The following is a 1,153,433-nucleotide window of genomic DNA, read 5'->3' as shown; positions in this document are numbered from 1 at the left end:
GACTACACACAAACAGCCATGACTTTGAGGAGAAATTCTGTATTCTTCTTCTGGTGGCCATAAATACTATCTGGTCATGAAATAAGATTAAATCTTCCTATTGAGGAGGTTGGGAGCAGGGAAGAGTATAGATTTTGTCTGAGTTATGAAAAATGTACTCAGGTAGGCTGTGGGCTCTCAAGTGTTTCTTGGAAGGCATTGTCATTTCCTTTACTTGGGTTGACTTCTTCAAGTTTAAGAAGAGCTTCACTTCATAAAATAACTGGTATTAGAGTGCAAGCCAGCCAGTCTTCCAGGAGTCTGACAATCTGTCTTGAATTTTGAGAGTTCAGCAACTGAGAGACAGACATCACACTATCTAAAATAAAATAACAGACTGACAGACTGTCGAAATTGTGTAATTTGGACACTTAGCTTCTGGTCTCTGTGCTTACTTGGATGAAACAAGGACCGAGCATGTATAGTGAGATAGGGAAAAAGTGTCCGGTAACCCTAGCAACATATCATTTTCAATATTAACATAATTCTATTGTGTTTTCTAGGATCGGAATTGATCCTAGGAAGCATTGAGCTCATTGCTAATATTTATTGAATTTTTATGATGTTCCAAGTAATATTCTGTGGGAGATAGGTATACACACTTATGTATATACATATATACACATATATATTATGTATGTGTGTACATTATAGGTACTTATCACTAACTACCCTTTAGCTCCTGGGTGCCAGCCCCACCAATAAACAGGCATATAGGTATGGTAAAATCATATATGATCACAAAATAGAAAAAATGATTAAATAAAATGGTGCCTTTTGAAAATATAAAAATGTTCATTTTCCCTATAGGCTGAAATGGTTAAAACTAGACTTATGCATCTGACCTATCCATCCACTTAATGCCCCATAAAGCTTTATGAGGCTTTTTAAGAAAGGGAGCTTGGAATTCTCAATGGTGAAACTGTCTGTGGATTATCGCTTTGAGTGGTGCCCTTCCTTTATCACCCTCACGAGCTACCAGATGAAGAAAATTCTAAGCCGCAGACTCCTTTCTGGGAGAGCATTGCAGTAGAAATTATGAATGAACTTCCCAGAAGAGAAGCTGAGAGACTCAGGAAACCAGAGAGTGTTGTAACTTACTTGTGTGAAACAAAGGGATCTGTTCTTGGCTTTACTTCCAGGACAGAGGAAGAGCAAAAAAGGCAGAGCAAGGGGTTGGGGCCAGAGGCTGGGGGAAGTTGGTGGACTCAAATCTAGTCTAAACCAACTTAAGTGATTAAGAGTATGAGATGAGTGAGGGGTGTTGTCTGAAATAATCTAAAAACTAAGGTGGTACACGCAGATGCTCTTGTAAAACAGATGAGAGATGATTAAGGAAATCAGCCCTGGGGCTTCCAGACCAAACTATCTGAGATATCAAATGAATCTGGATGTATATCATGGAGTCCCTTTGTGCTCATCATGTTAGTAGAGCACCACCAACTATTGTTCTGCTTGTCCTACCGCAAACATGCTTCCCTTGTGGTACGCCATCTCTCCTAAGTACAAAATCATCCGCTCATTTGCCAACATTAGAAACCTTGGAGCTCTCTCCATCCCTGTTGGATGCAGTCATTCCACACGTGCAGCCTCCCGCCATCATGTCCCCTTCATGAGACCTTCCCTTCATCCCCATCACTCCAGCCCATGCTCTTATCAGCTCTTCCTGGAGCTTGCAGCTAGCTTGCCTTCCCATCCCAGTTCCTTCCTTTTCTTCATTCCTTCAAAAGCTGCTGAGGTGATCTATATAAAACATACCTGGGCATATCTCTCTACTTCTTACAAACTTTCTATGGCTCCCTTTGACCCTTGAGAACTCCATCAAAAGACATTGAGGGCTTCCCTGGTGGCGCAGTGGTTGAGAGTCCACCTGCCAATGCACGGGACACGGGTTCATGCCCCGGTCCGGGAGGATCCCACATGCCGTGGAGCGGCTGGGCCCGTGGGCCATGGCCGCTGGGCCTGCGCATCCGGAGCCTGTGCTCTGCAACGGGAGAGGCCACAGCGGTGAGAGGCCCGCGTACCGCAAAAAAAAAAAAAATGACATTGAATGTTCTTCACAGACTGGCCCCAGTGCACCCTTTGTGCACCCTGAACTTCTGCTGCCACACTTGACAAACTCTCGGTCCCAGCCAAACGGAAAGTTTTGCTACGTCTTATACAGGTTCTGTCCTTTCCTGACTCTCTTTTGAATTCCTTGCCTGAAATTCCTCTTATCCTATCTCTACAGACCTATATTCCTGTCCTCCTTTAAAGGCTGGCTCCAATGCCATCTTACCCAGGTAAGCGGGCTGTGGCTTACCCTTTTTCTGAACTTCTATTATGATTCACACTGAGCGTTTTTCAAGACTTCAGGGCCTGAGATAAATTGTGGCCTGAAGTCTTTCTCAGCACTTCTCACTCTGCGCCACCCCCCCATCTTCTGTCAAACTGATCACTCTGTCTTTGGTGCTGCCATGATAGTTTGGTATACTCCTCTGGGAGCCTGTAACACTTGGCAGTATAATTAGTTGTCTCTCTGGTGGTTGTACCAGTCAGACTATCGCTCTTGAACACAAGTCCCTGGCCTTACTCTTCCTTACATCTCCAGAGCCTATCACAGTTCCCGGCACACTGCAAATGCTTAGTTGCTTCATAAGTGCATTGGATACCCAAAGAAATGAATAGAATGATGTCAGAAAAGAAGAGAGAAAGGGAAAACCAAAACAAAACAAAACAGAAGTGTCATTCTATATTCTTCAACTAGCCAGACTATATTGGAGCATTTTAAATGCCAAAATGTAGAAATTTTCCATTATTCCTTCCCAGGCTTGAGAAAGACAGTTTCTCTGTTGTTTAGTATGCTCATCAGCTACTAGCTTCGAGACACAGCATTAACAAACTGCAATTAACCAGGTAATTCTGCTGGCGAATCATCTTTAAAATCCTGCTCATCCGGTAACTTCTAACTTTTTTGAAGACTGGGACAACGTGTTATGCAGTTTTTATAGCCTCCTATCTTGCCACATCCCCCAGCATAAAACTCGGAAAACAAATGACTGATCTGTTGTCATTAGAATGGAATCTATTCCACTGATACAGGGTAGGGTGATATTTGACATCCTTTTCTGGCTATTTCTTGGCCTTTTACTATGTAATGTCAGCATGTAGAAATAGAGCTGTCTCCAAAACATTGAATATATAGTCTGTGTTTTGCAGACTTGTAGCAAAGTTATAAGCAGCCTATCACCAGAAGAAGCTATTTGACTTAATTTGGATTCAAATGCAAAGAACAATCGAAAGATCTATTTCAGCAAGGATAACCTATTGACATGTAAGAAAGGATGATAAATCAGTTCCGAAAAAGCTTAGGGTTGTTTTTCCTGTGAAGAATGTTAAGTGAGAAAAGCTGAGAAAGAACTGATGTGCCCATATGGGTTCAAGTGTCATTGTCATTATCATGCAGAATGTAGAAAATATCATGTAAATTTGGCAACTGAACTGTGCAGTCAAAAAGGAGCACACCAGAGGAAACACATATCCACGATTCTTATATTGTATGGTATTTTGGGGTTTGTGGTTTCAAGAATTTCTGTTATGATTTATAGTGTTTCAGAAGCCTATTACTTGATTTATTTAATTTTCATTCTTTTTTTTTTTTTTTTGCGGTACGTGAGCCTCTCACTGTTGTGGCCTCTCCCGTTGCGGAGCGCAGGCTCAGCAGCCATGGCTCACGGGCCCAGCCGCTCCACAGCATGTGGGATCTTCCCGGACCGGGACACGAACCCATGTCCCCTGCATCGGCAGGCGGACTCTCAACCACTGCGCCACCAGGGAAGCCCTAATTTTCATTCTTTTATCCACAAGGTGCATTTGTTCTTTCAGTCAAGATTTACTGAGTGTCAGATATTATTCACTCTAATTTTTTTTATTTAGAGTCTCATCAAAATTATGACACTATATTATGTTGAAAAGTGACCTATTTAAGTGAATGTTTAGCATAATGAGAATATTTATTAATTGTAACTCTTTGTATTGCAAACTACAGAAACCAAACTCAAACCAAAATGAGAATTGTTTGTTTCATATAACTAGACAGATCAAGGAATAACTCCCATTCAGGCAATACCAAATCCATGATCTGTATCATCGTGTATCATCAAGAGGCTTTTTTTTTTTTTTTTTTTTTTGCGTACGCGGGCCTCTCACTGTTGTGGCCTCTCCCATTGCGGAGCACAGGCTCAGCGGCCATGGCTCATGGGCCCCGCCGCTCTGCAGCATGTGGGATCTTCCTGGACCGGGGCACGAACCCATGTCCCCTACATCGGCAGGCGGACTCTCAACCACTGCGCCACCAGGGAAGCCCCATCAAGAGGCTTTTTTCTCTGGTTCTTGCCTGTGCTTTCCACTCTGTTGGCTTTTTATTTTCAGAAAAATTCTTTAGACATATTCCAACTCTAAGGAAAAGAGACCAGTGTCCCCCCCAGACTTCTAGCAAATTTCATGGGCTCAACTCCAATTAGATCTCTCTTGAGGCTTAAATGTTCTTATAAGCTCGAATACCAAGTTCAGGAGGGTGAAATAGTCCAATGGGCCAGGTTGAGATTATATGTCTAACAGTCGAACCCAAGAGTAAAATTAGCTCCATCTAAACCACATGGGTTTAGAGGGGGGTAGAGGTGGTTCCATAAAAAGATGCTAGGTAAAAGGAAAAAAAAATCTGTCTCTTCTAGAAATATGACCTATAGCTACTTCATTTTGTAAATTGTCCTCCAGTATCAGAAAAATAGAACACATTTAAATCACGTGAACTATTTCAAGTTAGCCTATTTCATGTTTTGAAATAGCCTTTAGTTCATTGTTTTAGATTAGAAACGGTAAAAGATTCAAAGGCACTTACCCTGCAATTTGTGTAACGTGAAAGGCCTTAAACCAAACAACAAAAAGGGATCATGATCATTTTGCAAATGTGTGAAATACAGTTCTGTAAAAGCTCTCTGAAATTGTAGTTTTCATTTTCTGTTTGCCCTAACTAGATGTCAGTTTTTCTACCTTTGAACTCTCTTGGCACTTTGATTAAAGATTGCGTGTGGCACTTAACCACATTCTACCTTGAATTACAAATACTTGTATATTTAGTCTAGTGCCCTAGGAGATGATACACTACCTGAAGATGGGAAGAGGATTTTCTTCACTTATTCTATGTATCCTTGTTTTATATTTGATACTGGGCTTTATATAACGTTAGGTATCAAAATAGTATGTTAAGTATAATTCATTCTTTTTCTTTCCCGTGAATCACTAGCGTTATAAACGCTAGGTGTATTTCTTTACTAACAGAAAACCTAAAAGCTTTAGCAAATTCTTATTGACTCTGTACTATATGCCAGATATGGGTGGGATAGGTATGTTTTAATTATCAACTTTGATTCCCTGGGCTGTAAGTCCCATCATGGTGGAGGTCTGTCTGTGTATGCTCACCAGTGCTGTCTCAGAGCCAAATACATAATAGACTCTCATTGGTAAGGAGACACATTGTACAAGCACTCCTAACAACCCTTTAGAATAGTGATTCTCAACTATGGGCAATTTTGCCTCCCTGAAGTCATTTGGCAATGTCTGGAGACATTTTTCATTGTCATAACTATGGGAAATGCTACTGGCATTAACTGACATTTAGCTAGGGATGCTGCTAATCATGTTACAATACACAAGTCAGCTCCCCACAATCAAGAATTATCTGGCCTAAAGTGCCAATAGTGCCAAGGATGAGAAGCCCTGTTTTAGGATAGTCATATTTTCACAGTATACACAAAAGAAAGCTAACACTCAGATGGGATATAAATTCGCCTCAACTCATACTGGTAATAAATTACAAAACATAAAGTTTAGCCAATTTTTCTGATTTCCTGTTGCAGAATTATATGTCAGCTTGCATAATTATATAAAAATCTGAGCTAGCATTGCCAGGCATAATTTAGAAAACTAAGTAGAATGTCACCCAGCTGATTACCACCAGTTTAATAAGGTGATGTGCTATTTTGGTTTGCTCTATGACAAACCAATTAGTATTTTTTAAAATCAAGCTAGTGCGCAGAATTATGGAAACGGTTTTACACTAAAAGTCTGTTTGAGTTTTATCTTTGATCTAAAAGCCAAATAGGCCTGGAAAAGGCAGTATCTCTTTTTAGAGTTTTATCCTTCTCTTTCCTTTGAGGACTGAGTTTACTGGAGTCAGGCTGTACTGTTATATCAAAGTTCCTATCAGATTTCCTGAAGGGTTTATGAAGCCAGGGATAAAGTCCTAAAATTCAGCTTTATCAGTCAAATTAAAGGAACCATTTCTCACCTCTTCAAAAGAGGTAACATTATAGGGCATATTGGGCATATTCACAGTTCTAGGGCAAGAAATATCGTGGAGGTAAGAGTTATTCATTAAAGAAATTGAGTGTTTAGGACAGTTCATATCTTAGTCACTACTAAATAGGAAGGAAAGATTTCTACATCTCTTTTTGATATGTCTTTTTTCCACTGTCAAAAATCCAGAAATAGCAAAATCAAAATCACCAAATCAATAAATAGCATTTGGTAGGAGTTTATTGTGCATATAAAAACAGTTTGTGAACTAGGACCTTCCAAATGCAAAGACTGGTATGCAGCTCAGGGCATGAAGTTACAGGATGGCTTAAAAAGTGAACCTGAGGAATCAAAGCACCTAACTCCTTCCCCTCATTGGGGAGTGTGGTGGACCTTTCAACACTCCAGTAATCCTTTCGGATAAAAACTTCAGTTTTCTTCTATGATTACTGATGCTGAGATTAGGTTGACAAAAACCAGACTCTGGACAGGTCCCACGTGAATGGTCTTGCATCTTCTCACTTCAAGATGTGGATATACTTGGCCTCTGGTGTTGTGGCCAAAAGTGAGGCAGCAAGAGTCCCATGTGTAACAAGCTTACTACTTTAGCAAGGGGGAGAGTGGCAAGCGAGCAGGGACCAGATCATGCTAGGTCTTGTAACCATGAAGTAAATAAATAATTTATTAAAATGAGGATATATTGAAGTCTTTAAAATGTTAATACTTATTAGCTTCTACACTGAAATTGTTTTCCCAATTGTTTTTGGCAATTCTAGTGCCACTTAATTAACTATGCTACACACATTTTCATGATTAGTATTGCCATGTTACTAAAAAATGTTAAATCTAGAAAATATCTTGAAACATCAATGTGGGTATAATTCACCCAGACTTATTATCTTTTATTTACAACACGAACCAAAATAAAATGACTCTACCTAAAACTTTGAAAGTTTGGTAATTAATATGAGAATAAATATAAACTAAGCCAGTTTGCTAAATGATGCTTATAGATTTAAACCAGTTCCTTCAGTGAGCCAACATTATCTTATGTCTATTAATCTAGCATCTAAGCTTCTTGATGGAAGAGTCTCTACTAGCTATAATTTCAGACGTATACTATATATTAAAATTTAGATTTTAGCAGCAAAAATGGCTGTAGTGTATAAGACTTGTTTTCAAGAAATTTAGGGCTATTTCCAATTCAGCTATTGTCCATGCCATCATAGATTCTTTAATCTCAATAACCTCCGTTATAGGTAATGGATAATGGAGCATTTTTTATGCCTACTTTAAAAAGTTTTTGCTGTGAATAAATGATATGTTTTCATGAACACATTTCAAATCATGAACACATGTAAATGAACATCAAGTAAGTGGAAAACACTTCTATCATAACCTTTCCAACATTAGTCCTATATTTATGCCATGTTCTGCTTTCTTTTAATTATTTGGTGTTTAATTTTACATGCATAGAAGGCAAGTTCCTACACTGGATTGTCAAGGACCTAATATGACACCCACAGCTAAAGCACTGAATGAGCCACTATTTTCTGAATGAAAATGAATATTTCCTTCTTCAGTGACAGAAATTAGATTTTAGTTGTGATTACCATGACCTTTTTACTTAAATATATTCTAAACTAATTTGTTAGATATAGAGCTAGAAATTCTGTCTTCATTATGTGAATTAAAGTTGGGATCAGTGAAGTATAATTAAAGAGTAATCATAGAACAAAGAAGTTAGTATCATTAGATCTGTGTGTGTTACAAGAGGTTGAGGGAAAATCTAGAGATATTAATTGTCAAAGTGTATGTCAATTAAAAGCAATAATTTCTTGAGCACTTGCCAACTAGAAGGGGTATGAGAGGTCTTTGAATTCAGCTCTTTTATTGTTTAAGAGGAAACTGAGATTGAGAGAAGACAAGTCTTTTCTTCATATCAGAAAAGTATGTTGAGGGCAGACCTGGTGCCAAAAAGTGACTCTCGATTCTATTGACGGCTGATCAGTGTTTACTGAAAAATTTTAAAAGGAGAAGACTGAAACTCCACCTTGGAAAATAACGCCTATTAATTGTCATTGTTTTGTGCTTCTAACAATGGCCGGCCTCAATGCTTGAAGCCAAGTTTTACAAGGTTCACAATAGTTTAGGTCAGCAGTTCTCGAACTTTTTGTCCACAGGATCTCTTTGAGCAATGAAAAAATTTGAAATGTAAAATTCAGTGTTTTTAAATTTATTCACAAATATGGAAATCCGCCACTGCAGTCAATTTTAGAACATTTTCATCATCTCAAAGAGAAATCCTGTAATCTCTCACTACTGCGCTCCTGTCCCCTCACCATCACCAACAGCAGCCCCAGCCCTAAGCGACCACTAATCTATTTGGTGTCTGTATGGATAGATTTCCATATCCTGGACTTCAGCATGAATTGAATCATATAGTATATGGTCTTTTGTGACTAGCTTCTTTCACTTAGCATATTATTATTGAAGTTCATTCATGTTGTAGTATGTATTATTACATCAATTCTTTTTATGGTCAATTAATATATCCATTTGTCTGTCTGTTGATAGGCATTTGGGGTGTTTCTACCTTTTGGCTTTTATGAATAATGCTGCTATAAACATGCATCAACAAGCTTTTGTGTGGGTATTATGTTTTCATTTCATACCTAGGAGTAGAATTTTTGGGTTAAATGGAAACTCTATCATTTGAGGAACTGCCAGATTGTTTTGCAAAGCCTGCTGCACCACTGTACACTCCCACCATCAGTGTATGAAGTTTTTGATTTCTCCGTGTCCTCAGCAACCCTTTTTTTCTTTTTAAACATCTTTATTGGAGTATAATTGCTTTACATTGTTGTGTTAGTTTCTGCTCTATAGCAGAGTGAATCAGCTCTACATATACATATATCCCCATATCCCCTCCCTCTTGCGTCTCCATCCCTCCCTCCCTATCCCACCCCTTTAGGTGGTCACAAAGCACCCAGCTGATCTCCCACAACACTTGTTTTTATCTCACTTTTTGAATCCAGACATCCTATTATGCATGAAGCCATATCTTATGTGGGTTTTTTTTGTTTTGTTTTATATTTCACTGATGACTAATAATGTAGAGAATCTTTTCATATATTTCACTATATTTTTGAGTATATAGTTTTAGTCATTGTTCTAGGGTTTACAAAATATGTCTTAACTTATAAGAATCAGTTTCAGATTTATACTAGTTTAATTTCAGTTATTTATAGAAATGTTATTTGTATATAGCTCTAGTGCCCTTTTCCCCTTTTGTGGTATTATTTTTGTAAATATTACATCTACTGCTGTTAAAAACCCAATAGCACATTATTATAACTATTACTTTGCCATTTGTCATTATTTCCTTAGCCCATCACAGCTTTGCTCCTACCCATCTACTTTGTGCCATTATTGACAAATGTATTACACATATGTTACATTTCTATATGTTTAGACCCAACAGTACAACACATTATATACATATAATTTTATACAATTATTTTTAAGTAAGTTAAGAGAAGAAAGGAGAAAATATGTATTTATAGTGTCTTTTATAATTACATAATTACCTTTACCAGTGTTCTTTGTTGTTTGTTCATGTACATTGAAATTCTCTTCTGCGGTCACTTGCTTTTATACTGAAGAAACCTCTTTAGTTTTTCTTGTAAGGTAAGTCTGCTGGGAGCAAATTCTCTCATTATTTTTAATTTTTACATCTGAGGAAATCTTTATTTGGCCTTCATCTTTGAAAGATAATATTGATGAATATAGAATTCTTGTTTGACACGTTGTTGTTTTGTTTTGTTTTTGTTTCTGTTTTCCCCATTTGAACACTTTCAATATGTTATCCCACTGCCTTCTGGTTTCCATCATATCTGCTGAGAAGTCAGCTGTAAATCATATTGGAGTTCCCTTGTTAGTGAAGAATCAATTTTCTCTTGTTACTTTAAATATTTTCTCCTTATCATTGAGTTTCATCAATCTTACTATGATGTGTATGTTTTGAGGTCTCTTTGTGTTATCCTCCTTGAAGTTCATTGAGCCTACTGGACTTGTATGTTATTGTTTTTCAATAAATCTGGGAAGCTTTCAGCCATCAGTTTTTGAATACCTTTTTTTTCTCCTTTCTTTCTCTCTTCTTCCTCTGGAACTCCAATTATGCAAATATTAGTGCACTTAGTGGTGTCTTACATTTCGCCAAGGCTTTTCCTGTTCTTCCATATCCCTAAAGTTGTTTGCTATAAACTGGGCATTTTCAATAACATATAATAATAACTCTGGATACTGGTCTCACCCCATCACTAGGTTTATTATTATTTTTGTTTGTTTGTTTTTTGTTTTTAACATCTTTATTGGAGTATAATTGCTTTACAATGGTGTGTTAGTTGCTGCTGTATCACAAAGTGAATCAGCTATACATATACATATATCTCCATATGCCGTCCCTCTTGTGTCTCCCTCCCACCCTCCCTATCCCACCCCTCTAGGTGGTCACAAAGCACTGAGCTGATCTCCCTGTGCTATGCGGCTGCTTCCCACTAGCTATCTATTTTACATTTGGTAGTGTATATATGTGCTAGGTTTATTATTATTATTTACTTGTTTATTTGTTTAGTGACTGGCTGGATGCTTTTAGTAAAGTTGATTGCCCACCTCACCCCCACAGTCTTAATTAAGTCTGTGATACTGCTCCTCAGGGAGGTGCAGCTTATGGCCTGCACATTGTCACCCTGGGAAAATAGTGGTAATGATAAATCTCTCTAGCTTCCCTGAATACACCCAGTTGTTGAAATTCACTAATTGCCTGAGATTGCTATTATTTTCAACATTAATAAATTGTTGGAGCATAAATTCCTCTCTACATAAATCCAATCAAATTATGACCCTTCAAAGGAATAGCTTCAAACTTCAGTGTTATTTGTTCTGATGCCAGGAACACTCCTCCAATCTGTCTTCTTTCTTGATTCTCCTGCAAACTAGTCAACCGACAGTTTAGGCTATAAATTCATTAGATCCACATTTGCTTTTCAACACAACCTCCACTATTGTTGAATGGAGTTTAAACTTCTCCACAATCTGCTGCAAATGAAGTCAGTTCCTTTGGGAAGAGATTGAGAACTATCTATTTTGAGGCTTATTTCTCCCTGATGTAAAACCTGTGAGCCAGGTTCTGAAGCTGGGAGTGGGAATAATTGCAAGCTTCTCTCTTAGTGACACTCTTACTCAGGACCTGAGTGATAGGATGGGGATGCAGAAGACTGAGATCCTCTCAACTTGCCTCTCCTGGTAAGGAACTACTTCCTCAGTAGCCAGGGGAAGAGCTAGCAGGGTTCTAGTATTCTCAGTGGTACTGTGTCCAAGGTGGAGCCTCCATTCCATGAGTGGGGTTTGGGTAGAAGAAGGGACTCTTCACCTTTTCTTTGCAATCATGTGGAACTTATGATGATGATTCCAGCATCAGGCACCTGTGGGCAGGATGAGGCATGCTAAAGTCCTGCTCATGCCAGAAAGGAAGCCCTCTGGCTGGAAACTGGGGGGAGAGGGTGCCCTGTGCTTTTGGCTACAGCAGTCTGAAGTGGAGTTTCAACCTCCCTGAGCTGGAGAGGTGGCAGAGATGAGACAGGGAGCAGTCTTGGTTCACATACCACAAACTCTAACTTTATTACTAATTTTTCATAGTTTTTCATGAATAGATACTTCTTCATTTGCTGTTTGCTCTTAGGACTATTTCCAAAGGCTTCCAGTGGTTGTGTTGTTACTGTTGTTGTTGCTTTGTAGTTTTCAGTTTCAGTGTAGAGCAGGGAAGAGGAAGGAGCTCCTCATAGTGTCACCCCAGGCATGGATCTCTTCCTCCTTCGTTAGAAATTAAAATTTTCAAAACTCAAATATGTATACCTTCAGGTATCAAAGCGATAATATTATCATACATTATGCGGCCTCTGTATGTTGTCTTCCTATACTCACAGCCTCCTCTGTACACTCCTGAGACAATGAGAGTGAAGAAAGTAAATAGCATCTTAGTACTGTCATAAAAAATAACCCTGACCTTCCAGCCTCCCTGCAAGTGTCTTGGGGACTCTTGCCAGAAGGTGCATCACACTTTGAAAAACACTAGATTTTTCATCTTTGAAATATGTACTTTTTTTTTTTTTTTTGCGGTATGCGGGCCTCTCACTGTTGTGGCCTCTCCCGTTCCGGAGCACAGGCTCCGGACGTGCAGGCTCAGCGGCCATGGCTCACGGGCCAGCCGCTCCGCGGCATGTGGGATCTTCCCAGACCGGGACACGAACCCGTGTCCCCTGCATCGGCAGGCGGATTCTCAACCACTGCGCCACCAGGGAAGCCCTGAAATATGTACATTTTATTTTATTTTTATTGAAGTGTAGTTGATGTACAATATTATATAAGCTATGGCTGTACAATATAGTGATTCACAATATTTAACAGTTATTCTCCATTTATAGTTATTATAAAATGTTGGCAGTATTCCAATATATTTATTATTATGAAATATTGGCTGTATTATGTGCTTATCTTATATATAATAGTTTGTACCTCTTAATCCCCTACCCCTATCTTGCCCCTCCCTCCTTTCCTCACACCACTGGTAACCACTTACTTGTTCTTTATATCTGTGAGTCTGTTTTTTTGTCATATTCACTAGTTCGTTGTATTTTTTAGATTCCACGCATAGGTCATGTCATACAGTATTTGTATGTCTCCGTCTGACTTATTTCACTAAGCATAATACCCTCCAAGTTCATCCATGTTGTTGCAAATGGCAAAATTTCATTCTTTTTTTTATGGCTGAGTAGTATTCTATTGTGTGTGTGTGCGTGCGTGTGTGCGTATGCCGCATTTTCTTTATCCATTCGTCTGTTGATGGACACCTCCATTGCTTCCATACCTTTACAATTGTAAATAATGCTGCTATGCACATTGGGGTGCAGATACACATACATTTTAATAAGAAACAAACCCAGGTTATTATTGACTAAGGCTGATATCCAAGTTTCTTGATTCCATTTCTGGGACCATTCCACCAACATGTTGTGTAGCATACTTTGGACGCTGAGTCATTTCATTAGTACAGTTTTGAGTTGAGCACAGAAGATCAACCAAAGCCATTTTACCAAGGGCTCACTGAAATCAATTATATGTAAAATAAAATATAAGAATAAAAAATAAAATTCTTAGCAAGATGATCATAATGTATTTCACTTTCAAAATCTAGCTTAAAATTCCCAAAATATTATTTAAATATAAACAGTAGTTTGTTAATTGAATCACTAACTCAGTCTTTCATTGGCAAACTAATAAGGAAAAAAATGGATTTGAACTTAATAGCATGTTTAATAACATTGACATACAGAAATGAGACCAAATCATGGAAACCTACTTTAATTTTCAATGAAGATATAAGCAGAATTATTTATGTAGAGAAACTAGGGCAAAAGGACATTTGGATGCTGAATTTATATTTGATGAGATGAATCAAGCAGCTGCCCTTAGCATCAATTTGTAAGCAGAGCATGAGTTTAACCAAGGAGAAAAGCTCTTGAAGCCAGTATATATTACTTAATGGCCAAACGCTTTGGATCTACAAAAACTTCAGAGGTGAGAACGAAACAACTCATGGGACCATGGAGCTAAGAGAAGAGTGCTAATTTATGGCTCTGGAAAAAGAACCAACAAGGGAGAAGAAAGCATGCACTGAGACCATTAGCTTAGATTCCATCTCATCAGAAAACTGGCAGAAAGAAGTGTTGCCAGTTATTTCCTTTACTTCCCAGAATGCAGTCAGAATGAACTTTATTACTAGAGTTCGGAAGCATTACCACAGTTAATAGGCTGAAAAGAAAGATAATGTTTGCCAATGAGAAGACAGGTAGCTAAATTGTTCACTGAAGTAGAAATGGCTGCTTAGTCAGACCCAGAATCCAATGTTGCTCTAAAAGCAAAGCTGGGATGATATGTTTTGAGTGCAAGAAAGAGTTCAAATGTAAAGAGCTACAAATATACAGAAATATTAGATAACTATAGGGTTTGGGAGACTCTAAAAATCATAGATCTCTAGTGTCTTTTTAAATATTTGTTAATTAAATTTTGTTAATCAAACAGAGGGAATTTAGATCAATCACCCTCAGTGATCTAGAGAAAGCAACTGAGAAGCAAAAGTTAAGAATCATATTCTTATTATTACTCCAGAGTTTTTATGTTTCATATCAAGTAATTTGTTTATTACTTTGATGTCAGGTGTGAGGACAGTGATGATTTAGTTCATTTCGTTTTCTACATGCGAATTTCTTGAGGAACACAATAAATGTGTGGAACAAATTTTCGGGCTGATAAATACTTCATGCTAGTCATCAAGGCTGTGTTACCGAACACTTTGTGAAAATATGACAACATAATTTTTACAATTTAAATCAAATTATTTCAAGTTTTTCTTTAAGTACCATAAGTGGCTATTTATTTATAAGTGCTACGTTCTTGCTCTTTCTTAAAAATCTTCATGAATCTTAACAAAATGAAGTGTTTAGTAGGGGCCAAGTTTCATTTTATTGGGAGATTTTCTTTTTGTAGACGACATAAGGCTAGTGCAGTAGCTTTTTTTAAGAATATAAAGGAAATGTTAAGGAGATTCCTGGAAAAGCATTAGGAATCTCGTCACTCTCCTAATCCGATCTACAGGAAAGGGAGCCATAGGAGTAGGTGTCCTGGGACCTACAGTGGAAGAGAGAATCTAGGATTTGATTGTGGGCACAGTTGGTATTCTATGTCCTCTGACATCTCATTCATTTCTTCATTCATTCATTCTATGATTCTTTTATTCAGTAAACTATCAAGCATGAGGGAACTAAGCTTTGGGGGAAGATAGCTCCTGTCCTGTTCTCACTCCTGGAGATGATCAACAAGTATTGGTATAGGATTCTCTGGGACACAGATGAAAGAGTAACTTACTCCAGCGAGAATATATGCTCTTAGAATGTAATATAGGAAAGAGGACATCTTCACTTTCATTTGAGAAATGAAGAAGAATTTACATACAGTGGAAGGAGAACATCCCTCAAAGCAAAGAAAACAGAATGAGGAAAAGGCCATCAATATAAATTCACATGACTTTCTCAGGGAATGCAAACCTGGGTGTAGATTCTCTTCAAGTGATGCAAACAGTTGTAAGCATTAATCAGTCAGCAGTCAAAGCTTTGTCCAGCTCCCTGAAATATTCTGTCTTCCTGTTTCAACAGTTCAGCCAGATGGTAGACAGCTCAAGCAACATCTCTCCTTATTACCTTATTACTCAAGTGTCACTTGAGCTCTCTTGACAGTTGCTTCGATGTCATATCTTCCTCACAACTTTTCCATTACAGAGGATCCTGGGTTTGGATGATGAAAAAATCAAAGGCTTCGTGAAGAGAGATTTTCCTTTAGATGCTGGGATTTTTTTTTTTGAATATCTGCCAATTTTTGGGTTCATATTTCTTTGTGACTTATAAAGTTCCTTTTTGTTCTTTGTTCTTGTCAGATTTTGTCTAAATATAAAACAAAATTTCAGGTGTAAGCTTTTTCAAAAATGTTCCTTTCCTTTGATATCTGTGTCTTTTCACACAAGAATATATTGTTTGAGTCATTCTAATCATGACCATAATGATCATAAGATATCAAAGTTAATGTAATATTATCCTGGGGTATCTCTGAGTGAGCTTCTTAATCCAGAGAGCAGTATAAACTGAAATGCTCTGAGGGCTTCTTCCCATGTGCCAGGTGGGATGCTAAGTAGGTTGTAAGCATGGGCTCATCCAATTTTCACAACAATCCAGTAGGAAAGCAAGGCTTAGAGAGTTTGAGGAGTTGTCCAAGGCCTCACTACTGGTCAATGTTGGACTGATTTTAATCCAAGACTATCTGACTCCAGGGATTATGTTTGTCATGTTCTCTTTCGTTATACTGCCTCTTTCACATCCGTTATCAAGAAAGAGTGGGAGGAAGGGAGGAAAAAACAGGAAGGAAGGAAGGAAGGAAGGGAGGGAGGGAGGGAGGGAGGAAAAGAAAACCTGGGCTGGGTTAGTGCTAGGTCTAATATGTCATATTTTAGTAATGTTTTATTTTAATTCTCCTTTCAAAATACATACCTGTGACATATAAAAATACTTGTTTTTCAATGTAAGGATGTGAACGCTTTAGTAAGAAAGTTATATCCCTACCTGACTTTCCCTGTTTGTGATACAGGGAAGCTTGCTGACAGACTGATAAATCAGTCGTTCACAGCTCACTGATTACACTGCATGAGAAAATGGAAACTTGAAAAAATTATTTGGCACTTTGATTTTTTAAAAATATATTGAATTCCTTTATTATTCTCTAAACCTCAATGGCTTGACCGAGATTCTCACTGATTCTCACTATTACAAAACATTCCCTTGAGAAGGTGTTTTATTTTTGTTCCCCTGGGTATCCTGCAACTCTAATGTATAGCCCTGGTGGGGGTGGGTAGGAGACTGGTTGTGAAGAAGGAAATGGAAATTGAGGAGTGTTTACCTTAAATGCAATGATCATGATAATTTACATAAAATTTGCCAACCTACTACTGGTTTCTTGGAATAAAAAAGTCATCTGGTTTGCAGGTCAGTGAGTGTCAAGGTATCAGAATAGAACATCAACAAACTGATTTCTTTGTCTCATATTATGGAAATAGTTTATTGCTGAAGCAGCTCCAGGTCCACATGTCTCTGTTCACATGTGAGTACATGAATGTATGTGGCCGTGGCCATGCACAGATGCACGAGAATGTGTGTTTATGTGTGCATGACTGTCACCATGGAAGGCAGTGATGACTCTGACTTAACCAACTCCAGAGTCGAGAGTGGAAACCTAAAGAGAGACCCATAGCCACTATGTGGTTCTCAAACCCAAGGCCCCACAACTTTTTCTTTTTTCTGGTTTGCCACCCTTTGCTAAAACATCAGTAGCAACACACTCTTTTCCAGACCCTCAGAACATAAAGATAACTGTATTACAGGAAGTTCTGAGAGTGCAAACTGTTTCCCAAGGAGGGGACATAGGGATCAAAGGCTCAGCTGCAGGTTCTCCCTTGAAGTTCTCCATCGTATGCATATGTCTTCTCTCCTTTTCTTTTGTTTCCCACCCAAGACTGGACACAGAACCAAGAACTAATCATAACTTCTTCCTGCAGTATCTATATTATCGGAGATTATCTCTGCAGTATTTGATGCCTGAGTTAATTACTACTCAATCATGATGCTTCCCAATTAGACATTCCTTCAGCCAGAACAGAAAAATAATAAATGAATTGGAAGTTTAGTTAAACCAGAATCAAACAAAACATATTACCCATAACAAAAGGAACAGTGAATCAGATAATTCATATTAGCACTCTAGTGCCACTCTTCCTAAATGTCCTCAATTCTAAGCTAAATTATTATGTTGGCTTTTCTATAGAGGTCCCATTTGAAAGCTAATTGTCAAACATCTTCATGTTTATTGTGGAGAAATTTGTATTTGTGCAGAGACTTAAAAAATGTAATCAGCTTCATTTTTGCTTTTAACAGCCTATAGCAAAATGAATAATAGTAACTAATATTTCTTGAATACTTATTATACCAGATATTATTCTAAATGCTTTACATGACATCTCATTTAATCATTATTTGAACTGATTACAATCTATGTAAAGATGACAGATGAGAAAATTTAAGGCACTGACTAACTAACTTCATCACTAGCTAGCTTCCTCACTTTTGTATGGTGAAGGCAGGGGATGAAGGAGACAGAATGGCCCTAGAAGTCACATTCTTGACTGCTACTCCATATTCATATACTGTACCCTACATTTATCATATGTCCTAGAGTTTATGTGTCTTACTTACATATTATTTTATTTGAACCTAAATTCCATGAGATGGACAAATGAAGCAATTGTGAATGGTCTCACAATTTCTAAGTGCTGGATTTAGCATCCAGCCCAAAATTTACCCAAGGTCCAGGACCTTCTCTACTACACTATGATTCCTTTTTAACAAGCTTCTTGGTTGGACCCCAATTTAGAGAGTCTTATAAGTTCTCTAAAACTTTCTTGTTTAATTGCTGTGGGTCATCATTTTTATCACTTTTCCTTCTACTTATATCCTATGACTTTGTTCACAGTTCCTGCTCAGTCCCAAAATATCTTTTAAAAGTATTACAACAAATATTCTCATGCATTACAAATGTTCTCTTCTACAGATATACATTTATATGTGGTATTCATAAGCCAAAATTATCACTTTGTTACATACACAAATAAGCGTGCTATCTCTGCTTTATATATCTGAAGTCAATATCACTGTTTAAAATGAAAAACAAAAATATTAGCTAACATTCCTTTGTTCTTTTTGCTGTAGGCTGCTAATAACAAAAATGAAGGTGATTACATTTCTTATGTTTCTGCACAAATCCAATCATCTCTCTGATAAACAATGAAGTTTGACAATTAACTCTCAAATAGGTGCTCTATAGAAAAGCCAACCTGATAATTTAGCTAAGATTAGACTTAAGGACATTTAGAAAGAGGGACGCTGGATTTTTAATGTGAATCATTTGATTCATCGTGCTTATTTTTATGTTCTTTGATTTTGCTTTACTACTTCCAAACCACTTGCAGTTTCCCTGTGGTCATCTAGTCGGCCCTGTTTCTTATACTGGCTGTCTTTCTTTCTTCATCAACTCCTTTGTTGCTTATATTATCCCTCTGATCACATGCATGTTTATGTGTGCATTTTGAATTATAGATTAGCATTTTAGGTAAAAAATACTGACATATCAAGCAGTGATTCATCACATCCTACATTCAAGGCAATGAGGCTGCTTCAAAAATCAGTGCTTGGGCTGCTTTAATGCTGTGGGTCATTTCAAAGCCCAACAGGTAAATCCTACAGTCATCCATCTTGCTATGACAAGGAAATGCAGCATCTTATATTTTAATAATATCCCAAGAAAATCCAACTCTACAGCTCAGTGGAAGAGGAGGTACAAAATCACCTCCCATTAACCCAGATCATTCATTCTCTTTGCACGTTGTGTTCCCAATGAATAACAGATTCTTTCATAATTAATTTTTGATCATTATTTTAGCAATATTTTAAAATATTGGGTTCTTTCTCTAGGTTAAGCACTCTGCTTTTCCTGATGAAGGAGAAAACAAATATAACAGAAGTGACTGCCTACTTAGAACTTGTCCTTAAATCTGTTCTTTTATCTTTCATGTAACTTTTTTTTTTTAATTTGAGTGCATGTCATAACTAGCCAAAGTGCTCAAACTTCAAAAGGAAACATCATATTCTCTTTTCCTTTTTGGTGCTTACTGTCTTGTACAGAAGATATGTTAACCAATGAATTAAGGAGGTTTTCTAGACTATGTGTAGGGTGCTGTGAGAACAGAGTGCAGAGCAAATAACTCAAACCAAAGAACTTTAATTCACAAATACATTTTATTAAACAAATTAATGGACCATATTATTTATCTTTATGGATGGTTCTCACTAGGGCTTAAAAGCACTTATTAGCATTAACCTTTTCTTTGACTTTTTTTTCACAAGGGTACAATAAAAATATAGTTTTTGACTAGATTATTCCCAGCATCATCACTAATGCCATTCAAGGAAAAAGAATGTGTATAGTCTGATTCTCATTAGCGATAAGGTTACGAGTGATCTAGCATTAAATTTGCATTTGGAGGATCTGATCCCTATGATGAAAATGTTAGAGAGTGACTAAATTCATCTGTCCACCTTCGGCTATTCTTTCTTTATTTCTGCTGTGGCAAAAAAATAAACAATTTCATGATCCGTGTTTGTGAAATCCCCTCAATTTGGTGTGATAAGAAGCAGCTAGGGCTCCCCTGGTGGCACAGTGGTTGAGAGTCTGCCTGCCGATGCAGGGGACACGGGTTCATGCCCCGGTCCGGGAAGATCCCACGTGCAGTGGAGCAGCTGGGCCCGTGAGCCATGGCCGCTGGGCCTGCGCGTCCGGAGCCTGTGCTCCGCAACAGGAGAGGCCACAACAGTGAGAGGCACGCGTACTGCAAAAAAAAAAAGAAGCAGCTATATCTTGTTGACCTAAGCTTTGTTGCTTAGTGTGTTATGGGAGCCATATAGTATTATGAATGCTATATGCAAATATAAAAATAGGGTAGCAAGACACACAGGTGCATAAGTGAATCTTATTTATTCACATCCATGCTCCATTGTCCAACTGGATTTGAAATAAAAAACATTCAAAGAAAAAATTCCTATTATTCTTTTTGTTTCAGTCAATTATTCAAGTTATTGTCCATTATAATATCAGCATTCACAAAACCCATATTTATATCAACTTCTATAAGATAAATTTTCTTTTCTCCAGAGTATGGGTGAATTATACAAAACAGGGACAATCAATCACATTGTGTGAACTTGCAAACTTGCATTTAGTTAAGGAATGACCTAATAGCTTTATCTCACGTAGAAATTCTCATCCACTGATGACGGTGGCCTCTGTTGCACAGAACCATGAAGGTCTGAGCTCTGTAAGAAGAAGTGCCTGTGGTAATTAGGAATGGCTGCCACGAATGAAGGCATGCCTGTTCTGAGTCTTTCAGGACCATTTCATTATGAAGAGTAACTGATTTACCAAGAAGTAGGCTTTAGGTTTTCATTTCCTTGGACTAACACTAACAAAAATCGTTCTCCATTTTCCTTGAGATAGATATGTTTACTATGATGTCTTATCCTGGCCTATTTTTAGTTTTCTAAAAATCTATTGTCCCTAAAAATAGGTTTTCCCCCAACATTTGTGTAGTTCTTTTAATTTTCCTTTCTATTGCAATAGTTTTAAGGAAAAGAACAAAAGGTTCATAAAATAATTTTTTTTACCATTTTGATTTTTAAGTTTTTTTAAATTGAGATATGTTGATTTACAATATTGTGTTAGTTTTCAGGTGTACAACAAAGTGATTCAGTCATATATATATACATTTTTGCCGATTATTTTCCATTATAGGTTATTACAAGATACTGAATACTGTTCCCTGTATATACAGTAAATCCTTGTTGTTTATCTATTTTAGGTATAGTAATTTGTATCTGTTAATCACATACTCCTAATTTATCTGTTCCTCCCCTTTCCCCTTTGGTAACCATAAGTTTGTTTTTTATGTCTATGAGTCTGTTTCTGTTTTTCATATAGACTCATTCGTGAAGTTTTAGATTGCACATATAAGTGATACCATATAATACTTGTCTTTCTCTGTCTCTCTTACTTCACTTAATATGATAGTCTCTAGGTCCATCCATTTTGCTGCAAATGGCAATGTTTCATTCTTTTTATGGCTGAGTAATATTACACACACACACACACACTCACACACACACACACACTGAATCTTCTTAAGCCAGTTGTCTGTTGACAGGCACCTGGGTTGTTTCCATGTCTTGGCTATTATAAATAGTGCTGCTCTGAACATTGGGGTGCATGTATCTTTTCAAATTAGAGTTTTCATCTTTTTCAGGCATATGCTCAGAGGTGGGATTTCTGGATTGTATGGTAGCGCTATTTTTACTTTTTTAAGGACCCTCCATACCGTTTTCCATAGTCCCTGCACCAATTCACATTCCCACCAACAGGTGGATCTCCTACTCTAAATAATAATGTTTCTGGGTAGAGTATCCTAGGTTGCAGGTTTTTCCCTTTCAGCACTTTCAGTGTATCATGCCACTCCCTTCTGGCCTGCAAAGTTTCTGCAGAGAAATCAGCTGATAAACTTACGGGGGTTCCCTTGTAAATGAATCTTTGTTTTTCTTTTGCTGCCTCTAGAATCCTTTCTTTATCTTCAAATTTTGCCATTTTATGTTATGTTTTGGTGTGTGTCTGTTTGGGTTTATCTTGTTGGGGACCCCCTGTGCTTCCTGTATCTGGATATCTGTTTGCTTCTTTAAATTTGGGACATTTTCAGCCATAATGTCTTCAAATACATTTTTGATCCCCTTTTCTCTTTCTTCTCCTCCTGGAACCCCTATTATGCATAGGTTGGCACGGTTTATATTATCCCTTAGGTCTCATATGTTGCTTTCATTTTTTTTTTCATTTGTTTTTCTGTCTGCTGTTCTTTTTGGGTGATTTCCATTATTCTACCTTCCAGATCACTTATTTGTTCTTCTGTGCATTTAGTCTGCTATTCATTGCTTCTAGATTGGTTTTTATTTCAGCAGCTGAGTTGTGTAATTTTGCTTGGTTCCTCCTTTCTACTTTCTAGTTCCTTGTTAAGGTGATCTGCAGTCTATCAATAATATTTTTTAATTCCTTCAGCATTTTTATTACCTCCTTTTTGAAAACAGGGTCTAGTAGACTGATGAGGTCTGTTTCACTGTTCTTTCAGGGGATTTATCCTGTTCTTTTCATTGAGAGTAGCTCCTTGGCTTTTTCATTTTACGTAACTTCATGAATTTAGGAGAAACAGTTATCTACTTTGGTCTTGAAGGTGTGTTTTTATGTGGGGGCTTCCCTGTGCAGACTGTGTGGGTTCAGTATTTTTGGCACAAGGGCTGGTTTCAGCATGGACACCAGCCACATGTTTCTGCTCAGAAGCAACCCAAAATTGCCTCCCCTTCTCTGTTGTGTTGGTCCCAGATCTAGTGCCAGGCTGTGGTGTGGAGTAGGCTGGGTCCGGGGGTCCGGGTGTTGTGGCTGCAGGAATTGAGGTGGCTGTGCTGCCCCCTGAGATCTGGGCTGCTCCCTTCCAGGACCCGTCTGCCCCAGATCGAGTGCTAAGCTGTGGTGTGGAGTGAGCTGAGACAGGGACCTCTTGCTGGGAGACCAACCACTGCTACTGAGGTGCTGGCAATGGCCGTTGTGGCCGCATCTGGACCCCACCCCAGGCCCTCCGGGCTGTTCCTGCATAGCTAGATGAGTCCTCTACCAGGGCCCTTCTGGACAAGATTCAGTGCTTAGCCACTGTGCCTTCTGTGGTGTTGCACTATGCACACACTGACAGTGGCCTCCACAGCTCCACCTGGATCATACCTCAGGCACCCCAGTCTGTCTCTGCATGGTTAGACTGAGCCTTTACCCAGATATCACCCCAAGTTGTGGTGTGGAGTGACCTGGGCCTCAGTTGGGAAAAGCAGCAAGGAGGCAACCCCAGGGCTTAGCTGTCTCCGCCCTGATTGTTGGCAAGCCAATATGTGCATACTCCTTGCGGGTAAAGTCGAGGTTTCTCCAACACTCTGTCTCAGTGGATTCCCAGTAGCAAGGGGTTTGTCTCCTCTGTGTAGGGTCCCAGAACTAGGGTGCCCAGATTGTGACTCAGTCTGCTAACTCCCCAGGGCAAAGGTCCACCCATGTAGACCTCTCTTTCTCACAGATCCCTCCCAGGGGCACAGGTCTCAGCCCAATGCCTTTTTCCCCATCCTACCTGATTACATGGAGATCTTTCTTCCAGCTTTGGCTGTATAGGAGTTCTTCTGCCAGTTTCCAGTTAGTTTTCCAAGAGAATTGTTCCACATGTTGGTGTGTTTTTGATGTGTTGGTCGGGGGAGGTGAGCGCCACATCCTCCTACTCTGCCATCTTGATCCCCCTTCCAAAATCATTTTATGATAATTTTATTTATAATATGACTTATGTCATAGGAAATGAATCATTAGAGCACTTCTGTACAAAGTACAGTATTCCTTCCTAATCTCTTTTTTTTTTTTTTTTGCGGTATGCGGGCCTCTCACTGTTGTGGCCTCTCCCGTTGCGGAGCACAGGCTCCGGATGCGCAGGCTCAGCGGCCACGGCTCACGGGCCCAGCCGCTCCACGGCATATGGGATCCTCCCAGACCAGGGCACGAACCCGTGTCCCCTGCATCGGCAGGCGGACTCTCAACCACTGCGCCACCAGGGAGGCCCCCTAATCTCTTTATCCAAAGGAAAATGTAACCTATATTGATAATCCTATAGGATTGGTGTAAAGATCAAATGGAACCATAGAAATATTTAAAAGCACTTTGGAAAAATACATGAATGCAGGTTATTTTATTATTTATTTAATTATCATTGACTGAGGTGAGATGAAGAAATGCTCTGAAAACAATTTGTGAAGGCACTGTTAGTTGGATGGATGGTAAACCAATAGGTATCAAAGTCACCTTGCCAGATTTTTATAGAGATGCATGCTTTGATTTTCATATAAATTTTCACAGTACAATAATAAAAAATTTTATTGCATGTGGGTTTCTTTGGACCTATCCTAATTATCTAATTATAAGTGGAGTGGAAAGTTTGACAAGGTCCAAGGGATGTCTTGACATACTCTTAAAACAAAGAGGAAAGTTACATTCCCAGCTGCCACCCATTAAGGGATATTTAGCCCATCCTCCCTTTCCCATCAGTCAGGCTCACAGCGTCTCAAGTCAAAAATCATAGCAATCTACCTACAAATTAGAATTTCCCCAAATGTTGTGAACACAATTAATTATGCCTTTCCTGACTCTTCTAAAACCAGCAATGAAAAACAATAACAACAACAAAAGAAAAAAAAAGACACTGGCAAGGCAACTTTATTTTTCCCTGATCTCTAAGGTAGGGAGTAAAGTTCAGTGTCACTTCTGAATCTCATTGGCATTTATCTAAAATTTTGTGTAAATTATTTGATGGTAACTGACAGGCCACTATGTGGGGACTTAAGGATGTTTTTATAAGTCTGTTGAGATAAGTGAGAGATCACTGGGATCTCTCAATATGGGAGAGCGTTGGGAGAGCATGATTGTATTATAACCTAAATATTAGGCATGCACCACTGTCTTTTTTTTTACTGAGCTCTACAAGACCATTCATATCAGCCAATGTATTTCTAATGTGCTTTTCCCTTAGATGGAGCCAGCTTGAGGTTTCTGTCCATTAACCAGATATTATAAAGCTCTTTGTGCAATTTAAGCGAAATGAGGTATTTTAATACAAAGTAATAACCTACACTAGATGTTTTTATCTAAAAGATGCTGAAGGGTATGCAGACAAACATTTGCTGTGAGAAGAGCTGCAAGTCGTGTTTTTTTAATCTGAAGTCCATAGGTGGGCTAAAAGGATTCCATAAACTCCCTCAAATTGTATGTAAAGTTGTATATAAATATGTTTGGGCTTTCTTTGTGGGAAGGGAGTCTGCAGTAGTCATCAATTTCTCAAAAGGGTGAGGCAAAACAAAACAAAAAAAATCAGAACCACAAATTTATATTCAGATTGTAAAATTGCATTTCTTCTATCATCTTTGCTACAAAACAAATAAAACTCGCCGTTTTGTTTCACTTTTAAGATTTGACTTAATATCCCAGACTGTGTGGTGTGGTACAGAGAAAGAGGAATAGGTGATGTCATGGGAATGACAGCTGCTGAGGAGGCCTCAACCTTCTTATCCATAAAGTACAGAGTTAACTAGAGAATGAAAAAGAGTTGATGGTTCTTTGAGGAAGGGGAGTTTCCTAGACCTGCTACTGAAACTGTTCAAAATAAAGCCAGCCCAGGAACAGAGAGCAATTCCTTCCTCCTTGCTACTAAACCTGGGAAACAGAAGAAGGGACACAGAAAAAGACAGAGGAAATTAGATCAACCAAATATTTCTGGTTTTATTTCTTTGGGACATGTTCACTGAGCATCTTGTATGATTAGTCAATATTTTATGTACTTTATGGCATGGTTTTTGATGTCAGATGCTGCACCGATTTCCTCTAGCTTAGAAATGATAATAAAAAATACCTATTGGAGGGCTTCCCTGGTGGCGCAGTGGTTGAGAGTCCGCCTGCCGATTCAGAGGACACGGGTTCGTGCCCCGGTCCAGGAAGATCCCACATGCCGCGGAGGCGCTGGACCCGTGAGCCATGGCCGCTGAGCCTGTGCGTCCGGAGCCTGTGCTCCGCAACGGGAGAAGCCACGGCAGTGAGAGGCCCGCGTACCGCAAAAAAAAAAAAGTGGATATATTATCACTGTACTTATAACATCAACAGAGTGCCACAAAAAGAAAGAAATGAAATGATTAACTGTGCAATTTTGGGCACATAGCTTATTTATTAAGTATTTACAACATTGCAACAGAGCCATTAGATAGGTCTCATACAAAATTACTAGCAGTGATTGGCTGATGAAAAACTGAGGTTCAGTGAGGTAAACAGACTTGGAATTTGAGCAAGGTCAGTCTAACTTGAGAGTCAAACGTTTTAACCAAAAAAACCTGAATTTTTGGTGTTTTGATTAGCTATTGATTTTATTTCCTCAGCTGAAAATGGAAAAGAATATATTAAGGAAAGATGACCACACTTGGGTACAAAATATGAATATTACAAGAGGACAGGATTAAGGAGATGACTCTTAATAGAAAACATGTGAAAGAAATTAGTAACATTGGACTACCCTGGTGTCGCAGTGGTTAAGAATCCGCCTGCCAAGGCAGGGGACACGGGTTCGAGCCCTGGTCCAGGAGGATCCCACATGCTGCAGAGCAACTAAGCCCGTGTGCCACAACTACTGAACCTGTGCTCTAGAGCCCGTGAGCCACAACTACTGAAGCCCGCACGCCTAGAGCCCGTGCTCTGCAACAAGAGAAGCCACCGCAATGAGAAGCCCACCCACTGCAAGGAAGAGTAGCCCCTGCTCGCCGCAACTAGAGAAAGCCCACACAGCAACGAAGACCCAACACAGCCAAAAATAAACAAACAAACAAACAAATAAATAAATAAATAAAAAGAAAAAGAAATTAGCAACATGGAGTTCACTCAAGTAAAACTATGTAAAAAAAAAAAGTCCATCAGAGATGAGAAGTGGTCAAAGTGAGGACAATAGTGTCTAATTTTAATCTTTCTGAATTAGACTATCCCTGGAATAGCATCCATTCTATTTTGGGCATCAGTTTTACTAACACTGGCAAACTGATGGGAGTTGGAATGGTAATTAGGCAATAACAATATTTAGATTTGACATTTAGATTTTGTTCTGTAATAAGAAAAGCTGTACAGTTTTTGGGAGCATGGGATCTGGAACTTGTCTGCTTGGGTTCAAATCCTGGCCTTCCTACTTTGAGGTGTTATTAAATAAGTCATTTAAGTAAGCTCTGTGCCTCACTGCGTCTTCTCTAAAGTGGGGCTAATAGAGTACCTTCCTTAAAGATTCCTGGGAGGATTGAGTTGATGTATCCAAAGAGTTTACAGCATTGCACCTGCTCTAAGAATAAGGTAACACAAAAGATACATGAATAATGAGACAATGGTTAGCACAAAGAAGAAGAGTCTTAGTAGGTATTTACCTCCAAATGTCTAGAGAACAAAAGTAGTATCAATAAAGTTACTTGAGCGATATAAGGGGAAAATATAGTTTTGTATCTGTCTCGGGATATAGTTACTTACCTGTTACTCACTAGAGGTATTCAAGCACATAGTATATTTTAAAGAGAATTTGTTTTTATTAATTTTATTTGGAGAATAAAATTAAAAAGTGTAAACAATACTGAAGGTTTCAAAAGTAAAAGTAATGTATTCCCTCCAAGTGCATTCTACCTCATTCCCCAGAAATAATGTATTATTTTCTCTGGTAGTCACCAATGACAATAAGAAATACACGGAAACTTCTGGTCACATGGTTTATCCATCTTTTTCAATATATATCATTTCTTTACCGAGAAAGATGAGTTAGTAAATTTACCTTATTCCCGACCTCTTTTCCCTTATCCACACCATAAATATTTTTAGTTTTATAATGATTTTTATTTATATTAGTAGTATTTTATTCTATTTTTAACTTTAAGCAAAGTACTTCAACAGAATTAGAGTTATTTCTTGAGCTATCAATTTTAAACACTTTCTATCAACTTCCCAATACCTGAGATAAGAAAATTAGAAATTTCTCTCCATCGTTTCTCTGTAATTATGATGCCTTCATGCTCTCTTCTAAGCTGATTCTAAAAACAGAAGTAAATTAGCAATACTGAAAGTATTATTATTTGTGACAATTATTCAAAACAAAAAATATGATAGTACTTGCAAAAAAATGAAAATCAATCCTAAATCACAAAACCTGTATGAAATGTGTGTTTATCTTTGCATTATGTGATGGATCTCCCTCCCTAGTTTCCTATTTTCATTTGGACTAGTTATTTCTTAGGTTGGCTATAAAGCTGACAACCTGGAAATATAAATACATACTTTGTAATTCATGTCTTTTTATTCTTTTACTCTTTCCAGGGTTCCTCCCACGAGAGACTCAACTATTATTTTTAAAAAGTTAAACTTTCTGAATCATTGAATTCGTGAAAATATATTTATCTTGTTTCCACATTTGATTGCTAATGTTCCTAAGAACTGAATTCTAGGTTAATAGTAATATTTCCTGATATCCTTACAGGCACTCAATCCTGAAGATATTTATCTTCCTGTGAAGGAAACTTGATTTTATTCTTCCCAGTATTCCAATTCTTTAGTGGGGTCATTTTTTAATTATTTCATCTTATATTCTGTCAGTCTTTTTTTCAGTGTAAAGATTTTGGATTTTAAATAAAGCACAGGTAAATTTTAAAATTTTACATGAATCTTCATAGGTGAGTTTGCTCTATATTTTCTTTTCTTGACATTCTTTGTCCAATCTTGCTTTCAAAGTATGGCTAGACTTACAAAATGAATGTGGGAGGAGTTGGCTTTCTTTCCCTTCCTCTTTTTTGAAGCAGTTACCAAATTGGGGTATTTGGTAAAATTAAGTTGTAAAACGGCCTGATGACTTTTGCGTTTGTGGGTAAGGCGAATATACAGGAAATATATTTTGATTACAGTTTCAGTTTTCTGCAAGGTTTTCTATCTCTTGTAGGGGGCAATTTGGTATTTTTCTAGGAATTTCCTTTTCATTTAATTTTTCATGTTTCAAAGAGTATAATAGTTTATAGCAATCAGTGAAGACTATTAAGAATAATTGAATTATATAGATATGTTACCTTTTTGAGTGATATATTGTATTATTTATCATTTTTATTATTTTATGTCATTTTACATAAGAATTTTATTGAAGCATAGCATGCATCTTTTGTCTGTATTAATGTTCTTCATTGTATTATTGTTTTCCATCTTATACATTTCAACTTTTACCATTATTATGTCTTTCCTTATACAAATTACATGGATTTATTTGCTGTTTTTAAATATAATTTCTTGAGATGGGAATTGACATAATTGATTTTCATCCTTTCCTCCATAATGTATACATTTAAGGTGAAGAATAGTCCTCTAAGGAGAATTATCTCTGTCTCCGTGGCTTTGATATTGTGTTTTAAGTATGATTCATGTGCGAAATGTTTTTTTCACTTCCATTTTATTTCTTCTGTGATCCATTTGTCATTTAGAAACGTGTTATTTCTTTCTAAACATTTGGGGATCTTTTTATTCTCCTCCTTCTTTCTCCCCCTTCCTCTTTGTCCAAATTCCTCTCTTCTCTCCCTCATCTCCTTCTTCATATGATGATGATGATGATAATGTTATTGATTTATAACTTAATTCATCTCCACACAAAGACAATACTCTGAACATTTACAGTGTCTTCATATTTGTTAAAAATTATTTTACAAGCCAACGGAAGTCTAATTTTAAAATTCATATCCATTTTTAAAAACACATATTCTGTTATTATTTAGTATTGCATGGTCTCTGAGTGTTTTATTATTTTTTCAAATACATATAGTCTCTATTACACTGAATTTTTGGCCTCTTCCATAAAAGAGAGGTTCTTTCTTCTCCCAGAAGAAGCAAATAGTAATTGCTGTGAACTGCTTGTGTAGAGGGCCACATAGCAGGGAACTGCCAGCAACTACTAGCCAACGGCCATTAAGAAGTTGTAGCCCTCAGTCCTATATTCATTCCAGAAGGAAATAAATTCTGCCAACAACATGAGCAAGTTGCTTCCTGGCCAGAAGATAATGAAATGGCATGGTAATGGTTAATTTTATGTGTTAACTGAACTGAGCTAAGGGATGCCAAGGTAGCTGGCAAAACATTATTTCTGGGTGTGTCTATGAGAGTACCCTGAGAAGAGATCGGCATTTGAATCAGTAGACTGAGTAAAGGATATCGCCCTCACTAATGCTGGTGGGTATCGTCCAATTCATTGAGGTCTCAAAGAGAAAAAAAACATGTAAGTAAGGCAAATTTTTTCTTTGCCTGAGCTGGGTCATCCATATTTTGTTGTCCTTGGATGTTGATGCTCCTGGTTCTCTGGCATTCAGACTCAGATCAGGACTTACACCAATGGCCCTTTGATACTCAAGCCTACAGACTTGGACTGAATTACGCCACTGGCTTTCCTAGTTCTCTAGCCTGTGGGACTTGTCAGCCCCCATAACCAAATGAATTCTTATAATAAATCTCCTCTTACATTTCTATCTATCTATCTATCTATCTAACTATCCATCCATCCATTTATCCTGTTGTTTCTGTTTCTCTGGAGAATTCTGACTAATACAGACACCTTTATATGAAAGAAAATTCCTATCAACCCAGAAACCCATATTCAGTGAAATAACATTTCCAGACAAACAAAAGCTAAGGCAATTTTTCTTCATCAGTCTTACTGATGAGTGAGGATGAAGTCTGGCGAACATATTGACAGCATTTTGATAGTGGTTAGGTGTTGGGACCCTAAAACAGAGAACTCACATAAGGCATTCCTGACCTCCTGATTCGTGGAAACTGTGAAATAAATAAATGTGCATTATTTTAAGCTGCTATATTTGTGGTAAATTTTTACACAGTAATAAAAAAGTAATACATACTCTATTACATGAAATGTGCTTCTTTATCTCTAGTAATGATTTTGACCTTAATGTCAACTGGATTTATGTTAGTGTAGCTAAATCAGCTTCTTGTTGATGTTCTTAGTGTTTATTTGCATAGTATATCATTTTACATTCTTTTACTTTCAACCTCCAGTGCATCATATTTAAACTGTATCTTTTCTAAGAAACATGTAATTTGTTTCTGTGATTGTTTTGTTGTTACTGTTTTACCCAGTAAGAAAATTTCATATTTTATTTGGAGTGTTTATTTACAGACACTATTCACTTTCAATCTCCCTAACTTCTTTTATGTTCAGTTTTCACTTTTTTGCCTTCTTTTTGTATGAATTGTTTTTATTTCCTCCATTCTCCTCTATTCTCTCATTACTTATATAATCTTTTACTCTTCTTTCCTTGACTGCCTACATATTAAAACAATCATTCTTGAATTAACATAGTTTAATATAATTAGTACTCATTTCCAAGACAATTCCATTTAGCGTCCTCCTGCTGCTTCTGTCATTGCTGTCATGCATTTTAATTTTATATATTTTATACTCCAGTAGACATAAGCATTTGTACAGTCAATTTTCATTTAGATTTACACATAAAATATTGTCTTTCAATCACTATTTATTTCCTCCTCCATTTCTGGTTTTCCATATGGAATAATTTTCTTTTGCTTGAAATACTTTACAATAAGATTGATGAAGAAAAGTAGTCTTTGTTTTTGTTTGCCTGGAAATGTTGTTATATCACAAGTATAGGTTATGAGGTTGACAAGTACTTTCTTTCAATTAAAGGTGATGTTTTACTGTCTTTTGGCTTCCATTTTTATGTTGAAAAGTCAACTCTCAGTTTTTGTTTTGCTTCTTAAAAGGTAATAGATATTGTTTAGCTTGTTTCTGTTAAAGAGTGCTTCTTTATCTTTAATTTTAAGCAACGTTAAAATATTAATGTGACATGGCTTGTTGTCATTTACTTTCTATTTATTCTGTCTACATGGGCTCCTAGCATTTTTTGAATCTGTGGATTGATGTATTTGATCAGCCTTAGAAAATCACAGCCATCATCTTTTTTTAAATTTATTTATTTGGCCACCCCAGGTCTTAGTTACAGCACACTAAGGATCTTCTTTGCCACATGTGGGATCTTCGTTGAGGTGTGTGGGCTCTTTTAGTTACGGCATGCCGGCTCTTAGTTGTGGCATGCGGATCTAGTTCCCTGACCAGGGATCAACCAAGGCCCCCTGAAATGGGAGCACACAGTCTTACACAATGGACCACCAGGGAAGTGCAACAGCATCATCTTAAGTTTTTTTTCCTTTCTTTCTTTGTTTTTAATAGATCTTATTACAGTATAATTGCTTCACAATGCTGTGTTAGTTTCTGTTGTACAATAAAGTGAATCAGCTATATGCATACATATATCCCCATATCCCCTCCCTCTTGCGTCTCCCTCCCACCCTCCCTATCCCACCCCTCTAGGTGGTCGCAAAGCACCGAGCTGATCTCCCTGTGCTATGCGGCTGCTTCCCACCAGTCAACGATTTTACATTCGGTCGTGTGTATATGTCGATGCTACTCTCACTTCGCCCCAGCTTCCCCCTCCCCACCCGCATGTCCTAAGTCCATTCTCTATGTCTATGTCTTTATCCCTACCCAGCCACTAGGTTCATCAATACCATTTTTTTTTTAGATTCCATATATATGCGTTAGCATACAGTATTTGTTTTTCTCTTTCTGACTTACTTCACTCTGTATGACAGACTCTAGGTCCATCCACCTCACTACAAATAACTCAGTTTCGTTTCTTTTTATGGCTGAGTAATATTCCATTGTATATATGTGCCACATCCTCTTTATCCATTCATCTGTTGATGGACACTTAGGTTGCTTCCATGTGCTGGCTACTGTAAATAGAGCTGCAATGAATATTTTGGTACATGACTCTTTTTGAATTATGGCTTTCTCAGGGTATATGCCCAGCAGTGGGATTGCTGGGTCATATGGTAGTTCTATTTTTAGTTTTTTAAGGAACCTCCATACTGTTCTCCATAATGGCTGTATCAATTTACATTCCCACCAACAGTGCAAGAGGGTCTAATCTATTTATTTTAACATCTTTATTGGAGTATAATTGCTTTACAATGGTGTGTTAGTTTCTGCTTTATAAGAAAGTGAATCAGCTATACATATACATATATCCCCATATCTCTTCCCTCTTACGTCTCCCTCCCTCCCACCCTCCCTATCCCACCCCTCTAGGTGGTCAGAAAGCACTGAGCTGATCTCCCTGTGTGAGGCAGACCCAGCCTGGTAGCACAGCAGGTGTCCTGAGCTCGAGTGGATGGGGCCAGCGCCCTCCGCTCCTCTCCTGCTCCTCTGGTCTCCCGAGCTCGAGTGGATGGGGCCAACGCCCTCTGCTCCTCTCCCGCTCCTCTGGTCGTGGAGGGCCCCTCCTGCCTTCTTCTCCTGATCTCCCCCCAACCTCCCTCCTATGCCCCCAGGACCAACACGGCCTGGAGGGGACTTCTGAGGGCGTAGGACCCGGCTTGAGAGCCGGGCAGACTTCCCTGGCCAATTGGGCAGGGAAAGACTGGGCCCACTCCCCCTGATCCCAGCCCCCGAGGGTCCCTCCAGGTGTGGGAACCCCTCCCCACTCTCAGTCACCCCTCAGGGGCGCCGGTCCTGTCCAGCCTTCACTTCTCCTCCCCCCTCAGTCCCCCCACATCCTACAGGTTCGCTTGGGGGTTCCTCCCCTCTCCTCGGGCATTGAGGTCCCTGACTAGCGTCCGGCAGGCACCCTAGTTGTGGGGAGACGGGAACTCCGCGTCTTCCCACGCTGCCATCTTAACTCCGCCTTAAGTGTTTCTTTTACCATTCTTTCTCTGCTGCCTCCTCTGAGACTCAAATCACATGTATGTTAAATGTATTCACCATATCTCATAAGCCTCTTAACACTCTTTAATGCATCTTCCATCTTTTTTTGCTTTCCATGTCAAGTCTGGACATTTTTTGACAACTAATTTTTCAGTTCACTTACTCCTTCTGCTATCTGTAAGTAAATTGATTTATTAAGTTCTTAATTTCAGTTATTTTAGTTTTTATTTCTACAATTCCACTTGGATCCTTTTATATAGAATCTGATTCACAGTGAATTCCTTTTTTGTATCATCTATTTTCTTGAAGTGATGACAGTTTAATTAAGCCTGATAACTACAGTGTGTATATCACTTGCATTTCCATTTGTGCTCACTCTTTTCCCCACTTTATTCATTTATTCATTCATTCATTGATCTGTGTATGCATATATGTGCATTCATTCATTCATCCACGTATACATATATATGCATTTATTCATTTAGTTAGTATGCCTGCTAATTTTTGATTAAATGCCAGTATTTCATAGAGAAATTATAGATAGTATGGATGATTTTTTTATTCATCTAGTGAGGATTTACTCTATTATCTGGCAAATAGTATATGAATAGATTACCTGAATCCAATTAAGAACTGGGGAGTGTTTTCAAGTCTTATTAGTAAACTAATGGCATAATCCTCTAGGTGTTTCAAATGTGAGCATGTAGTATTTACTAGAATTCTCCTTAATGATAAATATTGAGTTTCAGTTTTCCTGTGTCCAGTACTGTGGGTCTGCCAGAAATTCCACTATTGTGGGTAGCTACTTTCTGCATGATTTCTTAACGTTTTGCCCTGTGTATCTTAAATATAAGCAAATGCGTCAATATGAAATTGTGTGACAAGGATTGGGCTAACTTCTTTGTACCCCCTTCTCTGTGAAAAGGCCTTAGTTACCTTCACATCTCTGAACTCCATTTTTTGTCTCCTTGCTCTAGAGTATTTTACAAATTTTTTAATGGTCTCCTGCCTCTTAGAAGCTGTCCATTTTCCTACTTCTCAGCCATGTACCAAAAATAGGTAAATGCCCCAAAGGGAAAAGCAGTGTACAGAAAGTTGGGCTCAACTCAATGAGCTTCCCTTACTTCCAGATTATAGCCCCTCATGTCCTGGTTGCTTTAGCAGCTTTTCTATACTTTCAGAAAGATTCATTTCTGTACCTCTTTCATGATAGTTTCCATTGGGAGAGTTCATATGCTACAAGCTATACTCTTACAGCTAGAAGTAGAAATCACTGCAAGAACATATTTTTAATTTCTAAAACTATATCTAGTTGTCTGAATTCTTCAATTTCATGATAATATGCTTTTTTAGTTAGGCAGCATCATCTTGATCAACAACTAATTAGAATCTTAAGTTCCTTTCTGTTTCATTGTGTGTTTCTTCTTATATTAATTGTCTTCTATATTTATTATTATCTTTCAGTTGTATGCCTCAAATACTTACTAATTTTTGGTTCATCATTTATATCTATTTTTATGGGCAACTAATAGAAGTTTGTTTTAGGCAGTTGTGTGTGTCTATTTTCCTAAAATACTACTTCACTGAATGGAAAAGTTGTTGTGGTTTCTATGTAAGGGGAAAATCTGACCCATTGTCAGGATTTTTTCTTTTTTTTTTTATGGTGTTTAAGTTTGTCGTACGAGGATTTGCTTGGGACTCATATAATCACCCAAGTAAGAAGTATTTTCTCTATGAGTGGAGTGCTTTAACGTGTTTTTCCCTGCAAGTTGGAGCTCCCTTCATTTCTCTAAATCTCTTTTGTAGGTTTGAAGTTATCATGGCTTACTTTCTTCTCAACAGCTCCATCACCCACACAGTGGATCCCTCCCAGGAAAATAATTTACTCTGCTTAAAGAGCATTCTGTTTAGATCACTGACTAGGAACAAATTCTATAGGCAGAGGAAAGAAGTGTCTCCCCAGTTATGCAGGACCATCCATAAGACAACCTGCAGATAATTCTACAGGGAACCATCCTGAGAAGTTTCCGTAAGTCCTCTGTTCCTAGATGCTCATTTTTGTTTGGCTGCTTTTTGTGACTCCACCTGACAGGGTCATCTTTCAGGAATATATTCTCCCTTGTGTTTTTTTCATCCACATAAACCTGTCTGCTTTTCTTCTTCCAAGTTACATCAGTCGGTTAACTTCAATTTTGTCTGACAAGTTGCACCTTTTGCTTTATGGTTACTTCTACTATTAAGAATCTATCATTTGTGGCATTGGGAGTTAAACTAGGGAGAAGGAGATACTGTGAGTAATCAATTTGGGGCATTTAAATAACATATTCTGTATTTAACAATATGTATTTTATAAATTTATGTAGACATATATACAGATAACATTAAAGTCCCACCTAGGCTATTTGTTTTTGCTTAACTCTACTAAAACATCATATAAAGATGGCCATGAATTCATACATTAAGCTAGAATTATAATACTTTCACATTTTGGACTTCTGTGATTATATGTCCTAGTATAATCTGTTTGCTGTAATGATTTCCTAATTTTACTTAAGGGGTTAATGACATTTGCAGATGCCTTGCTTTTCATGTATCCTCTCTTATCTACACAAAGTCTATTATATTTACTTTGTATAAAATATATACTTAAGTCCTCCCTTTATAGTATATTTATTTTTTTCTGGTGACTATTCATTTTCATTGCCATGAGTTACACATAATTGACTTTGTATTTCAGTGAGAATTAGGAAACATTTGAGAAGAAAGTTTGTAAAACAATGAAGTACTTTTAAAGAGTGTACTGTGGTCAGAGTATCTTGTGGAAAGTAATAACATATGAAGCAAAGATAGCTATGAAATATTGAACAAGATCCCATTGTTACTATAATTTCTGGATAGATCTAATTTAGTACAAAAATGTATTGAGTACCTATTAGGTGTATAATATTCTACAAGGTGATATGGAAGGACCGGGAAATGAAAAAAAAAAAGTTCCCTTCCTTTATTTTTTTTTCCAGTTTTACTGAGATATAATTGACATAGCACCCTTCCTCCCTCCTTTTAGAGATTCTAGGGCGGGTGCTAGAGAAGAACAAGGTGTAAGCTGCAGACAAGTAAATGTGCAATTTGAGTTGAATGTATTAGGATTTCAGGAGAGATGAGCAGAGGGTCCTAAGCTGGCACAAAGCAGAGATATCTAAGTCTGGAAAGTCAAGGTGTGATGTGTAACAAGGGAGCTCACACCACACAGGGCTATGAAGAAATGTATACAGAATTCTTTAACTCACTTTGCCCTTCAGCTATTCTTTTTTTTTAAATAAATTTATTTATTTTATTTATTTTTGGCTGTGTTGGGTCTTCCTTGCTGTGTGCGTGCTTTCTCTAGTTCTGGCGAGCGGGGGCTACTCTTCATTGTGGTGCGCGGGCTTCTCACTGCAGTGGCTTCTCTTGTTGCAGAGCACGGGCTCTAGGTGTGTGGGCTTCAGTAGTTGTGGCACACGAGCTCAGTAGTTGTGGCTCACGGGCTCTAGAGCGCAGGCTCAGTAGTTGTGGCACACGGGCTTTGTTGTTCCGTGGCATGTGGGAACTTCCTGGGGCAGGGCTTGAACCCTTGTCCCGTGCATTGGCAGGCGGATTCTTAACCACTGTGCCACCAGGGAAGCCCCCTTCAGCTATTCTTGTATGTCTAATCCCCTCACAGGGCTTCTGTCATTTATTTAATTATTTATTTCTTTATTTATTAGTTGTTTTTTTTGTTTTGTTTTTTTGCGGTATGCGGGCCTCTCACTGTTGTGGCCTCTCCCGTTGCAGAGGACAGGATCCCGTTACAGAGGACAGATAGCAGCACAAAGTGCCAACTGGCTCCATGCTTTTTTCTATCAACTAGGCCCTTTTGGTCCCAGAGGATATGGTCTAAGAAACAAAAACGCTAAGAATGTTATAGAATACAGGGTTTCTTACGGGGCTGTGACATCGGCCATTGTGGAGCTGGCTAAACAGTTCAGGTATGCCGGTCACTTTGTGTCTCCTGCTGGGGCTGAAGTTAGCAGAGCAATTGGTCAGGAAGGAATGGTGGAGGGAAAGCGGGGTGGAGAGCAAGAAGAAAGTGGCACCAATCAGGGAGGAAAGCTGGAACCCACATCCCTCTCTTGCCACCGTCAGAGCCTCCACCTTTCGTGCTTCAGGTGACCTGCAAGAGAGGCTGCTTTTCTGTGTCGTGAAGATCAACACGCACTGGCCCAGGAGCTGGAAAAGCAGGAGGAGGAGACGTGATGGCAGGAGGAGCTGCAGGTTTGGTTGATGCTTCAGGGGCTGTACTTGGCGACTCAGCACTTGGAGGGGCAAGTGCAGCGCTGGGCTGCTGGTGTGCTGCGGCGGTGCTGGGCTGTGGCCAGACAGCAGCCACAGAGCCCCAGGTCAGGGGCAGCGAGGGTGGAGCTGGTTGTGGCTGGTGCGCTGCTCTGATCCCTGGAGTGAGAAAGGATACAGCTGATGCTTCTTTCCCGCCTTCCACATCTCATACACATTGTCTGTTTGTGGCCAGCGCTTTGTAAGGAAGGGAGTTCTGAGAAACACAGCCCCAGTTTACTAACTTGGTGGCCCTGGTCTAGGAGAACCACTCAAAATCTTTCATTTATCTTAACCCAGTACCGACTCTGGATACACACTCCTGTGCAGTTATGTCTAAGGTTTTCTGCTGCCTTATGTCTCAAAGTCCAACCTGATTCCCCTCACATCTGGCAGTATATCATCATGGATAAGAGGGGGAGGTTTAGGATAAACCTGAATTTCAGTCCTGTGTCTTTCTTACTGTATGACTGTGGGTGCCTCTCTTCTTCTTTGAGTCTTAGTTTCCTTACCAGTAAGATGTGGAGAACAGTGGGCCATCCACTGGGCTGCTGTGAGGATTAAGTGGGATATTGCTAAAAAGTACTGAACATAGTATCTGGCAAATCATAAAAGCTCCGTGAGTGTAAGTTCAGTGGTGGTATTAGGATATTATTTTAGCAGATGACCTTGCTTTCTACCTTATCAAATTGAGTTACTTCAAAATTGTTCCTCTCCACCACAAAATTTCTCTTATAATTATCAACTTTATCATGGAAAGAAAATATTCCTGTTTATTTCTAAAGAGAACTCCTTCTTTAGTTTTCTAAATCCTATTTCTCTACCTTTATTTGTTGATTTATTCTACAAATGTTGATTTATTGCTTATTATAATGCCCAGCAGAGAAATTACACTGCTGTTTGGAACAGATTCCCCCTCATAAAGCTTAGAGATAACCACCAAGAAAGCAGGGTGGTTTCTTATTTTGATAAGTCCTATTATGGAAATAAATGGTATGCTGTGATGGGGTATGACTCCTGGGCAGACTACTTCAGAGAGTGTTGCTGGAAAAATGTTTTTAGAGAAGGAAACATTTGAAACAGGACCTGGCATGAAGATTATCCAAGCTGAGACCAGCATGCAAATACGTGCTGAGTCTCATTCTAACTTGGGGGAATTTAGGGGCATCAGTGAGTCATCAAATGTGGGGGAAAGGGTATGAGAAGAGTTTGCAGGTAAGACGGGCCCAAAGCATGTTTTGTCGGAAGGGAAGGAAAGCTCACTCTATCCATTATCTTCATTCTTACTAGTGTTTTCAATTTCTGTCTTTCTACCTGACGTTTCAGTTCATCCTATCATTATGTTAATGTCTTTCACTCCCATTAATACATTAAATTCCTTGATTCTGCCACCTCTTCAAACTACTAGTCTAGCTCTCCCATTCTTGCCAAGGCTAAAGTTTTCTAAAGAAGTTGATAGCTGTTACTTTCTTTCAATTTTTTGCTTTATTTGTGGAATCTGGGCATATTACCCTTATTGACCTACTGAAAGAGCTTTCTTGAAATTACCCCCCACACACACCTGCTAAATCCAGTGAGATTTCCTAACTGGTCTTTCCTTCTACGGTTTTTTAGCCTTTGGAATTCACTGTGTGGTGTCTGTGTCACATCACAATTCTAGTCCTCTTTGCTTTCTAGGCACCACTGTTGTATCTCCTTTGAATCAACTTCTTGCTCTGTTCCTGCTCGTCTTTGCTACTCCTTCCCTACTTTCTTTTTTGTGTGTATCATCCAGTCCTTTGGCTTCAACTATTATCTCTGCCTTGATAGTCACAAATCTGAATCTTTAGTCCTGGTAGTTCTCTTGCATTGTCCTATTTCATTTCTGAGAACTTGGCTAACTGTACCTGGATGTCACTCATGCACTGCCAACTAAATACACTGAAAGATTATTCTCCCTTCTTCAAGAATGAAATCTTGGTTCTCTATTTTCACTTATGGTGATTTTACCATTTAAAAATGTAAGGTTGGGGCTTCCCTAGTGGCGCAGTGGTTGAGAGTCCGCCTGCTGATGCAGGGGACACGGGTTCATGCCCTGGTCCGGGAAGATCCCACGTGCCGCAGAGTGGCTGGGTCCACGAGCCATGGCCGCTGAGCCTGCGCGTCCGGAGCCTGTGCCCCGCAACGGGAGAGGCCACAGCAGTGAGAGGCCCGCGTACCACAAAAAAAAAAAAAAAAAGTAAGGTTGTCTTTAACTCCTTCTCCCTCTTCCTCATTCCTCACCCTCAGCTTATCAGCCTTTCTTATATGTTTTCAGTAAGAAAAGAAATCTTCTGTTGCCTTCCCTATCTCTCCACCATCAAGTCCCCAAACTTTCCTTTATTGTGTTCACTTTTTCTTCTATCACCAGTTACAACCTCCCTGAAGACTTTCCTAGTTAGCTCATATATTCTGTCTTCTGAATCTTCCCTCTCTCTGCTAGATCATTCCCATCAGAAAAAAAAGACTCTTACCTCCCCCATCTAAACAAAGGCAACAGTAAATGACAATACATCAACCGAAGCAGATCTTATCCTTCCCTTGATCTTATATCCCTCTTCTGCATCTGCACAATTTTTCAGCCTTCATTTAAAGCTGAACTTCCAAAAATAATTCTCTATAAAATATATCAAGTTCTTCACTTTCATTTACTCCTAATCTTGTTAATATCTGGCTTTTCCCTTAAACTCCATTAAACTACTTTTGTCAAATCCCAACAACCTTCATGTGGTCGTTTACAAGGATCACAATACTGTTGTCTTGTTGACTCTCTCAGAGCCACTCAACATGTTTGTGCTTTTTCCTCGTAGCATTCTCCTCCTTTTACTCCTGAGACACTTTGATTTCTTGGTTTTCCTACTATCACTTTAGCTGATGCTCTTTAGGCTTAAACAGTTATGATGATTATCATTTTTAATCACTTAGAAGTTTAGCATTCATACATGAAACAACAAAAAACCCCAATATTTTCATCAAAGACTAACATAAGATTTCTGAGTCTATGATCTGTTTTCCCCCATATAACAGAGGTTTGAATAAAAAATATTTTCTGCATTGATATTCAGCCAAGGGAGAAGACTAAATAAGTCATCTTGAATCATGAGGGCAGTCAGAAACCTTGTGGTAGAGTGAAAGAGTTTTTTAAGGCAGATATAGTACATGGGAAAGCCCTCGATGCCTTCAGAATATAAGTGAAGGTATGAATAAGAAGAAATTCTTAACATTCTCTAGACAATATGCTGGAATTCAACAGTCAACAGTATTGTGCTTCCTTTTTTCCTTAAGGTAACTTCTCATCCTCTTTTATTAACTCTTTTATTAATAAATGCAGTTATTAATGCGTTTTTGATACACTAAAAATAATTCTGAGCTCCTTCCATGATAAGCACCTCAAAGAAAAATAGGCAGTCTCTGTCAGACACAAAGTTGGCAGATATTCATTTTCCATTCCCCTCTGAGCTTTTCCAGTTTAGAAGTTGAGTCAATACAGAACTAGTTTTCTCTTTGATGTACTACAATTATTCTATCTCTCCATTAATTCCTGGCATTATAATGCCCAATTTTAATGAAACAAATTTGCTTTGTTGTGTTGATTTGTTTTTCAGCTTGACAGAATGTAGTGGAAGCAGCCAATTCAGATAGAATTTGGAATATTATTGCTTAAGATTACATTTTGACAAATAACTGATTCCTCTGAATCTCCCAGTTTTCTCCTCTTTTATCCCATTAGAATTATTTGATTTATTACTTCTGGACAGAAGATAAATCACTTTGCCTGGTGTACCTTTAAATCAAAACCAAGTAAGGAAACTTGGTTTAATATTTTATTCCAGACTTACTTATCTTCACAACCTTTGGCTTAGCCCTGTCAGGAGTGATATGTCAAAGATATCCTTTTATGCAGTGTTTATTCTCCACAATTTCTCATCTTTTTAAAATTTATGAATGTGACCAAAATTGCTAGAAAGAACATCCAGTGAATTTGTCTGTGATTCAATCTTCCAGTTTCTATTTGATTCATTCTCTTTAATTCACCTTTTATTATTGTGCCCATCTTCTCCTTGTTTACTATTAAATGTAGAACAAAAACCACGACTTCTTTGTCATAACATTCAGGGCTTTCTAAAATTTAATGCCAGTGGTGAATATTTATTTGAATTCCTGCTAAGCATCCTTCTTTTCTTTTTCTAGTAACAGTAAAAAGAATGCCATTTGGGGAACTAATTGTATTCAACTTTCAGCTGATACAATTTTTATTTTCATGGTTGACTCTGCCACCAGTTCCTGGGTACATATGTAATTCAGGCTTAGGCCATCAGAGCATCGCATCCCCAGATCTCCATGTTTGTTATGCCAGGGAAGGGTAAAATCATAGCTCATCAAAAGCCAATTATGGAACTTTTGAGAGAGAGATTACTCTCTTTATCCCTGAACTTGGAATTTTGAAAATATAAACCTGGAACTCTTTAATTCACCTTACCATCTTGCCTTCAGGAGGGGAAAAGCTGTATCTGAGGATGAAACCAATAAAGAGACAAGCAGATCAGAGAGATGGATAGAAATAGGGTTTGGCTTTGATAACATTGATTTAGCTTCTTGATCAAGCCATTCCTGAAGGTTGAGTCTTTCAATTTTTAATTTACATGATGTAATAATTTCTCTCTCTCATCTCTATCCTTATTTCTTGCTCTCTTTTTCATTATGCCAATTTATATATGTCTAAACATTCATATATCAGTACTCTTCATGAAATACCTGTGTCTGAAATGTATTTTAACATTTTCTTACACGCATCATTGACCTCCCAACTCTAACATTTCACCAGTATGAGTCTTTTCTTTCACTTTGAATTATTTATTTTGCATTTGTATTATTTATTTTGCTTTCTGAACTTAACATTCACTTAGATTTGGATAATGAGTTACTTATATTGTATATTCTGTGATATCCTTCTAACACTCTTTTTTTTAAACTATCATTTATATATTGTGCTACTGGCCAGCATTTCCAATTTGTCATGGTTACAGTGCCATAGTAGTTGCTGTTTATTGACTGTACCTTGTATTTTGTCCTATTCCCCACTGTGCCTAGAAGTATGCCTTGCCTAGAAGTACTGTGAACATTTTTCAGCTTGTTAAAAGATATGCATGTAGTGAGTTCATTTGTGGGGGATTTTAAAACAGAAACTTTACATTTAAATACTCACAGAGGTAGGTAACATAAAAGAGTAAAGCTAATGTAAGACCATGGATCCTAAGCTGTTGTATTATCTCCAACTTTAACAGTGGCTTAGCCATTGCCCTCAAATCCATTGCCCTTTAAAATACTAAGCTGTGAGCCAGTCAACCACACTGGCCAAACTGCCTAATCTAGCCCCATGCTGATGCCCATCATCTTTGATGAAGGCACCCCTCACTTCTCTAGATTTCAGCTGTTAAGGCTGTACTTCTAATATTAAGTTCTGTAGATCGCAAACTCCCACCTCCTGATACTGGTACCAGAGGGTGAGTAAACATCCCCCTGTGGAAATATATTATGTCTTCTAGAAGCCTTGAAGGGCCAATCATAATTTAAATTTTTTGTATTAAGGGGTTGTTAAATCATTTAATTTGTGTATAATTTTAAATGGAATTGTTATATTAAAACAAGCATAGGTATATTATGAAATAGACTATAAATTTTACATGGAATTACAGTTGTAAGTTTAAGCAGTCTTTTTAACCTAATTTCTCATTTTTTAAAACTCTACCTCCTTCCTCTCAATAAAAGAAAACATTCAATCAAATAGAAAGCTTCCTAGGCATACATGTTCTACTATCTCTAGCTGTTGGTCTTATGTTGGTGAAATTATTGGGACATCCTAAAATGATACATTTTGTATTTTCCTTGGACAATTCAGGAGTATCCCAACATTTATTGAATTATAACCTCTGTCTAATTGATCTCTATCTTTAGTCCATTCAACGGAGCATTGTTTATCTTCTCTGTGCCAGGATCTGTGTTAAATATTGCAGAGATTCTAGTAGAAACAGCCCCAGACTCACAACCTAACAACTCATTACGTGTTGGGGGGGAAGGAGTGAACAGCTGTAGACCGGTAGGTGTCCTGGGTTTAACATTCCCATTTTCACGTACACATGAGGCACTGGAAAGCCCGAATCTTCCACCCTTTACAGTCTTGCTAAGGGTGAGTTTAGATATTATATGTGGCTAGTCATTGATTCTAGCTGACCTCTGACCATTTATAGCTCACTCCTGCCATAATTTATTGTATTTCGTGTTTAAAATGAGGTGCTTTGGAGCATTACTGAATGTGATGATTTGCAAAGGTCTCAAGCTGTACCCATAACATGTGTCAGGGATTTTTTTTCTCTACAGAGATTTGATGAGTACTCTGAGTACTTTAAAGTATTCTACTTTTAGGGATTTATATAGTGATATAAAGTGTGAATATGTCTCTTCTCATGAAAAGTGAGAAAACTGCAAGTCCCGTCTATCCATCTCTTGCATTTTATTTATTTTCATCTAAATATCAAGAAGATTTCCACAAGGTTTTAGAGGTTTTTTTAAAAACAAATAACTTGGGGGAAGGGGCTCTAGAATCTTCCTGTTGCATGTGGCTTGAGAAGTTACATAGCCTGGTCTTCTCTTTGTATTTGCAGAAGGGGCTGGGTCTGGTCTAGGTTTACACAGGTATGCATATGTGCGTGATTAATTTATTTAATGTACAAATAAAATGCATCTCCTTTATATAGGAAAAGTCTTCACTGTGACCATTCCGGTGGTAGCAGTGGTAAACAGTTTCCAAGGAATTATAAGACTTGACCGGGAAGTTAGAGTTTAAATTAAGCTCCATCCATATCAACTGGCATGTGTCATGGGCAATGAGAGAGGTAGTGAGATTTATACATAAGACAGTTGCATTCCCCAAATAACAAATATTCATGGCTATCCACGATGCCATGCACCCTATTATTTCTTTTACTGGGGAATTATTTTTGCTATCTATCTTACCCAAGGGTTTGAGAAAATTTCTTAGAAGGTGTAGCCTGAGGGACAGGGGTATTGGAATTAAAACCTAACTTTAAATCTCAACTCTGTTGTTCTTTTGCCATTTCTTAACCTCTGAGATCCTTTTTCCTTATTTGTAAAATGGTAGTCATGATTATAACACCAAATCATAATAATGCAATTGGTAATAATTAGATAAAATGAAGAAATTAAAAGGACTAATAAAGTACATGGCACTTAGGAGGGAAAACTCATTGATCTCATTCTTTCTTCCTCTTTGATAGTCATGATAAAAGAAACAATTAATGAAGTGTCAAAATGATGAAATGGATCACAGATGCTTTTTTGATAGAGTTGAATAATATTTTCCACTATTACCCAACTCATACACCACAGCGTAAATACAGACCATGTAAACTCAATATATTATATATATTTAAAGTATTTTCTATATTTAACTATTTGATCGTTGTACCTGCTACTACTTTATCCTTGTGCCTTAGTCAGTTCCTCACCCTTTCTTTGTTGCACCTGGGTGGATGTTGTCTGCTTTAGGTTTAATGCTTCCTCTACTTGGACTGACAGTAAATTACCATGCTTGGTACCATTTGCAGATGGGAACCTAATAACCACAAAAACTGTACATTTATTTTAGTTACTTCCTTGAGAGGTCCTATGACACATTCTTTATAGCTCTAGTACACTCTGCAATTTTATTTCTTAAAAAGAATGATAATTGGTATTTTTGGGTAAGTAAATAATATAAAGCCACTATAAAGTAAGATGTGGAGAATACAAGAATATAATATGTATGTAAAAGGATGTTTAATGCAGTGCTGTGTGTAGGGGCAAAACAAAAGGGGAAATTTGGGGAAGAAGTTAAATATTCATGAATAAGGGAATCACTGAGTAAATTGTGGTTCATTCATGCAGTGGAGCATAGGAAGCACCATCCTGGCATACTGTAGCCCCAGGGCCACAAGAGTTTCCAGTATACAGTAGAAGCTCAATAAATATTTTTGTGATTATTAAATTTAATTAGTTAAATCTATATCTTTTGATCAAAAATAATGTCCAAAAAAGTGAAAAAGGGAACTGCATTAAAATGTAAAAATTGGCAAGTTATCCTATGTACTTCATAAACATGTGTAGATGTCTATATTAGGAGAGTGAGTGGTTTGGAAGGAAGAACCCATACCAGACTGCTAAATTGCTTGGTAGTGATGGCATGGAAATGAAGGTGGTAGGAAGGAGGTACGCAAAAGCAAACAACAACAACAACAAAATCCTTCGGAAAAAACAAAGCTCAAGGCCTATGTTAAATAAAAATGAAGAATGTAAATCTCTAATTTAAATTTTTTTCACATATGTACGAAGTTAATTTTTCATATGGAAAAGGACAAAAGATGAGAAAGGAAACTACTGATTTTTATTCGGTAAAGGGATTGTAAGCAATCCTTGTCTAGAATTTAGTTTTTAATTTACTTTTGTAATGTGCATTATTTATAAAGACAGTGAAGTATAAAGAATAAATAAAAATCCACATAATTACAATTTAGTTATAAACACTGCTAACATTGCCTCCTTCCTTCCAGTTGTTTATTTTCTTTTTTCTTTCTTCTCTTTTCTCTCCTTTTTTTCCCCTTCCCTTCTCTTCTCTTGCCTCTTTATTTTCTTCAGCTATTTACCTATCTATCTAATAGAACTGGTATCACTTTGTGAATGTGGTTTTGTATGTTGTGTTAATTAGTGGAAACATTTTAATGTAACAGTGTCCTTTAAAACATGATTCTGTATTGACTAGTATGCTGTCTGTCATATGGAGATATAATTTCCTAACTTATCTTCTAAGGTTTGGACATTTGGCTTGTACCACATTGTGCTGCATTTCTATTGTTTTGCATGTAACCATGATCCTCCTCAAGATAGGGTGAGAGTCTGATTTATTGTTATGTTTTGTACTTCCAGAATAATAACTGTACACAGTAAATGCTCAGTATTTGTTTTTCTGACTACAGAAATAAGTAGGCATGTTTTCCTGCCCTGACTGTTAGTAATGTCAAACATGAAGATCAACTATGAAATTCACAAATTAGGACTGTATTTTCATGTCCACCAACAGAATTTCTTTTTTGGAAGAATGTAATATTTCTTAGCTTTGGTTGAGGCCATGCATGTTTTTAGTACTTTCCATTTCTTCAAGTATGCCTTAAATTTTTATGTCCTATATTTCACCAGGAAGACCTGGCTTAAAGCAGCAGTCGAATGTTCTAATATTCTGTCATCAGTATTCAACACACATAGTCTGTCCAAATAGCCACATATCCTTTTCTTCTTCTTCTCTCTCTCTCTCTCTCTCTCTCTCTCTTTCTCTCTCTCTCTCTCTCTATATATATATATGATTTATGATTTATATATTATTTATGAATCTGTATGTTTATGCTATCAACATGAGCTCATATCTGGTCTTTGGTCTGTGTATATGTGTGCGTGTATAATATGAGGTTTTCAGCATTTTTATTGAGTGGCAAGGGGCAGCTATTGTTTGTCAAGAACAGATGACAAAGACTAAGGAAATGATTTCACATTGTAACTAACAGGAAAACTTACATTGGCAGAAAATCACTAAATGAGGAAAGAAATCTGTTTCTTTTTACTATTAAAATAAAGAGTTAAAAATAATTATTTAAAAACGTCCAAAAGGAATACAACATTTATGTATATAGTCGGGCCTAAATTCGAGGCCTGACTTACTCTAAATATTTATCTACACTGTGCTTATTCTCTGGATATTGGCTCAGCTTTCCACTCAGTCTGATAAAGATTTCGTTCTCAGCTTGACTATGTTGGACTGGGTGCCAAGCATTCGAAAGTTTGTTAAATGTCTATTTTTGTTGAAAGAGAATGAAAAAAATGGAAAACTTATTCAAATAAATAAGAGGTTCATACCAGAGTATGTATAAGCATTATTATGTAAAAATTCATTGTCCTGAGGGAAATAAGAACTGGGTACAAATCCTCAGGGCAATGAACTGGTAAATAAATATAGACCCAGCTCTGTGACATTTAGCTGCACATGGACAAAAAAAACTTTAAGTTATATTTTCAGTTTTAGTTAAAGTTGCTAGATGAAATGAGTTAGTCTGTTGTTCAAGTTTCCCAGTTACTCAGAACTTTTGAACTATTTGTTCATTTCTATTCTTTATTATTTTGTATTTTTTTCTGTAGATTGGTCAATGGTAATATATAAATTTCGGTACCTGTCTAATTGAAATGGAATAATGCATATGTCTCTACTAAATGCAAAGTATTATAATATTTAGGCATTGGTACTTATCATTGTGTGTACATTATAAGCAAGTGTATAATTCAGACATTGTAGACAATCCCTAGCCCATATCTGTAGTCATCTTAAATTTGTATAGAGACTATTAACCCTTCCAAATATAATATCTTATCTATGAGATACAGATCAGTGGTAAAGAACCAGTGGCTAGTTAATGCCCACAGCAAGAAAGACAATAAGAAAATCTGTCTTGTGTGCATCTGTTTACCATTCTGTTCCTAAGGTTAATAGAAAGATCCTCAAATGCATAATTTTACATACTGGCTTGTTTCATTTCACTATAAATCCAACACAACATATATGTTTAAGCACTGTCTTACCTAATGCAAGCATACTAAATTATTTAAATTGAGACTGATTCAAAAAATAGACAGAGAAGCAGAAAACTTGTTCAAGAACTTAGATAATTTACATTTCTGTGAACATTAGCCAAGTTCAGATTTAGCTGTCAAGCTTACCTATGTTTTTGCTTCTCTTATTAAGTTTCTGGACATTAAGAATCAAGTAGTCTCCTACATTTGTTGACTAACATGATTCGACTATAAAATTTAATTTTTACTAAATTCTGTAATGTAAACTTGATGTAAAGGACAGAAATAATGCTTTATATATTTACATTCTTGTAAATATAAAGCTTGTTTGCAGTTTGGAAAAATATGAAGAACGATTTAGAAACAAGTGATCAGCTATTTGTGTGAATACCAAACCTCTCAAAATAAAATCTACTTATGAAAAAGAGCAAACATCTAAGAAAATAAATCAAATAAATATGCAGAATTTATTTTCATGTATTTAACTACGTAATGATTCCTCTCCATATCATATCTTTTTCAGTGTATTTTCCTTGGAAAACTGACTTAAAGTACACAAAATTAAGATGAATTGTTGGCGCTGTCTTCAGTGAAGACTAGAGTATTTTGTCTCAGACTCAGTCTGATGAGGAAAGCTGATAATACTGTGTTGATTTACAGAGCAACACTATCTTTGCAACCAGAGGGCTAGAAGTAAAAACTTTATCTTACCTTAAATAATAAAAATTCCTACCTATTTTCAGGATAAATCAAAACAAAATATCTGCAGAGAGGACCTAAATTCCCAACCACAATATCCATAATTTTGACCAGTATTCCTGCTGTTGGAGTCCTTCCACACTTGCCCAGCAGGTCATCAATTTTCTTCACAGGTTTGAAATCTGCTTCAGATACAGGCAGGTACCAATGGAGGCAAGATGACTGTGTGTGAAGGGCTGTCTTATGAATGTTGGAAAGAGGCATCCAACGATAGCAGCAGGGGCAGAAACAAACAAATATGTCCTTTATAATCATGAATCAGGTGGATAGTGCCCAATTAGCAATGGGCATGACCGGTTTGTTAGCATAATACCAGATTTCTGGGTGTATGTGGTATTTCTTTTTAGGGCTGGAGAGAAAAGAAGAGGAACTGAGGTCATTTTCTGCTTCTTTTTCCGAGGCTAATTCTAAATCCAATTTGACTGCTTTTTTGCCATTCCTTCACTTAGGAAAAGGAAGAACTCAAGATGGATCAAAAGAGAAAAAGTAGGGGAGAATATTCAAGTCAAATGCCCTGAGGTGGGTATCCCTTGTTCAGCACCCCAAGGGGTTTTGAGGGATTTCTGTGTCCATTGCTTACTTCCAGGTCGCTGGCAAACCCAACCAGTGGAATGAATTTAAAATGCTCACAAGCCTGAAAGTCAAGCTGTTGGGCAGTGTGGGTAGGTATGGCTATACAGAGCAGAGTGCCATAGGGTATAAATATAAGACAGAATTTATTGTGAGGAAAAACTTTGAAGCAGGAAAACACTACACATGTTCCCCTGAGGTCTCATTATTTCACACAAAGTTGTGCTTAGGCAGGGTGTGGTGGAGCTGGATGCAACGGGGAAAGAGCTCCAGCAGATGGATCCCACCTCATCAAGCTCCTCATATTGAAAGGGAAATAAGGCAACAGGGCACCTCTAGTCAACTCTGTCAACAACAAAATTTTTTTAGCTAAGGGAGTGACCTCATTAGTAAAGAGAAAGCTTTGAACTCTCACTGTACCAGTTTCATCTTCTGTTGATCTAGCTCAGCCGTGGTGAGTCCACTCTCCTTGCCCACCAAAATGGGGAGGAATTGCTCTCCCAATGCCAACTGGATGGGTCTCTCCTCACTGGCCCAACTCCTTGGCAGATTGTAGTGCAATGAAGAAAGCTTTAATTTAGAACACATCTCAGTCAACATGGCAGCTGTGAAAACAGCTCCCTGCTCAAAAGGATCCTGTCCATATTCTATCTGCAAGCTCTCGGCAGCCCCAGCCAGCAATGGAAAGCTACCCTGTACAGTTTGGAAGACAGCTCTTGAAAACCCATTCTATATGTCACAGTGATGCATCACCTTATTTCAGGGATGGAGCTCTGCCAGGACAACCAGTTGCTGAGAGGCAAAGCTCATCATTTTGAAGGACTAGGTGAAGGCAAATTTAATTTCCTCCAGGAGAAAATGTCACCACCACCCTTGGTAAGCACATGGGATTCAGAGTGAAATTTGGCTACATCTTCACATAAAGTTGCTTCTGGAAGAGAAGGACATGATTTATGACCAAAGAGCCAACGTTTCCCCATAGGGGGTTTATTTCATTTATGAAGAAAAAGGGAAAGACATTTAAACAAGAGACTTGCTAGTTTTTCTTGATGATCAGAAAACCTTCCCTGCCATTTTGTCTGTAATAAAAAAGGTAAAGTGAATTAAAAAACAACTTGTGATTTCTATGCCAGTGACTGAGAGGCAGGTGATTAACATCTCCCCAGACAAGATCCACTAACGATGCTTCTCTCCCCAAACAAGACAATAGTACTTGGTTTCTAGATACCAAATTTTATTTCACATTTCTCAACGAACATTGAGTTTCAGGTCAACACACACACGCACACATACACAATTTTGCATAAAATTAGAATTATTAAATAAATGCCCTTAAGGCAAGGGACACTCTTTTTTTTTTACATTTTATTGGGGAACATCAAAAACGTTATTTTATGAAGGGCATGTTTTATTATATCAGATGCTTTTGAACTAAACAAGTTCAATAAAGCAAATGGAAAGTAAATAGGAATGTCTTTTTTTTTCTTTAGTAATGATTTGATCAGGGAGTTACAATGCTTTAAAAGACACTTTGCTAAGTATGTTCTTAATTTCATAAATCACCATGTAAGCTCTGCTTTTTGATCAAGGGAATATTTTTCTTCACATCAGTTCCTAGATATGCTGTCAGCATGCATACATAAAATGTAGGAATCTAAACCCTATACTCACCTCACTGTGTTGTTACAAGAATTAATCCATTTGTTTTTCCTTAGTTGATAGTAGCTGCTAATATCACTGCTATTCTCTTCTAGAAGCTTAATGTGCTGTTCCTTTTATTCTCCCTCAGTTAAATGTTATTTTACTATATTTGTCTCATTCATCCCAGTTTGCAAGGTCTGTTTTTAACTCTTGTATCTAACTTGTTTGTATCTCTCCCAAATGTATGCTATTCTCCCATTTGATAAGCCTTGCAAAAAGGTCATGTTGAAGAAGACAGGCATAGTGGTAGAACTCTGTCAGGTTACAGTCAGTTTACAGTTAGAAACCTCCTTCCTCCTTACCTGAGTAATCAACAGTACTTGGATATGTTCATTCAACACATCATTAATTCACCTTCCTATCTGCATCCTCCTCCATGCCATAGTATCTCACATATGCATAAGAAAACACTATCATATTCACATACACCAGGTCTATGTCACCCTTCTAATCTACCATTTTAATAACTCTACCCCCACACACAAAAAACAAAACTAAACTAAATACAAGGAAACAAAAGTTTGCAAGGAATTTGCTTGAAGCAAGAGGTACAAAAAATCAGTTAAACATAATTAAGTGCAAGGATATTATATGTGTTAATTCAGTTCAACACATATCCATTGCTTTCTAGAAGATGGTGAGCCTCCAACAAAGATGAGAAGCCCACCAGAAAGTCTTAATTTTTCTGAGGCTCTCTTTCTGGGCCCAGCTCCATCTGTTACATGTACTATGCAGCATCTGGCAACACTTTGGTTTTGGTCATGCTACTTTCTGTTTGTATTCTGTTTTTATCGCTTCTTCTTGTTATCCAGTAGCACTTGATGACAGAGGTCTTGGCAGCCCCCACTGTATTTTCTCGGCACCCCTTCCTCTGTCCTGTGTAATCATGGCCTAACAGACATGAGAAGTAACCCATCTCAGAAGTGATTGTAGTAAGCAGTGGGTGAGTGGGCTATCTCTGAATCTTTGCTTTGAAATCTTGCTGAGCCATTTTTCAACAGGAAGATAATATTTTGTATTGTTCAGTCTGGTATAATCACGCCATGACAAAAATGGAAGTCCTTAGAAAATAGGGTAGGTAAATTTAGTAATAGGCTCAGTTACATTTTGTACGCAGGTACTAAGTGGCCCTTTTGAAATAGGACAAAGGTGGTCACTGCATTATTTGATTAGATTGTTCTCATTGTAGCCAGGTGATCGGTTAATTCTCTGATAATTCTCAAAACACATTCAGAAAATCAAACTAGGATGCAGAAAATAGAACCCAAACAACACTTGCCTGTCTTGTACATAGAGTGCTAATTGACCTTTCTCCTGTTACATTCAAGGGGATTAAGAAAGATAATTTTATGTTAAGAAATTTAGGACAAACTAGAGGGAGGAGTACAGAAAAGATGATAGAGGTATTTTGCCTTAAGAAAGTCAAGTTTTATCATTTGTGAATAGGTCTCTGTGATGCTGGAAGTAGGAGGTAATTTTTACAAATACGACTGTGCACAAGGCATATTATATAGGTCATAGGAAGTTCAGATTTCTTAATTCCTGGAGAATCCTTCATCATAAAAGTTAGGTGAGCATCCATGATCACCATTCATTTATTTCAAAGAGAAGCATGGTGGTTTCAGTAGTGGAATAATTTCTGAGGGTCAAACTATACATTCCTCTGAATGGAGGCCAGGGCTGGCAAATCCTTCCATTTGTAAGGGAAAATGATAGATGTTTTCTTTAGGAGCTACTGTACTTACCTCACACCCCTCAGCCGGGCTGATTCTTGAACATTTAGAACCAGCACAACACTTGGTTTCAGAATGCAGGGGACAGTCACACTGACAAGAAGCTGTTCACATATTCCTTCCTGTCTCATCTTGAAACAGGCAGAATGATTCCAGTTGTTTTTGTGCTGTTGGATAAAGGACTTTTTCCCCCTTCAGGCCTGGTATGATGCAGTAAATCTTTTTCCCTGGGTGTAGAGAAGCGCAATGCTTTGTCTTGCTTCTGTTCTTTCCAAAGGATACTCATTTGGGGAGCTCAGCAAATTTGGGGTCTATATTTGTTAAGTGAATGGAGATGATGAGTGTGAGAGTTTTATGAGTGTAAGGAAAGGGAGATTGGGAGGCACATTTAAAGGAAGGGAGGTCAAGAAAAACTGATGTTGGGGGATGAGGGATCTGGGGAGAGACAGGCCAGAAGAAGTTTGTAGTTTGACATTTCGGTAGCAACACACCAGCACTGGCAGCTTGCTTGGGTCTCCTTTTCCTTTATCCATCACCAGAGGAGTCTTCAGCCTGAGAAATATGGCCCCTGGATGCCAGAGATAAAAGAGAAAGAGCCTTAAAAAAAAACCCCAAAAAACTCTTAAAATTATTTGGACATCAAATTTACAAAGTAAGAGCACAGTTTTGAAAAGAGGTACCCCTTGTTTTGCCAGGGATTAGGTGTGGGACTTTGCTAAGATACTGAATCTCTCTGTTCCTCAGTTTCTTCATCTGAAAAAGAGGGTAATAACAGCCCTTTCACAGAGTTATTGATGGCTGCCTAATACTGAACCCATCGTATCACATGTGTTTTATATATTTGTTATTATAGTAGTTTTTCTTATTTATGTGATAATATTAAAATGTTATAGAGCTTCAGAAAATATATAAGACATAGTATTTTTAAAAATATTTCAACTAATATTTACTGAGCATTTGCTAAGCACAGTTACCTGTTTGAAATGCAAAGAAAAACAAGTCATGACCACTTCCTTAAGAAGGGAAAACCTAGTAACATATACTGTCAGCATTAGTAGTTTCTTCTTTTCCCCCTTGCCATAGATTTTTCAGTATGGTAGTGAACATTCTGCATGTTTCCCCCCCCACCCCGGCCTCGTATCATCTCATTCCTCCTTTACTCCTACCTGTTCTTCCTGGATAAGGTCGGCTCCTTCCTCCCAGCAAACCATTCATACTCAATTTCTAAATGTTCTGGGTATAAATAAGAATAACAACAAAATCCCCCATCAAATTAAAATGTTAATAGATGCCAAAATATTAATAGGGGGCCAAATTAAATGATTATGTTTTGGGGGATAAAAGAATTCCATTTCTCCAGGAATAAATTGTATCAAGATTAGTTGCAAAACAGGAAAAATGATTAAAAATGTTTTTCTTTTTTATATTATCTGTCCTCTCACTTACTAAGATAGTACTAATGGACCTAACCATGAGAATTTTTTTATTTGGGAATAATTCCAGATTTACAAGAAAGCATATATGGGAATTTAAAAAAAAAAAAAATTTGTCTTGGCATACCAGATTTCAGAGGTTGAGTAATTTGATCAGTGGTTTAAGACCTAAAGTTATTTCACAAGTTAGCACATAATAAACTTTCTAAAATAGCCTGGTTTCTTTACATGGTAAACTTGTGAATGAGCTTTAGTCTATCATTATGAACAAATCATTTCCAATGTTGTTTCATTAAAAATCAATTGCCCTGGGCTTCCCTGGTGGCGCAGTGGTTGAGAGTCCGCCTGCCGATGCAGGGGACACGGGTTTGTGCCCTGGTCCGGGAAGATCCCACATGCTGCGGAGCGGCTGGGCCCGTGAGCCATGGCCACTGAGCCTGCGCGTCTGGAGCCTGTGCTCCGCAACGGGAGAGGCCACAACAGTGAGAGGTCCGCGTACCGCAAAAAAAAAAAAAAAAAAAAAAAATCAATTGCCCTTCGAATTGACATATGACTACTCTTAATTGTCATCAGATTTTTTTTCTTCAAGATTCAAGCACAAACAGAATCAGAAACGCTATTAAAATATTCAATTGTCATCATTAGTTCTGCTGTAATCAAAATATTTATGGTGTATCATTCCTGACAATTCTATTTGGAAAATACTGCAGTGATTACATCACTATTTATTCAATTACAATAAGAATTATTCATCCTGAAAAATTTCTGGAGCTCATTTTCTCGTCTCCAGGCGCCATACACACATGGGCTCTAATAAACTGAGTGAGTTTAATGCTGTATTTTACTTCCACGGTGTGGCATGTTTTGCTCCCAAATGTGGACTGATTCAACCTTATGAAACTGTGGTGGCTTTTTAACATTTTGCCTTCAGAATTAGGTCAGGTGCCCTAGACTCCTGTTCATTACCATCGCTGCTGGCCAGCAGTGTCCTTAGTTTCTACTGAGTATAGCATTTTGGTTGAGAAAGATAGCTGAGAGTTCAGGCAAATCTCAGCTGTGCCATTGGAGGTAATGCACAAGCTCTCTGAGTTGAATTTTATCATCTGTAAAAATAGTATTTAGCTCATAATATTGTTGGAAGGATGACATGAGGTAGCATAATTCTTAGCTCATAATAATATTTGTGGTATACACTTACAAAAATTGTAGTAATATGCACAGAAAAATGGAATTCAGAAAAAGGGATCAATTTCAAGAAGGGAAAATTCAGAATCAAATTTATGTTTGTGTTTAATGGAAAGGAAAAAAACTGAGCAGTCCAGTCATCTGGCTCCTTTAATATTGTATAATGTAGGGTGTGTCCTGGAACGTCTTTGAGTTAGAGTTTTCTGATCTGAAAAATGCAACTAATAACCACTACCTTGGGGGGTTGTTACAATGATTAAATGAGATGATGTGTGTAAAGTGGGTAGCACAGTACCTGGTGTATGATACACACCCAATATATTCTTTTGAAGGGTTAGGAGTGTAGTCCCATGAATGAGTCCAGTACACTTCTGAAAATGAAGGCTGGAACTTAGATTAGGGATGAGGCTTGAAGACCTGAATTTGGGAATCTAAACTAAAGAAGCCATTTGTAAAAACAAACAAAAAGCCTGTGATAACACCTAAGACTGCAAAAAAAACCCCCACAAAAACAAAAAAAGCAGAGGTTCCCACTCTTGGCCATGTATCTTTATCTTACATAGAACCTGTATAAATACGATTCCTAGGTTCTTACTCAAGCCCCCTGACTTTGAGTTTCCGGGGTGAGGGTCACAGATGATGCTTATACACTCAGTTTGAATGTGAGCACTAAGGGAGAATTAGGGAATGATCTCTAAATTCAGCAGGAGTCCTAAGAAGAGTGCCCAGGAGGCCTAAAGAGTCCAGATGTTTGTGAGGCAGAGGGCAAGGGAGAGGAAAGTTTCAATGAAGAGATGGCCAACAAAATAACATTTTAGAAGAAAAGGATCAAAAATGACTAAAATGAATCAAAAGCCTCAACTAAATATTACATGGCACACCATTTAAAAAAACTCATAAATAAATCAAATGTTTGGATGAGTTTCCCTCACCAACACAAGGGGAAAAAATCAATAGATAAAAATGTATTTTCCAAAAAGGTACCTTTTAAATACCCCCCGCCCCTTTTTAGCTTTGGGTCATGTGAAACAGTTGATAAAAAAGATGGTTGGGACATGCAGTGACCCTTAAATGCATCTGAATTGTGAATTCATATAATAAAAGAAGCTATCAGAAAGTCCATATAACTATATCCCATAACTGATAAGCAGTGGGTGTTGATATAAAGTGTGGAAGAAATAGAAGTATATTTTTTTGTACTCCTTGTAATGTCATGCAAGACGTTTATTCTCCTGACCGTTTGCAGCATACAGGGTTAGAATATCAGTAACTCTTTATTTTGTTATTTGTTCATGTCTAGAGAAGTAATGAATTAAATGGCACGCTCGAAATGCAAGAATCAGAAGTCTACTTTATGGTCTCACTTTCAGAAAATAATTTAATGGGATAAGAATTGAATGTAAAATCTCCTGTAAGAGGGAGATTAAAAATGATTAGCTTCCTCCACTATTGCTCTGCTTTTCTAGGCGGATGCATATGCACACTCACTTTGTATCATTGATTTATCCCTCTGGTGGAAATACTGTGCTGACTATAGTACCAGCCTCTCTGTGACTGGAATCCTCAAAGAGCAGCTTGACAGTTTCCATGTTTCAGGATGTATCATTCATAGACCTTGGGAAGAGTGTTTAACATTTCCTTAAAATTGGCATGAGTTTTCACTAGGGTTACTGTCGTTAGCAACCAAGGGACATATCACAGTAGCAGTTTGCATAAAAAGTTAACCCCTTTTAACTTGCTATTGTTGTCAATGCTTATTCAGTGCAGAGCTGTGAGAAAATAATGTATATATTAGTTTTGGAAAGTGTTGGCAGTGATTCCTGGAATTTGAGTTCTAAATAATCTCTGGATTATTTTTAAAGCTAAACTAGTTCTTTTTAAAGCTAAATAAGTTCTGGATGGAGCTCACAACCATTGTTTTATTGGCCAAGTTGTGGATTGTCTGATATATGGAATATGTACACATCAGGTGTTATGAATTGTTCTGAAGTACCACCATGGGGCATTGCTGAGACTCTGGATTTCCTGGAGGTTTGACCAACTAGCTATACTTTCCCTTCTTTACGAGGGGAAGATGACATAGTATCTGCCCCAGATAGAATCTCTTCTTTCTGGACAGCCTTCACAGAAATCTCACCAGTAATTGTGTAATCAAAGACAAGCCTTGTTGCTCCTTAAGAGATTGAGGGCTTATGCTGCCATATTCATTGGCAAAAATTGGGATTGAGTGTCAAAGCAATGTCTATAAGAAACATAATAAGAATTAAGATAGGTTCATTAGGATTATGTATTCCATGAACTCCTTATTTATCTCTCTCCTAGAACAAACCAAGTCATGTTTTAACTTTTGCCTGGGGTTGTAATCACTGACCTAAACACATCTTTGTAATCCAAAAGTCCTTTGTACAAAGTAGACACTTAATAATGCTTGATAAACGTAACAACTTCTTATGCAATTTTTTCTCTCATTTAAAAATATTTGATGCACACCTGCTATATTCCTATTGATAATCTAGCAACAGGACAGATAGTCATAAACTAATCTGACAATGCCCCAGTTTTCTGGATACTTCCATTCAATGGTAGTGAAGTGAGGTGGGAGTAGAAGAAAAATAAATAATTTCAGACAGTATAAGAGTTAGAAAGAAAATTTAGGGTTAATGTGAAAAAATAAATAAATATGTGCATAAATGAGTGGCCTGGGAATCTAAGTGCATTGTGAGTAATTGGATCATGGGGTGGTGAAGGCCAAGTGGCAGCACTCAACCAACTAAGGGAGGGTGGGCGAGGTTACTGTAATGGACAGAGTCAAAGCAGCACTAATCCCAGGAGACGCCCTCCCCCCCCCGCCCCCGCCAAAAAAAAGAGTAGCTTAAAATGGACTGATGGGCACTTTTAATATAAGCTGTCTCCTGGAGTGAGGGGAAAAAAACAAACAAAAAAAAACCTGAGCTTAAGTTAGAGCACATTTTCTTTTGGTTTATTTATTTTACCATTCTCCTTCTCCTTCTTACTATTTTAGATTATGTGAAGGCTGGATATAGCGACAGCTTGGTAAACATTAAACTGTGTTACCAAAGTGAAGTTACATAATGCTGATTCTTGAGCTGTTTAAAAACAGACTGTACTTTTGTGAATTGCTTGGTTTAGGTCCTAATCTGCCTGGAGGCAGGGAGGGAGGCAGGGTGACCTCAGAAGGAATCCTCCAGCCGAAGCTTTATGTTTTTATACTCAGCACTTGGACCAATTGCAAACTTGGGTGAGCTAGAAGCACCAGCTAGCCAAGGATGTAAAAGTTTTATAACAAGGTTAGAGGGAGTGAAATCCTCTGACATCAGTGTGTATGGAAAAGGGGGCTTTCTCTCTGAATATTCTGCAATATCAATTCATATGGGACCATTTCCCTTGTCTACCCAACATACATTTCATTTAGAAGAAGATTCTGCTACATAGAGCAACCGCCCTGTGAAATTAGTAGGAGGGGCTCTTTCAGGGGTCAGGCTCCAAACTGCAGCTTTCTTGATAAACCATCACTGACAATAAAGTTCAGTGATAATGAAAACATGAAGGGATGTTCTCTGAGCAAGAGGTACTGACCTTGTTCATGACAAAAGGCCACAGGATCCCCCATTGTTTCAAGACCTCTCTTGTGATCATCTGTAAGCAGAAAGATGTGCCCAATTCAAATCATAGTCCATAAACTCAGATGTTCAAGAAAGCCCAAGTTATCCATTTTTTTTAAATTAAAAATCATTCTGATTCCAATGATGGGAAACATAATAGTAAGTATTGTTGAGGTTGACTTGCTCTGAATTCTGCAAAAGTCCCAGAGACTCTTTCTTTAGCATCATGACATTGGACATATCCATAGGACCACTGGTCATTGGTCATCCATCCATGGTATCAGCGAGATGCCCATTGTACCAGTCTCCTTGGTATCTCTAGTCATAACTTTTCTGCTTTGGTGCTCTGCTTGGGGAAAAGGCAATTATGGGAAAACCAAAAGTTCCTGTGCCTGAGCTCCAACCTTCTTATAAACTCCAGAAAACCATCTCCTTTCAGATCTTGTCAACGAACTCCCTGAGATATTGATACTGAGACTTAAGGAACCCATTTTCTTTGGCTTGTTTTCTTATTTCTACAATCTCCATTTTTATTTTAGCCTTAAGAAAATCTCTTTATATTTCCTCTTCCTGCCCTTGGAGTCACTCACTAGCATAATTGCTTTAAAGTTTTTATGAAAGACAGGAAAAGAGTTTTAACTTGAAGTGGCTTCTGTTTTCCACTCTGTAAACATCTGTGACTAAGGGCCTGCCTTCTAGCTTGCACTGAAGGAACGGAAAAAGAAAGGAAGAACTAGCACAAGTACATCTCTCAGTAAATTTTTCTTGCACAAAAACATAAATGTCAGGAAAGGAGAAGAGAAAGAAAGAACATTTGGTTCGGTCAAGTTTCAAGTTTCACAGGACTAGACTATAATAAGAGCATCATGCTTAATGGTTCATATTTCCTTTCTGGACTATTTACAACTATGTTATTTATCCATATCTGAACTTCACTTACGCCCCCCCGGCCCCGCTCCACTTTTTTGTTTTTCCCATCCATGCCTTATGACATACTAGAACAGGAAAAAACAAATGCAGGTTTTCATTGAAGTAAATCATCCAAAAATATCTCTTTGCTGTGAAGTGAAAATCTCTTCATTGGTGAAAACAGGCATGTTTCCAGCCAGCCTTCTTCCGCTGCAATGCAGTTGGTCAGTTCTCCAATATTCTACACCAACATGTTGAGGCAGGCCAAGATGGTTTGGCTGCTGACATAGAACAACCCATGGCTGGGTACCCATCTGTTAGAGACAGAAGCAGCCAGGGAAGGTTTGGTGATGGCCAGGATTCTGAACTTGATGAGCTCTGTCTGTTCCTGGGAAAGTACCTGCCATTATGCAGGTGAGTGCAGAAAGGAAGTGCCTCTGCCAGCACGGAGGTCTGCAGGTAGTCACAGGGGCTGGCTCAGAATCTGGGGTGCTGGCCATAGAATTCCACTGATGGCATTTCTCATAAGGCTTTCAATACGATATGGACCCACAGCCAGTAGGAAGAGGCCTACAAAAGAGGTAAATGATGAGAAAATGTACTTATTTTTGGTTGTCATGAGCAGACTGTTCTTTCGGAGCAGAAGAAAGGGAAAAGGGAGAGGACAGGATGAAAGTTAAGAGATTACAAGCAGGCTACGGCTTACTGCTGAGTCTGACTGAGTGAGATCCAACCAGAGGCAGCCAAGTTTCAGTCAAGATCAGAAAGGAATGAGGTCTGAATCACGTCTTGCTCTGAGGTGAGGTTAATGTAATTCAGACTCTCCAAGATCAAAACAATCACCTTGACAGAGTTCTTAGGCCCTACTATGCCTTGTGAATACTGAGTCTAACTGTGAAAAATTTAAGATACCCTAATAGTTGTCCTTGCTCAGGAAAAGACTGAAGAGTATAACATGTTTCTTTGAAAATTGTTGACTCTATCTAGACCAGGGATTCGTATGCTTTTTCTGTAAAAGTCTAGGTAGTGAATATTTTAGACTTTGTAGGCCACATATATTAATGATACTCCCTCTGTTGCATATTCTCTGTTGTTTGTTTTGTTTTGTTTACGACACTTTAAAAATGTGAAAACCATTCTTACTTTGAGAGTTTTACAAAAACAGACCCTCGACTAGATTTGGCCCTCAGAGCATAGTTTGCCAGCCCTTAATCTGAAGCATTTCAAACCCAAAGTCTATGTGGCCTCAAAAAACAAATGGTTAGGAGGATGCAGTGAGGAATAAGAGTGGAAGGAGACACTGGAATACTCTGGAAGGTCACAGTTCAGGGGCACATGGAGCAAAACTAGCATTGTATAAAGTCCTTTCAAATGCACAGAGCGTCTGGGTTTTCACAGTGTCAGAAGCAGCATCTTGGTTTTCACAGTGTCAGAAGCAGCACAGTCAATGGCCTCCAACCAAGAAGACAGCCTAGGCCCATTGATCAAAGGGAGGTTGGTTATACATATACATGTATCTATTCTTTTGCAAATTCTTTTCCCATTTAGGTTATGAGAGAGTATAGAGCAGAGTTCCCTGTGCTATACAGTAGGTCCTTGTTGGTTATCTATTTTACACATAGCAGTGTGTACATGTCAATCCCAAACTCCCAGTCTGTCCCTTCCCACTACCCTTCCCCCCAGGTTGGCCATAGGTCTCTTATTCATGGTGCAATCTAGTTAATTCCAATTCTCAGCTTTTCTTTTAAAATTCTCACAAGATATATATATATATATATATATATATATATATTTTTTTTTTTTTTTTTTGCGGTACGCGGGCCTCTCACTGCTGTGGCCCCTCCGGTTGCGGAGCACAGGCTCCAGACACGCAGGCCCAGTGGCCATGGCTCACGGGCCCAGCCGCTCTGTGGCATGTGGGATCCTTCCGGACCAGGTCACGAACCCGTGTCCCCTGCATCGGCAGGCGGACTCTCAACCACTGCGCCACCAGGGAAGCCCCTCACAAGAGATTTTTGTCAGGCACAGATAAACCTGAGTCTGGGTGGACGCTAGTTTCCTACTACAATATGAGCATCCTAACAGAGGCCATGTAATATATATTTATCTACCTGGAAATCATCCATTTCCGTCCCCTTTGTCCCCCAAATCACATCTATTCCCATTGTCCTATTAAAGACTCAATGAAATACCATTTTTTTCTTCTTTAGACAATTCCATTAATTGTTTCCATTCTTTTGACGATGACTCCTCTCCTCGGGGTGTCTTTTCTTGTTTGTCAAATGCAAGCTGGATCAGCTACCTAATTTGTTGGACCAAATGCACAATGAAGATGTGGAGCCCTTTGTTCAAATATTATTCTGAATTTCAAGACAGCAACATCAGAGCATTAAACCAAGCTCAGGACTGTTCTGAGCCTAGGGTCATGTGCACTGCATGGTCCCCATGTCCAAGCAGCCAAGCTGAATGGAAGTAATGATCCATACCTGCTGTTATGAGTTTCAAATGGAAAGATGTGAATACATTTAATAAAGAGCAATACTGAAAACTAATTTACCAGGCTTTGTTAAAACTCTCAAAAAGGATTTGTTATAAGCTCTGTAAATGTTTTCATTAGTGTAGTTTTTTTCTATTTTTATCTTCTGTTTTGTAGATAAACTAAAATTCAGGAAACTGACATTTCACTTCCTCTACAATCCATCCTGCTCTGGGCTTATGGTTAGTATGGTGTTGGTCATCTAACAGGTACTCAATAAATGGGCTAGCTAATATCTAAATGGTCAGAGAAAAAAATTTTCCTCCTATGATGTGTTTAGATTCAGGCAACATAGAATGGACTCAACTTTGTACGTTTGCTTTGAACATAAAAATTTACAGCCTTCTCTAGAATTACATTAATTTGCACATCTCTATTTATATTTGATTTATTTAATTTTTAAAAGTTGTGCTAATACTAAACTCAAAATTATTTTCCACAGTCAGAGGGACTTATTGTAGTTCAATTACTGTGTCACTGAAATGAAATAAAACTCAAAAACTAACCGAGTTACTGGCCACCTCAAAGCAGGTATTCAGTGTGAGTTCCTGTGAAAGTGACTCATACCTCTGTTTAAGTTAAGGGACTAAATAGAGTAAGGGCATTTTCAGTTAATTTAAGCCATGTATGTGCAAGTAAGAAAGTAGTTAGTGTCAAAGATCTATGTTTATCTGAAGAAAATTGCTTTTTCCCTCTTAATGTTTATCAGCAGAATTGCTGAAACACACAATAACCACTCAAAGTCTAATCTGCTATTAAATTCAAATAAGCTACAAATGTAGAGTTGGAATTCCTTTTCAATAGTCCTGTCGGCTTTCCTGTTATCTATACTGCTTTTTTGTAATATTGTTGTTGTTATTATTGTTATTATTATTACTATTTTGGTAGCCTGCCTTGGGGATAATTTCAAATGAGTATCCTACAAACACAGGATTTTTAGTGCAGTTCATGTTACTTGGAGGTGATGTTAAAAATCAAATATAGATAATATTATTCATATTGGTAACATTTTGAGGAAATAAGGTAATGATAACTCTGTGTGCTTTATATTCATTTAGAATGTTCAGATTTTCACAATATCACAGAATACCACAGAAGGAAAAGAGATGGTGTTTATCCTCACGGAGTTTAAAATCTCATTGGGGAGACAAAACAGGCCAAGTAAAAATTAAATAACATATTAAAGAGTGAAGAAATTTAAATATCAAATAAGTGGGCAGTGCTATTTCTTAGAATTTTGAAGAACTGGACACTTTACAATTTACCTTAAGCATGTATGAAAGTGGCTGTGTGCATTAGGTTATTGGATATAAATTCCTCTGTTTTCAACTAAAGTTTTTGGTACTCCTTTCTTAGATATTCACATATTACTCCCTGGACATATGGGTAATTTACTTAATTTCTTTATTATTATGTCTCCATTATTCTTCCTTTGCATATTGTCTCTGTATATCATTATCATTCATATCAGATATGAAGTTTGTAGGAGGTAAGAAGAATATTTGAGTTTCCTTTTTGTAAAATCTAGCCTACAGACTTTTGAGTTCCTGATACATGTTATTTTTCTTTCCATGTTTAAGGACCATCACGATATTAATCATGCAGAACTGTTAAAGTAGTTCAAACTAAGGCTCAAAATGGTCTCTGGCTCATCACTCAGTTTTTAAACTTGTGCTGATTTTGTAATTATACATAGTATTCCCACAGGCTAGAATCAGAGAACGTCTGGAATGAACTTATCAGTTTAGTACTGCCAAATGAGGACACCAGAACAATTCAGTAATGAGTCTGAAGTCCTTTATTCAAGGGAAGACCACGCATGTACTGGGGAAGGACGGCATTTCACCAGCAGCGCAGCGCTCTTCTCGCGGGATTTTGAGTCAGCGCGAGTTTTCTAGCGTCTCAGAAGTGGCGGGGCCAGAGCGGAGTGAGAGGCTGGTGTAGCTCTCAGGTGTGTTTTAGAAAGCTCCAGAAATAAGGAAGTAAGAATAAAGCCCACAGCTGGCTTGGCTTTGGGGGTTGGCAGACTGAGTACGCTGCATTTCTGGTCAAGCGGGGCATTTAAAGGAACTCGGCAGCTCCATTTGCTGACGTGGCCCCGAGCAGACGCGGCTCCATCTTGGGCCGCGGAATTGATTTCAACCTGACCCTCAAAGTTTTGTATTCAGAGCACATTTGTGGCAGTCGTGCTGGTCGGTCAGAGTGGATGATCTGGAGCTGTACGAGGTCACGAAGCCGAGTGTAACCAGTGCGCTCACCGTCCCGCCTAGGAGACGGGCACTTGCACAACTGAGTGTAACACGGAGCGAGCGATCCACACGGGGAGGAAGGATGCGCTGGGAAACTCAGGAGGAGGACTGGGAGTTGGTCCTGGAGAAGCTGGGAAAATCATTTCAGAGGAAGTGGCGTCTGAACTAGGTTCGGACGCAGGAGTGGAGTTCACCGAGGCAGCACTGAGGGCTTTCCAGTCGGAGTGAACCGTGTGAGGAAAGGCAAGGAGACCTGACACTACGTGCTTTTTTTCTTGAGCTTAAGTCTGAAAGTTTCTTTTATCGGTAATCTGAGCCGCGTGTGCCTGTGAGGAAAGGTTCTGAGGAAATGGTGGAGGGGGGGGGGGCTTGGGTCAGAGAGGAAGTAAACGCAGGTCTTCTCCCTCCGCTCCCCTCCGCAACCACCTTGGAAGCTCTCGTCCCCGTTAAAAGTGGGAGAGACGTCTAACTGTCAGTCAAGCAGCCTTGACTTTGCTGAGGGCATTGGGCGAGAGACACCAGCTAGGATAACCAGGTCCTCTCTCCCAGAAATCCACAAGGATGGAACAGGGATGGAGGCATTCAGCAAGCGGGTTGTATCCTCAAAAAGACCATCTATTTGTTTCTGCTTCCTGGAAGGCCAGTGCAGTCAGGGTTCTACTCTTTCAGAGCCTGGTTCCACCTTTAACTAACAATAAACTGCTTTGCTGACTGGAGTTAATTAGTATTGCTTTCTGTTGTAAGGAATGGAATAACTTCCTCATTCAAGTGAAAAGGGAAGTTGAAGAACAGGGTTATGACTAACCTTAGAAGCTTAGAAGGAGTGAGGTAATGGCCAAGCATATGGCCAGGTGAAAGCTTGAAGTAAAATCATAGCCAACCAAGGTAGTGGGAGTTGTTGGCTGGAGTTTTGTCTTTTTAATTCTCCATTTGACTATTATGAAGCCCGTTCAGTCACTCATGATTAAAGCTATGAAACTGCATGAGGGTCAGGTATGCATCAGATACCTCTGTTCAGCAACTCAACATGGAGACTTGATGAATGCTAACTCTGTCTTTATATTAAACAAAAGAATCATCTATACGTTTTGGTGCATTTTAACATAACTCACTGAAACAATTTCAAAAAAATGTAGAGATTATGAATTAAATGTGTAATTTCTCAAAATTGCAGCACTTAACTGGCTTTCATTCTCCTTCGACTCTTCTAGACAGACTAAATGACTCTAAGTTTGACTTTCATCCTTGTTAATTTTCTCAAATCAATTTTTGACTGATAGTCACACATGTCATTTTCACATGAATTAGTCTGTCTGCAGGTGAAAATTATTTTTAAACTGTAAGTTTTGCAGACCCCTCTAGCTAATGGTTTTCTGCCAAGTGACTCATTTTTATGCTGCATTTTAGAAGACAATAAATACATGGCTGATAGAAATATTTTAGCTCAGAATTACTGTTTTTCCTTTCCTCTGTATGAAACCAATAAGTTCTTGTGTTCAGCTTGTACAATAAGAGTAAGAGTGGTCATCATATAATTACTTTGGTCCTTCTAGCCTCTTTCTACAAAGAATTGAAGGTGTGTTACTTCACACTCCTCAAATGACAATATTTAAAGGAATCATCTAGAGATATTGTTAAAATGTAGGTTCTGCATCAGTAGATCTGGTATGAGAACTGAGAGTCCATATTTCTAAAGAGCTACAAATGTGGGCCAATACTGAGTCCCCAAAGTGCATGGAGCAGAAAGGATTTAAGGATGAACAGAGGGAGGAAATGATAGGAGGGTTTAGTGGGACCTTCGATGGACCAGAAACAAAAAGAGCTAGGTTTTAGATTGAACTTTCCTAATTTGAAATGTAGCCTCTCCCATTAGCCACTGAAGTCTCAGTTTACCCATCTGTTAAAGTGGTATAAAATTTCTAGCTTGCCCTCCATACATCAGAGAGCTGAACTGAGACTTAACTGAGAATACATGCACGTTTAATTTGTGACATGTTAGAGAGTTAAACAAATGTGCAGAGGCAATCATTGATTTTGGAAGGAGATTTTGTGAGCGCTAAGAAATTCTAAACTGGTTTAATTAATAGAGAAAAATGTAACGGCATACAAAAGTGTGCACATAAGGTGAGGTCAGTTACGTGGACATGATTGCATAGAAAAAATCTAGAAGGAAATAACTACTATTAGCAGTTCTCTGTGGGAGAAAGAGTTATGGTTGCAGGTTTTCCTCTTTATGATAGTTCTTCATAGTTTTATGAATTCTATAAATGAGTGTGTGTCACTTTTGTGGTAAGGCAAAGCAGTTTAAAGTTAAATAGACTCGGAAAATGCAGTCACTCGCCTCTGTATTGATTTGGGATACATTGTGGTCTTGCATCATTGTGATGGAAAGAAATAGCAATGAGTTAATATTTATTGGATTCCTGCTCTATACCAAACATTGGGTACCGTCCTTTTCACACACAGATCTTCAGCATAGATAGCCCTGTAAGTTAGTCCCAGTATAGCATCCCTATGCCACAGGGAGAGTTTTTTTCCAATAAACATATAAGTTCTCATTTCTCCTGTGTGTGAGACACTCTAGTAATCACCCACCTCTTCATAGCCTGCAGGGTCTGGTGGATGCCAGCCCTGCCTGTTTTCTACCATATTGTTTCTTGCTAGCTATGGTCCAGCTGCAATGACCTTGTTCTGTTCCTAAAATTCCATCAGCTGCATTATCACCTTGGAGCCTTTCAACTAGCTACTACATCTGCCAGAATAATCTACTTTCCCAGCATGCACAATTTAAATACCCACTCAATTGTGGCCCTCTCAAAAATAGACTTTGATAGGATTCAGAACACACTACCCCAAAATAGTGCCAGTACGCACTTTGGCATGTTGAATCTTTTAAAATGAAGGAATTTGAGAAACGGGTTGTGTGAAGACTGTCTGACCTCATCCTTCTCCCCTGAAGCAGGTCAGTAGACCCTCAGGTGAGAACTTCCCTATTCCCAGAGGAAAGGAGCGTTCTTACCTCCAAAGATGGAGTGATTCCCACGAGGAATCTGAGCAAGCAGGCTGTGCTACGTTTCCCTGAGTTTACTACCCTTAGGTCATACCTATTTTTCCTATCATGTTTTCCATGACTTTCCGTGGAAAGTCAAACCTAGTATTAAACTTCCATCAAACCTGAGTATAAAAATGCTCAGGTTTAAACATTTCTTCAAGTCTTCATTTCCTTTTGAAGGCTCCCATGTTTTATAAAACTTATATTAAATACATTTGTATGCTCTTCTCTTGTTAATCTGTCTTGTCAGTCCAATTCACAGGGCCCCAGCCAGAGAACCTAGAAGGATAGTAAAAGTAATTTTTCCTTCCTCTAGACCTTACTTTTTGACATAACATTCTACCCTCTTTAGTGTTCTTAACTTTTCTTATAGGAGTTAGAACTGTTTAAACTTAAGTCATTTATTTGTTTACTTTGACATCTTTACTCTCCACTAGAATGTGAGCTTCTGGAGGGCAGGGACTTAATTTGTTTAGTTAACAAGCTGATACAGAGAGGTGGTGTATTTGCTGGACTCAGAGTCCATGCTGGTCCTTGATTATCATGGTTTTCAGTCAGGACCCAGGCTTACATGCATGTCTGGGTGTGCATTTGGGACAGTCCTTGGGAGAGCTCAAATGTGTCAAGTTTCCAATGTGAGCAAGCATATTCCTCAGGATCAAAAGGGTGGATTATGGAGAAGGGGAGTTTATTTGATCATTCCAAATGTTGTATCTCAGTGTCACTGTGGTGTAAAGAAAGAAAGATGATGGAGAGGAGGGTAGGCAGCTTGAGCGCTTGCATCTACCTTGCTGTGCTGGTGTCAGGAATACATGTGTTCTGCATACTTCCGTGGGTGAAAACACATTTTCAGAATTGCTCCTGCTTAACATTTGAAATACCTCCAGGTGGAATTAACCAGTAAGTCCAGTTGCCTTTAAATTTGGGATGTTCTTCTCTTCTTTTGTATGTATTCTGAATACCATATAACATGAAAGTGTGTAGCTGAATATAAAAATTCTATTTTGGTTGTTTGTGGAAAGTTGACAAAACACCTTCTTACGATGAAAAAGCTATCTTAATTGTGACTCTTGTGTTCAGGAAAGCAAATAGCTCAGTGGCTTTTCTGAGGTTTCTGGGATGCTTTAGAATTGAAATAATTCCTTCTAAACTTTATGGTGTATAGACTTAGGACACTGCTGAAAAGTTAACATCAAAAGAACTTTGCAAATATACTTAGATGGTGATTCCGTTGTTCATAGGTCTTGAAGTGAATTGACCCAGGGAAGGATTTCTGTACCTATATTTAAATCTATGGTTTAGAGTAAAATATTGAGGACAGAAACTTTAAGGAAAAGTAGTAGAGGAAGATTTTCAGCTATAAGGCTATTTCCTTGAAACTCAGTAAGCTCCCCCCAAAAGGCTTCAAGCAACAGAAGGTGCCTTGCATTCCTTTTGGCATCTTCTGTAGTGGGAATCGCTTTGAATTTTATTCAAAAATGAGTTTCAACTAACCTGTTTTATTATATTTACTTGGCAGCATAAGGAAAATGAAGAGGGCTAACATATTAATTTAACAGGAAGAGAGAGACCTGCTACCCAAAGCATACCAGAGAGTGGACTCCATATTCCAGGACCCGATGACAGATACTTTTATTATCTGTCACACTGTTGAAGTTTCCTTTTGTTAAATTGCCTTAACGAATTACTTTTATCAGGGTGGGAAATTATCTTCTAGACAGTTCTTAAAGTCTTCACAATCCATCAGCCACATTAAAATTCTTATCTTCTCACAAATACTCCATTAATTCAATAGACCTTTCTTGTAAGAAGATCAGTCATTTGTATTAGCCCATCTCAGTTTGCTCCTGCTATAGTTTCTGTTGAGTACAAATTAGAATGCAAGATAATAATCTCCTAACCTCTGCAAAATAAAGTTTTAAGCCTGTATGAAAGTTTCAGAGAAACTCAATCTTTACAGCTCTTTTCAAAACAAGGCTTCTAAAGAACGTATTTACTACACATGTCTAACAGATAGTAATAATCTTGCCTCCCTCTTATTGGTTTTACAGCATGAATAGAATAAGTATATCAGTTGGGATTGTCCTTGGGAACAAGCAATGCAAAATCAGATAAATTGCAGTTTAAACACACAAGGACTTACTTTCCTCATATAACAAGAAGTCTAGCAGGCTGACTGCCGTAGGTGTTCAGTGGTACCACTGGGGACCCAGCTCTTATATCTTTCTCCTTTGCCATCCTAAAGACTGTAGCTTTTGACTTCACATTCTCAACATGGCTGCTTCCAGATACTGTGTCTGTTTCAGACAGAAAGAATGGTAAATTGTAAGGGACAAAAGCAGTAATGCCAGCCAAGTCTCTCCTGTTCAGAAGCTTTGTTAGGTACTCTACCAGTTGATTTCCACTAACTTCTTATACCAAGAATGTCACTTAGCCATCTCTTGCTACAGACTCTATAATAGACGAATAAAAGGGAGAAAGGGGTCGTAAATGGCTTTCAGATTTCAAATCAGCCTAGAGCCTGGCACATTATTTTCACTAATGTGTCAAGTGCCTATTAAGACAAACACATTGACCACAACAAAATTTGTAACTTTACAATGTAATTGCCACCAGCATGGTCTTAATTTAGACCTCATTTCAAGTAAAATGTGGTAATGATTCCAAATAAAGTTAGATAAACAATAATAATGTAATAATATATATTTGATGCTTACAGTACAGTAGTCATTTTTATAAGCATTTTAAATGCATTAACCAAATAAATCCTCACAACATCCCTATGAAGTAGGTAGTGTAACTGCAGTATCTCCATTTTATGGATCAGTGGCTGCAGCTTAGAAAGGATGTGGCAGTGGTGGAGCTGGGATTTCACAGCCCAGAGGGAGTGATCTCAAGTCCCTTCTCTTAATCACTGGGCTAAACTGCATGTGCAAGGCTATTTCCTGTGACTTAAAAATTCATAGAACTTTGGAGCATAACGTGAGAAGTATGTTACTCAAACTTATTTTGTCATTGGAAAAACAGGCCCTGAGAAGAAGCTGTGGTAGCCAAGGTCACTGAGGTTTTGGAGTTAAAAAACTGAGTCTGAGCATGGAAGTGAGGCTCCTTACACACAGTCCACTGTCCTTTCCTCTGCAGTGTGCAGGTTAATTCCCAGGTCAGCTGCGATATTCACACCCACTAGCAGAATGATTAATCCTTGTTTCAAGTATACTTACAACCTAAAAAACCTATTTTTATCAAGTTGTTATTATGAGATTATTTCATTAAGCACCTAATTAGAAGAATTGGTAGTTAAGTCTAAAGACTCAACTGCATTCAGATAAAAAGAAAAATTTTGGGCAAGAACCTTTCATAGGTGATCCGGTATATTTTACATCGTGTCATATCAAAAGGACATAAAATCAGGTTGCCTCATTTTAGTGGTGATAGGTTTGATCTTATAATTTAAAGTGGTGCCAACAGATTTTTCTATCTAAAGCTGTAGTTTTCCCTTTGTTATGAATAAGTACCCTAGAAGTGGGTGGGAGATTTTTTTTGGTATTAGGCTAATGACTGGTTCTGCAACAGTCTTTCATCTAATAGTTTTAGCTTCTCTTGATTGTCCTTTCCTCAATTAATGATTCCCCAGGTATTGTAGAATGGTGAGTTTCTAATTCTCTCTCTCTTTCTGTATTTATTGACTGGAATTTCCTCCGAAGAAGCACTTTTTCTCATCTGCTTGGGATAAAATACAGCTTCTAAAAGCAGGTTGAATGGTTATTTCCCTTTGATTAGAAATTTTCAGAGTAAAAAATGGTTGTAATAATCACTCCAGTGAGACTGAAGAGTGTTAGTTTGTCTTCCTTTTGTGTTTCTCCCTCTTTTTTTTTTCCCCTAGAAGTATTACTGTGGTCTCATGAGATTTTATTTATTCAATGTGTTTTGTTTTTTTTTTTTTTTTTTTTTTTTTTTTCTTTTTGCGGTACGCGGGCCTCTCACTGTCGTGGCCTCTCCCGTTGCGGAGCACAGGCTCCGGACGCGCAGGCCCAGCGGCCATGGCTCACGGGCCCAGCCGCTCCGCGGCATATGGGATCCTCCCAGACCGGGGCACGAACCCGTATCCCCTGCATCCGCAGGCGGACTCTCAACCACTGCGCCACCAGGGAGGCCCCAATGTGTTTTAATCAGTTAAACTTCCAGGAAATGCAAAAAAAGAATGAACACATTAAAAGGCACACATAATGAGACAATTCCAGATGTAGAATATTCTTCAAAATAACTGTCTTGGTCTGTACAGAAAATCAATGTAATGAAATAAAACAAAAACCAAAAAAAAAAAATGGCAAATGGGTACCTGTCATGGAATAATAAAGACCAAAGGGACATAAAGAAATTGAATGCATGAGTTTGAGAGTTGTTGTAAATCAAATGAGAGAAAATTGAATGTGGACATGTATATTAGATATTAGGGAAAATTGTTGCTAATTATTTTTGTGATGTGGTAATGTTGTTTTCGTTATGTAAAAGAATGTCTTAAGAGAGCAATCCTAAAGAACTTAGGGATGAAGGGTCACGATGCCTACAGTTTATGTAGAATTAATTCTGTAAAGGAAAAGTTTGTAAACACACACACACACATTACCTAGGTAAAGCAAATATGGCAAAATATTGCATTGAATTTATTTGTAGAGCATATAGGTGATCATATTACTAATTCAACTTTTCTGCATGGGAAAATTTTTTTAAAGTTTTCCAGGAAAGTAAATGACTATGGCTCCTTTGGAAATATAGGATACCCTCTTCAGTCTAGAGAAGTATTTTCTGAAGCATTTGTTTTGCCCAAGATGACTGGTCCAATATTTAGGCAGAGAGATCTGAGACCCCTTGCTTTACTTTAAATAAGACAATTAGATTTCAATCTGACTTATATTTTGGAACTCTGCTTACAGTTTTGTTTGAACAAAGGCTTCCGGTAACTTTCAAGAAAATTGTAATACTGTAGAAAGCAAGTCTTAAAATTAGTCACAAATTCCTTGATGAAATTTGTCCCAAAGCAGGCAAGGTTTTGCAAAATTTGGCAATCACATAAAATCAGTGTTTTGTACTGCATATCCGATTAGGAGTCTATAACAGGGTTTGGCAAAGGCAACATGGTAATTATTGGGTTGGTCAAAAAGTTTGTTTGGTTTTAAGTAAAAATAAAAGCCACATTTTTCATTTTCACGAAGAACTTTATTGAACAACGTATTCATTAACCAAGCAAACTTTTTGGCCAACCCAATAGTTTAGACTTTGTGGGATATACAGTCTCTGTCACAACTACCCAGCTGCCTTTTTAGTAGGTGAAGCAGCCACAGAAAATATGTAAATAGATGGGTGTGGCTGTGTTCCAAGCAAACTTTATTTACAAAAACAGTGGAAGGGCCCCATGTAACCTGAAGAAATAGTGTGCAGATTCCTGTCAATCACATTAAACATATTTGTGTTATTACAAAAATATAGGGACGGTTTTTCAGTGTGATGCGATGACCCCTCCCTTCTCAGGACCTATGTACATTGTTAAAGAAAAAACAGAGTCTGACGGTAATTAAGGCAGTAAAAACAGCTTTTATTAGGAACTACTGCAATAGGGGAAAAGAGACTCAGTATAGAACTCGGCTCAATACTGAATACAGAATGGACAAGTGGGGATTTATAAGCCAGAAGCACAGTGGGGATCAGACGATGGAACGTTATTAAAGGGAAGCATTTGGAGTAAGGATGAATTCTGGCTAAACCAATGTAACAGAATTCTTGCTGAAAGCAGGTTAGGATAATCAGACACGGCCTAGAGGATGGTGAAGGATGAGGAGTTTGACCACATGTCAAGGTGGGGGATTTTGGCTAAACTAACTTAGCAGGATTCTTTCTAAAACTGGGGTCTTAAGAATATACTCAAGGTCAGGTCCTAGAGTCTACCCTAGAGTTTGGTCAAAGAGAAGACTTTGCTCTTCTCCTTCACTTAATTATTTCTTGTTCTTAATTTCTCTCCTTAAGCATCACATTCTCAGGAAAGATTCCCTGATTAGGTCAATTCCTGAAATGTGTGATTTATTTCTTATTCACAGCATTCATAATAATCATGTATTTATATGTTTAGTTATTTAATTCTTAAGATTATTACTTATCTTTTAGGATATAAGTCATTGAAGACAGGAATGATTTGTTTTATTGTTTTGTTTGTTAGTTAACTGCTTTTGTCTGCCTTTTTGCTCATTATTTTATCCCCATTCTAGCAAAATATATGGCACTTACTAAACATGCAAAGGATTAATTAATTTTTTTAACATTTTTATTGGAATATAATTGCTTTACATTGTTGTGTCAGTTGCTGCTGTATAAAAAAGTTAATCAGCTATACGTATACATATATCCCCATATCCCCTCCCTCTTGTGTCTCCCTCTCACCCTCCCTATCCCACCCGTCTAGGTGGTCACAAAGCACTGAGCTGATCTTCCTGTGCTATGCGGCTGCTTCCCACTAGCCATCTATTTTACATTTGGTCGTGTATATATGTCAGTGCCATTCTCTCACTTCGTCCCAGCTTACCCTTCCCTCTCCCCACGTGCTCAAGTCCATTCTCTACATCTGCATCTTTATTTCTGTCCTGCCCCTAGGTTCTTCAGAACCATGTTTTTTTGTTTTGTTTTGTTTTTAGATTCTACATATATGTGTTAGCACAATGTATTTGTTTTTCTATTTTTTACTTACTTCACTCTGTATGACAGACTGTAGGTCCATCTACCTCACTACAAATAACTCAATTTCATTTCTTTTTTATGACTGAGTAATATTCCATTGTATATATGTGCCATATCTTCTTTATCCACTCATCTGTTGATGGACACTTACGTTGCTTCCATGTCCTGGCTATTGTAAATAGTGCTGCAGTGAACACTGTGGTACATGATGCTTTTTGAATTATAGTTTTCTCAGGGTATATGCCCAGTAGTGGGATTGCTGGGTCATATGGTAGTTCTATTTTTAGGTTTTTAAGGAACTTCCATACTGTTCTCCATAGAGGCTGTATCGTTTATATTCCCACCAAGGGTGCAAGAGGGTTCCCTTTTCTGCACACCCTCTCCAGCATTTATTGTCTGTAGATTTTTTTGATGATGGCCATTCTGACCAGTGTGATGTGATACCTCCTTGTGGTTTTGATTTGCATTTCTCTAATGATTAGTGATGTTGAGCATTCTTTCATGTGTGTGTTGTCAATCTGTATATCTTCTTTGGAGAAATGTCTATTTAGGTCTTCCACCCATTTTTGTATAGGTTTGTTTGTTTTTTTGATATTCAGCTACATGAGCTGCTTGTATATTTTGGAGATTAATCCTTTGTCAGCTGCTTCACTTGCAAGTATTTTCTCCCATTCTGAGGGTTGTCTTTTCAACATGTTTATGGTTTCCTTGGCTATGCAAAAGCTTTTAAGTTTCATTAGGTCCCATTTGTTTTTGTTTTTATTTCTATTTCCATTTCTCTAGGAGGTGGGCCAAAGAGGATCTTGCAGTGATTTATGTCGTGGAGTGTTCTGCCTATGTTTTCCTCTAAGAGTTTTATAGTGTCTGGCCTTACATTTAGGTCTTTAATCCATTTTGAGATTATTTTTGTGTGTGGTGTCAGGGAGTGTTCTAATTTCATTCTTTTACATGTAGCTGTCCAGTTTTCCCAGCACCACTTATTGAAGAGGCAGTCTTGTCTCCATTGTATATTCTTGCCTCCTTTATCAAAGATAAGGTGACCATTTGTGCGTGGGTTTATCTCTGGGCTTTCTATCCTGTTCCATTTATATAAATTTCTGTTTCTGTGCCAGTACCATACTGTCTTGATTACTATAGATTTGTAGTATAGTCTAAAGTCTGGGAGCCTGATTCCTCCAGCTCCATTTTTCTTTCTCGAGATTTCTTTGGCTATTTAGGGTCTTTTGTGTTTCCATACAAATTGTGAAATTTTTTGTTCTAGTTCTGTGAAAAATGCCAGTGGTAGTTTGATAGGGATTGCATTGAATCTGTAGATTGCTTTGAGTAGTAGAGTCATTTTCACAGTGTTGATTCTTCCAATCCAAGAACATGGTATGTCTCTCCATCTGTTTGTATCATCTTTAATTTCTTTCATCAGTGTCTTATAGTTTTCTGTATACAGGTCTTTTATCTCCTTAGGTAGTTTATTCCTAGGTAGTTTATTCTTTTTGTTGCAGTGGTAAATGGGAGTGTTTCCTTAATTTCTCTTTCAGATTTTTCATCATTAGTGTATAGGAATGCAAGAGATTTCTGTGCATTGATTTTGTATCCTGCTACTTTACCAAATTCATTGATTACCTCTAGTAGTTTTCTGGTAACATCTTTAGGATTCTTTATGTATAGTATCATGTCATCTGCAAACAGTGACAGAAGTTTTACTTCTTCTCTTCCGTTTTGTATTCCTTTTATTTCTTTTTCTTCTCTGATTGCTGTGGCTAAAACTTCCAAAACTATCTTGAATAATAGTGGTGAGAGTGGGCAACCTTGTCTTGTTCCTGATCTTAGTGGAAATGGTTTCAGTTTTTCACCATTGAGAACAATGTTGGCTGTGGGTTTGTCATATACGGTCTTTATTATGTTGAGGTAAGTTCCCTCTATGCCTACTTTCTGGAAATTTTTTATCATGAATGGGTGTTGAGTTTTGTCAGAAGCCTTTCCTGCATCTATTGAGATGATCATATGGTTTTTCTCATTCAATTTGTTAATATGGTGTATAACATTGATTGATTTGCGTTTATTGAGGAATCCTTGCATTCCTGGGATAAACCCCACTTGATCATGGTGTATGATCCTTTAAATGTGCTGCTGGACTCTGCTAGTATTTTGTTGAGGATTTTTGCATCTATGTTCATCAGTGATATAGGCCTGTAGTTTTCTTTCTTTGTAACATCTCTGTCTGGTTTTGGTATCAGGTTGATTGTGGTCGTGTAGAATGAGATTGGGAGTGTTCCTCCTTCTGCTATACTTTGGATGAGTTTGAGAAAGATAGGTGTTAGCTCTTCTCTAAATGTTTGGTAGAATTCGCCTGTGAAGCCATCTGGTCCAAGGCTTTTGTTTGTTGGAAGATTTTTTTTTTTTTTTTTTTTTTTTGTGGTACGTGGGCCTCTCACTGTTGTGAGAACCTGATATTTTGCTCAATGCTGGGAATATAATGATAAATTAATATTTTCCCATCCTCTAAAAGCTTATGGTTTAGTAAGAAGTGCTTGTTATATTCGGAAAGTGAAGATTTTGTCACTGGTGTGTCCTAGGGATTATATACCTGTGCATAGTGACATCTTCCTTTGACAATAGAATCAAGACCCATCCCAGTCTTTCTAAATTCCTTTCTCCCTGGGTTATTTGGGGTTAATATGATTGTCCTGAGTTTTATGTGCCATGGTAAAATATATGCAAGTCTCATGCTCATGTACTTTCATTTTTAGCATAAATTTTATTTCAAGCTTGTTCTCAAAGCCTAGTTTGTCAACAAGTGTTGAAATGGAGTTAGCAAAGAAGAAATGATACAACTGATCTGTCAGTCCTCCACTTTTAATTCCTAGACTTAAAATTTTGTATAATTTTCTCCAAGATTTTGCTTGGGGTCTTCTGTTACTCCATGTATCTCAAAATAAATTTTGTATTAAAAACTGGAAACTTGGCAGCTCTTCAGAAAGAAAACTTAGTAAAAGTTTGAAAATTATTTTTCAGAAAGAAAAAGTTACAAGCAGGCAAAATATAGTTCAACCAACTAGGCTTGAAATGTAAAACACCTTTAGAAATATTTACATGAATGTGCGTAGATAAATAAAACCATAGAATTATTTGAGAGAACAGTAAATATAAACTTAACAGTTTAAGAGAAAGTGTTCCATTCATGAGATTAGTGCATTTGATTCTTCTACATGTCTTAGCTCCAATTTGGTGCATTATGGTGGTTTGAAAAAAATTCAAGTTCTTAATGTTGTTTCAACATTTGCTTTTGAGGAAATGTATACTTTCCTTTCCAGATACAATATATACAAAATATCCCATCTGGGCTGAATGCCAGAGAGGCACCATGCTTAAGTAATAAGCCCAATTATCTTGCTAATAAACAGCAACTAGAAGTTGAACTCCTGTTGGCCGATATATAGGATACTTAAACACTAAGTGGGATTAATTAAACTCTAAAAGGAGTTACATTATAAGCAAATATAATAATAAATCATTATATAAGTATTAAGTGGAGCAATTATCTAATTTTCTTCTTTTTCTCATTAATGAAGTTTATGTTTTTGAAATATCATGAGAAAAGGATTTCAAAAATAGTGGAGAGCTTACCTTTAAGGATCTTCTGAGATAGAAATGTCAGATTTCAAACTAATAAAAGATGAATGTGACAGTAAATATTTTACTCCTAATGCCAAGGGATAAGAATGTGATACTCTGAAAGTTGGTATAGGCTTTAGGTAAATATTTGTACTATAATGTGTCGAGCAAGGCTTTTGGGGAGACATACAGGCATACCTCATTTTATTGCACTTCATTTTATTGTGCTTGCAGATATTGTTGATTTTACAAACTGAAGGTTTGTGGCAGCCCTACGTCGTTAGATGATGGTTAGCATTTTTCTTTTAGCAACAAAATATTTTTAATTAACACATGTGCATTTTTAAGACGTAATGCAATTGCATGTTTAATAGACTACAGTATAGTGTAAACATAACTTTTATATGCACTGGCAAGCAAAAATAAAATTGTGTGACTCACTTTATTATGATATTCACTTTACTGTGATGGTCTGAAACCAAACTTGCAATATTCCAAGCTATGCCTGTAGTGGAGGGCAGTTCAAATGGTTCAGGTCAAGCACGTGTAAGAATGAATTTATGATCAATGTCATATATTTCCTCAGGAAAGTATTGTTGACCTTCCTACAATTTATTTTCTATTTATTTCAAAACAAATAATTACTAGAGAAGTGCAAACTTGCCTATATGAAAAAAGTAATAACTACAGCCCATTTCATTTGAGATCATTCTACAATTTTGTCTGAGATTGTGGATTCAAAAGGGAGTCTTAATTTCTAAGAACTAATGCTATATAGAATTCGGGTCTCCACTCTTCTTTTCTCAAAAATATGTAATTAAATGGGGAGGATGAGATAGCTCTTCCCCTACCATTACAAACAAAGGTGTACACAGACAAATAAATATAAAGAATAACAACTGTCAAGCAAGAAGTAGGGTATGACCTATTATGATAAATTTTTGAAAAAAATATTTATTTATTTATTTATTTATTTATTTGGCTGCACTAGGTCTTAGTTGCAGCATGCGGGATCTTCATTGCGACATGCGGGATGTTTAGCTGTGGCATGTGGGCTCTTAGTTGTGGCACGTGGGATCTAGTTCCCCAACCAGGGCTCGAACCTGTGCCCCCTGTATTGGGAGTGTGGAGTCTTAACCACTGGACCACCAGGGAGGTACCGTGATAAATATTTTTTTTAAGTGATTATCTTAGTCCATTTGGGCTGCTGTAACAAAGTACCACAGTCTGGGTAGCTTATGAATAAACAAATGTATTTCTCATAGTTCTGGAGGCTGGAAGTCATTGATCAGGTGCTACTATTGTTGGGTGAGGGCCCTCCTGTGAGTTACAGGCTTATCCTCCTTGTATCCTATATAGCAGGAGGGGCTAGGAAGCTTGATGGGGTCTCTTTTATAAGAACACTAATCCCATTCATGAGAGCTTCACCCTTATGACCTAAACATTTCCCAAAGACCCTTCTTTCTAATAGCATCACATTTAGCTTTGGGATTTCAACATACGAATTTAGGTGTAGGTACAAACATTCAGATCATAGCAGTGACCAAGGATATAAAGGAAATTTCAGGGGAGTATTGTGCTGTATTAAGTCAAAGATATCATATTTTGCATCTGCATTGATGAGTTGACAAAATCCGGAAAATTCTAATAACCTTCGATCTCAAAAGAAGGAAGCATTATTTCCCCCGTTTTTACTATATTGAGTGTGAGAGGTTAGTATGAACTGCTGATGGGAAAAGTATAAAAATAGATGTAAATAAGAGCATCTGAATATTTCTGATCATGGCTTAAGCTCTTCAGTTAGTCACAGCTTTGGTGGTAATGATGATAGGCAGGGGTGGGGGCAATGGGTTTCCTCTCCCAAGAGCAGAGCTACATTTGATTGGAACATATGTGGTCAGAAGGTATCTAAGTCATTGGAAAAGGTATCAGATTTAGTCTTCCCAGAAAGAATATTCAAGGTGCCCAAAAGAGCTCTTAACTCTCCCCTTTCTCCTATCCACCCCGCATACAACAGTAGAGCAAACTGGGTGCAAAACCCATCTATCCAATTATAACTCAGAAAAGGTAAGTAAGTGCCAGGAAAGTTGTAAATGTAGTAAAGAAAGTTAATCTCAGTTATATCAGAAGAGAGAAAAAAATCTGGACAAAGTTATACACATTAGGCAAGAAGAAATGAAATATCACAGAAACTAAGCAGACATGATGTGGCAGAGGGGTAGGGGAGTGAAAACAGAATATACATAGTATGCCATTAATGCATAAATATTTCAGTCTGGAATAAAACATAACACAGGGAACTAAAAAAATATTCTTGTGAGTGCAGGTTCCTCAACAAGTTGAAAAAAGTTACCATATGACCTAGCAATCTTACCTACAGGTACATATCCAAAAGAATCCAAATCATGATCTGGAAGAGATATCAGCATATCAGTATTTATGGCAGCATTATTCAGAATAGCCAAGAAGTAGAAAAAACTCAGATGCCCATTAACTGATGAATCGATTAAGCAAATATGGTATATACATACAGTGGAATCTCATACAGCCTTTTAAAAGAAGGAAATTCTGTTACATACTACAGCATGGTGAACCTGAAGCACATTATGCTAATCACAATAATCCAGTCACCAAAGGACAAATACTGTGTAATTCCACTCATATGCAGTATCTCAAGTAGTCAAAATCATAGAAACAGAGAGTATAAAGATGACTGCCAAGGGCTGGGAGCAGTGATCGGGGGGATCACTATTTGGTTGGTATGGAATTACAGGGCTGTAGAATGAAAAAGTTCTAGAATTCTGTTGCACAATTTTGTGAATATGCTTAACACTACTGAACTGTACACTTAAAATAGTTAACATGATAACTTTAATGTTATGTATTTTATACCACACATACAAAAATTACAACAAGCTCAGTTATTTTCTGACGTTAGTGACAAACAGAGATTATCAAATATCAGGGAACACTGGGAATGCAACAGTCATGAGTTTTTCTAGGGGAAACTAGAGAAAACATTTTCTCCCCCTAGAGGGAGAAACCATCCATAAAGATAACAAATCAAAATGGACCTTAGGGAATGCAGAACTTGAAGTTTCTGTGTTCAAATGAAACACTAATGGTGAACATAAGGTCCATAGAACTCTTAACAATAATTCTTTGCAGGAATTTATGGTGGCAAATATTAGGTAGAAAGTGTTAACTCTGTTAAGTAATTTTATTGTGGTATTATATATATATATATAATAAAATATATATGTTATATATACTATATATAATATATATTTAATGAAAACAATTTGGGTGTGAAAAATAAGAAGTGAGTGAGAACTGGTAATGTGAGGAAGTCTTTGTTTTGGGGGCATAGGGATCTCTTTAAGCCAGTATGCCAACACAGGTTTTGTTTGTTTGTTTTTCAGCTGCTGTGGCAAAGATTACCTTATTTTGGGAAAATTACCTCCTGGACACATCATAGAAATACAGAAGTGACTTGTGAAAAAGAAGTAACAGGTATTTTTTACTGTTTTTGAAATTCTATATTAAGCTTTACTTACAGTAGTTCATCTAATTTTCACAGTAGTCTTACAAGGCAAATATTAATAGTTTTTCCAGTAATTTATGTCATTTTTAATGGAAAATTATCCTTTTTTTCCTCAATTCAAGTATTTTTTTAAAGAGACAGCTTATAATGTCTCCCTAAATTTTCCTGTAACTTAAAATTTGTATGGTTTTACTTTTTACTTTTCAAACTTCATTTTTTCTGAATTTCAGAAATTTTATGGCATGGAGAAAGCACTGTGGTGTGTGTATGTGTGTGTGTGTACATGCATTTTTTTTCAAAATGAATAACCAACTGTTCATTTACTATGTATCAAAAAGTTATTCTTCCTTGGTGGTTGGAAAGTTAGCTTATGTTTCATAAGATTAAATTATTCTGATAGAAAAATACTTATTCTATTCTATTTTTTTTGTCTTACTGACATTTATGTCTGTGTATCTACACAAATCTAATGCTTATTGTAGCTTTATAGATTTTTTTGTTACTTTATTGGACATAACCACTTTTAAATATTGTTTGCTCTTCTTGCATATGCATTGTTTAGAAGTGAACATTAAATTTGCCAAAAATTCCTCATTGAGAGTTTGATTAAAAGATTATTAAATTCATAAATAAATTTGAGGAGAAATTACATTCCAATGCTATTAAGATCCCTGTTTAGGATTATGGTGTATCTATCAAAAATCACATATCATTTGCTTCATATTGGTTTGAGTATTTTGTGGTTAATTTTAATTCTGTGTATTTTGAAGTTCTACTTACTATTTCAATCCTATTTTCTTAGTACATAAATTTTCGTTTTTTATTGCTGCTGTATAGAAAAGTTATTGCTTTTGTGAATGTTTTTTCAAGATAGCTAACTTTCTTTATTCTTATCAATACTAATACATTTTTCATTTATTTCCATGGACTTAATGGACCCGATCTGAAAATACTTACACGTTCTTACCTTATTTATCTATATCTTACTCTTTGGTATTGCATTTGCTAGACATGTCGGAATAATGTTGAATAAAAATAATAATAGGATCTGAGTCTTTCCCAGTACTTTCATTTAATGTTTTTCTTTTGAAATTGATATAGTCTACTGCTTTTGCATGAATACTTTTAATTACAGTTTTAGTCTGTATTTAGTCAAATCAGTAATAAATGCTGAATTTTATAAATTATTTTACTCTTAAATAAGGTGCCAGATATTTTTACTCCTCTAGTTTATTAGCATGTTGGGCTGTATTACTTGATTTCCTAATGTGGGTTCATCCCTGCATTCCTGGAACAAACTCTTCTTTTTCATGGCATATTATTCTTTCGTTAGATGTTCCTGTTATTCACTGTATTTACATATAATTTTTATTCATACTCCTAGGTTAAAAATGAATATATTGCTACCTTATATCCTTTTAGTGTCACATTTGTCAGGTTGTGATATTATACTTTTCTAAGCCTTAGAGTATAATTTGAGATACTTTTTATCTTTTAATCTTAACCACAATGCACATCATTCATATGTCTCAGATTCTTATGTCACAGAGTAGCAGCATGAATTGAAATAAAGCAAAAAACAAAATACAACTATATGCTGTCTACAAGAGACTCACTTTAGATCTCAGGACATACATAGGTTACAAGTGAAAAAATGGAAAAGGATATTCCATGCACATAGTAACCAAACAAGTAACAAGGATGGCTAAACTCATATCTGACAAAATAGACTTTAAGTCAAAAACTCTTGCAGGTGACAAAGAAGAGCATTATATATTGATAAAAAGGATCAATTTACCAAGAATATATAACACTTATAAATTTGTATGTACCAAACATCAGAGGTCCTAAAATACATGAAGCAAATATAGACAGAAGTGAAGGTACAAAAAGTTAGGTCTACAGTTATAGTAGGAAACATCAGTATTTCACTAATGGATAGAAAAATGAGAAATAAGATCAATAAGGAAATGGAGTATTTGGATACTTTAGACCAATTGGACCTAATAGATATGTAAGGAATATTCTATCCAACAAAATCAGAATACACATTTTTTTCACATGTACACAAAACATCCTCCAGGATAGACCATTTGTTAGACCACAAAACAAGTCATAAATTTTAAAAGATGGAAACCAAAGTATCTTTTCTATAACAATGTAATGAAATTATTATCAAAAACTGAAAAATACACAAATATATGGAAATTAAATAGCACACTCATAAACAACTATTGGGTCACACAAGAAGGCACGAGGGGGGGAAGGGGAAGCTGGGATGAAGTGAGAGAGTAGCATTGACGTATATACAATACCAAATGTTAAATGGATGGCTAGTGGGAAGCTGCTGCAAAGCACAGGGAGATCAACTTGGTGCTTTGTGGTGACCTAGAGGGATGGGATAGGGAGCGTGAGAGGGAGGCTCAGGAGGGAGGGGGTATGGGGTTATATGTATACATATAGCTGATTCACTTTGTTGTACAGCAGAAACACAACATTGTAAAGCATTTACACTCCAACAAAGGTGTGAAAAAAAAGTCTTTAGTCAAACGAAGGTAAGAATGCAACATGGGATGCAACAAAATCAGTGTTTAAAGGGAAATTTATAGCTGTATATGCCTACGTTTAAAAAGAAGTAAGAACTCAAATCAATTAGCTAACTTTCAACCTAAAGAAACTATAAAAAAGAACAAACTAAGCCCAAAGCTGGGAGAAAGAAGGAAATAAAATAATAAGCTTAGAGCAGTGATGAATGAAATAGAGAATAGAAGAACAATTGAGAAAATAATTGAAAACAAGAATTCGTTTTTTGAAAAAAAAATGAAAAAGTTGATAAGCTCTTAACTAGACTGACTAGGAAAGAAAAATACAATACTCCTGTTACTAAAATCAGAAATGAAATTATAATGTCACTCAATTTTACAGAGATAAAAAGAATTACAAGACATTACTATGGATAACTATACACAAAAACCTGGACAATCTAGATGAAATGGAGACATTTCTAGAAATATATAGCCTACAAAGATGGACCCATGAAGCAACAGAAAATCTGAATAGATCCCTAACTACTTGTGAGATTTAATCAGTAATCAAAAACCGCCTAACAAGAACCCATGACCAGATGGCTTAACCATTATGTTCTGGCAAACATTTAAAGAATAACTAAGATCTATACTTTTCCAACTCTTGGAAAAATTGAAGGTGGAATACTTTCTAACTCACTCTATGAGACCAGCAGTACTCTGATACCAAAGTCAGACAAAGCACTACAAAAATTCTACAGATCTGGGCTTCCCTGGTGGCGCAGTGGTTGAGAGTCCGCCTGCCGATGCAGGGGACACGGGTTCGTGCCCCGGTCCGGGAGGATCCCGCGTGCCGCGGAGCGGCTGGGTCCGTGAGCCATGGCCGCTGAGCCTACGCTCCGCAACGGGAGAGGCCACAGCAGTGAGAGGCCCGCGTACCGCAAAAAAAAAAAAAAAAAAAAAAAAAAAAAAAAAAAAAAAATTCTACAGATCAATATCCCTTATCTTTATTAATACAAATATCCTCAGTAAAATAGCAGACAGAATTCAACAGCTCATTAAAAGGACTATACACCATGACCAAGTGGGGTTTATTCTTGCAATGAAAGTATGTGCAATATATGAAAGTCAACCAATGTAACATGTCACATTAACAGAATGAAGGAAAAGAATATTCATCTCAATTAAGGCAGAAAAAGCATTTGTCAACATTCAGCACCATTTCATTATGAAATACTCAGCAAACTAGGAATAGAAAGAAACCACATCAATATAACAAAAGCCATATGTGAAAATCCCACAGCTTAAATCAGTTATAGTGGTGAACGACTGAAGGCTTTTCCTCTAAATTCAGGAATCAAACAAAGATACCTACTTCTATTCAAAATTGTACTGGAGAGACTTCTCTGGTGGCGCAGTGGTTAAGAATACGCCTGCCAATGCAGAGGATGCAGGTTCGATCCCTGGTCTGGGAAGACCCCATGTGCTGCAGAGCAACTAAGCCCAGGCACCACAACTACTGAGCCTGTGCTCTAGAGCCCATGAGCCACAACTGCTGAGCCCACGTGCCGCAACTACTGAAGCCTGCATGCCTAGAACCTATGTTCTGCAACAAGAGAAGCCACTGGAATAAGAAGCACATGCAATGCAATGAAGACTAGCCCCCACTTGCTGCAACTAGACAAAGCCAGTGTGCAGGAACGAAGACCCAGCACAGCTAAAAAAAAAAAAAAAATTTTTTTACTGGAAGTCGTAGCCAGAGCAATTAAACATGAAAGAAAAGGCATCCAAATTAAAAAGAAAGGAGTAAAATTATCTCAGCAGGTGAAATAATCTTATTTATAGAAAACTCTAAAAATTACACACACACACAACTGTTAGAGCTAATAAATGAATTCAGCAAAACTTCAGGATACAAAATCAACACCCAAAATTTAGTTGTGTTTCTATACACTAACAATGAATAATCTGAAAACAACATTTAAAATAAATCTCATTTACAGTAGTATCAAAGATAACAAAATACTTAGGAATAAACTGAACCATGGACATGAAAGATTTGTATGCTGAAAATTAGAAAATATTTCTGGAAGAAATTAAAGAAGACACAAATAAATGGAAAGACATCTTATGTTTATGGCTGGAATAATAATTATTATTAAAATGTCAATATGACCCAAAAGCAATCCCTACAAAACCTCAGCATTTTTTTTTTTTTTGCAGAAATAGATAGAAGAGTTCATCCTATAATTCACATGGAATCTTAAGGGATCTTGAATAGGCAAAAGAAACTTGAAAAAGAACAAAATTGGGGTCTTTCTGATTTCAAAACTTATTACAGAACTACAGTAATCAAAACAATGTGAGCCTGGCATATAGATAGAAATATAGACCAATGGAATGTAATATAGATCCTAGGAATAAATCCTTGCATATGTGGTTGAACGATTTTTAACAAGAGTGTCAAGACCTTTCACTGGGGAAAAGACAGTTTTTTTCAAGAAATGATGTTGGGAAAGCTGGATATCTACATGCAAAAGAATGAAGTTGCCGTGTTACCAGATACCATGTACACAAATATAATGCAAAATGGATCAAAGACCTCAATGTAAGAGTTAAAACTATACAATGCTGAGAAGAAAACATAGGGGAAAAGCTTCTTGATGTTGAATTTTGCAATGATTTCTTACATATGACACTGAAAGTGCAGGTAACACAAGGAAAAAAAATAGATGAATTGAACTACATCAAAATTAAAATCTTCTGTGTACCAAAGGATACAGCCAATGGAGTGAAAAGGTGACCTATCAAAAGGGAGAAAATATTTGAAAAACATATATTTGATAAAGGGTTAATATTTAGAATATATTTATAGAAACTTCTGTAACTCAACAACAGAAAATTAAATAGTCCAATTTATAAATGGACAAAGGATTTAGCTATTTAAATCCTTTAGGAAGGAGACCTACAAGATGGCGGAGGAGTAAGACGTGGAGATTACCTTCCTCGGCACAAATATATTTGCATGTGGAACAACTCCTACCGAACACCTACTGAACGCTGGCAGAAGACCTCAGACTTCCTAAAAGGCAAGAATATCCCCACCTACCTGGGTAGGGGAAAAGGAAAAAGAAAAAACAGAGATGAAAGAATAGGGATGGGACCTGCACCTCTGGGAGGGAGCTGTGAAGGAGGAAAAGTTTCCATACACTAGGAAGCCCCTACACTGGCAGGGACGGGGTGTGGCAGGGGGGAAGCTTCAGAGTCACGGAGGAGAGCACAGCAACAGGGGTGCAGAGGGCAAAGCAGAGAGATTCCTGCACAGAGGATCAGTGCTGACCAGTACTTACCACCCAGAGATGCTTGTCTGCTCACCCACCGGGGTGTGTGGGGTTGGGAGCTGAGGCTCGGGCTTTGGAGGTCAGACGCCAGGGAGAGGACTGGGGTTGGCTGCGTGAAGACAGCCTGCAGGGCTAGTGCGCCACAGCTAGCCAGGAGGGAGTCGGGAAAAGTCTGGACCTGCCAAAGAGTCAAGAGACTATTGTTTTGGGGTGTGTGAGGAGAGGGTTTTCCTGCTCCGTGTGCCCACAGAAGGCAGACACAGCCTAAGGAAGCTCCAGAGACAGGTGCGAGCCATGGCTATCAGCTCAGACCCCAGAGACAGGCATAAAACGCTAACACTGCTTCTGCTGCCACCAAGAATCCTGTGTGCAAGTGCAGGTCATTACCCACACCCCCCTGGGAACCTGTGCAGCACACCACTGCAAGGGTTCTGAGATTCAGAGACAACTTTTCTGGGAGAACAGACAGTGTACCTGAGATTGTTGCAATATCACACTGGCGTCTGCCACCACAGGCTTGCCCCACATTCCAATTATGACTACCGTACCCCTCCCTCCCCCCAGCCTGGGTGAGCAAGAGAGCACTAATCAGCCGCTGCTTTAACCCCTCCTGTCTGGGTGGGGAACAGATGCCTGAGGGCAGGCTACACGCAAAGGTGGGTCCAAAACCAAAGCCAAACACCAGGAGCTGTGTGAACAAAGAAGAGAAAGGGAGGTTTCTCTGTGCAGCCTCAGGAGCAGCATATTAAATCCTCACCATCAACTTGATGAACTCTGCATTTGTGGAATACCTGAATAGACAACGAATGTTCCCAAAATTGAGGTGGTGGACTTTGGGAGTAGCTGTAGACTTGGGAATTGCTTTTGCATCTGATTTGTTTCCAGTTTTTATGTTTATCTTAGTTTAGTTTTTAGTGCTTGTTATCATTGGTGGATTTGTTTTTTGGTTTGGTTGCTGTCTTCTTTTTCATTCTTTTTTTATTTTTTAATTATATTATTAAAAATTTTTTTAATATGTTTCCTTTTTTTCTCTTTTTGTGAGTGTGTATGTGTATGTTTCTTTGTGTGATTTTGTCTGTTTAGGTTTGCTTTTACCATTTGCTTTGTGGTTCTATCCGTTCGGTTTTTTTCCTTTTTTTTCTTCCATTTATTCCGAGCTGTGTGGTTGGTAGGGTCTTAGTGCTCTGGCCAGGTGTCAAGCCTGAGCCTCTGAGGTGGGAAAGCCGAGTCCAAAGACATTGGACCACCAGAGATCTCCCGGCTGCACATAATATCAATTGGTGAGAACTCTCCCAGAGATCTCCATCTCAACACTTAAGACCCAGCTCCACCCAACGGCCATCAAGCTACAGTGCTGGACGCCCCATGCCAAACAAGTAGCAAGACAGGAACACAATCCCACCCATTAACAGAGAGGCTGCCTAAAGTCATACTGAGTTCACAGACACCCCAAAACACACCATCAGACGTGGCCCTGCCCACCAGAAGGACAATATCCAGCCCCACGCACAAGAACACAAGCCCAGTGCCCTCTAATAGAAAGCCTACACAAGCCACTTAACCAGTTTCACCCACTGGGGGCAGACACCAAAAACAATGGGAGCTGTGAACCTGCAGCCTGTGAAAAGGAGACCACAAAGACAGTAAGTTAAACAAATTGAGTAGACAGAGAAATATGCAACAGATGAAGGCGCAAGTTAAAAAATTCATTAGACCAAACAAATAAAGAGGAAATAGGCAGTCTACCTGAAAATGAATTCAGAGTACTGATAGTAAAGATGATCCAAAATCTTGGAAATAGAATGGAGAAAGTACAAGAAATGTTTAACATTGACCTAGAAGAACTACAGGGCAAACAAACAATGATGAACAATGAAATAAATGAAATTAAAAATTCTCTAGAAGGAATCAATATCAGAGTAACTGAGGCAGAAGAACAGATAAGTGACCTGAAAGATAAAATAGTGGAAGTAACTGCCACAGAGCAGAATAAAGAGAAAAGAATGAAAAGAAGTGAGGACAGTCTCAGAGACCCCTGGAACAACACTAAACGCACAACATTTTTTTTTTTTTTTTTTTTTTGTGGTATGCGGGCCTCTCACTGTTGTGGCCTCTCCTGTTGCGGAGTACAGGCTCCAGACGCACAGCCTCAGCAGCCATGGCTCACGGGCCCAGCCGCTCCGCGTCATGTGGGATCTTCCTAGACTGGGGCACGAACCTGCATCCCCTGCATTGGCAGGCGGCCTCTCAACCACTGCGCCACCAGGAAGCCCTAAACGCACAACATTTGAATTATAATGGTCCCAGAAGAGGAAGAGAAAAAGAAAGGGTCTGAGAAAATATTTGAAGAGATTACAGTTGAAAACTTCCCTAACATGGCAAAGGAAGTAGTCAATCAAGTCCATGAAGTGCAGAGTCCCATACACCATAAACCCAAAGACAAACATGCTAAGACACATATTAATCAAACTATCAAAAATAACATACAAAGAAAAAATATTAAAAGCAGCAACAGGAAAGCAACAAATAATATTCAAGGGAATACCCATAAGGTTAACAGCTGATCTTTGAGCAGAAACTCTGCAAGCCAGAAGGGAGTGGCAAGATATATTTAAAGTGATGAAAGGGAAAAACCTACAATCAAGATTACTCTACCCAGCAAGGATTTCATTCATATTTAATGGAGAAGTTAAAATTGTTAAAGATATGCAAAAGCTGAGAGAATTCCGCACAACCTAATGCAGCTTTACAACAAATGCTAAAGGAACATCTCTAGGCAGGAAACACAAGAAAATGAAAAGACCTATAAAAACAAACCCATGTCAATTGCGAAAATGGCAATAGGTACATACACATCGATAATTACTTTAAGTGTAAATGGATTGAATGCTCCAACCAAAAGACACAGACTGGCTGAATGGATACAAAAACAAGACCCTTATATATGCTGGTTACAAGAGACCCACTTCAGACTTAGGGACACATACAGACTGAAAGTGAGGGGATAGAAAAAGATATTCAATGCAAATGAAAATCAAATGAAAGCTAGAGTAGCAGTAGTCATATCAGACATAATAGAATTTAAAATAAAGACTATTACAAGAGACAAAGAAGGACACTACATAATGATCAAGGGATCAATCCAAGAAGAAGATATAACAACTGTAAATATTTAGGCACCCAACATAGGAGCACCTCAATACATAAAGCAAATGCTAACAGCCATAAAAAGGGATATCTACAGTAACACAATAAGAGTAGGAGACTTTAACACCACACTTTCACCAATGGACAGATCATCCAAAATGAAAACAAGGAAACACAACCTTTAAATAACACATTAGATGAGATGGAGTTAATTGATATTTATAGGACCTTCCATCCGAAAACAGCAGATTACACTTTCTTCTCAAGTGCGCACTGAACATTCTCCAGGATAGATCACATCTTGGGTCACAAATCAAGCCTCAGTAAATTTAAGAAAATTGAAATCATATCAAGCATCTTTTCTGACCACAACATTATGAGATTAGAAATGAATTACAGGGAAAAAAACGTAAAAAACACAAACACATGGAGGCTAAACAATATGCTACTAAATAGCCAAGAGATCACTGAAGAAATCAAAGAGGAAATCAAAAAATACCTAGAAACAAATGACAATGAAAACACGATGACCCAAAACCTATGGGATGCAGCAAGAGCAGTGCTAAGAGGGAAGTTTATAGCAGCAATACAATCCTACCTCAAGAGACAAGAAAAGTCTCACATAAACAACCTAATCTTACACCTAAAGCAATTAGAGAATGAAGAACAACAAAACCCCCAAAGTTAGCAGAATGAAAGAAATCATAAATATCAGATCAGAAATAAATAAAGAAGAAATGAAGAAAACAATAGCAAAGATCAACAAAACTAAAAGCTGGTTATTTGAGAAGACAGAGTAAATTGATAAACCATTACCTAGATTCATCAAGAAAAAAAGGGAAAAGACTCAATAGAATTAGAATGAAAAGGAGAAGTAACGACTGACACTGCAGAAATACAAAGAATCATGAGAGATTACTACAAACAACTAAATGGCAATAAAATGTACAACCTGGAAGAAATGGACAAATTCTTAGAAAAATGCAACCTTCTGAGACGCAACCAGGAAGAAATACAAAATATAAACAGACCAATCACGAGCACTGAAATTGAAACTGTGAATAAAAATCTTCCAGCAAACAAAAGCCCAGGCCTAGATGGCTTCACAGGTGAATTCTATCAAACATTTAGAGACGAGCTAACACCCATCCTTTTCAAACTCTTCCAAAATATAGCAGAGGGAGGAACACTCCCAAACTCATTCTACAAGGCCACCATCACCCTGATACCAAAAGCAGACAAAGATGTCACAAACAAAGAAAACTACAGACCAATATCACTGATGAACATAGATGCAAAAATCCTCAACTAAGTACTAGCAAACAGAATCCAGCAGCACATTAAAAGGATCATACACCATGATCAAGTGGGGTTTATCCCAGGAATGCAAGAATTCTTCAATGTATGGAAATCTATCAATGTGATAAACCATATTAACAAATTGAAGGATAAAAACCATGTTATAATCTCAATAGATGCAGAAAAAGCTTTTGAGAAAACTCAACACCCATTTATAATAAAAACTCTCCAGAAAGTATGCATAGAAGGAACCTACCTCAACATAATAAAGGCCATATATGACAAAGCCACAGCCAACATTGTTCTTAATGGTTAAAAACTGAAACCGTTTCCTCTAAGATTAGGAACAAGAGAAGGTTGCCCACTCTCATCACTAATGTTCAACATAGTTTGGGAAGTTTTAGCCACAGCAATCAGAGAAGAAAAAGAAATACAACAATCCAAATCAGAAAAGAAGTAAAACTGTCACTGTTTGCTGATGACGTGATACTATACATAGAGAACCCTAAAGATGCTACCAGAAAACTAGTAGAGCTAATCAATGAATCTGGTAAAGTAGCAGGGTACAAAATTAATACACAGAAATGTCTTGCATTCCTATACACTAACGACAGAAATTCTGAAAGAGAGATTAAGGAAACACTTTCATTTACCATTGCAACAAAAAGAGTAAAATACCTAGGAATAAACCTACCTAAGGAGATAAAAGACCTGTATGCAGAAGATTGTAAGACACTGATGAAAGAAATTAAAGACGATACAAACAGATGGAGAGATATATCATGTTCTTGGATTGGAAGAATCAACATTGTGAATATGACTGTACTCTCCAAAGCAATCTACAGATTCAGTGCAATCCCTATGAAACTATGAATGGCATTTTTCACAGAACTAGAACAAAAACTTTTACCATTTGTGTAGAAACACAAAAGATCCTGAATATCCAAAGCAATCATGAGAAAGAAAAATGGAGCAGGAGTAATCAGACTCCTGGACTTCAGACTATACTACAAAGCTACAGTAATCAAGTCAGTATGGTACTGGCACAGAAAACAGCAATATAGATCAATGGAACAGGATAGAAAGCCCAGAGATAAACCCACGCACCTATGGTCACCTTATCATTGATAAAGGAGGCAAGAATATGCAATGGAGAAAAGACAGCCTCTTCAATAAGTGGTGCTGGGAAAACTGGACAGCTAAATGTAAAAGAATGAAATTAGAGCACTCCCTAACACTATACAGAAGAATAAACTCAAAATGGCTTAAAGGCCTAAATGTAAAGGCCAGACACTATAAAACTCTTAGGCAGAACACTCTATAACATAAATCACAGCAAGATCCTTTTTGACCCACCTCCTAGAACAAGGGAAATAAAAGCAAAAACAACCAAATGGGACCTAATGAAACTTACAAGCTTTTGCACAGCCAAGGAAAACATAAACAAGATGAAAAGAGAACCCTCAGAATGGGAGAATGTATTTGCAAACAAAGGAACTGACAGAGGATTAATCTCCAAAATATACAAGCAGCTCATGTAGCTGAATACCAAAAAAACAAACAACCCAGTCCAAAAATGGGTGGAAGACCTAAATAGACATTTCGCCAGAGAAGACATACAGATTGCCAACAAACACATGAAAGGATGCTCAACATCACTAACCAAGAGAAATGCAAATCAAAACCACAGTGAGTTATCACCTCTCACTGGTCAGAATGGCCATCATCAAAAAATCTACAAACAATAAATGCTGGAGAGAGTGTGGAGGAAAGGGAACCCTCTTGTACTGTTGGTGGGGATGTAAATTGATACAGCCACTATGCAGAACACTAAGGAGGTTCCTTAAAAAACTAAAAATAGGGCTTTCCTGGTGGTGCATTGGTTGTGAGTCCACCTGCCGATGCCGGGGACGCGGGTTCGTGCCCCGGTCCAGGAGGATCCCACGTGCTGCGGAGCGGCTGGTCCCGTGAGCCATGGCCACTGGGCTTGCACGTCCAGAGCCTGTGCTCCGCAGTGGGAGAGGCCACAACAGTGAGAGGCCCATGTACCGCAAAAAAAAAAAAAAAAACAAAGCTGAAAATAAAACTACCGTATGACCCGGCAATCCCACTGTTGGGCATATACCCCGAGAAAACCATAATTCAAAAGGAGACATTTACCACAGTGTTCACTGCAGCACTATTTACAATAGCCAGGACATGGAAGCAACCTAAATGTTCATCGACAGATGACTGGATAAAGAGTATGTGGCACATATATACAATGGAATATTACTCAGCCATAAAAAGAAACGAAATTTTGTTATTTGTAGTGAGGTGGTTGGACCTAGAGTCTGTCATACAGAGTGAAGTAGTCAGAAAGAGAAAAACAAATACCGTATGCTGACACATTTATCTGGAATCTAAAAAAAATAATGGTTCTGATTAACCTGGGGCAGGACAGGAAGAAAGATGAAGACGTGGAGAATGGACTTGAGGACATGGGGAGGGGGAAAGTAAGCTGGGACAAAGTGAGATAGTAACATTGATATGTATATACTACCAAATGTAAAATAGCTATTGGGAAGCAGCCACATTGCACAGGGAGATCAACTCGGTGCTTTGCGACCACCTAGAGGGGTGGGAGGGAGACACAAGAGGGAGGAGATATGGGGATATATGTATACGTATAGCTGATTCACTTTGTTGTATATCAGAAACTAACAGAATATTGTAAAGCAATTATACTCCAACAAAGATGTTAAAATAAATAAACAAATTAAATCTTTTTAATTTAATCCCATTTCTCCAAAGAAGATATAGAAATGGCCCCTGAGCTCATGAAAATGTTCAACATAACTATTAAGTAGAGAAATGCAAAGTGAAACATCACCTTCAGTCACATGGCTATTATTAAAAACAAACAAACAAAACAGAAAATTACAAGTTTGACAAGAATGTGGAGAAATTGGAAACTTTTCATATTGTTAGTCAGATTATAAAATGGTTCTGCTACTTTGAAAAACTGTATGGTGATTCCTTAAGAAATTAAACAGACTTACCATATGATCCAGCAGTTCCACATCAGGGTACATATCTGGATATATTTCAAATAATTAAAAGCAGGGAGTTGAACAGATTTTTGTACACCCATGTTCATAGCAGCATTATTCACAGTAGCCAAAAGGTGGAACAATCTGAAGTGTCCATCAGGTGGGTAGATGGATAAACATAGTGTTTATATGCATACAATGGAATATTATTTAGCCTTAAAAATAATAAAATTCTAACACATGATACAACTTGGATAAACTTTGAAAACATTATGGTAAATGGAATAAGGAAAACACGAAAGGACATAAACTGTATAGTTCCACTTATATGAGTAGTATATATAGAGTAGTGAAATTCATAGACAAAGTAGAATGGTGATCTCCAGGAGCTGGGGGCAAAGGAAATGGGTAGTTATTGTTTAATGGGTATAGAGTTTCATTTGGGGGAGATGAAACATTTTTGGTGATGGATGGCAGTGATGGTTGCACAACAATGTGAATATTCTTTTTTTTTAAATTAATTAATTAATTAGTTTATTGCCTGAGTTGGGTCTTTGTTTCTGCACATGGGCTTTCTCTAGTTCTGCCGAGTGGGGGCTACTCATCATTGTGGTGCACAGGCTTCTCATTGCAGTGGCTTCTCTTGTTGCAGAGCAAGGGCTCTAAGCATGCTGGCTTCAGCAGTTGTGGCTCCCAGGCTGTAGAGCGCAGGCTCAGTAGTTGTGGTGCATGGGCTTAGTTGCTCTCCGGCATGTGTGGTCTTTCCAGACCAGGGCTCGAACCCATGTGCCCTGCATTGGCAGGCAGATTCTTAACCACTGCGCCATCCAGGAAGCCCAATGTGAATATTCTTAAAGTCACTGAACTGTATATTTAACAGTGGCTAAAATGGTACATTTTATGTTATGCATATTTTACCACTATTATCTTTTTTCTAAAAAAACAAAACTTCTGAAGATTGAAGCTCAGGGTTAATCCCACTAACAAACTGAGATTTACTCATAGTTTATACAGTGCTTTCCTTCCCCAACATTTTACTAACATCACTGGAGCTCTAGTATAATAACAGTAAATTACGACTAAGAGAGCTGCAAGACACAAACTCTATTTAAGAAGGATTTCTTAGGGAAACCCAAACACAGAAGGGAGAATAAGTGAAATCTCCTGTAGCTACAGCTAATGCAAAACACAGGCAACTTCTATTTATATTAACATAGAACAGAACACTTAAAAACCAATTACCTGAATCCCTCTCTCCCAATACATCATATATGGCTTGCAATAAAAAATTACAAGGCACCCTAAAAAGCAAAAATGAAACAAAAGAAAACAAAAACCAAACAAAACAACAAAAACAAAACAAAACCTAAAAACCCACAGTCTGAAGAGGAAAGAGAATAACAGAATCAGATTCATGTATGACACAGTTTGTAGAATTATCAGATAGTGAATTAAATGTAGCTGTGATTAATATGTTAGGGTCTATAATGGAAAAAGCAAGTAGCATGTAAAACATGTGGACAATATAAGCAGAGAGATGGAAACTCCAAGAAAGAAACCAAAGGAAACATTAGTAATCATAAACATTGTAATATAATGAAGAATTATTTTAATGGGCTCTTCAGTAGACTTGACATGGATGAGCAAAGAATCCGTGAACTTGACGATGTGTCAATAGAAACTTCCTAATTGTATGACAATAGAAAAAAAATGAAAAATGAAACAGAATATCTAAGAACTGTTAGGCAGTTGCAAAGGATGTAACATACATCATTAAAATAAGAAGAAAAAGAGAAAGAAGCAGAACAGATACCTGAACTAATAATGACCAAGAAATTTCCAAAATTAATGACAGGCAGCAAATCACAATCTAGGAAGCTGGAGAGTCACAAGGAATCTAAATACTAAAGAATAAAATTCTATATATAGCATATTCATACGGGAAAAGCCAAAGACAATCTTGAAAGAATTAAAAAGGAAGAAAAAAGCAAAAGACAAAAAAAAAGCCACAAAACAACATCTTATTGATAAAAAAGGGGGGGATAAGAATTATATGAAACTTTTTGTCAGAAACCATGGAAACAAGAGGAGAGTGGAATGAAATATTTAAAGTATTGAAAGGAAAAAACAAAAACCAAAAAGAACTTAAGTAGAATTCTATTTCCAGTGAAATTATCCCTCAAAAGTTAAGAAATAAAGATATTCTCAGACAAATAAAAATGAGAGGTTTTGTTGCCAGTAGATCTGTCTTGCAAGAAATGTTTAAAGAAGTCCTTTAGAGAGAAGGAAAATGGTATAAGTGAGAAACTCAGATTTATGAAAGAAAGCTAGAAAGTGTCACAAAAGGAGTAAATATATATAAAATAAAATGTTTTATTTTTCTTATTCTTGATTTATGTAATAGATAATTGTTCAAAGTAATAATAGCAACAGCATATTAGATGATTATAACTTATGGATAAGGAAATAAATGGTAGTAATGTTATAAGGAATGGGAGGGAGGAGTGGAAATACCCTATTGTAAGGAACCTGTAGTACCCATGAAGTGATGTAATATTATTTTAGGTGGACTCAGATTCATTGCAAATGTATATTGTGTATGTTACCAAGTCCAAGCTTGTACCACTCACTGCATAAGAGGCCAATAAATCAAGAGAGATGAGTTGCTGGGGCAAGGAATAACAACTTTATTTGGAAAGCCAGCAGAATGAGAAGATGGTGGACTAGTTTCCCAAAGAACCATCTTCCCCAAATTAGAATTCAGGGTTCCTTTATACTGAAAGGCAGAGGGGGTATGGTTGGTTGCTGCAAACCTCTTGGTGCCAGAATCCTTTGTTCTTGCAGCTGTCATGTAGGTCTGGTCACAATGTTCCTATAAACCTCCAACAAGATTAATGTTATTCTCTTTTCTGCAACTTTTTATCTCTATATGAATGGAAAAGTGTTATAACTTTAAAGGTCAAAGCCTTGCGAATGGGCTATCCTGTATATTTCAGGCTGTAGGCAACATTCTTAACTTGTAGCAACAGCAAAAGAATACAAAGGTTGAAGTAAAAGGAACAGATCCAATATGGAGTCAGATTTGTTCTTCCCTATTACACATACTCGAAGGAAGCAACTAAAAGCGTAAATAAAAATATAACTGATATGCTAGGAGAGGAGAGAAAATGAACTTATATAAAGTGTTTAGTTAAAACTAGACAATGCAGAAAAGAGGGGAAGATTATAAAAGGGGGTGAGTGCAATTAATAGAGAACAGTTATGAATATGGTAGATGTTAATCTTACTATATCAATAATTACTTTAACTGTGAATAGTCTCCCACCAATTAAAAACAAAGACTGTCATAGTGGATAAAAGAAGATCCAACTATATATTATATATAATAAATCCATTTTAATATAAAGATACAGATTAAAAGTAATGTAATGGAGAAAAATACACAATTGTAACATGAATCAAAAGAAAGCTAGAGTAGCTATATTGGTCTCAGGCAAAGCATACTTTAGAAAATCATCATGGAAAATGAGGAGAGTTAAACAATGAGAAAGGGGTCAATTCTCCAAGAAGACATAATAATTATTAATGTGTATGCACCTAAAAACAGTATCAAGATACATGAAGCAAAACTGATTGAATTCAAGGGTATATAGCTAAATCCATCTTTATATTTGAAGACCTCAGTACCTGTCTATGAGTAATTTACAGGTACAGCAGACACAAAAGCAGTAAGAGCATAGTTGAACCCAGTGGCACCAGACTTAGATGGTTTCATAGATGAGTTCTACCAAACATATAAGGAAGAAATGGTACCAATTCAGAACATAGAAGTAGAGTGAATACATCCTAACTAATTCTATGAGGCTAGCATTGCCCTAATATAACTGGGTAAAGATACTCTAATAAATGAAAACTGCAGACCAGTATCACTCAGGAAAATATATGTAAAATTTTCAAACAAATATTAACAAATTAATCCAACAATGTATGAAAACAAACACACGTCACATCTAAATGAGATTTTTTCCAGATATGCAAGCTTGCTTCAGCATTCAAAAATCAGTGAATGTAATTCACCACATCGGCAGGCTGAAGAAAAAACTCTAAATCATATCGAGTGATCCGTTAAAAATATTGACAAAATCCAACACCCATTTGTGATGAAAACAACAAACTAGAAATAGTGGAGAACTTCCTCAACTTGATAAAGAACACCGACAGAAACCTACCACTGATACATCTTATTGTGAGAAGCTATATTGCTTTATCCTAAAATCCAGAACAAGGCAAGGATGTCTCCCTCTCACCACTTTTATTCATCATTTTTCTGGAAGTTCTAATGAAAAAAAAGAAAACAAAAACTTCTTGAACTAATACATGATTTTATTTTAGCAAAGCAAGGTGGCAGAATTCAAAGTTAATATACAAAAGTCACTTTTCTATGTGCCAACAACAAACAATTGGACTATTAGAAGCACAATACCATTTATGTTAGCATGACAAATAAAGTATGAGGTATCAGTGCAACAAAATATGCACAAGATCTATATGAGGAAAACTATAAAACTGATGAAAGCTATCAAAAATCTAAATATTTCATTTTCATGGATAGAAAGATTCAGTATTATCAAGGTGTCAGTTCTTCCCAACTTGACCTATAAATTCAGTTCAATCCCAGTCAAAATCCCATGCAGTTATTATAGATATGGACAAACTGATTTTAAAGTTTATATGGAAATAAAAACCCTTAGAGTAGCTAACACCATATTAAAGACAAGACACAGTTGGAGGACTGACACTATCTAACTTCAAAACTTACTCTACAGCTACAGTGAACAGGACAATGTGGTACTAGCAAAAAATAGACAAATAGATTAGTAGCATAGCGAGCCCCAAAATAGACCAATACAAACATGGTTAACTGATCTTTGACAAAGGAGAAAAGGCAATTTAATGGAGAAGGAATAGTCTTTTTGACAAACAGTGTTGGAACAACTGGACATCCATATGAGAAAGAAATATAGACACAGATACCGTAGATTTCCCCAAAATTAACTGAAAATTGATCATAGACATAAACATAAAACACAGAGCTATAAAACTTCTATAAGATACCATAGGAGAAAACATAGATGGCCTTGCGTTGGTTATGTTTTTTTCTATGCAACACCAAATATGCAACCCATAAAAGAAAAAATTGGTAAGTTGGACTTAAAATTGATAAGTTGGATTAAAACTAAAAACTTCTTTTCTGTAAAATGCAGTATTAGAGTATGAAAAGACAAGTCACAGACTGGAAAAAATATTTCCCAAACACTTATCTGATAAAGAACTTGTTAAAAAATGCAAAGAACATTTAAAGCTCAACAATAAGAAAATAACACAATTGAAAAATGGACTAAAAGTCTGAACAGACACTCCCCCAAAGAAGATACATACATGACAAATATGCATATGAAAAGATGTTCAACGTCACGTGACATTAGAGAACTGAAACCTTAAGCAACAATGGGATATCACTACAAACATATTAGAATGACTAAAATCTAAAAAATTGTCAGGACCAAATGCTAATGAGAACGTCATCCAACAAAACTCCCATTTATTGCTGTTGCGAATGTATAGCAGTACAGCCACTTTGGAAGACACTTTAGCATCTTCTTACAAAACTAAACATAGTTTTAACTGTATGTTCCAGCAATTGTTATTCCAGATATTTATCTAATTAAGTTGAAAACATGACCACACCAAATCTTGCACATGAATGCTTACAGCAGCTTTATTCATAATCATCAAAACCTGGAAACAACCAAGATTTCATTCAGTAAGTTAATGAATAAACAAACTCTGATGTATCTGTGCAATGGAATATTATTCAGTGCTAAAAGAAATAAGTTATTAAACAGCAAGAAGACAAGGAGGGTCCTCGAATGCATATTGCTACGTGAAATAAGTTAGCCTGAAAATGTTACATGATGTATCTCGTAAGAGACAACTATGGAGACAGTAAAAATATCTTAGAGTAGTAAAATTATTCTGTATGATACAGTAGTGGTGGATAAATAACATTATATTATTTGTTGAAACCCATAGAACTAAACACAAAAAGTGAAACTGAATCTATTGACCTTAGATAATAATTATATGTCAGTACTGGTTCATTGATTGTAACAAATATGTCTCACTAATGCAACATGTTAATAACGGAAAATTGAGAGGGGAGAGGAGTATATGGAAATCTCTATACTACCTGCACAATTTTTCCTTACATATAAAATGGTTTTAAAAATACAGAAGGCCTACAGGCACATGAAAAGATGCTCAGCATCGCTAATTATTAGAGAAATGCAAATCAAAACCATAATGAGGTATCACCTCATACCAGTCAGAATGACTTTTGTCAAAATATCTACAAGTAATAAACAAACTTATGGTTACCAAAGGGGAAAGGGACAGGGGGAGGGGTAAATTAGGAGTGTGGGATTAACAGATACAAACTACTATATATAAAATAGATAAGCAGCAAGGACCTACTATATATATAGCACAGGGAACTATAGTCAATATCCTGTAATAACCTATCATGGAAAAAAATCTGAAAAAAATATATACAACTGAAAAAAAATAAAGTCTGTTATTTTAAATAAAAGGCACCAGTGACAGTAGAATATAAATGAATAAAAGATTTTGTGGTTAACTTAGCCACATTTTCTGAAGAAACATTTTTAGACTTTGTCGTAATTAATAGACATAGCACCTCACTAATGTGATTTTGTGCTGGGAAGACAGACCGAACAGTACATTTTCCCACAAACTTGGAGGGATAGCAAATTACCTGGCCAGTAAGAAGCAGAATGATCTTCACTGGAGTGATGAATGATCTGTATTTAATAGGATAAGTGACAGTGTTTGCACATATGAGGTACTATTTTGACATCCACTTTGAGTTAACTTTTGTGTATGGTTGGAGGTTATTTTCAGAATTCATTTTTTGACGTGCAGACGTTGGTTGTTGTACCATTTGATGAATAGTACTATCATGTCTCCATTAATTACCCTGACACTCTGTCAAGTACCTTCGTAATATATGTGTGGATATACCTGGTCTCTTTTCTGTTCCATTGAGGTTTATGTGTATCCTTATGCAGATATCACCCTGTCTTGATTACTGTAGTTTTCTGGGTTTGTTTGTTTATTTGTTTATTTATGGCTGTCTTGGGTCTTCGTTGCTGCACACGGGCTTTCGCTAGTTGTGTTGAGCGGGGGTTACTCTTCGTTGTGGTGTGCGGGCTTCTCGTTGTGGTGGCTTCTCTTGTTGTGGAGCACGGGCTCTAGGCATGCGGGCTTCAGTAGTTGTGGCTCACAGGCTCTAGAGCGCAGGCTCAGTAGTTGTGGCACACGGGCTTAGTTGCTCCACGGCATGTGGGATCTTCCTGGGCCACGGATTGAACCCATGTCCTCTTCATTGGCAGGCGGATTCTTAACCACTGCGCCACCAGGGAAGCCCTGCTGTAGTTTTATAGTATGTCTTAGGTCAGGTCGTTTAAGTGATCCAATTGTGTACTTTTGTTTTAAATTTTTTTGACTATATTTGGTTCTTTGAATTTCCATATAAATTTGAAAATGTGCTTTCAGATTTATCTGTTGCTTGTTTTAATTTTGTTGGGTTTTGCATAATATGTTTCAAAATCCTATTAGTATGTCTATACACATTTAGAGTTGTTATGTCTTGTTGATAATTGGACACTTCTGTCATTATGGAATATTCTTTTTTATCTCTAGTAATGTCCTTTTTCCTGAAATCTATTTTGTTTGGTATTTACACAGCCCCTTAGTCATGTGGTATATCTTCTGTCCATCTATTTACTTTTAATATATCTCTCTATCTTTATAATTAAGTTTCCTTTCTTATAGACAATATATAATTCTTTCTTATTCTTTCATTCAGTCTGATGCTCTCTGTCTTTTATCTAGAGCTTTTAGACTACTTAAATGAATATAATTATTGATGTGGGTCGTTTTACAGTTTCACACCATAAACAACAGTGCACTCAAATGGATTGTAGATATATTTAAGAGCTAAAAGTAGAAAATTTTTGGAAGAAAACATAGGAGCAAATCTTAGTGACCTTGAGTTTGGCAAAAATTTCTTAAAATTAGATGTAAATAGTGAGTATGACAATAGAAAAAATCAACAGTTTGAGCTTCAACAGAATTTAAAACTTTATTCAAAAGTCATTCCTACAAAGATGAAAAGGTAAGCCACAGATTAGGAGAAACAAATAATTTTGTATATTTTAAAAGCAAATACCGACAAAATAGTTGTATTTAGATTATATTAAGACTCTTAAATTTCAGTACTGTAAGACAAACAAGAAAATTAAAAATGGTGAGAGATATGAATAGATACTTCACCAGAGATAATATGTGAATGGCATATAAGCAAATAAGAAGATTCTCAACATCATTAGGAAAATGCAAATTAAAACCCATTGAAGAGCCACTGTGAACCTATTAGAATGTCTATAATTTTGAAAATATCAACGAAACTAAGTGTTTGGGAAGATATGGAGCAAACAGAATTCTCTTACATTGCTTGTGGGAATATAAAATCATATAACCGTATTGGAAACAGTTAGCCAATTTCTTAAAAAGTTAAAATTATATCCACTATATGATTCAGCCATTACACTCCTAGATATTTACCCAGGAGAAAAGAAAGCATACATTCATGCAGGTGCTTTCACAAATTGGAAACAACTCAAATGTAAATCAGTAGACGGATAAACCTATCCATATATGGAATACTCCGCAACTATAAAGCAAAATGAACTACTGATGTATGCAAAAGCAAAGAAGAGTACACATCACATGACTGCATTTTTTTACGATGCCTCCTGACCTATATATGGGTGACTGCAGACGTATGAGTAATCGCAGCCAAGCTCCAAAGAGTCACCTAGTTGAGCCCAGACTAAATTACCGACCCTAAGAATTAGGAGCAAAACATATTTTATTTCAGGTACTAAGTTTTAGGGTGTTTTGTCAAACAATAATAGCTAACTCACAGTTGCATGCTGAAGTATAGGGCAAATCATCTATTCTCTCTGAGCAAAATTTTCCTAATTTTTAAGATGGACACAGGAAAAAAAGTTCCACCTGTATATGCCACCTAACTCAAGCTTTTGGTAAGGATCATATGAAGTAACATGTGAGTGTACTCTAAAAATTATAGGACTTTAAAACATTATTTTGTAAATCTATCTTACTTTTTTTAATATGGAACCTTTTAGGAATACCACAGTATGGTTGAAACATATTGGAGTTTAGGTTCTGAAATTTAGGATTCACATTTTATTGGACTTACCATGAGCCTTTCTTATAATTGATGCCAATAATGAAATAAAGGAAACTACCATAATCATGCAAAGTAATTTTAAGTTGTTAATAGAAACAAAATTATTGTGTTATTCTATGTCAGAAATGCTGATTATAATATAACCAATTAAACAGTGTTGTATTAATAGAGGATAATTGTATCCAGTAAATAGAACCCTTCTCATATTAAAAGGTAGAGTATGATTGTTTGGGGGGCACTGAACCGTGAGAATTTCTATCAAATTTATTTTAAATGGAGCAAAAACTTGCCTGAAAAAGTCCTTATATATGAGTGCATAAAAATAATATAGTTTCAATTTCAAAACACAATTTTTTTATTGGGGTTATTTTATTTCTAAGAAACCCTTATGCAAGCTTCAATCACTATATTTCTGTATAAAAATCACAAGTGACATGTGTTGCTTCTGCCTAGATAACTTAACAGAGGGAGTGCCTTTAACTCTCTCTCTCTCTCTCTGTCCCCCCTCACATCTGCCAGCTGGATGTCATTTCCTAAAAAACAAAAAAATCAGCAGCTGTATGTTGAGGATGATGGGGTATCTACCATCCCCACTGACTTGCTTTGGACTCTTATGTGACCCAGGAGTAAATCTATTTTGGTGTTAAGCCACTGAGATGCGGGAGTGACTTATTAAAGCTATTGGTGTACCCTAATTCTTAAACACCTTATCTTCATTTAATCAACAAATATTTACTGAGCACCCACTGGGTGACAGGCACCCAGGGGAAAGGAGAGGACAAAACAGACAAGATTCTGCATTTACAGGGCATAGCTTCTGTGGAAGATACAAACATATATTTATGTAATCGAAATAATTTTTGATTATGACTCAAACCATGAAATAAGTAAACCAGGTTATAGAGTAGCTTGGTATCCTTTGCCTGAACAAATGCATTGTTTAGCTACAAGGGGACTTTGAACGTAGCATATAAATGATAGGTCTAGTAAAATAAGTATTTATTGAATTGAAATTATTTAATCTCTTCTGGATGAGCCACCATTCCATTTGTACCAAATCACAGCTGTCAGACGTTTTCTATCCTTCTCTTTTCACCCTGTATCTCCATTCTAGAAGTGATCATGAGCATCTTTCTGAAGTCTTGCAGAGATGTAGAACGGAGCAGCAGGTGAAATATTAATTTCAGGATATGGGATATGGGAACTGGCTAGAAAAATATCAAAGATTGATCATTTTTTCCATACTTCCCCAGTTCCACAAATATTCCTGTTTACTGCCCCAGAGCTTAGCTAAAATGGAGAAAAGGAAAGCAGGAATATATAATTTAATTTTGTAGTTACAGACAGAGGAAAAATAAACATGGCTCCAATTGTGACGTGGGAAAATTTGCCTTTACTTTTTTTTTAACCACAAATTTTTTGTTTATTTTTATTTATTTATCTTTTTACCACTTACACCCTGTTGTTTTGTGGACTTTCATATGAAATGTTTGAGACAAAAAAAATATTTTAGTTGGAGATAGGAATAAATTTGTTTCCCTGGTTCTGGATGAATAGTGACCTAAAAAATTATCTTGTATTTGGGCAATTACTTTTATAAAGCCAGTGACTGCTATCATATGACTGGCATTTAGGTAGAGATTTCATTTTCAGTGCTCTCTTGTGGAAAGAAGAAGCACATTATTGCACTGCAGGTTAGAGTTGGTGCTTCTTCATTTAGAAAGCTATTTTACTAGTTTCTCCTATGGAAAATTATTTTACTAGTTAGCTGAGAACCAAGTCTTTGGCTTTGCTGCCAGCAAATGATAGACTCTACAAGAATTGTTTTTAAATCATTTTTTATCTGACAAAAGTGTCATGTTAACATTGTCAACTGAAAAAAAAATGTGCAGCCTAAAAGTTGAGAGTTATGTTTTATTTGGTGGACAAAACTGAGGACTTAAGCTGGGGACACAGCATCTCAGATAGCTCTGAGAGACCGCTCAGAAGACGTAAGGGAGAAGCCAGGATATATAGGACTTTGCAAGAAAGACCAGGCAGTTGGAATATGAAAAGATTACAGTTAATTAAAGAAAACCAGGTATCTCAAGTTAAGGAATTTAGTGCTTTTCTGTGTATGGAACACGCAAAAGTCAGGGCTCATTGCGATTATTCCTTTGATATGCATCTCAGCTATCTGGGGCCAGTCCTGTGCTTTCTCATCCTGAGTGTCCTCAGGACGCACCTTCAGGGGGTGGCTGTAGCAGTTGACTGGTAGATGGCAGGCATCCTGTTTCTATCCTGAGTTCCCTCAGGGCTCACCCTCAGGCTACTGTAATGTAATGGCTTGAGGCTGCCACATCCTTTGTTTACTGATACGGGAGGCAACATTTTTTTTCATTGATAGCATTAAGTTCAAAAAGTTGTTTTTGTTTAAATCAGTTCATATCCTTATAGTATTGAGATGAATGTTGCAGTCCCCCAAATAAAGGATATCAACTCTCTTGGCAAATGTATTCTGTTTTTCTGGTAGTATATGGATATTTATTCATGAATATTTGATAGTTTAAATATATTTTGAATGCTCATTAAATCTTCATATATTATGCATTCATTGTGTGATAAAGTTAGTACATGTTAAAATGAATACAACTTTCAGTTGAAATAAACTACCTGCAGGTCTCATCCAGAAGCTTTGGTTTTATAGATTGCCCATGTAAGAGGAAATATCTCAGAGTGCTTGTGGATTCGTGAATGTCATAAATTTCACTGGGAAGAACTGTTCAAGTGCTTCTGCCTGTGGAGTTAATGGCTGGCCTACTCCTCAGCTCCTACAGTGCCAACCCCTATAGCCCCGAGCCTACTGTGTTCACAGAGTGTGTCTTTAATGAATGTGTAAGTAGACCCTGAGCGCTCGCTGTGGGCAGCCTTGTAATACAAAGCCTCTTTCTCAGATTCAACAGAAGACACCGCTGTGAGGAAAGGTGTTAAGAGGTAGGGGAACATGAAGTGTGATAGTATAGTAAAGTTCATTGAATGGTGGTCATGGGGATTTTCTTTTTTTATTGTTTGCCTATTCTTGTATAGTAACAGAACTCCTTATTTTCTTTTGGGAACCACTCTTCCATCTCTCAATCAGGTGGTTTCTGCATGCTTGACACCCACAGTCCCCACCCCCCATGGCTCATAGGTGGTCATGTGACTCAGACCTGGCCAGAGTACCACACACTGTCCATGGTGCTTAATCCTCGGTGTTTAATACTTGCAAAACTATTGAAAACCTAGAGAATTCGTTTTAATTTTTATTTTTTCTGGAATTATTAGTAAATATGTTGAATCTTTTTGCTGCAATCACTAGCTGTAAGAATCACTTGAATCTAAGAGTCATTGGGGAACACCTTTATTACCACAAGGATTTCGAGTATCTGAAAGGGTGAAGATAACAAAGAGGAAAATGGATTTAAGAAAGACAGAGATGGAGTTGTGTGACATAGTTGGAATCCATAGATTCAAAGTGCCTGACATTGCTCCTGTTCTCTGTTATTTCCATTTAGTGTGTGAGCTCCTTTGAGTTTTCAGCATTACCTGCAACTGAAAGCCTCACTCATACAAGAATGTTTTGTTGCCTCATCTTGAAACAGGATTGGAAGTGGAGCAGTGTTTTCTGTTCAGTTTTAGATGGGTTTTTTTCACTATTTTTTACTATTTCAAAATAGTTTCAAATTTACAAAATTTGCAATAATAAAAATAGTGTGAAGAAAAATCATTGTTTACATAGACTACCCAGCTTTACCTGTCTTAACACTCTAGCCAATTTGCTTTGCCATATGTTCTTTATCTCCCTCTCTCTCTCCTCCTGTTTTTCTCCATCTTTCTCTCTCTAACATATATATTATAACATGTTATAACATATATATGTCTTTGTGTATATATATATATACACACACACATATACACCACATTTATACACACACCACATATATACACACATATATGTATATATGTGTATCTATATAAACACACACAATATATATGTAAGTAATTATATATATACATATATACATATGCACATAATATTTTGAGCTATTTTAGGGTAAGTTACACATGTATAATAGTTTGACCCTTTATCCCTAAATATGTCAGTGTGTGTTTCCTAAGAATAGGGATATCCTCTTACATTTTCACATCATAGTACAGTTATCAACTTTATAAATTTACATGAATATAATCCTTTAATCTACAGTGCATCTTTCAATTTTGTCAGTTTCTTAATAATATCTTTTATAGAATAACCCCGACCAACTCCTCCAGGAGACAGTCAACTGGGTCTGTGACTAAGCCCCAGTTAAAACTCTAGAAACCAAAGCTTAGGTGAGCTTTCCTGAATGCAAATTCTTCATGTCTATTAGCACACATGATTGATGAGAGGAGTTAACACTGTCCATGACTTCACCAGGAAAGGACAGCTGTATGATCCATGTTTAGGAGACCTTGTAAACTCTACCAATTGCATTTTTTCCCTTGTCTGATTTTAATTGGTATTCTTTCATTGTAATAGGCTATAGCCATGAGTATAATAGCTTTCAGTGATATTTGTCAGTTTTTCTAGAAAATTATCAAACTTGCGGTGGTCTTGGGGATCTCTGAACTTGTAATTTGTGTCAAAAGTGAGGGTGATTAGGGAAATGCCCAGACTCTTTAGATGGCGTCAGAAGAAAGGGTGGTATTGTGGACAGTTCCCTAGCATCACAGTATTACATTGACCTGCCCCCGCCCCCTGCCCCAGCTATCAAAAATGCCCTGTGGTACCTCAGACACCTGGAAAAGGTCACCAAACTTAAGTTTGCTTACACTGAAATTGCCTTTACTGGGTGGGTTCTGTAATTTAATCTCAAACGAAAGATTGCTCTCAAAACACAAGCCTATTTCTTTTGTTCTGAGGGTATTTTAATAGTTGTCTCCAAAAGATAGGACATGTACCATGTGACCTGCTCTACTAGGTAGCCTAATGGCAGTTTTGGGAGAAAGCTTTCTGGGTGCAGCTCTTATTACCTCATTGCTGACTTTATGAGTTAGTGGGAGGTAAGGAAGAGCAATTGGATAGGATGAGACATGCTGGGTTTAAACCAATTTCTTCCCCCCAAAACACCTTTGGAGACTTTTCATACTATAATATAGCAAGTACTTGAGAAATAGTTAATATTTTTCCATAGTGAATCTTGCTAGTGAGGGAGGGAAATACTACTAAAAGGAATAGCAGTCTAAAAATTGATTCAAACAAATGTGCTATTAGAAGCATGCAATTAAAGTAGTGAGTAAAGATGTGATGCTTTATTTCTTACAATTCTATCTATGAACATCCATACTTTAGGACCCATAAAAAGGATAAATGGACCTTCTTTCTTTTTTATTAAATTTGTAAGTCATTGGAAAATATACAAACCCACACTTCTTTGCTCATATCCCATTCATCTGTGAGAGAGGGTAAAAATAATGGCTCAAAATGTTTCCCATCTTTGTCAGTCATATATCCTATTGATTGCTTGTTTCCAACAAATGGTGATGAGCCATAAACTCTAAAGCCCTCCATGCCCCATCTCCTTAACATTCTCCTCATAACAACCAGAATCAGGTCCATTCTATCTGCTTTTGAGATTTTAATCATTAGTTTGTAACTTTAATACCATCCATTTTGCTCTCAACACGGTATGTAAGGGTTTTTTTGGATGAAGAAAAATGAACATTTTGCATTTTAAAATTGCATTTAATAATTTAGAACCACCGTGGGTTTCTGTTCTTAGAAACTGCAACCAGATCTCATATCAGTAGATTTGATTATTGAAAGCACATAGTAAAAGTTGCATTATAATGTATAAAAATGCTGATGAAGAGCAATGGAGTGCTGTGTGGTACAGCTTTGATTTACAGATCAACTAGGGTGGCCAGTTATTGATCATTACCTGTGAATTATTGATAACCCTGAGATCAATGAAATGGTTTCTTTTCAGCTTGTCTCAATTTACACTTCCTTCAAAGAATGCAGGTTTTGTTTGTAGGACTGTCTTTGTTTGACTTCCCTGAAACCTAATGGTTCACAGTACTTGTTAGAAGAGGATTCTATTGCATCTTGATATTTTAGGTAAATAAAAGTGTCTCCTTGGAAGGAAAGTCTTTCCATTCAGTGTAGTAGTATTTCCCCTTTGTATCAGATTCTTGTAGGGCCCTGGTTCTTTTAATATGAATTTGCCTTAATCATGTAACTACCTTTCCCACTTTTCTTGACCAAGTGACATTAGAGGTATTCTTTTCTTTTCTTTTCTTTCTTTCTTCCTTCCTTCCTTCCTTTCCTTTCTCTTTCTTTCTTTCTTTCTTTCTTTCTTTCTTTCTTTCTTTCTTTCTTTCTTTCTTTCTTTCTTTCTTTCTTTCTTTCTTTCTTTCTTTCTTTCTTTCCCTTTCTTCCTTCCTCCTTCCTTTCTCCTTCCCTCCCTCCCTTCCTTCCTTTTCCTGTCTTTCTGTCTTTCTTTCTATCTTCTTTCTGATGTGAAAAAGTTGTCAAGTGACAATTAAAACTATCATTATTTCACCCCAACTCAGAACCTTAAAGCCACTTTTGAGTATACACTCCCCTTTACTCTTCTTGTGCAATTAGTTATCAAGCTGTATTGATAGTTTTCCTTGATATCTCATCAGTCTTCTCCCCCTTATTCTAATTGTTGCTACCATAATTAAGCACTTGCAATAATCAGCTATTTTCACTATCTGCAGTCCTGGCTCTCTATAATACATGATGTTCTCCACTTATAAATTTCAAAGGTTCAGCCCCTGAAGGTGAATGCAAAATACTACGATCAGATTTTGATCTGATTTTTAGAGGAAATCTATGATTAGAAAAAAGTTAAAGATTCCTTCTGTAAATCATCTGCTGGCACATTGCTTTAAATTTTTAACGTTATTCTATACAAGTCTGTATGGATGTTCAGAGTGGACAGCTCATCTGTGCAATAAGATGTTTTATTCTAGATCAAAGAACAATTACCACTCTTAGTATGTGAGATATTTTAATGATTATATTTAAACAGTTTCTTTTCTTTAAAATTTTTGTTGTCTATTCAGAATCATCAGTGAACTCAAATGCCAATCAACAGGGGCTTGGTTGAATCAATAATGCTATATCTGCAAAGTAGAATACTATGTAACTATTAAAACAGATAAATCTACCTGGTTTAACATAGAAAAATCCCCAAGATGGATTGTCAAATAAGAATGCAAGCTATGAGGGATTTTAGAGTAGATACACAACTTAGTTGAGAAAATAAGTATGTGTTTACATATGTACATGTGTATGTACAGACAAAGTTTGGAAGGCTATGCCCTATTTTATTAAAACAGTTACCTCAGAAATAAATGTAAATAGATTTTTTAAATTTATACATTTAATTACTGATTGAAATTTTCATTAGGAGCTTGTATCACTTTTATATGCAAAGTTGAAAGAGAAAAATGACTTATACCATGAGCCTTTGTAACTGTATAAGCAAGTCTAAAGTTAATATTCAAGGCTCCTCATAATTTAGCCTCTGCTGGTATTTCCACCATTACTACTCACTTTGTTAGGATCAGTTGCAATTTGCTTCTGGTTTACTAACTCTGTTATGGCCAAAGCGATCTCCCTTTTCCTGAATATGCTTCATGTGAATGTATAGTAATGTCTCTGAACACCTCCATTCACAGGGATGAATCCTGGCCTCCTTTACATGCTGGCATGTGTTCTTCCATCATGTTTTCACATACCTAACACTCCTGCCTACCGATACCAAGAGCAGAATTGTCTGAATGACAGGGATTGTGTACCACTGCCATTGTTTTCTCCAAATCCCTGTGCAACCTGTAATTTACATAATTTATTTAGATTGCCCCATATTTTCTTTTTTTTCACGTTGGAGTATAAATGCTTTACAATATTGTGTTAGATTCTGCTGTACAACAAAGTGAATCAGCTATATGTATACATATATCCCCATATCCCCTCCCTCTTGTGCCTCCCTCTCACCCTCCATAACCCATCCCTCTAGGTGGTCACAAAGCACCCAGCTGATCTCCTTGTGCTATGCAGCAGCTTCCTACTAGCCATCCATTTTATGTTTGGTTGTGTATATATGTCAGTGCTACTCTTTCACTTCATCCCAGCATTGCCTGCCCCCTCCCCTGTGACCTCAAATCCGTTCTCTATGTCTACATCTTTATTCCTGCCCTGCCACTAGGTTCATCAGTGCGGCTTTTTAAAATTCCATATATATGTGTTAGTGTACGGTATTTGTTTTTCTTTTTCTGACTTGCTTCACTCTGCATGACGGATTCTAGGTCCATCCACCTCACTACAAATAACTCAGTTTCATTCCTTTTTATGGTGGAGTAATATTCCATGTATATATATATGCGCCACATCTTCATTATCCATTCGTCTGTTGATGGACACCTAGGTTGCTTCCATATCCTGACTATTGTAAATAGAGCTGATCTGAACATTTTGGTTCATGACTCTTTTTGAATTATGGTTTTCTCAGGGTATATGCCCAGTAGTGGGATTGCTGGGTCATATGGTAGTTCTATTTTTAGTTTTTTAAGGAACCTCCTTACTGTTCTGCATAGTGGCTGTATCAATTTACATCCCCACCAACAGTACAAGAGGGTTCCCTTTTCTCCACACCCTCTCCAGCATTTATTGTTTGTAGATTTTTTGATGATGGCCATTCTGACCAGTGTGATGTGATACCTCCTTGTGGTTTTGATTTGCATTTCTCTAATGATTAGTGATGTTGAGCATTCTTTCATGTGTTTGTTGGCAATCTGTATATCTTCTTTGGAGAAATGTCTATTTAGGTCTTATGCCTATTTTTGGATTGGTTGCTTGTTTTTTTGATATTGAGCTGCATGAGTTGTGTGTATGTTTTGGAGATTAATCCTTTGTCAGTTGCTTCATTTGCAAATATTTTCTCCCATTCTGAGGGTTGTCTTTTCGTCTTGTTTATGGTTTCCTTTGCTGTGCAAAAGCTTTTAAGTTTCATTAGGTCCCATTTGTTTATTTTTGTTTTTACTTCCATTTCTCTAGGAGGTGGGTCAAAAGGGATCTTGCTGTGATTTATGTCATAGAGTGTTCTGCCTGTGTTTTCCTCTAAGAGTTTGATGGTGTCTGGCCTTACATTTAGGTCTTTAATCCATTTTGAGTTTATTTTTGTGTATGGTGTTAGGGAGTGTTCTAGTTTCATTCATTTACATGTAGGTTGTTTATTTGAGATCTTTCTTATTTCTTAAGGTAGGATTGTATTGATAGAAACTTCCCTCTTAGAACTGCTTTTGCTGCATCCCATAGGTTTTGGGTCATCATGTTTTCATTGTCATTTGTTTCTAGGTATTTTTTTAATTTCCCTTTGATTTCTTCAGTGATCTCTTGGTTATTTAGTAGTGTATTGTTTAGCATCCATGTGTTTGTATTTTTTGCACATTTTTTCCTGCAATTGATATCTAGTCTCATAGCGTTGTGGTTGGAAAAGATACTTGATACAATTTGAATGTTATTAAATTTACCAAGGCTTGATTTGTGACCCAAGCTATGATCTATCCTGGAGAATGTTCCATGAGCACCTGAGAAGAATGTTTATTCTATTGTTTTTGAATGGAATGTCCTATAAATATCAATTAAGTCCATCTTGTTTAATGTATCATTTAAAACTTGTGTTTCTTTATTTATTTTCATTTTCGATGATCTGTCCATTGGTGAAAGTGGGGTGTTAAAGTCCCCTAATATGATTGTGTTACTGTCGATTTCCCCTTTTATGGCTGTTATGTATTGAGGTGCTCCTTTGTTGGGTTCATAAATATTTACAATTGTTATATCTTCTACTTGGATTGATCCCTTGATCATTATGTAGTGTCCTTCTTTGTCTCTTGTCTTTGTTTTAAAGTCTCTTTTGTCTGATATGAGAATTGCTACTCCAGCTTTCTTTTGATTTCCATTTGCATGATATATCTTTTTCCATTCCCTCACTTTCAGTCTGTATGTGTTCCTAGGTCTGAAGTGGGTCTCTTGCAGACAGCAAATATATGGGTCTTGTTTTTGTATCCATTCAGCCAGTCTGTGTTTTTTGGTTGGAGCATTTAATCCATTTACATTTATGGTAATTATCGATATGTATGTTCCTATTACCATTTTCTTAATTGTTTTGGGTTTATTATTGTAGGTCTTTTCCTTCTCTTGTGTTTCCTGCCTGGAGAATTCCCTTTAGCATTTGTTGTAAAGCTGGTTTCGTGGTGCTGAATTCTCTTAGCTTTTGCTTGTCTGTAAAGGTTTTAATTTCTCTGTCAAATCTGAATGAGATCCTTGCTTGGTAATCTTGTTTGTAGGTTTTTCTCCTTCATCACTTTAAATATGTCCTGCCACTCCCTTCTGGCTTGGAGAGTTTCTGCTGAAAGATCAGCTGTTGACCTTATGGGGATTCCCTTATGTGTTATTTGTTGTTTTTCCCTTGCTGCTTTTAATATTTGTTCTTTGTATTTAATTTTTGATTGTTTGATTAATATGTGTCTTGGCGTGTTTCTCCTTGTATTTATCCTGTGTGGGACTCTCTGTGCTTCCTGGACTTGATTAACTATTTCCTTTCCCGTATTAGGTACGTTTTCAACTATAATCCCTTCAAATATTTTCTCAGTCCCTTTCTTTTTCTCTTCTTCTGGGACCACTATAATTCGAATGTTGGTGCATTTAATGTTGTCCCAGAGGTCTCTGAGACTGTTCTCAATTCTTTTCATTTTTTTTTCTTTATTCTGTTCCCTGGCAGTTATTTTCACCATTTTATCTTCCAGCTCATTTATCTGTTCTTCTGCCTCAGTTGTTCTGCGATTGATTCCTTCTATAGTATTTTTAATATCAGTTATTACATTGTTCATCACTGTTTGTTTGCTCTTTAGTTCCTTTTTCCTTGTTAAGTGTTTCTTGTTTTTTTCTCCATTCTGTTTCCGAGATTTTGGATCATCTTTACTGTCATTACTCTGAATTCCTTTTCAGGTAGGTTGCATATTTTGTCTTCATTTATTTGGTATTGTAGGTTTTTACCTTGCTACTTTGTCTGTAACATATTTTTTTGTCATTTCATTTTTTTTTTGATGGGTGGGGCTGTATTCCTGTCTTACTGGTTGTTTGGCCTGAGGCTTCCTGCAATGGAGTTTGCAGGAAGTTAGGTAGAGCTGGACCAAGATGAGGACCTCCAGGAGGCCTCACCTCAATTAATATTTCCTGGCATCTGAGGTTCTTTGTTAGTCCAGCGGTTTGGACTTGGTGCTCCCACCACAGGAGCCTGGGCCTTACCTCTGGCCTGGGAACCAAGAACCCACAAGCCACATGACATCATTAAAAAAAAAAGAATAAAAAAGAATAAAAGGAGCAGTACAATAACAAAGAATAAGAATAAAATTAGAACAATAAAAAATGTATTAGGAAAAATAAAAATATAATTGAAATAACTGCAACTGCAACAAGGGAAAACAAAACCACACCAGAAAAAGGGAAAAAAAGTGTGTGTGGGGGGATCAACCCTAAAGGAGAACAATAACAAAGTATAGAGAATAAAATAAAATTAGAAAAATTAAAGATTTATTAGAAAAAATAATTATATTAATGAATTAACACGAAGAAGGTAAAACAGCACCCCAACCTAAAAGAAGAGAAAAAGAAAAAAAAAAAAAAGGCCTTGGCTATTGGGGTGGAGCTTAGGTGGGGGGTGGAACTTAGGCAGGGGCAGGGTTTAGGGTTGGGTGGGGCCTAGGCAGGGTGGTGACGTTTGAGTGTGGGGCGGGGCCTAGGCTCAGGACCCACACAGCTGGGAAAGGCCTTGGCTGTGGGGCCTAGGCTGGGCAACGTTCAGGTGTGGGGTGGGGTCTCTGCCTAGGACCTACACGGAATGGGAGAGGCAGAACATCCAAAGGGGTTCTCTGGAGTGTGGAGTTCGGGAGTTTGGAGGTAGGGCCATGGGTGAGGGTGTGTGTGTGGGGTTTAGTCCCAAGGTGTTTGGAGGGGGTCTCAGAAGGGGTCTCCGAGTGTAGAGGTGGGGCCCTGGGTGGGGGTGTAGGGGCAGGGCTTGGGCTCCACCTGGTAGGAGGGAGGCTCCCAGGGTAGAGGATTAGGCCTGGGAGCCCAACAGGCTCCCCAGTGCCTAAGTGGGCAGGGAAAGCACTGGCCGTGTTCCTTTCTGTTCCTCCACGCCCTGCCCCAGGGTCTCCCCAGTCCCTGCTGTACTAACCATGGGTTGGTCCCACTGAGTGTAGGAACTCCTCCCCCACAGCTGCCCCTCAGGGGTGCAGGTCCTGGAGGTCTGGCCTTTACTTTTGCTCCCCCTTTCCTCCCTCCCACTCCCTCAGGACCCACGCAGCTAGAGGGGGCTTAGGTGGGCAGAGGATCAGGTCTGGGATCTCATCAGGCTCCCGGGGCCCAAGAGGGGGTGGAATCCTAGCCACCCTCCCTTTTGATCCTCTGTCCTCCCAGTGGTCCCCCAATTTCCCCCTCTAGGTGTGGGATCCCTTCCTCTCCCCCAGCTGCCCCTGAGGGGCGCCAGTCCAGTCCCACCTCCACTTCTCCTCGCCACTCACTCTCCCCACGCTGCATGTCCTACTCGGTTGCTGGGGGTTCCTCCCATCCCCTTAGGCGTCCGTGGTCCCCCACCGGTGCCTGGTAGGTGCCCTAGTTGTGCCAAGATACGAATTCCACACCCTCCTAGTCTTCCATCTTGACTCCCCCATATTTTCTTTAGTATTTTATAAGGATAATAGTGTAATTAAGTATGAAAAGTGAAACCACTGATATGATAAATCAGTTCTGTATTCACTTTAATAATTGTTAGAACAAAATAGCTGTTAAAATATCTTACACACTGAAAGTGGTCATTGTTTTTTGATCTATGATTATGTATCTTTTGGCACAGAGAAGCTGTCCACTCTGGCCATTCATGTAGCCCTGTTTGGAATAACTTTAAAATGCTTATCTTAGAAAAAAAAATAAAATGCCTTTATCTTTTTCTATTTTCTAAGCGCTTAAGGCCAGTGTTCCATTTAAAAAACATTCTTCCATACAGGTCCACTCACCCCTTTTCAACACCTTACTTATCTTTCTACGCCTTAGTTCTTCCTTTGGTCATAACAGTAGTTCCTACCTGATAGAGTTGTTATGTGATTATATGAGGTAATGCTATTTAGAATGTGCTTAAAATAGTTGTTTGGCACGTATTAGTGATGTTTCATTTAATCCTCACTGGGGACTTATCTTGAGAGCTTAGTAAAAAACCATTCAAATACAGCACTTAAAACAGTGCCTGGCACACAGTAAGTATTCAGAATAATTTATGGAAATAATTCCTCTTAATTTTTTTCTCCTCGTCTGAATCCTCCCCAGCCACATTTCACAGAAGTATTTAGCACCTTTTATGCTCTTTTGTCTCAGGGCAGGCTTGTATTTCAGTGCTAACTTGCAGAAATTTCCTGGAAGATATATTCCTCTCCTGGGTTTTGATCTTTAAAGGCTGAGCATCCTGAAAAGATGATACTAAGTGCCTATGTTTAGGATTGGAATTTTGGAGGATGCACATTGATGGTGACAGGATTTTGGAAGGAATGGGAAGCATTTTGAAGGTGAGCTTCTAGAGGCTCCTGATCTCAGCGTACATCCCCAGGTACATACATGGCGTAAAATCAAATAGCTTTTAGATTATAGACTTGCATAATGAGGATTTCCGCTGTGGCCACAGAAGACTCCAAGATGAAGCTCTTTCTCTAGAATGTCCTAAATTATGGGTGAATCCTGAAGGTGATACACCCAGCAATGGCAGAGATCAGAATTTCCTACCAGCCCAATAGGGTTTTGAGGCTGAATATAATTTGATTAAATGAAAATAAAATCATTGGGCCTCCCTGGTGGCGCAGTGGTTGAGAGTCCGCCTGCCGATGCAGGGGATACGGGTTCGTGCCCCGGTCTGGGAGGATCCCATATGCCGCGGAGCGGCTGGGCCCGTGAGCCGTGGCCGCTGGGCCTGCGCGTCCGGAGCCTGTGCTCCGCAACGGGAGAGGCCACAACAGTGAGAGGCCCGCATACCGCAAAAAAAAAAAAATAAAATCATTGATCATTCTTGCATACCCTATAAAATGAGATTCACAGGCCTTAACCAGAGAAATTGGGTCCTTTTATAGGCTAACTTTGTCCCTGTCAAACTGGGGTATGCACCTCCTGATGATCCAGAAGGAGAGTTGAATATTTAATATTCTGAGCTCCAGGATCCATTACTGATAGCTGTTCTTTGGAGGAAATGCAAATGACTTTTTCCTAATCTTCATTCAAGGATGAGTCTTAAAAAGCTCTGGAGGGCTTCCCTGGTGGTGCAGTGGTTGAGAGTCCGCCTGCCGATGCAGGGGACGCGGGTTCGTGCCCTGGTCCGGGAAGATCCCACATGCCGTGGAGCGGCTGGGCCCGTGAGCCATGGCCACTGAGCCTGCGCGTCTGGAGCCTGTGCTCCACAACAGGAGAGGCCACGACAGTGAGAGGCCCGCGTACCGCAAAAAAAAAAAAAAAAAAAAAAAAAAGCTCTGGAAACATAAACAGTATGAGCTCCATCGAGAATAGTGCAGAAGAAACACACATCAAATAGTAAACTGGAAGTAATCTGAAAGAGTGAATGGTGGTGGATAGTAGGACAGATAATGACACATCATCTAGTCACCACAGACTCCCTAATAAAGCATAAACCTTAGCTTTGTTGCAAGGATGAAAGTAAGAATAATCTCCCTTAATGGGAGCAGCAGACCAGAGGTGTTTAATCACCTAAAATCACTGATGGTAAAATCACCTCATCGTGCTTATGGAGGCAAGGATCATTTACACACACTTCAAGTCACCCTTGACAAACAGGCTCTTCGTTGATTTCATTAAGTGCCGAACTTTTCTCACCCAGCTTGCCTCAGGATGCACACATTTCATTTCCATGCGTGTTCTGGGAGGACAGTCCATGTCATTTGCCAGCATTCCGGCCAACGTATACATAATCAAATGCAGCCACCATGGAACATGGGCTGAGAAAAAATCCATCCAGTGTTTAATGAGTAACATTAGCATGCTCTTAAAAGCACTAATAGCAAGTTTCATTACTGTTCATTTTAGTGTGGATGGCAGCTATCCAAAACCTAACTATGTACTAAATTCATTTTAGTAAAAGCAGAAAATAATAAATAAAATAAATGATTGTAATTAAAAATTACTTCCAGAAGTTAGACTTATATTAACATGACATTAACTCAGAAAAGAAACACTTTCTTCTTCTTTTTTTTCCAGATTACAATTTTCTTTTAGGGAACCCTTTGTCTCTTACAGTGACTTTCAATCTAATACTGTCTTCAAATTAATTTTCATTATTTTATTATAAAAGTGATGTTATTATACTTTTTGGGATTTTGATCCTGAGGATCAGAAATTGTTCAGAAGGCATTTGGAGTTTTCTGTAAATTTGTTTATATTGACTTTTGCAGTATCCACTCCAACTGCTTTCTTGTGTGCCTTCCTGTACTCCTCCCCTTTCCAGTCTCTTCAGGATGTTCCCCAGAACCTTTACAGCTGTGATTCTGGATGTGATTTTAGTTCTGCAAGTCACACATTCTCACTGGGATGTGGATTTGAAATTTTCTGGTGCAGATGGTGGCAGAGGTGCTCAGTTGCTGGAGTCACCAGCTACAGCAGCATTTCCTGATTTGAGAATCTACTTTCTCACCGTTGCAGAGGCAGTAGCTGTTGTGGCAGCCTGGTGTGGCCAGAACCTCAGTCTAGGGTCTGTTGCTTCCCTTCTCTCTAATTATAAGCTTTTTCTACCTCAGGTATCTAGGAAAGATTCTACACTCTACAGCTGAACCCTGAGTAAGACGGCCTTGGTGCCTACTTCCTAGATTGCAAACATTTTGGTGATTAAATGGGATACTTGCATATAGTTTCCTTAGCCAAATGCCTGGCACAGAGTGGATAATAAATATTAGCTTCTATTTTTCCCCTCATGATGCCTAGGGTGGTTCAATGTGAACCTGCCTGATAGAAAAATTAAATCCTCAGTATACTTTTTAGTTACATGGTGACTACATATGACACACTAGAGAAAGACATAGAGACAGTGTGTTATAATGGTAGGGCCAGAGAGTGGTGAACAATATTTAGAGTAAAATGATCTAGGTTCAACTCTCAGGCCTACTTATTGTTTGGCCTTGAGCAAAGTTTTCTGGGATTTATTTGTTCCAGCTACAGTGGGAGATGAACTGGGTTATCTTTAATATTTCTCAAGTTTTTAAAATTCTGAGACTTACATTCTAGCTTCATTTGCTTCTAATTTTCAGTAATGATTTGAAATAACAAGAATGTTCACTTCTTTAGATGACGCATTGTTAAAGGCGTATGATAGCAAACAATGAAGTTGTTTGTTGCCTTTTTTATAAGACTTGCCTGATGCTTGCCATCATAAAAGGTGAATTAAGCAGTGCAAGGAAGAAAGAAAATAGAGGTGAGGATAGTACATTTAACGCATTTGGGAGGGTAAAGAAAAAAGTCCTCTTAGTTTAGTTTGTCTTATCAGTGACAAACTGAAACTGGTTTTTCATAGTAACACCTGGTCGTTGTTCTAAAAATATGAAACTTGAGGCCTGTTTGTTGTTGTGTTTTTGTTTTTTGCAGTTAGAAACCTTGATTACAGTGCTACAATTTAGAAAATTTAGAAAAGGCACTCTAGGGAACTGAAAAATGTAGAAGAAAATAGAATCTCTTAAGGGTGTAGGAAGTAGATACAATCTCTGGCAGAGAAAAGCAGTTTTCACAAAAATATAATAGAGAAAGATAACTGAAGTTATTATAAATGCACCTAACTAAAAGGGAAAAATCAGTAGAGGAAAGGAAGTTATCTCCTAGTCTTAAGCTGTTTAAGGTCTTGGTGAATGCCAGGAAAGATGCAAAATGCCATGTATTCGTTTTCTTTCTCTCTCAAAGCTGTTTTAAAAATCCACGAAAAAACCAAGCCTGCCTTTTAACTATTAAAATTGAATTTTAAAAAATGACATGGGTTCAGATTTGGATTGACATTATTGACTAGTTACTCTTCTTTTCATACAAATGATAGCAGTATCAGTGTTTGAATCTGGCCCATTTGGTTATGAGGAAGAATTCAGTCAGATTATTTCAGTGGACAAATGGTTGTTATAATTATATATGGACTTTGACTGGAACTGGAAGCTTAGGCATAGAGAGAAATATTTTGCTCCCTCTCTGACTCTTTGATGCTCTGTGTCCATCTACTGTATTCCCCATTCCAACCTCTGGAACTTATCTGCTGACTCTGATTTTCTGTATCTTCATTGTCCAGCTTGCCTATTTGCATAGTTTACTTCTTTTAGATTATCTTGTCCCCTTTCTACAGCACACATTTTTTTCTCTAACTTGTATTTTAACCTCATGTATAACATAGGAAGCCTTGCCTCTGTTGGGGAAAGGAAAGCATTTTCCTCTTTTCTCCTCAGAGCAACTCCTTCATTTGGGAATATGTAACTAATATGATTGAGGGAATTGGGACCTGGGCTGCCAAGAATTTACCACTCGTTCTTATTCTCATTCTCTTGTTCTTTCTGTTTCTCACTAGTTTCAGTTCAGACAGAAAGAAATAAATCCTTTTTTTGTTTGTTTGTTTTTGGCCGCACCGCGTGGCATGGGGGATCTTAGTTCCCCAACCAGGGATTGAACCCACAGTGGAAGTGCACAGTCTTAACTGCTGGACCACCAGGAAAGTCCTGAAAGAAATCTTGATTTTAAATTCCAAGCTGTATTCTGGTTTTACCAGAATGACAGCTATTAAACTTTCCCTTCTGATTTCTATGTATATTGATCTACTGGTTCAAGATCCATAGGGCAGTGATTCTCAACTGGAAGTGATTTTGATAGGAAACATTTGACAATGTCAGGAAACATTTGTGATTGTCAGGACTGAAGAAGGAGATTCTACTGGCTTCTAGTCATTAGAGTTCAAGGATGCTGCCAGGCATCATTCAATGCACCAGGTAACAACCCACATTAAAAATAACAATAATAATACTGCTTTATTTAAAATAGATAACCAACAAGGAGCTACTGTATAGCACCAGGAACTCTGCTCAGTACTCTATAATAACTTAAATGGGAAAAAAATTTTTGATAAAGAGTAGATACATGTATATGTATAACTGAGTCACTTTGCTGTACACCTGAAGCTAACACAGCATTGTTAATCAACTATACTCCAATATAAAGTAAAAATTAAACAAATTTTTTCTAGCCCCAATTATCAGTAGTGCCAAAGTTGAAAAATTCTGCCATATGAGAAGTAAAGGGTTTGAGATTAATTATTACCTTTATATTCAAGAACTATTTTATTACCTTTTCTAACTATCTAATCTCTCAGTTACACCCTTCCAGATTCCCAGGGAAAGATATGAATGGTGAAGCCTATTTTTGAACTAGGCTCCACAAAGCACAGACTTCTGCCAGTCCAAGGGTTCAAGTTCCTTAGTCCAACCTAAACAACTATGACTCACAAGGTATCAGCTATGATTATAAAATAAAACATGGACATGTTAGCTCTTGTCTCTAAAAAAGGTAGATAATTTTTTTAGAAGGAGATGTGATTAGGTAAGAATCATAAAACATGTGCAGAATAAAAAAATAAAATATAATTTCCCTAATACTTAATAACTTTTAATTGATGACAAAAATCAAGTGAGTCTTCTATCATGTATATTTTAAGCCAATATGATTCAGTAATATTGTTTTGGATATTCAGTTACTATATTTGTGAGAACACTTAATTTTTATTATCTCTGAGAAAAAGGAGAAAACTAATTACATATTGGATTAATTTGTGAGTTTCCTATTCCTTAGGTACCCTGGGGGTCCATAATTCTTACTTCCAGGAACTCTTTGTAAGCCTTTTTTCCGGAAAAGAGTTTCAGACCAGGAATGCAGAAGCAAAGCAGAACACACTGTAGATGCTAATATTCACTAGAAGAGGAGCAAGGGAGCTGTTTTCAAGGGAGTGAGAAGGAGTGTCGTACACAGATTCTGTTATGACTTCAATGGACACAGTGTGTGTCATTCCCACACAGCTTGCTAAGTACTTGCCCCTGAGAATATAGTGATTAGAATGAATGATGTGCTGGGATTAAAACACTTTACTGTTTAGTACTATTTGTTGGGAAGCATTTACTGATTCTAGCCCTGGTTTCCCTTATGATATGATTAGGCAGAGAGGAGTCACTTTCCTGAGGAAACGGAGGTCACACTGTTCTCTCACGATATAAAGCTCATGAGGTATGTGGAAGAGCTGAGATCATGGATTTGGAAAGGATCGCCGTAGAGTTGTTAAAATAAAATTTTCCACAGATAACTTACTGATCTAGTTGACTTTTATTCAGTGATTCATGACTTGGGTACTGTTTAATCTAGCAGGTAGAAAGGAGCTCTGAAGAGCAGTACAAGGTGAGAATTTTTTATAGACCAAAGTGAGCAGGGTTAAGGAAGATGTACTGGGCATTTGCTAATGGGTTAAAGGAGAGTTCCTTTCCTTATATGGAGCAGGGGGAAGTCTTGGAGCTGGATAAGGGTTTGGTAAGCAGGCAAGCATGATTGGTTGGTTGACCTGGGCCTTCCTTTGCTTGGAGAGCCCAGGTAGGGAAACTTAGATAAATTTTGGTTTGCTGATGTGGGGCTTAGCATGAGTGATTCCATCTTGGACCTAATCTGGTTACTTTGACAGAGTCCTTGGTCTATCACATAGTCTTTACTATGCAAATAGGGCCAGTCACTTCAGAATTTTGAGAATTAATCTCAGTATCTTTCTACTGAAGACAATAACTGCTTTCCAGCATTGTGGCAAGACATTTAAGAGCTTCCATCACAGCTTCACCGCAACTTAACCAGTTCTGTGAATGCTGTCATGTTCTGGAATATTATCGTGCCTCAATTTTCTCTTTTGTAAATTTGGGAAGATTGTATCTGCTTCACAGGGTTTTCTGAGAAAGAAATGAGTTACTAATAATGATTGCAAAGCACTTGTAACAGTGTCTGTCTCAAATGTTATTATCATTGTTAATGCACGTTGAGCTTTTAGCTCAGTGCTTGAAAACCTGGCAATCATTCAGTCAATGGTAGCTAGTTTTTATACAATGCCCGGTATTATTATTGCTAGAAACAAAGAAAAATAACAATTTACGGCAAGGGAGAATCCAGTAAATGATCTATGAAGGTCTGTTATTGCCTAAACCAACATATGCTTTGTGATAGTGATTAGTCTGGGTGGGAGCCATCAGTCAAGCCGGAAGGATGAGGCAAATGAGGAAACCTTTTCAGAAGACATGTGGATGATTCTAGGGAACTGGATGACATTTTGGTTGGGGGCATAACTTCACAGTAATTGAACACTCCCCAAATATCATTTTTAAAGTAAACTTACCTTATTACTGTTAGTTGGAGGCATAAATTTCCACTCTATGAATGCCCTGTGTATTTGTGGATCCCATTGCAGGGTTAAACAAAATCAACAGAGTCCTTCCATCCCATTCATTTCTAATGCAACCTGTACTGCTACTATAAGCAACAAAATAAAATTTTTTCCATTTACCTCTGACTCAAAAAGCAGAGGGAGAGGTATTTTGAGATAGTTTAAATAGGGAAATGGAGATTTAGAGGTTAAGTGATGGGTTTAATGACAGTGGTGCTTCATGTTAGTACAGTATTTCATTTTTCAAAGTATATCCTCATAAATAATCTCCTTGGATCTATACAACTAACTAGAATATAAGCAAGAATATAAGACTGTTATCTCCATATAACAAATTAGAAAGCTGATGTTTCTCTATCAGATGTATACTCAGGCTAAACGGGAGACATTGATTCCAGCTTTCACTGTTATGTAGGGGAGTTTCTCTTGCTATCATTGTAAAGCCTACAGCATTTCCTCAGCACTGACTTTATTCTGATTTCTTTAAAAATAAACTCCTGGGCTTCCCTGGTGGTGCAGTGGTTGAGAGTCCGCCTGCCGATGCAGGGGACACGGGTTCGTGCCCTGGTCCAGGAAGATCCCACATGCCGCGGAGCAGCTGGGCCCGTGAGCTGTGGCCGCTGAGCCTGCGCATCTGGAGCCTGTGCTCCGCAACGGGAGAGGCCACAACAGTGAGAGGCCCGCGTACCGCAAAAAAAAAACAACCTCCTGCTAGTCTTTCTTGAATTAAATGCTGATAGACCTAAGAAAATGAGTCTAATTCCTGTTCCCCATTAGCCCTAAAGCTAACATACCTGCAGATCTTCTAAGTTACTCTTTTCTCTAAATCAGACTTCCCTCGGTAGTCTGAACTTATCTATCACAAATTCTGGAACTTTCATCATACTTCAGAAAAATGTACTTTATCCACTTCCCTAAAGAAAGAAAAAAAGTATAATTCACTCAGCTAATATTGACTGATAGCCAACAGTATTAGCATCTTATTGTGTGTTTATGTACGGTCATGAACAAAAAAGATACAGTCCTTGAAACTAGGTAATTTGCTTATTAGGGCAGGGAGATAGGTGATATTCATGAAATAATTTAAAATTTTATTCAGCAGTAAGTTGCCATGAAAAAAATAAAATAAAAAACAGTGTTCTTGAGCATTATATTATATTGAATGGAGCAAGAAGTTATCCCTGAGGAAATTGCCTTTGAAAGACAGAAAAGGAGCCAGGCATTCAGAAATCTGGTACAAGAGAGAGCCAAATAAAGGAAAGTGTTAGTGTAAAGATGGGAGCCAGACTGGCGTGGTCAGAGGATAAAGAGGATTCCAATAAATAAGGACTCAGTTGAATAAGGGGGCAAATTAGAAGAATTGAAGTTAGGGATATAGGCAGGGACAGATATTCTGGGGCCTTAGGATGCCCCATAAAAGGGATTTGGATTTTATTCTAAATCCTAATGCTATCTATTGGTTTTGAGTGTGGAGGGACTTGATCTGATATCATTTTTAAAAGAATACGCTGGCTGTTTTAAGAAAAATGAATTTTGGGGAGGCAAGAGTAGAGTCTGGGGACTAGTGAGAGGCTTCCAGTAAACCAAAAGAGATTATCATGTTCAAACAAGGACTTGATGATGCATTGTCTTGTCTTAGAGCTGGGGCGGGTGGTGATTGAAAGGGAAGAATTGGACACTTCCTAGTTGGGGATTTGAGTAGCTGGGTGGACAATGCTGTCCTCACTTGAAGTAGGAAAGACTTAGGGTGAGAGAAAAGGTCTTGGGGCTGGGGGAAAATGAGTAGTTCTGGTTTTAAAAAAATTATGTCTAGAATTTATATTTTGTTTTAGATGTGTTCTCACTTATATGCAGTACAGGGTAACAGTAGTGTCCCTTGAATTTGAGCCTTTATTTCTATTATATCAGCCTCAGGTTGTTGTCGTTTATTAAGCAGTCATGTGTAGAAAAAAATGTATTCAGTGAAAAACTATGCATCCTTTCTCTCTCTTTCTCTCTCTCTCTCTCTCTCTCTCTCTCTCTCTCTCTCTATATATATATATATATATATATATATATATATACACACATATATATACACACACACACATACACACAGACACACATACTTTTTTTTAATGCAGCCTTCTTAGATTTCCCTTCTTGGTTATCAGATTCTAGCTCTGTTTATTGTCTCTGAGCTATTTTGCAACTCTTTGTAAGTTTCAGGTAACTAATAGATATATAAATTCTTCTCTGTGCAGTAGTGATTTTAATTGAGTACCTTTTTTCTGTGGAAAACTGGTTTTGTCCACATTTGCAATTAATTTCAACATTCCTTTACTCCATATGAATTTTTGTTCCTTTTCCCTTCATTCAGTTACAACATCTGCCTGATTCCCTCATCTAAGTAAAGTAAAATCTTTAATGTGCATTCCTTTTTATATTTGCATGAGAATCATAGCTTTACTTTTTCCTAAAAATTATCTTTTAACACACTTCTCACCAATGGCTCATATTGGTCTCCTGGGCAGATGAACGCCCATGCCTTTTCACACAAACTACTGTAAAGTTGTGCTCCCCAATTCTGTATTTAATAATGTGACATTAACACATTTCATTTCATATGATGCCGATTTCCCAGAAAAATTCTGGACTCTCATGTGAAATACCCAGAATCAATTTTGCCAGTACAATTATGAATTCAAATGTCAAATGATTCATTTTATACCTCAGCACCAAAATATTACATCTGCCTAGTGGAAGGGAGAATTTCTAATGATCAGTCTTTGAGCTTCCACAAGCCATTTAGTAAAATTTTAGACACTTCGTGTACAACAGAATTAGTTTGTCAATAATGAAAGATATCACTGAGTGTTTCTAAGCAAATTCATACATTGCCTCTATTCTGAGAAGTGTATACTTTAGTGACTAAGGTTCTGAGAGATTGTAATTCATTATTTTTTAGAGGAAACTTACTTGAAGTTATATTCTAAAACTGTCTTTTAAAAATGATTAGCTCATGACTCATAAATTGGGGTGGTTCATTTTTTGTCTTGTCAAGGAAGAAGAAAACATACTTCACTGACAAGGAAAAATAAACATTGCATCTTTGGCAAAGGTGCAGTTTAAATATTTAGAAAATTTTGATTCATAAGTCAAAAAAGGTAATGATATCATTTCCAGAGCTGTATCTGTGCAAGCACTTTTTCTACTCATATAACATTAATTGATTTTAGGGTATCATTTCTGTAAGTTATTATTAACATTGAAAATATAAATCATGAAGATTAAATGACACAATTAATTTACAAAAAATAAATTCATCTAACATTTATTTTATAATACCTTTTAAAAAATATTATGCCAAGCCCGGCAAACTTTAACAAATGTTTTAATTTCTTATAAATCATTTTTTGAATGTGACTATTTTAGAGGAATTGTAGATGAAAACAGAGTTTTGGTTGACAAATTGAAAACTTCACAAAGAAAGAAGCATAAATGTATTTATTGATATAGCTAATATGTTTATGGCATCTGTGAGAGCCACGTGTGTACAGGTAGACTGTGAGATGGGTTGGTGATTACCAATTTTGTTCTGATGTTATGATAATAAAAACTCAAATGTTACACAAAACTTATTCTTTGAGTTGGGGTAGATGGTTATTGAAAAAGAATAATTAGATGCTTTCTAGTTTGGGGATTTCAGTAGCTGGGTGGACACTGTTGTCCTGACCTGAAATAGGAAAGACTTATGGTGAGGGCGAAGGTCTTGGGGCTGGGGTAAGAATGGATAGTTCTGTTTGTAACAAACTTACTTCTAGAATTCACATTTTATTGTAGATGTGTTTTTACTTGCATGCAGTAGAGGGTGACTGTAGTCTTCCTGGGACTTGAGCCTTTATTTCTGTTATATCAGTCTCAGGTTCGGTTGTTTGTTTAGCAGTCATGTGTGGAAAAGAAAGATGTATTGCATGGAAAACGATGCATCTTCCTTAGGTTGTTACCATCTGTAAAATGCTTACTTTAAAAATCCAAAGTTGAACTTACTTTTTTCCATACTGGGTTGACATTTTTGGTATATTTTTAACAGTTCTAAGCAAAATATGTCATTTGTCATTGAGAGATTATACACTAGACTTGGGGAAACGTGGGGGCTAACCTGATGAGGCCTCTCATTTACGTTTCCTCATTTGTGAAAGAGAAAGCATTTAGTTTCTGGAAACTTGGGGCTGCCTCCCCCCTCCTTATGTTAGACTACATTTTGAATTGGCCTTATAATTCCTTCAAGTAAAGCAACAAGCAATAAATGGATATTTTCATACTTCTATAAGCTCTCTTCTTGAAGGAGATCCTTTGTAGTATTCACCATTTTAGCTCCAGAACCTACATTGTTGATGGTTGAGGGTAGATCTCATAGAGGTGTCTTTGCCTTACTGGGGAGTCTTTGTATGGCCTATAGGGTACAATTCCAAGGTCAAAAGGAAAGTGATTGCCCCTGTCCCTAACATTTCTCAAGGACCCATGGTGATAGAGAATCACAACTCTCTTACCACATTTGGTACCCTAAGAGGTAGATTTCTCTTTATTCTGTATAAGAAATATTTTTAAAAGAAGCAAACATCATTTCTAATCAAAGAGATGTTTTTCAAAGGAATTCTTCAAAATGTACATGTTCTTTTCCTTTGGGACAGTACATAAGATCTACCTTCTGGAAAGGTGCACACATATCAAATCATGTGCTTCTTCCTTAAAAGGAAAAATTCATGTTTGGTCAATCCTCTTTACTTCCCATAGGAAAAATTAACTCATTTCTTAGAGTGTCCAGAGAGTCTCAAGCTCATAATGAGTATTTTATGGAAATTTTCTCATAATTGAAGATTAAAGATTGATGTTAGTTTATGATTTTATTTCAATAATCTCTACCATATTTATTTTTAACCCATTCCACAAGTAGGGGTAACATAAGTTGACTAAAGCAGTATAACAAAGATTTTATGTTTGATGGATTTGGGAAGAGGGAGGAATAAGAAGTTTTTTCACCCTTTTCTCACTTGTTCCCAGCAGTGATCTCAAGTTTCAGGACAGTCTGGATGGCAAATAGGCGAGTAGAGAAAAGTATGCATTGTTTCTGTGGCGGTCTCAGAGCCAATGACTTCTCTGAGAGAGAGGTAGCTTATCCAGCCTAAAATTTTGAGACTGAAAACTTGGAGGGAAGCTGGTCCAAGATTTCTGCAGAATAAAACCCTTGGTGCTACTGCCAGAATAGAATAGATGTCTGGTTTGTGATATTAGTTATCTATTACATTCTTGGAAAGGCTAAATATCAGCTTCCCTGGTACCCAGCAAATGGCGATAGGTCAATTACTGCTGCTCTAAATGAATATTTTTAAGCAATCTTTTTTCCTTGGCATTATTTAAAGCATAAGTGGTTAGATTTATTTTTTTATTTTATTATTTCTTTTATCAGTGTATACATGTCAATTCCAATCACCCAATTCATCACACCACCACCCCCAGCCCTCCGCCACTTTCCCCCCTGATGTCCATACGTTTCTTCTCTACATCTTTGTCTTAATTTCTGCCCTGCAAACCAGTTCATCTGTACCATTTTTCTAGGTTCCACATATATGCATTAATATACGATATTTGTTTTTCTCTTTGTGATTTACTTCACTCTGTATGACAGTCTCTAGATCATCCATGTCTCAACAAATGACCCAATTGCGTTCCTTTTTATGGCTGAGTAATATTCCATTGTATATATGTACCACATCTTTATCGATTCGTCTGTCGATGGGCATTTAGGTTGCTTCCATGACCTGCCTATTGTAAATACTGCTGCAGTGAACACTGGGATGCATGTGTCTTTTTGAATAATGGTTTTCTCTGGGTATATGCCCAGTAGTGGGATTGCTGCATCATATGGTAATTCTATTTTTAGTTTTTTAAGGAACCTCCATACTGTTGTCCATAGTGGCGGTATCAATTTACATTCCCACGAACAGTGCAAGAGGGTTCCCTTTTCTCCACACCCTCTCCAGCATTTGTTGTTTGTAGATTTTCTGATGATGCCCATTCTAACTGGTTTGAGGTGATACCTCATTGTAGTTTTAATTTGAATTTCTCTAATAATTAGTGATGTTGAGCAGCTTTTCATGTGCTTCTTGGCCATCTATATGTCTTCTTCATAGAAATGTCTATTTAGGTCTTCTGCCCATTTTTGGATCGGGTTGTTTGTTTTTTTAATATTGAGCTACGTGAGCTGTTTATATATTTTGGAGATTAATCCTTTGTCCATTGATTTGTTTGCAAATATTTTCTCCCATTCTGAGGGTTGTCTTTTCGTCTTGTTTATGATTTCCTTTGCTGGGCAAAAGCTTTGAAGTTTCATTAGGTCCCATTTGTTTATTTATTTTTTTATTTCCATTACTGTAGGAGGTGGATCAAAAAGGATCTTGCTGTGATTTATGTCAAAGAGTGTTCTTCCTATGTTTTCCACTAAGAGTTTTACAGTGTGCAGTCTTACATTTAGGTCTCTAATCCATTTTGAGTTATTTTTGTGTATGGTGTTAGGGAGTGTTCTAATTTCATTCTTTTACATGTACCTGTCCAGTTTTCCCAGCACCACTTATTGCAGAGACTCTCTTTTCTCCATTGGATATCCTTGCCTCCTTTGTCATAGATTAGTTTACTGTAGGAATGTGTGTTTATCTCTGGGCTTTCTATCCTGTTCCATTGATCTATATTTCTGTTTTTGTACCAGTACCATATTGTCTTGATTACTGTAGGTTTGTAGTATTGTCTGAAGTCTGCGAGTCTGATTCCTCCAGCTCTGTTTTTTTCCCTCAAGACTGCTTTGGCTATTCGGGGTCCTTTGTGTTTCCATACAAATTTTAAGATTTTTTGTTCTAGTTCCGTAAAAAATGCCATTGGTAATTTGATAGGGAATGCATTGAATCTGTCAATTGCTTTGGATAGTATAGTCATTTTCACAATATTGATTCTTCCAATCCAAGAACATGGTATATCTCTCCATCTGTTTGTATCATCTTTAATTTCTTTCACCAGTGTCTTATAGTTTTCTGCATACAGGTCTTTCCTCTCCCTAGGTAGGTTTATTCCTAGGTATTTTATTCTTTTTGTTGCAATGGTAAATGGGAGTGTTTCCTTAATTTCTCTTTCAGATTTTTCATCATTAGCATATAGGAATGCAAGAGATTTCTGTGAATTAATTTTGTATCCTGCAACTTTACCAAATTCATTGATTACCTCTAGTAGTTTTCTGGTGGCATCTTTAGGATTCTCTATGTATAGTATCATGTCATCTGTAAACAGTGACAGTTTTACTTCTTCTTTTCCAATTTGTATTCCTTTTATTTCTTTTCTTCTCTGATTGCCATAGCTAGGACTTCCAAAACTATGTTGAATAATAGTGGTGAGAGTGGACGCCCTTGTCTTGTTCCTGATCTTATTGGAAATGCTTTCAGTTTTTCACCATTGAGAATGATGTTTGCTATGGGTTTGTCATATATGGCCTTTATTATGTTGAGGTAGTGTTCCCTCTATGCCCACTTTCTGGAGAGTTTTCATCATAAATGGGTGTTGAATTTTGTCAAACGCTTTTTCTGCATCTATTGAGATGATCATATGGTTTTTCTTCTCAGTGTGTTAATATGGTGTATCACATTGATTGATTTGCATATATTGAAGTATCCTTGCATCCCTGGGATAAATCCCACTTGGTCATGGTGTATGATTCTTTTAATGTGTTGTTGGATTCTGTTTGCTAGTATTTTGTTGAGGATTTTTGCATCTATATTCATCAGTGATATTGGTCTGTAATTTTCTTTTTTTGTATTATCTTTGTCTGGTTTTGGTATCAGGGTGATGGTGGCCTCATAGAATGAGTTTGGCAGTGTTCCTTCCTCCGCAATTTTTTGGAAGAATTTGAGAAGGACGGGTGTTAGCTCTCTCTAAATGTTTGATAGAATTCACCTGTGAAGCCATTTGGTCCTGGACTTTTGTTTCTTGGAAGATTTTTAATCACAGTTTCAATTTCATTACTTGTGATTTGTCTGTTCATATTTTCTATATGGTTCAGTCTTGGAAAGTTATACCTTTCTAAGAATTTGTCCATTTCTTCCAGGTTGTCCATATTGTTGGCATAGAGTTGCTTGTAGTAGTCTCTTAGGATGCTTTGTATTTCTGCAGTGTCTGTTGTGACTTCTCCTTTTTCATTTCTAATTTTATTGATTTGAGTCATCTCCCTCTTTTTCTTGCTGAGTCTGGCTAATGGTTTATCAATTTTGTTTATCTTCTCAAAGAACCAGCTTTTAGTTTTATTGATCTTTGCTATTGTTTTCTTTGTTTCTATTTCATTTACTTCTGCTCTGATCTTTATGATTTCTTTCCTTCTGCTAACTTTGGGTTTTGTTTCTTCTTCTTTCTCTAGTTCCTTTAGGTGTAAGTTTCGATTGTTTATTTGAGATTTTTCTTGTTTCTTGAGGTAGGCTTGTATAGCTATAAACTTCACTTTTAGAACTGCTTTTGCTGCATCTGATAGGTTTGGATCATCTTGTTTTTGTTGTCATTTGTCTCTAGGTATTTTTTGATTTCCTCTTTGATTTCTTCAGTGATCTCTTGGTTATTCAGTAATGTATTGTTTAACCTCCATGTGTTTGTTCGTCCCTGTAATTCATTTCTAATCTCATAGCATTGTGGTTAGAAAAGATGCTTGATATGATTTCAATTTTCTTAACTTTACTGAGCCTTGACTTGTGACCCAAGATGTGATCTATCCTGGAGAATGTTCTATGCGCAGTTGAGAAGAAAGTATGATGTGCTGTTTTTGGATGGAACGTCCTATAAATATCAATTAAATCTATCTTGTCTATTGTGTCATTTAAAGCTTCTGTTTCCTTATTTATTTTCATTTTGGATGATCTGTCCGTTAGTGTAAGTGAGGTGTTGAAGTGCCCCACTAGTGTGTTACTGTTGATTTCCTCTTTTATGGCTGTTAGCAGTTGCCTTACGTATTGCGGTGATCCTGTGTTGGGTGCATATATATTTATAATTGTTATATCTTCTTCTTGGATTGATCCCTTGATCATTATGTAGTGTCCTTCCTTGTCTCTTATAACATTCTTTATTTTAAAGTCTATTTTATCTGATATATGTATTGCTACTCCAGCTTTCTTTTGATTTCCATTTGCATGGAATATCTTTTCCATCCCCTCACTTTCAGTCTGTATGTGTCCCTATGTCTGAAGTGGGTCTCTTGTAGACAACATATATATGTGTCTTGTTTTTGTATCCATTCAGCAAGCCTGTGTCTTTTGGTTTGAGCATTTAATCCATTCACGTTTAAGGTAATTATCGATATGTATGTTCCTATGACCATTTTCTTAATTGTTTTGTGTTTGTTTTTGTAGGTCCTTTTCTTCTCTTGTGTTTCCCACTTAGAAAAGTTCCTGTAGCATTTGTTGTAGAGCTGTTTGGTGGTGCTGATTTCTCTTAGCTTTTGCTTGTCTGTAAAACTTTTGATTTCTCCATCGAATCTGAATGAGATCCTTGCCGGGTAGAGTAATCTTGGTTGTAGTTTCTTCCCTTTCATCACTTTAACTATATCATGTCACTCCCTTGTGGCTTGTAGAGTTCTGATGAGAAATAAACTGTTAACCTTATGGGAATTCCCTTGTATGTTATTTGTCGTTTTTCCCTTGTTGCTTTCAGTAATTTTTCTATGTCTTGAATTTTTGCCAATTTGATTACTATGTGTCTCAGCGTGTTTCTCCTTGGGTTTATCCTGTATGGGACTCTCTGCTCTTCCTGGACTTGGGTGGCTATTTCCTCTCCCATGTTAGGGAAGTGTTCGACTATAATCTCTTCAAATATTTTCTCGGTTCCTTTCTCTCTCTCTTCTCCTTCTGGGACCCCTATAATGCCAATGTTGTTGCGTTTAATGTTGTCCCAGAGGTATCTTAGGCTGTCTTCATTTCTTTTCATTTTTTTTTGTTTGTTCTGTTCTGCAGCAGTGAATTCCACCATTCTGTTTTCCAGGTCACTTATCCATTCTTCTGCCTCAGTTATTCTGCTGTTGATTCCTTCTAGTGTAGTTTGCATTTCAGTTATTGTATTGTTCATCTCTGTTTGTTTGTTCTTTAATTCTTTTAGGTTTTTGTTAAGCATTTCTTGCATCTTCTCAATCTTTGCCTCCATTTTTTTTCCAAGGTCCTGGATCATCTTCACTATCATTACTCTGAATTCTTTTTCTGGAAGGGTGCCTATCTCTACTTTTAGTTTTTTTTCTGGAGTTTTATCTTGTTCCTTCATCTAGTACATAGCCCTCTGTCTTTTCATCTTGTCTATCTTTCTGTGAATGTGGTTTTTGTTCCACAGGCTGCAGGATTGTAGTTCTTCTTGCTTCTGCTGTGTGCCCTCTGGTGGATGAGGCTATCTAAGAGGCTTGTGCAAGTTTCCTGATGGGAGGGACTGGTGGTGGGTAGAGCTAGCTGTTGCTCTGGTGGGCAGAGCTCAGTAAAACTTTAATCTGCTTGTCTGCTGATGGGTGGGGCTGGGTTCCCTCCATGTTGGTTGTTTGGCCTGAGGCAACCCAACACTGGAGCCCACCTGGACTCTTTGGTGGGTCTAATGGCGGGCTCTGGGAGGGCTCACGCCAATGAGTACTTCCCAGAACTTCTGCTGCCAGTGTCCTTGTCCTCACGGTGAGCCACAGCCACCCCTGCCTCTGCAGGAGACCCCCAACTAGCAGGTAGGTCTGGTTCAGTCTCCTCTGGGATCACTGCTCCTTCCCCTGGGTCCCGATGCACACACTACTTTGTGTGTGCCCTCCAAGAGTGGAGTCTCTGTTTCCCCCAGTCCTGTCGAAGTCCTCTAATCAAATCCCGCTAGCCTTCAAAGTCTGATTCTCTAGGAATTTCTCCTCCCATTGCCGGACGCCCAGGTTGGGAAGCCTGACGTGGGGCTCAGAACCTTCACTCCATTGGGCGGACTTTTGTGGTATAAGTGTTCTCCAGTTTGTGAGTCACCCACCCAGCAGTTATGGGATTTGATTTTATTCTGATTGCACCCCTCCTGCCATCTCATTGTGGTTTCTCCTTTGTCTGTGGTTGTGGCGTATCCTTCTTGGTTAGTTCCAGTGTCTTCCTGTCGATGATTGTTCAGCAGTTAGTTGTGATTCTGGTGTTCTGGCAAGAGGGAGTCCTGATCCCTTACTTGAAACACCTATCTTTCCAAAGATTATGAGAAGAAGAAGGTTCAAATAAATAACATTTCTTCACTTTAATGATAACTTAGAAACTCCACTTCCTTTTGCACCACCCTGGTCTCGCAGCTCCCGCCCCTGCTCCTCGGACCGGGTCCCCTATTTATTTTTTTAATGCATCTTATTTGGATTATAATTGCTTTACAATGCTATGTTAGTTTCTGTTGTACAACAGAGTGACTCAGCCATATGCATACATATATCCCCACATCCCCTCCCTCTTGAGTCTCCCTCCCACCCTCCCTATCCCACCCCTCTAGGTCTTTGAAAAGCACCAAGCTGATCTCCCTGTGCTATGTGGCTGCTTCCCACTAGCTATCTATTTTACATTTGGTAGTATATATATGTCCATGCCACTCTCTCACTTCATCCCAGCTTACCCTTCCCCCTCCCCGTTTCCTCAAGTCCATTCTCTATGTCTACATTTTTATTCCTACCCAGCCACTAGGTTCATCAGTACCTTTTTTTTTTTTTTTTTAGATTCTGTATATATGTGTTAGCATGCGATATTTGTTTTTCTCTTTCTGACTTACTTCACTCTGTATGACAGACTCTAGTTCTATCCACCTCACTACAAATAACTCAATTTCGTTTCTTTCTATGGCTGAGTAATATTCCATTGTATATATGTGCCACATCTTCTTTATCCATTCATCTGTCAGTGGACGTTGAGGTTGCTTCCATGTCCTGGCTATTGTAAATAGAGCTGCAATGAACATTGTTGTACATGTCTCTTTTTGAATTATGGTTTTCTCAGTGTATATGCCCAATAGTGGGATTGCTGGGTCATATGGTAGTACTAATTTTAATTTTTTAAGGAAACTCCATACTCTTGTCCGTAGTGGTTGTATCAGTTTACATTCCCACCAACAGTGTAGGAGGGTTCCCTTTGCACCACACCCTTTCCAGCATTTATTGTTTATAGATACTTTGATGGTGGCCATTCTGACTGGTGTGAGGTGGTACCTCATTGTAGTTTTGATTTGCATTTCTCTAATAATTAGTGATATTGAGCATCTTTTCATGTGCCTCTTGGCTATCTGTATGTCTTCTTTGATGAAATGTCTATTTAGGTCTTCCACCCATTTTTTAATTTGGTTGTTTGTTTTTGGCTGTTGATCTCCATGAGCTGTTGGTATATTTTGGAGATTAATCATTTAGATTTATAACTAAAACCAATATATACTTAAGGACGACTTGTAAATATGAAAAATAATGATTTTGACTATGTATCCTAAATATAGAAAATACCTAATGAATATATTTAAAAGTAATTTTAATCTTCATAGCAATGAAGTGGCCCAGGGTTAATTTTAGCAAGGAGAAAATTAGACAATGAGTTGTATACAAAGAGAATTGAAGAAATTGTTGAATATCAGTTTTTCTTTTAAGATTGGTATACTTTTAATCAGCTTGTGTTAGCATGGGAGACAGAGACCAAAAAAAAGCAAAGAAGAATTATCAAAAGTATATATACCTAGTCTTTAAATTTCAACTGGATTGAGAAAAATTATATTCCTCTAATAATTTCCCAAATGGCAACTCCAGAAGTTTTTGGAAAATCCCAGTGTATTATAGGCACAATTATTTTTCAGAGTAAATTAAATCTAGAAACCTCATCTTATTAAACCCAGACTTTTCAGATTTTGTAATCTGTTATTTTACTAATTTTTTGGAGCAGGGGAAATAGAAAGACTCTCATACCAAAATTCACCGAAATTTCTTGACCAACTAAACTGGTATTGAAAGTAAAATCATGCATTTTTAGAAGTATTTTTTTTTAATCTTTAAAAAACAGTTTCAATGGAACTTCACTATTATTTAAAGAAGAAAAAAATCACTATGATTTTTGGCATTATTTTCAAATTTGGATTTATGAAACTGTTTAGCAGTGCTGTGAAACAAATTCTTTTTTCTGTATTTTTTTTAAAAAATATCTTTTAGGGCTTCCCTGGTGGCGCAGTGGTTGAGAGTCCGCCTGCCGATGCAGGGGACACGGGTTCGTGCCCCTATCCCGGAAGATCCCACATGCCGCGGAGCGGCGGGGCCCGCGAGCCATGGCCGCGGAGCCTGTGTGTCCGGAGCCTGTGCTCCGCAACGGGAGAGGCCACAGCAGTGAGAGGCCCGCGTACAGCAAAAAAAAAAAAAAATATCTTTTAAATAACGAATTGAAATTTTTTTGGCTGGAATTTGTTGCTATAGTTCCATAAAAGGACATCAGTTGATCATGCTTTTTTTCTGAGGTTGGGGAAAATTTACCTCTTCTACTTTATACTCCTGTGATAGGAGCATTTAACATTTAAATGCTCTTTTAACTGATCTGGCATATTACAGGTTACAGGGTATGAGAGGAAAATTAAGTTTACATATATACCATATATAAAGCAGATTTTCATTAATAATACATATTTATTTCAAAAGTAATAGTAATGGTAATAGTAATAATAAGGAATCGATGATCAAACAAGAGTATGATAACCATGAAGCAATCTCAAAATGATATTTTGGTAAATAATATGGTTTGAAGTATGAGAAGTGGTATGTGTTGAAACATGAAATTCTTCAAGCATTCTTTGATGATGATAGCATTCCTTAGGAATTAAAAAAATATTTTAAAATATTTTATGTACACCGAACATACCAGTTTCATATTTTATCACTGGTAGAAAAAAGGCTTTCCAGTAGTTTACCTTTGGGTTGTCATTTTTTCCAGGGGCAGAAACTGTGACAGATTATCCATTTCCACAAAAGTGAAGCTAGTCCACCATTCTGTGTTCAATCAAAGGTACAGTTCATCTGTAAAGTGTTGTCATTGTGTGTTTCATGTAGAGAAAGAAACTAATATGTCATAAATGCGCTGAAGTTATTTTCCATTTCTTGTTTCAGCAGCAATAAAAGGAGAGAGAGAGTTACACATTTATTTACTTGTCAGACTGGACAAAATTCTTCAGAAAGAAAAATCGTATGCTACCTTAACCACTTTAGCAATTTTTGCAATCTAAAAGGAAAAAAAAAAGATTGATTTCTGTTTAGCCAGTTTTTTTTTTATTCTGTGGGTAACACTATTTTTGTTTTCTAGACATTTCTCTCCCTCAAAATTAAGGGGTTATTTTAGAACCATTTTACAGTCTTTCTTGAAAAACTAAAGTTCTCTAGGAGACTGTCTGTTCTGTACTTGAATATGTAAGTACTAACCATGTCTGAAGGTATTGAGATAATAGATACATTCTGTTTACGTGCTTTGTAGTGAGTTATTGTTCTTAAGCTTGTAAGATGCAGCTACTAAGAAGATGTAAATGGAAAATTCACTCAATAAGCCAGAAAGAGTGTTACCATACTAGACCTTTGGGTCCACTTGCCCACACACAGTAAAGCCAAGCTCTTGTGAAGGAAAGTGCAACCTTTATTGAAAGGCCAAGTAAGGACCTGAACTCTCCCATGGATTTCAGGGAAGGGTTTTTAAAGGCAAGATGAGGGAGATAGTTTCAGGGTGCCTGGTAAGCTCCTGCATAATTCTCTGATTGGTTGATGGTGAGTTAACAGGATGGTGTCAAGGGATTAACATCATCAGTCCTCAGGCCCCAGCTGGTCTGGGACCTGCGTGCTTATAGTCATTATGCAGTTAGCTTCTTCTGTCTAGTAGGGGTTTTAGTATATGCAAAACAACTCAGGAGTGTGTGTCAGATGGTGTTATCTATGTCCTTCAGGGAGGAACTAAATATTCTGTGACTGTAAATTGTTACCATTTCTCCTGGTCCAACTACTATTTTTTGTTACTACATGTTCACATTCTTTGAATCATTAATTCTTGAGCCAGCCTTTTGTGACTCAGTGGAGGCCTGGGGGAATAAAGATTTTCTGACTGGGGTGGGGGTGGTGGGGACGTTTGTCCTGGGAAGGCCCCATAAGGTCCTGCTCAGTTATAAGAAGAGAGAGAATTCTCTTTTTAGGCATTTATTAAGTATAACTCTGTGTTCACTTTTTAAAATCTAATAATGGGCATCATTTGGAGAATAATACACTAATTCTAGAGGCAGAACAAAGAAAAGGTACATTGCCTCCATTTTAAAATATTTACTTCTCTGATTAAGTAAAATCCAAAGAAAAACAAAATGTACATATGGGATACAATATCTTTCATAACCAGCAATGGTGATAAGACTTTCCAAAGGAGGATTCATCTAGTTCAGTGAAGCTCCATGAGCCTATGGGGAAGAGCCCTTTTCTGCAACTTGCATTTTTAGATATTTCAACATCCTATGGAATGTGGGTTCCTGGTGTTATCATATGTCAGGACTTATTAATCAGACCATTTTATACAGATTGCCATCTGCAAACACATCTGTAACTGGGTCAACATTGTTCTGATTAAATTACCATGACTCTTTTTCTTTCTTTGTCTTTCTTTTTAAACATGGGATGTGAAGACTCAGATTCATACTAACGTAACATTTATCATCCATATGTGCCAATTTTCTTCTTTGAGGCAAAGCATAACAAATCATTTAAGTGTTCACATTTGTAGTGCTAATCCTCTATGTCAGGAGTAGTCAAACTATAATTTGTCAGCCAATGAAGGCTGCAGTTTATTTTTCTATAACCTGTAGGCTAAGAATTGTTTTTACATTTTTACAAGGTTGTTACCCTCCCATAAAAGAATCTGTGATGGCGACCTTATGCCACGCAAAGCATAAAATATTTGCTATTTACTGTCTGGCCATTTAAGAAAAAATAATTGGCAGATCCCTGTTATATCTGAAGGCATTTATATATGCAAACATACAAAATGTTCCTCTTTTGTTAAATCTCTCATTTTCAGCTCTTACATTTTTTCCTTAGGCTTGCAGCCTATTACCCTTCTCTTGTTTCATATGCCATGGGCACTAGAGAAGAGTGTGTTGTTGCTCATGTTTGTAATCAAATGAATTTAAATACAATTAACAGGGCTTCCCTGGTGGTGCAGTGGTTGAGAGTCCGCCTGCCGATGCAGGGGACACGGGTTCGTGCCCCGGTCCAGGAAGATCCCACATGCAGTGGAGCGGCTGGGCCCGTGAGCCGTGGCCGCTGAGCCTGCGTGTCTGGAGCCTGTGCTCCGCAATGGGAGAGGCCACAACAGTGAGAGGCCCACGTACCGCAAAAAATATATATATATAATTAGCATATGTCCTTTGTTTTTCACCCCTCTAGTGATGTAGTTAATTTAGTAATATTTGATTTATTTCATTCATTTTACCCAGCAAATATTAACAAACTATATATGTGTACAGCAAATAAGGTACAATCCCTGACCTCACATGCTTATAGTTTGTGGAGACAGAAAATTAAATAGGCATCACAATCCCTTATCATAATATTCAGTACTACTACATAACGTAGAGCAGGTCATAGTAGAGAGACAAAATCAAATGGTGAAAACTATGGAAGGCATTTGGAGAACTTGAACTCTGCATTCTGAAGGCCTACTTGAAATTGTCCAAATGTAGGAGAAATATAGGGAGAGGAAGCAGCTTATGTAAGGTTCCAGGGTTGTAGAGAAATGGTCCATTCTAGAGTAAAAATGATACAGTGCATGATTGGAAAGCTGGACATTTATAACCAAATTTCTGGCTTCATAGAACCATAAGCAGGTACACTGTGATTGTCCCAATATTTTTAAGAAAAAGTAAATAATTTTCTAGTAGTTGTAGCCTATTATTGACTTAAAACAAAAAGAAAAGAGAAAAATGGTGACAAAACATATTTTCATGACAGCAAATCATTAGACCTTTTGAGAAACCCGTTTAACTAGAAAGCAGTTGTTCCATTAGAAAATAAAGCTCACTGGCAGTGTCATTTTGAAATTATAAGCAGTGTCAGTTTCCTTCTCGTAGGGAGTAAATGGTCAGCCATGCAGGCGTTATCAGCAGTAACGAGACACTTCAGACTAGGGGACATAGAGACCGAAGAGTGGGGTTTCATTTTATTTTTTCCAGTACATACAATGTTATTAACTTGAAAATTAAAGCTAAATAGTTGGTTTCACATTGCTTACTCTTAGCCATGCTGTAGCCACTAGCCAAATATGACTATTAAAATTCAATTAACTTAAATTGGTTTGAAAACTCAGTTTCTTAGTCACACCCGCCATACTTCAGATGCTCAACAGCTACATGTGGCTAGTGGCTACTGCATTGGGCAATGGAGATTTGGACATTTCCATCATCATAGAGTGTTACCTTGGAAAGGACTGGCAGTTGTATTAATTACAGTAAAGTCATTTCTGTTAAGTTCTCTAAATAGATATTATTTGTCATATACCCATTCAGACAAGTTTTTCTTTTGTTATTGTACTTAAAGGGTTCAATCTTTGAATTTCAGTTCTTTTTGTCTTAGCTAAATATGAATTCCTTCAAAGTTTTCTTCTTCACATGGGATCCACACCATACAAAGCATTTGCAACCATATTTACTTCTCAATACTTAGATTTTAAATGTTTTCGTTGAAGTTAACATAAAGAAAACATATGAAGTTAACATAAAGAAAAGCGCCTATAGCTCAGTAAATCATCTCAAAGTGAACCCATACATGGACCCTAACTAAAGTCAAGAAACAGAATATCCTTTGCTATAATTGTATTTATTGAGTAATTAATGTTTTTGAAAGAGTAGATTTTTAGGTTCTTTCTTTTTTTTATGTGATTAAATTTAAAGTTTCATTGAGTAAATTTTGGTTTATTCAAGAAATATTTACACAATTTTTTAATTATCAGTTTTTCTCTCTTATTTTCTTCCTTCATGATGCTCATAATGTTGGCCTCCTTTGTTAATTATATTAATTCTCACTTCCTTAGCCATAGTTTAGAGATGTGAATGGAGCTGAGGGGAGTGTAGACAAAGGCCAAATAATAAAATATTGAAGTTATCATATTCTACAGTTTAATTCTTTGACTGTTGATTTTTACTAGCATTCCATATTCTGAAAATCTGAACCACACATCTAAATGATAAAACCATACACTAAGTGAGAATGGCCAGCTATATTATTAATTTTTTTAGAGTAACCTTTTCTTTGAAGTATAGTAGTCATGCAGAAATGTAATCCAGCATCAGAGACATTGCATGTCATTAAAAATATTCTTCCACAGTTTAAAAAGCTGCAAGGTATTCCATCCCACAGATGTACCGTGATTTAGCTTTCTGACTCCTGTTGCAGATTTCTGGCTTTTTACCTAGTCCTCTTACCCCTCTTTCCATAATTCTGAAAAAATGAATTTATCTGTGTTTAATATCTTTGTGCCAATTTCCAATTTTTCCTTAGAATAAAATTCCTAGAGGCAGAATTTCTGAGTCAAAAGGCATGTGCATTTTTAAAAATAAAATTTTTTAAATTTTAGAATAGTTTTAGGCTTACAGAAATGTTACAAAGGTACTATGAGTAGTTCCTATATACCCCATACCCAGTTTGCCTTATTATTAACATCTCATTAGTATAACACATTTGTCACAATAAATGAACCAAAACTGAGACATTAATATTATCTAAAGTGCATACTTAATTCAAATTTCTTTAATTTTTACCTCATGTCCTTTTTCTGTCCCAGGATTCCATGCAGGACACCACATTACATTTAGTTTTCATGACCCCTTAGGCTCCTCTTGGCTGTGACAGGGTTCTCAGACTTTCCTTGTCTTTGATGACCTTGACAATTTGAGGAATATTGGTCAGGCATTCTATAGGATATCCCTCAATTGTGGTTTGTCTGGTTTTTTTTAATGGCGATTTAAATGACATATAACTTATTATTTTTAGGTGTATAACATAATGATTTGATATATGTATATATTGCAAAATGATCACCACTAAGTTTAGTTAATGTCCGTCACCACACATAGTTACAAATTTTTTTTCTTCTGATGAGAGCTTTTAAGATCTACTCTCTTAGCAACTGTGTAATATACAGTATAGTATTGTTAGCAGTAGTTACCATGCTGTCCTTTACATACCCGAACTCAATCTTAATAATTGGAATTTTGTACCTTTAGACCCCCTTCACCCGTTGCCCCCTCCCCATTCTGATATCTGGCAGCTATCAATCTGTTCTCTGTGTGTATGAGTTCAACTTTTAAAAAAAATTACACATGTAAGTGAAATCATACAGTATTTGTCTCTGTCTGACTTGTTTCACTTAGATAATGCCTTCACGTTACATCCATGTTGCAGCAAATGGCAGTTTTGCTAATTTTTTATGACTGGATAATATTCTGTTGTATATGCATATCAAATTTTCTTTATCCATTCATTCATCGATGGACACTTGGGTTGTTCCCATGTCTTGGCTATTGTAAATAATGCTACAGTGAACATGGGAGTGCATTTTCAAGGTAGTGATTTCATTTCTTCATATAAATACCCAGAAATATGGTCGTTCTATTTTAAATTTTTGGGAAACCTGCATACTGTTTTCCATAGTGGCTACACCAATTCACATTCCCACCAGTAGTTTGCGAGAGTTCTCTTTTCTGCAAATCTCCACCCATATCATTATTTTTTCTTTCTTTGAATTATATGGCCTCGTTATTCATGAATACAAGGTTTGGTCAATTTGACTTTGAAGCCACTTTCAAAATTTGTTGTAATAAAATGTATAGATATATTTTATGTGATATGAAAAACAAATGTATTTCATAGAGTTGAAATATACACATGATTCAGAATTTAAAATGTCTCTACTGAATCAGATACACAAGTGTTATATAGCAAGTCCTCAATTAACTAGGTATTAAAGATATACCACTGAATAGATGGCCTAGTTCAAATTCATTTAGGTTTTTCATGTATCAGTTACGTGTTTTGTTTTGTATGTTAGGAATGACAAACCACTATATATTGTATCTTGTGAGGATGACATAACCAATGATATCTTTTTTTAATTAATTTTTATTTTATGTTGGAGTATAGTTAATTTACAATGTTGTGTTAGTTTCAGGTGTACAGGCAAGTGATTCAGTTATACATATACATATATCCATTCCTTTTCAGATTCTTTTCCCATATAGGTTATTACAGAATATTGACTAGAGTTCCCTGTGCTATAAACTAGGTTCTTGTTGATCATCTGTTTTATACATGTTAGTATGTATATGTTAATCCCCGACTCTCAACTTACCTGTCCCTACCACCCCACATTTCCACTTTGGTAACCATAAGTTTGTTTTCAAAGTCTGTGAGTCTGTCTCTGTTTTTTAAATAAGTTCATTTGTATCTTTTTTTTTTAGATTCCACATATAAGTGATATGGTATGATATTTGTCTTTCTCTGTCTGACTTATTTCACTTAGTATGATAAACTCTAAGTCCGTCCATGTTGCAGCACATAGCATTATTTAGTTCTTTTTTATGGCTGAGTAATACTCCATTGTATATGTGTACCACATCTTCTTTACCCATTCCTCTGTTGATGGACTTTTAGGTTGCTTCAGCATCTTGGCTATTGTAAATAGTGCTGCAATGGACATTGGGGGTGCATGTATCTTTTTGAATTATGGTTCTCTCTTGATATATGCCCAGGAATGGGATTGCTGGATCATATGGTAGTTCTATTTTTAGTTTTTTTGGAAACCTCCATATTGTTCTCCATATTGGCTGTACCAATTTACATTCCCACCAATAGTGTAGGAGGGTTCCCTTTTCTCCATAGCCTCTCCACCATTTATTGTTTGTAGACTTTTTGATGATGGCCATTCTGACTGCTGTGGGGTGATACTGGAACACAAACAGAAATATAGATCAATGGAACAGGATGGAAAGTCCAGACCTAAACCCATGCACTTATGGTCACCTAATCTGTGACAAAGGAGGCAAGAATATGCAAGGAAGAAAAGACAGCCTCTTCAATAAGTGGTGCTGAGAAAACTGGACAGCTACATGTAAAAGAATAAAATTAGAACACACCCTAACACCATACACAAAAATAAACTCAAAATGGATTAAAGACCTAAATGTAAGGCCTGATACTGTAAAACTCTTAGAGGAAAACATAAGCAGAACACTGTGACATAAATCACAGCAATATCTTTCTAAATCCACCTCCTAGAGTAGTGAAAATAAAAATAAAAATAAGCAAATGGGACCTAATTAAACTTAAATGCTTTTGTAGAGCAAAGGAAACCACAAACAAAAGGAAAAAACAACCCACAGAATGGGAGAAAATATTTGCAAACAAAGCAACAGACAAGGGATTTATCTCCAAAATGATACCTTTTTAAATAAAAAAGCAGTATACTTTTATTTCCTAATAAACCATATCTAAAATAAAATTTCACAGAATCAGTTTGAGAAGTAGGCCAGTCTTCATTGTAGGTGTTTAACAGCAATGGTAGTTTGATAATTTGAAGTGAAAATTAATTTCCACAGGTATTCATCACAGTTTTACTTATTATAGATGAAGGATTCTTAATTGAGTATTCGTAGACACTTAGGATGAGCTTTAAATTATTTGACTCCCTGAAATAGTATGCACATCCTGCGGTTGTGTATATATTGGGATGGTCCATACCTTGATCATATAGATTAATCTAATTAATTTCTGAATTTGTTCTTCCTTCTCTATCCCTGCCACCACTTCCCTAATTCAAGGCTTCAGCACGTCTTACACAAATTGGTTTGTTGTACTTGGCGGGGTGGGGCATGGCTTGTCCCACTAAAGCCATCTTTTATATAACCATTGGAGAGCTCTAGCAGCTATGGAAAATACATGGCAAAGATGAATATAAGCATTAATTTGATTATCTTGTCAATTCCCAGTAGTAGTTCGCATCTGAACTATAACTGGTGAACAAGTTTTGCTGTCATCTGCTCCAGGTGGAAAAATTCATCCTTTGTCTCTCTTTACTTTGAATTCAGTGTTTTCCAGCTCTTTGGCATGTTCTTTCTTATCCCTGTCCCCCTATATATCTCTGTTAATACTATATAATTTGACTAAGGCATTCCCTTCCTTTCTTCAGGAATCCTTCACAGGCTGTTCCTTTTCTTCATGCCTCTCTAACTCATACCTGGGAATATCCCTATCATTATAATTACCATAGCATGTGTGTGCAACTTTAGTGTGTGTGTATGTCATGTTTCACTTGACATTGATCTTCTTGAAAGTAGGGCCTATGTTATTAATTTTTATAGCCCTGGAGTCAGGCACAAGACCTGGGACACCAAACGTGCTCAATAAATATATGGCAAATGAGTGAATGAATGACTGAATGAAGATGGATTTTCAGGTCTGCTCATTAATTTAAAATAATTCATTTCAATTAGAACTTGTTCTTATGATATACACATATTAAAGACCTGATAATTTTAATTCTAATAATATGACTTCTGAAATTATAATACGTTTAACTTGGTGAACTTTTTATGGTAAGAACATGCAAGTCTCACAGTCATATGTGTCTGGACCCCTTTACACCAGCATTTGAAGAGATCAGAAAGGTCATCATTTCACAACTGAGGAATGGGTGGGGGGTGTTAAATTCAGTGGGTAGGTGTGAAGCAGCGTGGTATTATATCACTCCAATTTACCAGTACTGTATACCGGGGTCAAAGACATTGGACTGCTTTGATCCTTACATTTCCCCTCTTTAAAGTGAAATAATGATGACCAGTTCACAGAGAACTCCTTTCACCATTTTGGTATATTCCCTACCAGACTTTCTCCAATGTAGTTTTTTGTTTGAATTAATGGGGAAGAAAAGGAAGGGAAAGTAAGAGAGAGAAAAAAGGAGAGAATGAGTTAAAACTACAAAACTTACAAAAGTAGTAGAATCTAATATTTATTGTTATCTTTTACTGTTTGTGCTTTTTAAGTGTGGTATTTGGTGACTACATAGTATTTCTTAATGAGAATGCACCATATGTGTTTAACAGCATCCCCATTTTGGGACAGTAGGAAAGTTTCCATTTTTAGCCACATACGTGTAATACGGCCTTGAGGGTGGAGCTTTGCCTGTATGTTTGGAGTCACTGCCATACTGTTGGCTCTGAGGGATGGAAGGCTCTCCTGTAGATACTCCAAAACTGCACCTGTGTGCCTCGCCGCAGCAGTGTGTCGGTCCCTCTTCACCAGCAGCTCTCTGACAGTCCGTTACAGTTGAGAGTGGCCATCTTTCCAGAGAATGGAAACTGTCTCATCCCCCTTCATACACTACTTGGACCTTCTTCTTGTGCTCATGAGGCACTTTTGAGAACTTGACGCTCTCTTGATCCCTTCAAGGGGATCCAGTGTGTGTGGTGGCATTTCTGACATCTGAGAGGGAAATAGCTGTATTTGAAAATATGAAGTTAGTAGATGAGCAAGATGCTCTTTGGGAAAGAAGAAGAACGAATGTTTTCTTTGAGAAGTTGAGCAGTCACTGTAACATACAGTAGACGATTCATATCTCTGTGTAAATTGATGTGTGATTATCTTTCCCATACACTCAAAGCCTTATTTATTTTGAGTACATTATATAGATGCTGCTATCCACAGGATGCTATGTAATGTGTCAGCCTCGACACTGCAATAGAAAGAACTCATTTGCTTACCATGTTATACATATTGGTCTGCATTTCCCCAGGCTGTGAATTACTCCCTTCCAGGGAATTTCTACCTTGGAAGGATCATTAAGTCTTTGAGGGTACCAGTAAACCAGGTAGCAGATTCACCTTTTGTGAACTAAAATTCTAAATCCAGAAAAGACGATGAGAGTTCTGAAGTCCGTCTCCCTATCTTTGTAAGAGGATCATCTCAGTAAGGAATGGTTAAGGTTGTGATTTTTAAGGAGGTGTTCCTAGATTCAGTTCCTTCCTCCATAAGGTTTAACATTCCGCTATGCCTGTTTTCTCATAGGTAAATAATATCTATCATATGGTTTGTTGTGAGGATTAAATGATAGATAGAACTTAGATACTAATAAGAACTCAATAGGGACTTCCCTTTCAGTCCAGTGGTTAGACTCTGTGCTTCTACTGCAAGGGCCACAGGTTCAATCCCTGGTGTGGGAACTCAGATCCCGCATGCTGTATGGTGTGGCCAAAAAAACAACAACAAAAAAAACCCACAAACTCAATAAAAGCTAGCTATCATATTATTAGTCTTATTATCATTGTCATTATTATTTGATGAGCTTCAGAAAAAAATGTGCACCTGTCTTCCATGCCGTTGAGACCTGACTGTCCCTCTAAAACCTGATACTCTCTGAAATAATAACCAACCCCAGGTAAACCCAGTCAGTGGAGAAGAATTACGGCCGTTTTCTTTCTTTTTTTTTTTAACTTTAAAAAAAGAGCATTACAGATAACCCCAGTTATACAGATTTTTTCTTGTGTCATTCCGTATAAGCTCTTAGGAGCACAAAGTTTTAGGTCTCTAGTCTCTTAAAGTAGTAAATTGTTTAAGCAAGAAAATAGCTGCATTGATAGGATCCTGATTAGCTTATTGGCATTTGGCTTTGTGGATGCAAATGCTGAGCAAAGATTTAGGACAGCGGTGTTTATAAGACCAGCTCTGCCTCTTAGCACTGTGACTGTGGACTACTCAGTGCCTCTACTTTTCAGATTCTTATCCAGATTATGGGACTTGGTAATCTCTGAGATACCTAGAAGAGCTAATATCCTGTGATTGATTCAGAAAGGAATCATGCTTTAAAGAATGGGGAATGAATTCTGCTCCCAGTTCCTCAGGTAAACTATTATTATGGTTTAATAAACTGTTGGGAAAATGATTCTAATTTTACTTGCCATTGGATAGATAAAGCCAGTGAAGCATTTCAGGTGAGAATAGGTTGTCTGGACAGCACCACAAAACCACTGCTGGGCTGGATTAAGTTCCTGACATAACAAGCTGATACAAAAGGTTATCAGGGTGAGTTAGCCACACAGAGAATTGGCAGGTGCAGCCACTATCAGCAAAGCTTTGCTTGTCAACAGTGTTCCTAAATGAATCACCTTCTCAGCAACGCCACTGACCCTGCAAAGTCATTCTCTCTGTAGCTTTGAGAAACTCACTTCTTGGTACAGCCAAACCCTTTTATATTCAGTGTGTCTGCCATCTTTTGAGAAGAGCTTACACCATAACGTGTCATGTTCATTTCTGTGACTTCATAGTATTTGGCACTTTCTGGGTCTTGAAACAAAGACAGTGTCAGCAAACTCATTTCTTCATCCAGGAGGAGAGGGCCAAGTTGTTGTTGCCCAGTTGCTGCTGGTGGGCAGAGGCTCTGTTTCCAGGTTTTCAGGGTCCTGGTATACCTGTGTTTACCTTGGAAACTAAGGCATGCTGGGGTTTTTTGTTTTTATTTTTGTTTTTTAATCAGGGGTAGAGTTGCTTTACAATGTTGTGCTAGCTCCTGCGGCACAGTGAAGTGAACCCGCCACATGTATACACATATTCCCCTCCCTTTTGGATTTCCCTCCCATCCAGGTCACCACAGAGCACCAAGTAGAGTTCCCCTTGCTATACAGCAGATCCTCACTAGTTTTCTATTTCATGCTGGCTTTATCTCAGAAATCAGTCTTATCCCTGCACCTCTTAGTTCACCTGTGAGTGAAGACTAAAACCTTCTTTTTATCTGACCTCTTGTTTAAAGAAGAAGAGTATTTTGATGTTCCATTGACACAGTGATTACGGTGGAGTAGTGTCTGACTCAGCAATTAGGGTTTAGTCAACACTTAGGGCAAAAACCATGTTTAGTAAAAAAAAATGCCTTTAGAAATCCTTTAAGTTTGACATAAAGTGCAGCGTAAATAGATTTGTGTACAGTTCTGTGAAGTAAAATACGTATATGAAAAATGCATATCTTTAAACTAGAACCACACTGCACACACTGCAAGCTGATTACTCTGAGAGAGGTTCCCAGGGACCGACACCCCTTGGAGGCACAGTTAATTTGTGTCTCCCTGTTCACTACCCTCCTGGTTATATTTAGTGCATGGAAGGGCAGGCAGACTCACTCAGGCTACTTAGATTCTTGTTCCTCTCCTTCTCTCTTTATCTCCCCAGATGTGTACAATTAGAATATTATAAGCTAAATACCCAAATGATGTAGCTCCTCTATAGCTAGGGTTAGCTCTATATCCATTGAGGGGAAAGAGGATTTAAAAGATGTTTCAGTAATAGGCTGCTGCAGAGAATCAGTTTAAATTAGTTTTTGATGCATCAAAGAACATTTATTGATCACCTATGTTATGGACTCAGTGTTTTGTGTGCCCCCTCCAAATGCATATATTGAAACCCTAACCCCCAGTGTGATGGTTGGAGGGCCTTTGGGATGTAGTTAGGTTTAGGTTGATGCCCTCATGATGAGATTAGTGTCCTCATCAGAAGAAGAGACAGGAGAGTCAACTCCCTCCCCACAAGCACACGTGGAGGAAAGGCTATGTATGCACAAGCTGGAAGGAGGCCCTCTGCAGCCAGGAATCAGCTCTCAACAGACACTGAATCTGCTGGCACTTTGATTTTGGACTTCCCAGCTTTCAGAACTGTGAGAAATAAATGTCTGTTGTTTAACACACCTGGCCTGTGGCATTTTGTTATGGCAGCCTGAGCTGACTAAAACAACTTACTGTCCTCTTGATCTAGATTTTTTAAACCAGGGAAAGAATGCTGTTGCCTGCATGTGAATGTAAACGTGATACATAATAGAGATGGCATTACAGATCACTGAAGAAAAAAATGGACTGGTAAATAAATAACCTGGAAGTACTATGTTATCCATATAGAAAAAAGAACCTATACCATTCAAATATTAAAAAATCTATTGCATTTAGGTTAAATACCTAATTATGTAAATAAAATATTAAAATCAAAAAATAAAATGTATGATGATTTCTTAAACTTAAAATAAGAATGAGTTTCTTTAATGAAATGTAAAATTCAAACCTTGAATAAAAGAGTTGACATATTGGTCCACATAAAAATATCCTGTTCAGTAAAAATCACTATAAATAGCCAAGTCACAAACTAGGAGTAGATGTTTGCAACACATGTAAACAATGTAGGATCAGTATTTCATATTTATAAAGAATTTCTGTAAATTAGCAGGACAGTAACTAATAGGAAAATGGACAAGCTAGGATCGAAGCAGGCAATTTCTAGAAGGGACCATACTGGACCGATGGATAAAGAATTGATAAGATGTTCAACTTCTCTAGAAATTGGTGAAATATATGAGAAATAACGAGATCTAGGAAATGGGTAAAATATTTTGAATTCTTTTTTTTTTTTATTTTTTTTTTATTTTTTTTAAATTAGTTTCTGCTTTATAACAAAGTGAATCAGTCATACATATACATCTGTTCCCACATCCCTTCCCTCATGCATCTCCCTCCCTCCCACCCTCCCCATCCCACCCCTCCAGGCGGTCACAAAGCACCGAGCTGATCTCCCTGTGCTCTGCGGCTGCTTCCCACTATCTATCTACCTTACGTTTGGTAGTGTATATATGTCCATGCCTCTCTTTCGCTTTGTCACAGCTTACCCTTCCCCCTCCCCATATCCTCAAGTCCATTCTCAAGTAGGTCTGTGTCTTTATTCTCGTTTTGCCCCTAGGTTCTTCATGACATTTTTTTTTAAATTCCGTATATATGTGTTAGCATACGGTATTTGTCTTTCTCTTTCTGACTAACTTCACTCTGTATGACAGACTCTAGGTCTATCCACCTCATTACAAATAGCTCAGTTTCGTTTCTTTTTATGGCTGAGTAATATTCCATTGTATATATGTGCCACATCTTCTTTATCCATTCATCCGATGATGGACACTTAGGTTGTTTCCAGCTCCGGGCTATTGTGAATAGAGCTGCAATGAACATTTTGGTACATGTCTCTTTTTGAATTATGGTTTTCTCAGGGTATATGCCCAGTAGTGGGATTGCTGGGTCATATGGTAGTTCTATTTGTAGTTTTTTAAGGAACCTCCATACCGTTCTCCATAGTGGCTGTACCAATTCACATTCCCACCAGCAGTGCAAGAGTGTTCCCTTTTCTCCACACCCTCTCCAGCATTTATTGTTTCTAGATTCCTTGATGATGGCCATTCTGACTGGTGTGAGATGATATCTCATTGTAGTTTTGATTTGCATTTCTCTAATGATTAATGATGTTGAGCATTCTTTCATGTGTTTGTTGGCAGTCTGTATATCTTCTTTGGAGAAATGCCTATTTAAGTCTTCTGCCCATTTTTGGATTGGGTTGTCTGTTTTTTTGCTATTGAGCTGCATGAGCTGTTTATAAATTTTGGAGATTAATCCTTTGTCAGTTGCTTCATTTGCAAATATTTTCTCCCATTCTGAGGGTTGTCTTTTGGTCTTCTTTATGGTTTCCTTTGCTGTGCAAAAGCTTTGAAGTTTCCTTAGGTCCCATTTGTTTATCTTTGTTTTTATTTCCATTTCTCTAGGAGGTGGGTCCAAAAGGATCTTGCTGTGATTTATGTCATAGAGTGTTCTACCTATGTTTTCCTCTAAGAGTTTGATAGTTTCTGGCCTTACATTTAAGTCTTTAATCCATTTTGAGCTTATTTTTGTGTATGGTGCTAGGGAATGATCTAATCTCAAACTTTTACATGTCCCTGTCCAGTTTTCCCAGCACCACTTATTGAAGAGGCTGTCCTTTCTCCACTGTACATTCCTGCCTCCTTTATCAAAGATAAGTTGGCCATATGTGCGTGGGTTTATCTCTGGGCTTTCTATCCTGATCCACTGATCTATCTTTCTGTTTTTATGCCAGTACCAGACTGTCTTAATTACTGTAGCTTTGTAGTATAGTCTGAAGTCAGGGAGCCTGATTCCTCCAGCTCCGTTTTTCGTTCTCAAGATTGCTTTAGCTATTCGGGGCCTTTTGTTTTTCCAAACAAATTTTGAAATTTTTTGTTCTAGTTCTGTGAAAAATGCCATTGGTAGTTTGATAGGGATTGCATTGAATCTGTAGATTGCTTTCGGTAGTAGAGTCATTTTCACAATATTGATTCTTCCAATCCAGGAGCATGGTATATCTCTCCATCTATTTGTATCATCTTTAATTTCTTTCATCAGTGTCTTATAGTTTTCTGCATACAGGTCTTTTGTCTCCTTAGGTAGGTTTATTCCTAGATATTTTATTCTTTTTGTTGCGATGGTAAATGGGAGTGTTTTCTTGATTTCATTTTCAGATTTTTCATCATTAGTGTATAGGAATGCCAGAGATTTCTGTACATTAATTTTATATCCTGCTACTTTACCAAATTCATTGATTAGCTCTAGTAGTTTTTCGGTAGCATCTTTAGGATTCTCTATGTATAGTATCATGTCATCTGCAAACAGTGACAGCTTTACTTCTTCTTTTCCAATTTGGATTCCTTTTATTTCCTTTTCTTCTCTGATTGCTGTGGCTAAAACTTCCAAAACTATGTTGAATAAGAGTGGTGAGAGTGGGCAGCCTTGTCTTGTTCCTGATCTTAGTGGAAATGGTTTCAGTTTTTCACCATTGAGGACAATGTTGGCTGTGGGTTTGTCATATATGGCCTTTATTATGTTGAGGAAAGATCCCTCTATACCTACTTTCTGCAGGGTTTTTATCATAAATGGGTGTTGAATTTTGTCGAAAGCTTTCTCTGCATCTATTGAGATGATCATATGGTTTTTCTCCTTCAACTTGTTAATATGGTGTATTACATTGATTGATTTGCGTATATTGAAGAATCCTTGCATTCCTGGGATAAACCCCACTTGATCATGGTGTATGATCCTTTTAATGTGCTGTTGGATTCTGTTTGCTAGTATTTTGTTGAGGATTTTTGCATCTATGTTCATCAGTGATATTGGCCTGTAGTTTTCTTTCTTTGTGACATCCTTGCCTGGTTTTGGTATCAAGGTGATGTCGGCCTCGTAGAATGAGTTTGGGAGTGTTCCTCCCTCTGCTATATTTTGGAAGAGTTTGAGAAGGATAGGTGTTAGCTCTTCTCTAAATGTTTGATAGAATTCACCTGTGAAGCCATCTGGTCCTGGGCTTTTGTTTGATGGAAGATTTTTAATCACAGTTTCAATTTCAGTGCTTGTGATTGGTCTATTCATATTTTCTATTTCTTCCTGAGTCAGTCTTGGCAGGTTGTGCATTTCTAAGAATGTGTCCATTTCTTCCAGGTTGTCCATTTTATTGGAATAGAGTTGCTTATAGTAATCTCTCATAATCTTTTGTATTTCTGCAGTGTCAGTTGTTACTTCTCCTTTTTCATTTCTAATTCTATTGATTTGAGTCTTCTCCCTTTTTTTCTTGATGAGTCTGGCTAATGGTTTGTCAATTTTGTTTATCTTCTCAAAGAACCAGCTTTTAGTTTGGTTGATCTTTGCTATCGTTTCCTTCATTTCTTTTTCATTTATTTCTGATCTGATCTTTATGATTTCTTTCCTTCTGCTAGCTTTGGGGTATTTTTGTTCTTCTTTCTCTAATTGCTTTAGGTGCAGGGTCAGGTTGTTTACTCGAAATGCTTCCTGTTTCTTAAGGTGGGATTGTATTGCTATAAACTTCCCCCTTAGAACTGCTTTTGCTGCGTCCCATAGGTTTTGGGTCGTCGTGTCTCCATTGTCATTTGTTTCTAGGTATTTTTTAATTTCCTCTTTGATTTCTTCAGTGATCACTTCGTTATTGAGTAGTGTATTGTTTAGCCTCCATGTGTTTGTATTTTTTACACATCTTTTCCTGTAATTGATGTCTAGTCTCATAGCATTGTGGTCGGAGAAGATACTTGATACAATTTCAATTTTCTTAAAATTACCGAGGCTTGATTTGTGACCCAAGATATGATCTATCCTGGAGAATGTTCCATGAGCACTTGAGAAAAATGTGTATTCTGTTGTTTTTGGATGGAATGTCCTATAAATATCAACTAAGTCCATCTCGTTTAATGTATCATTTAAAGCTTGTGTTTCCTTATTTATTTTCATTTTGGATGATCTGTCCATTGGTGAAAGTGGGGTGTTAAAGTCCCCTACTATGAGTGTGTTACTGTCGATTTCCCCTTTTATGGCTGTTAGTATTTGCCTTATGTATTGAGGTGCTCCTATGTTGGGTGCATAAATATTTACAATTGTTATATCTTCTTCTTGGATCGATCCCTTTATCGTTATGTAGTGTCCTTCCTTGTCTCTTCTAATAGTCTTTATTTTAAAGTCTATTTTGTCTGATATAAGAATTGCTACTCCAGCTTTCTTTTGATTTCCATTTGCATGGAATATCTTTTTCCATCCCTTTACTTTCAATCTGTATGTGTCTCTAGGTCTGAAGTGGGTCTCTTGTAGACAGCATATATATGGGTCTTGTTTTTGTATCCATTCAGCCACTCTGTGTCTTTTGGTGGGAGCATTTAGTCCATTTACATTTAAGGTAATTATTGATATGTATGTTCCTATTCCCATTTCCTTAATTGCTTTGGATTCGTTATTGTAGGTATATTCCTTCTGTTGTGTTTCTTGCCTAGAGAAGTTCCTTTAGCATTTGTTGTAAAGCTGGTTTGGTGGTGCTGAACTCTCTCAGCTTTTGCTTGTCTGTAAAGGTTTTAATTTCTCCATCAAATCTGAATGAGATCCTTGCTGGGTAGAGTAATCTAGGTTGCAGGTTTCTCTCCTTCATCACTTTAATTATGTCCTGCCACTCCCTTCTGGCTTGTAGGGTTTCTGCTGAGAGATCAGCTGTTAACCTTATGGGGATTCCCTTGTGTGTTATTTGTTGTTTTTGCCTTGCTGCTTTTAATATGATTTCTTTGTGTTTAATTTTTGACAGTTTGATTAATATGTGTCTTGGTGTATTTCTCCTTGGATTTATTCTGTATGGGACTCTCTGTGCCTCCTGGACTTGATTAACTATTTCCTTTCCCAAATTAGGGAAGTTTTCAACTATAATCTCTTCAAATATTTTCTCAGTCCCTTTCTTTTTCTCTTCTTCTTCTGGAACCCCTATAATTCGAATGTTGGTGCGTTTAATGTTGTCCCAGAGATCTCTGAGACTCTCCTCTGTTCTTTTCATTCTTTTTTCTTTATTTTGCTCTGCATCAGTTATTTCCACTATTTTATCTTCCACCTCACTTATCCGTTCTTCTGCCTCAGTTATTCTGCTATTGATCCCATCTAGAGTATTTTTCATTTCATTTATTGTGTTTTTAATCGATGCTTGATTCATCTTTAGTTCTTCTAGGTCCTTGTTAACTGTTTCTTGCATGTTGTCTATTCTATTTCCAAGATTATGGATCATGGAAATAGAATCTTGGATCAGCTTTACTATCATTATTCTGAATTCTTTTTCAGGTAGACTGCCTATTACCTCTTCATTTGTTAGGTCTGGTAGGTGTTTATCTTGCTCCTTCACCTGCTGTGTGTTTTTCTGCCTTCTCATTTTGCTTATGTTACTGTGTTTGGGGTCTCCTTTTTGCCGGCTGCAGATTCGTAGTTCCCGTTGTTTTTGGTGTCTGACCCCAGTGGCTAAGGTTGTTTCAGTAGGTTGTGTAGGCTTCCTGGTGGGGGGGACTAATTCCTGTGCTCTGGTGGTTGAGGCTCGATCTTGTCTTTCTGGTGGACAGGTCCACGTCTGGTGGTGTGTTTTGGGGTGCCTATGGCCTTATTATGTTTTTAGGTAGCCTCTCTGCTAATGGGTGGGGTTGTGTTCCTGCCTTGCTAGTTGCTTGGCATAGGGTGACCTGCACTGTAGCTTGCTGGTCGTTGACTGAAGCTGGGTGCTGGTGTTGGGATGGAGATCTCTGGGAGATTTTCGCTGCTTGATATTATGTGGAGCTGGGAGGTCTGTTGTGGACCCGTGTCCTGAAGTTGGCTCTCCCACTTCAGAGGCACAGCACTGGCTCCTGGCTGCAGCACCAAGAGCCTTTCATCCACCCGGCTCAGAGTAACAGGGAGAAAAAGTAGAAAGAAAGAATTAGTAGAAGAAAGAAAGAGAGAGGGAAAGAAAGGAAGAAGGGAAGAAAGGAAGGAAGGAAGGAAGGAAGAAAGAAAGGAGGGAGGGAGGGAGGGAGGAAGGATGGAAAGAAAGAAGGAAAGAAAGGAGGGAGGGAGGGAGAAAGGAAAGGAAGAAAGACAGGAGGGAGGGAGGAAGGAAAGAAAAAGAAAGTGGAAAGAAGAAGGGTGGGAGGGAGGAAAGAAAAAGAAAGAAGGAAAGGAGGAGCGGAGGGAGGGAGGGAGGAAGGGAGAGTAGGAAAAAAAGAAAGAGCAGGTAAAGTAAAATAGAATAAAGTATGAAATATAGTAGCGTTATTAAAATTAGAAAGTAATTATTGAAAAAAAAAAAAAAAAAAGGACCGATAGAACCCTGAGACATATGGTGGAAGCAAAGCTATACAGAGAGAATCTTACACAGAAGATTACACATACACATTCACAAAAAGAGAGCAGGGGGAAAAATCAAAAATCTTGCTCTCCAAGTCCACCTCCTCAATTTGGGATAATTCGTTGTAAAAAGAGGAAAAGGGCGAGAAGTCTGAAATCTTGCTCTCTAAGTCCACCTCCTTAATTTGGAATAATTCGTTGTAAAAAGAGGAAAAGGGGGGAAAGTCTTAAATCTTGTCCTCAAAGTCCACTTCCTCAATTTGGGATGATTCGCTGTCCATTCATGCACTCCACAGACGCAGGGCACATCAAATGGACCGTGGAGCTTTAATCCGCTGCCTCCGAGGCTGCACAGAGAGATTTCCCTGCCTCTGCTCTCACAGCTCCCGGGTCTCAGCCTTGGACCTGGCCCCGCCTCTGCGCGTAGGTCGCCGGAGGGCGTCCGTTCTTCGCTCAGACAGGACGGGTTTAAAGGAGCCGCTGATTCGGGGGCTCTGGCTCACTCAGGCAGAGGGGAGGGAGGGGCGCGCAGTGTGGGGCGGGCCTGCGGCGGCAGAGGCCGGCGTGACGTTGCAGCAGCCCGTGGCGCTCCGTGCGCTTTCCCGGGAAAGCCGTCCCCGGGTCTCGGGGACCCCAGCAGTGGCGGGGTGCACAGGCCCCCCGGAAGGCGGGGCGGACAGTGACCCGCGCTCGCACACAGGCCCCGCGGCGGCGGCGGCAGCGGCGGCGGCGGCGGCGGGCCGCGGCGGGCGGGCGGCGGCGGCGGCGGCGGCCCACTCCCGTCTCCGAGGTCCGTGCCTTACCCGCGGCTCGTGCCTGTCACCGGCGCTTCCCCAAGCAGCCCTCTTAATGCCCTCTCCTCGCGCACCAGGAAACAAAAGGGAAAAAAGTCTCTTGCCTCTTCAGCAGCTCCAGACCCTTCCCCCGGACTCCCTCCGGGCTAGCCGTGGTGCACTAACCCCTTCAGGCTCTCTTCCTGCCGCCAGCCCCAGTCCTCTCCCTGCGCTCCGACTGAAAGCCGATACCCGAGCCTCAGCTCCCAGCCCCGCCCGCCACGGCGGCCGAGCAGACAAGCCTCTCGGGCTGGTGTGTGCCTGAGGGCACCGGTCCTCTGTGCCAGAATCTCTCCGCTTTGCCCTCCGCACCCCTGTTGCTGTGCTCTCCTCCGCTACTCCGAAGCTTTCCCCCTCCGCCACCTGCAGTCTCCGCCCGCGAAGGGGCTTGTAGTGTGTAGAAACCTTCCCCCCTTCACGGCTCCCTCCCACTGGTGCAGGTCCCGTCCCTATCCTATTGTCTCTGTTTATTCTTTTTTTCTTTTGCCCTACCCAGGTATGTGGGGAGCTTCTTGCCTTTTGGGGGGTCTGAGGTCTTCTGTCAGCGTTCAGTAGGTGTTCTGTAGGAGTTGTTCCACGTGTAGATGAATTTCTGATGTATCTGTGGGGAGGAAGGTGATCTCCGAGTCTTACTCTTCCGCCATCTTCCTCCGGGGTCCTCTTGAATTCTTACAATACCAAAAACATCTGGTAAGGGTGTTTAGAAAGGGAAAATTTTAGACCCTATTGTCTTTTGCATAGCTTGATAAGCCTAATTTGCAGAACAATTGTGTAGTGTCTAGTAAGTAAAATTGTACCCATTTTTAACCTAGCAGTTCTCTTACTAGCTGTGATTTTAGAAAAACTCCCTAGTATATGAGCAGGGAAATATATACAGACTTAATTATGGAATCATTTGCACTAAAAAATTAAATACAGTACGTAATGTTTATTACAAGGTCTTTCTTTTACTTGTTCTTTCATGTATTTATTCAGTTGACATGGTCTATACGTAAAATCACTTTAAAACCTCTAAATTATCTCATGTCCATTAAATGGAAACAATAATGCTAGGCCTATTTAAACTACAAGAAAAAAATCACTCTATACCAACACAGTGTTTTAAAAAACCAATAAGCCAGTCAAAGGGAGTAAGTAGTCTTGGGGGAGTGTCATTCCTGAGCTGGTGGCTGGATCCCAGGAGCTGCTGGGCGAAAGAAAGAAAAAGATGCTTTCAGACAGGAATGGTTTGATTAGAGCCCGGTGACACAGCTAAAGGGAATTAATCATAATTACATGTCTCAACATAGTAAATCTCAAATGCAGTGTCAAGAGAAAAAAAAAAGCATGTGCCATGGCAAAAAGACAAAAAGACTAACAGCATTTATTGGGTGTTATTTTATGCTGAGCATATTGTAAATACAGTTTATATAAAGTTTAAAGTAACAGGGTAAATATTGCAAATATTGTTTAGGGAGAAATATTTTGTAAAAGAATAATATGGTCAGTAATGATAATCACCAAGGTCATTAGAGGGAGTGCCTGGGAAAGGGATGGTGGGGGAGGATGTGGGAGAGTGAGCAGCGGTTCACAGAAAGCTTTAGCTTTATCTGTGAAGATCTCATCCATTAAAAAAAAAAGTTTTGAGGCAAATTTGGCAAAGTGAATCTGTGGTGTGGTGAATATATGAATATACATTACTTTTTTCCCTAGGTAACTTTTACTCTATTTGAAATATTCTAAATGTTTAGAAATTTTAAAATTGCCATTGCAGTTATTTTTGCAATGTGTTTAACTTAGCAGCTTTGTGAAATGTATGGCAACACAGGGTAAATTGCCCTATACTTAATATCTTCAGTGGTAACAAGGCATAATTTAGAAATTTCACCCAGAATTCACCTCTGTAAACTCTGCAGTAACCAACTGGTTAAGTTCAGGGCTTCTATATTGATCAACATTGCTTTGAATGTAATTCAAAGATTAGTGCTAGAGGAATACACATCTGTGGGAAGGCTGAGTGAGCTAAGAGGACTCAGATCATTTATGGATTCACTGCATATTTACATTTTTATATGTTTACAGTGGAAAAAAGTTAAGTTGCACAATGAAAGCATTAAGAAATATGCTTAAAACTTTCTGCTCAACAAAAAATGCTGTAAACAAATTTAGTCAACTCACACACTGATTTTAAAATCGGTAAATCTGAAGACATTGCCTCCATTTTCTTGAGTTAGGACACTTCTGGCTGCTTAATATGAATTTTCAGATTTAAATTGGAGTAAAGAGAATGAATGAAGAATATGTATAAAAAATTAAGGGCCTCCCTGGTGGCGCAGTGGTTGAGAGTCCGCCTGCCAATGCAGGGGATGCGGGTTCGTGCCCTGGTCTGGGAGGCTCCCACATGCCGTGGAGCGGCTGGGCCTGTGAGCCATGGCCACTGAGCCTGCGCGTCCGGAGCCTGTGCTCCGCAACGGGAGAGGCCACAACAGTGAGAGGCCCGCATAACGCAAAAAAAAAAAAATTAATAGGTATCTTTAAAATTTTTTCTATTAGCTTTCTTTGGTTACATTTAGATATCATGCCAAAAAAAAAGCAGATACTAAGAATGGAAAAGATTTTTCAGCTGAGAGGATTTATGACTTTATTATCAAAGATGTAGTCAGTCATTCAAGCAGCAGTTATTGAGTATCTGCTCTGTGCCAGGTACAGTTCGAAGTGCTGAGGAAGGAGCAGAGAACAAAGTAAATGAGAAACCCCTGCCCTCATTTTATTTATGCTCGAAGGAGGAAGGAGAAGAACTTACTTTCTCATCACCTAGTGCCCATATACAAGGAAACCTACTAAATAGTAATTGAGCATCTTTGTGGTTTGGGGAAGGAAAGGGCGGGGGAGTGCACTGAATGGGATTTCTTGGATAACCATAATTACAGAAGGAAAACACACACTGGCTTCTCCTATTATATAAATGAGAATGTTTATAGTAATTTTCTGAGAATGGCATTCTCAAATGTTTTAAGTGCAGAAGAAGAATAAATGGTCGAGTCTGCTTTTCAGCTGTGCTATGACTGCCTGTTTTACTCTTTTTCCTTCCCAACTCTGCTGAGCTTATTACTTAATTGATGGATTTTTCATTTTCTTTTTTTCCCTGAAGAGTAAATTATTGTCTTTATTCAGTAAGGAGTTCAAGTGAAATGTAAAGTACTCTTTTATTCAACTAGCTCTTTACTTTCTTGTTAAGACCGTCTGTGTGTGTCAGGCACGGTCCCAGGCTCTGTTTGTTCAGAAGTGCACAGCTCCTCCTCCAGGGGGTCTGTGGTCCAACAGGCCAAATGCCAGTGCCAGTTGCTGTGCAGCATGGCAGGTGATCTTAAGGAGGGATAGACATAGTTCTGAGTGAGCAGTCCTGCCTGAGGTTCAGAAGCTGTGTAGCTGCAAGTTTTTTTTCATCGTTGGGCTTCAAAAATGCGTGATGGTTTGCCAGATGTGAAGTGTGAGGCAGGCTTCCCAGCAGCTTCACAACCCCGTGACTCCCGTCAGTCACTCAGTGTATTCATTGCCTCGACGTGCCGTAGCGTCTGTATGTCATTCATTTGGTCACTCATTTACCCATTGATTTATGCCATCAAATTTAGTATACGTATTATACTCCTTTTCTTGGCCATTTGCTAAGCAGTAGTGAAATGTGTAAGAAAGATGCTGCATTTACCTTCATTTTATATGTCAACACCAGTGGCTAGAGTTATTGGCACATGAGCATTCTAATCCAGATTTTTGAATTCAAAATATTGGGTTGGACAGAAAGTTCCTTTGGGTTTTTCGTAACATCCACGGAAAAACCCGAAGGAACTTTTGGCCAACCCAGTGTGTGAGTTATTATAGTCAGATGGGTAACATGATTTGGTTTTGAATAAAAGTACTTAGTTATATTCTACAGTGAACAAGAGCATTTGGAGGTTATACAATGCATCTGATCATAGTATCGAACTTGATCAGAAAAACAAATAAAACAGAATTCTTCTGGAGCTTGCTTTATATACTTGTTTCCACACAATCCAAATAATTCCTATTCACTACAATTCTGGGAGAACACAACAGCACACAAAGCAATTTTAGGTAGGTTATCTTGTTGGTTCTGACAGCATCCCTATGGATCATGAATACAGACTCCATGACTTTTCCGGAAACATAGGAATAGTATGTGGTAGAACTCTAACTTGATTCTAGTGTTCACTTCACCATGCCCATGAGAAAACTCTGAAACTCCTAGATGCCTCTCATACTTTTTTTTTCTTCTGATATATCTTTTTATAGTTTTAAAGTAACTTTTTTCCCCTTACTTAGCTTTCCTTTAACAAGAAGGCAAATATTTTCTTTTTTTTTAAGTAAAATAAGTAAAACAGTGGGGTAATGTAGCTACCAATATAAAAATGTTTACATTTCTAAAATGTGGTAGATTTAGGGAACTGTGAACATAGCCATTTGTGTGTGTGTGTGTGTGTGTGTGTGTATAGAAATATAGCTTCAATAAATTAGATTTAGTCACAAATACAAAATTATATTTTTAAACATACTGATATTTCACTTCATCATATGATATAACCACGTGCTGAAAATGAAAATGAATTTGGAATTTCAAAGACACACGCAAAAGTGTAATCCATCAATGATCCTCATTCTTCTTGGTGAATCCTTCCCTTTTAGGATATTTCCTTTGACTGAAATGACCGGACATAAGGCATGTCAATGCAAAACATAAGTGAAGAATTTAGAGAAGCTAAATTTTACCAGGGGAATAGATGGGAAGTAGAGATTAAGTAAGCAGGGAGCCATTGAAAAATGTTGGGTGGAATTGAGAGGGGCTTAATGTAGCTTAAGGGAGGTGGGCTTTCAAGAGAGCTCCGAAGTTGGACGAGTGGAAACAAGAAAGTGATAGAGAGCTATAAGGAAGGGTCAGCAACTGTATAGTAACTGTGCGCCTCTGCAAGACCCCAGTGCCTGGCGTTGTGGACTCAGTGGAGTTCTCAAGATTCTTGAGGTCTGGAAAAACATGTTCTCGTCGGATGAGAAGAAAAGAAGATCTAAAAAAGATAAAGCAAGCCTGAGAGGTGGAGTAGAAATTGAAATTTAGGACCGTTGTTGTCAGTGGCACACTATGAGCAACTTTTAAAAGGCTTGTTAGGGTAGAAATGCACTTTTTGGCTTTTTAAGAAAGCATACTATGAAGAAAGAAATAATTGATCATATACTCAGACCTAAGCATAACTATTGGCCTGCTATCCCTACCATAACAACCAAAAATTGAGGGGAAGGGAAAGCAAAGATGCTGATCTTGTGAGCTTCAGATTGCCACAGCAGCCAGCAAACAATGATACGACCATGGATCAGTATTTCAAGCAAACAGTCTTGACTGTTTTACCAGCATAATCCCAGGATCTTCACTTTAAGCCAATGTTCTTTGCCCTAAGAGAGCGTCACGCAAAGCATTTGTTTCTTTGTGACTGAAGAACAGTTAATTTAGTTCAACTCACTTTGTTGAGCATGTACTATGTGAAAAAACGGTACCTAGTCCATAAATCCTAGTTCTCCACGACCATAACCACTGGAGGCTGCTGTTTCAACACACCAACAGAGGCAGTGAATCTCTAGAAGCAAAACAATCTAGGCCAGAACAAATTAGTAAAGGATGTCTGAGGGTAAGTGGGTTTTTTTTAAATTGATATAAAATTTATATCCAGTGAAATGCACAGTTGAGTACTCTCTTCTACATGATTTTTTTTCCACCTTGAATTCTGTGAAACCAGTTTGCCCTGGTCTTTCTCCTACATCTTTGGCTATTCCACCCCTCTCTCCATCTTGGTTACCTGTCACTTCACTAAATGTTGATATTCCAGTGTCTGACTTCTTCTCTTCTCAGGTTACATATTCTCTTTGTACTGTGTTGCTTTCAATAACCTCATCAGCACGACATCTACAAATCTAGACCCTATTTCCCATCTGCTCCATTTGTACGTAGCCAACAAGCAATGGGACCTTTTTGCTTAGCGGTCCCATAAGAACTTTAAATTTGTCATGTGCAAAAATGAACTTATTGCCTCTCCCTACAAACATGCTTTTAATTATGTTTTCATTATTGGCACTAATGAAAACATACTATTCGAAACAATTCAAGCAATCGAGCACTTTTGTGTGATAGGGATGTGTCACCCATTATAAATCAGGTAAAACCCTCTTTTGAGAGAACTGTTTAGCCATTTATTCACGCCAAACCTGGCCATCATTCTGGAGCTTTCCTCCTTCCTCATTGCACCCACCCAAAATCCCCCCCAAATTTCACCTCCCCCTCGTCATCGTGGTCCTTGCTCCTTCTCTGGAATCTCTCAAATCGGTTTCTTTCTTCAGTCACTGTCCTTGTCAAAAATCTTTCTAGTTTCTTTCTGGACTTCCACACAGGGAGTATTGTTACAACAGATTCAGACTCTGTTCCTTAGGCATAGAGGTAAAGGAGGGATGAATTCTGTTTGGAGATGTACTCATCAACCATGTATTGAGTTTCTGTTAGGCATAAAATAAGTCTATTAAAGTAGCAGAACATAAATATAATTGAATAGTAAAGTACATAGCTCATTATGGGAATATCTTCTAAATAATACCTATTTAATCCATAATTTTTTTCTCTTGTCAACTAATTCTATGCTCATCTTCTAAATAGATTGTTATTTGAATACTCACTTCTGATTCACCTTGAATCCTATCTTAGGTTTAGACTCCCCTGAGACTGTTGTTTCCAAGGTTTTATGCTATTTTGGGAGACATTTTCTAGGCTGCCTTTTCCAGCTGCTGTTGTTTCATCTCTGTCATTCTCTGGTGGTACCTGCCTGCCCACAGGCCCGAATTGCTGCACTTGAAAATCTATTCACCCTACTTAGTGTAAATTAAAGGGCTTGCTCTATTTGTCTTTCAAGCCTACTGCATCACAGAAATCTTAGTTAACAGCAGGGTTTGAGGACACCTAGTTAAATTGCCCAACCAGTGGTGCTGGGATTGCTCTGAGCTCTGACATGCTGTCTTGCTGTTAGCTCACATGACAAAAGAGGCAAAAAATAGCTGAACGATACAGCTGGGAAACATATGTAGATCACCCAGCTTTAAAAGGCACTCAAGGGGCTTCCCTGGTGGCGCAGTGGTTGAGGGTCCGCCTGCTGATGCAGGGGACAAGGGTTCGTGCCCTGGTCCGGGAGGATCCCACGTGCCGCGGAGCGGCTGGGTCCATGAGCCATGGCCGCTGGGCCTGCGCGTCCGGAGCCTGTGCTCCGCAGCGGGAGAGGCCACAACAGTGAGAGGCCCGCATACAGCAAAAAAAAAAAAAAAGAAAAAAAAGAAAAAAAAAAAGGCACTCAAAATAAGTCACATGCTTTCTCTGCTATTTTCTTTCCCCATTCGTTCATTTCCAGTGTTTCTCATCTCATGTCATTATGGACAGTGGTTAGCTTAGTACCTCCCTCTGCACATGCTCATGGAAGGGACAGGATTTTTACTCTTTCCCATTGGAGAGAAGGCCTCTGATCCCCTTGTGTCTTCTGCTCCTCACATGCTTTTTACTATTGGAAGAGGAATGAGTAATACCAGTGAGAATAATGCAGTGGTCTCTCTAAAGCTAAAGTTGAGGTCCTCACTCTCTTCCTCCTCCCGCCCCCTCTCCATGGTACCCAAGTACCTAAGGGTAGACTTGATTCAGCCTCATGTCCTCTGCTGCTAACGGAGGCAGCTCAGAGTCTTCCAGGCCTTCAGATCTACTTCCAGAAAAGAATCCCAGGATTCTGGATTTGAGGGTAAAGAAAAAGTAGCAAGCCCAATTTTGTTGATACTCCAAGGTACATTCTTAAATCCAGCTCTACAAGTAATGAAAGTCCTATTTTGAAAATGGGGTACCCTCTCCCTGTTATTTGTTGTTTCACTTAGGTTGGGATTTCAGGGGAGCCTAAGCATCACTCCTTCCCTCTAGATTATGAACCAGTTTGGGCCTGTGGTCAGGTAAGCAGTGGGAGAGAAAGAAAGAGAGAGAGAGAGAGAGAGAGAGACAGGTCCATCAACTGAGGTAAAAATCACTTCATGCAACATTACATCAACCACATTAAACCGTTTCCAGTTGGGACCCAATGACGCCATGTCCTCAGTGATTTATATTTATTTAATATGCATTTGCCTGAAAAATAATAATTCCATGACAAGCATAGTGCCAGGCACGAGAGTTTCAACAATGAACACAGGAATATATTCCTTAGTTTAATGGGGCTTATATATTTACAATCTAAAAGGAAGAATACATAAGTAATGTAGAATGAGCTTTATAATCAGCCAGGCCAGAAATCAGATTGTGATTCCATAAATTATTAACTGGGATAAAATACATTTAGTTGGTTATTTTCTTGATTTTTTATTATGATAGGTAGCCATGGACATTTTATGAGTATTGTTTCCTATCGTAGAGTCAGAGCAGAATAGTAAGAAGTGAACTGGATTAGGAATCAAAAGACTTGAGTGCTCATTCAAGTCCATGAACAACTTGCCTTTTGCCTCTCTGAAGGTCATTAATTTTTCTATAGCTCTCTTTCCTGTCTGCATTTTGGAGAAATCCACAGTACTGTGGTGAAGATTGTGGGAGACTGTGAAGGTACAGAATCAAACCTTGGTACATCCTAGCTCTGCAGTGAATGCCAGTTCCTCTTCCTTCTCTTCCCAGCCCCAGTGTACTCTTTAGTCCTCTCCAATCTTATCACAACTAGCGTTGGACTGTGGACGTTTCAGGAGGCGGGGGAGGGGGGAAGTTGGGGGGCGCGTAGAGGATAGAGCTTATTTTGTAAGTGTCTTTATACGAGTTGCCAGTGGGGGCAAAATAGAACCATTCTTCCAGAGGGAAATCTCATGACATCTTCTACGTACATTCATATACCTGGCGGTGTTTTCACATCTTTACCTTCTAAGATCAGAAACTATAAACTTTGCCTGGACTTTTAAGATACTTTTCAAACTCTAACTCATATTTAAACTAAATATACCAAGTTGTCACAGAATGGGGGGAATGTAAGTTCCTAACCAAACTATTTGCTATACTAAAAAAAAAGAAGACATTTCTAACATACAAGTTGCTGGTATTTGCCAATTTATTTGCAAAATACCAGTGTAGCAAGAGGGAATTTGTCTGTGAATGTTCCACATAATGTTCACATACTGAATTCCTTGTGTTAAGCAACTCTGAAACATACTTTCTAGTTTTAGGATCCCAAAGTTCCGCCTGTTTTAACACACATTTCTTGATCCCCAGTGTGGAGAAAGAAATGAACCTATTTTGTTTGGAATTATTCATGATGCTCACTCAATTCATAATTCAAAGAGCCTGTTGAGAAGCCTACACTTTCAGATATAATAGAACTTTATTGCAAGGTATTTCATCAATTACGTTATAAAGATAGATGCTTGTTCAGATTATCCATAGCACTCTTTTAAAATAATAGTTACTGAGAGTAGTTTATATTCCAGAACTTGTTCTAGGGTCTGTAGTATAATTCAGTCTTCCCAGTAGTCCTCAGTTCTGAAGTTGAGGGAATTACCACTTAATGAGTTAAGTTGATTGACCCAAGGTCACATGTATAAAATAGCAGAAAGAAGATAAAAAATCCTAAATTTCAAATTTTTTTCTTCCTACCATATCCTGTTGGTAAGTACTTAGAACAGTGGACCCCCTACAGTAAGTTACTCCTAGAGGTCAAATTAAGTGTAAAAAATAATTCAACAGAACTACATACAGCTTACAGTAGTCGCATCTCTTCTCTTTCCAGATGCTCACTGATTCATTCTAAGAATTCTCTCAGCCCCTACTGTGTGCCAGGAGACAAAGCATACACTTGAGACACAGGTAAGCAATACCATGTTTGATCTTCAGCGCTCACCATTCTTGCCCAATTGCTGGATGAACAGATATCTTCCAACAATAAATCACATAGCATTAGTAAAAATAAGGAGATGATTTCTTGCTGTTTTAAATCACATTTTTGTTAATTTAGAGGGATACTTTAAGAAAGTTTGTTTCTTACGGTGAAGAGTACTTATGAGTCAGTAACTACTTGATCCTCTCTTCAGTATCTTCGTCAAAATCAAGCAAAACAAAATTTACTCAGAAACTTTCAAAGTCATTGTGTAATGACCCCATTTTTATCAGTCTGACTCTTTATCTCTCTCTCCTTATCTGTCCACCACCCATGCATTCATTCACCACCCATCTATCCGTAAATACGTGCAATATGTAAATAGATTTATTTCCTTATTTGCATAAGGAAGATCTGAAATGATGTAAACAATATTAGTAATTTTTTTAAGTAGAGGGATTTTGTTTTTTCTACTTTTTTGTATTTTTATTGTTATGATTTTTTAATTTAAGTAATTTTTACCAAAAAAGTGCTTTAAAAAAAAATACAGACAGTAGCATTCTGTATGGCCTAAGCATTCTCAAGTAGAAAGGTTAGGCGTGCTTTGAGACACTCTCTAAAATGGACCACTCTACTTTCTGTAGGGCAGACGGCTCTTTGAATTGGGGATGAGATCTCTTCTCTTGGTTTCAGTTAGTCACCTTTCATATGTCATGATACCCATCTTGTTAAATTTTTATATACATGCACTAAAGCCCTGGCTTGGAAGTGAAATACAAACCCTGATCATAATCATCGTCTTATTATTTGTCTGTGTTGCAGACATACAGAGAAACAGTTTTATTATTAACAAGGCCGATTTCCACCAAGGATACAGATTTTGAAATCTGATCTATGTTAAAGGATTTTTCTAAAGGATTTCTTGTTCTTAGGATTCACTGAAAAAATCTTAGTAGGGCTTCAAAATGGAGAGGTCAGCAGAGGATTTAGAGGGTTTTGATCTCTTGGCTCACTTAGCTTAAGGCAGGTATTTCAAGGTGGGAAACTAATTAGGATAGGGCAAAGTTCATAATATAATAGTTTACCAGTGGTGATCATAGCATGATGAGAGTCTTGAAGTGAGTTTGACAAATGAGCTGTTTGCCCACATGAGGAATCTAAAGTCCCAGTAGGAGACATTTTTGCCAAGGTGAGCAAACTGTTTGTTCAGATATATAGGTCTGTAGGAATTTACTAATGCAAACAGGGAAGATATCTGTTGTTTTACAATCTTAACATTTCTGGTCAATGTGCCCGGAACAAATGGTTAACTCTGTTGACAGAGGTGTCCTCAGTTCACAGTCATGTGAGTTAAGCTGTGTGGATGCAGGTGGCCCCAATTCTCATACCTCTGTAATTTTCCTGCTTCCCAATCCAACAAAAGATTTCTTTTTTCTCTTGGGAGGTGACTCTTTCCTTTGTAACAAATTTGTTATATTCTAGTATAACTAGAGTATAACTACACTTAGCTGTGTCTTCTTAGAGGATAGGGGTAATGCTTAATTTTTAATTTTATCTCCACCCTTTATACCAAAGCTTAACCTTATGCATAGATGGTTCTTCAAAAATTTTCTATTGCATTTAAATTTGGTTACTTGCTTTGCTTCCTTGTGAGCCCCTTGTCTCTGGTTATCTCATATTCCTAATCTAGTCTTCCTTTAGTAGAACAAGTGTTTCTTGAGCATCTATTTTATGCCAAACATTGTGTGAATTCACATGTTCTTAAACTTGAATTCCATTTGAATCACTCTGAGAGTTTTAAAAATAAAACATTAAGGAGCTTTAAAAAAAATGCTAGCCAGGCCAGCCCCCAGGGTTTCTGATTTAATTGATTTTGAGCCATTGCGTAGGCATCAGCGTTTTTTTAATCTCTATTTTAATTTTCAGCCAAACTTGAATACCACATGATAGTTAGAAGAATCAGTGATGAAAAATGCACATGTGGTTTCAGAGAGCCTAGTGGAAGAAGAAACATTTTACACAAATACTCAGGATAATAATTGTTTGGAGAAAATTACAGCAAGTACTTTAAAGGAAGAGTTCAGGAGAGAACTTATAGCATGGTTACCTAAATTTCCTAAGGGGTCAGAAGAGTATACCCTGGGAAAGAGACATTTAGGGTGAGACTTGAGGGATGAGTAGAAAGTAACCAAGTGGTAAAGGAAAGGAAGAAAGAAGGCAGGCCTTGGGACTGAAAAGATCGTGATGAGTGAAAGGATCAGAGAGAAGGCCAGTGTGGGTGAAGTCCGGTGAATGAGGAGCTCGTTGTAGTGTAATGATCGTGGTGAACTAAGCAGGGGCTAACTAACTCTGTCGGGGCTTGTAGGGCAGTGAGTGATTTTTGACTTTATTCTAAGGGTAATGGGAAGCCATTTAAGGTAGAGACTTGATCCAAAATGTATTTTAGAAAGCTCCCACTAGCAGCAGATATTGAAGGAATGAGTCTGCGGGAGGGGAGATGGACCAGGACTCTGTAAACTAGGAGGAATGGAGACTCTCGAAGGCAGATGGGGAATGATAGGTTTGGACAGGAGAAGTTGAAGTGGTGATGGGGAAAAATGTAAAGACTTGAGATATTCTTTGGTGGTACAATCAATAGGACTTTTCAACGGCTTGAGTGTAGCTATTTGTTAATAATTGGACTGATAGTGAATACTGCTGATTCTACCAGCACTCGCGTTCTATAATTATATCACTTTAGTTTATTCAAAGAATCTTGAGTCACACACATTAAAGCATGACGTAGGTTCATTTAAAGTTCTTGAGCACTCCAGATATTTCAGGCACTGGGTCATTAAGTCAATACAATTTTTTGTTGTTGTTGATGTTTTAGGGGAAGAAAGGAGCTTGAAAAACTATAACTCCTTATGAATATCTGAGAAAATTCAAAACTGTTTTTTTAAATCCAGTACCAAGAAAGTTGTCGCTTTTGCTATGTTCACATATTGAAAGTGAGCTGACCAATGTGAGCATGCTAGAAGGCTCTGCTTGAGTGATCTAGCCTTAAGAGATTTTAGATTAATGAAGATCATTTTGCTACAAATTAACCTCCTTAGTTGAAGTGTTTTATTTTTCAGAAGGAAGCATAATGAAAAGGTCATCCTTCCATTTGTAGTAAATATAAAATTCAGTCTTTTCCCTGATATATTAATGTTCACACGTCTGTAGTGAACAAGATATTATTTAGTAAAACAAGTTAATATTTAACATAGAAACAATTTAGATTCACTCTGGACTCTCAAGAAAATTCATTATTTATATGTTTAAGTATCTTTACTTATTACTGTAACATCGTATACATTTCCTGAAGCAAATTTTGAAATAGTATTCGGAAATCTTGCAGAGGTTGTCAAAGCTATATAGCTGCTGGCTAATATTGATTGCTTTACAAACTTTTATGAATTCCTACTCAAACGTTTCATTAACTCTGTTGTGGCCCAAGATTTCTGATACTCTATAAAGATACTCTATTTTCTAAAACAAATTTTAGTCAGATTTGTAATTGCTAACTCAGAAATGGAATTGAAATTCAGACAATAGCTATAATGATGAATGTGTCATTATACACTTGTCAAAACCTATAGAATGTACAACACTAAGAGTGAACCCTAAAATAAACTGTGGACTTTGTGGTGAAAATGATGTATCAATGTAGGTTCCTCAATGTAACAAATGTATCACTCTGGTAAGGGATATTGAACAAAGCTGTGGGAGTGGCAGAGTGGTATATGGGAAATTTCTGTCCTCTCTGCTTACTTTTGGTATGAACCTAAAACTGCTCTAAAAAATAAAAGTCTATTAAAAATATAGGTGAGCTTCCCTGGTGGCGCAGTGGTTAGGAATCCTCCTGCCAATGCAGGGGACACGGGTTTGAGCCCTGGTCTGGGAAGATCCCACATGCCACAGAGCAACTAAGCTTGTGCACCACGGCTACTGAGCCTACACTCTAGAGCCCACCAGCCACAACTACTGAGCCCGCGTGCCACAACTACTGAAGCCTGCACACCTAGAGCCCGTGCTCTGCAACAAGAGAAGCCACCGCAATGAGAAGGCCATGAACCACAACGAAGAGTAGCCCCCGCTCGCTGCAACTAGAGAAAGCCCACGCGCAGCAACAAAGACCCAATGCAGCCAAAAATAAATAAGTAAAAATAATAAAGTTCCCTTAAAAAAATAAATTAAAATGCAGGCAATATTACAATTCACATACTGTATGGAAAACTATGCTAATGAGATAGAAGTCTGGATGAGGAAAAATGTTACAGAATACAGGTGTCCCAGTGGAAAAGTCACAAGGTAATCTTATCATTATGCTTTGGTATTGAAGTCTGATATAACTGTGTGGGTATGATACTCCTAGTCCAGCTCACGTTGTTTATTTTTGTCTTGGCACTGAATTTGTGTCAAGAAATGCACAATACTTTTAACCCCTTTGGAGGTACACTATGCAGTAGAACTATGTTATGACCAGAAGGTAGCGTGGTGAATGTGTTTTCTGTGTGTGTGTGTGTACTGTGTGTGTGTATGTGTGTATAAGGGGGTGGGGGTTGGAGAGGAGAGGAAGAGGGGGAGGGAGGGAGAGGCAGAGAGATTGATTTTGTAAAGATTAAGAGACAATAGACTCATGATTCAGTTTTCATTTCAGATCTCAGCTCTGCTGTTTTCTGCCCTGCTTCCTCAAGCAAAATGAGTTAAATTCACTTTAACTTTAAAATTGTGATAATATCACTACCTCTCGTATTGTGGTGAGGATTAAATGGTAAAGTGCTTATATTTGAGTTAGCACAGTGGGTGTCGCAGATCAGTGCTGCTCACTGTGTGACCTTTGATAAGTCCCCTAACTGCTTGGGGTCTCCAGTTCTTCATCAGAAAAGAAGGTCATTGCGCAAAACTATGGGTTGATCCCTTCCAGCTGTTAAAATGCCATATGCTTTTCATTGCTCACTGCACCTCAAGGGAAGCAATCCTGTGACCTATTTTCTCATTAATGCCATTTAGTGAACCACAGGACTAAATATTTTATTAAACTGGAGAAATCAAAACATCATTATTTTTACAGGTAGGTTTTCATTTTCCCTCTGAAAACCTGGCAGATGTTGGAATATTGAGAACATAGAGAAGACAGTTTCTATTACATTTCCTGCATGGTAGTAGAGGCAGAACTTATTCTGCTCTTACGCAGATATTTGTGCAGGTGTTGCTGCCCAAATCCTAAAACCACATATGGCCCAGGACTAAGACTGCCAGATAAAGTTCAGTAGTACACTCCGGTATATTTGAATTTCAGATAAACAAGTGATTTTTTTAGTATAAATATTTTCCAAATATTGCATGGAACAGTCACTAAAAATTATTCTTCGCTTATCGGAAATTCAGATATGACTGGGAATTTTGTATCTTTATTTGCTAAATCTGATGACCTTATAACAACAAAATTCACATGGCTATTATTTTAAACTTCTACCAGAAGGAAAAAAACCCACAAGTATCCTCAAATCTTTCCTCTCCTCCGTATTCCCACAGCCACTTGGTTCAGGGTCTGCTGTGGACTAAATGTTCTTGTCCCCCCCACAGTTCACATGTTGAAGCCATACCGCCCAGTGCAATAATATTTGGAGGTGGGGCCTTGGGAGGTAATTAGGTTTAGTTGAGGTCATGATTTGGGTTGGTCATGAGAGATTAGTGTCCTTTTAAGAAGAGAGTCTCTCTCTCTCTCCTCCATGTGAATGTACATTGAAAAGGCAGCCCTCTTCAACACAGGAAGAAGGTTCTCAGCAGGAACCACATCTTCCAGCCTATTGATCTTGAATTTCCTGCCTTCACTACTATGAAGAATAAATGTCTGTTGTTTAAGCCACCCAGTTATGGTATTTTGTGTTCACTGAATTATCTCTAAGGCTAAAATGCTCAGTAGTTTCCTAATCTCCTTAGTTTCATTTATTCTTCCATTTGGTTTGATGGAACTTTCTAATAAAACATGCTACGAGGATGAATTTGATCAAACTTGTATAAAATCATACCACTGTGCTGCTTAATATCCTTCAGTCCTTCCTCCTCATCTTCCAAATTCATTACTGGGGCATTAAGGTTGTAAATGGTTATGGGAGGCCATCACTTTTCAGAGGTTTACGAGGTAGTCTTTGAAATAACAGGGTTTTTATCCAGGGTCTGCCAGTTCCTACCTGCTATCTGTGTTAACCTCTCTGTGCCTTAGATAGTGTATATCAGTACTGTGAGTTATCAGTGCGATACTAACACATGCATAAACAGAGAAAGACCAGAGCACAGGTGAATAATCATGTCATCAGCTGGGGCATCTGCACAGATTTTGTTCTAAGGCTTAAGGTTCATTTCAGGGTCAAGAACTGGGCCATCTGGATTCTATGCCCTTGAAAGTAGCACCCATGTACCTGGGAACCCCTATCACCAGGAAATTGAAGACTGCAAACTCTCTGTGCCTTTCCTCACTTGTGAAAGGAAACATAACACTACCCAGTGTATATGTCTGTTGTGGTGTCTGAATGGATGAAATATATTGGTAGGTTGAAAATACTGAGCAAGAACTTGGCACAGAGTAAAGTCTTAAGAAATATTAGCTGTAATGTAATTTTCATATTTTAATAATGTAATATAATGTCATTTCCATAATGACTTGGCCCCTTCCTCCCCTCCTACCACAAGGCTGTACTTTAAAAGTTCATCTATCATCTACGCCTGCATTCCTGGAGCAAGTATGCATCTGCGATACCTCTCATCCTTTGCCAATGCTGTTCTCTCTGCTTGGGATGCCTTTTCTGCTAGAATTCACTTTTCTAGGCAGCTCAAATATCTTTTCTTTAGGAAATCTATCCTTGACTTACCATGAATAGTAGTTTCTGCCTAAGCTGACACTGCCTGAAATGTATTACTAACCTCTAAACTTATATATGAGGTAACTAATTTATTAAGTGCTTCCTTGAAAATGTTCATTTCAGCAAGTCATCAGCAGAGTAGAAAATCCTTTGTCATTTGAGTTCCTTAGAGGGAGCGCCTGAGTCAGGGATTTGGGTGCACTATGATTATGGAGAATGTGCTTTTTCGGAACCACTTAAGAGTGAGGAAAGCAGGATAGGGAAGAAATAGATGAGAACTGATGTGGTCTTACAGATAGTCTTGCTTTAGTCTAGGGGCAAGGGGATATTCTGGAACATAGCTTGTACTGGAGTTGTCCCACCTGGAGGTGGGAGTCTTGTTTAACCTGACAAGAGGCATCTCCCCTACTTGGCCAAGGACAGTTTTCCAGAGAAGGTTACAGATTTGAACATAACTTGCAGGTCTTCTGGAGGATGAGTGCACTTGTCTGAAAAGAGTATCTGCACAGGCACCAGATGTCTGCTGGTGTCTTTTAACTGGAGAGGACTTACAACCCTTCAGTTTAATACCTTTGTTTTTCTGCTGAAAAACAAATGATTAAGTGATCTGTCCATATCCAATTGTAAATTAATATCTGTAATTAGAACCTAGGTCTTCTATTTTCTAAGCAGGAGCTCTTTGCATTACAGAAAAGATCATTTACTTCTTTGTATTTTCTGTTATTGAATGGGACTGCATACCCATTTATTCATTGCGGTGGCTGGTGACTTTACTGAGATTCTGGGTCCCCAAGCCATGCTCGCTGACCCGTTTGGAAGGGACAGCCTATGACCATGACAAAGAAACTCAGCTACCTGATTTAAATGAGAGTCAAGCTCACAGTGCACATGAAAGGTAGTTTTAACTTGTTATTCTAAGGTTAACACCAACCACGTTAATGAGATCAAAATTGCATTTGTTGAGTCAGAGAATAAAGTGGTGTTTAGGTGAAAAGAAAATTGTTAAAACTAACGAAGAGAGCTAATGATAATGGGGTGCTTAATGGTGTGATGGAGGAGAGAGACAGCTGGAACACTGTCTTAATGGAAGTTCAAATAATTTCTGCTGAACTTTCTCCTAACTCTTTTGCTCTTGCATTATGTATGTTTTATCACACTAAAACTCTGAGCATAGTGTCTAAGCCTGTATTTTGAGATATGCCTTCAGACACTCTTTAATTAGTTTTGAGGTTTTGTTATGCATAAGATCATTTTCCTCTTTAAAATAAACACGGTTAGTACTTATCAGAATGTACAGATGGGAATGATATGAGTGGAAGATAATAGTAGAAATGACAAATCCTAATTGTTCAGCAAATTGTTAGATTCATTGAAATAAAAAGAAAAATGACTTTCATAACTCGTTGCATTGGTGGGAGAAAATATCCAAAACCAAGCAATATAATATTCTGTAGAACGTAATTTGTCTTATTGTATCTCTCTTTTTTCGTAAAATAGCACGACCTATTGTTTTTCTCAGGCATCACTACCTAACCCCCATAGATTTATTCTTCTGACTGTGTGTCTTTCAGTAAACCAACCTTCCAGTGGTATTTAAATATTCCAGAATCAGGGGTGGGCTGAACTCCTGGCTGTGTCACACTGCAGCTTATTAGCTGTATGACCTTGCAACTTCTCTGACCCTCAGTTCCCCCTTTTATACATACATAGATAAAATCCCCATCTCAGTATTATAGTAAGGACTAAGTGGGTTAGTTCATGTACTGGTCTTAGTACATGGTAATTTTTTATTATTTTGAAAGAAATAATTATTAATATTGATTTAATTGTAAAATATAAAATAATACTAGTATTAGGAAAAATGATTAAATTCTGCTTTAATCTTGGAGAAGGAAAAACTGTCTAATTTTGACTCAAAATGAAAAACAATAAGAAAAAAGATGACGTTACACTTGAAAAAAAGAACCTTTAGTTGACAAAAATCAGCATAAACAAAGTTAAAACAAACAAGCAAATAAAAAATGGCGGACTAGAAAAAATAATTGTGGTCAGGGAATGCCTGTAGCCACATGCATCACTTCCTTTTACTCCATGCTTCTTCCTACCACCCACGTGCTTCTCTCTTCCCTCTTCTGTCTGCCTGGAACAGTCGTGTACATTATATTCTTCTCTTTGTAAAGTGACTTGTGTCCACCTCTTTTCTCACCTGGATATCCTCCTTCCCCCCAAAATAAACTAAATTGGTAGGTGTTTTATAACTAGCATGCCCTTTGCCCTTGACTCAAAAAGTGTCCAGAAATTTGGACAGTCTGTGTTAGAACTCCTAATTATCAGGGATCGTGTGTCTTTCCTCTGGTCTGGATCCATCCTTGCATAGAAATAAGACAATGGTTGAAGGAAAAGGGAGACAAACCTTCAGTACTTCTCCTAGAAGCCATGAGAATCCATACGCCTCCAGAAATGGAATTTCCTCAAGTAAAAACCTAGACCCAAGTAGCTCCCATGTTGGGTTCTAACAACTGTTTCCTTGATCTTGGTTGCTCATCTGTCATCTTCCTGCTTCATGGGGTAACATGAATTAGGGGTTCAGCTTAAACACTGCTCAAATAGCACTTGTATCCATTTCATTTTAATTTTTTATTTTTCACTTGGTCCCCTCATTTTAGATCTGCATTTATATTCATATTCCAGCATGACTGTTCCTTGAAATAATCATATGCTGACTTTGTCTCCAAGATCTAACACATGCTGTTCACCTGATCACGTGGGATTTTGGTTGCCCAAATACCAAAGATGGCAGAGAATAAAGAACCTAGCCTCTAAAACAATTAGTATCAGCCTGTCAAATTTCCAGTAAGATGCTCAGGGAGAATAGAGAGGAAAATAACATTTACTGACCAACTATTTGGTAAACATTGTTAGGCAAATAAAATTATATTTTAGTGCATAGAAAACTTTATGAGAATACATTTTTCTTTACAATTTCCAGATCTAAAAGAATCACAGAGATTAATTTGTTTGATTATTTAAATCAAATATTTATTGAGTTCCTATTATGTGCCAGTTGCTCTTCTAGTTGATAGGGATACACCAGAGAACTAAACAGATGAAGCTCTCTTAATTCTGTAGAGTTTATAATATAGTGGGGAGAGGCACAGTAAACATAATATTTACATATATATTAATATCATGTGGTGTGTAAAGGTGATATATGCTAAGAAAAGAAAAAGAAAACTTAGAGCAGCCCAGGTAAGGGAGTGGGATGGGACCACATTGCAGTATTAAGTACGGTGGTCGGGGGAGACCTCAGTGGCAGGTATATGAGCAGTAAGCAAACACTTGAAGAAGGTGTGGGGTTAGCCCTGCGTTGGTCTGGGGATGACTGTTACAGGCAGAGTCCATTAGGGAAGAACTCGCGCGTTTGGGCGTGGCCGGGGAGGCATGGATGAGGGGGAGGGTTCTGAGAGTAGACTGTGGAGTGAGGGCGAGAATAACAGCACGGGCAATGATTAGAAATCAGTTAGGTAAATTCTCCATGTCACACGGCAAGAAGATAGCAAAATTGGAATTCAGATCAAGATTTTCCTGACTCCCAAACTCCAGCTCTTTGCACAAGGTTGGATCATAAATTCATTGTTCTTCTTTTGTGCCGAGAATTTTTGTGTCTCAAGGTTTATAGTGTTTGAGGTGGGGAAGGATGTGGATACTCCTCTCCAGACTGAACCTGCCCCTGGATTCCTTTTCTCTTACCTTCCAACTGCCCTCTCCTTTCTCTGGTTTGATTCTAAGAAAGGGCAGTAGACATCTCTCGAGTTGCTTTTATCTTCACGTATTGAACTGTATAACAATCGAATTGATTTTGTGGAGCCAAACGCAAAGGTTTTTCCTGGTGAGAGAAAAATGATCTGACTGGTATCTGGGTCACTTCCTTTATTGATATCCTTAACGTTACAAAATAGTTTAAAGATGGATGTAGATGGAATTCAGAAGGAAAGCATGAAACAGTTGACTTCAGCAGAACATCTCTAATTATGGCTTTAATTATTATGTGATGGAGTTCTGACTGAATTCTAATATAGCATAGATGTGGGAGTTTCCTAATAAGATATATTCAATACAGGAATTCTTAATATTCATTGGCATTTAAGATAATATGTAGTTCTCAATCTCTTTGGTAACTCACAGGCCCACGGTCCACAAATTAAGAACCATTCCCAAGAGATAGTTCTGGAGAGATCATAAATGTCCTGTGTAGTTTGTGTCTGAGCTCCATGAGATTTGCATGTATGTGTATACTCAGTATTTTGGGGGGTAAGGTTCACAGATTTCCTTGGCTTCTTGACCCCAAATAAGATAAAAATCACAGATCAAATAGTTTACTTATGACTCACTGCTTTGTGAAATATAGTATTTTATTTTATTTTATTTTATTTTATTTTTTATTTTTCGCGGTACGCGGGCCTCTCACTGCTGTGGCCTCTCCCGTTGCGGAGCACAGGCTCCGGACGCGCAGGCTCAGCGGCCATGGCTCACGGGTCTAGCCGCTCCGTGGCACGTGGGATCTTCCCGGACCGGGGCACGAACCCGCGTCCCCTGTACCGGCAGGCGGACTCCCAACCACTGCGCCAGCAGGGAAGCCCTGAAATATAGTATTTTAGATTTTTGTAGTACCTCGCAATTTACAAAACATTGATATATATTTTACCTCATTGTTCAAAGAATGCTGTTCAGATATCACTTGCTTAAGTCTTTTGGAGTGGGGCAAATTATAAGTAACATAAGAAAAACTTGACTACTTGGAAGTTTTGTTGAGACCAAAATGTTTATGTCAGTATGGTTGAATTTCCTGAAATAGAAAACCAGACTCAAACTAGTTTAAACATTGAAGAGAATTAGGTCAGATAATTGAAATGTACAAAGATAAGGCTGCTTTTTAGGTGTGGCTTGATCCAGAAGTTTATTGTGTCATTAGGGCTCCAGCTCAGCAGTTCTTTTGTCTTTGCTGCCTCAGTGGGTCAGCGTTGTGCTCAAGCTGGCTCCTGTGATGTCCATAGCAATTCCACACATCATGTTGTCTCTGCACAGTCAAGAGGAGAACTTCTTGACTGCAGTGTTTCCGGGACAGCCCTGAGATTCACTCTGTCGGGCTAGCACATTCGTTCACATGCCAGCTACCAAACTCAGTCATTATGGCCAGAGAGCAATGCATGTGCTCATGAACTTGACTAAGTCACGTGCTCTCTTGGAGGAGCTGAGAGTAGTCATTTCCCTGGGGCCTTGTGGGCACCAGGATAGAGAATTAGTGGTCTTAGGAGGGGGGAAAAGGTATGGAAACTGGGAAAGTAGGAAGGTGGTTACTACACTGAGGCCAAAGGCACATGGAAAACACAATGTCAACAGCAAGGATGTAGGAAAAAAATCCAGTGACATAAATAGTAGTAAGGCCATGTAAAATGGGAAAACAGAAGCCTGGAGAGGTGGAGTAGCAGCCTAAGTGCACACAACTAGTAAGAGGAGGAACTGGGGCTGAAACCCAGAAATTCTAACCCCATACCTGCTGCTCTCTCTGCTATGTACTGTTACTTCCACAGAGAACCACGTGCTTCGAGTGGATAGTGTGCAGAGCAGCCTTGGCTGTGTCCCTGGGAATAAGCCAAGGGGGTTATGTATGGCATAGAAATGGCAGCTGCTAATTTTAGTTTCAGTTCCAGGTATAGGGAGAGTTCAGAGAATGGTGTAGTTTTCACTTGCAGGGCACAGTAATGCTTTGCACTTCTCAGAGGTTTTCCAGCTGAGACTGTCAAAGTTCTCTGTAGAGGGCTTCCCTGGTGGCACAGTGGTTGAGAGTCTGCCTGCCGATGCAGGGGACACGGGTTCATGCCCCGGTCCGGGAAGATCCCACATGCCGCGGAGCGGCTAGGCCCGTGAGCCATGGCCGCTGAGCCTGCACGTCCGGAGCCTGTGCTCCACAATGGGAGAGGCCACAACAGTGAGAGGCCCGCGTACCGCAAAAAAAAAAAAAAAAAAGGTCTCTGTAGAGATGAATCATCTCCTAGTCTATAATTGAGGAGCCAGAGGCAAAGCGTTCAGAATTAGCCAATCCGCCCCTAGGGCTACCCAGATGGCCTTGGTCTCCAATGAGTGGTTTATGTTTGTTTTCTACTGTAAATAAGTACATGCACACAGGAGCCTGAGACTCCAAAGACCAGGGGTGTCCCTGGGAATCACTGATTAACTTTTCTGTGGCTGGAGGAAGAAAAGGGAAAAGCTCAATTGCAAAGTAAATTTTTACTAACATGATATTGTTGAAAAGCACCCGTGACTCATGCCTGATGAGTTCTGCACTGGCTCTGGAAGACGATGACCTTAGGCTTTTTCCTTCCCTGTGAGATGAGGTGTCTGGATTAAATCACCAGAGAGGGCCTTGTCAGCTTCAGTATCTTACGTTCTTTGTTTGGGATCTCTACCCCCATCTAGGCAACCGAGGTATGGAGCAAATGATGATCGAAACCCATTAGATGGCATTAGGTCAGCGCTCCTCATATGTAATGTGCAAAGGGATCACTCAATAATATTGTCAAAATAAAAGATTCATTGTCTGATTCATTGGAGTTGGAGGGGAGCCCAGGAGTCTGCATACCTAACAAACTCCCCTTTGATACCAGTGCTGCCCATTCCCAGTTCATACTTTGCACACTAAGAGTAGAAAGGTTTAGAGTTCAGTATGTTTCCAACGAAGTCCATCCAGGGAAGAGAGCAGATGAGGAAGGGGATGGAAGGAGTGGTGACTCTATCAACACAAAATCATAGCAGTCACAAGTCCAGTGAGAATCAGGACCTAAAGCTTAAAAAGTAAAACAGTACTCTGGTAAAAGCATAAATCCAAGCAAAAACATCTGTAGGATGTAGTTAAATGAATTATGGATGCCTTCATGGCTGCTTGTAGTTACAGCTTACGAGGAGAACCACATCTGGTTCTCCTTTAATCCACACAACTCCATCTGAGAAATACGAGGTAGGTTTTAAAGGTTTCCTGCACTGGATACGCGAGGGCATTGGGTGTCAGAGGTTTTCTTTTGTAAGTGGCCTAGGGTTGCATTGCCAGTTAGAAATGTATTGGAACTTCTACCAGGATCCCTAATTCCTGGTATAGGACTGTTTGTATTACAGGGCATGTTCCTCAAACTAAGTCATTTCCTCTATGACCTACATATTTTTCCCTTTTCTTTTTCTTTTTGCTTTGATGGAATCATTATATTCCTACAATGAAATATAAATCACTTTCTTTTAAGTAATAACTCTGGTGATCCTGAAGCTCTTTGTGTGGGCACCCTTCATTTATCTTTCATTGTAATTTCAGTAATGAGCATAAAAGTATCTGAACAAAAAATTGTGTTTAAATACCAACATAAGATCTAGAAGTGACTCCTTTCACAAGCCGTCTTTATTTCCCCCTATTCTTGTTCCCTGGGTCATTGACACCCTCACAGTTATTAACCAAGTTACAATCCCTGCTTCATATGTTCCCTCTTGCATAAGTCTCAATAATAATAATTAGAGCTTAAAATAAATTCATATCCTAGAATGAGTGACCTGTCCTTTATTCACCAGAATGAAGTATGATTCAAGATTCTCAGTTTCTTCATCACCATTTTTATTCTGCACATCCATATTGTTCTCTGCAATGGTTTATCGACTCCTGTCAGGTTGAAAAGAAGCAGATAAGACAGGCAGCCAACCAGGACCTGTGCAGCATGTGCTGTGTGAATGCCACCTGGCTCTGGGGGAGCAGTGGGCTGCCAGCCTGGGCATTGCTTTCTCCCTTGTCTCAGCAGATTGCACACGTACATGAGGTTACATATTGGCTTATAAGAACATCACTCTATACCCTTAATTTGGAAGAGCACTGGGAGGAAAATCATTCTATTGGCCATTTTCAGGTATCCGGATTACCTATTCCAAGTCAGTTTGATTCCAGGGGAATAATTTTTGGTCATTAAAAACCATTAATTATCACAAGTCACAGGAAGACGGTTGGTAGTTCTCAAATAGCTGAACTCCTTAAGCACATGTATATTATGTAGCCCAACCCTTAACGACAACAGTAAGAGTAATGGTAATGATAACAACTAACATTTGTTGAGTTCTTACAATATCTAGTTGTATGGTTAAAAGTATTATCTCAATTAGTCTTCTCAGTGAAACTATAAATCAGCCATTGTCATTCTTCTTCATCACATTATTACTGTTTCTTGTCTGTTGTTGAAAAATATGTAGCCTCAGGGAGATTAAGTAACTTATCAAGAGTTAGTGATTAACTGGGTGTGAAGCCAAGATGAAAACTCAGCTCTGGAAATCATGCTCTTAACTCCTGTATTTGGGGTTTGTTGGCTTAAGCTTAGCGTTGCTCATTCTATTAAACATCCTTCCTCATTACAGGTCTTCCCTGAGTGCAGAGGGCCTGACTGTCCTGTCCCATGTAGTGGCACCAGGACTTAGAATAGTGCCTACCACGTGGGAAGGACTTAAATGTATAACTGGAGACGGAGACAGAGACAGAGAGAGACAGAGATAAAGGGAAGGAACAGAGCAAGAAAGGAAATAAGAAAACATGTGAAGCCTTGAAGGGCAGGTTAAATTGTTTGTTTGTCATTTTTGTTTTATCTGAACATCCCAGGAAGCCACTGAAGGGAGGGAAGAAAGAGGATGTGATAATTACAATGTTTGAGAAAAATCCAAATTAATCTGACAGTACTGTAGGCAGAACTTCTTGCAACATTAGGTTTAATGCAAAATAACATTCAATAAAATATTTATTTAAAATCTGTCATCTTAATTGGGAAGGTATTTCAGAACACTTTATGTGTGTATTAAATTATATATAAATCAAGACATTTTGATTAACTGATTTTTAAGAGTATATAAATGAATTTATATCTTCAGTAGTTGCAATCCTTCTTTTAAATATATAATTAGGATGAGAACTAAATAAAGCTGCCATAAAAGTACTTTATACAAATGACCATAAAGTACTTATATCATTTGACTTAATAGCCTCTACAAATTATTTCTCTTTTATTTTTTCTTTACTCCTTTCTCTCACTCTCTTTCTCTGTTTCTCTTTTTTGTAAATGTTTCTAGTGTCAATGTAAAAGATGCTGAAGGAAAAAAACGTTAAATATATTATTTATTGTATAGTATAATATTGTTAAATATAGTATTTAACAATACATGTTGTGTTTCAGTAAGTTATAATTGCTTCTCACCTCCCTGTTCCTCTTTCCTCTCACCTCTGAAATTCCAAGAACCTATCTGGGAAAGGAGTAGTAGGTTTACCATCACCCAAAGCAAAGAGCAGTGGGCCTGTCTAAAATGATTCAGGAGCTTGGAGAAGGGAAGGGAGATAAAGAATGCATGCTTATGTATAAAACCCTTCTCTTCCTTATACTGTAAAATGAATCTTGTATGTTGGTAAATTCACCAGAGAGGGTGATAATATCTTAGCTTCTCTCCATCTGGGAACGTGATATCCAGCTGTGTTTTCACGACAGACTTTGATCACAGCAAACATTCCAATTGCCCTAAAGGTTTAGATGTAATGGGATTTGATCTATGTCAATTTTTCATAATGTAGTCAATATTGAATTTTTAATCCCTCCCTCCTAAAAACATTGGGATGTACTCCACTCTATCTTGCTTCCTCGTGGGCCACTGCTTTGACACAGTTATAGAGGAAATACTCATCATGTTTTTATCGATGTGGATCTATCCTCTGTTTTGATTCCCAACCAAGTGAAAGTTGTCAACAATAAGCATATAGCTAAATTAAATTTTTAAAAGCCTCCCCAAATCATATGTATTAGATTGTAATTCTGAGTTACAAGTCACAAAGTCAGCCTGAGATAATTCATTTAAAAAATGAAGAACTAGATTTAGCTGGTGAGCTTGAGCTCAGAAGACGCCTAGGCCTGCTAGTGAGTCAGGGCCCCGTTATTCAACCTAACAACCTAATCGGATGCATTCTATAAAATGTTCAGCTTCTGACCTGAACATTTGCTTGTTTGTGTGGTGCAAGTTTGTAAGGGTCATGGCTGCCACTTCTGAAGCCTGAGACTCCCTGAGGGCTCTAAAAACCTCCTTTGAATCACCCTTTGCTTGCACTGCTGCAGATAACACTGCAATCAGGGAAGAAATTCTTTGTTTCATCTTGAGCAGGAAGGTCAAAACATCCATCAGTTAAAATCAACAGATGCAGTAACTTCTTTACATTTGCCATTAGGTGTCATACCTCTATTTGTAAATATACACACACACACATACATTTTTCTTAAAAACCTTTTCTATGCAGCTCTTTCAGTAGTGCTTTCAAATGAAATTTTCTGGGTTGCTTACATGTGGCCATCTTTTAGGGTCAGAATTGCCAGCGATATACTAATTAATTGTAGCGTATTTTATGTAGCACATTAACTTGTTCCATAAATTCATGCGATCTCTTCTTTTGTCAGAATTTTTGCCTCAGTCATGTAGGAGAATAAAATATGTACAGGATCACATGGTAACAGAGTTACCATGTGATATGTACAGGATCACATGGTAACAAAGTTACCAACAAGATTCTTCATTGTGAATTTAATTATATGAATTCTGTTTGTCTTGACAACACTAAAATTTGATGGAGGTGAGGGAGAAAAGCTGATTCTATGTGGTTTTTCCTACCCAGCTTACATGTCATGTTTACTGACACTCAATTTTAAATACTCAGAACAATTTTCAGACTGGAAAATGTTTTTGAAAAATGTTATTATGAATTTATTAAGGTCAGGAGAAGACGGCATATACCTATTTCTTCCTGCTTCTCCCCTAAATTAAAAATTTTAAGTACAACTAAATACAGTTATAAATGGTGGGAAGTGTAAGAGGCAACCAAAGGAGATTTCTAAACGCGGTAAGAAAGGAAGCTGATTAGGAACCTCAGGAATAAAGGATAAACACAGCCACGGAGTGTCTTATAACCCCCATCCAACAGAAGAAGGGAACCTGGGTTCAGCAATTTCTGACCCCCAGCCTAGCAACAGATGGCAGCACAAGTAGGCACATTCCTCACACAGACTGAACCAGAGCCCCATGGAAAACAGAACTGGCAGAACTGGCAAGAGGATCTATTTGGAGATCCACTAACAATGAGCAACCCATAGAACACTCTCCTTCCCACCAAACCTGAGGCTCCCTCCTCCACAGAGAGATGCTGAAGCTGTTGATGGCACTTGCAAGATAGACCACAATAAGCAGGCTGATTGGAGAAGCCTCCTTGTCACTTTCTCCCAGTGACACCAGAGAAAGTGTGGGGCACATCCCATCACCTGGTCTAGGAAGTTCTCTCCAGATCCCCCAAGGCGTGGTGATCCTAACACAGGGAACTCCCAACAGGGATGCCCCCTGCTGGCCCAAGTCTTCCTACCTGCACTGGGAGATGCCAGTGCAGTCATACAGAAGTGGCAGGAGGGACTCAGCCATGCAAGGTGTCAAACTCACAAGGTCTCCTTTTCACTTTGGGATTGAAACTCACCTCTTCCACCCATAGCAGAGATACTGGGGCAGCTGTAGATGGGGGAGCACTGATTGAAGGATCCAACCACAAATGGGCATCTGGCTAGGGAATTCTTCTCTTTGCTAACATTTCCTTCACCAGGGGACACCTAGTTGTCCCACCTGAGTAAATCTCTTAGATTCCTCCTTAGGAAATACCAGCAAGAGCCAGTGGGAGCCCCAGGGGCATCAGACTAAAATAATACCACAAAAGATCTGAAAATTAGAATATTAAGGAACCCAGCCCACAAAGCACACTAGGAGCAGCATGTTGTATCTAAACAGGGGGGTCACCTGCTCAAATGAAAGACTTAAATAGGGTCCAGACTCTGCTGCACAATAGGAAATATGTCCAGGATACAAGTGAAAATCACCCATCATACCAAGAACTAGGAAAATGACAATTTGAATGAGAAAAGACAATCAACTGACAGACATCAAACTGAAATGAATCAGATGTTGAAATTATCTGATGAGGATTTAAAGCAGAGTCATGAAAATCCTCAACAATCAATTGCAAACTCTCTGGAAACAAATGAAAAAAACAGAAAATCTCACCAAAAACATAAAAGTTATTTTTAAAAGAAACAAAGTAGATTATACCAAGGAAAAATACAATATCAGAAATAAAAAACTCACTGGGTAGACTCAGTAGTGGAATGGAGAAAACAGAGGAATCAGTAAACATGAGGACAAATCAATATTATTCACCCAAATAAAACAAACAAACAAATAACCCAGTTTAAAAAAATGGGCAGAAGAACTGAACAGACATTTTTCCAAAGAGGGAATGCAGACCACTAACAGGCACAGGAAAAGATGCTCGACCTCGCTAATCATCAGGGGAATGCAAATCAAAACCACGATGAGATATCACCTCATACCTGTCAGAATGGCTGTCATCAAAAAGACCACAAATAACAAATGTTGCCAAGGATGTGGAGAAAAGGGAACCCTCGTACACGGTTGGTGGGAATGTAAATTGATGCAGCCACTGTGGAAAAGAGTATGGAGATTTCTCAAAAAAACTAAAAATAGAACCACCATATGACCCAGCAATTCCACTGCTGGTATATATCCAAAAAATACTGAAACACGAATTTAAAAAGTTATATACACCCCAGTGTTCACAGCATCATTATTTACAATTGCCAAGATATGGAATCATCATAAGTGTCGATCAACAGATGAATGGTTAAAAAAGATGTGGTGTATATATCTACAATGGAATACTACTCAACCATAGAAAAGAATGAAATTTTGCCATTTGCAGCAACATGGGTGGACTTGGAGGGTATTAGGCTAAGTGAAATAAGTCAGACAGTGAAAGACAAATATTATATGATGTCACTTATATATGGGATCTAAAAAATATAATAAACTAGTGAATATAACAAAAAAGAAGCAGACTTAACAGATAGAACAAACTAGTGGTTACCAGTGGGGAGAAGATAGGGGGGAGGGGCAATATAGGGGTAGGGAATTAAGAAGTACAAACTATTATGTAACATAAGCTACAAGGATATATTGTACAACCTGGGGAATATAGCCAGTATTTTACAATAGCTATACATGGAATATAACCTTTAAACATTGTGAATCACTATATTGTACACCTGTAACTTATATAATATTGTACATCAACTGTACTTGAATAAAAAATTTTTGAAAAATGTAAAACAGACATAAGCAGAAGCAGAGGAAGAGGAAGAATAAAAATGGAAAAGAAGAAGCACAATCAATATAATCCACCATGTCAACACACTGAAGAAGAAAAATCATACAATCCTATTAGTTGACACAGTAAAAGCATTTGACAAAATTCAACATCCATTCATGTTAAAGACTCCCAGAAAGTTAGGAATTATCTCAACTTGATTAAGAGCAGCTGTAAAACACCTACACTAACATTATACTTCGTGGTGAAAGACTGAATGTGCTTCCCTTAAGACTGGGAACAAGGTAAAGATTGCCTTTCTCACCACTCTTATTCAGCATAGTGCTGGAGGTTCTAGCCACTGCAGTAAGGCATGCAGATCAAAAAAGGAGATAAAAATTGCCCGTGTTTCCAGATGATGTTATTGTCTACATAGAATATAACCAGGAAAAAAAAACCTCCTAGAATTAATAAGTAAGTTCAGAAAGGTTTTAGGATACAAGATGAACACATAAAAATCAATCATATTTCTATATATAAACAATGAACATGAGGAAATTGAAATTAAAAATACAATACTATCTACATTCACCCCAAGAATAAGGAAATGCTTAGGTGTATCTCAAAACATGTGCAAGTTCTGTATGCTGGTTATTACAAAATGTTGTTAAAAGGAATCAAAGAAGACCTAAACAAATGGAGAGACATTCTCTGTTCAAGAATGGGAAGACTCAACATAGTAAAAATGTCACTTATCCCAAAGTTTATCTATAGGCTTAATGAAATTCCAACATTTTTTAAAAATAGGAATGGACAAGCTTGTTCTAAAATGTATATGGAAAGGTGCAGGTCCTAGAATGGCTAAGACATTCTTAAAAAAGAAGAAAGTGGGAAGAATCACTTTACTTGGTATTTAGTGCTATTATATAACTACAGTATTCAAGACAGTGTAATATTGGCAGAGGGATTGATGGATGTATCAATAGAACAGAATAGAGAATCCAAAAATAGTCCCACACAAATATGCCCAAGTGATTTCTGACAGATCATTGAAGGATGGATAGCCTTTGAAGTGGTGTTAGCATAATTGCACATTTATAGACAAAATAATAAAATTCAACCTGAGTGTTACCCCTTAAACAAAAGTTAACCAAAAAAAAATTGATGGTGTACTTAAAGGTAAAACAAAGTATAAAAGAAAACCTGAATAGGAGAAAATATTTAGGATTTAGATCTATGCAAAGAATTCATAGACTTGGCAACAAAATCACAACCAATCAAAGAAAAAATTTATAAATTAGACCTTATTAAAATTGAAAGCATTTGCTCTTTGAAAGTTCATATGAAGAGGATGAAACGACATGCTACATGAAAAGACAGGAAAAAATATTTGCAAAACAGATATCTAACAGCAGACTAATATCTAGAATAGGTAAAGAACTCTAAAAAACTCAACATTAAAATACAGCAAGACAACAACAACAAAACAGTTCAAATAAAAAAAAAGTGATGAGGCATTTCACTAGAGAGGGCATACAGATGGCAAGTCAGAGCATGAGAAGATGCTCACCATCAGTAGCCATCAGGGAAATGCAAATTAAAACCACAATGAAATATCACTAGACACCTAGCAGAATGGCTGATATAAAAAATAGACAACAACAAATGCTGACAAGAACTCAGAGAAACTGGATCATTCATATATTGCTGGTGAGAATGAGAAGTGGTACAGCCATTCAGAGAAAGTTTGTCAGTTTCTTATAAAACTAAACATATAACTATAAAATCCATTAATTGTATGCCTGGCATTTATCCCAGAGAAATAAAAATTTATGTTCACACAAAAACCTGTACACAAATATTCATAGTGGCTTAATTTATAATAACCCTCAAACTGAAAACAGTCCAGATGTCCTTCAGCAAGTGAGTGGTTACAAAAATCTGTGGCACAGGGCTTCCCTGGTGGTGCAGTGGTTGAGAGTCTGCCTGCCGATGCAGGGGACACGGGTTCGTGCCCCGGTCCGGGAAGATCCCACATGCCGCAGAGCGGCTGGGCCCGTGAGCCATGGCCGCTGAGCCTGCGAGTCCGGAGCCTGTGCTCCGCAACGGGAGAGGCCACAACAGTGAGCGGCCTGCGTACCAAAAAAAAAAAAAAAAATCGGTGGCACATACATTCCATAAACAACTACTTTGCAGTAAAAAGGAAAGGGGTGTTGATACGAATAACTTACATGATTCTCTACGGAATTATGATGAATAGAAGGAGGCTAATCCCACAAGGTTATAAGATCATATACTGTATGATTATATTTATATAACATTTTTGAAATGACAACATTTTTTAAATGGGTAAAAATTTTAGTGGTTCCCAGGAGTTAAAAATGAGAGGGAGAGGGGGTCAGGAGAGACCCCCTCCTGTTTATAAATGAGCAACACTAGGGATCCCCATGGTGAAGGAACTATTCCATGTCTTGACTGTGGTGGTGGATACACAGACCTACATAAATGATAAAATTGTATAGACTTAAATACACACATTAGTATGAGTAGGACTGGGGAAATCTGAGTAAGTTTGGTGAATTGTACCTATGTCAACAACCTAGTAGTCATAATGTACTATAGTTTTGTGAAATGTTATCATTGAGGGAAACCAGATGCGGTAGGCTGAAAAATGGCTCCCTAAAATATGCATGTCCTAATCCCTGGGACCTCTGAATATATTTCCTTGCATGATAAAAGGGACTTTGCATGTGTGATCAAGTTAAGGATCTTGAGATGGGGAGATTATGCTGGATTGTTTGGGTGGATCCAGTATAATCACAAGGATCCTTATAAGGGAAAGAGGGAGATAGAAAGTCAGAGAAGGGGTGTGATGATGGAAGCCGAAGTTGGAGTGATGAAATTGCTGACTGGTGACCACAAGCCAAGGAATGCAGGCAGCCTCTAGAAGCTAGAAAAAACAAGGAAACAGAGCTCCCTAGCGCCTCCAGAAAGCAGTCATGCTCTCACTTTGATTTTCGCTCAGTGAAACCCATTTTGGACTTCTGACCTTCAGAATGAATAAGTAATAAATTTGTGTTGCTTTAAGCCATTAGTTATGTGGGCATTTGTTACAGCAGCAATAGAAAATTAATATACTGGCTGAAGTGCATATATTCCTATTAGTCTTCTATATTGTTTCTCACAATTTCATGTAAATCTACAATTATCAGAGTAAAATTTTCAGTTAAAACTATTATGAATGTGATCCCTCATATGAGCAATGCCAATTTGAGTTGTTTTGAAGCATGAAACCAAAACAGAAAGATGAAGGAGAGGAAAAAAGAAATTCTCCTCTGGTCTGATAAGACTTATGATAATATCTAAACTTTTTTTAAAAACAATTATTTATTATTGGCAATTGTACAGCTTCCTTTTATGACACTTCCAACCTTCTTCCTTCTAGTATAATACAGTGATAAAATGTATATTCTGGGGTTCAGATGTCTCAGTTAATATTCTAGCATCACTCAAGGGCTGTGAAATCCTGGGCAGTTCCAGGTTTTTCCATTGGAAAATGGAAATAATAAGAGTATCCCCTTCAAAAAGCAGTTGTAACAAATTATTTCTGGGAATGTGGTTATGGTATGTTCATGCCTAGTTCCATGCATTTTCTTAAATTCTCCACCAAGACTCCTCAACCACTCATTTTTGTCTATCCCCTCATCCTCCAAAATATATCTTTCTCTGTAGTAAAAGGCCTTTTAAATGGCTGCCAATGATCCTGCCCCCTGGTATTTTTGTAAATAATATCAAATTATTTGCCTTTTTATAATCCCCTGCCCTAGAATGTATGCCAGAGTTAGTGACTTGCTTTTATTGAACAGAATATGGAAAAATAATGGGATGTCACTTCAAATATTAGGTTATAAAAAAACTATTGACTTAAATCTTGGGTGTCCTCTCTCTGAATCTTCTCACCTGCTTGCTCTGATAAATCAAGCTGCTGTGATATGAGCTGCTCTGTGGAGAAGCCAGAAGGCATGGAACTGAGAGCAGCTCCGGCCAGAAGCCAGTGAGCACCCTAAGCTGTCAGTCCAAAAATCCACAGGGAGCTGAATCCTGCCAAAAATCATGTAAGGGAGCTTGAAAGGAGATCCTTTCCCAGTTGAGCCTTAGGATGAACCAGTAGCCATAGCCAGCTCCTTGATTGCAGCCTTGCAAGAGATCATGAGCCAAAATACTCAGCTAAACCACATTGAGATCTCTGACCTACCCAAACTATAAGATAATACATGTTGTTGCTCTAAGTTACTATGTTTTGGGGGCAATTTGTTATGCAGCCATAGATAAGTAATACAGTCTCTGTTTTTATATTATCCATGGGAATTAAAGAAGCAAACAATGACAAAACCAAACATTTATTTCTTCATGCAGTGGAGGGAAGAAAAATAATCTGAATGAGTTACCTCTCATCCTATCTAGCAGATGGAAGTGTCAAAATTCTAAATGCACATTTATGGTAGGTGTCATGAATATGTGAATAAATGCCTGACAAACTGCCAGAAGTGTATTTTTAAAGAAACTATTAACCCAGATTAATCTATTTTTGGTGGAATTTCATTCAGAGTAACAAAAAAAAAAGAATTATTTTAGGGAAGGTTGATGATTGGGAGGGATTTGGGGAATAAATAGAAATATTGCTGTATATTCACAGATCTGTCTTGGTCAAGCCCCTTGAAACCAGCTTTCTCCACATTTTCTCCTCTTTTTTTTTTTTTTTTTTACTTCTGAAACTCGAGGTTTTTCAAGAGGATAAATTATTTTTCATTGTGTGCAGCAGTGGTATCTGTTTCAGGTGTGGGATGTGGAATGTTCCTGAAGCAAGAAAAATGGCTGCCATGTTGGTGAAATACATGCTGAAATCACATATTTTCTTAGTGAGATGAAACTGCATTATTTCACCTCCTTTGCTATACAAGATTTGCCGCTGAAATACCTGCTGGCATTTGCTATAGTTATGTTCTCCTTCACCATCTTTGGTTATAAAATAAGGTGACATTATTTAGACGTCTAAATTACTGCGATTCTGAGTCCTAATAGACCATTCTTTCCTCCCTGGGGATGCCAAATACTTAAGTCTGAGAGCTGCGCAGGGGCTCACTCCATTCAGTGAAATACATATTGGTATCTACTTCCTTCTGAAAAATTTTACAGAAAGAAAAATAAGATTATTCCATCAAAGATTCTTCTTTCTTCTGGGCTATTGTTGCTTTAGCACTGAGTCTTCTTTGAAAATGATAATTGTTAGCAGTGCAGCACAGCCTCTGACTGCAAATACAGAGGTGGAGATTTTGAGGAAGGTTCAAATGCTAATTGTAATTTGAGTTGCCATATAGCTGTGCCAATGGCAAGAAATATGAAAGCAATCAAAGAGAGCCATTGAGTTGGGTCCTTTCCTTTCACCTTTTCTCAGTGTTCTCTATGACCCAGGAAAGTCCCCAGCCTCTGGCCTCTCCCATGCTTGGTGTAATGCATATGTGTGGCCTTATGTCACTGAATGTCATCATGAAATTTTGCGGCAGAAGGAAAGGTGTGTCTAAGGAGAGACACAGTGTTCCTTAGCGTATGTATAACTATCCAAAGAAGATGTATACAAATAGCATGAAAATGAAAAATAGGCAATTACTAAGTAAATTTAGTAATAAAAGACCTCTGTAAAATACTTCTCATAGCCGAGGTTTGAAACTGACACACTACCTTTTCTGCCCATGTAACATTGTGCAAAGCAGTTCACAGGGAGAGGGCAATCTGAACAGTGAATCTGGAGAAGAAAAGCTAAAATGCACTTTTCCTCTGTATTTGATGGTTGGGTTGATGGGAATCTAAAATATTTATACTACAGTTGTATCAAGTATTTATTGACTACTGGGGGAGCCATAGAGAAAGAAGAAGAAAATTGACAGTAGTGGCCAAAAACACATTTGAAATTATCTGCCCATTTTTTTACACCTGGTCACAAATAAACAAAACTGCTTCCTCAAAATTCCAAATTCGAGAGCAACCTAAGACGGTAGAAAACACTTTCTAAACTGCCTAATTTACTTTCAGTGTGTAGTTTATGCACAGGAGTATCTGAGGCCTGTTTGAACAGCATTCTCATTAAAGGTGCTACATCACACATAAAAAATGGCATGTTAATGATATTGTGACATTCATAGAACTTAAAGCCAGTTAACTTCATGCAGGCATTTTGTCAATAAAATTAAACTAATGAAAATGAAAACAAATCCAATGTAAGTTAACTGAAAATTATTTATAAAAACAGTCAGTGTTAGTTTCCCCAAATTTAATGTTACCATTATCATCATTTTTACCTTAATGGCATAATTATATATAAATTCTTTGGAGAATCTTGTGAGTGCTTAGCAACATGTATTATGAAACAGTAAAAGATATTCATCCTTTCAAACCGATGGGCTGCTGAATCATATCTAACTTCATAGTCTCTACAAAATATTTTATAAATTGAATTTTGTCACCATCTTAGTACCATCTTAATATGATATAATTACCATTAATACCATATCTCCACATTAAATGTCTGATTTTTTTCACTATTACAAATCTACAACTTAATCTTGGAACTACTCATTTCTCCTTTTCCAGCCAGCTAGGGTACAAGACAGATACCATGAAATGACTGAATGGAAAGTCACCATTCTAGATCATCATGACAGGAGGAAAGGGGGTGTGGGGATTGTCCCAGATCCTTCTCAGTTCTCTCCTCTTCCAGCTTCATTTCATGAACTTGAACAAGGAAACCCCTACAGCATCTTCAGGCCAGAGAATTATGCTGAGGCATGTTATTCCCAGATTGCACTCTGTGTCTGCAAAGGCATAGATAATCTATTTCCCATGTGTTTTCTTACACACTTCTCTTCAAACATGAAACACCCAGCTTCACCTATTTCAAATGGCTAAGTTCTTATTTGCCCATCCTTAAAAGCAAAGGCACTTATAACCCTCTCCTTAGGTTGACATAACTGGTTTTTAAATTTTTATGTAATTTTTTTGGTGCATTGTATTGGTTAGATTTTGTGAAAATAACACTATGTAACAGATTTCCCCAACACTCAGTTAATTAGGATAATAATCATTTATCATTGCTCACATGTCTGTGGGTTGGTTGGGATTCCGCCAGTCTAGACAGCATTTTTCTTACTGCATGTCTGCAGGTCAGCACATCAGGCCCTGGTCTTCCTGCTCCCAGCACTATATAATTATTGCATGTATTTCTCATGATGGTGACTGGGTTGCCATCTAAGTGTGGTTCTAAATGAGGCACAAGAAGACACATAGAACCATAAAAGACCTCCTAAAGCCTCTGCTCAGAATTGTCATATTATCATTACTGCTCACATATCTTTGGCCTATTGGTCACAGGCCAAGTACAAAATCAAGAGCCCAAAGTCATATGGCCCCAAGATGAGGCCATGGCAAGGCTGTGAATTCAGAAACACGTGAAGTTTGGGGACCAATAATGTAATGTACCGCCTGCCTCTCTTAGGCAATATTATTGTTTACCTTATGAACATTATTTGGATGCCTATTTTTCTCTGCTTTGTTAGTGCCTTTCGCATGGGTATTTTATTTGCATAGTGCCTTTCACATGGTAGGCTCTCAGCAATGAAGGAATATACAAGCCCACTGATCTTATTCCCTCTGCACATTGCTAATTACACATAAGCTCATATGACTAGTTCTTTCTACAGAGGTAATAATGGAGGAGCCTGAATTGCTTACATAGTGTTGCCCTTCAGCCTCACTTCACTACTGGGAATCATTGTATAGAATTCAGCGGTATTAAAATGAATGTAAGCAAGTCCCATAATAAATATTTATTTCCTGAATTAATGAATTCCCAGCACAGGGCTTCGGAATTTCTTTTTTTTAAAATTTAGTTATAAATAATGTCCACCTATCATATACATTTTAGCCCAGTTATTATATATTCATGAATTTTGGTGATGGATAGTGGCAGGACAGCTGCCAACATATCCCATTTAAAGTAACTAGCTCATGACCATACTTAAGACTTTATTCTCATTAACACTAACCAATCTGACTTACAAAGGTAAAAGTGACTTTTTCCATTTCCATATACCTGACTCTTTCCCCTTTGATATGTTGGTTGTGGTTCCATGTCCACAGTGATCTAGAATTTCCTTATTGGACTCGTAGAGAGGTATCTGGGTGAAATCTCCACTCACAGAGACTTCATCTAGTCTTCTGTGTACTCATCCAACAAAACAAGGAAAAACAGTTATAGATATTGAGGTCAGGATTTTCTTATCTGAATTTTTTCCCAAAAAATACCACGTTGTCTCTCACTTGCCTGATAGTTTATCTTTAGCACATTTATAAATGTTGACAAATTTGAGTGACTGTGCTAACATATTGGGAATTGTTAAAATGTAGCAAAGAAGTAAAAAGAACATTAAACTTTAAGGAGAAAACAGAGAATTTACTCTCACACCATCTCTGGATAGTTTAAGGTAATAGGGATAATTTTTTTTAATTAATAGGAGGAGATTAAAAATTAATTGTCAGTAAAGTGTTTGTTAGTCTAATGGCCAAAACAATGAAGATCCTGTGAGTCTACACAAAACATCAACAACAGAATATCCCAAGTTGTGAATTTTGATTCTTTTTTTCAATTTTAGTATCATAATGGTCTATACTTACCAACTCAGATAAGTTGAGAAACTTTGCATAACACGTGGCTGTTAACATTCTTTCCTTTTCCTCTTCTATAAACCTGCTTCCAGAAAATATATTACTTACCCTGCTTTACTGTAAGATTAGACTCAGTATCATTAAGACGAGCTACTTTTTTTAACTAAAATAAACTTTGCAGAAATTACAGGTATAGATTCTCAAATTTAATTCCACTGTCTGAAATACTATACCTAGCGAGTAATTTAATCAAAGAGAAATTTCCATCTGATTTTACCTTCATCCAAATCAAATGTGTATAATCCAAACCCTAAATATTTTTGGACCAGAAAGATAGTTACATAAAAGTTTGGCTTTCTGGGTAAGATAATATACTCAACTAGAGTTTTATACTGTCTTTGAGCAAATTCATCTCTGTGGAAATTTGTTGTGATGTGATACTCTTGATAAAATAAGTAGGTTGTATTTCTACCATATGACCTTCAGTCCCAGCTCTTTTCTGCACGCTTCTCTGTCAGAACCATAGACACCTGAATGGCTGGGGCTGCGCCGTTCTCATCTTTGTATCCCATACAAAGGTGCCTGGAATATATTTTATTTATTTATTTTTTTTGTGATACGCGGGCCTCTCACTGTTGTGGCCTCTCCCGTTGCGGAGCACAGGCTCCAGACGCACAGGCCCAGCGGCCATGGCTCACGGGCCCAGCCGCTCCGCGGCACGCGGGATCCCCCCAGACCAGGGCACGAACCCGCGTCCCCTGCATCGGCAGGCGGACTCTCAACCACTGCGCCACCAGGGAAGCCCGGTGCCTGGAATATAAAAGGAATCTAAATAACATCTGTCTAAAGAATTAGTCAAATGACCTCTTGTTATTTCCAACTTATTTACTGCTGTGTATTATTTAATACTACTGACCATTTTAGGGGACCCTCTTGGTTCCTACCTAAAACGTCTCCTTGCTCCCAACTTTACTTTTTGGCAGAATCTCAGTTTGGTTCAGTCCTGCAAGACCATGTGACCAGGAAAGATGATGGATCTTTACCAGTTTAAGTTAACCATAGGTGATACCTGTTCTCCTTACCAGTGACTGGTTTGGGAAAAATCATTTCACTATGCTGTGACCAGTGAGCAGTGAAACAGACTGAAGGTGGACAGCTGGGAGGATTGTGTCTAGGGAAGATTTTCTGTGAAGCAAAAAAGACATAAATGAAACATGCCTCTTTTTCCAGTGGGAATCATTGTGAATACACGTTACATCTGGAACTGGGGCATCTGAAAGGCACTCTCACATGCTACAGATGGCAGAGAAGAAATTTCGCAAAACTTGCATCTTTGCCATTTTTAAGCTATTTAAATAATGAGTTACAGAACTGAGCTATCTGCAAATTCGATAAAGTTTCTTATGATTAAATTAATTTAAAGTTGAATTTCCTCTTTCTTATAGTCTAACTGATATATAACCATACACTTTTCTGAACTCCTCATTCTTCAGATTATATGACATTGGGTTTGCCTGGTTTTCTAATTCTTCAGTTGCAGCTTTCTCTGTGTGTCCCATGATTTGTTTGTAGGCTTTTCCCAAGGTTTTTTTCTTGGTACCCTTCATTTCCACTGGCTGTTCTTGGTGACTTTATTCATCTCACAGCTTTACTTTACCAACTCTATTTTCATAACTACGAAGTCTTGTCTAGAGTTTTGACTTCTCAACTTAGCTTCAGGCTCGACTTTCTACTTCTCATAAGACACTGTAGCTTGGGGTTTTCATAGATTTCCTTCAACTCCTGAGTTCATGTGAGAACTCATGATCCTTCTGACCACACACTGTCTTTCATCTTGTCTGGAAGAACAGCCTCCTGAGTTTGCTGGATCAAAACACTCTGCAGTCATCTTTGGTTCTTTCTTCTTTCTTCACTCTCCCCAGGTAATGAACCACCAAATCCTGATATTTTACCTCTAAACTGTTTTCTGAATCGGTATCTTTGTTTTCATTGCTACTGGTACCATCCAATGGGTGTTGCAGATTTACAGAGTGTCTGGGGTAGAGATATGATGCAGTCTGAGGTGAGTTTACTTTTCTTGTCTTTGAAGTTCAACTCCACTTTTTCTGATTCTTTTTTAAGATCCATGAAATATTCTGAAGTTTCTCTGTAATGAAACTAGATTTGAATTACTTCTTGTTTTTCATGCTTGGAATGTGTTTTACATTCTGAATCATAAAATATATATTTTCCATCAGTTTCATGTCATTCTTTAATATTTGCTCTCCAGATTCTGCTTCCCCTGTATTCTTTCTGTTATTTTCTTTTTGAACAAGGTAGCACTTGACATTTTTTCATTTCTACATACCACCGTATGATTGTCCACTTCACACTTTTCCAACAGTAATTGTATTTTATTTAACTGAAATATTTATAAAAATCTACCAGACATGGAAATGTGGTATCAGAAGCCAAAAGAGCAATAGCTCTACAAGGCAGTGCTCTAAGTGTTTATCTATGTTAACACATTTTATCCTCTTTGTAACATTATTATTATCATCTCTGTTTTATAAATAAAGGAAATATGGTACAGGGGGTGAAATAACTTGTCATTGGTCATACAGCTCATAAGCAGTAGAATCAGTATATGAAAACGGGCTTCAGAATTTGTTATTAAAAAATTTTTTATACAGCAGATTCTTATTAGTTATCTGTTTTACACATATTAATGTATATATGTCAATCCCAATCTCCCATTTCATCCCAGAATTTGCTGTTTTTAAGCACTACCTTTGGTGGTCAAGCACTACACTATCCCAATGTGTTCCTCCTTCAGGGTTCTCAGATGTTTCTTTTTAACATAAAGTAAATAATTTAGTAAGCAGAGTCCAATTTTATTTGAAAAAAATACAAATTGAATGCAGCAGTGAGCTAGTGATGAGGTTTGAAGAGAAATTGGCTCAGTAAAAAAAAACTCTGAAAATCTGCATATAAAATGAGGAAAAGAGATACCTCCAGTTATTATACAGTTTCGCCTGTAATAGTGTAGGAAATTTTGTGCTATGGTGTCATTAGCACCCAAGCACACAAAAAGACAAGTGCCTCCTACCCCCCAGTTGCATGCCTAAAATGTGAACATCATCGTATTGTACAATTGAAATGTACTTTTAAGCTAATTAAAAATCCTGGGCATCACTGAATCTAAGTGATGTTAACATGATGCTATATCCTATTTTGAAAATGCAAAATTACTTTCCTCCTAAGAGAAGGCAGAATGGGAGCCCCAGTTGACCTGTATATAATTTTTAGAAGATCAGGCAGTTCCATTTCTTCCATTCATGATAAGAGAGGTAATAAGTTGACAGAATCAGTTTATTTTTATTTATTGGCCATTACAGTTGTAAAATACTGCAGACATCAGCCTAACATAAATCAGTTCCCCTCAGATGAATGTGCCTTCGGAGAGGCTTTCTGCCAAGGTTTCCTCACCTCAGTCGTATCTCTCTGGAGTGCTCTTGCTGTGTCTTTGGCAGCACTTTTGAATTTATTTTGTTTTTAATTCTGAGTAATCCTCAATCAGAAAAGAAATAAACAGAGGCTCAGAACTTTAGAGTTGAAAAGGACGTTGGAAGTTTTATCATTTAGATTATCTGTGTCAGGATTCTTTCTGCTACAAGCAACAAAAAGCATGATTCAAACTCACTTAAGCAAAAAGGGAATTAATGGTCTCTGTAAATTAATAATCCAAATATAATACAAGCTTCAGGTAAGGCTTGGTCTAGTGGTTCAAAAACCTCTTTAAGGACTGCATCACTTTCTATTACTCCACTCTTTCTTTACAATATTTGCTTCATTCTCAGGTTCTTTATGGTTTTTATCACAAGAAAATGGAATGCATTGATACACTTTAGTCAATCAGAGTCCACTCCTTCATTTGGCAGTACATCCAATACCAGCCAACCTAGATGGCCTCTCTACAAATAGAAATTCACAGTGCTGGAGGAAGTAGGAAATATGAATGCTGGGGAAGAAGCCAAAGGATATCTCTTTTTATCAACCCAGTTATTTTACAGGGACATCTCTGAGCTACAAGATGGAAGGAGACCATCTATTACACAACTAAATATGTGTGACAAAAAATAAATGTTAATTTTATTAAGCTAGTGAGATGTCAAGGTTTATCCCTAACAGTGGGGAAATGCAGAGTTTGCCCATCCAGTTATGTTTTCAATGTTTATTTTGAGTTTTAGTCACTGAAACTTGTGGTGAACATACCTTCCAGCTCTTGCTCTTAGAGAACTCATGCTTTGACTCTTAATATTGTAGGTATTTAGATTCCTGAGTGACTGACTGAGGCTTCTGCTCAGTAAAATGGGGACAGTGAGAAATGTATGCCATGATGAAAGAAAGCATTCACTGATTAGTTAGTTAGCACATGTAGACATAGAGCTGTAGTTGCATTTCCTCTTGACTTGGGCATATTACTTCTCACCTATACCTTGAGGTAGTACAAAGGAGCCTTATTTTTTAAAACAGATCATCAATAGAATGCCATGCCTTTTGAGACAGTGAGCTCACTCTCACAAGAGATGTTCCACTAGTATCTGAAGCTGCCAGCTCTTTTGTGTGGAACTCACTTACTCAGTACTATTTATTGAGAGTCTGTTATGTATCAGGGAATCTTCTGGGTAACCGGAGGTATGTGTGAACAAAATGGACAAACTGCTGCCCTTGTTGTATTTACAGAAGGAAAATAAGTAAGTAAAATAGATGGTATATCAAATGATATGAGTGCTTTGGAGAAAAATGAAGCAGGAGAGGGGTATAAAGAGAGTGGTATGCGATAGAGTTTGGCTTGGTTAAGAAGCTAGGTGAGACAAATTTTCAGATTATGTTTGGTTCAGTTGTATGATTCTGTAATTCTAGAACATAGTCTCCCTTGTTATGGGCATTTAACCTTGCACACTGTTGATGGGACTTTAAATTGGTGAAGCTACTATGAAAAAAAGTGTGGAGGTTCTCAAAACACTAAAAATAGGACTACCATATGACTGAGCAGTTCCACTGCTGGTTATGTATACAAAGAAAATGAAAACACTAATTTGAAAAGATTGATGTACCCTACGTTCATAGCAGCATTATTTACGTTAGCCAAGATATGGAATCAACCCAACTGTCCATCAACAGATGAATGCATAAAGAAGATGTGGTATATGTATATACACAAAAGGATATTACTCAGCCATAAAAAAAGAATGAAATTCTGCCATTTGCAACAGGTGGATGGACCTAGAGAGTATTAATGCTTAGTGAAATAGGTCAAACAGAGAAAGACAGAATCTATATGTCATTGCTTATATGTGGAATCTAAGAATAAAACAAACAAATGTACATAATGAAACAGAAGCAGACTCATAGATATAGAAAACAAACTAGTGGATAATACTGGGGAGAGGGAAGGGAGAGGGGTAAAATAGGGGTATGGGACTGAGAGATACAAACTACTATGTATAAAATAGATAAGCAACAAGGATATGTTTACAGCACAGAGAATATAGCCATTATTTTGTAATAACATTAAAGGGAGTATAATCTCTGAAAATATTGAATAACTGTGTTGTACACCTGAACCTAATATTGTAAATCAACTATATTTCAGTAAAATAAAATACAGTTGGAAAAATATGGTCCCCAAAAGGTGTATTTTCATTCTGGCCATGAACTTCTGAGATCTCAATGCTTAGTAGAAGCAAGGACTCAATCTTTAAGAAGATAAGTAGTGGCAATAGAGAGAGGTTTTTAAAGAAGTTATGGAGTAGGGAGAAGTGAGGAACAGCCCACTTTCTAACTCCCTCAAATAATATTTGATAAAGGCTAGCCTTCTTCTGTCTAGCTGGGATTACTATTGATGCCTTTTCCAATTTTGAGGATTTTGGGGTTTTTTTTTTCTTGATTAAATTAGACTCAACAGGATATTTCTACTCAGTTAAGACTTTTATTTAGGAAAACTGCCTGGAAAAAAATTTTTAAATGATTATCTTAAGAAGGAATTCTCTATGCATCTATCTATCTATCTATCTATCTATCTATCTATCTATCTATCTATCTACTATGTATCTAATTACAGATGTGTTATTACTTGATTAGTAGGTGGTAGTTGGGTATTCAGCTTCCTCAGGGGCAGAAAAGAGGTAATTTATTGATGAGACAAGTGCCTATGAATAGGAAAAAAATGGATATGGCAATTCTCTTTCAACAACAACAACAAAAGGGGAACTTTAAAAAGACAGATGAAGATGATGTAGGTGATGAGGAAATTAGGGAAATTGACTTGTAGTGAGATTTCAGAACCAAGAGAAATCCCATAATTGAGAGAAAGAAGAATCTATGAAACAGAAATCTAGCTAACATTTAGAAGACAAAAACAAAATGCCAGACAGATAAAATCTAATCATCATCGTTGTGTTTGAAAGATTTAATAATGGTAAAGAAACTTGATGCCAGTTTGGAAAATGGCACATACACTCAGAGATTATTACACTTTGGAGCTCTAATAATAATGTTGTGCTGTATATCCAGAGGTGAAATTACAGACCTACCATCTGTTTTACTTGTTTTAGGGATTCGTTTGGATATTCCAGTTTATATCAGTGTCACACATTTACAAGGCAAGAGCCAGTGGCTCTTGGGTGTTCCCATGGCCCAAGCCAAGGTATACATTAGTGCAGAACTCATTGGTACTAGCTGGTTTCACCAATAAAAGATGATGCATCGTGAAACAAAGATGATGGCTTTTTAGAAAGGGCTTAGCAATTAAAGACACATCATAGGTCTTGAACCATAAAGGCCTTATCTTTGAGAAGCAGCTAAGTGTCTAGACAGAAAACTAGAGATGCTCACTTTGGCATTTTATTTGCTGTGTGGCGTTAGACCATTGGTTCTTAACTAATGGGGCATTTTTCCCCCCACAGGGGACATCTTGCAATGTATGGAGATATTTTGGTTTCCACAGCTTAGGGAATGGAGGTGCTACCAGCATGTAGTGTGTTGAGGCCCAGGGTGCTGCTGAACATGCTACAACATACAAGTCAGCTGCCATAGCACAGACTTACCTGACCCCAAATATCAATAGTGTCATGGCTGAGAACCCTGGTTCAGACTCATATTTTAATTTTTCTGAGCCTATTTTCCCCTCTCCTTATATGAGGATAATTTCTTACAGGGTTAATGTAAAGAAATTGATGAGATGGCATATATACAAATGCCTAAACATGGTAGATGTTTACTAAATTTTGAGTATGAACATTTAAAATTGTCTAATTACAAAGTGATTCTAAAACCTATGAAGTAGATTGGAATAGGGTTTCGAGTGTAAAAAATAAGGGACACTGAACTGCACCATTTGGGGGAGGAGAAATGTATACAATATTTATTGTATGTTTTTTATGTTATTTCCTACTTTGTATCATGGACAAGAGCTTTTTATAAGAAGTGTACATCCTCTCCCATTCCTGCCCAAAATGTTCCTTAGCAAATGTTTATGGACAATTTAATATAAATAGATTTATATCATTGGAGAACATTACATTGCTTTTAATAAGCTAACATGTTCTGCAGGTGTTGGAGAGAGGACATGGTATTTTCTAGAAGCTATTTGACCAAGGCAGTGTTGATTTTCAAAATCTCTCAACATCTTATTAACTTATTGACTTAACTTATTAACTTATTAAAATAAGCTATTTCAAAGTAGTTTGGGAAGTGCTGAGGTGAATGAAGAAAGAAGGAAAGAAGGAAGGAGGGAGGAGGGAAGGGAGAGGGAAAGAAGGAAGGGGGGAGAGAGAAAAAGGAGAGAAGAGAAGGGGAGCGGAGGGAAGAGGAGAGGAGAGGAGAGGGAAAGAGAAAATATATATTTGTTTGTCCCCCAGGCAGGTGAAATGATCAGAATCAAATGGAACGCTATAACAGTAATTATTGAGGCATAAATACATAAATAGTTACCATCCAGAATAGGAAACGATGAAAAGATAGAGAACAGGACATTTGATCCAGAAGACCTGATGGAGACAGGTGCTTAAGTGGCCCTCACATGAACTGTGTTCACCAAATCGAATGAAACGCAGTACTGAGAACTGGATTTGGAAACCAGCTTGAAGTCAGGGAAAGTTACTCGTCACAGCTATAATATTCCTTTTTCTGTGTCTCATGTGCACATTCAGCCATGCTCCTTTTTCCGGTCATATTCTGAAGTTTTGTGGTTTTCTGGTCATATTCTGAAGTTTTGTGGGGTTTTTCCCTCAAACCTGAGTCAGAGAAATCTGGAGTTGGAGTAAGAGGAACACTCCCACTCTGCTGAATGGTTCTCCAACTTGATTACATGTTGAAATCACCTGGGGATCATTAAACAGCACTGAAACCAGGTTTTCTGTCCTATAGCATCAGAGATTCTAATTTAATAACTCTGGCGCAGACTGGGCCTCAGAAGTTTTACATAACCCCAAGTGATTCTGTGGGACAGCAACCTAGTTAATGCATAACCTAGAATGCTTAAGAATTAAAAAGCTAAGAGAGAAGACTCTCTCCCTCTCTCCCTCTCTCCTTCTCCCCCTCTCTCCCTCTCTCCCTCTCCCCCTCTCCCCCTCTCCCCCTCTCTCCCTCCCTCCCTCTCTCCCTCTCTCTCCCTCCCTCCCTCCCTGTCTTCTTCTTTGAGAGGCATGTTAATAAGCTATGGGGACAACACTGACAAGCTAGATTGGAGTAACTCCTGAATAAAGTAGTGGTAATGAAAACAATATAATAATGGCTAACATTTATTAAATACCTACTCCTTTCCAATTTTGTAAATGCGCTTTACTGCCAATAATCCATTTAAGTCCTTTGACAACTCTGAGGCAGGTGTTAAAATGCTCAGTGTAGGATCCATTGCTTGAACAGAGATTAACTCGGCAAGGGCACTCAGTAAGAAGCACACCAGTCTTCTAGATTCTAAATGCGAAAACACTGAAACTAAGACCTTGGATACACCAGAACCTGACCTTGACAGAAAAAGTCTAGGGGTTCTTAGTTTTGGATGCACACTGATGAGCTTAAAACACACACACACACACACACACACGTTATTTTTTTAGGTTTGCGAAAATATTCTGTATGATATTTTAGTGGTGGATACTTGACACTATGCATTTGTCAAAACCCACATAAGTTTACAGCTCAAACACTGAAACTTAATGTATACAAACTTAAAAAATCAATTAAATCAGAGTCTCTCAAGATGGAATGCAGACTGTAAACAAAGAATCTAACTGTATTACGAATGTATAACCACACTGAAGGAGGTGGAGGAAAAAGGTGCCGCGCTAGTAACTTTGGATTTAAACAGAGATTAAAGACTGAATTTAAACAGAGATTAAAGACTAAAGGCAATGGGAGCTTGACATAAGCACTGCACTCCAGTAGGTAAAGTTGTTTTCTACAGAGGCACAGGTTAACAATTCCGAAAGCACTATCCATGTATACTGGAAGTGAACAATTAAGTAGGTAGGTGGTGAATGGTTGCAGCCAAGTTTCTCACTGCTGGTGGGAGAGGGAGGCTTGTATAATAGTTAAGGAAGAGGAGAGAAGGCTAGAATGATCCATGGAGAAATAAATTAGAGTTGGAGACATCAGTATGAACTCACATTTAGTTCAGTATAGATACATGGATACTTATGGGTTGGTAATACACACGTTTATTTTCTAGCTCTGTTCTCTGAAAGGGCCTGGAAGCAATAGCGTCTTGGAAGCCACGGGCACACCAAGTTCATGGATGTTGGTTTCTAATACCATTCCCCAATAAAAGGAAACAGGGCTTCTTGGAGAAATGGTTGATTCTAAGGCTTGGGCAGGGAATATGCAAGATAAACCTGGAGCTCAAAAAGACAAAATGATAAGGTATGTACAGGGGACACAGGGGCCAAATAAAAGAGCTCTCAGTAGCCAATCTTGTAATAATTTGAGCAGCAAAATAAGTAACACAGTACTCGAGTATAACCCAAAGTATAAAGTAAATACCCACGATTCCATACTAACAGGAATAAATAATTGAATACATAAATAAATATATGGGAAAGAATAGGCAAATCTCCTGTGTAGAATAAGTGTCAATAATTTATGAAGCTATTCCTCCCTCAAGGCGGTGGAACATAACTCCCTTTCACATAAGCGTGGGCTGCACATGGTGACTTCTTTCCAAGTAGTATGGTATCAACGGACAAAGGAATTGTAACTTTACAGTGGAGAAGCCTGATACACCTCAGTGAATGATTAAGATCAATATCAACATCAGGGATGTGTTATGTCATGTCCTCTTGATGTGATGTGATGAGAATGGCACTTTACCTCTGTGGTGTTCCTCCCCAAAGTCCATAACCTCCATTCAAACATGGAAAAAAAAAATCAGACAAATCTGAATTGAGGGACATTCTCCAAAATACCTGACCAGTACTCTTCAACACTGTCAAAGTCATCACTAAAAAGGAGAGTGTGAGAAACTGTCACAACCAAGAGGAGCCTAAGGAGACAAGATGACTAAATGTAGTGCGGTGTCCTGGATGGGATCCTGGACCAGAAAAAGGACATTAGGTAAAAACTAAGGAAATCTAAATCAGGCATGGGCTTTAGTTAATAATCATATATCATTTTTATATACTAATTGTAACAAATGTATCATATTACTAATGGGTGATAATGGGGAAAATTGGGTGTAGAATATATGGAGAGTCTCAAAATTATCTTTAAAACCTTTTGTAAATGTGCAGCTATTCACAAGTTAAAAGTTGTGTAAAAAACAACAAAGTAAAATACCTCTATCTTGGGACACCTCTAGAGACTCAGATTTAATTTGTCTGGGGTGGAGCTTGAGCACAAGTATGTTTTAAAAGAGCCTCATGTGGGCTTCCCTGGTGGTGCAGTGGTTGAGAGTCCACCTGCTGATGCAGGGGACACGGGTTCGTGTCCCGGTCCGGGAAGATCCCACATGCCGCAGAGCGGCTAGGCCCGTGAGCCATGGCCACTGAGCCTGCGCATCCGAAGCCTGTGTTCCACAACGTGAGAGGCCACAACAGTGAGAGGCCCGCGTACCACACACAAAAAAAGGAGCCTCACATGATTCTAAGGAGCCTTAGATGAGGATTAAAGTCCATTGAATTAGTCCCATGGCACAACTTTTCCTTTCCAACATGTCCTAAAATTTGCCTTTTCAGTCCAGAGTTCTGAAATCTTCCCTAAAGGTTCTTCCCACAAGTGATCCAAGTGTAATCCAAGTTTTTGAGATCGAAGTTTTTTTGAGTCCAAGTTTCTGAGAATCTAAGCCTGAGTTTTTTGAGAAAACTCAGATAATGTTTCTAAATTTAGTAGTATGTTCCGATGTCAATTAACAAAACAAAGGTCATGCGTTCTCTTAAAAGAAGACATAAATATTATTAATTGAGATTGTAGTCTAGAAGGATAATTCAATCCCAGAATTATGGTGCCTCAAAAGTGGCAATTGAAATGACTGCTGTTTTAGTATCCAAATTGCATGTGGCAAACTTTGTTTTTGCTTTGCACAAGTTTGGTTTTGAAATCAGAGCAGATCAGTATAACAGACAGCAGTTAAAAGTACAGAATCATAAACCTTTGAGATTATTCAGTCTTGTGGTTTTCCTCTGTGCCACATATTTCTTGGGAGGCTTCCTTGGTGTTTAGGTGGCATGAGTTCCATAACTCCACTTTTCTTCAGAGTCATTCCTGTGTAACCAATTGTTTTCTTCCTGATGTTTCCATATAGTACTCCTTAAAAAAACCCAAAACAACAACAAAACAAAACACGCAAACAGACAAAAACAAAAAAAAACACACAGAAAATCTTCTGGTGCTAAGAAAAAAAATTTAAGCCACCAAACTAGTCCAGTTCCCCCAATTTGCAGATGAAGTATTTGAGGCCCAAAAGGGTCAAGGGCACACACGTAATTCTGATGCCCAGTTCCATCTAGAGTATGCATGTAATGATGTTTAACCTTGATCTCAACATGAGTGTCAGTGATGGCAGCGAATCCAAACTTTGTAAGGATTTGTCTCTTGATAACCAGATGAGCTAGATGCGCTCAGTATGAGCTTAAAAATGTTCAGTTGCTTACATTAAACTCTGTTATTTATGTCCATCTCTCTTCCTTCTCATGTATTAGATCATGTAAGTTTACATTCCTTTTCAGGGCAGGTTCTATTATGTTTCTTTGGCTGTGGATACCTGTTTCAATTAGATGTTGGAGCCAATTGAAATCAGACACACCTGTGTGTGTGGCTCCTGTGTCTGACCACGCTGATTCCACCAGTAAAACATGGCCTAAAGTCTTCCAAGCAGTGCCTACGAATTAGTAAAGAGTGCTGAGCTAAGGTTATGTTCTTATCTATAAAGGAAAGTTTTGGGTTTTTGTTTTTTGGTTTTGGTTCATTTGTTTGTTTGTTTGTTTTTTAACCACCAGTCTTCTAAAGATACTCAGACCAGATGTAAGGCAATTGGTTGCAAAGTTGTCAGAATATATCGCAGAAAACTCTGGGCAAATGGCACCTTAGAAATATTACCTATTCAACACAGTGAAGTTTGAAGCTAATCAACTCCAATGATATAATTCACCTCCTTACATTCAATAGTCCCTTTGGTTTAACTTTTAACAAACATAGCAATGCCAAAGAACTTTGGCCTGTCTGGTGGGTACACTTCAAAAAGCTTTAATACTTGAGACACTTTCAACTGTGCAAACACAGCCAACCATGCTTTTATTATTACCAGTTTCTGAATATGGCTGAGGAGGGAAAATGCCACTGTATTTCCTTTAAAAGTTATAATAAGATAGAACTAGCAGATAGGATTGGCCCTGAGGTGACTTAACTGTATAACTCTTTTAAAAGTTCTCAAGACTAAATTACCCTTAGTCTTTGACTCAGCATTTTACAAGCTAATACCAGAACATCTACTTAGACTTTATTAAAAACCCTTGAGAGAACTGTAATCGTGTTTCTGGAAATTTTTTTAAAGAATTTAAAATGTCTGGAAAGAAAAATACTGGGTACTGTTAAGTACATTTTGTTGAACATCTCATTTAATTTAATTCAACATGAGTTGAGTTTTAACTTAGAAGTAAAAATTAGTGAGCAAGTGGAGAGAAACAGCACTGCTTCACTGATTAGAATAAGTGTACCCATATGTATGGGTTTTCTAGCTAAATGAACCTTATGCCCTTACACATTAATTTTTTTTAAATCCAAATAATTTTGTAAAGACATCTGCACACTTTCTTGCAGAGAAGGTATTAATCACAATCATACCATTAATATGTTGAGGGCAGGCTCTCAGGTCAGAATGTCTGGATTCATATTCTAGCTCTGTATCTTGCTAACCCTGAGACCTTGAGCATGTTATTTACCTACTCTGAGCCTAACAGTCCTCTTATATAAAGTGGAAATAATTATAATACATATCACACAGGTTTGTTGTGAGGACTAGAATAAAATAATCCATTCAGATCACTCTGTGCCTAGTTTATAGTATAAAAGTATACAGAATAAAAGAAACATGAGAAACATATAGTAACTGCAAAACATGTATTGCAGTTGCTATTTTTATGGTGATGATTTAATGCACAGCCCATTCTATCTTTACCTGTCTGTCAAACTGTCAGCTATGGCTTTTCTTGCATTTTTCACCATTCTTCCCACCTCACATTCTTTCCCCAAATCTTTTTATTCTCTGCTCCTAATCTGCCATGGGTGGGACAACTAGATAAGAAGGTTTACTGAGCATAATAAGCCACTGAGGAGTCCATAGACTCTGAGAGAATTTGGCTTTAACATAGGAATTCAGAGCAAGGCTTTTGGCTCTCAGTCAATTTTTATTTCAGTGTTTGGGAATTTGGTGCATGGAAATTGCTGGAAATCTGATTTGTTGTTAAATGTGCTTAAACTGTACATAAACAACTTAATTCTGCATACTTTCTCATTACACATAGCCTACACATTTAATTTTAGCAATATAAAACCGAGCTCCTCACTTTCTTTAAATATATGTTAGTTGCAATTTTAAGACAACTGTCTTATATAGAATGAACATTTTTAGATTTGGGGGTAATATTGCAAATAAAATTTATTTTTCATATGAAATCAGTGTCCCAACAACTTTTAAAATGATTTGATAAAAGAGAGGAAAGGCTTCTCATTCATTTCACTATTCTAACATATGGATTATTTCTAGTTTCGTACATTCCCTTCTAGTTCTTATGCATAAACACACAAACTCTTAAGTTATTTTGATAAAAGTAAATAAATTTATAAAAGCTAGGAATATCATGCTTTTCTTACTGTGTCTGAAAAGCTTTAACCTGAACATTATAGTTCTGAAAATAAATTCTTCTCAATCATGAACTCAATACTTAGCCAACAAAAAAATCAAGATATTCCCTTTCCAGTGGATGTGTTACTCAGTTTCAGAGAACAGAGCAAGAATGGTATATATTAATTTACAGATGATGATGAGAAATACTTCAAATGAAAGCATATTCAGAACCTTTTCCCCTCCAACCATTCTCCTCTCTGCTTAGGCGTATTTTAATCACATACTGACACCAATTATTCCATAAAAGATCAGAAAACCATTTTTTGAAGGTTATCAGCATCACACAGTGTTTTAATCAAAAAGTAAAATAAATTAAGATTCTGGAAAGTGATTATAGTCATTTAGTACACATACACAAATGGATTGGACCACTAGAAATTTAAGTTGTGTTAAGAATTTTTTTTTTAATGTCATTGAATTCTTCCATGGCCTGCTGAAAACTTTTATTTTTTTTCCCAAGAGTCATAGTTTATTGTCACTGAGTTGGGAATGGGTTCGGCTTGAGTAATTTTGTTCATTAACGTTCTTTCTGAAATAACGGATGTTCTAGACAGAAAAAATCCTGAGCTAGAAATTCTCATATGTATATACAATGGAAAGAGAATGGGGCATGTTGCTGTCATACTGGTACATGTGTATGTTTGTAAGAACAGGAGATGGAGGAAGTCTCATTTCTCTTCAGATCTTGGGGCTTTCTTAAATAATTTTTTTTTATTAAATGAAAAACAAATTAAATAATTTGTATGAAAAACTATGAATGGTTTAGAAAAGCTGTTAACCAAAAGTTGCATCATATTATAATCAATGGTGTTTAAAATAAATAGATGAATAAGCTGTAAACATTTTTATACATCATATCTTTATTTGGAATCTCATTTGTTCTTGATTTAAATATATTTTTGCCTTTAATAGTCGGTATTTAGGTGGCTAATACAAATCATGAGCATGATCTGTAATTCCACAAATTAACCAGTGTCCCTACTGTTAGTGTTCAAGAGTTAAGGGCAGGCAAAGTGTTGGCCCTGACTCTTAGTGACCGTGAAGCGTTTGAGACTGAGCAGTGCTTGTGTCTCTGCTAGGGGGTCTACGGAGCATGTGTTTCCTCTGGCCTCTCCTCCCGGTTTCTGTCTTCCCCATTTTACCACTTGACCTCTATCTTTCTGACTGTAGCCTACCTACATCGTCTTGACTATCTTGATCCTGACTGGGTCTTCATTTAGTAGTTTCGCTTTTCTGTTTTTGACCCTGAATTGTTACCAAGTCACCCAGTCATCACTGTCCAAAAAGAAACACTGCAGCTCCTCCCTTTAGCAAATTCCCTCTTTAAATTGTTGGCCATAAATCTATTTTCTTCTTTGGATAATAAATGACATAAAATCCACTTGCATCCCTGAAGCTCACATCAATGATTCTCTAGTCCAGCTGAAAACCACTCCTTGGTTCACTGTGATAAAACCATTAAGCAGGCATATTTCACGTCAAAAGTTTCTGATAAAGTGAGTGCATGATGAAAACATAATTAGACCTGAATTGTTTAGACTCCTGAGCTGTCCGTAAATATAAAGTAGCTGCTTTTCACAGCTCCCAGTCCTCTACCTTTCCATATTGGAATTGACAGCTGCTATACAATTTAAAAATGAAATATCCTATTTTTGATAACAGCTATTCTTTGGGGCTTTGACCAGAGAAAGACTCCATTAAGCATCGTCGTTGGCTTGGCACTTACAAAGGCTAATTTGACTCTTTCTTCCAGGTCACTCTGCATGATGTCATCTCAGTCTTGACTTGGGGGTTTCTAAAGGAATCAAACTACAAGGTTCTTTCCCCCCTCACATTTTATTGTAGAAATAGTGGTTGGCAGTAGTGACGTCAGCATACCTATCTCATGATTTCTTTCCATCTAGGGGACTTAATAGTGCAGATTCTACTGGAATTTATTCTGTCAACATTCTCTGTTGCTTTTATCTTCCACTTAACTCCTCTGCCTACCACTTCCCTGCATTCTTCATGTCAGTGCCATTTTACAGTTATTTACTGTGCCAATGTTTTGCTAGTGCCAGAATAGAGGCTCATCCATGATAAAAAGGGCAATACAAGACATGACTGAAACCGAGAAAATAACTGAAACTACTGTGTTAGAGAACATCATTGAACCTAGTTCTTAGAGACCAGGTAGGTATGTGGAGCACATTTAGAGGAGAATGCAGCAATGGGAAATAATCAGGTGAAAAGCTGACATCAGAAAGTTCCTGGCGTAAATGGTAAGAAGCAAACTGTGGAGACTGAGCTTGGAGGTTGGACTTTTGTGTTTAGATTGAGCCATGACAACTTTGCAGGAGAGCTAGTCTCTCAGAACATAGTGTCAAGATAGGATTTTAGGCATGAAATAAATTGAGAAAAATTGCCATGTAGGAGATTGATTATAAAAATGGCCACAGTTGTTTCTGCTTCCCTCTATCTATGCTGTCTGCATTGTGAATCTTCATTTCTCCCATCAAGGAATCCATTTCCCGATCTCTTACACCTGGGCTGGCTTTGTGGCTTAAGACCTGCTTTGGCCAATAGAATATGGCTGAAGTGGCAGTGGGCCTGTTCTAAGCCAAAGTATCAGAAGACCTTGCCTTGTTCCTCTTGCTCTCTTGGATCCCTGCAAGCTGCCAAGTGAACAAGTCCAGTGCAGCTTGCTGGAGGGCAAGAGACCACGTGGAGAAAGGGAAGCTCTGCCTGCTGAAGCTGTCCTGGACCAGGCAGGCCTCAGGCCTCAGCTGACCTGTAAGCAATCTCATATGCATCAGTAAATCCAACCAAGACTAGAAAAAACACCTGTTCCTAAGTGCCAACTTGCAGAATCATACGCTTAATTCTTTTTTTTTAATAAATTTATTTTATTTATTTTTACTTTTGGCTGTGTTGGGTCTTCGTTGCTGCGTGCGGGCTTTCTCTAGTTACGGCGAGCGGGGGCTGCTCTTCCTTGCCGTGCATGGGCTCCTCACTGCAGTGGCTTCTGTTGTTGTGGAGCATGGGCTCTAGGCACGTGGGCTTCAATAGATGTGGCACATGGGCTCAGTAGTTGTGGCGCACGGGCATAGTTGCTCCATGGCATGGGGGATCTTCCCAGACCAGGGCTCGAGCCCCTGTCCCCTGCATTGGCAGGCAGATTCTTAACCACTATGCCACCAGGGAAGCCCCGTATGCTTAATTCTTAATCATATGCTTAATGGTGCTCTTTCATATGTTAAATAAATGGCCACTAACTCACTAAATATGAAGATGGTTTATTATGCATAAATTCTCTTTAATGAAAAAGTGTTTGGATTCCATGTTAGAAGGCAAGATCCATTCAACATCATTGTAAGACCATATTAATATTGAACATCCAAGATATTAATTCACTGTTTTTTCCCCAGAGTATGGAACTTGTTCTGGATTTAGAATGGGCTTAAGAGCCACAGCTCTAGGCTCTAGACTGTGGGCAAAATTATAGAGATTGTTGCTGGAAGAAGTATTTTGAAAAAAAAACAAGTCAACTAAACTCTCTTCATTCATTACACATATGTATTAAAAGGGAAAGTGGCCCAAAAGAAGTTAAATGGTAGAAATTTTTCCTTTAAGATTTTAAATGCTGGTTAAGGATTTTGCTAATCAAAAGTGTATAAAACAAATGACAGTATCGGCAAGGTTGTGGAGAAACTGGAATGCTTGTACACTGTTCTTGGGAATGTAAATTGGTGCAGCCACTATGGAAAAGAATATGGTGATTCCTCAAAGAATTTTAAACATAGAATTACCATATGATTAGGTAATCACACTTCTGGTTATAGATCCAAAAGAACTGATTTCAGTATCTTAAAGTGATATATTGGCATTCCCATGTTTGTTGTAGCACTATTCACAATAGTCAAGATATATAAATAACTTACCTTGTTCATTGACAGATGAACAGATAAAGAAAATTAAATATATACATGCAGTGGAATATTATTCAGCCTTAAAAAAGTAAATTCTACTGTATGCAACAACATGGATGAACTAGGAGGACATTATGCTAAGTACAATAAGCCAGTCACAGAAGGAAAAATAGAGCATGATTCCACTTATATTAGGTATCTAAAATAGGCAAATTCAAAGAAACAGAGAGTGGATTGGTGGTTATCAGGGGTTGGGGAGAGAGAGGTATGGGGAGTTGCTGTTCAGAGGGTGTATGTTTTCAGTTATGCAAAATGAATTCTAGAGATCTACTGTAGCACATTATGCCTGTAGTGAACACTGCTTGTGCACTTAAAAAACTGTCAGGAGGGTAGATTACATGTTAAGCATTCTTATCACAGTAGAAAACAATTGCAAAAGGAGATCAATATGAACTAATATGATTTTTCAGTTGTTTTTTTCCACATAAACAGATATATGAGATTTAATGGTTGCAACTACTTTGTCATTAACTTTCAGAAGAGAAGAGAATCATAGAGATTGTGTACTACAGTTCTGATATTTTGTAATTGTTAAAAAGGGTCCTGATTAGATCCTGTAAATGGTAAATGGAAGAACTTACTGTAACATTCATTCATTTCTCCTCATCTGGTGCTTTGCCTATATAATCTAATGAGTTCTTTCAGAAGTTAAATTAGTAGAGAATATTTATCTCCAGGCCAAAGTAAAAACAGATGTGAGTTTAATTTTGCAAAAATTGTCTACCTCGAAAGTTCTTCCCATTCTTCCTCAGGCGCTGTTATAATTGCTATTCCAATGGCATATTCCATTGCTAAGACATTTTTCCCCTAAAATATTTTTAAGAGCCTCAGGATCTACTGCCTACTAATTGGTAAGAGAGCTATAACTTAGATTATTCTTGGAAAGAAAGAACTAGGTAGAAATGTCATTACAATTTGTATTTTCAACCTAAAGAAGAGAAGGCTGATAGAGTAATTTAATAATGTTCCTCCAGATCATGAAGAGTTTATACAGTAGCATTGGTGACCAAATTTTGTCCATTATTTTTGTGTGTGTACATGAGCACAAAGAGTGTAAGAAAAGAAGTCTGAGCTTTAGTGCTTTCTGGTAACCTGTAAGTCAGTTAAGTGTGGCATGAAGACATACACATTAAAAAAAAATATGCTACTGTAGGGCTTTCCTGGTGGTGCAGTGGTTGAGAGTCCGCCTGCTGATGCAGGGGTCACGGGTTCGTGCCCTGGTCTGGCAAGATCCCACATGCCGCGGAGCGGCTGGGCCCATGAGCCATGGCCGCTGAGTCTGCGTGTCCGGAGCCTGTGCTCCGCAACGGGAGAGGCCACAACAGTGAGAGGCCCGTGTACCGCAAAACAAAACAAAACAAAACAAAAAAATATGCTACTGTCTTAATCCAGGCTTCTGTAACAAAAATACCATAGACTGGGTGACTTAAACCAAAAACATTTATTTCTCACTGTTCTGTAGTCTTGGATGTCCAAGCTCAAAATGTCAGCAGATCCGGTGTCTGATGAAGGCCTATTTCCTGGGTTGCATGTGACGGTCTTCTCCTCGTATCCTCACATGGTGTAGAGCAGAGAGAGGAAGCAAGCTCTCAGATCTCTCCTTTCTAGATCACTAATCCCATTCATGGGGGCTCTACTCTTACGACCTAATGAACTCCTGAAAGCTCCACCTCCTAATTGTGAGGGCCAATTCCGGTTAGGATTTCAACATACGAGTTTTGAAGGAGACACAAACACTCAGTTCAAAACAGCTACTATGTATAGCTTTATATGGGCAATTTAAACATGCTTTATACAAACAAATGACCCAATAAGACAACATGAGATTGATATAACCTAGAGTGGCTTGGAAAACCCTTTTTTAAGAAAGTGGGATTTCAGCTTGAAGGAAGGATGGAGAGGAACTGTAATTAGGGAACAAGAATGAGAAAGCAGTTCCAGGAGAATGCAAGAGTTTAGTCTATCACTGCTGAAAATTCAATGGGGTAATAGGGAGATCTACTTGATTAGAACAGTATAAGGTGAAATAAAGTAAAATTAAACAGAAGGAACAAAACTAATGGGACTATTTCTATACCATTGTGACGAACTAGAATATTATTTTATAAGCAAACATAATCTGACCAAATGGATACTGTAAACCAAATTAATGCAGTCACTGGCAGACTAGTAGTTTCTCACCACTTTTAATGTATGCCAAGCTTCAGTGATATTTTGGTCATTAACTGTGGAAGACTGTGGCAGTTGTTTTCTCTATCTTCATGGAACCTAATCAGTCTAAATATATTCACCCAGTAGGAGGGTCATGGCTCCAAAGATAACTGGCGTAGAGACTGGCCATACCATCCCCCACAGTAGACCGTGATACTTACGTGAAACAGAGAGTCCCCTTATTTCTAAAGGGCCCCTGATGGAATTCCCTTAAATCTGGGCAAACTCTCATTTTTGTCAGCCTAGGAAAATGGGGATCTCATTTTAGACTTTCTAGATATTTCATTGGCACTTCCATATATTTCACTGACCCATCAGTTCTTTTTTCTTTAACTCTAGTTTTGCTTTAAACTCTAGCATTGCTTGTGGTACAAAGGAGGCACTCACAGACTGTTGCAAGAGTGAATAAATGCATGGACCCTGTTGGCGATGCTTTCCTAAGAGCAGCTGTGAGTAGTAGCAGTGGGTCGATATAAGCTTCTTGAGGCAGGCATGCTGTTTGTTACTACCTCTGCATTTTCCTGGGCACTTAGCTTATTGCTGCATAGATAGTAGGAGCTTATCTGATTCTTGTCGAACAGAATAGGTTCAGTGCCCATGGGATGTTAAAATGGAAGGAAAATAAAATTCTGACCTCTTCCTTATTGAGCTTTAAGAATAATATTATACACAGGAGTGTCGTTCTGTATTTATCTGAGTAAGTTCCTATTATGGGTAAGCACTGAAGAAAGTATCTGGTATATCATGGGTATTTATCTCCTAACCATCTTTGTCTTAACTCTGTGAAACTCTGTGCATTAATTCATAAACCTGCAGAAACAACTTACTGAAAAAATGCAATTTTTGTTGTGGAAAAACCCACGAAGCCCAGCATTTTGTTGATTGCTGGCTCTCCTTGAACAGCCTCTTTCCTCTGTGCTCTGTGCTTGCTGCCTTCTCTAGACTCATGATTCAGATGTTCTAGGTGATTTTTGGTTGCTAATGACTCTCAGTTTCTGAGACTGTGCAGGGGCAGCTGAGCCATCTTGTCACATTATGTCTTAACATTATGTCCTTCAAACCATAGGCCTCAGCCCACAAGTAGACCTCCAGGTTAGCTCCACAATGCACTTGGCGTTTACTATTCATTCTTGATCCCAGAAGAGCAGTCAAAGAACGTGAACAGGGGCCTTCCCTGAGAGTGCTGTGTGGCTACTGCAGTGATGTGTAATTGTCACAACTCCCTGCTTTGTGTCAGACTTTTTGGAGGTGACATTATGAGTGTTGTCTCATAGTGGTGGGCAGTGTAGTGTCAGGGTTAAAAATGGTAGCTGAAGAGTTAAGACTGTCACTAAGACTTGACTCCACAATGACCATGAGCCAGTTGTTCAAACTCTCAGTTTCTTCAACTCTACGGTGGTACCCATAATAGATCATTATTATAATAATAATTGTTGTAAAGACTAAATGAAGTGTGTGATGTCTATTAAGCACTCAATACATGTCAGCGAGTCTTATTTTTATAATCTAATCTCCAGTTAAAATTAATATCGCTTTAAAATCAAAGAGGCCTAGGTTGGAATCCTGTTGGTACTTTTGAACTTTATGATCGTTTTTACACTGATTGAAAAGGCAAAGGTGAGCACAGGTTGGTTTGTATAATGTTATCAACTCTGAATTAGAGATGCACATACTATGTGGTATTATCAGGGCGACTATTTCAGCCAGGCCACCAGATGTTCGAGCAGTGGATTTTACATTCAGCAGCCATTCAGGTTGATCATTGTCCCTGTTGTACTGATTATGCTGCAGTTTAATGTCACACCATGACCTTGGTATTGAAGTAATTTTTGTGGTTGTTATATAAAACAGAGTCATTCAAGAAATTTCAAAGGAGGAAAAATAATTATTGTGAGGGTACCCATAGATGGGAAGCTTCAGAAACTGGCAAATCTATGAACTGGCTATTCTCTTCCTTTTTTTCTCGGAACACACATGGGTCCTTTCTGTGTTGTTTCTCTATTTTCTTGACATACTACCTATGTATCACGGCTTCCTCAGAGTTTTTCTTTTATCTTTTCAGGGGTATTTTCTGTGTTCTCCTCTTCCTTTATGCCTTTCTCTTACTCTTCATTGTTCCCATTTCTTTGTGTTTCTTAGTTCAAATTCCTGAGGAGGTGATCAGGTCAGCCTACCTCATGCCTTTTAGATGCCAGCTGCTCTATAGACAGTTCATCTTTTGTTGACTGCTCACCTCAGCTCTGTAGCTGAGGCCAGGGAGCAGGCTGCATCACAAGGTACACAACATGACTCCAAAATGTGAGGAGGATGGGCAGAGCAGTTTCCCGGAAAATCTGTGTGGCTGGAGCAACCATGGTGACATCTGTGCGTTGGTAATAGCACCCATGGATGCCATGACTTCTGTTCGTTTGGCGTTTTAGTAGTTTATTTATTGCAGCAGTTCTGTTGAAGAGAATGATTGCTGATTCTTGTTGAGGCTTGGATATTAGAACCTAGAAGATAAATTGAATCAGGCACTGAGTAAATGGTCCAGTCAGAGGAGACATCTAAAGAGAATTTCGGGCACTTCCTTCAAAACACTGGTAGTTAACTAAAGCAAACATTGGTCTAAAAATGGGCCTTTTAAGTCACAAAACTATAGTGTCAATATCACTCATGATACAGTAAAGAAAACAAAATAGAATGAACACATAAAGAGGTATTAGGATATGTCATTAGATAACACAGTTTTGACCTGCACATAGATATTTCCTGATTATTAAGGAACATTTTCAACTGTCCAGAATGATTTAGCTGCTGTTTTGTAGCATGTCTGATAGATGATTTTTTTTTTAACCATGGGAAAGAAATGCTGCTACAGTCATATGCTAAAACACTCTGCAATCATCAGTAGTTGGAAGTACTCAATAATGAATGCTTATAAAGGAAATATTGTTTAAACCATGGAAGAGTGAGAATCAATTATTCTATTCCTGTGTTGCTCCTTGGGCAAGGCATACTAATTTGTTAACAAATTTACCTCTTTATCTTTTTTAGCTTTAAATAAAATTTAGTCACCAAAGTGGATGTTTGGGGATCATCAGAATATTAAATTTCCCTGCTTGACTTCCCAAAATTCAGCAAGGCACCAAGATAGCCCAATGTTGTTAAGTAAATAGAGGAATAAATAGCTCCATGTTTTTCAAATCTGTGAAGTTAGAAACATGTAGATTTCTTGCATGTTTAAAAACTACAGCTTAAGCCTCATGCCCATGACACAGACGGAAGAAAACAGCAGGCTCTGTTCACTGTGTCCAGTTGTATAGGTCTTGGCCATCACTGGTTCTGTTGTGATTTTCTTTCCCTTTTTGAATTTAATTTTCAGTCATTCTAAGCACAGTACTTTGTAACATCAGTATTTAGGGTGAGCTTCCTTAACATCAAGGACTGACTTGAGTTGTGTCACACTCAAGAGACAGCCTTGGAAGCCAGCACACTGAGTAGAACCATTTATCCATTTAGATCACAGCTGATTATAACACCCAGCTGTTTAGCAGTTTTCCTGCTCCACACACTGATCTACAAAAATAGGGGTGTTCTTACGCATATTAATTTTGAGAAAAATTAAAAACAAAGCAACTTCAAACTAATCTTGTATTTATGTCCTAAAAACAAAGTTTTAGGTACTTATTTTATCATAAAACTTGTCTTATTTAATATAAACGTGGCATTTTGTCTGTTTTGTTTGACATTTTGCCAATGTTATTTTAATTTATTTGTTACCTAAACAAAACATATAAATTATTTTTGGTCTTTATACATCTGCTGGTCAAAATATGACATGTTTAAGTACTTTCACATGTTTTATGTAAAGGAAAAACCTGGCCTGTGCCATGAGGATCACGTGAGATCACTGTATGGTAATGCTGCCAGGGAGTAATGTGGGTAGGGTTTCACGTACTTAGCAGAGACTGAAAGCGTGAAGCACAACCAAGAAGCCTTTCTCAGACATGATGTGTTTGAGGTTTGAAATAGAGTGAAGACTCATGAATGGGGAAGAAGTGAGGATTGTAAGTGTGCAAAAAATTTAGCATCATTTGCTGATGTTTGGATAGTATGACCAAAGGACATATAAAGATTGCAGATATCTCCAAGATTCCAGGTTAGGGGAATCTCAAGCAATACCCATTAAGCATTTAGCCCTAAACATGTGATGTGATATGGTGCCTGTGTGTTTGTGTGTGTGTGTGTGTGTGTGTGAAAGAGAGAGAGAGAGAGAGGGAGAGAGATAGGACATGAGAAATGAAAAATATCACCATAAATAAATGCTTAGTTCTGTCTTATTTAGCCTCTGGTGCTTGGGGATCAAAGGAGAAGGTTGTGACTTGAGTTTGACTTTGAAGTCAATGGGATGAATATAGTTTGGCAAATGCTCCATAAGGTGACCCCCAGTGAATGAAGGTGACCTCCTCTTGTGTGATCTTTTCCCTTGAGTGTGGACAGAACCTGTGGCTTACTTCCTTCTAACCCATCGAATATAGGAAAAGCAATAGGATGTCTTTCCAATCATATATACATATATATGTGTATGTCATGTATGTATAATATATGACATATACATATATGCCACAGATCTCTGGTTCTATGGTTATATATATGTATATTATACACACACACAGTTTTGAGCAGAGCAGACTGGAGTGAGATATGAGATTGTGGGATGAGTGCCGTGTCTTGCTGGCTCTGAAGAAGTGAGCTGCCATGTTGAGAGAGGACCTGTAAGGGGGCCACATGGCAGGGGACTGTGAGTGGCCTCTAGGAGCTGAGAGCAGCACCCAGGCAACAGACAGCAAGCAAACAGAGACCTCAGTGCCACTGTTGGCTGGAACTGAATTCTGCCAACAAACACGTGAACTTGGAAAAGGAGCCTGGGCACCAGAGAGGAGTGCAGCCCAGCTGGGACCTTGACTGTAGCCTTGTGAGATCCTGAGCAGAGGATTTAGCTAAACCTTGCCTAGACCTCTGACCCGTGGAAACTGTGAAATAATATATGTGTGTTGCTTTAAGCCACTACATTTGTGAAAATGTTAAGTAGCAATAGAAAACTAATACAGGTGGATAGGAAAAATAGATGAATATATTTTAGATATATAGAGCCACCTGAACTAAGGTACAGAGGTCAAGATAAGGTTGACATATTCTCCTTCTACTCATGTATCAAACATGTATTTCCTGAATGCCTACTGTGTGCTAGTGCCCTACCAGGAAACCAGTAAGGGAACTGAAGTTAAGAGAGCTTAAGAGACTTGCCCAAGGCTCCAAAGGAGAAATGTGTAAGAGTACCAGGATTCTAAGGGGAAAGAGAAGCCATGTTTATGTGACACCACAACTAATTCATAGGGGCTTTGAGTACTTAATCTCCATCTTTGGGTGTATCTTGTTTTGTGTTGTTTCCTTTGCCTTACAGCTTAAATTTTGTATAAGATCAACGGGAAAGGACTCCTTTTCCCTGGTGTCCAGGGATGCAGTAGAATAAGTAAAGAATAAATAACTGGGATTATCTCTGTGAAATATTCAGAGTTTTCTAAAACAAAAGTATACTCTTTCTCTGCTAAATTTCCCAGAGTGTAGAAAAGAATGCTGAAATTTGGGGGAAAAAAAGAAATAGATCCTGAAGAAAAGTAGAAATAGGAGCTGAATTGCTGTTTTGATCTTAGAACTGGAAGGTCTAGGTCCATAAAATATTAAGAACTTTAAACTTTGGTCTGACTAAATTGGAGCTGTTAAATTGGAATTCTTAGAAACCTCTCTGAACTAGAATTGCTGCTTCTGCAGCTTTGTTCAATTGAAATTTTTGATTTTTTCTCCCCTATACCGTGAGAACAGGAAAAGACCTTTGTTCAACTCAATATTTTGAATGAATCAGTGTTTGTAAATAAAATAAAATCCCTTTTGGAATGAGTACTATGGGCACTCTGTCCAGATCTCCTTGGATCCCTATTTCTCTTTGGCTGCATTCCTCTCCTGACTTGGGTTTGCTTTGCTTGTAGGTTGTACCTGCACTTCTCTTAGGACGGCTGCCCTCAGGTGCCTGAAATGCCTTTACCCACATGCTGCAGAGTTCCTGGGAGCTAACTTCCCACCTTTCCAGCCCTTTCTCCAGCAGTGGCCCTTAGTCCATAATAACTAAAAGCCCAAGCACTTTGCCTGGAGTTGGATAACTGAGTTTAATTTATGTTCCTGCGACCCCTGCAAGAATAGACATGGGAGCGAGACATCACCTAAAATTCCATCCTTCCCTCTCTTTCCTGCTTTGCAGTCCCTTACTAATCTCCCTTGGGATCACTTCTCTAATAAATAAATCACGTTCACCCAAATCAAATCCCAACCTCAGAGTCTGCTTATAGGGAACCCAACCTAAGACAGATACCTTCTTTTCTGCTTGCTGAAACATAGTCTTGGTTATCAACTCAGAATTGCCGAAGTAATAGGTAAAAAGAGAGAGATTTAAAAATAGGTAGATGACTTTTAATAAATTTTAATACATTTTTTAATTTTAATAAATCTATTTTGGATATTAAAATAGTCACAATAATTGTTGAGTTACAAATAAAATGAAGTAAATATTTCATTTTAGCTGCTATTCATATCTTGACAAATTTTCCCCCATTTCCACCTCCAACTGAGAATAAATCTTTGTGTTTACTAATTTTTCTTACATTAAATTTTGATTCTAATTAACATACAGAATTATACCCTGCTTTGTTGTACAAAGATGGTTTAGTTATTTAATATATTTTAAAATAAATAGCAACCCCTTTCATGTTTTAAATTTCAAAAAGAAAAAATGAAATAAAGGAAGGGAGGGAGGAAGGAAGGACGAAAAAAAAGAAAGATGAAAGAAAACAATGAAAGGAAAGTCAGGATTAAAACGGAAATTTCTCCTTTCTATTTTTACTTCTATTTTTACTTCCCTGTTAAAAGGTGAAGATTATTCCAAATTTTACGTCCATATACAACACACACATGTGTGTGTGTATATAGGTATGTGTATATAATGGGTTTTTGTATTCTTTTTATGAAACTTGTTTATACCACATATACAATTCTACAACTTGCTTCCTTTGATACAGGAACATGTTACTGAACTCTGTCAACATTTGAGGATGGAGATCTACCTCAGTTTTTGTCAATAATAGGTGAAAGCTATTTTTCCTATTAAACAGTCCTTCACTTCTTGTCCTTGTGCATCTCTATATGCGTATGTAGGAATGTTTTGTCCAGATGATAAACAGCTAATAATGAACTTACTTATTAGTAAGAAGTATTTAAATGAGTATGTAATCCAGTGCATTTAGAAAAAATTGGCATCTCTTGAAATGCAGAGCCCTAGTTTCTCACAAATACCTCCCTCACTAAAACCCCTGCTTCTTTCTCAAAATATTGTCTTGGTGTAAGTGGATGGGGGAAACTTATGTATCAACAATTAAGATGTTGACTGTTATCAGCAAATTGCCCTGCAACAGGTTGCACTAGTATATATTCCAACTAATAGTTTCTATCACTGAGTACATCAGTTTTTAATATTTGTAAACAACTTGCCAATCTATATTTTATTTTAAAGTCGTTTATGGTGTTATTTGCCATATAGTGTTTTTTTTTACTTTAAAATTCTAGTTTTTAATTAAATTAAATGTTAATATTATTTAATTTTATTTATCACTTCTGGGTTTTGTTTCTTTTTTTTTTTTTTTTTTTGCGGTACGCGGGCCTCTCACTGTTGTGGCCTCTCCTGTTGCCGGAGCACAGGCTCTGGACGCGCAGGCTCAGTGGTCATGGCTCATGGGCCCAGCCGCTCCGCGGCATGCGGTATCTTCCCAGACCAGGGCACGAACCCGTGTCCCCTGCATCAGCAGGCGGACTCTCAACCACTGCGCCACCAGGGAAGCCCTGTTTCATTCTTGAATAAGTACACTTTCTTCATTCAAATTTTATATATATATTTTTTTCTTCTAGCATTTTAGGTTTTATTTTCTACTTTCTTATCCTGAATTTCATTTGTAATGTATGCATGTGGGGAAGGGGCATGCAAGGTAGGCATCTAATGTTTTTTCCACACCAAATGGTTAACTGTTGTAGATATTCATTCTACTGAATAGGTCCATCCTCTCCCTTTTGATTTTGAATTATATATTTTCTACTCAAGTATATATATATATATATATCTGTGGAAAATTGTATATATAATTGTAGTTATATATATACATATATATGTATGTATGTATGTATATGTGTGTGTGTGTATATATACATACATATATATGTATAGATGTGTGTGTGTGTGTGTGTGTATATATATATATATATATATATATATATATGTCTATATGTCTATATGTGTCTGTATTATTCCAGGGTCCTACTCTGGTTCCCTGATGATGCATTCCCACTTCGGTGCTATACTGATGTAATTGCCTCAGCTTCCTGATGTGCTTCCATACGTAGGAAGGCAAGATCTCCGCCATTATGCTGCCATTTCAAGATTATAACTAACCTTGAACCTTTACCTTTCCTTCCTGCTTCTCTTGCCTTCCGAAGTCCCAGCCCTCTTGGCAAAATCCACATGTTTTCTATCTTTATAATCTGATTCTAAAATCAAAACTTATTTGGAGATGTTTTGTAAACTCTAGGAGATGTGAAAATGTAAACTGTGCACACCTTATAGGTAGTAGCATTTCTCATATAATTCTTACTCAACTTAGGTATAGGAAGGAAAACTGCAGCATTCCTATATTGTCTGTAACTATTTGTATTTGCCTCCTACAACTTGATCTTCAGATTATTAATAAAAGTATATCCAATATATAATGTAAGACATTTTCAAATTGCTTAGAGTATTTGAATATAATTCCCTACTCTCCCTCAAAGACTGCTCTACCCGAAACATCCTTGATTCTTTCTTAAAGATGGTGTTTGGATATGAGGGGAAGGCATGCTTCTGCTTCCTCTTGCCATTCTTCCCTTACTCTGGCCTGCAGAGCAGTGCCCCTTGTCCTCGTGGAGCTGTCAGCCCTACTGGCATTCAGGGCTATAGTCAGCATCTTTTCTCTGGGTGCAGAAAGGGCCATGTGATGCTTTCTTGCTACCTCAGCATCACTTGAGCTCTTGCTGGTGCTGTCCACCCTCTGATTGTCTGACTTTGAATCCCACTTAGCCTGTAGCTCTAGGAGCAGGGCCCCTGAGTTGATCTCCTTTGTCCAGTGTCCCAGCCAAATGTTCAGCTGCTTTGGCTATGCCTTCTCCACAGTAGACCCAAGGGCAGGGAACCCAGGAAACTAACCGTCTGCAGCCCTCAGCTTTCACATGCCTGATTTCCACATGGATGTGTGAGCAGCCTATTAATCCTCCCGATTTAATAAGTAGGTGAAGGCAAGAATCCCTGGCCTCCATGGTTTCCTGAACAACGGAATGCACTTCCCCAGCTGGGACATCCACAGCATCTGTTCCCTTCACACCTTCCTCTCCCCTGACCTCTCCATTGCACTACCTCAGTGGGCAGTGAAATTTGTTTTCCTTTTACTTCCTTTTCATCTTCTTGATTCCAACTGACTTTAATGGGGGACAGAAATACGTCCTTGCACATTATTCAGATTGTATTTCATGTAATGGCATCCTCCAGAAAAAAACATTGAATGATACGAGGATGGTCCCTCTTGGAATTGTACAACTTGGAGGCTTCATCTCTACACAATGGGGGATTCTTGCAATGAGTCCAACTAGGTCAGTCACAGGAAGTGACTGAAAAAGAAAAAGTAATTTAGCAAATCTTTCATGAGGACAATAGCCTGGTTTTCAAGGCATTGTCCTACTGAATTGTGAAGGTCAGAGTATCTCCTTTTGGCATTTCTTCTATAGTAAATTCTATCAGGCAGACAAATACCTTGAAAAAACTGGAAATAAGGTGAAAGCCAGGTGCTAAAAAAAGTGTAGGAAAAATTAAAGAATTTTTAAACATCACTCTCATTATTCATATAGAACATGTAAGATGCAGTATTAGCATGAGAAGGAGAACACTGATCTCAAAGTTATTGTCACCCAGAGCCTCAGGTTTTGTTATAGAAGAGGGTATAATATTACCTCTTGTACCTCTTCGTTGGATTTCAAAAGGAGCCGGAAAAGCAACATTTAAAAGCCTGTACCATTAATCATATCTCTAGCCATCTCCTTCTCCCTTTTGTATTTCATCTCAGAGACTAATTTTAACCACACATTAGAGGCAGGAACAGTTCAATTAAGATCAGTTCATATTTCTGCAGCCACTAGAAGTTAAAGAGTGGCAGGAAAAAAAGAAATGAACAAGTTTTGAAAATGACCCAGTAACGGATATTGTGCTTGCAACATTCCATGTTTTCACTTAGTTAACATTCATAAGACTCATCTCCATTTGACAGATGTGGAAACTGAGGCTCACGGGAGTCTGGGAATTGTTTCAGCTTATAAGCGACCAAGCAGCAAAGATAGAGTTGAATTCCAGCCATGACAAGCTTTGAGGCTGTTCCTCTTTCCAAGTCACTTTGTACTACAAAGAGAATGTGTTTCAAAAATTTTTTAAATGTACCTTCTTACTCGTTAAAGAATAACGTAAGTAAGAGGTACGTGTGGGATGAATGTCACGCTGCTCTGTGGTTCAATGTCAGTAGGTTTTTGGCAATTCCAGTTCCTGCAGGTTTTGCCATAATAATTTCACGGTTAGGTATTAAGAGTAAGTCAGTAAGTCAGATTGTGTTTTACAAGAATAAATATCTGTGGTTCTCTTAACTGTGGTTTATGGCTACCAGACACCATATTTTCTCGTCTCCTTCCCCTCACATATACACAATACCAGTGTTTAAATGGCATGATGACCATGTTCACACTTTATTTTTTATTTAACCTTGGCTTAGATCTTAGTTATTTCCAGGGAAAAAGTGACACACATTTTAGGAATACCTAGGTAGATTTAGGAACTCATTCAACCTCTTAATATTTAGCTTTACTTGCAATTTAATTCCTCTGTCACTTCCAAACACTTTGGGTGACTAGGACTATGCAATTTGTACATTCATTTCACATTTACATTGATCCTTCTGACATTATGTATCATGCTTCATGTTTTTATTATATCTTATCAGACCTGATCTTATCATAGGATGTTTCATTTTCTCTTATAACTAAGATTTACTGTACCCAAGGGTTCTCAAATTTTAGAGGCTATTTCATTTTAATTTTGTGTCATTTTTTGAAATGAGCTCCATAATATATATGTAGCTTTGACTTGCTTCAAACTGAAGTTTATCATTAATTTCCTTTTGAAAGTGGGCCCAGCTTAACTGACACCAGGTAAACGGTTACTTGAACAATGAATTGCAGTCTCTTATTTACGACCTAAAAGCAAGAGCTTTTTTGTAAAAAAGAAAAAAAAATAATTGCAGACACAAAAGGAAACAATGTTTTTATGTAAGCTGTGTCATGTTCCTTAAATGCAGTAAAGATTCCATTTTTATTTGAATTAATTCCTAGCAGGGTTTTTTTTTTTTTTTTTTTTTTTTGTAGGACAAGCGTCCTCATTCGCCTCTGAACTCTTTGGAGACAGAGCATGGCTTTTCCAAAGTTTAGGAGCTGCTGAAATGAGACTATTTATAAATTTAATAGATATATTTGTAGCTCTATTTTTAAGGCCATTGTGGAAATAATTTCCAATGAAGACACTGCTCTTTAGCTAGCATGTGGAGCCATAAGAGTCACCCGCTTTAAAACAATGACAGAATTTAAAAATAGGTACATTAGGAGGTGAAATAGTCATGTTTACAACAAACTTATTCTCCTATGACTTCAGAATTCCATTTCTAGGAATTTGAAACCTAAAGGAATAATCAGAGACACTTAACGAAGTATTAAGAAGTTCCTTGTGATCTTTTTTATTTATTTATTTATTTTTGCGGTACGTGGGCCTCTCACTTTTGTGGCCTCTCCCGTTGCGGAGCACAGGCTCCTCCGGACGCGCAGGCCCCGCGGCCATGGCTCACGGGCGCAGCCGCTCCGTGGCATGTGGGATCCTCCCGGACCGGGGCACGAACCCGTGTCCCCTGCATTGGCAGGTGGACTCTCAACCACTGCGCCACCAGGGAAGCCCCCTTGTGGTCTTTTTATAGTACCAAAAACATGGGAAACAATCAAAATATCCAATAACAGAAAACTGATAAGATACGGATTTTCCATAATAAGCTCCACAGTCCTTAAAAATTAACGACGAGTTTGATGATAAGAAATTATGTGGGGAAAGGTGTACAAAGTCAGGTTAAAAAATACAACATAAGGGCTTCCCTGGTGGCGCAGTGGTTGAGAGTCCGCCTGCCGATGCAGGGGACACGGGCTCATGCCCCGGTCCGGGAGGATCCCACATGCCGCGGAGCAGCTGGGCCCGTGGGCCATGGCCGCTGAGCCTGCGCATCCGGAGCCTGTGCTCCGCAACGGGAGAGGCCACAACAGTGAGAGGCCCACGTACTGCAAAAAAAAAAAAAAAAAAGGAAAAAAAATACATCATAAAACAACAAAATACGAAAAATAAAACTGTCTACAGTTATGATGCCAATTTAACAAACACATTATCTTTATGCAGAGAAAAAAGATAAAAAGTCATCCCAAAATGATAGTAGTGATGTGAAGGGTTGGTGGATTTAGGGGTGAATTTTACTTACTGTTTATAAAATTTGGGAAGAAAGAATTTCTAATTTTTTTAAAAATAAGAACTATACTAGGCACTTTCCAAAAATCGAGTGACCCTTTTCTCCAGAATAGGCTTAATTCTTGGTTTAAAAAAAAACTCAAGAGAACAAAAGGCTAGGAAGACACCAGAGGGTCAGTATGTTATCTTTGTTCTTTAAAAATAATATTTCCTTTACCTCCTGTGGAACTCCCACCACACACATTCTATCAGATCTGAATCTCTCTTTCACTAAGGATAATCATGTTATGCCCAGTGTTTATTTGTGTAAAAGAGGGGAGGAACTTGGGACTTTTTAAATAAACATTCTGTGTTTTAAACATTCATTAGTTCACTTAAGGCAGCTCCAACAGACAGATCCTTCTCTGTACGTTAGCAGCATTAATTAAACAGTAAAGTGGCATTGTTTGTGATCCCAGAGTTCTCATAGAAACTTGAAAGGATTATTCATAATTGCATGTGTTGCTTAAAGTGAAATTTAAGTATTTAAGGAAAGTGTGCACAACTCTTTTTGCAGTTTCCCTGAAAAATTTTGTAAGTTGTAAGCTGTTAATATCACTTTTCAGATCCAGACTTTGACGCCTCTGGAAACCCCCAGTCTCTCCCACTCCCCACCCTGGGAGTCACTGTCCATTATCAGCAAGCTTGCCTGTGTGGTCCCCCACACTCACCCCTCCTGGACCCTGCTTTCTCCTAGGTCTCTGCCTCCTCTGTAGACCTCTGCAGTGGTGGCTGTTTTTCCTCCCTCATCTTTCAATGCACAGGATCTAGAAGTGAGATGGAGATCCTGCTTGCCTTTCATTGCAGTTAGACTGTGTTTCCTTTCCCTCTTAGAACTCCAACTCCTCTTTGTTTCTTTTTCTTTCCTTTTTTTTTTTTTTTTTTTGGTTAAGGGAATGTAATCTGTTAATAGCACCTTCTGCATCTCCACAGCATTTCAGTGAAGGCTTCAGCAGTTGGTCCTCATGTTTTTCTTCCCTTCTTTTCCGGTATAGATTTCCTGGCCCATCAGAGTAAGCGTGTTTGGCATACACCTGCTGTTCCCTTGTACCTCTCTTTCTCTAGTGTGTTCTCCTAGCAAGACCCCAACTCGCCTTATGTCTAAATTTCTACTTATTTCATGTCTACATCTGATCAGTGAACATGGCTGAACAACTTGACTGACTGATGCCATTTAAATTTCTAACGATGGATCTTAACCGGGTCCTTATCACATTTTTCTGATGAATAACTGCTCTTTGAGAGGGTACATTTAAATCTTCTCTCTCCTCCTTCTGTGACTCACTTTGATAGAGAAATAGTCATTTTATCCCATCTTCTCTGTCACTTCCTCCACTTCTCCTTCACCACCCCTTTACCAAATCTGCCCATGCACCTGATGCCCTTTCTGTTAAGTAAAGCCAGTATTAATACGTTGATTCTGTTTCATTGTGCTTATTCAAGGAATGCTGTGGCCTCTCCTTCTTGACTCCTTTTTCTACCCCTATTAACATTAAAAACATAAACTAGCTCTCCTGTTTAAAAATAAATCCCATCCTAGGGCCCACAGTCTCTTTCTACTACTCTCTCATTTCCCTGTTTTGCTTTATGATAAAAATCCTTGAAAATGTCTCTACTCCCCCCTTCTTTGTTTCTCAGTCCTTTCCATACAAGTTTTGGCCTTCCCCGGTCTACTGGAACCAATTATGACAAGGCTAGCAAGTGAGTTTTTTTTTTAAAGAGACTAGAAAAATGTGTGACGTGGAAACTTATGTTTTTTAGAAGGAAGTCTTCCAAAGTTCTCCTGGAGCAATTCTTTCCTTTTTCCCATTATTGGGAAGATAGAGTCAAGCAGTTATAAAGTTAATATTTTACTTCACCTATTAAAGGCAAACAAAATGTGGGGAGCTGGTAGTCATTCATTTTGCACTTTGAATTTGGTGATAACAGTCCAGAGAGGACAATAGTGTACACTATAAAAATTACTAGAATTTAAAGTTTTCTATCACATTGACAACTTGTAGGCAGGAATTTCTGTTTCAATTGTATTAGTAATGTATGAAATTTATTTCCTTATTGTTTGAATTGTTCAAATTTTAATTTTAGTGATATTCTATTTTAAAGTTATATATTGCCAAATAAAAGATTTTATTTTAATTTTATCCAGATTATGGGATTATGTAATTGATCAGGAAATGATTAGCATATGCAGTCTTTAGATTTACTATTATATTTTTTAGTTTTTAAAATGTTTCTCTGTATACCCTGAATATAATGTTAATATTTTGATGAGTATTAGTCTATAGTTTACTACTTAAGATGTTTTTGGCTTGGGCTTTTTATTTTTTGTTTTTTTTTTGGCACCCAGACTCAGTGCACCAACTAGATTTGGAGAGCTTGACTATTTTAGCTGGGTGATGTGGTCCAGTAGAGTCATCATCCAAACTTTAACGCTCTATTTTTAAAAGGCTTTGGGAAATAGCGGTTCTGGAGCAATGCGTGTGCTTCACGCGTGTGCATGTATGTGTGTGTATTTGTATCGATAACTTATTTCCCTATTGATTTTGACGTTTTGTTCTTTATCTTTTGTACTGATGGTTGTCCAGCAATTTTTAATCTTAGTTTGAAGATTGCTCCATTTGTGAATGTATAACAGACATAAATAAGATTATTTAAAATATCAAAGGCTATGACAGTTCAGTGACAACTTTATATCATCATTCATAGTTTCTTTTTATTTTTTAATTGTTTAATTTTTAATGTAAACCATCTGTGATTGCCAGTTTAAGTTTTGACAAAAAAACCTGGGTGTAGAACTCATTTAATTTTGTTGCAATTTAAGTGTGTGTGAATATTATTGGTAACTTGTGCATGATTTACATTTAATAGTATTTTCTACTTTTGTGTATTATCATAGGAAGTTTTTTACAAATTTGACTAATTTCAGTTGATTGTAATTGTTATTTACTTTTTTTTATTGCTAATATTTGGAGAATGAAAGCCTTTTTGAAGTTGATTCCTTCCTTTGTTTTTTTAGCCACTATTTCCATATATATTTTAAGTGACTTTTGTTTAATGACCATAACTTGTACGAGGTCCTTCTTGAATTTTTCTAAATCCTCCAGATTTCTCAGAGTCCTCCTTTTTTTTAATACTTGTTATTACTATACAGATTGTGATCTCTATTATATATGTGCATTATATCATTTCCTATAAGCACTGGGCGTTGAGGAAAATAACACAGAGACCTCTAACAAATTTATGACAAAAGAAAAATTATTTTTTTTGTTGTTTGTATTTCACAGCCTGAGTACCTGTTGATAGCTTTAATTTATCTGAACTTTACCAGGCCTTTTATCTTTTTTATCTCTTTCCAATCAGATTCTCTCTTTTTTCTGCTATGTATAATCTACTTGTATATATTATACATTGTCACATATATCACAGGAAGTCATACTGTTACATAATACATCCTATTAAGTAATGCAATGTTACTTATAATTTTAGAAACAATAATTTTCTGCAACACAATTGAATTTTACTTATGCCAGATGTAATGTCACTAATGAATAATCAGTAAATCATAACATTTTAGAGTTCAGGAAAAAAATTATGTAGGTAAAAATTCACAAGTAGAATACACATGGGAATTATCTAATAACTAAACTACATAGTCCTTTAAACATTTTGATTGCATAATGACTGGGTATTCTTTTTTAGAGTTTATATATACCCAGATGATGTACTTTAAAGCAGCAGTCCCCAGCCTTTTTGGCACCAAGGACCGGTTTCAGTTTCGTGGAAGACAATTTTCCAGTGGACCAGGGGGTGGGGGTGGGGGGATAGTTCCTGCGGTAATGGTAATGTGATGGTCCCGGCGGTACACGAGTGATGGGGAGCGGCAGGTGAAGCTTCGCTCCTTTGCCCGCCGCTCACTTCCTGCTGTGCAGCCCGGTTCCTAACAGTCCACGGACTGGTACCAGTCTGCGGCCCAGGGGTTGCGGACCCCTGCTTTAAGGTATTAAAAGAAAATAGTGAAAAATGGCAGGGGTATGGTAAAAACAGTGCCTTCAAAGAGTGCTTGTCACAGTGTAAATAGGTAAAATATTTTTCCTGAACAATTAAGAGATATATCAAATCCCTAAAATTTGTTAACTCTTTGGTTTAGCTATTTTCCTTCTGTCAAATACATATATTTTCATTTTATTTACATGTGGAAAAGGTTAAGCTGTGAATTGTCCTCAAGTTTTGTGGTTGTGCAGTATTGCAATTATAGAATATTATCCCCTGGCCTCAAGAGTAAGTGTGGGTTCAGGTTGTATGAATCATAAAACTTTACCTTTGCTGGCTATGCCAGTTGGTCCAGGGGATGGGCACACCACACAAGACAAAGACCAAAAAGGTTTTTTATACCGGAATAAGCATGAGAAATCTACTTCTGCTCCATGCAGTGCATTCTTAAGACAGGAGCCTATGGTTCTTGCCACATGGAAATCATAAGAAGAGTTAACCTGAGAGCCTGAGAAAATCCAAAAGACAGCAGGAAGCAGTGATAAAGGAGGCCAGTCAGGAGAGGGGAGATGGTGGGGCAGAGAGAAAACAAGACAGAGAGAAAGACCTGCTGGTGTTTTGTCTCTGAATCCAGTTTCGCTCTGTCCTTTCCACAGTGTAATAAATTAACCGGTAAACCCTCATTTTTGTGAGAGCCAGTATAACTTGAATTTGTGTTTTCTGGCAACTAGAGTATTCTGACTGATGCAAGCTTTAGAAGGACCTGTGTGATAAATTAAAACTGCTTATCACAGAACAGTAAATATTAAAATCATAGCATCTTATATGGAGCATTGTTGTAGATGGCCTAAAAGAGACAACAACCGAAAGAGTATACTTGTAGTAAAAAAAAGGAAACACATCAAAATATGAAAAAATAGGTATCTTTGGTTGGTGAGATGAAAGAGAATTCATTTTTTGAAATTTTTCTAATTTTTCTGTGTTTTTTAAATTACTTTCTGCTTTATAACAAAGTGAATCAGTTATACATATACCTCTGTTCCCATATCCCTTCCCTCTTGCGTCTCCCTCCCTCCCACCCTCCCTATCCCACCCCTCCAGGCGGTCACAAAGCACCGAGCTGATCTCCCTGTGCTATGCGGCTGCTTCCCACTACCTATCTACCTTACGTTTGGTAGTGTATATATGTCCATGCCTCTCTTTCGCTTTGTCACAGCTTACCCTTCCCCCTCCCCATATCCTCAAGTCCATTCTCAAGTAGGTCAGTGTCTTTATTCCTGTTTTACCCCTAGGTTCTTCATGACATTTTTTTCCCTTAAATTCCATATATATGTGTTAGCATACAGTATTTGTCTTTCTCTTTCTGACTTACTTCACTCTGTATGACAGACTCTAGGTCTATCCACCTCATTACAAATAGCTCAATTTTGTTTCTTTTTATGGCTGAGTAATACTCCATTGTATATATGTGCCACATCATCTTTATCCATTCAACCGATGATGGACACTTAGGTTGTTTCCATCTCCGGGCTATTGTGAATAGAGCTGCAATGAACAATTTGGTACATGTCTCTTTTTAAATTATGGTTTTCTCAGGGTATATGCCTAGCAGTGGGATTGCTGGGTCATATGGTAGTTCTATTTGTGGTTTTTTAAGGAACCTCCATACTGTTCTCCATAGTGGCTGTACCAATTCACATTCCCACCAGCAGTGCAAGAGTGTTCCCTTTTCTCCACACCCTCTCCAGCATTTATTGTTTCTAGATTTTTTGATGATGGCCATTCTGACTGGTGTGAGATGATATCTCATTGTAGTTTTGATTTGCATTTCTCTAATGATTAATGATGTTGAGCATTCTTTCATGTGTTTGTTAGCAATCTGTATATCTTCTTTGGAGAAATGTCTATTTAGGTCTTCTGCCCATTTTTGGATTGGGTTGTTGGCTTTTTGATATTGAGCTGCATGAGCTGCTTATAAATTTTGGAGATTAATCCTTTGTCAGTTGCTTCATCTGCAAATATTTTCTCCCATTCTAAGGGTTGTCTTTTGGTCTTGTTTATGGTTTCCTTTGCTGTGCAAAAGGTTTGAAGTTTCATTAGGTCCCATTTGTTTATTTTTGTTTTTATTTCCATTTCTCTAGGAGGTGGGTCCAAAAGGATCTTGCTGTGATTTATGTCATAGAGTGTTCTGCCTATGTTTTCCTCTAAGAGTTTGATAGTTTCTGGCCTTACATTTAGGTCTTTAATCCATTTTGAGCTTATTTTTGTGTATGGTGTTAGGGAGTGATCTAATCTCATACGTTTACATGTCCCTGTCCAGTTTTCCCAGCACCACTTATTGAAGAGACAGTCCTTTCTCCACTGTACATTTCTGCCTCCTTTATCAAAGATAAGGTGACCATATGTGCGTGGGTTTATTTCTGGGCTTTCTATCCTGTTCCATTGATCCATCTTTCTGTTTTTGTGCCAGTACCATACTGTCTTGATTACTGTAGCTTTGTAGTATAGTCTGAAGTCAGGGAGCCTGATTCCTCCAGCACCGTTTTTCCTTCACAAGATTGCTTTGGCTATTCGGGGTCTTTTGTTTTTCTACACAAATTTTGAAATTTTTTGTTCTAGTTCTGTGAAAAATGCCAGTGGTAGTTTGATAGGGATTGCATTGAATCTGTAGATTGCTTTGGGTAGTAGAGTCATTTTCACAATATTGATTCTTCCAATCCAGGAACATGGTATGTCTCTCCATCTATTTGTATCATCTTTAATTTCTTTCATCAGTGTCTTATAATTTTCTACATACAGGTCTTTTGTCTCCTTAGGTAGGTTTATTCCTAGATATTTTATTCCTTTTGTTGCAGTGGTAAATGGGAGTGTTTTCTTGATTTCATTTTCAGATTTTTCATCATCAGTGTACAGGAATGCCAGAGATATCTGTGCATTAATTTTGTATCTTGCTACTTGACCAAATCCATTGATTAGCTCTAGTAGTTTTCTGGTAGCATCTTTAGGATTCTCTATATATAGTATCATGTCATTTGCAAACAGTGACAGCTTTACTTCTTCTTTTCCAATTTGGATTCCTTTTATTCTCTGATGGCTGTGGCTAAAACTTCCAAAACTATGTTGAATAAGAGTGGTGAGAGTGGGCAGCTTTGTCTTGTTCCTGATCTTAGTGGAAATCATTTCAGTTTTTCACCATTGAGGATGATGTTGGCTGTGGGTTTGTCATATATGGCCTTTATTATGTTGAGGAAAGTTCCCAGTATGCCTACTTTCTGCAAGGTTTTTATCATAAATGGGTGTTGAATTTTGTCAAAAGCTTTCTCTGCATCTATTGAGATGATCGTATTTTTTTCCTCCTTCAATTTGTTAATATGGTGTATCACGTTGATTGATTTGCGTATATTGAAGAATCCTTGAATTCCTGGAATAAACCCCACTTGATCATGGTGTATGACCCTTTTAATGTGCTGTTGGATTCTGTTTGCTAGTATTTTGTTGAGGATTTTTGCATCTATGTTCATCAGTGATATTGGCCTGTAGTTTTCTTTCTTTGTGACATCCTTGTCTGGTTTTGGTATCAAGGTGATGGTGGCCTTGTAGAATGAGTTTGGGAGTGTTCCTCCCTCTGCTATATTTTGGAAGAGTTTGAGAAGGATAGGTGTTAGCTTTTCTCTAAATGTTTGAGAGAATTCGCCTGTGAAGCCATCTGGTCCTGGGCTTTTGTTTGTTGGAAGATTTTTAATCACAGTTTCAATTTCAGTGCTTGTGATTGGTCTATTCATATTTTCTATTTCTTCCTGATTCAGTCTTGGCAGGTTGTGCATTTCTAAGAATGTGTCCATTTCTTCCAGGTTGTCCATTTTATTGGAATAGAGTTGCTTGTAGTAATCTCTCATGATCTTTTGTATTTCTGCAGTGTCAGTTGTTACTTCCCCTTTTTCATTTCTAATTCTATTGATTTGAGTCTTCTCCCTTTTATTCTTGATGAGTCTGGCTAATGGTTTATCAATTTTGTTTATCTTCTCAAAGAACCAGCTTTTGGTTTTATTGATCTTTGCTATCATTTCCTTCATTTCTTTTTCATTTATTTCTGATCTGATTTTTATGATTTCTTTCCTTCTGCTAACTTTGGGGGATTTTGTTCTTCTTTCTCTACTTGCTTTAGGTGCAGGGTCAGGTTGTTTACTCGAGATGTTTTCTGTTTATTAAGGTGGGATTGTATTGCTATAAACTTCCCCCTTAGAACTGCTTTTGCTGCGTCCCATAGGTTTTGGGTCGTCGTGTCTCCATTGTCATTTGTTTCTAGGTATTTTTTGATTTCCTCTTTGATTTCTTCAGTGATCACTTCGTTATTAAGTAGTGTATTGTTTAGCCTCCATGTGTTTGTATTTTTTACAGATCTTTTCCTGTAATTGATATCTAGTCTCATAGCATTGTGGTGAGAAAAGATACTTGATAGAATTTCAATTTTCTTAAATTTACCAAGGCTTGATTTCTGACCCAAGATATGATGTATCCTGGAGAATGTTCCATGAGCACTTGAGAAAAATGTATATTCTGTTGTTTTTGGTTGGAATGTCCTATAAATATCAACTAAGTCCATCTTGTTTAATGTATCATTTAAAGCTTGTGTTTCCTTGTTTATTTTCATTTTGGATGATCTGTCCATTGGTGAAAGTGGGGTGTTAAAGTCCCCTACTATGAGTGTGTTACTGTCGATTTCTCCTTTTATGGCTGTTAGTATTTGCCTTATGTATTGAGGTGCTCCTATGTTGGGTGCATAAATATTTACAGTTGTTATATCTTCTTCTTGGATCGATCCCTTGATCATTATGTAGTATCCTTCTTTGTCTCTTCCAAAAGTCTTTATTTTAAAGTGTATTTTGTCTGATATGAGAATTGCTACTCCAGCTTTCTTTTCATTTCCATTTGCATGGAATATCTTTTTCCATCCCCTTACTTTCAATCTGTATGTGTCTCTAGGTCTGAAGTGGGTCTCTTGTAGACAGCATATATATGGGTCTTGTTTTTGTATCCGTTCAGCCAATCTGTGTCTTTTGGTGGGAGCATTTAGTCCATTTACATTTAAGGTAATTATCAATATGTATGTTCCTATTCCCATTTTCTTAATTGTTTTGGGTTCGTTATTGTAGGTATTTTCCTTCTGTTGCGTTTCTTGCCTAGAGAAGTTCCTTTAGTATTTGTTGTAAAGCTGGTTTGGTGGTGCTGAACTCTCTCAGCTTTTGCTTGTCTGTAAACGTTTTAATTTCTCCATCAAATCTGAATGAGATCCTTGCTGGGTAGAGTAATCTTGGTTGCAGGTTTTTCTCCTTCATCACTTTAAATATGTCCTGCCACTCCCTTCTGGCTTGTAGAGTTTCTGCTGAAAGATCAGCTGTTAACCTGATGGGGATTCCCTTGTGTTTTATTTGTTGTTTTTCCCTTGCTGCTTTTAATATGTTTTCTTTGTGTTTAATTTTTGACAGTTTGATTAATATGTGTCTTGGCGTATTTGTCCTTGGATTTATTCGTATGGGACTCTCTGTGCGTCCTGGACTTGATTAACTATTTCCTTTCCCATATTAGGGAAGTTTTCAACAATAATCTCTTCAAACATTTTCTCAGTCCCTTTCTTTTTCTCTTCTTCTTCTGGAACCCCTATAATTCGAATGTTGGTGCGTTTAATGTTGTCCCAGAGGTCTCTGAGACTGTCCTCAGTTCTTTTCATTCTTTTTTCTTTATTCTGCTCTGCAGCAGTTATTTCCACTATTTTATCTTCTGGGTCACTTATCCGTTCTTCTGCCTCAGTTATTCTGCTATTGATCCCATCTAGAGTATTTTTAATTTCATTTATTGTGTTTCTAATCGTTGCTTGATTCATCTTTAGTTCTTCTAGGTCCTTGTTAACTGTTGCTTGCATTTATCTATTTCCAAGATTTTGGATCATCTTTACTATCATTATTCTGAATTCTTTTTCACGTAGACTGCCTATTTCCTCTTCATTTGTTAGGTCTGGTGGGCTTTTATCTTGCTCCTTCACCTGCTGTGTGTTTTTCTGTCTTCTCATTTTGCTTATCTTACTGTGTTTGGGGTCTCCATTTTGCAGGCTGCAGGTTTGTAGTTCCCGTTGTTTTTGGTGTCTGTCCCCAGTGGCTACGGTTGTTTCAGTGAATTGTGTAGGCTTCCTGTTGGAGGGGACTGGTGCCTGTGTTCTGATGGATGAGGCTTGATCTTGTCTTTCTGGTGGACAGGTCCACGTCTGGGGTTGTGTTTTGGGGTGTCGGTGGCCTTATTATGTTTTTAGGCAGCCTCTCTGCTAATGGGTGGGGTTGTGTCTTGCTAGTTGCTTGGCATAGGTTGTCCAGCACTGTAGCTTGCTGGTCGTTGAGTGAAGCTGGCTGCTGGTGTTGAGATGGAGATCTCTGGGAGATTTTTGGTGTTTGATATTATGTGGAGCTGGGAGGTCTCTTGTGGATCAGTGTCCTGAAGTTGGCTCTCCCACCTCAGAGGCACAGCACTGACTCCTGGCTGCAACACCAAGAGCCTTTCCATCTGGCCAGGTACAGTGTTCAGTAGGTGTTCTGTAGGAGTTGTTCCACGTGTAGATGAATTTCTGGTGTATCTGTGGGGAGGAAGGTGATCTCCGTGTCTTACTCTTCCGCCATCTTCCCCCAGCAAAAAGTCATGATATATAAAAAATAATGACAAAGAAAACACTATATAAGGGAACGTATGAGATACAACTGAAAGAGTGCTCAGAAAAAATATATGTAACCTCAAATGTTTATATTGTAAACAGGAGGAATGAAAGTCAATGCTTTGGACACTTAAATAAAAAAATAGAAAATTAATATACGCCTATCCAAGTATGTATTCCCCCAACACCTATATTTGGCCTAATGGAAAAATATTATAACTCTCCACTGAAGCTAGGAAGAAGACAAGAATGTCCTCTGTCAAAAATATAAATGTGGCATTAAAAATCGGGAAGAACCAGATACTGTTATCATTATTTGCAAAAGATCTGACATAATGGAACAGTGCAAGAAAATCAGCTGGGACTCAGAATGATGCCTGGGAGCAAAATTAATGTACAAAAATCAATAGCCTTGTTATATACAAACAACTATATTTTAAAGTGGCAGAAAATACTTCATTTGTAATAGAATTTTTTTCTAAACTGCAGTTATTAAATCACAGTTTCCTGCAGGCTTACTTCTTTATATTTGAAACAGAACTTTTGAATTTGCCCATTTACATAGGTCAGGTAATAAATCCTCCAAATATTTAATTTGTACACCAGATATATCTAACCCAGAGGCTCCTATCTATCTTGATTTAATTTGTTACTGTATTTCTTTATTTTAGAATAGCCTCACTATTTACTGCAAAGACTAGTTTTCATTCAAATCCCATCATGGACCTTGTTATTCCCTCAGTAGATATTTGCTTAAGCTCTGGATGTATGCAATACGGGGCATATTTGTATAGAAAATAGTGGAAGAGAGAACTACATGTAAATGTCATGTTCTGAAGCGCCTTATAATCCTCTGATATTTCTCTGTAATGTAAAATATTTATTTACATTTATCTTCAACTTACATTTATTGAGGGACAGACATTGGGATATAAAAATAAATCAGCCATGGTCAGTGATAATCTCAGAGGGTAGAGAGACACATGAATGATTAATGATAATACAATGTGGCAAATGAATTTATAGAAAGGCTTAACATGAGCAAAGAGGAAGAACATACACTCCCATCTGGAGAGTAGAAAAGGGGGAACCTTGCTGGAGATGGTGACTGAGTCTGAAGAGCTGGATTGGACTTAACTAGGGTAAAGACAGAATATTGCAGAGTGGTGGAGCACTAGTATTGAAGCCCAGAATCTAAAACTTACTAGCTGCATGACCACAGTCAAGTTACTTAACCTCAGTGTTTAAAATAGTGATTTTTTTTTCAGTTTGGACAGACTTCTTTTTTTTTTTTTTAATTTTTACTGGAGTATAGTTGCTTTACAATATTGTGTTAGTTTCTACTGTACAGCAAAGTGAATCAGCTATACGTATACAATAAATGTGTGATTTTAATGGTGTGTTTAAAATAGTTCATGCCTATCAGTGTTGATTGAGTATTAAATGAAATGTTTAGAACAGTACCTGGAGTGTAGTAAGTGCATTATCGATATAAACTATTCTTATTTTTATTACTAATTGGTGTTGAAGGGGAGGGAAAGAGCCTCACAGACAAGGGAGTAATATGAACAAGGACACAGAGGCAGGGAAACCAGCCCTGTTGCAGGATAAAGTTCAAGGGAGGAATGGCAAGAGATGATGCTGGAGAGGTAGGCAGGGACCAGTTCACCGTGGCCTTGAATGTCATCGTTAGGCAGTTGGAAATCATGCTGATGTGGAGGTCCTCTCTGCAGGAGAATAACACAGTCAGACTTGGCATTCAGAGCTATCACTGTGGGAGTTTGTAGTGGCTAAAACTGGAGTGAAGTAGTTTAGGCAAGAAATGATGAAGGTCTGACTAAAGGAATGATACTAGAAAATAGAGAGGATACAAGAAATGGAAGACATATTTAATGGGTAATATTATCAAGTCTCAGCAGATAGCTTATTATCTATTGTGGAGAGATGGGGGAAGCATGGGCCCCATGGATTTCAGCCTGAGAGGAGGTTTTTATGGTTATCAGCAGCAGACAACATCTGCGGTCAGGGAAGATGAGGATGAGGGAGAAGACCTAAATGGCATTATTCACAACCTCCTTCCTCATTTTTTTGAAATGCAGAACCTTTCTTTAAACAGCTAAGCCTTTGAACTTGCTAAAATGTCAGCTCAGTTGAGCGTTACGTAGAATAAGAAAGTATAAGAGTCTCCCCTGACAAATTATGTCTTCTCTCTGTCGACGTAAATGCTCCCTTAAATAACCCTTAAATTTCTCCTCTATTTCTGAGGAACTGGTTGGGAGCTGAAGCAGGCTATAATAATTTAATCTCTACATAAATTCATAAAATGGAAGTGACAGGACAAAGTTATACCCTCCTGTGTTCTGAATGTTCACATCTCATTTCTGGATAGCACTGAATCTTTATCCTTTAAAAGAACATCACATTCTTTTAAATTTGGTAATTTTCATCTTATTTGATTTGATGTGGCATTCTGAAGAAATTCAGGACTTTTTCCATCTCTGCTTTTACTCATTTGAATTCTATATAGATGCTTTCAGGGTCTTAGTTGCTGAATCTGCATTGTTGAGATGAAATCACAAGCCTTTTGATTTAATGTAAGAGCTTCATTATTCTCAGCTGTGTCGTTTGGTGCCTGTATCTCTGCTGCCTGAAAATGCCATCAGGATTCATCAAAATGAAGCTCTCTTAAAATTTACTTTCTGTCTAAAAACAATAGGAAAAGTAGCTGGAAGGGTACAAAGAAGTCTAAAGAGGATGCACAATATAAGTGGGGAAACTGAACAAGAATAAAATATGTACATATTTTTTGTCTCCCAACTTTGTCTCATGCCGACATTTTGAAAATTTCTGATAAATTCAGAGAACAAAGCCCCATTTCCTTTCCATAGAAGAAGAGTTCAGATTAAAGACATTAGCATAGTTTTTCCTTTTAGCTTGTGTTTATGTTGTATTCACAAAGTTAAAATAGATGCTTATTCCTACAACATTTTTATCTTTATTTGTTATGTACTGTTTACAGGTAGATAAAATTTAATATAACAGAGAGAGTAGACCAAGCGTCATATACAACTGTACCTGAGAAATCAGGCCGTGAAATAGAAGGAGGTTACCTAAGACTTATATTTTCCAAAATGGCATACATACCATTGGTGATAGAGTAATAGGATTAGGGGTATGATACTAGAATGGAATTAAATTATATGGAAACATTTAATAAGGAAAATGTTCCTGTTTCAGTTTTCTTTTGGCGCTTCTGATTACTTCAAGGCCCTGGTGTGTTGAAGCTGCCTTGTAGACGTCACAAAAGCTGATTGCTTGCATCTCCTCCCATTTATGTTCAGTAACGTCCGCCACCTTGGGAACTTGAAATTGGCTATGGTAGGAGTATTTGCACCACAGAAATCATAAAATGCTATGGTGACCACCCTCCTCTCTCAGGCAGTTGCTCAGCATTGACCAGCAGGTCACTGGTGAAAGGGGATAGAGGGCGAACCTCTCTTTAATGACCAGGGCCTGAGCCTTCTGTGGGCAGGTAGACTCCGAACACCATTTTCCTTTCATTGCCTTTAGTTTTAGAATTGTCTTTCATTTATGCCAGGTGATATAGGTTTTCCTTTATAGAAATCAAGTGTATGAAAATATAAAGTGTTTTTCTTTAAATATATCAATATTTAAGTCAATTCAATAAGGAATGAGCCTGGTTTAAAAAAGAATTGGTAATAAAGATGATATGTAAATAGACCAAAATCAGGAAAGTCTTACTGGTCAATCAAAATTTATGAGTACCCTGCCCTGTACAGTTTCCCAGTATTTGTCACTGTATAGTCAACGGGCCTTAGTTCTCAGCCACAATTTTACCCTGTTAAACTTGCTGAAGGAGTGAGGCCAGCATATCAAAGAAATGTGTTTGCTTCCCGTCTCTCTGTATCTTTCCTTTACGCCCCCATGTAAGTTTCTGTGACACCTGAAGGGGGGGTTTCTCTTTTGCCAAGACTGCCCTCCCTTGGGTGGTTCTGTCTCAGTGTTTGCAGGGGTTCTGTGGTTGCCTACCTTAAACGTATATCTCCTTTCCTCCTGGCTCCCCTTGTTACACCCTGGGCATCTTCCCAGGGCTGCTTTTGTGAGAGCTGGAGTAGGATTGCTGGCTGGGGAACCGAGCCTTATAAGAAACTTTGTAGCTTCAGAGGCTTTGCTTGTGATTTTCTCTATTTGTTTGTGTGAAAAGGCAAGCAGATAGCATGCCGGTTGGAGACTAGACTCTGGCAAATATATTATCACTGTAATATTTACTTTGATCATCTCCTTTTGACCGTTTTATTGATATCTAAGATATATAAACAGGACCAACTCCTTCCCATAACTCAAACCAACAGCTGATTTATATTGCACCCTGTAGGCTTCTACTGACGTGGGTATCAGTAGACTGAAAAAAATGTGCTATTTAATCCCTTTTCTGACTGTCATTCTCTTCAAAGAGAGTATTTTGGGGAAGATACAAAGGTGAAAATGTAAGAGGATGTGGAAAATAGTTTTAAAATGTGTCGGTGTTCAATATTTAGAAGTCAGGAATTAGTTCTCTCTCCCTTCCAAAGACTTCTTTCCTTTGGTCTTCAGTCTCGTAAATAAGCCCAGAATGAAGACAAAATAATTTTAGAAGAGTTGAAATAGAGGATAAGATTAAACCATTGTTCCTATAGCTGCCTCTTTCCCAAGCTCAGTTTTCACTCCCTTGGGACAACTTTTCTGACCAGCCTAACATTTTCAGGCAGCTTAGATGACCATTCCCTGGGCTCCCATAGCATTTTATGTCTAAATCTGATGTATTGCATTGAATTAGACTATAAATTTTTTGAGTATGCCGCAGTATCCACTACAGCTCCTGATACAAGGTGAAGCTCAGGTAGTGTTGGTAAAAGGACTTTGTGTAAACAATTTTCCCCAATGTAAGACACCGCCTATCTTTTTGTCATAGAGAAAGTGATGTCTACTTTCCAGCTTGATTGCCCAACATCCATTCTTTAATTAAATGAACTAAATGATATAATTTTAAGCTGCCTATGATCCACAAAGTGTGGGGATCACACTTGGAGAATTACTGTCAATCCCTGCTCAGCACCTCTGCCTCAGCTTTTTCTGGTTAGATGCATGTTAGGTGGGACCATACTGTCTTCCTTGTTTCCCCCACCCACAGATCTGTGCCCTGCACGTGGTAAGCCTTCATGGAGTTGAACAAATAAATCGAAGAATCTGCAAATGCTTTGCAAAAGTTAAGAGGATTAAAGTGTCATTTGTAAAGTAGTGGCATATAAAAGATTTTGGGGTCAGGTGGAGACAGTTCTGTTTCCAGAAGTGTTTTGACAAGAGCACTAAATGAAATGCCTCCAGTGAATTTGAATTCATTGTGAGTCAGACAAAGGGTTGCTGTAAATTATTCTGTTGTCGTGGAATATCAAGGAAGTTGATGGATAAAGGGACATACTAATGAGACTCTAAGTGACAATATGAAATGAAATCAATGGTCTCTAAGAGACTTCTTTTGAACGACCTTGGGAAAGCATCTATTCTCATCATTGCCAATTATCAGGATTACTAAGCTTTGTAGGAGGTGCATTAACTCAAAAGGATCTTGTTCTTCCAGACCATATCTTCCCAGATAGTGGGAAGAAAAGTGGTGAGAGATCATTTTGGGAGTATAAAAAGTGAGAAGAGTTATTATTCATGATAGTTTTACTGCTATGCCCTCTATAGCCACATTTATGTTTTCTAAGTACCTTCATACCTAATAATTTTTGCAATGCCCATATATCCCCTGCAAGGTAAGAAAAACTATGATTTTTAGGTGAAAAAGAGAACCTGAGATGTGGACTCTTTAACTAAGGGTAAAAGCAAACTTTTAAATGAAGCACAGCTATTTAGAAATAGGGGTAAGGTGAGGAAATAAGTATCTTGATTCATAAAAAGGGGTCCTTCTAGAAAGACCACACCATGAACATTGATTGCATCTTCATTTGTCAATTAAATCATTGCTTCCTTCTTTCCTTTCCTCAGGAATGCCCCTCTTTAAAGCCTGGAATCCTCTTGCCTACCTTCTATAAGACTGCTATAAGTCTATAAGACTTTACTATTCAGCTCTTTGCTCAAATGTCATCTCTTCCAAGAAGCCATTTCAGAGTACACCCAACCCTCTCAGATATGTCACCCTGTATATTTCATTTATAGAGATAATCACAATTTGATATTGGCTTGTGAGGTTTTTTTCTATATTTATTGTTGGTCTTCTTTGACTGGAATATAAACTCCTCAAGGGTAGAGACATCCTTTGGCTTATCTTGACAATGTCTTAGCACAATGCTTAAACATAACAGGCACTTACTGCATGTTTGTTAACTGAATGGATTCATTCTCCTTTAACTGAGTTTCTGCCATGGGCCAGGCACCAATAATATTAAACACAGTTGTTGCCTCAAGGAAACAAATCCTTGATGCCTTGAGGTCATCTTACAAGCGGGGCCAATTTCTATTTTCCCTTGCTACACATGAATCTTTTATTGGCCCTGGGTTAATAATCTTGCAGCAGCTAAGAGATGCCGATAGCCAATAAGATCAGTTAATTTAATAAGAAGCAATAGAACATAATGATTAAGAAAAGGGACAGTGAAGCCAGATTGCCTTGTTCATTTTTTGGTTCTGCCGTTTGCTGCCTTTATGGCTTTGAGCAAGTTACTTAACTTCTCTAAACCTCAGCTTCCTCATCTGAGATGGGGATAATAATATCTATTTTTGTTCTAAGGACTTAGTAAATTAATATGTGTAAAGTGCTTGAAGTAGTGTCTCATGTATACTCAGTACGGTATAAGTGTAAGTAATAATTATTGTATATAGCCACAAGTGAGAGTTCCACACAAAATCAGATTCCGTATAACTCATGTTACTGAAATTCAGGGGATAATCCAAAAAAGCAGTCATTGCCACTGAGAAATATAAGGGATGCAGGGTGAGAATGTCTTACATGTATGAATGCTAAGCTAGTATATTTTGCCTTTACTTTACTGTCAAACTCATTTGGATTGTACATGGAGAAGACATTTCAATTTCAAGGTAGCCAGAATGAACTTAGGGAAATGAATAGCTTTTATAAGATGTCATGTAATAAAGCATAAAACCACCTTTGATAAGTGTGTGCTGAAGAGTTTGATGTATGGTTCCACACATGGTAATCGTGCCTTCATTTAAAGGGACTCAGAATGTTTCCGCACAACTCCAGCAGCCAAAGGAGGAATAAATAAAGAGAAGCAGCCGCATCTGAAATGGGGGTTATGGGTATATCATAAGTATTGCCTTAGCAGCAGTAGCTTTTGGCTCAAAGGATTACACTAGAATCACTCAGAATCACAACTGAACAGAGATGAAATCTAGTTTAAAACTCAACATCTTGGGCTTCCCTGGTGGCGCAGTGGTTGAGAGTCCGCCTGCCGATGCAGGGGACACGGGTTCGTGCCCCGGTCTGGGGGGATCCCACATGCCGCGGAGCAGCTGGGCCCGTGGGCCCTGGCCGCTGGGCCTGCGCATCTGGAGCCTGTGCTCTGCAACGGGAGAGGCCACAACAGTGAGAGGCCCGCGTACCGCAAAAACAAAACAAAACAAAACAAAAAACTCAACATCTGAGCAGAAAGTAGCTGAAGTTTTTTTAAAAATGCACAGCAAGAAGATTGGTCAGTATAAACCCTAATAACCCCGTACAAGCAAGAAATGTTTCCATTTGAACAACCCCATTTAAAAAAATAGTGAAAATCTTTTTATATTACTTTATTTTGTTGGTGCACCACTTCTGTCTTGTGAAAATGTTTGACATCTCTAACTAAATTAAGGATACTAGAAAAGATGATAATAACAATAATAATTTAGGTTATACAATGAAATAACATGGCATTTGAAATGTGTATCTTCACGTTAACTAGAAAACAAGTTTTCTAACCTTAATTTTGCACATAAAGTATCTGTATTTGGTTAAATGTTCCTCAAAACCCTTTCCAGATTGTTAAAGAAGTCATCATGCTCTAACTTGAGCTGTTTAATCTTGTTTATTTTCTCTTTATATAGCAGCCACTAGCTCTTCTCACTTTCTCATTTCCAGACCTTTCACAATTATTGCCAAAAAGCATACCCATTTGATTGTTCTGTTGTAATTTTGCTACTTCTTTTATTATACTGCTTGATCTCATTTCTACTCATGTGGAATTCAGACTGTTAAATCTGCATCTTTTAGGTGGTCTGTTAACCTACAGATGACATTTTTCTCTCAGCTTCACCTAGACTTCACCATTCAGCCATGCAGGCTCCCAAATGCCGTCTGCTCTTGTTCACTAAAAATTCCATACTTGTCAATCTGCACTGATTTACTCTAAAAGTATCCTAATTAATGGCTCTTTTATATTTCCTTGTTTATTTTTCAAGGCAAAATCTCAGGTTCTAAGTTCTTGGCATGGAAAAATATCAAAGACCTAGTACTAACTAAAAAGAAAGTCCATAAAGTATTAAGGCATTATGGAGAGTATTATCCCATTCTTATTCAAATAAAAATGATATAATTTGTGCATAGAAAAACACAAAAGGACTAGATCAACCAATTCACTGATTATATCTTTGGATGGGATTTTAGGGCATTTTTAATTCTTCTGTATTTAATTTTTATACATTTTCTTTGTCAGTATGTACTAGTATTATTATCAGAAGAAAACAAAGACTTGTTTTTCTATTGACAAAAAAAAGAAATAATATCTATTTTACTGAAAGAAAGAAAATAACTGTGAGGCATATTCTGTGAGCTTAATGTTGATAAACATTTAGTACCAATTACGTACAAGACAGAAGAGTTCTGAGAGAAATGGAAGATGGGACTCTAACCCTGAAGGTGCTTGACGTTAACCTAGACAATGCAGTGAATTGTTAAAAAGTCATAAAACCCTAGTTATTTGTTTATTCAAAAAATACTGGAGCACTTTCTAGTCAGTGCCAGGCACTCTTCTTGGCTTGGAGATGTCCTCTGAACTGTCAAATCCTTGTCTTTTTGCAGCTACAATTCTAGTGGAGGAGGCAGAGTACCAGCAAATGAACATACTGCCTGGAAATAATCAGTGTTATGAAGAAATACAGTGCAGAGTAAGAGGGGAGAAGGTGACAGGACAGTGACATTGTGGCTAGCGCCTTAAGGAGAGGCTTCTCTTTTAGAAGACACAATGTGAGCTGGCTCTATCAGAGAAGAGCAGAGGAAGGCACCAGAGCAAAGGCCCTGAGGCAGAACATGTGAGCAGCATTGAGGAACCCCAAGACCCAGTGTACCTGCTGGATGAAAACCAGGAGGCAGTGGAAGGGGGAATGAAATCAGACAGACGGAGTAAGGGGGGCAGACAGACCTACAGAGCCCTGCAGGCCAAGGCAGGGATTTCATAGTTCTATGGAAAAGTTGAGGGAAACAGGGTGAAATAATTTTATTTACGTTGTGAAACAATCGTCCGGCCCTTCCCTGGAGAATCGTGTTGGAGGTTGAGGAGGAAGGTAGATGACCTGTTTGTTGAGAGATGACGGTTTAGGCCAGTGGTTGGCCAACGATGACCCACAACCAAATCTAGCCCACTGACTTCTTCTTGTTTAGTCTGAGAGCTGAAAATGATTTTCACATTTTTAAATGGTTACATTTTAAATGGTTATATAGGTACCTACGTAGCTTCTTTGATTTTGCCTGTTGACCTGCAAAATTGAACATATTTATTACTATCTAGACCTTTAAGAAAAAGTTTGCCAGCTTCTGGCTTAGGCAACAATATCAGGCCTTAGACCCAAGCAGTTTAGTTATTTATTATTTCTCCATGCAAATTTTCACTCTGGAAAGGAGAGGAGAGAAATGATGATTGGCAGATGGAATGAGGGACCGAACATGGAGAAGAGAGAAGTAGTTGGATTTAGGCTCTATTTTAAAGGCCAAGCGACAAGATTCACTTATGAATAGGGTGTGACCTGTGAGAGGAGCCAAAGATGAGTCTGTGAGTTAAGCTTTGGCTTGAGCAACTGGCTGGATGATGGGGCCCATTTCCGAACTGGTAATGAGTGGGAAGGAAGTGTTTGGGCCAGGGTGGGGGAACTGGGAGTGTGCTGTTTTGGATATGTTAATTTGGAGATTCCTGCTAGATGTCCTTATAGAGATGTCTAATGAATGCCAAGAAGGTGACTCGAGCAATATGTGCTATGGAATTTCAGAAGAGGGCTGGGACATTGGGGCTGCCGCATAGTGTCGTTGGCAGATGAGTAGGACAAGTAATTGTAATGAAAATAGTAATAATAATTAAAAATAATAGTAATAAGGCCTTAATCTAGCTGAAAAATTGTGTAAAGTACATGGTATCCTGGCAGACCTCCAGTTACAAGGAGCATAACTTACCAAGGACCCTGGCTCCTGAGCTTTTATATCCATTGTAGTGGTTGCACCGACTACTACAATGGGTGACTCTCAGTGAAGGACTGAGCATGGCAGGGATTTGAAGGCAGGCGGAACTCCTATAAGGGCTGAGTATGGTTCCAGGAAACCCCCTCGGTCTTGCTGAGGCTTCTTAGAGTATATGGCAGTTAAGGGCGTTTCCACCCAGCCATGCTTCCAGAGTCAGACTTGCATGATGGTTCAGTGACTCCACTTTCCCAGGTCTTGGCCCTTTATCTCTCACCCAGGCATTTCCTCCAATTCAGTCCTTGCAAGTTCAATCCCATCTGATTTCCGCTTCAGATACCCAAACTAAACTCAGTAGCTAACACATATTATCTGTTTAAATCCTGTTAAAGACCATCCAAACAACTCTCTAAAATAGCTTCTTCATTATTCTCATATTAGAGACCAGGAAAATAAGGACTGAAGAGGTGAAATGATTTTTATAGGTTTCAGCCTTAAGTTTCACAAGTTATTATTGAATGTCCGCTGTTGTCAAAAACAGGGGGTAGAACTGACTTTCTAACTCTAAAGTATATGGTTAACCAGTATGTTACTGTAGTAGCATTTTTCCCATGGGATATTTAACACTATCTGGAGACATTGCTGATTGTCACAAGGGGGTGGGGATATTTTGGGTAGAGACCAAGGATACTGCTAACCATCCTACAATGCACAAGATAGCCCATCAACAAAGAATTATAGAGCATCAAATAGCAATAGTATAGAGGTTGAGAAATCCTGCGTGACACCAGTAGAATCTTACAGAGATAGCAAAGGAGGCAGATCCCCAAGGTTTATGTGAGTAATAGGAGAAGCAGGACAGCGTGGGAAGAAAAGTAAAAATAAATACATAAATGCATACATATAAATAAATTCACTCTCAGTTTCTACATAAGGAAGAAGTAGCAAAAATAATTAATTGTAATGAATTAAACCTTAAATGTCTAATGTGTGCAAAGTCTCACATTCTGAATAGCCAAGCAGAATAGGAGACAGAAAAAATAATTGGTTTGGGTTAATTTTAAAACCAGTTGACTTGCTGAGCAAATACCATTTGAACATTGCCTGGAAAAACAAAATCAGTTTATATGTGTATTTGCATGCTTAATTATGTGCCAGACATTTATGCTAATCATTTTACAAGATATATACTAATATTGACCTCACTTTAAAGATGAGAAACTGAGACTTTGTTGCAGAAAGTAGTTGAACTAGCATGGAACCTAAAGTCTGAACCTGGAGCCTTGTGCCCCAGAACTTTATTCTAGAATGGCTGTGAGAGGTGGAAGTAAGTGCCTTGGTTATTAAGAACATTTTGCAAATGTTAAGACAGTTGATGTTAATAATTCACAATTGTTTAACACAATTGTTTAACTTATCCAAAGCAACTATCCATTGCTCTGATTTCTCTTTATGCCACCATTTTCTTCCACTTTATTGTGCACAGTTATAGGTAGCTCTTGTACTTGAACGCAGGGTTTTATTAAAAACAAACAAGGAAACAGAAAGGCAACAAGAAACAAACAACCCTACCAATTTTCTTTATTTTGGCACGCATATGTGTTGTGTTGTATATATTACATATGAATAATTACATACTTTGTAGAAGTATGCACGTTATTGATTGAATTCATGCTTAAGATTTTCATGAAGCCATCATTTTCCACAGGAAATAGTTGCCTTAGAGGATTCTAAAACTCTATTTTTAGAACAATAAACAATAGCTTTATCATTTGTTGTTAGGCCATTTATATAGTATTTGCACTGTAGAGGGAACTTAATAGTTATCAATAGAGATATTTGCCAGGACTTTCCTAGAGAACTCAGGAGCCATTTGATAAAAATCAATATGAAACAGTGAAGGAAATATTTTGGTCATCTCTTTCTGGGTGCATTTTCCCCCCATTACATTGTTGCTTTGTTCTCTTGCATAGGTTTTATTGGATGTCATACAATTAAATCGCCATGCACAGTTCTTGGAAAATTTTACACTGTTTAGACCCATGCAATTTAGACAAATAATATGTTTTCAGACTACATTTTTTTATTATGCAGAAGAAAGGGAAAGAAATGAAGACTAGCAAGTTAGTTACAGAAAGGGCACAAAGTGTTCTCAAGAAAGTTCTACTATAGACTGTTTATTTATTTATTTATAAATAGACTGGACTAATAATGATAAAACAAATCACAATGGCTAAAAATTATTGTGCATTTTCTATGCTAAGCATTTCATGTTCGCTCTTACTGAGCCCTCACACCACACATGCTAAGAAGTTGGTTCTAAATTCTCCATTTTACAGGTGAGAAAAAGAGATACATGATTAGGCTAAGTAACTTGTTCAGCTAGTAAGTGGCAGAGCTAGATTACAAACTGGGGTGATCTGACTACACCTGGGAAGATCTTGACCAAAAGAACTGAAAAGGAGTTTGTCCTTTGTCTACTGCATCTTGTATTTAGCCTCATGTAGTGACCGCCAGTTAATAAATAACTGGGCAGAATGGCACACACCACATTAACTACTTGGAGCTAAGAAATCAGTTAAGGGTTCAGTATACTGGGCTCTAGCCTACAGGATTAGAAATTTTGGAGGATAATTAAGTCTGCCTCTTTGGGCTTAAGGAACTTCAGTTGTAAAACTGAATGGACTACATTCAGTATGTAATCTCTGTTGTCCTTCCAGACAACCCAAAAATACTCCAAAGGAAATGTCGTAGGGTTCAATCATTCTTCATGCCTCTTTTAGGTGCATTCCGAATGTGTAGAACTAGAGACATTCTTTGAAACTAAAGTGTGAAATAAGAAGTCTGAAGAGCTGCTCTCATAGATGGGTGTTCTCCCATGCCGTCTGTTTAGAAGCACAGGAATAAAAGTAGATATCTGCTCTGTGTGGATCTCATGTAGTTGACCTGATATTGAAAGGATAAATTAAATATGAGTTAATAGGGGCAAGGCCAAAAAATAATCTATTCTAGTATAAAATATTTCTACTTCTCTGTGGTGATGTGTGCAAGGAGATTAGTGTCCCAGAACATGAATGGGGATGGCTACAGAAAGGTCATTTATTAAATGAGAGAATCTTCCATGTGCTAGACACCTCGATCTGTCTCATGGTGGAGCCACACTTTTAGAAATTGAACCATGCAAATTTAAAATAGTGAGCTGCTTAAGAATATCAAAATAGCCTTACTTTATGTATAACATTTGAACAAGGAAAATTCCCCCAAATGAAAAATAGAATCTTTTCATTCAGAAACTGGTGATTGAACTCCACTGGGAACTGGCTGTACCCTCCAGATGGTGGAGCTAGTTTAGCTAGTAAAAAGAAATACCCATCTCTGCCTCACAATTAGCCTTAGTTTCTTTGACATCATCTGGACCACCATTCCTCTCTCTTAAGGTGAGAGTGTTGTATCTCAGTCAGTCATGACATGAGCCCCTGACTCTATGTCTAGGCATCTCTTATAAATATAACGTGTTAATGTTTCCATCTAACAGTTAAGGTACTAGTGTCCATCTGTAAAAGAAAGTGTATTGAATCATGTAGGTGAGTATGAAGTTTATGCATGTAGAATTTAAATCTGACACGTGACACAGCCCAAAGTGACTGCTTGCATTTTCTTTTGAGGTTTGTACAAGACCTTGCTTAAACTTGCAAATGATTATCTTAAAAGCTGAAGTCTTACACATGAAAATGGAGCTACAGTGTGAATTAGTTTTTAGACATAATGGTGAATAAGCATGTTCAAAATTACATAAAATTGTTTAGTGAAAAAGGAATCCTGTAGCAGGATTATGCAGATAATTATTATGCAGTTCAATCTATCAGAAACTACTCTTTGAAGAATGTGCAGTTATCAAAGTATACATGCTTCTATAGGAGGTACATTGGTCTTTAAATGTAGCTAATTACAAAGAAAGTAGAGATTTAACTTGCTATTTTTTCCATCTTCAATATTATCGACATCAAAAAAATCATTCAGAATGCTCATAAAAATTGCTTTCCATGTTTCTTATGACTAAAATCTGTTTCTTAGCAATTGGATTAATTCTCATTTTCTGAAGCATTTGCCAGAACTCTGAGATGAAAGGAAAAACATTCTTATTATGTGCCCTTCTTGAGAGAGCAGTAGAGGCAAGATATAAGTCCAAAATTATTCATTTCTGCTTCCATTCTTTCTTGAAACCTTTTCCATGGCTGTGATGTGCAAGAAATAGCTGGAGAATTTTTATATCCACCCCTGCAAGTAACATGAATCATCTGTTCCCTTTTTTTTATATAAATATGAAAGAGAGAAACTGTCCATGATGATTTGTGGAGAGTAGGTGTGTGTGAGATCTGCTATTTCCATGGTTAGTTCAGAAGTTGGTGTCACGATTGCTTCCTACACAACAATATGGGAAACCACTTAGCAGCAGGAATCCCAGTTGGCAGAATTGCCAGTTGTACCTGCTAAATAGACAGTTATTTGGGGGAGAAATCCTCAGGACACCTTAGAGAAATCAGTCAGTGTTTTATTTAGAAATTAGAGGCTCCCCTGAAGAGGGATTACATATATAGGAAGTACACTGGAGCACAACAGTAAGTGATGCCGATGATGATGATTACATTCTTATAGCTACGTGCAGGTCTTTGAACAGACAAAAAACAGTTTTTCAGAAAGCAAGAGTTTTGTTGAACAGGAGTGAACCTCAAAATTAAAAAAATATATATATATATATATTAAACATTTCAGAAGTTGTCTGGAGAAAATTTGGGGTAGGAAATGATGACTTGAAGGTAGATTGGAAAATGATGTTCTGGGATTCTAAGGGAATCCAAGATGACCATGAGCATTGCTTTGTTAGGAGGTCATTTTACCAGCAAGGCATGGAGACTGCAATACCCTCCTGTGATGGCTGGTAAAGTGTAGACTGAACTGTGGTGTTAGTGTGACAGCGGCAAGGTCACTGGTTTGAACGACTCCAGGGCTACACACTTCCATTCATGTACTCCATGAAGTACCATGGAGTAAAATATTCTAGAAAGAAACAGTTTGGAAAGACCATTTTAAGCTAGCCTTCATAAAATCAGAGTCCTGGTCTACAAGGGGTGCACTGAGATCAGTATCGTTTGGTCCTTGCTCTCATAACACTTCTGTGGAGTTGTCCTTTCCCCCTTTTTCTACTATTTTATGACATCAGAATGGATCTTCTAAGGTGCCGCATTCCCCTCTCCCTGTAGAAACTGAGTGTCTCTTCTGAGAAAGTTGTCAGGTTTCCTGATCCACCCAGTAACAATAAATTATCAGTAAATTCAGTTTTAAGTTTATTATTCAGGTGTTTCAGTGCTGCTCAGTGGTTCCCTTGCAGGCCTTTCCTGGAACTGAGCATGGCCTGAATTTGGGAGCTACTCATCTTCCAAAAATAATGGTTTTCAAACTTTGTCCTGACTGTACAATCCTTTGTTCAAAGAAGTACTTGCAAAGATGCCTAGTAAATAAAGAAGAAGAGGTGTTGTTGCTGAGTTTGGAGCCTTGTCTGCTCATTGCCTCCACCCACCCGCTGCCTTCTCTTGTCCACAGCAGCCACTGAGGGAACTCCATCAACCCTCTTGGGCTCTGCCATATCCAGTGTTAGAAACACTGCTTACACAAAAATCTATTTCGTCTTCTTTAAGTCAATTTCTGGAGGTCTGTTATCATGATATTTGAAATTGTTCCCTTTCCCACTCTAAAAGTAATCTCTGATTCTAACTCATTATGTAAAACTAGCACTGCAGTATTGACCTGAGCCTGTAGAACTGTATTATTCAAGAGTCTTTTGGCTGCAAGTGGCAGAAAACTCAACTCAGTCTGACCTAAAGGGATTCTATTGGCTGACATAGTTGAAAAACTTAGGGGTAGCACTGGGTTCAAGCACAGCTGGCCTCCACAAGTCTTTTTCTTTCTCTCCTCTTTTTCTTTTTCTTTCTCTTTCTCTTTTCCTATCACTCATAGCACTCTGCCCATATTGGCTTTATTTATGGGCAGGTCCTTCTTCATGTGGCAGCTCCCAAGTAGTCTTTAATGTGCTTTTTCCAGTAATTGTAACAGAAATTTTAGAATTGTGACTCATTAGACCAGTTGATTCTTTTAGTTAATAGACTTTATTTTTGAGCAGTTTTAGATTTACAAATCAGTTGAGTAGAAAATACAGAGTTCTCATATATTCTTTTTCCCTACACAGTTTTTCATATTAACATTTTGTGTTAATATGGTACATTTATTACAGTTGATCATGTATTGATATATTATTATTAACTACAGTCCACAGTTTACATAAGGGTCTTCTCTTTGTGTTGTACAGTTGTATGGATTATGACAAATGCACAGTGTCATGTATTCACCATTACAGTATCATGAGCAATAGTTTCACTGCCATAAAAGTTCCCCCTGTTCCAACTATTCGTTCTTCCCTCCCTTCTGCCGAACCTCTGGCAACCAGTGATAGCTTTGCTTTTTACAGAATGTCATGTAATTGGAATTGAAAAGTATTTAGTCTTTTCAGACTGATTTCTTTCATTTAGCAATATGTTTTTAAGTATCTTCCATGTCTTTTTGTCCATTTATTTTTATTGCTAAATAATATTCCACTGTATGGAAATAGCACAATTTGTTTATCCATTCACCTTTTGAAGGACATCGTGAATGCTTCCAAGTTTTGGCAGTTTTCAGTAAGGTTACCATAAATATCTGTGTGAGATTCTTTCAAATCGAATGGATAAATACTAAGGAGCATACATATTGGATGGTATTATAAGACGATGGCTAACTTTGTAAGGAGCTGCTAGACTGTCTTTGGGGTGGCTGTATCATTTTCTATTCCTACTAGCAATGAATGAGGGTTCCTGTTTTCCATGTCCTGGTCAGTGGTTGTTGTTTCAGTGTTTGAGATTTTAGCTATTCTAAAAAATGTGTAGAGGCTTCCCTGGTGGCGCAGTGGTTGAGAGTCCGCCTGCCAATGCAGGGGACATGGGTTCGTGCCCTGGTCCGGGAAGATCCCACATGCCGCAGAGCGGCTGGGCCTGTGAGCCATGGCCGCTGAGCTTGCACGTCCGGAGCCTGTGCTCCACAATGGGAGAGGCCACAGCAGTGAGAGGCCCACGTACTGCAAAAAAAAAAAAAACCAAAAAAAACAAAAAATGTGTAGGGGTGTCCTGTTGTTTTAATTTGCAATGTCCTAATGAGATTGGACTAGTTTTAATTGGTGTGCCTCCTTGAACCAGTCTCTGTAGTCAAAGGGATGGAATATGTTGATTGGTCAGGTCTATGTCCCAGGCCTAACCACTCAAGCAGAGACCACAGGTTATGCAGTGATTTGCAGTTACCAAATTCACAAAGGAGAAATGATTTGCAGTTATCAAAAAAGAAAATAGGTGCCACACTGGTAAATACATCATATAGCCTCAATTGATCAATCAGTGAAATATCCTGACAAAATATAATGGTATTAGAAGGAATATTCATATTTCAGTAATTCTCAGATGAAAAACTCATGGTGGATTTCAAAGGTCAAGGAAAGAGGAAAGTATATGGAAATGTAATTGATTTTGGTTTACTGTTCTTGTATCCTGAGATAAACAAAATATGATAGATCCATACAATGGAATATTATTCAGCCATAAGAAAGAGTGAAGTATTACTTATTCGTACTATAACATGGATGACCTTGAAATTGTTATGCTATGTGACAGAAGGCAGACACAAAAAACCACCTACTGTATGATCCCATCTATATGAAATGTCCAGAATAGGCAAATACACAGAAACAAAAAGTATCTTAAGGGCTGCAAGCGGCTGGGGAGAGGGGAGAAAAGGAGTGACTGCTAATAGATACATGATTTCTTCTTGGCATCATGAAAACCTCAGGGAATTAGATAGTTGTGATATTTCTACAACTTTGTGAACATACTATAAATCATTAAATTGTATATTTAAAAGGGTGAATTTTATGGCATGTGAATTTTATCTTAAAAAGAATTGAAAGCAAAAAAAAAAGGAAAGAGGAAAGAGGTGGTGTCCATATGGAGTGGAGGTTGGGATAAGTGGCAATGGAAGTATTGGGAGTATTGGACTCAATTTCTATGATTTATTTTCAGTATTTATTTTCAGTACATTTATTTTCAGTATTAATTATTTGCTGTGCGTATTGATTCATGAGTATGTATAGCTCCTTTCTGTGTGAAACATATCACATAGTGGAGAAGAAATAATCCACTAGAGGTCTTTTATGATTTAAATTAAGCTATTATTCAATGTAATTACTAGTCTGAATGTTTTAAAGTTTCTCTAAATAAGAACTATGGAAGCTGTTTACAAGATGGTTCATTGCACGATTATGCATAATCAGCAATGACTGTGAGTTAATGATCACAGTGTGTGTTTTAGTTGAGAACGTAATTTTGTCAATGAATATACAATGCTTATTAATTCAAAGAGTTTTTTATATATGTTGGTTCAATAAGTGTTCTTTGAAACTAATATATTGGCCAAGTAATAGGTTGCCAGTCTAAATTGATGAATTTGAATCTTGCAGTAAGTAGTGAGCATGGTTTAAATGTACATAAATATTGGCACAAGTTAGTGATATGAGTCTGGGAGAAAATAAGGGAGCTAGTAAACATTTCATGGTTTTATTATGATAGCTGTCCAATGATCGATTTATCTTGGGATTGATCATTAGCAAAAATGTAAGCCATATGGCAACTGACATTTACAAATGTGCTTTTATCAGTCAGTTTTATTCACTGAGGACAACAATTTAAAGATTTAACATTCTAGTAGTTTTTAATGCAATGTTCTGAAGACTTCATTCAGTAATAGACATATTAGTGGCAAGAAGAATCTTTGCAGTATCGTGGAAGAATAGTGTTAGAAAAGAATTTGAGTTGATGATAGACCGCATTTATTCCATTCAAGGATCTGTGTTTATTTCAGCCAAAGTTCTGAAAGCATCTGCAGTTGGTTATTTCTGAAATGCATTGGAAAAAAATAAAAATAAGAATACATTTACATAGAGGACATAGATTTTCACATACTATGTGAAAAACTAGATTCAACCTATGTCAAATAGCCAAGAAATGAAAAATTTGCTAAAGAGAGAAAATCTTATATATTTATGTAAATTTCATCATTCTACTAAATCCTGTCACAGTAGCTATAGGCTTAATCAGCCCGCCTTTGTATTTAAAAGGAGACAAGCTATTTTTGCTGCTATACCAGTAGAAATAAGACAAAGGACCGTATTTCCTGCCTATGAATTAGAGAACTTATTCTGAGTTCATTCATTCATTCAAGTGATTTAAGATATAATTTAACTATGATTTAAGATATCATTTAACTCTCAACTTCTGATAATGTTAGGACTTTATCATACATTTCATTTTATTATCTTGTTATCATAACTGTTGCTGTTGTCATTGTCATTGTCATCATTAACACTTTATTTCCATAGCATTTTATAATAGTCTAGTGGCACACAACCCAATATAAACAAATCAAACACGATGCCATATTTTTGTCTGAAATTGTCGTTGGCTCTGCATCTACTAGAAGAGAGATAAAAAGGAGAATCTAGATTGAAATGAATGGATTTAAAGATGGAATCCTTCACATATGTATAACTACCAGAATAGTTAATTTGTGTCACTATGTTTTACCATAGTTAGAACATTGGATTGAGGGTAGGAAAGTATAGCTTGTTTGTTAAGTGATTTTCCAGAAACCACTTAATCATTCTGAGTCTTTATTTTCTCAGCTGAAAAACTGAGAGAACAGAGTGGAACTTGAAGTCAACATGAATACTTAGCTTATGTCGCTGCTGTCTTTCAAACCATAATGGAATTGTCACAGTGGAATGTCACTTCACTTCTGCTGACATCTCTCTCACTATTCCAGTTTCTGAAAGAGATGCCAACACTATACCCAGCTCTTTTAACTCCGCTCTGAGTTATTTAGCAACCTGGCTTTTCATCCTCTGTCCAGAACAAGAGCATAACTTCTTTTGGGGTGCTTTATTTTAGAAGATTCCAGCTGTGGAAAAGGACAAGCAAATATAAAAAGACAAAGCAGATTATCATGGGAATATTTTTGAGAATGCGTCCAATCATAAATATTTCTAAAAAAGCGTGCTCTTAAAACTTGCTGCTGGTATTTGCCCAGATTCTTTTATTCAGTTTGGTCCAGAAAGGAGGGTGGTTGTTATTTTAAGAGCAAATATAGGACTCAATATTTCATTTATTCAGAAGGGGGCACACTTGTGCTTTTAATAGCAGATGTATTCAGATTTGCTAGTATATGAAATTTACACAGAAACTTTTAGGAAATGATAGAACCATGCCTCATTATCAGAGCCTCTTAAGATATGTATGTATATACACCACTTTAATACTTCTTAAATATGGAGAATAACAGAATTCAATATGCAGATTTCTTTTGAGGGAAGAGCTTCTTCATTTTAAGTCCAGAGTATTATTAAGTTGAAAACTTTGTATTTGGTCTGGTAATTATTCAACACAATTAGCTTTGCTGTTCATAAAGAGTTTTATAATCATGGAAATAACATGCCTTTGACAACCTGTCATAAATTTTAGTTTAGGCTCTGAAGGTGGCAACCTTATAGCCTTACGAATGTTTTCCTCACTGGTCGTCATTAAAATAATGACATCATTAAAAAAAGTCATCTTCTGTATACAAATATGACACAGGCCCACGTGGAGGAAGAAGAGTTATGTAATGAGTTATTTTTCTACCAGTGGGTTTAACTGTCTGAAGCCATAATTATCTTTTTCAGGAAAGCAGGGTGAACCTCAGTGTGGTGTCTGCCCAAGGTTAGGAATTTGGTCTGAAGCTTCTAAAAATCATGTCTAGCACCCACAACTTTGGCCTCAGTGTTGTTCTACCAAATTTAAGTATTTGATCCAGAATGATAAAATCTAGAACCGTGTGGAAAAACTAATTGTTCAGTAAATTCTTATTGAATGAATAAATAAATGAAAGGTTGAAAGTATAAATTAGTGAATGATACATTGGATGGATGATCAGATGGATAGACAGATGGGTAGGAGGACATACAGATGGCCAACGGGCACATGAAAAGATGCTCAACATCACTAATTATTAGAGAAATTCAAGTCAAAACTACAATGAGGTATCACCTCACACAGGTCAGAATGGCCATCATCAAAAACTTTACAAATAATAAATGCTGGAGAGGGTGTGGAGAAAAGGTGACCCTTATACACTGTTGGTGGGAATATAAATTGGTGCAGCCACTATGGAAAACAGTATGGAGGTTCCTTAAAAAACTGAATATAGAGTTGCCATATGATACAGCAATCCCACTCCTGGTCATATATCCAGAAAAGATGAAAACTCTAATTCAAAAAGATACATGCACCCCAGTGTTCATAGCAGCACTTTTTACAATAGCTAAGACATGGAAACAACCTAAGTGTCCATCAACAGCTGCATGGATAAAGAAGATGTGGTATGTATATACAATGGAATATTATTCAACCGTATAAAAAAGAATGAAATATTGCCATTTGCAACAACATGGGTGGACCTAGAGATTATTGTAGTAAGTGAAGTAAGTCAGATAGAGAAATATAAATATTATATGATATCACTTATATATGGAATCTAAAAATTAATGCAAATTAACTTATTTATAACACATAAGCAGACTCACAGACACAGAAAACAAACTTCTGGTTACCAAAGGGGGAAGGTGGGGATAAATTTTGAGTATGGGATTAATAGATACATACCACTACATATAAAATAGACAAACAACAAGATTTACTGTATAGGACAGGGAACGATATTCAATGTCTTGTAATAACCTATAATGGAAAAGAATCTGAAAACTAACATATATATAATCATTTTACTGTACACCTGAAATTGACATAATATTGTTTTTTTTACTTTTTTTTTTTTTTTTTTTTTTTTTTGTGGTACGCGGGCCTCTCACTGTTGTGGTCTCTCCCCTTGCGGAGCACAGGCTCTGGACGCGCAGGCTCAGCGGCCATGGCTCACGGGCCCAGCCGCTCCGCGGCATGTGGGATCTTCCCAGACCGGGGCACGAACCCGTGTCCCCTGCATCGGCAGGCGGACTCTCAACCACTGCGCCACCAGGGAAGCCCCTGACATAATATTGTTAATCAACTACAGTTTAATTAAAAAAAAGAGGATGCCTGAGATTGGTGTGTAATACATATGTCTAGTCACCAGTTATGTCATTATCTACTTGCATGTTGCAAAGCAAGTCACTTTTGGCTTCTGAATTTCAGCTTCTTCATGTAGTGTAAAGAGGTACGACTACCCAAATTCTAAGCTCTCTTTCAATCCTAAGATGACAAGATTCCATAAACATACGTATACGAGGCACTTTCTGATATGTTTTCTTTTCTCCATCCTCCACAGCCAGTCCATCAGCCATTTATTATTTGAATATTGGATCTGAATACTTCCCTCCATGGCAGCCATCCCAGTCTGTACCACCATAGTTTTCACCTGAACTCCAGCAGTTCACCTAAGTGGTTTCTCTTCATTGTTACATTTGCCCCCAGGGCATCCATCTTGACATACATAGCCCACAAAGTGACATGTATTAGAAAACAGCTTACATCATGTTACTCCTATGTTTGAACACTTCCAGTTAATGATCATAACAGTCTGAATAAAATCTGAATTTTAACCTGGTTCATAAGGTCCTATGTGAATTGGCTCCTATCTAATTTCCTCTTCGCATGTCATTGTCTTCATTGTTTATAGTAGATCTTTCTGATCACTGTACATAGCAAACTAACTCCCACCTTAGGGTTCTGTAGTCGATCGTTTTGCAAGTCACCTTTCTTAGAACTGCACATACCTCTGACCTCTAATCCTTCAGGATAGAGAACAAATGTTGCCTAAGAAAGGCTTTCCCCGATCATCCTAGTGTAGTACCTCCAAGGCACCCCCATGCATTTGTATCCCATTACCCTGCTTTATTATCTTCATGGTGCTATGTCCCTCTCTAAATCATCTAGTTTATTATTTGGTTTTCTACTTTATAGCTAAGGACAGGAGTGTGTTCTAACTTGTTCATTACTCCATCCTTATTGTGTAGATACAGTGGTAAACACATAGTAGGTGCTCAGGAAATATTTGTTGCATGTTAACAAGTAATCTTCCCTCCAGCCTTAAATGAGAGTTTTTGACTGGCACAGTGATTCATATTCACCTCTGCGGATCTGTATGATACCATTATGAAATGTTGCTGGGTGTGTTATCTGCCTCATAGGGACATAAGGATTAAATGAGATAATGTATATGAAAGTTACTTTGTTAGAGAAAAAAAAAAACAACCTTATAATAGTATTTATGATCACTCTCCTGATTTCACAGATGAGCAGATGAGGCACCTGGAGCCCCAGTGGGTACATAATCACCCAAGGGCACAGATATCAGCTCTTATAACTTCTGCCAACCATCACAAAGGTGCTTTTACATATTTTTTCCCCTTTGTGCTGAATGTCCCTCACTGAAAGGTCATAAGGATCACAAAGATGTTTCTGAAAATTAGAAAGGGAAGAATAAAGCCACTTTTTGTTGAGAAAGGGCGTGCAGATCAGTAAAAACAGCCACAGGGAATATAGGAATGAAAACTTCAGGGTAGAATTTGGCCTACTGGCCCAGATGGTAAGGGAATAAACTAGTTGTGATGTTTAATGTGAAGCTATAGAAAAGTTAATAGGTTTGTGCACAAATGTTCCAAACTCTCAGCTCAGGGTATGATTTCCCAATTCAAGAAACTTTTCTACCCTGAGGGTAACAATTTTTACTCAGCTTTTGTGCAAAGAAACTGCCACTATTTCATATTTTCTTTTCTTTTTCTGTTTCCTTAATAAAAGTATTCAGTATTACTTGGTGGAGTTCTGCCCTATTGTTTGATATCATGACACTTTCTTCCAGGCAGTGCAGTGTCCTGTCGTTGGGAGCCATTGGTGCTAACAAGAATGTACAGTGTACAGTACCAGGGAGTATGCTAGTATATTGAGTTACATCTCATATTCTTATGTAATTCACAAACCGGCCCTTTAAAAGAACTCAATTTTGGACCTGAGTGATGTCATTTGTAGTATACTTAAGCCACACTTTATTTTTAATTTGATATATGCTCATTAAAAATATACATTATCTTACTTGCTTTAGGATCACACAACTAGTAAGTGAAGGAACTAGTCTTCCAAACTCCATTATTTGCATTTTTAAAAATTGTTCAGCTTTTATATGAAGGCAAAAATTAACCTTCCAGCTCTGTTATCAATTTCTATATCCCAGTGGATATACCAGTGTCCTCTGAAGTTGCGTAGCTCTGATTTGTCATGAGGTGGCAATGTAACAGCACCTTGAATTGGATCTATGATGAATTACCCCGCCTTGGTCAATTTCTGAGGGAGCTATCCAGAGCTGAGTTTGCCACGGAATGGCCACTGAGTGAGGAGGCATGAGAACAGACTTCCAGGGCTTGAATATTTGATTTTATGCATATCCAGTCTTAGCTTCTAGCTGGAGAATCCTAATGTGGAACCCTAGGAGTATTTGCTTTCTGGATTTCAAATACAGAAGTTCAAAGAGGTCAGGTTCTATTTAAAAAGCCCACATGCAAAAGTAAGTGAAGTACCTTGAAATTGCCAGTGAAGAGGTCATCCTGAAATCTACAGAGTGAAAAAATGAGTTTTAGAGGAGGAAAATATGTTTTCAAATAAGGGAATGTATATTATAGCTTTTTAAATTCCATTCATTCAGAGAAAGTGAATAAACAGGGATAAAAGACCTTGAACAAGACTCTTTTTCATGTCTATTTAAATAAGAACTTTATTCTATTTGTGGGACTATTAAATAGGAATACAACATTAAATAGCTTAAAATTTATAGTGGTATTTCTTATATCCAAATATGTGAAAAGAATTTTATATAATTTATTATGGCTCATACTGAGGTGGCTCTGAAATTATGAATTGTGAACACTGTCTAATACTTTTCCCTAAAATATTAATAAATTTATACTTATATATTCTTAAAAATTCAAATATTATATTAAAATAATGTTCATATTATCATTTAAAGATCTACAATGTAATTTCCCAGCCTTGATTTTAATTCCATTATATGAAAGCTGAAAATATAAGATTGTAACACTTTTTTAGATTGTGGTTATTTTTTAAAAAGTCATTCACCTGTTGAATCATTCAGTAGATATATAGTGGCCCATTCCAAGTTGTGGTCACGTGGTTCCAGCCTCCATTAGACTTACAGTCTAGTGCAGGAAAGGTTAAGTAAACTGAAGCTTAAAATGCACGATAATAAGTGCTATGATGGGGTTGGTACAGCCTATTATAATCACACACTGCAGGATCCTCTTATTTGAATCTGGTGGGGGGGTGGTCAGAGAGAGTTCCCAGGGAAAGTGATATGGAAGGTGATACCTGAAGTATTAGTAGAATTCAGCCAAGCAAAGAGATGGAGAAGAATCTTTCAGTCACAGTGAGCATAATATGTGAAAGTATGGAGACAAAAGAGGATGCGGTGTTCTTCGAAGAAAATTTAAATTTGACTAAAAGTTAGAATTCTTAAAAAGATAAAACAGGGACTGGGGATAATCAATAAGACTGAGGCGGTAAGCTAAGGTTGTACCATGGAAACATGACCATCCTTCTAAGAGCATTGGGATTCTGTAGTAAGGTTTTACAAAAGGAAGCTGCCTGGTCAGGTTCACATTTTAGAAAAGTCATTTCAGTGTGAAGAAAAGATCACGGTTAGGTGAGAGCCTAAGTCTAGAGGCTGAGGGACTCTTTTGGAATCTGCTATAGTGGTTCCAGACGATACATGATGTTGGCCTCAACTAGAATAGCACTAAGTGTTGATGGAGAGAAGTAGCTGGAATCATCATTTTTTAGAAGATTAAATTGAGAGAGCTTCACAGCTGTTTGGAAGTAGAGGAGGGTGAGGATATGAGGTCAGGGAAGCTAATTAGATTTCTGGAATCTGCAGCAGTGGTGACTGGTTCCACTTCCAAAGATAGAAAACACAGAAGTTTGCAAGTGAAGGTAGTGAGATCATTTGGGGGCATAGAAAGTTTTATGTTTCGGTAGGACTCTAAATGAAATGGCTAGAAGAAATTTGGGCCTGTGGATTTTGAAGCTCAGGAATGAGAGTGACCTAGAGATATAAAGTTTAGAACTTTTATCAGGTAGATGGTAATTGAGCATTTGGGAATGGATGATATTACCCAAGGAAGATGCTGAAGAGATTCTCAAACTTTGGGGTCAGATGAATTACCCAGGAGGTGTGGTAAAATTCAGAATCCTGGGTACCAACTCCAGAGTCTTACTGAGTAGGTACAGGATGTAGCTCACAAATCTACATGCTTGACAAATAGAGTCCCTTACCATGATTTTGATGCAGATGATCCTCTGACCCGACTTTCAAGTAAAAGGAAAAGTGGATCTTGCATAGAAGCCTAAGTAGTATCAGCACCTAAAAGATGGACAGGGGAGGAGGAACCCAGAAAGAAGGCTGGTGAAGAAGTAACCATAGGTGTAGAAGGAAAATTAAAAGTATAAAATACCACAAATGACATGGAAAGAGAATCAGTATAAGAGAAGGAATCATCAACAGGGTCACAAGTGTTGAGGCAGAAAGTAAAGTTGAAGGCTGGAATACACCTACTACATGCAACAAAAAGGAGGTCATAACAAAGCTGGCAAGAATAGCTTCAGTAGAATAATGTGGGCTGAAGCCAGATTGCAGTGGGTTGAGGGTTGAATATGATATGAGGATGAAGAGACATGAAGCAGAGACAAAATCTTTTAAAAGAAATCAGAAGGGATGGAGGTTGCTACAGCAGGATATGGGTAGGGGTGAATGTTTTAGGAAGGAAACAGCATGAGTCAAAGTCTTATCTCACCCTTGGCCTGCTATTATCTCTAACTTTCTTGAAGCTTTTCGTCTTATCAACTTATGAATGGATATATTATACAATTCAGCAATAAAAGGAATGGGTTGTGTGTTAAGTTTATGATGAAATTTCTAAGAAACTACCAAATACTTTTCCAAAGAGCTATTCTGCTTTACATTTGGATATTGGGGAGCAAATTAAGATGCTGCTTTGTGTTTTGTGCATTATGTTTAGGCCCCAAAATACTGAAATATGCCTGAATATTAGCCTGACCCCTAGTGGTGGTCCACACCCATGGGGCTAAACGCGGAAATGAGTTTTTTCTACCCTTTCCATCACATGAGCTGCCAGTCCACCTCCGTCCTTTCTTGCAAACACATAACAGTAGAGAGATGGTGTAAATACGCCCAAACAAATTTAGATGGTGCACTGTGGGGTCCAGTGGGGCAGAAAGATGGACGTCCTTACATCCTGCTACCTGCTTGAGATCACCATCTGCTGTCATAGCTTAAGCATCACCACCGTCCGGGGGTCTTCGAGAACAATACTGAACGTCACTTAAGCTCAATTTCCTCATATTTACAACGAGGATTATAGTAATACCTACCTTAGAGGGATGTTAGGATGATTAAATGAGATTGTGTGTGTAAAGCGCCTAACACAGTTCAACCCAGAGTCGACGTTCACAAAAGGGAAGGTGTTCATATTTCATAACGATAAAAACAATCAATAATGTAGTCAAATACTACAATGAAATTTTATTCATGATATTTTTTTTTCTGGTTCTCATTTGCTTGCATTCCATGTTAATGTTCTCTCTTTCAATTGGAACCTCTTTAAATTTAGGGCTAGGTTGTTTTATTGGATAAAGATAAAAGCCACAACCATACCAACAATAACATCCTCTATTATTTTAGAGTAACTATATATCAAGACATTGCTAAAATATTTCTTATGTAAAATTTAATGCTGAAACAGTTTTATGAGGTAGGCAAAGATCTCAGATGGTCTATGTTAGAGAAAAGATTTTCATCTGTATCTTTTTCACCCAGAACCCACATCTTGACTCCTTGATGTGCTGGCCCTGCCAGTGGCAATGATAATATCAGTTACAGCTGGTTGATACCAAGAAATACAAAGATTATGTACAAAGTATTGATATTGATAAAGCTAGCTTTCTTCTCTTTGAGCTTTTCCATTCTAGAGAGCTAGCTCTCACCGAGAAAAAAAGCTACCTCTTATTTAACCCTTGAGAAACAAAAACAGAATGAACAAAAATCTATTCGCTTCTTTTATTACCCCAACAATACTAGGGCTGACTGTTGTTATTTTTAATTATTATGTTTCCAGGTATTTTTCCCCCGCACTCAACCTACTGATTAATAACCACATAATTTCTCTTTAACAATGACTTCTTCAGCTTATGTTAGAACAAATAATGAACATCCAGAACTATAAAGGACAAACCAGAACATTAATCCTTATGTCCCTTATTCATTGGCCAACAAACTTACTAGGCCTCTTACTGAACTCATTTGCACCCCTACGCAACTTTCAATAACCTTAGGCATAGTGGTCCCTTTATGAGCAGGCACTGTGATCACTGGCTTCTGCCATAAACCAAAAGCATCTGTAGGCCGCTTTCTATCACCTGGGGCACCAGTCCCTCTTATCCCTATGCTAGTAATTATTGAAACTGTTGGCTTATTTATCCAACCAATAGCCCTAGCCCTATGACTAACAGACAGTATCACAGCCAGTCACCTGTTAATTCACCTAATCAGAGGAGCATCCCTTTCCCTATTAAGCGTGAATCCTTGCACAGCCCTCGTTATATTTATTAGTCTTGTTCTCACTTTTCTCGAACATGCATTAGCCCTTATTCAAGCTTACATGCTCACCTTGTGAGTGAGCCTCTACCTACACAATAATGACTCACCAAATCCATGCGTATCATATAGTAAATCCTCTTCCCTGACCTCTTACAGGAGCCCTCTTAGCCCTTCTCTTAACAGCCCATCTAGTCATATGATTCCATTTTAACTCAACTTTTTTATTATCCTTGGGCTGATTAACTAGTATGTTAACAATATGTCAATGATGATGAGACATCACCAGGGAAAGCACTTTTCAAGGCCATCACACACCAGTTTCATTCAAAAAGGATGTTGATATGGCATAATTCTGTTTATTACTTCAGAGGTTCTCTTTTTTACAGGCTGCTTCTGAGGTTTTCATCACTCAAGTCTTGCCCTTACACTTGAACTAGGTGGTTGCTAACCACCAACAGGCATTCACCCCCTAAATCCATTAGTACCACTTTTCAACACCTGTCTTACTGGCCTCTGTAGTACCTATTACCCAAGGTCAGGACAGCTTGATAGAAGGAAATTGTAAGCATATTCCTCAAGCTCTTTTTATTACAATCTCCCTAGTTTACTTTACACTACTGCAAGCCTCAGAATATTATGAAACAGCTTTTACAATCTCAGATGGAGTACACAGGTCAACAGTCTTCATAACCAAAGGCTTCCATGGCCTACACGTGATCATTGGCTCTACTTTTCCTCATTGTCTGCTGCCTGTGCCAACTACAGTTTCATATCATTTCAGATTTGAAGCCACTACCTGATACACTTTGTAGACATAGTATGGCTGTTTCTATACATCCGCATTTATTGATGAGGGTCTATTCTGTTTTTTCTTTTATTGGGGGTATGGTTGTTTACAATGCTGTGTTAGGTTCTACTGTACAGTGAAATGGAGTTGAGGGTGTGTTCTTTTAGTATCAATTAGTACAGTTGTCTTCCAATCAGTTAGTTTTGGTACAATCTGAAAAGAATAATAAACCTTATAGCATTAACCGCAAACATAGTACTAGCTTCACTACTTGTATTTAGCGAATTCTGACTTCCCCTAATAAAGACAGATACAGAAACATCAAGTCCTTACAAATGCGGATTTGACCCCATAGGATTTTCCATAAAGATTTTCCTGGTAGCCGTTACATTTCTCCCCTTGATGGAGAGAAATTGCCCCCCTCTGCCCCTGCCCTGAGCAGTCCAGACTAGCAACCTAAAAACAATACTCATCATGGCACTCATCCTGATCTCACTACTAGCAATAAGTATAGCCTGTGAGTGAACTCAGAAGTGATCAGAATGACACAAATATGATAATTAGTTTAAATTAAAACAAATGATTTTGTCTCGTTAAACTATGATTAAATTCATAATTACCGAGTATCTTTTGTCTACATAAATATTATTCCAGCATTCACAGTTTCCCTTATAGAGCTATTAATATATCGATCTCACTTAATATCTTCTCTACTATGTCAAGAAGAAATAATATCATTATTCCTTATAGCAACCCTAATGATTCTAAATGTCCACTTCACTCTTGCTAGCATAATACTTGTCATCTGACTAATATTCACAGCCTGAAAAGCTGCACTAGGTTTTCCGTGCGAGGAATATTATCAAAAACCTATGGCATCGATTGCATACAAAATACAAACCTTCTCCAGTGTTAAACATTACTGTTCTAACTATTATATTCATGCCACTAACATGTTTATCAAAAAGCAATATAAGTTGAATGCACACCACAACCTACAGCATACTAATTAGTTTTGTTAGTCCAAACCTTTCAAACAACAGCCTTAAATTCAATCTTCTCTGACCCTCTGTCAGCACCTTTACCAACTCGAACTACATGACTCTTACCACTAACACTCAGAGCTAGGCAATTCCAGCTACCTAAAGAATCACTGGCTTGGGAAAAAAGCAAACAAACTGTCTATTACTATATTAATCATACTACATATATTCTTAATCTTAACATTCAAGGCCACGGAACTGATTCCAATCTACATCTTATTTGAAGCAACACTAGTCCCAACATTAGTTATTATTACTTGCTGAGGAAACCAAACAGAATGGCTTAATGCAGGACTCTGCTTCTTTATTTTACTCACTGGTGGCATCCCTTCCACTTCTAGTTGCACTAGTGTCTATCCAAAATGCTACAGGCTCACTAAACTTTTTAACAATGCAGTACTGAGCCCAAACAATATCTAACTCTTGATCCCATATTTTCACATGATTAGTGTGTAAAATGGCTTTTATAGCAAAAATACCCCTTTATGGATTACACCTATGATGTCAAAAATGCATGTAGAAGCCCTTATCGCCTGATCTATGATTCTTGCAGCCCTACTATGCAAACTTGGTGGCTACGAATCACAGTAATCCTGAAACCCATAGCAAAGTATGTAGGGTACCCACTCCTTATACTGTCCTTCTAAGAAGTAATTATAATGAGCTCAATCTGCTTGCACCAAACAGACTTAAAATAGCTCATCACATGCTCCTCCGTTAAGTACGTGTCACTTGTCATAATAGCTCTTCTTACCCAAACACCTTCAAGTTCTATAGGAACTACGGCCCTGATAATCACCCACAGCCTCACATCATCTATATTATTTTGCCTGGCAAATTCAAATTATCAGCGTATTCATAGCTGAAACATAATTTTAGTCCATGTTCTACAAACATTTCTTCCACTAATGGCAACATGATGACTACTAGTAAATCTTACAGACCTAGCCCTGCCCCCAACAGTCAACTTAATCAGAGAACTATTTGTAGCAATATCATCGTTCTTCTAGTCCAGTATCACCATTATCCTCATAGGGTTTAAGATAGTCATTACTGCCGTATACACTCTCTATATATTAATCATAACACAATGAGGTAAATATATGATATCAACAATATCAAACCACCATTTACATGAGAAAACACCCTCATAACTCTTGACCTGTTACCCCTTCTGCTCCTATAACTCAATCCAAAATTATTTTGGGACCTAGGTACTGTAATAGAGTTTAACAAAAACGTTAGGCTGTGAAGTAAAAGAAGCTTAAATCTCCTTTTTACTGAAAAGCTTAGCCTTCTCTCCGGTGAGCCTCCTCACTCTGGAAAGCTAGCTCTTACCCAAAGCCAGCTACCACTTATTTACCCCTGAGAAACAAAAACCGAATGAGTGAAAATTTGTTTGCCTCTTTCATGTCCTCAAAGATAATAGGGCGCCTGTTGTTATTTTATTTTTTAAAATTAATTAATTTAGTTATTTATCTTTGGCTGCATTGGGTCTGCGTTTCTGCACACAGGCTTTCTCTAGTTGTGGCGAGCCAGGGCTACTCTTCGTTGCGGTGTGTGGGTTTCTCATTGCGGTGGTTTCTCTTGTTGCGGGGCATGGGCTTCAGGCTTGTGGGCTTCAGTAGTTGTGGCTCGCGGGCTCTAGAGCACAGCCTCAGTAGTTGTGGTGCACGGGCTTAGTTACTCCGCGGCATGTGGGATCTTCCCGGACCAGGGCTCGAACCCCTGTCCCCTGCATTGGCAGGCGGATCCTTAACCACTGCACCACCAGGGAAGTCTTGTTGTTATTGTTTTAATTATTCTGTTTCTGAGCATTTTATTCACATCCAACCAACTCAGCTACCTCCTCAATGAGGAGAAATGCGGGCATCTGTGACCTCCTCAGACTCAGTATCTCACGAGCGTTTGTTACTCTGGAGAAGAGAAGACACAACACCAGGAATGGCCAGTACCTGATGATTATTCCAATCAGCTATTTGGCAATTTAAGATAACTGCATTCTTTTCCCCACCCCACCCTAAGCACATTTATTTTGTAAGCACATTTATTTCCTTTTTTTTTCACTGTAATAGCTGAATTTCACCCTAAAATAGTCAAAGGATTCTATTCACATTTTGTCCTTGTAGATTAATGATAGTGTTAAGACACACAGTTCCTTCATGGAAAATAAGGAAGCGTCTTCTTGGCCAAATGTGATCAGCACCATCCAGACTTACGCCTCATATGCCTGGTGAGGCTTGGATTCTCTTCAGTATTCAGTTATTTTTCAAGAGAGATGTGTAAATTAAAGTAGTGACAATGATGTTAACATATGTGTTAGGCAACAAAATAGATGGCGCTGATGCAGATGGTGTTACAAGTTGTATTTTCAACTTGGGTCTGCGTTTGGAAAATATTTCTACTGTTTCCTTCAATGTCATCAATTTTAATGGCTTCTATTCCATCTAATTTTTAAGCTGTAAATATATTCTAGTATTTGAAAAGGAAATCAAAACGATCCTTTGTAACAGAGGCTGAACCTAGTTTGTTTTCTCAGCAAAATTAGTCTTCAGTTTATATGTATCCAAATGGTGGATTATGAGTTCCCAAATCCATAATTTATCCTAGAATTCTTTAGTTAATAAAAAGCGATGTGAGAATAAGTTTGTCTCATATGATTATTAAAAACCTCTGAGCAAGCATTTAAATATTAGGAGATTACATGTAAAAATCTTCATTTGGGCTTCTCTGACAAATCAATGGTTTTGAAATGCTTTCAGAGACCTGAGTAGGACCCTAGACAAGTAATACGCACTAACACTCTCCTATCAGCCTGAGAGCCCCTGGACACTTTTGACTTTTGCTTAATATCAGTGGATATTTAGTCTACTGAAATATTTTAATCCATCTTTCCCTGTAGAAATTTGAACCTAAATTTAAAGGGGCTTTTCTATTGCAGTTCAAGCCAACAGGTATAATTCATTTTAAAGGTAATTTTAGGACTAGCTTAAAAGTGTCTAGGCAAACATTTATTTAATTTCCAATGTTTCTGTAGAAATGATAATACCTAACAAATATTACTTACTCTTGGTCACATGCTGTGGTTTACATATCTCATATTTTAATTCTTACAACAAGCCGTAAGGTAGCTGCTAAATGCTATTATTAGTTTAACAAGGAAAACCTGAACCTTCAAGAGGTATGTACGTTGCCCAAGGTCTCAAAGCTTGCAAGGGGTTTAGCTGGGAAAATCTTTTCTCTAAAATTGATGTTCTTAACCACTCACTGTCTTACTCTGACATATATATTCTAAACTATTTTTAAATGTATCTTTAAAAATAATTCAAATATGGATACTTTAAAACACATAAATATATAAATAGGGATATTTATATAAAGAAACATTTATCCTCGTTCTGAATTAAAGGCTCCAGATACTCTCAGCTCCCTATGCCCCCTTTTAGGTCACAAAGGGACCTCTTTTTATGAATTGTCCACCAAAGGGGTCAGGGTTTGAACTCTCCCCTAGCCTTTTCCTTTTTTCCCTGTTGTAAATGAATTATGTATATGTCCTGAAGTAATTAGCAAAGACGCTGTTGCTCAGGTGAATTTTAATTAATCTGACCTAGTTCCTGTCAAGAATAATTAGGAGAAAATATGTCCTCCCCGCGCAGCTCTGTCAAGCTAAGATGCTAAAGCACGGTGTCTCCTGTGTGTGCACTGCATGTGCACTGCGTGTGTACTGTGCTAAAAGTGAGAGGGCTATTTACTTAATGGTTTTAGAGGAAATGCTAACATGATACCTCTTCAATTGCCACCTGGGCATCAGCTATTCAGTTTCTATATCTGAATAAAACCAAGAAGCCAAACTAACAACAGGGATTCTGACATGAGTGATATCAGTGCCTCCTTAAGATATTGTGGTTTGCAATTAAAACTTAAAAACTAGTCCCTCCTCTTCCAAAAGGCTTTTGAATGAAGTCGCATGCCCCATTTCACAGCCTGTTAATTTTCTTAACATAAAAGCTATTCAACTGTCTTCTAACTCTCTCTCCCATCCCCTACCTGTCCTTTTTTAAATGTTTAGCATCCTTAGTAATCTAATTAACTGGTGAAATTTCTCATGTAATAACCAAGTCCTAAGCGGTATGTTTCGAGAAAGATATTTTAGGAAAAGTCAATAAGCAAGCTTTACCCACAGATGCAGTTTGTCAAGAAGGGGAGATAATCTCTGGCTGCAATGACGGCAGGTTTGAATATGATGACGTTTGCTGTCCATGATTGCCTGGAGCCCTAACCACTGCTCTGTCATTGTATAGCAGCCTCTCTGCACGCCCTCTAACCTTGCCTTCTAATATATTAAGGGGCTTGTGGAAGAGGAGACCACTGGAGAACTTATATCTCACATCGCCGCACAGTTCCGAGTTAATAATTTCCTTATTAAACCTATGAACCCTTCATGTTTTGTAGTCCTGCCTGCCCAACCCCCTTCTAAGTTAGTTTCTAGGCAACCAATAAACATTGAATTACATTAAGCTCCTTATTTCAAGGCTGCAGTTCAGGATTTTGCTGCATATTTGTTGGCTCATTTATGGAGACTGCAGCATAATATTCATTAATTCTGTTTAATCTTCAGTACTTCAGTGATTTGATTCTCAACCACATTACCTATACCAGTTTGTCCATGTTTAAACCACCCCAGTGCTGTGATGCTGTTCTATATGTTGATTACCCAAAGGTTCCGTGAGCTCTAGTCAGGAATCACAGAGGCAGATTATCCACCATTTCTAGTTCTTGGTGATCATTCAGCACTTTAAGGTAACCTATTAGAAAATTAAAAATTTCAGCATCTGTCTTGAATGGCCAACATATCTATAGCTGACTTTTAATAAGAAAGAACGTGCCGGGCTTCCCTGGTGGCGCAGTGGTTGAGAGTCCGCCTGCCGATGCAGGGGACACGGGTTCGTGCCCCTATCCCGGAGGATCCCACATGCTGCGGAGCGGCTGGGCCCGTGAGCCATGGCCGCTGAGCCTGCGCATCCGGAGCCTGTGCTCTAACGGGAGAGGCCACAACAGTGAGAGGCCCACGTACCGCAAAAAAAAAAAAAAAAAAAAAAAAAAAAAAGTGCAGTTTAGGAATAGTCTGAAAAGGTAATAAGCATTTGCAAAAAGAAAGACATTGTTTGCTTTGACAAATTAAGGTTTTGATGTGATAGAGAGGTTCTTGGAAATATCCCTTTATTGATATGAATCAAGGAATTGAGGTTTTAATTTCAAATTTACCCAGCGCTATGGGAGAATGAATATTAATCTTCCAGCAGAACTGTTCTGTTTTGAATGTTGAATGTTTTGAGACATTCTCTAAAACACTCTTGCAAGTACTCTCTCTCTCTGTCTTTCTCTTTCTCTTTGTGTGTGTGTGTGTGTGTGTGTGTACATCTACGTCTTCACAACCAAACAAAAACGTAAATTAAATGTTTGTTTACTCTCTAGTTTCATAACATAAAGTAATCACTGATACTGGTCACACTGAAGGGCGGCTTGGAAAGGAGAGCAGTGAAGTCCTTTCACCTGCCAATTCAATCTCTCTCCTTCACCTGCTTTCTGGTGGGGAAGGGTGTATAAGGCTGGGTGAAAAAAGTCAATTGAATCGTTTTTGCAGGCTCAACCAAACTGTAATAGTTAATAATAGTTTTACTGGCAGGGTCTGGAACGGAGGTGCTGCTGTGTGTCGCTGGTGATGGAGGCTCTGCCAGGATATCTTATTGTGCCCCCATCACCAGTGACACAGGAGCACCACCGTTCCAGACCCTGCCAGTAAAGCTGCTATCAATCACTGAGAATTTGCATGCATCTGTTCTAACAGCTAGTATTACTTTTCACTTATAAAAGTACTGTGAGCCCTGCGATAGGATAACTTCAATCAGTAGAACCACGAACACTCTTCACTGCCCACTGTGTGCCACATAGTACTGCAGTTTCCAAGGATTCTACAGTCATTAAAACACAAAAGGGCCCTACCTCCATTCAGTTGTTAAAGTAGCAGGGAAAACAGACATAAACTATTGCAGTGAGTCTATTAGTTATGCACATGTAAAGAAAGGCAAAATAGAAATTCAACGGCTATGGAACACATGGTAAGATCTAAACTACTCTAGCAATGATGAATATATTTTTTAATTTATTAATGCTTATTTCCAAATGTTAGTTTGTACAAACATAAATCTGGATTTCATGTTACACCGAGGGAACTGTGTACAGAGTAGGCTAGTAGACTCAGTAGGTTAAACTGTTTCTTTCTTTTTTATATATAAATATATATATATATATATGTATGTATGTATGTATGTATGTATGTATGTATGGCTGTGTTGGGTCTTCCTTGCTATGCGCAGGCTTTCTCTAGTTGCGGCGAGCAGGGGCTACTCTTTGTTGCTGTGTGCGTGCTTCTCATTGCGGTGGCTTCTCTTGTTACACAGCACGGGCTCTAGGTGCACGGGCTTCAGTAGTTGTGGCTCGCAGGCTCTAGGGCGCAGGCTCGGTAGTTGTGGCGCATGGGCTTAGTTGCTCCGCAGCATGTGGGATCTTCCTGGACCAGGGATGGAGCCCATGTCCCCTGCATTAACAGGCGGATTCTTAACCACTGTGCCACCAGGGAAGTCCCTAAACTATTTCTTAAAATCGGTGTTTGTTTTTTTTTTTCCTTTGATCTATCAGGGTACTTAGAAAACATTTCACCTAATCCTTCTCCAGGTAAAGAGAAATGTCTTATCCAAACTAATAATACCATCTTTTTTAATGAATGGAATATTTAGTGTATGCTAGGAACTATGTTATTCTCTACTTTTAACCAATTTTTATTGTGAAATTTAGTATCCTTAAGGATGAGTCTGTAATAAAAGATACGTAGGTCACTGATTTATCAAAAAAAGAAAAAAGACACGTATGTAATGCCACTCAGGTCAAGAAATGGATAATTGCTTGCTTCCCAGATTTGCTGAGCAGCCCAGCCCACTTCTGACTCCATTCCTTCCCTGCTCCCTACTGCCCTACTTCTGAAGGTCATGATTATTATTTAGATTTTCTTTATAGTTTTACCACATTCACATGCATTCAAAAATGATGTTTTTAAATGTACTTTTAACTTCAAATAAACTGAATTGTAGTAGTGCATATGCTTTTATGTCTGTCTTCTTTCACACAACTCAACATTTGTGATAGTAATTCATGTTCTTTTTTGTAGCATTACCTTGGTCATTTTCATTCTATTGTATGAATGTATCACAATTTATTCTACTGTGTAAGTATTCTAAAATTAATCCATTTTAGAATAAATGGCATTTTTCTGACTGGTATGAATAGTATAACTCTAAATAGTCTTGTGCTTGTTTCTTGGAACACATGTGCATATATTTCTATCTCCTAATTCTCAAAATTTGGTGTTATGCTATATCCCACACTCATGTTTCTGTAGAATTCAAAGATATATTCTTATGAAAGAAAGTTGGAAAGGAAGGACAGGCTGAGGTAACATAATAGAACCAGATTTACTGAATTGGTTGCCTGATTGCAGTCTCACAGATTTTTGGTTCAATATATAATGGGTTAAGCTGAGTTCCTTCACGTATCATTGAAACAAATGAATAGAAGAAATAAATGATCAGTGTCCTCTTTATCATTACTAATTCTCTGTTTAACCTTTGGTAACATGGGTGAGATGCAATGCCTTCCTGCTCTTACGTTTGGTTCAACCATTTTCATTGCATTATTTCTGTTCTTTTGTCTAGCTAAGTTTTTCCCATCACAGAATATGCTGTTCCCTTTGTGTGAAATATGTTCTTATTGTAAAACTTTGGTCGCATGACTAGCTCCTTTGTTTATTGAGGTAAAGCTGACATATAATGTTTGTTGCAAGTGTATGACCTCATAGTTCAATATTTGTATACACTGCTGAGTGATCACTGCAATAAGTCTAGTTACCATCTGTCACCATACAAAGTTACAAACAATTTTTTTTCTTGTGATAAGAACTTCTAAGATTTACTATCTCAGCTTCTTTCAAATATGGAACTCCTCCCTACCTTCTCAGGATCATTTCAGCTGAACTCGGAAATCTTCTTTGATAGTCCTACTGCCCCCAGTCACTCTCTATTACATTTACCCCTTATAATTGCTGTTAGATTGATAATTCATCTCTTCAGTGGTTATCTTGTTTATAGTTTATTCTTTTTTTCTGGTCCCCCCTTTCCCTGCCTTCCAGAAATATAAGCATCAGGAATCTCATTTCTTTTGTAGAACAAGTTAGTTACAGTATGTGGAACAATACGAGTTCATAATAGGTGCTCAATAAATGTCTAATGAATAAATGGAAGAAAGGAAGGTAGAGGTTTGGAAGGAGGCCAAGCAGTAAAGAGACTATTTGCATGTTTCAAAAATGCTGTAATGGGCTTCCCTGGTGGCGCAGTGGTTGGGAGTCCACCTGCCGATGCAGGGGACACGGGTTCGTGCCCTGGTCCGGGAAGATCCCACATGCCGCGGAGCGGCTGGGCCCATGGGCCGTGGCCGCTGAGCCTGTGAGTCCGGAGCCTGTGCCCCGCAATGGGAGAGGCCACAACAGTGAGAGGCCCGCATACCGAAAAAAAAAAAAGGGTATATTGGAAACGAGAGCAATGCCAAATGGGATCTAATACAGTGCCTCGTTCCAATATTAAGAAAAAAAAATGCTGTAATTCTTCATGACAGGTGTAAATGAGGAGATTTGTGGATTCAGATCTTATAAGGAGACTAAGCAATCAAAGATACCAAACCATTGAAGGTTAGAAAGAAGCATGGAGCTCAGTGTTTCCACACAGTGAGGCAGACTGAAAGCAATAAGGGAAACCAAAAGCCCAGGATGGTGTGTGACTGTCATTCTGATTTTCTATATATCTCTTTGCCAAGCTATACATACATGAATTCCTAACAGCCTGACTAATGTTCATCTCAAGGAAAGAATCTGAGTCAAAATGACCTCAGGGTTACTAGCCATGGAAACAGAGGAGGGAGAGTGTGGTCATTAGATGCTGTTGTCAAAGAACAAAGGAGGGACAAAAAATAGAAGTTTGGTGCTTTCCCACATTGATTTGGAGGAAATTGGCCGACATCCAATGTGAGCAAGGCGATTGGGTAACCCTGGGAGAATGAGTCATCTTAGCAGGCTCTGCAAAAGTGCTTGCTTGTGTCAATCATCACTGTAATGACAGATACCAAGGGTCACTATTTACAAGGGTCCACTAGGATGAGTAGTAAGATGAGCCTAGGAGTGGTCCCCAGGAAATCACAGAGCAGTGAGGCTCATAGAAGAGATAAAAATTCCAGGAGTTGACCAAACTGTTAACTATAAAGTAAATGTATATTTAACACTTAAAGAAGAGAGAGCCTAGTACTACTGTAGGCAGATCCAATAGGAATGTAATATAATACTTGTGGTTACAGACACGGAAAATGTTTAAATATCTATGGGATGCAGCAAAAGCAGTTCTAAGAGGGAAGTTTATAGCAAGACAATCCTACCTCAAGAAGCAAGAAATATCTCAAATAAACACCCTAAACTTACACTTAAAGAAAATAGGGAAAGAAGAACAAAAAACCCCAATGTTAGGATAAGGAAAGAAATCATAAAGATGAGATCAGAAATAAATGAAAAAGAAATGAAGGAAACAGTAGCAAAGATCAATAAAACTAAAAGCTGGTTCTTTGAGAAGATAAACAAAATTGATAAACCATTAGCCAGACTCATCAAGAGAAAAAGGGAGAAGACTCAAATCAATAGAAATGAAAAAGGAGAAGTAACAATTGACACTGCAGAAATACAAAGGATCATGAGAGATTACTACAAGCAACTATATGCCAATAAAATGGACAACCTGGAAGAAATGGACAAATTCTTAGAAAGTACAACCTTCCGAGGCTGAACCCGGAAGAAACAGAAAATATAAACAGACCAATCACAAGCACTGAAATTGAAACTGTGATTAAAAGTCTTCCAACAAACAAAAGCCCAGGACCAGATGGTTTCACAGGCGAATTCTATCAAATATTTAGAGAAGAGCTAACACCTATCCTTCTCAAATGTTTCCAAAATATAGCAGAGGGGGGAACACTCCCAAACTCATTCTACGAGGCCACCATCACCCTGATACCAAAACCAAAGTAGTCACAAAAAAAGAGAACTACAGGCCAATATCACTGATGAACATAGATGCAAAAATCCTCAACAAAATACTAGCAAACAGAATCCAACAGCACATTAAAAGGATCATACACCATGATCAAGTGGGGTTTATCCCAGGAATGCAAGGATTCTTCAATATACACAAATCAAGAGAGTGGCATGGACATATATACACTACCAAACGTAAAATAGATAGCTAGTGGGAAGCAGCCACATAGCACAGGAAGATCAGCTTGGTGCTTTGTGACCACCTAGAGGGGTGGGATAGGGAGGGTGGGAGACGCAAGAGGGAAGAGATATGGGAACATATGTATATGTATAACTGATTCACTTTGTTATAAAGCAGAAACTAACACACCATTGTAAAGCAATTATACTCCAATAAAGATGTAAAAAAAAAGAATAAATTATCCACAAAGGGAAAAAAAAATGTTAAGGGTGAAGGTTTTTTTTTTTTTTTAAAAAAGTTAGTACAGGTCAGAGAATAATTGAATTTCAGAGCTGAAACGGGTATTTCTGACTACCTACTGTAATCACCTCACCTTCCTGTTAAGGATATTACCAGGAAGGAGAAGTGACTTGTACAATTCATCCCATCATGAGTTTATGTAATGTCTGTTTACATTGCACCAAACATATCGGTACCAGGCACTTCATTATTGGTTATACAGATAAAATGTGACTAAGACTTGATTCTTGCCCTCAGGAACTTGCTATCAATTGGGCAGTTAAGATGAGTAAACTGAGAAAGGCATTGCCATAGTACAAAAGAGGACAGTGTACACATTGGTTAAGAGTACAGGCTGTGGGTTGAAGCTATCTGAGTTCAAACACAATACCACTGCTCACACATTGGGTGGCCTTGGGCAACTGAGTTCACTTTACTATGCTTCAATTTCCTTTTCTATGAAATGTTGATAACATTAGCATTTATCTTATAGGGTTACTTGATGATTAAGTGAGAAAATATATACTCAATGTTTAGTAAAATATTTAGTAGTAGTAATCGATCAAAAAATGTATTATTATCAGTAGTAGGTGCAATAGAGTAGTAGCATCATCATGATTCTTAGATTCCAGGTGTGGTAGTTAAAAAGAAAGCTACCCAGCAGTGGGATTAATAGTCCATGATTATATTAAGGTTTAGGAAGAGTGTTCTGGCAAAAGGGGTTAAAGTATTCTCTGGTTTCCTGGACTTTATCTTTGACTTTGTGGAGCTTTCTGAATGCCGAGGTTTTCGCTAGAGCCGTAACTGAATTGCAAACATAACTCTCATGCTCATGATGATCCTAGGTTTATATGCCATGTGTTCCGGTAAATGGCAGTGAAGTTTATGAGGAAGAAACAGCTCTTTCTCTTTCATACAAAGGTGACGTTTCAGTTGGAAGTGTGGCTTCCTAGGGTGTTTGTTCTTACCCCACTGACCCAAACACAGTGAACTATATGACAACAGGGTGTATATCACAGTATGTCATAGAGATGTAAGTTGGTAACATTTTGTATCTTCCACTGTAGGCTGTAAGTATTCTGAGGTCTGGGATGTAGCAGTTATCTACTGCTGAGTAACAAACCACTCCAGAACTTAGTGACTGTTTTAGTGACTAAAACAACAGTAGTTATGGAATTTGCATTTCGGGCAGGGCTCTGTGGGGATGACTCGTTCTGCTCCATGCTTGACTTGAGGCTGGGATCCACTTTCTAGATGGCTCACTCATGTGGCTGGCAAGGTGGTGATGGCTTTTGGAAGTGAACTCAACCAAAACTGGAGTGCTCATTTCTTGCTGGCTGCTTATTTGGGTTTCCTTACAGCATGGATACCACCTCAGAGCAGTAGGACTACTTACATAGTAACTTATTGCCACTCGTGAGTGTCACAGAAGTACCAGACAGAGACTGTGTGGCTTTGTAAATCTAGCTTCAGGAGTCAGATAACGTTACTTCTGCCATAGTTGCAAGTGAATCCACATTCAGGGGGAAAGAACATAGGCTCTCATCCCTCTATAGTGGAAATGTCAAAGTTACATGATGAGAGGTATGACTCTGTTGAGAAACACAATCTGCCAAAAATGCCATTTCCGTTTTGCCCACCAGAGTGTCCAGAATAATGCTGACACAACACTGGTACTTAATAAATATAGCTCTGAATGAATTATAGCACTGAATACATTGAGTGAATGAAAATAAATGAATAAATTAGTATTGTTACCCTAGTTCCTGACCCTTTCTGAATGACATGGATATTAGTATCAAACTTGGTTCCTGGCTTGAAAGTTTGCTCTTTAATCTGGCACTTACTTTTGTATGTCTGCAGTTGATTTTGGAGTCTTAAACTCCTTTGGGGAATAAGGAAATGATTACAAAGACAGAGCGGTAGTGCCTTTGAAGAAAAGTAATTTGAATAAATGAGATGGAATTTGGTTGTAAAGATTTATCAAGTCGTCAAAGAATATTACAAGAGAGGAAAATAGTTCTGAAGGAGGAAAATAATCGATGATGAACCAGCGTGGTTGTGATGAAGGAAACAATATGATGACAAGAGATCGGGCAGCTTCTAGGGGAACAGCAGCCAAAAGAATCATCAGCAAAACTATGTTTAATTAATGAACGGCAGCAGAAGAGGGTGCTCTAAAAAGATTAGAGATAGCACTTGAGGCTGTGCCTCCTGGGAAATACTGGATGACTGAAGTACTTCTGTGTGTGATGTGATTAAAATAATCAACTAGAATGTTGAACATTGAATCATGAATTTAAAAGATTTTGTCTGCCAGTGTAAAGCAAACATAAGACAGTAATTTTTGATTAATCTTGGGGAATAGGGAAGACCACCAATATAATTGATGTTTCCAGAAGTCATAGTGGAAATGTCTTATTCTTTGTCCATAGCAACCTGATATATTATTGTCCATCAAGATTTTAACTCTGTGCCCTTATTATAAAATATATTTGGAGCTGACAGTTGCAACTTGAACTGTGTAACTTAGGATAAAAGGTACAGATTGTAAATTTCTCCTCTGTATCATCCATAATTATTTTTACTTTTTAATGAAAACGAAAGAGTGTGTAATCTTGTTAGTAAGTGCAACTCCTCAAACTTCAGAACAGAAAAAAAAAAGAATTTTGTTGATTATGTCACTCTTGATCATTTTGCCATTGTCAAGTGTTTCTTGGATTCTTCCAGAATGTTGACATTTACCCAACTTTGATTGAAATTAAGGGAAAACTGTATTCCCTTTTTATTTCCTTTTTATCATCCTTTTCTAAAATATTGTTATAAGAAAAGAGACACACAGGGATTTAGCTATCAGGCTTCTGAGTGTTATGAATTAACAAGAGAGCAGTATTATTCCCATATCTCTGATTCCTACTGGTGTGGTGGGAATGACCAATAATTACGTTTTTTTTTTTTCTTATTTCACTGTACTACAATAAATACATGTTGCAGCTGAACGGGTTTGACAGAAAACATACTTTAAGTATGTGACTACATTTACAGTTATTTATATATTAATAGTATAGCATTTGGACATCATAATGTTATCACTGGCTTTAAAAAATACTTAGACTATTCTTTTAATTAAGTTTAGATATGCTATGAGAGTTTTAAAATATAATTTGTGCCGAATTCAAAAGCTGAGTAGTCAAAGACATTATTTAAAAGTTCTCATAAACTTTAAATTATGCTTGAATTGATGTTTCTTGCTAAGCAGAACATTAATTTGGTTTTGCTGTATATAAATATATTAAAATTAAAAAGTAAATATTTTAATTGGCTCTTGAGACACTCGGATTAAGGTATCTGAAGCAGGCTGGTCAGGAACCTCTTTTGTTTGTTTGTTTGTTTGTTTTTGCCGTACACGGGCCTCTCACTGCTGTGGCCTCTCCTGTTGCGGAGCACAGGCTCTGGACGTGCAGGCTCAGCGGCCATGGCTCACGGGCCCAGCCACTCCACGTCATGTGGGATCTTCCCGGACCGGGGCACGAACCCGTGTCCCCTGCATCGGCAGGCGGACTCCCAACCACTGCGCCACCAGGGAAGCCCTGGTCAGGAACCTTTGACCTAGTAATGGAATTTACAGATATGGCAAACCCATACGGCAGATTAAAAACATTGCATACAAAGACACCATCTATATCTTCAAAACACACCAAATGTCACTGCATAGTTTGTTAAGGTGATCATACAAGAGGGAGAAAAAATTCAGGTGGGACTTTGGCTACACAGTGAGTGAGACACTGCCACCCCAAGCTACAGTACTTCCACTTCTTTGTTCTCACTAGCTCCCCACTTCCCACCAGCACCTTTCAGTCAAGTCCTAATCGCCACCTGTAGTTAGATTTTTATTTGTGCCTTAACATGCTTAACACCTGCCTCCCTCAGACAGGGGATACCCTTGATGGAAAGACTATGGGTAATTTGTGTTTCCCTCCGAATCCCTGGTACTTAGTATAGGACATCACATATAGTAGGCACTTCAGTTAATTTTTACTAAAGGTTAAAAGATGCCATTTTGGGAAAGAGATTTCTCATTTAACCTTAATCAGAGCAGCATCAGGATTGGTCCCAGGCATAGATTTTAGAGTCTCAATTTACATTCAGATATATGTGAAATCATCAGCTCTGCCTTCTCTCAGGCAACAGAGTCACATGCGTTTAATTCAGGATCTGTTTTCTTCTTTCCATTTTATTTTTACATATGCCGTAGAGCTGTTACTCCTCTAGATATCTTAAGGTGACTAGCATGCTGTAAAGTCCTTGATAGAGTCTTGAGGCATCTGGTGGAAAGATATGACTAAAATCTTGCAAAAAAAAATAAATAAAATCTAGCAAACCACCTCATCTTTCAGTTAGTGGCATATCCCTCCAGGGTAAAGAGTAAACATTGGCTGGACCAGGTTGTCAGTCAAAAAAGAAGGAAAATGGCTTTTTCTGTCCACTTCATTTTTCTCTCTTTAGAGACTTTTGACTATGGTGGGTTTCTTTTTAATCCCTCTGTGCATGCCCTACAGCATCTGGTCTTGCAGTTTGTCCTTTAAAGGCCTTCAGCAGCGTTTGTGGACTTGAACTCAGTCCCTCTGTGTAGTCATTTGGTGGCAGGGCGTGGTAGAGGTGGACAAAACAAGGAGTAATGGAGTTAGAACTTTGTGCTCTCCAACCTTGAGGATTTAGTGCTGACAGTAGCACTTTTGAGCTATGTAATCTTGGTCAAGTTGCTTGAACTCTCAAAGTCTTAGTTTCTTCATTTATAAAATAAGATTGCTGTGTTTGTTAAAATGATATAATCTTTGCAAAGCTCTTGGAAGAACGCCAGCACAGTGTATGAGGATATATGCATACCCTCCCACAGATAATAAATGGATATTTGTTAGCAAATGCAAAATAAAATTTAACCTTTCTAAATAATCCCCTAAGCCTTCACAAACTTCAAAAACCAAAATAGTTACAGTATATTAACCCCCCATGGACTTTAGCATAAAAAGGTAAAAGATCAGATCTGGTTTGAACCAAGTCACAGAGGGTTTACCAATGACATCAAAAGAAGGATCCAAATCAGAAACCTTTGTTTCCTAAGATGTGGTCTTACCCTGAACAGATTACGGAGAGACACTAGCATATTTGTACCTCTCAGGAGTTTTTAAAAGGGTGCTTTAAAAGCGTCTTTTTCACAACATCTGTAACAGGAGAGAAGGTGAAACTCTCACAAGCTTAACAGGAGAAATAGATCAGAAACTTTTTTTTTTCTAAATAAAGATCTTGTTTTCATGGTGCCTGGTCTCTCTGACCTAAATTGCAGTAATTCAGTGTGTGTGAAATTACCTTTTCTAGGACAGGAAGATCACAGCAAAAAAAGAGGAAAAAAATGGCAGGAGAAAAAGAATATACAATACAGACAAGAGTTCAGCTTGCCTGACAAAGACCCTGGGACTAATAAGAAACTAGTTATAACGAAGACAACTCAGAAAGGTAACTACTAATATGAAGGACTAGCAATTATCTTCACTGGGCAGCCATGTTCAGGGGGTTCAGGAGGTCTTTTAAGAACTAAAATAGAACAGTATTGAGGCTAAAGAATGGCATCTAATTGAGTTCTCTATTTCTGGGGCTTATTTTATTTTATTAAACTTTTTTATCACTTTCAAGTTCATGGTGATGACATAGCAGATTTATTTCTGTAATTAAATTGATTATTATTTACCAGCAGAAATAAAGCTGGCATAAAAAGACACACAATCAGTAACATAGTTCAGAGTTTATGAATTATTACTTAGTACTGATGAGTGGGATCATTATTTCTTTCCGTTCAGGTTAGCACATTGTGTCTCAGGTCTGGAGGCTGGAAGCAAATCAGAAAAGGCTAGTTACTAGCAATTTGTGACCATCCATGGTTCTTTTTTGCTCCTCCTCCTTGGCTTCAAAATAAGTCATAAAAATATCACAAACTAAAATCTTCTCTTTGTACTGTGGTCAGCACTTAAACAACGTGAGTTACAGTCATAATAGTATCACTGGCAGGTGTTATACTGTGGGTTGGATTTTGTTAACCAGGATTTGACGTGTGAGAGCCTCCAGCTTGGTGTTGGAGTTCCACATGTTAGGGGTGGGTGGTATATGAACAGACAGGTTCTGAATGAGTCAGCCTGATACAGGCTTGGCATTTTCACGTGGCTGAAGAAACTTCTGGAAGATAATGACTTGATAACTCTAACACTCAAGGAACTTGGGATTCTTACATCTAGAAGGATCTCTAATTGGGCTGAAAAGTATTATGAAGAAGTAATGTAGTCTTCATGGCAGGAAAAGGGAATCAAAACGGGAATGCTTAGGTCCAGTATCTACAATTAATCTCTGCTGAGTTTTTACAATCCATGTTACATCCTTTGAGTAAGTATGTTTAAATGATACTGCTCACAAAATTACCCAAATCAACCAAATTTAGTATAAGAGTGAAGGATAAAAGAACTTTCAGTTTTCAGTTTGAAAATCTTAATAAGCCCCTAGCAAACTGTGTATAGAATAAAATCAAATATCTCTCTCCCTTTTTGGTAATAGCCATAAATTGGTGAGAGAAAACATTTTGAGCTTTATATAGGAAGAAGAATGAAGACAAGAACAGACCTATTGGCAATGCAGTCATTTTGCTAATGATGGATACAGTTATGTTGTGTTAACAAAATTCCTCAAATCTCAGTGGCTCAAAACAACAAAGATCTTACTTGGGCCATAATCCATCTTGGGTCATCAGGGGTCTCTGCTTCTCATTGTCTTCACTCAGGGATACAGGTTGGTGAACCCTCCACTACTTGGAATATCATTTATCACCTTATCAGGTGCAAGGAAAAATAATGAATTGTGTGCCAACTTATAAAGGTTCCTGTTCACATATTGTAGGCCTAAGCAAGTCACCTGCAGGCCCAACTTCAAGTGCATATTTTTTTAGTTAAAGTATAATTGGCTTATAATATTTGAATTTCAGGTGTACAATATAGTGATTTGATATTTTTATAGACTATACACTATACAAAGTTATTATAAAATACTGACTATATTCCTTGTGCTCTACATTACATCCATGAGACTTATTTATTTTATAACTGCTAGTTTGTACCTCTTAATCCCCTTCATGTCTTTTGCCCCTACCTACCGCTCTCCCCTGTGGTAACCAGTATTTCTCTATATCTGTATTTCTGTTTCTGTTCTGTTGTATTTGTTCAGTTGTTGGAATGGATACATATATGTTTATATATACGTGTATATATATATATATATATATATATATATATATATATATATATATAATGGAATATTACTCAGCCATAAAAAAGAATTAGATCTTGCCATTTTTGACAACATGGATGGACCTGGGTTGTTATGTATCTGGCACATAGAAGGTATAAGATAAATATTTGTCAGTTTTTCATTTGTTTGTTTGTTTTTTACATGTCCATCTACCCTGGTATCTAGTGAGTTTAAGAGGCGAGAGAGTTCTGTTCTGTTTGTGTTGTACTGGTGCTAAGCAATATGCCTCGGCAGTAGCATGCAGATAAATATTTGATGAATGAGTAAATAAAAGGAATAGTAGGTTATCACTAACTTGAGCTAATTATGAAGAATACAGGGCAAATCTGAATAACTGAAAAGGTTGAACTAAAATATGTTTTTCAAATAAATCATTTTATTTAAGTTTGCATAAATGTAACAAAGCTAACACTATCACCCAAAAGATATTCTTTCTCGAAATGTATACTTTACATGTAGAAATTTGCCTGTCCATTTGTGAAATGGAGTGAGGCTCTCAGAGATTATCCAATAAATCTGCTATTAAAAACTTACTGTCCTTATCTTGGATCTTAAATAACTGTCATCCGTCCTATTTTAGACGTTTTTATAAATTTATTTATTTATTTGTTTATTTTTGGCTGTGTTGTGTCTTCTTTGCTGTGCATGGGCTTTCTCTAGTTGTGGCGAGTGAGGGCTACTCTTTGTTGTTGTGCATGGGCTTCTCATTGTGGTGGCTTGTTGCAGAGCACAGGCTTTAGGCACGTGGGCTTCAGTAGTTGTGGCATGTGGGCTCAACGGTTGTGGCTTGCAGGCTCTAGATCGCAGTCTCAGTAGTTGTGGCGCATGGGCTTAGTTGCTCCGCAGCATGTGGGATCTTCCCGAACTGGGGCTCAAACCCATACCCCCTGCATCGGCAGGCGGACTCCCAACCACTGCACCACCAGGGAAGTCCCTAGATATTTTTAAACAGTTCAGAATGCTTAACCACATTGACCATCAGCTAGCAACTATACAGGTGGACTTGATTTGAATTTATTGTAGTTATCATATTTATATTTTGTCTTTCAGCTGCTGATTCACACATGCTTAAATGTAGTACTCTTAAATATTTATTACAATTCTCTTTTCAGTATACATTTATTTTCAAAGTGTGTAAACTACTCATCCCTTCTTCAGCAAAACATTCAGATCCCAAGTCAAATAGTTATAATATTTTGTTGAGACATGCACAAAAGCTTAAAATATAAGTGCAAACCTCAAAGCAAACACTCCCTTCAGATGATTCTCTTCCACCTCCACCTCATTTTATTTAAAGTTTCTTTTCAGCAGATTTTAGGTGAAAACTCTGATTGTGGTATCTGACCAGCCTGGACCCTATAGGGATGCATTGGTTTAGTATTATGCTGTGCTGAGATTTGTGTGTTTGGAATGGGAGAGGTGGGTGTGGGGAGGGAGGTTAATTTAGTACTTTTTATTTCCCAGTTGAAGAGCATTAAAAATAAAAAAAGCTGATATAAAAGGCATGTGAACTTGGTTTCTGTGGGATTGCCTGAGGCAAATAGCGCTGTTAGAATCCGTAACCAGAATGTGACAACCTTTGCTCTCACCACCTTCGGAGAAGCAAACCTCAGCATTTTGCCATATCTTAGGAACACCCAACTCTACATTATATTAAAGAGGAATTGATATTTTTACTGACTATCTCATGAAGACCCATGAAAGACAATCTATATCAGACACCATATGGCTAAACTTTATGAAGTTATCCACATTTTCTTCCAGTTTCCTTTCTCTGTTTACCTCATGTCTACACAAAGAGTCCTTTTCTTTTTCCTTTCTCTACAGCCTTTGCAGTCAGTGTAGCTGGTTGCAGTTTTCTTTACCCTCCCATCTCTGTCCTCCCCAACATACACACCTAAATTAACATATTCACTCATTTACTCAACTATTATTTATTGAGTGACTACAAGTGCCAGACATTTTCCACAAGATGAACTACGTATTTAACAATGACTCTCAAATTCATGGTTTGTTTGACTAGAAAGCATTCATGTCATTCTCAGTAAATATTTACTGAGTGATGGTCACAGAGCATTACCAGAGGTGGTACTGGGAGGAGGAAGAAATGTTTATGATGCTAAGAAAAGGCAGCTTTCTTGGAGCTATGCAATTGATAGAAGGAAGTTTATCATTATAAAAATAAAACCCAAATGGCCACTTTTGGCATTGGATACTTGTTTCTGGCCTGAGAGTAAAATTATACAGATTCAAGGTGTGAAAGGTAGATGAACTAAAGCCTAAGACTAAATAAGAATAATAGGAGGTCAGAGTTGCAATGGACCTAGAAGTTATAATGTCTCAAGTCTTATTACATGTTTGAGAGACCTAAAAAGCACACACAGAGAGGACAATATTCCAAGCCTTCATAAGTCTTTCCAGGTTTGGGACATGCAATCATGGCTTCTTTTTGATTATTTCAAAATCTGTTAACAATTTTTTCAATCACCTTTCCAAGGTTGAGCCCAAATATCAATTTTCGTTTTTCAGTAGAGCCTTCCCTAATCTTTCCCATCTCTCACAAAGCATTTTGAATGCAATGGTACTTTAATTATTATATTTATTATACATTTGTTGGCTGAAAACAAAAATTCATTGTCCTGTTTGGCTTTATTCTTTTAAGCTTCCAAATGTTGAACGCTTTATGTACTAAGTATTGGGGCATTATAATTTTATCCTTATACCTATCTTTGATGTATGAATTTACACCCCCATTTTACAGATGGAAACTGAGTCTCAGAGAGATCTAGTAACCTGAACAAGACCACAGAGCAAGTAGAGGTGTCACTTCTCAAACCTAAGTTCTTCAAATGCCAAAATTTGTTTGCTTTGTCATAATCTATACATATTTAACCAGTAACTGGGAAATGACTGGACATTGATATTTTATACATATGTACACATATACATATATACACAGGAATAAGCACCACATACATATAGTTATTGTATATAATTGACTTTTAATACTTAAATGTAGAAGGAGAGTTTATTAATGTAAACATCTAGCATTAATTTGTTTCATTTTTGCACACACTCTTCATTTCAAACAAGCATTAATTTGTTTCATTTTTGCACACACTCTTCATTTCAAACAGGATATATGGTACGTCTTATCATTCTTTTTAGACATTCAATATCTATAGCTCCTTCCTAGACTTAGGGATACCACCTACCTTATGAGTCATAGCCTGCCCTTCACTATTGCAGCTAAAATATCCAAACGCTAGCTTTCCCAACTTACTTTTCAGCCAGGGGGAGGGAAGCCTGACTTTAGATATCATTCCTGGTGTGATAGTCACTGGCCTGGATTGCCAACATCCTAGAAGTCCTGGAAGACACCTAACAGCCTCTTAATAAATCATGTTCCACTTATTTAACCAGAAAAGGTTTCTGTGGCATGGGCTTCAGAATCCTGGGTATATGGGATAGTGGAAAGGGCTTAAGTTTGATGGCAGAAAGTCGCTTTGCTGAATCTCAGTGTTCTAAATTATGGAAATTGGCATAATAATAATTATCTCACATGTTAAGAGTGAGAATGAAGTGGTGTGATAATCATCAGGTTGGAAGTGCTATATCTGGTAGGAGAAATAGAGTTGCATACAGTCCCTACAACCTAAGAAAGTCTTGAAAAAATCAAAATAAAAGAGTCATACAAATTTTCAGAGAAAATAAAAAATAAACACCAACTTTATTTCATAAGCAGTGGATTCCAAATCTCTTTCTTTCTGACAAAAATCTGCTTCTGGGAAAAGGTTTACCTTGGAACATTATCTTCCACCTCCAATGTAACTTTCTCTACTCCTAAAGGGTAATTTCTTAGTCAATGGAATCCTAGGGTAGAAATCACCATTAGGAAACACTTGCTTAATTTTGGTCAGCTGGTGCCTGAGCTCTGACACCTGTTTAAGGGACGGGAGAAGCAACAAGATGGCAGGTTTGGATTTCCCCTCACAAACTCCTGTGAATCCAGAAAAGGGAGTTTAAACACAGCAAAGTGAGTTATGGGGAGAGCCCTAGAGGATGCCTAGCCGCCTTCTGGGCTTTGACAGTGTCAATAGGGAGTTGAAGGGAAGGAAGACCCAAACCGACAGGGCTGCTGGGGGATGGACACCTCTCCGGCCGAGCTTAGGGTATGCTGCCCTGGGTTCTTCTGACACCAAACTCCACTTTTTCCCACTTCGATCCCCCACCCCCTTGCATGCCAGAGCCTGCAGAGTCCAGGTCCTTGGGAAGTTCCTAGGAGTCATCTCTGGAGCCTCTGAGACAGGGCGCCCCACTAAGGAGAGAGCAAAACGGTGACATTCTACAAGCCAGGAAGAGAGCTCAACAGGAACAGAATCAGCTGACTCCTGGATCTTGGACTTCCAGCCTTCAGAACTCTGTGTGGCTGACAGGGTCTTAGTGCTACGGCCGGGTATCAGGCCTGAACCTCTGAGGTGGGAGAGCTGAGTTCAGGATATTGGTCCATCAGAGACCTCCCAGCCCTTCATAATATAAATTGGCCAGAGCTCTCCCAGAGATCTAAGGTCTGCGTCGCAATGGTAAGACCCAGCTCCACTCAGCGACCAGCAAGCTCCAGTGCTGGACACCCCATGCCAAACAACTAGCAAGACAGGAATACAACCCCATCCATTAGCAGAGAGGCTGCCTAAAATCTTAATAAGGTCACAGACACCCCAAAACACACCACAGGATGAGGTCCTGCCCACCAGAAAGACAAGATGCAGCCTCATCCACCAGAAAACAGGCACCACTCCCATCCACGAGGAAGCCTACACAACCCACTGAACCTACCTTAGCCACTGGGGACAGACACCAAAAACAACAGAAACTACGAACCTGCAGCCTGTGAAAAGGAGACCCCCAGACACAGTAAGTTAAGCAAAATGAGAAGACAGAGAAATACACAGCAGATGAAGGAACAAGGTAAAAACCCACCAGACCAAACAAATGAAGAGGAAATAGGCAGTCCACCTGAAAAAGACCTCAGAGTAATGATAGTAAAGATGAGCCAAAATCTTGGAAATAGAATGGAGAAAATACAAGAAATGTTTAACAAGGACCTAGAAGAACTAAAGAGCAAATGATGAAGAACACAATAAATGAAATTTAAAATTCTCTGGAAAGAATCAATAGCAGAATAACTGAGGCAGAAGAACAGATAAGTGACCTGGAAGATAGAATAGTGGAAATAACTAAGGCAAAGCAGAATAAAGAAAAGAGAATGAAAAGAACTGAGGACAGTCTCAGAGACCTCTGGGACAACATTAAACACACCAACAGTAGAATTATAGTGGCCCCAAAAGAAGAAAAGAAAAAGAAAGGAATTGAGAAAATATTTGAATAGATAATACTGGAAAACTTCCCTAACATGGGAAAGGAAATAGTCAATCAAGTACAGGAAGCACAGAGAGTTCCATACAGGATAATTCCAAGGAGAAACATGCCAAGACACATATTAATCAAACTATCAAAAATTAAATACAAAGAAAAATAATAAAAGCAGCAAGGGAAAAGCAACAAATAACATACAAGGGAATCCCCATAAGTTTAACACCTGGTCTTTCAGCAGAAACTCTGCAAGCCAGAATGGAGTGGCAGGACATATTTAAAATGATGAAGGAGAAAAACCTAAAACCAAGATTACTCTACCCAGCAAGGATCTCATTTCAGATTCAACGGAGAAATTAAAACCTTTACAGACAAGCAAAAGCTAAGAGAATTCAGCACCACCAAACCAGCTTTACAACAAATGCTAAGGAAACTTCTCTAGGCAGGAAAAACAAGAGAAGGAAAATACCTACAATAGCAAACCCCAAACAATTAAGAAAATGGTAATAGGAACATACATATCAATAATTACCTTAAAAGTAAATAGATTAAATGCCCCCACCAAAAGACATAGACTGGATGAATGGATACAGAAACAAGGTCCCTATATATGCTGTCTACAAGAGACCCACTTCAGACCTAGGGACACTTACAGACTGAAAGTGAGGGGATGGAAAAAGATATTCCATGCAAATGGAAATCAAAAGAAAGCTGGAGTAGCAACTCTCATATCAGCAAAATAGACTTTAAAATAAAGACTATTACAAGAGACAAAGAAGGACACTACATAATGATCAAGGGATCAATCCAAGAAGAAGATATAACAATTGTAAATATTTATGCACCCACCCAGCCTAGGAGCACCTCAATACATAAGGCAAATGCTAACAGCCATAAAACGGGATATCTACAGTAGCACCCTGCTTTCACCAATAGACAGATCATCCAAAATAAAAATAAGTAAGGAAACACAAAGCTATAAATGACACATTAGACAAGATGGACTTAATTGATATTTATAGGACATTCCATCCAAAAACAACAGAAGACATATTCCTCTCAAATGCTCATGGAACATTCTCCAGGATAGATCATATCTTGGGTCACAGATCAAGCCTTGGTAAATTTAAGAAAACTGAACTCGTATCAAGTATCTTTTCTGACCACACGCTATAAGCTTAGATGTCAATTACAGGGAAAGAAACTGTAAAAAATACAAACACATGGAGGCTAAACAGTACACTGCTAAATAACCACGAGATCACTGAAGAAATCAAAGAGGAAATCAAAAAATACCTGGAAACAAATGAGAATGAAAACATGACCAAAACATATGAGATGCAGTGAAAGTAGTTCTAAGAGGGACGTTTATAGCAATACAATCCTACCTCAGGAAACAAGAAACATCTCAAATAAACAATCTAATCTTACACCTAAAGCAATTAGAGACAGAAGAACAACAACAAAAAAAAAAACAAAGCAGATGAAAAGTAATCATAAAGATGAGATCAGAAATAAATGAAAAAGAAATGAAGGAAACGAGAGCAAAGATCAATAAAACTAAAAGCTGGTTCTTTGAGAAGATAAACAAAATTGATAAAGCATTAGCCAGACTCATAAAAGAAAAGGGGGGAGAAGACTCAAATCAATAGAATTAGAAATGAAAAAGAAGTAACAGCTGACACTACAGAAACACAAACATCATGAGAGATTACTACAAGCAACTAAATGTCAATAAAATGGACATCCTGGAAGAAATGGACAAATTCTTAGAAAAGCACAACCTTCTGAGACTGAACCTAGAAGAAATAGAAAATATAAACAGTTAAATCCCAGCACTGAAATTGAAACTGTGATTAAAAATCTTCCAACAAACAAAGGCCCAGGACCAGATGGCTTCACAGGCGAATTTTATCAAACATTTACAGAAGAGCTAACACCTATCTTTCTCAAACTCTTCCAAAATATAGCAGAGGGAGGAACACTTCCAAACTCATTCTACGAGGCCACCATTACACTGATAGCAAAACCACACAAAGATGTCACAAACAAAGAAAACTAAAGGCCAATATCACTGATGAACATAGATGCAAAAATCCTCAACAAAATACTAGCAAACAGAATCCAACAGCACAGTAAAAGGATCCTACACCATGATCAAGTGAGGTTTATCCCAGGAATGAAAGGATTCTTCAATATATGCAAATCAATGAATGGGATAAACCATATTAACAAACTGAAGGAGAAAAACCGTATGATCATCTCAAGAGATGCAGAAAAAGCTTTCAACAAAATTCAACAACATTTTTGATTAAAACCCTCCAGAAAGTAGGCATAGAGGGAAGTTAACCTGAACATAATAAAGGCCATGTATGACAAACCCGCAACCAACACCGTTCTCAATGGTGAAAAACTGAAACCATTTCCACTGAGATCAGGAACAAGGCAGGGTTGCCCACTCTCACCACTATTATTCAACGTAGTTTTGGAAGTTTTAGCCACAGCAATCAGAGAAGAAAAGGAAATAAAAGGAATCCAAATCAGAAAAGAAGAAGTAAAACTATCACTGTTTGCAGATGGCATGATACTATACATAGAGAATCCTAAAGAAGCTACCAGATAACTACTAGAGCTATTGAATGAATTTGGTAAAGTAGCAGGATACAAAATGAATGCAGAGACATCTCTTGCATTCCTATACGCTAATGATGAAAAATCTGAAACACAAATTAAGGAAACACTCCCATTTACCACTGCAACAAAAAGAATAAAATACCTAGGAATAAACCTACCTAAGGAGACAAAAGACCTGTATAAAGAAAATTATAAGACAATAATGAAAGTAATTAAAGATGATACAAAGAGATGGAGAGATATACCATGTTCTTGGATTGGAAGAATCAACATTTTGAAAATGACTATACTACCCAAAGCAATGTACAGATTCAATACAATCCCTATCAAACTACCAATGGCATTTTTCAGAGAACTAGAACAAAAATTTTCACAATTTGTATGGAAACACAAAAGACCCCAAATAGTCAAATGTTGAGAAACAAAAACAGAGCCGGAGGAATCAGGTTACCTGACTTCAGACTATACTACAAAGCTACAGTAATCAAGACAGTATGGTACTGGCACAAAAACAGAAATATACATCAATGGAACAGGATAGAAAGCCCAGAGATAAACCCACACACATATGGTCACCTTATCTTTGATAAAGGAAGCAAGAATATACAATGGAGAAAAGACAGCCTCTTCAATAAATGCTGCTGGGAAAACTGGACAGTTACATGTAAAAGAAAGAAATGAGAACACTCCCTAACACCATACACAAAAATAAACTCAAAATGGATTAAAGACCTAAATGTAAGGCCAGATAGTATAAAACTCTTAGAGGAAAGCATAAGCAGAATACTCTATGACATAAATCACAGCAAGATCCTTTTTGACCCTTCTCCTCGAGCAAGGGAAATAAAAACATAAATAGACAAATGGGACCTAATGAAACTTACAAGCTTTTGCACAGCAAAGGAAACCATAAACAAAATGAAAAGACAACCCTCAGAATGGAAGAAAATATTTGCAAATGAAGCAACTGCCAAAGGATTAATCTCCAAAATATACAAGCAGCTCATGTAGCTCAATATCAGAAAAACAAAGAACCCAATCCAAAAATGGGCAGAAGACCTAAACAGACATTTCTCCAAAGAAGATATACAGGTTGACAACAAATCCATGAAAGGATGCTCAACATCACTAATCATTAGAGAAATGTAAATGAAAACTACAATGAGGTATCACCTCATACCAGTCAGAAGGGCCATCATCTAAAAGTCTACAAACAATAAATGCTTGAGAGGGTGTGGAGAAAAAGGAACCCTCTTGCACTGTTGGACGGAATGTAAATTGATACGGACACTATGGAGAACAGTATGGAGGTTCCTTAAAAAACTAAAAATAGAACTACCATATGACCCAGCAATCCCACTACTGGCATATAACTGGAGAAAATCACAATTCAAAAATAGTCATGTACCACAATGTTCATTGCAGCACTATTTACAATAGCCAGGACATGGAAGCAAACCTAAGTGCCAATCAACAGATGAATGGATAAAGAGGATGTGGCACATATATACAATAGAATATTACTCAGCCATAAAAAGAAACGAAATTGAGTTATTTAAAGTGAGGTGGATGGACCTAGAGTCTGACAGAGTGAAGCTAGTCAGAAAGAGAATAACAAATACCGTATGCTAACACATATGTATGGAATCTAAAAAAAATAATGGTTCTGATTAACCTAGGGGCAGGACAGGAATAAAGACACAGATGTAGAGAATGGGCTTGAGGACATGGGGAAGGGGAAGGGGAAGGGGAAGGGGAAGCTGGGACGAAGTGAGAGAGTGGCATGGACATATATACACTACCTAATGTAAAATAGATAGCTAGTGGGAAGCAGCCTCATAGCACAGGGAGATCAGCTCAGTGTTTTGTGATCTCCTAGAAGGGTGGGATAGGGAGATTGGGAGGGAGACACAATAGGGAGGGGATATGAGGATATATGTATACGTATAGCTGATTCACTTTGTGATGCAGCAGAAACTAACACACCATTGTAAAGCAATTATACTTCAATAAAGATTTAAAAAAAAAACCACTTGCTGAACATGAGCTCTGTTACCAGAAATTTTGTATATGTTATTACAACCAGTACCCAAATCTGGTATAAATGTGCTTAAAACCTCCATGTATGAGACCCAAAGAAATAAAAGTGTCTTGCTGAAGTATGGAAATCTGGCACCCAAGGGTGTCCAAAGCCATAGCATTGATTTCAAGTCCAGAGAACTTTCTATCTTTCGTTACAGTGATGAAATAGGTGTTTTTCTCCCACCTTTCCCCCCTGTATAATAGGTTAAGATTTCAGCCTTGTCGAATTTCTGATAAGTTAAAAATAAGAAATAGTGTTGTTTCCCTCATTCTTGAAATACAGTGCACCTGTATCAGTTGTTGTTGTTGTTGTTGTTGCTATTTAGTAGTGCAGTGAACTCACTATAAGCCAAGAGGCAAAGGGTAGACCCTATTCATTTCAATTTAAAGTGAACCTTAAGTGGAAATGTTTCTGATTCGTGGAGTTTTCCTCTTTTACTATAACTCCTTGCATTTTATTGACAGTTTATTAGGTCCATATAAACACTCTTTTACTCCTAACAGCTAAGCAGTTTGGCTTAAATCTAAGCTCCTCCAGTATCAAGCTGTGTAAGCCTGGGCAAGTCATTTACACTTTCTGTGCATTGGTGTCCTCATCTGTAAAATGAGGATAACTTTAGCACAGACCTTAGAAGGCTGTTTAAGAATTAAATAGTGCAAACATTTATATATAGTACAAAATATTTATAAAGCACATAATGCTTAGATCATGTTAACTTATATTCTAAAAAGAAGGCATTACCTGCTTTCAACAAATATATTTAACATGAATATATTATAAATGTATTAAATATTTATAAATATGCACATACATTACATATAGATGAAGTATATTTATAAATAAATTTATTAACATATTTATAACATATAAAATATTTTATAATAGATGTATATTTACTGTACTTATTACATATGTACTTTACAATAAGTAAGATATATATAAAAGTAAGATATAGATAATGATATTCAGATAAGGATATAGATACAGATATTGATGTCTTACAAGAGGAAAATCCTCTGTGGAGTAAACTGTATAGGGCACCCATGGCAACTTTCTAGGGTCCACGACAAATTTGCTTCTCTGATTCATAAACTATAAACTGTGACTTTGGTGGCAGGGCCATTTATCTCAGCGTGCAGTCTGTAGTCCATCACCATCAGAAACAGTTGAATCTTGTTAAATAAGCAGATTCCTAGGCCCCAAGCAAAACTATCAAATTGGAATCCCTGGCAATAAGGCTTGGCGAGTTGTATTTTTCATCAGAACCCAGTGATTGTTATACACACTTAAGTTTGAAACCTGCAGGTGTTTTCCTTGTTCTTCCTCTGCCAGTTGCCTTGAGCAAGTCATATAACCTTTCTGTGCTTTGTGATTTGATTAAAACAAAACAAAACAAAAAAAAAGCTTTGTCTTGGAGATGGGGAGATCCACAGTCTAAATGTGAATCTGCCAATTTCTCATGTGTCTTTGAGAAGAGCGTACAAAGTTAGCCTTGTTTTTATCTATACAAAGTGGAAATATTAACGCCTGTTCAACCTAGCACGTGGATGTTATGAAGATAAAATTAGATTATAGAAGTGAGGAAAATGTGCAAATTTAAGGGTTATAAAGATGAGAGCATTTCTCTTTGTAAAATAGAAGAGAAAAATTTCACAGGTGTGTTATGAAGGCAAATAAGATTATTTAGAAAATGTTTTGAATTTTTTTTCAAGTTAGGTGTTTCTAAAATGAGAATATGACTTAGATGAATTACTTATAATCCTTTTAAGTTGTAATGTTTTACATTGGACAATAGCAGTAATTTATCATGTGGTTCAGAATTCTCAAATGAAAAACATTATAAATATCATTGTTTCCCTTATAATTGTATCCATAATTTCTAAATGCATAATAGTAAAAATCAATGGCATTTTTTGGTATAATTGCCTGTTAATAGCACTGCAGTTTTTATGCAGACTGAAATCAAGGACAACCTAAAATGTTATTATAATTAATAATAGCTTGTGCTGATCAAATGCTAAATCTTATTTGCACATTTTTCCACCCCCTTCCTGCCTGAGGTTGGCACAGGGCTGGAGGATAGTGGGTTCATTTATCAGCACGAGATCCAACCCAGCGACTAATTCTAATGTTTTCTAGAATTAAAAATGACTCCTTGTTCTATTGTGCTAGTGATTAAAGCAGATTAGGTCAATATTCTAAGTCTCCTGTTTATACCAGGAATTTGACTCTTGATACACCAAAGTCTTTTCTTTGAAAGTTAGTGTTTGCACAATGGAATCAAAAAAGTACTAGGAAGCTCAAAAATAGCAGTTGATGTCCTACCTACCTTGATATTATCAGCTGAGTCTCTAATCCCATATATTTTGCTGATGCAAATGTTGAAGGATCCCAAGGCAACAAGACAATTCAGGGTAGAAATCTCAGGACAAGAATTCATCTGAGATAACGACTGTGGCTGGGGAACTAAAGGGCATTAGGACCTTGAAAGTTAATAGCACCACACTCGCCACTGATTTCATGCTCAAAAAAAAAATTGTGTTTCTTATCCTGAATTCCCTTTACCCTCCCACCCCACCCTATTCCTTCCTTTTTTTTTTTCCATTTCCTTTTTACATTTTACTTCATCTTTTCCATTCTCTGTGGTTTCCTCATTAGAAGACAAATTGTTAAATGCATTCTCAATACAAGCATGTATTCCCTTGGCTGGAAAGACATGATGACTTTAATTCACTATAAGGTGTAAATGGCTGCTAGCAAATCATTTTCAGAGGGAAGGATTTTCAGGGTATTTAACAGGAGATGGGGCGTTACAACCTGATTAGAAAGAAACAGAATCTTCTAGGCACCTTTCTTGCAAGAAGAAAAAAATTTTTTTTTCCACATCTTTATTGGAGTATAACTGTTTTACACTGATGTGTTACTTTCTGCTGTATAACAAAGTGAATCAGCTATACATATACATATATCCCCATATCTCCTCCCTCTTGCACTTCCCTCCCACCCTCCCTATCCCACCCCTCTAGGTGGACACAAAGCATCGAGCTGATCTCCCCATGCTATGTGGCTGCTTCTCACTAGCTATCTATTTTACATTAGGTAGTGTATATATGTCCATGCCACTCTCTCACTTTGTCCCAGCTTACCCTTCCCCCTTCCTATGTCCTCAAGTCCATTCTCTATGTCTGTGTCTTTATTCCTGTCCTGCCCCTAGGTTCTTCAGAACAATTTTTTGTTTTTATTTTAGATTCCATATATATGTGTTAGCATACAGTATGTTTTTCTCTTTCTGACTTACTTCACTCTGTATGACAGACTCTAGGTCCATCTACCTCACTACAAATAACTCCATTTCATTTCTTTTTATGGCTGAGTAATATTCCATTGTATATATGTGCCACATCTTCTTTATCCATTCATCTGTCGATGGACAAGTAGGTTGCTTCCACGTCCTGGCTATTGTAAATAGAGCTGCAGTGAACATTGTGGTACATGACTCTTTTTGAATTATGGTTTTCTCAGGGTATATGCCCAGTAGTGGGATTGCTGGGTCATATGGTAGTTCTATTTTTAGTTTTTTAAGGAACCTCCATACTGTTCTCCATAGTGGCTGTATCAATTTACATTCCCACCAATCGTGCAAGAGGGTTCCCTTTCTCCACACCCTCTCCAGCATTTCTTGTTTGTAGATTTTTTGATGATGGCCATTCTGACCGGTGTGAGGTGATACCTCATTGTAATTTTGATTTGCATTTCTCTAATGATTAGTGATGTTGAGCATCCTTTCATGTGTTTGTTGGCAATCTGTACATCTTCTTTGGAGAAATGTCTATTTAGGTCTTCTGCCCATTTTTGGATTGGGTTCTTTGTTTTTTTGATATTGAGCTGCGTGAGCGGCTTGTATATTTTGGAGATTAATCCTTTGTCAGTTGCTTAGTTTGCAAATATTTTCTCCCATTCTGAGGGTTGTCTTTTTGTCTTGTTTATGGTTTCCTTTGCTGTGCAAAAGCTTGTAAGTTTCATTAGGTCCCATTTGGTTGTTTTTATTTCCATTTCTCTAGGAGGTGGGTCAAAAAGGATTTTGCTGTGATTTATGTCATGGAGTGTTCTGCCTATGTTTTCCTCTAAGAGTTTATAGCATCTGGTCTTACATTTATGTCTTTAATCCATTTTGAGTTTATTTTTGTGTATGGTGTTAAGGAGTGTTCTAATTTCATTCTTTTACATGTAGCTGTTCAGTTTTCCCAGCAGCACTTATTGAAGAGGCTGTCTTTTCTCTATTGTATATTCTTGCCTCCTTTATCAAAGATAAGGTGACCATATGTGTGTGGGTTTATCTCTGGGCTTTCTGTCCTGTTCCCTTGATCTATATTCCTGTTTTTGTGCCCGTACCGTACTGTCTTGATTACTGTAGCTTTGTATTATAGTCTGAAGGAAAATATTTTTGATGTTTTTCTGTTAGTGAATATGAGCCCTCTTAACTCAAATACACTTGGATTTATACTTTTTGATCCAAATTGTCATTACTTTTGGATCACCCCAGGTAGACGTTCCAATGATATTGTCCAAGTTAATTTATCTTATAGAAAATTTAGGATGGCTGCCCATTTCTGGTGTAGTGAATTTTCCAGTTCCTAACAGAATATCACCCACAGAGACTTGGCTGCTCCTTTCAACAAATGAAAGGGAACACACTAATTTCTTAGCTCATCCTAGGATACATGACAACACCATGAATCAAAGATCAGAGTTTTGCTTGATTCAGACACCAAATGCCACTTTCTTCTCAGTGTCATATAACCATGACACTTCGATCTCTGCTCATCCTGACTCTAGCCAAGAGATAATTGCTTAGACTCAAGCGTAGGCATGCAGTACACATTGGCTTCCTGTTGGGAACTACACTCAGAGAGAGAAAGAGAAAGAGAGAGAGAGAGAGAGTGTCAACCTTCGGTTCTTACGTAGCTTTTTCAAAGAATTCTTGACATCGATGATTCCTCCTTGCAATTTTTGGAATACTAAGACTATATAACAATTTATTAGGAGTCTCTTTAGAGACACCTAAAGACTGTGGGAAAGATGAAAACAATGCACACAAAGGACAGGCGGACTTGCTGGGGCTCAGCGTGCTGTTTGCTCTGTTTGTATGTCATTTACTGCTGCTGGCAATTTTAAGAATATATTCTTCATTGCGTATCTGAAATGAAATACGTTTGTCTCAACTTACTGTAATTCAGGCTTTGAAAAAGTTTATCTTACTTTGGAAAAATAGTTTAAGCAAAGCACTTGAGGGAAAATGGGTTAGAGACAATGTCTCCAAAAACTCAATGTCTTCATTAGTAGAAGTTACAGCTACCCCGCTCATCTTTTAGATACTGAAATCTGACCTAACAAAATGAAAAATAAATAATCTAATTAAATATCAGGGAACTCCAGTGGTTATTAAGTATAAATACAATTAATGAATACAAAGGACTTTCATAGTACATTATATTTTACAATTATTTATGGTAGTAATAAAATAAAGATAATAAAAACCTTGGAACCTTTATTAATTGTAAGAGTTTATAGTGCTTGCAGTTACTGTGTTTTGTTTTGTTTTTATTTTCCTCAGAAAACAGGTTGAAACCTCTGAAACCTCAGAAAAAATGGTTTCTTCAGAAAACAGATTGAAACAACCTGAAACCTCTAATATATTTTATGAACTGCCAAATTTTGCAGAAGAGTCTAGGAACTCATCATGATTTGCGCCCTTCCAGAAATTCATGTATTCCTCAGAAATGAATTCTACTTAAAACTTTCTGATTAATTCAATCATTTCTGAGTGTTCTGGGAAATAATTTATTTAATAATCTCTGCTTTGGAAAAGATATTTGGAAAAATGAAAAAAGAAAGAATCATTAATAGAGTATGAAATAGGTTTGTTAGTTGACCCCAAGGAGGGTGGGGGATTAGACTGTGGACTCAGAGTTTATAAGAGAAGAGGAAGAAATATGGAAGCAGTCATTATAAGTATAGGAGGAAATCACAGCTGTTAGAACTCATGGCCTGTGGCTATTCTGGACCACAATTAGGAGAATGGTAAAGTAGATCTAGGTGGTAGGCCAGGCATGTGACCCAAAGTAAATCCGTTGAACTGTATGTGCCTAGACTCTTGAGCCTCAAAACATTCTTGTTCCTATTGGGAAAAAAGAACACTATTATTTCCTGAAACCACACACATGCACACTCTACAGTGCTCGTACACTGGGCATCTTTTCATTATTAGGAATTGATGGTAGAAAGGGCATCAAAGCTCGACAGAGTGGAGAAGTGCTTGTGATAGAAAGGATTTTAGTACTTGAGAAGGCAAGCGTGATCACAGAATTCTTATATCATGGCAAAGAACTCATTTCTTTTTGCCCTGTCAGACATTTGATATTTCAGAAATGAACAGCTCTTACATTTTTGCATTTACAGCAAGGCCTTCTCAAGACTGCCATGTCCTGGCTGCTGACCTGTGCTCCAACGTCATCTGGTGTCACTTTCCACCTTGCTCATCTCACTGCAGCTACTCTGTTCTTATTTTAGTTCTGTGCTCCGATCTCTCTTCCAACACCTAGCCTCACACTTTTCCTCAGAGGGAGAATCTCTCTCTTTCTTTCTTTCCCTTTCTTTCCTTCCTTTCCTTTCTTTAACCTACATGCCTTCCTATCAGCCTTTCTGTCTTCCTTTGGCTTTTCTTTTTCTTTATTCTATCTCTCAGCTCCTTTTGTAATTAGTCCCTTCTCATGTTTATGTCCTGCCTGCCATGTTTCTTACTTGGAGATACTTTTCCTGTGCACCTCATCTAAGATGGGTTCCCCCATCCTACCCTCAGCTGTTAACTGCCTCAATATCCCATTTTCACTTAAGAAGTATTAAAATAAGAATTTTTTATTCTGCACTTCTTTGATATTGATATTTACATCTATCAGAATAATTTAACTCTGGGGCATGAATTCTTATGACTGTCTAAAAACATTCTGAGGGTGTATACTAAAGAGTTTTTATTTTTCAAAACTGTTCATTAATCATTTTAATAAGTAAAATGAAGACAAGAGCTACCCATTTTCATTCATTCCAATTTCCATAGAATCAACAAATATTTTTTTCCCTGCAGAGAGATCAAGATGGTTTTCCTCCCAGATACTTTAATTTTCTATTCTTAGATTTGTATGTATATATCTTCGAGTGTATATGTGTGTGTGTGTATATATATATATACATATATATATGTAAAAATGTATTTGCTCCCACTCAAATGTGGAAAGAATAAAATATGATGCTTTATTCCTCCATAAATGTACTTCAGAGAAACTTAAACTTCCTAAGGGAAGGTAATTCATTATGAGGTGAATACTCAGTGAAGTCATAGTTCACACTTACTGTCAAGGTTATTGATCCCATCTCAAAGGGTGTTCCATCGTTTCCTTCCCAATGTAGGCCCCCTCTAGGTGCACAGGGATACCTATCTGTGCCCACAGATTTGACAAAGGGGCCTATGGTCTGCATGTTCTTCTCTTCCTGACTTACAATAAATTCTAGATTACCCATAAGTGATCTTAACTAGACTCTGAGTCATGGTTTCACATCTTTCTCTACCTGCTGCTGAAGTAGCTTAAAGCTTGTGTAACTCATGGTCTGTTCAGAGTACAGTAGTTCCCTTTCTGCAGTAACTTGGCTCCATCTTGATTTTCTTTGCTTCAGATGCTCTGAGTCTCAGAAATGCCTGCTTTCCAGGTCCTGGCATAGACTATTCATGTCAAGGCATCCATCCCATGGCTACCTATTCCCTCACCATGGTGGTCTCAGCCTCCCAGCAAGTTTAGCTCTCAATCCTCAGCAGTTCCACTGGGGGCGTACCAGGCCTTCTAGATCCCTCTCCCATCCTGTGCAGACCTGACAGTATCTCATGTCTACTCTCTTCTTAAACATATCAAGCCACTCTCTTTCCTTAGCTGTAAACAACAGCTAGCAAATCCTTTTCAGAGGGAAGAACTTTCAGGGTATTTAGCAAGTGAAGAGGCATCACCATGCAATTTAAAAAGCAGACCTTCAAAGCAAAATAATTTTCTAGGTACCTCTCTTGCAAGAAGAGGTTATTTAAAGGTTATATATAAATGACTGTGAGACCACTAACTAAAATACACACTTAATTAATATTTTTTTAATCCAACACCGCCTTCTACCTTGTTAGGTACAAGATCCCTTGGAATTTTGAGATTCTGATATTGTTGCTGACATAGGGTATTAGATAAGTTTTTTCTAATAGGAAAAAAAAGTCAGCATTGAGACATGAAGCTGAATAGCAACTGTGTTATTCTGGGCTGAACTTGCTCTATTTTTACCTGAGGTAACAAACTTCATGGCCAAGCCTTCATGGTAGAATGGGCACAAAGAAAGAAATAGGCTTACCAGTAAGAAGAGGTACTAGGAAAGTGTTTTAAATATTGACATCTGGTATCATATATTATGTTTAGTTTGGACAGAATAGTCTTTTATTCACTATGACTGGCCTCACTGGTCAATTAATGACAGAAATAATTTAAAGAGGGGAGTCATTTAAAAATGTTTGATATAGATGTACTGTTTTAACTGTCATTCACTTTATAAGAATTTGAAGCAGGGCTACATTTACTGTTATTTGGTTTTTGTTTTATTTTGTTTCTTAACATGAATTTACTTATCTTGTATAAACTGTATTTATATTGCATTGTCTTTTATTTCCATGTTGTTTGTCTTTTTTAAGTGAAATGAGAATGTAAATGTATTTGTAAAATGATCCAAGACTATAATCCTCATAGATTTTATATTCCTCTGCCTAATTTCTTAAATTTATGTTTTTCTATACATAATTCAAGACTTTGTTTGTAACCTGCTTAAATATTTTGAAACCATTAAGCATAGACTTCAAAAGAACTGCTCTTTCCATGCTCATATTCTATTAGGTTATATAAATAACAAAGAAGTAATAAAAAGGATACCTGGGGGAAAATTTTTGAGAAAAAGCACAAATTATTCTTAATAAACATGCAGCTTATCTGGTGGTGGCAGAAATGGGAGAGTATTAGACCATAATTTAGTATCCTGGTGCAGTCCTTGGTTGATGAACATAAGTTTTAAGTTTTGCAAAGAAAATTGGGATTCTTAGTTAACCCAATAGGTTAGTTAAATTGAGACCAGTTAAAAGGGCTTCTCCCATGTTTATACACATTTTATATAATAATATCAATCATGCAAGTATTTTGTATTTCTTTTCTTTTTTCTTTTAGCTTGGCTGAATTCAGTAGCCTTCTGGAGCCCCTTCTCCTGGACACCTACTCAACTATGTTTTGGGAAGACCAAGGTGAATAAGGACTGGACTCTGAATGCAATGAGGGTCTAAAAGGGAGATAACAAACACTCATCCATGTTTTATGTAGTAAATCCCCCAAAACTAAAAGTACATCATTTCATGTATTAAAAATAGGCCCCTATGTCATTTATTCTTATGCCAGTTTTTCTTCAGTATTTTATGTAAAATTTTACTTGATAATTTAGATCAAGTTTTAAAGATGTAAAAATATCTGGATAAAAGTATGTGCCCTTATCACTAATTGTCAGTCTACATCAGCTACTATTTATTTTAAAATACTTCATTCCAGTGTGAGGAGGGTTACATTTAAATATTTCTCAGTCTCCTGAGATTTCTGATTCATATATGTAGCCCTGAAATACTGTGAGCAGGGTGACATCCAATGCTTTTATGGATTTTTTTTTTTTTTTTTTTTTGCTCGTGAACGGCTATGTGCCAAATGCCCCATTCATAACATCTCTTAACTCTGATAATGAGTTGATGTCATTATTTTACCTTCCAGCACTTCTGATCAATATCAGGCTAATATTATTTTCTCTCTGATTTTCCTTTATATTTTCAAAATTAATAGCAAACACAAAATGAAATAATTATTTAATGTTTAACACAGTACAGTTTTTTTTAAGACTGCCTTCTAAGTCCTTGCAACTAGGATCAACTTTATTACAAGTTTCAAAAATTATGAAAATATTTAAGCATAAATATTTATTTAGTGGTACCCTTAACAGTGAATTTATGAGTTTTTTAGGCCACTTTTCAAATGCATTTTAGTTTCAATTAAGATTTGGTAGAATTTTTTTTTAACTCATATATTAAGAAAATATAAGACTTAAAAAGGAAATGTAAGTCACATTCTTTAGAATTATCTTTCTGTTTATACCTAGTATTTCTTAGTTATCTTAATAAAATTGTGAGCCCAGTGCCTGACACATATTTGGCACTCAGAAAAGTATATTAAATGAATGCATTCAAACTGAAATAACGTAACTGCTTAGTTAAGGCTTCTCTTGTTTTAGGTGTTTTTTTACAAGATTTTTTTCATTTTAAAAGAGATAATAGAGACTTTAGAAACTGGAAGGTAATGTTAATAGGAATCATAGTAATTATCTCGTCTATCTTCTCCAATTTTCAGACGGAGCTGACAGACAAATTAAGTGATTTAACCAATGGCAAGTTAAATAGACTTCAAACTTTCAGATGTATTATTAAGCCATGTAGTTAATTTGGTTCAAAGTTTTGATTTAACCAACATGTATTAAGTATGTATAATGATGAAGGCACTCTAATGAGCGCCGAGCTTAAAAAAAAAAAAAAAGAAAAGAAACACGAGATTCCTACCCAAAGTTTGTAAACTATGGACAGTATGGAAAGTATTTGGGAACCACTGAAATTTGATTCTTAGGCTCAGGACTGGAGTCTGGGCGGGAGATACTGATTTGAGAGTCACTAGTATACACTTACAATTGAACGCATGCAGTAAATGAGATCACACAAGAAGAGGAAATAAAACAAAAGAGATAGTAGAACTAGCGGTGGATTCCTGGTGAAGACGTATTTATAAGATGATACAAAGAGAATCAAGGGGGAAAAGAGACATATAAAAGGAGTGAGAATCAGATGATAAATGGTTCCTTGAAAATCAAGGGACAAAGAGAACCAGGTAGTAAATGATGGGAGGTTTCTTGTACCTTGCAGAAAACTCAATTATGATGAAGACTTAAAAGACACTATTAAAATCAGACATTCAGCATCACTGGGGATTCTTGCAAAAGTGCTTTGCTACAAAGGGAGTAACATATGAGCCACAATGAAGATTGCAGATTCTTGGAAAGAAGGAAAGAGGAGGAAAGAAATAATACAAATTAAAGACCAGCATTTTCCAGGTTGAGTTCTGCTATCTTCACAGGTTTTAGTAGCTATTACTTGAAAAATATAAAGGAGAATGTTGGGGTAGAGTTCACTTGAGGGATATCTTGAGGAAACAATTTAAAAAGTTAATTTTGCTGCAGGACTTCAGAAAATTTATTTGGCAAATGGGAATGGAGAATATCCAAAAGAGGGTATATTTGGTCATCTATTTTCTTTAAAAGAAAAAAAAAACACTTTTTGGGATTACTATTCTATATTAGTCACTTGGGAAATTTTGCTTTGGAATAAAAAGAAAAAGCCAAGATATTTAACACTAATAGAAAAAGAAAGAAGGGAAAGAAACAACAGGAATTAAAAAAATTCTCCAGCTTTATTAAGATATAATTGATGTACAACATTGTGTAAGTTTAAGGTATACAATATGTTGATATGATACATTTATATATTGCAAAATGATCACTACCATAGTGCTAGCTGACACCTCCATCATGTCACATAACTACCATTTCTTTTTTGTGGTGAGAACATTTAAGGTCTACTCTTAGCAACTTTCAAGTATATTAAACAGTTTTATTAGCTAAAATCACCATAAAGTAATTAGACCCAGAGAACTTATTCATCTTAAAACTGGAAGTTTGTACTCTTTGGCTGACATCTCCTGATTACCCGCTGCCCCCTGCCTCTAGTAACCACCATTCTAGTCTTTGTTTCTATGAATTTGACTTCTTAAAAATTCCACATATAAGTGATATCCTACAGTATTTGTCTTTCTCCAACTTACTTCAGTTAGCATAATGCCCTCAAAGTCCACCCATGTGATACGTTGAAAGAAACCTTGTTTGTGTTGAGGTGTGAATCCCTTCTACTCCAGGATAAGTTTGATTAGATTTGAAAGCCCAAATATTGGAACTTCAATATGTTTAAAGCTTCAGTGCAAATAAAGACCTTCTGAAGTCAAGTGTACACTCAAATAGTGACAGAGCCATGCAATGGAATTTATATTCGTTTGTGTTTTCTTCACAAAGACATCCAGGAAAGATGCATCAAAGGGAAAACCTAGCAGAAAATCTTAAACCAAAATAATTGGTAAGGCTGATTAAGAGAAGAGAAAGCATGAAGCAAAGAAACTTAGTAAGTACTCTTTTCCAGCTTTATTTAGATATAAATGATATATAACATTGGGTAAATTTAAGGTGTACAACTTGTTGATTTGATACACGTATATATTGCAAAGTAATTACTACCATAACTAGCTAATACCTGAAACATGTAGCATAATTTCCATTTATTTTTTGTGGTGAGAATATTTAAGATATACTCTCTTAGCAACTTTCAAGTATACAAAACAGTATTATTGACGTAAATTACTATACTGTACATGAGATTCCCCAGAACTTATTTATCTTATAACTAGAAGTTTATAACCTTTGACCAACATATCACTTCTCTGCCACCTCCCAGCTCCTGGTATCCACCCTTTTTTTCTCTGTTTCTTTAAGTTTTTGAATCTTGGGTTTTGCTTGTTTTTTTTTTTTTAGATTCCATATGTAAATGAGATCATACAATATTTGTCTTTCAGTGTCAGGCTTATTTCATTTAGCATAGTGCCCTCAAGTCCTGACCATGTTGTCACAAATGGCAAGATGTCTTTCCTTCTCATGGCTGAATAATATGTACATATGTATATACACCCTCCCCACCTCATCTCTATTCATTCATCTGCTGAGGAACACTTAGGTTGTTTCCATATCTTGGTTATTGTGAATAATGCTGCAATGAACATGAGAGTGCAGATATCTCTCCCAAGATCCTGTTCTCATTTCCTTTGTATATATACCCAGAAATGGGATTGCTGGATCACATAGTAGTTTTATTTTTAATGTTTTGAGGAACCCTCATAGTTTTCCATAGTGGCTGTACCAAGTTACATTCTCACCAGTGGTGCAGGAGAGTTCCTTTTCTCTACATATGGAGAGTTCCTTTTCTCTACGGTACGTGAGCCTCTCACTGTTGTGGCCTCTCCTGTTGCGGAGCACAGGCTCTGGACGCACAGGCTCAGCAGCCATGGCTCACGGGCCCAGCTGCTCCACGGCATGTGGAATCTTCCTGGACCGGGGCACGAACCCGTGTCCCCTGCATCGACAGGTGGACTCTCAACCACTGCGCCACCAGGGAAGCCCCGATAATAGTCATTTTGACAGGTATGAGATGTATCTCATTGTGGTTTTGCATTTTTCTGGTGATTAGTGATGTTGAGGACTTCTTCTTGTACCTGTTTGACTGTCTTCTTTGAAAAAAATAAAGAAGATTGAAATCATATCAAAAGGCTTTTGGCACCACAGTTGCATAAAACTAGAAGTTTTCCTAGTTTCCTAGTTTCTCCTAGTTTACCAGGAGAAAACTGAAAAATTAACCAATCAATATGTGGAGATTAAACAGCATGCTACTGAACAGCCAGTGGGTCAAGGAAGAAATCAAAAGAGAAATCAAAACCATTTCTTGAGACAAATAAAAATGAAAATACAATATACCAAAACTTATGGAATGCATCTAAAGCAGTTCTAAGAGGGAAGTTTTTAGTGATAAATACCTACATGAAGAAAAAAAAAGATCTCAAATAAACAACCTAATTTTACAACTCAAAGAACTAGAAAAAGAAGAATGAACTATGACCAAAGTTAGTGGGAGGAAAGAAAGAAAGATCAGAGCAGAAATGAATGAATGGGAGACTAAAAAGAAAATAGAAAAGATCCCTGAAACTTGAGTTTTTTTGAAAAGATAAACAAAACACACAGACCTTTAGCTAGACTTATCAAGAAAATAAAAGAGGATTCAACTAAATAAAATTATAAATGAAAGAGGGTACATTACACCTAGATACCACACAAATGGAAAGGAATATGAGAAACTACTATGAACAATTAGACACCAACAAATGGACAAACTAGAAGAGATGAACACATTCTTAGTAAGTACTTCTACTGGTCTTACATTCCTGCTCATTTTCTGGCATTCCAAAATCTTATTTGAGATTTGGGCATAAACATTCTTTGAAGAATCCACTGGTTAACAAATAAAATTTTGTTTCATACTTAAAGTTTTCTTTTCAATTCATAACTGTTTTTCTGTATGTGAGATGTATTGTTTTCTTATATCAAGTGAATGATGTCGGGAGTGATCTTCCATAGCTTGTTCCTGTTTCTGGAACGTGGCTTGCTCTGTGGCTTGGCATTTTGGAGCTGTCCCTTTTAGACAAGTCTTGAATAAACCATCTTCTCACATAATTTGGCAGAAGCAAAATGGCATCCTCATGTAAAATGTCACCTGCTCTAGATTGGCATTATTCTTGAGATTATAAGTATTCGAATAATGCTCTAAGATTCCTCTCTGTTTATCTCAGAAATATTACTACCTGATGGTTTCTAAGAGGATAGATTTGGTTATTTTATTAGGTCAAATTTTAATCCTTGATAGCAAAATAGTATAAAAACAGAGCCTAGGACAGATAAAGTTTGATTTAGTAATTAAACATTAAAGCTGGAAAGGAAAATAGAGTTCATTGAATTCAGTGATTAGTAAGATGACTCTAGAAGTATTTCTGTTTCAGTACTATTGTGGAGGAAGAAGGTAAGCTAAATTAGTAGGGTTTTTGGTTCCTTGGTTTTCTCCCCTCATAGCATTTCTTTGGGTTTCTTTTTACATTGTGTTCTTCTTTAGTAGATTAACACTTTATTTTAAAACAATAATTTAATATAAATATTTCATATTGAAAAGTTGGAAAATTAGTTTTTAAGGGATTAAATGATTTTCCCAAGTCATAGCTCTACTAAAAGATATAATGGGAAGTAGGACCATGGTTTCTTGTGTTTTAGTGCTTTTTGATTTTTATTTCACATTTTTGTTCTATTAAAGATCTAAGAACCCAATTAGAATTCCATAATAGGACATGATGGCTTAAGAAAAATAGAAAGAATGAAAGAAAAGAGTTATAAAGAGAATTAAAATCATCAATAATTATTCTTGCCTACTGCATTTTTCCTTCAACTAATTATTTCTTCACCTGTTTATATTCTGCATACTGTGTGTGATAAAGAATTTAAATAATAAAATAAAAATTTCCCCAAAATGTATTCATCTCGATCAGGGTTTCTCAACCTCAGCACTAAAATTTTGGACTGACACATTTTTTTGTTGTTTGCTGTCCTATGCATTGTATAATGTTTAGCAGCATCCTTGGCCTCAACCCACCAGATACATGGAGATATGACAGTCTTTTACTCAGTCATGATCATCAGAAATGTCTCAGAGAATGCCACATATCCACCAGAGACAATACTACCCCGGTTGAGAACTATTGATCTAAATAATGTACAATCTAGATCCAAACTGAGACACCAAACTGAAGATAATCTTACCATATGTTAGCTATTGTGAGTAGACATTTGTTCCAAGATTTTAAGCAGTCCATTGTTATATTTTAGAAATTCTAAGGAAAACAGTTGTGGCTGTAAGAAGTGAGGCAAGTGTGGGAGTCAAGCCTTAATGCAAGCAGATGAAGTGGGCTGCATGAGCGTTGACTATGTGCTTGGTGGATGTGGAGAGTCCACAAAAATATTTAATATTCTAATTTAATTGAACTCAGTTCTTGTTAACTTTTTGTATTATGTGACCCTACATGTAATAGGCAAAAAGAGTTAAATATTTGTCTTTGATGGCTGGACAAGGCAGTTAGACTCTAGAGTAGAGTATGGTGATGGGGATTTTAAGCTTGCCACTTTGATGTCCAGATGTGTCTTAGAATGGAAGATGGAAAAAGTCATGAAGAAAGGGCTATCTCGAGGACTAGCTTTCCCTGGTTACAATAAAAGGGAATTGTTTTTTGTTGTTTTTTTTACTTTGTATTTAGTGAACAACTATTAATCCCAGTGTGGAATTGTTCCTCTATCACCCACATAGTTCTCTTGAGTCTCTCAGCCATAGTGTCTGATCACTTCCTGGTGTAAAGCATGACTCACCTTTGCCCAACTAGATTACTTTCATGCTATTTTCTTTACTTGTTCTATGGTCATTGGCATAGAGATATCTATTACTTTAGCATTTTGACCTGTAATGATTTTGTAAAGTAGCTGGGACGGTGATTATCTTGCTTGCCAATGCAAAGAGCCTAGCCACAACAGGAGAGAACTAAGCCACCAAGCAAAAAGATACAAAGGCAAACAGACCCTGAACGATAAAGAACCTCAAGACTTCTTTAATCACCTGGATCCAGCCGTATCTGAAGCTCAGGTTGTCCCTTAGACATCCGGCTATATGAGTCAACGAAGTAACCTTTTTTTTTTTTTTTTTTGCTTCATCTAGTTTGTGTTAGGTTTCCATCACTTACAATTGAAAGAGGTCTGCTGAGTATGGAGAATATTGCCATTGAGCAAATGTGAGCAAGGAATTGCAAATGCATAGAAGTAAAATGACAGCTATACAGATGAAAGACTAACTCGAAACAACAAGAAAAGCCCCTTGAACTTTAATGCAGGAATAATGAACAGATAAAGAGTATGTGTGAGCTATCTCACAAAAACCTGTTCCTCAAGGACAAGCAAGGCATCAGAGAAAAATGACCTCATAACAGATTGAAATAGAGACAATAATGGAGGAGGAAAATGTCCAGAATCAAACCAGAGACTGTGTCCTTCTTTTCACATATGTTTGCAAATTCTAATGATGGAGGACCGGTAATTGAGCTCACCTGTGTAAGAACTGTATAATTTATTTATTCAGCCAACATTTACAAATTATCAACCAAGAGGGAAGAATTCCAAGTTGTTAAACACCAAGTCTCTGAACTTCAGTCCTTATCTGAGATGTAAGACTAGGGAGGGGAAAAAAAATTCAAGAAACCATGAATAGTATAAAAGCTATTGTATTGTAGGGGAGTGCAGAGTGAGACAGACAATTCACTCCATTACTTATGGCTTCTTCAATTGTAAGTGAAAGAAAAAGGAATTCAAACTAGCTTAAGTAGGAAAAAAATTTTGCATGAGGATGCATTTAGGCACAGCTGGACTCAGGAGTTCAAACCATGGCACCTGAACTCCATCTCCCTCTCTACCCCTTAATTTTGTTTGCTTCTGAGTTGTCTTTCCACATTGTTGCAAAGAAGACCATTAGCAGGTCTGGGTTAATGTCATTAGAGGTCATGACTCCAAAGGTAAAGTTACCTCTTTTCCTCACATGACATTTATTGACTCTGCTTTAGTCTTAGGCTCATTTCTGGAGCAATCTCTGTATCTAAGAGGATGTGCCTCAGCCTTGTCCATGTACCACTTCTGCAGCTGGGTGCTGGGACCATGATACTGCCAGACCCACCAAGATAAGGTGAAGTGAGAGTTACTGAAAGGAAAAGAAGCTGTGTAGTCAGTATCATTTATGATGATGATGGTTATGATGATAATCTTCATCATCATTATTCTAGACGACATTCAGTCTCCTAACACATCCTGGGTGGGACCTAGAAGTTGTCATGTCACATCTGAGCTAACTATTAAAGAGTAAGTATTTGTATGACTACTGTTGGTTAGGATGAAAAACAAGAGGATGTTGTGTCACAGCAATAGGAGGATTCAGTGTAATTATGCAGGCATGCTTTAGCAAAATTCACTAATGTCCAAATATACACAAATTGTCATCTACCATTTACTGAGTACTGATTATGTGCCAGGCATTTGCTAAGTAAGCTCTTTAATTTGATCATCTCATTTAATTCTCCCAAATTTTATAAGGTAAATATTACTCTCTTTCTCAAATTGCAAATAATGCTCAGCAAGGTGAAATAATTTACTTAATTAGCAAGTGGCAGAGTTTGGATTGAAACACAGGAAGTGTGAAACAAGAGCTTGGATATTTAATATGACTTTGTACTTAGGGGAACCATACATCTCAGTTTATGCCTCTTGTCCTGATACAATTATTAATTGCATCCCCTTCTACTTCAAAACATGTTCAGATTTTGACAAAAAAATACATGATAACATGAACACTGCCTCCTTCATGGATATGTTTGAACTCCCATGTATTTTATATACTTGTCTTTCATTCAGAATGATTTTAATAATTTTTATTTTAAGAGAAGAGCTTCATATTTACAAAGAAGGTGCAAAGATAGTACAGAGAGTTCTGATATCCCCACACCCCCTTTCCCTTATTATTAGCACCTTATATTAATTTGTCACAATTAATGACAATATTGATACATTATTATTAACTAAAGTTCATACTTTATTCATATTTCCTTAGTTTTTACTTAGTGTATTTTTTCTGTTACAGGATCCCATACAGGATATCACATTATGTTTAGTCATCATGTCTCCTTAGGCTCCTCTTAACTGTGACAGTTTCTCAGGCTTTCCTTGTTTTTGATGACATTGACCCTTTTGAGAAGTACTGGCCAGGTGTTTTTTAGAATGTCTCCAAACTGGGATTTCTCTGATGTTTTCCTTACAATTATAATGGGGCTATAGGTTTGGGGGAGGAGATCACAGAGGTAAAGTGCCAATTTTATCGCATAACATCAAGGGTATATACTATCAATGTGGCTTATCAATGTTGATATTAACCTTGATCACCTGGCTGAGGTAGTGTTTGACATGTTTCTCCATTGTAAAGTTACTCCTGTAAAATGGTTGTTAACCTTTTCAAGTTATGTTTATATGGAGAACATGCACACATTTTAAGTGTGTGAACCCATGACTTTTTTTTTTAATCCATGACTTTTGACAGATATATTTACCCATGTAACCACTATCTCTATCAAGATGTAGAATATTTCTGTCAGCCCTCTAAAGTTGTTTTAACTTGTCTTAATTTAATCTTTTGATTTCATAGAGTCCCTAAAGAATCCTTTCAGTTATGATTGAGTCAGAAGTGCCCCAACTCTTAGCAGACATATCACAGTTTTGAGCTGCTCTAGAAATAAATAACCAGGTTCTTAACTATGTTTGACTCTATCAGGTTACCTTTTATAGATTGGCCATCTCTCCATATATCTTTCCTGACTGGAATAACTAGGTAATGCAGATTTACCATCCCATGGACTTGAAACCTTGTCCTATAGGTAAGAACACGAGGATGAACAAGCCTCAGAAAGGGAGACTTAACGAAAAATCACAAGGAACCAATCTTTATAACTGCTAAAGTGTGACAGGATGTGAAGAAGGCTGACATGAGTGTGAGAAATCTGGCTTAGAGAAGACTATTGTGGATAATATCATGGGATACCACCGCATTTTATATTCAGAGATTTCTAAGAGTGGACCCGAAGTAGGAGCAAGACAGGTATGGTCTTAACATCCTAAGTAAGACATTATCAGTATTCAAAAGAGGTTTCTAAAGCACTTTTATCAATTCCTTTTTTAAAGTGTGAGTTATAATATTAATCACTGTTGGATTTATAGGGAAATAATGTTTTACAAGAAGCAACATAAATATAAGTGTAAAAGTTGATGAGGCGGCATCATGCAAGTTATTTTATCAAAACTTATATAAAAATCATGGCATATAATTAGAGCTGAAAGAAATGTTAAATCGCAGAGAGCCAAAAAAAAAGAAAAAGAAAAACCTCTTCAGTTTATAGATAATAAAAATGGGTGAGTTGAATAGTTTGCCCAGATAATGGGATCTTAACATTATATATAAACTTTATTGTGGTATAGTTTACATAAACAAAAGTATACACATATTAAATATATGATTGATGAGTTTATAAAATATAAACTAAGCATAAAACTTTATATTCTAAAAACCACCACAAATTAGATATATAACATTTCCATCACCCTGGAAAGGTACCTTATACCCCTGTTTACTAAATCCATCCCCTATTCTCAGACCCAGGCTGATCTGCTCTCACTACATATTAATTTTGACTTTTCTAGAATTTCATATAAAAGGTGTCATATTGCATACACTCTCTTTTGTCTTTCTTTTACTTCCTATAACATTTTTGAGATATATCTGTTTAGTGTATATTAGTTGTTCCCTTTTATAGCTGAGTAGTATTCCATTGTATGGATATACCACATGTATTTATCCTTTTGATGGGCATTTGGGTTGTTTCCATTTTATAGTTATTTTGAATAACACCACTATAAACATTTATACAGAAATACCTGTGGACATATATTGTTATTTCCTTGGGTAGAAGTGGAAATGTTGGGTTGAATGGTAAGTGTATGTTTACCTTTATGAGAGACTGAGAAAGACTTTTCTAAAGTGGTTGCACCATTTTGCATTCTGAGTAACAGTGTATAAAAGTACTAGTTCTGTTGTATCCTTTCTAACACTCACAATGGTCAGTCTTTTTCATTTTAACCTTTGTAATAGGATCTCATTTTGGTTTTAATTTGCTTATCCCTGAAAACTAATGGTGCTGAGCATCTTTTCATGTGCCTGCTGCCTTTTGTGTATCTTCTTTAGTGAGCATATACTTTTTCTGTATGTGTGTGTATTATACAATCTTCCTTGTGTACAAGTTTTTTGTAAAATATATGTTTTGTGCAATTTTCACCATTTCTTCTTCCTTCTCCCCTATTTTCTGAAAGAGTCTGTGTAAGATTGACATTTTTCCTTAAATTGTTGATCATATTCACCAAGGAAAGCCATCTGGACCTAGAATTTTCTTTGTGGGAAGGATTTTTTATGGTTATTTTGTTTATCTTATTCAAACAGCTTTGTTGAGATGAATTTTACTTATAAAATCCACTAATTTCAAGGATACAATTTAGTCATTTTTAGTAACTACCAAATTATACAACCATCAACATGAATCAGTTTTAGAATATTTTTATTACCCTAATAAGATCTCTTATGCCCATTTCCAGTTTATCCCCATTCCCACCACCAGCCCCAGGCATGGGAAGGTTTTTCACTGTAAAGGAAATTTAACAAACATAAAGCTTTTAGATTTTTTTCTTTCTTTTTGAGTCAATTTTGGTAAGTTGTACCTTTCAGTGAATTTGTCCATTTCACTTAGTGATCAATTTTTTGATATAAAAATTTTCATGACATTTCCTTATTTTCCTTTCCATGAGTCTAGGGTCTAGAGTGATGCTTTTTCTTTTTATATTGGTCATTTCTCACTTCTTTCTTTTTTTCTTAGTCTGTCCAGCTTAGACATTTTCAGTTTTACTGGTCTTTACAAGGAACAGCTTTTGGTATTATTGGTTTTTATCTCTTTTTGCTCTTTTCTATTTTATTGATTTATACTTTTTATTCTTTTTACTTACTGTGAGTTTAATTTATTTTACTTTTTTAGTTTCGAATGCAAAGTTTAGATGATTGAATTAAATGTATATTTTCTTTTCTACTATATGGCTTTAAGCTATAAATCTCTTCCTAAGAACTGCTTTAGATAGAGTCAACAGATTTTGGCAGGCTGTTATTGTTATCAGTCATTAAAAATATATTCTAATTTATCTGGATTTTTAAAAAAATTGTGAGTTAAGTGTGTTTAAATATCAAATATTAGGGGATTTTCTAGATATTTTGTTACTGATTTTCAAGTTAATACCATTGTTATCAGAATGAGTTCAGTAACTTTAAGTGTATTGAAACTTGTTTATGGAACAATATGTGGTCTATCTTGAACAATGTTCAAGTTTGTCTTTCCTCTGCAGTGTGCGACTGCTGATACACAGATGCAGTGAATTTCAAACAATGTACTTTTCAGCCCTACACATTCCATTTATTTTTATATTTTTCACTTCTCTCCTCATTGGGTTCATGTTTCCCTCAAATTCTTGAACATATTTACACTATCTATTTATATTTATTTCCTATTGCTGTGACACAAACTACCACACATTTAGTGACTTAAAACAATACTCATTTATCTCACAGATCTTTAGGTACTCAAGTATGGGCGGCTTGGCTGGGATCTCTCCTGAGGCTCTTCTTACAGAACTGAAGTCAAAGTGTCAGCCAGGCTGAACTGTTATCTGGAAGCTCTGGGAAAAATCCGTGTCCAAGCTTATTTAGCTTATCAGTAGAATTCAGTTACTTACAACTATAGGGACAATGTCTTTGTCTTCTCTTGCCATTATCCAGGGGCCAGACAGCTGCTAGGGCCACTCTCAGACCCTTCCAGATGGCTCCTTCCCTTTCAGCAATAGAGAACCTCCTTCATGTTGAATCCTTCTCACACTTAGGATCTCTCTGACATCCTCTTTTGTGACCAGCCAAAGAAAAGTCTTATTTTAAGGACTTATGTGATTAGGTTAGGCTCACCTGGAGAATCTCTCTCAAAGCCAACCGATTAATAACCTCAATTACACCTGCAAAGTCCCAGTCACTATATAATTATGGGGGCCATTTTAGAATTCTGTCACACTGTTTTTTTTGTATTTGTGCTGATTCTAAAATCTGTCATTTCTAGATCTTGTTTTTATTGACTAGTTTTTCTCCTGCCTTTTCACATGCCTTATAATTTTTATTGGATTCTGTACAGTGTAAAAATAATGTGGTTGTGTCTTCATTTCACTGTCTTCCTTTAAAAAGCATTGAATCTTGTTTTAGCAGACGTTAGGTTACTTGCAGGTCAGCTAGATCCTTTCCAGGTTGGTTTTTAAGACTTTTTACAGTGGGTATTTAGCCCTGCTATTAAAATGTAACCTTTCTGGGTCTCTACTAATTTGTCCGAGTCTTCAGAAAGGTTTCTCCCCTCCAGAGGGTTAGCACTTCAGTGTCTCCCAGTGCTGTGTGAGCTCTGTTACAGTTCCCTAATAGTTGTTATTTTCCTAGGGTCCCAGATCCTCATCCTATGTTTTCCCAGTTTAGTGTTGAGCCAAAATTCAAGGGACCACCATACATATTTCTAGCCCTCTTTCTCTGTGTACCTCCTGTCTATCTTGTACTCTTGCCTGCAAGTTGCAGCTTCCTGAGTTTCCCGGAACTCTGATCTCTGTTTTCTCAAATTAGCCCATTGACCATGCTCAGCTTGGGTCTGAAAAGTGGCACCAGGCAGGAGCATTCACAGGGCTTGCCTCATTCGTTCCCCCTCCTTTGGGGAGCACAGTCCTGAGCTCCTAGCTGCCCAGTGTCTTAAAAGGGTTGTTTAAGTTATTCTAATTTTCTAACGATTAGCTTTGAGAGGAAAATCCTGGGGCCAATTACTCCATCATGGCTAGAAGCAGGAGTCCTCAATTGAGATTGATTGACTGAATGAATGTCTACAAGAGCTTACCTGCTACCTTCTCCCCACAGAAATGAGACTTGATCCCACTTCTAATTTTATTTTAAGGGGGTGCAGGGTTGAGGAACTGAAGAATCAAAATCATTATAGGATAGGGACTTCCCTGGTGGCACAGTGGTTAAGAATCTGCCTGCCAATGCAGGGGAGAAGGGTTCGATCCCTGGTCCAGGAAGATCCCACATGCCCCGGAGCAACTAAGCCCGTGCGCCACAACTACTAAGCCTGCGCTCGCTCTAGAACCCGTGAGCCACAACTACTGAAGCCCGCACGCGTAGAGCCCATGCTCCACCACAAAAGAAGCCACCGCAGTGAGAAGCCAGCACACTGCAATGGAGAGTAGCCCCTGCTCGCCACAACTAGAGAATGCCTGCACGCAGCAACGAAGACCCAACACAGTTAAAAATAAATAAAATAAACATTTTTTAAATGCTGTGAATTCACAACACAATGATAAAAAAAAATTTTAAATCATAGATAACTTGCATGGGGAAGATAGTAGTATCAACTTACGTTAAATAATTTCAAAGCAGATATGATCATGAGAAATGGGCCTACATCACAAAGAATCAAGATATGCAAAGAATATGAGTAATTACCCTAAGGAATATTGTTTGAATATTAAATGAGATGTGAATATTAAAAATGATAGATGGTCTAAAATTCCATTTAATTCGATTAGTGGAATTAAGCATGGTAGATGGTCTCGTAAGACATACTAATACATTCCCCAGAGAGAACTTTCCAATACTTTAAACATTTTATGTTCAGTGGTTCACTGGACATACCCAGAACGTGATTCATCCAAGAGGAATAGTTCTGGAAACACTGCTGATAGGGATTAGTGTCTAATACATAGACAGACAACAGAGTACAATAGTTTAAAGTGTTGTTACTGAGCTTAGACATGGGTATGAGCTCTGTTTCTGCACCCAAGAGCTAGGTGGCAGAGGGGTTGAAACATAGACTTTGAAGATAGAGTTCCTGCTCTCAGATTGAGCTCTGTGCTTCCTAGCTTTATGTCCTTGGCAAGTCTCTTAAAAACACTGTACCTCAATTTCTTCATCTGAAAAATAGGGGTGATGAATAATAATACCTGCCTTTTATGTGTTGGGGATGAGATAAATCCTTAGTTTATTATGAGGATTAAAGAAATCAACATGTGTAAGCCATTCAAGCAGTACCTGGGGCATAGGCAGTTCCAGATAAGTGTTAGCTATTATAATGATTTCTTGTCTAAAATTAGGATAATAATACAAATAGTAACTCTTTTATAGGGTTCTCACAGATTGACTCACTGCATGTAAACTGCCCATGCTAGTGCCTCACAGACAGTAGATGTCCAGTGAAACAGAATAAACCTCACATCATGGTTGATTCAAGAAATCTGTGAGGTTCAATGAGCAAGTTCAAATGCATCCATGGCCCATAAGTAAGCAGGGTGTTATTCTTCTAAAAGACAAGGGAAACTCTACTACTTTAGATTTACTACTAGGTTTGGATAGGTGAACTATCACACCCTATATGTCTGACACACACATACAAAAACCTATACTACATGATCATATGATTTTTAGCATTCAAGTTGTTAATGTGGTTTATCTCATTGATTGATTTACTGTTACTGAACCATCCTTGCATCCCTGGGATAAATCCCACTTGATTATGGTGTATGATGCTTTTAATGTGTTGTTCGATTCGATTTGCTAATAATTTGTTGAGGAATTTTGCATCTTTGTGCATTGGTGATACTGGCCTGTAATTTTCTCTTTTTTTGTGGTGTCTTTGACTGGTTTTAGTACCAGGGTGATGCTGGGCTCATAGAATGAGTTCCGAGTGTTTCTTCTTCTGTAATTTTTTGGAATAGTTTGGGAAGGGTAGGTGTTAACTCTTCTCTAAATGTTTGATAGGATTCACCTGGGAAACTGTCTGGTCCTGGGCTTTTATTTGTTGGGAGTGTTTTATTACTTATTCAGTTTCATTACTCGTGATTGGTCTGTTCATATTTTCTAGTCCTGATTCAGTCTTAAGAGATTGTAACATTTCTAGAAATTTGTCCATGTCTTCTATCTAGGGTGTCCAGTTTATTGGTGTTTAATTGTTTGTAGTAATGTCTTATGATTCTTTATATTTCTGTGGTGTTGGTTGTAACTTCTCGTCTTTCATTTCTTATTTATTTGGGTCCTCTCTCTTTTTTTTCTTGATGATTCTGGCTAAAGGTGTATCAATTTTATCTTTTCAAAGAACCAGCTCTTAATTTTATTTATCCTTTCTAAATTTTTTTTAGTCTTTATTTCATTTATTTCTGCTTGGTCTTATTTCTTTCTTTCTACTAACTTTGGACTTTGTTCTTTTCCTGGTTCCTTTATTTGTAAGGTTTGGTTGTTCATTTGAGATTTTTCTTGTTTCCTGAGGTAGATTTGTATTGCTGTAAACTTCTCTCTTCTTATTGCTTTTGTTGAATCCTGTAGACTTCGGATCATTGTTTTCCTGTTTTCATCTTATCATGAGATAAACATAAATTGTTGTGATTTTAAGACAATTTAAAAACTCACAGTTATACTCCAGCCTTCTTAAGTTTTAATCTTACTTCCCACTCAATTGGTCATTTGCAGTCACTGTCATTTGGAGCTTTATATCATATACTCAAGCTCTGGATTCATGTTAAGAGGTGACTCTAAGACTACTACCACACTCCATGTCATAGAGTTTTAAACTTTCTATAGTTCATTCTCACAGGAATCTAAGAATCAGGAGGTATTTTTAAAAATTATCTGTTTATCTTTAAGCAATAACAATCTAAATTAGTATCCTCAGTTTTGAGAGACTCAACTGAAATGAATCACTAGCTTAAGCAAGGGATGGAATATATTGGGGGACCAAGTGGAATGTTCCAAGGCAAATACAGCTTCAGCCATCGCCAGATCCAGAGTCTCAGATGACTCATCAGGGCTCTCCTTTTCTCTCTGTATATTTGATCTGCTTCTCTACGTGGGTTGATTTTATTATCAGTTGTGGTTTATCCATATGATGGAAAAGACAGCTACTGGCAGCCCCCATTTCTGTCTTCCTAGATAAGAGGTCAAGAGGAATAGATCTGCCTTACGCAAGTATCAGTACATAACATCTGAGGTCCTTTACCTATCCTTGAACTCTTCAGCCTCAGCAGGGGGAAAGGAGGGCTCAATTTTGCCAACACTAGATGTGTGCCCACACCTGAGCTTGGATAGTTGAGGCACTGAGGTTAACAGCTCCATCTCAACTCTTACAGACTGAGAGGGGTTCTTTCCCAGAGGAATAGCTAGCCCATGATATTACCAAAGGAACATCAGGAACATTCCCGCCCCTACCAACTTGGGGAATGTACAAAATCAGAGCTCCTTAAAAAGATGGAATCAGGAAATAGATGGAGTAACTGACACAAGATATCTACTACAAGTAAGTATGACAGGAAAGTACAACAGATGAGATAGAATTTTTTTCTCCCCCCCACCACGCCCCACCAAGAAAAAAGTGACCTTGACCCAGTAATGCAATGCAAATGTAAGATTGTGTTAAAAAAAAAAAAAATGGGGGCTTCCCTGGTGGCGCAGTGGTTGAGAGTCCACCTGCCAATGCAGGGGACACGGGTTCGTGCCCCGGTCCAGGAAGATCCCACATGCCGTGGAGCGGCTGGGCCCGTGAGCCATGGCCGCTGAGCCTGCGCGTCCGGAGCCTGTGCTCTGCAACGGGAGAGGCCACAACAGTGAGAGGCCCGCGTACCACCAAAAAAAAAAAAAAAAGCTATGAAAACAAAACCTATGGATGGAGACCTACATGAAAGATGGAAGAGTATAATAATAGCCAGAGTACATTACTCTGGCAGAAGCAGCAGCCCTTAAGGAGGACAACTTTATAAATTACAAATTGGATTTAAATAGACAGGGAATTGAAAGTGGAGACATTATTTTCTGCAGAAGATGATGGACAGGGGAGAACAAAGAAAATAAAGCTGAGATTGTTAACAAAATACAGTGCTAAGCATATAAGTTAGGACTGAGTCCTTAACTTTCATTTTTATTAATGCCTGGGTGAGTATAGATTACTGACTACACAGAACCAAGCCTGGGAACACATTTTATATTTATGATCTTTGTGCCTAAAACTAGATTCTCCTCTAATTTAATATGACACTAGGACAATGACTGGCCAAGTTTTAGATTAATCACTCTTACACAAAGATTTTTCATTCATATAATCTCAAACAAATACTGCGTCACCTATTAAGTTCCAGATCCTATGCACTCTGGCTGAAGATATAAATATCTTGAAAGCCCAGCGTCACTTTCCTCTTTCTCTGGTAACAAATCACACTTACTATTATGGCAGTGGCCCCAGTTATCGGCCCGGGAATAAACACTTGACTCAGGAAGAGCCAATTAAAGCCTTCCTTTAGAGTTGATCGAGAGCTTTAAGGTTAGAGTATTTCAATCTTATGCAATTTTTGTAAAACAAAATTATTTCAAAATCTACTAATTATTCTTTAAGTTCTAGAAACTGCATTCTGTGACTAAGAGGACAACAATTTATTTGCCGTCTTTTCTGCTCTGCCCACTTTATGTTTCTGTCACTGTGAAATAAAGGCAGTGGGGAGTGGCAAACCAGTTCTGATTCATTCAACACATGAGTGCTTCTTAGGTACAAAACACCATTCTGAACATTGTCCGGGATAAAAAGATAAAGAATACCTAGCCCCTTACCCTCAAGGATCTTCCAGCTTAGCAAGGGGAATAAAACATGCACACAGATGACTGCAACAAAAAGAAGATAATGATTGCTGCCAGATGTTCGGGGAGAATGAGCAGAGCAAAGAGAGAACACAGAATAAGGCAACATTCAACAGTCAGCCAAGAACTATTTGTTGAGCAATTGCAAGCTGTGACCTGGAAATGGAAGAGGAGAACATAGATCTTCACATGGGCAGGTGAAAAATCGAGTGTTATTACTTGTAACACAGCTCTTCAAATATAGTTTTTGGCACCAAGCGCCTAATAAATAGCCTTAAATTAAAAACTAAATAAGGATACAGTCTCTATCAAATATAGCCGCTTCTTTCCCCCTTTCCAAATTAGCTAATGCTGCCTTAACAGGATATCTATTTCACTTGTTCCAGCCTTTTTGATCCAATGTATTGAATAGCAGAACCGGTGAGTTACAAGAGGATATATATATATATATATATATATATATATATATATATATATATATATATATTTTTTTTTTTTTGTATGGTATGCGGGCCTCTCACTGTTGTGGCCTCTCCGGTTGCGGAGCACAGGCTCCGGACGTGCAGGCTCAGCGGCCATGGCTCACGGGCCCAGCCGCTCCGAGGCATGAGGATTCTTCCCCGACCGGGGCATGAACCCGCGTCCCCTGCATCGGCAGGCAGACTGTCAACCTCTGCGCCACCAGGGAAGCCCACAAGAGGATATTTTGACTTCAAACAACAGAAATAAAATACTATATAATTGAAAGAAAAACTAAAAAACAAAACAGAGGCAATCTTTCAGGCACATGTGGATCCAGGAGTTCACATGTTTTAACCAGGTCCCTTTCTCTCTTCCCCACCCCTTCTTCTCTCTTCCTTTTCTCCTCTCTGGTATCTCTCATTATGGGATTCAAATATTTCCCTGTTTATGTGGGAGCTTCTGGCACAGCTACAGGCTTATACCCTCGCAGCTCCAGGGCTGGCTGGAAGGGGCGGGCCCATCACAGCATAAGGTTGCACAAGGTGTGCACTTATATAGGAGGGCATCACATCTATGAGTGATTGATGATCACATTGTATACAGGGGTAGATTCGTATATTTTTTACATCATTTTTCTTGAAGATGGCAGTAAAATGGTATGTTTTTACAAAATCAAGTAGTGTAACATTGTCCAAAAGATATACATAAAGCATTTAGAGGAAGGAGGCTCCTTTTTCTTTGAACTCCAGCACGGATTGTCTATTGGACAGTGGTGGTAACCCTATGTCATCACCCTCCTTACTCCAGCAGAAGTCCAGGGATTAGCCCTGCATAACTCTTGTTAGCCTCTATTCCCTTCCTTGAACACTGTAGCCAGAAGGTTTTTTCCTCCTCAAACCTTAAGTATTGAAACCTGGAGGAGGGGCATGTCTGAAAAGAAAATGATGGACTGGACTCTCCCTAGAAGGAAGATAAATAGATGGTCAACACGAAAAAAAAAAATCCTCTGTACCAGGAAATGTTTGAAGTGTTGTTTGGGTATCAAAAAACGGGTGCCCTACACATAAAGCAACAAAGGATATTGGTCTAAAAAGAACACCATGGCCAGAGGTTCATGGCCTATTTCAACAGAGGATTTGAAAGTTAAAAGTTAACCTGTAAAACATACAATTCAATTTCATCATTTTACAGACGGGGAAAGTAAAACCCAGGCACAGGAACAGAAGTGCCAAGGTCATACAGGCGGTTGGTGGAAGAGACAACCAACTACCCAACTTCCGACTTTTTAGATGTGTGTGTGTGTGTGTGTGTGTGTGTTTTGTTTATGTGCAAGGACATTTTTCTTTAGTACACTAACATTACAACAAAAAGTATAGTCTTGTTTTTGGTTTTCTCTGCACCCTCAATTCTGTATAAGACAGTTTTGCTGCACTCCAACAGAAAGTCTCAGCAAGAGTAGAGACCACCATAAGGAGTACACATGGGCACCAAGGGCAGATACATTGCCCTTCCTTGTGTAGGAGCTAGGGCCACTTGTTGCTTTAACGGGCCAAGTTTGGGCTGGACCTGCAGAAGGGGACACCTTTGAAAAACAGCTTCCTAACTGCACTACAACCTGCTCTGGCATCCTGATTCCACTCCCCGGCCCCCCCAAGTCTTCAGCTAAAAAGAATGGATCACTGGATCACTGGATCGAGGGGGAGATTTCTGTCTGCTCCTCCTACTGTCACTTCTTTCTTGCTATTTCCTGCCCGCGGAAACCTGACACCAGCCCAAAAGCATCTCTGGAAGTGGGTAGGAGGGAGCCTTACACCTGTCAGCGCCAGAGAAGAAAGTGCGCTCTGCAGAGTTCTCAGTTGTTCCATCTCTTGCGATGAAAGGAAGAAAAGGAGCGAATCCGCCACAGATTTACTGGACCAGGGTTACTTCATCCGGCTCCGGCCACAGTAACCCCTGAAGACCAAAGATGCATTTCCATTCCCAGCATTTCTTGTTGGCGTCTTTCCCTACAGGCTAGCCCAGTGCCTGGCCCCGGAGAAGTCTCTGCGTAAAGGTTCTTCAGGTCATAAATCAGGCTCCTGTGTGTATGTGTGTTTTTCTTAGGAAAAACTGGCACAGACGAATTAGCAGTAGAGACTGGGGTCTCCCTACTACCCTTCATGCTTGGCGGCATCACCTTCCGACTACCTCGCATTCTCCCGGCGCTGACAGCCCCGGCTCCGGACCTCAGGGCTGGAAGCAGTCAGCCCCAGATAGAACCGCCCTGTGCTGGGCTAATGCCACCCTGTGCCTAAAATGTGCGTATTGGTGCAGACGGGCGAGCGAGCGGCTTCTACACTGAGACAGAAGCAGGAGCACAGCCTTCGTCTGCGACCTGCAATCCCCAGATTCCCTGGGGACCTCGAAACTCCCAATCGGAGGCACTCCCCCCCCCCCACAGCCGCCCACCCATTCCACCCCCCTTACCTCAGCACGCAGCCCCTCCCTGCGTGATGATGCAAAACCGTGGGGAGGGCGGGAGCTGGGAAGGGTGGGGAGAGCCTGAGAGCAAGCGAGGGTGGGAGGGAGTGGGCGGAGGAGGAGAGGGAGCCGAACGCGCATTTAAAGCGATAGCCCTCCGCGCTCTCTCCCCAGTGCTGGGCTGTTGGAGAGCTCGAGCTGCAAGCCACCGAGCCCGAGCTCGAGCGCGGCGCGCCGGCCGGGGAACCCGAGAGCGCACGGCGCCCCAAGCTGGCAGGCGCCGCGGGACCCCCCACCCTCGCCGGCTGCCTTTCCCCGGGCGCCCCCACCCTCTTCGCCCGCAGGAGACCCTGGGCTTCCCCGGAGGAGCTCACCCCAAGGGGCCAGGACTCCGGCGAGCCCGCCACCGTCCCCTCCAGTGCCGCCGCCACCACCGCAGCCGCGGGAGCAGCATGGTCCAGCTGGGGAAGCTGCTCCGCGCCCTGACTTTGATGAAGTTCCCCTGCTGCGTGCTGGAGGTGCTCCTGTGCGCGCTGGCGGCGGCGGCGCGCGGCCAGGAGATGTACGCCCCGCACTCCATTCGGATCGAGGGGGACGTCACCCTCGGGGGGCTGTTCCCGGTGCACGCGAAGGGTCCCAGCGGAGTGCCCTGCGGCGACATCAAGAGGGAGAACGGGATCCACAGGCTGGAAGCGATGCTCTACGCCCTGGACCAGATCAACAGCGATCCCAACCTGCTGCCCAACGTGACGCTGGGAGCGCGGATCCTGGACACTTGTTCCAGGGACACTTATGCGCTCGAACAGTCGCTCACTTTCGTCCAGGCGCTCATCCAGAAGGACACCTCCGAAGTGCGCTGCACCAACGGCGAGCCTCCGGTTTTCGTCAAGCCCGAGAAAGTAGTTGGAGTGATTGGGGCTTCGGGGAGTTCGGTCTCCATCATGGTAGCCAACATCCTGAGGCTTTTCCAGGTAGGGGGGCGCTCCCTCCGGGGCAGAGCGCGCCGTAGCTCCCCGCGCTCTTTATCCTGAAGGCTGGCTTGGACTCCAGTGGTGCGGGGTCTGGTCAGCCTTCGCTCATTTCCACCCTGGAGATCCTGCCGAATCCCTCCCACCTCACCCGAGGAGGTACTTTCCCTGCTAGATTCATTTCCCTTCCATCTCTCCCCTGTCCGCGCTCCACTCCATCCGGGTTGACATTCTGGATTTATGGCCCCATTTACAAGAAACAGTCTCCGAAAAACAAGGCGATGATTTAAATGGGTTTGCATTAGAGTGAAATATGGTTCCAAAACAGGCTTGTAAAAAGTGCCGGGCTCCTGTGAGAGCCAGTGAGGCGCAAGGAATATGAAAGATGAGAAGACGCCTAGAAACTAGGCATTTCTCAACTCCCCAGCTTCCCTGCCCCAAGCCGCCCGACAAGCTGCAGCTCCCTTGGAAAATTTCGAGAAGAGCTTAGGGAGGCAGTTCTTAAACCGAAGGCTAGGTCTTCACCTACATTTGGACGTTAATTGCCCATTTCGCTCGGGTTGGATTTCCCGACCTGTGACCTGTCTCTGCGAGGGCATGGGGCGGAAGGCGTGGGGACTGTCCTCAAGTGGGGAGATGCCACCCGCAGACGTGCACCCCAGGTGATTTGCTCTGGGCAGTTGTTTGCACCGTCTAAACTGCCTTTACGATCCGGCCACTGGCAGGAGCCGGGCGATCAGCTTTCTACTCCTGCCAGCTCAGAGCCCGGAGGTGAGCTCATGCTAACTGCGAAACAGAATCGCTTTCTCTGCACCCACCCTGTTCCCATCCTTTCCCACGACCTCCCTAACGCAGCCCCCAACCCCAGTCCTGGGTTTTGAGGACGATTCTCAGAGCCAGACAAGAAGGCGCCTGGAGGAAGGCAGTAGGGTGCGCTGAGCAAGGCCGGGCGGTCCTCCAGCTCCGGTTGCAGGCGGGCGACGGCGGAAGATGCGAGGACAGCGGATCGGGCCAGCTGAGCGGTGGGCGGTGCTGCAGTGCTCTCTTAATGCCTGCTCCCGCAGCCTCGGCCCCAGGGCTCCTGTGCCGCCCTGGCTATATAGATGGATGGCTTCTGGATGAAGACATTGAGTTTCAGGGTTTGCGTGACTATGGGTTCTCTTCTTGTTTCTCTGTCTGTCTTCCTGTGTGTCTCTCTCCTGTGTCTCTTTCTCCCTGCTGTCCTTTTTTTTTTTTCCTCTCTCTCTGTTTTTATTTTCTCCCTTTCAATTTCTGCCTGTCTTTTCCTTCTCTACCCCTATCTCCAAGTTTTTTGTTCATCTCTATCTTGAAGTGATCCTTTCCTAATGCACAGCTCTCTCCCTGCCTGGTAGTACCCAGACTCAGTTAATCCCTTCTCCAGATGTTCTGGCTGACCCTTATGCTCCCCGTATCTAAAGAGTTGGCTCCCTCTCAAGTGCCTTTCCTGAAGCATGTTGGGTTTCTGGAGGGGACTCCTTGTGAGATTCAAGCCGTCACTACATCAGCGCCCAGGAGTATGAAGTTTGTGTTTGTGCCAGAAGGAGGGGTGCCTGTCTAAGGCTGCAGCCTGGTATGGCCCCTCTGAGCCTCTGAGCATCCCTAGCGCCTCTTGAGTATGCCGCCATGGAGATGTCTAGATGTTTGCAAGGCCAAAAGTGCTTCTGGGCAGCCTTCACTTTGAGGTAATGCTTTCAGGAAGAGCCTGGGTTGTTCTAAGCAAAACCCAGAAGCACTTCCTTTACCTCTGAGCTTAAACTAGAGAACCTGAGGAGGCAGCGCTGCAGGGAGGATGAGGCCAGAGGTCACCTGAGAACCACAGGGGCAACTCACAGTGTTTTCACTGGAGCTCTGGGGGTTGAAGGCACATTTGCTGTTTAACATTTTTAAAATTATTTTGGTGACTTCACTTGGAGCTTGGGCAGTACTGCAGATGGGCCTGCCTGTCGAAAAAAGAGTGAAATCTTAAAGTCAAGAGAGAGCTTACAGACTAGGCTGAAGGATTGTTTGCTGAAAAAGATTCCAGGGGGAGCTGATTCCTTCTCTGGTGTGTGGATCTGAGGCACTTGCAAGAAAAGAAAACGCTTGCCTTATGCTTAGTTCCCCCGTTCCCTGGGCTGGAAAGGAAAGGAACTGAATGCCAGCATTAGCAGTGTGGGTTGGGACCAAAACCATTCAGAGAAAACACTGTCATTTTCCTCTAATTTGCAAATTGCAGCTATTCATGTTGGATTGAACAGCTGAGGGAAAAGAGCCTCCAGTTTTCACCTGCATTTATTGAGAAGAGGCTGGTAGTAGGAGGGATGCACCAACTTGTAGCTTGTGCTGCAAGCTGGATATAAGCTTGGTGTGAGCATCCTGGTTAACCACTGCCCATGTTCAAATATACAGAGACAGATTCCAACAATCTCTTCCAGTAGCCTTATTTTTGCGTGTGATCTTAGAAGCCCCTGGCATGTAAGTCCAGTCCCCAGTTTCCCAGCCTCTGTAAACCTGCAAAATGAATAGAATAGTGGAACACAGACCCATTGTTCAAAGGCACAGTCACTTTAGGGAAAGAGGAAAAGAACGGGTAGGTGAATCTTCTCTGGGATTGCAGGGTTCAGCTCAATGAAGACTGTCCTGTATAAAAGAAACTCCTCTAAATGGTTGAATTCTTAGCTCTCCAGAGATTTGAGTTTTCTTTCCCCCAGTCCCTGTGGGTTGCTGTGGGGAATGTGCCAAGCCTATCATTTGAGATAAAAATTTATGGTGAGGTAAGCTTCTAGGCTGGGGGAAGGAAGACTTAGTGACTTAAATGGGGGATGCAAAGCACTGGGGGGCAGGAAGGAATAAGGAGATAGTAATGGATGCAACAGACGCTGCAGCCGCCAGCAAAGCCTGGATGGAATGCAGTTCTTTCCTGAAAATGAGGACCCAGGCAAGAATGGCCACTCAGATGTAAACAGTGTCTCTGACTCGGAATTCTCATCTGCCTGCCGGTGGGCCAGAGCTGAGCAAGTCCTTTCTCTCCTCTGTATGCACACTGAATTGGTTAGTAAGTGACATGTCAGAGGACAGGAATCATATTCAGTGGATCTTTCAAATCCAGGAATTTGAGGCTAATGAAATTAGTGTGTGGCCAGGGCTCTGCCAACTAGAATTAAGTCACTGCAGCCACCCTGCAATGCATTTTCAGCCCGAAGGGAGCATCAGGGAGGAATTTCGGGAGATTTGTTTCTGAGCCTGTACAAAATAATACTCTCCTAATGCTAAGAAAGATTAAATGTAAATTAATATTGACTACGAGTAACATATTTAAAAAATAATCGCAGAGTGGGGGATAGCTTAAAGTGGAGAGGTTATATAATATGGTGTCCAAAGAATAAATCTCCCCTGACCACTGTTTCATGGGCTATAAGTAAGATATATTACAATGGAAAGTAATGGGAACGTTTTTATTCAAGGCTTCTCTGCTATTGACTTGAGAGCAAACACTCTGAGAGTATAAATTACTCTTGCTGTGTGCTGATTCTGAATGAACAATATTTCATGTGCAGTGGCATGGTCTAAGCTATAGACTTGGAATTGAATGGCATCTGTTTCAATTGTTTTGTTCTCTCAAGAGCGACTAGATAGAAAAAAGTGGTCAATTTGACCCTTGTGGGAGCGTGTTGCAAATCTAAACCTGTGTCCCTCGTACCATAAATGAAATACATTTGTAAATTTGTAGGTGTTTTCCTTCTGTTCATTGATGCTTGAGTATAATCTCAAACTTTGGGAGCAACATTTTGTACATAAGTACTTGGTTTTCTTCCTTTCTTCTTTCTCTTCCTCCTCTCTCTCTCTCTGTTTCGATCTCTCTCTTTCTCTCTTTCTCCATCTTATGTAACTGGATAGAACTGGGCACCTAGGATGATGTGGTGTTACTATAGTGGGATTTTTAAAAAAAAAAAAAAAACAACTCTAACTTACCCTTTTAAAAATTTCATAAATACAGGTGTCAGTGCCATTTGGAATAGTCTCTATAACAATTTCTGTCTCCACATTTACTGTGTTTCAGCATATTTACCTAACAGATGGTGAGTGGGCAATTTTTAAAGGGGCATTTTTTTAAAAGAGCGGAGAGGGAAGGAATAGAGGCAGGCACATACTATATTTGAAGTTACCTCCACGTGTATTTTATGTATGTATACGCATACAATTAAGAAGTCTTTGGATGTTTTCTCTTCAAGAATACTTCAGATAATGGATTACTTGAATTTCATAAACATTTAGGGTTTAACAAATTTGTTACATATAGAAGTTGTATCATGGATTCAAAAGACCATAGCCAATTACACAAAGTATACTCTAGTCTCAGTCCTGCCATTAATTAGCTACGTTATCTTAAGTCATTTAATTTTTCTAGGCCTCATTTTTTTCACGTGATGTTTTTTCTTTGAAAAAGTATAGTTTCTAGAAGTCTCTAATAGAGATTAGTTCAGCTTGGAGAAAACCTGTTCTTATCCAAACTCCATGACATTGTATTTCCAGCTCCAACTTTGGACTTTGAGTGAGTTGGGGGCAACTTTTTAAGGATATTGTCACACAGCTTTTTTAGTTAATATCAGTCTAGCTGACTTCTCATACTCAGACTTTCTCCCATATTCTTTTACCAGTGTGTTCCTTAGTCATATATATAAAGACTGTTGTGGGAAAAATGACCTCCTGGGTCAGCTTACTGCATGGTCATTGACACGGGGCAGGGAGTAAGATTCTGTGGATTTTACAGAAGCAGATACAGGTTTCATTATCCATGTCCTCTCCCTTTTCATCTTACAAAAACAGCAGGCTTTTCTTGGAGAACTGCCTGATAATGACATCCTGCCTCCTCACGGGCCCCGGGGATGAGGCGCCCCGGGGATGAGGGACTGAACTCCAGTAAAGCAGGTGATTGGCTCATGGGTAGGCATCTGACCTCGGCTAAGTCTATCAGACTCCTCCCCAGGAATTTTCTCTCAGAGAAAAGTGGAAGAATTGTCTTTTCTCTCTGGAATTTCTAAGCTGGGGAGATATGACTCTGGGACTCCCAGTGACCATCCAGCACAAGAAGAGACTTTCTGTAAAATAAGGTCTTGCAGAGGTAAGCAGGGCTGAGCGATGGAGAGAGAGCTGGAACCCCGTTGATACTCTGGAACTTCTAGATCCAACTGTATCTGAATATGGCTGCATCCCTGAATTTCCAGTACTTGTTTGTTGAGGTTGTTGTTGTTGTTTGGTTTTTGTTTTTAAATTTCCTTTGACTATTTTGAATTTGTTTTCAGCCATGTGCATTTGAAAACAGCATAGCTAAAAGAGCTAATTTCCTACATTAATGTCAGGTTTGCCGACTGGCGTTCCTTAAGTGAAAAATAATATCCGCTATTTTCTTTAAATAAAATCCTTCTAGCTCAGGTTTGAGATATTCAAAACTCTGCCTCCTACCCCCCTCTTTCCAACATTTACTATATCACCTTGAAGTATTTGTGACCACATCTTTCCCATCTAGATGCAGTTGAGAGAGAGAGCAAATACTTCTGATATAAGCTGCAACCTATAGGCCTCCTACCTGGAAGCTTTAGAAGATACTTGATTCTTGTCATTAAAGCAAATCTTTTGTAGTTGTCTCCAGGGCACAGAAGCATTTTCATGGCATAATGGAGTCCAAAGTGCATTAAGCCTAACTCTACTTCTCACCCTCTTTTACTTTAAATAGGCAAAAAAGAACAATCTCAAACACATTTTCCCAACAACTCAAATACATATGCGATTATGTTTAGAAGACATTTATGCAACATATAGTTAGACTGATTAATTAATGGACCTTTCGCCAATTGGCACAGTAAATATATATGTTCAATGTGCTTAATTCAAAAGAAGACAATAACATATTTTTACAGGTTAATTATCTGAGAAGAGTATTGTGCCAGCACACTTGATACTACAGTATTTCATGTTTGACAAGTAAGCTTCTTTCAATTATATTTACTTCTAAATGTTTCTTGGATCAAGCTATTAAATTATAAGGTCAAAAGTAAAATGATATGAAATTACAATGATAAAGGGACACATATCTCACTTTATGAGAATAGAAGTTCTAATTTCTTTTCAATACTACGAGTAGTGACCACAGTACTAATTTGAGCCCTTACTGTGAGCCACTGTGCCCATATACATTTAGTTCTTACAGTAGTTCTGCAAAGGGCATATAATAATCCACACTGTAAAGCTGAAGAAAGTGATTCTCATAGCTGAAAGTCACATAGCTGGTGAGCGGCAAAGTCTAGATTCAAACTTAAGAGTCGTCTGACAATGCCCAGGTTGTTGACCACTATGTACACTGCTCAATTGTTGCACCAATAAAGAAGTGCTTGAAATAATTATAGATTTGCCTACACCGAAACTGCAGTGATTTAAAGACATCAAAGTTGCCAGTTGCTTAACCACATCTACTTGCAGTAAGAAATTACATTTTATTTCATTTCTAAAACAAGATGAATTCTGCACGCCCATAGAAACTTGAGCACACAAATCCTACCTCCAAATGAAAGATGCTTGTTTTCCATTATTCAACAGATGGCCCTGTACAGAGGCAATAAATATATAGTAGAATTTTCATTCAAATAAATAAGAAGAGAGGTTTCTTCTTGTCCTGATTCAGTGCCCATCATTATGGATTATGATGGCTCTTCCCAAACTTTACTTCATTCACTCCACTCTTTCTACAGAACTCCAGTGATGGAATCCATCGTTCAGATATATGTGCAAAGCGAAAGGACTGTATTAATACAGTTGCTGAAAGTCAAGTTGATAGAGCACAGGAAATACATCCTAATAAATGCAACATTAATGTTTGTATGGGCCTTGGAGTGAGGGGTAGAAGAATTTTCAGTTTAATGGAATATTTTGCCTCTTGCTATGAAAGTGTAGCTTAATAGTCTTGTAATTGGTCATTTACAGAATCCTCCATCTCTGGGTTTCGTGCTTTCTTTACTCTGCAGCTGTTGACTCCTTCTCTTGTTCTGGATGGAAGATATCAACGAAGCCACTTCAAAGGACTCAGCCTGCCTTTTTGTGTTATTGTTTAGATGAAGATATTTCCATTTATTAAAGCACACTATTTAAACATTTTTATCATGTTTTAAACTTGACTGTGTTCTGAAGGTATGAACACAGGCAGACATAATGGGGGATGTTTTCCAGGAGAAAACATACTCTTCTCAAAGGAATTATCAGAATTTTCATGTAGGGATTAAGAATCAAATTCTGGAGTTAGACCTGAATTTAAATTCATACTCACAACTTATTACCAGTCTCATCTTGATCAAATGGTTACCGCACTTCTCATCAATTTCCTTATCTTTGAAAGCGGAGTAAGAGAAGCATGCCTGGTGGAGTTACACATAAAGCTCATCTGATAGAATATTCATAAGGATTTTGCACAAAATATACATGGAAATTTTTTAGCACTGAGTTTAGCATGTGATTCGTGTTCATTACATTTAAGAGCTATTATTTTATTATTATTATGCTATCATTAAATATCACTATTACTTAAATGTCATTATTGCTAAAATTGCTGTAAAATTACTGCAATAACCCATGATGAATTCCCCTCTTCTGTTTCCTTTGTTTAAATGGAAAATATATATATAAATCTAGACAGAGAACACTTTAGCGATACTATTCAGTGGAGTGAGAATTTCCATGGCACTGATTAAAACAAATCCTGAATTGCATGGACTTAAGATAGCAGAGAGGCTAAGAGATTTGAAATTAGACATCCCCAAGTGTAAATTCTACTGTGACCCTCTTCTAGCTCTAGAACCTTGAGGAAGTTACTTAAACTTTCTGAGCTTTACTACTAGTTTCCTCATCTATATCTTTTTCAGGAATATTTATCAAGCATCTTCCTGTTCTTTATGCTTGGACATAGCAATGAATAAATTAGACAAGAGCCTTTCCTTGCGTGCTCCTTCTTGCATGCTCTCTCTCTTCTTACACTCTCGTGTGGAAACGGATGTTATAAATAAATTCTATGCTTTGATGGGCGCTACGGGATAAGGAAAAGGATGTGAAGCTCACTGAAGAGGCTTGGGTTGGGAGTGCTGGAGGAGTGTACAGGTAGGTTCTGTTTTTACATAAGGTAGTCAGGGTGCATTTTATAAGTTGACATTTGAGCAAAGACTTGAAGTGAGGGAGTTGTCAGATGTATGAGGGGGAGACCTCTCCCTGGGAGCAAGAACAACCAGTCCCAAAACTCTAAGGCAGAAATATGCCGGGCAGCTTGGAGGAATATCAAGGAGGCCACCCTGGCCATCCAGCAGGAGGGCTGGAGGTCAGATATGTTATGGGATGGACTGGGTAAGTCCTGGGAGGCCATCACATGCATTGTGTCTTTTACTCTAAATGTAGGCAGCCAAGGGCAGGATTTTAGCCAAGGTGTGGCATGAACTGTCTCTTGTTTGAAAAACATAACTCTATCTGTGGTCCTGAGGATGTGGGGAGAGAGTGGAGTCAGGGAGAATCTCGGGAGGTGACTACAGGATCCTCGAGGTCTATGTTGGTGGCCTGCGCCAGGCTGCTAGCAGCTGGCAATTCTCAGAAGTGGCACATTGGGAAGGTTGTGACAGCATTTCTTGGTAGATTGAATACAAGAATGGAAAGGAAGAGGGGGTCAAGGGTGAATTCGAGATTTAGGGCCTGGGGAACTGGAAAGGTGTGGTTGCTGTCACCTAAGATGGAAAAAGTTTGGGGTAGAGCATGTTTGGGGGATTAAAGACCAGTTTTGGAGGTATAAGATTTGAGATGTTTTCTTGACATCCAAGTAGAGGTGCTGAGTACACAGTTGGATACACAAGTCTGCAGTTCTGAAGAAAGGTCTAAACTAGAGATACATTCTAATAAAATGGAGATATTAAGAATAATTACATGGAAGTGCTATTTTAAAGATAAAATGAAGTAATGCAATTAGCACTCTGTCTTCTCAAAACATTTAATAACTATTAGCTAAAATAATTACCTGAAATGAAAAAACACCTGTTTTGTTGTTTGCAGTAAAAGTGAATAAAATGTCACAATTATTTTAATAGTATTTGTGACACAGTAGTTTTAGCTAAGACACCATGACTACAAACATTTACAATAAACCTTTCAGTCTCCTACTTTTCACTCTGATAGGATACTTGGAATCATATTTTGTAAGGTTTAAGTTAGTTGTCATAGGGTACCTCTTTAATTAGAAGTAATTCTGAACTGTCTAGTTCCATGCAGTTTTATATACATATATGTATAATTATTACTTTATAATTTATCAAACTCAGTTGAAAATTTGCATCACTGATATACATTAGAATTTAAGCATTTACCCAGGTATTCAAGGAAAAAAATGTACTTGTCTTGTAATTTCCATAGGGATACTTACTTTCACATCTTCCGTTCACTTTGCAGTTGAAAACATGGCAGGGGAAATATTATCTGACTGGTCTTTGAGTTCCCCTTAGCTATCTGCAAGTCCTTAAACAGCCTTTGTGGCTTAACCAAAACTCTCTTCCATCTTCATTCCGCTAACAGATATTGGTCTAAGCGTGTACTTATACTAAAAAATGCATGACCACGTTGTCTCTTCACATCTATAATTTTATGTTAACACTATCATTATGTAAGCTATACTTTAATTGTAATTATAACAGATTTTATGTCAACACACATCCATTTCTAGTGTTCATCTGGTGTTCAAGGGGAGAGCAGCATGTAGTAAATTTTATCAAAATATAACATCTGAAGAATAGAACAGAGGGTAATTGTGTAATTCTGTGTTCATTCTAATTAAGTTCAGTGGAGTTGGCATAATAGAATTAAGATGAAAAAAAAAAAAGACATTGAGGTACCATGGCTCCCTCTCCTAACACACCCTTTTCGTATCCGAGAGCAGAGACTCAGCACCTTTCTGTACAGAAGTGGAGACAGGAAGAGGCCAGAGGATGAATGACAGGCACGAATGAGGTGGAACTTTGAAGAGCAACATGGAAATGAAATACTGCTTTTGTATTTGGTAGGTGGGGAAAATGTACCAGCGTGTATGCCTACTGGGACCACGTTTTCCAGAGCAGTTAAGCCCAGTGTCAACTATGCTGTCCCACCTTCCTCATAAGTAAGAACATACTGTTACTTGAATCTTTGCTTCCTGTTTCTTGACACCTGGTTGAGAAGATTATCACAGGAACTGCATCTTGTTAGCAAATACACTGTTTTGAAATGATTGAAACTCACTGAAGAGTGGCAGCTCCAAGCTTGCTCTCTCTTGAACTTGGACTATTTAAGTCTGGAATGCAGGAGTGGGTTATGGGGAAAGACCATTGGAATTCTTATGTCTTCAGCATAATGGTTATAGCATAATGGTTAGGAGTGTAGGTGCTGGTTTAAATCTCTGCTTTCCACTTGTTAACCATATGAGCTTGGGCAATTTACCTGATTACCTGAACCTCAATACTCCTGTCTATAAAATGATGTTAATAATATTTCATCCTCATAGACTTGTTTTCAATGTTAAAATGAAGTCACTTACACCAAGCTCTTAATACAATGCCTAGAGCATAGTAAAGTCTATTATTATTACTATTACTACTACTACTACTATTATTATTATTACTATCACAATGCCAGGTGCTATTTTTCCTATGCCTTATTCCATTATCTTTTGCCCTGTCCCCCCATTTCTGTCTTGTTTCTGTACAAGGGTAGGATTGTCCCAGAGCATTTTCTTTCCCTAGTGTCTGACTCTTAGTCATCAAGGTGACTGGACCACGACCCGGCATTCATTGCTGCTCGTTGAAGCAACCCGTTTTGAGAAGGGGAGTTGGATGTTGATGCCAAGTGGGATCAAGGAGAGACAATTTTCTCTCTTCTGCACTCAGGGAACTAAGTGAAATATTCAGGCCTCAGAAGGAGAATCAGGCAAAGGGCAACATGCTTAATTTCATACCTTAGTGATTAAGCACAAGTCAGACAGGCTGGATTTGAACTAATTTCCCTCAGGTACTGACAGTGGGATCTTAGGTGCTTTTGTAACCCCTCTGAGGATCAGTCAACATCTGAAAGAGACAAATAACATTATCAGGACCTAGCATATAGCCTGGTTGTAATAAGTGAGTAAATCCTTTTGAAGCATTCAGCATACTGTTTGGCATATAAACACTTAATAAAATTTAGCTTCTTTGACTACTACCACTGCTAATATTATTAAGTAGCTGAGCAAATCCGAGGCCCATTTTTTTCTTAGATTGCACATAATCATTTGGACAACTGGCTCACATTGATCAACCGTTGCTTATATATAAACCCCCATGAACCCAAAGGTGCTTTAACTCTCTCCCAGTCAGCCTGTTTTGGGGGCAGAAGCAACACCAGCACTACCTCCGTCATCTTTGCCTTTACTGTCACTACACTCACCGTACTGAGCCCTTTGTGCCAGGCACCAGATTTAGCCCTGCGTGTGCACTATATCATGTAGTTCTCACACTCAGGTAGGAGACATTACCATCATCCCCAATTTTCAGATAAAGGTGCTGAGGTGTCAGAAAGGTAAGAAACTTGACCCACAGCAAGAAAGGTAAGAAACTGACGCACGGCAAGAGATGGAGCCGGAGTATTCAAACGCTTCTCTCTGACCTCAAGAACCCTTAAATATTAGCATACTACTACATCCTGGTAAGAAAATCTGCTTCCAGCCACTCTGGTGAGAGTAAAAATGATTCTCAATCCCCATATTCCTCTATTGCCCATGCCACCCTAGCCTCAGGACTGGGGGGAAAGGAAGTGATCTCTTCAAAGACCAGCCAAAGGGAACCTACTCCCTTCTGCCTTTTTGTAATCAACTAACCAATATTTTATTTCCTTCTTAAGAATCCCCACATGTTCCTTTTGGTTCTTAGCTTGGCCTTTTAGAATTCTGACATTCTGTACATGACTCATCCACTGTATTTAATCTTAATTTATTGAGGTCAAGTATAGGGTCTTACTCATCCTGAAGTCCAGTTATCCCCTGTCGCACTAACTCTGTGCTTTTCTTCTTGTAGAATATCTGCAGATATTTATTTGAATTTTGTTGAATTGTTCTCATCAATAGTACATTAAAAGTTATACAGAAAATGCTTTCTTATAAGGAAAACCATCTAAATAGAATTTTAGCTGTTTACTTTTTATAGCACTATTATAGAGATTATAGATCTCCAGGTAATATTTTTTAGATTAAGTTCTTCATATCATCTTATTTTTACATATAATGATAAGTCTGAATTTTCTCTATCAAACCTCTGAGACGTCACTGGCTTGTAACTTAGCTGTTGATTATGTTGTTGACTTTTCCATTTACAGTGATATTTGATCCTGGTAGGGATGGGACTGGGTGGAAAGGTACATCTTAGGGCCATAAATTGGTTTTGTAGGGAACTAACATAAAGATCTAAAGTCTCATCATATTTCTGCAGAACTCATGAATCATTTTATTATAATTCCATTCATTCAGGGAGTATAAAACCATTTTCAAATTGTTATTCCTAATTTGTTCATCTTCTCTTCCTTAGTCTTAGTGAGAAGAGAGCAGGCTGAATGGAAGAAAGTCATTATGACCACTGGGGCCACTAGGGTAGGCGTCAGTCCCAGAGTTTTGTTTTCATCTCTCCGCTATTAATATTGTCTAATGTCTGGAGTGCTTACTTGGTGCAAATTACTTAGCCCACCATGGCAAATCCCCTGATAGTCATACAATTAATGTATGTATTATTATGATATCCCATAATGCATACATGGAACACAGCCTCAGAAGTAGTTATTTGCTCACTAAAATATGGTAGACATGGAATTTGGACTCAGGTCTGATTGACTCCTAAATCACTCCTAGTGATTTTTACCACTAAATTAAAGTTGTATACCTCTGGAGAGTAGATAGTTTCTAAAATTTCCTCAGCTTTAACTTTTTATAATTAAATTTTTGTCTGATTGCAAGCTTAACCGTTAAGATGGGTAGGAAGGAAGGCCAGCCTGTTGAATGGAATTTCCCTCAAATAAGCCTGTTTTATGACACCAGTTCACACATTCATTCACTCAGCATGTATTGAATGTTTGCTCTGTGCAAAGGCATTTTAGGCATCACAGTGGAGTGAGTGCCCCTTCCATAGACTCCCCTGCAGCAGTCAGAGAAGTCTTGGACTGGTTTGCCTGTTATGGAATGGGGCTTGGTTTGTCCTCCACTGATAAAACTAAGACATACTCATTAGTTTATAGGCATCTTGATGCCGTGGGATAGTAGCATACATGAATCTTACCATTTTTGCCTGGGAATAATTATATAAAGGCTTTGGATTTGGGTATGGAAAATGGGTGCAATTATGGGTGTGTTGGTTCTACATATATATGGACACCACGTGTCATCAGGCTGCAGCTACCTGCTATCCCTCACTACTCCTTCTTCTCACAAACCAAACAAGTACCTTCTTATCTCTCCTGTGGATAAGCTCTTGAAAGTGGCACTAGGGCCTCCCTCAATAAGTACATCATTGGCTAAACCAGTGGTTTCTCAGATATGCTCATTGAACAACCCTTAAGGTAGATTGACATTCCACTGCCTAGAGTAGAATATGATGTTCTTTAGAAATCAGGGGGAAAAAATAGGTTACCAGATGTACTTTCTTTAAATTGTTTATATATATATATATATATATATATATATATATATATATATATATATATGAACAATTGTTATATATGTGTATGTGTACTTGTTCATATATATGAATGATTTAAAATTGAAGATGTATATGTATACACACACATATATATATGTATATTTAAATTTTGGCTTCTGTTAGCAAGTAGTAAATTAAATTATTAGCAGATCCATACTACAGGGAAATAACCAATCAGATTTCATTCAATAGCTTGCTTTTTTTGTAGATTTATGGTTGTGATTTTATATCTGCAGGTATGTTTGCTGAAGAAAATATTTCTACCACTTTATACAAAACTAAATTCATTTAATACCAATGCAGCATGTCTCAAATGTCTTAATACAGTTTTAATCTTTAATAGTATCAGAAGTATGAAATTAGAAACATACCCCAAAATCATTTGAAGATATAATTACTTTCATTTCCCTTATACTTTTGAGACTTTTGAAAAATAAGTATTTAGTTGTACTTATCTGTTTCTGTCTCTCTAAGGATAGCAAACACTGAAACACAATTTTTTTTAAAAAGTCAATATTAAAAACATTGTCCAAGGTGATCAAAACTAAGGAAGTGGCAAAGAAATTCAAAAATTTAAACTTTCAAAGGGTGCTTTTTTGTGAGTGTGTAGTACTTGTTCTTCTGAAGGAATTAATCTTTTTTAAAATTTAATTACTTATTTTTTATTGAAGTATACTTGGTTTACAGCATTGTGTTAATTACTGCTGTACAGCAAAGTAACTCTGTTATACATATGTATATACATTCTTTTTCATATTCTTTTCCATTATGGTTTATCACAGGATATTGAATATAGTTCCCTGTGCTATATAGTAGGACCTTGTTGTTTAGCCAATCCATATAAACCAGTTTGCACCTGCTAGTGCCAAACTCCCAGTTCATCCCTCTCCCACCTGCTTCCCCCTTGGCAGCCACCAGTCTATTCTCTTTGTCTCTGATTCTGTTTCTGTTTCATAGATAGGTTCATTTGTGTCATATTTTAGATTCCACATGTAAGTGGTATCATGGTATTTGTCTTTCTCCTTCTGACTTACTTTGCTTAGTATGATAATCTCTAGTTGCATCCATGTTGCTGCCACAAATGGCATTATTTCATTCTTTTTTTATGGCTGAGTAGTATTTCATTGTATATATGTACCACATCGTCTTTATCCATTCATCTGTTGATGGACATTTAGGTTGTTTCCATGTCTTGGCTATTGTGAATATTGATGCTGTGAATATCAGGGTGAATGTGTCTTTTTGAATTATAGTTTTGTCTGGATATATGCCCAGGAGTGGGATTGCTGGATCATATGGTAGGTCTATTTTTAGTTTTCTGAGGAACCTCCATACTATTTTCCACAGTGGCTGCACCAGCTTACATTCCCACCAACAGTGTTGTAGGAGGGTTCCCTTTTCGCCACACCCTCTTCAGCATATGTTATTTGTAGACTTCTTAATGATGGCCATTCTGACTGGTGTGAGGTGATACCTCATGGTAGTTTTGATTTGCATTTCTTTAATAATTGGCAGTGTTGAGCATCTTTTCATGTGCCTATTGGCCATCTGTATTTCTTCTTTGGAGAAATGTCTCTTTAAGTCTTCTGCCCATTTTTTTGATTGGGTTGTTTGCTTTTTTTGTCATCAAGTTGTATGAGCTGTTTGTATATTTTGGAAATTAAGTCCTTGCTGGTCGCATCATTTGCAACTATTTTCTCCCATTCTGTAGGTTGTCTTTTCATTTTGTTTATGGTTTCCTTTGCTGTGCAAAAGCTTGTAAATTTGATTCGGTCCCCTTTGTTTATTTTCATTTTTATTTCTATTGTCTTGGGAGACTGACCTAAGAAAACATTGGTATGATTTATGTCAGAGAATATTTTGCCTATGTTCTCTTCTAGAAGTTTTATGGTGTCATGTCTTATGTTTAAGTCTTTAAGACATTTTGAGTTTATTTTCGTGTATGGTGAAAGGATGTGTTCTAACTTCACTGGTTTATATAAGGCTGTCCAACTTTACCACTTGTGGAAGAGACTGTCTTTTTCCCATTATATATTCTTGCCTCCTTTGTCAAAGAGAAATTGTCAAAGATTAACTGAGGTGTGTGGATTTATTTCTGGGCTCTGTATTCTGTTCCATTGATCCATATGTCTGTTTTTGTGCCAATACCACGCCGTTTTGATTACTGTGACTTTGGAGTACTGTCTGAGTCTGGGGTGGCTATGCCTCCAACTTTGTTCTTTTTCTTCAGGATTGCTTTGGCAATTCTGGGTCTTTTATGGTTCCGTATGAATTTTAGGATTATTTGTTCTAATTGCGTGAAAAATGTCATGGGTAATTTGATAAGGATCGCATTAAATCTGTAGATTGCTTTGGGTAGTATGAATATTTTAACAATATTAATTCCTCCAACCCAAGAACATGAGATGTCTTTCCATTTCTTTGAATCATCTTCACTTTCCTTTATTAATGTTTTACAGTTCTCAGCATATAAGTCTTTTGCCTTCTTGGTGAGGTTTATTCCTAAGTACTTTATTTTTGGGGTTGTGATTTTAAAAGGCATTGTTTTTTTACATTCCCTTTCTGATATTTCATTGTTGGTATAAAGAAATGCAACCAATTTCTGCATGTTAATCTTGTATTCTGCTACCTTGCTGAATTCGTTTATCAGTTGTAGTAGTTTTCATGTAGAGTCTTTAGGATTTTCTATATATAGTATCATATCATCTGCATATAATGATGATTTTACCTCTTCCTGAAGGAATTAATCTTGAAGTTCGACGAAGACTTTGGGGATACCTGTTTTAATGAGCCACTACTTCCTGCCTGAGATTGCACTATGCACTTAGAGATTCTAGAATTAGCATAATAAAACTAATAATGCAAACGACAACAACAAATCTTCACAAACCTTCCTTGCAAGGAAGTAAAGTCCACTGGAAAAACAGACAAATGAAGCACACATTCAAAATGGCAGTGATTCTCAAACATTTATGTGCTGAAAAATCATGACAAGCATGATAACCAGGGCAATTACTAGACCCCTTCTCCAGCTGGTCAGGTGTAAGGTCCTGTAACTCTATTTTTGGTGAATGCCTCCAGGAGAGTCTGAGACAGATGTTCTCAGTTGTCGTCAACCTTTAGTGTGCATCAGATTTGCCTGAGAATATTGTTAAAACACAGATTGCTGGGCTCCAGTGCCAGGGTTCTAACCACTTCCCAGGTGTGGCTGATATTGCTGGCCCAGGGACCACATTTTGAGAACCACCTTTCAAAACTCTGGAGTATGCGATTGTGTGTGTTGTGAATGAGACGGGCCCAGAGAACCAAAGGAGGGCAAAAGGACTCTGCCCTAAATTAGCCAAAGGTAACAATAGCAGCTAGAATTGATTGACCCAAGAAAAAATTATAAGAACTTTACCTGCATTTGCTCATTTAATCCTTTCAGTAAGGTACATAGGTGCTACTTAGTGTTCCTGTTTTACAGGGGTGTCCAGAGAAGGTAACTACTTTCCCCAAGTCCTAAACTGGTAAGTAACAGATTAAGAATTCAAGTCTAGGAAGTCTGATTCCAGAGCCCACACCTCTACCCTTTCTGCATGTAGAGAGGAGTAAAGGGTTGTCAGTGAAGCCTTCCTGGGGGCCCTGGCCTCTGAGTGTAGATAGAAGGATGAGTGGACATAAAGATCATTATTTGTGTGTGGTGGGGGTAGGGGAGGAAGTATCAGGGCTTCCAAAAGAACCCACCCTCCCCACACATCTGCTGTAAGCAAGTCTGATGATCAGGAGTCCAGAACACGAGTATGACTATGGGATACTGAGAAGGGTTCTAGAACCCTGAGGTTAGAGTTCTGGATCAGTCAGTAGGTAACAGAAAGTGAATGAGTGATTTACCTTACTTTCCACGGGTAGCAGGAAGTTTGGAGATAGTCCCTCTAGCATCAGTCCAGCTGCTGAAGGGCATCCCCAGGGGACTGGGTTGCTTAGCTCTTCCAGCTTCCACATCTCTAGCACGCCCACATAGCTTCAAAGTGACCCCAGAATCTCCAATAGTGTTCCAACAATTTGGGCAGGAAGAAAGAAAAGGAAAAAAAAAATTAAGTAAGAAAAAAAAGGCAGTGTCTAAATCAGAGAGCAAATTTTTTACCACAGATGGTCAGCAGACTTGCACTTAGATCTCATCAGCTCAGATTTTAAACTGGCCACCTTAGCCTTCAGGGTAATAGGGTCTCCTAAACCAGGGCTCTGATAGTGGAGAGAGTGGTACTGATTAGCAGTGCCTGCTGTCCCAAACAAATATTATCCCCAAACTACTTTTTTATCCTATATTTTACTTTAAAGAATGGAGGGGAAACATTATGTATCTGTAAATAGCCTTTTAGAAAGGGTACAATTATATAATTATACAACCCCCTGGAGGGCTCCTTTCTTCTAAAATCTCTTTAAAAACTGTTCAAGGTTAAGGACATTTTTATCTTAATTTAGTAACTTGCAGTCGACTATCTTGGAATGACATCCTCTCTCTGCAGATGTTCTGTCAGGCTTTAGAAAATTCTAGAAGTGGACAGAGAAGTGTTATGGTACATATATTTGCAATATGCACGTCTTTGTAATGAAATCCATTTAGGGACCAAAAGGCATTTCATGTCTTTGCTATACATTTTCACATATTTGCCTTTCCAAAATTCCTTTGAGCAAATCTGTTAGATGTAACCCATCCGTTTCTCCCATCTGAATTCTTTATTACTAAACACTCTTCAGTATGCTCTCACTCGCCTCTGTCAAAGGCGTTTCTCTGGGTCCTCACCCTTCTCATCTCATATGTGAACGCATATCTTAAGCTGAAGCAACAGTCTGCTATGACTTCTCCATAACTTGAAGAACCTGTCTTTGTGGAGAAAAAAGTAGACTTACTAACTTAAAAGGTAAAATGTGTGCAATGTTTCTGAGAATTAAAAACTAAGATAAAAATAGAAGCAATGGAAGAAACTTACAGTTGATCCTTTTCAAATACTTTATTTTACAGAGAAGGCAACTGAGGTTTAAAGAAAAAATGCATTAGTTAAACACTAAATAATAAACCTTAAACCTCAGTGGAGCAACACATGGACAGTTCATTTCTCACTCACTCAGGAGTGCAGTGTGGACTTTGGTGGTCTGAGGGTCAGTTTTCTGCCCAGTTACTCAGGGACCCACCACTTTCATCAAGTGGCTCTACGTTTGTCCTAAAAAGGAAAGGAGAGAGGAAGCTGCAAGCTACAATTATCAACTCGTTATCCTTCAGACATAAACTCTTCAGGTCACCTCTGGTCACATTCTTTGGGATAGAACCATACCCAGATGCAAGTGGAGATGGAGAATGTTGTTGCTGTCTTGGTCCTAGTGATGCCTCTACAGGCTGGAGGAGCTAATTAAAGTGTAGTCAACAGCTGGTTGTTTCTGCCACAATGAGTGATTAGCCTAAGACTGTGGATTAATCATGTGTGTGTGTCATATATACATATAATACACACAAACATATATATGTGTGTGTGTATGTATACACTTTTTAGCATGAGTTGACACATGGGGCTTCTGCCGTATCAAAAGAGTACAAACTGCCTCTTGTTGCTCTTTGCTAATTGAAGATGACTGCTACTATCTATTTCCCTTCATTTTGCTACGTCACCCCTGCCTTTTAGTATTATATGAAAATTCTGAGAGAAATAATTTCAAAGTTTCCAGTGCTTTTAAAGGTAATAGAATACTCAAACCTTAACAATTTTCCTGTGTGAAACTTTTGCCAGACTAAAATAGTTAACTTACGAAAAGTAAATTTAGATTGATACAAAAGAGAAAATAAGCTGATTTTTTTTTTTTACACAAATACCCTGAGCCAGGGTGGAAAATAAATGGAAAACTGGAGGAATTTAGATCCTTTTGTTGTAAATTTAAATATTTTTCATTGTAAAAATAGTACAGACTCATTGCAGAAACTCCAAAATTGAAAGGATTTAAAGAAAAAAGGAAAAATAACTCAAAATCCCATTTCTGATAAATCATCTCTGTAACATTTTTGAGGGTATCTTTTGAAACTTTTTTGTGACAGGGGTGCATATAAATACAATGCAAGTATAAAATACCTTTAATTAATATCAAACTACAAAACAGTTCTATAACATTTTTATTTAGTAATATAAGCATGATTACTTATCACCTAATAAAAATCTGCATCATAATTTTTAATGGTTGAACAGCATTCTATTATTTATTTAACCGGTCCCTACTGTTCAACATTTAGATTATTCCTGTTTTGCTTTGCTAAACAGTGAAACAAGCATCCTTGTTCATATGTCTTTGAGAATTTGTTTATTTCCTTAGAATGGACTTCTAGAACTTGAATGGCTGGTTGTCAGTTCTGGTACATACTGACATATTGTCTTCCAGAAACGTTACCCTGCTTTTTATTTCTACCAACAATTTAACATCCAGTGTGGTTTCTTACACACACACATCAGTACCAGTATTATCAATATCAATACCAGTATTATCAAGTTTTTTAAAACTTTGTCATTCTAGTCAGTAAAATATGACACCTGAATTATTTTATTTGTATTTCTTTGATTAATAATAGCAAGGTTGAACAATTTTCATATCTTTATTGGCCGTTAATAGTTTTTAGTTTGTGACTTTTTGACATCCATTTTTCATCGATTTATAACAACCTTTTATATATCAATGTGTTTATTTTGTTGTTATAAATGCAAATTTTTTCTCTTCATTTATTTTTATTTTGTGTGTGTTGAACTTCTTTAATATTGTCAAGTCTATTCAAAAACCCTTTAATGAACACAACAAATGTGGAAAATCAGTCATTCTCCTGCATTTTGTAATCAATTTATTTCCTTTTGGGCAGGATGGAAGTGTAAATCCTTATTTCATCTTATGGTTGGAAAGAATCTATTCCCTCAGAAAGGGATTATAGTCTCCATGATGCAGTAATGGGAGATTTTATAGGGTAGGCAGGGTCTACAGAAGAAAAAACCCTAAATCACACTCCATTGGTTGTTGCCTTATTTATAAAAATGGCATTTGAGGTTGTGTGACTGCCATCAGGTAAGCAAAATTAATTTTTAGCATGAAATACTACTATCAGCAAAAACAGCCTAGGATAGGCTAGCAGTAAGAAGTGAGGGGTTATGGGAGTGGGGCATAGCCTCTGTTTACTCCAAAACAGCTGGAAATTTAAACTCTGGGGCTCCTGCTTGATCCAATCAGCCCAGCTAGTATGTGTTGCCAGGTAGGGTGAATAGACTCAGAAGTCCAAGAGCTCATCCTTGGTCCCCTCTGGAAATGAGCAGAGAATACTGTGTCAAGCAGAGGTGATCAGTCCATGGTCTGGAGACTTGGATCTCCCCGCATAGTCCTTAAAGTCAGGGTGAGACAAAATGCCAATACAAATTATATTGATGACAGTACCAATGAGGTGACATTGAGTCCTTTGACCCGACGTGTGTCTGCAGTGTGCCATCCATTAGTAAATGGGCAAAGCCATTTGACAGATCTATCTGATACAATGAATGAATCTGACACTCATATTTTGAAAAACTGAAACTGTATCCATTTGTCAAGAACAGTGCCTGCTTGTTCTGCTTTATTCCCCCTGGTAGAACTAGATAACATTGCAGGCAGTAAGACGTTACGGCATTTCACCCTGGAGTAGCCGCCAAACTGAAGAAGCTGTCTTATCAGTAGTTATTAGCTCCTTGTCACCAAGAATATTAAAGTAGATTTGTATGACTAGCAAATTAAAGAGACTATAGTGTCTACCACTACTGTATTCACTAAGGCACCCAAGTTATTCTAAAGAAATCCTAATAATACATTAGGATCGTTTTGAATATTTTAATTTGATTAGCCATAATCTTCTAGTTATAACATCCATCACGATTTTGACCACTGAAACTTGGCCTTATTTGCTTACAGCCTAGCCCTGTGGTCTTGGGCTAATCACTAACCTGCTTAGATACAATTTTCTTCTCTGTGAAATAGAAACAATATTATATGCTCAAAGGACTGCAGGAAGATGAGCTGTAATGTTTATCAAGTGCCTAGTAAGTAGCCTGGCCCATAATAACTACTTGGCTAATTGTAGATGTTGTTAGTTTCATTTTTAGTTTTATTTCCAAACATTGCTCTTTACTTTTGGAACTCTAAAATTTGTTTTGAGAGTGGAGGACTTGTTGTTTGGATTCCTCCAATACTCTCTGTATATTCTGTACTTCTATCCCTAGATCATTTATATTAATGGAATAAATGATCTTTGGTATGGTGATTCCAAGGTGATGAGGAGCTAAGTGGAGGTTCAGTATACACCTGGAAGTATGGATTTTCATCCCAGTGCAAATGTGGGAAAGGCATTATTCCCACATTATAAAGGAGGTAAAGAACATCCAACTTAAGGAGACTCTGGGTTGAGAGGTGAGAGATTTACAGGTACTGTATTTATCCTACAGGGTACCACAGGGGCTTTTATGTTCTGTAGCAAGAATTTGCACCTTATACCCTTGTATTTAGAAGTAAAGCGTACCACATAACTAATATCTAGTAAGCAGTAGAGTTAGAATAAATACCATTAACGTTTCCTTTGTGTTAAGCATTTTATAGTTACAACATATGGATGGATACTATATTGTAATGGTTAAGAGTGTAGTTTTTTGAGCTAGATAATCCCGGAATGGAATCTCATTTTTATTACCTCTTTTTTTCTGTTTTATTGAGATATTGTAAGATAGTCAAAGAATATATCATGATGATTTGATATACATATGCATGGCAAAAGGATCCTTCCCATCACGTTAATTAATACATCTAACAGCTCATGACACCTTTTTCCTTTTTTTCTTTTTTTGGTGAGAACACTTAAGTTCTATTCTCTCAGAAAATTTTAGTTATACAATACAGTATTATTGACTGTAGTAACTGTGTTATACAGTAGATCCTCAGACCTTATTCATCCTGCGCTTGAAAGTTTGTACCCTTTTTCCAATCTCCCCCTCTTTTCCCCACCCACCCCCCAGCCCCTGGCAACCAGTTTTCTACTCTCTGTTTCTGTGAGTGTGGCTTTTTTGCTTTTTAGATTCCATATATAAATGAAATCATTCATATTTATCTTGTCTGGCTTATTTCATTAGCATAATGCACTCCTGTTTCATCTATATTGTCACAAATGACAGGATCTCCTTCATTTTTTAAGGCTGAATAATATTCCATTACCTCCTAAATGAGTGACTTTTGGTACATTGTTTACACTTTCTAAGCCTCAGGGTTTCTTTTCTTCTGTAAAAAAAAAATATCCTAACAGGTTATTTTCTGATATGTGGAATGTTTGTTGAGTCAACAAATAATTAGTTGAGATAATAAACGTGACACTTAGCACTGTATTAACATTATTAATACTCTCCCTGTTAATTTCTACAATAAATTGTATAATAAGTAACAATAATAATAGTACTGCTAGTAGTTTTAGAAAATGCATAGGATGTGCCAGGCATTGTATACTGTACCACCCTCCTTCATTTGTACCACAAGTTACATGTGGATATCATCTTCCACGTTTTTTCCTTTAGAGAAAATTGAAGCTCAGCAAGATTGAGTAGCTTGCTCAAGATGTGAGCTCAGGTCTGAATCACTCCAAATATAGGTTCTTAATTACTCCATGTCTTTAATTCCACATCTGCATTTTTTTGTTCTTGTTGTTTTTAACTTTCCAAGCATCTGATCTGAAATTCCTTTCTCTTTGGGGAATTTTCCACTTTGTGGGTCTTGGTGAGAAACAGAGCCTTCCTCCCGTTATACAAGCTGAACATGTCAGATACACTGTTTACTCTCATGCTCAGTCTCCCTTACAGATGGAAAACAGTCGGGCGACCTCAGGTTGGCCAACTGCACCCTTCTCTTGGATTTTGAATTACAAATAAATGATGCAAAGAAGCAAGGCCAGCAGTGCTGGGTCAACCTCCTGTTTCCTGTTCCTGCTTGGTAGCAAGGCCAGCTAGGACTTATAACATCACTTTGGCCTGATCCTATAATTGCAATAGCATAGCCTTGGCTTCCGGTTGTTTAGTCTGCTTCTAGTTACTGAGACCTAACCATAAACTTCCAAAAGTTTCCTTTTCTGCTCAAATTAACCATATCTGGTTCCTGATGATTACAAATAAGACCTTTCCTGATATACAATGGTGACCTACTTATCCAGGCAGATGTAACATCGTCCTGGCAGGGACAGAGGGTAGGCAAGTTCCTTGAACAGCTGAACGAGAAGAAAAAGACCTAAGAAGGAAGAATTTAAGCCAGTTCTGCTTGTGTTATAATTCTACCTGCAGCTGCCTCTGTTTCACAGACCACATGCTAAGGACCATGTCCCTTCCCCTGTAACAGACGAGCAAAGTAGACCCAGGCCTTCCAACCCAGAGACCAGCTGAGCTGTACCGTGGACAATCTAGGATGTGAAAGACTTCACTCAATGTCTTTGTCACTTGACACATTGTTCCTCTCCTTGGGAAGTAGCTTCTTTGTGTGACAAGAATATGCTAAACCAAGACGTAAGTGGACAGAGGTGAAAGATGCCAAAATTAGCTACAGGAAAAAAAGGCGTAAAGACTTGTATTTTCTGTTATTTGAAGGTGTTAAGACCCCACATAGAATATGAGTCCTTTAAAGGAAAGTTGTGAATGGCCCAGGGAATGTTGAATTTCCACGTGGCATTATGTTCTTGATCGGTCATGATGATGATGATGATGGTAGCATCAGTAGCATTTATCAGTGTTTCCTGGGTGAGAGGCACTTTATCCTAATGACCTTTTATCCCCATGACGACCCTGTGAAGTAGGAAATACTGTTTCAGCATCTTCAGGGTTTGTTTGTTTGTTTGTTTTTAATTAGGAATTTACCCTAGATCACAGTTGAGTGAAAGAACGACCTGAACTGGACACTAGCCTTTCCTGAATTCCCAGAGTGTGATCTTAGCAGTTGTAGTGCCTGATGCAGAGCCACTTAAATGTTGCCAAAGCAATGAAACGTGTACCTATTCCTAACAGATGCTAACTCAGAAGCTCTGGGGTTAAGTGCAGAGCAGCTGAGTGTGATTGTCTTTACAGACAGTAGATAACTTAAGAGAAGTTGTTTAAAAGTATATTTGCATATTGCACTACACTGTCATATCTGTGATTGGTTAGCTATTGAGTAACTAACACAAATCCCAATCCCATCTCTAATCTCATTCATCTCTTGTATGATATTTGACCTAATTGAGGCAGTTTTTTTTTGTTCTTTCCCACAAACACACATCGAACATCCAAAACTTGCTTACCATTTGTGAGTATATCTCTTAGTTATTTAGGAGTTGAGTAAGAGTGAGAAAAAAAGACACATAAATATGAAATACGGTCATCATTTTTTAAATATCCTTTATGTCGTTCATCCCTCTTAGCATTTACTGCCATTCACTCATTTGTATTATTTGGAATATAGCAGTTTATTCACACAGCATTTTTACATATGGCTTATCATTTGTGTTCTATTTTAATAACACTAATAATTATAGACTATTGACAAACTTATCAGACCCTACATATTCATTTCAAAATCATGAAAATAAGGTGGAAAATGAGGTGTAAAGTGGAAAATCCATGTGTATGTTTTCATTGGTGGGAGGAGTAGCTACCTGAATATCACTCCTTTAGCTTTTCCTTCAAATGGTGCACTTTTTCCTCCATGCCTAGGAGTGACTTCCATTAGGTAAACGGTAGTCTTGAGGGCAACCCTCAGAAGTAGAAACAGGAGAACTTTTCAGTTATGGTAAAATCAAACATATTTTTCTTCAGTAGTGAAAAAAAAATTCTTCACAAGAAGTTCAACCACTGTGAGTTCCATGGTGAAAAACTTTCCACTTACAGATGCAACTTCCCACAGAATTCTGAGAAATGTCATTAGTAGAGAGGGGTGTTGCATACACCTGTTTCATTTCCCTCTGACTTTTCCTCCTCCTTTCTCTACTGACATTAAAATCTATAGTGAAAGCACATAGTAAGCAGTCTAGGACAATCGATATGACATTTGATCTAAATCTCCGAAGTATATTTTAGATGGGGATGCTATGAGAGTCACAGGAGGGAAAAAAATCTAGAATTATTCTTACGTGATCAAATGTACTAAAATAACAAAAGCAAATCTTATTTCTAGCTAATAAAGTAGCATTCCTTATATGATGTCATATTATGGCAGATAAATATATGCATCTATTTTCTTCTATATTAAAACTGCTAAGGAGTGGGGACCAATGAACTAAATCAATTGTTTTGGGTTCAAGTTGTAGTTTTTAGTAGCCATCCTTCTTAGCAAGTTTTCAGAAGCAAATGTAGTTCATTTACTATCACCACTAAATGTGCAATTGTGTAGATTGGTGAAAAAAAGTATTATCAAATATATATACTTTTAAATGATTTGTGTAAATGTATCTATTCATATTATTATTCTCCCTAAGTAAATCAAAATATACTATATACTATTGTTTTTCTTCTATAGGTTAAAAGGGGAATGTACGTTTAAACTTATTCAAATATTTATGAGGTGTCTACTAACTGCCAGGCACTCTACTAGGCAGTAGAGATGTTGTATTAGAGGTGGAAAATGTCCTTGACCTCCAGAACTGATACTCCTGTAAGAGAAATACTGGGTCAAACTAAGTCAACAGTTTCTTTGCTACAGAGCTTTTTACGAGTCTTGTGAATTATGCGTCTCTGATAAGGAGATGTAGTGGACAACAGATCCCAAATTTATTTGAAATCTTTTCCTTCATGGACTGCCTCATAGGATTTGTGATCTGCTGAACACACCTTGAGAGACATTAGTATTCTGCAGTGGTTAGTTAATTGTTTTCTACTAAGCAACTGTATACTGAATCCATGACATTATTCTGGATTTTTGGGGGGATACAATGATGTACATGGCCACTGTGATGATAAGGGGGTCCAGTTTAGTTACGAAGAGAAGGCACAGGAGTTATAACTTAATGTAACAAAGGAATACACACACATATGCATATATTTATATGTAAATTACTATTTATATAATATACAGTGTCTTCTGAAGAAGATAAGAGTTGTTTGCAACTTGGGATCTCACAGGAGGTTTCACAGAGAAGGTAGACCCTGAGCTGGGCAGAATTTCAGTAAGTTAATTTGGTTCTGACTGTACGATAAAATCAGGTATTTGCACTGGTCAATCTGACCTTGATGGAACAGAATTCCATTTGCAGGGAATAGTGTGATCAAACATGCAGTGGTGGAGATTGCCAGTTTGTAATATTCCAGTACCTGGAAAGTGTTGAAACATCTGCTTTCTCCACGGTCTAGAAAAATGAATCTCAAGTGAAATGCAAGTATAAGGGAGGCCAGTGCTCTTTGCTTTGTACACTGCTTTGATTCTACAACATGCAACAATGTAGTAATCTGTTTCAGATTGTCATTATTCAAGAGGGTTCTTAGTAACAGGAGTGGAAAAGGAAGACCTCTCTTCCTGTGTTTCTGCCCTATGCCCTTAATCCAGAAAAGGTACCAACATCACTGACCTGACCTTGTCTCAGGTATCGATCAGGTATCTACTAGAATCATTCTAGTGAAAGGTAACTAGGTGTCCGAAGGACTTAAAAGATACACTATAACTTTTGTATACTTTATAAACCTGGTGAAACAAAAATGTCATCTGAGTGGTCCCCTTCTCTAGAAATACCAGTATGTTTTTCCAGTGCGTGGCAGAACTTTGCAGGTAAAACTGGGATAAAGGTGAAGAACAGTCTTAAAATTCCAGTTCTTGAACAGCACCTAACACACAACAGGTTTTCAATAATCTTAGCAACAGTATTCACAAATAATGACCATCAGCATAACTGCTCTTTTGTGCCAAAATACATTACCATATTACTTTTTTTCCTTCAGCTTTACAACTTGGGTTCTATCATTGTTTCCATTTTACAGATTAGGAAAGTGAGGCTCAGAGATGCTAAGTCACTTGGGCAAGGTCACAGAGCTTGTAGGAGATAAACGTGCACCCTTACTGTTGGATCCTACAAACCAGACCATAATTTAAGTCCTTCAAAATATACCTCAGAACATTTGAGTAAATTAATGAATAAATCCTCCTAGTCAGACTGACCAGATCATTATATTAGGTTCAGCTATAAGTGGAGGAAAGTCATAATCATAGTTGGACAGTTAATACAGTAATTTACTTGCTTTGAATTTTCTAAATGATGTTTAGCTGGTAGTTTCATGATGATAACCGTTGAATAAAAACAGGCATATTTTGGTGTTTGGAATAAGATCTCATATTGAGTAAAATACATATTTATTCCTAGACCTGTATGATGTGAGTAACAGATGACATTGAGACGCCATCTAGAAGTACTCCTGTGCAGTTCGTCATGTCAACCCAACCAATAATTTTAGAATGTTCAGAGTGAATAATATATGCAGCCATAAAGCATATTTCTAATCAATGCAAATAATATTTTTCCTATGCTAAACCCAGAGTTAAGTTATAACACACATCATAAGATTAATGGGCCATTTTTTCTTCATCACTTTGCTAAATTACTTAGCCTGGAAACCATTCAGAAGGTTGCGAATTGGAGCTGAGCAGTAGTAGTGAGACTGTGCCTCTGATGATGAAACTATTTCCACCCCAACCCCTACTGCTCCCTTCTTGGGAAAGAAGGCAACATTTGTCCTAGAAAAAGTCACAGGTTTGTAAGCTGGCTTGTATAATACGTTTGGAGGAATATTGTGTCTTTTAAGCAGAGCCTATCTCAGCATATAAAATAATTTTTACCTACCATTTAATGAAATTAACACTCACTTTGAGGCTAGGTCTTTTGCCATTTGACTCCTGGATCACTTCTATGGATATATTTTTTTCTTGAGACAAAGTGTGAACCCAATATAGTATCCATCATTCAGTCTATCTAGCTGATGTACATCATCTGAAGCACAAGCTCCCTGAGGTCAGGCACTTTATCTGCTCTATCATTGTAGCCCTGATGCCTAGTGTCTAGCTTTTGGAGATTCTTAATAAACATTTTGTACTGAATAAGGTATGTATATGGTGAGCAAAAGTTGGCTTCCCATTTTAGAGTGAAGAGTATCCCACTCATGTTCTGTGAACACTGGATAGCAGAATCTTACTATGTTATTTTTCTGTTCCCTTTGCAAGTTTCCTGAAAGGGCATTCCTGTCCTTAGAATGTCCATCTCCTCCCATCTTCCTGGAGAATAACTCTTCTTTCTTAAATACTTAGTCCCATTATTGAGTCTTTAAGATTGAATTTATTACCTCCTTACAAACAGAAAAGTGCAGTGCTTTTTTTTTTTTTTTTTTTTGACATTCATCACCAGAAAATTATTCTAACATCTGGAATTCTGGACCTAAAATGCCTGGACTAGTGGTTCTCAAAGTCTGGTACCCAGGCCAGCACATTAGCTGCACGTAGGAATTTGTTAGAAATGAAAGTCTTGGGCCCTGCTCCAGACCTACAGACTCCGACACTCTGGGGGTGGGGCCCACTACCTGTTTCAGCGAGCTCTCTTGGTGATGTTGATGCATACTCAAGTTTGAGACCCACTGCTTAGACCTAGAACTTAAGGTTTAGGCTTTGGACAGATATGAGTCCTAAACACTACTGAGACACTGGAGTGACCATGATCAAGTTACTTCTGGGAACCTATTACCATCTGTGTGCCTTGCTTAGCTAATAACGATTTTAATTAATTAGAATAATGCACACAGTGTACTCAAGAGAGTAACCAAAGCATACTTTATGTTCCATAAATTCTAGCTGTTTACCATTATCATCAATCAGAGCTTACTGACACATCCTGAAGACATTCTTCTAATAAGTGTAATAATGTGGTTTGTAAAATTAACAGCTTAGAAGAGCATATATTACAAAGTTCATCAGACAGGGTCTCAGCAGGAAATCAGGGGTACATCAATAAGGTTAAATTGAGCCCAATGTAGAGAATCAAGATATAGTTCGGGCTTCCCTGGTGGCGCAGTGGTTGAGAGTCCGCCTGCCGATGCAGGGGACACGGGTTCATGCCCCGGTCCGGGAATATCCCACGTGCCGCGGAGCGGCTGGGCCCGTGAGCCATGGCCGCTGAGCCTGCGCGTCCGGAGCCTGTGCTCCGCAACGGGAGAGGCCACAACAGTGAGAGGCCCGCGTACCGAAAAAAAAAAGAGATAGTGTAGTGCCCTGTGTTCAGTAAAAGTGTGGCTACTTTATAGGAGAGGAAAAAGAAAGGAAGCCTTGCTGGAGAGAGGGTCCTCCCCAAAGATGCTGTGACGCCCCACAGAGGAGCACTATACGTTAGCTGTGGGGTGCAGCCAACTCCCAGCAATTTGGCAAGAATTAATACCCTAACTTCACTCCCCTCCTTCATTCCCTACAGTCTTCTATTGGTACTCTTCATTGGTGAGCCAAACAGAAGCCAGCGCAAGGACACTTACTAAGATAGGCCATGCAAGCCATCCATATAGAGTTGGGAGGAGAAGGGATCTGGAAGGGCAAATAGGACATATTTCCCACAGGTGGTGAGCGAGCTGTAAAATCACTCGCCCTTCTAACATCATTGCCATTGCAGGAGCACGGAGGAGCAAGTGCTTAGTTCTGACTTGGCAGATCCAGGAGACTGCAGGACAGAACTGGTGTATGAGTTGGGCTTTAAAGGTAGATTTGAATTTTAATGGAGAGTATGGAGTAAGAATTGGTGAAGAACCAAGGGAAAGGGAGATTCATTGCAAATGGAGAAAAGAAAAGTGGCATAAAGACAAGAAAAGTCAAGGCTTATGGAAGAGATAGCAAATACTCCACGTGTGACTGGAGCAGAGACTGGGTAGACGAAGGCTGGAAGTTAGGATGAGGTCAGTCCTTGAATAGCATTAAAGTTTCCTCCTTTAACCTCAGTTTCCACCTTCTGCTCCCTTCATTAAGATTGGAAAATTAAAAGTGAATTTGGGGCTTCCTTGGTGGCGCAGCAGTTGAGAGTCCGCCTGCCGATGCAGGGGACACAGGTTCGTGCCCCGGTCTGGGAAGATCCCACAGGCCGCGGAGCGGCTGGGCCCGTGAGCCATGGCCACTGAGCCTGCGCGTGCGGAGCCTGTGCTCCACAACGGGAGAGGCCACAACAGTGAGAGGCCCGCGTACCACACACACACAAAAAAAGTGAATTTGACTGGGTTGGTGAGAATGACAGTATGAAGCAAAGAGAGCAGAATAAGAGTAAAAAATTTAGTAGCACCTTGGTGAAGCTGGGTAAATGATGGGTGGTGGTGTCACATCAAAGCATGGGCAAGTGATTGTGACAAATATAGGCTTATTTCTTGACTATATGACTTCAGTTAAGGTACTTAAGCCCTCTAGGCTGCAGTCTCCCAACCTGTAAAATGGGGATAAAATCTCGCTTCCTCCAAGGTTTCTGTGAGGATCTAATGAGAAAAGGAAGTAAGAGTTGAGTCCAGTAATCCATTTTTAATACATATAAACTAATGTGATGATAAGGGTAAGAATACTCGCTATCATTTATTGAATACTCATTATGTGTCCAATATTGTGCTAGTCCATTTACATATCTTTTCTCACTCAGCTTTCTTTTCTCTTACCTGCCTTTCTATAGGCAAGAGATAACTGATGGCTCAGTTATGAGGATACCCAGTTGTGAGGAAAATGTCAGAGGGAAAATGTACCAGAAAGTTAATTCCTAATGGATCTGTCAGCCTTAAACAGCACATGTCTGTGCTAAAATGTGTAAAATATCTGTGCTAAAACTACTCAATTGGACAAGTTTTGATAAAGTATTAACTTAATGAATAGGCATAAACAGCTTGGAGCTTTTTGGAGGGTATGTGGTAATATTAGTATTGGTGTGATGACTTTTGAAAGTACTATGGTGTATAGAAGGCAAAAAGAAGACCCGGAAAGGGGAAAACTCTCTCTGAAACTTATTGGGGAAGTCTGGCTAGTAAGAGTCCAAAAGGGAGAATCAGTAAGAGGCCGGGTTATTCATAGGCCTTCTAAGAATGTGTCCATGAGAAATATTTTCAATGTTTGGGTGCCGGAATAAAGGAGAACACTGGCTCCATAAATGGTAACTTATTTTATACAAACAGGCTAATGATAAAAATAATGAAAATGTGATGGATTTTTGAGAGTTTCATTGACCAAACTGAGACAAAAGTGCATAACAGCTAGATGCTCATAGTTTTAATCAGTTCACTTTGGAGTCAAGCCAAGGTAACACCTGAAATGGTAAGGGACATTTATGCAAGGTCATAAAGATTTTTGGTGGTGCATTTGGGATATAAACCCATTTCCGTAAGAATTCTTTCAGAAGTCAAATGTTTGCTTGTCAAAAATAGCATGAACTTACTTCCAGGAAAAGTTCCTAAGAAAAAATAATTTGAGTAATGAAGAACACTGATGTAACAGTTAATTTAAGAACCCAGAAATAGAGGTAAAGGGTAAAGCAATTATGGGTTAAGAGTCTGCATAAATTCCCCTGGAAGGGGGATACGGTCAGAGATGGCAATTTGAAAACAGTGAGTCACCAAAAGTAAAAGTTTAAATTACAAGCTGTTTGGGGGTCTTCAAGAGAGATTTTATGGATTGAACAACAACAGCGGCAAGGATAAAATATGACACTGTCATGTAGACTGCAGCCTGAAAAGAAAGCATTGCAGAAAAGCCACATCATCCTGAATTTATATTTCCGTGTATTTGAACAGATTGGAGATCAGTAAAGTTTTTTAAAAGCGAGTGATTTAAGTCAGCCAGCTTGTGAATAATACGAGATATTTTTGCATTTACATTAACTTATGTCCATAAATAACAAACTTTAACAATGAACAAAATCCATAATCCTGATAATGCTAAGGAAACTGCAAAGATACCTTTACCTTGAAAAGACAGGATAAAGAAGACAGCATAGAAATTTAGGGAGATTGCAGTTTTGGAAAAATTATATTAACATTTATTAGCTGCTACAGCTTTGAAATGTGATGATTTAAAGAAAGAAGTAGACTGTTGATTTCTAAAAGGTAATGTGTTGGCTGAAAGAGAAGAGAATCTTGTTGAGACCTAAAGTGTTCTTTTAAAGATGTATTTCAATGTCATTTCAAAAAATAAACACATTTCCCATAACAAAACAGTGAGGTTAATGGAATAATGCAGGTGAAAGCTTTTTGGCCCGAAGGAGTTCCATCCTTAGGAACAAGGTTTTATTGTTTAACACACCATGACCCAGGCCTGTGAGTGCCAGCACAGTGGCTGTTTTTACAAGATCTGGTACAATATTCACAGTAGTTCTGGCCTTAGCACTAGGCAAGGATCATTCTGTTTGTATCTTCCTGATTGCTTCCTCTACAGAAATGGGATAATCCCTTCTCTTCTAAACTGGAAAGTAGTTTCTTCGCTCAGTAAAACTAGTTTATTCTCCAGGTTGAGCTTTTCCAACTCTTAGAGGTCTAAAATGAATGATATGAAACATACTATATTTGTATCTATTTTTATTTAAGAGTTATCTAAGGAGATTTATCTAATTAAATAGGAATTTCCTAACAGATGCCAAAATAAACAATCAACAAGTTTTCTTTAAAAATCATATATAGTATATAACAAGATCCACCTATGAGTTAAAATATAAGTAGGTATACAATTTAACTATTTGAAGATAATTTTTCTTCTTACCCCTGAAGCGATAAGCAGGTAGTAGTACAATTTGGGGAAAACAGTATTTCTGGCTTTTGTTTGTTTTATTTTAATTTGTGATATTCATGAGATCTTTTGTGAAGCCTTTGGGTATATAGTAAAATTAATGGGTTTTTAACTTTGTATTGACTCTTATTTTTGTAGGTTTAAAATTTTTCTTCTGGCTTTAATCTATACTATCTCCTTTTACTTCTTCATTTAGAAATAATTTATTTTTCTCAGGATTGCAATCTCAGTACAGTCCTCTACTTTTCTATTTGTTGGACGTTCTCTTAGACATCTACATTTTTGTCTAGTTAGTACATTTCTAGTTTTTTATACAATTGATAAGAACTCTTTAATCTTATGAATTCTTTATATTTTCTCTTTGGAGACAAGATTTATAGGGATTTCCTTGGGCTTAAATTAGAAAGAAAAACGAATTTGCATGTGAAATGTTGAAGGCTTTGTTACAAAGTGGGTTAACATTATATGTATGTTGGAAACAAACTATGTACTTCAACCAGAGCACCTAGCTGTTAACGTCCAGATTAATATGTGTCATAAAATATGTGCATGCTTGCAACACATGGCATTGCCTCCTATTACTGCGTGTCCAGGAGAAATTGTTTTGTCTTGTAGCAAAAGGCATTAGCTCTTCGCACTTTTTTTTTTTTTTTAATGACAGTTATCCAAAAATCAACCTGAACCCTTGTATATGAGGACAGAAAAGGACAATTTTTAGACAGGTCTAATATCCAGTTGTACCTTTCAGTCACTTAGAGAGAAGGCTTAGACCCCTGAAGCCCAAAGTCACAGGTTTTTTAGGATTATGGTGGTATATACCTCCAGTTTATAGAAAAAATAAATGTGTTGTAGAAAATCCAAGTTAAATTAGGACTAAAATCCAAGTTAAATCTAGAACTAAAGTTTTACTGCCCCAAATACTTGTAAACTCTAGGTTACTGCTCTGTTGTCCATTTCATCAGTTGCAAAATATTCAAGTTAGTCTTTCAGTGCTAACAAGAACATAAAAATGCATTATGTCTAAAAGCAGAACATGATTGCTAAGCCAGATCTGCGCATTACCTGAGAGTTTGGGGGGCCACCCAAGTGGCATCTACTTGTTTGCTACTGACCTTCAGTTAGACTTGCTCAAGAATTGTTACAATGTAGTAACATACACCTGTATGTACTCTTGAGTTTATTGAAAACACATGCAAATGTGCACACACACACATACACACCAGCACAGCAGCACACACCTACTCTAGAGCCTAGAATTTTAAGAGTCAGAACTTTTTATTTGCTTCTGGATTAACATGGACCCTGTATTTCCTCAGCATGCTAATTAGAAACTCTATAAACAATTCAAAACCACCTTCTTAAAATTCTGTTTTTAAAAAATTGATGTTAAATATTATCCCCAGACAGTTCTACTCTGACTTTTCAAATTGTTTTTTTCTCCCTTCATGGGATAGACTGTTAGGGTTTCTTTTTGTTTGCTTTTTTTTTATCTCTCATTGTAAAAAATTCTATCTTAAAAGCTGATTTAGGGGCTTCCCTGGTGGCGCAGTGGTTGAGAGTCCGCCTGCCGATGCAGGGGACACGAGTTCGTGCCCCTATCCCGGAGGATCCCACGTGCCGCGGAGCGGCTGGGCCCGCGAGCCATGGCCGCGGAGCCTGTGTGTCCGGAGCCTGTGCTCCGCAATGGGAGAGGCCACAGCAGTGAGAGGCCCACGTACAGCAAAAAAAAAAAAAAGAAAAAAAAAAAAGCTGATTTATTATTTCTTGCTTAGCATGGATGACATGGGAACAAAGATGATATTTCATCAGTCTTGTTTTTATTTAAGTTGAAAGGTTATATATTTCTACTATCTACTGCAATAATGCTAAATATTTTTATAGTGCTTGTAAATGTTATGACATTATTGTTTTTGGTTTGTATTTAAGGCATTTACTCAAAAGGGACCATATGCCTCAGTTCATGTTACCCTATCATCAGTGTGTATGGTCACTCTATTTTCTAATACTTTAAGATTGGTTTTGGACCTGATGTTCCTCTGCCAGATTTCCTTTATTTTCCCCTATATAGCACCATTTGGGCCATTTAATATGTAATTTCCCAACTCATCTTTCATAGTTATTTTAAACATATGTATATATTTGAAATACTGAATTGTTTTGTATTTTCTTATTTTTGCAAAAGTAGTATTGACTAAAAATCACATCCTATTCTTTTATTTTTTCTACACAAAATTATTGTTTTAAAATTTGTCTGTGTTGCTCCATATAAATTATTGCTTCTGGCCACTGTCTAATATTCCACCATATGTTAATACCATGTTTTGCTTATCCATTACCCTGGTGATACATACTTAGGCTATTTTCAACACTTTATGTCCACCATAAAGCATTAATACACTCTTTCCACATGTCCCCTTGAGTAACAGTGCAGAGTAACAGTGCAGCCGTGGAATGGCTGAGGCAGAAGTCATATATATGCCTTATTTCACAGATTGCTCCCCAGAATAGCTGTACCATTTTCCCCTCACCAGCAATGCTTGGAATTTCTCTCTTGCCATATCCTTTGTCACCACATGCTGTTAATCTGCATTTTTAAAAATTAATTAATTTATTTATTTTTGGCTGCATTGGGTCTTCATTGCTACACGCAGGCCCTCTCTAGTTGCAGCGAGTGGGGGCTACTCTTCGTTGCGGTATGCAGGCTTCTCATTGCAGTGGCTTCTCTTATTGCGGAGCACAGGCCCTAGGCGTGCGGGCTCAGTAGTTGTGGTTCCCAGGCTCTAGAGCGCAGGCTCACTAGTTGTGGTGCACGGGCTTAGTTGCTCCACAGCATAATTTGCATTTTAACTTCTGGAAATTTGTCATGTGTGGATTCATATGAAGTAAGGTGTTTTAATTCTGCATTTCTCTGATTCTAGAAAAGTTAGGTCTTCATATACTTCCTTGCTATTCATGTTTTCCATTCTATGAATTGCCTATTCATGACCTTAGCTCATTTTTCTATTGAGTATTCTGTGTCTTTAGAGATGTAGAAGTTTTTGTATTCAGATGTTGAGTCCTTTATTGGGTTTTAGATAATGTATATGTTTTCTACCCATCAATTGTTTTTCAGTCTGACTTTGGTATCCTTTATTGTACATAAAATTCTAATCTTTTATTAAAGTATAATTGATTTACAATATTATGTTAATTTCAGGTTCACAGCACAGTGATTCAATGTTTTTATAGATTATGCTCCATTGAAAGTTATTATAAAATATTGGCTATATTCCCCATGCCCTCCAATATATCCTTGTATCTCATTTATTTTATACATAGTTGTCTGCACTTCCTAATTCCCTGTCTGTATCTTGCCCCTCTCGCTTCCCACTCCCCACTGGTAACCACTAGATTGTTTTCTGTATCTGTGAATCTATTTGTGTTTTGTTGTATTCATTCATTTGTCTTATTTTTTAGATTCTACTTATAAGTGATATCATTACAGTATTTGTCTTTGTCTGACTTATTTCACTAAGCATAATACCCTCCAGGTCCATCTATGTTGTTGCAAATGGAAAAATTTAATCATTTTTTTATGGCTGAGCAGTGTTCCATTGTGTATATATGGCACGTTTTCTTTATTCATTCATCTGTTGATGGACACTTAGGTTGCTTCCATATCTCGGCTATTGTAAACAATGTTGTTATGAACACTGGATGTGGGTGCATGGATCTTTTCAAATCGGTGTTTTTGTTTTCTTCAGATATATACCCAGGAGTGGAATTACTGGATTATATGGTTGTTCTGTTTTGTTTTTGTTTTTATTAACAGCTTTATTGGAGTATAATTGCTTTACAATGGTGTGTTAGTTTCTGCTTTATAACAAAGTGAGTCAGCTATACATATACATATATCCCCATATCTTCTTCCTCTTGTGTCTCCCTCCCACCCTCCCTATCCCACCCCTCTAGTGGCTACATCAGTTAACATTCCCACCAACAGTGTACCAGGGTTCCCTTTTCTCCACATCCTCGCCAAGGCTTGTTATTTTTGTTCTTTTTTATGATAGCCATTCTGACATGTGTGAGGTGATTTCTCATTGTGGTTTTGATTTGCATTTCCCTGATGGCTAGTGACGTTGAGCATCTTTTCATGTGCCTGTTGGCCATCTGTATGTTTTCTTTGGAAAAATGTCTATTCAGCTCTTCTGCCCATTTTTTTAATCAGATTTTTATATCAATAAATATATAATTTTAATATAGTTAAATTCAGCACTTTTGCTTCATACAATGTACACTTTTTTTTTCAAAGATCTATTTCATCTCTTACCCTGAAATCACAGATATATTACCTTGCAATTTCTTTTATTCTCTCTAGATTTTATTTTTCACATTTAGATATTAAAACTATTGTATTTTAGTTTTGTACATTAGGTGGAATTATATAACATAATGGTTAATAGAATGATTTCTGTGGGGTTTAAGTTCCAGCTCCACCATGTACTTCTTAGGCTAGTCATTTTATCTCTCATACCTCAGTTTTTCCATCTGTAAAATGAGGATAATAGTTTATGTCTTGTGGATTTTTTTGTGAAGATTAGGTGAGCTATATAGGACTGGGTACAACATAAGTGATATCACTAGGTTAAGATCCAGTCTCATATCTCTTTTTAAAATGAGACTGTTTCCCCAAAAGCTGTAATTCAACTTCCTCCATTGGACTATGATTCCATCTCTTTCATATGCCAACTTCCTATCTGTATATAGCTCTATTTCTAGGCCACCTGTTTGATTTGTTTTCTTGTTTGCCGTTTCTTCCGAGGGCATCACACAGTTCTTATCTATCATGACTTCCCAATATATCTTAATGTATAGGGCACATTCTCCATTTTGAGCTTATTTTTCAAAACTACCTTAGCTGTATGGAGAACTTTATTCTTCCAGATACATTTATTTTATTTTAATTTTTTTATGAGATAGAGCAATCTGTTCTTTTTTTTTCTTTTTTTTTTTGGCTGCATTGGGTCTTCATTGCTGCATGTGAGCTTTGTCTAGTTGCAGCAAGCAGTGGGGGAGGAGGCTACTCTTTGTTGTGGTGCACAGGCTTCTCATTGCAGTGGCTTCCCTTGTTGTGGAGCCCAGGCTCGTGGGCTTCAGTAGTTGTGGCTCGTGGGCTATAGAGTGCAGGCTCAGTAGTTGTGGTGCACCAGCTTAGTTGCTCCGTGGCATGTGGGATCTTCCCGGACCAGGGATTGAGCCCATGTCCCCTCCATTGGCAGATGGATTCTCAACCACTGTGCCACCAGGGAAGTCCCCCAGATACATTTTAGAATCACTTTTTTATGCTGTCCCAGAAAAAAAAAAAGAGCTTGGCCTTTTATTACAGTTGCATTTAATTTTATAGATTAATATAAGGACATTTATATTATTTAGTAAGTCATCTCATCCATACCTGTGATATATATTTCTTTTACTCATGTGTCCTCTAATAAAGTTTCATTATGAAGATTTTCTGCATAATTTATTAGGTGAAACCCCATACGCTCTATAGGTTTTGTTACTATGGTAAATTCATCTTGTATTGTATCTAGATATTGATGCTATGGAGGAACACAATTGATTTTGGTGTATTAATTTTTTTCCAGCCCCTATGTTGAGCTCTTTTCTTAGATTTAATAGCTTATTGATTTTCCTGTGTTTCCAATTAAATACATAATCAAAACAATCTATAAATATGACATTTTTATCTATATTCTTCTAAACCTTCTCTCTCTCTTTCTATTTCTCTCAATACACAGCTCCAAAAAGGTCAGTTCCAATAGACTAGTAATGTTAGAAATCTTTATCTCAATTCTCTCCTTAAAGGAAATGCTAATTTTTAAAAAAAATTAGTAGTATAATAATTTTTGTTAGTGTATACATGTGCCATGTATTTTTGGTATATAGCCTTTATCAAGGAAAGGTAGTTATTATTTGGATCTAGTTTTATAAAATTTACCCTACCCAATAGGTTTTGAACCTCACGGGATGCTTTTTATCTACTCTATCTAAAAAAATGATGATATGATTGTCTCCTTTTATTTAACTAATACAATGAATCACATGAATTGATTGGCTGATACTGAACCAACCTTGCATTCTCAAGGATAAACCCACTTGACCAAATCGTATTATAGTATAGATTAGCTTTTGCTGTATTACAAACCACCTCAAAACTTAGTGGCTTAAAATAGCAATTACTTGGCAATTTGGGACTGGATTCATCTGGGTAGTGTTTTACTTTTGGTTTTATCTGGACTCCTTCATGCAGTTTTTGTCAACTGATGGATCAGCTGAGTGCGAGCTGGCCTGAGACAGCCTCACTCATATGTTTGGTGGTTGGCTTGGACAGTGGGAGCACCTGGTCCACTTGTCTTTAGAACCTAGTGAGCTAGTCCTCGGCAACTGAGCCATCAAGCTCTTTTGCTATTGTCTCATCATGTAGGTTGAGTATGCCAAAGCCCAGTCCTGCTGAAGTGGTGACTCAGGAATGAGGGTGTCGGAAGGGGATTGTACCATAATTTTTGAAACACCCTATCACAATGTTTTCAATATACCTTAAAACTCTGTGGAATAATACTGTATTTAGGTTTTTGACTTATATTTTTAATAAGGAAAATTTGATTGTAATGGTTTTTTATATTGCCCCTATTTGGTATAATATTCTTCTTCCACCTCTAGCCCCATTATTCTAGCTTGGGGTACTTAAAATGTATTGAAGGGGATAGAAATGAGTATTGCCTCTTAAATAAAATAGGCTTGGACAAGTGGCTCCCACTTATCACTGAGGTTGTTCAAAAGGCTGTGCTCTCACAGTGGACTATTGAACCCTTATGCACACCAAGCATTACATCTCATTTATACCTTACTAGCATTCTTGTGCTGGTTCTTGTTTTTAATTTAAAAAGTAATAAGTACTTGAAAAAATACAGAGTAAGAAGCAAAAACCATCCATCACCCTAGTCTCTTTCCCTCACAGGGAAAACAACTATAAAGTTAAGATGTCAATTTAAAAATATTTACAAGATGAAAATGATTCTTAAAAGTCCTTGGGGGCATTTAATCATTGAAGGGTATGCTGAAGAAGGTAAGTAACAGTTTGACCTCCAATCCAGAAGCTATTGGCAAGAGGTGTAAACAGTGCTCTAACAACATGACCTAATAGAACTATAGAACTAAAGAAAAAAGCTAGGATTAGGATTATTGGGCCCAAATTCACATTTTTCATAATGAAGAACCTGAAAATCATGAAATATTGACTGATCTCTAAGTCATTCCAGAATGCTATTTTCTATGTCGAAGAATGGAGTTTGAGAGAGAAATAAGAAGGAATAAAGTCCAGTTTGGTTTTAAAGAATCATGGAGAAATGAAGATTATTTCTTTCATAATTTCCCTGTAGATACAGCTCTTCTATGACTGACTGTTTCATTAAAGCAGGGAAATACAGGATGTTATCTAGAAAATCATATCAGTTTACTTCAAGTCAGTCCTCTTCTGGGCAAACACATCCTTAACTTCATTTGTATTATACAATATTTTAAATTATGAATTGTTTTGTCTTAGGTCAGTTTCTTTTAGCCACGTGGGTTTGTTCTCTATTTATTCCTTCCTCCTTCCCTCTCTTCCTTCTTCTCTCCTGTACTCCCTTTTTTATTAGTGAATTGGAAAGATTTCCTTATATATGCTAAACTTTGCAAGAGAAAACCCCCAAAATATAACTAACATTTTATGAAGAAGACAATAACTAAAAAAAATTATAGTGGAAAAATCTTAGGAAACTGGAAGGAATTTTGGGGTCTTTCTGTCTCGAAGTAGATTTGGAGTGTGAATTTCAGGTTCTCTTTTTTAATGCATGGTTGCTAGTTGAGCCTTTATTTTGTTTCCAGAAAAACAATCAGCTTACGTATTTTTTTTAACAAGGTTTTCTTCACCTTTGGAAATTAGTAATGATTAAAAAGAATATTATATACTTAAGTGATGTCTAATTTTTTTCCTCATGAGTTCACCGTACTTCAGGTTATATCTCTGATCTGTTTAATCCTCCAACAATCCTGAGAGGGAGCAAAGGGGCAGATGTTCTTTCCTCATTTCACAGATGAGAAAACTGAGGTTCAAAGATTCAAACTGAGGTTAAGTGCTTCTGCCAAGGTCACTCTCTGAGGTGAAGCCAGAGCCAGGAATAGCACCTCGTCCGCTTCTTTTCTCTCATGTGATTCTCCATCCGCTGACCCACTCTAACTATGAAAACGCACTGTACCAGGCTTCACACAGTCCCTGAAATGTCCTTTTAGTAGGACACTATGGTAGTGACAAGATTGAACAGATATAAAGAATGCTGTAAAAAAGGACCTGTCGTCTTTGTTGACTCCATCCCATAAAATTCCACAGCCACACTGCATGAGAAACATGAGACATCCATTAAGATCATGTTCCCATTCGTTGTAGCTAGAACTAGATTTTGCAGAAATTGAAGACACATCTTGTGGCCTGACTGCTGAAAATGAGTGTCTCAGGAGTCAGAGAGGCATTGCTGCTCAACGAAGTCAAGAATGCCCTTTGCTAATTGTTTCTCCTCCATTTCTGAGGGAATTTAAATTCATGATCTGCACCATATATTATACTTCAATACTATTCATCATCCATCTTGTATGTATTTGCAGGAAAGAATGTTGCCCAAGTCATTATATCCCCCCATGATTCACAGTCGTATGACCTTAGGTGGCAGCTCAGCAGGAGCTTACTGGTGCCTTAAATCACCCCTGTTGTGGACATACAAGAGCATGACCTCCGACTTCCCAAGCTGTCTCTTCATGAAATGAAAATGGAACTGAGAGTTTAGGGGAAAGTTTTGAAAGTGTCTGGCTCTTGTAGTCATCTAATGAGGTCCTCATTTCTAGCTTCTAAGCCTGCCCTTTAATTGGTGGTCACTCAAAAGTCAATGATAATATAACTGTCCAACTCTTTGGAGCTATTTTTCTCTCTGCTTTCTATCCTGCAAGTGCATGATAAAAGAAACCACCCCTTTAGCCATTATCTTGTGTCACTTAGTATTCAGAGATCAGTCTTCCTTTATGTGCTCCTTCAGGAAAGACCTGGGGTTGCATTTTTCACTTGCCTTTCAGGCAGAGAGTAGAGTCCTTGGCACAGATTAAGTCCTCAAAAATGTTAGATGGGTGGATGGGTGGGCAGTGGATTGCAGCACATGAGCAACTACAGTAACATTCTGATTTTTTACTGTACATGACAAGGAAATGACCTCAGTTGGGGAAATAAATGCCTAGTACATATGCCACCACTTTCCCCTTCCATCTTCATTACAGTCCTTACTAATCTATTATGACATTTTTTTCCCATTGGGTCTAGACATTACCTCAGGATCCTTGTAGAATATAAACAGTCCTGTGCAATGTAAACCTTGTATAATGTAAACAATGCTTTACTGTTTGATTTGAGTTGGGACATGAAAAGAATCCTATTTTCCATCCATAACATAGACGTTGGGAATAATAGCTAATGCTTATGTAAACATATAGATTCATAGGATAGAAAAAATAATTTTTAAGAAATGACCTAGGGCTTCCCTTGTGGCGCAGTAGTTGAGAGTCCGCCTGCTGATGCAGGGGACACGGGTTCATGCCCCGGTCTGGGAAGATCCCACATGTCGCGAAGCGGCTGGGCCCGTGAGCCATGGCCGCTGGGCGTGCGCATCCGGAGCCTGTGCTACACAATGAGAGAGGCCACAACAGTGAGAGGCCCACGTACCGCAAAAAAATAAAAAAAAATAAAAAAATAAAAAAAATAAAAAAAAAAAAAGAAATGACCTAGTGCAGACTCAGGGGGAAAATATATGTTAACTTGATTATAGAAATTTGGTTCAGCCACTCAGCTTCAACCTTCAAAAATCATGTCACTTTTTATTTTAAACCAACATATGAATCCAAGGTATAGCAAAATAAACCATAAACCTTGCAGAACAGGGCCCTTCTAGATACGATCTCGTTAGGACCTGATCCTCCATGATTGTATCTACACAGAGGGGTAATGCCAGGTCCCCTACTGGGAAGTTGGGTTGGAGGAAGAGATAGACATAGAGGTACTACGGATAATTCTAGACTGACATGGTCATCAAGAAGTCCTATGAAAAATAATTTCTGGTAAGTATAGAGTAAATCAGCAATGAGAAATGGAGAGGATTGGAATTAAGTAGACTCATCACTAGTCCGTGGTTATTACCAGTGTACCAGTTCAGCAATGAATTACTCAAGGTAATTGATGCTAGGTAGTATAACAAACACTCCTGAAAGCCAAGTGTCTTAACTTAATAAATGTTTATTTCTTTTGTCAGAGACCAATGTGAATTAGGTGGTTCATTCTTAGCAGGTTGCTTTCAAGTAGTGAATCAGGAACCCATGCCCCCTCCACCTTGAGGTGTTGTCTTAAATGCATGACTACCTAAACTACAGCAGAAGGACTACAGACCTCCTTTTGGGAGGTCTGGAGGTCTTCTGCCAGCGTTCAGTAGGTGTTCTGTAGGAGTTGTTCCACATGTAGATGTATTTCTGATGTATTAGTGGGGAGGAAGGTGATCTCCACGTCTTACTCCTCTGCCATCTCGAAGGTTCATTCATATTTTAAATACTCTTCAGAGCACAATTTTTAAATTTTTATTTCTCTAAACATAATTATTTAATAATTAGGAGGTGTCAAAATATTACAGTTGGTTTTTCTTGTCATTCTGTTTGTTTGTTTGATCCCATATTGTATCTTGGAGATTTGGGGGCAACTTATATTCTGTAGCAGTATACAGTATATATGCACAATGTTTTAAAAATCTGATGTATAAGTATTGAGTTTTACTCTCACCTAGATGGCAGATATGCAAAAAATAGATTCATTAAAATATTTCTAATGTCCTGGTTTTAAAATAGGGAGCACTTTCTCAATGTTCATCTCCTCATATAGTCATAAAGTTTCCTACTTTAACAAAAGTCACTTGGTTCTCTGCACGCCAATGAACTTGAATGTTAAATTTACAAGTTCATGCTAATGTGTTCTCTGCTAAATTTGGGAAATTTTCTTTCTGTGTATCCATTGATATTTCACTATTTATCATGGTGGTGTAAATGCTTGGGTTAGCTTGACCTAAAGGCATCCAAATTCATGGAAATGAATGTGGAAATGGGACAGTATAATTAAATATCACAATTAATGGGCTTGATGCTCCTATTTCATTCTTCACACAAATATATTAAAAGTAGATTTTTTTTTATTACGTAAGACTTGGTTCTATATATAGTTCAGCCAGAAGTAAAATTATTCCTAAATCACCCTGTCTCTCAACCTAATGCATCAGCTTCAGCCTGTACACATAATGACAAAGTCAGACCTTGATTGGCTTTTTTTCTTCCAACTGGCAGTGTAGACAGCAAACAGGAACCCTGTCTGAGAAGAGTTTTGTGTATAGACCCAGAGAAAAATTTTAACATGGCACTGTTGTTTATGTTATGATCAACCAAATTTATTGATGCAGTCATTTATTTATTTGTTCTTACAAAGTCCTGTGTTCATCCATCCAGCACATTTCCTGGATACTTACCATGCACCAAATACTGAAACTACAGTGATAAGCAAAACAGACATAGCCCATGTAGTCATGGATTTCATAATTTGGAAAGCACAGCTGGACTAGAGTTACCCTTAGGAAAAATACATTCAAATATAATTAGATAATCACCCAAATATGTGAAATGAATAATAACCATATGATGCTATAAAAGCAATGAGACCCAGTATTTTCAAGAGGTCAAAGAAAGGCTTTTTTGTGTCAGTGCCATTTGAACTGAGATGGGAAGGATGCATTAACTAAACAATGGCAGTGATAGGGAAAGTAATCACTAGCTATCTGACCTCAGACAGGTTACTTAACCAGTTTATGCCTCAGTTTTCTCATCTGTCAAATGACAAGGTTAATAGTACCTACTTTATAGGGTCTGGTGAGGATTTGGTAAGAGTTTAGGACTATGTTCACTACATGGGCTCTATGTAAATATTACATATTGTTGTTACATGGCATTTTTACCCATAGTTTGCTAAGTTAGAAACATACTGAAGAAAATAAAAATAATTAAATAATAGTGAATGTTGATTTCAGATTTATTCAAAGTAAGATGCAAGTGATAAATAAAACTTTCCATACAAAAAGTCACAATTCAGGTAGGGAGACAACATGGAAAATGTTGAAAGCGATGAAAATGATGATGTGAACTGCTTAAAATATATGCATTATGAAATGACACCTAGGAAAACTGGAAATCAATGAAGTTGTGTTAATTGCTATTTTTTTTGGAAAGGGAAGATGGATTCTTGCAATAAACTTAACTGAAAGATTTTTTTAAATGGTGCCTTGGGAACAGAGAGGCACAAAAGCATGCTCATAATTTTGTGGCTTGGGCTGAAACATTTCTCAAATGTCCTTGAAAGTTTCCAAAGACAGTCTTTCCTCAGGAAAGTATTTCTCCTGTGAGTAAATAATGTTCTTGCCTAGAAATGAAATGCAGTAATATATTACATTGCAACTGAACTGTTAGCGAGACTGGCAGCAGAAGTTCAGAAACAAATGTCGCATTGCAATCTAGAGTTTGAGGCTCTGTATCTGAACTTCCATAACTTCTAAAGGGATGCCCTTTGTATTAAATCAAAATAGTCCAGAGAAGAATTTTGACTTCTCTTTACTTAACTATTAGAAGGATTTATTTGGAATTATTATTGTGTCATGCATGTTCTGCCTTAAATTTTCTGTGGTAGAGTTGCACAATTGATAAGCTAAGGTTTCTTTTCACCATAAAAAAGGCTCCTTTTGGGCTTCCCTGGTGGCGCAGTGGTTGAGAATCCGCCTGCCGATGCAGGGGATACGGGCTCGTACCTTGGTCCGGGGAGATCCCACATGCCGCGGAGCGGCTAGGCCCGTGAGCCATGGCCTCTGAGCCTGTGCGTCCGGAGCCTGTGCTCTGCAACGGGAGAGGCCACAACAGTGAGAGGCTCGCGTACCGCAAAAAAAAAAAAAAAAAAAAAAAAAAGGCTCCTTTTAAGTAGTCCTATAATAATGACATTTAAAATACTTACTTGCTTTTGAAGAAAGCTTCATGCTTTCCAAAGTGCTTTATAAACATTTCTATGAGGCAGGTGGAACATGTCCTGTCAACAGTATTTTACAGAAAAGAAAATGGAGGCTGTAAAGGAAAGCTGCTTGGTCAAGGTCATTCAGTACGTTAGGCGAGTTTTCATCACAGGAGTACTCAGTTGAGCAGGGAATCCAGCAGGGAAAGCTTAACGCTTTAGTCTATCTTTACACAAGTATTTTTGCATAAATGAAAAATTTACCCAAAATGGAGTGCATTAGGAACCTAGTACTCCCTTCTTGTTCCTTAGAGTCTAGTGAGGGATGTAGACTGAGCATATTCTATCCCAATGAAGATAGCTTAGATTATTCTGAGGATAATCACCTGGGCTTTAGAATCTGAATTCCAGCTTGACCCCTTACATGAAGGAATTACTTAATCTTTCAGAGCCTGTTTCTCCATCCCTTAAATGGCAATTTTAATGCTCTCTTATATGTTTATTAACTCATTCACTTAACAAAGCAACTGCTAGATCTCAAGTACTCTGCTAAGAATAGTGAAACTTCTCTAGGAAGCCAGAAGGCATCCTTCAGTGGATAGCGGAGGTCAAGAGAGGTTAGAGTTAAAACTTGAATTTGACAGTGGGAGAAGATGAAAGGTTCACACGGCAAGGAAAAGAGAAAAAGACTATCATACAGGTTAAAGAGCTAGACCTGGAGATATCTGGAGTGAGAAAATTTCTGAATTTTGATGTACCATACTTCCAGCCTCAGTTTCCACATCTTGGAAATGGGAATAATGATTAAACATGTTTCACAGTATTCATTTGGTAGAGATTAAATGAGGATTAAATAAGCATGGAAAGTGGCATAGGACAAATTTGATAAATTATTATGTATGAAAGGGTGTATAAATAAAATCAATTGCCATGACCCCTCTTCGTACCAAGTGATCACAGCACGCTTGAATTTTCTAGCTGAGTCTGGATATGGATTCGTAACTTTATTCAAACAGTGTATCAGGCACCACTTAACCTTTTGATTGGCTGGAAAGTTTTGCTCCTCTTCTCTAATACAATTTAACTTTAATTTTGGTTTTTAAGGTACATGAGTATAAATACGAAGAGTGTTAAAGAAATGTATTTCAGATTTTAAATTCAAAAATGTGGAACCACTTTCTTTTACTATTTTTCATTTTACCTTTGGGTGCACTGGTCAGCTACGTTTTCTTCTGCACCCAGGCAAAAGGGATTCTGAAGAAAACACTTTAGAAGTTTGATTTCAGATATAAGATAGTGGGAGCCTCTGCCTGCTTGATTTAGATTGGTGCTCACCTTCAACTTTATGTGGGAGGGGGCCTATGAATAAAGGAAATTTTTATATGATTTCAAGTTATTTAATCCCTGATATTATATTTAGCCATGATAGAGTGTTATGATTTGCCTACGACATCCATCCTTCCTTTTCTTGTACCTTACCTTGTTCAGAGAGGACTTGTGCCTGTTCTGCTTTGAATTTCTCAACCAGTTCAGCTGCTAAAATCACAGGGGAAGCTTAGTTTCTGCTGATTTAATCCACCCAATCGAGACAGAGTTTCTCATTTTATTCAGCAAATATTTACTATGCCTTAAAAAAAAGATTTTAAAAAATGCATGGTCTTTTTTGCTGATGCTGCTGGGAATTAATTAATTAATTAAGTTTTAGGTTCACAGTAAAATTGAGCACAAGGTACAGAGATTTCCCACACATTCCTCTGGTGGGAATGTAATAAATTGGTGCAGCCACTGTGGAAAACAGTACGGAGGTCCCTCAGAAAACTAAAAATAGAATTACCATATGATCCAGCAATCCCACTCCTGGGCATATATCCAGGCAAAACTATAATTAAAAAAGATACATGCACCCCAGTGTTCGTAGCCTCATAGCAGCGTTATTTACGATTGCCAAGACATGGAAACAACCTGAGTATCCATCAACAGATCAATGGATAAAGAAGATTTTATATATATATATTATATATATATATAATATATATATTATATATATATAATTTAAATTTATATATACATACATATATATATATATATAAATACTACTCAGCCATAAAAAACAATGAAATTAATTTTGCCATTTGCAGCAACATGGATGGACTTGGAGGGCATTATTCTAAGAGAAATAAGTCAGAGGAAGATAAATACTGTATGATATCACTTATATGTGGAATCTAAGAAATAAAACAAACTAGTGAATATAACATAAAAGAAGCAGACTCACAGATACAGAGAACAAACTAGTAATTGCCAGTGGGGGAGGGGGGAAAGGCAATTTAAGATCTGGAATTGGGGGCTGGGAAGTACAAACCATTGGGTGTGAAGTAGGCTCAAGGATGTATTATACAACAGGGTGAACATAGCCAATATTTTGTAATAAATGGAAAGTAGTTTTTAAAATTGTATGAAAATATTTTCTTTTTTAAAAAAGATATTTCTTAGCTGATAGAAGCTTTAGAAGTCTACAGAGGCAGATAATTTTAAAATTGCAGCATATAACTTCTGAAGCCTGGCTGACATTCTCATAGGAAGCCGCATGAAAATTACTTTCAAAGCCATTCATCACCTTAGCTTAAAGGAGTCTGTTCCTTCAGTGTGTATTAGTCCATGGTGCATCCTTACTTTGACTTATCTGTGAGGTTCACTTCTTGCCCCCAGGAACAAAGCCTGCCAAGGGGCAACTTGTTTGGCTTGGGAGCCTGCCCAATATGAAAAGTTTGCAGGCAAAATCAGAAAGAACAGCTGCAGGAGGAGAGATGCGGGTAGCTGACAGCTAATGATTCAGAAAGCAATTTGCATGAGAGCCTTCTGCTTAACAGGAGGCAGCATGTGCTGGGCGATGGTTTACCATCCACTGCCAAGCCGGTTTCTATACCCTGAGTCCTCATTCCATCAAAACACGTGTCCTGAGGGAACGCCCAGCCACCAGCTTCCACTTACCTGAGTTAGCATGACTTGCCATCTAGAATTTCAGAGAGCTTTTCATTTATTAACTCACATGAATCTACTTTATCCTGAGCCTCTGGATACTAGTCCCATGCGAACTGATTTAATAACAAACATTTAAATGCAAATCCAAGGTCATCTAGATAATATTCTTTGACAGCTTATTGCATATGAGGCACTGCATTGTGCACTTTTTATACCATATCGGACTTCATAACAGACCTCTGAAGTGGGTGGTTAAGTTTCCTGCCAAGGGCTCCATACATAAGAAACAATAACCAGAAAAGACCAAAGTATTATTTATTACTTGTGAGCTAGCCGCTGTTACTTCATTTTGGAATTCTAATTGAGGCTTTCCTTCTCTCTTTCTCTTGCCCCCAAATCACAGATGACTAGGTCATGGGACAAGCTTAAGCTAACATGCCTTATTCTGTGAATCATAAGCTGAGCTACTGGGACAGAACCATGTGACAGGTTTATCACTTTCAAATGTAATAATTCTACCCATTGCTCCATAGATGTTCTGGTTACTGACCAATAACATTAACAATTCCTCTTCCAAGAATAGGATGGAGGGGAAAGGCACTGGATCTCCTATGCCTCCCAAACATGTGAAGGCCAAAGCATGGTGGGAGGAGAAGCATATCTCTTTGTAATATGTTTTATTCTCTGTTTTATAGATGTGCATATGGAAGGTTGGAAAGGCTGAGTAACTTGTCCATGTCATGTAGCCCATGCTTTTAACTTATTTTTTATGCCACTTGTACTTCTCACCTATCAATTTGCCTTTTATACTGATGTCCTGAGAAACAGACCACTGTACAGTATAGAAATGAACAACCATAAATAAGCTGGAAATGCATTTCTATTTACATTAACTAAGATGCTCACTTGTTTCTTTTAAGTGAGGTCCTCCACCTTTTTAGGGACCTGAGTAAACTAACGATGTGCTTCCATTGATTAAACAAGAATTCTCCAATATTCCATAGAAGAATCATACATTTCTTTAAGCCCTATGTATGCTTCTAGTGTTTAGATTCTAAATCAAGTAGGTTTCTGTTTTTCATTGAAAAAAATGAACACAGGATTTCACTTGTAAATTTATTAACTTTTTTTTTCTGTCTAGCAGCAAGCAGTGACTGTTGTTGGGTTGGTGGACATAGTAGAGATGGCCATTCAGAAAATCACAAATTTTAGGAACTCTAGCATTCATGTAGCTCAGAACTGTAAGAAGAGACCAGAGGAAGATCAACATGCTTTAAAGTATATTACAAATCAATATTGAAATAAAGCTTAACATAGAATTCATCTGGGAAGAAGCTCAGAACATGATTGCCAGTTATTTAATATTCTGGTCAAAGACAATGGAAGCACTATTAAAGTATGGCATTTTGACTGCCATTGGAAAGGTCAGGTTTCAAACAGCAGTGCACTAGTTGTGCTCAAAATGAGTAAAGAATGATGAATAATTAAGTGAAGAGGAAATGGGAGACCTGCATTCTAATCTTGTTTTGGCCACTGATGGGAATCATGTGGACGTTAAGCCCATCACAAAATTATTTACCACCTTGGTTTTCTCACCTGTAAAATGAGGGAGTGACTCTAGTTCTTTCATAATCCTTGATGATCTTTAGCTCTAGGATTCTAGAAGCATCTTGATTTAATACAGTTTGAGGATTTATGTCTAAACCCTAGCAAGCAGAAAAATTTCTTTTATTTCTAAAATGGCCTTGACATTGCGATAACAGAGCAAATGAAATCTTTTGAGGATTGTTCAAAGAATCACCAACTTAAAATTCATCTCCATTGTTGGATTTTATTGTCTGTTTAACTTTTACTAGATCTATAATAGTTTTATTTATTTTCCTTTGCACCTGGACTGGCAGCCTGTGTGGTTGGAGAAACACACCACCACTTATTTTAGATACTTTATTGTCAGAGCCAACTCTGTAATCTTTGCTCTGCCTGTGAATTATTTATTTAATTTGATGCGTTTTTTTCCTGGATTCATAGAATTTCCTTTTGTCATGATGCTTCTTTCCATTTATGGGACTGTAAATACAGCTGACTAAACCTCTCTAGTGGCCGAATACATATCAGGTCTTTTGTGTGAAAGATGCTAGCTAATCTTCCCGTTCATAAGCTGACTACATTTTTATTCATTTGCTTTTTTTCTACTCACCCCTGACAGTAGTATCTATGGAATAAATAAAATAATGATACCTACTACTTATTTAAATCGGATCAGAAAACTTGACCTTTTCCTAATTTTTTACATTTGCTAGCTTTGTGGCAATATGCACCCCTATTTTTCTCTGAATCTCAGTTCACCCTCTACATGGGAATAATTATGCCTACCATACAACATGGTGATCATAAAAGAAATTCTACCCATCTACTACCATATTGGGGAAAAATATTTGGATTGACTTTTACTAGACTTGGAGGCACATGTTTGCAGTGGCCTGTTTGAAAATACTGACTACATGGGGTACAGTGGGATACTCTGAAGGCACCTTACAGAGGTAGATAATATCTCTCCCAGGGCATCAACACTAAACGTGAGAAGCATTTTGATTTCTCATCAAGAAAGAAATGTTCTATGATGTTAATGGTTCTTAACTTTTGGTGATTCATTAAAATCTCCTGGGGAGCTTTTGATAATCTTAAAGCCCAGCCTGTAATTTATACCAATTAAATATGAATTTCTGGGGAGTTGGACTGAGGCATTGGTATATTTTAAGGTTTGCAGAATGTAATGGTTAATTTTAAGTGTCAACTCAACTATATCCTGAGATACACAGATATTTTGCTAAACATTATTTCTGGGTGGGTCTGTGAGGGTGTTCCCAGAGGAGATTAACATTTGAATTGGTAGATGGAGTAAAGCAGATTTCCCTCCCCAGTGTAGGTGGGCCTCATCCAATCTGTTGAGGGCCCCAAAAGAATAAAAAGTCAGAGGAAAGGAGAATTTGCTCTCTCTGCCTGAGTGTTTGATCTGATCTCCTGCCCTCTGACTGTGGCTTACGTCAGTTCTCAAAACTACACCCCTGGATTTCCTAATTTCCAGCTTATATTTAATATACAAGTATATTTAATATTTAGTATATGTTTAATATCAATTACATATGTTAAAGCAATTACATATATTACATTATATTTATTATATATCTCCTATTGGTTCTATTTCTCTGGAGTACCCTGACTAATATGGTGCTTCCAATACACTGTACATATTGAGAACTACTATATATGTTAAAATACTATGGCTAAGGTATTACAAAAGTGGATGCTCTGACACTGTAGTTCTGCTTCGTACATGGGCAACTCAATGAGGCTAAGTAGCAATGTAAATTATTTGTTTCATTTTAAATGGTGGCCAGTCATATATATATAGACACTTTGGGAGGCTATAAGACACTAGTTAAAAGAACGTATAGGATATAAGCACTAAAACCACATCGACTCGCCACTCAGTAGAAGGAATTCTAGGCCCAAGATATAGAAACCTCCATACCTGAATCATTGGAAAAGATGTAGAAAAGACTCTAAAACTATTAAAATTTTCAGAGATCCCTTGTGACCCTTTTGGAGGTCATGATATCAGGACTCACTGGCCCCTGAGTCTTGTTTTGTACTACAGAGAGGGACCCACAGTTACATAGTAAATTGACACCTGAGACTTGTTTTTTTTTCAGCTGGAAGTGGAAAGGAGAAATATCTTTCACTGAAGCAGAGAATAGATGTATAAGTGGGGGAGACAAGGTAAAGAAAGAGAAAAGGAAAATAATCCATTTAGAGAAGACTTGCTCTTGGGGCAAGCCCTGGACATATAGTCATCTATATTTCCTATTTCAGGATACATTGCATGCTTTACTGTAAGTAAGCATTTAATGATTTGTCTTCAACATACTTTGTTTCATTAAAGAGACTCACTGCTGCTGGCATTTTGTTTCATGGGATCCCAGGCCCTTAGCATAGTCCCTTAGTAAAGTATTTGTGGAATGAATCAATCAGTCAATGTGTCCTCAAACTCAGTACCCTTCTCAAATCAGTTACCTGCTTTATACCATAACTGAGATTATATTATCATAGTGTTAGGACTCAAAGGGAAATATGATCTCGATTTTAGAAGTTGACGTCATCTGTTTTATCACCTCATCCAGTGTAAGAATTCATGCTATAAAAGTACTGGTAATCTGGCCTCTGCTTGAGCACTCCTAGTATCTTGAATGCTCCACTTGGTGAGTTAAGTCATCCAGCATACAAACAACTATAATTTCTACAAAGTACTTCCTTATAGTTGCCTTCCTGAAGCATGTCGTCCATTGGTCTTAGCTTGACCTGATGGAACTACAGAGAAAAATATTTGAGTTTCCAATACCTATGTTTGCACTTCACATCTTTGTAGTCCATTATCACACAACTGAAGTCTACTTTTCTTCAGGAAAACATCTAATGTTTTTTCCTAAAAATCCTGTGAAAGTATGTCTAGGCCCTTCCCCATCTTGTTTATTGATGTTTGTACTTGCTTTTGTTTTCTAAAATACTCCAAAAAAGGCAATGCTCAGAACTGGATCTAGTGCTTCTGACGTGGTCCTTTTTAGACAGAATAAGACAACATATGCAAAAAAGGAAATCTATATTTCTATTAAGTATAATTGTATAATTCTTATTTCATAAAATCTGCATGTGTTTGTTTCAAAAATAAAAATACAGAATAGTATAAATATACAATATTTTATATAATAGAATATAGAGTAGTATGGAAAAAAAACCCTGAAGTCATTCAAAATAACCCATTACCCAAAGAAAAATACTTTCAGATCCATTCACCTCTGCTTTTTATCGCCCTATATTGTGTGTATGTTCATTTGTGTGAACATCACACAAACATACTAACATATACACATAGTTTAACCTAAATAAAACATAATGTTTTAACCCCCTGTTTTAAAATTTAATGTAAGCATTGGACATTATTACATAGTTACAAATTTAATTCTGCATCAAAGTTTGCAAACTCTTGGCTGACTGATTAAATTCAGCCCGTAGACATTTTATTTCCCACCCCCCAAGTCCCACCCCCGGGCCTGCACGACATCTGAAAAGCCTAGGCATGTTGCAGCTTCTCCTGAAAACTGGACAGTCTGGTGATACTTGGTGTGCAGCCTTACCTGGATGTGGGGGAAGTTGAAGGGCAGGTACATCTGATGCCCTGGGAGGTGTTCTCCAACGAGAGCTTCATCGTCAGCATTTCCTGTTTGATGCAAACAGCCTGCAAGAACAGCCCCTCCCGGGTGAATTTGTGTTCCCGGAACATGATCATTTTAATAGCTGTAGCTCTAGGTAGTGGCTGCACCACCATTCATTTCATAAATCCCCTTTCGGTAGACCTTAATGTTGGTTCCATGTTTCTCCTATTATAAATAGTGATGCAGCAGATATCTTTTTCACCCAGTTGCTTGATAGTCTTATGATGAGCTCCCAGACTAGATGTGGAATTGTGTGGCCAAAGTAGACTTCGAGGTCTCAGAACTTGTTTTAGTCTTTTAAACATCATGAGAACCACAAAAACAGCCTTTATTTTCCACTTGCACTCTGTTAAGCAAACACATGACCACTCTATATGTAAAAACAATTAAAAAAATAGAGTTGTTCAAAAATACATAGTAATTAAAATAATATTTTATGGTAGAAAAATTATAAAATACAGAAAAATGTAAAGGAAAAATATAAATACACTTGCAGAACTTGGAGATATTCTTTTCCATTTTTGCATTTTCCCACATATATATGCATATATATTTATATAAACATATATATTTACATATATTTTATGCATACATTATTTAATAAGGCTAAGATATACTGTTTATATAATTTTTATTTCTAGTACATTTTCACCTAACTAATGTTATCATGACAATTTCCCACATGATCTAATATTCCTCATTTAGAAAATTTAAAAATAATTTAATATTTCAACATATGATATCACTTATTTAAACAATGCCGTATTGTTGGAAACAAATTATTTCCAAGTTTTTCTGTTTTACAAATAGTATTCCAATTAATGCCATGGTACCTAGATTTCTGTGAAATCCTTAGAATAATTTCTACACATGTAGTCACTAGGTCAAATATCCAACTCGTACAGACAATTTTTAAAAAAATCTATATTCAGACCTTTACATTCACAACTATATTAAGTATATTGATTTCATTTGTTTTGCTCTTTTGTTTTCACCCTGTTGATCGATAGGTAGGCAGATAGAGAGAGAGACAAGTATTTATTTTAATTTAATACGTCTCTCATTGATCTTGTTGCCTCACGTCTCTGCCTCTTCTAAATATTTTTGCTCAGTTTTGGCGTTAACTGGGTGTTTTGCCAAAAAGTCAGTTCAGTGTTCCCATATAGTTATTCAATACTGCCCCCCTCCTCAGGTGCTAAAAAAAGAAATTCTAATGATTTGTTAACACGTGTGACTATAGATAAGATTAAGGCCCCAATTTTCTTATGAAAGCTTACTACTTGGGTCTGGTTTCACAGAAATATCATAACATTATATGCAGTCAAGTTGCACTGATATTCCATATGAGGAAACAAAATCTGTGAAAGGATTTAAATATGAAAATAATTATGTAAATGATAAATATTATTTATTATTAAGTATAATTAGTAGTTGTCAAGCAGATCCTTTTCTGCCAAAGAGCCACAAACCTTTCAAAATGAATGCTTGCAATTAATAATATTTAGATAGGGGAAAAATGAGTTTTTCTCAACTTTTCCATCATAGCCTAGATACTGCCAGGCAAACAACTTGATAGAATCAATGGAAGCTTAAACAGGTGATAATCTCCTCTTGCTCTCCAACTTATCACTAAATGGCTTTTCCATGGATTGCAATCATTGAAAGGTTGTAATTGTAGCCTTCTGCTATATTTACCATTAGAAAATTTCTTTTTACATGGAGCATGCCGTTCTAATAAGTAGTGGGTTTTTCACAAACTTGTTTATCATTCACAATGATTAGGTTCCCCCTTATTTGAACTGGTGCATAAAATGCCACTTATGTTTTTTTAATTTTTTAATTTAATTTTATTTATTTTTTTATACAGCAGGTTCTCATTAGTTATCCATCAGTGGTCTGACCAGTGTCATCTTGATTGTTTTAAGTACAGTTAGTCTTCAGTTCCAGGGTCGGTTTGTTCCCATTTCTTTGAGGCCAGTTCTCAGAATTGTGAATTGTGGCAGCTTATGCCATGCCTACAGTCTGGTCATCAGGTACTTAACTTCTTCACCTAGTGGGGTTTCACACAGTTCACAGGATATGGCTCAGAATATTATCTATAGCCACTGAGGAGGAACTAAAGGTCCTTAACTTTGCTTACTGATAAATTTTTATTGTTTTGTCCTGTTTGACTGCTTTTATTTTTTGCTTCTGCATTTTCTCACTTCTCTGATTAAACTTAATTTTTGGCTAAAGGTTTTCCACAGACAAAAAGCAGGCAGAGGACATGGTTAGGGGAAAGGATCATAGGGTCCTGCTCTGTTTCATTAGGAGTCTCATTTAGGTACAGAGTTAATGTCTGCACCGCCTGGCCTCTGCTAGAAAAGGAGTGAGGTGCACAGGAGGCCCACGGCCTGCTCGGAAAGCCTACAAACATTGGAAAGGGATGGCGGTATCTGCCACACTGTCAATCTGTTCTGCTCAGTGTGATACTGCTGTTATAGCACATGCTGAGCTGTCAATAAAAATCAGTCAAAGCATTCTGTGTAGTGTAGGGAGGTGTGGGAAAAGGGGTCATTCCAGCTGCATAAAGATGATGCATCTGGTTGGCAGGAGGGCCCGTATTCATGTTTCATTATGTACGGAGCTTCTGTCCTCCTTCCTGGTCCCCGGTACTCATCTGTTCAGGTCTCCCTGCCTCCCTGCCCGCCTCCCCTATCTTCCCAGCTGCTCATCTCTGTACTTGATTCAGAGTGTCTATGACAGTCGGCCCTGAGCTGCAGGGCCTGATCTCTGCAAAAATGGATTCGTCTGTCGTGAGCCGCACAAAACAAAGCGAAAATCAGGAAACGAGTGAAAGCATCTGTGAGCTAAAGTGGCATAATTATACCTCGGTACCCTGTTTTTAAAGATATATAGCAGGCTTCCTGCCATATTATCACCCAGTAAGTGTACTCTTTTTTTTCCTTTTAGGGAAGAGAGAATGCTTTTATGTCAATCTATTCATGCTTAAGACTTACAGTGCCTATGGTCTATAACTGTGAGATACAACTCGGGAAGGATATAGATGGAGTATGTGGCTTCAATAAAGTGGGTGGAGCAGGAAATGGGCCCTACACCTGGCCCTGTTTACAACGAGTGACTTGTTAAAATGAGCATCTATACTAGGAAAAATTAATCAGCATATGTAACCATAAGGAAGGTGGAAAGTGCTGATCACATCCATTGCTCAGGTGCTGTCAGAGAGATTCCAGGGCTGATGGAGGCTCTACAAGCCCTAGCATCAGGTGGGAACAACTCTCTCCCCCACAAGCTAGCCTGCTTTCCCCCTCCTAAAGGCAGGTCCTTACAAATGTGGTGTCTGGGGTGGTCTTCTAATTTTCCCTAATCTGTGTGGCTGTGGAATGAGATAGAGCTAACGTGCAAACAAAGGGTAGTGAAAATGACATGAGCTCTGCAGTGAGACAGAACTGCATCCAAATCCCATCCCTATCATTGATTTAGTTATGTAAATTGAACAAGTTCCTTAAATTCTCTGAACTGCAGTTGCCTTGTCTGTGAGGTAGAAATCAGGTCAGTCTTTACTGGGTTATTGGATGCATTATAAATAATATATATAAAAGGCCTAGCACGGCACTGACATAAAACAGACACTCAAAGTGGTAACTATTACTATAACTCAGGAAAACTACTCTGCCCAATGTGGGCAGTTCTAAAGTGAAACAATATATAATAAAATCTTATTCAGAAGAACTTATAAGTAGGCAGTGGATTGGGTAGCTATATCCTATGGCTAGGTCTCAGTGCATCAATTCATATCCAAGGAGATTCTCAACATGTAGTAGATGCAACGTATTTCCAATTAATGTCATCATAAGAACTAAACCTTTGTTTCTAAGAAATTTTCAACCTTAATAATACATTATAGTACTTCTGGGTTTAGCTCTTACTAAATTATAAATGCTATCATTTTATACCTAAGATGCATGGTTCACTCAGTGCAGGTGGGGGAAAACTGAACGTTTTAGACTGTAAATGATTATGAAAATGATTATGAGAAGTAAATGATTATGATGCAATATGATAAAAGAAACATAGATGTAAGGAAATGTCACTGCCTGCCTGGATCAGAAGACAGGTGTTGGGGAAACATTCTAAAAGTGATGTCAAGATTGAAGAGTAAGAAGTAAAAATGGACCTTTTAAGAAAAATCAAGCACTGCAACTTGTGCTATTTGAATTTGATATGTTCTACCATTAAAGTTTTTTTTTTAAATCAAGCAGGGTATATTAACATGCATCTGTAGTGTTGCCCTAAAAGCATTTTAAAAGAAATATGGGGCTTCCCTGGTGGCGCAGTGGTTGAGAGTCCGCCTGCCGATGCAGGAGACACGGGCTCGTGCCCCGGTCCGGGAAGATCCCACATGCCGCGGAGCGACTGGGCCCGTGAGCCATGGCCGCTGAGCCTGCGCATCCGGAGCCTGTGCTCCGCAACGGGAGAGGCCACAACAGTGAGAGGCCCACGTACCGCAAAAAAAAAAAAAAACAAACAAAAACAAAGTCCTTTTTAAGTTAATTTTTATTGAGGTAACATTGATTACCGACTTTCAGCTCGAAATTCACTCTTTTGTTACTCGCTCTGTGAAAACTGACATGGGTCCTTTAAATAGTTTTTCCTTGGCCAGCTCGTGTGATGTTAGGCTTTACTAATTGACGGCACCTGAGGAAGGCGTGGCTTCGTGATGCCCCGGTGCTTGCTGGGAAGGCTCTTGGTGGCGTCTTCAGAATCCGCTCGCTCCTGCAGCTCCGAGGGCGTTCTCAGCCCTGCTCCCGGGGCTCAGAACTTCTCCGGTAGTCGGCTTCAGTAGTGCGCAGAGAGAGCGGTGGACGACAGCTTCCCTCAGCCTCTTCTATCAGCGGTTTCGGAGTAGCGCCTCAGGTGAGAAATCTCCCCGTGCGTAGTTTTCCCGGAACCCTAGAAGGTGGATTTCCAGCAACTTACAGAGGGCATATTTCCAGAAAGTTCCAGCCTGAGACACCACAGGAACTTCTTTACCATCCAGTGAGCCACAGGCATGCTCTTTTCAACCGGGTCTGGACCTCAGTCCTGTGGGCAGGGAGGAGGAGGTCTTCTTTTCAGCTGGAGGGTTAGCGGCTCTCCTTATTTCTGCTAACTGTGTGTTTTGGCGTTCTCTTTACTTGCCGCTGGCCATTCCTTCCTTACTCTAATCCTCTTTCATAATTAATAGTTTTTTCATTACACTTTCCATGCTCAAATTACTGTTTTTTTTTCTTCTGGTTGGACCCAGAATAATAACTAAATAACATTAGTGTGTTATTTTATTTTAAAACCCGTTTTTCACATTTTTTGGTTTCTACATCATTATTTTAATGGTTTCATAGTAGTCCATGTAGTAGTAAATACTTCATGCCTGTTGTTATACAGTTTATAATATATACGTTTTCATTTTCACAACTGTAGACAATGCTTTAATGAATATCTTGATACACATCCTTTGCTCCTATCCATAATGATTTTCATTAATTCTTAGTCATTTGGACATTTTAGTCAGAGGCAAATGATGAACACACCACGTAAAGTGCTTTATATATTTCCAGGGGAATACTGAACATATTATTTAGTGCCATAGTAAAACATCAGAAAAACTTGAGGGAATCATGATTTTTATTGTCTTCTGCCAAACTCTCATAGCAAGAATCTGAAAAATCTCTGGTGAAACACAACTGAAACTAGATTTGAGATTGAGCCATTAAATACCAGTTATCACCAATCACGTCTGGCTGCTTCTGATTAAACACTTTCTTTGTGTTTATGATTGGGGAATCCACCTCATGAAAAGAATGGCAAATGGGAAAGAAGTAAATGATTCAGAATACCTTGGTCGTTCCTGGGAGAGAGTGCTTTGACAAAGCAAACGGTTTACCTGAATGTCTTAAGTAAACTGAGCTTGGCTGATTTCCTGTGCTTACAGAAAAGAACCGCTGTAGCTTCAGGTGGAAACCCTAAGGCACTGGCTCAGTGGTTGTTTTTTTGACGTGCCTGCATCACAGGTATAAACAATCTGCGACGTTGAGCCAAACATACCTAAACTGCTGAGGATCTTTCAGGTTAATTTAAACCAACAGGGAATGATCCTGACTGGCAACAATAGAAGATTCTCTCCCAGCGGGAAGTGCATGGGGGCATCCCTTCTAGATCAGACATGCTTCAGAGACTGCTCCTGGAAGCGGTCATCTTAATTGAATGTTTGTTTCTGAATGTTTGTTGCTCACAGATGTTTCTCACCAATACTGTTGAGGCTTTTGGTGGTTTCTAAAAGAGGCTATGTTAATCTCAGAACAAGGAGATACAACGTATATGACGTGTAATCACACTATAATGATAAAAATAGACACATGCCATCATTGTTGTCATGGGCATTATCAACAACACAACACAATCACTGTAACTTATTGGGCACCTATTATGTAGACAACATGTCTCTCGTCCATGGATTAGTGTAGTTAATCCTCACAAAGCTCTTAAGAAGTAAGTACCAATAATATCCCCATTTTACAGATGAAGACACTGAGGAAGAGAAAAGTTAAGAATTTGCCTATGATCAGTTATCCATCTGTTCAGCCAGTGCACAAATTAGACTGCCCAACTCCAAGATCAGGTGAGTACGATGGCCTAAGCACCATGCTTTACTGCTTCCCACATATTTAGGAGCTAAAAGAAATCAAGTAGTGGACCTAAAAGAAAATCTTCCTCTACCTTCGTTCAACTCTTTTTGCTTTCATTTTGGTGGGGTCTGTGAGAAACAATGTATCTTCTAGAATTATCAAGTTAAATGACTGCATGTTTCCCCTTAATTGACCATTTTGAACTGAATTGCTTGGATTTATCAGATTTTTGGTAATGCAGTGTGGTCTACAATAGCTATTATCAGCCTCTTTCCCACCATCACCACACCTGACAAATAAAATCACACATATGTTATTCTATCATGTGCTTATCCAGAATTAATGCCCAAAGCCGCCTAAGTAAAAATCTGTGGTTTATGCACAGTTTCTTCCAGTCCAACTGCTGTGTCTCCCACTCACCCTAGGGTCTGCAGTTAAGGACCTGCAAGTCTAGAGAAACTGAGAGAGATGTGTTGGCTTGGCCAGTAGATCTTGAGCACCTATAAAGTGCAAGGAGCTGGATCACTGTGGTGGGCTTGTCGGGGATTTAAAAATAATAAGACAGCCTAGGAGACAGGCTTTGACACCACTGACAAAAAAACACTTCAATTACCAGGCGGTGAGAAAAGGAGGGACGTGGGGAGAGGAACATGTCAGCAGGGTGTGCTGCGTGTGGCCCATCTTCAAGTCTCAGTTGAATTCTACTGTTCAAATGTGTGCCACTTGTGGGAAATTCTGTACCATGAGGGTTTTGCTTAATGTTTAAAAAGTCTTACAAAAAGATGAATAGGAGACATAGCAGGTAGCAAATCAGAAAGTTGTGTCTTGTAAACAGGGGGAGGTCAATCCAACCTCCTAATCCCAAAATATATCAATATCCCATAATAGAGAATCACTATCAGGGAACCTGCTGTTTGTTTATTAGTGGCAGCATGGCATAAAATCAGGATAATTCAGTGTTTAAAATCCCTACTTTGTTTGAATTTATAAGTAGTATAAATACTTCTAAGATTATATACATTTAAATTTTTTCCTGCAACAAGTTAGGATCACAAATTCACATGATGCTCAAAAGAACACTCAGAAATATGTAATGAAAACCTTCATTCTAGTGATGAGGAAACTGTAGCTCAAATAAGAAGTGACTGGATCCATACTCAAGCAAAAAAATCTGTAAAAGAGTTGTAATCAGAAATATCCAGTTGTCCTACCTCGTAATTTTTTGATCCATCTGCTTCACCATCAGTCAAAAAATCTGATTCTTCGAATAAAGAACTTTGGCTTGGCTTTATAGAGTAAGATTAAAAAAAAAAAAAAAACCCAAACACTTAGGTAAAGGAACAAACAGCCAAAATTAAGTAAATCTGGGATTTTTTTTAAACCAGCATTGTCTGCATTGTTATTTTGGGCTCAGAGCCATAGCTTGATGCCAAATTTAAATGGAAAGCATATCTACTGCATATTTATAAATCTTTAGATTCTGCATGTGTCATGAAAAATGTAAGTAAATTTTATAATAGTAAGGTGTGTGGGATTAATTTGTATTCTACATTGAAAAGCTCCATGGTAGGCAATTAATTCATGAAACACCAGCAGTTGCTGCCTTAAGGGCTACATTGCTAGATAAAATTACAGACCTCAAATCTTATTATTACACTGGTATTTATTTTTCATGTGGTCTAGGGAATATATAATCTTAAATTGAATATTTACCTGATCAGTAGGCTAAGGGTATCTTCTGGGTTCTGCCCCCTTCAACTCTAGAACACATTGTCTAGTTGTGAATATTAATATGCTGCTTATATAGTTGGGTACTACTGCTTACTGTTTTCACTTCATGGCACACTTATTAAATGATACTTGTATGCTATACTAGAATAGAGGGAATCTAAATGGAGCTTGGTAAAAATTGTATAGCCTTTATATTAAACAATGATAAAGTGAAACAACTAATAAAAATAAAAATTTAAAATAACAAGCCATAATAAAGTATAAAGTATTGGGAAAGGTATCAACTACTTAATTTACATAATTTTCAAGTAATGCTTTTCAGGATTTTTAATGAGAAACTTGTGCTTGCTTCCACAAACATAAGTGGTTTTTGGTTTTTTTTGTTTGTTTGTTTTGTTTACCAGATCTTACTCTTGAAGTTGTGACTGTAATTCTAATCAATGTTTAAATAACACCTCTCTATTTTTGATAGTCACATTAGACAAGAAAATTTTAATCATTTTTATGATCATTCAAAAATTTTCAAGCCAGTGTTTTTAAAAGAATCTAGTTTCTTCTTTCTTTGGCACACAAAAACTCATTGCAGTATCATCTGATGATGTGTATGAGATTGATTTCGTTCCAAGCTGGTGGTTGCTTTTATAAGGTATGTCCCAATAATGATGGTAGAAGGCACAGGCTGTGGTAGAGCCTCCACCTCCACTAGGCGGTCATATCATCTTTACATGAAGACAGAGATGGGCAGGTAACTACCTAAACCCACGCCGACAAGGTCTCCTGGGACTCCCACCCCTGACCTGCTGTATCTTTGCTCTGGATCATTAGTTCTTGTAGCAATCCTAGCAATCTCTTGTTCACCATGAGCATTGGCATACTCGCCGCTGGCTGTTGCACAAGTTGATGCCCGCTGGTTGAACGGCGAGAGAACTTTGATGGACCCATGGGTGTGGCATTTCTCACTGTGTCTGCCATCCGAGACCACTTTTGACCTTTTGTCTGACTCTGTCTCTCTTGGGTAACCTTCCTGGGAGACCCTAGAGAGGCTATTTGTGGCTGAATGTGAATAGTTCCAGGGTTCTGGGTAACCCAGGCTGTACCAGGCAGCCCCAAGGGTTGAGGGGATCATTATCTCATGTCCCACTTATAAACATTAGATTCAGAACTGTATACCTAAGTAGACTGCTTGGTACCCTCTGATTCAGGTATGTGACTTAAAACAGCCTTGAAGAACTTTGAAAGTAATATAAAAAATGGCAAACTTCTCTATTTTACCCTTTCTTTACCTAGATTAAACCTGCAGCCTCACAGAAGCTGAGAACATATTTATTCTTTATCTCTTACTTAAGACACTCAGCAGGAAGGTAACACACTTTGAATGAAAAAGGACAATTCAAGTTAGTTTGGTGCTTCGCCTAAGCCAGAAAGGTTTAGGGAGAGAAATTGAGGATGAACAAAAGAGACAAGCTTTCTTCTTTTCTTTTTTTTAACCTCTGATGGTTTGACTTAATTCTATTATTTGAATGATTTTGAATTGATTTGGACAGACCCACATTTAAATATAAGTTCAAAAATGTATTCTAAAGTCAAATGGAAAGTAATTTGTGTCATCTTGTTATGAAAATAATCGTTTTATTCTCTGTATACTCCAGTCTCTCCACTCATTTATTCATACTTGTATTCATCTATTTACACATTCATTCATATATTCACAAAATATTTGTTACTGTGGATACTATACCTGGTATTGATCTAGGTGCTGAGCTGGAAAGGTGGAGAAGTCATTATCATTACCTTGGAGGGTCTCCCAGTCTTGAGGGGAGTCATAGAGGTTAACACATAATTATTGTACAGTTGGACAAGTATCGTTATAGTCTTATGAACAGAATATCAGGAGAAAAATATTTAATTTAGTCTTATTATGTATTTGAGTATTTACCTGCCCAAGATGGAAATCTATCTAATAGAGTTTGTGCTTTTAAGGACATAATCCAACATGCTATTTTTTATTTGCTGAGAACTTTTCTCCATGAAGTGAATTAGGAACCCAGGCTTCTTGTATGTCCTGACTCTATTTCCTAGGGCCTCAAAGCCTTTGGAACGTAGTTGGAAGACAGAGGAGAAAAGGGTGTAGAGGCTCTGCTCTTAGTCACTCCATCCCAGAAGTGACAGTCATTACGTTTGCTCACATTCCATTGACAAGGGATACATGCAGGAGGTGCTGGGTCATGCAGCTCTGGCAGGTTAACATCTAGCAATAGTTTTACACAGAGGAAGGCTAGTGAGCTCTTGCTGAACTGCTCACATTCTCTTGACAAAAGTAAGGAAGTCTGTGGCTGTTGATCCCCTTCTCAAATACATGCTTCATTTTTTTTCCATCCCTCGAACTCTAATCATGGGCAGCAATATTTCTTCAATATTTTATCCACTCACACTGTCCAGGGAGGCTTCTTCGGCACAACAAGCAAGGCACGCTGGGTGTATTTTTATAAATAAAAATAGTATCAGATATCACAGTTGTATCAGTTAAATGCATCCCATCTCACCAGGTGACTGCTGAATAATCCCACAACTGTGGCTTCCATGTGAAAGGCAGAGACGATTAGCTTCCAAGGTGTTTGTGGGCCAGAATCGCTCTGCGCCCCTTAACTAGGTAGGTTAGTACCTGTTCGAGTTCTTTGAGCTTTGTATACTGTTCCCTTGATGTACAGGAAGAAGTCATAGGCTTAATAGTCTGGTTGTGAGGATTAAATGAGTTATTTTATGTAAAGTGCTGAGCATGGTTTTAGGCACATATAGAAAGCAATCCATAATTGAGGCTCTTGGCATTGCTAATTAAGAATAGGATATTAAGCGAAAATGTTAAGTGTCCTTTTCGTGGAGGAGGATGATATACTGAAAAATTTAAACGTATTATTTCCTATAACAAATTTCTAATGAGATTTCAGTATGTGCTTGCTGTCTGATTCCCCAAGAGAATGGATTTTCTCCCTCAGCTTCTCACATAGATACTGCCTGAATGAGGTCCAAATACCTGTAACTGAATTCACTTTTAGGATTGCACTATCCTTTAAGAGGCAGCAAAATATATTAATAGTATTAGTTCTAAACTCAGATTTCAAGTTCTAGCTGCGTTACTTATCAGCTGTGTGACCTTGATCAACCTGTTTCTGAATCTGTGAATGTTAGCCAGTGATATTCCTTTCTAGGGACATTATGCTGGGAATGAGATGATTTATATAAAACACTTAGCAGAGAAGATGGCATAGAGCAAGTACCTAATACATGTTACTTTAATCATTATGATTACTATGATTGTAAAGAAGAGACAGTATAATACAGTAGACAGAATATTGGGATTGGGGTCAGATGACCTGAGTTTATATCTGTGTTCTGTTGCTTTTAATCTTACTGAGCCTCGGTCTCATCCATAAAATGGGGCTAATAATATTCTCTTCACACAGTTGATATGGTGATTTTAACGCTATGTGAAAGTTCATAGAATCTTGCCTAGAACCTGTAAAATATAAAATATGTGTTAAAATTATTTTCTTTTATTTGCGGTATGTGTGGCCCTAGGCAAGTTGATCTTCCTCTCATATTGATCATGCCTCCTACTTGGCCTGTTACAGTTAACATGAAAAAAACAAAACAAGAAAACAAACCCTCAAGCAAGTCTAAAAATACTACTATATATAACATTATTATTTAAGAAGAGGATGGCATTCTGCCTGAAGGATTTGGCCATTGGAATTATGGAGGAAGGCCATCTTGGGATTTGTGTGGTGACATTTCTTAAATGCATGGTATAGCATGGATTGCTTTCATCACACAGTAGGGAAATACTAATATCTATAATTTTATAATCCCTAACCCAGATTAATTTTAAAGCCATTAGTAAAGACTAATTCCATTTTGATATTTAGTACCCTGCTAGAGTATCTCTCACTACAGAAGTTTAAAATAAGCATAAAAATAAATCCAGAAACAGATAAAACTAGCCTGTGCTGTGGAACACCATATTCCCAGGCAGTCAGATCTGAGGTCCACAGTCAAAAAGGATTTTAATCTGTGAACTATGTCTACAATGGGTGTTGATGGGAGACAATGAGAAATTGATGCCTTTTTACCCTCCCTCTGTCCTGAGGTGGTTTCTAATTCAGGTTAGATCATTACACCGTTATAGAGAAGCCCTGCTATGCTCATATTTTTCTTAGGCTTTGAGCAAACTCAGACACCATAAGATTTTTTTTTTTTTTAAACAATGAGGGAAACCTGAGAGCTTTCTGTGGTATCTCTCTTGTACTCCTCCTGTTCTCCTATGTGGGTGCCCTTCTCTATCTTATATCCCTTCCCCAGTTCAAAAATCCTTCAAGAGTAGCCTCAAAGCCCATCTCTTCTTTGCAAAGTTACTTGTTCCATATTGCTTACATAGAACTCTCTTCTTCCAACCCCCTTGCAACACTGTTCGTATCTTTCAGTTGAGTGTTGAATCACAGAATTTCTATCATATTATTTAAGTATTATTTAAGTAGCGCAGGGAGAGGCTAATCCTTGAAATCAGGAAATGATTATATCTTAAATTATAATTTACAGCTCCGTGGCAGTGAACACAGTAGCTAAATAAATAAAAAATTAATTAAAATGGTATGCAATGAGGGCCTTACAAAAATACCGTTGAGAATAACATCAAGTTTGCATAAAACTGAACATCTAAAAACAGCTAGATAAGTATTTAACTTTCCATTTGTATGTATAGATACAGCACAAGGATTTGCCCATTAGGATTTTATTTTCCAGGGTAGGTCATTTCAGATGCTTTAAGTGACCCTACAGTCATCTTTTTAAGATTACCTTTGGACCCTGGTTTTCATCTTGGGACTGCCGCCATGTACAATCCTAAAATGTTCCATAAAGGCTCAATCTTGCTTTTATTTCATGAACCGTTTCCATTTAGTTAAAATTAAACTCTCAGCTACAGGAATATCTCCCAGGACTCAAAGCTTTCCCTTCTCAATTAAAGCGTCTAACCTGCTAGCTTCCTGAGGGCAGTGAGCTCAGAGTGAAGCTGAATGACAGTGAAACCCCAAAGGGATGTGACATCGCTTCATTCCAGAATGGGTGTTCCCTGAGGGCTGCATCTAACATATGCACAAAATCTCCCTCTCAATTTGCACTTCCAACACCATTCCTAAAATGTAAGCATTGTTCTTTGGTGTCTCATAGGTAGCATAAATTAAATGGGATAGTTTTTATATTGTGTTCCACCTCCATGTAGATTTTTCTTTACTGGATTCTACATGTGTCTCAAGTTAAAGCATTGTTTCCTAACTGTCTCCTGTTTACCCTCCTGTCCCTCACTTGCATACCAGAGCACAGTAAGCAGACACCTTTCCTAGAATCCACCATTGATCCATCCCCTATTGCCCTGTCCTCAGAGGACCTGATTTGATAGGAAAAGATGTTCATTCTCAGATATTTACTAGCATGAGTGAGACTACCAATGCTTCATCCTTTCATTCACTGTGTTAGGTTTGTAAGAGACACATGGAACAAAAGGGGCTTAATCTCTTTTGGTGCCCAGCTGGAAATCCATAGGGAGAGAAGGAGCAAACAGGTATGCTGCTAATTATCAAACAGGTTGTTATGATGGGACATAGAACAGGGAATGAGAGCTCACCTGGTTGGAAGCAGGTGATCGGGGTAACAGTTTGACTTTTTAATAACTTTATTGAGGTAAAATTTACACACAATACATTGTTCATATTTAAAGTATACGAAATACTGTGAGTTTTAATATATGCGTAGACCCACAGACCCATCATCCCAATCAAAATACCAAATATGTTATAATTCCCAATGTTTTCTTGTGCAGCTTTGCAATTCTTTCTTCTCTGTATCCTTTACTCACTATATATTAGTTTACATTTTCTAGAATTTTATAAAAATGGCATCAGGCTTTTTTTTTCCTTGGTCTGGGTTATTTTAATCAGCATAATGATTTTGAGATTCATTCATGTCATTGAACATATCAATAGCTTACTCCATGTATTCATTTATTTATTTATGGCTGAACAGTATTCCACTACAAGAATATACCACAATTTAACTTTGCACTTCCTGATGGGCATTTGGGTTGTTTCCAGTCTTGTCTTTTATAAGTAAATCTGTTAGGAATATTTGTCTGCAAGTCTTTGTGTGGATGATGTACTTTCATTTCCTGTTGGTAAAAATTTAGAAGTGGCCTTGCTGGGACATACTATCAGGACTTTTGACTGATGGAACAGCATAAGAGGTTGGAATACACACAGTAATGAATCTTTGAAGGAGGAGAGCTGGGGTACCTTTTGGTCCCTTCCCAGGGGATAACTACATAGTTCAAAGGTACCCCAAATTTGCCAAGTTTTGAGTCTCAGTTCTCGACCTTCTTTTTCAAATGTGGTCCCTTGTCAGTATTCCTTTGTTAAGTAAATTGTACCACCATCTGTGAAGTTGGGCAACACAGAAAGTCAGCCTTGACACCTACCTCTCTTTCACTCCCTTTATTCTATTGGTCTTCAAGTCCTACAGTTTTTCCCTCGTGAAAATCTCTACCATTTGTATTGCCCATGTTCTAGTGTGGGTCACTGCAGTCTTCCCCCCGGACCACTGGGCAGCATGCTCACTGTCCCCCATCCCTTGACTTGTACCTTCCATCCATTATCTGCGGTTAACATAAAATGACCTTTGAAACATGATATACTCAGCATAAGCCTGAGTACATCACTTCACAGATTAAACCTTTAAACAGCCCTTCATAATCCTTGGGAAAAAACCCAAAATCATTACTATGGTTTACACATATCCGTGTCCCTGCTTAATGTACATACTCAGCATTACAACTCAGTATTGTCCCCTGGTTCCATTTTATGTTTCGACTACAGTGAGCTTTATCCAGGTCATCAACTTTTCCAAGTTCTTTATTACCTCTGGACCTTTACACTCCCAGTGTCCCTGCCTTTCTCTTCATTTATTTGTCTAACTCTGACTTAACCAAGTTAAATATCATTTCCCCTAGAAAACTCAGGTCTAGGTAAGATAACTTAAGCCTGATCCTCTGTACCAATCTTAAGACATTACAATGGTAAGGATTCTGGTCGGCCTCCCTAATTAAAAGTAGGGCCTAACTCATTACTTTTGCATTGCTAATACCTAGTACAGCAGCACATCTTGAACATATTAAGTGCTCTAATGCATTTGATCATGAAATAAAAGGCTATGACAGTGATGTAGACTTTATATAACAGATGCCTGACAAATATTTGAAAAGTTGAGGTGAATTAAATTCAAGAAATGTTTCTCAGTAACCAACATGGATGTCACCAATTTCATACACTAATATCCATGACTTTGCTTATGACAGAGTCCCTCTGGCTCTCATTCAAAACTAATTTTATACTTAGTCTGCACAGTCCTAGTAAATTCAGCTATCAAGTTTGTTATACCAGAATATATTAGAAACAGAAAATCCAGTGGTTGAAGAGAAAAATTAATGCAGTTGTGTATAGGCACACACACTGCAGCAAAGAGTGAAGATACTGAAAAACATGGAACTGTAATTCAAAACCTCAGTAGTCTAGGGTCATTTTGTCGAGGGTCATATGATCTGATGCCATCATTTGATTGGAGTGGAGGCAAATTTTGATGTTGCTAATTAAGGTGCTGATCTGATGAGGCCACTGGTAATCATAGGTACCCTTGATTGTGTTCTGTGTGACAGAAATGGAGCTAAGCTCTCTTTGCATTATCTCATTAAATTCTCATAATGACCCTATAAAATTGGTATTGATTTTATAGAAGAGAAAAGGAAAGTTGAGAGAAGTTAAATATCTTGGCCTTGGTTACCTAGCTTTCAGATATGACTCTAGCCTGCTTAGTCTAAGTAGTCAAGAAAGGATTAAATTATGTTCTTTTACCGTATTTAAAGAAACAACAAATTGTAAAAGAAGTTCATTGAAAACGGATTTTTTCTTTTAATTTTGGATTCTCCAGGGGGATGTTTGAGTTATCTAAAATAATAAGGTAGGAACAGTTATTTCCCAATCATGCCAAATAAATGAAGTTTTCCTGTAAATGCTTTCCCATGATTACATTACACTTCATGATTATCTGTAAAATTACTGAAAAACTCTAGCAAACAGTGCTTCCTGAAAAGTGGCAATAGCATGATGCTAATACTAGACGATGTATTACCCTATACAGGCTCATTAAGGGGCCTGGTTTTCATCTTTAATTGCAAAGAACATATATCCCTGAAATGAGTTTGTAGTCATTTTAATAAGAAGTGCCAGAAGTGTAAATAGAATCTGTCACCAGATCCATTTAGAACCCATTTATCTTTATGACTATATGTGTTATGGATCATCAGCCCATGATCATACAGACCCCATCAACACTCATCTTCCTTATGGCAGGTGTAAAATGCAGTGTCTCTACTGGGAGATTAATTTTTTTTCCACACTTCTGAGTGATAGACTCCTATGTTCCTAAACAGATTTTACCTCAACTAATTAATTCCAGCGCTGCATTAGGTAAACCTCTACCCCCCAGCTCTGTCTTTTAAGGAGTGTTCACCACCAGGCAATGACTCAGGGACAGCCCACCCCCAATCAATGCCTCCTCTCTCCCTGACTTCTTCACATTGTCTGATTCCCGACCTCCACTCTTTTTGATATGTTTTACTCTCTTGGATTTAATAAATCACCACCCCCCCAAATTCTGTTGTCCAAGTCGATGTAGATTTCCCCTTCCCTAGCCATGACCCCACCTCCATTTAGCATTTTGAAAGCCCACCAGTATGGTGTATAACCAGTACTCCCCACCAGTGCAGTCAGCCTCTCTCCATCTCTCTGTTTTCACCACTTATCTTCCCCCAGAAGACCAGCAGGATTAATCTCATCATGCTTTTATTCCCATTTTACTCTGTAACTAACCAAAAGTCCAAGCATTCAAGATATTTAAATACTAATTTTTATCCCCATAACCTCTTACATCTCTTGATCTGATCTAATCTCCTGTCTCTTTCCAATCCCTCACTCCCCAGATAGTTTCTGTGTATCCTTTAGAATATATAGTCTGTCATTACCAAAATTCCCAATCTTCAGTATTTTCCTTTAATGTTTCCTTTATCTTCTGGCTTGAATAAAAAACTGACTTCCCCTGATGACGCAGCTTTCCTTACTGTCTCCTCAGAGAAGGACAGCTCTCTGTTGTAGAGCTTAGAGACTAGATTGTCATTCTCTTTCTCCCCCAGTGCTGCTTCTAAGACATTTCTCCTAATTAAAAAAAAAAAAAAAAATGAAACAACAACAAAAAACCAAAGCCTCAGCTTGTATGAAGTATGTGCCAACAAACTGTACTATCCTGGCCGTCATAATCATCTATTAAATCTCATTCATTTCTCCTCATTTCCTGAATGTTTTTGCTTGCAGCCTCCTATTTTTCTGTCACTATTCTTGTCATTATTTTTGGAGATTTGAAAAATCCCATAGCTCATCTGCCCAGATCCCATTCTCTCAGTTCCTTGGCCTCTGAACATTAGGTGATCTTCTCTTCCACCAGACTTGAGACATTCATTGTTTTGGATGTACCTGTCATCATAGGTAGGAGGACCATTTCTCAAATCTCAGTCACTAGCATCCCATGTTCTCACAGCTCCCTCCTGTCTTTCCATATCACACAAATAACCCTAATAACCCCATTCATATCAAGTCCTCCTTCCCCAGTTTAATTGCTACAACTCTCCTCATATTCACTCCCTTGTGCATACCTTTAACTCCTTTGCCCCTTTTCCATCTGTTCCACCTACCTGACAGCCCCATTCCAACTCTCCACCTGTTAAACCCCTGAACCTAAACAGTAGAATGTGGCTTGAGAAAAACGCACAAGTGTTCGGACTGGTCTCACACTAGTGTCTCAGTGGACCTCCCCAGTGACTGGAAATGTTCCCTCTTACCCTCCATCAATCACACCTTCTCTTCTCTGCTTCCATGTCCGTCCCATCCAGCCCATCCATCCTTCGTTGTCTTCCTCCCCTTCTTCCTCCTCCAAAACCTGAGAAACATGAATATATTGAAACATCCTTCAATAGTTTATGAAGACAAAACTCTTAATGACTAGTAATGATGACATATACTTATTCTCATCCAGTTGACCCATTTAATGCAAGTGCAAAGAGTTTTAACCTGAAAAAGTTCCAGTAGCACAAGTAATTTGACTAGGTCCACACAACTGGTGGTGCCACGACCGCAATTCAAACCCAGAACTGCCTGAAATTCTTGCCCTTAACAACTGTGCCATCATGCAGCATGAATTACCTTCCCAAAGCAGTGAAGGAGGTAGTTTCAGGTTTCACTAAGAAAACTAACAACCTGATAGGAGAATAAAGGGGAGAGAATTTCTTCTTTAAAAAAAAAAAAGAAAGAAAGAAAAAAGAAAAACGAATACAGTAATCTTTTTTTTTTTTTTTTTTGTGGTACGCGGGCCTCTCACTGTTGTGGCCTCTCCCGTCGCAGAGCACAGGCTCCGGATACGCAGGCTCACAGGCCATGGCTCACAGGCCCAGCCGCTCCGTGGCATGTGGGATCTTCCCAGACCGGGGCACGAACCTGTGTCCCCTGCATCGGCAGGCGGACTCAACCACTGTGCCACCAGGGAAGCCCTACAGTAGTTATTTTACTTTTTAAAATGTAAGCTGCTTATTTCTCTCCAGCTATTATCAATCACGAAGTGATTGTGAGGACATATACTTCAAGGTTAAATGAAGGGGGAAAACTGCCTTCATCTCTAGAAAACTGCCAAAGGATCCATGTTCAGTTCCTTCCTCTGCAGTGTGTAATTGCAGCTTTTATAAATAAGATTAAAAAGAGTCTATTAAGACTTTGGAAGTCCTTATTTTCTTCGGGGGTGTTTTTCAGGTGGCCAGAGTTCTGCGAAGTGGCATAACTGCTGCTTCAGCATAAACATAAAATTCTGCAATTTTGCCACGAGAGAAGTAAATTATTTGCCAAAATAGGACCATGTGGAAAACTCAGAAGTTGAAGGTTCTTAAGAACTTTTACCGACATATATTTAGCTTTTTTGAGCTCAGCAACCCCAAGTACCTACTTTGTAATTAAAAACATGTGTAATAGTGTTGCCAGAATCCAGATGTTTCTGGATGGGTAGGAACACAACAATGTATGGGTAGACTACTGCACAAAAAATATATATCCCTGCTAATGATTTAAACCAACATAAACTGGAAAATAAAAGTGGTAGTCCTAAATTTCATCCACAGACATATTTTGGCATTTCTAAAATCAGGGAATAGCTTACAATTGATGAGGGCCATAGTTTAATTGGTAGAATTTTTTTCATTTCTTATGTAAGAGAATGGTTTGATTTACGTGGATGGCATCCTAATTTTGATGAAATGAACACTAATATCAAGAGTACTCTCAGTATGAATTAGAAAGCATACATTTAAAAAAAAATCCATTGTGTACAGCAGATTTTGCCAAGCTGAAGTTCTGTTGGGGTTTCCTCTACTTGATAAACATTTGTTTCTGACACTTCAGTTCCTTCAAGCAACCACACTTTCATTTCATCACTTAATTTGAACAAGACCTTCAACAATTCCTGCTTCCCTGTTGTCATCACTGACGTACCAGCCCTGCACCCACTTCCTTATGCAATGCTCAAATGAAACTGCTCTTCTCAAGGTCAGCAATAGCCTCTTAAACACCAAATTTAAAAACCTCTTGATAGCTTCTGACACTGCTAAGTGCCTCCTCCTCTTCAAACTTTCTCTTGCTTCGCATGGTGACTGGTTCTGCTTCTCCAAAATACCTGGTCCCTTCCTTGCTGACTACTACTAACACATAGCAAGGATGTGTCTTACGGTTCAGTCTTCAATCCAAATCTGTACCTTTCTTTTAGTGAATGAAAGCTTCTCTTAAATATATATATATATATATGTATATATGGTTCAGTCTTCATCTCTCTGCTTGTCCTTCCAAAATCAACAAATTTCCCATCTTCAACTGTGTTCTATATGTTAATAATCCTAAAAGATTTGTTTCTATCACTTCCCTCTCCTGAGTCCTGGTCTCTGTCTGATGGCTGTTTGCAAATTTTTTTTTCTGCTTTTGCATCAGCTGAAAATCAAACTCATTATGGTTCTTTTACATAGGCTGCCTCTCCAGACTTCTTGGAACCTGGTGGCAACACCATCATCATTCTCCCTACCGCAATGTCAATTTTGATTCACTTTTTCCTTTTCTTTGACCCTATGTTGGATTATGCACTGGGTACCACAGTTGCTTTCTCCCAAACATCTGTTTTATCTGGCCTTCATTTTGTACTTTAATTGCCACCACTCTGGCCCAAATTTATGCTTCTGAACAATTCGTCATCTAGGGGAATCTGAGTAACAGAGAAGCACCATGGCACTTTCTACCCTGACCTTCACTAGCCAGTTTGGGTACTCCTTGAGGTCAGAGCCCAAGCTCCATGTTTGGCATACAGGAGTCACTCAACACCATGTGTCTAATTGAACTGTGTCACGACAACTCACCAAGAGTAAGGATACCTGGGAGACAGGGAGAAAGCTGATGACATTGCTTTCAGATTACCAAGAAGTCTGGAGGATGAGCTGGTGAGAAAGAACCATGATGAGTTTGGTTCCAGGTGCAGATGAAAACAAAAAACAAAGCAAAAACCAAAAAAAAACATGTGCAAATGGTTATCAGCCATCAGTTGTGAGTCAGAGAAGGACTGGACCCTAAACACTGGAAGAATTTCACCCCTTCTGTGGCTTTCTCAATCCTGCTAAAGCCACTTCTTTTTTAATTTTCTAGATGCCTAACATGATTGTTTAAAATCTCAATGTCTTTTCTGTTTCAAGCCCTTTAACATTTTCAGACAACTTTAAAGAAGTTTTGAGACACATTTATGAAAAAACTCTCTAGTCATAGATGTGAGGTTTTAATGTCAGTCACAGGCTAGAGTTTTTTTGTGGTTTTTTTTTTTTTTGCGTTACGCGGGCCTCTCACGTTGCGGAGCACAGGCTCCGGACGCGCAGGCCCAGCGGCCATGGCTCACGGGCCCAGCCGCTCCGCGGCATGTGGGATCTTCCCGGACCGGGGCACGAACCCGCGTCCCCTGCATCGGCAAGCGGACTCTCAACCACTGCGCCACCAGGGAAGCCCCCAGGCTAGAGTTTTAATGTTACTTCAGCTGAACCTCATTTAATTTTCTCCCGCTTTGTTGAGATATAATTGACATGTTAGAATTATTATATTTAAGGTGTACAATGTGGTGTTTTCATGTATAGATAATTGTGAAATGATCATTAAAATCAAGCTAATTAATGTATCTATTACTTCACATGGTTGCCTTTTTATTTTTCTTTTTATGGTGAGAATACTTAAGATATACTCTCAGCAGATTTCAAGTATACAATACATTATATTAGCTATAGTCACCATGCAGTGTATTATGTCTGCAGAACTTATTCATCTTAATAACTAGAAGTTTGTGCCCTTTGACCAACGTCTCCCCATATCCCCCATTTACCTCAGCCCTTGGTGATTATCATTCTGTTCTCTGTTTTTATGAGTTTGACTATTTTAAATTCCAAATATAAATGAGATCATGCAGTATTGGTCTTTCTGTGCCTGGCTTATTTCACGTAGCGTAATGCCCTCCAGGTTCATCCATGTTGTTGCAAATGGCAGGGTTTCCTTCTTTTCTGAGGCTGAATAATATTCCATTATGTGTATATACAGCACATTTTTTCAGCCTCATTTAATTTATCTTAAAAATGGCAATGATAAAGCCTGCCATACCTCCTTTGTGAGGTTTCTGTAAAGATCTTCTCAGTTAATATACATAAAAGACATTAATCTGGTTTCTAATTTTACTTTTTCTAATTTAGAACCTTTCCTATGAGAATTGTGAAGCAAGGAGAGTTTATTGTTCATTTTTTTTAGCCTCTTCTTCAAGACCTACATGAAAACACATGATGTTGACATATTTTCTTTAAATCAGTATCACCCCCAGTGAATGTAAACTTGATCCCTCCTCTCTCCTTCAAAATTATTTTCAATCTCCCTTTACCCTTGGCCTCATAAATACCCTAATTCAGTTATGAACTAACTCTTATCTAGGTGGCATTAAGTGAAGTGAGCTGATAAATTAATTCACATTGAGTGTCATTGGATAACTACCAAAATGATCCCTCAAGAGATATATATCCATAAACATTTCTTTTTGTTTAAAGGCAGTAGTATGATAAATTTTATGCAATCAAAATGTCAATTGCATTTCTAATTGTTGCTTAATATTCCATTATATGGAATTAATATCATTTTATAAAACTTAGTCCAAGAAAAGGGAACATTTCTAATTGTTGCATAGTATCCTGTTGTATGAAGTTAATTCCATTTTATAAAAGCCAAGAGTCCAAAAAGGGAAATTAGTTAACTGAATTCCTGTAATGGAATACCATTCAGTCATTAGAAATCATGATGTACATCTACATTGACTTGGGAAGATTTTGTGAATATTAATTTCATAAGAATATTATGAAATTCTTTCTATAAAATGATCTTTGTGTTATCTATGTATATGTACTGTGTTTGTCTAAAAATATACATTTACATATTATTTACAGTGATCAAATTATTTTTAATATTATTTATCTTTAGATTTTCAGATATTTCATGTAATAGTCAATTAAAGTCATAATATTAAAATTAAGTTAAATGCCATGTATTATTAGAAAAGGATGCTTTGCTAATGTGGGGAGGGACTTCATACATGATGACATGAGGGCAAAGGAAATATTTGGAGGGAGAGATGTTTACCTATTTTAACATGTTCCAATGATTTATTTATTCATTCAGCTGATGTTTATTGAGCATCTACTATATGCTAGGAACTGGGGAGATGAATGAGTAAACAGACTCTGTTTCTACTTTTGTGCACTTCATTGTTTAATGAAGGAGACCAGTATAAATCAAATTACTATACACATGTACAAGCACAAACAGTAAGAGCTATAAAGGAAATGTAAGTGAGCTTCTATTTCTAGCTCTGAAACATGAGGGTGGAATGTGTGTGTTTAAAGAAGGCTTCATTGGGCTTCCCTGGTGGTGCAGTGGATAAGAATCTGCCTGCCAATGCAGGGGACGCAGGTTCGATTCCCGGTCCGGGGATATCCCACATGTTGCGGAACAACTAAGCCCGTGTGCCACAACTACTGAGCCTGCGCTCTAGAGCCTGTGAGCCACAACTGCTGAGCCTGCGTGCCACAACTACTGAAGCCCGTGTGCCTAGAGCCTGTGCTCTGCAACCAGAGAAGCCACCGCAATGTGAAGCCTGCGCACTGCAACGAAGAGTAGCCCCCGCTCACTGCAACTAGAGAGAGCCCGTATGCAGCAATGAAGACCCAACGCAGCCAAAAATAAATAAATGAAATAAAAATAAATGAATAAAGAAGGCTTCATTGACAAAGTGGGATTTTTGGCTGAAATCAGAGGGATACAGGTAGGTGTTGCCTGGTGGAGAGAGAGCTGAAGAAAGGTCCCGACAGTGGGAACCCCATGTCTAAGACCCCGGGTGGGAGGGCGCATGCCACTTGCCACTTGAGAGGAGCTGATTGAAAGCTAGTGTGACTGAAGCACGGAGGGGACAGTAGGAAGCTACTTGAGCACAATTCTGGTTCTCTTTGACCTGATGACTTCGGTTTACAGACAGCACCTTCTCGCTTTTCATTTTATCCACAGCACGTTTCACTTCCACCTCTGATCTGTACCTGACAGCTCAAGAAGGTGCTAGAAGAAGATCCGTTTTAAACCTAAAATCTTAGGCTGCCTTTCATCATCCTCAACCCAATTTCTTCCTGTGGACAACCACTTTCTGGTGCTTTCTGGAGAGAATAAGTGAGCACTGTTCTGCTTGCATCAGTGGAAGGGTCTGCTGATAACAGACAGGCTGGGGAAGGAAGCTGAGCAACTTTTTTAGCATTTCCACTAACAGGTCACACTCGAGTTGATAAACCCTCTCCACACTGAAAAGAAAGACTCTTTTGATGATCTGTGTCAACAAACGCTATCATTTGCACCAGGGCGATCTGAAAGATTTTCGAACCTGGGAGGAGAATTATTTTGAAGGAATGTCTTAGAGGGAATACTGATATCATTGGTGGTTGTATTAAGTGCCCTTTAGGTTTCCCCCAGCCCAGGTGCTTGTAATGGTGATAAGAATTTACTGTGATTCCACCAGTACTAGCCAGATTCAGGGAATTGTTTATGCTTCTAGAATTTATGTATTTCCATGGCGTCGTTTAATCTCCTTCTGTATCAGACCACATAATTAGAGTAGGCAGGAGGTGAAAGAGTTGTGACAATATAATAATCTTCCTTCATAACTGGCTGTTCTCTTTTGCAGATCAAAATAGAATAACCTCAAATAGGAGATGTAAGGATGCAAGGTTGGACTAGTAACACAGAGACCTTCTAAGCTGGGGAATTTTCTGGGGGCTCCAGCTATAAATGGAAGGTGCTGTATTTTTGCAGTTTGCATTTCTTGCAATGAATATGTATTCTAAGAGGGCAGAGCCAGATTTTACCAACTGGTGAACTTTCCAAAGATTGCTCATTAGATTGGATTCAGTCAAGAGTTTGTACACCTGACACTAATACAATATTGTAAATCAACCATGCTTGACTTTAAAAACTAGTTAAAAATGAGTTTGTACAACCATTTCCCTATCTTTCTATCCTCACTCTGCAAAGACACCTTTAAAAATTGAAACCTTTTTAAACTTCAATATATATGATAAATCCGTGCATCTGTTAGAAAGTTCCAAACTTTGTCAAAGAGGAAGGTGACATTTTTTAAAGTCTGATATGGAAACGGTGGCAGTAGCTGATCAGTGAAAGTAGTTTCTCTAATTGCTAATAAACAAAATATACGGAGCCCAGATGTTGTAGCCACAGCAAGAGTTTTAGCGTGACGATCTGGGGTGTCCATGTTGGCTTTGCTGTTTATAACTTAGGTGATCCTTGGCAGTGAAACTTAACCTCTTCCAACTTCAGGTGTCTCACCCATAAGGGGGAATGATAATAAGAGCTTGCAAAATTATAATGATAATTAGAATTGATTAAATAATATCAGGTAAGTGAGTGTGTTGTAGCACAGTGACTGGGGGATTTTACTGGCTTTCTATCCATAGGCATTGTTCATATGCTAAACCATAGTAAGCTCTCCTTGATTTCCTGTAATCAGATGACTCTCTCGTTAGGTACATATGTCTTCTCACTTTTTTACAGAAATTGAAATGAATTTATGTAACTATACATTATAAATTGTCATTTTCAGGGTCTCCCCGAAGGAGGGATACTGTTTTGGGTGGCGGGGGTGGTATTTTAGCGATGTAATCAGTTAGAATGGACACTGTTTGATACTGATGTAGAACAAATATGAAAGAAAAACTCCTGTGTCCTGTGTAGGATGTGTGATGTCAGCGCACTATCTCGATGGCCGGTGTGGGGTTCAGGGAGACATACAGTGGTTCTCCATCCTGGCTGTGCCTCAGAATCCCCTGTCAGTAAGCATATCTGATGAGGTCCTTCACCTGCACATCCAGTGCCATCCCTAGGATGCCAAGGGTCTCATCTGTTGGCGTGTGCTGGTTTGGATTTTCAGGAGGTGGATGCTGAGATGAAGACAGTACAGAAGGTCTGTTACAGAGGAACCTGTGAGAGTAACAGAGAGGAGGCAGGCGTGGGCACGTGGAGCCACTAGACTGCGGCTTAGAGCTGAGAAAGTCTGTGTCAGGCCCGTGAGCAGCCCTGGAGCAAAGGCAGTTGTTTAGAAGCATCTTATGCCCAGCAGAAATGGCTAGGTCCTTGTGCCACCCCCTTGTGCAGTCATTGGTGCCCAAAATAGCTTGAACCCAGCTCAAAAGCTGAGGGGGATCCTAGTGAAGCCAACAACAAGGCTGTTAGCAAATCATACTGCTTGCAGTTGGACAGCAAGTCACTTCTTGAGGGGGGACCTCAGTAACAAGTCTAGGTGTCTGCAACAGGGCAGTATATTTATGGAGCATTTCAGGGGGAGCTGGAACTGGAAGTAGAGCCAGAGGATGATTTTGCCAGTTTTTGGTTTCTGCCAGTTTCCCTGGCACTTGGAGCCTTACTTTCCTCCTCTGTAAAACAGAATATAATGTACATCAACCATAAAGAGGGGTGGCAAGACGAAAATGACGTTATGCAGATGCTATTGTGGTACATAAAATGCTTTGCGTTTTTACTGCGGTGGTTGTATTACTTTTATTATTATTTTTTCAAATAGCACTCGTTCAAAAAATGAATAACTCTTAATTGTGCACCTACTGTGCACTGTGCTCCTTTTTAGCACTGAGCTTATAGAAGTGAAATAATCAGGCAAAAGCCCTGCTCACAAGGAGCTTGCATGCCAGTGGGAAAAATAGACAATAAAAAATAATACACACAGAATATATCAGGTGGCGATAAGTGCTTAAAAGCAAATAAAGCAAGATACAGGAGGACGAATGAGGCTTTCATATTACATATGGTGATCGAGACAGATTTCAGTGATCTGATGATATTTGAGCCAGATAGGAAGAAAGTGAAAGTGAGTCATCAGACTGTTTGGGAAAGGAACAGCTAGGCAGAGAGAATAGCAGGTGCAAGGGCCCTGAGGTGGTAATGTCCCTAGAATGTTCTAGGAATTACAAGGCATCAGATGTGGTTGAAGTGAGTGAGCAAAGGAAGTGTAAAAGGAGGTGAAGTCAAAGAGGTAAATCCTATGGAGGCTTAGCAGCCATTCTAAAGGCTGGTGTTGATTGACGAGAGGGGAAGCTATTGTAGGAATTTCATCAGAGTTGGGCATGAGCCAATAGGCTGATATGTTTACAACAAGACTATATGAGGGGGATTGCAGGGAAGGCAGTTATGTGACTCCTACAGTAAGATCTTAGATGACAGTCAACTCAGACCAGTGCACAAACTTTAACTTTGAAGTGAAGTGATTGGATTCTTGACATGTGTTTAATATAAGGTCAACAGAGTTTACTGATGGAGAGGATGTGAACCATGAATGTAAAAGAGGAGCAGGGGTGACTCTATAAGGTTTTAACTGTGAACAACAAGCAAGACAGTTATTTGCAAAGGTAGGAAAATGATATGACTAGCATGTTTGCAGGGTGGGTGGTGGAATTGAAGTTAGCATCTGCAGAAAGATCAGGAGCTCAGTGTGGTAAAAAATTTCAGATGTTTTATTTTCTAGTCATGCTACTGGAGATGTTGAATAGGCAATTGAGTGAAAGCATTCTGGAGATTAAAAATGAGGATATCAGTTTGGCAGCTGCCAACCTACAGATGGCATTTGATGCCTGGAGAGTGCAGTTGTTGAGATTATCAAGAGATGAGTGTGGGTTGAAGATAGAAGATGTCCGAGCGCTGAGCCCTGGACACCACCTTTTAACAGTCTGGTCTATTGGATGAGGGGGAACCAGTGAAGGATACTGAAAAGCATCTTCTATGAAGTAGGAAGAGAACAAAGAGAAAGCGGTGTCTTGGAAACCAAGTAAAAGAGTTATTTTAAGGATGAGAAAGTGACCAACTATGTTAAGAGCTGTAGCCCCATCAAGAAGGGGGAGGGGGGCGTCAGATGTATCACAGTGAAGCATTTTGTGACCATGACAAGAGCTTTTTGGAGGAGTGGAAGATAGGAGTGGAAACCTGATTGAACTGCACTTTTTTAGAAAAGAAGAGGCGATAGATTGGGAATTGCATAGAGAAGTTATTCAAGGAGTTTTGCTGATGTCATGGCAGAAGGAGAGGTGGGATAGATGGTGCTTTGGGGACACATGGGAAATACTAGAGTGTGCTTGTATATTGATGTGTTTGATCCAGGAGAGGCAGATAATCAGGATGCAGGAGAAAATGGAGACAGTTTTAGTAGAGGAATTTTGAACAAGCAAGGGGGACAGGATATAACACACAAAGAGGGGTTGGCATTAGGGGCAAAGGCAGTACATCTGCTGAAACACATAGTTTAGGGCTATAAATGCATGCAGGTGAGTAGCTGCAATGGGGTAATGCATGGAGAATCTCTTGATTTCTTCTGTTTCTCAGTAAAAAATTGTGAGCAGAAAATGAGGCGGTAGAAACTGTACTTGTGGTTTGAGAAGAAGAGAGACATGGTCACAGTCAGGTCTACCAGAAGATCTCAAATCTCACTGCCGAAGATCTCAAGGAAACACCTCCGACTCTAGTTCGTTTTGGAAAGACGTCTAGTAAGAGATTTTCAAGAAAACTGTTGTGCATTTCAACTTGATTTCCAGTTTTCTCATTTTCTAGCTGTGTAAGATTTGGAAAATCAGTTCACCTCTTTAGGCCTCCATTTCCTTGTTGGTTATGTCTAGGAATTAGACAAAACCAGGGCTTCCACGTTTCTTTGACCGCAGCTCTCCATAAGACATTTTATATCATGACCCACTAAAGACACATGCTGATGTACACATACATGTACCTGCAAAACCAAAGTTTAAAAAGCAGTGTTTATCCTTCCTATAAAGGATGTTCTCTCATATTTTCTATTCTACATTAATATATTTGTTTTAAAGTATCTTAGTTTAGTTTTTGGATTACTTGTTTTTAAGGCTGGATAATCTGGCTATAAAATAGGTTTCATAATCCACTAATGAGCCATGATCCACAGTTTTGTTTTGTTTATTTTTGGCTGTGTTGGGTCTTCCTTGCTGTGTGCGGGCTTATTGTCACGGCTTCTCTTGTTGAGAAGCATGGACTCTAGGTGCGTGGGCTTCAGTAGTTGTGGCACACAGGCTTAGTTGCTCTGTGGCATGTGGGATCTTCCTGAGCCAGGGCTTGAACTCGTGTCCCCTGCATTGACAGGCAGATTCTTAACCACTGCGCTACCAGGGAAGCTCATGATCTACAGGGTTTTGTTTTGTTTTGTTTTGTTTTTTTGCGGTACGCAGACATCTCACTGTTGTGGCCTCTCCCGTTGCGGAGTACAGGCTCCAGACGCACAGGCCCAGCGGCCATGGCCCATGGGCCCAGCCGCTCCGCGCCACGTGGGATCCTGCCGGACCGGGGCACGAACCCATGTCCCCTGCATCGGCAGGCGGACTCTCAACCACTGCGCCACCAGGGAAACCCATGATCTACAGTTTTAAAAGACATTCCCTTATGTGTGTCCCCATCTCTAATTATGAGTTTTTATGAACTTTTAGAGAGAACACGAGGGATAAAGTGATCTTGACCACAGCAAGCATATTAAGCGTGTGGTTCTGTGAGAGATTACATATCCCACTTTATAAAGACACAGGAATGAGACATAATTACTAAATCTGTTTGAAACAGTCTCAGATGTCAACAAGGCTTCTTTTGTTAACCATCCAGCTTCTAGGATTTCAGAATTAATGATCTGTAGGGCCACATGTTTAAATGAAGTATATTTTGCTATCCTCGACTTCAAATGTGTCATTTATTTGTTTGTTTGAGTTCTAATGAACAAGAAACTTTGGGAATGAAAAGCAAATAAAATTCTTACCTGAGTAATCAGATCATAGTATTAATGGTTAATTCAATTATACTTAATACTATTGGAGGTTACAAACCCTTAGAGAATATGATGAAAACTATCTTCTTTCCAGAGAAGCACACATACACAAAATGTTGTATACAATTTCAGGGGAAAGGTAGTATTTGTGTATTTTTTGAAGCTCATCACAGATGAGTTTTCTGAGTTCAGGTTAGGAACTCATGGTTAAATAATCTTTATGATCCTTTCTGGTTGTGTTCTCCTAAGATAAGACAAATGTCACTCATGTATCCCTACCAGTATATGGCACCAATCCCTTCTTTGTCTTCCCAACAAATCCTTATACTGAAAGAAAAAATTGAGTGGCAAGTCTTCTTGTCTGTTTCACACTTGGGAAACTTGGATCTGCAGCTCTACCTTGGTGAGGTCCAAATATTTGGGCTAACTTGTGATTTTAAAAGAGAGCAGTTCTCCTTATGTAAGGGCTACTATTGTTTAACTATAAGGATATTAAGTGATATACATCTCACACGTGTATGTGACTAAATGCTTTAAATACCGTGTGGTAAGCAAGCACTCATCCCAGTATAGGTGTAATGGCATGTTCAGTATTCTCTTAGCCACTCGTTCACAAATTCATATTAGAAAGACAGGTTAGGAAAACTTACTCACTAGGTTCTGAGTGAGTTTCCCTACTGGAAAAATAAAAAAGAAATTGCTTATTACACCAGAAAAGAAATGAGAGAACGTGTAGAGAAAAAATTTGAAGCTGGAGAGGTAGTAAAAGGCTATAGATCGGAGGAGATGACCGCTCTTCATGACACATCCAATGTAAGCTGGTGAAATTATTGAAGTTACAAAACACTATCTTAGGAAGGGATTTTTCCTTGATGCAAAGTTGTGAATGAACTAAACTTTATCTTGCCTTGCGGCAGAACTAAGTTAAACGGAACAGATACAGAGGTGAAAACAGGAGTCTTGGCAAGAATTTGTGGAGGTCATGGAATGGAATTCAGCTAAAGTTTCACCAAAACTCTGAAGGATGTTAGGACCCAACTGACTTCTGGTTTCCATTTTTTTTTTTTTTTTTTTTTTTGCTGTACGTGGGCCTCTCACTGTTGTGGCCTCTCCCGTTACGGAGCACAGGCTCCGGATGCGCAGGCTCAGCGGCCATGGCTCACGGGCCCTGCTGCTCCACAGCATGTGGGATCTTCCCGGACCAGGGCACGAACCCGTGTCCCCTGCATCGGCAGGCGGACTGTCAACCACTGCGCCACCAGGGAAGCCCCAGGTTTCCATATTTTTGATATTTAAATTATAAATGTGTGATTCATTTATAATTCAGACGTGTTCTTTTAAGGGAAAATATTTTGGCTTTAAGACTAATGTAGTTATATGCAGTCTAAATTTAGGCATATTATGTAATTCACCACAATTTTTGCGCTTTTCTTTTTTTGCTGTGGGTGTTTTTCTCCAGCACCTTCTCTGTTGAAGGTGAACAAGGGCCTTAGAAGAAGACAATGGAATCTCCCCATCCCTGCCCAAAATTATTTAAATGAGGCTCCAGAAGTCCTTGGTTCTTTTTATAGATAATTGTCTATTTCTGGAGGCTGATGTTGGTCCATCTCGGGTGTAAAAATTGCACTGCAGGGTAATTACTCAGTGCACTATCATTCTCCTTAATGGAGGGAAGTCGTCTCCCTCACACATGATTCTCTGGTCACTTGATCACCCTCAAATTGATAGCTTCTGATTTTGGATTTTCTAGCCTGCAGGAGAGGACTGTGTGTTTTCTATTGAAATTATATTTTGATCTGTCAGGATACATGGTACAAGAAAGTCAGTGGGGAGAAAATAGAATGTAGCATGTAGAAACCAATTATAAGACACAATTTTGTCTATAATTTCACTTTTTTTTCTTTCACCACTACAAAGGAAATCTATTCATTTTTTAAGCAGTTTTATTGAAGTATAATTGGCATACAGTAAACTACACAGATTTAAACTGAAAGTTTTGATAATGTTGACATACATATACACCTGTAAAAACATCATGACAACCAAGATAATGAACATACCTATCACCTATTCCCCCAATTTCCTCATGCTCCTTTATAATCCCACCTCTGCCCCTTTCTCCTCCCATCCCAGGAAACCACTGATCTCCCTTCTGCCATTTCACATTCATTTGCAATTCCTAGAAATTTATATAAATGAAGCATACAGTACATACCCCTTTTTTCTGGCTCCTTTTACTCGACAAAATTAAAAATCTTTGTGTGGACGTGTGTTTTCTTTCAGTTAAATACATACCTAGGAATGAATGAATAGGTCATATGGTAGGTCTATGCCTAACTTTCTAAGAAACTGACAAACTGGGTTCCAAAGTGGTTGTACCATCTTGCCAAGACTTGGTATGGTCATAGTTTTCTTGTAATTTTACCTTTTAAATTATGGTACCATGTAACTGACTTTGGTGTATAGTTCTTTGAATTTAACACATGTATAGATCCATGGAAACAGCACTACAGTCAGGATACAAAACAGCTACATTACCCTCCAGAAAAACTCTCCCTCATGCCATCCCTTTATAGTCAGATTCTTCTCCAGCTGCTCACCTCAAGCAACCACTGATCTGTCTGCATCACTATAAAAAATTTTGTCCTTTTGAGAATGTCATATCAGTGGAAGCATACAGTATGAAACTGGCATTTTTCACTCAGCATAATGCCTTTGAGATTAATCCAAGTTGTTGTGTGCATTTCTAGCTTACTGTTTTATTGCTGAGTAGTATTCCATTTAAGGATACACCACAGTTTGTTTATTATTTCACCCGTGAAGAGCATTTGGGTTGTTTCTAGTTTGGGGATGTTACACATAAAGCTGTTAGGAACATTCGTTTACAGGATTTTGTATCAATACACTTTTTCATTTTCCTAGAGTAAATACTCAGAAATGGAATTGTTTACTTTCCCTTTTGAAAAAAATTCATGAGCAGAATTATTCTTTAATTATTTCTAATTATCAATTCCTCTCTACTTTTCCTTTAGAAATTCTTCTTTTGTTGATTCTTTGCACTCAATATGCAAAAATGAAGAATTGGAAAGGCAATAGGCTAGAAAATGTAGGCACAAACTCAAACCACTAAAAAGTGACACATATCTCTGACTATTCAAGAATATTCAGGAAGAAAACGTGCCAAGTTAATTCATAAATAAAAATGGAAAAATGATAAACTGAATAATTCATTTTCAGGATAATACTTTCAGAAAGATTAGATCTGGCATTACCATGCTGGGGGTAGAGCAGGAACTGACATAAACCCACTGAGGAAAATTTCTAGGGTTTCTGTGGTTAGGAATCTTTATGGGTTGTGTAGAAAGAAGGGTTTACTCTGCTTAATGGTTTCAGAAAGTTGATTGGTCAAGAGTAATGAAGGGGCACATCAATGACCCTGTGTGAATTAGGTGTTTACTGAGGGCCTCATTGTTTAGTGTAATTCTCGTACATAAAATGAGCTCAAGGTTTATTCCAAAAAACAAAGTTTCATATTTTGACAGAGCGTTACAAACCGGTAAATTATTGTGGAATATTTCTGTTTTCTGGTTTGACATTGAAAAATGCAGTTCATTTACTAGTTAAGCATCGTGGAAGAACCCACTTTTTACAGAATTCTTGTTTGTAGACTTAAATGAGTTAAACTTTTTCTACAGTTCTACTCTCAAATGATTTTTTTTTTTTAGTTTCCAGTTTTCTGAGTGCCAAAAAATGATAGATTTTACTAAAAAGACTGTCTCATTTAATCCGTAAAACTACCAAAATAATCCTTGCATGGTTTGTTTTCCTCTTATCATAGAATAAAGAGTTTCTACCAAGCATAGGAAAGTGACAGGTGGACACCTTCATGGAATAACCTGAGGACAAATCAAAGCTCACCTGCTCAGAAATATTTCTCTTGTTTCTCTGCCACATTTGGTACTTGAGGAGTTTTAGACAGTCTTTAAGACATTATCTCTAGTTCTGCTAAAATAGACATCAGTGCATTAGCACCTTGTCTTGGGGACAGTACTGCCTTGTGATTAAGAAGGTGAATTATAAATCCAAGAGCTCAATGAATGTAACTTTATTATTATTATTATTATTAATTCCATCAGTTAGACCTGTGTCATGACAAAAAGCAGAGTACACAAGAGTTGGGGAGAAGGAATAATATTTCATCAAGTCTCTGTCATTAATAATCCTGCTGTCTCATATGTATCTTAACTCTTTTAAAAGCCGGTTTGTTACGGTCACAGTCCTTATTAAGGAGTAGACAGACTTCATTCCTTCAGCATTTACTGATTTCTTCAGTAACCTATTTTCATTAGTGATTAATTGCCAGGTATTTTATAGTAACCATAGCAGAAGTTGCCGTATCTATACTGCAGAAATTAACTTTTTTCTTCATGAATCTCCTTTCATTCCCCCACATCCATCCCACACCCACTGTGAACATGTCTACATCCATTTTTTGGTGATACAAATGTTCTTCTGGATAAGGCAGTCACCCTGAATGTTTTTTTTTTTAGCCATTATGGAGGGAAATTGTCAAACAACCCTTCTGGTACACTGTCTCATCCTGATGACGGTTATGAGGTCAGAGTTTGGCAGAAAATAAAGTGCAAGAAAAGTAAGGTCATAGACTGTTGAGAAGCTGTTTCTGGAGTAGAATTAAGCCTTTTCCCATTGGGACCTAGGAAGTAGGCTGCTGACTTCACGTATTGTATCATGATGCGTCTGCATGTGCCAAACAGTCTGTGTGTCTGTTTAGAGAAGAGAAGCAGCCCATTTCAATTCCTCACCTTTTTCTTCAGCTTCAGACAGATCACAGAGGCTGGGACCACAGCTGGAGCCAAGGCCCACAAATCCCTGTGTTTCTGTCTTTCATCACGTTTTCAGCATATGTTTCCAAACCACTTCACAAGTGTCATGTTGTTTAATCCCTACAACGTGTTTGTCGGTAAGCCCTATGGGTCCTGTCTTATAGATGGAGAAACTGAGGGGTTACATGACTTGACCTGTGTCACATGGCTCCCAGAAGGTAGACTGTGGATGTGGATCCCTACTTGCCCACTGAGTTTCATTTCTCTTTCCACTATTGCACAGCTGTTGGTGCTGAAGTGGAAAGAAAGGGATGCAGGTACTGGCAGAAGCCCTTCTGTCTGTGTACAGCAAGGGCATGTATGTGTCAACTCTGGGAATGGGCTTGACTCCAAAGGGGTAAATTATAAAGATATATATGGTACCTTAATATTTTTCTAAAAAAATGTGTGAGAAGACCCTCCCCAGAGATGTTATCAGGACTCAAATTCATCTAGTTAAGGGCTTTCAAGACTCCAGTAATTCCACCATAAGCAGTAATTTAGTTCCCGAAACTGACTCCTTGTTTTCCTAGCTTTTTATGGTCACCCTCTTGAGGTTCATACCTGGCCTCTGCCTCACACCTGACTAGTTATGTCATGGTTATGGAATTAACCATGATGATTTTCTAAGCTCTCTTTGCTTCTTCTCCTCTGAGCCCTCTGTCTGGAATAGCCTCTTGCCAATGTCTGCTTGTTCATTAGCATGCCATTTTTCCAGGAAACCTGCCCTGGCTTCACCTATGTGTGAGGGTAAGAGATCCTCTTTGAAGTTTCATGGCCATTCTTTTCATATTTCCATCTTAGCACTCATCAGCCCTCTGTCATTCACTTTTTTTTTTCTCTCTCATGAGTGAGTGAGTGAGCTTCTGGACTAGAAGTATTACGCTTTTCATCTCCATACCTTCAATTCTTAGCATAGTTCCTGTTACTTAGTAAGCACTTAATAAATGCTAAATGAATTAATAAATGACTAAATGATGTCTTTTTCCAATATTTGATCCTGGCCTCTGTTACTCAGTTAATTCTTCACCTACTAAGATACAGTTTTGTGTCCTACCCTTCCCTCTTAAACCCTGTCTTTTCTAGTTTGTTTTCCCCCGTCCCTTTCTTCCCTTTCCATTCCATTCCCTTTTCTTTTACCTCCCTCGCTGTTTACCTTTCCCCCTCCTCCCTTCTAGCTTTCCTTCCTGCCTTATGGATAAGTGCCTACTGAGCGCTCATTATGTGGTAGGAAGAGATATGAGTTCCAGGTGAAAAATGCAGACGATTTCCCTGCATTTAGAGCACTAACATTCTAGTGGTAGTGGAGACTGACAACAAATAAATAGTAAAAAGAAAATAGTTTTAGAGCTTGTCATTGCTACAAAGAAGTTCCAATTTGATAAATTTATGAACAGTAGCTGACACTACATTAAACAAGGTGGGCAGGGAAGACTTCTCTAATAACCAGCCAGTTGAGCTGAAACTTGAGTGAGCTTCAGGTGTTCAAGGAGCAGAGAGGAGAGGAGTGGAAGTGCATCGAGGTAAAGTTTGAGAGCCAGTCCAGGCTAGATCATGCTAGTTAGTTGTAACCACTATTTCCTAATTCAGTGGGAGGCCGGTAGAGAGATGTTGATGGGGAAGTGGCATGATCAGATTACCATATTTAAAATATGACATTGGCTGCTATATGAAGAGTGGAGTATTAAGGGCCCAATACAGGAAGATTTCTGGAAACAGAGAGACTGGAAGATGGCTATGGACATGGTGCAGGGAAGACCTGACAGTGGTCTGGGCCAGGTTGGTGATGATGAAGGTGGAGATCATCTCCTTGGTACTGTTGCTCCCTTTCAGGAGAACAATGTATCCTTAAAGGCCCGTAGAGTTAGAGTCCTTCCCTGCATGAATTGGCCCTGAGAATAAGTCTGGCACTTAGGGGAGCTGCAGTAATTCCAGCTTCTGTAGGTCAACATGGACCACTCTTTCAGGAGTTAACAGCTGGACCTACGGGGTGGCCATCAGGAGTTCCAGCAGGCACCAGGTGGACCCAGTGTGCTCCAAGAATTCTGTTCAATCACTGAGGGTATTATCTTTCTTAAAGCACTGTGTTTATTTTCCTACTGACTGAGTCTCCTAATAACAGGTCTTAATGTTATCCTTGTAATTATTAACTCTAAAAGCTTAAAGAATCAGCACTTCTCAGCTCTAGCTCAGGTATACAGTGTAAAATATACCTACTGTATTTTCTCTTTTTTTCCATACTACAACTTTATAATGTTTTATCTCATTTTTTCCCATTTCGCATAACCATGCTAGAGACTGAGGTCTTAAAATTTTCATTTGCAAATCTTCCAAACAGCACATTCTCCTACTGTGCCAACTTTGCCATTTGGACTCTAAGTTCAAATTAGTTACATTTTCTATCTTTTGAATTGCAAATTATCATGGAATTTGGCAATGTCTGCACCCCACACACACCAAAGGTAGGACTGTTGTTAGGCCATGTAAATAAATGTTCCTAAGGCAATGTTTCCCAAAAACTCAAGTTGATCCTTGAGATATTAATAGATGTTATTGCCAAATAAAGCTCCTGATTTCCTATCATTTTAAAAAAATTTATTTTATATCGGAGTATATTTTACAATATTTTGTTAGTTTCAGTTGCACAGCAAAATGATTCAGTTATACATACACATATATCTATTTTTCTGATTCTTTTCACATATAGCTTATTTCAGAATATTAGAGTTCCCTGTACTATACAGTAGGCCCTTATCAATTATCTATTTTATATATAGTAGTGTGGATATGTTAATCCCAACCTCCTAATTTATCACTCCTACCCACTTTTCTCTTTTGATAACTGTCGCCAATTATTAGAGAAATGCAAGTCAAAACCACAATGAGGTATCGCCTCACATCCATCAGAATGGCCATCCTCAAAAAATCTACAAACAATAAATGTTAGAGAGGGTGTGGAGAAAAGGGAACCCTCCTGCACTGTTGGTGGGAATGGAAATTGGAGCAGCCACTATGGAGAATAGTATGGAGATTTGTTAAAAAAGTAAAAATAGAGCTACTATATGATCCAGCAATCCCAGTCCTGGGTGTATATCTGGAGAATTCTTATCATTTCTTTAATGGTAGTTTAACCAAAATCCACTTTGTTTAGGAAGGGGTTTCTTAAATCCTTCAGAATGCAGATATACTCTGAAGCTCTCTAAGTGGGCATGGGCTGGAGTAGAATGTACCACATTTCTCAAAGTAAATTCACAAGATAACCCATTTACACAAAGCTTTTAGAAGTAACAGTCAGTGGCATACACATTTGGAAATACCATTTGAAGGTATTTATATGTTCCAAAAGCAGTTTGGAAGCTTATTCTTCGGTCCAAAAGAAATAATATACTTTTATCATTTCATGCACTTCATATACTTCACCGCATTGGCTCATGCTTTTAACAGTACTTAGATCAACATAGAATAGTAAGTCCACAGCATATGGAATTTTTAAAAGGCTACTGTACTCGCAGAGAAAACTCAGAGCCATTAAGGTGAAGTGAATTGCCTGTGGTAACATAGCTGGTTAGGGGAAGGACCCAGTATTTTATTCCTTATTCTGTAGTTTTCACTGCTGTGTTCCTGGCTACGATAAATGAGTGGAAAACCTATGTTTATCTCAGACTTCCTTCCTCCTGTCAGCACCTCTCTTCCTTTTTCCAAATTCTTATTCTGGATCATACCACTGTTAACAACCATGATGACAAATATATAAGATATCTAAAGCCAAAAAGTATCGTAAGGGGAATTGACCAAACCTAAGAAACTAGGAGCGAATGTGGATAAGGAAAAGTTCCATACTTTGTGTTCAAAGAGTTGCTGGCTCATATGACTTGAGGAGTGTCATTGGTTAGAAGGACGCTGGGGTCTTAATTGATCATTCACTCAGTATGAATCATCAGTGTAACAGAGCTGCGAGAAGAGCTAATGTTATCTTGGAATTCATGACCAGAAATATAGATTCCAGAATGAAAGAGGAAGACTCATAAGTGCTAATGAGTCTTCTCCTGGAACACTGACGAAACATTCAGAAATATGAATAGCAGTTGCTTCCATTTATCTTCAGAGATTCTCATCCCTAAGTTGCTCTTTTTCTGTGACGTCCAAGAACACACGATGTCAGCTGACTCTCCATTTCCTCTCTGATTACCTGTATTCCTTCGTTTCCTCTCTGATTACCTATATTCCTTCGATTACCTATATTCCTAATGGTATCTAACAGAACCGTTAATCGTTTATGCTAGCAGGGGGCATCCCTTGGACTTCTTGGTAGCTAGATACAGGCAGCCCTTCCCAACTTCCTCTTTTTTTTTTTTTTTTTGCGGTATGCGGGCCTCTCATTGTCGTGGCCTCCCCCGTTGCGGAGCACAGGCTCCAGACGCGCAGGCTCAGCGGCCATGGCTCACAGGCCCAGCCACTCCACGGCATATGGGGTCTTCCCGGACTGTGGCACGGACCCATGTCCCCTGCATCGGCGGGCGGACTCCCAACCACTGCGCCACCAGGGAAGCCCCCAACTTCCTCTTTTATCTTGAATTCCATGAAAACAGAAGGCAGGTGGTGGGATTCTGGATTTGATGGTTATTTTGCCAAAATCTCTGAATGATGCTGGTTCTATAGCCATATGTTTTAGTCCATTGCTTTCTTGATATTTAAAAGTTTCATGAGAAAGCAAGTGAGCAAACAAATCTAATGGCACAATTTCATGGACTCTTTCAGGGGGGTCCAAAAATGACGATCATTTTATTTTTTAAGGTTTATTAATTCTGGAATGGAAGATTGTAATTAAGAATTACCTAGAAAAAAGAAACTTTTTTTTGCTCATTTTTCTCCCAAATAGCAGGCATCCAAGACATTTAAAAGTTACTACTATTACCCCTGTTTTAAAGTTACTAGAGTATAACAAAGACATGTTAATAAATATTTTGTTTCCTTAATTTTGCCATTTAAGGGAAAACTGAAAGAGGGTTGAGAGATGGAAACAGGAAAGTGGAGAGGAGGTACTGTCGCCTGAACAAAGGCAGAAGTGGAAAGACAGGAGTAGTGGGAGATTAGGGGCGTAGCTACAAATTGAGATGCATGATAGTTTTGAAAATGGGCATTTGTAAAAAAATAAAATAAAAAATTGATCTTAATATTCCTTCCCTGCCTTGTCCATTATGCTGTGTGTTCTTTTACATAATTTACTACTATTCAGTAAACTCCAACAAGTATTTATTGAGTCTCCATGCATGCCAGATAGTCCATTGATTATTTGGAGTCTGCAAAGATAAGTATTTAACCTGAAACCACCTACAGTCAAATGGTAGAGATGCTTCCCATATACAAATAACTGAAATGCAACGCAGAACTGGCCAGAGGTCACCAAAGCAGGAAGAAATTGCCTTTGGGGGCTCATAAGTGGGTTATGTCAGTGCTTCATATCAGTAAGGCTGCCAACAGGGAACAGAATCCAATTCAGATAATTCAAAAAACTTTAATGAAGGGACTATTTTTAGAGGTCTGGATAGGTTCAGCAGAACTAACAAGGGATGTTAAAGGTGCAGAAGAAGTAGCAAACACAGGAAGTTATCAGCCCTAAAGGGACCAGGAGAGGAAACAGTTTTCTGAAGCCAGGTAAGGGGTGGAGGCGTGGAGGAGACGTCCTCCACAGGAGCTGGAGTCATCAAGAAAAGCAGCCACTGCCAGAGAACGTGGCCTCAAAGAAGGAGAGAGTCAGGAAGAAATACCTCCAACTCTCTCTCTTCCCAGAGAGTGGCTGCTCCACCCTATTGGCCAAAGGCAAGGCAAACTCAGCCGATGTGGGAGGCTGGGTAATGAGGTCAGCGTCCTGGAACACAGATCAGAACAGGGAAAGATAGAAGAGCGATCTAAGGATGAGGAAGCAGACAGAGAGCCTTGGTGGGGTATCAAAAAGGAGCAGGTCACATAATGATACAAGCCTTGGAGCTTAATGACATGGTTAATATCAGGAGAGGGCATTCCCAGGAGTGTGAACAGATTGAGAAGAGGCAAGGAAATATAAAAGCAGAGACATTAATAAAGACTGGCCACTTTATGGCTAATACGTGTCCTAAAATATATGGCATGTGTCAGGTCAGTGGTCTTGAAAGGAGTTAGAGGGAAGCCTTAGATGCCTAGCTGGATGGTTTGTACTGTGGTTGGTAGTCAAATGGTTTTGACTTAAAAAGAATAGCATGTTGGAACAAGTAATCTAGTGTCACAAAGGACAGCTTGGTGGTGTAGACAATGTATGTGGAGAAACCAGCCAGGAGCGTATTGTAGTGTTCAAGTTAGCAATTATGTTGGTCTGAAAAAGATGTTGGCAGTGGGGACAAAACAGGAAATTATGGTTCTTAAGCTGACAGGGTTTACTGATGTTTTAGAGAAGGAGATGCAGGAATAAAGGCTTTGAAGCTGGTGATCTGTGTTATACCCTGACACAAGGAAGAAAGTCAGCAAGGAGGAGGATTGAGGGAGGAAGCAATGAATTCATTTTCTGTTACTTGCTGGGAGGTGATAATTTGGAAATGGGTTGAGGCTTGAAGTTGTAGATTTGGGAGTCAGTTGCATAGCGATGGCAGCTGCCGAAGAATGACTAGGTTAGTCAAGAATAGAAAATAACATTATTAGTGGAAATTTGGTGAGTGACATCTTAGTAAATGTGATTATGTAAAAAGTTTAATACGATATGTAGAAAGAATTATTTTGAGGTAGAAGAAAAAGGGGAAAATATGGGGCCGTTGGAGTCCATGAAAAGAGGCATTTTCAAGGTAAAATATTTCTGAGTAATATTTTATTTTCTCTGACTGGGAACAGACTGTTGGGCTGGGTAGTTACGTAAATTACTCTTCCAGAGACCTGGATGGTCAAGGAGCAGCATGAACGGAGACCAAATGCAAGGATGTGTATAGGGGAGGAATGTGGTTTGGTTTTTCTGGTAAAGGAGACATGAGCATGTTTACAGGGATAGGGGAAGCAATTTTCCTTTTTTTGCGATACGTGGGCCTCTCACTGTTGTGGCCTCTCCCATTGTGGAGCACAGGCTCCGGACGCGCAGGCCCAGCAGCCATGGCTCACGGGCCCAGCCGCTCCGCGGCATGTGGGATCTTCCCGGACCGGGGCACGAACCCGTGTCCCCTGCATCGGCAGGCGGACTCTCAGCCACTGCACCACCAGGGAAGCCCAAGCAATTTTCTTATTCTCATGTTTTCTACCTGCTTCTGTGTAAATGAAAAAATGTTTGTCATCCTAAATAAAATTTGTTAAGAATATACTAAGAGTCCACAGGATGGAGACACTACTTCCTTAAATTGACCCAATGAGTAATTAAATTGCCATAATATCCCAGTACTTGAAACAAAAAGCTAAAGTTCTTTTTTTTTTTTCTGTTGAAAATCATAAAGGAAACTTTAAAGGACACTAGTAGGACATTTATCCTGGACATATAATTTTTTTCTTTAAAACATCACAGTTTTTTTAAAGACAACTTCTTGCTGAGTATGATTTTTATTTTTGTGGACCTTGGCCAGTGATAGTAACATAAAATATCTTTTTAAATATCATAGCCCCTGATCATATGGTAGTTGTTTAAAAAATACCTTATAGTATTTTTCTGAGGTCTTTTATAGTGAAATTATGTGTCTGGATGGCTGAGTTTTGTATTTATTTGTTTAGAAGGAGATTTTCTTTAAGGATGTACAGTTACTATTTCTGGTTCTCCCCACCCAGAGCACTCAGGTTATAGTTTCTACCATCTTGACCTCAGTCAATGTCACATGACCTGCTTTGTCTAATGAAAAGTAAGTAAAAGAGATGCATTTAAGACTTGGTGTACACTTTCCCATGCTCTTTTCCCCTTTGGTTAATCCGTGTTGGCGTTGTAAAAGGATAGAGATTCTCTCATCCTGGAATCCTCAGTGAGCATAGTTTCTGTCAGTCAGTCTACGTTCTTCATGAAACATAGTGATTAAAAAAAAAAAAAAAACTTTGTTGCTGTGAGCAGAGGTCACCAAAGTTTCCCTGAAGAAGACAGGATAGTAAATAGTTTTGACTTCGTGGGTCATACAGCCTCTGCCACAACTGTGCAACTCTGCCATTGTAGTACAAAAGCAGTCATGGGCAATAAGAAAAAATAATGAGCATGGCTCTGTTTCAATAAAACTTTATTTATAAAAGCAGTCAGCAGCCAGATCCAGCCTGCAGGCCATATTTTAATAATACGTACTTTAAACCATGAGTTATTGATTTTGTTATAGCAGCATGACCTAGTCTATACTGTCTGCTACATACCAGAGGAATGTTGAGGTCTGAAGAGATACAGTGGCAATTTGTGTTTCTCTATTAGAATATTTGTTAAAAAGGGATCACGTAAAATTGATTTGGGTTCAGATCTTTACTTAATCTGACTGAGTCACATCAGGAATCAAAGAAATAGGGAAATAAAAATTGCATAGAACAGTTATTTTTTTTTAAATGGTGCAAACATTTAGAAATTTTCATCAAAATAAAACACATAGAAGAGTACACCAAAAGAAAGTCACTTTGAGAGGCTACGGTGAAGGCCAGAGAATAGCACCTAGGGAACATATTATGTCTAACCAAGGGTCCATGGGGAGAGATTTCCTCACTTCTTCCATATCATTTAAACCCTAATACAAATGAAATTTGAGTTCAAATGATAATTTTTCAGGTCTAGAAAGAGCCAAAAATAGGCTTCTAGGACACTAGTAACTTTCTACTTCTTAAGTTCATTGCCAGTTGTATAGTTGTGCTCTCTTTGTAAAAATGCATCTAGCTGCATATTTGCAACATACGTCCTTTTCTGCACATACGTTATACTTCAGTAAAAGTTTTTTAAATGAATTATTTAATGAACTAAAGTGAGGGAAATCATTTCTGAAATATTACATAATAAATGCACAGTCTGGTTTTAAGAGTGATTTATAAAGCATGACTGTTATGTCAGTAAACTTCAGCTTTCCATATACCAGTCAGTGGCTCTCTGGGCAATGTTACATTTGTGAATTGGCTCCTAAACTCCCTTATTTTCTAAAAAAAAGTGCTTCTCTTGGTCAGCCTCACAACTATTGGATATCTCTTTGGTGAGAAAAATGCACCAAATTTTCTCCTTCCATTAATAGTGAAAGTCATCTCAGCCAAATTTGTTACATTCCTCACATTTCCTGTCACAAAGGCGAAGGGTATCTTCCTTCCCTTCAGGCTTTATGTCTTACCTCCTGTCTCATTTATGTGGCTGATTTCCTGCTTCATGCAAACAGAAGTCTGAGCCAAGGATTCCTTATGGGAGCTGAGAGGTTCTTATTCACCAGAATCAAAATCCGTGGCAAACAGACCCAGGGAAGAGGTACTCACGGAGGCAGGTTGGAAGGAAAATTGTCCACTTGATTCCCTGGCCTATAAATAGTCTAAAGCCACATAAAATGGCTTCAGAATAAAAAATATACATATACCTTCAACAGAGTAAGAAGTTGTGATTAAAAAACAAACAGATATGTCAGTAATTTTAGAATCCTGTTTTTAATTATTTTTTCTCACTGTAAGAGTAAAATTTTAATATGCACATAGTTAATTCATTATTCCATAGCTGTTTTATTCTCTCTCTCTTTTTTATTTAACCTAGTTTTATTAGCCGTATTGGACAATTAATATTTTCTTGGTCTGGTGCCATGAATGAGGTTGCTTTTCTACAGGGATAATTTATTTTATCTCCTTTTAATAGAAACTTTGGCTTAATAGCTTAATAGCTTAAGTGAATATGATTATGTTATTTGAAAAAAAGGATGTATTTCATTTTCAAATTAAACTTCAGAACATAATATGCACTTTGAATAATAAACTGCATTGATTTCATTATGCACTATATGAGGATAGAAGAGTGGCTTACATAATATTTTTCAAGATCTCTCTTATGTTAAAGTTTTTCATAACAATTTTTCATCACCATGAATATAGCTACAAAAATAATGATATGGGGTTTGACATTTTACAAAGCACATTTTAAAGTTCCTAAGTATAATAGGAAAAGGATGGGCTAGAAGTAGAATTCATTAGAACTACGTTTAATTTCCATCTCTACCACTAGTTTGCGCTGTGGTTTGGAGCAACTTAGTTTCTGTGAACCTCAGTTTCCTTATACGTATAACAAATACAAATTCCTACCTCACGTAGTATTGTCTGAAATAAATGGGATATCATCTCCTTTAAGTTGCACAATAGTCCTATTGGAGGATGATTATTGCAGTCAACTGCTTTAATGAACAGTCCTCAAATCTTGGTGGCTTACAACCACAAGTGTATTCTAAATAGGCCAGCAGCTATAGACTGACGTATTTCCACGTCTCTCTTTTTTGGGGGACTCAGGCTTTCGTAGTGGCCACTATTTGGCATGGCAGTTTTCATGGAGTAGGAAAAGCAGGGGACAAAGCCAAACTTTTGCTTGAACATGGTCTGTGACACCTCTGCTCACATTTCATTGGCCAGAGCAGGTCACATGATGGAGCCTAACAGGCAGGGATGTGTACACTGACTACGGGGGTCCTTCAAGGCGTATGTCAATGGGGAAGAGAAAGAGAACCAACAATGGGAAATAATGTAATATTCTCCATTATATTACCAGTTATGAAATGCTCAGTGCAGTAATGGCCTTTTTCAGAAAGTTCTAATCAAGTGATGGTGGTAACGGATACCCTAGCCTTCAACATAACTCAAAATTAAGTTAAAAAATATAATAATACACATTAAAAAACTATTGGAGATTTTATAGTCACGCAAATCTTTATAAAAGCTATATGTGTGTACCTGTGAATATGGTGTAGTTTGAGGGAGGGACATACATGTTCATTTTATCTATGTGTAATTTATAGATGAGCTAGTTAATTATGAATTTATTTGTAGATCTTTTAAGACCAAATGAAAAAACATATCTATTTATAAACCAGCAAATAGGCTCTTCCCATATATGAAGAACAGCTTGCTTCAGAGTTTAAAATATAATAAGACTAACTTTTAAATTGAACTGAATAAAGTATAAGTTGCAGATAAATTGAGTACTAGAATGGTTTCGCTTTTTAGACCTGAATTAAGGGCTTTAAAATTAACTTATTTTTGAACAAGTTGTGCTCAATGTAAGTTTCGTTTATTAATTTGTCTTTGGACCAGCTCTTTGAATGAAAAACATAATTATTTTAAAACTTTAGTTTTCACGTTTATAGCCCTGCCTCAGACTTTTCTCTGCAATAAGCACGAATTGTACCCCACTTGCGGGTAAAAGTCCCATCGGCATGTGGACTCACATTGCACGGATTTGTACTGCAGTGTGCACTGAGTCCTCCAAACCAATAACTTATTTGAGATATTTAATTCATTTTAATCTTATATGTTTTTGATTAATGTTGGAAATAATCTTAAGTTATAGCCTCAATGTTCCTTTTTAATTAATGAGCAACATTCCAGACAATTGGAGAGACTCCCTTACATACCTATTGTTTTAGTTTAAAAAAAATTAGAAGTATGAAAAAACATAATTTGACTGGACCATTGAATTATTAAGAATTCTGAAGAAAGGCTAATACCTTATGGATTAGAAGCACAGGCCCTGAATCTGACATACCTGCCTCATTTCTAATCTCACTCCACAACTTTCCAGGTTCGTGTTTGGGAAAGTTTGCATAGTCTTTATTAGACTCAGTTTTGCCATCTGAAAAATAGAATAATGATAGGTTTGCTCTGATAATTAAATTAGAACTAATGTGCCTAGTAGATAATGTTAATCATTAAATCATAGTTTTTATGTTATCCACCATTTAACAGATTATATAATGTTCAAACATAAAGAATCACTAATATACACATGTAAGATGCTTAAATGTATTTCAGATACATAAATGAAAGGCTATTATTGAGTACCTACTTTATCCTGAGCACTCTAGCCACTTGGAGGTGTAGAGATGTAGGGAAAAAAAAAAAGAATGGTCCCTAGCTTAATGGTAGGGGCAGTAAGAGTTACAGTGTTCTGCACAGACAGACATTTCTTTGCACTACAGTGCTGTACAATGATCTAACATTTTTGAGTAGTCCTCAGAGAATCATACTATACAAAACCTGAGATATTGCTGGTAAACTAATATGAATTTTTCTCACCCTAAGACTGATATGTAGAAATGAGTCACTGAGCTAGTGATTGAGTCTAGGTCTCTGTTAAGCAGGTGCTTCATTTTTGTTTTATTTTGCAATTTTAGTTAAGTGCTGGGTGATTGCTATTGTAGCAGTAATTAATGTAATGTAGTACTATGCTATTGTAGCAGTAATTAATGTAATGTAGTACTACAATAATGATGTAATACAGTGGTATATGTATCTATTCCTGTGTAACAATCTACCCCTTAAAAGTAGCAGCTAAAAGCAACAATAAACATTTATTATTATTTCATATAGTTTCTGTGAGTCAGGAATAATTAGAGCTGTTTAACTGACTCAGTGTCCCTTATGAGATTTTAGTCAAGATGTCAGCTGGGGCTGAAGGCCTGGCAGGAATTGGAAGATTCACTTATTAGACGGTACATTCACATGCCTGGCAAGTCAGCACTGGTTGTAGGAGAGAAGCTTCAATTCCTTGCTAGCTGCACCACTCCAGAGGGAAGCTTGAGCATCTTAACATCATGGTAGCCAGATTCCCCCAGAATAAGTGATCCCAAAGGGCTCAAGGCAGAAGCCATATAGAGTTTTATGATCCAGCCTTAGAAGTCCACTTCATCATTTATGCAGTACCCCATGCTTATACACGCAGCTATAGGCAATGGAGGAGGTGACAAAATGGGAGAAGAAGTAAATGAGTAATAGGACATGAGGCTAATTGGGGCCCATCTTAGAGACTGTCTACAATAGTGAAAAATGAAAATAAGAATTACATGTTTGCAATGTACTGAGATTAACTGGAAGGGTTTGAAACAAGTGAGGCTTGGTGAAAATACTCATTTTTTTAATATTATATAACTTTGGGTAGAATTATAGAAGTAATAGGACAGATGTGCAACACTGAAAGGGTAAAAATTTTAAATAAAATCTGTTTAACTTATTAGTAATGAAAAACTTGAACTTTCCTTTGAAGACAAAGCTATTTTTAAGAACTAGATTAATGCTTGAAATGGTTACATGAAATTTCTGATCAAGACATTTTTATGATGATCTCTTCATATTCTTGATAAGCATCTCTAACAAGAAATTTCATTCCATTCACACAAGTAGATAATAAAAGAATTAAATTCATTTTAGACCCATTTAAAAATTATACCAAATTAAGTTTAAAGATGGTAACAGCTCTTTCTTTTCAATTTATTGTGATAATGTGAGTGGATTTAAAATCCAGTCATATTTTTTCCATGTCAAGTGTTTCAAAATAATGAGGAAGCTCTAATTTACAAACTGTACTGTGTTGTTGGATTAGGGACTTAATGAGTTTGGATGCCCATTTTTAAAAAAAAAAAAAAATGCCTCTAAAAAGCACATCAGACAATGGACAGACAAATCAATATACAAGAGGACTTAGATTTCAGGCAGCTGACAGGAGTTGTGAATACCAGAGACCCCTGCTTGCCATCCCCAGGCACAGTCTCCTCTACAGATTGCACTTTGGCTGCACGCTAGACTCTGAGCAGCATGATTGTAGACCTTGTACACACCGGGAGGCCCACATTCTGCAGCCAACAGGCTGTGGACCTTGATGTCCAGGTGGCAGTTCACGTCCTTTGCCAAGTCTCCACATCATGGTAGAACAGCAAATGCTAGATGTGGGTTTTCATTTTCACTGCCAGGAAGGGCCATGGGCTTTACAGTCTTCCTCAGTAGTTTCTCTCAGGGCTAGCTTCTTTGTAAGCCTAAAGACTCTCCTCATAGGTAGAGGGGAGTATCCCAGGAGATCTAGCCAAGTAGGCATTGGTTGACTCCACTTTCACCCAAGTAAAGGAAATCCACATCCTTGGACAGAGTCACTTATGGCACTCATGTAACATGTTAAGAGTCTGATAAATTAATTTTATCTTATAATCCAATTCTGACATCTTTAAAGTTCTGAAAGCATCTCAAAACTTTCAGTAATACTTATTGCATTTTATGAATGAACTTATATTCATTAGTAATATATGCTAATTTGGATATTTGAAGATATGTTACATGTGCTTCTCGAAAATACGTTATGCTGTGGTTTTCTAACTTGGCTGATCCTGAACTCATCTGGAAAGGTCTGTTTGTATGATTTTTAAAAAATGATGATGAGGCATTGTTAGTTATGACTCTTGCAATAGCAAGTATCCAAAATTCAATTTAAATGTAAAAATCCAGGATTATTTCAGATGTAGGAAAATCCAGAAGCACCAAAAATGACATTAGAGTGTTTGCTGGCATTCTGCTGGCTCTGCGTACAGGCAGCAGCAGGCTTACTTGTTAACGTTCACACTATGCTTAGCATAAAGAGGGTGTCTGTTTCCTAACAGCTCCAACAAGGAGCTCAGTACTCAGTCTCATTTTCTTACTGCTCAGCCAGGCAGTGTGGTCAGTGGAGAGGAATGCTCTAGCTGGCCAGACCTCTGCCGTGTGCCCACTCATGTAATGAAGAGTAGAGCGTCAATTCCATTCAAACCACATCACTGAGATATGGGAGAGGCAGGCAGGATTCCTCAAAGGAAAAATGAAATGCTATACTCAGGAGAAATAGATACTTGGGGACCCTCCTACTCTCCCCTGCCCTACAAATCCATTATATCCACAAATCTGAATTTCAGAGGAGTAGGGCTTGGTTCTTTATTTTGAAAGAGTTCCCCAGGAATTTAGAAACCGCTGGTCTACTGTATTGTTGTAGCCTTTATAATTTCTAGATAGCTAGGGTAACAGGCAGAAAGCTAATTGGGTCATTAATTCTTACTGAAGTTGAGTATATACCCTGAGCTTCAAAGTAACACCACTTAGATCACCAGAAAGTGCTTAAAGAGCACATCTCTATTTGGTACGAACCGTAGTCTAAGAAGCTGTCGTATCACGCAGCATAAATGTCCATTGGATAAATTCCTGTTAATATCATTTCTTGAGGAGTTGATGTGCATCCTTCCTCCAGATCGAAGAGATTGCTTATCCAGTTGTCTTTGCATTTTTACTCTGGATGCAAGGAAGATCAAAGGAGAAGTTATTGTTTTGCCATAGTAATAGTCTTTGTGGCTGTTATATCCTTTCTCCCCTTCTTCATATTATTCAGTGTTTCATATAACACTAATAACAGAAGACACACTAAATCATATTCAGAGGAGACATTTGCAAATCCTCATTAAATTAATTTTCATAACTAGAAAAATAATTTATAAAAATGTAACATTACGTATACCCACCTATATATATATGTATTTTTTTACACCTGAAAAGGCAGAAGGGACATTGATTTTCGTTCACTAACTTGAAGTATTTCTAATTAATTAAGTTAAACAAGCTTTTGTTTAGCACCTACTATGTGTTAGGATCTGAAGAAAATATAAGGATAAAAAAGAGGTGACTCAAGATTTGACAAATATTACTGATCATTAAAACCTATGTAAATAACTTCAAACAATGCAGAATATCTCAGGGCATATAAGAGGGTCTGTTTATTAAGAATAACAAATCTTGACAGACAACTTGATAGAACTAATGTGACTATTATCTCTGGATAGGTTGAATATGCTGCACAGAAGTATTTCAACTTGGGTGTCCGGCTTAAACGAGATTTCTCAGGTGATTTAGTGACAGTGTGGCCAGTGATGAGAAGGCTCATAACTGGGGCAGGTGACCTTCCCTTGACTCTTGGCTCTGCCATTTAACAGCTGCTGTGTGTGTCCCTCATCAAGTTTCTTTGGCCCTTTGAGCTTCTGTTTCCCATCAATCAAATGGAAACGATGTCTGCACCTACCCTGTAGCGTGGTTACAAAGATTAAATGGCACAGTTTATATAAAACAGCAGAAGCCTTAATAGAAATATTAGTTATTGCTATTATTGGCTTTACAGATCTACCCTGTAATTTTAACATTTCTGTAGAAGATATTATATACCCCAAATAGAGATAATACCTGTTATCTTACTAACTCACAGAGGCTCAAATAAGTATGTTAGCAAATCTCTCAATATTTGGTATAATTCAAGGTCCCTAAGCACTGTTTCACATTCTCTTTACTTAACCGATTCCCAGTCACTGCACCTCTGCCTCAAAGTAGCCTGATGGCCTAAAATAAAAAGTTCGGAATTACCAACTCCTGTCTGAGTTTGCTGTGCCCTGAAAAATTTGGCATATATTTTCCTCTTACTAGAAAATTTGGTATTATTTATGAAAAGGTTTTAAATGAGCTGATGCCCTACAAAAAGTTCAAGCTCATCCATGGATTGTTCCTTTCTTGAGACAGAAAGCACTAAGTAAGTTACATACAGTAGTTGGCAGTGGCTTCAAATTAAATCCAGACTGACACTGCACATAGTTTGACAGGTTTCAGAATTGGGAAGGAGACCATTTACTCATTAACTGACTGTCACACTGAGGACATTTGGTCTTTGGCCCGACTGTCCCTTCAGAATTAGGAGTACAAGAAATGTTCAAAACGTTCCCTCTCTTCCTGTCCTGCTTTCAAATTAAGGTAAACTACCATCTTTTTGAAGCCCAAAGTCCACCATGTGATGAGGAAATGAAAGATGGCACAGCCTTGCCATGTGTTGTAGCTAGATGTAGCAGTGTTAGTGTGGATGATGTCTGTTAATTACAATAAGAATGCAAATGAAAAAATAAGTGAATTCTTCTTTATCCATTCACCTGTTCATGGACATTTAGGTTGCTTCCATGTCTCGGTTATTATAAATAGTCCTGCTGTGAACACAGAGGTGCATGTATGTTTTTGAATTATAGTTTTTTCTGGATATATGCCCAGGAGAGGGATTGCAGGGTCATATGGTAATTCTATTTTTAGTTTTCTGAGGAACCTCCATACTGTTTTCCACAGCTGCACCGACTTACATTCCCACCAACAGTGTTGTAGGAGGGTTCTCTTTTCTCCACATCCTCTCCAGCATATGTTATTTGTAGACTATTTAATGATGGCCATTCTGACCGGTGTGAGGTGGTACCTCAGTGTAGTTTTGATCTGCATTTCTTTGATAATTAGTGATGTTCAGCATCTTTTCATGTGCCTACTGGCCATCTTTATGTCTTCTTTGGAGAAATGTCAATTAAAGTCTTCTGCCCATTTTTCATTGGGTTGTTTGTTTTTTTGTTGTTGAGTTGTATGAGCTGTTTGTATATTTTGGAGATTTAAGTCTTTGTCGATCACATCATTTGCAAATTTAGTCTCCCATTCTGTAGGGTGTCTTTCGTTTTGTTTTTGGTTTCCTTTGCTGTGTAAAATCTTATAAGTTTGATTAGGTCCCATAGTGGTGTACTACTCAGCCATAAATAAGAATGATAATGCCATTTGCAGCAACATGGATGCAACTAGAGATTATCATACTAAGTGAAGTAAGTCAGAAAGAGAAAGACAAATACCATATGATATCACTTACATGTGGAATCTAAAATATGGCACAAATGACCCTATCTACAAAACAGAAATAGACTCACAGACATAGAGATTAGACTTGTGGTTGCCAAGGGGGAGGTGGGGAGGGGAGGGATGGGCTGGGAGTTTGGGGGTTGTTAGATGCAAACTATTACATTTAGAATGGATAAACAACAAGGTCCTACTGTACAGCACATGGAACTATACCCAATCTCCTAAGATAAACCATAATGGAAAAGAGTATAAAAAAGAATGTCTATACGTGTATAACTGAGTCACTTTGCTGTACAGCAGAGATTGGCACCACATTGTAAATCAACTATACTTCAATAAAAAAATAGAAAAAAAAACAAGTAAACTCACCTATAGGTATCCTTTGGCCTCTCTATTTGAGTCACTTACAATGGATGGACTCTCTTCTTATGACAAGGTATCTCTAATCCAGAAGTAGTCATAGAGCTAATTGGCTTTGAAGCATCTACAAAATATCCTGGTGCCTCAGTGGAAGCTGGTATTTGTAATTGTCTATCGTCTCTGTCAAGAATGGGCTAGTTAGATTATTGTATTCAAGCTCATCCTTTGTGTAGGGCCTGGTCTTTAAAGAAATCACTTTGCATTCAAAGCAAACACTGATGGGGACTCGATGACAACTCACATCATTATGGGAGACCTTTAGACACTTATTATACTGATTTGCCAAATGTGTTTACATTTAATTAAGAGAACTCTCCTCAACCAGGAGAAAGCTGCTGAATGAGAAACTCAATTGTTTGGAAATTTGCATCCCCTCCAACAGGCAAACAAAAGGAAACAAAATTAAAATACTATCATGTTAAAGGAAAATGATTTGCAAGGGGGGAAAAAACTACTGGATGATGATTTTGTGTTTCCCTCAAATACAAGTTTATACCTACAATTTAAAATGAAGGACTGAGTTGCTTTTACCTCATTTTAGGGCTAGAAGTGGACTTCAAAGCTTGGGGAGGCTTACCCTCTGATCTCTTCTGGGGTTCTCCCTCCCTCCAGCCTTCTTCCCTTGCTCCCTCCATCTCTCCTTTCTTGTTCTTCCTTCCCTCCCTCCCTCTCCCCCCACCATGACCTTAAAACCAATGAATAAGATTCAAATTCTGTCTATGCTGCATAATAATAGCACCCATTTAACTAAAACACCTCACTTCTCTCTAACTCAGGTTTTCTTATCTGAAAAATGCAGGTGATAATAATGACTATCAGGATTTTTTTGTGAGAATTGGATTAAATAATGAATCTGAAAGGACCTTCTTTAAAATTGTGAGTCTATTATTAGGATCTAATGATTTCTTTAAAGAACTAACTTCAGTATTCATGAATTCTTGCTGTCATGAAGGCCTTTATTCCAAGGCAGGTAGTTTCCTCTTTATTCATTTAAGCTAGATCCTACCTTTCTGTCCCCAGAAATGAAACAACTCCTTATCCTTTCCTTGGTTTTATTAATGTTTATCATGTCAAAGTGATAATAACATCTGTATCACCCTGTCTTCACCATTTCCATAACATGTATTGAGTATTTACTGTGTTAAGCATTAAACTACATAATATAATTAAACTTCCAACAACTATGACTCAGTAACTAGGGTTGAAACAACTTTAGAAATGAGGAAATTCGAGTTGGTAGAGAACTTGACCAAGGTCATAGAGCTGATAGGTGGCACAGCCGGGTTCGTACCAGTTCTGTTTGCCTGATCCTGTGCTTAGTGCCCACTTTGAATTTTTGGAAATGATTGGCATCTTTTTGATGCTGCATGTGGGGTAGTCATAAGAGGAAGGGTTCTTACACAAGGGTCCGGGGACCTCTAGGAGATTCCTCAGATGTGCTTTGGGAGTTTGAGAAATGTCTGGAATCGGATGCAATTGTTTGGGTAGTTGAGCAGCTTGCGGATTCTCAGACTTGACTCCAAAATACTAGGACCCAGGAAGATACTCTAAATTACAGCTAGCTGCTTGGATCTTTATCAGAGGAAACCCTTTCTCTGATCTCAGCATTTAAAACAATGGGCTTTCCAGCTATACCTGCAAACCCACATCTGTAGCAGGAGATGGGAAGTCTTGTGGGGAGGGACAGCATCCCTCTTTCAAGGCTCAGTCCCCTTTGCAGGGAATTTACTGGGCAAAATTATGGATATTTGAGACCATAGTACTGCCAGGAGATGCAAAAAACAAAATAGTTCCCTGTGACATTGCACAGTCAGGAAAACTATTGCAGAAGCAGAGTCAGTGGGCAAAGGGTCTTCCAGATCCCTTGAATCATATGGTTGATACTTAGTTTAAGAAACATAGTGCAGTAGATATAGGCCAAGCCTATCAGAATGCTTAGAATGTCAAGTCAGAATTCTTAGGTTTCATCCTGTTTCTTCCTGGCTAACTCTACAATTTATGAAGGTTTTAACATCCCAAAACCTTGGTTCTCTTACCTGGCAAAAATGTTGGGGAAGAGGGGTTAATAACAATTAATTTATAAAATTGTTATGTCAACTAAATGAGATGATTCATGCAGATGGCTAGAATGGTACCTGGCGTATGTGTTAATGTTGTTATTATTACTGTTGTTAATAATAATAAATAATAGTGTGGACATAATTGAAACCCCGTATACATAAAAGAACTATCCACAAGTACAAGAAAGGAAACTTTATTACAGTCAGTTAATTGGTAAACCTCAACCCTGATGTTCTTAGTGCCAAGTTTTCTCTTTAAAAGCATTTATAACTGGTTTCACTAAATACCTTAATCGTTAAATGACCTTTTTATATGGTGGTATATGACCACCATGAGATGCTTTTTTGGGGTCACTTTTAGTCTTCGCAATGCATTTTTTCCCCAGTTTAATGTAGAGAGCAGAGACAGGACAATTATTTCCTGTTTTTCACTTACTTAATGCCAGTGGTTTTAGCAGAGAAAAATCTGTTTTATCTAAAATGGCATCCATTTAATAACATCAAAAACTTACTCCTATAATTGACTAACAATTGGAAGCAAAGCTAGAAACAGAAAAAGGCAGAGATACCTGTACTGAGAGCCCTGTGTATGATAATGGGAATCTCTTTTCTTCAGTCCTGAAGGATTAAAAAGAAATTTTAAAACGTTAAGTGAATCTGTAATACAAACAGTGGGAAAGGTATCATTTTATATTTGAGCTCCTACAAAAGCTTTAGGAAATAGCAGATCAGCCATTTGGATGTCTGGGGGTTCATTTTTATTCTGTCCTTTGTCTTGCAAATGAAGGTTCCTAGAAGAGAGCTTTCCTCTAAAATAAAGCTTTTGAATTAACCTCAGAAAGAGGTTAAATGGTTGAAATCAGATTAACCCTGCGTCTGAGTTCTGTGTCTTGGGCTGCATTTTCTTTTCCTGACACTAGAGTACCAAACCACAGCTGGTTTCCAAGGTGCTGCTAGAAATGTCTAGTTTTCCTAGAGATCAAATGCATTGTTTGCCCAGGAACATAACGTACATGAGTGAAACTGGTCCAGCAAATGCATAGGAAGCAGTGAGGGTCACAGTCACCTTGAGGCAGCCTGGTATATCTAAAGAAGAGGTCTCAGTTCTCAGCTCCAGTTCCTTGTCTGATGCTTGGATATTTTAAGAGACTGAAAACCTGGAGTTTTATCTGAAATCTCCCAATTAAAACAAAACAAGACAAAACTCTCCATTATTATTCCAAACACATACAAAAACAAAACAGTATTTAATGAAACTCCGCTTACTCATCACTGAGCTTCCAAATTTATCAACCCACGGTCTTTCTTGTCCCTCTCCCTCACTCTACCTTGTTTTTTTTTTTAATTTTTAACGTTTTATTATTTACTGGAGAGGTATATATTTTCAGTGGCACCCAAACATATAAATAAATAAATTTTTATTAGCCTTCATGTAACAGAATTAAGACATTATAAAGGCTCTATAACACTAATGAGAATTATAGTGCCACAGTATTCCATATATAGCTGGTAAGTGTTGGACTCCATCTAAGAAGATGGGATCAAAAAAATTTGTAGCACACCATGGTCATAGGCCAGTTTCACCTATGATGAAGTCATAGAACATTCAACACATGACAGCATTTTAGCAGAGAAAAATAGAAATTAGTTTTTAAAGTAGAGGAGGCACTTTTATCATTCTTGATAGTGTAATTTTGTGGAATTTTTCTATATAAAGTCCTTCAAAATGATTTTCAGACAAAAACAGTGTTTCTCATTTTAAATTGAAAAATGTCCGCATCTACAAACAAAGCCTTTTTTGGACTTGTTCTCTTTTCTACACTCACTCTCTTCACAAGAGTTGATCATGAGGCTTCAGAGAACATCTGAAACTTGCAACTCCTGAACGTTGTCTTCAGCCTAGACTTTTTCCGTGAACTTTGGAGCATAAATCTAATTCTATATTTCACACTTGCATTTGGTTACCCAACAAGCAACTCAAGCTTGTTGAATTTGCTCTATCCAGAGCCTTTCTCATCTCAGTTATTGCCAACCTCTTCCTTTTGATTGCCCAAGTCAAAACTATTGGAAACATCCTTGACATTTATCTTCCTTTTAGACCGTTGGGTCCATCAGGAAATCCTACTGCTTCTACAGTTTGCCACCATCTCCACTGCTCTGTCACCCTCGTCCAAACTACTGTCATCCATAGACTCTACTATTATATGCCTGCTTCTACTCTTGTCCCCTGTATTTTCTTTTAATATCCCTAGATCTCCTTCCCATTGCATCTCCCTCCCACACTCCTTATCCCACCCCTCTAGGTGGTCACAGAGCACCGAGCTGATCTCCTTGTGCTATGCGGCTGCTTCCCACTAGCTAGCTATTTTACGTTTGGTAGTGTATATATACCCATGCCACTCTCTCACTTCATCCCAGCTGACCCTTCCCCCTCCCCGTGTCCTCAAGTCCATTCTCCACGTGTGGGTCTTTATTCCTCTCCTACCCCTAGGTTCTTCAGAACCTTTTTTTTTTAATGAAGCAAAGTCCAGATATCATATTACTTCACCTGTAATAACTTCAGTAGATGTCTCTAAATGTCAGGGACTTTTTAAAAACTTAATCAAAACATCATAATCCCTTAACATCATCAAATATATACTCAGTGTGCAAGTTTTCCTAATGGTTTCATAATTTTCATTAATGTTTTAAATACATATTATTTTTCCTTTTAAGAGTTTGTTTTGACTGAGAGCTAAATAAAAGCAATACATTGTAATTGATTGCTATATATTATAAGTTAAAACAATTTTTAAATCTATCAATATGCCCTCCCTCTTCTTATTTATTTTTCTGATAATTAATTTGTGGAAGAAACTGCATTATTTTTCCTGTGTATTTTTCCCCAATGTGGATTTTTCTCCTTGTGATGTTCGTTCCTCTCTGGGATTAAGTATATTGATAATAAGATATAAAAATTTAATCAAATTTTGTCTTTATAAAATAATATATGTACAGCCATAGAGATTTTGTATATTTCCATTTGCATGCATGTGAGGTCTGAATTTTTTAGAGGTCTGAATATTTTAGTAGTTATGTCTCTTGATAATCATTGCTTAAGTATTAGCTTACAAGGGGATTAAAACAAACAAAAGCCCTGGGCTTCACCAGCTTCTGACTCTGCTCTAGGCTTTCTTGCTTGTCTTGAACCTGGAAAGAGAGTTGGTTCAGTGTGATTAAAAACAATGAAATTAGCATATCTTTAAAACATTTAATATTAGCTAAGATTTTACTGTGTTCACTATATTCTACCTCAAGTCATTTATCAGATATTTACTGAATAGTAATCTCTTTCCTTGCCTTGACTATAAGCTCTGTAAGGAGAGGGTCTATCTTGCATTCAACTATTACATGCCCAGCATGTAGGAGCAACACCTGAAATGCAGGTTCTAAATAAATGTTTGATGAGTAGATGGATGGATGTGAGAAAGAATGAGTGATTCAATGAATGAATGGATTAATACATGCTATTCCAGGTCCTATGCTTTCAATCTGTTAGAGAACACAGCTGAGTAAAGTACCAGTTATCTCTTGCTGCTCAACAAGTTAACACAAATACTTAGCAGCTTAAAACAACAAAAATAGTATCTCATAGTTTCTGTGGGTTAAGAATTCAGGAAATTTTAACTGGGTGGTTCTGGCTTTGCCTCTCTCGGGAGGTGCTAGTTAAGATGTCTGCTGGGGCTGTCGTCATCTGAAGGCTTGACTGGGGCTGGAGGAGACACTTCCAAGGTGGCTCTCTCCTTGTTCAGCACCAGGGCAGGGAGCTCTGTGCATGGAACTCTCTGAACACCCATACGGCTGGGCCCTGCTTATTCCTCTTGAAGCCCAGAACTTTCCAGTGCTCCCAAGAGGCATCAGAAAGAGACACCCTGAGCTTAACTGGCCTGACACCCTTCTCCAGGGAAGACCTGTGAACCTGAGCCAAAGGGCTGGTGTACACTTGTTCACTGTATAATCAAGAGTAGAAGAATGTGTGACGTACAGTGGAACCTTGTACGGGAGAAATAATAGCTTTGAGACAAAATCTGTGGCTGTTGGCAGAAGACCTCACTTCCCTGCCAGCTGTGGTGAGAAGTCCTTAGTTCCTCTCCATACAACTGGTTGAGAATCCTTCCACCATGGCAGCTGACTTCTCCCCAAGGGAGTGATCTGACAGGGAGCAAGATGGCAGCCACAGTGCCTTTTACGACTTCATCTCAGAAGTCACGCACTGTGACTCATGCCTTAATCTGTTCATTAGGAGTGAGTCATGGTTCTAACCTGCACACAGTGATGAGGCTACACCTTTTGAAGAAAGTGTCAAAAGATTTTGGGGCATATTTTAAACCACAAAAAGTAAACGTAATAATCACCGTAAAGTACAACAACTGCTGTAGTACAGAGACGTCCAAAGAAGTGAATAGAATACCACTGAAGAGGGATGAGCAGTGAATTTAGGATTTTGAAATCTGGGTTGAAACCCAGGCTAGCTCATTACAAGCTAAATATGTGACCTTAGGCAAATTATTTTCCTTCTTTGGGTCACAATTTTGATAGCTGAAAAAGTACAGAATTGAACTTGACTATAACAGTAATAATAATAAAACAAAGTGACCTTTACTGGGTATATACTATAGCACCAGCACTCTAAAGGCAAAATATGAAGTACCTTTTAATCCTCTCCATAGCTACCGCTGTTTTGTTTTCAAGGGGAGGAAATAAGACATGGGGAGATTGAGTGACTGGTCCAGCGTCACCCATTGGTGGAGAGATACAAGTATGCAAAATACAGGGATGCAAAAAGGAAGCCCCCATGAGGTTTGCACCAGGATGAAATGGGATTAGCTTTGTAATTCTTACAATCTTCTTCACAGAAGAATGCATGTCTCTTGTGACTGCAAACTCTGGCAATTTCCACTCCAGTTTATACCTTCGGTTTTAAACCTTGCTCTTCAATTTGTTGTTTGTGGCCCAGTAGCATCAGCATCCCCTGGGAGCTTGTTGGAAAAGCAGAATCTTGGGCCACATTTTGGATCTACTAAATCAGAATCTGCATTTTAACAAAAGCCCCAAATTATTCGTATGCACAAAAGTGGTCTTCAGTGAGGTCCCCTTATCAGAATATTTGAAAAAGATGTTCACATGGTCGAATTTGCAACCAGAATTGAGGGCCATTGACCTAGAGAATGACTGCGAGTGATGATTTGTCTTTGTTCTTCCTGATTGCTGGGTTAATGCTAGTTGAATGGGCATAAATGGAGATAAGAGATGATTATGTAACTTTTCATTTTATCAGTTTTCTTAGTAGATTTACTGGTTGGATCCTTTGGTTCCAAGCACCCTAATAATTACCTTTGAGTTAAATAAAGGGAGAGGCAATTTTCTGGAAGGGTGTAGGATAGTCCACAAAGTTGACGACAGTGCTAACCAACATAAATGAGAGCCACATAATCTAATTGTAAATTTCTCGTAGCCATGTTTTAAAAAAAAAGTAGAAACAACCAGGTAAGACTTTAATTTTAATAGTGTACTTTATTTAACTGATGAAGTAATCATTTAAAAACCCCTTTTTTTCCATTTTCTCCTTTACTCTCAATACTTGTGATATCAGTTGTGTGTGGCTTTTTCCCGCATGAAGCAATTCTGCAATCTATTAACTACCTGGAGTTAGCACAGACTCCACAGGTTAAGGGCTCAGTCCCACAAGACTGGTCCCCACCTATCCACTGAATTGCCAATCACAAGTACAGGTTGTCACCTGTACTTCTGATGACAGGCTATAGATCAGAGGTTCCCAAACCCTCTGCTTAGGTTCAGTAATTTGCTAGAATGGCTCACAGAACTCATGGAAAGTGTTTACTTACCAGATTATCAGTTTATTATAAAATCATAAAACCCAGGAACAGCCAGATGGAAGAGGTGCAAAGGACCAGGTATTGGGGGAGGGGTGTGGCCTTCCATCTTCCCTCCTGATGCATCACCCTCCCAGCACCCCTGTGTGCTCAGCGACCCAGAAGCTCTCAACCCTGTACTACTAGCCTTACGTGGAGGCTTCATTCCATAGGCATGATAGGTTAAATCTTTTGCCACTGGTAATGGAACTCAATGTGTAGCCCCTCTCCCCTTTCAGAGGGTGTGTTGGGGGCCAGGGAAGTTAAAATTTCCAACCCTCTAGTTACCTGGTTGGTTCCCCTGATAACCAGCCCCCGTAGGAGACTGTCCTGGGTCACCTCATTAACGTAAACTCCAGATGTGGTCGAAAGGCATTTGTTATGAATAACAAAAGTCACACTTTTTACCTTTATCACTCTTAGAACTTAGGAAATTCCGAGGGTTTTGAGAGCTCTGTGACAAGCATGAGGATGAAGACCCAAATATACATTTCCTACTATAAATCACACTATCACGATTTAATATATTCCAAATATTCTTTCAACATGTACTCAATATAATAAGTTATTAGTAAGGCATTTCCATCCTTTTCTATACCAAAGTCTTTGAAATCAGGTGTATATTTTATTTACAGCTCAGGTAAATCTGGACTAGATGTATTTCAGGCCGGTTTATTTGGGAAATGATTCCAGAGAGTTGGAGTGAGGGAAAGGGCCAAGTTACAGAGAAAGGGGCAAAGATACGTTACCCACTTGACAACACCTACAGGTTGTCTGTGCTTGACCCCATGGGGCCTTCTGAGGAGTCTTGTTAAATATGTCTGAGAATGATATACCTTGGGATGAAAGGAGAAAAGTTTTATCCATCCCCCTCTGGACAAGCATGACCCCACAGCAATAACTGCCCTGCACTCCTGGGTTGCCTATGCGTATGGGCCAAGGATGTTCCACTGGGGTCCCTTGCTGGAGCATTTGGGCTTGCAGCACATGCCCAGGGCAGGAAATGCGCAGGAACATGGTGCCAGAACAAGGCTAGGTGCTGTCAGGGTGTATGGGACAGAAGCTAATCAGAGCCAGGAGGAAATAGTTGTTGCAGTTGTTGGAGCTGGGGTGGGACTGAGAGGCTGTGAGTGGGACAAGAGATGTCCCATATACTAGACAGTGCCAATTTCCTGGCAAGTTAATAGTTAAAATAAACTTTATGACCTTAAAATTGTCGCAATGTGTTGTATGACTTGTACCACTTTTAATGTATTGTATTACAGTGTATTATGATAGCTCCAAGAGCAAGCTATAGCATACAGTCCTGAAAATGTTTATTCACCCAAGGAACACTTTTGGTGAGGTGTATCTTATAAGGCTAGTGTATCACATATCACATCTTACTAAGAGATGCTGTACATCTTTGCTACTCAAACAGTGTGTTCCACGGAGCCAGCAGCCTCCACACGCATTTATATACATTGCCTAAATGCTACTGGGAACATACAAGGGAAATAGAGAATTCATCAGCTTGAGGGTCATACCTGGGAGCTTTTCAGAATGCAGAATCCTATGTTCACCTCAGACTCAGTGAGAATCTGCATTTTAACAAGATCCCCAGTAATTACATGCACACTAAAGCTTCAAAAGCACTGTACTGCAGCATGATTTGCTCAATTAAAATTTGAGATGTTCTCGTAATCATTATTTCACTGTAGGAAGTATGTATATTTCTAAAAAATAAATCATAACCTGGATGTTCAGTCAGATGCACCATAGGAAACCCCACTGTTTACTATATTGTTTCTTAAATTATTTATCAGACATTGGACTTCCATGTTCAAATGCAGATTCCTGCCTCACACCTTATACCTATGAAATCATAATTTCTGATGGAGACTGAAGTTTAAACAAGCTACCTACACAATTAGTACATCCATTAAAGTTTGAGAACCACAATTAAAGGGGTGCAATTATGAAATCTGTTGCCTAAAGCCCCCCTTTTTAGGCTAAATACAACATTATAAATAACATCCTGATGATCTTGTATGTAAATATGGAATTTGAGCTTATTCATGCCTTTTTATGCATTTGTTTATCTAATCTTTTCTGAGTGTCTACTACATGCAAGATTCTGCTTAGATGCTGGGAAATTCATGATAAAATAAGACAGTATCTCTTGTCTAAAAATGCTCACTCTGGTCGAAAGAGCATAGATTATCATTCAGCTTGATGATGGCCAAGTTATATAATGTAAAACAGTTTCTGAGCATCAAGAAGAGGACGTCCCCAGCTATGACTGTGGATGGAGCCTTTTAGGGAGGAAGGAGACCAGACTTTTTTCTAAAATGATACATGCGCAGTGGTTACATCAGATCACCTTAAAAAACTCTGCCAATTCTGTGTTTCCTAGACACAATTTTTTTATTGATTCACTGATCACAGGAATATAAATGTGATAATAATGACCAAATCATTATTTTCAAGCTGTTAAACATATGAATTTTCTCTTTTCCCAAACAACTGTATGGTCCTTAAGGTGAAGGATTCTCTATTTCCCTTGTACGTTCCCAGTGGCATTTAGGCAAAGTATACAGATGCACACATTGTCCAACTAACTCAAGGATATCTTCCTATAATATGCTGTAAAGCAGATTTGTCTTAATGGAGAAGAAGCCATTGATTTGACCTGATTCCTTTTTTCTTTCTGGATTGAGGATAGGAAACCTATCCCTAACCCTAACCCTAACCCTAACCCTAGCCTGTTCATAATTATCCACTTAGTATTACATCAAAAAGAACCTTAAGTGAATGAACTTTAAGTTATACTAGACTTTGAGTGATGATAGTGCCCTCATTACCTAGAAAAGGTCACTTATGTGGAAATTGCCAGAGGATTGGAAGCTGAACATCCAGAAACACTGTGGGGCATTATTCTCGAGTCTCAGTTCTGCACAGGTATCTGGGGAGGAAGAATGTTCCTGATGAGCGAATCAAAGAGATGAACCCTGTCTAGGGGAACTTGGCTTAAAAGGTTTTAAGACAAAGTTTGGTTCAATTTCTTCAGTTTTCTTATCTTTCTGCTTGTTAACAATAATCTGTGGCATGTCTACAATTCACCATATATTGCTTCTGTAGTACTTAGCACTGCTGAAAACCTGGTGTTGCCTAACACAAAACCTTAGCTTTGCCTAACACATTACAACACTAAGGGCCTTTCACACAGAAATACACTTCACACAACGCTAACTATGTAGTTAACCGCATGTAATCCTATTTGAAGGACAACTATGAAAAAGACATACGAAAACTATGGACTGTATGGTGATGTCATTGACCTCTGTCCCAGCTCAAAGAGTTCAGGTTCTGCAGCAGCCAGGACTGACTTATTCAACAGATATAATAGTGCTGTGCCCAGAGTCCACATATGTCTAGGAGCCCAAGAAAATATTTTAATTTCTTTTAAAATCAGAAGGAAAAAAACTAAACTTTTAGGTTAAAGAAAATGTTTGAATATATGATCTTAATACATTAATCTTCATACCGATGCAGTTGTAAAATATAAGTTTTATCTTATTTTATTTTTTTATGTAGGAAGAGACCCATGCAAGCAGAAGTACCTTGACCCCATGAAGGTCATCATGCAACCATAGCAGCAAAAACAGGGGGCTTCCCCGTCCCTACCCGACTAGGTGTCTAGGGGTCTCTTCTTTTCTTGACTTAACAGGCTTCCTTCTGAAGGATTGTGTGTTAGTTTCCTAGGGCTGCTGTAAAAAGTACCACAAACTGGGTGGCTCAAAACAACAGAAAGTTGTTCTTTCACATTTCTGGAGGCTAGAAGTCCAAAATCCAGGTGTTGGCAGAGTTGCGTCCTTCTGAGGGAGACTCCATTCCATGCCTCTCTTCCAGCTTCTGGTGACGATGGTAAACCTTGATTTCTTTGGTTTGCAGCTGCATCACCTCATTCTTTGTCATCGCATGGTATTCTCCCTATATGATTCCATCCACATTTCCCTCTTCTTGTAAAGACTAGTCATGTTGGATTAGGACACACCCTAATGAACTCATCTTAACTCCATTACATCTGCAAAGATCTGTTTCCAAATACATTCCCGCTCTCAGCTGCTGGGGGTTAGAACTTCAACATATCTTTTTTGGGAACAGGATTCAACCCGCAGCAGACTGTTTACATGAGATAATCGGAAGGGCACCAAACAGAATGGATGGTACCCTCCTGAGGGCAGAGAGGTGAGATGCTGATAAAAGTCATCGTAGGAGGTGTTGGTGACAGAGGCCCAGGCTCTGTTCTCCCGTCAGCTCTGTGATCTTCTAGTAATCAGACCACAATCGAGACCTTTATCCCAGGGCAGCAGGTCCATGCCTTGCTGGACAATCTGTTCAAATAGTTTAGATAATGTCTCTCCCCTAGTCTCTTTTTAGTTCTGAGGAAATCTGACCACCTCCTCTTCTTTCTTTCAGGGGTGATCTCTCCTCACATCCTCCTTCTGTCTTATTTACAAAAGACCTATTTGACTGAAAGTCTGAAACTTTAGTCATGAAAAAAACTAGTTTCCTCTTTTCTAGGTCAGGGAAGGCTGAATGTTTAAACCTTCTCCAGGAGAGAGAGGTAATATAAATCTTCTTGCTATGTGGCAAAGGAAAAGAAACTAACCCAAACCCACCAAACCGAATGGAATCACTCTGGTTCCAAAGTAAAGCAGACTAATCACGGATACCCTGACATTGGCATCATGTCACAGAGGAGAGAAAGTTCCTTTTTCCTGAGAGGGAAGGTGGTGAGCATAGAAGGCCTCGTAGAGGAGACGGTGAGAAATCGAGGGTCGCTGGGAACAGAGAGAGAACTTTTGGGACAAGGAGGTGGGGAGAGGATTCCAGGCAGAGCCCACAGGATGTATAGAGACCCCAGTGTGACAACAGATGACAAGTTCACAAAGTGACAGTCCGGTGTGGCTACAGGACGAGAGCAGGAGGAGAGGCAGAGCGAGAGCTGAGCATGGAAGGGGCTATTTGTTAGACGTCATTTTACCGTGACTCTGTATGGTGGGGGGAGGTTATGGATATTTCTCCTTCGAACCACCTCTGCTCCAGGAATCTCACCACATAAAAGTGATACTGTAATGCACATGCTCATGGGTAGTTGTCTGTGGCTGCTGTAAGTAATAACCGTGAACTTACAGGCTTACAACCCCATAAATGTATTATCTTATCGTCTAGACACCAGAGGTTGAGATGAATCCCTTTGGATTAAATCAAGGTTGTGGCAGGGCTGTGTTTCTTTGAAGAGGCTCTAGGGAAGAATCTGTTTCTTACCTTTTCCAGCTTCTGGAGGCTACCCCTATTCCTGGGCTTGTGGCCCCCTTCCATCTTCAAAGCCAGGAACGGCTGGTCCAGTCTTTCTTACACTGTGTCACTTGGACCCTCTCTTCAGCCTCCCTGTTCCACATATGGGGCCCTTGTGAATATATTGGACCCACCAGGATCATCCAGGATAATCTCCCCCCTTCAAGGTCAGCTGATTAGAATTCTTGATTTCATCTACAATCTTAATCCCCCCCTTTCCCTGTAATAGACATATCCATGGGTTCCAGGGATCAGAGGGTTATATTCTGCTCACCACAAAGTTCCCTGTTTACACAAAGCTGGGGACAAATCTTTAGAAGTGTCTTAAAATATGACATTCCAACTTCCCCAGAACTCCTCGCAATCATCTCTTTAAAGGCTGGGATGTCAACTCCCTGAGTCATGCTTTTGTGCACGTGAGTATGTTTTAAGAATAGAATTACTAGTACACCCCTCTGCCCTCTTTCTCTCTTCGGTGTCTTCCCTGGTTTTTCTGTTTCTGGCCTTCCTACACGTGTGTTTGCTCTGCCTACATCTTATTCTAACATCAGCCTCCTGTGCTCTCTAGTTAGAGGGGATTAGCAAGTGACCATGACTGAGAGAATGGCATTTGCAGCATCTTCATTTAAAAGGCAAATCCTACTCTGCACAGGGACCTACCATTTAGTTACAAGTAGTAGGAGTCTCCAGTACCACAATTAATGCACTGATGTATTTAAACCCCTTATATCTCATGACACTTAGCTTGCCAAGTCTTATATGACTAAGAAGCTGCAGCTAGGTGACACTACCTGGGACTCTTTATCATCCACCTACTCCCTGACAATGACTAATGCATTTCCTCTGGGCTGATTACCTAATTTATACTCGAAGCAAAAGGGGGTGGAGGCAGAGGGACTGGCTTACGGCAGCAGCATAGCCATCGTGTCAGGGAGCGTAATGGGCCTCACATGACCCGGGGATCTTGGGAACATGACTCATGCAGCCTTGCTGTCTAAGGCAAGCTGGGTTGCACTACAGGCAGTAGCCGAGGTTCTTACCTATCAGGACCACCTCCAAGTTGCCAGGCCCCTTGTGGCCAGTAAGATCACGAGTGATGACTCGGTACCTGACAGATCTACTCTGTTTAGGAGAAATACCCGTACCGTGGATAACTTTAGAAGGAGGATGGCTGAATCCTGAATAAAACGCCTCTTTGAGGCCCCCATCATTCACTCCTGCTTACAAATGCTACAGGACAAAAGGATTCATTCATGGCATTGAAGATTCAAGGTCTTTTTTTCCTAACCCTGGGAGTTGGCTCTGTTCTTGCAAAAGGGATTAAATACGCCTTTAGTAATAGAGTTCGGAATATTTATCACCATGGCACTACCTAAAAGTGAAACATCCTCTTGGCACTTAGAACCGGGGAGAGAAAAATGCTCATTTATGAACATGCATGCTCAGAAGTTATGCCCATGTAAGAAGAATCATTGATGATAGCAATTAGATTTTTCTCCGATAAGTTCTCTCTCGCCCTTCATTCAGCTGGTTTAATGCAACAGTTACTAAGATAACATAATTGTTGAGTCACTACTCCCTGATTGTATCTCACCAGGAAATATGGGATCGGATTATAGCACTTCTGTGTTGAACGCCAAAGCTGCCCAAACTCATGGATTTGGCCGCAATCTACCTTTCCAGCTTGCTTTAGTTCTGCTCCATTACCAAACGCCTGGTTCTGGCCAGTTGACTCATCTACCCCCAACACCTCTTGGGTTTTCAAAACTCCTTGGTTTGGCTCTTACCATGGCTTCTCTCTAAAATGCCCTCCCCATTATGTTTGGCCACTTCAGAACACATAGCCTTCAAGGGTCAGCACAAATTCCACCTCTTCCATGAAGCCATTCCTTACCCGCATCATCTATCTCATGATGAGCTTTTAATCGGCACAGTTCACAGCACAGAATTCAGCCTCTCTTATCCCAAATACCTACATCCAGCCTTTAAACTCTTTTGTACTATTAGTTGATACCAAGCACCACAAACTGTTAGTCCACAGTATTGGCCTCTCCCAATGACGCTTTGAGGCATTCCATACAGTAGTTCAGAATTAGAATATCTTAAAAATCTGGCATCTGGACCCTTGAAGCATTACAACAGCTGGCAACATTGGGTCTATGTTTAAAGTGGCAACAATTAATCAGAACAGAGTGGCAACCATCCTTAGTAACTAGGAATGCATTATTCAGTTGCTAAAGATCACACACCATTCCCTTTTGGCTTTATGCAGCCAGCTTCGCTCATTTATGTTCTTGCATTGTTATCTCTCCCAGCACTCTGCAATAACACAAACTGGCCTTTACCTTTCTTTTTGTTTTTCTTTTATTTATTACTCTGCTTCCCTACTATTCGCTCTCCACATAGAAGCTGGAATCATCTTTTAAGAAGGGTGGGGAAAGACAAAGTACATAAGAGGTTGTCATCACTCTGTTGGTTAAGCTCTCCCCAACCCCAGTGATTTTCTATTGAATTGAGAGAAATTGCATATTCCTGTGACAGCCCCCCGCACTGGAGACCCCTCTCCCAGTTACTCATTATGCTTCAACGATATTGTCTTTCTTTCTCTTCCTTGAACATGCCAAATTGTTCCCTCCTTACATATTTTCTTTTCTTCCAAATCATTTTTTTCAGTTTTATTGAGATATAATTGACATACAGTGCTGTGTAAGTTTAAGGGGTACAGCAGAATGACTTGACTTACATATATTGCAAAAATGATCACCACAAGAAATTTAGTTAACATCCATCATCTTGCACAGATACACACAAAAATATTTTTTTCTTTGTGAGAAAAAATTTTAGGATTTACTCTTTCAGCAGCTTTCATCTATACAGTACAGCAGTATTAAGTATAGTCATCATGTCCATTACATCCCTCGTACTTATTTAACTCGTGCCTTTTGCCCACCTTCATCTAATTCTTCCGCCCATCCCCCCACACACCCCACCTTTGCTTTCTACTCTGGTATCCACAAATCTGATCTGTTTTTCAATGAGTTGTTTTTTTTAGTTCCCACATATAAGTGATATAACATTTGTCTTTCTCTGACTTATTTCACTTAGTATAATGCCTTCAAGGTACATCCATGTTGTCACAAACAGGATTGAATTGTATTCTGGGGTGTGTGTGTGTGTGTGTATACACACACTCATCTTGTTTCCATGTCTTGGCAATTGTAAAAATAACTGCAATGAATATGGGCGTGCATATATCTTTTCCAATTAGTGTTTTCAGTCTTATTTGGATAAATACCCAGAAGTAGAATTGCTGGATCACAAGGTAGTTCGATTTTTTTTTCCACATCTTTATTGGACTATAAATGCTTTACAATGTTCTGTTAGTTTCTGCTATACAGCAAAGTGAATCAGGTATATGTATACATATATCCCCATATGCCCTCCCTCTTGAGCCTCCCACCCTCCCTCCCTATCCCATCCCTCTAAGTTGTCACAAAGCATCAACCTGATCTCCCTGTGCTATGCAACAGCTTCCCACGAGCCGTCCATTTTACATTTAGTAGTGTATATACGTCAGTGCTACTCGCTCACTTCATCCCAGCTTCCCCTTCCCCGCCGTGCTCTCAAGTCCGTTCTCTACGTCTGCATCTTTATTCCTGCCATGCCACTAGGTTCATCAGTGCCGCTTTTTAAAATTCCATATATATGCGTTAGCATATGGTATTTGTTTTCTCTTTCTGACTTACTTCACTGTGTAGGACAGATTCTTGGTCCATTCACCTCACTACAAATAACTCAATTTCATTCCTTTTGGCTGAGTAATATTTCATTGTATATATGTGCCACATCTTCTTTATCCATTCATTTGTCGATGGACACTTAGGTTGCTTCTATGTCCTGGCTATTGTAAATAGTGCTGCAGTGAACATTATAGTACATGTATCTTTTTGAACTATGGTTTTCTCAGGGTATGCGCCCAGTAGTGAGATTGCTCGGTCATATGGTAGTTCTATTTTTAGTTTTTTAAGGAACCTCCACACTGTTCTCCCTGGTGGCTGTATCAATTTACATTCCCTCCAACACTGTAGGAGGGTTCCCTTTTCTCCACACCCTCTCCAGCATTTACTGTTTGTAGATTTTTTGATGATGGCCATTCTGACCAGTGTGAGGTGATACCTCATTGTGGTTTTGATTTGCATTTCTCTAATGATTAGTGATGTGGAGCATCTTTTCATGCATTTGTTGGCTATCTGTATGTCTTCTTTGTAGAAATGTCTATTTAGGTTTTCCACCCATTTTTGGATTCAGTTGTTTGTTTTTGTGATATTGAGCTGTGTGAGCTGCTTGTATATTTTGGCAATTAATCCGTTGTCAGTTGGGTCACTTACAAATATTTTCTCCCATTCTGAGGGTTGTCTTTTGGTCTTGTTTATGGTTTCCTTTGCTGTGCAAAAGCTTTTAAGTTTCATTAGGTCCCATTTGTTTATTTTTGTTTTTATTTCCATGTCTCTAGGAGGTGGGTCAAAAAGGATCTTGCAGTGATATATGTCATGGAGTGTTCTGGCTATGTTTTCCTCTAAGAGTTTTACAGTGTCTGGCCTTACATTTAGGTCTTTAATCCATTTTCAGTTTATTTTTGTGCATGGTATTAGAGTGTGTTCTAATTTCATTCTTTTACATGTAACTGTCCAGTTTTCCCAGCACCACTTATTGAAGAGACTGTCTTTTCTCCATTGTATATTCTTGCCTCCTTTATCAAAGATAAGGTGACCATATGTGCATGGGTTTATCTCTGGGCTTTCTATCTGGTTCCATTGACCTGTATTTCTGTTTTTGTGCCAGTACCATACTGTCTTGATTACTGTAGCTTTGTAGTATAATCTGATCAGAGAGCCTGATTCCTCCAGCTCCTTTTTTCTTTCTCAAGATTGCTTTGGCTAGTCGGGGTCCTTTGTGTTTCCATACAAATTGTAAAATTTCTTGTTCCAGTTCTGTGAAAAATGCCATTGGTAATTTGATAGGGATTGCATTGAACCTGTAGATTGCTTTAAGTAATATAGTCATTTTCACAATATTGATTCATCCAGTGCTTCCAGTCCAGGATTGCCTTGAACCTGTAGATTGCTTTAGGTAGTATAGTCATTTTCACAATATTGATTCTTCCAATCCAGGAGCATGGTATATCTCTCCATCTGTTTATGTCATCTTTGATTTCTTTCATCAGTGTTTTATAGTTTTCTGAGTACAGGTCTTTTGCCTCCTTAGGTAGGTTTATTCCTAGGTATTTTATTCTTTATGTTGCGATGGTAAGTGGGATTGTTTCCTTAATTTCTCTTTGATCTTTTGTTGTTAGTGTGTAGGCATGCAAGAGATTTCAGTGCATTAATTTTGTATCCTGCAACCTTACCAAATGCATTAAATAATTCTAGTAGTTTTCTGGTGGCATCTTTAGGATTTTCTATGTATAATATCATGTCATTGACAAACAGTGACAGTTTTACTTCTTTTCTAATTTGTATTCCTTTTATTTCTTTTTCTTCTCTGATTGCTATGGCTGAGACTTCTAAAACTATGTTGAATAATAGTGGTGAGAGTGGACATCCTCGTTTTGTTCCTGATCTTAAGAGGAAGTGCTTTCAGTTTTTCACCATTGGGAATGATGATGGCTGTGGGTTTGTAATATATGGCCTTTATTATGTTGAGGTAGGTTCCCTCTATGCCCACTTTCTGGAGAGTTTTTATCATAAATGGGTGTTGAATTTTGTCAAAAGCTTTTTCTGCATCTATTGAGATGATCATATGGTTTTTTTTCTTCAATTTGTTAATATGGTGTATCACATGGATTGATTTGCATATACTGAAGAATCCTTGCATCCCTGGGATAAATCCCACTTGATCATGGTGTATGATCCTTTTAATGTGTTGTTGGATTCTGTTTGCTATTATTTGTTTGCTAGTTGAGGATGTTTGCATCTATATTCATCAGTGATATTGGTCTACAATATTCTTTCTTTGTGATATCTTTTTCTGGTGTTGGTTTCAGGGTGATGGTGGCCTCATAGAATGAGTTTGTGTGTGTTCCTCCCTCCAAAATGTTTTGGAAGAGTTTGAGAAGGATAGATGTTAACTGTTCTCTAAATTTGTTAAAACTCGCCTGTGAAGCCATCTGGTCCTGGACTTTTGTTTGCTGGAAGATATTTTAATCACAGTTTCAATTTCATTACTTGTGATTGGTCTGTTTATATTTCCTAATTCTTCCTGGTGCAGTCTTGGAAGGTTGTACTATTCCAAGAATTTGTCCTTTCTTCCAGGTTGTCCATTTTATTGGCATATAGTTGCTTGTAGTAGTCTATTATGATTTTTTGTATTTCTGCAATGTCAGTTGTCATCTCTCCTTGTTCATTTCTAATTTTATTGATTTGAGCCCTCTCCCTTTTTTTCTTGATGAGTCTGGCTATAGGTTTGTCAATTTTGTTTATCTTCTCAAAGAACCAGCTTTTAGTTTTATTGATCTTTGCTATTGTTTTCTTTGTTTCTATTTAATTTATTTCTGCTCTGAAATTTATGATTTCTTTCCTTCTGCTAATTTGGGTTTTGTTTGTTCTCCTTTCTCTAGTTCCTTTAGGTGTAAGGTTAGATTGTTTGAGATTTTTCTTGTTTCTTGAGGTAGGCCTGTATAGCTCTAAACTTCCCTCTTAGAACTGCTTTTGCTGTGTCCCATAGGTTTTGGATCATCATGTTTTCCTTCTCACTTGTTTCTAGGTATTTTTCAATTTCCTCTTTGGTTTCTTCAGTGATCTCTTGGTTATTTAGGAGTGCACTGTTTAGCCTCCATGTATGTGTATTTTTTTTTTTTTTACTGTTTTTTTCCTGTAATTGATTTCCAGTCTCACAGTGCTGTGGTCAGAAAAGATGCTTGATACGATTTCCATTTTCTTAAGTTTTCCAAGGTTTGATTTGTGACCCAAAATGTGACCTATTTTGGAGAATGTTCTGTGTGCACTTGAGAAGAAAGTGTATTCTGCTTTCAGGTGGAATGTCCTAAAAATATCAGTTAAGTCTGCCTGGCCTATTGTGTCATTTAGAAGCTTGTGTTTTCTTTATTTATTTTCTGTCTGGATGATCTGTCTATTGGTGTGAGTGGGGTGTTAGAGTCCCCCACTATTATTGTGTTACTGTCGATCTCTCCTTTTATGAGTGTTAGCATTTGCCTTATGTATTGAGATGCTCCTATGTTGGGTACATAAATATTTGTAATCGTTATATTTTCTTCTTGGATTGATCCCTTGATCATTATGTAGTGTCCTTCCTTATCTCTTGTAACAGTCTTTATTTTAAAGTCTATTTTGTCTGATATGAGAATTGCTACTCCAGCTTTCTTTTGTTTTCCATTTGCATGTTGTATCTTTTTCCATCCCCTCACTTTCAGTCTGTATGTGTCCCTAGGTCTGAAGTGGGTTTCTTGTAGAAAGCATATATAAGGGTCTTGTTTTTGTATCCATTCTGCCAGTCTGTGTCTTTTGGTTTGAGCATTTAATCCATTTACATTCAAGGTGATTATTGATATGTGTGTTCGTATTACCATTTTCTTAATTGATTTGGGTTTGTTTTTGTGGGTCTTTTTCTTCTTTTGTGTTTCCTGCTTATAGAAGTTGCTTTAGCATTTGTTGTAAAGCTGGTTTGGTGGTGCTGAATTCTTATAGCTTTTGCTTGTATGTAAAGCTTTTGATTTCTCCATCAAATCTGAATGAGATCCTAGCTGTGTAGAGTAATCTTGGTTGTAGATTTTTTCCTTTATATCACTTTAAATATGTCCTGTCACTCCCTTCTGGTTTGCAGAGTTTCTGATGAAAGATCAGTTGTTAACCTTACGGGGATTCCCTTGTATGTTATTTGTTGCTTTTCCCTTGCTGCTTTTAATAGTTTTTCTTTGTATTTAATTATTGGCAGTTTCATTAATAGGTGTCTCAGCGTGTTTCTCTTTTGGTTTATCATGTAATGAGGGTCTCTGCACTTCCTGGTCTTGACTATTTCCTTTCCCACGTTAGGGAAGTTTTTGACTATAATCTCTTCAAATATTTTCTCAGATGCTTTCTTTTTCTCTTCTTCTTCTGGGACCCCTATAATTTGAATGTTTGTGCATTTAATGTTGTCCCAGTGGTCTGTGAGACTGTCCTCAGTTCTTTTCATTCTTTTTTCTTTTATCTGCTCCCTGACAGTTATTTCTGCCATTTTATCTTCCAGTTCACTTATCCATTTTTCTGCCTCAGTTATTCTGCTCTTGATTCCTTCTAGAGTATTTTTAATTTCAGTTATTGTGTTGTTCATTACTGTTTGCCTGCTCTTTAGGTCTTCTAGATCCTTGTTAAATGTTTCTTCTATTTTCTCCATTCTGTTTCTGAGATTTTGGATCATCTTTACTATCATTAATATGAATTCTTTTTCAGGTAGGTTGCCTATTTCGTCTTCATTTATTTTGTCTGGCAGGTTTTTACCTTGCTCCTTCGTCTGTAACATATTTTTTTGTCATTTCATGTTTTGGTTTTTTTTGATGGGTGGGGCTGTATTCCTGTCTTACTTGTTGTTTGGCCTGAGGTGTCCCACACTGGAATTTGCAGGCAGTTGGATAGAGCCAAGTCTTGGTGCTGAGATAATGACCTTTGGGAGTCCTCAGTCCAATTAATATTCCCTGGGTTCTGAGGTTCTCTGTTAGTGCAGTGGTTTGGACTTTTGTAGCTCCCAGCACAGGAGCTCAAGCCCGAACTCCAGCCTGGGAACCAAGATCCTGCAAGCCATGTGGCACAGCAAAAAAAAAAAAAAAAAAGAAAAAAGAAAAAAAGGAGTAGTACAATAATAAAGAATAAAAAACAAAATAAAATTAGATAAAAAATATTAGAAAAAATAAAAATATAATTGAATCAACTGCAACAAGGTAAAATAAGACCACATAAAAAAGAAAAAAAAAGGGGGGGAGTGGGGAACTAGCCAAAAGGAGAGAACAATAACAAATTATAAAGAGTAAAATAAAATTAGAAATATGAAAGATTAGAAAAAATAAAAATATAAATCAACAACCATGAATCAAAAAGGTAAAACAGAACCCCAATTTAAAAGAGGAAAAAAGAAAAGAAAAAAAAAAAAGCCTTGGCCATGGGGGTGGATTTTGGCTGGGGGTGGAACTTATGCAGGGGAGGGGTTTAGGGCGGGATGGGACCTAGGTGGGTGGTGGGGTGACGTTCAAGCTTGGGGCGGGCCTCTGCTTAGGACCTGTGCATCAGGGGAGAGGCAGCACATCCAAATGAGGGCCTCTGGAGTGTGGAGTTCAGGAGTTTGGAGGTAGGGCCATGGGTGAGGGTGTGTGGGTGGGGCTTGGGCTCCGCCCCATAGGAGAGAGGCTCCCAGGGCAGAGGATTAGGCCTGGGAGCCCAACAGGCTCCCTAGGGCCTAAGTGGACAGGGAAAGTGTTGGCCATGTTCCCTTCCTTTCCTGCATGCCCCTGCTCCCCCCTCCCCCATCTCCCCCAGGGTCTCACCCATCCCTGCTGGACCCCTAACAGTGGGTGGGTCCCTCTGGGTGTAGGAACCCCTCCCTTCCCCCAGCCACCTCTCAGGTGCAGGTCCCATAGGTCCAGCCTTTACTTTTGCTCCCCCTTCCCTCCCTCCCACTCCCTCAGGACCCTTGCAGCTAGAGTGGGCCTCTGTGGGCAGAGCAGGCCTGGGATCTCAGCAGGTTCCTGGGGCCCAAGTGGGCAGGGGAAACAGGCTATGCTCTCTTTTGATCCTCTGCCCTCCCAGTGGTCCCCCAAATTCCCCCCTTCGGGTGTGGGAGCCCTTCCTCTTCCCCAGCCGCCCCTCAGGGGTTCCAGTCCAGTCCCACCTCCACTTCTCCTCCCCCCTTACTCCCCCCCACACCCCACGTCCTACCCAGTCTCTGGCGGTTCCTCCTGTCCCCTTAGGTATCTGTGGTCTCCCACCGGTGCCTCGTAGGTTCCCTAGTTGTGTGGAGATGCAAATTCCGCACCCTCCTAGTCTGCCATCTATTTTTAAGGTCATTCTATTTTTAATTTTTCTAGGAACCTCCATACTGCTGTGCATAGTGGTTGCACCAGTTTACAGTCCCACCAAGTGCTCAGGTGTTTCCTTTTCTCCACAACATCACCAACACTTGTTATCTCTTATCTTTTTCATGATACCCAGTCTAACAGGTATTGAGGTAATACTTCATTTTGGTTTTCATTTGCCGTTCCCTAATGATTAGTGATTTGAGGCTTTTCTTCCAGATATTTAGTTGGCTGGTTCCTTCTCAACATTTAGGTCTTAGGACTTATTTGGCTACCCCATATAAAGTCACTCTTGTTCCTCCCAAATCATATTTGCCTGATTATCCTATCTTATTTTCTTCTACTCCTTATCTGACATGATCCTATTTAAGTATTTCCTATTTCCTTCCATTACTATGTAAGCTCCTAGAGGGCAGAGATCCTGTCTTTTTCATTTTGGTTCTCCAAGTGCTTAGCACAGATCAGAGCAAACCTGGGTGGACAGCAGTGAAAAAGTCAGCTTACTAAGTATTTCTGTCTGCCTTACTTCTAGCTTATGATGTTGTATAATAACTATTTCTACTTTTTCTGACCAATGGATTTATAAGCCTCTTGTAAGTGGACACCTGTCTTTGCTGATATTTTTGAAAATACTAAAAGTAAAAAGTAGTTAGCTCTTTTATAGATGTTTAGTATATATTTGACAATATGTTTATAGATTGATTCAAGAGTGGATTATAAAAGACCAGGAAAAGGAAATGTATTAATTAGTTTAAATAATAACAGATAATAACAACCTTGACTTAAAAATAGTAAATTTGGACTTCCACTTTTGGCCAAGATGGAGTAACAGGCACCAGATTTAGGCTCTTATCTGAAACAAGTGTTATGAAAAAGAAAATATATAAAATAATGATTATTTAAGACACTGAAAATCAGCCAACTAAGAACAGACCTTCCTGAGGGATGGGAAACAAACAAGGTGTGATCCCTGTGGTCGTGTCAGCTAACTGCACAAATAAATGCATACAAACATGCTCAGCACAGTTATTCATTAGGGAAATGCAAATTAAAACCACCATGAATTACCACTACAGACCTATGAGAATCTTTAAAATGAAAAAGACGGACCACATCGAGTGTTTTCAGTAATACAGAGGATCAGGAACTGCTAGACGAGATACATAATAATTTGGCAGTTTCTTAAAAAGGCATTCAAAATAAATTGAAGCTCTTGCACATTGCTTGTGGGAATATAAAATGGTGCAGCGTCTGTGGAAAACAATATGGCAGTTCCTCAAAAAATTGAACATAGAATTACTCTATAATCTATAAATTCCACTTCTGCAATTGAAGGCTGGGACTCAAACAGATGTTTTACACCAACATTGTTAGCAGCACTGTTCACAAAAGCCAATGGTGGAAACAACGAAAATATCTATTGAAGTATGAATAGGTAAATAAAATGTGGTGTATGAAATCCTTACTCCTGCTACAACATGAATGAACCTTGAAGCATTAGGTTAAGTGAAATAAGCCAGACATAAAATAACCAATATTGCATGATTCCAGTTATATGAGGTACCGAGAAGTTTACAGGGAAAGTAGGATGGTGATTGCCGTGGCGGGGAGGGGAGAATGGGGAGACATTTTTAATGGGTACAGAGTTTTGGTTTGAAAAGTTAAAAAAGCTCTGGAGATAGATGGTTGTGAGGGTTGCACAACAATGTGAATGTCCTTAATGCCACTGAACTGTACACTTAAAATAATTAAAATGGTTCATTTTATGTTACATATATTTTACTGCAATAAAAAATTAGACGTTCACAATATGACCCAGCCATTCCACTCCTAGGTTTATACACAAGAGAAAAGAAAGCATACATGTCTACAAAGACTAGTACATAAATGTTCATAGCAGTTTTATTTGTAATAGCCAAATACTGGGAACAATCCAAATATACATCAATAGGTAAATGGATAAAAATATTGTGATATCTACACAACAAAAAATGCCCAGCAATTAAAAATGAATAAACTCTCAAACAGGTACCAACACTGATGAATATTAAAATAATTATGTTCAGTGAAAGAAGTCAAGTATACAGTCTGTGATGTCATTTATATAAAGCTTTAGAAAATGCAGTTGAACCTCTAGTGACAGAAAGCAGATCAGTGATGGCCTGTGGCTTTGTGAGTGGTGGAGAGGGGGGCGGAGAGGGGGGCGGAGAGTGGTAGCAAAACAGGATGGGGTGGGGAGGTTCCAGAGAGCCAATAGGAAACTTTTACAGGTGATGGATATTGTCCTTTTGTATCTGCCTTATTTCACTTAACATTATGCTTCAAAGTTCATCCACATTGTAGCAAGTGTAAGAATTTCATACACCACATTATATTTATCTACTCACGTATCATAGGATATTTGGGCTGTTTCCCCTTTAGGCTATTGTGAATAGTGCTCATTGTGAATGTTCATTATCTTGATCATGGTGATTTTATAATAGTCATATACTATGTCATATATTATCAACTTGAACACTTTAAATATATGTTATATTTCTATTATACCTAATAAAGGGTGTTAAAAACAGTAAGTCTAACATAATAGCCATCCTGTTGGATACATCTGTTGGGTATTTCAGAAGGGTGGCCTTCTGATCCACAAGCCATTGTTATTTGTGAAGGGCACAGCCAAGACCTGGCTCATAGTCACGGTAATTAGATCAAACCGATCCTGGAAATCACTGACTTTAAGGGATGGAATGTATTTGGTATCCATGCATCTGAATGAAAATTAATGACAGTGATTTGGAATTTAATGAATTCCTTGCAGTCTTTCTGAGATTTAATAGAAAATGATATAGTATAATTTGAAATCAATTTAAATTATCCAAATCAGTAATTAATATGCCTGTCATAAAATTGTCTAGCATCTATTATTTAGAAGTAAATGATTTAGAATCAGGTTTACCAAGTACTCTAGCTCTCTTGAAGTGTAATATTAAAGCATCTTCCTCTTGGCTGTCTTTGGACAATTCTTGAAACCGAAGAAATAGACTCTATGTTTTATATACTTATTGAAAAAAATATACTTGTAGCAAGAGATATTTTATTTTGTATGACACTTATATAAGGCATATTCATGAACACTATCGCATTATCCCTTAGGTAGGAAATAATGAAATAAATACCACTCTTCTCATTTCACAGCCATAAAAATTTTAACATCTGCCAATTAAACTCAGGATAAAATTGCAGTCAGTTCATCCCATGCCTGTCTCCTCCTTGTTTTTACTGTGGTGTGCTTGCTTGCTTTAGCTTCCTTCAAAACACTAAGTTCCTTCTCTCACCGAAGACTCCTAGAAAGCTTCCCCTTTTGCTTAACTTGCATGTTACTTTCATGTCCTCAGAGTGAACTTCCTTGAATTCCATTGGAATCTGGACCCTCTTTAGAATGTTACCGCAGACACTTTTCCTTTGTAGTCCTTGGTGTTGCTAATAGCATGTGTTAATTATGTGTTGACATGTTAATATCAACGTATAAATATACAACTTTGTTTCATTTCTGTCTCCCCAGTAAGCCATATGTTCTGTTTCCATTTTTTTCACTAATTTATCCCTAGTATGTAGTGCAAGGCCTAGCACAAATATGCATCGAGGTAATATATATGGTAAAAATGAATCAATCAAACAGAGACATAGAGAAATTAGTGACTTGGCCAAGGAGACTCAGCTAAGCATACTAACACAATCTTCTGACCTGTGCCCTCTCTGTTAACCCACCTAGACTGTAACATTCATCAGGGGTTGAGGGAAATGGTACTCAGTGCTTCTCTAAGAAGAGATGCAGATGAATATTGTGTTTGAAGTGTCTGATCTCCTAAAATATGTAAAAGGCGTTTCACACAGATGTCAATCGCTGTGGGGGTCAGTTTGGGAAGCCAGCTTGTGGAACAGCATGCTCTTATACTTCGACGATTTTGCTGTCTAAAACGCACGTTGGCCTTCTGAGGGAGAGGAATGTAGAATCCACACTTCATCCCCAAACACATGACTGATTACGTAGCTGTGGACAGATGTGGCTTTCAGCCTAAACTATGCTTATATGCCCTGCAGTTTATCCTGTGAGTTATTTGGTTAGATATGAGGAGCCCAAGTAAGCAATTCTATAATATTCCATGTCAATTTCATTAGACTGTGTGAGGATTACAGGAAATAATATGCACAAAGCACTTAAGAGAGTAAAACCTAGTAAGTAGTCAATAAATGTTAATTATTATTATTATTACTCATGCTCAGGAGAAAGTCAACCAGAAATATACTTGGAGACAGACCCTCTCTCCTCCACAGCCAGTGTGTTCTGGGTCAAATTTCCAAGGGTATTTTTTAAAGCAGGAGCAGACAGATGTGTGGAGTTTCAAGCTTTTTGCTCTGAGACGCTGTGGTATGCGTTGTGAGTAGGAAGTGACTGGTAAACCTATCGACACGATGATAATACAAAGATAATAAAAAGCTTCTCTCAGATCGTGGATTATGAGGGGTTGGAGGGAAACTCTTTGGGAATCGTCTAGTTTTAGTCCATTTTCTCATTTTGCAAATGAGGAAATTAGAAGCCAGTAAGTAACATGTTTCAAATTTTAAAAAAGTGAGCCAAAGGCAATACTGGGATTAGAATTTAGACTCTGTTTTCTCATTGCAGGGGTCTTTCCAATGCCCTTTAATGTATCCACTTATACAGCAGATTACTTTTCAAGGGGTGACATAGCGAATTACCACAAACTGGGTGGAAGTTTATCCTCTCACAGTTTCAGAGCCTAGAAGCCTGAAATCAAGGTGTCAGCAGGGCTGGTTCCTTCTGGAGTGTGCCGAGGAGGGTCTGTCCCAGGCCCCTCTCCTAGCTTCTGGCGGTTGCTGACGATCCTTGGCATCCTTGGCTTGTTAACACGTCCCTCTAGTCTCTGCCTCTGTCTCCGCATGGACTTCTCCTCTCTGTGCGTCTGTCTCTCTGGGACTCTCTTACAGGGACACCAGTCATTGGATTTAGGGCCCACTCTTATCCAGGAAAACCTCATCATAACCAATTTTATCTGCAAAGACCCTAACTCCAAATAAGATCACATTCTGAAGTTTCAGAAATGAAACTTGGATATGAATTTGGGCATATGCTCTTCAACTCACAAAAAACAGAAACTTATCATGAACTGTTAAAGAAAATGAGTTTAAGATCAAGTTTTCACTGTTTTGTACTGTTACTTAGGGATAAACATCAAAAGCAACACTATTTATGAAAACACTTTGAACATGTAACCATAAAACTATAGTTCCCCTCCTGCTAAACACATATATCCCCAGGTGTATTCTTGAAATGTGCTTCTTTCACAGCCCCGCCGTATATAAAATGTTTTGTGAAAGGCGTCTCCCCTTAAGGCTGCAGGTGGCCTACCTTCAGTCACCCTTATCTTTTTCTGCCTCCTCAAGCCTCTTGATTTACTTTTTCTATGACTAAGAAACAATAAGCAAAATTTTGCTGAGGACGTCCCAGGTTTAGATTGATAGTCGTACATCCTTGGGAAACGTCCATCACAGGCAGTCTGGGAGAGTTGGCCACCCTAGCAGGGGCTCTTGAGGGAAAGTGACTCCAGGGGGTTAAAGTGATGAAGAGTTGGAATCTAGTTGCCAATTTATTATATTTCTCTAAGTGCATTCTTCAGGGAATTGCCTTAGTTTATAGGTACAATAGAACAATGATCAAAATATTCAAATATGGTTATTGGCTACAGTGCCCAGACACTATTTATAAGGCATGTTTGACTCTTTCCTGTAATAGTCATCTTCAGTTTGATTATACACACCTGTTCCCCCTAAAGCTGAGGAGCCCTACAACAAGATATAGGAACCTGCCAAGGGTAGGGAAAGGGAAAGATTTTCCTCTAGGTAAGATTTTACCATGTTCCTTGAATGGTCTCATTCCATCATTGCTCATTTGTTCCTAAATTGGACTCATTACCCAAATCACTTGGGGAACATCTTGGGGGAAAAAAAGATTTTCTGACCCCCATCTCCAGAAGTTTAATAAGTCTTTGGTGGGGACTAGAGATCTGTGTGTATCAGAAGCTACCTCAGGTGCTTCTGATAATCAAGCAAGTTTGAGAAACACAAACCACTGAAATATTTGGCCTACACTTGAATTATCCAAAAAGAGCCACCCCAAAGCATTGACTGGACAAATAACTCTCACAAATAGAGGCATCTGTACTTGATTTATAGCTACTCTAGACTAAAGCATAAAAATAATAATAAAACTTGAGTATTATGACTTCCTTCCAGACTTGAGTAGCCATGTAATTTGAGAAGCATAAAGCCATCACAAGTGATACTCTCTTCTCAGATGTGGCAGTTTTAAACGCAGGAACCAGGCACATATGTCTGTGATGAAGGGCAATAAAAAGTCCAATGATCTGTGTACAGTAACTAGGACCCAATGCAAATATAGTGTGACGGGCCAAGTCCATTTCAGCTGGACAGTTGACATCTGTGTTGATTCCCTACCCTCCCCTAGCCCAAGAGGGAAGGGGTTGTGATGATGGCTGGGGGACAGTGTAGCAGTTTGGAGGGAGACCTCTCAGATGTTCAGAAAGGATAAGACATCCAGAGAAAGGAAAAGGAGCCAGAGGATCCAGGTCTGGATGAGACAGGCTTGTACAGAGAACATGGCTTCCTAGAGGGTTGATCTTGGCTTGGTTTGTGGGGAGGCCCCTGGGTATGCAGTTGGAAGAGCAGGTAGAGGGGTGATTCTTAGCACTGGCCACCTTTTTGGGACTGAGCAGCTGCACCCTCTCGGGGACTGTGGGTTTACCCTGTGGCAGGAGGGGTAGGGTTACTTGTCAATAGAAGATTCCTCTTTGACATCAGAGATGCACAGTTCCTGAAACGCCAGAGCTCTGGACCGCTGAAATAGCTACAGAAAAAAAGGGAAGCAAAAGCATCTAGTTAGGGTTTCTTGCTACTCAGTTAGGGAAGGGGACATTTCAGGTACTGTATCCAGTGACTTAGAATCTCACTGGAATAAAATGTCACCTTAAGAGGAGGGCAAGTATGAAAGGCAGTGAGGAAAATAAAGAATAGAAAGTGCTGTTTCAAGGCCTATTCAGAGAGTTGCATAAGGAAAGTGCTGTCTGCAGGAAACAGCCCAAATGACATATTTCCCTTTAGACATAATTTAAAAGGAGGTATGTCTTAACAATGATCTGCCTTCCCATGAGCCTATAGACATGTGAAAGCGAGGAAATGTCGAGGGTGGAGGGACTTTCAGAGACCATTCCCAGAGCCACCTTCTCAAGTACCTTGTCTTGAAATATTCATGAGTTCTTTGACACATACATGGCTTAAGCTTGCATGGGTCTTTTCTGTTTGCTAGCATTTCATTGAGCATATGCTATGTGCTGGGCTCTGTTGCTAAATGACTTTGTAGGAGCGGAAAAATAATTTTCCCTCTACCCTTCTGAGTTCTTAGCTGAGATCTCTGTAATAAAAGATCAACAAAATAAAACGCAAATATTTGTTAACATGCGTACTTGATGTATATGAGGGAGATACCTAGAAAAAGTGAGTAACTCTCAAAGACATGGCTTTAGAATTCAGGATTAAATATCTTCTTAATAGGAAAAAGGGAGGTGGAGATTGTAGGCCTCTTAGGGAAGAGTAAACAATTTTTAGGAAAGATGAATGGACCTTTAGAAGAAGAGGTGGGAAATTTGATAGTCTGTCTGGGTATGGAGTCCACTTCTAGTCTCTTCTGGGATATGAGAGGGGATTTGTGGCAATCCAGTTCCTTGTGGTGGATTTATCTTTAGGTAAATAAAAGGAGTTCAGAGAAATCCTTTCCCTGAATTTGCTGTTTTCCAAGCACCTACAGCTCAAAATAATCAATATACCAAAGTGGCATATTTATGGGGGTATGTCCTGGATTCCTACAGTCCCGTATTGGTGTGACATGTTCTGCTCCCTTTAACTTGCATCGATTTGTTTATTCTTGACAACAAATGATAGTGTTTTTATTACTCCCATTTTACAGATGAGGACACTAAGAGTGACAAAGATGAATTAACTTGTCTGAGGTCAGGGAGCCAGAGAAGGGCATAAATCTAGGTTGACCAAACTCCAAACCAATTGTTGTACAGCCCACATATAGAGGTTATTGTATTATGGTTTGTGGATTATATAATAATTATCCCTGAAAAGAGGAGATAAAGAACAGGCTAATAACTGAGTTGTGGCCATTGGTTTAGAGTAGAATTGAGAAGAAAATGAAAGAGTAAGGACATTCAAGCATAAGGACATTCAAATGTAATTTCTTTGGCTAATTATATTTATAGAAGTGAATTTGCTTGCATTGTGGGATGAGAATGTGCCTCATATTGCTTGACCACTGTCTGAATGATAATTTTGAAAATGGGAAGAGCTCCGGAGGTCATAATCTTCAGGACTGCCTCCAGATAACCATGCCAGGAGATGATTATGTAATCTCTAACTTGTATATCTAATTCATTAAAAATATCCTCTGGGAAAGGGGGGCGGCAAAGTATAATCCAGTTAGAGGTCAATAAAGAGTTAATTGAATTATAAAGCAGACATTTTATTTGGATGACTTTTTTGTTAAAATCTTATACACTTTTATTTTACTGAATGACTGCAAAGGGTTCCCATTTAATACAGAAGTGACATCAAACTTCATTTTCTTTGTTATTGTCCATAATTTTGCAGTTTAAATCACTGCTTTTCTAAAGACTTAGAAACATCTTTATTGCTTTTTTTTTTTTTAAGCAGAGTGAATAGCAGTTACAAACTCAGTCACAAATTTTGAATAAGATTCAGACAAATCTTGAACTGCCCTGTGTTTCAAATCCCTCCACCTACAATGCTCTGGCCAAAAAGTCTTCAGAAATATATGAAATGAAGGAGGCATGACCAAATGAGTGATCCATGTATGAGTGGTGTATCTTGAGTGTCAAGTTTCTCCATCTGTGAAATAGTCTAACCACTAAGCCCCCTGAATTACATGAAATAGAGATGGCACAGCAGCATGGGTAATCAGTAGACGGATGGCTTAGGGGGTTGGAATGTTTATTAATAGTTCTAATGATCTTCAAATACCTAGGAATACCTTAGGCCTTGGGTGAATACCTAGAAATATTTAAATATCTGTATGAGTTTTTTCCAAACCAGATGAAAAGGCATCAATATTTTACATGGAGTTTACTAGCTCACTCAACTGATGGGCTGCTGGTGGGCTTTACGTTACCTATGTCAAGAACAGAGTTATGCTTCTCAGGTTGGAAGACGCATACTCTATACATGACTATGTTAGGAGGAATCAGCATACCAGACTGCGTGGGTTTTAGAACCTGGCTTTGTCACTTACTAGCAGTGACTCTTTGGTTAAATTACTTAACCTGCTCCTGTCTCAGTCTCCTCATCTTAAAAACAAGAATAATGAAACTACACTCTGGTCTTGTTTTAAATAAGTTCTTGCCTGTGAAGTGTTTAGAATAGTGCCTGGCACACAGAAAGTGCTAGTTCAGAATGAGCTCTTACTTTTCTCACCTTAATTGGAACTCGGGTGCCTTTCTCCAGAGATATAAAATATTTTTCCACACCTTTTGAAGAACTGAAAAGAACTTTAAGAATACCGTGTCTGACTGAACAAAGGAACCAGAAAGCATGCAGTGTATTTGCTATTGTGCTAAATGCCTGTAGGAACAGGAAGAATTTATTTGGTACAAATATTTTAATTTCCTCAAGAAAGAGAACCTGTTACTGTAGCGGCAGCCATGCATCTGACTACAGTGAGTTCATAAAATAAAAGAGAGAGTAGTCATAGATACCACAAAGCGGAAATCATATTCTAAGCAGATTTCCAAGTCTCTAGTTACTAAATAATAAACTGAGACCTCATAAACATGGAAATATATTCTAAATGTTAAGTACTCAAGCTCTGTTATACTAATTTAACTAAAGTCTAATTGTTTTCCACATTAAAGAGATAGTCACTTTTTTTCAGTCTGCTACTCTCTTCTGCTGATGAAATATGAGAAATAGTATAATTTCAGTCGATAAGAAAAGTCTTTCAAACTAATAAAAGTTTTCTCCTCACATCTGGAACCCCGTATGTTGACTAAAGATGAGTTGATGCCCTGCAACTTTTTTTGTAGCTCCATCCTCAGCTAGGGACCAGGCTGTCTGATGCCTAGTGCGCCTATATAAACTTAAACACTGTTGCATACTATTTAGAAAAGCTTTGCTCAACCAACTTCTACTCTGTAGCCAGCCAAGAAGGGAGGCTCCAAGGTATTCACTGGCACACAGCCTTACAGATCAGTTTTAAGAATATGGATCCTCCCTCTACCCTCAACCTTACTATACTGCCAACTCTTGACCGATTTGCCCAGTTCTCTTTTCCCTTTCTTTTTCCCTGAGCTCAAAAAGATTTTATCAACAGATGAGAGAAAGCAAAAGCAAAGCTCATTGACTAGAAGCTACCCAAGAAAATCCTTAGCTTTGAGGGTCAGAGCTCATGGATAGGAAGGGAAGAGCTTCGTACAGTGAGGGGCTGGGAAGCGACTCACCTGGTTATGAACCCTAGGCTCTCCTTCCCCAAAGGCTACATAGCTAGTATCTACATGATTAACTGCTGGTAATGATGATGAGCTGGCTAACATTTGTTTATGCCTACAGCCTGACATGCAATGATAAATTTGTTAAAAGCATTCTTCTGTATAATTCTCTCATCAGTAACAAAAAAAGACATTGATAACAGTTATTATTTTTATTTTATTGATGAAGAAGCCGCGGCTTACCAGTACTTGCTCAAGGGCATTGGATGCAAATCACAAGGTGATTAATAAATACCCAAACCCTGTTTTATTTTATACCAACACCCATGTTCTCAACTTTTATGCCAGTGGTTCTCAAAGTAGCATCCCCAGAAGGCAGCAACAGCATCGCCAGGGAATCAGAAATGCAAATTCCCAGGCTTCATCCCCGACCTACTAAATTAGAAACTCTGGAGGTGAATGCCCAGCCATCTGTGGCTCAACAAGTTCTCCACGTGATTCTGGTGCATGCTAAAGTTTGAGGACCACTGCTTTATGCTCCACTGCCTCATGTTAAAAAACAAACAAACAAACAAAAAACAACTCTTGGTTCAAGTATCAGAAAATGACCTCATGTAAAAAAAAAAAACCTCTTGGCTCAAGTATCAGAAAATGACAGCTGAGCTTGCTGGGTTTCTTATAATCTTATGATTATGGAATTTTCCCGGTTCCTTTGAAGAAAGAACAAGTTGTTAAAGACTTGAGGTAAACCCAAGACTTCCAAATTTCCCACATTCCTGTCACATGGTGGTGTGATACTTATGATCCTAACCATAAAGGAAGGCAAATGACATGGAGAAAATTGACATAGTCTTAAATGAGAAAGTATTTTTTATGTTTTGTGACAGGTATTATATGCATCAAGAAATTCCATTTATGTCTTTATTTCTCTAATGAAGTGCACTGAAGTAAAAAGTAACCTTCCTTACCCTGAGCATTTGTGACAGCTTATTTCCTTTCAAGGGATTAGAGCAGTACATATGCTAATAAATCTATAGTGGCATCGTTTTACTTGCAAAGACGACAGTATAGCAAATTCATGTTACATGTATAATATTGGATGCACTGTGATAGGAGAAAGCAAAAAACACGTAACCTCCACCTAGGAAGTGTCAATCAATACAAAGTTGACATTTAGTTCAGGAGAAATGTCATTCTTACATTATTCTGGCACAGTAACTAGGAAAAAAAAAAAAAAAAAAACCTCTGAGAATTCCTAGAGAACCTACAGTCTGTTCCCCGACTATGGATTTCATCTGTTGTAGCTAATCTGTCTTTTGTAGTTAAGTGGCTCTTGTGAATATGAAGACTGGTATCTCCTATATCATTCATTGTTTTGGAATGTTTATGGGTAGGAAAACATATCCATTTCCCTCGTCCTATCCACGGCATTTTAAAAATGATCGTTTTGCCAAGTTCAGGAATGCCAGTCTTATTTGTTATTGTTTCCCCGTACCAGGCACACAGTGATAGCTTAATAAATATCTGTTGGGTAGATGGATGCCACTGCCTTCATTAGTGAAGTTATTTCCTAACCTATTACCCTTGTATTGTTTTCACTAGGCCAGTATATCCTTTCCATGGCCACCTTCCAATATTGAGAGTTTATAAAACATATTTTCTTTAAGTTTAAGTTTAGTGAATCATCTAATTTTAGCATTGCAAGGAAGCTCAGAAGTGTTGTATTTCCAACCTCTCTATGACATGACTGAATACTGGTGACTTTTTCAACACCTCTAACAGAACCCTCACTGTTCCATCGTGGGGTGTGTTTTCATGATTCTGCCTTCTTTCTGCCACCCTAAAATCTTAACCTTGTTGCCTGGTTCTGTTGTCTAGGGTACCATGTATGACTCTGGTCCCTTGCTACTTCACGGATTATTCTGAGACTAGCAGCGCTGTTTGCACCAGGCACATGTTAGAGGTGCAGAGTCTCAGGTACATTCCAAACCATTGACTCAGAAGTGTCATTTAAAAAAATCTTCAAGTTCACAAATATTCTTTTCAGAGATCTCTACTTTTAGTTCTATCCAGTGTATTTTTCACCTTGGATGTTATAGTTTTCATTTTCAAAATTACTATTTTCATCATTTTTCTCTAGTCTTCCATGTCTCCACTTAGCATGCACACGCTTTCCTCTAGCTTCTTGAGCATATGTAATGCAGTTATAGTGATTGTTTTAATGACCTTGTTTGTTAATTCTATCATTTGTATCGCTCTTGGGTTGATTTCAATTGATTGGTTTTCTTCCTCTCTATAGGTCAGATTTTCCTTCTTTATGTATGTTTGATAATTTTTGTCCCACTTGTTTATTTTTGATTTTCTTTCCTTTGCTTTTGGAATCATTGCCAAGTCCAATGTCAAGGACCTTACCCCCTGTATTTTCTTCTGGGAGTTTTATGGTTTCAGGTCTTATGTTCAAGACTTTAATTCATTTTCAGTTGATTTTTGTGTATGGTATAAGGCAGTGGTCTAGTTTCATTCTTTTGCATAAGACTGTCCAGTTTTCCCAACACTATTTACTGAAGAGGCTATCCTTTCCCCATTGTATAATCTTGGCTCCTTGGTTGTAAGTTAATTGACCATATATGTTGGGTTTATTTCCAGGCTTTCTATTCTCTTTCATTGATCTCTGTGTCTATGTTAATGCCAATATCTTGCTGTTTTGATTACTATAGCTTTGTAACATAGTTTGAAATCAGGGAGTGTGATGCCTCCAGCTTTGTTCTTCTTTCTCAAGATTGCTTTGGCTATTCGTGATCTTTCGTGGTTCTGAACAAATGTTAGGATTTTTTGGGTCTATTTCTGTGAAATAAATGTCATTAAAATTATTTATAGGGATTGCCTTGAATCTGTGGATTGCTTTTGGTAGTATGGACCTTTTACTAATATTAATTCTTCCAATCTATGAGCACAGCATATCTTTCCATTTATTTGTGTCTTCAATTTCTTTCATCAATGTCTTGTAGTTTTCACTGTACAGGTCTTTCACCTCCTTAGTTAAATTTATTCCTAGATATTTTATTCTTTTTGATGCAATTGTAAATGAGAGTGTTTCCTTAATTTCTCTTTCTGATAGTTAATTATTAGTGTATAGAAATGCAACTGATTTTTGTATATTGATTTTGTATTCTGCAATTTTACTGAATTTGTTTATTAGTTCTATAAGGTTTTTGGTGAAGATAGCTTATTTCAATGCCTTTTATTTCTTTGTCTTTTCTAACTGCTCTGGCTAGGACTTACAGTACTGTGTTGAATAAAATGGAACAGTGGGCATCCTTGTCTTGTTTCTGATCTTAGAGGAAAGCTTTCAGTTTTCACCATTGAGTGTGATGTTAGTTGTGGGCTTGTTATAAATGGTGTTTTCCTGGTAACTTTTGATTGGCTATCAAAAATTGTGAATTGATCTTGTTGAATTCTGGATCTTTTTTATATTTTTATAAATATTATTGAACTTTGTTCTAGGATGTACTTAAGTTACCTGGAGCCAGTTTGATCCTTTTTCATCTTTCTCTTAAGCTTTGATAGGTAGAACCAGATCACTGTTAAGCAAAGAGATTATTTTTCTCCACTGATGAGAAAAACATTCTCCTCAGTATTCTATCCAATGCTCATGAGTTGTGAGGTTTTCCATTTTGGCTAGCAGAGAATTTAATTCCTGAAGTTACACTGACTGAGAATGAGCAATTTCAATTATAAGTTCTCAAAAAGCCCCAGAATGAACTTCATCTGGTAAAGATCACCTATGCTCATAAGTATTTCTTTCCATCACTTCACTGAACTTGCATTGATATTTATTTTATAAAGCTCAATTTGCAGGTCATTTATTATTCTTATTATGTCTTGACAAACTTTTGAGGTGAAATAAGTTGAAGCATTAAATTCCCATTCTGTTGATACTTATTGTTGCATCAGTAGCTCAATAGCCTATTTTTCTTTCGCTTTTTAGCTTTCAGTATGGAAGCTCAATTACATACAAATAGACAAAGTTTTGTAAGAGCTATTCTCAAGTGCACTTGGGACCACTAGTGCCATGTGCTAATGCGGTGTGCTTTTGATGGGTAGCCTGTCCTTGTTCATTACTGGGAAATGTCATAAGGTTGAATTTCCTAAGTTTGATGTTATGGCTGTTAACATCAGCTGTAATAAATTGCACAAAATCTCCATGATGTAACATCAAAGCATATAAATTCTAATCACATGTTTGACAGACAGCCTTCAATGTGACGTGCTTTCCATCCTGTGATACTGGCATCTTACAGAACCTTTGCCTGAATCTTCTGCATTTGCCTGGGCAACAAGGAAAGAGAGAATGCAAGAAGCCTTACATTTCAAGGGTCCATCTTACATGGAAGAGAGCCTGGGGCTCCTTTCTTTGAGACCATGAGGAGGAAAGAGGAATCCGTGAGCATCTAGCCAGATTCAAGCACAGAAGAGAAGGCTTTTTAGATTGCTCTTCCTATTTGGCACACCTCTAAGAGCTTCTAACGTGTTTATGTTTTTGGTTATACTTGCATGTCTCCATCTTTTGTTTATCTCTCCCCTCCTTTCGTGCACTGCACAGCAGAAGTCAGCATCACTCTGATGTAGGTGGACGCTGATATAATGGACTTTTTCCTCATTTGCCTGTAGGTGGACCTTCCCAGTTTGGTGGCTGGACAAAGCCTTATGTTACCCTCTCACTCAGATTTGTCTGACTCATGAGCCTGTTGTATGTTTCTCAAGATAAAGAAGGTCCTAAAAACTCAAAGAAACTAACCCAAGTGTTGGATGAGTAATCCTCTCAAATAGCTGGGTAGATTCCCTCTTTCTCCTTTTCCTTTCTGCTGCCCCTCAGGAGGGACAGTGTTACAGGAGACCTTGCTCTCGAGGTGCCCATTAGGATCTGAAGGTGTTACTAGTTGCACTGTTTGTAGACTTTCCTAAACTGGACCCTAAGGTGAGTTTGAAGGTCGTGAGTGTGAGCAGTTAGCAGAGAGTTTGGGGAGCTGAAGCTTGACTCGTTACAAATAATTTATATGTCACAGTGTTTATTGCTTCTGTCCAATATCAACATTTCTTCAACATGAGAAACCACACAAAGTTGTTAGCACTCTGCTTGCAGTTGGGGGTTGATATGGTGGGAAGATGGACTCTTTTTTTCAGATTTTGCCTTTGCTTACTGTCTTTTTCTGAATCTAGCAACAGCCAGATTTGTTGCATATTCTGGTTTGCTGTTTTGTCATTTCCAGTATATTTTATACCAGGCACTCCCCTTGAAGAGGCGTAGACAGGTTATATGGGTAACTAGCTGTCCTCTCTGAAAGGTTTATTCTGAGAGGTAAAGTCAAGTAAGCGAGTGAGCCTAGTCGCAGATTATTGAAGAGAGAAAGAATGGATTCCTTTACCAGCGTTCAGAGGCAGAACCTTATCTGGTTGGTAAAACTTTAGTTTCTGGAAAGGATAATCTGAGATGGAAGCCTTTGGATCCATCATTGCCAGAAAGTATTGCATTTTTGTTGCGAACTATTTTCTAATGAATTCTGGGGAGTAAATCTGTAAGGGCAGCGAAGTGGCTTTTGTAAAGAAAGAGAAAGGCAGAGCAGTATATAAATAAAGAATGAGTGAGAGATAAGGAAATGAAGTCTGAAAAGAGGAATAAAAATATTGATTAAATATGTCTGAGCCATTTGGGTGGGTCTAGGGCTAGAATTAAGGTTTCGTATCTGCAAATCCATCATTGTAGTTGTATGGTATACACCGGGGCCTGGAAGAATCCATTCTATGGGTCATATCTGGCCCACCAACTGTTTTTGTAAATAAAGTTTTACTGGAAAACAACTCACTAATGTATTTTCAATGGCTGCTTTTGCTCTACAATGGTAGAATTGAGTAGTTGTGACACACAGACTCTATGGCCTAAAAAGCTGAAAATATTTACTAGCTGGCCTTTTACAGGAAAAGTTTGTCAACACTTGTAATACACAGTAAACATGTAAGACCTAGAGAATTGTTGTTACCCAAATCCAGCGTGAATGGTCAGAGCTACCATGTGACTGGGAAATAATATGTCTGAATTTAAAAGAGAGCTTGGCATTTTGTTGGAGTCAAGTCAGTCCAACCCTCATCTCTCCTGCCAGTGGGAAACCAAGCAAGAAAGGTGAAGTGACTTGCTCAAGGTGACAGCAAGTAAGTGACAAAGTCAGAATAATCCTCCAGGCCTGTACATTTTCAGCCAGAACTTCTAGAGGTTGATAATGAAGGTTTACATCATGAATGAATAAGTGGTCCCTTATATTTAGGTAAATCTCTCCCCGATGAGGGAGCTGTTGCATAATGGAATGCTATGTTCTGGATTCTACCCAAAGACTGTTTAATCCTTAGTAATAATAGAAAGACCTCACTGTAATGTAGAGTCCTTGTTTAAAGAAGATTCTGGAAGGGACTTTTGGGTCAGCATGGTCATAAAGCTTGGGTGATCTTTCAAAGAGTATCTGTATGGATTACAAGGATGATTTTGCTCTTAAAAATCTGTTTATCTTTATTTTGAAAATTTCTGTGAGACTTCAAATTCCCAGTTCTACCAATGTAATTCAGACCCTTGCTGCTTAATTATATTTCTTTTCAGCTATACTTTCTTGATGCTAGGTATTGGCAATGTGAAGATTTTGATGTTAAATAACTTCCTCTGACATGAACGTAATTAATGAAATGGAACGCAGCTGAATGTGTGCATCAAGTTTTTGGAATATTAAAGTCCTCCACAAAGTTTAATTTCCTATATTTTTAATTATCTTCGACTTACATTGTCAAGCATAAGAGATAAGCAAAGTAACAGATAAGAGATAAGCAAAATAACAGATTACATTCCAAATTTGCTCGCTCCTGAGCCAAGCATAACTGAGTCACTGTCTTTTTATATGTCAAAGCCCATGACTCAGAGTTGGGTTAGCATCTGACATGGGAGAGTTGAATAGCTTTTTCATCCTTGTTTGTTGTGATATTGTATACACTGAGACATACACAAAATCAATACTTTGTCATTAAAATCAGTGTCTGAAGTGTTCACATTAAATAATAGTTAATTGAAATTTATGCTAAATTGATGCTTGTATTTTCGTTTTGCTGACCAAAGTAGGTGCAGGTTATCGGTTCAAAGGAAAAAGAAAAGCAGCAGCAGCAGCATTGGGGTGTATTAACTTAATTACAATTAAATAAGGTTTATAGCTTTAGAAAGACAAGCTTTATTTTGCCTATACAATTTCTTTCCCTTAAGGATTCTTTTCCTCAGTTAGATAAAGGAAAGTATGCTTCTGGAACTTAAGTGAATCATCATAGTGTGATTACTCAGGGATTAAATACATATTAAAGTCCTGAAATGAAGTAACTCCTTCATCCATGTCTATGTGTTCTTCCCATACTTGGTCATTAAACAAGTATTGATTGAGAGCTCACTCTGTTCCCAGCCTCTATTAGGCACCTGAAATAAATGGGGACCCCAGCCAGACACTACTGTTTTCACACAGCATGTAACACATACAGTGAGGGAGGCAGCTATTAATAAAATCACCCCACAAGAATAAACGTAGAATTAGGTCCTGAGAAACATGTAGAGGAAAAATTATGCAAAGGAAACCCGGCCGACTAGGTGTTCGGGGCCACTTCCTGTCTATTGAGCTGAAAGCTAACTGATAAGTAAGAAGTTAATTAAGGGAGGTCTAGGGCCTGGGTGAGCATGTGCCCCATGCAAAGTAAGCTGCCTGTACAGAGGTTCTGTCATGGAGGAGGCGGGGCCGTGGCTTGTTCAAAAACTGCACACCAACCTAGTTCAGTGTGAGAGGCCATGGACACGGAAAGTAGAGATCCCACCCTACTGCAGTGTTTTGTCTTTATCCAGGATCACAGCCATTGGGGGGTTTCAACAGAGAAGTCACATGCCTCTGTTTGATAGTTGTAAATTCCACTCCTGCTGCTAGCGTGGTACTGAATTAGCGCAGGGGTGAGATTGGAAGGCTACAGGCTATGGGGAGGTCTGTGCTGAGTGATGTGTGCCATGGGATGTCTCTTCATACACCACTCTTTGAAGACTATGGAATTTTCTGTGGACCTCACCCATGTGGCCTTTTGTGAAACAGAAGACTCTTCTGCTAATGAAGAAAGAAGAAAACTGACATGGAAGTCTGCTCTCAACCAGAAGCCTACATGCCTCAAACTGTTCAATGCCAACTTCACTAATATAGGGGAATCCTGTTCCACTTATGAAGAAATCAAGGTTTGGGCTTCCCTGGTGGCGCAGTGGTTGAGAGTCCGCCTGCCGACGCAGGGGACACGGGTTCGTGCCCCGGTCCGGGAGGATCCCACATGCCGCGGAGCGGCTGGGCCCATGAGCCATGGCCGCTGAGCCTGCGTGTCTGGAGCCTGTGCTCCACAACAGGAGAGGCCACAACAGTGAGAGGCCCGTGTACCGCAAAAAAAAAGAGAAAGAAATCAAGGTTTATAAATCTTGAGTGACTCTCAAGGTTTATAAATCTTGAGTGACTCACAACTGCTTAGGTTAGGAATGAAATTTAAATCCATGATAGTTTTATCTCTAAACCCAGGTTTTATCCAATATAATCACCTCAGATATCTCCCTTAATGTACGTATTTTAATAGGGATCAATGACCAAGTAGATTGTTGAAGAGAATATAATAAAGTTGTGGAAAGAAAATCCACATGTCTTTTTCAGGGGTACAGCTAATAACCTCAGGGGCAAATTAAATCATAACCTAAAAAATGCAGGGGTGGGAATCCACAAACATTCATTCTAATTTACTCTCCCGTAATTTGTACAGAAATGTTTTTGTATTGAATATTATGTAATGTGGTCATCTGCCAGAATTTGAAGCACCCAGCCTGTCTTATTGTTACAGTAGGATTCAACTTACGAATGTTTACTCTTTTCTCCACAGTGTTTGATTCCTCACCAATTAGATGCCAGTTGAAAGAAACTTTCAGTTTTGAAATCAGAATTCTAATTGTTTTATATTTGGTTAAATGTGTCCACATGTGAAAGCTCCCCAGGAAAGTGTGAGTAGAAGTATTAAAACTTAATTTTTCCCCATTTTTACAATGTCCTATATATGTAAAAAATGCATACCTTCACACATACATACATGTACATATATTTCCTTAGTTTTGCATGGCAAATTTAAGGTAAAAATCTGACAGGTGTTTGCAGTTGAGGAAACATGGGGCTTACAATACAAGATGTACAGAATCAAAGGCTTCATCTTGGGCAGGAAAGTTCCTTATTAAAGCTCCTTTAAACTTTACAAAAATACTTAGACTTTTTCTCATTTGATGTTCACCCCAACCCTGTGAGATTAATTAGTTCATTGAAAATAACGATTGGCCTGAACTTCAGGGTGGTTCACATCCAGTGAGTGGAAGAACATAAATTCCTGCTCAGCTGAACATGGTAGTAAAGTTCCCAACATATTGTAACGGAAGATAATTGTGAAGCTGAATCCAAGACGGCAATACACGAGAACCTTCACTTGTGTCTTTCAGGCCCTCAGGTAGCGCATATCCAGATGTGAAAATCTGGAAGTTCAGAAGAGAGTCTAGCTGTGGAACATATAAGCAGTTGAGTCTTGGATGAGTTTTTCCTTTTAACTGAAACCACTCCTGAAGAAAATTTTTTGAAAAAGTGGGTCCATGGAAAATTCCACAGTGTGGAAAGTGTGGCATGTAAAGAGACATCCCATTACACACATCACTCAGCACAGACCTTCCCATTTCAGCCAGAACAATATTTCTAGAAGCATTCAGAATAGATAATGAAAATAGGAAGAGTTGCTGACCTGTCAGATCAGCCTATATTCTCAACATCAATGGGCAACTTTAATAGTTTGGAAACTAAATAAATCTAATCTAATTAACTTGCTCAGCTATAAATGATATTGAAGTTAATTTTTAATTCCTTATGCCAGAAAGCAAGATGTTGGTCCCCACCCCCTTCATGGAAACAGAGTCCTAACCTAATAAATTAATAAATCATTATTAGGGAATCACATTAGGGAAAAGTGATCTCATTGCTTTAGAAATTTTCTTTCTTCTTATACTTTGCTTCAGGGGTCTAATTTTGGAGCTTCCCAATTACGAAGAAGTAACAGAATGTTTAGACCAAAAAAAATTTTTTTTGAATGAATGATTGTTGCAAATGATTGTTTGCCTTGGAGTTTGCTTGCCTTGATTTTTTTTTTAAATCTTTATTAGAGTATAATTGCTTCACAATACTGTGTTAGTTACTGTTGCACAACAAAGTGAATCAGCCATATGCATACACATGCCCCCATATCCCCTCCCTCTTGAGCCTCCCTACCACCCTCCCTATCCCACCCCTCCAGGTCATCACAAAGCACTGAGCCCATCTCCCTGTGCTATGCTGTTGCTTCCCACCAGCCGACTATTTTACATTCGGCAGTGTATATATATCGATGCTATTCTCACTTCGCCCCAGCTTCGCCCTCCCAGCCCATGTGATCAAGTCCATTCTCTATGTCTACCTCTTTATTCCTGCCCTGCAACTAGGTTCATTGGTACCATTTTTAGGTTTTTTTTTTTAGATTCCATATATATGCGTTAGCATATGGTATTTTTTTTTCTCTTTCTGACTTATTTCACTCTGTATGACAGACTCTACGTCCATCCACTTCACTACAAATAACTCAATTTCATTTCTTTTTATGGCTGTATTCCGTTGTATATATGTGCCACATCTTCTTTATCCATTCATCTGTCGATGGACATTTTGGTTGCTTCCATGTCCTGGCTGTTATAAATAGAGCTGCAATGAACATTGTGGTAAATGTCTCTTTTTGAATTATGGTTTTCTCAGGGTATATGCCCAGTAGTGGTATTGTTGGGTCATATGGTAGTTCTATTTTTAGTTTTTTAAGGAACCTCCACACTGTTTTCCATAGTGGTTGTATCAATTTACATTCCTACCAACAGTGTAGGAGGGTTCCCTTTTCACCACACCGTTTCCAGCATTTATTGTTTCTAGCTTTTTTGATAATGGCCATTCTGACCAGCGTGAAGTGATACCTCATTGTGGTTTTGATTTGCATTTCTCTAATAATTAATGATGTTGGGCATCTTTACAAGTGCCTCTTGGTCATCTGTATGTCTTCCTTTGTGAAATGTCTATTTAGGTCTTCTGCCCATTTTTTAACGGGATTTTTTTTTTTTTTGATATTGAGCTCCATGAGCTGTTTGCATATTTTGGAAATTAATCCTTTGTTGTTTCATTTGCAAATATTTTCTCTCATTCTGAGGGTTGTCTTTTTGTGTTGTTTATGGTTTGCTTTGCTGTGCAAAAACTGTTAAGTATAATTAAGTCCCATTTGTTTAGTTTTGTTTTGAGTTGCTACTCGAGGAGGTGGGTCAAAAAAGATCTTGCTGTGGTTTATGTCAAAGAGTGTTTTTCCTAGGTTTTCCATTAAGAGTTTTAGAGTGTCTGGTCTTACATTTAAGTCTTTAATCCATTTGGAGTTTATTTTTGTGTATGGTGTTAGGGAGTGTTCTAATTTCACTCTTTTACATGTAGCTGTCCAGTTTTCCCAGAACCACTTACTGAAGAGACTGTCTTTTCTCCATTGTATGTTCTTGCCTCCTTTGTCGTAAATTAGGTGCCCATATGTGTGTGAGTTTATCTCTGGGCATTCTATCCTGTACCATTGATCTATATTTCTGTTTTTGTGCCAGTACCATACTGTCTTGATTACTGTAGAACTGTGATATAGTCTGAAGTAATGGAATCTGATTCCTCCAATTCTGTTTGTCTTTCTCGAGATTGCTTTGGCTATTTGGGGTCTTTTGTGTTTCCATACGAATCGTAAGATTTTTTGTTCCAATTCTGTGAAGAATGCCATTGGTAGTTTGATAAAGATTGAATTGAATCTATAGATTGCTTTGGGTAGTATAGTCATTTTCACAATACTGATTCTTCCAATCCAAGAACATGGTATATTTCTTCATCTGTTTATGTCATCTTTGATTTCTTTCATCAGTGTTTTATAGTTTTCTGAGTACAAGTCTTTTGCCTCCTTAGGTAGGTTTATTCCTAGGTATTTTATTCTTTCTGTTGCAGTGGTAAATGGGAGTGTTTCCTTAATTTCTCTTTCAGATTTTACATCATTAGTGTATAGGGATGCAAGAGATTTCTGTTCATTAATTTTGTATCCTGCAACTTTACCAAATTCATTGATTAGCTCTAGTAGTTTTCTGGTGGCATCTTTAGGATTCTCTATGTATAGTATGATGTCATCTGCAAACAGTGACAATTTTACTTCTTCTTTTCCAATTTGTATTCCTTTTATTTCTTTTTCTTCTCTGATTGCTGTGGCTAGGACTTCCAAAACTATGTTGAATAATAGTGGTGAGAGTGGACATCCTTGTCTTGTTCCTGATCTTAGAGGAAATGCTTTCAGTTTTTCACCATTGAGAATGATGTTTTCTGTGGGTTTGTCATATATGGCCTTTATTATGTTGAGGTAGGTTCCCTCTATGCCCACTTTCTGGAGAGTTTTTATCATAAATGGGTGTTGAATTTTGTCAAAAGCTTTTCCTGCATCTATTGAGATGAACATATGGTTTTTCTTCTTCAATTTGTTAATATGGTGTATCACATGGATTGATTTGCATATACTGAAGAATCCTTGCATCCCTGGGATAAATCCCACTTGATCATGGTGTATGATCCTTTTAATGTGTTGTTGGATTCTGTTTGCTAGTATTTTGTTGAGGATTTTTGCATCTGTATTCATCAGTGATATTGGTCTGTAATTTTCTTTTGTTGTAGTGTCTCTGTCTGGTGTTGGTATCAGGGTGATGGTGGCCTCATAGAATGAGTTTGGGAGTGTTCCTTCCTCTGCAATATTTTGGAACAGTTTGAGAAGGATGGGTGTTAGCTCATCTCTAAATGTTTGATAGAATTCACCTGTGAAGCCATCTGGTCCTGGACTTTTGTTTGTTGGAAGATTTTTAATCACAGTTTCAATTTCATTACTTGTGATTGGTCTGTTCATATTTTCTGTTTCTTCCTGGTTCAGTCTTGGAAGGTTATACCTGTCTCAGAATTTGTCCATTTCTTCTAGGTTGTCCATTTTATTGGCATAGAGTTGCTTGTAGTAGTCTCTTAGGATGCTTTGTATTTCTGTGGTGTCTGTTGTAACTTCCCCTTTGTCATTTCTAATTTTATTGATTTGAGTCCTCTCCCTCTTTTTCTTGATGAGTCTGGCTAAAGGTTTATCAATTTTGTTTATCTTCTCAAAGAACCAGCTTTTAGTTTTATTGATCTTTGCTATTGTTTTCTTTGTTTCTATTTCATTTATTTCTGCTCTGAACTTTATGATTTCTTTCCTTCTGCTAATTTGGGTTCTGTTTCTTCTTCTTTCTCTAGTTCCTTTAGGTGTAAGGTGAGGTTGTTTATTTGAGATTTTTCTTGTTTCTTGAGGTAGGCTTGTATAGCTATAAACTTCCTTTTTAGAACTGCTTTTGCTGCATCCCTTAGGTTTTGGATTGTCGTGTTTTCATTATAGTGTGTTTCTAGGCATTTTTTGATTTCCTCTTTAATTTCTTCAGTGATCTCTTGCTTAGTTAGTAATGTATTGTTTAGCCTCCATGTGTTTGTGTTTTCTACAGTTTTTTCCCTGTAATTGATTTCTAGTCTCATAGCGTTGTGGTCAGAAAAGTTGCTTGATATGATTTCAATTATCTTCAGTTTTCTGAGGCTTGATTTGATAGATTCATCTATCCTAGGGAATGTTCCGTGTGCACTTGAGAAGAAAGTGTAATCTGCTGTTTTGGGATGGAATGTCCTATAAATATCAATTAAATCTGTCTGGTCTGCTGTGTCATTTAAAACTCGTGTTTCCTTATTAATTATCTGTTTGGATGATCTGTCCATTGGTGTAAGTGAGGTGTTAAAGTCCCCCACTATTATTGTGTTACTGTCGATTTCCTCTTTAATAGCTGTTAGCAGTTGCCTTATGTGTTGAGGTGCTCCTATGTTGGGTGCATATATATTTATAATTGTTATATCTTCTTTTTGGATTGATCCCTTGATCATTGTGTAGTGTCCTTCCTTGTCTCTTTTAACATTCTTTATTTTAAAGTCTGTTTTCTCTGATATAAGGATTGCTACTTCAGCTTTCTTGTGATTTCCATTTGCATGGAATATCTTTTTCCATCCCCTAACTTTCTGTCTGTATGTGTCCCTAGGTCTCAAGTGGGTCTCCTGTAGACAGTATATGTATGGGTCTTGTTTTTGTATCCATTCAGCAAGCCTGTGTCTTTTGGTTGGAGCATTTAATCCATTCACTTTTAAGGTAATTATCTGTATGTATGTTCCTATTGCTGTTTTCTTTGTTTTGGGTTTGTTTTTGTAGGTCCTTTTCTTCTCTTGTGTTTCCCACTTAGAGAAGTTCCTTTAGCATTTGTTGTAAAGCTGGTTTGGTGGTGCTGAATTCTTATAGCTTTTGTTTGTCTGTACAGCTTTTGACTCCTCCATCGAATCTGAGTGAGATCCTTGCTGGGTAGAGTAATCTTGGTTTTAGGTTCTTCCCTTTCATCACTTTAAGTATATCATGCCACTCCCTTCTGGCTTGTAGAGTTTTTGCCTAGAAATCAGCTGTTAACCTTATGGGAGTTCCCTTGTATGTTATTTGTCGTTTTTCCCTTGCTGCTTTCAGTAATTTTTCTTTGTCTTTAATTTTTGCCAATTTGATTATTATGTGCCTCGGTGTTTTTCTCCTGGGTTTATCCTGTATGGGAATCTCTGCACTTCCTGGACTTGGGTGGCTATTCCCTTTCCCATGTTAGGTAAGTTTTTGACTATAATCTCTTCACATATTTTCTCAGGTCCTTTCTCTCTCTCTTCTCCTTCTGGGACCCCTGTAATGTGAATGTTATTGTGCGTTTAGTGTTGTCCCAGAGGTGTCTGAGATTGTCCTCGATTCTTTTCATTCTTTTTTCTTTAATCTGCTTCTCAGCAGTTATTTCTACCATTTTGTCTTCCAGCTCACTTATTCTTTCTTCTGCCTCAGTTATTCTGTTATTGATTCCTTCTAGTGTATTTTTCATTTCAGTTTTTGTGTTGTTCATCTCTGTTTGTGTGTTCTTTAGTTCTTCTAGATCTTTGTTAAACATTTCTTGTATTTTCTCAATTCGTGCTTGCATCCTATTGCTGAAATTCTGGATCATTTTTAATATCATTACTCTGAATTCTTTTTCAGGTAGATTGCCTGTTTCCGCTTCATTTATTTGATCTTGTAGGTTTTTACCTTGCTCCTACATCTGTGACGTTTTTTGGATGTCTCTCTTTTTTTTTTTTTAATGAGTGGTATTGTGTTCCTGTTTTACTGGTTGTTTGGCCCGAGGTTTCCAACACTGGAGTTTATAGGCTATTGGTTAGAGCTGGGTCTTGGTGCTGAGATGAGGAACTCTGTGAGACCTCACTCCAATGAATATTCCCTGGGTTCTGAGTTTCTCTGTTAGTCCAGTGGTTCAGACTCGGAGCTCCCACCGAGGAGTTTCCGCCTGACCCCAGGTTCACGAATCAAGATCCCGCAAGCCGTGTGGGGTGGCAAAAAAAAAAAAAGAACAATAACGAAGTAAAAAAGAAAATTAAACTAGGAACCTAACAGATATGTTAAAAAGAATGTAAAAATAAAAATGTAGATGAATCAACAACTGGAAGGTACATCAGTTCCACAGTAGTAAAAAAGAGGAGGAGGGAAAAGGAAAAAAAAAGGGGGGTGGGGGTGGGGAAAGCCCATGGCTGTGGAGAGCAGGGCCTAAGCCAGGGTGAGGTTTGGGTGGTGGGCGGGGCCAGTGCTCAGGACCCACAGGGCTGGAAATGGCCCTGGGGGCTGTGGGAGGTGGGGCTTAAGCTCAAGGAACAGAACGGTTCCAGGCGTGTCCCCCACCCCTGGTCTCAGAGCACAGGGGACCTCACCTGGGAGCCCAGCAGGCTTCCTGGGCTTGAGTGGGCAAACGCCCTCCTCTTCTGCTCCTCCTGCAGGGCACCCCCCCCCCCACCTGCCTCTCCTCATCTCCCTGGCCTCCCTCCTATTCCCTCAAGGACCCACTTGGCCTGGAGAGGGCTTTGGAGGGTGGGGGATCGGCCTGGGAGCTCAGCAGGCTCCCTGGGCCCCAGTAGGTGGGGCAGTCGCCCTCTACTCCTGTCCTGCTCCTCCTGGAGGGCCCCTCCTGCGTTCCTCTCCTGATCTCCCTGGCCTCAGGGACGCTGATCTCGTCTGGCCTCCACTTCTCCTCCCCCCTCGGTCCCCCTGCATCCTACCAGTTCACTCTGGGGTTCCTCCCCTCTCCTTGGGGATCATCGTCCCCCACCAGCGGCTGGCAGGCACCATAGTTGCTGGGAGACGCTAACTCCGCATCTTCCCACACTGCCACCTTTACTCCTCCCCCTGCCTTGGTTTTTAATTTGGCATCTTCATTACCTGAGGTACCATGCTGGTCGAAACTATTTATCCATCCTGCTCAGTTCTCTGCTTAACAAGGGTACAAAAAAAAAAAAGTTTCATATAATAGTTTACTTATTGGACTGTTTGAGGATTGTCCAAATCTAAGTATTAAAGATTAGCTTTTGGACATTGATTTTTTTCTTCTATTTTCATTAGTTTAATTGAAGTATAATTTACATACAAAAGTCACCAACTTTACTGTATAATTCTGTAAGATTTGAAAATCCAAATCCCAATCACAATCAAAATATAGAACTTTTCCATCAGCCTCTAAATTTCTTTGTTGTCTTCCTCTGAATTCAATTCCCTCCCCCACCAGCAGACCCTAGTAACCACTGGTCTGCTTTGTCTTGTTGCAGTTTTGCCTTCTCCATAAAGGAAATCAAACAGTGTGTAATCTTTTTGTCTGGCTTCTTTCATTCAGTTTAATACTTTAAATATCCATCCAAGTTATTGCAAGTATTAGAAGGTGGTGTCTTTGTACTGCTAAGTAGTATTGCATTGTTTAGATACACCATAGTTTGTGGTTTATGTATTCACTACTTGCTGGGCGTTTGGGTTCTTCCCAGTTGGATATTAAGAATAAAGCTATTATAAAGGCTTTTGAACAAATCTTGAAGTGGACATATGTCTTAATTTCTCTTGGGTAAATACCTAGTCGTGTATTGCTGGGTTTTATGTTAAGTGCATGTGTACTCTTACAAGAAACTGCTAATCTGTTTTCCAAAGTGGCCATGTCGTTTTGCATTCTAACCAGCAACATATGAATAACAGTTTCTCTGTATCCTCAATGACACTTGCTTTTTCTTTTTTTAATTTTCGTCATTCTAGTTGGTGTGTAGTGGTATTTCATTGTAATTTTAATTTGCATCTTCTTAAGCCTTAATTGTGTTAAGAATCTTTTCATATTCTTATTTGCCATTCATATATCTTTCTACTGTCTTCACAGTTTTACCTTTTTCAGAATGGCATGCAGTTGGAATTAGCCATTTCAGATTGGCTTCTGTCACTTAGGAATATGCATTTAAGCTTCCTCCATATTTATCATGGCCTTTAGTTCATTTCTTTTTAGTGTCAAATATTCTGTTGTCTAGATGTACCACAATTTATTTATCTGTTTACCTATTATTAAAGGACATATTGGTTGCTTCTAAGTTTTGGCAGTTATGAATAATGCTGCTAGAAACATTCTTGTGCAGGTTTTTGTGTGGACACACACATTCAGCTTCTTTGGGTAAATACCAAGGAGTGCAGTTACTGGATCATATAGTAAAAGTATGTTTAGTTTTGTAAGAGACCACCAAACTGCCTTCCAAAGTGTGCCTACGATTTTGCCTTCCCACTAGCAATGAATGAGAGGTCCTGCAGTTGATTCAAATACTCCCAGCCTTTGGTGCTATCAGTGTTCCAGATTTTCGTCACACACTAATAAGTATGTAGTGATATCTCATTGTTGTTTTAATTTACATTTCCCTGATGACATATGATGTGGAGGATCTTTTCATATGCTTAATTGCCATCTATGAATCTTCTTTGGTGGGGTGTCTGGTAAGGTCTTTGGCCCATTTTTTAATCAGGCTTTTTTTTTAATTTCAACTTTTTTGGGTATAATTGGCAAATAAAAATATAAGATATTTAAAGTGTAGTTCATAGCAATTTAATATATACATGTAGTAAAAGAATTCTCCCATCAAGTTAATCAACACATTCATCATCTCTCATATTCATGTTTTGTTTGGTTTTCATGAGAACATGTTAGTATACTCTCTTAGCAAATTTCGGTTACAAAATAAAGTGTTATTAACTGTTGTCACCATGTTTATGTAAGATCCTCAGAGCTTACTCATCTTATAGATGAAAGTTTGTTTCCTTTTACCAACTTCTACCTATTTCCCCCATCCCCAGCTGCTAGTAACTACTTTTTTACTTTCTGTTTCAATGAGTTACACTTTTTTTTTTTTAGATTCCGTATATAAGGGATACTATGAATGATACCACTCAGTATTTGTCTTTCTCTGTCTAGCTTATTTCACTTAGCCTTATTCCCTAGTGGTCCATCTGTGTTGTACTAAATGGCAAGATTTTCTTCTTTCTCATTGCTGTAAAATATATATCTTACATATTCTTTATCGATTCATTTATTGATGGGCACTTAGATTGTTTCCATATCTTGACTACTGTGAATAATGCTGTAATGAACATAGGAGTGCAGATCTCTTCAACATCCTGTTGTCATTTCCGTCAGAGGTACTACTCAGAAGTGGGATTGCTGGGTCATATGGTAGTTATAAGTATTTTTAATTTTTTGAGGAACTTTCATAATGTTTTCCCTGGTGGCCACACCAATTTACATTCCCACCAAAAGTTCACAAGGGTTCCCTTTCCTCTATATCCTCAGTAACACTTGTCTTATTGAAGATAGCCATTCTGATAGTTGTTAGGTGATACCTCATTGTGGTTTTGATTTTCATTTCTCTCATGAATAATGATATTGAGCACCTTTTCATATACCTGTTGGCTATTTGGGTGTCATTTTTGGAAAAATGTGATTCTGCCCATTTTTTAGTTTGGAATTTGTTATTGCTATTGAGCTGTATGAGTTCTTTATATATTTTGGATATTAACTCCTTATCAGATACAGATGGTTCCCTGCTTTTGATGGTTCACCTTATGACACTTTGACTTATGATGGTAAGAAAGCAATACGCACTGAGTAGAAAGCAGTACGCATTGAGTAGAAACCATACTTTTTGAATGTTTGTCTTTTCCTGGCCAGTGATATGCAATGTGATATCTTTTTATGATGCTGGGAAGCAGAAGCAAGCTTCAGGTCCCAGTGAGCCACACGAGCACCACGGTAAACAACTGACACAATTACAACCATTCTGTATGCTTTTCACTTTTAGCACAGTGTTCAATAAATTACATGGGATATCCAACTCTGTATTGTGTAATAATCTTTGTATTAGATAATATTGCCCACCTGTAGACTAATGTAAGTGTTCTGAAGATGTTTAAGGTAGGCGAGGCTAAGCTAAAATGTTTGGTAGGTTAGATGTATCAAGTGTATTTTTTTTTTTATCAAGTGTATTTTTGACTTAGGCTATTTTCAACTTATTATGGGTTTATTGGGATATACCCCATTGTAAGACAAGGAAAATATGTATATGATTTTTCGAGATTGTCTCCCATTGCATAGGTTGCCTTTGCATTTTGTTGATGGTTTCCTTTGCTGTGCAGAAGCTTTTTAATTCGATGTAGTCCCACTTGTTGATTTTTTTTCTTTGTTGCCTTTCTTTTGGAGTCAGCTCTAAAATTTCAGTGCTAAGACCTATGTCAACTTATTGCCTATGTTTTCATCTAGGAGTTTTGTGATTATAGGTCTTACGTGCATGTCTTTAATCCATTTTGAGTTGATTTTTGTGTATGTTGTAACAATAGGGGTCCAGTTTCTTTTTTTTTTTCCAATGTGGCTGTCCAGTTTTCCCAGTACCATTTATTGAAGAGATTATACTTCCCCCACGGCATAATTGACCATATATGTATGGGATTATTTCTGGGCTCTCTCTTCTGTTCCATTGGTCAGTATGTCTGTTCTTATGCCAATATCATACTATTTTGATTACTCTAGCCTTGTAATATAGTTTGAAATCAGGAGAGTTGATGCCTCCAGCTTTGTCCTTCTGTCTCAAGGTTGCTTTGGCTATTTGGAGTCTTTTGTGGTTCATATAAATTTTAGGATAGCTTCTTTTATTCCTGTGAAAAATGTCATTGGAATTTTGATAGATATTGCATTGAATCTATAGATTTCTTTGTATACTGTGGAAATATTTACAATATTAATTCTTCCAGTCCATGTGCATGGAACATCTTTCCATTTATTTGTGTCTTCTTCAGTTTCATCATTATCTTATAGTTTTCAGTGTACAAATCTTTCATCTCTGTGGTTAAATTTATTTGTAGGTATTTTATTCCCTTTGATTCAATTGTAAATAAGATTTTTTCTTAATTTCTCTTTTTGATTATCATTAGTGTATAGACACAACTGATTTTTGTGTATTAATTTTGTATTCTGCAAAGGTAATGAATTTGAGCTTTACTTTTTTTTAATTTTTAAAATTGCGATTGCTGCTGGACATTGATTGCATAGTTTACTTTGTTTGTTGCCAGATTTGTTGTATTCTTTTCATTAGTGTAGGATTTTGTTCTGGTGCACAGCTACTTGAAAGCCTTTTGCTTTTTTTGAAGTTTGCTTCATACACCGTACATGTGTATGTATATATGGGTTGGCCAAAAATTCCTTCAGGAAAACCCCGAACGAATTTTTTGGCCAACCCAATATATGGTGTATGAATACATATGTATTACATGCATATGTATATATACTCATAAAAATATTTATTTTCATATCTATTCATATGACTTATAAATATATATTCCAGTTTTCCTGTTGCTTAAGGTGAGCATGTAAAGTATAAATCTGGTCTCTGTTATCCCATCATGACCCCAAAGTAAAATTCAGTTATTGGTTTGATATCAATCACTCTTTTTGCCTTTCCCATTTTTGTTCATTTGTTTCTTGCTTGGACCAAATACAAATCTTCTGTAGTATTTGAATGATGTTTTAATTCATTCTCTAGTATAATATTATAGTTATGATACCAAATAATACATTGGATTTTCTTTTTCCCTCCCTCCCTCCCTTCCAACTGGGAAGGGTTGTTGCTTGTCATTAGCTATTTTTCAAAACCATTTTTTAAAATAGTTTCTTTTCTTTTCTTTCTTTCTTTCTTTTTTTTTTTTTTGGCTGTGTGAGTTTTAGTTGCAGCACGTGGGATCTTCGTTGAGGCATGTGGGATTTTTTCACTGCGGCACGTGGGCTCTTTGTTGTGGTACACAGGCTTCTCTCTAGTTGTGGCATGCACGTTTTCTCTCTCTGGTTGTGGCACACAGGTTCCAGGGCTTGTGGGCTGTGTAGCTGTGGCACATGGGTTCCAGAGCACATGGGCTCTGTAGTTTGTGGCATGGAGGCTCTCTAGTTGAGGCGTCCGGGCTTAGTTGCCTTGTAACATGTGGGATACTAGTTCCCTGACCAGGGATTGAGCCCACGTCCCCTGCATTGCAAGAGGGATTCTTTACCACTGGACCACCAGTGAAGTCCCTCATGACCATTTTTATTGCTAGTAATTACTCTGAGGTTGACAAACAAGCTGGTTGCATCCTTATTTAAATCATTTATTTTATAGGTTGAAGACCATTTTGTTGAATTTGTACTTAATGATTGTCACTTTTACACATTAAAATCAAGAACTTAAATATGTGTATTCTGCATTTACACACACTTGTGGCCCTCTCATTGTTGATCAGGAGAATCATTAGTCTTTGTTAAATAAGTTCCCACTGCTACTCATCTTGGAACAAATATGTCCAGTTGTTCAAGTGAGAAGCAACTCAGAACTAGATCAGCTCTTGAAGCAACTCTGGAAGATGACTGCTTATTTCTCTGGGATCGGTTTCCCACCCCAGCCCAGTCATTAGGCGCTCTGCAAAGAAAACTTTATGCGTGCCATGTTACCTATATTTATTAGGTATGCCATCCAGATATTTTTAAAATCTTGCACCTCTTTTCAAATAGTGGGATAACAAAGAGACAGAAATGTTAATTAATTTCTTTTAAAATTAGTATAATATTTTGTTACGTCATTACCTTGATTTTGAAATGTTAAATTATATTAATATTATAATTTAGTGCTTGCTTTTACTGTAGACCTCATAGATGTCCTTATTAGATATAAGATTTTGAAAATGTCATTTTCTTTTCCTTATCTGATTTAATTTTCTAAATCATCCTACACTACAATTAAATATACCAATTTGGACTTTGGAAGTCTGTATAAATGTGTGAATTAATGAAAATCTTAAAAGAAATTCATTTCATTTCAAAACCATTTGGTATGAAAAGTTAGACTGACAAAGTAAGTGTTGTCTCTGATAGATCCCTAAGAAACTTGTTTGAATTAGTAGATTGGAATGATTTTCAATTAACATATGGGTTGTTTTTATGCAAAAAAGGTTTCTCAAGTGCTTAAGGGAATGTTTGAGAAGTTCTTTTAATTACAATAGTTGTATTACCTCTGAAATCTGTTTACCCCTGTATTTATACATATCTTTTGTTTTATAGATGATCCTTCATTTCAAGTAACCTATTCAGAGTTAGTATAGTGCAAAAGTAATGCAGTGGTTATCTCTAGGTGGTAGAAATATGGGTGATTTAACTTTCTTCTTTAGATATTATTTTACTATTTTTTGATACATTGAATCACCTTTTCCCTAAATAATTAATTCTCATTCACATTGCAGCTAAAAATGCCCAAGAGCTTTCTCTCTAACAAATCAAGCATTTTCTTGTTCATGATTGAATTGTGCAAGTCATTACATTTCACAAAGAAAAAACACTGTGCTATTTCTAGAGAATATATGACCTACAGCATGTCTGCTTTAGAATACTGGGATGTTGGAGTAAGATGAAGTGATCGCTAAATTTTTTTCCCAATTTGAATTTTCCAGCTGGAGAAATTGAGGCTCAACACGATTTTAGGACGTGCAGTGTAATTCATAATTCAGTGCGTCGCTGTATCACGATAGACCACATCCTCATTATTAGGATGACATCCATCTCCACTGTACTCTATCTTCTACTGATTAATTTCTTTTTAGCCAATTGATCTGCTCAGGTAAATGAATGATAAATAGTAAGGCCATGGATTCATCAAATATCTGGATAGGATATGTTTTGTATAATATGTGACTTTCAGTTTCTAGACCTTCCATTAATATTTGGTTAGTTCCTCTTCTGTGACCTAATTAACTTTTCTGGGCATATGGTGATAGTCTCCTTTGAAGTAGAGCCAGTCACTCAGACCTTAACTTCTATGAGTATAACCACATCACGCATTCTATATTTTGTAAATTCAGATCCCCTTTTATTGAAATCCAGATGCTGAGTGTTTTGGCCTTTGTGAGATGATTGATCATATCCAGTGCTCTTTCTTTAGGCTACCTGTAGTTCTAGGTAACTAGCTCTAAAAATGTCTATAAACTAACTCTAGATAAAGTGTCAACTAAATAATTGGTTATTTATAGATTTATGTTCTATGCATTTTATATTTAGAAGTGGTCAACAGAAGCATTATATTAAAGCTTTTTCTTCCATGTGAATTGGTTAATTTAGGATCTTACATTGATTAATATCAAATGTTAGGTTTGGAAAGGCTTGGCTGTCTCTGGTTCCACTGAGTTTTCGTTTTGTATTGTTCTCCGTCATGTCTTTATGCTTCTAGGTGCTTATGACCCTGCAGTTTTGATTGTTGGCAACGTTGTCATTTATTTGGTTTGAGTACATTTACTGGTATTTCATTATTATATATTTTAAGTAGGACAAAGTGAATCCAAACAGGACTGAGAGACTGAGGTTAATTTTTGAATGTTCCAAAGCAAAATATTTCATATTGATGAAATGGGTCTAAAGAGTGACTGTAGACTACCTCTGTACAATCTCTCCTTCTTCTTCATTCCCAACCACTGTTGAATTCACAGATTACGGTAACTGGAAAAGTCTTTACAAATTTTTTCACCATGAGATAAGAAAAAGGACATCTCCAAAGATGAAGAGGTTTGTCTATATTGGCTCTGTTGATCATGACTAGTGTTAAATATTCCCTAGAAGATTGCTAGAGTTCTCAAAATGTAACCTAAATCTTGCTAAAATAGTTTTCTTTTCTTAGAAGTTGACAGAGTGTACATATGCTTGGAAAAATCCAGCCTCAGATCTTTCCCTTTATCCCACAATTACTTGAGGGGAAGAAGGACAACTCTAAGAAGGTGGAACAAGGTGCCTTGGGAAGTCCCTTCCACTTGGACTTTATTTCTGTCCTTTTATTGCCTTTAAATAATTGGCAAGGCCATTGGGTTCAAAACTACAAGTGTTTTCCTTTAGAGTGTTGAGCTGATCTAACTGTGGTAGGAGACCAGGGTACCAAGATTCCAGCTCCCTTGCTGTGGTGTGGTATAAAACCATTGGGAATGGCTGTCCGGATGGTACTAACTTGACCACTGCTGCCGCTGTCACCATCTCAGCATCCTTGCATTTGGGTGGGACTGTATGACTATTTTTGTCTCCTGAGTAAGAGTGGAAGGATATAGTGTTGTAGGAACTAGATGGCAGGACACAGATACGCCTTTTCTACCTTCCCTTTCTTTCTTTGTTGACTGAGTACAGAGGCATCTGTGGTTGTAGGAGTCGCCAGTCACACAGTAGACGCGATAGCTTTGGGGAAGAGAGCCACCCATGAATCAGGACCATCCTTAATGAGCTGTTACAAGAATGATAAACAAACCTTTGTTATGTTAGGTCCCTCCAGTTGAGTGTATATTCGATACAGCCACTGACATTACAGTGACTCAAATGCCTTTTTGGATTAATCATGTCAAATAAAAATAATATGCTTATTTCTTTACTGCCTAGATATATTTCCCTGTGTCTCTAAGTGAAGAAATAGCCTTATTTCTATTGCGAAAAGTAGGAAAGAAAAAAAATCTTTTTGGGAAAGATAAAGGCAATGTCTTTGAAGCATATGTTTATAACACATATCTGTTTATCTCTCAAGCAATTTTCCCATCTCACATGAGATGTATCATCCCCTTTCACAGTACGTACTGTCATACTGGGTGACTGATTTATAGAACACATTGCCCTCAAATCCATAAGCCTTCCCCCAAGCTATTTCTGTGAATGTAATATAATGCCCTTTAAGCTTTATTTGGAATTCACTGTCGTGTTGTGATGTGTTTTCATAAAAATATTAAGATTTATATCAGGGCAAACTCCTGAAAAATCACATTCTTCATATTAGGATTTTGGGTATGTAAGATAAATCTCATAAGGCTGTGTGTGAAAATTCAGCATGACATGGACACATTCCTTTTATATTGGTTGAATTGTTCTTTGGTACTTATAGAGTGAATGTTGGCTCTAAAACATGGTAATAATAATATTCCTAACAGTAACAATAATAATAGGCAGCATTATTAGAGCTTTAGGGATGTGTCAGATACTGTTCAAAGTGTATAACATATAACTAACTAATTTACTTTCCATAGAAAATGTCACTACCGTTACCCTCATTTACAGATGAATAAAGGAGAGGCAGAGACTTAAAGTAACTTGTGTAAGTCTCTGCAGATAGTGAGCTGATGTTCACACTGGAGCTGGTCACCGTTAGTCACCACACTACACTACCTCCCAAGTAAGACCTTGGAATTATGACAGGAAATAATAAAAGTTTTATGTCTCGATCTTCTGTGATGGGAACAACTAGGACTGCACATAAATTAGACACCTCAGCAAAGAAAATGATAAAACATAGATTTAATGAGGAGGAGTGACACTTGATCCAAACGCTGTGTGGTATAAACACGCTTTGACAGGGAAAAAAATGAACAGGAACCATTATATGGGGTGCTTTGCATGTACAAGTCTCACTTACTGTCCCCCCAAAAAACCCAGCAAAATTGTTTCTACTGCTGAGTTTTGAAGCAAGGCAGCTGAAGCTCGAGGAAGTTAAGTAAATGTCTTCCAAACTAAGAGTAAATGTAAGAGCTGCGATTTGAACTCCCTTTTAAAACACAAAGTAGCAAATTTCCCCCATTGTTACCTATATAGTATGTTGAAAGGATCTTCCAGGAAGGAGAATGGTACTGGAACTCTTGCAGAAATTAACATGGCAAGCATCAAGCAGCTTAGAAGGATCTTAGAAGATGAGGGAGAAAAAGCATGGGAGTCAGGAGATGGGTTGTTGGTGGACAGGAGAAGGCATTATATTGAGTATTGAACATATGTGTACGTCATTGAACATATATAATGTATATATATGTTCAATGGACATGAAGAAGATACTGTATCGTTTTAGTCAGAGAGTAGGGCTGCAGAGTTTCTAAGAAGAGAGAATCAAAAGAAATTAAGGAATACAGTACGTACTATACTTACAACATTACACTGTTGTAAAATAAATGCAAAGAAATATAAGATGTGTAGTGTAATTCACTACCTTTAATTGTGCAAATCAATCCAGAGCATGTGCTGTTTTGAAGAAATGTGACCCAGATAATGGGTCAGCCCAAGGCATAATTTGAGAATGATAATAAGCAATAGAAGATTCCAAGTACAAAGTTGACTTTTAGCTTATTTGTCTAATCCTGTATTCCCACATCTAAGTTCGATGAAATTATTAATCTATATAAAAACAGACAATGTCTATCAATATTAGATGGTGATCACTAACAAACTTAAAAATTTAGGTAATGGCTGTCAAGCCTAGTGCATAAGAGATGGAATTTTACAAAATATTTATTTTATCTGTGCCTCTTCATAAGGGAATAGCTCTATAAGAGGACTAGCTTATGCTTGGCACTGTCCCTTGAAAAACTATCCTAAAACTGTAAGTGAAAAAAAGTAATGATTGTCTGAGGGACCATCCGATTTCTGCTGGTGTCCTGGGAGCCATGATAAACAGCAGAAAGCCAGACTGAGAAAAGAGCACTTTGAAGCATTTGCTTCCTGCCTCCCCTTCACAAAGCAGCACAAACAAAATTTAACTCACCAGCCTGCCATTTCGTCCTACGCACATCTAGTGTTCCTTATCTTACACACACTCCCTGATGTATGTGTATGGACTTGTGGCCCAGCCCTCTCCTGCCCAGACCCGTTGGTCTGGAGAGTAACAGATCACTAATCCGAGGACAGTTAAGATCTGATGAAGGCTTGTTACACAGGGCTCACTGAATCGCAGATCATCTTCATGTTTTAGATCCATTCATAGCCATTCATTTTCCTTCCGTCAAGAATTTGAACTCAGAGAATGCTGTTCTGTGTTGGTAAACGTTGGGTTGGTGGCCATTGTCAGGGAGGAAAAATCTTTCCTTCTACCATTCTAGGTTCTTTAGCTGGTCTAATAATCAAATTAACACGACAGATTAACGGGAGAAAAACAAATTTAATTATGCATGTGTGGGGACCTCATAAGAATACGAAACCCACAGGCAGTCAGACAACTGCTGTTTATATGCCATCCTGAGCTAAAGAGAAGTGAGTAAGGGTTCTGGGACTTCAAAGGAAAGGAAGACAATTGACAGGGAGATGGGAAAAGCAAATGTTTGGTAAACAGAGGTTTGCCATGCCATGCAGAGACAGTGGGGTAGAGAGGGGACATCAAACAAGCAGGCCTTGCCAAGTTCCCCTCAGTGTACCAGACCTAGCTCACATTTTTTCCTGTTTTTTAAAATTGAAATATAGTTGATTTACAATGTTGTGTTAGTTTCAGGTGTACAGCGAAGTCATTCATATATATATGTATATTGTGTATATATATATAACATATATATATGCTTTTTTAGATTCTTTTCCATTATAGGTTATTACATATATTGAGTATAGTTCCCTGTGCTATAGAGTGGGTTCTTATTGATTATCTATTTTCTATATACAGTAGTGTGTATATTTTAATCCCAAACTTTCCCCTTTGGTAACCATGAGTTTGTCTTCTATGTCTGTGAGACTTACTTCTGTTTTGTAAATATGTTCATTTGTATCATTTTTTAATATTCCATATATAAGTGATATAATATATTTGTGTTTCTCTGTCTGACTTCTCTTAGTATGATCATCCCAGGTCCATCCATGTTGCTGTGAATGGTGTTATTTCATTCTTTTTAATGGCTGAGTAATATTCCACTGTATATATGTACCACATCTTCTTTATCCATTCATCTGTCGATGGACACTTAGGTTGCTTCCGTGTCTTGGCTAGTGTAAACAGTGCTGCTATGGACATTGAGAGGCATGTATCTTTTCGAATTAGAGTTTACTCCAGATATATGCTCGCGGTTACCTCTGATTATAGTTCCCTTCCTGGAACAGGCCCTTTATCTAAATTCCTTTCAGTAGTTAAGGGGAAGTTAAAAAGAAAATCTTCTTAGTCTTCTGTTTCTTAAAAATAATCAGCCTAAAATAATCCTCATGCCAAAGAAACACATTTTGGGGTGGCAAAATTTTGTTCCCCTACACCATCCATGTTAGACCATAATCCTGAAGGGTAAGCAGGGAAAGGTAGTGGTTGGAGAAAGGATGGGTTGAACATGCAGAAACAGCAGGAGAAAAAAGAAAAAGAAAACACTAGCTGCACCTCAGATGCAACAGATTCCTCAGTTCCTGACATATCCTAATTTCTTTGCGCAAAGTTCAGTCTTCCTAAATTTAGTAAGACTCTATGTACCTTAAAATAATTCCTTTTTATGTGAAATAATTTGGATAGGTTTATGATCCTTTCAACCAAAAATATCTTGGTTAAAACACATCAACTGAGAAAAAGAAACCCATTGGCATGTAGCTGAAACTCCCTTCTGGGAAAGACCCCAGACTGTTCCTATGCACTTAAGTGCTGAATTACTTGCAAATTAACACAAAAACTTCTTAAAGTTACCTTTTTGTTCTCCATCTGAGTTTGCAGTTTTTGAATGAGAACCTAATGAAGTCCAATAGAAGCTGCACGTATTAGTTAAGGCACCATAAGCTTCTGTAACAGATGAACCTGGAAGTCTCTGTGATTTAAAGCAATGAGAATTGGTTTCTAACTCATGTAGTATAAAAAGTGGTGGGTACATGTGTTCAGAACCTCTGACCCACCCAGTCATTCAGGGGTCTAAGCTGACAGAGGGTCTGCCATCTTTAACATACGACTCCCAAGAATACTCTGATTATCAGCAGGCAGGAAAGACAGAAGGGGAAACGAGAAGTGCGGACCACGAAGAGGCACCCATGGTTCAAGTCTGGAGAGATAATACATTATTTATGTCCAAAGTCCACTGGCCAGCATTTAATCATAAGGTCATACCTGATTGCATATAAGCCTGGGGACCATAATCTAGCTGTGTGCCTAGAAAGGAAAAATGTTTGCTGAACTACCAGCCAGTTTGTGCCAGGATATCTCAACTTGTAGTATTTACCTCAGTTAAGCTTAACTATAATACTGATTACATAAATATATTATGAATATATTATGTTTCACTTAAAATAAAGGAGCAGTTTAACCCACACCCCAGCCTATTTAGAACAACTGCCACCCTGTGATGTGGTTATTATAAGAAATAGGAGAACACTTTAGATGTCTTTTAATTCATGGTGCAGAAAGATATTGCATCTGTGATGCTGAAACAAGTCTTTTATGACAAATCATCTGAGACTGGGAGATTGCATGGAAATGAAAAACAAATTCAGGTGTGTTTTTAAAAATACTTAGAGGTAATTACTGATAAAATACATGCAAAGTATACATCTTTCTAAATCACTGGTGGAACAACTGAGCAAAAGAAAAAAATGATAGCTGTGTAGACCTACAGTCTATTTTGGTACAACACATGCTTCTGTGATGTGAATTAACCCCTGTGTTACTTATAAATAGGACAAGGATGTCAGCATAATATGGAAGTCACCTTGACTTATACACTTTTTTTCCCCCAGTCCATTAAGGATTTTCGCCATCCAGTAACAGTAGTTAAACAGAAAGTACACTAGCACAGCTGGTTACAGTAAACTGTGGAGCAGTGTTCTACTGTCTTGGATACGCATGCACTTCATGGTCTTCTCCAAGGACTAGTTTTGATCATATACTCTATGTTGATAGTGTTTTGTGCAACATTGCTTACCTTGGCTTATTTATATTGAAAGTGTAGTGTGTCTTTTTGAAAATGAGATAGTATTTTTATTAGGATTATTTTTGCTGGTGAGTAAGACACAGAGTTGTAGTTGTACAGGTTTTGAAGGCTTTGCTGTGAAACCTCCTTTTCTCATAAACCATATAATTATTATTGATGTTGCAGAACATGAAGGTTCTCAGCAGTGCATACATTCCATTACATTCTTTTCAGTTGCCAGTGTCAAAAACCCAATTGAAAACTACCTCAAAGAAAATGGAAATGTATGAAATCATATAATTGACATGCTCAGGGGTTTTGCTGACTTCAGGCGCACTTGTAGCCATGCCTAAAAAAACAGTTTTTAGGTATTCATCACTTTTTCTGCATCTCTTAGCTGGAGTTCTCTCAGTGGATTTTAGTTTGAATGGAGGCTTTCTCTATAAGGTAGATGAAGTGGGCATTTTCAGACTAAGGCTCACTTTCATAGTGTCATGATATATATACATATGGTATAAATAGATATATGATGTATCATATGACATGATATATGTAGAATATGATATATTCCATGTATATATATATATATATATATATATATATATATATATATATATACTTTGCAGGAAAGAAATGGTATAGTCAAAGTGATGATTAGAGACTTAAATGAGGAAGCTATTTGCAAGTTTCAGGCAGGCTAAAAAAAGGCTACTAGGGATGGTGGGGCACTCCGTGGTGGTGTGGAGGAGAACGCTTGCAGGCCTGGGCTGAAGTAATAAATGGTAGGGTGGGTTACCAGAACCATCCAGTACTGCAGTTACAAGAGAGGGCTACCAAACTGTAGCTGTGGCCTTCAGTAGAAAAATACAGCCACTGCCAACTTGTAGCCCAGGGGGAGAGAACTGGGAAAATAGACATTCCAGCCACTTTCTTCATTCCCTCTAATATTCAAGTGCCTCCCATGAGCCCAACCCAACTGAATGTAAGAAAATCCAGTTGGTGCAGGCCGTAGAGGTCAGCTTCCAAAGGTATAGAGCAAGATGGGAATTAAGTATTGAATGGGAAATGAGGCTGTCTAATGTGCCGAAAGTAGACACTGCAGTAAAAAGGTAGTTTTTCTTCCAGTGGGTATATGTGATTTTTAGGGAAACTTTTCATTGGTGTATGTGGACCACACATCCACACATGATGGTGAGGGAAATTTGGTGTTCCTGGTTGCATACCTCTGTGAGTGGGTGTCTAGATAGAGTGATTAACAAACTGGCCAAAAGCTCATTTATGGGGGAAGAGTTTTCAAATAAAACACGTTTATGGATCCAAGAAGCTGACAAAGTAGGAGAGCAACATGGTAGACCCTGATCTGGTTTTGAGACACAAATTTTCCGCTACAGTGACAGCCCAGTACATTCCAAGTACTTTGCACTCATACCAATCAAATGATTCCACAGAGGAGGAGGAGGAGTGAATACTGAGGGTGAGTGGTATAGATTAAACCGCAGGATTTTCTTCTTGGAAGATGAGCTAAGTCTCCTTTGGGGAAACGTATGGAAGATGGAGGAAGAGCATACTTTCTCACATCTCAAAAAAATATTTATATCTTCAAAGTGTAACCCAACATTGGAAAAGAATAGCTGGTCAATAAATGTTTTACAAAATGGTTAACTTTCAGAGTAACAGTTTCCAAACTGTATTATGTTTATAATTCCCCAGGTAGATGAGGTAGATGAGGAAGAGGAAAAATAACCTGCTTTAGACCGTGTAGAATCTAAATCCACCCCAGATGCTTAACACTCTCTCTTTATGGAATAAAGATTTTTATAAATTCCAAATGAATACTAAAAAAATTGAACTAATTTGCGGTTAATATATGTTAATTTAATAGTTATTGCTACAGAAAAATACAGTGGTGTATAAATACTATTCCAATGGAAGTACATAAATTGTTTTTCAAGTAAGATCTGTTCCTTTGGTTTGATGGAAATAGTCAAACACATAACAAAAAATTTTAAAAAACCCAACAGAAACTGTGGGAATATAATGGACATCAAGCTGATTTTTCTCCCTGTTCTTCCTCTTTTCCCACAGTAATTTGTACCCTGAGAGAGCTTCTGAATGACTTAGTACAGACACTTGCTCATAATTCCTTTTTAGTGTTGTGAGAATGCAAGTTTAAATGATTGAGAGGTGGAAGAACTGAGAAATACAGACATTGCTAATGAAAATTTTGCACATCGAATAGAAGACTATTGATTTAAATATATATATATTTTTTTCTTTTTTCTAGGAGTCCTAGTGTGACACTGGGCTTGTGAATTGTCAGCTGCTTTAACATCACTAAAGTGACTTTTTCTTTAATTTGCCTTTTAAAATTATTGTCCAAGACTTATTTCAAGAGTGTGGAGGGTTTTCCATTTTAGATCCCCTGGTGAGACAGAATGTTCATTCTCCACAAAAGAAAATAGTCACAGTATGTTCATTTAAAAAATTCAGCTTCACATTCTGCAGTGACAGAACAGTCAGTGGGTCCCATTTGAGTAAAGGTTAGCAGGGGATGGTGGATTTTTTTTTTTTCCTGTTTGCTTCTTACCTAGACCCATTTATCTATGCCTGGGTATTTATTTTTAAGATGCTTTCCACTTGGGAGTAGAGTATTTCACTCTTAGGGGAAAAAAGCCAGAAAAGAGTTGATGGGAATCAAATAGGTGGCATTTTTCTGTCACTGTTAAAATAACTTTTAACACCTCTCAAAGGAACATCTAGGACTTGAGAGACCCAACAAGTTTCATCTGGACAAAACTTCCTGCTTCTGTCCTCCTTATTAAGGAGGAAAAATACTCTAACCATTCCAGAGGTGAGGAAACACTTTCCTCTACTTTCTAAGCATGCTTAGGTTTCTTGGTGTTTTCTCCTCAAGTGCTGGGATGGTTTCATGACTCACTGCCTTTGCATTAGAGTGAGCTATGTCTAAGAAATAGATGAAAAACTCTAGTTCCCCCACTGAGGCTAGAAAGATGTGTCACAAAAGGAACCATAAAACAAGAAAGACTCTTGTAGTAAGACCAGGTCCTTTGCATTAAGTATGTACAATTTTTATTGATTCGGAGTCACACCAAATTTACTGTTTTGACAATGATTGTATTTTTGTATCAGTCAATGACTAAAGAAACTGCCTCTGCAGTTAGCTGATGTATGAAGTTAGCGTTGAATTCCTCTGGGAATGAATTCCATTTGGTCATGTTAAACCTGCAGAAGCATTACTACTGATTTATAATAATACTTAATATTTACTCAGTATCTCTTAATCTCAGAGAACCAACAAAAGTACTTGAGTAAAATGTTAAATTCAGCCCCACTGTTACCATGACAACTGCAAGGAAACGAAGAAGTCTGTCTTCCCCTTTCATGGATAAATTCACATTATATCTTAGGATTTGCTCCCGCTGGTGGTCCTGGATCACTCTAGGTGACAGTCAGATGCTCACTTTCTATCTGGGTGAGATTTCTTTTTGGAAATAACCAGCAGTATCTCTTGTATGTGGCTCTGGTGTATAATCCCTTCCCCTCCTGCTTTGTTAGTGATCCTAAACTCACAGTGGAGCCAGAAAAAGCATCTGTCATAGAGGGGGTTCTTGAACCCTTAAATATTTTTGGTAAGTTATTGTCTGTGTGTTCATTTATCTGCTGGATTATGTCCTATCTAAAGGTCTCACCTCAAGTTACTAAAGGTGAAAAATGTCCCCTAACACTGTGTGTCTAGAAACTGTGAGAGATAATGATAGTCTTAGAATTTCAAAATGTGTCTTTTTGTTTGAGGGTCTGCTGGTTTCTTGAATCATATCACCCTGGCTAAAGTCTGACTAAATTTAGATTATGATACTGAACTCACCTCCTCAATGTGAGGGCTTTCCTACCGATTTTGCAGGGGACCTGTAAGAAGGATTTAAATGTTCATAAGGGGAGATTGATGGCTCCTCTATTAAGTAAACTTTAGGGTAGCTAATGAGATGTATTTTTACATGATAGCAAGGACTACAGAAAATTTTTTTATCTTATATGTTTCTTGGTTTCCATGTAACAAATAGTTAAGAATCACTATTTTACTTTCAATGACAAATAATACAAAATGCATGACTGATGTGGTAAGGATCCTTTTAGATCGATATGGTGATAAAATAGTTAAATGGATCAGAGATATGAAGAAATACATTGCCTGTTGTATCTCAAAATGCGGCTTCTTTGTGCTACACCTGTTACCTTGTCAAAATGGGTGCTGATTACTAATGGCAATACAGTTTGAAAATAATGGGTCATGTACTCCGTTAAATCCTTGGAGCTGGAAGGTATACATGAGAAGTGTTTGACTAAGCCCCTTGATTCAAGGTAGCGCTAGACCTTCATATTACAGACAAGTAGGCCATCTTTTTTATTTGAATGACAAAACTATTGTAATCTTCCTCTAATAGTTGATTGGCAGGCCAAACTTCAAGAAATCTTTGATTCCCAAATGACTATGGGATAGGCTAAGGGTTCATTATAGAAAAAGAAACAAGGTCATGTTCATCTAATGCAAAGACACTTGTTCATGAGTTCTGTCAAACTTATATGTTAGTCCCTTGTAGATACTTTATGCTAAGATTTCTAGGTTTGACTGGTTATTGGGACTTGACTTCAATAAGTATTTATTGAGCTCTGACTAGGTTTAGGATAGATTAGGTACACCTGATTAAGATGAAGAAGACGCAGTCATGGTTTCTTGACCTCTTCTGTAAAGAACGGGAGAAATAGAGAATGTGTTCGGCCCTAGACAAGAGCTGTGTAGGGGCCCTGAGGGAGGTGAGACGGAAATGTCATTGAGATTAAACATTCCATAAATGTTCCCTTATTGTTGGATTTTTTCTAAATCACAAAGATAAAATAAGAATACAAAATTGTGGGGATTTAAAGAGAAAGATCCCTCGATAGTGTTGACAGGTAAAAGAGCACTGAAAGGCAATACATATGACAAGAGGAGAAGGATGAGGATAACTTGTTATAATTATTATTAGGAGTAACAATAAACACATTCTGAGTGTTTCCAATGTACTAAACTGTATTCTAAGCATATTACATGCATTGAATCATTTGGTCTTCGAAATAATGGTATGGAGTTTGTTCTATCGTTATCCCAGTTTTGTAGCCAAAAGGAAATGAGGCTTAGAATTCGAAGCACTTGCCTCAGCTTGCGCTAGTGGTAAGTGGTAGAGCTTGCATTCAGATCCAGTAAATCCTATAAACATCAGCATGGGGTTAAAATAATTTTGCTTGAATCACAAGGCGCAGAGAGGCAAGCAGTAGGAGCTAAGAGTGGAAACATTCTTTGTCTGCTGCGGTGCGTGAAACACTGCTCTCAGGTCTGTGTGAGGCAGAGAGCACTACTCAAAGTGTGGTCTGTGCACTTCTGCCAGCTGTGTTTGTTACTGTTATGTGGCAATATAAGTATGAAATTTAAGAATCAGCACTTCTGGACCTAAAGATTATTGTACTAAGTGAAGTAAGTCAGAGAAAGAAAAATATTATATGATATCACTTATGTGTGGAATCTAAAAAATAGTACAAATGAACTTAATTACAAAACAGAAACACTCACAGATGTAGAAAACAACTCACGGTTATCAAAGGAGAAGGGGGAGAGGGGTGGGATAAATTAGGAGTACTGGATTAACAGATACACACTATTATATATAAAACAGGTAAACAGCAAAGATTTACCGTATAGCACAGGGAACTGTATTCAATATCTTGTAAAACTTATAATGGAGTAGAATAAAAAAAGAATATAAATTCATACACAGGTATAACCAAATCACTTTAATGTACGCCTGAAACACAATATAGTAAATCAACTTCAATTTAAAAAAAAAGACTTCAAAACTGTCCTGACAATTTGACAGTAACTTTGTGGAATATAATAATACTAAAAAATGCAAATTTTATTTTATACATTTTTTCATTTCATATTTCTAGGACTTTATTTTTAGTGTGTTCTACAAGTAATGATCAATAACATTTTGGAAAAATTAAAATAAAAAAACTGGTGATTTATGGTGTATCATTTGAGTACCACCAATGGAAAGACCATCCTGGTTTCATTTAATTTCTATTATTCTTTCAATGCATTTAATATCTACCTAGTTAGATTGTTACTGAATTTAAAAGCAGGAGCATATTAGCTAGCTTCTAACACTGTGTTTTGCAAGTGGTCAGTTTTTAATCAAAGCTCACTAAAGATGCTACCGTAAGAATGAAAACCAAGAATTGCTTATCAGCATTTTCGTTGCCTCTCACTCCAGTAGCCTCGTGGTCTGAGGAAGAGAACTGAAGCAGAAACTTCTCTTCTGGCAGAGCCTCCTTCAGCCAGTCTGTTTTTGTATTTTGATCCCAGGGGAAAGGGGCAAATGAGATGAAAAGGGTTCCTGTCAGGGATTCATGCAAAAAGAATTGGGAAAGAATTTGGAGTCTGGACGGGACTCAGATCCATCTTCTGCAGTAGTTTACAGTGAAAATTGATGCCTTAGAATGAGGACTGGGGCACTCAGAGTGACAGCTGTCCTAGGGAAGGCCCTGGTGCTCAGTGCCCAGAATGTCCCAACCCAAAGCGGTCAGGGGAGGATTTTGAGCAGTAAGGAGGCAGCCTTAGCTGCTGCCTTCAGGGATTTCAACCTCATGTGCTGTTTGCCAGGATCATCTTTGAGGTCTGTCTTCCCTTTGACTTCTGTACCTTATCTACCCTCCTTCAAGTCCACATGCATGGTGTCCTCTTTATCTCTTTTCCCGCTATAAAACTTCCTTCTTCAAAGGCCTGAATTGCCACATACCTTTCACAGAATATTCTAGAGAGAGTCTTTCATTGAATATTCTGGTCCCATTGCCAACCTATTTCAGCAATTCTCTGTGCTACATGCCTGGAAGATAGAATTTTCCCTTCCGTGCTTCAAAATAACTTTTTATTTTCTGGCTATCTCCCTCCATTCCAGATTCTAAAACCTTAATGAAAGTAATCACATCTAGGATTTTAAAGTAAAAATAAAAAAAGAAAAACTTCACTAAATGAATGAGTACTTTGTAAAAATTTACTATGTACCTGATATGTACAGGGCTCTCTGCTGGGCAGGGCGAGAGTGTAAATTTGGGTCAGTTACTCATTCAGTATTTATTGAGAAGGTCACTGTAATACACATTAGGGATAATCCTAGAGCATATACGAATATACAAATTTAAATAGAATAAGACAAAATAAATTCAAGTAGAAGGTCCATTGTTTTCTTTTTGTACCCCAGTGGGCTCTCTGGAACATTCCTTAGGCAAGTGTACCCCACTGTAAAGACCACTGTTCCAGGGTGTGATCATACAGGTATTAGATAAATATATCAAGAAGTAGAAAATGATGTATCATAAGAGTTGCAGATAAAATGATATGAAGTGGTGGATGGGAGCTAGTTTTTCAAGCTGAATGGATCGTAGCCATTTGTTTCAAAACACTATGTATCCAGCTCTGAGAATTTAGGAAATTAAAAATTAATATGACAGAGGGCAATGAGTAAGAGCAGGAGTTGGAAAACTTTTTCGAAAAAGGGTCTGATAGTAAATATTTTAGGTTTTGCACACCACGTTGTCTTGGTCACGGCCAACTCAACTCTGCCATCTGTAGCATCAACAAACACTGCCACAAGTAACACTTCAACAGTGGGGCCTGGCTGTGTTCCAGTCCTGCCTGTGGGCTGCAGCATGCTGAGCCCTGCTGAAGGGTGCAGGCTTTGGAATCATGCTGGGTGATGAACTCCAAAATCTATGCCAGGTGTGTGGAAACCTGCCAGTTATATAAAGGCTACGAGCCTTGGTTTAGTGTCTCTGAGATTCCGGTAGGTGTCACCTAGGAACTAGTTAGAAATGCGGAATCTCAAGCCTTGTCCATGGTCTGTAGTTAAAGAATCTGCATTTGAACAAGCTCCTCAGGGTATTAGTTGGCACATTCTAGTTGGAAACACTGGGGTAGATAATGGTGGTGGTGAGAGGATCTACTAACTAGGACTGTCTAGTTGTGGTTAACTGAGATGATCTCTTCTTAAAGGACTTCCCATAAGGCTCGGGCTGAAGTAATCACTCCCTTGATGTTTGCTCACAGTGTCTGTGTTAGGATTTCTCAGAGAACTTAGAGTCTAGTGGGATTTAGGAGGGTATTATATGCAATTGCCCTTGAATTATGAGGGGGATTTAGGCCTGGAGTGATAGGGACTACAGCCTGCTAGGGTCACTGCGGAGTGTTTAACCAGTAACATACCTGTGCTTTCAATAACAAGTTAGTCAGTGGTTTCTGTGAATGGGAAAACCTAGGCTTACCACCTGTTGGCATTTTTTTAGTCCTCTTGGAATCCTGAGATTTTGTTGTTGTTGTTGTTTGCCTGTGGTAGAGTTGATAGATGACATGGAGGAAGATCTCAAAAAATGTCTGTTTGTTCTTATAGCTAGAAAGTCTGATGCCAGAGTTTACTTAACAAATGGCATTTATGTAGAACAAAGAGTTGTGGATTAGCTGCCCTAATTCTGTCTACTCATTGCAGCCAAGCCTCTAAAAAGAACTGCTCAGCGACATCCCTATGCTGTCCCTTTATCATCTGTTTTCTGGTGTTTATAGTGTCTATGTCTTCCCCTCCCACTCACTCCATTAACTTCTCCATACTGCCCTTTTATCCATAAAACTCCATCCAAAAATGTGGTCACCGACCACTTTGGTGTTTTCAAGGTCAAAGCCGAATCGTATCAAGTCACTCAGTATTTTTGACACTGTTAAATATTTTTCGCCTCACGAAACACTTCTCCTGTGGACTTTGTAATACCAGTTTCCCTTTGTCACACTTGGTCCTCTGTCTCCTCACTGTGTGCATTTTGCTTTGGAAATATCATCCGTAGCCATGAAGTTACTGACTAACGTATGACAAGTCCAACATGGAGATGGTCAGTTGGGTTTTCACTCTGACTTCACACTGATAGACCATCCTACTTAACTGGCATGTCTTCTTAGCTGTTTCATAGGCAACTGAACTGTAACAAGTCCAGTCTACACTCCTGAATATGGTGTAATCATCTTTATTATATACTGTACTCTCCTAGGACTGTAATATTCCATTAGCTTCATCTCATCTTGTAATCAGACATTAAAATATATGGTGGTTATATCGTCTTCCTTCTCTCCCTTCTCCTTTTTCTTCTTTTTATTACTATCCTTAAGTGCCCTATACCTAGATAAATATTGACATATTGACGCTCAAAATATTTACCAAATGAATTAATCTAGTTCAATGAAAAAAGCATAATCTAAGCTGCAGAGGCACAAAGACTTGACTCCGAATCCTAGGCCCCAACTCATACCTGTGTTATTTAAGGTAATTATGTATCTTCTCTGAGTCCTCCTCTTGACCTCTTAGTACTGTTTATGAAAACAGCTACAGGACACAGTGCTTGTAAGGACATAAATGATGCCATAAAGTAAGTGTCCATCATGGTGCCTGGTACAAAGCACAGTAAATAATCTTATGTTAATTCATCACTCCTTTTCCAGGCCTATATCCACTCATTTTTTTTTACGGTTGATCCCATAATGTGTGTAAGAAGATACTCTTCCAGATGCTGAGAAGACAGCGATAAACAAAATGGGCCGTATCTTTACTCTTGTGATTACTTATATTTTCATAGGGGGAGACAGATACAAAATAATTAAATACATTTACTAAATTTTAAATACATTCTCTGGGCGTGCTAAGAGGAAATAGGAAAGCCATTCTGGTAGGGTGCCATTTGAACATTCTCAGCCAGAGTATCCTGCCAAAATGTGGAGGGTGAGTATTGCAGGCACAACTGCCAGCAAACTGAGCAGCATTGAGATGGGAACGTGTTTGGATGTTCCTGGAGCATCTTCCAGGACAGCTGGAGAGGATTCAGTGTTTGAGAGGCAGGTGGGGACCCCAGTGCTATATAACTATCTGTAATCTAGGTCATTATGGAGACTCTAGATTCCTCTCTGACTGAGATACGAGTCATGGGTGGAATTTAAGAAGAAGAGTCACATAATTTGACTTAGATTTAAAGCAGCTCATCTGGGCTACTTTCTTGAGGGAAAACCTGGCAGAACGAGGGCTGAGAAGGGAAACCCGAGATGTGTCTATGACATAGACTCAGCAAGATGTAATGGGAATTTAGTCTAAGACAGTCTTTCTCGAGGGTGTTTCCTGGAGCAGCATCAACATCCCCTGGGTCCCCCTTTCTGAATTTTAGAGACTCTAGAGGTTGGTGGGGCCCAGGAGTCTGTGTTGTAAGAAGACTTCCAGGAAATACTCGTGCTCAGCAACAATGGAGAACCATTGCTCTTGGCCACTAATACCTTTAAAACAGTAAAAGAAAAAAAAAAAAGTGGTCAGATTCCTGATATATGTTGAAGGTAAAGCTAATTGGATGGACAGATGATTTTATGTAAAGTATGTGTGAGAAATGGATAATCATGTGGTTTTTGAACTAAGAAACTGGTGGGATGGAGTCACCACATGCTGAGGGAAGACCCTGGGAGGAGCATTTGGAACGAGCATCACTTCAGTTCTGGCTGCATTCATTTCCATGTGTCTGTTAGGCATTCAAGTAGGCTTGTTGAGTAGGAAGTTGGATATTCAAGTCTGGAGTTCTGTTTCTCTTAATAAATCTGTTTAAGTTGTTATGTGGAGACCGACATACTGCTATTCTGGAATTTTTTATTTCAAGAAGTGAAACTAGAAGAGGACCTGCAGGGATTAAAGAACTATCTAGGGCAGCATTTTTAAAATTAGCTCAAAAAGGAAAGTGAATTCTTAAATTTCTCCCAAGAAGAATTCCTTCAACTTGTCATATGCTGTGGATCACCTAATAGAATCTTTTAAATGACTAAGTATGTCTTAATGAGCCCAGAAATGAAAATCATTCCATTACTACTTTGAAAGACAAAGGTGTCATGAACATTTCATATCCTCGGGTAGTACTCTGTATCTGATTTAATAGCTTGCTGAGGGGCTGGGTTGCTTTAGAAGTCCATAGTGTGGCATCTTTATGTAGTTACTACCAAGGATATTAATAGTCTGTGAAATCTGTTTCATATCAGGCCTGTTCAGAATCTGCTAGGCCTAATTTGCACCAATCAATTTAATTTTGAGCAGCCCATACTCAAAGTTATATTCGATACTGATATATAATTTCTTCTTTTACAAAATTCACATACCCAAATTATGTATCATGTTATCCAAATTTCCCCTTTGTTTACAATGCAGTAGATTTTCTTGATGTTGAAAGAATTGAATGTTTTTATTTTTTAACTAACCATATGCATGAATTTATAATGGAATAATTAGTTTTATTTAACCCTGTTACAGAATTAAGAATCTAAAGTAATGGCAGTAATCTACCTATTTGTAAACAACTGTAGTTGCATAGCTCTGTCCTGAATTATGGTTCTGATATATTTTGATGCTCCAGAGTTTCCAAATTGGCAAACTTAGAAGAAAGTGTTGGAAACCAGAATAAACTTTAGAGCTAACTATTCTAGGTGTCTTGAAAATTGAACAAAGATTAACTTCAACTAGGTTTAAAAAAAAATTTTTTTTAATTGAAGTATAGTTAATTTACAATGTTGTCTTAGTTTCAAGTGTACAGCAAAGTGATTCAGTTACACACACACACACACACACACGTATTCTTTTTCAGATTCTTTCCCATTATAGGTTATTACAAGATATTGAGTATAGCTCCTTGTGCTATACAATAGGTCCTGTTGTTTATCAACTAGCTTTTTTGCTGAGTCCCTAAGTAGGAGTTGAGTGGTTGGCATACTGGGTGGTAACTATTAAGTTAAAAATCCTTGGGGAGGCTTCATCTGTTCTTTAAGCCTCTTTCTGAGGAGCTGTGTCACTGGCCACAATATCTGCCTTCTCCTCTAGGTGTGGAAACGACCCAGTCTTGAAACATGGATCTTGTTCTGTTGTTTAAAGTCATTAAAGGCTATTCAAACCCAATAGAAATGTCAGCATACTTTAAAGATGCAAATTCATTAATCAGATATAAAACAATGTGTGGTGTGCGTAATTAAGAAGATAAAGTATGTGATAAAAATTGTCATGGCAGACTTTGAGCCATAATGACTTGGCGCTGAGTTGGTAAGGATAAAGTTCCTTCCTGAGTCAAAAGTTTGCTGAAATTGATTCTTTGATGAAAGATCCATTAATCTGTATGTGTCTAATAATTGCTAGCTCTGTGTGCTTGCGGGCGTTCATAGTTTCCAGTTACCCTCATGGGCTCTGCAACTGCATTTCACTGTGCCCTGTAACTTTTCCATTCACATCTGGCTTAGCTCAGAGCTACTTCACCTTGACATTAGCTACTTGGACATGCAGCTGCCATTCTGGTTCATGCATTGCAAAGACTCTCTCTTCCATGATGCTGGTCTGGCTTTGTTAGATGACTGTCCTGTCATTCAGTGTGTGGTGAGACTCAGAAGTGATGTTTGTGAAAATGCTTTAACTGATGGGTGTGTTTTGCACACACCTCCCATGGTCTCCTCTCTGGACATGCAAAGGTTCAGTTTCAAGTTTAGTTGGAAACATGAACAAGGGCTAGAGCAGGGGTGTTGTGTTTTCGTTTTCGAAGTGAGATGACAAGATGCTCACCTCTGCTGTTTGCGCTGGGAAGTGTCTAGTGCAGATAAGGGGCTGTGGACATTTTCTACTGTTTTATAAATATCATAATGTCAATATGTCAGATGAGGTTTTAAAATAATAATAATAATATTTCTAATAATAAGCCCTGAAACAAAGAGGATGATATCTTATATTACACTCCTTACAAACTCTCCCATAATGTAAGGCTCCCTCTTGATTTATTTATTTAGAAGAATAACACACTGTTTAGAGAACACAAATTACTGAAATTACCCAAATCAATGCTCATTTTGGATACTTACGCAGGTTATGTAACAAGAACAAAGAAAAGTTAGAAAGAAAATTAAGATAAATTTGATATATACGTATGACAATATTACCTCACAATTATAGGTATTTGGTGTCATCATAAACATGTCTTCAAATTCACTTTACAAAGTAGTAAATAGTTATCTTGTAGCAATAATTATTATACACTTATGGGCTGGTGACAAAAAATGATGTATTCTATTATTATGTTTTACCTTGGGGTAAAATTTTTAGGAATGGTATTATGCTCAAATTGAATAAAAATCATATCAACAACACGAAAGAAAGATAATTTATTTCAGGAAAATGTATTACAACACACACTGTAGTAAAAACAAAGAGGATAATGTTGAAGGCACAAGTAAATATTTAAAATAAAATTGTTTCATGAATCTTCAGGGAAGTAATAAACATATAAATGTATTTATAGACATAATAAAATTATATATAATATATAAATATATCTATTTAAAAAGTACAACCTTAGCTAAATAAATATAAATAGGAATCTATCATATGTGTATGTCTAGCATAGATATACATACATATCATGTGCATGTGTGCCTATTATATACAGTTGAGGTGGCTAAATACATTTTGTTTTATTTTATTAAATTTGAGATCATAGGAAAAAGAGAAGATCTGTTTAAAATTTGAGTGATTTCTTTCCTGGGGCAGATGGTGTTTCGTTATTGCTCTCCACATTTTATCTCTCATTATGTGTAGTTTTCATGGTTATGTTCCTTTTTAAAAAACAAATGTCCCTTGGGAGGACAAACATAGAATCGGTTATCTTTAAAAGCATTGTGTTTTCTTTCTAACATTCAGTTGAACAGTGAATATGTCAGTTTTTCCCGGGCAAAGTAGTAAAAGGATATGTGATATTGTCGGGGAAACATATGAAATTGGAACCGAGTTTTAGCTTCACCACTGTAGAGTTTGGGTCTATTGCTATTAAAGTCCTTTCTTCAAATGTAGTGAAAAGCTCAGCTCTAATTACATCAGTTACTGGAAAAATCCAGATAGTTTATAGAATCTTAGCAATGTAAGACACCCTGCCAGACAATCTAGGCCTATCTTCTCCAAATACCTTCTTCTGTATTCCTGGTATATAGTTTGTAAGACTTCTCCCTTACTATTTGTAGTGATGGGGAAATCTACCTCATAAGCATCCTATTTATTAGACAGATTTTTATATTGAACCAGTGCATCCTTTTTAACTTTGACTGGTCCCAGTTAAGCTCACTGGAATCATACTGAATCTATAGAATAGATGTCTTGCATTTTGCGGTTGCTTGGGTTTTGAATTTGTCTAGTATGACTATCCATAGTGGTGCTTTATCAGGATAAATCAATATCCATGTGACGGTGTGTGTGTGTATGTGTGTATAAATCTATATGTGTTTATAAATGTATACCTTAAAATTTAAAGAGCCCTTTAGGAACACAATTTCATGTTCTTCTTAAACACAGGTCAGTCAAGCTAGATTGGATTTGGGCATTCGGGACTTTTGTTAAAGTAGAGGAATACATGAGAACATTGGGGTTTTAGAAGGTAAAAGCGAGAGATATATAAAGGAAGGAAAGTATCTCCAAAGAAATATTTCCTTTCCTTTGTGATAGTTGCCTAAATACCCTGGTGACTTTCGTGCAGATAACTGTTGATTGGAAGGGCTGGGGATTGGCAACTGGATGTTACTCTCCTACTCAGCACTTTGTTCATTTCTCAAAATAAGAAGCTACCAGGGAACCTAGCCACTTAAAACAGAAAGGTGCAAAGGGCCTAGCAATTGTCAGTGAACTGAAGGGAATAAGGGGTTGGCCCCATTTTTGTCTTTTCTTGTTAGGCTTGTGTAAGAAAAAGACAAAAGAATAGGAAGAGGATATCCAGGCTCAAGAACTCAGGACGGAACTTTGCTTCACAGGGAGGCTGCCCTCTGGCTGCCGGCTATGGTCAAATGAAGGAGCCCAGGCTCCTATTTCTGCAACCAATTACAGTTTCAGTTGGCGTAGCTGCTATCCTGGGTCTTTCTTCTGAAAATAAATAAGGACATGAAACAGGCACATTTCCTGGATGAGGTGAAGAGTGATAAATAAAGGAAGACATTACAAAAGGCCAGAATGAAAGTAATAGAAGAAAGCAGAAAACTCTGACTTGTAAGTTTAAGGGCCACTTAAAAATCACCCCCAAATATCTGATTGATAGGTATGCGTTTTCTTCTTGTGCCTAAGAGAACTATTTAATGATTAAGAGATTTCGTTTTTCAAGAGAGTTTTTCTAAGTCTTCTAGATGAAATAACCTTCTTGGGAGGTTAAACTTCGTGGAACATATCCCTTCTCTCCTCCAAGTAAACAGTTGTCTTAATTTCATTAAGTTTTTGGATGCGACTGATGGTTCTATCTGATGTGGACCAAGCTCTCTGCTAAGCGATTGCGTTTGTCTTCTATGTTGGAATAGACTCCGTTTTTTCACCCTAACTAAAAGATTATTTATAGCCATCATGACCTTTTTCCAATTGATAGTTAGGACAAAGACCAGCTTGTTTACAGCTGAAAGAAGAAAACTTTCAGGATCTAGAGACCTGAGCAGGACAACTGAGGGGAAAGAAAAACGGTGATTTTTCAATATTTTTAGTCCTGATAAGGTGACCCAAAGCACCTAAAATTTAAATACTATTATGATAAGTCAATACTCTGTTCTAACGCCCTGAGTACAGAGATGAAAGGGATTAAGTGAGTGAATGAATGATCTCAGAGCTGAAAGCTCCCTAGAGAAGATGTGTCACAGAGGCAGTACAAGGACTCTATAGCGTTAGGGTTTCCAACATTAATTTCATTATCTGTAACAGAGAAATGATACCTTGCCTATCTGTTCCAAAGGTTGTGGGAATTAAAGGACTACATCAATATTAAATGACTTAGTTCATATCGACATAAAAGCACTATACTATTTGGCCACATTGGCTAGCCCTTATCAGAGGTACAGCATGGTGTCCTGGGCACAACAGTTGAATAAGCCTTGTGTTTTGTAGTCAGGTAGACCTGGGTTGTCTACTGCTTAATAGCTGTGTGTCCCTGAGCAAAGTATTTAACATTTTTGAACCTCACTTTTCATTATCTGTTAAAATAATAATGACAACCCCTAGGTAATGGTCATTCTGAGAATATTAATGTGGAGTAACTAGCAGTAAACCTGTAGGTGGTCCATAGAAGTTAACCATTGTTTCCATTACTCAGTCCATTTGTTAAGCGTTCAGCACCCTTTCCCCACTCCTGGGACATAAGCCTGAGCTTCTGTACAGAGGGGCCTCATGATGGGAGAAAAAGTCAGCCTGTTCTTCCCTCATGGTTGCCAAAATCTGGGAAGTGTACCGAACTGATTGCCAGGAAGGACATTGCCTGAAATATATTTTGAAGGAGAAGCTAAGCGAGTCTTCAAAAACTCTTTCAGTAGGAATCTAAAATGGATTATGAAGTCAAGAATTAGAGACTTTACATGGAATTTTAAAATGGCAGAAACGGTACATTGTAAATGGTGTTTACCTAGAATAAGTGGGGTTTTGAGTTTTGTTTAATGGCTGTGCCAGTGTTGATAAGGAGTGCAGCAATCACTGAAGTCCATGGCCTCAGAAAAGTCATGGTTATAGTGTCCACATTTAAATTCTGAACGTGGGCCGTTGAGAGAATCCCTTTATTCATTCTTTCCACCTCTAAAAGTCACCCAAGCCATGCTGGATCCCACAGTTTTACTGACTTCTCATTCCCTAGGAGCACCAGTGGTGCCAGTAGGAATGCCCAAGGTGGTTCCTGTGATTCTCTCCCCCATCCCCCCATCCTTTAATCCAAAGATTGGAGAACTGGAAACTACTTCTTAGAGCCACAAGTAGAGCATGGAACAGGGATTTTTAAAAGAACTTAGTTAAGACTCTTCTAAACACTCAACTCATTATTTGGTGAAAATAACATCCTGAGAAGATGCATTTGTGTGCACGTACTGCTGAGCTCTTAAAAGCAAGAACTTACACTGAGGCCAGTTTATTATTGCTCTCAGAAGGAAAAGGCCAGCTTTCCCCAACCAAAAGGAAATGTCAATTATAGAAATTGCCTATGAACTTTTCATTACTTTTGGTATAACCTCTCAGTTTTCTAGTTGTTTTGGTAAAATGTGTATCTTTCGGGAAATTCCAATTTCATTTGCTAGAGTTACTTTATTTCAAAGTATTCACCTAATGCCTCACAGAATTCCGTAGTGCCAGGGATAGCATAAAATCTATAGAAGAGAAAATAGGATAAAGAAATATTATAAAGAAAACATCAAGTCATAAAATCAATGAGAAAGGTGTGATATTATGTAATTTTCTTGAATCAGCTGTGGGTTCCACATAATAGAGTGTTTTGTATATCCATTTCTTTTGAAGGCTGTTTGTGTTGCTTTCACAGTGCTCCAAACATATTCATTCTCATTGAATAGTATTCATTCAACTAATGCTGACTATGAGCTGTGAGAAAACCAGAAGGATAGTATATATTGTTTCTGTTGTTTAAGCAGAGTCTGGGGGGAATTTATAGCCAGGAAAATTATCATTGAAGGCAGTCAATGACCGAGCACCAAGATAGTTGATCTAAGCAATGCATGACATAGACATTCAGGAATGAGGTGACACTATGAATTGACTTTTAAGTTTTGTTTGAGAATTTGGAAACTGCATCTTTGAAGACCTTGTGATCGAATTGTCCGAGAAAGGGGAAGATACAAAAAATAAAGCTGGAAAATAACTGCATTTCAAGGGGTGCTGAGAGAGAGGCCTGACTAGAGCAATGATGGAAGACAAAGCCAAATGCTTAAATTAATACTGCACTTAAAAGAAATGAACTATAAGGAGTATAGAATTTTGCTTTTGTTAATGGATAGGCGTGTGATGAGTGCAATTTGTGTATGGTAATGTTGCCATGAGGATTTAGGTGGTTGTTGTGTGTGTGAACAATGTGCAGCCACTAAGGAGGATGGTCCAAAGGATGGTCCTGGGGGAGCTTGGTGGATGTGAGAGCTGTGAGGAGGCTGTACGAGTGTAATCTTGGCGTTAGTGAAGTGGCGCTGGGAATGGGACAGGGGGCAGATGTAGGAAACTAGAAAGAGTTTCCAGAACGTGGTATTTGTTCAAAATGCAAGACTTCTCCCAACTGTGATGCTGCTTGAGGTCTCCACCCCCTGAAGACTGGAGACTTTGACCAACTGACCCTCAGCTCTGATAACTGGTTAATTCATTGATATTGTATAATTATTCTTATCATGTCAATAGGGAATTAAACTTTTTTCCTAATATTGATTTATTTTATTTTATTTTAAAAATTAAAAAAAAATTTGAAATATAGTTGATTTACAATATGTTAGTTTCAGGTGTACAGCAAAGTGATTCAGTTATACACACAAACGTGTGTGTGTGTGCATATATATATATTCTTTTTTTACATTCTCTTCCATTATAGGTTATTAATATGACCATGAGAATTGATAGTATTCCAGGCCAAAAAGAAAATATTGGATTTTATTAGCCCATAGGCAGAGAACTCTTCTGCCATCCCTAAGGAACTCAGACTGGCAACTAGAGATAGTTAATATAATAAAAAACAAAGAGAAGAAATTCTAAGATTAATAAAGTGATCCTCTATCATGTCGTAGCTGCTAACTCAAGGTTAGCAATGAGCCTTTGAAGTGCTTAAGAAAATGATTTAACTTCTTAAAAAAAATCCTAAACCATTATGGGATAGTACAGAGCTTTTTCAAACAACAACTTAAGAAAATAACATGGCCATTAAGAATCATATTAGCATAATGAAGACACATTGAGATGAACATTAAAATTTGACTCTAAATGATTAACATACTAAATGTACCTGTAATTATTTGTTTGTCCCAAGATACTGACATTGTATGTTTCCTATTCTGAAACATCCTGTGGAATTTGCATTGTGTACCAATTAATTGCTATAAATTCTTCAGCTCTGCAGAGAGATAGAGGAATTTGACAGTTTCATAAGTATCAAAAGGATCTATCCATGGGTTCAGCAGTGACCTGCCAAAAGGTACCTGTGATGGAGTAGCCAATGAATTTGTTAAACGCTGATAACTAAAGGCACCTTTTGGTACTTAAACATCCTCTCAGTCCCTGTAGTGACATAAAAAGATACCACAGTAGGTAGCACAAGACGTTTTTTCTGCCATTTGATAGAAGATGTTTATTATTTTCGTCAAACACAACACATAAAGTACATTATAAATGGCTGCAAAGCCCATTATGAAGTGCCTCCTGGTGCGTTGCTGCTAGAATGTTTTGAAATATTCCCTTTGCTACAGTCATCAAGAAATGACCTTTTTGGCAGCATCTGGTCCCTTTTGGGTTGCACGCCCCTCTAGAGCCCCATTATCTCATTAAATCATTTATGTGCAGGAGGAGAGATGCAGTAGCGAATAGCAAAATCTCACAATTTGTTTTTGATATGTTCTGCCTTTTCGACAAACACATTTGGAGTAAAACCTATATAAATAACTTAATTAAAGTCAGGCCTTTAATGTCAAGAGTGAGTGTTTTTGACAGTGTGGTACAGGCTGAGTTTAACCACTCAGAATCATTTTAGAAGCTCTGAATGATCCAGTAGCTACTTATGATACTTTGTACTCAGTGTAAGGTTTTTGCCTTAGCACAATGTAGGAAAGGTCTTTCCTGACCGATATTGCAATGATCAACCCGAGTAGTCTCATGGTGTCGCTTTGCTACTTGCAACTTCAGTTTTCTCATTTGTAAAATGGAAGAATGTATTGAATAAAGTTTCTTTTAAGCCATAGAGTAAAGGAATCGATAAGACGATGAATGGAGCAGATCAGTATCTAGTTACAAGTGCCTGAATCAAATGTTTTCCATGGCTAATTAGCCACCTTTAGGACAGAATGCTTAATAGATATAGTCTCTTAGTTGATCTTAAATTAGACACATTTGTTGTTCCATTCATAGTACTAAGAGCAGAGGTTTTAGTTACAACTTCGTGGTTCAATCTGGGATTCATGACTTCCTAGTTCTGTGTTTTTGGACAATTGACAACCATTTTGTAGTTTCGTTTGTCTTTCGCTAAAATAGTTTATTGGAAGCTTCCAATAAGATAATCTATGCTAAATGGTTGAATTTTGACTGACGCTTAGTGAGCATTCAAACATTAGTTCCTATTCCTTATTATTTGTATTGATGTTTTTAGCTGCGATACTCTTCTTTGAAGGGGGGCATCCACTACTTTCATGAATCACTTGGGATCCTGAAGTAGCTTTCAGGGCTCTGATAATTACTATGTCCAAGTCAGAAGATTAGGTTAATGTCTGTGAGAAAGGTGGCAGTCGTGTTTATAGCAGCCCCGCTGGAATATTTGGAGCTAAGCAGAAAGGTAGGCCCTCTAGTACTTTCTCTCAATATTAAGCTTAAAGAAATTACTGAATTTTTAAACTGTGATTTAGGAGGGAAACATAGAACGTTGCCATTTACTCTCTTTCACTTGAAAACTTGAGGAGATTAGAATATTTTTAATTTTCCAGTGAGGCAACTAAGGCCCGGTTTGGTTAACTGACTTTCCAAAGTCATGTAGGCAGACAAAAATAGAGAAGTTAAATACTACTGAGTTGATGGCATGGGTGTGTGTATGTGTGTGTGTGTATGTGTGTGTGTGTGTGTACGTGTATATTGGGAGATAAGAGGGAATTCTTATACTCTTTGATCAAGTAGTTGTTTTGCTTTTTAAAATTTAGGATATTGGAACCAGGTAGAGTTTTATGCTAAGCTTCAAGGAACTGCTATTGAGCACCTACTGTGAACCAGGGATTCTTATGGATGTTGTTGCCTGTGTCATCCCATTTAAAGTAATGTGGTTAGAAACTAACAACCAGAGAAGAAACTATTAGCCCAAGTGCAGGAGTTTAGAAAAAGTATTTATATATATATTTTTCTTGCTCTGTACTAATTAGACAGTTTATCTTGATATTGAATTCTTTAATCATTATCTTTCATTCACTTATTCATTCAACAACTGCTCAGTAAATGTTTACTGGGCACTATTCTAGATGCTAGAGATACAGCAGGAGACAGTATAAGTACTAAGACCATTGCCCTCAAAGAGCTTTTATTCCAGGGGAATAGACAGCCAAAAAATAGATAGATAACTAATTTAATGTCAGATAGTGGAGATGGCTCTGTAGACAAGTGAAGCAGGCTAAGAAAAGCACAATTCCTTAAAACAAAGAACAAGTGTAGCAGATTATTTTATTCAGTTCTCTACATCCAGCTGACATAATTGACCATACAAATTACTTTATGCATACCAAGGTTAGGCCAGATTATGACATAATACCATTTCATGTAGGAAATGGCTTTTGTCTTAAGAAGGATGACCCAGAATAAGGAAAGACTTAGGAAATCTCCTAGGCCATTTTTCTTAGTTTACAGATAGAAAACTAAGAATTAAGTTGACCAAGACAAAAGAGATAGGTAATGGCAGAACTGGGCTTGAAATATGTTGCCTGTCTCCCAGATATAATAGTATTTTCCTTGTACCAGATGGACTCCCATCTGGGCTATACTTTTGCCTAAACTTAATTATCACATGGAAAAACCTTAAATAGCTTTGGTAGGCAGTGTAATTAAAACTTCAGGCTATAGAGCTTATATTTTGGCTCTGCTACTTCTTAGCTATATAAATTGGGGCAAAATAATTAAACTTGCTGATGCTCTATTTTATAATTTGCAAAATGGGAATAATAAAATGTATTAGAAACACTATACCTTTTGGAAATTAAATGAGTTCATACATGTAAGTCATTTTGAGTGTAGTCTAATATAAAATAAATGTTAAAAATACTAGATCGGGCTTCCCTGGTGGCGCAGTGGTTGAGAGTCCGCCTGCCGATGCAGGGGACACGGGTTCGTGCCCCTATCCCGGAAGATCCCACATGCCGCGCAGCGGCTGGGCCCGCGAGCCATGGCCGCGGAGCCTGTGTGTCCGGAGCCTGTGCTCCGCAACGGGAGAGGCCACAGCAGTGAGAGGCCCGCGTACAGAAAAAAAAAAAAAAAAAAAAAAATACTAGATCATGGGACTTCCCTGTTGATGCAGTGGTTCAGAATCCACCTGCCAGTGCAGTGGACACGGGTTCAAGCCCTGGTCCGGGAAGATCCCACATGCCCTGGAGCATCTAAGCCTGTGCACAACTACTGAGCCTGCGTTCTAGAGCCTGTGAGCCACAACTACTGAGCCCATGTGCCACAACTACTGAGGCTGTGTGCCACAACTACTGAAGCTTGCATGCCTAGAGCCCGTGCTCCGCAACAAGAGAAGCCATTGCAATGAGAAGCCCGCGCACCGCAACTAGAGAAAGCCTGCAAGCAGCAACGAAGACCCAACACAGCCAAAAAATATATATATATATATTAGATCTTTATTTAATCAAGGATCCCCTAATTAATGAATACATTGCTGTGTTTAGCACAGAAGGGACATTTATTAATGTTTAATGAATAAGATAGAAAAGTAGTGCTTCAGTGGGAACCAAATCCTTTTTTTTTTTTTTTTTTTTTAAATCTGGAACGTCTGGCACGTCCCTGTTGCTCTAGTTACCTGTCCGTCCCCTATAATATGCTCTTGGGTTGCCCTGGTAGAATCTCTCAGTCTCTAGTGTTGATTTATGGTAATGCCCTATCTAGTAAACGGAAGGAAGAGACTTGCTGAAAGGAAAAGGATTCACCTTCAACATACTTCAAGAAATTAATTAATTGTCCCTAAACCTCTCAAAAGAAGGTAAATAACTTTAATTATCTGACAGATGGAGAAATAGAAACAATGAGTCCCCGGATTCTACTCTTTTACTTGGATTACTATGTGGTTTGACTTCATCTATAAACTCATTAATTTGAGACTTCCCTCTCTATTTCAAAGCATTCCTCAGTGAGGAATTTCTCACCAAACCGATGCCCTTTCTTCAAGAAATGATCAAGTTTAATGTTTGTTATTTTGCTTTTTCTCCCCTTGCTTTGACTATTTCTTTTGTACAATAAAAACTTATTCCCACTGACTGCACACATTCTGGGGAGCCTGGGACTCTGGGAGATGCAAAACAACATTCTTTTCCACTGATTGATTAAATAATAAGTCAATGCTTTCTATTTTATCTGAGATAAGTACTTTTCGTATTTCATATAGAATATATTCTATATTATCTTCATGGAATACAGAGATGAGATAAAAATAGAAAATGTCATAATGAATGGGGGTCAGCATTTTGGTTTCAGAGGAAATTCTCTCTTGTGTGTCTAGTTAGCCATACTTCTTTTTGGCTGCTGGTTCAGTTTCTTTACCAACTTCTCTTTTGATCCTCTGAGGTACTCATTTTCTCAAGGAAAAGTAGCAGACTTATTAAAAACCAATAATACCAGTAAAAAAAAAAAAAAAGTCTTACCTAAAAAGAATAAATAGTGTTTAATTCCTTTTTGTATCAAGTTCTAAAATAGGTAAAACTGAAGTATGGTAGGGAAAAAATCAGAATAATAGTTGCTTCTGGAGCTTTGGGGACAGGATTATAATATTAGTGTGATTGTAATGCTATATATCTCTTGGATCACACAGGTGAGTACATTTGTCAAAACTCAAACGTCACTCGAGATGTGTGCTTTAGAGTGTATATGAATCTTACATAAATTTTAAAAAATATTGAACACTTGTTACTTATGTGCATTTTGAAATATTTAGAGGTAAGTGTACTGACGTTTACAAGTTACTCTGAAATACATGAAAAATAACTTAGACTGATGGATGAATAAAGGGATAAGCTTGTGATAAGCAATATAATAAAATGCCAATAGTAGAAACTGATAATGGATTTATGGGTGTTCGCTGTAAAAAAAAAAAAATTTAAACTTTGATATACGTTTGAAAATGTCCATGAAAAAATATTGAAAGTGTGTGGGACAAAGGTGGAGAATTGGGGACTTTCAAGGGGTTGGTTTTCTAGAGAACTTTGGATTCAGAAGCTATCAATTCCAACTGTTAATTGAACTTTAAAAAATGCTTTAATAAATGAGGATTTGTAATTTTTGCGTGTTTGGCAAATAAACACTGGTTTATGTTTAGGGAATTTTAAACCACATGGGTCTTGCTGGAAGGCAAAGTCTGACTTCCACCAGAGAAGCCAGAAGTGCTTCCCTTGCATTTTGGTTGAAGGCCTTTGCAATTTGTGGACCTGAGTTCAGGCTCAGCCCATGAGGCTCATTTAATCCTAGGCTTTGAATTGCAAGCTCATGAGTCAAAACCACAGTGCTGAACTCATTTTTAGCAGTACCAACCAATTTCTGAGGACAGTTGTGGTTATAGTGACAGGCGTTTGTGTCCTATGCTGGTGGTGATCCTAGCACAAGGTGTTATTTCCTTATGATATTGATTTATCCCTATTTTGACAAGGTTCTGACCAATTTTTAAACCTGCTTTCTGGCTTTCCTGCCATTCCTAGAAAAACTACATAATCAATATCCTCTACCCTTTGAGAATATGTGTGTGTGTGTGTGTGTATGTGTATGACTGTTCTATGTATGTATATGTATGGGTGTATGTATGTGTGTGTATACATGTATTTGCATATATATATACACACACACACAGAGGATTGTGAGTTCTTGTGTGTGTATTGTGTGTTTATATGTACACATACACATATATGCTTTGTTTCTATTTCTTGAAACCAAGACTCTTGAAAATAATATATTAACTTTATAGTTCTGTGTATCAGTTATTTTTATGGATATATTTCAAGTATCTTCTATATAAACTTCTTTTATCATGCCTACAAAAATATCACAGCCTCCTCTATCCTAAAGCTACCTCAATCCAGCTGGCTTCTTAAGGTTCTATTCTATACCAACCCAACTGGCCAACATCAGCTAGAGGTACAGCAGTCCAATTCTGATGCTAACCACCGGAAGTGAGCACAGACCTCATAAATTAAGGACTCAGTCTTCCACAAGGCTGCTCTTCCTTGAGATGCCAGCAGCAGGTGGAGGGTCTCCAGGACACCCACACTTCTGAGAAACTGGCAGTAAATAAAATAAATCCCACAACCCCATCAGGTTCAATTTGCTAGGATGACTCAGAACTCAAGACAGAGCTATACTCAATGATTACAGTTTTATTATAAAGGATACACATACAGCGAGGGCTGGAAGGGAGCACAGAGCTTCCATGCTGTCTTCCTCTGGCATCAAGGTGCATCACCCTCCACGCACATCAATGTGTTCACCAACCAGGAAGCTCCACTGAGCCTTGAGGTTCAGAGATTTTACTGGAGTTTCTTTGCACAGGCGTAACTGAATAAATTATTGGCCACAGGATTAAACTAATCTCCAGCCCCTGTCTCCTTCCCAGGAGGTTGGGATGGACCAAAGTTCCAATGTTTTTCTTGTATTGATCTTTCTGCTGATGAACATCCAATCTGAAACTGCCTAGGGGCCTCCCACTAGTCATTCATTAGCATAACAAACATGCTTTTATCATCCAGGAAATGCTAAGGGTTTTTAAAGCTTTTGCTTGGAGCCAGGGGCAAAGACCAGATACATTATTTATTATACTGCAGATACATGTAATCAAAATTGTTGTATATTTGGGAAATGAAGGCAAAAACAAGTCAATATTTAGAGTTGTGGAGCATCTTTCTATTACCTTTCCTTCCATCTAAATTGTAACTGATGAATAATAAACAGAAAAGGCTTGAATGTGGAGCAAATGAGAATACAACATGCATGTGGGTCCTAATGGAGTGTTACCACAACTTCGCTCTTATATTGAAGCCACCATGCTTGCAGGACAAAGCCAACTTGATCACTTACCCAGTAACAGATAAAGGAGGATGGTAGACAGACCTAACCCAGTGGTTGGGAACCCTGTCCCCCTCACCATTTAGACTGACAATCAAAGTGAGCCTTGTACCTACACATTGTCATGTCTAAGGGGATGTGAAACAACCAGAAAGTGGCTACTGCTGTGTTTTCCAGTGAAGTAACAATCCACCCTGGTAAAAAATATGAACCTTTGGATGCTAGCCTCTTTTTCCAGTCAGATGAACTGCTCTGACAACATTGACCTGAAAGGAGTGTTTTATGGAAAACTATAAACAGTCCCTAAAACATTTCTTCTTCCTAGAGTGTGGTTCCCAGTGTCCTTCACTCAGTGAAAGCTTGAGGACAGCATTGAACCCATCCACTAACAATAAAGTGTCAGTAGAGTGGTATGAAATATGAAAGAATTAGGGTACCTGGTGTAAAGAATCTCCTGTTCACTTTACTAAATATTGTGAATAAATAGAATACTCTCCACTGCATCCTTTCCTTCATCGGTGCTTGCCAGTTTGGTCTCCACAATCTTTACACTACTTAGAACTTCTATGAGAGGTCACCAGAACTTCTCCGTTAGCAAATCCCGTGGCCTGGTCTACATGTAAAACTCCTTGACTCCTCTACCTCATTTAACATTTGTCATCACCCCTTTCTTCTTAGAACTTTTTTCTCTTTTAGTCATTACCCAGCATTCTTTGAACTTGCCATATGTATGGCTTGCAGAAGTCCATAGGAAACCACTGAATCTCTTTGAGGAGATGGGTAACTGATGAAAGCCCAGTGTATTGTGTGTTCTCAGTTATTATACCCTGATGACAAACATTAAAATGGCAAAGGGACAAAAGCAAAATGAAGCCTGAAGTATATGGATTTTGTGTTTTCAAAGCAGCTGTTAATTTCCAGAATTGAAACTGATTATTCAGAATGATTTTTAACTTCTTTACAGAGTTCCCTTATTTCCCTAGTAACAGCTGTTTCTGTCTTCTAGTGATTCAACTTTGTGTGTCATGAATGTTGAAATGGTATGTCAGGAAATGTAATCCATAGCACTTTGATTGACTGGATGAATTCCAAATCTAGTAGATAGTTATTTGTCGAGTCCTTCTCATGTTAAAATAATAAGAGTAAAATCTAAATCTAGAGTAGGATGGATTAGACTACCTTGAACATCTAATTTACTATTTCATATTACATAAAATAATTCCATGGATAAACTAGCGTTTTCTAGGTTCACTTCTGACCTATTAAACCAATGATGATGTCTTTAAGAAATGTCCACCAATCCTAAAATTTAGAATCAGATATATATTTTTTTCATTTGTGAGTTAATTTTATATATTACATGTCCCACGTATTTATTTGGTCCACTAAACAGCAGGGAAGACATTAGTTCAAGAAGAACTTCAAGGTGAAATTATGTCCTTCATTTTCAGTTTTACTCTTCAGTGAGACTACAATTATAGCTCTGGCAGAGAAAGATATTAAGAAATATTTTTAGGTGTCATTAAAAAAACAAATGAACAGACATCTAAGATGGGTAACAACGTTGTTTGTACTGCAAGAAGGTGTTGCCATCTGTTTGAGCTCCTTAGGGTGATGGGCTATACATATGATGCATATTCCATTTAAAGAAGAGATGAGACTTGACATGCATACGTGTTAGATGAACAGTGCTTTATTTCTCCCTTTGAGAAATCCTAGGCCTTTCTTTATTCCAGCACTTATTAAAAAGTTTTAGCATTATCTTTTTAATTATCCTTAACTGTTATTAGACTATGAGTTTGGTAAGGCTGGGAACTGTATCTTGTTTGTGCTTGAACTTGTTTCAGACTTAATGTTCTTTTATAATAATAGTTTAATAACGGTTATGATTGAATGAATGACTACATATAAAAGGAATGAAGAAAGACATTGAGCCCAGAAAGGTCAGAAGTTTAATTACAAAAGGAAAAAAAAATTCTTTATTTTCTCCGTAGAAAGTCATAGGCACTGACTCAGATTTTCAGTGTAGATATAAAAATGCAATAGGAGAATGGAACAGAGTTAAAGAACCTAAATTTTTATAATATACTGACTTCATGAACTTTTATATTTTTGTGTACTTTTCATTTCTTCTAGATGACTGTTGAATTATCAGCTTTAGAAAATAACTTGGTGTTTCATGGACTGCATCCTTGGTAATATGGGAATGTCCCTCTGGAACTGAAGTTCAGGCGTTTCCTGCAACTTTGTTAAATGATACCCCTGCAGTTTTAAAGAACTTGACACAGCTTCCCAAGGGATCACTTCTTTTTCTTTTTTTTCCCCCTACAGAAAGAAAATTGTACAAAGGGAAGATGTTGCTATTACAAAAACAAAAAAAGGAAATAGGAAATATTTTCATAAGCCAAAAATACTAACCTAAATCATAGTCTAAAATCCCCAGCTCAGTTTAGTGTTAACAAGTGCAGTGTGCAGTAGTGAAAAAAAGCATGAGAGTTGAATTTAGATGAGTTTTAAAATTTCAGTTTTATCATTATTTGGAAATGAGATTTTTCTCGTTGAAGAAAAATATACATGCAGTGAAATTCTCAGATGTTTAGAGTACGAGTTTTGATAAATGTCTATTCCCACATAAACATTTCTCTTACCAAGATAGGGAACCACTTCTCCTATCAAGATTTAGAACATCTCCATCAATACAAAAAGCTTCTTTGTGTCTTCTGACCAATCTTATGCCAAAGGCAAATCATATTTTGATTTTTATTACAATAAATTTATTTTGCCTGTTCTTGAAATTTAGATAAAGGTAATAATATACTATGCACTCTTTTGCATCAGGCTTACTTTGCTTAGTATAGGTTTTTGAGATTCATCTGTATTGATGTGTGCCCTGGTAGTTTGTTCCTTTCCATTGCTGAGTCGTATTCCATCTTACAGATAGACCACAATTTGTTCACTCATTCTCCAGTTGATGGACATTTATGTTGTTGCCAGTTTTGAGTGATTGTGATAAAAGCCATTATGAATGTCCTTGTACAAGTCTTTTTGTGGACAGTATTTTCATTCTTCTGGGTAAATAATTAGGAGTGGAATTACTAGGCTATAGGGTAGCATTATGTTTAACTTTATCTTTAAAAAAAAAACAAAAAAAAATCCTCCCAAACTTTCATCCAAAGTAGTTGTACCATTTTTTATTCCAACAAATAGTGAGAGTTCCAGTTGTTCCATAGCTACTTCAACTTTTGATGTTGCCAGTCTTTTAAATTTTAGCCTTTCTGATTGATATATATTTGTATCTTATTTTGTTTTTAATTTGCATTCCTCTTGTCAGATATGAAGATAGCCTATGAGCTTTCTTGTGCTTACTATTTGCGTGATTTATCTTTTTCCATTTCTTACTGTCGTATATTTAAAGTGCAGGTCTTATAGACATTATATGATTGTAACTGTATTTTGTACTCCATTCAGTTGAATGGTAAGTACAGTTACATGTAATGTAATCATTGATATGGTTGAATCTACTATTTTCATAGTATATTGATTCTATCCTTTTTTTAATTCCACTTTCCTCCTTTCACACCTTCTCTTGGGTTAATTAAATATTTATTGGATTGTTTTCATGGCTTTTGGCTATAAATTTCTGTATGTTTTTTAGTGATATTTTTATGAATAGCAGTCTGCATCCTTAATTTATCAGTCCATTTAGAGATAGTATTGTATAAATTCACATTGAAAGCTGAGAATTGCAAAATTTTACATTCATTTAACTTGCCCCTCTCCTTTGTGAAATTTCTGCAAACTATTTCACGTCTACATATATTGTATTTCCCATACCACAATGTTAAAATTTTTACATTAGACATTTAGTTACCTTTGCAGCAACTAAATAAAAATAGTCTTTCTTTACTCACATATTTACCATTTCTGTTTCTGTTCATTGCTTGTTGTGTTCAGCCTGAAAAAAACTTACATTTCTTGTATGCAGTTCTGCTGCCAACCATCTTAGCTTTTGTTTGCCTGATAATGCTTTATTTTGGTTGTTGTTACTGGTGTTTGTGTTTGTTTTGCCTTCATATGGATGCTTTTTTTTTTCCTGAATGTGGGATTTTAGTTAAAAGTTCATTTTTTTCAGCACGTTAACAATGTTGTTTATTGTTCTCTGGCTACCATTGTCTGAAGGGAAGTCAGTGTTTCTTCAGAACTCACTGTTCATTTCTATATATTGTGCTATTTTTCTCTGGCTGTTTTTGAGATTTTCTTTTTATTTTTGGTTTGTAGCATTTTGAATATGATGTACCTAGGTGTGATTTCCTTTTTATTCATCATGCTTGGAGTGTTTTGAACTTACTGGATCTGTAGGTAAAGGTGTGTTCCTTAACTATTTGGGAAATATTTGGCTAGTATTTCTTTAAATATGTTTCTATGCCATTATCTCAGTCCTTTCTGCCTGAGACTCCAATTACACATATATCTGATGATTTTAGATTTTTCCCGTGGGTCACTAAGGCTTTCCTCATTTTGTTTTTTCAGTCTTTTGGTCTTTTCTTTCTTCACATTAGATAAAGTCTGTTTATTGGTCTTCCAGTTCAATGACCCTTTCCTTGGCCGTGTTCTGTTTAAGCCAGTCCAATAAATTTTTATTTCACATACTGTGATTTTTTTTCATTCTAGAATTTCTATGTGGTTATTTCATATCATTTCCTTTCCTCCGCCAAGATGCCTCATTTGACCATGTTTCCTTTTAAATTTTAAATAGATTTATAATAGCTACTCTAAATACTTTCCTTGCTAATTCCAACAACTAGGTAATTTGGGGGCCTGTTTCTACTGATTTTTTTTCTCTTGACTGTAGATCATATTTTTATATTTATTTGGATTTCTGATTAAAAAATTATACTGGAAATTTTAAAAAATATGTATGTTGTATGGACTCTGGATTTTATCATTCTTCTTTTAAGAATATTGGCTTTTGTTCTAGTATGCTGTTAACAGTCCTGGACAATTCACTTGAACTTACGGAGGTTTTGTTTCACATATTGTTTCAGTTTTGTCTTTTGGTCTGAGAGTGAGCCCCTAGCCCTTGTCCCTAAGGTGTGATTCTGAAGTGTTTACCAGTCCTCTCGTATTTATTAGGATTCAAACTCTCAATTCTGTCTCTCCTATAGAGGGCAGAAGCTGAAATCTCTGCTCAGCTTTTTCAAACTGTCAGCTATTGCTTTCTGCTGGGATTTTTTGAAGTTTAGTCCACACAAATTTAGCTCAGGGGTCAGCAAGGATTTGAGCTTGCCAGAATAAGATTGTTGTGGCCGATGTTTTCAATACACCTGGACATTGTACCTTTCTGGCCTGGTCACTACAGATATTTGGGTTCCAACATTGGGTTCTGTTTGTCTAACTTCTTAGCTTTTCTTAAATTCACTTCCGTAATCTGGTTTCTTTCTCCTTTTCCTTATGTTATAAAGCTATGCAGTCTGGGGGGCTTTTTGAACTGTAATGCATTCCCTCCTTTCCAGGATTCTTTCTTCCTCCTCATTTTCCAGGCATTCTGGCAATTTTGACTTCCATTTTCTGACACTTCTAGATGTTCCTCCATATAATCTGGGCAGCGTCCCCAGGTGATAAACCATATGGACAGATGACCTCAACCAGTGTAGTTCTTTTCTTCCAGAAACTCTCCCGTTTCTATCTGGTGTTAGTCACTCTCTAGTATAGTCAAATCGTTTTTCCTTAATATTTTGACCACATGCTGTAATTGTTACCTGTGGAGGCTTTCGTGCAAGACAAGTGAGTAGTCTTCCACTACTGAAATAATATTTTTGAAAGTGAGTATCTTTAAGCCTCAGCTTTGTTATCTGACAAATTCTTAACAACTGTCAGAGATTAAATTGTATAAATCTGTTGCAATTAATGTTGTTATGCAATTCATTCCTGAAACTCTAACCTAGAGACTGAAGTTGTCAATGTGCAGTATCTCCGTAGTGAATCACACTCTAATTCCAGCTTTTTGAGATCTCCTAGGGCTTTTTCTCTTCAGGTCCTTTCCATTATCATGGATGCTTCAGACATTTTATGCATATTCCTTTTAATGAAGGAAATAGATTCTTGGACTTACAGTTGCAACTGAACCAGCCTTATGAGGGTACTTATTACTTAGTCCTTCTAGAGGTTGGTTGCTAACTAATTACTAACATGTGCCTTGCAGTTAGCCTGTTAGCTCATTTATTTATCTTCTTAACTTATCTTCTTAAAGTGCTCTTGTGGGGAGAATGGATAAATTCAGCACAGTCCTCCTATAGTTGATGCCTGCCAACTCAAGCTTCATTCAGCTTTGCATGTTAGCAAGTAAAATAATTCCATGTTCACTTATTTTTTTTTAAAGTAAATCAAACTTTTTTGAGAATGAAAAGATCTTTAGGCAGGGAAAAAAGATACTAATAAATCAAAGTGAGATCAAAACTAACTTAAGGAAATTTAAGAAGAAAAAAACAGAGAGGCAAGGTCTAAACAGAGGCAAGCTCATGATTGCCCTTAAGCATTCAGTGGCCTGGAGCCTATCCCTCTGGAGTCCATGATGAGTAGTCCTAGAACAGTGCATTCCTATAGGGAACAGGGGTAAAGAAGGTCACATTTTCTCTCAGTATCCAGCTTTCTATTCCATGCCTCCTCAATCAAATATGTTTTAAATTTACTTGCATATCTTTTTTACACCATGTTTGTGTGCTGCTCATTAGCCTTGGATCTTTTTTCTTTTTCCTTTACCCTTTTCTTCATTTCTGAGACGTGAATCTGATTCTAATAACTTCTTGAAATCTAGAGCCCATTGAATTAAAAATTTTCCAATGTTTTCAATATACCCAGGCAATGCACCATTATGATTTGTTGCTACAGGTTTTTTTTTTTTTTTTTACGGTATGCGGGCCTCTCACTATGCGGCCTCCCCTGTTGTGGAGCAAAAGCTCCGGACACGCAGGCTCAGCGGCTATGGCTCACGGGCCCAGCCGCTCCACGGCATGTGGGATCCTCCCGGACCGGGGCACAAACCCGTGTCCCCTGCATCGGCAGGCGGACTCTCAACCACTGCGCCCCCAGGGAAGCCTGCTACAGGTGTTTTGAATTCCAACATTAGGTTCTTAACTTGTCTAGCTTCATAAATTCTCCTATAGGTATACTCTGGATTACATTGTGTCTCTAGAATTCATATGTTGAGGTCCTAATCCCCAGTGTGTTGGTATTTGGAGATGGGGCCTTTGGGAGGTAATTAGGTTTAGATGAGGTCAAGGGGGTGGTGACGTTATAGTGAGATAAGTGCCCTTGTATGAAGAGACAGCGGAGTGCTTGCTCTTTCTCTCTCTGCAGCGTGAGGGCACAGTGAGATGGTGTCTGTCTGCAAGGCAGGAAGAGAGCTCTCATCAGAACTTGAACATACTGGCACCCTGATCTCACACTTCCAGCCTCCACACCTGGGAGGAAATAGATGTCTTTTGTTTTAGCCACCCAGTGCATGGTATTTTGTTATGGCAGTTGGAGCTGAATGATAGACGCCACTTCCATACTCTGTTTGGTTTTGTTTTTCTGTTTATAAGATGTTGCTCTGTGAATCATGTTCCATTGACTAAAGACAACTATCGGATCTTGGTGACTTCACATCGCAAAGCTATCCAATTTGTTTCTTGCCCATCCAGTGAATATAAGTTGGATTGAAAGGCTTCCAGAAGGGAAGAGTAAAGTAAGACTGTTTTACCATCCTTTGAATTTTAAGAAGGTCAGTTGCCAGTTACTAGGAATTGGTGGTCTTTCTGATGATTGATGATGCCAAAAGTACCTCCTAGACAATGGGAGACATAAGAACAGGGAGACATACATATTTACAGACAGGCAGCAGGCAGTATGTCTGCAGAACCTACTCCCTCAGTCATGGTATTGCCTCCGCTAACACTTTATCTCATGTAGCTGCTTGTTATTAGCTAAATTACTTGTACCTTGTTTTGATACCAAGTAATAATTTCTAACATTTTTTTCTAAGCATTTTTTAATGTTTTGCATCATGCCTATCTGGCATTCAGCAAGCACCCATATTATTAGCTGCTACCAACATCAACATGTTCATTATTAGTTTTCAAGCTCTGTGAAACTATTAATTTAATTAATGTCATGAGGTAGGAACTGTGGTTTTCCCTATTTAACAGATGGAGCATCTTAGGCTCACAAAGTGAGACAAATTTTGCAACGTTAAATCCTTAAAATTTGGCATATTTAAGATTCAAAGCCATGTCCGTCTGGTCCAAAGTCCAGAACTTTAATGAATATAATATAGGGTGTTGGGTCTAAGACGGCAGCATAGGAAGACCCTGAACTCACCTCCTCCCACAGACACACCACATATACTGCTACATGTGAAGTAATTCCTGCTGAAATAGAACTGAACACTGGCTGAATAGCTTCCTCCACAACAAGAGATAATAAAGGGGCCACACTGGTGGGATTGTTAAAATGATATAGCCAGTATGGAAAATTGTATGGTTCCTCAAAAAGTTAAAAATACAGGGCTTCCCTGGTGGCGCAGTGGTTAAGAATCCACCTGCCAATGTAGGGGACACAGGTTAGAGCCCTGGTCTGGGAAGATCCCACATGGCATGCAGCAACTAAGCCCATGTGCCACAACTACAGAGTCTGCGCTCTAGAGCCCGTGAGCCACAACTACTGAGCCTGCATGCCACAGCTACTGAAGTCCGCGTGCCTAGAGCCTGTGCTACACAACAAGAGAAGCCACCACAATGAGAAACCCACGCACCACAACGAAGGATAGCTCCCACTCACCACAACTAGAGAAAGCCTGCTCGTAGCAACGAAGACCCAATGCAGCCAAAAAAAAAAAAAAAACAACAACTATCGTATGTTCCAGCTATTCCACTTATGGGCATGTGTCCAGGTTAGTTCTTGAAGAGATACCTTTACGCCCATGTTCATAGCAGCATTATTCACAATAGCCAAAAAGGGGAGGTGACTCTAGTATCTATCAACAGATAAATGGATAAACAAAATGTGGTATATATATATATATATAGAATAGAATATTATTCAGTCTTAAAAGGGAGGAGATTGTGACACATGCTACAACATGGATTGACTTTGAGGACATTATGCTAAGCAAAATAATCCAGACATTAAAAAAAAGCTAATCTATGATTCTAATTAAATTAAGTACTTAGTCAATTTCATAGAGGCAGGAAGTAGAATGGTGGTTGCCAGGGGTTGTGGGGAGCAGGGAATGGAGAGTTTTTGTTTAATGAGTGCAGAGTGTTAGTTTCAAGATGAAAAGACTTCTAGAGATTGGTTGCACAAGGAAGTGAATATACTTACCACTGAAATGTACACTTAAAAAATTTGTTAAGAGGATAAATTTTGTTGTATTTTAGCACAAATAAAAATAAAAAAAATTTAAAATACGTAATATATATATTTGTATGACATTATGTCCTGGATATTGTTGTAAGTACCTTAATTTAATAGTTTATGGTTGCATACTTTGTTCCCTATGCATGAAGTCATTATCTTATTCTTCCGAAGTAGTGTTCTCAAGTAGGCATAAGAGATTACCAATAAGTACTTATATATTTTATTTTATATATTTCTGAAATATTCAGATTTTAAATCCTAACATATTTAATATTCTTCACAATGATGCTGTAATGAAAATAAGAAGCTTAACATGTATAGAAACTGAAGACTTCCTATAGTTTAGGATGGTCAAGGAATAGGTTGTTGGCCTGGAATTAGTTGGCTCATTTGTGGCAGGGCTTTGGTTATCCAAAATGAATGAAAATCACTGATGTCTTACATCTGTAACCATCTATCTAGGGATCCAGCTACAAAGTTTGAAAGACCTGGTGGCAGCTTTGCCTCCTTTGAGGTCACTCTATTGGCTCTTAATCTGAACTCTCTCCCATTTTACAGCACAACTGGTGGCAAAATGACCCAAGTGTTATTGTAGCAAGTTTCCCAAATCCCTCCTGTAGGAGTTATTTTTAGAAATGTTGGATCATTCTCTGTGGTTCTTGGTGGTTTTTCCAGCCTAGTTCAATTGACTAAATTGACTAGACATCTACAGTGTTAGGGATTAACAAGCTCTCTCTTAAGTTTTTCAGAGATTTACATTGTGGAACCTATTCCCTTTCTTACTTATTTAAAAAAAATTTTTGGAGATCTTGGAAATGTTGATAAATGTCATTCATTGATTTTGTCTGCTACCACATCTACTGTACCTTCTTTTTGTTGGTTTGCTTTAAATTCCTTCAAGTATTTTGTGAGATAAGTGGAATTATAAATTTAGGGCAAAAATTTATAATGGAGTGGGGGGAATAAACTTAAATGATTTTCTGTATATAGTATTTGAGATTCTTAAATAGAGAATTTTGATTACTATTAAGTACGCACAATAATATATTAAAAGCACTATTAATATCGGAATAACTTGAATTTGATTTCACATGTCCCCCATTTGGAATTTATAGTGGTATTTAGTGGTATTTTCTCCCATAATTCAAATTACATAGTGCAATTCTGCCTGGAAAATTATTAACTTCTCAAAAACCTTGTTTGGAAAATGTACGTAAGCTTTATGTTGCCCATTCAACTCATTCCTACTTCACTCAGTTCATTTGCTTTTTTGTTCATTCATTCACTCAACTAATATTCACCCAGTGACGTGCTTTTAAACTAAAAATGGTGATATAAATCTAAAATAGAAGGATTATGTATTTTTCTGCAAAATTTAAATTTCTGAGAAAAATGAGAAGTTGGAGAAGGTTGGTAACAACTTGAATATAGTAATTAAGATATTTTTCTTCTTTTTGTTCTTTTTTGAAGCCATTCAGATTCCTTACTGACCCTACTTGTGGTCCATTTCTTTTTTCATCAAATGCCTGAATTTTCAAACTTCTTGGACATTTCTGTTAGGCAGCTATCAAAAAACAAAATCCAAATGTGGGCGATAATTTTCAGGAAAACAAAGCTCCAAATGAATGGGATGCCTGTGCATTTCCAAGAATGGCCAGTAATCAACAAATGAATAATGGCAACAGCTGAGTTAGAACAAACACGGGATGATCCAGCTGAAGCAAAGGCTACAATTGTATCAATTTGGCACTAGGTCCACTTTAGTTCTGGCATTTGGACCCCGTTTGATTTCTGCTAGTGACCTAGTTCCACCTGCATTCGTCACTGCTGCTTTTAGACACTTTTTAGACACTGCTACACTTAGACACTTGACAAACTATTTGTGGAATGAAATTGGAATAGTGATCTGGACTAAAGCAAACATATTGTTTTCTGTTTATGCCTTTACTGAATGGCTGCGAGGAGATAGATTGTGTATAACTGACAGGTGAGCAAGTCCATACCAGTACTGTCTGCCTGAGATAATACTTAGCAAATGTCTAGAGGAAATCACTCCATTCCCTGAACAAATGATTGAATGTTTAGTGCAAAGTCTGGTGGTTTGCTAGGGATGTAATGGTGACCAAAACAAACCATCGTTAAGGCCCCGAGCTAGGAAGGAGTTACCTTTTTAAACTGACATAAGACCTATGGGTCTGTGACATACAGAGTAAATGACGAGATAGCCTGACTTAATGCTGAGACAAGACAGACTCAGATCATGTCGGATTTATTTTCATTCATTTAACAAAGTATTACTGAGTGCCCATTCGATTAGAGATGTGTTCTCCTAGGCATTGTGCAAATGGTAGAGAGCTAAACAGACAGGCCTTGTTCCTGTTCACTCCTGAAGGATACAGTCTAGTTCTCTTAGCAGTTAGATGCATGTCTGGTGCCTAGCAGGAGCTTAGTAAATGTTTGCTGAGTGAATATTCATGTAATAGATTTTATAGTAAAGTCTACACCAGTTCTCCCAAGTGGTCCTGTCCCACAAATCTATTATGTGGATGAATGCTCTTTAAGGAGGAGCTTCCCAAGGATAACAAACATGTCAATTACCATGTCAAAGTACATGTCAATGTACTTTGTCCTGAGTGGTATATAACAAAGATGTATACTAGACAAGACATATGCCACAGCAGAGTTCAGCCCTGGAATAACATCCTGTGAAATAGCACTGATCACCCATAAATATTATGTAACAGATGCTGGGCTCAAAGTTCCAGTAGAGCCAGTAGCTTTGAGGTTTTATATTTTAGAAAGAGATACCAATAAAATTGTTGTCAGTAAAGTTTAGTTCAGAATGCACTTAGTTGCAAATAGGTTGGCAAGACATGTTGGCAAGAAGTTAACAGTTTTTGGAGAGTTTCAGAGAAGAAAAGGTGGTCATCTTTACCATGCTATGTAAAGGGCGGGCAAGATGGAAACTAAAGAGACGAAAACTAAGTTTTGGATTAAAATATGCACACTACTATATATAAAATAGATAACCAACAAGGACCTACTGTATAACACAGGAAAGTATACTCAATATCTTGTAATAACCTATAATGGAAGATAATGTAAAAAAAGAATATATATATGTATAACTGAATCACTTTGCTGTATACTTGAAACTAACACAACATTGTAAATCAACTCTATTTCAATACAAATTTTAAAAAATAGGTTTGGCAAGTTAGGAGTTACTTGGCATGTTACTGTGCTAGTGTAAGTGTCAGGAGATTGCCAGAGACTCAATTTCAAAGAACTGGAAGAAAAGATAAAGACAGGACAGGTTTTTGAGTATTATAGGATGCTTGACACTGAAAGCAAGGTGGGCAGAGAGAACAACTATTTGTGTACGGGTAGAAAAGAGGTACATTTGAGCCTTTTGGGGACAGTTCTTTTCCACTTGCTATTAACTGTTCCAAGCAGTAGGGTTGTTTGCTCGGGCAGTGCCATTTTTAGTGGAAATGATATTTGTACAATGATTGGAGCTGGTTTAACTTTATAAGTAAGTGCTGCTCGATATAGCGTTCAGCAAACCATCGAGTCTTCTACAATCTATATCTCAGAATAAAAATGGACTGTCAGCAACCATGTAAGGGAACCGTGTTAGGCTCTCTCTGGCTGCAAAAAAGGAGTGATGTGGTCAGGTGACCTTAAGTGATGGCGGTTATGAAGGAGTCTGGGAACAGGTACGGCCAGGCTCTGTGGGAAACTGAAACATTACTGATTTGTTGTAGACTGTAGACCTGCTTTTCTGGCTCTGAGGAACCAGTGATCTTGTCTTCCATTTAGAAGCAGGTGTTGCTTCTACTGTAACTTTCCTGCACCTCGGACTCAGCCATTCTTCTTTTCTGATTTTTTTTTTTTCTTTCTTGTCCCCTTGAGATCTCTGTGTCTCTATTATTGTACTGTCTTTTCTCTGTCTCATGTTCGTGGTAACAGCAGAGGAAAGATTGGTGCAGTTGGCCCATCCATTACGGACTCTCCCCATTGGATTTCTAAAGCCCAGTAGATAGAGGCCACTGGGCTCCAACAGCAAGAAAGTAGTTTCCTTGTCCAATACATTATAGCCAAAATAATATAATCACATGCCACACAAAACAGACCACTTCTGTGGAAGGATTATACCAAGTTGTTTTTCCTCAGAAGGAAGTTGCAGTCACGTTAGGTACTTGGTTTCAAAGTAGAGAAATCTCCCCAAGTTTCTACACTGTGATATGATTCAATGTACATAGTAGCAGAATTCATAAGCAGATTTGTCTCAGAGGTAGAATGCAATTGGAAGTGTCATAAAGTATTTTTTCCCCAAGAGTAATATTAAGGTTTATTTTTGTTTAAATTTAGAAAATTATCTTGGGGACTGATAAATGAGGAAGGTCCAAGTACACAGACCCCCAGGTATACGTCTATGGCCACGTCCTGAGGACAAGACGGGCTGATACAGAGTAAGGAGGCAGCTGCATGCCTATATTCCTTTTCCTGAATGAGTTCAAGGAAGTGGTTACTTTGATCAGCAAGAAAAGCTGTGAGGAGAGATAAATACTAAAAAAAAATCAGAAGCCAAAGATTATTCTCTGTTTTAACTTTGTACAATTTATGTCGTTGTTATAATGTTGCTGTAAGGCTGTTGATTTGACCAAATTCTGTGCCATCTCTGATGAAGCTTTGCCCCCCGCCACTCTACCAAACTACAGTCCACAACAAGAATTTAAAGTCAATCTCACAAGTTTTTATGTTTAGCTATTTTGTTAGCTATATTTTGCTGAGATGTGCTTATCTACAGGAAAAAGAATCACTGCCCTGAATGTACTGTTCAAGAATAGACAAGCAGCAGCCCATATATTGATGCTGTTAGGGCATTCGCTACCATTCTCCTCTGCTGTTTCAGTTCAGCAACGAGGAGGTTGGACTCTTTTTCATCTCATCTGCTATATTCAGTTTCATTCAGTGCTAAAAATAAAGGCTTGCTATACAAATGAATCAATTCACTTGCCAATAAAAGGAAACTTCCGTCTGTATATTTCTTCGATCTTTTGGGAAATGGATGCAGGTAATTTAGAGAAAGGCAACACCATTTCAAGCAATTATGACAATTTCCCCGTCCTACCCACTGTTGTGAGGAGTGTCTCCATGATTCCCTTATAAACACAATCTTCTCATGTAGAATGGATTTTTCTTTTTTCATGTTCTTATCTCCCACTTTTAAATTAAATCTGTTTAGCTTCCCTTAGATTAGGTGAACAAAAATCAAAGCCAAACTGTTTTATCTACAAATGCATTTCACTGCTACTCTGACTATAAGTAGCAGTATTAAAAAAAAAAAGTTTTGTGGGACATGAGGCTTTTCCACCCTGGAAACTCAATCTCATTATTTATTGTAAAACATTGAAGCTATAAAACTTCAATCCATTGACTATGGAAAATCATTTAGTGGCCAAGAAATTTAACACACTACCTAAATTTCCAAGAGGTTTTGATTATGGAGAAAAATTTTAAAGACTTCAATGCAAGGGCTTCCCTGGTGGCGCAGCAGTTGAGAGTCCGCCTGCCCATGCAGGGGACGCGGGTTCGTGCCCCGGTCTGCGAAGATCCCATATGCCGCGAAGCGGCTGGGCCCGTGAGCCATGGCCGCTGAGCCTGCGCGTCCGGAGCCTGTGCTCCGCAGCGGGAGAGGCCACAACAGTGAAAGGCCCGCAAACCGCAAAAATTAAAAAAAAAAAAAGACTTCAATGCAAGATGTTCAACCAATTCATATGATATGAGTGTTGATTATGTAGTATTCCTTGTAGGAAACTCTAATGTAAAATATAATACCGATTTGTAGAAATGAATAAGAAACATGCCAGAAATCTCATAAACACATAGAGTGAGCTAATTATATTAGCTTACTTAGCCACAGGTTAATTATGGCAATTAAATTCTTGCTAGAGTCACCCTCGCATTTCTGTGAGTCTTTTGGTGTTCATTTCAGTTCATAAAACATTAACAGATCACCTACTAAGTGCCAGATGCTAGGTTGAGAGTGAGAATGAACAAGGTGTATAGAAGTATTTGTTGACTATTCTGGAGGGGAGAAGGAAGTATAAATAAGCAACAGCAAGGAATATGACAAGATCTATAGGAGAAGTGTACACATACTCTGAAAGTCAACACAGGTGAGGAACATTCAACACAGCCTGGGTGGAGGGAGTCCTGGACAGATTCTTGCAGAAGATGATGTCTGAGATACAAGTTGAAGTATAAGCAGTGAGCTTGGAGAAGAAGGGATGGGGCTGGGGATGGGGAGAGAAGTTGGGGTGGGGAAAAGAATCCTATTTCAAGTCAATGCAGCAGCTTGAGCAGAGCCAGAGGATAGAGAAATGGCCTGGTGTAGGGGGCTTTACATCTATTCGAGGTTAACATGCAAGACAGGGTGTGACATGGAGATAGCTGCAGTGGTTGACCATGGCCTCATAAAGGTTCTTGTACCTCCTGCTCAGTGCTGAGCCTGCCCCGTGGATGGGTCCCCAAAGGAGAGTTTGAAGCACGGAAGACACATGGCCTGACATGCATTTGAATTGATTCTTTCAGGATACATGGTGACAAAATGGCTTGAAAGTAGACAAAACTAGAGGCCAGAGTTGCTTTAAAGGTTATTATATTATAGAGGTCCAGGCAGGAAGCTATTAGGGCCTGGTACTAGGGATAAGCATCAAGGGACCAAGTCAAGATGCATTTATGAAGTAAAATCAGGGAGACTTGGTAATTGATTCAAGACAGGGAGGAGAGAGAGAGAATGGAAGGAAATATCAGGAACGCATTTCTAACATGAGTGGCTAAGAGATGGCGTTGCCCGTAACTGACAGATTTGGCAGAGCAAGAGCTTCAGTTTGAAGAATCACTATAGTTGTAACTAGATCTATTGTTATTGTGTAGTAAAACAAGATTTGACTCGTAGTATATATTCGACTTATATTCGATTATTTCTGTATATATTCCTCTGTATTTTTCTTCAGAATATTTCAAGGCGTTTTTAATTTTTGTTTTATTTTTAACTTCTAATTATACTATGTATGCAGAACAGTGTGTATATCATAGCTACATAGTGGTTTTCACTGTGTGAAAAACTCACTGAGCTGTAAAATTAAGACTGGTACACAGCTCAATTTTTTTTTCCAAAGTGAGCTCACCTATGTAAACAGCACTGTGGATCAAGAAGCACCGTAGATCATCACCCCTCCAGAAAGCCCCATTTCAGGGCTTTTTAAACTTAAGCCTGAGATTGACTTTCTATAAAAAAGTGTATTTCTCAATTTGCCCAGTATTTTTGGCAAGGGGCAAACATGGATGAAGTTGAAATTTAAGTTGGCAGGAGGGCAAAAGGCAGGAGGTTTATTGAAGTTGTTCATAGTGTTTGGGGCAAAGAGCAGATCTCAGAGAAAGCAAGAGTTATGCAGTTCATTCACAAACAGATGATAGAAGGGATCTGGTCATTTTTATGGAAGGGGATGTGCTCGCCTTAATAGTTTGGCAATTGAGATTTCATGTTTTACCATTTTTAAAATGCACTTTTGACTTTTTAAAAATCTCTGACATTGAGATGTGTCCTACTGTTGCTGCTAAATTACAGCCACCATTAGCCTGGTAGGTGTCAGCAGTCGCTCAGTTGCCTGCCTTCGTGTGCTCACACCCAGGCTGAGCTCTGGCTGTCATCAGCTCAGTTGAGTTGTGTGCATGGCTGGTGCTACATATGTCGGTGCCACATGCTAAGCAGTGCCACCGAAGGCCAGAGAAATGGTTCCATTTCTCAAGTAGAAGAGAGAAATGTCAAAGTCACCAGTGACTGGTGTGACTGATTCAGCAGGACTGCTGGTAACACATCAAACAGTAGGAATGCAACTTCCTACAGACTTTAAACGGAAGCCCCCTCATTTCCAGTGGCGTCTGACTCACTAGAGAAAGGGACAGAACTGATTTTGGTCAGGAAAGAGAGTGCTAGCACCAACACTTAAACAATGAGCTGAGGCGAAACTTCTGTAGAATATAATAGAGCGCAGACATGGATGTTCCCCAGGGGAAAAGTGATAGAGAAGAGGTGGATCTTGAATGTGATGGAGTTTTTTTGTTTAATTAATTTTTATTGGAGTATAGTTGACTTAAAATGTTGTTAGTTTCCACATACAGCAAAGTGAGTCAGTTATACATATATATTTATATATCCACTCCTTTTAAAATTCTTTTCCCCATATAGGTTATTACAGATTAATGAGTAGAGTTCCCTGTGCTATACAGTAGGTTCTTATTAGTTATCTATTTTATATATAGTAGTGCGTGTAAGTCAGTCCCAGTCTCCCAATTTATCCCTCCCCTCCCTTTTCCCTCTTGGTAACCATAAGTTTTCTACATCTGTGACTCTATTTCTGTTTTGTAAATAACTTCGTTTGTACCATTTTTTTAGATTCCACATATAAGTGATATCATATTATATTTGTCTTTCTCTGACTTATTTCACCAAGTATGACAATCTCTAGGTCCCTCCACGTCACTGCAAATCACATTATTTCATTCTTTTCTGTGGCTGAGTAATATTCCATTGTATACATATACAACATCTTCTTTATCCATTTAGAAATATCTTAACCACTTCATTTTTTTACATTCTAGAGCATGCGTTAAAATATTGTGATTGAAATGTATTTCAGTAAATGTGACATGTCTTTATATAAATGCAAAATAATTCTAAGTGATAAGAATGTGTGTCATAACCTATTTGTAGCATTTTATATTGTTGTTGTTCTTAGTGGTATTTTAAAAAAGCAATGGTGGGCTTCCCTGGTGGCTCAGTGGTTGAGAGTCCGCCTGCCGATGCAGGGGACATGGGTTCGTGCCCCGGTCCAGGAGGATCCCATATGCCGCGGAGCAGCTAGGCCCGTGAGCCATGGCCGCTGAGCATCCGGAGCCTGTGCTCTGCAACGGGAGAGGCCACAGCGGTGAGGGGCCTGCATACCACACACACACAAAAAAAGCAGTGGTGCATCTTACACTGGATGGTGTTAGAGGTGAGAGTTACAGTATCTGTCCCACCCCCAATTCATAAGCCACCACTAGGATCCCGTGACAGCTCTTAATAGTCTGTTGGCCCATGATGATGACTAAAGGGAAAATAGCAGTTGACATTTGAGAACTTAATATTCATCTGGTATCCTGATAAGTGGTTTATATATATTATTTTTAATGCTCACATCTCTATAAACTATCTTATTATCCTCCCTTCATGGATTAAGTACCTTCCCAAAGATGTGCCACCTCTTCAGAGTTGGATTTCCAACCCACATGTGTCTTATTCCAAGGGCCTTGAATTGAGCAGCTACGCACGTTGTCTCTTAGGCAGGTAGAGCACCAGACTCTCGTCTCGTCGGCTGTGTCATAGCAAGTAGAAGAGTCCACCGTACTGGAAGGAAAACTTCACAGTTTGGAAAAACATTCGGAAGGTCAAAGACTTTCTTTTATAGTGCTTGGGTTACTTAAGTTCAGATGTGAACACTAGCACATAACTGCTAGAAGTGGACATGGCTGTCTGGCTGTTAAACTTGAATAGTTCAGTGAGCAACAAGGCCATAACACAAATGCAGCCCATTCTGAAGATGTCCAGTTCCTTCACATACCTCACTTCAAAGGCTTTTTTGTTGATCATAAGAATAACAACAAAAACAATAATGAAAAGTCAATATACTACTAAAACCTATTCTCCAGTTTGTGGCCAGAGTTCTTAAGCTCTGGTTTATACATTCTCATTTGATGGCTCCCTGATAGACTCAGGAGCTTTGTTCTAAAATCCAGAAGAATAAAGTTTTTATATAAATAAAATAGTGTGTAAATAAAATAGACTAATTTATTTGGTATAAATTAATTCATAAAAGAAAATAAGAGGTGCACACCTAGAAAATGCAGTCTCCTGCAGAAGAAAAGAAGGATTTTTCCTCTTTCCTCTAATAAGGCCACAAATAGGATCAATCAAGCTAATCAATCTGTTTTGGTATAAACAAAAAGAGCCAATTGATAACCACCCCTGCCAGACTTACCTGGTTCTGTTGGAATCACCCTAGAACTTGTGTTCTTGGCAGGTCTAAACTCTGCACTTTGGGTAAGCTCTGAGTGTATCACTAATTATATAGTTAGTTGTGAGTGAAACACTGAGGGTTTGCGGAAAAAGTCAGAATCAGGGTTGGACCAAGTTTCACCAGTTTCTAATGACTATCTCAGGGTGACCTACTCATTGCTGATCTCAGGCCTGGTTGGATAGCATCACCGCCCCCATCTTGTGTCTGGCCCTCCCTGATGGTGGCATGCTGTTTCCCCTTGCCTCTCTGTAATTGGCTGTTCATGAGAAGGAGGATGGATGAGGTGCTGAAAGCCACCATTTGATGGGCACTGACTGTGTGCCAGCTGCTGAGAGAAGGAGCTTAGCATGAGTCGTCTTTATTACTCTGTTATTTACTCCTACCTCCCCAATGCACAGATGTGATGCTAAGTCACAGAGGGTCTATGTCATTGATCGAAAGTCACACAGCTAGGACGTGGCCCAGAGGTGACTTGAACCTAACTCTTTCAGATGACAAAGCATGTCATCTTAATCACCGTGTTGGATTTTAGGAATCATGGACTTGAGGATAGGACTGTCTTCGTTCACAGTCTGCTTCAGCTTCTTGCTCTGCATCCTTGTGCAAATCGCTTAACTTTTCTGTCCTGTGGTTTCCATATCTGTAAAACTAGCATTAACAGACTTACTGAAGTTCTGTAAGGAATGTTCACGACAACGTGTGCCAAGTAACTGAGCCAGTGCCTGAAGTATTCTAGTTGCTCAGTGAATGTCAGCATCTCTCTCAAGTCCCCTTTCTACCGTGTGGTTGCAAGCAGAAACCTACCATCTTCAGATTTTAGACATTTTCCCCCTCATGCCAACAGTGAGCTTATAGACGATAGCTAAAGAATATTTCTAAGAGCCCCTTTCTCATGTTAGGGTCTATAAAAGGTGAGTGGACGATAACCTCATGTCTGTTTTCCATTCTGACGGAAGGGCTGATCTGTTACAAGTGTTGGTCTTTCCTAGAGACTGTGATGGGAAGTTGCTCAGGACAGGTCGATGTAACAGTGTCATTCAGATCATCTAGTTAAATGATGCGTGCTCTGACTGCTCAAGAGAGAACCCAGAACAGAATACAATGCATCTGCCCCATTCCAGAAACATTCCTGATTATTCTGAACAAATGGAAAGGTTGGTAAGAGAAACCTTGAATCAGTAATGTATATTGCCAGGATTGAAGTGAATCTTTCAACCTCCTAGAAACACCTAACGCTTGTAAATGAATAACCTGACATGACTTCATTTGAGCACAAAACAAGGACCAGGAAATTATGTTGTCTATACATTGTCTTTTAAGTGTCTGATCACGGCCACTTAATACTTAGATTCTTCCAAAGGACTATTATGCAAGGCTCTGGGCAAGAAAACTGCAAACTTGAGAAGTAAGGATTTAAAGATCTTAAAATTTGTGAGTCTTGTTCTCCTAGACTTTTTATCAGCATATTCCACGGGTGCATGCTTATTGTGTTTGATGGGGTTACTCAAAGACAGTACCAACAGAGTGCGGTAATGGTAGCAAAAATAATTCCTCCCATTTAGGATGAGTAGCTGTTCTTTGGTGACCACCACAACAATTGTCTGATTGGTCACTTTACTCTAGGGGCTGCCAGTTTTACCGTAAACTGAAAATCCTGACTCACAGCAATAACTGAGGTTCAACTAGCATTGATCCAAGGCTTTGCTATTTGTTAGGCACCATTAGACGCTTGACTTATATTTACTTCCTTGAATATATACAACCTGTCATCATGGCCTTTATGCAGATGAGGATACTGGGGCACAGAGAAACACAGCTGATAAGTGGAAAACCACAGATTCACATCCAGTGATCTGACTCTGGAATTTACTCCCCCACTGTCTCTTCCTGTCTGTCTCTATTTATACCCTTATTTTAAGAGTGAACTGCCACTGTATTTGTAAATAAGTGATATGATTACTTTGCCCTTACAAGAAGGCAGTAGCTTCTGGATCAAATAGAAAAGCAATGACTTGGAATGGTCCCAAGAAAAAATAATTCTATACACTAGCTATTGTGCTTTACGGATTTTGGTCATCGGGAGGAAAATCTAAACCTCCCTTTTTCAGATGATTCTCTATTTTATTTTTTCTTTTTAAATAATGACAAGGTTTATTTTGCTGTAAAACAATTTCATCAACACAACCCAATACTCATACTTTGGGCACCTCTTGGAAAAGGAATTGGGAAATAAATGGGTTCCTCGTAAGTATTCAAAATTTCAATGGCTTGTGATCGTGGAGATGGATAATTTGCCCTACGCAGCAATATTTGACCAGTTAATATATAAGTTTGGGGCTTGAACCCAAGTGAGAGAATAAAGCTTTGGCTCTGGCGATTTGAGGTTTGGCATGTAAAGGTGAAACTGTAAGAAGGAATTAGGAGTAGGTGGGCTAGCAGCGAGGATGACTGCACACATGCCAGGCCACCTGATCACCTCTGGGGATACAGAGAGAAATCAATCCCTGTCTTGAAGGGGCTTGCAGTCCAGTTGAGGTGCAGGAACACCACCAGCCTTGCAAGGAAAAGAATCACAGTGTTCATTATGGTGCTGTGTTGAGGTTTTCCCCTGGGATCTCCAGCATCACATGATTCAGGGTGGAAGGAACAAGTCCCAATCAAAATGCCTGATCTTTTCCTTTTCTCTTTCTAACAGTAACTGAAAAGAGGAAATAACAGTGCAGTCCCTTATTAGAAACTGTGTATGTGCACGTGTGTGCATGTGAGTGACGAGTCATATCATTCCGGCACCCTAATGCTATATATGCTCTTGCCTTACATCTTCCCACATTTTCTTTAAAATTCTCTAGTATCGTTTTTCCATATAATACATTCACATTTTTAGGGGTGGATTGCGTCCATCATTGCTTTTTACCTCCCCAAAACCCTTCAAAATGGGTCCCTTGACAAACATGACATGATGATTTTACTAAACATGTTTTATGAACTTGTACACCTGCTAGGTATGAAGAAGCTGTTCTCTCCTAGGGACAGTGGTCCATGGTGCCCTTCTCAGATGTCACAGACACGATTAGACCAGTGGTGCATGTACCTTGGAAACCTTGCTAGGTGCTTGGAGAGAAGAAAACCAATTATCTCCCAAGTATACTTTGCTCTTTTTACCATTATTAGATATTTGATGTACAAAGTGGATATTCTAGGTGGATCATTTGAAATGGGCTTTAACATCTATAATCTGGGCATGGATATTTCCTTGTAAGTCACTCATGTAATGGAAAATCCTATATATTAAAGGATTAGCCTAATTTTCCCTGTCAGCTTTTCCACTGTTAACAGTTCGAATCAGGAACAGTTTCATTATTTTATAGATGAATTCAGATTAGATTTATTCCAAGTAGAGCAAACTCAAGTCAGTACCTTAGAAGATGACTTTGGCTCACATTTCACCATGATGGGAGGTCTCATTTACACAGCGCGTTTCCTCCCATTGTAAAAGGTGTTTACATGACATTTGTTTTGTTTTGATTTAATACTTTTTTTCCTTGTGAGATTTCTAGAGAGGACAATCTTTCATTAAGGTACCAAATGATGACTTTTTTTTCACAATCTTGCAAGTAAATCCCAGGAGACTGAGAGATAACATAAACAAGCACAAATGTCTCTGATAATATTTAAGAACACTGAAGATCTTTGAGATTTTTGGCTCAGGTGAAAAATCAGAAGAAAGGGGTAACCAAACTGAAAAAGCTGGAAAAAGCCAATATACACCGTGACTGAAATATTCATGTACCAGAAAGCCTATCATGAGAAAAAAAACCCTCTGGGTCAAGTGTGGAAAAATTGAGATTTTTTTATAGGTGACTAGAGTTCTGCATATCTAAGCTCTCAAGCTCCCAAATCCATACTTGAATGGTAGGTAGTTGTCAAATTTCACCCTAATATACCTAACATAAAAAGCTGGGAAGATTTTTTGATATTCATGCTCCATCATGATTAGTCAGTGTTCATTTTAGTGTTTCCTAGAGGATTACATGGCACAGTGCTCTTGCTATAGAAGTGACTATTAACCTGAGGTACTAAATATTTTATATCAGACAGTTATAGTTTTGTGGGAACATGATAAGATCTGTCCAACAATTAACTCCATGAGCAAATTTTACAAGCTAATACCTGGATTCTACTGCATGTATTTAGATGTATTGTCAATATTTAAAATATACATATATATGTATGTATATATACCTGTATGTATGTACATATATTTATAATACTTATAGTACATATATGTGTTCCCATATATATATATATATTTCACGTTAAATATGCAAAACATTTTCAACCACATGTGTGGATCAAAGGCTTTTGTCTATTTCTAAAACCAACCAAAACCTGAAATCCATCAACTTCTTGGATCAGAAGTATTTATTTGATCAATAACCTTAAAACTCTCATAGTATTCTACATGCCTGGAGCCAGTTGTATGCTTAGACCTCAATAAGGTTACCTTTATAACTTTCTAGAAAAATAGTGTTTCTTTGTTAGGACAGTTGGAATGATAAAACTCAAGCAGCAGAGAATCTTAAACTGTCACTAAGCTTTGTCACAGTTTATTTGCCCTTCATTGTGTCCCCATTAACATCCCACACTTAATGGATCTCAACACTTGTCGTGCTCCATTATTGTGACTTTTTTTTCCTTCTCTCTCCAAATCCACACATTAAGCTCATTAGCCATTACATGCTCCAAGCCCTAGCAGGGTTCCTGACACAGAGCTCAATACATATTTACTGAGTTGAACTCTAGGTGAAAGAGTATGATCATGAGGTCCTTCCGCTACTGCCAGTGACTTGCTTTTGGACTTGGCCTAGGAACTCAAGGTACCTTATGACAGATTTCATTAAAAGGGAGTGACTAAATGACCATGAGCTCCAGCTACACATGTAGAAAGCTGGACCGGTTGACTTTTGCTGTAGTTTTAGATTTCTTGTGTGGTTTTTGTCATCCACCCATCCATCCATTCATCCATTTTAAAGAATGATGTTTACATTACTTTGCCTGTCACAAAGTAGATTTGTTGATGAATGTGTGAATATCTTCTTAAAGTCTTTATTATGCACTCTTTCTTAAATCTGTGCCCCATTCTGGTGTATTTAAGTATCAGCTTAGTTCAGGCTGCTGTAAGAGAATACCATGGACTAGGTGACTTTAAAAAACCAGAGATTTATTTCTTACAGTTTTGGAGGCTAAGTTCAAGATCGAGGTGCTGGCAGATTTGGTGTGTGGCAGGGGCTTGCTTCCTAGTTCATAGATGGCCATCTTCTCACTGTGTCACCTCATGATGGATGGGACAGGGGACCTTTCTGGGTCTCTTTCTTAAAGGCACTAATCCCATTCACGAGGGCTCTGCTTTCATGACCTAATTACTCTCAAAGGCCCAAACTCCTCAAACCATTACTTTGGGGGTTAGGATTTCAACATATGGGGGGAGGGGGTAAAAACATTCCGTCTATTGAAAATATTCAGGTATGGATTCACTTTCTCAGGTATCCGTACAACAAAGGCTCCGACATGATCTACTCTGCCTCCTACTTCTGATTCTTTTCAATCTCCCACTCAATCCCAGTGAAAGGATAATCCATCCTCATAGAGCAACTGAATATACATTGGACATCTGTGGATATAAGGGCACCGGAGCTACTATAGTGTAAAGATCAGTGAGGGAGAAGAGGTGGAATTTATGGATAATGCTGAAAATGATACCAGTACATGGTGACCAAACCCAAGCTTGCTGAGAAATGTATCATGAGTAGCTGTGGGTATACCTGGTTGGGAAGGTGAGGTGTAGCAGCCCATCTGCAGATGTCTTGGCAGGCATTTCTGCAGTACAATCTTATATTTACTACATTTTGCCCAAAATATGAAGTTCTTTATCCTGACTAAAGAAGTAGTAAGCCCTAAAGAACAAAATACATACATTGTACAGACTAAAAGTATTTAAAATGTGCTGAATACTATATATAATAAATTTGTAAGTTGTCAAAATACGTATTTAAAAAAAGAAACCCTTAGGGCTTCCCTGGTGGCGCAGTGGTTGAGAATCCGCCTGCCGATGCAGGGGACACGAGTTCATGCCCCAATCTGGGAAGATCCCACATGCTGCGAAGCAAGCGGCTGGGCCCTTGAGCCATGGCCGCTGAGCCTGCACATCTGGAGCCTGTGCTCTGCGACGGGAGGGGCCACAACAGTGAGAGGCCCGCGTACCGCAAAAAATAAAAAAATAAAAAAAGAAACCCTTACTCTGAAAGACAAAATGACTGTTAAGACACATATTGAGAATTAATCAAAATATCATTCTCTGTGGTTTAATATGATTAGCTCTTCAAACGGTATAAAATAATTTGGTAAAACTACATATTTCACCAAGATGGCTTTTGCAGAAAATGGTGGTAAAATGCTTTGAAAACTGTGACTGACTTACCTGTATGGTAATCATCTAAGTTTTATTCTACTTTGAAAATAGTTGTGAGCAAAAGATATTTCAGTGCTAACATTTTCTATTACTGAAGATGGTAAAAGAACATTTTTCTGCATCTAGCACATGTTATTTAGCAAACATCTGTCAGGGTAGATACCTGCCATTAGATACAAATTACTTTTCAAAAATAGTTCGCTTTTAAGTCTAAGATAAATCAAAGAGTGAAAGCAACTAATAAGCTCTTAGCAAGGACTTTATCATGGGGAGGGGCATCTGTTTAACCTTGAATATCAACGGTACGAACAACTCGCTAGCTATAAAAAAGCATCCCTGGGAATTTTTGAAAGGGTTCCATTTTCCCTGTTGAGAAACATGGAAATTATGCACCCTTGCTCAAAGTGAAATTGGTAAATTGGAATCACTACAATCAGAAACATCTCATCTTTGGTTTTCTTGGTTTTTTTTTTTTTTCCACATCTTTATTGGAGTATAAATGCTTTACAATGGTGTGTTAGTTTCTGCTATGCAACAAAGTGAATCAGCTCTATGTATACATATATCCCCATATCCCCTCCCTCTTGAGCATCCCTCCCACCCTCCCTTTCCCACCCCTCTAGGTGGTCACAAAACACCGAGCTGATCTCCCTGTGCTACGTGGCTGCTTCCCACTAGCTATTTTACATTTGGTAGTGTATATACGTCAGTGCTGGTCTCTCACTTCCTCCCAGCTTCCCCTTCCCCCTGTGCCCTCAAGTCTGTTCTCTACATCTGCGTCTTTATTCCTGCCCTGCCACTAGGTTCATCAGTACCGCTTGAGTATGTCAGTGGTGAATGCACAATTCACACAAATGATTTGCCCATCATGTGTTCTTTTCATCTATTTCTTCCTCCTTTTCTATTCAAATTCACTTCTATTTATCATCACAGGAATGTTTGCCAAGAATTTTTAAACACATTCTTCTGTTCTTCCTTTTACTTACTTAAATGAGGATGACCAGTGACTTAGGGAAGTTGGCGTATTTAAACAGTGGCAATCCGTCACCATGCCTGAATGTCCATTATGTGCTCTTCTTAAGGAAGTGGGATGCCTCATTGTTCTGGAATATACTACCCTAGGGATTGTCTTTCTGACTCTCTCACTGCTCAGTCTGGTGGAGGCCTCTCCATAATTTGGTCATCATCCTCGGAGATGATTGCTTCCTGGACCTGCCTTTGTCTTTAAAAAAGAACAATATCAATGCCTTTGCCTCACTGATAAAATCTTTCTCAGCCGCTTAGGTCTTGTCTGCTGGGCCTTTGATCTAGTCATCAACTCCTGTAGATCAGTTCGCAGTTCTGCCTCGCTGCCTGTGAGTTTGGGGGTCTCCATTTCACTCAGTTCTATTTTCTGTCTATTCCTTGTCCTTGCAAAATGGATCATGTCCTGGACCTGATCCTATTCCCTCATGTCCTGTCCTTGTCTTGGCCTATTGCCTGTTCTAATCTACCAGTTTTGCATCTATTTCTCCCCTTTCTCATCACCGCTAATCTGCTACTGCTTATCCTGTAGTGTAATACATAATCAGCTGTGATGGAGCTGCCATAGATACGGTTGTTTTTATGGTGTTTTAAGGGTATAGTTGAAGTAAAAGGTATTATTAAATCCGAAGTTATAACTCTGACCCGTAAGAGTACACCTTGATTTTGACAACATCATGATTGAAGAAGCACCCCAATTTCAGGAAAGTTACAAGTGAAGTATAGAAAGCTTAGATGTGCAGTATTGTGGTAATGCAGGACCTTTTACTTTAAAAAGGAGAGCTATAGATAATCCAGAAATATGGAAAAATCAAGACTTGGAAGGGGAGCCATATTGGAGACAAGATTTGGAACCTGGCTAGCCAAGAATAATTTTGATTAAATTATCTAATAATTAATATAATATTCATTAATTTTTCAGGATGGATAGAAGCAAAATTTAGCTTGTTTTCAACTTTTTGGATTATGGCAACTGTACTTTTCTTTAATAACAGGGAGGCGGTTCAGACATTTGTTCACAAACTGATTTCTATCCGGGGCTGTTTCTCCTCAAAAGGAACTTTTGTGACGAGAAAGAAAATGGATCCAAGAAAGAGAGTATTTAAGATAATAATTAAACATACCTGTGATATAGCCCCACAGACGAATCTAGCATTGCTATGTGTGTCTGAGACGTACTGTGTTAGCCTAAAATTAATATTCTTTTTTACTTATAATATTTCCTTTATTTTTGGCCCCATCCCAATCCTTGCATACATGCTTCACTCTCCAGGCTTTTCACAGAGCATACATGGAACAAAGATTGCCCATTGTGGGCAAAAATAATTTGAGATTAAAAAAAAAATCCCTTTGGCTAACAGATTTTTAAAGCTTGTATCCAAAGGACTAAAGATAAGAAGGTTATAATGTCTCCTTAATCCTTTCTGAGCTGAAATCTCATACTGAGGCTGGGCTGTATAGACAGTGCCACCACAAGCTACACGTCTGTTTAGTTTCTGCCTTTTGAACGCTGGCTCTCATTTATCTCTGAATGTCCTGTTGGGCTACATCAGCCTTATAAGGGGCACTTTGTGAAGTGGCTTTCATATCACTTTGTACCATATTAGAGACTGGTTGGCAGTGAAACTATTTACAGTGAGGGAGTTCTCTCTTTGTTCACATTTTCTGCTTTTTCTAGTTGCTGTCATCCCTGTGGCTGCTTCCTTCTCAGGGCAGTGAACCAGCTAATGACAGCATATGCCCTCGGTATCTATTTTGAGGGTGAGAGAGGCTTGCCTTGCTTGTGTGGACGGAAATGGGGTTTATCCATGACACTTGACAACTGAATTGTCACCTTCCCCTCAGATGGTTTCCTAATTATAATTTGTTCTGTGCAGGGTCAGGAAACAGAAGAATAGAAACACAGAATCTCTTTGCTGCAAAGCAAATAGGATCAGGACAGCCTGGGAAGCAAGGAAAGTCAGACTGGAAATAGCTCCGAGGTGCTGGCTGGTTGGGAACATGTGCTAGTTGGGAAGGTCAGTCAGGCGGTTCAAATTGAGTCTAACCTTAAGTGAACTTCACTAATGATGGGCTCGGTGGTTTCTCTCTCAAAATAGGCTGGCCCTCAGGTACCTTGTTAAGATTTGAAATGACCATTTTGAAAGTGCCATCTATTATTGTAACTTTGCCCTCAAACTCCCATTTTTAAGTAGTCAGTGGAGGTCAAATTTGCACCACTCAGAGAGCAATGAATTGAAAATTTCCCTGGATGTTTTAATTACCTTGCTGTAGACAGCATAGGTTATTTTAAATGGCTGTGAGAAACCACTAGTCACATATGAAGCGTGATGGTTTATTGACTTTGAAGGGGGCATGGTTTGGTAGCTGAAAAAATGATCCGGCTTGCAAATGCCTGAGCATCTTGTTTGCCAGTAGTTTGTTTCATATATAACCTTTCACTGTTTCCAGGACTATGTGAGGTTTGGAGGGGAACTGAGTTAATTACTGTTTACATCTTGGGGAACTTGAAAGGATCCTTAATCCACCAAATGTTAAACAACCCAAGATAAAAGTTATTGACGTCTTAAGAAACTGTTTGGGTTACTCCCCTCCTTCTCTGTCTCTTTTTCTCCCTCGTCCAGTTCTCTTTTTCTCAGTCTTTGTTTCTTTATCCATTGTTAAGTTCTTCATTTTCCACTTTCTCTCTCTCTTCCCTCTCAGACTTCCTTCCATTTTTTTTCTCATAGCCAGAGAACTTGTAGTTTGTTAAAAAATGCTTTTACACACCTTATCTCTGAGATATTGGGAGCAAGATGCCCAAAGGCCTCTTTTAACAGGTTGAGTAAACCTCAGTTATCTAAACCTTCTGCTTCAGAGGAGTTATGCAAAGGTAGGCAGTGGTCAGAAGCTGCAAACTACTCCAAATTCATCACTTCACTAAAAAGTGATACCACTGGGCTTCCCTGGTGGCACAGTGGTTAAGAGTCTGCCTGCCGATGTAGGGGAGGCAGGTTCGTGCCCCGGTCCGGGAAGATCCCACATGCCGCAGAGCGTCTGGGCCCGTGAACCATGGCCGCTGAGCCTGCGCATCCGGAGCCTGTGCTCCGCAACGGGAGAGGCCACAGCAGTGAGAGGCCCGCGTAACACACACACACACACAAAAAGTGATACCACTTATTTTCCAACACTCTGAAGGAGATATTTGGAGAGATACTCTTCTTTTTGTATTTTGAGATAGCAGCCATCTTTACTATATTTTTACAATGTCACAGCTCTCTCTCCCCTAAAGAGAGATCACATCTTTGTGTCCCTAACATCTTCCACAGGATGGCTCCAGTGAAGTGTTCAGTGAACAGAACTGATCAGAGAGAGGATCAAACCCGTCACTGTGGCTAGATTCCCCATCACTACAAAGAAAATGGATTAGAGCATCCAAATCTAACAACAATGCTGTATCATCTCATACAAATTAGACTTAATGATTCAGCATTCATAATGTCACCAATAACTGTTAAATTCAAGGTGGTTACCTCCTACTTCATTATTAGCATTCTTTTTTAAAAATTTTTATTTTATGTTGGAGTATGTTGATTTATTTTATATTGGAGTATGTTGTGTTAGTTTCAGGTATATACCAAAGTGATTGTTATACATATATCCATTCTTTCTCAGATTCTTTTCCCATGTAGGTTATTACAGAATATTGAGTAGCGTTTCCTGTGCTATACAGTAGGTCCTTGTTGATTATCTATTTTATATAGAGCAGTGTGTGTATGTTAATCCAAAACTCCTAATTTATCTCCCCACCTTCTGCTTTTGGTAACCGTAAGTTTGTTTTCTATATCTGTGAGTGTGCTTCTGTTTTGTAAATAAGTTCATTTGTATCATTTGTTTTTAGATTCCACATATAAGTGATATCATATGATATTTGTCTTGGTCTGACTTACTGCACTTAGTATGATAATTTCTAAGTCCATCCATGTTACTGCAAATGGCATTATTCCATTCTTCTTTATGGCTGAGTAATATTCCATTGTATATATATATACCACCTCTTCTTTATCCATTTGTCTGTTGTTGGACATTTAGGTTGCTTCCATGTCTTGGCTATTGTAAACAGTGCTGCAGTGAACATTGGGGTGCGTGTATATTTTTGAATTATGGTTTTCTCCGGATATATCCCCAGGAGTGGGATTGCTGGATCATATGGTAGCTCTATTTTTAGTTTTTTAAGGAACCTCCATACTGTTCTCCATAGTGGCTGTACCAATTTACATTCCCACCAACAGTGCAAGAGGTTTCCCTTTTCTCCACACCCTCTCCAGCATTTATTGTTTGTAAACGTTTTGATGATGGCCATTCTGACCAGTGTGAGGTTATACCTCCCTGTAGTTTTGATTTGTATTTCTCTAATACTTAGCGATACTGAGCATCTTTTCATGTGCTTTTTGGCCATCTGTATGTCTTCTTTGGAGAAATGTCTATTTAGATATTCTGCCCATTTTTTGATTGGGTTGTTTGTTTTTTTGATATTAAGCTGCATGAGCTGCTTGTATATTTTGGAGATTAATCCCTTGTCAGTCTAATTATTTGTAAGTATTTTCTCGCATTCTGTGGGTGGTCTTTATATTTTGTTTATGGCTTCCTTCCACTATTAGTATTCTCTAGAAAAGCTTTTACTTAAAATATTCCTTAGAGTGTAAGGAGGTTTTTAGGTTTATATTCTTATACTAACTAGGAAGACATATCCTTTAAGTTATATATATGTAGCATTTGTCATTAATTATATATATAGTAAATAATAGTAAATGATATGAAAAGGTACAGTATAAAATAGTAAATAATAATAAAATAGTAAATAGTAAGGTAGTAAATATTATACTATACACCCAAACATATGCACACACACATAGGATATGTACAAATATTTTATTTCAAAACCTGAGAGAAACTAGCTTGGAATTTTGTCACATTTGTTTTACTTCCAATATTGTTTATCAAACCGCAATGGCCAGTTTTCGAATTTGGAAAGTTTTAGGTGAATTCTGTGTCAGAAACAGAGATGTCAATGTTCCTTAATATGATTATAGATTTTACTGTGGCAATAGATTAAGATAAGAATGAAAAGTGAACTCTTTTGTCTGAGGTATAATAGAGGCAGCCTGGATAAATAGGATTCTTTTAAGTAGAAAGCACACACAATATAATGTTAGACAGATAAAGGTGAAAGATGGCTACGGGAAGACTAGAAAAAGTTCAAAATCAATGTACGGGGTCCTTTGCTTAACAAATCTGGCAGATATAAAAGAAAACGACAAATATTTGAATAGAAACAGAAAAAATTCTCTACCTGCCATCATAGTTCTTCAGCTTTCAAAACATTACTTAGTTATTGATCTCGTTGAGACCATTTAAGATTTGTGACTTTTTAAAGAGTATATGCATTCCCTGTAAGAAATAAAATATGTCTTCATACCTTTGCTTGACATTGTAGCAGGGAAATTATCTTTTGTTTCTCTTTTATTTTCTATGCATGAATATAAACATGACTTAAGTCTGACTGCTGGAAACCAGGCACCAACACCTATAGCTCATTGCTGCAGAATGCATGGGCTGATCATGATGATAAACAAATCTAATGGATCCTTCATTTGGGATGATAGTTTATAGCTTCAGGTGTTTTTTTGGCATTAGTAGTGGCGAAATCAAGAACTGTAAATTCTTAACTGCTCAAAGTGGAGAAGGTTAAGGGAGCTATCTTTCCAATCCATGGAGGAATATCATGGCTGAAAACAACAAGGAACTTGACTAAATTGTCACAAAGTTGTCTTTAAGTTGAAGTTGGGAGAACAATTAAAAAGAAAAAAAATATATATATATATATAATTAAACTTGTCCATATTAAACCATTTTTTAAAAAGAGTCTTGAGTGGCAGAAGGCTGAACACTTTTAGCGAACTTTCATGGATGTTCATAGCAGAAGAATTATAGAGGTCATGCCATTAGAAGCACACCAATTTAGTGCCTGGAATGTTTTCACAGAAATAGGAGTACAGTGTAGGGGTTGTTTATAAGCTAATCCTAATGGAAGTGTACTTCCAGCATTATCACCTGTGCTCAACTATGGTGAATACGCTCTTAGGGAATTATTGACCGTTGATGGTCTTCTTTGCCTTCTAAGCAGTTGACTTAAATTGTCACCTGTATCTGCTTCTCAGGCCCCTGGCCTACAGACACACGTGGCCGACTCTCATCCATCCTTCAAGGTTGTGGCAGGCGACGGCCACTCTCTCTATTCCTTCTGTTTCCTTAGTGATAAAACTCAGTTTTATTTGGGGTGACAGTGTACACAACCAAAAGACTACATTTTTCAAAAGTATTTTCTGGCAATGAGGTTTACCATGAGACTATTTTGGACAATGGTATATAGATGGCAGTGTTGTATGCAACGATGGGAAGATGCTATAGAAGGACTTCACCCAGTTGGAAACGGTGCCCCTTTGTCTTTTTCCATATCTCCCATCTTGCTGTCTGGAGTGAGTCCATGATCGCTGGAACTTTGTCAGTATCCAGGACCCTGTGTGACATTGGGGATGGAATTGACTTGATAGAGTGGTGTAGCAGAGAAATACGAAGAGCGCTGGCCCCTGGTAATCATGGGACTGCCATGCCAGCTCTGGACAGTTTACCTATCAACTTATTTCATGTGAGAGAGAAATAAACATACTTTTGAGCCACTGTTATTTTGACTTTTCTATTTTTGCAACCAAATCATTTCTGAATTCTTACTGATTAGAAATCAAAATGTCTTACTAATTCTAAAATCAAATACAGAGACGGACTAAAAATTTAGAGCAATATAGATTTTTGGAAACATCACTGTAGGACTTAGTCACAACATGTGATTTTAGTCCTTTCCCAGTGACTCCAGGGCAGTGAGAGTTTTGGTAAATGACTTTCCCTATCTGAGTGTTATTTCCTTCTCTGAAAGTAGAGATCTGAATCCTTTAGCACTAGCATCCTATCCTGGAGCATTTGAGAAACATTGTCCTTGCAACCTGGCTTCGAAAGGAAAGATCAGTAAGAGGACAAAATGCCCAAGTCCAGCCAAGACGTGCCTCTAATGGGAATCCACGCATCATGGAGGGGATTAGCGCTCCCATCTCAAATTCTTTCCAGAAGCAACTGTGTTAACATCCAGCTAGTAGTACATCATTCATGGCATTCTCTCTCCTCAGTCTCCACAGGAAGCAGTCAACCTAAAAAGGAATTACAGGTAAAAAATATGCAGTTATGGTGCTTAGAAGATGATATGGTTGCAGGTGGTATGATAGTAGAAGTTGTGGTGTACAAGGAAGGAATCTTAAAAATGGAAAATTCTAGAACAGTCAGTACTTCCAACCATACGCAGTGAGGAGAACCTACCAGGCTACTGCAATCTGAAAAACACCTTGAAACTTTTACAGGAGGTATTTTCTCACACACATACTTAACCAAGAAACGGTCTCCTGATTTCAGGTCCTGAAAGCTGCAGCTAAAACAGAGGTGGGTAAAATAATTTTATTTCTAGAGGAAGGTGTTTGGGCCAATGAATGACAGGACTGCAGAAACCAGTACAAGCCCCACTGGCATGCTGCTTGCAGTTCTGTTTACTGTAAATTCAGATATTTCACAACAATTATATCAAGGCCTCTTAATCCACAGTGAACTTCACCAGTATTTTGGACCTCTGGCTGAGACTTAACCCTCCCAAAGCTTCAGTATTTGTTTTTCCTTTTCACTTCTTCTCTGTCCATCCAGGAACTAGGAAGATGGACGGAGAGGAAATAGACAAAGGCTCAGCTTTGCTTCTTCCACTATTGCCTGTGATCTGCAGACAGAGGAGGGTCTTATTAACAAAGTCAGCAGATTGCTTATCACCCCTGACAGCAGGGAAGAGCCTGCCTCACATACCAGGTGAAACTATGTAAACCTTTTGTCCCAGAGACCTTGTTGAAGAATCAATGACATTTTCCCTAATTGCCTCCTTGTTGAGTGATGCTAGTATTGGAGTGAAGGAGCCTCTTAATTATTACCCTGGAGGTATTTGGGGCTGAGTAACTCGTGGGATTTCTGTTTATGTATCACCTAACTATTCTTCCAAGAGTGCCATCACTGACAGAAAGATGTTGTATAGTCTGTTAGTCTGTAAGAATAAGTATTGTAATAAGAGAAGAAACAAGATCAATTTAAATAAGCATTAATTTTATTTCATCATCTCGCTTTATTCTTTGCTATAAATTCAGTGGAATTGTGGATCGTACCCTCAAGCCATACAGGTTTCTCTACTTTCTTCAAAAGAACCCCACTTCTTCATTACTCTCTACATTTGTCTTTACCACCGTCTTTCCCAGCGTAGGCTTTCCTTTGCCTCTTTGCTGGGGAAATCTTCCTCCTATCCTCCAATTATCTTGCACACCTCTTGGTTGTGTCTTCTCCAAAATTCCAGTTTCTCATAGTTGTTCTCACCTTAGTGACCCTTCAGTATTTGATTTAGACCAGTTCCCTCCACCAAAGTGGTTTCTGGGGAACTAGGCTAATCTAATGATTCTCTGGAAGCAAAGGATGGTGGACCACGTGTAAATGCCACATATTATGTTCCCCCATATGGTGAGTAACAAAGCATGAATGCACTCAGGGAGTTCTTGATGCATTCTTTAAATAATTCTTGCATGCTTACAAGCATGTCAAACTCAAGTGAATTTAAATTGGTGACTCCATAGTTGCCACGAGACACATTTATTTGTCTGCCAAATAATCATTCACTTATCTGTCTTCTTCCCTGCTAGGAGAACCCAGGTTTTCTTTTTTTCCTGGCAACAAGAAATCCATCATCAGAAGTTAAGTCATAAGTCAATCATGGCAATCACTGTTTAGAGTATGGATGATAATATGACATAATTTCAGCCAATGAGATATGAGGAAAAGATGGTGAGGAGGGGGACATTTCAGAACAAAATCCTTGGTCAAAAATCAAATAGATAAAAGAGAAAGCCTTTGTCTACCAGAGCTCTCCCTTCCTTCTCTTAATGATGTCATATGAAGTGTGATGCCTGGAGCATCAGGAACCACCTTATGCATCTGAGACAAAGGTTAAGAAACTTCAGTGAAAAAAATCCAGTCCCTTGGCATGGTTGAGTCACTGTACCAATCTGAAAACCAGGTACAATCCAGATTTATTTTGTGATTGTATTATCTAAGTCACTGTTAATTGAGTAATAGAACTCTCTGTAATGTTACTTGTAGCCCCAAGTATCCTCACTTGCGATTTTCAAATACCCATGATGCTCCAGCATTTCTGCAAACCTGCAATGTACATGATGTGATCCAATAAGATACATAAAAGAAAAGAGAGATACAGTTTCTTTCCTCAAGGCGTCTGGTAGCATACAAAACTGGTAATAATAAAAATGGGATGAAAGCTAAGTAACAAACGGCAAAGAGTGATGAGGACCAAGAGAGGACTCTTTGTTAGCTGGAGAGAATCAGGGGAAATTCCCCAAAGCAGTTTGCATGTACTAAACCTGCATCTTGAAGAAGTATTAGGATTTAAATAAGTAAAGATAGGAAGCAGGTATTTCAGGCCTGTACATAGCCCATACATAAATAAGGCCACAGAGAACTAAATACATTCACTCTGTAAAATTGTCTGCTAAATTTATCTGGTCTGATGAATTTGATTATAGATATACTTTGGAATAACTTGGATGTTTTGTATGTGTGTGTATGTCTGTGCTTTAGAACATGTTGGAGGCTTTAAAATGCAAGTTTACTCTTAACTCAGAATTTACCTTGTACCTTATCTATGGTACCACCATCAGTCCTTCTTTTATTTAGCTGTTTTGTTTCCTTTGTGATCTGTGTCTCTCTGTATATGTGAATATGTATACATACATATATATATATATATATTTACACGTATATGTGTGTGTACATATATGGTTACATATTAGGTTGTCAGATCTCTAAAACTGGTTTACCTTATTAATTATTATATCTGTAGCTCCTAAAGTTTACAGATTAAAAAAAAACTGGTCATATGCCATTGGTATAGTAATGTGGTATCTGAATTAAATAATAGGGAATTACTTACTGTGCAGAACTCTAATGAATCATCTTTTTTGTATTAACATATAGTCACCAAATGCTTGTTTACTTGGAATATAAGCCGTACAAAAGCTAAAATAAACAGCATAGTTTTCTTCCTTTTCATAAGGGAAAAAAATAAATAAGAAATTTTTGTCAAGTAAGCCTCTTTCAGGGAATCAAAGGATCAGCACAGATTTAACTTCACCTTCTGGAGCATCTGCGTCTGTAGTCTTACACAATGAGAATTAATGTGCTTGCAGCCCTGCCAGACCCTGACAGTGGCTTCGGAATCACCGAGTGAAGGTTGCATCTTGTTCATAGCATTTCTAAGTGCATTTTATTATGCTCTTTTTCACAACTGGAATTCACATAGAGCCTAGCACATAGTTTGCTACAGTATTCAATTAACTATAACACTCCATGTTCAACCATCCTTAATAATCAAGATGTTTTGGACTATAATGTACCTATAAAGGTGGCAATGGTTCTCAGAGAGAAAATAAGTTTGAATTTGATTCCATTCTCTCCTGAAACAGACTTCCTTCACTTTAAGAACCTCCTGGCTGTGTCCCTGTAAAGGACTGAGCCTTTTGGCAGCAGTGTCATTGTGCTCTCTACCAAGAGACCGGATGACTAAAGGTGGCTGGGAAGCATGCTGAGCTTTGATCATTGGGACGACTGGCAGGTAGAAATGAAAATAGGTAAGGTAGAGACAGGCCACCACACATTAAAAAGATCTCCTTTTATTTTCATTTTGTGACCATGTTGTTATGAGTGTGGTTGTCCTTTTACCCTGATGGACCTCATGCCCAGTGGTTCTCAACCACGGCAATTTTGAACAGCTTCCCCGCTCCCTAACCCACCACACACACACACACACACACACACACACCTCGCACACACACCCCACACACACCCCACACACACCTCGCACACACACACCAGACACTGCACACACACCACACACGCTACACACACAGAGATACTTTGCATTGTCTTCAGTCGTTTCTGACGATGACAACTGCAGGATATACTACTGGCATCTAGTGACAGAGGTCAGGGATGCTTCTAAACATTCTACACTTCCCACTGTACAAAGAATTATCTGACCCCAGATGTCAATAGTACTAAGGTAAGAGATGCTACTCTACAGAGATTTGACATTTGTACTGCTAGCAAAACACCTTAAAGGTCACCCTTGAGTGTTTGAAAAACCAAACCTCTTGGTGTGAGAATCTGGCCCTTAGAGCCTGAAAGAGATCTACGATCATTTCTAATATATTGAGAAAAGTTAAAACACTTACTTTGGTTACTTTTTGTTTCTTAATATATAGTTTATAGGGATATTGGACGGAGATAATTCAGAGACGTGTAAGATTAGGAAGGACCCTGATAGGTCATGTAAGATTAGGAAGGACCCTGATGGGTCCTAAACATTATTTCTGCCCTGTTCTTCTCTCCGTTTGCCTGGTAAAGTGTACACTGGTGATTTCTATGGTGCCATACTGGGAGGGAAATTTTCCTTTGTCCGTTGTCTTTTTATGCTATGGAGCTATGGGTAGAGGTATTTCTCCAATCTACAGAAGGCCACAGAAAGCCTATTTACATACTACACATGCATGCAACCTTTCTCACACTTGTAAGCAAGATGCCTATCTAAGCAGATAACACTGGACAGAAGAGCCCTGTATGTGACTATGGTACATACAGTTTTCATTTTGTAAATATTCCATGTTTGCCCTGTGGTATAGCTTGGACTCATATGATTAGCCTCATTTTATGGATAAATAATCCTGGAGAGTGTGTCCCACTTGATGGCAGCTACATGTGTTGCTATTTTGGCGGCTATAAACCACCCAAAAGTTATAGCTTTCTCCTGATCTTCTATGTTTCATAGGAAATAGGGAGAGACAAGTTTTATCTCCAGCGCTGTTTCTAACATTTGCCAAGTGTGAGATGTGAAAGATACTATGTTTTCCTCCCTTCCCCTGGGAAAATCATCATCTTCATCATCATCATCATCAGTAACCACAGCCTTATATTATTTCCTCTCAGGCATTTCAGTTAGAAGATTGTTTCTCTTGTCTATGAATTCTGACCTCGCCTTGATACTGCATCTCACTTGTTCACCTTGGTCTACGTCAGGTCATGTGATTTCCCTTGAGTCAGCCATGTAGCTTAAAGGAACCCCTGTGTTCTGATAGGCGGGCTCGTGTCACACACAGCATCTGGATCCTACAGTACCACCATCTCCACATAAACTACAGGAACAGAGTGATGTGGAAGGCAAAACAGTCAGTATTCATGACAGTAATATCTGTATCAACTCCAGGGTGCTGCAAAGTTTCATGAGATTATATATGTAAAGTATTTCACCTCCAAAAGCCTGGTATATAGAGAGATTTAATAAAGCAATAATAATAAAAAATAATAGATAACATTCTTTAAAATATGTATTAGACAAATTTGACTTGCAATCCACACATAAAATTACTTGGTTCTAAGAAAATGGTTACTACCACTTACAGAATGTTAATGCATTTGGTGTCATACAGTTAAATGAAAGGCAAAGAAAAAGAGTTGCAATACTTGATAATCTTTGTTGTGAGGAATTTAAGGTTGAGTGAAATTCCAGACTTTAAACAAATTCAAAATTATTAGTTATTCCTCAGTACTTTGAAATAAATACTATCAAAAATCAGAGCTGGCGCCCAGCCATCCTAATATGAGCAGAGATGTTATCTAGAGAAGAGATACATATAAATCATGGAGAGTGGTGCTTCAAAGAATGAGCCTGAATGGATTATTTGACCATTTTTCCTTTTGGGGGGAATCCATATCAATAAAGCTTAATAAGAACTACGAGTGAAATTACTGCTGACTGTGAACTTAATAATGCCCCACTGGGAGTTCATTAATATCTCAACTGGTACACTGAAGCATTATCTTAATTGCTCATGATACTTCCAAAAATTGCCTTTTACAAGTTTCGTGGAAACTCCCCTCTGGAGCAAGTGTTAGTACATTTTGGATTGCCTTTCTTGGCTGTGCAAATTCCCCAGGAACCTGGTGGGGCCGTAAACCTCATTTACCTTTCCAAAGGTAAGAAGTTCCCAGGTGACTGACTTTGTTATAGGTGCTGCCCTTATAATATAAAGAAAAAGAAGCTCAAAACGCATGAAACAAATTTCAGATCTTTCCTTTGTTTCTACATAAATGAAACGGTTCTACTTTTTAAAATAAATGTTTAGTATTTATTTTTCATGGCAAGTTCATGTTGGAATAGGAGCAACAGTTTGGATTTTTTAAATATTTGCATTATTGTGATCTAGTCCACATCTGGATTTGGATCTTCTGTTATTTTGATAGATGTTGCCACTAAGATGATGCCTAAAGGAGTGTGTTTCCAAGCCTGTGGGATCCCTTTGCCTTTAGACTGATTATGGGATAAAACTAAATTTAGAAGGGTTCTATCTTGTCAACACTTGGAAAGTAAAAGTGCTTCACACCAAGTTTGTCTCGCAGAGTTAGAGTGAACTCTGGGCACTGTGGTGTATGGTGCTTGGAGTTGTCAGGTCTCAGGCATAGAGGAAAAAAAACCAGAGTGAACAATCCCCTAAATGACTCCCTAGGTCCCTTTACCTTTGAACCCCGATCCATTGTCAGCTTCTTCTACCTGCCAGTGATGAAGAAGGAAATCCCAGGGAAGAATGTGCCAGGGAAAAGAAAGAGTGACAATAGTGTTTGCTGCTGTGACTTCAGCTGCCCCTCAGAGCCCCTCCCAGGGCGGGGATAACTCCCAAGTGCTGTGGGTCCCTCTGGCCACACCAGCGCTGTGCAGGAGGGATTCTATTTCCTTCAGATTATTTCATTCATTACTTCACTGGCTTACCCTTTTATTCAACAAATAATGATAAGGTTCGTATTCTGTACCCAGTGCAGTGCTATCCAGTAGTGATAAAATGATGAACAAGGTCAATACTCTCCAGGAAAGGTGCGAACAATAAACAGATAAACAAATAATTGTTTAATGAGAGTTGTGACACTTCTTACCAAAGAAAACTAGTGCTCTCTAAAAACTCATCAACTGACTCCTGCTTTCTATGGCAAATATGGGAGTGGTTAGGAGGGAGCCTCGAGCACCTCCTAGTGAGGGGTGTGTGCCACTAATTTGGATGGTTCTTGCAGTCCACCTAAAGAATTCAGTCACCACAATCACTTGTATTGGTGAGGTACAAATATTGATGACTTGAAAGTTTTTACAGTGTGTAGAAGATGGAAGTTACTTAAATGTCCATTTTGATTTTCTTGAAAGTACTTTTCCCCTAGCCTGTTTCTCTTAGATTTACAGAAATTCTTAAATATGCATAAATATTTTAAAAGTCCAATTAGAGTGAATTGGTTCTTTTCCTATTTTATGGATAATGTATGGATTGGGAAAATGTTACATCTGATGACTTGAAGAATGATGGTTTTATTGCTTTTACTGTTTGCTTTACAGTGCTTAAAAGGTGTCAGGAAAGTTGACTTCTACATAAATTTTATTTTATTTTATTTATTTATTTTTCAACATCTTTATTGGAATATAATTCCTTTACAATGGTGTGTTAGTTTCTGCTTTATAACAAAGTGAATCAGTTATACATATACATATGTTCCCATATCTCTTCCCTTTTGCGTCTCCCTCCCTCCCACCCTCCCTATCCCGCCCCTCTAGGTGGTCACAAAGCACCCAGCTGATCTCCCTGTGCTATGCGGCTGCTTCCCGCTAGCTATCTGTTTTACATTTGGTAGTGTATATATGTCCATGCCACTCTCTCACTTTGTCACAGCTTACCCTTCCCCCTCCCCATATCCTCAAGTCCATTCTCTACTAGGTGTGTGTCTTTATGCCCGACTTGCCCCTAGGTTCTTCATGACCTTTTTTTTCCCTTAGATTCCATATATGTGTGTTAGCATATGGTATTTGTTTTTCTCTTTCTGACTTACTTCACTCTGTATGACAGACTCTAGGTCCATCCACCTCACTACAAATAACTCAATTTCATTTCTTTTTATGGCTGAGTAATATTCCATTGTATATATGTGCCACATCTTCTTTATCCATTCATCTGTCGATGGACACTTAGGTTGCTTCCATGTCCTGGCTATTGTAAATAGAGCTGCAGTGAACATTTTGGTACATGACTCTTTTTGAATTATGGTTTTCTCAGGGTATATGCCCAGTAGTGATATTGCTGGGTTGTATAGTAGTTCTATTTTTAGTTTTTTAAGGAACCTCCATACTGTTCTCCATAGTGGCTGTACCAATTCACATTCCCACCAACAGTGCAAGAGGGTTCCCTTTTCTCCACACCCTCTCCAGCATTTATTGTTTTAGATATTTTGATGATGGCCATTCTGACTGGTGTGAGATGATACCGCATTGTAGTTTTGATTTGCATTTCTCTAATGATTAATGTGATGTTGAGCATTCTTTCATGTGTCTGTTGGCAATCTGTATATCTTCTTTGGAGAAATGTCTATCTAGGTCTTCTGCCCTTTTTTGGATTGGGTTGTTTGTTTTTTTTTTTTTTTTAACGTTGAGCTGCATGAGCTGCTTGTAAAGTTTGGAGATTAATCCTCTCTCAGTTGCTTCATTTGCAAATATTTTCTCCCATTCTGAGGGTTGTCTTTTGGTCTTGTTTATGGTTTCCTTTGCTGTGCAAAAGCTTTGAAGTTTCATTAGGTCCCATTTGTTTATTTTTGTTGTTATTTCCATTTCTCTAGGAGGTGGGTCAAAAAGGATCTTGATGTGATTTATGTCATAGAGTGTCCTGCCTATGTTTTCCTCTAAGAGTTTGATAGTTTCTGGCCTTACATTTATGTCTTTAATCCATTTTGAGTTTATTTTTGTGTATGGTGTTAGGGAGTGTCCTAATTTCATTCTTTTACATGTACCTGTCCAGTTTTCCCAGCACCACTTATTGAAGAGGCTGTCTTTTCTCCACTATATATTCTTGCCTCCTTTATCAAAGATAAGTTGACCATATGTGTGTGGGTTTATCTCTGGCCTGTCTATGTTGTTCCATTGATCTGTATTTCTGTTTTTGTGCCTGTACCATACTGTAGCTTTGTAGTATAGTCTGAAGTCAGGAAGCCTGATTCCTCCAGCTCCGTTTTTCGTTCTCAAGATTGCTTTGGCTATTCGGGGTCTTCTGTGTTTCCATACAAATTGTGAAATTTTTTGTTCTAGTTCTGTGAAAAATGCCTACATAAATTTTAAATGATAATTTTAAGGTGTGAGATGTTTTTAACCCTATTTGGTACTCAACATTAGCAAAACCATTTTTGTATGATGGGCCAATTTTTTATAAAGAGTAAAGAACAACAAAATACAGTGAGATGAAAATTAAGTCCTACAATAAAGATGAAAAATTTTTGGTTTTTAAATTGGGGAAAGGAAGGCTCAAAGGGAGATGGGATATTTATTTTCATGTTGCAGAAGTGTGATTACACTAAATTGTCTTCATCAGAAGATCAGTTCTACATTTCTGAAGGAGACTGGCAAGAGGGTAGAGTTTCAATAGCAGAAAAAGAAAGTATAGCTACGATATCAAGGGGAGTGTGTCAGTTAATCACTGAAGATGGCTAATAATAATTTGGTCAGTTATAATACATACTTCAACATAATTACTCTGTAGAGTTAAACATCAGTTTAAAAACAAGTAACTAAATATACAGGATAATAGTTGATAAGTAACAGAGCATATTTCATAGGTTACATACATTGTTGCTGTTCTTCATCTCCTATTGCTGGGGGAAATTTCCTTATATAGCCATATTTTTATCTCAGAAATGAAATCCATTTGGTTGTTCGTTTCTTATTCTAGCATCATTATATGCGTAATGTACAAATAATTACCCCTGAATATAGGATGTGTGTGTGATCCTAAAGGGACATATGAGTCTTAAGCTGGTAGGTGTTTCTTATTTATAATGAAGGGATAAACCACTGATAACAGTCATTTCAGTGGGTAGTGAGGAAATAAATCTGCTTCACCAGGATCTTCATTACTAAAATTTGGGGCACAGTTTAGAAAATACATTTGCACTGGAGGCATTTCACAATCGCGATGTTTTACCACAGCTACATAAATGCTAATTTAAGTAGAGGGCTGGATGTATCTTTATTAGCACTTGTTGAAAGGTAGAAAGGGATTTTGGCAAGGAAGGCATCTGTGCAACAGCACAAAGATTTTGCATTTCCACAAGTTGAAATTGATGGAAATGTATTGCCATGCTTGGCTTCTTCCTTTTTTATTTCTTATAAGAAAAGGTATTTCTCTCCCTCCCTCCGTCCCTCCCTCCCTCCTTCCCTTTAATTTTCGTCCAAAGCCTTTATTCAGTTGATATTTTTCACCTAAAATTTATAACTCTTGAACTATAAATGAAACATAGGAACTCAGTCTTTTCACATATTTGTATAAATTTTAATAAGACATTTATATAAAATGTTTTAACAGCAGTCTGAGGGTGACCTGTAAAATTGCTTTCAGTGGCTCTGTAGTCAGTACTATGGACAGAACTTGGCCTAGACCACAGTAATCTAATACCCTTCGTTATTTTATGCTTATTGTTCAAATGTTTTAGCAACAATTCAGCGAACTATCATAGTTAAGAGTTTAGAAGTTTGCATTAGGCTGTGTCAGGTTTGAGTATTGCTCTGTCTGTCTTACAACTTTGTGACCTAAGGCAAGGTCATAGTCTACTTTCAAGTCTCAATTTCTTCTTTTGTAAAATGATTTAATAATAGTATAGTATAATAAAGTATAGTGAAGACTTTTTACTGTTGGTTAGATAAGGTAATGCATATAAAACTTTTAGTGATAACGATAACCAACAAAGAACTACTATATAGCATAGGGAAATATACTCAATATTTTGTAATAACCTATAAGGGGAAAGAATCTGAAAAGTTTCATATATATATATAACTGAATCACTATGCTGTACACCTGAAACTAAGACGATATTGTAAATCAACTATACTTAAATAAAAATAAATAAATAAAATTTAAAACATTAAAAATAAACCCCAAACTTTTAGAATATTCTTGCCACATGATGAAGAGTTAAATAAATAGTACATATTATTTCTAAAGCAATAATGATAGGAATATGTAAACATATTTTCTTAGGACAGTGAGGGAAATGTTTTTGCTAACGTGTCACAGAGGACTTGGGAAGTCAAATGTGGAGAATGCATAAACTTAGTAAGAAAACACACACTTTTCTCTCTTCTGATTGTCGTTACCCCATGTATTAAGTACCCACACTGTCCCAGGCATCATGCTAAGCAATGCACATTTGTTATTCCTGCCCTTCAAAAGAATCTTATACTAATTAATAATGTAACCAACTCAGTGAGGTGAAATATTCACCACAGTAAACACTAGTGAACAGAAACATGAGGCTTCGATTCCAGATCTTCTCAATACCAAATCCCATTTTATTTCTACTGCACTTCACTGCCCCTGTAACTGAGGAGTTACTCAGGTACAGACCCTCAGGAGACTTGGAGGCTTTCTTATGGTGGCTTTGGATTTCAAGTCAGGAACGGAGAGCCTGCCCCTGGTGGTCATAGAGCAGAACTGCATCAGGGATGGGCTGCATGGAAAATGGTGGGTCATCGACCGTCAGGGCAAGACTTGACTGTAATGTTCACCTAGAAAGGCTGGTGGAGAAATGAGCTTTACAGAGGTAGTAACCAGCTTTAAACAATGTCAAATGGGTAAACTTGAGGCAAACTGCCCTGAAAAGAGAAAAGTAGGTTAATATTGAGTAGAATCATCAGGGCTCAAAGAATTAACTTGAGTGTAGCTTTGACATCTTTGGGCCAAAGAGTTGCACTGTTGGGCTTTGTCTGAGCAAAGATCAAAACTGGCTTTTAGATACATGAGAAATCTTTATGCTAAAACAAGGGTAAGTCCTGGGAGAGTTTACAACCAGAATTGTGTAGGAGTTGATCATTCTTACAGGTAGATAAATCATACCTATCATAGTCTTCTGCATGCTAGTGTTAAGAGAAACAACTGGGGAGCATTCTTTGTACAAGTAACTAGCTTAGAGGTCCTGACCTTAGACCCTAAGCCATGCTCCTCATCTATGGCTGCTTCAGGTCTTCTCCTAGAGTATTTGGGATCCTGGGTAAATATTTTCTTTTCAAGGTTTCTTTCTAAATGCGTAATTTTCTTTAACTAAAATCGGCATGTCAGGACTACTCAGGTAGTCTAATCTGAAATGATCCTGAGAAATAAACACTGTGCCTGTCAAGAGGAATAATCTGCTCATTAAATTGTCCTCTTGAAACCAGGGTCCTGCTCTAGGATGATCCATACAGGCACAAGTTGTAGAACCCCTCGAGACATCTGGTTAATCCCACATGCAGTAGAGGGTCAGAGAATTCTCTAAAGGCACAAAAGTGGGAGTCAGAGGTCCACGTGGCCCCACTCAGTCAGGACTGTCAGCGCTCTCTCAGCATCCAAATGAACTTAAAACTTTTGAGAAAGGCCCTCCTAAGTGCCAGGAGAGCTGAAATGATGGTGTTGGGGCAGGGAACCCCCTTACCTGGCTCTAAGGGTGTTAGTGAGCTATCAATACTTCATAATGTTCTTGTGAAGAATACATTGAATAATGCGTGCAGCTTACTTAGACATTTCCTCATAGGTGATCGGCACTCGACCAATGTTAGATGGCTAATGGCGTCTACCAGTATTCATGAGATGTGTCAACTAAACTAATCTCTATACACACTCCAGTTAGGCTGTGGTGTCTTTTGTTTCTATTAATGTATAAGAAGTAAAGCATGATTCACAATGTTAGCCAGAATGGTTAAAATTATTTTTGCTCCCAATCATCATGTTCTGTGTAATTCCCATTCCATCCCCATTCCTTTCTCCAAGAGGAGAGAAAAAGGCCAAAGCATAAAAGTAGATGCTTCTTGTGCTGTTAAGAGGTGGTTGGTTGCATTTAGGTGGTCTACACTTCCATGCTATGTGTGGCAAAACACACTTCCCCTTCGGAGCTCAAGCCCTGTATTTTAAGAAAATTGTCATAAGTATACATGAATCTCTCACATCCCGATGGTGTGCCCTCATGTGGTGATTTCTTATCTTTTCAGATCCCCCAGATTAGTTATGCATCAACGGCACCCGAGTTAAGTGATGACCGTCGCTATGACTTCTTCTCTCGTGTGGTCCCGCCCGATTCCTTCCAAGCCCAGGCCATGGTAGACATCGTAAAGGCCCTGGGTTGGAATTATGTGTCTACTCTTGCATCGGAAGGAAGTTATGGAGAGAAAGGTGTGGAATCCTTCACGCAGATTTCCAAAGAGGCAGGTAGGAAGAGATTGCAATGATCAAGATGACCCTCTTTGAATGTCTGTGGCTTATAGAGCTCTTTCAATCTTTATTAAACAAACACTATTGGTAATTGCCCTATCCCTACGCTCATGTTTCCCCTTGCCTGCGAAGTAAATTTGCAAAGTCTTCATTTAAAATGCTTTGTTGTTTTGGAAGAGAATATTTTCAAAGCTACGAAACTGAAATCCCTTTAAGTATTAATGGAAGAAATGGAGAGAAAAAACTAGGTAGTAAAATTGATATCTGACTTCTGTGTAATAGATAATAGTGTGGATTGCAGGCTGTATATGGAAACATGAGCAAGTGTGGCTAAATGTGCCTCTTCATGTGTCCTTTCTCTCTGCCGGTCTCCAAAATAGAGAGAATTGTTTAAATTATGAGAACCCAACCACAGGGACACTTTGCTTTGAAGGGGAATGACACTGAGGGCTCTGAATGACTTGGCCAAAACAAAATTAAGTAAATTATCCAGGCAGTAGAATGTACTTAGACAAATACTCTTTGAAACTTTAGATTCTTTTGAGAAAGACAGTTCTATTAGGTGGCATTTGGAGAAGATTCTTTTACGTATGTTTATTAAGCTCAAAATGGAGGTAATGGGTTCGAATGTTTAGCCAGCTGGCTTCCATCGGTCAGATTTTGAAAAAACGAGACAAAATCTTCAAACTTAGGAATCATAACAATATATACACAGACTTCCCCATATGGAAATACTGGATCTAGTAAACATATATATTTTTAAAAAATGCATGCTTGGATATTCCTAAAAAGCTCTTAGGCTAAAGTCTGGTCCTCAGTTTTGATGGTAAGAATATTATCCAACTTGTCATTGCCCAGAATAGTTAACTAACCATAAAGCAAACAAACAAGCAAGGCAATAGAAACAGAGGTTCTTTTCACGAGGAAAGATGTCATAAATCCTGAAGACATGGCTTTGAGTATTTTGCTTTCAGACTACAGACATCCTCAGGCATGTAATGCTCCCGCCTATAGATGGTGTGTCTTTACATGGCTACTGAAATAAGGAAGCCCCGACATGTTTATGAATCTTGTGCTTTTAACTCAGCACCTTATCATGATCTCTAATTTGAAAATGTCACTGGAGGGCTGGGTCAGTCTTGTACTCTTCCTTCTGGCTGAAATACTGTCACTGTTAACACCTTTGACTGCCGAGCTCCTAGTCATTTACAGGGCTCATCCTAAACGCCATTTCTAGGTTCAAGTAAACAAGCACACAAAACTTCCTGGATTCTGTCTGCTTGGTCTTGTGTTTCTAGTGGCTCCTCCCACAATAGTTATCACACATTAGCATAATTTGCTGCTGTTGTTGATTTCTGTCTTGTCCCGTAGACTCTAAGAGAGATGGTGTCTGTCTGAGTCACTACTGTAGTCCCAGCTGCTTTGTTTCTAAGGGAAACATTTCTGGTAAATTCAGTGAAAAACTTTCTGATTCGGGAAGAAATCTTAACTCTGGCCTTGTATCTTGCGTGCTGTGATTTATAAGACTCATTAACAACTGAATTCATGAATCTTTAAAGAAAAGCCTAACCACTTTTGATAGCTATGTGTTTGTTTCTGTCTTTGTTTCTTTGACTCCTGCTTTGACCAAAATAATGTGAGAGGCCCACTTAAAGACATATCTAAAATATGGGCATAATAGCCAATAGGTAAGACAAGATGAAGAGAAACTATGGGTAAAATAGTAAGATAAAGCTCAGAAATAAAGTTCAAATACCTTCTTGTTCTACATAATTGCTGCAAGTGGATCTCAGATTTAATACTGCACTTTGTACTGGACAAAGCAAAGGGCACTACCCATTTTGTTACACAAGGTACAGTGTTCAGAAGGTCAAAATCATGTTGTTTGTTCAATAAGGACAGGATCAAGACAAATGTTGGCCTTTATAAAAGACTGTATTCTATAGACAGGTCAGTGGTGAGTTTTGTAAAGGTTGTTTATTCCTGGTGTCACTTAGTGAAAACTTAAGATATGAGTCTGCTGTATGACTCTTCAAAAAGGAAAAGTTTTGGTAATATGGTCTGAGCTCCCCAGCTCATAATTTTAGCTAATGATATCAATATATTGAAATGACACAACTCAAAAATAAAATTGTATTATTGGCAGCCATTTTGGATGAAATCTTTCAATCTGAAAGCCTTTGCATTTGGGGATGAGTGTAACTACACAGCCAGCTGCCGAAATGCCAGAAAACATTGAGGGTTCAGGTAATGTCTTCAATCAGTTCTTCTTCACCTTAAGTATTATGATAGTTGATGTGTATTTATATTAAATTTCTTTGGAACCATAGCATATTTGCAATTTAAGTATATTCACTTGTGTGCTTAACAAACACCCCTGCATTTAACTCCCTACCCATCCCTTCAAAAAAGAGGAAATAAAGAGGAGGGAAAATTATAATTGAAATAGAGTATGGTAAGTTTACTCACTCAGTGTGTGTATTACTTCAAAAAAAAACCTGAGTTGGGAAACATGATTCCATCATTTCTTCAGTGAGTGTCACTTCTGTGGGCCTCTCATATTGTGAGCATCTTGCTAACCCAAAGGTGATTCCAGTGTATAGGGATACATATTCATATTCCACGACCTCTAAGAAGAATCCAACTACTTCCTCTGATTTTCAGTCAAAGAAACAGCAATATATTCTAATTCAGAATACAAAGAAAAAGGATTTTTAAAATTTGCCCTTTTGGAATTTTGGGGAAGTATGCATACTTAGGGAATTTTAGGGAATTTTCAAGGGCAATTTTCAATGTTTACTTTTTTCCTTTGCCTGCTGCTTCTAGAACCTTACCCTCAAGAAAGATACAAGCCAAGGTGTATCTGTGGGAGAGGCAGTGTGGCATATACATAAGCACTGAGGTATCAGAAAGACCTGGATTTGAATAATGGGCTCCATTGCTTCTGTGCTGTACAACTTTTGACACAAGATTGAACTTCCCAAGTTCTCAGATTCCTAATATAGAGAATGAGATTAATGATGATCAGCTTGGTAAAATAAATAAGATCATGTATGGGGAACACAATACCCAGTGACACCTAATTCTTAGTGTTCCTCACTAGTTTCCTATAAATCAGTAGCATTTTTGCTTGAATTTCAAAAGTTTGAAAATAACTAGTGATAGATAACATTTGCCTTTAGTTATAACTCAAAGGTTATTTATATATATAATTATATAGAATAGCTGAGTTGCTGTTCTTTTTCTTAATTTGAATAATATTTATTTATCTAGTTTTTGGGTTTTTTGTTTGGGGGATGTATGTTTATTCCTTTTTTAATTTAATTTAACTTTTTTAAACAGCAGGTTCTTATTATCTATTTTATACTTATTAGTGTATATATGTCAATCCCAATCTCCCAATTCATCCCACCACCAACCCTTGCCCCTGCTTTCCCCCCTTGGTGTCCATACGTTCTCTACATCTGTGTCTGTATTTCTGTCTTGCAAACTGGTTTATCTGTACCATTTTTCTAGATTCCACATATACACGTTAATATACGATATTTGTTTTTCTCTTTCTGACTTACTTCACTCTGTAGGACAGTCCCTAGGTCCATCCACATCCCTACATATGACCCAATTTCATTCCTTTTTATGGCTGAGTAATATTCCATTGTATATATGTACCATATCTTCTTTATCCATTCACCTGTCGATGGCATTTAGGTTGCCTCCATTACCTGGCCATTGTAAATAGTGCTGCAACGAATATTGGGGTGCATGTGTCTTTTTGAGTTATGGTTGCTATTCTTACTAATATGCTTCCATCATATAAGAAGCATAACAAGGAAAGGAAGTGAGCTATTCAAGTTGTTCTATGTATGTGGTGTGTGTGTGTGAGGGTGGGGGTAGAGCATAAGCTCATAAGTTTATCGAGCATAAGCTTGATGTTGTTTCTGCGTTCTGCTGGAAGGTTCCAAGGAGTTACTTCCATTCTTTCTAAACAGTTTGAAGATTGTGGTTCTTCTTCTTTATAAATGTCTGTAAGAGTTTCACTCTGTTAAAATGCTTTAGTTCCAAAGTTTAGACTTAAGTCCTGAACCAAAGGCTGCTTGTAAAACTGGAGCCTCAAAGATTTCCACCATGCATGTAGGCTTAGAACGTGGGGTGCATGCTCCTTTGTCAGACTCTGATAGAACAAATCAAGACAATGATGTCAGAAAAAGAAGCCATCCTTCAGCAGGGCGCCATCTAATTTGCCTGGGACATGAGGGCTTACATACAGTTTCTCTAAGCTGTCAGAAAACCTCAATAATTTTCGTCTCATGTATAGTCATGAGATATTTAAATATGCATGGATGCTGCTCCTTGTTGAACTTTCAGAAAGGACTGTAACATGATTTTCTCAGATGATGAGATGTTTGTAGAACAGTTATATTTGCATAAATCGCCCTGTATATTTGAATGGATGCATATGCAGTATCGATAAAAGCAATTTATTGATTAGTATCACAGAGAATGAGAGATTATTCGCTCCCAATGTGCTTTAAAATTCATGTCAACATAATAAACTAAATAGCGTAAATTAGACATAAAGACTCCTTTTTCTAAGTAAGGGGCAAAGGAAATGCTTATAATATCATAAGTCACTCATATAGTCCAGATCATGTGAACTAAATTTGGGTCAAGGTTTACAAGAGTAAGGACATCACATACAACTCTTCTAGTCTGCCAGACAATTTTCAGGAGAATCCCATGACCACTGCTTCACAATATGACAAAAATAGTCATGATCTGTTACTGCCATGGTGTCGTGAGACGTATCAACTGTTCAAAACCAGAAAGAATATTTGAGCTATCTTTTGGTATTTCATGCCAATCACTTAATACAGTTATTTCAGTTATTCTCATTATTAGTCAGGTAAACTCTAGAACTTCTTTTTATTTAATACTTTATCTTGACCTAGGATATTCTTACCTAGCATGACTAAGTGAAGATTTAATTGACTATTAGTAACTATTATTCAGTCCTCCGTTTTTTCTAGACCTTAGGAACTAGTTGGATTTGTTCATTATAGGATTCTGTTCTTATTAGAGGATTCTTTGCTCCTCTTTGCTTCACAGATGCAGTGCTCTCTTTCGTTGGGTTGTTGTCAGTCTTCCCTGACTGGCTGTAACCTCTATGAGGTCAAGCACTTTGCCTTGGGACCCTATCATCTAGCCTAACTTTTGGCATTTACAAGCCATTCAGCAAATATTTGTTAAAGGAAAGAGAAAAGAAAGGAACAGTTGTATTTTTCCCTTTGCCTTTTAGGTAGAAAAGGCATGTAGAGGGAGGACATATGATATATAATTTTTAGGATATATAATTTTGTGACTTGTGGGTCACAAAAATTGTATCCTAGATCTGTTTGCTCTGGTATGTCACAGTTACCCCTGCCCTAAATCTACTTTATTCTTCCCTGTTACTGTCCCCACACAAAATTTACAGCACTGTGATGCAACAAGGCTATAATTCCCAATACCCCCATCTATGTATCTATGTTAAATTTGAGGATTTTCCAGTTTTTTTTTTTTTTTTGCCTATGTCTATATCATGGTGAATATAGAAAATTCTGAGACCTTTTAATGTCTGGTTGGAGTGTTTCCTTAATGAACTGTTCTGCGGTCCCAGCTTAAATACAGGTGTTGAATAAGGACTTAATTTCAAAATACAAAATCACAAGCACTCTCATAATATCATCTATTTTCAGTTGTGCTTAAAACTAAACTGTAAGTTCCTCAAGAAGAAGCTTTATTATTTTATTTTAATTTCTGGACCCTCAGTGGTTAGCACCACATTTTAGATTTTAACCCATACTGGATCTTTTAGCACATCTTGAGAATGTACCCTCATCCCCATTACCTGTACAGTTACTTTAGTTCTGGGCTCCACTTTATTCACCGTGATTCACAGCTCCAGTTACTCATGCCTCCAGATTAGCTCCTCCAATATAGCATCCATTTTACTAAAATGATCAACTTTCTAATATACAAATACAGCCATTCTGTTATCTGTTCCTGGCTTCCCTTACCCCAGAGGATTGACTAAAACGTGTCTAGCATGGAATATAGGTCCTTTCTGACCTGGTGTCTGATTTAATCACCCATCTCACTCCACACTAGGCCTGCCATCTTTAATTCCCACCTCAAGTCCCCATACACACACTCCTTGCCCCGCCACAGTCAAACTTCTGTGGGTTTCAAGATATTCTGTGCCTTTGCTAACGCTTTGCTTTCTACGTGGATTACAAGCTAACTACAATCTATTTTTCCAAAACATAACTCCTTGGGGAAAAAAAGTTATCCCTGCCTTAGTCTTCCTTCATGGTCCTGATTTGGATCACAGTGTGTACATTTGTCTTTTTAAATAGCACAGCACCTTAAAGTCCCTCTCCATGAATAAATTCATGGAGAATGACCAATCGATCAGGTCTTGATGAGAGAATGAGGCTGCATATCACTCCTAAGAGGCCAGATATTCATGTCCCCAGCCTCCTTCGAAGCTAAGGCACAGCCATGTCACTGAGTCTCGGCTAATCAGACACACCCAGACATACCCACCATAGATGGATCAAGAGCTGGGGACACAAAGAACCAGGGGCAATGGAAAACCCATCTTGTTGACAGCAGCAGCAGTCATATCCGTGCTCCAGGGGTAGATGTGTTATCTAGCATGAAATGGCAGCAGTGGTATAATCTCCAGCTTCCCATTTCCAAGAGTAGCAGCAGCAGTGCCCCAGCTCCCTTGGTTCTGTGGTACTGTTTTAGCTTTGGTTCTGACAGCCTAGTCATCCTTTGTTTCAACTCATTTTGTAACTTTGGTTCCCTGGTCCCCCCGGTGATTCTGCAGATTATCCAAAATAATTTAAATAAATGTTTTTCTACTTAATCTAGAGAGACTTTACTTCAGACATTTGGCTTTTACCTTCATTAATGTAACTGAAGAGTGTTGCTTCTATGAGTTCCGTAACACCTTGTGCATAACTGTCATGGAATTAGTTGCATGTTATTGTGATCATTGTAATCTATCTCATCGTCTCCCATGTGAATGTGAGCTTATTTTTATTTTTTTCTTCCTTTTTTATTGAGGTATAATTGACATACAGCACTATGTAAGTTTTAGGTGTACAGCATGAAGATTTGGCTTACAAGCATCATGAAATGATTATCACAGTCAGTTTAGTGACCATCCATCATCTCACATAGATACAGGATTAAAGAAATAGAAAAATTTTGTTGTGATGAAAACACTTAGGATCTACTCTCTTATCAACTCTCATGTATAACATACAGCAGTTATGTATTTTATCACTGAAAGTTTGTGCCTTTTGTCTGCCTTCATTCACTTCTCCCTCCCTCCACCCCTTGCCTCTGGTAACCACAAGTTTGACCTGTTTTTCTATGAGTTTGTTTGTTTGTTTTTGAAGTACAATTGACCTACAACACTATGTCAGTTCCTGTCACACAGTGTAGTGATTCAGTATTTCTATACATTTCAAAATGTTCACCATGATCAGTCTAGTTACATACAGTATGTCACCATACAACAATATTACATAGTTATTGACTATATTCCCCACACTGTACATTTCATATCCATGACTCATTTATTTTAGAATGTAAGTTTATTGAGGGCAGGAATTATGTTGTATTTGACTTTCCATACTCGAGGATAATGTCCAAAAAAGACTAGGCTCAATAAATGCACAGTGAATTTAAAAATACTCTACTGGTAACATAAGAGGCGATGACTCCAAGTTTGTAGTTGGTACCATAAAACTGTTGGAAGATTTCCCAATTTTGGTTTTCTAAAGTTATCATTAATTGGCTATAATAAACTGACATTATAGAAGAAAAATAGGAAAAGAAATATGGTGATATGCCTACACTCATACATTGAATATCTGAGTACTTTCTTCGGGTAAGATACTCTTCCAGGATAAAAATAAGTAAAATTATAGTAGTAACAACAAAAAGACAAAAAAAAGTCTGCTTTCTAAGACTAGAAATACATAAGTAGAGCAGTGAACACAGCCTTATTGGGGCATGCTGCAAAGGAGAACTCTGGAAGAAGGTAGATGCTTAGCTAAGCGGCAAAGGTAAGTAGAAGTTAGCAAACAAGGCTGCCCTAAATGGGGTGGTGAATGACATTTTAGGAAAAGAGTCATGTTAAAAACCCCAAATAAAGTTGTGTAATGGTATTTAAATTTTTAAATGGTATAAGAGAAATAACATCACCTTGAAAAAATTTTGACTGAAATTACTAGATGGAAAGTGCTCTTCGACCCAACATAAGAAGTATTGCAGAATATGCTTTGGCTTTTGGGCTAAGAACTTGTGGTCTGGCCCTAACTCCTACAGTAACTGACTGGGAGCCAGCATCCTGCTGCTTTGGTTTGCAAAGTCATCATATATTTATTGAGAAAAATAGTCTCCCTTGATTTGGAGAATCCTCAGATCCGTATCACCCTGATGGCAAAGATGGGCTTCCTCTAGGCAGTAGAACGTCGTTGTTGAAGTGGGACTAACATGGCTGATAAATGAGTGTTTTTGCTGCCTGGAGACATAGACAGTGAAAAAGCATATCTCAGCAGTTCCTCCTCATCTCTTCCACTTACCTTCACTGCACCCGAGCAATGTGGAGGAATGCGAAAAGATCTGAAGATAAAATGAACCTCTCTTTTATTCATTGACTTGGGTATGGTTACCATGTTGCATGTGCTAAGGAGAAAAAGGACTTGGGATGCTGACACTGAAGTTAAAGGTTTAGTGAAAAGGAACATAGGTCATCTTTTAATATTGCAGTAGAGGCTCAGGTACAGAAAATTCTTTTGAACAATAGAATTTCTTGGTCAGTTGAGTAGAGGGGAAGAGAATCATTGTTCCGGGGTAGCTTACTTCAGAAAGTAACCATGCTTTTGTAATAGTTATCATTATACCACTAAACTTTACAGGCCAGCAAGTTTGATTTATTCTCCCTGTTTAATGACACTGCATTCAGCCTTCAAGTGAACCTTTATTTTCCCAGGGTTTACAAAAATGTTCATTGGGAAAGACTCCCGGTTTTGAATCTCATAGGTTTTGATAAATGTCAGCAAAAGAGATAAAATATTGGAAGAATATTAGTTAGCTTATAGAACAGGAGGGAACTATATAAAACCTAAGTTTAAGTGCTTACGGGCCTACCTATGTTTTGCTTGTGGGAAAGTAGGACACCTTGATTCTGAGTCCCACTAAACCTGTGCACAGTGAGGAAGAGTTATTTCCCAATGTCATTTCAGTGATCTAACCAAAAGGTGGGCTGGTCACAGTCTAAAAAAATGCTGCCTTTTGGGTTGCCGTTGCCGGAGTGTTCCGCTCCACTGGAACAGGCAAGTATAGGCACCCACAGAGAAGAATGCAGTGCTCATCAGAGCAGAGGCAAGGAGGTGGGCGCTGGAATTAGTCAGATGGATAGGTCTGAAAAACAGAAGGACACTCCAGTCCAAGAAACAGTAAATTAATAAAAGTTTCCTTGGAAAATATCTATTTACTGGAGCTCACCTCTTTCCCAAATTATTTTGTATTTTGAACAACTCCACGCGTGTAAATGTAGCCCCTTTGAGACCTGCACAGAGGGATCTGTTTACCTTTTATTTGGCAAATGGATCCCTGCTGTTAAATCTTTCAAGAGATTGTAGGAAATTCTATAGAGCCCCACATCAATCGCATTAGCGCTCCCCAGGCAAACTGAAGGACAGCTAGATGATCAAGACCTCTGGCAGTAATAGTAGCCATCCTAAAGACGTACTGCATTAAGCGACTGAAATACTGTGACCTTGTGTAGCTCCAAATTTGCCTTTTCCCAGTTCTTCACATTTCTTGTTACTCTTTTGGCTGAATGTCATAAATAGCAAGCACTTAAAACATATTGCCAATAATTACTAGATGGCATTATTCCATTGCATTAATATTTTAGAGGTGGTATTATTTATCAAGCAAGCTCCTTTTTAGGTAGGTATGACTGGGATGTATGTCCTCACACTCTACAAGCCATAGTAGTAGGATGACCCTTTGAGGAACTAGCATCTAAGTTACAACGTAGGCTTTTCCGTACAAGGGGAAACATTAAAAGTGAAGTCATCATAATAATGATGAAGGTCTCAAGAGAAAAATTCAAGGTATATATTTAGAAGAGCTTAAAAATAAATGATGCCTACTAAAAATGTCAACATATAAAAAAGGTTAATTTTCCTAAGGTATTAGTGATCCTTTGGATTTAAATTTGAAAGTTTAAAAAAATCAACATCACAAGGGCATACCCAGCATATTTTTAATGAAAGAAGATAAATTCCCTTGGGAAAGATGAAATTGTCAGAATTAAAACTACAGAAAGTTTGATGTATGGTGACTAATTATATAGAAATATGTTGTTTTCAATGTCTTAATCCTAGAGGCCACAGAAATTATAGTTCCTTCTGGTCAAAATTTTTTAGCAAAAATGTAGTTAACTCCTTCGCTCCATATAAGAATCATGAGGGTTATTTTCTAAAAAGCTGATATACAGTGATGCACTTAGTACAAATTCTACTCTACACACTTTTGATTAACGAATGTAAATTGTGTTGTCAGTGTGTTCTTATGGTTGCTTTGTTCAACAGTTAACCAGCGAGTAATTAAAATAGGAAGTAGAAGTTAGTGTGGCATTCAGTAGACTCACACAGCGCATCCTGCTTTAGGGTTTGCATCATTTATCTATTGGGATCCCAGTATATTTTTCCCCGGCTTTCTGGAAATATAATTGGCATATAACATTATTGAAGTTTAAGGTGTACAACATGATTTGATACATTTATATGTATTTCAAAACGATTACCATGGTAGTGTTAGTCAGAGCCTGTCACCTCACACAATTACCATTTCTTTTTTGTGGTGAAAACACCATCTTACTGTCTCAGCAACTTTCAAGTTTCTAATACAGTATTGTCAGCTGTACTCATCTTGCTGTACCTTAGATTCCCAAAACTTTCTTATATTGTAACTGAAAGTTTGCACCATTTGACTGCCATGTCCTAATTACCTCCTCCCTAGCCCCTGGAAACTCCATTCTACTCTCTGTTCCTTTGAGTTCAGCTTTTGAAGTTTCCACATATAAGTGATATCATATAGTAATTGTCTTTCTCTGACTTATTTCACTTAGCATAATGCCTCCAAGTTCCATCCATGTTGTTGCAAATGGCAGGATTTCCTTCTTTCTCATGATGGAGTAGTAGCCCATTGTGTGTATGTGTGTATTTGTGTATATACCGCATTTTCTTTATTCATCCATCCCTATATGGACATTTAGGTTTTTTCTTTATGTTAGCTCTTGTGAATAATGCTGCAATAAACATGGAGTGCAGATATCTCTTGGAGATCCTGATTTTATTTCCTTTGAATATATACCCAGAAATGTAATTGCTGGATCATATGGTAGTTCTATTTTTAATTTCTTAGGGAACATTCATACTGTTTCCCACAGTGGCTCTACCAATTATATTCCCACCAACAGTGCACGGGGGTTCCTTTTTTACCACATCCCTGCCAACATTTGTTATCTCGTGTTTTTGATAATAGCCATTCTAAAAGATGTGCTGTGGTATCTCATCGTGGTTTTAATTTGCATTTCCCTGATGATTAGTGATGTTGAGCATCGTTTCATGTACCTGTTGGTACATGTACCTGTTGGCCATTTGTATATCTTCTTTGGAAAAATGACCATTCAGCTCCTCTACCATATTTTAATCAGACTGTTTTTTTTTTTCCCTTGGTCTGTATTTTTGTTATTGAGTTATATGAGTTTCACATTTTGGATATTAACCAATATCCAATATTGGATATTTTGGATATTAACCCTGATCAGATATATGATTTCAAAATACTGTCTCCCATTCTATAGGTTGCCATTTCATTTTGTTGATTATTTCTTTTGCTGTGCAGAAACTTTTTAGTTTGATATAATTCACTTACTTATTTTGGCTTTTGTTGCTTGTGCTTTTTGATGTCATACCCAAAAAATTGTTCTCAAAGACCAATATCGAGGACCATTTTCCCTCTTTTCTTCTGGGAATTTTACAGTTTCAAGTCTTCTGTTTAATCTACTCAAGTTCAATTTTGTGAGTGGTGTAAGACAAAGTCCATTTCATTTTTCTGCATTGATTATCCAATTTCCCAATACCATTTATTGAAGAAATTATCCTTTCCCCATTAAGTATTCTTGGCTTTCTTGTCAAATACTATTGACCATATAGGCAAGGGTTTATTTCTGGGCTCTCGATTCTGTTCTGTTGGTCTATGTGTCTGTTTTTATGCCTGTACCACAGTTTTGGTTACTATAGCTTTGTAATACAGCTTGATGTCTGAAAGATCATGACTCCAGCTTTGTTATTCTTTCTCAGGATTGCTTAGACTATTAGGGGTCTTTGTAGTTCTATACAAATTTTAGAATTTTTTCCCATTTCTGTGAAAATTGCCACTAGAATTTTGATAGGGATTGTATCGAATGTCTGTCTAGGGTTTGGGTAGTATGGACATTTTAACAATATTAATTCTGAGTCATTAACATGAGTGTTTTCATTTATTCATGTCTTCTTTAATTTCAAAGTCTCGGTTTTCAGTGTACAGAACTTTCATCTCTTTGGTTAAATTTATTCCTAAGTATTTTATTGTTTTTCATATTGTTGTGAATGGGATTGCTTTCCTTATTTGTTTTTCAGATGTTTTGTTGTTTATGTACAGAAATACAACTGATTTCTGTAGGTTGATTTTGTATCCTGCAAATTACAGAATTGGTTTTTTAGTTCTATCAGTTTTTTGGTGGGGTATTTAGGATTTCCCATATATAAAATTATAGCATCTGTAAACAAAGACAGTTTTACTTCTTCTGTTTCAATTTGGATGCCTTTGTTTCTTTTTCTTCCTTGATTGCTCTGGTTAGAATTTCCAGTACTTTAAGAGTAACATACTAAATAGGAATGGTGAGAGTAGGCACATTTGTCTCATTCCTGATCTTAGAGGAAAAGCTTTCAGTCTTTCACTGTTGAGTATGATGTTAGCTGTGGGCTGATCATACATGGCCATTATTTGGTTGAGGCATATTCCTTCTATACCCAATTTGTTTTTTGTTTTTTTTTATCATGAAAGAATCCAGTATTTTTTCAGATGCTTTTTGGGTTTTTTTGCATCTGTTGAGGTGATCATATGGTTTTTATCTTTCATTCTAGTGATGTAGTGCGTCACATTTATTGATTAGTGCATGTTGAACCATTTGTCTATCCCAGGGAAAAATCCTACCTGGTGTATATTCCTTTTAATGTGCTGTTGAATTCAGCTTGTCTGTACAGTTTACTTTTGAACAATGTGAGGTTTAGAGGTGTCTACTCTCTAAAAAATAAAATAAAAAGGAAATTCCCTGGAGGTCTAGTGGTTGAGACTGTGCAGTTTCACTGCCAAGGACATGGGTTCAGTCCCTGCTTGAGGAACTAAGATCCTACAAGCTGTGTGGCATGGCCAAGTAAAATAAATAAATAACTTTTAAAATAATAAAAAATAAAATAGAGGTGTCTACTCTCCACACAATCGAAAATCCACATAAGACTTTACAGCTGGTCCTCCCTGTCTGCAGTTCCTGAACTGCACATTCAACCAACCACGGGTCATGTGTTACTATAGTATGTGTTTGGGGAAAGAAAAAAACATCTATAAGTGGACCTACGCAGTTCAAGCTCATGTTGTTCCCGGGGCAACTGTGTTTTGTTGAGAATTTTTCATTCTATAGCCATCAGGGTTATTGGCCTCTGGTTTTCTTTTCTTGTAATATCCTTACTTTGCTTTGGTATCGGAGTAATGCTGGCCTCATGAAATAAGTTTGGGAGTGTTCCCTCCTCTTCAATTTTAAAGGAATTTGACAGGAATTGGTATTAATTCTTCATTAAATGTTTCATAGAATTCACCAAGGAAACCATCTGATCCTGACTTCTTTTGGTTGGGAGATTTTTGATCACTGGCAATCTCCTTACTTGTTATGCTATGTTCAGATTTTCTGTTTCTTCATGATGCAGTCTTGGTGGGTTTTATGTTTCTAGAAATGTATCCATTTCTTCTAGATTATCCAATTTCATGGTGAATTATTATTCATAATAGTCTCTAATGATCTTTATTACTTCTGTGTTACCAGTTTTAATGTCTTTTCTTTCACATCTGATTTTATTTATTTGATTCTTCTCTCTTTTTTCCTTAGTTTTCTGGCTAAAGCTTTGTCAATTTTGTTTATATTTTAAAAAAAAAACACCATTTAGTTTTGTCAATCTTTCTGTTGTTTTTCTGGTCTCTATATCATTATTTCCGCACTAATCTTTGTTATTTACTTTCCTCTTCTAACTTGGGGCTTAGTTTGTTCTTCTTTTTCTAGTTCTTTGATGTGTAAAGATATGTTGTTTATTTGAGGCCTTTGTTTTTACATAAATGTAGACATTTATTGCTATAAAATTCCCACTGAGAACTTCTTGTGCTGCATTCCAAAGCAGTTTGGTATGCATGTTTTTTTTTTTTAATTTCTCTTTCATTTCTTCTTTGACCTATTTGTTGTTCAGGAATGTGTTGTTTAATCTCCACATACTGTGAAATATCCAGTTTTCATCCTGTTATTGATTTCTAATTTCAGACCACTGTGATTGAAAAAGATACTTGGGATGATTTCAGTCTTCTTCAATTTGCTAAGGCTTGTTTTGTGATCTATCATATGATCTGTCCTGGAGAATGGTCAGTGTACTCTGGAGAAAACTGTGTGTTCTGTTACTGTTGAGAGTGTTCTGTATATGTCTGTTAGGGCTGTTTGGTCTAAAGTATGGTTCAAGTTTAACATTTCCTTATTTATTTTCTGTCTGGATGATCTATCCATTATTGAAAGTGGGGTATTGAAGTCTCCTGCTATTATTGTATTATTTATTTCTTCCTTCAGATCTGTTAGTATTTGCTCAGTATATTTAGGTGCTCTGATGTTGGGTGCATATACATTTATTATTGATATACCTTCTTGATGAATTGAATTGACCTATTTATCAGTATCTTTGGCCTTTTTTGTCTCTTGTGTAGTAGTTGTTGTTGTTATTAATGCAGGCTTAATTCCCTCTGATAGAAGTGGAAAGGCTGCTTCTACTGGTAAAAATTACTCATCAGAATTTAGGGACTCAGTGTCCTCAGCCCTATCAATTTCTTACCAAATGTCTGTATTCCAACTTCTAGGATTCTATTCCTTCCAAATAAATGCCCTTGTTTTAACCATAAATAGCCTTTGAAGCATGGTGTTATAGTTTTTGGCTTAAAGTCGGTCATGTCTGATATAACACACCTCTGTTCTCTTTTGATTTCCACTTGCATGGAAATTTTTTTTTCATCCCTTCATTTTGACCCTATGTGTGTTCTTAAAACTGACGTGAGTCATGTATAGTTGAGTCTTGTGGGTTGTTTTTTTAATCCATCCAGTCACTCTATGCCTTTTGATTAGATGATTTAATCTATTCACATTAATAGTAATTATTGATAGGTAAGGACTACTAATGTCATTTTATTAATTGTTTTCTGGATGGTTTGTAGTGCTCTCATTCCTTTCTCCTTCTCCTTTCGTCTTCCTTTGTGACTTGGTGATTTTCCATAGTATGCATTGATTCCTTTATTTATCTTTTGTTTATCTACTATAGGTTTTGCTTTTGTGGCTATCATGAGGTTTACATAAAACATCTTATAAATATAATAGTCTTTTTAGGCTGGTAACAACACAACTTTAATTGCATACAAAACTCTACCTTTTTACTCACCCACCCTTTTATATTTTTGATATCACAGTTTACCTATTTTTATATCATGTATTTATTAACCTACTATTGTAGCTATAGGTATTAAATACTTTTTAATTTTAACCTTTATACTAGAGTTAAGTGTTTAAAACACCACCACATTACAGTATTAAGTATTCTGAACTGGACTCCATACTTGAATTTGATTACATACTTACCTTTACTAGTATGTTATATATTTTTATACATTTTCATGTTACTAATTAGCTTCCTTTCATTTTAGGTTGAAGAACTCCTTTCAGCATTTCTTGTAAGGCAGGTCTAATGGTTATGTACTCCCTCAGATTTTGGTTACCTAGGAAAGTCTTTATCTCTTCCTATTTCTGAAGGACAGTTTTGCTGGGTAGAATGTTTTCAGTTTTGTTTTGTTTTTCTCCCTCATGACTTTAAATCAATCCTTCCAATCTCTCCTGCCCTTTACGATTTCTGCTGAAAAATACAGTGATAATCTTATGGGGGTTTTCTTGTAAGTTACAAGCTTTTTTCTCTTGCTGTCTTCAAGATTCTTTCTTTGATTTGATTTTTGACAGTTTTATTATAAAGTATCTTGGAGAAGATCTCTTTGAGTTGAATCATTTGGCAACCTATAAGCTTCATGAACTTGGATATCCAAATCACTTCCCAGATTTGGGAAGTTCTCAGTCATTATTTTTGAAAAAAACTTTGTACCTTTTCCTCCATCTTTTATCCTTCTGACACTCCAATAATTCACATATTGCTTCTTTTGATGGTATCTGGTAGATCACATATCCTTTCCTCTTTCTTATTTTTATTGTTGTTGTTCTCCTCTAACTGGGTAGCTTCAAAGTTTCTGTCTTCTAATCTATAGATTCTTGTTTCTGCTTGATTCATTCTACTATTGATGTTCTCTGTTGAGTTTTAAAACGTCATTCATTATGTTCTTTAGCTTTAGAATTTATTTGGTTCTTTCTTAAGATTTCTCTTTGTTAAACTTCTCATTTTGTTTCTGTGTTGTTTTCTCTGACTTCATCGAATTGTCTGTGTTTTCTTGTACCTCACTGGTCTTCCTCAGAAGAGCTATTGTGAATTCTTTATTGGATGAATTGTAGATCTCCATGACTATGGGATTGGCTATTGGAAGATTATGGTGATCCTTTGGTAGTATCATCTTTCCTTTATTTTTTATGTTTCTTGAAGTCTTACAGTGTTGTATTTGCATTTGATGTTGCAGTCACCTCCTCTAGTCGTTACTAACTGACTTCAGGAGAGAAATAACTTCCATCAGTCATGATAGGAAGTCTGAGGCTTTCTTGGTCCTTCTGTGGATATGCCTGCTCCATGCTTCTTGCTCCCTCTTGTGGCAGAATTCTTAAGCTTATATGTCTTCAGTCCTTCAACACACCACGCTGGGTGCTGGCAGACTTCCTTTTGCTTTCCCAAGGGTGGAGCTAAAGCTCAAGTTTGTGGTCTCTGCCTGGTCCACGGATTTTTATTGGCTTTGTACACACAAGTTCACTAGACGTCTGCCAAAGCTCATGCTTGCCATCATCAGGGGCACAAATAGACAGCCAGTCACAGTTTGGGGTGTGGGGGTGAGGTACATGGAGTGCAGGGGGGGTCCATGCACCTCACCCCAACCTCTGTGGGCAAGTTGTCCCCAGCGGTTCATGGGTAGACTTCTTGATGGTGTCTGTGATGCACTTAGTAGGATCTAGATCCCTTTAATGCCTTCTGAGAGTCCCATCTGCCTCTTTCCCAGTGTGTTTTTATCCCTCCAGCCATGCAAGTCAACACTCAGGATGGGGTGAGATAGAAATGGGCCTCTTTGGCAGTGTCCCACACAGTGAGCTGGGTGCTCACTCCCATGCTTTCCTCCCCGCCCTGGGAGAGATCATTGGCCGAGACGGTTTCTTCTGGCACTGAGTTGTGCGTCCATGAAGGAGAGGTGATATGAGTAAAGTTAAACTGTTTCTCCTACCTTGTCCAATGCATCCAAACATATTTTGTCACTCAACTGGTGTGCTGGAACTTCTCCACTGGAAATCTGACCTTCCACTTGCCTGTAGGGGCTTCTGTAAGACAGTGTTCTCCAGGGGTTCATGGGCCATGGCCGAGGAGAGCTGCATTCAGTTAATGGGCCACTGCAGGGTCCATGTCTGAGGTCTGTATCCTTACTACCTGATGCATGGGTGGGTTAGACTCTTCCTGGGTCCTTTGGTGTATTGTGCTGTATCCCACAGACAAAGGCACTTTTGTCTATGGATGGATGACAAATTGTTGTTATTGAGGGAGGGATATGACGAGGGACGTCTTATTCAGCCACGTTGCTGACATCACTCCTCCTACTATATTTTTAAAGAATTGAATATGAGTTATACTTGGGCATACTAAATCTAAATTGAAAGAATAAAATAGAACAAGCATATTTTGTAATGAACATATATACATTAGTTCAAGTGACTGCCTTTTTGAAGACTTGTACTGGATCAACTTCCACCTATTTCCTAGTTGTTCTGTATGTTTTCCTAAATCTGTGATCTAGAACACTCAACCAAATTGTAATTCTCTATCCCAAACACTTTTAAATTTCTAAAAAAATTCTCTTACTGAAGAGACAAACAGAAAAGCAGACAGAAGATGCTGGTTGGAGGCTAAGCATTAGTGATGAAAATTACTAGAGTAGAGTCAAGATCACGAGATGCTGAAAATGAGGGGGAGGCCATGGGGCAGAGAATAATCACGTGATGATTATTCTCTGCCCCAAGTGAAGGGGTTTATAACCAGGCAGGTGATGGTCCCTGGTCATAAACCCCTTTACTTCTAATGTTTTTTTTTGGCTCACAGTATTTTCCAAGGTACTCCCTTAATGTTACTGAAAAAAGCAAAGTTTCAGTTTCCCTATACAGTGTGAACTAAGGTTTAACTGTAGCTTATTTTCTCTGCACAAATTTGCTCAGCCTTAGATTACTGCATTCATGTTAGAGTAATAGTTTTGGGTGGCAACCTGGATTGACAGCATAAGACTCTTCTATTGAGCTGTCTAATTCCCAGTTTGACTGGTTTTTGTCTGATAATTATTATTTGCTACCTGGCTTGTGTCCAGTCCTTTTAAAGGTGAACTCATCTTCTATGCACATTTATTATGTGAAAATATAAAGCCTTGTTTACATTTCAATGTGTACAAAAAACAACTTAAGCGTTGAAGTCAGCCTTCTCAGTATAAAAAGCATGAATTAGTTCACAGTGAAATACTGAGCATTGTACATTTTTATATCATGACCTTGTATTATGCTGTAGAGGGACAGAGCTGGTGCCATGAGTCATAACAGAATTTCTAGTTATTTTGGAAATTGTTTTTAATCATTGTGGTTTTGTTGTTGCTGTCTTTATTTGTTTACTCTTTATTCAGTATTTAAATAATTTGGTCAAAAATGTTTGAGAATTACCAAAAAAGAAAAAAAAATGAGCGTGAGCAACATAAACCAACAATAGATGCAAAAGAAATAATAAATGGGTTTATTTGGAAGGTTATGAGGCAACTCAAGGAATTAGAGGAAGGAACAAAGAGCTAAGCTTGGAACAGACAGGAAAAAAGTCTACTCTAATAGGCCAGGAAGCAGGAGATGAAGATCTATCTCTTCAGGTCACCACCAACAGGGTGAATCAGCTCCAGCTTCGTTTAGGCTTTCAGTTCTGTGCTCCAAACTCAGATTCCGATGGGAAAGCAAACCAATGCTCTGCCATTAATCATGTGCCTATTCCTTTGCAGTTGATTGACAATTCTGCCAGACACTTTTGTGGAGTTATTGTAGACATCTGAGACAAACATCAGATCTTAATATCCAGACAGTGACAAGTAGGAGTGACTGGTGCTCATTACAGATGTGCACTACCATATATGATATGGTAGATTTTCTTCTCTCTCCCTGTAATGCCTTATCAAGCACATTGGAAAATGTTCTAGTTGAAGCAGTTGTCTTACATTTCTGAAATAAAAGTGTTTTCCTTTTCCATTAAACAGATCCTCAAGAGAAATCATTAACTACTTATATTTGTAGATGATTCCCCAAACCACTGGCTTGCTAAAAAGATAGGGAGTGCAATTTCCTAAGCTTTACATCTGTAACAGGCTTCATTAAGAGCCAGATTCCAATCATCAGGTGATCCAGTTAGCTCTACCTTACCCCATGACTTAAGGTATAAGAAATGCAAGTAGGGGGGAATTTATCACCACTACTGGCAAATCCCCCAATATCTGAGCACTCACTCTAATGGTAAGGGTCAAGAGGAGCATTTTCACATGATTAGAATGGCTTTTGCTCATTTGTGCTGAGCAGCTTGGAAAAAGAAATGCTATTTCATGTTTTTACAATCCCAGACTTTCTCCAAAGCAAACTTTGTGGCTGCAGGTTTTTGATAATGGGAATAAATAAACTTCCTTTGAAATGAAGAAGTGCCAGTAGACAGGGCTTGTTCCTGAATTCTTCCCTGTAGGGGCATGAGTTTCAAAGGTGGCTGAACATTCTGTGTTGAAGCCCAGAGGAAATGAGACTTGTTGAGAAAGAAAATGACAGGGACCTATTGCATGCTGGGATAGGGATGAGAAACTTCTGGTTGTGTTTGCCATGGACCGTAATAAAACACTTTCCCAAAACTGTGGGAGACAATGACAGACAGAAAAGTTTCTAGTAAAACTAGCTTTATAGAGCTACCATTAATTGTTCAGTTGAGAAAATGCTGTGTGAAAGAGGAGTATCTGTGAGACTGCTTCTTTTTTGTTATTTTCACTAGTTTGTTGTATTTTTGGTTTCCACATATAAGTGATATAATACAGTATTTTCCTTTCTCCGTCTGACTTGTTTCACTTAGCATAATGCCTATTTTTTGATTGAGTTGTTTGGGTTTTTTTTGATGGTGATTTGTATGAGCTGTTTGTTTCAGCTTGGGTTGGTTGGCTCAGTTATTTTGTTGTTGTTGTTTTTTATGTTTCACATACAAATAAAACCATACAGTATTTTAAAAAATACACATAGCGACTTTTCCAAGATCTGAGTAAGCATATATAGAACTGAAATGCAAATACTTAGGTGTGGGTTATTATTCTGTTATGGAACAAAATTCAATGAGTAGGCTAACACAGAGAAAGAAGATTCAAGACCCTTTATTCTGTTTTAAATTTATTTTCCCTTCTCACAACTTCTTTTGGCCACTGGCTTAGTTTTCTTTGTCCTTTATTTTCCTTGGACAAGCCCGTCCCCAAACACCAAACATTCCATCCCTCTAGGCTTTGACTCAGTTAGTTTCCTCTGCCTGGAATATCCTCTCCCAAGCCCAGCTGCCTGGCAAATCCATCCCTCAGTAAAGGTTCTCTGTTATGTTCATTTCTGCTCATCTCCACTCCTGTGTGTTGTTCCTGAGACTTATAAATATATCTGTGGCAATACTTGTTTCATGTTGTCACTGTTAGAACATGAAAGATTATGAACTCCTCAAGGGAAGCTACAGATATTAAAAATGGTAGGGGAGAAGTGAAAATTCTTGGGCGTTTCCAGTCCACATGCTGACCAGAGCTTGTAACACAGTCCCATGGAAATATTAAATGCTAAATCAGCACTTGTTTATGTAGTAAAATTGTGGCATCTAAAATCCATAAATCTACTTGCCCTTTTCATTCAAATCTTTCTGTAAATCTCACCTCTCCAGAGAGCCTTTCATCTAGTGTAATACTAGGGGGACAAACTGCCATGGCAATCTGCTGGAGACACATGTATTCCCTCATTTCTTAAGGTTGGTTTAGCTGAGAGTTTATGATGGATTAGAAAACTTATACAGTGTTAACACTAGGTTTAAGATTGTAAAATTAGTGATTTTTCTTTTATCAGTGCTGTTGAGTTTGTTTAAAGCAAGACCTAATTTGTTTTCTTAAATTGAAGTTTAAACTAATTCTGCCCATAGATTAAAGGGTTTGCTTAGTGCATTCGATACATGAAGTAGATTTTTATAGATTTTTGTGTTTGTCACAGAAAGATTAAAATTAAAATAGAGACACAATTGATATATGTTTGGAATAACACAAAGCCACATTGGTTCTACTGAGTTGGGAGATCAAAAATGAGTGTTTTCCCTAAATTAAGAACAATTTTACCGTGAGAAACCATAAACCACTGAGTTTCGAGTGAAATCTCTTTCTGATAGGGCAGAACTATTACCTGGTTTAAGATCAACTTGCTTCAGCTTTTGCAGCATTCAAGTTCTTAGTAGAATCATCAGAGAAGGGAACAAGTGTAACGCTAACTTCTCTTTTATTATTTTCCTTCAAAGAGAAGGGGCTTAGTCTGGGAGAAAAATCAAGCTTTATTCTAGTTCTTTGGAGGAACACAGAGACTGCTACAAAGAGGTGGGAAAATATTCATGCCTGGTATTCATTCTTCTCTCCTTCCCTCTTTCTTTCTTTTTTGCATTTTTCATCATGTTCCCAAACAACCATAGAACACCCACATATTCCTGTTTCATAATGGTTAAGAGTGTGATTAAAAGTCAGATGTACCTAGGTTGAAAATCTAGCTTTGCCTGCTAGAGAAATGTGTGAGTCACTTATCTTCATAAAGATTCCATTTCCTTATTTAAAAAACAGAAATAATACTAGTTCCTTCCTTCAAAGGCTTTTATGGAAAGTAAATGAGATAATCCAGTGCATAAAATTGCTTACCATGGTACCCATCATAGAGTAAATAATCTATAAACATTAGCTGCTATAATGATAATCCTAACCAGAAATAGAATAATGATAATGATAATTCTTATATTACTTCTATTTTTCATATATTTCACAAATATTTGTTGAGTGTCTACTGATTGTCAAGCATGATCCTGGATGCCAGGAGTGAGAAAGAGAGATCTAGACCTTTCCTGTACATTCTAGAGAGATGAGCAGAAAGTAAACATATAATCATGTTGTGTGGGGGATAGGTCAGTTAAAAAGGCAGAGTTCATTCATTTTTTCCCCTCATGCATCTTTATTTTAATGAACTCCTAACTGAAATTTGGGATTTCACTTGATTATAAATATGGACAACTAACTGTAGTAGGAGGAGCAGTTCTTGTGACTTTGTAATATTCACAGATCCATTCATAACACAGTGCAGCTGTTGCAAATACTGCAGAATATGATCACTACTTGGAAATTATGATACAGCAATGAATTTTGTAGTCTTTTCACTTTTGAAGCTTACATTATAATGGGGGACACAGATGGCTTGAAAAAGGGAGAATGGGGTAAGATGGTGACAAATGCTTAATTCAAGGGACAGCCAGTAGCACTTGTTAATTACTTGGCTGTGGGGTTTGAATGACATTAAGTATGAATCAGAGGTGTTTGTTGTGTGCAACTAATTGGAAGTTGGTGACTTTTTTTACTGAAGTGTGAGGAGCAGGTGTGGGGAGGCAAGCGAAAATTAGAGCCCTATTTTGTTCTTGTAAAATTTCAAATGCCTACAGTATATCCAAGCGGGAAAACTGAGTGGGCATTTTGATGTACAAATCTAGAACTAAGAGGAAGGGTTCACAATGGAGATCTCATTTTGAGAATTCATGAGTGTGTAAATGGTATTTAATGCCATCAGTTGGGATGTAATCACTTAAGCAGAGAAGTTGCTGGAGGACTGAGTCAACAGAATAGTTACAAGACTAGAATTTGGATGGATCCAGCAAGATGGACTCTGAAGTGCCTGAAGAGGTAGAAAGAAAACCAGAAAGTATGGCGCCCCAGAGACCAACTTAAATGAGTGTTTCCAATAAGCAGGGGTGAGGAACTGAAAATCAAGTAAGATGAGACCTGAGAATTGATGATTGGATTCATCAACATGGAGTCATCGGTGGCTTTGAAAAAAACATAACCTGTCGGAAGGTGAAGATAAAGCCTGAATAGAATAAGTTCAGTAAAGAATGAGAGGAGATAAATTGGACAAACTGAGGAGAACACTTAAATAGAGGAGTATCATATAATGGAGTTGAGAGAAATAGCTGTCAGAGTTGTAAGGGCTCTAAGAAGGCATTTTTGGAGTGTTTTTTTACATTCATTTCCCATTCTATTACTCCCATGTTTCTTCTTCCCGTTCTTCTCATTCCTCCCACTCCTGTCATCCCTTTTCTTCCTTTTTTTTTTCTCATCTTCTCCGTCTTCCAAACATCTGCTACCCTGAACTGTATTGGGCTGAGGATACAAATATGAAACGACCAGGCCTGTCTCTCAAAGAGCTCGTTGCCTAGGTCCAGTCCATGTGAATGGTATCACACGGTATACTGCTCTAGGGCAGGCTCACAGGGGTAGCTAGACAAGCTCGCCAAAAGTTGCATCCTGGCTGTTTGTCTCCATTACTGTTGAAGAATGCTTGCTTCCTTCACTATTAAATGGAAATGTAAAAGAATCTTGCTCAGAGAGCATAACCGCTAACTCTTCCTTTCTCTTGAAGAAAACACGTACAGAACTCAAAGTAGAACTTTCCATCAAATGTTTAGTGAGTGTCTGCTCTATGCTCATCACTGTTAGAGTTTTTGAGTTATCAGTGGTAAATATCATTGTCCTCATAGAGCTTCTACTAGCAGGTGAAGACAACAGTAAGCAGATAAAGGAGATTAAGGAGAGAGAGGGATAGGGGTGTGTGCTGGATGTCACTTCACATAGAATGGTTGGGAAAGCCTCTCTGAGGTGGAGATATTTGAACAGACAGATAAATGAAGTGAGGAACTGAGCCATTTTAAAATTGGGGAGAAATTATTCTAGGCAGAAGGAACACCAGTGTTTAAAGAGCTTGAGGTAGGAATGTCTTATTACCTTCAAAGAAAGAATCTCATTGTGTGGAATGATTTAGTTGAGATCATGCCTCTGCCATTCTTTAAAAAGTTCATTTGATCCTTTTTTGTGATGTTTATGGAATCTTTGAAACAAAAGGCTGACTCCTGGGGTACTAACCTCCTTTCCAGTGCACAAGTCCTCTTGACAGCTTCCCTGTCGGATGGACTTCCTTACAGCCCCTATGGTAAGCAGTCAACTGGCCACCTCTGAGATCATCCCACTCCATTGCTTATCAGAAAATAAAATCTCAACATAGACTCAAAATTAGTCTCATTATACCTCTGGGCACTTGTGGAGGTGAAGCGACCAAGAATGGTGAGACTTTTTCTCAAAGCTGCCTTTCTACAGTGAGTTATCACCCATGCCGCAAGCCTTCTGTGTCACGTGCCATCCCTAAATCTGTGTCCAGCATCACCATTAACAGAGTCACATTTTCACCTCTTCCTTTCAAGTCCCATTAGTTGCTAGACCTTACTCTCTTCCATTGATGTTGCAATAGGAATCAGACAGAATTCTTTGGTTGCAAGCAACAGAACCAAACTATCATCACTACTTTAATTATAAAGAAATGTATTGGGATTAACAAAAGTTAAGTAGTTGATGAGAATCTGAAAGTTTTAGTAAGAGTCACCCACTTCTTACTGGCCCTGCCATTGGAATGAATAAGTTCAAACATGTCTTCAGTCCTTGTAACACTTGACTCCAAGGCAATTCCAGGAAAGAAGGATCCACTTGGGCCAACTGGGTCCCTTGCCCATGACCAGGTGATAGCAGTGTAATATGAGAACAAGCTGAAAACATGAAAGAAATGCAAAGGCAGAAAAAGTAGTTTGTAGGAGTCATATTGTTCCCATAGTGGGAAGATGTACATCTATATTTGTTGCTCTGCTAACACTGTACCTTTTCCCATAGACATATCAGGATGCCACTAGAGATAAATGAATGAATGAATCCAGGAAGCAAACATAACTGATGTCCATTTTAGATTTTCATTAGCCCTCACTTGAGATACTGAGGTAGCATTTCCTAGAATGTTTCCTTACTTCCCACCTTCCTTACCAACCCCGACTGTGCTGTCTGATGAACCACCGCATGGCACATCCCAGCAACTGCATTTCTTGCTTAAATGCCTTCATTGATTCCAGAATCAAGTATACTATACAAAGCACTTATAAGCTAGATTTGCTCATGGAAGGCCAATCACTGGCTCCCTGGTAGTACCATGTATGATACAGTAAAAAAAAAAAAAAAAAAAAAAAAAAAATAGAAAAAAATTAAACTGTCAAAGTAATTTGAATCAAATGTTTTACTTTCTGTGGTCCACTCACTTTATCATTGGAGTATATAAATATATTTTAAAGGGTTAGACCATGCTTGGTTTACATTTTTGGTTCAAGTTTCGTATTAGTTTGAATAGTAATGGACTTGAGATACACCAGAGAAGAAGAAAATCTTCCACTAATATAAAGTAACATTGAAGTTGCAGTATTTACTGTATAATTTCAATATATTATACTTATTAAGTTCAATATCTATACAAGGTATCACTACACAGGGACTTAGGTACCTATGATCATGACATTAAGGAAAAAGTATTGGTTACTGCAAGTCTCTTTAGGAATTTTTAGTTAAAAACATTTACTTAAAAACACATATTGGACTTCCCTGGTGGTGCAGTGGTTGAGAGTCCACCTGCCGATGCAGGGGACACAGGTTTGGGCCCTGGTCCGGGCAGATCCCACATGCCGTGGAACAGCTGGGCCCGTGAGCCATGGCCGCTGAGCCTGCGTGTCCGGAGCCTGTGCTCTGCAACGGGAGAGGCCACAACAGTGAGAGGCCTGCGTACTGCAAAACAAACAAACAAACAAAAAAAACCACACATATTAATGATAAACTCCTTTGAAGCTCTTATGCTTAAAATTTCAGTTGAGCCATCTGGCTTTTCCAAATGTACATTCTAATACCAGCATTTGTATTATTTATTTGGCATTGCCAATTAATTTTTCATTCTCAGTGAATTTTCTCAGTAATTGCAAATTCAATTTTGCTTTTAAAGTAGTTTTAAATTATCAAGTATTTGAAGATACATTCTTACTTTAATGTCAAAGAGGAAAACTTGACTTTCGTCAATATGAATGTTAAATTTTCTTTATTGTACTATTATTTATGTTATCTGGAAAGCTCATTGATTTGGCTAAAGGTTATCATCACCCATTTTAGAGATAGAGAAACTGGGGCAGAGAGATCTTGTCTAACTTTATCCTTAGCAGTCTCTCCACACCGAGGGCAAGGTACTGGAGCTGGTATTTAAATTATGAATTTTTTTCCTGTAAGAAAAGGAGCTGTTAATTAATAAAAATAAATAAATAAAAAATAAAGCATAGGGAATTCCCTGGCCATGCAGTGGTTAGGGCTCTGCACTCTCACTGCTGAGGGCCTGGGTTCAATCCCTGATCAGGGAACTAAGATCCTGCAAGCCGCGTGGCATGGCCAAAAAAAAATAAAAAGTAAAAATAAAGTGTAAAATAAAGAAAAGGAGCTATCCCTGTGTTTAAATAGGGAAAATTTTTTCTTGAATTTCTCATAGTGGCCTAGGTGTATTCTTTTCCCTGTTCTTACGCCTTTATCATTGTAATATTTTTCAGGACCAAGGAATTATGTATACAATTTAGCCAATAGCCTAATAAGCAAGCATTTTGAATAATAGCCATGGATATATTTCAGTGCTGGAATTTCCCCCTACATTAGCTGATGAATGAGTAATGCAGTATTTAACAGGAGATGTTTTCTCTGGGATGACAAATGGGTGTGAACCCTCCCATGCCCTTCCCCAACCACTGCCTTCACCCAAATTAGGAGATTCTTTTAGTGTCATGTAGACTGAGTTTTATTCCAAGGCAGACTGAAGTGACGGTAACAGACCTGGGACGCTAGCCCAGAAATGTGGCCTCAGCCTGCTCTTCTAACCACTAGAGCACGGACACCGAATCCGTGCATTTTCTAAGCCAATTCCAGGGCAGCTGCTTGTTAACGAACAGATGTCAATTGATGACACTGACATCCATCAGAGAAAATGATTCTGCTTGAATTAGTCCCTGGGCAGTGCAGAAGTCACCACTGTAAGCATTGGCCCAGGGTTCCTGCTTACTGCTTTATTAATAATAAATGCCCTTGTTGCCTTGGCATTTATCTGATGAGGAAGTGAATAAAATTTGACTCTCTGTGTTGAAATGAAATGTCTTGTAAATCATGGCAACCTTTGCATTTACTCTATTTCATTTATTACAAAATGAGATAAGCTTTGCCCAGCTGAATGAGATGGAAGCTCGTTACACCTCCAACAAAGTGATAAATGATAGAACAGTTTTTTAATAACACAGACAACATGGCTCTTTGTATTTTAATATTCACTATTCTATTGTTAATGGAATCTTAAGTGATTTTGTTTTCAATAAATCAGATATTTCCTCGTCACCACTCTAAGCAAAAATACTATAGTATTATAGCTTCTCTTTTTTATTCTTATTGCCCAAGTAAGAAACACCATCCCTAATAAGTGTAATTTGCATTAACCACACAGTAAGCATTCAATTTTGAAACTTGTTAGTTTCTTATGCCACCACTGAGATACAGGCTCTAATCAGTAAACTGTGGTGATAGCTGTTCTTTCCTAGCCCTATTTAGATTTAAGATCTATGTTGTTTTTCGTACATCTCTGCCTGTGCCTTTGCAGAGTGCTGTTTTGTGGTTAGTAAGGAGTCCTTTGGTTGCAAATAACGCAGATTGATTCTTACTAGCTTAAGGGAAATGTTGAATTTATTGAAAGAATACTTGGCTATGTCACAGCAATCAAGGCAGACTAGAATAAGCAGTCCCTGAAAAGATAAGATCAAAACACATCAGAACCTTTAGCAGTAGGTGCTCATGAATCTTCTTTCTAGAATCTTGTTGTATCAGCAGCAATGAATCTGGGTCTCTCAGAGTCAAGAAGAAAATCCAAATTCCTAAGAGAATCTAGCCCAATTAAAATTGGATACTCAATGCAATCTGATACTGCATTGAGAAGTGGTGTTATGGAGTAAATACCTCGGGGTAATGGCCAACCTCTCCATGGTAAGGTTTGATCTTGTTTTGATTTTTAGCATATGGTGGACCAATGTCTAATTTAATTACTTCTACATTACCCATATAAAATACAGAGAGAAAAGAATGATAACAGAGAAGAAAAAGTATTTGCACGGCTTCTCTGGTGGCACACAGGTTGAGAGTCCGCCTGCCAATGCAGGGGACACGGGTTCGTGCCCCGGTCTGGGAAGATCCCACATGCCGCAGAGCGGCTGGGTCCATGAGCTATGGCCCCTGAGCCTGCGCGTCCGGAGCTTGTGCTCCGCAACAGGAGAGGCCACAGCAGTGAGAGGCCCGCGTACTGCCAAAAAAAAAAAAAAAGTATTTGCATTCTTTATGTGCATGTATATTCACACACACCTTTTTTTTTTTTGGTCTGGATGTATATAGGTATTCAGAGGCTTTATAAACTGCTCGTAAAGCCATTTCTGATATTCAGGACTTCAGCCCCCTGCCCCATCCCTGCCAAGACCTATTTGGCTTTCCCTTTGATTTCCTTCCCTTCTATTTCTTTGCCTAGAGCTTAACCTAATCAGAGCTTCCCTTCTGTAGAGTCTTGTCTGTGTAGGGGTGGGATTATTTTCTGGAAGGCTTTCTCTCTGGGAGTGGAAGTACAAAACCACCGCAGGTTTTCCCCAGGATTCTGTCCTAAACCACAGGGCATCCATTTTGCAGAAGTACCCTTTTGTCCCTTTGTTAATAAATGTTCCTCATTCCAGTCAACACTATGGCTCCAACTCTTTGCCCACCTAATACGTTAGTGTTAAGAAGAGCTTAGGTAGCCAGTTGGCACTCCCAGCTTCTACTAGGTGGTTCCATCCTGGGATTGCTTGGTGGAAACAGTATTCACTTAAATTGAGTTCTTAAACTTCCAGACCAACTAAATTTAAAAAAAAAAAAAAAAAAACAGAAAATTGGGTGTGGGATAGTGTGAAGCTCTGTGAAATAATATCCTCGAGTGAGATGTAAAGAGTAATGTTATCTGAGCTTTGAAAAGTGAATCAGGCAGTAGCAGATGGCAATGAAAGTAAGCCGAATCTCAGGTAAAACTATACATTAGTTTTATCTTATATAACATATTTGATTCATGTACTATTGTTATGTGTGTGTTGTTCTTAGGAAAAGGGTATATTGTCATTCATCCCCTTATGACACAAACATGGTAGACAGGATTCCTGGGGCAGTGATTAGCTCATCTTGACCCAAAGAATAGAAGAAGAGAGATGTTTCTTTGCCAATCATTCAACAGTTGGGCCAGTTGAATATAAACACTGATGATATAAATATGAATAAGACAGTGATTTCCCCCAAGAAGCTCAGAGTCTGATAGGAAGGAAGATATTTATAACACCTGAAAAAGTATTAAAAATAGTGGTATATATAGGACAATGATTCTGAACCTTTAGTTTGTATCAGAATCACCTAAAGAATTTTTTAAAACAAATATTTCAGGGCCTTATCCCTAAAGTTCCTGGTTCAGTAGGTTTGGGATAGAGCCTGAGAATTTATATTTTTAACTCCTTCCCAGGTGTTCCTGGTCTGAGGACCAAGCTCTGAGAACCAATGACATAGGAACCTGTGTAGGCATGATGGAGGTCTGCCCTCTCTATCCTGGGGGTGACTAGGGAAGCAAAACCTTTATTAGTGTTCTTAGTTATAAAAAGCAGATTTGGGCTATCTTAAGTAGAACAAACATTAAATGGACATTGGTTGGTTCATGGGGAATCACCTTGGAGGCGAATTTTCTAGGAATAATGGACCAAAGTACACCATACAAGTGGTCTGATGACTAACTGGCCAGTGAGACCTGAGCAAAGGTTATGGCTACAGTGGAGCTGACAGGAGCATCACTTTGCTGCAGTTGTGATTTTGCCAACATGGAGACCACTTCTTAAAACAACTAGCATCCCTGAGTGCCAGATACTTCTCGCCACTCTTGGATTCAGGGTGGAGGCTTCTTCCTCACCTTGCTTAATTTTGAAACAAACTGTCAACAGAGTTGAAGCCAATCGGTGGATCCTTGTGACACACTTAGACACTAGATGTGAAGGAAGCTGGGGAAGTGACACTAACCAGCCTTGACCGGTCTTCACACGTAGCAAGATTACTCAAAAGGAACTGAGGTTACCTAAAAGATGTCTACTACAGGGACGTTTTATGGATATTTGGCTGCTTCTACTCAGAAGAAAAGATTAAGGGTGGTCCGTTTTATAGACTGAGAGAAAATGTAAGAAGAAGATTGAGCTACAAAGAGAATCCTTAATGAGACCTACATGGCCCTTTATGATCTGGCTGCAACATCCATTTCTAGCCTCACCTTGCCTTTCATTTTCTCCTGGTCCTTAAACTCTGTACATGCCGACTGTCCTTCACAGTCTCCTATATGCTGAAACGTGTTTTGTGTAATGCTGTTCCCTGTGCCTGGAGCATTTGTCCTGTGTTTTCGCCTGGTTAATGATCAGCTCTCGCCTCACTTGTCACCTATCTTTGGGGGGCTTCCCTGACCTCCATTATGCCATAACACGGTACCACAGACTGGGAGGCTTAAACAACAAAGATGCGTTGTCTCACTTGTTCTGGAGGTTGGAAGTCCAAAATCAAGGTGTTGGCAGGGTTGATTCCTTCTAAGGGTTGTGAGGGAAGGATCTGTTCCAGGCCTCTCTTTTTGGTTCAGAGATGGTTGTCTTCTTCCTGCATCTCTTCACATGGTCTCTCCTCTATGTGTGTGTGTGTGTGTGTCCCAGTTTCTCTTTTTCATAAGGACACCAGTCATATTGGATTAGGGCTCACACTAATGACCTCATTTTAACTTTATTACCTCTATAAAGATCCTATCTCCAAATAAGGTCACATGCTGGGAGATTGTGGATTAGGAATCCAACAGATCTTTATCTACAGGATACTGTTCAACCCTTAACAATAGGTGTCATAGCACCATGGAGTTCTAATTTTAGAATATATTACGCTTATAACGTTGTTATTTCTGCAGTGATGTGATTGTCTGTCCCCCCCACTGGATCATACCCCCTAAGGAGGTGCCAGTTGGTACGTGTTAAATAAAACAAAGGGGAAGAGACCTGCATACCTGGCTTAGTTGTTTGGTCCTTGGTACGTGGTTCATAAGATACAAGGGCATGACTTGTTAAGAACTCTGATTTAGGAAATGGGAACACCACCTCCTCACTAAACACCAGCACCAAATAAATGCCAGGTGCATCACATGTTGCCGGGTGAGGGTCATGTGCAGTCAGGAAAACTTCACAGTTTAAAGCATTCTCTCTACAGCTTCCCCTAGGAAGATAGTACATCAGCAATGCAGTGAAAACAGCATGCAGTGTTCCCCATCCACTTACTCCCTGGCTGCAGAAGTCTGTTTAGAATATATTCTCGCTAGAAATAATGTGTCTTTCAGCACTTATGTGGGAAAAGGACTTCCATGCTGATATTTGAAACTGTCAGTGTGTTCCATTTCCACATATATCCTTTTAGCACAAAATTTTCAAAATGGTACAGTGTCAGTAAGATATGAGCTGTTAAACACCCAAAGGATTTGCTAAAGGATATATGGGATGCCCTCTGCGTTTTGAAATGGTAAACCTCCACTTTTTTTTTAGAGTAACAAAATTGAGAGCTAAATCTGGGGGGGGGGATTAGCCAAGTGATGTGGTGGACACTTAAAATTCTTAAATGAAATAGCTGGATTCATAATCCTCTGTCATTTAAACCTTACCTATAGTCCTTCTAGAGATAAAGAAATTAACTTGGTGATTTTCCAGTCATATTTCTATGACACTGTGGCTTTAATTCAGGGAACGGAAATTTCAATAATCTTTGCTTATTTTACAGAGCTGAGTCAGTCTATTTCTTCTTGCTAGAAGCTTTCAAAACAACACACATCTTTTGCAGCTCACAATCCCCAGAACATCCACGATAGTCATCACCTAGTCTTCTACCACACATTATATAGTATAATGTTGCGTATTGCCACAAAACGGCATCATTGGGCATTGTGTCAATGGCTATAAACCTAATTTCTGATGTCATATTTTTGGAAAGAACAAGTTCTGGATATTTGGTCACATGATAATAAGCATTTCAAGTTCTGTGGGAAAACACATACTTCCTTTGAAGGATTAAACCCAGTGGTACCATTAGGCTAAATTTTAGAAAAATGATGTATATAATAAGCTATAGATTTTTAATATACCTGTATTGATTCTCTATTAGATACGGATAATATTTCTATGTCAGTCCCACCCTTAAGAAAATAAGCATTTTGGGCTTCCCTGGTGGTGCAGTGGTTGAGAGTCTGCCTGGCGATGCAGGGGACACGGGTTCGTGCCCCGGTCCGGGAAGATCCCACATGCCGCGGAGCGGCTGGGCCCGTGAGCCATGGCCGCTGAGCCTGTGCGTCCGGAGCCTGTGCTCCGCAACGGGAGAGGCCGCAACAGTGAGAGGCCCGCATACCGCAAAAAAAAAAAAAAAAAGAAAAGAAAAGAAGCATTTTACCAGGGAACGATAAATACATATATACACCTGTGCTATGACAGGAAAAATAATGAATGCACACATATATACACAAACACACATGTACACATATATGTATGTACATATATATGATATATATCTATCCCGGAACAGTCTTCAAAGGTAGATACTGAGGTATCATAACTTGTCCAAGATCGCAGAGCTAGGAAGGGACAGAGACGATATTTAAACAATGGCTGTTAGTTTGGCGTCTTAGCTCCTGTCTTAATCTCTATGCCTCCCAAAAGTGTTGCTAAGCCCCTCATGAATCTAACTAGCTACATTCAAATTAACTGTCAAGTTATCTTGCCCTTATTACTTACGGTCTTCTTAGATTCAACCACTTCTCTCCATTTCAGCTACCACTATCCTGGTCCAGATCAATGCACTGTCTCACATTACTTAGGTCGTTACAGTGGACCCCAGCAAAAGCTTACCAGCTGCTTTCTCCACCTCCTCTCTTGCTCTAATCCATCCTCCATATGGCGCCCGTAACAATCTTACACAATGCGTTGCATGCATCATTCTTTCCTAAACCTGTCCAGTGGTTTCCCAGTTCTCATTGGATGAAGACCAAAATCCTCACATTTACAAGGCTCTAAAGCGATCTGGCTCCTGCCTGGCTCAGCACGGTGTCTTGTGTTCCTCTCTATGTTGCTTATTTCTGTCTTAGTCCTACTGGCCTCCTCCTTTGCTCAAACGTGCCACGATGCTCTAGACTTGGAGATTAAACACATCTTACTCCCTCTGCCTAGATTTCTCTCCCCAGCTCCCGCAGAATCATCCACCATGCGTTTACCAAGTAAATTCTACCCATGCTTCACAGCTTGGCTCGTATTCCCACGACCCCAAGGAAGTCTGAGTTCTTCCTCCAGAATGAGACAGGAGTCTCATTTCCTCCAAAATGTAAACTCATGAGTAGGATTTTGTTTCTCTTTTGTCTCCTGCTGCCACCATTGTGTGTAGTATAAAACTCCTCATGGATGAATTGTGGGATTTCTGTGGAATGACCAGATTAAGAAAACTGTTTCTATCGAGGCAGGTAGAAAGCAGCTTTGAGAAGGTAGCATTTAACCTCCACTTCAAAGGGTGACTAGGATCTGAATAAGGCTAAGGGTGGGAATGGGGGAGAAACCTTTCCAGGAAGCAGAAATCACTTGAAAATCATAGTGATGAAAATACACAGTGTTTAGAGGTGGTGAATGGTGCAGGTTTATTTGAATGCGGATGAGAAATGGCAAGAATCAGATGATTTTGATAAGTTAGCTCCGGTCAAATCAGAGAGCTGAGTCATATATTTATTCTATAAATAATGAGAAACCACTAAAAATATTAAGGATGTGACTGAGAACACTGTGATTTAGGGAGAACTGTTTGCCAGGGATGTACTTAAATTTTAATGTTTTATAACCAGATAGGTTAGCTTTCAATCCCAGCGGCCATCTTTACTTGCTCTTTGACCTTGGAAGTTTTACTGAAGCCCTGTATTAGTTAGGGCATTGATGTTTATATCAAACAAATACTGAAGTTTCAGTGTACAATAAAAGTACAGTACAAATTTATTTCTAGCTGTTGTCCAATATGGGAGTCCTTAGTTACTAGTCCTTAGTCTTTATTCCTTGAATCTGTGGTTGTGCAATCCCCCTGAATCCTCAGAGATTGCTGTGTTCAGCTGGAAAATAGGGAATGAGTTAGGGGAGAAGGTCTACTTGCTTCTTAAAAGTTCCATCCTCACCTTCAGTGGATGAAAACTAGTCATGTGGTCATGCCTGGATGCACAGGATGCTGGGAAATAGAATTCTAGGCAGGGTAGCTTCCATCCGGACAATTTTACACTGTGGAAAGAGGAGTCTGAAATTTTGGTAGGCAATCAGCAAGTATTGTTACGTACTCTAAGCCACAACTTCTTTTTCAGTAAAATGAGGATGGTAATAATAATCTAACATACAGGTTTGTAAAGAGAAATAATGGTATAGTATGTGGAATGTCCCAGCATAGTGTCAAGAATTTAAGTGACCCACTCCTTTGATTAAGGAGAGATATCAGGGACTAAATTCCACTGAAGACATTGGAAAGGAAAGGCATGCAGAGAAACCAAGAAAAGTGTGTGTTAAACTTGGTTCTAAATTGATGTTTTCAGTTTTGCTTCTGGAACATGTATTTAAACTCTTGAGAACTTGAATGAAAATGATAACTTTCCCATATTCAGCTAGGGACAGCTTTGCAATGCAGCCAGCAGCTGCTCCCAGCAGCCCTATTCTATGCAGATATCATAGCCCTACATCGATCAAGTTAGCACAGTATTCAAAGGTTGCCATGATTCTATAATCTTTAGCAGTTTTGAGTTATTTATTTGTTAAGATTGGCTGATACTGTTGTAGTGTCTCAATGAAACAGACATTATTGGACTTTGCTTGTAGTGTGGAAGAGATTATTACATCACTTCTTAATTTAGTGCTTAAGGCAGTATACAGAAAAAATATGAAAACAATTTAATAATGGATAACAACATGAATTAACTTGTTTATTGATACATTTTATCAATAAACATCATCGAAAGTAAAACAAAACTGCCAGAGAAGTCAACACAAAATCATTAAAAGTAGCACTGATATATTCATTGTTGGCTAATCTTTGTCTGTCTCTTTATCTATCTATCTATCTATCTGTCATCTATTCATCTACCTAATCTATCATTTATCCATTCATATGCATACATTTGAAAGAAATTATACTTGCATTATTAGTTATAACCTTTTCTGTGTGATTTCTGATTTTGACTTTGGCTTGACTAAGATGATACCCTGTGACATGGAAAAGTTAAGAAATGGATTTGCATTTGTAGATTAGGTAAAAAAAGTCAAATAAATCCACAAAATGTGACACTTCACGTTATGATTTTGCAAGCTCATCCTTTCATCTTTATCTTTCAGAGAAGAAAACTAATGCAACTGACCTGCTATCAATAAATTTACCTTCAAAACTAAGTAAATGCTCTTCTATTAAAGTTATTAAATATTAAGTAATTTTAACGACTCCTAGAAAAGTAAGTTAAATAGTTAAAAATGACCTTCCTAACTACTTAAACTGGAAACCTTGCAGTTGTTTTTCCACTTAGTTCTCTTTCTTGTTTCTTTGAGCTATTATATTGGCTAAGACTTTGAGTTACTTATATCTTGGTCACACCCCATCCTTCTGTCTTCACACTCTCTATGGTTATTCATGTCCTTACCTCAACTGTTAAAATAGCCAATTCATCCAACCAGTCTTCCATTTTACACTTGTGACTTAACGGATCATCTGTATTCATTCCACTCAAAGTTCTATGCCTCACTTTTGCCTAAAGAAGCACAAAAGCTAACCTTGTGATCAACCTTTGTTTATTCTTGTCCCTAACTTCTTAACTAGTGCCATTCAATGAAATCAAAGTTCAAGTGAGAGTGAGCTTGTCATTTTTCTCCATACAGACCCCAAATTTTCTGAAGCCTTTCCTTTGCTTATTCTGTTCTCATCCTCCTTAACTTCTAATCTCTACAAGTCAGGATTCAACCAATTTCTTCAAGTACTGAGGAGTCAGTATTGGAAAAAAGAGTATGGGGGCTTCCCTGGTGGCGCAGTGGTTGAGAGTCTGCCTGCCAATGCAGGGGACACAGGTTCGAGCCCTGGTCTGGGAAGATCCCACATGCCGCAGAGCAACTGGGGCCGTGAGCCACAACTACTGAGCCTACACGTCTGGAGCCTGTGCTCCGCAACAAGAGAGGCCGTGATAGTGCACGCGATGAAGAGTTGCCCCCGCTTGCCACAACTAGAGAAAGCCCTCGCACAGAAACAAAGATCCAACACAGCCCAAATTAATTAATTAATTAATTAAATACATGAGTCCATGTATTTTTTTTTTTTTTTTTTTTTGCATTATGCGGGCCTCTCACTGTTGTGGCCTCTCCCGTTGCAGAGCACAGGCTCCGGACGCGCAGGCTTAGTGGCCATGGCTCACTGGCCCAGCCACTCCGCAGCATGTGGGATCTTCCCAGACCAGGGCACGAACCCATGTCCCCTGCATCGGCAGGCGGACTCTCAACCACTGCGCCACCAGGGAAGCCCGAGTCCATGTATTTTCAAAAAAAAAAAAAAGAGTATGGATTCTTAAGCTAGATTTCCAGATTTCTGACCTCAATGTTGCTTTGTTGTTGTTGTTGTTGTTGTTTTTAATGAGACCATTGAGCAGGCTGTTTAAACTTTTGTTTTTGTTTTTGTTTTTTTGTGGTACGCGGTCCTCTCACTGTTGTGGCCTCTCCCGTTGCGGAGCACAGGCTCTGGACGTGCAGGCTCTCCATCCATGGCTCACGGGCCCAGCCGCTCCGTGGCATGTGGGATCCTCCCAGACCGGGGCACGAACCCATGTGCCCTGCATCAGCAGGCGGACTCTCAACCAGTGTGCCACCAGGGAAGCCCTGTTTAAACTTTTGGAGGCTTGGCTTTGTTATTATTAAAATAGGCCCCCAAATGCATACCCTTTAGGGTGCTTGGCAGTTGAAATATCAAGGTGCAAGTAACATCTGTTCTCTTTGAGTAGCCAGGGAATTTTTTCTGTTGTTCTAAAATGACAGGTACCTTTTCTGTTTATTTTAGGTACTGGTCTTATTTCTACTGCCTGAATATGAGTTGTTTGAAAATGTAGTCATTCTGTTTGTCATCTTGGTATTTATTTTGTCCCCACATTTACAATGACAGGAAGACCAATGTCTGACTCCTCTGGGTAATCAGTTACATCATGTGATTATTAATTAAAATAAACGGAAGGAAAGAGAAGGGAAGGAAGAAAGGAAGACAGGGAGATAATGTTGTTTTTGTTTTACATCTCGAGAATGTGGACATATAATGTGTTTTTAATACTACTACTTACTAAACCACTTGTCTTAATGTATGCTCTAAGAGTCAAAAGTGACACTTTCTTATCATTACCTATGATTCATTATTACTTAAGTTCCCAAGTTTGATTAAATCCTATCACAAATGAAAATACTTTTAAAATAGAATTTTTCATTCCAATAGTAATGTCCTTTGCCTCTCAGAAATAATTCCTTTTACATTTTGTTCAAAATATACAGCCTTGTGTTAAATGTTAGCTTGGTTTTTTGCTTAATTTCTTTCTTGCTTTTGCTCAGGTTTGCTGATTAATTGCCTTCCTTATTAGCAGATGTCTCTTTAATGAATTTAATATTTTGGTTAAGCATATCTTTCAGCTAATGTGAAAGCAGGATTTCTTAGAGTATAATTTCTCTGTGTTTTATTGAAGCCAAAGTCATACCATGGCATCAGAAAGTCTAGACAGAGTGTCTAAGCACATTTGCTAGTTAATTGAAATTACCCTAAAGGCAACACCTCTGATGTATTGGGCAAAGGCCAAGATAAAAATTGATTTAGAAACCTTCTTTTTAGTCTTTACCAATGCCTCATTCCCGCCATTCTCTTCCTGACATTATACATCATTTGTTTTACATTGTGTTATAAGATTTTTTCCTTCTTTTCTGCACTTTGAATTTTAAATGGCCCGGTGATCCTGCTCTTCTCTTAAATACATCACATTCACGTAGATCACTGTCTGCACGTTAGCTGTGTAATGACAATATCTCAGTTTTTAGCCCATGGGAAGGAAAGGGAAGTGGAGGGCAGGGAAGAGGGGGGGAGGGAGGAAGGAAAGGAGGGAGGGAGGAAGGAAAGGAGGGAGGGAGGAAGGGAGAATAAATCAGCTCTGATTCCTCTCTTCGAAGCCTTTAGGTTTGTACAGGCAGATAAGCTGAGTATAATGGTTACAGAATCAGCCCATAAGGCAGGAATTACATATTGTCAAAATTATCCCTGAGACTCCCGTACAAAAGGACAAAAGTTGCAGATGGACCCATCTTTCGGTTGGTCTAAGACAGTTGTTTTTTTTTTCCTTAACATTGAAACAGATACCTATTTCTCCAATGGAACACCAAATAAATGTTCTGGGTTTGTTTTAAGGATGGTATCTAAATAATACAGTATCTTGAAAAGAAAAACAGAGCTGGAGGAATCAGGCCCCCTGACTTCAGACTATACTACAAAGCTACAGTAATCAAGACATTATGGTACTGGCACAAAAACAGAAATATAGATCAATGGAACAGGATAGAAAGCCCAGAGATAAACCCATGCACATATGGTCACCTTATCTTTGTTAAAGGAGGCAAGAATATATAGTGGAGAAAAGACAGCCTCTTCAATAAGTGGTGCTGAGAAAACTGGACAGGTACATGTAAAAGAATGAAATTAGAACACTCCCTAACACCATACACAAAAATAAACTCAAAATGGATTAAGGAACTAAATGTAAGGCCAGACACTATTAAACTCTTAGAGGAAAACATAGGCAGAACACTCCATGACATAAATCACAGCAAGATCCTTTTGGACCCACCTCCTAGACAAATGGAAATAAAAACAAAAATAAGCAAATGGGACCTAATGAAACTTAAAAGCTCTTGCACAGCAAAGGAAACCATAAACAAGAGCAAAAGACAACCCTCAGAATGGGAGAAAATATTTGAAAATGAAGCAACCGACAGAGGATTAATCTCCAAAATTTACAAGCAGCTCATGCAGCTCAATAGCAAAAAAACAACCCAATCCAAAAATGGGCAGAAGACCTAAATAGACATTTCTCCAAAGAAGATACACAGATTGCCAACAAACACATGAAAGAATGCTCAACATCATTAATCATTAGAGAAATGCAAATCAAAACTACAGTGAGATATCATCTCACACCAGTCAGAATGGCCATCATCAAAAAATCTGCAAACAATAAATGCTGGAGAGGGTGTGGAGAAAAGGGAACCCTCTTGCACTGTTGGTGGGAGTGTAAGTTGATACAGCCACTATGGAGAACAGGATGGAGGTTCCTTAAAAAACTACAAATAGAACTACCATATGACCCATCAATCCCACTACTGGGCATATACCCTGAGAAAACCATAATTCAAAGAGTCATGTACCACAATGTTCATTGCAGCTCTATTTACAATAACCAGGACATGGAAACAACCTAAGTGTCCATCGACAGATGAATGGATAAAGAAGATGTGACACATATATACAATGGAATATTACTCAGCCATAAAAAGAAATGAAATTGAGTTATTTGTAGTGAGGTGGACGGACCTAGAGTCTGTCATATGGAGTGAAGTAAGTCAGAAAGAGAAAAACAAATACCATATGCTAACACATATATATGGAATGTAAAAAAAAAAAAAAAAGGCATGAAGAACCTAGGGGCAAGACGGGAATAAAGACACAGACCTAGTAGAGAATGGACTTGAGGATATGGGGAGGGGGAAGGGTAAGCTGGGACAAAGTGAGAGAGTGACATGGACATATATATACTACCAAATGTAAAATAGCTAGTGGGAAGCAGCCACATAGCACAGGGAGATCAGCTCGGTGCTTTGTGACCGCCTAGAGGGGTGGGATAGGGACGGTGAGAGAGAGATGCAAGAGGGAGGAGATATGGAGATATATGTATATGTATAACTGATTCACTTTGTTATAAAGCAGAAACTAACACACCACTGTAAAGCAATTATACTCCAATAAAGATGTTAAAAATATTAAAAATACAGTATCTTAATACTCTAGGATCTAACTTAGGACAGCTCTCTGTGGTCAGAGAAACTTGGTATCTGAAGTGTATGGAGGTAATGCCAGATTCATGGCTCCCTCACCCCCAACCCCATGGATGCTCATGGGAAATATTCACCATAGGGCATAAGCAAGTGGAAGCATCTGCCATACTTAATTTTCCTCCCTCCTAATCATTTTTGTTTGTTTGAACGAATGCGCCTTTAACTTATACGAGCAACTCTATCTCAAAAGTAAAGACTAGATCCAGGTGTTTCATGTGGACAGTCAGAGCTTGCTTATGTATTGATTTTCTCCAATATTGCCTCTCTTAGATTACAGAAATTAACCACTGGTTTGCTTTTCTACTCTATATTTTAAATTCTAAATACTTCCTTGGGTTAAAGAAACCGCACGTCCCTCAAAATAGGTGGTTGACTTTATCTACTTACTTGTTAAACTGAAGTGACTTGTTTGAACTTAACAAGAGTTGGTTGAACTGTTCTTCCCTGTAGACACCATGTAACTTGCCTTCTTCTTGTCCCTGCATGGTGACTTGGAGGTTGTAATATATCTAGTGTTGAATAAGAACTATAAGGCTCATCTTAAACTTCATACATGCTCTGTCATATGGCTGTGTCATATTTAAGGGAGAACAGGTCTAGCTAGGGATTCACTTCACTTCATGCAGACATAACCAAGTCATAGTGGAAAAAACAATTTTACATCTGCTTTTTTTTTTTTTTTTTACTTTACACAAAAAAAACAAAAGCTTTAGAAATCTTCCATACCTTATTGACTACTCAGAGACTCACTGCACATTAGCATAGTAAGCGGCTCTAGAAAGTCCTGAGTAGAGACCCTTTAAGTTGGTTAACAAGGCAATTTCCAAACTTAATTGACTTTGGAATTCCTTCCCTCCTGTGTGTTATTTTTCCTTCTAATCTCCTGTAAATTGACATCTTCTGACACTCACAGAGCACAGTTTAAGAAATGATGGTCTAGGAACAATGAAAAAAATAATGTCTTAAATTTTTATTGTGGTAAAATAAATGCATAAAATAAAATGTACCATATTAATCATTTCTAAGTGTACCGTCAGTATTGTTAAGTATATTTACATTGTTGCAAACAATCTCTAGAAACTTTTTCATCTTGCAAAGCTGAAACTGTGCCCATTAAGCAACAACTCCCCTTTTTCCCTTTCCTCATTCCACTGGCAGCCACCATTCTTAGAGTTTCTATGAATTTGACTGCTCTAGGTATCTCATGTAAGTAGAATCATACAGTATTTGTCTTTTTGTGACTGATTTTTTTTCACTTAGATGAACCTTATGTTCTTGAGGTTCATCCCTGTTGTAGTGTGTGTCAGAATTTCCATCCTTTTAAGGCTGAATAATATTCCATTGTATGGATAGACCATACATGATAATTCTATTTTTAATTTTTTGAGGAACCATCAGACTATTGTCTCTAGTCGCTTTACCATTTTCTATTCCCACTAACAGTGCACAAGAGCTCTAATTTCTCTACATCCTCTCCACCATATTTTGTTGTTTTTATTGTTGGCTTTTATTGTACTTATCCTAATGGATGCAAGGGGCTATCTTACTTTGGTCTTGAGTTGTATTTCCCTAATGATTAGTGATGTTGAACATCGTTTCATATGCTTGTTGTCCATTTTTATACCATCTTTGGAGAAATGTCTATTCAAGTCCTTTGCCACTAAAAAAAAATAGGGTTATATCGTTGTTGTGAATTGTAGGAGTTCTTTATGTATTTTATTGATAGATATTAACCCCTTAGCAGACGTGCTTTGCAAATATTTTCTCTCATTCTGTAGATTGCTTTTAGCCTGTGTTGACTGTGCTCTCTTATGCACAAGAGTTTTAAATTTTGGTATAGCCTAGTTTGTCTACTTTTACTTTTGCTGCCTGTGTTTTGTTATCATATCTAGGAAATCTTTACCAAATCCAATGTCATGAAGCTTTCCCCTTGGTTTTCTTATGAGAGTTTTATAGTTTGGTTCTTATGTTTAGGTCTTTGTTACATTTTGAGATAGTTTCATATATAATTAAAGATCCAACTTCATTCTTTTGCATGTGGCTATCCAGTTTTCCCAAGACCATTTTTTAGAGATCATAAGTTTAAAACCAAATGATCAAAAAAATTAGTTTGCAACACTTGCTCGTAGTAAACCAGACTGGACTATGGTGACTGCTACTTTCCTTTCAACATGTTTACAAATCATCTTATTTTTAATTTATATGAGAATCTTGGCTAGGATTGACATTGAATGGCTTCTGTGTCTCTGTCTGCAAAGAAAATGGTGGAATCAATGTGCGTTGCATTCTTATTATATGCAGGAGGCTTATACTTCTTATACCTTTTACTTCTCATTATAAGCTAGTGCATCCCAAGCAACATTCTGTGGACCTGCACTAAACAGGCTACATAAGTACTGACTAGGGTGGCATTCAGGGTGAGATATGTGTGTGTGTGTGTGTGTGTGTGTGTGTGTATTTATATTTAATGTTGCCTAGCAATTGAAATGCAGTTCAATTGAGATATATACATATATGCAGATATATATATATATATATATATATATATATATACACACAGTTCAATTGTTGCCCAGCATTTGAAATGCAGTTCATTTCAGTGTTGCCCAGCAATTGAAATGCAGTTCAGACCCATGACACAGTCACCTCTGGCAGATGTAATTCACTCATATCACAGCTTCTAATGTGAAGAGCTTGACTTCAAACCCAGAGCCCAAAATTCTGACCCCAAAGTTCATATTCTTTTTTCTAATAGACCCCAAGTCAAGCCAAGGATTTAAAGATACTTCTTTTTAACAAGGAAGCACTTCAGCAGATAGTTGACAAAGTTACATCTTCCATTACCTTTAAGTCTGTTTTCTATGTCAGTCATAGAGTTAAGAAGTATCCTATCTGACTAGGAGTCTGCATCTAACACCTTTTTGCTCTTATTTTATTGAACTTTTCCTTCTTATTTGCTACCCTTGAGTTTTTTAGTTTTAAGCCAGTCCATTTTATCCTTAATGCATCCACTACTTAAGATCCATTCCTAACAAGTCATTTTGTTTTTAATTGAGCAATACATCCCATGACCTTTTCTTAAAAAATGAATCCCATTCAGCAGAGCCGTGTTGATTGCTGAAATTGTTTCCCTCTGCTCCAGTCTTAGTCCCTACTTATCTATGTTTTGAGCATGAATATTCAATCATAGAAGATATTGAATATGGTTTCAAATTTCTTTCCAATATTCCATTATGAATTACCATAGAGCTCTTACACTAGTGCCCTTCTCTTCTTGCCGTACCTGGTGGCCTCCAAAATGATTGAACATCCTACATTCCTGTATTTATCATGCCGTATTCCCCCCACACTTTTCCTTTTAATTGAGAGACACTTCAGTTAGATTTGTCTCTCTTTAGTGTAGATCCCTTTTTCCCAGTCTTTAAATGCTTTCTTCCACTGAGAGCCCATTGTTTTGGAGCCTTAGCCAAGGTTTAGAAATCCAGATTCCATTTTTTTTGACCCTAACTACCTGGACAATTGTTAATTTCCTCTCTTCTCATGTGTCTTAAAAAACGCTGAAAGTAGCAACAAAAAAACTTTATATTTTATAACCTGTGCTTTGACATTTCTTATAGAGAAAATGTCTTTTGTCCCAGCTTTTAAAATAATATTAAATTACACAAAACTTAAGAAAAGCTATAGGAATTTAGTCTAATGGACATATGTGTATATAAATCCTAACTGGATTTATATACACATATAATGTGATATAATATCAGTCTGTTATTTTCTTCTCTAAGTTCATGGCTAAAGAATGGCACAGGCCCAAAATGGTGCAATCTTGTTCTGCTTATGACTGTTCTCAACTTTTACGTCTTTTTCCCACTTACCCCATTGTCCTCGTTTTCACATACCTTCAACATTCAAGTTAAGAGAATTATGTAGGTAATAAAAAGCTTCTCTCAGAATGTACTGATAATGCAAAAAAAAAAAAAAGAGCCCTATTTAAATAAAAGAACACTTAAATATCTTTTAAACTTTAGATAGCCTAAAGCTTTTCACCCTTTAATGTGCCATTATCCAAGCATTGTATAAAACTGGCTTCCCTGTAATTAGCTATTTTGTTGTAGTTTGCAGATTTTCCTCCCTTTGGTATCTTTTCTGATACCTTTTAAACATTATTGCTTCAATAAAAATCTTTTGGACAGGATTGCTTCTGTTTTAGTGTGTTTTATTTATTTATTTATTTTTTACCTTTGGTTCCCCAATAATAAAGGAAGAAACATCTCAGGAAAAAAAAAAAGGGTAAAGTTACAGCCCAATAAATCTAGCAGTTTGTGTTCTGCTTTTAGCTCTTGTTAAACATCAAGTTCAGAAAGGGTACCAACTCCTTCCAAGTGGCTTTGTATGTTTTATTTCATCCCCCAATTCCTCAAGTAGGAAAGGTTCAATTAATTGTAAGAAGCATTTTTTTCTGAAGAAAAAACATTCCGTAATCTCACCAATGGTAAGAAGCCATGTTCAAGGTAAAAGTATTCTCCCTGAAGTTGGTGAAATTCTTTCATTGATAATATCTTCCATTGCTGAAGTCCACAGGGAAATAGGTTATTTTATGCAATCATATGTGATTTTATGTAGCAGGTTTTTTTGTGATCCTGCTCTGTGCGAGGTATTAGGTATGGGGTAGAGGGAGATATGTTAAAAATATAAAAAGACAGTGGTTTTGAACTATTAGCAGTTTTCAAGGGGAGTATAACGCAACTCATCACATCATATCACATCACATCATAGTGAGGATAGCCGAATAGCATAGTGGGGGTGACTCTCAAACAGGCTTGGTGTCAAAATGAATTATAAACCTTTAAAATATATATTCTTGGAGGAAGGAAGGGATGGCTAGGTGGAATACAGAGGATTTTTCGGACAGTGAACATATTTCATATGATGCTGTAATGGTATATATCTCGTGATACATTTGTCCAAACCCATAGAATATGCAACACCAAGAGTGAACCCTAATGTAAACTATAGACTTCAGATGATTATGACATGTCAATGTAAATTCATCAGTTATAACAAATGTATGCCTCTGGAGGGGGATGTTGATAAGGGAGGGGGTTATGCATGAGTGAGCTGTAGGTATATATGGTAAATATCTGTATCTTACCATCAACTTTGCTTGGAGCCTAAAGCTGCTCTAAAAATTAACGTCTTAATAATAATAATAGTAGTAAAAAAAAAGATGAATAAAAATGATAGGTTTAGCTGAAAAGGGAAAGTGATATGAATCATCTGAGTCTTTATAAATTCTAGTCAAATAAAGCTATTAAAGTGTTTCAGTAACTCTCTGTATAGATAGGTAGGTAGATCTGTATACATATTCTTGCCTTATTCCAAGAGATTCTGGTTCTCCAGTTCTCAGTTGTGTCTGAGCATCCATAGTTCTGAAGGTTCCACATGTAAATCCAGTGAGCTTTCAAGGGTAAGTGTCAATGTCATGGTCTTTGATGTGAAAGATTACAGATCAGGGAAAAGCCCATAACTAAGTCCTGTCTATTGTACGTCCTAGTTGTGTACAAGGGAGAAAAATCCTTCATGCCTTTAACATCTGGTGCCTTATGTTTTAATGGGAATTGGGAAAGTGGTGATGCATAGAAAGCTTTTGTCATGAGGCCGGCACTAAGTAAGTGACGACTAAATGTTAATTTCTGTTTGTACCATTGTTTTCATTGTGGTTGCTCTTGGTGACATTAACCAAGAAGATGTGAGTACATACACATACACACACACACACACACACACAGTGTGATAAACACTCAAAGAAACAAAACAATTCAGGGTGGGGAAATTAAGAAAACCTTTAGAGAAGAAGAGAAATTTAAGTTGGAACTTAAGATACTGCATTAAGAGTTGAACTTATAGAAAAGGAATACTTTGAAGACAAAGAATGGATAGTCCTGAATGCCATGTTTAGAAACGTGGCCCTGATGGAAGATGCCACTTAAAGAAAGTAACATCTGGGCTTCCTTGGTGGCGCAGTGTTTGAGAGTCTGCCTGCCAATGCAGGGGACACGGGTTCGGGCCCTGGTCTGGGAAGATCCCACATGCCACGGAGCGGCTGGGCCCATGAGCCATGGCTGCTGAGCCTGTGCATCCGGAGCCTGTGCTCCGCAATGGGAGAGGCCACAACAGTGAGAGGCCTGTGTACTGCAAAAAAAAAAAAAAAAAAAAGAAAGTAACATCTGTCAACAGATGAATGGATAAAGAAGATGTGGTATATATATTCAATGGAATATTATTCAGCCATGAGAAAGAAGTAAATCTTGCCATTTGTGACAACATGAATGGAGCTTGAGGACGTTATGCTAGGAGAGATAGATAAGACATAGAAAGAGAAAAACCACGTGCTATAACGTTTTTCCGGAATATAAAAAAGCCAAACTTGTAAAAACAGAGAGTCAAATGGTGGTTACCAAGGACTTGAAGATAGGGAAGTAAGAGAATGTTGTTTAAGGGTATAAACTTTCAACTAGTATTTAGTAAAGTAGTACTAGAGAGCTAATGTACAGTACAGTGAATAGAGACAACAATATTATAATCATCAAACTCTCTAGGAGATAGATCTTATTTATTCCAGCACAAAAAAGAAATGAGAATTATGTGACATGATAGAGGGGGTAACTATCTCCACAATAGCAATCATATCCCAATATATAAGTGCGTCAAATCAAAATGTTCTATACCTTAAATTCACAGTGTTAGATATTAAATATATCAATAAAAATTAACTTTACAAACGTGCAAAGGAAATAAAACTAATAAGCATGTATGGCAAAAACTGTGACATCAAATTTGTGTTTTGGGATGGTTAATCTTATGACAGTCAGGAGAGAAAATGGGGGCGAGAAAGAGAGGATGAAATAATAAATAGAATGAGAGAGACTAGAGACAGAGCCACTGTATTGGAGACATAATGTACTCTGTAGCACACTTTTATAGTAGAAAATGCAGCTTTATATGGAAAATAATCTATTCCCTTTTTTGAAAAAGTAAAAAACTTGTGAATATCTCCATTTATCCTGTCCTGAAGAATTGTCCTCCTATTGTGATCTCTGTCTTTTTATAGAGCTCCTTGTATTAGCTGTATTAATTGGTTTTATGTATCACTTTCCAAAATAGAAGTAGTTTTACTGTTTTTTCTTAATAAAAACAATGTATTACAATCATAAAATATATACATATATATGTATATTTATGACAGAAATATATGTATATATACTTTGATAGTTATATTTTAACAGAAAACTCTACAGGTAATAATGTAAAATATGTTAATTATTCTGCTGTTCAGCGATAAATAACGTTAACATCATGGAATATAGCTACATTCCGAAATAATTCTTCTCTCTTCTCTGTCTTCCTATGTGCATCTTTTCCTCTATTGTGCATACTGCCTTCTTTTTTCCACTCAATGCATCATAGTATCTTTCCATATAAATAAATTAAAACTACATTATCATTTTTAGTGACTATAAGGTATTTCATCTTATGAACGCTAATATATTTAAGCCATCTACTCTTGATGAATATTTATATGTTCAAATATATTTGTTTTTACAAACCATGTTGTGATATATACCCATTACATTTTATTCATTTGCCAGTCCTATTCTGCCTTGATATCTCATTGTTGATCCATTTTTATTTCACTTTGCGTTTCTAGTTATTGATGTTCTATGCTCACCCAATTGTCAATAACAGTAGTAATACACAGAAAAATATTAATACTGAGCATTTAGTGTGTATCAGTAACTATACTGTGTGTTCTTATGCATTCTATGTCTTTTAATTAAGATATTTTTACAGCAGTTTTAGTTTCACAGCAGAACTGAAGGGAAGGCACAGATACTTTCTATAAGCCTCCTACCCCACATATGCACAGCCTCCCCTCTTATCAACATCCCCTGCCAGAGTGGTACCTTTGTTATAATTGTTGAACTTACATTGACACAGGATGATCATCCAAAGTTCACTCTTGGTGTCGCATGTTCTGTGGGTTTGGACAAATTTATAATAACACGTAGCCATCATTATGGTATCATACGGAGTGTTTTTCACTGCCCTAAAAATCGTCTGTGCTCTGCAGTTTCATCTCTCCTCCCACCCCAGCCCCAAACCCAATTTCACCACTGATCTTTTTACTGTCTCCATAGTTTTATTTTTTTTCCAGCATGTCATATAGTTGGAAACATAGTGTATGTAGCCTTTTCACATTGGCTTCTTTCGCTTAATGATACGCGCGTGCATTTCCTCCACGTGTTTTCATGGCTTGATAACTCATTGTCTGGATGTGCTGCAGTTTGTCCATTCACCTACTGAAGGGCATCTTGGTTGCTTCCAAGTTTGGGCCAATTATGAATAAAGCTGCTATAAATATTTTGTGTGCAGGATTTTGTGGGGACATAAGTTTTCAACGCCTTCAGGTAAATACCAAGGAATGAAACTGCTGAATCATACTGTAAGAATTTTTTTTTTTATAAGAAATCACCAAACTATCTTCCAAAGTGGCTGTACCATTTTGTATCCCCACCTGCAATAAATGAGAGTTCCTATTACTCCTCATCCTCACCAGCATTTGGTGTTGTCAGTGTTTTGGATTTGGACCATTCTAATAGGTGTATAGTGGTATCTCATCATTGTTTTAATTTACGTTTAGCTGATGACATACAGCATGGAGCATAGTTTTGTATACTTCTTTGCCACCTGTTTATAATCTTTGGTGAGAAGTCTATTAAGATCTTTGGACCATTTTTCATCAGATTGTTTTCTTATTGCTCAGTTTTAAGAGTTCTTTGTATATTTTGGATAATAATCCTTTTTTAGTTGTGTCTTTTGCAAATATTTCCTCCCTGTCTGCGGCTTTCTTATTATTCTCTTACAAAGATTACTTAATTTCATATTTTTATAGTTAAGTGGCACTACCAGTATCTTACAGATAAGGAAACAGAGGCTTGGAAAATTGGAAAAAACTCTCCCAAGTTGGCATATTTAGTAAATGCTGAAGCAAAGATTTGAACCCTAGTCTCTGTGAATGCAGGCACCATGGCCTTAATTAGTAGTCCATATTAAAATGAGGGTGAAGAAAGTAGCTTCTACTTTTATCCTGTGATACTCACCTCTTCCACAATAGACCTCATCACTTTCACAGGGAGTTTGGAAGGGTTGGTTCTATGTCACAGTGCCACTGCACACAGGGAGTTGAGAAATGATTTTTTTTTGGCCTTGATTGTATTATTTATTATTATGTCCAGAAGTTTGTCTGATCCTGCTTGCTAATTAAAAACCTCAGAGAAGAACTGAAGACAATTTATGCCCTGCAGAAAATAATCATTTTGGCCAGGTTTCCTAAATGTTCAGATAGATCCTACTATGTAACGCTATTTGGGCATTTTAATTAGATTTCTGTGGCTGTTTTGCTGCTACCCAGTAAGAGTGAGCTCATTAAAAAGCAGTGCTCTTTCATATGAGATGCTATCCAGGCATCCTAGGTAGTTCTCAGGTGTGGCCCCCCAGAGCATCTACATCACGGGACACTACATGTTCTGAGAGACATGCAAACTCTTGGGCTTCACATCTCACCAACAAGCTCAGGAACTCCGGGAATGGTGCTCAGCGATCTGTTTTACCAAACTCTCTAGGACATTCGGATCCACGCCAACACACGAGATCTAATTCATTATGACCGATGTCGCTAACTGGGGGCACCTACCCTTCAAAGTTTCCAAATTGTGCCAACGCTTACATGTCTGGGGCCAGAGCCAAATACCTTACCAAGAAATTGAGCAAATTGTGTTTCTGAGGACAATGTTGGCCTGCCCTTTCTCACTCTTCTTCAGTTGGAAATAATGTCTAACCAAAACTATGAGTCAAGATCTTTCATTTTCCTAGCAAAATTATGCCATGGGCATGGCTGGCTACTGGAGCAGAGATGTGTAGTCCATCATCGGGGGACAAAGCCTGTTTTCCAGTCATTCTGGAACTCTTTAGCGATTCTTTAAACAACAGCCGCTCTCCTCCTGTCAGAAGCCTTCCTATATCTGTGGACATTCAGTGTAATGCAGAAGCAGTATAATCGACTACATAATCACCCATATTTCAAATTTTGTTTTTGTCCTTTTGCTCTAACCCCCTGTCAATTTAAATCAACAAAAAAGTTGAGTGCTTGGAACATGTGCATCGTTTTTTTTTTTTGCTTCTTTTTTCTTAAGAAATTCCAGTACAGATATGTACTTCAAAATTATGCTCTAGAGTTGATTTTTAAAAAATTATTATATATGAACATTTCATTTGTCCTTGTATGAGAATCCAGGCAATAAATTTTGTTTAAAGGTTACCACCAGGAAGGAGTTTATACTGATTACCTTGGTGTCAATCCTAATTGTTCATTAAACACATTTTAATTGGATTTATTAAGATCAGTAAGTCCAGCACATAGTTATTTTTGAAGAATAAACATCTCACCAGGTAATTCAACTTTGGTGGTTAACTGATTCTTTCTTTTATTAGACAGTATTATCTATCTCTTTCTCTCTATTGTGTATTTTTGTGCTGGTTTTTGTGTAGCTCAGAGACATATTTAATATACCATTGTAATAATGATCTTTAGCTCATCTTTCTGGGATAATCACAGTTTCCTTTGGACTCTATTACTTTTCCATTTTTATTTTAATGATCCTGATGTTAATTAGTCTTCTGTTGTTAGTAATTTCAAACTTTTTCTAGAACTAGTATAATTAAAATGTTTTATTTTCTTCCAGTACACCTAAGTGTGTAAGACAGCCCTCATATTAAGTATGCCACAATAAGCCATTGATTTGGTCTGAAGTTGTGTATCTCCATCAATTGAATGTTTCTCATTCCCGTAGCAGGATGGGAGAAAACACACACACACAAACACACACACACTCCCTTCTCCTTTTCTCTAGCTAGCAGCACGATGTGCCTTTGAAATAAAATATGGCAGGAGAGAAACTATTCCTTATGTGCTTCCCATGCTGCTCTCTGATTCCCATTGGCATCACTTACAACCTTGTATTGTCATTGCCTACTGGTCTTTCTAGTCCTCCATACATTTGTCAAGGGCAAGGCCTGTGACATGTGCATTGTTGTAGTCTCAATGCCTAACACAGTAACTAGTACAGAGTTGATTCCCAAGAATATAATTAAGTGCCAAATAGTGCGATACAGGATTCCTCTTTCAGAAACTCAGAAGAAAGACAAAAGTAGAAGGATCAGAGTTTCCTGGTGAAGGTTTATAGAGACAGAAAAACGTGGAGTGGGCATTGGCTAAACAGATCTTGTACTTGGCATTGAAGTTGGGCAGAAGCTTAGAGACATGCTGTCCAGGGGAGGTCTAGGCACGGGACGAGAGATGTGTGTGGAGTGGGGAATGAGGAGATGGACATGGTTTGACGGGGAACTGGAAACAGATGGGAGGTCAGCATTACCAGCGTGAGCAAGAGCCAGACATCCAGGCGAAAACTTTACAGCTGATAAACAGGAAATGTAGGTCCAAAGAGCTTCGCAAGTGGGTATGTGATATAATAGAATTTGTAATTAAAATTTTAGGCTGATAGGATATTGTAAGTCAGAGTTGGCACACTATGGTCTGCAGGCCAAACCCAGCTCTCAGCCTGTTTTTGTAGGGCTCTCAAGTGAAGATTTATTTTTTTTTTTACATCTTTAAAGGGTAATTAAAAAATAAAGTAGGATATGAAACTGAACTTTTGTGGCCCTCGAAGCCTAAAATATTCATTGCCTGGGCAGAAAAGGGTTTCCTGGTTTCTTCAGGTGAAAGAGGTAGGGAATAATGAGTAAAGACACGGGGTTTACTTGAATGTGTAAGGATAGGAAAGGCAGTGCTGATAAATGGACTTCTCCATTCGAGCAGCTGAACTCAGCAGGACTCTCACTCATGTTTTTTTGTTGGTGGGCAGCTTCCTCCCCTGTGGTGATTTTGGGACTCAGGCTCCTTTCTTCCTGTGGCCCTGGCATTCTGTAGGATCTCATCATGACTGTATCCAAATAGTGAAAAGAGAAATAGAGTGACTGACATGCCTGCTTATTAAAAACCTTGAAGTGACCCATATCCCTTTCATTTACTTTTTATTTACAATAGCCGGATGTGTGGCCTCATCTAGAAATAAAAGCCTTTGGAATTTTTACTTCTTGGCTGAGTAGTACCTTCCCGGCCATAGATCTGTGCCTGGTATGATCACTAGCTCTGTGTTCGCCCTTTCTGTCAGGGTCGGAGGTGGTGGTGGCAGTTAACTCAGCTGGGAGGTGATTGTTTCCCATAACAGTGAAACCAGATCCACATAGTGATACATAGATCATATATATACACACACACATGCATTTATATATGTAATTATACATGTGTATGCCTTATGTACACACACACGTACCCATATATAGAGATGAGGAGGCAGTGAGGGGGTTGGAGAAGAAAAGCCTGGATCTCTCCTACTTTCTACTTTCCCCTTTCTGTATTTCTCTCATTTCTCCTGCAGCTTCTGACTCTCCTACATTCCAGTTAATGATATTGAGCAATGCATTATCTTTTCTCACATACTTTTCCCCCCCTTGTTTATCAAATGAGGATTTATCCGGTTCTTGGCTTTGTTTTGAGGGTTACTGCTGTGAAGTTTTTAGATCATTGCCTGGCACATAGTAAATGCTCAAAAAAGCTGTCTGCTACTGCTGTTGCTATCACTATTTGTGTCGCGATTGCCTTAAAATATTCTAAGAAATGTTTACGGGGCTTAGCAACAGCTGACTGTGGATGGACGGAAGAGAGACACAGAGCACAGTGACCTCAATCTTCTGTCTTATATGATGGGATAAATGGCAGGGAAGATGGGAAGAGCTGGCATTCAGGGTAAATTTAAAATATGTATCCATCAGCCAGGCAAAAACAGTAATAAAAATAATTTGTGCGCCTGTATGCTTCTCAGGGACTCAGGAATTTAATGGTCATGAATCAAACATAAAGCATCGGAAATGTCACATTGCAGAATAAGGAATAAATAGTGATTGCTCCAGCACTGTATCAGAATGATTAAATATTGCCTCTTTTGCTGAGGCTATCGCACTGTGTATTTTATACACATACCCACATATGTTCCACAGTGACTTTCATGGTGAGCGAGTTGTTTTTTCTGAGAGGTTGTTGAACATTGATAGAGCCCTCATGTCTGTATCGGTCCTGTCTCGTGTCCTAAACCAGGAGCCGTGGTCATGATTGTGATTACACTCTAGTCCAGTAATCAGTCCATTGATGTTGTTTGCAAATATCCTCTGTCTGTGCTTCCTTAATGGTCTTGTCCAGTGTGCACAGTTTTATTTATTTATTTATTTATTTATTTTGCGGTACGCGGGCCTCTCACTGTTGTGGCCTCTCCCGTTGCGGAGCACAGGCTCTGGACACGCAGGCTCAGCAGCCATGGCTCACGGGCCTAGCCGCTCCGCGGCATGTGGGATCTTCCCAGACCGGGGCACGAACCCATGTCCCCTGCATCGGCAGGCGGATTCTCAACCACTGCGCCACCAGGGAAGCCCAGTGTGCACAGTTTTAGAAGCAGGTTGATCAGGAGAAAGCAGGTGTTTGGCATTCGCTTCAAATAAGCCAGATTATTTCTTGACCGGCTTAAGTCTTTCCAATCGTTATTCTCCACATGCAGTGTGTCTTCTGGTAACGTTCCCAAACGGATGTTTTCTTAGCAAAAATAAAGACTCAGAAGCAGATTTCAAAACAGATGCATGCTGGTTTTAGACACACGGGTTCCTGGGCCTATTTTTAAAGCCAAGGGAAATTCTAAACCCCCTTGTTTGCTCCAGTGTGGGAGCAAGATCTCACAGCCCTTGCTTCCTTCCCTCTTACTTCCTAAACCAATTTGCTTCATTCTGTTAAGTTGTTTATGGAGAGCTCTACTCATACTAACATGCTGCTTTGCTTTTGCCAGTTCTTCGGATTTCTGGGGTGGGGCAAGGCTCTAGGGTTCATCATTTTGCAAGCTTCTTACTGGTTTGTGGCTGCCTCTCCTGCAAGAAGTGTACTGATGTTTTTTTTTCCCCCCCTTGGGATCCCCCATGTAGAGCACAAATCCTTGGGATCCCCCATGTAGAGTCGAATCCTCAATTAACACATGCCATTGAGTTAAGCATGCTCTTAGACCTGGAGAAGGACAGGTGCAGCCCCCGGCTCACCCGAGCCAGAGGTAAGGCAGACATCCGACAAAAGCTGTGCCAGTCTATGGGAAATCTATTTCCCATCATCCCCAAGCCATGATTTCACAACGTAAAAAATTATCTAAATGCGTCTGATCTCATTTCCACAGTATTAACAACTAACAACTTGCAGTTGAGTATTCTGGTTGTTGAGTAACATAAGATTTTTAAAAAAGAGATTGGTATGAGATCGTGGAGGCTAGGCATGGATATTATTTTGGAAATAGTGGAGAGCCATGAGCTGATGATGAGTTTTCATCAGAGGTGTTGTAGAATCAGCTTTTAAAGACTGTTAATATAGCTGAGAAATAAAAGATTAAAGGAAGAAAAGAGATGAAGGACAGGTACACCACAGCAGCACGGATGAATCTTCCAGTCAAGATGTTGAGCAAAAGAATCAAAACACAAAGGGATAATGGTCTATGGTTCCATTTATATGAAATTGAAAAGTAGAAGAAAACTAATTTATGCTGATTGAATTCAGCGGTTACTTTTGGAGGGAGGTAATGACTGGAAGGCTTCTGGGGGTACTGATAACCTTCTATATCTTGATCCAGGATGTAAAATTCATCTAGCTCTACAATTTAGTTATGTATACTTTACAGTATGTGTGTCATAACTCAAAAAATTTACTTGCTGAAAGAGGGATGAGGTTAGAATGGAGGCAGTGAAGTTGGAAAGCCAAAAAAAATTCTTTCAACAGTACATTTTCCAGAAAAAAAGAAGTCTAATGAGATCTACAAATAGGGTATAACCATTCCTGTTATTAAAGTGGACTTGATATCTGCAAGACTCGCTGTGGATGGCTTCTGTCGGTGCCTCCCACACTGTAAGTGCATAAGGTCTATGAGCCTCCCCGTGAATCTGCCCTTGTGGCTTGCTTGGATCCATGCACTGTGGAGGAAATGACACTGTGACAAGTCCATGCCTAGCCATCATGAGGGCTGGAACCTTCTACTCTCTTGGGGGATCAGTCCATGGTGCTGTAAAGCAGCTTGATTTGCGTGGGCAAATGCTGAGACATCACACGGACAGAGAGAGCTCTGAGAGGCCAGATGTGTGAGTGAGGTATTCATGCATCTTCCAGTTCGGCTGTTAACGGAAGGCAACTGAGCGAGTGTCAGGGGCCGAGGCCACATGGAGCAGAAGAACCAGTCAGCCAACCCTCTCCTGAATTCTTGACCCACAAAAAAACCAAATGGTTGTTCGTTTAAGTTCCTAAGCTTTAGCGTAGAGTATCACACAGTAATAGGTAAATGAAACTGTTGTCTTCTAGGATGGTGGCCCTCAATGGAGGATGGGGAATTTTGTCCTCAAGGGGACACTTTCAGTGTCTGGAGATGGTTTTGATTGTCACGACTGGAGAGGCTGCCTAGTGTGGGCAGGCAAGGGACATCGTTAAACCTCCTACACAGCCCAGAATAGCCCCACAACAAAACATCATCTGGCCCAAAATGGTTCTAGTGCCAACGTTGAGAAATCCTTATATAGAGCAGCGATTCATCATTTAGGTGGTACCCAGGAATTTTTCTCTGAAGCTACATTTTCTAAACATTCCTGATACCATTCATTATCGGGGATTAATGTTATATATAATGTAAAATCTTAAAATCATCCCAGACCTTCAGAACCAGAATCTCCAGGGAAGGGGCTTGGGAAGTTACTTTTTTTTTTTTTTTTTACTTTAATAGAAGTTTGAAAAACACTGCCTTAGCCCAGTGTTTCTCAAATTTCAATTGTGTGTAGAAATAATCTGGGCATCTTGTTAAATTGTAGAATCTGATTCCCTTGGGCTAGGATGAAGCCCAAATTTCTGATTTCTAACAAGCTCCTGGGTGATGTCCAAGCATTGTTCCTTAGATCACACTTTGCATAACAAGACTCTAGAGCAGTAGTTCTCAAACTTTAGACTGTCTCAAACTTCAGAATCACCTGGAAGGCAGGGACTGCTTGGTTCACCCCTGGAGTTTGATTGTGCAGCTCTGGGATGGGGCCCAAGAATTCGTACTTCCCATCAGTTCCTAGGTGATGCTAACACCACTAGTCTGGGAATCAAACTTTGAGAACCAATGCCCTAGATTATTATTCTGCACATCTAAATGTGTGTAAAAATTTACCACAAATGACTACAAAAATTGAAGTTTCTCAGACCTCTCCCCATGTCCCACTATATTTCTTCCTTCCTAAATTTGCATTTTAATAAATTGCATCACCTGGGGTGATTCTAATATTTGTACTATAGGACCATACTTTTGGGAAATGTTAGAATATCTAGAGTTTGAGGAAGGGGCATGGGTAATTTGGAAAAACACATGTAAGTTTTATAATTGGTTTAATTTGAATCTAATTCTCATCTTGAATTTATTTTGCAATATCAGATAATACTAAAACAGTAGAGGAAATTTTTATGCTTATCAAAGGTGGCCATGGCTTATATTCTAGAACCAGAAGTACTGTTGTAGAAAAGGTGTTTCCTTCCTGGGTCTGTCACTCGGTTCTTTGCGACTCCATGCCCTTACATTCTCTGTAGCAGCTCCAAGTTGGATGTTGCTCCAGTTTAGAGACAAGACATAAATAGTCATGAGTACAGTTAAACTTCCTTGAATTTTTGCTATGAAGGCATTATGTAAATACCTTGCCAATGCTATCTAATATCATACACTAGATAATCCCTTCATATGCAGTTATTATCCCCAATGCATAGATGGGAAAATGGAAGCATATCAAGTTTAAGATACTTGCCTAGGATTATATAGCTAGTTAATATCAAAGTCAGAGTTTTCACCTTGTCTGATGGATAACTGATAGGCTGATAGATGGATAAGAGATAAGATACAGGCATCTGTATTTAAATATGTTTCTTTTAAATGGAATGACCTCTCTCTCTATGTAATAAGTAAAGGAAATATGTATTACTTTGACAGGATGTGGCAATCACTGAAGTTTGTATTATTTTCTACTATTAATTACATTACCAATTTTTTCTTTTTTTTTAAGCCTTCCTGGAACTTTAATATATTCTTCTTACCTTTCTATTAGAGTCAATAATAAGTTTTATTGGCCAATATTGGGTTACTTGCCAATTATTTAACCAATACCTTTAGCCGAGAAAATTTCATGAAGTCAACTGGCTTAGCCCTGCGTTCCTAAGTCCATTGCTGACAAAGGGAAAAGGATGGTCTTAGCCTTATCAGGTCTGAAGATCAGCTCTCCCTGAAGCACACAGACTACCTCATAAGGAAGGATGGACACATACATGAAAACGTGTAGAAATGGGTACTGGGCAGAAATAATCAGTATTGAGACTGGAAGAAGGACTTGACCGAGTGTTAGAAGGGTTCTTGACTGGACTGTATGTCAAAAACTGATTTCTCCATTGCTGGACAGTCCCTTGCTTTTAATAGAAATGGAAAAATACTGGACTCAGTGCTGCATTAATTGTAGAGCAATGTTTTCTTTCACCATTGGGCAATGAATTCATTAATAATTACTCATTAAAAATAGCTTTCTAAGAGGGAAAAGACATGAAATTTATGTTCTGGGTCACTATGTTGGGGATTTCTGAGCTGTGTTTCATTTGTGAATAACTCATTCAGTGAAAACTAAAAAGGTTGGCTCTTGATAAGTAAATAATAATCAGCTTGCTTTCTGGGTGATTTATTTAAGTGTTATCTTTAAAAATAAGTACAGGAAGAGGAGAGTAGTGTGGAAGGGTGATGAAATATGTTCTCTATATTCAGATTGAATCACGAGAATATGAAGACTAGGGTTTTAGCCTCCCAGCAACACCAGTTTTTCTTTTGTGGTTGTTGTTGTTTTTTAACTGGGTAAGGTAGCTGTTCCCAAACATCATGTTTTATCTTTCTAAGTTAACATCAATGCTCATATGAAGTGGGTGAATTGGTTGTGGTTTTCAGAAACATGTTAAAAATAATAGTAGTAATCATTTCAAAGGGACCGACGATGTGGGACTCTTGGGTTGTGGATGGTACATTCGATTTAATGTCATCATTTTCCTGTGCATTTTATAACTTTGAATTAATAATTTGGGAAAGATCTCTAGATAGGACCATAAAATTGTTCACTTCAGCTCCATAGCTAGGTCAGTCAAATAACATACACTCCTGGTGGCATCAGGGAATGGAGAGTCTGCCTTGAAGGGCTTTCCCTAGCTCAGGGGCACGTAATTCATCAAGTGCCAGAGACAAAGTAGGATTTTTAAGCTGTGTTATTTTTAGTCAGTACTTTTACACCATGTTTCTTTGTGTTAAATTGCTTTCCAATGTCAAGACTCATTGACTTCAATATGCTCTGAGATGGTAAATCTTTATTTGAGGAAGAATTTAGTATTTGAAAATACAACAAAGCCGTTCAGGGTAGTGTGTGGTTAATTATGCGAGTATGGTGACCCATTGAGGGGAGGCAAGGAAAGCAAAACCAAGATAAGAGCTCAGAGTAATGATCATAATTTTCATGGAGGACTAGTAAACTGGCCGTGAAGATGATTTTTAAAAAGGAAAATAAAATGGTAATCTGCTCTTTTTCACCATATTGAAAAAAGACTCATTTGAAGGGCCTATATTTTATATTTATTTTAACACCCTCGTGAAAATAGAAATGACTAGAATTGTGCTATGTGTCTTTAAATCGCTCTTAAGTTTCCCCCAGTTGCCTCAGTGTATCAGATATGATTGTCTTTGTTCATGACATTGAATCAGTACCCTAGTTCTAGGGCAAATATACACTGAAATCTTATAGAGAAGAGGCTGTGACATAGTCCTCAGTGGTGTGACACAGTGAGTGGGGCTGGGAATGCACTTCTGTTTCTTAGTCTTTTTGCTTCATTTTTCTCTTTCTCTTTTTCACTGCCTCCTTGTGGCCACTCTGCTCATTAGATCTCTCATTAGAAGGCAGATAGGGAAATCAAAAGGTAATGAAACTTAAATCTGCTAATTTGGCAACGTGTTAGCAGCTCCTATAAAATGTTCAGTGGGAAAAACGCTATCATTATTAGCTAAAAGGAAGCTTAGGGATAATCTATGGAATGTATTTATCTGTTACTAATTCATTAATAATTGCTCATTAAATTAAGCCAACCAATTTATTGCACAACTAAATTACAACATGTGTGCTTTTTCTCTGCCCATGGTTAAAAACTTTTGCTGGAAAAGAAATCAAGTATTATATATTTAATAAACTGCACATTTCCTAAAGCAGGGTGCATGATCTGGCAAAGCCAACCTCCTTTTTCCCCAGGATGTATAACAAGTGCTAACAATGGCGACACTGAATCATCTTGGACCAGAAAAAAATAACCCTGTTGATTCTGAGGTGCAGACAGGAGAGTCTATCTATACGTTTGCTAAACCTTTGCAAGAAATGAAAAGGGAGAGATAGCACCTGAGAAAACTTAGAAGTGTTGGTAGCTTTCAGGGTAGCTTGCGATAGTGTGACTGTAATTGGTTTCGAGAACAAGGTGATGTAAAGGAAATTTGAAGCCATTTCAGCCTTCTTTTATCATGTGTTATGCTCTAATGGATGCGTGCCTCCAAACAGCTGGCTTCATAATAGAATCAGAACCCCCAGGTGCTGTGGAAGGCTAAAGTGCAGGAAGTGCCAGAGCAAGATCTTGGCTGAAAATCTGGACAAGGTACATATGTAAAATGAAGTAGGAATTTTGGTTAGAGATCATTTCCGTATGGACCATTTGCAAGGAGAGAAGGTGACGACAATGAAGAAAGAGAGCTTGAAAAGTTAAATGTAACCTGAAAGAGAAATAGAAGAAAGCAAAAGAGAACAAAAGGTTGCCAAGGGAGCATGCAAAGACTGAAGGAGTACACTTACCATTGCACAGATGAGTTGCTGTGACCCCCCACTTTCTAACAGCTGTCTTCATCAGAGACGCGGAACAGTCGTTCTCAACCTTGACTGAATTTCGGAATTTCCTAGGGATTTTGATAATGTACTGATGCCTGAGTCCCACTCCTAGAGAGCCTGAGTTCATCAGTTTAGGGCAGGACTTGTGCATCCCAAGTCTTTAAAGTGGGCCAGGTGGTTCTAATACATAGACAAGCTTGCCAACTACTGGTCTGGAATATGAAGATTTCATTTCTTACCGCACGTTCCTTTCCATCTGCAGGCTCCCTTTTTATATCCTGTCCTTTATCCCCTCTACACACATCGTCTCAGCCACACCGGGAACTCCAATAAACTGATAAAATAGTCTAACACCCAAGCTGGAGAAGCAAATTCTTTATAACAGCATCTCCATAAATCGAGGCTCCTACATCAAGTTGAGGCTTCTGTCTCCTTGGCTTCAGCTTTGAACACTAAATGTGTAGGATGTTCAACTCTGTAATGAAGCAGTAGAATTATAGTGGATATTTAACATTTTTAAGACACTTGTAGCATAAATTTCAGAATATGTTGCTCTCTTTCCAGATCATATTGGCTTTGCTATATCTGTTCAAAAACATGATGAAAATGGCACATTTTAATCTTGCAGATGCCTCTGCAATTATAACCATGAAAATGGGATTTACTTACTCAAAGCTGTTTCTTTCTTGAAGAGATATCTGAAGCACAAAGGGGAAATGTTATTCGAAGGGTTATTTAGATATACTGGGCCTTCTGTATTTAGTACAGCTGCCTTAAGGTCAAATGTGGCAAGATAAATTGAGAAAACACTTAGAAAAAGGCGTTAGTACTTTGACAACAGAATATTTAACCACAATTACTCCTCCGAATTAGAAAGAATTAATACCCCTCCAATTTTGTCTCTCTCCACATATTCAACTGTTCATTTATTCATTCATTTACTCCTTTAGTTACTCATTTTTTTCTTTCAAATGGCAGTAATACTAGAAAAGAGCAAAAGGGACATGTCCCTGGCCTTCCCTGAGCTTAATGTCTCTCTTAGTGGTGACCGTGATGAGGTGACACAAAGACATGAAATCAGGGCAGTGGACTGGAGACCCGGGTAGTCTAGAGCTACCATCCTCAGGTTGGCGCCGCCGGCTTGTACTTGCTAGTGTGTGACCTCGGGAAAGTTACTGAGCTTCTCTCTGGCTCAGTTTTCTCATCTGTGAGATACAGATGTATTTCTCAAATCTATATTACCACCTTCTGTGGGTTGGGCATGGTGCCAAGTGGTGGAGGTACAGAAGGGCACAAGGCAGTAGGGAGCCTTGCCCACGGGGCACCTTTTTTAGGCAACACTCACTGTAATAAATACTCCCTGTCATTGTTTTATCATCACAGGACTATATTGGGTTCTGTGGGGGACTCAGGACATCAAGGATGGTTACTGTTACATCCTATTACAGTCCTATTAGACAAGCTATTTTCTTTGATTTTGCTTAGCCAAATTGTGCCCTCACTCCACACTGCTCTGCAGTGTGTCTTTTCCAGCAGCACTCAGGCATAGGGGTGTTAGAGCCAAGGGCAAAGAACATTTAGCATAACCTTGGGTACAGTTTTTCCAGGAGGATGCGATAGATAAGAACTCAAGCGATTCGAGGGTTCACCAAGATCATGGTTGAATGTGCCTTCTACAAGGTGAGGTATCTTGTCCATACTCCTTACTGCTCTATTCTCAGGGATGAGTAATGCTGGCAAATGCTAGGAAGTCAAGAATTTAGTTGAATGAATAAATGAATCAAATGAAAGATCTAAGCTGGAGAGCTAACGGGACAAAAATGAAGGTTCTAAGTTGAATAGCTAAAGGGACAGGACATGAGAGAAGGGGACCCACAGAGTGAGAGAAAATAGAGGTTAAACCTCCAAAATCAACGTACTCTGAGTGCAGGAGTGCAAGCGCTGGAGACACAGGAGGTCATTGCCAGAGGGCCAGGCATTTTATTTAAAGCTTTAAAAAAGGGCACAATTCAGAAAGTGTCAAGAGGTGAGTAGGGACTGCACCATGGCCTGTAGAGCTAATGTGGAATGTACAGGAAAAATCATATGGAACTAAGGAGCTGCCTCTTGACTAGGTAGTTTGAAGGTAGATGGAAGTCATCCAGGGGTGAGGGTTTAAGACTGAAGAGGCAGAGTATGAACCACTTGCCACGTGTTCAGTGAACATCAAGCTGGCAAGGAGATTAGCCAAGAGCCATAATACGGGGCAGGAGATGAGGTGGGTAAAGTAGAGGCAGGTGTAACTGGTTGGCATGGGTCTCAAAGGATCATTTGTATTTTTGTTTTTCACATGAGGACAGAGGAGCAGTCGTTTGAACTTGGCAGGAGACATGTGTAGCTCGCCCTTAAGGAACAAGGGACGAGAGGAGTGAAGTGAAAAGACCCAGAGGGTACAACGTTGAAGCAGGATGGACTCACACCATGTGCTCACTCACTGCTACCTTTGCACAGAGGATCCTTTAGGCACAGTAGCGAAGTATTTCCTTTCAGGCGACTTAGGAGCCCGATCTTCATCAGCTGTTCACAGCCCCTTCACATCCAACACCCCTTTGCATTCAACTGTCGCCAGATTCTTCGAGATAATCAGAGATGGCTTGGGTGCTGAGTCAAGGAATTTCACAGAGTTTTGGCTGCACAGAGCTGGTGAAAGTATTACCAGCTTAAACAAACGGAGGACTTTACTCCGTTCTCATCTCTTAGCTGCAGTGGCTTCACAGCCATTAGTATTGTACCCAAAGAAGCACTCCCACCACTGTCTTATAAACCTTAGTGTGCCATTCGGCATACAAATGAGGCTTGGGGTATCTTCGAAGGATTTGGTATCCTGAATGCAGAGACTTAACTTATATATATATATCTATATATACATATATATATAGATACAGATATATATATATACACACACACACACACACAATATACATATATGTATATATATATATTTTCTTCTTTAACTGGTAAGCTCTAGGGAGTGCAGAGATGTGGAAGCATAGGACCAGGTGTTACAGAACAAATGTGTTTTTTTTTTTTTTTTTTTTTTTTTTTTTTTTTTTTGCGATATGCGGGCCTCTCACTGTTGCGGCCTCTCCCGTTGTGGAGCACAGGCTCCAGACATGCAGGATCAGCGGCCATGGCTCACGGGCCCAGCCGCTCTGCGGCATGTGGGATCTTCCCGGACTGGGGCACGAACACGTGTACCCTGCATCGGCAGGCGGACTCTCAACCACTGCGCCACCAGGGAAGCCCCAACAAATGTGTTTTTAAGAATCAAGAAGAGAAATGCTGAACACACCCCAGATGGGATTTTAAGGGAAGTTTCCCTCTAATTTAAGACCTTACTCTCCAAAAATAAAGGAAGCATTCGATATATGTAGTACAAAAGGAAGTATCTGAATATCTCAGCATCAGAGTGAAAACTGAGGACCCTATTCACTATGAAAGCCTTCTATGACCTCTCTGCCCTCTGCTCACACATTCCAGATGTGTCATGTGACAAGACACAATGATACAGCAATACGGCCAGTTATGCACATGTTGTGCGCTGTTGTTTTTGAGGAATTACAGTGTCCCATCCTGTTTTGTGCCTTTTATATAAAGATTAATGTTATCTTTGGTGGAAGCCTGGCGTGATAAATAATTGAATAAATAGTAAATAAAATAGAGGCTACACAATATTAAAAATGGAAAGCATTCCAGTATTAAATGGAGAAGTTTCTACCCCTGGTGGTGCTGAATCATGGAAAGAAATGTTATTCACTAGTTTATTCCCACGTGGAAAGGCAGTCCCACAAATAAGCCACTAGGTGTTTATTATTGTGTTTGTTACTGAGGTGTTCAGGCTCTTATACTGTATGATATTTAGCATGAATAAGAAAAATGGTAGACTTCTTCACATTTGATGAAAGCACCTCACCTTTGATTAAAATATATGTATGATTTGACCAAGTTTTCTAAAAGGCAAATGCACAAATATGAATTCTGCATAAATTCAGTTGTAGTTTTGCAAACTGTGATACCTATCCAGAACTCCTGGGATGCTTGTTATATTTGCAGAAGCTCCTACTGGACTTTCAAATCAGATTCTTTACAGGTAAGGTCCAGTACCTCTGGAATTCTGAGAAAGGTTGGAGGAGAAACAGACCCTGAGAGAAACTGGAGTTGGTGACGGTCATTTTGGGTTTCTAAGTAGGAGTTCTGGAGCCTTTAACCAATAAGTGGTAAAGCCTGGCTGTAGTTCTTACCAGGTAGAATAAGGTAAATCCATCACCTGTGAGTGTCAGAGATAGGATCTATTTTGAAGACTGAATTTTATATAAATCTATAAAAAGGACCAATAAATTCCCAGTATTCCAAATTAGCCTTCTGAACTTCTAAAAAGGAAAAAAAGAAAAAACGGACCCAGGAGAAAAGTCTTCCTTCTGCATATCAACTAGGAATAGCTATAAAAATAAGTAGGAAAAGAAACTCATTTTGCATTTCAGGCTTCCCACTGGATTTAATAGCACACATGATTAATGAGGAATGTAAAGGAGCCAGCTCTTCTTCCTGACCCTTCTCCTGCCTTTGACATCACTAACCATGGCTGCTTTCATTAGAACTCTCCCACTCCTGACTTCTCTGACCCAGTCAGTCAGTCAGGCCCCCTGGCTCTCTGACCATTGTTTGGCTGGCTTCTCTTGGTGGGCTGGCGCATCTTCTTTCCCAATGAATGGATGTCGTTCCCTCAGCATCGACTTTTTTTTTTTTTTTTAATACGATCAACTGTTATAGGCATGCATGTCCCCTTCTAAACTACCTCCCGAGTCTTGACTTCTCCAAGTCTCAAATTCTGTAGATTCCCAGTGGAAGAATCATGTTTGTATATCAAATGATGCAATTAATCCACCCCTTCTAAATGAAGCATAGTTTTCCAAACTCCTCTTTAGCCTCTGCCATTCTCCTGGATCTTCTTTTTGGTTTTTGTTTTATTTTGTTTTTCTTTTTTTACACTGAGATTTAGATCCTTTCCAACTTTTTCATTTCCACCAAATGGTAAGAAAACCAAAATATCTACTTGGTTTCCCTGATTCTTCTCTCCTTTTCTTCTTCTTCTTCCTCCTCCTCCTCCCCCGTTTCCCCTCCCTCCCTTCCTCCCCCTCCCCCTTCTCCTCCTCCTCCTTTTTCTGCTGCTTCTTCTTCTCTCTTCTGTCTTCTCTCTTTCACTTTCTCTCTTTCTCCATTCATCCACTCAGTACTAATGCATCCGTCTATCCACATATACAATAAATATTTAAGTTACATCTATGTGGGAGGAATTGTGTAACTTCCAGAGATATAATGAAAAAAAGAGAGGGAAAGAGTCTAGCCTGTATGGAACTTTGATTTAGTTAAGGGACTTCCCTGGTGGCGCAATGATTAAGAATCCGCCTGCCAGTGCAGGAGACATGGGGTTCGATCCCTGGTCCAGGAAGATCCCACATACTATGGAGCAACTAAGCCCACGCAGCACAACTACTAAGCCCGCGCACCACAACTACTTAGCCCGCGCGCCTAGAGCCTGTGCTCCACAACAAGAGAAGCCACCGCAATGAGAAGCCCATGCACCACAACCAAGAGTAGCCCCCACTCGCCACAACTAGAGAAAGCCCGTATGCAGCAATGAAGACCCAACACAGCCAAAAATAAAAAGATTTAGTGAAATAATCACTCAAATATGTAATTGCAAACTTTGATGAACACTGAGAAGGGAATGTCCAGAATACTATGGAATCCTTAACTGGACAACCTGATCTCCTGAGAGTGAAGGTAGGGATGGGGATGAAGGAGGATATTTCTGAGATACTTTCCAGCTGAAAGACAAGGAGAACTTACCTGGCTAAAGCTGAGTGGGAACAAAAAAAGAACATTCTGAAGTTTTATTTATGTTTTTATTCATCCATTCCTTTATCTATCATCTAATAACCAATGATTTGAATGAATAGTTTGGTGCTGTACTAATGCCAGGAGATTCAGTGTAAGCAATACCTTCAACAGTTCAACAAGTATTTATTATATATCCATTATGTGCCAGACACTGCCAAGATACTGCAGGTTGAGTTTCCATTCCTCAAGCACACATGTACCCCTGCAAAGACACACACCTTTTCTCTGATGAAGATCTTACAAAGTCTTTATTGTATATCCAATCCAAACTTTCTAAAAGAGCTGTCGTGGGTTATCCCAATCAGACCATATTTGGTTACTCCAATCCCAATTCTGGGGATTAAATGAATCATTTTAGGAGCCTTCATGACACAGTCTTTGTGTTTTGGTACATACTTGTCTCTCAGTATACTTCCTTGGCCCGGAAACTCTGCCCTCCGGGACGTAATGTAGATGAGAAGAAAGAGAACAAGGTATGGAGACAGATTCAACTTAAATCCTAGCTCAAGCAGTAGCTGGTCATGGACCCTTCCTTGTGCCAGTGACTTACCCTCTCTGACTCCATTCTTATCATCTCCAAAAATGGAGACGATAACAAGCTTGCCAAGTTATTGTTCATGTTTAAGCAGGACTAAGTACACACATAGCACATGTCCAGTGAATGGTGGTTGAGAGGTGAGGAGGCTGTTAGTAGTAGTATAACAGCAACAACCATTGTTGCATTACAAAACTTGGTTCCAAACGTTTAGCTATTTGGAGGCCTTTTAGGATTTTTCACCATCTTGATTCTGTTCCATTTTTACATGTTTACTTCCTCGTGCTTTCACTGAGCTCCAAGTGAGATACTTACTAGCCAATTCTGTCAGTCCTTGCTCAAGGCAAGGAAAACTCCTTTATCAGCTCAACAAGTCAGAAATAAAATTCTTAGAGGATTGTCTTCTAGAAGATAAAGAAGGTACTTTTGTGTCATCTTGATATGAAAATTGGATTTGAACAGTATTAGCCAAATACTCCCCTACAAAATTTTTAATAATCATCATTTCTTTCTTTCAAAAATCTGTGGACTTTGCCACTTATCTGTCTCATAATAACATTATTGAATGGTGATATCATACAACTGTAGGGGTAGGAAGGCCCTTGGACATCACCCACTTCAAGCTTTTAACGTTACAGATAGAATAAAATTGAAGCCCAGGGATGTGAAGTGACTTCATCATAGTTATGCAAAAACCAAATACGCCTTAATGTAAAATTGGGTTGTCTGGGATGTAGGTTATGCAACAAAGATGTGTGTGCAGGAGATTTATTGGAAAGAACTCTTGGGAACACCTGTGAGGAAGTGGAGGCACCAGGTGGGCAGAGGAAGAGGTTGAACATCCGTGCAGTCTCAACAAAGGCCTCAAATTATCCCATAGTGAACTCTGGGCTAGGATGGCCCTTCAAAGTTGTCATGCCTTGAGGTACATGGACAAGTCACTAGACATGGTCTGCCTCTGGGGAGGGGGCATGACCTTGGACAAGGGCAATTCTAGGAGTGCCATCTGCTGCCAACCCTCCTGGCAGTTGGGGGAATGAGGGCCTTGGTCCTGAAGGGGGTCTAGGAGGCTCACAACAGCATTCATCGCATAGGACACAGATAATTTCATCATTTTATCTCCCAGTAAAGAGGGGCAAAGAGCCTTATAATTGATTCCTTAGTGTCTCATTACCAAGTAGTATCTCAATTCCTTTCTTTTAAACAAAAAAAAGAAGGTACGTTTGCCTAAAAACCTCATTCAGTGATAGTTTGGGATACTCATAGAGGTCATATAAGCTAATCAGCAAAAGGGGAGGAAAAGAAACTTAGTGATGGTCCTCAGGGGTAGGAGGCCACAGGTAAGAGAATTAGATACTGTTTAAACTACATTTTTGAAGGTCACCTACAAGGCAGTAAAATGACTGTAGAGCTCACAAATATGCAAATATACAAGAAAGTGAGAAAAACTTATCATCTCTAGGAGCAGCCTGATACTTGAATAAAAATTATCATTATCAAATTCTTAATTCCACAGATATTTATTGAGCCCCTATGTGTTCCTGTTGATAGTCTAGGTCCCAAGATTCAGCAGCAAACAAAATAAAGTCAAAGCCCTGCCTTTAGGACTTAGTTCTTACGGGTCATTCTATTGTGTTTTCTCATGTCTTTCCCTCTATGTTTCGTATTTCCAGAGGATGGAGCTGTGTTCCATTTTCTTTTTCGTATCTTTAGTACCTGACTTCGTGCCTGATATGTAAATATTTGTTGAATGAAACAAGCCACAAACTCTTCTACACATGTAGACAAGTACTTGAACTTCAAACTTCATACCTCTGAATATTTAATTGCCCAACAAATTTTTCATCTCCAGCCAGGTTTCAGAGATCGTATATATCATCCTGAGGTACACTAGAAGGAAAGGAAGTGCTGCCAGGTTTGAAAAATACATACAGAAGAAAAGAGTATGATTTGCTGGTCACTGAAAAAAATAATCTTGACTTTGATTCCTTTTTTTTTTGTTCTCATTTTCTTGGCATAGTTATTCAGACGCCTACAGAATTTTCCTGAGAAGGTTTCAGTGTTTATAAATTGAATTCTTTATACACCCCAGGATTTGTCTGACATTAGTGTTCAGAAAGACCTAGAAGCCTCCTCTGCGAATCATATGCCCCCATTGGGACCTCTTTCAAAGTGAGACAACATATTTGATGTTTCATGAAATTATATTTTTTGTACTTTAAAAGTGACCTACACACACACAAAAAAAGGACAAATGATTTAATCATGTGATAACATACTTAGTCTCATATAAGCATCCCTTGGAGAGTTGATAAAATACGTTTTTCCCTAAGATTTTTCCCCTGAAGTTCTAATTTTAAAAATCTGGGGCAAAACCTAGTACCCTAACACTGCTGAGCATTCAAAATTGTTTAATATGTTGGAAAGAATGGAGATTTTAAAGTCAAAAGTGAAGTCTGGGGCTTCCCTGGTGGCGCAGTGGTTGAGAGTCCGCCTGCTGATGCAGGGGACACGGGTTCGTGCCCCGGTCCGGGAGGATCCCACGTGCCGCAGAGCAGCTGGGTCCGTGAGCCATGGTCACTGGGCCTGCGCGTCCGGAGCCTGTGCTCCACAACGGGAGAGGCCACAACAGTGAGAGACCCGCGTACTGAAAAAAAAAAAAAAAAAGTGAAGTCTGTGTCCTGATCCTGATGCTTACTTCCTGACTCTCCATAAGTCCCAGCTGGGAGCTTATCTGTGTCTCCGTTTCCTCAACGTGTTTGAAGTGATATTAACAGTACATGTCTTTTCTACCCTCAGAAGGTTGTTGGCATATATTTAAAAAGTAAGTGTGCATAAGAGTGTCTTACAAACCTTAAAAAGTACACACATGTCCTTGTGAATGAAATGCTGAAGAACTAGACATTATGCTTCTCTCTAACTCACTACTCTCAACACAGCCTTTGCAAAATGAGACAAAGCTCACCTTTCCCACCGAGTCAATGCCTGGTATTGCCTGGGAGACTCTCATTGTCTCTTTTTGGAAAACCCACCTGGAAAAGATATTCCACCTCAGAAGACAGGAATAAGAATTGTCAAATAGTCATGATTTTAAAAGACAAGTTAGTCCTATCTCTATGTAAAGGTTTAAAAAATTCTGATCTCTTTAGAATAACAAAGTGAATGTTTTCCCTGAGCTCTGAATCTGCTTTTATTTCCAAAAGGTTTTAGAAAGGCCTTGGAAACTTATCTCTTTCTGATAATCCATTCACTTTGTAGAGGCATAACTTATTTTACAGGTGGCTTAATGCCAATACTTTCGTCATTTAGAAGCTGGGGAAAGCAAAATGTGTGAATTTTCCATGTCTTTTCATTATTTTCATATGTTAGCATAATTATGTAAGTAGCGAGAGTACCCTAAGTTAATTGATAGAAAGCAAATGTATATATATGTATGTGTGTGTGCATGTGTGAGTCTGTGATAGACTTTGAGTACAGAATTTTAAAAATACTATTTAATTTTCCCTTCCCCAAAATAATAAAAGTACACACCACAACTGAAGACAGAATATTTTAATGCTGTCTTTGCCAACACTGTGAACAAATGAGATTATCTCAGTTCTGTATAATACATAGGATTTGAGATTGCTTTAAAGTCTCATTCAGAATTGAAAAATAACACGTCTTTTGTGGCCACATTCTTTTATATGCAGGCTACTAATACCACTGCCCTTACTCTCCCTAAAAATACCCAAAATGAAATGTTCTCTTTTCTCGCAGAAATCTGGTAACATGTTTCTGCTACTCAAGTTGAAAGTTTGCATCTGAGAAATGTTGAGGGGTGTGCGTGTGTGTGTGTGTGTGTGTGTGTTTGTACTCTGTGCTGGTGTTCTTTCATTAGAAACACAAGGGAACCAACCGACAGCTTTATAGATGGTGTTGGATATACCAGTATTAAATTCTGCTACATCACTAAATTTTAGGGTATTTGTGTCACGGCAGGCATCCATCTCTGATATGTGATTCAGGCATCCCTGTAACCAGCTAAATGGAATGATTTCTAGTAACTTATGTGATCACATCATTTACTTTTTTGCATCCTGAGGAAATGGTTTCCTTTCTTTAGGCAAGCTGGTATACCTCTAAGGTCATTTGTCTGCTTAACTGTTGCTGAAATCGCAAAGAAAGGGAAAAATAAACAAAAAGACAAAATCCCTTTCTCAGCAGAAGGGAGCTCATTTGAAGGAGAAATGAAGGATTATGATGTCCAGATTGAGAAAGGAAGTGAAGAGGTTCTACAGAACTTCAAATGGGCCACCAGTGAGACTGCTGATGGGATTCTGGCCAATTATGGTTTGGTCCCGTGGAGTATTGACCTAAGTGTGGGCTGACTGACCTAATTCCCACTCAGCTGGCAGAGTATGGGGTTCTGATTGTTTCCCTATGGCTTTCTGGCTGTCCTCTTCAGCCTTGTTACCTGCAGTTGATTTTTCCATTTGGGTCCAGGTTCTTACTACAGACTTTTAAAATGGAAATGATAATCCAAACCTAAAATTTGAAGAAAAGAAATTAGAAATCAGCAAGGCCATTATACTTTTTATTTCATTTAAAAGACATTACAATAAAAATACAGAAAACTGTGAGAAAAACAATTGCCCATAGTCCTTTGTTCATGTCTTATTGAGGGGTTTCTTCTCTATACACACGTAAATGCTGATTGCAAAAGTAATATGTGCACATTATGAAATTTTAAAATTTTCTATAGGAAAGTATAAGGTAAAAATATGACAGAAAATTATATTTAACATTTAAAATAACTTAAAATTCTTAAGTTAGAGATAACCATTGTTCACATATACATATATATGTACACATGTATAATACACACTCTCTTTTAAAAATAAACCCTACATTTTGTAATTTTGTGATTTTCTTTTATCACTTACAATACTCCACCAATATCCTTATTATCCAAGATTCATATTTCTTTTAAAATTGTGATTTTAGTACACTACAGTATTATACCTATTATATGGCTTTATCAAAATATATTTAGCCAAACCCTGTTGCTGAACTCAAGGTTATATCTTATTATGAGCATGTGGTGACTAGGATGTGACTGATTTTGTAGCAGTCAATCTGATAGCTAAGCTTTCAAAAATCCCAGATTAGGGCCTCCCTGGTGGCGCAGTGGTTGAGAGTCCGCCTGCCGATGCAGGGGATACGGGTTCGTGCCCCGGTCTGGGAGGATCCCATATGCCGCGGAGCGGCTGGGCCCGTGAGCCATGGCCGCTGGGCCTGCGCGTCCGGAGCCTGTGCTCCGCAACGGGAGAGGCCACAACAGTGAGAGGCCCGCATACCGCAAAAAGAAAAAAAAAAAAAAAAAAAAAAAAAAAAAAAAATCCCAGATTATTGCCCTAAAATAAATTCCTAGAAATTCAATCATTGATTAAAAAGCATGTATGTATTTAAATATTTGATATATTTTATTTGATGTAAATTTCCACATTCCTACAGAAATCTCTTCCTGACTTACAGTCTAAACAGCACAGGTAACACCAGGTTACTGAGTGTTACCTGTGCTGCTTAGATTTTTCAGCATTGAAAAATATTTTTCAGCATTGAAAATGTCTTAGGTAACACAAGAAATTGCCTCAATTAACATTATTTACATTTCTACTGAAATTAAAAACATTTCTTATGTTATTTTTTCACATCTTGACTTTATCACAGTGCTAAATTGAATGTATTTTTGCATATGCCTTTTGGTACATGTATGAATTGGTCTATATGATTTAAATTGTTGGATGTGTATTTATATTTAAAAGACATTGTTTTCACCACTGGAATAGGATGTTATGGTAAATTATACGGTAATTCATTACAGTTGGAGGCATCGGTATGAATTCATATCTACTTTATTATAGCCACGGATGGTTACATATAGAAATATTTATAGATATTTTTATACACGTGGATTAGTGTACACACATATTTTCTTGCTCTGTTAGTGTCAGCCTAGAGGACCTAGAAGCAGTTACACCTCAGTAGCATCAACACACCTGGCATCCACATCTTAGTTTCCATACCATTCTCGAATAAATAGAGCCAGGACTCCTTGAGTAAATGATTTTATGATTGGGGCAGAAAATATACAAAATGAGTGTGGAATATTTTATAGTTCCAGAAAGTAAAAAAGTGCTAAAAAATAAAGGCCACAATGGTGGGAGTATGTAAATGAGATACAGGAAACGATGAAAAGAGTTCTCAATGGCCAAAGCTATAAACATCTCATCAACAAAATGAATAAAGTAGTAGCAAATTATAACCTAAAGTATAGAATAAGTATCCATGAGTCCATACTGATGTAAATAAATGACTAAATAAATAAATGGAAGTGAATATAAAAATCTCCCATGCTGAAGAATTCCAAATGCAGTAATTTCTGTAACTACTTCATCTTTAAAGAATTAGAGCATCACTTTCCATTCCCTAAGTATGGACGGTGCTAAGTGACTTTCCTTTATTTATTTATTTATTTATTTATAACATCTTTATTGGAGTATAATTGCTTTACAATGCTGTGTTAGTTTCTGCTTTATAACAAAGTGAATCAGTTATATATATACATACACCCCATATTTCCTCCATCTTGCACCTCTCTCCCACCTTCCATATATCACCCCGCTAGGTGGTCACAAAGCACCGAGCTGATCTCCCTGTGCTATGAGGCTGCTTCCCACTAGCTATCTATTTTACATTTGTTAGTGTATATACGTCCATGCCACTCTCTCACTTCATCCCAGCTTACCCTTCCCACTGCCCATATCCTCATGTCCGTTCTCTACGTCTTTATTCCAATCCTTCCCCTACGTTCTTCAAAAGAATTTTTTTTTTTTAGATTCCATATATGTGTGTCAGCATATGGTGTTTGTTTTTCTCCTTCTGACTTACTTCACTCTGTATGACAGACTCTAGGTCCATCCACCTCACTACAAATAACTCTATTTCGTTTCTTTTTATGGCTGAGTAATATTCCATTGTATATATGTGCCACATCTTCTTTATCCATTCATGTGTCGATGGACAGTTAGGTTGCTTCCATGTCCTGGCAATTGTAAATAGTGCTGCGATGAACACTGTGGTACATGACTCTTTTTGAATTATGGTTTTCTCAGGGTATATGCCCAGTAGTGGGATTGCTGGGTCGTATGGTAGTTCCATTTTAGTTTTTTAAGGAACCTCCATACTGTTCTCCATAGTGGCTGTATCAACTTACATTCCCATCAACAGTGCAAGAGGGTTCCCTTTTCTCCACAACCTTTCCAGCATTTGTGGTGTGTAGATTTTTTGATGATGGCCATTCTGAATGGTGTGAGGTAATACCTCATTGAAGTTTTGATGTGCATTTCTCTAATGATTAGTGATGTTGGGCATCCTTTCATGTGTTTGTTGGTAATCTGTATATCTTCTTTGGAGAAATGTCTATTTAGGTCTTCTGCCCATTTTTGGATGGGGTTGTTTGTTTTTTTGATATTGAGCTGCTTGTAAATTTTGGAGATTAATCCTTTGTCAGTTACTTCGTTTGCAGATATTTTCTCCCATTCTGAGCGTTCTCTTTTCATCTTGTTTATGGCTTCCTTGGCTGTGCAAAAGCTTTTAAGTTTCATTAGGTCCCATTTGTTTATTTTTGTTTTTATTTCCATTTTTCTGGGAGGTGGGTAAAAAAGGATCTTGCTGTGATTTATGTCATAGAGTGTTCTGCCTATGTTTTCCTCTAAGAGTTTAATAGTGTCTGGCCTTACATTTAGTTACTTAATCCATTTTGAGTTTATTTTTGTGTGTGGTGTTAGGGAGTGTTCTAATTTCATTCTTTGATATGTAGCTGTCCAGTTTTCCCAGCACCATTTATTGAACAGGTGGTCTTTTCTCTCTTGTATATTCTTGCCTCCTTTATCAAAAATAAGCTGACCATATGTTCATGGGTTTATCTCTGGGCTTTTTATCCTGTTCCATTAATGTATATTTCTGTTTTTGTGCCAGTACCATACTGTCTTGATTACAGTAACTTTGTAGTATAGTCTGAAGTCCAGGAGCCTGATTCCTCCAGCTCCGTTTTTCTTTCTCAAGATTGCTTTGGCTATTCGGGGTCTTTTGTGTTTCCATAGAAATTGTGAAATTTTTTGTTCTAGTTCTGTGAAAAATGCCAGTGGCAATTTGATAGGGATTGCATTGAATCTGTAGATTGCTTTGGGTAGTATAGTCATTTTCACAATGTTGATTCTTCCAATCCAAGAACATGGTATATCTCTCCATCTGTTGGTATCATCTTTAATTTCTTTCAACAGTGTCTAATAGTTTTCTGCATATAGTTCTTTTGTCTCCTTAGGTAGGTTTATTCTTAGGTATTTTATTCTTTTTGTTGCAGTGGTAAATGGAGTGTTTCCTTAATTTCTCTTTCAGATTTTTCACCATTAGTGTACAGGAATGCAAGAGATTTCTGTGCATTAATTTTGTATCCTGCTACTTTACCAAATTCATTAATTAGCTCTTGTAGTTTTCTGGTAGCATCTTTAGGATTATCTATGTACAGTATCATGTCTTCTGCAAACAGTGACAGGTTTACTTCATCTTTTCCGATGTGGATTACTTTTATTTCTATTTCTTCTTTGATTGCTTGGTAGAACTTCCAAAACTATGTTGAATAATAGTGGTGAGAGTGGACAACCTTGTCTTGTTCCTGATCTTAGTGGAAATGATTTCAGTTTTTCAGCAGTGAGAATGATGTTGGCTGTGGGTTTGTCATATATGGCCTTTATTATATTGAGATTAAGTTCCCTCTATGCCTACTTTCTGGACGGTTTTTATCATAAATGGCTATTGAATTTTGTCAAAAGTTTTTTCTGTATCAACTGAGATGATCATATGGTTCTTCTCCTTCAATTTGTTAATATGGTGTATCACGTTGATTGATTTTCGTATATTTTTTTGGCTTTGATGACAATTGTTACAGATCTATGTAGTTTTATTTTATATTTTTTTACATCTTTATTGGAGTATAAATGCTTTACAATGGGTGTTAGTTTCTGCTTTATAACAAAGTGAATCAGTTATACATATACATAGGTTCCCATATCTCTTCCCTCTTGCATCTCCCTCCTTCCCACCCTCCCTATCCCACCCCTCTAAGTGGTCACAAAGCACTGACCTGATCTCCCTGTGCTATGCGACTGCTTCCCACTAGCTATCTATTTTACGTTTGGTAGTGTATATATGTCCATGCCACTCTCTCGATTTGCGTATATTGAAGAATCCTTGCATTCCTGGGATAAACCCCACTTGATCATGGTGTATGATCCTTTAATGTGCTGTTGGATTCTGTTTGCTAGTATTTTGTTGAGGATTTTTGCATCTGTGTTCATCAGTGATATTGGCCTGTAGTTTTCTTTTTTTGTGACCACTTTGGTTTTGGTATCAGGGTGATGGTGGCCTTGTAGAATGAGTTTGGGAGCGTTCCCCCCTCTGCTATATTTTGGAAACGTTTGAGAAGGATAGGTGTTAGCTCTTCTCTAAATGTTTGATAGAATTCACCTGTGAAGCCATCTGGTCCTGGGCTTTTGTTTGTTGGAAGACTTGTAATCACAGTTTCAATTTCAGTGCTTGTGATTGGTCTGTTTATATTTTCTGTTTCTTTTGGGTTCAGCTTCGGAAGGTTGTGCTTTCTAAGGATTTGTCCATTTCTTCCAGGTTGTCCATTTTATTGGCATATAGTTGCTTGTAGTAATCTCTCATGATCCTTTGTATTTCTGCAGTGTCAATTGTTACTTCTCCTTTTTCATTTCTATTGATTTTTCTCCCTTTTTCTCTTGGTGAGTCTGGCTAATGGTTAATCAGTTTTGTTTATCTTCTCAAAGAACCAGCTTTTAGTTTTTTTGATCTTTGCTATTGTTTCCTTCATTTCTTATCTCATCTTTATGATTTCTTTCCTTATCCTAACCTTGGGGTTTTTTTGTTTTCCTTTCCCTATTTTCTTTAAGTGTAAGTTTAGGGTGTTTATTTGAGATGTTTCTTGCCTCTTGAGGTAAGATTGTCTTGCTATAAACTTCCTTCTTAGATCTGCTTTTGCTGCATCCCATAGGTTTTGGGTTGTAATGTTTTCATTGTCATTTGTTTCTAGGTATTTTTTGATTTCCTCTCTGATTTCTTCAGTGATCTTTTGGTTATTTAGTTGTGTATTGTTTAGCCTTCATGTGTTTGTATTTTTTACATATTTTTCCAGTAATTGATATCTAGTCTCATAGTGGTGTGGTCAGAAAAGATACTTGATATGATTTCAGTTTTCTTAAGTTTACCAGGGTTTGATTTGTGACCCAGGATATGATCTATCCTGGAGAATGTTCCATGAGCACTTAAGAAGAAAGTGTATTCTGTTGTTTTTGAATGTAACGTCCTATTAATATCAATTAAGTCCATCTTGTTTAATGTGTCATTTAAAGCTAGTGTTTCCTTATTTATTTTCATTTTGGATGATCTGTCCATTGGTGAAAGTGGGGTGTTGAAGTCCCCTACTATGATTGTGTTACTGTTGATTTTCCGTCTTATGGCTGGTTGTTAGCATTTGCCTTATGTATTGAGGTGCTCCTGTGCTGGGTGCATAAAATTTACAGTTGTTGTATCTTCTTCTTGGATTGATCCCTGATCATTATGTAGTGTCCTTCTTTGTGTCTTGTAACAGTCTTTATTTTAAAGTCTATTTTGTCTAAGATGAATATTGCTACTCGAGCTTTGTTTTGATATCCATGTGCATGGAATATCTTTTTCCATCACCTCATTTTCAGTCTGTATGTGTCCCTAGGTCTGAGGTGGGTCTCTTGTAGACAGCATATGTATGGTCTTGTTTTTGTATCCATTCAGCCAGTCTGTGTCTTTTGGTTGGAGCATTTAATCCATTTACATTTAAGGTAATTATCGATATTTATGTTCGTATTACCATTTCCTTAATTGTTTTGAGTTTGTTATTGTAGGTCTTTTCCTTCTCTTGTGTTTCCTGCCTAGAGAGTGCCTTTAGCATTTATTGTAATGCTGTTTTGGTGGTGCTGAGTTCTCTTAGGTTTTGCTGGTCTGTGAAGGTTTTAATTTCTCCACTGAATCTGAATGAGATCCTTACTGGGTAGAGTAATCTTGGTTGTAGGTTTTTCCTTTTCATCACTTTAAATATGTCCTGCCACTCCCTTCTGGCTTGCAGAGTTTTTGCTGAAAGATCAGCTGTTAACCTATGGGGATTCCATTGTATGTTATTTGTTGTTTTTCCCTTGCTGCTTTTAATATTTTTTCTTTGTATTTAATTTTAGATACTTTGGTTAATATGTGTCTTGGTGTGTTTCTCCTTGGATTTATCCTTTTGGGGACTCTGCATGTCCTGGACTGGATTGACTATTTCCTTTCCCATATTAGGGTAGTTTTCAAATATAATCTCTTCAAATACATTCTCAGTCCCTTTTTCTCTTCTTCTGGGACCCCTATAATTTGAATGTTGGTGCGTTTAATGTTGTCCCAGAGGTCTCTGAGACGGTCCTCAGTTCTTTTCTTTCTTTTTTCTTTATTCTGCTCTGCGGTAGTTATTTCTACTATTTTATCTTCCAGGTCACTTATCCGTTCTTCTGCATCAGTTATTCTGCTATTGCTCCCTTCTAGAGAATTTTTTATTTCATCTACTGTGTTGTTCATCATTGTTTGTTTGCTCCTTAGTTTGTCTAAATCCTTGTTAAATGTTTCTTGTATTTTCTCCACTCTATTTCCAAGATTTTGGATCATCTTTACTATCATTACTTTGAATTCTTTTTCAGGTAGACTGCCTATTTCCTCTTCATTTGTTTGGTCTGGTGGGTTTTACCTTGCTCCTTCATCTGCTGTGTGTTTCTATGCCTTCTCATTTTGCTTAACTTACTGTATTTGGGGTCTCCTTTTCGCAGGCTGCAGGTTTGTTGTTCCCGTTGTGACTGCCCCCAGTGGGTGAGGTTGTGTCATTGGGTTGTGTAACCTTCCTGGTGGAGGGGACTGTGCCTGTGTTCTGGTGGATGAGGCTGGATTTTGTCTTTCTGGTTGGCAGAGCCACGTCCAGTGCTATGTTTTTGGGTGCCTGTAACCTTATTATGATTTTAGGTAGCCTCTCTGCTAATGGGTGGGACTGTGTTCCTGTCTTGCTAGCTGTTTGGCATAGCGTGTCCAGCACTGTAGGTTGCTGGTCGTTGAGTGGAGCTGGGTCATAACATTGAGATGGCGATCTCTGGGAGAGCTTTCACTGTTTGATATTACATGGAGCTGGGAGGTCTCTGGTGGACCAATGTCCTGAACTCGCCTCTCCTACCTCAGAGGCACAGGCCTGACACCTGGCTGAGCACCAAGACCCTGTCAGCCATGTGGCTCAGAAGAAAAGGGAGAGAAAAAGAAAGAAAGGACTGAAGGAAGGAAGGAAATAAAGGAAGAAGGAAATAGGGAAGAAGGAAAGAATAAATAAAATAGTTATTAAAGTAAAATAAATACTAAAAATTAAAAAGTAATAAAAAAAGAAAGAAAGAAGAGAGCAACCAAACCAAAAAACAAACCCACCAGTGATAACAAGAGCTAAAAACTATACTAAAAAAATGGAAATAAAAAATAAAAAAATAAAGAAAACAGACAGATGGAACCCTAGGACAAATGGTAAAAGCAGAGCTATGTGACTCTCTTTTAAAAAGCACAGTATGGAAAGGGAAAAAAAAAAGAGCAACTTTATAGTGGAGAAACCTGACCAACTATTTCAGTCAAGTGATCGAGATGAAAAGCAGTAGTAAGTTGTGTTGATGATATATTCCCTTGATACGGTATCATGAGAATGGCACTTTTCCTATACAATCTTCCTTCCAAAAATGCATACCCAGACTAATCATGAGAAAAACAACAGACAAATCCCAATTGAGAGACAGTCTACAAAACACTTGACCAGTACTCTTCAACATTGCCGAAGTCATCAAAAGCCAGGAAAGTTTAAGAAAATGCTATAACCAACAGGAGCCTAAGGAGGCCTGATGACTAATTAAAATTGGTACCTGGATACATCTGGAACAGAAAAAGGACTTTAGGCAAAAAAAGAGGAAATCTTTGTAATGTATGGACTTTAGTTAATAATAATGCATCAATACTGGTTGGTTGATTGTGATAAATGTACCATACTAATGGAAGATATTAATAACAGGGGAAACCAGGTGTGAGGTCTTGGCAAACGTTTTCACAATTTTCCTGTAAGTCAAAAAACTGCTCTAAAATAAAGTTTCTTCAAAAAAAAGAACAAGAGACGCATTGCCCAGTTACCCTCCATTGAGTTTATATGCATCTTAACTCCCAGCAGCAATATAAAAGATGTTTCCTTTACAAAATATTTATCAGACATTCTGCATTTTGCTACTCTGATAGGGCAAGGATAGAACCTCTCCATATTTTCATCTTTATTTTTCTTCTAATGAGTAGAGTATCTGTTCAGATGTTTAAAAAAATCTTTGTTTTTCTGTCAGTGCTCAATCCATTTCCTTTGCTTATTTTTCTGTTGGGTTCTTTGATTTGTAGGAACTGTGCATCAACTAGTTTTCCACTGTGTCTTTTGATTTTATTGTTTCTTGATATGTGGAAATATTTACCCTTTATTTAGTTGGCATAGCCAATCTCTTCTTACATGGATTCTGTATTTTATATCATAAGTGCTTCTCACTCTGTGGTTACTTAAACAACCTTCCACATTTTCATGTAATATTTTTATACTTTCTTTGCACTTATTTTCACATATTGTCTCTAATAATATAATTATAAATTTTAGTTCTTTCTAATATTTTTGTTTACATGTTTCCTTCCTTCCATTTTCCTTTATCTATGTTGCTATCTAATTTGAGTTTTCTCTTTTCTCATTTCTCTTGAATGATTTGGAGGAAACATACCCTATTTTTAAATTTCTTAATAATTATCTTTCAGTTAAAAAATATTTCTTGAAGTTATATTTATGAATCATCACCAACAACATGAAGATATGTCTGAATACCTCCTTTGACAGGTGTGGTAGGCAGAATTTCAAGCTGTCCTCCCACCCCCCAAGATTTCTGTCCCCTGATTATTCAATCATACAATAATCGAGGTAGTGCTGTGAAGAGATTTTGCAGATGTCATGAGATCATATTAAGATAGGGAGATAGTCTAAGGTTATAGAAAGGTCCCATGTAATCACATGAGCCCTTAAATATGCCCTAGAAGTGGAAGAGGAAGGCAGAAGAGTTAGTCAGAGAGAGATGTTTGGAAGAAGAAGAGAGATGGGGCAGAAAGGAAGATCAGAGAGATCTGAAGGATGAGAAGGACTCAACCCTCCAAAACAGTCTTTGAAGATGGAGAAAGGGTCCATGAGCTAAGAAATGTGGGCAGCTCCAGAAGCTGTGACTGACCCCCAGCGGACACCAGCAAAAAATAAGACCTCAGTCCTACAGCCACTGAAAACTGAATTCTGCCAACAGCCTTAAAGAGCTTGAAGCAGATTCATCCCCAGAGCCTCCAGAAAGGAATGCCAACCCTGCTGACACCTTGGTTTCAACCTTGTGAGACTCAAACCAGAGAAACTAGCCGAGCCCATCAGCCTCCTGACCTACAGAAATGTGAGATAATAAAGAGGTATTGTTTTACAACACTAAATTTGTGATGGTTTGTTGTGACAGTGATAGGAAACTAATACAGCAGGCAATGAAATTAGCTCAATCTCAGTCTCCTTTTACACACCATTACATCCTAGATTTGTTGGTGTGATCTTGTTATTTGCCTTACACTTCACAAGTGTTAATTAGAATTCATTTTATTTTAAAATTACTTCTGGGTTCATTGCCAGTTTTTCAGTAATTTTATCCAGTTTTCTTAGCAATGAATATGTACGAATATTTATCTCTTGCCATTAACATAAATGACAGCATATCTAGACAGTGAATTTTGAAGTCAGACAATTTCTCATAATTTTATTCACATTATTAAACTAATGTTGGAGAGGAAACAACATATTTTTCCCTTCTGCCTATGCTATATTTCTATTTAGATATTTGTTCTTGAAATTTGTATGTTGACTGTATTGCACACGTGACTTTTTGCTATTAATATTTCAAATTAATTGGTATTGGGCTTCCCTGGTGGCGTGGTGGTTGGGAGTCCGCCTGCCAATGCAGGGGACGCGGGTTCGTGCCCCGGTCTGGGAGGATCCCATGTGCCACAGAGCGGCTGGGCCCATGAGCCATGGCCGCTGAGCCTGCACGTCTGGAGCCTGTGCTCTGCAACGGGGGAGGCCACAACAGTGAGAGGCCTGTGTACCGCAAAAAAAAAAAAAAAAAAAAAAAAAAAAAAATTAATTTGTATTAATTTGCATCTGTACTCAGAAAATTTTTGGATATTACACATTAAGAATTATGTGACTTTCTTTTATTCTAGTCTTTGAGGATTGCTAATTATCTCAATTTTTGTTTTGTTCTGATATTCATCCTATAATTTCATAACTGTTATTTTATGGATCCTTGAGAACTGAGAAGAATTGGAACTGGAAGAATTCTTAAGCTTCCATCTCCACTACCATATTATTTATTTTCTTCACTGCTTCTGGGGCTACTTTTAGTTCTTTAATGTATCAGCAGGTTTTGTCTACTGATTCATCTCTCATTTCATGTTCCATCTTATATCTAATTTTATTGCAATCACAAGGTATATTCTCTGTAATATTCTTTTTCCCCCTAAAGAATTGTTTTTTCAAAAATAAACTGTTCTTCTCCCTCTTGAGTTATATATAGTCATCCTTTTTTACAGAAACTTTTCATGGTTTAGATATTTTTGGTTTATTCTTCTTTACATGGGGAAGTCTATTCTGGTCTGATCTTCTCTACAAACATGGCAAGAAAAGTCCCTTTGCCCATATCATTGCCACAAGGATACTCTTGAAATTTTCTTGTTGAACTTTAATATGAAGAGCCTGGTGATAGAAACATGTATGGCCAATGTCGGGATTTTCCAGCTGGAAGACTGTTAAGAGGAAGCTGCCGCTGCAGGTGGCTGTGCAAAGGAATTTGATCTCTTCATGGTTTTCTCTTTATGTTGGTAAAGCTGCTCTGTTATCTAATTTTTACAGATTTTTTTCACCTGGTCTTCATTTATTTTATAGAATATGGCTATTCATGATCTCTTTCCTGCTGCTTTTATTTTTGGCTCAGGGATTATTTACTGTCTTTCTCTTTGATATCTTTCCTGCCTTGGATCATCCTAGAGCAACTACATTCAAAAGCTGTTGTTCGAGAATAGGAAGTAGTTACAAGGTAGTGGTCCTTGTAGATTGCATGGCTAATCCTGTTGTCCAGTGTTTTTGTTTTTGTTTTCCTATTTAAGAAGTATAAGAGAAGGAGAGAGCATACTGGAGGGTGTTCACTAAGCAAATTATATTTCTTTAAATTAGTTCTCCAAACCACTGATGCTAGCAAAATATCTCAAAGTTTGGGGATACGTTTTCAGTACCAAAATTATGAGGAACTTTTCTCTCTGTAAATTTCCTTAATCATGTTTATAAACTTTTGACAGTATGGTAGATTTGTATTTGATGCAGCGTGTGTAGCATGGGGATGAGGGGAGAGTCATAGAGACGGTTGGGTGCATATACCTAAGTCACCATTTATTACCAAACATCAAACATTTTATACATCCCATATTCAGTCATTTTGCTTATTCTTATGTGCCCTTCTGTTGTGCTTTGAATATTACAAATTGTGTACTAAATTTTCATGTTTTCTTTAGTTTTGATAATTATAATTTTATAGCTATTTAATATAATATTCAGATAGTTTGTGCACCATAATATATATATACTACTTTGTTGCTGAGTCACATTGTGGTTTACTCTCTTTGCTTTCATAGAAAATACCAGAATTAATATTTTCATTTTAATGTTACTTTTGGCTTTTTTATTCACATATATTTTAAGAAACACTCTGATTAATGTATTACAGGGTAATTTTACTATCAAATTTTTCATTCAGACTTTTCAAATTGCTTTTCTAAATATTTATACTAGTTTACAACATTTTGAGCAATATGTAACTACAGTTTCTACTCAAACTTAGCAGCATTTGGTGTAATTTCTTTTGTATGTTAAATGAATCAATTAACTAGAAATGGACATGTCCAAATTGCCAAGGTGATTATTTTCTTAGAACACTATGAGCTTGCTTATAGATTAAACATACGTAGAATGGTCTTAAAAATTAATATGTATATTTATCTCATTTCTATGATAGTGATGTCCCATAAACTATTTTAGGAGAGGTTCTGAATTTTTGAAACTCAAACACTAGTTTACAAATGTTACCTGGAAAATCAACTTCATCTGATAATCCACCTGTAATAACTATTTACATGGGTCTCTGTAAGAATAACAAAATCAGTGGTGAGCAGTTTAGGGAGTTTATATCGCCCGAAGATCTTCATGGCCTTTTTTTTGAAATGAAGAGTGTCAGTACCTTCTATTGGTAAGGTAGTATTCTCAATTATGGCTTCAAAAAAAAAACCATTCACTTACTTAGTTAAATATTTGCTGTGTACCTATGTCAGGTTCTAAGACTCATCCAACATATAAAAGAACACAAATTTCAGAACAGAATGTATATTAGTTTTCTGTTTTTGTGTCACAAATTACCATACATTTAGCAACACCCATTTATTATCTCACAGACACTACAAGTTACAAATCAGGGCAAAGTTACGTGTCCACATTCATGGTGTCAACACAGGCTGGAGTCTCATCTGAGGCTTGACTGGGGAAGGATCCAATTCCAAGCTCATTGAAGTTGATAGCAGAATTCATTTCCTTGTTGCTTTGTGACTGAGTGCCCTGGCTTTTCACTGGCTGTCAGCTAGAGGCCACCATAGGCCCTAGAGGCCTCCCACAGTTCCCTACCATGTTGACCTTTCCCTGGTTATTGCTTCTTCAAGGCCAGCTGAAGAGTCTTTCTTATTCCAGTTTACTAAGATGGAGTCCTAGAAAATATAATCATGGAGTGATATCCCCTTAACTATGCTCTGTTCTATTGATTAAAAGGATCTGCCTGCCCTCAAGGGGAGGGGGTTATACAAGGCTTCAGATCATCAGGTCACCTTAGGGTGTATCCAAAACAGAAGGTAATTCAGAAAAGTTTGAATTTTCTCTTTGAAATTATATAAAACAAGAGCTTCCTGCCTGGTTCTTCATTATGTTCAACTCATTCCCTCATTTATCTACTTTGTTTTTGTGAAAGTCCTCATGCTGTGATACACTCTATAGTCTGTACTTGGGGAATTTGCATGATAATAAAACTCTATTTTAAGGGTTTTTATTATTTCATCACAAACATTAGTTTCATGATCAAACCATACAAAGCCTAAGAGTGGCATTGCTCTAATTTGTTTCCATAAATAAATTTCACCTGTCGTCAAGGATATTCAGAGGGCACCCTCAAGGGCATTCTGATTTAACTAAGACTTGCTGGAAGTTAAGGAATTATCTAACAATGATTAGAAGAAAATAGATTCCAACTGTAGTATTTGGTTGTAATTTTTATTTAAATTATTTTAATATTAATTAAGGTGTCTCTTGCAATATTCAGCCTGTTTAACTGTAGAAGTCTTATTTAGTCATATATTAATCATTTTCTATACTAGATACAGTAATTTCTTTTTGGATTACTTTTTACCATTTGTAATTTTACCACTTACACTAATCCATGGGAAATCACAAGAATTCAGTTCACATTGAACAAGTGTTCATAATTCAGGCATTTGGAAGTAAAGGGCAATCATTTATTCTAGAATAATTAGGCAACTCTGTATAACACGGTTGTTAGAGTTCTAGAAGATAATGGAGTAGCTGTTGCCTCTGCAGTGCCTACCCTACAGTGTTTGACATCATTTTTTTTTTTTCATTTATTCACTGTGTTGTCCCAGAGAAGGTAGGGTCATTGAGTTCACAGAGACCTAGGATTTTGTCTGGTGCCCACCTCTTTCAGTACAACTTTGAATAAAATACTGTTCTCTCCTTTGAAATTCTCATCTATATAAAGGGAATAATAATAGTACCTTCCTCTTGTGGATATTACTACTCTTAAAATGAAATGGCAAAATAAAATGCTTACCACTGCAAAAACACAAAGTAAGAACTCAACAAATGGGAGCTATTTTTTAAGTTACAGTTATTCCTGAAAGGTATAAAAGAGCAGCCTCACTGCCATGCATTGGTGAGCGTCAGAACCAAATTGTGAGAGAAATTTTCACCCCTGTCATACCGGATAAGACTCTTTTGGTTGTAAGTGACAGAAATACAACTCATAAAATACTACTCATAAAATAGGCAATATAATTTCTTAAATAATATGAAAATCCAAGGTGATTCCTTGCTTTAGGGATCATTGGACCCCTGGGCTCAAACACTTTGTCAGAATTAGATCTCTTCCTTTGTCTTGTTCAGTGTGTACTTCACAATGAATAATCTTCACTCAGTCACTCCTTTTACAGAGTGACCAGAAAGGTATTCCTTCCTAATTTGTTGCTAAAAAAAATGCCTGTGTTTAGCTCTCATGTTACAAATTTATGTCATGTTCCCATCACTGAGCTTGTAACTGTGATGTGGGGAGTTTAGTGTTAGGAATGTGTCACGCCAGGTCTTGTTGGTGAGGCCAATCCAAACTGAAACACACGAACCAAGAATAGGTGAGGAGAAGTGCTGATAACCTAAGGGGGGAAGGGTCAGTGTTGGATGTTATATCAATAAATAACAGAGTAGATGTTCAGTACAGCTATATTTAAGGTAAATGCCCAGGTATGTATAAGTTATAGTTTTTTTGGCAGTAGGAGATAGATATTGATTCTAGTTAACAGTAACAAAAAACAAATTTATTAGTGGGGAAACAGGATTTAGGAATTTCAGGACACAACGTCTTCAGGGATCCAATCTTGAGCCCTTGTTTAAGGAACCGTTGAGAATTTCCTCCAAATATTGCATTGTTTGAAAGAGAAAGTAAATTCTTGGGCAAGGGTGAATGATTCACCTAGGTTGGGTCATGTTTCCATCCTTTGCACAGGAGCGGAGGGCATTGTGAGGCCACTACATACAGCACTCCAACTAAGAATGTGTCCAGTGGGAGAGGGGTGGTTTTCCAAATCAAAATCTAAGGGGCTGTTCCCAGAAGAAGTGGAAGTGGACATTTCACAGGCAAGAATAAAGGCAGGCTCCATAGCCATGTTCTCTGTTCTCATGAGTCCCTTCCACAAGTGGCTCAAGGAGTTTAGAATCAAGTGTTCTGGGTTTTGACCATGGCTCTGCTACCAAGTATGTGATACTACTTAATATTTCCATTTCTTGGCTTTCTCAGTGTGGATAATATTGACATCTATGATTTTGGTGTCTAGAATGGGAAAGGATAATAGCTTTGATAATGACGAGATGAAGATGTGGTCGACCCCCTATTGATTGGGGTGGGGTATTAATAGTTTTCTTTAAAAATTTGACAAATGTTGGCATAGTAGTGAATGTGTATTTTTACCCAAAAGGAAAGAAAGTCAGGATCTTCTTTTAAGCCTTCATAGCATCATTCAGTGGAAAGATTCATAGGATGAGAGTAAGTAGATTGAGTACTTTCCCTTATTTCCATTGTGATCAACTATATGACTCCTTAGAAGAGGTCCCTTAATCTTCCTGGCCTCAATTATCTATCTGAGGGATGGTGTAGGGGAATGCATTGTGTTGTGTTTACCTTCTAGTGTTAAAATTAGTGACAATAAAACAGACAAAAGAGAGAGACAAATGGTTACTCTGTAGAAATATTTTTACCATAGGTAACTTTTTGAGCATTTACTATCTAAGAGGCATTGATTTAAACATGTACATGTATTAATTCATTTAATCTTCACAATGACCCTATGAGGTAGACTCATTATTATTTCCTGGTTATAACTGAGGAAATGAGACACAGAGAATTAAGAAACTTGTCCAGCAGGGCTTCCCTGTTGGCGCAGTGGTTGAGAGTCCGCCTGCCGATGCAGGGGACACGGGTTCGTGCCCCGGTCCGGGAAGATCCCACCTGCCGCTGAGCGGCTAGGCCCGTGAGCCATGGCCGCTGAGCCTGCGCGTCTGGAGCCTGTGCTCCGCAACGGGAGAGGCCACAACAGTGAGAGGCCCACGTACTGCAAAAAAAAAAAAAAGAAAAAGAAAAAGAAACTTGTCCAGCTTCTTACACGCAGAAGTGGCAGAGCTAGGGTTCAAACCCAAGCACTCTATGAGTATTCTGTAAACTGTCACTCATCTACATATAAAGGTGTTGGTCATTGATCCACTATCCTGGCTAGTATACTCAATGGTATTTTGAAAAATGTTGAGGTGGTTTGAATATAGTTTAAAAAAAGAAATTGAAGAATGGGTGGATTTTAATTGGAAATACTCTCTGGAGAAGAAAAACAGCAGTGGGAGAAAGAAAACAAATGAGTTTCTTCCCTTCCCCCACTAGGCTTACCCTAGACACAATTTTTTTTTCTGGTTGACAGTTGTTTAATGCTTCCTTATGTTTGTAGACTTTGTGGATCAGCAGTTTCCCATCTTCCACTTGAACCCTTATGTAGGAAAGAAATTACCTACTCAAATTGATCAAATTAATAGTGACCTCAATATAGGTTCACACATTTCAGAATAGAAACAAACACTATGTTATACCCAACACTTGGAAAGAATTAAAAAGTAATATAAAAAGGCACCATGGAGATGCTTGTCGTTTCAAAGTAATATGTATCTTAAGAGTAGGCAAGATCATGTAGTGCTGGGTTTTCACATCCCCTATCAAGGGTCACCAGGTTGCTCTTTTGTAGAAGTTACTTGAATCATTGTCATCTGATTACATATGTGCCAGAGCTGCTCCTTAGTGTTCAACTCAGAGCAAAGGTTCATTTTTCACTAGGAGGCGTTTGGTGTAACTTTGATTCTTCTCTTATGAACATCCAAGATTCCTCTGAAGTCAATGAGAGCAGTGTAGAAGGTAAGGAGAAACTCGGCCACAGATGGTAAGTTGGATATGGGCCAGTGGCTTGAAGGAGCTTTCAAAGAGATTTTGTTTGCATAAGAGCATTTTTTTCTGAACAGCATTTGTGAATAGACAACAGTCTGAAAAAGCTTAAAGTATGATGTGTTAGGAAATTTTGGCAGACAGCATTAGGCATGCCTCAGGGAGAAAATAATGGAGTGAAACAGGGTTCTGCCTGTGGGAGCAATTCTGGGAAGCAGCTATTGCTTAAGACCCTTTCTGTGCATGTACGAATCTTGCGGTGGGCAGATGGTGACACAGGTCATTACCACCTCAACCAGACAGCAAGAAACAGCATTTACACCCACCCATCCACTCCCTCATTCCCAGTAGCATTGAAAAGCTGCCCAGCCAATAGGGTTAAACCTGGAGCTATTACAAATTGTGTGTGTTTTATGGGGAGGGAAGTGGGAAGACAGCTAGAGGAAAAGAGGAGGGTTCTGGGTAGTAATACTGCAGGAAAAAACATCTAGATATCCCTCCTCCTTCGGAAGGTTCTAGGAGTGAGAGTTGGGCACTGAATTAAGCATTGGGCAGGTGGGTTAGTGATTCTTGGATCTGAGTCAGTTTCCTTGTTGTATACATACTCCATCCAAAGAACACATGCCCTGCAAAGATTATTCCAATAAGCTCAACACCCATTCGAAAGGTGTCTGATAACACAATATCAGCACTTAAATGTTTCTTTAGAATTTCATCAAATTGGCCATATGAGCATATGAGCAGATGGCGTTCTAAAATATTTTCCTCTGAAGTCATTCTTTTTAAATTGGGAGTATATTTTTTTTCCTTCTGGAACACTTTCTATATTGGCGAAGTTCCAAGGCGAACCAGTGAAAACATCTTTGCTGGGATGTTCCTGGGCAGTGATGTGACAGATCTGTAGAGGCAAATCGCCATGACAACAACTACAACAGCAGTCATCGTAATGGGTGGCATTTATTGAACACGTACTACGTGGGAGGCACTGACCTGAGGACTTTCCATGCACTGATGTATTTAATCCTACAACGTCTCTGTGAGATAGATATGATCATCTGTTTACAGATGGGAAAACTAAGGCATTTAGTATTGGAGGAATTGCCCAAGGTTCCCCAGTTAGGAAGAGGCGGATTTGGATCTACCCAAGCAGCCCAGTTCTAAATCTGCCCCCTTAATGCTGCCCTCTAGTGGGGCAGTGCCTCAGTTCACCATTTATCAGGTCCCAGTTTATACCGGGCACTGTACTAGATGCCCATGATACAGAGCAATCCCAAGCCCTCGTGAGCCACTGGGTGAGAGAGATGTGAACGAAGAACTATAACGCTGCACTGAGCAGAAATGAATCAAGGATAATCAAGTTGGACAGAGAAATAAGTGATTGAGGAAGCAGGAAAGGAAAGACTCAATGCATGTGGTAACATTTGAGATGCCTTTTGACACCCAAGTCAGAGTTTCAAGAAATGATGTTACAGAGGGGAGAAATAGCACATGTGCACAGTACAGAGACATGAAAAAGCGCTCTCCTGTATATGGGAAGAGTCTCTTCCAACATTTTTTCTCACTCAGATCTTGTAAAAAAAAAAAGTCAAATTCTCAGTATTGGCTTTGGATTGAATCAAAATATACATTAATTTTTCATAAAACATAGGGCACCTTTTCAAAGTCAGGCTGACCTTTTGTTTCTGAGTTTATTAACGCTTTGTGTAAATTTGAAGAGTTTCTTTAAGACAAGTTGTAGGTTCACAGCAAAATCGAGAAGATATGTTTTCCCATCTACCCCCTGCCACCACTCATGTGTAGCCTCCCCGATTAGCAACATCCTCCACCAGAGTGGTACGTTTGTTGCAACTAATGAACCTACCCTGACACGTTATAACCACCCAAAGTCCATAGTTTGCATAACGATTCACTCTAATATTGTACAATCTATGAGTTCAGACAAATGTATACTGACGTATATTCATCATTACAGACTGAGCTTTTTATCATAGGAGTGGAGGCAGAGGTATGACAAAAAGTAGGAAGATAGAATCTGAGCATTTATCTTCCCTAACACCCACTATAGACTTCTTCTGAACCAGACCAGGTGAGAACAATCTAGATGGAAGTGGGAGAAAATGGACTAAAGTATCAGAGGATAGGAGGAGAAGTGTAAAAGGGAAAGAGGTTTCTCAGAGTCAGTTTGTTTGGCAGGGATGTAAGTCAGTCAACATCCCTTTGAATGCCTTGTAATTCCCGAGAGATAGATGTGGGGCTCTTTTACAGTATGTGATGAAAAGCTAATATTTGGAGGCATTTACCATGTGCCAAGCACTGTGTTGAGTGTTTTTTAAGTTATAATTCAGTCTATCCACCCAACTACATGATTGCAGTAGCTACTTTTATTAGCAACATTTTGCAGATGAAGGTTATATAACCACTAAGAAGCAGAATTATGATTCTAACTCAAGGCCTGATGGACTCAATTCTGGTTGCTTAGGATGAACTTTCAGGCCTTTTGACCTAAGCCCTATCAGGATCTCTTCTAGGTGACTCCTTTCTGTGAATCTTCAGATGATAGTGAAATCTGGATATTTATGGATACTTACGAGTACCCTAATGGGATTGCTCAGTAAATTAAGAGCCTGTCTGAATACAGATTCCTTCTTATTTGCATGACTATAGTGAGAGTAATGTTAAAATAATTGTGTTAAATAAATTTAAAGCTGTTACCAAGTTTGTGTTCAGACCTTTTTGTTTTTTTCCTTCAGAATCTGATCATATATTCTTGAAATAGAGACTAGAATATATATGTCCTAGTTTAGAATTCTGGAAAACTTTGTAATTGAAGTTAGAGAATCACATTTTGAATAGAGAAAGCCCAATTTATTTAATCTGCTTATTGCAGCTTTTCAAGATAAGATTTGTCAGAATGCTAAAAAGTCTTCCTGACCACTGGCAAGCTCTTCTCAATGGGCACTTTGATTAATTATGATTCTTCCACTGATTAAACATCAGTGACTAATCCTCTAATATAGGGGGAAGGAACCACTGCTGTAATTTCTGGAAAATGTGTGGTTAAGGATTCATAGAAGAATATAAAGTTATGATTATGATATCAGATCGTACCAGCTCTTATAAGTGATGTTTCTTAAAGCCTTCCACCCTATTCTGTGCAGGGAGAATAAAAATCTGTAACAGGAACTTTGAAAGACGCTATGTTCTTTTGGTAATTGTACCAACTGCAAGCAATAGAGCAATGGGCACTTAATGAATATCCACTACATGGAAGACATTGTCCTGGAGGAAAGACAAGGCTCAAGTGACTAGAACTGCTCTATTTCATTTTCACTTTTCAGCATGTCAGAACCTTCCTTTTACAAAATGACTCCAGACTGCAGTGAGTAAACTCAGTGACTGGGTTTCCATGGAGCCTGTAGGCTGGAGGGGGGCCATTGAATCCATCCCCGCCCCAGCTGTTATTTAATACCTTCTAATCATCCACATTCCTTTTGAGAGGCTACCTTGTCTTTTCTTGAATACTTCCCACAATGAGCAATTTATCATATCCTAAAGCAGCTCATGGCATTTTTAAGGACTTCGGAACATGTTAGGTTTTCTTCCTGCAATGTCTACCCATGAGTCCTACTTTTAGTTGCCCCATACTTTAATGTCTGCAACGCAATTTTCCGTGTTTAAAGTACAAAACTTTATAATAGCCAAAGAAAAGGAATCCTGAAGCAAATAGCAATGGGGTTTAGGAAAATGAAAATTTGTGTCATGTTTAGGCAGAAATAATGCTTCAATAAAGTTCTGAAAAATAAGATAACTTTGAGAAATGAAAACCAAAGTTGACCTCTTAATTTGCATTCTGAGATTCATTAGAAAAAGTATACCTGCTTCTTTAGTAATAATAATTACCTTCAATCAACTATACTCCAATATAAAATAAAAAGTAAAAAAAAATTACCTTCAACTGGGGAAAGGAGGGTAGTGATCAAAGTCAATTCCAGCTGCATGGTTTGGGTCCCCGTCTCTACCACATACCAGCAGCACCCCTCCTGGCGAGCTAGTTACCTCTCTGGGCCTAGTTTCCTAACCAGTAACAAGAGTACCCATATCATAGGATCCTGGTATGGTTGTGATAACGTTCCTAAAGTACTTAGCATTGAGCCTAGTTCATAAGAACACACTCCATAAAATCTCTGCTCAACAAATGTCCATTAATGACACATGTATCAAGTATCTAAGGGTGATTCTTTACATGACATGGTGTGATAACGTTTCTCTGGGGAAAGAAAAGTTCTATTTTCCACTTATTTTTTTCTGGCAACACCAAAAGAGAATCATTTTTCTACGTTTTGAGGAAATGTTCGTTAGTTTACAAAACACTATTTGGTTGCAAAATAATTACTGAGGGATCATTTGTTAATATAGTTTGTCAAGATAAGGAAAAAATTTGTGACATCTTTCCAGCATATACTCTCCATTAGAGATGATGTTTTGCTTTACTCCTTAATATTCCTGAAAGGAGCCAGGTCAAAGATTCTTTCATTAAACTCATTAAAGTTTTTTTTTTCTTTGACCCATCTTAGGACTGGCCTCTGCAGTACGACATTCATCTTTCTTTTTATTGCCTGCAATGAGACTGAACTCTTCATAATATTTATTTATGTCCCCCCCCAACCCTGCTCTAGATCCATGTTGATACCTAATTAGTATCTAAGCACCTCCCTTATTAGAGTTTCTAGTCTTGAAGTTAGAAAGGCAGGTTTTAAAGCTTTTCACCTTAAACCTACGTTACCTTGCTCGTTACTACTAATCAACCTGAAAATAAACAGCAGGAGAGGCCAGTGATTTCCTTCCTTTCTAGTTAGATGTGGATGTCCTGGCTATTTGTATATAGTCCTTCATGCACGGTGCCTCTGCAATTTTCTGCTCCTGTAAATAGCATTTTTCAGCTCTTAATATGTAAGCCAAGTCACTCATTGTATTTGGTGCAGCATTCTCTGTGCATGGGCGTGTACAGCGTCTTTTGCTTCTTAAGCTTCTCTGAAGAGATGTTTATCCTAGTAGCTTGGCCACCACGTATACAGATGGCAGCGCTGACTAGCACTCCTGGGCTGCCCATGATGCTTAGATATTGACCAGGCTTTGTCTCCAGTCCTCAAGGACTGTGATGCAGAGTTCTACCCACAGCCATAGACATTTGACCTCAGCCACCAAGCAGATCCTTCACAGCCCGTGGCAGCACATTCCTCATTTTTCTTCTCTATTTAAAGTGTCACAGGAAAGATGCAAATGCATTCAGCTCACAACGGAAACATAGCCTATTTTTGAACTGCCTACATGGATAATATTCATAATTTCTCAACTAGATGAGAAGAATATAACATGCATATAATTTGTTCCTCACCCTGAAGTAAGTATATGTGGAGCTCAGAATTTCTTTGAAAGAAAAAACACGACCTGTTTAGAAAATGTTTGATTGAATTACATTGCATAAATTAGATCGGTACGGCAAAGGTACCAAGATTTACTTACTGAGTGCCTAAGAATGCGCCACACAATGCTCTAGAGCTTTGAAACACTTTGTCTCATTTTATCTTTGCCACGAATGTGGATGAATATTACTGTTTCTCCTTTTTCAAAAGAAGGGGCTGTGCTAGCTTGATTGTAGTCTTAGTTTTTCACGCCTTCCTATGCCCAGGCTCCAGGCAATGTGACTTGATAGCAGCTCTTACCAAGAGAGAGAATTTCCCACTGCTTGAATACGGGCTGCCCTGACCATTAGAATATATGTTGGAAATAGACAATATGCTAGTTTCCAATCTAGCTATCAAGAGGCCTTGCCTCCTTTTGCCTTCTGTCTTGGAACTCTGCCCAGATGCCTTACCAACAAGCTTAGGTTGGCCTTGTAGATGATGAGAGATCCAGGGCTCAGTTACTACACTTGCCACAGCCAAGAGCCAGCTGACCACCAGACAGATGAGTGACACTTTTCCTAGAACATTGAGCCCCAGCCTCTGACCCAGCTGACTGCAGGTCAGCCATGCCTGACCCAGATTGGCAAAACCACTCCCAGATTCCTGAGCAACAATACATGCATACTGTTTCAAACCACTGTGCTTTGGGGCAGTTTGTTACACAGCAACAGCTGTCTGATACAGGGAGCTCTCTGCCTCTTATTTCTTCTTCCTTCTTCAGTGACCCAGGGCACTGATGCTGTTAATTTAAAAAAGGAAGAAATTAAGTGCTTCTTCATGTACAAGCCTGTGAGGACCAAAGTGAACTCATTCGGTCCTCGATGAATTTCAGAGGATAGTATCTTATCTCCATTCACAGATGAGGAAACTGGAGCTCAGTCAGAGGAGGCTCCTTGTCCCAGTCACTAGGTCATTAAGTGGCGGCACCAGAATTTGAGCAGAAGCCTAAAGCCCCTTTCCTTTCCCTTTTGACATTTCTCTTGTGCCCCATCCCTTTCTGATGTTGATGTTTAGCAGTTGTCTTAAGAAACCCTCAACTTTGGGCTTCCCTGGTGGCGCAGTGGTTGACAGCCCGCCTGCCGATTTCAGGGGACGCAGGTTCATGCCCCGGTCCAGGAGCATCCCACATGCCACGGAGCGGCTGGGCCCGTGAGCCATGGCCGCTGAGCCTGCGCGTCCGGAGCCTGTGCTCTGCAATGGGAGAGGCCACAACAGTGAGAGGCCCGCGTACCGCAAAAAAATAAAAAATGAAAAAAAAGAAACCCTCAGCTTTAAGCGGTCCTTTTTGGGAATACTACAGAATGTCTGGTAGATAATTACTCTTTTTTCTAGCCTTTTCATTTTGGCGCTACTCCAGGTAGTAGGAAAAAACCCATAAAACCCCATTTCTTCCCTTCAAAATCCAGCCCCACAGCATTAAGGGATATATTGCACACACCATAGGATTGGATCAAGATGATGTCAATCACAGTGCTCTTCACATTGTGTGGAAAGTTGCTTCTTCTTGATGCCGTAGTTTGCTCCTTGGTAAATATGACGAATCCTACCTTATAGAGTGATTGTGAGTATGAAATGAATTACTTTCATCAGGCATGTAGCACAGTATCCAGAATATAATAGGCTCTGAATAAAAGAAGTTTTCTCCTCTCACTGTTCCTTCTCCTTCCTGTCCAAATTCAAGCCAAACAGTGATCTGAACAGGAGTCTCTGTGGGCAGACTTTATCTCAAAGGACCACACAGCTTCTGTAACAACTACTGCTATCTGTTGTTGTAATGCAAACACAGCCATGGTCTGTATCTGAATGAATGGATATGGCTGTTCCAATAAAACTTTATTTACAGAATCAGGCAAATTGTCTGTGGGCCGTAGTTTGCCAAACCCCTGATCTGGAGTCTGCTACTGACTTTCTTTTGTCAGTTCTGCCTTTATTTTGGCTTCTTGCTGCTTTGGCTTGATCTCCAGATTTTGTGGAGTTCAACTGAGTATGAACCTTCCTGAGATTTAACCTTCTGTTTCTACTTGGGGAGACCCCCTTCCTAGCACTTGCAGTTTCTACAGACATCCTCCTAAATGTCCATAACTCATCACCACCATCTCTTAAGAACATAATTTCAGGCCCTGGGCACTGTGGTTAGAGGGAAACATTTTGATCTGGAACATTTTCCTGAAGACTCTGAAAAGATACTGTTCATTTAACAGGTTTTCTGAAAGCCCAGGTTGGAGAGCAAGAAACACAGGAGTTCAGTATTTATGCTACTTCTTTCAGCATCAGGGTTTTCTCTCAAGGCTTTAATTCACAAGTTAGTTCTGCACTTCTGAAATCAGAGCATCACACACTGTACCAAATAGCCTGGCTCTAACTTTTGACACATTTTCAATTACTTTTGGCTGCAAGCAATCCCCCAGATTTTAACAAGTGTACTGAGTAAGGACACTCTATCACTTTATCAATAAATTCTCCTTCTTCTACTAGAGAAAATGCCCAGTAAGAGAAGACATCTACTCTTCTCAGTGGATTTCCATCAAACATCCGTGAGTTAGGAATGGCAGCAGTCTTTTAGCATGTGTGTTTTTTGGTTGTTTTTTTGTGGGTTGGTTTTTCATTCTGGTTCGACAGTCTCTTAGAGACAGCAGAGGCAGACTAGGTTGTATGGAACCCAAACTTATTTGTGGTGGTGGGCGGTCTCCTAAAATAAATATCCATACTGATAGCGATATTGATATCGACATAAAATTAAGTAGAAGACCTCGCAAGGAGCTGTGTTAGTGAGAGGCCCTGAACTGAATCTTCATTAACTTTGCAGCGCATCGTAATCTTCTAGGAGTATATTAGAAATCTATGGATATAGGGCAGAGGTCACAGCCTGCAATGCTTTTATGGACCGAGCAAGTAATATAAGGAAGTGAAGTGAGCTAAGTGCGTGCACATTCATGGGGTGATTAGTGGGACACTGACACCCTGGAGAGGACAAACCTTTTCTAAATAAGGAAGCTGCTATTGTGGCCATGTAGGCTCCCTACTGCCACATCCTGGGATTTTTTTAAAGCATCTAGACATATGGTATTTTTTAAATCTTAAAGCTCCCAATTTTAAGATGCACCAAATAAATATATCTGTTGGGAGTAATTTTAGCCCACTGACTTATAGTTTGTGACCTCAAAAATAGATTTTATATTTGTAAGAAGACATTCAAGTAGTTTGAAATGTGAATGAGGGAATTATATATGATAATTAATAATTATATGTAACTACTAATATATGGTTAAATGTTGGTGTATACTGAAGATCTAGCTTGTAAGAAGGATCATGTATCTCACTCAGCCCTCAAACCTGAAATATCCATTGACAACCTAGGTCTCCCACTTCTAACACTGATACAGGATATTCAAAAAATAAAAATTAAAATTAAAAATCCTGTTGATTTTTTTCCCCTGCTTTTCGGGAAAATTTCAGTCTCACCTCAGACTGCTTATTCCTTCGCTCATTCTCTCTCAAATGGTTCTTAGCACAGTGCCTGGCACATAAGTAATCAGTATATGGTTGTTGGGTTAATTGAAATGTAATTCAGCCAAAGTCTGCTTTAATATTGACCTTCCTTAATCTCAAATTTGAGAGGGCCTTAATCAATGAACAGCATAGCACATGACTTCATTTGATCAGAAAGGTTTGATTTTGATTTCTGTGTGGAATGTGAATAAGGTACCTATATGGATTACAAATATCTGAATAATAATAATAGTACTAGCAGTCAATAATAATTACAATTATGATTATAATAATTGTTAATGCTTATATATGTGCCGTGCCCTGTTTTGAATAATTTACACATATCACTTCATTTAATACTCATAATTGACATTATTGGTTATCTATAGAGGACGTTGCTTTTTAAAGTTTAAATTCAGAATTTTTTAAAAATGTGGAATTCCTGAATAAGACCATCCCATAAACCTGAGATCAAGCAAGGAAAAGGAAAACTTAAAGGCAAGACTGTTTACTTTTGTGTTAAACATACTCAATCAAGATAGATTGTTTACCTACTATGAGCTAGGTGCTGGGCTAAATACAGACTACACACTTGGGTAAGCTGGTGAGTGAAGACATAAACAGATGAGGAGTTGATCATGAATTTCTAAAGCCATTCCAACCTTCTATCAGCATGAAAAATGGGGAACATAGGAAGCTGGTGGCACTTCAGATTTGCCAACTGAGTAAGTCACGTGGTTCCTCTCACCAGCTTTCCAGGGCACCTCTCCAGATCTCTATTTATGCACAGATGTGCGTGCTGCGTGTGAGAACATTGCAGAGATCTGCCAGCTTTTGAGGGTCCCAGCTCTGTCATCATGCCTTGGGAGTAAGTTTGTCAGCAGTGCTGGCATATAATGACAATCATTACACCTGTTTTTTTCCTGTATTTCTTGCTGAAATCCTTGGTTTTTAACCCATGGAACTTTTTTATAGCTTCAGTGAAGTGGGATGGAAACAACGTCTTTATCTCTGAGAAAGTGGACAGGCAGCGGTACCACCAACTGAGCTGTTAACTCATAACCACTTTTTGTGCTCGATCTTTATATCTGATTCCCTGCAGGATGTATCTTAGCATCAGAAGAAGATTAAACAAAGACGTTAACTTAAATAATGGTTCTCTGACTGGCTAGAGCTAAATGGTCCAGAGAAATAGGGCATGCTGTTTCTTTCCCAAGGAACCCCAAAGGTTCACAATATGGGATCTCTTACAGGGTGTGCACCTCAAATTAGACAACCATGGTGGAGGGTAGTATGACCAAATAACTTGTTTGATTCATCAGAAAATGGTCAGATTTAGCATGGTCTTTCTCATCTTTAAAATGGCAGAGTTGGACTAGAGGGCGGATTGAGATCTCTTGCAACATTAATACAGTGCGTCTTTCTTTATGATATCTGACAGATATCTGACAGATATTTGAATGTGGCTTGCATTATGCAATAGACTGTGTCTTACGTTATGCAATAGACTATTTGAATGCTGTTGCCTTGTTTTTTTTGTGTGTGACTTCAGACAATTGTTTTGCACATGTGAATGCAATTATTAAAAATTGGTGAGTATTAGTCAAGTGATGGAAACTTTAGTGTTCATCGGCCTTTAGACTCAATATCTATTTTGGCAAGTTTGGAGTTTGGGATGTAGGATTTTCTTAAAACTGGGCACTGCTACAAACCATTTAGGTTTCAGATGAAGGGCACTGATCCATTTTATTGAATAGGATGATTATTCTGCAGACTCATTTCTAGTGCCCCTATGTGTTCCAGGGTTATGTGTGAAGTGTCTTTCCATTTGTTAATTAAGCCTTTCCATTTGTTTCTTTCAGTGTTGACATAATCCATTTCTCCTCATGGTTATACAGTATGGTTTTGGACTTTGCTATTGGAATTTTGCTGACAAAATGTGGAGTCATAAATTGGCATAGGTTAAAAATTCATTAAAGATATCTTTCTCATTTTTCAAATTATAAAAATGAAGTTAGACATACTAAATGGTTTGCTTAAGGCAATGCTTTCCAAACATTTTCATACCAGTGCACAGATGGAAGATAATGATATGCATATGACAAAGTTGGGTAACCTTTTGAGGCTATTAGTGGCTAAAGCTGACCAGCCCAGGGCCTCCAGTGACTGTAGGCCATTTCTGGCCTTCCTGAAGGCTGAAAGATTAAGATCTAAGCATAGTTTTTACTCATTTATGGCACATTTAATAATACATCATTTGCAAAGCTCTGGCCTAAATTCAGCTGATAACAGTGCTACCAGTAGCCTAGTCTCCATTGGCTTAAGGTAAAATGGTATTTATTGCCTCATGCAATATAGGTAAAGTTGAGGCTCAATGTTGTATATCCAGCTTCCCCTGGAACATCTTCAATCCTTAGCTCAAATTGGCTCCAGGAAGTTGATAATCTCATGATGGCAGCAAAGTGGTTTCAGCAGTTCCAGATTTTTCAGACTCCTGGGTTAAACTTCTCCAAGAATAAGAAGCTCCTTCCCAGGATTCCTATAGAAAATCATATGACATCTCATTGGTTCTGAATGGAATATGAACCCAGCCCTAAACCAGTCAATGTGCTCAGGAGAATGTAAGTCACTCATTGCCTTTTGAGGCAGCGTAAGCCTGAATCAAATGGGGAAAAGACAACTCCCTGTCAACTTAAAAAAAAAAAAAAAAAGCACAACAGGAGAGTTGTGAGTTAAGTTTTATTTGGGGCAAAATGAGGACTAGAGCCTGGGAGACAGCATTTCAGATAGCTCTGAGAAACTCCTTCGGAGAGGTGGGGGGGAAGGTCAAAATATATGTGATTTTGGTAAAGGGGGAGTACATGCAATCAAGCACATATTTTTTTGCAGAAGGTCTCATGAGGGTTATTGTTAGTCATGAGGAGCACACGTCACCATGAAGGAATTTAGTGCTTTTTTAGATACGAGGAGATACAAGAATTGGGCTCATAAAATCAGCTCCTGAAAATATCTAACTATCTGAAGAGCCGTTCTGCCACTTTTTCTCAGAGCACAGAGTGCCTCATTGCTGATCGCCACCCTGAATTCCTTTCAGGAGATGTTGAAGGTCAGTGGCTGCAGCGGCACCTGATTTAATCCTTGTAGAGGTAGATGGCAAGTGCCAATAGCAAGTGCCAATTTGTAGTTGATGTCCCCAAAGTAAAACTACAGTTACCAAAAGAAGGAGAATAGATGGATGGGAAAAATCACAGATACTCTTTATATTCTAAAATCTAGGTTTTCTGACATCTATATCACTTAGATGTTTTATTATATTATATTTAGGAGAGATACAGAAACACTTAAAAATGACTAAATGGAAACCTAGAACTGAAAAATGCAGTATTTAAAGTCACAAATTTATTAGATGGGATTAGCAGCATGTTGGACTTAACGGATCATTTGATCAATGAGCTTAAGGAAAGACAAATAGGAATCAACTAATTGAAGCCCAGATGATTGAAAAAGCTGAGCAAAACCTTAAAAAGCTGTGAAATAATATCGAGGTGCATAACATATGTCTATTTAGTTTCCAAAATGGGAAGAGAGATGAAAAGAGGCTGAACATAGATTAGAATAAATAATGACAAAAAAGGTTTTAAAATGAGGAAAACAGTACCTTCCAAATCAAAGAATCTTACTGACCCTCAAGCAGGGTAAGAAAAAGAAAATCATATCTAAGCATATCATGGTCACATTGCTGAAAACCAAAGGAAATGAGACCTTGAAAGTAGGCAGAGAGAAGAAAGACATGAGAAAAACAAAAAGAGAAAGACGTGATCAGTGATGCCTGACTTCTTGTGAGAAACAATACAATGTCCTTAAAATGCTGAATTGGAAAAGAAGAAAAGAAAAAAAGTAAGAAAACCCACAAATCTTGAATTTTGGATCCAGAAGAAATATCTGTGATAGTTCATTTTATGTGTCCACTTGACTGGGCTGAGAGATGCTCAGAAAGATGATAAAATGTGATTTCTGGGTGTGACTGTGAAGGTGTTTCTGGAAAATATTAGCATTAGAATCCTGAGCACTGTGGATGGGCATTATGCAGTTACTTGAGGACCCAAGTAGAACAGAAACATGGGGGGAAGGGGGACTGTGCTCTCTTCTTGATCTGAGATATCCATCTCCTGCCCTCAAACACTGGTGCTCCTGCTTCTGAGGCCTTCGAACCTGAACCAGGACTTGAACTATTGGCCTCTCTAGGTTCTCAAGTCTTTGGACTTGAGCTGGGCTTCCCTGGTTCTCAGGCCTACAGGTTTGGACTGGAATTCTACCACCAGCTTTTCTGGGCCTCCAGTTCACAGATGGCAGATCATGGGATTTCTCAGCTTCCATAGCTGCTTGAGCCAATCTCTCATAATAAATCTCCTATGTACACATATCCTATTGTTCTGTTTCTCTGGAGAACCCTGACTAATACAGTATACTTCAAAAATGATCCTGGAAATTGGGAGAATTAATCTCAACAAACTTGCACTAGAGCAAATAACAAAGCGAATTTTATAAGCATAAGGAGAATAATACCTAATAGAAATTTTGATCTTTGGAAAGGAGTGAAGAACACTAGAAAAGTAAATGTATATAAAAATCATGATTTTTTTCTATTCTTAAATTCTTTAAATTACAATTAACTATTCCAAGCAAAAATAATAGCAATTACTTGGGGTCTTATGATATATGAGGAAATACAAATTGCAGTGGTAGTAAATGAAATTGTTCACTTGTAAGTTTCTTATATTGTCAGTGCTTTTTTTTGAAATAACATCAAAATAACAAACTACTTAGTTATAAATTGAAAAAAAAAATGTATGTGACTTTTACCCTGAAGATTTCAAGATACAGCTGAAAGAAATGAAAGAGGCTATAAATGACTGGAGAAATTTAACTTGCTTGTAGTTAGAATGATTTAATATTACTAATTTGTCTTTGAGTGCATTTTTAACAAAATCCTTTCTCCTTCTGTGTTAAAACCTGCATTTGTTCTCAAAGCAGTGCCTGCATCTGTTCATCTACAACGAAAGTTTATTAGAAATCAAACATTATGAGACTTCTACAAAGCTTCTTAGCTCTGCCCCCTTGGAAATGTGTAAAAGGTGAAACATCAGCAGTATGATCATTGTAACCCCAAGCAATAGGCTTATTGCCTCTGCCTGGGACGTATTATAAATTACTGGTGGAAAGCTTTAACTTTGGGCTTCGCTTAGTGAGGTGACATATCTCTTGATATGCCCTGGAAACTATGTCTCTGAAGTTATTACAAGAGCCTTTGGCTCCTGTGTGCTTAAGGCTTCTAAGGAAGGTGAACTTCGCATCCATAACTGGGGTTGTGTCTCCTTTCACCTCAGCTGTCATCACTTAGTATATCAAAGACTGTCATTCCTGGATAACTATTTAGGTAGATATAAGTTCTTCTTTAAGCAGAAGACTATACCCTGCTGACAAGTTCTTGCCTGATCTAAATCCTTTTGTACAGACTGGTACCAGGTGTGGCTGATTTGGACCTCGTGAGTCTAAATGAGACACGAATGAGACATGAAGCAGCTTCCCTGGTACACCACTATGTCAGTTCTCCAATCCGTCTATAGATGAAGTGCAATCCCAGTTGAACTCCCAAGACTTTCTTGTGCAGAGATCATAAAACTGATTCCAAAATTTGTATGAAAATGCAAATGACCTAGAACAGTCAGTAGCCAAAACAATCTCAATAAAGGAAAATGTTCTTAGAAGATTTACAATCCCAGATTTCAAGACCTATTAATAAAGCTACAGTAATTGAGAGACTATCACCTTGGCATATGGTTAGAAGAAGAGATCAATGAAATAGAATAAGGAGTCCAGAAACTGCCATGACCCACACGTGTCAACTGATTTTCTACAGAGGCCCCAAGATAATTCAACAGGGTTAGGAAAGTCCTTTCAACTCACATCTCTTAAACAACTGTATATCTATATTAAAAAAAAAGAACATACATAAATATTAAACAGAATCAAAAATGTAAATGTAAAAGTTAAAACTATTAAGCTCTTAGAAAAAAAGAAAAAAAACCCACATAATAGTATACATGCATGACCTTAGGGTAAGCAAAGATTTCTTAGGCTGTAAAAAAAAAAAAAAACTAATTATAAAAGAAAAAAAAATGATAAATTTGACTTCGTTAAAACTAAAAGTTCTGATCATCAGAATGGCAAGCCACAAATCAGGAGGAAAAGTTGTATATAAATATCTCGTATATATTGTGTTTTATAAAGAAAGAATGCCTACAAATCAATAATAAAAAGACATAATCCAGGAGGGGACCTTCAAGATAGCAGAGGAGTAAGATGTGGACATCACCTTCCTCCCCACAAATACATCAGAAATACAACTACACGTGGAACAACTCCTACAGAACAACTCCTGAACGCTGGCAGAAGACCTCAGACTTCCCAAAAGGCAAGAAAATCCCCACGTACCTGGGTGGGGCAAAAGAAAAAAAGAAAAAAAAGAGACAAAAGAATAGGGACGGGACCTGCACCTCTGGGAGGGAGCTGTGAAGGAGGAAAACTTTCCACACACTAGGAAGCCCCTGGTGGAGATGGGGGGTGGGCAGGGGGGAAGCTTCAGAGGAGAGCGCAGCAACAGGGGTGTAGAGGGAAAAGTGGAGAGATTCCCACACAGAGGATCGGTGCCGACCAGCACTCAGCAGCCCGAGAGACTTGTCTGCTCACCCGCCATGGCAAGTGGGGGCTGGGAGCTGAGACTCAGGCCTCGAAGGTCAGATCCCAGGGAGAGGACTGGTGTTGGCTGCGTGAACACAGCCTGAAGGGGGTTAGTGCGCCACAGCTAGCTTGGAGGGAGTCCGGGAAAAAGTCTGGACCTGCCAAAGAGGCAAGAGGCCGTTGTTTCAGGGTGCATGAGGAGAGGGGATTCCTTCCCCGTCTGCCCAAAGAAGACAGAGCACCACCTATATGAGCTCCAGAAATGGGTGCAAGCTGCGGCCATCATCTTGGACCCCAGAGAGGGGCGTGAAATGCTATTACTGCTGCCACTGCCACTGAGAATCCTGTGTGCAAGCAGAGGTCACTATCCACACACCCCCAGGAGCCTGTGCAGCCCGCCACTGCTAGGGTCCTGTGATCCAGTCACAGCTTCCCCAGAGAACACACAGTGCTCCTCAGGCTGATGCAACATCACAGTGGCCCCTGCTGCCAAAGGCTCGCTACACATTCCAGTTATGACTACTGTACCCCTCCCTCTCCCTGGCCTGAGTGAGCAAGAGCCACCTAATCAACCACTGCTTTAACTCCCTCTGTCTGGGCAGGGAACAGATGCCTGAGGGCGACCTACACACAGAGGTGGGGACAAAACCAAATCTGAACCCCAGGAGATCCCACATGCCATGGAGCGGCTAGGCCCGTGAGCCATGGCTGCTGAGCCTGCTCGTCCAAGAGCTTTTGCTCCGCAACAGGAGAGGCCACAACCAAGAGAGGCCTGTGTATCGCAAAAAAAAAAAAAAATACAAAGAAAAACTATTAAAAACAGCAAGGGAAAACCAACAAATAACATACAAGGGAATCCCCATAAGTTGAACAGCTGATCTTTCAGCAGAAACTCTACAAGCAAGAAGGGAGGGGCAGGACATATTTAAAGTGATGAAAGGGAAAACCCTACAAGCAAAATTACTCTACCCAGCAAGAATCTCATTCAGATTAGATGGAGAAATTAAAACCTTTACAGACAAGCAAAAGAAGCTAAGAGAATTCAGCACCACCAAAACAGCTTTACAACAAGTGCTAAAGGAATTTCTCCAGGCAGGAAACACAAGAGAAGCAAAAGAGCTACTAAAACAAACCCAAAACAATTAAGAAAATGGTAATAGGAACATATATATTGATAATTACCTTAAATGTAAATGGATTAAATGCTCCAACCAAAAGACATAGACTGGCTGAATGGATAAAAAAACAAGACCCATATATATGCTGTCTACAAGAGGCCCACTACAGACCTAGAGACACATACAGACTGAAAGTGAAGGGATAGAAAAAGATATTCCATGCAAATGGAAATCAAAAGAAAGCTGGAGTAGCAATTCTCATGTCAGAAAGAATAGACTTTAAGGTAAAGACTATTACAAGGGAAAAAGAAGGACACCACATAACGATCAAGGGATCAATCCAAGAAGAAGATAAACCAATTGTAAATATTTATGCACCCAACATAGGAGCACCTCAATACATAAGGCAAATGCTAACAGCCATAAAAGGGGAAATCGACAGTAACACAATCATAGTAGGGGACTCTAACACACAACTTTCACCAATGGACAGATCATCCAAAATGAAAATAAATAGGAAACACAAGCTTTAAATGACACATTAAACAAGATGGACTTTATTGATATTTATAGGACTTTCCATCGAAAAACAACAGAATATGCTTTCTTCTCAACTGCTCATGGAACATTCTCCAGGATAGATCATATCTTGGGTCACAAATCAAACCCTGGTAAATTTAAGAAAATTGAAATCGTATCAAGTATCTTTTCCGACCACAACACTATGAGACTAAATATCAGTTGCAGGAAAAAAACTGTAAAAAACACAAACACATGGAGGCTAAACAATACACTACTAAATAACTAAGAGATCACTGAAGTAATCAAAGAGGAAAGCAAAAAATATCTGGAAACAAATGACAAAACACAACGACCCAAAACCTATGGGATGCAACAAAAGCAGTTCTAAGGGGGAAGTTTATAGCAATACAGAGTTTCCTCAAGAAACAAGAAAAATCTCACATGAACAACCTAACCTTACACCTAAAGGAACTAGAGAAAGAAGAACAAATAAACCCCAAAGTTAGCAGAAGGAAAAAATCATAAAGATCAGATCAGAAATAAATGAAAAAAAAATGAAGGAAACAATAGCAAAAATCAATAAAACTAAAAGCTGGTTCTTGGAGAAGATAAACAAAATTGATAAACCATTAGCCAGACTCATCAAGAAAAAAAGGGAGAAGACTCAAACAGAATTAGAAATGAAAAAGGAGAAGTAACAACTGACACTGCAGAAATACAAAGGATCATAAGAGATTACTACAAGCAGCTCTATGCCAATAAAATGGACAACCTGGAAGAAATGGACAAATTCTTAGAAAAGCACAACCTCCCGAGACTGAACCAGGAAGAAATAGAAGACATAAACAGACCAATCACAAGCACTGAAATTGAAACTGATTAAAAACCTTCCAACAAACAAAAGCCCAGGACCAGATGGCTTCACAGATGAATTCTATCAAACATTTAGAGAAGAGCTAACACCTATCCTTCTCAAATGCTTCCAAAATACAGCAGAGGGAGGAACACTCCCAAACTCATTCTACGAGGCCACCAACACCCTAATACCAAAACCAGACAAAGATGTCACAAAAAAAGAAAACTACAGGCCAGTATCACTGATGAACATAGATGCAAAAATCCTCAACAAAATACTAGCAAACAGAATCCAGTAGCACATTAAAAGGATCATACACCATGATCAAGTGGATTTTATTCCAGGAATGCCAGGATTCTTCAATATACACAAATCAATCAATGTGATACACCATATTAACAAATTGAAGGAAAAAAACCATATGATCATCTCAATAGATGCAGAAAAAACATTCCGCAAAATTCAGCACCCATTTATGATAAAAACCCTCCAGAAAGTAGGCATAGAGGGAACTTACCTAAAAATAATAAAAGCCATATATGACAAACCCACAGCCAACATTGTTCTCACTGCTGGAAAACTGAAACCATTTCCACTAAGATCAGGAACAAGACAAGGTTGCCCACTCTCACCACTCTTATTCGACATAGTTTTGGAAGTTTTAGCCACAGCAATCAGAGAAGAAAAAGAAATAAAAGGAATCCAAATCAGAAAAGAAGAAGTAAAGGTGTCACAGTTTGCAGATTACATGATACTATACATAGAGAATCCTAAAGATGCTACTGGAAAACTAATAGAGCTAATCAATGAATTTGGTAAAGTAGCAGGATACAAAATTAATGCACAGAAATCTCTTGCATTCCTATACACTACTGATGAAAAATCTGAAACAAAAATTAAGAAAACACTCCCATTTACTGCTGCAAAATAAAGAATAAAATTCCTAGGAATAAAGCTACTAAGGAGACAAAAGACTTGTATGCAGAAAACTGTAAGACACTGATGAAAGAAATTAAAGATGATACAAACAGATGGAGAGATATACCATGTTCTTGGATTGGCAGAATCAACATTGTGCAAATGACTCTACTACCCAAAGCAATCTACAGATTCAATGCAATCCCTATCAAACTACCACTGGCATTTTTCACAGAACTAGAACAAAAAAATTTCACAATTTGTATGAAAACACAAAAGACCCCGAATAGCCAAAGCAATATTGAGAACGAGAAACGGAGCTGGAGGAACCAGGCTCCCTGTGTTCGGACTATACTACAAAGCTACAGTAATCAAGACAGTATGGTACTGGCACAACAACAGAAATATAAATCAATGGAACAGGATAGAAAGCCCAGAGATAAACCCATGCACATATGGTCACCTTATCTTTGATAAAGGAGGCAAGAATATACAGTGGAGAAAAGACAGCCTCTTCAATAAGTGGTGCTGGGAAAACTGGACAGGTACATGTAAAAGAATGAAATTAGAACACTCCCTAACACCATACACAAAAATAAACTCAAAATGGATTAAAGACCTAAATGTAAGCCCAGATACTATAAAACTCCTAGAGGAAAACACAGGCAGAGCAATATGTGAAATAAATCACAGCAAGATCCCTTTTGACCCACCTCCTATAGAAATGGATATAAAAACAAAATAAACAAATGGCACCTAATGAAACTTAAAAGCTTTTGCATAGCAAAGGAAACCGTAAACAAGACGAACAGTCAACCCTCAGAATGGGAGAAAATATTTGCAAACGAATTAATGGACAAAGGATTAATCTCCAAAATATATAAACATGAATCTTAAATCTTAGAACATCTTAAAATGTTATACATTGTATAACATGGAAATTATTCCTCAAAAGTTTTTTTGAGATGAAATTAACCAGTAGGCTTAATTTTATCCAACATAATAAGGGAGTTTTGAGTTGTGGCTCTATATTAAATGATTTTAGTTTCAAATATGTTACTTTTAATGGAGGACCCTTTGATCAGTGATACCTACTGTCTATGCTTCAGATATGCCATCTGTAAATCACCTTTATAAGAGACTTATTTTTGTTTTTTACAACTTTATTGGAGTATAATTGCTTCACAATGGTGTGTTTGTTTCTGCTTTATAACAAAGTGAATCAGTTATACATATACATCTGTTCCTATATCCCTTCCCTCTTGTGTCTCCCTCCCTCCCACCCTCCCTATCCCACCCCTCTAGGTGGTCACAAAGCACCGGTCTGATCTCCCTGTGCTATGCAGCTGCTTCCCACTATCTATCTACCTTGCGTTTGGTAGTGTATGTATGTCCATGCCTCTCTCTCGCTTTGTCACACAGCTTACCCTTCCCCCTCCCCATATCCTCAGGTCCATTCTCAAGTTGGTCTGTGTCTTTATTCCTCTTTTACCCCTAGGTTCTTCATGACAATTTTTTTCTTAAATTCCATATATATGTGTTAGCATACGGTATTTGTCTTTCTCTTTCTGACTTACTTCACTCTGTATGACAGACTCTAGGTCCATCCACCTCATTACAAATAGTTCAATTTCGTTTCTTTTTATGGCTGAGTAATATTCCATTGTATATATGTGCCACATCTTCTTTATCCATTCATCCGATGATGGACACTTAGGTTATTTCCATCTCCTGGCTATTGTAAATAGAGCTACAATGAACATTTTGGTACATGACTCTTTTTGAATTATGGTTTTCTCAGGGTATATGCCCAGTAGTGGGATTGCTGGGTCATATGGTAGTTCTATTTGTAGTTATAAGAGACGTATTTTGAAGGTCAAGACTAAAAGTGTTTACTATCTAGGGCATAGGACGTCATCAGTACAGGTAGTTTTGCTCCTCTTATTGCTTTTATCACCTTTATTATCATACATAAGTGGAGATCAGAAGGGGAACACAATAGTTTATTAAACACTATGTTTATTAAAAATCCAGGAGACAAATATGTAGATAGTGATAGAAATAGACATGGATATAGACATTTATAGCAATGTGAAGTCTGTGTGTTTACTCTGAAATTCACATCTGGCCTTCTAGAAGTATGTGAAGCAACTTCACAGAATTATATGTTAAGTGCATATGTATCCTGATATGTACATTTTGGGGGATAGAGCTTCCATAGCTTTCTTGAGATTCTCATAGAGGTTTTGTGACCTCTGCTAAAAGATGAATTATATGTACTCATGGAATTACCTGTCATGACGTTCTTTTATTCCAAGCAGTTATCCAGCTTTTGACAGTAAAGGCAGAAGGACTCTAGAGAATAAAAGTTAGTGTGCCATCTGTTGATCTCCTCGCATTTATTTCTTGGGCTTTGTTTAGCTTTTACAATTGCCCACCAGTTCTTAGAGTGAAGGTAAATGAGCAGGGAGATTGGAAGGTATCTCAGTATTATTGTGGACAGAATAATCCTATGTGTTATATAAGCCACATACCTAGGAGACAATTTGGAAATGTGAGTAAGGAGTATTTTTGAATGCTATTTTCAAAACCATAGTGTTGTGTGACTTTAAAACTTAAATGTGGTTTAATAACATGGAAACGGACTCTGATAAGGGAAATGAAATTAGACTTAGAGGTAAAAAAGAGCATGACTGAACAAATCAGTTCTTAATCACCAAAATGAAAAGTATTGGCATAGACAAGTCACCACATTAGAAAGTTATTGCTTGAATTCTGCATGTGAAAAATCTGTGGAAATACACAAGGATTGATACTTCTGTATTTGTTATAAGTACAGCTGAACATGAGAGAGACCAAAAATAACAAAATAAGCACAAGAGAGAGGTATATCTTTGTCTCACTAAGGTCTGAGCGGCTCTGTCTACAAGTCATCAGGGGCCCAAACTAATTCTCTCTTGTCTACCATGCCGAGGACATTGCCCTCACCAGCAAGAATCAAGATGGCACACCACATATCTGCATTCCCACCAGGAAGGAGGAAATGAGAAGGAAAAAGAAACACCCTTTCCCTTTAATGACATGGCCAGACGCTGTAGGCATCCTCATGCTCATATATCTTGGGCAAAAGTTAGTCACATTATTCTTTTTGGCCGAGTGCTTAGCTGAGTATTCTACAGAAAAAAGGAGAGTACCTATTGATGGAAGAAAACCTTTGAAACTAGATATCCCTAAAGAATTAAAGCTACAAAGAAAAAACAACACCTCAGAAGATTCATTTTCCTTTATGCAGTTTCTTTCAAAGGATTATATCATTCCTTGTAATTGGTAATGACGACCATTGGGAGCCAGAGGGTATAATTTTACTTTTCTGTGTTGGCAGGAAGCACTTAGAAGTGGTTAAAAGAATGAACTTATTTTCTAACATTATTTAACTGTAGAAATAATTTGTGTTAATAAGTAAGCATTTATATAAACACTACACATTTGCTGATATTCAGGAAAAATAAAACTAATTGGCAGATTGGAAAAGATTAAAACCCTTGCATGGTAGGCACTTGGGAAATGGAGTAAAGTCTAGTTCATTTATGAATGTATTAGATAATGCACTTGACTGCTAGTGAGGGAGTCCAATTAGGGAAGCTTAAGAAAAAGAAAGATGGAGAGAAGATCAATATGGCTAGATTGGAAGGAAGTGCAGACTAAAACATGCGAGATCATTATGGTGGAGAGGTTGACTCGGGGTGGACAGTGAAGTGCCTTCTGAAGTTTGGCAGGGAGTTTAAATATTATTCTGTAGGCCACTGGCAGACATAGGCAAATGTTTTGTTATTAGGTCTTCACTAATGATATACTGAGAGGGAGTCAGGCGGAGTTGATAGAGTTCAACAAGGGGCTATTAAAAATGTGAATAACCAGGGAGAATGTTAATGTTTCCAAAGAAAGAAAAAAGGAGTGTGTTTCATTTACTGAGAAAAGTGTACTTGGCTAGGAGTGGAGATAGTTATTCTCTCAAACGCCTGACCTTAAATCAGTTTTGTTTTTTTTTTTTTAGGGTTTCAGTGTCCCTGTGAGGGTATTGTTATATTTTTCACAGAGGCAGCATGGCAATATAATGAAAATAAGTGTAAAATACATGAAAAAATAATAAATGCCATTCAAATCCTGTATACTTGAATCATTTGAATCAGTCCTTAGATATAAGAGAGCAAATAGATGATTAAAGTAGTGTTCGGTTATTATGGTCCTTGTATTTTAATTGTGATACTTGTTGTGAGAGGGAACCATATAGGCCACTACTCAGTTCAGATGGTGGCAGTGCAAAAATATTCAGAGGACATTGGCCACCATTCGGGTGCACGTCCAAGATATTCAGTCTTTTCTGTGGACTCAATTTGTGTGCCCAGTCCTGTGATGGATCCTGCAAGTGGAGTGACTCCCTCAAAATATCCCCTGGCAACTAGGATTTAAGGCCTTTAAATCCCTTGTATGCATTAAAAGTCATACAAATAACTTGCCTTCGAGAGCAAATTATCAAAGAAATTTACTACTCTTCCATTTCCATTGCTAGAAGTGAGAGGCCCAAAGCAGATGAATAAATTCCCTTAGCCAGAGGACAAAGGCTTTTTTTTTTCCCCCTCAATTATCAGAAGTAAATATTAAAACTGAAGGTAGGGACACAGGGAATCCACTCCTTACATTCACCCTCCAAAATAAAAATCAGTGGAAGATATCTGACCTATATTCAGATTAAATTACAACTTGTTCTTCAGTTGCTTTTGATAGTGAAAGAGGGAAGAGAAGACACCAGGTAGGAAATCAGGCAGAGAAAACAATTTGTTATAGAAAGGAAAGTGCATTAACTCTAAGCTCCCTGGTGTTAAAAGCTAGTTTGAGGTGGTTCTGATGTTGGCCGTAGAAATGACTGCCTTGGAGAGAGCAAGTTGTATCTCCCTTCTCACCTCTTTCCCCCATTGCCCTGGTGTCCTTTTGGATGCCGAGCACCACACCTTCTCATTAGGCCTTCCCAAAGAGAATGGTGTGCCCTCAGCTGAGAAGTGTTGATTTGTCCACTGATGCTCTAAAGTAAAAGTTCTCACTCTTTTCTGGAGCTCACACTCCTTTGAGAATCTGATGGATGTTACAAAGCAAAGCTCGTAAAATGTTTGACTAGAGGATGAGGTTAGATGTTGTTTGACCTGCCCAGGGTATTTAAATGAAATTGAATTCTTTGTCAACACTGAAAACTTGGGAGATTTCCAGCAGATAGCTAGATTTTTTGCTTTCCAAGAATAGTCCTGGACATGCCAGCAACTGGCTATACAGCCGAGTGGTTGATGGTCCCTTAGACCATCATTCTTCAGTACACGTCTGTACATTCATCCGTACGTGCTTCAGTATAGATGCTGCCCGTCACTCTATTTTAAAATACCAACTTTACTCATTTCCATTAATACCTTTTTGACTTACGCAGGCCTAGGTAGATGTTGTAGTTTATAATCTCTTTCTTTTAGTTGCATCCACAGGAAATGATGATGATGATAATGATAATGAAGCTTATGTAGTATTCATCAGTTTCCAAATGTTGTTGTAAGCATTTTAAGCATTTCAGTTTGCTTAATCCTCACGGCATCCCTAAGAGTAGATTCTATTTCAAATCCTACTTTGCAGCTGAGGAAACTGAGGCACACAGAGTTAAGTAACTTGCCCAAGGTCACAGTGCTAACAAATGGTACAGTCAGGATTTAGACCAGAGGTGGGGCTTTGAACTACCCTCTTAATGTTGCCCCCCATTTCAGACTAGGTTGATGAGATCCCCATCCTTTGAGGGACCCCAGAAGAATCTCTTGGGCACTGGAAAGGCCTCTCAGAAAATGCTTTAGAAATGCTCACTTCAAGTACCTCATGAAACAGACAATTATGGAAACTGAAAATTGAGTTGTTTCATTATCCTATTATAAGATAATTGATTAAATCAGAACGTGAAAACTAAATTGTTCAGCATTTATGTAATCTAACAAATGACGGCTACATAAGTATTGATTAAAAAAGGACGATGATCAGTGAATTAATGTTTCCAAGGGTAAGGCGCACAGCTTTGCATATTGTGAACTCTCATGGTATGTGCTCCATGTGGATGGCCACCCAGCCTTCTCCCCCAACCCAGGGGCTTGCCCAAGACCACAAGTGCAGAAAGGAGTAGTTTTCCTCCCTCATGCTTCAAAGTTACTGTGCTAGGCTCTCTTGGGCACAGTTGTTTCACAGCCGATGTCAGCAAGGCTATATAAGGAGCAGGGCCATCTTCATCCCACACAGCCCCGTGGCTGGTTTAAGGCTCTGCTGTTGCCGTCTAGAAACTACTAATACATTTTTTTTTAACAAAGGGCCCCCATTTTCATTGTGCACTGGGCTCCACAAATTATGTAGGCAGATCTGATCAAGAGGCGGCAGCTCTTGGGGAATCACTTCCCAAGGGCAGGGAGCTGTACCCGTCTGTTTACTGAACCTCCAGAGCACCCAGAACTGCACCCCGTACACTGTAAGCACCCAGTAAACATTTCTTAAAGAATGGTAAGAGTACAAGCTCTAGCTCAGCAGACTTTTTCTTTGAAAGGCAAGAGAGTAAATATTTTTGGCCTTGCCAGCAATATGATCCGTGTTGCAGTTATTCAACTCTGCCGTTGTAGCTCAAAAGCAGCCATGACAGTAGAGGAAGGGGTGAGCTCAGCTGTGTCCCAGTGGAACTGTATCTACATAGGTAGGCCGTGGGCTGGATTTGTTCAACAGGCTATAGTTTGCTGAGCCCGGCTCTAGAATCAGACTGTTCAGATTCAAACTCTAACAGTGCCACTTATTCTGTGAGTTGGGGCTAGTTACTTAACGTCTCTGAGCTTTAGTTTTTGGTAAAACTGGGATAACAGGAGCGCTTTCCTCAGGGGGTGGTTGTGCAGATTAAATTAGATAATGTATAAAAGGCACCTAGCCCAGCTTAGCACATGGTGACTGGGAGATGCTGTAGCTGTTACTTCTCTAATCATTGCTGTCAATGGGTTGACTTTCAAAGCTCTAAGCATTCTGCAGCTGATAAACAGATAAGAGACGATTTCTTCAAATCCTTTTCTGGATCAGTCTTGAGGGAAGAACAGATATTCTGTTAAATATCCCAAGAAAACAACCTTTCTCCACCTTCGTCTACACATTCTTCATGGTAAGGAAGTGATGACTTTGGTCTCCATAGGGGATCCCTGTTCACTGCAACGAGTCAGTGAGGAGGCAGAACGCCCCCATTTATTCTCTGCAGGAGACCTACTGTCCTTGAACCTCAATTTCTCATCAGCAAAATGGAGGGGCTGCCCTAGAAAAATGCCCAAGGCCCTTTTGAAATGGGAGAGGTCCCATAATGTAGACATTGGCCGCTTAGACTCTGGAGCGACATTTGGTTTTAAATCCTGCCTCTACTAGTCTTCAGCCTGTGATGTTCAGGCAGCTCTCAGAGGGGCCACCGCCTTTCCAGCTCCTGGAGTAAACGGTCTACCCCACGTCCTTCCCGGTTGTCAGATTCTTCATGCATAAAATAAGGCATCAACACATTGCCTTGACTCTTCAAGCGTAATTTTGAATTAAAGCTGATGTTTATAATAGGGTGCTCAGAGATATCCCCATTTCAATTTTATGCTTTGGCAATGCTGTTTATTTGCTTCAGTTTTTTCAGAGAAGAACAAAACCCAAAATGGTCTAACAATGATTATTATACTCATTCAAGGCGTTTAAACCATGTACCTTTTTAATATAAAAGGTGGTGGAGAGAAGTTGGTTGGGTGAAACTTCTAGCAGTAACAGCTTGCTTTCTCCTTTGGAGACAGTGTTGATGAGAGCTGTGTAATTTTTCTTATAATTAAAGCAGGTTCTCCCTGGATACCACAAAGCACACCAACCAGCTATGAAATGTCATCCCCAGCTGGATTACTGCAAACTCCCCCACCGGGGTTGCTGTGTTTCCACCCTTTTTCCTCTCTAGTCTGTTTCTCCACAGAGCTGCATAAGTCACCTTATAAATCTAACCATGCCACTCCCCTGGGTATATTGCACCCTTAGCACTTAGGTAAAATGCACATCTCTCACCAGGTCACAGGGCTGATACGGATGTTCCTACATGACCCCCTCTGCCCCTCATTCTGTATACTGGCCTTTTCCCTATTCCTCCAGAGTGTACCATGCTTCTCTGCTTCCAGAACCCCTGCCTGGCTGGTTCCTCTGTCTAGGACAACACTGCCCCAGAGCTTTGCATGCTTGCTCGTCTCCTTGTTACCCTTCAGGGATCAATTCAAACATCAGGGCACACTTATTACTCTAGGAAATTCTGTTTTATTCATCAATTTATGGTTTCATCTGTTAGAAGGAAAGCACTATGAAAAAGGGACTGTCTTATTCAGTGTAGTCCCTAGAACACTGCCTGATGCATGGGAGATGTTTGATAAATACACATTTATTGAGTGGATAAATGAATGAATGAATAAGAATGATTTCTGACTGTCGTTTGTTTAAAGCAACACATTTAAGCAAGGGAAAAAGCTTACCTGCTCACCATTTTATCATTTCAGTATCAGAGAAAATGCTGGATGGTAACTGGAGTGCCTCTGTGGTTTTCCGTAGTTATTCTCTGGTAAGAAGCTTTGGGAGTTTTTATAGTGAGGTGACCCATTTGATGTAGTATGATGGTTATTTTGTCTGTGAGACTGTAGACTGTAGACTTCCAACACACACACACACACACACACACACACACAATAAGGGACATCAAGTCCCTAAAGAAAGGGGCTCAGGAACCATTTGCTGGACCATATGTCATGTCCTAAGGAATATTCTAGGCTCTGGAAGTACAAAATTGAATAAGCATGACACTTACCCTTGAAGAATTTATCGTCTAGTAGAGTATAGAGCTAGTTCAATAAATGAGCAGCACTTTGATAAATTTTCTGCTGGAGACTTTTAAAAATTGCTGAGAGGATCTAAGATAGAGTGATTATGTTTCTCAGGGTATTTGAGAATCCCATGTCTAGGTAACTAGACCTCAAAAGTAGAATTTGCCAAACAGAAAAGAAGAGGATGCCATTTCTGACAGAGGATCTGCCTAAGCAAAGGCTTGGAAGAGTTGAAGTGCGTTGTGCATGGAATTCTTTGCCCCATTTCCCATGTCTTACTTAAAGGTTCTGCCTACTGAGTAATGCAAGTTACCCTTTATTACTTATCAGACTCTCTCTTTTTTGGAAATCCTAAATGAGGGAGGCCTTTGAGGTAGGGGCAGATTGGGTGAGGGACCTATAAGGTTTTCTATGAAGGGCCTCTCTGCTATTGAGTGCGTTTTTAGGAGGCCATGTCCATTTTGTTACATTGTTGTCTGCACATTGCTTGTTATCTCCCAGTCCCACCCATAAAGGCATTTTGTGAGGATATCTTGATCATGCAAGATCAAGAGTCTTTTTGGCAAAGAGTAACCTAGTCTTTTAAGTAGCAGAGCGAATCCCTCTGAACAGCCATTGAAATCTGCTTATCTCCATGTCAACAAACTTCGTGGTACCAGGAAGCTCAATAGCTTACATGGATGCTGGCATCTAGAGAGGAAAGTCATTTGGCTCTAATTAAGCTTCCGCTCCTTCCTCTTTCTCCCACAAGAGTATCATAAGAATTTATCCATGAGCACAGACATAGGAAACAAACTTAGGGTTACCAAGGGGGAAAGGGGGAGAGGGATAAATTAGGAGCTTGGTATTAACATATACACACTACTCTATCTAAAATAGATAAACAACAAGGACCTACTGTATAGCATATGGAACTATATTCAATATCTTGTAATAACCTATAATGGAAAAGAATCTGAAAAGGAATATATATATATATATATATATATATATATGTAACTGAATCACTTTGCTGTACACCTGAAACTAAACTAACACAGCATTGTAAACTAACACAACATTGTATAATTCAATTCAAAGAATTGAGCTACGAGTGTAGTTTGCTCATGTCTATTATGTGAGGTTATTTATTCATATCCACCTGAGCCTAGATAGAAACCTAGCAGTAGGAAACAAAGTTTTATCACTGTCGTAATTAACTAAGGTAATCAATCCTTTTGCAAAACCATTCCGATTAGTATACATTGGATTTCCCATGTCCACCTGTAGCCTCTTGCATAATGCCCACCACAGTCTTGTGAACTTTTAAGTTTCATTCATTGACCCTTGTAAGGGATTCCCTTATTGAATGCTTAATGGCTATAAAAGTTTCATTCCTTTTCACCTTCTCTTTGTAATTCGGTGACTTGCCATAGGAAATGATAGGTATTATTACCCAGTTAACTTCTTCCTCTTTCACATTTTTGAGTTTCCAGTGATGGAGCCATCTACATGTTGGACGTTGTGCAAAGCATTTTATTTAATCCTTATGCTCCAACCCTAAAAGTGAGATAGTACGCTTTCGCATCATATATGTTTTCAGTTGACACTACTCAGACCCAGAAAATAAAATAGTTTACAAATCACGTCCAGTGAGTGACATGGCGGCCTGATTCCAAAGTCCATTATCTAACCACTTTATTTATTTATTTGTTTGTTTAATCATTATTAAGCCATTATATAACATAGTGTTTCCTTGCCGGCTTCCTTCTCTAGGTTTAAACTTTTTTCTCTGTCTTTTCACTGTCCTATTTCTTAGCTAGCTCCCTTCTCACTTCAGTGGTATCCTGTCTTCTAGGGTCATTGGAGGATGCACAGAAACATGCTTAAACCTAGAGCGCAGGGGACCAAGGAATGGTGATCAGGTTGGAAAGTAGGCTTTATGCCAAAATTCAAAAACGTGGAGGCCTAGGATCTAAGTAGGTAATACGACCAAAGGAAGCAGACAGGGTATGAAAGCAGTGGGGAGTAGCGTGAACAAGGGCAACTCTCGGGTACACATCCTTGTTCGAAACGAAGCTACTATTCAGCCGTGGACAAAGGGACCCACTGTGGCTAAATTGTCTGATTCTCCAAGGAGAGCTATACATCCCGATTTTTCCAAGAACATTCCAGTTTTTGAAGTGGTGGCCACTAATTTGAATCCATTTAGACAAAGTATAAACAAGAGATTCCTCCAGGCTGAGTTGGGACTGCGGGCGCCCAGTTAACCCCTTGTATACTGTAAGACTAGGGATGTTTGCCATCATATCCTCCTCTATGATTTCAAGGAAATCTGTGCTGTAAACTCTGAGTGCATTGTTGCCATTCTAAGAGCTTATGAAGAATCAGAAGGAAAGGAAGATGACAAAAGGGTAGTTGAGCGGCGGGGAGGGTCCAGTCGTGCACACAGGTGCTGAAGGAGCAGGAAAGGATATGTAAATGTGGCAATCCAAGGTGAGTACTGAAAACCCCAAGGGTTTTGTAAAAGTACTTTGCAAGACTCATTTAAGATATATGTGAAAATTAATGAGTGAACCCTGCAGCACGTTCCAAATGAAAGGCATTGGCATTGGGCTATTGCTAGGTTGGAGCCAGATGGAACAGTCAAAGCTGACAGTGTAAATGATCTGTCTGTGGTCACAGCCTTTCATCCACTCCTTTGGAATCTCTTTTCTCCCTCTCTTCGGCTAGAGCGTTTGGCCAGCAAGCCAAGGCTGCCTAATTGGAATTCCAAAGTCCATGTTGGCTGCTCGATACATTTTGCACTTTTTAAAGAATATTACTTAATTTGTAAAACTGAGGTCTTGGAAGCGCTCAAGCCACGTGGAAGAGCCCAGTGCTTCACAGGATGGTTATAAGCAAAGTGGGACTCATAGAGCAAGGTTGTGGAGGTACTCGATAGCACTGATTCTTCACTGTTTTTCGTGGGAAAGGTTCTGGTCAGTGATTTTGATTTCCAACAGTCACAAAACGTTAGCCCCACAAAGACCCCTTGAGATGCTCTGCTGTGTTCATCTCGTTTTGCAGATGAAGAGCTGAGACTTAGGGATAAACTGAGTCTCCATGAGAAAAGTCTGCATTTTGTTCTCTGCATCTCTAAGGCTGTGGTCAAGTGTCTGCTTTGGTTATGGATACAATAAGCATAGGAGTCTCAGAGACTAAAATCCAGACTCTGCCAGTTACTACCTCAGTGACTTCTTGGAGTTGAGTGCCCTGTTCTGTAAACTGAGGATTACTATGATGACTAAGTGTGTGAACAAATGAAAAGCGCTTAACAGCAAGTGTGTCAAACGTATTAAGGTCACTCCTTTGGGCTCAGTTCCCTCACCTGTCAAGTGAAGGTAGCCCGAAGGAGTGAATATTCAAGGCAGCTTGCATTAAACCTGCCACTGAGTGGAGACTCAATCAATGTTTGCTTGATTATTAGGGGTTAATAATTTTCTTTACTTTTATTGGGTCTGTATGTATTTTTCCCAATGGGGATGTGCATTTAGTGGCCGGTAGAGAGGCAGTTGTTCAAATTTAACTTCCCAGTCACTGGTACGGTTTTTAGCAGGCGCTTTTTCCTTTTCTAGGTGAGTGGGCGACTGGGTATTTGTGAATTCTTTCCCAAGGACTCGGGCCACATTCAAATATATCCTATACTAGAAAGGGTATCAGAAATAATACAGCCCAGCTGCCGCTTTACTAGGGTCTAACACTCTAGCTATTTCTGGGCATGTTTTGAATGGAAACCATTTTAGTCCAGACTTTTGATCTGACTTGAGGTTAACTTAAGGGCAGAAATTTGAAGGAAGTATCTATTTATGTAATTTACTTATTTAAAAAACAGGTATAATGTTTATGATGCATCAGGCTCTTTTTGTAAGAGCACTGTAGATCATAACTCATAATAATCCTATTAGATGGATATTATTTTTTTATTTGCATTTTATCCATCAGCAGCAGTAGCAAAGAAATGATGAGTAACTTTGTTTCTTTGTCCTGCAGAAAAGCGATTCCATGGCCTTCAGAGAGGGCTATAGGTGAGGTCATGATTCCCACCGAAAGCGATTTGTTCCGAAAGAAAAGGGACAATGCTTAACTTAAAGTGATGCCAGAAGAATGCAAATAAACATGCCAGAGAGAGAGAACATTTCAAAGCCAGCGTAGTGCTGTGCCAGTTGCTCTCCGGATTGCGGGGTGGGGTGGGGGGGCGCGGAGCTTGTCCTGTCGTTCCCTGTCTTTGAGAGCTGCACTTTTCTCTCAATATGCCTCAGTACAAAACAGGCCAGGCTGCCTCTCTCGCTCCCTTTCTAAGCTGCCTGAACGCTCTTCTTTTTCATTTTCCAAAGATGCCCCTGCTGAGAGGTGCAAGTCTTCTGATGGCATTAGCTCCTTAATCCTCCTGAATGCTCTGGGAGGCCAGGTGGCGTTGCGGGGAAGGGTATCCGGCCGTCGATGTTGCCTTGGGACCCCTGAGCTAGACAGTGGTCAGTGCTGGGTGTGGGGCAGTGTCTCCATCCTGACTCCAGGGTCGCTGTGAGATCCAATAAGCCCTAGAGCACCTCTGTCTCCATAACAATGAAGTTGAAAAAGGGTTGAGAGAGAGAGGGAGAGAGAGAGGGAGAGAGGGAGATCGAGAAGCTCTGATATACCTCACCATGATGAAATAAACAAAGGAAAGTATGGTAAGTATAATAATATAGTAGAAGAAAAAAAAATACTAGTCTGTTGTTCAAGGGGAAAAAAAATCCAAAATACAAGTTAAAGCCACTGCTATTAAAACTCAATTTTTCTGGCTACAAATTGAAGGATTCAGTACAGCAGAGTTTTACTTTTCAAAAGAAAGCATTTAGTTTGAATACACTATGCTTGACAATCACCTAAATTGCTGCATGAAATTACAAGAACTGGTCTTGAAAAATAAAACCATGTCATGGAACATGGAGTTAGTTTCTCAGTGGAGACAGAGGCTGCTGGAAATTGCTTTTTGCAAGGCAGGACAAGTAACATCAGAAAGGATTGTTTGCGTGTGACCAGAGTTGTACCCAGAAATTACATGTAACAAAGAAATCTCTGTGAATTAGCAATGCTTGAACATTGTTATTACTTACCTTTGAAAACCTTATGTAGGGAACACGATGCGCCTACTTACCTATTTTTTTACCAAACAAAATGATTTCTGTTTTCTTTTATTTTTTCAATACAGCAAACAACATTCAGCTCAGGATTTTTGGCGTAAACTCAATGAAACCCAGAAAAATATATGTATTTTATGACAGTCTAAGCAGAAACTGTGCACTGTATCACATTTCAAGTTGCCGAATACACTTGAACCTACAATCATAAAATCACATTCACTTTTTAAACTTGAATAATTCATTTTTTTTTCAACAGAGGTACCTAACCAACTATTCTAAAAATAAGTTTTATTCTATATTTAAATGTAACTTGAACTTGTTTTATATCCACTGAACTGACCCTTTGACTTTGGGATTGCAGGAGGCCCCTTTAGTGTTTAAACAGGGCACTTATTTGATTTTATAATAGCAACTGGTAGTTTTCTATACAGAGGGGAGGTATCTGTTGAAATTGGGTATCGTTCTCTGGTGCTTTTGTCTGTTTCAGGGAAACTCATAACTCTTAGTGCATTTGGAATTTGTTGTTAATTGTGATTTTTCCTTTTTTTTTGAGTCAAAAAAAAAGATGGAAATTGCTTCTTTGTGGAAAATTGAAATGCATTGATGTATACTGATTACAGGAACTTAAAAGGTCCATGTTGATGGTGTTACATATTTTGGCAACTATTGTTTAGGCCTACCTCACTATCTTTGGTTGGCAAGGAGAAAAGAAAGCTGAAGTTTTTTTGTTTGTTTGTTTTTCTTTCTCTATTAGCAAAACAATTCAAGAAGATTATTGTGTCTCCCATAATGAAATCAAGCTATTACCACAAGACCTTGAAATGTTAAAATGTTGTGGAATGGGTTAAGGAGAAAATTGTATGAATTGGTATTCTGATGAGGTGTCTAGAGGCTGGGGTTAGAACCGTATTGTTGTGAGAGCTTAGTTTGCAGACCCAGCGAAAGAAGGGACTAGATACCCGCCCAGCTGGTTATAAATACCCCTTGAAGTTTTTTGTTAGCCCCCATAGAGAGACCCCCTCATGCCTCCATGTTTCTCAAATGTCTTCCGCACTAATTTAGAGCCAAGGTTGTGTTAAAATATAATCTTTCAATAATGGTAAATGACTCTCATACAGATATAAAATGAACCCATTAAAATTTTTATTTAACTAGTTATTAATGGAGGACCCTGGGTGATGTTATAACCAGTTCAGAGGAGAATCCAAAGAACAGACACATTTACAGATCAGGAATACTGAAGCTTACTTGCACATGGATGCAAAATTGGGCTGGGGGGAGGGGTAGTCAATTGAACCTCCACCAGGCAGGCTGTATTTGCATGTCTTTGGACAAGACTTATTTCCTGTTGCCATCAGTTATCTACAATTCAGAGTTGTGACCTATCTCAAAGGCAGTAAAAAGACAGAGCCCCCATAAAATCAGAAGCAGATAGCCTAGAAGGAAAGGTGTTCTCTAAACAAGGCATAATCCTTCCAGGGAAGCACATGGTTTCTACTACTGTGGTATGGTAGCATCCATAATTCATTCTGCTCATAAAAACACACCTAAAATTTAACAGAAAATCTTTCCCAATGTGAAAAGAAAGAACTTGTACAAGGAACTCAGAATGGACACTCCCGTACTCTTTCTTGCTTTAAGCTTCATCAAAGATATTCTACCAGAAGCATAACTTTGCTGACTCTTATTTTTCAAGCTGAATGGTGCTCAGTCAACCTTTGCTGCTCATTAGAATCATCTTAGGAGCTTTGAAAAAAATCTGATGCCTGGACCCGACCCCAGAGATCCATTTTAATTGTTCTGCGTTCACCTCCTACATCTGTTTAAAGGTCCTGAGGTAATTCTAATATGTGGCCATGATGAGAACTACTGCACTAAAGAGTTGGGGATGGCTTCTCAACCGTTTCTCCTGTGATGATTTAGCCAAGCTGGCAAAACCAGAGGCCTTTGGGGGCCAGGCTGACGATGTAAATGCATGAAGATCTTGTTTCTCCTACTCATTCAAATTAAGTTGATTTTTCTGTTGCCTAAGGAAGATATGAGCAAATTCAGTCTGTGGGCTGCTGTTTGGTGACCCAAGTCCTCTTGCTGTGTCTTTAACTAGGAACATCTTCTCACCTCTTCCATTTTAACCCCCCTCCCCACTCCCCCAATATTTTTGCATATTAACTCCTACCCTTCCTTTAGATTAATATGTCTCAAACTTTAGTGTGCATCAGAATCACCTGGAGGGCTTTTAATGTGCCTGCCCCTGGGTCCCACCCCAAGATTTTCGGATTCAATAGATGTGGGATAAAGCCAGAAAATGTGCATTACTGACAAGTTTCCATGTGATGCTGATATTGCTTATCTGGGACCATACTTTGAGAACCGCTGCTTTAAATCTTAACTTGTTGTCATTTCTTCTGTGCTGGATTGATAACTGAATTAGCTCTCCACTGGAGTCTAGCTAGACTGCACCTCATTGTGAACAAAGATGGTCTTTTAGGCACCATAGTATCTTTAACATTTGTATTGAATCATGGACAAAAGAGTATTGAATGGTGGATAAACATGAATGCTTAAGAAGCATTCATCTTAAGACATAACTTTTTCTCAGCACTGCCTCATTTTCTTTGAGTTACTTCTTCTCAATTCTCAATGTATTACGTTGCTTCCTATTCATCCAGGGATTTACTCTGTGACACCTCCGCTTGGTTTAAGAATGGTTGCCTCGGGTCTTCCCTGGTGGCACAGTGGTTGAGAGTCTGCCTGCTGATGCAGGGGACACGGGTTTGTGCCCCGGTCCGGGAGGATCCCACATGCTGCGGAGCGGCTGGGCCCGTGAGCTATGGCCGCTTAGCCTGCACGTCCGGAGCCTGTGCTTCGCAACGGGAGAGGCCACAACAGTGAGAGGCCCGCGTACCGCAAAAAAAAAAAAAAAAAAAAAAGAATGGTTGCCTCTCCAAGTTGCATGTTCTTTATCCTCAAAATATTGCAGCTTCAGCATCACCTGGAGTTTATTAGAAATGCAGACTCTCAGGCCTCACCCTGGACTCACTGAATCAGAATCACACAATGTCAAGGTCCCTAGCTGAGGAGTACAGAGGACCGCACTTCCAAGTTCAAAAAACATTCCTCTCTTATCACCCTAAATGCATCCTCAGTCTATCCTATATTAGTATTTAAAAAAAGCCACTTGAGCTGGTAGCTTTCTGTTTTCTCAGGGCTGTCTCAGCTGAGTGCCTGTTGAATCTTATCACATTTGTGTTGTACTCTTAGCAGCTGATAACTGCTTCCTGTACCCTTGCAGGGAGATCAGTGTTTCTGTTTTAACAGGGTATTTCCCAGCCCCATCTAAAAGAATTAAGGAAACAGAAGTCTTAAATATTGTGACAGATTCATGCAGAAGAAAGACATACCAGGGAACTTTAACTCATACACATATTGTATTGAAGAAAGCCATTTCTGAGTGGTTAGGACACAATCACTTACTCTTACACGTCAGCTTCATCTTATTTCTCCATTGTCATCTTCTTGGTCCTTCCTCCCCATCTCTCTCCTTATTCCCCTCCATGACCTTTTCCTCTCTTCCTCTCATATTCTTAGACATTTGCACATTATTTTATAATGTAAAGCAACTCATTTGGAGTCTCAACTTCCATATGATATAGGCCGGAGAACACACACGCTCAATTTCCACATGAGTAACTGAGGCTAGGATGACGCAGCCTTCTGATGCCCAACCTGGTGATGAAGAGTTTGACCTAACCTTCCTAAGAGCTGTCACTGAGAATGTATCCTTAAGACACAGGACTGTATAGGAGGGCATGTTTTAGGCGATTACAGAAGATGACACACCACCACACTGCATGTAAAATCTCTCATTTTAACCACTACCTCTTTAATGAAATATATGTATAACAGTGCCTGTCTGTTTATTGTAAACACATTGCCTCGGTTTAAGAGAAAATGAACAACCTCTTAAGTTTAGTATCTCCCTTCCAAACTGTGACTTCATCCCTAACCCAGTTAATTGCAGAAGGCTAATTTGTTTAATTTCTCTCTTGATTCCCTGCCAAGATACACAGTAGCTGCTAAAACAGTGTCCTGTGTCAGGCTCCCCTAGATGGGAGCCCTTTTTTTTTTTTTGCGGTACGCGGGCCTCTCACTGTTGTGGCCTCTCCCGTTGCGAAGCACAGGCTCCGGATGCGCAGGCCCAGCGGCCATGGCTCACAGGCCCAGCCGCTCCAGGGCATGTGGGATCTTCCTGGACCGGGTCACGAACCCGTGTCCCCTGCATCGGCAGGCAGACTGTCAACCACTGCGCCACCAGGGAAGCCCCTGGACTTAATCTTTAATGTACTTCCGATTCCTGATCTGGTCCAGGACTTACTGCATGCTCTGTAACTATCTTAGATGAAAATTGCTGCAGGATCAATGGCTAAGATAGAGGACTAGAATATACTCTTAGAATTCTAATTGCCAGGTTCTTTGTGGGTTATATTTCAGACTAGCTCAAACCAAAAGTGAGGTCATATGATCACTTACTCATCTTTTTGACCCAGTGAAATACAGCCCTAGCCCTTGGGATTTGTAACACCTAAGTATTTTTGACTTCTGATTGTTTTTTTTCTTGTTGTGCGAGAACCACATACACAGTATAAAGTATAGAAAAATACTTTATTGGTACAGTAATATAACATATTAGTTATTGTGTTATCATTATGCTCCAGGACAGTTGGTTTGTTTTGTGAAAGTACAATGCCTTCCCAGATTACAGTTAGGTTTTGTTATAAGGGTTTGTTTTGAACTTGAACCAATGAAAAACAATATTATAATTGGTAGTTCAGTCAAAGAAAGGATACTTAATCTACCACATGACCAAACTCTCATTGCTTGGACTTGAATGAAAAAATAGATATAGATATAGATATAGATATGATAATGTTTAATTTAGGCACCCCAGAGCCCGGTCAATTTGACACATAAAAGGAACCATTACAACCCTAGAGTCCAGTTTTAAACTCATATTTTCTCCCTCATAAAGACTTTGGCCCACCACACTAATCTGGATAAGTGATTTCTAGAATGTTAGATTTCATGGACTAGACACTTTTCTAAGAAAACAAAAATGTGTGAGCTAGAAGGAGATTTCCATTGCTTTATTTTGCCAAGTAAGACCATTTAAAACACAATATATTTCTATCTACTATCCACATTATTTTGAAAAGATGTCTCTTATTGGCCACATTTGATCAAGATGGACATTCTGAACCAATCAGTAGTGGCCTAGGGTAGATGTTCATATGGTATGAATCTAGCTGTCTGGATCATCATCTGTTCATTAAGAAGAAATGGTTGTTCCTATACATTTTGAATATTTTCATTGCATTGTCTGTGTCCTTACAGTTTTCTTTTAATAAGACATGTTAAAAAGGAGTAGGGTGAGAGAGAATAAGATGAAGGCAAAAGAAAATGGATGGAAAAGTACTGGCATGTCTTACATTTTTCATAGTTACCAGCTAAGAAAGATGGTTGTGATACCTATTTGTTATATTTGAATCTATTTTTTCCTCAGGCTACTATAGGACTAAGTAATAATTGATGAGTTTCAATATATTAAGAATTGTAAGTCATATATTACTGTGAGGATAAACACTTTTTGCTTTGCTATCTTGTCTTTTTATATTTGCCTTTCAGTTGTTATTGAATAACATTTTGATTTTTAAATTAAGTTTGCAGTAGCATTTATATATTATGGGGAGTTTGATTTACTCAGCATAAATATTCTTAGCAGTGATAATATGCATAAAAGCTATATTTAAGATACACTCAAAATGATAAGGTCATGTTTAATAGAAGATGCCTTAAAGCAATTTCTGAAAACTAATCTTAATTAAGCATTAGTATTAGGCTGTTGGTTTGATTTTGTTTTTGACTTTAATTTTATCATGGTTAAACTAAATATAAGATAAAAATTAAAATTTGATAAAACCCAAACTCTACAATTTGTCTTATTTAAGCAAATCAGTGTTCAGGTCAATGAAAACATATATTTAATTATTAACTGAATAGTATTTTATATTTAAAAAAGTGAGTGACGTCCTTATTTTTTTTTTTTTTTTGCGGTATGCGGGCCTCTCACTGTTGTGGCCTCTCCCGTTGCGGAGCACAGGCTCCAGACGCGCAGGCTCAGCAGCCATGGCTCACGGGCCCAGCCGCTCCACGGCATGTGGGATCCTCCCGGACCGGGGCATGAACCCTTATCCCCTGCATCGGCAGGCGGACTCTCAACCACTGTGCCACCAGGGAAGCCCGACGTCCTTATTTTAATTCACCTTCTTAAGCTTCTTAAAAGACCATCTTATTTCCGTTTTTCTAGTCTTCTTTCTAACTTACTGATTATTTAATGTATAGACTTTTTGATTCATTTATTATTGATCTGACAAACATATATTGAGCACCTAGGTATTTACTTGGGGTTAAGGACATAATGATGACTAAGTTGTGATTCCTGCTATCAGGTAGTCACTGTCCAGGTGGTAAGACAAGTATATGAGCAAGTTCAGAAGGTATGGCAAGAGCTATGATAAAGTTTGAATCAGCAAGAGCATTGGGGGAAAATGTGTGAGATATAATTGGAATAAAGGGAATCCTTGGGTCTTTGATGAATGGGCTGGATATAAACTGAGGCATTTCAAAGCAAATAAATATCAAATACAATTATCATTTAGCTTTTTGGGAGGCCTAAGATTCGAAATATCAATATTATTGAAACTCCATTGCTTTGATCTCAGGGGAAGACAATGTCAGATCCAATATAGATGATTTCTGTAGTTTCTTTTCACCCCTGAAAATTTATGATTCTAAATATACACTTTGGTGTGAATATTAACTATTGTATGATAATGCTTTAGTTTTTGAACACATACAAAAACAACATATTACCAATTTACTCACAACTGAGTTGGTGTAAGGGTTGTGTTGAGGTTCATTAAATATTGGAATGTTTTGTCAAGTAAAGGTACAACTCATATTATCTGAAAGCCTTAAGCCCTAAAACACCCCCCCCCAGTTTATTCTAAATAATCAAGGTGTGGGACTAACCTGGATCAATTTCAGTGTGATCAGAATAGGTAAATTTCAGCATGACCCACATCTCCTCTTACTTTAACCATCATCCCAACTGGAAGAAGTCTGGATAAAGATATCTGTTACAAAGGGTGCTCCCCCTTTGCCCCTCTGCACAACTGATTGCATGAGGTGTGGACATTTGACCAAATCATACGTTGCAGTACTGAGGAGGAAAAGCCAGTTAGCCTTGGTGTTGGCTCTAAGAGTTGCCATCCCAGCCTTCTCTAGTTGAGTGCAAGCTAAAGTTATGAGGGAGCAGAAACCATGAGGAAGCGAGGACGTTCTCTGTGGAGACTGGAGTAAACAGATGAAAGGAGGTTGGAAGGTAAGACATCAAGCAGCCCTAAGGTGTGCTTTAAAGGGCAGGTGAGGAGTAGGTACCCTTGACCTTCATGCCTTCTCAGCTCCACTCCTATAAGACCCTGCTGAACGCTGTTTCCATGGTGTGACTGCTTCTCCAGGGCTCCTTACCTTCTGATGTGTATGTCTGTGTCCGTGTACGTAAGAGAGAAAGAAAGCTTGAGTTGGTTTATATTCATTGAAACCAAAGAACTGATAGTCTGAAAAGCCTGTTGAGTTGTGGTTATGGTTTCTCCTGCTGGGAACCAGTTTTACCAAACACATGGTCATATCTGGACTGTTTCTCCTGGTGCTGAAAACCGTGGCCCGTGGCCTTCCCTGGAAGACTTCACTGTTGGCTCAGTGTCCGAAAGGGGAGCTGGTGACCACAAGGGAACCTCACCAGCCTGAGTTTCTTCCAGTGCCTGGATGGGCCCATCAGAAACAGGTGTGTTTGCTCTATTAAAATAAAAGCTAAATCATTGTTTCTTTGGAAAGCCAGAAATAGTTAGCATTTTATATCCCCATTAGTCATAAAAGCATTTACCCCTCTTTTATTCTTATGGGGAAAGTTGAATCTATCTACGCTAACAGTAACTTAGTAAAAGGTAGCAGGTTGACAGGTTGAGTCCGTGTATCCAGACCACTTGGATAGTGCTTGGTCTCTGAAGGCAGAAGGCTGCATTTAAATATGACTTCTTGTCATACTTCATGTGGGACATTTGGCGTATCATGCTCCCTGGGTATCGGTTTCATCATTCGGTCAGTGCCATTTTGTCTTTTGTTGGTTTCTTTTTTGGAACTGTGACGGCAGTTATGTTGTATAATTATTAAGTGAGTGAGCTCTGGAGCCAGTGTCCTCGGTTCAAATCCTGGCTCCTCCCTTGGTTAGCTGTGTGATCGTAGGCAACATATGGGATGTATGTGGACTTTGTGTTTCAGCTTGTGCATCTGAAAAATTGAAGTAACAATGATACCTATTTATAGGCTGTCATGAGACGTAAATATGTTAAAACATGTAAAGCACTGATACAAAGCCTCGTAGTGCGTGGCACGTAGCAAGAGCTCAGAAAAGTGTTTACAGTAAGTGTTTATTATCATAGAGTGCTTTGTAAATTCTACGGCACTGTACACATGTGGTGATGTTGAAACAAAGGTTTCTTGAGGCACAGAATGATGTATTTTGAGTTAATCTTGAAAGCACCTACAATTGACGGCTTGCTAATGGTTGAGTCTGTAATTTCTATCTCCTTATATAAAGACCAATTACGTAGAAATGGTCCAGAAATGAGCTCTCCTATGGGACTAAGCAGTTTTATGAAAAAGCTTTTATCACCATTGCCAGACTTGCAGGTAAGGAGAATGCATTCATTTCTAGGGATTTTAACTTGGCACCTTTCATGGACTCTAAATTTACTCTGAAAAGAAAAAAGAAGAAAAAAAGCATCTGTTCTTCTTGTGCTGGCAGAGGTAGCAGAGAATGGTTCTCTTTGGCATCCTCTAATTTACTTAAGCTCTTTTTCTTCCCGGAGGCAGGTCAGTGGTGAGATAATTGATGAGGCTTTCTGGTTCCATGCACTTGGGTATTTCTAAAGCAAGGGGGAAACATGGAAATAAAATTTGTTTTAAAGTATAGTTTTTAAAAGAGAATAGGGCAGAACCTTCCAGAGTCTTTTTTTATTTATTGTCTTATTCTGTGAAAATCTAATTCTTTTTACAGTGCTAAACAGATATTTTATATGACTTCATGGTCAAATAGAGAATATTTTATAAGACCTTTTGTGCTTCATACCTGTTCTGTCTTATTAGTGAGGCAGATAGTTTCTCAGTTGTTAGGAATAGGAGACCTCAATCAATTATAACGTTTCTCCTCTATCCCCTTTATGTAGAAATTTTTCTGTGTCATAAAAACTGATGGATGGAGCAGTACTTACAAATATGTTTCCATGATCATTTATCTGCAGGTAGGCATTTTCTATTTGAAACTTCATGGGATTCCTTTTACCAGTTTTCCTAAGAAGGCTGGAGCTGTTTTCTTTTTGTTTTGTTTTTTTGGTATTCTTTCAACTTTGCTCCTCTAAATGTGAACATCAACCAGCAGCATCAACACCAGCATCACCTGGGAGGTTTTCAGAGATGCAAAACTTTAGGCTCGACCCCAGACCTACTGAATCAGCACCTATATTTTTAAAACATATCCACACAATTCTTGTGCACGTTAACCTTTTAGAAACACTACATTGAAACATCAGAATTCCATTTTCCACAAGCTTTCAAGGTGTGTCTCTTCAAGCCAGGATGATGGACTAGATCAGTATTTCCAAAATTAAATTTGAGAGTAGGTGTTGCAAGGAAAATGGTGTATTTGCTTTCTGTTTACTGCTATAAAAAATGACCATAAAAGTTGTGGCTTAAAACAATACAAAACAAGATAGATTATCTTACAGTACTAGAGGTTCAAGACCAAAAGGGGTCTCAGATGTCTAAAACCAAGGTGTCTGCAAGGCTGTATTCCTTCTGGAGATTGGAATGAAGAAGAACTTGATTCCTTGCAATTTCCAGATTCTGGAGGCTGACCCCATTCCTTGGCTTATGGTCACCTTCCATCTTCACAGCCAATACTGTAGCATCTTCGAATCTCTCCCTAACTCTTCCACTTCCCTCTTTCACTTACAATGACCCAGTGATTACTATGGGCCCACTAGATAATCCAGGAGCATCTCCCCACCTCAAAGTCAGTAGTCTAACTATCTTAATTCCATCTACACCCTTACTTTTTCCTTGCCATGTGATGTTACATAATCAACATTTCTGGGATTTCAGGATTGGGCATCTTTGGGGTGTCATTATGCTGCCTACATAAATAGGATCTGTGAACTAGTAAATCTGGGCAAAATTGATTAAACATAACTAAGAAGGTATCTTTTATGCAGGACTTCTAAAAATCTTTATTGTATTAAAATCACATTATGAAACACCGAGAGTGAGATATACTGTGCAATAATCCCCAAATATATGTAGCCAGCTACTCTTTTATTCACATCTACAGAAGTGGGGCTTCATTTGGGAAATGTGGACCAGAGGAATTTCCCTTCTTCCTTTCCATCCTATCCAAGGATTAACCAGCACACAATGGAGCCCTGGGCTTGGAGATTTAGGACTAAGTTTTCGTCTCTGGACCTAATCTCAAATTCCTTTAATTGTAGGCAGGTTACTTTACTTTTCTGTTTCAGTTTTGATTGGTTTATTGGGAAACCTATATTCACATCTTTAACCTACCACTTACTCTTTATATGGCCTTGACTTTAATCTCTCTAATTCCAAGCTCTGAGTTGTGGGAAATGTCAAGAACATGAGTCCTAGGGTCATACAGCCTGGGTTAGATGCTAATGCTGTCACCCTATGACTTAGAAAAAAGGGTCTTTTTCTTTAACCTCTTTGCCCTTCAGTTTTCCCATCTGTTAAATGAAGGCAAGAGTGGTCTCAACCTCATAAAAATGTGAATTTAAATTAGATAGTGCACATGAAATGTGAAATACAAAGCTTAGCACACACTAAATTCTCAATACAAGTTTGGATGAGGATTTTACTTTTCAGTTACTATTATTAATAGAAAATAAACACAAACACCAAATTCATATGCAAACAAGTAAATAGTTTAAGAAGAATGAGCCCCATGCTTCATGGGGTGATCTTGATTTAATGCGTATGAAAGAGTACTTTTGACTCTAAAAAATCAGAAAGAATTCAAAGTGAAGACTTAACTGTTAAATGCAAACCAACCAGTGAGAAGAATTTGGAAAGGCATTTGGCTGGATGAGTTGAGTTTAAAGGCTTTGGGGCATTATTTGGAAGAAATGCTTTTATCAGGAGTGTCATTTCAGGGCTTCCCTGGTGGCGCAGTGGTTAAGAATCCACCTGCCAATGCAGGGGACACGGGTTCGAGCCCTGGTCCGGGGAAGATCCCACATGCTGCGGAGCAACTAAGCCCGTGCGCCACAACTACTGAGCCTGCGCTCTAGAACCCATGAGCCACAACTACTGAGCCTACGTGCCACAACTACTGAAGCCCGCATGCCTACAGCCCATGCTCCGCAACAAGAGAAGCCACTGAAATGAGAAACCATGCACCACAATGAAGAGTAGCCCCCACTCACCACAACTAGAGAAAGCCCACGTGCAGCAACAAAGACCCAACAGAGCCAAAAATAAATAAATAAAATAATTTTTAAAAAATCATTTCAGATGAGTATCGACACACATGTAGCCTATTGGAGCCAAAATCACTGAAAGATTCTTCAAACTTCTACCCATGGATTTTTACTGGCAGTTAAAAACTTCACAAAGAAGAATTATTGACAACATAAGACACTTAAGCAGTTTTGGTTTTTTTTAAAGAAATAACATGGAGTTCCTGACCTGATATTTTATTTTAAAACTCTAATAAAACCAATTTTATATGAAAGCTGATTCCAGCAACATATTAATCAAACCAATTCAGAAGATTAGGTCTTGTAATTAAAAGTGCTGTCTATACCTTTGTAAAGTGACAGTTCAAATATAGCTGGAACTACAGTGTCAGTATCTTTCTGAGGAAGGAAAGCATAATAGAGTATCTTAATTTGTCTCTGTGGCATCCTAATAACTCATTAAGTTGTGATAGAAAAATGAGCTTTGAAGGACATTGAGAGAAACACACTAATTTCCCTAGGTTTAATTAGCTAAGTAGAAATCACAGTACTCATAAGCATAGATACACATAGTCACAAAATACTGATTACCAAAGTACCAGAGTAGTTGGCTTCAAGAGTGAGGAGTGTGTGGTGTGTGTGTGGTGTTTATGTGTGATGTGTGCCTGTATAGTATGTGTGGGGTGTGTTTGTGATGTCTGTGCATGTCTGTGTGTGATGTGTGCGTTGTGTGTGGTGCATGTATGTGGTGTGTATATGTGTGTGTGTATGTGTGTGTGTGTGTACACGTGTGCTTTCTCTTAGATCTGCACACTAGTGCAGAGGACCAATGCTAACAGTCAAACTGGACAGATATGTTTTAAAATATCAGTGCTGTATTATGTAATTATAAAAATAGAAGAGGCTCTGTCATCTGCTTTGAATAGGGAGATGCAGTTTGCGAAAGTTTGGACCAGGTGAATTTACAAGTTGTGACACCTTCTGCCTCTTTATTGCAATCTGTATTTAATCAAGTCTCAATAGAGCACTGCCTAGGGAACCTAGGGCTGGCTTTTCATGTTCTAACTCAGGTTTACTCCACCGGAGGCTTTGGGGCATGACTGGTGTGAGGCGGTACCTTGTATCTTGATTTGCGTTTCTCTGGTAATTAGCGCTGTTGAGCATCTTTTCGTGTGCCTGTAGACCTACTTCTGAAATCAGACTTAATTTACCTCCTGGCTAGTCTTGGGAAAATCACCTTCTCACCTTTTCTTCCATTTATGAAACAAAACTATTGTTTACCTTTGGTGCACTTAGCCTGTTTGACACTCAAAGTAAATCATTTTTTAACAACTCTTTCCTCCACATGACAAAAAAATTTTCAATAATAATTATGAAATGAAATGAATAATAATAGTAATAATGGAAGAAAAAGAAATTCTAGCAGTAAAAATCTTACTTTATTGCATTTCATATGTCTGCATGCTTATAATAAAACAATAAATAAATATACAACTAAAAAATTACAGTATACAATAGAAAAACAATAAGAGATGATACATTTTAAATACATTATCTTTTTTTAAAAAAAGGAAAAATATTGTACCTCCATATTGTTTGGCCCGTTATAGTAAAAAGTAGCATCCCAGTTTCTGTTTGGAAGCTTTAACTTCTGCGAATTTGTCAGCTATTTTGTAAAAACTGATGTTTGCATATGCATGTTCAGTAGACACCTTAGCCAGGTTTGTTAATCTGTATTTGTTCAAAGTTGATCAAAGAGCACTTTTTATAAATTTTATTTCAAAAAGTTTTTTTTCCACGAGAAGCAATAGATATACAAATAGTAAAACTCTTAAAGATAACCATAAAATTCAAAATTCATGAAATTCCCCTTTCATCAGAATTTCCAGAAATTGCCAGAACACTGATATCTTTATTTCTTTGAGATTAGTTTTTCAAATGTCTCCACATTTGGAGATTTTTCCTTAAAATACCTTTGTCAAAAATTAATCGTAAACATCTGTCATATTTTGTAAGACCTTCTGAATTTTCTGTTTCTGTAAAATTACATAAAATGGTGACTGATACCAGTTATTGACATTAATCCATTCCTTTAAAACAGTTAACAGAACGGAAGTATTTATTGCAATGTTTCTTCATCTTTACAATCACTGTGATATGATTGATAATTGCAAATGTACTGTTTAAGAATATGTGATATCAGAGGAGTTGGAGGCAAGAACTATGCCTGCTGTGAGCTTGGATTATCCCAAACTGTAACGAACTTACTCTTGAAATGAATATATGTTAACTGAATCTGTGTATATCAGGAGCCAGCTGCATAATTTGGGATTCTCTGAGTTCAGTTACAAGTAGAATACAATGTTTGTTAAAGAATAAGTGATGAAAATGGTGCTCATTTGGAGCTTATGTATATATTATCAAAACAATAGGCACTGCAATTGTTTAGAACTTAGACCATGGGTCAGTAAACTTTGACTTATGGGTTAAATTTTTTCAGCTGCCTATTGTTATAAATAATTTTTTAAATGACCATGTTTTACACATCTTCTAAGGAAGTTGGCTGCTCTCATGCTGCAACAGAGTTGAGTAGCTGCCACAGAGATCACGTGACCTACAAAGTCTGAAATATTTACTATCTCACCCTTTACAGATCCTGACTTCGATCAACCAAAATTTTTTGTAGTGGGGCTTTTTTTCCTGCCATTGTTTAGAATGGCTAGCCTATGGTTGTAATAAAAAGCAGATAACTTGTAATTTCTTTTTAAAATTCCCTACAAATGGTGCATCTTTTGTTGCCTGATCATTTGCACCACCCCATTTCAGTATGCCTCTGATTCAACCTGTAGTGTTCTTGTGTTATTTTATTGAATGAAGGTCATCCATGAGCACCTTCATTCAATTGGGTCTAGTGCATAGTAAACCTCCCATGCTTATTAGAGTGCTTTCCCTTCCAAAAGCACACAACCATAAATTATATGGGGAGGTAGTCCAAAAACATACAGGTAGTACACTCTCGGTAAAATGTTGTAAGGAGCAGTGAGCATATACTTACAACATCCAGGTAAATCCCTATGTCCCAGAGGACCAGGCAGAACTGAGTGTATATTCTACAACTGCCGAAATTTTAGACACCTCTAACTTCCACATAGTCCATTGCTTTTTAAAATTTCAGTGTGATGTCAACCTCCCCCCCCACCTTTTTTTTTTTTTTTGCAGTACATGGGCCTCTCACTGTTGTGGCCTCTCCCGTTGCAGAGCACAGGCTCTGGACGCGCAGGCTCAGCGGCCATGGCTCACGGGCCCAGCCGCTCCACGGCATGTGGGATCCTCCCGGACCGGGGCATGAACCCGTGTCCCCTGCATCGGCAGGCGGACTCTCAACCACTGTGCCACTAGGGAAGCCCCAACCTCCCCCTTTTTAATTTTTATTTTATATTGGACTATAGTTGATTTACAGTGCTGTGTTAGTTTCAGGTATAGAGCAAGGTGACTCAGTTATACATATACGTATATCCTTTTTCAAATTCTTTTCCCATTTAGGTTATTACAGAATATTGAGCAGAGTTCCCTGTGGTATACAGTAGGTCATTGTTGGTCATCTGTTTTAAACATGGTATTGTGCATATGTCAATTCCAACCCCTTTTGATAAGACAGCTCACACTTTCATCTGAGAGGAATACAGGATTCTTGATTTTTTTTTTTTAATGCCTTGCCACCTTCTATTTACCATCTTTCCTTATGGAATTTTCTTCTTCCCATTTATGTTAGAGTAATTCCTGAAGCCCATCAGTGATTTTAGTGTATACAGCATTTGGAGCTTAAGTCTATGCAATGTCATTAGCAGGTAACATGGGTTGAATTCACACCATATATAAATATATGGCTTTGGCCAAAAAGTTCGTTCGGGTTCTCCATGACATGGTACGGAAAACCCAAACGAACTTTTTGGCCAACCCAGTAGAAACTCTCTTTAGATGTGAATGATTGTGTGCATTCATTTGATGCTTTTAATTCACGACACTGTCAAAAGGTAGCAATCCAGATCTGATCCTAGTCTCTAATTAAGGTATTTGAATGACACAAACCGTGTACCTTCCCCTCTAGGGAGGGAAATTTGCCAGAGCTAGCTTAATGCTCGGAGCTCACATCATCACAAAGGTGGTTGCTTGGTTCAACCTAAATTAAAACCCATATTCATTTTTACAAGATTATGTGCATTTTCTTAATATTTTGCATTAAACATTTAACATCTGGTTGATTAGACTTATCTTGTATAATCACATTTCAAGATGTAATTTGGCATTGTTGGGACAATCGATAAACTTGAGGTTTGTGTGATTGCTGACTATTATACTCGGGGTAGAAAAATTCATTATCTCACATTCTTCCCTTGTGGGTGTTGCTGTGACACTAACCTGCAAGTATGTTTACCAGAAGCAATGCAATTGCAGGCTCAATTGCTTCAAAAGCATGGGTTTTATTTTTATGCATAGACTTCTCATTAATTTTTATTTCATTTATTCAGTTTCAATAACCCTTTGCATATGCAATGACAGGTGACTATGATGCCCTATCCTCTGTTATTCTTTTTTTCTCCCTTTTGTTAACCAAAGCATAAAGCATAAAGCATTAAAACCTGCCAATGGTTTATTTAATCATTTATGTCTCTGTCTAGAATTTGAGGATATCTGCATTCATGTCTCCTCCTTTCTTCTCGCTTATATTGAGGTCATTAAAGGTGTGATTTTATTTATTCCTTTTTTAAAAAATAAATTTATTTATTTATTTCTGGCTGTGTTGGATCTTCGTTGCTGTGCACGGGCTTTCTCTAGTTGCGGCAAGTGGGGGCTACTCTTCATTGCGGTGCGCGGGCTTCTCATTCAGGTGGCTTCTCTTTGTTGCGGAGCATGGGCTCTAGGTACGTGGGCTTCAGTAGTTGTGGCACGCGGGCTCAGTACCTGTGGCTCGTGGGCTCTAGAGTGCAGGCTCAGTAGTTGTGGTGCACGGGCTTAGTTACTCCGCAGCATGTGGGATCCTCCTGGAACAGGGCTCGAACCCGTGTCCCCTGCACTGGCAGGTGGATTCCTAACCACTGCGCCACCAGGGAAGTCCTATTCCTCTTTTGAATATACTCTGGGTTTAAGAATGAAAAATCTTTCATTTCTATTTCAAATCACAATAAAAATGAATATGTCACAAAAGGCAACTATATTTGCAAAAACACTGAAGAAAAAATGTCATCCTGGTTTAATACTGAAGACTGTGATGTGATCCAGCATCTTGCTTTATGTCTTGTGCTTAAAGAAGTGTTATGTGTGTATATGTTAATCCCAATAAAATAGATAACCAACAAGGACCTACTGTATAGCACAGGGAACTATACTCAATATTTTGTAGTAACCTATAAGGGAAAAGAATCTGAATCCCTTTGCCATACAATTGAAATTAATACAACATTGTAAATCAATTATACTTCAATCAAAAAAAGAGAAGTGTCATGTGACATAAAGCCTTAAATACTACACTCTTCAGTGAGGGAGGGGAAGAAATTCTTCTGAGCGTGTGAAAAATGGTGAGGGTGACATAGTTCTAAAGCCATTAAATGCAGAATTCATTTGTTTCCACTTCTTTGATTTGAGACATACACGCTGATAAATAGCAAGGTTCCTTTAACAATGATAAATGCTCACATTCTTTAAAAATGGCTTTTATTGATATGTGTACTCTTTCAAGTCTCAAGAGAACAATATTTTGCTGCAGTACTGATCTATCTTAGCAGAGACACTAAGGGGAGGGGGGGAACGAGCTGCAGAAAAAGATGCTGAAAATAGCACAATTCTAAATTTCAGTGTCATTTCTCTTTTAGCATGCAGAGGTCACGATTTCAATGACAGCTGGTCATATGAGGGAAGTCTGATTTTGATATCCAGTATTGTAAACTGTTATTCAAATTGATAGTGTTAATCATATGAAAGGGATGCTTTCTTTATATTTTTTATAAAGTTGAATTCTGTGTGTTTAAACATTCCATCAACCGTGCTGAATGAGCCTTGAGATCTGAGTACAATTATCCCTTTCCCATTGACAGGATGAAGACTCAATCGTTTTTATCCTCTAAGGATGTACAAAGAGAGAGATGTTTGTGTTTTGAAGGGGCTGAGTTAAAAATCTCTGGCACTGATTCATTAAATGAAAAGATACTATTATAGAAGAGTGAACAAGCATGTTCACTGTTTAGAAAAGTTTGATGGCCTAGAAGGTCCTAGGCGTTTTAAGCATTCCAGTTATGCTGGTTTATTGATTCATTGAGAGAAATGTGATGGAGGAAAGAGTAAGGGTGGGATGTGGGGGGAACCTCATCAGAATCCTCAGAGCTGATGAGGAAACAGCTGTGGGCCGAGGGTCGGTTGTTTTCACTTTGTGTCCTGGCATGTGCTGGTACTGACTTCCAAGCTGCTGTCCTCTCATCTATACAATGAATGAGTACCTCACCTTTCCCCACCTCCTTTAGTACCTGGTGGTGTTCAGAGAAGGTTACCAAAGGAGAAGGGGGAGGCATAAATTAGGTATTTGGGATTGCACACTACTATATATAAAATAGGCACCCAACAACCTACTGTATAGCACAGGGAACTATACTCAATATTTTGTAATAAGCTATAAGGGAAAATAAGCTGAAAAAGAATATATATATATATATATATGTATATGTGTATACATATATATATATATATATATATATGTCACTTTGCTGTACACTTGAAACTTAACCCAACATTGTAAATCAACTCTACTTCAATCAAAAAAAAGAATGGAGGAATTAAAAAGTCTTTGGAACCAATAAAGGGAGTCCTTATGGGGGAAAGGTATTACTTTAGTGAAAGAACCAATGAAGAATGGCATAAATCACTTATTAACTTATTCAGGAAAACTAGTAGTATGGAGATTATTTTTAAAATTAGTCTAGTATAGTGCTGCAAGATATGCATACACAGATTACTAGGGAATTCATAAAGGTAAGAGCATATCTTTAGAACCACTGCCTTAGAAATGTAATGAAATATTAAAATAGTTCCTCCCTCTCTCTCTCTCTCTCTATATATATATATATACACACACACACACACATATATATGTATATATATTTATATATATGCCTGCCCTAAATTCCCACTGAATTTGAATTCTCTGGATGGATTCCCACACAGACATGATATCCAATTATCCCCTAATTTTCAAGAATCTAAAAATGAGTGGTGATATGTACATGTATAACTGATTATAGCAGAAACTAACACAACATTGTAAATCAACTATACTCCAATAAAAAATTTTAAAAAAAAGATCACACACAAAAAACTTAAAAACATAAAATAAATCAGAAAATCAGCCTGCTCCATTTCCCCCCTCACACAGCCAAGTGGGAACTTGACTAAATGCAAATAGTGGTTTGGAAAAAGCAGTCATGTTTGGGATTCATGAGTTGACCTCCTTCTTACTGTCCAGGGATGCATAGTGGTCTATCCTTACAGAGGCGCTGCTTGGAGACAAGTGACAGTTGCTTCTGACGGCTGAGGCTGCTCAAGCCACAGGGAAAACCAGTGACTGTAAAAAATCAGCCAATTTCTTAGTTCTTGTTCAGGGAAAGGAACAGCTTGCCTTCCAAAGGCTTCTTGAATCAGGGCATATTCTTCATTAACCCGCTCGCGACCTGCCAGGTTACCAGCTGCTGAGAATAACTTGATGTTTCGTACTGGGATTTTGGTTGCAAGCAAAACTCGGAGCATCTTCAGCGGCCATCACAGTTTTGAAAGAGAATTAAGAGGAAAAGTTATCTTATTAGTGTGTATTCCCTTGAGAATGAATAGGATATTTTTCTTTTGTGTTGATTTCTTTATCCCTAGCAACTGAAAGAATGCTTGAGACATGCCAGATGCTTAGTGAATTTTCTGTTTAATGAATGAATGCATGGATGTAAAATGGCAAAGAGGGTAACTCAGAGTGTAACATCACCGGCTGAGAGAGGATGAAATCAGAAATTTAAGAAGAAAAAACATGTTAATTTCAGAGCATCAGCTCTGATGCTGAGTTGGCCGTCACCTTCCCTTTCCAGACCATTGTCAGCATCTTTAAAATCAGAGGGTTGTACTAAGTGTGCTTTCATTTCTTAGGTTCTCAGATCGAGCCAGCTAGAATACGCATGGCTCTGTTCAAGATTGCTTTAAATCTCAGTGTCTCCCAAAGTAAGATGCGCATTCTTCTCAGGCACAATGATGCCCCTGAAATTGCTGAACATATTTAAGTGAGATGTGAAGTCTGACATTTCTTGGCTGAAAGATATGATGGATTGACCTTTCAGTAACCTGTCCAGACAGCCCATGATTTCTACTCTCAGTGAGAGACATAGTGCTCCCTGGCAGGGACAGAGGAGAACGTTTTTCACCCAAGCATATAGTTTCTTATGGTTTTTGTCTCATAAAGTCTCGTGCAATCCAGCCCCAGCCCCATTGGTCTAACCGCTGCTTTTTATTACACGTTGCTGTAGGCAGGCTCATCTCTGCAAGCTCCCCTAAATGCTCTTTCCAGTCTGGCTCCTGAGCATTTCCTTTGAGTGTTCATCTGCCCTTGCTTCCGCCTTCCTGCTTTCTATCCTCTTCCCTCTCAATCTAGAAAGGAATATGCATATGTGAACGATTATGCAGCCAGTTAGTGACAAAGAAAAATCAAAAACCCTGAGCCTGTAATTCTCAGGCTTCCAACAAATGTGCCTCAATCACCACAATCTTTGCCCACCTCTCCTCCGACCCTGGGTACCTTTTCCCACGTCCCTGTGGCTACTTACTCTCTTCCACTTTGTCTCCCTCTCCCCCCCAGCTATCTTGCCCACGGATACCTGCAGGTGCCAATCGATCGCTTTTTCCCCAGCATCTCCCACCACTGCAGTTGTGATTCCTGGCCTTTTTTCTGCATTGTACATTTCTTTGAAAGTTTACACTGTCAGGAATTTTCTCTCCCTTTTATAATGGGCTGGAAATTCTTTAAAGGCAAGGATAAGTTAGGATTGTGTTCAACTGCAAATAACAGAAAACTGAATGCTAGTAGTCAAATAAAAGCATGGTTTGTTTTCTCACATATCAGGAAGTTCAGAGGTAAGTGGCTGCTGGCACTATTGCTTCTGCTCAACGATGCATAACGTCAGGGACTCTAGTTCTTTCTTTCTGGTTTCCTATTTTCAGAGTGTTTTGCTTCATCATTTTCCTTGTGGCTGGATGGTGTCAAGAGGACAGTAAGAGCTCTCGACGTAACATCTAAAGGCTGGAGGAAGAGGGATGCCAGCCTCTTTCTTTCCCTCTCTCCTTTCCAAAACGAGCAAGTTTTTCCAGAACTGTCTCCAGCAACCCCTACTGGTTTCATGGATATCATGGTCATTTCTACCTTCAAAAGAGGCTGGGAGGGCTTCCCTGGTGGCGCAGTGGTTGAGAGTCTGCCTGCTGATGCAGGAGACGCGGGTTCGTGCCCCGGTCCGGGAAGATCCCACATGCCGCAGAGCGGCTGGGCCCATGAGCCATGGCCGCGGGGCCTGCGCATCCGGAGCCTGTGCTCCGCAATGGGAGAGGCTACGGCAGTGAGAGGCCCACGTACTGCAAAAAAAAAAAAAAAAGAGGCTGGGCGATTCGGGAGCAGAACTGCCCCCTTGATCTGTGATAGGCTGTTGCTTGGGACCAGACATCTCTCCATCCTGAGCAAAACCAGGAATCTGATAGCCAAGAAGGAAGGGAGGGCTGGGCAATCTTATGCGTAACGACGTTTCCAGTTTGACTTCTGTCTTCCCTCCATCAAGTATCCTTCCACTGACCCCCTACACAGATGTGAAACATCCCATCTGAGACTAAATTTCTTCCATCACACTTTTGGTGATTCCTCTAACAAGATGTGTTATGTATGTCTTTATCTGCTTTTATGACGTCTGTCATCCTCTCCCTGTAATTTGTGAACTATATTTTGAAAGACAAAAATCCTACTACTCCACTGTCATTAAATTTGTGATTTTGGGTGAGTTACTTCAGAATGCCTCTGTTTCCACCTGTCCAAATGGGAATGTTAGCAAAGCTGCCTCATGCGGTTATATAGCTAATGAATATGATATAAAGCTTTTAGGATGGTATCTGACACATACACAGAATTTCATGAGTGTCAGTCTTTCTTCTGTGATTAATATCATCACTATCAAACTCTCCAGACCTCAGTCGCCCCGTTTGTAATGGAGAATGGAACACAGTCATTTCTAAGACTCTTTATACTGCCCTCATATATTCCTTCAGGGAAAAAAAAAATTCCTAGAGAGCCTTTCACATAGTAGGGTCTCAATAAGTATTTGCTAACATGAATTGGCATATCTAAATAATAGACCAGATCATCAGAGAGAGTGTATCATGGGTACGTTCTGACAGAACTGAGTTGCAAACTTTAAATGCTTTCTTATTGCTTCTGCTTATGAGATGGAAAAGAATCCATAATCATTTGGGAGAGAAAAGTATTTTTAATGGAAACACTCTGGGGCCTGATTCCTGAAGTTTCTCTTGCAGTTACAGATTGCTCGCTACCACAGGCAGACAGAAAACTGACCAGTTTTCAGCTCCAAATTGAAAAGCAGATTGATTTCTGGCATGCTGGAATTCCTTCCATTACTTCAGTGGCTTGTATGTCCTCAGGCTGCTGAAAGCGGGCTTTTTCAGTCAAAGCTGACGTGTTACGAACGGAGTTGTCCTGTGACATGCATCCATTTGCAACATGTATGATGATACCGTCCAATTTTTCCTACATGTTTGTGCCCCATGGAAATGCTACCTAACTGTCAGTTGCAATGCCAGCTGCCACTGCCGAATTCCAATTAGTCTTCACACACAAAAGAAATGCACCTCAAAAGTTAGGTTCTTAAGCTTGTGATGTTGAACCAATATTTTCTCAAATGTAGGTTGCTCGTGTGCTGAGGTCACTCAGTAACATCAGATATGTAACAGAGTGCGAGCTGAATCCACTCTGAGGGACTAAGCTAGCACACAAACCATAGAAAGTTTGCATTCAATAGGGCAGTAGCTTGAGATGAAAAAATTGGTTACATGAGCTAACTGACATCTGAACACCAGGTGTGTGTGTGCAGGTGTGTGGACCACTTCATTCCTTGCTGGCAGACACACCAGACCTGGATTATTGTCTCACAATGGCCCATTTCTGGCATGACATGCTTGGTCTGAATTGAATGCCTGGTCAAAGTCATCTGTGTGCAATATACGTACACTTATCTACCTGCCACATTCTCCTTTGGGTCTGAGACAAATGAAATGACTGTCTTTCCAGCAGGTACCTCTGAAGCCTTCCAGGAGGAAAAGATCAAAACAGCATGTTTCTCTCTCATCCTTTGTTTTTCCATCTTCTTTCCTCTTTACATTTCAGCTTTAGGAACATGACCATTCTCATTACCATGTTAATAGCTAGTTTCTTTCTTCTGTTGAGTTGTTTGATTTTGCTCACCTGCGGGCACTTCTCTCTGAGGCATGGTGAGCATCTCGATTCTGCAATCACAAAACGCCACACATCGGTTGCCCTAGCGCGCCCTGGCTGAGCCCAAAACCCACAAGTGCTGGCTGCCCCTCCACTAAGTGTGTCGCCAAATGGAGTTGGCTCTCATTTGCTTAACCACTCAGTTGTAATTGAATCCTGATGAGAAGCTGGGTTTCCATCCAGAATTATTCCCCTTCTCCTGCCGAGAAGGTGGTATAGTGGCCATTTCTTCCCCACAGCAGCCCTAGAACAGTTTGCAGATGGTTTCATCCCTCTATCCTCTCTGATGTTTTCCAGCCTTGGAGCGATTATGGCCTTGAGACTGTAGGCGCCATTACCAAGGGATGTTTCTCCTGTTGCTTTCTCTCTGCATCACTGGAAACCTTATAACAAAGCATAATGATGCATCCCTTCCTTCTTTCTCCCTATCTCACCGTCGTAAGAGTGCCCTAAAAATGCTTGGCTAAAATATCCATGCCTAAATTCTACTTTTACCTAAATTGGCTACAACCAATTTGGAGATACCCAAGTGAATATTTCTCGAAATCTGATCTCCTGGCCACCTGCAGCAGTATCACCTAGAGCAGTGATCTCAAAATATGGTCCCCTGACCTACAACATCAGCATCACCTGGAAATTTGTTAGAAATGCAGATTCAGAGGCCTCACTCAAACCTACTGAATGAGAATTTCTGGAGGTGTGGACCAGAAATACGTGTTTTGAAACAACTCCTCCAGGTGAATGAATGCGTGAGAACCACTGAGTTAAAGCTCTTGTTAAAAATTCAGATTCCTGGGCTTGCTCCACTACTTACTAAATAAGAATTCATTACAGATAAGACCCAGAAAGGTAGGTAGGTATAGGTAGATTAGATAGATAGGTAGATGTGTGTGTGTGTGTGTGTTTGTGTGTGTGTGTATTTAAATTTTATCTTGAAATAATTTTAGATTTACAAAAGAGTTACAAAGGTAAGATTCCTATATACCCATCTTTGATTTCCCCCAAATGTTAATACTTTAAATAACTAGTATACATTTATCAAAATTGAGAAATTAACAATGTAAAAATACTCTTAACTACAGGCTTTATTCAAATTTCACCAGTTTTTACATGAATGTCTTTTGGCTGTCCAAGGATCCAATCCAGTTTTCAGTTTCTCAGTCTTTTATTTCATGATCTTGACAATTTTGAAAAGCACAAGTCAGGTATTTTGTAGGATGTCCCTCAATTTGAATTTTTTTCTGACATTTTCTCATGAGCAGATGAAGATTAAGGTTATGGGTTTGGGGAAGAGTAAAATACAAATGGGGTCACCCTTATCATCGCATCATATCGGGGCACATTAAATCAACGTGGCTTAGCACTAGTGATGTTAACGTAGTGATCCAGTTAGAGTCTGCTGAGTTTATCCACTGTTCAGTTATTCTTTTTCCTTTTCCATATTCTTAGGCTAGGCACTAAGTCCAGACTACACTTAAGGGCAAAACAATTAATCTCCACTTCTTCAAAGGAAGAATATCAAAGAAGTTGTAGGCATATGTTTAAACCACCAGAATAATTAGTAAATATTTGCGGTGAGATTCTTTTTTTTTTTTCGGTATGTGGGCCTCTCACTGTTGTGGCCTCTCCCGTTGCGGAGCACAGGCTCCGGACGCGCAGGCTCAGCGGCCATGGCTCATGGGCCCAGCCGCTCCGCGGCATGTGGGATCTTCCCGGACCGGGGCACGAACCCGTGTCCCCTGCATCGGCAGGCGGACTCTCAACCACTGCACCACCAGGGAAGCCCGCGGTGAGATTCTTTTAAGCTATATAAATGTTCAGTGTCTCCTTATAATTTCCCACATGAATTTTAGCATTCATCAGTGGACCTTGCCTGCAGCAGTTTTTCCTCTAATGTTCTAATGGTGATATTCCATGTCACTCATTCCTTCAAAATTTATCAGTTGGGATTGTTCTGTGAGGAGGATTCATTCCATCTTTCCTATTTATTGATTATTTTGGTCCTTTATTTTTCAACAGTATGGATTCCTGAGTATGTATTGTGTGTATTCTTTGGATAGTCATTCAGTACCATCATTATTTATTTTGTTGCTAATATTATTCTAGCTTTGTTCATTGGAAGCTCTTTTTTTTTTTTTTTTTTTTTTTTTTGTGGTACGCAGGCCTCTCACTGTTGTGGCCTCTCCCATTGCGGAGCACAGGCTCAGTGGCCATGGCTCACGGGCCCAGCTGCTCCGCGGCATGTGGGATCTTCCTGGACCGGGGCACGAACCCATGTCCCCCGCATCGGCAGGTGGACTCTCAACCACTGTGCCACTAGGGAAGCCCTGGGAGCTCTTTTAGGTTGGCTCCTATGTCCTTCTGACATCCCCCCTTCCATTTTTTTTTTCTTTTGTGGACTTCTTGCTTCCTGACATGACAAGTTGATCCAGACTTGTCTTGCATGTGCTTTGCCCCAGCTTCAGAATCAACCGTTTCTCCAAAGAGACCTGGTTCTTTTTGTTGAAAGACGGTATTTCAAAACCAGTCTGATCACTAGATGTTGCTATGGAGTGTCACTACTTGTAGACTGTCTCAATGGATAGTGGTAGGGTACCTATGTATGTATGTATACTAGCCCACATATGCATGTATGTATGTATAAGATAACCGACGCACGCAAGCGTCTCACTCTAAGCCATGAGTTTACACTGTGTCTGACTCCGCCTCACGCCACGTGTTCCATTCTAGCCACATTCTCTTGTTTGCGTTTAAATTCTTTACCTAACTCTGAGAAACCTGATTCCCATTACATACAATTTCTTTTTTGTTTTGTTGGACTCCAGTATGGGTAGCAGTTCCAGCATTGCTAACTTGTATCCCTGTGGAAAATTTACAAATTAGAGCACCATTTTATGTGCTGTTCTTCTTGTCTTTATCCTTAGAGTTTCCAGTCATACGCTATTTTTAAAAGTTACTTAGGACAGCTCCTTTCCTATTCATCCCCTTCAGTGAAATGCTCTGATACACTTATATTGCAGTTCGTTTGTCACAGTCTGCATTCCATTTTAGGATCCCCTAATTTCTTGGTTGATTTTGCATACAGTAAAGTCCAGTTGTTGTGACCCATTGTTTTAGGGTTTTGGCAAGTGCCTGGAGTCATGTATCTACATCACAGTACCATACAGAACATTTCCACTGCCCCCAAGTGCCCTTGTGCAGTCCCTTTGTAGTCAACCCCTCCTCTCTCCCCTATAACCGCTGGCATCCACTGATCTGCTTTCCACCCCTATGGTTTTGCTTTTTCCTAGAATGTCATGTGAATGAATTATATAATATGTAGTATTTTTGGTTTAACTTTTTCACTTAGCAAAATGCATTTAAGATTCATTCACGTTCTTCCAAGAATCAGTAGTTCCCTTTTGTTGCTGAGCAGTATCCTATTGCCTGGGTAGACCACAGTTAGTTTATCCATTCACCTGTTGACAGATGTCTTAGTTGTTTCCAGTTTTAGTGATTGTGAATGAAGTTTCTATAAACATTTACGAGCACACTTGTGTGAACATAACTTTTCAGTTCACTTGGATAAACAGCTAGGATTGGAACTACTGCTTGATATGTTAACTCTATATTTAACATTTTGGAAATGCCAAACTATTTTCCAAACTGGTTGTACCATTGTGCATTTCCACCAGCAATGAATGAGCATCCTATTGCTCTGCATGTTCTCTAGTATTTGGTATTGTTAGTATTTTTTAACAGCTATTTTAATAGGTGTTTAGTAATATATCACTGTGGCTTTTTCTGCTTTTTGGGGGGAGGAGTTGTTTAGCTCTTCTTTCTCTTTCTCTGTAGAAGTTTAGGTTGCTGATTTTGGATGTTTCTTCTTTCCGAACATAAGCATTTAATGATATCTATTTCCTTATAAACATCAGTTTAACTGTAATTTATACATTTTGAGATGTTGCAGTTTCATTTTCATTTAGTTAGAAATACTTTTAAATTTCCCTTGACACTTCCTCTTTGACACGTGGGTAGTTTAGATGTGTGTTGTTTAACTAACAAGTGTTTGAAGATTTTCCTGTTTTCTTTCGGTTATTGATTTCCAGTTTGATTCTGTTATGGTCTGAGAGCATAATGTTCTTTTGAATTTAAGTTTTTTTTTCTCTTTTATGACCCAGAAGATGGTCTAGCTTAATGAATGTTCCATTTTCCACTTGAAAAGAATGTCTACTCTTCGGTTGTCCTGGGGATCGCTCTGTAAATGTCAATTAGGTCAAGTTGGTTGATAGTGTTGCTGGACTTCTATACTTTATAGAAGGACCATTGGTGATTTCAAGCACATAGAAGGTTGAGAGCCACTTAGAGGGAACTGACACTGATTGGGATTAAGAAGTAATGGAGGTTCACTTCTGGATTAGAGTTTATGCTTTTCTATGCTTATGGAAGCCTAGTAGCTTCCACCCAGTTGTCGATCCTCTGGGTATAAGCTTGTTGATTGCGGGTATCTCCACATTACAAAAAGAACAAGGTTTTCCTCTTGTCTCTGCCCCTAGGGCTTCTGCCCATTGGATGACCTTTGGGGCCTTTCCTACAAATAATCCTCTCTACCTCTTTTGTCTATGCCAGCCTTTCTTAAGTTGTGTTTTATAAAACAAACAAACAAAGCAAACAAAAACCACTAGATCCAGGAGCTGCTACTAAGCAGGTGTTGAGTAGTGGGGAGGGTATCAGTTGCTTACTAAACTTCTGCATATTCCCGTCTTGAAATTCATAAGCCAGTTAATACCATAATGGTCCTGAGAAATCTGTAGTAAACACATCTATTTTTCTATTTAATCCCCTTTTCTATTAACATGAAATGGGCAATGCTAACTACCTTATAAGAATTTTTAAGATCAGATAACATATATAGAACACACATTTGTAGGTTGGGCACATAGTATGTGGTAAATAAAAATGTATTACTCTGATTTATAATAGTTGATCTTGTTCTTGTGGTTTTATTTTTAGATTTACTCCATTGGCTATGAGCTTGAAAAGTTGGAACGGGTATAAAGGGGAAAAAATTATGAGAATGCAAACACCAGAAAAGCAATAGAAATTGACATGAGTTTTACCTGTTCAAGTACTCTTATATTGTAGTTGACTGTGGTTTTCTTGTAGTGTATTACATTCATTTTAAAAGCCTCCCATCCAGTTTGTCTACCTAAACCTACCTCTCCAGAATCAGTGTCACTGGTACTCCTGTGCATACCAGTGCATTACTAAGAGAATGAGGCTGTGCCTTACCGTGGAAGGTGCACCAAGTATGAACTCAGCATAATGTCCTAAGCCTTCCTCATTCAGCAAATCACCAAGGAAGTGCTATGCACTCAGAATTTGCAAGTTCCTCCTCCCCATCTACTTTCCCTGGTTTGTTTGGTATCTCTGCGAGAACTTTACTGACACTCTGCTTTCTTTTCTTACACAGGAGGGCTCTGCATTGCCCAGTCCGTGAGAATCCCCCAAGAACGCAAAGACAGGACCATTGACTTCGATAGAATTATCAAACAGCTCCTGGACACACCCAACTCCAGGGCTGTCGTGATTTTTGCCAACGATGAGGATATCAAGTAAGGCTGGTGAAATTCATTAATATGCATGTTGCAATTTAGGAGACAGAAAGATCAGGATCCTGGCAGACAAAGGGGAAAAGATAGCACAGAATCAACTCAATAATTACATGGTGGCAGTCTGTTCACACTTCCTACCCCACAGAAATAGTTAGAGCGAACCGTGGAAGCAGCAGCATGTTTCTGTCATGTATTTCCCCCCATTAGCTAAAAAAATGTATTCAATTACTTGTAAAGGAGAAAACCCCTGGACTTTCCGAAGGTTCTTTTATTAAATAATATATCCACGTGTAACAGACTCTTATCTAAAGAGTGGTTCTTCTTAATGTAAAAGAAAAATGCCTTATATTTCTGGCCATATTACTCCTGCTTTGGACTTCATGTGTTCAAAAACCAGGCTTGTCATATTTCTACATTCTCCAATCCACTTGTTGTCTTTTTCTTTACCTTGATCCTCCTTGGTGTCAACAATCTGATTGTTAATTTTGGCTTTCCTTTTTAGCTCATTCCTTGGCCAAGGCATGGAGGGCTAACCTTCGAAATGTTTCTAGAACACAAATAGGCCCTGTTTCCATTTGTGACCACTGCCACCTCGGTTGGTCCACAATCCTTATCATTTTTAGAACAAACAGTAATTACACCTGATTTAAAATATCAAAAAATGTTAAAAAATCTAGATTAAAAAAAAAAGCTGCATTCATCCTGTCCCGTAGCTAACAACTTCTCCTTTCCAGACGCTATAGCTAATAACCAGTGTCTTGTATATTTTTCTAGGGACAGTGTGTATATTTTTACACAAATGGTAGAACACTATTGTTCTCCACCCTGCTCGCCTTCACTCACTCTTCTTTCATGGAAGTCTCTGGATGTCAGTACCTATAGATCTATTCAGTCTTTTCAATAGCCATGCAGAATTGCATTTTATATATTTCCTGTCATTTATCTAACTGCTCCCTTCCTGATTGATATTTAAGGGTTTTTTTGTGTTTGTTTTTTTTTTAATTTCTTTATTTATTTTATTTATTTATTTTTGGCTGCGTTGGGTCTTCCTTGCTGCGTGTGTGCTTTCTCTAGTTGCGGCAAGCGGGGGCTACTCTTCGTTGTGGTGTGTGGGCTTCTCATTGCGGTGGCTTCTCTTGTTGTGGAGCACGGGCTCTAGGCACACGGGCTACTGTACTTGTGGCACGTGGGCTCTAGAGCGCAGGCTCAGTAGTTGTGGCACATGGGCTTCATTGCTCCACGGCATGTGGGAACTTCCTGGACCAGGGCTTGAACCCTTGTGCCCTGCATTGGCAGGCGGATTCTTAACCACTGCGCCACCAGGGAAGCCCGACATTTAAGTTTGATTACAGAGTTTTGCAATTATAAATTGTGTTGTGATAAACTTTCTCTTCCACAAATCTCTGTGTGCAAATATGAAATATTAATATACATACTTTACAATGTGTGATATATAATATTAACATACTGCAAATATATAATAATGTACAAGTGTATTATTTTATATATTTGTAAGTATTTAAAACAGAAATTCCTGGAAAATAAGTTTCCAGGACAAAGATGCGTTCCTTCTTAAATGTGAATATTGTTTTCCAAAGAGATGTTGCCAATTTACACCTCTGCTGATGGGAAAGCTGTGTGGATTTTTTAAATCTTAGTTTGTCTCACAGTTCAAAATAATATGTCACTAATTTGAAGGTGAATATCTTTTATTAAGGGTAAAGTTGAAGGTTGTAGGCCATTGTTACCCCCACGTGGAGTATTGCATCTCCATCATTGACAGCCTGCCGGTCCTGTGTGTCCCCCTCCATGTGTATTCTCCATCTGCTTCTGAATCCACCCATCACTTAATTGGAGTCTGTATTCTCCACTAGTCTGTACGCATCATTAAAATGGAGGTGATGCCCCTTTTGACTTCCTTTCATAACCTTAACCCCATCACAGTTTTGAGCTCTGACATGGGTGGCAGGATGAGTACATGAGAAGAGTATTAAACCTCAAGTCAGGATACCCGAGGATGGATTTTTTTTTTTGCTACTTAAATAACCACTGTCTCACCTTGGGCAAGCCTCTCCCCACACCCTACCTACTTCCCTAACTCTTTGAGGCCTCAGTTTTCCCATCAGTAAAATGAAAATCCTTTTGAGCTCTTTCTATGATGATCTGGACTTCTGCTTTTCTAGCTTTATTTCATTCCATGCTCCCTCGTGGGTTGTGTACTGCAGGCAAGGGGCCACTTGTGTTTCCTCCTTCCTGGGTCTTTGTACATTCTCTTCCAGCTACCTGGAATGCTGTGCTTCCCCACTTTATCATTTTAGTGCCATCCATAGTGTTGCTTTTGAGGGAAGATTTCTCTGAACAATGTAGATTTGATAAGTTTGTCATAACAACTCAGTTTCATAGTTTATGTCACTGATGTAATTTTACGTCCTTTGATCATTTAAGTAGTGTCTGTATTCTCCACTAGTCTGTAGGCATCATTAAGACAGAGATGATGCCCCTTTTGACTTCCTTTCATATCCTTAGCCCTTATCACAGTGCTCAGTACATGGCAGATCCTCAGTGAATGTCATCAAATGAGAATGAATCAAATGCGTAGTCTGTTTAATAATTTAAGTAAAGGCCTCTCTCTCTAAACTTCATGATGCTTTAAAATGTGGTCCTGTTTTTGCATGTAGACCCTGCGTTCACTCACTCAGTTCTCCACCTACAGTGCGTGACTGGTCCTCCAGTGTGTCCTCATCACTCCTCCATCAGAGCTTTGGCTCATGGCGTTTCTCCTCTCCTCTCTACCTGTTGAGATTGTGTCTGTTCTTCAAGGTTTATTTCAAACGTGCCCTTCTCCATGAAACTGTTGCTGATCACCCCTTAGATGTATCATTTCTCTCCTTACAAAATGCTGATTCTCTTGCTCTTAGGGCATTTTCTTCAACACTTTGTGATTTAGTTATTTAAGGCACTTTGTTGTTATAATATTACTCTTTCTTTTTTTTTGCTCCAGATCTTGTCAACTCATACTTTTCTTAATCATCTCATAAATTTTTTTCATACATATTTTGCACATTCTAAAATATGTAATACATTGATAAGGTGTGGCCCCCTGATTATATTTACGTACATGGCACATAAAAGATTTATTTACTAATAGCTCTGGTGATTAATCGGTTGTAATATCCTTGACTTGCAGGTAGTGTGAGGTTTTAGTTTGCGATGTAAAAAGCTATAAAATCTGCTCAATAGCTATGCTCATTATTTTTTGCATGGGAGTTTGTGGTTGAATACCGTTGTGTAGTGTGACTCATAGAAGTCACAGCAGTGATAGTTTTTGAGCACAGTAACAAAAGTCAAGTGCGTATATAAGTTTCTTCCAAAACATGAACTTAAGCCCACTGTTAACCCACAATGTTATGTTATTTCTTTTTTCAGAAGATTTACAGTGTAGATGGGGAATTTTGAGATTTCTTAGAACATTAATTTCAAATACTTTGTCAGAGAATAGCAGTGAGAAGACCTTAATATCTAGATTTTGAAGCTAAGTGCTTAATCAGTCATGGGTGCTGATAAGTTGAATGTTAGGCAAGAGTGTATTCTTTTCCTGAAACACTTTTTTTTCTGATTATAAAAGTAATACAGGGCTATTGTAATCCATTGGAAAATAATGGAAACATTTTTGTCGTTGCATTTTAGTTAAAGGAATCCTTATGTTTACTCTGCCCCCTGATTATCTAGAAGAATTAAAGGTTAGAGAGAATAATCACAAATCAGGATCACAAGTAATCCCCAATAAAACTTACTATCCCAACCCTCAGAGATAATCACTAATAAAATTCTGGTTTAACATTTGCAATTATTTTATTCTAAACGTAAGTAAGCTCTCCCCAATAGAATCAGGATCGCATAGAATTTGATATTCTACTTTTCGCAATTCACATCTCATACCATAATATGTTTAAGTGGTTTAATCTTATTTCTCTTAATAAATTAACCCACACTTTTATGGAAACATATTAAGGTGAATATTTACTTTTTGTATTTATATCAGTTTTGTCTTTCTTACCTTGTCATAGTTGGCTTCTCCCCATCCTTTTCATTCTCTTCAAACCTCATCAGCGCTTTCTCAATGAATTGTTATTAGCAACAAATTGTGTATTATCCTTATTTTTCTGTGCTGTCATACAACTCTATACTATTAAGTACGCATATATTCATATATGTGGGGCCAGCCTTCATTATGTAAGAACTGAATAATCTTTTGCAGTTTTTTTAATTTGACTTTTTTTTTCTTAACAATACCTGGCAGAAATCAAACTATGTATAATTTTAATTGGTCTCTAATCCACCCTTTGGATGCACGATCATTTCTTTAACCAGTCCCTTATTGCTCTGCACTTAGGTTATCTCCAGTAATGAACATACGATTTTCACAGCATCAGTAATCATATCCTTTGGATAGATTAGTATCAGTAGAAATGGTATCTCTATGGATAGAGTATAAACGATTGTGTTTTATTTTTGTGAAAATAATAAAGGCACGTAATTTAAAAAAAAAACAAAATATGACTAAAACATTTTTGATGCAAAACATTGGTCTCCTGTCCCATCCCACCATACTCTCTGGTTTTGTTCTCCTTGAGCAATTATTTTATTTCTTTAAGCTAATTCTACTGCTCTTACCTGCATAATGTGCTTATACTGCAATTTTGGAACTATTACTTTAAAATATTATCTATCAGTTCCTCTTACGTGACGTAGAATTTGGCTCATTTACACCTCCTTTATCTTCCCAACATCAGATTTTCATTTAGTAAAAATCAGAGTTGACATTATTATGATCATATAAATATTATATACTACAGCATCAAGTATTTTTTCTATGATATGATTTTGGGAGAAAAACTTTTTGCTTTTCCTGGACTTAATATGACAGTGTTTTTACTTGCATAGATATCTTTAATATTTTATTATTAATGTCCTAGGTCTATCCCTTTTCCCATATGTTCATATATATAAAATAATCTGTGACTTCCATTACTTTTTCAGACACTTCCCTCCTGAAAGCTCCATCTTTCTGTTTTAAACTAGAGTGGTCTCTATTATTTTAAGATTTTCTTTTTCTTTCTCTCTCTCTTTGTGTCATTTTTATTCATCATTTATTTTCTTTTTTTGCTGAAGTGCACCCTCCAATGATTTTCTAGTAAAGGAAAAATTAAAGAAAAGCTTTTTTGTGTGTTTCACGCCTAAAAATATTCTTATCCTGCCTCCACACTTAATTACTAGTTGGAAATGTAAGGTGCAGTCTCATATTTATTTTTAAATACATCATACCTGGCATGTAAATGATTTATAGCAAGTATCTATGGTGACTAATGAGTTACAAAACTTGAAACTTGCAAGGAATTTGAGATTCTAAGTTTGGATAGAAAAATCTTTAAGATCCCTCGGATATCTGTCTATCTATCTATCTATCTATCTGTCTTTCCGTCTATCTACCTTTATAGATGCCAGTTCTATTTGTATAGAGATTCTGTGTGTGTTAAATATTAGAATTCTAGATTATGAATTTTTTTCTCAAAATTTGGAAGGCATTACTTCATCATCTGTCATCCTTTTTTTTTTTTTTCCCTTCTCTTGAGAGGTTGGTAATATTCTGCTTCTTATTACTCTCCAGAGGTCCCAATTTTCTCTTGAAAGCTTTATTCTCACTTTTTTCCAGAATCCTTAATTCTGTGACATGCTTTATTTCCCCCCATTAAATTGCTGGATGAGTCTCTTAATTTGGAAATGCATACTTTCAATTCCTTGCAGGTATTTTTTCATTTAAAAATTATTTAAAACTTTAATTTCTCTTTACATTTGTTCTGGAAATGCTATTAGTTGGATGTAATTCTTCCTGGGTTTATTCTTTAAGACACATCTTTTCATGTGTATGTTAAACGTTTTTGTTGTTGTTTTGCTTTCTGAAAATGTTTCTTCACTTTCTTCTTTATCTCTTCTAACTTAATTTTAGTTTCATATTTTTAATAACTAAGGGTTATTTCTTATTGTTGTTTCTATCTCATTCTTGATAATAGAGATGATAATTCTCATTTAACTGTACTTGCTTCTTTTTTGTTTGGTTTTTTTTTTTGGTATATTTTCTCTGCCTCACTCCACACCAATTTCCTTTCCCTTGTTAGTTTATTTGGTTTCTATTTTACCTTGGGAATTTTCCACAATGATGGGTCATTACCGGCAGTTTCCATTTGAGTAAGACACAGAGAGTTCTATGTACATGGGCAGAATTTGTCAACTGATAGGGCTCTGGGTGGACTGGTCAAGCATCCCAGTGGCCATTCCATGAGAGAATATCTCTGTGTCAGTATCTAGAATCTTTTTCCTGGGGTGGTTCAGATTTTTCCAGAGGAGCTGTGTTCTGCCTGGGACAACACACCTTTGGTTTCTAGAATTCTGTAAGCAGAGGTGAAAATTTCCTAGAGAGTCTTACCATTTCACTTCTTAATGGTAATTTAACTTCTTCCCTCACTCCCACCACCGTAATGTTTAACTCACCACCTCACATCTACCACCTTCTACTGTTTGGGTGTTCACAGTATCAGAACCTATTGCTTAGGATTTTATTTGAAGATTACCATTCCATATGTTGCCCAGATGAAATAGAAGGAGACCTTTGGTTTTTGCAATTTCATATACAGTTTTTCAATCAATCATATTGTATTGAACCATGTACATCTGTGGTACCTGGTATCTACAAGTCCTGAGAGGCAAACTAACCACCACTGCTGTTATTACCCACCAAAGTAGTTTCTGTTGCACAAATGTAGTTACCTCTTATCCATCCCGTTCTTCCAAAAATATTATTGTATTAATTTCATGAATAATGAGTTTCCCTTTTTTATTTGCCCTTATTGCCCTTGTTATTTGTATACTATTTTCATTTATAAACATGAGTTTTACACGTTTCAAGCTTAATGTGAATTTCTGTTCATTTTTATAAATAATTCAAGATGCTTCATTTAGACTGATATATTGCTTTCCAGAAAAGATATGTACTACCAGCAGCGAATGGGAGTGCTGATGTCTCCAGCCTCATGCCAAAACTCACAACACAGAATAAAACCAAACAAACGTTTTGGCCAAAATTAAATACTGTGTTCTAATTCACATTTTCTGCCTTTTTAATGTATGTGAATAACCAGCTTACTGGTTATTTATATTACTCCTTTTATCTTTTGATTTTTAATACTCTGCCTATTTACCTCAAACTACTTTGATTACTTGTGTTATTGGTTTACAAAAACTCTTTATATATTAAGGATGTAAATCCTTTTTCTTACTATTGATCACTTACTTTTTGAGAAATATTAACGTGCTTTTCTTCTGCTTGATTCCTAATATGTATGTGTTCAATAGCTGCTCTTTATCATTAAGATATATTTTTAATGTTCCTCTCCACAGGCAGATCCTTGCAGCAGCCAAAAGAGCTGACCAAGTAGGCCATTTCCTTTGGGTGGGATCAGACAGCTGGGGATCCAAAATAAACCCACTGCACCAGCATGAAGATATTGCAGAAGGAGCCATCACCATTCAGCCCAAGCGAGCAACTGTGGAAGGTATGAGTTCTGTCAGTAGTGTGATACTCTAAGAGAATGGTTGGTGCTGTGTAGGGTGGCTAAAGCGTGTGTCTCTTTGTGTGTTGGTTTTTTTACATAATTTATGCAGGATAGTTTCAAACCTGCAGCCATGAAATACAAGTGAGGCCCTATATCTGGTCTGTTCTTTTAGTTGATAGTCTTCTTTTGAAAATATCATGTTATTTTCATAATAATATACCAATTAGCATATATCCCTTGTTTTATTATGCTACAAGAGCTTTCTGAGAGATCATTACCCTTAATAAGAAGTGAAATAATAACACAATAAAAGTGTATATAAGCGAGCTGCATTTTCTAAGAAAGTATTTTGCCTTTGTAATTTATCTGTTACTTCCGTAGCAGGATAACTATAGGGATTCTTTTCCCCCATTACCTCTTGAGGTCTCTTCTAACCCCCAAGATCATACAGCATACGATCCAGCTAAGGCACCAACATCACCTTGCCTTCCTGAGGCTCTTTTGTTCTTGCTTTCTTTTTCTCTTTCTCTTACCTTCTTAAATTGCTGCCCCTTTTCTTTTTCTTTGCCTTCCTTGCTGCTGCAAAGATTCTTCGAGAGGTAGAAGGAGGAGAGGGCGTTTATTGGCATCTTTCTGATCTAACAAAAGTTGCTGATTACAATTTATGTTCTCCTTTAATTTGAATAGTTATTGCTAAAAGAAGACACTGTAAAGAAAAGCAACGCCTCCGCTGGTATCCTGCTTTGTCTTCCTTTTCGGATGGGCCAGGTCTCCAAAGAGTCCATAAAACATGCTTTGCACGTTAAAAAGAACTCCATCCTCTCAGTCACAAAGCATCAAATATTTGCCTTTCTTTCTATTCTGTCTCTACTACAATCTAAGTAATTATTCTCCCCAGAATGCTGCATGATCTATCTATCTTTCTAAACAAGCCAGGTTGTGGTTCTGTCACTGTTGCCTTTCTATGTTATCTCAGGGAGATAAAGATCCCATGAGTCACCCATGTGTTCACTGAGAGGCTTTGAATTAATTTCATTCCCAAATATATGTCCGGAGAAGATTGCCTGTCTTCCTACCCAACCCAGTACATCTGCAGATGAGCAACAAGAATAAAAGCCATTTTAACTGTTTCCACTCCTTTTCACTAAGAACTTAACTATCTACTGTGTGCTTTGCTCTGTGCTGAGTTGGAAAAATAAGAAGAGGACAAAAGTCCCATCCTCAAAGCATACAGAGCTCGGTAAATGTATCAGAAAATAGTTGATGACTGTGTAACATGAGAAATACTGTAAGCACAGTGCGGAATAGATGGATAGACGGTGTGGGGTAAGATAAAATGCAAGCTTGTCTAGGGTGGTGATGCCGTGGTTGCGGAAAGAGGCCTGAGAGGAGGTTAAACAGGAAGTGATGCACTAAAGCTCATCAGGCAACAGGAAGAAACTCCTGTACTCCGCACCCAGGAGGTGGGAGCCGAGGAGGGAAGGAGCAGCACCTACTGGGGTAACTTTAAATACTGCCTTCTGCAGCCCAGTCCTGCATTGTAGCCATCCTTAGATCCTTCCAGTTCTTTTTTTCTTTACATTTTGTTGTTAACATCTTTATAATTGCTTTACAATGGTGTGTTAGTTTCTGCTGTACAACAAAGTGAATCAGCTATACACATACAAGTATCCCCATATCCCCTCCTTGTTGCGTCTCCCTCCCTCCCACCCTCCCTATCCCACCCCTCTACGTGGTCACAAAGTACCAAGCTGATCTCCCTGTGCTATGCGGCTGCTTCCCACTAGCTATCTGTTTTACACTTGGTAGTGTATGTATGTCCATGCCAGTCTCTCACTTTGTCCCAGCTTACCCTTCCCCCTCCCCGTGTCCTCAAGTCCATTCTCTCTGTTTGCATCTTTATTCCTGTCCTGCCCCTATATTCTTCAGAACCTTTTTTTTTTTTTTACATTCCATATATATGTGTTAGCTTATGGTATTTGTTTTTCTCTTTGTGACTTACTTCGCTCTGTATGACAGAGTCCATCCACCTCACTACAAATAACTCAATTTCATTTCTTTTTATGGCTGAGTAATATTCCATTGTATATATGTGCCACATCTTCTTTATCCATTCATCTGTCAGTGGACACTTAGGTTGCTTCCATGTCCTGGCTATTGTAAATAGAGCTGCAATGAACATTTTGGTACATGACTCTTTTTGAATTATGGTTTTCTCAGGGTATACGCCCAGTAGTGGGATTGCTGGGTCGTATGGTAGTTCTATTTTTAGTTTTTTAAGGAACCTCCATACTGTTCTCCATAGTGGCTGTATCAATTTACATTCCCACAGACACTGAAAGAGGGTTCCCTTTTCTCCACACCCTCTCCAGCATTTATTGTTTGTAGATTTTTTGATGATGGCCATTCAGACTGGAGTGAGGTGATACCTCACAGTAGTTTTGATTTGCATTTCTCTAATGATTAGTGATGTTGAGCATCCTTTCATGTGTTTGTTGGCAATCTGTATATCTCCTTTGGAGAAATGTCTATTTAGATCTTCTGCCCATTTTTGGATTGGGTTATTTGTTTTTTTGATATTGAGCTGCATGACCTGCTTGTAAATTTTGGAGATTAATCCTTTGTCAGTTGCTTCATTTACAAATATTTTCTTCCATACTGAGGGCTGTCTTTTCATCTTGTTTATGTTTTCCTCTGCTGTGCAAAAGCTTTTAAGTTACATTAGGTCACATTTGTTTACAGTGTTTTTATTTCCATTTCTCTAGGAGGTGGGTCAAAACGGATCTTGCTGTGATTTATTTCATAGAGTATTCTGCCTATGTTTTCCGCTAAGAGGTTTATAGTGTCTGGGCTCACATTTAGGTCTTTAATGCATTTTGAGTTTATTTTTGTGTATAGTGTTAGGGAGTGTTCTAATTTCATTCTTTTACATGTAGCTGGCCAGTTTTCCCAGCACCACTTTTTGAAGAGGTTATCTTTTCTCCATTGTATATTCTTGCCTCTTTTATGAAATATAAGGTGACGTGCATGGGTTTCTCTCTGGGCTTTCTATCCTGTTCCAATGATCTGTAGTTCTGTTTTTGTGCCAGTACCATACTATCTTGATTACTGTAGCTTTGTAGTATAATCTGAAGTCCGGGAGCCTGTTTCCTTCAGCTCCGTTTTTCTTTCTCAAGATTGCTTTGACTATTCGGGGTCTTTTGTGTTTCCATATTATATATTGTGAAATTTTTTGTTCTAGTTCTGTGAAAAATGCCAGTGGTAGTTTGATAGGGATTGCATGGAATCTGTAGATTGCTTTGGGTAGTAGAGTCACTTTCACACTGCTGACTCTTCCAGTCCAAGAACATGGTATATCTCTCCATCTGTTTGTATCATCTTTAGTTTCTTTCATCAGTGTCCTGTAGTTTTCTGCATACAGGTCTTTTGTCTATATAGGTAGGTTTATTCTTAGGTATTTTATTCTTTTTGTTGAAATGGTAAATGGAAGTGTTGCCTTAATTTCTCTTTCAGACTTTTCATTATTAGTGTATAGAAATGCAAGAGATTTCTGTGCATTCATTTTGTATCCTGCTACTTTACCAAATTCATTGATTAGCTCTAGTAGTTTTCTGGTAGCATCTTTAGGACTCTCTATGTATAGTATCATGTCATCTGCAAACAGTGACAGCTTTACTTCTTCTTTTCGGATTTGGATTCCTTTTATTTCTTTTTCTTCTCTGACTGCTGTGGCTAAAACTTCCAAGCTATCTTGAATAATAGTGCTGAGAGTGGACAACCTTGTCATGTTCCTGATCTTAGAGGAAATGCTTTCAGTTTTTCACCACTGAGAACGATGTTGGCTGTGGTTTGTCCTATGTGGCCTTTATTATGTTGAGGTAAGTCCCTCTATGCCTACTTTCTAGAGGGTTTTTATCATAAATGCGTGTTGAATTTTGTCAGAAAATTTTTCTGCATCTATTGAAATGATCATATGATTTTTCTCCTTCAATTTTGTTAATATGGTGTTTATCGTTGATTGATTTGCATGTATTGAAGTATGCTTGCATTCCTGGGATAAACTCCACTTGGTCATGGGGTATGATCCTTTTAATGTGTTGTTGGACTCTGTTTGCTAGTATTTTGTTGAGGATTTTTGCATCTATGTTCATCAGTGATATTGGCCTGTAGTTTTCTATTTCTGTGACATCTTTGTCTAGTTTTGGTATCAGGGTGATTGTGGCCTCATAGAATGAGTTTGGGAGTGTTCCCCCCTCTGCTATATTTTGGAAGAGTTTGAGAAGGATAGGTGTTAGCTCTTCTCTAAATTTTTGATAGAATTCACCTGTTAAGCCATCTGGTCCTGGGCTTTTGTTTGTTGGAAGATTTTTAATCACAGTTTTAATTTCAGTGCTTGTGATTGGTCTGTTTATATCTTCTATTTCTTCCTGGTTCATTCTCAGAAGGTTGTGCTTTTCTGAGAATTTGTCCATATCTTCCAGGTTGTCCATTTTATTGGCATATAGCTGCTTGTAGTAATCTCTTATGATCGTTTGTATTTCTGCAGTGTCAGTTGTTACTTCTCCTTTTTCATTTCTAATTCTATTGATTTGAGTCTTTTCCTTTTTTTTTTTTTGGATGAGTCTGGCTAATGGTTTATCAATTTTGTTTATCTTCTCAAAGAACCAGCTTTTAGTTTTATTGATCTTTGCTGTTGTTTCCTTCATTTCTTTAAACTTATTTCTGATCTGATCTTTATGATTTCTTTCGTTCTGCTATCTTTGCAGATTTTTTTGTTCTTCTTTTTCTTATTGCTTTAAGTGTAAGGTTAGGTTGTTTATTTGAGATGTTTCTTGTTTCTTGAGGTAGGATTGTCTTGCTATAAACTTCCCTCTTAGAACTGCTTTTGCTGCATCCCATAGGCTTTGGGTCATCATGTTTTCATTGTCATTTGTTTCTAGGTATTTTTTTATTTCCTCTTTGATTTCTTCAGTTATCTCTTGGTTATTTAGTAGTTATTGTTTAGCGTCCATGTGTTTGTATTTTTTGCACATTTTTTCCTGCAGTTGATATCTCGTCTCATAGTGTTGTGGTTGGAAAACATACTTGATACAATTTCAATTTTCTTAAATTTACCAAGGCTTGATTTGTTACCCAAGATATGATCTATCCTGCAGAATGTTCCATGAGCACTTGAGAAGAAAGCTTATTCTGTTGTTTTTGGATGGAAAGTCCTATAAATATCAGTAAAGTCCATCTTGTTTAATGTGTCATTTAAAGCTTGTGTTTCCTTATTTATTTTCATTTTGGTTGATCCGTCCATTGGTGAAAATGGGGTGTTAAAGTCCCCTACTATGATTGTGTTACTGTCGATTTCCCCTTTTATTTGCCTTATTTATTGAAGTGCTCCTATGTTGGGTGCATAAATATTTACAATTGTTGTATCTTCTTCTTGGATTGTTCCCTTGATCATTGTATAGTGTCCTTATTTGTCTCTTGTAATAGTCTTTATTTTAAAGTCTATTTTGTCTGATATGAGAATTGCTACTCCAGCTTTCTTTTGGTTTCCATGTGCATGGAATATCTTTTTCCATCCCCTCACCTTCAGTTTGTATGTGTCCCTAGGTCTGAAATGGGTCTCTTGTAGACAGCATATATATGGGTCTTGTTTTTGTATCCATTCAGCCAGTGTATGTCTTTTGGTTGGAGCATTTAATCCATTTACATTTAAGGTAGTTATCGATATGTATGTTCCTGTTACCATTTTCTTAATTGTTTTGGGTTTGTTATTGTAGGTCTTTTCCTTCTCTTGTGTTTCTTGCCTAGAGAAGTTCCATTAGCATTTGTTGTAGAGCTGGTTTGATGGTGCTGAATTCTCTTAGCTTTTGCTTGTCTGTAAAGGTTATAATTTCTCTATTGAATCTAAATGAGATTCTTGCTGGGTAGAGTCATCTTGGTTTTAGGTTTTTCCCTTTCATCACTTTAAATATGTCCTGCCACTCTCTCCTGCCTTGCATAGTTTCTGCTGAAATATCAGCTGTTAACCTTATGGGGATTCCCTTGTGTGTTATTTTTTGTTTTTCCCTTGCTGCTTTTAATATTTTTTCTTTATATTTAATTTTTTTTTTTTGCACGGTACACAGCCCTCTCACTGTTGTGGCCTCTCCCGTTGCAGAGCACAGGCTCCGGATGTGCAGGCTTAGTGGCCGTGGCTCACTGGCCCAGCCACTCCGCGGCATGTGGGATCCTCCCGCATCGGGGCATGAACCCGCGTCCTCTGCATCGGGAGGCAGACTCTCAACCACTGCGCCACCAGGGAAGCCCTGTATTTAATTTTTGATAGTTTGACTAATAAGTGTACTGGCATGTTACTCTTTGGATTTATCCTGTATGGGACTCTCTGCTCTTCCTGGACTTCATTGAGTATTTCCTTTCCCATATTAGGGAAGTTTTCAACTATAATCTGTTCAAATACTTTCTCAGTCCCTTTTTTTTTCTCTTCTTCTTCTCAGACCCCTATAATTCGAATGTTCCTGCATCTAATGTTGTCCCAGAGGTCTCTGAGACTGTCCTCAATTCTTTTCATTCTGTTCTTTATTCTGCTCTGCTTTAGTTATTTCTACTATTTTATCTTCGAAGTCACTTATCCGTTCTTCTGCCTCAGTTATTCTGCTATTGACTCCTTCTAGAGAATGTTTCATTTCATTTATTGTGTTATTCATCATTGTTTGTTTGCTGTTTAGTTCTTCTAGGTCCTTGTTAAACATTTCTTGTATTTTCTCCATTCTATTCCCAAGATTTTGGATCATCTTTACTATCATTACTCTGAATTCTTTTTCAGGTAGACTGCCTATTTCCTCTTCATTTGTTTGGTCTGGTGGGTTTTTACTTTGCTCCTTCATCTGCTGTGTGTTTTTCTGTCTTCTCATTTTCCTTAACTTACGGTGTTTGGTGGTCTCCTTTTTATAGGCTGCAGGTTCATAGTTCCCGTTGTTTTTGGTGTCTGCCAAAAGGTTGGTTCAGTGGGTTGTGTAGGCTTCCTGGTGGAGGGGACTAGTGCCTGTGTTCTGGTGGATGAGGCTGGATCTTGTTTTCTGGTGGGCAGGACCACGTCCATCGGTGTGTTTTGGGGTGTCTGATACCTTATTATGATTTTAGGCAGCCTCTTTGCAAATGGGTGGGTTTGTGTTTCTGTTTTGAGAGTTGTTTGGCATAGGGTGTCCAGCCCTGTAGCTTGCTTATTGTTGAGTGGAGCTGGGTCTTAGTGTTGAGATAGGGATCTCTGGGAGATCTTTTGCTGTTTGGTATTATGTGGAGCCGGGAGGTCTCTTGTGGACCAGTGTCCTGAACTCAGGTCTCCCACCTCAGAGGCACAGGCCTGACACCCCGCCCAAGCACCAAGACCCTTTTAGCCACACGGCCAGGTGCATGGGGAGTTTCTTGCCTTTTGGGAAGTCTAGGTCTTCTGACAGCATTCAGTAGGTGTTCTGTAGGAGTTGTTCCACATGTAGATGTATTTCTGATGTATTTGTGGGGAGGAAGGTGATCTCCACGTCTTACTCCTCTGCCATCTTGAGGGTCTCTCTACATGTTGTTTTTGAAAATGCTCCTGACAGAAGATAGAGATGCAGCCAAAGGTGTTGCATGTAGTGCCAACTCTCTGGTTCCACGGATTCCCCCTTCCAGTTCTTTAAAAAGTTTCCCATTCATTGGGAAAACTCTTCCCTCTCCTAGAGTAGCAGTCACTGCGCTATTTGCCTGATTAACTCCTTTCTATTCTTTGGGTCTCTGCTTAGATATTAATTTTCCTTAGAAGCCATCTGCAACCATTGCACCCCATCCAGGTCTGGTTAGGGGCTCCTTCTGTTGCTTCTATTGCACCCTACATACTCCATACCATTATGATATCTCTTTACTTGTCTCTATGTGGAAACCTATCCATTATGCATTGTTGTACCACCAGCACCTTGAACTTGGCCTGGATATGGCAGGTGATCAAACGTGTTTTTAAGTGGTTGGATGCCTGGATGGATGGAGGAATTACAGGCAACATAAAGGTGTGGCACAAAATATGGATGATAAGTGGACCAGAGTTGGATCATGAAGGGTCTTAGAAACTACACTTAGGAATTTGTATTTCAGGCAGCATCTGAGTATGAAAATGAGATGTGATAAGAGAGATTTAGAAAGCTCACTCAGATGACTCTGTGGAGGGGTGAAGTGTAAGATTTGGGTGGGTGTCAAAGCAAAGCAACAGATTACAGGGTCTCTTCTGAGGTCCTCTCTTCCTAAGTGGTAGGTACATCGTAGGCATGTTAGTAACTCCATGGTTTCTACCTCCAGCTTCAAGATATTTTAGGAAATTACTAAGTACTTCAAAAGTTTATAAATTCTTGAAACAAAATACTTCTTCATGTATATATAGGGATACACAACGTTATTAAATTAGACACAAAACAGCATTCTGAATCTGCCAAGAAAAATGTGGTCTCAAAAATGGAGGAGAAATGGTATTATGAATGAAAGTACTATTGAAATGTGATGGAACAGCAACTCTTCATGCAAAACTCTCCATTCCTCCCCAGATAGAACATGAGGCTTTTCATGTGACTGTTTAGAAATGGTGTGACTTCCATCTAGCCATATTGTCTTCTGCATTGATAAAAAGAGCAGCCAAGATTAGTTCACTAATATTTAGGATGAGACCACAGGATTGTGGCTATGCATTTATAGTGCCGCACTCCTAAGGAAGTGAAAAAGGAAATGCATTCCATCGCACTAAGTTTTCTGAACAAAGCTATGACATATCTCAAATGAAACTACAGAATGTATTCTGTATGAACAATTAAGTTTTCCTCTCCTGTGTTTTTTTTTTCCTTTTCTTTTCCTTTTTGGTGGTTGTTCCATACTGGTTTCTACTGGGATGGACATCATCCAAATAGTCATAATACTGCTACATCCCTCTATCTTTGCCTGGGTTGTGCAATGCTGTACCTTGTAATGTAAATAAGAAAAACCCAATCAATAATCAACATGTCTTTTTTCCTTTCGATCGTATTTTGAACACATTTGGCAAACACCTAAATTTTTGGCTTGTCTTCTGTGTATCTGCATGAACAATTAACAACAAATTGCCTTAGGCCAAAGGGCTAGCAAGTGCATTGCCCCTGTGAAAGTCGTGTTCATCTTCTTTTAGCCTCTATCTGTATCTATTCTCCATTTGTAGAAAGCAAGTCCTCAGTGTTTGCTAGCCCAGGGGGTCATTTTCCCCCACTTTCAATTAGATGATGATAGGAACCGTGCCCGGGAAAGGTCACCCCTGGCCCCGTTGTCTGCCCAGCATTCACGGGAGATCTCAGAGTGTTTCCAGACTTGGCAGCACTTCTCCAGCTCCTGAGCCAACACTCTTCTATCATTTTTAGTTTTTCTGTATTGTGTGATGAGTCAAGGGACCCCTGGCATTTCCCTCTCTTCTGTTGCCCCATTAACAGGGATCCCCAGTCATTGTCTCCAGCCCTGACCAAGTCCTCAAAGCAAAATGCCCAAATCGCCTTCCATTCTTTGCCCTCCAAAATGCTCTACTTCTCTGAGGGTAGGCTGTCCGGGGCATCCTCTGCTTATAGCCAGCGAGGATCATGGGCCAGGTTCTTTTCATCTCTGACATAATCATTAACATTAGGGAGCGAGCATAATGAAGGGTGGATTTTCAAAGCCGACTCTAATGGTTCTGACTATTGGTGATGATTTTCAAATGGGTCTATAGCACAGTTTGGTTCCTGAATTAAATCTGTGATACGTGTAAGAAAAGACAAAAAGCGCTCTGGACCTGGCATGAAAAAATTGGTTATTTCATGCATTTTCTAGCTCAAGATAGAAACAGTTTCTTTATTTTTTCTTAAAACCAGAGATCAAAGCTTTGAAAAACTGAACTAAAATGTTTTTGGCTCCAATTTAGATATACCCTACTTTAGTCTTCCTTGATTACCTGGAATGTTCCACACATATCATAAAGTTTTGTTAGGGGAATGAGAGAAAATGCCAAGAAATGAAATATTGCCTTAAACCACAATATTATTTCTAAGCAATGCTATAATTAATAAAAGACCTGTAACCTTGTTTAATGAAAGAGCAGTGAGACTATTCCATGTTCAGTGTTATGACAGTTTTTTTCATTGAATCTGTCATAAATGTTTGTAAGCTCTAGCAAGGTATCAGCCACTGATCTAAACACTGAGCTATAGCGAGTGACAATGCAGATCACACCCCTGCTCTCCTGGAGTTAACCTCCTAATATGGAGTTGACAAGTGATAAAGAAGAGTATAAATAAGAAAATATCACATTGGGATAATTACTATCAAGTGTATTTCCTTAAGGACCAACTTGTAAATTACTGAGATACAAATGGAAAAGAAAGAAGAAGAGAGACAAGGCAACTAGCATACCATGCAGGTTAAAAAAAAAAAAAGAAATTTGGAGGATCTGTAGGAATGTCAGGAGCTCAAACCTCTTGAACCTGTTCTGGACTCCTGGCACATATTCATATCAGATCCTTACACTGCATAAAATACCCGAGGTTTCCCATTTCACTGTTTCTGACCGATCTGGAAAATACTGGTGTTTTTGTGGTTGATCAAATCATTAATGTTTTTAAAGACTTCCTTCTTTTTCCAGAGTTAGTCTATGCTGAGAAACCAAACTCAATGCTCCCGCAGTCCAAAAGGTGTCACATACCCGCTTTATGACAAACACAAATCATACTCATGGGCAGCAAGCCCCACTGGAATCTGATCCTTCAGGACAGTGCCTAAGACCCATGGCTTCCCTGGGATTATCCATCTTTTTTTTTTTTTTTTTTCTGAAACTTTGGCATTTACTAATGTAGCCCTAGCATGTAGTAAGTCCTAAAAAACCAAATTTATCATTTTTGTCTGTTATATATGAATCTATCTATAATACCTGAGCATGCAAAAGACTGCATATTTGTATGAATTTGAAGTTTCCTAGGATGGCAGAAATATTCATCCAAAATGGCTTTTCTCTCCGACTTTGTATTCTAAGATATTTAGTCAAAAAGGTCTCCACTTCAGGATTTGACCAGAAATTTCAAAGGTGTCTTTATACACTTTTCTATTTGCTTCCCTTAAGAGTATCTCTTGCCTTCTTTGTTCATCTTGCCTTTTCTTTCAGATTTTGAGAGACTTCCCATGCAGGACTGACACGATGGCTCAGTTAGGCAATTTCCTTAGATGTTAAAAACAAACACGGAAAGGCTCAGCCTTGACTCCTCAGAAAGCAGAAAGTACAGCAGAGGCTGCCTCTGTTTGTGTTAGACATTTCACTGGGAACTTCCTTTCCAAACTATACTGCTTGTTTCTTTCATAGATGGTATATTTGGTGTTGTATCTAAAAGGTGTCACCATACCCAAGGTCATCTAGATTTTCTCTTACATTATCTTCTAGGAGTTTTAAAATTTTGTGTTTTACATTTAGCTCTGTGATCCATTTTCAGTTAATTTTTGTGTAGAGTGTAAGGTGTGTGTCTAAACTGAATTTTTTTCATGTGGATGTCTAGTTGTTAAAGCACCGTTTGTTGAGGAGACTACCTTTGCTCCATTGTATTATTGCCTTTGCTCTTTTGTCAAAGATCAGCTGACTGTATTTATGGGGGCCTATTTCTGGATGCTCTCTTCTATTCCATTGACCTATTTATCTATTATTTCTCAGATACCACATTGTCTTGATTACTATGACTTTATAGTAAGTCTTGAAGTTGGGTAGCATCAGTCCACCACCTTCATTCTTCTCCTTCAATATTGTGTTAGCTATTGTGAGTCTTTTGCCTCTTCATGTAAACTTTAGAATCAGTTGGTTGGTATCCATAAAGTAATTTCCTGAGATTTTTATTGGGATTGCATTGAATCTATAGATCAATTTGGGTAGAACTGACATCTTGACAATATTGTTTCCCTCTCCATGAACATGGAGTATTTCTACATTTATTTAGTTCTTCTTTGATTTCATTCATCAGTGTTTCATAGTTTTTCTCATATAGATCTTGTACATATTTTATTAGATTTATACCTAAGAATATAATAAGGATAGTTTTATGTCTTCTTCCCAATCTATATAACTTATATTTCCTTTTTCTTGCCTTAGTGCATTAGCAAAGACTTCCTTATTAAAGTGAAAAGGTAGAGTGGGAAGGGTCATCCTTGCTTTGTAGTTTATCTTAGCAAGGGAAAGCTTTGAGTTTCTCACCATTAAGTATGATGTTAGCTGTAGACTTTTTTGTAGATATATAATTTTTTTAACAAACTTAGACTATAAGGTAAGTCATATTACTGTAAAATAAAAATTCAGATAGTTTCAAGAACGATTGTTGCCTTTACAATACATGCCTACAATTAGAACCAGGTAATAACATAGGTAATGTTATTTTGTTAAATTTTATCATGAAATGAAGCCATTTTATATACATAGGAATTCTATGTAGGAATAGGAATTAGGAATTCTATGAAAATATTTATGCAAGGATTGTCTTTGAAGAAAAATGTAAGCTAGGGAATGCTTTTATAATTGTGAAATCAGCACAGCTATGGTTCATTGATTGGCAAAAACATTATTTTAAAAAAGAGAGAGATGTAATATTTCAAACAAATACCCTACTGTGTTGAAATTAGAAATGTATAAATATTGATAACCTAATTTTAATTTTGATTTGAAAAGCAGAATGCCAAAATGTCTTAATAAAACATTTTTTAGGCCGAGGAATATGACACTGATAATATTATTTTGGGATTCCATTCAGTTAGCACATTCCACACTGCATTGATTCCTTGCTTAAAATAAATCATGACTTTTATGTGCTCTTTGCCCAGTTGAGAACTGATTGTGTGTGTAATGTGTGCTCAAGGTTACATACTGTTTCTCTAACTATAGCTCCAGCAACTTTCCTCCCTGAGTCATCACATTCAGGAACTTTTTCACTTTATAAATATACCTCCCCCTTTCTTTCACCCACTCCAAAATTGTATTCACTGTCATCACATCATCATTAATGTTTCTTTTCTTTCTTTTTTTTTTTTTTTTTGTGGTACGCGGCCCTCTCACTGTTGTGGCCTCTCCTGTAGCAGAGCACAGGCTCCAGATGCGCAGGCCCAGCGGCCATGGCTCACAGGCCCAGCTGCTCCGTGGCATGAGGGATCTACCCGGACTGGGGCATGAACCCATGTCCCCTGCATAGGCAGGCATACTCTCAACCACTGTGCCACCAGGGAAGCCCTAATGTTTCTTTATATCACAGAATTATAGGTAATGAGCTGTTAGATGTGGAAGAGATCATTGATTGTCAATCAGTTAACAAATGTTAGCTATCTACTCTCTGACAGGCACTGACCAGGTACTGGTAACCAGAAAACAAAAATTCTTTCTCTAGTGGAGATTAAGGTGTAGCAGAGGGAGAGAGATAATTATTAATAGGCTTAATAAATAAGTAAATAATAGACAGTGTTAGCTGTTGGTAAATTGTATAAATTTTATCTCTTTATGGATATTCTCATTAGTGACTTCTCCAAACTTAAAAAGACAGTATTCCTTATCATGTGTGGTCACTGAACTGCCTGCTCTGTTAACTTGTATTCAGCTAGCATTTTGACAGAGATTTCCTTGAATGCCAGGAGCTAAAACAAAAAAAACAATACTTTTCACAGCTGATTAATTTATTAGGTCTGCCATAACAAAGTGCTATAGACTGGGTGGCTTAAACAACAGAAATTTATTGTTTCACAGTTCTGAAGGCTAGAAGTCCAAGATCAAGGTGTTGGCAGGGTTATTCCTTGTTAGGGTTATGAAAGAAAATCTGTTCCATGCCTCTTGCCTACCTTCTGATGATTTGCTGGCAGTCTTGGTATTTCTTGGGTCCCTTTCATCTTCACATGATGATCTCCCTATATGTGTATGTCTCTCTGTTCTGATTTTCCCTTTTATGAGGATGCCTTTCATATTGGAAAGGGTCCACGCTAAAGACTTCATCTTAACTTTACTAATTACATTTGTAATGACCTATTTAGAATAAGGTCACATTTGAGACTCTGGGGTTTTGGGTTTCAACATGTGAGTTTTGAGGGAGACTTAATTTAACACGTAGCACTCAGTCTTTGTGGATTGGCTCTGTTCTAGGGCCTTCCTTCCACACATAACCAGGCTGTTTGCAATTCTGCCTTAGCCTTTACTTCCTGCTTGTGCTGAGCCTAGAGAGTAGTCAAAGATGAAAGTTTAAGGTCAGGTCTTCTCATGATTTTTCTGAGCATCCATCCTGCCCTGGATATATGTGTGACTTTCTAAATTCCCCAGTATACACAGGCATTTCTGAATGTCCTAATTTCCCAAAGAAACTCTTTTCAGATTTTCCTCCAAGGCTTTCTGCTGTCTGTTGTTTGTTTCCACCATAATATTTTGTTCTAGGTGACAATTGGTTTTCCATTCACCTTATAATGTTAATGAACAATGCCTGTGTTCTTCCCTCCCTGAATGAGTCCCAAGTTAGGTAAAACAGAGATAAGTATGTTGTGTCAATCCTTCAGGTAGTCCCATAAAGGTTGGAATAGAGAAACACAATACTTTGCTGATAAAGTCTATTCTGCTTTCTCCTGAGAACCAAGTACTAGGATCTCCCCCTATGAATGCAGGTTGTGGTCTTCAGGTCTTCAGGACTGCCATTGAGGTAGGGTGGGTGGGAAAAAGAAAATTAAAATGCCACAAAGCTTTTCTACTGTTTTCAAGTTGGCCTTTTTCTTGATTCAGCATTCACTTGATTACTGTAAATCTTTGACCATTGTCCAGAGTTCTGGCAAAGTTGGTTTTGACAATTTCTGCTTATTTTCAATATTTCTGTTGAGGGACAGGAGTTTGGAGATGCCTGTTGTGCTGTTTTGCTGACATCACACCTGACAAGTGCTATAAAGAAAGAAAAAGTAGAGCACGGTAAGGGACATCATCAGCAGTGGTCGTGGGTGTTGCAGTTTTAAACAGAGTGGTCAAGGTAGGCTTCATTGACAAGATGACTTTTGATAAATGATTCAAGGAAGTGAAGGGACCATCCAAGTATATAGCTGGGGGAAGATTATACTGAGCATAGAAAGCAGTACAAGGGTCCTAGGGCAGGAAGATCCCTGGTGTATGTGAGGAAGAAGGAAGCTGATGAGGCTGGAACAGGGTGAGCAAGAAGGAGCTAAAGTCAAAAGATAATGGGAAGAATGGGAGGGTGGGATCACACAGGACCTTTGAAGGCCGTTATAAAGATTTTACCATTTATTACGAGTAAAGTAGAAGATCTTTGCAGCATTTGAACACAAGAATAACTTGATCTATATCCAACATGTTAAAAAGGATAATACTAGCTCTTAGGCTGAATATAGGGGAACAAGGATGAAGTCTGGGAGAGTGGTTCTGATGCTGTTACAGTACACCACGGAAGAGATGATAGTAGAATGAAACTGGGAGAAAGCAATGAAGGTCATGAGAAGTATGTGGATTTCAAATATAATTTGAAAGTAAAGCCAATAGGATTTTGGACATAAGAAAGATAAGTCAAGAATGATTGCAAAGTTCCTTACTTGAGCAGCTAGAGAGATGGAATCGTCATTAGCTGATGGGAAAAACAGTAATTAGAGCAGTGTTTATGTGAACAGACAACAATGTCAAATTTGGATGTGTTGAGCTGGAAATATTTATTAGACATCCAAGTTGAGATGTGAAGTAGACAATTGGTAATGTGAGCCTGGAACTTTTAAGAGGCTTTTGGAAAGAGAATTATTTTCCTGGAAACACTGAAATAGAGATGGCATTTAAAGAAGTAATATAGAAAATAATAGGGAACCAAAGAGTGATTGCTCTAACATTCCGATATTAAGAGGCTGGGAAGAGGCTGGGAAGAGGAGAAAGTAGATTGACCCGTGAGATCACATAAAAACAACATGAGCCTGGTTTCTTGGAACCGGGTTAAGAAAATGTTGCAGAGTATAAGGATTTTATCAGCATCATCAAAATACTATTGCTTAGTCAGGTAGAGGTAATGGAGAATTGACCATTTAACTTGGCAGTGTGGAGTTCATTGGTGATTTTTTGACCAGTTGTTACATTGGAGTGGTGTTGGCAAAAGCCTGGTTGAAGTACGTTTAGGAGAGAAATGGAGGAGTGAGTCTATAGTTAAATATCATCCCCTAGAACTACTACTACCCCCTCCCAGGTTTCATACCACAGACCTCGAGGAAGGAGGACATGGTCACCCAGATCTTTTGAGTATATTCAAAGGATATTCCACTGTAAATGGCAAAAGAGTGGCAATATATAGGACAGATAATAATTCCGTCCTCCAGAATATCAAGCCAAGTTTGCATATGAGGTCATGTCATGACACACAGAGTAAAAACCTTAGAGGAAGGCAAGTATTTACTATCGTAGCAACATGATGCAGTCTACTTCTAGACATTTCTTTCATACATTTGTACTTGTTTATATTTTGGCTTATAGAAAATATCTAGTGTGTGTGTTTGTGTGTGTGCATGTGTGTGTTATATAATCACCACCAACTGTATTGCTAGATAAAGAGAGAGTGAATTTAGGTATAAATATAACTGAGCTCACTTCTTAGCTTGCACCACCATTGAGCTAGGGTGCTAAGTAGGCATGGGAAAATATTTCCACTCCAGTTTTCTCATATAGAAAATGAATGGAAACGATTCAATGATTAGTGAGAAATTTTGTAGCCCTCATGTTCTCTGATTATCTATTGCAAAAAAAAAAAATGTGTGTGTGTGTGCAGTGTAGGCAAAAAGAACTAACAAGGCTGTTGCCAAGAGGAATAGGTCAAAGAAGAAAGAGAAGAAATCACAAGTATAGCAAAGTTCTGAGGACAGGATTAAAACAGATGGAAAAAATACTGAAAATACCCATTTGGGTTTTATTCATGTATAGTACAGTTAGAAAACAATGAAATTAATAGAGGAGAAGTTGAAGAAGAAGAAAAACAAGAAAGGGAACCAGGGAGAGGTGAAGTGTAAAATCGGAAGCTGAGAGAAAGGAAGAAATAATACAAATAGAGAGTAAAGGGCAAGAAAATCACAAGTACCTTAACCCTTTGAAAAGCCCTATCCTTGAAAGTGATGAGTCCAAACATACTGTTCTTCTCTTTTCAGAACTATTTTTTAAATTCTTATCACATAAAAAAGGAAAGAATTTTTTATCTGTTTTCACCACTTAGAAGAGCACTGACTTGGTCCATCACCTGGAAGAAGGCAGTTAGATCAAGACTGAGAATAAGGCCTCTTTCTTTGTCAGCAGTGGGTCATCCCAAGAGCCCACAAACTCACCTGTGGGCTGTGAAGAACTGTACCTACAGTAGTTAAAAAATGTCATTAGTTTAGACTGAGTGTGAATAATGAGAGAGAGGCCCTTGAAACGATTAAATGCAGAGCTGACTATGAAAGCAAAGCTGAAGTGAGAATTTAAAGGGCCATTAACTTAGCCAAAAGGATGGCTGGAAGAAAAATCATTTATAAAAATTGGGAGGTTGATGGGGCTTCTTTAATGTTCTTTAACAAAAATTAGATGTTTGATAATCTCTTCTTACTTCGATAAGCAGGGGAAAAACCCCTCAAAATTAGAAATCATTTTTTTCAGGTTCAGTATGTTCTAGATGTTAGGTGTGTGCTATTAGGTTAATTAGAATTTTAAAGTTAAAATGACCTTCCAACTTTAAGTAGAAACTTTTTTCTTCTCTTAGTCAATTGTGAAAGAGGATGTTTTTTACAGTATTTGTCACTTGACTTGGAAAGTTGCTTCCCTAACCTCTTAATGCTCCATCCTCTTTAATTTTGCTAAAACTATTTTTTCTTAAAATTCACATTTTAGACAAAAATAAGTTTGTCTTTTGGATTCGAGGAGGCTTTGGCACAAGACAACATGTTTGAGTTTTCGAAGCCCCTTACTTAACATAAATTCAACACACTTTATTTGAGTACAGCCCAGAAATCCTAATAAGTTCTAGAGATAAGGGATAGGATACCACCCCCATATTAAAGGTACTCTTGGTGTATTTGGGGAATCAGATTAAAAAAATCAGACCATCATAATGATCTCAGAGAGACACAGTGAGCGGTCTTGAAGAGAAATCTTAGTTCCCTGGTCAGGAATTGAACCTCGGTAGCCTGGATGAAAACCAGGAATCCTAGCTGCTAGTTCACCAGGGTCTGGAGGCTAGAGGCAAAGTGGCCCTGGCTCGTGCCCCCGTTTGAAAGCAAGAAGGTTTCAAGGAGGCAAAACTGTAAAAACAGGCACAAAGTTTATTATTAGAGATGAATCGCAAGTAGGAGAACACACAGAGAAGTAGTTTGTTTATCTACGACTGAAGCAAGGCAGAAATACACACCCAGGGAGAAAGGGTATGGGTGTCCTCTCTAATGCAGGGGAGCACAGTGAAGAGGCGGTTACATCATTTATATAGGACGGTTCTGCTGGGTCTTTGTTTACCTTTGGCTGATTATCTCATTTCTTTTTTTTTTTTTAGAAGATGTTGGGGGTAGGAGTTTATTAAATAATTTTTTTTATTTTTGCTGTGTTGCGTCTTCGTTTCTGTGCGAGGGCTTTCTCTAGTTGTGGCAAGCGGGGGCCACTCTTCATCGCGGTGCGTGGGCCTCTCACTATGGCGGCCTCTCTTGTTGCGGAGCACAGGCTCCAGATGCGCAGGCTCAGTAGTTGTGGCTCACGGGCCTAGTTGCTCCGTGCCATGTGGGATCCTCCCAGACCAGGGCTCGAACCCGTGTCTCCTGCATTAGCAGGCAGATTCTCAACCACAGTGCCACCAGGGAAGCCCGATTATCTCATTTCTTTTCCCACATCTGACCTGCCCTAGGGTCTGCCCCCATCTGTGTACGCATCTTTTCACCAAGATGGATTCCAGCTTGGAGGCCTGTGGGAAGCCTGACATCACCTGTTATGGAATAGCACCCCTCCTTTTTGACCCCCAAGGAGCCTTCCTGTGCATGTACAGTCAGGGATATTTTCCTTGACCTCAGGACTGCTCGTCTTCCTCTTCAGCAGAGCTCAGCTCTTGCCACTAACTTTGTCCTTGGAGTGTCTGGGGAAACACAGCCTCAGTTTTACTCCACTTGACAAACAAACACCAGCTGTCCAGCCCAGGGGCCCATCTATCTCCTACCTCATTCATGTCAGAGGGTGAATTGTGAGAATAGGGGTTTGCATGAACACTAATAGAGTGCATTAGCTGACAAAAGTGGGTGACACGAGTTAATCCTTAAAGAACTCACAGTAGGTGACCTAGTTAAGAAGGGGTTGAGGTGTCCCCTTTAGCGAGAACAGAATTTGCAAAGAGCCGAACGCAGCAAACAGCATGTTGACATATTAGAATGAGGTGGAGGTTGTGCAGAAGTTTGGTTGAGTGGGGGAGAGATTGGCAGGAACCAAATCATAAACAACCCTGAACATGCTTTCCTGAGGGCATGTGCACCAATCTGAGCCTTTGGATAACAGAATTTATCCTAAGAGGACCAGAATGCCTGTGGAGGAGCAAAAGGCTCCAAAAGAGTGACTTGCTACTTGGAAGAATCTAGGTCCAGCCTTCCTGAAGCTACTAGTAAATTTTATACAAAAACCAATAAGCTCCCTTAAGGTATCACAGCTAAAGATAAGTTAAACTCACCTATAATACAACCTTCTTGTGTTCTCACTGTTCTTTAGTTGCATTTCCTGACTTAAAAACGAATTTATTTTTGTATCCTGTTGGCTTCTTTTTTAAACCTTTTAAACATTTTTATTGGAGGGTAATGTGCGTAGATGAGAATATGTAGATCTTAAATGCACCACTGAATGACTTTACACACACACACACACACACACACACACACGAAGGTAACCACCACAAAAATCAAAACAAAAATTATTTCTATCACGCCAGATAAATCCTTTTGGTTCCATTTCCATTAATTAAATTAATTAAATTAATGGAATTAATTTAACTGATTAATTTAATAATTAATTAATTCAATCTTCTTAATTTAATTAAGAAGATTAATTTTGTCTTCTCTTTCATTTAATGTAAATAGAATTATTCATCTCACAGTAGATCAATGTTGCCTATTTCTGAACTTCGTAGAATCACACTTGTACATATGGAATCAGACTCTGCGTGTGTGTTTGCATACTTGTGTGTCTGAATTCTTTCCCTCACTATAATGTTTTAGAAATGGGTCTTTACTGTTGCATATAATGGCAGTTGCTTCTTTTTATTGCTGAGTAATAGTCCAGTGTACTAATACACCACCAAGTGTTTATGCATTGATACATCATAACGTTTGTTTTATGGTACTCTGACAATGTAATTCCTGATATTTCCTATTTCAAGCTGAGAGACTGTATTAAGAAACAAATATCCCTGTTTTATTAATTTTGAAGAATATGTCTTACTGGGTAAATCCATATTCTTGCACATTTTTCAGCTAATGTACCATTTTAACCAAGTATCCTACTGCTTTTTTCTTCATCTTATGTCTCACTGCCATTGAGCTCCCTTGATGAACTTTTGATGCAGTCATAAAGAAAAGCCACAAAGAAAAGCAATACACATGGATGGGAAAACATGGGAAAGTCAGAGAATACAGAGAGATATGGCAATATAATGCACGTTGTATTGGAAAAGATTATTTATGATCTAAGCCTGAGTTGTCTCACAAGTATTATAGACTTCATGAGGTCCTGAGATTAATGATGAAACTAACAGGTTTTAAATTTAGATGAAATTTCTATTTGTAGTTCTCCCTATAAACTCAGTTGCCTCATGATCTGTGTGTTTACATAGCAATATATGTTAAGTAGAGAGTTCAATTATTTGGTGAATTTAATGAATATAGAAACTATCCTCTGACAAGTCCTTAAGGTAGAGTAATTAATCACATAATTTCCTTCTTAGGAAACAGATTGTTTTTTGATATTTATGATCTCTCTGTTATATATATATTTTTTTCTGTGTTTACACAACAAATCATAGAAGAAAATTTCTCTTTTCCTGTTTTAGTGCATAGTTGAACACTCTCCAGTTTGTGGCAGTTGTTTTTTTAAATCAAATACCAGTTTGCTAAAAGTCAATTACTCTGACACTGACCTTTGGAGCACTTATTTATTCTAACCTCAGGGAATTTGCTTTTTAGGGATAAATTGAGCACTAAAATTTTGTCTGATGTTTTTTAAAAGGTTTTATGGAATTTCTTATATATATACCAACTGAAACACAGCTTGTTGGCACTTTTTCAATACTTTTGGGTAACATGAGTTTTCAAAAAATGTCTTGAATTCATTGTTTTAATTATCAATATCATTCATGAAGATGCTGGTGACTTACGCTATGGTTAGGTTATATCTGACCTCCTTATGTCACTGTCAGTGTGAATGACCTCTAGCAAATTCATGCTTGACTCCAAGAAAAACTCAGGAATATTAAGATCATAGTCAGTAGTGCAACAAAAACAGGATTCCCTTGAAATTAGCTGTGTAAATAATAATAATAATAATAAGGTATATAAGGAGATTTTGTTTCATTTTCCCTCCATGGATAGGGTTTTAAAATCATTATATGGAACGATTTATCATAACAGTGATGATGATGATGATGATGATAACAGGAATGACATTACTAGTGCACCTGTTAAACCCTTGTAATGTGCCAGGTTAAGAAATACAGTCTTGAAAGTAAGAACTGCTTTTATCCATATCTTATAGATGAAAAAAATGGATGTGTGGATAACTTGCCCAAAGCTAAACAAATAATATCTGCATTCCTATAAGAATCTCCACATATTGAGTCATTTAAATATTTGTAGCATAAAAAAATAATATGGATACTTTTATCCTTTCAAATGATGTAGCAATGAAAACTTTGGGGTTTCTGGGCTTTCTCCCTACTTCATTAGTTTTTTTTTTTTTTTTTTTTCTCTCTCTCTTGGACATGAAGAGATGTTTGCCTAAATAAGTTCATGGGTAAGAAACAACACAGAAACCAGGCTGGAGTGTGCGTTCAATCCTAATGCATCATCGCTTAAGGGAATACAGTCGACCCTCCACATCCAACATCTCATTGAATCTGCAGATGCAGAACTTTTGGATACCGAGGGCCCACTGTATCTGTAGTAAAACGAAGTCCAAATTGTCTGAGGAAAATAAACAACCCCTTATATCTTCCCAGAAGCGTGAGTACACTTGATTCTTAACAAAGTGAAAAGAGCTTTGAAATTAGATTTCAGTGACAACTGCAGTCATTAAGGGTGCCAGCATCTGTTGAACAACAGTCAGCCCAAAAAAAATTTTTTTCACTTCTTTTGAAGGGAAAACAACACCTTAATCATGCAGTTTCATACGAGGAGGTTTACTTAAAACTTCAAATGATCATTATTGGATAAGAGTTTTCATTCTTTTAATGTTGGGCTAATTTTGTCTTGAATACTCTTTCAGTGTAACTGCAGGTGTATTACTACTATATTCTTTTTACCTGCAAATGGTGATGCATCATAGTGACTCTAGCCTTTCTTCTATTAAAGGGCTCAACATTAAAGGTGTTTCCAGGAGATGTCTTTGTTAGTTATTGGCCGTATCATTAGATAATGAGGTTTAACTAAGGGCTGTGTGTATCAAGGGAGAAAGGAAGAGACATTGAAGAGACATTGTCCTTCTAAAGGACATTAGAAGGAGGGATTGGGACTGAGGTCTGGAAGACAGGGTGACTGAGAGGGGCTGAGAGAACAAGAGGAGGGATGGGGGACTCAGAGGATGGCTACCGAGGGAGAGATGGAGAGAGGGAGGGAGAGAGAGAGAGAGAGAGGGAGAGAGAGAGAGGGAGAGAGAGAGGGAGAGGGAGAGAGATGCCTGGAGAAAGAAAAAGGCAGACAGACAGATGGAAGAGAAAGAGACACAGGGACAGAAAGAGCAAAGACAAGCTCCAGATTCACTAGCTTGTGCTGAAGACCACATGAGGTGGGGAATGGGGACACAGGGAAGAGGGGAGTGTATGTGTAAGTCTGCTTTGAAAGAAGGAGGAGATTTCTGGGTGAATATACATTATACACCCAGTCACAGAGCAACATCATCAAGAAAGGCGAACCACTGGAGTGGAGAGAGAGTGTTTATTTTATCTTTACATGTTGAATCCAGTCCTTCCTGGTTAATGTGAAATTTTCTTGGGCGGATGGGGGGCTGAGATCACGTGGCTCTCCCTTCTCATATCCTTGCCTTATTGTAAGAGACCCTCATTTAACTGGGTCCTGCTGCTTTGTGATGGTCTTCAGAGAGGGCAGTACTGTTGTGCTCTAGCCAAGAGGGGGCTCAGTCCCTAATTATGCAGAGAGATGGGCTCCCCCATGCAGCTTTGCCAAAACAATACTGCAGTCAAGTCTACCTGGGGTACAGAGGGGACTTGGGAAATATTAGGTGAGTGGTTTCCCTTACCTGCCTATAGTAACAACCTGTTTGTCATAGCTTTTTAATTTAAAATGCTTATAGTTCATACATGTAAACTGCTTGGGAAAGTGCCTAGCACACAGTAAATACAAATGTCATTTTTGTTGTTGTAATTACCACCACTATCCTGGTTGTTACTCCACCCTTTATCTCTGCAGCCTCTCACCTACATCCATCAGCCTTCATCTCTCTGCATGTCGGTGTGTCTCTCTGAATAGGCTTTGTCTCTCTCTCTCCTCTGTCTCTCTGGCTGGCCTTCTAGCATATATCCTTCGATGCACACATAACAAATAGTATTTGAAATGCACTTCACACATTCATTATTGTGAAACCCTTGCCATTTCTTCTGCTTTCTGCAAAGGCGAACTATTTTTTCTTCATTTCTGTAATTTGTATGGCATCTGATTGGGGACATGATAAGTCACTGATAAGAGAGGTGTCAGATTTTGTCTTCTCACCTAAGGCCAAAAGATTCCTGCACTATTTGACCTGCCTCCTTGCTGGCCCAAATCCAGCCCCTTCCTCTGGATTACTGAGCTCCAAATGCACTGACCTTCCCTGGAGGTTACCCCCGCTTTTCTCTCGCACTCCAGCATTACCTACTAAAATTCAATCTAAACCACAGTCATTGAATTAAACTCTAGGGTTAACAAAAACTTGTGTATGAAATGGCTTATATTATACATGGTTGACTTTTCGAGGATGACAGTTTAGGAAAAATTTACTAACTCCGTGTCATGATTTTGTGTCCTATGATATTTGATAAAAATACTGTTGAGGGCTTCCCTGGTGGCGCAGTGGTTGAGAGTCTGCCTGCTGATGCAGGGGACACGGGTTCGTGCCCCGGTCCGGGAAGATCCCACATGCCGTGGAGCGGTTAGGCCCGTGAGCCATGGCCGCTGAGCCTGCGCGTCCGGAGCCTGTGCTCCACAACGGGAGAGGCCACAACAGTGAGAGGCCCGCGTATCGCCAAAAAAAAAAAAAAAAAGAAATACTGTTGACACTGTTCGTACCCTGATCACGTGGCCTAGTTGAGGAGTCTCTGAAGAGAGATTTGACGTGCCAGAAACTATTGATTTGTGTGCCGCAAAGCATTTGCAATTCCTCACTGCTAGGCCGCCTCTTACTTAATATTTGAGCCTCCCTGATGCGTAGAGGTGCCAGGTGACTGGGTTTTGGTCCCGGAGATGTAAGCAACACAGCCCTTTGTACCTTAAGCCACCTCCATGCCTTACAGGAGGACGTGGTACCTGGAGCTGCCATCTCTCCCCTGTGAGTCATTAAGCCAACATGGTAAAGACAGCAGAGTAGAAATCTAAATAAACCTGGGTCTCTGATGACATCATTGAGCCTTAACACTGGCCCAAGAGACTTCAGCTTTCAGAATACTGGTTAGGAAAGAAAAATGCACCCTATGTATTTATGGTCCTCTTAGCCATTAATTCTGGGTCTTTTAGCTAAACGCATTCCTTTCTGATGTGAATTTTACTAGATATAGAAAGCCACATGGTAAACCTCTCAGAGGTCAGGTTTATGATTTATTCCTATGATGCCTAGATTTGAAGTTGTTCACATGGTAGAAACACTGGGAAGTTTTTGTGGGGATGGGTATGTGTCATGTCTGTCTGATGTTTCAGTGTGTCTACCTTGTATTGCACTGGGCCAGCTAGTCTCTTTGTAGATTCTCTTCCTCCTGAACATAAATTAAAGTTCACTGTTAGCTTTGATAAAGAACCTAAAATAAAACCAGATCCCAGGCCCACTTATATTTATAACCTGGCCTGTGTTTAGGACGCTAGTTCCGTGACATCAGTATTAATCATATCCTGCCTTCTGCCACCAAAGATCATCAAAGTATCTGAACCAAGGCCACAAGTCACTAGAGGAACAATCTGATGAGAAATTCTCCCCTAGACTTGGTTACTTTGCTGCCACTTCTGCTAAGAGAGGAACAGCTTCCCCAGATGCTCATTGTAAGTGGGACAGCTGGATGGAAGACTGCTCCATCCACAATTCAGCGAGTGGGTCCCTTCAGCCGTGCTTCCCCATAAGTTGCTTTACCCCGCCACCCACTCACGTTGGACCTTGCAGAAGTTACTTGACCCAGGATGCACAGAGCAGTATCACCAGTAATTGAGAAGTTGCAGCCTGATTTATTTTTCCTGACTGGGTGTGTGCAGCCCCTACCAGATGGCTACCCTTCTCCTTGTCCTGCTTTGAGGAATTAAGGTAGGGCTTTAAGAATAAAGACAAGTGAACCAATTAGACCATGGTTTCAGAAAGGGTGCTATGTGTATCAATAAAATGATTTTAGGTGTTCATAAATGAACGTTAAGAATTTTAAACAGCATGTATTTTATGTAGTTTAAAAATATATCTAGCGTATCACATTCCTGATTTCATAGATATTCAGTACTGTAGTGTGTGCATCTATTTGTGTGTTTATGTTTCCCTTTAACACATGTTTATATGTGTGTATGTATGCATGCATGTATATACACACATACATGTATGTATGCATTTCCCTTTCAAATATGCTTATTTGAATAAAAGGTGTTTTGTTTTACAGAAATATATTAATTAATCAATGGTACAGATGATTCATAGGTTTAGCAGAAATTGTGAAGTTGGTGCATGAATGATACTGTTTGGGAAGTACAGGATAGAACCAATATTAACCCTAAGAATACCACTGGGAGGAAGAAATGTAATTATGCAACATAGAAGATAACGTTAACGTCAGAGCCTGAGACGTGAGTTATCTACTTCACATAGATGGAATCCTTCCTAAACGAACCCAAAAGGTCTCATACATTTCACATTGCAGTCCGTTTGTCAAATATATATTAAATCTTTACTATTTTGAAGCCTTGTCTTAGTCCTGTTAGAGGCATAAAAATATCTAAAATACCGTTGATGTTTTCAATGATTCTGTAATAATATAAGGAAGAGCTTGCATGAAACCCTCCAATGACTTCTGTTTCACTTGAAAGAAAGCCCAAGTTTCTGTGTTGGTGTATGAGGATTGTAAACTGGCCTCCATCCTCATCTCCTGGCCTTCTGTGGTCCGCCCCTTTGTAGCAGTCATAGTGGCTTCCTTTCCTTTCCTCCAGTGCTCCGTGTTTGTTCCCACTTTAGGACCTGAGACACGATGGTCCTTCTACCTGGATTCTTCTTTCCCTTATTTCTATAGGGCTGATTTCTCCCAGTCATTTAGCTCTTAGCTAAGTTGTCACCTCTTCAGAGAGGGTCCTCCTGAAATCCTGTCTGAAGAGTCTCTTTCTACCCTGAGCCCCTGTAAAGCTTACTTTCTATCTTATTTACTGTGTTGATTTTCTTCACATTTCGTAGTGCTATTAGAACATTACCTTATCTATTCACTTGCTTATTACTTGCCTCCCCCAGTAGAACAAAAACGGGAGAAGATCAGGGACCGTGTCTCTTTTAGTTAACACTATATTCCCTCTGGACTAAAATGTTAAAAATAAGGTCTGGTACACGTTAGATACTCAATACATAATTTTAAAGGAATGAATACGTAGCAGGCATGATGTTTCATGGCCAAACTACAAAAACATTCTGTAGTGGAGTGAGCATGTCTGATGAGGTAATCGGGAAGAACTTCATGATGAAGCAAGAACTCAGCAGAATTTTGACAGGCAGAGTTGGAAGAACGGGAAATTTTCTCAAAGAGGAGAGTTATAGGCTCAAAAGCCTAGGTGAAAGGATGAGACAAATTGGGGGAGATTCTGAAAATGCAGCAGAAGCAGGGACTCCAAGCGGGCACGCTACCAGTTACGTGTTAAGAGACAAAATATCCCACTCTGAAAGCATGATGCATTTTTCCTTCTGTAGACATCTAACCAATCTCTATGAGCAGCATGGATCTTACAGCCAGAAGTCCCAGAAGCCCTGCAGCTTGAACTGTAGATGTATTGGTCTCGTTTTTGCATGTTCTCCCAGGAAATTTTGCTGTGTCACATAACAGGGTCCCTTGTGTTGCGGTCCTGTCTTTTGCCTCATAATTGTTGTATGGCATAAGAGGGGTCTCCTGTCTCACTGAGCCTCAGTTTCCCCATATGTAAAAGTACAGACGTAGCTCTCAAAGGGCTCTACCAGTTCTGGCATTCGAGAATTACGGAAGAACCAAGGAATTAAACTTCATGAATATTTTGTGAAGGTTCCCACACAGTACAACACTGACAAGTGGACCAACCCAAAGCAATCTCATTGGGTATGTCTGGAAAAGGATGTTAAAACTTAAAGGAAGTAAGAGGTAATGGTGATTCTGACTAGGGTGGTATCAGAGGTACTGGTGGACAGCGGTCAGATTGTAGATGTATTTTGAAGGTGTATCCAATAGAAATTTTCCTTTCGCCTAGAGTAAACTGCAAATCTTGTGACACTGAGTAAAATAGCATCTGCACCATGTTACAGTGAAAGTGAAGGTCAACTCAGTGTTCCATGAGTTACTGCTGCTCTGAGTTTGTACAGATATTTGGAGTTTACATAGCTCCTTCCCACTCAATATATAATGTGGTTCTTCCAACAACTTTGAGTGGGGAGAGGAGATGGAATGGGGAGGATATACAGTTCTTCTAATTTACAGGGAAAGAAATAGAACTAAGATCACACATGGTTAATAGTGATGGTCAGACTTGAATTGCTGCCTGCTGCTTCCATAGAGTCTCTTGGAACAGAAGGAACTATGCTGTAGTCAAAGATAATCTATTTTGGGCTTCCCTGGTGGCGCAGTGGTTGAGAGTCCGCCTGCCGATGCAGGGGACACGGGTTCGTGCCCCAGTCAGGGAGGATCCCACGTGCCGCGGAGTAGCTGGGCCCGTGAGCCGTGGCCCCTGAGCCTGCGCGTCCGGAGCCTGTGCTCCGCAACGGGAGAGGCCACAACAGTGAGAGGGCCGTGTACCGCAAAAAAAAAAAAAAAAAAGAAAATCTATCTTGAGATGAGCAATAATCTGTCTTCACTATATCAAATAGTCTTTCTAAGTAGCATACATAAACTTTGAAATCATAGGTTTATGCCTGTCTATTCCCCTCTGGGTCATCTGTGCATCTACAACATAGTCAATAACAACAAAGTTTTGAAAGATCTTTTCCTTCAAATAAGAATACATTCCTCTCACATGAATCCTTAAATGTGGTAAGCAGCTCTGGCTGGTACTTAGAAAATCTGAGCAGCATCTTATGACTACCTGAAGGACATTGGCCTTTTGTATTTCACTATCATGGATGCTTTATGAAAGCACCTGTATTGCTTGCAATCACTGTCCCATGGGTATTAAAACTAGCAAACTCTCTTCCTTTGAGAACATAACTGTGGAAATAATGATTGGTCATTGTCCCCCGAACAAGCCTATAAAATTGAGTATTGCAAGCAGCAAATTGTTTCTGTTTAACTTCACGATTGCAGACATAAAATTGGGCCTAGAAGCTTGGCCTTCCACCAGCTGAACACTGAACTTGCAATAATTTCATAGACACTCCCCTCCAGGCCAGAAAAGCTCACCATAACCATCACCCCATAATATTATCTTTTCACATCTCTATCTTTCAGAAAAACATCAGAATTTACAAAATAACATTTTAGAGATAAAAAAAAATCCTCAAGCCACAGAAAATTGTATTTAGCAATCATTTCAAAATACACACTGGATCATAAGAGCCATATCTCAAACATGTGCCAGGTAGAAGTATAGTTAAATATTTGGAATCTCTCTGAGAAAAAGCACTGGAGAAATCTATTTCATCTTAGAGTAACAGTGATTGTTCAGAGGTCACTTGGGTAGCATCTAGACCTCTAACAGACTGGAAAACAATCAAAAGGACAAAGATCAAGAAAGTTAGTAGGTGCCAACTCTTATGCTCCATTTCTCATTTGCCACTCTTTCCCTTTATCAGGCAGGCTCAAGTCCTATGGGGAATGTATCTTTTCAGTAGTTGCAGTAATTGGCCACAAGGTATAAGCTTTCAGGTGAAATGGGCATTTCATGTAAATAGGGTGTCTTAGGTTTACTAGTCTCTGATAGGATCTGTAACACCTGCTGTTGAGTTAGGAAAATGTTAATTTCCGTAGTGCACCATCAGAATTTTAAGATGACCTCCTGGAGTCTCTGAGTTGTATCCTCTTAGGCTTTTAGAATCAGCTGCAGCAATAGTTCAGCAGAGGGCACCTAGAAGATTAGCATACCGGCTGGTCAGGTTCCATGTTTCAAAGGAATTGACTTAAAGGAGAAGTGAGCCAGCTCATGGAAAGGAGCAAGGTCAGTCATATCTCAGTATGGATGGGAGAGGGGAATTGATGAGCTTTTCTGAGAACTTCCAAGGTATTTGGAGAAATGGGCTGTGGGACTCTTTTCCCTAAATAACTAGGTGGTCAAGTTGGCACAAATACCTCAAAGAACACATTCTATCAAGTATGTGATGCCTCCAGTGACTGCTCACTGTTTATGTCCAATTGGACAGCAAAAGAGGAAAAATACTAGCCAGAAAACAATCTATTTTTGGCTCTGAAGATTATTATCCAAAAGTCTATATCCCCGTGAAGTTGAGAAATAACTTTCCTAAAGATAATTTTAAATATGCAGGACAAAGGTAATATGATTATATTTCTTCTAACATTCAAACATTCAAGACACATTCCTTTATACGTTGAATAAGTGGTCTCACATTACAGTAACTGGGATAGTTTTTGATCTTCCGTGCATAAAATAATAAGCGCATTCTGAGAAAGAATGGCATCCCACTCATCTTTCTTGAATGCCTTACGGTGTGCAGGGTCAGCGCCTCCATGAATATTCTCCATTTTCCATAAATATCTGTTACTGCGAATCCATATTTCCTCCTGGTTAGAAGGAGGACATCCTCAGAAGTGAGAGTCCTTGCCTTCAACCATGATACTATGCCAGTTTTAGGTCAACCACTTATGCTACTTTATTCTGGAGAGGGGAAATGTAAACATCCATGATGACCAACAGAATCAATAACTGCCAATCTCTGACCAAGACCTTTAAGTAAAATCAAAGTTCTGTCCTAGAAGCCGATCTGAATTGTCTCTGAAATGAGCTGGAACAGCTCAGGGATGGGAGTTGTGTGCCTGCATCAAGCCTCACACAGTTGTGAGGACCAGTATTTGCTGCTTCCCCTCTGTGTACCTGGCACCAGCAGGGGCAGCCTGAAGCTGCCGCAGCTTTCTGCAGCAAAGAAGAAACGTAACCAAACCCAGCTGAAGGCTGGGAGTGAAGGAAGATCACACAGACAGATGATTCCCTTTGTTCTTAAGTGTTGTTAATTTTGGAACAACTTCTGGCTTGGGAAAGAGAGCTTTAGAGAAGACTCACTGAAGTGATACACAGTATCTCTGAACAAAAGACAAAGGCCACAGGCAACTGATGGTATGGAAAAGAACATTTCCTCAGATTTGAGAATACATTGGGGGTAAAAATTCAATAGATCTAATGTCAAGCAATGATAGAATATCGTTTAAAGATTGTGTGTGCAAGGGTTGTAGAAATAATATTACAAAGAATGGTAAAAGGTCATGTTTTTCTTATTCACTTAACAAATGTTTATTCAACACTACTATGTGTCAGGCGATTGCAAAAGCTCATAAAATATTGGGATTGCAAAGGCTCATAAATCAGTGTCTTGGGGCTTTCCTGGTGGCGCACTGGTTAAGAATCCACCTGCCATTGCAGGGGACACGGGTTCACGCCCTGGTCTGGGAAGATCCTGCATGCTGCGGAGCAACTAAGCCCGTGCACCACAACTACTGAGCCTGCACTCTAGAGCCCAGGAGCCACAACTACTGAAGCTCACACGCCTAGAGCCCATGCTCCGCAACAAGAGAAGCCACCGCAATGAGAAGTCCACGCACCGCAACGAAGAGTAGACCCTGCTCGCCGCAACTAGAGAAAGCCTGTGTGCAGCAACAAAGACCCAACGCAGCCCCAAAATTAATTAATTAATTAATTTTTAAAAAATAGTCTCTCTCTTACAAGAGCATAAAATCTAGTAAATAGAAGTAAACTTTTGTAAGCAGTATACTTTGCCTATTGATTAGATCAGCAAAACTGCCTTAGCCAGAAGTTTTTGTCTTTTTGAATCAATTCCATTCAAAGAGCACTTGGCAGAACGCAAAAGATTCATCTGCCCCAACAATGAACTCGTCTGATTTGGAAGGCAAATATTTATTGACTGTTTACTATGTCGTTTTTATGTTTTTGCTTCTTGCTGAAACCTTTTGGATAGGACCCCATATTGAAGGAGCTAAAACTTGGACGTTTAATAACTTGCTCTAGTTTTCATTTCAAGTTACAACAAGAGCTGGGATTTGAACTGTCTGAGTTGAGAACCCATGCTGTGAACTATTAATCTTTTGCCTCTGTCATTGAGGAGACAAGACTCTATGGACAGAATGTAAGTTTAAAATTACAGATCACGTGGTTAGGAGGATCATTCAGGAAAGGTAGGTGATACAAAGCACCAAGCTTTCCTAAATAATAAACATGTGTGAGTATAGGGTGTAAGAGAAACAGCAGTTCCTTTATTGCACCCCATTGTCTTCTGTTTGGAGCTCCCCCAATTCACTTCAGTTCCTTGCGAGGTCTGTGTCCTAGCACCATGAGGGGTACTGGATATAACTGTTTGCTTTAAGTGACATTGCAATGACTCAGGGACCCAGAGATGATATTTTCCCTGACTTCCTTGAGTGATGATTTTCAAAACAAACGGTAAGTTTTGTCCCTCCTGGCTTCAGTTGCTTTTCTTACGTGAGCCCCCAATCTCCACCTCTAAACTTGCCAGCAAACACCAAAAGTGTCTAGATCCTAGGTTCCTCCATGTCTCTGTAGGGTGTAAAGGATGTAGTCTGTGTCCTGCCCATCCATTCTTCCAAATCCAAGTCCATGGTAGACATCATCTCTGTGTTTACAATTAGCATGAGGAGATATAATTTTATTTCTGCCTCAAGAGTTTATTGAGGGAAGAACCTATTCTGCTCAAGTCTGTCCACCCTCTACTAGTGATTCTCAACTGTGAGCCTGCCTCAAATTTCCCTGCAGAATATTGAGTTCAAGCAGTTTCCTGGGCTCTAGCCCAGAGTACCTGACTCTGCATGTCTGGGCTGGGGCCAAAGAATTTCTGATTCTAAACAAGTTCAGATTCACAAGATTAACAAGGTTTCGCTAATGCTTCTGGGCCCGGCATCACACTTTGAGGACCATTGCTGTTTAGTTAATATTATCAGGGTTGAGATCATGGGCTCCTGAGCCAGTCTGCCTTCCCAAGTGCTAGCCCCACCACTTATGAGGCCTGTGGCTTTCGACGAGTTATTAGACTTCTGGGTACCTGAAATCCCTCACATGTAAAATATAATAATAATATCCCCCATAGGGTTATTGTAAGAATTAAGTGAGCTCAAATATGCTAAGTGCTTTAAAGAGGACTGGGACTTAACAGGTTCATTACAATATGTTGAGTAATATTATTTATTCATGGTGGTTAGTGCACATGGCATTTACTCAAATGCTCAGTGTATGGGAATTAACATCCCTACCTAGGATAATGCGTCTAACATGTGGCTTCTTTCAGCCACAGGAGGCACTAAGATATAAAAGGTTACAGTAGTTTACAGCTATTTATTTTAGCAGGCTATTTTTACTTGAAATGTTTATTCACAGACTGTGTTATCCATTGTTTGAGGGTTTTTTTTTTTTTTTTTTTTTTTTTTTTTGCGGTACGCGGGCCTCTCACTGCTGTGGCCTCTCCCGTTGCGGAGCACACGCTCCGGACGCGCAGGCTCAGCGACCATGGCTCACAGGCCCAGCCGCTCTGTGGCACGTGGGATCTTCCCGGACCGGGGCGCGAACCCGTGTCCCCTGCATCGGCAGGCAGACCCTCAACCACTGCACCACCAGGGAAGCCCTGTTTGAGTTTTTTGATTATGAAATTGATTCACAAACAGAAGAAGGCTGTTGTACGGTTATTGGTGCTCAGAAAAAAAGGCTAACACTTGTCATAAGAAAGACTAAACTGCTGAAACCTTTTCAGCATCATCTCTTGTCAATAAAGGTAGAGCAGGATGCTTCTTTTCAGAAACACTGGGAGAGCTTGGAAATAATTGTGTTGTCACCAAAAAAAAAACCACATTGTGTTTTATGACTGGCGTTTCTCATGATGATGATTGAAATCTGTCGTCTGAAATCCTTTGCTCTTTTCATCATTCCTTCATGTGTCCACAGTGACGCAATTGCCATGATATTCCTTCTAAGCCGCTCAGTTACAAATGGCAAACAGCAGGTGGGGAATAAGAGAATTGGGAGTTTGGTGCCCTGATGCAGAGGCTACAGCTGAAAGGGTGACTGTTCGTCTGAACCTAAAATCAGAACACGCAAATTAGCAAAGGCTTCTTTCTCTGACTCGTGAGGTTTTTTATGTGTATATATATAACTTTAGTTGTATATTTACCAAATCATGTTTATTAAAAATAAGAAAATGCATAAAATGGGAAGTGATGAAGAATCCAGAATGTGTGATTATAAAGAGAAATTGATCTGCTATATAGGTAGTGTTTGAGTTTTGCATTATGAATATCCAAATGTGAATTTGATCTGAGCTCATATTACATGGAGTTGCCCATAAAATAATGATGATGATTTCTGCTTGTGACTGTTGGAATATATCTCAGGGCTTCCAGATTATTCTGGCTTTCTGATGACCAGAAGAACTTGTTTACAGCCTCTTTTAGGCACAGTGTCTAACACATAATAGGTATTTGAATAAATGTCAGCTATTTGACTATTGCATATGGCTAGCCACTGTGTTGGGTCAAGATCAACTCCGCTTTTAGATAATACTCATTTTTCATTCTTGTAGCCATTAAGTGAAGCTGAGACCGCAGGAGGCTGAGTTAAGATGTGCTTATGCACAGAGAGTCTCAAAAAATAAATCAAGTTGAACTCAGAAGAAGATTTTTGTTTTAATTTTTTTATTTTTCAAATTTAAAAATTTTTGTACAACTTTTAATGGTAACTTTCTATTTATAGTTATTCCAAAGTATTGGCTATATTCCCCATGTTGTACAATACATTTTTGAGCCTTTCTTATACTCAGTAATTTGTACCTCCCACTCTCCCACTCCTATATTGCCCCCCCCCGGTGGTCACTATTGTTTGTTCTCTATATCTGTGAGTCCGCTTCTTTTTTGTTATATTCACTAGTTTGTTGTATTTTTTAGATTCCACATATAAGTGATATCATACAGTGTTTGCCTTTCTGTGTCTGACTTACTTCACTTACTATGATAATCTCTAGTCCATCCATGTTGCTACAAATGACAAAATTCTGTTCTTTTTTATAGCTGAGTATTCCATTTGTGTGTGTGTGTGTGTGTGTGTGTGTACACACACCATATCTTCTTTATCCATTTATCTGTTGATGGACATTTAGGTTGCTTCCATATCTTGGCAATCATAAATAATGTTGCTATGAACATTGAGGTGCATGTATCTTTTCAAATTAGTGGTTTTGGTTTTTATTTTGGATATATACCCAGGAGTATAATACTGGGTTGTATGGTAGCTCTATTTTTAAAGACATCTCCATAGTGTTTTCCATAGTGGCTGCACCAATTTACATTCCCATCAGCAGTGCACTAGGGTTCTCTTTTCTCCACATCCTCGCCAACATTTGTTATTTGTGTTCTTTTTTGATGATAGCCGTTCTGATAGGTGTGAGGTGATACCTCATTGTGGTTTTGATTTGCATTTCACTGATGATTAGCAATGTTGAGCATCTTTTCATGTGCCTGTTGGCCATCTGCATTTCCTCTTTGGAAAAAATGTCTATTCAGTTCTTCTGCCCATTTCTTTAATCGGGTGGTTTGTTTTATTGATGCTGAGTTGTATGAGCTATTCATATATGTTGGATATTAATCTGTTATCAGTCATATCACTTGCAGATATTTTCTCCCATTCAGTAGGTTGTCTTTTCATTTTGTCAGTGGTTTCCCTGGCTGTGCAAAAGCTTTTACGTTTAATTAGGTCTCATTTGTTTATTTTTGCTGTTATTTCCTTTACTTTAGGAGACAGAACCAAAAAAATATTGCTGCAATTTATGTCAAATAGTGTTGGAAGATGTTTTAAACCTTAAAAATAGTGATGTATTAATGTAAGGTACAGTTGCAGCTTTTAAATGGAATATAAAGACATTATAATTAGCAATATCAATACAGAGAAGTAATTAAAAACAATAAATCAAACCATATTCCTTTCCCACAAGCAGATTGACTACATATCGGAAAAGCTACTAATTAATAGTTAGTCACTAATCTAGCCATTTATGCATCTAGCAGACATGCAGCAAAGACCATCATTATGTTTTATCTGAATTAAATGATGGTGACCATAGTTGAGGGAGAACATTCTTATAATATGGGGTTGTTTTGTTTTGTTTTGTTTTTGCGGTACGTGGGCCTCTCACTGTTGTGGCCTCTCCCGTTGCAGAGCACAGGCTCCAGACGCGCAGGCTCAGCGGCCATGGCTCACGGGCCCAGCCGCTCTGCGGCATGTGGGATCTTTCCGGACTGGGGCACGAACCCGTGTCCCCTGCATCGGCAGGCAGACTGTCAACCACTGCGCCACCAGGGAAGCCCTATAATATGGTTTTTTATCACCACTGGTTTCTATGCCTAGATGATTTCAATACTGTGGAAGCACTGATTTCAGCTTTTAACAGTTTATTTGTCTGCAGTTAGTCTTTGCAACATCAGCTGTCACGTGTTCCAGCAGGACCTGTAGCAGTTCTAAGAACCCACCTCAGTTTTCTCAGTGCGGGATTTTGTGAAGTTCAAGAGTGATCAGAAAGTCTTCGTGTTTCAATCTGTGTAGAAAGTAGATGACGTGATTCTCTTCTTTTGAACTGAGCCAAGAATTGAAATACTAGCAAAAGTCCCATGAATTTCACTGCGACAGCTTGTTTAATTTCTGCAGTGAATCATTTTCTTGTGAGAAAAATCATATTCTATGGGGATGCAAAGAGAACAATGATTCCCAGAAATGTCTAGATATAGCTGCAGTGGTATGGGAGAAAAAGATAGAACTGTATTTTCATTTATTTCTCCTCTGGAAATGGGTAATTATAAGATTCATATTTTTCTTCATCTCCCTATTGCTGTTCTATTATTAAGTGAGCAGTAAAGGCACCCAGTGGTAAATGCATCGCCAGTGAGCTCAGGACACAGTCGATATTTCCTTTTTAAAAGTATCTTTCCCAGTTTTTGTGATTTTATCATTGAAACCGCATCCTTTATATGTAATCTGATGCTTTCTAGTAAGATGGGAATTCTAGAGATATGCTCTGGCACCAAAAGAGACCGTCGGTCTAAAACCTGAAATCTTAAACCCGCATCACAGCCTCTAACACCTACCTTAGGACTTTTGACTTCAGTTCAGATCTAGTGAGATTGCTTGCTATGCTTAGACTCTCTAAAAGAAACCAGATAGATAAAATGGTCAGGCGGCTAGGTTATGGAGGAAGAACACTGTATTGAAAACAAACAGGACATCCACCAGGGAAAAACGCCCTTGAGGAACTTTCAGCATTTTAAGCTTCTCCAAGTTTTCAATCAATCCAGGTCACTTAGTGAAATCGATAAAATGTCACCACAGTTCCAAAGAAGGCTTCAGCTATGTTTAGAGAGAAAGATGGCTCTGAAATTTAAATGGAATGTCGTTGCCACAGTGTGATCACCCCATATTTAGAAATATTTCAAGGCTACTCCTTACAGCGTCTTTGAGTTGATGACAACATGCCTAGACTTTTGTTACAACTTCCAATTTCCTGTGTAAGTGGATATTTGGAGCTTACTGTACAGCCATAGATTAACCCCATAGTGGACCCTTCCACTTTCTGAACCCTTCTTGGGTCACCTGAGACATCTGCCGACATGCCAACAAAATGTGCTTGGGAATGAGTCATGTTAACTTGGAAGATATCATCTCCAGTGCCACGAATGAAATTTGGAGTACATCTTTTATCATAGGTGGGCCTGTGATTACCTGATTACCATGCAGTGAGTTCTTTCAAGTAAGTATGGCAACCATGGTCTGTTTTTGCCATAGTTGTTTGGATCTATAATATACAGACATCCCAACAGCCCATTTTGTTCAAGGGCATCCATCAGTCTACCTTTGACCAACGTGAACCAGAGATAAAGGAATAGAAACAGAAACAAAAAATATATATATATATATAGCAATTCATTGTCTTGCATCTTCCTGTCTTTGTATCTTCAGCTTTTCTGTCCCTTATCCCACTCTTCGTAGGCATCCTAGCTTAGACATCTTCATCTGAGTCCTCGTCAACCCTTCTCCAGCAAATGTGATTGGTTACGAAGTCCTCAGAATGCTTGTTTGATGTTGTCCCTTGGATTTATTCTTTCCTTTCCATTTCGTCCATCTGAATTCTGACCTTTTAGCTCATAACTATTGTGGGTTTACAGCGAATCCTGGTGCCAAATGCTTTTCATACACACTTGCATTTAATCCCTGTAATAACCCTGGAAGGCCATTTTCTTACTTTACAGAAGAGGAAACTGAGGATGATTGATCAAGTGACCTTGTCACAAAGTCACCCTGCTAGTAAATCTGAATGATTCTGTGTCATGGTAATGGGCTTCTGCATGGCCTCCTGAGCTCCACATCCTCAGCCCTTTCATCTAAACTTCAGGACATCATTCTTTTAAGCAGTAACTTTTAACAGCCTTGTTAAACGATTTGCTTAGGAACTTCCTTTCATTCCTTCTTTTGAGTTGAATTTTCTTTTTTGTTTTTTTAAAGAGAATATGTATTTGTACAGTTCTTCTTTTTAAATCAATTAATTTATTTATTTTTGGCTGTGTTGGGTCTTTGTTGCTGCGTTGGGCTTTCTCTAGTTGCAGCGAGCGGGGGCTACTCTTCACTGCAGTGCGTGGGCTTCTCATTGCAGTGGCTTATCTGTTGTTTTGGAGCACGGGCTCTAGGCTCACGGGCTTCAGTAGTTGCAGCACAAGGGCTTCAGTAGTTGTGGCACACGGGCTCAGCAGTTGTGGCTCATGGGCTCTAGAGCGCAGCTCAATAGTTGTGGCGCACGGGCTTAGTTGCTCTGAGGCATGTGGGATCTTCCTGGACCAGGGATAGAACCCGTGTCCCCTGCATTGGCAGGCAGATTCTTAACCAGTTGCACCACTAGGGAAGTCTGAGTTAAATTTTCTAAGCCACGTTACCAAGGAATCCATTTTATATCTTGAGACTTAGATTCTCCTTCTTTGTTAATGTTGTTTTCTCCAGCAAAATCACTCTCTCTGTTGACAGGTTCCAACCATACTAGGACGTCCATTTCCATTCTCACCTGTAAGTCACTCCCTTTTTTATTCCCTATCACTGGTCTCTTGTTTATATTTGTTCCTCCACATCACCAGAAATATCTTCTCTTCTGTATTTTCCTCAAGTTCTGGTTAAATATGAATACCATGCTCGAAAATTCCGTATTCATTTACTCTATTATTTAGGATGATGATAACTGCTTTATCAATGTATAAAGTTGCAAATATAATAGAAACTTATGTCCAAGATCAGCAGGTGGTTTTGTTCATGCAGTTATTCAAGGACCCAGACTCCTCTCATCATCACATGGCTCCTCCAGCCCTAGAAAGTGGTCCTCATACCAGCAACATCCACATCACCTGGAAACTTACTAGAGATGCAAATTATAGCACTGCATCCTAGATATACTGCATCAGAAGCTATGGAGAACGGGCCCCGAAATTTGTGTTTGCCCAACCCTCCAGGTGATTGTGATGCACTCTCAAGTCTGAGAATCACTACTCTCCAGCCTCATAGATATCTATATCCAACCTGTGGAAATTCAGAGAATGGGGGCAAGATACACAAGCTTCTCAAAAGTGTTGCCCCAGAAGAGATGCATATCATTTCCATTCATGTCTTATTGGTGAGTACTAATTAAGTGGCCCTTCGTAATGCAAGGGAGATGGGAAATGCAGTCCCTGTGGTCCTCATCTCAGTCATAGACAGGTGGACCAAAGTGAATGTGGTCCTTTAAAAAACAAAACTGTCTTCCATCCCCTGATTTTCATAAAGCACCCTTTAGAATGCAGTCTGGCAGGTTCTTAAAGCCTATTTCAGTGCTTCTGTCAGCTTAGTTCCTCACATTGAACATTTTTATTTCTTCTTCCTCTTTGCTGTAGTTTGATTCTCTTCATCGTTTTCCTTGGTTACAGCTTGACATAAATTTCTTTGTCAATTCATTAACAGACTGGCCATTGCAAACGCTCCGTTGCAGATTGTAGGAACATGTCAGCTTATTTTCTCTTAGCATAAAGTGATCCAGCTGATGAGCTTGTCACGCAGAACTTGGGACAAAATGGCGAGCTGCTCTCAAACACAGTAGGAACAGTTCTGATTTTGAATTCGTCTTCTCCATACCTATTCTGCACTGATACTCATTGTCACTCAAGTCCTGAAGGTATTCATGGACAGGAGGGGGTATTTTTTAACTCATGGTATCAAAATAGATGAAGCACAATGTTTCTGTACGCCCTGGCTCTGTGTAACTTAACAAGTCAAGTTCATTACCATGACTAGGCATGGCCTACAGGGAGCATTTGATAGTTTAGGGAATGACCCAATCGTTATGAAACCAGATATATTATTTGTCCCCCAACAAGAAGTAACCTTCCATTTTCCCTATAACAAAATTCAAAGGAGGTTTTTTTTTTTGCTATTTGTGTATGTATATGTTCAAACTATAGATGAAATAATCGAATATCTATTTATACATTTTAATCTAGTAACTTTGTTCTATATATATGTTTAATCTATATATAATATGATGTATTAGACTTATTCTTTTTTCTTTTCATAAGATAATTATGTTCAAATGTTTCCTAAGCATATTTAAGTCCAGTTTCTTTGTCCTCTCTAGAGCTACTTTATGAAACATCTTGTAGATTTCCAAAGCATATTATCTTGACTTCCACCTTATTGCTGGAAATATTATTCTAATTCAATCTGTGTATGAGTCTGTTGCTGGATCGTTGATCCTAGTACAAGTACTCAATCATAAAACATAAGGACTGTGTCATTTTGTGTTGTTCAAAGTTTACTCCAGGTGTTCATGGTGTTCCTTTACAATATAACTATGCACTGTATTGCTTTGTAAAATGACTTTGAAGAGGTTCTTTTTAAGGTGCTAATACGTATCACTTTTAGTTCATAACACCAAGAGTAATCCATAATTGTGTACTACATTACTTTCTTTCTTTCTTCTTTGTTTTAACTGTAACTTGACACTACCCTAAACTAGCATTGATTAATATTCTTACAGGTCAGAATCTTCCCCTATGGTGTTCTGATATTCCAGAGTAAACCAGAGAATGCCCAGGGATATGAATGATTTTATATGGATTCAATTATAAGCAAATTCCCTCTGGTTTAAAGCATAAAAATAAAAATCAATATATGATCAAATGATTAACTTTAAGGGATAATCTCTAGAATTTCTGTATAATACATAACATCATAAGACTCTCGTATCCTTTAAGTCTTTCTTCTAAAAGTAATATTAGCAAAAACCATAGGAAATTAAAATTTCTATTTAATCAAAATAAATTTAATAGGAACTGGTCAGGTAAATTATAATGCTTGGTTATGTTATACTTTTAATGAGTTATTTTAATTGATTTCAAAATTATCTTGGAAGTACACTTTCTTACTCTTACTGTGATCTCCCTAGGGATTCTTGTAGGAGTATAATAAAATTATGTTCAAAGTGGCTTGCAGGTCATCTCTACAGTTGTGCTACTTAAGGTTTCCTAGGTTTGGTCTGTCCATTTTTACATGAGTGTACTCTTGCTCCAAGAGTGCTGACATTTTTCTTCCATATGCTTTCTAGAGAAAAATCATAACATTTTGTTGAAAAAGGGTCAGGATTATAATGTATTGCCCTTTTACCCCTTCATGGCCCTCTGTCTTTTGAACTGTTTTTTCAGAATGTGCATCATTGCTGTGTATCCAAAGATATTGTCGTCCATAGTTTATCTTGAAAATGGATTTTGGTATCACTGGGCTCTTCTGGGGGGGATATTTTTATTTGTAAGAGCAGTATTGGTCTAAAACCTGAATGCAACAAGAATCAAGTTATTTTATATTCCAACTCCATTACTAAAATATATTGGGAATTCCTGACAAAATACTAGAATGATGTTTTTCAGTTTTTAGTAGAATATGACTGTTATTTATCTTGACTCTTAACTTTCCTGCCTGTGTTTTCTTTAGACTGAGTTGAACTCCTACAGGAGAATAGAGGTGGGATTGGGAGATGGCCCTGAATAAAAATTATACCTGAATCAAGAAAAAAAAAAACCTTCCAGTGTCTTCTCACAAAACTCAAGTGTATTTTAACAATGTAGTATAGAATGATTGCTCTAAAAGAGAGGAAAAACAAACCAAAAAAGTAGTACTCACAGTTGAAAAAATTCTGAAGAGTGTCTGGATAGTAAAATCCCCGTATGATCTTTCTGTCAGCCATGTAGATGGGGTCCTGTGGGTAGCTGATCCAAACATTCCTTCAAAACTTCACATTCTACATTCTTCCCTTTGCCATAATTATTCCTTAAACCTGACTCTTAGTGGAAAAACAACATCAATTCTCAAAACACAGAGAGAAACAATAAGTAGAGTAAGAATCTTAAAAAGGCTTAAGAGAGTACAAGAAATAATGTCTACTTGGAGAAAACAGAACAAGTACAAGAGACACACATCAAGTGTAAGACCATCACACTTTAAGAAAATATTTTACCTGAGTGAGCGTCTCATCTTTCTGGAGATGGGCTTACAAAGACTAAGAAGGCATTTTTGGGAGTTCTGCTCCCTGGAATATAATAGTGAGTTTGTCAAGCTACAACTTATAATTATGCCACTAATTAAAAAATGGAAGTGATTTGCAAAGCTGGAGTGATACATAATTATATTTCCTTACCACATCACAAAATGAATTGTTTTTCTTCACATAGGGTGTATTTTTTTGAAAGTTTTTTTTTTTTATTTAGTTAGTTAAGTTCTTAGAGCTGTGTGTTGGCAACAGGTAAAATGGGACTCATATAATAGTTTTTCGTTGGTAGTAATGAATCATTTACATAATTCTTTTCCATTCATGTAACTCATGCCTTTGGATTGCTTCAGCATTTACTGTTTGAAAATAGGAATTACCTATTTCCTGCATTGCTTTACAGTATTCCACAGGGAGTTACATGATTTAGATGTAAAAGCATGGGCTTTAGCAGCAAACAAGCCAGATTTGGATCAAGGTATTTAAAAATCCTCTGAGACTTGTCCTCCTAATCTGTAAATGTGTGATGATAGTAAGCACCACAGTCTGGTTCTAGCAAGGATCAGATGGGCCATGCATGGGACGAAACTGCTCTTGTAGCAGAACGTCTGGGACTATACCTATTCTTGATTCCAACTGTACTTCTAACATCAAACACAGAGCCTAGCATAGAAGATTAGTATGGTAAAAATGTATTGGATAAATAAAAATGAATGATAGTAGTTGATGTTTTCCATGCTCACTCTGAATCCACCATTTTTTTTCCTTTTTCAAAGATTCTACTAAGTACCAACCATCTTTAGTTCTCACTTATTTTGACTAATCCATCTTAGTGTTCCCCCTCTATATTGTACAACGCAACTGGAGAGTTCTTTCTAAAGGGCATACATAATCATGATACACACTGATCATAAGATAAAATCCAAATGTTTTACATAGCTTCAGGATCCAATATGGCCCAGCTCTTGTCTCCTTTTCACCATAAGTTTTTGCATGCTCCGTTATCCATTACACTAAATGTACCCAGAACCTGGGAAACTGCCCCAAGCTTTATTATATTAGTTAAGGTATATGCTAAGCTGCTGTAACAAAGAGACCCTGGAATGAGGTAGCTTAAACAAGATAAGCTTTCTTTGCTTTATGTAGCTGGATAGAGGTGAGTGAGTCGGGTCTGGTGGCATGACTCAGGTGTAGTCAACATGTGTGTTCTTGTGTTGGCCGTTCGTGTGCTTAGTCAGGCAGTCTTCTCTTCACATCCCCTTAGACGTAACTTTTTCATATGGCCGTGATCAATTACAGGGGAAGTTGGAAAAGGTAATGTTTAGCTGGATAGCCATGTCTGTAGCTACAACATGGGAATTCTATTATTAGAAGAGGGGAGAGGATGTCGGAGTACAGTTAGCAGTCATTGCCAGATGAGTTTTTATAATTCCCTCTTACGTCACTGTTTTTTTCTAAATGGTAGTTGTCAATTCATTTTGTTCTGTTTATTCCACTACAGTCTAGAGATTTCAAGGACAGGAAATATGCTTCCTTCATGTGTCATATCACTAATGCTGATTATAGTCCCTGGAACATAGTAGGTGCTCAATCCCAGGATCAAGGCAGATCTTATAGAGATCTGTGGAAAAGAGCTTTTTTTTTTTTTTTGAAAAACAACTATGCTCTGGTTTACAATTTATTTCCCCCATTTTTCTTATCTTTATTCTGAACTAATCAAGGATCCTGTAGATAAAGGAAATAGCTGAAAAAATATGAGCATCTCTCATAGGAAATTTCTCTGGGAAAAACAACAGCAAGGCAAACTTTGACTATAGCCTCTCTGCCTAGCATAGTCTGTGGGGTGACTGCATAATATATAAAATGAATTATCTTGAAGACATCTACTTTCCTGGGTTAAAAAAAAATGAAATTTCTGATTAGCTCTTTCAGAGAACTAAAAGGTATTTTGATATCTGAAACCAAGGCTTAAATAGCTGATACTGAGGGATTTTTTCCCTCCAAATTAGTCAGTTAAAAGTTCTTCAATAAGTTTAATAAGTTTCCCAATGTTCATTCATGTCATATGTTGATGTAACATCTCCCTAAGACCCATTCTTCATATCCATATATGCCTCAGGTTTGGATGATTTGGGTCTAAGTTGGAGGAAGGGAAAGAGTTAAAGATGTCTCCAGAAAAGTTCAGCAGCTGAAGGACAAACAGCAGAATGGCTGCACAAAGGGCAGAAATAATTCCTTTTCTTCCTCCATGACTTCATAGCCCACCTTCCCTCATGGAAGGAATGGTGCCTGTCAATATCAGGGTTGGCACTTCAGTGAATATGTTTGGTGTTACAAAAATCAAAATCAGTCCTCACAGTTCCTCTTCCGTACTTCAGGCAGTGGTGTGGTAATGTGTCTTAAACGTGAGAAGATGTTTTAAAATTAATTTTTAAAAAGAGTTTCTGAAATTCAGGACTCAATAAATTAATCTACACTTAAATCTCCTCAAGCCTTGAATTTGCTTTCAGAAGCTTGACTCATTGGTTATCTGTATATGCTGCTGACTTGAGCAAGAGCAGGGATTCTAAGTGAAACACTATTTTAAACAATTTTTCTTCTTCTCTCAGAACCCATTGAGGATTCATTGACCGTCTACTGTAGGTCCGTTTGTGGGACTTACATAGTCTAGGACAGTGCAACTCACAATCTGTAGTAAATCTCTATTAAAAAATAATTTGATCCATTGCAGACTAATGTTTCTGTAAAATAGAATTTAAAAGTTTTAGCTTCTAAAAGCCGATTCGAGTTTTGAAGCCACCTCACTGTGGACCTCAACAGCAAGCAGTTCACAGACAGACCACACTTTGAGAGCACTGATCTAGGAGATGTAAAAAGAAATCGTAATTCTCCTCTCCAGTTGCAGACAACTTGGTGAGACACAGGCATAATTAATCCATAACTAAAAGAAACAGTAATTGCAGTAAGTGGCTTATAACCCTTGACCTGAGAAAGAAAGAGGGTATCAGACTAGAGGCTGGTTAAGTTAGATGTGATTAGTAGTAATAGCTAATAATTTTTGATTGCTTATGTTGTGCTAGGGACTAAACTAAGCTCTTTTTACATGTATCGGGTCATTTAATTCTCAGCAGTGCACCAGGAGGTAGCTGCTACTGGTAACCCAATATTGTAGAGGAGAGATAGACATTTCTCTGCCTCTGTCATTTGATGTCCCTCTCTGTTTCTGTCCGTGTCTCTCTCTCCCCTGTCCCACCCCCAGTGCGCGCGCGCACGCACACGCGCGCGCGCACACACACACACACATAAATAGTAGATCTGGGATTTGCGCTCAGGTCAGTCTGTGTGACTCAAACAGCCGCCCATGGGCTTAACCTATTTGCCATAGTGCTTTGAAGGAAGAATTGGATTTTGAAAAGGGAAGATGTTGCTAACAGACTTAGCAAACAGAATGAGCCAAGGTATAGATCCGTGAGTTAGTGGGCTTGGTGTATGTAGACCAGTGTTCTAGAACACAAGACCCTGAAGATACAGTTGGAGATAATCCTAAAGAAATAAGAGATGCTCAGGAAGGAGAGAGAAGCCATTGGATCTGCTGGAGGATGGGTAGGTGAGATGTCGTAGTCTGAAGGAAGAGATATCCAGTCAGATACTCTGTCTCTGTAGGTGAAGGTCTCACCTAATGCCATAGAAGCTTTAGACGCTGATGGGTATGATGAGCAGAAGCATGGGCACTGCAGCAGGAAGCTGCTGCTGCTGAGGAGGGCGAGGGATAACTAGGGAAAGAAGACTGTTCGGGGGCAGAAGATGGTGTTCACGTTAGGATTTGTTGGGTTTCAAATATTAGCAAGGCAGTCACGTAAAGAGGTTTACGTGGATTTGCTCCAGCCCATAAAACATTTCAGACGCGCCTTGTGCTGGAAATGTTTGCCTTGTGTCCTTAGGTTGTACACAAGCTGTTGATGTTCAGCATATGTTGGGAAATCCAGGTATGGAGTCCGGAGTGAAGTCTTACCTTTAAGGCTAAATGGTCTTTAGAACCAGAATTGTATTATAGAAAGCAGTCTGCATGCATCAAACAGGCTCCCAATTAGCTTTGGGGCTGTAACTGTTCAGAACTCTTTGGAGCCCTTCACTGTATGCCATTCACTGTGGTCACAGTTTAGAGGCTGTAATATTTCGACAACTAATCCTTGTAACATGTAACAGAACGATTCAGAATAAGAGCTCCCAAGGACTAGCAGTTATTTTCAAATTGAGCGCTTTGGTACAAATCAGGTAAGTGTTGATACTCAGATCTTCGTCAAGGACAGTGAAGACTCCATCATTGTATTGTAGGCTATGCTCTATCTTCCCACAGCAATTTTGATCTGGATCAACTTTTATTGTACGTGTGAGAGGAGTGTGTTGAGGGAGAGGGGATAGGAGAGAAAAGAAAACAGTAGAAAGCCTTTTTTTGGTAAATTCTCAAGAAAATGTGTCCTTGGCAGTAGAGAAGAGTTATGAGATATTTTCTCCTTTTATTTAATGTATTTTTCTTGAAAAAAGAAAAGCCTTATATAATGTATCACTAAGCCAACATAATTCACACTGCCATGTGGAAAGCACAATTAGAGCAGCATATTTGAAATCTTTCTGGAATTTGGAACATGATCCAGCCATTTAAGAAATCTGAAGGTACTCAGACTGTTTTATTCTCCTGCAAGGACACTGAATAAAGTCTCACAGTTCAAAGAAAAGCTGCCACTATCTGCTTAATACCTTAATTATTTGTGGTACCTTATCTTGGTTACCACCGATACTCTGCTTTCTGAATCCTGTTTGCCAAGTTTTCATTTCAAAATCATAAGTAGCTTTTATTCTTGGGTCATTGCTTTTTCAAGACTGCCTAATTTGGTTAGCCCGAGTTTATTTGTGATGTAATCCCAAATGATGTTAGCTTGGCCAATTTCATTTTATTTTATTTATTCACATGAGCATACTTAAAAAAATCAGATTCTGTGAATGCTTAAACTAAGCTTTAATCCCCTATATAGTGTCTGTTAGGTAGGCTTTCTTTATCCATCTTCTTTAGTTAATCTCCCATTTCCCTTAAACTGCATTAATAAACATAGCACTGAGAAGCCAGTCCTTTACAAGAAAAGCCCAGAGCATCTTTGCCTAGACTCTTCTTTATTATTCACAGTCTGCTTTCCCTTGTTTTAAGGTAGAACTCATATCCACAAATGGGTCTGTGCTACTGAGGGATGGAGAGAAAGAAAATAAAATGGCAGCCGATCCCCCTTGAATCTGGGTTTGTGATGTCAAGAGTCTGCTTTGAATTTTCTACTTTAACAGTTGGGAATGAGACACACCTCTTTGGGATTTCATATTCCAGAGCAACCCCCTATTTAATAGAGCTTTCTGCAAGGATGAAATGGTTTCTCTGCTGTGCGATATGGTAGCCACTAGTCATGTGGGGCTATAGAACTCCTAAAATGCTGCTCGTGTGACTGAGGAGCTGCATTTTTCAATTTTATTTATTTTAGGCAACTTAAATTGAAATAGCCACATGTGACTAGTGGCTGTCATGCCAGGGAAGTGCACTTCTGAAGAGCGGTCATCTCAGTGGCATGCTTTTTGGCAGAGGCAGTGTGGCACAGCGGAATCCAGCCTTTTTTGTTATTACCTCTGGATCCTTAGGCATGTTACATGTTTCATATGTCTCTGAACCTCAGTTTCCTTGTAAGAAAGAGTCCAAGTCAAAACACTTCTTCGCATGAGGCATAAGTAATTTAAAACATGGGTACAACAGGCTTTCCTGAGATCCAGCACATGTGGACACTCTGGAAACATGAGTTTAAAAATATAGAAAGGACAGCATGAGATAGAGGACTTGGATTCACCCTCAACACCTATATTTGAGATAGTGAATTAATGACTGAAGATTTCGGACTTGGTTATCTCTTATTTATTAAATGAGTTGATAATTCCTGCCCTGACTATTTGAGAGGATTTCTAAGTTCTGAAACTTTTACCTCCTAAGTGTTTCTTGAATCTGTTCCCTTTCTTCCTTTTGTCTACTACGGCCCCCTCTCTCGTGTAGATGACACAGCAGCCTCCTACCAGGCCTCTTCATCTCTGCTCTCAAATTCAGACTTTGTGTTGTGACTTGAGCTTTGAGAGTTGACCTCCATATACTCCATAATCTAAAGGTTCAAGTCCGTACCCTTCTGAACGGCAACTAAGGACAAACCATGAACTGGCTTTCATTTAAACATCCATTCTTTATTTATATTTTCTTCCCCGCATGTAATCTTGGGCTTCCCCTGACTTCTTGTCATCCCCCTGTCACACACCACACGTCCTGCTGTTTTTCACCTCCATGGCTTTGCCTTCCCTGTGTCTGCAATGTCCTCTTTCTCTCCACCACCATGCCAGCCCATAGTTGGATTGACTAACTCTTCATGCGCTCCTTCTCTTCTCACCACCCACCCCTCTTTTTTATTGATTTATGTATTGTAGCACTCAACTCAAGCAAAACAACCTACAAAAACCCCTGTGACCCCATCTTCCCTTAGCCTCATCCCAAAACCAGGCTGTGTCACCATCCTTCTCCAGATGAAGAGCTCTTTCAATGAACACGCACCATTGTTGTCTCTTTCTTCCCCACTAGACCATAATCTTCTTGAAAGAAAAGTTCAAGTATCACTTGCCTTTGTAACCCAAATACCTGTTAGTTATAGCTCAGAAGGGCTCACCGACCAGATGAGACTGTCCCAGGGATGCCATGAAATAATGTAGGTGAAGGCATTTTCAAAATGGCAGAGTGCTCCAAAGATATAAGGTGGTACTGTTTTAATTAAACGTTCCTGCTGACTTGGTGTCTGTATCCTGCTGACCAGCTTTATGACAGGCTCACACCCCATGGTTCCAGCTGTCTGAATGTTTCTCACCAGGGGGGCAGACCACTCCATTCAAACAGGAGGTTGCCTGTGCCCTCTGATTCTCACTTGACAGTTCATGGCCCATTGCTGCAAGTACTCTGCCGACTGTCCACTCATAAATGCTGGAATCCTCAAACCAGGTTGTCTTCCTAATAAATGCCATGTACATGTTTCCCCCGTCCTATGCAAAGTGGCCTTGAGTTTCTTAAGGAGAACATAATGGAGTATTTACAAAAAGCTGGGATTCCCTGATACTGTGCGTTGGGATGGTTACTTACCTGAAAATAGTCTTCCTGATGTGTTACAGCTTCAGGGACACTCTTGACCAGGGACTGGTAATATATGGCTCTCAGGACAAATCTGACCCATTTCCTAGTACACCTGTGTACGTGATAAAGTTTTATTGGAACATAGCCATGTCCGTTTGCTTATGGATTGTCTGTGGTTGCTTTTACACTACAGTGATTGAGTTAAATACTTGAGCCACAGACTATATGACCTGCAAGGCCTGAAATGTTTACTGTGAGGCTCTACACGGAAGAAATGTTCTGACCTCTATCCTAAAGCAGTGGGTTTTTGTGGGTTTTTTTAGCTTATGTTTTTCCCCAGTTTTATTATTGAGACATAATTGACAAACAGATTTGTGTAAGTGTAAGGTATGCAGCATAATGATTTGACTCACATATATTGTGAAATGATTACCACAATAAGATTAGTTAACATCCATCATTTCATACAGATACAAAAAAAAAGAGAAAAAGAGAAAAATATTTCCTTGTACTGAGAACTTTTAGGATTTACTATCTTAACAACTTCTGTGTTAACTATAGTCATCATGTGCATTACATCCCTAATACTTATTTATCTTACAGCTGGAGGTTTGTAACTTTTGACCACCTTCACCCAGTTGCCCCTCCCCTCACTCCCATTCACTACCACACCCCCACCCAGGAACCACAAATCTGATCTCTTTTTCTTTGAGTTTATTTTTTTGTTTGTATATTCCACATATAAATGAGATCATACAGTATTTGCCTTTCTCTCTCTTACTTATATCACTTTATGTTGTCACAGATAGCAGGATTTCCTTTTTTTATGGCTGAACAATAGTCATATATATATGTATGTATCACAAATTTTTATCCATTTATCTCCATTGTTTCCATGACTTGGCTATTGTAAATAATGCTGCTATGAATATGGGGGGGTGCAGATTTCTTCAACATAGTGTATTTGTTTCCTTTGGATATATTCCCAGAAGTGGAATTGCTGGATCATATGGTAGTTCTATTTTTAATGTTTTGAGGAATCTCTGTACTGGTTTCCTAGTGGCTGTATCACCTCACAAACCCACCAACAGTGCACAATAATTCCCTTTTCTCTACATCCTCTCCAGCATCTCTTATCTCTTGTCTTTTTGATGATAGCCATTCTAATAAGATTAGCATTTCCCTTATGATTAGTGATGTTGAGCATCTTTTCATATACCTGTTGGGCATTCATATATCTTCCATGGGAAAACATCTATGTAGTTTCTTTGCTCATTTTTTAATTGGTTTATTTGTTTTTTTATGATTGAGTTGCATGAGTTCTTTATATATTTTAGATACTAACCCCTTATTGGATATATTATTTGCAAATATTTTTTCCCATTTTATAGGTTGTCTTTTTCATTTTGTTGATCATTTCTTTTGCCGTAGAAGCTTTTAGTTTGATGCAGTCCCTCTTAAGTATTTTCTGTTTTGTTTGCTTGTGCTTTAGGTATCATATCCAGAAAATAATTACCAAGATCCATGTCAAAGAGATTTTTTTCTATGTTTTCTTTCAGAAATGTTGTGGTATCTGGTCTCACATTTAAGTCTTTAATCTATTTCAAGTTAATTTTTATAAGTGGTGTAAGATGGGGGTCTAGTTTCATTCTCTTACTTGTGAGTATTCAATTTTCCTGGCACCATTTGTTAAAGAGGCAGCCTTTTCTCCACTAAGTATTCTTGGCTCCCATGTCATGTATTAATATACATGGGCTTATTTCAAGGCTCTCAGTAATGTTTCATTGGTCTATGTGTCTGTTTTTATGCCAGTACCATACTGTTTTGATTAGTATAACTTTGTAATATAGCTTGAAATCAGGATGTGTGATGCTTTTCACTTTATTCATCTTCTTCAGGATCATTTTGGCTGTTTGGGGTCTTTTGTGTTTCCATATAAATTGTAGGATATTTTTTCTACTTCTGTAAAAACTGCCTGGAACATTGATAGGAATTGTGTTGAATCTATAGATGGCTTTGGGTACTCTGGACAATTTAACAATGTTAATCTTTCTAATCCATGAACACAGGATACTTTTCGATTTCTCTGTGTCTTCTTCAATCTGTTTTGTCAATGTCTTTCAGTTTTCAGTGTACAGATCTTCCTCAACTTATTATGGAATTAGGTCCAATAAACCCATCATAGGTTGAAAATATTGTAAGCCAAAATGCATTTATTACATCTAACCTACTGAACATCATAGCTCAGCCTAGCCTGCTTTAAAAAGGCTGAGAACACTTATATTAGCCAACAGTTGGGCAAAATCACAAAGCCTATTTTATAATAAAGTGTTGACTATCTTATGTAATTTATTGAATACTGTACTGAAAGTGAAAAACAGAATGGTTGTATGGGTACAGAATCGATGTAAGTGTATCAGCTGTCATGATCCTATTACTAGGAGCTGTGGCTCTCTCACACTGCCCAGCATCAGGAGAGAACATCATACCAAATACCTCTAGTCCAGGAAAAGATCAAAATTCAAAACTCAAAGTATGGTTTCTACTGGATGCATATCCCTTCTGCACCATCATCAAGTCAAAATATCGTAAGTGGAACCATCAATAGCCAGGGACCATCCGTAGAGGTTTTTTACCTCCTTGGTTAAATTTATTCCTAAGTATTTTATTGTTTTTGATGCCACTGTAAATGGAATCATTTTCTTTATTTCCATTTTGGATAATTCATTGTTAGTGTATAGACACTAAAGCAGGGTTTCTTAATCTCAGAACTATTGCCATTTGAGGCAAGATAATTTTTTGATGTGGAGGTGGTCTTGTGCAATGTGGTATATTTAGCAGCATCCATGGCCTCTGCTCACTAGATGGGCAACCCCTCCACATATGTGACAACTAAAAATGTCTCTAGTCATTGCCAAATGTCCCTTGAGGGGACAGAATCACTCCCAATTGAGAAACACTGCTCTAGACAAAGTAGACCCAAATACATATTAGGAGAAAGGAAGAACAAATCAACCATTTAAAAATATAAAACTATCAGATTGTATCACGTACTTTCTTTCCCTTGGCAAACTCATTACACAGATTCCACTGACCTAGGATAATACCTTTTATCTGCCTGGTCAGGAGGGGAAAAATATGGAGATTTTTCTAATCAAGTTCCTATTACTATCCTTCAACCAAAAGTTCAGGTTAAGTAGTATATTTGCACTGGCAGCCTGACCATAGGGTGTGAAGCACAGACTGCGACACCTGGAAAAACTGAGTTTAAACCCGAGCCTTTTCAACACACTAGCTCTCTAAATTTGGGCAGTTTACTTTGTTTCTCTGAACCTGATCTTCCTCATTTGTAAAATGTTACTAGGATTAAATGAGATGATGTTTTTATAAAGCACTTAGGACAGTGCCTGGCACGCAAGGGATAGTAGTGATAAGAAAGGTGGGGGTGGGGAAGAAGAAGCAGGAGGAGGAGGCGGGAAGGAGGAGGACGAGGCGGGAAGGAGGAGGACGAGGGGCGAGGAGAAGGAAGAAACTGGTACTTGCAAGCACCACCTGGAGTGGCAGAAATGTTAAAACCAAAATGTGTTAGGGTTGAAAAACATTCAAGGGACCTCAGATGTTTGAATCCCTGCCATGCTTGTGTGTTTGTATCCCCTGCAATTTGTGAACTAGGTCTTTTGATGAAAGGCATGGTCCAATTAGTCCAGCAGCTACTCTAAAAAACCAAATAGAAAGACTTACATAACAAGAAATTATATAAGAAGAGTTAAAAATACTGAATACTAGTTGTGTTCATAGAATACAAAAATCTTGGACTCAGAGTCTCAAAGACATCAGAAGTTGCCCCTTAGTTAACTAAACACTACTAACGTTTATTTGCAAGAAATCTCTGATCTTTCTGTATATCTGTGGAGGACAAAATGGTGGTTCTCAGGTATAGGGAACAATTTGCTTTCATTTCCCAGAATCTAGTCATACACTTTTGTCTCCTCTGGGAAGCCCCCCATCTCCATCCCAAGCCATGTAGTTTTAGTGGAGCTGACTGTAAGCTGAATGCTAGGCAAATCACATGATGTCAAGACTAGGCATTCCACACAGCCTCCTGTCTAGGTGAGAAATGACTGCACAACCCAAGTAGAGCCAATAGGCTCTCGGATTTCTAGAGAAAGACACTTCCCTTATATTGTCTGTTCCTGAAATTTGAGAGGTTGTAGAAGGTGGAGTTGTCACCACCATCTTGCTGCCATGTGGAGTCTGAATGTAAGACTCCAGAGTAAAAGGCAGAAATGGAAAACAGAGAGTAATTGATCCTTTATGGTATCTTGTGCCTTGCAGCCCCCAAACCTGGAAGTAATTGAACACCCGGACATCTAAATTTACATGAAGTTAAAATTTTCTGATTGCTAAAGTCAGACAGAGGTGGATTCTCTACCTCTCGAAAGAAAGAAGAGCTAAGTATTATATCAGTCAGTGGAGCTAAGGGGTCCTCTTGCCACCCAAATAGATCTACTGCTAAGAAGAGTGTCTCACTTCCTGTCCTTCTCTTTATAGATAACGTCATGTTAGAATCCATTCAATTTGGGATGGGAATCCCCTTTATGACAAGGAGAGTTAACATTTTAGAGGCATTTAAAAGCTGATTGTGTAAAATAATATTATATTAGCTAATGTTAACTAAATATTAATATGATAAAATATAATATACTGTAGTAATTCTGAGCACCCATTCCACTGTGTGGGTTCCCCCCAACACCAGCAAGCAGTTCTCAGACATCAGCAGGGTGTCCTATAATTCAACTCAACGGTGGTGCTATATACGAGGAGACAGTATCAGATCCCACAGGTTAAGAAGTCAGTCCCACAAGACTCCCCCCACCCCCACTGCAGATGCCAGATGCAAGTCCGTGTTGTCACCTGAGCTTCTCTGACTGATTGGAAGCTCTAGCTACCACCCGCACCCCCGTTAGGTTTGATTAATTTGCTAGAACAGCTCACAGAAGTCAGAGAAAGATTTTACTTGTTAGATTACTAGTTTATTGTAAAAGGATATAACTCAGGAACAACCAGATGGAAGAGATGTATAGGGCAAAGGTATGGGGGAACGGCACAGAGCTTCTTTGCTCCCAGGGTGTCACTCTGCCGCTCTCCCCAGATCTACATGTGTTTGCCAACGCAGGACTCCAAACCCCATCCTTTTGGGTCTTTATGGAGGTTTCATTAGTTAGGCATGATTGATTAAATCACTCGCCATTGACAGTCAATTCAACGTCCAGCCTGTCCCCGATCCCAGGAGGTCACGGGGGTGGGACTGAAAATTCCAAGTGTCTAATCACAGAGTCGGTTCCCCTGGCAACCAGCCCACCTCTTCAGGGGCTTTCCAGAAGTCACCTCATTAACATAACAAGACAACTGTACTGCTACCCTCACTTAGGAAATTCTAAGTTTTCTCAGCTCTGCAGCAGAACAGGGACTAAGACCAAATGTTTATTTCTTATTATAAATCATAATATCACATCTTGCAATATAACGCAATGTAATATATTAAATAATATAAACTAAACTTGTATTATTCTGGGTTTTTTTAGATATTTTTACTTCTCTTTTTCATGTGAAATCAACCAAATGTTTTATAAATCTGTAAAAAAATAAAAATATGTTAATTTTCAAGAGGAAATATGTACCCTTGGTGGAGATTTAAAATTTAAAGCAGGGCTTCCCTGGTGGCGCAGTGGTTGAGAGTCCGCCTGCCGATGCAGGGGACACGGGTTCGTGCCCCGACCCCGGTCCGGGAAGTTCCCACATGCTGCGGAGCGGCTGGGCCCGTGAGCCATGGCCGCTGAGCCTGCGCGTCCAGAGCCTGTGCTCCGCAACGGGAGAGGCCACGGCAGTGAGAGGCCCACGTACCGCAAAAAAAAAAGAAAAAAAGAAAAATTTGAAGCAAATCTTTTGGGGGAACATATTTTACACATGTTCCTTCCAAACGTAGGAATATGAGGTAGACCTACAGTCAGCCTAGTTCGGCATCTCTTGGTTGGCCCCTTCTTGCTCTCTGCATCCTTAGCTGTACTCGGTGCAGTGTTTCCAAAGAGGCGGAAGCAGCCTTCTCCCCGTCCACGTCCTCGTGCAGCCTCACACCCGGCTGCCTTCCCCGCTGTCATCTCCCTGCTCTCCAACTCTCCAAACCTTCTTCTCGCCCTGTTTCTTTCCCACTGACAGACAGCAGTGCAAAGTTAGCATGCACCAAACTTTTGTTCCACTCTCGCTCTAAATGAGATTTCAAAACTAGTGAAAGAAACTTGAGCAATAAGCAGGGAAGGCTGGCATGGCTTGAAATGTGAGAATTCATATTTACTTGTAAAAAAGGAATGTGGGTTGCCCTTTAAGAGAAGTATGGTATTGTTCAGAGGCCTCTTAGATGTGGCCCACGTGAATGCAGGCAATGGTTTGAATGACCTACTTTGGACACAACCCTAAGAAGTCTTTACATTCTGCTGTGGAAAATCTGTGCTCTTGAGTCTAGGAGGTCACTTTGAAACAAGAGGTAAAGAGAAAAATTGTACCATGCACATTATATTCTGTTCAGAACATGTTATATTCTATTCAGAAGATATTTTATAGCACGTGGGCATCAACTAGAGTTGAAATATTGATGGATGAATGCCCTCATGTACAATGAATTCGTGCACCATCAGGTGGAATCTGTGCACATTTGTTCTCTCTCGATGCCTGTATTCCTTTTTCTCTGGCTTAGGATCCATCACACCTTGATAGTATAAACACCTGCCTGGTAAATCCATGAATGATTAACTGTCTGGGTCTGAGATGTTACACCAAGATGAACACAAAGAAGGTGGCAAGGACTGCTGGCCCCTTCTAGCCTACCCAGATGGTGACATTCAGTTTTCAAAGTCTACTCAATCTTGGCCATGCTAACTTACTTGGAGATAGCAAAGATGAATATGACTAGTGAAGTGTATCCTCTGCACTCTTCTAGCTCATGAAGATTCAGTCCTGGGGGCCAGAATTTTACTGCATCCCATTGGAACTGCTCAGCCAGGTCCATTTCTGCTCCTTCTGTTGTGTTCTTCTTTCCAGTGTATAACCCTGGGGAAACTGGTATTTTTCCACTGTAACATTGAACATTTCTGTGAAAAAAAAAAATGTATTAAGGTGAAGAATTTGAAAGGAAGGCTGTGTGTTTTGAGGTCATAAGATAAAGTGTTCAAAAATGGCAGATTATAATAGAGAAGGTATAAGGCGATGGAAAAACTCAAATTTGGAAGCAGAATTCATTTTTTTCTCTTAGCTCTGGCCAGTGGAGAGCCCAAAGCCGATTTTACTTTCCTCACATACGTTTTTGTGTTCCATCTGTCTACTTCCCTGGTTTCATTCTATTCTTTAGTATATTTCTTTTTGATGCTCAACTTTATTACTCTTAAAGTATTATATATTTTTAATTTTATATATGTTTTATCACTTCATTTGCAGTATTTGAGGCTCCGATCGATTAGATCTGGATAGGAATCCAGGCTTTCCTACTCAAAAGCTATGCAGATTTGGACAGATTCACGCCTAATTCATTCATTCTTTCACCTATTCATTAATTTATTCTGCCAAAATTTATTGAGTGATAACTAAGTCCTACATAGTGTGCAAACAAAGAGGTTTCATTGGTGAACAAAACTAGCCAGGGTCTCTATTCTTGTAGATTGTGGTCCATTGGGGAGGCAAGCATTAATTGATGAAACAAAGGGGCATAAATATAAACTGAGGTAAGTTCTCTAGATAGAGAAAAACAAATTATAAATCAGTTGGTTCTATGAGAAGATATTTCCGAAGAGCCTGCCCACATTGAATTACTTGGATTACTTGAGCTCACTGGGCCTCAATTTCTCATCCGTAAATGGAAATAGTAATAGTGAGTGCAATATATGTTTGTTGTGAGGATTCATGTGATATTGTAGAGAAAGTGCTTAGCACAGTGCCTAGAAGAACAGGATCTCATTAATCTAAATATCAACTACTACTGTGATTTTTATTATATTCTATTCATATTGTCTTAAAACAATAATAATGAAATAACAGAATCATTTTAGAGCTGGAGGAGCATTTGATATCATCCAACTAAGAATAAGTGGACCTCGGAATTCAGGCAAACAGTCAAACACCATAGTGTTTTGTGTATGTGCATTTATGTCTAGGATAATGATCCATAGGTTATATCAAAAAGTTTTTTGAGGGCTTCCCTGGTGGCGCAGTGGTTGAGAGTCCGCCTGCCGATGCAGGGGACACGGGTTCGTGCCCCGGTCTGGGAGGATCCCACATGCCGCGGAGCGGCTGGGCCCGTGAGCCATGGCTGCTGGGCCTGCGCGTCCGGAGCCTGTGCTCTGCAGGGGGAGAGGCCACAACAGTGAGAGGCCCGCATACCGCAAAAAAAAAAAAAAAAAAAAAAAAAAAAAAAAAAAAAAAAAAAGTTTTTTGATGTACAACTCAAACTAAGAATCACCATCAAACCATCTCTAGACAGATAAGAAAAACAAGTGCTGTTATTCAATAGTGTTTTATGAAATTCTCCAAAATTATCCTTCATCTCTCTCTCTCTCTTTTTAAAGTTTTTTTTCCCCCCACCCCTGGTTACTTAGGGCTTCTTTTGTTGTTGAAAGTTGGATCTTTATTGAGATTTCTACATTGTTCTTACTGTTATGACACGTGTTAATTTCAATGTGTTGATATTCACCAAGCACTCTTGTGAACTTTCATTACTTCTAGACTGCCATGGATTTCTATGTATACAGGTCTATTGGATGCAAAATATGAGTTTGTATCTTCCTTTCTAATCTGTACGACTCTTGTTTCATTTTCTTCTTTTGTTGTGTTAGAGAAGCTCTTGATTGTGATGCAGAGGAGAGCAGTGATGGTGTGTATGTTTGCCTTATTCCTGAACTTCCCTTATCCCTCCTCCAACCTTCAGAATTTATTACAAGCAACAAAACCCATTTCTGGCTTCTTAAGAAGAATGTAAACTCCGTGGGGCAAAGATTTTATCTGTCTTGTTCCCTAATGTTTGAGTTCACTGCAAACAATAACTGGTACATAGAAGACACTCAGTGAAAGTTTCTTGACTAAAAAGGGGAAACAAAAAGCAAGGATAGGGCTTCCCTGGTGGCTCAGTGGTTGAGAGTCCGCCTGCCGATGCAGGGGACACGGGTTTGTGCCCCGGTCCAGGAAGATCCCGCATGCCGCGGAGCGGCTGGGCCCGTGAGCCATGGCCGCTGAGCCTGCGCGTCCAGAGCCTGTGCTCCGCAACGGGAGAGGCCACAACAGTGAGAGTCCCGTGTACCGCAAAAAAAAAAAAAAAAAAAGCAATAGTAGAAGTCAATACCAAAAAATGTTAGTCTGAGAGTGGGCATTTGTCTATAGTTCTTTAGTTTAGAAGTGGGCAACTTAAAATGACATTAGATGAAGCCCGGGAAGACTGCCCTCTCAATTATATTAAGGAATCAGACCTTGAAGATGGTAGGATTTCCTAAGTCTAAGTAACCAAAGGACAATGCACAATCTCAGTTCACTGTAGGACTTTGGAGGTTTCATTTACTACTCATTTCACACACTGGATGCCCTGCCTTTACTACCCACAGACCATGTCTCAAGGAAAGGGACTCGACTGGGATTTTAACCATGCCAAGTCAGTGATGTGTTTGCACTGATTTTCCTTGTGCTGCTCACGAGTGGTCTTGAATATTGGAACAATCCAGATGCACTGTTAAGGACACCCATGCCCCAAATTTCAGGGTGAAACTGTTGGTAATCAAAGCACTGATACTAAAGGAAGTATCATATCCTTTTTTTCTTCATGGCTTTCCATGTTAAATGGTTTCAGATATTTCACTTAGATATATTAAAAAGACGGATGCTTAAAACTAGTGGCATGACTCCTGACATCTAAGAAGTGCTCAAACTGATGAATAGGTGGCTATGTTTCTTCTTCCATCTGGCTCTTTGGTTGGTTTGCAGAACTGTGGTAGCTGAGGGGACACAGTGAAAATAGGAATGGGTAGGGTGATGGTTTGTGGAGGAGTGGAAACTATAAACTTTATGATCCAAACAGATAAAAAAGGAAATGAGGTTTTAGGTCATTTCCATGCTATTAAGAAGCAGTACTTTGTGTGCATAACTATACAAAAAAATGGCACAAATTCAGTTACTGCTTATACACATACTTTCCTATTGAATTATTGCATAGTAATATTTACCTGTCAAATAAGATGCTCTGAAGACCAACAAACTTTGGTCTTTAGTAGCTAATTTTGAGATACACCATCAAGAAGCAGTTCAATGTGAAATGTCCTAGATTCCCCCAGAGACTACTTAAACTAATCTTTTGGCTTTCTCCTCTACATTGGAAGGCAAAGATATTCAAATAGAAACACATCTGCATTTAAGTCATCCAAATAACCCAATGAAATATACATCAGTATACCTATACCACAGTGGGAATAGATGAAGTCTACCTCAAGATTTATTTTAATTAACCTTAATGTTTACCTTTTTAAGTGGAACTATAATTTCCCTAGCCTCTCTTTAGCTTTGTGAAGTTTATTTTTTATATCTAGATATATCAATAATTCTCTCTAGGAATAAACTCACCACCTAGACTTTACTGTAAGTATAAAAATGAACTTTTTATGACATTATAGGCCAAAAAATAATAATACATTTATATCCATTTGAGGACTCTCATAAAATAAATATGTGAATCTGAAAAAAAATGAGCTCTTAGAATATTTTATTTGTCTATACCAGTGCTGTCCAATAGAAATGTAATACAAACATATATGTAAGTTTGTATTTTATAGCATTAAGAAAGTAAAAAAGAAATAGGTGATATAACTTTAATATATTTTATATATTTAACCCATATATATCAAAATAGGATCATCTCAACATCTAATCAATATAAAAATTATGAATGAGATATTTTACATTGTTTTTTCTTATACCAAGTTTTCAAAAGCTTGAATGTATTTTTCCATTTAGAGCACACCTAAGCTGCTCTAGCTACGTTTTTATGCTCAATAGCCACAGTTGTTAGGTGGCTACCAAGTTGGACAGTGCGGGTATCTGCATAGTAATGGAACAGCTAAACTCTAAGTGCCCTTTTGAGTATCAGGGAGCATTTAGGAGGGTTTCACCTTTGCCTGATCAAAACTTTTGACTGCTCTTCCCTTCTCTCTTTTTTCCAGTAAGTGTCAGAAACTTAAGGAATTTACTACAGAATTCAAATATCTTACAAATATATTTTAACAATACATGTGACTAATAATTACTTTAAAAGACAACATTTAACCTTCCTTTGTAAATTTCCTTTAAATGGAAAAGATTTCATCTGTAAAACCTCCAAATAACATTCAGTACTTATATTTCCCTTCAGAGGTAAAGAAAGAAATTAAAGCCTCCCTTTAAAAAATGCAAACAATACCTTAAAAATCCTTTCTTATCAAAGTAAGGAAAAATGCATTTCCAGGAAGTTAAATTATGTTCCATTTGACCATACAGAATGTGACTTTAATTTATTTTAATATAATTTATGGGTTTTTTTGAAAGGAATGTATTAGACATATTGATTAACAGAGCACTTATTTATGGTCAAGGTACATTGCCGAACCTAAATTCATATGTAATAATGTTCAGCTATTATCATTAAAGTCTTCTGAATCTTATTTCTACATATCTTTTTATATACGGAAGTGTCAAAAGAACGGATTTAACTTGCATAAATTATGTTGTATGTACTTGGCAATGGAAAATAGAAAAATAATTTAAATAGTAAGTTTAATATATTTTTATGAATATTCTTCCATATGCACACAAATGTACTGCAAGACCCAAACAAAAGGGACTTCCCTGGTGGCGCAGTGGTTAAGAATCTGCCTGCTAATGCAGGGGACACAGGTTCGATCCCTGATCCGGGAAGATCCCACATGCCGCGGAGCAGCTAAGCCCGTGCACCACAACTACTAATTAATTAATTAATTAATTATTTTTTAAAAAGATGCTGCAGATGCCCTGATGCAGCCTCCATATGCGTAAAAGAAAAAAAAAAAAGAGACCTGAACAAAAATATTCATAGCAGCATTCTTGTTGCCAAAAGCCACACTTTGGAAGCAACTTAATTATCTATCAATGACAGAAAGGATAAAGAAACTGTGATATATGCATATCTTGGAAACTATACAACAATGAAAATAAATGAGCCGTAATGGAATGCATCTATAGGAATAACTTCAGATTGTAACAAAATGTTGACCAAAAGATACAAAGTGCATGCAATATAATTTCGTTTATATTAAGTTTGAAAGATACTTATTTCTACCTTGTACATGGTGTGTACTATATGCCAAAACTATAAAAGAGAACATGGAATGTGATGGTAAAGGGTCAGCTTCTGGGGGCTAGCAGCGTTCTGTTCCTTGACCTGGTTGTTGGTTACATGGATGCTTGCTTTATAAGTATTCATTCTACCATGCAACTAAGTTTTATGCAGTTTTCTTCATGTGTATTATACAATTTAAATGGCTTTTTGTGTATGCATATTTGTTCCACTAAATTTCACCTCATTCATTTCAGACTGCTGTGTGTCTCCCATCACACAGTTAGATTTCTACATGTCAAGCTGCATAAGAATTTGGTAAATGTATCAACTAAGTCTTCATTCAATAAGCTGTTGATTAGAACCACAAAAAGATCGGGACCAGGGAGAGGTACTTGTAGCACACCATTTAGTACCTCTCATTAGATGTAGTAGTACTGGTCATACTCGTATCAGTAATGACAGTTATGACAATAATCAGATGGTAAATTTTCCTCAGCTTAGACACTGCATGTATTTTACACATATCATTTTATACAATGTTACAAAGTGTTATTGTTTTAAATCCTTTCTAAGTCATTATTGCTATCCTCATCTTAGAGATGAACCCAGGCTTAGAAAATTTAAATAACATTCCCAAGATCACACATGGCTACAAGGGAATAGAAGCTGAATGTAATCCCAGATGTGCCTGATTCCCAAAACTGTGTCCTTTCTCTCTACTGCCTTGCCTTCTTGCTCTGTTTTGAACCATTATTCAACAACAGTCTTTAGTTCAGTCAGGTATAAATCCACCTACTCACATCTCTCCACGTGGTAGATTTACATGGCTCTTCTTTTTTTCTTAATTTATTTTATTGAAGTATGGTTGAATTACAGTGTTGTGTTAGCAAAGTGAGTCAGTTATACATATATATACATTCATTTTCATATTCTTTTCCATGATGGTTTGTCACAGGATATTGAATATAGTTCCCTGTGCTATACAGTAGGACCTTGTTTTTTTATCTGTCCTATATGTAATAGTTTGCATCTACACAGTATTTCTTTTGTCTGTTCACAGGATCTGTAAAAGATGGTAATGAAATGAACATGCCCAATGAGGACACGTAAAGTGTTCTACATGTTTTGTCTGCATATCTAGCCATATCTAGCCATATCTAGCATATCTAGTTAGTCACTGAAAGACTAACTCTCTGTCACCTTGTTTTTGTCAAGACACATTAAATTCTTTTATTGTGTTCACCTACCATTTGCTATATAAGTGTAGAAATTTTCCAGATTATGGCATCAAAGTGTTCTACAACTCATTTTCCTTTATCATCACCTTCTTAAAACATGGAAAATATATATTTTTTCCATCTGAGATCTTATGGCACCACTCGAATTCTTACAGTTGTCATCAATTTCTGGGAGTCTTCCCTTCAATCCTAACAGCATGCTCATAGTATAATTGGTTTGGACTTAAATTTGAACTTATGGAAAATGACAGGATGCCCTCTTAGTCTCTCCTCAGCTGGTTGGAGATTTAGTTCCTATTTTATATATATTTTTTTCTTTTTCCACTTTAAGTATAATTTTCTTTGAATGAAAATATAGAGTCAAAATAGACCTTGATTAGCTTCATTTACTTTTCTGTCATCCATTTGACTTACATCATATTCACCAAATAGGGTCCACGTTTGTTCTCAAAATAAATTTAAAATAACTTTTCTTGCTTGTCTTTTTTCTCTTCCAAGTCAAGTATAGAGTTTAACACCAGATAGCATCTCTTCTTCTCATTTTTCCACCAGTTAAAAAAATTAACCCCAAAACACCATGGTTCCTTTTTATCTATGATCCTCATCTCTGACAGGGCTCATCTTGGTCAAAATTATATAAAAGTCATCAGTGAGACCCAAATAAACCTGGGGGGAATTTTTGGATAAAGTGAACAATTTCCCAGTAAAACCTTTTTAAAGATCCTAATACTCACACACTGGATTTAATATAACCTATAAGTGCAAGCTGTAGTGGAATGAAAGTGCAACCACATAAACTAAAAGCATAAATTTGAGGAAAAGTGTCTGAGGTAATGAGAAAACCTATCCTTTTAACTTTCTTGCTATTTTGGTTTTACTTTCTTTAAAAAAAAAAAAAATTTACAAACTGCGGAAGATAGCTGTTAAATTCTCACTAGTTCATCTACCCTAAAATTCAACGCATTCTCAGCTTCCGCATTTTAACTAATGTATTGCAGACATTCTGATTTATCTATATTTATTTATTTATTATTTATTAGTTATTATATTATTATTTTAGTATGAATGTTTATATGAAGCTTTGGGAAATGTATAGATAGTGTCTTTTTTCTTTTGAACAAAGATCAGTAGTTAAGAAGTTAAGATTAGTAGCTTAAGAAACATGCTTTTGTGGTTGTCTAAAAGGAATTCGGTTTAGTGGCCTGTTTCATGAGAAAGGTCCAAGTCCCCTTTGTGTGTGACATCTGATGCCAATGGCACCATTGTTCCTTTTCTATGGGAGCAGCTGTGCTTTGGTTTGGCTGTTTCTTTGTTCTAAAGCATTCTGGCTTATTGTATCAACTTATTTTTCCTGTGTATATATAAAAAAGTTTTGGGTTATAAAGTAGAACTTCATGGACTCTAATATTATTCCCTTTTCCTGTAAACAGTAGGATAGAGGTTCTTAGTGAAGAAAGGGGGAAACACAGAGCCCCCAGGAGTGTGTCTTGTGAATCTCCCTTGAACGTATGTAACTAAACCCACAGTCTCTACTTCCTTACCATCCATGTTCGTTATTTGATTTCAGAATTTATACACCACTTTTCTCTGATTATAAAACTTTTTTTCTTATTGTTAACAATTTAAAGAGCATGGAAAATGTGAAGAAAAAATTAACCCCCCTCCCCCAAAATGAAGCATAACGAGGAAACTAAAGCTCACCCCCCGCGGAAGTTTACCATATTGAAATTTTGGTGACTGTCCTTCCAGGCATCATAAAATTCATGCATAACTTGAGAAACATTGTGCCATACACTACACACTATTTTTTACGTCCATGATTAAAAGAAAACCCTATCTTCCTAGGACTGGCTATATGTTTTCATGGGGCCCAGTGAACAGTAAAACTGTGAAGACCCTTGTTCAAAAATTATTAAGAATTTCAAGATGGTGACATGAGAGCATTAAACTGAAGCACAGGGCCCTTCTAAACTTGAAGTCCTGTGTGAGTGTCAGGTCACACACTCATGAGGTTGACCCTGGATCTTATGGAGCTGTGGGATTCTACAAGTATTGTATGGCCTCTCCCTGTTTCTCTGACAATTCCCTTCTATCTCTATTGGTGGCTCCTTTGTTTCTCTTTGACATTCTTAAATGTAGGCATGTCTCATGGCTCCTTTCTTCACGTGGCATTCTCCTTTGTGTATACGTTTTTTTTTCTTTTTCTAAAAAAGCCTTGAATGTATTATTTCAGTTCCAAGCATCACGTGCATTTGTTTGACTTTTGAATCTATAGCTTTATACTTCAGAGCATTTTCCTTCATGGTGCAACCATCACCTAAAGCACAGAGATTTGGAAATGACACCATCTTTCTAAATAATCCTCAATCAACCAACCAATAAACCAATCAGTTATTCCCTCAAACCACTCTTGAATCGGACCTCAACTTCAACCGTTTTTCCCAAACCCTAGATCCAGTCACCATTGGTCTTTTTTTTTTCCCTGCAAGTTCTTGTTTTCCATCTGTACTCATCAAACTTTCTGCTCTAGTTTTCATGCTCATTTCTTGGTCAGCTGCTGCTGTAATTGAAAGGCTCATAGCAGAACAATGAGCACAGACTCTAGAGCCAGAGAAACTAGATGAAGTCTCATCTCCTCCAGAAATGATAGAATGCTTTGCCCATCTCCATGGGCAAATGAAGCAAGTTATCTCTGCTTCCCTTTTCTCATCTGAAAAGTGTGGATAAAGTAGGTCCTATGCCAGGGCTTTGGGAAGATTTAAATAGGCCATTTCATGTAAATCACATAGAACCTAGAAATAGTAAATGCTCATCAATGTTAATTGTTATTATTTTTATTACAGGTGTCCAATATCTCTTTATTTAGTGTTTTTCACAATGAATAGTTAAGAGTATGGGTTTTCAAGTAAACAGACTAGGGCTAAAATATTGTGTCTACCTTTACCATTTGGTGACCTTGAAAGAGGCGTCTTCCCTGACATCCAAGTATGGACATGGTAGTTACTATATTCCAGGGTATATTAACAACTATAGTAGACCGCGTACATGAATGCTTCTATCACATTGTCATTCAACAAATGTGAACTCTTCTCCCAGTACTGCTAGTGTAGTCCTCCTCAAGTCCTTCCTTCTGTTGTCAAGGTATCCACTCTTAAGAACCAGCCCTCAATGACTTCACAATGCCTGTGATATAATATCCAACTTCTTTGGCCTTAAGACCCTCCCACATGTGATTCCATAGTATCTTTACAGAAAGTTCTCCTCTGAGAAAGCATCCATTATGGTCAAATCGGTCTATTCATCATCCAGAAATACATACGATAAAACCGCCTCACCCCTTTATTATTGCTATTATCCTCTGCTGTCTTTAGTCCTTCCCGTGTATATGAAGTCTGCATCTTCAAGGCTGAGCTTAGATCACAGTTCTGCCATGGTTTGAATGCACGTAACTCCAGCCTGGCGTTCCCCTTCCTTCCCTGAATTCCTGTAACATTAGTAGAGTACCTTCCAAATTTTTATATGGCTTTCTTCTTTCATTTCTTCTTGCATTGTCGTTAAGAGTTTACCCTCTGGAATGAGGCAGATTGTGTTTAGCTTCAGCTCATTAGCTATGAACTTTTGGGCAAATTATTTACACTATAGAAGTTTCAGTTTACTCATTCACAAAATGGGGATACTAATGATGGCTAACTCATAGGATGTTTGTGAGAACTGAAATAACACATTTAACACTCTAAGCCCAGGATAATGATTTATATTTTTTTCAATAAATATTACTCAGTATTATTGTTATTGTTGTTTGTATTTTCTTATCTACCTTCAAAGACTGAAAGTGAGTTGAGGGGTGAAGACTGTGTTTTCATAATCTCTCTGCCATGGGGCCTCTTGCTTTCATTAATTTCTGCTGTGATTAATTGCTCTATTATGCCATTTTCTGATTTCATCCAAGACACATTTGAAGTTTGGATGACAAAAAAAACAATCCCTGGTGATTAAAATGGGAATGTATTCCTTTTGATAATGCCACTGACCTTGGTGCTTGGTAGCAAGCACAGGCTCTGCCTGTAATGGTCACACAGCTCTCCCATGGCACTCAGTGTGCGGCCTGCTCCTTAGAGGAGGGGAAATCTGTCAGTAGGGCTCTGGTGCAAACAGTGCTGACCATATTTAGTTGTTGGAAACATCACGTTCAAGGTGAGACCATATTTATTATATTGCCATATGGTTTGAATACCAAGTACCTCCCATTGCTTATGCTAGAATAAAGAGCATGAAGCTCTCCCTCCAGTAGTGTTCCACAGCGGGAGGGAAAACAAGGATTTCTGTGCCTGATCCAAATGGCAGAAAATTGAATTTGTACTCCTGTAACACCAATTACCTAGAAAAAAATTGAAAGAAAAAAATCAAGTGTTAGTTATCATTCTAGACATGTTCAAATACATTGACTGAATATCACTGCTCTGAAAAACTTTCCTGATCTACCTTTTCCAGAGCCAGGAATGTTAGCTGCTTCTTGTGAAAACATCTATCATCTCACCTCTATAACTTCTGAAACTCTCTCCCTTTGGTTAAAATTATCTGTGTGTATACCCCTTCTTGGCAATCTCCTTGAGGACAAGATCCATATCTGACTTACCCCTACATCAATATTCATTACAACCCTTATAGTTGACAATCAGTGGTAGACACCCATTGGGATTTGGCCAAGCACAAAGAAAGGGGGGTGGTTTATTATAAATAAAGAGAGGTCTTATAGAGTCCAAGGGAAAGGAATATATCCAGGTGTCAGAAACAGATTAGAACCACATACTTGAGTCCTATAGAAAATGCAAGACACTCTTCTTTTTTTTACCTCCATGTTTCTTCTCTCTTGGCCTCTGATTGACTCGTTCTTCTCTACCAAAGTAAACCAACCACTTCTACCTTCCCATCAACGTGGCTGCTGTCAGGAACTCCTGAGTTTACCTCTCTACTGTTAAAGGGAGCAGTCTGGGTTGAGACTGAAATTTCATTATTTCCAATTTGGGCTTCCCAAGAAAGGGAAATTGATTGACCCAGATTGAGTTAAGACACTCACCCCTAACTCAGCCAGCCAACACCTCGTGCAACTATATGAATGTGTAAGCAGATTCCTAGAAAATAGGATATAGTAACCCAAAAGCAGAAGAGAGTAGAGTTCAGAACAAATAACCTTTCCTATTGTAGCACCTCATGCACTGTCTCCACCTCAGAAATATCTTGGTAACTTGGGTGGTGAAAGAATGGAATGACCTGCATTTGCTTCCTAAACTTGATCTCTACATGAAGACATTTATTCACATACGACATCTATTCTCAGGTTATTTTTACATTTCTGAAAGTATGACGTCTTCATTAATATGGTAAATAACACACAGAAAAATATACATCAAAATAGCAGGCATTAGGGGTTGCTACAATAGGAATCAAGAAGTAAAGATGTTAGACAGTTTTACTAAAACCTGAAAATACCCCAAAATAAAAGTCACCTTTGTCATGAATTATTAGATAATATTTTAAGTATTAAGCTTTTCTTGGTCTACATATTTTTTTCTTCCTTTGATTTATATTTCCAGGAATTCGAGTAGTAAATGGTCACATATTTGGGACACCAGTATGATTGTTTTACCAGGTTTCCTTTTCCTTATTTTTTTCTAGTCTTTTTTTTTCCCTCTCAGATCAGCATAACTAAAGTCCTTCCTTCAAAATGTTAATTTTTTTTCACTCAGTCTTTTAAGCAGTGGCTAAATCTGTGACTAGGAAGAAAATGAAATATCATTTTAATAAAATTCTTCCTGGATTGTTATAGATGTTTGATTATATAAGTTTAGGTGTGGAGCTCACTGAAAACTTCTGGCTGCTGAGACATTTTTAGATCAGAGTACAAAATGAAGACGGTAACCAGGCAACGTGGTTCTTGTACGGTTATTAAAAATAAAATGTGAAGCGTCCACGATGCAGAATAATTCTCTGACAAGTTTGCCTGGCTTTTGCTCTGTTTTTCACAGGAAAAATGGGTCGGTTCCATTTGTTGAATTATTCAGTGTTTTCTCTGGGTAAAATTCATTATTATGTAAGATTATGATTGTTGGAAAATCATATATATACATGAATATAAACATAATTTAATATGACTCAAAAAAATCTTAAACATTTCTGCATAAAATATATATACATTATATGTATATAACATGTTCACAAAATTTACTATGGAAACAAATGTGATCCTACATTCATTAGGATGTTACCAAGCTTGAACAAACATATGTATACGCTAATACGTAGCAAGGTATTGCTTTGGAAACCTTTCATATAATGAATAACAATTTTCAAAGACTGGCACTGAGATGTAATCAATTATGGCAACATACTTCACTACTTATTAGATATTTCTGAAGACATTTGAGCATGGAATCCTGATACATATAGCAAGAATAGATACACTGAAGGGACCTCATCTTCTTTTTCTGGTATCCCTTGGACAGCTCTTCTTGGGCTGTGGGTAAAATGGACATGAGTGATCAAATCACCTAATATTCTAGAGCAGGTGTTGTTAACCCAGACTGCACATAAGAATCACCTGGGAAGTTAGAAAGCCGATGCCTAGGCCCACCAGGAGATACTCTGATTTATTGGTCTGGCTTGGAGTCCAGGCTTAGTTCCATACATAATTCCAATGGAGAGGCAGGGATATGAACTCTGTTCTAGATATAAACACTCTGCAAATAGTCATTTAGAACAGAGGATAGTTCCTGAAAAGAGGAGCTCTACACATGTGAAGATCTGTGTGTCGTTAACAGTCCAAGTGAGATGCATCTGTAGCCTGAGCTCGTGGCAAGCCCTTGCCCTTCTTATCTAAAGGCTGTCTTTTATGAAAGGCAAATCTAATTTGGGAAATTTCCTAACACATCCTCGGTGATTTTCTGTGATTTCGTACGATCTTCTCCAGCTAGGTAATAAGGCCAACCACCTATCTGAACTTAACTTTCCAGTCTCTTCCTGGATATTAAGAGAGCATAGAAACTAAGATGGGGTCTTAGAGTTCAGGAAACAGAAGAGGAACTCCAGTAGATGACTGATTCTTGAAGGTTTGCTTTTTAAAAAAAAAACAAAAAAAAGGTAAAGAAGGAACTGCCCTGAGGTCTGCTAATCATAGGGCAGGACTTCAACTGTGATGGCAGCAGAGGTAGCATACCAGGTTGTGTGTTGTTTGAAATTTAGAAACTTTCAACCCAGTCCTTGTCTCCTACCAGGAAGTCTCTTGGGGGCTAGTAGAAAATCATAGAAAATCTAGTATTTTGAGAACTACAGAAAAAACAAACAAAAAAACTTTATAATGTAAACAATAAGATTAAGTGAAAAACACTGACCAATAAATAAACAATGTTTGCAACACACCCTACTATTTCTGATTTTCCATAAAGACAATCCCTACCATCTACCACATTTATTTCATGAAAATATTGAACAGATGATATTTAGCAAAAGCACCATATGGTTTTCCTTAGTATTTTCTAAGATATGTTATTGGGCTGAGAGTTCTTTGAGAGCAAAGAATGGTGTTTTTATGTCCAATATGTGAAATCCATGAAAAGCATTTAGGCCAAATCTACAAGCAGAGTAGTCAACCATTAAGTATGAGATTGTGTTATCATCAATTTATTTAAATGTTCATATCCAAGAATACTATTTTATATATAGTAAATTCCCAGGAATAATTTCTTAAAAATGTATAATCATATCAAGGATGACACATATATTTATCTTACAAAAAGCCAGATCAACATTAGCTTTCTAAAGCACTAACTGTAAAGGAGTTGGAGACCAGCCTCCTTAGGACTGATTATCATGACTGATTGTTGATGTCTGCTATGGTTGCAGATGCAGGAAGTGGTGACATGAGTATATTTACTATGTCTATTTTGTGTAAAGTCACAAATAATAGATTCATAGATTACATTTGTGAAAACCTGATATGTATGGAAGCAGGAATTAACTTACCTTGGAAGATAACTGCTCTTCTACAAAGTTTTACTACTTTCAGGAGACTGAATATTATATGGACTGGACATATATTTTGGTGATATATATTTATAAAATATATGTATACACATATATGTATGTTTTTATGTATGTATGTGTTTAGATATATGTTATATATATATATATATAAATAGAAAAAATGGTTGAGCTAAAGTAAAATAAACATCATCCATCCTCCAGTAATAACCAACTATTGATATTTGATGAGTATTAAATATAAAAAATAGCCATACTATCAAAGTAGTCTTTGCATTTTTTAATATAACGCACTAACTTGAATTCCTGGTTCCTAGGTATTCTCTTAAAACTACACTTTCCTGTCTGTCAAATTCTAATGATTGCATACACTTGCAGCATATAGATATTATGTAATCATGTATTGGGGGCCTTTATGATGGTTCTAAGTTTTCATTATTATAAACAGTGCTCAAATCCTCATTTTCCTAACTGCTTTATATATATTCTATTATAGAATTTATCAAACATACACAGAAGTAGAGAGAATCGTATAATAAACTTCCAAGAGCTGATAACCCAGCTTCAAATGCCATCGATATCCTGCAAATCATGTTTAACTGTCCCCTCTGAACTTTTATTGTGAAGGGACATTTCAGATTGAATTTCAGTTATGTCTTCTTACCTAAAGTATATCAGAATGCATTTCTAATTGATAAGAACACCATAATCACCGTGCTATATATCACATCTGATAAATTTAATAATTCCTTAATATCTCCTTGCCCTTGACACATCTTCTCTAAAAAAAGTACATATGCTTCTTCCATTAGGATAAGTATCTTGAAGTAAAATTGCTAGAGCAGAGTTTGCACCGTTTTTATGACTTTTGATATGTAGTACCAGTATCTATCACGGTCAAGATTGATGCAGTCAAGATTGCACAAATGTAGCATCACAGTTCTGATATTCATTGGTACTGGGGAGGAAAGAAAATATGGATATTTGGGATATCTTGAAAATAACGTAGTATGGTTGTAGGAAGGGGAAGATGAGGAAGACAGGTGCGGAGGAAGGCAAGAAATTACAGCAATGACAATAAAAACCCGAACCCAAGAGTCATGCTGTAACCTTAGTGACTGGTGCTCTTTACCAAGGTCCTGTACAGAATATTGAAACAGTGAAGGCAGAGTTTCCATTTGAGCTTCATAATGAGGGTGGGGTAGCAGGGACTAGAGCAGGAACCTTCCACCACACCCTGACTCACCACCAATTCCACACTCTGCAGGAGCATCCTGTGGCCTCCAGGAGATGGCCTCTTCGAGTCTTACTTCCTAAAGCATATCTACGAGAGGGATGGCCTTTTACCTTTCGTCTCTACTACCTGTGCATCCTGAGCCACCCTAAAGCAACAGATGTTCAGGTTATTAAGTTGACGTGGCTGCACATGGCATAGGAGAACGATGAGAGGCTTTCAAGTATGGAAGGCAGTTACTTTCTAGTGTCTGGAACTGATACTAAAACTGCAGACCTAGAAAACAAGCGTATGGTTACCAAAGAGAAAAGGGAGAAAGGAGGGATAAATTAGGAGTATGGGATGAACAGAAACACACTACTCTACATAAAATAGATAAACAACAAAGACCTACTGTATAGCAAAGGGAACCATATTCAGTAACTTGTAATAACCTCCAATGGAAAAGAATCTGAAAAACTACATATATAATTGAATCACTTTGCTGTACATCCAAAACTAACACAACATTGTAAATCAGCTATACTTCAATTTTTTAAAAAAAAATCTACATACATTCACAAGAGGAAAGGAACCTACATTTACTCAGCAACTTTAAGTTGTTGGTTTAACCTCAATATTTTTCAACCTTTACATCCATCTCTAAGGAAGGTACTACCATCCTTATTTTATAAATGAGAAAATGGAGGTGCTACTTTAAGTCTTTTCTGCAATAAGTGAGTCAGTGAATGAATGAATGAAAGAAAAAACTACTAAGTGAACAGATATACAGTTGAACAACAAAACACAAACAGTAGAAACCTGAGAGATCAACTTAGCGTAAGTTAAAGAACATAGCTCGTAGGGGGCAGAGGAAGGATTCAGACTCAGGTCTATGTGATTTCCAAGCCAGGAGGTTGATAACTGAGTATGCCATGCATAGTCCCTAGTGTTAAAGGTCCAATTATCCTGATTTTCCTCTTCTTGTTCTCTCTTTCTCACCTTATGTGTGTGTCTGTGTTAATTTTCTATTAACTTAGTTAATATTTATACTCTTGCTCTGTGCCATGCATTTGTTGTAAACACTGCATACAGCCCCACGTGGAAGCCTGGCATGGATCCTGTGGCGCAGATGTTACCATCATCCCCATTTTAAAGGTGGAGAAACTTAGACGGGTTAGGTTATTTGCTCAAGGTCATCTGGCTAGCAAGTAACAAAGTCAGGAATTGAACCCTAGAATTCTAGTTCCAGAGTATGCTTTTAATCTTTTTAACTATTAAACTATCCATTTAATATGTGCTTTTTATACCCGTATTCATTCCCATATAAGTATATTCAGGTTATATAAAGTGCCCTTCTGTTTCCCAGGCAGTTTAAAGGAATGGAAGATGGCAGCCCTGCTTGTGTTATATAATATGCAACAGCTCTTTGGAGGCCTTTTGTGGAATAATATTGCAAACATTATTCCCTCCACCTCATCCATAAACACTCCCCATGGGAGTTGTGTTCTTTGTGGGATAATTTCCATTGCAATAATTCTTATTTGTTTTCTCAAAAATAATGGCTGGTTTCCACCACTCTCATCAGTAGATACAGCCAGCAAATTCTGTGGGTGCTTCTGAGAGCCTAAATTTGTCCCAACAGATCAGTAATGATCTTCTTGCCAAACTGATTTACATGTCTCCAACTTCAATTGACTTCAATAAATATTTACAGAAACTTGAATTGGGCGGCGGAGATGAGCAGGGCAGAGTCTTTTTCTGCCAGGAACTTAAAGTTTCTGGAGAGAAGCAGACAAAGAACTGACTGTCCACAGCACTGCCTGAGTGCAGGCAGGGCAAGAGCAGAGGATATCTGGGAACACACCACGTGTATGGGAACCCACTGCACATATCCTGCAGCAGGTGGCCTCAAACCAAGGGTGAAGGACCCCTAGTTTATACAGCTGTGCAAAAGTCATCCTCTTTTGGAGACCGGACACCCCAAGTTCACTTACTCTGGTTAAATCCATGCAGTTCTTCCCATGTTTCTTGTGGGCTAATGCAATGTTAAATTTCTAATTGGGATCCAATTTGATCATTATGCATTTATGTTTGGAGGAGGTCCCTCAGAGGATTTGACCTTTGGTTGACCCTCAATCCGACCCGCCATTGTCACAGTGAGAGCCATTTTCCAGGAAGTGGCCTTTAGAAGGTAAGGTGGTATTGAGACTGTCTGGATGGTATAAAGGCCTCTGTCTCCATTTTTAAGATTCTGGCAGGCAGTTACCCAAGACTAGCCTCATTGTGAGTTCCCTTGCTTGTTAAACCTGCCACCTACCAACCTGAAGAGCTCTCTCTCTTTGGTCTCTCCTTGCCCTCCGTGTATGGGGGCCAGTTTCACATTTCACCCAGGCAACTCCCGATTTTGTAAACCAACAAATTATCCAACAGTTTGGTGTTTATTCGATTTTTTATTGAAAGGGCAGTGTGTCCCTGGTGATCTGAATTGCTAGCTTTATTCACTATTCTGTGAATTTCTCATGTGCAGTTGGGTCTATTTCTGGACTTTCTGTTTTATTCCAATGGTCTATTGATCTCCTTGGTCTTCTGCCAAATTTATTCTTTTTATTCCTAGAGATTTATAATCTATGTTAACAATATCATACCTGGTAGGATTTGTATTCCTCTTCACCTCCCTTCATCAACATCCCCAAACACTCACATGCAGTTGCTCTTCTTTTTCAGAGTTCTCTTGATTTTTATATTTTCTCCATATGAATGGTAAAAGCAGCTTGTCTAACTCTAGAAAAAGAAAATGTTAATATTTTCTATTAAGATCACAGAAAACTTATAAATTAGCTTCAAGGGAATGGACAAAAGGGGAATTTTAAAATTCTAATGAAGGACAAAAATCAACCTAATTAAATGGAAAGATACACTTGTCCTTGGATAGGTATTTTTTTGTAGCTATTTTAGTGGTGATAGTCTCTTCTACACATCTTAGAAGTGATTTTGTTTGTGTATACAAAAATAGATGATTTCTCTCAATTTTATATGCTGCCACTTTTCCAACTTTCCTTCCTTTATAGTAGCTTTTTCAAAGATATATTCTTAGTGGCCTGAGATAATATCTCTTATTTCAGGGGGGTTGGTATATCACTGGAGTTGCAGCCAAGGTGTGTTAAAGAGAGGTATATTTCTTGGTGGTGGAAAGCTTGGTGTCTGCCAGGACAACCACACACATCTTACCAACAAGAAAAGAGGTTCAGGTGGAAACTGTCAGAGGTGGTAGCGGTGGGGGAAGGGTGCTGCGAGAGGAAGAGCTCAGGCCACTTGAAGGGACACATGTTCTCTAGCACCTGCCGACGGCTGCCACGTGGGAATGGCGTCTATGTTTCCAGACCGTCTGTCGTTACAAGGGAAGCCAGAAATCTGGACTTACAAAATAAATCTCCTGATTCTCTAATTAGCTTTTAAAATACTCTGGGGCCAAATAGAGAGGACAAGTCTGTAGGTTAAATATATTCTGTAAGCCATCAGTGTGTCACATCTGGGAATCAAATCATGTCATTTGGATGGGAGAAAAGCTAGGGGAAAGGATACTAACATGGGATTTTTGACTTGTCATGGTTATATTTGTTTCCTGGGGCTGCCATAACAAGTGACCACAAACTTAGTGGCTTAAAACAGCAGAACTTTAGGGCTTCCCTGGTGGCGCAGTGGTTGAGAGTCCGCCTGCCGATGCAGGGGATGCGGGTTCGTGCCCCAGTCTGGGAAGATCCCACATGCCACGGAGCGGCTAGGCCCGTGAGCCACGGCCGCTGAGCCTGCGCGTCCGGAGCCTGTGCTCCTCAGCGGGAGAGGCCACAACAGTGAGAGGCCCGCATACCTCAAAAAAAAAAACCAGAAAACAGCAGAACTTTATTCTCTTACAGTTCTGGAGGCTAGATGTCTGAAATGAAGGTGTGGACAGCACCGTGATTCCTCTGAAGGCTCTGGGAGAGGATCCTTCCTTGCCTCTTCCCGCTTCAGGTTGCTCCAGGGTTCCCTTGGCTTGTGGCTGCATCACTTCAGTCTCTGCTTCCATCTCCACATAGCCTTCTCCACAGCCCCCTCTCCCTGTGGGTCCCTCCCTCCATGTGTCTTTTTTAAGTATCCTTGTCATGGGATTTAGGGCCAACACAGATAATCCAGGATGACCTCATCTTGAGAGCCTTAACTACATTTGCAATATAACTTGATGTTAGACAGTATCCAGATATTTTCCCAGTAGGGTCACATTCACAAGTTCAGGAGGTTAGGAAATGGACATATCTTCCGGGGGCCACAATTTAACCCACTACTGTGAGTTCTAAAAATAGAAAAGGGAATAAAACTAATGCTGATTTTCAAAATGTATTGTTCTGATTGACCCTCTCAGCAGGAGGGAACGTGAGTTCCCGGCTGCTTTTCCTCATCAGTGTCTCTGTGTTCCCTCCCCACCCCTCCATCCTCTTGTCTCTTCTCCTGTCTTCTACTTCCTTCCTTTTCTTCCCCCCTCCGTTTCCCCCTCCCCCCTTCTCGCTCTTTCCCTCTCTCTCTGTCCCTGTCTGTGTTTTCGCCTCTTCGTTTTATTCTTCGATTCATTCATCTATTCTATTAGTATTGCTTCCCTATGGTGTGCCAGGAGCTGTGTTTCTGAATCATGACCACATCTTTCCGGAGTCAGAGGCAGAGTGGGAAGAGCTAAGAGCCTCCCCTTTACAGGCGAGCGCAGAGGAAGCCTTGGGTCCTCGCTGCCGTGTAGGCTGCCAGGGATATTCTCGCCTGCAGTGCATGACTTGTGAGGATAAGGCAGCAGTCAGGCCCACTGGTCACTTTCATGTGCCTCGTGAAGCTCCATTAGTATCTGTCGGTCTCTGTTCACCGTAGCCGAGCAGGGCTCTTGACACTGATAGTTTTCCTTTCATACGACGCACCTGGGAGAACCTTCTTCCTTCTCAGTTGGAAAGGTCACCTCCCAAACATACCGCTCAGGATGAATTATATGTCTATTGATTTGCACACTCTTGTCTTGACCACACATTTCAGGAGGAGTTTAAAGGCAACAGCCCAGTTAAAAGAACAAAGAACCAGATAAATGTCGTTTTATAATACTCTAAAACCCTGCTCATCTTTCTATGCTGATCTCAGTTTACTTCCAAGATTACAGGAATATTGTTCAACATGGGATATTTGCTTTAGAATCCCCTGTAGATTAACTTCTGAGATTAAAATCATCTGTCCAACAAAAGGAACAATTTAATACTAAGAATTTCATCAGCTCCACATAAAAGAATGATTTTCTCCCTTAAGGTAATTCTTATTTTGTTTTCTATGAACTGAAATCCTAGTCTTTTAAAACTCAGGTAATTTAACTAATAATAAAGGGATGTGTGTCCAGATCACTTTTCTTCAAAGCTCTCACAGAAATGAGAAGAAAGTATTAATTCACTGTGAAACACACAGACACACACCCATACATGCATATATTATTAGAGTTATTCTAAATTCTGCTTCAAACCCTAACTCTCTGTTGCACCTTGGTGACAGTACATCTGGTATTAAATAGCCTCGTCCTTAAAAAAAAAAAAAAAAAGGTAAAATTGTGAGGCTGTAGAAACTGTAATGAACTTGGGAAAAAACAAAAAGACCCAGATCTGACCATCAGTGGGCCTGACCTCTGTGTTATCAGCTTTCCAGATGATTTTGATACCCACCCAACTGTGTGAATCACTGCTCTACGTGGGACCAAACACCAGGGTCTGGAATTAGCCAGACTTGAGCCCAGAATCCTCTCTGAGCCTTAGTTTCTACCTCTCAAGTGTGGATAACTTTAGTACCTACTTACCTACTTCCCAGGGTTTATGTGACACTTAATGAAAAAATATATATATAATGCTTGTTATTTTTCTAATCATAACTATTGGTACAACTTTTTATGTAACCATATGTGAATCTGTCTGACATCAGGATTTTTAACGACTACTTGGGAGACGAACTTAGTGTTATATATTTATTCATTCATTGGATAAACGTTTATGCCATTAGTCTATTTGAGTTTTAGTAGCGATACTAGATAGCATATACATAGAAGATGGTCCATGTGTATGTGTTGATTTTGAGGCCAGTTGTCCTGGGATACTTTGAAATGTGAGAAGGACTTAAGTATTCCTAAGGCATAGCTATTCCATCTGAACAAATGTCCAGTCTCTGCTCATCCCCTCTCCCTATGTTCCCCTTTTTTCATCTGTGTATCTTCTCTCTCCAGGAGGCCCTCTCTGACTCCTAACACAGTTCTATCCCTGTACCCTTCCTTCATGGAAGCTATCACAGGTGTAATTTTATATTTATTTAAATGATACTTTTTCAAGTCTATCTTCCCCACCAGGCTGGCCATAAATCCCATAAGGGACAGGTAGGTTTTAATCCCAAGGTTTGTGAGTGCAGAGAACAGTGCCTGTCACAGGGTGGGTGCTCAGTAAATATTTAATGGATGAGTATGTTTACTGAAGAACCAACAGTTCATATTTTACTATATCAGGCACAATGCTGAACGCTTTACAAACAATAGTTTGTTTAATCCTTGTAACAAACCTATGAGGTAGGTATTACTATTAACCCATTTTACAGATGAGGAACCTTGAACTGAATAATGTGCTCAAGTTCATACAGTTTAAACCCACCATTGTGACATCGATGTGTAGTCCACCACTACACTATGTGTTTTTTCTACTGACAGAAAAAGTGAAGGTCTCCTATGGGTTGGCAGTTCACATCTCTAGGAAACCACCCAAAAGCCAATGTGTGCTATGTTGGTACCTGGCTAAGGGCTCTGAGTTACCCCTCAAGGCCATGGGCCTTCAGAAGAGGTAGTGAAGATGTTACCAAAAGTGGGGTCTGGCTACTCTCTGCTCAAAAGCCAATAAAGAGGCAAGGTTGGTGAACAGGAAAGTTGGCTTTACTCCGGAGGCCAGCAACCAGGGAGAGAGGGCGGGCTCGTATCCAAAGGCCGATGCCTGGACTGACAGTGGGCAAGAGCTCTTAATGGGGAGTTTCAGGGGTCACAGCTGGAGGGAGGGGGCTACATGCAGAAACAGCACAGTCAGCTCTGACAGTCATCTTGAAATTGGTCATGCCGTGGTCTGATCCGCGTCATCTTGATTGTTTTGAGTACAGTTAATCTTCAGTTCCAGGGTCAATTTGTTCCCACTTCTTTGAGGCCAGTTCTTGGAATGGTGGCAGCTTATGGCATGGCTACAGTCTGGTCATCATGTAATTAACTTCTTCCACATGGTGGTGGTTTCAGCATCTGTAAGATAGCTCAAAGGATATCTATAGCCCTTGAGGAGGAACTAAAGGTCCTTGACTTTGCTTAATGACTAAACTATTATTATTTTCTCCTGTTTGACTGCTTCCCTTTGCTTCTGCATTTTCTCACTTCTCTGATTAAACTTATTCTTTGGCTAAAGTTTTTGTACAGACCAAAGGCAGGCAGAGCCCATGAAGGGGGAAGGACCACAGTGTCCTGCTCCATTTCAAAGACACAGGCTATTTAAGGTTACCTTCTTAGAAGCACTAAAACGTTGCACCAGGATGGAAATTCCTGGGCTGGGGAGCCCAGAGTGATAACAGGAGACAAAGTTGAGGAACACAGCCTTTGAGGCTGCAAAGGAGCCTTGAGAAGCAATGGAGCGAACACACCAGGCGAACTCACCTGCAGGTCACACAGTGCCCTCCACCTCCCCCCAGCCATCTGCAGGCCACAGGATGTGAGGGAGGGCTCCTGCCTTACTGAACACAGTACTAAACAAAAGTCTCAACTGCAGAGGCAAAGCGAAGACCCTGTCATCTGAACTAGGGCAAAGATTCGAGGCTGAGAAGGTGACAAGGCTGACATTTAACAAATTGGGCTGGAACAGCTTAAATCCGAGCTTCAGAAGCTGAGGATTTGCTTCTCACAATCTGGTCAACAGGAGCATCACCTGGATCTTGTTAAAAACCCAAGATTGGAGAACTCGGGCTTCTCAAAGCGGGAGCTGCATGCACAGCACCTGGGGCTTGTTAAAAAGGCAGCCTCTCTGGTCCCGCCCCAAACCTCCACCCCTCCTGAGACGCCCAGGGAAGTTGGTCGCTCGTTCCTTGCGGGAGTGAAAGCTGAATTTAGCCTACAATTGAGTCCCTGCTGTGAGCTGGAGAAGGAAGCTGGGAGTGAACTGGATGTGTGAGTAAAAGGACGGAGTTCAGACTAGGAAAGCCTGTTGCTCATCCACTTGCTGTTAGAGCGCAGGCTTTCCAGAAATCTGCTGGTTCTCTGTTAGAGCAGAGGGAGGTGCCCGCTGCCTTCTCTTGCCTACCACCGTGTTAGCTAGCTGTACCCAGTCCTTCCTTCTCCAGCAGACACAGGCTGAAGAGAGAGGTGTTTAGAAGTGATGGACTTTTTCAGTGATGAGGTTTCCTCTAAAGATGTTTTCTTCTGAGATGGGGAATATATGTATCGGTGCTACAATTGGAGCCATTTGGGTAGTTCCTATTCTGAGTCTGGTTTGAGCTTCAGACCTGTGGCATGTGGCCAAAGAGTTTATTTCTATTTGTGTTCTCTGGAGGCTGCTTCTTCCTTAAGAGTGTGTCGTTCGGGTGTCTCACAAAGAGGGGCTTAGGGTGCCGTGCTCATGCAGCAGTGTTTCAGTTGTCTGTGGCTGCAGAAAAACCACCTCAGGTGTTAGTGGTTTAAAAGATGAATCGCCACCGTTCTGCAGTCGGGGCTGCTCTCAGCTGAGTGGTTCTACTGCAGTCAGCTGGACGGCTGCAAAGTCCACAAAGGCTCTACTGAGAGGGCTGGGGTCTGGCTGGGCTCTTCTCTTTCCACAAGCTGTCACGTACCTCAGCCACTCGTGTTAGAGCGTGGTAGCTGGATTCCAAGGGGAGTCTCACCAGGACAAGGCACAGTGAGTAAAGGGTTTTCCAGCCTCCGCTTGCATCGCGCCTGCCAGTGTCCCATGAACAAAGAGGCAGGCTGCGTAAGAGGGGACCACACAAGGGGGTGAAGCCCAGGAAGCATGGTCCATCAGGGGCCATCAGTGTCACAGTCTACCACTGTTGCCGTTTTTTTTTTTCCCCCTTGCAGGGGTTTGGCAGGGGGATAGATGGAGAGAAAAGTGAAAGTTAACTAGTTACCAATGTGAGTGTGTGTATGTATGTACATGACCAAGCGCATACATGTAGTGTTCATGGAAATTCTGGGGGACCCTTTCCCCCAAAGATTCCCCTTTATTTAGTAATTGTTCTTTTACTGAACGGTCATCTGGAGGCGGGGTTATGGGAGAACAGTGAGGTGGGATGGGACTTCCAGCCAGACAGATGGATCGATCAGTGTTGATATCAGAGTGAGTCAGCTGCTACAGCTCGATTACTCTCAAGTCAGCGAAGGCAGCGCGTATGAAAGGACAGTTTCCTGGATACCGGGTCAAGAATCATGTCCTCACAACACCCTAGAAAATAACTAAAAGATGTAGACTATTCTTTTTATTTTCTCTAAAATATAATCTCCTGTATAGGTTTCTTTTTTCTATCTTTTTTTTTTTTCTTTGTCTCATTTACTTATTTCAAGTTTTCCACTTACAGTAGGGCTACTGTATGTCGGGCCATGAATGTAGTAGTGAATAAAATTAAACTGACGTGCTCCTCTTGTGAAGTTTAGAGTTGAGAGCTGTTCTTTTCTTGTGGCCTTAAATAAGAGTAACTGAATAATTTACATAATGTGAACGTAAGTCCATCTTCTCCTGTGGTTCTTGACCTTAAACTCCATGAGTTTACAAAGTCTTCCCACTGCCACAAACAAGATGCCATAAGGCAAACAGGTGGTATCACCTTACAGGTAAATGAAAGGAAGATAAGAAAGTTCCAGCATGTACTTGTTCATGTTTCCCTGACTTAGTGAGATTAGTGGAGCTGGGATTCAAGGCCAGCCCTTGTGATACTGAATCCAATCTGATTCTCACAGGACCACTGGCCCATTTAAAGCTGCACCATCCTAAAGAAGTAGCTAGAGATTTCCTGGGCACTTGTTTTCTCGAGTCTGCTCGTCTAACACTCTTAAGAAAAAGCATTACACTTATGTTGGGGTCAGTTTACCTATGGCCTCTTCAAAAACTTCCATTTTGACTGGAAAGTCAGTTCCATAATGGGTCCTTACTAAATGCAAGAGGGTTCTTAGAATGATAATCACAGGTCAGTAACTCACATACTTAGGGATGCAGAATATGGCATAATGGTTGACCTTGGGCACTTTATTATGTCTTCTAAGACTCTCTTTTTGCCTTGGCAAAATGGAAATGATAGTAACTACCACATAGGCTGTTGAGATGAATGAAAGAATCTACGTAAAGCAGAGAGTCTGGTCCATAGTAAGCACTGAAATGATCACTTACTATCTTGGTGATGATGAAGACCTAGTCTGCTCACTAGAGATACAAGGGATGTTGTGATCACTGTGTCACTGCTAAGGTCTCTAATGCATATTTCATTGTGAAAGGTTGTTTGTAGGCCACACATCTGCCTGACAGATTGAACTAGGGATTTAGCCATCGGAGTTAGCATTAGTATTTTTTTCCTCACTGTTTTTTTTTTTTTATTGACACAAAAGAGCAAGCATCCAGTCTACTAAAACGAAGAAAAACCATCATTGGTATTTTTATTTCCAAGTGTCCCAGCAGTGCCCCGCAAGCAATAACCTTTTCATTTAACTCTGTTTAGGGTTTGATGCCTATTTTACATCCCGCACACTTGAAAACAACAGAAGAAACGTATGGTTTGCCGAATACTGGGAGGAAAACTTCAACTGCAAGTTGACAATTAGTGGGTCAAAGAAAGAAGACACAGATCGCAAATGCACAGGTAATTTCATTCTCATTGTCCTTCTCCTGTTACTCTACGTGGCCAGCATTGTAATGTCTGCAGAGCTGACAGAAGGAAGCGTGGCTGGAGACAAATTGAAAAAGTAAATCGAATTTTACAAGATTGCTCAGAAAATGGAACAGCAGCATAAGACTTGAGGGGCAAGTGCAGTACAGACAAGAGTGTATTCTTTTCTGCCTGTCCGTCTAGCAGTAATTGACATTTTCATTGATTCTTTGAATTCAAAAGAGGTCATGTTGCCTTGAATGCTCTCACCGATAAATATTAGTTCATGTTGTAGCCAGGAGTATAAAGTCATTTTCACATAAACCAAAATCTCTCACAAATTCCATACCAGCATCAGATTTAACTATCAGCAGAGAAATGACAAAAAATGCAAAAACAATATATTTGATTAAGGAATGAAAGTACTTGGGGTTAGAGTAATGAGAATTCCAATGGATTTTCATAATGTCCATATTAATGTCACCTGCTATTTAAAATATGCTTTAAGATGCTCACTAAGCCTCGTATGTAACCTCGCAGAAATATTCCAAATAAAAAACATGAGCGTATTTGCCATGTACGTATGTATGTATATATATTTGTATATGTGTATATAGATATATATATGATATGCATATATATAGTGGGTTGGCCAAAAAGTTTGTTCTGGCTTTTCTGTAACATCTTGTGGAAAAACCTGAGCGAACTTTTTGGCTAACCCTGTGTGGGTGTAGGTGTTTTTGTGTGTATACACACATATATATATGCAGTAATCAGAAGGCAACATCACATGTTTATTCACTGATGGATTCACAAATATATATTGAGTGACTCCTTTCTGCTAATCCCTGTGCTAGGTACCGCTGATCTGATGGTGAGCAAACCAGGTAATGACACTGCTTTCACGCCGCTTAGAGTGTAGTGAGAAAAAATCAACCTTATTCCAGCAACCTTGCTATGAATACATAATTATAAATTGCAATAAATGTTCTGAGTGAGGCAACGGCGTATAATCAAGGAATTTTACTCATATTAAGGGCAGGAGCTCTCTCAAAAGGTGAGTAGACGTTGGCTGGTTATGGAAGGGGAAGACCAGATTGGAGAATTTCTGGTGCAGGAAGAGCACGGCACAGGGCTCGAAGCAGGAAAATGATGGTGCCTCTTAGGATGTGAAAAGCAGAAAAACATGAAGTACAGTGAATAGGATAAATGTGTGAGCCAAGGCTGCAAGTGTAGAGATACGGACAAGGAATAAGCCATGCTGGGATGTATGTGGATTTTGGTCTTTATCCTGTGGATACTAGAAATTGTGGGAGGTCTTACACAAGGGTGTGATGTGTTCTACCATCACGTAGCCTTCTATTAATTAGCATTCCCCAATTTTTTTTTATTTTTTATTTTTTTGCGGTATGCGGGCCTCTCACTGCTGTGGCCTCTCCCACCGCGGAGCACAGGCTCCGGACGCGCAGGCCCAGCGGCCACGGCTCACGGGCCCAGCCGCTCCGCGGCACGCGGGATCCTCCCAGATCGGGGCACGAACCCGTGTCCCCTGCATCGGCAGGCGGACTCTCAACCACTGCGCCACCAGGGAAGCCCAGCATTCCCCAATTTTATACTTCAGTAGCCTTCAACATTTGTAATGATGCCCTTGAGGTACGACAAACCCTAAAATGTCTTTAGTATGATCAAGAGAGAGACATTCATATTGTATACCCACATGTGTAGTTTTTCTTTGCAGTGTGGGTCTTCGAATATTGGCCATTCAGATACTGTAGATTCACCCATTCAGTAAACATCTATTAATGAGGAATAATGCATGTAGAGCATGGTACTAAAACAGCACAAATGGTGCAAGGATGCTGAAGTTAGGCCTTTTCCTTAAGGAGTTTTCTTTTGTGAAAAAGGAGAGATAAGATATAAACAGAGACCTGAGTAACAATAATGATACAAAATCAATATGATGCACAATTGGATGCATAACTCAGTTAACTAGAATATCAGATTAACCACATTCTCTAGCCTGTAGTGTATAACAACAGTGTTTTCAATAATAGGATCCTTATAGTGTTGGGGGAAAATTAATTCAATGTTGACTAGACCTAGGCGACACAAAGCTTTCAAGTAGAAATCGAAAAATTAGCTTGACATCTGGATAATTTGTCTATATGACGGGGACATCCAAACGTACTAGAAGTACCTCAGTGATTGATGACAGTTTTTTTTGGCTCTTTCTGACATTTGATGTTTTGTAGAGTCTGAAAGGTGGAATGAATTGTCTGACGGCTATTAGGATCGTTCTGTCTAAGGCTCATCTCCAGTCTTTGTATATACTCTAACCAGGCTATTTTACCTGTAGTCACATTTTAGTGCTGATTATCAAGAATTTAGGTTTATAAAAACATAAGGTCATTATCCAAACCACTATCTTCAAAAAATGGAAACAGAAGTGTTTATGTTTTCATATCATGCTTCCTCCATGTGAAAAACCTATGATCACACCTGGTAAATTAGCTGTGGCCCCTCTTCCTTTCCTTACTTACCACTTCCCTTGTGGTAAGAGGTGCCATACTGAGTGGAGGTCGATATTACTACTATCATTGTGTCTTTTGTTCTTCCTGTTATTGGATGTAAGAACGTGGGTGGTCTGTGTTTGTTATTCTTTCTCGTACTTTCTCTTTTCCAAATTCAACTAAACTTGTATTTGCTTTGGAAGTATTCCCAAAATACTATTTTAAAAATCTTGACATTTAGGTATACCTCAACTTGGAAGTGGAAAAATGGGAGAAAAGACATAGTAAGATTTGCTAGACCACAGGGAAAGAAAGAATGGAGAGAAATGACATATTAAACTGTATTAACGAGAATACTTGCAGTGAGAAGTTGTTTTAATGAAAGAGAAGAATGGATGAGAGAAGAGAGCCATTGATAGGCTTAAGGGTGTGGGTGATGTAAGGGAAAGCTTGGTACCCAGATTTTGAAACACTAAAAGAATGGGCACATTGGAAAGAAGCAACCAGATGAGGAGGTAGGCTGAGTAGTCTGGCATTGCCGATTGTGGAGTCTGGCATCGCAGAGTGCAGTTAGTAGATGTTTTGATCTCAGGGCTGCAGAAAACAGCCTGCTTCACAGATCCCTCTCTGTGACTGGTCTCTGCTAAAGAACAAGAAAGTCTTAAAATATTCATTCCTAGGATTTGGACACAAACTAAAATGCAGACTTTTTTTCTGGGATATATAGCCTCTTCAGCCATCATGAGCCACTTACTATATATTAGCTCCAAGTAGTCTTGGATCATTCAAGATTCGAGATCAAGATCATTGAATCAATCATCTGGTCAGACAAGTTTTGAAGATGAGTTGTGGGACCCATAACTATTTGGAGAGAGCACATTCCTGGCGTCAGGGGAAAACAGTGAGTTCTAAAAACCCAAGATGGTAAAAAAAAAAAGTCATGAAAGGAAGAATAATTGTTGAACAAAAATTATTATTAAACATGAAATAAACTGCATATGCTATATAATGTAACATTGGGCTACATGTGCATGGATTCTTACTTGAACAACCATGGAATCCTTATTCCTATGAATTATCCATATGCATTTAAAATCTCCTTCAAACAGGGAAAGCTACCATGTACTTCAGTATTTTAAGAACATCGCAACTTTCCTTGATACCCAATTCCAAGGTCTCTCAACCTTGAGAGGTAGACATTCTTCATCCTACTTTCCCTGGTGGTTTATATCAGTTGTCATTGATATAAATTAAGACTCGCCAGGGACCCATCCTGCTCATGGGTTATCTTGCCTGCCATCCTCCAAGGAGTCACGTAGTCGAGCAAGTTTATTGGTGGTCTAAGTTATCACAGAAAACACAGACTCCATCTGAAAGGTACTAATGCCATTCATGCTACTTCATGGTAGAGCTACATTTTCTCATGGAGATAGTGGTAAGTACACACACATTAAAGTAAGCATTTTTAGATAGCTCATCATAGATTATTTGTTGCTTATGGGAAGAAAAATCAGATGTGATTTTTCTTTCAGGTTGAATTTATGCTCCCCCACCCTCCCCACCCCATTGGGTAAGTGTGTTCACCCTTAATACTTGCCAGTAGATTGCTGACACACAGACCAGTTTAGCATATGATCTCTTTGGGAATAATATGTTTTTGTGGAGTTACCAAGGTCAAGAGAAGAAGGAAAATAAATAGGTGAAGTTATGTCTCTGCAAGAGATTGAGGCCATCTTGGTGTCAGGAAAATACTCTGCCAAAGTGTGTGCGAAACCAGAGATTTGGGCATGAAAGAGGACTAGCATTGTGTTCCAGGGCTATCTCTGAATATCCCTGTGAGAGACTGGAAAACAGTATTTAACCTCTCAGAGCCTTTCCTCGTCTTTGAAATGGGAATAAGAAAAGTTTAATTGCATCCAAAGTCGTTGTGGGAATTAAATGAGAGCCCTCAAGAAGAGGATCTAGAAGCTCTTTGGTGGGGCTAAGGGCGGACTCTGGGAGGGCTCATGCCAAAGAGTACTCCCCAGAATTTCTGCTGCCAGTGTCCTTGTCCCCACCATAAGCCACAGCCGCCACCCCTAGTCTCTGCAGGAGACTAGCAACTGTGTGGCTTACAGGGTATTGTTGCTGCAGCCAGGTGTGAGGCCTGAGCCTCTGAGGTGGGAGAGCCGAGTTCAGGACATTGGTCCACCAGAGACCTCCCAGCTCCAAGTAATAGCAAACGTCAAAAGCTCTCCCAGAGATCTCTTTCTCAACGCTAAGACCCAGTTCCACTCAACGAGGACAGCAAGCTATAGTACTGGACACCCCATGCCAAACAACTAGCAAGACAGGAACACAACACCACCCATTAGCAGAGAGACTGCCTAAAATCATAATAAGGTCACAGACGCCCCAAAACACACCACCAGACGCGGTCCTGCCCACCAGAAAGACAAGATCCAGACTCATCCACCAGATAACACGCACCAGTCTCCTCGACCAAGAAGCCGACACAACCCACTGAACCAACCTTAGCCGCTGGGGTCAGACACCAAAAACAACGGAACTATGAACCTGCAGCCTGCGAAGAGGAGACCCCAAACACAGTAAGTTAAGCAAAATGAGAACACAGAGAAATACTCAGCAGATGAAGGAGCAAGGTAAAAACCCACCAGACCAAGAAAATGAAAAGGAAATAGGGACCAAAAGACAACCCTCTGAATGGGAGAAAATATTTGCAAACGAAACAACTGACAAAGGATTAATCTCCAAATTTTACGAGCAGCTCATGCAGCTCAATATCAAAAAAACAAACAACCCAATCCAAAAATGGGCAGAAGACCTAAATAGACATTTCTCCAAAGAAGATATACAGATTGCCAACAGACACATGAAAGGATGCTCAACATCATTAATCATTAGAGAAATGCAAATCAAAACTACAATGAGATATCATCTCACACCAGTCAGAATGGCCATCATCAAAAAATTTACAAACAATAAATGCTGAAGAGGGTGTGGAGAAAAGGGAACCCTCTTGCACTGTTGGTGGGAATGTAAATTGATACAGCCACTATGGAGAACAGTATGGAGCTTCCTTAAAAAGCGAAAGAAAGAACTACCCTACGACCCAGCAATCCCACTACTGGGGATATACCCTGAGAAAACCATAATTCAAAAGGAGTCGTGTACCACAGTGTTCATTGCCGCTCTGTTTACAATAGCCAGGACATGGAAGCAACCTACGTGTCCATCGACAGATGAATGGATAAAGAAGATGTGGCACATATATACAATGGAATATTACTCAGCCATAAAAAGAAACAAAACTGAGTTATTTGTAGTAAGGTGGATGGACCTAGAGTCTGTCATACAGAGTGAAGTAAGTCAGAAAGAGAAAAACAAATACCGTATGCTAACACATATATATGGAATCTAAAAAAAAAAAAATTGGTTCTGAAGAACCTAGGGGCAGGACAGGAATAAAGATGCAGCTGTAGAGAATGGACTTGAGGACACGGGGATAGGGAAGGGTAAGCTGTGACAAAGTCAGAGAGTGGCATGGACATATATACACTACCAAATGTAAAATAGATAGCTAGTGGGAAGCAGCCACACAGCACAGGGAGGTCAGCTCAGAGCTTTGTGACCACCTAGAGGGGTGAGATAGGAAGGGTGGGAGGGAGATGCAAGAGGGAGGGGATATGGGGATGTATGTATACGTATAGCTGATTCACATTTTTATACAGCAGAAACTAACACATCATTGTAAAGCAATTATACTCCAATAAAGATGTTAAAAAAAAAAGGATCTAAAATGATACTAGGACACAGTAATAGCTCAGTAATAGCAATTATCTGCTCTTCGGGCTGAAAGCAGTTACAGGGCAGGGTGGTGTTTCATGAAGATCCTCTTGCCTTATGTCAGTCCTATGGAAAATTAGGATGTATACCAAATTCTAGGAGGAAAGTAAAGCTAGGGATTTGAATAAGCACGTCAATACATACCAGAGATTTTCACTGGGGCCCACATTGCATAGCAATATCCTAAGGTATCAAAACGTTTGTAGGCAAGCGTTATTCAACTTCATGCTATGAATGGAATGAGGCTCCAAGCTTATGGAATTTTAGCAGCATAATGTAGAGTGTGCCCAAGCATTATAGGAGCTTGGACTTGCTGAGTACCGCATGTCCCAACTTTTGTACAGTTTCATCCCTGATGTGCTATATCCCTGTGCGGTTAGTAGCATCCCCAAGGTCTTTGCTCCCAAACGCGTTCTTTAAACTCCGAAGGTTTTGAGAATCCGAATGTGCTTGCCTGTGGCAGCCCGCACACATTATCGCTCTGTGTCACATCTTACGGCTTACACAGACAGTTGTCCAGCTAACGTTACGGTCCCGTCACATGCCACTCTGAATACTGATTCCGCGGAATTATCTCTTGGCTGAAAAGTAGTAAGTCGGCATTTAGAAATCCATTATCCCACGAAGGGACAGTTTGACTTTGAGAGATTTGTTTTCCTTTTGAGATGTCAGAGGAAGAGTCAACCGGTGAGCTATGTCTTGTTGTGTTGGGGGTTGTACAAAGGCGTATATTCCATGGCTACACGGTGCACAGATATGTTAGTTCGAGTCCCTAACCAACGAATATTGACTGTGGGAAGATAGCAAGGGCCAAAGAGTATCGTCTGGTAAATGTCCACGTTCTGGGAGCTCAGTATCCTTAAGCTGTGGTTTTCTTTTCACCTCACTTGTCAAAGCTACTAGTTTAAGTAAAGGTCACTCTCTTGGGGGTGGCAAAATCCTGTTAATAAATGCTGTTAGTGAATAAAGCATGTATTTCTAAAGTCTTTTATCCTCACCTGGGACCCAGGCCCAGGAGAGCCTGTATAGTTTTTAAACTATCAGGGCAAAGGAATTAGACTTAAGCGAGTCAAGTTCTCTGAGAACATATGTGCGGAAAAATTTGACTCTACTAATTAGTTTTCCCTGTCATTTTATTATTCTATCCTGAATTGACCTTTAATTGTTAAATAGAGGTGATATTGTGACACCTAATTTATTCAGTATGATTAAGGAATCCACAACAAAATGTTACAGACAAATAATCTCTCACCCTTTGTTGCTCTAAGACTTTTTGAAGCCATTTTGATGAGAAGCAAAGTAAAATGCATTTTTACACCTCTGTGCTTCTTTAAACCAAGGTTCAACAAAGATTAATTATGATTTAATCTGCACGGAGCTTCCATTATGGATTGTGCGTTAATATGGTTCTTTATTAAATGTTTGATTCTCGGCCTTATCTCTGGACATCAACATCTTGCTTGGTGTTTCTCTTCCTAGCACCACCCTTAAGTCTTCCACTACCAACCTCTGCAATGACTGGCTTCTATCTGGGTGGGAATTGGAAATAGCCAAATTATTAGATTTTTTTATGTTAAATCATTCATTTATTTTTAACGTGAACATTAAATAAGTATTAAATGTCTCAGAATCATCTCAGAATGGCTTTGTGGATGTAGTACAGCATTTTATAGCAGCTCTTTGGGTGAATTTACTAATAGAATTTAGCTAGGTGAAGTGCTTATTAACATAGTATTCCCCAAATTAGAATTATCTGAATTCATATCTGAAGGCTTCGTTGTTATTGGAAAACTTCTTTAAAATACTTTTCAGAATAGAAGTATTGAATAAAAATCCCATGTCCATGAAAGATGATTATGGGTATGACTTTGGATTCCTATACGTAATAGGTGGAAAAAAGGCTTTAGTGGAACGTTAAATCATATTAAATGCTATGTTATTTCTCTGGCTTTACTTTTAATTCACTTATATATGAAATTTTATCTTCTTTTATTATTTTAAAACCAGTAAAGTTATCTTTCTAAAGGAATTTAAGAACAAAAAGGTAGCCTGTTTTCAATGGGCAGCATAGCATCAAATATGTCAATTATAACACTTGATAAATTTGAGAGAAGATAAGCAAGATGTGACCAGCCTCGCTTCTGAGAGCGCCGATAACTGCGGGCTCGCCTATGGTTACATTACAGTAAGTACAACTCTCGGGCCACCAAACCAGTAGGGCAAAAAATATGACTTGTGATTGTTTCCTATAACTTTGTTTTTGCCCCTACATTTCAGTGATTTTAGAAGTTTAAGCAGTCTTTTTAGAGTTGTCCATTCCACCCAGTCAGTGTGGTTGAACCTCCTTTACAGAGGACTTTGTCAAGGCCAGGGACCTGGAGTTGTTTGTGAGGTCCCTTTGCTCTGGGCCTTTGGCATCAATCCGTGCCTTCTTCCTGTCTGGGAATCCATCTCCAGGAATGTGATACCATCCCTTAGGAGTGGAGATGTGGAGGTGAGCACAGCATGGACTTTTGATCCTGGCCTCAGGGCTTCTCCAGGCTCAGTTCTGATTGTGATGGCTTGTACAGCCCCCCTGAGACTGTGCTGGGGGAGGTGATGGGGCCTAGGCCCCTTTCCAGTGGCACACACCCGCATGTAACTTACAGGCTTCCCCTGTAAGTCTCTTTCTTCTCATCTTCCATTCCTGACTGTCTTTATTACAGGAAACTGAGGGAGGAAACTAACTTAGATCTAACCATATCCTTCTAATTCTTTTGCGTATGGCATGCACTGTATGTCTTGAATCCTCCAGGACTCCAACTTCTGAAGCTCAGAGCCTCGTATTGACTACATGATACTGGATTTAAAACTCAAGTCAATCTTTTTATTTTATTTTACTTTTTTAGTGTTCTGTTACAAACTTCTTAAAAGCAATGAATAAGAGCTTTGTAGCTTCCAGTAATATATGAATATATAAGAATATTGCCATGTACCACTGTGTCCGTACAACCAAAGCCTAAGAGTCATGGATGACAGGCCAGGTTTATGAAATAGTGCAAGCATAGCACTAAATTTGTAAAGCCCATTTTCTCAAATCTTGACCAGACGTGCAAGGTAGAGGCTGGCTATCTTCAGCCTTCTCAAATAGATATTTATAGGTGGACCCTGCAGGAAACGCATTTTTCTTTCTGCCACCAACCCTCCAGAGCATAAAGGGGGGTCTTCAGCAGCGCGCCATTTTAGCTCAGGCCATGTTTCCTCACGTTCCTCTTGCCGTACAGCCGCCAAGGCATGGACAGGAGCTGGCTTGGATTCTATGCAGAATCAAGCCCAATTGTGGAACACCAAGTTGAAAGCCCAGGGGTATCCAGGCAAAAAGCATTTCCATAAATGTTAGAAGGCATAATTATTTGAGCTGTGTGTCATTTCTTTCTCATTAGCTCCAATAGGCAATGGCTTTAAAAATTGGAGTTATGGCCTTACCATATTTCATAAAGTCTGTCAGGCTACGCACTTAATGAGAAGGAATTCCCGAATGAGGGGAATTAATGCTTCAGCCTCTTCTCAGCAACAGTCCTTGTAAGCAAAGTGCCTCTTCTAAGCAATATACGTATTATAAATTGGCTGCTTACAGGCATTTTAGTAGGTATAAGAAAGGGCTGTTGCATGACTTAATCAAGTATCCTCAAGCAAGTTAGATGGGAATATAGCTTTCCTTAGGAAGCATTTCTAGTAATACAGGTGTGGGGTTTTTTCCCCCTTTTACTTCTTCCAAAGAGAAATATGGATACCAAAACCATTTTAGGCTTTTACAGTGTATGCAGCATCATATTCATTTTTCTAGAGAATAAAAATATGCTCACAAGATAAATATCTACCAGATATATAAACCCAGATAAAACTTTTGAGAGATACTTCTCACTTTTTCTTAGTTTTTCCAGTCACACTAGATCAAGTATGTGGTGACCACATGGGAAGACTTCCCATTTCCTCATCCTCAAATAGTATGTGTTTGCTTTCCTGGGTGCTCAAAGCTCTATTATGTAGAAGCACAGTGTTCAAGCTGCCTGATGAAGTCACACTAATTACCTCTTGAAAAATGGTTAAGACTTGAAGAACCCAATTGACCAGGTGTGAATCCCAGCTCTTTCCCTTACTCTGTCACCATGGGCAAGTCACTGAAACATTCTCAGCCCCTTATTTGCTCATCTGTAAAATGGGGATAACAATAGTCCTTACTGAATGGGATGGCTTGCAAGGATTCAATAGAACGGTGCCCAGCAGTAATAGTTTGTGTGCAGTGGGTTTACATGCCGTCGTTGTGGTGGATGTTTGTGGTGACTGAAGTTACCTTTGGCTTTGTTTAAAAAAAGCATCTCCCCCATGACTCAAATTGCCTATCCTTTTTTATTTTCATACTCAGCTGTGTTCTTCCTTTGCCTTAAACATCCTTGGCCTTATAAAGTGCTGTACCCAGATCAGTATCCTTTTATGTGTTTATATCATCCAGTGTGATGCCCCTATCAGCCTGGTGAATACACATGACACGTATCCTCCTCCTTTTACAGATTAAAACAAAACCAAACTTTGGAGCAATTCCGTGACGTACTGAGAGCGTATTTGCTAATGAGAAAAAGAATCCAAGTAACTATTGGCACACATTTGTTTTCTCATGCATTCTCTCCCTCCTCATTTGTTCATTTCACAAATGTGTGTCGAGCACCTGCACGGGGCTAGCAACTGAGCTGGGAGGAAGGTACGGGCTCAGCTTTCAGGGAGCTTCTATTCCAGCCCAGGAGGAACGCGGAAAACCAAAAGTAGATGAATAAAATAAGTGCAAGTTATGATTACTGCTGTGAAAAAAGCAAATAGGAGGCTAAAGTAGAAAACAACAGTCAAAAATTGTTCCAGGAAAAGAGAGAAATCGTCACCACAGCCGTGACTTTCTTCAAGGGGTTATTATACCCATTATACAGGTGAGGAAGATGTGGCTCAGAGGGGTCAACCACGTGATAAATGCGGATGATTTCTCCCTGTGCTCTTTCTCCTCTGATGCCTAGTTCCCTTCCTAGACTCTTGGAACATGAGTAGGGGTGTCATTTTATGTTTGGGGGTCGCTTTATGTTTTTGTTCACACAGCAGTTTCCTTACTTGCTGACACCCAGCCCCATAAGGGCTCTTTTGTAGAACAGCTTTGATTATGGTCCTGGATTGATCCCTCAGGTCCTCACTTAGGAACAACTGCAGTGGAGAAGCGAGTTGACCTCGTTTCTTCTCTCCTCTCCTGAGCTCAAAATAGGGCAGTATTTTTCAAACTTTGTTATATTGATGAAAAGTTAGTAGCTTGTACCAAGAAAAACGACGCAAAATCACATTCCCTGTCTCATAGGCAGCATAATTTTACAACAGGGAATTGCAGCCAGGACTGGACTATAAAATTCTCCTGGAATGTATCTCATTCCCATGGGACTTCCTGTCCTTTTAGGGTGGGGCAAACAGTCCTGCAGCCTTATCGAAACAGATGATGGAGATTGAAATTGTGCGAAACCGGATGAAGTACAAAATAATACCTTTAAGGGAAAGCATACCAATATCAGAGTAGCCGTTATAAACTGAGCTACCAAAGTGGTCTGATGCTCTGGCACAATTGGGCAATTTACCATGGAAGGGAAATGTTGAATTACAAGATGCTGTTGCTTTTTTCATTTGAGAAAAATGCAACTGCCACAAGCAAGTTTCGGGCAAGTTTGTAACAAATGGCTACATTTTAGAATTACATTTTGAAGAAAACACGGACAAATCAAAAGAAAACTATGCCAAGAGCTAATCCAAACCAGTTCTTCTGTGGATACAAGTGTGCAAAAATCATTAGGATAAATAGTTATTGGACTTCAAATATCTGACAGCCTGGCTGTTAACATGCCTACATAAATCATGCCTCCGGCATGGACTGTATGTCAACAGATTTTCTCTTTCCTTGAACAAGTTTTGAGATTGCAGAAGTGCTAATAAATTTGAAGAATGGCTCAAAACCTAAATTGGTGCTATTTTTAGCAATTTATGCAAGACTAATCCTGCTACCCCCAGTATTTAAGGCACGTCAGTGTCCATACATTGTTCATAAGAAGAAGGCAAGCTCTCAGCATGGTCTCTAGGGCCCCCGGTGGCAGGGCCCCGTCTCATACTGCTGCAGCTCTGACTTTCCTTTAGTTTTGTAAAGACACCTGGATTCTCGCTATCACAGGGCCTTTGTACATGATGTTCCGTCTGTACTCAGCTGCAAGCTCAGTGAAACCAGGCATTCACTTTTTTTGTTTATGCCTCTTTTTGCATCCCCAGTCCCAGCTCGGGTCAGGCATATAGTAGAAGTTTCAGAAGTAGTTGTTGAGGAATTACTTTTACTTGCCACGCATAAAACAAAAATCTGCACAAAATATATCGATGCAGTCGATCAAGTTGGGAGAGGAGGGGCAGGTGGTATGTGCCTGTGTTTTCCTGGGGAGCCCAGCTTGCTGTCCTTCACAAGCACCGAAGCAGAATCCCTCATTTGGACAGTCAGCCTGCGCAAATGGATTGGATCAGGGGTTTTGTAGGATTTATTGCACTGCACGTGTTAAATGGTTCATAAGTCCATTATGTTGGTATCTACAAGACCCTGAAAGAAAATAGCAAGATCTGCATTTATTTGAGTTGACAAGTTCTCCATTTTAAGTAAAAATGTGAAACCCCCCCAAATCCAAAAAACTGTAATATATAAGCCATTGCTGCCTTTTAAAAATATCACAGAAACAGAGGACTAAGGAATGCATCAGCCTCCCAACTTTGACCATATCCTTCCCTCTGTTGATTATTGTTATTCTCATAACTGAAGAATTGCTGCATTTTACATGTGATGAGGAAGAAATTAGATCCAAGGCCAAAACCATAGTAATAAAAATTATAAAGTAGTCAGTGCTTATTAGGTACTCACTTAAATGACTGTCTCTCATCCTGCAAAAAAGTAGACAAATACAAATCTAAACGAACAAAAACTTTAGCTTTTTGCAAGTTTTACAACTTAAGGTTTTCATTCTGAGAGTCTTTTGAAAAGCAATTATAATGATTAATATGTATTGAATGCTTGCCATGTGCTAGCTACCAGATTAAGCACTTGACATAAATGATAATGATCTTCAATACATATATTCTTTTCCCTTATAGGTTATTACAAAATATTGAGTACAGTTCCTTGTGCTATACAGTAGGTCCTTGTTGGTTATTGATTTTATGTTATTTGTTAAAGTTTTATTGAAGTATAGTTGATTTTATAGCATTGTGTTAATCTCTGCTGTACAGCAAATATATGTACACATACACACACACCACATCTTCTTTATCCATTCATCTGTCAGTGAACATTTAGGATGTTTGCATGTCTTGGCTATTGTGAATAGTGTTGCTGTGAACATAAGGGTGCTTGTATCTTTTCGAATGGAGTTTTGTCTGGGTATAGGCCCAGGAGTGGGATTGCTGGATCGTATGGCAACTCTATTTTTATTTTTTAGAGGAACCTCCATACTGTTCTCCATAGTGGCTGTATCAATTTACATTCCCACCAACAGTGCAAGAGGGTTCCCTTTTCTCCACACCCTCCCCAGCATTTATTGTTTGTAGACTTTTTTAATGGCCATGCTGACCGGTGTGAGGTGATACCTCATTGTAGTTGTGATTTGCGTTTCTCTAATGATTAGCAAGGATGAGCATCTCTTCGTGTGCCTGTTGGCCATCAGTATGTCTTCGTTGAGGAAATGTCTATTTAGGTCTTCTGCCCATTTTTCGATTGGGTTGTCTTTTTGTTATTGAGTTGTATGAGCTGTTCATATATTTTGGAAATTAAGCCCTTGTCGGTTGCATCATTTGCAAATATTTTCTCCCAGTATGCAGGTTGTCTTTTCATGTTGTTGATGGTTTCCTTTGCTGTACAGAAGCTTGTAAGTTTGATTAGGTCCCATTTGTTCATTTGTGCTTTTATTTCTATTGCTTTGGGAGACTGACCTAAGAAAAGAGTGGTACGATTTCTGTCAGAGACAGAAATTTTGTTTTGCCTATGTTCTCTTCTAGGAGTTCTATGGTGCCATGTCTATATTTAAGTCCTTAAGCAATTTTGAGTTTATTTTTGTCTATGGTGAGGATATGTTCTAACTTCATTGATTTACGTGTGGCTGTCCAGCTTTTCCAACACCGCTTGCTGAAGAGACTGTCTTTTCCTTATCCTCAGTTTTTAGTTGAGGAAAATGAAACACATCTTAACTCTTTTAATCCTTACAACACCCTCTGAAATAGCTGGGGTTTTTTTTCACTGTTTTATAAATGAGAAAATGGAAGCAGGGGAAGGTACAGCACCTTGCCCAAGCAGCAAGTGGCAGCCAGGGCTTAGGGAGCTCAATTCTGCTTCATGCTCATGGTCACTCAGTCAGAAAGAATCCATACCCAGATCTGGCCACCTCAAAAGCCTTTTGTCACTATTTGTTTCTTCCATTCTAAGCTGCCCTCCTGAGTAGAGACACCTCATAGCAAATATGGTGTAACGCCACAACATTCAGGATACAGCACCAGCCACCACTGTGACACCTAAGAAAAGAAAAGTGACATGTGTGACCACAGGCTTCTGTTGTTGGTGGCTTTTTTGCTTTTTTTTTTTTTTCTGGATGTCTGCTCTAAGCTTGGGTGCCTGGAAGGAGCTCTGGGCTCTAGGTTTGTCTTCTATTTATTTGGCCAATGGAGGGAGTGTATATCTGTCTACCTTTAAATCATTGAGTTGCTTTTCTCCCCATAAGTAGGGGAAGGACGTGGCCAAAGGAAAAGCCATTGTCCTTGAAAGGGGTTTCACTCCTCTGATGGAGAAAGTTTGCAATGTAGTAAATTCCGGGCATGTGCTCCTCTAAAATCTTACTTCCCTTCTCTGGGGACAGCGTATCTGATTGTTCACCTGTGTCTAACTTTCTTCTGATTTTGACAGCAGAGTGTGTAAACTTTTATTAAAATAGTGAATTCTATCTCATTGGCTCTGTCCTATTCATTAGCACTCATGGACAGAAAGAATTTGGGATGATGTCACTGGGATTCCTGACCCTGGTCTTGCCATTCATAAGAAAGAGACCTTTGCATACCACTTTTATAGTTCTTGAGGACCCTTAGAATGCTACCATGGGCAGAACCAAAAATTCTGTCAATCTTATAACCCTAACATGGTGATAATAAGAAATTGAGATATCTTTGAATATTTTGAAAAAAATTTGTGGATCCTAAGTACTGTACTTGTTAGTTTTCTTGGTTATTTTAAGTAGTATGTAATAGTCGAAAGATTTTATTTGCTATCACTTGCTGAATCTTTACTTACATCCCTTCCAAAATTGGCAAGTATATACAAAACACATGCAGAAATATCTTAAGACCTCTTGCTCTTGCCTTACTTTGGATTACTTTCTGAGGATGGACTTCCAGAAGTCATTAAATGGAGGAGTAAAGAGTGAGGACTTTGAAACCAAATCACCTGAAATTTAATTGTGCTTCCTGCCCCATACTAGCTGTGAAGGCTAGCACAAATGAGCTTGCATCTCTGTGCCCTCTTTCCTAATTTGTAAAACGTAGGTGATAATAATAACCAAAGACAGTTTTGTGTTTTGAGGAGAAGCACCAAGTAAGCTTATACAGTTGACCCTTGCACAACATGTGTTTGAACTACGTGGATCCACTTAAATGGAGATTTTTTTCAGTAGTAAATACTAGGGTACTATATGATGCGTAGTTGGTTGAATCCAGGATGACAAGGAACCACAGATGCAAAGGACCGACTATAAATTACACGCGGAGTTTCAACTGTGTGAAGGGTTGGCATCTCTAGTCCCCTCATTGCTCAAGGCCACCTGTCCAAGTATAGTGCTTAGTACAATGCCTGACATATAGGAAGCATTAGAGAAGCAAGAGTAAAATACACATTACCTGTTTTTATCATTACAGATTCAGAGTAGAAATTTTTTTTCTGGAGAATTGAAATGTATTGTCAAACTATTTTCTGAAAGGACTGCACTAATTTATTCAGCCACTGGCAAAACTACTAAAATGTTACCTCTCTTTTGATTTACACTTCTTAGAAAACTTGCAAGGTGAAATATTTTTTCCATGTGTTTGGGTACTGATTTATCTTTTTTATGAGATGCACTTTAGAGTCTTTCAATTGTTTTTATGTCCCCTGTGTCATTTGATCATCCCTACAACTCAGCAGAGTTGGCAGAGCTGATAATATTTATAGCCACCTGAATGGAAAGATAAAAGCAAAGTTCATAGAGGTCTGATGAGTGGCTTTCCCAAAGTCACTTGGCTAGTGTCTAGCAGCATTGGGATTCGAACCAAAGCATTTTGCTTTACTCTTGAAAGCGGTGACTCATGGAAGTGGCCCTACCTGGCATGAAAGGATTAACATCACACTGAAAACAAAAACAAAAACAAAACTATGCATAACTTTTTCCTATAAAAAGTTTATGACCTTAGGAGAATACGATTTAAGCAACTTATAAGCTGCTTCCTTTAGCTCATTTAGAAACCACCAAAGAGACCTTATGTTCTAAGTGACTCCTTACAAAATGTATGAAGTGGCAAAGGGTCAACTACATTTAGAACTTGGGTTGCTGTGGTCTTGCAAAGTATCATTTAATGGCTGCAGTTTATATGATAATTCAAAAATGAATCATATACATATATGTAGAAATTGAATTATAGTTGACCTACAGCACTACGTTAGTTCCAGGTGCATAATGAGTTGATATTTGTGTACGTTGCAAAATGATCACCATGAGAAGTCTAGTTACAATCTGTCACCATATAAAGTTACTACAGTGTTCTTGACTATATTCCTCAGGTTGTAGATTTCACCCCTAATGCCCATTTATTTTGTAATTGGAAGTTTGTACCTCTTAACCTCCCTCACCTATTTCAGCCGTCCCCCCACCCCTCTCGCCTCTGGCAACCACGTGTTTGGGATCTGTATCTGAGTCTGTTTCTGTTTAGTTGTTTGTTCAGTTGTTTTTTAGATTCCACATATAAGTGATATCATATGGTATTCATCTCGCTCTATCTGATATACTTCACTTAGTATAATACCTTGTAGGTCCATCTACAAGATTTCACTCATGTTTATGGCTAAGTAATATTCTATTGGGTGTGTTGTCTTTGTGTGTGTATGTGTATATATCACATCTTCTTTATTCATTTATCTGTGATGGACACTTAGGTTGCTTCCATATCTTGGCTATTGTAAAAAAAAAAAAAAGACTGCAGTGTAGCTATGCCAATTTACATTCCCACCCAGCAGTATACTAGGATTCCCTTTTCTGTACATCCTTGTCAATACTTATCATTTGTTGTCTTTCGATAACCATTCTGATAGGTGTAAGGTGATATCTCATTGTGCTTGTGATTTGCATTTCTCTTATGATTAGTGAGGTTGAACATCTTTTCATGAGTCTGTTGACCATCTGTATGTCTTTATGGAAAAATGTCTATTCAGGTCCTCTGCCCTTTTTTTTTTTTTTTTGCGGTGCACGGGCCTCTCACTGTTGTGGCCTCTCCTGTTGTGGAGCACAGACTCCAGACGCGCAGGCTCAGCGGCCATGGCTCACGGGCCCAGCCACTCTGTGGCATGTGGGATCTTCCCGGACCGAGGCACGAACCTGTGTCCCCTGCATCGGCAGGCGGACTCCCAACCACTGCGCCTCCAGGGAAGCCCCCTCTGCCCATTTTTTAATCAGGTTGTTTGTCTGTTTTTGATGTTGAGTTGTATGAGTTCTTTATTTTGAATATTAACCCCTTTTCACATATATTATTTGCAAGTATCTTCTTCCATTCAGTAGACGGCCTTTTTATAAAATAGCTTCCTTCACTATGCAAAGCAGATTTAGAGTTTGATGTAGCCTCATTCCTTTATTTCTGTTTTTGTTTCATTTGACTGAAGAGGTATATCCAAAAAATATTGCTAAAACCAATGTGGAAGAGTTAGCATATTGCCAATGTTTTATTCTACGAGTTTTCTGGTTTCAGATCTTACATTCAAGAGTTTAACCTAGGGCTTCCCTGGTGGCAGAGTGGTTGAGAGTCCACCTGCCAATGCAGGGGACACGGGTTCGTGCCCTGGTTTTACTTATTCCCTTCCACTTTGATTTCCTTTTACTTCTTTCTATTATTATTACTATTATTATTTTTAATCTGATTGCTGTGGTTAGGATTTCTAATTCTGTGTTAACAAAAGAGGTGAGAGTAAGCATCCTTGTCTTTTTGCTGATCTTATAGGAAATGCTTTCAGCTTTTCAGCATTGAGCATGATGTTAGCTGTGGGTTTATCATAAATGGCCTTTATTATGTTGAGTTATGTTTCCTCTATACCCACTTTGTTGAAAACATTTTTATCATAAATAGATGATGAATTTTGTCAAAAGCTTTTTCCACATCTATTGAGATGATCAGATGATTTTTTATTCTTCAATTTCTTAATGTGGTGTGTGACATTGATTGACTTGTGGATATTGAACCATCTGTGCATCACTGGGATAAATCCCACTTGCGCATGGTTTATGATCCTTGTAATACACTGTTGAATTTGGTTTGCTAACATTTTGTCAAGGAGTTTTGCATCTCTATTCATCAGTGATATTGGTCTGTAAATTTCTTTTTTCTGTGTGATGTCTTTGTCTGGTTTTGGTATCAGGGTGATACTTGCCTCATAGAATGAGTTCAGAAGCATTTCTTCTTCTTCAATGTTTTGGAAAAGTTTGGGAAGATTAGGTGTTAAAACTTCTTTAAATGTTTGGTAGAACTCAAGTGTGAAGTCCACTCCTGGACTTTTGTTTTTTGGGAGGTTTTTAAAAAATTATTGATTCATTTTCATTGCTGGTAATTGGTCTCTTCGTATTTTCTATTTCTTCCTGATTCAGCCATGGGAGATTGTATATTTCTAGGAATGTATCTGTTTCTTCTAGGTTGTTGCTTTTATTGGCATATAATTGTTCTTAGCAATTGCTTTTGATCTTTGTGTTTCTGTGGTGTCAGTTTTAACTTCTCTTTCGCTTCTAATTTTATTTATTTGGGCCCTGCCTCTCTTTTTCCTAATGAGTATGGTCAAAGGTTTATGAATTTGACCTTTTAAAAAATCCAGCTCTTAGGGCTTCCCTGGTGGTGCAGTGGTTGAGAGTCCGCCTGCCGATGCAGGGGACACGGGTTCGTGCCCCGGTCTGGGAGGATCCCACATGCCGCGGAGCGGCTGGGCCCGTGAGCCATGGCCGCTGAGCCTGCGCATCCGGAGCCTGTGCTCCGCAACGGGAGAGGCCACAACAGTGAGAGGCCCGCATAACGCAAAAAAAAAAAAAAAATCCAGCTCTTAGTCTCATTGGTTTTTTAAATATGTATTTCCTTTCTTTCTGCTCTAACCTTTGTTATTTCTTTCCTTCTACTAACTTTAGGTTTTGTTTGTTGTTTTTTCTAGATCCTTTAGGTGTAAGGCTAGGTTGCCTCATGTAAGAGATGTTCTATGGGGCCCAGTAGCACATTCCTCTATAGTCACCAGAGCTCTAAGGGTAACCCCCTGTGTAGGCTGGGTGGGCCCTTCTGTTGTGTCAGGGCTGACTACCACTGGTATGCTGGTAGGCAGGGCTGACCCTGACCTAGCTGGCTGCCAGGAACTGCTTCATGTGAAGGCTGCTGACCTGCTGGTGGATGAGACTTGGTCCCAGTGCAAATGACTGTGTGGCCTGGGGAGTCCCAGGGCTGGTGCAGATAATTGGTGGCCTGGGTCCCAGGGTGGCTAGCAGTGAGGTCCAGGCTCCTGGGACTGGTATTGGCCCACTGGTTGGTGGGGCCAAGTCTCCACATTGCTGGCTGCTTGGCCTGGTGAATCCTGGGACTGGTACCTTCCAGCTGGTGGGGAAGTAAGCCTCCAGCACAAATAGCCTAGATGGTAGGATTCCAAAATGGCACTTGCAGCATCAGTGTCCTCATGGGAGAGTGATCTCCCCACAATGGCTCCTGCTAGCATCTGTTTCCCTGTGGGAGTCCAATTTACCTCCTGCCTCTCCAGGAGGCTTTCCAGAATTAGTAAGTGGTTCTGACCCAGGCTTCCTTCAGATTACTGCCTCTGTGCCAAGTCCTGGAGAGTGCGAGATTTTGAGAACAGAGCCTCTTGTTTCCTATAGTGCTCTGGCTCTCCCATACGCAAGCCCCATTGACCTTCAAAGCCATATGTTCTGGGGGCTTGTCCTCCTGGTGCAGGACCCCTGGGCTGGGGAGCTCAATGTGGGTCTCAGACCCATTATTTCTTGTGGAAAATTTCTTCAATTATGATTATCCTCCCATTCGTTGGCCTCCTACTGATGGGTGTGGGTCTTGACTATACCATGTCTACACCCCTACTACCTGACTCATTGTGATTCCTTCTTTTTTTTTTTAAATTTAATTAATTAATTAATTTTTTTTGTCTGTGTTGGGTCTTTGTTGCTGCATGGGCTTTCTCTAGCTGCGGCGAGCAGGGGCTACTCTTCATTGCGGTGCGCAAGCTTCTCATTGCGGTGGCTTCTCTTGTTGTGGAGCACGGGCTCTAGGCGTGCGGGCTTCAGTAGTTGTGGTGTGCGGGCTCAGTGGTTGTGGCTCGTGGGCTCTAGAGCGCAGGCTCAGTAGTTGTGGCACATGGGCTTAGTTGCTCCGTGGCATGTGGGATCTTCCTGAACCAGGGCTCAAACCCGTGTCCCCTGCACTGGCAGGTGGATTCTTAACCACTGCGCCACCAGGGAAGTCCCTTGATTCCTTCTTTATATCTTGAGTTGTGGAAAATCTTTTCTTCTAGCCCTCAGATTGTTCTTATTGATAGTTTCTCTGTAAATAGTTATAATTTTAATGTGCTAATGGGAGGAAGTGAGCTCAGGGTCTTCCTACTTCACCATCTTGGCTACACCCCCTTCTTAAAATAAATAATATAATTTGACCATCATTCAGGCATTAACCCTGTGGCCTCATGGACTTTTGTACTACTCTGGTAGAGAATTTGCATAGCCTGGGATGCTGAACTTCTAAGATGCTTGGAAAGGGAAACTACTAGGTCTAATACAAATGGTCAATAGGCACATGAAAAAAATGAAAATCATCACTATTCATCAGAGAAATGCAAATTAAACCACAGTGAGGTTCTAATACACATGGATACAATGGAAAAGATGGATAACATCAAATATTGGAGAAGATATGGAGAAACCTGCATTTTTATACATTGATACTAGAATAAAATGGTGCAACTGCTTTGGAACATGGCAACTTCTTTGAAAGTTAAACATGCATGAGCCTATAATGTAGCAACTCTTATTCCTAAGTATTTACTCAGGAGAAATAAAAACACATATCCATAAAAGCCTTGTGAAGAAGTGTTCACAGCAGCTTTATTCATAATTGCCCTATTGGGGGACAATCCTCTATTGGTGTCCTTTGCTATATTGAGAGCAGGTGCACTGATTAGCTTTTCAAGGTATTATTATATAGTCAGTAGCCTTGGAAGATACAGATAGCATATCGTCAAGAAGCATAGGGATGGTTTGTTTACTAGCCAGTATAATAAAGGTAGTATCTCCCTCTGGAACCAAGGTCAGGTAGCTTTGCTTGAAGTCCTTTATAAAAGATTCAGTCTCCCTGAGCTCAGAGTTTGAAAGTTCTAATGTAAACCCATTGTGTGTGCACCATCTACCTGGACTGCTCTCTGTCACCACCTTGGACTTGAGGAAGGGGGGTGGTAGGGAGGGGGCTCTGAGGAAACATTATGTTTGTGCTGCCTGCTGTACCTGGCTCTGAACCAGGGGTCTCACATCTTCAGCCAGTGTCCACAGAACCATGACAGGCTAAACTCTTACACATCGGGTAAAATCACAGACCCTCCATAGGTCCTGAGAAGCCCCAAACTAGACATAGCCCAGATGTCCATCAAAAGGAAAATGGATAATTAAACTCTAACATATCCATTCAGTGGAATGATACTTAGCAATAAAAAAGAATGAGATTTTGATACATGCCACAAATTGAATAAATCTCAAAAATATTTTTCTGAGTGAAAGCAGACAGAGAAAAGTACATATTGTATGGTCCTATTTATATGCATTTCTAGAATAGGCAAAAGTAACTTACGTTAGATTACAGATCAATGGTTGCTTTATAGTGGAGGGAGAAGGGTTAATTGTGAAGGGCCACAAGATAACTTTCCAGAGTGATAAAAACGTTCTATGTATTGCTTTGTGTTTGTCAATACTGATTGAACAGTTCATTTAGGACATAGTATTTTACTAAATGCAGAATATATCACCATAAAAAATATTCACACTTTGAATTGAGAGTCAGACAACTGGATTCAACTCTTGACTAGCCACTTGCTATCTGTGTAACTCTGGGGGTAAGTTATTTAAATAAACCTTCAGTTTCCTTACCAGTAAATGGCAATAATAATAACCGTATGTTCATCATAGGGTGATTATGAGCAATAAATGAGATGATGTATGTAGAGTGCTTAGAACAGTTTTTGGAGAATAGAAAATACTGAATGAATGTTAGCTGTTGTTGCTGTTGTTCATTACAGCACTCTATGAATACCAGGCAACTTCATCGTGTTCAAGTGGTTTGGTAAAGAGTTGTGTAACTCCCATTTAGTCACAGGTACAATGAATGCAGAGGCAAAATTTCAACCCAGGTTTGTCTGATATGAGTCTCCATGCTCGTAGCTCTTGAAATGGTTGGCCTGATTATAGGAGAGATGGAAGTACCATCACACTGGTTTCAAAATACTGAGATTTTGAAGGGCTTTTTCCCATTAAATCGTACTGGCTTACATGTGTTTTAAACTAAGTCTGGATTTCTAGACTTTGTGTCAAGAACCTCCTCTTTACCGGTCTACAAAAGGGTTTCATCCAATACTACTTAATTAATTTCCTTCCAAGGGTAGCATGGATGTGGCTAGTAGCTCCTCAGCCAAATCATCCAGTGTGTTCTGACTGATGAATTGTCAGTTTTAGGTTTCCGGTTAGCACCTGGTTAAGGTTTTTTCCTTGTCGGGTTAGCTGTTCTATTTTTTTTTAAATACGGATGGAATATGACATTCCTAAGAAGCTCAGAGCCTTCAGAACCTCTGAGTCGAGAATTGTATCGACTTTATTTCTGTTATGAATATTGTTAGGGTTCAGTAGGAAGAAAACTGTTTCACTTCTGATGATCATGACTAAATGGTCAAAAGTATATGTTGTAAGGTATGTGTACATAGGTATAAAATTTAGTGTAAAATTAATCTTGCTTGGAAAAAAGAGCTAACAGAATGTTTTTATCATCGTCACTTGAATAACTTAACTGAAACCAGTGAAAACCGTGGTAAGTAGAGTCTTTAGGCACATAGAAACCCTGCTTAAGAAAAAGAATCCCACATGTCGGCGTTTGGGGTGCTACTGTTTTCTCTCCACGTTTGTCTGGGGTCATTTGGCCACTGAATTAAATGCTCCATCTCAGCCGTCAGCTCTCCCGGGTGAAGGATTATAATCTTTCTTTTCTACCATTTTACAAAAGCTACTGGCTCATTATTTCACTTTTCTTTCCAGGATATTCACTCATCCTTGGGTTCTGGGTATATAACAATGTTTAGGACCCAGACTTGCCTCTAGGGAGTTCAACATACATATATGCATATTTTTCCTTTTTATTTAGAGTCACCAGCCCTGGATACAGAACTCAAACGGAGTTAAACCATGGCTTTTTCTTTTTATTTATACTGTCATTGGGCTGATGATTCTGCTAAGTCCTTTCAAACCCCATAGTGGAATCAATTCCCTTACGCCTTTTCTCTGCATCTCACAAGGCAGAGGGGCATCATGGCAGTGAGATGAAATCATTCCATCCCCACAGCCTGCTTACTTTGCTTCCAGGAAGTGACTTTGGACCCCGGGAGTCAGATGACCCCGCCCATATGCCATAGCATCTGGACTACGTGTGCCCCTTCCTAAATACCTGCAGAGCAGAGCCGTACTCTCAGCCCTGAGATGACAGGTGGAAACTGCATTTAAGCAGAAGCATCTGAGTGGGGCTGTAAACAGTGAGAGCATGCATGAGAGCGTTTTGTGTTCATATCTGTGTCCCTGGGTTCTAGTTGGGTGTCTGGCACGTACTCAGTGTCCCTTACAGGCAGCTGAATTCAACTCCTCTGTTTCCTCCCTGACTATTTCCCCTATTCTTCAACCCAATACCCTTCTTTTTGTTCTTTTTCCTCTTTCTCTCCCTCCTTCTCCTCTTCCCATCTCCTTATCCATCCCCTTCTTATTTCTTGTCCTTCTCTTCTTTTTACTTTTACAGACATCATGTGATCTTTCAAACAAACACAAAAAGCAGAGAGAATAGTGGAATAAATCGCCATGTAGCCATCACACAACCTCAACAATAGTCAATATATAGCCAATTTATGTTCACATGTACCCCGAATGTTTCTCTCTCACCTCTGGCCGTTTCAAAGTAAACCCAGACATTTAATTTTTTTAATACTTCAGTATGTTCTCTAAGAGGTAAATACTCTTTAAAATATATAAGAAACACACACGCACGCACACACACAAACACAAACCAACAAAGCAGTAGTTCCCCATCGTCATCCGGTAGTCTCTCCCTTTTGTCATAAATGTCTTTATATCATTGATTTGTTTACAGGTGGATCTAAACCAAGTCCACATGCCATATCTGTTTGATATATCTCTTAAGTCTTTTAAAAATTTTTTAAATGTTTCTCTCTACTTTTTTTTTAACTTTTGCTATTTATGTGTTGAAGAAAATAGTTTATTACTATTTCTGTAGAATTTTTTACATTTGGATTTTGTTTTCTGCATCTCTGCAATGTTGATTTACATGTTTATTTTCTCTACTTCCTATAAATTAGGTTTTTTAAATTAATTTTTATTATAGTTGCTTTACAATGTTGTGTTAGTTTCTGTTGGACAGCAAAATGAATCAGCTCTATGTAAATTAGTTAATATATCCAAAAGCTTGGTCAGGTTCAGGTTGATCTTTCTTTCTCTTTTCTCCTTTCTTTCTGTTCTTTTCTCCTTCCTCCCTCCCTCGCTTCCTTCCTTCCTCCCTGTCTCCCTTCCTTCCTTCTTTCGTTTCTTCCCCTCCCTCTCTCCCCCTCCCTCTCTCCACCCCCCTCTCCTGAAAGTTCAACCTAAATACAATTCCTGGAATGCCATAAACAGAATTTCAGGGGGGCAGAACCTCATTAATGAAGGGGCCCCTGCTGAGGGATGGGTTACGAGACCAGGCATCTATAGCAGAATCTTTTTTCTTAATCTTGAAGTCATGTCCGGAGAGATTGCTTCACTAGTGATTTTACTGTTTGCATTGAAGAAGCAACCAAAACTATATAAACAGAAATTTAGCTTAAGACATCAGAAGAGAAGAAATCTAGGTGAGAAATGGAAACTGTATCCACGCACTTCTTTAAGAAACCCCGTCTTGTTCTTGTTTGGTACAGCAAGGTTTCTTGTGTGAGTTTCAGAAGCCCTGTTCTTACCTTTGCTCAGTGGGCTGGCGTTGCCTACAACAGGCTGCTCCTGGAAATAAAGAAAGCCCTTGGCTCTGTCTCTCAGAACACCTTCCACACGTTGGGGGGAGGTGTGAAACTTGGGGCTAAAACATTCCTTGCTTCCAATCTGGTGCCTTGTGTGCATTGTGCATAGCCTACTCCTGTCCCACACACCTTGACTCACTGCATATATCTTTACCTGCACCTATCTGGAAATCGAAAATGGAAGAGTAGAAGAAAACTCAGCTGTGATGATTAAGTAGTCTTCTGGGAAGCATCCTGCATGGAGAAAGGTTAGAAATGAGGGTTTGTGGCTAGACACTCTTTAATACCTTTGCTAGAGTTGTTTTTGAGTCTGTAACATAGTACTCGCTGTGTTCACTGCAGAACATGAGGATGTTAATGGTTCAATTACAGTCATATTTTTGTCATCGAAGGTGGAGGATCAGTTATTTTGCTGCTGTTGTTGCTGTTCCTCTGCCAGCCCTTTAGGAGTTTCTCTGGGCATTAACTTTTCCACCCACGGAGAGGTCAGGGAAGACTATGATGGTGATTGTCAAAACTATCCATTTCCTCCTTTCTGGAAACGCAAGCGAAACCTTCAGGTGGGGGTAAGAGGATGTAAAAATCATGGCTAGCATGAACTTTGAGATTATTTGTGGCTCTAAACTAAAGTTGAATATGGAAAGAAACAAAGGGGAAAACTCCAGGTTCGTCGCTTTTCCGTGTGCAGATGTGGACGGAACAATTTAGCAGATGGTCTATAAGGTATAGTGAAGTAACAGAGGGATGGGGAATGGTACCCAAGAAAGCGTTGTGAGGGTGTAACATGAAACCATGAAAAGTGCTTAGCGCGGAGCCTGGTGCCCAGGAAGAACACAGTAAGCGCAGGCTGCCTGTTATACTGTGACAGGGACGCCCATCTTTCTCTTCACAAGTTGCTAGGTTCACTCAGCCTCACCTCCAAATAGAGGCACAGCAGCATTGAAGGCTTTTTGTCTCAATGCAGAACTTCTGGCTTTCCTTCAATTGGTATTTCTTGCTATGGGTTGTCACCCCAAGATTCTATGAATGTGTTCACTGTTAAAAAAAAAAAATTGCATAAAACAGAAACTTATTTTACCATTGACATTCATCTTAAAAGAAAAAGGTATACCCATGAGAGGAAAAAAAGTTATCCAGTAAACCAAGTTATTTGTTTGTTTATTATTATTTTGTAAATAAAGTATGGGAGGGACTGCAGTAGCATTTTAATAAGGCTTGCCTGGTAACTGTAGCGTTTTTAGAACACTGCAACATTTTCTAGTGCTCCAGGATATCCACCCTGCTTTCCTTGCATCCTTTTTACCCAGAATCTAGCAGTTCTGTTAGCACCTATATATGCCCTGACTCTATTTTCAGAGCTCCTGTGACATATTCTTTTCCTGTTTTTATTAGTGTGTTTATCATTTGCATTATACCCAAGCATTAGTATTTGAGTTAATTATATACAGTACTACTCAGGACTTTAGCCTCAAGAAAATTTTAAGTTTGTGGCTTTACATTCAATAAAATATATTTGTGTAAATGCAGCATTTAGAGCACAGTCAGCACGAGCATATATAACTTCCAAGGGGTCTTCCCGATGCAAATAACTGCAATTAATATGTGAAATCAAAACACAAATTATAATTGATCACTCCCATAGAAACATATGGTAAACATTGAGCCAGTTGTTCAAATCTGCAGGACCATTTTGGTAGGTTTTTCAGTTCGCACTAGCAAATATCTTTGGTTTGTTTCCTGCCTATGCCCATCCTCCTCTTCCTTTTGGTTTTTGTACTGCAGTGGGATTGTTTATATTAATAATTTCAGATCCATTATTTCTTACATTTTCTGTGCCTTTTTTTTCTCCCTGATAGTCTGCTCATGCATATTAACTAAGGCATATATTCTGAGAAAGCAGTATGTTAAAATGGGCAAAATAAGCAGATCTTTCAAAGAGAGGAGACTTCACCAGCAGAATGAACACTAGAAACTCTGGTCGTGAGAGGGTTTGTGGATTATTCTTGTGTAGTGCAGCTGAAAATTTATTCAACATAAGCTTAAAGGAGTGTGCATTTTGAAGATAAATACTGAACTATTTGGGTAAAAATAGCATTACATCAGAAAATCGGGAGACTTTAAAAGGAAAACTTCTTTGCATGCTGGAGAAATAAAAAATAATTAATGCTTCAGGGTTCTCCTTATTTTATCTAAACCTCAAACCCTTTCCTGGGAAATGTGATGAAAAGGATGAACTTCATTCAAGAAAAGAATATAACAACATCTCAGTTCATCAGAAAGCCTGAAAGAATGAGCTGTTACCCGAGAATTGATTGAAAATGCTCTTTTTTTCTATTTCAATCTACATTGTTAAAAATATTTCTTAAAACTACCCTTTTGTTCTCACTTTTGGGAGGGAAGAAGGTGTACTTACGCTAGTCCCTTGAGACGTTATAAAATGGTACATGAATAAGAAGTGTAGTGTTCAAGTAAACCTGGGAAACATTGAGTATCAAGCTGTAGTTAAATGGATAAGCCATTGAGTATGTCACTTGGAAAAAAAAAAAGTAGGGTAATTCTAGGCTTGGCTAACTCACAGCTCGATTGTATTTTCACATCCTTGCCACATTTTTATTCTGCTGTTATTCGTATGTGCGGTAATTGCCTCAGGACTGCAAAATGACTAGAGTAAATGCAGTGTGTGTGTGTGTGTGTGTGTGTGTTGTGTGTGTGTTGGGGGTGTGTGATTGTTTTGATGCAGTTGAGTTCATCTCTCTTTAAGAGCAAATAAACTTTCTCAGGAGTTCCCCAATAAACTTTTTCTGAAAATTTTTATTGAAATATAGTTGATTTGCAATGTTATGTTAGTTTCAGGTATACAGCAAAGTGACTCAGTTACACACACACACACACACACACACGTATTCTTTTTTAGGTTCTTTTCCATTATAGGTTACAAGATACTGAGAGTAGTTCCCTGTGCTATACAGTAGGTCCTTGTTGTTTATCTATTTTATATACAGTAGTGTGTATTTGTTAATCCCAAACTCCTAATTTATCCCTCCCCCACCTTTCCCCTTTGGAAACCATAGGTTTGTTATCTGTGTCTGCGGATCTATTTCTGTTTTGTAAATAAGTTCATTTGTATCATTTTATGTGTGGAACCCAATAAACTCTTTTCTTTCATCTCATTATCTAGAACTGTAAGCCATGCCTGTTTCTAAATCAGCCCTTGCCAAGGAGGAAACTGGATTGGCTTAGACAAATGATAGACTCAGTGAGGCTCAGGAGAGGTCCTGAACCCCTCACTCCTTTGGTGGCTGCCGATGCCTGAGGAGAAGCAGATTTCAGTTAGGGGAGGAGAGGGGGTTGGTGCTAGATGAGTAACCAGAGACTCTGACCTTGGCATGCAGTTGCATCTCCAACAGTAGGGGAAATAAAGTTAGCCTTTTTTGTTGTTGTTGTTAACTTGCTAGTTCTGATTTTCTTGATGTAAGGCTACATTTTTCAAGTCCTGGTAACCCCAAAGACAAATGTACCTGTGTTTCTCAGAGCCCTTAATAAGCTAACATACCCTGATGACTCTTCAAGAGAGGGGTAAAACCTATAATGTTTCAAACATAATGAAATATTTCATTATTTAAAATAATGAAATAGTAGTTCCCTGATAAACCTGAGCTGCAATTATTTTTCAAGGCATTCTTTCTGAGATGAATGTCTTTTATGGATGCAGGCTAGAAACTGCTCTCCTGAATTACTAGTCTGAACACGTTTCATAGTATATATTTTAGAATGGTAATAGTGCCATCAAGATTGCCTTTTTAAGTACTCTAAAAAATAAGAGACATTTGTAAAGTAGCAAGGTATAAAATTATTAGAAGATGAATTGCCTTATAACGTAAGTATAGTAAAATGTTAATGTAAGAATCTAGTTGGTGAGGTCACTGTAAAATTCTTTCAAGCTTCCTCTGTATTTAAAATTTTTTGTGATACAAAGTTGAAAAATAATAAAACAACCACAACAAAACAAAGAATAACTTTTATGTATGCAATCAAAAACCAGAGGAAATACTTAGCAAAGAAAGCCATATTTATAATAGCAAAACTAAGTAAAATACCAAGGCTAACTTTCCATGAAACACTCAAAACCTATGTGAGAAAAAATTTTAAAACACTATTGAAGGAAGCAAAAGTAGCCTTGAACAAATGAAAAGACACACGTGGGAATTCTCACCTTTGTAAAAATTTCTGTTCTGGCTAGGTTGATTTATAAGTACAGCATAAATTCAACATCAAGTATCTTTTTTTCTTTTCTCAAGATAGATTAGTAGTTAATAAAGCTCATTTGAGTAAATAAACAAAAGTCAACATAAAATTTGAAAAAAAAAGAACAATTATGGTGAGAGAGGGGCTAACTCTACCAGTTATTAAAATATGTTATAAAGAGTTTATAATTGAAGCTGTACTGTTGGCCCACGAATAGACAAACCAAACAGTGAAACAAATTTTTAAAATCCAGAAATAGATCTAGTTATGCATGGAAAATTTAATATATAATAAAGGAAGCACTTCAAATCAGTGAGAGAAGATGAACTGGCATATAACTAGGAAGCTATATGGAAAAAGCTAAATTTTGATTCTTCATACTGCATACCAGAATGTATTCCAAGTGGATGAAATATCTAAGTTTAAAAAATAAAATTATACAAGAAGAAAACACGGATGGAATATTCTGTAGCCTGGGGCGGGAGCATTTTTTCAAACCATGATTGAAAATCCAGAAGCAATAAGAAGAAAATAAATTGATAATTTTTTTTAGAAAAACATCTTTTAATCTAATATAATTTTATTTGGAAAATACCTAAAGTGAGTAAAAGAAAAATAACAAACTAGGAAAAATATTTGCAACTTAATCTCAAATAATTAATATGCTTAATTAATAAAAAGCTTTTAAAAAGAGAAGAAAATGACCAAATTTTTATAAAAACAGTTTGCAGAAAAGAAATACAGTAGCTTTTAACTATATGCAAAGATGTTCAACCTCCCCTATAGTAAGAAAAATGCAAATAAAAATAGACTGTGGTAGCATTTCTCACCTAGCTGACTGACGGAAATCCAAGTTTGAGGACATACTTGGCTGTCAAAGTTGTTGGGAAATGAACACTCTCTCTCTTTGCTGGTGGGAGAACAAAATGGTACAAACCCATTAGAGGGGAATTGGCCAATATTTAGCAAAAACACACACAAATTGACTCTTGAACAAAGCAATCCCGTTTCTCAGAATAAATCACCAAAATATTCCGGTAAGAATTGAAAAACACATATATGCCAAGGCTGCTCATTACACTACATTTTTACACTGTTGGTTAGACATTTATTCTAAGAATGTTATTTGTGTATTATGGAATCAAGCAAATAAATAGTTATAATGGTGTCATTAAGAACCAGGATTTTCCTCACGAAAAAAAAATGAGGTAGAGGTGTAGGAGTCGAGTTAAGTAAAAATCCTGTAGTCCAGAATTTGAATTCAAAGTAGCAGTATGGATTCATGATGGATTTTATCTTTTTCAAAAAAGATTCCTGCTCTAGACACACTGAAAAGGCCTAGACCCAATGAAGAGCAGTGAGCACCAGGTTGATTGGTACTTGAATGAGATACATACAAAACAAAGAACTGTCTGCCATTTGAGGTATTAATATGTGCTCTGAAAAGGAAAACAACAGGAATTCAAGCAATTTGGGGAAATTCTGAACTTCCTTCTTGGAAATTATACTTTATGTTATATTAAATACTCTGAAACAGTCTCTCAGTAAAGAAACCTAATAACATTTAACACAGTGGCTGTTGGGGACACTTTGTTTTGCAGGAAAAGGGACAGGGGTTGTAGAATCCCTACTGTTTCTTTCCTACACAAATGTGTCTAGAAAACAATCTGGGAAATATTGCTGTGAAAGTGAAATTCAATCTGTGGTTAATTATTTGTCATAGAGGGACAAGAGGTCTAAAGAGAGTTCCTGGTATTACCATGTACTTAACGAACACCTAATTTAATACAAGTATTGTTCAGAATCTACCAGATATTAAATGCTGTGTTCAGTGCTGGGGATATAAGGGAAAAAAGAAAGAAAGAAAAGGAAAGTCTAGTAGAGCATTAAAATATAGTGATTTTATTAATTTTATAATAAAGATTTGAAATGTTTTATGAAAATCTTTAATTCTGATCAAGAAGCTAAGTGTAAGCAACTGCTGGATTGTGCCATGGGGACAGAATTAAGTTATGATGGGCAAAAGCAAGGAGGGATATTTCTGGCAAAACAAGGGGCATGACCGAAGATAATTAACGTTAGAGCTGATGATGTTTACGGGAAAAATAGCCATACTTGTCTGGAGCAAAATATATATATGTTTTAAATTCTAGGAAAAGGGTGAGGTAGGGCCCATGAAGTGAGAGAAATGTTGGTTTGGGGTTCTGATAAGCCTGAGCTGTCATCTGCTCTTCCAATACATGACCTTCGGAAGGTGATTTAATTTCTGTAAGGCTCGACTTTCCCATCTGTGTAATGAGGACTAATAATATTTAACTGACAAAGTGAGGATGAAATAAAAATCATGTATATAAGGCTTCCAAGACAGTGGAGGACACTTCATCACTGCCGGTTCTTACTGTTGTTAGGCAGATAGGAACAAAATGATGAACACCCTCTGTTGTCAGGGGAAAGGCTTTGGATTTCATCTTGCGGGCAGTGGAGAACCACTGAAGAATTCTGAGCACGGGGGTGAAGTGATTAGCTCTGTGGTTTGGAAAAATGAACATGGAGGAATCACTAGATGAAGAGAGACGCCTAGCACTGTGTCCTGATGGGAGATGAGAAAAGCATAAATAGGGCATTGGTAGTGTGGCCAAAACTGTTCACTGTTTCAGGTGAGGTTTTGGCTATTCATTAGATATATGTACGTGGGAGGGTGGAGTAAGCGGGTGGAGTAAGAATGAAAAAATGACATCAGGGTTTCCAGCCTGAGCATCAGAGTCGCCAGTAATACGCACAATTGAGACAGGCAACCCAGGAAGTAGAGCAGGTATATAGAAGAAGGTAATGAGTGCAGGGGTGGTATTTCATTAGTTTTCTCTCATTTTCTTTTGGCCTCTCACCTTTCTAGACTAAGTGAGCTTTGAAGATTTGCATGTGGCAGCCCAGCTTCTAATAGCAGCAATCCCTTGGTTCTACGGGGCCACTATATTTTGAATAGTGTGTTGGCTTATTACAAGGGCTTTTATTGTGATCCTTTGAAGTGCTGCTTCTGAAATGTATCTAATACATCAGAAAGGTTAGTGTAATGTGCTCCAAAGTCAAATACCAAAAACTATCAAAGCAACCGAACATGGTAGCCAAACATGGATATGTGGCTTGCGCGACTGTACTCCTCAAAGCATTGTTTTCTTTAAGCATATTTGAAAGTACATGCAAATTGAGACATTCTACTCAACACCAATGTTTGTGTGTGTTTCTTGTTTTAATGTGCAGGACAGGAGAGAATTGGAAAAGATTCCACCTATGAGCAGGAGGGTAAAGTTCAGTTCGTGATTGACGCAGTGTACGCAATGGCCCATGCCCTTCACCACATGAAGAAGGATCTCTGTGCTGACTACCGGGGCGTCTGTCCAGAGATGGAGCAAGCTGGGGGCAAGAAGTTGTTGAAGTATATCCGCAATGTGAATTTCAATGGTGAGTCTCCATGTTTTCTTTTTTCCGGCTGACATGGGGCCTTTATGTTGTAGAAAAGAACATCTAGAGAATGCCACACAACCCTAGTATGTCTAAAATACTATATATAAAAATAACAGTTGCTCATAACGACAACATTGAAGCACTGAAAGATAACAAGTTACAATACTTTCTGAATCCGAGAAGTCAAATTATGCCCAGTATGGTGTTAATGTCCTTGTATACATCAAAATTCTAATATTCTGACATACGGTAAACGAGATAACCAGAATATCCAATGATGTAACTTTGGGTGATACAGAACTTGGTGATATCCAAGTCCCAAGTCTTTTGGCAATACAGCAACCTATTCATACTCATCCGGTATATGTCCACACAGATATTTCAGAGTTCCAGTTTCTTGGTCAAGTGATGTGTTTTGCTTGAGTTCATTAAAAATATTTAGATGTCTCAATTCCAGTCTCTTTTGGAATCCTAAGTGTTGACATTATGTGTTTCATAAGTTAAGTAGTCAGATTGCAATTTACTCTTGAGTATGTGGATTATAGCATTTCAAATAATTGAATCAATTATATGAATGAGTAGTGAGTGAGCAAATGAATAAATAAATTTGGGGGGGTGGCTATGGTTTGCCCTCTCCTTCTTAAAATAGAAGGACTTTTGTCAAGTTTTTTCCTGGTGAATGTAAGCAGGAACGGGAGGGGATAAGAGGAAAAGGAAGGGACAGTTGCTCTAGGTACTGAAGTTAATGGAAGTAATGGTTGTAATTTTCCACACCAACCACATGTCACATTACACACTTATTTCTCAAAGAATAAAACTTGGGCAGAAAGTAATTGGTTACCTAAAATAAATGGGTAGAGGTGAGTGGGAAATATAATAGGAGATTTATTTTAGGAATTGGCTGACACTGTTATAGAGACTGACATGCCCCATGATCTGCCATCTATAAGCTGGAGAATCATAGAAGCAGCGGTGTAATTCAGTCCGGGTGTACAGGCCTTGGGATCAGAGGGTTGGTGGTGTAAGTCTTGATCTGTTTCTGAAAGCCAGAGAACTAGGAACTCCAGTGTCTGAGAGCAGGAGAAAATGGGTGTCTCTACTCAAGCAGAGAGAGTGAATTTGCCCTTCTTCTGCCTTTGGTTCTGTTCAGGCTTTCTAGGGCTTGGATGATGCCTGCCCACATTGGGGAAGGTCACCTGCTTTATCCAGTTCAACGATTCAGCAATTCATTATTCAGTTCAACAGTTCTTCCAGGAACATACTCATAAACACAGAAATAAAGTTTTGCCAGCTATCAGGGGCCCTAGTCAAGCTGACACATAAAATTAACCATCCTGAATGTCAATTATTTCTCAATTAAAAAATAACCATTGCACGGGGTAATACAAAATTTAATACAGTAATAAACCTAACTAAATTACATATGAATAACATAACCACAATGAAGGGAGTGAGGAAGAAAGATAAAGAGTGCAAATAATTTTGGAAGACAATATTTGACTATAAACTCTAAGACTGAAGACATGAATAACTGTACAGAGATATTTCACAATCCCTAGGAACTTAGTATGTTTTTTTCCCCACAATTCTGAAGATTTATGTCCAGAAGAGGACTGAGATTTAATAAAAGATATTGTGGATAATGAGAGTCAGAGGAAGAAATTACTAATAAGGATGGGAGAAAGGTAAACTAACACTTGTTGTGTTGGATTAGAACAGAAGATACCAGCATGGGCTCATGGCTTTTAATATACATGCAGATGGGGAGGTAGGGAGATGAATATGGGGTATGTTTGTGTGTGTACAAACCTCTACTGTCTAGTTCTGTCCACTGAGAGGGCCTAGGAGCCATGACACCCTGGCAGAAATGACTGCACTTGCACCCTCGCGTTATTTATAAATACCATTCTCCAGTGAAAGGAATTAGGGCTCCCTAGTGAAACTCTCAGTTCAGGGGCCAGAGCAGGGCAAGTAGAAGGTGAATTTGAAACCATGTTGTGCCACAAAGCAAGAAAGCGCTCAAAAACTGATGGGACCGTGTCGAAGGGGCAAAGGAACCAACTTGAAGAAGATCCCACTGGCTAATTCTAGGCCAACAGTGGGTTAAGCTCATAGAATGTAGTGAATATCAATGAGTCCATACTAATAAATAAATAATTGAATTGGATACGTAAACGCAAGAGAAGGGACAGCACGATGGAGTGAGGCAAAGATGGAAATACAGAACTCACCAGTTTACAAAGACCTCAGTAATAACTTTCAGGTAAGAATCATCAATGGATGCTAAAATTATTGGGCTAAAAGTAGGATGAGAAATAAGATACGTGCATAGCCTCAAAGTGTCCTTCATCGTGAAACACATTAATTACAAAGGGGAAAAGAGCAGCTTTGAAGTGGAGAAACCTGGAAGACAGCACTTAACCAAGTTGTCAAGGTTAGTGTCACCAGTAATGAGACTTAACAACATCACATGCTACTAATTATTAGAGAAACGCAAATCAAAACTACAGTGAGGCACCACTTCACGCCAGTCAGAATGGCTGTTATCAAAAAGTTTACAAATAATAAACACTGGAGAGGGTGTGGAGGAAAGGGAACCCTTCTACACTGTTGTTAGGAATGCAAATTAGTGCAGCCACTATGGAGAACAGTATGATGTTTCCTTAAAAAACTAAAAACAGAGCTACCATATCCCACTCCTGGGTGTACATCTGGAGAAAACCATAATTCAAAAAGATACATGCACCTCTGTGTACACAGCAGCACTATTTACAATAGCCAAGGCATGGAAGTAACCTAAATGTCCATCGACAGATGAATGAATAAAGAAGATGTAGTTGGGAATTCCCTGGCAGTCCAGTGGTGAGGACTCTGTGCTTCCACCTCAGAGGGCATGGGTTCGATCCCTGGTCTGGGAACTAATGTCCCACATGCCATGCAGTGCAGCCAAAAGAAAAAGAAGAAGATGATGATGTGGTATATGTATGTATACAATAGAATACATAAAAAAGAATGAAATAATGCCATTTGCAGCAACATGGATGGACCTAGAGATTATCATAGTAAGTGAAGTGAGCCAGACAAAGACAAATATCATATGATATCACTTATATATGGAATCTTAAAAAATGATACATATGAACTTATTTACAAAACAGACTTACAGACTTCGAAAACAAACTTACAGTTATCAAAAGGGAAAGGTGGTGGGGAGGGATAAATTAGGAATTTGGGAGAAACATATACACACTACTAGATATAAAGTAGATGAACAACAAGGACCTACTGTATAGCACAGGGAATTTTACTCAATATTTCATAATAACCTACATGGGAAAAGAATCTGAAAAGTGTCGTGTGTGTGTGTGTGTGTGTGTGTGTATACTGAAAAGTGATTCACTGAATCACTTTGCTGTATACCTGAAACTAACAAATAGTAAATCAACTCTACTTCAATAAAACATTAATTAATTTTTTAAAAAAGATAACCCTGGGAAGGTTACAGCATCACTTCTGAGGTCTTATTGCCAAAATACATGACCTCCATCTAATGTTAACAAACACCAGACATCAAAACTGAAAGTCATTTTACAAAATAACTGGCTAGTACTCTTCAAAAAGTGTTGAAGTCATGAGAACGACCGATGGAGGAATTGTTCCAGACTAGAAGAAACTAAGGAGACATTACTATTAAATGCAATGTGGGAGCATTGATTAATCTTAAACCAGAAAAAGGATATGAATGGAACAGTGGAGGAATTTTAATAACATTTGCACATTAGTTTTAAATAGCATTACATCAGTGTTAATTTCCTGGTTTAGATAATTATGTTATGGTTTAAAAAATCTTGCTTCTCTGCTTGTAAATAATAATCGACTTAAACCCACAATATTGTATCAATCATTCAGGAGTTACCTAGTATCTGGGTGAAGAAGAACCATATCTGATATTGGAACCAACAGTTTCCGAGCTAAGATGGAGACAAAAATAACTATAAATACAACCAGAAAAATAGTTCGACTACAAATTATCTTTTTTTCGTAGTTTCTTCCTTATCTTACAGAATCTCCTAAAATATATAACAAATTTTCCCAGAAAAAGCACACATAAATTTCATTACATATCCTGGGGTCAGTTTCTGGGCTTTGTATGCTGGTCCATAGATAAGCAACACAATTCTTTGGCCAGTAACAAAGAAGAGTCATTTTGAGAATATTTTTGGTGATTCTCATCTGATTCTTCTTCTAGATAGCACTTGCAGACTTTGGTTAAGACGGGCTTACCACTGATGAGCCAGAGATGCTGAGCTTCTGATTGGACACAGGCCCTAAGTTTATCAAATGATTATATGTGCCAGAAACTGTCCTAAGTACTTTTTCTGTATTGGCTTCTTTAATATTCATAATACTAAATGGCTTAGATACTGTTCTTTTCCTTTTTTTTTTTTAGCAGATAAAGAAACTGATTCACAGAGAAAGTAAGAATCATGATGTCTAAAGCCACACAGTTACATATTGATGATGCTGTAACTGGTACCTAGGGTACCCAACCCCATGGCCTGCTCTCTTGACTTTTATTAAGTGTCTGAGAGAAAGGGCTTATTACAGCATTCCTGCTGTTCCATCTTGGAACACAGGTTCTGTGGGAGCTCACAGGCAGGGCCAATCCATTCCCTCTCTTTGTCATCATTGTAGTCATGCTCTGTTGTCAACATAATCTCCTTTTCTCTAAGGGTATTCTTTCTGCCGTATGGACAGACAGGCAGGAGACTCCCAGAGCCGTGTGACATTCATTAATGTTGGGACTCAACAGTTTTGTGAAGCAGAAAAAAAGAAAACGGTGTTAGATTTAGTTAAGTGGCTTTCATGTCGCTTTAAGTGAGCAACTATTAGGGTGAAAAGAAGCTTGAAATTTTTTTACTCATTCAATTTCCTGACTTTTAGATAAAGGAATCACATTTTAGAGAGAAGAAAATATTTGTCCAACCACAGCTAGCAAATGACAGAGACAGACCTAGAACTCAGGTTTCTTTCTAGTCCATTGTGAAAAATGTAGCCTCTCTTCTGCATGTTTTAGAAAAATCTTGATGTTTCTTGGTCTCAGTAAGCTTAATCGTGCTCTTCTGTTACTTCAGAACAGAATTTTCCATACCCCTGGGAGCTCTGTTCCAGACCAGTAGTGTACAGTTTAATAACTCCGACCTTCACATTTATGAAAGCGTCAATTTAGGAAGTGATAATAGAATGCTCTAAAAGTATTGCTACATCTTCAGCCATCACTTAACCTCCCCTTGTGCACCAACAGAAAAGATGGCTAATTATGTCATCCCAAATGAATGCAATGTCCTTAGCCTAAATTTGAGTTATCTTGATGTTGGATGTTGGCCCATCCAACCAGATGTCAATATTTGTCAATTTAACAAATTTGTTGTCTTGGATACACAGCCTTAGAGAATTGTTATATAGTGAAGTCTTTTAATGTGAAGCCTGTCTGTACCTAGATTTACTCCTTTCCAGAAAACAAATTGGGTTGGGGTATATTTTATAAAGATGGCATATCTCATGTGGTCTTCTTGAAACAAGAAGTTAGCTTTTCTTCATCGAGGGTGAGATCTGTATTCCCCCCACCTTGAGTCTTAGTGAGCCTGTGGCTAATACAGAAGTGGCACTATGTGACTTCTACGGTACAAAATGCCATAGGGCTTCCTCATGGTTCTCTTGTGACTTCTGTATTACGAACACAGCTACCACATTAGGAGGAAGCCAAGAAGCCAAGGGTCAGGCTGCATGTGGGTGCTCCAACCATAGCCCCAGCTGATGTGAGTGGACCAGAGAGGCACTGTTTCTGCCAAGCCCTGCCCAAATTACAAAATACAGATTGTCTTTTTTTTTTTTTTTTTTGAGTGCCACGTTTTAGGATAGTTGGTTGAGCAGCAAAAGGTAACTGGAACACGAATCAAGGTAGCCTTTCTGGAATCTGTGTATGGGGTAGTAAGAAGAGAAGAGAAAACCTGTCAGGTCAGTACTTTGATGCTGAAGACTGTTTTGTCATCAGAGCATCGTATATCTCCAATCCTTCTTAATCCAGGAAAAAAAAAAAGGAATTTCACTCAGATACTCTCATCTGGGAAGGAGATTTCCTACTTGAGTGCCTTCTCTCAGCCATCCTCTCCTCTGAGTATCCCATCTGGTCAAGTGGCCCTGTTTCCTTGACTTTAGGACACTTGTGTTCCAGCCCTGATACATTGTGGAGGTTCCTGCAGAGGATCGCTTCTCCTTTGATAACTTATTTATTTTCTCTGGATTTATTTGACCCTTATTATTATCATTATTTTTTTTTGGATATAGAGTTCATTGAACACAATCCCTCTTTTTCTCTTTCAAGAAGTTCAGGGGGTGATGTTGAAAAGGAGTTGTGTGGGAAAAAAAGAACTACCTGAAAAATGCCAGTTGCATTGTAGAATCCATCAAAAAGGTCAGAGCCACACCATACATTGTTACACATCACTTAGGTAATGTATTCAGCTCTTCTGCCTTATTTCTTCTAAGCATGAACTTTAATGAGAATGGAAAGGGCAGCACAAGAATCATTTTTCCTCGCAAGGATTGTTAAGGAGAGAGAGAGAGAGAGATGAGGCAGTATGTACCTTTCTGATGAATATTTACCTGGTGGGCTGAGATCCTTTGGAGCCCCAGGCCTCTGATATTCTTCCTCCATCCTCTCAAAGACTCTGAAAAGCTCACGTCCTATTAATGACTAGAAGCTGTAGAATTATAGCAAAGCACAACATGAATCCTAGTATCCAATGTGAAAGAAAAGAGAGGTGAGTATCTGAATATTAATGTCTTCCTGAAAAATAATAAGAACCACTTCTGTTGATTCCTCTACAGAGAGGGCTTAAAGGGGTGTCTTTGTGGACCATGGGGATAGTGTCTAGGTGAAACAGAGAAGAAGCAAATTGAAATGGTGCCCTTGGCCACACACAGATTCAGCCACAGATTCAAGTTCGTAGGATGAAATCAGCGTTGCTCATAGATGAATGCCCATTCCCAGAGTGGATTCTAGCCTGCTGTTTGAAAAATTTTAAAAATGTTTACACCAATGGAGAAATGTAAATTAAATACCAGTTAGGAGAGACTCCTTTGATGCATTGGAAAGCATTATTGGTCTGGGGGTCTGACGGCATGCGTCAGGGTCTGGTCCTGAGATATTAGCAAAGAAAACAATAATAAAAGTGAAACCTATAAAAAAAATCATGGCCATCTATTGAGCATTTATTATGTAAGGCATGGGACTAAGCACCTTGTGTACATTGTTACATTTAATTCTTACTAATCCTATGACAATGGTATTAGTGACACTCAGAAGTAGAGGAAGACTGAATAATTTGATACAGGTCACACATACAGGTAGTGGTAGACCTGGAATTTAAACCCTTTCTAGGGGATTCCAGAGCCAGTTATTGTGCACTATTCAAATTTAATGAGTGGAGTGGGCCTGAGGCAAATGATTGCCCTCTCTGAACCTAAGTATACTTCCTCACCTGTAAAATTAGGAAGCTCATTGCTCTGTGTCCTCCAGGTTTGTATTAGTTTCCTATTGCTGCCATTAAAAGATTGCCATATATTTGCTAGCTTAAACAACACACATTTATTATCTTATAGTTCTGTAGTTTGGAAGTCTGATACAGGTCTCTCTGAGCTTTAGTTAAGGTGAAGGCAGGGCTGGTTCCTTTTAGAGGCTCTGGGGGAGTATCTGCTCCCTTGCTTTTTCTAGCTTCTAAAGGCCACCTGCACTTCCGGGGCTCAGGACTGCTTCCTTGCATCACCCTAGCCTCTTGTTTTCATCCTCACATCTTCTCCTTCCTCCTTTGACTCCTGCTACCTCTTGTAAGGGCCATTGTGATTACACTGGGCCCACCTACATTATCCAGGATAATCTCTCTCATCTCATGACCCTTCACTTAATCATACCTGCAAAATCTCTTTGCCAAGCGTGATGACATTCACAGGTTCTGGGGGTTAGGACTTAGACCTACCTGGGGAACCATTCTGCAACCTACCACAAGCTCTGATTTTTTTTTTTTAATAGGCAGAAGTGTCATAAAAGTCTGTGTCTGACACTTGTAAGATAGTGTGGAGTTCCTTTCAGCTGCCCCTGTATCCTGCCTACATGCTGGACCCTCTCTTCCAGCAGGGGTAACTTTCAGCCCAGGATTGCAACTTCATATGCCTCTTGTCATGCATGTATTGTTTTTTTAACTTCGTTCTTGTGTTGAGTGATTGTGTGGGATCACTGTCAGTGTCATGCCTGCTTCCTTAGTGTAGACACCCTTTTTTACTGTTTCAAGCGTCCTCTCTCCTGTCCAGTTAACGTGCCTTAGTTCTTCTTTCATCCATGTCATCAATGCAAATACTACCTTGGCCCAAATTCTGCAGAAGCTAATGACTACTAGCCAGATGCAGAGTTCTGCCACCATTAGAATCTGACATTTTTGTTGTTGTTGTTGTTGTTTTGTTTTTTTGCGGCACGCGGGCCTCTCACTGTTGCGGCCTCTCCCGTTGCGGAGCACAGGCTCCGGACGCGCAGGCTCAGCGGTCATGGCTCATGGGCCCAGCCGCTCCATGGCATGTGGGATCCTCCCGGACTGGGGCACGAACCCATGTCCCCTGAATCGGCAGGCAGACTCTCAACCACTGTGCCACCAGGGAAGCCCAAGATAGACATTTTAAATAAGACCCAAATAGAAAATTGAGAAAGAATCCATTGTTTATTAAGCATTCACCAGGCAAACTGCTAAGCATTTAAGACTGGTTATCGTTTAAAGCAAATTAGAAATAATGAGCCAAAAATATTTTTAAAATGCAGTGAGTATTCAACCATGTATGTAAGTGAACTTTTGAGCTTGTTTTTTGATTCTCTTGTATTTCATTTTTAAAATGTATTATTTCTTGAAATGATTCTTTATTGACGACAATTTAGTGTTTGATGGACACTAAAATAATAATAACAACAACAACAAAGCTTAATATTTTCTCTTGAAAGTAATGCATTTGATTGTTATTCCTTAAAAGAGAGGACAAAGTATAATAAAATATTTTAAGATATTAAAAAACTGAGCTGTTCAAAGGGGGAAGCAGGTTGTCTTCCCACCTTTCATAATTAGCATTCACAGACCATTGTGATGACTTGCCTAGGAATTTCAGGGGGCATCTTGGGGGAACCTATTAAACAGCAAGGCTACTTCCTAGCTACCTTGTTCATCACCAGGTCTCCAGACCATTACCCAGGAAGCAAGAGATAGAAGGAAACTCGTTTAACTCTAAAATCTGTCTTTGTCTTGTCTTCACCAGGCAGCGCAGGCACCCCAGTCATGTTTAACAAGAATGGGGATGCCCCTGGGCGTTACGACATCTTCCAGTACCAGACCACAAACACCACCAACCCTGGTTACCGCCTGATCGGACAGTGGACAGATGAACTGCAGCTCAATGTGAGTTTTGCTTGTTCCTCTTCCTTTGCTTTTGTGATGAATGAACAGACTCTTCATATGCTCCCTGAGGCAGACGTTTCTTGTCTGTATGTTTGTGAGCATCCACAAGTGAACATACAACTTGTTACGGGCATCAGCAGGGACTGATGACCAATAATAATACAGCAATGATAGCAATGATGATGGCGCAGATAGGAAATGTGTGTGTGGTTCATGCCTGACGTTATGTTCAGCAACGATGTGAATTATCTCGTTTAATCTGAGGCTCTGATTGCTTTACAGACAAGTTACCAGCTAATACTTTAATACTTTGAGGAGATCTTAATCTTGGTCAAATTATTTTTCCCTTCTGTCCTTCATTCCTTCCTTATTTGCTGGTGTTTTTTGGGGTTTTTTGTTTTGTTTTGTTTTGGTTTTTACTGAGTCACTTTGGCTTATACTGAGAATCTCTGGGTAACATCAGTGTTAATTTCCATAACCACGCCTTCTTTCTGTAAAGCATGACCTTGAGTGAGCAAGCACTTCCTTGTGCAAGGTTATGTCAAAGTTCACTAGCCAGAGCCCATTAGGAAGTCATCTGTAGTCAAACACAGTTAGGTTTCTTTAACTTGCTGCATGAAAAACAAGCTCCTGCCACCAAAGTTTCTTCAGGATGTAGGAGTTCAGATGGGATTCACTGTAGAATTTGGGCTGAGTTGGGCATTTCTAAGAAGGTTTTAGGAAGCAGGGATCAGTTTTGGGTTAGGTCATCTTAGAAAGTAGAGACAATTTGATAACTCAGTGTCTTGGTGATTTTGATCTAGAAGGTGGGACGACAAAAGCTGGGCAAGAATTGTCACTAACAAAAAAACAGTAGACACTTATGTGAACTGGAAAAGGGAGATGTTTAGTTACTTTTGTGGTTGCAGAGCATCCTTGTTTGTGTCTAATTTCACACATGATGGCAGAGTGACCTTGTTTTGTCTTGTTCCACCATCATAATGGAATGGCCTTGTGTGATTATCATTTACATTCCCCTGAAGCGGTTCTGTTTGGAATATGCCTGCCTAGGTGTTAGGTGACAGCTTTCCAACCACCTTTTTAAGTTTTTTTTTTTTGGTCACTTTTTTAATATTTCAGGTTCAACATTCAATAATGTGCTTCTAATAATACTTACAATGCCCTATTTGAAATTAATGATTAGTTTAAGTGAATATACCCAGTCTTCCCAAGGAATAAAGAACACATGGGCTAGGGTCCCTCCACCCTGGCTGGGCCCAGCACAGATAGAGCTCAGCACACCATGCATCCCCTGCTTTTCTTCCCCTCCTGGGAGGGAACTTAAATAGGCCAGGCCTGAGCCTGGTGGCTGAGGTCCTGGAGCCTGGGGGTGATGGCAGAAGTCAGAGCAGCAGGGGTGCTGCAGGGCCTTTTCTGCTGAGATGTGCTGGACCGTTTACACTTCAAGAAGTTCTACAGCAGATCCTTTGATGTGGCATCAAGCTTGAGTATGACATTCACCGGGGATATTGTGGACAGGTATATTGGGTAAGGCTTATAAATCAGGTAGGGCTCGCCAAGGTCCACAAATCTACTTTGAAATAGTAATATACACAAACACGATTTCCTTGTGTCCAGCAGGGCCCTGCATTATTATGCGTTCTCCAGAGAAACAGAACCAAAAAGATAGATAGATAGATAGATAGATAATAAGAAATTGGCTCACAATTCTTATGAAGGCTGAGAAGTCCCAAGATCTGCACTTGGCAAGCTGGAGACCCAGGAGAGTTAATGGTGTAAGCTCCAGTCTGAGTGTGAAGGCAGCAGAAGACTGATGTCCCAGCTCAAAGATAGGCAGAGAGAAAGAGGATTCTCTCATATTCGGACTTTAATTCTGCTCAGCCCCTCAGATTATCTGAGGCACACATACACTGGTGAGTAACTGCTTTACTCAGTCACCAATTCACATGTGTATCTCATCCAGAAACTCCCTCACAGACAGACCCTGTATAACGTATAACCAAATACTGGGGCACCCCCGTGGCCTCATCAAGTTGACACATACAAAGAACCATCACAGGCCCTATCCCAGAAAAGTCCTTCTAATGCCTCTTCCAAACCTGGAAATTATGCCATTAGCCTTTATTGGTGTACACCTTAGGAGGCACTTTGGAAATGATTGAGATCAGGGCTTTTTGAGAGCAGAATGCAAAATTGATATCTAGGGGGCAGTAGAGCTTGGGTCGTGATTTTTAGAAGAAAGGATTGTGCATAAAGGGGGGGATTGATGAAGCCATGACAGGATGTTTACCTCCTTCGTACATTGTCCTGCGTGGCTCTGCTTGTATCTGTCCTGTTCTTTCTCTCTCAAGGTCCGCCATCCCAGTGAGCTGACGGGAAGATTATTCTGTTTGGTTTGTATTTTAAGCTTTATATGAATTGTATCTTATTAGCCATTCAACAAGTAGGTTTTTTTGTTCGTTTGTTTGAAAGCATCTGTCATGTGATAAGCATTGTGGGAGGCAGTATGTACACAGTGGAAATCGAAATAAACATGGTCCCTGTTTGCACATAATTGAACATCTAGGGCAGAGTTACATGGTAAACAAGAGATACGTGTGTGTGTGGAAATTCCCAAGTGTGGTAAGAGGCAGGCTGGGAGAAGGAATAATGGAGGTGGAGAGGGGCCTACTGGATGAGGAGCAGATGATGGGGGGAGAACGAGTGATCCACGGAGCAGGTCAGGAGGCAGACACTGCCGTGGTATAGCTAAGGGAGGGGACAGGGAGGAGAAGTTAGGGCAGTAGGTAAGAGCCAGAGCAGGCAGTCCCTTGTAGGCCATGGTAAATATTTCTAAAATTTTATTCTGAGTGCATTTCAAAGCCACAGAGAAGTATTAAGCAAGGGAGTGACTGGATCAGAATTAGGAATAAAAATTATTTTGTCTGCTGAGAAGGTAATGAATAGCAAAGGGCAAGCATGGGAGTGGCAAGACCAATTAAGAGCGCACTGCAGTTGTCGAGCTAAAATACAATGGCTTAGTGAGGGGTTCTCAAACGTCAGTGTGCAACATAGCCATCTGGAAGGCTTGTGAAAACACATATTGCTGGGCCCACCCCCAGAGTCTCTGATTCAGAACATCTGGGAGTGGAAGGAGGCCCAAATATTTGCCTTTCTAAGGAGTCCCTGTGTTATGCTGATGGTATTTACTTTGAGAACCACTGGCTTAGAGAGTGTGGTAATAGTGGAGATGTAATGAAATGAGTGGAAACACACACACACACACACACACATATATATGTGTGTGTGTGTATATGTATATGTAAATCTATAATTACATATATATCTTATAGGAAGAATAACACAATTTAGTGATGGATTCAGTACTGGGATTAAAGGGAAAATAATACTGGGTTTGAAGGAAAAATAATCCAGAGTGAATCCCACATTTATAGGTTGAGGCCATTTGGATACTATAACAAGAGATTAGGGAGACCCCTGGGAATGGGAGGAGAAAAATTGAGAATCCCAGTTGAGTCTTCCCAAATATATGAAAGCCTAATGAAACGGATATAAATCTGAAGCTCAGAAAAGAGTTTCAGGTCATAGTTATAAAAAAAAAATGTAAGTTGTTAATCTATAACTGGCCTTGAAATCCATTAGAGAAAGAGAGAGAGAGAAACTGTAATAGCAGAGAACCCAAGGCCTTGAAAAACCTCATAGAAAATGACACAGTTCCAGTCCAACTACTCTAAACAGCACCCAATTTAAAAGATTCTGTTTCGTTTGCCTGGCAAGTTGGGCTGACCATAAATACTTTGGACTTTTGTTTTTGTTTATGGAAGCTAGACCAGGGATGTATGCTTGACTTAGCACTGAATAGGAACATTTCTGATTCTACTTTGTCATGCTGAGAGTGGTATGGCAGGAAGAGCAGACAGGACCACGAGTCCTCAGCTGAACCCAGTAATTGATGCTCAGGATAGCATGCACCTTAAAGGTACAAATGGCTGAGCCAGGAACAGGGACAATTTTAGACCTGTGAAGGGCTGGGTTAATTCAGAGGGTGGCCCCTGTGATAAGTGGCCTTGGAAAGAGGTTACCATGTTAATGCCTTTTATGGGCTCCTTAAGATACTGTAAAGTCCAATTTGAATCACTAAGAGAAAACTAAAATGGAGGTAAATGCAGTGCTCAGAGGGCACTCCACCCTTCTCACTGAAGACCCGGGCCATAGCCCATAGCCTATCCAGTGGTTGGTATCCTGTCCCTCCAGCATCACCGTGCTCAAGATATTACTTTTGCTCTAATTATTCTGATTCACTTAAAAGTTCTGTGAGAGTGAATTTGGGGGAAGCTTAGTTTTGTAGGTTTGCTTTCTCCTAGTCAATGAAATAAAACAAAGTATGTCACGTAACAAGGGTACTTCTCATTTACAGACTTGGGGGTACTCTTTCAATCCCCAGTTAGATCATCTCTAGCAAATGGAATTTTCTGGAGAGCTTTCTCTGTTGTCAGTAATTGCAAATGAGTTTCTTAGGTAAGAAGTCAAGGTTTTAGAGTCTTATAATCCCAGGGCTATAGACCAGACTGCTTGCCATTCTGTACCCGATCCTCTGGAATTTAGATGCCTAGGAGTGCACTGTGTCTGTTACAGAATGCCACCCTGAGCCCTCACTGGCGGAGTAATAGCTGTAGGCCCTGTCTCCTCTCAGGCTAACACATGACCGCATGGTTTGCTACTACAATATTTCTGCACCAACAAGAATTCATCAGAAGGAAATCATTAAGAGCAAAGCCATTCACTCTCCCACTTAACCAACCACCCCTACAGAAAGAACCCTGATTTATTTTCTCAGGTTTGTACAGTATGATGCAGAGATTCCAGAAAAAATTTTTCCTGGCAGAGAAGCAGGCAAAGGGATAATGCAACCCTATCCATTGCTCGTCTGCAGAGTGTCAGGAAGGATGGAGCTCCTGGAGATGCTGGGAGAAACGAGGGGCACGTCCCTGCCCTTGGAGTTCCCAGAATAGGATCAGGGCTCTGTAATTAATAAATTGCATTTACAGCATTAAGATAGGTTCTGATTTAAGGCACTGACTTATATTTGAACTGGAATTTGAAGGGTAAGTAGTAGTTCCCAAGATGGAGAAGAGGAAAAAATATTTTAAAATGAATAATGCAGTCCTGTTTAAAAATTGGGATGGGGAATATTTTGGGAAAAAAGGCAAGAAATGAAACGTAGATAGTTTAAAAACTTATAAATTTATAATGTGAATAAACTCTACATCTGTTTTGCATATTAGAAACAAAGGTGACTTCTGTCATCTTACAGTTACTTGCAATTAGTAGGAAATTTAGATACACCTAAAATGTTCTTTTTTCAAATAACTGACATTCTTTAAAATCCCAAATTGTTGATTAAAGTTAAAAAAAAAAAAAAAACTACTCTTAATGGGCAGCTTCCTACAGTGAACTGCACACTCTCTTAAGTGGAAGGTTGAATAAATATCACTTAACCTCTATTGGCACCTCTGTCATCTGCCCGTATGTGGGCTAGTCAAACTTTGTGATCTTCTGAGGTGTGGGGGGCTTTATAAGTGATTTGTTCCCTGTTGAACTGACTTTCCACCTAGGGACTGAAAACTCCTAAAAGAATCTATGTTTTAATTATTGTTTCATGTACCTAGTAGAACTAGTATCTGGAACACAGCAGCCATTTGGGCTTGTTGTTGTTGTTAATATATAAAGACATGTAAAATTAGCATGTACTCTTTTTAATGGTAGACATTTTCTACAGAAAGCAGCCACAGCACACTTCTTCCCTCTGGGAAGAGCGCCCAAGCTTCTTTTAGCCATGTGGTCTGCCTGGTGTAGTTCCCGAGTCCAGGGGCCACACCTGATTTAGCCTAAGCCAATCACCGTGGCCATAGTGATGATGGACGGTAAACTGTCCAATCAGGATGAACCACTGGAAATCCGCCAGCCAATCCAACACCTCCTATTTAGTGGGTGTGGCCCTCAGGAGCCCCAGGGAGCCATTTGCAGGCCACAGAGCCAGGAGCTCCAGGGAAAATGAGGCAAAACTTAGGGAAACTAGGTGGAGGTGACATCCTTTGAGCCCTAGGAAACCTTTACTGGAAGCCATTTATAGCCCCTCTGGATTGTTCCCTTATCAATGAATGAAGGCGACTTAAGTGTGATAACTTTTCTATCTACTATCTCATTCACTACAGCAATCCAAAATGAAAAAACAAAAATGTTTTTGTTTTAATGTGCCCAAATTGGGGGAAATAAAATGTCAGCCTACCCTCAATAAGCAGAACTTTTTCAGATTTCATTAAACTGAGATGATAAGAAATTAATTTTAAGAGTTGTGATTTTGTTAAATATTGAATCTTTCACCCCAGGTAGAATTTAGGCTTTCACGCGTGTTTAAAGACATAAAAAGTACGGTTGATTGCTGCAATTACTGTTTAATCCAATTATCTCTCCCCAAATCAAGACTTGCTTACAGTGCCCGTAAAACTACTAATCACTCTATTGTTTCATAATTGCAACAGTAAAAATGTTTTAGAAGTCTAATCACACTCCTAATTTTCAATGTACTGCGTGAGATATGGGGTAATGGATAGCCATAATCAATGCTGACAAAGAGAAAAATATGTAAGTTGTCAAAATCTAGTACTTCTTTCAGCTTCAGTGTGAAGGCTTCTTTTACGGAATCACTGTATTGTTCATCATAATTAATGGCTCATATCTTATAATTTATAGTTTTGTTATCAGTGATTGGGGCTACAGGTTTGCAGCTAACCTGATTAAATGGATCTGAGTCTCAGCTCTGCCACTTACTAGCTGTAAAGCAGGATTACAATAGTACCAATTTCATAAGGTTATTGTTAGAATTAAATGTAGTACTGTATGTAGCACACTTAAAACAGTGCCTGGCACATAGTAACTATTCAACAAATGTTAGCTACAACAGCAACAGTAATAATAATGTAATATCCTTAGTTTATCGCCTCATCCATAACTGTTGAAAATGTCGGTTTCTAGTACTCAGCTGTATTTTTTTCTTCTTTATACCATAGCACCTAGCATAATACTTAGCATGTAAAAATGGCTTGTTTTATATTAAATAGATGAGTAGATAAGCAGACAGTTGAATTATGTTATAAATTACTTAGGGCTGGGCTTGTCAGTTTTGATTTGTCAGAATTCCCTGTGCTTGTTGCATGAATGGATGAGAAGATGTATCCAGAATTCTACTGCAGTCAGCAATTCCATGTGATTCAGGGATCCATTCAAGACCTTGGTTTACCAGACAAGTTTCTTAAGAATTTTACAAGTGGTCTGAAAGCTGGCTCACACTGCAAGGTACTCTTTTGGTCTCTGAATGATAAAGCCAGTCAGGAAGAAAGGAGGAAAAGGGATAAAAGAATTGGTTTTAATTTTGTTCCAGTTGTTCTTTAGGTTTAGAAACCTATCTGTGGCTATCTGAGAACACAGAGTGGGATTATTATTCTTGAGGGATCAAGCAGCGGAGTCAGTGGCTACTTTTTGTTGGTGAAAGTGAATTAATTCATAATCACACCATTAACACTGGTCCCATCTGCTGCCTGCCTGCCTGCCTCTCTAGGTTTTAATGCTGCGTTAGAGAAAGGGTCAAAACAACAAAGGATTTAGGGTCGTGGGGCTCTGGTTTATAACCATGGTCCTGCCCAGTCCCTAGGTCTGTGAACCAGGACAAGGACAGCCTCTCTGACAAGATGGCATTTAACCTGAGACCAGAGCACCAAACGTTATTTCCGTTTGTCAGCATCTCTAAATCTGTGATATTTTACACAGGACGTGTACCAATCCGGTAGAGTATGTACTGCTTTCCAGTTGTCAGCCAACTTGACACTAGAGATCTCAAACAGAATACAAACAGCAGGTGTGTTTAAAAACTTAATTCCTTGCTAATATTTTAAGAATCAAGAAATTTCATAAGAATGACTGTATTTTTGGCTTTTCTTTTGAAAAATCAGATAAGACAATAATATGCCTTTGTCCCATGCAGTAACAGCTAATTGGATCTAAGTAGAGGCTTCCCACTTCAGACACGGTGTGTGTTCTCCATGTCACCACAGACCCCACTATCCCTTACTGCCTGACACCCCACTAACTCCACCCACTCACCTCATTCCTTACACCCACAGGCATCTCATTTCATTCACCTCATCTAGACTTAGAGTAGTTTCTAACTTATCTCCACTAATTTGGTTTCCACGTATGCTTGGCTTTTTATAAATGGTCTCTGGGAATTGTTTTCTAAAAATCAACAATAATATACTAATAGTGTTAATGAACCAAAACAGCCATAAGTATGTAATACTGTTTTTTTAAAAGGGTCAATAAATACAGCCTGCAAAAGAGAACTGCTTTAGTGAAGATAATGCTTTTGTGTGGAGGCATATATTTGTACATATTCTGAAACAAACTGAAAATGAAAGAAACCAAGATCACCCTTGTGTTGTCAGCATTTCCTCTAGTAACCAATGATGTATAACTGTGTTCTGTCTATGAACGTCTGGAAGATGAATAGTATTTATAATTATCAATATGGTTTCATAAACATGTGCATTACAGAAGCCTGACCCCCATTATTTCTCGTTTGCATTGTAGGCGTTCCAGCAAATCACTTCTTGTTTATTAATATATGCCTATGTTCTGTGGGGAAACTGTTGAATTTCATTACTCACTGTGTTTTGGGCTCAGGCAAAATACATTTGAAGGAAGAAATAATAAGAAGGATGAGTTTAGAGAGCTCAAGTGTTATAACAGGGATTCTCACCTGTTGTTGCCACTCCAAAATTAGAAAAGGAAAGAGATGAGTTTATGTAGCCTCTGCCTAACTGTTTACCCTGGGAAGCCAAAAATCTGAGGATGACCTGATGGTGTTAAAATGGAAATATGGGAATCGGATTTGAAGTGTTTTCAACCCACCGTGAGATAGTCTTATAAAGTAGGACAACATCGAAAGCACAAGTTTTGAGTCCTATCTCCTCAGATAAAGCAAATCATTTACTGTCTTTGAACCTCAGCCCCCTTGTGTATTTAAAATCGAGTCAGGTCAAGCAAAACAGCTACTTCACCAGGACCCTTTGAGAATGAATTGCTATACTCTCCCGGATAAAAGTAAGCATATGAGATTCATGGTCATACTTCTTGTCATATTTCTTGCTGCCGTAAATAATTACCAGAGGGACTTCCCTGGCAGTCCAGTGGTTGAGATTTTGCCTTCCAATTCCAGGGGTGCAGGTTTAATCCCTTGTTGGGGAGCTAAGATCCCACATGCCTCACGGCCAAAAGACCAAAACCATAAAATAGAAGCAATATTGTAACAAATTCAATAAAGACTTAAAAAATGGTCCACATTTAAAAAAAATCTTTTTTAAAAAATAATAATGACCAGAAATGTGGTTGCATAAAACACCACAAATTTCTTATCTTGTGGTTCTGTGGGTCACAGTTCCAATAGGGATCCCACTGGGCTAAAATCAAGCTACCATCAGGGTTGTTTCTTTCTGGAGCCTCTACGGGAGAATGTGTTTCCTGCCAGGTCCTTGGCAGTATTTAGTTCTTGTGGTTGTGGGACTGAGGTCTCTGTTTCTTTGCTGCCAGCTTCTCCAGGCCGCCTTGATGCATTGGCTGCCGTCCATTCCTCGAGTCCCTCTCATGCTTCCAAGGCTTCCTGTCTCCTCTATTGCAGTTGCATCTCTCACTGACTCTTCTGCCTTCCTCCTGCGCTCTGAAGGGCCAGTGGGATTACACGGGGCTCACCCAGATAATCCAGGATAATCTCCTTATTTTAAGGTCTGTAACCTTATTCTATCTGCAGAGTCTCTTTCGCCATGTAATGTAACATATTGACAGGTCAAGAAATTAAGATGTGGAAATCTTTGTGGGGGGGAGGGGTTAGAGGGGGCAGATTATTTTGTCTAACCACAGTTCTGTACTACATAACTTTGCTTTTCGATGAAGCCTATAAAATCCGTATTACGTTCTCAACATTCTTTTAAAAATTTTTTCTTTTTAATTTAAAAAAATTTTAATACCCCTCTATCAGTGTCATATTTTAGTTAAATATTTTTTGTACAGTTTTGAGAGGTCACTTTCCGTTGACAGTTATTGCATAATATTGCCCATATTCCCCATGTTGTAAAATACATCCTTGAGTCTGTCTTAGAGAGTTAACGTTATTTGTGTAAACAGATAAGAATTGTGTGCAGTTTTCTTAAGCATCTTTAGTATCTAATTGAGCTAATCTGTTTGATAAATGTTCTAATCACATACCTGGAAAAGTCTGGGGAAGAACCCTGAATTAAGAACCCTAAATTCATGATAAGTAGACAGAATCCCTCTCAAGTGAGGGGTTGGGATTGAAGATTAACAGAAGAGGAAGTGATGCCAAACCATAGGAGGCTTAGCTAAGCTACAAGGGAGAGTTCTGTTGACCTCCGTTTTCCTCTTTTAGCCTCCACAGTCCTGAGCATTTTGCTCTCATTGCACTATTTCTCTTTAAATGACAAAGCAGAAATGCAGAGAAAGAGAATAGATTGGCATTTCCTGAAACAGTTAAACATAAAGTTGCCATATGAGCTAGAAATTCCACTCTTAGGTGTATACCCAGTTCTGACATTCTCTGGTCTATATAAAAGGTCATAGAGCAGTAGAACATTGTAGCAAATAGCTTGGAGTTTGCAAGTTGCTGACTGTCAACTCCCTGACAGGGCTACCAAAATTGCCTGTTGATATTGCAAAGTCACATTTGTAGTTCACTGCAGTAAGGGGGCTACCATCTTGAAAGTCTTGGTAGAGTCTCAGGAGAGAGAGGTCAAGGGCAAATCTTTTTTACAGTTTGGCTGTCTGGAGTCAGGGACTTTTTTCAATGGGGGAGATTTGATCAGATTTGGGCAAAGTCTGTGACAGTGTAGTTTTGAATCGGTGGATCCAGCAAGGAGGGTTTTGAAGCAAGTCTTTTTGCGAAACTCTTGTTTGATGAGAGGATTTAGCCCAGTTGAGTGATTATTGGTCCTGAAAATGAGCTATTTACCCTGATGGAAATGTTTTCTTTTTTTTTTTTTTTTTTTTTGAGAATGGGGTGATACATTGTCCAAATGGATGGATTTTCAGGAGGTTCCTAAAACAAACCTTGAAAAATATTTGTAACTTTTATCTTCCTGGGTAAGAATTACTTTGGATTGTAGAATCATATTAGTACAGACAGTTTTACTTTCCTTGATCCTATTAAGCTGCGTGGTTGCAGGCAAGCTGTTGTGAGCAGGTAATCAGAGTTAGAAATCTTTAGTCTCTGATAAACTGGCTGTGTGCAGAGCCATCCTCAATGGAGTTCTGGGACACATAGTGACAGGCTACTTGGTGGCATCAGTTTTACCCACATTCAGGGTTCATTCTTGGTCCAATGTCATAGGCCAAGGTGAAAAGTCAAACTTATCTCGCTTTTCTACTATCCTCTAACCTTCAGAATCAAATAGCACGACCACGGAGCATATGTCACCCTAAACTACTCCAGTTACTTAAGCAAGTCAGCCCTATAATTCATGCTATCACACTGTTTAAATTACAGTGTCTGTCCTAAGTAGGGGGCTTAGTCTAAAAAAGTTCATTTTTCTGGTTACTGAACCTGGAAGACCCCACACCCCGTTTTCTCAGGTGAGCACTGCCATTCCTAAGGCTGTTTTGCTCATAACATCTTTCCCTTTCCCGTATTTGATGTAGCATGCTGTTTACAGATAGCTTCTCCAAAAAGTCTGCAGTTGAGAGTAGTAAACTCCCCTCCAAAGTAAATCTGAATGAGCAACGTCCCCGTCCAGCCCTCAGAAGGACAAATTCATGAATGTGTTTCCCATGCCTGGGAAAAGGTTCTGGCTGGTCTTTACACAGCTGCACAGCTGATTTCCCATTGTTAAGAATAAAAGTGGCTTCAGTGAGTTTCTGACCCCAACAGTTACCGTCTCTCATTTGATTGATTATGGAGCCCAAGGAGAAATCTCTGTCCTTCTGGGAAAATGGAGTGAGGGGAGCCTAGGAGGAGTGGTCTTCCAGCTACACTCTTTGTCTCAGGTCTTGGAATTGTCTCGCCCGCCATTCAGACAAGCTCTCTGGCCAACAGGTGTGTTCATTCCTTACAACCTCCTGAACAAACACTCATCAATTCAGATGTAGGGGGCGTTTTCAATTGCCTTCTTAGCAGTCCTCCCAACTATGACAGTGAGGAAGAAGTAACAAGCAGAGAACAAGGAAGACAGAAAAGATGCAGTGGGAAAATATCACGAAGGCGAAACTTTTCATAAATAACAAAGGCATTCTTGATTTATTGTGCAGCCATATTGCAACAGAGCCTTCACAATGACTGAATACGGCATGAGGGTCTTTATCTTAGCAGGGAGCATGATGCCTGCCATTTGAAATCACACTCTGGAAGCGAGCTTTAACACATTGATGGATATGCATTGGAAAGGTAAGTGGCTGTTTGAAATGGCCCTGAAATCATTTATGCTTCAATAAGAAGCTCACATCGAAGTTGGTAAATAGTCAGTTACATGATTTGTGCGTTTATTTCCTGATAGTTTTTTTTTTTTTTTTTCCATTAAAAGTATAGATCACGGGCTTCCCTGGTGGTGCAGTGGTTAAGAATCCGCCTGCCAATGCAGGAGACATGGGTTCAAGCCCTGGGCCGGGAAGATCCCACATGCCGTGGAGCAGCTAAGCCCACGCGCCACAACTACTGAGCCCGCGCGCCTAGAGCCTGTGCTCCGCAACAAGAGAAGCCACCGCAATGAGAAGCCCGCGCACCGCAACCAAGGGTAGCCCCCGCTCGCCACAACTAGAGAAAGCCCGTGCGCAACAACGAGGACCCAGCGCAGCCAAAAATTAATTAATTAATTAATTGTAAAAAATAGTATAGATCACCTTGGCTGTAAATGCTAGTTTACAGGATTCAGTCAAGAGTGCCAGATTAGAATGTCAGGAGTCTGGCAAGGAGGGGTGGAACCAATAGCTCTTCTCTCATCACTGTTATTGTTACGCAAATGAGTATCATCCCACTTGAGGTGACTGTCTGCAGAAGACTGACTGATCTGCTTTGTAGTCCTTAGCTTGCAAGATTGTAGCAAAACTATTGAAGATTTCCTGGATGCCTTGCAAATTTCACTGCCAAGCATCTTATTAGGAACAACCAGTATTGTGAGCATTTTGATAATAGAGTATTCAAGATTTAGGGTCCCAGCTCTATATTTAAATTTGTTTTTACAGACAAGTGAAGCTAAAATGGCTGAGAGGATGATTTGTAAGCACAAGTTACCAGTGATCTCTTCTGTGTGACCTTTCCAGAGTCACATCTGCTTTCTCCGCCTTAATTTTCCTTTCTAAAAAATGGAGAGGAAGTAGTAGGTCAATATTAACAGGTATCTGCTGACATAGGTCATCTACGAAGAGGCACTGTGACACAGTGTTAAAAAGCATGGACTATTGGAGGCAGGCTGCCTCCTTTTAAATCCCAGGCTCCACCACTTCCTCGCGCTACCACTAAACTTGCTACACCTCACTTAATTTGCCTCACTTGCCCTATCTGTACAATGGGGCCCATAGGGGTACCTCTCCCATAGGACTGTTGTGAGAATTAAGTACATGAAAAAGTGCTTAGGATGACGGCTGGTACAACAATATTTGCCAGCACTGCTATTATTTTTGTTAGTGCTTTTCTTAACCCCTGAAATGACCTGTTACGTGTCGGTGCCTGACATCTCCACCCCTCTCCCCTTCCTCCAGGATCAGGGTGGGCCTTCCTCCCTGCTTCTGCCTTCTCCCCCGGGGGCCTTTGTCCCACCCCTCACCCTGTACTCCTGCCACACCGACCTCCCTGAAGTGTCTTGAATCTGCCACATGCTTTCTGACCTTTCTGTATCTGGTCACATCACTTGAAATGCCATAGTCCACCGCTGAACTGAACAGTGGCCCCGGAGGATATTCCAGCTTCCTTGGGAAGCCCTGCATCAAGCATTTTCTTTTCCTTTTCCTCTCGAGTGGGACCGCCCCTCTCCTATGGCAGCTTTGTTTCTTTAACCACCTCCATGAAGTTCTCAGAGACACTAGATCCTCCAGGGCCCAGCAAGTATTAGGCACCAAACTGATGCTTACAAATGAAATTGCACGGTAGTAAAATACTCTAACCTTGGATCTCTTCTCTGGAACCAACTTTAGTTGAGAGAGCTGTGTAGCTGCAGTTTAGAGAGAAGGGTTATGATTGGAATGGGCAGAAGCACCTTGGTAAAGTTCATTTATAAAATGCATTTAACCGAGTAAGATGCCCAGCCTCCCAAAACAGTGCATCCCCCAGAGACGCAGAGCCTAACCTCACCCAGAGAGAGGGCTAAGAGGGGACAGGAAGTCTTCTGCAGAGACTAAGGAAGCGTTAACCACCCTTCTGAACTCTGGTGTGTACTTCACACATCTTACTTTTTTTTTTTTTTTTTTGCGGTACGCGGGCCTCTCACTGTTGTGGCCTCTCCCGTTGCGGAGCACAGGCTCCGGACGTGCAGGCTCAGTGGCCCTGGCTCACGGGCCTAGAAGCTCCACGGCATGCGGGATCCTCCCGGACCGGGGCACGAACCCATGTCTCCTGCCTCGGCAGGCGGACTCTTAACCACTGCGCCACCAGGGAAGCCCCATCTTACCTTTTTAACTCACAGTGCCAGCTGGCTTTCAGAATGAATCACTGAAGACCGATTATTATCCAAGATGGTTATTTTCAGAAGGCACCCCATGTACGTGGCCAGAGGTAACAGATTTAGCTGTGTTAGGTAACTTGATTAAGAACGAACCCTCCACAGGGGCCAAAGGTTTGGGCCTGCTGTTAGCCTGCCCCTCTTTTTGAATGTTTCTTTCTGAGTTGTGTGTCTTTATTTTTTCTGTTTTCTTCCTCTTCACTGCGATCAACACTAAGAAAAATCATTCTAGGTTCCTTTCTAGAAGATGCCTTTTGAAATTTAATTTGACTGTTTCGGGATCCCCTTCTCGCAGCCATTTCTCATGGGATTGCTCACTTCCCTTCCTCCCTGTGAAGCCTGTATCTTCCAATTAAAAAGTAAAATCACATACAAATATATGCAGGAGATTTTGGTACATATCAGTTTCTAAGCTGGAGCATATGGTATAAAAGGGGCTCTGATGTCCAGTTGTTACCTTTCGAAGGAAGTCTTAGTCTTTAATCAGGAGTCTTTGTTCCTTTCCCCCCAGAAGAGCAAGAGCAAGTTCAAAGTGTCAGAAAAGGTGACTTCGTTAATGTGAAAAATACAGCTGTCCAGCTTTAAACATGAACTTGGCTGTCCTTGTTTATCTGTTGTGCTGGTATTTCCTTTGCAGTCATTTTCCTTTGCTCAGATCACTGAACCTCACACTGAGAGCGCTTTTCAGTAACCGTGAATTTGCAGGCTTTGTGTTTTTCAGGCCAACTGGTGGGAAATCTGGGGAATTACTGACCTGTTGAAACACCATATGTTTCTGCCATCTTAGGTGGAAATCTTCACAGCTAAGCGCTGGGCTCTGTTTCATCAGCTGTCATGCTATGGGGAAGGTTCTGACTGGGTAATTGCTCATGGCATTAAAAATTTATCTTGGAAAAAAAATTATCTTGGCCAGTGTATCACGTAGACATTTATTTTTTAGCTGTGGGATGAGTGGGACATTGAAAAGGAAGGGGAGAGGAAGAACCATGGGATTTAATCAGTAAATATCTTTGCTCGTGCCTCTCCTTTTGCCAAGAACATTTATTGCAAATATTTAGTAACGAGTAAAGTCTGGAGACCAACCAGTCAGAGTCACCAGCCATTGCTGGACCAGAGTCCTGGCAGCCTTCTGCTGTGTTAACCCATAAGTTGTTGTATCATGGGCAGACCCAGGGTGTCCCGGGGGACGGGTGGGGATGCAGAGCAGTGGGGAGCTCTGGAGGGAGGGGGGCAGTCCTATTCACCAACTTACGTGAGCGGATTTTAGTAAATATTTTAACAGCTCACAAGGTCATTCCTGTGTATATGGCTGCTTTTCAGTCCTGTCTCCACCCGCCTCCTCCAGGCACGCAGTTGCCTCTGTGTCTTTGCAGGAGCAGATCCAATGTCACTCTCTTCTGCACGATCTTCCCTGATTCCCAACTGATTCTACTTAATGTCCCCAGAGCACTGTAACCATGACTTTATGATATTAAAATCATATGCTAAGGACCAGAGGACAATTACGTCATGGAGGAGAAGAGAGTATGGCCTCTGGCATGCAGTTAACCTCTCTGGGCCTCAGCGGCCCACCTGTAAAGTGGGCACAGCAGTGGTGTTCTAGTCTCCCTTTCCCCAAAGGCAGATAGTGAGACAAGGGTTTGGATGCAAGCATTGGGGAGATGATCGAAGCAAACGCGCAACAGGGTGGGTGAGGAAGGCAATGAAAGGAAAGGGGGGCAGGACGAGTGTGTTTACAGACAGGTTATCACGGTGGGTGCCTGGAGCTAAATCTCACTGGAGACTCCGAGAGGGTGTCTAGGACATTCCTAGAATCGTGGCAAGGAAGCTGGGGGACTTATCTATAGCACCCATGACTCACAGGTTGAGGGATACTCCATGGACACTGTCTCCCCAGCATTTCCACCTACCAATGGCCAGAAAACACCATCAGGCAGGATGACAAAGAATGTCTTATCCAGCTTGTTGGAGGAGTAACTGATGTGTACTGGGACTCTCCACAAGGCGACCACTGAAGCGGGCCAGGGAGGTATGAGTGGATGACGGACAACACCTCTATAATTACCTCCTTCACAGAGTTTCTGTGATAATCCCTGCACAGGAGCTGGCTCCATGTCTACCACATAGGGCCTTCTCAAGAGATCTCTGATCAACAATAACTAGTCATCGGTAACATTCTGATGACCTGCTGTAGGCCAGTCACTATTCAATGTGCTAACTTGTTTAACTGTCACAGATAACTTGTTAGATAGGTACCACTTTTATTCCCATTTTACAGATGAGGAACCCAAGGCCTCCAACAACATTGTTGGTCAAGGTTCTGCAGGTAATTAGTGGAGGTGGTACATACACCCAGGCATTCTGGTTTCATAGTCTGCACTCATAACCACTGTTGCATACTGCCTGTCTATGAGTAAAAAGGAAAACAAAAATTGGCTGAAAAGATCTTTAGATTTGCCTAAATGTTACTTGACTCTATCCCTTATCCTTATTTTGGTGCTCGGGAAATGTATATGAGCCCAGGAGCAGACCTCTGGGATAAAGGACGGGGCGCTTTTCTTAGTTTGGACCCAGCACATTCATTTGCAGTACACAGTGGCTACTGGGCTTGTCAGACACAGATGCCATCATAAGTCAAGAGCATTTACTGAAGGTCTCCTGTGTGCAGAGCTTGGTTGTCAGAGCTGTTGAGAGTCACAGAGGAAGTCGGGGAGACAGGGTCATCCATCACAGAGGCTAACTGGGTAGCACAGATGCCCAGAATTACCTACCTAAGTGGCAGAAATGAAAAACAAGAATGCAAAACTCAGCCAGACCCCTCAAGGTAGCAGAATTGGGTTGTTCTCCTGCCCCTGCAATGTGTTTCCCAGGTTCCAGCTGGTGAAAATGCACATTTCGAGCAACATAATAGAAGAAGAAGTCACAAGAAGTGGTGTATGGAAGGACCAACCTCCCTGCTGATAGCAGAGAAAGTGGGTTATATATAAACAAGCCTCAGAGCAATTGGAATTAAATTGGCCTTTGGGTTTAGAGCTGTGTTAATAATGACTTCACAACTCTGAACTTCGAAGTATGAAATTGGCCCCGTAATAGTCAACTCACCAGTGTATTGCAAGGTTAACTAAAGAGCTACCTAGCAAAATGATGGTCACTAAAGGTTATTTTTCTTCCCTTGCTTGCACTCTGGGAGTAGGGATTCATTGTGAGTATTACAGACTTGACTGTTAGTTGGGGATAGGAGATGTTAAACGTAGAGCTTAGACTTTCAGTCTTTGCCCTACGTTCACATCACCCCGAGTGCTGCTGGGGCTGAATGAATGGGATGAAAGTTGAAATGGAGATTACAGAGGGCCGCCCCCCACCTCCGAAATTCTGATTCACTGGGAACAGCATTATTCTGTGCTAGAGGTAATTCTGAGGTGGATGAGCTGTGGACCACACTTTGAGAAACACTGGCTCGTAACCCTTATTTATCAAAGGGCTCCAAGACTGAGCTGCATATAATTAATACAACAGTCAAATAAGTGCTTACCTGTGGAAATTTAAAAACACATTGTTAAAAGGCAACACATTTTAAAATGGGAGTATTTATATTAGAGTCCAGAATGGTTATGGAAATGGCAGCTGTGCGGGCGTGTGTGAGTGAGAGCATTGGGCTACGTGCTGGGATGCATCCATGTTTATACTTCTCAAAGCAAGTTCAAAGTCATCCTTTGATTTGATGCATATGGTAGGCAGCTAGTAAGATGGACTCGGATTTGAATCCTAGATTTGTCAAATAATGGCTACAAGGCCTTGAGCAACTTCTATGGCCTCTCTGGACCTCGGATTCCTCAGTTGAGAAAGGGAGAATAATAACCAGCTAGTAGGGTTGTTTGAAGGATTAAAAATAATTGTTATCACAATTATTCCTGAGCCCTCAGGAAGCTGTGTCAGGGAGAGAAAAGGCGTCATATCTATTAACGTGGCTATTGACCACACAAGCTGCCTACGCAAGGGTCTTAGAGAATTTGGAAGAAAGATTCTCAGTGTAACTGGGCCCAGCGTCTGCTGCAGCTGTGCAGACCGCCCTGCTGTGAGCTGCAGAAAGCACTGAGGGTGTGAATGCACGTCAGAGGTCAAAGCATTTTGCTAATTAGAAATTAGTATTTCACACCATGGCAGTCCTGTGAACCCGGTGAGTTTGATTAAGTGTGTCTCAGTCCCATAGACGCTGCTCTTGACAAAGAATCTGTCGCTTGATTGCTTTCCAAGTAAAGGTATTTGCCACCTTGTTTAACTGCAAATGGGAGGAGAAATTGATATGCAGGTGACCAATTCCCATGAAGGTTGGTACCAGCAATCTGACTCGACCTGGGGGAACTGGGAAAGGTCATTGAGTGTCTATATGTGAGTTAGGTCCTGCAGGAAGACGGTACCAAGAGGGATCAGCATGTCCTCAGTCAGACAGTCGTGAGCGCCCCCTGATTTGGGAGAAAGCCAGTGATCAGAGAGGCTGGGGGATTTCAAGGAGACTGTGCCATGTACAGGCCAACAATACAGTCCAACTGTAAAGACCCTGTAGACTGAGTTAGGGTGACTGGATTATTTTCTGGTAGAAAGTTCATGTAGGGATAGAGGTTTTGGTAGATGTGTAAGTGGGAAAAGGGGCAGAATGAGCAGCCTGTCCTAGCGAGAGGCTAACCAACAAGCTGTCGGAAGTGCTCTGGGAAAACGTTAAGGTTGTGGCTCCTCTGATTCTGAGGATTCATGTGCTCTGTTGTGTCTTAGGATGATTTTTAAAATATGCGTCTTTAAGCAAATTATGCATTCCTTGGGGAGAAAAGGGGAAGAACTAACATTTATTGTATGCGTACTGTGTCAGCCTTCCCAGTGAAAATTTACTTAAATCATCTCATTCAGTGTCCCCAACAAAGTTAAAGGTGTGTATTTCCTGAATTCCCCTTTTTTTTTAAAAAGAAGATGTTGGGGGTAGGAGTTTATTCATTTATTTATTTTTGCTGTGTTGGGTCTTCGTTTCTGTGCGAGGGCTTTCTCTAGCTGTGGCAAGCGGGGGCCACTCTTCATCGCGGTACGCGGGCCTCTCACTGTCACGGCCTCTCTCGTTGCGGAGCACAGGCTCCAGACGCGCAGGCTCAGTAGTTGCGGTTCACGGGCCTAGTTGCTCCGCGGCATGTGGGATCCTCCCAGACCAGGACTCGAACCCACGTCCCCTGCATTAGCAGGCAGATTCTCAACCACTGTGCCACCAGGGAAACCCCTCCCATTTCTTAAATAAGGAAATGAGCAATAAGAAGATTAATGATATGACTTAGGATTCATTCATGACAATCAATATTCATTGATTCATCCATTCACCCACTGTATACATGCATTGAATGTCTACTGTGTCAAGCAGGATTCTAAATACTGAGGGTTCAACCTCAAACAGGAGGGAGTCGATGTCTGCTCATTGGGAACACAGCATCCAAGTGCAGGAGACAACAGTAGAGCAGCCAATAACTAAAGAGCTCCCACAGGTGCTGTATGGAAAGTGAGACGGGGCGATCTGGTACTGAGGGATAGTTTGGGTTGGAAGGCAAAGCTCTCTGAGGAGGTGGCAGTGGACTTGGCACAGGGGTGAAAAGGAGCCACAGGCATACTAATCTGGGGGTCGAACGGACTTGATAGAAGGAACGGAAAGCAACAGAGAGCGCTCTTAAGGAGAGGGGAGCCTGCTGTGTCCTGAGAGCTGAAAGGAGCCACTGGGATAGTGGAAGGTGAGCAGGAGACAGAGGACAGGTGACAAGGTCAGTGGTCTGCCAGTGAATCTTGGGCCCTGGGAGGAAGCGTTGTACTTCCTTCAAAGCACAGTGGGAAGTCATTTAAGGTTTTTAAGTAGGGAAGTGATATGATCTGGTTTCGCTCAGTGGTTTGGGGACTGAGGCTGAGTTATAGGTGACAAGAGCGGTAGGAAAGCCAGTTAGGCCATTTGGTTTTATTATTCCAGGTAAGAGGATGGTTTATAAAGACTTTATACTAGAAATCCCAAAGAGTAGAAATATGTTTTAGCATTCTCAATTTCTCCTCTCTCTTTCTCTTTCTCTATATACGTAGGTAGGTAGATAAAGATATATCAGTATATGCTTATGGCTATACATATATATATATTTGTATATGTGTATATATATAATATATAAATTATATATGGACTACCATACTGTTATTTAGGAATACTGTAAAGCACACAAAATAGATGTTAAGAATCTGCTAAAGAGGAGAGAAACATTTTAAATAAGTTATTGTGTTAAAAGTAGAGAATTGCTCTTACTAAAATCTTACTCTTAAAAGCACTATTAATAGTTTAGCAAGAGTAGTAAAATTGAAATGCTTCATTCTTTTTTTTTAAAAAAACAAATATTTGGTTTAACACCTTCTGATACAAAGATTCAAAGATCTGGCTCTAAAATCAGTTTATTTCCAGAATTGTTTTTTAGTAATGGATAGTTTCCTTATTAGAGAACAATTCATAAAGAAATAATATGTAAATGTAAAATAAAGACTTATGCTAAGCTACAGTGGAGCAAATCTTTCTTGTCTTCCTGATGTGTTTATTTGTTTTTGGTGGGCTTTGTCAAATCTAATTGGATCAGAATATTTTATGCACTTAAATGGAACTGCAGAAGGAATAAAAAAGTGACAGTTCTGTCATTTTCTTAATATTCACTTGTGCCGGTGGAAATATTATTTTTTCCAACCCAAGGCTCCATTTAAGTCTATTTGTCCATACTGTGAGGATTAGTTTACATTGGATAATATCAGTATACTAAGTAGAAGATGTGGCAGTCCCCATAACATGTGAAACTTCGTCTCCTCCAGTGCCCAGAGCTGGAGGAATCACAGACTAGGGATTACATACTCCAGGCCCCTGAAGATGGGGCTCAAGGTGAATTCTGAAGATGAATAAAGGGAACCCAGACAGGGGCCTTGGCTTGGTATATCCTCCACACATTACTTCATTTAGTTCTGCGCCAGGCACTGTCCTTAGAACTTGGATGCAATAGGAACAAACCAGAAAAGAAATAGTCCCACTTTTAGTATGCTTGTACAGTTTCCTTATAACTTGACTTCACTGATTTCTAATGTTGAGAAATTTAGGTTTGGATTAGATAGTGCCTTCTGATCTCTTGTGGCAGGGCCTCTAACATGACTGAGTGGTCCTCACCTCCTGGATTCACGCTCTTGAGCACTCCCTTCCCTGTGCGTTTCAGCCAAACCTAGTGACTCATTTCTAACAAAGGCGCTGATGTTCATTTCTGAGATGAGGTTACCTAACAACGCTGGCATCTGCCTCGGGTGTTCTGTCTCACTGTCTCTCCCTTGCTTGCTCTGAGGGAAGTTAGCTGCTAGGTTGTGAGTTATGCTGTGAAGTGACACATGGGGCAAAGGATCTGAGGCCTTCCGCTGACAGCCAGGAAAGAACTGAGGCCCGCATTTCAACAGCCATGGAAATTGTGCCTTGCCGACAACCATATAATGAGCTTGGAAGACCATCCCCCATTTGAGACGTAAGGCGAGACTTACCCAGTTGCCATCCTGGCTGTAGCAGTTGATGTAAGAGACCCTGAGCCAGAGGACCCAATTATGCTGTGTCCAGATTTCTAACCCACAGAATATGTGACAAAATAAATGTTTGTTGCCTTAAGTCAGTAAGTATTGGGGTGATTTGTTACACAGCAGTAGGTTTTATTAATACCCCTCCTTTTCCTTAGATTCAATATTGTTTTTTTTTTTTTTTTTTTTTTTTTTTTTCTTTTTGCGGTATGCAGGCCTCTCACTGTTGTGGCCTCTCCCGTTGCAGAGCACAGGCTCCGGATGCGCAGGCCCAGCAGCCATGGCTCACGGGCCCAGCCGCTCCGCGGCATATGGGATCCTCCCAGACCGGGGCACGAACCCGTATCCCCTGCATCGGCAGGCGGACTCTCAACCACTGTGCCACCAGGGAGGCCCTCAATATTGTTTTTAATGCACACACTCTCAGGAGAATTAGAACTTATCATTGAAATGTTCCTTAATGAGTTTCTCAACTCACCTACCGAGAATGCCCTGGGCACACCGATTAGATTCACCTAGTTGGGGAAGTATGCAGTATAGCAGGATGAGGGAGCTTAGCTCTAACATCACCAGTCCTCAAGTTTCTGGGAGATCTATTCAGAATGTATAGGTCATTTCATCTCACTTGTCTCTTGGTACAACACGAAAAGAACTTTTGGTGCCACTGTACATAGGAAGTTAATGGCACAGATTATTAACCCATATTCACAGACTGTCCACATGCAAAAGTGAAGCTGAAAATTGGAAGTACTTAAATACTTGTTTTTCTCCAGCAACTCACAAGTAGCTGATGGTATATAGAAGCTCTGACTTGAGGCTCCTTTAACATATTAACATAAGTAAATGTATAAGTAAGTGCATACATATATAAGCAGATATGGTATATGTGATCACATCCTCCAGAAATAGGCTCAGAATCTCATAGAAGTTGAGCATATGCTTTGAAGTTTTAGGAAGAGTCCAAGGACTAGGCAAGAATGTGGATCCTAACTGTTGCTTCTTGAACTGACTCCGATCTAAGAATATGTTTCATTCTGCTCTAAGGAAATACAAGTAAAATACAAGATTTTCATAAATTTTGATGTATCTGGTTAACTTTATTCAGCAATTTTTTTCCTGTTTTATTTGTATTTAAGTTTTCTTGTTTCTTCAGGGATTATGATGGTGGTGGCAGTGATGATGATAAAACATAGATTATTTTGTTTGTTTTTATGTTCCTGGAAAAATTAAAAGTTAGTTGTCTTATTTCAGACTCCTCTCCCCACTGTTTGTTGTTCCACATTCTGGAAACCACTGATCTAGAAAGGCCTTTAGTTTTTATTCTAGAAGAAGGCACTAATAGTGGACAAATGGAGCTAGAGTCTGTACCAAAGAACAGTACTCATGTATACAGAAACAGAGGGGCACTATCACCAGTACCTACAATAGCTAACAACTAGTAATAGTTGTCAACCTATAACAATTGCTCACTTTGTGCAGGTGTTGGTTCAAGTACTTTAGCTGTTTAACATTTAATAACATTTAGCAACAACCCTATGAAGTAGGTACTAATACCATCCTCACAGTATTAAAGTGTCTCCACATCTGTGGAGACACATATTTTTGGAGACTTATTTGACTTTGGTACATAGTAAGAAATGTATTTCACATCACAACTCAGACACATACACACACTCATACTACCACACAAACACACCCAAAGAAGATTATTTTCTAATTCAAAAAGATACAGGGGCCCCAATGTTCATAGCAGCACAATTTACAGTAGCCAGGATATAGAAGCAACCTAAATGTCCATCTGCAGATGAATGGATAAAGAAGATGTGGTACATATATACAATGGAATATTACTCAACCTTAAAAAAGAATGAAACAGGGCTTCCCTGGTGGCGCAGTGGTTGAGAGTCCACCTGCCGATGCAGGGGACACGGGTTCGTGCCCCAGTCCGGGAGGATCCCACATGCCGCGGAGCGGCTGGGCCCGTGAGCCATGGCCGCTGAGCCTGTATGTCCGGAGCCTGTGCTCCGCAATGGGAGAGGCCACAACAGTGAGAGGCCCGCATACCCCCGCCAAAAAAAAAAAAAAAAAAAAGAATAAAACAATGCCATTTGCAGCAACATGGATAGACCTGAAGATTATCATATTCAGTGAAGACTGCAACAAAATATGTAAACAAGGACCTTGGTAATCTGGAAGAAAACAAAAAGTTAGAAGAAAACAATCACGAGAAGCCTAAGAGAGAAACTGTTCCATTTGCTGTCCAGAGGAAGAAAACCCCAAAAAACTATATAGACCAATTGAAGCTTGAGTGTGGATTATATTTAAGACATATACAAAGAGAGTGACAGCAATTCATGGCTCAAGTATTAAGCAGTTTGTTCTCTCGAGCTGTCACAGGAGTTTAGAGAATTATCTCAAGTAAAACAATGAAATGAAATTACAAATAATAACAAGTTTTGGCAATCATGATAATAGGTCAAAATTTTTTTTCTGTTTTCTTTTTTCGAAAGATATTGGATGTGAACTAATAAATGTTATTCCTTCCTTGTTTTCCTTTACCCCCTCCTCTCCCACTACCACCATCTGTTGAACATCTTTATATAAGGTAATTTAGTTTACGTTACATAATGTAATTTAATATCCACAACAGCCTTTTATGCACACTGTGTTATTTACATTTTACAAACGTAGCTTAAGGTGTTAATGTAAGTCTTACATAGTACTTAGCAGATAAAAGAAGGCAGAGTCAGGATTCGAACCCAGATATGTCAGTTTGAGAACACTAGCTCTCCGTATTCTGCATTATATAGCCATGGCAAACATAACATCTGTCTATAAGTTTGATTCTTTGGGTAATTGTGGAGACTCCTGTGCATAGTTCCTGTGATTTAACCAGATTCTTTAGATAGAATACACAGTAGCACCAGAAGAGTCTGACTATGTGTATAATAATTATTATTAATATGATATATAATTTGCTATGATATAATATTATAAATTAATTATGTGCATATATATAATATATACACATATACAAACACACATAATATTAATGGGGGAAAAATGGAGGAAGAAGATATCAATTGAGCAATAAAGCAAGTTTATATAAATAAACAGCCATTGAAATTCAATATATGGAGTTTATACATAAAATATAATGAAAGGGTTTCCCTGGTGGCACAGTGGTTGAGAGTCCGCCTGCCGAAGCAGGGGACATGGGCTCGTGCCTCGGCCCGGGAAGATCCCACATGCCGTGGAGCAGCTAGGCCCGTGAGCCATGGCCGCTGAGCCTTCACGTCCGGAGCCTGTGCTCCGCAACGGGAGAGGCCACAACAGTGAGAGGCCTGCTTACCGCAAAAAAAAAAAAAATATATATATATATATATATATATATATATATATATATATATATATAAAGAAAAATGTAATGAAAATTTGTTGTATTTTTTTTTTCTTTTTCCTGAGCCATTTTCTTTCCCACTGTTTTTACTTTGGGGTCACATAGGTATCTTGCACTTAAACATCACTTAAAAATAAAGTTATAGCAGAGAAAATACATGTTTTAGGGCAAAATACAGGCTTACACACAAGAGCACTCTGAAACATATGAAAGTAAAGCAAATGCTAGGTGAACTGAAGAATTAAAAGATATCTCCTCTTTAAGCCTCCTCCTTGGCATACATAAGCACAGCTACATTTTGGGTTCATCCAAACATGGCATGCAATTCAGATTTTCTCCATGTGACATGCTCTAAATAGAAACTGACTTATTGAGGAAATGGTTGGATTCATCTTATCCTGAAACTACGATATTGAAATATCACTTGTAGCACATTGATTTAAAACTATGATATTGAAATATCACTTGTACCACATTGTTTTAAAACTACGATATTGAAATATCACTTGTAGCACATTGATTTAGTGGATTTGGGGTGAAACAGATAAATAATCCTCTCCCAATGCCACTCCAATAAAAGAAGTAGTTCAAAAGGTGGCATTAATAACAGTTGAAAGTGAATGTTTTACATATGAGGGTCCATTATGCTATCTCTCTAGTTTGTTTGAAAAGCCTCATTAAAAACGTTTTTAAAAATCACAATACTCAGTGTTACTACACATATGGTAAGACTCGGTGTATCTTCCTGGTAGCTGTGTATAGTCAGCTATTTCAGAGGTAAATTCAGCAATATGTTTAAGCACCATGACAAGGAACATACTCTTGTAACCCCAAAGCCCTACTCCTTGGAGTGAAAGGTAAAGAAATCATCTAAAACAAAAGAAAAACAAACAAAAAACTTCATTATTATCTAAAATAGTAAAAATCTGGGAACAAAACATTCTACAGTAAAAGGAAGTAGGTGAATTATGTTTTACCTGAATGGAATGTTTTGATGGCTCAAAATAGAATGATGTGGACGTGTAAGATTGCTATGAAAAAATAATAAAAATGGAGTCATGATTATCAAAGCTTCATGAGAATAGAGACAGTCTATTTTTGCTTTTTATGGTATCCCCAAAGTCCAGCAAATTTCTTACCTTATATCAGGTGCCCAGTTAAAATGTATCAAATGACTCTGTAAATAATTTTGTAAAACTAACATGTGCAGGTAAACAAGGACTGGAGAGAAACCTGCAAACATGAGAAGAGATGATTTGTTAGAGTTTTGGAACTCTGGATAGGTAAATTATTTTACAGGTTTTGATTTCTTTTTATTTTATAGTTGTGTTTATGTAACAAAATATTAAAGACAACGATTTAGAGAGGATACACAATCGATAGCAAGATTAATAGGCCTTTGGCCTTTAAAAGTTAGAGTTTCTCTGGCTTGTAATTTGCGTAAAAGATTTGTTAGGCTTTGTATAGGGCATTGCCCTGGCTCCCAGGGAGGAACCTGTGGGACCGTCCCTCCACTTCTCATTAATATGGTAAGAAGGTAGGACCTCTAAACCCTACATTTCATTCCAGTTTTTAAACTGACCGGATATTGTGATAGCCTACTTCCAATCACCTGTGGAAGGAATAATAATGAACCTGGGTGTTGGAGCTGGACACCAGCTCCTCTGCATAATAGCTGTATGACCTTGGGCAAGTCATTTTCTTTGAATCAGTTTACTTATTTGAAAAGTAAAGGCAATAATAAGGATTAAATAAGATAAAGCTTAGAAACATCACATACAGAGCTTAGTACTTGAGAGTTATTTAGTAAATGCCTGAATGACAAGTAGCCTTTCATAAAGTCTAGGATTTAAAGGAATATACTCCTTTTCCAGAAAACCTCTTGAGTTTCCCTGGTCTACCTGGCCAGGACCCTGGCACTGAGGCAGTGACAGTGCGTAACATCTCTTTTTTTTAGTTTGTTGATATGGTGGACTGCATCAATTCATTTTCTAATGTTGAACCATTCTTGCATATCTGGAATAAATTCCACTTACTTATGCTGTATAATTATTTTTATGCCTTGTCAGATTTTATTTACTGATGTTTTATTGAGGTTTTGCATCTAAATTAATGAGAGGGAATTCCCTGGCAGTCTAGTGGTTAGGACTCGGCCCTTTCACTGCCATGGCCCCAGGTTCATTCCCTGGTTAGGGAGGGAACTAAGATCCCACAAGCCACAAGACCAAATAATAATTAATTAATTAATTAATTAATTAATTAGAGAGAGTGGTCTGTGGTTTCTGTTTTATATATTGCCTTTGCCAGATTTTGTTATCAGAGTAATACTGACTTTATAAAATGATCTGGGAAGTGTTGAAGAGATTAGATGAAATTGGTGTTATTTCTTCTTTATGTGTTTGATAGAGTTGTTCAGTGAAGCCTGGAGATTACTTTTTTCAGGAGATTTTAAATTACAGATTCAATTCATTTGATGGTTGTAGCACTATTCAGATTGTCTGTTTCATCTTAATTGAGTTTAGGTAGTTTATAGTTTTCAAAGAATTGGTCTATTTCTTTTAAGCAGCTGAATTTAGGAATATAAAGATGTTGGTTATCTTCACTTATTGTTTTAATGACTGCAAGATCTGTTGTTTTATATCTTATTTAACTTCTGATGTTGGTAACTTGCATTTTCCCTTTATTTTCATCAGTTTTGCTAAGAGTTGATCCGTTTCATTGATTTTTTGAAGAGTCAGGTTTCTGTTTCATGGATTTGTTTCTATAGATTGCCTATTTTCGGTTTCAATGATTTCTGCTCCTATTACTTCCTTCTTTCCACTTGCTTTGTGTTTATTTTGCTCTTTTTTTCCAGCTTCTTGCAGTTAGAACTTTTCTCATTTCTAAAGTAAGCGTTTAGTGTTACAAATTTCCCTCTTAGCAGTGTTTTAGCTATGTCCCACACATTTTGGTGTGTCAGGCTTATGTCCATTCACTTCTATGATATTTTAAATTTTTCTTTGAGATTTGCCCTTTAACCCATGAATTCTTTAGAAGTGTGTTGTTTACTTTTTTACATATTTAAAGATTTTCCTCTTGCCTTTCTCTCACTGATTTCTTATCTGATTCCATTGCTGTTCTACAACACTCTGTGTGATTTTAATTCTTTTCAATTGTTGAAGTTTGTTTTATGGCCCAGGATATGGTCTATCTTGGTGAATATTCGGGGAACACTTAACAAAGTGTATATTTTCCTCTTGTTGAGTGGACTATTTATGTCAATTAGATCCTTCTGGTTGACTGTATTGTTCTTATCTTCAATATCCTTGCTGCTCTTTGGTCTAGTTATGTAACCAGTTGCTGAGAAGGCAGTTTTGAAACCCCAGGTATAATTGTGGATTTATCTGTAACCCTTTTCAGCCATATCAGTTTTTTTTCCATGTATTTTGAGACTCTGTTTTTGGTGATTGTACATTTCAGATCATTGTGTTTTCCTGGTGGACTGATCCTTTTAATATTATTATAACGTTCTCCTTTACAGTAACTGTCTTTGCTCTGAAGTCTACTTTATCAGTTATTAATATAACCATACTTTCTTTTTAAAAACAAAAAAGATAATTATTGCTTGGTATTTTTTCCCCACCCTTTTATTTTCAACCTGCCTGTGTAGTGGAATTTGAAGTGAATTTCTTTTAAGCAGCATATATTTTGGTCATATTTTTATCCATTCTTCCAATCTCTGTCTTTTGATTGGCATATTTAGACCATTTACATTTAGGGTAATTATTGATATATCAGTGCTTTATTCTGCATTTTATTATTTGTTTTCTATTTGCTTTCTCCAGTTTTGTTCTTCTATTTTTCTTTTCTTGTCTTCCTTTGGGTTACTTCAGCATTTTTGAGGATTCCAACTAGTTTCAGTTATAGTGATTTTTAGTGTATCTCTTTGTATATTTTTCATAGTGGTTACTTAGGGTATTACAGTATACATACATGACTTATTATAGTTTACTAGAATCAGCAGTTTACCCCTTTGAGTGCATTTTGGAAGCCTCACTTCTGTCTAGGTCTCTTTACCTTCCTAACTCATAAATATCATTGTCTTGGGTATCAGGCAGTGTTATAATTTTTGTTTCAATTATCAAATATGATTTATGAAGCTATGAGGAAAATTATAGATTATTATGTATACCCACATTTCTAGTCTGTTGTTAATTAATTTCTGATGTTCCAAGATTTCCCTTTTGTCTGAAGAACTTCCTTTCAGAGTAGAACTGTTAGCAACAAATTATTTTTCTTTTTCTTCATCTGAGAAAGTTTCCATTTTGCCTTCATTCATAAGCATAGTTTCACTGGGTATAGAATTCACAGTTGACAATTCTCCTCTTTCAGCACTTGCACAATATGTCCTTCTGGCCTTCATCATATCCATGAGAAATCTCCTGTCATTCAAATTGATATTCTCCTATAAGAAATGCTCCTTTCAGGATATTTTTCTTCATCTTTAGTTTTCAAAAGTTTAATTATGATGTGTCTTGGCATGCATTTCTTTGGGTTTAGCCTCTCTGGGGTCAGTTCACCTTCTAGAATATGTAGGTTTGTACCTTTCATCAAAATTGGAACGTGTTTAGCAGTTATTTATTCTAATGCTCTTTAACCTTACTCTCTTTCTCCCCTCCTTCTTGGACTCTGAAAATACAAATATTGCATATTTTGTTATTATTCCACAGGTGACTGAGGCTCTCTTCATTGTTTCTCAGTCTATTGTCTATGTATTGTTCAAACTGGGTAAATTGTATGGATGTGTCCTCAAGCTTACTGATTTTATCCTCTGTCATCTCCATTCTTCTCCTGAGCTTACCCTGTGAGTATTTTTTTATTACCATAATTTCAAGTTCTGTCATTTACATTTGGGGATACACACACACACACACACACAAACACACACATATACACATGTATATATATGTGTGTGTGTGTATATATATATATATACACACACACACTATTTTTGATGAGTTTTTTTAATTTTTTCATTGGTTTCAAGAGATTTTACAATTGACTGTTGAATCATTTTTATGATGGCAGCTTTAGAATCTTTGTCAGATAATTCCAACATCTAATTAACTCAGTGATGGTGTCATTTGGTTGTCTTTTCCCATTTGAGCTGTGATTTTCTTCATTCTTGGCATGGTGGGTGATTTTCACTTGTATCCTGGGCATTTTGTTTATTGTATTAGGAGATGCTGGGACCTGCTTGAATCTTTTATTCTGGCAGGCAGTTACTGCATTAAGGTTTAACAGGTGGTTCTTGGCCTCCTTCTATGAACTGTGGTCCCAATTTTTGCTGTCTTGGCAGTGTTATTTTGGTCTGCTTGGTTTATCAGGTGCTGCTTGTGCTTCCATTGGTCTCCTGATATTGCTGCCTGAAGAAGAATAAGAGGTTTCCTCAGGCCAGGCTGCCAGGTGTCTTTTTGGAGGAGAGCTGTGGTGTGACCCTCCTACTGCTCACTCCTTTTCCTGGTCTCTCAGGGTTAGGGAGGAAGGAGAAGAGTCTTGGATCTGCAGGGACAGAAAGACCCTCTGACCAGGCTGCTTGCTTAGACAGGTCCCTCCCTCACCCACCCATCACTGCCAGATGGGGGAAAATAGTCTCAAGGCCCATGGGGACAAAGAGCCTCCCTAGACCAAACCCTGTAACAGCTGGGTCCCACTTGCTGGTTTGGCCTGTCCTGCCCACCTCAGTATCTCTCCAGGGAAAAGGGGAATCTCAGACCCAGTGAGGAAAGAGAGTGTTTCCCTTGGCTGCTTATATCTGGTGGGACTCCCAAACGACCTCCCCTCTCAGTGGTGTCAGACTCCCCTGATGTTGTAAGAGGCACTTCTGTTTTCTCTGGCAGAGGACGAAGCCTGCTTGGACTGTCTTCTATTACACGGTCATCAACAGGGAAACACTGGGCCTGGGTCACCTTCTCTTGGATAGGGGGATGCAAGATGCTCTGCCACTATGCCCTTCTGCCATCCTGGGCTTCCAAACCAGATTATCTTCTTCTTTCTACCTTTTGTTGTTGTTGTTGTTTTGTTTTCAGTACTCTGGCCTCTCACTGATGTGGCCTCTCCCATTGCTGCCTCTCCCGTTGTGGAGCACAGGCTCTGGACGCGCAGGTTCAGCGGCCATGGCTTATGGGCCCAGCTGCTCCGCGGCATGTGGGATCTTCCTGGACCGAGGCACGAACCCGTGTCCCCTGCATCAGCAGGCAGACTCTCAACCACTGCACCACCAGGGAAGCCCTTCTTTCTACCTTTGATTATCTCTTGTGGTATTTCCAGAGTTCACAGTTTTGCTTGATGGGAAAGAGCAAGGAAAAGTGGATCTATCTCAGCTTGTCTGAAGAGGAAGTATGAAATACATATTTTATTGCCACCCTTTCTTAAAACAGGCAATGCCCAGATGTTGATTATGAAGCTCACCTTGCATCCTTCATATTAGTAGGGAATGTGGAAGCTGAGACCCATAGGCAGATGGGGGTCTGACCCTTAATCATGGACTCAAAGGTTAGTACTGCTAAAGTGTCTCCCCATAGATTACTTATCAGTTGCAAGTATGTCTCTCCAGTAGAGAAGCCCAACAACATCTTGACTGAGTAATCATCAGCAAATGCAGGTGGATACCATGAGCCTCTGGATATGATAGTACACTGAAAAGGGACAAATCATTATCCTTGTAGTATTCCGGTCAGGAACGCTTAACCAGAATCCTCTCATGAGGAAACATCGGAAACACTCAAAGTGAGTGACATCTACTAAACATAAAAAAGAAAGAAAAGAAAGAAAATTGGCCCATCTCCTTCAAAAAGAGCAAGACAGGGCTTCCCTGGTGGTGCATTGGTTGAGAGTCCGCCTGCCGATGCAGGGGACACGGGTTCGTGCCCCGGTCCGGGAAGATCCCACATACCGCGGAGCGGCTGGGCCCGTGAGCCATGGCCGCTGAGCCTGTGCATCCGGAGCCTGTGCTCCACAAAGGGAGAGGCCACAACAGCGAGAGGCCCGCATACCGCAAAAAAAAAAAAAAGCAAGACATTGGTTGAATTTCCTGATTTGATCACTTTACTGTGGTTGTGTAAGAGAATGGCCCCATGCTTAGGAAATAAACATGGAAGTGTAAAGGTATACACACCCATACACCCACCCCACACACACACACACACATTGAGAGAGAGAGAGGATATGATAAAGAATTTGGCAAAATATTAAAAGTTGGCAAAAGAGTATCTGAAGTTTTCTGTATTGTTCTTGCAAATTTTATGTAAGTTTAACAGTGTGGTGTGAACTATTGTCAGTCATGTGTGAAATTAATGCACTTCAGTAAATAAACCCTGGGGTGGTTCAAAGCAGACACAGCAAATCACAGCCAAGCCATGACATGTGTCCCTAAGTAAAAAATGTGGCAGGGGTTTCTCACAGTGTATCAGAAACTACATACCAGTCTCTCATGGAGCCTAAAGCCACCTGTTAAGATCTGTTATGCCTCATGAATCCCTCCTTCTTCCCACATGTTTTTTTTTTTTTTTTTTTTTTGCGGTACGCAGGCCTCTCACTGTTGTGGCCTCTCCCGTTGCGGAGCACAGGCTCCAGACACGCAGGCCCAGTGGCCATGGCTCATGGGCCCAGCCGCTCCGCGGCATGTGGGATCTTCGCAGACCGAGGCACGAACCCGTGTCCCCTTCATCGGCAGGTGGACTCTCAACCACTGTGCCACCAGGGAAGCCCCCTCCCACATGGTTTTGATCTTAGATTTCTCTCCATGTAGCCCCTGTCAGTACAGCATTGTAGATTTCAGTACTTGGCTAGATTTATATTTTTGTCTCAGAGTCACGTTTTCTTGCAGATTACATGGTAGCATTTTCAGTGTACAGGGACTATCCTTCTTATGTAATTTTCTCTTGTGTTCTTTAAAAAAAAAAGATGGAAGACTCAGGTGTTTGATAAATACATATATGAGCCTTATGTGTATAATTAAAGGGAGATAATCTCACCCCAGAATGTCTCTTATGTCTCTCAGAGAAAAGCATAGATTTGAAATCAGTCATTGAATCCTGGATTTAAATTCTGTCTTTTCCATTTATGAGTTCCATGCGCTGGGCTAGTGTTGAACCTGTCTGAGCCTCAATTTCCTCATGTGCACGATGCAAACAATAATGCCCACATCATAGGATGCTTATATGAACTAAACATAATTGTATGTGTTGGAGGCTCAATAAATAGTCTTAATAATAAATTAGTATTATTGATTATTCTTTCAGTCAGGCTGATCCTTTGGAACGATTCAAAAAGGAAATATAGCTCATTGTTTGCAGACATCTTCTAATTCTGTTAGTCTCAAATTTCCTCATCTCTTCTTCATCTGGATTCTTCTACCCTTTGTCTTCTCTCCCGTACGTAGCTCTTTTGGGTTCTATACCTTGCTTGGAAAAAACTATTTCTGTAGCATTTCCCACCAGTACATTTTGTCTCTCTTCTTCTATTATCTGGGTCCCCTTGGTAATTGCTTACCCACTAGAGAAATTAATGTGTGTCAATGACTTGATGAATCACCTCTCCACCCTAAAGAAAGTGGAGCTGGGGTCAGAGATTTGGGTTGGGCAGTATTTTTTTTAATTGAAGTGTAGTTGATTTACAATGTTGTGTTAGTTTCTGCTGTAAAGCAAAGTGATTCAGTTATACATACATATACATATGTATGTATTCTTTTTCATATTATTTTCCATTATGGTTTATTACAGGATTTTGGATATAGTTCCCTGTGCTCTACAGTAGGACCTTGTTGTTTATCCATTCTGTATATAATAGTGTGCATCTGCTAATCCCAAGCTCCCAATCCTTCCCTCCCCTTCCCCCTCCCCATTGGCAACCACAAGTCTGCTCTCTATGTCCGTGAGTCTGTTTCTCTCTTGTAGATAAGTTCATTTGTGTCATATTTTAGATTCCACATATAGTGATATCATATGATATTTGTCTTTCTGTTTCTGACTGACTTCACTTAGTTTGATCATCTCTAGGTCCATCCATGTCACTGCAAATAGCATTATTTCATTCCTTTTGATGCCTGCGTAGTATCCCATTGTATATATGTACCACATCTTCTTTATCCATTTATGTCGATGGGCACCCGGGTTGTTTCCTTGTCTTGGCTATTGTAAATAGTGCTGCTGTGAACACTGGGGTGTAGGTGTCATTTTGAATTACAGTTTTGTCTGGATATATGCCCAGGAGTGGGATTGCTGGATCGTATGGCAACTCTATTTTTAGTTTTTTGAGGAACCTCCATACTGTTTTCCATAGTGGCTGCACCAATTTACATTCCCACCAATGGTGTAGGAGGGTTCCCTTTTCTATGGGCTGGGCAGTATTTTAGAAGCCAACTGGGCCGTGTAGCAGCTACTCAACTTACAAGTGGACATGGCCCTTGTTCATACCTGTCCTTAAGTAGCACGAGCACTATTCTTTTTTTTTTTAATTTTTTTATTTTTTGCTTTATAACAAATTTAATCAGTTATACATATACATATGTTCCCATATCCCCTCCCTTTTGCGTCTCCCTCCCACCCTCCCTATCCCACCCCTCCAGGCAGTCACAAAGCACCGAGCTGATCTCCCTGTGCTATGCGGCTGCTTCCCACTAGCTATCTACCTTACGTTTGGTAGTGTATATATGTCCATGCCGCTCTTTCACTTTGTTCCAGCTTACCCTTCCCCCTCCCCATATCCTCAAGTCCATTCTCTAGTAGGTCTGTGTCTTTATTCCTGTCTTACCCCTATGTTCTTCATGACATTTTTTTTTCTTAAATTCCATATATATGTGTCAGCATACAGTATTTGTCTTTCTCTTTCTGACTTACTTCACTCTGTATGACAGACTCTAGGTCCATCCACCTCATTACAAATAGCTCAATTTCATTTCTTTTTATGGCTGAGTAATATTCCATTGTATATATGTGCCACATCTTCTTTACCCATTCATCCGATGATGGACACTTAGGTTGTTTCCATCTCCGGGCTATTGTAAATAGGGCTGCTATGAACATTTTGGTACATGTCTCTTTTTGAATTATGGTTTTCTCAGGGTATATGCCCAGTAGTGGGATTGCTGGGTCATATGGTAGTTCTATTTGTAGTTTTTTAAGGAACCTCCATACCGTTCTCCATAGTGGCTGTACCAATTCACATTCCCACCAGCAGTGCAAGAGTGTTCCCTTTTCTCCACACCCTCTCCAGCATTTATTGTTTCTAGATTTTTTGATGATGGCCATTCTGACTGGTGTGAGATGATATCTCATTGTAGTTTTGATTTGCATTTCTCTAATGAGTAAAGATGTTGAGCATCCTTTCATGTGTTTGTTGGCAGTCTGTATATCTTCTGTGGAGAAATGTCTATTTAGGTCTTCTGCCCATTTTTGTATTGGGTTGTTTGTTTTTTTGTTATTGAGCTGCATGAGCTGCTTATAAATTTTGGAGATTAATCCTTTGTCAGTTGCTTCATTTGCAAATATTTTCTCCCATTCTGAGGGTTGTCTTTTGGTCTTGTTTATGGTTTCCTTTGCTGACGAGCACTATTCTTTGGTAAGCAGCATAGCTCAATTTAACTCCTGTTAACTCTTGTATTGTTCTAACTGGAAGTGTGGGCCCTGAGATCAGGATGCCTGGGTCCAAACCCTGCCTCTGCTCTTCCACAGTGGGTTGACCTTGGGCTGGTGGGTATGGTGGAAACATAATGATTCACTGTACATACTTGCAGTGCATACTCAGCCATTGTTATTAGTTAATGTGAACTTCATTATTGAAACTGTGGATCTTGGAAACGTGGGAGGTGTTACCTAATTCAGTGGTTTTCAAACTTTTTCTTGTAACAGTAGAAGCCTTTTTCCCTTAAAATGAAAAAAAAAAATGTATACAGAATTCCAATGCAGGAAAGAGCTATTTTGATGGACACAGAGAATGTGAGCCAGAGCTCCACCCGCTGTGGCTACCTTGGCTCTATCCTTCCACTGTGGTGGCTGCATGATCACTACCATCTCATCTGGGGCTCTATTGGTGAATGACACATCATGGGAAAACAGTGACTTAAAACAATAAAAAATTGTTGATTTTGCCCTGAATCTGAGGTTTACTAGGCCTGGTGAGGCAGCTCTCACTCAGATTCTGCCATGTAGTTGCAGTCAGGTGGTGGTGAGGCTAACAGACCTTGCTGTCTTCTTTGCTCCAAGTATAGGTCTGGGTCTGGGCTAGAAGAGTTGTGGTGTCTTGAGCATCGCTTACTCCCCGTGAGGTCTCGGGATGTGGTGTTTCAGCTTAGCAGCCTCAAGATCTCTGGGCTTTTTATGTGGCACCTGGCAGCTCCCAGAGAGAGCGCACCATCAGAAACCAGCAAAAGCTGCATCCTGTATCTCACCTTGCCTTAGAAAGGCAAGGTGTATCTCACCTTCCAAAATGTTCTCTTCTTCTAAATCACAGACATGCCAGTTTCAAAGGAAGGTGGCACAGATACTGCCTCTAGTGTTCCATGAATTTGCAGACCTGTTATCAACCACCATGCCCTGTAATCTAGAGATCCTGTTTCAAGGATCCCTGATAGAGTAAATCCCTTTACACTCTCCTTATGGATGTAATTATGGTTATGCTGCTGACATCCCTAAAGGCTAATACAGCATGAGAGATTACTCTCTAGCAGGCATTACTTTAAACACACAGACATACGAATGATCATAACAGATTACTGTGAACAATTCTATGCCAATCAAATGAATACATTCCTAGAAGCATACCAATCTCCCATTACTGAATCAGGAAGAAATAGAAAATATGAACAGACTGAATACCAGCCATGAAAGTGAATCAGTCATTTCAAAAAACCTCCCAACAAACAAAAGTCCAGGACCAGACTTCACAGGTGAATTCTACCAAACATTTAAAGAAGAGTTAACACCTAACCTTCTCAAACTTTTCCAAAACATTGAAGAGGAAGGAATGCTTCTGAGCTCATTCTTTGAGGCCAACATCACCCTGATACCAAAGCCAGACAAAGACACCACAAAAAAGAGATTTATAGGTCAATAGCGCTGATGAACAGAGATACAAAAATCCTCAACAAAATGTTAGCAAACCAAATTCAGCAATACATTAAAAGGATCATATATCATGATCACAGTTAGGAATTAAAGCTCAACTCTTAACCACTCCCAAGGTAAAACTGCTGAGTCTGAGAAAGCAGCCACTCGGCCAAAATCAGACAGTTTAATTACAGAGTAGCTCCTAGACATCGTGCTTTCTCACCTCCCTGTACCTTACACCCCTGCACTCTCACTCGCACGTTATCCCTTGTGAGCTATTTTTGCAAATCTATTTTGACAAACTAGGGTAAGGTGCCCACTTAAATTCACCCTGAAGCTCGTATGAGTTCTTATCTCCTTGGTTTTAGTCCTGCTTTTGGTCCACTGTATATTAAATAGTCTATCGAATCAAATGCACAGTATTCCTATATCACCTGTCATCTCATCTGGAAGGAAATGGTTTTTCTGTTGAGATATATTGAAGGTGTCATCCCCTTCGATGGCAATAAGGGTTTGGAGTTGGCATTTGCTTCACTGTGCAGTGCCCTAAGCTCTGGCTTTCCTTATTTGGAATTTCAAATGCAGCCTCGCTGCCAGAGGCCAGTTTTCTTCAACTTAGTCTGCAGGAATTGCTCTTGAGGGGAATTGAACTTGCCCTTATCCAATCATCCCCATCCTAAGGGTTTGGCTGGCTGGAGGCCTGGAGGGAAGTTCATTTGTTACTGGATGATTTTGATTACATTGGTCTAACCAGGTCATGAATACTTGGAATCCAACTGTCATGGATTTGATTATTATTTACCAAATCTTTGTTTCCATCCCTCACCCCTTTTGGCAGATGTCCATCCCTTCTCCACCTACTTGGGTTGTGCCACATGACTTGCTTTGGTCCCTGGCCTGAGGCATGATTTGGCTTAGGCCTGTACTCCTGAAATTCACAGTGAGAAAAACATGCCTTGGGGATCCAGTGGAATAGGAGGCTGAGAAAAACATAGATCAGTCTCAAACTCAGCCTGCAGCCTACATCCAAGTCCAGCCATCCCATTTCATGAAATGGAACTGGCCAGCTGAGCCCAACCAACCTCAGCCAAATCGGCCAACCTGAACATCTGTGAGAGTGAGAAAATATTTGTCACTGTAAACCACTGAGGAATTTAGCTTTTAGCTTTTGTTTCATAGAATTAATGAAGCAAAAGATAACTGATGTACCCGTTAACATTTTATGGACTACATAGTTGTGATACTGTGATTTAAAATAAGAAATATATATTTGGTTTTCCTCCCTTTTCTGGCACAGAGAAGCTAAAGCACTAGGAATTTCCTAAGTGAGGAGACCAATAAAGGTGTCTTTGGTTAGGTTAAGGAGGTGACTTTTGGAAAGCACCTAAGGTTGGGGGCTGGTTGCCAGCAGAGTCAAACAAGATTAGAGGTTTTGAACTCTCAGCCCCACTGCCCAATCTCTGGGGAGGAGCTGGAGGTGGAATTCAGTCACCAGGGGCCAATGATTTAATCAATCAGGCCTATATAATGAAGTCTCCACAAAAACCCAAAAAGACAGGGTTCAGAGAGCTTCCAGGTGAGGGACCACATGGATGTGCTGGAGACGGGTGCCCTGGAGAGCATGGAAGCTCCACCCCCTTTCCCTGTACCTTGCTCTAGGCATCTCTTCCATCTGGCTGTTCTTGAGTTACAACCTTTCATAATAAACAGGTAATATGAGTAAATAAAATGTTTCTCTGAGTTCTATTAGCCACTCTAGCAAATTAATCGAACCTGAACAGCGCAGAAGGTCATGGGAACCTCAGATCTATAACCGTGTAGTCAGAAGTACAGGGGATAAGCTCAACTTACAGTTGGCATCTGGAGTTGGGGTCGGGGGGCAATTTTGCAGGACTGAGCCCTTAACCTGTAGGATCTGATGGTATCTCCAGGTAGTGAGGGTCATAAGTGAGTTGTAGGATGCCCAGCTAGTATAAGAACATTGCCTGGGGTGTGGAGAAAACCCCACACATGCTGGACTTGGTGAGTCAGGGTCTTACTAGTGTTGGCTGTTTTTAAATTAGTCTAATTACATATGTAAGATGTGGTGTCAGGCACCTCCCAAGTGTGTCATTCATTAAGTCAAGTCTCAAACAAGCCTATAAAGCAGATAATACCCTTATCTCTGTTTTAGAGTCTTACAGAGGACCTTGCCTTTGATAAAAATCATTAGAATAATTCATCAGAGCTTACGCTTTTGAACAAGGAACCGAAGTGGATTTTGGAAATGCATATTAAGATCAGAAAAGCAGATGCTTCTGAAATTCTTAGGGAACACTGACAGCTTTTGCTTTGTAAGAAGAGATCTTGGCGTATTCATGCTGGAAACCACTCTCATAGGCATAGCTGGTAAGAGCAGTGATCAAGGCTGCTGTTTATTGATTGCTTGTGTCAGACTCTATGCTTTGATCATATCCGTGAAGCCACTGTAGCCAACTGCTGTTGTTGCTACCCTTTATCCTTCTGTGTTATAGCTGGTCAACTGAAGTTCAGAGAGGTGAAGTAATGTACTTAATGTCACACAGCTTGTACATGACTAAACTGGAACTCAAATACAGCCCCAACTTCTTATCTAACAATACACTAAGCTACCTATTATAGTACCTGTTTCTTTGCCGCATGGTTTACAACCTTGTTCACAACGATTTTTTCTGTACAAATGTTATAATTCGTATTTGAATGATTTTAACATTTTTTGCAATTTTTCCTTGAAGAGATAGTTATTGAGAATATACTATGTATGCACCAGACACTGTGCAATGCAATGGAAGTGAACAATTGGAAAGAGCTTGGGACTGGATATCAGAAAACCTAGATAGTGTTGCTCTATGATCATAGAGCAGAAAAGGGTAGAATGGGTTTCATATGCAACTTCCACTAAGGTTTCTATCCAGTGGAACTTGTTGCCTCATTTTATGGACGATGCTGCATGGCATCATGGTAAAGAGCACGTGTTTTCAGACTCAACGAAAATTGGACATAAGTTCTGGTGTTATCAAATCGGGTCCCACTGCTTGCTGCTTACAAAATCAATACTCACAAATGTTGGTAGAAAGGAAAAGTGCTTTTAATTAGAATGCTGGCAATCTGGGGAGGTGGTGGACTCACTGTCCCCCAGAAGCCACCTCTGAAGATTCTGCTCAACCGTGAAAGCTTTTCAAAGGAAACAAGAAAGTAATCTCAGTTGATCACTGAGATAGGGGGTCAGAGTTGTCGCCATCCCCCACTGTGTGCAGGCGTGTGTGCAGGCGTGTGTGCAGGCTGTCGACTCCTCGTGATCTTTGTTGAGATGTTATCTTGTTCACACAGTTTGTTCGTGGCGAGATTACTGAAGGAGAAGCTGGGGAAGAGATCTGGTCATCTGTTAATTACTCATTCTTTGTTTCTAATTCTTTGATCTATGCAAAGAACCAACAAGTTAGGCATGGTATTATGTGATCAAAAGATTTAAGGGCTTCCCTGGTGGCGCAGTGGTTGAGAGTCCGCCTGCAAATGCAGGGGACACGGGTTCGTGCCCCCCGGTCCGGGAAGATCCCACATGCCGCGGAGCGGCTGGGCCCGTGAGCCATGGCCGCTGGGCCTGCGTGTCCGGAGCCTGTGCTCCGCAACGGGAGAGGCCACAACAGTGAGAGGCCCGCGTACCGCAAAAAAAAAAAAAAAAAAAATTAAAAGGTGTGCTGGGGAGATGCATGAGGGAAGGGATGTGGGAACAGATGTATATGTATGACTGATTCACTTTGTTATAAAGCAGAAACTAAAAAAAAAAAAAAAAAAAAAAAAGGTGTGCTGGGGCCAGAGATGACTACAGCATGGGGGTGCCTGGTTTAAGTTTGCTGACAAGACAAAGGGGTGCCTCCTGCAGAGACCTCTTTCCTGCAAAAAGCTTTTTCCTGCCAAAAGCTTACACTGGCTCTGCTACTACCTAAGAGCTTGGACAAGTTACTTTACCTCTCTAAGCCTCACTACCTTTTATCCCTGCAATTTTAAATGTAGAGCTGCTCTCATATTGGCAATAGTCAAGAGTGAAGATGTACTAAAGCTATTACCTCAATGACTGCCTGCAGTAAACAGTCAATACGTCAAATATTAATGATCCCTATTGTCTTCTAAGGAATTTTGTCCAGGCCACTCACCATCTGGATCATTCTCATTGGAATATACTCTCATTTGAAGACATTACTCTTAAAAACATCACAGGATTGAACCCCTTTTTCTAGTTGATGTTCAGCGCTACGTAGGTGGACAGCAGATAGGAATCAAGTCTATTCCTCTCCCTGGGCCTCAGTTCTTTGACATTAAGATGAGACATTGGAGTCAGATCAACTTTGAGTTCCTTCTAGCTATAAAACCAAAGCAAACCAACTAACAAACCAAAATGCATGATTCAAAGAGGAAATCGAGGTGAATATTAATTCTCGTGTGTTTGTGTATATGTGTGCATGGCTGAATGCTTCTAATTGACCGTTTTTAATAGGTTCTCTGTTACCTCTGTCTCGTGAAATGTTCTGTGTCCTGAGAGGCTCAGAGGAAATGTATGGTATGTTGGTAGTTATCCAGAAAAATGCTTCTCTCCTGCTCACTAAATAGCTGTTGCTACCCAAGTGGGTGAGAATCTTGGTTGTAAGAAATCAGAAGCAAAACACAGGATTTTTTTGTTTGTTGTTGTGGTGGTTGTTTGAATGTTCATCAACATACATTTGAATTCTAAGGCAACACTTGAAGTGTGATAAATCCCGTTTTACAGATGACGAAACTCTGAGAGTCCACGTAACTAGATGGTTTCCATTCAGTGTTACAGTAAATTATGACTTGTGATCCTCAGTTTAAATTCCCGACTGCTTCTTTGCCCATATGTAAACTTAGTAATAACTGATATATGTGATTTGTTCTATAGCATATTACTATTCTGTCACACAGGGAGTGTGTAGAAAGCAGGCGAGGTGAAAACCATGCCGGATGGCACAAGTGCTTTCCTAAGGTCAAGTCATTCCCCCCACATCAATATTTTTGACAAAAGCGAACAGCCGAAAGAATTCTTAAAATTCAATAACAAATGAAGAATTCCCAAGAAAAGACAGAGACCAGAAAATGTTCATCTCCCTTATTTTCTTCTACAGTGGCCTCTCCACCAGGAAGGAAAAAAATATATTTTCCAGGCTTTGCTTGAGACACCTTTGCATATTACATCATACACAATCTACTGGAGTTCTTTTAATTTCCAGGAGCACTCCAGACAAATCACTTACCCACCCTTTGGCCTATCTCTGGTGATTATTCCGTTTCTTGTAATCAGTTGTGCTGGAAACATTATATTTTAATCATCTAATATAGAGGGACCCTCCACTTCATAGTACGTTGCATACACTCTCTCTGTCTGGTGCTAATGCAGTGTATTTTTTTTAATCTTTATTGGAGTATATAATTCCTGTACAATGATGTGTTAGTTTCTGCTGTATAACAAAGTGAATCAGCTATACATATACATACATCCCCATATACCCTCCCTCTTGCGTCTCCTTCCCACCCTCCCTGTCCCACCCCTCTAGTTGGTCACAAAGCACCAAGCTGATCTCCGTGCTATGCGGCTGCTTCCCACTAGCTATCTATTTTACGTTTGGTAGTGTATATATGTCCATGACACTCTCTCACTTCGTCCCAGCTTACCCTTCCCCCTCCCCGTGTCCTCAAGTCCGTTCTCTACATCTGCGTCTTTATTCCTGTCCTGCCTCTAGATTCATCAGAACCTTTTTTTTCTTTAGATTCCATACATATGTGTTAGCATATGGTATTTGTTTTTCTCTTTCTGACTTACTTCACTCTGTATGACAGTCTCTAGGTCCATCCACCTCACTACAAATAACTGAATTTCATTTCTTTTTATGGCTGAGTAATATTGCATTATATATATGTGCCACATCTTCTTTATCCATTCCTCTGTCGATGGACACTTAGGTTGCTTCCATGTCCTGGCTGTTGTAAATAGTGCTGCAGTGAACATTGTGGTACATGTCTCTTTTTGAATTATGGTTTTCTCAGGGTATATGCCCAGTAGTGAGATTGCTGGTTCATATGGTAGTTGTATTTTTAGTTTTTTAAGGAACCTCCATACTGTTCTTGATAGTGGCTGTATCAATCTACATTCTCACCAACAGTACAAGAGGGTTCCCTTTTCTCCAGACCCTCTCCTGCATTTATTGTTTGTAGACTTTCTGGCCATTCTGACCAGTGTGAGGTGATATCTCATTGTAGTTTTTATGTGCATTTCTCTAATGATTAGTGATGTTGAGCTTGCTTTCATGTATTTGTTAACAATCTGTATCTCTTCTTTGGAGAAATGTCTGTTTAGATCTTCTGCCCATTTTTTGGATTGGGTTGTTTGTTTTTTTTTTGATACTGAGCTGCATGAGCTGCTTATATATTTTGGAGATTAATCCTTTGTCAGTTGCTTCGCTTGCAATTATTTTCTCCCATTCTGAGAGTTGTCTTTTGGTCTTGTTTATGGTTTCCTTTGCTATGCAAAACCTTTAAGTTTCAATAGGTTCCATTTGTTCATTTTTCTTTTTATTTCCATTTCTCTAGGAGGTGGGTCAAAAAGGATCTTGCTGTGATTTATGTCATAGAGTGTTCTGCCTATGGTTTCCTCTAAGAGTTTTATAGTGTCTGACCTTACATTCAGGTCTTTAATCCATTTCGAGTTTATTTTTGTGTATGGTGTTAGAAAGTGTTCTAATTTCATTCTTTTACATGTAGCTGTCCAGTTTTGCCAGCACCACTTATTGAAGAGGATGTCTTTTCTCCATTACATATTCTTGTCTCCTTTATCAAAGATAAAGTGACCATATGTGCATGTGTTTATCTCTGGGCTTTCTGTCCTGTTCCATTGATCTGTATTTCTGTTTTTGTGCCACTACCATACTGTCTTAATTACTATACTTTGTATACTGTACTTGATTACTGTATAGTCTGAAGTCAGGGAGCCTGATTCCTCCAGCTCCATTTTTCTTTCTCAAGATTGCTTTGGCTATTCGGGGTCTTTTGTGTTTCCATACAAATTGTGAAATTTTTTTGTTCTAATTCTGTGAAAAAATGCCATTGGTAGTTTGGTAGGGATTGCATTGAATCTGTAGATTGCTTTGGGTAGTATAGTCATTTTCACAATGTTGATTCTTTCAATCCAGGAACATGGTATATCTCTCTGTCTGTTTGTATCATCTTTGATTCCTTTCATCAGTGTCTTATAGTTTTCTGCATACAGGTCTTTTGTCTCCTTAGGTAGGTTTATTCCTAGGTATTTTATTCTTTTTGTTGCAGTGGTAAATGGGAGCATTTCCTTAATTTCTTTCAGATTTTTCTTCATTAGTGTATAGGAATGCAAGAGATTTCTGTGCATTAAATTTGTATTCTGCTACTTTACCAAATTCATTGATTAGCTCAGGTAGTTTTCTGGTAGCATCTTTAGGATTCTCTATGTATAGTATCATGTCATCTGCAAACAGTGACAGCTTTACTTCTTCTTTTCTGATTTGGATTCTTTCTATTTATTTTTTGTCTCTGATTGCTGTGGCTAAAACTTCCCAAACTATGTTGAATAATAGTGGTGAGGGTGGACAACCTTGCCTTGTTCCTGATCTTATTGGAAATGCTTTCAGTTTTTCACCATTGAGAATGATGTTGGCTTGGGTTTGTCATTTATGGCCTTTATTGTGTTGAGGTAGTTTCCCTCTCTGCCTACTTTGTGGAGAGTTTTATCATAAATGGGTGTTGAATTTTGTTGAAAGCTCTTTCTGCATCTTTTGAGATTATCATATGGTTTTTCTCCTTCAATTTGTTAATACGGTGTATCACATTGATTGATTTGCATACATGGAAGAATTCTTGCATTCCTTGGATAAACCCCACTTGATCATGCTGTATGAGCCTTTTAATGTGCTACTGGATTCTGTTTGGTAGTATTTTGTTGAGGATTTATGCATCTATGTTCATCAGTGATATTGGCCTGTAGTTTTCTTTTTTTGTGACATCTCTGTCTGGTTTTAGCATCAGGGTGATGGTGACCTCATAGAATGTGTTTGGAAGTGTTCCTCCCTCTGCTATATTTTGGAAGAGTTTGAGAAGGATAGGTGTTAGCTCTTCTCTAAATGTTTGGTAGAATTCACCTGTGGAGCTATCTGGTCCTGGGCTTTTGTTGGAAGATTTTTAATCACAGTCTCAATTTCAGTGCTTGTGATTGCTCTGTTTATATTTTCTGTTTCTTCCTGGTTCAGTCTTGGGAGGTTGTGCTTTTCTAAGAATTTGTCCATTTCTTCCAGGTTGTCCATTTTATTGGCATATACTTGCTTGTAGTAATCTCTCATGATCCTTTGTATTTCTGCAGTGTCAGTTGTTACTTCTCCTTTTTTGTTTCTAATTCTATTGACTTGAGTCTTCTCCCTTTTTTTCTTGATGAGTCTGGCTAATGGTTTATCAATTTTGTTTATCTTCTCAAAAAAAAACAGGTCTTAGTTTTATTGATCTTTGCTATTGTTTCCTTCATTTCTTTTTCATTTATTTCTGATCTGATCTTTATTATTTCTTTCCTTCTGCTAACTTTGGGGTTTTTTTCTTCTTCTTTCTCTAATTGCTTTAAGTGTAGTTTAGGTTGTTTGAGATTTTTCTTGTTTCTTGAGGTAAGATTGTATTGCTATAAACTTCCCTCTTAGAACTGCTTTTGCTGCATCCCATAGATCTTGGGTCGTCGTGTTTTCATTGTCATTTGTTTCTAGGTATTTTTTGATGTCCTCTTTGATTTCTTCAGTGATCTCTTGGTTATTTAGTAGCATATTGTTTAGCCTCTATGTGTTTGGATTTATTACAGTTTTTTTCCTGTAATTGATATCTAGTCTCATAGTGTTGTGGTCAGAAAAGATACTTGATACAATTTCAGTTTTCTTAAATTTGCCAGGGATTGATTTGTGATGCAGGATATGATCTATCCTGGAGAATGTTCCATGAACACTTGAAAAGAAAGTGTATTCCGTTGGAATGTCCTGTAAATATCAATTCCATCTTGTCTAATGTGTCATTTAAAGCTTTGTGTTTCCTTATTTATTTTCATTTTGGATGATCTGTCCATTGGTGAAAGTGGGGTGTTAAAGTCCCCTACTATGATTGTGTTACTGTTGATTTCTCCTTTTATGGCTGTTAGCATTTGCCTTATGTATTGAGGTGCTCCTATATTGGGTGCATAAATATTTACAATTGTTATATCTTCTTCTTGGATTGATTCCTTAATCATTAGGTAGTGTCCTTCTTTGTCTCTTGTAATAGTCTTTATTTTAAAGTTTATTTTGTGTGTTACGAGTATTGCTACTCCAGCTTTTTTTGATTTCCATTTGCATGGAATATCTTCTTCCATCCCCTCACTTTCAGTCTGTATGTGTCCCTAGGTCTGAAGTGGGTCTCTTGTAGACAACATATATATGGGTCTTGTTTTTGTATCCGTTCAGCCAGTCTATGTCTGTTGGTTGGAGCATTTAATCCATTTACATTTAAGGTAATTATTGATATGTATGTTCCTATTACCATTTTCTTAGTTGTTTTGGGTTTGTTTTCATAGGTCTTTTCCTTCTCCTGTGTTTCCTGCCTAGCGAATATCCTTTAGCATTTGTTGTAAAGCTCATCTGGTGGTGCTGAATTCTCTCAACTTTTGCTTGTCTGTAAATGTTTTAATTTCTCTGTCAAATCTGAATAAGATCCTTGCTGGGTAGCGTTATCTTGGTTGTAGGTTTTTCCCTTTCATCACTTTAAATATATCCTGCCACCCCCTTCTGGCTTGTAGTGTTTCTGCTGAAAGATCAGCTCTTAACCTTATGGGGATTCCCTTGTATGTTATTTGTTGTTTTTCATGTGCTGCTTTTAATATTTCTTCTTTAATATTTTTGGCAGTTTGCTTAATATATGTCTTGGCGTGTTTCTCCTTGGATTTATCCTGTATGGGACTCTCTGTGCTTCCTGGACTTGATTGACTATTTCCTTTCCCATATTAGGGAAGTTTTCAACTGTAATCTCTTCAGATATTTTCTAGGTCCCTCTCTTTTTCTCTTCTTTTGGGACCCCTATAATTCAAATGTTGGTGCATTTAATGTTGTCCCAGAGGTCTCTGAGACTGTCCTCATTTCTTTTCATTTTTTTCTTTATTCTGCTCTGCTTTAGTTATTTCCACTATTTTGTCTTCCAGGTCACTTATCTGTTCCTCTGCTCCAGTTATTCTGCTATTGATTCCTTCTAGAGAAGTTTTAATTTCATTAATTGTGTTGTTCATCATTGTTTGTTTGCTCTTTAGTTCTTCTTGGTCCTTGTTAAACATTTCTTGTATTTTCTCCATTGTATTTCCAAGATTTTGGATCATCTTTACTATCATTATTCTGAATTCTTTTTCAGGTAGACTGCCTATTTCCTCTTCATTTGTCTGGTCTGGTGGGTTTTTGCCTTGCTCCTTCATCTGCTGCATATTTCTCTGTCTTTTCATTTTACTTAACTTACTGTGTTTGGGGTCTCCTTTTCACAGGCTGCAGGTTCATTGTTCCCGTTGTTTTTGGTGTCTGTCCCCAGTGGATGAGGTTGGTTCAGTGGGTTGTGTAGGCTTCCTGTTGGAGGGGACTGGTGCCTGTCTTCTGGTGGGTGGGGCTGGATCTTGTCTTTCTGCTGGTCAGGGCCGCATCCGGTGGTGTGTTTTGGGGTGTCTGTGAAGTTAGTATGATTTTCAGCACCCTCTCTGCTAATGGGTTGGGTTGTGTTCCTGTCTTGCTAGTTGTTTGGTATGGGGCATCAGCCCTGGAGCTTGCTGGCCATTGTGTGGAGCTGGGTCTTAGCATTGAGACGGGGATCTCTGGGAGAGCTCTCGCCGTTTGATATTACATGGAGCTGGGCGGCCTCTAGTCATCCAGTGTCCTGAACTCGGCTCTCCCACCTCAGAGGCTCAGGCCTGACACTCGGCTGGAGCACCAAGACCCTGCTCTGTCAGCCACACGGCTCAGAACAAAAGGGAGAAAAAAAGAAAGGAAAAAAATTTTTTAAATTATTAAAATAATAAAAGAAAGCAGCCAAACCAAAAACAAATCTACCAGTGATACCAAGTGCTGAAATCTAAACTGAGATAAACATAGAAATCAGAAACAAATCAGTCGCAGACAGCAAACCCCAGGTCTGCAGTTGCTCCCAAAGTCCACCGCATCAATCTGGGGATGATTCGTTGTCCATTCAGGTATCCCACAGATGCAGGGTGCATCCAGTTGATTGTGGAGATTTAATCCGCTGCTCCTGAGGCTGCAGGGAGACAAAGTTCCCTTCTCTTCTTTGTTCTCACAGCTCCTGGGGTTTAGCTTTGGTTTTGTCTCCACCTCTGTGTGTAGGTCGCCCTCAGGCATCTGTTCCCTGCCCAGACAGGAGGGGGTTAAAGCAGCAGCTGATTAGGGGACTCCTGCTCACTCAGGCCAGGGGGAAGGAGGGGTACGGTAGGCAAATTGAAATGTGGGGCGAGCCTGCGGCAGCAGAGGCTGGCATGACCTTGCAACAGCCTGAGGCGTGCCATGTGTTCTCCCAGGGAGATTGTCCCTGGATCCCGGGACCCTGGAAGTGGCGGGCTGCACAGGCTCCCAGGAGGGGAGGTGTGGAGAGTGACCTGTGCTTGCACACAGGCTTCTTGATGGCAGCAGCAGCAGCATAATGCTTCATGCCCGTCTCTGGGGTCAGAGCTGATAGCCACGGCTCGCGCCCATCTCTGGAGCTCGCTTAGGCAGTGCTGTGCCTTCTGTGGGCACGCGGGGAAGGAATCCCCTCTCCTCATGCACCCTGAAACAATGGTCTCTTGCCTCTTCGGCAGGTCCAAACTCTTTCCCGGACTCCCTCCCAGCTAGCTTTGGTGCACTAGCCCCCTCAGGCTGTCTTCATGCAGCCAACCCCAGTCCTCTCCCTGAGGTCTGACCTCCAAAGCCCAAGCCTCAGCTCCCAACCCCACACACCCCAGCGGGTGAGCAGACAAGCCTCTCAGGCTGGTGAGTGCTGGTCGGCACCGATCCTCTGTGCGGGAATCTCCCGCTTTGCCCTCTGCAACACGGTTGCTGTGCTCTCCTTCGTGGTTCTGAAGCTTCCCCCTGCCCACCTCCCATTTCCATCAGTGAAGGGGCTTTCTTGTGTGGAAACTTTTCCTCCTTCACAGCTCCCTCCCAGAGGTGCGGGTCCCGTCCCTAATTTTTTGTCTCTGTTTTTTCTTTTTTCTTTTGCCCTACCCAGGTATGTGGGGATTTTCTTGCCTTTTGGGAAATCCGAGGTCTTCTGCCAGCATTCAGTAGATGTTCTGTAGGAATTGTTCCACGTGTAGATGTGTTTTTGATGTATTTGTGGGGAGGAAGGTGATCTCCACGTCTTACTCCTCTGCCATCTTGAAGGTCCCCCCCAATGCAGTGTATTAAAAATGATTATTTCTGTGTGTTAGCCGGGATTGGAAGTGTCTGTGTGTTTGTCAGTGTTTGCTAAATCCTTTGAAGTCAGTTGCCAATTCTAGGATCTTGTAACTTTAGGGACCTAGCTGATGAATCCAGTTGAACTGTCAGCTTTTCCGGGCTAGACTGGATATATAAAGAATCTCCATCCTAATTGCTTTAATTAATGACTGCAGAGATAAGACAACCCTTGGAGAGAAACACTGCAACATCTTTACAGCATCTTTGCCCCACATGGTGACAGACTAACAATAATCTGGTCTTGCTGGGCACTTGGCATCTCAATTGCTGCACTTTTACGGGACACCTACCATGACCATAATGTGTGGGGATATAAACAGAGTGTCTGACATCTCCCCAGCTCTGAAAGGGGTTATAATTTTATTGAGAGACAAGCCTCAAATGTATCAAACAAGTTGAGAATAAACAAAAATATTGTGTTAAAATAATTTTAGAGAAAGGAGGTAACATTTTGGGGAGTGGCTTTGGCCCGCAGGGATTTTATAGCCCCAGGTGATTGGAAGGGCAGATAAGGAGAGACCAGAGTCCATTGACTGGATCAGCCCGTTCAACCTCTCTCCTAGAGACTGCCAAGTTCTGTCCTCCTGTCTTTGTAATTGTTCTTCCCTCTGTATGGATTCTTCTTGCCCCACCTCTTCAGATGGCTCCCTCCTTTTCTGTAGTTGGGTCTGAGCTCTATAATTACCCCCAGAGGGTCACCTCTCCATCACCGTATCCAAAGGGACACAACACCCTTCCCATGCCCCGTCTTTTATCAGACAGACCTCATTGCCATTTTTATAATCACCTCTTCTAGGCTGTGAGCTCCTATGAGCAGAGACCTGACGTTTGCCCATCATTGAATCACAAGTGCCACACAGATTGTGGGCATTTAAAAAATATTAGTTGAATAAATCGTTTGCAGCCAGGAACATTTTATCATAAGCAGCAGAAATGGACTCTGGTTAGTTGAAGCAAAAGGGACTTAAATGGCATTTTCTCTTCTGAAGTTGGAGAACCAGGCCTGGAAACAGGCAGGAAACAGTCCAGTCTAGAGAACTTGGAAGCAGGAACCACAGTAGAGTGCTCAGCAGGGAACATCTGGTTGGGGCACAGCTGCTGGGGTCAGTAAACACCAAACACATCTGTTGACTTTGGACACATACAGAATTTGTAGTTCCACATTGAGAAGTATGAGCAGATAGGAATCACACTAAGTCCTGAGAGAGAGCAGCTACAACATGGTGTGTGTTGTAGGGAAAGCTGCTTCTGGGACAACTATGGCTCAACTCCAAAGATCTGTCAGAGTAAAGGGACAGCCATGGTTCTGATAAGGTGTGCAAGCTAACGGAAGCCAATTAACCTATCAGCAGATAAAAGCTGAGGCCACGTCCTCTCTCAATACATAGTCCAGTTGGAGAACTGATTCCACTAACTTTACATACTCAGGACAGATGGAATAAACCTGAATTGACTATTGCTCGATAGATAATTACAACTGAGAAAACACTAGATTATTCTAGTTTGTTCTGACGCTTGAAAATATTGCTTATCTTCAGACTTCTGAGTATTTCTTTTTTATAAAAGAATTCATAGTGTATAATGTAGGGTTCAGTTTTATTTTAAAGAAGATAGAGTTTCTAACATATTTTTATCTCTGGTTGAAAAAAAAGATATAATTCCTCGTTAGCATTACTCAACACCTATTTGCATTCTTCTGATAATAGTACCTTGATTTTTAATTTGAGAAATCACTCCTCTTGCCATATCCTCATTCCAAGAGTAGATCTGTAGTATCTGAGAGCAGAAAAAGACCATATGTATTATATCCTTACCTAGAATGTTAAAAACCAAAGTGGTATTTTGAATGTCTAGGTGCTCAAAGCACTGGTCTGCAGTGTTTCCTTTTCAGATAGTTAAGTATTTCCTTACTAATTTCTTATACTTAATTAATTAAGTAAATAGTCAAGTAATTAATCCTAGTCAATCCAGTGAATGGAGGTGGTGAGGGATATAGCTGTAGTGAGACTGTCAAAACCAGAATATGTCAGCTAACCTTTGAGTGATAAAATAGCACTAGAAGTAGAAATCAAATTTATAATATGCCCTGTGGGAAGTATAGAAAGAAAGTGAGGATTAAACTAAGGAGTGATAAATAACAGCTGAGGTACTGGGGAGAAAACACAGATCTGTTCCACAAAGTTGTATTTCTTTAAATGTTACTTCACATGGTGTTTTATCCTTATATTTAAATGTGAATGCAAAAACTGTGTTTAACAAATATTTGTCCAGTCAACAATATTAGTGTATAATTTATACACATGTATATATGTGCACATATATACACACATGTATATATATGTAAAAGGGGGTCAATTTGTTTATGCTACACTAAACTCTCAGAAATGATTTTCTTAAAGCTGTTTACTTTTGTTAATGAGCAATACCGTGGTGAGGTGGGAATGTATTTCTTAAGGGTATTCTTAGCCATCTAAGAATGTTTGGTCAGTTTTCTTATTAGTAGATTGAAAAGTTGTTATGGAAAAAGTGGTTCATAGGGCATTTCCTCTGAGAAGAATAGAGAGGAAAATGAAACCAGAAGTTGAGAATTTACAAAATCCTTGGGAAAGTAGCAATAATGTCATATGAGTCAGCTCAGAATATTTTCACTTACTTGCCCTGCATTTATTGAGCTCTTCCCATGATTCAGCACCGTCTCCACTTGACGGTATATCCGCGTTGGTGTGCCATGACTGCAAGAGGAAGTGCTTTGGACCTCTCAGTTCCATATCAGGGAGATCCAACCTGTGTGCTCATAAGCCACTTCATAATGGACTTCGACTATAATCCATCTGGGAAGAAGTGTATTCACCCAAGTTAATTAAGCCCAGAGAATGACGGTCTTAAGGTCAACCTAGCAGTAATCTTGCTTTAGTAGCGCTTCAGAAAGGCTTGATAGAAAAGGCAAGCACAATTCATTTCCTCTGAGTACGTGACAAGTGGGGCCGGGCTTATATTTTCAGCTGGAGAGATTGTCTTTAATATTAAGAAGACTCTCCCAAACCTAAATATCAGGGGATAAAGAAAGAACACAGGAAAGGAAGGATATGGAATCATCAATAAGGACTTGAAAAGCCAAAACCTTGGTTCTGCTTGTTTAATCACATATCTTGGCAGAAGAGAGTTAGATAAGATCCCTTTTGTGTATGTGATTCCATCCACACCTGGCAAACTATGAAAGTAAGCCAGTGTCATCTCTAATATTTATTGTTTCTTTTTTTAATTAATAAAAATGCCCTATCAAATGCATCTTGTTTACATTGATTTTTGAGATTTTGACTGTTTATTTCTCTTCCTTCTCACTAGAGTTTCAAATTCCCCTTTTGGTAGACCTTACCTTGTTTTTCTTTCTAGAAGGATCATTTAGGAGCTCAATCATGTGGGCCCTCTCTTACCATCTTGAACTTTGTAATTTTTTTTCCTCCCTCTGAACATGCCTTTTGAACATCCAGTCTCCCCAGAGAGTGTCCTGTGCAGCCACAGGCGATAATTTAAATCCCTGCCTTTGTTTCCCATCAGTTTCATCCATGCCTGTTGTGTAGAAAGCTCCCTTAGGAAGGCAGGATGGTGTTGGCCTAAATTATGGCTGTATTCTCAGTGCCTGCTACATATGGTCCCTGGAGCATAAAAGGTGCTCAACACAGATTGAACGCATGAATGAACAAATAAGGAACTGAATAGTGTTCACTGGGGAACCTTGTAGCCAATGTTCTTTAGATACAGATAAATTCAATGCACATTAGAGTCAGATTTCTTCCCTTGTGGGCAAGAGAAACTGACTGCAGTTAGATTAGGTGGAATATAGGAAGTTATCAGAGAGAGATGCCTTAGCCCAGGGGGAGATAGGGGTCAGGTCAAGTCAGTCCCGTTGCCTGTTTTTGTATAGCCCACAAGCTAAGGATAGTTTTTACATTTGCAAATCATTGAAAAAAATCAAAACAAGAGCAATATTTCGTGACATGTGACAACCACATGCAATTCAAATTTGAGTGTCCCTAAATAAAGTCTTGTCGTGACACAGCCGTGCCTTTTGTTTATGGGTTTTCTGGGGCTACATTTGCATTGTGATGGCGGAGCGGAGTAGTGGTGACTGAGACTGTCTGGCCAGCAAAGCTTAAAATGCTCATTACCTGGTCCTTTACAGAAGAAGTGTGCTGATTCCTAAGTTAGCTCATGGAATTCAAGCCAGGCAATCAGAGCTTAGGGAATTCAGAAACCAGGATACTGTTAGGAATCTAGGTAGCAGAAAGGAAAAGACTGGCACTTGTGATGCCACCATCAGAGGAAATCTGTTCACCCCCATCTCTATTCAGCTCAGATCTCAAATTCCAGAAAAAGGGAGGCTGAATAGTGTGGCTTAGTGTACATGCCCACCCCATGACTATAGCGATGAGGCTGGAGGGAACCTTGATTAATATCTTCATTATATGGAAACTTAGCAAAAAGAGCAGACGTTCACTACTTGAACAGCGATGCCGAGATAAAATCATAGCTGAGCCTGTTGTCTTCTTCTTCCAAAGATAAACAGAAGCTGTTTGCTACCTGGTCACATTCAGAGGCTGCTGAGCAGTGGTGGGTATACACACCTGACACAGTGACCTCTTGTCATCGAGTGGCCTCCTCAATTTGGAGTGTGTTCCCATTCATCCCAAGTTTCAACTACCATTTCTTCAGCTGCGTTCTGTTCAAGCTGATCGTACCCAGTGATGCACCATCTCATGCCAAAGTAGCCCAGCACCAGGGGAGGCACTGACTTTATTTTTAAAGATTTCTTTTGATTTTCCCAACCAAGTTTCAGAACTGCTTTCCATCACCTTTGAATGGAGCTAAACTGAAGATGTCTAAATGAGACCACAGAGGCATCAGCGCTTGTCCCGAGAGGTGAAAAGAGGGGAGACTGGGAAGCCCTGGACTTCTCAGCCTCCTATCTTCAGTGTGTGTCCAGCCTTCGCCCTGAGGAGGCATTGCCAGGGAATTAAAAAGCTTCAGTCAGTGACCATGGAAAGGCTCATGAGCAACAGGTCTCAGTGCAAAAAACGTTTTAGTTTTATCCTTTGTGAGAGGCTCATGTTCAACAGGATAGGAGATGTAGGTCATTTCCAAGCCTGAAAATGTGAAATTCACTTTTATTTAAAATGTTAAATGTGATAGAAAGAAAAGAAGTTGGTAATTACCTTCCAGTGTAAGGGTCAGAGTTTCTCTGAGAGAAATGCACGTTCTATAGAGCCCATATGCAGTCGTTAGAGAAAATGACTCTGTGTGTGTGTGTGTGTGTGTGTGTGTGTGTGTGTTATATGTAATGATGTAAAATATTTGGCATTCTCCCATGGCCTTGACATGAGTGTGTTGTGACTCAACCTTTACTTTCCTTATTTCTGGGTTCCAGAGGAAGAGAGCTTTTTTTTTTTTTTTTGTGGTATGCGGGCCTCTCACTGTTGTGGCCTCTCCCGTTGCGGAGCACAGGCTCCGGACACGCAGGCTCAGCGGCCATGGCTCACGGGCCCAGCCGCTCCGCGGCATGTGGGATCTTCCCGGACCGGGGCACGAACCCATGTCCCCTGAATCGGCAGGCGGACTCTCAACCACTGCGCCACCAGGGAAGCCCGAGAGCTTTTTTTTTTTTAAGAATCTTTTTTTGGGAGGAAGTAGGTATGGGGGGTGGTATTTCTGTTTTTGTTTTGTCTTTGAAGATGAGCCGTCTTTCGGGAAGATGAGAGATTGGTGTACGAGTGTTGGTGGGCATTCTTCCTTCAAGTCAAGAATATGAAATGAAGTCCATTTCTCTTAAAAAAGACCTCCGTTGATGCCATGGACAACATTTTTACCCAACCTGGAGCCCACTTGGGAGAGGCCCTAGCGACTGCTGCTCTGAGGAAGAGAAGCTGAGATAGACATTCTTGGGGAGGAAGGAGAAGAGACAGAATGGGGAGGCATGGGACTGGCCAGTCTGGACTCCGGGGCCATCCTTCCCCCTCCCAGACACTAGCTGTGGTCACCGTGTTTAAAAAATTCATCAATGTGGCAGAAGCAGGAATACTAATTAAGTGTTTTGAGTATAATAGAAAGTCAGTTTTAATTTTCCCAAATGGAACTATTGTTTACAGTTACAGATGACTGCCAGGCAGTACCTGGAGAAAATAAATGAGTCCAGGGAGTAGGGAATTGCTTTCAATATCTATGCGTATTGCAGGGAAGCCATTCGAGAATTCAGCCTAAGAAGGTTGTTGCCCAGAAAACAGATTACCTATGAAGTCTGCAAAACGGTGTTTCCATTAGGACCATGCAGTCTGTGGTATCATGGGTTTGCATGTTCTCACCTCCCTCCTGGTGTTTTACGTAAAAGGAATGAGCACTCAGAATAGTTATTACCACATGGATTAAAAACCACAGAAACAAGCACCACTCCCTCCCCTGATGGCCACCAAACTAAAATTGCTTGTTCAGTACCCAAAGCTTTCTTGCCTCTCATCCAGCTTCTTCTACCTCCTGGGCTGTGTCTTCCTTAAGAATAGTGAAATGGATGCCCATATACCCTGCACCCAGATTCACAAATTGTTTAACACTTCCTTTTGGAGGGAAAAATTACACTCCCTTCCATGACTGAGCAAGGAAAGACCAACTCAATCCTCAAGGCACACCTAAAGGCCACCTCTCACCCGATCCCTGCCCTGGGTGTTCTCTTTTGCTTCTCTGCACTGCCAGGGCAAAGCAGGCTTTTCCTTTACTGCACTCCATCCTTCCTGTCTGTGGTCATTTGCATATTTATAATCATCTTTCAACTAGTCCCCGCAATACTTCATTTTAGTAAAGAGCCAAACTCAGTCCTTCACTACTAACCGTGCACCTTGAGGGACTGTCTTAATCCATTTAACGAGCTGTAAAATGGGGCTAGTGATAGTGCCTGGGGTGAGTCTTAATGAGTTATTGCAAATGAAGCTTCTAGAGAAAACGCCGGTGTGTAGTTTGAACTCAAAGATGGCAGCTGCTACTACTGTTTTTAATAAGATTATAAAATATTTATTTATCTTATTGAAGTATAGTTGATTTACAATATTGTGTTAATTTCTGCTGTACAGCAAAGCAACTCAGTTATACACATATATACTTTGTTTATATTCTTTTCCATTATGATTTATCCCAGGATATTGAATATAGTTCCCTGTGCTGTACAGTAAGACCTTGTTGTTTAGCCATTCTGTATGTAATAGTTTGCATCTACCAACCCCAAACTCCCACTCCATCCCTCCTCCATCCCCCTCCCCCTTGGCAACCACAAGCCTGTTCTCTATGTCTGTGAGTCTGTTTCTCTTTTGTAGATAAGTTCATTTGTGTCATATTTTAGATTCCACATATAAGTGATATCATATGGTATTTGTCTTTCTGACTTACTTCACTTAATATGATAATCTCTAGTTGCAACCAACTATATTTTAATTCTCTTCTTGTCCCTTTTCTTTGAAGAAATAATCGGAGTACACTGCATACAAAAATAAGTAATTGTCCTCTTGAAAAATCCCAGGGAAGGACAAAAATAAGAAGTTGGAGACAGAGGCTTATTCCAGGAGACACTCAGTATGGGTTGGCTTAAAGCAGTAATTATAAAGAATTGCTGCAACAGAACTATCTGAAGTGCTTGTTAATACTGCAGATTCCTACTGAATCAGAATCCCTGAAGCTCTTGGGTACTGCCCCCAGGACCCCCCTGTCAGAACTATCGGGCCATCTCATTTGTAGAATGTAATAATTAACACACATCACAGCATGGTACAATCCAAGTCCAGGGTGAGCCTGACTTTGCTCTAAGTATGAACCATAATTGAAGGAGGCATCGTGACCCTTTTCCCACTGTATCCCAATGGAATACTTTCCGTAATACACGAGCACTTGATTTCATTCTCTAGAGTCCTTTTCAGTGAAACTTTGCTCATATTTTAATACCTCTAAAACTTAATTGGTGTTTGAGAGTTAGCTGGATTTTTTTTTCCTGATTTCTAATGAGGAATCTCAATTCACAGAAGACATATAGTGTATCAAACCAATCTGGGTTTGAATTTTGTTCTTGTGTGACATCAGGCAAGTTCTTCAACCTTTCTGACCCTCACTCTCCCCACGTGTAAAATGGGAATACTGAAAAATACCTCAAGGGGCTTTGTGAGACTTAAGAATACTCCTGAAAGCACTTACTACCCTTGCAAATTGCTCCGGAGATGTTAGTTTCTGTTTTTCTGAAACACAAGAGCACTGTTAGAAAGAGAGGTAAAAAAGAAACACACCTTCTCTCAACTAATGGTTTCTCAGTTTCAGGACTATGACATCCTGAGCAAAAGATAATTATTGATGTGTGTTTTGGGGAGGGGGAGGGGGTTGGTGAGGGGGGCTGTCCTGTGCATGGTAGGAGGTTTAGCAGCATCCCTGGCCTCTCCTCACTAGATGTCAGTGGTACCGCTTCCTCCATATTCCCGACAACAAATATGTCTCCAGACATTGTCACATGTCCCCTGGGGGGTGAAAATCATCCCTTTGAGAACCACTGTTCTAACTTTTTGCCTGTAATTTTAAGGCATTAAATGGTAAAATAAAACTACAACATTAAACTTGCCAATACTTTAACAAACTAGCATCAAAGGGGAAACTAGAGCATTACCTACCTGTGATAGATATCCTCCGTGAAAATTCCCCAGCCTTATGAAGGAGAACTCTCATGGTGCTGTTAGGTCGTAGCAACAAGTAATCAGTGGCTTAGCTACAACAAAGGGTTAGATTCTCAGCCTTGAAAGGCCATGACCTCAGGCTTTCTCGTGTCCCAGATCTACTGAACTAGGGCTGGATGTCTCTTGTTGCAAAAACTAGGGAGCAGTGACCCTCACATGAGGCTGATGTAGAAAGCAGATGCTTATTTCCTTCATTTGGAAAGAGAAATGAAATTGTCAGGAGTAGCTTCATTCAACTTAGTGTGACCAGGGCAGTTGATTCCTAAAATAATCGCAGGGGAAACCAAATTACCTAAGTTACCGGGAGAAGCACTGGAGGCTGGTAGCATCCAGGCACCGGCACCTGATGGATGTATGCCACGATGGGGATGTGTACTCGTGAGGCGCTTGCAAGTTCTTCGATGGGCGTTGCCGACATCTACCTCAGCAATGTGACTCTTTCTCTGCTTCCATGGTCCTCCTTAGTGACACAGCGTTTCAACATTTTTTCACGCGGGTTTAATCTAATTCTGCTAGATTTTGCGCCTTGTTATTTACCTTGAGATGACCTTGTGAATCTCTGTGGGAATCAAACAGGTGTTTTTACAGGAGAACCTTAATTCCAGGTTCCTGGGAGGCACCTCTGTGCAGACCCCCTCCACCTCCCACCACCTAGCATACCGGTCTCTCTGCTGCCAGCTTCCCTGGAGTACACTGATCCCGTCCACAATTCCTTTTACAAGCGGGGCCATGGCAGCTTTACCTCTCTACTCTCCCGGCATCACGGACAAAGGGTCTGACGAGAGGAGAGACAGTGGACTAGCCCGGGCTGCATGAATCACGCTGAGGCTCCAGCTGTGCTCTTTCCTTTCCTGTTGGCAATGTTTTGAGGTGGAGTTTCGTTGTTCTTGTTTGTTTTGTTTTAATTGTACAGTAGTTGCTTTGTCCTCACTTTACACATAGTTAAGAAACATTAATAAATACCGATGAAATGAAGGATACATGTTATTTGCCTAAATTAAGAAATGTTTGGTAGGATTGTTATAACAGTAGTTAGTACTTATTGAGACAAGGTGCTGGTTCTTTTTAGGGCGCATGTGTAGCCCAGTCATTCGTGTTTTGCGTGGATTATCCTAATTCATCTACGTAACGGTCGAATAATTCAGAACTTCTTTTATCCCGAAGTTGTAAGTGAAGTACCCATGTGGCAGAGGTAGGATCTGAACTGCTGCCCAAAGTGCAGATTTCAGGTGGCTGATGACCTTGGCAGCTAAGCCCCAGGAGAGGACAGCTGTGATGTGGTCCTCTCTCCACCAGGGCCTCAGTGTCTTCTACCACCAAGGCCTTGGCAGCATTTCCAAGGGGCTAGGGAATTTGAACTATGCCAACAACGAAAGTTTTGCAAAAATCGAACCCAGGATGGAGGTAGCTCCAAGTTAATGCCGTTGGGTGGCTCCTATGGGAAGTGCATCAGAAAGCATCATGGAAACAGCTTGCTCGTTCTTCCTGGCATAGCTAGAGAGCTCCTCATCGCCTTCTGTCATTCAGCTACGATCGGCTTCAAACAAGAGTATAGAAAGGTGCCAGTGTTCTCCTCTCTTCCTAGGAAAAGAGTCCATATCTAAGACTGCACTTACTCATTTCACCTGGCTTCTGTCACTAAGCTGTTAACTCACTGACATTAAAATGCTACGAAAAATACCTCTGAACACGCTGGATTTTTCAAACGTCAAAATTATAATACTGCAGCTGCCAGCCCTAGTTTATGATAGCTTATGTTTTGGTGAAAAGCCTTACATCAGCCCATCAAACTCTGAGAAGCCAGGGGGAGTTAAAATAATAGCCTCTTACATAGAAATGAGTAAGATGGTTGGTTATCAGCACATGGAAAGTAAGTTTCATGTAATACCTCTGAACATAGGTTAATGAAATAAGTCCTTAATTTTCCTCAGTGAAAACTAGACCTCTGATTAATGTTAAGATTTGGCTGGCTATTTTTAACATTAGTCCTTTTCTTAAAATATCTCTTGAAATAACTCTCATAACTCTCATTCAGGCAATAATTTTGAGCACTTTTCCCTCTATTATCACACTTAATTAAATCTTCACAGGAGCTTTGCTAAGGAGACATTATTCTCAACCCGGTCTGCATCTGAGGAGACTGAGGTCTGGAGAAATTAAGTGACTTGATCAGCTAGAAAATGACACTGAGAATATTTCACCCCATTTTTTCTAACTGTAAGTGCACTACTCTTCATGAAACCAAGTTGCTTCTCAGTAATCTTGAGAGTGTTTACTTGCACTAGTAAAACTAATTTACTGTAATTTAGCCATTATATTGCTTCTGAAAAATCAGTATGTTTATCTATAACATAGTCTAGATCTAGAACCTTTGTTGTTCTATGGGGCTTCTGATGTTAATAGTATTCATTTACTCCTGATTAATTGGGGCAGAGGGAACAGAGGTCAGAGGGGTCATAGATAACTCCACGTTACCAGTGAAGCAAACTAGGATCATTTCTGGATTATTCAGGGATCAATTTACCATTTTGTGCCTGAGTAGCATTAGGTGCCTGCACTTGTTGGCTTGGGCTGCCATAACGGAATACCATAGAATTGGGTGGCTTAAACAAAAGAAATGTATTTCCTCCAGTTTTGGAAGCTGGGAGATTCTCGGTCAAGGAGCTGGTCCATTCACTGCCTGGTGAGAGCTCTCTCCCTAGCTTGCAGATGGCCACCTTCATGCTGTGTCCTCACATGGCAAAGAGGGAGCTTACTGTTGCTGTCTTCTTCTTATAAACGTACTTATTCCATTACAAGGGCTCCACCCTCATGATCTCATCGAACCCTAATTATCTCCCAAAGGCCGCATCTCCAAAGATCATCATGTTGGGGGTTGGAGCTTCACCGTATGAATTCTGGGGTGTTTGGGGGGGGTGGGTACAATTCAGTCCATAGCAGCACCTGAGACCTATTCATCAGTAAGTTAACTGTAAGCAGTATTAAAAAAAAAATTACTCTGAAACTTAAGGGCTCAAAACAAGATACATTTATTTTGCTCATGAATCTGTAATTTGGGCAGAGTTTTGTGGGGATAGCTCGTCTCTGTTCCACTTTGCATCAGCTGGGGCAGCTCAAAGCCTGAGCACTGGAATCTTCTGAAGATTCATTCACTCACTTGGATGTTGTTTGATACTGGCTCTTGTTTGATGCTGGCTGTTGGCTGGGGGCCTCAGTTCTACTCCACATGGGCCTATCCATATCATCTATCTGTAGGCTAGGTTGTGCTTCCTCACAGTATGGTTGCTGGTTGCTAAGGGCAAGTGTCCTAAGAGTGAGACTGAGAGAGACAGGTGGAAGCTAGAGTCCAAGGACCCAGCCTTGGAAAAAAACATAACATCATTTCCACCATAGTCTGTTGGCTGGAGCAATCCCTTTCCCCTACCCACATCCAAGAAAGGGGGACAAAGATCTCTTGAGGGAGAAGATGTCAGTCATATTGTAAGAAGAGCATGTGAGATGGGCCATCTTTGGGAAACATCATCTTCCCGTAAGAGTTTGGTAATCTGATTATCCATGGTTGCTAGAACCCTGAAGGAAAGGCAAGATCACAAGGAGGCAGGCATGTTCCTGCTGAATTAGCAGGTTTAAGGAGCCACTTTTGTGGTCTGCCAGGTATGTGTCTGATCTTACCTTTGTTAATCCTCCTGACTTGTGGTCTTCCTTGTATCACTTACTTCTCTTAAATTCTGTCTTCTTTATATTCCCAATTCAAATACTCTCTGGATGTGATAAAACACCACCCTAGGACTCTTAACATTTGTCCATTAAGATAAGATGCATCTAAAGCTCAGAATCACCTGAGACTGACCCCAGCGCAAGTTTCCGTTCTCTGGATTCTTCCCCTTGTATTTCTCAGGGGAGATCAGGGTGAGGAAAAATATGCTTCCTGAGGCCCAATTCATACCTTGCCCTTGTCTGAGGCTTAGGATGCTGTTACATAGACAACTGAGCTGTAATTGTAGCATTCAGATTCCCATTTAAAAATACATTCCATTCCCTGGGGGAAATCATCCAAATGGCCTGCTTTCCTGAGGGGGATATCAGAAATAACTCCTGTCAGCTCGTAGCATTACGTGTAATTGTGACGGTAACTCTACTTTTCACGTATTTGCTGCACACTCCTGTGATGTGTTAAACATTGGGGGTTACCCTTCCTCGTATATCCCGGGTTGTCTACGTTCCTTTGACACCTCCACCCCTCCAAATTCTGAGTAGCTAATAGGTTGTGACCGAAGTTCTGTTTTTCCTAATGAGTGGAGTAGGGGGTGGGAGAGTCACATTGATGATAGGATGATGGTCCAGCTGAAGTGGGTGGAAATATGAGGCCAGAAACTCAAATGTGCAAGGCATTATTTTTGGACTTATAAATTTAAATTTATAAATTTGACATTCCACTGGGGGATTGGAACCTGATGTCAAGCTGACCACACTCACCCTCATCCCACCTTTTCCTGGGTTCCCACTGGCCATATGGACAATGACCTCACAGCACTGTGGATGGCTGGTGTGGCCTCAGTTCTAGATCGTTGTCATTCCACAGGGGAGCCTCTTCCTGACTCTGGGTTCATGTCTCATGAAGCTCACCATGGGATATACTCTGGTCTGGCCTCTCTGAGACACTGCTGTGTCTCTTAAGAATAGAAAAAAACCCTGAGTTGCCCCCTGAGCCACTTTTTACACTTAGGAACTCAGTGGGTCTGAGTCTGCTCCCAGTTTTCTTCATGTGAAATCATCTAAGGCTCCCTGATAGGCCATTGGTCAGTGGAGCCGGTGAAGCCTCCGGAGCCCCAGGTACATCCATGTGCCACACAGACCTTTTGTTCTCTTCTTCATGCTGGAGCATGAGCCCAGGATCTCACTCCCCCTTGAGCTGACTCGGGGAAGCAGCTCCCGTAAGGTTACACCAGCCCTTCTGCTTCAGCCCACTTTGGGGATCCATAGACCTCTTCAGGTTTGGCTTGGACCATAGCTTCTGATCTTCACGTAGCCTGAAGAAAAGTGGGAGAGAGTAGGATGGACCTGGATCTTTCTTATCAAACCACAGTGTTGTGACTGGATCTTACCTTTTGAAGCCCCAACTTTGACTCTTACATCATTCTGTAGCACATCTTCTGTAAGTACAGATGCAATCAACTGGGAAAAAAAAGACTAGGGCTGGGAAATACAGAAACAGGCCAAGAACAGCAGCTGCAGATCCCTGTGCTTCTTTCTCCACTTCGCCAATTCTCCCAGGATCCTGGAATGTCCCTGGCATTGTGTTCCCATGTGTTCTATCTTACTGCTGCTGTGTCTCCATCTGGAGACCTGTAGCTACTGTTCTGTTTTAGTGCTAAAAATCTGCCATCCTCTTTACCTCCCAAGGGTCATTTTACTGCCTCTCCTATTGCCGCCCCAGATACGCACGCACACATACTTGGAAGCCAGAAAATTCCTTTCCAAACATTCCTGGCTCGAGTTACATCTCTGGCGACTTTCCAAGGCTTCCAGAATGCTTTGACTTCTCAATTGCCTTTCTCTGGATTTGTAGAAGTCTCACAAAGAGTTTAAGTAACTCATCAAGGTCACAAGGTGAAGATGGCAGAACAGCCTCTGAAGCCCACTGCTATGAACTGGATCACGTCTCCCCAAAATTCATAGGTTGAAGTCCTAACCCCCCAATGTGATGGTGTTTGGAGATGGGTCCTTGGGGAGGAAGTTAGATTTAGATGAGATCTGAAGGGTGGAGCCCTTGTGATAATATTAGTGCCCTTACAAGAAGAGGAAGAGACACCAGAGCTCTCTCTCTATCATGTGAGGACACAACATAAAGGCGGCCATCTGCAAGTCAGGAAGAGGACTGTCACCAGGAAGCAAATGGGCCAGTACCCGTTTGCTCTTGGACCTCCCAGGCTCCATAACTGTGAGAAAAAAATTTCTGCTGTCTGTGCCTCACAGTCTTGAGTTGACTAATCCTCCCGTGTTTCCCATGTTTTTTGTTTTTTTCCCTCCTTATCACATTTTCTTCCCTTATTCACCCATGACTCCATGATGAGGTGTTTGTCATCAATTGTTTCCTGCAGTGCCTTTGAACAAAAACGTAGGTCAGAGAAGGGGAAGGAGTAGTTGACATATGGAAGGAACTTTTTCCAATGTGAAATTGTCCAGCTCTCTCCTGTTCTCTGTATCCTTAATGAAACCTTGAACCCTCAACTAAGCAAGTCTCCTAGTTGCCTGTAACAGACAGAACCTAAGAGACTGCTGAAGGGTTCTGCTGGTCCTGTGCACTCCATTTGGCCGGACTGGGCTTTGCAAGAGCAGAGTGGCAAGCAAAGCACCTCTGAGCTGGTAGCAGGGCGCACCCCTGCTGTATTGCATCCTGGGCATAAAAAACCAGAAACAAAGAGCACTTACATAAATGTGCCATTTTACAGTGCACATCCTTGACACTTGAGGGAAATACGCAAATCCGGGAAAACACAGGGGAGTGCTTTCCTGATGCTGGTACCATCAGAAAAAGATGTTGGGAAGCAGAGGAATGTTTCAGGATCTCAGAGACAGGATTAGATAAGCATGTCATTTAATTCTGCCTTTGTGTCTGTCAGGGTCACGATCACGTTAGGAGGTGGGTGGATCATACGGATGTTAGAGAATAAGGATTAGTCGTGGAAATGCAGTGATGGAGAGAGGAAGGGTTCCAGGAGATATGTCCTGACTTGGAGAAAAATAAAGCGGTTAACCGTGGGTAGTATGTCAGCTGAGGGTTCTGGGTTTCAGTGTTGATGCTTTTCCAAGGCAAATAGGTCCAGGCGGCTCCGGAAAAGCCGCTCTTCTCCCATCTCCCTCCAACAGAGGTCGCTGAGACTACCAGGGGATTGGATGGAGTTCAGCTTGGACCTTAAGTGAATTCAGATGATTCCCTGAATCGCTGTTCACTGTTGCTCAGAGGTAGCCCAGGAGCCATGTGTCAGAACCATCTGGTATTATTATTCAAAATGCAGTTGACTGATCCCAGGCAAAGTGAACTGACTCAGGAACTTTGGGGAATGGAATCTGAAAAACTGAATTTTTAAGGAGAGTCTTAGAAAGTTCTTACGCACTAAAGTTTGAGAGTTTTTAATCCTAGGTATTCCAGTTTCTGGTACAGTGCCTAGCTCCAAGTGGTCACATGATACTTGTTGCAGTGGATAAATAGATCTCCAGTGTGTAGTGTAGTTGCTAAAACAGAGCAGTATTAAGCTAATGTTTGTTGACTGAATGTTTATGATAGCTTCTGGTTCATAAGAGGCACTTCTGAATTAAAGAACCCATCTATCCAGTCAGCTAGCTAGGCATCCATCCACACATTCGTCTAACTTTGGGGATTTGGCAAAGCACCAGAAGGGGAGTCAGTGACATGAATCAGAACTGGAGATTGAGAATATCAGGTGTAAGTGCCGGGGCTTAAGGCAGGGAGGGGGAAAAAGGAATGAGGAGGAAATCAGACCTTCACTAGGGCCCTGCATGTCCATTGCATGAATAAGCAGAGCGGTCACTGAATCAGCAGAATGTTTGTTTATAAATTGACACAGGCATTGGGGTTGGATGAGGGATGCTGGGGCTTCTGTGGTGAGGCTGGCCTAGAAGTGACATCAAGGTAAGAAAATGATTCAGATATGAGGGTCACACAGGATATTCATGGCAGGAGCAGAAGATGAGGAGGAATGAGCAGTGGGCGTCGTCCCATAATAGACCCTCTATCTTCTGTCAAAGCTTATCTGACTACCCCCGTCCGCCAGCCCTCCAGGGTCTCTCCATAAACTTCAGGTAGTGTGCTCCAGCACAGATTCGAGTTGAAGGGATACAAAAAGGAGGGGCAAGACAGTGGCGGCAAAGAGAATAAAGAAGATCTGTAATGCTATAGGGCACTGCTTTAACTCATGGCTGCCGTGCTGATCTGGAGGTGCAATAAAATCAATCACACTTCTGAGGCAAGACTGGAATTGACAAAGAGGCTTTACCTTGAAAGCTTAGAGCTAAAAATCAGGTTATTTCCCCAGTACCTTTCCCCATGGTAATTGTAATCCCTGTTTATCCTGGGAAACTAAAAAAACAAAGAAGGATGCTTTTAAAATAACTCGTGATTTCACCTCAACGTGCATCGTGGCATTTTCCCCCAGTCTGCTTGTTATATATATCCTATATGATGATTTTTATTTTGTATGTGTAATCTTCTCTTCTGCCATTCTGTTCTATTTAACTTTATGTAACAATCTGCTATTATGCGTTTTTGTTAAACGCTATAGTAAAGAGGTTTAGAGCATGGTCTCTGGAAATCTGAAAAAAATCTAAGCACCACGTAGGCTGTCACTAACTGCCTTTATAACCTAGGTTTGTTTTCCATCCTCTCTAGCCTCAGTTTCCTTTTCTGTAAAATACAACAAAGCTGTCGCTACCTCTGGGTGGTTGTGAAGCTTAAATAAGCTCATGCTGATAGAGTGTCACACAGTGCCTGGCCTATACGTACTTATGTTTTTAATAAGAAAAACAAAGAATTTTAATGGTTGCATTATAGGTTATCTTAAGATATGCCAAAACCCCACCTCCAGTTAAGCATCTGCAGCAAAGTATATCTTTGTGCTTCAAACTTTTTATGCATTTACTGTGTTATTATGCCAATAAGAGAATCTTAAATACCTTAAGCAAAAAGAGGCAGATTTATTGACTCATGTAACAAACCTGTGGGACAGCTAGTGATGAGCTCCCTTGAGAATTACTGGAGTCTGGGACTCCATAATCCTGGGGATATTTCTCTCCATTCCTAATCTCCTCTCTTCTCATTGGCTAGACCAGCTTCTTTGAGTCTGCAGACACGATCACTAGTAGCTACAGGCTACTTTACAACCTCTTGACAAGGGAGGAAACGAGCCTTTCTCTGTGTAGCTCCAGGTTGTGTGTTTGGTTGTGGGGAGATTTACAGGGCATCTCTGTCCTGGTGAAACTCACATGTCCATTTGCTATGGCCAGTTACCATGACTGGTTGGGTGTGTGTCATGATCCACCACCTCATGGGGTAGAGAAAGGCTATGCTTGACAGCTCCCTCCAGGAACAAAATGGCACAACCCAACCCAATAAACTCAAGGGTTCTTTCCTTAGAACAGAGTCACAAGAACAGACTCATGGGATCAGGGTCATTAACATTATAGAAACTCTTACTGTATGTATGTTGCCCACTTTTCTTGCTCCATGACTTTTTGACAGACTTCCCTCAGGTTCCATAGCTTGGTTCCTCACCCTCCATCGCTGTGGTGCCCTGGACCTCCAAAAACTTCGACCTGCCTGCTTAACACATTGGTCGGACTCTCCACCTTCAGTGTCTAATCAGACTCTTGATCCTGGTACTTCTCCTTAGCCCTGTCGTTAGCATATCAAATTCTAACATCACAAGAAAAATTATAGACATTCTCGAAGGCCTTAGCCTAGGGAATAGGCTGCTTTTTAAAATCAAGAGACCACAAGATTTCAGGTCCTTGAGGGCAACTGTGATGGCTGATTCATCTCTATGCCCCTAACCCAAAAGAGCAAGCCAGGCCCTCCAGCGAGCCATGTGGCTTCACCACAGGGCTCTTACAGTCTGGATGAAGCCCCAGTCCTGAAGGAAGAGCACACTTTCCTGAAATTTACTGGGTGTCTGCTTAGTGATTGCCATCTTCCACTCTGCCTGGTTGAAATCAGTAGGAGACTTAATGAAGTGAAAATGAAATCAATATTTAATTCCCACAGGTAAAAGATACTTACATGGTCCACACTCAGCTGCCAACTTCCCCCAATTCCAAAGGGTAATAAGAGCTGGTCTATCTCAGCCTCACAGCCAAGACTTAACACCTGTAATTTCTCCTGTAGTGATGTATTACACTCCTACTATGTGTCACGCATTGTGAATACAACTTTACCACATCCACACAATAACCTCACAGGTGATTTATTAACTGAGCATTAAGTAGTGGCGTATAAAGTACTAAGTACCTTAAATATACTATCTCATTTAAGCCTCACTACCACATTTGGAGATAAATGTTATTGTCTGAGTCTACAAATGAGGAAACTGAGGCACAGAGAAGTAAGAAACTTGCCCTGTTGGAATATTGCAGAGCCAGGATTTGAACCTGAGTCTGGTTTATTCCACCTCTTGGGTGTTTAACACCTTTCTTTACTGTCACCCATTTTACAGATGAGGAAAATGAGGCTCAGAAATGACATTGCAGGCCACACAGAGCTAGTACATTGGTCTTGTGCTTCACTTCACTTTCAAAAGTTCCTTTGAAGTACAAGTAAAATATCAGTTGTCCCATTTGTCCCATTTATTAAGGAGCTACATACAGTGAACAAGGCCTTGCACTCAGTCCTGTGGGGACTATAAAGTTGAAGACACAGTCCTTGTCTTTACAGAATATATGGCGTACTTGGCATCAGTATGACCAGTGGAAACAAAACACAGTATGTGGGAATGCAGATGTGGCTCGGATGGTGAATTCATTAGCTACCTTTGGCCACAAGCAATAGAAATCCATGACTCAGATTGACTCAAACCATAGGAGATGCATTTCTTCATAGTGTATTGTAAAGACCATAGGCAGGGTGGTTAGGGGGTGATTCATTCTTCATCTCAGTATTGTAAAGATACAGATGCACGTTCTTTCCCTCTTCCTGCTTTTCCATCTTTGTTTTGTCATTTGTCTTCCAATTGACCTTCTTCATTGTTTCAGGGTCATTGTGCGAGTATCAGGTGTTACATTCAGAAATGACAATAAATGGTCCAAATGCCATCTCTTCCCATGTGTCTCTTTTCTGAGGGTGAAAAAAAAACTTTCCTGGGTGTTTCCCTAAGGCCCCAGGGTATCTATGGCCAGAAGTACATAATATCCGTCCTCCAAACTATTAGTGTCTCAAGAAATGGGACGACTATAACTGACTTAGAGGACCTGTGGACCAGGGCTGAGACAACTGGAGGAGGATGGATATTGGGAAGAAAATGAAGATTCCATTTGAAACAAAGTAGGAAAAAGTTTAAGAGCACCTGGAAGGTGACAGAGAGTATTGCTTTAGTAATAAATCTGAGACAGTCACAAAGTAGTTGTAGGACCTTGCAGGATGACCATTATCGGGTGTGGGAATGGTTTAGAAGTCATGAGAGGTCCGAGAGAAGCTCAGAGCCGTAAAGACAAAAAGCACCTCTACCTTTTGGGGGACTTACCTGCACTCACCTGGACTTTCGGGACTTTGCGATTAACTGCCTTTGTGATCTTGGGCAAATCACTTAACCTCCATGTGATGTAATTTTCTTGCTTGCATAGTCACATTCTCTGTCAGGCATAGAAGATGTGGACTCCCCACTCTCCATGTTGGTCTCCAGGGAGACCAACAGAAATATCCCTGTCATCATCCAGTAGGGAAGGTGGTATACGCTGGGAAAGCCAAGAGTGGTTTAAAACCAGCCCATATTTCACTCACCAAGCCATGCACCTGGCAGATGCTGTGTCACCCAAGGAGGGTAACATCCCACAAGGACATCATCCACCGGCCAAGTCACAAGTCTAGGGTCTGCTTCTGCACAGGGAGGGTGTAACTTTTAAAAATATGCATCAGGCACCATGTGGGTTAGCAGCAGCCCTGCTCCGTGCGATGCTCACGGTGAGGAACTGGTGCTTCTCTGCTGGGGCTTCGTGGGGGACAGTGTACAGGAACAGTAGGCACGTGTTTCTAATCCTTTTTTGCAGCCCAGAACCAAAAGAGCATGGTGGCTAAGAGCATGGGCTGAGGAAGTAGAACCCCTGGGCTTGTTTCCCCAACTCTGCTTCTTTCTTGCTATCTTAGCTCGTGCTTCTGAGATGAGGGCTTGAGAGCAGGTAGCTTTTTGGTAGATGATCCCAGGAAGCATAGGGAACAGAGGGAAGCCAGTAATAGTTACTACTGTTGGCATTCCACCTGGGACTGTCTGAAGGACTCTGGAGGGCGCAACTGAGAATTGTGTCCCCAAAGACCAAAAATGAAGTATTTAATCTTGTGCCTCCTACTTCTCACAGATAAAGGTTGTTCCTGGGGACATATGGTACCCAGTCAACAAGATAACTCCAGTCACCCCTGGTATCTGTTCCCTTGTATGGGCCTGTCCCACATGGATCAGGACTGGTCTGTGTGACCATTCACATATGGCAGAGTGATGGGATATTGCTTCTGAGGCTACATTATTAAAGACATTCTGCCTTTTTTTTTTTTTTTTTTTTTTTGTCTCTTGCATCACTCCCTTGGGGGAAGCCAGCTGCCACTTCCTGTATAGAGGCTCACATGGCTCCTCTGGGCCTCCTGCCCACAGCCAGTTGAGTCGGTGATCTTGGAAGTGGATCCTGCAGCCCCAGTCAAACCTCCAGATGACTGTAGCCCCGGCCAGCACCTCACTTCAGTCTCATGAAAGAATCTGGGACCATCCAGCTAAACTTCTCCCAGATTCCTGCCTCTCAGAAACTGTGGGAGATAATAAATACTTGTTGTTTTAGATTACTGAGTTTAGGGTAATTTGTTCTGCAACCACAGATAACTCATATGTGGTATTAACTTCCCAGTACTTCTTTTTTTTTTTTTTTTTTCTTGCGGTACGCGGGCCTCTCACTGTTATGGCCTCTCCCGTTGCGGACTACAGGCTCCGGACGCTCAGGCCTAGCGGCCGTGGCTCACAGGCCTGTCCGCTCTGCGGCATGTGGGATCTTCCCGGACCGGGGCACGAACCCGTGTCCCCTGCATCGGCAGGCGGACTCTCAACCACTGCGCCACCAGGGAAGCCCCCCAATACTTCTGAGCTAACACTTGCATGGGCCAGGCAAGCTCTTGTGGCCAGAAAAAGCCATCAGGAAGAGAAGCACAGGTGGCTGAGGAAGGAAGTATATAACATCCACTGCAACCGTTTGCCAGAGCAGGTGTAAGGAAGGGCAGGACCCAGCCAGGCCAACTGTGCAAACTTGACCATGACCATCACACCTCTGAGCTTCAGTTTTCTCTCCTCTTCCTGCCAATTCCTGTTCTGCACGTGCCTTTTTTTCTCTCCTCTTCTTGTTTATTCCGTGATGGATTGATTTCTGAAAGCATCTACCTTTTTGACAAAAACTAGGGTCCTTGACTCCCAGCTCAGGCCAGCCCTGAAGAGCACCATACACACACTGACAGTGGATCTTTGGCTCTAATGAAACGCTGTTTTAGGAACTGAGTGTATGATTCTGCGGCCTGAGGCAAGCAGCGGGGTTCACCAGGGCAGATGCAAGAGAACTTGGAAGGAAAAAGGGAGTAACTCTCCAAAAAATAAAATAAGTAAATAGCTGAAAAGACAAATGGGTTGCTTTAATTTTAACCCTGATCTCAATGCAAAAGTCCACAGGCCCTTGCTTTTCACGTGGTGGTTGCCAAAACAATTGTCACATGGCTCAGACCTCAGGTCAGCCCCACAGAATGTTCTGGAGGCTTGGTAGGTACAGACATTGCATGAGGGGGCGTTACTCCCCAGAGATGGAATACATAAGCTTCCTTCCCTCTGGAACGCAGGCTGGAGGGGAAGGGGACCCAGGGTGTGATGATTTTCGTGTAAATGCTTCACCTAAAGAGTGCACATGTCCATATTTAAGAGAGAAAGTCTATTGCTTTTGACAGATTGTCAGGGGCCCCCCAAACTGTAAGAACTACTGGTCTAAGCCAGTATGGTCTGCAGTTTGGATCAACGTGGCAGAAAAGAAAGCTTCAGTGGAGTTTTTTTTTTTTCCCAGATCAGTCATGGCAAAATGAAAAGAGTATTTGGAAGGAATGTACCCAGTAGCAGCCTCCAAAGTTGAGCTGGGTTTAAGCTTATCATCTTGTTTCTGCTGGTTGCATGACTGAAACAGGCGTTAACTGCCTATGCTGGGAATGCGTTTAGATATCCGGGCTTTTCCTCTGGCCCACTTTGGCTATTATTGCCTCTGGGCTGGGAGCAGGCACGCCAGGCTGGAGGAACTGTATCAGCGAATGCTCTCTCTTTCTACAAGTCTGAAAAAATAGAAAGGCTTAATTGAATCAGCTCTGTTGCTTGGTAAAAATGTATAAGGGTGTTGGCAGTTTTTGAAGTATTGATAAAATCATATTCAAATCAGGAATTATTCAAATCAGGAATTATTACAGAGTGGCAGCTAGATGCAGGTTCAGCGCTCTATAGCAACCGGAAAGAAAAATAAAAAGAAAGAAACGTGACAAAAAGAACATACAATTAAACTCAGCTTAATAGGTTTTGAAGGATTCGGAAGGACTGTTGGCTGTGTAAGGACCATTACTTATCATAGATCTTGTTTTTCCTTTTGTTTTTCTTCTTTTCCTCACAAAATCAAGTGAATCAATTCTGGATCAACCTAAGTTAGTAAGCGGGTTATCAGAACAGCGACTTGGCAGATAGGATGTGGTTTTATGCTTGACTGCAGCTCACAGAAGAAAAACTCAATTTTTTTGTGTGCTTTGCCTTTGTTTTTTGGCGAGGAACTCACAGCTGCCTCCACCCTCAAATTAACTGTCCCTTTGCCAAATGATGCAAACTCTGGTTCCTCTTCATGGACCTCTAAAATTAACTTTCAGATGGTTGATTCTTATAGATGAGATCTGGGGTTCTAAATACACAGAGGCCATGTAACATGTCTGTCGAGGTGACTCACTGTGCCCAGATCAGCAGAGAACCGAGGGGCACAGTAGCTGGGTAGACTACACCACCCTCCACCAAACCATCATCTTGACATTTATTCCCTGGCCTCTTGCAGAGTTTGAGGCAAGTTTCTGAGACAAAAAGTTCCTAGAACAAATAGAGCGCATAATTCCGTGAAAAAGAAAATGCGCCTTTCACATTACAATCAGAAAGTTCTTCTAAATGTCTTGCTGAAGTTTTCCCAGCTTTTTAAAAAAGCCAATCCCCCACCAGTCGCTGACAGCCTGGTGAAGGCAGACCACTGAAATGCAGAAGGAGAGGTTAAACGCTTAAATTGCTAGGGTTCCTTCAGCCTTAAGAGTTCATTAGAATTGTAAATAACATTGGCACTGAATTGAATTTCAAAGATGGCTTATCTTACTTAGTTATTAAAACATCTTGTGTGTCTCTGTGGCACAGGCGAAAAACACTCTCTGTATGTTCTTTCCTTTCCTTGCTTTCATCAGTGTAATGAGGACAACTAGCAATTTAGAAAGCATTTTCATATCTATTATCGTATTTGCTCCTCTTAATAACTTTGCAAAGTGGATTTTCTTATTATACCCCTAGTTAAAAATTGTCTCTGTAATCAAAAGACAAGATGGTAGCAGGTGTTGGCGAGGATGTGGAAAAATTGGAAACCACATACATTGCTGGTGGGAATATAAACTGAAGCAACTGCTTTGAAAAACAGTCTGGTATTTTCTCCAGAGGTTAACAGTGGGTTTACCAGATGACCCAGCAACTCCACTCCTAGCTATGTATTCAAGAGAATTAAAAATATATGTTGATATATAAACTTGTACGTGAATTTCAGAGTAGTGTTGTTCGTAACAGCCAGAAAGTGGAAACAACCCAGTAGTCATCAACTGATGAGTGGATAAATGTGGTCTTTCCATTCAGTAGAATATTATTTGACAATAAAAAGGAATGAAATACTGATCCAAAAATGGTCAAATATCAGCAATTTCATAGTATTCAACTTTTTAAAATCAAAGTGAAGAGAATAATAGTAATTTGGACTCAAATTTTTGGCACTAAATTTAACTCGGTACACAGTTTTGGGGGCCACATTTTGTACCAGGTTTTGTTAGGTTCTGATGTAGTAATAATATTAACATTAGCAAGAGCAGCCAACTTTTATTAGGTGTTTATTATGTGCCAGGCACTATGTAAATCTTCATGGCAAGTCTATGATTGATACTTCACAGGGAAAATTGTGGGTCAGTTTTAAGAACTTACCCAAAGTGACTTGAGGAGCGCTAGTTCCTGTGTCTTTCCCACTGTCCTACATAGAATTACAGGCTCCAATTAAAAATATATATATATCCTAGCTGGCCCTTTCTTTCCATTTTCACTGTGACAAACTTAGTCCAAGCCACCATCATGTATTCTCTCTGCTACAGCAAGTCCCAGGTGTTCCCAGCTGCCCCCCTTTGTCCTTCCTTAAATCACTTAGAATGAAAGCTGAATTCCTGCCTGACATCTATAAATTTGCATTCCTTTCCTAGGACTTCCATAACAAAGTGCCACTGGGGGGCTTAATATAACAACAACAGAAATTTAATCTCATACTGTTCCAGAGCCTGGAAGTCCTAAATCAAGGTGTCAGCAGAGCCATGCTCTGTATCTCTGGGTAGAATTCTTCTTTGCCTCTTTGTAGCTTCTGCTGGTAGCTGGAAATCCTCAGCATTATTTGGCTTGCAGCTACATCATTCCAATCTCTGCCTCTGTCACTACATGGCATTCTTCCTGTGTGTCTGTGTCTTTTCTTTAAAGGACATTGATCGTATTCGAATAGGATTCACTCTAATCAAGTGTGACCTCATCCTAACTTGATGACGCTCGCTAAGACCTTATTTCCACATAAGGTCACATTCTGAGGTCCTGGAGGTTAGGACTTCAACATATCATTATGGAGGACACAGTTCAACCCATATCAATGGTCTTTTCAGACCTCATGCTTGTCTCTCCACTATTCTACTGCACTGATCTTTCAGTTCCTGGAGTATCCAAGTCAGTTTCTACCACAGGATTTTTGCACGTGCTGCTCTCAGCCTGGAATACACTCCCTCAGCTTTCCTATGACTTGCTTCTCCTCCATCTTTAGGTCTTAGTTTTAAATAACATCTCCTCTAAGATGGGGTTCCTATCCTACCCTCACTGAAGCCGACCCTTATCTCTCTTTATTATTCCCCATATCTTTATTCTTTGATAGTTTACTTCATAGAAATTTGTAGAAAGTCACAGTTAAGTTATAAATAAAAACTGTTTGTAAAGATTTAACTATTTACTATGTATTTTCTGTTCCTCCTCCCTCTCCCCCCAAATATAAACTCTATGAAGAGCAGGAATCTTTACTCTTTGGTTCTTGATTGCAGCACAGTGCTTGGTGCACAATGAGTGTTCTCAGTTTTTTGTTTGAGTGAATAAATGAATGAATAAGTGAAAGAATAAACCGGAAGCAAGTGTGGTAGGTCTTCTCTGAAACACACGGCACTATTGGGAAGTCAGTTTTACATAGAGGCTTCAGAGAGGTTAAAATGAGACAGACCTTTCATTTCTACCACTTACTATATGACCTTGACTTTTCTGTAAGTCTTGGTAATGTTGTCCGGAGAACAGGGTTGATCATAGTACCTACTCAGTGCAATGAATGAAGAGGAGGAATAGCAGGGGCATAGGTGGTAGTGGAGGGGATGGTAGGAGGGTGATTTGGGAACTTATCAGAAAGCAGAGATTAAGTCGGGGCCAGCCCAGAAGTTCCCAAAGGACCAATCCTGTATCCCTCAGCTCCTGCACCTGCTCCCAAAACGTGGAGGACAGCATTATCCTGAGGCTACTTTGTGTGTGTGTTTCACTTTCGCTGGCACATTTCAGCTAATTGGTTTGGCAGCAGTTCTGCACCCAGGCTGCAGGTCTGGGAGCCCGCCTGTTACATCCTTGAAGTAAGAAGACGGGAGTCCAGGAATTGGAAAAGATCTATATACTTGTGATTTTATGAAGGAAAATTTTAGCGAGAGGTCGTGAAGGGATAATTGGCCAGCATTGAATACAAGAAGAGAATTCTATGGATATAACTTTAGGAAGCAGTAAGACAACACCAAAGTCTGTAGCCACATGAACACCGGCCCCAAGGGGCAGGAGATAGAATGTGTGTCTGGGGATGGTGCTGCACTTGAGTTACCTTTAAATGAAAGGCACAGATTCATCCCCAGGCTTATGGCTGACCCAGTAAGAGCTGAGTCTCTGTGCTTTCTTTGCCAAGGATCCTAGATTTTCCTTAAATCAGAGCTTTTCACTATTAAAAGCCAATCATATGAATTCTACAATTCCATCAAAAAGATACGTAGATATGAAGCTCTTAGTTGATTACAGCCAGGATGGAGGGAATTCAGTGTTTGGTGTTCAGAGAAGAAAGGCTTGAGATAGAATTCCAGTTCTGTCTCTTGTAAGACCAGACAGCAAGCACACACTTGGGCTTAAATCAGGTAGAAAGGGCACTGGGTTTGAAATCAGACCTGCCTCTCACTTACCAGATGGGTAAGTGATCTTAGATCGTGAGCAACCTACGTAAGCACGTGTCTCATTTGTAAATCAAAGATTATAATTGCTCCAGGGATCCCTTTAGGTGCCGACCTGAGATCAGTTCCCAACCCTCACTTATGAGGACTCCTAGTTTCCTGTTCTTGAAGGTCCCTGAGTGTCTCCTGTTCTAATTTGTATGATTTACTATCATTGTTTTTTTCTCCCCTAGGCCGATGTGTGTCTGCTTGTTTTTCACGACTGTCCCTCATGGGGTATTTCTGACATTTCTTCCTATTTGTTCTCTCCCTTCCCCATGATATTTTCACACCACGGATATTCTATATATCAGTTTATGTACTGTGGTCCTTTGGAGGGCCATGAAACATTGTAAGATTTAACCATTTTTTTGCCCCCTTAGAACCTATTCTTGTCCCCTTGGGGGCAGTATTGCCCCCTGTGGAGAATGCGTGCCCCAGATGTGAGTTAGAGGTTAGCAAGAAAGATGTGTCTCATTTATAAGTTTCCTCAGCACGTGACACATGAGAAATGCACAGTGATGTTTATTGGATTGGGGGAAGCAATGAATCAATCAATGGACAAGGATCAACTGAGAACAATGTAAAGGAAACGCTTAGTCTTATACCGGCTACATAGCAAGTAAGAAATACATATATTTGCTCCCACTGCTGAAATCCAGTCTGAACCTTCCAAGAGCGCGGATCAAAATCACATCAGATCTTTATTTTTGTGTGTTGATCTCTAACTCTCCTGTTGACACGTTGAGGGCCTCTGTTAATTGCCTACTGCTCTGTATTACTTACCACGTCTGTTCACTGTTTACTAAATGAATGCATGCCAGGAAGAATTCAAATGTAGAGCTCATCTCATTGTTGGGTGGACCAGTTCTAAGAGTCTGGTCATCTCTGTGCTCTCCAAGGAGTGGAGCATGATGCCTTTGCTCGCAAGCCCTGTTTCTGTCTCATCGTAGTGACTGATTTCTGCTTCCTTGGTAGGCAGAGGAGAAAGCATCTGACCCATAGAGTAGCAGCTTATTTAACTCCCTTTTTTACCAGAAAGTCTTTGAGTTAAGAATGCTGTTACTTTGCAAAAAGAGAACTTTGCCCCAGAAGTTCAGACACAGCAAGAATGAGGACAAACAAGTTGAATCTCTGGTCTTAAAAGGAGAGAGGATAATTTGGGGCAGGAAGGTAATGATTGGAAGGAGAAGGAGGGAGCTTCGAGGGTTCTGGGGGATGTTCTGTTTTCTAATCTGCATGCACATTACATGGGTGTGCTCACTTTGGGATAATTCACAGCTGTGCACTTATAATATGCATATTTTACTGGATGTGTATTATAATTCAACTAAAAGAATAATGAAGGCAAGGAGTGAGGTCTGAGCCTTCTGAGGGTCAGTCATTTGGGCAAGTCCCTTTTCTTCCTTAAGCTTCGGTTTCCTTCTTTGTAACACAGAAATATTGCCAGCACCTACGTCACGGGTTTGATGTGAGGTTCAAAGGAAATAGATAATACAAATCGCTTAGCACGGTGTCTGGTGTCTGGTACGTTGTTTATTAGTATCAATTCGCTCTTATTCATTATCCTTATTCATTTAGCCCAGATTCATTGAGAACATATCAAAAGTGTCGATCACTGTTCATTCATGTGCAGTGAGGTTCTAAATACAGAAACAGGGGAAGATGAGGTTTTTCTTTCTCTCCAACATTTCACCACAGCAATTTTCAAACACACAGAAAATGTCAAAGAATGGTACAGTGAACTCTTGCGGACTTTCCACACTCAACATTTTAGTGGATTTGCTTTATCAGGTATCCATCTACCTACCCATCCATCAGACCATAATTGGGCCTTTTGTTTACAGAGAGCTGACTGTGGCCCTGGGGTGGAAACCGCCAGGGAAATTTAGTAAGGAAAACAATAGCACTAGGATCAGGACATGTCCTAGATTAATTTACCCCAATGGTGCCGTTGAATAATTCAGATCTCCCGATCCAAACCTCTAAGCAGACCATAAACAAAAGAGCTTGCTTTGGGAAATGGAAGTAATATAGCTTCAACACTACTGTGTCCTCAGAAACAAAGCCTTTGGTCGGGTGACCTTGGCTTGGCTAAAAGCATACGCAGCGGAAGATGTAAATTCTTCTCAGGAGCTTCTGAATTCATGAATTAACACTGACTTTGAATGAGGCATATATTCCATTGAATGAATACTGGAAAACCTAGAGTTATTTTCCTCTTACAGGCATGCTGAGTTTCTATATTCTAATTTTTCTATAGCGACTATGGATCATTTGTACAATAAGAGCGTTTGTTTGGATTCCTGCTCTAATAAATCTCGGTTCTGCTTTAATGCACAAAAAAACCAAACAATTTGTAATTGGTCCATTAATTATATGCATGTAAATGCCTCTGTTAGAGTAACTTAATAAGCCATTGGAAAACATTCTCCTTTGCCAGCTGAGTTACACTCTATTTAACAAGCAACTCTTTTTTTGGGAGGGGGAAGTTGTTTAATTTTGTTTAAAAGCAAGGAGCCCCTGGGAAACTGAATCAGACTGAATCTCACACATCTGAATCCGCGTGAATCCCTGAGGCCTAAGGTAGTAAGGGAGGGCTCAATGAAAGTTTGATGAATTGAAGGGTTAAGTAATGAACCTGAATGAGGATGATGAGAAAGCCCCTGGGAGAGTGGCCTTCCCAGCACAGCCGTCCACAGGCTGAAGTTTCAGTAACTAGGCCAGGGTTTGCCAAACTTCGCTACACAGAAGAATCACCAAGGGAACTTCAAAACATCCCAATGCACAGGCCCCGTCCCCTACCAATGAAACCAGAAATTCAAGGGCAAGATCCCCAAGCATTAGTATTTTTTTACTTGCAATGTAATTGACACATGACATTATATTATATTGCAAAATGATTATCACATATATTTTGTTACTGTTCATCGCCACACATAGTTACAAATTTTTTCTTGTGACGAGAAATTTTAAGATTTATTCTCTTGCAACTTTCAAATATGCAGTACAGTATTGTTAACTATAGTCACCATGTTCTACATCGCATCCGTGAGACTTCTTTACTTTATAACTGGGAGTTTGTATTTTTCGACCCTCTTCACCCATTTCACTCACCCCTCACCTCAGGCAACCGCCAATCTGTTCTTTGTATCAGTAAGTCCATTTTTTTGTTTGTTTGTTTGTTTTAGATTCTACATGTGAGATCATATGTGTTTTACCTTTCTCTGACCTATTTTACTTTGCCTAATGCCCTTAAGGTCCTTCCTTGTCGTCAGGCATCAGTACTTGTTAGAGATCCCCAGATGGTTCCAGTGCATAGCAAACTTTGTCAAACTCAGGCCTAGGAGTTGATCTCCCCCCTCCATCTGTTCCCCCATGTACCCAAAGGAAAACCAAAATAACAAAAACAAATACAGGCATAAACCTCCCTCTAGGCATAGACATATCGTAGGAAGTGTCCTTCCGTTGGATTTTGAAAATACTGTTGACTTGCTGTCAGGTTAGTCATTTGGATAACGAGTGACGCTTTCCCGAAGAGCTCGTTCGGAAAAAAGAAAGGCCAGACTGTGCATCCCAAAAGGAGGCCCCAGGAAGGTGGAGTTGTAGACGTGGTTCTGGGTGGCAAGGACGAGGGAAAAAGCAGAGGTAAATGTGTATCAAGTTTGGATCCTAAATTTTTCCAGCCAGCATGACCAGGGCCCCAGAGCGTGACTAAGAAACATATCCCGAGATAAATCCAGACCATATTTAAATGGCAAACCTAAGGCAAAAAAAAACATCTTACAGAGATAGGAAAAATGTGTTTTCTGGGGAGGGTGGGAAGCAAGGCTATCTGTTGCTCAATCTAAAGATTTGGTTCTTCTCTCTACCTTGACCACCTGGAATTTCCTCTCATTTGTACAACTCAATTGAAATCACATCTTGAAGATGTCTCAAAGAAGCAGAACATGAGAGTTCAGAACAGGCGTGAGTGTGGCTTGGGCTGTGGTTCTAGGTGTGTCATTTCTACGAACAACGAGCCTCAGCCTCCTCATTTGGTGATGGGAACCAATAGTTGAACCTTTGTAAAGTTAATGTGAAGCTAAAGTGAAATCGTGACTGAAAGCACTTCTCATGGTGTCTAGAACTTTGTAGGGCTCAGTACATTATGGTGATTGTTATTATCCAGTCACCCTGTGTGGGTGTCATAGGTTCTCCAAAGTTTGCTTTGTGAGCAGAGTGTAGAAAGAGCATGTGCCCTTGCGGAGATCTCTGGGCGGTGGCATGGGGGATCCCACTTGTACCATCTTGTACCAGCTCACGAGAGCTATCTATTAAATTTCTAGGAAATTAGCGAGTTAGTTTTTATATGTTCTTTTCCGTTATAGGTTATTACAAGATATTGAGTAGAGTTCCCTGTGCTATACAGTAGGTCCTTGTTGGTTCTCTATTTTATATATAGTAGCGTGTGTATATTTTAATCCCAGACTCCTAATTTATCCCTCTTCCCCCTTTCCCCTTTGGTAACCATAAGTTTGTTTGCTATGTCTGTGAGCTTATTTCTGTTTTGTAAATAAGTTCCTTTGCATCATTTTTTTAGATTCCACATACAAGTGATATCTTACAGTATTTGTCTTTCTCTGTCTGACGTCACTTAGTATGATAATGTCTAGGTCCATCCATGTTGCTGCAGATGGCATTATTTCATTCTTTTTATGGCTGAGTAATATTCCATTGTATATATGTACCACATCTTCTTTATCCATTCCTCTGTCCATGGGCACTTAGGTTGCTTCCATGTCTTGGCTGTTGTAAATAATGCTGCTGTGAACAATGGGGTGCATGTATCTCTTCGGATTATGGTTTTCTCCGGATATATGCCCAGGAATGGAATTGTTGGATTATATGGTAGTTCTATATTTAGTTTTTTAAGGAACCACCATACTGTTCTCCATAGTGGCTGTATCAATTTACATTCCCACCAACAGTGTAGGAGGGTTCCTTTTTTTCCACACCCTCTCCAGCATTTATTATTTGTAGGCTTTTTGGTGATGGCCATTCTGACTGGTGTGCCATGATACCTCATTCTAGTTTTGATTTGCATTTCTCTAGTAATTAGTGAGTTAGTTTTTAAACAATGATTATTAAAATTAAATGACACAGGCTTATGATTAATCAATTAAAAAAAGAAATACTCAAAACACATTTTCTAATTATTTTACTACGTTTTACTGTTATCTCTGTGCTTGGGGTTATTTACATCAGTTGAATATGTATAGTGGAAACACTACATAAGTATATGCTATGCCACCTCATGCATGGCATTATATTGTCAAATTGAGATCATCTGTGGTGAGTATTTATAGCATAGAAATCATCAAATACTACAAATTGAGGTGTTTCCCTCAGAGAGTTGATTGGAAACATTTACAGCACCCCTCTAGGATAGGGCGAGTGCGTGGGGAGAGGAGGAAGGCTTAGGTGCAGTTGAAGCATCTTTTCTATTTTTAGGAAGAACAACCGTGAGTTAGAACTTGGAGGAAGATTTTCCCAGAAGTTGCCTAGAAAGCCAAGTAGGGAGAAAAAAATCTTCTCTCAGCATCTTACTTACAAAAGGCAAGACAAGAAAAGAAAGCCAGCAACTAGCTGTGGAATCCACACGCTACTTTCAAATGGCGAAAACAGTTCTGTTTTCACAAGTGACGATGCCAGAGGATTTTGCAGTTGCCTAGTGAAATCCAAGAAGACCAACTCTCCCAAATCCTGAGACTTAATCTTGCAGAAGAGAGAATCCTTGATCATAAATTTTTAGTGTTTGCATTTTTAAATTTAACTTTTAAGGGAAATGTGTTCAAATGGTCCAAACAACTAGAAGGTATAGAAAATTGTGAAGTGAACGTATCTGCCATCTTTCTAAAACTCCCACCAGCAGTATCATTCCTGGTTCTTTTTATACATGCTTTCAAGGTTTTTTTTGCGCGTCCAAGTAAATATAAACTTGAATTTTGACTACCATCATCCTTTTCCTTATTACACAAAATGTCAGACAATGTACTTACTCTCCTATACCTTGCTCTTTTTCCATTAATAATAGATTTTAGTTACCTTCCCATATGATACACATACAGAGCTCCTTCATTTTTTAACATAATAGCTGGACAGTGTCCCATTATCTGATTGAGCTCTAATTTATTTAACCAGTTCCTTAGTTGTTGGCCCTGGGTCGTGTCCAGTCTTTCGCTATTGCATAATGCAGTGATCGGTAACTTTTTATAATGTGAACAGCCTAAGGGGTGCCTGCTTCCCCACAGTCCAGCACAGTGAAGCCGTGGTCAAAGTTTGGGATTTTGCCAGCCTGACAGCAGAACAGTATCGTCTCCAGGGGATTTTAATTCATATTTCACTTGTTCTGAGTGACATGGGGCTCTTCTCATACGTTTGCTAGCCATTCCCATTCCTTTTTGTCTGGCTTGCTTTATTTATTTATTTTTAATGAGCTGTCTGTTCACATCCTTTGCTTGTTTTCCTTTGTGGGAGTTTCTTAATTCATTTTAAAGCCAGTAGACATCACCTCACAAGTCTACTAGGACAAAGCCTGTATCCCGATGACTGGCGAGATCTGTTTTTTGTTGCTCTCCCATCATGCTAAGCTTTCAAGTAGATAGTGGCCAATCGTAGTGTGGCGTGGTGCAAGCAGGTGAGCTAATGTGAAAAGAAGAGGCAGGTCCATCTCCCCAAATGTTTGTCCATCCGGAAACCTCCATTTGAACGGAGGTGGCTGCTCAGAGGCTAAAGACGATGAATGAGCTTGAAACCAACCCCCAAATTCAGATCTAACCACTCACTCCTGCTTTTGTTCCAGGCTGTTTTTTCAAGGATGTTTATATAGTGAACACTCTGAAAGGTCGCAATAAGCTTTTCCTTATGGAACAGAGGATGGATTTGTTTTCTGCCCCAGAAAATGAAAATAATGTCAGAGCTTGAACAGGCTTGCACGTCAGCCCTGTAAAACACTGGGGTTCCTAAACCTAGGGTTCTTCAGCCCAGAGCATGTGCAGCACCCACCTGGCCCCCTACACCTTGCCCTGTGGGAAGTGGGGCTTGGGAAACCAGCACAGATGATGTACCTCTGGCTCTTGCTGTTACTGTGAAGAGAAAACTGTCCTTTGTCTCTGACCCAGGGGTTATGTATCTTCTGCCAGCGTCCATGAGACTGTGGCAGGCTAACTTGGTAGCTATCAGGTAGGTTCAAATCCCAGAACCTTTATGGTTCTTGACCTTTAGTTCATAGATCTTTTGTAATAATTAAATGTAGTAATGTATAAAGCACGTAGGACAATGCCTGTGCCTCATTGGTAATAGTTACACAGTAAGTGAGAGGCAGCGTTAGTATTTTTCTTGTTATTATTGTTACAGTTATTACCTGCCTCAGAGGATTGATTGGGGATTAAGGTAAAAAGTATTAGCATAGTGTCTGGCCCATGGTAGGCTTTCAGGCATGGGATTCTTTCTTTCATTCATGTATTGTATCATTTCAGGGAGGCTGTAATAGCAAGAAGGGATCTCAGACCCACCATGAAGGTAGATTAAGTTCTTAATCTGTTTTCCTAAGCTCAGCTAAAGGAAGGTGGCCTCACAGGGTGGGCACCGGGACCTCAGGTCACTGTGCAGCTTCCTAGGACCCCACCCTCCGTCCAAAACCACAATGAATCATGCCAGGTAGAGTTTTGCCAGATCTAGGAACAGCCCTTAGTGCTGCATTCTAATTCCGTACTCATTCCCCTCGTGGAGAAGAATATGTTTGAACATAAAGTTTTTATTTAAGCGTAGGTTTATAGACACTGGGGAGGAAGCGCTCTGTGACCCGGTGTCCCTGATCACTTGCAGTCACTCCCCAGCCTCCCAACCTTGATTTGACAAATCTGACCACGTGTTTGCTGGAGGTTGGGCTTTTTCTGTGCTCTAGCTCCGGTGGTGGATGAAAGAGACTTGGTTGCTGCCCTCAGGGAGCTTACAACTGAGCAAAGAAAACACCATTAAGTGAGTAACATAGAAATGAAGTAAAACTGTAACTGTGATGAGTGCTATAGAGGAAACCAACAATGTTGAATTAATTAGGGTAAGTAAAGCACTCCAAAATCTCAGCAGAGTAGCATCATAAAAGTTTATTTCTCACTTACATCACAGTCCAGTGGGGCTAGACAGTGGGAACTGGGGTTGGTATGGGGATGAGAGGACCTCTTGGGCTTCTTCAATCTTCCCAGGGTCTGGACTCTTTCTCTGAGTCAGTGCTGCCCTGTCTAGGGCCCCCTCCCTTCTCTGTGTCCAGCAGGCACACCAGCCTGCCATTGGCTCCCCCGACTTCACCTTATAGTGTAAATTCGAGGGAGCCTCGGAAACGTGGTCCACCCGGGCAGCTAGAAGAATCTCTAGATGTTTTGTGATACAGGAGACAGCAGAAGAGAACAGAGTTGATGGTGTCACCCAGGAAGTGACTTTGGTTAAGACCGTAGGTTCCGGAGTCAGATTGCCTGAGTCCCTTCCTGGCTCTGCCACTTGCCAGCTGGGCACCTTGGGTTTAGTTGTGCATCCTCTCTATGCGTCAGCTGTGAAATGTGGGTGAAAATAATAGAGCGGTCTGAGAGAGCAAATGAAGTTAACCAGTGCACTCCAAAAATATTTAGCACAGGGTCAGATTGGTTTATTCTAAGTAAATCAGTGCAGTTAAATTATTAGCATGGTTGTCATTAGTATGATAAGGCAAGACCCGAAGGAGGTCTTGAATGTTAAAGGAGGTTTAGAACGTTAAACCACGATGGCAGAAAACACTGTCGTCTAACTCTTTGTTACTGTCCCCTCCATTCCCACCTCAGTGTGAACGTTCACCCGGTCCTTTGCAAACCAGTAGTGGAATAGCCTACAGTCTCTTCTCTTCTGCTCATTTCCCTGGTTATATCAGGCTCCCCATGCCCACCTTCTAACTAAGATTCTGATGGGGAAGATGCATGGTTTTCATTTTAACTCATATTTTGCAAAGAGCTGTTTTTCTTTTCCCTCTTTGAAAATTATGTGTCCAATTAGCTTTTCTCCAAGGTTCCATTTTGTCCTAACAATCTGTATATCTTTTCATGGAAAATCAAAACATGATGGTGACTGCCCGGATGCCAGGTCCTGTGTTTGGCAGCCCGAATCTTGAGTTGGCAAATAGTTTCACATGCTGGCACTTAGATTCAAGGCGGATGTGGAGAATTGAGGCGGAGAATCATTACTCATCACAGTGGAACCACGAGCAGCCCCTCAAGTCATTAGTCTGCTAAACGTTTCCCTTTTGTGCCCAGTAGATCCAACTCCTACTGCTGTCCCTTGTGTAGCTGCCCTACCCTGCAGTCAGAAGCCTGCCCTTTCTACCTACATAAAAGAAACACTCGGGGCTTCCCTGGTGGCGCAGTGGTTGAGAGTCCGCCTGCCGATGCAGGGGACGCGGGTTCGTGCCCCGGTCCGGGAAGATCCCACGTGCCGCAGAGCGGCTGGGCCCGTGAGCCATGGCTGCTGAGCCTGTGCTTCTGGAGCCTGTGCTCCGCAACGGGAGAGGCCAGAACAGTGAGAGGCCCATGTACCGCAAAGAAAAAAAAAAAGAAACACTCTTCATGAAGGGCCAAGGGCATTGTTAAACTTTATAAGATTAATTTCTAAGTGAAGTGTTTAAAGGGGCATCAGCATTTGAGACAATTGACATAGACTAGGCTCTTCGTTGGAATTGTCTTCACCTCTGTAAGGCAGGGCTCAAGAGGCACGATACTTGACTCATCGTTACGGGTTGTCTATTTTGTGCCAGGCACTGTGCTGGCTGATGAGGACACAACGGTGAACCAAACACTGTCCCTGCCCTCAGTGAACCTGCCACTTGGTAGGGAGAACAGATGATAATCAAGCACTCACTCGCATCCAGTATCTAAAGGCATCATGACAACGAATGATGCTCTGAGTGTCCATTACAAGGGGATTTCACTGAAATGGGTGATGAGGAATGGCTTGAGGAGGTGACCCGGGAGCTGAGGGTTGATGGATGGAGTAGCAGGTATCTGGGCCCAAGGGGAAGGAAAGCTGTTCTTCAGAGGGGGCAGAATGTGCTCTAATGACTCAAATGTGGGTAAGCCTTTGAAGGAAGCTAAGGGGACCGTGGCATATGGCATGAGGCCAGAAGAGCGGGTGCTGAGGCCGCCATATGAATAATGGTCATTCACTGCAGAGCAATGAAAACCCATGTAAGGGCTTTGAGCAGAGAAGAGTAGGCTGCTGACTAGGTCAGATTTGCCTCTGGAGAAGATCACTGTGTCTGGAGGGTGGAGTTGAGTGGGTGCGTGTGGACCAGAGGGGAGGTTCTTCTAAGAGTCAAGGACTTCATGAGAAGTGAAGACAGCTCAGTGTCTGGGGGATAGAGATGCACAGTGAGAAGTGCAGGCACTTAGGTGGCCAAACACACAGGGCTTGGCAGTGGATCACATGTGGAAGATGAGAAGGAGGAAGTGTCCAAAGAGACCCTCCAGGGCTTCTGAGTTCCGAAATTGCGTGGAAAGTCGTGCCATCCACGGACATGGTGCTGAATCTGGGGAGAAAGATCACGGAGAAGTTGTGAAGTTTCAAATCTTAATATCAACTTAAGATTACAATTAGAATGACATTATTTGTCAGTTCACAAAACATATTGTGGAAGGAAGAAAAAGGAAATAAATTACCATGTCTTCATCACCTCCCCCGTTTTGGGTGCTTTTAATGTATCCTGGTTCATCTTTCTAGTAACCTTGTAAGGCAGACACCACCCTCATCTATCAGCTCAGAAAAAGGTTCTGAAAGATCTACTCAGTGGCCTAAAAACATACAATTAATGACAAGAAAAATATGTTTTTGGTCACAGGGTTATATGAAACCACAATCTCCTGCAAGTTTTTCCACCACAAGATATTTCCTTTGTACCCACTTTATGTTGGTTTTCTGAGAGTCAGTATGGGATTCTGGTCCTTAGGAATGTACAGTAATCTCGTAGGAAGATATTGGTTATAATCCCACAATGGAGGATGAAACAAGATGCTCTGGGTTTATAGAGGGGGAGGTTTGGGACTGCTTTGTGCCTTCTGGAGATGACAGAATCTGAGCTGTGTCTGAGAAAGACATTCACTGTGACCCGTGTCAAGGATGCACAGCGGGGCAGATGTGGCCTGGCCGCTACAAGCTGGAGAGATTCATAAACGGGAGATGAAGAGAAAGAAAAGAGGGAGAGGAGAGGGTGTGTAAACACGTTAGAATGACTAGAACTCTTTGCTATCTGGAGAAACTTAATTTTGCCCATGAATGCAGCAACCGAAAGTCAAAATTAAACAGACTTTGTAACAGTAAGAGACCTGAGCTCATTAACAATCTTCAAATAATTTATAATTAGGAATATTAAAAAGAATTCTGAACAGGGGCATGAATATGCAAAGCTCCTTTGTGTTCCCTTAAGCCAGGCTTTTCCAAATCTGGCAGCTTTTTGTACCTGCATATAACTTCAGAGTGCCACAGAGCTGGGCGAGGAAGAGAACAATGCTTAGAAACAAGCAGGATCAATATTTAATGAATGATTTTTTGAACCCCTTGGAGCTTGTCTTCTTCTTTATTTTTGTCTCGTCTCTCCTGGAAACACACGCACACGCGGAAATTAATGTTAAGCAATGCAATTAGTGAAGATATTTTCACAAATCCACTAAAACGTGTACAAGAGACTGCTAATAGTGTTTGCCTCCAGGAAGTTGTTGGCAAGAATGGAAAGGGGGCCAACTTTTCATTGTATATGATTATGCATCTCTTGAATTTTTAGAAGATGTGTATCTAAATACATTTTTTTAAGTCCATTATTTTTGTGGCCTGAAAGGCACCAAGATGTAAACAGAGAGCTTATGGACTCAGACACTGAATACATGAGCCTGGGACTTCCCCAGTGGTGCAGTGGTTAAGACGCCCAATGCAGGGGGCCCGGGTTCGATCCCTGGTCAGGGAACTAGATTCCACATTCATGCCACAACTAAGAGTTCACATGCCACAGCTAAGGAGCCCACGTGCTGCAACTAAAGGAGCCGGCAAGCCGCAACTAAGGAGCCCTTGAGATGCCATTAAGGAGCCCATGTGCCACAACTAAGGAGACCGTGAGCCGAGGAGCCCGCCTGCCGCAACTAAGACCTGGCACAACCAAATAAGTAATCACAAAATAAATAAATGAATATGTAAAAAAAATACCTGAGCCAAAGTTTCCTTATTCACAGGGTACAAGGAATAATTCTTACCTTGCATTTTTTTTTTTTTTTTTTTGCGGTATGCGGGCCTCTCACTGTTGTGGCCTCTCGCATTGCGGAGCACAGGCTCCGGACGCGCAGGCTCAGCGGCCGTGGCTCACAGGCCCAGCCGCTCCGCGGCATGTGGGATCTTCCTGGACCGGGGCATGAACCCGCGTCCCCTGCATTGGCAGGCGGACTCTCAACCACTGCGCCACCAGGGAAGCCCCCTTGCATGGTTTTTAATGAGGCTTAGGGATAGAGTATATTCAATACCTGGCATAGAGTGAATGTTCAATAATAAAAATTGTACTATTGACAAATGAAAGTCTTTCCTGATAGGTTGTAACTAAATAAAACATTTTCTGGTGAAGTTTTAGGTCTCAAGAGGTTTTGGAAGTAAAAATACGGACCTGGTATTCAGAAATGAAAAGAAAAGGGTCTCTGGTGAGACCCCCTCCTTCCTGGCTTGTAGACGCCATCTTCTTACTGTGTCCTCACATGGCCCGTCTTCTTTGAACACATAGTCCTGGTGACTCTTCACTTCTTATAAGGATGCTGGTCCTGTGAGATTAGGGCCCCACCCTTATGACCTCTTTTGACCTTCATAATCTCCTGTAAGTCTCTGTCTCCAAGCAGTCACTCTGAGGGTGAGGGCCGGGTTAGAACTTCAACATACGAATTTGGGGAGGACACTGTTGAGTCCTTAACACCCAGTCACAGGTTTTACTCCTAATTTCAGAGTTACAAATAGCCGTGAGACACAGGCAAAGTTGAGAGAGGTCCGGAAGTACCAATATTATTCCTCAGGTTCTCTCTTGCCTAAGTGATAAATTAAATCTTTAAGTAATGTATGTGTCTATGTACAAAAGTAAGAACTGTTTTGGCCCATGAAGCATCATTATTTTTAACTTAGGTACACAGCTTCATGATGTTTTTCTGGGAATCATACCCTATAAATGGATAGACTCCAAGTCTGTTTATCAAATCCCTCGCAGACAGACTAGGTACATCCCACTAAAGCATTCCATAGATGCAAAATCTCAAGCTAGGATACACCATTTGTTTGTCCACCAAGAGGTCTATTGTTAGCAAAAGGAAATTTGTAGGTTTTTGTATTTATTTTTAATATTTATTTATTTATTTGGCTGCACCGGGTCTTAGTTGGCACTCGGGATCTTTGCTGCTGCATGGGGATCTTTAGTTGCAGCATAAGGGATCTAGTTCCCTGACCAGGGATGGAACCTGGGTCCCCTGCATTAGGAGCATGGAGTCTTAGCCACTGGACCACCAGGGAAGTCCCAGCAAAAGGAAATTTGACCAAGCAACCTTTCTTCTATATTTCTGGAAGGTCCTCCTTCATTCACCCTCCTCCCACCCAGGTGAATTGCAGGCCTGCTGCCAACCCTATCCTGCCCAGTGGGATTTCTTCCTCTCCACCCTCACCACAAAGCTCTGGACAAACCCTCTGACATTTTGTTCCTCCAACACTTTCCTCTTAAAATGTGGTCACCAGACCTGCAGCATCACCTGGGAGCTTGTTAAAAATGCAGAATCTCAAGTCCACCCTCCCCCCCGAGGCTGACTAAATCAGAATCTGCATTTTAACAAGATGTCCAGGGGATTTGTTGGCACATTCAAGTTTGAGAAGCACTGTTCTAACACACCAGGTCTCCCCTGCCTCAGAGCCTTTGCACCTGCCCTGTTACTTCCTATGCATGTCTCCTCACCATTCAGGTCACAGCTTAAAAGTCACCTTTTCTGCCTCTCTCATCTTCTTTTTAAAGTAGATGCCCTGGTGTTACCCTTGCATTTGCATTCCTGCTCGACACCTGTTACAATATATATTTTATTAATTTGTTGTAATGTTGCTTCAGCTGTCCCAGTAATTCTGAGCTCCTTGAGGTCAGAAGTCTTACCCAACCTGTTTAACAATTGTATCCTAATGAATATCACTTGGTACATTGGGTGGCCGAGAAATCATTGTTGTATCAAGAATGAGCAAACTGATATTCCATGACTGGCACCTACCTGTATCTCTAACGTTATCTTCGTTATTCCTTCCTTGCACTCACCTTAAACTACTTACAGCCCCTCATCCTCATCGCCATTCTTGAATCAAGTGCTTTCGTGCTTTCTTGGATTTCCTTAAGCTTCTCACTCTTCCTGAATGTTTTTTCCCCATCTACTCTCACTAAAGAACATTTCATCACCCTCAGAGACTCTGGTCCAATATTCTAGAAAAGACAGCTTAAGGACCATTTGGGCCACAGTTGTATTTTGAATTCTATTGAATTTTACTGAGTTTACATGCATATTTCTACCATGATACCAAGATCCTCTAGAGGGAAAGGAAATAATCGTTTATCTTATCTGTATAGCCATTGCTTAATGTAGTGCATGGAACACAGGAACTGCTGAGTAAATGGCCTTTGAATTATGAGACGGGAAAAATACAAGAGGATGTGAGAAGGATGGTGTAACGAAAGCCAACCTACATCTACTTCAGAGTCTTGGCATAAAAAGTCCTTCCTGATCAGCATAGTCCCTGTAGTCTGTGTGCACTTTTCTTGATGAAAAAGCACTTTTCATCTCCCTTGTCTTCCAGCAGTCCTGGAAATACAAGCTGAATGAAATAAACACTTAATTTGTCTCACCTTCCTAAGATAACCTAGCTTCTCAGTGTAAAAATAAACAAATAAGCTGCCTTACACCATTCAGGCTATCACTACCCAGTGCAATAGGCTGTGTGGCTTATTACAACAGAAATTGATTTCTCACAGCTCTGGAACCTCAAAAGTCCAAAATCAAGACACCAGCAGGTTCGGTGTCTGGTGAAGCCTGCTACCTGGTTCATAAGATGGCCATGTTTTCACTGTATCCTAATTGGTGAGGGAGTTCTCCAGAGTCCCTTTCTAAGGGCATTAATCCTGCTCATGAGGGCTCCAATCTTAAAACCTAATCACCTCCCAAAGGCCCCTTCTCCCCACCATCACAATTGGGATTAGACTTCAACATATGAATTTGGAGGGGGCGGGGAAACACAGACATTTATTCCATAGCAGGTGCTGTTTGGAGAGGCCACTTCTCTCTTAGCTTTGTGGACTTCCAAATGTGTAAGGCAGTAGACTCCACTTCTTAAATAGCCTAATTTTGTTTATATACCTGTGGAGATAGATATCAACACAAATGCATCTCAACAGCTTTCTGCAAAATTCCTTAGGGCATGGAACAGAATTCAGGGGCAGTAGGTGGCTACCTCATTAAATGTTGTTTGAAGGGTACCGAAGGACCGCTTAACCAAATATATCACGTCCACCACATCTTCTGAGCTGGCAACTAAACCAACTATTTGAGTTGTTTCCTTGAATTCACCTGGAGGTGTTTGTTAAAGAGATGGTTGTCCAACTCATCACTGGGCAGTATGTGCTCTGAAACAAGACTTACGGATTTATGCTCAGTCTTAGGGAGCAGTAACCCATTTCTCTATAAAACAGAGGTTGGCTTTTTAGTTGGGCTCACCAAGTGTTCACAGGAGGACATATTTGGCTTGGTCTTGATAACCTGAGTGGGGGAGAGGATATGCCAGTCAGTAGAGGCCGCATGAACAAAGGCGTGTGGAGGCAGCGTACAAGAGAAACCTGAAAGCCGCATGAAATAAGAGCTTATTCTTCTTAGCATGAAAGTTAGAAGAAAGAAATTAAAATACCTATTTTAATCGGATATCACTGTCTTTAAAACACTCTCATAGATGCAATCAGATCTGATTCTCCAACAACTTCGTTTTACTGGTGAGAAAATTAAGCCTCACAGAAGCCCAAGACGATCCAGCTAGTATTCTGAGAGTTGACAACCGAACTAGTGTTCTCTGACTTTCCATGACCCCACAGGTTACACTAGTCCAAGAAGGGAAAAGATCTGAAAGGCAAGGCTAGAATTCCAATCAAAATATTCGTTAACCAATGTCAGTGTTTTCTACAGTGTTACTGGAAGGATACAGATTCTGCAGTATGTTGAGATAACAGATGTTACAACAGGGGAAAGAATTATTTTTTCTGAGCTCCAAACAATTAGAAGGCACTGTCTTAAATCAAAGCATGATCTCTCCTTAATAGCGTTACTTCTCAGGGTCTTTAATAAACTAATACGCACTGTGGCTCCACTGACATTGCGACATTGAACCGTGTGGTTTTCTGTGTTCAAAAGATTATGTTGCAGGGCTCGTATTCATCAGAATGAAATGTGGGATAATGATGCTAAATAATCTGTGTAAAAATAATTTCTCTCCTCTAGTTCAGCAAAGGGAAGCAAGAGATTCAGAGGCTGAGAATAGAAAAATAGAAAGGAGGGAAAAGAAAACAGAAAGAAAATGAAAAGCTCTTCTTGTCTCAGAGGGTCAACTAACTGATCAGCATTCTTCCCCACTTACCTGGCAGAGAGCATGAGTCACCCCAGGTGAGTGGGTGAAAAGCAATTTGCAAGTTGTCTGGAGTGTGAAAACCTAAGATGAATGGCTGCGCGGATTAGAAAAGAAGATTTAGTAGCAGTGATATGAGGACTTCCATTGTTCTTGCTTGTATAGTTTGTCATATTTAAGCAAGTCAGAATTGGGAGGCTCAAACAAAAAGGAAGAATAAGGAGCATTCAAGGGCACTAAAAGAAGGCATTTTCTTCTAAGGATGTATCCCTTTATGTCTTTTCTTGGAAGAGAATTTGTCCAAGTTTCATTCCATCTTTTAGGCTCTGTTGGGGATTTAAACAAATACATAATAGCCCCAGTTTTCCCAGTGGAAATAGAAGAGGCAGGAGACTATTACGGATAAAATGCTAAGAGATGTCAACAGAGGGAGAGGGCGTTTCCAACTTGGAGGCTTCAGAGAAGATTTGGGTTATTTGAATGGTTGCAGAATTAGGGGGAAAGCATGACAGCTAAAAGGATGAGTATAAAGTAAATAATGCAAATAGGGAACCATAGGGTATTGAAGGGAAGCACAAGCAGTACCCTTTGTTAGAAGAAAGATGGATATGGGTGGGGCTGGAGGTTGATGAGGCTGGAGGGGAGGATCAGGGATTCACTCTGCAGTGACTTAAATGCTAAAGTGAGGCTCTGCCCTGACTCAGGTGGGCAGTGAACTTTATCCGGGGTGCAGCAGAACCACACTCGCCTTCCAAGAAGCCGCCCTGGCAACTTCATGACAAATAGCATCTGTCAGCCGATCTTCTAGGTGTAGGGTGGACATTAGGAAACAACATAAATGTGATCTCTTCACATGGAGGGAGATGAACACAGAAGTAAACACGCAGATGTTTAATTTCGGATAGTAACTTAACAATGAAGAGAAATAAAGCAGAGGAGAGGAGTAAGAACCTACAGGGAAGACTGGCAGCAAAGAGAGTAATTGAGAGGACAGGATAGTGATAACTTTAATAGAGCAATGTTTGGGGCCAAAGAGGAAAGAGGTTTATGGAGAAGATTGGAACAAACTTTGCTAATCTTTGAGGGGAGCAAGGTGGAGGAGGCGTCAAAGATGACAGAACAGTCACTAATAATAATTGCAGTAGATCTAACTCATTAAGCTTTTACTATGGGCCAGACTACGTGCTTCACATACATTCATTTTCTCAGGAATTCTGAAGCCAAATCTAGCCTGTGTACCCCGACACCGAATTAATTCTTGGAGACAGAGTTTTGGGTGAAGTAGGAAAGAATAGCTTCATTGTTTTGCCAGGCAAAGGGGGCCACAGAGGGCTTATGCCCTCAGAACTGTGTGTCCTAATGGGGGGTGGGTTTGTGAGGGGTATTATAGTCAAGGGGAGGGGTGGTTGATGAGGATCAGGGTGCGTGCAGGGCCATCTGGCATCAGGTGATGATGGGGCAAACTGTGACCTTCTCTGATATGAAGAGTGCTTCATCAAGTAGTTAACATCTTCCATTTGGTGGGGATTTTAGTTCTGCAGAAGAGCTCAAAGATATTGTTATGTGTGTCCCTGGAAGGGGGACCAGGACCCTGTCCCAAAGCTGCACCATTGTTTCTTGGCTGTTCCTCCCTGGTCTCTGCTTCACCACTACCCCCTGCCACCTTCCCTGATTAGCAACGGTTTGAACCTGCCCTTTGGAACTCAGGGAAGGGGACCCAGAAGGGCTTTTGTGCCCAGAAGCCCCACAGAGTCAGTTTCAATTCTAGGACGTAATCATTGCTATGTGCATTTCACAGTTGAAAAAAAAATAATAAGGTTCAGAGAGCTTAAATGACTTGGCTGCCATGTGACCCAGCAATCCCACTACTGGCATATACCCAGAGAAAACCATAATTCAAGGAGACACATGCACCCCAAAGTTCATTGCAGCCCTATTTACAATAGCCAGGACATGGAAACAACCTAAATGTCCATCAACAGAGGAATGGATAAAGAAGACGTGGTACATATATACAATGAAGTATCACTCATGCATAAAAAGGAACAAAATTGGGTCATTTGTAGAGATGTGGATGGACCTAGAGACTGTCCTACAGAGTGAAGTAAGTCAGAAAGAGAAAAACAAATATCATATATTAATGCATATATTGGAATCTGAAAAAATTGGTATAGTCGATCTTATTTACAAAGCAGAAATAGAGACACAAACATAGAGAACAAACGTCTGGATACCAAGGGGAAAAGGGGAGAATGGGATGAATTGGGAGATGGGGATTGACGTATATACACTATTGATACTATGTACACAATAGATAACTAATGAGAATCTACTGTATAGCAGCAGGAACTCTACTCAGTGCTCTGTGGTGACCTAAATGGGAAGGAAATCCAAAAAAGAGGGGATATATGTATAAGTATGGATGATTCACTTTGCTGTAGAGTAGAAACTAATGCAAAATTATAAAGCAACTCCAATAAAAATTTAAAAACGAAAAAAATGACTTGGCCAGTGTCACTCTGCTAGGATTTGAACCCATGTCTGTCTGATTCCAAGGCTCATGTTATTAACTCCTCTGGTATAGCAGGACAGGTTGGAGGGTGGGTGGAGAGATCTAGAAAACGGGAAGGAAGGCGGTACTTCTAGTTTTAGATACGTAGAGTCTGAAATGCCACTACAGCATTAGTTGCTGATAATATGTGGCTGGAAGAATCAGAGCTCGAGAGAGAGGGGAGGCCTGACAATAGCCATCTTTAAGTTTTTACCTGGATTAATTAAACTTAAGTTGATCCCTGAAGCCATAAAATATTCCAGTAAAAATTAATAATTAGGCAGTTACGATGTCTCAGACACACACCTTACACATGCTGTCTCATTTGTCACAAATGCATCTCATTCATAACAAATAAGCTAGGGAAACACGCTTCATTTCACATGGTTGACTCGCCTTGGGTCATACTGTCTGGAGGTGACGAAGCCAGTCTTTGAACCCAGGAAAGGCTGACTTCCTAGCTCATGTTCTTTCTATTTTGAGCTGTAGCTAAGTTTACCCAAGGAGAATGTTCAGAGAACAGTCAGGGACCTATTGAAATCCAGTTCCGTCCTTGGCTGCAGACTGTTGTTCTCGCTCCCTGTGGTGTGTTAGTTATGTTCATGTTTCCACAACCTAGCAACTTAGTGCTCCAGATTTAATTCCCTTTCTTCTCTCAAAATGCCAAGGACATTTCACATATAAACTTCCATTCTTTAGATGTGTATTAAATGACCAACAAATAGATGAGACTCACCTAAGTCCTTATGGATCCTTTCATCAACTCCACTTACAGTGAAACTCCAGTTTGGGCTGGGGGAAGATCACTTCTACAGTAGTGGTCAGTCTTTTCTCTCACCTCTTTCACCTGCCAGTGCTCTTGATTCCCCTCTCAGATTCTGGGTTTCCAGCATTGAGTAAAGTGGATGGAAGCTCTGAAATCACTGGGTTTACAGAGGAGTTGGGAGACCGATTTTAATGAGTCACATATCTGCCTAATGACAAATGGTGTTAAATTATTTGAGGAGGGATCCTTGAGAGGTTATAAAAGGGGGAACCAACGCAGTGAGGGTGGGGCATCCTGAGAAAGAGTCTGCTGAGCGGAAGAGGTACTGAACAGCTTGTTACAGCACAGAAACCACTGTGGGGCAGGGTGCTTCATGGGACTCATAGAGCCAGGAGAGTGAGGCCACCTGATGTGTGTTCCTTTGAGACGATGCTCAGCTAGGAGGCTAGAGAGCAATAAGAAGTCACTGAAGAATTAAGCAAAAAAGGTGACACGATCAGATCTCCATGCTAAAGAAGCCTCCTGGCTCTAGTGCAGAGGATGGGATTAGGAAAAGGCCAGCAGGAAAGAGAGGTGAAGAAACCCCATAGAAAGCTTTTGCAGAGGAGGTGAGAAAAGAGGATTCATTTCTCTAAGGCATTCGTTTCTGTCTCTTTTGCTCCTGACAATTAAAACAGGATCCAGCACCCAGTAACCTTACTTAATATATAGTTTGTTGGATAAAATAATTAATGTAAGTGATTGCAAGAGAGAAACCCAACAGAAGTTGTTGGTCGCTTAGATATGGGGGGAGGGGGTGGGGACCAAAGGAAAGGAAGATGTCAAAGATGACACAGGGCTTCCCTGGTGGCGCAGTGGTTGAGAGTCCGCCTGCCGATGCAGGGGACACGGGTTCGTGCCCCGGTCCGAGAGGATCCCACATGCCGCGGAGCGGCTGGGCCCGTGAGCCATGGCCGCTGAGCCTGTGCGTCCGGAGCCTGTGCTCCGCAACAGGAGAGGCCACAACAGTGAGAGGCCCGCGTACCGCAAAAAAAAAAAAAAAAAGATGACACAGCTTCTGGTTTATGGATTGATAAAGCTGCCATGTGCTAGGGCTTTGTCCTTCTTTTGTCATTGCCTCTGAGTCAACCGATGTTTTCTATAAAGGGCCAGATAGTAAATAGGTTACATTTTGCGGGCCATGCATTCACAACTACTCAGTTCTACCAATGTACCCTAAAATCGGCTAGAGGCAATATGTAAATGAACAGTGTGGTGATGTTCCAGGAAAACTTTATTTATGAAATCAGGTGGTGGGCAGGATGTGGCGCACTGGGGGCCATAGTTTGCCATTCCTGGTGTAGATCGTGAATTCAGTTTTGAACAAGTTTATTTGAGGTATTTTTGAGGCATCCATGTGAATATGTTTACGTTGTAAATTATTCTTAAATCCGTGCTTTAAAAAACTACTTTCAAATGTTTTTAATAATTCAAGCAAGATTAAGTACCTAATGTTTGATTGGTAAGCATCATTTAGGGAACTGTGTCCCCAGGCGGGGACTAAATAAGAGATGATTTGTAGTTAACATGCACATTATAAGGAGATGGCTCTTCTCCTGGCAGTTTTGTTTCTGAAAGAGTTAGCTAACTAGTGTTAGCAGATATGTATTGTTTGGCCAACTGAGTATATGGTAATTTTGAAAAAGCATCAACATTGTGAAAAATCGAAGGTTCCCCAGAAGGCTGTCCGGATTCTTCTGGAAAAAAATAAAATAAAAAAAAATAAAAGGAAGTTCTGAAGCCAAGTAAAGATAACCATTTTTTAGTTAGAGTTATGGAAAGGTGTGATAAAGAAAGAAATGTAGAATTGCTTTGGGGGCAAACTGTTCCATCAGTCTGGGAGCTTTTAATTACGCAAATTTAATAAATACCGCCCACCTTTCCCCTTGTACTTAAGGAAAACGCAAGCATTGAAATAGTAAATGCAGGGCTTCCCTGGTGGCGCAGTGGTTAAGAATCCGCCTGCCAATGCAGGGGACACAGGTTCAAGCCCTGGTCTGGGAAGATCCCACATGCCGCAGAGCAACTAAGCCCGCGCGCCACAACTACTGAGCCTGTGCTCTAGAGCCCACAAGCCACAACTACTGAGCCCACATGCCACAGCTACTGAAGCCTGTGCGCCTAGAGCCTGTGCTCCGCAACAAGAGAAGCCACCGCAATGAGAAGCCTGTGCACCTCAACAAAGAGTAGCCCCTGCCCGCTGCAACAAGAGAAAGCCCGCGCACAGCAACGAAGACCCAACACAGCCAAACATAAATTAATTAAATACATAAACAAACAAACAAAGCAATAGTAAATGCAGATCATTGTGGCAGAACTACCAATGAAGTCTGTTCTTGATGTATAATTCAATATGCATTTGCGTGGACATGTCATTTATTTTGTGTTTTAGACTTTGTTTTGAGGAGAAGCACTATTTTATTCTCACATCAGTTGTTTGCTTCATGGGCCGAGCCTTTCTAGGCATGTTAAGTTGTTTAGCCAATGACGTTATGAAATATAAGTCCGGAGACCTTCCTGAACTGTGAAAATTTATAATTCCACTACAGCGCCATACTTTCCCATTAAACCGTAAGAGTATAAGGAGCATTTTAGGTGACCTTCTCGGACTTCTAATGAGAGCTAGTGCATCCTAAGGTCAAGAATAGAAGCCTGCAGTCAATAGGTTCTCTAAACAAAGCAAATATTTTCTCCTAAACGCCATCCCTTCAGAGAGTTTAGTTCATTCTTTCCCATACTTGTCTACTTTCAGACACCCTGCTGCCTATTTGGAATTTTTAGAAGATCCCCAGGTGATTGAAATGTGCAGTCAAGTTTGGGAACCACTGGCGTAATTCAAAAACAGGTCTTAATTCAGAGCAGACATACAGATGGCCGGCCAATAGGCACATGAAAAGATGCTCAACATCGCTGATTGTTAGAGAAATGCAAATCAGAGCTACAGTGAGGTTGCACCTCACACCCGTTATATGGCCATCATTAAAAAGTCTACAAATAACAAATGTTGGAGAGGGTGTGGAGAAAAGGGAACCCTCCTAACACTGTTGGTGGGAATGTAAATTGGTGCAGCCACCATGGAAAACAGTATGGAGGTTCCTCAGAAAACTAAAAATAGAGCTGCCATGTGATCTAGCAATCCCACTCCTGGGCATATACCCAGACAGAACTATAATTGGAAAAGATACATACACCCCTATGTTCATAGCAGCACTATTCACAATAGCCAAGACATGGAAACAACCTAAATGTCCATGAACAGAGGAATGGCTAAAGAAGATGGGGTGTGTGTGTGTGTGTGTGTGTGTGTGTGTGTGTGTGTATTTGATACATACATATATATAAATATACATATATATATATATATCTCCAATGAAATACTACTCAGGCATCAAAAATAATGAAATAATGCCATTTGCAGCAACATGGATGGACTTAGAGATTATCATACTAAGCGAATTAAGTCAGAAAGAGAAAGACAAATACCATATGAAATCACTTATGTGTGGAATCTAAGATATGACACAAATGAACATATCCATAAAACAGAAGCAGACTGACATGGAGAACAGACTTCTGATTGCCAAGGGATGGGGGGAGGGGAGGGAAGGAATAGGAGTTTGGGGTTAGCAGAGGCAAACTCTTATATACAGAATGGATAAACAACAAGGTCCTACTGTACAGCACAGGGAAATATATTCAATATCCTATGAGAAACCATAATGGAAAAGAATATGAAAAAGAATATATATGTATACACATATAGCTGAGTTGCTTTGCTGTGCAGAAGAAATTAACACAACGTTGTAACTATAGTTCAGTAAAAAATTTTTTAGAAAAAGTTCTTAGTAACAGTACAGAGCTGTCTACATCTTGGACCTCGATGTGCTTTACAGTGAGATGAAGCTGTAAATCCCTCCATGGGTGCCCAGGGACTACCGTAATTAAAAACTAGTCAATTATGTACTCTTTTATGTACAATCTTTTATATATACTTTAATGAAGAAAGTGTATGGCACTTTTTTTCCTCGAGTATATTAAACACGATGAATTGTACAAAGAATTCCAAATTTTGAATAAGTAGAATTTGAATTAAGTGTGTTTATAGCAGTCCCGAAATTCTGTTTCATAGTCCAGTCCTGCTGCCTAAAAATTAACAATCGGGGCTGAGGCTTAAAAAAGAAAAAAAAAGACATTGAGATACTACAAAATTCCTTGTAAAGCCATTCTACCTTACCCACTCCCCACCGGAACCTAAACCTGGTTCTTTTCTAGTATTAGAAATTCAGCATTCTTGTGCATTTTTCCTGAAAAGATTTTTTCATAAATTAGCCAGGACAAATATATTTTAATGAACAAATGGTGTTTAATAAGAAAGCTCTTGTTAAATTAGCTCATTCTATTAAGGTTTTAGTAAGTAAAAATAATGCTGTTGCAAAGAATTAATGCAACAAAAACACCAGCCAGCTGGCTCTACAGAGTGTGCGCTGGAAAATGCAAATGGGACTTCACTGGAGAAAATATCCCTGCAGTGACACAGTTTTCCTTCAAAGAGAAAATGTCTTCTAGATAAAAATGGATGCACTGAACAGTGTTTATAAAAATCCTCTCAGTTTGGTTCCTGCATTTGGCTGTAAGACAGCAACTCATTGGGTTTTATTTTAAAATTCCAGTGATTATAAGGTTTGCGCATCCCCGGTGGAATAGCTTTCTCTGCTAGAGCCAGACCCCAGTTTTTCTTTGCCAAACACATGTGCTAAAGAACTTTAGCTGACAGGTCCTTTTTCATTCTCTGTGTCTGAGCCAGAAGCAGTGGAGTCACAGCTGATTTTTTGAGTCCAGTTGTTTACCACCCTCTTTTCTGAGTGCTTTCAGGAGACAAAGACAAGTGTATCTGATCACGTGTGATTCACAAGTTTCCTTTCCTCCTGGTACTCTCTACTACCCACGCAAGAACTTGAATTATTGGCTAACTGTCCAGTAGTCTCAGGCCTTCACATACCAGCTGCAGAAATAAGAAAGAGTGTTTTAGAATGTTTGACTGCAAGTAGTGGGCTACCCATGAGGTAGGTATTGGTTAACCAAGGAAAGTTTATTGTTTCATGTTCGCAGTTCAGGGTAAGGTGGTACCAGTGTTGGTTCATTTGGTTGACAAAATGATGCCACTGTTAAAAAAAAAAAAGATTAAAGAAGACAATTTAGGCAGTACAGACACACTTTATTTAACACTTTGTGGACAGTCAGAGAACTGCAAAATGGGGTGGAAAGCAGAAAGTTCTCATAGGATAAAGAATAAAGAACAAGGAGAAGACATAAAAATTATCTGATGGGCTGGGCCCACATAGTCAACCCTTTTTGGGGTGAGAAGCCCCTGAGTTGACTTAGCCTTTGGAGATTGGCTGACTAGATGTACTGCATTTCTGTTCGAGTGAAGCTTGTTTACAGGAATGTGGAAGTTATCTTAGTTTTGGCTTACTGACATGGCACCCCATACAGGAGCGGCTCCATGTGGAGCCTAGAAAGTTATTTTGAGAGCATCAAAGATACACATTCTGTTTTTGTTTTTATTTTACTATCCTCAGCATATCAGCTTTGTTCCTTCAGCTTGTCTCTTCATGGTGGCACAATGGCTGCTGCAGCTCCATATATCACATTTGCACACATCAAAGGCTGAAGACAGCATCTCTCTTCTTTGTGTCTCTAAAGAGTGAAGAACACTTTCCTAGGACTCCACAAAAGGCTTATTTTTGCTTTCATTGGCCAGAATTACCTACTTTTCTCTTTTTTAAACCATTGATTCACTTATCCATAAAATCTATGAGCCATGCATGGTGTTAATTGATGATACTAGCTCTACAGGTGTATTCTCTTGCCTGAGATCTCAACAGTGCTTTGCCATGAGCCAGCTACTGAGCTGACCCAGTATCCAATAACCATAAACTTGGGATGTCCAGGAAGAAAATGCATTCTTATCAGGGAATTTAGAACCGTATCTTGTAAAGAAGACGATGGTAAACATCCTAGCCTTTTTCCTAATCTTTGTTGACCTGAAATAAATAGACTGACATATATTGCTCCAGCAAAGATGGGTTTATTTGAGATCAGCAAGAGAATTGCAATTCGGGGTCTGAAACCGTGGCAAGCCACATGCCAGACCCCTCACAGCAAGGAAAGGAGAACACTTTTATGGAGGGGAAAAGGAAGTTGGAGGGCAATAGTAAAAGGTTCATGGCTTTTCATTGGTCGAGTCCTTGCCAAGGAAGAGGAGCCTTCTTCCTGTTGGGTTCAGCTATGGGCACAGGGCCTGAGATCTCTCCCTTCTCCTGACACCCTTTAATTGAGATTTCTATTTATTAATTTTTTACATCTTTCTGCAATTTAACTTTGGCTTTCGAGCTAACTAAATAAAACACAGTTTTGTTGCAGAGTTTAGAACAAACTTGAAATGTGCATTCCTTCTAGCCTTTTGACAAAGTCAGTGGACATTACAGTTAATTTTTCAAAACCCTAAATTGTTATCCTCTTTTAAGTAGGTGCCCCTGGGCATTTGCAGCTAACTGTTTCTTCTTATGAAACAAGGCACTAAATTTGTGTGGATAGGTAAAGATATACACAACTCATATGTGTCTTTTTAACAAAATTCTCACTTACTAGAGCTCTTAAAGGTTAGTTGGTACCTTTATGGAACATAAATTATATTTTCCATAATGATTTTTGTTGGCAAAGCAAGTAAATTAGACTTCTAAGTTGCAAGAAGCAACTTTGTTGCTTTAATATATACAATTAAATTGAGTTGAGATCTACTTTAAATGAAAATTGAAAACAAATTAAGTAGTCAATGTAATGTTTGTGGTTATAGCTGTTGTATACATTTGGCTAAGTTGAGGAAAAAAGCCGTTCAGCATTGCTGACCATTTTATTTGTGGTGAGGGGGGATTGCAAGCTGGCAACATTTGAAATTGGCTATAAAATATTACATATAATGATAATTTGTTTTTATATTTGTATGAGCCCTACATCTATTCCATAGCTTAAGTTTAATCATATGGCATATTAGTTCCCACTCGTGTTGGAATCAGGCAATCTCAAGTTTAGCTAATGATATTTGTTTGTAAGTTTTTTTTGTTAGTCTTTCTTTACTAACTACGAGTAGGGCCTTTTGCTTTGATATTTTGAAACATTTGTGTTAATAATAGCAATTTTTTAGGTTCCAACTTATTGAAATTGGACATTTATAAAGTTAATGCATGTCTTTTTCTCTCTTATTACAAATTATTTCCTTAATTTTATGACTTTGGGATGGCTGACAGTGACCTCCTGGCTCAAAAATGATGATGTTGAGGAAGAAATGATTATGTTTTATATCTAGTTAGATTTATTAGTGCTGACTTGGGCTTTGTGCTCAGGCAAATGAGTTCATAGGGGTCATCCAAAGATACTTGGGTCTCTGATTAAAGTTTAAATTCAATCACTAGAAGGTTATAATATTTTATAAAGTTTAATCCTTGAGCCGTTCTTTCCCCCAGAGTTAACTACATTTGATTCAGAGGTTGAATGTAGTTCTCATTCAAGTTTTGATGGAATTATCACACCTTGCTATACACTGCATCCTGTTTTAACAGAGCATTCAAATTCCACTGAGCAATAAATTAGTTCACCCCCTTATGTCTTAAAAGTATGCATTTAAAAAAGGCTCAGGGGGCCTCCCTGGTGGCGCAGTGGTTGAGAGTCCGCCTGCCGATGCAGGGGATACGGGTTCGTGCCCCGGTCTGGGAGGATCCCATATGCCGCGGAGCGGCTGGGCCCGTGAGCCATGGCCTCTGGGCCTGCGCGTCCGGAGCCTGTGCTCCGCAACGGGAGAGGCCACAACAGTGAGAGGCCCGCATACCGCAAAAAGAAAAAAAAAAAAAAAAAAAAAAAAAAAAAAAAAGGCTCAGGGACTTCCCTCGTGGTGCAGTGGTTAAGAATCCACCTGCCAATTCAGGGGACATGGGTTCTGACCCATGGTCCGGGAAGATCCCACATGCCGTGGAGCAACTAAGCCTCTGAGCCACAACTACTGAGCCCATGTGCCACAACTGATGAAGCCCGCATGCTGCCACAACTGATGAAGCCCGCATGCTGCAACTACTGAAGCCTGCGCACGTAGAGCCCGTGTTCTGCAACGAGAAGCCACCACAATGAGAAGCCTCACACCACAACAAAGAGTAGTCCCTGCTCCCCGAACATAGAGAAAGCCCGCACACAGCAACGAAGACCAAACGCAGCCAAATCAATCAGGCAATAAAAATCGTTAAGACTTTCCAGTATCTTTCTAACCTATATTTTTGTTCACATATCTTAAAAATTTGATTAACTAGATATGGGGAATATCAGCCAAATTTGTTCATGGGAATGTATTCGTGTATTTTTTAAGTACATCTTTTGCAACACGTAGATACTAAAATTATTCATTTAGTAGGTATATTTCTCAGGACCCTTGGTTACAAGTAAGAAAAATGCAGTTCAAAGTACTTCAGCATAGCAGAGTTTACTGAGTCACATAATGACACAATATAGGGAAAACCTGCTTCAGGCAGAGCTGTTTCCAGGAGCTTAAACAGGCTTATCAATAATTTTTCTCTTCAATTCTCTACTCTGCTTTCCTTGATATTGGCTTCTTCCTCTGAGAAGTAACTTTCTCTTTATAGCCATGAGCACCAGCATCCTTACATCCCGGAAACTGCAAGTCCAACAGAAACAAAGATTTTTATCCTACGTAATCTCTGTAAAAGCCGTGAAGTTAAATGCTGTGCCATTCTGTAATGACCCCGTCCTTGACCCAGTCTCTGGGGCTAGGAGGTTGGAATGTATCAGTGGTTGACGAAGTGTGATGGCTAAAGAACCTGCAGCAACACCATCTGTGATTTTGTTAGAAATATATACTCTCGGGCCCCATCCTAGTCCCAGTGAATCAGAAAATCTGAGAGTGGGGTTCAACATGCTGGGTTGTGAAAACCCCTCCAAGTGATTCTAATGTGTACTCAAGCTTGAGAACAACGCAATATCCTAATTGGGCCAGCCTGGGTCTTGCTTGCCACTCCACCCCTGGAGTTTCCGTGTAAATCCCATCTCACAGAAAGCACATAGAAAAAAAAGATGTGAGGAATTGATATCAGGGAAAAAAAGAAGAAGAAATGCTGTGCTGGAAAAGATGAGATATCAGCCCAGTAATAAAGCCCTTTGTTTCTAATGCCATTATTTCTCAGAAGACTGTTAATTATGAATTCCCCTCCAGAAAGCCAATATTCTAATTAAGCAAGCACACGTTCATCCTCCTCTAGGATATAGTGTTTTAGTTTAAATTTCATCTCCAAATAGGTACATGGCTCATCTTGAAAGGTTTCCAGACCATATTACTTTCTCATCAAATGCTTTATTAACTACAATTAAAATTTTCAAAAATGGGCTTCGCTGGTGGTGCAGTGGTTGAGAGTCCGCCTGGCGATGCAGGGGGACACGGGTTCGTGTCCTGGTCCAGGACGCGGAGCGGCTGGGCCCGTGAGCCATGGCCGCTGAGCCTGCGTGTCCGGAGCCTGTGCTCCGCGACGGGAAAGGCCACAACAGTGAGAGGCCCGCGTACTGAAAAAAAAAAAAAAAAAAAAAAAACTTTCAATAATGACCCTTATCACTCCTCTGTGATAAATAGAATAGGTTCATTTGCTTCAAAATTTCTCAATGAAAATGTCAGTGATGCCTACAGAATTTTAGAAAAGGCGGTTAGCACTGCAATATCATGCAAAATAATTTAAAAACAATTAAAAAAAAGCAAAAGCATCTAATAAGAGAAATGAATATAGCTTTTCACATTACTTAAGATTTTTAACTTCATTTGGGACATTTGCACTTATTACCCAGGAGACGGCAGTAGAGAGCATGTCAGTAGTCTCTGACTTTATCTCATCCTAAGAATCCTCTGAGTACTTGGTGAAAATAAAGATCCAAAGGCTCCTTTACAGGATATTCTTATTTGGGGGCTCTAGGGTGGGAACAGGGAATCTGTATTTCCAATAGCTACCACAGGGAATTCTTACAATCTGGCATGTCTGTCACACTCTACAGCGGTGAAGACTGAGGATGCTACAGTGAAACGGTGTGGGGTTGAATCTTGGTTGTAGCTCCTACAGCTGGGGGTTAGTTACTTTACCTTGTCAAGTCTCACAGGCTGTTATCATTACTGTTTGTTGTCATTGTTCTTTGTCTCTCCTCTTAACTAATCTACCTGTTGCACCTTCTTATTTCTTGTTGCAGATAGAGGACATGCAGTGGGGTAAAGGACTCCGGGAGATCCCCCCGTCAGTGTGTACACTGCCGTGCAAGCCTGGGCAAAGAAAGAAGACACAGAAGGGAACTCCTTGCTGCTGGACCTGTGAACCTTGTGATGGCTACCAGTACCAGTTTGATGAGATGACATGCCAGCATTGCCCCTACGACCAGCGACCCAATGAAAACCGAACCGGCTGCCAGGACATCCCCATCATCAAACTGGAGTGGCACTCCCCCTGGGCCGTCATCCCTGTCTTCCTCGCCATGTTGGGGATCATCGCCACTATATTTGTCATGGCCACTTTCATCCGCTACAATGACACTCCCATCGTCCGGGCATCCGGGCGGGAACTGAGCTACGTTCTGTTGACGGGCATCTTTCTTTGCTACATCATCACTTTCCTGATGATAGCCAAACCTGATGTGGCAGTGTGTTCTTTCCGGAGAGTTTTCTTGGGCTTGGGGATGTGCATCAGTTATGCAGCCCTTTTGACAAAAACCAATCGGATTTATCGCATCTTCGAACAGGGCAAGAAATCAGTGACAGCTCCCAGACTCATAAGCCCAACGTCACAGCTGGCGATCACTTCTAGTTTAATATCAGTTCAGCTTCTAGGTGTTTTCATTTGGTTTGGTGTTGACCCACCCAACATCATCATAGACTATGATGAACATAAGACAATGAACCCTGAGCAGGCCCGGGGAGTTCTCAAATGTGACATTACGGATCTCCAGATTATCTGCTCCTTGGGATATAGCATTCTTCTCATGGTCACATGTACTGTGTATGCCATCAAGACTCGGGGTGTCCCAGAGAATTTTAATGAAGCCAAGCCCATTGGATTCACCATGTACACAACATGTATAGTCTGGCTTGCCTTCATTCCCATATTTTTTGGCACCGCTCAGTCGGCGGAAAAGGTAAGTGAAAATGCGCACCGCACACCGTGCATTTCAAAAATGTGTTCCTTTTTGAAAATGTTGAAACCAAATCGATTGTATAGAGCAAGAGGTTTTAAAAATGCAGAATGGTATTCCCGAGACTAGACAAATCCTGAGTTAATAGGCATCAGTGCTACAGAAGTCCAAAACCTGCCTTGGGCTGTGCTATTGGGTTGGCCAAAAAGTTCGTCCGGGTGTGTCTGTGATGTCCTACCCAAAACCCGAATGAACATTTTGTCCAGTCCAATACATTCATTCCACTGGAAACCAACCAGAGGTGTAGCCTTTTCAAGTCAACTGATCAGAGAGTGATGCAATGTAGCAAGAGATTATCCAGTATAACATAATCCAATCCGTCTAAATTAAACCTTCCTATTCATTCATTACCTACTCCCTCTTCTTTCATATGTATCTCCTTGGGATAAGAGAGGGGGCCCACAGTCCATTATTTCCCAGGATAAGGATGGTCATCACCAGCTCTCTCTCTTCCTAGTGGCTGTGTAGGCACTCACTGTGGATTGGATCATGTGTGTGAACTATACAACATATGTCTGTATCTACATGTATCTCTAAATGGGTGGATATTGGAGACCTTTGGTTGTCATTCCAGTCTATGGCTCGCTACAGCTAGATGTACAGTAATTGCCTCAAATGATGCAGAGCGATATCAGAGACTCAAGTCTCCAGCAGTGGGAGGGCCAGTATGTCACAGGGGAAGTGTCATCTGGCTGCAGAAGTTCAAAGTTTTCAAAATTAGTGGGCCCTAAAATGTTGATCCTAGATATGTTCAGTGTACATGACCTCCCCCTCCCCATATATAGAGTTTTATGTTTTTTATGAGTCTATAAGCTAGGCAGTCCTAATATGTTGAATCTTAACGCAACTAATATATGTGTAGCTGTAGGTTTGACATGTGCGCGAATCAGGCAGTGCTACTATGTTGATTCTAAACGTGATTCATATACATCTGAGCTCTGTGCTCACCTGGATATGGTTTTGTATATATGCAAACTGGGCAATGCTAATAGGTTGATCTTAATAAGATGTGGTGACCTTTACTCAGTGAAGGTAGCTCTGGCATGTCGGTACAGCTGAAGCCAGAACTGAGACTTAAGTCCTCACTGGCACACTCTATAGAGAAAGCACAGTTACAGCTTGATTAGAAGTCAGCACATCAGGCGTCTAGCCTGGTACCACGTCACTTTGGAGAAGTCTCTTAAACATTCAAGGACTTAGCTCCCTAAGTGGGGAGAACAAGGATTGAAGTAGAAATGTCTACAAATTTACAAATCTCTGCTTCTGGGAATTAGTTGAATTTGGTTGTTTATAATCATAGAAAGGATTAATGGACTTTGACTGGTTTTCCAACTGAAAAGATGTCTTTTACCTAAACGGTTTGATTTAGCAGCTATAAGATTGGGCTATGTTTAAAATGAAAAAGGCAAATGTCTTATGAAAGCACAGAGAATTCTAAAACCAAGGACAGTGAATGGTTCCAGATTATGGTTTTAGTCATAAAAGGAAGTTCTTAGAGGAAGTTCTTCTTGAACATATGCTCAGTGAGCAAAGTATGTGTCCAGAAGTATGTTTCAGATTCATAATGCATGTTTACTATCTGTGAAACTAACTTGAATTTCATTTCATTGCTTTAGCCCTTGGCCAAGGGAATAGTAAAATATGAGGTAGGGTAAGGAAATGCAATGTATGGCAGTAAGTTGATAATCATGGACATATTTGTGGGGTCTGATGTGCATCATCAAAGCCTATCGAGATAAACATTATTCTGTTATTAAACACAATTTCCCATGCAACAGGATAAAAATATTAGAGCTTTTTCTTGTAAATTTATGCTTGAGGAATATAAAAGGCAAGGATCATTGCAGTTGTTCTATAGATGAGCCTTGTTGTAATGCATATTTGGCATTATAGGTCTCTACCATTTTGTCTGTCATTTCTAGCCATTTCTAGTCATGACTCTGAATCTTGTTAGTTAAAATCAGGGGTATAATTTACTCATTTAAAAACCTGAGAAGGATACAAGTTTTCAGGAACTGGATTTACTGATTCTGGTTGTTCTAGAAAACATTGCGTGGGTAGAACCGGACTACAGGAAAAACTAAGCTGTCTTCAAGCAGCGTGCTTTGTATACCAGAATTTAGAAGGCACGTATTTCTCTTTGTATACTCTCAGTGGATTATGATGTTTTACATAGTTGTTTGACACAATTAAAGGTACCAAATTGCCAACTGGGAACAGTGAATTTTGCATGAAAATGCACGTGCCTTCATGCTAGGCATATGGCTAGAGTACATGAAACCATGGAATTTATTTTTTTTATTTTTAAAAATTTTTTAATTTTTTATTTTCCTTATCTTTTTTTTCTTATTAGTCATCCATTTTGTACACAACAGTGTATACATGTCAATCCCAATCGCCCAATTCAGCACACCACCATCCCCACCCACCGTGGCTTTCCCCCTTTGGTGTCCATACGTTTGTTCTCTACGTCTGTCTCTCAACTTCTGCCCTGCAAACCGGTTCATCTGTACCATTCTTCTAGGTTCCACATTTATGCGTTAATATACGATATTTGTTTTTCTTTCTGACTTACTTCACTCTGTATGACAGTCTCTAGATCCATCCATGTCTCAACAAATGACCCAATTTCATTCCTTTTTATGGCTGAGTAATATTCCATTGTATATATGTACCACATCTTCTTTATCCATTCATCTGTTGATGGGCATTTAGGTTGCTTCCATGACCTGGCTATTGTAAATAGTGCTGCAGTGAACATTGGGGTGCATATGTCATTTTGAATTATGGTTTTCTCTGGGTATATGCCCAGTAGTAGGATTGCTGGATATATGGTAATTCTATTTTTAGTTTTTTAAGGAACCTCCATACTGTTCTCCATAGTGGCTGTATCAATTTACATTCCTACCAACAGTGCAAGAGGGTTCCCTTTTCTCCACACCCTCTCCAGCATTTGTTGTTTGTAGATTTTCTGATGATGCCCATTCTAACTGGTGCGAGGTGATACCTCATTGTAGGTTTGGGTTTTGTTTTTGTTTTTGTTTTGTTTGTTCTTTTTTGCGGTACGCGGGCCTCTCACTGTTGTGGCATCTCCCGTTGTGGAGCACAGGCTCCGGACGCACAGGCTCAGCGGCCATGGCTCATGGGCCCAGCCTCTCCACGGCATGTGGGATCTTCCCAGACCGGGGCACGAACCCGTGTCCCCTGCATCAGCAGGTGGACTCTCAACTACTGCACCACTAGGGAAGCCCCCTTGTAGTTTTGATTTGCATTTCTCTAATAATTAGTGATGTTGAGCAGCTTTTCATGTGTATGTTTTCTTTGGAGAAATGTCTATTTAGGTCTCCTGCCCATTTTTAGATTGGGTTGTTTGTTTGTTTAATATTGAGCTGATGAGCTGTTTATATATTTTGGAGATTAATCCTTTGTCCATTGACTAGTTCGCAAATATTTTCTCCCATTCTGAGGTTGTCTATTCGTCTTGTTTATGGTTTTCTTTGCTTTGCAAAAGCTTTGAAGTTTCATTAGGTCCCATTTGTTTATTTTTGTTTTTATTTCCATTACTCTAGGAGGTGAATCAAAAAAGATCTTGCTGTGATTTATGTCAAAGAGTGTTCTTCCTATGTTTTCCTCTAAGAGTTTTATAGTATCTGGTTTTACATTTTGGTGTCTAATCCATTTTGAGTTTATTTTTGTGTATGGTGTTAGGGAGTGTTCTAATTTCATTATTTTACATGTAGCTGTCCAGTTTTCTCAGCACCACTTATTGAAGAGACTGTCTTTTCTCCATTGTATATCCTTGCCTCCTTTGTCACAGATTAGTTGACCATAGGTGCGTGGGTTTATCTCTGGGCTTTCTATCTTGTTCCACTGATCTATGTTTTTGTTATTGTGCTAGTACCATATTGTCTTGATTGTAGTCTTGACTGTAGCTTTGTAGTATAGTCTGAAGTCAGGGAGTCTGATTTCTCCCGCTCCGTTTTTTTCCCTCAAGACTGCTTTGGCTATTTGGGGTCTTTTGTGTCTCCATACAAATTTTAAGATTTTTTGTTCTAGTTTTATAAAAAATGCCATTGGTAATTTGATAGGGATTGCATTGAATCTGTAGATTGCTTTGGGTAGTATAGTCATTTTCACAATATTGATTCTTCCAATCCAAGAACATGGTATATCTCTCCATCTATTTGTGTCATCTTTAGTTTCTTTCATCAGTGTCTTATAGTTTTCTGCATTCAGGTCTTTTGTCTCCCTAGGTAGGTTTATTCCTAGGTATTTTATTCTTTTTGTTGCAGTGGTAAATGGGAGTGTTTCCTTAATTTCTCTTTCAGATTTTTCATCATTAGTGTATAGGAATGCAAGAGATATCTGTGCATTAATTTTGTATCCTGCAACTTTACCAAATTCATTGATTAGCTCTAGTAGTTTTCTAGTGGCTTCTTTAGGATTCTTTATGTATAGTATCATGTCATCTGCAAACAGTGACAGTTTTACTTCTTCTTTTCCAATTGGTATTCCTTTTATTTCTTTTTCTTCTCTGATTGCCATGACTTCCAAAACTATGTTGAATAATAGTGGTGAGAGTGGACACCCTTGTCTTGTTCCTGATCTTAGAGGAAATGCTTTCAGTTTTTCACCATTGAGAATGATGTTGGCTGTAGGTTTGTCGTATATGGCCTTTATTATGTGAGGTAGGTTCCCTCTATGCCCACTTTCTGGAGAGTTTTTATCATAAATAGGCGTTGAACTTTGTCAAAAGCTTTTTCTGCATCTATTGAGATGATCATATGGTTTTTCTTATTCAGTTTGTTAATATGGTGTATCACATTGATTGATTTGCGTATATTGAAGAATCCTTGCATCCCTGGGATAAATCCTACTTGATCATGGTGTATGATCCTTTTAATGTGTTGTTGGATTCTGTTTGCTAGTATTTTGTTGAGGACTTTTGCATCTATATTCATGAGTGATATTGGTCTGTAATTTTCTTTTTTTTTGTAGTATCTTTGTCTGGTATTGGTATCAGGGTGATGGTGGCCTCATAGAATGAGTTTGGGAGTGTTCCTTCCTCTGCAAATTTTTGGAAAAGTTTGAGAAGGATGGGTGTTAGCTCTTCTCTAAATGTTTGATAGAATTCACCTGTGAAGCCATCTGGTCCTGGACTTTTGTTTGTTGGAAGATGTTTAATCACAGTTTCAATTTCATTACTTGTGATTGGTCTGTTCATATTTTCTGTTTCTTCTTGATTCAGTCTTGGAAGGTTATACCTTTATACAAATTTGTTCATTTCTTCCAGGTTGTCCATTTTATTGGCATAGAGTTGCTTTTAGTAGTCTCTTAGGATGCTTTGTATTTCTGCAGTGTCTGTTGTAACTTCTCCTATTTACTGTTTCAGGATATTTTTTCTCCTCCTTTTTCATTTATAATTTTATTGATTTGAGTCCTCTCCCTCTTTTTCTTGATGAGTCTGGCTAATGGTTTATCAATTTTGTTTATCTTCTCAGCTTTTAGTTTTATTGATCTTTGCTATTGTTTTCTTTGTTTCTATTTCATTTATTTCTGCTCTGATCTTTATGATTTCTTTCCTTCTGCTAACTTTGGGTTTTGTTTGTTCTTCTTTCTGTAGTTCTTTAGGTATAACGTTAGATGGTTTATTTGAGATTTTTCTTGGTTTTTGAGGTAGGCTTGTATAGCTATAAACTTCCCTCTTAGAACTGTTTTTGCTGCATCCCATAGGTTTTTTTTTTTTTTTTTGCGGTATGCGGGCCTCTCACTGATGAGGCCTCTCCCATTGTGGAGCACAGGCTCCGGACGCACAGGCCCAGCAGCCATGGCTCACGGGACCAGCCACTCCGTGGTATGTGGGATCTTCCCAGACCAGGGCACGAACCTGTGTCCCCTGCATCGGCAGGCGGACTCTCAACCACTGCGCCACCAGGGAAGCCCCATCCCATAGGTTTTTTTTTTTTTTTTTTGCGGTAGGCGGGCCTCTCACTGTTTTGGCCTCTCCCCTTGCAGAGCACAGGCTCCGGACGCGCAGGCTCAGCAGCCATGGCTCACGGGCCTAGCCGCTCTGCGGCATGTGGGATCTTCCCAGACCGGGGCACGAACCCGTGTCCCCTGCATCGGCAGGCGGACTCTCAACCACTGCGCCACCAGGGAAGCCCCCCATAGGTTTTTAATCGTCGTGCTTTCATTGTCATTTGTTTCTAGGTAATTTTTGATTTCCTCTTTGATTTCTTCAGTGATCTCCTGGTTATTTAGTAACGTATTGTTTAGCCTCCATGTATTTGTGTTTTTTACGTTTTTTTTACCCTGTAATTCATTTCTAATCTCATAGTGTTGTGGTCAGAAAAGATGCTTGATATGATTTCAATTTTCTTCAATTTACTGAGGCTTGATTTGTGACCCAAGATGTGATCTATCCTGGAGAATGTTCCATGTGCACTTGAGAGGAAAGTGTAATCTGCTGTTTTTGGATGGATTGTCCTATAAATATCAATTATATCTATCTGGTCTATTGTGTCATTTAAAGCTTCTGTTTCCTTCTTTATTTTCATTTTGGATGATCTGTCCATTGCTGTAAGTGAGGTGTTAAAGTCCCCCACTATTATTGTGTTACTGTCAATTTCCTCTTTTATAGCTGTTAACAGTTGCCTTATGTATTGAGGTGCTCCTGTGTTGGGTGCATATATGTTTATAATTGTTATATCTTCTTCTTGGATTGCTCTCTTGATCATTATGTAGTGTCCTTCCTTGTCTCTTGTAACATTCTTTATTTTAAAGTCTATTTTATCTGATATGAGTATAGCTACTCCAGCTTTCTTTTGATTTCCATTTACATGGAATATCTTTTACCATCCCCTCACTTTCAGTCTGTATGTGTCCCTAGGTCTGAAGTGGTCTCTTGTAGACAGCATATATATGGGTCTTGTTTTTGTATCCATTCAACAAGCCTGTGTCTTTTGGTTGGAGCGTTTAATCCATTCACGTTTAAGGTAATTATCGATATGTATGTTCCTATTACCATTTTCTTAATTGTTTTGGATTTGCTTTTGTAGATCATTTTCTTCTCTTGTGTTTCCCACTTAGAGAAGTTCCTTTAGCATTTGTTGTAGAGCTGGTTTGGTGGTGCTGAATTCTCTTAGCTTTTGCTTGTCTGTAAAGCTTTTGATTTCTCCATCGAATCTGAATGAGATCTGTGCCGGGTAGAGTAATCTTGGTTGTAGTTTCTTCTGTTTCATCACTTAAAGTATATCATGCCACTCCCTTCTGGCTTGTAGAGTTTCTGCTGAGAAATCAGCTGTTAACCTTATGGGAGTTCCCATGTATGTTATTTGTCGTTTTTCCCTTGCTGCTTTCAATAATTTTTCTTTGTCTTTAATTTTTGCCAATTTGATTACTGTGTGTCTCGGCGCATTTCCCCTTGGGTTTATCCTGTACAGGACTCACTGTGCTTCCTGGACTTGGGTGGCTATTTCCTTTCCCATGTTATGGAAGTTTTTGATTATAATCTCTTCAAATATTTTCTCTGGTCCTTTCTCTCTCTCTTCTCCTTCTGGGACCTCTATAATGCGAATGTTGTTGCGTTTAATATTGTCCCAGAGGTCTCTTAGGCTGTTTTCATTTCTTTTCATTCTTTTTTCTTTGTTCTGTTCCGCAGCAGTGAATTCCACCATTCTGTCTTCCAGGTCACTTATCCGTTCTTCTGCCTCAGTTATTCTGCTATTGATTATAGTTTTCATTTCAGTTATTGTATTGTTCATCTCTGTTTGTTCTTTAATTCTTCTAGGTCTTTGTGATACATTTCTTGCATCTTCTCCATCTTTGCCTCCATTCTTTTTCCGAGGTCCTGGATCATCTTCACTATCGTTATTCTGAATTCTTTTTCTGGAAGGTTGCCTATCTCCACTTCATGTAGTTGTTTTTCTGGGATTTTATCTTGTTCCTTCATCTGGTACATAACCCTCTGCCTTTTCATCTTGTCTATCTTTCTGTGAATGTGGTTTTTGTTCCACAGGCTGCAGGATTGTAGTTCTTCTTGCTTCTGCTGTCTGCCCTCTGGTGGATGAGGCTATCTAAGAGGCTTGTGTAAGTTTCCTGATGGGAGGGACTGGTGAAACCATGGAATTTAAATTGTGGAAGGCAGCGAATTGCAAAATGCAAAAAGACATCACAGCAAAAGGCATTATTGCCCACCTAATACATACAAAATCATAGCCCTTCTGTTTGTGTTTAGATTTAAGAGTTGAAGTGTTTCAACTGGAAGAATTCCATTGTTACAAGACGCACAAAAAAAGAAAAAATAAGCAGTGAGTTCAGTAGTATCTATTTACTGTTTCAGGATATTGAATTTTTTGATTGATTTGGTTTTGATTATATGAGTATTTCTTTGTGAAATTTCTCATCCGTTGAGTTCATTAACACAGCATAAGGTATGAGAAATATTCCTTATTGTCTTACAAAACATCAACCCTCATGAAGTTTATTTTTGCTTTTGTTATGGAGGATGCAAGAGGATATTACTGTTATCTTGTTTTATCATTGCTAACCCTGTGACTTCTGGAATAAGGATCTTGGACATGGCCAGGGATGGAAGAGGGAAACTCTAGGCAAAAAATAACGATTCCTTATCTTAGGAATTATACTTATGTGACTGAAATGATTCAAGGAGACACTGCAAATGGTAGAATGACAGCACAGCAAGAGCTTGCTTGTCTGGTGAAGTGCTATAATATCCTATTGCTATATACTGGCACAGTCTGTTGGAGGACTGGATTGTTTTCATGGAAAACAAAGGCTTGACTTGTGGGTGTATCTTTACAAAGAGTTTTTCATGAAGCCAGGTAGGGAGGATACAGGTTATGCTGCTCAAATCTGGGAATCCCTTTAGATGCTATATTTATTCACTTGTTTTTAGCCTGTTGTTGTCTGGAGGACTTTCTGGGTAAGCCCATATATGATTTCTTACACAGGGACAGGGAGACAAGCTTTGTAACATTTCTACAAAAGCAAAGTAGACTTTTGTATAAAAGGGAAAGGATCAGAGGGTCTCAGAAGTCTTTCCTCTGTGCACATGTGTTTGCTTGGATGGGGCGGGGGATGGGTTGGTGAGAAGAGGAGAAAGAAAAGAATTGAGGCATTTTCTGGTCACAGAAAAATGCTGGAAAAAGAGTCTTGAAGGAAAAAAATGTCTTGAAGGAAAAGAGTTATGTTTTCTGTAACATGACCCACAGACCTCTCTTGTGCACATATCAGAACAGAACCACGGTGGATTTCAGTACTTAAATAACAAGATTCTTTGGTTTTCACTGAAGTGTATTCCACTAAATGACAGAATTGGGGCCATTGTTGGCCATCTCTGCACCAGCTCAGGATTTTTAACTCAGTGGTTCACAATTGTGTCTGTGGTAATCCCCAGAGAAATTTGTTTTAAAAAATATCACATGTCCACCCACCCCAACTGGCTCAGTAAGGATAGGATGGGCATAAAACTCTAGATTTTTTAAACAAGCATGCTGGCAAAACACCAGTGGAAACCAAGGATGCTTCCTAAAACTGCCTAAATATTTTATTTCTAATCCACAAAAGACATTCTCTAAATATTTCCTGATTTCTAATTTAAGAGGCTTTGGGGATAAATTAATTCTCATCCCAAACAACTGGAAGATCCACAAGAAACCAAGAGATCAGAAGGATACTATCCATGGTCAAAGACAAAGTCTAGAGTCAAAAGTCTGAATAAAGTGTCAACTTCAAAGTTTGGACCAGAGACCTGAAAAGCCAGAACCAAGGCACTTGGCCCTGGAACCAGAGATAGCAAGAGGGCAGTCGGGTAGGAGTGTTCCCCCAGAGTATTTCTTGAATGGCTGCGACTATATGCCAAGATCTTTTGATCTTCCAGTTATAGCAGTAGCTCCCCAGAATCTAAACACAAAGCAAAACAAACCTAGGACTAATATTAAGATTGAGAAATATTTGGTAGGGAGGGAAACCTTCCCTAATCCATGCCTGAGGCAGACATTGCTTATGACTAACAGCAAGCTTCCCCTGAACCCCGGTGTGGTCTTGAAATCCTTATCATCACAGTCTTTCTTGGCAACCACTACTAATAAATCAGAACTGAAAGGAATTTGAAATCCACGTGCCAATTCTGATGTAGTGTTGGGTTTCAATGAATGACCCTCGGTATCTCTTCCCATGCAGCTGTTTGTTGTCACTGTACTGAAGTCCTTGAACAGCTTTTGTTAAGATTAATCTGCTTAAAGGTAAAGAATAGTCAGAGAAATGGGGTGTGTTTGAATTAGGCTTTATTTTGTCTCTGATCTTTTTTTTTTTTTTTAATTGCCCAAAGACGTACAGGAAGGAAAAGACCTAGTTCTCTTTGGAGGTAATATATTGGTTAATGCTTCTGCACTATTTGATTTGATTAAAATTTTCTCCTGACCTTTCAGCAATTGAACTAACAATTGTGCAACACCTACTGTGCCCCTAGGGCTCTGGGAGGGGCTGTAATGTAGGTGTAAAGAAGACACCATCCTTGTCAGACAGGAACTGAAAGCTAGTGGTCCACACAGGCCTTCAAAGAAATATCACCTGGTGTGAGATAAGCTACACTCGTCGAAGAATGCAGTATGGACACACAGAGAAAGGGACCTCCACTTAAGCTTCATGGAAAATGCAACAAGGGACCGGAAGTGAACAGGCAGAGGAAGTGCTAAGACGATCCATTAAGAAATTCTATCACATGTGAAAAAGTAGGGGGATGCTGTTTTCAACATACAGTACGTGGACTGAGGAGACGACACTGTGCTTAGGTGATTTTGACTCTTGCAAACCCGAGAGGTTTTTAAGAAAACCTCATTCTATGGGCAAATTTTGAAACAACGTGAATCCCACGTTTCATTCCCAAATCACACTTTTGGCAAGAATTGCCTCTTTCCTAAGGGGTGCGCCGAGTTAATTTTAAATACTAGAGCATGTAAGCCGAAACACCCGCTGTTCTTTCTTAGGATGAAACATCCCCTTATGCATATGTTGAATTATGCGTGGTCTTCCCTGTGGTGCAGTCCCACCCCCTCTTTGATTTTGGGGGCCTGGACTCAGAGATAACAGAGATAACAATGCAGTGGAAGAGTAGCTGTGTTTGGACTTTCTCTTTGAAGCTATGGAGATCCAACAAAAGTTTCCAAGTGTGGGAGGAATGTGAGCATAGGATATCTTGGAAAGTGAATCCCAGGGGTAGTACTTGAGGACGGAGGATGAGCCAAGGTGAAGCAACTAGAGAACTAGTTAAGTAGCTATTGTCGTAGATGGATCAAAGGATGGCATTGCCTCGAAGAAAGCCTGAAGGACTAGAAAAGATAAAGCAGGTCTGTTTTGAACGTTTTGAACATTTAAAGAATACACGGGGCTTCCCTGGTGGCGCAGTGGTTGACAGTCCGCCTGCCGATGCAGGGGACACGGGTTCGTGCCCCGGTCCAGGAAGATCTCACATGTCGCGGAGCGGCTGGGCCTGAGAGCCATGGCCGCTGAGCCTGCGCGTCCGGAGCCTGTGCTCCGCAACGGGAGAGGCCACAACAGTGACAGGCCCGCGTACCGCAAAAAAAAAAAAAAATGAATACGCAAACAGGCTATGTCTTATCTTCCTTTTTGTGTCACTCTGCTTTATTGCTGAAATCAGAGATACGGATTTTTTTTTCTATTTTATGGTTTTGCAGGTAACGTTGCCCACTATTTAATCTTTTTCAAACAGCAACTAAGTGAGGAAAGAAAGGACCCCTATTGTCCCATCCTCTAGAGACAGTCATCGTCAACAGTCTGATGGCTCTACCTCTAGACCTATAAGTACACACACATACACAAACATTTTTTTAAATAAAAATTCTTCTTTTGCCTTCTGGAATGCTTACTAAGACCTTCACCTTGCATCTAAACACAGTGGAGAGAAACGTCCCAGGGCATAGGCGATGCTGAGGCCATTTGTCTACCCGTGCATACTGGTGGTTGAGGCATTACTTCTGCTATTTAATTTTGTCTGTTCAAATTTTTATCAAAATCTTGTGAAATCATCTCTTTTCTGCTTCCTGCTGTGACCTTGGTGATAGCTGAGCTTCTCTCCACACAGCCCTCTGAAGCCAGCTGTTTGCACATCTGGTATTAGCCAATGGCTTGGAATAGTACAGTGCTCTTTGCTCCCTTCATGATCCATCAGCTAATTTCAAGTGCTGTCACCCAGGATAATTGGAGCCTTCACCATCTCAGTCCTTTCCTTTAGCCAGAAAAGGTAGTTCAACAGGTAAAACCCAAGAGCCTGTGTAAAACTGAATTGAGCTAGAACTAATAAGGAAATAACTTACTACATTAAAACCATTCAAGGCCCCAGCCATTCAAGGTTTGAACAGAGACGTACTCAAGAAAAATATTTCTGCTAAAAAGAAGACTTAACAAGAGTGTTGAATCTGCCCGCCATAGTGTGCTCCCTGGAGCCCAGTTTTCCCATTAGATGGCTTTCATTTTGAGACGTCAGCCACCAAAAGACCTAGTCACCAGGACCCAGACCTCACCTTTATAACTGGTATCAGGATAATGAGACAATTTGTTCTTCGGCATTTCTAAGACCATCAGAGACCACCCATCATTTTCACAAACAACTCTTCTCAAAGCGCAGGAAATCATAATGAAACAGAGTTTACTGATGAGCAGTCAGAGGATTGCCAAATCCAGCCTCGGGGGCTGGAGATCCCTGCACTGTAGTTCATAATACGAACTGGTCTCACGAGCATTTCTTTCAGGTCCCAGCTGCCCTCTGGTCCTAGAAGACCTTTCCTCCCTACCCCCTCATCTTATGGTGCTCTGAATCTAATCACATTTTGGAATTTGCACATTTTGGGTGTGTCATTTAACCTTTTTGGTCCTAGGGTTTTTCATCTGCACAGTGGGTATAATTATTCCTTCTTCTGTGTTTGTTTAAGAGCAAATGAGTTCTCTAAATTGTTTAGCACAACATTTAAAAGACTGATGATACCAGGTACTGGTGAGGATGTGGGACAATGGGTGCTCTCATACTCTGCTGGTGGAAATGTCAAAGATAGTATAGTCACTTTGAAAAATAGTTTGGCAGGTTCCTAAAATGAAAAGCATGCACCTACTATACTACTCTAGCCATTTGTCCTCTGTCTTTACCCGTGAGATATGAAAGAATATGTCCATACACAGACTTGCACATCAATTTTTTGTAGATTTATTTATTATTTTTGTAAAAAGATTTATTTTATTATTATTTTTAAATTTATTTATTTTTATTTTTGGCTGTGTGCAAGCTCTCTAGTTGTGGCTACTCTTCATTGAGGTGCGTGGGCTTCTTATTGCAGTGGCTTCTCTTGCTGCGGAGCACAGCCTCTAGGCGCACAGGCTTCAGTAGTTGTGGCATGTGGGCTCAGTAGCTGTGGCACACAGGCTTAGTTGCTCCGCGGCATGTGGGATCTTCCCGGACCAGGGCTCGAACCCATGTCCCCTGCATTGGCAGGCGGATTCTTAACCACTGTGCCACCAGGGAAGCCCTGTAGATTTATTTTTAATAGTCCAAAACTGGAAACAATCCAAGCACCCATCAGTAGGTGAATGGATATGCAAATTACAGTCTCTTCATAAAATGGAATACTACTGTGCAGTAAAAAGCATCAGAGTATTGATATGTCCAACAGCATGGATAAATCCTATGTAATTACTGTGAGTGAAAGAATGCAGATCAAAAAAGAGTGTATAGGTATGATTCCATTTATATAGAATTCTTTTTTTTTTTTTTTTTTTTGCGGTACACGGGCCTCTCACTGTTGTGGCCTCTCCCGTTGTGGAGCACAGGCTCCGGACTCACAGGCTCAGCAGCCATGGCTCACAGGCCTAGCCGCTCCATGGCGTGTGGGATCCTCCTGGACCGGGGCATGAACCCGTGTCCCCTGCATCAGCAGGTGGACTCTCAGTCACTGCGCCACCAGGGAAGCCCTCGAATTCTTTTTAATATCCAAATTAATCTGTAGTAACAGAAAGCAGATCAGTTGTAGGCTCAGGGTGGTGCTGAAGAATGACAGAGGAGCACAAGGAAATTTGGAGGGTGATGTATGTGTTCACTTTCTTGATTATGGTGATGGTTTCAAGCAGGTTTCAAGCATGTGTGTGTATATATGTCAAAGCTCATCAAATTGCACACTTCAAATGTATGCAGTGTATTATGTATCAATTACACATCAATAAAGCCTTTAAAAATTGCTTTGCACAGAAACCCTTCTCATCTTCCTCCTTTTTCTTGAAACTTAATAATTAAGTGTTCTGGGACTTCCCTGGTGGTGCAGTGGTTAAGAATCTGCCTGCCGATGCAGGGGCCACGGGTTTGAGCCCTTTTCCGGGAAGATCCCACATGCCGCGGAGCAACGATGCCCGTGCGCCACAGCTACTGAGCCTGCGCTCTAGAGCCTGCGAGCCACAGCTACTGAAGCCCAGGTGCCTAGAGCCCGTGCTCCGCAGCAAGAGATGGCACGGCAGTGAGAAGCCCGCACACCGCAACGAAGAGTAACCCCCACTCACCGCAACTAGAGAAAGCCCGCGTGCAGCAACAAAGACCCAATGCAGAAAAAAAAAAAAATTAAGTGTTCTTATACCTTTTGGCCTATTTGCACAGTGCTGACATAAGAAATTGCATCGGAAATAAAACTAGAATTGTATAAATGAAAGTGTAGAGAGCACCTCACACATTCTCTGGCAAATGGTAAATGCTCATTAAAGAAGAACTGTAGGGCTTCCCTGGTGGCGCAGTGGTTGAGAGTCCGCCTGCTGATGCAGGGGACACGGGTTCGTGCCCCGGTCCGGGAGCATCCCACATGCCGCGGTGCGGCTGGGCCCGTGAGCCATGGACGCTGGGCCTGCACGTCCGGAGCCTGTGCTCCGCAACGGGAGAGGCCACGGCAGTGAGAGGCCCGCGTACCGCAAAAAAAAAAAAAAAAAAAAAGAAGTGTAACCTTCCAGCCTAGGCTCCTCTTAGCAAAATTTCTGTCTAAGTCAAGGCAGGAGGGTGAACAGAATATGAAATAGTCATGCATTTGGGGAAACTGTAAGTAGAGGCTGTAGTGTGGCTTAGAGGGAAAGCAAGAGCCCACTCTGGAGAGGGGGGTGGAGGTGAAATCTTAGAGGGTCCTGTATGTTTGACCTTGTTTTTTAAGGAAGGGGGGTGTGAGCTTCAGTGAGTTTTAGGGCAGGGGTGTGATGCTGCTGGATTTATGTTTTAGAAAGATTATTCATGGCCTGTGAGTAATGGTTTGCATGATAGTTGTAATAGTGTGATTTATAGTAAGAAATATGTATCTGATCTTCATTCCATTTCTGTCATGGAGCTACTAAAACCCTTGGAATTTCCTAAGCTAGGAGAGCTGTAAAGGTGTCTTTTGTTAGGTTAATGAAGTACCTTTTGGGCCTCCAGGAGAGGTTGCCAGGAGCCAGGCTCCTGATTAGAGTTACAACTTCTATTTCCACCCCTGACCTCTGGGTCAGTCAGCATTGAGCAATGATTTCATCATCCGTGCCTACTTAATGCAGCCTCCGTAAAATCCCAAAAGGACGGGGTTTGGAGAACTTCTGGGCTGGTGAACACTTGGAGAATTGGGGAGAGCGGGGTGTTCCAAGAGCATTTTCCGTACCCTTTCCCCATACCTGTGACGTATACGTATCTTCCCTCTGGCCATTCCTGAGCTATATTCTTTTATAAAAACAAAACAAAACAAAACAACCGTCATCTAATTAGTCAATGGTCCTGAGTTCTGTGAGCCACTCCAGCAAAATGATCCAACCCAAGGAGGGGGCTGCTGGGACCTCCAGTCTATAGCCAGTAGGTCAGAAGCACAGGTGACAACCTGGACAAGCAGTTGGCATCTGAAGTGCAGTTGGGGGTGCAGTCTCATGGGACTGAGCCCTTAACCTAGAATATGATGCTGTCTTCCATAGTATCAGAACGGAGTTGATTTGTAGGCTGTCCGGCAGGTGTCAGACTGCTGGGGGCAAAGAAGCCCCATATGTTGGAATCGGGTACAGAACATTTTACAGTTAATACGTGAAGTTCTCTTCTGGGCAGACAGACAGCGGTTACCAGTAATGGTTTAAATGGGTTTTTCCTATAACCAGGCTTTTAGATCCATGGTAGCATGCAACCCGAGGGGTGAGGAAGAGTGCAAACAGTCTGCTGGATGAAAAACTTGGATCAGAGCTGGTAGCCAGCTGTACTTTCCTTCTCTTCCCTTTTGGTGAAGGGGCCAGCAAACCTCCCACACTCAGGAACGTTAGATGGACTTGGGAATTCCAATTCTGCTCAGTCCCCTGGCTCGTAGGATGGTTGGTGGACAGGAGACTTTGAAACACCGCCTCCGATGTACACTCACCCTCCCCAGGTAAAGAGAGGGAGCTGCAGGTGAAACTGCAGCAGCCGATAGTATTCAGTAGTTGATGTATATTATGGGTATTAGTAAGAGTTTGTTTTGAAGAGTATCTATATAGTAGAAATACTGTCTATACACATTTCCCCGTGCTTTGGGTCTTCTCACCGTGTGGCCACCGTTCCCTCTTTTTCCAAAGGTGATGGGGGCTTTTGAACCGGAAGCAGTTCCTAATGAATAAAGCTGTCCTCAGCTGATTGGCCCTTTGTCTTGAGAATCAGGGTGCACGTTGTCTGCTGTGGAGTTCCCACCCTCTGGGAGCCCAGCCTGTTAGCCTGTGCCTTTGGTAGCCCTCTACCCCTGCTCAGCACTACAGGTGACTCTCCAGGGCTGCCTGGGTTGGGACATAAAGCCATTGGGAAGTCAGTGCATCAGGAAGGGAATGGTCTCAAACAAATGATAATCCAATTACAGACTTGGAGGAGGGCTCATGTGGAATTTCTCAACTCCGATTGAATAAAAGTGACATTTTCCCATTCACATCTCAGGCACATAAGGCTACCTTCAGAAAAGAGGGGGCCACACGTAGTCAACAGAGCCATTGTAGGGCAAGGCTGAGAGCACAGTGTGGCAAGGAATTTAAAGGACACGCCCGTGCCACTCAATTAGCAATTCCTTGAGGTTTCAAAAGCCTTTATATACGTGAAGGAGGAACCTCAGGCACGCTGGGTCATCAGTAAAAATCCATTGGTAGACAATTAAATGATGAAACAAAAAGTCCTATTTTCTTTCCTGTATCACAGGCTCTCCAGTCTTCACCCCTGAACTTTGAAGCAGTGATCTTTTCTGATTTTTCACTTCCAAGAAGCTAAAACTGTTGCCAAAGAGGCTTGATTTATATATGAGTCAGTTTTTCATACCTGGGAGATTCTGGCTAACAGGCCCAAAGCCCCAGATCAGTTTGTGGTGATCGGGTTTTAGCATCCAAGACCGGATATGTACGCTGGCTAAATCTGTCTTCCAATTCGACCAGTTCCATTGTGTTTCTCCAGTAACCTTCCCAGTGCCCTGTCAAAGCAACTAGGTTCGGATACCATGGCCAAATTACCCTGTAGATGTGGTGAGGGCTGCTGCCTGGTGCTGGATCACGTGCCAGATGAATGAGGTGCTTAGTTTTAACCCAGTAATCAGGTCATTATCTCCTTGTTTAATGTTCCAGATCTTGAGATCTAGAAGTAGGTTGTGCAGTTGTATTTTCAGAAATTTAACTAGAGGCAAGGAACCACCCAAATGTTTTCATTTGTATAGTGAAATTTAATTTAATTTTTAATCCCCTTTTCCCAGAATCCTTGCTGGGTGGACAGGGGTAGAGATAAGTGTATAGGTCTTTGGCATTTTTGTAATAGTTTTGAAATTGGAACATTACCCAGTTATATTGTAGTGGGAAATGGGCTCAAAATCTTCAGATTTTCCGCTGTTGAAAATATGGCACAAAAGCTTATAAACAACAAACAGAGGCAAACTGCTGACACAGGAGTTGAACCGAACACTCTAGGAAGACCTACGTAAGAGAAGCAGACTTCACCATCTGATTCCAGGGTTAAGAGCTGTGCGGATGATTTGTAAGCAAGCTCGTTAAATTTTCAATCCCAATAAAAAGCTCTGGGAAATGGAAGGGACTATCGTTTCATTTTGTCATAGAAATCCAGTTTCCCACTACAGCTGTTACAAAAAGAAAATGTAAGCAAATGATTTCTTAATGGTGATGCTGGCAGTCGGTCTGCCTGATACAGGAGCATCAATGTCTGTAACGGGTCCTCAGGTACCTAAAATTGAAAATCGTCTCTCTAACGTGTCTGTGCATTTCATTCAGCTGTTATGTTCCAGTTGATTGCTTGGCTTATAACCAACAGTCAGTTTTTTGATCCAATGCCTCCCATTGCACAGGTCTGAAAAAAACAGGTTAGTAGATGTACGGAAACAGCAAATATGAAAGGTTTTTTCGGGCTTCCCTGGTGGCGCAGTGGTTGACAGTCCGCCTGCCGATGCAGGGGACACGGGTTCGTGCCCCGGTCCAGGAAGATCCCACATGCCGCGGAGCGGCTGGGCCCGTGAGCCATGGCCGCTGAGCCTGCGCGTCCGGAGCCTGTGCTCCGCAACGGGAGAGGCCACAACAGTGAGAGGCCCGCGTACCACAAAAAAAAAAAAAAAAATATGGGTGAAAGGTTTTTTCCCCCATAATGGCACCATCTTTTTTTCCCCTCCAATGCCTACTACCTCTGAGCTAGATATTCTAGGAGAGAGGATTTTAAAATAGTTTCCTTTTCTTTTAGAATGGTCTCTGCTATTTAGCAATCCATTTTTAAGTGCCTGTAACATGCTAGGCCCAGAGACCCCACCAACAGGGGATCTTATCCCTCCTTTTTAAAAGAAAAATTCTCCGGTGGCTTCCCATTGATAATCGTAATTTATTATTTTTACCTCCCTGCCACCATCAAAATTAGAATAGTATTTAAGCTCATCCTTAGAGCCTATAAGACTTAGATCAAGGTCATAGACTGTGGCCTGTGAGCCAAATCCAACCAGCTGCTTGTTTTTATAAGTAAAGTTTTGTTGGAACACAGCCATGTTTATTAATTTACATATTCCCTGTGGCTGCTTTTGTGCTACAAGGACAGACTTGAGTAGATGTGGCAGAGATAGTATGGCCTGCAAAGCCGAAAATATTTATCATCTGGGTCTTGACCAAAGAAGTTTGATGTCCTTGCCTCAGATGATCCGGTGCTTTCCTATCTCTTGGATCCTTGTTTCCTGTGCATCTCATGCTCAGTGATTTCCCTTTCGTCTTGCTGAAATTATTTCTTCCCTTAACATACTGAGACCACTTCCTTCCCAAGACCTCTGCACAGATGTGCCCTCTGTCAAGGAGGCTGTCACCGAGAACTTCTCATGCTGCCTCTTTGCATCACTCAGCTCCCAGCTTACAGACTCATATCAGAGGGGTCTTTGAACTCTCCTCCATCCAAGCTCTCTCCATCCCAGTTACATTCTGTTCTGTCCTAGCATTCATCAGTACCTAATGTCAGCTATGGTTTTGTTCATGTGTTTTTCACCCGTACACTTGGTTTGTCTGGTTCTTTTCTGGATCCCTAGGACCCCAAATGGTGACTGGCCCTAGGAAACACTCAGTGAATCCCTGTGGGTTGAATGAATTAATGAATGAACGAATGAATGAATCTGTTTTGGAGTAAGATATAGCCCCTCCCCTAAATAAACAGTTTAGAAGTGGAGAGAGCCATGTAGACTAATATCTGCAAAAATCACTAAAATATAAAACCATAGGAATGTAGGTTTATAGTGAGAAATGAGAGAGAGAATTTGCTGGAGAAATATATGCCTGAAGATGACAGACAAAGCAAATCTTCAAGGATGACTAGGCATTGTTGGACAGAGAAGGGCTTTCTAAACTGAAGGAATTGTTTGGGGAAGTGATTTATTGAAATTGATTACCATTGAATATATAAAAGTGTCCCATCTCACAAACTATTCTCAGTCTTCAGAAGAGTAAAGCTGATGAAAAAATCCAAAAATACACATGATGGTGAGGGCATGGAAAAAATGGATATTCTTATGAACTACAAATGGATGTCTAAACTGATCAAATCTTTTTTTTTATTAGTCTGGATTATTTAAATTTTTTTTTTAATTTTAAATTTTTTCCAGTTTTACTGAGATAGAATTGACATATATCATTATTAGTTTAAGGTGCAGAACGTGAATGATTTGACATATGTATATATTGCAGAATGATTACCACGATCAGTTTAGTTAATATCCATCGCTTCAAATAGTTACAAGTTTTCTCTTTTCTTACAAGAACTTTAAAGATGCAGTCTCTTAGCAACTTTCAAATATACAGTACAGTATTGTTAACTATAGTCACCGTGCTGTATATTACATGTCAGAAATTATTTATGTTATAAATGGAAGTTTATAGCTTTTGATCATCTTCACTCAATTCACTCCCCACCACTTCTGGCAATCACCTATCTGTTGTCTCTTTCAGTTCTTTTTTTTTTTTAGATTCCACATATAAGAGAGATCCTACAAGAGATTGTTTGGCTTTCTCTGACTGACTTATTTCACTTAGCATAATGCCCTCAAGGTCCATCCATGTTGTCAGCAATGGCAGGATTTCCTTCTTTTTAACGGCTATTTTGTTCACATATTTTTTTCTTTTTTTCATATATACATACATATGTATGCTTTCATCTACTGATGGACACTTAGGTTGTTTCCATGACTTAGCTATCGTAAATAATGCTCTCATGAACATGGGGTGCAGGTACCTGTTCAAAATATTGATTTTGTTTCCTTTAGATATATTTAGATATATTCCCAGAAGTGGAATTGCTGGATTATATGGTAGTTCTATTTTTAATTTTTTGAGGACCCTCCATACTTTCTTCCCTAGTGGGTGTACCAGTTAACATTCCCACCAACAGTGCACAAGTGTTCCCTTTTCCCCACGTTCTCACCAACACTTGTTATCTGTTGTCTTTTTGATACTAAGCATTCTAATAGATTGTGAGGTGATATTTCATTGTAGTTTTGATTTGCATTCCCCTGAGGATTTTTAATGTCAAGCTCCTTTTCATTAACCTGTTGGTCATTTGTATATCTTCTTTGGAAAAATGTCTATTTAGTTCCTCTGCTCATTTTTTAGTTAGATTGTTTGGGTTTGTTTTGTTTTTGGGTTTTTTTGGCTATTGAATTGTATGAGTTCTTTATATATTTTGGATTTTAACTTCTTATATATGATTTTCTCCCATTACAAAAGTTGTTTTTCATTTTGTTGATGGTTTCCTTTGCTGTGCAGAAGTTTTTTAGCTTGATGTAGTCCCACTTGTTTATTTTTGCTTTTGTTGCCTTCGTAGTTGAAGTCAAATGCAAAATAATCACTGCCAGTACAGATGTCAAGGAGCTTACCTCCTGTTTTCTTCCGGAAGCTTTATGCTTTCAGGTCTTAAGCTCTAGTGTTTTCCCAGTTTGAGCTGATTTTTGTATACAGTGTAAGATAGGAATCCAGTTTCATTCTTTTGTATATGGCTGTCCAGTTTTCCCGACACCATTTAATTAAAGAGACTTTCATTTCCCCATTGTATATACTTGGCTCCTTTGTCATAGATGAATTGACCATGTGCACGTGGGTTTATTTTTGGACTCTCTATTCTGTTCTATTGATCTATGTGTCTGTTTTTCTTCCAGTACCCTACTGTTCCGATTACTGTAGCTTTGTAATGTAGTTTGAAAGCAGGCAGTGTGATGCCTCCAGTTTTGTTCATCTTTCTCAAGATTGCTTTGGCTATTCATTGTCTTTTGTGGTTCCATAACATTTTAGGATTGTTGTTTCTATTTCTGTGAAAAAATGTCATTGAAACTTTGATAGGGATTGCATTGAATCTGTAGATTGCTTTGGGTAGTATGGACATTTTAACAATATTAATTCTTCCAGCCATGAGTACGTAAGAGCTTTCCATTTATTTGTGTATTCTTCAGTTTCTTTTATTAAAATCTTATAGTTTTCAGTGTACAGATTTTTTACCTACTTGGTTAAATTTATCCCTAGGTATTCCTTTTTCTTTTTTTTCATGCAGTTGTAAGTGGATTGTTTGATGGTAGTATATAGAAATGCAACTGATTTTTGTATATTGATTTTGTATCCTGCAACTTTACTAAATTAGCTTATTTGTTCTAATAGTTTTTTGATGGAGTCTTGAGGATTTTCTGTAATATAATGTCATTTGCATATAGAGATAGTTTTTTCTTCCTTTCCAATTTGACTGCCTTTTATTTATTTATGTTGCCTAATTTCTTGGCCAGGGCTTCCTATGCTATGTTGGATAAAAGTGGTGACAGTGGACATCGTTGTCTTGTTTCTGATACTAGAGGAAAAGCTTTTAGCTTTTTCCATATATTAGTTGTGGACTTGTCATTATGGCCTTTATTATGTTGAGATATGTTTTCTCTATACCTAGTTTGTTGAGACTTTTTATCATAAATGGATATTGAATTTTGTTGAATGCTTTCCAGTTTTAGTGAGATAGAATTGACATATATCATTATATTAGTTTAAGGTGCAGAACGTGAATGATTTGATTTCTGTATGCTTATTGAGATAATAATGGGATATTTATTCTTCATTTTGTTAATGTGGTATATCACATCGATTGATTTGTGTGTGTTGAACCCTGGAATAAATCCCAATTAATCATGGTGTGTGATCCTTTTCATGTACTGTTGAATATTGGTTGCTAATATTTTGTTAAGGATTTTTGCATTTATGTTCATCAGAGATATTGACCTCTAATTTTCTTTCCTTGTAGTGTCCTTACCTGGTTTTTGCATCAGGGGAATGCTGGCCTTGTAAAATTAATTTAGAAGTGATCCCTCCTTTTCAGTTTTTTGAGGAGATTGAGAAGGATTTGTATGTACTCTTCTTTAAATGTTTGGTAGAATTCATCAGTGAAGCCATATGGCACTGGAATTTTCTTTGTTGTGAGATTTTTGATTATTGATTTGATCTCCTTACTAGTAATTTGTCATTTAAGATTTTGTATTTCTTCATGATTCATTGTCGGTAGGTTGTATGCTTCTCGGAATTTTCCATTTCTTCTAGGTTGTCCAATTTATTGGTGTATACTTGTTCACAGTAGTCTCTTATGATCATTACCCTGGTTTAATTAGTTAACCTTTCTGTGTGTCGACTTCCTTATTTACAAAATGAGAATGTCAATAATATTTATCTTAAAAGATTATCATAAGAATTGAATTAGTTAATTCATTTTATATATGTATGTATATGTATGCATATATACATTCCATATATATGGAACTACACACACACACACCAGGCATGGTTGTATATGCTGAGGAAATAGCAGGAAGCCAAAGAGATTAATATCTCAGTCTACATTCCAATGTAGGGAAGAAACATTTTAAATAAATATATGAAACATATAGAGAATGTCAGACTAAGACAAATAATATGGAAAAAAGTGCCAGGATGTGGGGGGCGGGAGGGCAGTATTTGCAATTTTGAATAGGTACTCAAAGAAGGCCTCACTGAGAAGATGAACTGTGAGCAAAGATGTCAAGAAGCAAGCTATGAGATGTAGGAGAAGAGCAGGTACAGGGAAGAACAGTGCAAAGGTCCTGAGGCAGAAGGATGTCAGGAATGTTTGAGAGAACAGGGAGAGCAGTATTTGTAAGGAGGTTCATAGTAGGAGATGGGCATGTGAAATACTCAAAACAGTGCCTGTACATATTAAAAGTATGAAATGCTCAATAAAGTTTAGATATTTTTATCTGTAGTATTAGTATCATCATCGTCTAGCTTGAATACATTTTCTAAAATTTTATAAGGGCCCACATATATATATACATATCCATGTTTTTTTAAATAAGAAAACCTTCATCTTCCCTTACCCCTTTACACACCTATGCACATGCCACTTTCCTACTGCTCGTGAGAAGCCGGTTTGTGATGGGAAACACAAAGAAACTGAATTCTTGTACCAACTCTGCCCTGGAACTCAGTCTAGACACAGTTAAACCTGAGTAGACCTGGGACCAGGCACTAGGGCTCCCACCCATAACTACTATGCAGTAATTTAAATACAGTATAACAGCATCTCTACAGCTTTGATTTGACAATAACAATTTGGCATTTCAAATACTATTTTGATGCACTCATTGCTTCTGGCAACTGCCCCACGGGATTTCTTCTTTGGCCTTTTTTTAAGTGCAGCTTAATCAAGTAGCAGATAATGAGAGAATGGTTCCATATTCATAGCCTTGTTTTCCTGTGATTTTCTGTTTACTCAGTTGGCTATTTTGGACAGTTTCCAATTTCAAGCATTCATTTTTCATTCGTCCCACAAATATTTTTTGAAAGCCTACCATGTGCCAGGTACTTTCCTAGGTTTGGGAGATAAAACAGAAAACAAGACGATTCTCTGGCCTCATGGAAATTACTTTCTGTTAGAATAGTAAGACAGTCTACAAATAAACGGATGATAAGAAGAAATGGGGAAAATAAAGAAGGGTGTGGAATAGACTTTGTCAGGGACTGTTTTAAATAGTCGTGGTCAGGGAGGGCTTCCTGGAGGAGGTGCTCTTCAACCTGAAACCTGCCTGAAATGAAATGATAGAGGGAACAGCATGGGCAAAGTCCCTCAGTGGAGAGTGTGATTGGCTTGAGAAACAAAAGTTGGAATGTAGAAGTTGGAGGTAGGAGATGGAGTCACCGAGAGAGCCAGGGCTTTAGAATCCATTCTGAGCAAGATGGGTAACAGTAGGAGGCTTCAGAGGATGTTGTATGACGTATGTTTTAGAAAGACCGCTTTTACTACTTGTAAGGAGGAAACTGTAGAGGGGAAAATGGAGGGTCAGAGAGGCCAGATAGAGGTTTCATAATCACCTGCACATTTGCTAGAACTTTTGAAACTATACCCTTGACGCAATGCATGGGATGAAAAAAAAAAAAGTGAGTCAAAGTGATTTACTCACAAGGTAAGCATCACGCATTCCTACCTTTGGGGAACCCATTTTAGCAGCTCAATTAGGTAGGCAAGGTTCTACAACTTCCCTGACGTAGGCAAATCCTGTGGGCAATGTCCCAGAGCTCCTGACCCTAATTTTTCCTCCTCTCTCTGAAAAGATGTGGGTACTTCAGGCCCTCCCACCGGCCTGGTGGCCACCTGAGATAGTTCTCAGAAAACAAATGAGCCTCCCAGGTGTTCCTTCCCCCTAATCCATTCAGCACATTTTATAGAGCACCTTGATGTGCTCTCTGCTGTGAATCAGGACCACAACGTGGGGCCTTGCAGTTGTATCCTGCACAATGCCTGGGGCTGCCATTCACACAGCCTGTGACGAGAATTCCACTCCGTGGAGTCGTGTGTGTAACCTGCACAATGGTACCCTGTGTCCTGCCACTGTGCTAGGCCCTGAGAATAGAGGTGACCAAGACATCATCTTTACAGTTCACAGAGAGCCTGCGGTAGAGCGATTACCCTTGTCTTGGTTTTCTAATGAGTTCATTTATTTATCACCATCTTTTATGTAAATATAGAAGTGGCTGGACTAATATCAGGGTTCATTTCCAAAAAGGTGAAACTTTCAGACCTATCTCCTCGACTGGCCTTGGGCAGTATTCACCCTGAAAACCCATCCCAAGCATATCAGACCAAAGCAGGTTGCAGAGGTGAGCTGCAGCCAGGGCTGACTGGAGATTCCAGATACAACCCTGAGCACCACTGGGCCGCTGCTGGAGCGTCTGCAGGCTCTCCTCAATGCTCAGGGCTCTCACACCACAAGCAAGATGAGATATATGATCTGGGAAAACCAGCAGATGGCGAGTTGCCTCACCTCTCGAGGGGTTAAAAGTATCAGTTTAACATCATTGTGGAAGGAGGGGTAAAGTTGCCTTCTGTTTCCTGACCTTCCTTTCTGTGTGTGTGTGTGTGTGTGTGTGTGTGTTTCTGATGTGGACCACAATTTCTCATCTTATATGGTCAGTTGACTTTTATTGCAAAGAAATGATCTATTTAGTCAGTTGTTGATTGATTGATTGATTCATTCTTTCAGTATGTATTTAGGAATAGCACCTTTGTGCCTGGCACTGTCTAGGCTGTGGGGACAGTGATCAGAATTGACAAGGCTTGTATTTTCATGAAACTTACGTTCTAGTGAGGGAGAAAAATGAACATATAATTTTAGATAGGTCACATGTGTTCTGAAGAAAGTGGTGAATGGGAATAGACGGTGGCTGGAGAGAGCAGTGCAACTTCAGGTTTGGTCATGCAAGGCCTCACTGAGGAGGTGGTATTTAAGATGAATCAGTGATGAGAAGGGTTCAGAGGGTAAACATAATCTGTTCAACTCACACCGAGCTACCAGACGCTTCCCTTTACCCTTCCTCTCCCCTGTGTCCTGCTTTTGTTCCTTTTTTTTCACCAAATACTGTAATGATTCTGTAAAAAATCCAAGTTATGTCTGTAAAGGCCTGAGTGGTAGGTGGAGAATGGTATAGGCTTGAGGGAGGGTGTCTCTGAATGTTTGTATGGTGAAAACAGTGATTACTGCAGAGAGAGAAAACTTAGAAGAGTGAGGGGACCATTTTAAGGGTGACATGATTGCTATTGTTTGCTTATTTGTTATTTACAACCTTTTAAAAATGTAAAAAAACCCCACATTTTTAGCTTCGTGTGCAGGTCAGATTTGGCCCACAGGCTATAGTTTGCTGACCCCTGCAGTTCAGTGGACTAGAAGGTTGCCTTTCTTGACTACCATTGGCTGAACCGGTTTTAGCACGTTGCTCCTTAGGGCTGTTAAAATATGTGAAGGGTATGATGACTCCATCCATTAGATGGTATTCATAGGAAGCCTTCTCATTGCTTTGTTTCTGGGCGTGGCTCAATTTTTTTGTTTGTTTGTTTCCATGAGCATGCAATTTTAAAGTATGTTATTTGCTGGAGCCGTGGCTGGCACTAGAAGTGAACACTGCAACTTTCAGCAGATAGATCCTATAATGCTGGCTGGTACCAGGGGTGGAGGAAAACTAGGACAGGGATCAACATGCTCTCCAGCTGACCAGGACAAATCACAGAGAAGGAAAAGGAGACGCTCCGGGATGGACAACAGACCCCTTATTACATCCAAGACGGCAAGGATCTCCCTTCTCTTTCTACTTCCTACTCCCCTGAACAGACGGAGAGTGAGAGAGAGCTTCATCGTCAGGAAGACCAGAGGACAAATGCCCCTTGACCCTCAGTGCCAGGTGTTTGAGCCTTGTTAAACCATAAAATTTGCATGCACATCAGTACCTTCTCTGGATCTCAAGATTCTGTTTTGCAGCCATCAATATCTAATGTAAAGATGGAAAGACTTGTATTAGTCAGTCCAGGCTAGGGTATGAAGACAAGTCTGCACATCCCAGTGGCTGCTGACAGAGTAGAGTCTGATGAAGGCTGGGCAGTGAATCTCTATCGTCTAGTTATGCTGTCTGGAACACGTGACTTCAGAGCTTGCAGACAGAGTGTCTGGGAGATGCAGGGGATGCTGGGCAAGCACTGGTTCTGCCTCAGGATATGCTGTCACCACCCACCTGTCCCTAGATAACACACGTACACTTAGGTCATATTCGCCACCCATTTATCCAGCCTCCTCAGTAAAGCACAATGCCCCCAACCCTTCCAACAGAGGAAAGATACTTTCTTTAAAACACTTAATCAGTTACCATCAAAGGGGTCTCTTGCTCCTGAGCTTTGTTTACAGGGTCTTGAAGTTGTCCTTCAGAAGACATTAAACCAACTAGAACTTTCTAATCCTTGGAACAACTGTAAAATTAATTTTTAAAGTTGCGACCTTTGCTCAAGTTTCTGAAAATCCTATTGGCACTTCTGTAGTTAATGAAGCACACTTCAAAGTGGGCTAGATAAACATGCTTCTCCACAGGGCAAAGAGTTGCTCCCTGCTGAAAAAATAAGCGTTTTGTATCTATAGTGAAATAATCAGTAATTGACTTTGGTGGATTAAAAATGGAGCAGGGATGACTGGCCACGTGAATTTGTCTTGCCAGAAGGACTACCAGTTTGGATTTTAGGCAGATATCTAGAGTTAATGAAAGCAGAGGGCAAGAATGCAGGGACTTCATTTGTTTTTTTCCTTAAATCTTCATATAGGCCACTTGGGAGAGAACTTCCACTCACAAGACATTTGAACTGTGGGTGTAATCTAGCCCAGTTCTTTTATTCTACAGACCTGAGGACAGAGACTCGGATTGGAAGTGACCTGCCTGGGTCCCATCATCATTGGCAGCCTTGATTTTGTTTAACTGGGGCTCATGTAAATTATGTTTCTCATATTGTACTGACAGCACCTCAGTATCTTTCCTAATGACTTTTTCATCATTTTCAGAAGTCCTTCTTGAATTTTTTAAATTATAAAAGTAATATTTGCCATATAAAATTAAACGCTGGGACTTTCACACAGTCTTTGGTTCTTTCTTTTTTTTTTAAACCATGAAACTAAAAGACGTTAAGACGTTTGCTTCTTACTGGCTATTGTAATTCCCCAGAGCTGTTCAGAGCATGACTTGATGATATGTTATGGACATAGGTTTAAACTTTAGTTCCTCTATCCTGGATGAGTGATGAGAAATCCTGGTCCTCAAAACATTAGCATTCCGTTTTTGCACCAACACCGGCTGTGTGAGTTTTAGTAGCGGGAGCTTTGTCCGCTCCTCTACCCAGAGGTGGACACAGGGACAGCTGTGCTTGCTCAGTATCGAAAGAAAGATGCAGGCTCGGTGACTAGCAGAACCTCCCATAGAGGAGCAGGCTTCACGTGACTGTGAACGTGGAGGAGAGATTGTCCGAAGGACAGCTGAGAGTAACTGACCAAGGATCTTGGTCTCTAGAAGTTCAGGTGGATAACTGGCAACTTGAACCCATGCAGCCCGAGGCGAGATGGTCACTTACCGACTGTTGTTTCAGGAGCACACAGTTGGTTGCTGGGTTTTCAGACCCTGACGTAACATGGTTGGGGTATGAGTTTCTAGTGAGGAGATGAAGGTTATTCAGGCCCTTTGCAAGTCGCTCCCATTTTTTGAATGACAGAGTGGTGTATTGCATCAACTGTTTTATTACCTTAGCAGAAATTCAAACAAACAGGTCATTTAGCATGGGTCCTACAAAATATCTGGACAACTGAGGTTTTTACTGAAGCTGAGGAACTGCCCAGAAATGCTGCCACCGTGGAGCTACAATGGCTGTCTCCAGGAAAGGGATCCATTTTCATAGTTAAATTGTTCAAAAGGCACACAACGGCACCATGATTTTTACGCTTCTTTTTTGTTTTTTTCTTCCAGTGGCTACTTAAAGATCAATTTATTTTTATTCTGGGGTGTACCAGGGGTATAGTGTTGGTTAGGATGAAAAAGCAATTTTACTGTAGTGGGAAATGGATTTTCTTTATCACAGAAAACAGTGTAGAATAGATGAGAGACGCACCAACTACAATTCTCATTCTCCATCTCAGGGGTTGAGGTGGGGAGATGGGGCCGAAAGGAGGACAAGTTGAGCTTTTGATAATGGTTTGAATTTCTCCTTAGAGCTCTTAGCTGTCAATAAAGTCTCTCGGTCAGCAACACAAATGACCTAGTTATGCCTGTCCTGTTGAGCTGGGTGTTCTGAAGCAGTGGAGGACAGTGAATGAAAGGACCGGGGCTTGGATCCGGCTCTGCAGCTGTCTACCTGTGTGGCTTCCAGCAAGTGTGCTCTCTTCTCTGGACATCAGTTTCCCCATCCATAAAATGGATCTTACCATCATCATAAGTCTATGATTCTTAACTGAGAAAATGTCTTATAATTTGCCCATATCATCTCAATCAAGGTTTTTTTTAATCATAATTGACTAGAGATTATAGTGTCTCTGGGAAAATTGGTGTTTAACTGAATTGATGAATAGACCCATTCATTTCTAAAGCTGCATCTGCAATTTCCTTTCTATAGTTATTTCATTGCCATTTCATGTGCTGTTTCAGCCAATTCATGTGCTGTTTCCTTATTAGAGTTATTTTAGTGTGTGTGTGTGTGAGAGAGAGAGAGACAGAGACAGAGACAGAGAGAAGCAACCCGTCTTCACTGATGTAACCTCATTCATACCCGTTTGCTGTTTCTGTGTGATCCGGCTACAGCGTCTTTGATCCCCAATACTTCCCATGTTTTGCCCTGCCACAGGGTCTTTGCACATGTTAAAAACTCACAGATGTCTTCAGACCACATTAGACTTGTTACAGCTACCTCTGTATGTCACTGATGTTCATCATTACTTTGTAATTCTGCTGGCTATTAAACCCGCCGTCTTGATCTTATTATCTAAGGCATTAATAGAGAAGCAGGGCTTCCCTGGTGGTGCAGTGGTTGAGGGTCCGCCTGCCGATGCAGGGGACATGGGTTCGTGCCCCGGTCCGGGAAGATCCCACATGCCACGGAGCGGCTGGGCCCGTGAGCCATGGCCGCTGAGCCTGCGTGTCCAGAGCCTGTGCTCCACAACGGCAGAGGCCACAACAGTGAGAGGCCCGCGTACCGCAAAAAAAAAAAAAAAAAAAAAAAAATAGAGAAGCAAATATATGATAGTATCACAGTTTTAAAAGCACTTTCCTAACTGTATTTTAACATATCTTCTCCTTTTATCATGCTGTGTTATCTTATCCTATGCATCTGAAGGCAATGTTCTGAGAGGGGGTCCACAGGTTTCCCTAGACTGCCAAAGAGGACTTTGGTGCCCAAAAGCTTAAGAACACCTATATGAAACAGCAAGTTAGGTAGAGTAGGGGCTGTATCTCGCTCTGTGTATCAAAGTACAGCATTTGGCAGACTACAGGTGCTAAATAATTGCATGCTGAGTGAAAAAAATGCAAAAATAGAAGTTTGGAGAAGAAAACCATTCAGGAATTTAGTTACTTGATATAACCTGCTGAAGTTGAATTCTTGGAGAAAAGGTACATTAAATCTTTTGTATAGTTAATATGTTTTGGGCCACAAAGACATCTGACTCAAGATGGCTTCAGTACCAAAGAGATGTGTGTTCATGAAGTCCAGAGGTGGCCAGGCTTCGGGTACTGTGTGGTCAGTGTCTCCACAGGCCATCAGGATCTCAGCCTCTTCCCATGTTTGTGTTCTGCCGTCTGCATTCAGGCTCACAAGATGCTGCCAGGAGCAGCTTCTTTGTTGCTGTCCAGTTGGAAGGAGAGAGACCCTCATCCCCGTTCACAGGAAAGAACTACTTCCCATCAGTCTTGTTAAGCTAATTTAGAATTCATGCCATTCCCTGGGCCAGTAGTAGCTGCCAGGGTCATGCCACATGTTGGTTGGGTAAGACTGGGCAGTAACCATCATGGTAGCTGAGGTGGGCAGATTAAAAAAATAATCAATCATGCTAGAAGGAGGAAAGGAAACATATTTGATGGGCAACCAGCAGAGTCAAGCATCTCTTCAGGAGGTCTCCTCAGAGGACACACACTAACAGACCAAGAAAACTGTCCCTTTATGTGTGTTCAGTACTTATCTTTGGAAAAAAAGATAAGGGGAGAGCCAGTCTGAAAAGTGATGGTGTGTATAAGCAGCCCTGCTTCTGATGCCTTTGGAGTGGAATTTCACAAAAGAACACATGGCGGGGAAGTGGCAGTACGCCCCCCTGCTCACTCAGGTGGCTCGTTTTGAATCAGGCTTGTCACAGTGAGAAAGAAAGGCAACAAAACGAACACCAAGATTTAATGCAGCTCTTTTCTGTTTTGTCATATTTCATTCTTCGTATTCATTCAGTACCCATCTCTCCAATTATCATCTCCAGAAGAGATGAAAAAGAAAGAAATGAAAGTCAGCGTGCTCCCCCCTGTGACTGCTTACAGATCCTATGCCAGCCTCCAGAAGGGGCGATGCTCTCTCACCGAGGTAACACTTCACGCATCTCCAGTCCTGTCCCGGCGTTCAGCATCAGGGAACTACTCATGCATAATTGGCCTTCCATTGATTTTCTGAAATTTCCACTCTTGGAATAGAAATCTTTATGGAGATGCAGTTATAGTTAATTCGCCTGCTACTGTTTCATAATAAAGAAAGTGATTTCAGAAGAAATTACGTTTTTATAAGCTAGAATTCTCTAAGGTAGGCTGGTAGTCAATGTGAAATTCTCTGGAGCTTCAAGTTTTGTGCTTTGACGTTTCTGGTAGAAAGTCAGGTTCTTCTGCCATCGCTACCAACTATGAGTAATTAAAACTTTTAGAAGTCTTAGGTTCTCTGATAAGCAAAGCATCTACTGTCAAAAGAGGGGCTATCTTGTGAACTCTTTGTATGGGAAATGAGACATAAAATCGCAGACATCTGACTTCCTTCAAAAATGTGATGTCAGCTGTACCTCAGAAAGAAATTCTGTCTAGTTACAACTACCACTGAGTATGGCTCTAATGCCCAGATATGTGCCTTTTAATCAAACTTGGCTATTTTCAGTTGATACAAAAGTGCTCAGATTTCTTTCCCAAAGACCCGGATACATACTTGTTCAAGTGCAAAACCTTTACTTATTTAATGGAAAAAAAAATCTATCTGTCCAATCAGAACTAAAATCTACTAGTCTGAGGCTGCCTTTTGTAATCTGGGGAAAGGCAGGTTATCACTTGTTAAAATGGTGTGTCACGTAGCGGAAGTTGTTGTTTTTGCTTATTTGTCTAAGTGCCCTCAGCCCCCAAATTTATCTTATGTTATGATACATGTCACAGAGACCAAAACCCCTGATAGGCCAGAAATAGGACTAAAATCATCCTCTTTGATGAAGGATGATTTGAAGAATCATCCTTCTAAGTTTTGTTACCTCCCAGAGGAAAAAACTGTGCGAGTGAGTTCAGTTTCCAGAATAGCAGTTCATAGAGATGGCATCTTTCATTTTCTTCATGGCACTGTCACCTTCAGGTGCACTATGTAATTTATACACTTATTTTATTAATCATTCCCCTCCCTCCTTTAGAGTATAAGCTCTAGAATGAAAAGATTTTGTCTATTTTCCTTCTGAATATTGTAGTATATTGTCATGAGTTTCAATCAAGCAGGGAGGTGGGATGCAAGTTAATTTGATACTATTGAAAAAATACAACTTTGCAAGTGATTTTAAACAAATGTTAATGTACACGTTTCAGATTTTATTATATAACTCATCATGTTATTAATGTGGGCTCCATGCAGATAGTAAAACCACCTGAAAAGAGAAATCAAAGAGGCACAAATTTGTATGGAATAAAGAAAAGTTGAAATGAATGTACAAATAGACACAAAATGGGCTTTTGCTATGGGGGCCTGGGGAGTCAAATGTCAAGTGCACTCCTGGACATACTGCATGGAATTTATCTCTTTGTCTATAAACAAGAATTATTTTGCATTACAGTTAGTTAACTGTAAGTTACAGAGTGTAAAATAGCTCAAAGGCAGTGAAAGTCCAGATCAGGTAACCTAGAAGGGCTTGCTCTAAAAAATGCATAGTTTTCCATTTTCATCTTTTTGCATATTCTCAATTTTCTTATTCTTCCTGCCTTTGGACCGAAGTAATCTCAAAAAAAGATTATTATTTTTTAATTGAAGTATAGTTGATTTTTAATGTTGTATTAATTGGTGCTGTACAGCAAAGTGATACAGTTATATATATATGTGTGTGTGTGTGTGTGTGTATATATATATATATATATACACACACACACACACACATTCTTTTTTTTCATACTCTTTTCCACTATGGTTTCTCATAGGATATTGAATATAGTTCTCTGTGCTACACAGTAGGACCTTGCTGTTTATCCGATTATTCTCGATTATAAACAAGACTGGTCTCATGAGGTTTGGCCTGGTTATTGACATAGGTGCAGCTAGTATTAATTTACTATCTGCAACAACTTAAGTTCGCTCTGCTAGAACTGTTCATAAGGAATGCCAGATTGGACCTTTAAAGGCTCTATCATTTGCCATTCTGAGGCTAGGAGGCCACTCCAATACTGAAGGGGAAGCCTGCCAGATTTCCCCTCCAGTATTTATAAATGTGGGTAAGTTTCTCTCTTGACTTTCCTGAGTTATTTCAATATTCTTGGCCTGCCAGAAAGTGGCATTCCTTAACACTTGAAATGCTGAGACCCCTAAAACCAGGTACCAAACTCTTTTTCTTTTTTTTTTTTTTTTTTTTTTTTGCGGTACGCGGGCCTCTCACTGCTGTGGCCTCTCCCGCTGCGGAGCACAGGCTCCGGACGCGCCCGCTCAGCGGCCATGGCTCACGGGCCCAGCCGCTCCACAGCATGTGGGATCCTCCCAGACCGGGGCACGAACCCGTGTCCCCTGCATTGGCAGGCGGACTCTCAACCACTGCTCCACCAGGGAAGCCCCAAACTCTTTTTCTTGTGAGGGCTCCATAAAATTCAATCTTATTGCTTTCAGTGTGGCTTGCCATACCTGATTAAGCAAATATCATCCTCAAATATAATATACCATGTGAGGCTTTGGTTGCATAACCAGTATATCCTATTATATATTTGGGAAAAAAGGGGGACAGACTCTTACTATGCAAATAATGATACAGTTATATAAAGTAAGAAAATTCACTAAGAGTTTCTGAATTGGGGGTGAGAGAGTCAGTGAAAAAGTGCAAATGAGATAGCATTTCAAATGTTTCATTTCAGTTTATAAAAGCAGAACCTACTAAATCTGTTCTGAGTTATTACAGATAGCTTAAGGATGAAGAAAGAGTTGCCTTATCTATTCAAAAAACAGGACATTAGGCCACATCAACAAGGTTGCAAACAAATAACAATACAATTTCCCTCATTAGTCCATTCAGTCCTAGATAATTAATTCTTATTCCTTTTGGACTGCTGGGTAAGAGCCTCGTGAAGCTGCCTTTTTTTTTTTTTTTTTAATTAAAAAGAGTTCTGGAAATCTTGGTATGGTCTGAAAGTTGTGCTAATGATACTGTCCAAGTGTGATAGAGTTCTTCCCCTCGGGGCTCTGAGAAGGTCTGTAGCTGATTGCAAAGCCTTCAGGGAAAAGTCAGAGGGAAATGAAGAGACTTACAGTGTCTGTAGTTAATTTATTACTAGCCATTTCCAAATGTGGAAGGTCTGGTGAAAGTTCAAATCAAGAATAATTCAACTGACAAGGAAATTTGGTTGTTTCTGTCGCATGCAAAGCAAGATGACAAAGCCACTCCTAAAAAAGTTTTAGACAGAATGTTTCTAAGAATCATGATTAGGGTAGAGAATGGATACTATCTATCATTTATAACAAATATCTGAAAATAATTTTTACAGAGGAAAAAATGTTGATACCTAACATACAATAATCCTGAGAAATAATATACACAGGATACCAGTGACATAATAAGAATATGGCAAGAATGTCAACTAATGGGATTAAGTAAGTCTGAAGAAGGTCCTAGGTATCTGCATTGTTTATAAGACTCCTTAGGTAAGGATGATGTCTATTCCTAGTTGAAATCCACTGTTGTAGAAAATGCTAGATTTAAATAAAAGAAGTGAGGTTGTGGCCAAGTAAGTCTTTTGAATAATAACTGAAATTACAGACGATAATAGTATATGAGGTATTGGCAAGCTTTTTCTGTAGAAGGTCAAGTAGAACATCTTTTATGCTGGTGGCGTATAAGATCTCTGTGGACTACTGACTACTCACTTCTCTTATTACAGTGCAAAAGCAACCATAGGCAGTATGTCAACAAGTGGGCTTGTCTATGTTCCAATAAAACTTTATTTAAAATCAGGCAGTGGGCCACGGTTGACCAATGCCTGCACTATGCTATTGCTGCCTGCTGTCATCAGAGAAAGCATAAGTCAGAGTCTGAGAAATAGAAACATATCATGCACGGTGAGGACACTGGTGAATCTCTAGGAACTGCCCATAAAGCATATAATTTCTGATTATTTATATTCATAACATTTCCCTTATACACATTTAATCTAGGGAAGGCTCACCAGCTCTTCTAAGTTGACTTTTACCCATGCAACGCATAAATAGTAACATAGCAAAGGAACCTAAATATTTCTAGTTCCTCTCTTTTCATGAAGTGAAAAAACAAACCTTCGTGATTCTAGATGTTCTCTATGAAATCTCAGAGATAGTTTTAGGTATAAAAGATAACCTGAGGGTTTTAATATTTTTCCTCCATTAAGAATCTCATTTGGGGAAACTTTTTTTTTTTTTTTTTTTTTGGCTAGAGGTGATTTGCACTCTTGAAGAAGATGTGACAATAAAACACCAGACAAGCATACAAGCTAATACCACTGTAAAGAAATATAGCTTGTTTATAAGTGAGGAAGCTTTGTTTTCTTAATAATCAAGGGCATAATAAGGTCATCATGGGGACTTCCCTGGTGGCGCAGTGGTTAAGAATCTGCCTGCCAACGCAGGGGACACCAGGTCAAGCCCTGGTCTGGGAAGATCCCACATGCTGCGGAGCAGCTAAGTCCGTGCGCCATAACAACTGAGCCTGCGCTCTACCGCCCATGAGCCACAACAACTGAAGCCCATGTGCCACAACTACTGAAGCCCATGTGCCTAGAGCCCAGGCTCCGCAACAGAGAAGCCCCCGCTCGCTGCAACTAGAGAAAGCCTGTGCTCAGCAATGAAGATCCAACACAGCCAAAAAATTAATAAATAAAATAAATTAATTTTTTTAAAGTCATCATAAAGCATAGAAAATCTTGTAAAATGATAAATTTGTTATCTAGACAGATTACACAGGAAAAAATCATTCTTCATATTGCCGCCTAAGGCGTTAATCAGTAAATAAAAAAAAAAGTCCATCAAAGCTGAAAAAGCTTTATTTTATAGCTTTTTAGATTCCGGTATTATAAACAAGGGCAAATACATTTTATCCTCTAAGTAGTGTCAGTCATGCTCTTTGATGTTCTGGAACAAACTGACACTGGATTTTAGGACAGATCTCAAGAGGTCCATGAGGTCAGAACTAAGTTTTATACTGTTAGTGAGATGTTTTAATATGCAATGTTTTCATCTTTGCATCGTCACCTGAATCGTCACATGAGCCTTGTAAAAATGGTTCTTTTTAAATTTCCAGTGTGGTAAATATTGATAGTTACAATCTACAAATAAAACCTCCTTTGAGTCCTCGATAAGTTTTAAGAATGTAAGAGTGTAAGGTACGCCAAGAGTGTAAGTTTAGAGTCTAAAGGAGACAAAAACAACAACATAAAAGCCTGATTGTCCACTTTCCTTGAAAAACCACAGAAGCACATGCATAGTTTTATTTCCCTGAAACTATTGCTCCTAAGTATAATCTCGAGCACTTCTATCAATTATAAGTTTTAGCCAAAGTAAATAGCCGCTCTTTCACCGAGAAAACTGGAGGGGTGGATACTTGAGGACAGCCTGTCATACACCAGCATTTCCTCAGGCCCAAGAGCTCATCAGCACACTTACCTCCCTACCACCCCATTATCGCCCTCGTACAACTTCTCAGAGTGACAAACATGAATATGTTCCTGGACACCGTGGACAGATACAGCCTCTAAGTAGGAAGCAAACATACTTAATTCAGCAGTACAGTATTCTTTCTTAGAAGTGATCTAGATATCCAAAACTCCAGAGAAGCTGGGAAATGATATTTTAGCCAGTAAGGGAAGTGGCCTATATGTATTGCATGGGGATGATTTAGTAGACAGGGAACAAGTGATGATGATGCAGGCTGGAGGGTGGAAATTGCCAGAAATATTTTCTCGAGTAGGGGAGAATAGATGAGCCCTAGGGCACCAGTGGAGCGATGAGTTGAACTGAGGATGGATGGTCCGTCCACGTCACCAGGAGGGAAGCAGGGCACGTGGGCAGAGATGGAGGTCATTGAATAAACGTGGATTTGGAAGCTGGTGGAAATTTCTGTTTGGTGGCTTCTATCAATGAGTATGAAGACTAGGGGTGGAGGTGTTGAGGTCTTAAGGAGAGGGGACAGTATATGAAACAGTCACGGAGAGAGTTGGCACGCATAGTGCTAGCAATACAATCTGATGGTTGGGTCACGTCTAGAACCCACCTGCAGTTTGGCGGTGGTAAATTTCAAGTCAAAACAGCCAACTTGAGGAACCCCCTTGGAGGACGACTCCCTTAAATCAGGAACGCTAAGACAAGGGATGCCCAATGGTATTATGTTCAGAATACAGCTGTCCCATTTATACCTACATATTCATGCCACATAGATTTCCAGCCCTTTAACATTGGTTCTCGGTCAACTTGGTTTTACGCACATAAAACAGACTCAGCTATTTCTGTTCCATGCCTGATGCTTCTGTTTTAACTTTTTGGAAAGAGGGGTGGTCACCCAGCAAGTACGAATGGGCATCTTTACTGAACGTAAGGCACTTGGATAAGTTCTTGGCTAACTGCCTTGGGCTTGGATTTTACGTCTAAAATAGTGTAGGATTTTAATGCCTCGTGATGGTACTTAGCTCTAGGAATCATTGTTTAAAAATGTGCAAGGTCACTCATGAATTGTCCACTGAATAAAGAATTAGCCATAATAGAGATGCTTTTCCGAGTAATTTGGAACTCTCGCCCCACACACACCAGTTGACATGGCAGTCCATTACCAGGAATTTCCAACAGACCTGCTGACATTGGTTTTAAATCTAGTCAAATGAAGCAATTACCGTGCAGATGAAATAACCCGACAGTATGTTTTTAATCTCTCCAATGTCATAAGGCATTTTCATTTATGTTCCCAGTTCTATTAAAATACATGGCTATGGCCATGAAAGTACTCCTTAGCAATAAGTGATATGCTGTGTGTTCGGGGGCGGGGGGAGATGTTTTAGTTTTCAGTGGGTAATTGACCTAACAAAAAAGAAGTATACCGGAAAAAACGCAGGCCAGCTATTGCCAAGGTGGCAAATGGATTAGGTATAAAATAGGTCCAAAAGAAGCATCTTGGGACAAAAGCATTTTGTTTCTTATTTTCATGATTCAGGTCATTACATCTGGCCTATTCTGTTGTTCCTGTAGAAATCTAAATTTTAGTCTTCCACAGCCTCCAGATAATCCCCAAGGCCGCACGTGCTTAGAGGTGAAAGATTTTTGCTTCTGTTTTTTGGTTTCTCCTGTTGTCATCACACTGTGCACTGCAGTGGAAGATTATAGCCAACAGGATAGAGTTAGCTGAAACAGTTATTGGACCATGGTGCTCTGAAAACTAAAAAAAAAAAAAAAAAAAAATCCCAATATCAATAAAAAGATTTTTAATATGCAATAATAGCTTTCTGTTCCCTAGACATAGCTGAGCCAAAGGAGTACTGTCAACCCTCAAATATTTAGATAGCTTTTGAATGCAAAGCAATCTTAGAGAATATGTAGAGAAGACTTGTACATTTCCTCATGGACCATATCCAGTTTAATTCTACCATGTGCATGTTAGTCAAGCTTGTTGAGCCTTATATTCCTCATCTACCAAGTAGAGATGCTAATAGTACTCATCTTCTTGTAGTTGTGGTAGAGATTAAATGAATCAGTCCACTCAAATTCCTTGGAACGGTGCCTGGCCAATAGTGAGCGCTAATAAGAAACTGTTGCCTTAATGTATCGAGGGGCCTGTAATTTGGCCGAAAAGGATGAGTGTGAGAACAGTGAGCTGTGATGTCTAGATGAATGAGCTCTGTGTGGTGAGGAAACAAGGAATTTGGGAGGGAAAAATGGGGATGCAGAGAGTCCTCTGGGGACAGTGAAATCGCCTCTGATCAAGTCCTTTCTGGAATCTGTATCTGTAACCCCTCTGCGTTTCCTGTGTCCTCTGCTACCAGCTGAATCCAAAGTGCCATCCTTCCCCATGGCTGATGACACCCTCTGGACTGGGATCTCCATTTCCATCCTGACTCGCACCTTCTCTTCTCCACAAAAGAGTGAGAGAAGGGATTATGTTTTTACCCAGTTATAATTTTCTAATGGCTTCCCATTGCACCCACTATTCTTTGTAGAAAGTCTAGAATTCCAAAGACCAAAAGGACCCACATAGCATGGTCTTTGCCTCCTTTCCAACCAGGCTCATCCAGTGTGTTGTCGCAGCCCTCACTCTCTTCCTCCCCAAGCCTTGTCTTTCCAGCCTTGGAACACATGATGCTCAATTCCCTATTACACTTTGGCTACTTCTGTACCACCTCCTGATTAGTACAGAACCCGCTTTCTTCAGCATCTCTCACACCTCCGGGCTGAGCACAAAGGAGAAGCCCTCCATGACTGCATTGTGGAGAGTGGCTCTCCTTCTCCCACGGTCAGTGCCTCCCAGGTCACTGTAGGTCACATTGTTCTGTTTAGTCATCTCCACAGGACTCCTCAGTGGATATAATTGGGTTTGCTCCTGTCAGCTCTGGGACCACCTGATTCAATGACCACCTCTATAATAAGTCCACTCCAATCATCCTAGCTCAGGCGACTGATGTATCAAAATTGAACTGGCGGGTCATTCGTTTGCAACGTCAAACAGAACTGTCCCTGAAGCCAGCATATCCAGTTCGGCGTGACGAGCGTGTTCCTTTTCCTGTGGTCAGGCAAATAATGTGGGACCATATGGCTGAATGGTTAAGGGCTTTGAGTTCGTTCACCCGGTAACTCTCTCCTCGGTCTGTGTGCTCTTGCCAAGAGAACCAGACATATCTGTCAGTTCTGGGCTCTTACACGGTGCCTTATCTAAGTTTACCTGGCCAACCAACCCCCTCTCTTCTCCCTACGTTCTTCCTGTAGGTCTTCTGGCCTCGTGTCATCTTTGGCCTTAGACTTCTGGACTCGGGCTACTCTCTCTAAGGTGGCTTGGCATATACTGGCCCCCTATTGTGGACTTAAAGAGAAGCATCTTTTTTTTTTTTTTTGCGGTACGCGGGCCTCTCACTGTTTTGGCCTCTCCCGTTGCGGAGCACAGGCTCCGGACGCCCAGGCCCAGCGGCCATGGCTCACGGGCCCAGACGCTCCGCAGAATGTGGGATCTTCCCGGACCGGGGCACGAACCCATGTCCCCTGCATCGGCAGGCGGACTCTCAACCACTGCGCCACCAGGGAAGCCCGAAGCATCTTATTTTTAAGGATAGTAGTGAGAGAGGACTCTACTTACTCCCAGTTGATCATAATAGGTATAATTTACTTAAAAAAAAAATGCTAGTAAGCTCTAGACAGCTTTTGAGAAGGCAGGTGATGTGGCTGACCCTGTAATTTATTTGGGAGTGGTGCTGGTGAGGGGGGATAGAAACTACTGTCTATTGATTTTTTTACAGTGGGCCAAAGGGTAAACACCACCCTTGGGATCCTTTCAGCTACCTAGTGTAGTCGAGGGATTATGTGCATTTTATAGATGAGGCATCCGTGCCTTAGGGAGGAGTTTACTAAGTTGCAAAGCGGTGTCGGGGGGCAGGTCTGTTTGGAAGGCCTTTCTCAATGCTCACACACCTATTGAAGTCACTCCAAACATACTGAAGAGTCGGCCAAGAGAATAAAGAAGTTAGCGAGAGGCCAGAGAGAAACAAATAAAGTGTCATAGACTTACGAGGGCTGGATGGGTCTTTCTGATCCCTGAGGCCGAGCCTCCCAATGGCCGGGAATGGAAACTGGAGCCCAGACCACCAGACAGCTTTGTCCTTGCTCACGGAAGTTGACCCATGGACCGAAAGCCTTGGCATCATCTGAGAGCCCTCGTAGAAATGCAGAATCTCAGGCCTGACCCCAGACCTGCTGAATCAGAATTTGTGTTGTTGTAATGAGATCCCTAGGTGACCTGCATATGCCCATGAAAGGTGGAAATGCACAGTTCTGTGCGGCCAGACTTGCCAACAGAGGGCTAGAGGTTTCCAGCATGGAAATTAATTTAGAGTGGGAGAGTACAAAATCATACATGATAATTTTTGAAAACTATGGATAATCGTTTTTTAGATATTCACAGTTCTCATGCAGAATACTATAGGAAGAGCTTTGGACTGAAAGCTAATAGCCCAGAATTTTGATCCTAACTTTTGTTACCTTGAAATCCCTTGACCTCTGTTAGACTCAGTCCTTTATCTGGGTTGCTTTGCTAGATGCTTTCTTGTATCAAGACTTTGTTCTGAAAGTCTTGGAGTATAATTCTATATTCATGGTGTTAACAGTACAGGATGACAGAATGGTTAGTAGCTTGGCAGTAAAAACCCTGGACTTCAGAGCCAGACCTCAAAGGCCCTGATACTAGCTCACCACTGTTGGGTTACACGCCCTTAGTCAGTCTTCTTCAACCTGTTTCTCAGTATTTTCATCTGTAAAATGGGTGTGTCAACAGTAGTATCGCTAGCTACTGCCATGAGTTTGTTGTCAGAATTAAATTGTGATCATGTTTACTAAGCATTTAAAACCATTGGAAAATATGCGTTCCATATGCCAGGCCCTGAGCTAAGGTGTGCAGAAGTCAAGACAAGGCCTTGCTTTTGAGGAGGGAACTCTGAGATGAAATTCCTTGGAAAGGTTGGAATCAGGTTAGGTCTGGATTTAGAGTGAGTGGCCAAGTTCAAGAGGCTCACTGAAAAACTCAGCTCTAATCTCACTTCTTCAGGGAGGAAATAGGATACATTTAACCTGGAGAAGCTGAAGAGTCATAATAGCTTTCTTAAAATAGACAGACAGCAGGTTGTCTTGGAGCAGTCCCTGTGGCATCCAAGGGCAGAATTCAGATGAAGGGTGGAGGGGATTCCGGATGGATGACTACAAAAGATCTGGGAAATAGTTGTTCAGGTTTGTTAATATCTGGAAAGACTCAGAGGCGAGAATACCGATTATTTGGGCAGCCGGGAAGAATTCTTAAAGACAACTTCAGTAAAACTGCATGAATTTGAATGAGTTTGTGGACATTAGATGCCGTAAAAGATCCACTGTTTATCTTCAAGGAAGCAGAATTTCATTTCCTTCAAATGTGCACAGTAACTTGAACCAATTACTCTTTCAGAGTAAATTAATGAGCTGCTTTAATGAACAGATAATGTGAACATATAATTATCAGCAGTATGAATATATAATTACTGTTTCAAAGTCTTTTTTAACATATTTATGTGAAGACCTTACAAACAACCTCCCAACATATTTACCCTTTCAGTTTGCCTCGGAAATACTTTTTATCAGCTGAGTTAAATTCTGCCTGTTTGGCTTAGTCAGAATGAATGTGGATTTGCAATCAGGGGCTACTAGATTAGTGAGATTTTGCTTAGATAGTAAAGGTTTGGTTCATGTGACCAATAAGAGATTTGCCTCCATGGTCATCCCCCACCTGCTAGATGGCACTTAGCCTCTGCATTCAGTATCCCGACCAGAGCATACGTATGTCAGGTGTATTTCAACAGGATTCCATTATGGCTGACAAAACATTTGTAAAGGCAGCTAGATTTCAGCCCAGATGGTGACTGGGCATTTGATGAACCCTCCAGATATGTGGTATTATTCATCCCTGACACTCAGAAAGTAAACATAAGGCCATCATTTCTCCCAGGGCAGGGAAGCGGAGAAGAAAATGTCCTCATCTTCTGAATGTACAGAGTTGCTGCTTTTCTCTAGCAGTTGCAGAATGTTGGGTTTTTAACAGGGAGAACATACTTCCCAAATATACATGACCCGTGACTGGGGAAGTAGGTGATCCCAGCCTGGGTTTCCTCTCTAAGGCCTCTTCTAAACATCATGGCGTGAGAGCATCATTTAAACTGACTCAGAAGATGATGACTGATGTTCGGTCTCATCTTGTGACATCAAGACCTCCACATTTTGATATTTTGATTAATCTACACACCCTACCGAAGTCTTGATACAAGGAAAGTCTGGGAAAACTTACTTTTTATATCAGAAGTTCTGATAAGATCATTGTTTAACTTGTGGTAAACCTTAGTTTAAAATAATCGAGTTGATTAATTTAAATAAAGTACCTGAACCATACACGGACATCTCAAAGAATTTTCACGCAATGAACACATCCAGATAACCAGGTCCCAAATTGGTAATCAGAACATAACCAGCATCCAGAAATGCCCCCTGTCCCCACTTCCTGTCACTCACTCCTTAGTAGGTGTGGAGTGATGGCAGAAACTGAAGAAGCCAGTTGAAGCTAAAAACCCCAGAATTCCCAGTCTTGGCCCACTTCTCAGATGGTTTACCGTAAACAGCCAAGTCCAAGAGGAATACCTCTTCTAGCCTTCTGCTTTGGACTTCCTCTCCCCTTACATTTAAAGTATATAGCTGGGTTTTATTTTATAATCTCATCTGGCAAGATTAATCTTTGAGTTTGTCCCTCTTGACTAATCCAAAAGAAAGCAAGAAAGGAACATAAAACAAATAGAGAACGTTTTCATTTCCCTCTCCTGCTTTAACCTGTTATGCATGTTTTCAGTTACCCCCAACAGTACAACAGGCCATCTTGAATCAAAGTCTAATAGGAATGATTACTTTTACCATTTTTTTTTACTGATACTGCTGATGTCTTGGAATAGTAATTTCATGAACTCCCTTCTTTATTTATATGTCACTGTTGTCATGCATTTTATACCGGAAAAGTCAGTACTATTGTATAATAGATTTAAGATTCATTTATACCTTCCCGCTTACGTATTCTTTCTGACCCATCGTTTCTTCTTAAGTCTCTGAACTGTGATCTGAACTCACTTTTCCTTCTGTATCATACCTCTTGGGCAGTTCAGTTTTTGTTTGGAAATTTAGTTCCACCTTACTTTTTGATTTTTTATTGAAATACAGTTGAGTTACAATGTTTCAGGTGTACAGCAGAGTGATTCAGTTATACACACATATATATCTATTCTTTTTCATATTTTTTCCCATATAGGTTATTACAGAGTACTGAGTAGAGTTCCCTGTGCTATAGAGTAGGTCCTTGTTGGTTACCCACTCCAAGCATAGTAGTGTGTATATGTTAATCCCAAACTCTTGATTTATCCTTCCCTCCTCCCCTTTGCCCTTTGGTAACCGTAAGTTTTCTATGTCTGTGAATCTGTTTCTGCTTTATAAATAAGTTCATTTGTATCATTTTTTTAGATTCCACATGTAAGCAATATCATATGCTATTTATTAGTTTCACTTTAAAGATAGCATTTTAGGGTGTTTGACTTAGATTGTTTTTGTTGAGAAGTCAGCCATAGTTTTTCTCCTCTGGAAGCAATATGTATTTAATGTTTTTCTATCTCTTTTCAAGATATCCTCCTTGGTTTTCATCAATTGTATGTTGTGTGTGCATGTGTGTGTATGTATCCATCCTGCCATAGAGTTTTGCGGCACTTTTTAAAATCTGTGTTTCACTGTCTCCATCATATTTTTATCAGTTTTATTCATTCTCAGCCATTATCTAATTAAATATTATGTCTTCCCCATGCTCAATTTTAATTAAGACTGAAATCCTAAGTTTAAGTAACTTAGAATGTCTTAATGTGTCCATTGCTTTTCATAATTTTCTCTTTTGGGTTTTTTTCTTCTGACAAATCTAAATCCATTTTCTCTTGAGCTCTGTTCTAATGCACTAAGTTATGAATTGGTTGCCATCCTTTTTCAGTCCCGTTACGTTGAATACCTAATAATTAATGCCTGCTGACACTGTGTGAGAGAAATCATGCAGATAGTTTGAAGTAGTAGATACTAATATTTTATCCAGAGAAGACTGAGTTTTGCTTTTAAGCAAGGCTAAGCTGATTCCCTAGGTAGTCCCTATTTCTAGCTATGGCCCTAAGAGGTCTCGAACTAAAGCCTGGATGTATAGGAGGTTTTTCCAGAATAAGCATGTGGTTCTTGAGGAAAAACAAAATAGAAGAGGATGGGGGAAAAGGCTGACCCAAATGCCAGGATTGCTTCACTCCGATTTTTTTTCTCCCCTCTCACTTAGAATAATCCCCCTGGGATTCTTTTCTGTCTTGTTAGCTCTTCAGTGCTTGAAACTGACAAGATATCTACACAGGGAGATAGGTAAAAATATATTCAAGTTTGTTCAGTTTTTCGTGTTGTCCTCCGTGGAAGGGTTGGTCTGAAATAAGTTGTAAGCCATTAGCAGAAATGTCCCAAAATGCAATTTTTAATGATACTCTAGTTAGATATTATTTTACTCAAAGGTCAAATAAAAATGTTTACTTTCTATGTAGAAAATGTAATGTCTTATGCTAACAGACTTTACCACTGGCAATAATTTGCACACATTTTTAAGCTTCTGAAATGAAAAGCATACAGCTCTTTCAACACTAAAGACCACCCCCGTGCAAAAAAAAAAAAAAAAAAAAGAGTTTTCCTCATGGCTTAGAATATTTTCAAGTGTATACATCTATGTATTGTGTGCTTGTTACACATAATGCAGACTATCCTTCTTGAAACATTGAAGCTCAGGATGCTAACCCAGAATTCCTACTGCATGCAGGGAAGCCAGTGCTTTGCTGATGGCACAGGCTGCTCCAAACTTTGAGTAGGTCTGTCAGGACTGAGATCATTTCCCCACCCCTGCAGCTTCCCATCAAGACTCCAGCCACACTACACTCTCCTCACACAACAATCTAGCATTCATTAACGCCTGGATCATGCATTTTTCTGTATGTTTTTCTTTTCTTATAAAGTATGTATATTTGGTGTCTCCTCTGTATGTATAATAAACGTCTTAAAGAGGAGATAAGACATATAAGAGAACCTCAACATTTTTTTGATCAGCACAATGGGAAGCCTGAAATTACTAATTAAAAGCACTGATTAGCTCAGAAACCCTGCCTTAGACCATAGTTTTATTGCCATAATGACTGACTTCAGAAAGGAAAACTTAAAAGATGCTTCATGAATTAAGAGTAAGGCTTCTGGCAGGAAAAAAGAACTGATCATTCAGTTCGAAATTCACCTATAGATGCAATGTAATTCTGGTAAAAATTGTAAAAATGGAATTAGGTAAACTGATTCTAAAGGTAATCTGGAAGAAACAATAATAACGACAAGTTTGGAAAAGGAGTGTTAGTGATTTACCATATCACACGGCAGTATATACATCCAAGCAAATGTAATTAAAATGTTGTGGAATTGTTGTAAGGGTGATAAATTGCTCAACTGAACATAATAGAGAGTACAGAAAGAGACTCATGTTTATGGGAAAATGTGGTTTATAATAAAAGCGTCATTGTAAATCATCAAGTTAGGATGTTCTGCTCAGTGCATAATGTGGGACGAGCTGGATTATCCATTATGGAAGGAAAAAATATTTCAACCCATACATCATGTCTTACACAAAAAGGACACTGTAGATAAATAAAACAGCTAAATTTAAAAAGCAAAATCTATAAATATAAATTTGAAAAATATTTGAAGAACTAAGAAAAACAATCCAGAAGCCATTTATATATATGTGTGTGTGTGTATATATATATAAAGTATATATACATAAACCATATATTTATGTATATATGTCTGTATGTGTGTACATATGTATTTATATAAAACTCTTGCAAGTAAGGAAAAAAATAAATCAAGGAGAGGAAAAAACTGAAACAGAAAACAACTCTAAGACAGAGTGGACAGGCTTGATAGAGCTGTATGCACAAAATAACAGAGTGAATGCAGCAGGACACTTAAGATATTAACTTCCTGGAGAGAAGAGTTCGGAGAGATTTGAGGGGAGTTGTTTTTGGACAAACAATTACAAATATTCACCTTTATTAAAGAATAAGGATTTTAAGAAGTAAACGAAAACCATTGCAATTCGGTAATAAATACCCCAGGACAGTGGGGTGCGGGGCTGGCGGGATGGGATGGGGTGGTGAGGGGGGTCCAAGCGTGGCCCTTAAGAGCACTGGGCCGGCACTGCTGTCCCTGGGTGTGGCACTGGCCCCTGGGCAGATCACTGAACCCCTCTTGTGCCTCAGTGTTCTTACATGCAAAGTGGTGGGGAGAGGGTAGGAACACCTGTAGCACAGGATTGCTGAAGGGAAGACTGGATAACGCTTACCTCAGTGACCAGCACACAGTAGGTGCATTGTAACTGTTGGCTGATATAGTTATTACTTTCATTTTTTTAATTTTTTATATAGAGCCAAGCATCAAACCCCACCTCTGCATGAAGGAGGTGGGGATAATTTAGAGTGAATCATTCACCTTTCCGGCCTCAGTTTCTTCATTTGTAAAATGCGGAAATGGTGCTATCTACATGGTAGGGTTGCGTGATCATTAAATAAGCTAATACTTAGAAAGCACTCTTGCCTTTGGAACTTGCATAGCATTCATTAAGTCCCACCTAAGTTTTTGTTCAAAGGAAAATGCTAGGTCTAGCTAGCCAACAGTAGCCGTAGCAATCAAAGACTGTGTGCTTAAACGTCAAAAGGAACATTTAGGAAACGTGACCACTTTCCAAGTGGTCAGAGAAAAGGTGGGACAGGGGAGCAAGGTTTTTGTTTTTGATTTTATTATTGTTGGTTACTGTAGGTCCAAGTAGGTTATTTTTCTTTAATGTAATTTTTATTTAATATTGCAGTATAATCAATTTACAATATTGCGTTAGTTTCAGGCGTACAGCAAAGTGATTCAGCTATACATATACATATATCCATTCTTTTTTGGATTCTTTTCCCTTACAGGTTATTACAGAATATTGAGTAGAGTTCCCTGTGCTATACAGTAGGGCCTTGTTAATTATCTACTTTATATATAGTAGTGTGTATATGTTAATCCCAAACTCCTGATTTATCCCTATGCCCACCTTTCCCCTTTGGTAACCATATGTTTGTTTTCTCTATCTGTGAGTCTATTTCTGTTTTGTAAGCAAAGTTCATTTGTATCATTTTTTAGATTCCACATATAGGTGATATCATATGATACTTGTCTCTCTCTGTTTGACTTACTTCACTTAGTATGATCATCTCTAGGTCCTTTTTCTATTGCCAACAGTGATTTTAAAGAACCCAATTAAATATTGCAAATAGAGTACAAATAGACTATTGAATTGAGCCTGCATGAATATTAGTTTTCAAAGTCTCTCTTGACTGTAACCTAGAATCTGCCGCATGACTCACCAACACAAAGCCTCATCTCTTTCCCAGGAGCTGTCAAGCAACTGCTCCATCCACTGGCTCTTTTAGGAGGACATACCTTGAAGGGTGTCAGTGACAGCGGGCCAGGCATGTCCGCAGCCCCTTCCTGATAATGATGCAGAAAAGCCATTTGAAGGTCCAGTCCTCTGGACCAGGAGCAGCAATCTGTAAGCAGAAATTACCTACTTTCGGTCCCTTCGGGGAATGCAGAGCTGTAGTGAATGTTGCTTTATAAAAGTTTCTATCACTGGCGGTCCAGAGGATACGTTGTCAGAAATTGGTCCTATCTTAGACTGGAGGGTATGTAGGTGATCTTTCCTTGGACCATAACGCCAGTGAGGAGCAGGCAATGGGGCAGAGGCACAGGAAAGCCCAGGACGTTCAGGAATTGAGAGGCGCTAGGCGTAGTTCAGTCTGCCCACTTCGCCAGTACATGTCACGGAACGCTGTCGCCCTTAATGCAGTTAATTAACTGTAATTTGAAGGCACTTTTCTCCTCTCTGGTGGTGTGACACCACTCCAGCTAACAATTTAGGTTATCGACCTAATGTGAAGGCTAAAGTGGCCCTAACTGATGAAACTGAGGAATTGGGGTGTTACTCAAATGTCAGGTGTCAGTAAAAGTCTGAATCGGACTGTGCAACAGAATGGCTCTGAGTCCGCCCGCGGGCATGTACAAGGAAGGGAGAAATGGATGGATTTCAGAAAATGTTGGCCTTTGCGTAGAAAGAGCTGCCTGGTTTCAGGAGTTTGAGTGAAGACCAAAAGCAAGATATCAAGGGCCGACGTACTAACCAGTGTGGCTTAGTGTGCAGTAAGGGAGCTCATTTTTGGAACAACGTGAAAGTTTGAGAGGTGACTTCAGAAGCCACTCCCAAGAGACCCATCTTGCAGGGATCACTGTCCACTGCTGTGTTGGCCATATGTCTTCTGAGCCAAAGCAGTGACACATGGAAGTTATCCAGGAATTTATGTTTAAGGCAACGTGCTCTCCGTGGGTCGTGGGCCTGCTTATGGCAGGATTCAGTGTGTGGAGGGCTTACTCACGGCAGATGGAAAGAATTAAACTCTGTGTGAGAGAGTTCTCCCTTGAAAGAAATGGCCGGGACTCATCAACAGTCTCACATTTTATGTCTTAACATTCTAAGTTCGCCTTCCTCAGAGTTCATCAGATCTGGCCTCGGTTGTCCATGATGAGTGAGACAGGTGTTACCGAAACATTCCGGCAGCCCAGTGCCATTTTCTTAAAATTCTGCCTTTGCCTTTCTTTTTTTTAAATTAAACAATTAATTTATTTTATTTTTGGCTGCACTGGGTCTTCATTGCTGCAGGCAGGCTTTAGTTGCAGCGAGCAAAGGGCTACTCTTCGTTGCGGTGCGCAGGCTTCTCATTGCAGTGGCTTCTCTTGCTGTGGAGCACAGGCTCTAGGCACGTGGGCTTCAGTAGTTGTGGCACTCGGGCTTCAGTATTTGTGGCTCGCGGGTTCTAGAGCGCAGGCTCAGTAGTTGTGGCACTCGGGCTTCAGTATTTGTGGCTCGCGGGTTCTAGAGCGCAGGCTCAGTAGTTGTGGCACACGGGTTTACTTGCTCCGTGGTGTGTGGGATCTTCCCGGACCGGGGCTTGAACCCATGTCCCATGCATTGGCAGGCAGATTCCTAACCACTGCGCCACCGGGGAAGCCCTGCCTTTCTTTTCGAAATGGCAGCCAACTGAATGCCAACCACAAAGATCCCACCAGTCCTGCCACTTTTTTTCTCCCAAGTCTCATGGCCCCCTCCCCTTGCTGGTAGGGAGCTGAGTAAGAAGACGTAGAAAAGGAGACCTGTAACAACATTCATAGTGTTTCAAGACTGAAAAATAAATGATCTCTACACAAATTTTGCTTCTAGAGTTGCCAGACGGAGCAAATAAAAATACAGTTTGCTCAATGAAATTTCCATCTTAAATAAACTGTGAATCATTGTTAGTATAAACTGGCACTATTTGGGACATACTCCTACTAAAAATGCGTCCCTTTGTTTTTTTATCCAGAATTTACATTTAACTAGGTGCCCTCTGTTTTTTCTGCCAACTCTAGTTATTCCCCTGACCCCAACATCTTTTAGGGAAAGAGGGTCATGTTTCAGCATTTTCAATACAATATTAAGTGACCGTCTCCATGGACGGTTCTAATTTAAAACCACAGTTTACTTTCAGAAAGGGATCTTCAGGAAGTGAGTAGCAGGTCAGTACTCTCGGTTTATGTTTATATCGTAGCAGGCAGTGTACCGGCACGTGGACGCAGCACCAATATTATATACGAGGTACCCATCCCTATACGTATGTGACTTTGTTCCTGAAATGGCTTTTATATGCTGGTGGAGGCATGTAGCCTGTTACTTTTCTCTTCCTTTTGATATCTGGTTATAGAGTACAGAAATTGCTTTAAAATGACCCAAATGGTAAAAACTACCATTTAGCAATGCCTATTTGGGAGCAACAGATCCCATCTCCTTGCCTGTTATGTTACAGCAGCCTTGTCCAGAATTTCGATAGTGTACCTTGCCAGTGGTGGAGCAGACCCTGGTGGCAAAATAACTGAAACAAATATTCCTGCCACAAGGGAGTAGGGAGAAAAACCCAACTTAGAGAAGCAGGTGAATAATTAACTTCAAGGTTGTCCCAGCATTAGCCCCAAACAGATTTTTATCTTTTCCTTGTTATACCATAGAAAAGGGATGCATTTCCCCACCCCCATAGGTGGGGACTAGATCTGAATTCAGATCTATTTTTAGGGACTTCAGTACCTCTCTAAATGAACACAAATACGAGGGATCTGGAAATTAATGGAACTTAGCAAACCTGAGTAAAATGACAGACTCCTTATAATGAATGACATTCGATTGAGATGAGGAGCTTCACATTACATTCCAAAATGAGTAAATCCCCATTCAGCAATAACCATACACGTATGCTGTGCAGAGTCGTGTACTCGATGGGCTCCAAAATAAAGCCATCCTTGTTTGACGAATTATGATGGAGCCAGTGGTTTCCATGGCTACCATTTGCTCTAATTGTGATACATTAGTAGCAACAGGGATTGGATGGCTCAAGTCATTTAGTTAATTAAACACAGAATGTGGACTCTGCCAGAAGAATTATAGAAGAAATTAGCGTCCAGCGGAATGCAGCTGTAAAATGTGTATCGCATTTGTCCCTTCAGCTGAGGGTGAGAGGGAGGGGAAGTGCCTGAATATTCGAAACATGTCTTTCTTACCCATATCCCGTTACAGGACTCTTTTTATCATTTATTTTTTAAATGCGCTCTCAAAGGAAAGACAACAGCCCTGATCAATGAAACGTGGTTTCTTGGGTGCTGTTCAGACCAGGAGAATATGCGAAATGTCATTCACGTGGAGGGAGGTGGTAGCTCACAGCAATTACAGAAAATGATGAAACCACAGAGTCCCCACTAACACACGGAGCTCCTGAAAATAGGAGTTCATAATGGAAAAAGCCGACAGGGGCGTAACTGTGGCAGCCTAGCTATGTGCTGACATCATGGAAAGCCTGGAGGACTTTTCACCAAGAGAAGCCAGAACATGAAAGATGGGATCAAGATAAAGGGGAATGGGGTGTTAAAATGCTGCCGATGAATCTGGGGGAGATGCTTGAACAGCAGCTCTCTCGCCTCATCAGACTTTGTAAGTTTATGTCTGGATCCATTATCTCGCTTAATATCTGCAGTTCTGGAAAGAAGGTGCGGTAATCTCCATCTTTCAGACCAAAGAACTGAAGCTTGGAGAGGAGTTACCCCAAATCACAAGGCAGAGTCACTCTTGTCCTGGAAACTATAGGGCAGAGCATTATAAATGGCTCAGGGATGGATTTAAGGTGTCAGTTTCTTCAGTCGTTCAATGATCATATTCGTGAAGCACCTACTCTGTGGTAGGCATGTGGGATCAAAAGATGAGCCAAATCCAGGCATGAAACTTCCCTGCCCATATCATCCTACCTGTGCCATGTTGCCCTTTCTTTCAAAGTGCAGGAGAGCACCTTGGCTTTGAACACATGTGCTCCACGCTCATACTTTTCACAGATATCGAGTTGAATGCATACCGTGCGTGAAGGGTCCACCCATGGGGGAAATGGACATGGCCCTTGTCATCAAGAATTGTGGTCAGGTGGGAGAAGCGGCCATTCTTTATGTCGTCCCACAAATACGTGGAAAACTGCAGTGACGCTAAGTGCTGTGGAGAGGGAAGTGATGTTCTCGGGCATAGAACAGGGTGGAACTGACCCACTTTCAAGCAGGGATCGAGGTGAAATCTGAAAGAAAACTTAGCCCAGGCTCAGTAAGAGAGGCAGAACCCCTACGGGCTTATGGGAGCTGGCGAAGCCGTGTCTGTAGGACTGTGCTCTTGGTATTTGATGCGGAAATGTGAAGCCCCTGGCACAGGCACAAACCCCTAAGGCCCTTTACATTTCAGCCCTTTATAAAGAGAGGTAACGATGTCTATCTAATGAGATTGTTTTGAGAATTAGATACAGCAATGCACCAAAGTCAATAGTCTCAGACTGTACATTCAACAAAAATGTAGGAAGTGAGCTGACGGTGATTGCTGTGAAGAAAAATAAAGGAGAGTGAAGCAGGATGAGGGATCCGAGTGGGTTTGTTGCTGTTTCATGTGTGGGATGAGGACGGCCTCTCTGAGTGAGGCCACGTGAACACCAGGGATTAAGGGTGTGCAGTAGGACTCCGCACAGGAAATCATAATTGTACCTACATGCTCAGAAACTGCACAACTGCAGATCATTTACATCTGGCTTTGGAATAACTACGCAATTACACTTGGTTGTGTGTACTCTAGTATCTGATAATGTAAGAATTTCTAATAACACTAGCAAAACCTATACGTGGAGTTCAGTTTACATAATACTTTTCGCACATTACAAAATTTTACTGTATGGAAAGTGCTGTAGCAGCTTGTAGGATCTACAGTTAAGCTATTCACAAATTATCTGTACTGACTGTGATATAATCTGCTGTTTCTGAACCGTCATAAAGATTTAATGAGATCGTGTATGGAAAAGGGTCGGAAAAGTTTTAGGGTCTCCGTGAACATTAATGTATCTTAAAAATCTTACTGAAGATAAGATTAGTTATAATCTTCTGGCTGTTCTACTTTGTCTTTTCAAAGTTTGAACTTCCCCTGGCTGGCAACCTTGGGAAGATTGGAGCAGGAAAAGGAAAGCAAAGCTTTAGGAAGGCCTATTTATACACATCAGTGTACAGTGGGCAATGGGAGTATTTCCAGGACAGGAGAACTCTTTAGAGGCCTCTAGTAGCTGTTATATTGTGATGAGGGTCAGCTGTGAGGTGGTGCCTTTGGAATGCTGAGTCAAATGCATGCAAGGGACCTTTCAAAGAAATAACAAGATGTGTTGGAGAAAATAGGAATGAGAAAGAATCCCAAGTTCGAAGTCGGGAGAGTAAGAAAAAAAAGATGAAATTCTTGCAAAAAGCAAGGCAGGGCTTCCCTGGTGGCGCAGTGGTCGAGAGTCCGCCTGCCGATGCAGGGGACACGGGTTCGTGCCCCAGTCTGGGAAGATCCCACATGCCGCGGAGCAGCTGGGCCTGTGAGCCATGGCCGCTGGGCCTGCGCATCCGGAGCCTGTGCTCCGCAGCGGGAGAGGCCACAACAGTGTGAGGCCCACGTACCGCAAAAAAAAAGAAAAAAAAAAAAGCAAGGCAACTAGTACAGGGGTTAGATTTTTTTTAAATCACTGAATTTTATAGCTGAATGAGCCCTTTAAAATCATTTGCTTGTTACAGATGGGAAAGCTGAGGCTCCGAAGTGGTTTACTAAGGGCTTCACAACTCATGGGGTAAAGAAATAGGAAGATGCAGTCTGTCTGCTTCTGCTCTGTCTTTTGTACAGGCTGTGTTCATAGGTTCACATTGAAGCGATGACTGGACATCCAAGTGGAAATGGGCCGTAGGCATTTGAAATGGTAGGACTTCCAAAGAGAGGCCCAGGCTGGAGGGGGGTGTTTGCCTCAAGGCATTTCGCTGACAGTATCAGCAAAGGGAAGGAGGAGAGAAAAGGTGAGCGAAAAAGCGGGGTTAAAAGGGAACAAGAAGGCAGAAGGCGTGCAGGTTACGTGCAGCTTACCGTTAGAGCCAAAGGCAGGGCTGTTTCAGGAAGATGGGGATCGTGTTGTCGGTCACGGTAGAGCTGTTTTCTAGGGAGAATGGGGTCTATTTTAGGACAGCAGGAGATCCAGAGGCCTTATCACACGAGGTGAAGGAGGCCCATTTCAGGGGCCAGTTTCTCTGGGCAGCTCTCCCTCCTCTGAGGCTCCTGCAGTGTCACCCCTGCTCCCTTCCTCCCAGGCCTTATTACTTGGACAGGTAGCTCCCAAACTGGTATTGGACGGAAGCTAGGCACCCTATTGGGTAGGAAATAGCAATTCCATGAGGTAAGTGGATAGATGGGATCCTCCAGGATGAAATGTCCAGAAGGTAGATCCCCTGTCGGTTCTAAAACCATCACTTGAGCATCCTTGGTACCAGGACTGTATCAGTTTGCTAGGGCACTGAAAGAAAGGAGCACAGACTAGGTGGCTTAAACAACAGAAATTTACTGACTCACAGGTCTGGAGGCTGGCAGTCCATGGTGTTGGCAGGGCTGGTTCCTTCTGAGGGCGGAGGTAGAATCTGCTCTGTGCTTCTCGCCCGCTTCTGGTGGTTTGCTGACCAGCTCTGGCATTCTTGGTAGAAGCAGTATTCCAACCTCTGCCTCACCTTCACCTGGCATCCCCTCTGTATGCCCGCCTGTGTCCAAATGTCCCCTTTTTATAAGGGCACTAGTCCTATTGAATTAGACGCCTACCCTGCTCCAGTATGACTGCATCTTAGCTAATTACATCTACAATGACTCTATTTCTTTTTTTTTCTGAATCTTTTTTTTTTTAACATCTTTATTGGAGTATAATTGCTTTACAATGGTGTGTTAGTTTCTGCTTTATAACAAAGTGAATCAGCTATACGTATACATATATCCCCATATCCCCTCCCTCTTGCGTCTCCCTCCCCCCCTCCCTATCCCACCCCTCTAGGTGGTCACAGAGCACCGAGCTGATCTCCCTGTGCTATGCGGCTGCTTCCCACTAGCTAGCTATTTTACGTTTGGTAGTGAATATATGTCCATGCCACCCTCTCACTTCATCCCAGCGTACCCTTACCCCTCCCCGTAAATGCCCCGATTTCTAAATAAGGTCACGTTCTGAGGCACTGGAGGCTTTAGGACTTTAATGTATGAATTGGGAGGTATGGGGTGGGGGAGCAATTCAACCCAGAAGAAGAACCAAATGCTCTGTCTTGTCAGGATCTAACCTTATGCTTGTCTTACAGTAGCCCAGTTCCAAGAGCCTAAGCAATCACTTCCTTTGATTTTTCACTTTATAGAAACTCTGAGATAATACCTATGTTGCCTGGTTTAAAAGGGCCAGTGGTTGAGTGGGAGAGAAGCATCATGGGATGGCTGTCCCACCTCAACTGTTATCAGGCTGTTCAGTTTTGAGGAAGTTTTTGAGCCTCAGCTCTCTTGTCTATAAAATGGAAATTCACCCAAGTTCGAGTATCGTGGTTCAAATCAAACAAAATGCAAAATGAGATTGGAAAAGTGATAAAGCACACTCCGTGTTATTTTTAGCACTTAGAGTTAACACGTTCAAAACCAAGAAGAAAGCTAGTCGTGTTCATTTTTTCTCATATTGATCAGAGTATGTCTGAAATGAAGCGCACATACCTTAGGTGGCAAATCAGTCTCAAAAATGTTATCTGGAGTACAAACTAATGCTCTAGCTTTCAGTGGATATAGAACAGGGATCATGTCCTCTGTTTCAGAGGGTCCTGTTAGCTTATTAAGATTAGATACCTTAGAAACTAATTACTGTCTATTGGAAGAGTCGCATCTCATTCATCAAGACAGTAAGAAATTTTCCTTCGGAGGTACAGAAAGGTCAGCGTGACAGATCTTCACACAGTGTTAAAACCACAAGATCTCAACTAGACAGAGGTGAAAGCTTGCTGCTCTAGCTTGCTAGAAACACTTGTGTCTCAAGTTATGCATTCCCTATTGTGTCAGTGTGCTAGGCTGCCATAACAAAGTACCACAGACTGGGGGGCTTCAACAACAGAAATGTATTGTCTCCAAGATCTGGAGCTTAGAAATCTGAGAGATAGGCGTGGAGTTGGTTTCTTCTGATGTCTGTCTCCTTGGCTTGCAGAAGGCCGTCTTCTCCCTTTATCTTCACACGGTTTTCCCTCTGTTCATGTGTATGTATATCCCCAGATTTCCTCTTCTTTTTTTTTTTTTTTTTTGCGGTACGCGGGCCTCTCACTGTTGTGGCCTCCCCCGTTGCGGAGCACAGGCTCCGGATGCGCAGGCTCAGCGGCCATGGCTCACGGGCCCAGCCGCTCCACGGCATGTGGGATCCTCTCGGACTGGGGTGCGAACCCGTGTCCCCTACATCGGCAGGCGGACTCTCAACCACTGCGCCACCAGGGAAGCCCCTCGTCTTCTTATAAGGATACCAGTCATATTGGATGCGGGCTCACCCTAATGACCTCATTTTAACTTAATTAGCTCTCTAACCACCTTTTCTCCAAATACAGTCACAGTTGGATGTACTGTGGGCTGGGAGTGCAACACATATTGGGTTGGCCAAAAGGTTCGTTCAGGTTTTTCCATAGGCTCTTACCGGAAAACCCAAACGAACTTTTTGGCCGACCCAATATAAATTGGTGGGGAGGACACAATTCAGACCCTAACACTCAGCCCCCTGACCCCTCCAAATTCATGTCCTCCTCACAGGCAGACTACATCTACCATTTTCCTTTAGAACGCCAAAGCACAGCTCCCAGGATTTTTATAAAAATGGAGGCAACTTTTCCTCGAAGTATCAAGATACACAGGGTCATGGTTCCTTCCTCTTAGAACAGGTCGTGTATACTTACATTGTAGTATAGATATTAGCTGGTGTAAGCGACACACTTTTCCTGAGGGCCTACCGTGTGCCAGCCCAGGGCCTGTGGCAGCAACTTCAGATCAAGTCCTTACTCTAAGCCTCCGGTACATTTCACGACTTGCCCACAGGCCATGACCTTACAAAGAACTGGAACTATTTCTTCCTCATCTCCCTATCCTCACTGCTTGGCACTCAGCACTCATTACCAACTGGGCCTCCTCCTGCTTTCAGTTACATATTAAAATTGTTTTGGATGTAAATATTTTAATGTGTCGAGGTAAAGAAAGTGTTGGACGCTAGGAGTCCTGGTCCTATGATGGCAACCTCACTCGCCTTATATTTTTCCATTGTAAAGTAATGTAATTTGGACCAGAAATCTTTAAGAGCACTTGTAATTCAATCATTCTATGTTGAACTGAAGTTTGCAGAGTCCAAGAGGGCTTCTTGGAGGAGGAGACACTTGTACTCCATCACCACGTATTAACGAGCGTTGGTTGAGGAACGTTTTGGGCAGTGGAAGGATGGGAAGTGACCGTAGTCCTAGTGAGCTCCTAGCACTTGACCCACGTCCCGGCCACCTCGTTGGTATTTGAGCCCAAGGATGCTCACCTCCAGAAAGATGCAGAGGCATCATTCAGACTACACAGTGGTTACTTTAGCTGTGTGTCACCATTGGCCCATTAGATGACTGGTCTTTAAATAGTGGTTGTTCTTGGTGTGTGTTTACCCTCAACTGCTGTCCTGTTTTGAGTAGACGTGAGGATATATTTTCCACATCTCCAGCTACCCTATACCTAAAAAGTGCCATAATCTAGAAAAGACAGTATGCTTCTAGGAGGCTAGTAGATAATATTATTTATAAAGGCTCTGTGAAGGAGGGAAGTGACTTGACCGTCACAGCTTGAAATATGTGGGGTTTGGAACAGCTATTTTCATTGTTTAATGGTGGGTTTACCCAGGTAGCTGAAATTGCCCAAGAAAGGATCTTGTGAGATTTTACCGTAATACACAGTACAGTACTTATATGACCAAAACAGAGAAGGAGGTGGAGTTGTGTATAATCTCAGGTCGTCGTGACAAAATACCAGAAGGGTGGCTTAAGCAACAAACATTTATTTTTTTCACAGTTCTGGAAGCTGGGATTCTGAGCTCAAGATTCCAGCAGGGATAGCTTCTGGTGAGATCTCTTTTCTTGCTGTATCTTCATGTGGCCTTTCCTCTGTATGTATACGTGGAGAGAGAGTTGTCTGGCATCTTTTCCTTTCCTTATAAGGGTGCCATTCCTATCTGATTAGGGCCCACCTTTACGGCCCCTACCTCCAAACCTACTCACAGTGGGGATTAAGGCTTCAACGTATGAATATTGGGAGTACACAGTTCAGTCCACAGCAAATTGATACAGAGCTTTAAGCATTTGTCTTTTGCTAAGTATCATATGGACCAGGTAACAGAGCTTGTCACTCAAACTCAAAAATAATATCTCAGAAGCCAGCATAATTCTGAAAAGATAACCAAGTTTCTTAATTCTGTCTCAAAGCTGAGAAAATTATGCTACATTCCATTCCCCCCAACCCCCGCCACTGCCCTCTCTCTCTCTCTTTCAGCCTAGTGCATTTTAAAATAGATTTGAAACCCAGGAAATTAGCACCTTTAATTTATTCCCAGACCAGAAAGCTAATAAGTAGGGAAAATTAAAAATTTTCAGCCAGCTCACTTTCGTGTTTTATAACACATACCATTTTGGCTTTGGAGTAGTTTAATTTGAATTAATCATTAGACTCTCTTCAGAGTTAGAAATGAAGTGGTATGTAAAGTAGGTTATATTGTTAGTATAATCTGACACCTAAAATTTAGCCTGAGGTGCACGGTCATACATGAGCCTGATACCCTGCCTATTTTTCGCCCCCAAATTTCATATGACAAGGATGATTTCCAAGCTCAAGGTTAAATAATTTGAGGGCTGTGAGAGACTCATAAAGAAAGGCCCCGTAGCAACACAGATTTCAGGGGGGAGGAATTTCACCTGTTCTATCAAGCTAAGGAAACTTCCCTGAGATGTTTGATCAGACGCAAAGAAGTGTGACAACAGAATTGGCTGATCTGCCCCAGGATTTTCAGCAGCTGGCCAATGCTGTACCAGTTTACAAAAACAGGTGATTGTCCAATCACATTTCAGTGATGACCTGCATCTCTGTTGAACTGACCCACCATGCTGACAGGATAGCCAGATGCATATCCTCCTGATCAGAGGGAAGAAAATGAGGGGACAGGGACTGCTACTATGAAAAAAATTGTATTCTCTCTCATTTTGCTGAAGACTTTTAGAAAGCACTTGAAACTGGGAAGGCAAATTCGGCTTGTCCCTTACAATTTATTAGAAGGTGGCCTCATCCTACCTCTCCACTTTGGTAAGCTGAGCTCTGTTTCCTGTGAGGACTTTTGACATTATCATGAAAGCGAAGTAATCTCTTTATAGAAAAGGAAAAGGACAACACTTTATCAAGAACAGTTAAGCACATGTCACATTTCTGAATTTCACAGACTTGCAAGTTTGGGTGAAGCTTGTTGACCCTCAGGGAGAGGCTGCACACTCAGTATTACTCGGCATTCAGAGATCTGTGATGTATGTTCCTTAGATGTTAATCTCTGTCCCATCACCTATGTTGCCACCAAATGCACAGTCCAATAGGTAAAGGAGGAAATTTTTTTGATTTATTTTTTGATTTTATTTTTTAAATTTAATTTTTATTTTATATTGGAGTATAGTTGACTTACAGTGTTGTATTAGTTTCAAGTGTACAGCTAAGTGATTCAGTTATACATATATATGTATATACCCATTCTTTTTCAGAATTTTCAGATTCTTTTCCCATATAGGTTATTACAGAATATTGAGTAGAGTTCCCTGTGCTATACAGTAGGTCCTTGTTGATTATCTATTTTATCTGTATTAGCGTGTATATGTTAATCCCAAGCTCCTAATTTCTCCCTCCCTCCCACGTTACCCCTTTGGTAGCCATAAGTTTTTTTTTTTTTTCTAAGACTGTGAGTCTGTTTCGGTTTTGTAAATAAGTTTATTTGTATCATTTTTTTTTTTAGATTCCACATATAAGTGAGATCATATGGTATTTGTCTTTCTCTGACGTACTTCACTTAGTATGATTATCTGCAGGTCCATCCATGTTGCTGCCAATGGCATTATTTCATTCTTTTTTTAATGCCTGAGTAATATTCCATTGTGTGTGTGTGTGTGTGTGTCTACATACACCACTTCTTCTTTATTCATTCGTCTATCGATGGGCATTTAGGTTGCTTCCATGTCTTGGCTATTGTAAACGGTGCTGCAGTGAACACTGGGGTGTGTGTATCTTTTTGAATTACAGTTTTGTCCAGATACAGTAAGTTCCCTACATATGAATCTTCAAATAGTGAACTTTCAAAGATGTGAACATGCGTTCGCATGTCCAGTCACATAAGTCAGTTCACAGGTCTGGCGTTATCTGTAAAAGTTGGGTACCTAGGCTAACTTTGTTGGACTTACGAACTCGCTCTCAGAATGGAACTTGTTCATATGTAGGGGACTTACTGTTTATGCCCAGGAGTGGGATTGCTGGATCATATTGTAGTTCTATTTTTAGTTTTTTAAGAAACCTCCATACTGTTCTCCATGGTGGTTGTACCAATGTCCATTCCCACCAACAGTGTAGGAGGGTTCCCTTTTCTCCACACCCTCTCCAGCATTTATCGTTTGTAGACTTTTTGATGATGGCCATTCTGACCTGTGTGAGGTGTTATCTCATTGTAGTTTTGATTTGCATTTCTCTAATGGTTAGTGATGTTGAGCGTGTTTTCATGTGCTTTTTTGGCCATCTGTATATCTTCTTGGAGAGATGTCTATTTAGATCTTCTGCCCATTTTTGGATTGGGTTGTTTGTTTTTTTGATGTAGAGCTGCATGAGCTGTTCATATATGCTGGAGATTAATCCCTTGTCAGTAGGTTCATTTGCACATATTTTCTCCCATTCTATGGGTTGTCTTTTCGTCTTGTTTATGGTTTCCTTTGCTGTGCAAAAGCTCTTAAGTTTCATTAGGTCCCATTTGTTTGCTTTTGCTTTTATTTTCATTACTCTAGGAGGAGGATCCAAAGAGACATTGTTGCGATTTATGTCAGAGTGTTCTGCCTATGTTTTCCTCTAAGAGTTTTATAGTATCCAGCCTTAAAGTAGGCCTTTAATCCATTTTGAGTTTATTTTTCTGTATGGTGTTAGGGAGTGTTCGAATTTCATTCTTTTACATGTAGCTGTCCAGTTTTCCCAGCACCATTAATTGAAGAGGCTCTCTTTGCTCCATTGTATATTCTTGCCTCCTTTGTCGTAGATTAATTGCCCATACATGCATGGGTTTATTTCTGGGCTTTCTATCCTGTTCCATTGATACAGATTTCTGTTTTTGTGCCATTACCATACTGTTTTGATGACTGTAGCTTTGTAGTATCGTCCAAAGTCAGGGAGCCTGATTGCTTTGGCTATTTGGAGTCATCTGTGTTTCGATACAAATTTTAAAACTTTTTGTTCTAGGAGGAATTTTTCTTTTAATGATGAGGTGACTTCCCCAGAAATGCCAAATATAATCATCACTGCAACCCTGAGATGTTATAAAAGGGGAAATGATCATGAGGCTCTCATTTTGGTCCCCTCTGGATCCACAAGGTCTGTTTCATAGCTGACTGCTGGCCAACCAATCTGGCCACTGGGTCAGAGACCATTAGTCTTTTCAGCTGTGGAGACCAGACAGTGGGAATACCATTGGCCCCTCCAATGTCACAGTGCTATGTAGAAGGTGGGTGCTGCACTGCTGCACCAGACCACCAGTGGGCAGTCAGCAGGCTGGTACCCACTGTGTTTTCTCTTTGTGCCCTGCAGTCCTCGCCTTTGGGTCAGTCTGTTTTTACTACACATCTCTAGCTTTGTACATGACAAGAATTCCAACCGAGGAGTACATGGTGCTTCAGGGAGAAGTAGCCTGCAAAGGGGAGAACTGGAGAATCCCAGCCAAGGATGCTTATTTCCATGGGACCATCCCAGCAGAATGGGATTCCTAGTGGAATGTGAGGTCTCTGCATTTGGATAGTTTTGGCTGTTAGGGGCTTCAACTACTCTTTTCTCCTTTATTATTATTGTTTATTATTCACTCATTCATCTGATAGGATATCTCCTAGGTTCTGGGACCACAAATAAATAAGCTAGGGAAGGGACTACCTCATGAAGCTTTCAGTACAGTGGTGGAGCTAGACCAAGGTTTCTCAGCTTTGGCACTATTGACATTTTATGTTGGATAATTCTTTGTTGGGTCGGGGAGAGGGAGAATTCTCCTGTGCATTATAAGATATTTAGCAGCATCCCCCTTTACCTGGTTGTGACAACAAAAATGTTTCCAGACTTAGCCAAATACCACCCCCACCCCTGCTCAGGTGGGGGTAGGGACAATCTCTTTAAGGAAGTAATATTTAAGATAAGACCTTAAGGAAGCTAACAGTGAATATAGGCATGTTCCAGAAAAAGAGCAGTGGAGAGGTCCTGCAGAGGCTAGAGCTCATCCATTTATGGAACTAAAGCCAGGCCAGTGCGAGTAGAGGGGCTCCAGGGAACCACAGGTCACATCGTGGAGGGCCTGGGGATGGGAGTATGGGTTTTTATTGTAAGTGCAGTGGGAAGGCTTTGAAGAATTTCAAGCAAGGAAGGGATATGACTGGACTTATATTTTGAGAGTAACAAACAGTTTTCGCCTGCGGTGTCGAAAATGCATTTGGCAGGGATGAAGTGCAATATTCTCATTCTACTGTGTGAAGCTTCTCTGCGTGTCTGACTTGTGCTTGTAGGAGGTACAAAGTAAAGGAACAGAGGACCGGGGACAATATGGAAGAACCTCATCAGTAAAGGGAAATTCACAAACAGGTAAAGCTTTATTCCAATGACAGAAACAAGTGCCTCAAATGGGATTGAATAACAATAATTAATTATGTCCTTAGGAACAGTTACATTAATTTTGTTAACAAAACCCAACATTCAACGAGGTAAATTAAAGATCTTATTGGTTTTAGTCACTGATTTATGAATTGGGCAGCATCCAGTCTAACAGATGGAAAGGAGCTCTGAGGAGCTGTACAAAATGCAAGACTTGTCTTTTTAATTTTTTTTTAACTGAAGCATAGTTTATTGATTTACGATGCTGTGTTAATTTCTGCTGTAAAGTGACTCTTTTTTACATTCTTTTCCATTATGGCTTATCCCAGGATACTGAATATAGTTCCCCATGCTATACACTAGGAGCTTGTCGTTTATCCATTCTATATGTAACAGGTTGCATCTGCTAATCCCGAACTCCCAGTCCATCCCCCCTTCCGCTTGGTAACCACAAGTCTGTTCTCTGTATCCGTGCGTCTGTTTCATAGATGCATTTGTGCCGTACTTTAGAGTCCACATGTATCTAAGTGATATCATGTGGTATTTGTCTTTCTGACTTACTTTGCTTAGTATGATCATCTCTAGGTCCATCATGTTGCTGCGAGTGGCTTTATTTCATTCTATTTTATGGCTGAGTAATATTCCATTGTATATACATATGTACTATCTTCTTTATCCATCCCTCTGTTGGTGAACCTTTAGGTTGTTTCCATGTCTTGGCTATTGTGAATAGTGCTGCTGTGAACATTGCAGTGCATGTATCTTTTTGAATTACCATTTTTGCAAATCAAAACTCCAAGGAGGTTTCACCTCACACCCGGTCAGAATGGCCAGCATCAAAACGTCTACAACAAATGCTGGAGAGGGTGTGGAGAAAAGGGAACCCTCCTACACTGGTGCTGGGAATGTAACGTGGTGCAGCCGCTATGGAGAACGGTATGGAGGCTCCTCGGAAAACTAAAAACAATGAAAACTTTTATAGGCAGAAGGGAGTGGGAAAAAGTTAACACTAGGCCAAAAAAGCAGGTTGGTTATTGGGAGGTTACTTTTGTAAGGTCGGATCTTAACAGACGGCATCGCAAAACAGAGGAAAGCTTCAAGTGAGCTTTATTAGGGGGCGCTCCCGGGCGAGGTTCACTGGTCCGAGAGAAAGGGGCCAGAGAAGTCGCACCCGGGCGAGGGTTGGGCAAGATTTTATAGGGGAAGAAGGGAAAGGGGGTGTGGTGAGTCTGGGAGGGCGCAGGGAATTCCTTATTTAGTGGTCTCTTCGGGTATCGTGGCAATATCTGGTGCCGGTTACATCAGTCTTGGGACTGCTAGTCCTGCCCCTCGAAAGGCGGGAAGGCTGGGCCGGGTGAAAGGTCCCCAGGTCCGTTCCTGGAACTGGGTGGTCCGGAGAGTTTCGGTCCGATGCAACCTGTGAATCTGATTGCGTTCCCCTGCCTCGGGCCAGTTGGCCTTACATCCAGACATCTTTGGTGTAATGGGGCGGCGTTTTGATCTCTGGCTACTTCATGCTGAATGGGGGCGTCGAAAGGGGAGTCGGGCGACCAGAGGTCCGAGGCTTAGGGGAGACCAGTGGGGGGTTCTGTAGGAAGCAAGGTGTAAGGACCGAGGAGCATTTGGTTTGTGGCCACCCAACAGACTTCCTCCATGTGCCTGCGAAGGAACCTAAGAAAACAGGGGGCAAACATGGGCAAGATACAGATGAGAATTAAGGTGCCTAAGATTGGTGTTAGCCAGGTACAGAGGGTGGATCGCCACCAGTCGAAGCAATGGAGGGCGTTTACGTTGTCTTCGACGAGTCCTGTTTCATTGATATAATAGCAGCGTTCCTCCTGGGGGAAGAGGCAGGTACCTCCTTTGTCAGCCGTCAGGAGATCCAGGGCTCGTCGATTCTGGAGAGCGACTCGGGCTATGGAGGTGATTTGGCGCTGGAGAGAGAAGATGGAGGCGGCGGAGGCTTCAATGGCTAGCTGGAGTTTATGTTCTAAGTCGCGGGATGTTGAAACACTATGTGCTAGAGCTCCCCGCCGAGGCCTGCAGCGACCAGGGAGGAGGTGAGAGAGATGCCTGCGACCAGAGGAAGAAAGATAGCTCTTTTCCATCGGGTAAAGGGCGGCATGATTAGCGAGGAAAATTCGGCTTGGCTATACAGTGTGAGTTGTGGGACGAGAGTAACGGGGATACATGGGAAGGGGGAGGAAGAATCGATCTCTTTTGTGAGGGAACCATTGCACCACAAAAACATGCCTGGTGGTGCTTCAATTGATGTGCTTACCGTGAGGGATGAGTCGCAAAGAAACCCAGTATCAGCTAGATTTGGGCGGCTGCCGTAACAGATGGTGAGATTTTTTGAATCAAGGAATATGGGGACTTTTAACAGGGAAAAAGGTGGGTTTGGGGAGGTGTAGGAAGTAGAATTCAAGGGCTGGTCAAGTGGGACAGCAGCCAAGGGTGGCCGGCCAAGCGAGACACATAGAAAGCAGTCGGAGATGTTACCTATTCCTGTGTGGTTGAGTATCTGTAGTGTTTGGTCAGTTCGGCTGCTGCTGCTGCTAGGGCCCGAAGGCATGGTTGCCATCCCCGAATGGTTGGGTCTGGCTGTTTGGAGAGGTAAGCCACAGGGCGGTAGGAAGGCCCTACAGGCTGGGCAAGGGGTCCAGTGGCTCTTCCGGCCCGTTCATCCACAAAAAGGTCGGTTTGGGCAGAGAAAGGGGAGGAGAAGATATCAGAGCGTTGCGGAGGGTGAGAAAGGCCTTTCGAATGGCGGAAGGAGAGGTGAGGGGTCCTTGAGGGGTTTCTTTAGCAGCTAGATATAAGGGTTTAGCGAAGAGAGCAAAGTTAGGGATCCAGTGTCGGAAAAATCCTATAAGGCCCACAAAGGAGAGAATTTGTCCCGCTGTTTCCGGAGGCTGGAGTTCACGGATAATCCGGGTGCGATCGGCTGTTAGACCTTTTGTGGTAGGGGTAAGGTGGAGCCCCAGGTAGGTTACAGAAGATACAGATAACTGAGCCTTGGCTGGGGAGACCCGATAACCGCGAGAGCCAAGGTAAGTGAGGAGATCTGCAGTATGTTGTCTTGAGAGGCTGAGAGATGGGCTACAAAGGAGGAGGTCATCTACATATTGAAGGAGTGTGCTGGGGGTACCGGAGCAGGAAGTGAGGTCCCGTGCCAGCGCCTGACCGAAGAGGTGAGGACTGTCGCGGAAGCCCTGGGGAAGAACTGTCCAGGTGAGCTGACTGGAAGTATGAGTATCCAGATCCGTCCAGGTAAAGGCGAAGAGGAAATAGGAGTCGGGATTTGGGGGATAGTGAAAAAGGCATCTTTGAGATCCAGAACCGTAAAGTGGGTTGTGGGGGTATGGGAGAGCAAGGTGTATGGGTTTGGTACTACTGGGTGGAGAGGAATTATGGCCTCATTGATTAGTCGGAGGTCCTGGACCAGGCGATAATCCCCAGAGGCCTTGCGGACAGGCAGGATGGGGGTGTTGCAGGGAGAGTCAGTGGGGATAAGGAGTCCCTGGTTTAGGAGTCTGGTGATAATAGGTTGTAGGCCCCTAAGGTGAGTCTCAGAGATGGGAAATTGGGGCCTTGATGGAAATTTGGAGGGGTCCTTTAGGCGGATGAGGACGGGGGAATGGTGTGTTATGAGCTTAGAAGTATCCCAGACTTGGGGATTGATTGGGTTCGGTGTGATTGGAAGAGGGGGATAGGAGGGGGAGGGTTCTAGAGACAGGCCGAGAAGAGGAAGCAGGAGTTGGGAGGAGGGGACCTTAGGGTCAAGTCTAACCAGCTGAAGGGAGGCCCCTAAGTGGAAAAGGACATCTCGGCCTGGCAAGGGAACTGGGCAGGATGGTATGACTGAGAAGGAATGAGTAACAAGGAGTCCTTCGATGTGACATGGGAGTGGACCGGTCTGGAGTGGGAAGGATGGCTTGCCATCACTACCCATGACCGAGATCTGGGAAGGAGAAACTGGCCCGGAATAAGTAGGACCGAATAGGTAGCCCCCGTGTCCACCAGAAATGAGATGGACTTACCCGCTACCTGTAGCGTTACCCTGGGCTCCGCAAGGGTGATGGGGGGTCTTCGAGTCCGGGCGCCGTCAGTCAATCCCAGCAGTTCGAGTGGTAATGCCATTGGATCGGCCCGCCTCCCGTGTGGAGACGCTGAGGGAGGGCCAGTCGTAGGGCAGTCGCTCTTCCAGTGGCCCGCAGCTGGGACAGGGCTTAGAAGGAGGTCGGGGATTGGGACATTGGCGAGCCCAGTGGCCTTCTTTTCTGCATTTGAAGCAGGCCCCCGGCGGGGTTGCCTTTTGCGGACCCCGTGGACGCTGTGATCCATGGGAGATGGCCGGCCTTAGGGCAGCTACAAGAGCTTGGAGGGCCACCTTCTGGTGCATCCGAGCCTGTCGGCTGGATTCTGCCAAATCCTCACGGCCCTTGTAGATAGACTTTAAAGGCCATCTTTACCAGATCTTGAATAGGGGTTTGAGGGCCGTCTTCTGCCCATTTTAATTTCTTTCTGATGTCCGGGGCTGATTGGGTGATAAAATGCGTGGCTAGGCCCGCTGCCCCTGCCCCTGACTGGGTGTCGGGATCCAGCTGGGTGTAGAGAGTTAAGGCCTCTGTAAGGCGATTGAGAAAGATAGCTGGATTTTCGTTAGGTTCTTGGGTTACCTCTTTTTATTTTTCAAAATTGACTAGCTTATGAGCGGCAGCCTACATGCCAGCCAGGAGGCACTGGATCATGAGGTCACGTTTACGACGGCCATCCTGGTAAGTCCAGCCTGGATCGGTGCCAGGTACGGCAGTCGCTCTGACAGGCATGGAGTTGTCGGTAAGGTGAACCTGATCTGCATGGTTTCGGGCAGCAGTTTGAATTCTCTTTCCCTCTCATCAGGGGTCAGAGTAGAAGATAGGATCACAAAGATATGGTGCCAGGTTAGATCGTAAGCTTGAGAGAGGTAGCGAAATTCTTTGATGTAGCGGGAAGAGTCGGCAGAAAAGGAGCCTAATCGCTTTTCTATTTGAGAGAGATCTTGGAGGGAAAAAGGAACATGAACTCTAACTACTCCTTCCGCTCCTGCCACCTCCCTCAGACGGCAGAGGAGACTTGGATCTTGGGAGTCGTGTATGTGCACTAATTGGCGAGGCAAGGGGCGTGGGAGGGAGGAGAAACCGTTGAGGGAGGCGGGGAAGCGGTTGGATGGGCCCGAGCGGGGTTCGGGAGGAGGAGAGACCGCTTCAGGGTTGGGTGGAGATTGGAGCGGAGCTCGGGAGAGGCGAGAGATTCGGGTGGGTCGGCTAGTGGAGAGGGGTCATCGTCAAAGGAAGTTAGGGGCTTGGATGTAGGAGATGTCTGTCTGGGAAGAAGGATCTGGGAAGTGGAGCAATCGACGCAGAGGGAGGGGCGGGAGCGTAAATACCAGAAGGCCTGAACACAGGGCACCTCGGACCATTTGCCCGTCCTGCGGCAGTAATTATCCTGATCGTGGAGGATGTTAAAATCGAAAGTCCCTTGAGGAGGCCATTTGGGTCGATCGTCTAGAGGATATTGTGGCCAGGCCACAGTGGAATAGAAAATAAGCCGTCGGCACGGAGATCTTGGGAGAAACCGAGGGCTGTAAAATTGGCTACGAGACACCCCAGGGGCGTCTTAGAATCTGGTTTCGATTGTGAGGTTCCCATGACCCCCAGTCCCTGAGTGAATGGAGAGGGAAAGAGGCGTCCCTGGTCTCAGTCTCCAATTCACGGCAGGTCGGAGGGCGGTCAGGCGATTGGGACATCTCCACAAGTTGCCCGAGGCCCGGAGAGAGGACGGAGGAGTCCCTGACGCGGCCGCGATTAGGGCCAGGGAGTTTGGAGGGAACAGGGGAGGGGGACTTACCCCGTTTTCTGCCGGATCGGGTGGATGAGTAGAGGTTCCCTGGTTGTCTCCTGGGGGAGGGGAGGGGCGGCCCGCGCGGTAACCCGCGGGGCTCGGTACCCCTCCCGGGTTTCGGCGTCAGTTGGCCTTACAACTTTCCTTTAGGGGACGACAGGGGTCAATCAGCCAGATGACCTACCTAGTGCTGATGCAGCAATTCCCAGTGGACTGGTTCGAGATTCATTTCTGGGAGAGTCAGAACCATAATTCAGTCGGCATAAGGAACTCCACGGTGGGCCCGTTTTCTTGTTATTAACAATTTCCCCCTTTTGAGATCAGACTCTCAGCCTGAGAGATGGGATAAAAATTTAAGGTATCAGCACTACCCCCAGCTAGGGCTCTGGAGTTCTCCCAGTGTTTTGCTGAATCTCTGTGGCATTCACAGGTCACAAGGTCAGGTTCACATTCCTGAAGTTGGTCATTCTCTTCAATCCCTGTCTGAAGTTCTTGTCTTAACGTGATCATCTGTGTGGTGGTTTTTAGCTGTGATCAGCTGTGAACATGCATTTAAAGCTTTTGAGAGACTATATCACACCAGAGAGACCTACTAGGATAATCAGAAACAGCACAATTCCCAATGTCTGGACTGCACTTCAGAGACAGGCTCCCTAAGACCCAAACCAATCAAAATAAGCCAAAGAAAAGTCCCCATTGAAGGAGTCACTTTTTTAAGCCAACTGACTTTTTATTCAGTCATCTTATTATGGAGCTGAGTCTCAACCTACCCCAAAGTGTCAAATTCGAGTATAGCAAGTGGTGTTGGCCATGGCGCAAACACCCTGGTTAGCTAAAATCAAGGGCTCTCCTATTATCCAGAACAACTTTGGGCAGAGAATCTGGGAATTTTCTGGTGGGGAGCTCTTGCTGTAGCAGCAGATTCTGTAATAGCTTCAAGGGCTAAGGAACTGTTCCTGATCAGAGCCTCATTTGCACTTAGGGTAAGGGTACTTAGCCTGCCTAGCAGGAATCTGCTGAAGGAAGTGAAGTTTGAATCACGAATGCCTCCTGGTGATTCCCGTTTGAGTCCGTGGCTCAGGACTGGAAAGATGACAGCCACGGAGGCTGGTAAAATGTAAGGGGCTGTAGAACACAGGTGGATTTATCCTGCTTGCCTCCTATCCCTTTCTTTGTACAAAGCCCCCAAGTTTGGGAGTCTGACACAAAAGAGAAGGGGCTGATTTTGTTTTCTGAGAATCCTGAGGCATTGGCAGAACCAGAGGATTACTAGAATCGTGGCCAATCCAGCAGTCATTTGATGCTTGGGTTATTATCCCCCCGACTCCTTGCAATGGGCCTTACCTTTCCAGGCCAGAGCAAGGCAAAAAGTGGACAAAAGTATCATGAGGCCCTTCATGGCGTGAGCGGTAGGAAAAAAGATGATCAGAGAGGGAAGGAGAAATGGAGAGAAACATTCTTGATCTGAGGTCTTACCTCTAAATTCTATGTGATTTTGAGGTCTCCATGTTTTTGCAGAGGACCAGAAGTCAGGTAGAGCCTTCTTTACCTGGGAAAATGCACCCAAGTGTCCACAGCTTATAATGTGGCAGTGGTGTCAGTGATCAAGAGTGAAATGCAAATGGACTTAAAGATGTCCATGGTTAATTAAGATAATAAATAAATGGAAACAGATGATATTATACCAGGACATATCAAATTTCTAGGATTTTATACAGTTTTAGAACATTTATATTACTAGCATGCATGCATCCATACAAATATAACCTAAGAAGGTTTAGCATCACTTCTTATTTGATAATGCTTCCTGCATAATTTAACATAGCAAATAAACCTAATTTATTTTAACATCTTACCATATAAGAAGCAAATCCCTTGACATTTTCTGGGGACCCTCTGGGAAATATCCAAGTTCGTTTGAGGTCAAAAAGACCCCACTTAAAATTGGACTTCGGGAATACATCAAAGTTGGAACATTTGATTAAATAGGATCACAGATCGTTATAATACTTCATTATCTATGTAGCTGAAGTGACAACAAGAGGTGATAAAGGTAAAACCAGTTACGTGGTTATAAGCAAAACCTACCTCTTTTAATATTGAGGAGGCTGGGTTTTCTTAAGTAATCAAAGACCTGAGAAAGACAACCGGAAGCACAGTAAATTATTTTGGTCAAACACAAAAATCTTTGCAGTCCAGGCAGACTACTTTAAAAGGTAAACTTTCACAAAAAGTACAATAACACTTTGTCATTTTAGTGCAGGGAAAAGCAGTCTAATTTTGCACCAGTGTACTTCTGGTATCAAAACTCATTTTTTTAAGCTTAACTAAATCCATTCCAAACTAGCTTGACCACACATAAAATTCCTTTTCTACAAACCTTCTACAGCCTTTTTAATATTTTTTCAAATTTTGTCCTATTTTATTTACGGGCAGGAACAACCAGTTGTTTCCTTTCATACTTACTATATAATTCCATATGGTGATTAGAATTCTGAACACCTTAGAATCCTTAATTCCTTGGTATAAACTAAGAAGTAAGCAATTGTGGACTGCCACACTAGCATTCTGTGGATTGGAAGAATGTTTTAGTATCTTACCTTATTTGGAATTAATGTAGATATTCGATGAATATCCATTATTTAACTTATTTCAGTATAACTTCAGGGTTTCAAGTTACCAAAAACGATTTGGAAGCTATTTTTGGCATGCCATAAAGCATAGTTAGTTATTGTTGAAAAGTTTATTTAATTTACTTGTTCTTAACAATTACATTCAGATTACTTGTGAAAATTTCATGAGACATTAAACAGCTAACCACCATCATCTTACGTTATCTTTCTTGCTAAAAAATTGTGTAACAGAGATTACCTGAGCTTATTGGACTTTTAGTAAGCCTAGGTAGAATAAAAATATTTAATACTGATATAACTCTAAAGCGTGCTCGTTTACTGAAGATTATCCTAGATTACATGATCTTGAAAAGCATTTGCATTAGTTTTTATATTTCTGAGAGTATATTTAATTAAGAGTGTTTGTCTGTAGGCAATTAGAGCTCTCTACAAATTAAAGTTGGTACTCTCATCTGCATGTAGAAAAATACCTCATCTATAACATACACAGACACACAAACAGAGATCTTAATAGATTTTTTTTTTTTTTTTTACAATTTAAGCCGTGAAGCAGGTATGATAATGCAAAACTCACTAGTTTATAAAAGAACAGTTGGATACAAATTCTGGTTTTGGCCGATGGAATAAGTTAAGCTTACCTGCTCAGATGGTTAAGCCTTACCACTAATCAAAGATTTTTTTAATAGGCCTAGTTTTCAAATAAATAGCCTTTTATTTTTTCTTGTAAGAATTATCTTGATTCCTAGAGAAGACCAGGTAGGACATTTACATCTCAAAAGGCACAGAGATAGAATGTAAATTCCAGCAAGAAAGATTTGTTTCCTAAGTCTAAATCTTTTACAATTATCTGCACACCTTTGGCCATGAATAGGGGAGGTCTGGGGATTGGTAAGAAGGATAGGTGGCCTTTGAATTGCTTCCAGAGCTGCATTTCTGTTTTTGTAAAGACTCAATTTACAAGACAAGGACAGTTGCTTTTAATTCCTCATAGACTCGGGTTGCAACCTGAATGACCTCATCAAAGGCTGACACACCCATCCAACTATGTTATCTCCAAATTTCTTATCTCCTATCTCCAAATTTCTTCTTTGTATCAGGGAGAAGACCTACAACTACTATGGAAATCAAAAAAACCCTGTGTTCTAGACTTAGAGCTGCTCATTTTTGGAATGATTTTCTTTCCCTCTAGGTACTTGAGTTCATTGTGGCTTAGGGGAGAGGGCCTAAAAAGTGTCTTTATCTGCCTCTGATACCAGCTTCCAATTTGGGCAACTTCTGACCAAAGATGCTACTTTTCAACAATCCTTTCAAATATGTTGTCAGTTTTCAGCTTGGACAAACGGTAAGTATTCCTAGCAGTACTGAAGAAAACCCCATGGAGGCCAGAGGTGTCCCCCAAAAGCGTGCAAAAGATACTACCCTCCCAAGATCCAGAGCCACTCCCAAAGATAACCAAAGGAAAGACAGACACAGTTCCTCTGAGAGCCGGCAGCAGTGAGTAGGTTGCTGGCCACAAATGGCGCACAACTCACATTTCTGTCTGGCCTTACCTTTGGGGCCTCCAACCTGACAGTTGCCAAGCCAAGTTCTCAGGACACAAAATGAGACAAGGGCAGTAGCTGTCCTTGGGGGACAAAGGACATAAACCAAGGCGTCTGGATTTCGAAAGAAAGGGACAGTGTAAAATGTTACCTTCCTCTCTCACCTGGCCACTACAGAGAGGATTCTCCCCTTTCACAGGCTTCTGGCAGTTTTCCTAGGATCCCCGCTGCAGGCTCCGGATGAGTGGGGTTTAGAGAGTGCAGCCCTAGTATCTACTAGAATTTTACAAGATTTTCCACTAATTTTAACTTTACTTTCCCTTCAGCTGTTTAAAGCTGTAATGGATAGCAGTTTACTTGAGAATCCCTGAGTCCCATCAACCCTGGAAGGGATTGTCCTTGCAGGGTAGATGTGGAGGCACCTCCAAGGCCCCTTACTTGGAGGACTTTGGTTTACAGCCTTGCAGGCTCAGCAGAGGGGAAAGGTTATTCAGGCACAGGATCACAGACTGTGAGTTCTCAGGTAAAGGAGGCTAGAGGGGAGTAGGTACAGTCACCTCAGTCTTACAGTTGTTTTAGGTGCCTCTTGTACCTTTAATTTCTCCTCAGCCTTTTGGAGGCCTCTGCATGACACTTAAAATAGGTATCCCATTCTGTTTGATTTGGGAGCCCTTGCTTTCAAGGGCACTTCAACGGATGGTGTTTGTCTAATTGGAACATTCCTCAAAGGGGCCATTGGAGTGTAAGATTTTGCCATTTTTGTAGATATTCACAGCTTCCAGGACCTCAGTTCTTAAAATAAGCATTTTTCCCTGAAGGTGGTGCACTCAGTTTTTTGAAACTTGAGGATCCCATTTCTTTAGCTAAGTCTGGGGTCTGCTGGAGCCAAGTTAATACCTAAGAGGGCCATGCTGCTGGTTTGGGGATTGTATGATGTTTTAAAGTGCACCTTGTCGCATGAACATTGTTCGAGGTTGGGGGTGAACTAACTAGTTTCAATCTAACGCATTCTGTGAACCCCTTAACCTAGCATGGGAGTCAGAGTTGGGGGACAAGCACTCTAATGGCTCTTATGTGCTCAACCCCATGCCCACTAGCTTTGCCTTCCCAGATTCCCATTAGCAAGAGGACTATTTACTCCATGTGCACATTAACAGAAACCAGTAGTAACTGAGGAAATGGAACTGTGGACACCAGCAGTAACCAAAGAGATGGTACCGTGGATTGGCCAAGAGAAGGCCATAACTGTGCACCAACAGCTATTCCCAAGTGTAACTGGGAACCAAACCAGCAGACCCCAACAAATGGGGACCGTGGACTAACAAGGGCTGAGGACCAGCACTCCGCTAGAACCTGTCACTCCAGACTGACCCAGGACTGGAAAGCTGATTTACATCAGGAGCTCAGTGCAAAAAGAGTGGAGCTCAGACCTGAGGGGAACTTAGCCATGGCCCTTGGAAATGGTGAGAAAGAGAACTCACGGTTACCAGCATCTGTGTTTCCCGCTGTCCTCGGAGCCATCAGAAGTCTCCTTCATATGCATCCACTGCCATCAAGCTGTAAAGAAACAAAATTCAACTAAGGAAACTTTAAAGATCTTATTGGGTTTATTCAGTAATTCATGACTCAGGCAGCAGGCAGTCTAGAAGCTAAAAGGATCTCCACGGAGCTGCAGAAAACGAAAGAAAGACTTCTCAAGGCAGAAGGGAGCAGGAACAAGGAATCTGCACTAGGCAAAAAAGTAGGTTGGTTATTGCAAGGGGCTGGCAGGCAGATGACCTAACTAGTGCTGGTCCAGCGATTCCTGATGGACTGGTATAAGATTCCACTTCTGGGAGAGCTAAGCTGTAATGCAGTTAAGTCTCAGGTGTGGAGCTTAGCATAAGCAACTCAGTAATGGGCCTATGTTTTGTTTTTAACAAGCTCTGACACATAAATATCATATTTCCTACATATTTCTCAAATTCATCTGCTCTATTTGACCACCAGCTCTCTCTTCCCCAGCCTGGACTTAATCATGGAAGTTTGCATTTAACACATATAAACTTAAAGAGATTTTAGGAAGTCAGAAAAAATTAATTATAGAGCAAGAAGACCCTGAGCAGAACAATTTTGCTTCTTAATATCGTGTATAGCATTGCTTTCCAATCTTGAGTTTTACAGAATGAACCTAAGAATCATAAACAGAAAATGGGATTATACTTTGACAGAGGCAGAATCAAAATGGAACCGTGTCCTGACTGATCACCCAGACAAGGTGGAAGCAAGCGGTCATCCATCCCCAAATCTGGCCTGATGCCTACTATGAGGAATACTAGATTCTGGCATAAGAAGGGCATCAAAATCTACAAGGGTCCAGGACAGTGCGAGAGTGGAGGAAACAGGCATTTATAGAATGATCACAGGATTAAAATGTGAATGGAGCTACAGGGTGCTGCAAAGCTTGCCTGAAGACAGGACATGTTGCCGATGATGGCATATACTAACTAGTACAGCACTTACTGTGCGCCAGGGAATATTCACAATTACTGTCTTCTTCATTTAATACTCCTAACACAAACCTGATGAAGCAGGTAATCCTCCTCATTTTATAGAAGAGGAAACTGAGGACTTAGGAAGATTTAGTACCTTGTCCAAAGTTACCTAGCTAACAAGTGATGGAGCCAGGATTGGAAATTAGGAACTTTTGTTTCAGAGTCAATATCTTAACCTTTAGAATACACTGCAAAATAGGAGAACACGAGAGAGAAGCACAAACTGGGCAAAAGACCAGCGAGGTGAGTGTGCAGAGCAGAGGGCACTGAACAAAACAGGAGTGGCTACCGGGAGGGAGGAAAAAACTGAGGCCCCTTCTGAGCCTCCACTGCTCGGAAAGCTTCTGAAAGCAAGACCAGACTAGTTTCATTTGGTCTGCTAAGCACAAGAGCCTATTAGAAAAGGCGAACAAAACATTTCCAAAATGATCACTGATGTTCTTTCCCTGCAAGGCACTGCCGTGACTTTCTTTCTTTCTTTCTATGTACACCCCCATGATTTACCAACAAGACTCTTCCAAGCTGACCTTGCTTCTTTTTTTTTGCGGTACGCGGGCCTGTCACCGTTGTGGCCTCTCCTGCTGCAGAGCACAGGCTCCAGATGTGCAGGCTCAGCAGCCATGGCTCACGGGCCCAGCCGCTCCACGGCACGTGGGATCTTCCCGGACCGGGGCACGAACCCGTGTCCCCTGCGTCAGCAGGAGGACTCTCAACCACTGCGCCACCAGGGAAGCCCTGACCTTGCTTCTTTTGTTACAGCTCATTCTCATCAACTTCATTACATTCCAATAAATAGCGATGTCCCACTCCTTGACCGTGGGGTGTGTGTGTAACACACGCTGACAGCAGCCTAAGAGAAAATTTCCCAACTCGTCTTATATGTTATGCTCCCTTTTCGCACACAAAGATGCTGCTATTAATTTAGTATTCAAAAAGCCTTGTAGACCTCATTTCATCTGGAATACAGTCAGATATTGAAAACGCCAACACTGTGTTTAGCACAGGGTATCAGGTCCATTTCCTGTTCCCCTTCCCTCTAGGTGTAGAGTGACATTTGGATGGCTTGGCCAGTCATGTCACAGTAATCTACAGGAAACAGTAGGTTTCAGCTGAGAACTGTGTAACTAATCTTATTCTGTACCAGGCAGTGTATCAGAACTTCTCCTTCACCGGCAACTGCTTATAATCTACTAAACTGTCACATGTCCTCTTACTCTTTCCTAGCTCAACTGGGAACCTGTTTCCTCAACAACAGCCATGAAAACATCAACAATTCTTTTTCCCATTGCAAACTGAAAGAATATGCTATTAAAACGCATTGCCAAATTTTCACCAAGGGTGGGAGTGGTTGGGATCCAATGTTGTACTTTGATGTTCAAAAATATCTGCAGATCTTTCAAGGCTGCTGGTAAAAAATGGTCCAGGTTTTGAATCTTCTATCCACAAAAAGCAATAGTTTATAGAAGATCTCTTGAAGAGTATAATACACTTGCAGTATGGGTAGGTGGGGTTAATCACGGGCGTTCATTGATCAGCACTGCCCAGTGGGATTTTCTATGATGATGATAGAAAAAAATTTTTTCTTACTTAACGTATTTATATTTGGCCGCATTGGGTCTTCCTGGCTGTGCGCGGGCTTTCTCTAGTTGCGGCGAGTGGGGGCTACTCTTCGTTGTGGTGCGTGGGCTTCTCATTGCAGTGGCTTCTCTTGTTGCGGAGCACGGGCTTAGTTGCTCTGCGGCACGTGGGATCTTCCCGGACCAGGGCTCAAACCTGTGTCCCTTGCGTTGGCAGGCGGATTCCTAACCACTGTGCCACCAGGGAAGTCCACATCAACTTTTCAAAAACTGTGCTTACTTGCTTGCCCTGGCTTTTCTCTGACTTAGGACGTGCAACAACCCCTCTCAGACCTCTATCTCTCCCTGCATTTACTCATTTGTTGATACCTCCTCCCAGCCAATCTTAACACCTTTGACCTCTCTGTGTCCCTTACATCCCACATGGGCACAACTCAGAGACAGTCCCTATGCCACGCATATTAAATTTGTGCCTTCTCCCCATTCCTTTAGCTCCCATTAAATAGGTGCAGCACCAATCTTTGCTTGTTGAGAAACTCCAGCAGCCTCCTCACTCATTTTTGTCATCCCCTCTCCCTCCTCCCAGCTGTGGGACACACTGGGGCCTGACTCATCTTGCCCAAGCACAGATATAGTCACATCTCTCTGCTGCCCCCAAACATTTAATGACTCCCCATAAACCTGATGATTTAAATTGAACCCCCCATTCTGTCCTTTAATAAATTCGATTGCAAATATCACTTGCACAAGTGGCCCGGGGAACACAAGACTCACTGAACTGCTGATCCTTCGGTGGACACTCCGTACAGTTGTTTTCTCCTTCCTTCCCAGGGAAGTGCTCTTATTAAATGCTGTTCCTCTTCAGAGCCCATCTCATTACTAAATGCTATTCCTCTTCAGGGCCCATCTCAATGTCACTGCCTTGTAAGTCTTTGCAAGTCTACCATTGTTCCTGCCTTATAACTGCTACAACACTATTTTTAAATTAATGATTATATATGTGTGTGTGTGTGTATATATATATATATATATACACACACACACACATACACACACAAAGCAAAGTGAAATACATAAGTTTTAAGTGTATTTAGGATGAATTCTGACACATGTGGACACTTGTATCACCATCATCCACATCGAGATATAGATTTCCATAACCCAGAAAGTTCCCTTTGTCCCCTTCCAGGTAGTACCCATCTCTAAACAACTGTTATTCTGACTCATAGATTCATTCTGGATGCTTCTGAACATCATACAAATGCACTTGTACCCTACATACTCTTTGGTGTCTAGTCTCTTTTAACTCAAACATTTTTTTTTGAGATTCAATCTTGTCATTGTTTATGTACATAGTTCTGAACTCCAAGGGCACCTTGTTGCCACATCCTCTAGGAAACCCTTGCCTGCCTTCATCTTTTTTTGTCCCACTGCTAACAAATCACCTCTTAAAGGCAGAGTTTTCAACCAGTTTATCTTTTGTCTCCCACAGTACCCCACACGGGGTTCTGATGTATATGGGACGTACAATTCATATTTCTTGAATGAGATTGAGTGAATGATCAATTCCTTTCTTGGGTCGCCAGATGACTTCAGTAGAAAAGATCAACTGTAAGCCGCATGGCATGCCCTAGGCCACTGGGACAGCTATTTTATAGAGGTGATGGGTTTATTGGGCATGATGTGAAGAGGAAGGCAAAGCAGTATCTCTCTGTGAGAACTGGCAGCAAAGGCTCAATACCTTGGGCAACGAAACTCTGCATTTTGACATGACCATACGCCCGAGATAGGTCACCATGCCCTGGATTCTGTGGATTTATGACCACCAATTTCAAACTGAAATGTCAAAAAGTCTACTTAGTCTCAAATAACAGAATGTGATGAAGTTGAAGAATTCAGAGCCTGAATGCCCATCAAGCAAATATTTAGAAGGGAAATATATTCCCTTTGTAGACAGTGAATGTAAAGGGAAGCAGAGGTATTATTTATAGCAATAGCTGGTAGCTGGTACTTCAGGCTACTCCAGTCTTAGGACTGAGTGGCAATTTAATGGGGCACAGAAAATAAGAGAACTTTTGCAAAGGCTTAAAAGGTTTCTGCAGTGATGTCATCTGCTCTTACGGAGAAGGGGCATATTACTTTGTCTCCAAGCCGAAGTCAGGACTATATAATGCAATGTCAAGACCTCTGGCTCTCAACTAAAGCATGACAATGACCACCCGTGAGAGGCATGTCCCTCTGACAACCCCTTTGTCCATTCACCAACCACCTTAGACTCAGGAGAGGAATCATAATTATAGAGCAACTGCTCAAGAGTAGAATTTTAGAGCCTCTGGAGAGAAGGAAGTTTCCACTGGGCCATTTGGGTGATTATTGTCAAGACTGTGGTTGAGTCTATCAAACTGAATAATTTACTCAGTTAATCATTCACCAATTTAGTCAGTGAAAAGCTAGCTTTCCAATAGTGACTGTTTGCAAATGAAGCAGTAAGCCCAATTCTTCCTGCTTCCTCCTAAAACTCTGAGACCAGAACTTATTACTTCTCTAGTGTTACTTTCTGACCCTTTATGACTGCAATAATAAGTCATCTAGAGTTTCATTATCTCCAGTTATCTGTTGGAACTAAAAGGGAAAGACAGAAGAGGAATTATAGACAGAAAGGAGAGCTGAGAGCATTATTCAAAGAGTTCGAATATGTCCTAGGTTGAGCCCCAAATTTTATCATAAACTGCAGAGAAAAACAGGTACAGAATAAAATTATGAAAAAAATCTTTAAAAATCATGAAAGAAATTTTAGTTAGAATAAAATCTAATTAGAAGCACATACAGGTGAATATCATTTGATCTTGCTATAGGGAAGGACTTTCTAAGGCAATAATACTCAACCCTGATGGCACAATAAAATCACCTGGGGAGCATTTGAAAACCCTGTGGCCTATGTTGGACACCAGACTAATTAAAGCAGGGTACCTTGGGGGGCGGGGACAAGGTGGGGAATCCAAACATCAGTAGTTTTCAAAGCTTTCCAGGTGATTCCAAAGTGTAACCAAAGTTGAGAATCACTGTTGACTATTCTCAATGTAATAAAAACAATAAAGAAATAATAAAGCAAATAATGTCCAATGACCTGACTACATAGAAACGTGAAGATTTTGATAAACATTAAAAACAACAAAAACAGGCAAAATACAACACATTTAAAAGACAAGGTGTTAATGTCCTTACTGCATAAAGAATCTGTATAAGACAATATTTTCTGCATTTGTGTTTTTGTTTTTGTTTTTCATTTTATATGTGCCCACACTCTCTCACTTTCCCACCATCTTTATCTGAAATCGAGCTTGGAGAAATGTCATGAAAAACTCAACATTTTCCAGACAGGCTGGCATGTAAATATCCCCAACACTTTCTGTTTCTTACTGCCTAATTTGTTCGCATCTAAAGATCCTTATGATATAAATCGACAAACCAAAAACAGTCACATCTAGGGAACTCCTCCCCACCATGCTTTGAGATGTAACTGATATACTATTTTGTAAATTTAAGTTGTACATGTGACAACTTGATTCAAGTATATATATGGGGAAATGATGACCACAGTAAAGGTTAGTTGGAACTGTTAACAGGGAATCTAACTCAGGGCTCTTCAGACATTCAGGTGCATAGGAGTAACCTGGGGATCCTGTTGGGTGTAGACTTGAGCCTAAGAAACTACATCATGAGTAAACTCCTTGAAAGTACTGATACAGTTGGTCCTGGGACTGCAGCTTGAGTAGCAAGTACTTAGTTACCTTTGAAAATGTTAGACAGCGCTAGAGTTTATATATACCTTTTGTTTCCTTAAGGATTTCAAATAAATGGTTAGGGCAAATAAATGGTTAGGGGAGGTGTACAACCTAACTTAGGTTCATGCATCTTTATACTCTCAGAGACTAAGGCAAGCATTACAGTTCTTGTGAATTTCACGCAAACAAATTAAATATTTAGGGTTAAACTCAGATGCTTCAGTAGTTTCATAGTGCATTGTCTGGAAAATGAAATCCTCACGTTACTTTCGGAGAAGAAGACCTTCAGTCAAGTGAATCTAAATATCTGATGGCCACCATGAAAGATGGCATCATAGGACAGTATTAACCATGGGAGTTCCATGTGGGCTTTGAAAAAAGACTGTGCTTCCCAACAGTGAAAAGCTGAGAGCATTTCCTCTAAGATTAGGAATGAGACAAGGATGTCCACTCTCGCCCACTTTTACTCAACATGGTTTTGTAAGTCCTAGCCACGGCAATGAGAGAAGAAAAAGTAATAAAAGAATCCAAACTGGAAAAGAAGTAGTAAAACTCACTGTTTGCAGATGACATGACACTATACATAGAAAATCCTGAAGATGCTCCCAGAAAACTACTAGAGCTCATCAATGAATTCGGTAAAGTTGCAGGATACAAAATTAATACATGAAATCTCTTGAATTCCAATACACTTAAAATGAAAGATCAGAAAGAGAAATTAAGGAAGCAGTCCCACTTGCCACTGCCTCAGAAAGAATAAAATACCTAGGAACAAACCTACCTAAGGAGGCAAAAGACTTGTAGGATAAACACTCTAAGACACTGATGAGAGAAATCAAAGATGACAGAAACAGATGGAGAGGTATACCATGCTCCTGGATTGGAAGAATCAACATTGTGAAAATGACTCTACTACCCAAAGCAATCTACAGATTCAATGCAATCCCTGTGAAATTACCAATGGCATTTTTCACAGAACTAAAATAAAACATTTGTAAACTCGTATGGAAACACAAAAGACCCCAAATAGCCAAAGCAATACTGAGAAAGAAAAACAGAGCTGGAGGAATCAGGCTCCCTGACCCCATACTATACCACAAAGCTACAGTCATCAAAACAGTATAGTACTGGCACAAAAACCAGAAATATAGATCAATGGAACAGGACAGAAAGCCCAGAAATAAACCCACGCACCTATAGTCAATTAAACTATGACAAAGGAGGCAAGAATATACAACGGAGGAAAGACATTCTCTTCAACTAATGCTGCTGGGAAAACTGGACAGCTACATGTAAAAGAATGAAATTAGAACACTCCCTAACACCATACAGAAAAATAAACTCAAAATGGATTAAAGGCCAGATAGATACTATAAAACTCTTAGAGGAAAACATAGGCAGAACACTCTCTGACATAAATCACAGCAAGATCTTCTATGATCCACCTCCTAGAGCAATGAAAATAAGAACAAAAATAGACAAATGGGACCTGATTAAACCTAAAAGCTTTTGCACAGCAAAGGACACCATAAACAAAACGAGAAGACAACCCACAGAATGGGACGAAATATTTGCAAACGAAGCGACTGACAAGGGGTTAATCTCCAAAATATACAAACAGCACATGCAGCTCAATATCAAAAAAACAACCCAATCGAAAAATGGGCAGAAGATCTAAATAGACATTCCTCCAAAGAAGACATACACATGGCCAAAAAGCACATGAAAAGCTGCTCAACATCATTAATTACTAGAGAAATGCATATCAAAACTACAATGAGGTATCATCTCATGCCAGTCAGAATGGCCATCATCAAAAAGTCTACAAACAATAAATGCTGGAGAGGGTGTGGGGAAAAGGGAACCCTCTTGCACTGTTGGTGGGAATGTAAATTGATACAGCCACTATGGAGAACAGTGTGGAGGTTCCTTAAAAAACTAAAAATAGAACTACCATACGACCCAGCAATCCCACTCCTGGGCATATATCCAGAGAAAAGAGAAATTTGAATAGATACATGCACCCCAGTGTTCACTGTAGCACTGTTTACAATAGCCAAGACATGGAAACAACCTAATGTCCATCAACAGAGGAATGGATAAAGAAGACGTGGCACATATGTACAATGAAATAATGCCATTTGCAGCAACATGGATGGACCTAGAGATTATCACACTAAGCTTAAGTCAGACAGAGAAAAACAAGTATCCTATGATATCACTTATATGTGGAATCTAAAAGAAAATGATAGAAATGAACTTATTTACAAAACAGACTCACAAACTTAGAAAACAAACTTACGGTTACCAAAGGGGAAACATGGTGGGGGGGGAGGGATAAATTAGGAGTTTGGGATATACAAACTACTCTATCTAAAATAGATAAGCAACAGGGACCTACTGTATAGCACAGGGAACTCTACTCAATATTCTACAGTAACCTATATAGAAAAGGAATCTGAAAAACACTGGATGTATGTATATGTATAATGGAATCACTTAGCTGTACAGCTGAAACTAACACAACATTGTAAATCAGCTATGCTCCAATATAAAATAAAAATTAAATTTGAAAAAAAGAAAGAAAAAGAAAAACCCTGTGCTTACCAACATAAGGAAATATTGAAGTACCTTTTGGGTAATTGAGGCTCACAGCTCAGTCTGTCTTGGACTCAGTAGTTGCCCAGCTTAACTGAATAATGTCATATTGATTCCTCATAGTGAAGCATGGTGCATATTGCAAGGTAGGCATTCAATAAATATTTGATGAATACATAAACAGGGTATATCTCACAATACCCAAGTGGCATATCTCACAATACCCAAGTGGGATAGAAAAATGTGTCGATTATCAACCTGGGTTAGGGTCCCCAAAATGTTATATAATCCAGAGTCAGAGAACACAGCACTTTGTGTGTGCCCAAAGACTTGAGGGTTCAATGACAGAGAGACAGACTAGTTTAGTCAAAGGACCAAAGGGACCCTCGGTCTCCTAACTGCTTAGAGCAGTGCTCCTCGCAGTTTATCACAGTCTAGCATTTCGATCACATCACATCCTGGGCGACTGTTCAAAAGGCAGGTTCTTGGACCCCATACCTGGGATTCTAAGATCCGGATCAGGTCACTCTGTTTTAGAACTACTCCATAGAGACAGAAGCAGAGACGGACTTGGTACCAGAGCTCTGGTTTTACTTTTTGCTTCTACCATTCATTGGCCATTTGATCTTTTAAGCACATTTGTTATCCTTCTGGAGAATTGGTTGAAGACTCTAGTGTCCATAGGAACTGGGCAGGGAGCTTCATAGGGCAGTAATGGGCGACAGGGTATCACAGTGGGACTGTGCTAAGCTGAAGCATTCGTGTCCTACTTATGGGAGAGCATCCCTACGTAGCTCTAGAAAGGTGGTGGCCAGGCATTGAACTTTTTAAAGAGAAATCGGAAATGCAGGGTTTTACAGGAAAATGAGACTTTTAAATGTTTGTAATTCATTCATAACTTTTTAACACACCGCATGCCACTCTCTAGGTCAGGATCTGTCCTCTGGCTACCAGGTTATGCACTCTCTCTTAAAGCCTTACTTGTTTTCTATCTTTGTTAACTGTCAAATGAGGCTAATAACACTTACCATGAAGGACTGTGTGGCAAGGATCAGAGATAATTTAAGTGAAAAGCACTTTATAAAGCATAAAAGAAGTCATTAATAACGCTGTCATCAGGATCATCACAGTACCCCCGTGTCTAAGTGTTTTACATACTAAGGAGGAAAGAAAGAGGGCGATTTCTTTTTCAAGACCATTTACCCATCGACAGCAGATGCCGTATGTCCCTTCCCTTATCAGCTCCCTCCTGAGTGAGGAGTGACTGGATGGTCATCTAAGGGCCAGGGCCATTCCTTGGTTTTGTTTTTTCCTAAATCTGGCCTTGAAGAGAAATTTTTCATACACACATACACACACACACACACACATATACATGACCCTCATCCTGGCTATAAAGTACAGTTTAGCACGTGTCATGGCTGAGATATCAACAGAAGACCAGGAAGAATGAAGATGAAGCTATACATATGCGTGAACATGTTTCCATGACTACAGATCCTCCAATACTACAATTGGCAGAAATAGTTTTATTAGCACAGACCTAATCTCTCCCTTATCTCCTGGTCGCCATTTGATACATATTATGTCAAAGAGTAACGATCTTTTTCTTGACTCTTTTTGTCAAGTTATCTGAACAATTCAACTGCCTTCCAGACGAGTTTCCAGAATATCAAGAGACATGGAAACTGAGGAACAATTCTTTATCCCTCTTTATTCCTCACCATGCTGAGTATTGTAAAATGGTACCTCACTTGACACTCTTTGAAAGGATACTCCCTGGAATGCCAGCCTGGGACAATGACAGTGTGAAGCATTTATCCTGATCATTTACCATAGAAAGTTCCTTGGTCTCAATTATCTGGATTTTTCCAGGTAGATTTTTAGTCCCATATTATCTGGAAAATTGTCCCCAACACTTTGCCAATCTGCAAATAGTCTATGTAATTTTGTTGGTTTATAAGGAAAGTTGTTTCCTTTTCCCAGAGGAAATGACATAGGCTTCTACTCTCCCTTCTGGGTTGGGTCTAGAGGGGAGAAACCTCTGCTTGGTCTTTGCTGAGTTCCTTATGGATCAACCTCCTGCCTGGCTTTCTCTCCAGACTCCAGGCTGCCCCCCAGCCTCATTCTCACTAGGGGCACCTTTCTGCAGAAGGCCCGTTCAGCTGGAACGTGGATTCAGCCTGGAAATGGGGAACAAAAAGGAGGGAGGTTCCATCCCCCCTAGGGCTGAGTCTTCCCCCCAAGTCCAGCTCTCCCTCCCCCAAATGAACCTTGCATCCCACTAGGCAGGAGGAGTAACTCAGACTTTGCTTCAAGAACCACTGATTACTTCCCCGGGCCTCCTGAACCGAGGAAGATGGATCAAAGCTGACCCCAAAGAAACTGCATCTCCGGCGCCACCGCAGAACAATGAAACGCGATTTACAAGTCTGCACTCTCTAGCTTCTAGACCCTTGAGACCCAACGGACAAGCCGATCTCTACAAAGCACAGAGTTGTAAGACATGAAATCTTACCTGGGCCCTCGTAGTGCAGCGTTGGAAGATATTTATCTATCTATCTATCTATCTATCTATCTATATATAGCTCACAACAATCATTTTTTACCTAAATATGCTGTGCTGCTGGGAGACAGAACTGAACTGGAGCCCTTCTGGACCTGTTGATGACCGAGCTATGTGCCGGAGCATTTAGCCTCCGCAGGTGGTCATCTTCCCCACTTTGACCCCAATTTTCCTTTCAGTGTCCAAAGCCTCCTGCTATTTAGAAGGACACTGAGACAGAATGTAAAACACCCAGTTCTTGCATAAATAGGCTGTTTTATTTTGCCATTATCTTAGGAATGTCTGGTTGGTTGTTTTAAATCCAAGGGTCTTTTTGCTAATCACTCATAAACCTCGATAAAGAGCTATCAGAATATTACATCTTTATTTTTCTTTCTTGGTTTTGGACTTAAATCTAATGAGCAGGTTCCCAATCTCATGAAAAAAGAAAAATCTTTGTATCAATGCAGGGTCCCTGAGCCCCAGCTGTCACACTGGTTGCTTTTTCCATCTTCAAGTGTGTTTGCTTGGGTGGGCCACAGTTCATTTTCAAGCTATCACAGGGCAGTTAGTCCTGTCAGATCCAATATCCAACTTCTTGATGGGCCCTCGTAGTGTCATGCGGTACACTTGGGGCCAAAGACATGCTTGTAATTTTCTGTCAACAGCTTTTGCCTTGTTCCCCAAGCCCAACAAATGCAGAGTTCTCTCTGCTTCATAATGATTTTTTTTTGGTGGGGGAGAAGAGTTTGTGTCTATGTGCGCATCTGTCAGTGGGAGGGTAGGCTCAGAATCTCTGATGATAGTAATGGTTCTAGATTACAAACCCTTTTCTGGTCAAAAAGGACACTTTCCTAGGCTAAAGCAGTATAACTGCACAGCTGAACTGTTTTCATTAATCAGAGTGGTATTTCCTTGGGGAGTCACGGTAAGTCCATATTCTGGAATTCATTTTCAAGGGCTGAGGCAGGAAAAGGGCCCAAGTCCAGCACTGCATTACTAGCTTATGCCTTTGGAGCTGAGCTGGGTTTACAGCCCAAGGGCTATTCATCTGCCTCTTTCCTTTGGTCTCCATGTCTCCTTGGCATTTCATTCCATCCGCCCGTAGTTGGTGCTCCATGAAAGTTTGCCACATACATGGATGGATGCTTACGTAGATGGAAAGAAAGAGGAACCGAAATAGGTGTAATGAGGTGGGTGTGGACATGGGTCCATATACGAATCAGCCTAGAGAACCTCTTCTTTTTCCCCTTGCTTCTGGATCAAAGGGTAACCTGCCTGACTATGGCCTCCTACTTGGTCGGCTTGGGAGGAGCCCCATCCTTGACCTTAGGAAGAATGAGTCCATACACTTCCCTTTCCTTCCTTCTTTCCCATTCCTCAGAAAGCAGTTTTCTTTTCCACTTTAGCTAACCTTGCCCATTGACACAACACATCCACCTGAGCCTCCTTGCCCATCTACCTCAACCAGAAAAGAGAAGGATTAGTTGGAGATACTACAGGAGGTGGATTTGTTGAGACATAGCAGGCAAAGAGAAGAAAGGGGCCAGACTGCAGAGAAGCAGTGTGGACTCTGTTGAGATCTCTGGAATTGAATACAATCACAGTAGAAAGCCAATGAAGGGTTTTAAATGCAGGAGTTACATCATTTCATTTAATTAAAAAAAAATCCCTCCATCTGCATTGTAGAGAGAGCAAGAGTGAAAATGGAAAGCACTCAGGAGTCTTCTAGGTGAGAACTGCTGGTGGCAGTAGAGATGGAATTAAGTAGACAGGTGTGGATTTGGGATCAGCAGACATGACAAGCTACAGGATGGGGGCTGGGGTGGGGAAGGAGAAGGGAAGATGCATGGACCATCACAGGCTTTAACAGATGATCTGGCTGTTGAAGGGAATGGGGTAGACCAAGGAAGAAATGGGTTTGGGAGGTAGCAAGAAGGGGCGGACAAATCACAAGTACCCGTCTACTTTGGATTTTAATCATTTCCATTATTCATCTTATAGGTATGGCTTATTATTTATTTAGCCCTACAAACAGAGGATTTCAGCAAGAGGGGAGTTATCTGGCTTTTGAAGCTCACTAGGCCTGACTGCCATTTTCTTAATGGTTTATGAGGTTGGCCAACTGAGAAAGAAAGTAGGACACGACTTCCTTGTACAGCAGAAAAACCAAAGCAGTGTGTATTCTTTCTCTATCCTTTGAGTCTAAGTGTTTTTAGAGCTCCCAAAGGACGTTCTGAGAAAGAAAGATAAGAGAGAATCCTTTAACTTCTTTTTAGAGTGACTCTGACTGTAAATTATTAACTACGTGTAGTTTTATTTCTGATGCCTGTACGAGAAAAACAAGTCGTCTTTTTGTGGGGGAGGGATAGGAAAAGGGAAAAAACTTGATAGAGGAAAGAAAGACTGCGCCACCTAGGACACAATAAGCATCAAGAAAGGGCTGATTTCCCTGAACAGCCAGGGCACAGAAGTTTCATCCTGTGAGATATCAAAAGCTCTTCAGAGTCAGCTCAGCTAAGCTGTATACAAAGCATGGTTTCTGCCAAGGTGACAGGCTTAGAGACACTACAAAAAAAAAAAAACCAAAAAACGTCTCCTGGGAGGTGGCAAACGCCAGGGTCTGGTGTTCACAGACAAGTGGATTCCAGTGGGCTTCGCTCATTCTCATACCAGGGTCCTGACAACTCAAGTCAGAGGGTCCTGGGTCTGTGGTTACATCTCTTTCCCGCAACCACTTGGCCTCCTCGTGTCTGCCTGACAGCACCAAGCTCCCTCTGCAAAGAAAGTAACCTCCTTGGAAGAAATTAAGATCCTCTTCAAGTTATTATGTATTTCAACTGACTGAGGTGGTAAAACAAACCTTTCTGGTAAAGTTTTCAAAAAAGACAAAATTTCTGCCTTCTTGGGGAGGGTGTTTGTTTCTGTTAAGTGGTTCGGAGTAGCAGAGAAATATGAACAAAGTGGGTATATGGACACTGCAGTATTACCCGCCCCCAACACACATCCGCCCCCTTGCTTACTTGCATGAAATGACTATTTTTACACCATCACATTTTTAACAGAGTCAGTTTGTCCTTCTCTCGGGAAATAAATAACATTCACATTTAGGTGAAAAATGATTGTTGTGAGATATATATATGAAACTAATCACTTTTCTTTACACATGAAACTAATACAACTTTGTAAATCAACTATGCATGAACGTAAAGGATTGTTGACATTCCTCCTTCCCCAAATTATTCCTAATTACAAGATGGTCTATGGAGTTTCCCACACAAACTTATTTCTACTACTGGTTAAAAAAAAAAAATGGGGACTGGGAGCAGGGGTGGGTCGCCACCTTAACCAGGAGAGATGCTCCAAGCCAATATGAATTCTGTAATAATTGTTAATTTCATAGTGGTGATAATAGATTGTTGTTTTTATAATAGTTACAGCACATGATTATCTAGGCTTCAGATGGAAAATGTGAGGACTTAATTACAGGGTGACTTATTTGTTGTTATGTTCTTGCCTCCGTTATTTTGCTTTGAATGCTTACGTCTGCATATCCAGCTTATTCAGCAAGGGGAGGAAACCTTTTATCCTGCATAAGGAAACTATGGCAATTTGAAAAACGATTTCATGACATTTTGAAGCCAGTAACACTAAGTAACTATTAGTGTTTCTCAAGACCTCATTTGCTCTAAACATGTGGGCTATGGAGCCAAGACAGCTACGGATTCTGGCTCTGCCTTTCCTCAACTATATGACCTTAAATTAGGATCTAACTTCTCTGAGCCTACCTTTCTTTTTTGTCGTTGTTAATTTTTTTTTTTTTTTTAATTTTTGGCTGTTTTGGGTCTTCATTGCTGTGCACGGGCTTTCTCTAGTTGTGGCGAGCGGGGGCTACTCTTTGTTGCGGTGTGCGGGCTTCTCATTGCAGTGGCTTCTCTTGTAGCAGAGCATGGGCTCTAAGCACGTGGGCTTCAGTAGTTGTGGCTCACGGGCTCTAGGCACGTGGGCTTCAGTAGTTGTGGCGCACAGGCTTAGTTCCTCTGTGGCGTGTGGGATCTTCCCAGATCAGGGCTCGAACCCGTGTGCCCTGCATTGGCAGGTGGATTCTTAACCACTGCGCTACCAGGGAAGCCCCGAGCTTACCTTTCTTATCTCACCTCTGGTGGCAATAATAGGACCCATTTGCCCATCTTCTAAGGTGTGCAGAGTTTAAGTGTGATGCTGTGTACAAAGCACTGAGCAAAGAGCCTACTGATGATTACACAAAAACGGTGACAACTCTTCACATCAGGCTGTAGGAAATGTCTATGCAATTCTTTGTGCCAGTAGAGAACATATCTTTCACCTTGCAGAAGGCCTTCTCCCTGTCACCTGTTGAGGATCTGGACCTAATGTGGTTTCCGATGTGTAAAATTATTAATTACCGTAGCACTGTCTGTGATGTGCGGCATTCATTTCCATTTCACAGAGACTAAGCAGAGGCCATTTTCTAAGAATAGACTGAGAAAACTCGAAGTCCATATTAATACTTACTCTTATCGTGAAAACAAAGTCAGAGGGTCCTTAAAATATTACAGCAAGGATGCAAATAAAAATTGAAGAGGAGGGTCTCCTGACCCCACCCCAACTCAAGCTGTGTAGTTCCTGTTTTCTGAAAGAAAACTGGGAAGAAAAGAAGGTAGCTTCTTTTGCATTCAACACGTGAAACTCAAATAGCACAGGGTGTTTCTACAGCTAAAGTCTACTCTGGATAGATGACAGGATCCCACAGCTGAGGTACTCAAAGGGTTTCTTTCTCCTCCCTAGAGTTTAGCTTCAGCATCTGAAAAAGAGAAACCTAGCCATGGATCTTGTGCTGGGCAAGGAATTACAGCCACAGCAAGAAGGAAGGTGGTGGGGAGGTTCTTTGTGTCCTGAAAGAAAGAGAGAGAGAAAGAAAGAAAGAGAGAAAGAGAGGAAAGAAAGAAAAGAAAGAAAGAAAGAAAAGAAAGAAAGAAAAGAAAGAAAGAAAGAAAGAAAGAAAGAAAGAAAGAAAGAAAGAAAGAAAGAAAGAAAGAAAGAAAGAAAAGAAAGAAAGAAAGAAAGAAAGAAAGAAAGAAAAGATTGCTTTTACTTCCCACGGCACCATGCGAGCTCCAGCCTCTGCAGTATTCCTCTGCATTATCTGTGAACCGCAAAGTTAAGTGTTTGCAGCACCACCTTCTCTGCTATTACAGACATGTGGGAATAAGATGGTTATTTATAGGCTTCTTAATGCCTGTTTTGCTGGACCAGAGAAGTGAATTTCTAGAAGCTGGGAGAACTGACAAAGCTCCTGTTCTGTAACTGAGGAGGCCAGTGGCGGGGAGGGTGAGAAGCGGAGAATTATTTACATGTATCTCTTTAGACCTCCTCAGGAAAGAATCTGCAGTACTGGCTCTGGCAAGAAGAATGGTTATTTGGTTCCGTGGAGGGAATTTCAACCAAGGACATTTGGTCCAAAGAGCTGCTCTCTCCATGTGGCTGTAATTAATCGTGAATGTGCAGGGGGATGAGAGAACAGTCTAACCCTTCACTTTACAGAAGAAACAGCAACTCAGAGGGAGGAGCTGGTCGTATGGCAAGTTCATCTCCAGCCAATACAAGTAGGAGTGGAGGTCGGGGGAGGAATCCCTTCCTCTGACCTAGCACACCTGCCTGGCATATGCTTCAACCTGTGAGCCCCAGCCCAGGTGGGTCAATATTTTGAATACGCTGTCTGCCTTCTCCTGCTTCCCTTTGGAATTGGACAAGATCTTAATAGGACATTTTGACCAACATTTGGGGGAAGAAAAGAATAAAATAGCCTGAAGCGCAGTGCGTTTACTTGAGCCAGGGTTGGTCTAGGTCAGGGTACCAAGTCAGAGAATGGCAGCTGGCTTGTTCTGAATATATATAAATAGAAAAAGCAACGGAAGAAATGACTCACCCGCAAGCGGGGGCCAGGGCTCTGAGACCGGCGACGCTTCCACATTCTGCTAGCTCTGATGTTGCCCCCCACCCCCTTCCTTAAATCATCTGACGTGCCATCACCCCTGTCTTCCCTCATTCTATTCTCTGCCAGGAAAGTCAGAATCACGCTCTAATTCTCATCGCTAGTAGCTGTCCTTACTTTGGCTCCTTTTCTTTCTTTTCTATGAACAAAAGAAGGGAAGGAAAGTGTGTGAGGGTATTCAAGGATGAGGTACAAGTGAAGGCACAAGGAAAGAAGCTAAAGAAGAAACAGAGAAAAGCAAGGGGGAGGATGAGGGTGAGATTAGTCTCGGTGTATCCAGTGACGGCATCCAATGACCCAGTGATGTATCCATGCCAGCCTTGAAAATATGGACATGTAACACAGTGTGTGGTTGACCTACACATACACGAATGAAGTCACTTCTGTAAAATCACGGCTGCTAAACCGTCATCATGTCTTATACTCCCAAAATAGTGAAACAAAGACAACCGAGTGATGAGTCCTCTTTGAAAATTCTGTCTTCACTACTTGACATTCCTGGGGATCACATGCATCGTCTCCCCCACCTTATGGCCCCGGCGTCTGTACAGCACACACCCTCCCCTGGGCTCAACTCAAGGACTTGCCCGCTGATGAGAATCTTTAGATGGTTTTACAATGACTTCTGAAATCTACATGTTTTTAAAATAATGCAAATAGTAGCAAAATGTTACAAATAATATAGCAAAAGTGTAGCTAAATAATAGGTACATTTTAAGCCACTACTGATCATGGCACTTTGGATAGGTGCTGTCAACACTGTTTGTCCAACAATTCACAGCAACCACTTGACCTCCCTTTGACTCGGGCTCCTTTTAACCATCCCCTCCCATCCTCTCTTTTGCTGTGTTCTGGTCTTTTTCTCTGAGCTCATATAGTTTTATGGTGAGCCCCTTAACCATATCTTTGAAAAAGACCTTTGTGGAGGTAGCGGGAACACATAAATAAGTTGCAAGGTAATTAATACTGTGAGAATGCCACAGGATGCACACTTGGGTTTGTCCTTTCAACAAACTGGCCTCCTCGACGTGAGGATGACAAAGGCAGGTGGAACTGGCTCCATCTATCACGCCCACAGCTGTTGTGTGACATCTCAGGTCCTTGTGCAATCTCTTTAATTAAAGCATCACCAACTCCAATCATTATTCTCCCGTACTCTGTCTTTAGCTTATGAATGAATGGCCCCAGAAACTTTTATTGTTTCTTAAATGAATATGGTATCTAATGGATGGAACCAGAAGCTCTCTTTCCTGGATGAGCTACTGGTACAGCGCTGTTTTTTTAAAGAATATTTCATCATTTTGGCTTGTTTCCAGATAAAGAGGTTGAAACCTAGGCTTTGAAAATGGAGAGTTCGATCCCACCTACTGAGTTTGTAGGTCCATCTGAGGAACGGAAGTCCTCTGAGGCTGATTTGGTGGTGCTGACATGAGCTCATGTATAAATGACCTTACACAGAGCACAGCCCTGGCTCACTCTAAGTGCTCAAACATTGTAGCCGTGACTTATTTCTTGTTCCTATGAAAAGCCCTCTATTACTTTACTCCCGTTTCAGTACTAGATAATAACCCCACCGGGCTGCCCACATTTATGTTCTCTTTGTGGTCATCTCTACTACTTGAGAAGGCTGGAAGCGTACTTCCCTTCCCCACTTTTGTCTCTCTCCTTTCCTCTTACAGCATAGAAGGACGTCAGTGGATGTATACAGGGACACTCTTTTCCATTGCCTCGATTGTTCATAGTTCTATTTCTGTGAATTGACCCATTTAAACAAAATTAATTGGCTAAAGACAAACGCATCTTAGGTCTAGGTGGGACCCTCCAAACCCCAAGAACATCCGGGGTAGGTTCTTCCAAAGTAATGTAGAAAAACCCAGAGATGGATGCTAAAATTTCACACAAAATACAGGAGGTTCACCTTGATTTGTTGTCAAAGACCTAAATGAGATATATAGTTAACTCTGATGCAGAAGAGCAGGAAATTTTCATCAAAATCCCCCAAACTGGGAAGACACGACTGTTCCTTCAGCTTCTCTAATGAACTGCCCCCATATTGGCTGAAAGTTTCTTTCCAAAACCTCCAAAGAGTAAATTGCACAGACCCAGAACTGTAGCATTAACAGGTAAGCTGTTAGCTTCCTCCCCTCTGAACTCTCAAAGCTTTGGCCTTCTGCAGACTCCACTGGGTCATCCCTTTTGTCTGTGTGTAATCCTTGCAGGAGGACAGGAGGAAAAGTGGGGAAGCAAGGGTAGTAGCTAAGGGGACAGAGAGATTGCCGTTCCCCCAGATAACAACAACAACAACTGCTATTATTTATGAGCCACTTTCTAAACGCCAACTGATGGATTCAGCCTATGATATGTATCATTTCAGTTATGTCAGCTATCTCACACACAACAATCCTAGCAGCGTTATCTCCACACCCACTTTATAGTGAAAACACTGAGGCTCAGAGAAATGAAGCCATGTGGCCAAGGCCCAACAGCAAGAGAATGGTAGAACAGGGTGAAAGGTATCAGGCCATGCTTAACGGAAACTAGAGAGCTGACTGAAAAGAAATGGCAGCTTCTCACTTTTCTGGACACATGGGATGGTTTCTTGGGGATGGCTGCCCCAACCCAAGAGAAGGAATCAGTTAATTACTTACACTGATTTCTCATCAGCCTATGTGTATTAAGCACCTACTATTTATTTACAAATTGAGGAAAGGGCTGAGTACCAGATCCAGATTATCTCATGTTCTTCACAGAATATCAGAGTTAGAAGAACTCTGAGAGCATCCAGGCAAGCTTCTTTCAAAATATAGCCAAAGGGCCTCCCTGGTGGCGCAGTGGTTGAGAGTCCGCCTGCCGATGCAGGGGACGCGGGTTCGTGCCCCGGTCTGGGAGGATCCCACATGCCGCGGAGCGGCTGGGCCCGTGAGCCATGGCCGCTGGCCCTGCGCGTCCGGAGCCTGTGCTCCGCAACGGGAGAGGCCACAGCAGTGAGAGGCCCACATACCGCAAAAAGAAAAAAAAAAAAAAAAAAAAAAAAAAAAAAAAAAATATAGCCAAAGGGCTACCAGTCTAGAAATTATAGGGACTGTGAAATTCCAGACTCACTGAACTAAAGGGACAAATGAAAACATATGTCTACACGAAGTTATACATAATCACCCCAAAATTTAAATATCCCAAATGTTCACCAACTGATGAATGAATAAACAAATGGTGGTAGAGCCCTACAACGGAACACTCATCTGCAATAAAAGGAACTATGGATACATACAAGCACATGGATGAATCTCAAAAGCATTGTGCTGAATAAAAGGAGCCAGACACCAAAACCAACAGGCCATGTGATCCCATTTACAGGAAATTACAGCACAGGCAAAACTGCAGAGTTAGAAAAGCAGATCGGCATTTGGCAGGGTGTAGAGAGAGAGAACTGACTTCAAACATGCACGGAGGAATTCTGTAGGATGGTGAAAATACTCATGATTGTAGTGATAGTACATGACTGCATACGTTTACGAAAACTCATCCAATTATGCCCTTAAAATTGGCGAATTTAATTGTATGTAATTATGTCTCAATGAAGCGGCCCCAAAGGAGGAAAAGGAAGGAAGCAGGGAAGAAAAACGAGTTATGGACTGAATACCTGTGCCCTCTCCCAAAATTCATATGTTGAAGCCCTGACCCCCAGAGTGTGATGGTATTTGCAGATGGGGCCTTTAGGAGGTGATGAGGGTTAGGTGAGTTCTCGAGGGTGGGGCCATCAGGATGGGATTCCGTACGAGACACCGGAGAGCCTGCTCTCTCTCCCTGCATGCACACAAAGAGGGCCTGTGAGTGCCCAGTGAGATGGCAACCACCTGCGAGCCACGAGAAGAGGTTGGAGAACGAAACCTATGTGCCAGCACCTTGATTTGGGTCTTCCCAGCCTCCAGAACTCTGAGAAATACATTTCTGTTGTTTAAGTCACCCAAGCTGTGGTATTTTGTTACGGCTTCTTGAGTGGACAAAGAAACAAAGACGGAGAGGGAAGAAGAAAGAATGGGAAAGGAATACAGAGCAGGGGAGGGACGAGAAATCGGTCCCAGGTTCGTGGTGTCCATAAAGACCCTCGTGGTTTGCATGAGCCCCTAGACTAGCTGGGTTCGTTTCCTAGAGCTGCCAAGTGATCAGAAACGTGATGGCTTAAAAGAACAGGGACGTATTCTCCCACAGTTGGGAGGCCAGAAGTCCTAAGTCAAGGGGTTGGCAAGGATTGGTTCCTTCTAGAAGCTCTAGGGTGGGTCTGTTCCAGGCCTCTCCCCCAGCTTCTGAAGGCTGCTAGCCCTCTTTGACTTGTAGACACATCATTCCCATCTCTGCTTTCACATTCACAGCACCTTCCCTGTGCTTTCTCTTCTAAGGACACTTGCCGTTAGATCCAGCATCCACCCTAACCTAAAATATTCTCATCTCGAGATCCTTGATGTTCAGGTGGGCAAAGACCCTTCTACCAAATAAGGTCATGTTCACAGGTTTCAAATATATAACTGTTTGGGGGTGGGACACAATTCAACCCACTGCACTGGCCAACTTCCAAATGGGTTTTTGGTTGGTTGAAAAAGGCACCTTTGTGCCTTGCGGCCTCACTGAAAAAAGGGCAGTGCTCACTGGGTGGGATTTAGAGGTAAGACTTCCCCCTCATTATACCTCAGTTTAGGTTTGCCAAATGTCCTGGCTGTCAGACACTAAGGACTTCATAACAGAAAAGAGTCTAGGAAAGAACTCCTGCTTTCCCAAAGCGCCATATGGGTTCTAAGTGGAGTAACAGCTTTTCACCCTGAATAGAAATAGGCTCATCCTTGCCCTCCTCAGACATTCTGGACATGTGGGAAAGTCCAAAAATAAATGCATCCGTTTGCATGGTTTCTTTATAAAGGAACCACGTGTAAGACAGATCTGGGTTCCACAACATACATACTATGTAACCATATATGTGTTATATCAAAAACCTCAACTTACAATCCATAATATGAGGATGATACCATGTTTTAAGGCAAAGTAAAGTTTTTCATTGATAACCCATGCCAGAGTACATAATTTGAGAATCAGGAGAATAAAATCAGTTTCCTTCCTATTCCATCCTGCTCATGCAACTAGTTCCCCTCTCCACAATCAGGCTTTTTTTTAAAAAAAAAAAAATCCAGTTTCTTATCTATCTTCCAGAGATTTCAATGCATGTGATACATATAAAATTAAGTTATAATAACGCCGTTTTTTCAGATGATTAAAAGTGATAATAATGTAGCATGGGTATGTGTCTTTACCTTAGGACTTTCTTTCGATCCTGTCCGTAAATTAAAATATGAGTGTGTGATTAAATGTGTGTTGCCTAGAAAATTCAAAGTGACACATACAATGTGTGTGCTGGCAGACAAAGAAAAAGTGCGTAGTGTTTTATGCACCCCCATGGCAGGCAGGTTCAACCCCATCTCTCTGAACATCAGCATTCATTTATGTTGGAGTCAAGCTTAATGCCTCCACTTAAAATTGTGTAAATTACTACCTTAGCTCAGGAATATCACTTGAAAAGTGAAGCATAAAAAATAATGGTGAAGAAGAGGTTCTAGAGACACAAATAAAATAACTGGGGGGCTTCCCTGGTGGCGCAGTGGTTGAGAGTCCGCCTGCCGATGCAGGGGACACGGGTTCGTGCCCCAGTCCGGGAAGATCCCACATGCCGCGGAGCGGCTGGGCCCGTGAGCCATGGCTGCGGAGCCTGCGCGTCCGGAGCCTGTGCTCCGCAACGGGAGAGGCCACAACAGTGAGAGGCCTGCGTACCGCAAAAAAAAAAAAAAAAAAAAAAAAATAACTGGGGGCTTTCAGACTGTACCTTAAAATATCAGGATAGCAAGTGAAGTAATAGATCACCTAAAATGGGCATAATTCCATAGCAATTGAGCTGGTAAGTGAATTCACAATGACTAATGCCCCTTGAACACTTGTGCTCCTGAAAACATAATAAGTATTTACTTTGGGTGAAGTACAAGGATATTTTGAAATCGACAGAGGAAAATCTACAGTCTTTTCATGTGAAATAATGCAGTTAACCAGGTGATGACTGCTAAGTGAAAGGCACGTGTGTGTTCAGGAAAGTAAAAACCCTGTTTTCCATGCTTCCTCCTATGTCAACAGAAAACGTTATTGTAGAAGCCACAATTCCCTTGCAGGGGTCGTGTTATGCTGGAGTTCTCCCATCCGGGTATCATCAGACTCCCACCAATGAGAAACATGTTACGAAAGTAGAAATGAACATAGGTACAATTGGGGAAAAAAAATAAGATATTCCAGAAATAGTGACTCTTTGGGTCATGCCTTCGCAGCATCAGAACACCCTGGGTAGAAACTAATGGAGATGCTAAATCTATCATCATATATAAACCCAGGCATAAATACCTGGGCAGGGTTCATTTGTGATGTCATGCGTTGCTGTTTGCCCAGTAGATAGAAGAAGAAAAGTTTTAAAGTAGCTAGAACATGCTTTTGGAAGAGGAAAAAAGGGTTTCACTCGATGTTAATTTCCACTGAGGAAGGGCGGAGTTGGGAAATATCCAGGCGAAGAAAATAAGTAAGAATTTCCTCCCTTTTTTTCCAAACAAGTATTTAGCGAGTGTCCACTACTTTGCTAGTCGCTAATGCAAGGGGATGGAGTTTCAGAACGGATAACTTATGCTTCAGAAAGCCTCAAAGTCCAGGGTGGTGGTGATGGAGAGAGGAGGGGAAACAGACACATCAACTTAGTTCTAGTAACTCTAGGAGAGGTAATGCCTTGCTCTGCTGGGAAAGTCAGGGAATCTTGACACTAGCTGGTCCTTGAGGGACACCCCTGACCACGGACAGCAGGAGCACTGGTCTCAATACACAGGCCAGGCTGGCAGTTAAAATACACACTCGTTTTCCCGGGCATCTCTCCAACTCAACAACTAAGGGGGGCTTAGGGAAACCATTCTACTCCCAGCTATGTATTTCCCCACCTGTTAGATCTGCAAGGACTTTAATCACAGAATGACGACTAAGCCAGAGTTGTTCCGGATGAATAGCATTTATATGTTTCCCTATCATTCCCGAGTTCATGTGTATCAAAAGTCGTTCCTCATCACTGCATGAAGGAAGAATGGGCATGTGTGTATCCAGCCACACAAAGCACCCTGACATTTAAAAACGACTCTCTGGGGTATTAAGTCTTGCTGCGTCTCATAGTGAATTTTATAAACCTAGTTCAATCAATTCCTAATGAATTTAGACAGTTTGGTATGAAGAGCCCCCAATACATGCTCACTATATATATCTTCTGAATAGACAGTATTCTAAAGAGTAGGAGAGGGAAAACATTTGATTCTGAGGCACTAGAACTATTCAGTTTTAGGAAATGAAAGACTGGCTCATTGCCATTATTTGGTAGCCTTTTGCCTAGACAGAAGTTGGCAGTAATTTCGGCTTGCTACATCTTATCTTGTCGACTTATTCAATCTGTGACATTCAATAACAGCTAGCCACAGCGAGAGTTCCCAGCAGCAGCAATGTATGAAATGTGGTGCAATTGACTCACAGTCTATTTTTGGAGAAAGAGCTGATGTAAAGAAAGTTAATGATGCCTTCCGTGATAAATGCTGCCTAGACAGTTTAAGACGAATATTTTGGAGTGAAAAGGATTCTGTAAACAGCAATAACATATCTTAGGAAAATCCATATCATTGTTTATCCTATAGTCCACAGAACTGCAAACACCAAATAAAATGAAATCATCAAACAGTTACTCTAAAATATGTGACCTAGATTCTGTTTGAGTCTTTCAATTCTTCCAGCACTACCCATCCGTTTTTTGTTTACATCCACTTCAGCTTTTTCCCTGTGCTGTTTTATTAATATATGAAAAGATAATAAGGCATACAAGTTTTTTAAAGGTTTAAACTCACGTTGTCTGTAAATACAATGTTGGTGAGTATTTGATGGCAAACATTTCTTTGCATTTTTAGCAAAGATTTTAAATTTCTGCAAACCGAAATTCTTAAATAGTCAAAGTAATTCCTATTCTTCAACCCAGTAACTGAATACCCCTTGTCTGAACTGTTCATAATTATGTCTAGCTCTCTCCCTTCAAGACCTGCTCTGATTCAAGCCAAATGAGGTGATGAACAGTTGCTGTCACTTGCTGAATCTTGGCAGTTTTCCCCATGAGCAAAAATAAATATTGCAGCTTGCCCACAATTTTCAGTATACCTATCGACTCAGGTTTTCACGGACGCAAAAGAATGAAGAAACATTGCGTGCTGGGGGCCACTGCATAGCAGGTAGTTTGGAGAACATGTTATTTTACAGAAATAAACTTTTCAGCTATGGAATGTGATGTCTTAGGAGGAAGAAAGAGGGGGTCCAATATCCAGTTAAAGGAATCCTCTGTGACTCCAGTAATAGCCAGTTTGTGACTGTTTTTAACACAATCACACACGTAATGTCCCATAGCACCAAGCCTGGTGTAGACTATCAGACATGACTTCTCCTCACAGAGTGTAAATTTCATCCTGTCTGGAGAGAAAGTGATTACCTATTGGAAGCCCTATCTATCTACTCACAGGCAGTCCACAGCATTATAAACGTGATGCACTTGCTTTTGTTTAATGAGGACTGAGGGCCAATAAAACAGATTGGGTCATAGCTCACAAACCTATAAAACTGATCAGCACCCAGCTCCACAGTGACGCCATTTGACTGAGATCAGAACTGCATATATATTGTCAACACTCTGAGAGGGGTTTTCAGACAGAGTAAGGGTTTCATTTCCAATATCCTGATGTCTTGTAGCCTCGTCCCAGGTTTCCTCTGAACTAACCCACACCCCTAATCAATCATTAGGCATTTGGTACTGGAATGAGGGAAACATTTCCTGGTGGCGTAGTATTCCTAGCGGTATATTATTTTAGAGAATAAAGGTAAGGGAAGTATTAGCATCTTCTTTCTAATCTAAAGAGAAAACTGGAATTCTGTTCACCAGGAAAGAATATAGATAACAACAGTCACGTGTCAGAGCAGAACTATTAGATACAACCTGCCCTCTGCAGGGCAGCAGGCTCCCTACCCGTGAGAGGCAGAGGCCCACCTGTACGATGCCATTTTATATAAGAAATTTGATCGTCCGTAGATTTTGGTATCCACGGGGGTCCTTAAACCAACTTCCCACAGATACCGAGGGATGAATATAAAACTTCATGGTTGAACTTTAAAAAACAAACAAACAAACATTTGTCCCAGTGTATCACTCCTAGATTATTTTCCAATTACCAAGGTAAACTGTACCTTTATAATGGTGATATCAGGTGATCACCACCTGAACTATGTGATCAAACAGCGTCACCAGTAGCAGGACAGCCTGACATTGTGGCCTCCTGACAGGGTGCTCGCACTTGCCTACAACACCACCTTGAAGTATTCCTCACGGTTACTTGACCTGAATTTAATGATAACAAAACAGACAAAGCAAAATGCGGGGCGTTTTATAAAATATTGGGGTGGGCCTGGCATCTTCCAAAAAGTCACTGTCTTGAAAAACAACAAAATATGACAGACCTGTATACTGAAAACTATAAAATATTGCTGAAAGAAATGAAAGGAAACCTAAATAATTGGGAGATACACATTGTTGATGGGATGGAAGACTCAATATTGTTAAGATGTCAATTCTCCCTGAATTACTGTATAAATTCAATCCAATCCCAATCAAAATCTCAAAAGGCTTATTATAAAAATTGACAGGCTGATTCTAAAATTCCCATGGAAACACAAAGAACTTAGAACAGCTAAAACGACTCTGAAAAAGAACAAAGTTGGAGAGGTAGCTCCAACTGATTTTTTTTTTAACATCTTTATTGGAGTATAACTGCTTTACGATGGTGTGTTAGTGCTCCATCTGATTTTAAAAACTGTTACAAAACTATGGGCTTCCCTGGTGGTGCAGTGGTTAAGAATCCACTTGCCAATATTGGCAGGGGACACGGGTTCGAGCCCTGGTCCGGGAGGATCCCACATGCCGCAGAGCAACTAAGCCCGTGCGCCACAACTACTGAGCCTGCGCTCTAGAGCCCGCAAGCCACAACTACTGAGCCCGCGTGCCACAACTACTGAAGCCCGCGCACCTAGAGCCCGTGCTCCGCAACAAGAGAAGCCATGATAATGAGAAACCCGCACACCACAACGAAGAGTGGTCCCCGCTTGCCGCAACTAGAGAAAGCCTGCGTGCAGCAACGAAGACCCAATGCAGCCAAAAATAAATAAAATTTTAAAAAATTGATATAAAACTAAAGGATGATATTGGTATAAAGAAAGACAAATAGATCAATGGAACTGAACAGAGAGTCCATAAATAAACCCACACATGTATGCACAACTGATTTTTACAAAGGTACAAAGGTAATGCAGTGGAGAAAGGACAGCCTTTTTAACAAGCTGTGCTAGAATGCTAGCCATATCCAAAAAAAAGAAAAAAGAATGCAAACTACGTTATAGATGCAAACATAAAATCGAAAACCATAAAACTTCTAAAATAATAGGAGAAAATCTCTGCGGCCTTAGACTAGGCAGAGATTTCTTAACTATCACATAAAAGCACAATCTATAAAAGAATAAAGTAACAATTTGGACTTCCCAAACATTAAAAACTTCTCTTCAAAAGACAGTATCAAGGGAATGAAAAGACAAGCCATAGAGTAGGAGAAAAATCTTTGCAAAGCATGTATCTGATAAAGGTCTTAGATCTAGAATCCAAAACTTTCAAATATTAGCAATAGGAAAACAAGCCAATTAAAAAAAATGGGTAAAAGATATGAACAGATATGTCACCAAGGAAGATATATAGATGGCAAACAACCCATGAAATCTGCTGAATATCACTAGTTATTAGGAAACTGCAAATTAAAACGACAGTCAGATTTTACTACACACCTATTAGAAAGGCTAAAATTTAAAAAGACTGACCATACCAAGTGTCAGAGAGGATTCAGAGGAACTGAGAGTCTCATACTCTGCTGATAAGAATCTAAAATAACACTGCCACTTTGGAATATACTTTGGCAGTTTCTTATAAAGTTAATCAATTACCTACTATATGGTCCAGCCATTTCTCTCCTAGGCATTTACTCAAAATAAAATGAATGCAGGTCCATCCAAAGTCTTAGGTATGCTGTTCACAACAGCCTTATTTGTAATAGCCCCAAACTGGAAACAACCCAAGTGTCCACTGACAGATGAATGGTTAAATAAATGTGATACTTCCATACAACGGATAGTACTCAGGATTAAAAAGGAATAGACTATTGAACATTCAACCAATATGGCTGAATCTCAAAATAATGATGCTGAATTAAAGAAGCTCAACAGAAAAGGGTACATATTACGATCCTATTTCTATAAGGCTCTAGAAAATACAAATTAATTCACAGTGGCTAAAAGGAGACCAGTGGTTGTTTGCAGATGGGATTGGGTGGGGTAGGGTTAAGGGAACAGGTTACAAATGGGCACGAGAAAGCTTCTGGAGACGAGGTGTGTGTGCACTGTCTTGATTGTAGTGATGATTTCACTGGTGTATATGGGTCGAAACATCAAATTTTACTCTTTAAATATATGCAGTTTATTATTTATATCAGTAAAGGTATTTAAAAACCAAAGGCATGGAGACCACTCTGTAAGAATCTAAAGAGATATAACCAAATGCACTGCGTGAACCTTGGCTGAATTTTGAAATGGAGAAAAATCCTATTCGACGTTTTTGTAAAAAATGGGGGAAGCTGACTTCATATATTAGATGGCATTATGGAATTACCGTCAGATTTCGTAGGTGTGGTAATAACAGTATTGTGGTGATATAGTAAAACGTCCATTTCTTTAGGTGATGCATATAGAAAGAAAAAAGTGAAATATCATAAGGTATATGACTTTACAATTGCGTAGCAAAAAGAGAAAGAAAAAAAACAGTGTGGTGGGATGTCAGTGAGGACTGTCCAGATGTTCTTCATCCTGTGTCCAAGTTTCTGAACATTTGTAAGCTTTTAAAATAAAATTTTGGGGAAAATATATGGAGTGTATGTGCTTACATTGTATCAGGATGAGAAAGAGGGAAAGATTTCAGTTAATAGGTAGTCGATAGAGAATCTGGAGAAATTCGCTCTGGGGAGAGAGCCAGGCTCTGTCTCCGATGTGCTGACTTAACCTTACTTAGCACGTGCTGGAAATGCCGTAGGGTCTTCAGTGGATCTTTGGGGTGTATGCTGCAAAAGGAGCTACAGAACGAGTTGTATTCAGAAAGTGCTTGATTGCGACTGAAACTGAGCTGGGGCTTAGAGTCCTAAGAGATATACCGAGTCTCGGGTTGGCCTCCCTAGGAGCCCAAGTACGTGTTTATTGGGGGGGTGGGGATCAACACCAACAGGTAGAAGAAACAGGATTGGGCCAAGGAAGAGGTTGTGCCGTGATGCAGACTCAACAGGGTCTCAGCTGAAGCCACCCTCGACGCTGCGCCCTCCCGGAAAAGGGGCTGAGCCTTCATACCCCAGCATCTCCCAGGGATTATCTGCAGATTGCCAGGAGGAGAGGGCAGACCTTAGACAGCAGGAGTCTCTTCAGACAAGGCAGTTCCCAAAGAGGGCTGCCAGCTGAGAGCTGCATCGCCAGCCTCTGGGGGAATAAATGTCTCCGTTTTGAAAGGGGATCCCGCTGCGTGGGACAGTGTGACATCCGTAACTCTCCTCCTCCTGGTATTTTACACGTTGTTAATACGTCTTGTACAAGTTGTGCATGCCTAATTGTTTATGATGCTTATCAAATTACTGGCATATAATTATTCATCACTTTTATACATTGTGAGTATACCAATTATTTCAAAAATCAAATTTTATTCATATTGTGGCTTAACTTTCCTCAATTCATGGCATAAAATGGAAAATACAGGTCTTATTTTCTTTAACTGTTGTTAGTTTGAGAAGGTAGACACACGTTTCTGGGGTTCAAAGGTGAAGGTAGCAATACACTGCCACAAATGTCTTGACAAATGGCCTTGTCCAAAGCCCACAGCTATGAAGCAACAGAGCAGATATTAGAATTCAGGTTTCCTGATACCTGAGTCCAGTGACCTCATCTCTACACCATTAATGTGTTGGTTAGTCCTAAGTTTTAACACAAAGAGCATCACTTTTCTGACCACAAGGGAAGCTTGTCCGGAAACATCACTAATGGGTGTTAGGTCCATATGACTGCTTTTTAGTGGAAGGAACGGATGGGGTAGTTCAACCTATAACACCTTATATGCCAGCCAAGCCTCCCAGGGTCCAGAAAGATGTATAAATGTCCAGTTCCTCATGGTTACAGCTACATTTCCCAGCCCGAGTACCGTTTCCTCTCCCCTAGCCAACTGATCCAACTCCTTGACAGGCAGAGGTCTTTGCATATGAGGCCACCCCCAAGGCTGTCTCTCTCTTACGGTCATTGGGGAACAAACCCCCTTTGGTCCTCTTCTTAATGTCCCTGGCTCACTTTCCCCAGGGTGCCAGTGCTTGGCCCCCACGCGCTGGTCTGTGTAGTCCACGTTTCAGATCCATTCCGTATGTCCGCAAAGGGATCACACCTTTCCCACTCAAGGGCTGGATCTCCTTTCAGCCTATCTCTTTATGTATTATTATGCACAAGAAGTCTCTTTCTGGAGAGGAATTGCCAAGGGCCCTTACTTATCCCATCTTCTGCATAAGCTAAACAGTGAGAAAGTGGATGGAGGGAGATGGAGTCCGGTCCCACCACACAAAGAACAAGACACTGGGATATTCAGTGTTTACTTGCAAATCAAAGAATTTCGATTTACATTCCTGACGTGGCTTAACTGCCCCTCCTCCCCTACACCTGCTTTCCTTGGTCTACCCCTTGACCTTCTCCGGTCAGTCAGTCATCGGCTCATAAACACACGTGGACAGAACCATCAGACACTGCAACCTGTTCGTGCTTCACACAATATCTACATTCCATTTGTGTATTGCTTATTTCTGATCTTTCTTCCTGCCTGCTCAAGCCCACCTTTTATCAGTTGGGGCATCTGCCTGAGTGTAAGCGTGTGCACAATTGGGAAAAAGGTAGCAACGCTGAAGCCTTGCTGGATTTGGCAAGGAAATTGGACACAATTTCAATCGCATGCAGAGGACGTTTGCTCGTTTTTCTTAGCAGGGAATATGGACTTAAACAGAAAACACACTTACACAAATATGTAATCTGTGGTCAAGAAGGGGCCTTTTCTGTCAGTTCCCTTTAGAAGTACTTAGAGCTGTTTGTTTTTCTAAGCATTGGCAATTAAAGCCTTGGAGAATGAAAAATTAAACACTTCTGTGGTTTTTACTTTTATTAAATAGGCTTTTTAGCTGAATGTGAAAATCAGTGTAGTAAAATGAGCTTTAAAGTCAAAAGACTTCAAGTTACATCTTAGCTTTGTTCCTGATTGCTGTGACCCTGCACAAGTCATATGAGCTCTCGGGAAACTCAGGATTTTAACTTAACATTCTCTGAATGTGTTCACTCTAAGAACCAACTTCTAGTCCAAATGTATTTATTATAGCTCAGAGAGAAAGTTTTACTCATTAGGATACTTATATTTGTACCTTACTTTAAAATTATTTTTGGACTGTTATCCTTATTTATTAATTAAAAAGATAGTTTTTGAAGTCCTCATTGGTTATAGGTCTATTCCTGCCATCACAGACCTTAAATTCTAAGAGGAGAGAAAGTGCTGAGATAAATGAACCCATAATTATGTCGATGATTACTGACTGTAGCATGCACTATGCATAAAAAACACATAGGCTGCCATGTGAGAGCATCGTGGAAGGAGAAAGTTCAAGTTGGTGGGGCAGCAGGTGGTCACAGAAAGACTGTGCAAGAAAATGCATGAAGGTGAACCTCCAAGATGAGTTAGCAGTTACCTGGGTGAAGAACTCAGGCAAAATAACATTGTGGGCAGAGAGAATGCTATGCATGGTGCGTGCTAAGTCCCTTTGCTGGAAATAAGCTTGGAGCACCCAAGAAGCCAGCATGGATAAATCATAGTCAAGAGACTAGCTAAGAAGTTGGAAATGCAGCTAGGCTGGATACTGTAGGGCAACAGGAAATCTTTGAAAGATGTTTCAGAGGGGACCATGTGGTCTGATTTGCAGTTTTTATAGAGATCATTTTGTTTACTCTGGACAGTATTATTTAGAGGCAAGCAAAAATGGATGCAGTAAAACCAGTGAGGATGCTACAATAGCATCCTAGGAACAGTGTGAAAGTGCATCACCATCTTCGTCTTCATCACCATCACCACCACCATCATCACAACTAAAACTTGAGAATTTACAAATGGTACCCACTGTTCTCTGTGCTTAAGTGTATTAACTGGTTAATCATATTTAAGATGAGGGCTGGGGCAGTGGGACGACAACAGATTCCAGAAGTATGTTACAGATAATACTAGCTAACTGAGTAACAGACTAGATACAAAGGGTAAAATGTGAGGGAACAGCACGTTTTAAAGAATGACCCTTAAAAGTTCCAATTTGTGCCACCAAGTAGATGGAGCTAATAGTCCTGAGATAAAGAACATTAGTACAATATATACAATGGAATACCACTCAGACATTAAAAAGAATGAAATAATGACATCTGTAGTAACATGGATGAACCTAGAGATTATCTTACCAAGTACGTCAGATACAGATACCATCTGATATCACTTATATATGGAATCTAAAATATGACACAAATGAACTTATCTATGAAAAAGAAATAAACACACATAGAGAACAGACTTGTGGTTGCCGAGGGGGACGGGGGAGGGAAGGATTGGGAGTCTGGGACTAGCAGATGCACGCTATTATATACAGAATGGATAAACAACAAGGTCTTACTCTACAGCACAGGGAACTATATTCAATATCCTGTTACAAACCATAATGGAAAAGAATATGACAAAGAATGTGTGTGTGTGTGTGTGTGTGTGTGTGTATGTATGTATAACTGTATTACTTTGCTGTAAAGCAGACATTAACACAACATTGTAAATCAACTGTACTTCAATAAAATAATTTTTTTAAAAAAAGAGTATTAGGGCTTCCCTGGTGGCACAGTGGTTGAGAGTCCGCCTGCCTATGCAGGGGACACGGGTTTGTGCCCCAGTCCGGGAAGATCCCACATGCCGTGGAGCGGCTGGGCCCGTAAGCCATGGCTGCTGAGCCTGCGCGTCCAGAGCCTGTGCTCCGCAACGGGAGAGGCCACAACAGTGAGAGGCCCACATACCGCAAAAAAAAAAAAAAAAAAAAAAAGTATTAGCACAAAGCCAGATTTTACAGGGACAGCTCTGTTTTCAATGTGATTTGCGATGCCTGTTTGATTGTTTCAGCCGCCCTATGAAGCTGATGACGATGCTGATCCCTATGTTAAAGATGATAAACATGTCGTTGCACATAAATGAGAATAACCTTTTCAGAAGCTTCTTCTGCAGGGCACTGTGAGGTGTGGGCCTGAAATCTCTGTAGACATCACTGAGTACACTACAAAGAAGACCTTTCATGCTTTATCTTCCTCCCATAAATAATGTATGGTGATTCCATAAGCCAAGATTGAATAGAAAATTTGCCTTTAAAATTATTTTTTAAGACTCATTCATGCATTTTTCTTAGTTTCTATCAAAGGTTGACATGGTTTCATTTCAAGAGTCTGATGAAACAACAGACCTCTGTCTAAGAATTTTTTTTCTTAAGTTATTTAAGGGCTCTATACATGACCCTAGGTATTTTCTGTTGAGAGACAGTAATCTACTCGCATGCTCGTTATTTAACCATTTAGAGGATCTCTTTTGCACTTTCTAGAGAAAGTAGATTTTTTTTTTTCTTAAGAAGCGAGGGTTGAGAATTCCAAGTAGGAATAAATGCTGGGTAGAGGCTTGGAAAGAAAATCTTAACTGTAAATGTAAATGATGGTGAAGGACCAGCTTTAGGTGGTTGTGACTAGATTAGGATAAGAGCTCACTGGGGTTGAAGGAGATGAAGCTGGTATAGATTTCTGGAGCCTTACACTCCAGAAGAGGGCCTAGGAGCCAAATGTGCTGGTATTGATTCAAATCCCTTGCAAATATTTTTAGCCAGTCCACCGTTGCTTAGGGAGGGGCAGACACGTTTTATTGTTTTTAAGGGAGCTCAAACCTACTCTGGGGTTTGTACAGTGTTGATGTGATTCAGGATGATACTGTCCTAGGGTCTGCATAAAAGGAGGCAGAATGTTAAAAAGTGATCCCTGGGGCTTCCCTGGTGGCACAGTGGTTGGGAGTCCGCCTGCCGATGCGGGAGACACGGGTTCGTGCCCCGATCCGGAAGGATCCCACATGCTGCGGAGCGGCTGGGCCCGTGAGCCATGGCCGCTGAGCCTGAGCGTCCGGAGCCTGTGCTCCGCAGCGGGAGAGGCCACAGCAGTGAGAGGCCCGCGTACCGCAAAAAAAAAAAAAAAAAAAAAGTGATCCCTTGGTTTCTCTCTTACTCTTACTTCTTCCCAACCAGTCCATACACATGTCCTTTCATTTTTTTCCTCCCAGTATCTCTCTCATTTGTCCCCTTCAGCCCTCTTGATTGCTATTATCCTAGTCTGAGCCACCGCACTTTCTAAAGGTGGATTTTTTAAAGTGATATTAATTGATGATTCAGAAAAACTCCAGGAGGGATCAGAATTGAAAAAAACAAACGCATATATGTTACCAGGTAAGTCAAAGTCAGCAGCTTTTTGTCAAGAACAAACAAACAAACAAACTCAATGCCTGAACTCTTCATCGAGTTGTCATGGCAACCATTTCATTTTCTATAGTGAGGAGACAACTAGGTGCTAACCTGAGTGTTAGCCCAAGCTTTTTGAAAGAAAAGCTCCCATCCTTCCAAAATGGGCAGGGTTGTTGATTTTCAATGTTGCTTCAGGCTCCAAAGGAGTCACTCTTGATAATTATGCTTTATTGTCTAGTGAACACATGATAGGGGGTTAAAGAGACGTAGGTGGCAGCTCCCAGGACAACAGAGTCCATTCCCGACTTGGGCCAAGTGGGAAGTACCCCTTACAGGGAATCCATGGGAACATCACACTTTTTCTCCTTCCTGTCAGGTACCCTTCTGACTCTGTTCTCTGGGATAACCCAAAGACAAAGCCAAAGACCACAAATGTAACTTCCTATCTTTGTGTCCCCAAAACTTCCTTCCTTAACAATATCAATGAAGCTCCTTGATTTTGCCACCCACAGTGCTAGGCATTAAGGACACTACAGTGAGCTAAGCAGACGCTTCCTGGTGCAGGAGATAGATGCTAATCTCACACATACACACAAATGTTTAAGTGCGAATTATTAAGATTGCTCTGTGAGCTTATAACAGAGTGGTAAGACCCAGTCTTGGCTGAGGAAGTGATGCTTGAGTAGAGAGCTGAAGAATGAAAAGAATGAGGTAGATGGCGTGGGGAACATTCCAGGGAAAGGGCAAAGCATATGCAAAGGCCCTGTGGCAGAAGAGAGCAGGGCATATTCAGGGAAATGAAAGAGGTCAGTGTGGCTGGGGGGACCTGATGAGCTGTGACATGGAGATTAGGCTTGGGTCTGTCAAATGAGGGAAGACCATCTCATTCATCACATATATATTCAGCTTGTTCCCTGTGCCAGGCACGAGGATGCCAAGATAAATTAAACGTGGTCCCCACCTTGATTTGCTCACTTCCGAGGGCTCTCTCCTTCCCTGACTTCCACAAAAGTTTCTGGTTCTGTTCCTATTATAGGGGATACTTTACCTCTGTGTTTTACCTCCTCTGTTTGTTTGTTCTGAATGCCCTGACTGGGCCAGAGGAGTGCCCCAGTTAAAGGACGGGGGAAAAAAGGAAGCCAGTGAAATTGCTAGAGGAAAAAGTATCTGGAAAAATGGGAAGAAATTATGGTTCTTCAAAGCCCAAGAGCCTCTGGATGTGGTTACATTATCCGATGCTACATACACATATATTGTAGCAGGGTAGCACTTTGACCATGGGTTCAGAGTTTAAGAAGTAGGACCACTAACAAGTCATCTCTTCTGCCACATCTCTGGGAGGTAGACGCCATTAGTCACCTCATGGTGTGTCAATATCCAGGCTTGGAAAGGCTAAGTGAGCTACTTAAGATCCCACAGTAGCTAGTAAGTGGCATATCCTACCTCCAGACCCAGAACGCTGGACTCCAATGCCAGTACATTTGTCGTATGTTTGATGGCTCTTGGCTGCACGACATATATTTCCTAGATTGTACTCATTCATTTGTTCAACTGTTATGAACTGAGTACTTTTATGTTCCAGGAGTTATGTACAGTAGGTCAAAATAGATGGTCTGTGCTCTCACGAGAATATTCTATTGAGGGGATAATTATTAAATAAACATGCAAGTGAATAATCACAACTTGTGATTGATGTAATGAAGGGAAATAGTATGTTCTATGAGCAAGCAAGAGAGGAAGGGCATAGTTTATATGTGAGGGTCAGAGAAGCCCTCCTCGAGGAAGTGAGACTGAGACCTGAAAGGCAGGTAGGAGGTAGCCAGGAAAAGATGAGTAGGAACAGCATCTAAGGCAGAGCATGTGCAAAAGTCAAGGACTTAGAGAAGGTGAGGGAAGGCGGAAGGGGGACCTGCAGAGTTCCTGAGGCCGGGTTAAGGATTTTCTCTTCATTCAAAGTGTGATGGGAAGTTGAGTTAAAGCGTCAGGACAGCTGGAGCCCCCTATACTACTGTCCTCAGCATTGAGTTTTAAAGCGGAATGAAACCTGGAAAAAAACCTCTTAGGTCTAATAGGAAGTCTGGGAAGGTTTAGAGGGCAGACACAGAGGAGTCAGTGATAGAGGCCAGACTGCAGGCCCTCGGGAGTAAGTGGGTAGGGATCTGTGATCCAGGACCTTGGAAACAAAAGGAAAGGAAAATGGATCTTGTGAAGGCAAGATCAAAACCGTGTACTACTTAGCCACTACTCCTCGGCCAGGTTCACTCTTCTTGTTCTATTTCTCTTACAAGGGTGAGTGTTATTTCTCTGCCCCATCTCAGAGCCCTCACCATTCCAATTAGGGGCATAGGCTGAGCAACTGTTTATCTACAATTTTCTGGGCAGTCTGATTGCAATTATTTTCTCCTTCTGGGTTTAAACCATTACATAACTGAGATCATTGCTGAGGAGTTCAGAGCACAAGTTACCCCTGGGTGGGCAATTCAGCTCCTAGGTCCCCGGCGTTGGCTGCTGTGCCCATCGGCCAGGGACACCATTGGCTGAGTGGGTACCACAGCACACTACAGAGTCAGGACAGCAGTTAGGGGGCCTGTCTCCATCCACACCCACAGTGCTGCACCGGTGGCAGTGGAAAAGCAGGGAAGCCAAGGCGACACATGTGAGCTAATGCAAGGGGAAAGGAAGAACTGAAGGGCAGGAAGGGAGCTACCATAGCTCAGAGGCAAGGTGAGAAAGACACAGTCCAAAAGGAACAGAGGAAGACTCACCAAACTAACCGCCATGATCAAAACCTGTCAGAATTCATCAGAAAGTCATCGTCAATGGCTTTGAAAACTGAGATTAAGAACACACTGTCTTTTTATAAGAATCTGACATTGTCTTCGGGTCAGTGACATTCTTGGGGCCAGTTTCAATGAACACTTTACAAGACCTACTTGAAACACACTGACTATTCCCAAGAAATGCCAAGACTGTCTCTTTGTTTTAGCCATTAATTTGACATCAGTATTCTCATTTGATTCCTGCCTTTTTCTGTTCACGAGAACCATAAAGGTGACCTTAAATGTTGGCAAGATTAGACAGCTTTGCATTTCTGTAAGTGGAATATTTCAAATGACAACTTTAGAAATGGAATACGTTAAGTTCAGACGTTTCCTTTTAATGCCCTGGTTTACTTGCAAAGTAATACAGAACATCATCATTTATTACCTAATGTATTCCCCAGTGAGGTACAAGCCAGTATTTTCACATTATAAGACAGAATCTGACATTGCCTCCTACAAAATGGTGTTAGTTTCAGTCTTGAAGAATATGGCCGAGGATTCCAGGGGATCCAATGGAATCTGGAAGAAGTGTGCCTCTCCAGGCTAACAGTGGGGAAAATGCTTTGCCTTTGTATGCTAAATCACTACAAGACAGAGACCTAACACTGGGGCTCTTGAACCAGGAGGAATGGTAAATAACCTTTTAGATAATACAAGAGAACAAATAGTGCCAGCATTGGCTATGTAAAAGAGTAAAACTCCTCCCTTGTAGTTGGAAGAGGAAAAAATCTTAAAATCAAAACTGAGGGATCACAGGGCTAGTATGCATCCAGAAAAATCAGAAGTGACTGCCTGGAAGAATTAGCTATTAGGATGGCACGCAGCTCGTTAGGATGGCATGGGGAGCAAAACCCTGAACTTCCCAAGGATGTGGTCAATTGGAATAACAGCATCTCTTTGATGATGCTATGTGGGAATAGACACAGCATCAGGTTTCTGGTCAGGAGAGCAAAGAACTGAGATGTAGGTGATTTCAAGCATGACATAATCACTTATCTCACGCTCCAGAAACTGATTTGCATTCACCTGGAGTGTGTGTCTTATGGCCCTCCAAATAAATAATGTAATGGTGTGTAGACTTAACATCATGTCTGCCTGGAGATACTAAATGAGAAAAATGAAACACAGTCAAACTAGGTCTTGTCCAATAATTATCTAGTTGCCTTCATTATCTATAATTCCATGCCAGACGCCTGTCCACAGAGTGTGTCCCATAATATTTGGTGTGTGTGTGTATTTCTTTATGTGTGCTGTCTGTCATCTATCTATATATTACCTATTCAGAGAAAATAGGTTTTAAATAGAATAGCATGAAAACTCTCTACAGAAATGGGACCATCTACTCTAATAAAGACTCTCATTTTCTGAGCATGCCACCGGGCACTGTGCTATCTTTTAATTTTCAAAATGCTGAGAAGGTCTCTGTGGTGGGGTACAATGAGAAGGGTTTTATATCAGACACTCTGGTAACAAATTCCTAGGGTTTGAATTTTGACTCTGTCGCTTGCCAGAAGCTCGCACAACGTTACCAACCAACAATCCAAGGCCAACTTTGAAACCACTTCTACCAAGAAACACCTGGTTTTTCCAATACCATCCTTCTAGAAGATCCAAGTATCTCCCCCACCCAAAACAGTATTTTTCCTCATCATTACACCGAATCCTTTCACCATCAGGCATTATTTCGTAACTAAGCAAAAGCCTTCAGTATGTTGACCCTCTGGACGATTGAAGAAGTCCCACTGCAAACACCCTGCCTCATTCCCAGCCATGTATCGTTATTAGTTCTCAAAAATATGGTGACTCTAATTAGGAAGCAAGGGGTGCAGGTGGTAAGGATCGAAATCACTGGTCTTACCTGCCAAGAGCTTCCATTTCAACTTAGACATATGAATGTTTCAAACACTTGTCAGATAACGATGTACCCTTCCTCTTTACTCTGACTTTATCAGACACATTTTTCATTTTTATTGTACAGACTTTGGAATGTCATGAGAACTATGAAACTTCTCCCATCTTACCAAAAGACTCCGCTAAAGCTTTCTTGTCCCAGTTGTCAATGGTCACTTGGGAATGCACATAATAGGTTATTTCTCATAAAATAGTCAATGACAGATAAAACGGGTTTGAGTATACTTTCAAACAAAACAGAAAGCAAACTTAGTGAGATGTCTTTCCCTAAAGCAGGTTGTTATTCAGTGGATTCCATAAGAAAGATGATCATTTCAAAATGTATTAAAATTATAGGAAGAAGAACAGCAGAGTGAATAAGGCATTTTATGTTATAGCCAATAGATCAATCAGTGATAATAACACCCTGGGTTGAGTGGTTTCTACATGCTGGGCACCCTCCTGTGTATTTTACTATGGTCCAATTTGATCCCAGCAACGTTACAAGATGTCTATCGTTATAATCTCCACTCTAGAAACGAGGAAACAGAGGCACACAAATAATAGCAAAATAATAATGATGATGATGATAGCTAACAGGCTACAAATAATAGCTTTTCTTAAAATAGCTGTGAATGCCAAGGCTATTTCTCATATCTTAATACTTGCTTCAAGGGTAGAACTTTTTGTGCAAGCAGAATTGAATAAGTGCACACTTTGTGGCAGACATCGGATCTATTATCCAGTCAGTTCTGCGATAATGTGACATGTATGTTCTTAAAACTCACCATGCTAAGCACAATTGTGCAATAAAAAGAACTAGACTTATGGGAAAAACCAGGTTAAGGATGTAACACGCAAAAACATCATCAGTGACATTAAAAAAGAAAGGAATCTAATAAAAATGGTGGCATCGTTTTTACACCTGTTCAGCGGCTAAGAAATGCATAAATACTGTAATACATACGTCACTTTACCTTTATTTAAAAAAGGACCTAAAGTTTGCACCTGGAAGCAAGTGCCAGAAGTGTTGCTGCTTGTGATCTATCGTGAAACTGTGGAGGGGGACTTGGGCAGATGTTTGAGGGCGGGGCGTGTGTGTGTTCTGTGTATCCCACAAGGCTGGGTTTGGCCGGGTGCAGTTTACTGTGCTACCTGGTGTTTCTTGCAGAAGAAATCACACATTTGTAAACACGAACCTCATGTTATACTCAAACCTTTCCCCAATATATCCATCTCATTAGGATGAATCTGCATTTTAAAGCATGCGTTACAGCACAACTGACTGTATTCTTCAGACCAGGTTAAGTGCTATTTGGAGCTGTACCTCATCGAAGGGGCCAACAGGGCAATCGTCCTGACTGGGGACGTGGGGATGCTTTATGTAGAAGGAATCTTTAGACTGAACATCAAATGCAAACAGGCTATCAGAGGCAGAACAGGTGAGCAGAGCACATGCCAAGGGGAGAAGAAAGCAGGGGCCAGTAGACACTGTGAGAAAAAGGATGCGCCGTGCAGTTACTACATTACGCGTTACTTGATTCTAGGTTGTGTTCCTCCTGCCACTACAGTGTGGCTCCCTGATGGCAGGGAGAATGCCCTATCACCATCACAATGGTCTGTGAGGCCACTTGGTAGTACAGTGAGCCCTCTATACCCACGGGTTCCACAGCCATGGATTCAACCAACTGAGGATGAAAAATATTTGGAAGAAAATTTTTCCATAAAGTTCCAAAAAGGCCAACTTGAATTTTCAGCATGCTGGCAACTATTTACACAACATTTACATGGTATTTACAACTATTTACATAGAATTTACATTGCATTAGGTATTATAATTTACCTAGAGATGATTTAAAGTATATGAAGATATGCATAGCTTATATGCATATACTACATCATTTTATATAAGGGACTTGAGCATCCTTAGGTTTTGGTATCCTCAGGGGGTCCTGGAACCAATCCCTCATGGATACTGATGGATGACTCTATCGCACTGAAAATGGCAACCTGATAAGTGGATGAATGCACCAGTAGTGGAAAAGTAAGGTCTCTCTCACATAGCCTATCTGGCAAATACAGGTCACAGTGAATTTACAGCATGTGGTCATTAACAGCTTGCCCTGGAATCTATCAAAATAGTCTTCAAACTGATTCTGAAACTTACACAGAAGGGATGGCAAGTTTCAAAGTTCGCTCAAGAGCACTATAGAGTTGTCAACACTCTCAGTATCGTAGCAATCAAAACTTACAGAAGAACTCAACTAACCCTAAATGCTATACCGATTTCTAAAGCAACAACGGCGTCTCATGATATGCACTCACATTTATCTGACAATGAACTTTTAGGCCCCGGTGAGAAAATGCGCAGGGCAGATTCAGCCGGGCTTTGCCTGGTGCTGCATTAAGCACAGAGCTGTGTCCTTAACAGTATACTTGCTGGTACATGTCAATCAGACAAGACATGAATAGGCCTGGATTTTTAGAAACTACTTTCTAGTTAATAAGACCTACATTAAAAGTTTAAACTATATGGCAGCAGTTACTAAGGAAGACTTATCTGGAGATCTATACCCCAGCATCCCAATATAAATATTAGGCAGAATATAAATATTAGCAGCTCACATTTCATGGGTACTTGTTTCACAGGCGTTCTGCTAAGCACTTAAAAAAATAAATTCATTTATTTTATTTAGTTATTTTTGGCTGCGTTGGGTCTTCATTGCTGCATGCGGGCTTTCTCTAGTTGCGGCGAGCGGGGGCTACTCTTCGTTGCGGTGCGCGGGTTTCTCATTGCAGTGGCTTCTCTTCTTGCGGAGCACGGGCTCTAGGAGCCTGGGCTTCAGTAGTTGTGGCATGAGGGCTCAGTAGCTGTGGCTCACGGGCTCTAGAGCACAGGCTCAGTAGTTGTGGCGCACGGGCTTAGTTGCTCCGCGGCATGTGGGATCTTCCCAGACCAGGGCTCTAACCCGTGTCCCCTGCATTGGCAAGAGGATTCTTAACCACTGCGCCACCAGGGAAGTCTCAGCACTTTTCATATATTAATGAACTAGATCTTCAAAGCCATCATTTGAAAACTGAACTATTAGTATCTTCCTTTTACAAATAAGGAAACTGAGAGACAGAATCGTTACAGCCAAGGATTCCGTGCACCAGATTTTAAGAAAACTGCTGTTCTAGAGTATCGTGTAGAACACTTAGCCGGGGACTTTCCTGGTGGCGTGGTGGTTAAGAATCTGCCTGCCAGTGAAGGGGACACGGGTTCGACCCCTGGTCCGGAAAGATCCCATGTGCCGTGGAGCAACTAAGCCTGTGCGCCACAACTACTGAGCCTGAGGTCTAGAGCCCACGAGCCACAACTACTGAGCCCGTGTGCCACAACTACTGAAGCCCGCACCTAGAGCCCGTGCTCAACAAGAGAAGCCATCACAATGAGAAGCCTGCACACCACAACAGAGTAGCCCCCGCTTGCCGCAACCAGAGAAAAGCCCACACGCAGCAACAAAGATCCAACACAGCCAAAAATTTAAAAAATAAATAATAATAAATTTAAAAATTTAAAAATTTAAAAAACACTTTGCCGGCTTGACTCTGAATCCCTTGCCTAGATGTTCCTTAGTTATATATGCTGGATTACACATGGTGCTTGGTAGAAAAGCCACATTCAACCAAGGAATAGAAACTGGATTCTGGAAATGTATTTAACTTGATGATAAAATTAAGGCTTAAGTATCCAAACAGGTGGACATCGCAAGGCAGTCAGCATCCTTCCCACAAGCCTAAGCCATCGAGCACTGACTGTGGTCGGGGAGACTTTTCTCCACTGGGGATGAGCCTCAGACAGCCAGACAGGATAAGGTCAGTCCTAGGGAGAGGCTTGATCTCAGCTATGCGTGCCAGAACCCCTGTGCTCTGATAAAAGGGACCAATAATGCTCACCAACACGTTCCCATCTCTGAAGAAATTATAAGGAGGATACAGTAAAATGGAGTACAATACCCAAAATCAAACAGGGTACTTTTACAATACACAATGTTCATTTTACAATAAGCACTGGGTAAAACAGGAATAGCCTTCAGACTAAAAATAAATATGTTGCAATTTGCTAAAAAAATTGTACTAAAGGGGCTGCTGGGATGAAAACTCAGAGTCAAAAGGTAAGCATCCCACCAAAGGCCAAAAAAAGAGAGTGACTTAGCTCCCTTCCTGGGGCTGAGTGGGGTTGTATCCCTGTGAATCAATACCTCTGGGTTCTCTGCAGACTGTAGCCTTCCTATCTACCCATATAACTTATTTAAAAATACTTTCATAGTACTTACTACATGCTAGGTCCTGTCCTAGCACTTTACAAATAGTAACTCATTCAGTCACCAAGATAACGTCACGAGGTAGGGACTAATGTTATCCCCATTTACAGATGTGGAAGCTAAGGCAGAGAGAGGTGAAATAATTCGTCCAAGGTCACAAAACAAGTAAATGGGAATTGAACTCAGACTAGCTTTAGATTCCTTATTCTTAACCACTCTGCAATGTATAGAGGATTTGGGGGCATAGGAATTTGGTCAATGACGTTCCTTTTGGTTTTCATAGATTTCGGAAGTGTCACCAGAAATTATAAAAATTTCAAAACAAGTAGCAAAGTCTTGACGGACTCTAGCCTGAAAATAACGAAACTAAACACTCCATAAAATAAACAGCATCGCTTTTGAAGTCTTAAATTGCTAAGTAGTCTCTGTTGAGAAAAAGCATGTATATATACACATACAGGCACAAACATTTACATATGTACATAAGCATATATGTTACAGTTTTATATAAATCATAAACACAAACAAGCTATGGATGATTTCTTCAACTGCAAAATTTGCTTTTGGGTGGAGAAAGAGAAACAAAGCTTAAGATCCCATGGGTCAGTTTATAGCCCTTTCTTTCTTGGACTGGCTAATTCATGGTTTGCAAAGCCCTCATTAGTAGGATGACGGCAATGACCATGAGGGAAGGAAGTGACATTGCCTAGGTTCATGAAGCTCTGTTCTATGGTAAGACTTTCTTGGATAGGGTAGGCATTAGAGCAGAATAGAGTTGAAGGTCTAAAGGTACTCTCACAGGAAAAGATGAACTTTAAAACACGGTCTAATTCACAACCAAAGCAGCCACATAGCACAGGGAGATCAGCGCAGTGCTTTGTGACCACCTAGAGAGGTGGAATAGGGAGGGTGGGAGGGAGACGCAAGAGGGAGGGGAGGGATATGGGGATGTATGTATATGTATAGCTGATTCACTTTGTTATACAGCAGAAACTAACACACCACTGTAAAGCCATTATACTCCAATAAAGATGTTAAAAAAGGATCATTAATTCAATATGGTTTTGTCTTTATATTTTACATTTACTACGTATTATACAGTTAGCGGCTGGCAGCTCCCTTAAAGCATTCAGAGACATGCCCATTCAAATTAATGTTTGCTGGATAACAGCATTCCTTCCAGATGAGATGGCAAAGTCTCTTTTAATTTCTTCTCCAGAGCCTCAGATTGAAGAAATAAGATCAGAAATGGCCAGGCAGCTAATAGGTCTGATGGCAATTCTTGTATATTTAGAGAAAGGCTGTTTGGCCATAGAGTCATCAGTAGGAAGAATGTGCCCCGTATATAAACACATGAGCTCCTCCACTGTATGATCATTAAGTGCCTACTCTTTGCCAGCACTGCAGACACAATGACACACTACATACACAAGATTCCTGCCTTTGTGGAACTTGTGGCTTAGTTGGGGAGTTGGGCAGTCAAACAATCAGGGTAGTGGGCAGATGATTACAAATGGAGAGCCATAATAAAAAAAACCCCAAAAACTGAAAGAAAAAAACAAGTGTTTTGAGTGCCTGTAGGTAAAGAAGCTGGCCGAGACTTGAGGCTGTGGGGTAGGGCAGACTGGGATGGATGTTCTAAGAAGCAGAGGAGGAACATTTCATACAGAAGGAGACAGGAACACAGAAAAATCACATGCATGCATGTAGAAAGGTCTGCGGTTGAGTGAACCCAGCATCTTCAAGACCTGAAGGAGTGCCACATGGATGGTGTCCCAGGGAGAGTGGTGGGCACTTAGTCTGAAAAATTAGGCAGGGGGAAGACCACGTGGGACCTTGCAGAATCTATTAAGGATGGGGATTTTATCCTCAGATACAAGGGAAGACATAGTTGTGGAAAACCATGATCAAATACATTGTAAAGAGGCTAGGTTTTCCATGGATGTAAAAGGCCATGGGAGCTAGTCACGTGGGCTTTCTTTTTTTTTTTTAATGTACTTGAAATTTATTTATACATTCACCTATCTACCTGTTTGTTTATTCATTGATTTTCAGCTTTATTCAGGTATGACTGATGACTACGAATTGCATATATTTAGGTTATACAACATTATTTTCTAAGGTGTACAATGTACACAATGTGTACAATTGTGAAATGACCACAATCAAGTTAATGAACACATCCATCGCCTCACATTGAATCTAGGCTTTAGAAGTCATGCAAAACACAAACATATCTAAATGATCATGACAGGGCATGTCATAAATGCAACTGGACCAAGGCAAGGTGTCTGTAGCTTTCCCCTTACTGATCTTACCATTCCCCACCCCCTTCAACCTTCATCTTTTCCAGTTTAGGCAAGACCCAATGATTTAACACACTGAACAGTAAGTGAATGGGTTGCTCTACTGATTTCTTAAGGAAGCAAAAGGATACAAGGACAGCTATGGGGGCACCATCCGAACTACACATAACACATGTCAGAATGAGGCTTTGTAGCCTTTTAGCAACTGTCAGTGTATGGAGACTGGACAAGCCAACATCACTACATCTTGGCCCTTGCCATTGGTGTTTTGTAAATCAGCATGAAGCAAGAAGGGCTTACTTTCCAGGGAAACTCAACTCACTACTATGTAGGTACAGTGAAGGCGAACCCTTTCTTAAAAACATGCAGGAAGATACAAATACTGACATAATGACTTTTCAGATAAGGTCCCAGAGTCATCTATGTAGCAAGAGATCATGTAATGTTAACTGTTTTGTGAATGTATGAGGGGTAAAAAAACAACTACCCCTTACTCAAGGTTGCAAATATGATCTTCATGGTTTCCTATCCAGCTTCCATTCTGAATAAAGGGACGTCAAGTCTGATTCAAGGTCGACCCTGAACTTGAATGAAGGATACTTCTCCAGGACAGGCCTGCACATGGATTCCCCCAATGATTTTCAATCAATGAAAAAAATATATATATATATGTATGTATGTATAAACTCTCCAAGCAATGTGCAGAGCCATTCTGTCTTCCCGGGGATTGCTATGCTTTCTCTCCCAGACACAGCCATGCTCGACATCGTTGTTAAGTGCTCAGCCTCCCTCTGAGGTCATTATATTTGTAATAGTGTCTTGTGTGTTGTGTCTCCTAGCTCTACATACAAACTACCACACTTACAATCTCCATGAACCTAAGTGCATCAGTGGCGCTGGGGATGCTATACATGCCGAAAGTGTACATCATCATTTTCCACCCTGAACTCAATGTCCAGAAACGCAAGCGAAGCTTCAAGGCCGTAGTCACAGCAGCCACCATGTCATCGCGGCTGTCACACAAGCCCAGTGACAGACCCAACGGTGAGGCCAAGACAGAACTCTGTGAAAACGTAGACCCAAACAGTAAGTATCTCTCCTTTCCTTCCATCTCCCCAGCCTGCGTCAGGAAGCTCTGGCAGACGTGGTGTGTGCTTGCCTTTCTTTGGAGCAAGACTGTGACCGTCCTTGTCGTATGGGCTGGGTTGCCTTGGCAAATGCTAACGTCTGCTCTGAAGAGTGTGCTCATTCTTGCCACCATTTTCTTTTCGCTCCCTGTTGGAAAGCAGCTTTCAGAGGCTCTGCTTCAGAAGTGTGAAATCTCCCCCTTCCCTGGCTTCTTATCCTTTGGTCCCAAACCCTCCAACTGACATAAACACAGCTGTTGAGCCCCCTTCCTTGTTTCCTTCCTCTTAGGGGATCAGCTTCCTGCTAGGGAACCTTCGACATCCCATTGAACTGCAGCAATAGGAAAGAAATTGGAATATTTAAGAATTTTGGAAGCACACCTTCCTTGCACTGGAACATGAATGTGGAGAAAGTTATGATTCTTTACTAACCAAGCCTTGTAGAAACAAAAAACACATCTCATATTGAATAAAGCTGGCAAACATTCATCCAAGTATAGAGGCCCAGACACTACCATGCTAACGGCATCCCCACGTGGGGAAAACATCTACCAGACAATTCTAGAGGCGTTTCATCCCATGAAAGACAAATATTAGAGGTGGGATTAAGGATGAAATGCCAGATTTGATACCTACATGGCCGGTCTGCAATGCCTGGGTAGCCTTTATTCATCCCTGCAAATGACCACAAAGATGACGGACATACAGACACTAGTTTGTTAAAAAAGAAAAAGAGAAAAAATGAAAAGAAAAGGAAAGAAAGACCATTTAACCAGAGTTAAATTCTTAAAATCCCCAGTTGCTACTTTTACTAATACTATGGTGGTAACAGTGCATTTCAGATTAAACATATCACTCCTGGGATTTGTTTTCCAAGACATTTTGACTAGTTCCATATAGAATGAGGCAGTTTAGCATGTTCAAGTTACTTTGTTTTAAACTAGAGGAGGTTTCAGGTTGGCCATTAAGTCATTCAAGACTTATTGTTCAGTTATGAGCTGATTTTGTTGTAGCCAAAGGTTTATTGCCAAGCAGAAAGTAGTTCCTATTCTAAATACTCTGACGTAATTCTTTATGCTCTACAACTGAGATCTTTAAAAACCAGGAGACAACTGAGTTTAACCCTGACAACTATTGTACAACGATCCATGATCTTGGCCCAATCCATTTCTAAATAGTTGGCTGAATGACTACGGTGAATGCTTGAGTCTGTGGACAAGGAAACAAAGGCCCATTAACAACATCATGGGCTTCACCTTGACGTTTCAATAGGAGAGACCCTGGGACAGGTGAGAGGAGGGAGAAACAATGGATGTACAGGCTCTGTTCTTGTATCTTCAGAAAAAAATGGTCAATTCCAAGGAAAGGGAACAGATAGAGAATTGCTGTGGTATTCAATGTGGTGTAGGAAGAGCCTTCGGGTTGAGACAGACCTGGGTTGAAATCCAAGCCACTCCACTTACCAGCGGTGTGGCTTTGAGAATTAACTGAGGTTTTCTAAAGTTCAGCATTCTCATGGATAAAATGGAGATGATAATATCTATGTCACAGGTGCGTCATCAAATCTCATACATCTAAAAAAACAGTATGTCAATTACATGTTCATGTTCTTCCATTTCTGTAAAGGTGAAAAAGCCCACATTTCAGTGTGACTGGTTACACAGACATGATGGTGACGTTAAAGGCATACCGAACACCACAAGGGAGATGGAACTGGCCAATAAAAATATTTCCATGAACATATTTATGCATCTATTTATATGTATCCTGTATTGATAGGTATACCTGCACAGTTACACTTTTGAGGCATTTTATTCTAGGACCCCTTGCCAGATTTTTCATAAAACCCTCACCCTGAAGATGTTCCAACAGCAGCTTTACATTTATATTTGTATACATACACACACACACACACACACACACACACTTAACAAGAGATGTCCAAAATCAATAAGCAGAAAATATGGTCAAAAGTCTACATGTATTGAAAATTAATGACCAAATTAGAAGTTTTGAAGTTGGATAATTAATCTAACACTATGCTACTTAGAAATAACTAGCTTTTTAAACAATATTTTAACTGTTGTTAACCTTTAATGATGAGGTTCTATCCTTGTGGAGGCTATTTGGGGTATGACAGTGGCTGTTAAAATGCTAACACTAACACTGACACTGATAATAACAAAAACCCATCAGCTACCCTTTGAAATAGGCAGTAAACAGAATGCTTTGGGTGGAAGATCTCTTACTCCTCATGGTAACTCTGTGGACTGGTGATCATTATTCTCCTTTTACCGAAGAAGCCTAGGCGTAGGGAGATCAAGGGATATTACCGAAGTCCCACACTAGTTAGCAGCAGAGCTTGGTCTGAAACCCAGGTCTGACTCCCAAACCCATGCTTGCTGCCCTTTGCTCCTCTGTTTCTCAGAACATCAGTGACATGTCGTAATTCTAATGCAGAAGTTACTCTTTTGGCTTCTTCATTTGGTAATACAGCTTGCATATACAGAATATAATGATGTGTGGCGGTGGACTCTTTGGTTAAATGTGCTGTGAAATGCATTCCTGCTTGCTGTGTTGTCTGCAAAGACAGGAGTAACGTGAGCTCAAAGAAGGCTGCCCAGGTAGAGGCCTCATCTTACTAACTCAAAAATCCAAGTATCTTACGACCTGTGTCGGTCACAACAATGATTCCATTCGGAATTCGTTTGCTGCCTTTCTCTTGAAAGAGTTTTGTTGGGTTTTGTCACTGTTGATGTGTTGGTGTCTACACAGAACGAAGAATAAATAGTTCAGGGGGAAGAAATGAAACCAAAAAGAGCCTTTTTGTCTTACAGCCGATCCAAAAGATTTTTAAAGATTATTTTAGTTATTTTGGTTTTGTGTAGACACTCCCTAAAACTAATCGTCAATAATTTGCCCAGATATTTGCTGAATTACAGGAGGAGATTCATGTACCTCCAAACATTGGGGTTTCTGATGACCCAGCTCCCAAAGGTCCCTAAGAGGAATCAAAAGACCTTCTCTGCACAAAATCTGTCCAGTAGAATTTTCTGCAGTGATGGAAATGTTCTCTGTTTGTGCTGTCCAGTATAGAAACCGCTAGTCACATGTGGCAATTCAGAACTTGAACCATGGCTACTTAACTGATGAAATACACTTGAAACTTTTAGTTCGTTTTAAATAAATATAAATAGCCCTCCATGGCTGTGACTATTCCATTGGAGAGCTCAGCCAGAGATCTTAAGAGCAAGGATTTCACTCTGGGACGCTCAGTCTGAGCCCATATTTGAAACACCTCCCAAGGTTTTAGCAATGTTGCTGATCTGGGACAAAGTCAACTTAATGGAGTGAAATATTTGAGGTGAGGCAAAAATGCAAACCTATAGCTATTTTAAAAGATCCCTAAGGAGCCACTAATATGGAAATAGTGCCATCACAGATAGCGATTATATCTGGAAAACCAGTCCTTAGTAATGCAAAAATGAATGTATGAAAAGGACAGTAGTGAAAATTCAATTAATGAAAATAGACATGACTATTTTGATGAGAGAGAACATTACTATTCTATTCTATTTAATACCAAATATAGCTCAAAGTCTGTCAAATTTCTGTTACTTCGGTAACAGAGACAAATAAATTATTGGCTGAAATTAAACTGTCTGGTTAAAAAGAAACACATAAAAGCACAGACCATGTACTTAAGAAAGGAATATGTCTTTCCAAAGGGGAAATTCTGTCTACTATTCTCTGAGGGACTATATCTGGGAGAAAGCTGAATTTACAGAATGAGCTACGAAGTTAATAATGGAACAGAAACGTGCCTTATTGTCTCTCTAAGCACTTCGTCTCAGTGTATCTCAGTCTTCGGTGTGTTCATTTTCATCAGCTCTGCCCCGTCACTGCCGTTTGCCATCTGGTGCATGCTTGCTTCTGCTCGTCCAATGGCACACAGCAACTACATGTCCACGGAAAGACGAGTGTGCTTGTTGGCTTAATATGGGCAGAAATTAAAAACTGCCCCTGCGCTGCTTGATTTTTCCCCAAGAAGTTCAGTTTTCCTCTTAGGTTGCCTCTTTAGTTCAAATTCCATTGTCTGAAAGAAGAACTTCTTTCTGCATGGATTCAACAAAAAGTAAATCTTCTCAAAACTTTTAATGTATCTGTGTAGTGCTACCATATTGCGTAGTCAGAGTTGGGCCAATGCTTGTTGGTTTCTACACTCAGACTGAAAAACAGCAGGGGGCCTAAGGGTGGAGCTCAGCTACTTACTGTATTTTTATGTATACAAACAGTATTTCTGCTGCTAGAGGATCACAAGTGCCTGACCTAATGTGGATAGCTTTAGATCTGGTCACCATGATGCCTTCTCCACATTCCTTCTCTAAGAAGAAAGGCACCTCAAGCTCTGGTTCTCGCAGCAGTGTCCTGAATTTGGCATGTTTCCCCCAACTTTTTATTGTTGACTTGGCAGATGTATGTTCGAGGCAAACTTGAAGATGCCAGATCAACAGGAGGACTTGGTTCTTGGCTTATCCATGGCCACCAAGACCTTTTTCCAGTTGGATGAAGAATATTAACCGAGGCAGCACAGCTTTATTGGGATGGTGGGTAAGGACTGCTCCCTTCCTCACCTGGACTAGTCAGAACCAGAAGATGCTCTGTGAATTATCCTCTGGTCAGATGCTTTCCTCGTAAAGGACTGCAGGGCACAGAGGATGAGCAGCCCTAAGCTACCAGGTTCTAAACTACCATCCATTTTCTGAGCCAATGCCCCCAGGCAGTGCAGAGAAACTGCTCAAGCACCCTGACCGGTTACAGATAATTTACTCCGGAACTGCCTAGCAATTAGAGATGGCAGACAGGTGGACAGTGTGGGATACACCGCCTTTTTGGATATGGGGCCATATGACTGATAAACTGACCCTGAGAGAGAGGCTGGACACACACTGTGCAAAAGACTAGCTTAAGACAATGAGCATATTGCAATGAAGCACATTTTAAAAGAATGACCATTTATACCTAAAATAAACAATCAAAAATAAGATTTTTTAAATATATGTTTGTATTCTGGTGCTGCTTTTTAATTACCATTTTGCATATATTGTAAAGAAAATATATAAGTAAAAACTTGTGCTGTTCAATTAAACCCCCCAACTGCTAGAAAGTGGACAAGGGCACCGAACCCTACACAAGTAACAAAGCCTAGAAAATGCTGGAACACACTCCTATGCTGTGTCAATTTGTTATGGTTTTTTGGTTTTTGTTTTGTTTTGTTTTGCTTCTTCATTTGTTTGGATCCCTGACATTCTCTACATTATTATGTTATTTGTTTCATCCTTCTGGACTAATCATGCAGGTCAGCATGAATGGACTAGGCTGAGAAAAAATAGGATGGCAACAGGAAGAAAATAATGCTCTGAGCAGATAGATACATTATTTTGGGGCTGGTTCCCTCACCTGCTCCAGTTCAAACAAGTAAAACCCAACTGCCTTAAACCAAGAGGCACCCGTACTCCCATGTTCAGAGGTACCTGAATTGTGGTCAACTGGTCTTCCAAAGGCTACTGAACCCACTGAAAGAGTGGGCGTAATGTCTATGGTCTCTATCGCAGCCTCTTCTCCAAAAGCAAAGAAAAAAGAATAAAAAGGAATGTTGTGTGCACTTTTATTTTATACATACCTATATATTTACTTTTCCTGTAGACTGTATACCACCAGTAAGAAAGAGTGTACAAAAGTCTGTTACTTGGTACACTATCCCACCAACAGTATAGCTTTTGCCTGCTTTCTAAAAGGTAAGAAACAATCTACTTTTTATTTATTTGTGTGTTCTTGTCTCCACTGAGAATTAGAAATGTTTCCATGAAAACTGTGCATGATTACCTAGAAATCTATGTATATGAAGAAACGCGTTTTGGAAGATGATATTTGCTAAGCATAGTGTAGACGGCTGTTGTGGGTCACGGGCCTGGTTTATTCTCTGGAGAACATGTGACTGGACTGGGCGCGTGCACATTTGTCTTTCCTGAACAAGTAGCCAATAATGGCAAAAGTGGTGCTGGTCAGCCTACTTTAAAACTCTCAATGGTGAGAGATTATTTTTAAATGCATGTGTTCAGACTGTGATTTGAGAAGGCAATGTGGAAAACTTGAAGGGAGAGAGGAGGGTGTTTTATAAGCTTAGTAAATATGTTTGTTCTGGTTTACTTTTAAGGTAAATACATCCCCAGAAATATATTCATTCAGAAAGCAGTGAATGCCCCTACCATCTTAAACCCAAAATGGTCATGGTTCCTTCTTTGCGGCAAAGAAATACTAAAGGTTTGCTGGCTGGGCTTGATAATGTGTTGAAGATGATTTGGGACTCTTAATTCTGCCTTAGAGAAACACTGGACCAACTTCACTGATTTGAGAAAGCAGGGAAGGGTTCAGTGAAAGATCTGAAGAGTCTAAAGATAAATTTCAACATCAGTCAAACCCAAGAATTACCAATAAATACCAAGGGTATTCAAACTAATACCTTAGAAGCAATGGTGACTCGTGTGATGTGTGAACGGGGGCATGGGAATGGGCCGCCATAAGAGTGGTTAATGACTCACCACTGATGCTAATATATCACTTTGAGCTCTCAACTACAGGATATGTGCTATGAAATAATACTAGCAGCAGCAGTAGTCACAGTAGCACCTCCCTGTTTCAGCCTCAGTGACACCACAGTATAGTGAAAAGTAACACTTGCTTCGGCAAACATCCTTGTCCAGCTGGAGTCAGTGAGTTTCAAACGGTGGGAAGACAAACAGTAGAACACATGGAGTGGAGTTATTCACATCATGGGGTGGCTTTGAAGAAAAGGCCCCCTTCTGTTTTCCTCTGAACCTCCTACTATACTTATAAAACCAATAGCGAGACTTCTCTCTAGAGAGATTCCACGAAAGATAGCAGAGAGGTCCTATCATGGGAGGGGGGAATATCGCTTCATATCCTTCCTAACATGGAACTTCTTATCAGATCATTTCTATGTTTCTTTCCATCTTTGCTTTTATAATGGTATTCTGAGTACGAATAATATCTTTTCTTTTTTTCTTTTTAATCCATTTAAGAACTGTAAGACAGGACAGGAGTACTTCCAAAGAGTAATTACATTTCCTGTTGATTTTACATGGATGCCAGCAACTTAGTCTTTAATTTCAGATGTATTGTTCACATAGCTATCTCCTTTTTCCATATCAACGCGATCTGTCCTAGTTTTTAAATAGGGCATTCTTTTGTCACAGTGAATATATAACTGTATTCCAGTGAGATTTCAAGTTTTTGCAGGACAAGTGCTTGTCAAAACACTGCAGCTCATCACCTTAATAGTCCCTTTTTACATGAAACTACCTGAGAATAAATGAGAAGGAAGTTTCCCTGGGTAAAAATGATAGATTTAATCTCAGTCCATTAAAAAATTCTCCCTAGCTCCATTCTCAGTTGGTGCCTTTTGGTTTAAAGAGTGCAAGATGAAAATGTTTTAAGTCAACCTTCTGGTTAAAAAGTACTTTTAGGATGTGCTGCTTAGAAATAAACTTTTTGCTAGGCTTGCCTTGTTTCAAAGAGTTTGATTCGGTGCTCTCCTTTTCTGTCAATTTAAAAGTGGCTTCATAAATTAATGATAAACATCTTAAATAGCGACTTAAAAATAACTGGGAACAGAAGTTTGTCAAAGTTACAGGTATTCAAAGAGGGGAGTGTATCATCATGTTCAGGTTACAGTGAGACTGGAAAGCTTGGGCCAACAGTGACAGAAGACGTTTCATGTTGTTCATTCAAATCCATTTGTGTGGTGGTTTTCAGGGCCATGAAACAGTAAAGAAAAATCTATAAATTCAAGAGTGAATTTTTGTACTGTTGTGCTAGTAAAAAAAAAAAAAAAAGGTCACCATGCCCCAACAATGGCAGACGATAGTGAGCAAATCAGACATGTGATTTGGGGTGTTTAGAGGAAGCAGGTTCAAATTCAGACAGAACAGAATTTGACCTGGTTCGAAGACGCGTTCCATATAATGCCCTCTCCTTTGACAGATACAGTACGTCAGACATTGCCTGACTCAGCACTGCCTGCATCTTTTGTCTGAATAGTTCTAAATTTTGAAATCCTGCAGTGTTATCCATCTAATGATATTTATTTTAAACTGCAGTGAAGCAAAAAACAAACGAACAAAAACTCACCACACACACACACACACACAAACCTCAACTAGTCTGGCATCATCACCAGATCAGGAAACAGGTTATGTTAGGAGGTAAATTTTCAGACCACAGGATGGCTTTTCAGATTGGAGAACTCTGAGTTGAATTCAGCCCTGCAAATATGGGCAGTCCGGAGTCTTATTGTGTCCACGTATATTGTTCTGAGCAAGTACATTCGTTACAATATTATGGACATTTCACTAACATATTACATGGTGTTGTAAAAAAAAAATGAATAATCTCTTTTTTCTTATAATTTCTATAACAGGGTTATCTCACCCGTTTAATCTTTTCGGAACTGTGCAATCTAAGTTTTGGTAATGTGTTGCGACTCCCCCTCCGCTTCGACGTTCAAGGCAATAACCCTGAGTTCACTGGAGACTCCCTCAGTTTAAATTCCATTTTAAAACACTCTGTAAGTACAGCTTAGCAAAGAATATATGTTCCCTGACCTTGACACAGAATCACCTCAGAAATAAATGCAACTATAAATCTTGCAGGCATATGTCTTTCTGCCTGAGAGCTCTGTGAAGCACCCTCATTTCTCTCATCACGGTTGGACCTCAGCTCCTCAAAAACCAATTAATATTTGCCCTCTCTGTTCTGCAACTCTGGTTCGACGTAAAGAATGGGATGAAAGTTCACATGGCTGGGATGTCTACTGGTTCTTAGCATCAAAGGAACACACACATCATTCTCCAGAGTCCGGAAAGCTATGTCAGCTTTAACATTTAAGCCTGGCACTGCACCATCTGGCCAGGATCTATGAAACACAAGAGTATTTTAAGTTGGGTCAGTCAAAGAAACGTTGGTCAAGCACCACTCCCCTGGGTCAGCCCTGAACCGCCTAGGAGTAGGGGGACAGAAGTGGACAGTACCCTCAGGGGACCCCTGATCTAATGGAGGACTCACAGGTAAGCAATTTTAATTCAGAGGGACAGGGGCTCTTAGGAGGGGTAGTAGCAGTGAGTTCCATGTGGACAGCATCACCCGGGGGGCTTTGTTTGAGCCGCTCTTAAAAGATGAAGGACTCTAGGCAGTGGTAAAGAAAAGACCGGAGGCAGGAAACAAGTAAGCGCAAGGAAGCTTTTGTATTCAGACGAATGTGGTCTGTCCTGGGACAGGAAAGCAGTTCTGCGAGGCTGGAGAATTGTATTTGGAGGCAGATGGTTTCGGGGGACGACACGAGCCTGTGTACGGAGGGACCAAGTTGCCTTTATCTCTGCGCCGTGAGCGCAGGGCCTGCAAATGGGTCTCAGAAAATGTCCGTGGCATGAATGGAGTGTAATACTTCACGTACCAGAGGCTCCTAGCCTCACCTAGGACGTCATAGGCAACAGTAAATACCTACTGAGTAATTATTTATTAATAATAAGAAAGTATCAAGTCTACAGCCTCAGCAAGCGGAAGTGTAGTCTTCCCGATAAAATCTAAAAAAGGCAATGTTTGATCCTGATGTCACAGGTTTCAAAACTATCTTTTATGGATAACTCTTAAAACGGATGGTCAGCGCTACATCTGCACTTGCGTAAATAACATCTCTTTTGAGGAGCTAACCCCACGGATGAAACCAGCAAAGTTTTTTGCCTATTTATTTCCTTTTATGGACCGCAGAGACCAGTTTTCAGTTACCTTTGGAAATGAACCCTAAGCACTTCTAATTTGGTAAAAACAGCAACATAATAATCAGAAAAAACCATTACATTGATGAAGTGCATTTTCTCAGACACGGCATTAAGCACAGATGTTGTGTTTCAGGCCCCCAGTTTCATCTGCATTTGAAAAGAAAACAGCATGTGTCCTAAACCAAGGTCAGTTAATCTCTACAATCTTTCTTCCTCCCAACCACTGTGAATGAGCATCTTCTCAGGACTCAAGTGATGGTGACTCTGGTTTCTGCTACTAAAGACATGTCTCAGCTTCGCAGATTTTTCTTTTCTTTTCTTTTTTGGCTGTACAATGGAACTCGGATGCATTTTAAATTAGCTTTCTCTAGGAATCAAAGGTAATCATTATTTCTCTTTATAATCCACATGAATATTCTCATTATTTTTTTCTTTTCAAGTTTAAGATTCGTTTTGAATTCCTCTTATATCTCTGCCCTCTTTCAGAGTAACCTCTGGAGACCCCGGCTTGCTCAAAAAGGACTGAGAAAATGACTCCGAAGCCTGTTCTTGCTGAGCTCACCCAAACACTCAGACGACACGGCAGCAGTCGGCCATCTCACATTCTGTAAGTTGTGGTCCAAGTATCGTTTATGACCGTGTGCATGCTCTTTTTGCCCCTCCGGCCAAGAATAAGAAAAACTGGACCAAGGTCCTAACCCTGGCTCTGATACCCTGGAGAGCATGAGCTTTATCAGCTCATGGACTTCTGTGATCTTGAATAAGTCAAGTCCTATCTAACCTTCAGTTTCCTCTTGTGTAAAACAGGAGGAAGCTTTCCTTGATGAGATACCGTGGACATTGCATGGCGTCATGTACGTGAAAGCCTTCTTTTATAAAGGGCTGTGCATAGACATGGTAGCAGTGTGACTCCCTGATCATCTCTCTGTTTTATCGTACTTGGCTTTCCTTTTTCCTCTTCTTTCATGGTTACTTTTTGTTTTGCCTACTATGAACCATCAGAGTTAGAAGGAATGACATCTAGTTTGCCTCTGAAGTCAGGAACCTCTTCTCGAAGTACAACAAGCTCTGTTTCTGAGACGGGTCACTGTGGTCTCTGATGCATCATCAATAGTCTTGGGCTCGGTGACATTGACAGAGAAGGCTGTCAGCCACTCTGCAAGGCTGCTCTAGGACAGCTAGGCTCAGACCTCCTGATATATGAACCACTCCCTGTGATGAACTTTGACAGGTTTACCCCAGGCCGACTGGCAAGCTGAAGTGCATTTTAAGTACAAATAATAATGCCGGGTGTGTCTTGAGAGATAGAATAACAGCTGAGTGGAACAGAGTCCCTCAGTCTTTGCTTGTGAAACACACTTGGTTTCCTTTCAAGGCTGAGATTTCACAACAAAATCAACTAACAAGATCTCTCAGATCTGAATTGATATTTTGAAGTTTGGTATTTCTCAAGCTTATATCAAACACAGCACTGACCCAAAGGGCCAAGCTCATTCATCTCAGTCTTCAAAGGACCCAGCATGGTGTGCTTCACAGCAATTTAATATTAATAACAACAATAATATCAGTTATGATGATGGTTATAACTGCACCATATTATGCCTTTTGCTATAGACTGACAAAGTGCTCAGCCACCCACTGAGACAGGTCTTACTGTCCCCACTTAACAGATGAGGAAACTGAGGCTCAGAACAGTGAAGCAACTTCCCAGTGACCCACACACCAATGGGTGGATGCCTGAACTTGGGTTTCCTGGCCAGAGTCCTTTCTAATAAACTTTTCTAAAATTGCATGCAGTCGGACAAAATGTTTCAGTCTACATAATCTATCTAATGAGCATTTACTGTTCTTATCAGTTGATTGTCGAGGTCTTCAACTTCCTGAAGCTGCGAGAGGGCCTTCAGGGCAGATATCATAATCTGTTTCCAGGACCATTTTGGAATAAGATGTTCTCTCCCTCCCCCTCCCCCCTCCCCCCTCCCCCTCCCCCTCTCCCTCTCTCTCCCTCTCCCTCAATGGTCCTGTGAATGATAAGGCTATCTGATGTCATTTACCTACTACCGGATTCTTTGGGTGGTCTGAAAAAATTAAAGACTATTGTTCGTACCTCAAAGAACATGGCTTTCTAGAGCTAGAAATGTTTAACTCTTGAGAATGCATTGAAATCCACTGAGTAACATACTTGGCCAGAGTGCAGCCCGTTCAGAACGAAACACCACAAGTCATCATATTTTGATGACTCTAAGCAGATTCTAACTCTGGATAAGGTGACCGAGTTTGGCGGAAAACTAAGCACAGGAGCTTAGACTCTGAAAAGGCTCTGCCAGCGTGACACACACCGGCTCTGTCCCGGCACACAGAGGTGCGAAGCCAGCTCCCACCCCAGCTGCATCACCTGCTCCCCCTCTCTCGGAGTTTGCCACTGCAAAGCTCTACACAGACGCTGCATGCCAGGGTCATTGTCGTCTATGTTAGCTGAAAATCTGATTAAGCTGGCCTCCTGGGGTTGGCATGAAAAACGCTAGATTTTCACTCTAGGAACTTAATTCCTCTTTCCCTCGTTTTTGTCATGTTTGCAAATTTCATTTGCATTTTAATTTCCCATGATTTGCCACGGTCCAGACTGAGACCTGAGCTGTTGTTTCCATTCAGGTGAAAAGTCCAACCACAGCTGAGCATCTGTACTGGCATACAGTCAGGCGACTGGCCAAGGCAAGTATCTTCTGCATCCTTTTGAGCATCCCGAGGAAGCTCTGCTACCCAGCCCGCCGATTCATTTAATGAATGGAAGAGACTCTGTCCAATTTCTAGGATGATGTTAGTCCAGGTGGTCCTCATCCCATACTAATACAATGTCCTCTCAATATTGCAAAATAAGGAGACAGTACAGTAAAGGAGGCTTGAGATCTTGGCCTATTAGGACCTATCTAGGGGCTTTATTTGGGGAAACATCAATGCCATCAAGTGGGGGAGAGATACCTACTGCGAAGTACCAGGATCTATTACTGAGGAAGCCAGCTTCTCCCTCGGGGCTGGATTCTCAGTGTCTTCTGGATCAAGCAGCAGAGACAGCCGTATTAATGGGGCGCCTACCTAACTCCCGTATAAAGCAAAAGAAATGACAAAAGGGAAGCAGCATATAGGGGGCTACTATTTATGCCAAGCAGGCAAAATACTGACTCTTTGGAAAAGAGCATCTCTGTGCCTCAGTTTCCTCATCTGTAACATATAACTTCAAATGACCGTGATAAGGACTAAATAAAAGTAAAGCACCAAGCACAGAGTCGGCACAGTAGCTGTTCACATGTAAGCCATTAGTGTTATTCTATCACCTAAAATTAACTGGGTTTTTCTGTCTGTCTTTCCTCTAGGAAAGAACTTGGAGAATCCAATCTGATCCTCTTCCATGTGATCTCTTGTATCCATTCTCTTTCTGTACCCCACGCAATAAAGTTCGAGAATGTCAAGTAATCCATGTGCCTCTGATTTTTCTCTGGAAAAACCTGCCAGATTTTCAGATTGAAGTATCAACCCATCTCCTCTCTTGTCAAGCTATTTAATATTGATCACTTTTGGAGCAATGGTGCCTTAAAGCCAAAATCTCACTGCACTATCAGAGGAGCTACCTGGGAAATGACATTCAAACACATGTAGCTTCATTTCATAGCACAGCACCTATTTCCTGACTTTGGGCATAAATAAATTCAGCACAGTCGCCATTGTGGCAATGTTTACATTGTTATTACTACCGGTTAGTCCCAGATATTTAAGAAAATACCAAGGACCAATTTAAATAACCTAGTTATGGCAGAAAATTTGCCAATATGAAATCTGAAATGCATTTTAGTTTATACTTCTATCTAATTTAAATCTTTTCTTCCTTAACCTGGTGCTCATCGAAATGTCATCTGTATTTAAAAATCTTCCTCAGGGATTCTGATGGACATCCAGGTTTGGGAACTTTTCTTTTTTAATCCTTTCTGATAATCAACGCATGCAATATGGCGTTGGTGTAATGGTGATATGCGATGGTGATACCTACACAGCAGAGGGTCTTCCAGAGTATTAAAAAGACTCATTAAAAAAAAATATTCAGGTTTATCACACCAGCAGCATCTACCATGCACCCAGGAAGTCATCTCTAGCTGTCTGCTAGAACAGTAAGAAGCTATTTCAAGGTCTTCTCTCAAGAGACTCTTCCAGGCTGGTACTGTGGACTAAATAAAGATGAAGCTAATTGATTGAAGCTCTGTTACTGGAGCGGAAAATACAGCACCATCTTTGTTTAAGGCTGAATCTCCATGACAACACCAGATAAGGAGCTGGGTTAATAGTTTTCTTTCCTGCACTTAGTGGGTCACAGGTCATGGCCTCTGTGGGCAAAATGAGTTGATACATCCTTAGGCAATCATTTCAAGCTGCTCAGCAGGGCAACTCTGATTTTGTTTAGCTGGGAAGTCCTCAAAGAGATTACTATTTTCAAACTTTTGTTGATGCTTCTCATGCCTTCTTGCCCAATCAGGAAGTGAAAACTGTCAGAATAACCATCGTTTCAGTTACCACTGCTGTTAAAAATTCACTGTGATCTTATGAAGAGTCAGTCTAAATGCTAAATCCTACTTTGCCTTGTTACACATTGTGATGTGAGCACACTGCTTACTCTCTGTGCATCAGTCTTCTCATCTTCAAAATGGGTATAATATTAGTAACTACCTCGTAGGGTTGCTATTAGGATTAAATTAGTTCATATGTTTAACACAATGCTTGGTTTATAATATAATGGTCAGTAATTAGCTGATATTCTTATTATGAGTATCACCAACTGATCAATAGCTGCTCAGTTCATACAGTAGCCACTAGCCACATGTGGCTATTTAAATTTAAATTAATTTGAATTAAATTAAATGAAAATTTTGTTCTTCAGTTGCACTGGCCACATTCCAAATGCTCCATGGGTGCACATAACCCAGTGCCTACCCTACTGGACAGCAAAGATACAGAACATTGAAATTATCACAGAAAGTTCTACTGGACAGCTGAGCCTAGGGAAAATCAAAAGGAGCATAAGAACTTCCTTTAGAGGAGAGATATGTTTTGTTCTCAGCAATCTCCACGGATTGTGAAAACAGTCTCCAGGCTCTCTCTGGGAGCAGTGGGGTCCATTTGTTTAGTAGCATCTGGTCCAGAGTAGTTTACACTGTGGAGTGTGCAATCAATATTGGTAACAACAACAACAAAAAGCTGTTTTCCAGAGATGGTTCTCTCTCAGTTGGGACGGTTCTCCATTCCTTTCATATACTATTTCAATTGCTCTGTATTGATTCTCAATTGCACAGTTGCACACAATTCTTGAAAAGCACTCCAGGTGGCAACTTTGTAGTCATCACATGTCTTAGAGTAGAACCCTGTAGCTAGTAGAGAGGATGATCTTCTTAATCGCCACCCAAGGGGAAGCGATGTGCATGTTTGCTTGTCATACCAGTGTTGCTCAGCAACAGAAAAACCAAGTTAAATATTCAAAGATGTGAACACAGGCCTTTGCTCCATCTCAAGAAGCATGTTTCTGGCACTCTTCATCTGTGAATGGTCAATGGTGGAATTCTAACGTCGGCTGGAAAATTTAGTCCTTTTCCTTAGAGTCAAATTGACATATCTTATTTGTCCTAGACCTGGTTAGTCCCTGATATGATTGCCTGGCAGGTGCTTTGTGAATGTTTGAGAGTGAGGGAAAAATACAGGCTCAAAGCAAAAGGTGTCTGTCACTTCCAGCAAGCAAAAGTTTTATGTGGATCATGAACAGTTAGTGATGGTATACCTCATCTAAAGGAGTCTCTGCTATCGATTTATATTTTGGGAGAACTTTTACTGTAAAACTAGCAGGGGAGGGGCTTCCCTGGTGGCGCAGTGGTTGGGAGTCCACCTGCTGGTGCAGGGGACACGGGTTCGTGCCCCGGTCTGGGAGGATCCCACATGCTGCGGAGCGGCTGGACCCATGAGCCATGGCCGCTGAGCCTGCACGTCCGGAGCCTGTGCTCCGCAGCGGGAGAGGCCACAACAGTGAGAGGCCCGCGTACCGCAAAAAAAAAAAAAAAAAAAACAAAACAGGGGAAGTTGGGAACGAGAACCAGTGTAATATACTTAAGCCCAGACCAGCTCTATCAAACCGGTTGAACACGTTACATCTCCAGAGAAACCTCCCCCAGCATCTCCAATTCTCATTCCAGAACTCAAACTATAAAAGGGCTGCATAGGCAGAGGGAAAGTAAAAAGTCTCTCTTCCTATTTTTGAATTTTCTAACTAAAACAAAACCACTGATCATATTGATTACTAAATATTGTCAACAGAAGAGTATCAATGAGTCTATGTTCCAGAAGTGCAGAAGATTTTTTAAAATCCACACGATTTTTAAAAATTACACCAACAACTAACAGTTACAAGCAGCTCGCCCTTATGTAACATTTCAACATTTCGTAGTTTGGTTTTATCATGTGCTCACACATACAGCATCTCATTTCGTCTTCAGGGCATCACGATGAGGCAGGTGGCCATCATCCGCATCTACGGATGTACAAACTACGGCTCAGCGGATGACGAAAATCAGCCAAGGTGTTAGTGATGGAAATAGCTTTAGAAGTCATTCTGACCCCGTTATACCCCAGCATCTCTTCATTAAAGAGGTGCCATATCTTAGGACTGACAAGTTCATCTTTGAGCCAAGGAGAGAGAGAGAGAGAGAGGAAAAAAAAACTCCCTCATTATAGAAGATTCAGATTATAGTGCAATCTGGAAAAAAAAATTTTTTTGTTTCCTATAGATAATCACCAGCAATGAGTAGCCACTGGGTCACCTTATCTACGGAAAGGTAAACAGCTCAGCCAGAATGGAGAATAAAGATGGATGGCTGTAGAAAAAGGAGTCAATTATTAATACCAGATAACAACTTATGCTGTTTATCTCCCCAAAGCCAGGAGGCTAGCGCCACGGGAGATACGTGCACTGCCTGTGATGGGACAGGATTCTGCCTTACACGTATTTAGCTCATGCTTTCCGACACGGTTACCGCATGGGTTGTAAAGACACTGCCTAAGTCCAGTTTAAATCCAGGCATCTTATTTTTAATCAAATGACCTTGTGAAGCTGATTAAAGAGATTAAATCAAGTCTGAAAAGAAAGGGAGAAGTTTACTCTTTTTTCATCAACGAGGCTTGTTTCTAATGCAGCCTGATCAAAACCACCCCTCGTGATTTATGGAGTGCTTACCGCTGTCAGGGTCTGGGCGTATAAAGCTGAGATAGAGCCAGCTGCCGCTCTCCTCCAGGCGTTTATGTCATCCACAGGACAAGGGAGAATAACTAACCTTACCAGACCTGATACACGGATTCATAATAGAAGTATGTGAAGAGGGCTCAAAGTAGCCCTTTGCTCTCACTGGGTGACAAGTGGACATTCTCACTGTGGCTTAAAGAATGAGGCAACGTGGGAGAGGGGGCTGCAGACAAAGGGATGGGAAAGGAAAATGACGAAGTGCATGAAATGGTGGCAACATTATGAGTGGCGCCGGGTAGCAGATCTTGAGTATTTTCCGTGGACCCACCACGATTCCAAATACTTAATGTGTATTAGCTCATTTAACTGTATTAACCTCATCATGCATCACTAGGTCCATTGTACAGATAAAGGAAGGCACAGAGATTTTAAGTAACTTCCCCAAAGTCACACAGCCAGTAAGTAGAGAACTTTGGATAGAAGCTCAGCCATCGGGGCCCGGAGGCCATGCTTCTGTCCAATTTAGTGCTTTCCAGTGATAGGTACGTGGTGTGTTTAAGGAAGGCCCATTTTCCAGTTTAGCTGGACTACAGGGCTTCTCCACCATGGCACTGGTGACGTTTGGGAACTGGACAGTTCTCTGTGACAGGGGGCTGTCCGGGGCATTGTATGTAGAAGGTTTAGCAGCATCCCTGGCCTCTGCCCACTAGGTGCCTGTGGCACCTCCATCCTGCAGTTGTGGGATGATCAAAGCCATCCCTTCACATTGTCAGATGTTCTCTGGGGGTACAGCTGCCCCAGTTAAGAATCAGTGGACAAGCACATGATGTGTGAGGCTGGAGAGAGGCAGAAAAATATATTAGAACTCAACTGTGAATATTCTCCCGTTCTATCCTGAAAGCTGTGACAATGCACCCTGTAGAAAGAAAGGTGCCACCTGGGGTTTAATAACTGACAAGCAGCAGGAAAGATAACTTGCAGAAGCAGCAGGGCAGGACGTCCTGGGAGAGACAACACAGACTTCTGAGTTCTCAGTTCTGGAACAGGATGTGTTTGCAGACTTTATAAAATAGATGTTCAAAAATCCTCAAGCTGGGCCTCCCTGGTGGCGCAGTGGTTGAGAGTCCGCCTGCCGATGCAGGGGATACGGGTTCGTGCCCCGGTCTGGGAGGATCCCATATGCCGCGGAGCGGCTGGGCCTGTGAGCCGTGGCCGCTGGGCCTGCGCGTCCGGAGCCTGTGCTCCGCAACGGGAGAGGCCACAACAGTGAGAGGCCCGCATACCACAAAAAGAAAAAAAAAAAAAAAAAAAAAAAAAAAAAAAAAAAAAAAAATCCTCAAGCTAAAGATAGCAAAGGATAATCTACAAGAACAGAGGAAAAGTTCAGGCAGCCATTTCACCCACTGGTCCCTGGAATGCATCCAATCTCTGACCTGAAAGCTCAGAACTCAAAGTTTCATTTTAGGTAAGAGAGCTTCTGGATATGGGAAAAAACTAACTACCCGGTTTTCTTAAGAAGCTCCAATGTCAGATCCCATGTCACCGTGTAAGTGTGAACACAGTTATGTTTCTGTCAACTTCAGATAGGGCATTTCTGCAGAAATATTTACTGGACGCTTGGCCACCATGGGAAAAAATGGAAATATTCTCTCCCCAGGTCTCTATATGGACACAATTTCAAGCCAAGGGGGTATGTGTTCAGAGCAGCAAAAAGACCTATGCACCTTCTAAATATTCTACAATAAACATATTACTTTTGTAAAACAAAAGATGGTTTTAACATGACCTAATTGAGAACTCTGCCCCAGGTGGTAAAGAAACATCCACCTAATTACATGATCCCCTCCATTCCTCAAGCACGCTTCTTTTCTGTTACCTGTTTTGGCTTGTAGTGAGTTCTTTTTTGTGTCATTGGGAAGGATTAGAAAGACATTTTCTTAGCACTCTTTACAAGGCTGCCGTGACCACTCTGAACCTAGTGCAGCTACAAGCCTCTAACGAACTTCATAGTTTCAAAGATGGAATTCTTTTGGGAAGAATAACTTGACTGAAGAAAAAGTATCTGATCTCAGAGAAAGCCAACAACGCATCTCTGACAGAAAGCCAGCCTAGGGTCAGAGCCAAGGGCTTTGGAATCAGCCAGGGTGTAACTTTGAGCCCAACAGCTTGCCATCCCGGCTGCCTCATCTGACAGCATGGGGATTTGAGTAACTTCATTAACCGGGTTCTCTCAAGACTGCGTGAGGTGGCCCAAGCTAAGGTCCAGGATGTGGTCAGATGTATGGGTGACATTCAGAAATAGGTATCCCTTCCAAGCCAGCATATCAGGGAATCATTCAGGACGGTGAGAGATCAAACCAGCCTTGCAATCTCTTGGAGATGCTTCTTGTGTTCAGATAAGGAATGATCTGCCTCCTATGAGAGCACATCCCAGTCACGTTGTGAGCCTCTCACAACTCAAGGCAGAAACCTGCCCCCCACAATCCGTCTCACTTTGGTCTCGACGATAGGCTGTAATTGTAGGATCCAAGCCTCTCGATATCAGTTCTCCTGAGAATAACCTCAGACCTCGGCTTGCATTGTACTGGGAAAAACATGTATTAGAGAACACTGTCTCCTCAACAACTTTGTTTAAAAAAAGATTCTCAAATAGAATGGCGAAGTGTAGCTCGGGCACTGGACTAACGATGTGACATTTTAAACAGCTGGAGCTTTTTCAAGCTTTCCAGCTTGTCTTTGATGAAGAATCCTAATTTTTTGATTCTTCATAAATAGTAAATAGACTTAGTCATAAATATCCTGTAATATGTGCTTTGTTCCTTTTATTCAGAGGCAAGTTGCAATGTCTGATTAAACAGTATAAATTATCACACAGCAGCCACCGTATGGGAAGTACAGCTACCAAGAACTTCAGTTTCTGTACTGATGAAAGGCACGTAAAGACATCGAAACCCAACCATCTGCCAAGCATTGTTGGGAAAAGGGGACACTGAGCAATGTCTTGTGACATTTTAAGGACAGCAGACAGCTGGCGTCAATGTAAGTAGTTTTGAGATGTCAGGAAGCAACTCAGATCATAGGATTAGGGGATCAGTCCTCATGTCATAGCTGACTTCTTCCTTCCCTTCAAAAGTGAAAACACTTTCTTCTTCTCCAAGACAGATGTTAACAGAACAGAAATCAAGCAACCAGAAAGTGCAATGGATAAAATCCCAAGAGGGCAGTGAAAATGAAGCATCCCCCTCTAACCCCCGCCTTTCCTCCAGGGAACAGGAGCATGAAATTGTTTAGACTATCTGGGGACTTTGCTTCAGGCGTGGAGTGGGCGCCAGCAGCAGCCCGAGATGTGCTTGGGACTGTGCAATTGTAAGGGTCTTGGGCAGAGCAACAGGGGGGACCTTTGCTGGCATGCTGCCCAGCCTCGCCCAAAAGATCCTTTTCCTTCTCAACGCCCTCGCTTCTCCTTGGCCATTGGAGGCCTCGGTCTGGGCGTTCATGCAGAAGACACACGTAGTTGTTTCTGTTTCGTGCCATCCCTTCCGGCCTCAATGAAAGTTGGAGGAGAAGTGTAATTGAACCAGTGGTAGGAGCTGCACTCAGAAAATGCCCTTAGTCTAAAGAGTGGATGGTCAGTGAACAGGAAGGCCTAACACAAGATGTTCTGCACTAGAATTATTTGGAAATCAAACCCTAAGTTGAACAGAACACAGTACTATTCATGTAAAGCAGGTCTGCCAATTATCGTCTCCAATTAGGCAGTTTCAGAGGCTAAGCTTTCTGGTGACGAGAGCTGTGTTCTTCCTCTGTGCCCCTGTACCTTCACAGCCTAACACATGGTAGTTGGACAGTCCACTGTTAGATCTAATGTACAAAATACCACAGGAGTTGTGATGCATGTATTTTCAACGAACATTAATTCAACCGCCATGGATTCTATAGAAAAAAAGGGTGAGAGGAGAGGAAGAAGAGAAGGAAGGAAAAATTGTTCTCGCTTTTCCTGTTCAGCCTAGAGCCAGGCCTCCACTCCAAGGGGAAAGTGAAGCCTCAGCAAAAATGCAAAGAGAATCCAAGTAAGTCACTCTGGCCTCTCCTGCTTCTGCAGTCCCAGTTCTTAGAGGTTAATGAATAATTAAAGAGCTTCTCAAATTTTCATTTCCATGCCATCACCCAAGGATCTTGTTAAGTTGCAGCTAGAGATACTTCCACTCAGCATGTATCTAACAAGCTCCTGTGCGATGCCCATGGTGTTGGTCTTCGGACCTTATTTCAGATTACGTGCACTGAAGGTATCGTGAAGGAAAACTCCGACCATGCCCAAATCTTCCCAGAACATGCTGACTGTAAAACCTAACTCCTAGGAAAAATGTGAGCCCACTACACACCAGAATTTTACTCTAAGCTCACAGAATCATCCTATAATTAAATTAAATAGTGAATGTGAAACCTTGGTGTAATTCAACTACCTATTGTTATCTGAAGGTATTTCTGTCTCTCTCAGCAGAAAACATAAAAATATGGCAAGTTGTAACTTCACTTACGAGGTGTTTTAGGTTATTCTTGCAAGTACAATGGTTTAAAGCACCTAAAGTAATAAAAAGATAAATAATAACATATTCAAGACCCATTTGCACTGTCATATATATATACTGATCTTAATTACAGGCTGCAGATTTCCATCTAATTGCTAATGGTAAGTCAGCTCTTGAAAAATCAGGAGGAAGACTTATCATCGTTGGAACAGAATACAAAAACACTCTTGTGTTTCAAATGTCACCATGACATTTCAAAAAAAAAAAGAAAGAAAGAAATTCAGAAGAGAACGATAGTAATAACAAAACGAATACAAGTTTTAGTCCAGTATTGAAGTCTAGGAAACGGGGCCCAGATGATCACAGGCTGAAACACAGATGTTCTGACTCTTTGGTTCTGAGCACTGACTGCCCATCGAAAGCACCTGGAGACCTTTTCACCTACATCCATGCCGGGACCCCACCACCCCGGATTCTAGGTAGTTGCATTAGGATGGGGTGCAGGCAGCTATAGTTTAAATATCTCCCCAAGTGAATCTAATGCCAGCCAGGGCAGAGAACCCTTTCTCTGATGTAGAGCTTCTCTACTGTGGTCCCACAACCAGAAACATTAGCATCACAAGGGAACTTAGTAAAAGGAGAAATTCTTGGCCTTCACCCTAGACCTGCTAAACCAGAAATTGTGGGGCTGGGGCCCATCCATCTGTACTTTAGCAAGCCCTCAAGGGGAGTGTGATGCATGCTACTGGAAATTCTTCCCTGAGAAGTTTGAGGGTCCTTGTGCTTCTTACCCAGACATTCTTATGGGGGGCGCTGAAAGACCTCACACTGAGACTTTCCTGCTGGATGGCCTACAACCTGGGCTCTGGTGTTAATTCCAGAGAGGGCTCTAGTACCTCCAGTCTGGGAGTCTCAGCAATGGAAGGAAACTTAAGGTCACTGATTTAAAGGTCATTATGTTACCCCCAAAATACCATCATGTATAATATGCTTGAATACTTCTATGATAGGAAAGTTACCACCATCTGGCCTAATCCTATCCATCTTCAGATGCTTCTAGGTACAGACGCTATCCTAAGTATTTACAAACGTGACTCATTTACGCTTGACCATGGCCCCCCGAGATGGAGGTTGTAATCCGCATTTGACCCCTGCGCAAAATAAGTCTGAGGGAGGTTTTGAGATTTACGAAGGTCATGTGGTTTCTTACAAAATTTACACAAAGCTCCTTGTCTTGAGGATATACAGAAAATTCATTTGCAGCACTGGTAACTTGAAAGCTGTTGTTAAGAAAACCAAACTGATGCTTTATATATCCTCTTGTCGCCAAAATAAATATCCCTCATTCCTCACAGCCAATATCTAAGCCCCATCATCCCTGCTGGGTCCAACTGATCAGCACAAAAAAATAGCAAGACTATTAATAGACTGTTCATGCACCCCACCTATCCATTAGAACAATGCTTTTCCATGTCTTGCCACATGTAAAAAACGGTAATATCGGTAAGGCATATTCAGTACACTGGAGAGGATTTGGCGGAATCCATGTAAAGCTTGCTGAAAAAAAATTCATGTTATTTATATTACCAAATAATCAGAAGTTTTAAAGAAGAGATTAAATATTGAACTTGCATCAAACTTCAAAACCTAAAATTTCATTGTTTTAAATGAAAACTTGAGCTTGCTTCCATGAAAAGACAGTTCCTATCAACTGAAATGCATGAAATGACTATGAACAATTTCCAGTCAAGACTTTTCGACCATGAGCTCTTCAAATTCTTAATAGAGAACATAAATGAAATCTTTGTATGAGTAGACGATAAAAAGTTTAAAAGCATTTTTTATAGTAATTCAGAATTGTATGAGTCAAATTTATATTAAAAGAATCCAATAGCTTCTCCTTTATTTAAAAAAAGTAATATTAAAATGTCTTGTGATAACATGAACTGATCTTGAATTCAGTTCAAGCTCTTTTCCCTCTCAGGTGTTTTAACTAATGATGATGTTTTAATGTGTTGATGCACTCGTGCTTTTGGACCAGTGACCATGCTAGGATGCCTCCAGAAGGGTGCATCAGTCACAAATGGACAGAAGTAAGAACAGATGTGCGAATGCAAATACACAGGGTCACCAGCTGGATGTGGACCTGCGAGGAGGCCCACCCAGCCGTCTTGTTCTGCCACCTGCAACTGCATGGCTCTCTGGACACGTCATCAGTGAACTCCGCTTGGGGCTCCATGGAGCTCTCATCCACCTTGGGCAGTGGCACCTGCTACAATAAACCTCATACCCAGGTGGGAGAGCACCCACTGGCCAAGGCTTCTGGGAGAATGGGAAGAACTGGTTCTCATTCACTGGGCCCTTCACCTAGAGGAACCTGAGACAAGTCACCATGTCCTTCTCTGTTCAGGAAGACTTCAAGGGAACCCCATACTTCCGGACAAGGTCCCTTGTCCTTGGCTTGATACACTGTGCTGGTTATCCCAGGCCTCAACTAGCTGCAGCCAAAGGGATGATGATGTCACAACACCCTGCATTTCTAGAGCCCAAGATGGCAACACCTTGGCCAGCTGTCCTACCCGTGCCATCCTTAGAAATCAAGGGCATTTTTCTGAAAGGAGTGACTCAGGACAAATCCACTAGAGGAAACATATCTGAAAGCACCTCCTAAGTGCAAACCATGATGTCGAAGGGCTATGCTTATTCTATCATCACTCTTTGCAACTCATATTCAATCCCAAAAGGACAGCTGCAAGCATCGTGCCTCACAATCATTATCTGAGTAAAGTTCAGTCTGAAGCCCACCTGCCCCAAAGTGACCTAGAGCACTTGCTAAAAGTGCAGAACCAGAAATACACCCAAATTCAAATAACCCAGTCTAGCTGGGGACACAGGTGATCAAAGTATAGCTAATAAACATGAAACTGCAACTGTGAGAACCCTCTGTGAACAAGAAATATAGGGAACTAGGAATATCAAGTAGTACTAGCTACACAGATCAACAGTATCTTTTTTTAAGACTTGCTTGAGAGATGTGTAGCCATCAGTAACACAAAGTGGTGGGAAAGCCCTCTAGGCAAAGAGAAGAACATGTGCAAAGGCCCTGCGGTAGAAGCATGGCAAATACAAAAGACTGAACAAAGGTCAGTGTGACTAGAGGGAAGAGAGCAAAGGCAAGTGTACTTCCACATAAAGCCCAGGAAATAATTGTCAAGTCACACAGAAATTTATAGAACAAATTAGAAACCCTTATCTTTGTTCTAAAAGCAATGGGGAGTCACTGAAGAGTTTTAAGCAAACAAGGTGAGAATATAAAGAACAAATGATGCAGTTTATATTTTTAAAACAAATCACTCCATCAGGTGTGTGGAGCAATAGCTGTATGTAACCATCTGTAATTCAGTTTGGAGATATTCCATTGGTTGAGGTGATGATGTTAGCTTTGACTATAGAGGTGGTGATGAGGATGGAGAGAAGTAAAAGGAGATAATATTTCAGAGGTAAAAGCAACAAGATTTGATGATGAATTGGCCTTCAACTCTACTTCTCCACCCGTAAGACATCCCACTGACTTGGACTGCAGTGCTGACCTAAACACTCATTGACTTCTTTGGCCCCGGTTATGGAAAAACAAAGTGGGTTGGTGCCATATTTACAGAGCTGTAGGACCCGAATTCAATTGATTTCACTTGTGATCACTTATCTGTGCTCTGAAGTGGAGGGCAATTTCTCCAACAACAAGGCCAATTGTTCTGAGAGCTTTATGAAGATATCTTTATGTCTACCTCTATATATGTTACGCGTGACTCTATGTAATACTTTATATGTGTGTGAAGAGTTTAGCTCAGCTACAATGTTTAGAGGGAGCAGTCCTCAAAACTGCCCCAGTTCTGGGCTTCCCTGGTGGCGCAGTGGTTGAGAGTCCGCCTGCCAATGCAGGGGACGTGGGTTCGTGCCCCGGTCCGGGAAGATCCCACATGCCGTGGAGCGGCTGGGCCCGTGAGCCATGGCCGCTGAGCCTGAGCGTCCGGAGCCTGTGCTCCGCAATGGGACAGGCCACAACAGTGAGAGGCCCGCGTACTGCAAAAAAAAAAAAAAACTGCCCCACTTCTGACACCAAATGCAAAGCTTGGAGATTCCCCAAACCACCCTCAGATAGATAATTTGCTAGAAAGACTTAGTGAAAGGTGTTATGCTCAAAGTTATGGTTTATCACGGGAAAAGGATACAGATTAAAATCAGGTAAGAGAAGAAGCACATAGGAAGCATAGAGTCCAGGAAAAGTGCCCAACATGGAGCTTTCACTGTTCTCTCCCTGATGGAGTCAAGATGCATGGATGTACCACAACACACACAGAGTAATGCCAACCAAGGAAGCTGACTCCAGCCTCACTGTTAAGAGTTTTAATCAGGGGTCCATTTTATCTGCATCACTGATGACTCACTGATTGCCCATAGGGGTGAACTCAGTCTCCAGGTCAACTGATACCACATGACCCAAAGCCCCAACCCTAAATCACATCACATTGTTACTATCTGGCTCGCTTGAGGCATCCAGGCAAACAAAGATTACATCCCAGGAGCTGAGAACAAAAGGTCGGACCTCTTTTTTGGGAAAGGTTAAATTCTTTACTATATAATATGTCAATAACATCAAAAACTGATGATTAATGCCACTAGCAGTAGAAATGGAGTTCAAGTTAATACTGCATTGAAATGGGAGGATAGGCTTGTAGAAATATGCTCTTTTTCTTATAAAAAGTAGATTATATGAACCAAGGTTAGATCCTACCTCACCCAGAACTAGTTTTGTTATCATTAAAGATAGAAAGCTTCTTCTAAGAATTTCTCTGTTTTCTCCTACTGGCCTCAAAATCCTACTTCCTGTGGTCAACTAGGGAAAAGTACATTTTTTGAAATTGCCCAAAGGGGAAGTTAGTCCCCATTTCAGCATTTTCATCTTTCTCCAAATCCTGAGTTTCTTGGTTTAGTCATTTCTTACAGTTAATGGGCCAGATTCTAAGATCTTCCCTTCATATAGCTGATGAAAAAACACAAGGAAACAGAGACAGGATGGTTTCCTGTTTTGCACCATTACTGCAGACAGTCTGCCGCTCAATAAAGTCTAGCAGTTTCCATGGAGACTGACATAACGTAATGTGTAAATGACGGTGCAAAAATCACAAACACCATGGTAAGTTGGCATAGTCACTGATACTCCACCCTTTTTTTTTTTTTAAATTGAAGCCATCAATTTTAAAGAAGGATGAAAATGTTACTTAAAAGATAGCAGCAGATGGTGGAACCATTATGGTCACCAGAAATTTCCAAAAATTTAGGCCAGATTCCTCCAAAGCATTCCCAGGAACTACTTTGACTCTTGCTATCTCTGCCCCAGAAATTCTGAGTTCCCTTTATCTTTTCCATTCCTTATAGGCTCTCTAAGATAGAACCATTATAAGTGGCCTCTGACTGGGGGTTCCTGTGCTGTATGCATCTGGTTTGACCCTCTTGCCACGCAACTTTGTTCTCTGCAGGGTTCAGTCCTGGTTAACACCACAATAGAACATATCACTGTAAAGGTTTCAATCTGCCTTATTTTCTACGCTCTGTAAAGCAAGCTTGTTAATGAATTCCCAATTCAGAAAAGGGAAGTTCGGGGTGTTTGTAAAATTGGGAATCTCAGGGAGCATTTATCTTGGTTAATTTCACAGAATTATAGGATTTTACAGTTTCTTCTGTCATTATACTTGCCTCACCAAATCTCTGATTAATGATTGTTTTTTTTTTTTTTTTTAACCTTCAATCCCAACACATATCTAGTTCTGGTTTCAGAGCTCTTTGTTTGTTTGTTGTTTAATGTTAGAACACGCTTTTAGGTATATTGTTATCTAGGGTTTTTTTTTTTAAGTGAATTATTTAAACTTGATATGTGGAAAGCAGTGAACAAGTAATTGTACAGATAGTAAGCAAATATGGCTACAAATCAACAAGGCAGTAGAATGTCTGATTGTACGGAAAGCACAAAGTGCTACAGGGGCAGAGAAGAGACCTAACGTTGCCCAGGGAAACAAGAGAGGGATTCCAGGAAGAGGCGACACTGGATTTGAGTCTCAAAGACTGACCAGGAGTTGACAGGGTGGAAGGGTATGGTCTGTAGGGTAAGACAGAGGGAAAGGAAATAGCATGGTCCATTTATGCTGATAGATACAGGAATGGGAAGTTGACAGAGTATGGACGGCTAGCCCAAAACCCTCATTCACAGGAGCAAAGGAATTTGCCTGGGAGAGGGACAGACATAGTTGGGATGGAGAGTTTGAGGTCAGTAATGGAGGTTGGAAAACATTCATTTTTATGACACCTGATGTCCTAGGGTTGGACAATATCCCCCAGCTCATTGAGCAACCTGCGATGGACCCAAGAAGGTACCTGGGGCAAGGTGTGCCTTAGTCGAAGTGCATTAGGTTAAGCTTTCTTTTTCAGGAAAAAAAAATTACACATAATTTATATATCAATATAAAAATATAAATATTATGTATTATATATTTAATTATATATTATAAATTATATTATATATAATATATAATTTAAAACTACATCTAATTTTAACACTGCAAAATATATTCTCAAAATGGCACAGAGCCATCAGGAAGTAGCCCAGCGACTAAGGGGGTGGAGGCTGCTGTGTGGGCCCCTCCCCTCTGTATCAACCAGAGCAACTGCTCCATCCTCTGGTATATATTTTGGCTTCCCAAGTAGGATTCATTCAAGTTGGGATCGAAACAAGTTTGAAAATTTCTGCTTTCAGTAAGCAGCTCAGTGTTTCTCAAACTCCCTGCATTGGTTTGGAGAAACTTAGTCTGTGGGGTTCTCCCTATGATTTCTGAACCCCTTTTCTTCACAACAGGGAGCTGGCATCCATAGACGGCAGTAAATAGGTCAATGCAGGTGGACCAGCAGACTATCCTGGGTCCTACTTTCACTACCCATATTCCAGCCTTTGGATGCACATTGCTGCTCCCTTCTGCCTGACCCAAGCTCCCTTTTTCTCTGTGACCTGTGTGTGTTCTAAGAATCCAGACAGACCCTGGGAAGGGACCTCTGGATTCTAAATGCTGACCCACTGTGCTGTAGTATAAGAATCATGCTACTGCATTCATTCTAACTTGGGTGTACATTTTTAAAAGAGGTTCAGTGTATCTCCTTATAAAGTACATTTAAATAACCATAATCACCCTCATTATCTGGGCAAAAGAATGCAAGATGCCAAAGATCTGAAGCTATTTTCATTAAAAAAAAAAAAAAAAAGACTCTCAAACTTGAAAACCTCCCGGGACCCATTTTGCTGCAGCAAAAGGTTTTGCACAAAGTGCACCCCTGTCACTCACAGACACAGTAATCGCTGGAGATTACCAGTCATTTTCATTACAGGTAATTTCAGGGTGCCTTGTTTTGCCTTGTCACTCATGTTCCTGGGTCCTTGCCAGATGGTGCCACAAGGAGTAATTCAGGATGCCAACCAGAGCCGCAGACCCAAGGGATAAACCTGAGCACAACTGAATATTCCAGACCAGACAGCATCTAAAATGACAGGGGGGAGGGCAGCTGGGGTGTTGGTCCTGCTAGATAAGCAACACGTATCAGAAGATCCTGGGCCCTTTTCCTTCCCTTGGCTCAGGCTTCTGTCCACTGTGTAGGATGTGTTTGTTCAGCCTCATCATCTTGGGGGGCAAAACCCTTACATGATCTCACCCTCATCTCTCCCAACTCCCAACATCATCATCTCCCCCATTCACGCTGAACAATATTTAGTCCCTCAAAGGTACTACTCTCTCTGCCAAGAATCCTCCTTCTTCATGTGTTTCAACCTGAGCCTTATCGTGGCTTCAGTGCTCTCCTTACTGTCATGTTTTCCAAGCATTTATCTGATCTAAGACTGGAATGTCCTTCCTATTCATCCCCATTGCCCTGTTCCTGTCTTTCTCACATTTTTTTTGTCATTATTGTTGTGGTTGCCCAATTTCATTTACTCACACAAGACATCTTTGGTGAGTGTTTCCTAAGTTTTGGGCACAACGGCATCTATGAAAAATCCTTACCCATGCGGGGCTTCTGTTTTAGTGGAAATGAGAGGCAAATAAAGGATATGTTTGCAGAAAATCATTAGGGCAGCATATGGAGATAGTGTGGGTAGGGGTTGCTATTTTAGTTATAAATTTATTTATTTCTATTTCTATTGTTGGCTGCGTTGGGTCTTCGTTGCTGCACACGGGCTTTCTCTAGTTGTGGCGAGCGGGAGCTACTCTTTGTTGCGGTGCGCGGGCTTCTCATTGCTGTGGCTTCTCTTGTTGCAGAGCATGGGCTCTAGGCACGCGGGCTTCAGTAGTTGTGGCTCGCGGGCTCCAGGGTGCAGGCTCAGTAGTTGTGGCGCACGGGCTTAGTTGCTCTCCGGCATGTGGGATCTTCCCAGACCAGGGCTCGAACCCGTGTCCCCTGCATTGGCAGGTGGATTCTTAACCGCCGTGCCACCAGGGAAGTCCTGCTATTTTAGTTAAGATGTCCCTGAGGAAGTGACACTGGAGATGAGGCTGAATGATGAGAAGGTACCAGCCATGCAAAGATCTCTGGGAAGACATTCAAGGAAGCAAGTGTACAGTGAGCATATAGCAAGTGCAAAGGCCCTGCAGAAGGTACAAGTTTGGCAGGCCCCAGAATGGCAAGAGGGCTACTGTAAAGAGGGAGTGGGTGTGTGGAAGGGAATGAGGGCAGAGTTTTAGGTAGAAGCAGAACTTGTAACAGTCGTCTCTTCTAAGGGTGCTGTCAAGAGTGTGGTATGGGGACTTCCCTGGTGGTCCTGTGGTAAAGAATCCGCCTTCCAATGCAAGGGATGCGGGTTCCATCCCTAGTCAGGGAACTAAGATCCCACATGCTGGGGAGTAACTAAGCCCATGTGCCACAACTACCGAGCTCGCACGCCTCAGCTAGGGGGCCCACGTGCTCTGGAGCCCGCACGCCACACTAGAGAAGAGAAAACCCAGAGGACACAGCTAGAGAGAAGCCCGTGCACCACAATGAAAGATCCCACGTGCCACAACTAAGACCAAAGCATAAACTGGCAAGTCATTCCAAGATTTTTTTAATATGTTATTAAAACAGTGAGAACAGAAACAGCCCATCTACTTCCTGCTCTTTCTGCAACTACATGAGTTACATGATAACTAAGTAACAGAGCAGTTGCATGGGAAGATTTCAAGCCTTTGGCAGTTAGTGACTTTCTTAAAATGAGCATTTCTATCCTGCTGACATATGATCAAGTCCTAGGAGACCACACAGTATCCAGAGCTCCTGTCTCTGACTTAATGGGCTCTGCAGGAGAGCCTCAGTCTCCCCAAGCGGACAAGCCTTCCTGCCCACCACACGGGGACAGGAGACGGAAGCATCAGACAGATGGGACTCCGGGCTCCATTTTCTACTACCTGGTGGCTTGGGGCAAGTTATCCTCTCTAGGCCTTGATTTTCACATTTATAAAATGAAAACAATGGAAGACATCTTTCTCACTGTGTGTGTGTGTGTGTGTGTGTGTGTGTGTATTATATGAAATAGTACTTATGGAATGTTTAGACTTGATACCATTTATCAGATACATTGGGCTGAAGCCCCACATCGGTGACCCCCTGGGCTGAACTCAGCATAAAGGTCTATTGTTAGGACACCACCACCTCCTTGTCCCCCCATCTTTTTTCTACCTCTCCCTCCCTCTCTCACCCATTCTCTCTCTTGGATCCTCCCTCACAAAGACCCTATTTCCAGTGAGGTCACGTTTACAGGTACTGGGAGTTAGGACTTAATGTATCTTTTTGTGAGGACACAACTCAACCCATTAACATGCACCCCTGTGGAGCCCAAGTGGCCATGAAGAGTTTAGTAAGTGCTCTGGAGCACTTACAAATGTGAATTCCATCTCGACTTCTCATTTCCTCTGTGGCCTTGAAAGAGTTACCTGATCTGAACTGCTGTTTTCTTACATGTAAAATAGCAAAAACAAGAGCTGGTGCAGAGAATAGAATAGTTTCAGGACTGGAGACAAATAAAGTTCCCAGAATAATGCATGACAAGGGCATCATGATTATCCAAACTGTTCAAGAAAGAAAACTATCAGAATGGAGTTTGTGCCTAGGTGGTGTGGGTAGTAGAATGGGCCATGGACGCTGCTTCCTTGGTTGTGGGTTTTCTTGAGCCACCCCCCTCCACTGCCTAGGTCCTGGGAAGTGAACTTGGTCAAGAAGCTGATCTGGACACAAAGAAGGGCATTTCTGAAAACCATGCCCAATATTTCCTTTTTTTCCCCCTGGAACTAAGCAGAGGGAGCCTCTGTTGTCAGTCTTGTGATGCAGAATTGGAAGGCAGGTGAAACCAATCTCATCTAAGCACGCATTTCTGTATTTCTGAGTCTCATTTTAATGAGCGTGTATTGCCAAGGTTATCTAGTGAATGAAGCCGGGATGCAAAACAAAACCCTCCACCAATCTGCGCCATCCAGAAAGCCTGGACTTATTCTGAATACTTTATGATACAAAGGAGACTTGGGGACAGGAGGCTTGCACAGATTCTCTTTAAACCTCTCTAGCAAAGAATAGAGAACTGCGGCAACCATTCGGGTATCTCAAACGGAAGATCGAAATCCGACCTGGGTCCGTTTCTGTTCTACCAACTTTGATGATTTGCATAGTCTCGTGTAAAGTGCCAGTTCTCCTTCTAATTGTGTGTGCCATCAAGGTCAGGTGTGATATACAGAACTTGACAGGGATGTACATTTCCAGAAATGTCTCTGATGCTTTGCTAGAGTCAACGTCTGGTCAGTGGGTCAGCAACAGCAGCATCGCCTGGGGCTTGTTAGAAATGCATAAGCTTCGGCTCCATCCCAGATTAACTGGGTCAGAATCTACAGTCTAACAAGATCTCCAGGTGATTCACAGGCACATCAGAGTTTGAAAAGGGCACTTTGGCACCAGTCTGCTCTCCCAATCTGCCTCATGCTGACTTGAGTATCTACTCTGCAGTCTGGTTGCACCAGCCAAGGGTCACCAACACATCATTCCCTCTGTGCAGAAACTCCTCTGCTGAAGAACTGGTTGGATCCTGAAAGGCTATAACTAAGTCCATTTATTCCCAAGTCCAAAGAGACACATCACAAGCCACAGCTAACATCATCCAGTGGAGGTGATGGTGTTGGCGCACGGCTTTGCTCCCACCAACGACGACTTGCAGGTGGAAAAATGCTACATCGATCTTGGGTCCAAGCCAACAGCAGATGAACAGCCACCCAGCTGGCGGCTTCTATTCCCAGCCAAAGCAATGGCTGAACCCAAGCTTCTCCTTGCCAAAAACATGGGCATTCAAGGCTCTCCCAGGACCACAAACATGCCTTTCCTTTTCAGAGAGAAATGATTCCTTTCTCTCTCCTTCTGCTTCTGTGGGTTTTAAAGGGATTGTCACTGAATGGCCCAACAGGGAATTTTGCAACCCTCTCTACCAACATCTGAGCCAAGTTTGATCTGGATATTCAAGGGTCAAAGTGCTTCACATCCAATCTGTAGAGACTGGACACTTTTTCCATGGATTAAGCTGATACTCTCAATTGTAGAAGTTTACACACACGGCCCTAACAAACATAGATCACCTAAAAATTAGAGACAGTATGATTTCCAATATGCTGGTTCCTTGTTCCACTTTATTGGGAACAGAACTTGTTTCAGCTAAAACTGGTTTACGGTTAAGTAAATGGATATCACGTACCAACCCCTCCCCGACTGTGGTATTCTGAATTTCCTAAGGACTGGAGCAGTAGAACATGTACGTTCAGTATTTAAACCCCAACAGCTAGCGGATTGACCAGAACTTGACTGGAATTCATACTATGCATCAATTACTGTGGCTTTAAGTGCTGATTCTGCTTTTTATTCATTTGTTTTGTGGTCAATCCTGTCGTTTCCTTTCTGTATTTTTCGTACTAATTTATATAATCTTTTTGAGAAAAAATGTTTTCAAATTTAAAAGACGTTTACAAGAAGGCTGTTTCTTTAAAAAAAAGTTCCTTGTAAGCTAAAAGAAACTGTGTTTAGGGGCAGCGGGGGTGGGGGAGGGGACAGGTAGACAATGAATCTCTACCTAAAGGAATTAGAAAAATACCACATACCCTTCCTTTGAAATCTTTTGGGAAGTGTCTAAGCAATTCTGAATATATACATAAATTGCTTCAGCTGTAAGCGTTACTTGTGACCCAACTGCTTTGTGTGGCAGTAAATATACTTCCTTAGGTGGACGAGTCTTATGGAGAACCATGACGTAATTTACTAAAGTAGTTAAGTGGCTATATCCGCTGAGTGATTCCAGCACATTAAATATGGTCAATACCCACTTCCAAGGAGGCATCTTAATGTTCTCAGAGCCTGATACACCACACATTCAGTGTCAGTATTACGGGTACTCAGAGATGGCATTGCATGCTATTCAACTTAAGGGACTGTAACAAGACAATACTATTTTCGCTGCAGGGATAATGACTTAGTTGACCATGATTAAATAAGAAGGATTAAAGATTACAGACAGACAATAAAATCTTTCAGAGCAGGGAGAATATTTTCCTTATCTTTGAATGAAAAAGGGGTGATGGCTGGTGACAAAGATGGAGGCGACATGATCGTCAGCTGGATTCCCTGCAACGTCCCTAAGGACAATCTGTGTGTAGAGCTTACCAGAACAGCAGGGCAACAGATTGCTTACTCTTAACTGGGTCTTTATCATCAACCCTTATGTTCAAACTGAGGTCACAGCACATGGAAAATTCCTTTTGTCAAAGCTGGAGGCGGAGGGCTTCCCTGGTGGCGCAGTGGTTGAGGGTCCGCCTGCCGATACAGGGGACACGGGTTCGTGCCCCGGTCCGGGAGGATCCCACATGCCATGGAGCGGCTGGGCCTGCGCATCCGGAGCCTGTGCTCCGCAACGGGAGAGGCCACAACAGTGAGAGGCCCGCGTACCGCAAAAAAAAAAAAAAAAAAAAAAAGCTGGAGGTGGGGAAAGCACAAGACAGTGAGGTGCTTCTTCAAAGAACTAGCTCCCCTGTTCACCCTCGGCAGCAGCCCCTGGTCTGGTTTCTCTGGGCCACGTGGAGGAAGAGTAAGAGAAGCCACAGAAGAAGGAAGTTGGCCCTGGGCTCCCACCTCTGGGCTTGTGGGAAGACAAAAATCAAAACTGCCACACTCTCAAGAGCCTGATCTTTCTAATAACCTCTGGAAGCTCTACCCCTTGGGTTGTGGGTCTATGCAAGACCTAGAAATGGTACCAAACTTCCTTGGGAGGTTGGTGGCGTTGAGATGGAATGGAGAGGATCCTAGGGCCACTTACAGAGGCCAAACCCACCAGCTCGGGGCTCCGTAAACTGTTTCCTGTTAAATCTCAATAAACGTTCAAGTTGCTCTAACAACACATGACCCTCAGAGCTTCTGTGGGGAGGATGCTCCAGAGATGCTCTTCAGCTGCCCAAGCCAGAAAAGCCAACACCACACTGTGGCTTAACTTGCAAAGTCAAACACCACACATGCCAAAGGTTGAGAATACAAGCAAAGAGCCGTCCAGAACCCAAATATACAGTCCCTTGGTAAGCAAACCCAAACGTCGGAACCCCTTATGGCTCCAAAATGAGTTTACAAAGGAATTCATCACACCATTCCTATTAAATGGGTAGCACTTCTCTTAAAATTGAAATAATTTATTTCTATACCTTGTCTCCCACTGTGTCTCTGACAAAGCAAAGCAACACAGGAGACAGAAGGCCACGTGAATGTTCATCAGGAACTGACGTCATAATAAGAGCAAGTGCTTATGAAATGATGCCGAAGTGTCAGTGTTACTGAGTCCTCAGAACCCCTCAATGAATAGCTTCTACTGGTATTCACAGAGAACGGTTAAGTAAACTAAAGCACAGAGGGGTTAACCAGCCTACCCAAGGTCACACAGTAAGTGGCAGTGCAGGGATTCAGACTCCCAGTCCGCTTCCAGAGTCTCATTTATTACCATGTCCCTCATAGACATGCTGCATACACAGAGAGAAGGAAGATATAACTCAGAGATTACAAATTCAGCCCTCTTTTAATTTTTAAATCATTTGTTTCTCCATTTTTCTTCACCTCCCACTACACTTTATCTGCGTGTGTGTGCGCGTGTGTGCGCGTGCGTGTCCTTTCCTCCTTTTGCTATTTCTACCTCCTCCTACAAAGGAACTGCAGGAACTCAGTGCCCTCCCCTAGGCCAGGTTCCCCTCTGCAGTGTTACTCCTCCCCCCTGAATTCCTGACTAGTACCTTCCTTTGTACCACCAGACCCTCCCCTTCCAAGGAATCCATCCTGTGTGCTGCATGCCAGAGTATCGGAAAAACCCCGAAGTCTGGTTCCAAAGTCTGGAACTTTGGCCAATAGAGAGATTTCCAACATGCTGTAGGGGAATGGTTTCCTAATTGAGAGACACGCAGGATGGACATACCTCCCGCCCATTTGCATCTCGCTAACGACACACAAGCTGTCTCCTTTTTATGGTCCGTTCTAAAACACCTACTCCTTTGGCCAGCAATTCCCCACGCTCATGCCGTGACTACCCAAGGTCTGGGATACATTTATTGCCCTCATTTCCATTTCTTCTGCCCACAGAGAAAATACTACTTTTCAGAATATGAATGAGGGTCTGGAAATCGACCATTATCCAGTACCATTTCCCACGAAAGTAATACTAATAGTTAGTACTTTACGGGTCAACATCTCAAAGCCTGGGGCATATATTAAGAAGTAGAAAGCATCTGTAGGGTTTTCTGTAAAAGGCAATATAGGGCACGGAAAGAGCTGTGATTGCCTGGGTTTGCTCACTGACTGCCGAGGACACCAAAATGGAAAGACATTAATAGCCCCAGTCCAAGTTGAATACACAATATAGTTCACTTGGACACCCTAATCCCGTGGGTTGAATGATTTTATTTTTACGGTCGGCTCTGTTACAGAAATTGATATTTGGGCTGTATTTACAGGACACCAAAACCGCCGGTTGAAAAGTGAGTGAGTGAGTTCAAACTGATTTAGCAACACTCTGATTAAGTAGTGAGCAAGGGAAATCGGGTGCTCAAGGCAAATTGAATTTTCTGGTTGACTTTGGGTTACCTGATAAACTCTCTTTGTTTCATTCCTTACCGTGGAAATTCTTATTTTCAAAAATAAATCACCTCACTCTGTTTATTTGGTGAAGCGTGCTGAGCATGATTTAATCTTTTTTGCTCAGATGGGAGTTCTGAAATGGCCTTGGGTTCATTTTTCAGGCTGCTGGTGCTAACCACAGAAAGACTGCAAGTGTGGAAATTTAGAATATTGGATATCTTCCTGGAATTCTCTTAATTTCTTGAAAATGGATCGTTCTTTTCCTTCCCTCTTTTCAAAATGCTGATTGCTGACTGGTTTCCTCTTCCCCATCTAAAAATGGACGAACTATAGGTGGGCCAATTTGAATTTTCATTTTGAAATCATCAGAAAAATTGTATAGAAAATACTTCCAAAACTTGGATCTTAAAAAAAGAAGTTGAAATCAGACTAATGTCTTTGCCAGTAGACAGAGGCAAAGCACAACCCTCTTGCTGACTGCAGATTTGGAAAGGTAAAATCAGGTTGACTGGAGAATTCTACAGACAGGGATGGAAGGTCTGGAAACTGCTGGTGTATTTATTTCCCCTGAGAGACCGAAAAGAGTCAGCCATTCAGCCAAAGGATTCTCCTACCACGGATGTTTCAATCCATCACCTACCTGAATTGGTCTTTGGAGAAGCAATGCATAGATTGTCCAAATGCAGAACTTATGGCAAGCTAAACGGAAACCTGGATTCAAATCCAAGGGCCCAAGATATAGCAAATTCTTGTCCCATTGAGAACTGATATACACTCGTTTCTGGACATCGGTTGGCAACCTGTAGCTTGCCAGGTACAATGGCTCATCAGCAGCTGGAAGGGAGAGGCCTCAGTGCTGGACAGAAATGAGATTCTATTTCCAGGTGTGAGCTTTCTCAGAGGCAGGGAGAAAGGAGAAGGGTGTTCAGAAGAGCAAATTCTACCCACTATGAACAGAACTCTGCTCTCCACCTTTCAAAACCCACTACTACATTTTCTCAGTTCTCACTTACTGGGGCATCAGAGGGATGCTAGAGCAGGCCACCAGGAAGGACTTTATAGGTCATTAAACCCTGCTCACTCATTTTCTCCCCTCTCTTGCTTTATAGTACTTCCATTTTCTAGAAATTTCTAGAAGTACATGAGCTAGCTCAAAGCCTATTAAAAGAAGGGGTTCACAGTGGTACAGACGTGGACTCTGGAGCCAAATGGCCTGGCTCATCCAGCTCTGTGGTCTTGGGAGTCACACTTAACCTCTCTGTGCCTCTCTTTCCCCATCTGCAAAATGGGGAGAATGAAAGCATCTTCTCAGACCACTGATGAGATGATCTGTCTATAATGCTTGGTTCCATGTCTAGGCACGGCAAGCACTCTACAGATATTAACCATTACACTTATTAAGCAAGTTATCTTTAAGTAGCTATTCCAAACTATCCCCTTTCCAATGTCTAACGGGGCTACCATAAGCATCCCTAGAATCAACGAGTACCAGTTCCGATATTGCACGAAGATGACATGGATTGTGTGTGGGAGTAGCGGCGGCCATTGATTACGTGTACAAGTCTGTCAGTACAGTAAGAACCTGTCAGTTTTGCCGTAACAGAAAACACCGAGCTCCAGCTTCCCCCTTTGCCTCCAGCTGACCGATACAACCCCTCAAAGTGCAAGATTTCAGTATCACACTTCTGCAGAGATGAAATGCTAGCTAATGATGGCAGTGCAACCGGATGGGAGTGGAAACATGTTGACAATGACTTGACAGATTCCTTCTCCAGTGAACGGATGAAATGCACTAGGTGCTCTGACAACTCCTTAAACCTCCTCAAGGACCGTTGCTGACACCTAACAGAATCCAAAAATCAAACCACTAATTTAGTTTCCCTGTACAGGCAGCCTGACCTTCTGCTTTGGAAGGAACTCTTTCTTCCAAGGGAAAAGCATATGCGCACACGAGTCAGTGTGATGAGTGTGACAGAGATTCTCCAAGTGCATCCAGAGGGAAGACTAATCATAGCCACATATATTGAGTAAAATTATACCCAGCCCCATTCTAAGTGTCTTACATATATTAACTCATTTAATCTTCCTAAGGACCCTAGAGATTGATGCGATTATTATGTCCATTTTCTAGATGAGGAAACTGAGGCACAGAGAGATTAAAGTATCTTGCCCAAGGTCATACAGCTGACTAGTGGTTATCCCTGTATTTCTTGGGTCCTTAAATCTTCCCACTCCTTTGCCTTTTACTCTGGTGGGTATTCTGATGGTCACTCTTGAATTAGGATGGTCAGAGTTCTACACCAGGCCACAGAAAGTACTGCAATTCTTTTTTATCTCTTCTCTGAGATACATGACTGCCTGGAGAGTATTACTTCTTGGTGGCAGATATTATGAGATAAAGGTAGGGCAACTTCACAGCAAAGTTGTGAAGCATACATTTCACTTCGGATGTGAAACTTTTCAAACATTCAGAAAAGTAGAAAGAGTAGTGGTATAAGCCACCACTGAGATACTCACTGTTAATATTTTACTATATTGGATTCATATATATCTGTGTGTTTTTGACTTGAGCCATTTGAAAGTCAGTTATATCAGATACCACAAGACATTACTCCAAAATATTTCAGTTCATCACAGAAGGCAGACATTCTCCAACTTTACCGTGATCTCATTACCACGTCTAAGCAACTTCAATGTAACCCTCTAACAGCACTCAACACTCAGTCCCCAGTCTCCTAGCTTCAGTCTCTTTATCCCCCCCATACACGGCAACCCTGAACTTCCCCATCAAATCTCTCCAGACCCAGTGCCTTGAATCCAGGTAAGTGCGCACTTCCGCAAACCCCTGCTGAATTCTAGTAATGGGAATTCCAGTCTCCTATTAGAATCCATCACGTGATATCCCAAGTCACCTGACCAAGAGTTCAAAGAGGAACAGGCACTGTGGACAGGTCCATTACACAGCCTCAGGGCAAACAGAATACACTGAAGGAAAGACTGTCAACCGTCAATTTAAAATTAGGAATTTGATACCCGGAGCCTGTGCTCCTCAACGGGAGAGGCCACAGCAGTGAGAGGCCCGCGTAACTCAAAAAAAAAAAAAAAAAAAAAAAAAAAGAATTTGATAGATCTCCCTAGGGATTGTTAAATAATCTTAAACACCTTGAACCTAATATTGAGATTGGCATCAAAGGGGTTAACCTTCAATGCCAATCTCAATCCACCCTACACAAAATACAGTAACAGATTTGCAATGTGTATAAGAAAAAAGGAGGAAAGCACTGCTGTAGATAACAATGAAGGTGGAAAATATGGAAGGAGTATCGTCAAGCACAGGTTGTGTGGTTGTGATTGGAAACGGAAGCCCAGAGTGAGAGAAGCAGGCTCGCTAACATTAGACCCCAGCCACGAGCAGTTTCTGGGGCTCTCCTTCAGTTTCTTCAATAGAAGCCCCTGTCTCTGGATGTGGGAACAGATGTATATGTATGACTGATTCACTTTGTTATAAAGCAGAAACTAATTAAAAAAAAAAAAAAAAAAAAAAAAAAAAAGAAGCCCCTGTCTCTACTCAGGCATGAAATGGTTAGGGGTCTGTTCCATCCACCTTTTATCTGAATACAAAGTCTCTTTTCTCTTCCTTCAACTAATAGTTGTGATTACTCCTGACCATTCTCTATGATAAACAACTCTCCCGTTGCCTTTGACTGGGTGACGAGAAGAACTGCCCTATAGCTATGAAGATCAGAGGGCTTTCATGCTCCAGGAAACAGATCGGGCCAGGAATACCAGGCTGCTCACCACTTTGCATTTATCTCAGAAGGAAGGAGAAAAAATCCTGGCAGAAAGCATAAAGCCGAAGGGAGAAGCTTTAAGGACTGTCAGACAGACACATGAGTAGGATCCCTGTCATTAGTTTCAACTAATTTCAAACCAAAGACTTATCATCCTACATTTTTTTTGTTATATATGTATGTGTACATACATAGTTATGGGAATCTGGCCTATTAGACCAAGAGCTCCTTGAGGACGGGGGAAGGTCTTATTCCCTCTGTATCCCCAGCAACTAGTATTTAACACTTAGTAGACATCTGCTGTATAGTTGTTGTGAAGTGAAGCTTCGCCTAATTTCTATTACCTGTCGTAGAATCTAATCCTTCCATCTTCCAAAGCCAGGACCCACAAATATACAGTCCTTGGGATACTCTAGCCATCTTTATCTCGGGACAGAGCTTCAGTTCTCAAGCCCTGTCTTTTGCCCACAAAGTTAAGCTCAGCTGGATTCCAAGAAAGGAAGGAAAGTTCAGGTTTCCTTCATCTCTTTTCTCTGCCTAGGTCAGGAGTCTTCTCTGGTTTCCTCTCCTTTGAGCCCACTGGTCCTCTATGATCTGCGGCCACAAAACAAGAGTCAGTTGAACCAAACTCAACAGAACTTGACTGCCATGTCACACACAGTCCCTCCCAAATTAAAAACCAAACAAAAGAACAATATAGCTCAGGTCTCAAGGATGCTTCCCCATGACAATGGCCAAGAAGGCTCTTGCTTATGTTCTCATCCCCAAGAGAGCATGGTGGTGGTGAGGGCAAACGTGGCCCCAGGAGATGCTTCCTCATCAAGAACCCCACTGTAGCACTGTCCTGGAATTCCACCTAACACAAACACAATCCTAATCACTCCATCACCTCCAAGCTGATCTCCCTTCCTGCACTTCCCATCCTCTACCTCTACCCCATTTCCAATCCATCCTTCAGGCTACTGTTGGAACCCTCTCTCCTTCTTTCAAACATTGGCACTGAATTCTCATAGTTCATCCTAATATCCAGAACCTTATATGCAGAATAAAATACCCTTGCCATCTCTTCGGGCATTCTTTCTTCTCTGCATGAGCCCTGTACAGGCCGAACTCTTCAAACTTTTTGCTATTCTCTCTAAACCCTCAGCTTCTTCACAGCAAAAGCTAACGTGGTACCCTCCAGGTGGAATGTTCAACACCTGTGCCCTGACCCCCATGTCCCCAGGCAGGGAAGTGTCTCCAATTCACTGCTCAAGCACGATTCCATATTCCCTTTACTTTGAAACCTCTCCTGAGGGCCTCAGGCACGATTTTCCACACTTCCTCTGTGCGCATGTTAGTGATACCACCTCCTGCCAGGGCTGGAGTTCTCCGCGCACCTTTCCGCTCACTCTCTTTGTCCAGCATCCCGGCCTGTCAGCTGCCAGCCTCGCCTCGGGGCTTTGCACCTGCCTTCGCTCTGTGATCCAAGTTCTGCACAGCTTCTCTCTCATCTCCTTCCAAACTCTGCTCAAATGACATCCCCCTTTGAACCTCAACTGCCACCTTTTTGAGGACAGCGACCTTTGCCCAATCCCTCTCTGTCCCCTTCGGCAGCCTTTCCCCAGGAGTCTGAGATCATCTGACATCATCATTTGTTGATCCTCATTATTCATGGGTTCCCAATTTGCAAACTCACCTACCCACTAAGACTGATTTGTATCACCAAAACCAACACTGTGGTGTTTTCTGGCAATTGTCTGTGGACATATGTAGAGCATATTTGTCACTGGATGTACACATTCTAAGCTCAGGCCGACAAGGGTTTCAGCTCTCATGTGCAAAAAAATGTGTGTTTTTGCAGTCTACTTAATACCTGTATTTCACATTTTTGTACTTCTTTGGGTGATTTTACACTGGGCAGAGTGCTGTCTAGTGTTGCTTAAGTGCAGGGTGGGTATGATGTGCCTTACAGAGAAAAGGACACACGTGAGATAAGCTTTGTTCAGGCATGCGTTGTAGTCCTACTGACAATGAGTTCAACAGTAATGAATCAACACTAGATGTTAAACAAAGTTTCTTTAAACAGAAACAAACATACAACAAGGTCACATATTGATTGGTTGACAAAAATGTTGTGACCTGAGGCTCACGGGAACCTGTGAGCCTCCCCTAGGAGCAATGGTCTAGTATTCACTAATTCAGTGTTTACAGCAACTTCATAGAATACAGCAACTATGAATAATAAGAATTGGCTGTATCTACTTTTCTTTTTTTTTTTTTTTAACGATCTGCCTTCCTGTAGTAGAATATAAGCGCCATCAAAGGAGGAACTGCACCGCAGTGTAACACAGCTATATCGCCCCACCTATAACAGTGTCTGACACATAGTAGGTGCTCAATAAATATGTATTGAATTGCACTGAACCAGGAAATGTTCCAGGATACAGACTATCTTTCCCTGGCTTTGTGCCACCGATGTTTAGCCAAACAACTAGCACACTGTGAACTCTTGGTAACAGGTGATGATGCCCCAAAAGAGTAAGGCTGGGATTTTAGCTCCAGCTTTTCATCTGTGATCACTAAGTACTGTTCTGCTACTATTTTATCACTATCGCCTTATTTACAACATTATCCTTAAGAAGGGCTTTGACGCACAGCTTCAATATTGGATGCATCATTGCGCTGCATCCATAATATGCTCCAGAATGCTGGGATCCATCATATACTGAAACTGCAAATACACAAAAGTGTTTCAATGCCCAGGCAAAGTGCATAATAATAAAAAGCAGAGATCTGTGATGCAGTAATTCAGTGCATCTTTATTTTCCAAGGCAAAACATATACAGCCTCAATCAAATTACCCAGATATTAGCTTGGCTAAGCTGAAAGCTGTCTCAAAACAGAGACTTTATATATTTGCCTTAAATGCATATTTTAAGAACGGTGTAAACCTGTGCTTGACGTTCTACATCTTAAAGCACCAATTAGGTTTTTTAAAGAAACACAAATGTTCATTGACTCCTTTCATGGCAGAATTGAAAATTGATTTCTCAATTTTAGCTGGGCTATTGTGGCCCTCCTTGGATGCTGAAGTGGGAAAAAAGAGCACTGTGGTTTAACTTACAAATGAAATCTGAGGAGCTATAACAATGGTTAGCTTTGTACATAATAGCACCACAGGGACACCGAGAGGAGAGAAAATGATGGCAAAGTGTATGATGTTCCCACGTATTTTTTGTGGTCTATTTCCCCCATAGGATCCTCGTAGAGCTGACAAGAACTTCAGAGAGCAGAGGCCCTTCTATAATAACACATACTAAATAATACATAAATTATTACATATAGTAATAAATATCGAGCAATGACTATGTATTACACACTCCCCAAGGCAGTTGGAAGAAAAGGTCCTGGGAGAGCTAATGTTGTAAACATGAGAAAAAGTGATGCACCCTGGTTGTGTTAAGGATGACAAAGGAAAAATAGAAAGGCCACAAAAGAGGAGCAGGGACACCTGGCTTGAATTCAGGGGGTCAAGAAAGGCTCCCTGGAGAAAGTGACTTTGGGAAACTACAACCCAAGAAAAGAGCAGGAGGTAGCCAGTTAAGGCAATTGCTGAGTCCATGGTATGACTATCTTCACCTTTCTAGATACTTCCAGACATGTCTCCCATGTGATCTTACTAATCTACATTTCCACCAGTGTGGTCTAAGAATTTCTACTTCTTCACACCCTCACCAACTCATGGCCTCAGCACACGTTTTCATTTTGTAAGGATACGGGCATGAAATACTATCTTCTTATGATTTTAATTTGTATTTTTCAAATTGATGAGGTTGAGCATTTTTCATTTGTTCTTCTTCACTACAAATTACCTTTTTATTCCTTCCTTTTTAAATTAAGTTGTCTTTTATACATTTCAAAAATTTGGGGTATCAATCATTTGCCAGTTAAATATGTAGCAAGTAATTTCTCCTGGTCTATAGCTTTGTTACCTAACTCTGTAACTGATGCTGTTTTTCAGACACTAGCATTGTTTGTTATTGGAAACAGAAAGTAGAGTCCATCAGTAAGAAAAGAGTTAGAGAAACTTTTCCGTGTTGATAAAAGAAAACTCTACAGTAACTACAATGACCAAATCAACATAAATAAATCTTAAAACCACAAAGTTATATGAAAAACAGTTTGCGAATGACTATGGGCAGAATGATACCATTTTGTGGATATTTAATAAAAAACACAAAGCAGTGCCTATCTATAGTTTATGAGCAACAACACAATAGCGGTATGAAACCACATTGGGAAGGATCCAGACCAATATGAGAATGGTAGCCTTGGTGGGGGGGAGGGGCAGGAGAAGACGGGCAGTGGGGATGGGGAAGTCTGGGGGGTGCCCGGGTGGCTTCCTCTCTGCTTTATTTCCCATGGGCGGATGGAGGGGCACGTGGAGCAAAGATGTCAATATGTTAACGTCTTATCTTGGAGGCTGTGATATATTATGTTTACCTTCTATAGCTGTTTGAATCACTTCACACACACACACTTGATAAGTACATATCTACACACACATATAAAATTTTTAAAATAGCTCAGGAAAACACATAGTCTTTGTTACTAAACTACAGAATTCCTTGTTATTTAAAAAATAAGAAATTAAATATGGAGTACAGAAAAGAGCCCTATTTAATTTTACTTATTCACTGTTTCCCATAATTCAGTGTTTCTTACAATATCCATTAGACTCAAGTTCTTCTCCAATTTTGTCTTTTATCCTTCACTTCCTATAATCTGAGTGACAAGCACTTCACAGAACACACTTTGAGAAAATTTTTGTGGGACAAAAAGGCTCAGAGAAAATTAAAGAGAAAACAACTAATTCATTGAAGTTAATTGAGCTTGATTTTGACAAAACACCAAGAATAAGTTGGAAGGTCTGACCTTTCTTAACTAACAAGGGTGTGTTAGTAATTCATTCCAGAAACCAGTGTCCACAGCACTGCCTCACTGTAAACATTAACTCTTCAAGATCCCTTGCTTTGAGAACTTCTGATAAAGATAATTTTTAAAATTCAATAGGGACCATGCCTTACATTCCTACTGTTCCTTGAAACTTACAACTTTTTACAATTTTATAAAAGAAAAAAATTGTACCTATTTAACAATAAAAAGACTATTTCCTTAGAGAGTATTTCACTGCACGACTATTTAGAGCTAAGCAATGTTCTTTCCTAGGCCATAAACTACATTGCTATTCAAATAAATGGAGCTATCAGACGCCACAGACACTTATTTTATTTACTCATAAGGCTACAATGGTTTAAAAATAAACATTCCAATACGTTGGTCAGTGCTCTGAAAAGTACAGAAATTGTCATTCTAGGAGTTCGGGGTTTTTGAGCACGAGCCACCCGTTCTCCCTGCTTGGCCCTGCAGTAAACCTTTCTCTGCTCTTAAAAAAAAAAAAAAAAAAAAGGAAAAGAAAGATATTGTCATTCTAGGATTTACACAACTCCATTATCATTTTGCTGCCATGTCTCTCAGCTGTTCTGCAAAGAAAGCATGCACTGGGGCTAATCATCTATACAGAACTTTGTAATTTAAAAATACATTTATGCATTATGTTATCAGATGAGAAACTAGGATATTTCATACCTTTGTGCCATTAACAACCCGCAGGGTGACAATTATTCTACCTATTTTACAAAGGCTCAGAGAAGTTCAGTGTCATGGGACCGGTCTAGGTCACATCTCAAGTAAGCACTAGAGCTGAATCAGACCCTGAGTCACATGAGTCCAAATGCAGCATCATCAGCCCTCATCTCAAGGTTACCAGAGAACACAAGAAGATAATCCATGCCAAGCAACAGTGAATTCCCGTTATTATCATCACTTCTAGTTTTTTTTTTAATATAACCTCATCTTGATTATAGTTTAATGCAAACAAATGCTCAGATTTGCAATTCATGGACAATATTTTCTAGGTTTCTTACTCTTTCGACAAAGATTCTTTCTGAGTAATTGCTGTTTTAAAGTAAACTGTTTGAGGAATTTCAAATACGTTTGTTTTTTTTCACTAGACAGTTATGGTTATATAGAAAATAATCTTAATTAACCATGCAGTAGAGGTTGTCTTAGATATTTAGGTCAGGATAAGCTTCTGGGTTTTGTGTTTTTCTCCCCTTTGTCCTGAGGATAATTACTATGTTGGCATTTGACAAGGCATGCTGTGACTATTTCTTGCAACTGTCAAGCTGGGGTTCTCTAGCTGCAACACTGTAAATAGACTTCAGGGTAAAAAAAAAAAAAAAAATCTTTAGAAAGTTTTCCTACATGTCCTCAAACCAAGCATATCATTGAAGACAACGAAGGCTGTGTTAACGATGAGAACCTTCTTAGAAGACCAAGGCATTGATGAAGCCATGCATTTATCAACTGAGGACGCACAGTGACCAGTCTCATGACGGATTTTCCAGAAGACCCTCAATTTCATATAATTATAATATATATAAGATATAATAATACAATAACATAATATTGTCATTCTAATTTTAGTTAATAAATGCAAACTATTGACTAGAGAAATGAGCCTACATCTTCAAACCAGAATTTGTCAGAAGGAGAGTCTCAATATTTAATCCAGAACCTAAGATCAGTCTTGTTGTATATACTTCTGTAACATACTGGCTGCATTTCTCAAAGTTCAGATACAAACCCTCTCCTAGTATGTTACTGTGGCTTCTCCCTGCCTCTAAATTCACACAGAAATCCCTACTTAAGAGTTCCGGGGACTTCCCTGGTGGCACAGTGGTTAAGACTCCACGGTCCCAATGCAGGGGGCCCGGGTTCGATCCCTGGTCAGGGAACTAGATCCCACCCGCCTGCCGCAACTAAGACCCAGCACAACCAAATAAATAAATAAATATATTTTTTAAAAAAAGAGTTCTGGAAGAATTCTTGCAACTTGTTTGTGTTAAGTGAACAACAGAATTTAGAACCTAAGAACAGTAAGTAAAGTCATCAGTAAATGCTACATGATGGTTATCTTGTGTCCAACAGAAGCTGATGCAAAACCACAAAGCATGTCTCATGACAGCAGGTATAGAGAACTAAAACATAAAGCAGGGATGTACCTTGGGATCTTGGTGTCTTTATTTCCAGCACAAGGACAGGAAAGGGTCTGATTTACTCATCAGCTGCTCACCAGCGCCTTGCCTCTTGTCTGCCATATGGTAGATGGCTGACACATACCTGAATAAAATAAATGAATAAGTGAGGGAGTGCGTGAAGATGAGTCCTGAAATCGCTATATCAAATAGAAAAAGAAAGTAGTGTACATTAAGAAAAACAAATGTAGCCTGTGCATGTTGAAATTCTGGGCAGATTTAAGTAAGCTTCAAACCCTGATGGAAACAATTCTGCAAATTACCATTTACAACTTACTGATGAGAACACTATAAAAGTCAACCTATAGTAATTTGATTGTGTAAATCAGAACCAGAGAAGGCACTCTGGTTGGTCTAATCTGTAGCCAACCTAAATTAATTCCAGTGACCCAGGACAGACCTTTGCCAAGCAAAGGCCATTTATTATGAGAAGGTCTGGGAGAAGATCACAAAAGGAAATTTACTGCAACATGGGTGGGTCCTTTGAGCTAATTAGAAAGCATGACACGGACTGATAAATTTATTCACGGTACGGACCATAAAAAAAGGAGGTTGGAGATATTTCAGAATAGACAACCCAGATGGTTTGAGAATTGCTGGGCACAGCAGATTTTAGTGGACAAAATCCTACAAGTAGTCAAAGAAATCCAGCACGATTTGCATTGTCCCATCTTGCCCTGGCACCCAAGTCATCATAGATCTAATTCTGCTTCTACCTTTGCAAATGGAGTCATTGTCACGACTGACTCTTTCACATTTGTCTTTCAGGCCCTGCTGCAAAAAAGAAGTATGTCAGTTATAATAACCTGGTTATCTAACCTTTTCCATTCCATGGAACTCTGGAGGAGGAAGACTCTCAGTTATTTTGTCACCCAACCTGGCACAGGACTCTTTTGGTCCTGCCCGCTGCCCATCACCGGAGGAGCATCCCCGGCTGGGAGACCAATGATAGAGGATCCAAGTGTCCTACACAGCTGCTTTATGAAATATTTTTACTTTATCTTGGCTTAATAAGTCACTGGCATCAGCACTGCCAACTTGGCTGCAACTTTGGACCTTCCCTACCAAAGGGAGCGTTGAGACTCAAGTCCCAGCTAGGCTCTTTAGGGTGAAGCTTTGAGAGCCTTAGTGACTGTTTTGGGGCTGACCTGTGTTTCTATGTCTGTACTTCCAGGCTGCAAGGTTTTGAAATTTTCTGTACAGTTTGTGAGGACTTTTGCACTTTGCCATCCAATGTTGTACCTCAGTTCACTGTTTGTTTTCGAATGCCCTCTTTCCATAGAACCCTATCCTCTCAGATGGCAGGATATTTGGGAAAACCTTAAAACAATTAACATTTTAAAAAGATCTCAGCAGACTAAAATGAAAAATGTATGTACATGACTGTATAATTATGATTATAGTACCGCTGAAAATCACGTTATTTTTTTTAAGACAAAAAAGATATTTAAAGACCAAAAACTGTGCTGAGAAAGTATACCCCACCTATCTTTGGTATAAGATAGGGCACACGGAAGAAAGGTATTGGCTGAACGGAATAGAGGTCTTGATCTTTGGAATGCATGCCGGTAATGTATTTTACAGTACACGTTAATCATTTATGTTCAATATTTGTATTTGTGTTCTCTTTTGTTATTTTAATTAGGATATGGGTGTTTTGCAATAATTTTAATAATGACTAAGCTATTTGAAGAAAAGAATATGGAGTTTTCATGTCTTGAGGTTTGGTTCATGCCCCCCCCATGACTGACCAGTGCGATAAGGACTTTAAAAACAAAAAGCATGTGTGTTTTCTACTGTTTGTAATAAGTACTTTCGTTAATTCTGCTGCTCATGTGCCAATTTAGTGGAAAAACACCATCGCTGAACAATACCCCTTTCCATTTTCTTTCAATTCTGTGCTATTGTCCAAGAATGTATCAATAAAATACTTTGGTTAACTTTTTTATTTCCCGCAATAAATATTTTTAGTTGTTTATCCCTTTTTAGTGACAGTTGATTTCATACAAATTTTAAGTTAGGGAGGAATGCAGACAGCCGAATGTGTTAAAACAACAAGTTTTAGCCCACCATGAAGCTGTAGCTGATATACATGTATTAACCCAGAGGTGCTAAATTCTCTCACAGAAAAGCTGTCACTAAGCCCATGCATTTTGTTTCTTTGTAACTGAAGTTGATACATGACAACCTCAGACATTTTCTCAGAAAATTACCTATCCAAGATAGCAAAAGTGCCGGAGGGAAGAGAAAATAAAGAAGAAACACTAGCGTCAATAAAAAGCAGTCTGGGGCAATGGAGTGAAAAGATAAACATCTCCCCAAAACATAACCAAAAGAGAGGTAAAAATAACTATTATACAGCATTTGCCTCTGTTTTCAAATAAACAGGTTGGTCATGCTGATAGTAAGATTAAGACCTGGGGTTACTAAAATTCAACAGTAGGAAAGGCCCTCACAGACCAACTCGTAGTAACTTGGGTGTCAGGAACATAAAATAATGTCTATTTGCAGAGGGTGGCATTGGTCCTTAACACTCAGGGTTGGACCCCCAAATCCAAAATGGATTTCAAGGAACCACTGCGCATCTGTGACTCATTTTCTACTGTGAATAATAAAGCCCACACCTGATTTTACCTTTGGCATCTGGTGACCTCTTCCTGCCGCCCCTCAGCTCTCTTGGCCCAGGTAAAGTGTGTGCAAACAATAGAAAACTCGTTTCACTATCGTACTGAGAAAAACGAATCCATCTCCCGGGTTTTCCTATCTCTGAAACACCCTTCAAAGAACAGACCATGGGGAGAAACGCAAATCACAGCAGAAGTGAGTTTGGATTATCCACCTTTTCAAGCTGTGGAGCCGAATGATGTACTGTAAAACCTGGCTCCCCGTCCTGCTAGCTGTCCTGCAGGAAGTTACAGAAATATTCTAGAAACATTCTGAAGCCTCCATTTCCTCAAGTGGAAAACAAGTTAATGCTACTACCTATCTCACGGGGCTGGGAGGATTAAGAGAATCCATGAAGGGGCTTAGAACAGTGCTTGGCATTTGGTTAACTTACAATACACGTTAGCTATTATGACCACCACTCCTACAAGGCACATCAGCACCAACATGGTTTTTACATTTTGTCTTAAAAATAAACCTGTGTGCATTGCTTTCTCATTCCAGACATGGAAATAGAATCTGTAAAATAGCGCATGGGCAAGCCAGGCTGCCTTCTGGCCACGTAGTAGAAATACTTTTCACAAAGAAGTTACGTAAGAGCCTTTCCTGATAATGTAGAACCCAGAGTGCACAGGAAATAACACAAGCAACTCCACTTAGGATTGGAAAGAGCTACGGGCAAAAGACCTTTGCTGTGCTCCTGGATTCTCGGGGCAGAATGGAGGTAACAGTGCTCAGGTGGTGATAAGGACCAAAGCTAAAGCTTCTGTAGCACTACGTACAAGGCATTGTTATTTTTATATATTACATACTTTACATGCATTCTACACTTCATCCCTATCATATGCATTACAATGTATGCTTTATATATATTAACTTATTTCATCCTCAAAATGCAGTTCCCAGCCATTGTCCACAATCCCCGTCCCTAACCCTGGAGTTGAGTTCAAGTGTGTTTGTCGTGCCATAGGACGGTGTTATTAGAACTACTTCTAATACATGAGCATATATTAGGATACGCTGTCAATAGCAGGCAGCAAAATGGACGTCCACTCGCCCCAAGCCACACATACCCCCTGGCTCTTCCTCAAATAAATCAAGAATATCCCACCTCTATTCTCTAGCCTAACAATCTTTCTCTCTCCCCAAGTATCTGCCTGCTTCACTTCCTCACTCCTTTCCAGTTTCTTCTTAAACGTCATCATGTCCGAGGTCTTTTCTCACCATATTGAACAGGGCAGTCCCCCGCATCACAGTGAATCCATCAACCTGCTTTATTTTTTTTTTTAACAACACATCATTATCTGACTTCACAGATTTGCTTCTTTGTTTTTGTCACTCCCCTCTGCAGTAAGATCTAGGAGATAAGAGATACTCTCTGTTTTCTTACTATAATATTCCAGTACTCAGAAGTGCTTGACAAGAAATAGGCATTCCATCAATATTTGTGAAGGAACCAGTCAAAGAAAGAATGAAAGGATGAAGCTAAAGAGCTGGAGAATACAGAAGGAGGGCTGGGGAGCCCAGGCAGGTGGTTGTAGAGGCTCTGTGTCCAGAGGGACTGAGGCTGGATCTGTAAGAAGAAACAAAGCTCCAGGGACCAAGAGGGAGAGAAAGGAGACATGTGAAGACCTGACACTCAGCCTGAGCAGTAAAGGAGAAGCTATTTCTATTAGGATGGGTTTCTTTTCATCAGAAGATGAACCAGTCTTCGTAGGAAGTGACAAGGGAAATTGTCCAGATAGTGGGATATTCTACAACAGATAGGAGGAGGAAGGAAAACGACAGGGAGATGCTATAGCAGGAAGGCCCTGGATTCAGAATCAGAAAGCCTCGGTTACAGCACTGAGCTCTACCACTTTCCAGCCTTGCAATCTCCAGAAATCCCCACCCCGGAGTCCTTCACATCCTCCCCTTTACAATGGGACTAAGATGTGGATTCAAGTCTTTTCATGAATCAGGCCACTCTCTGTGAACTTGTTCCAGGATGTTCACTTCATAATCAAAAGGTGTCAACCAAGTCTGAACACACTCATCTAAAAGTGTTGCAGGGTGGCCTGGGGGCCAGGAGGGGAAGAGGAATCGTTTTGCTGTGGTCAGTGATGAACGCAGCCTAAGGCATCCGGCAGAGCTTTTGGCCACCACTTCATACACACAAAAGCAATTAGGCGCCAATGGACTAAAATCCCTCAAATCCTCCGACCCATTGCTGCTGCTACATTATTTCTTATTTGACATTTTCCCCCTCTAAATTACCTTCGGGTAAAATTCTACTCACCGCTTTATTCGGTGAAGATCCTTTGGGATCTTCTTGTATCTTCACTGCAACTAAAATAATTTCATCTTTGCTTTAAGTGTATTCTGTGAATCTTCAAAGTATCACAAATTTAAGCAAATTCCAACTTTCAAGCCCCCCAGCTCTGTTGCTCTTACTTGAATAAAACATAACATTAAAAATAACTAAATGAATAAATAACCTTTAGGTAACTGATTTATCATGCCCTCTGTCGACTGTCTGTTTAGATCCTGATATTCATATCTATTCTCTATCCTGCCCACTGCCATGGGGGTGATGAGCCTGCTTTACCAATCCTCAGCCAAGGTGGTGAGACCATTCTGGGCGATGAGAGCACCCAGAGCAGGGCCCTGGAGGCTTCCGCCAGAAACCCATGCCTTGACTGACTTCAGTGCATTCATCAGCATTGCACAGACATAGCTGTGGTCACTTCTCCAGTTAGAAACTAGAACCCCCCCCCCAAAATGGCAGGAATAATCATCCTGTGGGAAGGCAGGGAGGGAGGGAGGGAGGGAGGAAGGAAGGAAAGAGAAGTGAACCAGAGCAAAATACAGCTTGTGAAAAATCAACAGCAGTTCTCTGACTCTCCATCACAAAAGAGAAGTCAGACCATGAGTCCTAGCATTTCATAAACCTTAAGTGGCTTCCTGGGCTGGCTTTTTTCTCTACTCAATTGTTAAGAAGACATTGTCCTCATCGTCTTTACTGGAATCCTGCCAGGGAATCCAATCAAGTTCACAAATGATTCCCAAGGTCTCCCCACTTAAAGTTCTGGCTGTGTGGCGCTACCTCCAGACTCTGAGCAAACCCCCACCCCTCAGGACTCCTTAAGGGGACGGGGAAGGGCAGGGCCTGCCTAGGAACCTACAGGACAGCCCTTGTACCTTCACACTCCCAAACTCATCCCCGAGGCCTGGGCTCACACACTGGTTGCTGACCCTGATTGTGACCCAGTGGATTTATTTTGTTTGGCCATTTTGCTTGGCCAACGGGTAATGCAACTAATGGCCAAAGAAGTGTGGGCAACTTAACCACCTGTCTTACAGAATATACATTTCTCTCACTCACATGGCCTGCCTGGCATCTGCCTTTCCTTGATACCAAGTCTTCATCATGTTTCATGTCTCACATGCCAATGTGTTTATCTTGCCTTTTCCTGTCCCATACTTTTCCTCTTTAAAAGAAGTTAGTAAAAGCCATGAATAAAGAGAAAGTGGAGGCAAGGTGCAAATTCTGATTTCTTTCCTACAACTTTTATCTTATACAAATGTTTCTTAAATTTTCATGTGTCTATGAGTCACCTGGGGAGCTTCTTAAAAACGCTGAGCAGGTAGGGCCCAGGGTCCTGCAGTTCTAATAAAATCCCCAGGGACGACTGTCCTGGTACTTGAACTGGAATTTGATTCTCAGCCCTGATGGTACATTAGATTCACCAAGGGGCTTATAAAGCAGATCCATGACCAGACCCCACTCCAGAGAGTCTGTTTTAATCAGTCTGGGGTACAGCTTGAACATTTTTTTTTCTCTGTAAGCTTCCCAGATGATTTTCATGTGTAGGGTGGAGGGTTAATGCTCTAATACAGTGCGTCTCAAGCCTTAGTGGGCATGAGAATTTCCTGCAGGGCTTATCGAAACACACAATACTGAGCTCTAGAGTTTAATTCAGCAGATCCAGGATGGGGACTGATAATTTGCATTTCAGACAAGTTCTCAGGTGATGCTGATACTCCTGGGTCCAGGCACAATACTTTGAGAGCCGCTGGTCTAATCCAAGCAACCAAACTACTCTTCCCACAGTCTGGCTTTGCACATGACAAAAGGTTTAAACAAACAAGCAAAAGACATTTTTACTGGCTCTCACACATTTTGCAAACCTGCCTTCATTCTGGACTTACAATTAGGGTTAGAGTTGTAGGTTCCCATCATTGTTTCATGGACATCTGCGTCTGCCCCCTAGAATTCTTTGAAATCTATTCAGTAACTTCTAGGAAAGTTTGCTATATACCCACCTGTGTCTCTTTAAATCATGTTTCTTTTCTTCCCTGGGGTCATGACCAGAGATTCAGAATTCTACTCTTAAGTGCCTCCCCCTTCTCTTGGGATTGTCATCTTTTTATTTCTGGTCTCGAATTCATTACCATATTTTGAGTTTTTGAAATCTGTTTTCTAAAGCCTCATCTGGCCACTGGGCTACGTGCAGGCTGCTGCTCCCTGGCTCACGGGCTCAGACGTTATCGGTGCTTTCCCCCAAGCTTCCTCTTTACCAGGTCTTCCTTGCTGGTCCAAATTAGGTTCAGAGAAGCACTTCTTTTCTCTTCACCGCCCCTTGGGTGTTATGATAGGCAGTGGTAGAGCATTCAATCAACAAATGATCTGAGCACTTACCACATACCAGGCACTGTCCTAAATTCTTGGGGAAACAGCATTTAGGTAAGAAGACAAACCCCTTGCCCTCAAGAAGCTTGAATTCTAGACGATGTGTCAAACATTTCTCAGATGCTGCACTCTGATCCAGAGGTGACCTCTTCAGG

The 1,153,433-nt window shown here is 39.3% G+C and overlaps 1 protein-coding gene across 1 annotated transcript; it reads left to right on the top strand.

The window, feature by feature from the left end:
* Positions 1 to 333,715: 333,715 nt before the first annotated feature.
* On the top strand, positions 333,716 to 1,146,760 carry GRM7 (glutamate metabotropic receptor 7; the record flags this gene model as incomplete). The annotated part of the gene is made up of 10 exons (XM_081247592.1): positions 333,716 to 334,495; positions 579,831 to 580,047; positions 731,671 to 731,812; positions 739,268 to 739,422; positions 822,631 to 822,771; positions 856,267 to 856,467; positions 865,825 to 865,964; positions 973,758 to 974,693; positions 1,097,871 to 1,098,117; positions 1,146,711 to 1,146,760. The coding sequence occupies exons 1-10, from the start codon at positions 333,977 to 333,979 to the stop codon at positions 1,146,758 to 1,146,760; spliced, it is 2,748 nt and encodes a 915-aa protein (XP_081103718.1). The 5' UTR covers positions 333,716 to 333,976.
* Positions 1,146,761 to 1,153,433: the final 6,673 nt, after the last annotated feature.

Source organism: Mesoplodon bidens (genome assembly GCF_964165515.1).
Source record: "Mesoplodon bidens genome assembly, chromosome: 10".
Classification (NCBI taxonomy): Eukaryota; Metazoa; Chordata; class Mammalia; order Artiodactyla; family Ziphiidae; genus Mesoplodon; species Mesoplodon bidens.
The sequence above is the reverse complement of the archived record's forward strand: the minus strand, read 5'-3'. Positions and strand labels throughout refer to the sequence as shown.